This window comes from Ambystoma mexicanum, chromosome 1p (genome assembly GCF_040938575.1).
Source record: "Ambystoma mexicanum isolate Mex_15411 chromosome 1p, UKY_AmexF1_1, whole genome shotgun sequence".
Taxonomy (NCBI): Eukaryota; Metazoa; Chordata; class Amphibia; order Caudata; family Ambystomatidae; genus Ambystoma; species Ambystoma mexicanum.
In genome coordinates, this window is record NC_090921.1 from 355087855 (window position 1) to 356201260 (window position 1113406).

A 1113406-nucleotide genomic window follows, 5' to 3' on the forward strand; every position below is an offset into this window, starting at 1 on the left:
TCAGGAGAGCAGGCATCAAAAATAGATTCTAACAAAAATAGATTTCTCATTCCTCCAAAAGTGCTAACTCTGTAACCCTTTAATAATATTTATTGTGTTACAGTTCTAATTAAACTTTACACAAATTCAAATAAACATATATCAATAATTAGAAAAATACACAGTCAGCATATCACTCAACAATTAATAATCTCTTAAAATCAGATTTCTGATGAAACATATGAAGTTAGGAGTAAGCAGAGGGGATTTTATATAGGCTTAAATCCCAGTACTTCAATTCACAGTAATCTCTACTTAGCTAAAATCGCTCTTATTTAGTACGCTACAGCTTTATACCCAATCTGGATTCCACACTCAGCCAGATGGTATATAATGCTGTCAATAATCGCATACTATTAGAATTTACACAGTGGTGCCAGAATAAATCATCTTTGATGTAATTGATATCATGGGTAAATGGTCCCAATAGGATGGAGATTGTTATAGTCATTTCGGGGCAGCCAGTTAAAAGATGTTTTGCCGTTTCCTGCTGTTCTTTATTTTTACATAATCGACATGTGCGCAGTTCGGCGGCTATCTTATCTTTGCGCCCAGTAATCGAAAACGTTGGTAATTGCTCTAATCTAAGTAATAGAATAAATCGTCTGAGCCTAACAGATGGACAGATGTTCAGATAGCTCTGGGGTTTCTTGAATTCATAAAGTCTATATTGAACAAATTTATAGGTTTTTAGATTCCTTAGATGTTCGAAATTTTCAAGCCAATCCCAGAGATCAATGCGCTTCTTAAGGGCCCTAAACACTTCTTCTGTACAGGGTCCTTCTCGAATTTGCCAGCCTATTTCGGCATACAATCTGGACATCTCATGTATTGTATCGCAAGACGATTTTTCCTTGATCATTTCTTGGTAGACAGCTGACAGGAGCCCATTCCCTACATCTCGGGTCATCCTTTGATAAATCATGGCCCGCTTCTTTAATACAGTTGCTTTTAGTGAGATCAGGCCAAGTTCCAGTCTAATAATGGCCATCGGTATACATGGGGGTAGACCTAAAACCGCTCGCCAAAATTTACCTTCAATAACCTGAAGCCAATTTAAATCTATGTTGAGAAGTGCTTCCAGCCCGTAGATTATCGCAGGAGAGAAGGCTTGTAAATATAATTGGCGTGTTCCCCAAAGGGTAAAACCACCCTGCTGGACCGTCAACTTATGAAATAGAGCAGTCAATTGAGCCGCTCTGATGTTACGCGATTGTTTACATAAGGGATAATCTCCAGAGATTTCAAAGTCAATCCCCAGGTATCGATAATGGGGGACATATGAAATATTTTCCAGGCCTACTGTTAATTGCACCCGAGATATCTTCTTTTTTGTGTAACACATGAGCTTGGTTTTTTCGAGATTAATGCTGAGGCCATTGGCTTCTGCATATTCCCATAATGCAACCGCTGATCTGCGAATCCCACTGATGGTATAATCAAGTAACCCTTTACCCAACCATCTAAGTTCTTCAAACATTGACATACCCAGGTAGCCCAAGGGGCACCATCATGCTTTTTGAGGGTACTAAACCTCTTAAGGTACTGGGAAGATGTTTTCCCAAATCTAGCTATCAAAGCTAGCTTCACATTTTCATACTCCAATCTTTCAAGTTCTCCCACCTCCATACAGCATCAGTTGCAACCTCGGGGGGCCTAGACAAAAGCCCAGGAGTCAACTGATTCCCTGTGAAACCCTGAATCCCATAGGTATACTCAAAAGCAGCCAACCAATCCAAAATATCAAGTCTCACCTCATACATACTCACAGCTTCTTTAGGCATGCAAGGTCTTTTAGGACTGGAAGACCTAGAATACTCTGGGATGGAACCATTTTCAAGAGACAATTTCTTCATTTCAAGAGCATGATGCATTTCCATTTCTCTGAGTTTGATTTATTGATGGTAACTTTCGGTTTGCATTTGGATCCTTTTGAACTCTAACTCAAGTCTCATCTTTTCAAGAGAGACACATTCTGGACTCAGTACTGGACCTGGTAGGGTCCCTGCGGATGTAGGTTGAGGGCCTAGAGCAGGTAGAGGTGCAGTGAGGCTCACATCCTGAGACTCCTCTGACTCTTCAGGCTCCTCAATAACATTAAAGTTAGACTCTGAATCATTATCATCCTCATCAACACTATCCACATTTGCTGGGGGAGGGGGGTGGTAGGGGTTATAGCTCTACCACCCAGTCTTTGATGATTCAACAATTTTTCAATCAATTAATTTTTCTTGCCTTTAACAGAGAGAGACCTGACCTTATACATATCTTTCAGTTGATCTATTGTTAGACTGATCAGGGCTTCCTGTCTGAAGTTATCCATATCTGGCATTATAAAACAATTGCTTTTCTAGTTGTGCTTAGCCTTGTGAAGGTTATTTGAACAAAAGTAAGAGCAGCACTCTCAATGTAACAACTATACTTTATCCTCACCCCTTGCCGCCAGTGTTAGGCAGAATTGCATGCAGTACCCCCTGGGACCACCACACACAATTAGGACTACAGGTGTAAGCAAAAGCAACCTTTGGTAGAAGTCTGTCCTACACAGTTTTTGGTAGCCAGCTGAGCAGCCAGGCTTATCTCAAGAGGGAATGTGAGCAGTACAAGAGGTTACACAGAGGTCTTACAATCACAGTGGTTCAAGTAGACACTTACACTCAAAGTTTCTTGGTAAAACACTTATTAATGTATTACACAGAGTAAATTAGGCTCCCCTGAAGTAGGAGCAAAATGGCATTTCAGTCACTTTAAATATGAGTAAAAAGGTACAAGTTAATAAAATGGATCAAAAATTCTTCCTTAGGCAGTGCAAATATTTTCAGTTTACTAGAAGAGTCAATTTAATTCAATAGGACTAAGCCAAAGTCAATAGGTTAGTGTCTAGGATAGGAAAGAGCAGTTCTGGTAGTAAACGGTAAAGTCTTTGCCACAGTTCTCAGAAGTAGTTTGTACAAAAAAGAATCATATGTTGGGTCACAAGCTGATTAGGCCTGCAAGTTGGGAAGGTTTCACAAACTTTCACAGTGAGAGGTAAGTTCTCTCAATCGGGTTGGCATAGTACCTTACTATGAAGAAAAGATGCAGCTGAAGATGTTGGTTCCCTGCAGTTCCTGCAGATCTCACTGTTCCTGAGCCTCAGTCGTGGGGACAAGAGGGAGTACGTCGGGGGACTCCTGCACTGCACGGGGACTGATCACAAAAAGCTGGCAAATGGAAGATCTTCGATTCGAGTAGTTTTAGTCAAGCACACAAGCTGGTGTCCTTCCCCCTGGTTAAACCTAATCAGCTCCAAGAATGGTATCCAGGTGGCTTACGATTTGATTGGTCCGACCCTCTTAATGGAATAAGTCTTCCTCGAAGGGGCTTATCTGTCGAGATGAACTTGGCAATTTGGACCTGCAGCAGGGCTTCACCGGACAATGGTATCCAGGTGGCTTACGAGTTGATTGGTCCCACCCTCTTAACAGAAGAAGTCTTCCTCTGCACGGGGACTGATCACAAAAAGCTGGCAAATGGAAGATCTTCGATTCGAGTAGTTTTAGTCAAGCACACAAGCTGGTGTCCTTCCCCCTGGTTAAACCTAATCAGCTCCAAGAATGGTATCCAGGTGGCTTACGAGTTGATTGGTCCGACCCTCTTAATGGAATAAGTCTTCCTCGAAGGGGCTTATATGTCGAGATGAACTTGGCAATTCGGACCTGCAGCAGGGCTTCACTGGACAAACCAACGGTCCAGGAGTTGCAGCAGCTGTCCTCTTCCAGCTCGTCTTCGGTTCTTTTGTTCCAGTGGTTGACTCTGCCTTCCAAGCCAAGAGTCTTGCCTTTTAAACAGTTTTCTCCCTTTCATTCCAGCCTAGCTGTCACTCACCCTGCAGGGTGGCTGTCCTTGCCAGACAGTCAGCCAGCCAATCATGCCAGAGTGCATTTGGGTCTCCTAGGAGACTAAGCACACAGACATTCAGGCACCTCCCTCACTTCCGGCCCACCCCAGACACTTAGGCGTCAGAGGAGGTCTTCAGTCCTTAAGCCCGCCAAAGGCGTAAGAACAGAGGGACCACACCTGGTTTGGCGCGCAGAGACAAACTCTAGAAGGACCTTTCCAAAAAGAAACTGGGAAAAAAGAAGACTGGGACCTGTTTAAACAAAGGGGCTTTAGGTGCCATCTTGAAAAACATGGCTCCCGCGATTTTTAGCTACCGGTGTTCGCGGTCGGGACAAATCATGGTAGTTTGTTATAAAACCACTGCCACCAGCCATTTCAAAAGGAAAGGGTAGCATTTGACTGCTACCTGAGTATTTAGACACAGGGGATACTATGTAACCCCTCCAGCACTCTATAGTAAGATAGTGTGTGCTGGGTCTAGGAATTTGGAAAGACTAGTAAAGTCAATTTCACTTTACATTCTCTGAGAAACAGTAGTTTATGCCAGAGAAGGTATTTAAACCTTTTGGAAGTCTAAAAGACATCCCTGTGTCACTGCACTGAAGGTGCTCTGTAACACACATGAAAAGATGATGCCTATGGAGTTATCTAAAACTCCATAATCAAAGAACACAAGAGTAAAACACACATCAAAATACATAAAAGAGTGGGAAAAAAGGCTCACACTCTTTCCTTTCCAGGTAAAAAAATCAAGTCCTCAAAATCCAGCAGAGTTGCTGGGAGTCTCTAAGGTGAAGGGAATTAGCACATTTATGAGAATTCTCCCTAACAACTTTGCAAAGCTTTTTGTTCAATTTGTGCTAGGTTTGTGCCGTTCTTTTTGATTTGTGCTAGGTTCACGCAGCAACACGAGAAATTTGAGCCGCTCTTTTTGAACTGTGCTAGGTTCGCACATCGGCATGAGAAACTTAGGGCGCCTCGTTTCGGGTCTCAAGACGGCACAAGAAACTGCACGCTGCTCTTTTCGATACGCCAGGGTGGTAGAACAGTGGATTGTGGTAAAACAGAACAAATTCTTAAATACTTTGCTTCCACGGCTGGAAGAATCGAATTTCACAATTTCGCCCAGTCCTAACTACCACCACATCCCCCTACCTTATCCCACTGCTTAATAATCAGATATACATTATAATGCAGGATTGGCCTGCAGTCTACCATAATTTGCCAAATGTCTCAACATTCAATAATAGCCCTCTTGCTATCACCAATCAATAAATGCTCTCGTGATACAGGTGAAGGGAAAGTGTAAGGGAGACATTGTTTGGCCTTGAGGTAACCTATATAAAATCTCTGCTCTGAGTATCACTGACTCCTGGTAAAAACTCAAGAATGTTAAGGTATCTAGATGTGCACTCATGTCACCCACCCTCATAGCTGATGCGGTGGCCCTCTGAAAGATCCACTTGATATACTATGTAACCGCCTTCATTTCCATAGGCTCACATGCAAGACATAAGTAGCCACTAGCAAGTCTGGAAGAAGAACCATTACTGTGCTGATGGGAGTGTCAATATAAATGCTAAAGGTCCTCATTAAGTGTTTCCAGTTATCCCATTGGGATAGTGGGAAACTGCCCTTATCGTCTCTGCCACCTGATATCCCGGTATAACCAGGATATTACGGGTGGCAGAGAGCCGGTAAGTTCCCATTTCCGTGATTGCTGGAATCACTGGCACTGGTAGTACCATGCCAGTTATTCCAGCTTTTTTCTGCCGGTAGAGGCCTGAACTACCGGCAGGTCAGGCCTGCTGGTAGATCAGAGTCCCCACTGGCAGACTTGTGCTTTGCTGATCTGGAAAAAATGCTGGTACCGGAATTACCAGCAATTATTTCAGGCATTTGTTTCTGGACCAGCAAAGTTATAATGACCTTTAATGAGGCCATCCTCCCCCGATGAAAGGAGCTTGAGATTGTTATCAAACTCAAAATAAATCTGTTATAAAGGAACCAGAAGAATGGTTGAGTACTACCAGACTCTGGAGATACTGTTACAAAGCCATACCGGATTGTACACTTTTCTAGTGTCTGGCTTGATCCTTAGGGTGGCAGGAAGCTTGGACTTTTGAATGGTACTGGCCAATCATCTTGAAAGACCTTTCCTTTTCTGAGCCTTATCATTAAATTTCCAGGCCAATCAAACCACATGGAAAGGAGAGAAGGAACTGGACAATAGATTAGCATAGAACTTAAGGCTTTCATACTGGGCAGGTTGACATACTCATAGGTAGAGGAAACCAAACAGGAATGAAGAAAACGGGGATCACTTGTATAAGATTTTACAACTCCTGCTTGATCTTGATGAGGTCCATGACCACATGGGGAAAGGGTGGTGCAATAAGATCCATTCACAGTTTATCCTGTTCCTATCCCCCTTCTGTGTGATTCTTGTGCAAGAGGGTGGAGCTACAAAATCATACAATACCGCTGGGTAGATACACACAATATCACTGTGCATTCAGTCTTGTAGAACCTTTTGGGAAGCACCCTTGACAACCAGGTGATTGAACTCCTTAGTGATCTCCTTAGTGAAGAAGCTCCTTCTCTTTGTAGCTGCTTCAGAGTGTCACTGTGATGCCTGGTGGTGGATTTCCAGACAATCCCTGTCACGACCCACTTCCTTAAACCCCCCGGCAGGCCTATGGGCCAGGAGGGGTCTCGGTTCGGGCCCCCAACAAGCTTAGGCATCCTTTGTCTAGGCCCTCTTGGGGCCAGTCCTGGCGCCTTTGGCACCAGGCTCATACTTAATGAAGACTTGTGCTTGGGAACTACTTTATTTCAGTGCCAGTCAACATGGAGGAATCCACATAGCTTGGCTCCTGGGAAATAAACTATGCGGTATAGTGTTTTGGGTGTGGTAGCCTAGGGACTATTTTACCTGGACTACTTTCTTGATACTATTTAAACCACTCCCGACTTGGAGAACACGGTTGGCGTTACTTTGCAAATCCTGCAACGTGACGCTCATCGTGTTCAGCTGCATCTGCGAATCTCGGAAGAACAGCATCTGAAAAACAAAAGGACATTGTTAATAGCAGCAGCTTACCTGTGATTCCACCGCTAGCTGCCATCCGCTCCTGCAATCAGCATCCAAGGAACAGCGAGCCTCCAGGACTGTCGGATCTGCAAAAGGAACGAAACAGGACATTAGACATTTTACAATTGTGCCGGCACCTTCCCTCACGGGTCGCCCATCGACCAGCATCGCCTTGGGACTTCTTGCTCCGGGTGAGCACCGCAACCTATGGGAACACAAGACAACAGGTTAGCAAAGGCAAGGCATCATAGCGCTGCACATAGCGCTTACTTACTGCATCAAAGGCGCTTTCGAAGCACCATCACCTGCCGGTGAGTCCCAATTCAGCCAACGTTCCACAGCGAACTTCCGCGCACCTAAGGGGAGAGAAAAGACATTATTTAAATCCAAGAAAGGCATACAGTATAACAGTAATAAGACCTACCTAAAAGACTCTAAAGGGCCTGCATCAGTGAAGTAACTGGATCGCACTTGCCCACAAAGGACAACGCGCCCCTGCCAAGAAGGCAGGACGGAGAGCACGCCAAAACCCATAACAAGGTGAGGAAAGGTCCGGGGAGGGGCTGCGGGCAGACTGGGTGTTGGGAGGCTCTTACCCCAGTTGCCCAGTCTTGAACATTGCCCACCTGTTTTCCAGGCAGAACTTCCCCGCTGATTATACCTGGGAGCGGCTGAGAAGGGCACCAGAGTCCCCACAGCTGGGTGGCGTCCCCGTGGATACCAGGTGAGCGTAACAATCCCATTGCATAGCTTTGGTGGTGAATTACCAGCACCCAAGAATCCTAAATAATCCATAACCACTGTTGCAAAAGTGAATGTAGGTGACCTCCAACAGTTAGCTCTTTACGCATCCTAGACAAACGTGATAATCCTTTTTCTGGTTAAGAGGAGGTATTCTAGGGGCCTTGCCATGCCTTTCAGTTCCTGGACTGCAGTCTGGAGTATACTTGAGCCACCATAATGTAAACGCATTAGAGTGAGGTCTAGGTTGTCTTTTTAAGTTTCCTGCATGCTTGCCTCGCGTGAGATAGCAAAGGAGCTTATTTTCGAATTACTCACACAAAAGAGGGGTCACGCAGATACTGAAGAGTAGTGATAAGAGGCTGGACCATTGGGATACCTCCTTCAGTGATTTTGTGGAAGAGGTGGTGTTTTGAAGGGGGCAAGCACGTGATCTCTCCATTTTGTTTGGTAGGAACAATGTCATCCAGCATAGTGCAGTTCCCTCCAATTTGGTATCAAAACATCTTTTTCAGGAGGTTGTATCGCTGATGGTGTCGAAAGTCACCACAATATGCAAAATAAGAAGTGCACTTGATGTGGCAGCAACAAGGTTATTCTTTAGTGTGTTACCGATGGAAGACAGAGTTTTATCGCTTCTCCTCATTGGTCTGAAAACATACTGTGACTCATGTTTGATGTTGTTGAAAGTAAAGTCTCCACATGCCTCTTTAGTTGTTGCAACATGAACTTCTCTAGGATTTATGCTGTGGAGATGATGTCTTCATGCTAAATTCTGTATAGAATTTGAACATTATATAACAAAAAATAGTGTCACAACCTGGGGACACTTCCATCTCTTGCACTCTATCAATGGCTAAAATCGCCAAGACGTTAAGTCAAGCATACTGCTGTGTTCGTAGTGTTTTTATATGCTCTATCATGGAGCAAAATATAGTAATGTCCAGTCTTAATTGTCTTCATCCAGAAGATTTATTCCTAAAAACAGTAAGATCCAGATCAATGCAATTCGGGACCTAGAGGTCCCTTCTTCAGGAGCAAAATTCAATTCATATATGTAATGTTAACAAAAAGATGGAATACCATCAGTGATATGGTCACAGGAGTGTTTATAAAAAGCAGTAAGAAGTAGGTAAGGGTCATTTACCCTATGGTTCCTATAGAACACTCATGTTACTCACAATAAAGATTTCCCGCCAAAAAAGTCCCCAAATGAGTCCTCCAAATTAGAGTTTGAAAGTTCCAAAAAGAATCCTGTGAAAAAAAGATGAATTTTCAAACGATATGTTTAGTTCTTAATCACTAAGAGAAAACTCCTACCTTCCAGATAAGATGGTAACAATATTTTACATTTGCAACTAAAGTTTTTAACTAATTATGCACTTTTAATGATCCTTAAGTATGTTTTTTTTGCTTTTTTCATCTTAAAGTGTTTTTTTGAATTATTGTGTACAGTTATTTTATAGGATAAGTATAATTGTATTATTGTTTATTTTATCAATGAGATTGTTTAATAGATTTTGATCTGAATAAACTATGTAGTAATTAAAAACTTCAAATACTCTGATGGTATTGCATTTAATGCATTTAATGCGTTTATTGTTCACAATACTTTCAGAGATCAGCATGTGTCTCAACCCTTACAGTGTGGCAAACAATGAATTTAATAGAATTTCTCTGTTTTCTTCATACAATGTGTGATGAGTGAGTGGGAATGAGACTTCAGGGATAGAAATGATGCAAGGGTGAGTAGGACAACTGAGAAGGAATATGAGGAGGAGAAATCAGGCTGACCTAAAATGGAGGCTGGCTCCAGGTAAACACATCCTCGTGGGAGATAACTGGGAAACACAGTAGGCTTGTCTGCAGTTACCATGAGGGGAAGATTGCCATTTCTAGGATAAATATTTCTAACCTATGTCTCATTGTTTTCCTAACTTCTAACATACCGTAAGGCCCAGTTTCCTTTCATGGGCACCCCCTTGATTTCTCTCCTCACCTCATCAATACTCTTCATCATCCTCAACCTCCTATTAACCCACCTCTTGCCTCTTCTCCTCATAACGCTTTAAGTGCTACACAAGAAACCAAGATTATACTACATAAAAAGTTTTAGCATGGTACCGAGCTGACCTGATGGTATGCTATGTCGGGTGCTTGTTTGTATAGTGCTTTATACCTCTGTTAGCCCACCTTGAGGTGCTCTGGGCAAAGACAGGAGAAGTAGGGGAGGGAAGAAATGGCAGCAGGAGGTAGGCTAATAAGGATGCTTCTGTACTGCTATCCACTTCTTAGGCCTTTTACAACATTTTATGGACAAGGTCAGGCTGAGTGAATTATGTATCTGAAAATCTCAAGGGCACCAATCTTTCCCAAGTTCATACATCAGGAAGGTGTCAGAGATTCTGAACACTGATGAATAGGAATTTCAAGCATCCATCCGGTTCTGAATGTCCCCTAGCCCCTGACTGCCACTTCACGTGATATTCTGGTATTCCAAAGGCTTTCCCAGGAATATGAAGGCATCCAGACATGCTTTGGCAAGAGTCAGTATTAAAATACTTGGTTTTGGAAAATTACTCCCAAAATAGCAATAGCTGCCTTTGGACATGTATTACTAAATGATATGATTCCGAATTTTGATTATTTAGGAGGGAATCTGTACAATGCAACTGTTTTCAACCTTGGGCAGCATCTTGGCATAAAGCTTTGTTTGTTTGCAAGGCTTTATCTTGTGTTTGTTTCCTTCACCCTTTTTTGCAGTAGACGCTTTGACTCCAAGTTGGCATAGCTCCTGCTGCAGACGTGTGGATAGCGGGGACGATGGAACAGCAGAACCTGTTTAAGCCTGAGAAGCTGACGTTTGGGCTGTGGGACTACCTCGTCTTTGCCATCATGCTCATCATCTCTACCAGCATTGGCCTCTTCTATGCATTACGCGGGGGTGGGCAGAAGACCTCAGAGGAGTTCTTCACCAGTGGCCGCCAGATGTCTGCTCTGCCAGTGGGGCTGTCCTTGGCTGCAAGTTTCATGTCGGCCGTCCAGGTACTGGGAGTGCCTATTGAAACCTACCGCTATGGTGCCAAGTTTGTGCAGATGTGCCTTGCACAGACCCTCAACAGCCTGCTGACGGCGTACTTCTTCCTGCCTGTCTTCTATAGACTGGGTCTCACCAGCACCTACGAGGTATAGCATAATGGCGCCAGCAGGGTCTAGAGTGGCACAGCTAGACTTTTCAACTACCACACTCTTTGCAGTAGGGTCTAGCATTTGGAATTTTAGGAGTGAGGAGTGATCTCATGTATACATTGCAGGGTCATAGAGTGTATGTGTATGTTCATGGGCTAGAATGTACCCTTCAGCAAGTTACAAGACTGGCTTCCAGTCTGGCATTCATCCCATGCTAAAAGGATTAGGGTGTTTGATGAAAGTAGATGCAAATATTCTTGCTGGATAGGACCTTCACTAGGAAAATATGATCCCAAGTAAAAAGACGAGAAAGGGTATAGGAATAGGCGAATAAGAGGGAAACTTAGACTATAAAGAAGAAAGTGGAGGAATTGGAGAGAAAAATGTATCCGAGGAAAAGAAAGTGATGAGAAAGGGGAACGAAAGAGGAGGCAGTTAGGGGAATGAAGTAGAAATAAAGACGAGGTGGAGCATGAACGAAGAGAGGCACAGAGGACAGTGATGGGCATCTGTTCTATTTTGTTTCTGTTTCCTTGTGTCTTCCAGTACCTCGAGATGCGGTTCAGCAAGGCTGTGCGGCTCTGCGGAACCATCCAATATGTCTTGGCGACGGTAAGATGCTGCCTGCGGCAGGGCGCGGGGTGCCAGGTGGAACAGGTCGCTTTAGCATGTGCAGCAGTGCGAGGGTGTTTGTGGGAGTCGTCTGCCAGCAGAGCATATGTATTAACTCATGATGATAATGCCTGCTTTTTGTAACACAGATGCTGTACACAGGGATCGTCATCTATGCACCTGCATTAATAATCAATCAAGGTGGGTCTGAAACGTTCCATCATTAAAGACTAAACAGAGATTGGTTAAAAAGTGTTTCTTACTGCACGTTGGGAAAGCTCTTTGCACCCGCTGTCGTACTACTCCTGTATTTAAACAGTTCCTATAATTGTCTATCCTCAGTTCAAACTTCTTGCTAGGAGAATAGAAAATCAAAAGGTTCAGCAAGCAGCTGCGGGCAGATTCTCAAAAACAAAAAGCGTGCATTTCTAAGACGTACAGGAAATGTGCAACAAATAGATGCACAAGACTCTCAGAAGTGGGCATCCGGGAGACTCACCAGTGCAAAAACGATGGGCAAAAGATGAATGAGAAGCAAAACACCCAACTATCCAGGAAGGCAAAACCAAATTTGTCAAACAAATAAAGTGGATGCAAAGGTGCTTGCAGGCATGCCGCTTGCTACATCACAGCGTTTCCCATTCCCGGAACCACTGTCCCCACCATCAGGTGCAGTCGCAGGCATGACCCCTTGGGTTGGCTGGACTTTGCACTCTTCCAGGCCAACGTAATGGTGCTAAATAGAGATTTGAGGCCACATTTGCACATATTATTGATGCATCTCATGCAATGCACATGTTTTGAGCATAATTTGCGCTAATAAATGACCTGTTATTTACAGATCGTTTGTGCAAATAGTTGCACTGTCTTGCACAAAGTACATTTTCTTTGGATGTGTGAGCACCACAGTGAGTTGCACAATGGTACAAGTGCATCTTTGCATAATTGTGCATCTCACTGAGAGTCACATGTGTTTGCGAATCTGCCCCCCAGGTGCCTGTACTCCCTTGATAATGAGGGTCACTGCCAGGATATTTCATTCAGGTCCGTAGTCAACTTTATTTATTTTATGTATTGCATATTTGTAAGGCGCCTATACAACAAATGGTGTTTCAAGGCTCCACAAGACAAAAAAGGAGCACCAAGGGGAGAACAAGGGAGAAAAATAACAATAATGGTACTACTAGGCCTTGTGACATTCAGATCGTGCAAGTGCAGTAACAAGAAGTCCGAGGGAGAGGGGGGAGTGCAGATCTGCGCAAAACACAAAGTGCTAGAGAGCATGGGAATGGAACCACTTCCACCTTTGTATCTGGCACTTACCCACGTGTGAAATCAAGGCGGCAAGAGCCAGGGATTGCATGGGTTGTAGGGGTGTGAGGGTCCACATGCTAAGTGGAAGGGGGGTGGGCAAGGCGGGGGGGGGGGTCCTGGTGCCCTGTTGTACTCAGAGGGAACCAGGAAGCCAGTCACTGCTGCAGACGGGGGTGTTAGCAGGAGAGGGAGAGGGAAGGAAGAAGAGAAAAGGAGGGTCTTGAGGCGCTTCCGGAACTTAAGTAGATCTGGTTCCAACCTGAGTGGGGCAGGGACGCTCCTGTGGAGGAGGGAGGACTACCCCCCACAGTTTAGTATTTATTAAACTCTTAAAGGTGTGACTATGGGTTCACTAACTTCCTTCTCCACATGAGAAACACAGAGAGAGAGTTTCTCTTTTCCTTCCAGCATTCCCCCCTCAAAGTGCCGGCACCAGTTCTACCAGCGCCCTGTGCGTGGCTTTTGCCCCCTACCCCCAGACTACAAACAAATACGAGAATGCAAAGGCGCGGTGTGATTCTTGAATAGGCTCTGGTGCTGCACCTCTGTTACACACTGTCATGTAAGGTGTCAGTCAGCGACTTTCTATTAGTGAGTGGCTCAGTAATAGAAAGCCACTGACTGACACTTAACATGGGAGCACTGCAGATAAAGGGCACCGGTAGCTCACACAATGTAAAGTGTCCTGTAATTTAAATGACACTTTACATTGTGTGAGCCGGTGGCGTCCTTTTATCTGCAGCACCACTGTGCCACCGTACCACTTGATCGCTCCTATAGCCGGTTCTACGCCCTCAATATGGTTCAGTAAGTGTTGGTGCAGAGCGAATTCACATAATTTTCTCCAGTACTGCTCTCACTCCACTGTCTTTCTGTCCTCAATAGAATGTGGTGGGAGTGGAGAGAGTGCAAGAGTCTGAGAGCTATTTTAAATGGGGGCAAAATAATTATCAGTTAGGGTGGACCCATAGAAAGATAAACACGTGTTGAGAACAACCAGCTCCAAAAATGGCTGCACAAAATGTGCCCAAAGGCCAACAAGGACTAACGGAATTCTGCAAATAGGGAGAAGGTATAGACAAGAGAGAGGGTGCTTTGTCTCTCATTCTTATTGGTTTATCATGTTTGGTAAATGACTCTGAGTTACCTAAGTAAAGACTCCCACTTCAAACATTGTTGGCTGCCCTGGATGCCCCTCTCACACAACCACCTTGTGTGTGCGTGTCTGGTAAAATCTATTTCACAGAATGTTTAAACCCACGTTGGTGATTTCTCCCTTTAAGTATTTGCCCATTCCTAATCATGATCTCATTCAGCAATGCTAATGTCTTGTGACAGGAAAATCATTAAAATGCTGCCCATTATATTTATACCAACAGGCCATTCACACCCACGCAGATATCTCTGTTTGCAAGTCTGCCAAAGGATGACAAATTGAATATAGGAGTGGTGTTTTATAAATGCATTTAAATATCAGAGTAGTTCAGCGACAGATAGTAAGCCTGCATTCCTAGAGCGGGCTACAGAACCTAACATGATATCATTTCAAGTAATCACCAGGAGATTTTAGAAGAGACACACATTTCAATGTCAATGTCCAAGGTGTTTTCTATAGAGTACATAAGTCATTGCTACCGCTTCTTAGTGATGTATCCTTGTCTGAAAACACCTGTCTCTGCTCTGCTCAGGAACGTGACAGACCCATTTCTGGGTATAGCGCCTCTGGATTTCGGATGAATGTTGCCTTGGATGTCTTTTGCCTGTATGCCGTGACTAGATGATGTGGGGGAGGGGGGTAGGGTTAGAGCATCCTTAGAACTGCTGCTGCACGCCTGTTTTTCCAGCAAGATTGCAGTGTGTGTGGTAGCCTGTGAGGTGAGCAGTGTGTGCAGTGACTGATGCGGTGTGCGCCCAGGCCCTGGTAGAGCGTTATCCTCATTCGATGGCGTGTGCTATTCCGGTTCTGCATACTTCTTCCCGACTGCCGGTGTGACAGTTGAAATTACCTAGAATTATGTGCATGTGCAGGCTGTGTTGGCTTGGTGCTGCTATTGATGAGCTCTGTGCATAATACTGCATACTAGTGCTATGCTCGTTCTTGTGCGATACTTTGGAGACATGCCTGTTGACCAGTGCAGCGCATGCAGAGAGTACATTTATTAAAGCAGGAGGCATCAGGAGTCAGACATGAATGTCTATACATGCAAATATGCTATGATTCTGACTTGAAGTAATATGCAGGACTAATGGGTAAGTGAAGAATATTGCTTTATTCAATAACAATAGTATAACGGAATATAAGACCCCAGTCTTCAATGGCAGGGTCCAAATCGAGTGCCAGTTGTAGGAAGCAAGTGACAGTTGGTGACCCACACACACAGCTACATAGGCGAAGAGACAGGATACAACATACGTTCCCGCATATAGGTGGCAAGCATGCATTTAAAGGAGGCAGAAGGAAACACTACATTGTGAATTATGTGAGTCAAAAGTGGTAGCAATTACCGTGACCAAAATACGTTCCCCCTTCTGGGTGGCGGAAGAAGGAGAAACTGAACAAATCATCATTTGTATAATTCAAAGTGTGTAATATAAACAGAAAAAGGTCTGAACATTATCATCGCTTGTATAATTGAACGTCATCATCTTTTCCTTACCCGGCCTGTGGTACCCTTCCCTTCATCTTGCCTTTCGCTCCCGCAAACGGCCATTTCCAATGCATTAGGTTGAAAATCACTGCCCGGTGACCCATTCGTGGACGTTCCCTGTTCTCCTGAGCCTGTGTTGCCTCCTTCATCCATATCCTACTCTCGATCACCATATAATGGCCCCTCCTTATACCAGTCATCCTCTAGATGGTCGTAACTTCCACAATTCATAAGTCGTTCGCTCAAAGAGGGATGTCTAACCACCGCCACACGACTCATGCTGCAGTGTTTGCCATCACTAGTTACCACACGTTTCTCACCCACTTTAGTCACTAATATTGGGCCATAGTATTGTGAGCATCCCTTGGACACTCGGAAGGGTTTCCTGATCCTCACAACATTGACTGCCCTCACATTGTGTGTCTTCCTCGTGCTCTTGTGTTTTTCCCTCACAACTTTACCCCTTACCCAATCAGGATATGAATCACAACCCATGGACCTACCCCTCATGAATTGGAATGGTGACATTTCAGAATATACATGTGGGGTGTCCCGATGCACCATCAGCATTTCCCTCACCCCCTTTTCCCAATCCAACCCATTTGCCATGGACAACTTTATATATTCCTTGATTATACGAATGGTCCGTTCCACTAACTCGTTAGCTCTCGGGTTATATATGCTGTGCAGTGATTCACTATGCCATGTTGTTGCAAATATTGCCTCATCTCATTAGACACTAACTGAACACCGCTGTCCGATATTATAATCTTGGAGTATCCTGCCCGAACAGTTTTTCAAGTTTTTCAAGTAATCAATCACAACGCAGGTTATCACGCACCATACAAATTCCACCTTGAAACATCTTGAGGGATAGTCCACCACAACTGTGGCAAACCTATTCTCTCTACCCAACATTGACATGGGACCCATAAAGTCAATGGCAATCTTTCCACGCTACTATTTTCCACCTTTAGGGTTTTAAGAGATTTGTCACTTACAGGACACGGATGCACTGCCACACTTCGATGTCTACCATGGCGTCCATTCCTGGAAACCAAAATCTGGATCTTAGTCTCCTTTTAGTTAAGCTTTTTCCCGAATGACCTCTGTGGGCACGCTTGGTCAATTCACCCTGTAATGAAAAAGGAGGTATCATCCTCTCCCACCGGGCTAGTTCCATTTGAAACTGCTCAATTCATCTTTAAATTCATTGTAAGGAGAGTTTGACAATTCTACTGACTTCCATCCTTGATCCATGTAAACCATAACCATCTTAAGGTCCGCACTCACTGGATCCAACCACACTTTTTTTAGAGAAAACATTGCTTACAGTATTGTTTATTTGAACTATCCACTCCTCTGATTTGTTGTTCGTGGGATCTCTACTGTGAAGAGGGGCCCTGGGTTACATTTCCCCGCAACATATTCTACGATGAAATTGTAACTCTGTTGTGCTGCTAACTAGCTGGCAATCCTAGGAGTTGCCAACCTTGAACCTTTCGTGGTGAACAAATGAGCCAAGGGCTTCTGATCACTCCTGACCTTGTAAGGTGTGTGCCACATTTACCCTTTGAAGTACACAGAGGCCCATTACCATGCCAGCATTACCCATTCAATGGTGAAATATCTGGATTTAGTGTCAATTAAAGTTCTGGAAGCAAAAGCCACTGGTACTTCCTTACCCCTCCTAATCTGACTAAAAACAGCACCAATATTAGATACACATGCATCAACAGATACAATGGTTTGAGCAGCACAATACAACCTGTGCAAAGTGGGAGCGTTAGCTATTTCCCCTTTAAGTCTATTAAATGTGCCTTCTTCTACCTGCCCCCACATGATCTCAATCCTGTCCTTTAACAAAGCTTGTAAAGGCTCACTTTTTACCGCCAGGTTCACCACAAACTTGGAATAAAATTTAATTACAGCTAAAAATGATTTTAACTCATCTTTGTTGCATTGTGACTTAACTTTAACAATGGCATCCACCATTTCCAGATGTGGTACCATTCCCTCCTTTGTGAGACTGTGGCCCAGATAAGAAACCTGGTGCACTTTGAACTGGCACTTGGCTAACTTGACCGTCAACCCTGCCTTTTCCAATCTCCGTAAAACTTCATACCCCCTGGCATCATGTTCACATTCATTCTTTGCACCAATCAGAATGCCGTCCTGAAAACACTGCACACCATGTACATCCCTGAATAAATCTTCTATAACTCTTTCGAATACAGCAAATGCCAACCCAAACGGCATCCTTTTGAACTGTTAAGCACCCATTGGGTTGATGAGAACAGTTAAGGGGCCTGATGAGGGATGTAGTTCTACTTTATAGTATACAGGCTTACTGTACCAATCTGCCTCTCCCATGGTCATGAGAATCTCAGTGTGTATTTACCCAAATCGACCTATTGAGATCCCTCAGATCGACATATTATCTATCTGCCCATCGGGTTGTTGTTTTACTACAATTGGGGACAACCACACACTGCTCTCAATAGGCTCAATAACGCCTGGTTCACACCCTTTTCTCAGGAGGATAGCTCAGGGGCAACATGCTTGCCTTGCAAGCAAACAACACAGAGCACCACAGGTTCGATCCCTGGGTCCGCGCTTAGAAACCTCTGGGTATTAAGCATGTTATAAATAACCAATCATATCATATCATAAACCACATAATTCTTCTCTCACCTTCTTCCTTACTCTCAAAGGAAGATTCCTTACTTTGTGTGCACACGGTCTGGCATGCAACGGCAATACAATCTTGTGGCAATATCTCTTAAATTTACCAATACCATGCCCAAACACACTCTTGAATCTTGAACCCACATCCTTGGCAAATGTCTTTGCCGTGTTCTCCCCCACTGATCTCACTTGTAATTCCTTACCTGGATGCAACTCAATGGCCAATTTCCCTTCGAGACGCCACCCCAGTAAGCAATCCCCTTTAATGGCCATGTACATTTTTTCTCTTGTTATCCTGTCTCAATAGGCAATATCTCCCCATACAAAACTGATGTTGTCTATTTTCCCACCACCGTATGCACATGGCCTTATAGCAGTGTTGTGCAATACATGACCTTTCTCACCACCAATCTCTTTGTACTTGTTTTCATAAATAATGGTGTAAAGAGACCCTGAATCAGCAAGTTCTTTTAAAAGACATCCTGCCATAACGATTTCAACTTCAGGGGAAACGTATTCGCCCTCATCGTCCTCCTCATTCTTACCCACAATGTTAACAATCTTATTTGCCTCCTCTCCCTTCTCCTTCCCCACAAACTGCACATTCCTGTCCCCTTCCTAGGACTTGTTGAATTTACATAACCTTGCAAAATGTCCCATGATTCCACACGGTCTACATTTAACCCTCATAGCTGGGCACTCTTTAGCATTCATGGCGTGTTTTTTCGAATCCACACCTTGCCCCTTGCAATTGTCACGTGCACATGTATTGTTGCCACTGGTAGTTGTGGCCCACCCCTTGCCATTGTTACCCCTACCAGGCTTGTATGCCTTTTTCATGGTACATACCATTGTTTTCACTGCCCCACCTGTATTTTTCCCCATCTTTTCTACAATGGCCTGTACTAACTCCTTATTGCCTTTTGAATTTACCTTCTTATGGCACATGCTAGTTAATTCCATACCTTTGGCAATCGCCAAGGCCTCAATTAAGGGTGAATTCATTGCTTGCCACAACCGTTCCTGTATTTTAGGGTTTGACATGTGCACAATGATCTGGTCTTTAATATATTCCTCCTCATTCCCAGAAAACGTGCATGATGCCAATAATACCCCGAGATCAGCCACAAAAGATTCCACTGCTCCCCCACTCCCTGTTTCCTTGAAAAGAACTTGTACCTTACCAACACTATATTGATTTTTTTCCCACATTTCACCTGCAGTTTTTTCGTAGCCATGCCGTATAAACCCTCTCCATCCCCCCTACCACCATCAGCACCCCCATCATCGACTACATCTGGAAGTTTTTTGATTATCCTCACTGTTTCTGTGCCCAAACAACACATTAGGGTAGAACATTTCCGCTCATCAGAATACCTTTCACCCCCAGATGCCACAAAGTAAAATTTCAGGAAATCTCTCCAATCTTCCCATGGAAATGGAGGTTCTCCTGGAGTTGCAAAAACATAGGTGGTGGCTCTAAATTTTTCATAGTGTATCACTTCACAGAAGATCTGCCACCTGTCCCAACAATCTTCAGACAGGAGTATCTCCCACTGTCACTTCCGGATGGAGCTGGGGCAGTCACACACAGAGTACCACATATGGTAACGTTTAACCCCTCTGACAATGAATATTATCCTTCCTAGTTTCAGAGGGTGTACATCTAATGCAGCTGGTGATGCTGTAAGTAGAAAATGTGCCTGCTAAAGCAGTGTTGCTGTAAGGCCAGAGCACATTGCCAACAATAGAAGGCCACGTGTCCTAGCAGTCTTCCGACAGGAGTACCTCCCACTGTCATTTCCGGATAGAGTTAGGACAGTCCCACACATTTGCCACAAATGGTTCCAAATACCCCACTGCCAGAGGAGTGGAATACTTAGTTGCAGAGTTAGGTAAGAGGATGACATACCAGCTCACAGTCTGGCCAGAACGCCGAAGGAGGCTGATCCCCTAACACTTTGTTATCTTCCAATATATACATACTAAATAAGAAGCCTGTAATTCCTTAAACCACCACTGGAGGGTGCTCCTCTTTGCTTTTGACTGGGAATCAGTACATGAACGCTTTACTCATGACGTATGATCACAAGAAAGTGACCCTTTTTCTCACGTTGATAACGTAAAGCACAGTACGCACGTCGCTGCAGTGTTCGGGCAAACCTAGGGCTTAGATAGTGGTTTACCGTTGAAGATGACTGCTCAGTGAGGGGCTGTCGTTTTTTACACAGGGAGCAGATTGTACACTGTTTCAGGACTTCAAACCCAGGGGACGATGAATTAGACTATTGAGATAAGGGTGACTATCACTAATCACTATCACTAATGTGACCAGGGGCATTTTGAACACTTTTCATTTGGTCAACCCCCTTGTAAGCCGTGCAATCACAGTGAGCCCATACTTCTGGGATACAAAGCCACCTGGGAGTATATTCACTGGAGCAAATGCAGCCCCACTGGGAGCAAGGTCTGGCCCATAGCGGTGAACAGGGCTCGATTTAGTCTAAGAATTCACCACATTGTGTAAACAAGTTATTCGACTGCTAAGAGCATCTTGCTCCATGTCATCTTACTGTGCCCGTGTCTGTAAGGGATTGGCTATGGATGAATTGAAATCTATGCTTTGTTGTGAAATCTTTTATGGTGCTAAATTATATCACTATCGTTTTGTAATAGCTTCGGGTACACTGGGTGAGACCAATGACGTCCGCCTAGGGCACCCAGGCGAAGAGACAGGATACTACATAACTATTACCTGGATATGGGAAAATCTAGGCCACAGTAACTTCAAAACATGGAGAATGTCTGCACAAAATGATAGAACTCTGCCAAAAAAATAACAAGTTCGCTCTAAATAAGCAGCTCTTCATCTGGAGCATCCAGTCTGTCTGGCTTATACAGACAAATACTTTTCGCCAATCTTGCCATTGCGAATATGGCACATTAGAGAAAGCCAAACTTCACAGCGTGATTTTACAAAAATATAGCAGGTTCTCAGAACGCACTTGATGTTTGTTTTCCCACTGCCAGGGACGGCTTGTGAATTTTTTAGTTGGTGGGGTGTAAATATTGGCCACAAATTTGCAGGCGCGAATGAGCGTAGCAAGCGAGCCTGAACCAACCAAGGAGGGTCCGGGCATTCTACACTGAGATTTCTTTTTTAATAATAGGTTAAAATGGTGAAAAACCGATTAAAACGCCAGACAGTTTGCAACCGGTTTTGTAGAGTAATTCACAAAAAAAAATCCAAAAGCAGCAAGTCATCAACAGCGCAGAGGAGCATTTCCCAACACATTTTCTATGAAGCCTTTTTGTGACGATTCACAAGATTTCATTGCTTCTCCTCAGATGGGAGCCCGTCCCTATGAGGCTAGGGAGGTGAGGCTGCTACCCAATAGTTCCCCTAAGGGTGGTAAAAAGCTGTAGGACCTTATAGGGAGAGACTCTTCTCATGGTGATAAGGACTCCCGTCCCGTGAAAGGCCTCCCCAAACCTTTGTTCCCAGAAGCTATGGCCCTGTTGACTCTTTCTCCCTCCCAGCGTGAAACTACTACTGCGTGTTATTGTGAAGTCTTTACTATTGCATCTGCAAGACCAAATAGGACTGAGACAAAGAAACATACTGAACAATAGTAGAAAGGATTGCCCAAGAACTGTGATGATGTGGCAACTAGGAGGCATGAAGATAACTTCAAAGGCATTGACAACAAACATTGACGCTATGCTTGAGTGTGACCATAAGTATAAAGTAAAGACTGAAGAAGTACAATGGGTGGTCGGGAGTGGGAAGAGCAGTGAGGGTAGCTGGAGTCCGTCCTGCAGGGCCTGTGAAATTCAAACCTGTGCTCTCCAAAGAATCAAGAGACAGTCAGTCTCTGAAGAAGAGGATGAAAAGAATTACGCGAGCTGAGGCAAACTGACTCACTGGAGAAGCAGGAATAATCAGACAATGTTGTGACTTCTCTGAGATGGACTGTGTGGTCCATAAAACACGCAGAGACTGCCGCAGCAACAGCTCCACAGAGCCGCACAGACCAGAGAGGAGAAAAGCAGGATGATATGGTGAGCATGTGCAGAACCAACAGTGACCTGAGACCCTGGGAAGAATCGGTAGCACTCCCCAGTGAAGATGAACATAACAGGAGTTGGGGGAAATCCATGTGGGAGCCCAAAGAGTCTATTATTATTTGAAAGCAATACTGACTGAGAGGCCTACCAGGTTTCAGGTGGGAATGATTGTGGAGGGAGGCTTGACCTTGCCTGGCATCCTTATCGGGACAAAGTTACGACTGCCCGTAGGAAATCCCTGGTGCATTGGCTCCTATGGCTAATTTTCATAGCTCCCTTTTTCTTCTTCTTCTTCTTAGTATTGTTAAAAAATGGTGGGAGACATGTAATGGCACTGCACTTATTTCCCAAAGGTAGAGTGAACGTGATGGTGACTGAGCACCTGACCCTCATTGTTCTTATTAGTGGGACAGCACCATTGCATATTATGGGCAATCTTCATAGTCTTGGTCTTTGGGTTTTTACAGTGGATGAAGGGATTGTGGGAGTTGTGGTTTTTCTCAGGAGTCATGGAAAAACCATGTGGGTTTTTGTCAGGGTGAATGGGGCAGATGTATTGTTGTTGGTGAATGGGTTTTGGGTGATAATATCCCATGATGACTGAGGGGATGTCAGGTAGGGACGTATTGGAACAGGGGGATACCATGTCTCGCCAAGGGCGTTCCTTCCACAGTCTCCTAGGGTACCTTTCCCAGGTGATCCTCCCTCGCTTGTACGCCCTCAGGGTTGGGATCCAAGACCAATGGCCCTCTCCTGGCCACCTGAGTCAGGGATCCCCAGGAATAGCATGGGAGAAATGCCTCAGGTTTCTCACAAAAGGCAAGTGATGTCAGTTTTAAAGTGATGGAACACATGTCCACTTTTCATACGAAAAGCTACACTTTAGGAGGCATACAATGTATGAGCAGAATGAAGATACATTTTATATTAAAACACTACATGTCCATTTGTGATATTGACATTGTGTACATGAACACTACTCACATGCTTACGACACATGTTCCAATCACACACACTGTTTTGATGCACACTTACTATTACTACACACACTCCTACAATACGCGTTCCTACAAGATTTTCTCCTATGACATGTGCAGCTACTACCTGTGCTCCTGCTACACAAACACATGCTCGTAGGACACATGCTCTTACAACATGTGCTCCTACGACATGCGCTCCTACAACACATGGTCCCGGGACACATATTCTTACAACACATACTCCTACCACACAGTCGCCTACAACATGAGCGGCAATCAGATACGCAGAGCGTATGAGTTTTACAGTTGGTACATTACAGAATTGACATCTTCTGAAAACTCATAAAGGCAAGTAATACGAACTGTACACAGAGTGTATGAGTTTTACTGTTCATACATTACACAATTAACATCTCCTAAAAACTCACATGAAGGGCAAGTCACAGCTGACATTCATGTGAGTTTTAAAGTGATGGAATAAATGTACACTTTACATAAATTTTACAGTTTATACGTTACACAACTCACAGGAATGGCAAGCGACAACTGACTTTGATGCCAGTTTTAAAGTGATGACATAAGAGTACAACTCTCATACAAAAATTAACACTATTCATACCAAAATGTACACTTTAACAGGCAGACAATCCATGAGGAGAATGGAGGTACATTTTATATTAAAAGCCTACAGGTATATTTGTGATATTAACATTTAGTATACGAACACCAATAACGTACTTCTACAATAGATGCACCTAATCCACATGCTCTTACTACACATAACATGTAGACGTACGACAAGTGCTCTCACATGCACCTACGACACATGCACCTTTGACACATGCTCCTGTGACACATGCTCGTGTGACACATGCTCCTGTGACACACAACGGACACTCTTAACATACACACTCTCACACACACACACACACCTATGCCACATGCTCCTTTGACACACGCTGCTATAACATGCACTCCCACAACACACACTCCTATAATATATGTTCAAATGACAATCACGGCTACTACATACGTGCCTATTACACATAACATATGGATAAACTACATGTGCTCTTACGACACATGGTTCAACCGCACACACTCTTACAATGCACACTTACCACACACTATCATGAAACACATTTCTATGACATGTGCTCCTACGATACACGCTACTATAGCATGGCTTCTACAACTCACATTCCTATAATACATGTTCCGATGGAAAGTACACTTAATGCACAGGTGACTATTACAAATAACCTGTTGACATACAAGTGCTCTCACATGCACCTAGGACACATGCACCTAGGACACATGCACCTACGACGCATGGACCTACGACGCATGGACCTACGACGCATGGACCTACGACGCATGCACCTACGACGCATGCACCTACAACACATGCTCTGATGACACATGCTCTTACAACACATGCTCCTACAGCACACACTTTTATGACACACAATCTAATGACACACACTCCTATGACATGCTCCTACAGCACGTGTTGCTAGAACATGTGTTTCTACAACACACACTCCTATAATACATGCTGCGAGGATAAGTACACCTATTACCCACACCCACCACACATGACATGTGGATGTACGATGCAAGCTCTTACGACACATGTTCCAACCGCACACATTCTTACAATACACACTTAACACACAGTCTTATGGCGCACACTCCTACAGCACACACTCCTAAAACATGTGTGCCTATGACAGGTGCACCTACTTCACATGCTCCGATTACACTCATACACATTCCTATGATACACACTCCTACAACATAAGCTCATAGGACATGCACTCCTACAACACATGGTCTTACGACACACATTCCTATAACACAGACGCAAACAACATGCTATGCAAACACTTACAGAGAATGTATGAGTTTTACAGTTGGTTTACATTACAAAATTATCATCTTTTGAAAACTCACATCATAGCCAAGGCATACAAATTGTACACAAAGCATAAATGTTTCACTGTTTGTAGATGACCCAATTAATTTTACAGTTTATACATTAAACAATTAACATATTAAAAATGCACATGAAAGGCAAGTGAATGCTGACAGATTAAAGTTGTGGAATAAATGTACACTTTTCATATGAAAATATACACTTTAGGAGGCATAGAATGCATGAGCAGAATGGAGGTACATTTTATGTTAAATCCCTACACATGCATTTGTAATATTAACATTGTGTACATGAACACTAATAACACACACTCTTAATATGCATCCTCTTGCAACACATGCTCATACGACATGCACTTATAACACACTCTCCTACATCTTGTGCTCCTATCGCACACACTCCTATGACATGTGCACTCCAATGACATGTGCTCCAACAGCACACACTCTATGACACACTGTTATAAAATATACTCCTATGATGTGCGTACCTGCCACATACATTGGCATTACTCACACTTTTATGACACACAATCTGTTACCATGCTCCTGACACATGCTTCTATGACACATGCACATATCAGACCTGAACCCACTACACCTGCACCTACAACACGTGGACATACACAATCTAGATGTAAAACATGTGCTCCAACAGCACATGCTTCCATAACATGCCGTCTGACAACACTCACTCTCATAACACACGCTGTTATGACACACAGTCCTATAACACATGTTCCTACAACACATGCTCCTTAAACACACACTCCTTCAGCATACGCTTCTACAACATGTGCTCTTTCAACACATGCACCTACAACACACATGATGCAGAATCTTCCAACACATGCTCTTACAACACTGTTACAATACACACACTTATGACACATACTTATGTCGCACGCTGTTATTCAACATGGTCTTATACCACACACAAATACTTACAACACACCCTAGCATTACAACAAACACTCAAAATCAATAATCATGAAACTGTAACAAAAAGTTGAAATGCTTTGAAAATGTTTTACTTTTTACAAACAGTGAAACCAGGATAAAACGTAGTCTACAAAGAGCCAAAAGGATAAAGTTAAGGTAACAACATAATAAACTTTATTAATACATTTTTTAAAATATCATGGTAACTTTAATTCACCCATACACGTAAAAGCATACAATATTATGCCAAAACGATACCAATTTCACACTTAAAAACAAGTATTTCTATCAAATGAAAAGCTCTTCAAAAGTACATATACATGTTAACAAAAGTCATTTTTTATAATACAAAATGACTACATAATATCAAACCTAAAATATAATATACCTAAGCATAATTTCTCCAAAGAATTTAAATTAAGAAAAGACACAGCATATAAAAAACTACAACATATACATAAGCATTCAAGTGTCATACGTTACATATGCAACAATATCAATTAACACAGTAAATTTCATCATTGCAAAACACATACTTTGGTAAATAATAAACATACCATTATAAAAAGAAAACATACATGAAACAACTAAAAAGTATTAAAACATCATATACAGTTAAAGGTTAGAAACTTTTACTTCTACAAATAACAATATATAGACATTTGCGGTCATTACACTGTGCATAAATAATGAACACATATAATGTGTGGTAACTTAATGTAGTAAATAGTGCACATTTTAAATACTAACTCAAGCCACACAAATGTTACACACATTAAAAATATAAATACATATAAAAAGGTTTAACATTTGTATTGAAAACAATTATTCCCAAAATATATTACATTACATTCACTACATTCACTATAAAGCATTTCAGAGCAAAAACTAAAAATTACAAAACAAAAGCAGGGTGACTTAAGTTTACCATGATATTTGATTATAATAGTTTACTAAAAGTATTAGTAACGTTTTAAAATAGAGAGCCCAAAATGCCAGCCATGGGCTTACCTGGTAGGCCAGGAAATCCTGGGCCCAAAAACGGAAGAGTCAGAGTAAATGACGAAGGCCTGTTTTTATTCACCAATTATAAAAACAGGGGAAGCGGCCAAGCACACAAGTCTCAAAGCTCTCTAACTTCATCATTTATTTATTTATGTATTTATTTAATACACATATGGCAAAAAAATGCCTTGTATATACACCATTTAATACAATTCACAGATACAAACAACACACATCGTTGTTATTTGTCAACAATTACTAACATTTGACAAATGTATTCCATCTTTTGCTATTATCCCACAAATTAATCATATACCACAACTTAAATAACATACTATTATTAAAAACAATAACATCTTTTAAAACACATTAAAACAGTATCTGTATAATTTCAGCCCATTTACAATAACATTTTACAATATAAAAAATCAGGTTAATATTACATCCATTAAGAAATGCTGGCCACACCATTGAGAGGTCTTCCATATTCATACTATTGTTAAATGCCTTAAGATATTTCCAGCGTAGCTCCTGCAGACTTTCACATTCTAATAATAAAGGTTCTAAGCTCTCAACAGTGTCAGTTCCACACAACTGACAATAGCGTATATTACGCGGAATCTGCCAATGAGCACCCTGCGTCAATAAGGCTGCGCTTATGTTAACTTTAAGCCTTACATATTGCTTTGCAATTGCACTGTTAGGAAAGACCTTTATATATAATGGTGTAGTGCCTCGCTTTTCAATGTAGTCACAGAATGAGGTGTAGTTTTTACCAGAGAGCAGATTAATTAAATACTGTTCTCTACTGTGATCATTAAGTTTTTTTTTAAGGCAGTTCTTCATAATATAAACAGTGCCAGTGTAAGATTGTTGTCTAGATCACAAAAAGCCACCAAGAATGCGCCAATCATTGCCTCAGGTCCAATTTTTGACAATTTATCTCAAAATATATTAGTGTTTTTGTTACATCTTACACAATGCCAGATAACTCAAACTCAAGATAAAATAGTTCAATTGGTGTTGCCGGGGGTAGCCCAAGCAGCTGCCACAATACTTTTGCTTCATATTTTCTTATGGTATCTAAGTAATTTACGCCCCATATTTCCACACCATAAAACAAAATTGATTGGACTTTCATCTGGTAGAGTAATAACACAGTCTGAAATGGCATCCTGCATTGTTTCATTACAAAGCAATGTATCATGTGATTCACTGCATTACATTTACATTTTATCACTTCCCAGTGCTTGTCCCATCTAAGATTACTGTGTATATGTAGGCCTAGATATTTATAGCTATCAACATTCTCAAGCCTCTTATCATTCAGAATGCATGGATAGTTTCTTTGCAGGTTTTCGGGGTAAAAACCATTGTCTTGCTCTTCTCAATGTTTATTACCAAGCCATTTAGGCTAGCATATTTCCCAAGTGATTCAACAAGACTCTGTAATCCCCTTGGGGTGTGGTCAACAAACACAAAGTCATCTGCGTGGGCTAGCCAGCTCAGTGTATGGCGACCTACTTTGACCGGACATAGAAGAGAGTTAAGAAATTCCTGTCCATGTCAGACAAATATAGATCAAAAAGGGTGGCTGCAACCACACACCCTTGATTAACTCCACAGCGGGTTGTACATGGGGCAGAAAGATTGCCCTTACCCTCCAATCTTATTCTGACTGTAGCGTCAGTATAAAGGAGCAGTAACATCTTCAGCAGCCCAGCCGGTATGTTCCATGCCGAATGTTTTTTCCATAGCCGTCCCCTATGCACCGTATCAAAGGCGGCTGAAAAGTCTATGAAGGCTGCGTATACTTTGACATTCCAACGCACCCATGCGTTTTCAATTGAGGAAACCAATATCAGTATGTTGTGTGCAGTATTACAATGTTTAACAAACCACATCTGATTAGGTGGCAAAATCCCATGCGTGTCAATCCAGATATTCAACTCAATTAACAAAACTTTGGCTAATACTTTTTAGGGCACATCTAGCATCTCCAACATATGATAGTTGGCAGCCAGATTCCCAGGTCCTTTCTTATGTACCAGCAGTATTTCGTTTTCTCTCCAGGTCTGCGGTATGACACCCACAGCACTGATGTGGACGAAAAGCAAATATCGCCCATGGGCCCATAGATTCAGATTATGTTTAATCATGGCATTGCAAAGACCGTCAGGCCCAGAGGCCTGGGATTTGTTTAAATGGATAATAATTTTAGCTATATCATGCAGGGTTGATTGGCATATCCATTTTTCAGTTCAGAGCGGGAAGGACACATCACTATTACTCACACCCAGAGTTTTCCCAATGTGTACCTCTCACTCAGGTTCGTGAACACCAATGGTGAGAAGGCCGCGGGGTTGAGCACCATGCATTCATTCCCAAAAAAACGATTGGTATCCTTTTCTAATGCAAGCAGCGCAATGTCTTTCCATTTGTTCTTGTTCAGAGTTTTTTTGTATTCAGACGGACATTTACGATGTTGCCATTTAATAGATCTAATATAATAGGCAACTTTGCAAGTGCTATAAGGTCTCAGTTAATGGTATGTGACATTCCGACATGCCTTTATAAGCTTGCGTTTAGCTTCCGCTATTTTTGGATCATAATCAATTCGAGAGTTATATTGTCTATTGATCATTTCAGCTGTGCTTTTATAATTACGTATCTCCAAAGATGCTTCTTTAATATTAGCAACCATTTTTACAAAAGCAGAAACAATGTCTGCTCCCTTTCTCCCCATTAGCGTTATCATGGGTATCATTAAATGTAGTAATAAGCGAATGCGATAAATTGGTTGCTTTTTTGATTTGTCGATCATTCCATCGTATTCGATTCCCTTGTAAATTTGTGGAGATATTTCCATTTAAGGCAGTTAATGTTGGCTGGTTACTTTTATCTATCGATGTAAGCAACACACATAGTGGAAATTGATCACTTTCACTATGGTGTAGGATCGCCATATCCTTAATGTATTTAATCCCAGTTTTATTCACAAATATGTAATCAAGTGTTGAGGCCGACTTACCACATACGCGTGTGTAGCCCAACAGGATGTCGCCTATGCTATTCCCATTTAATCTCACCATAGTGTACTCTTCCGTTAGAGAAACCCATTTATTACTGCGCCTAATGATGGCACTTGTAATTACAGGTTGTGAATGGAGATTGTCATAATGACTAGAGCTTGCTACTTTGATAAATGCATTGAAGTCACCTACTTATAATATGAGGACTGATTTATGATGTTTTTTCAGAATAGTTCCAACCATTGCAACATTCGCATCTGTGGCATGATTTTTCGGTGGATCGTATACATTTATTAATATTAGATGGGTTGTTCCAAGGGGAAAGTTTTGCTGCTAATACCGTTGGTTCAGTACTCTGAAGTTCTTCAATTCTCCAAGGTGTAGCAGCAGATATCATTAGACCGCCCATCGATCTCCCCTTTGGCCTTTTGGATGCAGTTTTAACAATAGTTGTACGTCCATCGAAATCAACCTGCTAACAGAGCCATGTCTCCTGTAATGCAACCAATGAGTAGTTGCTCATATAAGATATGAGCCCTCCATCGCTAAATAAATGAGCAAATCCTCTGGTATTCCAAGACATTATCACGTGAATGTCATTGAGACATTTGCCCAAAATGATTTTTAAAGATTGAATGGAGCCATTGCCAGTACCCACTTTCGACATTGCGGGTATCTGGGGGGGCTATAGGTGCCTGACGTTGGCTCACAGGCAACTCTTTTTTGTTAGCAGTCCCAAGTTCAGGTGCAAAGTTGCTCGGAGAAACAAATCACTGACCAGTTTTGAACCAAGACAACTAAGCGAGTCTTGGAATTCACTGGTTGCATCCAGCGCGGCCTGCAGTGCTTCGGCACAATTAAGTTTATCGACTTTAGCATGTGGTCATTTTTTACGAGTGACCATTTGTCTTTCAGGATGCGTAATTATCTGTGTGTGGCAAAACTTGCCGACCACACTGTTTTATGTTGGGATCAGTTTTAAAATCAGTTTTAAAATCAGTCTGACCCATTTTACCTGCATGCATGGCGCACATTGCACACATAACCTTACAATGGACTGTGCAGAGTCCAATCTGATTCAGAGTATACGTGTTCATGCAATCACCCGCTGGTGTCCCCGATTGTCCACGTACACCCAGACAGCTTAATTTCCAGTTGATGTAACTACTTTCTTTTTTTTTACATACACACCGGAATTCCAGAACTCTATATAGTTATAGTTATATAGATGCTCAAAGCTAAGAACAAACATAAAATCACGCGAGGTTAAAATACAGTTGCAGTTCCGATATAAGAACAGTCAAATTACGTAGGGACTTTACCGCCACCGGCCCGGCCGGCCGGAAGCAGACACTTTGGTACACTTCTGCAGTGCACGCACACTAGTGCAAGAGCACACCTAAGATAAAGGAAGTGATACAATGATGGGCGGAGCCTAAGTAAAGAAGATAAAAATTAGCGTTTTAAAACACTATTGAGCACTAATAAGCACACTAGATACGTGCACCTTGCATATCAGCTTGTAAGATTATCGTCCAAAGTCTTTTATGTCTTTTTCGTTCGTACTGCAAGCCAGCTGGTGATATTCCTTGTGTTGATGGGGGGATGCAGCAGCAGCCACACAGACACTTCCGCAGTGCACGCGCGCTATTGTCCGAGCACGCCCAAGATATAAGAAGTCATAAAATGATGGACGGAGCCGCAAGCCAGCTGGTGATAGTCCTCGTGTTGATGGGGGGATGTAGCAGTAATCTCTCCAGCCACACAGACACTTCGGTACACTTCCGCATATAGAGAACAATGGTTTAAAAGATATGTCACTCCTGATGTCACAACTTTATCTTAATTAGTAAAACCTTCTGGAAGGTGGTATTGGGTGAGTTGTATCATATACATATGGGATCTATATAGGTCCCATTATGATTTCTGCTATATTACATTTTTAATTCTGAACACTCACAATGAAATACAATAACTGCTCGCTTATTTTAAGTAGAGTGTGTACTTGATATACTTAGAGTTATTATACACTCCGTTACAAAAGGGCCACCAGGTTATTAGATACCTTGAGCATGAATTGAAAGTGAGTCATGTGACTGTGAATGTCATGTGACCTGGCAGAGTGTGAAAATAAAAGATGGCCTGTTTTAGAGCAATACACGGCAATGCACGGCAGAACCGGAGAAGTTGTTCATGAAGACCATGTTGGTTTATGTTTTAAATCTATTTGGCATGTGATTTTAATGGTCAAAAGAATGATTAAAGTTTGTCTACACCTTACACAAGACTGAGTGATCCCTTTTTTTGCCAATGTTGCAGCCTACTTCCCATTCATTTTCCTATAAACCAAGAAGGTCAATGTAAGCAAAAGCGCACAGCCCAAACCACTGGATGGATTTTGGTGAGGTCCAAAACAAATTGGGCATGATGTGTTAACTCATGATCCATGCTTGGTTTGGGGTTATTCCATGCAGTAGTTATTTAAATATTTGACAGAGAAGAGGGTGCCCCCTTATCAAAAATAGATAACTGTATTTCAGGGATTCATCCAAAACTGGGTGATTTTAGCAATGAAACAGCCACCATCTTGTTTTTCTCACGATGTGAGAGATATTCGAGGTTATACGAAACAAAGGAACCATCCATTTGCAGGTCAAAAAACATGACACGATTGACATCCAGGTCTCCCATCCATGCATTAACCAAGACAAACCCTGCAAATTGAGGAAGGGGTCAGCATTCTCAGGCATATCTTGCCTGATAAATGAGCCAAATTTACAAGACAACTTAGAGAAACGGGCCAGTGCTTTCCTTGCTTTGAAGCTAAGCAGGGCCAGTCCCACTTTAAAGCTAAGCAGGGTAAAAGTTTGCTTGCAGGTGCCCTCCCCCTTGCGCTGTATTAGTTTGTGGCTAGGAACGATACTGCGCTAATAACTTAGCTTCTATGGAGCAGGGGGGACTTGAGGATATGGGCGACGCCCCCTGCGTGTGCCCCTGAAAACTTGAAAAACCTCTTGACATTTGCTCCTCAGCGCGGCTTAGCTGTACTGTGTGCATCCTCCCCAACGCCTCGCTAAACTACCCAGCACTGGCGCTACTTAGCTTGCATGTGCGAGGGGCCTGGAGGAAGGTCGGCTGGGGCGTGGGTCCTCGTGCTTCTCACCTTGCTCGGAGCTCCTGGAAACACGTCTGCTTCTGTCGGACGTCTGAGCACAAGCCACGTGTCTCTGCTCACATGCGAATTCGCACGTGTGCCCCACCCAACGTGGCCAGGGTTTTGTAGTTCTTGGCCCGGTGTCTGCTGGGAAAGGTAGTCTGGGGGCTCTTTTTTCTGCAGAAAGGGTATAAAAGCCTTTAATAAGGCTGGAAAGTCTTCATGCTGCTTGTTACTGGGCCATGTCTGAGACCTACATCTGACCTCCTCCCACACAACCCCAGGTTCTGTACCCTGACAGGTAGAGCTGGAACTTGAGTCGAAAATAACCCATGGGGCTGGCACAACTGGATGGTTGAGCTGAAACCCAATCAATCCTTGATAGCGTGAACAAAGAAAGGCAGAGACAGTACAAGTCTGGAAAGGCACAGAGAATGCGAGATAGCTGGAAACAGCTGACAGCAAGTTAAGAGCCACAACAGTTGAATAGCATTGGTAAAAGCCAACAGCCAGAATAAAGGCATGGATGTAATAGATGAAAGACATGAGGAGCAACAGAAAGATGCTGTTGAACAGAAGTGTACTGAGGCAAACCGAGGCAGTGTAAGAGTACGTGGAAATAACAGCCTGATAGACGGGTGGACAGATCTACAAAGGACACATCGGGGCATGCATGGAATGCACATGGAGCATGAATGGGCACTCATGTCCCTGCAGAGCATCTGCCATCTGCACAGTCCGAGTGAGACACCATGCATCAAGGACATAGGATGTACCCCACAGTATGTGTCTGGCAGGTTGGCAGGGGGAAGTGTGCATGTACACAGGAGCGTTGAACAGGCCATTGCACTAGTCCAACATATTACCCACCAGTGCAATGGTGTAATAGTGGTGCATGTCAGTCATGCAATGACATAGTCCAAGTGCTGAGTGGAAAGACACCCCAGGCAATGCAGTTGCATTGGAGGCAGCAGCAGGCTCAGCGTGGGAGCAATCAGGGCTCGGGGCCTACAACATACCAGGGTCAGGCATCGGCCAGAGGGCAGGAGGACCGAGGATTGGGAGTGTCTTCCGTGTGGCAACGGTTGGCCAGCAGATAGATGTGGAGCGGAGGAGGTACGGCTCACAATGCTCAGGGCGGAGAACTCCATGCGCCTGGCGTTGAGGCGGGCTGCATGTCTTGAGGCAACTCGCCGGGAGTGGGAGGAGGCCATGGCTGCATCCCTGCAAGACCTCGAGGCCAGGGAAGAGGCCCACCTCCGGGACACTGAAGTGGAGTTCAATGATGCACTGGCCCGGGACACCAATGAGTGAGCCGTCGGACTAGTCCGCCGCCTTTGTAAATAGTTATGTAGGTGTAGGTTTCCTTTTTTCTTTTTTTTTCTTTGGGGCGCATGGACTATGCCCCGCCTTTTTGTATATAGTTATTTATTAGGTATGATTTTGGTTAGGTTTCCTTTGGATTGTTGGGCTCATGGACCCTTGGATGTTCTTTTGTATATAGTTATGGACCTGGATTTACTTTATTTTCTGACCCATGGTGGAATGCTTTGCTTTTTTTGGAACTTTGGATTTTGTTTTATGGACGGACGCTTTGGAGCCATTTTACTTTGGATTTTTTTTACTTCAGCCTTCATTTTATCACCCCATGCCCCGCAGGCAGCCCATCACCCCTGTCCATGCCCCACAGGCAGCCCACACCACAGGGGAGACTTTTTCCACGCAATGTTCGCGTAATACGAAGGGTGCACAGCGAGTTTTGCATGCGATTTCGCTGGTGTGAGCGGGGTAGGCGTATTCCAAGGGGTGCACAAGGAGTTTTCCACACGATTTCGCTGGCGCGAGCGGGGTACGCATATTCCGAGGGGTGTGCAGGGAGTTTTCCACACAATTTCGCTGGCATGAGCAGGGTACCCATATTCCAAGGGGTGCGCAGGGACTTTGCCATGTGATTTTGCTGGCGCGATCGGGGTACGCACATTCCGAGGGGTGCGTGGGGAGTTTTCCATGCGATTTTGCTGGCATGAGCAGGGTACCCATATTCCAAGGGGTGCGCAGGGACTTTTCCATGTGATTTTGCTGGCGCGAGTGGGGTACCCGTATTCAGAGGGGTGCGTGAGGAGTTTTACACAAGATTTCACTGGTGCAAGCGGGTCATGCGTATTCCGAGGGATGCACAGGGAGTTTTCCACACGATTTTGCTGGCGCGTGATGGTTGGGTGGCCTTTTTAGCTCGAGGGGCTGTATGCTGGTCCACTGGCCTTTGGACCATGTATGTGATTTGTGCGATGTTTTTGGAGCACATGGGCGTATCTGGCGCTGCTGCAGGGTTGATGCGCCACTTTGCACCACGGCTGCTTATGGATGTTAATATCCATGAATACGCTGTGTGTGAAAATAGGTTTTGGTGCACGTGGCTGGTGCAGACTGGTGCACGCTGCCTCTGTGCGTCAGCCGTGTGTGCCACTTCTGCTCTGAATTCTATGAAATACCCCCAGTGTATCGACTTAAGTGCAACGGTGCAGTAGCAGCATGATTTAGCAGCATGTCCGTAAATTCTCTAGTCAAATGCACTTATGCGATATCGACTCCATTGAGATCAATACACATATATCATATGCATTTTATAACGTATTAAAATAATATATGTTTTACAAAGGTAGCGGGCGCCCCTCTCTCGCAAGAACAGACATGATAACCTGTTCAGTGGTTATTAACCACTTGAGAGTTCGCAGCCACTGCTTTTACTCACTGTGCCTTTCACAGATGGGTAATATCCATTTGCATATCAGTCTTTGTCCTGCCCAGGGGCAGTCCAGCACCGAAATACAATGGCAATTCCAATCTGAACGAGAGTACCACCAGCAACCCCATACACGTGTTTCACCCTTGTTGGGGATCATCAGTGAGGTGAAGCTGATGCCTCTCTAAGCACAGTGAGAGGGAGACCACGTCTGGTTGCCCCCAGGAGACCTAGGGTTACCAATCCCAGGTTCCTTAAAAAACAGTTTTACAAAGGTAGCGGGCGCCCCTCTCTCGCAAGAACAGACATGATAACCTGTTCAGTGGTTATTAACCACTTGAGAGTTCGCAGCCACTGCTTTTACTCACTGTGCCTTTCACAGATGGGTAATATCCATTTGCATATCAGTCTTTGTCCTGCCCAGGGGCAGTCCAGCACCGAAATACAATGGCAATTCCAATCTGAACGAGAGTACCACCAGCAACCCCATACACGTGTTTCACCCTTGTTGGGGATCATCAGTGAGGTGAAGCTGATGCCTCTCTAAGCACAGTGAGAGGGAGACCACGTCTGGTTGCCCCCAGGAGACCTAGGGTTACCAATCCCAGGTTCCTTAAAAAACAGTTTTACAAAGGTAGCGGGCGCCCCTCTCTCGCAAGAACAGACATGATAACCTGTTCAGTGGTTATTAACCACTTGAGAGTTCGCAGCCACTGCTTTTACTCACTGTGCCTTTCACAGATGGGTAATATCCATTTGCATATCAGTCTTTGTCCTGCCCAGGGGCAGTCCAGCACCGAAATACAATGGCAATTCCAATCTGAACGAGAGTACCACCAGCAACCCCATACACGTGTTTCACCCTTGTTGGGGATCATCAGTGAGGTGAAGCTGATGCCTCTCTAAGCACAGTGAGAGGGAGACCACGTCTGGTTGCCCCCAGGAGACCTAGGGTTACCAATCCCAGGTTCCTTAAAAAACAGTTTTACAAAGGTAGCGGGCGCCCCTCTCTCGCAAGAACAGACATGATAACCTGTTCAGTGGTTATTAACCACTTGAGAGTTCGCAGCCACTGCTTTTACTCACTGTGCCTTTCACAGATGGGTAATATCCATTTGCATATCAGTCTTTGTCCTGCCCAGGGGCAGTCCAGCACCGAAATACAATGGCAATTCCAATCTGAACGAGAGTACCACCAGCAACCCCATACACGTGTTTCACCCTTGTTGGGGATCATCAGTGAGGTGAAGCTGATGCCTCTCTAAGCACAGTGAGAGGGAGACCACGTCTGGTTGCCCCCAGGAGACCTAGGGTTACCAATCCCAGGTTCCTTAAAAAACAGTTTTACAAAGGTAGCGGGCGCCCCTCTCTCGCAAGAACAGACATGATAACCTGTTCAGTGGTTATTAACCACTTGAGAGTTCGCAGCCACTGCTTTTACTCACTGTGCCTTTCACAGATGGGTAATATCCATTTGCATATCAGTCTTTGTCCTGCCCAGGGGCAGTCCAGCACCGAAATACAATGGCAATTCCAATCTGAACGAGAGTACCACCAGCAACCCCATACACGTGTTTCACCCTTGTTGGGGATCATCAGTGAGGTGAAGCTGATGCCTCTCTAAGCACAGTGAGAGGGAGACCACGTCTGGTTGCCCCCAGGAGACCTAGGGTTACCAATCCCAGGTTCCTTAAAAAACAGTTTTACAAAGGTAGCGGGCGCCCCTCTCTCGCAAGAACAGACATGATAACCTGTTCAGTGGTTATTAACCACTTGAGAGTTCGCAGCCACTGCTTTTACTCACTGTGCCTTTCACAGATGGGTAATATCCATTTGCATATCAGTCTTTGTCCTGCCCAGGGGCAGTCCAGCACCGAAATACAATGGCAATTCCAATCTGAACGAGAGTACCACCAGCAACCCCATACACGTGTTTCACCCTTGTTGGGGATCATCAGTGAGGTGAAGCTGATGCCTCTCTAAGCACAGTGAGAGGGAGACCACGTCTGGTTGCCCCCAGGAGACCTAGGGTTACCAATCCCAGGTTCCTTAAAAAACAGTTTTACAAAGGTAGCGGGCGCCCCTCTCTCGCAAGAACAGACATGATAACCTGTTCAGTGGTTATTAACCACTTGAGAGTTCGCAGCCACTGCTTTTACTCACTGCTTAAACTATTTGTTAAGGAACCTGGGATTGGTAACCCTAGGTCTCCTGGGGGCAACCAGACGTGGTCTCCCTCTCACTGTGCTTAGAGAGGCATCAGCTTCACCTCACTGATGATCCCCAACAAGGGTGAAACACGTGTATGGGGTTGCTGGTGGTACTCTCGTTCAGATTGGAATTGCCATTGTATTTCGGTGCTGGACTGCCCCTGGGCAGGACAAAGACTGATATGCAAATGGATATTACCCATCTGTGAAAGGCACAGTGAGTAAAAGCAGTGGCTGCGAACTCTCAAGTGGTTAATAACCACTGAACAGGTTATCATGTCTGTTCTTGCGAGAGAGGGGCGCCCGCTACCTTTGTAAAACTATTTGTTAAGGAACCTGGGATTGGTAACCCTAGGTCTCCTGGGGGCAACCAGACGTGGTCTCCCTCTCACTGTGCTTAGAGAGGCATCAGCTTCACCTCACTGATGATCCCCAACAAGGGTGAAACACGTGTATGGGGTTGCTGGTGGTACTCTCGTTCAGATTGGAATTGCCATTGTATTTCGGTGCTGGACTGCCCCTGGGCAGGACAAAGACTGATATGCAAATGGATATTACCCATCTGTGAAAGGCACAGTGAGTAAAAGCAGTGGCTGCGAACTCTCAAGTGGTTAATAACCACTGAACAGGTTATCATGTCTGTTCTTGCGAGAGAGGGGCGCCCGCTACCTTTGTAAAACTATTTGTTAAGGAACCTGGGATTGGTAACCCTAGGTCTCCTGGGGGCAACCAGACGTGGTCTCCCTCTCACTGTGCTTAGAGAGGCATCAGCTTCACCTCACTGATGATCCCCAACAAGGGTGAAACACGTGTATGGGGTTGCTGGTGGTACTCTCGTTCAGATTGGAATTGCCATTGTATTTCGGTGCTGGACTGCCCCTGGGCAGGACAAAGACTGATATGCAAATGGATATTACCCATCTGTGAAAGGCACAGTGAGTAAAAGCAGTGGCTGCGAACTCTCAAGTGGTTAATAACCACTGAACAGGTTATCATGTCTGTTCTTGCGAGAGAGGGGCGCCCGCTACCTTTGTAAAACTATTTGTTAAGGAACCTGGGATTGGTAACCCTAGGTCTCCTGGGGGCAACCAGACGTGGTCTCCCTCTCACTGTGCTTAGAGAGGCATCAGCTTCACCTCACTGATGATCCCCAACAAGGGTGAAACACGTGTATGGGGTTGCTGGTGGTACTCTCGTTCAGATTGGAATTGCCATTGTATTTCGGTGCTGGACTGCCCCTGGGCAGGACAAAGACTGATATGCAAATGGATATTACCCATCTGTGAAAGGCACAGTGAGTAAAAGCAGTGGCTGCGAACTCTCAAGTGGTTAATAACCACTGAACAGGTTATCATGTCTGTTCTTGCGAGAGAGGGGCGCCCGCTACCTTTGTAAAACTATTTGTTAAGGAACCTGGGATTGGTAACCCTAGGTCTCCTGGGGGCAACCAGACGTGGTCTCCCTCTCACTGTGCTTAGAGAGGCATCAGCTTCACCTCACTGATGATCCCCAACAAGGGTGAAACACGTGTATGGGGTTGCTGGTGGTACTCTCGTTCAGATTGGAATTGCCATTGTATTTCGGTGCTGGACTGCCCCTGGGCAGGACAAAGACTGATATGCAAATGGATATTACCCATCTGTGAAAGGCACAGTGAGTAAAAGCAGTGGCTGCGAACTCTCAAGTGGTTAATAACCACTGAACAGGTTATCATGTCTGTTCTTGCGAGAGAGGGGCGCCCGCTACCTTTGTAAAACTATTTGTTAAGGAACCTGGGATTGGTAACCCTAGGTCTCCTGGGGGCAACCAGACGTGGTCTCCCTCTCACTGTGCTTAGAGAGGCATCAGCTTCACCTCACTGATGATCCCCAACAAGGGTGAAACACGTGTATGGGGTTGCTGGTGGTACTCTCGTTCAGATTGGAATTGCCATTGTATTTCGGTGCTGGACTGCCCCTGGGCAGGACAAAGACTGATATGCAAATGGATATTACCCATCTGTGAAAGGCACAGTGAGTAAAAGCAGTGGCTGCGAACTCTCAAGTGGTTAATAACCACTGAACAGGTTATCATGTCTGTTCTTGCGAGAGAGGGGCGCCCGCTACCTTTGTAAAACTATTTGTTAAGGAACCTGGGATTGGTAACCCTAGGTCTCCTGGGGGCAACCAGACGTGGTCTCCCTCTCACTGTGCTTAGAGAGGCATCAGCTTCACCTCACTGATGATCCCCAACAAGGGTGAAACACGTGTATGGGGTTGCTGGTGGTACTCTCGTTCAGATTGGAATTGCCATTGTATTTCGGTGCTGGACTGCCCCTGGGCAGGACAAAGACTGATATGCAAATGGATATTACCCATCTGTGAAAGGCACAGTGAGTAAAAGCAGTGGCTGCGAACTCTCAAGTGGTTAATAACCACTGAACAGGTTATCATGTCTGTTCTTGCGAGAGAGGGGCGCCCGCTACCTTTGTAAAACTATTTGTTAAGGAACCTGGGATTGGTAACCCTAGGTCTCCTGGGGGCAACCAGACGTGGTCTCCCTCTCACTGTGCTTAGAGAGGCATCAGCTTCACCTCACTGATGATCCCCAACAAGGGTGAAACACGTGTATGGGGTTGCTGGTGGTACTCTCGTTCAGATTGGAATTGCCATTGTATTTCGGTGCTGGACTGCCCCTGGGCAGGACAAAGACTGATATGCAAATGGATATTACCCATCTGTGAAAGGCACAGTGAGTAAAAGCAGTGGCTGCGACCTCTCAAGTGGTTAATAACCACTGAACAGGTTATCATGTCTGTTCTTGCGAGAGAGGGGCGCCCGCTACCTTTGTAAAATAATATATGGGTTGAGGTGCAGCTGTGCATAAACAGCATCAATATAGTCCAGTGCTAGTATACCATTATCATCTACATTTTTCTTCTTCCAAATGAATATTGTATTAAAATGTATCTGAAAAGTGATATACCTTCATGTTGGTAATCATTAAAAGCCAACGCAGATACGTCCTATACATGTAACAACTGGCTGAATTGTTGTTTTCAATAAAGGACTACTTTGTGTTAGCATCATCATTTCGGCAAAGTTTAACTGTGCATTAGCAGCATCATTTCCATTCAGTGCAAGAGTGTCATACATGTTTCACAACATTTGAAAAATGTGGCATTTTGAAGGTGCATAATACATATCAACTCATACTAGACTTTTTCTCGTTAACTTAGTTTATCAGTATTGATGAACATTAAAGGTACCTACATTCCTAAGTCCTTAAACATACTAATTAGTGATATAATGCTCAAATCTAAGCTCAATAAAACACCAACCACCTAAAAATCAGTTTTAAAATATACTTAGTGTATGTCTTTGACCTTTGTCACCTAGGAATTCATCATATTTGAAATATTTACATTTCTCTCATATTGTTAGATGGCCTCTTGTGGGTCAGTTAATTCATACATTTTTGAAGAGTTGGAGGACAATAAAGCTAGTTCACTTTTTGTGTCAAATATTCCTGGTTAACAATTCCTGTCGAGCTATAGTTAAAAGATAATTTTCATTCTCCCCGGAAAAAAAAGGTACATCTCTTCATCCATATTGTGTCCATTTGGAGCTTTTGTATCCAAGTAGACAATGAGCTGAGACTCTCGCTGGCCTAATCTCCTCTCTCTATACCCTCCTCGAGGATGTTTTACTCTTATGGTCTATTAGCTAGATAGAGAAGCACCTTGGTAATGTTTTGTCATTTTTATTTTTTCTGGGTTTGCTCCACCGATTATTACATTTTTATGTATTTTTGAAATTGTACAATCTTTGAATGTTGCTACTAATTCATAATGTTTGTGGTTTGTGTTAACTTGTCTTTGTTGAATATATTGTTAATATACACCAAACCAAATGAAAAAAAAGAAAAATGAATACAAATTCCTTTGATTGAAGCAAAAGTTAAAAGGTTTACATTTTCTGTTATCGTTATTCACAGATGACTGGGTCTAACTAAATAGGCGTCAAATAAAAAAATGCTTTACACTACTATGCTGTTTTTAAAAAAATAGTGATTCACTTCCACCTTAAATAACTTTCTTGATAATTTTATTGTATGAGTTCATTGTACATTTCCCCAGTCCCAATCAAAGTAGGGGATGAACTTCAATTAATAAGCAAGCAGAACGTTAACATTCCCACAATCATTCTGGGGTGCTCTCTGTAACTTGCAGATTTGGTAGATAAAAACCGTTGTATTGTTTGAATTCATAACTTTTGTTCTCTGCTTGTATATAGAGAAACCACATCCAGTGTTAGCAAATATGTGTCTTCCCACGGGATAACCACTTTTTGTAGAAAGTCTGTTGTGCCTTGTACATATGATGGAAGGGCTTGCACAAATGGTGAAAGAAATCTGTCAATGAAGCATGAAGTATTTTCAAGGCGGGTCCTGTAGATGCAACTATGTGTCTGCATGGAGGTTTAGTTAGTCTTTTATGCACCTTTGGTACAAAATATATTGTGGGAGTTATTGGGTGTTTAACTAAAAGACATTCCTTCTCCCATTTAAGAAGTCCCAAATCATGCCATCCTCTAAGTTTCTCGTCGAACAGCTCCTTATGATGTTTTGTCAGACCTTCTGTCAGTTTAAGGAAGTGGGTAGCATTGTTTATTTGATGTCTTGCCTCATGAATATAGTCTTCTAGATTCATCACTACAATGTTACCCCCTTTATCTGAGGGTTATATTGTTATGTTTGACTAATTTCTTAAATATTGCAATGTTTATAGCAATTTGATATGTTTCTTATTATGGATCAGCAGTTTGGCCAATCGTTTCAGCTCATCAACTATCAAATCATTACACATGTCTATATTGGCACTATTTGTTATTATTGGATTGAATCTCAAATGTGGTTTAAAACCACTGTCTTTCACCAAAAGCATATTAATCCCACATTGCACTAAATCAACATCATCCCACATATCTTCTGTGTCTTTTTGGTTGAGCTCTGCTTCCTCTAATATTGCCAGATTATGCAATGCGCTAAGAGCAGGAAAGTCTTTGATTGATAGTTGAGATGTCATTTCATTTCCTTTTCATGGCTTTCCTTAGGGGTTGCATGATATTTTATCGACCTTAATTTCCATATGAATTTCCATATACATTTATGTAAATCAATGCATGTTTGTGCATCATTAAGGACTCGGCTCATGACCTCGCTCCTTTTATCACCACTTTTATCAACGCCTCCTTTCAATCGGGAGTGGTCCCCAATAACCTGAAGGATGCATGGGTTATCCCTCTCCTAAAAAAACCCACCTAAGACCCAGAGGCTCCAACCAACTACAGGCCCGTCACAACGGTCCCATTTCTGCTAAAAATCCTAGATAGAGAAGCCTATCTTCAGATACAGAACTATCTGGAATCAAACAACCTATTAGGCACGAGACAATCCGGCTTCAGGCCTAATCACGGTACGGAGATAGCCCTCCTCGATCTCAAAACCCAAATTGAGGATCTCAAAGACAAAGGTAAACTAGCCCTGTTACTACTATTAGACTTATCTGCTGCCTTTGATCTGGTTAATCACCAAATCCTCTGTCACCACCTGAAAACGGCAGCTCATTTCTCCGACATGGCCACAAACTGGATTCAATCCTTCCTGGATAACAGACAGTAGAGGGTATTCTCACCCACCTCCTCCGCTGACCCTGCACCAGTCCCTTGCGGGGTCTCCCAAGGATCGTGTGTATCCCCTACCCTTTACAGTGTATTTACTAAACCCTTATTTGATGTGCTTGACTATCTGGGTGTCACCTACACAAATTATGCGGATGACACCCAGATACTCATCCCCATCTCGGGTGATTACACAGTAGATTCGAAAGCCTTAAATGACGTTTACCATATCATTCAAACATGGATGGCCCAACATGAGCTCTGTCTCAATGACGACAAGACAGAGCTCCTCATCCTAGGTACACAACAAAGACTAAACAAGTTGAACCCTATGTTCAGCTCCTTTAACATCGATGGAAATCTAATAAAAGTCTCCAAAGATACCAAAACGCTTGGAATCTACCTCGATTCCACCCTCTCCCTGCACAGACAAACAAATGCAGTTGCGGCGGCCGCCGCCTATACCTGCAAGCTGATCACAGCATGTGCCCTTTTCTTTCCACTCACAACTGTACTACCCTTGCTAGGACCCTGGTCATGTCCAAGCTGGACTACTGCAATGTATTGTACCAGGGCACTAATCAGGGTAACCTAGACAAGCTCCAGATCATACAAAATAACGCCATCAGGGCAGCCCTCAACATCCCCAGATCGGCACACATTTCGGATACCAGGAAGAACCTTCATTGGTTGTCAGTCACCCAAAGGATCTCACTAAAATCGCTTGCCTTAACCTACAAATGCATGAATAACCTGGCCCCCACTTATCTCTCCTCACGATTCACGCTGTACACCCCAGCTCGCTCACTTAGATCTACCCTGAACCAGAGCCTACTGATACCTAGATACAAGCTCCAAACAGCTGGTGGATCCAGCTTCCCAGTCCTGGCAGCCAAATTGTGGAACGCTGTCCCCCTGACTATCAGAAACCTCCCCTCCCTCAACCTATTCAGACACAGAGCCAAATGTTGGCTAGTCACCTCCAATGCCCAAGCTACACTCTGAAAACGTGATGCGACAACCCATTTATGAATGTACTATCTGACAAACCATGTATCATTGTACTACTTAGCTATGCCTCCTATTTCTATGCTATATCTTATGACTGATATATAATCATGTATGTAACTTATGTAACCATTGCTTTTAAGATATGCGCCCGGTAGCCTCCGGGCATGGTCTGCGCTATACAAATAAAAAAAATACAAATAAAAATAAATACAAATACAAATAATTAAGGCCAGGTTTTGGGCAGTAGCTCAAACCTTTCAAAAGTACTGTTTCTTCTAGTGTATTTAATGATCTGTTTGACAAATTGATTACTTGCAGTGCTTCTCCCATTGATTCCATTTGCCCTATATATACAGGAAAGTCCATTTGAGCCAAGTCACACATTCCAACCACCACCTAGTAGCCATTGCTCGAAGTTCACTCCAGTTCTGAGCCACAACAGCAAGGCATTGTGGGTATGCAAATTAGCTGAAATGCAAACCTTTTTCTCCAGGAAATTGTCTTAGTCTAAGAGGGCAGTGCTACTTTATACATAGCTAAATCAACTCAAGAAAGACATTTGCAAGGCTGCCTGGACAACTACATACCTGGTGTCACCCTTATCACGGATCATCAGTGCAGTATAGTCCTGACAGCCTTGTGGTTGGAGCATTTGGCCATGTTTTCACAACACCAAGAAAGTTATGGTGGGTTTAAAAAGGTTTGAAAAAAAACCTTTCACCTGAAATGTGAAAATAGGAAAGTCCATTTGAGCCAAGTCACACATTTCACAACGCCACCTAGTAGCCATCGCTGGAAGTTCACCTCCAGTTCTGCATCACAACAGCAAGGCACTGTGGGTATACACATTAGCTCAAATACCTCTTGAATGCCTTATGCCATATCTACTATTGTTGTGCTCTATTTATAAAACATTCTGCGACAGACACATATTTGGTATTTCAGCAGATATGTTATGAAAGTTAGCTATTTCTTTTTTGTATGTCTTTATTAGGACGTTGGTGTTTATGAGGTTTTCGTTAATGTTTTCTGAAGGTACAAAATTTTCTAAGTCAACTCCAGTTCCGAAGTATTTACATCGGATGTGCTCTATTTCTTGAAGCAATTCTTTGGCTGTTCCATGTAGGAGAATGTTATTTAAATGTTGCTGTTCTAGAGCAGGACTTTTGCATAATACAGTCGATGTACAAGATTCCGTACAGTAGAATGGTGTGTTGCTTATATTTTGATGTGGTGGAAGGTGCTTTTGCAAGTAGCTCCTAAAATGCAGGCTAATAAATGTCCTAGCAGACCAGTGTGGCTGCGCACTGTACAGGAGTCCATGGTTTGTAAAGTTTTTATTCTACTTTTGTCTTTTAGTTTCACATAGTGATTGAGGAATTGTCATAAAGATTTAAAGAATTGTTGGCGTATATTACAAATTGAGTTGCATGTCTATTTGTATACTGGACAGTTTATTTGGGTGATAGGAGCTTTTAGGTCAAAGTTTGCTGGGGACTTTTTTTCTATACAGGTTTATTTTGCCATAATGGTGTCTTCCACCATTTCATACCCTCAACCATTATTGTCAATGGCAATCGTTTTTTGATGTTCTTTGTTATAAGTTTGAAAAGGTCTGTATGTTGACACTGCACATGTTTAGAAGTACGTTTTGTAATGTATTGATTAACTTAGTTAGTGGTTTCATTCTGTCTAAAACCAAAATAAATAATGTTCTCTTTAGTAGAAAAGTGCTGTCAATTAAAGCTTTCAGGGCTAGTCTCATGTAGTTTTTAGTAGATCGTGAATTTTCAGCTGTTCTTATAAGATCGTGAAGAACTCTACGGTGGAAGCTTTTTAGATTGCTATACCTTGACTACGTTAACACTGGTAGATACAGTTTTAGGTTCATTAGTAGGACTGCTTTTCTTAGTACATACTTTTTTACTTTTAGTTTCTGCAAGAGGTAATCTTACCTTTTTTAGTCATGGCTGGTTTAGTTTTGTTGAGTGAGATTACTAGCTCTTTTGTTTTTATGTTTTCTATATATTGTTGAAGAGGTGGATGACTATATGGTGTAATTGTATTCTTATCTGCTCTATTTCTTCTTTCTTTTCTTCAGAGTTGCTTTTCAGTAGGTATTTTGTTGTGTCTGTTTGGAAAAGAGAAAGTTTAGGTTGGAAAGTTGTGCAATGTATATGCATGTATGGTGCATTGGTTTGTGGGTGTGATTGAAGAGATTAATAGAGTGCTGTTTGATTGTGAGGTGGTATATTAGCTGTGGTTGGGAAGGTTGTGAGAGTAAGAGTCTGCAGAGGTGTGATGGTGTTGGGTTAGTGAGTAAGGGAGTGGTGATGTGATGGAATCTGTAGGGACATTGTGCTGTTTTGAGGAACAGAGTGGGTGTTGCAATGGTGGTGTTTAGATGGGAATAGGAAGAGTGTGAATGGTGGAATATAATGGCTTAGAGATAAAGAAATGTTGGTTTGAAAAGAGTATTCTGGGGTAATATATAGTGTAACTGTGCTGCTGTAATTACTTACATACATAATGTACTTACTTTGCTGGATGTGAAGGGTATTCTTTTTCGGTTCTTGTTTTTGGTAATGTGCTTCTTTCCTGTAATTGTAAAAGAAAGTTAGAAGGGATATTTGGTAATGGTGAAGTACTTTCAGTAAGCAAGGTTGTTATTTTTGAAGTAGGGAAGAGTGGTGGGGAAAAACAGTTAATACAATTGGTGGATGGTTAAAAATGTTTGCATTTAGGAGCATTTTCATGAAAGTTAAGACATGCGTGTGTGCATTTATAGAAGTGCAGTAATGTTTTGTAAAAGAGAAGAAAAGTTGATGGAAAAGATGTGTAGTAAACTTTTAAATGGCAGTCTGTGTGTGGAAGTTTAATATGTTAAGAGTATATGCATACTTGCCAACATGATGCATTCTAATTTGTAGGTGTATATGTAGTCGTAGATATTTTGTTTGTGTTCTGGAACTTGTAGTTCCACTTTTGCTGTGTCGAGAAAAAATTAGGACTGCATAAGCAGCTAAAGATTGGAATGTGTTATGTTAGGAAGCATACATGTGCTGTTAATTTATTAAACTAGCACACAATGTCAACTGAAAATGGTGTACACATCTATTTCATCTGCTTTTACTTTATTTTATGAAAAAGTGACACTGTGGTGCTATAAATGCAGATATGCATTTTTTTTTTACTTTTTTCAAAATGATTCCCCCCCAAAAATATTTTGAAAAGCACAGCATGTTTATGTTTATTTGATATACATGTCTCAGTTTTGAATCTTGAAGTTCAGTCGTGTTTTCTTCTTTGCATTCTTGTAGTTTGAGTTTTATAATGGGAGAAGTGGAATTGGAAGTGGCAGAATGCAAAGGAAACAATAAATGAAGACTTAAAAAGCACCTATAGATTGGAATTGGTGATGTTGGGGTGTACGTATGCTCTGCCAATATATTAAACTGTAAGACACTAAATGGCACTTAAAAATGTTCTACATCTATATTTTATCTGCTTTTCCTTTCTTTTATGAAAATGTGAAACAGTGCTGCTGTACCTGCACATATGCATTTGTTTAACTTTAATCAAAATGCGTGTAAAAAGAAACAATTTGAAATGCAGAGCATTGTAATTGTTTGCTGCTTCATTTGAGCAGGTGATGAATGCTGCAATGCATGGCATTTTCTAGAGGGGTTAAAAAAGAGAATATGCTTATTGAGAAGCTTATTACAGGGTAAGTAGTAGTAACCCTATATTATATATATATATATTTGTGAGAAAATGTCTTTTAATATAAGCATACCTGTACTATGTTTTGTTAGATGCAGATCTTGTTGAATCTGGAAATAGAAATATTGGACAGCTGCACATTAGTTTTTGATGCAAATGCCTTTCGTTAACAGGAGATATGTAGTCTGAGAGTTCAAGAGTACATCTGAAGTACTGAACTGAGATGACAGGGTTAGGTGTAGAGGTTTTGGATGTGATTGGTGGGTGGATGTGTGACTCTCTGAAAGCAGCCAAAAAGGGAGTGTTGAGAACATGAATGTGGAAAGGGTACAAGGGCGTCCCATGTGTTACGAGGTCCGCAGACACTGCGGTGGTCTGCGGATGGCACATGCCACATACAGGTCTTTTGAGGATGCTTGGCATGGAAAGGGGACTGTGGGGTTTAGCCAATCAGGTTTGTTGGGAGTGGTCTGCAGGAAGAGAGGGTAGCAGGAGTTTTGTTTGCAGGAGTTGTGAGAGCACTGAAAATGGCTATGGCTATGTGTTGGAGAAGGAGGACTGTGGACTTTTGGGGGACTCTTCAATTCAGTAATTGAAGGAGTATGCTGAAAATCATGACATCTTTAGAAGTATTGGATTGGCAGAAGTGGAAGTTTTGTGGCATGTAGTTTGTGGCTTAAACTGGCCAAGCTTGTTTTCATTCTGTGAGAGTATGGCTCACTTTAAATGTCCAGACATTGTAATTGGGCAATGTGGAGGGGTTGGTTTGGGGTTTGTGACTCTAGTGTATGTGCAGGTTGCCCTGAAGGACTTCCTTAAGATCCTAATGGAACTGTTTCCTGCTGCCAAGATAATTTCTTCTGAAATAAATCAGAGGCAAACATGGAGATGTGCAACACAGATTTTCAGTCCACAAATGGATCAAGGCAGCTTGTCAATAAAGCTGTATATGCTTTTTTATATGCAGCAGGAATGTCATCTTTTCAGAATGACAATATACAGTCTGATGGTGTGAATTGTTTTTGGCAAAATTTAGTTAATTTCACTGATGTCACAATTGCAATTTTTCTTTACAATGTTAGGAATGCATTGAAAAAGTTCCTGTAAGAAAATTGTAAGGGAAGAGTGTACTGTATATAAAAGCAAAACAAAGGAAAAAAAGGTGTTTGTTAACACACCTAAAAAAAAGGTTATTGCCAGAGGCACCACTAAGATTAAATAACTTAAATTGTATTTAATGTCCACCCCCCGACCGCCTTTGAGTGGCCTCAACGTCGCAGACACTGCAGTGGTCCGCGGATGGAATGTGCCACATCTGGGTCTTTTAAGGTTGCCTGGTATGGAAAGGGGACAGTGGAGACCGTGGACAGTCCTGATGGCCGCAGACATCGGGGGATCGGCCAAACAGGCATCCTGGGCGTGGTGTCCAGGAAGAAAGGGTAGCAGGAGTTATGTGTTTCAGAAGATAGAGTGTGTGGATTTTGGGGGACTCTTGGGTTCATTGCTTGAAGGTGTATGCCGAGTACTGTAGAATAGCCGAAAATCTTGGATTTTGTGAATTGGAAGTGTTCTGGATGGAGTACGAGTTATGAAGTGGGTGGACTTGCTCCTATTTTGTGCTAATATGGTTGAATTGAACCATCCAGACCTTATTATTGTTAATTGTGGAGGGAACAGTTTGGGGTACGTGACTGGAATTTCATTGCAGTTTGCAATAAAGGGGACATTGCCAAAGTTGAAGGAAATGTTCCCTAATTCGAAAATCATTTTTTCACTCATTGCCCAGAAACAGAAGTGGCTGCACCCGAGTTTATTGGGTGCGCAAATGGAAAAGGTGATGCGCAACATCAACAAAGCTGTGTGTGGTTTTCTGCGAGATGTTGTCATGACATGGTTTCATAATGAGAACATTAAATTTGATATTGCCAACATTTCTCGGAGAGATAGAGTCCATATAATGATAATGATCATGATGATGATGTGTTATTTATATAGCACTTTAATCCAAAGTGCTTTACAGAGCACAACTGATGTGGGTAATCAGATTTTTGTGGGACACATACAAAATGCTTTGAAGCAGTTTTTTATGAAAGTGAGAAGAAATTATAAAATTCAGTAAAATGTTTCAGTTCAATTTATAAAAACCAAAAAATATAAAAGCCAAAAATCACAAAAAAAAGGTTCTTTTAAGAGCCACCGTTTTTCAACGTGAAACAATTAAAATGATTTAAATTTTACCACAACACGCTGGAATTACTAAAATGTCCACAGACTACCATGTTGTCCGCGGACTATGCAAGCTGAACAGGGGCCTGTGACTTTTTTTCTCACTTCTATTTTTTAACTGTGAAAGGTTGCTTCGCTCCTAACGGAACCGTTTTTTTGTTTTAGTTTTTTTGGGGGCTTTCTTGAGTTTTCTTTGCAGGAGAGGGAAGTGAAGGTGGGTAAGGGAGGGAATGTAGGGAAGGGGCACCAACCAGAGAGATAGATGGGCATGTGGACAGGGGAAGATGTTGGGCATGCCTTAAATTTAAGTTAGAAGGCAGTGTTTCTCGTGCCTTTTGACAACTGCCTCAAAAGACTGTGAAACTGCTCCCCCCTGCAGAGCGGTGTGTCACAGTACATGCAGAACACTGTGACCCTCGAAAGGTAAGGATCTACAGCACCCCGTAGGTTTTGCAAGGTGGCCAGTGGGATCCTCTGACCCACAGGTGTACCCCTGTGTGCTGGCAGGAGCGGTTGAGGAAGATGGCACAGAGGAAGATAGCATGCTCTTCCCTGAGAAAGGAACAGCATTTCTCAGTGCAACCGGGTGGTTAGAACGGATGTGGCGGCGCATTGATGTTGTCTCGAAGGAGTAGTTTCATCCCACACTCAATGCATTCAAAACAGGCAGCCTTTGCCTTCAGGACCCAAACCGTGATTTCATCTCTGAGGTCCCGGGTGTTAGTCTTAGCAGTGTTTGGAGGTGGTGTGAGTTATGGTTGTTTAGTGTACCATAACTGCTGAATTTCAAGTTTTTTTTGGTTTTACTTGTAACCATCACATTCATTTAACAATTTTCTTTCAGTGAATATATATATAAAGATATATATATGTTCAGTGAAAAAACGTTGTTAAAGGATGTTATGGTTAGGTTGCGCTACAAAAAACCTATCAGATTCAGTGAAAAAACTTTATCTTACAAGTAAAACTGAAAAACCCCTGAAATTCGCCAATTATGGTAAACTAAGCAACCATAACTCATGCCACCGCCGTGCACTGCTAAGAATAACACCCATGACATCAAACATGACATCACAAATTTCATTGATGTTGTCACTGGAGTTACATCTCTAACAAATGCACAAGAGATTGGTTGGTGTTAATTATCAGCACGGCAATAGTGGTGTCTGAAAAAATGATGAAAGAGATAGAAGAGAAACAGGAAGCTCTCAAATCATCTAATGTTCTGGCGAAATACAAGAAAAGTTTGGAAGATTTAGATGCGTCCATGAAAGAATTTAGGGAATTTAACCAGAATAAGAAGATATTAAAACTAAAGAAGGATCTGGCTGACTTTACCCAGGAAAGAATATATCCCTATACAACTGACACCTTTTGTGACGATCAGAGTAAGAACATACAGCCATCAGGTCAACCATTCAACCATTATAACAAAAATAGGATCCAGAACACGTGTCCAAGACCGAATAATTGGACTTTCTCTAGCGGCAGCTCGAATGGAAGCAGTGCAAGCACATCAGGCTCAAATGGATCACTGAGTAATGCGCCAAATAAGAATGTGAGCTTTGCCAACCAACAATCTTCTTTTTTTCAATGGGGATAAGGCAAGCCCAAAAACAAAGGCAGAGGACAGTGGCAAACACAAGCTCACTGGCAAAGTCAATCACCGAGAGTCACACGAAGCAGAGGATTAGGACAGGGTTGGACAGCACCTCCACCCTAGATACTTTAACAAGACAAGAAACTATGGAACAGGAAAGGCAAATACCATGCAATGAACCAACAAACTTGAATCGCACACTTGTGATGAACCTCTCTAAATGTGAACTGAATCAAGACCAATACTCCCTGTTGGAAAAGGGACTATTCATTGTTCCCACAGCCGATCATGATCCTTTCCAAGCACGCATCGAGATAGCATAACTGGTCAGGAAGATTTGCCTCAAACAGTTCTTTGATATCATTAACACCACAGAAGAGAAATGCGCAACTAACCTTAAAGGGAAATCAACATACTACCCGCCTCCCAATGGGATAACATCGGAATCCATAACTTTTGAGAAAGTTCTCCTTAAACGACTTGGAGAACTGCAAAAGAACTCGAGTGAACGATATAAGAACTTCTCAAAAAGAGATAAAATGGCATTGAAATCACTGACTGAGAACAAGCAAATCATGATAAAACCTGCGGATAAAGGCAGGGCGACTGTAATAATGGACTCAAAAGAATATAAAAAGATGGTCCTAGACCTCCTGAGTGACCAGAAGAGCTACAGATGACTGGGGAGTGACCCCACTGAAGAAATACACCAACTCATTAGACCACTTTTGGAGGAAGCAATAGCCGAAGAGCTAATTAGTGCCAAGGAATACGACTTCTTGAACCCAAAAACACCAAGAAAACCAGCATGATATGCATTGCCGAAGGTGCATAAGGTGAAGACACAACCCCCGGGAAGACCTATTGTGTCAGGGATAGGTTCCATTTTGGAACCCCTGTCACAGTTCGTCGACTTTTTTCTCAAACCTGAAGTAGGAAAAATGAGATCATGCCTAAAAGACACCACTGCAGTTTTGAAATTACTCAAGAACCGCCCATTCCATTCCACACTGCATTTACTGGTAACATTGGATATAGAATCTCTATACACAAGGATACCACAGATGGCGACATTGAAAGTGTTGGAAAAGATACACACCGATCCACCTATACGAACACCTATCACATTGATCATGCAACTGGAGGAAATAGCCCTTACCAAAAACGACTTCTTGTATGAAGACTCTTTTTATGAAAAAACATCGGGAACCACGATGGGCGCAACCTTTGCACCAAGCTTGGCCAATTTATAGGTTGCTGAGTTTGAAGAAAGGAAGATCTACAATGAGACTAATCCATGGACTGAAAATATCAAATTATGGTCTAGATATATAGATGACGTCCTAATGATATTCAAGGGCAATGAAGAAGAACTGGCAATGTTCATGTTATGGCTGGATGAACAGAATAGGTTTTTAACCTTTACGGAAACACACAGTTGTACATCAATCAACTTCCTGGATTTAAACTTGGAAATATGAAATGAAGAGATTGTTAGTACCGTATTCAATAAAGCCATGGACAGGAATGCACTCATAACCTTTGACAGCTACCACCCGGCCAGTCTCTGAACAATTTGCCATTCGGGAAGTTTTTGAGGTACAGGAGAAACTGCTCGACCTTTGGGGATTATGAGAGACAATCAAATCAGTTGACAACCAAATGACTGAATCAGGGCTACCCCAAACGTCTAGTAAAGCAAACACACAAAAGAGCGAAGAACATCCCACGAGATATCACTTTAGAGAACCATGGCAAATGGAATGAACCGAACTACAATATCACGGCAGTATTTAGTTTCTCACCATTGAAAAATCAAATTAAAAAAGAAATCATCAAGCTTTGGCCAATCCTCAACTTAAGAAAGGTCACTCTAAAAACACCAAGGTTCGCAATGAAAAAGAAGGCGTAACCTACAGGACGTTCAAATCCATATTTACAAAGAACCAGAGTTTACGCACAACGCCCTTTGGAACCAGACACCACCAACGGGGCATAATCCATATGGCGGGTGTAGTGCATGTGCCACAACCAAAAGATCTGTGACCATTGATTTAGGATGGCACTATACCTGGAATCACAATTGCTCACCAATTGTAATAGTAACAACGTGATCTACCTGATCACTTGCCCTTGCCAGAACCAGTATGTAGGCATGACCACACAACCCATCAAGATGAGAATGGTGGAACACAGATCCTGTATCAGAACTAAGAAGATGACAGCACCCATGGCTGAGCATTTTGTAACTAATCAGCATTGACCAAATGATTTCGATTGGACGATTATAGAGAGGATCGCCATCCCTAAAAGAGGCGGCAATCTCTACAATCTACTCTACAGAAAAGAACAACTCTGCATCTTCCGTTTGAAAACAGATACTTTGGGGCTAAATGTACCGACCAGTTGACAAACTCTCGCAACATTATGAATCTTGCCTAGGAGCAGAACATAATAAGCCAGGGATGATCATAACATAGACCTTTGCCTGTTTACAATCCCAGGGACATAACGGGAAGATAAGAAGGTCACATCCATGCTCTAGCACACTTAGAGATATACGGCGGTGTGGTAGGAAGTACCAAGACATAGGAGATTGTGGTTATCTTTTAGCTGTAAACTAACACAGCAGCATTCCCTTTTGCAGTTTTCATTTACTCATTTATTAAGTTATTCTGCATATGAATACCAAGGTAACACCTACAGGTAGAAATACCATGGTACCGTGTGACATATCATGTATAAACCTGGCCTGTCTCACTGCAAGAAACATCACTGATGCGGACATCCCAAAAGTAGCATCAATATTAACAGACTAACATACAAATATTTTACAGAAAAATGCAAGTAAACAACGCACGTGCATATAGCGCCAGCCCGCAATAGCAGACTACACTTAGCCATTGTGCACATTGATCGCAAATATCTTTCTAAAATGGCGCTTAGAGAAAACCAGTGTAAACAACTAGAACATCATCCGCAGGAAGCCGTGGTTTGGCACATGCGCACGTGACATGAAAAAAGAAAGAGAAGAAAAGATAAACAACCGGGCAGAACGGTCGTGTTCAGAACTACAGACCACTCTGCACAGGAATTATAGATGGCGGGGCCCTGAGACACAAGCAGACAAGGTAAGAAGGCAAGATACCAAGTTAGAGTCACGCAGCATCCGAGCACTTGTTGACAATCACGCATCCAAGTATGGAGTGCAAACCATGACCGCGAGATGCAAACAAGTGCATCTACACAGATTACTATCCTTTAAATCTTATGAACTATCCTGAAAATAGATATATATGTATGTGAGACAGATGAGAACTTACTTTGTCCTAAGGAACATGGTGTCTCAAGTATTAAAAAAAAGTAACACTGGATACAATAAGATATAAATGAATGAAGCTGTATTCTCTTGCTAATACCCTAGGAGTTCACCATGACTTTATGAACTCCCTAGGTATTATGGAATGCTGACAAACAAGGCATCCTACAGAAGAATAGACCTGGCCTGCTCCTATAGCAGCTAAAAGATATTGAACTTGGAAATTTGAATGATCAGGGTAAGCAACCCTAACCTCCTCTTCTTATATACACTTATGCGGTAAAGACAACAGCGAGACACTGGCAGCTATATTAAAATGTGTCATGTATCTCTTTCCATACCCCGTACCCCATTATCTCTTCTCTGCAGGTGGTGCACTATATGGAAAATGCATTCTCTGCTTGAAAATAACCCACAAACAGCATAGCAAAACCTGCTGTAGATAGCCCTGAAGAAAGTGGTTCACTGAGAACAAACCACAGAAACCGGTAGGCTTTACCCGACCTCGCTAAAAAACTGACCATTGAGATGGCGAGAGGTCGGTAATAACAAAAGATTCTTCCAAAATCTCTAGGAAGAACACAGATCATAGCTTCTACTAACTAAACACAGATCAAGCCTAGAGGAAGAAACGCTTTCTGTGCAATAGTTGAGGTTGCATCCAATATATGCAGAGATATTCTGTCTAGATTTCTCTGACATTACATATTCTCAGTTTTTGTGTTGTTCCTATACACAAAACTGACAAGACTTTTACTGAATCTTGTTTTTAGACTATCTTCCAAACAAAGAAGCCTAATAAAAAATACATAAATTCATTTGGAAGGCAGACGACACATGCTACGATAAGTATGTCATGTGCCTTTTAGAACCGTATGAGTCATATGCCACGGTGTGTATAATAGTCTAGTGATAGGGCAAGTCCTCTCTGTACTATCCCCTCACCCTAGATAAGCGGAGCAATCAGCGCAACATAAGGATAGCAATACACAACGGTTTAGCTCAGAGTGGTTGAAGGGCAAGGAAGATTTGGGCAACATTTGGAGTCAATAGTTACATTTTGCAGCAAACTGACCTGAGATTTTGTTGTGTGAAAATCACTGATGAGATCACGTGTGCATTTCCTTTTCATAGGAAGTCGCTACATGGGGTTGTGAATGTAATGTTGGCAAAAAAGTGTCAGGGGTGATCGGGAGATGTGCGATGAACTACATACTTCATTACGCAATGTACTGCTCCAAAGAACATTCCATTGCAGTGTTCCTTCTAGTACAGGAACCTACTCATACAGAAACATAGGCGTTGGCTGCAGCATACACCATAGAGGTGTAATATTTGTAATTTTCCAATGTTGGATAGTAAAACGGTGAATGCTTCTGTATCAGACTTTTCTGTACTGTGAAACATATACTAAGTAGGTAATAATACATCAATTACTACATACTTGTACTACAACACACAAAACATTAAGAAACCATAATGCATACAAATATGGGGCTTATGCAGGGAGAATAAAGTAAGCAGTATCATTAGCAACTGTGTATAACCAACATGATTATCTTCACGCATAGAAATGATTGCTGTGTTTCAGGCCTGCTTCTTCCCCTAAGTATGTGCATCATAAGATGCGATTGAATTCTAAGGAAAGTACTATAAGAACATTTGAAAATGGCAACATCTACAACATTTAATATCTTTTGAATTTTAAGTTCCTGACTGTCAGTGAATAAAGCCACTTGGCCTAGATAGGTCAGTGAACAAAAAAAGAAGGGACTAGACATATAATGTCATCAATGATATCATCAATGATATTTGTGATGTCATCTTTGATGTCATGGGTGTTATTCTTAGCAGTACATGGTGGTGGCGCGAGTTATGGTTGCTTAGCTTACCATAACTGGCAAGTTTCAGGGGGTTTTCAGTTTTACTTGCAACCATAACTTCCCTTTAACAATGTTTTTTCACTGAATTTGATAGGTTTTTAGTAGCGCATCTTAACCATATTGTCCCTTTAACAAAGGGTTGTCACTTAATTTCATAGGTTTTTAGTAGCGCAACTTAACCATAACATCCCTTAAACACATTTTTGTTCACTGAATATAGATATAGATAGCATGAATTTACTAGGATACCCTTAGTTTATATAGATATACCATACAACATACTGAACTGCCTGTCACATGCTAGTGGCTGCAATGTCCGCGGACCATGCGAATGTCTGCGGCCGGACTCAGTCAACATCAACACTGTCCAATATCTCAGGGTTATCTTACATTGTTGTATCATCACACATACACAGTGAACATGTTCAAAGAGCAGCATATAACTAAATTACATTAAAAAAAAATAAGTACAAACTGTATACGCAAGACACCAACAGTCCAATTACATAGCATATGAAACATAATGGAGCATACCAAAACATTAATAACATATGCCTCCAGCAGAATTATCTTAATGATGCTTTATACAGAAACTGCACAGCCAATATCAACAGCACACCTATAAAGCAGAAACAGCAAAACTGAAAAACCAACTGGTAAGTACACTGCATTAATTCCTATAGTTATAAAGATTCTTATAACAATGTATCTTTATTTTACACAGATATGGCTAGCACTCTGAAGTGGCTTGAAGAACATTTTCCTTGGGATAAAATGACTGAAAACAGTAATACTAATGGTACACACTACTGTTTTCAAAGTAAGCCAAGTAATACACATTATTTCACATTGTACCTAACACATTTTCTTCTTTAACAATACATACAGAAAATAAGAATAATACTCAAACAGTACATCATGTACTAATGGAACAACAAACAGACACTGTGGAAAATCATCTACAGCATTTAGAACAAACAATTGATCAATTAATGACCAATTTCATTATTTTGAAAAACTTTGTAGAAAACCATATTATAGAAAACATTAAATATCACTGTCCCACATGCACCTGTAGCTCTTCTCCATGTCCCAGTCAACCATTTCCAAAAATTCCCCATCACCAAATACGTTACTATGATACCTAACCTGTCTGCCTGTCCATAATTAACCCAAATGGGGGTGCCCTAAGGACTCTCTCCCTGTTCGTATTGTCCGCAATCAAAATGGAGGTGTTCGTAGAACACATAACCTGTTCGCATATCCTCAAAGTTGTGACGCACCTTTAATTAGTTTGGGGATCCGCACCCTGTCGGGCAGACACTTGTGCGCATGCGCATCCCAGCCTTAGGGGTCCTACAAACATTGCCCCTGTCCGTAACTGTCCGCCACACATGTGTGTCGTACTTTTATTTAGTTTTTGGACCCAAACCCTGTCCGCAGAACACACGTGCGCATGCGTACAACCAATCCCGCACAATAGGTGTCCTATGGACAGCCGTTCCATTCGCGAACGTGTCCGTGACGTCATCATGTGACCGCACCCACGCTAAGCATAGGCCCTCGACTGCGGACAGAGTCCGTGCCCCCAGACACTGAAAAAAGCTACTTTTTGAGCCCTTTATGGTGTTTGAATTGTCAGAGGACAGCGTGGCTGTCCACGAAGTGCTCCCCAGCATCCTTATAAAAGGTCACACGCCAGAGCTGCTCTTCATTCTGTTTTTGGCTACCAGAGAGAGCATTGCTCAATATTGGTGTGCTATATTGCATTGACTGCTGATCTCTGCCTGCTGTGCTGTCTACATTGCATTGGCTGCTGACCTCTGCCTGCTGTGCTGTGTGTGCTGTGTCTGCTGTGCCACATTTGGAGAACAATATTCCTCTGCCTGCTGTGCTACATCCCAAATGGCAACCATGGCTTCCACCTCTGCAACTGCCTCGGCTTCAGAATCACCCAACCCCTCCACCACCACCACCTTCCCAAGGGCCTGGAGAGGGGAACAGGCATGGAGATGCAGAGAGTGATGAAAAGAATGACGAGAATGCGGTAGTGGAAGTCCCTACTACTGCCAGCCACTGTGAGTCTTGGATGTGGAGGCTCTTTTTTTTTTTGGCTTTAATTGTAATACAATTTTTACAAAAGTTCATCCATCAAAGTTTACATTTGTTCCCCTTTCTTTAATTCTAATGTCTTGGAGTGTTTTTAAAGTTCAGATGTTCTCCACGTCCGTAGTTAACCTTCTGTCGCCGGTGCTCATTTATGTTCCTGTACAAGTCCAATTTGTTAGAAAAATAGAGTCACTGCCACTGCCCATTCAGTTTTCTCCCCTCCCATTAGGCAAATCCACCAATCTTCATCCTCTGCTGTAATTGAGCTACCCAGGAGTTTCATTAAGTAGATTTCTCTTTCTTCTTGGGTACCTTTACACACCAACAGAAGGTGTCGAATTGATTCCACCTGTTGGGTATTACAGTATCGGCACGTGTCCAAGAGGGACTCTCCTCTTCTGGACAAGATCTCATTAGTCTTCAGAAGATTAAGTCTGATTCTGAGGAAGGTGTTGCGCAGGTACTTATTAGGGATTTTTTTTAGATAACCTCTGACCTCATTGATTCTTTTTGGACCTGTGGGGAGGTTTTTAGTTGATTTATATGAAGTAGCATTATCCTGAGTTCTGATCCAATCCAGTTCGACCCGTGTTTTCGCCACCTTTGTTGGATTTTGTATTAATGTGGCTCTTGTCAGGGCCACCTCGTCAAGCAGGTTTATACAATTTTCCACCCAAGTTGCTAGGATTTTGTTTTTCCGGCTGCTTAGTTCATTGTTCAAGATCTCAAAGATGGGCACTGTGGAGTCGATAATCATTTTTCTTAAGAGCATCATGGTGTTCCTCGCTACAATCCCCTTCAAAGAAGACAGGCATAGTTCTTGTCTGATTAGACAGATTGGGACAGACAAAGGAAGCCCAGCACTTTCTTCCAGAATTGACCTTCCACTCTGTCCCAAAACTGGCTCAGAATTTGTGGCATAGCCTCTGTCCCATACGTTATGCATGGTACTACCTTGGCCTTAAAGAAAGACAGGATCGGGATCAAGGAATACTTCCCGAACTTCCTGTCGATCATCCTTGCTTGGTATGTCAAGGTCTTTATTTTTGCTACTAGTGACTCCTGCATTGGTATTTCTGTGGTGCTATTACTTAACATCACTCCCAAATATTTGAAGCTCTTCACAATTTCAATTTTCTCATTCTCCACCATCCATTTCTCTTTGCCTGCTGTTCGTATTGTTGTTTCGAAGGCCATGATCTTGGTTTTTCTCTTGTTTAGCTCGAGATGGTTATTTTCCAAATATGTAAGCAAGCAGCCCAGCTGACTTTGTAGCCCTACCACTGTCTGGTCTAACAGGATGATGTCATCCGCGTATAGGAGTCTCTGGATTTTCGCTCCTCCTAACGATGGGGGGGAAGCACCTGGTTGTGACAAATTCCTCTTCCAGATCTGCTATATATGCATTGTACAGGGTTTGAGCTAGCTAGCGGGCAGCCCTGCTTTACTCCTCGGGCAGTACAAAGTTCCTTTGATAGGGCCCCTTCACCGTTCAGATGGACTCTCTTAGTGGTGTCCTCGTACAAAGCCCTGATTGGAGCTAGTATTTTATCAGGGCAGTTCATTCGAGTTACTTTGGCCCACAGTCATTCTCAATTCACTCGGTCGAAAGCCTGCACGAGGTCTACAAAGGCCATGAATATTCGGGGTGCTCCTTGTTGGACTTTTGCTTTGAAAGAGCATAGTAAGTGAATATTTGCTGTAGTGCCGATGTTTCTGACAAACCCTGTCTGGAACCGATCGGTGTAGTTGGATTCTTTTAGGCAGCTGTTAAGGCCATCCAAGGCACATGATCCAAAGACCTTCCCAATAATGTCCAGGAGTGCTATGGGGCAGTAATTCCCTGGGTCTTCTTTGGCTGCTTTATTAAAAATCGGGACCACATTTGAAGTCTTCCAAGAGGGGGGCACCTTGTTACTTATGTTGCAATTCTGAAAGATTTGACCAAAAAGGGAGCCCAGGTGTCAACGCTGGCCTTCAGATCGATATAAGAGATGCCATCCGGCCCCGGCACTCTAACTAGAGTTTTTTAGTTTATTGATTTTTGATGTGATTGACACAGGATCACAATAGATTTCCCACTCTGTCACTTGTTGCCAGGGGGTTTTAGATGTCTGGCCCTCTTGGTTTTTGTACAGTGTCTTGAAGAAGTCCACACATTGCTCTTCACTCACGTTGTTCTGTAAGTTGGTCTTAGTCTTTGGAGTTGTCGAGTGGATAAGTGACCAAAATTCTTTACTGCTTTTCTTCGTGAGTGTTCACAGCATTTGTTCTGCGTCCTGTTGAAGGAGGCTTGCACGGTGGTGCCTCACCCAGTTTTTGTACTGACGTTGCGCTTTATGGTATCTATTTTGCAGCTTAGTTGAGTTGGTGTTTTTCACCATTCGTTGAATTTTCCTCAAGGTTTCTCTTTGCGCAACCAAGGCCTTATTATAACTGTGTCTGTGTGCTATCTGAGTTGGGCACCCTTTTAGCTTTGTTGTACGATACATTTCCAATAGCGGCACATAGTCAACAGTTGTAGGTTCAGTCACTTTATCTTTAAATTTCTTGGTGTTATTTTTTTAAGCCTTCGTGATTTCGCTTATGCTTTCTGCCATTAACCTTAGGCGATTACCTCTCGGGCCTGTTTCCAGCCCTTGTGTCATATGTTCTAGCACAGGTCTATGTAGGTACCAGGTGGTTTTTAGGATGTTATGATCACTGTTGTCCGTTTCAATCACGTTGAAAGACTTGATCATACTCAGTAGGTCCTTCGATACAATTCTATGGTCAATGGTCCCTTTTTGATCACACCTTTGCCACGTGGGAATCTCCTTGTTCTTTTTGGATCGCAGCCAGTGGAGATTATGTAAATCCCATTTCTCCATTAGGTTTTCCCATCTTTTAGCTCTAATTCCCGTCAGTTCCAATTCTGACGCTTGTGGGAATAGCACCTTCCTCAACCGTGCAATTTAAATCTCTGTTTATTGGTTTGGTTGTTGGATTTCACTCTCGTCTTCCAGTAAGTTGTCGATGCACTCCAAGTATTGATCAGAGGCAATCTCTGCTGGATTCTAGTATGTGTTGATAACCAGGATTTTCTGTTGAGAATTTTTTTCTCCGTTTATCCACTATCGAGTTGCCACCCTAATCTGGTGGCCTGAGTGAAGGGGGAGAGTGGAAATTCTGCCAGGCACTCTAAGCCGCTTCCCGATCTTACTGCCGTCAGAAGACCGGCCCTTGGTCTTCCTGCACTTCCCTTCTCTGCTGGAGTAAAGGTCAGGACGTAACCATCAAGATGTGGCTTCGACATCAACCATGTTTCCTGTAAACACAGAATATCGAATGATCCTAGATTAACATTGGATCTTGCCGTCAAGTGGAAAAACCCTTGTGTGTTCCATGAGCCCATTGTCAGGTGGGACGACTTCACCAATTGGCTCATCGAGGGCTTTCTATCCACTAGTTGCTAGGTTTTGTTTGTATATTGTCGCCTTTTTTGATACCCACGTCCACTTTTGCTGTGGTGCCAAGCTCCTATCTTCAATGTCTCTCTCATCTCTGGAGGATCTTCTAGGACTTCGGTCTATTGTAATTCTTATTTTTTTCTAGGGCCTTTGGGCCATCTTTCCGTTTTGCTTGATCGGTTACCCTCTGGCGATTTCTTGTTTTCTTGGTGATTCGCAACACCCCTCGACTTCTTTTTGTTCAACTTATATGTGCCATGCAGTCGATGATTGGGCTGTTCGTCTTATGGCATTCTACTCTGCCAATGGTTGTCCTCGTCTTTATCGTACCTTTTTTGTCCGTGTGCTGGTTTCTCATTCGTGGGAGATGATCCACTCTTTGAACTTCTTTGAGCCTCACTGCCACTCGGCTTAGTACTTTCCTGTATTTCTTTTAGATCGTATCCCATTTATCAGAGATTGGATATCTCTGTCTTTAGAATGTTGCTTACTAATGCAGATGTTGTGTGTAGATAGGCCCGGTCTTTCCGGCCTTTCTCGCAAGGTTCAACGATTTGTAGGTCTTGTGAGGTCAGTTGCTGTAGGTTTGGGACTTGGTCAAAGATGCACAAAGTTGCGTTCCTGCTTAACCTAAAACCATCTGACTTTTTTTATATTCTCTCCATTTTAAAGATGCAACAGTTTGTCTTGATGCGTTTATGCGTTGAGCTCCTTATCCGTTCCTTACTCGGGTCGTGAATTGCTTTGTTGACTGTGGCTTGGAAGGTTCTCTAACTTCCACTTGGCATTTGTCTCTCTTTGCAAAAGCCTAGAGCGTCCTGTGCTTAGCCCAAGTCTACGATTATCCTGGGGAGAATTACTCTCTCTTCTTGTCTTTGAGGCCTTTAATGAGCGCGGCTCCTGTGCCATACATTTGTCTTCCAAGGTTCTGAACTGGTCCTCCCTGTGCTTCTGATCTCTTTTGTTCTTTAAATTTAGGTCTGGTACTTCGACGCATCTTGGCACACTTACTTTTCGTGCTCTAGGCTTGGATAGTGGTATGTCCGGTTCAGAATCTTCAACCGTGTATGCACTCAAGTTCAATAGGGCCTCCATAGAATTGACCTCTTCCTCCACTTTCTCTTCCTCCGAGAATTTACTTTTTCTCGACTCTCTTTTGCCCGCTGGTATATCCTTGGCGGTATTACTGTCCACAGTTCTTCGCTTAGCCACTGCAGTGCGTCTTGCCAGTTTTGTTGGGGTCAGTATTTTTAAGACCACTCTCTTAGCTTCTGCTTTATCAGGGCTCAGTCCTGCTTTTGATTTAGACTTGTCCAAGAGTTTAGGTTTCTTGGTAAAGAAGTTTTCAAGTTTTTTCTGTTTTGTGTTTGAAGTTTTGACTTGTGATTTGTTCCCCGGCACGTTTTCATTGTGATCGCGGTTATTCCAGAGCTGTCCATATTGATGCAGCGTTATCCTGTATGCTCACATTTTTTCCACAGGCTAATAGTTCACTGGTTTTGTTCAGGCAGTTTTCACTGGTCTGGGTTTCTTGTGCTTTTCTCTCCAAGTCCATTGCCCACAATGTCCCTTGCTCTCTCGTGCTCTCTTTTCTCGCTTCTTTAATCATTATGTACTTTTCTAGATATTGTAACTTGGTGTGCATTAGGGCCATGATTGCTGCTTGGTCTCTCACTGAGTCGTTCAGGGCTTCATACAATTTACTAAAGGGAGCAAGTGCGATTGTCACTGTGGACATTACTCCCATTTTCTTTTGTGGTGTTTCCCTTGAGCCCCCGTGTAGTGAGTCTCTTCCCTCCCTAAACCTACTTGGAGGGGTACATGCCTCTGGTAAAAATATTGATTTACCATAGTTTCCACATGGTGGCATGTTTGTCGTGATTTTGGTTGTATTTATGACATCCTTAAACCTAGGGGAGGCTTCTTGAGGCATTCCGGTGATCGTCGTGAGTATGGACAGAATCGTCACCTTGCAGGTGACCAAACAGTGGTCCACTATTAGCTTCCCCCCTCTCACCCTCGCACAGGGGGTGGGTCCTTTTTGAATTTTCAATATTCAAATTGTGCTCCGTTGTCACCAGGCCTGCCGTCTGTGTAGATGTGGGGGGATAGGCGTGGCGGGTTGTGGTTTCCCAAAGTGCCATCTTACTGGCGTTTCAAGTGGTACTGGTTTATCTAAAGTCATCAGTTTTGCTGTCCCCCACCTCCTGAGAGCTGTTAGGTGTTTGCTCTGGGGGGATAGATTATTCTACCGCCACCCAGCCTTCTAGTAGCTTGACGTCCGAAATTTCTTTCTGCAGTAGGGCCGTACTTTCTCCCTTTTTCTTAAAGAAATTTGCAACAAGGTTGAGGGAGTTACTTTTACTTGTTTTGTTCTTTTGACTTGACCCTCTGTAATATGGTTTTGTTGTGTGTTTCCCAGCTTTCAGTTTCTTTTGTTTTGTTGCTGTTTTTGCACGGTCTTTTCTTTTTCCAGATTTGGTTTCTTCAATGTTGTCAGGCTGCCAGCAGGGGTTCTGCTCTCTGGATGGAGCACTGCAGGCTCCACCCCCTTCTCGGCCACAGCCTTGCATGCTGCGCTCTGCTTTTCCCCCTCTGCGGGGGCTTCCCCGCTCACAGCCGGCAGGGCAGACCGAGGTTCCCCCTCCTCCTCCTCCGAGGCCTCGCCGCTTGAGCTGGCGGCAGCAACTCCCGGGTGCATTCCGCTGCTCAAACTGGTGGCGGCAGCAACTCTCCAGTGCGTCTCCGCCTCGCCCAGGCCCACCTGCAGAGATGGCCCAGTCCCGCCTCCCCTCGCTGCTGCCAGCACGCCCAGGCCCGTGCCATCCTCAGGTGCATGGACCTCGACACTATCCCCAAAAGGGGGTGTGGCACTGCGGCTGGTGGCAAGACTTCGGGAGGCCCATCCACCATCGCAGACTGCCCCAACACTCCCAAAACCCCCGCAGGCCAACTTCCATGAGGCGGCCCCGGAATCAACGCCACCCCAGGCAACTCCGCCGTCGACAAGGTGAGTGAAGCAGGCTGGGGTATGTTTTCGTTCGGCATAGGTTGATCTGTACGTTCTACTGGTTCATTGATATTTTTACTGTCTGTGTCTGCAATTAATGATTCCGACACCACAGCTGCAACAGGATGGTCCTTATGCCCCACCCCCGCCATCATCTCCTTCAACCCCCTCTGCTATGGGGACCCAAGAACATCCTCAAAGTCAAATGCAGGGCAGGCCTGGGATGAGGTATTCTGGGTACTAAAGAGGATCGGGGGCACTGACAGCTGGCTTGTTAGGAGAGTACACAGAGTCATTAGAGATGTTATTTGGGGGTTTTAGTACTGAGACACGGGGTATTCTAGATCTTGATGTTCTGGAAGAAGACGCAAGACCTGCACCCATCTTCCTTTTACCTCTTGGGTCGATCGGTTCTTCAGGTCCATCCGGGTCCTCATTCTCCTTGTCTTGTGAAGGAGCTCCATCTTGATGAGGTTGGGCGCTTGGCAAGTGGCGCTCCTCAGGCTCCTCCACCGCCGACACCATCCTGCCTGTCATGACTGCAGGACTGCACCACTCAGCAACCACTCCGCGGCTGCTCCGCAGTCGGACTGGGTTTTTATTAGCAGCTCCTCCCCAGTCAGCCAACAGGATAGACAGAGCAAAACAACTCTGCTCAGAAACAGTCAGGAATGGAGTGACTGCAGGTCTGCACCACTGAGCAACTACTCTGTGGCCGCTCTGCGGTCGGACAGGGTTTTTATCAGCAGCTCCTCCCCAGTCAGGCAAGAGGATAGACAGAGCAAAAGACTCTGCTCAGAAACAGTTAGGAATGGAGTGACTGCAGGACTGCACTACTCAGCAACCACTTTGCTCTTTGCCACCATTGGAGGGGTACCCAAGGCATGTGCACACAAGGTGCGCTGCACTGAGTGCAACACTGTGCTCAGTCGTGGAAAACCTGGTTTGTACAGTTACGGGACCACTTCCATGCGGTGACACCCAAGGTCATTCCAGAGGGCGGCAATTCGGAGGGTTGTCCCCTTCGATAAAGTAGTAGGTTGAGTTCCTCTACAACATATTCAGTTTCTGCTCCTGCCACCACAAGAGACACTCCTGTGGGGCAGCGCATCCCTGAACCAGCCTCGCAGGCCATACGCGATGCAGTAGACCCTTACCTTTTGAGGGTCACGCTATTGTGTATGTACTGTAATGCAGTACTCTGCAGGGGGGAGACACTTCAAAGTGCTTTTGAGGCTACAGTCCAGGAGCATGAGAAGTCTTCCACCTACCTGAATAAGGCCCACCCAACATCTTCCTCTCTCCACCTGCCCTTTCTTATCCATGTGATTGGTGCCCCTTCCTTACCCTCCCTTCCCTTCCTTTCCTTGTGTCTCTTGTTAAAAAACACCAAATAAAATACAAAACTACAAAAAACTAAAAAAGGCTCTTTTCAGAGCCACCTTTCACAGTTTAAAAATAGAAGTGCCAATGAAATGCTGCAGGGTCTTGTGCATTGTTAGAAGTCAAATGACAGTCCACGGACATTAAAGGTTTTGGGGTACTGCGCTATGAAAACCATTGCACTCTTCTCCGGGAGGAAGTGGTGGCTCTGAAAAGAGCCTTTTTGTGGTGTTTTTTTGTGTTTCACAAAGTTGAAGTGGTCAACACCTACTGGAAAAATGATTGCTATACTTCCAAAAAGGGTTGCAATGCATTTTGTATATTTTACAGAAAAATCTGATTCCCAGCATGAGTAAGATGGACTCGATCTCTGCGAAAATGTGTGTGCCACGAAACATAATATTTTCATTGTGAAAAGAGGGCCTACCAACATCGCTCAAAAAAGCACAAACAGCCTTGTGGACATTACGGCTTGCTTTCTCCATTTGTGTACCAAAGGAAGAAGAACGCAGCCACATTTGTCTCTGCATAATACAAGAAAAAATTACTCTGGAGTTTGGAAACATGTCCATGACTTTCCCAAGTCCTTCTTTCATTACAAACTGCAAGGAGATTCCAGTAATATGTCCTAAACTGTTTCCTCCACAATGAATAATAATAATGTCTGGATGACGGTGTGTCATCAAAATGGCACAAAGAGGAACCCAATCTAATCACTTCATTCCGTGCACTACATGCCAGTGCACAATTACATGAGAGAATCCAACATGTGCAGTCACTCCACAGCGATCTGCATGCACCTCCAACCAATGTATCCATGAGTCACCCAAAATCCAGACAATCTACCTTCTGAAAGACACAGCCACAGCTGTCTGCTTTCCTCTCAGGAAACAGACTTTCTGCCAAAGTCTCTCTTTACACATCACACCCAGTAAACCTTATTGACCAATCCCCTGACTTGCAAAGTCTCATTTGCATGCCTCTCAGCCTCAAAATCCCTGTATGTAACACGCGAGATCCGCGAACAGCCGCAGTGTTCTTGGACAAATCGTGAAATCTGAGAGTGGGGAATGAAAATTTAAATAGTGTACTCCACTTCCCCTTTGATAGTGGCTCTGAAAGAGCTTTTTTTGTTTTTTTGAAAGTGCTTCTAAAAAAACACTCATTTTATTTATTTTTACTTATTTTCTTCCTGATGTATTCACATTATCCTCTATAAAGCATTCCTTATATTTTGAAATAAAATAGCATTTCCCAATATGGATAAAGAAATGCCACCTGCTTTGAAATAGTCACCATTAACAAAATCAATATTGTCATTATTACAAGAAAACATCCCAGTTCTAAACAAGAAACCAGACATCCCTCTGTTAACCAAACACCTTGCACCATTTTGCTGAGGACAAAAAACATTACAACTGTGCCATACTACCCTAGGCAACATTTCAGAAAAAATCGCCTTGGCATTTGGAAGAACCACCATCACTGCCTGAACCAAGTTTTCAAGAGCACTCAACAAACTAGGAGCACTGATGTATCCCAAATGGACAGCAACCCAATACAGTACCACTACATCTGGACTGTTCCACATGGAGAAACTTTTACAAACTTCAACCACTGCCTTCATATTGGAACCAGGCACAGTTGACCACAAAGCCTCCACTTCTTCAAAACAAAACTGGTAGCCATATATTTAGACATAGCATACCTCTCTAAAACATTTACAAACAGATCTCCAACTACCAGCACCATCACTTTATTCACCTCTGCCATCTTCACTACACACAAAGCCTCTCTTTCTGCAAAGAACAACTTCAACACCTGATTGGCTAATCCCACAGTCCGCTTTCCATGCTAGATTTGCTGAGAAACCCCAGATGTGGCATGCCCTGTCTGCGAACAGCCGCAGTGTCTGTGAACCCTGCATCACAGGGGCAGCCCTTTTTCACTTTCCACATCACAGTCTGCACCACTCTCTCATTGGATACATATAAGCAGTCACACACACATCCACCAATCACATCCAAGAACTCTACATCTAACTCTGTCATCAAAATTCAGCACTTTAGATGAACTGTTCATCACTCTGAGTACACATGTCCTACACATGTCCTGTGATTGCAAAGAACCTACAGCTAAAACTACTGTAAAACCCTTCAAGATGTCCCCTTCCAGATTCAACTACATCTACATACATCAATACAAACTACTGGTATGGATATTTAGTTTATAGTAAATTTGCAACCCTTTTATAAATGCATATGAGCAGGGTACCTGCCATTAACCCTGCTTAATTTGCAAAAAAAGCATACTCTAATTTCTCCCATCTCCTATAATCAAGTAAACTTACAAGTCTGTCTGCTTCCCAAATTTTAATTTATGTATAATACTCATTGCAATGTCCAACCTATAATTCTCTTTTTTCCTTCTGTCATTTTCACAACTACTTACCCCTTAACACAATGTTATAAATTCCTAGAATGCACACAAAATAGGACACCAGCTTGTATTTTACAAAAGCATTGCAAGTACCTTAAATACATTTGTTTAAACAGAATGCCTGACACTTGCCATACTTGCGAAACCAAACAAATACAAGTGTACATTCAGAACAGTGCTAATAGGAATGTGTATAACAAAGTCAAAGAACTGAAAGGTTTCCAACACTCATGTAGGAAACACCTATGCACATAAAATGAATGCAATTGCACAAACAAAACCATTCTCCTTTCCAATCTGTACATTTTTCCAAGCTTTTTTTATCGCCCTAGTACAACTTCCACAAATCTATTGCCACACTAAAGAGTGCAACAGCAACACACACTTTCAAAAGTGCACCTCATAGGACACACCTATAATTACTCCACTAACCCTCTTAGAAATGAAGCTGATGCTCCAAAATCCCCATTCATATACAAAGCTATGCAATTTAACACATACAGTACCTCTTCATAGAAAGAATTTCTTTTGCAAATTTAACTAATCTATTCTTCAAGTGAAATTACTGTGACATTAACACACATATGTACTAACGTCCTTCTTTCACAATTGCAGTGAAGACCACACTCCTGAAAACCATTAGCATCTAAAGTACAAGACAGAACCCAGAAAAACCCTACTCTTTGCATCCAACAAAGTGCAATACTGTCATAATGGTCTAACTGTTACTCAAACACTGTAGTATTCTAGTATTGTAGAACAAACAATTGTATCAACCCACAGCATTAGATTCAGTATTGCTGAGTGCACCTCAGCAGGCGCACACTTTGTATTGTCATCTGAACACCAGTCTAGTAACACACAAATACGAGAATTGCCTTCCCAACCTGAAGTAACAACCCATTCCACAATCACACACCTCTACAAGCATGCCTACCATCATACTCAGACAGTCATGCACATTGTCTCAACCCACACTTGCCTACCAAAAAGCAACTCTGTAGAAAGCAAAGCAGAAATAGAGCAAATCAAAATAAAAGTGTCCAAAATAGGCATCCGCCTCTAGCAGAATTCATACAAAAAATTCAAACAAAACAGCTAATAGTCACTAAGCGAAACTAAAGCAGCTTAAAGTAAAGAAACTTTGACTCCTCTTTCAAAATGTAAAACTAAACAGAAAGTTATTAAAAAGACTACAGCTACCACTAGTGCTAACACAGCACCTATACATCTTGATGTAGCCACAAGTAAGCATACCAAAAAAAAAAAAAAAAAAAAATAGTCCGCACACAGAGTCCTTCAGAACCTTATAAAACAGGAGAGAAGTCATGCTCAACCCTTAAATTCTACTGCAGAAAACTAATCCTGGAAGCTCTCATAGACAGTGCAATCCTTCTAAAAAGGAAATTATTTATATTAGTTTTAAACAGAATGAAACCACTAACAAAACTAAGTACTGAACTACAACAAGTACTTCTCAACAAACGGAATATCATCAAAGATAGCTTTGCAAACATCTGAACAGGTGAGTGGACTCACACCACAGCACAGAACCATATTTCAATGAGCAAGCATCCAAAAAAAAGCAAACAAACCCAATTGCTATACATAGCAGTGGACGAAAAGTTTAATAAATGGATCATGGAACAATGCGGCTCACACAAATATCTCGAGCAAACTTGGCATCAACTCTCCATTCCACTTCACCAATACGTCCAATCTAGAAATGGCTGTGCACATCAATGTGTAAAATAGCCAAAAAATCGTTCACATCTTTACACCAGTTCCTCAATCAGTATGTGAAAGGCAAAGACAAATTGAAAATAAAACTATTACAAACTATAGACTCCTGTTCAGTGCAAAAATACACAGCACTTCAAGGACATTCATTAGCCTGCATTTCTGGAACTATTTGCAAAAGCACCTTCCACCATATCAGAAGGATAGGAACACACCATTCAACTGTTAGAAATCTCGTTCATAAACTGTCCTATGCCAAAAGTCCTGCTTTAGCACTGGCCAATTTAAATAACATTCTTCTGCATGGTACATCCAAAGAACTACTCAAAGAAATAGAGCACATCCAGAGAAAATAGTGAAAGCCACTTACAAAATTCAATATCTTTAAACAGAGTAGCAACAACTTTACAGATGGCAACCTTCTACTACACACATACAAAAAAAAATACTAAAGCACCAAACCATGTGTGTGTGTGTGTTACTGCAGGACTTTTTATTTAAAAAAAGCACAAAAACTGTAGACATAATGGACAAAATAGAAGACAATGAAGATTCCAAGTGGTTCCAATAAGCTCTCTATCTTATAGCAGAAAACAAATACGAAATTACTACCCCCTCAATGCTTTTCAGATACTGCATTGCAAAACTTGACAATAACCAAATACCTTCATGTGCTATCACTAATAACTTGGAAATATTTCCACTACCAACACCACTGCAAAAACTTAACTTGTTTGAGAGCATTATAATTCAAACAGTGCACCAATTTCAAGCAATAATACGCCTACAACCAAAAACAGCAAAACTACCTCATTCTGAATTACTGAAAGGCATTTGTGGCAAAGTAGTTTATTTGCCATTTGATCTAAATGGAAATGTACACAATCTGGGAGTGCAACATCCAATAGATCAATGTTTGATTATCCTAGTGAATGGCGTAGCTACAAAAGACAAAAAAAATTGGCAGCAACTTGGTGACTTACATAAAGTTAGAGAAGTTCTGCAATATCTAAAAGACAACAATGAATACTACAAAGAAAAAGACATTGAAGAAAACCCGAGGGAAACCACCGAAATAATTCAAGACTTGTCAGGAACTGGTCAATTTCAACTTCTAGATCCTACGACAGAATCCAATATTTTAGACTATTACACAATGCACCCATTGCACTCTAAAGACACCATAGATGATGCACTGGAAACTTACCAAATGTGGCAAGCCAAAGGATCTCCAAACAGAGTATGGGAAAAAAGTGTAGAAGCACAAGCCTTTCCTCTTCTCTTTCCTACTAGAAAAGGAGGAAGGTACGATGAAAGATCCACACAAATAACAGCATCAGAATACCGCTCTTTACGAATGCATTCTGAAGACCCCAGATTCAGACAAAACGTGGAATACATATTCCACCTTCTCTTTGAAAGTGAACTAGCAACTCTATGCTACGGAGGTGCACACACATTGGCCCTCTTTATGAGCCTAGCGGTAAGTAACGGACATTACTGGCATGGCGTAATGACCGTGTCCGTGCTGGCCAGATACCGCTAAAAGCGGCACATTACGACTTCTCGAGCACGAGCATTGCGCCATGCCGGTAATGGAAACACCGCCATGCCGCTAAAGGCATAAAAATGCCACTTACCGGCATCGTATGCCGTGCAAATAGCACCTCCGCCACCCTAGCCTTCCATATTAACGGTCACCGCTAATAGCGGTGACCGTAAATAGCGGGAATCGCAATTAGCGGTGATCGCAAATAAGAGGATCCGGAAGTTGCGTCACCACACAAGAACGGGAAAGAGCACAGCGACCATCTTTTAAAACACAATCCATTGCCATCCTCTTCAACCAGTGAACACCTGACCCCCCCAACCTCCACAAACCTTCTCCTACACCTATCAATCATCAGAATGCCTAAAGTTCTGAAAAAAAACAGAGATCTGCTGCGGCAGGAGCGCTTTTCCAGTTAGGATTTGAATATGTTGGCAGAAACCCTAAAAGAACATGCCGACGTAGTATTCTCGACAGAGATGACCAGACCGGCGATAACACGAAAGAAGGCCATATGGGCCATGGTAGCACAGAGGGTCAGTGCAGTTGGCACAACACCCCGCAATGCAAGACAGTGCAGAAAAAGGTGGGACAATCTACGGCTCCGCGTAAGGAGTATACTGTCTGCAAATAGAAACCTGGGCATGGCAACTGGTGGAGGAGCTGAGTCATCGATCAAAATGCAGCCGTGGGAGGAGATATGTGCCACAACCATAGGCACAGAGAGCATAGAGGGGGTCGGAGAAATGGAGAGAGGAGCCCCGACGTCATGTGACGCAGGTAGGTGCCTTAAATCCAGCCATGCCAAACTCACCGAAGTCCAGATTTTTGGGAAGTGCATGATGCCTAACAGGGTTAACACAACACATTAGCAGAAGACTGCCTACAGGCAGTGTTGTCCTCCACCTTATACACATGCAGTATGCACACCCTTTCTGTAGACACCCACATGCCTCCATGCTTCTACCACCTAAGAGGGAGACAACCTGTATGTCACTGCCTCCAATGTGCACCATCTAGTAATCCAAATGAATGCAGCCATCACAATGCCTGCTCAATGTTCGCAGACCCATCACTAACCCTTTCCCTCCTTTGGTCCACCACAAGCTCTCATTCGGACAGTTCCAACGAAGACACTGCCACTACACCTGCCAAGAAGGCCAGGCCCGAAGTCCCAATACACCGACCCTCCACCTCTGCTGCAAAAAAGCAAACCCCCACAGCAACCGAAATCTACCAGCACAACACAGGCCAGGGCACAGATGTGCACCAAGTTAAGCACCACGGTACCACCAGCGACAAACATCCACCAAGCGGTGTCCACTGAAGGCACTGGGTCTGCAGGAAGCAGCACGATTGGCGAGACTGCTGCCGCCGCAGCTAGCTCGGACAATGATGTAGGGGATGATGATGTTGTTGTGGGTCCCCCCACTGCCCCCCTTCATTCCCCCTACCTGTCCCCATGCAGCCAGCATGATGATGGCATACAGGGGCAATCCCCTGATGACTCTTGGCTGGCCACTCCATGCCCAGTGGCAGATGTGCAGGAGGGGAGCAGCACAATGGACACGCCACTAGCATTATTCATAGTCCAAAAAAACAGGAGTCGATGGAAGAAATCATCACGCGCCAACAACAACTGTCCTCCCTCTTGACACAGCATGTGGCAGAATGTGGAAGTGCAAGGTCGGAAATGCAACAATGTCCAGAAACTGTGAAGGCTGCCATAGAGTCCAGCTCCAAGGATATTTGTGCAGAACTGGCCGTTGTGCGGCACGTACTTTCGGAGCTTGTGCAAACTATGAGGGACATGCGTCCTTGTGAGCAGGCCAGTACCTCCTCGGCTGCCAGTTCTACAAGAACCAGCCCCGTCTGCAGATCGGGCAGGAACCTGCGGTGTACAGACAGGGGTGCACCGGGTGCCGGGAGAGGGGGGTGCCAATAGAGGCCGCCCTGTGGAACGATCACACATGATGCACTTGAGCACTGACATCCACACCATTTTAAGGGGAGTTGAGGGGGAGGAGGGAGTGGGTGTTTTGGGGAGTTGAGGGGATGGGGGAGGGGGTGTGTTGGGGAGTTGAGGGGGAGGGAGGAGTGGGGGTGTTGGGGAGTTGAGGTGGAGGGGGGAGTGGGTGTGTTCATTCAAATCACTATTTCAATACACTTTTTGGTTATGCACAAATCACATGTGTGGACATTGCTCATTGCGTATGTGTGCTTTATTGGTGAACAGTCCACAGTGTGCATGTCCCAGACACACCCAGTGCCCCAAGTGCCATCTCCATGTGACACCCCCGTCCATGTGTGCTAAAAGTATTGGTTAATGAGAGTCTGACGCATGTCACGTCCCTCCTATGCATCGTTTCCTCCATGAGGTGCTGCCCCATCCCCATCCTCATCCTCCTCTTCATCAGGTGGTTGCAGTTCAGTGTCAGGGGGCAGGGGCACATTCCGTCTGATGCACATATTGTGTAGCATTACACATGCCATGACGATCTTTGCCACCTTCTCATGGTGGTACAGGAGTGCCCCACCAGACCTGCTGAGGCAGCGAAACCGTGCCTTCAAGAGGCCAAATGTCTGCTCAATCACAACACGGGTTTGTGTATGTGCACGATTGAAGTCCTCCTCGTGCCGGTTCTGTGGGTTCCGGACTGGGGTAAGGAGCCACCTCCTCAAGGGATAGCCTGAATCACCTGTATGTGGGCAACAATGTATGTGTCAGTCAGGACATCAGATTGCAAATCTTTACGTGACACCATGGCATGCATTCATCTCTTACCTTGAACCCCATTTCCATGCACAAATGGAGTCACAGGATGTGACCGCTATATGTGTATTCCCCTTATGGACAGTTTTGCATGCCATCAACTAGTGTACGCAGGGAGGTCAGGTACCTTGTGAGTGCCCATCCACTGTGTTAGTCCATAGCGTTTGTTTTGATGATCTGGCAGATGTCCAGTGATATTATGCTTTCATCATGGCACCATTGCTGTCAGCCTCATGATGATCTCACTGAGCACTAAAAATGTTGTTATGCAATTCAGTTGGGCCTCTGTGTCAGTGTAGTGGTGTATTGGTGTTCATGACCGCCATGTGAATCCTTTGTGCGCAGTTATTGGGGACTGGCCTTTCAGTTGATGGTGTTTGGTACTGTGTATTGCCTGAAGTCATTGCATGTAGCTACATTGCATTGGGATGGATGTGGTCTGATTTGGTACAGTGCACATTCAGATGGTTGTGGAATGGTTGGAACACAGCTTCATTCACATGGTAGGGCTGATCACATCTAGCATTATGTGGTCAGGTGTCAGCTCAAGTCTGGCCTGCTTTAGGTTATGAGCTTGCTCCATTACCTCTGGTACTCGCAGCCAGGTAAAGTATGCATCTCTCCCCCCCATATCAGACAGGTAAAGTATGCATCTCTCCCCCCATGTCGGACAGGTTAAGTATGCATCTCCCCCCCCATATCAGACAGGTAAAGTATGCATCTCCCCCCCATGTCAGACAGGTAAAGTATGCATCTCTCTCCCCCCCCATATCAGACAGGTAAAGTATGCATCTCTCCCCCCCATGTCAGATAGGTAAAGTATGCATTGGTACGTCAATCACCTACCTACTTCACATTTTCATGACCATGACATGAGACTCACCGAGTAGCCAGGATCTCGGCCCTGCATGTCGCTCCATATAGCATGGTATTGTGGAGTTCCGCAGGACCATTGAATCATAGGTTGATCCGAGGAATCGGGCACAACAATGTGTGATGATCCTGTTCGAGTCACATACCATTTGCACGTTGATTGAGTGGCATAGCTTACGGTTGCGGTACACTACCTCCATGGAATGTGGGACCACCAATTCCACATGGGTGCTGTCGATGGCACCAATGCAACCAGGTATGCCGGCAAGTGCATGGAAACCCACTTTGGTGTTTGCAATCTCCTGGGCAGACCGTGGTAAGGAAATGCGGGTGTCTGTGTGCTTGAGGAGGGCATCAAGCACTTGGTTCAGCGTACGTGAGAATAATGGTTGTGAAATGTCATGCAAGTGCCCCACTGTGTGCTGGTAGGTGCCTGTGGCCAGGAAGTGGAGCACGGACACTAGCTTCAGTAGGGGGGGGGTGGCGGTGGGTGTTTCAATCATGCTGACGATGTCATCGTGTATCATGTCCACGATGGTGGTGATGGTGTCCCGGTGTAAACGGTACAGGGTGTGGATCTGCTCAGCGGCGAGGTTGAATGGACTGGCTCTGATGCGTGGCATTGGGGGCTGCCTGCGTGGTGGCACTGGCTGTGCTGGTGGGGCTTGCTGGCCCTGCCTTGCCCTCCTTCTCCTGCTGCGTCTCCTCTGTGCTGCCTGTTATAGTAGTAGTTGTTGTTGTTGTTGTAGCACTTCCATTGCAATCAAGTCCTCCAGTCCCAACATTGCTAGTCGTATTGGAATCATTGTGGAGTGTGACTGGATGTGGGAGGGGTGTGGTGTGCTCCTTTTGTACTTGGCCAGTCTGTATTGCCTCCACCTGTGCTGATTGTGTGCACCTGTGTCACTTAGGTACACTGCACATGGCCGTTTACGGTTGATCCGCGATGGCGGTATTAGCATGTCCGCTTGGCTCGTGATTATCCCCACTTTGCGCCGGCATGGGAGGTCGCGTGCCCACGCCCTTGGCGCTGTTAGCGGGACCGTTGATTACGGTGCCGCTGTTAGCGCTATCTTGAGTCGTAATAGGACCTAGCGGTAAGCGATGCCGGTAATCCTTTACCAGCATCGTTTTTCACTTACCGCCAGGGTTGTAATGAGGGCCATTGAAATCAAGTACCAATTTTAAAAAAATGTCTGCTAGGCAATTACTACAAAATGTGCAAGAAAAAGATGAAGTTTTACAGTCGAGCAGTGCAAATCGTTTAGCAAACATGTGTGGTACAAAAGAATACTGGCTCCGACGACACGCAGAAGTACACTGTATGATAAAAAACCTTGGCCCACCCACATGGTTTGTGACATTAAGTTATGCAGATTATGCATGGGAAGATGTGTACAATTTCCTACACATAGCAAACAAAAGCAAAACAAATAGAGATATAAAAACACCAGGAGAACCTCTGCTCTGAAGATCCTGTAAATGTATCAAGATATTTCCATCATCGCTTTATTGCCATGCTACACTTCATTTGTAATAAAACAGTTCCTCCCCTCAGAGAAGTGCAACACTTCTTTTGGAGAAAAGAATACCAAGCCAGAGGAGCACCACACATCCACATGCTTTTGTGGATTAAAGATGCTCCTAAATTTGGTCATGACATGAAGCCACTGTTTTGCAGTTCATTCAGAAATATGTCACTTGTGAAATCCCTTCACAAATTACACATAGTTACCTACATACACATTATGTACAATTTCAAAGACACAAGTGTGGGAAGTATTGTCGGCACAAATATAAAAACAAAGGGAAATACTACACCAAATGCCGCTTTGGTTTCCCTATACCAGTTTCGGCAACAGGACAAGTGAACAACTTGAAGTCTTCAGTTAGACATAGTGTCAAAGGTAAATCACATAAGAACACATACTGCATAAAAAGAACAGGAGGATCAAAGTAAATCAATAATGCAATGCAATCATTGCATATGGAATGCAAATATAGATTTGCAATACATTGCAGACAATTCCACTGCAGTTGCACGATATGTCACAGCCTACTTAACCAAAGCAGAAAAAAACAGAGCTCAAAGACCTCTGGGGCCGACACATCATCTGACAAAACACTGTCACAGAAATTGCATAAAAATGCTCTCCCATAGAGAATGTGGATGCTACGAAGCCGCAGACAGTTTAACCGGTATTGCCGTGTATGGAAAATCTGAAAACATAGTATGGCTAAGCCTCGGTCCTGGTAAATCCAGAAAAAGAGTTCTCACATCATATGAAGACATAGAAGCAATAGCCAAAAATGATCCCAATAGCCAAGACATATTGAAAAACAACTTGGTAGACACATACTACCCAAACAGGAGTTCCGCTTTGGAAACCATGTGTCTATAACACGTAGCCCAACACTTCACATACAAAAATAATATTAAACCAGATGAGAAGAAAGGTAGATACAGAGTCGGAACATGTGAAGGCAGCCTAGTGAAACTTACCAAACACAGCCTAATTAATCATATGAAATTGTCATTAAAAACTCCTCAACATAAAGAACTGTATTACATGTCCCTACTACAACTTTTTAAACCATGGAGAAAAAAAGAAGATTTATTAGATACCTATGGGGCTCATTACGAGTCCGGTGGTAACCGAGGCGGTAAAACCACCTGGTTACCGCCGGACTCGTATTACCATTCTGCCTCCATGATTCCCGGAATTACTGGGGCATTACAACCCCGGTGTCCTGGGAATTCCCGAGGCAGAATGGTGTAAACCCCCATTCCCATTGAGTCCTATGGGAATGGGGATCATGGAAACACTGGCACCATCTCGTGATGGTGATGGTGTTTCCTCATCCGCCTGCAGGCGGGCAGTGGTAAACCCGCCAGGTCAGACCTGGTGGAAACACTACCTCCCGCCTGCAGGACTCGGGATCGGGCGGTCCGGAATTAACAGTGGTGGCGGGTTTACGGCCACTGTTATTTCCGGACTGCCCGACCTGTAATGAGGCCCTATGTCTCCTATGAAGATGCTTTCAAAGCAAATGAAAGCACTATAACAGATATAAACTTTACAAAGTACAAATCAATGTTAGACAATGAAGAGCAATAAGAAGAAGAACTCCAGGCACAACTAAATAGAGACACTCCTGACAGCAGTCAACCTTCTCTAACAGGAAGCCAAGAACCACTTGGACAGCCACTCATAGCAAATGAGGCTGAATTAGCCATGACTGAAGTAGAAAACACCATGTAACAGTATGAAGGGTCCACAGAAGACTTTGCTATATTCAAATCATCACAATTTAGCAATGAACAGCATAGCCTTTTCCTAGAAATAACAAAATAAATTGAACATGATATGCAGCACAAAACTAAAAACTGTACCTGTCAAGACTACAAACCTATACTGCTATATGTGAGTGGTCAAGCTGGTTCAGGGAAAACATTCTTAATAAAAATAATTAGCAAGTTCCTCCAACAATTGACAAACAACAAACTGTCAGCTATTGTAAATGCCCCCACAGGTTTAGCTGCCTACAACATAGGCAGTGTCACTTTACACCGATTACTACTCCTTCCTGTAGAACACCAAAACAAATTAGACTGCTACAAACTTTCTCCAGAAGATGCAATGGAACTACAAAGAGGCTTGAAACAAATGAAAATGCTGCTAATAGACGAGGTGAGCATGTTCTCCAACTAATGTTGGCTTTGATTCACCTCAGAGTACAAGAGGTACTCAAAACAGACTACGAAAAACTCTTTGGAGGAAAATACATTATTGTTTTTGGAGATCTTCAATTAACACCATTTAAAGGTGAATCTATTTTTAAAACCTTAGGGCACAAACTATGCCGTAAAACTTTTGGCAGCATAGAAATATCAATCTTTGGTAACATTTCCAATACAAAGAAATAACTGAAAACAGCCTGTAGACCTCACCTATGCCAACATTTTAAAAAAGTGTTAGAGTTGGTCTACTATCTAAAGAAGCACAATCTATATCAAATAACAGGCATAACTCATGTGCTACTGATGTCATGGAACAATTAGCACACACAAGGTAAACTGTATGTCCTTGATGCCAACTCTTTCAAGTTGTGCACAATTCAATGAAACAATGTTGAAAAAAGAAATGCAACCAATAGTTCAAATTTACTCCACAGACAAACTGGACGTGCACAGTATGACACTACCCATGTGTGAACAAGCCGCAGCACGACTAAATACCTTAGAAAACTCTAAATGCTCTAATGCTCAAAACATAACCTTGACGTGGTGCAAGGGCTAGTTAATGGAGCACTAGGTGCAGTTGTTGGTTTCAAACATACCCATGTGACAACATTCAGTTTGTCAATATTCACTTTGACAAACTGTCAGAAGTTAAAAGGATAGGATGCTCAACAGCCCAATTCCTTCTTTTCAAAGACATGTATGTATGCAGAGAACAATTTTCTCTATCTCTAGCACATGCAGTCACCATTCATAAATCACAAGTTCTTACCCTAGATCAAGCATTGATAGATATTGGCAGCACAGTGTTAAAGAAGGCATGAGCTATCTAGCACTATCACGCCTACGTACACTTGAAGGACTATTTCTAGTCAACTTTGATGCAAGTAAAGTAAACGCTGATATTCCTTGCATTATAGAATACAATAGACTACGTGCATTCTGCGCACCGTATCGCAAACCTATCCTGTTCCTCAAAAAGCTAAAGTTTGTAAAAGAAAACTAGTTCAGACTCAAATTATACAGGATCTCACAACAATACCTCCAAAGAAATTAAAAGAAGGTAATACTTCATCAATGACCACAACCAAAGAAAGATCTACTGCACAAACAAAACCAACTACCTCTTCAAAGAAACAACGCACACTTACAACAAATAACTTAGACACAGAACTGTTTGGTCCATTCAAATTTTGCAATACAACTGGGATAAATTACTATGCAAATGTATCAATCAATATTCTATTCCAATTGACACCAATCATTGAAAACATTTACTTAAATGGGACAGACCAATTATGTTTGTAAATGTTAGTCCTTCACAGAAATGCAACCAACAGTCCTGACAACACTTACAGTATTTCTGGAATAAGGCAGGAATTGGACTACTGTGCTGGAATGGTCAGATTCACTATAAACACACAAGAAGATACGCAAGAATTTCTAATGTACTCTTCCAGATTTCATACATGTGGAAACATACATGCACTCTCTGCAGCCATGGGGCACAGGAACAAGTCCCTAATGAACGCTTTGTGTATGTATCCATACCTAACTGTGAATCCATTCCATTTTAGCAACTTTTACAAAATGCAAACCATGGCAGATTATGTGCTATTTGCAATTCTGATAATCGTTCCACCTTACAAATACAGTCACATAGTGAATACGTAATAGTAATGCTTTTGCGTTACAATGCAGATTGTACCAAAATCAACTGCAAGCTGACTGGATTCATACATGGACAAGTATCACTTGGTACGAAAACCTTCACAACAGTAGGCATAATCTACCATGCAGGAGACACAACCAATGCAGGTCACTACACTGCATACATAAAAAAGAAATGTGGATGGTTAGAATGTAATGATACTTCCATTACTCTAAAACAGAGATTACCAGCAAATCCTGTTAACGCTTACTTAATATTCTTAAAACCAAAATGTGTTCACTAATCTGAGTATAGACATCTACAAAATGTCCTCAATAAACTTTAAATCCATAAACCAATAGAATAAGACAACAGCTATCTAACAGTGAAAAACTATAAACAATTAGAATACGCCAACTGGTATCTAACTACAACCTGAAAACTGCAATATACATTTTTCTAAGGAAACCCTGCAACACTTATTACGTATAAAAATACCCGCAACAACTTCAAAACTATCCACAGTTAGAATACGCCAACAGGTATCTAACTGCCCCAATATTCTGCAACTACCAAACAGATAAATGAATACTGCTGAAATGCAACAAGAAATAAACAATTAGAATATGCCAACTGGTATCTAATTGCAACAATTGTACCAAATCACTTCCAAACTTCCAAACCAAAAACCATACACCTATTAAATTCCTCCTACTGAAATCAACCACTGAAAAATATTGTACCATAACATAGAAAGTTTTTATTTAATCCTGCATGGATTTTGTTCCCACAGACCCAATTATTTTGCGAACAAACACAGGGACTGAGCATATTGCACAGTACACTGGTTTGAAGCATAGTGCTTGTAAAGTACTAACTATGAGGGTCGAAAAAGTACAGAAATGTCTGCTATGCAATGCAATAACTCATTACCAACTACCTACACAGACATGTGATCTTTTCTTTTATCACAGAGACTGAAAAAACAATTTCTGCTCCAATTTCCCATACCATGATAAAACTGCATACAGCCTTAACAAAGCAGACAGTAAGTATACAATGATTGGAGTCACAAACACCACAGCATAACGCACCCATGCAAGCAAACACCTGACCACTGACCGCAACCCAAAATGTTTGCTTGCATGGGTGTGCTATGCTGCAGTGTTTGTGGTCAGGGCCTACAGTCTTGGGTGCATGTCCTGCCCAAAACACTGCATAGAGCCTCAACAAAGAAAACAGTAAGTAGACAATGATTGGAGTCACAAACACAGCAACATAACACACCCATGCAGGCAAACACCTGACCACTAACTGCAACCCAAAATGCCTAGATTCTTAGGTACCGACATTCTGAACACAGTCCAACAAACCAAACATCACACACCATGTCCACTGTCCTATAAATACTATTACACTACTGGCAACCAGTACACAAACATTTGAAAACATAACTCATGTGCAGCCCACATACCACAGTCAAAATGTTTGCTTGCATGGGTGTGTTATGCCGTGGTGGTTTTGGCCAGGGCCTAGAGTCTTGGGTGCTTGTCCCAGCCAAGCACCCAAGACTCTAGGCCCTGGCCACAACCACCGCAGCATAACACACCCATTCAAGAAAGCACCTGCCAACTGACCACAACCCAAAAACATAACACAACCACCTCAAGCCCTATCCACTTCACTTGACATACTAAGACAGTACTTGCAGCCAATGCATACCCTCTCCACCCAATACTCTACTAACTACCCAAAACCAATACATCGGAGCAAAGTAAAATACCCAGTAGTGCAGTCAATGGTTCGGTATGTCTGCGGACAACTGCAGTGACCGTGGACACCGCAATCACATCACAGGCTTCTTCCACCTAAACAAATACAGCATTTTACCCATCTTTCACTCCCCTACCCTCTCCAGCCACTCTTCCACACCAACACACTCCCCAAAATTAGATTTCTGCTCTGTTGCACGCCGCGCTGTCCGCAGATATCTGCGGCTCCAACATGGCGGCCGTATCGGGGAAAATGTGACATACCTAGCGCTTCACTCCAACCAATCAGTGAACATCTTGCTTGTCTACAGACATAACGTAAACCCATTGGCCAATCGGTGTCCTGTCCGCAGAGCAAACAGAGAAATGTGTCTGCAGAGCGGACCCAGATATCACACATTTTATTGGACCTACTTTTTGGTTGTTTTTTAAAAAACTACTGGACGGATTTCCACCAGATATACAAAATCATGCTTTCGGGACCAAACCACTACTATTGCCGCAAATCTGGTGAAAATTCATCCAGCTGTATCAGCTGTTGGCGTGAGCAAAGTTTTTCTCCATTCAGTCTATGGAAAAAACATAAAATGAGGGACCCTCTTATAACTTTGCCCCCCCCTGGACGAAACCTCACCAAACTTTGAAAAAATTCAGAGTTGGCCATACTTTTTTTGCAAAGTTTGGTGGGGATTCATCCAGGGGGAGCGAAGTTATAAGCCACCCAAAAAGTGCTCTTCCTATGGATTTAGCACCTTAACCATAACTACACGGCTGCTACCGCGGGCCGTGTAATATCTATATATTTATAACCAAACAAGGCATTGAAAGCTTCAGTACCGCACTCAGAGGTCGGAGTTGCAAACAAAATCCAACAAGCCAATGATTATTATCACGGAAAGTTATTCAAAACAGGAGATCAAAGAAAAAAGGTATAAATGGACTGAGAGTCTGACGTGATGCGTTTCGCACTATCAAGTGCTTCATCACACAATGTTCTAGCTAGCACAAAGGTGACTAAATACAATGAGGTCCCTTTTCACTTTCAATGACAGTCATACATAATTGATGGTACATGTTGACAATGGAAAAGCAGGCAGACATATTGTAATGGTGAACTGCTAGCACTCTGCTACCTAACATTACTGCATTCACATCTGCTGTTGAGGAGCTAAATACCCAATATACTGATGACAATAAAACATTGAACAAGAACTGACAACAATACTCATACATCAGAATAAAAATATCTGCAAATAAAAATGCATGAACATTGTCAATTACAACCAGATTACTACGATTAAAAAGGGAAGCCGAGGCTATAAAGTGCTAGTGCTTAAAGCAGCAATAGTATAAAGTGTGAGTGGACAGCAAGCAATAATTAACTTAAAGTGCAGATGCATATAGCAGCTTAAAATGTAGAAAATGTGTCACACAGGGTCACAAACAAACCACACTAAACTGATATATACACGTATAGTTAATGCCTGCATGGACCTAAGAAATATTTGACCAAACTGTCCCCCAGAATAATGGTGCTCTGCCTCCTTTCAGTGCGTGCTCTTGGATTTGGTCGAGGGAGCCCTGTTAAATACAAACAACTTGCAAAATTATGTTGCTCATGCTTAACATCATGACATGGGAAACTGAAAAGCAAAAATGGCTTTCGATTTCTATTTCAGATGCAAAAACATCACATTGTATTGATTAAAAGTCATCATTTAAAAGCTACAACCAACATGGACTTGCTGTCTGTAGCTCTGAGGCGTGATCCTCTACGCCACCCATTCTGTCCCATTTACTTGTACCTCCTCAGCAGATAGTACAATAATCATGTGACCTTTTAGTTTTATAGACACATACTAACTGAAAAAGTGGCGGCCATCATAAAATGATGTCAAGTCATTTAAGTTCATTCACTTTTCAAAGTCAACAATCGAAACTATTTGAATATGAGTCTGTTTCTTGTCATTTCTTTGCCGTTTTCATTATGCATGTCTAATTCTTACCACTTTTCCAAATTGAACACACAAGTGACAAATTATTGTCATAATATCCACACAGCAGATGAGTTCTGCGTGACTCATCTTAGAGCATAACCGTGTAAAGCCAATGTCATTTCAGCTTGATCCTATTTTTCAAAAGTTTTCAGTCCTGCCCTGGTAGGCTATCAACTGCTTAAAGTGCATTGTGCAGTTTAGTTTCTTATTAAATTACTTATTCGTGAGACTGTAAGCAATTCATAAAGTAAAACAACTAAACGGAAGAGACAGCAGTTGTTCAAAAGCAGTCAAATCCACACTAAAATATGACTGTATAATTTTATCACCCAATATAGTCTCCAGTTGCAATAAATCAGATCCATCTTGTAAAAACATTGGTCTATTCTACAGGTAGACTCAGACTTGAATAAGATAGTAGGGAAGAACCCATAGATCACATTTTCATAAGCCAAATCTTTAAAGGAAATCATTGCACCCAGTAGTCTGAGACATGACAATGAGAATGACAACTGTTTACATAAGATGATGGGTGCCTCCTTCTCAAAAATAGATAGCTATATCTCGGGTAAATTTGTTTGTTTGTTTGTTTTATTTATTTATATAGCGCTCCAGACCCAGAGGTAAATGGGCGCTTCGGGACAAGGTTACATGATACATTATATACAGTTTACAGTTATACATTTATACAGTTTATACAGTTTACAATAAGCATCAGACAGAGTGTAGGCAGTATTGTCAGGCATAGGAGAGAGAAGATGGTATTGTTAGTTTTTATCCAGTAACCATCCAATAACCTGTTTCCTAAAAGACTGGAAGGACTCAATAGATTTGATGTTAAGTGGTAAGGTATTCCAGAGTTGGGAGGCAAGGACCGTGAAGCTAGATCCTCCGGCTCTTTTTAAGGTGAATCTGGGCACTGTTAGGCATAAGGTATTGGCGGATCTGGTGACTCTAGTTGCCAATTTCAAGGTGAATTTCTTGGTGGGGTAGGGTGGGGCTAGATGGTTTAAGGCTTTGTATGTGAGACAGATGGTTTTTAGGTCCATTTTTTGTTGTATAGAGAGCCATTTGTAGGATTTTCTGGTGGTGGAAATGTGCTCTCGCCTAGGGATGTTTAATGCTGCATGTAGCACGTTATTTTGGAGTACATGTAGTTTGCTGATTATGGATTGGTTTGCACGTAGATATAGGCTGTTGCAATAGTCCAGTTTGGACTGTATAAGAGCCATGGCCAGCGTAAGGCAGCTATTAGTGGACAAGAAGGGTCTACAGGCCCTGGTCAGTTTGCCAGTGTAGGCAGTGGCTGAAGCAGTCATGTTGACTTGTTTGGAGAGGTTAGTGTTGGCGTCGAGATAAAAGCCAAGGGTTTTCACACTTTTAACAATGGGAATCGTGTTACCATCGATGATGATGTTATTGTAATTAGGGCTGAGTTTCCGCAAGTTATTGGGTGAGCCGACAAGGAGAAGCTCAGTTTTCTCATCATTCAGGCTGGGGAAACAAGTGACCCTGTCAATATAATGTATTGTACCGAAGTGTAGAGGGCTGTTCACACGTGGTCTAGAGAAACATTTTCTCTAGTCTTTCAGATGTTATAAAGAGGCCATGTGTGGCCATCCATGCCTGAATGATGGAAAAGATTTCATTAATCCGGATGACATCAGCGCTGTAGTTACCTGAGATGGTGAGGAGTATCTGGGTCTCATCTGCGTAATTGGTGTAGGTGACACCCAGATGGTATAGTTTGTCAAAGAGCGGCTTTGTAAATATGTTGTACAAAGTGGGGGAAACACAGGAGCCTTGTGGGACACCACAGGTGATAGGGATAGGGTCTGCTGCCGCCACTGATGGTTCTATTAGCCAAGAAGGATTGTATCCACATGACAGCAGAGGAGGAGAAGTGAGCTGCGGACGAGAGGTGGTTACAAAGCATCTTATGGTCGACCAGGTCGAAGGGCACTGAGAGGTCTAGAAGGAGTAGGATGGGGGCGTTACCTTTATCTTTGATTTCATCAATCTGACTCTTGAGGTCAACAAAGGCCCTTTCTGTTTGTGTTGAGGTCTAAAGCCAGATTGTCTTATTCCTAGCAAATGGTTATTCTCTAGGTAGTCCTGAATTTGCAGGTAGGCAACTCTGTCAAGGATTTTTAGCAAGAATGGAACCGTGGTGATGGGTCTATAATTAGTGGGAATGGCCGGGTCTAATGATTGTTTTTTTTTAGAAGTGGGAGAACCCAAGATTGTTTCAGGTTGCTGGGGACTAAATTGGTGGAGAAGGACAGATTTATTAGTTTGGTGATGAAAAGGGATAGATCTCTGGCTGCATCTTTTATAATCTGGGCAGGGCAGCTGTCTCCTTTGCAGTTAGAAGGTTTTAGAGAGGTTATGATTTTTTGGACTTCTGGTATAGTTACCTTTTTGAAAGTGAAGCCTAAATTAAGGTCTGTGGGCGGAGCTGTACTTAGGCTGGTAGACTTGCTACCGGTAAATTGTTGTCGTTTATCTTCAATTTTGGTTTGGAGCCCTGTGATTTTGTTGGCGAGGGCGTTCTGGATACTGGTGCACCAAGGTTTATCTTTCGTGCAAGTATCTATGGGTGGATTAGGATTTTCTAATTCCTTTAGAATAGTGAAAAGTTCTTTAGTGCAGGATCCTGCCTGGTGTATTCTAACATTGTAAGCTTCCTTCTTGGTGTGAATTATCTCCTTTTTGTATAGGGAGTAGATGTTTGTAAGATTAGTTTTGTTTTCACCAGATGGTGTCATTTTCCATAGTAATTCTATCTTAGCTTTCTTTTTTCTCAATAATTTGAGTTCGGGGGTGTACCAAGAGTTCAAATGAGCTCTAGGTTTACCTTTGTGCAGCTTCAGTGGGGCGACGGTATCAATGGCGTTAGCCATGGAGTCGTTGTACGTGTTGACCAGTAGGTTAAGGTCAGCAGTGGCTGAGAGTGCGTTCAGAGTAGGAAGGGCTAAGGGTATTAGGGCTTCAGCAGTAATGTTACGCTTATTCCTGGTCGGACAGGCTGATGCCGGGGGGCACTTTTTAGTATTTAAGTTGTTAACATTGATATCAAATGGGATGAGGTAGTGGTCAGTCCATGCAAGAGGTTGGGGGGCTTTGCAAGTAATGTTGCAGTTGAGAGCCACTACCCAATCAATGATTCTACCTTTCTGATGGGTAGTTTGAGAATTAAGTTGTGTGAAGCCATGCTCAGCTAGAGCATTAGCAAGAGAGGAGACTGGAATGTCATTGGGGTCATTGTACCCAAGGTTAAAATCTCCAAGGGTGATATTTTGTGCTGAAGGTTTAGAGTTCTCAGCTATTAGAGAAGTTATGTCTTCCTCAAAGGTTCCATAGCCGAGGATACTGGAAAATGTAACGTAGAAGAAAAGTCATTTGCAGGTCAAAATACATGCACATTGCATCAGGCTAGAGGTAGGGGGTGGTAGAGGGCACCAAGTGAAATGTGGGATTTGGAGGGGTTCTAGGGACTGAGTTTGCAACACAAAGCTTTCTATAGCTATAGCTGTGAATATCCGACATTTCAAAGCAAACCATCACAGAAACAGCATGTGTTGTGGGGGGAAAGTGCAGGGCAGGTGAGGAGGCCATTTTGGGAGCGGGTGGTGCTGGCACAGATGAGGTGGGCACTTGGTGACAGCCTGAAAAGCATTTTTCCAGCTGTTTTCCCCCCGATAACTGCCGTGATGAATGACTACAGGTAGCCATGGGTATGTGTAGTACCATACCTGCGGTAATAATTTTTTTCTTAAAGATATTTTTACAGCTATATTGATGTCAGGGGTGAATAATCACTGGCCAGTCATACAAAAGCCATCCAGGTCTCCCATCCATGCAGTAACCAGGACAGACACTTCTTAGCTTCAGGAAAAGGTCAGCCTCCTCAGGCCATGTTGCCTAATAAATGAGCCGAAGTTACAAGACCACATGACTTGAGGGGGCATGCCCTTTCCTCACTTTGAAGCTAAGCAGGGTCAGTCCTGCTTTGAAGCTAAGCAGGACCAGACCCGGTTACTGCATGGATGGGTGATCGAATGGGCATCCTCATTCTATTTTTTTAAACCGTGCTACTGGCAGTCCTTGAAAGTTTTGCACTCAGAGGCCATTTTTGGGGAAAATTTATAATGAACTACATTTGTATATTTCACTTTAAGATATATGTTCACTTACAGTGAGTTTATTCACGGGTGCCAACCTTTGATTTTTGCTATGGGGGCAAAAGTACCTGGACATATGTTATTCTTGCAGCCGGTCATTTTTGTACCTTTTCAGTGCTGCTTAAATGCCGTTAGGTGGAGTTGTGTGATGTATCACAACAGTGACGGGCATAAAACAAGCGGCTTGTAGCATGCTGCTTAACCAAAGTGAGAGATCCTCAGGAAATTATTTAATCTCAGTGCATTGCCTAAAAACATTGTGAGTTCTCAAAATCTGCAGTATTCTATACATAAAAATGCCACTGTCATAACGGTCAAAATGAGTTTGTGATTGATGAACATATTTGAGTGGTGGGTTGCAAGGGTTTTAAAATATTAAGTGTTTGTGCATACCGTACATTGATGAAGGCCATGGCTAGTGGTCTAGTAGTGTTCTAAAATGGACTGTGGGCACGGCTATAGTCTGTGGCCACTGGCCATGTGTGGCAGAAATCTATGGAATAACAAAACCCTTAAAATTCAAGGAAAAAACTTTAGTTGCATGGACTCAAAGGTGAGAACGTAACACAACAAAACCCCTGAAATTCTGCTAAAGCCACCTCAACCCTCCGCCCCCCCTTGCGCTCCACATGACCACAATGATGCCATCAATAATGACATCACTGGTGAAATTGCTAATAACATCATACATGGCATCAATGAATTTTTAGCTTTAGCAGAATTTCAGGGGTTTTTCTTTGCTTTAAATTCTCATCTTAACGTGAGTGTTAAGGTTTCAGTGTTTATTTTACAAAGATGTTGGCATTGAGTGTATCAGTGTATGCCGTATCAATGTTTGCCTTATGACTGTATAAGAGTATAAGTGTATGGTGGGAAAGCCATATGTTCGACAACACTATCCTCCACTATCATCGTGCCAGTTTGAGTTTCCGTGATTCTGTACTTAACTGGTTTTGTTCCTACCTCTCAGGGTGCTCCTTCTCTGTTTACTGGCTGGTCACTTCTCCCCCATTTTTATCCTCTTAGACAGTGTTCTTCAAGGTCGGTTCTTGGTACTCTTCTTTTTTTCTCTCTACACTTTTCCTTTTGGCTCTGGTATTTCATCCTTTGGCTTTTCGTATCACTGATATGTGGATGATTCACAAATCTTTCTATCTTTGCATTCTTTTACTGATTCTATCCACTCTTCCTTATCTAATTGTCTCCTTACAATACAATCCTGGATGTCCGCTCACTATCTTCACTTCAATCCCTCAAAAACAGAGGTTCTTTTCTTCCCAGCTTTGACATTCACCCCCTCCTTGCCTTTTGTTCCCTTTCTCTTCTCTTTCTATTCCTCCCTCTGCCCATAATTGCGTCATACTTGATTCTTCACTATGTTTTTCTGCTCATGTCCCTTCTCTCTCCTGCTCTTGTCACCATCCACTATTTAATATTTAAAAAGCTCATTGGTTTCTTACCTTTCCCTCTGTGAAAGTTCTCATGTCCACGCTAGTCTTCTCTCAACTGTATCACTGCTCCTCTCTCCCCTTTGGACTCCCTCCATCTCATGCTGCCCCTCTCTGCTCTAGACATTCATCAATTTGGATACCTTTCTCATTCTGTTCCTGTGACTCTTTCACATCTGCTCTGCACTCTTTCCATTGGCTTTCCTTCGACTGTAATGTTTTCAAATGCCTCTATGGCCTTGCTCCTCCATATATCTCCTACTTAATTTCTTTCTACTCACCTACTCATCTACTTAATTCCCAATCTCTCTTCCTTTTAACTGTCTTCAGGCTCCTTGTGCTTCATCCCGTTTCCATTCTCTGTGTGTTTCACACATCCCTTCCCCTCTTCAAATCTCATCTACAAAGCCATTGTCTATCCCATTCATCTGTTGGTTTTCTTGCATTTTCCCATGATATGAACCATTGTTCCGCGCTTAGGTGTCAAGCGCTACAACATTCAATAAAATACATATACAATATGGTTTATCTTTTATAAAATAATATGCAATTTACATTTTCTATACTTCTATACATATAAAAATTAACATCAAAGTTAGTTCTAGCTTTCATGTCAGTTTTTATAAATATAGTTGTGTATGTTATGTATATTTATTACCTGTAGTAATAAGGGTTTGTGTAAAACATGTTATTTAATTAAGCACATGTGTACCAGCCCAAGTATACCTAGGCGAGTGGGTAGTATATGTGTGCGTCATAAGTGTGTGTGTTTTAAAAGAATTAAGAATGAATGGTGTGAGACGTATGAGTATTTAGTGTGCAAGTGTTTCATGTGTAAAAGTCTTAAAATGTGTACATGTAAACAATTAACATCTTCAATAGGTGTTATATACATATGAACAATGTGTGTTGAAAGATTATGTGTTGTGAGAGTGTGTTGTAAGTCTATGTGTGTGTGGTAAGTGTGTGTGTCAAAATAGCATGTGCTGCAAGAGCTTGTGTCTTGCAAGTGTGTGTGTTGCAAGAGTGTGTGTCATAAGTGTGTGTGTCATATGTTTGAGTCCGTCATAAGCGGGCATGTCATCAGAGCGTGTGGCATAAGAGTGTGTCTTATAAGTGTGCGTCACATAAGTGTGCATGTCATGAGTGTGTGTTGTGTAAGATGGTATGTCATAGGTGTGTGTGTGTGTCTACAGACCCAACAACCTACACATGTATTTGGTCAGACCATAATAAAATCGAAACTACATTAACACCCAAAAAAAAATAGTCAAACCAAATAATATTCCAAACAATGTCAAAGGGAGGAACTTGAAGAAAATGAAGACTTCAATTCTTTCTCAAGGAATAATTCACATCATGAACATCACATCAGATAATAACACATGTGACAAAATAATACAAACCTATAATGACCACTTTCAGGAGCTGTTAGATCTCCATGCTCCCGTAAAAGACAAACAAGTTAGGCCTGATATAAACCATTAAAAATGGTTTAGCGACGAATCTCTAGTGCTTAAACAAGAAAAAAGGAAGTTTGAAAGAAAATGGTTAAAAGACCCCACCGAGGCCAACAAAACCAATTGGAAAAATGCAGACATCAAAGATAAAAACAAACTCAATTAACTAAAAAAAAACTTTACAACGAACAAATCGCCTCTGCTTCAAATTCCACAGGGAAACTCTTCCAAATATTGAAAGGCATAGAGAAACCAAAAGCCCTTTCCCCGCCATTCCATCCTACAGACATATTGACTGCGAAAGGGTACAAACGGTTTTCCAAAACAAAATTATTAAAGCTAAGGAAACAATAACAAAATGCAAGACAACTAGCCTCCCCCAATCTACCATCACCAAAGAAGAAACCCAAAAGAATCAAGGCCCCAAATTCCAGTTTACACCAATCACAATGGACAACATGAGGAAAACACTCACTAACACACACTCTACCTCCTGTACAGAAAATATACTACCAACAAAACTAATACTAGACAACCCAGAAACATTCATCCCATTCCTCACAAGAATGGTAAATGCCTCCTTTAGGGACCATAAAGTCGCTTCAACCATCAAAACAGTCATGGTTACACCTCTGCCCAAAAAACCAGAACTAAGCCAACAAGACCCCTCCAATTTCAGACATATCACCAACTGTACCTTTTTCATGAAAATATTAGATCAATCTCCACAGAACAATTACAAGAGTATGTAGACAAAAATAATCTACTTCATCCACAACAGTCAGGATTTAGATAAGCCCACAGCACAGAGTCAGCATTAATCGATCTACAGACTGAGATGCTGGGACTACTGGACCAGGGCAAAGCAGGCCTGCTGATTCTGCTGGACCTCTCAGCAGCTTTCGATCTGCTGGATCATCGGAAGCTCTGAGAGGCCCTAGATCTAGTTGGAAATTGCTCCCAAGTAGCCATCGATTGGGGAACCTCTTTCCTTCAAGATAGACAATCCAAAATAATCTGGGGAAATCACGCATCATCAACCAAACCTGTGGATTGTGGTGTCCCTCAGGGAGCTAGTTTTTCCCCACTGTTGTTCAACTTATACCTGCGGTGCTTATGCACCCTGTTGACCCATCTCGGCATATTCTTTACCAACTTCGCCGATGATACTAAACTGGTGTTCGAACTCAGTGGAGACTACAACCAAGACAGCAATAAACTAACATCTATATATAACACCATTGAATCCTGGATGAAGGCAAATTGGATGTGCCTAAATGGCTCCAAAACAGAGCTTATGATCTTTGGCTCATCCCATAACAGAAAAAAACTCAGCCCAGACTATTCCACATTTAACGTAAAAGAAACACCCATCGTAGTATCGGAAAAAGTTAAAACGCTAGGCATCTATTTGCAGGCATCACTGGGAGCTGAAGCCCAAGTAGCGTACCTCAAAAGGAACTGTCAATACCATCAGAAACAGTTGAGGAAAATCAGACCCTTACTCGACAAACAAAACAGCACAACAATCGCCAGGGCCATCATACTCTCAAGGTTAGACTATCGAAACGCTCTACTGTTGGGTGATAGCTACAAATGCCTAAAACAGTTCCAAATAATTCAGAACAATGCCGTAAGAGCCATAACCGGCAGAACAAAGAGAGCACATCACAGGAGAAAGGAGAGACCTTCACTGGCTAGCAATAGAGGAACGCATAACATTCAAATCACGGACACTGGTCCATCGCTGCCTATATGGAAATGTGCCAACATACCTTAAGAAGCAATTCAAGAGATATGAACCAAGTTGAAATCTCAGATCTACAAACAAAGATCTATTACAAGCCATGTCAAACAAAAGGACAAAAGGTCTAGGTAGGGCCTTTTCCGGCTACAGCAACAGCCAAATGGAATAAACTACCAGTGACACTAAGAGCTGAAACAAACCTTCATTGTTTTAAAAATAAAACTGAAGACCCTTCTCTTCAAATAAACCACTGCTAATTTAACCTTCAAACACCAAATTCACTTTCTTTGTTTGTCCGGTCACTAAGTCCTTGACTTCATGTAATGTGCTCTGATGCCTGCGGTCTGCAGTGCAATATAAACACACATTATAAGAGCATGCATCATAAGTGTGGCGTAACAATGTGTGGTGTAAAATCATGTGACATAAGAGTACATGGGATAAGTGTGTGAGTTGTAAGAGTGTGGGTCATAAGGGCATGTGGTGTACAAAAATGTGGGCTAAGTGTGTGTGTAAGCATGTGTCTGGTAAGAGCCTGTGTGGTAATGGCATGCGTGGAAAAAGTAGTTCTCGGAAGAGCAAGTGGCATGAGAGCATGTCTGGTAAGTGTGTGTGTCATAAGTGCGTTATGCATGTGTGTCATAAGTGTGCATGTTTCTAGGTGTACGTGTCATAAGAGAATGTGTTGTAAAAGCATGTGAGTGTATGGTGTAATAATGTGTGGCTTAAGCGTGGATGTTGTAAGTGCATTAGTTGTAAGAGAGTGTGGTATAAGGTATATGAGTGATTGGTGTGCAAGTGTATGGCATGTAAGTGCATGGCGTATAAGCAGCGCATGACCATTTGGTATAAAGTCCTTAATTGCACGTGTATTATATGTCTCCTTTAGGTATGAAGTCTGGTTTCACTTTCATGTGATTCCTTTGTACATACATAAGGCACATAAGAGTTTGTGACAAATCTGAAGATGTCACCCCTTCTCCCCTAGGGGGAGACCTTTCCATCAGGCTAGGGCAGTGCCTCCACAGTGCAATAGTACCCTGGGGATGGTGCACTGAGGGATCATCACATGGGGAAGGAAGCCCCTTATGGGATTGGGGACGACCATTCTCAAAGTAGGCGGTATGCACCCAGCTTCAATACACCCAACTCCTTATCCAATGCCAACTCATCCTTCCCCCTTTCTAGACAGTGCCAATGTCTTCTGCTGTAAAATTAGTCAACCTAATATATTTGAGACTTAAATACAAGATAATATAAAGTATGTTACACTTGCTCTTAAAACAAGTACTGTGAAGAAGATGATGACCGGTAGTACACGGATCACTCTAGAGAACCACAGTGAGCGGTCTAGCTTCTCACGGTATGTGATTGGCCCAAAGCTTCTCAACAGTCCAGCATGGGAGCTCAAACACGGCTCAGCTTGGACGATAGAGGAAACCTGTCCTCCGAGGAGGAACTGAGAGAACTGTGCACCAGGCGAGCAGGCGAGAGCCGAAAAGGAAGCCGTGAACGAAGGAGAACCCAAACGTGGTCCAGCATGGAAGGACTGTTAATGAGTCAAATGCCTCATCGATTTCTGGCTGTGATTTGTAAATCTCACCGGTGGAAGCTTTAATTTCAGTGATCGGGTGTTTCGGGTGTTCCTTTTTTGCATAGCCACGACAAGAGTCTACTTGGTTTATCGCCTTCCGCATGTGCTCTAGTGGCCCTGGTTATGTAATCAAATTTGGCTAATCTGGCCCACGCATTTTGGCAGTCATTTCTGACTGTGGCAAGTTCATCTTCTGCTTCCCTTGTTTTAGGTGCCACGGTTTCGAGCTGGGTGATTCTCTCTTCCCCAGCTTCTAGTTCTTTCCATAGGGGTTTCCTTATACCTCCGGTGATGGAAATGACCTCCCCCCAATCACTACTTTTAACGCTCCCATATTGTGTCCCATCCTTTTACATAGTCTATACTAATGTCCAGGTATTCCTGTATTTTGTCCAAGGACGTCATTTCACCAAAATGCCAGGGGTAGCGGAAGTGACATCACACGACCCTTGACCCCCTGATGACATCACAGGAAGTGATGTCATTTGACCCCACCCCAAAGTGATATCGCGGGAAGCGATGGAACACGACCTTTCACCCGTTGGTAAAATAGGAAGTGACATCACAGCATTGTACACTACGAAAAATATGGTTACGATATCACTATAATGTGATGTAAATTTCATGCAAGAATGGATCACCATATGTAGCGTTAAGATCAGTGTGTATAGGCCCATATTACCAAATTACTGTGAATGCAAGCAGACGTCCATGACCAAATGATAATGATGTGTTATTATATAGCACTTACGCTTAAGCACTTTATATAGAAAACATATACACCCAATATCACCCAACCTGTCTTGGTACTTATTTATCGACCTCAGAAGGATGAAAGGCTGAGTTGAGGCGTTTAAGAACAGACTAAATCAGTGACTCACTCCCTGACGTGTGCCTGAAATAGACCTTTAATGAGTCTAGCAATTATTGTACAGAATTCCAGGAAGACACATTATTTGGTTTCCTATTCTTTCTTATTTAGGGTCAGTGCTGAAAGTGTTAGACTTGTGGCACTCCTGTTCTTATTTTTTTTATTTTTTTTTTTAAAAGAGCCTGTACATGAGAGCCAGCCACTCCAGGACCTTGCATTACAAAAAACGGAAGAAAAAAAAAAATGTTTTTTTTAATTTTTTTTTTTTACAGAGGTCGCAAGGGAGACCACAGAGGTCGCAAGGGAGACCTCAGAGGTCGCAGTTGCGACCTCTGGCGACCCCCAAATGACATCCCTGATTTTGTCCCGGAGGTCCTCTTTGAATGCCCCATCAGTGAGGGCTTCTGCTGGCATTCGCCACATTGGAGTGGGTGGTTTGGGCCCTCGTGTTTTCCATTCCATAAGGAGTGGGGGAGGGTCTGATATTGATCTTTCCAGGTAGGATATTGACTCCCCTTGAGGCAGGTGCTGTTTGTCTACTAGTAGGTAGTCAATCCTAGTGTACAGTGTATGGGTATATGAGAAGTATGAGTATGCCCTATCGTTCGGGTGAAGTTTCCTCCATACCTCAGCTAGGTCAAGGTTCTCTAGTACTTTGTCCAGTGGGGATTGGGCGGGGGAGTTGGTGATGTGAAGGGTTTAGATAGTTAAAATCGACCCCCCACATGAAGAGACCATCTCGATAGGGTGTTCATTTAGCACTTATCTTAGACAGGTACGCCGGGATGCTGTTGCTGGGGAGGTAGGTGTTGACAATGCATATTTCTTGCTGTTCAATGCTGCCTTTCAGTATCAAGTACCTTCCTTCTGTGTCTGCTTCTTTTGACTGTAGCCTGAAGGGCACTGTGCTATCAATCCAGGTGTAAACTCCACGTACGTAATTAGAGTAGGGGGCACCAAAGCCCTGTCCTCCCCACCATCCAGTCATTTTGGTAGTGTCTTCAGCTGTTAGGTGTGTTTCTTGTAATAGTGCAATGGAGACGTGTTTCCTTTTCAAGTATGATTTGATCATGTTCCTACGCATGTAGGAGCCCATCCCTCTGACATTCCACGTCATCACCTTGATGTTAGCTGTGGAACTCGCTGCCAGTGCACCAAATCCGGAAAACGTTTGCACCGTTGTTTACTCTTGTTAATGCCTCCTTGACTCACTAAGACCATTGCTTTGCATTTAATGTATCTTTTACCTTGTATCTTGTTCCTATCGCAATCACTGCTCTATGTATTGCTACCTTTGCACTGTAACTAAGTTTTAAGATTTCTTGTTTCTGTTGCGCCCGTCTACCTTAGGGCTTGGTGCGCATTACCAAACAAATAAACAAAACAAAACAAACAAACAAACCGTGCTTGTATTTCGCCATGTAAAAGCTGAGGAGCATGAGTGTGCGGCCAAGGTGCTGGGGGAGGGGCGCACATGCAATACATCTGGACTATATTTGTTGAAGCGCAACCAGTAATCTCTGAGGAAAACAAGGAGAGCACACAGAACAGAAATCACACCGCCATCATCGTGTTGCATTGTCCTGATCAATGTCTCCGATGTCCTTTGTTTTCGCGTGTGTTTTGTGGCGAAGAATAAAAAACATTTTAAGCAATAACTTGGTGAACTCAACCAACTGCACCCAGCAGTTACGCCTCGTGGGCAGTGCTCAAGTGCCCCCGCCACCTCTTGGCCTCTGTAAGCCATCCTGGGCGGGTTGTGATGCCATGGCAACAGGCCTGCATCGGTCCTTTCATGGGGTCGTGTCATTTTGCACGGGTCAGTCAGCATGGTGGATCTCCCGTCTCTGTTGGCAAAGGCTTTGGCGAAGGTAGTTACTTGTCATAGGTAAAACACTCCTGTAGGGCCCTGTTAGGCCACTGTTGTGGTCATGCCGCTGTCTCCCCATCAGCCATGTTGTTGTGTTCGAGCCACATGTTTGCCGCTGCTGGGGTCTCTAGGAAGATGGCTCGTCCTTTGTGTATGATCTTGAGCCTGGAAGGGTAGAGTAGCATGTATTTAAGATTTAGCTTTCGCAGACTGGCTTTGACTGGAACGTAGGAGTTTCTCACCCTTTGGACCGCCGGGGTGTAGTCCGGGCATATTGTGATCTTTGCATTGTCCCTGCTTATTGCACCCTCCTCACCTGAGTGTCGTAGTATAACCTCCCTGTCTTGGAAGTTTAGGATCCTGGCTATAATTGGGCGAGGGTGAGATCCAGGTGGTGGCTTTTTCTGGAGTGCTCTATGTGCTCTTTCGACGGCAAAACCCTGGGAGGGTTTGCCGGCACCCACTTCCTGTTGCAGCAGAGTCTACACAAAGTTTGTGGGGTTGCATCCCTCGAGTCCCTCCGGAACACCAAATAGGCAAACGTTGCTGCACCTGGATCTTCCCTCAGCGTCCTCAGCCCTTTCTTCCAATAATCTGTTGCGTTTTTCCAGCTCCTCCACTTTGATACAGACCTTTTTCATCGTTCATCGTGGACATCTCTTGCTGGTTCAATTACGTGGTTGTCACACGTTCTGCAAGTATGCGTATGTCTTGGCGCATTAGTTGCATGTCCAATTTCACTTCTTCTATCTTGGTGTTGATGAATGAGCAGAGACCTGATATTGCTTCTAGTATCTGCTCGTCTTTGGTGTGCTTCTCGGGGGCCCCTTTAGTTGGTTCAGTCGCTTTGGTTTCCAGTCTTTGTTTCTTTGGGCAGGCTACCACAAAGGATTCCATGATGTTAGTTTCACTTTCCTTTAGGAGGGGACATTGCTTTGTCTTGTAGATTGGGACCGCAAGTGGTCACCAGGCTATGCCAGTCCTCCCCGGCCTCAGGCCTGCTTGTGAGTGTGCTTCTGTGATTGCCACCCAGTATGTATTTGGTTTGCGCTCTTCTTGTTCCCTTGGGTTATTGTGGGCCGCTCAGTTAGGCAGTGTCTTCCAGGTGATGGGTTAGCGAGAGAAGGCAATTGCTGTTGTTTGATGTGATGGTGTCTGTTGTGGGGGTCTGCAGGGTCGGGTTTCGTGTGGTTATGCGCTTATACAGCAGTTCATTTCTTGTGTTACTGTATCTTCTGGTCTAGCTGACTTCCCAGTTGATCTCGCCGAATGTTGTGGGGTTATGTGATCCCCAGTCGCTGGTGTAGCTCGCACCGCTTGGTGGGTGGCAGCGCGAGCGTGTCCCAGGTCGACTGGTGCAGGCGTGCTCCTGTCCCGAGCCAGCGGGTCGCTAGTTCTTGCTGGTATTCGGGGCTACAGTGTGGTGTTGTCTGGCACCCACGCTTCGCTGTGAGGGTTGAGTTTGGGCCTGTTGACACCCCCATTCCATGAAGAACTAATGAAATGCGTCTGGTGTTCCCTGTTTGCTGTACAGGGCAGCAGCCCTGCGTTTGCCCAAAGTTATCACAGCCTCTACTGTGGAAGCCCCCTTCGATGCATCGCTGTGGCTGAGTGGCCCCCCATTGGATGTTATGCGGTTCGGGGATGGTGGGTTTAATACGCAAATGGCCTGGCCGCTCTCAGCTTCGCCCGGGAGGGCTTCAGTTCGTCCCCAAGAGCTACGTGCTGGGGTTCTGTCTGGGTCCGCCCCCCGCACTCCCCGGCTCACCTCGTGCCGGTAGTGGTTCTCCTCTGGGCCCGGCTGGCCCGCTTCTGGTCCCAGCGCAGTTTGCTTCCACTCAGTCTGGTCTCGGACGTGGGTTGCTTCTTGGGTGGTTGCTTCTAGGCGTCTCTGCGGCGGTGCCTCAGTCGGGCCCAGCCACTCGTCACCTCCTCCTCACTTCTTCTCCGTCTCTTCTCACTTTGCCCGGTCCTCCACGATCAGCCCCAATCTCCGAGGCCACAATCTGTGTCCAATGATGTGTGCTTCCACACAGTAAAAAGTTTCGCTGCAGTGGCACTCGCCACCATCACTACGTCCAGCCTCCAGGTGGTGTGCGCTGGACGCGCGTCATTCATAGTCTCAGACCCCGGCACCCTCCACCATTTTGGCCGGCCCAGGGGGCTCAGCTTCTGTCGCTCGCTGAGAGGGTTTGAAGGCAGCGATTCTGCTCGTTCTTGACACCGAGTGTGCAGTGTCGGGCCCCCCACAGGAACTTTCGTTCATTGCCTGTGTGCATTAATTTCGCCGTGTTTCACAAGGATCTGTTAAGGATCAGGACTGGGAGCTCAGTCCCTACACGTCCTCACATTGCGTGCGCATGCCATGCCCCCCCAGACACATGTTTCGGTCTGGTTGGACCTCATCAGTAGGGTGGAGCTGTGCCTCTCTAAGAATAGTGAGCAAGGGGTCCACATCTGGATTCCCCTAGTAACTTAGGGTGTGACCCAAAGTTACTTAAATATGTAAAAAATAAGGGTGGTCTTGGGAGTCTCTCTGCCAGACATTATTCCTGGTTGCGAGAGCCTTGCCCAGAATTTTTAGCTCACTATTTTTCACAGGGGAGAAACATCCCAAACATATCAGTCTTTGTCCTGCCTAGAGGCAGTCCAGCACCAAAATGCTAGGCAATTCTCCTCTGAACAAGAGTACCAACAGCAACCCCAGACACATGTTTCGGTCTGGTTGGGTCTCATCAGTAGGGTGGACCTGTGCCTCTCTAAGAATAGTGAGCAAGGGGTCCATGTCTGGATTCGCCTTGTTTGTTTGTTTGTTTGTTTATTGATCTGTATAGCGCTCCGGACCCAGGGGTATATGGGCGCTCAAGGATATGGTTACAGGCAATATATTAGGGCAGTTGTGCAACATATATACAATCACAGAAATAATGTGCAGCAATTTATACAATTTACAAAAATACAGTTAGTGTAGATAGCAAGCAGACTGTATGATAAAGGCGTTGAGCCATTAAAATGGCAAGTACACAGAGATACAGGAGCTGTAATAGCTAGTAGCTGCAGATGCAAGGTAGTGGTGAGTGAGTGCTAGTGTAGGATCCCTAAATTATTTATTTAGTAGCCAGGTGATGAACTGGGTTCTGAAGGGTTGAAAGGTGGGGATGGATTTAATGTTCAGTGGAATAGTGTTCCAGAGTTGGGCGGCTAGAACCAGGAAGCTACTTCCGCCGGCTCTTTTAAGGGTGTATTTGGGCACCATCAGGTGTAGTGTGTTGGAGGATCTGGTGATTCTGGTGGCAGGTTTTAAGGTGAATTTGTTGGTTAGGTAAGGCGGGGCAAGGTGATTAAGGGATTTGTAGGTAAGGCAGATAGTTTTTAGATACATTTTTTGTTGGATGGAAAGACATTTGCATGATATTCTAGTGGCCGAGATATGTTCTCTCCTAGGAATATTAAGAGCAGCTCGGAGTGCATTATTTTGGAGGACCTGAAGTTTGTTGATTACATATTTATTTGCGCCTACATATAAGCCTTGCAGTAGTCCAATTTAGACTGTATGAGTGCTCTGGCTAATGTGAGGCAACTACTGGGGGATAGCAGGGGTCTACATGCCCTGAACAGCTTACCTGTGTAAGCAGTGGCTGAGGCAGTCATGTTGACTTGTTTGGAGAGGTTGGTGTTGGTGTCTAGATAGAAGCCAAGGGTTTTTACACTTCTTGCGATAGGAATAGTGTTTCCATCAATAATGAAGCTGGTGTAGCTGGGGCTAAGCTTCAGGATAGTGTTAGGGGAGCCGACAAGGAGCAATTCTGTCTTGTCATCATTCAGGCAGAGGCCATGTGTGGCCATCTATGCCTGAATGATGGAGAAGACTTCATTGATTCGGCTGACGTCCGAGTTGTAGTTACCGGATAGAGTTAGGAGTATCTGGGTGTCATCTGCGTAGTTGGTGTAGGTGACACCGAGATTGTCCAACTTGTCGAATAACGGCTTTGTAAATATATTATACAAAGTGTGAGAACCGCAAGAGCCTTGTGGGACACCGTAGGAGATGGGAATTGGGTCGGCCGCTGCTAACTGTGAGAAGACGTGCATGGTCCTGTTATCAAGGAAGGATTGGATCCACGTGACCGCGGAGTGGGAGAAATGTGCTGCCGATGACAGGTGGTTGCATAGGATTTCATGGTCCACCAAGTCAAAGGCAGCGGAGAGGTCTAGGAGAAGAAGGATGGCAACCTTTCCTTTATCTTTGAGTTCGTCGATCTGGCTTTTGAGATCAACAAGGGGCGTTTCTATTCCATGTTGAGGACGAAAGCCAGATTGACGAATTCCCAATAGTTGGTTTGTCTCGAGGTAATCTTGAATTTGTACGTAGGCCACTGTCAAGAATCTTTAGTAAGAACGGTACGGTGGTGATAGGTCTATAATTGGCAGGTATAGACGGGTCAAGTGTTTGTTTTTTTAACAATGGTAGAACCCAGGATTGTTTCAGGTTGCTTGGGACTGCATTGCTTGTGAATGATAGGTTTATTAGTTTGGTGATGAAAGGGGAAAGATCCCTGGCTGCGTCTTTTATGACCTGGGCAGGGCAGCTGTCCCCCTTACAGTTCGATGGTTTCAAGGAGGCTATAATTTTTTGTACTTGTGGTATAGTTACATTTTTGAAGGTGAAGCCTGAGTTATTGGCAATGAGCGAGGGTACGGTTGGACTGGAAGTAGTGCCATGGGTGAGTTGTTGTCGTTTATTTTCAGTTTGGAGTACCGTGATTTTGTTGGCGAGGGCATTCTGGATACCTGTGCACCAGGGTTTATCCTTAGTACAGGTATTTGTGGGAGGATTAGGGTTTTCTAATTCCTTTAAGATGTTAAATAGCTCTCTCGTGCTAGAGCCTGCCTGAGTTATCCTAGAGTTGAAAGATTATTTTTTAGCATGTATAATCTCATTTTTGTAGAGAGTGGTGATATTGGTAAGATTAGTTCTATTTTCTAATGAGGGAGCTGTATTCCACAGTGTTTCAAGTTTACTTTTTTGTTGTCTAAGTAATTTGAGCTCAGGGGTGTACCAGGAGTTCAGGTGAGCTTTCGGTTTCCCTTTGCACATTTTTAAAGGGGAAATGCTGTCAATAGCTTTAGTCATGGATTCGTTGTAGGTATTGACCAGCAGGTTCAAGTCAGCTGTGGCTGGTAGTGCATTCAGAGTGGGGACTACCAAGGGTATTAATGCTTCAGCTGTGATATTACTCTTGTTCCTAGTTGGGCAGGCTGGTGCAATAAAAGGCTTTTTAGAGACTAGGTTACTGATATTAATATCTAATGGGAGGAAGTGGTGATCCGTCCAGACAAGAGGTAGGGGGTCCTTAAGGGTAATGTTGCAGTTAAGAGCAGCTACCCAGTCGAGAGTCCTACCTTTCGAATGGGTAGGTTGGGAACAGAGTTGTGGGAGGCCATGCTCAGCTAGTGCAGTAGCCAGGGAAGTAGCTGAAGTGTTATGAGGGTAGTTAAACCCAAGATTGAAATCCCCAAGTATGATAGTTTGAGCTGAGGGTTTCGAATTTTCGGCTACTAAGGATGTAATATCTTCCTCAAATGAACCAGGCGGACCCGGGGCCTATATATTAAATGCATCGTAATTGTACACTTAGGGGAAGTTTGCAGTTTGACTGTGAGATGCTCACATGAATTTAGAGTAGGGGAGGTGGCTAGTCTAATGTCAAGTGATGATTTAAAGATGATAGCTACACCACCTACTCGAGCGTTAGGTCTATCTACTCTGAGGATGGCATAATTATCAGGGATGGCTAAGGTAAGAGAAGGTCACACAGCGTCATGAAGCCATGTTTCAGTCACAGCAAGGAAGTCCAGGTTGTTGGTTAGAATGATATCGGAAGTCTCTGCGGAGTGTGCGACTAAGGATCTGACGTTTAAAAGTGCTCCTTTTAGCGGGAGTAGGTTGGACTTGTTAGAAACTTCATTCTGGTTGTTGGTCTTATTGGGTAGTTTAGCATGATGGTTGCTATTCCTATGGAGGATTCTGGTGCCTAGTCGGTTGTTACGCATGGTGGAGTCGAGAGTGGTAGTTTGTGTGTCTGTTTGGACAATAGTTCTGATCGGGCTGTAAGCAGGAGAGGGGCATGATGACCTTGTGCTAAGGTGGTCCCGCTTGGGTCTATCGATGTTGCTATGGGCTAGGTAGACAGTTGAGTGGGTGCTGCCATGGGAAGGATGGGCAAAATGGGAGACTAGCGGGAAGGCTGGTGTAGTGGGCAAGAAAGGTGTGGGGCAGGCGATAGGGTGATGTCTTGGGCAGGCAGGTCTAGCTAGACCATTTTTATGGGGTACGTAGATATTACCACTGCAAGGTACATTGTTTTGCATGATACAGAAAGGGAACATGACAAAGGTGAGCCAGAGTTGCATGGTAGTGGCAAAGAGACAGGGGCACAATATCTAGACCAGGCACATATCAGGCAAAGGCACAATATCTAGAACAGGCACATGGTCAAATGTGGAGACCAACTACGGTTCAGTATAGACTGGGCGAATATCGCACAATGTGTATCAGCAATCTAGGGCTAGTGGCATTTAGGGCAGTTCAAAGTTAGGTATCTAACACAGTTAAGACACATTGGCATTAGGTGCACTGCAACAAGTAACTAGACAGGTACCACAGCAGGTAGGTTATGCGCAGAGTATTCTAACATACAGGTGACGTTAGGAGATAAGGAGTGCTTCATGGTGTATAGTAGAGGCTAAGTTCATTACTAAGGATAGCAGTAGGCATATATAAGGCTGCTACGTCTAGGCAAGAATACTATGTCTGAGCTTAAGTACTGGGCGCAGGCAGGTTAAAAGACTGTGTGCACAGGCAGCTGAGCATCTAAATTCAGGTTTTCGCAAACAGGGTAGAGGTGGTGCCAGTTAGAGTAAGCATGTATGCGACAGATAGCAAATGTTCAGGCAGGTGACAGCAATCAAATACAGTTACTGGGAGGGCATTCTGAATGCAAGTGTGAGATAACCAGGCATAATCAAGGGTACTCTAGATGAAATTTGCTAAAGCAATAGCTAGTGTGGCCAAGAGACGAGCAAGTGATAGCAACCAAGTACAGTTTACGAGGATGGCAATCAAGTACAGTTTACTAGGATGGCACTCTAGATGCAAACATGAGGCAACTGGGAAAAAACAAGGATTCTATGAATACAGTTTGCTAATGTGGCCATTAATCAGGACAAATCAAAACATCGGGTGCAATTAGTAAAGTGGACCAGTCTTAAGCATGCCGTTTCCTCGTTTAGTACGCATACGTGTAGTAGTGGAAGGCAGTAGGGGCAGGCAGCTCGTCGTTGCGCCGCAATGTTAGTATAGCGAAAGATTCGAAAGTTACCTGGCATGCGACACAGACAGGGGGTCTGGCAGACGGCAGACACAGGCACAAACAGGTGTTGGCCTTGTTGCAGTGGGCCTTGTCCAATGTGGGCCGGCTTCGCCTACCGGCGGCCAATAGGAGATCAAGTAGGCACGGCAGCCTATCAGTGGTGGAAGCTGGAACCTCAGTAGATGTTGATGTGGGCCGTAGAAAAACGGACAGCCATTTTGGAAGAGTAAAAACCTTGTGTGCTTCAATGGCGTTTTCAATGCAACAGCAGTGATGCAAATTCGATTCTGTGGATATAGGCTGCTCGGTAGCCTATCCTTCCTGTAATGTTGCGCAGATCAGTAGAGCTAGCGGATGCACTTATTGGGAAGGTATTTTTAGGGAAAGGCGCTCCGAGTTTAGCGCTTACCTTAATAATGGCAAAGATGTAATGGCCATGGTGCAATGTGCCTGCCGGGTGCCCGTTGCTCCTGCAGGGGCGGGGGGCTGGTCTTGGGAGCTAGTAACCTAGGGTGTGACCCAAAGTTACTTAAATATGCAAAAAACAAGGGGGATCCTGGGAGTTTCAGTAGATGCCAGTGAGGCAGGCATTGGTGCAGTATTAACCCAGGTTGGGAAGGATGGCCAGGAGAAGGTTGTCACGCATTCCTCGAGGATGCTAAGGGGTGGAGAAAGGAACTACTCTGTCTTGGAGAAAGAGGCTTTGGCTTGTCATTGGGGTGTCGAGAAATTTTGCAATTTTGTGTGGGGAGTAGAGTTCACCATCAGGACTGATCATAGACCACTAAAGTCCATCTCTGAGAAGAAGGGACTGATGAAGGTGTCTAGGAGGGTGGTATGTTGAGTGGCCAGGTTGCAGGGGCACATATTTGATGCAGAGGTCATTTCAGTAAAAGAGAATGTGAGGGCAGACAATGTATCGAGACTTTGTGAGGATGAGTGTGAGATTGAGGATATGTTGGTGGAGGATGAAGTTACTGATATGTATTTGTATCTCATGATGGGATGATTACCCGAGAGGAATGGGCAGACGCATTGATGGGGGAGGAGACTTTTGTGCGTGTTATGCGTTTTGTTCAAGAAGGGTGACTGAAAAAATGGCTTTTGAATGGTGAGGAGAGATCCTTGTGGGAAGTGAGATCTGAGTTATGTGTGAGGAATGGCATTTTGTATCGATGGTATCACGTGGTGGTTCCCGGTGCCTTGAGAAGGAGATTGGTGGATGTTGGACAAGAAGGGCATATTGTGGTGTCTAAAACCAAAGGAGTTTTTGATAGGAGAGTTTTGGTGGCTGGGATTTGATCGAGATGTGGTAAGGATAGTGGGAAAATGTATTGAATGTGATGTATCTGGGAAGAATGTTATAACCAAGCAACAACCCATGGTGAACGTTGATGCGGCCGAAAAAGAATGGAGTGAGTTGGCGATGGGTATTGTAGGACCAGTGGACATGGGGAGTGGCTGCGGAAGGTTTATAATTGTCTCGGTAGATTTGTTCTCGAGGTGGATGGAGTTTCAGTTTGTGCAAGACATAACGGCGTAGAGCATGGTTGAGTTTCAACAGTGTATTTTTGAGACAGAACGTTTCACTGTGTCGGTCTTGACTTACAATGGGAGACAATTCACCAGGGGTATTTCCAAGAATACCTGGAATTGTGTCATATGAAACATAACAGAACAGCACTATACCAACCACAGACCAATGGGATGGTAAACAGAGTCAATTGATGTGTGGTGGAAGCGGTACGGATCGCGAGAGCATGTGGAAAAGACAGACAAATGGTGGTGAGAGATAGGCTGCATGCCTTACGTTTAGTTCCCAAATTCCCATACAGGGATGAGTCCTTTTGAATTGATATGGGGAAGGAAGCCTAACACTAGGGTCTCACTGCCATGGTTGGGAAGAGTGCTGGAATCAGATTGTGTTGTGGAAGAAGTGAGAGAAAGGATGGTTAAGAAGAAAGATGAGTGGGTAAGGAAGGTAAATGAGAAGTCGGGAAGGAAAGGGCTGGAAATTGCAGTGGGTGATTGTGTCCTCATCAAGAAGGGGGTTGTTAAAAGGAAGGGAGATGTGTTGTATACCGAACCGGTGCAGGTAACACAAGTATTGAGAGGTGCAGCAAGGGTGTGTGGTGGACAAGTGTGGACTATGGCAAGGTGGCGAGAGTTAAATCATCTCCACAGTGAAGTCATAGTGGAGAAAGCCTAGTCATTTAAACACTTAGTAACCATCTCCATGTACATTCCTTCCCATGCTTGTTTTCACAATGATGTGATTTCAATTAGTTCATATGTACATAGTTACGCATTGTGTGTCGATCTTGCACCTACTATGGTGTAGGACACATATGCACGGAATATCTCTTTGTGTGTTGTTTACAGTCTCTATATGTGTGGTGTCTTGTATGGTGTGTGTGTGTGTGTGTGTGGTAAAGGATGGCAGTGTGTTGTAATGTATGTGCTTGGGGGTATGTGGAACACTGAGATGGAATATGAACTGTTCATCCCCGAGCTGTGGAATGTTATCCTTTCGTTGGAGTCAGTTGGCTTGCTGTTCTCCAGTGTATGGTTTGGCGATCTTTATTGTTCCTGTAAATTGTAAATAAACTTCAATGCTCTGCATGAAGAAACACGCTGCACCCGTATTTACATCCTTTATTTTGGATGACCTCTAATTTTTTTTATATTGCTGGAATTGGAGCCTTCGAGGAGAGAGTTACAATGGTAAATCCTGGAGAGTATAAGGGCTCTAGCAAATGTGAGGCAAATATCGGCGGTCAGGAATTGCCTGCAGGCATTGATCAGTTTAGCGATGTATGCTGCTGGCAAAGCGATAGAGTTTACCTGTCTTGTTAGGGATAGCACAGAGTTTAAGTATACTCCTAGGATGTTCACCTCTTTAGCAACAACCTTACTGTAGATAATGAAGAATTTGTAGGAGTCATTGAGTTTGTTAAGGCGCAATTGTGTGCCAATAAGGAGCAGTTCAGTTTTCTCATCATTTACGCATAGTCTGTATCGTGCCATCCAGGCTTGGATGGTTTGGTATATTTTGTTCAGTGCGTTGGAGTCAGTGTCATAGTTGCCGGAGATAGGTAAGAGGATTTGGGTGTCATCGGCATAGTTCTTTTAGATAACAACCCCAAGTTATGGAAGTGGTCAAAGAGGGGCTTAGTAAAGATATTGGGCCTCATTACACGTTGTGTGGTAAAAAACGGCATTTACCGTCATGGCGCTATTAGTGTTTCCGCCCTCGCAAGAGGCTGCTAATTGCGTACCATTATGAGTACACAGACACAAGCATAGCGCCATGTCGGTAATGACCCTACCGCCATGCCGTAAAAGTCCCCAAAAAATCCCTTACTTGCTTTGACTAAAGTGCTGATAGCACCTCCGCCCTCACGCTACATGCAAATTGCGGTCACTGCTATTAGCGGTCATCGCCATTAGCGGTCACCGTTAAAATGCGGAACCGGAAATAGCGTCATCGCACAGGAACGGGAAAGAGCACGGCGGCCATCTTTAAAAACACAATCCATTGCCATCCTCTGCATCCAGGACCTCTTTCCAGGAAACTCGAACACAAATTCATCCCGGATAGCCCAAAGATGCCCAAGGCTGTCAAAAAAGCTGCTGATCTCCAGCGAAAAGAAAAATTCAGGAATGAGGAGCTGATCATGCTCACTGAGACACTTGCAGCAAATGCCAATGTAGTCTTCAGCAATGACATGAGGCGGGAGACCCTCCTCAAGAAAAAGGCCATCTGGGCAGAGGTTGCCCACAAAGTCAGTGCGTTGAGCACCACCACCCGCACAGTCAAGGACTGCCGTAAGAGGTGGGACGACCTCCGGGTCCGTGTCAGAAACATACTGTCAGTGAATCGCAAGCTGGCAATGGGAGGTGGCGCCGATTCCCCTCTGAAACTCCGGGAGTGGGAGGAGACCTGCGCCTCCACAATTGGTGTGGAATCGGTAGAGGGTGTTGGAGACATGGAGCATGGTGTGGCCACTTCATCCGATGGAGGTGAGTGTATACATCAAACAATGCACAGTGAAGGGTGAGGGGCCCCCCAAATATGTGTCCATATTCAGGCCATGGATCCAGCCACAAACATACATGCATGCATCACCACATACACGTGCAACACAGACCCATTCATGCATGACCCACCCGACATCCACATTACCGGAATCCAAAATAAAGAGGCCCCAATGCATAGAGCGGCTGCTGCTATTGTTGCACCCACGGCAGTGTGTCCCATTACATGTGAAAGCAGCACGGAGGGCACGCACTCTGCTGCCACCAGTTCAACTGGTGAGGCAGCAGCCACCGCACCGCTTTCGGACGAGGAGGAGGCAATTGACGTTCTGGATCGAAGCCAGACCCCCAGCCCAACACGATCCATTGAGCCAAGGCCATCATCAGGATCAGGTAGCCATGGAGGATCAGCCACCCACACTGTGGAAGGGGCATGGAGCCCTCAGGTGTCCTCACCTGATGCCAGAGGCATGGACCAGGGCGCAGCAGCCACCCCAACAGCTTGTAGCATGCAACATGGCCTTGCAACCATCAGCCAGAGGCAGGTAGAAATCACTGCGCTGGTTGGGCAGCATGTGGCCGAGGCAGCCCGTCTGAGGGATGACCTCAGTATGTATGCAAGACAGACAAGGGAGGGCATGGAGGCCTGCACGAACAGGATTTGCGAGGAAATGGCCCAACTCAGGCAGGCCATGACACGTATTGCGGACGCCATTGAGCGCCAATACCCACCCCCAATACAGGATCAACCGGGCACCTCCTCCCCTGCGAGCTCCCAGCAAACAAGCCCCCTGTGCCGCTCTCTGCGCAACCTGAGGCGCACAACATTCCAACCACCCAATGGCGGAGGAGGCACTGAGGATTAGGGCCAGCAAGCACTAGGTGGCACATGTGGAGCAGGACACATACACACTATAAGGCTCACATGGGGGTGTTGTGGGGGAAGGGGGGAAAGGGTGTTTTTGGGAGTGTTGTGGGGGACGGGGGAAAGGGTGTTTTTGGGAGTGTTGTGGGGGCAGGAGGGAAATGGTGTTTTTGGGAGTGTTGTGGGGGGAGGGGGGAAAGGGTGTTTTTGGGAGTGTTGTGGGGGGAGAGGGGAAATGTCGTTTGCACAGTTGGGGCCATGCACTTTTTGTTCACATTCTGATCACAATACACTGTTGAGATGTTGAAACACAGGCTTGGTCTTCATCATTGTGTATGTGTACTTTATTGGGGAGAGGGTCCTTTGTGGGCCTCCCCACATGCATCAGGGAAACAACACCCATCTCCATCCATAATAGTTCTCCCTTGCATCTCATAAAATTTTATACATCAGATGTGACGCACATCGTGTCCCTCCTGGTCATCGCCTCTTGCATGTCCTGGCGGACCATTTGACCCATCCTCATCCCCATCAACATCATCCTCATCTGGCGGTTGCATGTCAATGTCAGGTGGCATAGGCACATTCCGTCTAATGCACATTTTGTGCTGCATTACACATGCCATGGTTATCTTCGGCACTTTGTCATGGCTGTACAGGAGAGCCTCACCCGGCCCGCTTAGGCACCAGAGCTGTGTCTTCGTAAGGCCAAATGCCTGCTCTATCACGAGGCGGGTACGGGTATGTGCAATATTGTAGTCCCCTTCCTGCTGGTTCTGTGGGATCCGTACAGGGGTTAGGAGCCACCTCTTCAGGGGATAGCCGGCGTCACCTGTATGGGGTGAATAATGGGTACCTGTTACCGGTCACCTCTGGTGCGGTCTGTACATGTCACACAAATCGTCTTTGCATTGTGATTGAAAATCACAACTACCAGCATGCATGCAGACGATCTGCGTGACTGCAATGTCCAAAGCTGAGCTCGACCATGCAAGTGGACATGCCCGAATCATGCCTCCGACAGTAATAGAAATGTCCTGGGTGAGGCCAGGTCTCAGGTGTCTCTGGGCCCAGGCAAATATAGCACCACACTGCCAGTGTACTGCCATTCCGACATCCATGTTGCCATGCTGTGAAGCATCACTTCAGTGGTGCTATAGGTGTGTGGTTCGATGCTATGGTAGGGGTGATGCCTTTGCATGCATTCAAGGGCACATTGCTGTATTGATGTTGTGCTGCCCTAATTCTGTATGACTGTCTTGACGGCATGTTGCTGATTTGTGTATTATGTGGTGTGGCATGATGTGCAATGTGGGTGTGGATGGATGTGTAATCTTTTGAAACATGGATTGTTTTCAATGTTGTGCAGCTTCAAATTGCATGTGGGGTCTTCTAAAATACATTGTGGCCTTCCCTAATGGACATTGGCGTACATCTGTATGTCCATTTGTCCTACGCACGACAGTCAACACCCAGTTGGAGTATGAATCTCTCCCCCCCCAATCACACCACCATGTGCATGCCCTGCTACTCACCAAGTTGCCCCGATCGTTGTCCGGCTTGTCGCTCCATGTTGCGTGGTATGGTTGAGTTCTGCAGGACCATTGATTCATGGATTGATCTGGGATATCTGGCACAACAATGTGTGATTATCTTGTTTGCGTCACATGCCATTTTGACAATGATGGAGTGGAATTGTTTTCTGTTTCGGTAGACTACTTCATTGTGATGTGGGACCACCAATTCCACATAGGTACAGTCGATGGCCCCGATGCTACTTGGGATGCCTGCCAGTGAATAGAAGTTAACTTTGGTGTTTGCAATCTCCTGGGCAGTCCGTGGCAGGAATATGTGTTCATGTGCAAGCTTCAGGAGGGCATCGAGTACCTGGGGGGGGATTGCAGTTCTGATGTCTATGAGGCTCACAATGTCGTCATGTATCTTATCCACGATGCTGATGTATCCCGGTCCAGACGGTACAGGGTATGTATCTGCTCAGGTGTTAGGTTAAATGGACTGGCTTGGATCCTTGTTGGCTGCCTCTGTGGTATTTCTGGGTGCCCTGGTGGTGCTTGCTGCGCCTGTCTTGCCCTCCTCCTACTCCTCCTCCTGTCTCCTGTGTCTCCTCTGTGCTGCCTGTTGTTGTTGGTGCTGCACTGCAATCATGTCCTGTAATGCTGCTAGTATTGGAACCATCTTGGTGTGGGAAGGAGTGTGGTGTGCTCTTTATGTGCTGCCAGTCTCCATTGCCTCCACCTGTGCTGATTGTGTCCACCTGTGGCAGGTGGGAACACTGCTCAGGTCTCTTAACGGGTGGTTCGCGATGCCGGTATTAGCGCCATGCCGGTAAGGGGTTTTTGGGTCTTTACCATGCCGCTATTGCCATGTCCGCATGGCTTGTAATGGCGTGCTATTAGCGCCATGCCGCTATTTCCGACTTGGGGGTCGCGCGCCCACGGACTTGCCGCTATTAGTGGCACCGTACTTACTGGTTCCGCTAATAGCGGCAAGTCCGGGTCATAATTGGCTAGGGAATTTAGCGGTACCGGTAATCTCTTACCGGTACCGTTATTCCCTTACCGCACAACGTGTAATGAGGCACATTGTATAGTGTTGGTGAGACACCCGAGCCTTTTCTCACTCTGCAAGTGACTGGGGCTGGAGGGCAGTGGCAGAGGTGGAGAAGACTCATTGTTTGGTTAGATAGGAAGGACTCTATCCACGCTATTGCTTTGGTTGAGAAGTGGGCAGCTGATGAGAGATGTTGGCAGAGGATTTTGTGTTTGACCAAGTCAAAGGCCGCTGAGAGGTCAGGTTAGAGGAGGATGGCTAGGTTGCCCTTGTCTTTGATTTCATCCATTTAGATTTTTAGTCCAGGAGGCCGGATTCCGTTTTGGTGCCCGGGGCACCATTTCTTTTCTTCCTTACCTATCTAAACTACTTGAATGCCCTGTTTATCTTCCATTCTCTTCTTTTGTTTCTAATAATTCTATTCTTCCTCGTTTCCAATCAGGCTTTCGACCTATGCACTCAACTGGAACTGCTCTTCTCTCAGTTTTTAACTCGTTACTCACAAATCGGTATTCTAAACATTCCTCTATTCTTATCTTACTGGATCTTTCTGCTGCTTTTGATACTGCCGATCACCAGTTTCTCCTAGCCTCTCTGTTATATTGTGGTTTCTCTGGCTCTGTCCTTTCTTGGTTTGAATCCTATCTATCCCATCAGACGTTCTCTTTCTCCTGGTGTGGAACAACATCTGATTCCTATTCTCTTGCTAATGGTGGTCCACAAGGGTCGGTCCTAGAGCCTTTCCTGTTTTGGCTCTATACTTCCCCTCTCGCTAATATTATCTCTTCTTTCAGTCTTTCTCACCATATCTATGCTGATGACACTCAGCTTTTTCTGTCCTTCTCTTCTTTCTCTTCTGATATTGACGCTCAGCTTTCCTCATGTTTAATGTCCATCCAATCATGGACGGCAACTCATTACCTCACTTGCAATACTACAAAAACTGAATTACAGTTTTTTCCTTCAACTACTATCCCTTCTCCCATTCCTCCTCCTTTAGTTTAGTGGGGGGGTGGGCAAAGTTATAGGGGGGTGCCACATTTTTTTTCCCATAGAGTGAATGGGGAAAAACTGCGCACGGCTACAGGCCGAACGGCTGGGCAGTTTTTTGGCAAATTTGCAGCAGGAGCAGGGGGCTTTGGTCAGAAAGCACTGAAATGTACGTTCCAAAAAATTAGTGATATATGGGTCCGCTCTGCGGACCCATTTCCCTGTTCGCTCCACAGACCGCAGTGTCATTGGCCTGCAGTACGTGGTGATGTCAGCGAACGTTGGACGCGGCCGGTGGTTGGCTGGGGGGTAGCGTGCTCTGTGTGAAAGTTTTTGGGAAATGCTGCCATGGTTTATCGGAGGACAGTATGGCGGCGGAAGGGTGTGGAAAATGGACAGCACGGAACGGGTGGGGGAGTGAAAAGTGGGTAATGTTAAATATGTGTGTACGTGGAAGAAGACGGAGTGCCTGTAGTGTTTGCGCGTACCCACCAGTCTGAAATGGCGGGTATCTACACAGGAGAGTACTTTGTGTGGTGATTGGAGGCAGGTGCCGCAACGGCCCCATACATTGTGCTGCCACTCATTTGTGGACACCTATTTCTGTAGAGAGTAGTGGCAGGTACTTTTTAGAAGGCGAATATTTTGTAAATGACATAGGATGGGAGGTCACGCAGGTGGGTGTGCTATACGGATGGAATGCGGTAGCTGCCCATATGGTGGTATGCATGGGTTAAGGACCTTGTGTTGGGTTAGTGGAAGGGTTACAATATTGGCTGCATGGAGTAAGGACGTAGACCATAGGGCATGGAGTGAAGAACATAGGCTTTTACCATACCCACCGCACTAACGCAAGTGTGGGTGTACATCCGGTACAGGGTGGTGCTTGCAAAGTGCGGTGTGTGTAAATTGATTGCAGTACGCCTTTGAAGAGGACATAACGACCTTACTTTCTGACAATTTCAAAACCTCCTTGTTAGGGAGAATTCTCCAGAATGCCTAATTTCCCTTACCTACTGAGTCCCTCAGCAGCTTTGCTGGATTTCTAGGATTTATTTCTTTCACCTGGTAAGAGTGTGAGCCTTTTTTCCAACTCTTACATGTGTTTTGCTGTGTGTGTTTAACATTTTTGTGTTCATAGACTGTGGAGCTTCACCTACTCCATAGGCATCATCTTTTTACTGTGTGTGGTACACAGCATCTTCAGTGCAGTGGCACTGGGTTGTCTTTTTCAGACTTCCCAACTCCGACTCCATTTTCTGGGGCTGACTACTGTCTCCCAGAACCTGTAAAGTTGCCATTGACTTTATTAGTCTTTTTAAACTCAAAGATCCAGTAAAAACTATCTTTCATAGAGTTCTGGAATCGGTGAATAGTTATCCCTTTTTGTCTGTTTCTCATGGAAAATTGTTTCGTTCCCTTTTCATTAAGATTTGGCTGGTGGCAGTGGTAACTGTCCTATTTTTCCTACCACATTTATTTTAAATAGCCCTGGTATTGTTATAGGCTATCTTAGTAGCCTCAAGCTTAAACCCGCTGGACCATATTTACTTTTCTACGGTTCTGGCTAGGTTTATTTGCCATTTCTTTTGGTAAAAGTCTTTCTCGTGTTTTACTCTGCACGCCAAACTAGGTTTGGTTCCTTTGTTTGCCGCCCTTTCGCGGGCTTCTGCAAAGAAGCCCTCCTTAGGCACCTGAATGTCTGAGGGGAAGGGATGTGAGGGAGGGCTTTGAGACTCCCTGCACAGGGTCTCCTTGGAGACCTATATCAAACTCTGGTATGATCGGCTGTGGTGAATGTCCCGGCGGGACAGCCACCCTGCTGTGTGATTGACAACCAGGCTGTGTGAATGGGGTAAAACTGCATAAAAAGCAGGTCTCTGGGACTGAGAAGGCAGAGTCGCCACTGGATCGAGAGAACCGAAGAGAAGCTGACAGAAGAGGACCTCTACCACGACTGAACCTCCCGGTGAAGCCCTGATGCGGGTCTGAATCTCCAAACTTCGACGACAGGGAAGATCTGCAAGGAATCTCCTCCCCTTGAGCTGGTGGGAACAACCAGTTCCCCAAACTGCAAGCCAGGCCTCCCTCCTCTGGTCGAATTTGTTGTGCACAGCTACAGTGAACCGGATAGCCAGGAGGAATGGACCCTGCTTGGGTTTTAAGGAGCGCACCTTTTCTTTGTTGCTTTGCTCTGCTGCTGGTTTCTTCCCTGGGCAGTGCAGGACCCTCCAGTCTTCCTACTTCGTGTCAGTCCGACAGTCACTTCAGGGACTGTGAGCCTGCAGGACCTACCAGGAACGTCCGCCTCAGCTACACCCTTCTTCTCCATTTAAGGTACTGTTCAAATCCGGTCATCGTTCCATTCGACCGCGGTAAAAGTGTTTGAAATCTTTTGCCAATCTGAGGGCTTGTCCTTCTCTATTCTTTAAAGTAACTTTTCGTATGACCAACTTCGTTCTGAACTCTTGGCAAAGACTTAACCGCAAACTACCCTGAACTGTGTGATCCTCTGCAAAGACTTTGGTCCATTGACTTTGGGCCTGGCCTCTTGATTTGCATTCCTAATTACTGGAGTGCCATTTTGCTCATACTTCATTTTGAGCCTAACTTGTCCAGAATCTATTAGGTGTGGTGTAGTGTATTAGGATCGTGATTTTTCAACTGCTTGATAATAGTGAAATGTTTAATAACTGATGTGTAAATACATGTATATTCTTTTACTGAGAAACCATGAGTCAGTGTTTGTTTGAATCATAGTAATTGCTGTCCTTTGTGTAACTATTGATACTGCTCACTTTACTCTTGAGATAAGTCTGGCTGCTCAGCCATCACTACTACTTAACTGTATAGTACATGCCTGTACCAAAGGTGAATTTGTACTGTCACTTGTAGTCTTAATTGTGTGTGGTGCTCCCAAAGGGTACTGCATATAATTCTGCCTAACACTCCTCACAAGTCCTAATCCTAGGAGATTTCAATTTGGGCTACAACGACCCCAATGACCAACTGCAATATCTCTAGCCAACACCCTGGCCGAACATGGATTTTCTCAAAAAATTACCCAACCCACTCACGAGAAAGATAGGATCCTCAACTGGGTAGCAGATTCAAACTGCACCATCATAGTAAACGACATCCTACCGCAAACTTGGACTGACCATTACCTTATCGCATTTGAGCTCAATATGAATATTACACATAATAAAACCTGCCCCATAGCACCCCCGTGCCCTACCAGAAATAAACGGAACATTATGGCTGAGGCAATCATGCCCCTTGTAATCCCGACCCTTAGTGCACTACCGATCTCAAGCGACCCTGACATTCTGGTTGACGCTTATAACTCCTCCATGGTCAAAGCTATTGACCTAGTAGCACCTCTTAAAATGCGTAAAGGGAAACCAAGAGCCCATGTGAACTCATGGTTTACCCCCTAGCTGAAAGTGCTCCACTCTGAAAAAAAAAAACTTGAAGCTCTCTGGAAACACACTCCATCACCAGAGAACAAAGCCAACTTTGTTTCCCTCTCTACTAAATACAAAAATGAAATCATCTGTACCAAACGTGACACATACAACACTAGAATAAATCAAGCAGGCTCCAGAACCAAAGAACTCTTCACCATCCTGCGTGAAATGGAGACACCCAGCCAACCAACGGACACATGCATAAAAGACAAACCATGGTGTACGAACATTCAAAACACGCTCACCAATAAAATTACCAGCTTACAGACCAAAATAGCGGACAAACGTAGACTACTCTCAAACCAAGCTGCCACTGAACCACTTGCAGAAGTACTGAAGCACCCTTCCCCCACCCTAGAGCCACACAGTTTTAAATTCTCTAATGTATCAGTACCTATGATCCATAAAATCATAGCCTCTCTGAAACCATCCAATTGTCAGGGCGACAGTTGCCCAGCTCAGATTATTAAAGATGCGGCCAGGGACCTAGCCCCATTTATCACCAAACTCATTAATGCTTGCTTCTCTAGTGGCGTAGTACCCAGCAACCTGAAGGAATCTTGGGTACTCCCCTTACTCAAAAAACAAACCTTAGGCCCTACCATTCCCATGAACTATAGACCAATTACCACGGTCCTACTTCTGTTCAAAAATCCTGGATAGGGTTGCTTACCTGCAAATCCAGGACTACCTTGAGGCCAACACACTTCTGGGGTCTCGACAGTCTGGCTTTAGACCACAGCATGGGACAGAAACCGCCCTTGTCAACCTAAAAAGCCGGATTGGCGACCTTAAAGACAAAGGCAAACTCGCTTTCTTGCTCCTTCTGGACCTGTCAGCGGCCTTTGACTTTGTTGACCACAAGGTGCTATCCTTTGACTTTGTTGACCACAAGGTGCTATGTGATCACCTGGCAACAGCAACACAATTCTCCAACTCAGCCGTTACATGGATACAATTGTTCCTAAACAATAGAATCATGCGAGTCTTCTCGACTACCGCAGCAGCTGACCCCATACCTTACACATGCGGTGTGCCCCAAGGGTCTTGCGTCTTGCCCACTTTGTATAACATCTTCGTAAAGCCATTATTAGATGAACTGGATCGTCTGGGTGTCACCTTCACTAACTATGCAGATAACACCCAGATACTCCTACCGCTCATGGGCACTTATGACACAGATGTACTGCGTGTGAACGAAATATACACCATCATTCAGGCATGGATGGCCGTCCATGGCCTATGCCTAAATGATGATAAACAGAACTACTCTTAGTAGGTTCCACAGCTAATCTAAATAAACTAAGCCCCAACTACAACATATTCAATATAGACGGGAACAACATCCCAATCGCCAAAGCAGTTAACACGCTTGGCTTCTATTTCAACACCACGTCCAACCTCAGCAAACAAGTAAATATGACCGCCTCAGCTACTGCCTACACGGGCCAACTAAGAAGAGCCTGCAGACCCATGCTGTCGTCTGAAAGCTGCCTCACTCTAGCCAGAGCTCTCATAGGCTCCACACTGGACTATTGTAACAGTCTCTACTTAGGTGCCAACAGAACAATAATCAGTAAACTCCAGACCTTTCAGAATAATGCTATCAGAGCTGCCTTAAACATACCGAGAAATGAACATATCTCAGCAAAAAGAAAACAATTTAAATGGCTCTCCATCAATGAAAAACTTGAACTTAAAACCTTATGTCTCACTTTCAAAGCGTTGAACCAAACAGCCCCCCCATGTCTAACTGAAAGATTCACACATAGATCCTCCACTCGAATTACCAGATTTACCGATACCTGCTGCCTGACGGTCCGTAGTTACAACCTAAAAAGAACCGGGGATCTACCTTTCCGGTCTTAGCCTCCGAACTATGGAACCCCCTCGCAGCTAATATCAGGGCTATACAAATATTCAACAACTTCAGGAAAAGCGTTATCTCCTGGATTCTTAGTAAGAATTAAATAACTACTGCGTGCTACTACCAGTTGGTAATCTGTGTATAGCCTAATACCTTTCTGTATCTGATTATTGTATCATTGATGTATCTACTCTATCCGTGCTAACTGCTTACTATTATGAATGTATGTACGCTCTCCCAAGCCAAACTGTTTTCCATGATCATGTAACTGTATTTTCAAAGCGCCCAGATACCCCTGGGTCAGGCGTGCTATATAAATGAAATAAACAAACAAACAAACAAATGTGGGTACTTTGGCAGTGGTACTATAGTTTAGGAATGGAAGTGGGGACGGCTATAGTATGTGAATGAAAGTGCACAGGAGTGCAGGAGAGACTATTTTCTTTCTACATTAGGGTAAGTGGTGCTATTTGCTGCAGTATAGGTACATGGGGTGAGCAGATTGGATAGTAGTGCTGGTGGTAGTGCTGTGTATGTGGATAGGTGAAGTTGGTCAAATGGTCAAATGGATGGGGCAATTATGTGGCAGTGATAGTATTGAAGGTGTACACTGTTTGGTGCATGGCCGAAGGCCGTAGGCCATGCACTCAAGAGGCTAGGACTTTAGGACACACACGGCACCAATGCATTTCAGAATGTGCAGCAGTTACAGGCTGGTGAATGAATGGTGCCATTATGTACAAATGAGACTGTTGAAGGTGTGGACTGTTGGGTGCATGGTGCTTGCATAGTGCGGTGTGTGCAAATTGATTGCACTAGACTAGTGTTGCAAACCGAATGTGGGTACTTTGGCAGTGGCACTATAGTTTAGTAATGGAAGTGGGGACGGCAATAGTATGTGAATGAAAGTGCACAGGGGTGCAAGAGAGAGTGTTTTCTTTCTACATTATGGTAAGTGGTGTTATTTGCTGCTGTATAGGTACATGGCAGTGCGCAGGTTGGGTAGCTTTGTTGGTGGTAGTGCTGTGTATGTGGATAGGTGAAGTTGGTCACATGGTCAAATGGATGGTGCAATTATGTAGCAGTGATAGTGTTGAAGGTGTACACTGTAGGGTGCATGGCCGAAGGCCGTAAGCCATAGGCCATGCACTGAAGAGGCTAGGACTGTAGGACACACACGGCATTAATGCATTTCCGAAGGTGCAGTAATTACAAGCTGGTGAATGGATGGTGTCATTATGTAAAAGTGAGACTGTTGAAGGCGTAGACTGTTGGGTGCATGGGCGAAGGCCGTAGGCGGTAGGCCATGCACTCAAGAAGCTAGAACTTTACGATAGAGACGGTACTAATGCTTTTTGCAATGTGCAGTATGCAGAGGGTGGTAACCTGTAAGAAAAGGGTGTGCAGCACATTTGAAACGCAGTAGTTACAAGCTGGTGAACGGATGGTGCCATTATGTAGAAGTGAGACTGCTGAAGGCGTAGACTGTTGGGTGCATGGCCATGCACTCAAGAGGCTAGAACTTTAGGATAGAGACGGCACTAATGCATTTTGCAATGTGAAGTACTTAGAGGGTGGTGACCTGTTAAAAAAGGGTGTGAAGCACATTTGAAACGCAATAAAGCAGAGCAAGTGAGCTGCCATGGCTGCATGTTTGGTTCTGGTGCTGAGGACCCTGTTACAAAACAGAAAAGTATTTGATGTGTAGTTGGAGATGGTAATGTGAAGTGTGTGGGAACTGGGTGCTGGGTTTGCATACTGTTACTATGGCAGAGCATATGGTAGAAGTGTACTTTAATTGTGATTGGTAACTATGCTGTGTGATAATTTGTGGAGGATATGGTAGAAGTGTAAATAATTGTGATTTGTAACTATGTTGTGTGTGATGATTTGTGGCACTAGTGCTAATGTTGTGCAACAGTTGTGGGTAGATTGGTAGTGATACCATACTTTGTGAATGGGTCTGGGTAGGGTTGGTGGAGGCTGTGGTGTTTGTGTATTTTGCTTATAGCAACCTGTTTTAGTGAATGTGTGCAATGTATAGGTTCTGTATGTGATTGCTGGATGTGTGTGCAGGTGACCTGTTTGCGGCCACCTCTTTCTGTGGTAAGTGGTGGCAGGTACAGTGTAGAAGGGGAATGAATTGCACATGAAATAGGTTGGGTGGGAGTGCGGGTGGAATGCGGTACTTGGGCACATGGTGGCATGCATGGGTTAAGGAAGCTGCGTTGGGTTTGTGGAAGGATTAGAATATTGGCTGCATGGACGAAGGCCTTAGACCATAGGGCATGCAGTGAAGAGCGTAGGCTTTTACCATATATAGTGCAGTAAAGCAAGTGTGGGTGTACATCTGTTGCAGGGCGGTGCTTGCATAGTGCGGTGTGTGCAAATGTATTGCAGTAGGCTAGTGTTGCGAACTGAATGTGGCTACTTTGGCAGTGGCACTATAGTTTGGGAATGGAAGTGGGGACGCTCGTAGTATGAGAAAGAAAGTGCACAGGGGTGTAGGAGAGAGTGTTTTTTTCTACATTATGGTAAGTGCTGTAAATTGTAGCTGCATAGGTCCATGGCGGTACGCAGGTTGGGTAGTAGTGCTGGTGGTACTGCTGTGTATGGGGGTAGGCGAAGTTGGTGAAATGGATGATGTTATTACGTAGCAGTGACAGTCTTGAAGGTGTAGACTGTTGGGTGCATGGCTGAAGGGCGTAGGCAATGCACTGAAGAGGCTAGGACTTTAGGACACACACAGTAGTAAGGCATTTTAGAATCTGCAGCAGGCAGAGGGTTGTGACCTGTAGAATGGGTGTGGAGCACATTTCAGACGCAATAGAGCAGGACAAGTGAGCTGCCATGACTGCTTGTGCGATTATGCTGATGAGGAAACTGTTACAACATGGTAAACTTTTTGATGTGTACTTGGAGATTTGTGCTGTGGAAAGTGATGCAGTGTGGGCACTGGGTGCTGGGTTTGCATACTGTCACTATGGAGTTGTGGTGCCTGTGCTGAAGGTGTAGCCTATTGGATGTATGGCCAAAGGTGGTATGCTCTAGGCCGTGGATTGAAGAGCGTTGGACTTTGGGAAACCCACGCCACTAATGCAATGTTGACTGTGCAACAAGTAGATAGTGATGACCTGCAAATAATGGTTGTGCATTACATTGCAGATGACATAAAGCAGTAGAAATGAGCTGGCAGGTGTGTATGTTTGGTTCCGCAGGTGATGTGGATGGTAGAATATGGTAAAGTTTTGGATGTGTGATTGGAGATGGTGCAATGAAAAGTCACGCAGTCTACCCACTTGGTGCAGTGTGTGCATACTGGCAGTATGGCACAGGGTATGGTTGAAGTGCAGCTTATTTGGGTTCTTTACTATGATGTGTGCAGATTTGTTGAGGTAGGGCCAATGTTGGGTAGGGGTTATGGGGGCTATAGTATGTTTGTGGATCGTGGTAATTGCGACCTGTTTTCGTTAATGGGTTCTTTATGGGGTCAGGGAGTTTGGTTGAAGTGCCGCTATATATGTTATGTCTGTGTACTATGTTAGCTGCCTACATGGTCGTATGTATGCATTCATAGTGTTGTTGTGGGTGTTCGCAAGGGTGGAGTGTTGTGTGTATGGCGAAAGGTGTTCTGGGTGTGCCCTCATATCGTTGTAGATGGTGAAATAGGGCATTGTGTAGCAGATGTTTATGGTGGAGGGGCTTTGGAAGCAAAGGGAACATGTTCTCAGAGTGTTAAAGGGGACATATGGAGTTGTGTACAGAAATGGTAGTGTGCAATGCAGAGTTTCAGTATGTGGTTGGTGTAGGGGTTTTTGAAAATTGGATAGTTGTTAATAAAACCCAACAAGGCTGAAACACATGTATGGGGTTGTTGTTGGTACTCTTGTTCAGAGAGGAATTGCCATAGCATTTCGGTGCTGGACTGCTCATGTGGGCAGGACAAAGACTGATAAGCAAATGGATATTTCCAATCTGTGAAAGGTACAGTGAGCAAAAAGCATGTGCTGCAAACTCTCATCTCAGAACAGGTTATCATGCTATGTTCTTTCTGGAGAGGAGCGCCTGCTACCTTTTTTTGAGATAGTTGTTAATAGGTGCCAGTAAGGGACTGTTGGAGAAATTGAGTGCAAAGGGAAGACGTATTGTGTGCTTTACTGGAGTGTGGCCCTAACTGGGAAAGTGCACGTGCCACATCATGGCTTTATGAGGATGGAGCCCTAGCAAATGGAATTGTGGGGATTATCCCATGAGGATTGGATGGTGTGGTTTAACTGAAGGGCTGTGACTTATTTACCGAAAGGTAGATGTACTGAGGTTGGCGGACATGGAGAGACGGCGAGTGCTTATAGTTGCTGATAGCTTTGTGCACGATCTGCGCAGTTATGCCGTGGAAAGAGGCTTTGATATTGCTTTTCAGTTGGAAGGAGTGCAGGCTTTTTGGGCCACAGTTTATGAGTGGGGTTTCAGCTGCATTGATCTTCTTTGCAAATATGTGGCCTCTGTTGGTACTGTGGATGTGGTGGTCGTGCATTTTGGAGGACTACATTTGGGGCAAATGTTGTGTTTATTTTTGCTTGTTTATTTAAAGAGGTTGATACCAGCTGTGATGCAGATATTTCCTACAGCAAAGGTGATTTTCTCATCGATAACACCAAGACGAAAATGGGAGCATGCCATTGTCAGTTGTAGACAGCTAGAGGTTGAGAGACGTTGGATAAATAGAAGCATGTGCGTTGCAACTTTATGTCCAGTGTTGGGATGTTCGGCACGGACTATGACAGCATTAATAACCAGCAAGAGTTCCAGTGGTTCCAGGGAAATGGCATTTTTTTTACTTCCATTGGCAATGCTGTTGTGTTTGCCACTGTGCACAAAGCTTTTCAGAGAATCCTGCAGAAATGTAAGATAACAGTTCATCTTCAGTGGAACAAAATGTCAGGAGGAGAAGCAAATAGACAGTGAGCAAAAGACAGAAAAAAATGTATGAATGCACATATATAAAGAAAACATGACAAAAAGTAAAAAAAAAATGTTTTACACACCATCCTAAAGACACAATCCCCACCCCTTTATTTCATATCCCCCACCACCGCAACACCTTCTCAACCCACCACCTCAAGTGTCTAGCATGGTAATGCCACGCAATATGCGGTACTGTGAGGATTCGACGTGGCACATCCGGTTGTTTTTAGGATGGCATTTATAGTATTGACACTGAGGAGGCAAAGCAATTGGGCAATGTGCTTACTGGTTGTGGTGTGTACACAAACACTGTGAGAGAAGGTTTGTTTGTACAGGTAAACGTAGGAGGCAATGGTGAAAGAGTGCAAGGTAAGGGGCATGCATCGTGTTTGTATGCATGAACCACGTACTTGCGTAACGTAGCTACTATACATTCCCTGCTGCTTTTGTGGGATTACTTTTCCGACGTTTGTAGTACATGCATTACAATGGGAAGACCATATTGTGAAGTGTATAACCTACGTGGCAGCAATTATGTTGTTATGCATGCAGTGTGTGCATCATATCATATAATGTGCTATGGTACTTTCTGCTGTTTGTATTGTGCCTACGTACAAGTGTGTGAAGGAGCACCGAAGAAAGGGACGCATATAAGGGTGTGGTGGGAAGAGGATAGTGGAAAGGGAAGAAGGACTGTTTATGAATTGTTTGGGAGCGGCTCTAACGGTACTTTGCGAGGTGCACATGCTATATTCTGTGCTTTTGAACATGCTGGCCAATGGAAATGCGATTGTTGGAATTGTCCAATGAGGTGGTTAGAGTGTGCGTCACAGGAAAATGCGGCCATATTTTCTTTCATTCCTGTGTGTAGTGAGGCGGGCAGAGATGGTGAAACGCAAACTTTTCATAGTGGGTGATCGCTTTGTGCTCGATCTGCTCCAGTATGCCGTGGAAAGAGGCCTTATTGGCAATTTCTATTTGGACGAAGTGGAGACTTTGTGGTGTGGAGTCCCTGTCCGTAGTTTCCAACATTTGGTTGAAGAATGTCGACGAGTGGCCACTTTAGGTACTGAGGACGTAGTGATAGTGCATTATGCATTATGTATTGCTTTTGGGTTCAATAGCTTGTGCAAGTGTGTACTGTCAACTGAAAAAGATGATGAAAGAAGTGAAGCACATTTTTGCCACTGTGAAGGTGCATTTCTAATGTATACCACCAAGTCCAGTATATAACTATTCCAATGAATGTTGTCGGCATCCAGAGTTGGGAAGGCGTCTTAACAGAAGTATGTGCAACTTTTTGCGTGCTGCTGGGATGAACTCCTGTAAGAATGAGAACATTGGTAATCGATATGTGCACTTTCTCAATGGAAATGGCATTTCATTGTCGCACAGTGGCAATGACATTTGGTTTTCCAATCTACAGGCTGCACTGACGACGCTATTGTAAGAATGTGAGGCACAGAGCAACAAATAAAAACCATTATAAAAGCCCAAAAAATTGGCTTTCTTTAAAACCCACCAGTACAAAGGACATCCCCTACCTTGGTTGACATTTATTCCCCTATTCCCGCGTGTTCACACCTGCAAAAAATCGCAGACATTGCCACAGTTGCAGGGTTGTAAGTGTAACATACACCGATTTTGCAAATGTACATATCCTGTTTGCGATTGTGGAGGACACGGCATTGCGCAAAAAGCTTTCTGGCTGTGCAATGCACTCACAGAATGTGCTATATCATATATTTGTTCACCTTACTGCAGAGGGTGAGCTTATGGCTGTGTGTTGTATGAGCGACAGCGTATGCTCTGTGGGTGAATGGCACATACATTACTTGACAGTCAATGAAAAAGTGCATCCGATGGGAGATGTGTGCAGTGTATCATGTGGGTTTGTACATGTATGGAGCACCTACACTGAAGTGATTGCTTTTGACTTCTTTGTGTGAGACTTTGGCGACGCTCGATCTAGACGACATTATTGTTGATTGTGTAGGGAGAAATGCCCACCATGTAACATGATGTTTAGTGGCATTTGTGCTGAGGGAGGTAGTAGGGCAGGCAATGATTCTGTTTCCGATCTCTTGCATAATTTTGTTTCACAATATGCAGCCACCCATTTAGGGATGTTATTTTTAATTTGGTGCCAAAATGGACACATAGCTTATATGTGTCTTTTTACAACTTGTGCCATTGTCCTACTATACAAATGGGAACCTATCTTTTCACAGCACAAGCGCTTTTTCCCCCACAAATAGCGTTCTTTTTCCTATTACTGCATTTTACTTTTGTGCCCGATGTACACTCATGGCTTTGGTGCCCTTTTTGGAAGTACAGGAACAATGTTTGTGCTTGCTGTTGCGCACTTGCGCCCTTCAAAACGCACTGCAACACGGACAACCATTTCTTTCATTAGGTACCTATTTCTACCTGTTTCAACTGCAGTGTTTTCCACACTACCACTATTCCTTCCATTTAGCAAACAATTGTGTGGTGGGTATACGATGCGCGTAGCACTTACTCCCTTCATTGCCACTTACTTTGTGACACTCTAGAAGGAGCTTTCTGTGATAATCATGTAGAAAACCCATTCCTAAAGGGAAGTTAAGATACAGGTGCGCTATTACAAACATAGCATCATTTATCAATACAGTATGCTAAAGGAAAGTTATGTTCACAGTGCCCTACTAAAAACCTATGAATTTCACTAACATAAAACCTTGTTAAAAGGACGCTATGGTTAAGTTGCTCAACTAAACACCTTTTGCCTTTAATGCAAAAAACTACCCTAAAGCAAAGTTATGGTTAAAGTGGCCGACTAAAAACCTATGAAATTCAATGGAAAAACGTTGCTACAGGGACGTTATGGTTACAGGTGAAATTTAAAACCCCCAGAAATTGGCAAGTTATGGTACAGTAGGCAACCATAACTCGCGCTACCACTGTGCACTGCAAGGACTAACACCCATGACATCAAAGATGACATCACAAATGTCACTGATGACATCACTGATGACATCACAGGTCTGGCTCCCTCTTTTTTTGTTTAGTGACATATCTACACCAGGTGCTTTTCTTCACTAACAGTGAGGAACTTCAAAGTGAAAAGGTACTATACTTGTACACCTTACCCTTCTCATATGTTCTTACACTGCTTTCCTTAGGGTTCAGTCCCATCATATGGTACATATACATACAGGAAGACGGAAGCCTGAAATACAGCAATCAGTTCTATGCATTAAGATAATTAGTTAGGTTATGAACATTTTCTGGTCGTACTGCTACTTTTTTGCTTACTTTACTTTCTTTGTATATGCTGCTATTGGGATGTGTTGTGCAGTCTTTCAGTTTTGTGTGCAGTAGTACATTTATGTAGTAAGTGAGAGACTCGTAGCTACTTATCACATGTTTAACAGTTTATAAAAAAGTCTAAGAGGAAAGCATGCATCATTTAACTATGCAACATGGGAAGAAATTGGATATCGTACATGTATGATGCATTCTGCACACACTCCTTATGTTTCTTCATGAGTTCGGTCTTGTAATGGAAAGAAATGTGTAATGCAATACTGTTTATAGCAATGCCTTGTCTAATTACCTATTTATGTAATGATAGTTGTCCCCATGATCTCTAATAGTTTTATGGCAACATAACAAAGAAAATCCCTTCTGGATGCTTTCCATCCACGGGTGGTGTGCCGTCAATGATCTCTGCCTTAATGCCAGTAAGACTGATATTCTCCTCATCGGCACACCCACACACTCCTTTGCTGTCACTCTCTGGCCGGCCTCTCTTGGCCCTCCTCCTGCTCCCACCTGTGAGGCTAAAAACATTGGGGTCATCATCGACTCGACACTCTCCTCACATCTCTGACGTCTCTAAGAAGTCACACCACCATCTGCACCTCCTCAGAGGTATTCTTTCTTTCCTCTCCTTCCCCCAGAGGCTCACTGTCTCCAGAGCTCTGGTTCTCTCTAGGCTGGACTCTTGCAACAGCCTCTTTCTAAATATGCCTGCTTCTACTCTCCACCCTCTGCAACTCATCTACAATTGGAGAGATATGGTCAGATTTACAGGCATGAACAACAAGGTGAGCAGCAGTAGAAAAAGCTGAATGTAGTGGTCTCAAAATGCATTTTGGGACACTACAAAGTAAGGAATTACTGGTAAGGCATTACCTCTGTCAACGTAAGATAGAGCCAAAGCTTGTACAAGTGAATTAAACAAATCAGGGGGAATACATGGTTTGATTTGATGCAAAGGAGCAATTTGGTTCATTTTAAATGTGTTTTTTAACATAGGTTAACAAGGACAATTTGCTGTTTAACCAGAAGCTGAGTGACCAAGCAGAAGAGACACGAAGGGGAACATATCATCTCTATGTTTCGCTGGTTGGTAGATGTACCTAGAGAACTAAGAAGAAATTCAGTCTTAGACGAATTGATCTTCAAATCATTTGTTGTGTTAGGAGCAAAAGGAGTGTTTTATGGTCCACCGAGTGAAAAGCCACAGAGAGTTCATGAATAGTCAACAAACAGCAACCACCTTCGTCTGTGGTCCACAAGATGCAATCAAGAATCTGTAAGGTGCCAGTTCTAGTGCAGTGCTAGCCTCTTAAACCAGACTGACATGAGCGGAGCAACTGATGTTGCTCCATATCAGCTAAAAGGATACTGTTTTTTCTAAAACCTTACCAAAAAAAGGTAAACTAGTAATAGGTTGAAAATTGACCAAGGTCGACATAACTAGACAAGATTTCTTTAAAAGTGCAGTGATCAGTCCTAACTTCAGATTCTCAGGAAAAGTGCCCTGGCTCAGAGAAGAATTTAGAATTTGAAGAAGATTTCTAAGGGTCTCAAGAGAAAGAGATCTTAGCAAACTAAAGGGGATACTGTCAAGAGCATAAGAAGTAGATCCCATGGAACACAACATTTGAGGAAAGTCATTTTCAAAAACTGGAAAATACCAGTCACAAATAGGAATATCTCAAGGAACACAAAAAAGTACTGACATGATCAGATTCTTATTGACAATACTTCAGATAAGTTTGATTTAGTTAATACATATGTATTGATTGGCTGCATTGGTCAAGTGAAGGAATTGTAGATACAGCAATACAGGAAGACGCATAGTTTTATAACTGTGAATATTTTAGAACAGCTAATGTCTATTTTGACACAATGTTAAACCACCTCAAAAAGAGTCCTACACTAAATAGTAGCAGTATAATTATAAGAGGCATAGAGATGCAATTTAGACTTATCAAATATTTTCAGTGATAACGGGCAAGCCTGAGCTCTGAGTAAGGTTGAGCAGATGGACCTGGCGCCAATCCTTCTTAAGTTGGCACAATTTACTTATTTTCTGAACTAAAGCCTGGGCATAAAAAAGCACCAAAGACGTCTTATAGATTTTATGCAAGGTGACTGCAGCAACATGACAAATAAAAGTTATTGTGACATCTTGATAGAAATTAGAAATACCATTTACATCAGTCTCATGAGAAATAGTATGAGTGGTAGAAATATAAGGCAACGGTGGTATAGATAATTGTGATTAAGAATGCCTCTCCATTTTTTAGATAATAGCTACAGGAATTGCTGAATGATAAAATCAGTCAACTGGAGTAGAGGAATCAATAGTAACAAATGAATTAAAAGAGATAATACAATATAAGATGTCACCCTTAACGTGAGTAGGAAAATCAACATGCTGAACTTAAAATAAATTGGTCAATAAAGTATTACATCTAGTTATGAAACCGGAAAAAAAGCAGTGTTATGGATAAATTAAAAACTCCAACAAGTAGATAAAATCGTGCATAGTAAATATGACCGCTGATGTAAAAAATGGGTACAACATTTTGAAGGGTGAAACAAAAGATGAATAGCATAAGCAGAATGCGAGGTGGTCAAAGAGGCAACAGAGTCAAGGGAGAACCCTATTCTAGTAATGAGACCCAGCCAACAAAAGGTTAACCCAGCAAATCAAAATAAAACTACATGTCCCAGAAACCACCATGAGAAACGAAACCAAGGAGGGGGCAGAGACAGAATTAAAAAGAGAAAATGGCATAGGTACAACCCAATCATGCCGCATAGAGATAGGTGTACCAGAGACTGGCACTGCTACAATACAGTCAGCCCGCATAGAGATAGGTATCCCCAGAGACGTACAGGGTGGGGTCAAACAGTGCATGAAACTGGGTGGAACGAGAAAAGAAAACGCCCTGCAGGTGTGGGGAACGGGAGGGAAAACTGTGTGGAGGCGGAATGGAAGGGAGGAGCAGAGAAGGGGTTAAATTCGGCAACAAAGAGCTCACGAGGTGTTTCTGATTACAGCTGCAAGCCAGCCCAGAGTCCAGAGAGGAATGGGACTAATCTGCAGGTGATTTGCATTGGGCGTACTAGAAGGCTCACTCAGAGGCACCAAAGAGATCCTTATCAAAGACGGACTCCCTGAGGAGAAGCGCCCGTCAACCATTAATCAAGGACTGTGCATTCCGTGTGGATTTTTCGGTTTTATTTCTTAACCCAGTGGAAAGAGGGTCAGACAGACTGCAAGCTAATGACCATGGAGAAAAGAATTAAGTTGACTTTATTTTCCATTTAACGAGGCGAGAAGCCAAGTGGAGCTTCCTTTAAACTCTGGACTTATTTAACCCATTCACGGAAACCAAGCCTCGTAAAAACTAATACTGTTTGATGTGCACACTGAGGGCTGTTGGTAAGGTTAACATCGCAATAAATCTTGAATTGTTAACCCAGCATCCGACTACAGCCTACTAATTTAAAAAGAAAAAGAAACGATTTCTTTGATGCACTAACAATGCATACATTTCTAGCCTGCATACAGTGATATTTTATCACTTCATGCCTGATCTCCATCATTCTGTATACATTTTTTGCCTTGTATTTGTAGTGACAAAATGGATCTCCTCCTATTTTATCTACACTGACAATGCATCAGTTCCCAGTATGTCACTTCCAGTATGTCATTAAATAACATCCTGGCTAACCTACAATAAAATTGTTTTACTCCCTATCTTATCTGAAAACGTATTTGCACGGTAAACAAGCAGTAAATGTTGCTGCCAAAATCCAGCCGTAGTTTGCTCTACATTCATTCATTCATTTTGTCATTTCTTATAGCACCTTTCACCATGATTATGGTCCCAACGCGATTTTGGTTGAATGCCTTCAGAGGGACGGGAGTACATAAATGTGGCAGAGTTTTAGAGGTGCTATTATGTGTGTGTGCGCATTTCAGCCATTAAGGTTATGCGAGGGTGGCCAAGTCCCCAGTAGCCACCCTTCTCTAAATAGAGTGTGTATGCAAGCAGCAGCAAAATATTATGGACTACATGGCAGGATTGTGTTTGGGGAGATAGAGGGTTATGTGGGAAGCTGTAGTTCGAATTTGTGTCATTAAAAGTAGCTTCATTCTTATGGCAGCAGTGATGTGCAATAGTGTTTGAGTTGTATGTGAGTGCAGCGTGCATGGTGTGAGACTGGGCCTTGCGCTAAGTTGCACAGGTGCAGTGTGCAAGAGGAGAAATGGGTTAGCTGTACAGACAACAATATCTATTTCCTGGGTTCCATCTATGTACTGGGAGCAGTGTTACCTTTCACAGGCGATCTAAGTGCTCGATTAATGCATAATACTCAATCTCTCAGAGGTACTTAAAATGAGAGATAACAGTCCCTTGTTCCTTCTAGTGTGAAAGCAAAGACCCCATTTCATGATTCCATATGGCAATCTAGCCCACCCTCCCGTGCTTTAGTTATAATCAGTGCCAACCACAAGTGAGGGGTCCGAGGTGCCTGGTTGTCCTCCTATGGAATGATCAGCGAGATTTTTCCAAAGGTGCATTTAAGTACAATGCATTGCCCCCCCTCCAAGCCCATATGAGTGCAATACCTGGCCCACTGTCAGTATTCATTCTAGCTGCAAGTTGCTGGAATCGCAACCTGAGTCCTCCATGTGTGCTTGCCATCCCACATGAAAGTTGGATGGCAGAGCAGAGCAGTGGAAAGAAGAGGCTAGTAACTGACAGATGGGCAGGTGGGGGAAATGTGTGGGGGTTTAATAAGGGGGACTGCAGGGTGAAACGTGTGTGCGAGTTACAGGGAGTGGGTGCGGGGAGGCGGAGGGGATCAGGAAGCCAGGATTTGAGGTCTTTCCTGAAGTCCAGGTGGTACCCTATGAGGCAGAATGCAAGGAGGAGGGAGTTCCAGAAAGTGGGTGCGAGGACAGAGAAACAGGCACCTCCTGATCTGGAGACCTAGAAAGGAGGTCCATAGCCTGATCTGAGGATTCTGGTGTGGTGTTAGCGAGTGAGTTTGTTTTCAGGGAATTCCATGCCTTTCTTGTGGTTAATGCACATGGCTTTTTCGATGGAGGCCTGTCGGCTGATGGGCAGCCAGTTGAGTGTCCTGAGTGTGGGGGAGATGTGTTCTCTGGGGGAGAGTGTCGAGGAGAAGTCTTGCTGCAGAGTTTTGAATCCGTTGGAGCTTTCTCAGATGGTATGTAGGTGCCCCTAGGTAGAGGGAGTTAGAGTAGTCTAGGTGCGAGATGATGACGCCCATGATTGTGGAAAGGAGGTGCAGGTGATTGATTGTCATCCAGAGGTCAATGTCTGAGAGGAAGAATGCAAGGTCTGGGTGGGGTGAGGAGGGATAGTTGGGAATCTTGAGGATAATTTGGGTGTCATCACCATAGTTGTAACAGGTGAGAGTGTGGCATTGGATGAGCTTGGGGAGGGGTGAAAGCTAAAGGATGAGGAGGAGGAGGGGGGGCTTCCTGGGGGACTTGGCAGGCGGCAAAGGAGAAAGGATGGAGGGAGACGATTTGGGAGTTGTCGGACAGGAATGAAGAGATCCATCTCCTGAGGGTGGAGTCCCTTATAGATAGCCGATAGAATTTCCAAGTGATCCAATCACACAAACTGGACACAGTTTAAGACATCTTTGAAATCTTTAACAAGCAGGTCTCTGTGGAGCGCTCTGTGACAGAGCAGGTTCTACCATTGAGCCATGCTAAGCATCCTCACAATCTGGTCCTATTGCCAGAGGGGGGTGTCGAAATGGACCTCTATGGGCCAAATTCACAGAACGTTTTCCTATGGGATCGTGCCTTTATGCAATGCTTCTGTGAATCAGGCCCCATGTCCTCACTATGTATATCCAGTGACTACTTTTCAATAGGGATGGGTTTACATGTAGTTCAAGAGTAGCTGGACAATGGGTATTCAAAACGTTTGGAGCTGAAACTTGAAATGAATCTCAATTTACACTGCTTGCCTAGATAAGGGTACTTGGTTTTGCTCCTACTTGTGACACATTGTAGTTTTGTTCATATAATGCTTCTTTAAACTCTACATTGATTTTATTATGCTTGTATGTGTTATATTTGTTTGTATGTGTTATAATTCAGAGAGTACGACTTTTTCAGGTAGAATCAATTTGAATTTCATTAATGCCAATAGTTGCCTATAGCTTGAAATGTTTTAAACCATTTTGAGCCACAAATAAGGCGACTCAGGTATGTAAAACCCTGACTGGAAGCCTTTCCGGGGGCAGCTCTTTAGGGCTTTAACTAATTTAAACTGGTAGAAACCATTATTTCAATGATTCGATGAAACACTTTAAGGGTCGCCCATTCATAGCTTCAAAGACCATTTCATTTTGTTTCAACTGTTTTGAAAAGCACATATCACCATAGCGTCAATTTAGTAGTGCTGGCTGGAACGCCGTTAGTGATGAAATCTTGCATGGTGTTTCATAATATAATATATAATATCTATAATACAATATATTTAGAAACCTAGTGAACCTGTTCCCTTCATTTCTTTTTACAGTCACAGGTCTCGACATCTGGGCATCGGTCTTTTCCACGGGGGCCATCTGCACATTCTACACTACAGTGGTGAGTGATATATTTTTGATCTGCCTTCATGTCTATGTAGTCAGTCTGCTGATGTAGGGTCTACCTGCATGCACAGGCTCACACCGCATTGATGTAGATACACATTCCACATCCAGTGGCATATTTAACGCTTCAGGCATTGCACGCATGTCCCAACAAGTCTTTCAAACCACTGCCATGTCAATATATCATCATGAAGCAGGACAGCCATGTTATGCATCTCAGGATAAGGGCTCCATCATTGAATTTTTACGTAAAATGCCTGTTTTGGCATGTTCTAAATAGTCTGTATGGTAGCACAAAGAAACGAACAAGCAAAAAAAGCAATTGCACACTCCTCTTCAAAGTGACAATGGCCCTCATTACAACCCTGGCGCTAAACCATGGCGCTATTAGCACCATGCTTGGTGCCGGTGTTGTAACAAGTCCGCCATGGTGGAATGGGGAAATACCGCCCCATTCCAAGGTTGGCGGGGCGGTATTTCCCCTTTTCACCATGGCCCTTCCCCATTCCCATTTTCCCCCCATAGGGATCAATGGTACCGTAATTAGCAGCAAGGTCCCTTTGCGGCACCTTACTTTAACGGATGGTAAAACCAGCCGTTAAGGATCGGGTCCCGCAAAGGGACCTCGTAATCAGGCATTAAGGGTTTAACGGCGCCGACACCTTTTACGGCGCCGTTAAACCCTTAACGCCAGGGTCGTAATGACCCCCAATATGTGCACCTTATGCTGTTTTCACTAAGTGTTATACTCCATAAAAGTGTCAAAGTGTGCTACTCATGGCAATACCCACACCCACTCACAGCTCTGCTTCAGATGATGTGGACTCACAGTGAGCTATGTGCCCAATAATAACCAGCATCACTCGAAGTGGTACTCACAATAACACAGACCTATTAAGAGCTCCAGTCCTGCTAGACACCAGAATCACTGTGCTTCTTATAATAAAACAATTGAATAATTAAAATAATCCAAACCCACTTACTATATTCTGGAACAGAAAACAACAGTTGACTGAGAGGCGCACTTACTCACAGCCCATCAGAATGCTGTTTCTGATCTTTACGTTCCTCCGGCACCAACCCTCTGTGTGTCAAGCGCTTCGCGAAACAGCGAGCTGGTTGCCCATCTCTCTCCTCGGCAGGTTCCCTCCTACGTGACAGCCTGCACCATCCTATTTGGCTTGAGCCGATCTCAAATTCCAGAAACTCCTCATGACCCTTCTTTTCACCTTCTCTGTCTCTTCCACCCTCCTCTACTAAACCCCACAGTTGCAGAGATTGGTGACCAGGGCCCTTATGTATCCTCCCGGGCCATGGCCTCCCACACCCAATCGCCTTCAGCTTCCGCCGACTCTCAGCAATTGCCTTGGCACCCACTGGCCTATGCGTGCCACCATAGGCTGGACTTATTTGTTGACAGCTGACCACTCTCACCAAGTCACTTAACATCTGCTTACTCGCTAGCACTTCCCTCTTTGGTACCCTAGCACTTACCCCCACTTCCTCATCCTGTGTCTCTCTCTTCTGAATGCTCACACACCTAGTAGGTCTACCTCTATCTTTCATTGTTATATTGCCTTTCTTTCCCATGTTCCCTCCCTGTTGCCTTGTGGCCGCTTTGAAGCACAATTTACTTGATGCATAAGGGCCTTAAAAATGCGCAATACATACATAAATAAATAATTAAAATGTCTCTGAAAAAGATAATAACCAGACCTCTTCAGTGGTACAGTTACAATTCTATGTCAAGACTGGAGGCTCAGATTATGTTCACTCTTCTCTACTTTTATGAAGCAGCATTAAAACAATCAACATGAAACATAAACCATCAACTTCATTTCCCTTGAAAACAGTATTTTTGTAGTACATTTATGACATGTTGAATTTTTAGATCCATGTGACCTTTATCCAATCCCCTCTCACTGAGTCCATAACCCCATGTGGAGAGATTCATGCAGACAATCAACAAAGTGCTACACATATCCAGGGCTCAAAACAGCCCCTGGAGAGTGGATCTATACAGATTCCTACAGAACTATCAGGTGACACCCCACAGCTCCGCCAACGTACGCCCAGCATACCTCATGTACGGGACATTGGTAAACTCAACCATACCACACCACCCAAGCAGAGGAGTAGACACCTTCGACAGCGACCACACTCAATGAAGAAAAGTGCCAGCAAATGAACACATGAGCATTAGGAGGCATGCAAGAAGGTCGAGACACAAGGTCGGCGGTCACATATTGGTGCTGCGAAACCCCACAAAGTCCAAGCTTGAAACACGGTATGAATGCGCACCCTGGACAGTGACCCAAACGGAAGGAACGATGATGACAGCGGCACAAGGGCAACAGACGATTGCCAGGTATGCTTTGCGGTTCTAGAGGGTGCCCCAGCAAATGTGGACTGATGGAGACAGACAGTCTCAGGCTGAAGCAGACCTACCACCATACACTCCGAGTCACCGGGGCGAGGGACAAGTGACCCAGAGTGGAGAGCCCGAGGAGCAACCAGAAGGATCTGAGGGGGCGTATCCAGAAGATGAATGTGAGCCAGAGGGGGGACCTGGCAGTGAGACAGCTCCAGGGCAAAAGCCGCCCAGCCGGTATGACCTAAGGGCAGCCCCCAAGGCTCCGGAGAGGCTGAGAGACTATGAGTGGTGAAATGACAAGGTGGAGAGTGCGGAACTGTGCAGGACTAGATTTGCACAGGAAAGTTGGTGATGTTGTTTGATGTGGTTATGTGTTCGTGTGTGGTTGTGTTTGATTGGAAAAAAGGAGGAATGTTACATAAGCCTCATGTCCCGCATGCGCAGTGACGTGAGGTGCACGTTCAATAAAGGGCCCGCCAAGCCGGAGGGCAGGCAGTTCCAGGCACGAGACAGAGTAATCGTGTCGTGTCCTTTGTTGGCTCCTCTGCAGGGCTCCCAACGCAGGCCCTGATCATCCCTTCCTCCGCCAGCTGCACCGGCAGGAAAGAACACAACACCCGGCTCCTTTTCTCTTTCTTTCCCCTTTTTTTGCTGCTTCGGCAGCAGTTAAGTGGAACTTTCCTTACACTGAGTACTGAGTGTGTGTATGTGTGTGTAAACTTGAGTTTGGTTAACAATACTGGCAGATTGCCGTGCCTGTGAGCCTGGTCAGGCAAGGGAGCTTGAGTTTGGTGGTGGAACATTTCCGCATAGTCTAGAGGGGTGCAGGTGCGATGGAATACTTAGGGGTCCGGCGCCTGTAGAGTTAAGCTTTGGGTGAGGGCGATATCCCACAAGCACGGTGCCACAACGCAATTGTAATTCCGGTGCCACTTGGTGTCACTTCCATGGGAGTCGTGCATTGGAGGAGAAGGATCGGAGCAAAATTCCAGCAGCGGCTGGAGCAAAAAATAAAAATAAAGTGCATCTTTATTTATCAAAGCGCGGACAAGGATCTTATGGCGAGAGGCCACGCTTCACGGTCATGTGAGTGTTCAGGAAGCAGAAGCCTTGTTACTTTAAAGCAAGCTCGACCAAAGTGAGGTGAGCTAATACCATCTACTGTGGGAAAAAGAATAACAAGGCACTTATAGTGTCCGAAAATAATGACACCTGCCATGTCAGCAGGAAAGAGGCAGTATATATATATTACATGGACACCGTAGCGTCCATGTAGTTATGGTTAAGTTGGTGTTTCCATAGGAAGAGCATTTTTTGGGTGGCTTATAACTTCTCTCCCTCTGGACGAATCATCACCAAACTTTGAAAAAAAAGTATATGGCCCACTCTGAATTTATTTGCAAAGTTTGGAGAGGTTGGTGCAGGGGGGGCAAAGTTATAGGGGGGGTCCCAAAACGTTTGTTTTTTCCCATAGACATAATGGGAAAAAAACCTTGCGCACGCCTACAGCCCAAACCGCTGGACGGATTTACACCAAATTTGCGGCAGGAGTGGGGGCTTGGTCCCGAAAGCGTGCTTTTGCAAATTTGGTGTAAATCCGTCCAGTAGTTTTTTTTAAAATGACCAAACGGTAAGGCAAAAAAATTAGTGATATCTCTGTTCGCTTCGCGGACAGACTTTCCAGTTTGCTCCGTGGACAGTGCCCTGATTGGCCGAGCGGCTTGCACGATGTCCACGGACATCCAACGTGTTTGCTGATTGGACGGCGTGGGCGTGGAGCGTCAGATTTCTGGTGGCGCCCGACATCTTGCATTCGCGGACGACCGCGGACAGCGAGGTGAAACTTGGTTTAAAAACTGTATTTAGTGGAGTGTGTTGGTGTGTAAGAGTGTTTGGGGAAGGTGGAGGAGTATGAGATAGGTGCAATGTTGCATTTTTTTTATGTGCTAGACGCTTTTGTTGTGTTCGATTTGTCTGCGGACAACACGGCTGGTCTGAAATGTTCGTAAATAAGCAGAATGGATTCGGTGTCAAGTTGAAAGTGTTCTAAGAAGACTCGTGGGGTCCTGGAATGTTCGCAGGGGGTGTCCTGAAGACGTTGTCTGTATTGTTCGTTGTCAAGCTGAAAGTGTTCTAAGAACACTCGCGGTGTCTTGAAATGTTCGTACATAAAAAAAATGGGGGTGTCCTGAGGACGCTGTCCGTATCGTCCTCTGGCAAGTTGAATGTGTTCTAGGACTTTCCTTGTGTCCGCGGACATTAAAATGGTGCAATGCTTGAATCTATGGGTGTGATATGCTGCGGTGGTTGTGGCCGGGGTATAAAATGTTGGGTGCATGGACATTTGGCCATGCACCCAAGACTCTATGCCCTGGCCACAACCACTACAGCATATCACACTCATATGCCATGCACCCAAGAGTCTATGCTCTGGCCACAAGCACCGCAGCATATCACACTCATAGTGGTTTATAACTTTGGGTCAAAAACAAATTTATAAGGAACATTGTTATAAGCCAGTATGGGTGTGATATGCTGCGATGGTTGTATTTATCATGTTATACTATTTGGTTTAGTAACGGGAGTCCATGTTTTTCTTGTTCATTTCTGTGATAAAAGAAAATAGCATGTTAGTATTAGTATTTTATGAAGACTTATTACATTGTACAATCAACATTTTCTTCTTTTTTCTGACCCTCATATTTAGTAGATGACAAACCAGAGTATTGTGCAATTTGCTCAGTTTCTGTGTTTGTTGCTAAAATCATTGGGTCTGTGGGAGTAAATAAATCCATGTTGGTTAAAAAAAAAACTTTTTGTGTTATGCAACACTTTCTTTGTTTGTTTGTTTTCAGTGTTTACTTGTTGTTTCTGGCTAATGCTTTATACATTGGATTGTTCCAGTTTTTGGGAGCAGTAAGATATTAGGTATTTGTTTGGATATTGTAAGATTTTGGAGCAGTTAGATACCAGTAGGCGTATTCTAACTGTTTATTTTTTTATATCATTTCGTGGTATTGATTTATTTGTTTGGATATTTCTAAATTTTGGGACAGTTAGATACCAATTGGCGTATTCTAACTGTCTGTTTTTTTTCTCTATTTGAGTGGTATTAATTTATCTGATTAATTGTTGTAGCATCTTTGGGCAGTTAGATAGCTTTTGGAAAATTGTGACAGTTTATATTTTTTTACTACAAGTGTACTTAAGGTTTAAGTACAGTTAAGTTATGAAATTTTGGTTTTAAGAACATTAAATAAGCGTTTGTAAGATTTGCTGGTAATCTCTGCTTTAGAGTAATGGTACTATCATTACATTCAAACCATCCACATTTATTTTTTATATATGCAGTGTAGTGACCTGAATTGGTTGTGGCTCCTGCGTGGTAGATTATACCTATTGTTGTGAAGGTTTTCCTACCAAGTGATATTTGACCATATGTGAATCCAGTCAGCTTGCAGTTGTTTTTGGTACCATCTGCATTGTAACGTAGAAGCATTAGCATTACGTATTTACTATGTGTTTGTATTACTAACATGGAGCGATTATCTGAATTGCAGGTCGAACATAATCTACCATGGTTTGCATTTTGTACAAGTTGCTGAAATGGAACGGATTCACAATTAGGTATTGATATATATACAAAGTGTTCATTGGGGATTTGTTCTTGTGTCACATTGTTGCAGAGAGTGCATGTATGTTTCCACATGTATGAAATCTGGAAGATTTCATTTATAGGTATGTTTTTGTTTTCCAGTACTAATAGTAAGCACATTAGAAATTCTTGTGGATCTTCCTGTGAGTTTATAGTGAATTTCACCATTCCAGCAGAGTAGTCCAATTGTTGTCTTATTCCATAAACACTATATGTGTTGTCAGGATTGTTTGCTGTGTTTCTGTGAAGTTCTAACATTTGCAAACACAATGGGTCTGTACTGTGTAAGTAAATGTTCTCAACAATTGGTGGTAATTGAAATAGAATATTCATTGCTACATTTGCGTAGCAACTTACACCAACTATATTTGAGAATTTAAATGGACCAGGTAGTTCTGTATCTGACTGCTTTTTTTGGAGTTTGTCTTCCTTCTTTGAAGAAGTACCTGGTTTACTTTCCCTAATTGATTCTTTTTTGCTTGTGGCACTTGATGAAGTACTACTTTTTTTTACTCTCTTTTGAGGATTTGCAGTGACATCCTGTTGCTTTTCTGTTTGATTTATTTTTCTTTTATAATGTTTTACTTTTTGTGGAACAGAATATGTGTTTAGATGGGGAGTGTATAGTGAACGAAGTCTATTGTATTCTAAAATGCAAGGAATATCAGCATTTATTTTACTTGCATCAAAGTTGATTAGAAATAGACCGTCAAGTGTACGTAAGCGTGATAGTGCTACGTAGCTCACGGCTTCTTTAAAGACTGTGTTACCAATGTCTATCATTGCTTTGTCTAGGGTAAGACCTTGTGATTTATGAATGGTGACAGCGTGTGCAAGAGTTAGAGTAAATTGTTCTCTGCGTACATACATGTCTTTGAAGAGAAGGAATCGAGCTCTTGAGCGTCCTATTCTTTTTACTTCTGAAAGTTTGTCAAAGAGAATATTGACAAACTGAATTTTGTTGTCACGTGGGCATGTTTGAAAGCCAACAACTGTACCCAGTGCTCCATTAACTAGTCCTTGGTCCACGTCAAGGTTACGTTTCAGCATTACTCTGCAATTTAAGGATAATTTTAATATCTTTTCCAAGCCTGCTGTGTTTGAGATTGATTTTTCTAAACTATTTAGTCTTGTTGTGGCTTGGTCACACATGGGTAGTGTCTTATGCTTATGCTGCCAACAGTTTTACGGCAGAGTTTGTGTCCTAATGTTTCAAAAATAGGCTCACCTTTTACTCAATTGAAGAAGATCTCCGAAAACAATAATGTGTTTTCCTGCAAAGAGCTCTTCATAGTTTGTTTTGAGTACGTCTTGTAATCTGAGGTGAATCAAAGCCAACATTAGGTTGGACACCATGCTCACTTCATCTATTAGTAGCATTTTCATTTGTTTCAATACTCGTAGTTCCATTGCAGCTTCTGTAGAAAGTTTGTAATAATCTAATTTGTTTTGGTGTTCTACTGGCAGGAGTAGTAATTGGTGTAAAGTGACACCACCTATGTTGTAGGCAGCTAAACCTGTGAGGGCAGTGACAACAGCTGACAGTTTGTTGTTTGTCAATTGTTGAAGGAACTTACTGATGATTTTGATTAGGAATGTTTTGCCAGAACCAGCTTCACCACTGACATACAATAGTATAGGTTTGTAATTTTGACAGGTGCATTCTTTGTTTTCATGTTGTACACCATGTGCAATTTCTTTTGTTACTTCTTGAAAAATGCTACGTTGCTCATTGTTTAGCTTTGATTGTAGTATAGTTAAATCTTCTTTATCTTCATACTGACACACAGTGTTTTCTACTTCTATCATAGCTAATTCTGCCTCATTTGTTATTAGTGGGTCTCCCAGTGGTTCTTGGCTTCCTGTGACAGAAGGTTGACAACTGTCAGGAGTGTCCTTATCTAGTTGGGCCTGGAGTTCTTCTTCCTGTTGCTGTTCATTGTGCAACATTGTTTTGTACTGTGCAAAGTTTACATCAGTTATACTGCTTTCATTTGCTTTGAAAGCGTCTTCCTATGAGTCATAGTTATCTAGTATTTCTTCTTCTTTTCTCCATGGTTTAAAGAGTTTGTAGCAGGGACATGTAATATACTTCTTTATGTTGAGGAGTCTTTAATGACAATTTGATATGATTAATTAAATTTGGTTTGGTGAGTTTTACTAAGCTGCCTTCACAGTTTGTCACTTTGTAATTACGATTTTGTTCATCAGGTTTTATATTATTTTTGTATGTGTAGTTTTGGGCTATGTGGCATAGCAACATGGTTTCCAAAGTGGTACTCCTGTTTGGGTAGTATGTGTCCAATAAACTGTTTTTTAAAATGTCTTGGCTGTTGGGATCATGTTTGGCTATTGTTTCCATATCTTCGTATGATTTTAGAACTCTTGTTCTAGATTTAGCTGGACCAAGACTTAGCCATACTAGATTTACCATACAATGCAGTACCAGTTAATCGATCAGCTGCTTCATAGGATCCACATTCTCTATGGGACAGAATTTTTATGCCCAAGCTGTATAATTTCTGAGACACTGTTTTATCTGATGACAGGTCATTCCAGAGGTCTTAGAGCTCTGTCTTTTCTGATTTGGTTAAGTATGCTGTGACATATCGTGCAACTGCAGTAGAAGTGTCTGCAATGTACTGCACATCTATGTTTGCATTCCATAAGTGGGCAATGATTGCATTGTAATCATTGATATATTTTTCTTCTTCTTTTCTTTTTATGCAATATGTATTTTTAGGTGACTTACCTTTAACACCATTGCTAACTGAAGACATGTGGTTGTTTACTTGACCTGTATTTGTAACTGGTCTAGGGAAACCAAATCGGCATTTGGTGTAGTATTTCCCTTTATTTTTGTATTTGCGACGACAATATTTGCCACATTTGTGTCTTTGGAATTGTACAATTTTTGCATGAAGATCACTATTTGTGGATTCTGATGGAATTTCACAAGTGATATATTTTTCAATAAACTGTAAAACAGTGGCATCACTGTCTTGACCAAATTTAGGAGCATCTTTAATCCATAAAAGCATGTGGACATTTGGTGCTCCTCTGGCTTGGTATTCTTTTCTCCAAAAGAAGTGTTGCACTTCTCCAAAGGGAGGAACAGTTTTATTACAAATAAAATGTAGCATAGCAATGAACCATGGTGAAAATATCTTGAAACATTGACAGGATCCTGAGAACAAAGTTCTCCAGGTGTTAGTATATCTATGTTTGTTTTGTTTTCATTTGGTATGCGTAGGAAAGCATGTAAATCTTCCCATGCATATTCTGCACAACTTAATGTAACAAACCAAGTGGGTGGGCCAAGGTTTCTGATCATACAACGTACATCTCCATGACGTCGAACCAGTACTCTTTAGTACCACGCATATTTGCTAATAGATTTGTAATATTTGCTTGTAAAACCTCATCTTTTTGTTGAACTTTTTGTTTTAATTGTGTAGCTGTCATATTTTTAAAGTGTGATCCTGATTTTAATATGTGTGCAACTCCGTAACATAAAGTTGTTAGTTCACTTTCAAAGAGTAGGTGAAATATGTATTCCACATTCTGTCGAAATCTGGGATCTTCAGAATACATTCGTAATGAGCGATATTCTGATGCTGATATTTGAATAGGTCTATCATCGTATCTTCCTCCTTTGCCAGTCGGAAAGAGTAGAGGAAAAGCATGTGCTTCTATACTTTTTTCCCATATGCTGATTGGTGATCCTTTTGTTTGACGCATTTGGTACATTTCCAGTGCATCTTCTATGGTGTAATTAGAGTGCAATGGATGAATTGTATAATGGTCTAAAGTGTTTGATATTGTAGCAGGATCTAGGAGCTCAAATTGACTAGCTTCTTGTGTCTCTTCAATTATTTCAGTTGTATCTTTCAAGTTTTCTTCAATATTAATTTCTTTGTAATATTCATTATTTTCTTTAAGATATTGCAGGGCTTCTCTAACTTTATGTAAATCTACCAGTTGTTGCCAAATTGTTTTGTCTTTTGTAGGTACTCCATTTACCAAAATAATTAAAGATTGTTGCATTGGACGTTGCACTCCTAGAGTGTACACATTTTCTTTTAGATCTAATGGTAAATACACTACTTTTCCACGAATACCTTTCACTAATTCAGAGGGAGGTAATTTTGGTTGAAGGCGTATTATTGCTTGAAATGAGTGCACTGTTTGAATTATGATGCTCTCATATAAATTAAGTTGTTGAAGGTGTTTTGGTAGTGGATATAATTCCAAGGTATTTGTGATAGCAAGTGAAGGAGTTTGGTTGTTGTCAAGTTTTGTAGTGCAGTAACTGCAAAGTATTATGGGGTCAGTTATTTCGTATTTGTTTTCTGCTATAAGGTAGAGAGCTAATTCAAACCATTTAGATTCTTCATTGTCTTCTATTTTGTATGATAGGTCTACAGTTTATGTGTTACTTTTATAAAAAGTTCTGCGGCAACATACACACACGTGGTTTGGTACTTCAGCTGAAGTACTTTCAAATTTTAGTATTTCTTTTTTGTATGTGTGTAGTGAAAGGTTGCCATGTGCAGAATTGTTACGAAGTTGGTTTACAGCTAATTCATCTTGTAAGTGGGTTTCACTTCCAAAATATTTTGTATGGATATAGTCGATTTCTTTTAGTAGGTCTTTTGCTGTACCATGTAGAAGAATGTTATTTAAATTGGCAAGTGCTAAAGCAGGACTTTTAGCATAGTACAGTTTATAAACTAGATTTCTTATACTTGCATGATGTGTTGATATCCTTTTGATATCATGGAAGGTTGTTTTGCAAGTAGGTCCTGTAATGCAGGCCAATGAATGTCCTTGTAGTCCTGTGTACTGGACAAGCATCCATATTTTGCAGTAGTTCAATTTTAATTTTGTCTTTTCTTTTCACATATTGATTGAGGAATTGGCGTAAAGACTTGAACATATTTTTGGGAATTTTACACATTGACGTGCATGGCCATTTGTACACTAGATGTTCTGATTCAGTTGAATGGAGGGGTAAATCTAAGTTTTCAGGGCATATTTTTGTAAGGAGTACTTCTTGTTCCATTATGGTATTATTAACTTTTTCATAACCTCGACCACTGCTATGTATGGCAATTGTATTTGTTTGCTTTTGTTTGTACGCTTCTTCATTAAAGTATTGTTCTGTGCTTGTAGTGTGACTCCATTCACCTCCACAGATATTTAAGAAGTTATTTCTGTTGACATTTCGTTTATTGAGAAGTACTTTTTTGTAATTTAGTTATTAGTTTTGTTAGTGGTTTTACTCTGTTTAACACTAAAAAAAAGAACTTTTTTTTTAGAAGAATTGTACTATCAACGCTTCTAAGATTACTTTTCTACGATAGGTTTGAAGTGTTGAACCTAGTTTCTCTCCTGTTTTCATAAGATTTTGAAGGACTTTGTGACGGAACATTTTGGCTAAAATACTTTTCTTGGTATGCTTACTTTGTATTACATCAAGATTTATAGAAGAAGTTTTATTTGTAGTGATAGTTGATTTTCTGTTAATTGTTTTTTGGTTTGTTTTACTTTTTGATAGAGGAGGCAAAGTTCTTGTACTAGAAACTTCTTCTGTTTCACTACATGACTGTATTAGCTGTTGTGTTTCAACGTTTTTTTACAAATTCTGCTATAGATGGATGTTTATGTTGGAGAGTTTTCTTTTCATTTGCTCTACTTCTGTGTTCCTTTCTACGGAGTTGCTTTTTGGTAGGCATTCTTTAGGGTCTGTTGAAAAAAATACAAAAGGTATGGGTTGGGGTGTTCTGGAATGCATGAGTGTTGTGTGCATGAGTGTTTGAGTAAGATGATAAACATGTATGTAATGGTGTCTGATTGTGCTTTGGGAAGTACAACTACTAGGGATGGGTATTCTTGAATTAATGTGTTACTAAACTGGGGTTCGGATGACAGAAATCTAAAGCTATACAATTAAAACAGCTGTTTGTTCTACAACATCTAAATTCTAGTGGCTGAGTTGGGTAATTTGTGTGTCGAAAAATAGGAAGTTGTGGGCCAATCTGCCAGTAAATCACTGTTTAAGACGGGGGGATTTCTGGTCAGAATGGTGCAGAATCTCTATTTTTAGGCACAGCAATAGCATGAATTAACCTTACAGTGTGTTTGAGTAATAATTCAAATATTATGATAACATTTTACTTACTTTTTTTCTAAAATGAGCAGTTTACTTCTTAGTTGTTCTTTGTACTTCAAATTCGGCTGCTTCTTTTCTGGAGAATGGTCTTCACTGCAATTGTAAAAGAAAGAAATTAGTAATTTGGTTTGTATATAGCACTGTTTTTAATTTAGACATAGATTTTTTAAATTGAAATGCTCAGCGCCTTCCTCAAAACCATTAAAACTATCTTATGACTAACTGTAGGAAAGAAAATATCTTTACTATGGCTTGTGAAATTCATAATGTGCCACTGTGTACCACTAATCCTGTAACTAAGCTTTTCCACGTAATAGTGAGTCAATGTCATGGCCTGCTTTTCCACGTAATAGTGAGTCAATGTCATAGCCTGCTTGTCCTATATAAATGTAAGTAATTATATAAATTGAAAAAATTAAAACCAATTATGTGTTTGTACAAATATTATTGTTTGAGATTTGATCATAGAGTGTGCACATACTTTTGTTTGATTATATGTAGTCTATATATTTTATTTCAAAAATGTTGGTTTAACATTATTTGCTTGTGTGTGTATGAAGAAATTAAACGGTATAAAGGTTTGTAAGTCACAGTTCATTTTAGGACAATGAAAAAATGTTCGTAGATTCATTTTACAGATTATACAAGGTAAAAGTCGGTTAGAAAATGTGTTCATGTACTGTATAGAAAATATGCATACCTGTAGTTTGTGTTCATGCATATGGATATGGAGGAAGCTGCAAGTAGAAATCGTGGAGACTTGTCTAGTATTTCTCGTAGATCATGCTTGCCAATGGTATGAGACTTGTACTCCGAGAGATTCACTGTACATTTGCAGTGCTGATCTATGATGATGCAGTTACATGTAGAGGTCTTGGATTTGATTGGTGGATGGTTATGTGATTTCTTAGCTACATCCAATGAGGGAATGGTACAGAGAGTGAAGTGGAAATGGTAGAAGGGCTGTCCATGTTACGATATGTTCGCGGACATGGCGGTAGTTCTAGGACACCGCGTATTACATCCGGGGAATTTGGGGTGGGGAGGCATGCAAATGAGATTGAATGTAGCAAAGGATTGGTCAGTAAAGTTCAGTGAGTGTGTTGTGCTAGGAGAGGTTTTCTCAGATATTCTTTTTGCTGAGAGAAGAACAGATAGCTATGGCTGAGTGTTTCAAAAAACAGATTGTGTGGATTTCGGGAAGACTCGTGGATACATTGGTTGAAGGTGCATGCAGAAAGCTGTGGAGTATCTATAGATCTTGGATTCCCACATGTGGAAGTGCACTGGCATGGAGTGTGTGGAATGAAGTGGTTGGACTTGCTACCTCTCTGTGCAACTTTGAAGATAGAGGAACATCCAGACATAATTGTAATTCATTGTGGAGGGAACAGTTTAGGACATGTGTCAGGAATTTCTTTGCAATTTGCAATGAAAGAAGGACTTCTGAAGATCATGGACATGTTTCCAAACTCCAAAGTAATTATTTCACGGATTGCGCAGACAAATGTGGCTTCGTTCTTTCTCATGTGGTCCACAAATAGAGAAAGCAAGGCGTAATGTCAATAAGGCTGTTTGTGCCTTCCTAAGAGATTTTGGCATGTCCTCTTTTCACAATGAAAATATTATGTTTCGTAGTACATACATTTTTCGCAGAGATGGAGTCCATCTTACTTATGCAATCAGATTTTTCTGAGAAATGTACAAAATGCATTGCGACCTTTTTTAGAAATACAGCATCCATTTTGAAGTAGGTGTTAAGTATTTATAATTTTTGACATACAAACACCTCCCAAAGGCTCTTTTCAGAGCCACCACTTGCTCCCAGAGAAAAATGCAATGGTTACAATAGGGTAGCACCCCAATTTTTTTTATGTTCGCGAACTGTCCGCGGACTTTTAAGATATACAAAGGGCCCTGCTTTATTTATCTTCACTTCTATTTTTTAACTGTGAAAGGTGGCTCTGAAAAGAGCCTTATTTTTTTTTGTGTTGTTATTTTGTATTTTTTTTTGGTTTTTTATATACGACACACTAGGAGAAAGGGCAAGCTGAGAGAGGAAGATGTAGAGTGGGTTTTATTTGGGTAGTGAGCAGGTCTTCTCGTGCTCTGAGACGATAGTCTCAAAAGCACTCCGAAGTCGCTCCCCCCTGCAGAGTACTGTGTCACAGTACATACATACAACTGTGACCCTCGAAAGGTAAGGGCCATCATAATTCTGTATAGCCTGTGAGGCAGCTTGAGGAAGACGCTGTCCCACAGAGGTGTTCCTTGTGGTGACAGGATCAGAAACGGAGGATGAAGTAGAGGCAATCAACCTACTACGCTCTTCGCAAGGTACATCCTGGCGAATGGCCCCAGTGTGGAATGAGTTCAGGTGTCGCTACATGGTCGTGGTCCCAAAGCTGTACGCACCATGCCTCCTGCGACTGAGTACATTTTGCACTCATTACAGGTGACACGGTTCGCACGAGCCTTAGGAACATTCCCATGAACGGTAAACAACCGCCACACCCAAGAATCACGCCGAGGGCGGGTAGTAGGGATTTCCTCTACCTCATTCTCGTCATCCTCTTCTTCCTCCTCTGTATCCTCACTCCTGTTCCCCTCTTCAGGCCCTTGGGGAGATGGTGGTGGTGGAGGGGGTGGGGATGGTGCTGAGGCAGATGTAGCACCAGGTGGCAATAGTGGAGCCATGGATGTCATCGTCTTGGAGATGGAAATCTCAAAATCTGCAAAGTATGCAGCAAAATGCAGTGTGCTCTGTGGAATAGCCAGAAACACAATGAGAATGAGCTCTAGGGTGTGGTCTTTTATAGGGGTGCTTGTACACGGTTCGTGGATATGCGCGCCGTCCGCAAGACAGATAAGGTTCAAAAAGTCACAAAAACTATGTGGAAACTTAGGATTAGTATGTGGGATTTGTGGTATGGTGAGTTTTTTATGAGAAATATTGTGGATTACCTGGAAATGTACTTTTAAACTGTTCGAGGATACGAACAGTGTCCGCATTCAGAACACCCAATCAGCGTGGGCGCGGTCACATGATTGCTTCATGAGCATGTTCGCTAAGGAAGCGGCCGTCCGCAGGACACCCAATGTACGGACATTGTTTTGCGCATGTGTGTGGATGTTCTACGGACAGTGTTCGGGTCCTGAACTAATTAAAAGTGCGTCACACGTAAAACGAACAGTTACGGACAGCCGTTTGTTCTTAGCACAGTAACTTACTTGCGAACAATACGGACAGACATAGCGTCCCCAGCACACCTCCATTTTCGTTTATTTACGAACAATTCAGGACACCAGGAGTGTTCTTAGAACATTTTCAACTTGCTAGCAAACACTACGAATAGGCATAGTGTTCTTAAGGACACCTCCATTTTCATTTATTTACGAACATTTCAGGACAGTACGAGCGTTCTTAGAACAGTTTCAACTTACATGAGAACATTACGGACAGAGATAGTGTCCTCAGGACACTTACATTTTTGTTTATTTACAAACATTTCCGAACAACCGCGCTGTCCGTGGACACCTAAATTGGTTTTAACACAAAGAACTGAAAGTAATTACAACACAATATAAAAAAGTTACTTTATTTGACCTATATAAACAATTTATGACTGAGAAGGTGGGGCAGAAACGGAAACAAAAACAGGAGAATTAGGGATTTCAACATGATTGGGATCAGGTGAAGAAGGGATGGAAATGTTATCAAAACGTTTTGGTCAATGGAGAGGGTTTGGGGTTAAATGAGTGGGATATGGTGAGGGGGGACAAGTACAGGTGTGACATTGGTATGTTGTTGGTAGTTTTAGGTGATCTTCCACAAAGTTCTTTAAATCGTTAAAATTTGCCATAAGTTGGTCCATTTTTTGGTTAATGTGTTCCAGAGTGTTATCCACTTCTTCTTTTTCTGTGGTATGGCAATTTTTGTATGGTCTGTAAAAAAAATGTATATGTTAAATGTATACAAAATAATATTTATTAATTGGTTTATATAGTAAAGTGTGTACCATTAGGTGCACTATCTTCTGACATTTCATCTTGTGGGAAATGCTCCTCTAGCCACTCCAGAGTAGTACACATTTCTGTGAGAAAACAGAAAAGTAATATATTTTTTTTTATCTAATACAGAAAGTTTATAAATATATGAGTAAAATGAAGTGCACTTACTCTTTCAGGAAAGTATGTGATGAGTAGTCTGTACGTCTGGTCTTGCTCTTAGTTGTGGAGTGTCTGTGAGGTAATTATGTTGGAAGCCACTTTATCTTCTTTTGGTATATTCCATTTTATAACATATTGTATTTAAATGAATGGTTAGTGTGTTACATATATGGGGTACATTTCTTAAGTATTAATACATATACTTTGTATGTGTGCTGCTTTGTGAATTTGTTAAATGTTCCTATGTTATGATATAACAATTACACATACCCCCCTAGAGTTTTTAGGTGGTGGTACTCTTCGTTCGAACATGTCCGCGGACAGTCAAATTCAGTAGAAAGCGTTCAGTATGTTCCATATTACATGTACATAAAGTCAAAGTTATTATTGTTAAGTTGTGCTACTAAAAAACTATGAAATTCAGTAAAAAAACTTTGTTAAAGGGACGTTATGGTTCAGTTGCGCTACGAAAAACCTATGAAATTCGTTAAAAAAGCTTTGTTAAAGGGACATTATGGTTAAGTTGCGCTACTAAAAACCTATGAAATTCAGTAAAAAACGTTGTTAAAGGGACGTTATGGTTAAGTTGCGCTACTAAAAACCTATCAAATTCAGTAAAAAAACTTTGTTAAAGGGACGTTATGGTTCAAAGTAAAACCGAAAAACCCCTGAAATTTGGCAGTTATGGTAAGATAAGCAACCATAACTCGCGCCACCGTGCACTGCTAACACTAACACCCAGGACATCAAAGATGACATCACAAATGTCATTGATGACATCACTGATGACATCACATGGCTGGCTCTCCCTTTTTTTCCTTTACTGACATATCTAAGCCACATAGTTTTCTTCAGTAACAGTCAGGAAGTAAAAATTGAAAAGGTACTATATTTGTAGACTTAGGGTCAAGTCATATCATATGAAACATATATATAGCGGAAGACACAGGCTTGAAAGAGAGCAATCCTTTCTGTGCATGAAGATAATCATTAGAGTTATCAGCACTTTCTCATAGTTTTATTTTTATTACTATACCTTCCCTGTATATGCTCATATTTGTATACATTGTACTCACACTCCTTTCCTTAGGGTTCACTGACATCATTTGATACACATACATACAGTAAGTAGCAGCTTTGAAACAGAGCAATCATTTCTCTGCATAAAGATAATCAGTTAGGTTATGAACTCTTTCTGCTACTACTTCTGCTTTTTTGCTTACTTCTCTGTCCCTGTATATACTCATATTTGTATGTGTTGTTGTCTCTTTGTGTTTTGTCTGTATTAAGTGTAATTATGTATTAAGTGGGTTTTATTAGCTACTTATTACATGTTTCACAGTACGCAAAACTCTAATAAGAAAGCAGTTATCATTTCATTATTCTACATGGCAAGATTATGAATATTGCACCTTCATCATGTATACTGCACACAATGCCTAAGTTTCTGCATGAATTGCTTAGTATACTGGCTAGAACTTCATAATAGAATGCTATTTATATCAATGCATTGCTTAATGCACTAATTAGCTCATGATATTTATTCACATGATCCTTGACACTTTTTGGTCAACATTATAAGAATCGCTCCTACAGAGTTTTCATGAAAAGTAATTGCACATGTGATGTCATCAGTGATGTCATCAATGACATTTGTGATGTCATCTTTGATGTCCCGAGTGTTAGTGTTAGCAGTGCAGGGTGGCGCGAGTTATGGTTGCTTATCTTACCATTACTGGTGAATTTCAGCAGTTTTTCGGTTTTATTTTGAACCATAACGTCCCTTTAACTAAGTTTTTTTACTGAATTTGATAGGTTTTTAGTAGCGCAACTTAACCAAAACGTCCCTTTTAACAAAGTTTTTTCAATTAATATATATATATATACATACACACATATATAGTGATTTTCACGTACAGACAGGCGCAGACCAAAGAACACCTGCATTGCATAAAGGCACACCCAGACTCACCTAAAAGCTGCTTACTGAACGGGTGCAGGCCCAGGACAACTGCAGAGACCCCCCAGCATTCAAGAATGCTTACCTCCAGTGAGGAATAGAGTGATCCCTATAACAGCAGAAAAGAGGGAAGAACCCAACATTGCACAAGCAGTACAGAGAGCACTGAGTGCAGGCTTGGGCCATTAGCTCAGGGCACGCACTTGGTGGAAGACCTGATCCCTTTCTCCCAGGGGATACAAGCTCTGAGAGGAGAGGCCCCAGATAGAAGTAATGGTGGTCAAGGGCAATGAAAGAAAGCCTGTAAGGCCCACAGCAGCCAGACCCCCAGGCTCACCACGAAGAAAAAGAAATGGTGGTAGAAGAGTGAGGTTCTGGGAAACACAGGGCAGATATTACAATGATGAGTTGAAGAGTCAAATTGAACCCATCATATATGGACTACAGAAGGACTTTTTCAAGGGAAATGAAGTTGATGGTTTATGTTTAATGTTGATTGTTTTAATGCTGCTCAAGAAAAGTAAAGAGAAGAGTGAGCATAAAACTGCACCTCCATGTCTTTAATAGAATCTTGACTTTCTATAACTTTAGTATGGAAAATCAGTATTATCCTTAGATATGGTTAGTGTTCTGCTCTAGACATGTCCAGAGCATTATCTTTAAATGCATTTCTTATTAGGTGTGAAAATGCAGCCAACAGTGCTATGTTGTTATGGTTGGTTTCCAAAGATCTGTTATATGCATATTGGAAGCGGGTACATTTGGCCTATAAAATGGGATGGGCTTTAGCTTCACAACTGAGCTAGCGTGTTAGCAGATGTTAGGCAAGGTTTGTATGCAGTACCCTCTGGGAACACTACAAACAACTCTGAATACAGGTATAGGAAACCCAACATTTGGTATATGCTTGTACTACACAGTTTTGGTAGTGTGTTAAGCAGCCAGGCTTATCGCAAGAGGGGTCAATTTCAGCTGTAGTGGAGTTACATAGAGATTTACAGTTACAAGTATTCAAATAAACTCTTACACTCAAGGTTTCTTGAATAAACAATTATTAATTTATTTATCAGTCAGTTAGAATAAGCCTTCTTCCGAAGGGAGCAATATAACAGTAATACTCAAATACACTTCATGAAATACACACTTTTAATATCTCTAATTCGGCCGATACCCTTTTGGGATGGCCCACAGACACTACCTACATCCTGAGGTGACTTCAATTGCTATGGTGCTGGGGACATTAATATATCACTGTTGCATTTAGAATCATATAGTAATAGGTTGAAGGAAAAGATTATTCAGAACATACAGGAGACAACAAATATTCTTAAGCAGGCAAATACTTTCAGATCCCCAACAAGTCATTCAGTGAAAAGAGGTTAAGGCAAAGTCAATAGGCAAATGTCTATAAGAGCTGAAGCACTTCTGAAGCACTTCTACTTGTAGGTAAGTAGAAAGTCTTTGCACAGTGTTTTAGAAGTCTTTGAAGAAAGGAAGAATCAAATGTAGGGCCACAAGCTGGTTAGACTTGTGCGTAGTAGAAGATGCAGTAAGTGGTAAGTTCTCTCAGACTTTACACTACCTTTAGAATGAAGAAAAGTGTAGCAGATGACTTCTGTTCCTGTGCAGCTCTGCTGGTCTCACTGTTCCTGGGCCTCAGTCGTGGGGACAAGAGGGAGGACTTCTGGGTACTCCTGCACTACAATGGGATGGTCCCCACTCGCAGCCGGCAATCTTCAATTCAGTGGCTGTTCAGTTTTTCAGCTCCTCGCGTCTACCGCAAATAGCAACACTGCGGTTCCTGGCTGTCGAGATGGACTTTCCTTGCTTTTGGGGTCCTGCACTCTGTTGAGGGGGCTCAGGCTTGGTCAGTCCTGCTTCCTGGGAGTCTGGAGGATCTACCTTGAACTCTAGGCCAGCTTAAAAGCAACGCACACAATCTGGTGTTCCTCTCCCTGGCTATATGGTTTCCAGCAGGAACTCTGTGGCTATTCAACCAGCTCTGAGATGGATGTCCAGGTGGCTCACTTTGGAGTTGATTGGTCCCACCAACTCAAAGGGAAAAGTCGTCCTTGCAGGGTCTTCTCTGTCAATACGAATTTGGAGTTTCAGCACAGTAGCTGGGCTTCACCGGGCAGTTGAAGCAGGCGTCCTCTTCAAGTTCTTCTTCGGTTCCTTCCTCCAGTGGTCGACTCTGCCTTCCAAGCCGAAAGCCTCACCTTTTATTCAGTTCTCTCCCATTCATTCCAGCCTAGCTGTCAGTCACCCAGAACGGTGGCTGTCCTTGGCGGACAGTCAGCCGGCCAATCACCACATAGTGCATTTGGGTCTCCCAGGAGACTAAGCACAGGGAGTTTCGGGCACCTCCCTCACTTCCTGCCTACCCCAGACACTATGGAGCCAAAGGCGGGCTTCACTCGTGAATCCTGCAAAGGCAAAGCGAACAATGGGACTAAACCTGGTTTGGCACACAGTGTAAATCTCAAGAAGGACCTTTCCAGAAAGAAACGGCGAAAAAACAAGACTGGGGCCTTTTTGACAAAAATGGCACCCCTGGGTGCTTTACTGCAGCTGTGAATGCAGCCCGTGGTAAATGCACACCATGGTAGTTAAAATGAAACCACTGTCACCAGCCATTCAGTGAGAAAAGGGTCACATAAAAATGTTACATGAGAAGCTAGACAAAGGGGATGCTAGGTAACCCATCCAGCACCCTATTGTAAGATAGTGTGTGCTGGGTCTAGAAAGTTACAATGGTAAGTAAAGTCAATTTCACTTTACTTCTCTGGGAAACAGTAGTTTATCCCAGAGAAGGTATTTAAACCTTTGGGAAATCTGAACAACTTCCCTGTGCCACTGCAATGAAGGTGCTGTGTGACACAATGTAAAAGATGATGCCTGTGGAGTTTGTCAAACTCCACAAACAAAAGAAACACAGTGTACAAAATCACATTAAAATACATGAGAGAGTGGGAGAAAGGGTCTCACTCTCTCCAAGTTAAATATATCAAGTCCCCAAAATCCAGCAAAGTTGCTGGGGGTGTCTAAGGTGGAGGAAATTAGCACATTTCTGAAAATTCTCCCTAACAGCAGACATGGCCTTATGACATGCAGAGTCCCAGTTGGGGATCTGGGCAGGACTGTGGCAATAAGCCCAGAGCCAGCAGGCCATTACCTCCTAATGTCCCTGGGGCCCATAGTTATAGTTAAATTACCATTAGGCGGTAATGGCTCGCCGGCGAGGGGCTATTGCCATCAGTATTCTAGGGTTTTTAGCCCTCGGATACTAATGGTGTTGTTATGTTTTTCAATCGACTTTTGTTTTGCCGGTTGAAAAAAAGCAGTGCTGCAGTACACGTTTGTTCTACAAAGAGTAGAACACGCGTACTGCTTTATTATTACGGATCAACAGGGTGCCATTTTGGGCCCAGTTGATCCCTAGTAATGGAGAGGTGAGTGAGGAAGCTGGCAGAACCGGCTCACGATGCACGCAAATCCGTACATGGGATTACACTGTGGTATGGCTTGGAATTGAGCCAATCCACGTTCAGTGTATCCTGTGGCATCAGCACACCAGGTACTAATGGGCAGTAGATCTGGTTTGGGTTACTAGATGAGTTGGATTTGGGTTTGGGCTGGTCATGGCTGGTCTGTAGGCAAGGATGGTCTTCCAAGGCAGCTGTTCCTGCACTTGGTGCTGGCTTCATGGTTAGGATTGGCTCCAAGTTGAGAGGGGCTCTCTTATTGGCTCCTGGCTAACATCACTCTGGGTTCTGAGACTAGCCTCCAATCTGGGCGGACTACTGAGCTGATTTTTTGGAACGATTTGAATCTGGATAGGAAAGGCTGGTGCAAGGCAGATCTAGGTTGCAGACACAGCTCGGCTGTAGAACGAACTGGGATGTGGACAGAGCTCAACTTAGGGTTGGGTTTCTACAGGTAGGGTAATATAGCATGATGCTTCTCAATGTCACAAATAGATTGTGCTCAATGGATTCCAGTTTTGATCCCCTGCTCCGCTGCTGTGATCACGAGTCTGGGAGTGTTCCATGACACCAATCTCTTCTTATCACCTGGGATTGCTCATGTCACAAACAGGCTTATTTAATCTTATTGTCACTAATGCTGCCATTTCTTCATGAGGTTCACACTGTTCTGCTTCAGCTGGTGATCACAATTATGTATTTGGGGATGCGCTATGTAAGTTTTTCCAAGCATCAAATTCACCTTTTATTGTCTAAAGGATTGCAGTTCAACTTTTTTGTCTGCATTTGGGATGTTGTGGGCACATCACCCTAGCTATTCGCTCGCTGTATTGGCTTCTGGTTGAAAAGTGGCTTATTTTTAAGTCTGTGTGCCGGCACCTTCCCTTCTTCAGATGATGTTTGTTTGTTGTGTTCCAACAAGCAACTTACAATCACCACTGGAGGATTTATTTTACGGCTGTTAACACTTAGCAAACAGAGTCTGCAATAGAGTGTGCTCTGTACAGGGAAGTAGCCACCAAAACCGTTTTGCTCTATAGTTGCTCAGGATAACCATCTTGCTTTTCAATAAATACTCAAGACCACCTTTTACACCTCGAACAACTTTAAGGCTCACTGGTTCTGACATATGTAAATGATATGGTCAGTAGGCTGAACCAAGAATACTATAACTAATGTTCCTTGGACAAGCCAGGATCCAGGTGCAGAAGTTAAACTATTCAGAAATCAAGAAAAATCCCACACAAGGACATTCACTGGACCACTGCCAAATAGCCTACAGTGGGAAATGATGGTAAAGAATGTACTTGTCACTAATAAAGATGACTAGGCAGCCAGTGAGTGACTGGCACTCTGCTGAAAACGTAAACCCAAGGATTTGTGAGGGGTGCTCTTGAGGTGGTAGCTGTTTGGCTGGAGCTGAAGAAATTAACTACTTGCTTGGTCTCCACTGCCCATTGTCAGAAGCAATGGTTTACCTAGCCAACAGGGAAGATACCTTGGTCCACAAAAGCCCACATTTTCATTACACCCTGGAGTCCACGAAAGGGACATAGATCCTTTGCTCTGTCATGTGCATTCCTCAGGTCACCTGTCATTCCACACTACTACTAGGATCAGGCTTGGAAATGTTTTTATTGTCTAAGAGAGATATGTGTTGATCTGCCGAAGCTGAAGTAGTGCACGGGTCCTGTGCAGTGTGAAGATTACCTGGGAAAAAAGATACTAGACCACTCTGCAGAGGACCGATTTGTTTAATATCCCAGCCCACGACATTTCTGTGGTTCTGTGAGATCCAGAAAAGGAGGCTTCACTGGAAGGTGACCAGAAGCCTATAGATCTCCATTCCTGCCTACATATCGTGGTGTAGGTCTGGACGATCAATTATTAGGTTATGTTTGTGGTTATATAGACAACACATTTGTACCTAGTGCCCTCTTAACACTGATACACCAATAAGGGGACAATAAAAGAGTGAGTTGAGAATTCCTGATAGGCATCGTTGTCAAGACGTACATATGAGACACAAGAGTGGAGCAGTCCTAGTAGGGGTTGGGTCCCTAACAGCCATCCTCATTACCTTACTGTCAGTGTTAGTGAGGGGGCAGAGGATATTCTGAGCGGAGGGTAGTGGGACACCTATCACATTCCCCAGTTCCTAGCAGTATGTCCTATCATTGGCCTGGGTGGTTAGTGACTTGAGGAGTCCTAGCAGAAACTATGTCATGTGGCATATCTTAGGAGTAGAAATTGGGGGATCCTGACATGGGCAAGAAACATAATAGCTCAGTCTAGGTGTGTGCGGTTGCGGTCCTGGCAGGGGGTTACTAGTTTATAAGCCATCCCAGTCTCCTATTGGTCGAGTTTTCTGTTTAAGGTGATGTGTGCATGTTTGACTTCTGTTTGGTAGTATCAGGCATGGGCTAAGGTGCCATTGTGATTCCCCATCTCTCCTTGTGTGATTCAGAAGATATTTTTACAGGGGGGACTGTGCCTCCTAATTCCTGGTTTTATTTATTTATTTATTTATTTTATTACATTTGTTACACGCCCAGACCCTTGGTTATCACGGCGGGGTAACAGACAGTTCATTAGGATATAATTCAGTGGGGAACATGTGCATAATAATTACAATCAGAAAAAGTCATAGCAAGTTATTTACATACAATTAAAAACATAAGCGTCACAGAGTATTTATAGATGCTGAGGTAGTGGCTTTATTCGTATTGGTTGAATAACCAAGTTTTGAGTGATTTTTTGAAGCCTGAAAGGGAGTCCTCTTTTTTAATGCTGAATGGGAGGGAGTTCCAGTGTTTTGGAGCTAGGCATTGGAAGCTGCTGCCTCCCGCTCTGGATATTCTGGAGCGAGGTGTGGTGAGAAATAAAAGATTGTTAGATCTTAGAGATCTGGTGACTACTTTTTTAATAAGAACTTTGTTGAGGTAAGATGGACCCTTGTTTTGTTTGCATTTAAATGTGATGCATAGTGTTTTGAAGATGATTCTGGCTACTATGAGCGCCAATGGTGATCTCTTCTGGTTTTTGAAATGTGATCTGATTTTCTAATTCCTAGGGCCGCCCGTAAGGCATTATTTTGTATCAGTTGGAGTTGTTTTAGATTGGTGCTGGAAGTGCCTAGCAGAAGGACATTGCAATAGTCTAATCTGGACAGTATCAGGGCTCTGGCCAATGTGATGCAGTCGGCAGGGGAGAGGAATTGCCTGCTAAGGGTGATTAGTTTAGCTGTGTAGGCAGTGGATGATGAGAGGTTGCTGATGTGTTTAGTCATCGTGAGATTTGCATCCAAGTAGACTCCTAGAGTTTTGACTTTACTCAGAACTGGTATCATGGAGCCGTTGATGTTAATGGAGGCGTAGTCAGGGTGTAGGGATCCTATTTTGGATTTTGACCCCATGATGAGAATCTCTGTCTTCTCATCGTTAAGGCATAGACTATTTAGTGCCATCCAGTTTTGCAAAATGGCGTAGATTTTGTTGATCGTTTCTGTGTCTTCGAGAGTTCCCTAAGAGTGGAATGAGGATCTGGGTGTCATCTGCAAAATTTGTGTAGATGACACCCATATCATCTAGGGTAGAGAATAGCAGTTTGGTATAGGTGTTGTAGAGGGTAGGGGATAGGCAAGAGCCTTGCGGTACTCCAATAGGGACTGGAATGGGGTCAGCGGCTTCTTTACCTATAGCTACTCTAGATGTTTGTTCATCTAGGAACTATTTGATCCACATAGTGGCATTGGTGGAGAAGTTGAAATCTTTAGCTAGGTTGGAGCAGAGTTTGTCGTGGCCAACAAGGTCAAACGGTGCACACAGGTCTAATAGTAGGAGTATGCAGAGTTGACCTGAATCCCTGATAGAGTCCATCTAAAGGTTATGGTCAAGTAGGGCGGTTTCAGTGCTATGGTTAGGCCTGAAACCAGATTGTCTGGACCATAGCAGTTGATTTTGTTCCAGGTGGGTTGGACTTGATTATATGCTATTTTATCGAGGATTTTCAGAAGGAAGGGGACTGTCGTTATTGGAGGGTAGTTGGTAGGTATTGTGGGATCTAGAGTGTTTTTGTTTAGTAGGGGAGTGATCCAGGCTTCTTTAATATTGGCTGGGACCCAATTGGTGTTGAAGGATGCATTAGCAAATTTGGTAATGATGGGTGTGAGAGAGTGGACACACGATTTGACTGAGCTGGAGCAGTATCTCCTTTGCAATTGGAAGCTTTGAGTTTGGAGATGGTGTCCAAGACTTGGTCTTGGGAGACTGGTGAGAACGAGAAGATGGGGCTAGTATTCTGGATGGGATTAAGGGCGAGGTTGTCACTGGGTAGTTTGGTGGCTAGTAGTTGCTTTTTCATTGATATTTTGGTTTGTAGGAGATTAATTTTAGCAGCTAGGGTGTCTTGAATAGTGGTGTACCATAATGTGCTGGTATTTATGGTGGATGGGGTCGGTATGGGGTTTTCCAGTTCTCTCAAGATTGAGAAGAGCTCTTTGGAGTCAGAGGTAGCGTTACTGATTCGGTCGTTATAAGCGTCAGCTTTACAGCTGATGATAGCTGTTTTGTAGTTTTTGTTAGCTAATTGAAAGGTGCTTTCTGTCTCTATAGTGGGGTGTTTTCTGTGTACATGTTCGAGCGCGCGTTTCTTTCTACTGAGTGTAACTAATTCTTCATTAAACCAGAAACATGATTGTTTCTCAGAACATTTATTTTGGGTGGTTCGTCCGCATTAATGGTGGAGGAGAGGCATTTATGGTAAGTGTCTGCTAGAAGACATGGGTTGTTGCTGGTAATGGACAAGGTGTCTAATGTTTTACTGTTGATTGGGTTGAGATGTTCGGGAGTGAGCTTGCAGAGATTTCTAGCTTCGTATGTATTGGGGGCATTGAGTTTAATACATGTGGCTGAGTCAGAGATGATGGTGAATTGGACATTGTAGTGATCTGTCCAGTCTAATGGACAGATGGAGTCAATAGTGACTGTAGTATTGTGAGTGAGGATCCAATCTAGGGTTCTTCCCTTAATGTGGGTCGGAGTGTTCACTAGCTGTACGAAGCTCATGTCCTTAAGGGCTGAGTGTAGGGCTTCAGCCTTGTAGTCTAGGCTGTCATTAAGTCCTAAATTAACATCACCGAGGATGATACATTTAGTGCTGGGTTTGATGAGTGGGGTTAGCACTAGAGGTATGTCTATTTCTGGGTGGCTATTGGGGTTGGGTGCTCTGTAAATCACTAAGATGTTTATAGTTGTTTTGGCGTCTATGGCTAGTTTAGCTAGAAGAAGTTCATAGCCTGCAATGTTTCCAATGGGGCAGGGTCTCAGCTGGAGTTTAGCTTTGGCTATGATGGCTACTCCGCCCCCCTGAGAGTGCGTTCTATCGGTTCTGAAAATGGTATAGTCAAGTGGAATAGCAAGTGAGAGGAGGGGGCCTGAGGCTCGGTGGAGCCAGGATTCAGTGATTACCAGTAAGTCTAGTTGCAGTTCTATGATGAGGTCGTGGATTTCAATGGCGTGCGCTCCTAGTGAGCAGGCATTGATGAGGGCACCTTGAAGGTTAGTACTTGGCTTCAGCAGGGGTGTGACTGTTACCGTGGAGGTCTCATGGTGTGAAATAGAGGGATCGATTTTGGATGTGGGTTTGAGATTACGTGAGTGGTGGGTCGCCGCAATAGGTGACTGTTCCGAGGATGTGGGGTGTGGTTTGGCTGCATAGGAGCGGTGAAATGTGTGTGATATAAGGCGCAAACGTCTGGTCCTGCCTGTGACCGGACGGGGAAGTTTGTCCTCCGTGTTGCTGAGCTTGGTAATATGATCAGAGGTATGTGTGTGCATGAGTGTTTTGGTGTCAAGTGTGGTGTCATTAGTGTGTATGTCGAGGTGTAGGCTTGTGTGGGCAGTTATGTCACTTTATATTGTTGGGTCCCACACAGTCGAACATGTGACAAGACACACCCACGATAACCCCATGTCTTGAGCATGGGAGTTGGGTGGTCAGTGGGGCATTAAGATGACAGCAATGTGGCAGTTGGTCAGCTAGTGCAAGTGGAGATAGGTCAGTTGTCCTCTGTCCCACCCAATATTCAATTACTGCTAATTTGTTGGTGCATTCTTATTTTTCCACTCTTCTTTTCCCTACATAAGCAGTCTTCCAGCCTCTTTTCTTTTGCAGTTGGTCAGCTGATGCAAGTGAATGTAGGTAGCGTGACGTATGCCCCAACCATCTATTTAGTCCCGCCCCTTCCATTCCTTTCAAAACTGTTAGTCATACGGTGTCTATCGCCTGGGCAGACAAAGAAAAGGGAAATTCCTGTTTGGGCATGGAACATCCAGGACCAGAAACCCTTCTCCTCAAACATGAGGCAAGCTCCCAGCAACATCATTGACAGCATTTGTAGCAACTTCACTTGTATCACCATAGACACCATCAGCACTCCATCAACCACTACACGAAAACAGATGCTTGACAATATTCAATCATCAATACACCTTTCAGCAGACATTGCTAACCGTATCACCACACACTACTTGGATGCCATCTTCATCACCAAGACCTGGATGACATTCACCTCCACCCACATCCAAGACATCATCATCCTCAATCGATACAGCAGTCTACAAAGAGACTATGCAAACAAGATGGTTAGTGGCCTCACCATCATTCACAAGGCATCATGGTGATGCAGACAACTGGATGTGACCACCATCAACTCTTTCAAAAACATCTCCTGCCACTTCCCACTCTCCCAATTAGACACAGTCACCTTCCACATCATCTCCAGACCAATCAAGGCCAACACCTCATTCATCACAGACTTGGTCACCAACATGTCTAACACGTATGTTAAAAATATCTCCCTCTATCACTTCATCATTTTTGCCAACTGAACAACCAGGTCCATGAAAGAAGATCTGTACTGCTTTCTCAACACTCTGAACCTTATACAGTACATGAAAAACCCAACACAAAGGAAAGGTAATATCCTCAACCTCATCATCACCGCTGTGGCCATCCTTTCTCTCAGCTCTCCAATCCCACTTAGCTGGTCGGACCAACTGACAAACCCCTATGACATCACTCACACTATCCCAATCAAGCACACTCATCGGCAACCCACCAAACAAGCCTTCAGATCATTCAAGAAATGTCCAATGGAGGCTCTCACAGAAGATCTCGCCAGCCACCACCTCAAATGGGCCGATCTAACTCAGATGAACCGGGACCGCAACTCGCATTATTCAAGAACTCAACACCACCCTCGCAACCAACATCAACCACCATGACACGCTGAAACAATGCACCTTCCAGTCTAAACCTACGATATGTTGGTATGCTCAAGGACTCAACCTTAACAAAAGAAACAATAAAATACGTGGTGACTAACCTACAGCACATCTAACCTTGTCTTAAGGAAATCTGTACTCCGCACAGATGACCAACTATCAACTGCCTAGGCCAACTATTACTAGAACAAAATAGGCAAGACCAACAATGAAGCAGAACCCTCTTCAAGTCATCAAGCATTGCATCAACACTCTCCCTGACCTAGTATGTACCGCACTCCATTGAAAAATCCACTTCCATCAACCACTTCTTATTTAACAAGATCAGCATGATCCACCAGCACATACCAACACCCCTACTGACAGCACACCACCCAGCATATCTTGCAAAACCACCACTACCTGAACATCTTTTAATTCACTCACCAGGGAAGACTTGACAGTCACCCTAGCATCCCTCAAGTTCACAGTGTATGCAAGGCATATCCTCCCTGCTGCATATTCAAGAATATTCTGAATAAAGCACTCTTTCCTTACCTGGCATTGATCAACAACCCCCTCACTCAAAGTACCTTCCCCTGGGCCGTCTAGACCGGACTAATCCTACAGCTTCACAGGAAACAAACACTGGACCTGGTGACCTCAGCAATTTCCACCCCATCACAAATCCTCAATTTCTAGTTAAGAACATTGACAACGCAGTAGCCACGCAACCCCTACAACACATCAATGCCAACAACCTCCTTCAGTCCTACCAATCCAGCTCTCAACAGTGGCCACCCTTACCTCCTGGTTCTCCTAGACCTCTCATCTGCATACCACACAAAAGACCAACAGACACTTACCAGCATTCTACATAGCTGCATGGAAATCAGCAAAACCGTCATCACCATCAAATCAATCAGATGGATTCCACCAGAACACCAACTCTGTCCAACACTGTGCTGTCCTGCAAGGATCCATCTTCTCCCCTTTCATCTTCACCCTTTACATGGAACTGTTCAGAACCCTCCTGGCTCCACATAACATCCACATCTATTAATATGCAGCTGACAGTGTTGTCCAAGCCGGTCCCCTCCCACCTGCATGATGATAAAGGCCTCCTGGAAGGCTTTTTAGTGGTCACCCTCCTACCACACCTCAGATGTATCCTAGATGTTGCAGTATGACTTATCAAAGCACTCTACAAATTCAACCGCATCCCCCCTGAACATCATCGAACTATACTGGCTGCCGCTGCAAGCAAGTATCACTTTCAAATCATGCTGCATCATCTACAAGGCCATCACTCGCAAATTCCCAAGCTAACTTGCAGACAGGCTCAGCATCTCCGGAGGCCTCAGATTCACCAGAAGCAAGCACATATGTATACTTGAACTCCATCAGTACAGGAAGGAAAGAATCAGAAGACAGACCTCTGTCTATACCCCTAATTCTAGAAACTCCTCCCCATCAAAACCAGACTCGTTCTCTCACCTCCACATTACAGGAAGGAGCTCAAGACCCTCCCCTTCAAAGAACTTCTCCTCAATAATAACGGGAACACCCATTTTTTTTTATTGTTATAGCTGGAACATATCAACTTTAGAATATATAAAACATCAAACCTTTTCAAAATTAAGAGAATTTAAACAATAATAAAAAAACAATCCCAAAAGATGCCACGACAATGATGAAAATCTCTGAATTCAAAAGTCACAAAGAGAAGAATGCGACAATAGGTAGCACATCTGATATACATATGTAGAAAACACGAGACACACAGTCTTACAGCCAGTTTTAAAGTCCAGCATCTACGATGCCAGTATTTTCTTGCAGATTGTGTTCATGCAGGAATGCTATGGCACAAATTCTCACTTTAACAGAATAGCCACTATAAATCATGTGCCACAGCGTAGTCGAGGCTTTAATTTCGTATAGGTCGACAATTGTTTTAAAGTGATGCTGGCGCTTCAGTAAGAGTGCTTTTCACTCAGACATTAGGTGCTGTAGATCTTCTCTTTTGGAATTGTCTTGACAAAAACGACAAAAGTTCATGATTTCATTAATAGACATTCTGCACATTAAGATTTGTCTAGTCAGCCATAGATTTAATCTTAAACGTAAGAAATCTTGTCTATGGACAGAGGACGACGATTGCACCAGATATGCTTCTGGAGTGCTATGTTCTTTGTACCGATAGGCATCTGGATCACAGTCACGATATCTTGAGCAGGTTTCACAATTAGTGGCCCAATCCATTGCATATAATCTGGTTTTAACTTGCATAGGATTTTGGAGAAGAGTGGTAAGAGATACATCTATATCAGCCATGATCTGAATCACATAGGATCTCCATTTACATATAATCAAATCAGATGCTCTGAACACATCCCAGCTAGAGCGCCCAGTACTGAGTTAGTCTCAATGGCCATGATGCACTTTCTAAACAATGCAATCACATGCCAAGTGTATCTGCCAAACAAGGAGATTAGGCCCAATCGTATCGTTTTTAGGAGAAGCGGTGTACAGTTTGGTAGATTTAAAACTCCTCTCCAATACTTCGCCTCCAAGAGGGACCAGAACTCCTTGGACAAGATGGGTCTTGTTTCAGCAGCGTATAACAGAATGGGCGTAGCTTTCTGTTGATAATAGGTCATTGCCGGCATGGCTGAACATTTGGCATATTTTCTTTGGATGATATTGGTTTGATACTTGACAGTGTTGACCTTATCAATAAGAAGCTGTCTGTAGATTTCAGTTATCCCTTGGCTAGCTATCTGAACACCCAAGTATGTACAGAGACGAACCACTTGTAGACTTTGTTCATTAAGGGTCCACCTGTTGCTTTTTGATGCAAACTTGCTGGACACATTGAATTTCATAATCTTACATTTTTCAAGATTAATAATTAGATGATTATTTTGGGTGTATTCAGCAAGTACATCAAGTGCATTTTGGAGGCCACTTGGTGTTTTGGATATTATGGCCAAATCATCTGCATACATTAAGAATGGGATTTTTTTTGGGCCAATTTTGGTGGATCAGTGAGAATATTTAGTAAAGCCTTAGATATATCGGAAATGACAAAATTGAAAATAGCGGATGCAAGAGTACAGCCCTATCGTACTCCATGTTGAACATTAATTGGTGCCGACAGTTTTCCATCAGAGGACAGTCTAACCTGTATTGTATTGTTAAGGTGCATATCTTTAATAAGAGAGATTAGACAGTGGGGGCACCTTTGTTGTGTTAGTTTATGTATAAGCAGTCCTCTGGGAATTGAATCAAATGCCGCTTTTAATCTATGACGGCCATGTGCAACGCTATTTTTCTAATGTGATGGCTGTGAATGATAGATGACAGAGTAAAGAGGTTGACACAGGTGCCCATCCCAGAGACAAAGCTAGTTTGGAACGGAACTCTAATACCTACCGCATTGGACCAATTGTTAAAGTCTCTCAGTATAAATTTGGCAAACAGCTTGCCCGGTGCATCCAAAAGAGAGATGGGCCTGTAGTTGTTGGCCACAGACCGATCTCCATTTTTAAAAATCGGAACAATTATTGCAGACAACCAGGAGGAGGGGATCTTGTTAGCGGTCAGAATCTTGTTGAATATTTTCTTAATAATTTTGTTTGAAAACAAAGTTGTTTAGCCCATCCGGACCGGGGGCATGAGAGTTGTTTAGTTTTGTAATCTCTGTGAGAATGTCCCCCTCATCGATAACAAGACCATCGTAGTTGGAAATCTCGATAGAAGCATAAAGTTCAGACCCTGCTGGTTTTTGATATAAAGCAGAGAAGTGCACTATCCAATCTAATTCGCTCACACCATTAATCTGCACTGATTCCTGGGTTAGATTATTCGCTATATTCAACATTACCCAGGTTTGGGCAGAGTTTTTGGATCAAATACTTCTCAACATGTTTTCACCGTTGGTTTGAAGCAACTGTATTTGGTGGTGGCGTATCCAATTAAGATACTGACAATGCAAAGCGCGAAGCCATATCAGTTTGTTCTTACAGTTGGAGGAGGCTACAAGCTTTTTGTTTTTGCGCAACAGTGCTTTCTTAGCTTGGACCCATGGGTCAAACTTGTACCGCAGATGAAATTGTACTTGAGAGCGAGAGATTACCTTCTCACTAAAACACTGTAGATAGGTGGTATAATCAGTGTTGCTCGCCATAGAAGTATGATTGCAAGTATACAGCTGGTTATAAAAAGACAACAAAGATTGAGGATTCAAGCTTAAATGTGATCTCGTGTTATTGACTATTATCTTTTGAGGGAAAATGGATTTGTCATTGATACAGGAACCCAAGTTAACCGACCACGCCAGTACAACATTTTGTGGTCGCTAAAATCTTGTGGTATAATATTGAAGCTTGTAGCCCCCTCAGACGTGTGTGTGTCAACAAAGGCATAATCAAGAATCGATGTACACTCTCCTCCCTGCCACGTGATTTGTGGATTTGTATCTCTGGGTAGCGCACCATTACACATGTGTAGACCTCTATTTTTAATCATCAAAAGCCATTTTAGGCAGACCAGATAAAACTTTGCAAGAGTATTTGCAAGTTTATGTCGCCCATGGCAATGATATTCGTAATGTCAGGGGATTCAGCGATTTCATTTAATAAGGATTCCAAATCATGAAAGAAATCTTCATCTGACATTCCCAATGGATTGTGATAGATGTTTAAAATTGCTACTGTTCTTCCCGGAAGAATAAGCTTTGCAAGGAGTAGGTAGGGATTAGGGGCAGCCCACCAGTCTAGTCACCACTCGCTATGATTTTTGATGGCAACTCACATTCCGAAGATGGCCGTCCCTGGGCCAGGGTTTTTGCCGGATGAAACACAATTGTGTGATCATCCCAAACAGGTCTTTCCTTGAGCCAAGTCTCTTGTAAAAGAATAATATCATACTTGGATAGGACGACCGCACTTTCGCCAAATAGATGTGAATTGCCACATGTATTCCGACTAATAGTTAGAATTTCATGCTTACTTACTGCGATTCTTGGTTATGATTGCCAGTTCAAATTGGATTTATCAGAGAGCGAGTGGTGAGGTCATTCTTTGTTATTGACATGGTTCACTCTGTAGATGTTGTTCTGAGCTATGACTCTCTGAGAGTTTGTGGCATGGCTTGGGAAGACTAAGTTGCCCTCCGAGTACAACATGAAAGGGTCGATTGTCAAAACAAATCCCAGGGCAAAAATCTCCATCCTTGCCTGCCACAAAGCGTTTCTTATGTAGTGGGATTGGTGCAATTTCTGCAATCGAGTCATCATTAAACTGAACAAAATCGACTTGATCAATGTCTGCCGATGTTATTCCTTTCAGCGCACTATTCTCATCAAAAATGGCTAAAATGCTCATTCTGTTCATAGTTTAGGCAGTAAAAGGTGCGGGGCGACACTTGAGGATTAGACAACAGAAGTTAGCATGTTTTTATTGACCAAGTTGATTCTGGCCTGTTTTGTGCTCATTCTGGGAGTCTGGAATATCTGTCAACACAAAGCTACTGGTATCTTCGGTAGATGACAAGGGCACAGATTTTTGGTGTAAGTAGGATATTGAACCACCATCTCGAGACCCCAGAGTACCCACTTCCACTACCTTCGCTGCTTCATTGGAGTCAACCAGTGCACCAATCGGAGTCTCAACAGGACTTATTTTCAGAGTGACTGGAGGTTCAATAGTGCCGACCTTGGTGGCAACCGGAGAGGCGGAGGGGATGGATTGCACTTCAGAGATAGACATGATTAGTTCATTCAATGGTTGGTAATCTTCAATTGAACTAGTAGCAAGCTCGGTCTGAGTTTCGTTTCATGTGGGTAGGAGAACTTGATTGCTAGTGTTTATTTTTGTTACCGGCCTAGTGTTGCCTTCCGGTATTAGACGTTTCAAAAGTTGTTTCAGATTAGCTCTTGAGCACGAAGTGGGCATTGATTGGTTCTTTGTTTTCTTTGTTATGGCCAAATTTCTGCTCCTGCGTATTACCCCTGTCTTGGTCTGAAAGAGCCTATAGGGTATCTTTTGGTTGTTATCAGGAAGCCCACCTGTGTCCACCTGTAACCTCTGGCTTTGTCGTGTCGCTAAGCCATGACGTTGATGGCAGATGGTGGAGGTATCCTCTGGCACTATTTGGGAATCAGAGCCGATTACAGGTTGTGTTACAAGGTTAATAATAGACTTGTTTGGGTTCATATTCATAGTGTCAACAGTCACATCCTGATTGGGATTACTGCTAACACCCCCCTCTATTTGTCACATTCCCCAAGTTTGTCTATCTCATTTCCAGATTCAACTTCAATAGACATTTGTGCAAGATCACCATACACTTTCACATGTTCCCTATTACATGGGATTAATGTATTTTTGGTTAAGTGATTCACATCTCGTTTCAGGTTTTCATTCATCCAATTCACAATTAAGTCAATCTGTTTTGCTTGAGCTGATATTTTATCTAAAGTTTCAAATAGTTTCACCAGGTTGTTGATTGTCATGTTAAGAGCCTGAGTGGTTAATCCATATACATTGGAGGAAGGAGGCCTTAAGGACAGTCGACTCAGGGTTGTTGGATCACAGATCACCCCTTGATGTTTGATCGCCACACAGGGTGACATGATAGGCAAATGACCTGTTTGAATGGAGCTATCAAATAAGCTTGGAGATTGGTATAAGCTGTTATTGTGAGTACTTATAGAGGAAGAAGAAGCAATTATAGAGATATCACCAATACAAACACTACAATGGTCTAAACAAATAGCAGGAGTAACAGCCAGTGACTTAGGCGAGGCATTGGAACCACATGTGGGCGCCAGCACATCCGAACAACCACCCAAGTTCACTGCTAAATTAGCAACGGGAAGGCTATTATTGACTGCCTCATTAGTGATTTGCAGTTCCACCAATGGCACCACTTCTGGGTGGTTTAGTCTTGGCAATCCTGGTACTGCCTCTACTTCCAACAATTGTGTGTCTGTAATTGAGATGCTATTAGACACTATTGCAGAAGTACCATCATTTGGCGCTGTGGGCAACACAGCGACACCTTTTGGATCAAAAGAATTCACACTCATAGGTTTGCAGAAGTCTCGTAAATCACCAACACACGATTTCTTTTCTCCACCATCAATCACAGAGTCAACCATCTTCCATTTCGTAGCGATCATCACTGAGCGATGTAGCGGGGTGGATTTTAGCGTAAGAGAAGTGCTGGAAGTTTTAACAGTGGGTGGCATGTCGGTTTTGAGTGTATATGTCTTGTATACCATTTAATGCTCAAAGAATCTCTTGGAGGAGCAAGCAGTTGGATAGCAGTAGACCCAGTGGGCAGGTTTGTAGAACTTGACCAACAATTAGAGATGCTCTCGACTGCTCAAAGGGTAATTCCCGGCAGGCACAGTCAAGTAGGAATCAAGGTGGTTAAATAGAGTTTCGCCAGAAATAACTCCACCAACACATCATTTTCAAATTGCTGTAGCACGAGAGTTGGCTCGACTGATCAAAGGGTCTAGCCCCATAGTCGCAGTCGAGCAGGTTAGATTAACAAGAGATCAAAAGTTAACCCCCTCATGTGCGTAAATGTTTGTTTGTTGCAATGTGTAGGTGCGCTCAACTGTTTAAAGGGGCGTGCCCCATAGTCACAGTCGAGTGATACGCAAGATAATTTGTTTAAAATTCCGTCGATATTTCTCCACCGTTACTGTTGTGGTCTTGATAGAATGGCGCACAGTAGGCAATATGAGAGTCACAGAGTTTTTAGAATGAAGAGCTCTAGAGCCAAGTGGCGCTCACCTTTTGTTTTGATGCATGTTTCAGCAATAGCAAATTCAGCCTCCTCTAAGCCCCTCAGCCTGGACCACCAGACACCAGATACACACTGCTTCACTCAGCGCGCTCGGCGTTGCAGGAAGGAGGACACGACCTTCCTAGGCACCCAAGGGGCACACAGCAGACTTCCCGTTAACTTCTGCTGCCAGCGCCACCAGAGCCAGAGCAGCTAAACAGCTTGACACCACAACGCACCACCGTTTACACCGCAGCCAGTCTTCACACCGCAAGGGCTGGGTGTGCTGTTTTTGGTTGCTCCGGGGGGGATTGTCTTCGCTCTCCAAGAGCTTTAAAGGAATAGGCAACTCCTGAATGGAATGAAGTTTTAATTGAAATTCAGGATGCAGTTCACAGTTCACGGAGCACGCTCCAAGTATCCAAAAAAATCAAATTTCAATTGCGCAAACAAAAGCCAGAGCCACAGCTGCTAAACAGCTTGACACCGCGAACACCCATTCCACGCCCCATGTAACCTGAGACTGGCGAATATGCTCCTCCATTTCCTCTCCAGGTTGCTTATAAATCCCTTGCTGCCAAATTGCCTGACCTCCCATCCCCTCGTTGTTAGCTGCCTGCTCCCTTGTATTGATCCTTGGTGAACTGCTTCCCTCGTGTATACTTCCACATGTGAAAATCTTCATGAAGAGATGTCTGCGCTCCATAAATACTCTATGTATAATCCTTTGCTAGTGTGTTGATGCAAGGCATAATGGAGAATCTGTGTTATGCTGCAGGTAAGCGTATGCAAGTTGAGAAAGCATGCTGAGATGTGTGTTGCTGAAGTGGTGATGTCAAGGTAAATAAATCAAGATACCAGATACATAACATTATATCCTAAACATTTAACATAGGGTTAACCATTGCAGTGCATAGCATGGCGAATATAGCACAGCATGTAAAGACTAGGAGAAGTGGAGGCCAGTAGGCCACTGTATATAGGTAACCACTCCTGGCTTTCTCATGAACTTTAACTATAAGGATGTTTTTGGGTACCAGCATCCAGATGGTTTGGCAAAGGCCGGGACACGTCCACAACACTTCGATTTGAAAAAAAGAGTTAAAAGGGTGACTGTAAACAATTATTTTCTTAAAGGCCTACAGGACCAGACAGTGTGCCTGCCAATAGTAATACATATATTATATAGGCCTCCTGTTGCTGTGACTGGACGAACATGTTGTCTGGTGTCAAAAATGTCTCTAGTTCTTCAGTGCAAGAAGGTTGATGTTAAACCAGTGCTGCTCAGGGTTGAATGAATGCCAGACAGATGTATTATAGATCTTCCAGCACCTGGGTGGTTTGTGACTGGAACTTGGACGAGGGAGGTGGGGCATGGTGGTGGGGCTCTGCACCTGCTTCGGGGCTGTTAAAGGATGACACTATAGTATTTTCAACTCTGGCCCTCGTGAGAATTAATTACAGTGGCCCTCATTACGACCCTGGCGGAAATCGAAAAACGATGGCGGAAATGCAATACCGCCATCGAATAGCGCTCGGTGCGACTATGACCCGTCACCGCAAAGTACGATGCCATTAGCGACACCGTAGTGAACGCCAACGCTAACTGCACCAAGCACGCGCGCGCGCGCCATGCCAAACCGCAAACACCACCATGGTGCAACGGTACGCCAATTCCGACCCTAGCGGACATGTACCTAACGCCATCAGGCATGGCGGAATGGACCATTCCGCCATGGCGAGAAGTACGGCATCGCGAATCAACCGTAAACGGCCCCACTGAGTGCCTGTACACCGCTCCCTGCCCACAAAGTACAACTCCCCGTAGGTGCAATGAAGCCACAATGCAACCATTGAAATGTACAAGTCACCCATGCATGCCAACGAACAAAAGAAACACAACAGGGGCCAATGGGAGCTGCAGGGCACAGATGGCACGAATACACAAGCCATCCCAATGGACATGACCACAGTCCCCCACCAAGAAACGCACGCAAACACAGGCACCTGTGACCAGCAATATACCGAAAACCACATCATTCAACCAGTCCACCTGGCTGACCGGCATCTGTTACACAAAACCCAATCCCCCGCCCCTGAGCATGACAACATTCAAACTGGCATATTGGCAGCCCCCATCCCTGACCTCACTGGGCTTCGTAGGCAAACGCGCACAGCACAGTACCACGCAACTAAACCCCGAAGCTGGAACCCAATGCAGATCTCCTCACAATACATCGCCCCCCAAATAGGCATATGCCACATCACTTGCAAAGAAAAACGCTACACGGGCCAAATCAGAATAGACATTTATGCACATCAAAATCACCAAGCACATACAGCCATCAGGCCATGAAATCCAAAACACCAACCACCATTGTGGGCTGCTTCCGCAAGAAACGACCAGCCACTACCTGTGTGTCGCCCTGTTCCCCCATGGTACACAGAGCCACATTCACGTACGAAAAGGCAACATGGAAGCGCACAGAACCGCAGGGCCGTCCCAATGGGGAGGCACTAGTCCAGCTGAAAGGCCGAAATGTTGCTCCGAGCCACCAGTACTGCGTAAGGGCATGTGGGCCATTGGCGATCGTCCCATAAGATCGTAATGCTGCTCCACTGATTAACACGAAGCAGCAGGTGTCGGGAGTAAAATCCATCTGCAGGAGTGGCATACAGATGGCAGTGGCAAAAGGGGAGGAGATACCTGTCAACCAAAAGAAAAGAAAAAGAACAGAATGGCCATCAGAACTACATTCGAACAACTCACTTCAATGATCACACGAAATCCACAGCCATATGCATGCTAGCCCACTCCAAAGGAACATCACCACCCCAAAACCACTTGCGACTCACAACCATCTATATCGAGGTGCAAACACCATCACAAACGAGTGTCTGAGGGCGCCTCGAGACAGGGAGGGCTCAACAAGGCCAGATGGACGATGGTCCCACTATGGCAGCCCTGCATCACATAGCGTAGGGGAGGCGGATAGATCCCAAGAAGCCCTGTACATGGCAAACTCTGTACCAAATCACCTGCCCATGCATCCATCCATCATTCCCTCATCCCGGGATCAAAATGCCTGAATAATTACTCACATGACATTAGAAACATCCATTGAGTCTGTGCGTTATGCAGCCTGCTAAATCCACAGTGCCCCAGCCCGTAATTCCAGTGTTGTGAAGTAACATGTATTTGGGAACGGACGGCCTCATCGCCCACGTAGCTATTGCGCATCCCAAACTATTCATATCAATCATTGCTCCCTCGCCATGGGCCCTGTCTCAAGGACATAGAACAATAGAACGTTACATTTGCAGTCAGACCTGTGGGCATCTCCTCGCCGCTAGCTGGAAACCGAAAGCGCCGCCCTTCGAATTCCTCATTTGCAACATCACGTCGAAAAGGCATCTGTGGCCGTTTGAAATCACTAATCATCCCATCGAGTGCGGCTGTGTGTGAAAATGGCAACTGCCTTCACCCACGAATGGGACGCCCCGCCCGTCGTTGCAACTCGGTACAGTGATGCATGAGGGCCCACCGTTAACCGAGTACTACGTCCCACTGACCCCTCACAAGTCTGTTCGCGACTGCACAGATAGTACGTGAAACAATGGGACCACAGCAGAATGAACATATCAACCAATCTTACACGGCCATCGGGTACAAATACATGATTGCAATAGCAAGATGCCATTCCCCGAATTGCAGCGTTGTGCGCGGGACGTGCTCGGCCAAAGGGGAGAGCAGTTTGCACAGGTGGAATTAATCACCACAGGTGGAGGCCATACAGCCTGAAAACACATAAATTGCACAGCCAGTCCCCTCCCACAACCACACCGAAATGCTACCGGCAGGACTCGCGATGTTGGCCCTGGGGGACCTGATAGCACTGCAAGTGCTCCGACTCCAAGAAGTAGACGAACACCAACTACAACCAGCCGCACGGAGGAGACGCAGGAGGAGGAGGAGGCCAAGGCAGGGCCAGCAAGGCCCACCGGCACAGCCACTGCAACCACGCAGGCAGCCCGCAATACCACGCCTCCGAGCACATCCGTTCAACCTCACTGATGAGCAGATCCACACCCTCTACCGTCTGGACCGGGACACCATAGCCGCCATTGTGGACATGACACAGGCTGACCTTGTCAGCATGATAGACAGCCCAACCGCCATCCCACCCCTACTGAAGGTGGTGTCTGTACTACACTTCCTGGCCACAGGCACCTACCAGCACACAGTCGGACAGTTGCATGGCATTTCTCAGCCACTGTTCTCACGGACACTATTGCTAGTGCTCGATGCCCTCCTGAAGCACGCAGACGACTACATCTCTCTACCACGCTCGGAGCTGGAAATAACCAACACAAAAGTGGGATTCCATGCACTTGCCGGCATACCGGGTTGCATTGGTGCCATCGACTGCACCCATGTTGAATTGGTCGTCCCACATGCCATGGAGGCCCAGTACCGCAACCGAAAACAATTTCATTCCCTGAATGTACAGATGGTGTGTGACTCCAACAGGATCATTACACATTGTTGTGCCCGATTCCCTGGATCAACCCATGATTCTATGGTCTTGAGGAACTCTACAATACCACGCTACATGGAACGACACGCAGGGAACAGATCCTGGCTACTCGGTGAGTCTCATTACATGCATGATGATGTGGGGTATGTGATGCGGCAATGACCTGCCAGGAAGGGGGGGGGGGTGTGCGTACGTATCAATGGCATTCCACATCATACGTTTCTCGTCCACATACAGGTGATGCTGGATATCCACTGAAGAGATGGCTCCTCACACCAGTCCGGAACCCACGGGACCAGCATGAGGAGGACTACAACCATGCCCACTCACGTACCCGTGTAGTCATTGAACAGGCATTCGGCCTACTGAAGGGTCGTTTCCGCTGCCTCAGCAGGTCTGGCGGGGCACTCCTGTACCGCCATGAGAAGGTTGCAAAGATGGTGATGGCATGTGTCATGCTCCACAACATGTGCGTACGTAGAAATGTGCCCATGCCCCCTGACGCAGAACTGCAAGCACCTGAAGATGGTCATGATGAGGGTGGGGATGTGGCAGCACCTCATGGAGTCTGCGAGGCACCGGAGGGCCGTGACATTCGTCAGCATCTCATTGATGTATGCTTCTAGCACTCACGCCTGGTGGCTGATGCATGGACACGGGACTCGTGGCACTGCGTGTGTCTGGGACATGCACAATATGGACTGTACGCCTATGATGGCCTAGTACACAAAGATCAATGTCCACACTTCTCATCGGTTGATCGTGCACTTTTTATGGCATATGTGACATCATGTTGAACACCCTATCGACCCGCCACCCAAGTGAGCCCAACACACCCCCTCCACCCTCCTACCTCCCCCCCCGAACACCAGTGTCCAAAGATGCTCATTGTCAGTGGGCTGTCGCTATTGCATGCCCCCTCTGCGGGTATCAGGGGCACCCCTGCCTGTGGAGCGCAGGTTCCTTCCAGATCTACGTTGGGGGCTGCCCTGGACGGAACTTGCAACGGATGATGTGTCTGCCTGCTCACGTCCATGCATGTCCCTAAGGGTTTGCGAGAGCTCAGTGAGCACACGGCGCACTGCGGCAAGTTCGGCACATACGTCTTTGGACGTCGCATGCAGTTCCCCCCTCAGGCTCTCGGTGCTACTCTCAATTTGTGCCCTTAGCGTCTCTGTACCTCTCTCCATTTCTGCCCTAAGTGTCTCTGTTGATGTTTCTATGTCTGCCTTGGTGCCCCCACATTCATCGGCATGGCCCTTGAGGAGTGTGGCCATTTGCTGCTGTTGGACGATTAACTTGTCGAGGGACTGTTGCCTCTGCTGGGCCATGGCCATTTGCGGTGGTGTCACAGAGGGGCTGTTGTCCTCATGTTGTCTTGCCACAGGGCTTGTGGGGGATGGCCAGTCGTCGTCTTGTGGGTGCCCCTGCGTGGTATCCTCATGTTGTACGGGAGGGGACAGACAGGGGGATTGGGACAGGTCATGGATGGATCTGACCTCGACATCCCCGTCTTCTGTGTCGGAGCATGCTGCCATCAATGGGGTGTCACCTATGGTGCTGCTGCCACCAGAGGCAGTGCCTTCTGTGGCATCCATTGGGGGGACCTGTGGTGCTGGTGTTGTGGGCATGCTGGCTGCTGGGGTGCCTGTTGATGTTCCCTCCTCTGTGCTGCCACCTGATTTGTGCTGCTGCCGTGTCTTGATGCGTGCAGCTGAGGTGGAGGGTCTCTGGCCGTTGGTCTTGGCCCTCTTTGCAGGTGTGCTGGTAGGGGTGTCCTGTAGCTCGTCGTTCGGATCGGACCCTGTGGTGGAGTAAAGGAGGGCGAGGGTTATTGATGGGTCAGTGGGAATTGGAATGGCATTGTATCACATGCATTGGGGTGGTGCCTGAGGGTGATTTGGGTCGGGGTCTTGGGGGTGGTTTCATTTGTGTGTGGAGTGAGGGTGCAGTTGTTTGGCAGCCTGCAGTTAGGGTGTGCCTGCTGCACGTGTGGTGCGTGTTTTAGGGGTTTTTAATTAATTATGTATTTATTGTGGGTTTTAACGTGCGCTATCAGGCCGATGTGTGTGGACGTTCTCCTGGACATGTGTTTCTGTTGCACTATGGGGACACATGGTACTTCACATGAATGGACTTTGTGGATTTGGCATTGTTTTATCTGGGCCACCTACCTGAATCTTCGGATGTCTGCACTCCTTTCTCCATCCCTCCGACTCCCTCTATGCTCTCCATTCCGATGGTGGAGGCACAGATTTCTTCCCAGGGGGTCAACTTGATGGGTGATTCAGGACCTCCCCCGGTGGCTGTGGCAATGTTGCGGTTGGCAGAGAGTATGCTGCGGACGCGTATCCGCAGGTCGTCCCATCGCTTGCGGCATTGCTGTGGGGTGCGGGGTGCGGTCCCCACCGCACTTACCCGCTGTGCCACCAGAGCCCATATGGCCTTCTTGTTTGCAAGTGCCGTCCTGGTCATTTGCGTGGAGAAGACGACGGCAGCATTCTCCTGGAGGGTCTCTGTTAGCACGGTGAGTTCCTCACGGGAGAAGTGGACCTGCCGCTTGCGGTCGCACGCTTTCTTCGCTGCTTTTCCCATTATTCTTGGTTTCGCTAGGGTGGTTGGCGGGTTGGGGTGTGTTTCGGGGTAGTGATTTTAGTGGTTGTGTGGTTTTAGTGTATTTATAGGTGTACGCCGGGATGTTTCCCGTTCCGGGCCCATGTTTTAGCTTCCGTTTCCGTATATTTCCGGCCACCGTACTTTCCGGTAGGCGCACACTGCGGTGACCGCTAAGAGGGGTGGCGGTATTGCACCTAGGGCGCCGTACGGCGGCGGTGTGGGCCGTTTTGGGGTCATTTCCGCCATCGCGGACTTTGCACTTCCGCCATGCCGTGGTGCTCGTGCCCGATGGGTCGGAATGGGCCGCACTTTGCTCCTTCGTGCAATGGCGGAAACGCTATTTACGCTGTGGCGCTCCGGTCAGTCGCTTTCCGCCAGGGTCGTAATGAGGGCCAGTATGTTTTCAGCAGGGATACTCTCACAATATAATAAAAGGCCAGGTGTATGTTTGTCCTGTATGTTTGTCCGATGCAGTAGCTTCGCCTGTTGTCATCGCTAGAGGGAGCTGTTGGCTTAGGATATATAGAGACAATGCCAATTTGCGGCTTCGCCTGTTGTCACTGCTAGAGGGAGCTGTTGCCTTAGGATATATAGTGCTCCTATAGTGTTAATGTAAACGTGCACTTTGGGCCCTGTACACACAGGCTTCTGCACTATTGCTACAATAATGCAATTGTATCCAGCCACCCAAGGCGCTGACAGGAGAGAGGCAATACTGGAGACATATTGCCTCTAAAAACACCAATTCTGTTCCCATTTCAGGGAAAGAGTTGCATAAATAACAGGCACAGGTTTTAGGTTTTGGACTGTCTACTTAAATAACTCTGATCCATATGCACTGCATTCAAATGGATTTCATGCAGATGCCCTGAAACAGGGAGTTCATTTGGTTCTCAGGGTGCCAGACTTGGAGACCCCCTTGTCCTGAACAGATTCATTGTTGGTGTTTAATTTGCTGTCCTCCCCATGGCGGATATGAAAGTAGAATGTCAAAATGTCTTCCTGTTTCCAATGGAAAGCTTGCCTGCCCAGAGTTCGTGCTCTAATCTATCTGTCCCCAACAGGGCGGCATGAAAGCTGTGATTTGGACGGATGTCTTCCAGGTGTTCGTGATGATCTGTGGAATCTTCACTGTGGTGATCCGGGGAACTATAATTCTCGGTGGAGTTGGGGCTGCATTTGAAATCGCTGACAATCACTCCAGGATTAATGTTGGCGAGTATGTACGTTTTCTATTATTGTAATGGCTACCATTTTAATAATATGACAGCTCTGTGGAGGCTGTAGCACTATGATTTGCCACTATGAGTAGGCTCAGGCTTCATTTTACACCTAATATAGCTAGGAAATTACAACGTTTGTTCACAATAAAATCATCTCATTAAAAAAACTGTGGGGCTAGAAAAATGTACACATCAAAAAAGATACAATTTAAAAAATCTATGGAATCTTGAATTCCTGCCTTAAACGTAACAATGATGTATGTAGATATTTAGATGAATGTATGCAAAGGAATGATGGCTTGGGTATACTGTGGTGGAAGGTGGATTGATTCGGGATAATGATTATTCATAGTTCAGCAAGGTTTAGACAACAGTTTCATGCTGCTATACTGTTTTAGCTCACTGCTGACATAGGTATGGCCTTGTAACACGTAGTCAGACTGGTAGTGCTTCACTGTACCCTCCTGTAAGTAGATGCATGGTCCATGTTGAGATGGGTGCACATGATGGCCCGCTGCCACTACATATAGTCCTGCTCTGCTTTTTTTTTTTTTTTTTTTTTTTTTTTTTTAACATTTATAAAGCGCTCACACAGCCCGCAGGCATCGAGGCGCTGTTACAGGCGCTGTTACAGGGATTGTTTGTTTTTTTCTTAGTTGCGTAATTGTTTTTTTTTTTTCTCTTAGTTGCGTATTTATAACGCGCTTAAACACCCAGGGGTTTTTAAGCGCGGACCCGGGGATCGAACCTGTTGTTGCTTCGTGTCGTCCTGCTTCCAAAACGCGCACGCTGCCGCTGAGCTATCCTCCCGGGATGCCAATCTCCTGGAAGAGACAATTTGTTGCAAAGCAGATAAGGCTTAAACCCATGGCTGCATTGGGGCAATGGGACGTGTCCTGTGATAAGGGTTGTTGATGTTGTGTGTTATGCTCCACTATGTGTCATGAACTGTGTGACCCCCTGTTTTGTTAGATTACACTACTTACTTCCAAGGTCAAAAGCAGTAGACAGGCATGCTGTTTTCTGTCCTATTTAAAAAGGAAAACATCTACATTGAGGGAACTATAACCCTATTTGAGCATGATTTGGACAGATACAAATGTAAAATAGAGCAGAAAACAGTTCTAAAAAGTTCTAAGAAGTTGCCACAATCTAATGCCATATCTATGTTTTTAAGACGTGTCCCTTGTAGAAGACAGATTAGTACGGTAAAAGCTTTACATTCTGTCAGAAGGAAGTATGAGAACCAAAAATGGACACAATGGGCCTCATTACACGGTAGGCGGTAAGGGTTAGCGGTCACCGGTAATGGTACCGGTGACCGTTAACCCTTACCGCCTTACTACGAGGTCCCTTAGCGGGTTGGTACTTCAACGCCTGCTTTTATCAGGCGTTAAAAACCAACCCACTAAGGGACCTTGGTGCTAATTACGGCACCGCAAATTTGCGGTACCGTAATTAGCACCTTCCCCATTCCCATTATGCCCTATGGGGCAGAAATGGGAATGGGGGAGGGCAATGATGGAAGGGGGAATTACCGCCCTGCCAAACTTGGAATAGGGCGGTAATTCCCCTTTCCACCAAGGCGATGCCGATATTTTACCGGCATGGACCAAGGTGCTATTAGCACCTTGGTCCACCGCCTACCGTGTAATGAGGCCCAATGTAAGTACATTTAATCGCTAGTGCTCCTATCAAGAAAGGAACATCAGGATTTTTCATTAAAAAGGAAACCTTACAATTTGCAAGTAAATAATTGGATACCAAAACAATAAGCAAATAATTGGTTGCTACAAAGAAGCTATTTAGATAGCATAAAAACAATGTTACAGAAAAAATTGATGCTTCATTAAAAAGGGAATTTTAAAATGTTTCAAAATGTAAATTTTGTTAATAGGCAAACAAATAACATTGAGGTAAAACCTTTCGGTTCATAATTGAGAGTGGATTAAGATAAAAACTAGCATTACATTATAAAATGGTGTTAAAAATGAAAACAAATATTGAACAGTTTTTACTCGAAACAGCAAAATGGTAAACATGAGACCCTTTTCTTCCTGCAGGAAGTCACCCACTCTTTCTCTTTGGAGTGTGATGGAGAATTCATGTAAAAAGAAAGCTTTGCCACACACACACATACTTTTAAGGCTCACTCGAAATTGGCATTGCTGAATGATATATGATCTGTAACCTTTACCAAGTGTGGTTTGGTGTTGAGTACTCTGTCAATGACTGTTTAGCTTATAGTGATAATACATCGTAACTCTGCAAAGCTCTAAGGTAAACACTTAAATATCTGTTTAACTAGATTTCCTAGAGAAGCTGTATCAACTAAGCCTTAATCACCTGGCATCTAATATCAGCTTCTTAACAAATAAGAAGTGGCCGTCACTGGTCTTCAAGGGCCGCAATTTCTCAATGACTACTCAGGCACCTGCACTTGTTCATGCTTAGTAGCTCAGCGTATAGACATTAGCCATTGTTATTGAAATAGGAATGAAAATGACAGAGAACGCGTTTGAGTCTATCAGCAAGTCTATCAGCAAGAAATCACAACATCCAAAATAAATACCAGAGATTATCATGTTATTATTCATTGTGCTTGCTGTTCAAAAATAATTGAAAATGCACGGGCTAACAGTCTGTGTAAGGAATGTGTCTCGCTAATGGAGAGCAATACGGACACAACAGCACTCTCCCGCATTGATATTCGGGCTATCCAGAGGTTTACGGCATTAGTGGCCGTATTTAAAACAACACTTTTACAGATGGTGCTACGGACATAAAACTGATGATTCCCCAGCAGGATGCTCACAACTATATGGAAATATCTTACATGGATAATTCGCTTTGTAATATATGTTATGTGTTGTGCCCTGAACTTCTAGTAGATTTGCTGTGCTTGACGCAATAGCTGATACAGATAAGCATTGGCGTATGGGCTGAACAGTGCGTGTCTAAACCATTATGGGCTATAGAGTCAGTGAATAAACCCCTTTTGAAAATAAAGCAGTTTACATTAATGTGTCCGATGGGTGTTAGAAACATCATTGAGCGGGGTGGGGGGCACTGTTGCGCGGCATCGAAAATGGCCGCGGCCTGAAAGCGCTCCATCGGATGCTCGGGAACTTCGTCCTAAAGGGAAGCAACAACGATTGTCGGCTACACTCTCAATCGATATTTTTTTCAGTAACGGTTGGAGGACTCCCTGGAAGTTGCACATTGACACGCGACTGCGTTCTGTTGCAAAATTGACCAGGGGCCTGCGGCAGTGGCAGCCGCATGGAGCTGGAGCTCCCCCTCAGCGCTGGATCCTAGGCGGCCCACGGTCAGCGGGGTTGCCGTCTGTTGACAGGGACGGTCCTCGTCGGGGCCCGGCTGGTGCTGGTGTCCCTGCCCCCTCCCGGCTCTGGTGGGCGGCATCGCCGGGGGGTGCAGGCTAGCCCTCGGCGTGAAGACGTGGCAGCTGAGCCATTCATGGTCTCTGTGGTTTGGTCGGCTCCCCGGGGAGTTGCGGCGTTGTGGAGGCGAGGCCGTGGAAGAGGTGAGTTGGGCGCCCCCTCCTTCCTGGCATATTTCATACTGTGAGGATTGCCCAAAGCCCAGATCCTGCGCTCACTCTCTCTGCAGTTGGATAGTGGGGGGCTCTGTGGGCTACTCTTCCTCCTGGACTAGGACACGCATATCCGAGCTACAGGGGATGGTAGGGTTCGACTTGGTTGGCTCCGCGGAATGGTGTGCTGAGCTTGGTGGGCTATTACCACTACGCCACTCCCCTGATGGGGAGTGCTGGAGTCCCATCCTATACCAACAGTGGGCTCTGCTGACGCTGGACACTCTGACTCCAGGGTCTACCTGTAGTGACTGTGTCAGCAGTTCCTTGCTGTGGCGTGATGAGCCAATATCCCGACTGCTGAACTGATCGGCGCAGGTTGTTTGTACATTGGGGTGCCCGTTTTTTCCTAATTTGGTGCGCCGGGCAGAGCCTATAAGTTTGCTGGAGCCCGGTGGAGATGGCTGGGGGTTCGTTACATCTCCCCCCTGGGCTCAATAGTCCTGCAGTAGGCGTGAGACCTGGTCCTTTTGAAATACATTTGGTCCTGTTCCTGCCTGTGCCCATGTGGGTGTGAACTGTGTGTGGGATCGGGTTGACATACTCCATTTCCCTTGGAATGGGCAATCAGAAATGACAGTCCAAGATGGAACAATATGCCAGAGCAGACTGGGCCTCGTCCAGCCAGGATGGGGAGCCCGGTGATTCCGGCATTGACATTTCTGCCTTAAACCAAACCCTGCTGACGCTAAAAGGCAGTACGGACAGGGGCCAAAATAGATGCTTTAACTTGTAAAGTGGATGTGTCGTGGTGCACATCAAGACATTGGGCCTCATTCCGAGTACGGCGCTAACCAATGGCGCTATTAACGCCTTGGTTGACGCCGTACCCGGACCGGCAGCGCCTTGGTGGATGGCGGAATTACCGCCCCATTCCAAGGTTGGCGGGGCGGTAATTCCCCAATCCCCATTCACCCTTCCCCATTCCCATTCTTGCCCCATAGGGCATAATGGGAGTGGGGAAGGCGTCAATTACGCCACCGTAAATTACGGTGGCGTAATTAACATCAAGGTCCCTTAGCGCCATGGTTTTTAACACCTGCTAAAAGCAGGTGTTAAAACCACCATGGCGCAAAGGGAACTCGGAGTATGGCGGTAAGGGATTACCGCCACCGCTCTCGTTAGCGGAGGCCGCTATCCCTTACCGCCATACTCGGAATGAGGCCCATTGTGTGGGAGGATGTTGAGGCGGAGCAGAGGATAGGGGAGGGTGAAGAAAAGATTGCCGTTCTTCAACGAGAGGTAGCATCCCTGCAACAGACAGTCAAGAAAGTTACTGCTAAAAATGATGATCTTGAAGGGAGGTCTAGGAGAAATAATATTCGGATTACAGGGGTGGCCGAGAGCACACACATTGACAATACAGAACTTTTTGTTGAACAGATCCTTAAAGAAGTCCGGGACAATCCACCAGTCACTAGTATGTTTATGGTTGAATGAGTCCAGCACTCGCTGGCGGTTAGGCCCCCCGCCCCGGGGCTCCTGAAAGCGCTATCATTGCCTGAATTTTCAATTATAGGGATCGTGATATCTTACTGCGAGTGGCGAGAGAGAAGAAGAATTTGCAATGGGGCTCAGCGATAATTCGATTATTCCCTGATTTCAGCCAGCAGGTGCAGGACCAGAGAAAAACTTTTGTAAATGTTAAGGGTATTCTAAGGAAGAAGGGGATTCGCTACTCGATGATGTACCCAGCGAAACTTAGAGTGGTGCAGGATGGAAAGGTCTCTTTTTTTACCACTCCGGAATCATCGGAGAGGTTTGCTATGAACATTCCGGATCCTAGACCCCCCTCACCAGGGTCCTCCTGACAGAGTTGGGGCCTGAGTGCGCATGTGGTTGAGTTGTGAAACTTTGCCAATCTTTGGCTGTAGCTGAACTTGAATTCATTATGCAATGTTGGAATACAGTAATTAGTGCTCCCTCTATGTGGGTTACCAAAGTATAATGTAACAATTGTATCGAGCCTCTGAGTCTTAGGAGTCGCAGTAGCCGCCAGCTCCCCCGTGCCCAGTGGCTACTTAGCTATGTTTTATTTGATGCTTGAGGGGTATAGCGTGGGGGGTGGGATTAGGGGGCCAGTAGATTGGGGTTTCTGGAGTAGGCGAGGGGTGGGGATTTGAATTAGTTTGGTTAATGTGTTGGTGTTGCTGGTCTGGGGTAGGGGAAAGGGGGGACTTCAAGTTGCTATATGTGCAGACTGTAATATAAGTACTGGCTTTGGTCCTGAAAATACACAAGGTGCAAACCACAACAGTCTAATTCTACAACTGGTAGCATTCTCCTGCAATCAGGGTATGAAGCAGCATCCTCCACAGTGGGTGAAGTTCAGCGTGGAGGGGATATAACCATATTAACGTGGAATATACGTAGGTTAACAAATAGTAAAAAAACATGTCTTATTATAAATTATGTAAGGAACCATCATGCAAATGTTTTGTGTATCCAGGAGACTCACTTGGCTAGAACACACAACCTCCCTAATTTAACGGGCTGGGGGATCCATAGGTATGGCTTTTCCTATTCCTCCCATTCCTGGGGGGTAGCTATATAAATACATAGATCTCTTGAGTTCAAAATGCACAAAGTGGTTTCTGACTCGGAAGGCAGATTTGTTTTGGTTGAGGGAGAAATTTCGGGGTGGCTTATACTTTTTATTAATATATATGGTCCTAATTATGACTGCCCAGAATTCTTTCAAAAATGCGCAGATCACCTACGTACATTTCCTCAATATGATGTGGTATGGGCAGGTGATTTCAATGACGTTCTTACATTGGCTATGGACAGATCCTCATCCACACAAACTATGACACCTCGGGCGGCCCAGAAGTGGTGGTCAGTAGCGAGGGATTACTCCTTGGTTGACTCCTGGAGACTGTTACACCCCTTGGACCGAGAATGCACATTCTATTCGGGGGTCCATGGCAGTTCCTCCAGGATAGACTATATCCAATTGTCCTCAGAGATAGCCAGATCGACCCAAACCGCTCAAATCCTCCCCCGTACCCTGTCAGACCACTCCCCTGTAGTGGCCGAATTTAGTAAACCCAAGTTCCCAAGAGTTGGCTTAGATGGAGATTCAGAGCGCGGGCACTGAAAGATATTGCCTTTAGGGAAGATATCCATCGAGATAAAGCTGCATTTTTCCTTACTAATACGGATTCGGTGGCAGACCCTAGGGTGGTTTGGGAAACCTTTAAGGTCTATATCCGAGGGTGCTGTATGTCTAGGGAGGGGGGGTCTTGGAGTGTATACGCAGATCTATAGCGACCCTTGAGAAGGAGATCAAGGACTTGGAAAGGGAGCAAACTCAGGGTGATTCTCTGGAGTTACAAGATCGGCTGGGGGTGAAGAGGGCGGAGGTTTGCACACTTATGGACAGCGAAGAGCAATTTTTAGGGGACCCTATAGCGGCAGCCAGATATTCTGAGGGGGACCGCCCCAGTAGGACCCTTGCTTGGGCGATTAAACAGGAACTGCGGCACAATGCAATCCTGGAGGCGGAGACTGAAAACTGGGATGTGGTTAGGGACAATCTGGCTATCAATGAAACCTTCCAGGTATTTTATGAGAAGCTGTACTCTACACAGCTAGAGGTGGGCCATGATAGTATCACCCAATATCTAGATAGGGTGGCATTGGGGTGGCTGGACTCGGAGCAGGGCGCATTATGGAATGTTCCCCCCTCTGACCAGGAGATTCTTAAGGCGATACACTCCATCCCAAATGGTAAGGCACCGGGCATTGATGGCATCACTGCCGAGATTTAAAAAGCTTATGCCGATCTACTCATCCCGCCACTGCGGAACATGTTTGAACATGCCAGGCTTGCAGGTACCCTCGCAGAGACTAACAGGACGGCCCTGGTCACGGTTCTCCTAAAACCTAGTAAGGATCTGCGCAGTTGTTCGTCATATAGACCTCTATCCCTGATGAACACCGATAATAAGATCCTGGCCAAAATTCTGACGGATAGGCTACTTCCCCATATGCCCACCCTGGTTTTGCCAGATCAGGCTGGGTTCATCCCAGGTGGATCCAACCAAAATAATATGAGGAGGTTATTCTCATTGATGCACAAAGTCAACAGTGAAATTCCTATGGCTGTCGCAGCCCTCGATGCAGAAAAGGCCTTCAACTCTGTCGAATGGCCCTTGCTGTTCAAGGTGCTCCGCCGGGCTGGTTTAGGCAATACCTTTCGACAGTGGATCGGTCTGTTGTATACAGCTCCTAGGGCAGTAGTGTATACTAATCAAAAGCAGTCGGCAGCAATATTCCCTTCTTGTGGAACCAGGCAGGGGAGTCCCCTCTCGCCCATCCTTTTTGCTTTGGCGATTGAGCCAGTGGCCTGTGCATTGTGTGAATTTCATTCACATAGGGGTATAAGTATACATTTGTGCACGTCTATTGTGTCGTCATTTGCGGAAGACATGTTGACTTACATGAAGCACCCAAGGGATAACTAGACTCCAATTGTGGGGGAGATTGAGGAGTTTAGGGCCCTCTCTGGTTTACGGATCAATTGGTCCAAGTCAGAAATACTTCCTCTTAGTGCGCGTGTATCACGGGAAGATATTGAGGATGAGCTTGACTGGCGCCCTCAGGGGATCCGTTATTTAGGGGTTTGGGTATCCACTTCTCCCATTTAGTTGTATGAAGACAACTATTTGTCGACACTGGAAAATATGGAACATAAGGTGGATTCTTGGATGCGCCTCCCGATCTCTCAGGTGGCCAGAGTTGCGCTCTCCAAGATGGTGATTATACCCACATTTTCATACATCTTTAATAATGTGCCAATCTGGCCTCCCTCGAGATTCTGGGTTCGTGTTAGGAGCCTGCTGAACAGATTGATTTGGGCCGAGGGTCTTTGCAGGGTGGGTTCGATATTCCTGACCTCCCCTTTACCATATTGTTGCGCAAGCCCAGTATGCAGTTTGGTGGTGGGCCCCTTCCCTGGATCTCCCTCATACATGTTTGGAGAAGGTTATAACTTACCCGGATAGTTTGACTGGGTTATTGGGGGGAGTGCGAGCACATGGTGCCAGGTTGGAGGCACAGCTGATAATAGGCCTGGGTTGCTGGTACTCTCCAGACATAGGGCCTCATTACGACCCAGGCGGTAAGTTACCGCCTGGGTCGTACCTTTACCACCATGGCGTAAACTACGTTTACGCCATGGTGGTTGGCGGACTTACCGCCCCATTCCGAGGTTGGCAGGGCGGTAAGTCCCCAATCCCCATTTACCCTTCCCCATTCCCATTTTTGCCCCATAGGGCATAATGGGAGTGGGGAAGGCGTTAATTACGCCACCGTAAATTACGGTGGCGTAATTAACATCAAGGTCCCTTAGCGCCATGGATATTAACACCTGCTAAAAGCAGGTGTTAAAACCTCCATGGCGCTAAGGGACCTCGGAATCAGGCGGTAAGGGTCGGCGCTGTTTACGCCGCCGTAAACCCCTTACCGCCTGAGTCGTAATGAGGCCCATGGCCATTTACTATATCCGGGGTGTTCCACTTACTCAGGAGGAAGCTTTCTGTAAGCAATTTAGGACTCTGGGTATTCATGCACTGGGGGACCTGGTGTTGGAGGGTAGATTTGTTACTTGGGATGAACTAAAGGAGAGGGGTGACTGGACTCCTATAACGATGTTCCTCAACTATAGGCTCAGGGAGACGCTGCGTTCTATTTGGCCGGCCTTCCCAGTAGCCCTGCCGATCTCATGACCTACATAACCTACATAACCTCTACACAGCACAAGCGTAAAGTGATCTTTACGTTATATAGAATAGTGCAGGCTAACACCCCGCCCTCCCCGGGGCACTAATACAGAAGTAAATGGGAGGAGAGTCTGGGATTCTCAGTGTCGGAGGCTCAATGGGGCATAGTGTGCACACAAACTAATCAAATCGCTATGAATAATAGGCTGCGTCTGATACACTTTAAGTTTGTTCACCAATTGTATTATTCTCCAGCCCGCCTAAGTGCATTCTACCCGGATAGGTCCCCCAGCTGTAAGCGATGTGGTAGGTCACCGGCTGATTTTTTTCATGTGGCCTGGGTGTGCCACCCGATACAGGCTTTATGGACTAGGATTCAGCAAACCATGGCTACTATTCTTGACACACCAATATCCGACTCCCCAGCAGTGTTCTGTTAGCTCTGGTAGAATCCGGAACCTGGAGTGAGGAGCGTCTCTTAGACATGGCCTCGATTGTTGTAAGATCGTTAATTGCTAAAGCTTGGGGGGCATCAAGAGCAACGACTTTCTCAGATTGGATCTCCTCCATGTCCAGATTCGAGAGACTAGAATCGCTGTATGTACAAACACTGCCGCCGAACAGCAGACCCATGTACTATTGGACCTTGTTTAGGTGTTACCAAAGGGAGCAGGAAAGATCCTCAGATCCTTTGAACTGTGATCAGGTGACTTAATAATGTATTTGAGGACTTGTTGAGCCTGATAGTTCCACTTTTGATATGCGAGTAGGACTGTTCAGTTTATGGGTCAGAATGTAGGCCGGAGGGTAATCTTCCCCATTTACGATACATTGTTTTTTTTGCATTGCTGTCAGAACCACCTAACGTGGAGTATCTGTGCAACTTGGGGCAGGGGTGGGTGAGGTGTGGGAGTGGGGTGAGGGGATTAGGAGGATGTAGGGGTCACTGTTGATTGTTTGTGTTATACATATTTACGTATAATTCAATATAAACAGTTTAAAAAAAAAAGAAACATCATTGAGAAAACAGTTCGCAAGTGGGTGGGGATAATGTATATCTAACTGAACGCCTAATGGAATGTTGACGTGTTTGCTTATCAAAGCAGTCGTGTGCAATGTGTCTGTGCAGTAATCGCATGTACTACGGAGCTTGTAGCAGGATTGATTGTTACAGTGCTTTAATGTGAATACATTCTGAATAAAAATACATGTTTTAAATGTTAATAAAAATCTGTTTATAAAACCTGGTTGTGTCTTTATGTTGAGCGGTTTTGGGTGAACATATCTGGCCTGAAGTTGTCAAAAATATTTAATGGTGAAGGAGGTGTTGGTAGTTATGGAGGGGTTGACAGCCTATGCCATGAACTGTGAAGCGATCAAGACATGACTTTCAGGGGAGGGGGCCTACACGCTACACAAGCCAGCCCGAAAGCATTTTAAATGGTGAATGACTGTTAGGCAGAAACCTGTGCAGTTCCTTTAGGGACCACTGCAAAAAGTTTAAGTCTACAGGAGTTAGCAGTAAACCCAATTGGCAGCAGTCTGCACCACCCGGATTTACCTGGTAGCTGTGGCTGAGCAGTCAGACCTCTCTCAAGAAGAGTTAGGCAGTATATAGAGTATACACAACAGGGTTAAAAATACAGTAGTACAAGCAAACTCTGACCAGAGCTTGGGTATAAAAGTATATAATTATTTATTTAAAAACACACTTGTAAAAATACACTGGCACTAATATGTCAAGCAAGTTCAAACACAGTCACTAGAAGTATATACACCTCCCTAATTAATTATTTGACAAGTCTAGGTTAAGACACCACTTATTTAGCAAAACAGAGGTGAGCGCGTAACCGTAGATGGCACTCCAATAATTTGTTTAAAAAGGGAGAGAAAAGGCAGAATAGGAAAAACACACAGTACCAACACTTTTAAAAAACCACAGCAAGTCAACAAAGGCAGGGTCTACTGTAGAGCAAAAAGTTCATAGGCCAGGCCCACTCTTGGAGAGAGCAAGGCGGAATGTGCCCAAGATCACACAGTGGAAATGCACTCAAGGTCTTTGCAGAAAAGTCAAAAGAGGTTGGATCAAGTTAGAAAGGTAATGTTAACAGGTCCGAGGTCACCCCAGGATGGAGAGTCAAGGATTTACGAGACATCTTGGACAGTCTGTTGCAAGGGAGACCAGGCGGGACACAGTACCTGAACTAGTGAGAAAGCTCCAGCGGGGGCAGTTCTTCCTGGCAGCGGGTGCAAGTCGGGGGAAGAGAAGATCTCGACATGGAGGAAAGCTGGAGGTCGTTGCACTGCCAGGGAAGAAACTAGCCGCAGAGTTTCTCGGTTAAAAGGTACTACCCTTTTATTCACAGTAGTGGTGAAGCGTGGCTATCCGGTCACCGGGGTGCTTGGCACGGGCGATTCGACCACGAGACGATCCAGAAAGGCGAAAAAGGCGAACTGGTTGGTCCCACCAGCTCAAAGGGAAGAAGACTCTCCTGGAAGAAGATCTTCTCTGTCGTCGGGAAAGTGGTGAGTTTCGTACAGCAGGGCTCCACCGGTGGTGTTGTCGTTATAGATGGCTCAGCTTCTCCCCTCTTCGGATTCTTTAGGTCCTGTGGCGACTTCCGAAGTTCCAGTCCCCAAAGCCCTGCTTTTATGCAGAAAACCCCCATTCATCAGCCTAGCTGTCAATCAAACATGCTAAGTGGTGAGCCGGGCAACTCACCACTGGGCCAATCACACAAGAGTGCGACTTGAGTTGCCAAGGCAACTCAGTCCAGGGTGCCTATTCCCCCCTCCCACACATCCTCTAGACCCAGACAGGTTGGCACCACTTTTGGAGGCTTCTGTGCAGAAGCCCGACAAAAGTGGAACAAAGGGTTCGACTTGGGTTAGGGTTTCAGAGGCGAACACAAACGCCATTTTAAAACCGAGTCCTGGTAAAAAGACCCAACCGGGGAATAAATATTAAATAAATAACCTGGAGGTATCTTTAACATTGCACCAAAAAGTGGTGTGTTTAAAACGAATGGGAAAATGTTACGCTCACCTGGCTCCCACAGGGGCGTCGGTCGGACCCGGATGGCTGTGGTCTCCACCAATGTTATGCGTAGTGCAGAGATGACTGACTGGACTGGCTCTCCTAATCTTGTCTGCTTGACCCGTAGAAGTATTCTCCTGCAAGTGGAGAGATGGATTTAGCCACCCGTGGATTCAAGTGATGGCACCCCCCACAGTCCTCCCCACTAATCACCTCCGAAGTGCCCTCTCAGCAATCTCACCTTATACTCTTGAAAGATGAGTTCTCCATCCTGCATGGATTGCAGGGGCGCATTGATGCCAGTTACTTCACTGGTTTGAAGGCGTGGGAGAGTTCCAGAGAGTATTGACTCTGAGGTTCTTGGCGAGGACCAGTAAGTATCAAGTTCATAGAGTTCAATATGTCCGATGTTCACTCTTGTTTCCCCCTTCCTTCCTTGTCTTGCAGCTGAGTTTGTGAGAAGATGCTCTGGTGGTAGCTGGTGGCGCTCAGGTAAGAGTCTGTATTACCCTACGCTGTCCGGTAAATGTTGCACGTGTTTAACGTGTTGTTTTCTCTCTCTTTGCAGGTGCGGCACATGAAGATGTGGAGAGTTATAGAATAATGCCTCCGGTGGTAAATCAGGTAAGTCTATGGTGATAAGAGTTATATTTGTTGGTTCTCTCAACTCACCTTGTTGTTTTCTTTTGTCCCTCAGGTGCCGGAGTTCGACGAAGAAATGATGGACGCAGCGCCGAATCGAAAGATGCTGCGAGGACTGGTGAGTATGGCGCGGCGCTGCAGCTGGAGATGCGACGCGTACTGAAATGATGTTCTTTCCAGTTCCGGAGGCGAGATGGATCCAGAATCAGGTGAGGAATTCGAAAATAGTTTGTTTTCTAACCTTGTCCTTTTCTTTCCTCTTTGTTTTAGGAGCTCCAGATTCGAGGCGGGCGTGGCAGAAGACTGGATGCTGACTGCAGGCACGGTGAGCGTCACGCTGCTGGATGCAGAATAACGCGAAGCGTGTGCTGCTGTTCGGGCGTGGTTTTAATAGCCTCCAAAGTAGTTCCAGGTAAGAAGTTCCCCAGAACCACGCCCGAGTAAAAAATAGTCCATGTAATAAAATAGTCCCATCCAGGCCTCACGTTGGCTTGGACTCACTTGCAGCATGGTCTGCATCAGGTAAGTAAAGTCTATGAGCCTGGCGCCTATGGCGCCAGGACTGATTTCTATGATGAGCCTGGTGCCTAAGGCGCCAGGACTGAACCCAAACAGCCTCCAGCCGGGGCTGTTGGGGTTTTAATAAGAATCTGGATGCCTGCTCCCGGAGCTGATGGGCTTGGTCCTGATGCCCGGGGGTAGGCATCATGACAGAAAATCCTATAGGAAATATTCTGGTGGAATATTTTGCGTGGTATCCACTGCCACCAGCCAGAAACTCGACAAGGGGGGACTGGACAGTGCCCCCTTGGAAAACAGACCCAGGGGCAATCGAATTACCCCTACCAGTACTTCCACAATATGATGGTTTGTACTGGTTCTGTTCACAATTTGAGACTAGTAAAGTCAATGGGGACTTTACATGTCCTGGGAGACAGTAGTCATTCCCATTGTATGGAGTCTATGTTTGGGGGTCACTATGACACCCCTGTGTTACTGCACTGAGGGTGTTGTGTAACACACATACCAAAAACACATGAAGCCCTATGGAGTAAAAGACCCCATAGCCCATAAAACACATTACATAGTCAAAGGACATTCTGAAATCATGCCCAAGAGTGGGAGAAAAAGAGTGTCACTCTTAGCAGGAGAAAAAAATAAACCCCAAAAATCCAGCAAAGCTGCTGGGGGAAACACTAGGTTTGGGAAATTAGCCTTTAGAGAGAATTCTCCCTAATAATGACCGTGGTATCTGACATCAATCAAAAATGGCAGGCAGATATTATGGATTTCAGCCAGTTCCCTTTAGAGAACAATGGTTTCCACTATATACTAGCCGTCATCAACATTCTATCAAAATATGCCTATGTTGAGGCTTTAAAGAAAAAGACGGGTTGCAGCATGGCAACGTCTTTTAAGCTCATGTTTAACAAAGGCTGAGTCCCCACTAACCTACAGACGGACGACAGTAAGGAGTTTTTAAATAAGAGTCCTCTAAAGCAACACTGGGTGCATCACTACGTAACACACTCCGCAGTTAAAGCTGTTAGGGAGAATTCTCCAGAATGGCCAATTTCCCTTGCCTACTGAGTCCCTCAGCAGCTTTGCTGGATTTCTAGGATTGTGAGCCTTTTTTCCCACTCTTACATGTGTTTTGCTGTGTGTTTAACATTTTTGTGTTCATAGACTGTGGAGCCTCATCTACTCCATAGGCATCATCTTTTTACTGTGTGTCACACAGCACCTTTAGTGCAGTGACACAGGGTTGTCTTTTTCAGACTTCCCACTTTAAACTCCATTTTCCGGGACTGACTACTGTCTCCCAGAACATGTAAAGTTGCCATTGACTTTATTAGTCATTTTAAATTCACAGACCCAGTACAAACTATCTTACATAGAGTACTGGAAAGGGTTAACAGTTATCCCTTGTTGTCTGTCTCTCATGGAACATTATTTCGTTCCCCTTTCTTTAAGGGAACGAACAACCGGATTTGCACAGTACCTTAAAACGGAGAGGAAGCTGTAGCTGAGGCGGACGTTCCTGCAGGCTCACGGTTCCTGAAGCGACTGTCTGACTGACAAGAAATAGGAAGACTGGAGGTCCAGCTTAAAACCATGACAATTGGGGCGTGGCTTGGACCATGGCAACTGGAGCGGCTTCATAGTAGCTCCCGGCTAGAGCCACGCAATCAACGAAAATGCACCAGTGGAAACCATATAATTGAGGCAAAAAAGAAGGTAACCTGCTCTCTATAATACTCGGCATGCACAGATGAGTGCCCGACCCTCACCAGCACCTGGTCCGGGAGATGTGCCCCGGCCGATGCATAGTATGCCGTGGACATGAAGAGAAGGCACTCAAAATGGCGGGGCTAGCCTGGAACACCAACACTGTGAGGCTTGAGGAACTGTTCAGATGATGGACATTGGCAGCCCATGGACTGGAGTGACTGCAGCTGCCCAGGCGGGGTGCTGTTTGTAGCCGCGGCTGCTTTGCAACCGGAGTTCGATCCCACCAGCAGTCTGCAACGGGAGAGCTCCCCCACGAAACCTAGCACCCCAGGCACCCGCCGCAACAGAATGTCTGGCAGAGGTCTGCATGCAGGTGGCCAGCGAGACGGTCACCCCCTGCCCTACCCCGGAGCAGCATCGAAGAAGCTAACGAGCTTCAACGCAGCTACACAGGGATCATAGAAATGGGATGCTGTGCAGATAGGGCGAGAACAGTGGGCGAATCCCCTCCATCCTGCATTGCCCCGGACCCTGAATGAAGGGAGCGACATTCCTGCAACAAGGGTGAAACTGCAGCTGGGATCTGGCCAGCTACCCCACCACAGAAAACGGAAAACATTTAGAGCACCCTCGGAGAGCCTCCCAGTGCATCTAACACCTTTGAGGGGCGAACAGCAAGGAGGAGCCCAGACGCATGCAGAAGCACTGCATCTGAGAAGCTAGCCAGATCCCACAGAGCGGATTCTGTGGCCCCTATGCTCGGAGACAGCGTGGTCTCCCCGCCTTATGAAGCAAGCTGCAACCTGCACCCGCTGAGTCACCCTCTCAACATTTTGCGGAAAGGTAGGGCCGCACCTGCTGCGCAACAATATGGGCCGCTCACACAGCTCTGCTGCCCCACCCCCAACTACCCTTGCCTTTTGCTGAGGACCAGGGGTGTGCCACCACACGGGGGACTGATCCCACGAGGACATTTCAAACCCACAGGCGGCTGTCGCGATTACAACAGCAACCCTAACAAAGCCTCCAGCAATATCGCCATGGAGCCCCCACGCAGCCTGCAGCCCCGCAGCTCAGGAAGACACGTGACTGCCCGGTGAGCCCTTTCTGCTACACCCAGCACTGACGGGAGAGCTGGCTCTCCTGACCCCATACCTCCAAAATCAATAGCCAAGGCCCTAACTAACAAGAACATGTAGGTCTCTTGAGGGGGCACAGGCCTTCTCTTCTGTTATGGTAGACACCCGAAGGGGACCACTTATGACAGCGAGTGGGGGAAATGGAAAACAGAACAGTGGAAATTGAAAGTACATTATATGAGCACAAATTCGAAATCGGGGAGGGCGCAGATGGAAATGCGGCACTCGAAGCCAGATATGAGGCACGCGAGCTTAAGCAGGAGGATGCTAAAAACCGATCTAGGCAAAACAACATCCACTTAAGGGGAATCCCAGCATTAGTCTGGGACGCAGAACAGGAGCACTACGTAAGCGAGCCATTCCGCTTCGTTCTGACTCTGCCAGATGAATCCCCCCTTGAACTAGACAGGGTGCATAGAACAAGAACAAAACAGAGCTTGTTGATCCCACCCGATGTGCTGGCAAGAATACATTACTATAAAATGAAGGAGGAGATAATGCGGGAAGCCAGAAGCTCAGCTCGCATAAACTTCAGGGATGCCTCAATCTCCTTATATCAGGACCTAGCAGCCACCATACTCACGAAAAGGAAAGCCCTGAAACCTATCACAGAATGGCAGAAATGGAGGAGCCTGATCCCTAATGGCAGCAAGCACAGTCTACTAATCCTATGATATACCGAAAGCCAAAATGCCAAGTTTTCACCAAAGTTCACAAGAGGCACAGTTGCCTCCAAATGAGTTGGTTGCCTTGGCCTTGCCAGACACCCCGTTGGTCGAGGGCTGGTCCTGACAACCTGTTCTTCTAGAGTGGGGTTGGGAGGGGGGTAGAGGAGGGACTCATTGAGTGGAGGGGATCTCCAATGGGGGACAAGGAATACAGCAAAAGAAACTGCTCACCATGGGAGACCCAAAGTTAACGTTTAAAAGGTTCTGCGGGCTGGAGCAAAATCACCCACAGGAACCATGGGGGGGCAACACACAGCACTGTAAGGCACTGCCCAGATGATAAACATTGATAGGGAACTTGCCATAATAACATGGAATGCACAGGGCCTGAACTTCCCGGATAAACAAAAGACGGTTGATCGGCAGTAGTCCCAGCTTGCAGCCAGCATCGTTGCTTGCAAGAGACTCACCTCCTGATGGCGAACGAAAAACGGATTAGCATTCCATTCTTCAATACCCTAAGCGTTACTTTGCCTCATTAGGGCAGAAGAAAAGAGGAGTGGCCATACTTATCAGCTATGAGGTCCCTCTAATGCAAATCACAGTCAAGAGAGACCCAGAGGGGAGATTCCTCCTGCTTAAGGGCCTCCTGTTCGAGCTACCAATCACTGTTGCCATGATTTACTACCCAAACAATGCTCAAGACCATTTCCTCCACAGTATCCTCCCCAACCATAACTACCTTCACAGAGGGCTGCCTACTAATTGGTGGCGATATCAACTCTGGACCCGACCACTGACAAAACACTGCCGCCCACCAGGGAGGACTTTGCCAAGGCGCTGGGGATGGCAGAATTCCTAAGGGAGACGGGGACCATAGACATCTGGAGACTGGCCAACAAAGGGGTCCGAGACTATACATTCTACTTGCATGTCCATAAAGGATTCTCGAGGATAGACCTACTGTTAGCATCCTGCGTCCACTTCCCATGCATAGAAGATATGCAAATTGGACACAGGATAATATCAGACCACGCCCCAGTGATCACGTGCCTGCGAGTGCTGGGGCTGTCGGACCCTCCACAAAGATTCTGGAAACTGCAAGACCACATCCTGACAGACATTATGACCATCACAGAGCTATCGGAGTGTCTCACAAATTATTTTAAGGAAAACACAGCAAAAGGCACCTCCGAGGCAACTGTCTGGGATGCGATAAAGCCAGTCATTAGAGGAGTAGCAATCAACTGCACAGCAGCACATAGACGAAGGAACCAATTACAGCAATCCAAGCTGGAAGAGAAGGTTGCGCAGCTGGAGGAAAGCTTTAAGAGACGCCAAACTACAAAAGCAGGCAGGGAGCTCAAAAAGGCAAAGGCAGCTCTGGAAATGCATTTAGCAGATCTATCGACCAAAGCCCTGGCATACACAAAACAGTATTACTACCTAAACAGTAACAAAGCAAAGCGTCTGCTGGCATGCAAACTTAAAAAACTGCACACACAGAACAATATCCACAGCCTCCTAGATCCAAGCGGCAAACTCCACTAAGAGGAATCAGAGAAACTGGGGATATTGACAGAATCCCACAGGGGCATTATGTCCGGCGCCCCAACAAACAAGGCAGCCCAGTTCCAGTACCTAACTACGGCCCAAAAAGTAAATACACATCACTAAATGGGATCCCTAGAGCTCCCTAACCCGACAGAGGAGGTGGCTGAAACCATTCTCTCCCTGAAAAACACAGCCCTGGGCCCTGACGGGCTGACAACCCAATTCTACAAGAAATGTGCTCATATTCTAACCCCCCACCTGGCAACCCTATACAATTAATTCCTTTCTACAGGTACCATTACCACGTCCATGGAAGAATCCCTAACAGTACTGTTTCCGAAACCCGGGAAAAACTTAGACCACTGTGTGTCATATAGACCCATCACTCTAATGAATAACAAAGCCAAAGTATTCTCAAAGATTCTCGCACACCGACTGGTGCAAATTCTGCCAGACTTGATCCACCCAGACCAAACAGAATTTATCCCTGGCCGCAGCACACAGGACAACACCAGCCGCACACTAAACATAATAGAATCGGCAAACAGTGCTGGAAGGGAAATGGCAGTCCTCTTACTCAAAGCGCACAAATTGTTTGATATGCTGGACTGGGGATATGGGAGGAGACCTTAAACCACTTTGGATTTGGCAAAATTCGAGAAATGGACCTTAGCTAATTACCAACACGCAACCACGACACTCAGAATAAATGGCCTAGATCGGACAAAATCGCCATAACTAGAGGCACTCGACAGGGGTCACCACTAATTTTTGCGCTTTCCATGGAGCCGTATGCCAGCAGAATCTGCCAGAACCCATCAATACAAGGAATGGAAGTAAAGGGGAAATCATACAAAACAGCCCTGTATGCGGATGACGTCCTACTAACGGTAAACCGGATTGGATCCTCCATGAGAGCTTTGTGGCAAGAACTAGAAGCATTTGGGGAAGCAGCGGAATTCAGGGTCCACAGCCCTAGGCATTAAAATGCTGAGAAAGCTAATGGAGACTCTGGCAGACAGATATCCCATTCCGTGGGCGAAATCCCACATCAGCTACCTGGGAGTCCGGATCCCAAGCAAAACTGAAAGAACATACAAAGTAAACTTCCTGCTACTGTTTCAAGAACTATGCAGCAATCTAACTCGCTGGCAGAAACAAGAGGCGTCATGGGTGGGGAAAATTACAGCACTAAATATGAATTTGGTCCCAAGACTGATCTATCACTGTCTGACCCTCCCGACAGCCATCCCTAAAAAGCCCCTACTGTAGCTACAAGCGGACATCCTGAAATACGTCTGGGGCGGATAGAAACCACGTATAGCAAAGCGAATAATGCTCCGGGGCTCAGGGTCGGGTGGCCTGGGAGTGCCGGACGTCACCAGATACTGCCTCGCAACGCAACTTTCACAGGCCTTCACATGGAAAGTTAGCACCAACCAACCCCGATGGAAAAAGCTGGAAGAAGACTGGAGACAGAACCCACCAGAATCACTCTCACACATAATAAGGCCCCAAGATCCTCCCATTTCTGGCCCTCTAACAGCAACCAGGATCACGGTGGAGTGCTTGAAAAAGGTGGCTCGTCAATGGAACCACAGGAGTGCCGTGGGCCTCCTCTCCCTAATTTGGGACAACCCTGACTTCACCCCGGGAATCACACCAAACGGCTTTGATAGATGGAATGAAGGAGGTTTGTAGAACATAGCAGTCTTTTCCTCGAATGGTGCCCCACTAACATTTGAAGCATGTAAAACTAAATTTCCAGCACCAGAAGCCGAGAGATTTCGCTATATGCAACTTAGGCACTGGCTATCCCACAACACAATAAAAAAGAACGGAGGCAGAGAATTAACGGCACTAGAGCAAACTCTAACAGCACACCCTCCCCCAGGCAAATATCCACCCTATATATATTACTAGACTGAACGAACCCCAGCAAAAAAAAGCCTACATGCAGAATGAGAAAAGGACATAGGCAAAGTACAAGGGGTGGAGGAATGGAGCTGCATCTGGACACGAGTTCACAAAAGCTCAAAGTGCGTCAATAACAAAGGAGCAATAACAGTATGTTACAGGTTGTACCTAACACCAGAGATCCTAAACAAAAGCAATCCAACAATCCCATCGCAATGCTGGAGAGAATGCCCGGACACAGGTACTTTGTTGCATCTCCCGTTGTCGTGTCCCAAAACCGCACAGTTCTGGAAAGAAGTATTAAAACAAATCAGACTGATCACATGTCTACCAATCCCATGGGATCCGGGTTAACTCCTACTAGGTGCTACAGGCGAAGGTCAGTTCCTGATGACTGGTCGCATAGCAGAGCTGTATTCTCACTTACTTACAGCAGCACAAATCTCGATAGCAAGATTATGGAAACACCCAGAGGGTCCAGTAGTCCCCATGTGGTGGACCATGTGCTGGGACATTACAGTTGCAGAAAAAATAACAGCTTTCCGTTTTGGAAATAGAAGCAAGTTCTACAATGTCTGGCCACCCTTTTTTGGATTATGCGCAGCAATTTCCAGGAGTGGTGAGACAACCTTCAACCCTTCGCTGGGTAGCAAAGCACGACTGAAATGACAGCTGACCATATGCAGGAGACACTAACAGGCCATCTATCGGCCAGAGTCCTCAGAAGTAATCGTCCCTCGACCCTGTGCAGCCTTTTTTACTCCAGTTTCACAAACACTGTGCTCGGAACCTGGACCTCGAAGTCCCCCTAACATAACCCACTAAGTACTTTTGCTGTCCACCCTTCCGTTCCCTCTGATTCCCCCAGACTTCTTTTGTTGTAGTTTACTGTTTGTTTCTTGTTTTGTTGGATTCTACTCATCTATCTAAGCATAATTCGAATGATACCTAATGCTATATCTGTACCTTGAAAAAATCAATAAAAAGATTAATTTGAAGTAGAAAAACGTGGAAATGAAAGGGAACAACAATGATGTTGTGAACATTCAATACAACAAGCAGGATTAGGTCCCCATCTGTAAAAACCATTTCGACACTATCTACATGCAGATGAGTGAGGACCAGGGGCAGTTTGCATCATTTAAAGACAGAATAATATGGCTGTGGTTGCACTTCAGACAGCTCTGGCTGAAAGACTAATAAAACAGCATTATAATGGCTGTCGTGAAGAACTATGGCACCCTTGGTGTCTATATGGAATATTACATGAACCAGGCCGGTTACCCCGATCAGCCGTTTTTTAGTGACACCCCCGTTATGTATGGTGCAGTAATCGGCAGAATCTTTGGAAGTATTTTTAGATGCGCAATGCTCTTCCTACATCACAGCTTTGAATTGGCTGAGCCGCATGTGAAAACGGCTGCCACAAATATCACAAAAGACGTCATGGGAAGCATGACAACGGCAGTTGCTGAGTGTCTCGCCAAACAGAAAAAGGAGGGCCAGGATGGATAAGGACTCATATATAAACAACGAGGAGCATTTAGAGGAAGAGGTCAGTGTCCCTGCTGCGCGACCCCCACCGATACCCACCTAGAAAAGCAAATCAAAAGCCTGACGTATTCAAGCGAGTAAGAAGAAGAAGTGTGTTATCACTAGAAGACACAATGGTGGTGATATCTTTTAAAGAACAATGGTCTTCTGTCAGAAACCTGAAGGTACTCTAACATCACTCCCCAGGGAACTTCTGCTCAGGTGGCCACGTAAGGGCCATTGCTTTTGGATCCAGACCCTGGGGGTGGACAAGAGAGGGAGGATCACCTGGGTGGAGGGTCCTTGAGGGTTGGGAAGAAAGCGCTTGAAGGCGAGACATGGTATCCCCCCTTTACTAACACTGACCTACACTACCCTCCCTTAGTTTTCATAGGATATTGTCAATCCTGTTTCCCTGTAGTTTCCCACCAAATACTGAGAAGAGTGAGAGGCAGCTAAGAATAGGGCCGACATCATTTTGAAAACACCACTAGTTCTAGGACGAAGATGAGGAGCCTGGAGGCATCCAGTCATGAAGATCAATCAGGCATATCACACTAACAGGCTTATACAGGTCAGGCAATTAAGTCTAACCCACTTCACCTGCAGCCTGTTGATAATGTTAAAGAGGTGGAGCCCTAAATCATGCATTGAGAGAGAGAGAGCAGAGAGAATCCATCATGTTGGAACAAGACCAGGGAGAAGAAATGCCAGCAACGATCACGGGAGACCTGCAAGAGGGACTTTGCAGGACCGGAAGCCCTCATATTAGAAGGTGGGCAGCAGACGCTGCTGTACAACAGAGGAACAAGAAAAGCCATCTGCATCCAAGCCCGGGTGCAGCTGCAGCTGTGGAAGTCGCAGAGACCTGGGGGACGCGGACCATGTGTGGAGCAAAGCAGAGAGGCAGTGTGTGTGGAGACATTCCTGGTGAACTGGCAGTCTGTTTCCTGTTCGGGGACTGCCGCCAGGAGTAGCTGTGAAGAACCTGTATGTGTCAGAAGACACTGGGGAGACCGAACCACTCAGACGGGACCACATATAAGTAACGGTCCACGAGCACAAGTAAATGTTACATCTATTGAATTCTGTCATGATTAGACGTTTCAGTCCCTTCTGGACTACGTGGTCCATAAGACATTGCTACATTCCTTCCAAGGTACACCCAACATGGCCGACGCAAGTGCATGACTACCGCTCTAGTGTTTCCAGGAGTTCGCCAGTTCCTTGAAAAGAGACACGCCCCTGCGAACTTTGGCAAGTGTAGTCGTACTTTTCCTTGTGCTTAGTACCCTTCCTTTCCAGGTTCTGTTAAGCCCCCTCCTCTACCGTAGCTGTCTTATCAGTGCTCTCCTTTCCTGGTGCCTTGCCGCCCTTAGTGCTTATTCCTTACCACCCTTGTACTTGTCCTCGTTCCTTCCTGGCTTCCTTCCTCCCGGGACTCTGCAAAATATTGCTCTTCCTCCTTGGATTTGAACGTATACTCACCTCGCTCAGATTTCACCTGCACGTTGGCGACAGAGGATACGCGACCGTGTCTCTACAAGACCCAAGGTGTCCGGAATAAGGAAAAACCCCAGTCCAAGACGTCGAAGGATAAACAGGTGAGAAATCAGGCAAAGTGTGACAAATTCTGAAAGAAAGTTGCTATTTGAGTGAGCACAAGTACATCCTACATCTATTGAATACCAAACTGAAAGGAAGCTGCTATTTGAGAAAACTACGATGTGCTGAATGAACACTGTGAGTCAAATGGACATATCAACGGCACACTGCCAGTAAAATGCAGTGTGAACCAAAATAAAGGCATGAGAAATATTGAAGAGTTTCTTCTAGTATTTCAAGTGCAAAGATAAGAAAGGCTGTCAATTATAAATCAAAACTTGAGAAAGAGTCACAAGAACTGGTATAAAAGAGTGTTACAAGGAATACAAGTGTGCAAAATGAAAGCCTAAGGCAGAAAAGCCTATGAGGGGCCCAACAGCTTTGGGGAGACCTATGGTTGCACGACCTGTGATGGGTGGACTGTGTGGTCTGTCAACTGTGCCTAGACCAGAAAGTCTCCTATAGTGAAAGTTCCAAACATCAAGAATCAAGCCAAAGAAAAGTATAGTGTTACTGGTTGTGCGACCTGTGATGGGTGGGCTGTGTGGTCTGACAAATGTGCCTAGACCAGGAAACCCTGAATGGTGAACAATCTGTAAAGAGCTGTGAAACAATTGGTGAAGCAAACCTAAAGGTGGGTCAAACAGACCCAGTGTTTTCTTCTGAACTTTGAACAGATGAAACCAACGTGAGTGCTATGTTAAAATCTTGGGGAAGGGAACCCTGAGAGTCAAACAACCGCAGAATGCTGTCTTGGAGAAGGAAGCCCAAGGTCCTCGGTTTTGTGGGAACTGTGCTATATTTTAACTCAGGGAAGGGACTCCCAAGACCTCCTCTTTGTGTGAATTATGGTATATTCGAACTTGAAGAAGGTCATTTCAGAACTTGACAAAACACTATTTAAGTGAACTCTATTGGAACTGTATTGAGCTTGAGATAGGAAACCCAAGAAGAATTCAAGCTGAAAGTAGCTTAGCCTTAAAATTTGAACACTAATATTTCTGCTGAGAAGATTTCCCCCCAAGTTTAGTTATAGTTGTGAGGGCAAGCATAGGTTTTGACACATACAGGGTTTTATTGTGGACTTGCAGACACAGACTTTCCTTGGTTTCTTGAGGTAGGGAAATCACACCATAGTGTAGGGCAAGTTTGGTGTTATACCATACTGATCATTAATAAAGTTTTGTTTAGAACTGCACATCACTTGTCTGTGTCATCTCTCTTGATACCATGCCTGTCTCACACTTCTTACACAGAGCCTCCGGGTAATGTGCAAAATCAGAGCTCAATCTCTTCACCGTACCCCTGACCCAGACCAGCATTCATAACAGTTTATACATGGAGGTCTTACCTGTGTCGGCTCTATCACCACTAGCCCCCATACAATTCTTTATATCAGGGTTGACCGAGATGTATCTGGATTTGAACAACACGCTGCTGCATCTAACCTGTAAAATAACCAGACACTGTGGCTACAGCATGAGTAGCCACGATAAACTACCTGATAGCCACCATGTTCAACCAGGTGGATGTGACGTTGGGCGATCAAATTATAATGCAGAGTGATAATTTGTACGTCTACAGTGCCTTTATAGAGAGCCTATTAAATTATGTCATGATATCCTGGATAAGCAGCTCTCGTGAGGCCACTTTTATCCCTACCATGCAGGACATTTCGACAACACCGCTCTGGAAGGTGATAACAAGGGGTTCGCGAGGAGAGCCCTTCACGCCAGAATCAGTAGATAATTCAGTTTACTAGGTCGTCTACACGCTGATCTTTTCTTCCAGGATAAACTATTGATCAACAGCGTTGACCTTAAAGTGAAACTATCCAGAAACACTGACGCTTTTTGTCTTATGAGCGGAGACGCTGAACAGTACAAACAAGTCTTGATATCTTACTAGTTTATTCATGAAGCGTTTAAGTGCCTCTCCGACCATTAGACTGGTGAATGCAGAGGCGCTGAAGATATCTAACGTGAAGTATCCTGTGGAGAGAGTTGCCCTTAAAGTCTTCAGCATTCCTACCGGAAGCCGGGGTACCAGTCAAGACAGCCTGTTTCTGGGACAGCTTGCAAAAATAATCATCATGGGAATTGTTGAAACAGCATTGATGATTGGCACATTCAATCAAAATCTCTTTGACTTCAAACACTGTAACTATGTGGTGCTACATAAGGATGGTGTCCTGATCCCTGCCAAAGCATACGCTCCTAACTTTGGAGTTCCAAACATAATCAGGGAATACATGGGCCTGGTGGCTGTCACGGTGAAGCACATGCGTGATGCACCTGTCTCAATCACATGCAATGAGTATGCTCTCGGTTATACCCTACTTGCCTTCCATCTAAGACCCAACAATGCATCGGCGGGGCATTTTCTACCTCATGAGGAGTGGAAACCTGTGCACTGTAATACATTTTGAAAAAAACCTAACTGCCACGCACTTCCTGCTAGCGTGGAGCATTTTCGATAGCATTCTCGAGATCAATGCACAAGGAAACATACTTTTTGATATTTAATGGATAATCTACTGATAAAAGGATTTTTGCGTAAGCATACAAACTCTGAAAACATATAGTGTGTATGCCAGCGGTACATGTCCCAAGCACCTACCCAGAAATCGTCCGGTTAGCCTGGTGGTGAACACTGATGCGCAGGCCCGTGGTAGAACATATTGGTTAGCTTTGTGGTTGGAGGGGGATGTGCTGACAGTGTTTGACAGTTTGGCACACTTCCCTGAACACTCCATAAATGCCAGAGTTTTAACGGACTATGTGAAAAGCCTTGCAAAGTATTTATATTATACCACTGTGCTGGTTCAAGACTCTAAAGCTGTGACCTGTGGTCAGCACTGTATATTCTTTATCAGTCGAATGTCTGAATGGAGATCGATGTCCTCTGTTTTGAAAATGTATTCAAACAATAGCAATCAAAACGATGAAATGGTGGCCAGATTCGTTAACAAGGCGTTACCTTATGTGTATAGATCTCGCAAAATGTTCACAGTGTGTCAAAATGTAAATGCAGGTCATCTATCTAGTGATATATGTATCAATAAAATAACTTTATTTTAATTTCAACATGAGTCATGTGTTAATATACATAAAAAATAATACAACGTAATAAAGAACCGGTTTTACAATTTAAAAAAAAACATATTTTCAAAAATAAAAAAAGACATACTTAATACAGAAAGCATGAAAGTTAGACCACAAATATGTCAATACAGAAAAAATTAAATATACATTCAGACAATGATGGTGAGTGCATTAATCAGATACCCATATAGGGGGGTTGCAATTCCAGTCATGCCTAGAAGCTTAAGCGGTATGGATGATGGGGATGTCGTAGATTTGTGAGGGGGTGGGTAAAGATTCCTTACACCAGCTGCCTCTTTGGGACTGGGGGAACAGAGGCTGTTCATAGGGGTATCTAGAAGACTGTGTGGTTGATGAGGAGTAACGGGCACTAGTTTTTAGCCACTCCAGAAGGTATTGTTGGGCGACGTTACTCATACCGGCTGTCAGGAATTTGAAATCAGTGACGGCTTGCATAAACTCATTCCAGCCGATGGGAGCATTTATTATAGACGTGGTGTGTTGATTCGAAACACCCCATACTAAATTGTGCAGGTTCGAATCCCTTACAACCCTGCCTTTCTAAATAAACCCACCCCTATCTGTCCAGCCGCCCACACCCTTTGCCAGTTCCATTTTATGTAGCAATAGTTCCACATTAAGTTCATAGCGTTGGTTAAGAGTATTCGCCACATCCGCTATTACTGCAACTGGCCCTGGTGGAGCCTTCACACCGATAGATTCTTTGGGTGGCATGTATAAAGTTAATTTGTTTTTCTCTGTATCGCTGCGCCGGGCGTGGGATAAATATGTATGCAAAATATCGGTATATAAGGCCGCTTTATCATGCGCCGGTAAATAAGGTTTGTTTAAAACATCCTTCATTTCTGAGTCGAGATGCATAGTGGCAACCTTCGGTATATCCCAATCCGGCAGGGGTTTGAGGGTCATCAGACTTTCTAACATTCGCTTTACTCCAAATACATGTTATGTATCTGCCAGCCTGCAAGACCGCTTTTCTTTTAGCCCGTAGCGATAATCGTTGATCAGCTTCACGATGACCTTCCTTTTCTTTTTCAACACACTTATTTGACAGTGTGTTAGGGGTATGTGACCCTTTAAAGTGTTCTGAGCAATCTCCAAAATAGCGGCCACCAGATCGTCAGAGGCCGCGGCTAGACTGGCCTTGCGTTATTGAGTGGTGGCGTATACAAGCACTTTGAGCAGCTCTATGTTTCTCTGTACGCGAGTTGACATGCTAAAAGCATGACTGGCTACTGACGCGGAAATGCACATAATGTTGTTTTTTAGATGTCTTTTTAGGAATATACACAGAAGGCAACCGTGGTGGGAATATATTGGTGCGCAATCTATAATCCACCAGAGTAGTTGTTTTTAAATCAACCAGGAGATACTCGTAGGGTTTACTGCTCACGTCTTCAAAAGCCTCCATAAAGAAACACGTTTTGGATGGATACATCTGGCTGGCTTTCACGGCTAATTGTTTATCGTAGCAGTTTTTAAATAACACTATATAACTAGCGTTTTGCGTTATAGATTGGTTCCATGTGATAATATCGCCGCAAAAATATTGCCATACAAAAATTTCGCCATATTTTTGCGGTGATATTACCCCATGGAACCTGCGGGGGACACCCCTGCAACCCCCATATATTTTAAAAGGGAGCGGGGAACACCCCCGCAACCCCCTATCCATTTACCCCATAAATTATCCCCACCAAAAATATCGCCTATGGCCGTTCCCGACGACCATATGTAAAGCGATATTTTTGGTGGGGATAATATTACCTGATACCTATAGATTGGTTGCTCTTTCCCTTGTTGAACAGGTTCTGCATGATGTAATAAATGCTTAGATTGCGTTGGGGGGGTTTTGAGTAAAGGCTTTTTGTAGCTCAGCATTCAGGACCCCCTCGGTCATCGAATCATCCATGATGTTCATATTCACCGTGCTCGCCGGAAGTAAACGATCGTCACCGAGATTGTCGGAATACCCTCTACTAACCGAAGGTGCTTAAACTGCTGTTGCAAGGTGGTTTAAAGAGGTTTCCAGCAGCTGTAGAACCAGACAATATTACGTGTATCATTGCAGTGTTGGCATTTTCTAGATGTTTTCTGGCAAAATAACTCTTGAAGCAGCTGGAAGACCCTGCCAGCACACACTCGACCAGAGGATGTTGCCTGGTATCCATAACAAGAAAATCTTGAGCTTTAACAAGCCATATACAGATATCTACATGCGAACGCCACGGGTGAAGTTAAATCACAGCAGATGGTTATAAGCCTTTCAACCTTATAGGGGCTAGTAAAACAAACACCACTGTATCGGGATGTCTACATTTGGGGCATAAGCCCCACATGAAAACCTACAAATGAAATCCATGGTCTTCTCTAGTTTACCTAGAAGCAGCGAATAAAAATATGTGATAGCTTTTGCATATCTGTTTCAACACCATGGTTTTAAAGACCATTTAAAAAACACATCCACTGTATATAGTACATGACGTACCTTTAGATGTTATAATGAATCATCCAACATATGGCTGCCCCACCCCCAGCTGGATATCCTCTGATTATTATAAAACAATAACTGCCATTAAAGGTTCTTGGCAATCGAATAGTGGCAGCTCCAAAAAAATAAAACATACACTTGCTGATATATTTCTACAGTGTAGACAGAACTGGACAAAGGTGTCATGTGGGGTAGAAGAGCCTGCATATGGTATTTTATTTAAAGGAAAAAAAAGAAGAAAAAAAAGAAAAGGGCCATGTATCTCAATTGTTCTGCATGTGTGAAATCAAATCAGTCAATCCGGTTCCCCGGACAGAGATAGGCGGGTACCCACCGCCTTGGTAGCAGTAACTCATCTGCTGTGTACCCCCTTGCGATGACAAAGCAGTTAGGGCCACCAACCGCTCAATAACTTGGGCTTGCAGGTAGCAACGTAGTCCAAAAACCCAGCTCTCTTCTTGAGGCATTTCCACGACAGTGGTTGCTGATGTCACTTAAAGTACCCAAAAAGCCATTCTCCATTATCAGTGATAGCCCTAGGCCTTTGTGGCTTGCAGCCCCCTGAAAAACAGCCCCTTACGGTGACACATTCCACAAATCCTTTCTACACACATCCATCCTCGATGATTGCATGAACTCGTCGGCCATATTCATGGGCAACCCTTAGTTCCATGGCGTCAGCGTATGTTGGTTGCGAGGGTCCACATTCCACATCCATGGGTAACCCTAGATCCATAAATCCAATGGGGGATGCTGGTCAGTTGGCACAGGCCATTTTTTCAGAATCTGCCTGCTGCAACATCCAGTTGTTGGGAGACACCCCTGGCTCTAAATATAAAGAACAAGGAATCAGAAAAGGCCATCTTTTACACAGAAACCGTCCTCCATTAATACAGAACACATCACCAAACGCCTCAAGCCCAGTATAACTCCATGGTACTAGCCTCCCTTAAAGAAATCCACCATTCCAGCGTTTTGGGACAGTAAATCGCGGCTACACCACTTAATCAAAGGTGTGATCTTTGACAATATTGTATAAAACATTGCAAATGTTAGAACTGTATTTTAAATTGCTAGCATACAATTAACAGATGCAGGCCAACACTCTGCGCTTCCCTTGGAGACAGAGAATGGACACCTTTTGTTTAACTTTGTGCCACTCTGCGCACAGAATAATGGAAACTGTAGCCATTACTTGGAAGTATTAAACGAATTCAGCACAATCTAAAACACGCACTGGTACTGTCATGAAAACTTAAAAGATTCCGGGTTTTCCACATCCCCAAAAATCTCAAGCCCAGTATAAGACCCTGTTATCCACCATTCCGGCATTCTTTTATTAAACACAACATGTGTGGTCTTTTGCAAATACTGACTTCATATTGCACACGTTTGAAATAGAATATGATTATTTCGCACACTAAAAATATGTTATTATCGCTGCATTGTGTACGTGCAGATATGCCGCATCACAAAGAGACAAGCGCACCAAAAGTGCAGTCAGAGTTTATTTTGTGTAAAGACTTTGGCTTTTTTTAAAAACAGAATGTTTGGGATGGCTGTAAGGGCAGCGGTGACCCAATAAGAATGAATAAATACAAAGTGGAATATTAACTAGAAATGCATTTTTTGCAGAATATGAAAATGTTTGTACCATCAGAGACTCAGTGAAATTCCAGATTCTGAATTTATTTATTTTTATTTTATTTATTGGACATTTGTTTAGCGCCTATACACCAGTGTTTCCAAACACGACAAGATAAGTTTGGGGCGGGGGGCATAGGAAAACAACAAAAACTATTATATTAGTCTTGTGACAATCCTAACGTTCAAGCACAAAACAAGTTAGTTAGTGAAGGCGGGGGTAGAAGGAGAAGTGCAGGAGGGAGAAGTGCAGGAGTGTGGTACCCAAGGGAAGGGGGTGATCAAGTGCTGGGGAGGGGGCTAAAACAGCAAGTGTCAGGGGGAAGAGGGGAAAGGGAGGGTGAGTGTGGTGGACAGGGTGGACCAGGTTAGGCCTAGTCCGGGGAAGGGACCCAGAGGGCAAGTGCTGGTGGGGGATGTCAGGGGGACTTCTATGGGTGTGGTCTGGCCCCTGTGTGTCTCAGAAGGGACCAGGCCCCAGATGCAGTGGCAGAGGAAGCATTTAGCATGGTAGGGGGAGAGTGAAGGAAGTGGGGAAAGGAAAAGTCTTGAGTAGTTTCTGGAACTTAAGAAGATCAGGCTCAAGTCTTTGAGGGGTAGGGAGGCAGTTCCAGAGGGAGGAACCAGCCGAGGGAGGTATCTAACTCCCACTCTCCAATTGGGGAACCGTTTGACCTGCAGAGTTGGAGCTAGAGGACCAAAGGACTTTTGCATGGAGGTATTTAGGGAGGGAAAGTAGGATATAGAGAGGTTCCAGGCCCCACACAGCCTTGGGGATGATGCATAGGGTCTTGAATTTGATCCTTGCGGTCACCGGGTGCCTGTGGAGAGATTTTAGGTCTGGAGAGATGCGGTTCCTGTGTTTGAGGCCAAGGATAAGTCTTGCAGTCCTATTCTGGATTAGATGAAGGAGGTGAAGGGAGGAAAGAGGCAGGTTGAGGAAGAGGCTGTTGCAGTAATCCAACTTAGAGAGAACCATGGCTCTGGAGATGTTGAGCTTCTGGGGAAAAGTGAGGAGAGGTAGAATGCTGTCACGACCCTCGCCCAAAACCCCCTCTGGCAAACCCATTGGCTAGGTGTAGTCAGGACTCGGGCCTCTAGAGCCTGGCATCCTCTTCAAAAGCCTTCATGGGGCCATATTATTTTTTATACACCATATACATATTTTATATATTTGTTATACACCATAACAAAACAATGTGCTTAGGAACTACTTTATTGTATTGTCAGCAAACATGGTGGCATCCACATAGCTTGGTTCCTAAGAACCAAGCTATGTGGTCTAGTGTTTTGGGTGTGGTAGCCTAGCGACTACTTTACCTGGTCTATTTTGTTGGGGCTATTTAAACCTAACCCGAGCAAGACTACACACTTTGCATTACTTTGCAGCTTGCAACGTGATGCTCACCGTGTCCAGCTATTCCCTCGAACCTCGGAGAAGCAGAACCTGCAAGGGGACAAAAGGAACATCATTAGCAGCAGCATCTTACCTGCAGTTTTCATCTTTAAACACTCGCAGCTAATGAGAACAGCTTCTTCGAATCTGCACGCCTCCCGGACAGAATGACCTGAAAGAGGAAGATAGAGGCAACATTAAAGAAAGCAGTAGAGACATTTACAAATTACGAACTGCTCAAAAGGCTTACCTGGCTGGTCGCCTCTCGGCTGGCACCACTCCGGACATTCCACTCGTGCTGAAGAACCCCTCGACCTACAAGGAAGGAAAGCACAGGTTAGCAAAGGCAAGACTTTGCAGCGCTGCGCATAGCGCTTACTTACCGCATCAAAGCACTCTTAATGCGCCATCATTCACCAGCGGGGCTCAGCCAAGCCAGTTCGCCGCGCTGAAGCTCTGCATACCTAAGGGAGAAAAAAGAGACATTTTAAACAAAGGAAGGCATGCAGGACAGCTACAAAACTAAAGAACAGCAATAAGACCTACCTGAACAATATCAAACGGGCCGGCGTCAGTGAAGTTTCTGGACCGCACTCGCCCTTGAAAGACAACACATCCCGGCAAAGAAGGCAGGACGGAGAGCACGCCTAATTCTACCACAAGGTGAGGAGAGGGCGCCAGAGGGACTGAAATCATAAAGGGGGTGGAGGGGGGCTACTTACCCCAGTCGGTCAGTCTTGAACACAGTCCTGCTGTATTTTCAGGCAGAACCTTCCCCGCAGACCACATCAGGGCAAAGCTGAGAAGCATACCAGCGAGTAACCCAGCTGTGTGGCGTCCCTGTGGATACCAGGTGAGTGTAACAGAACGCAAAGCCTACCATAACAAATCCACCTGGGCGCCATAGAGACATCGGAAATGGACCAATTGGCCCAATTACTGGGAGAGCATTGTGCTAAGTTTCATTCTGCCCGACAAGAGACTAATGCCCTCCGGAGAGACCTAATAGTGACTAAAGAACGCACTGAAGAGATTAGCAGGCAATACTTGCAATCACAGGCAGGACAAACGCCTCTACCTGGAAGCAATCCAACGATGCAAAACCCGCCATACCACCCACTCCGGTACAGATCACGTTACCTGAAACAGTGCCCCTGGCACCACCAGAAAGGTTCTCAGGCGACCCATGGAAGTATGCAGCATTCATCAATCAGTGCCGCCTTCATTTTCTTTGTAGGCCTGGAGCATTTCCAAACGACCAAGCTCGGGTAGCTTTTGTCTTATCATACCTGAGTGGTAGTGCAGCAGATTGGTCGGTGCCGTTGGTAACCCATGACGATCCTCTATTACATGACTTTGGGAGGTTCCAGAGAGAAATGGAAAAACATTTTGCTCGCCATAGCCAGGAACAAGCAGTAGACAATGAACTCTTGTCCTTCCGACAGGGGAATCAGGACTTGTTAACGTACATTGCTACCTTCAACAGACTGGTTGCTGAAGCTAGGTGGCCAGAAAACAAAAGAACCACGTTATTCCATCGAGGCTTACGAGGCGAATTAAAGGACGTCTTAGCCCAGGTGGTTGATCCACCCAGAGACTGTGCAGAATTCATGAATCTGGTTGTGCAGCTAGACCACCGGTTGCAGGACCAAAAGGCAGACCGGTCTAAGACGGACCCTCGGACCGTGTATGTTCGACCAAGGGAAAACACACCCGTGTACCTGAAAATGCTGTAGAACCCATGCAGATTGGAGGGATACGGCCTCCATTAACAAAACAAGAGCGGGACAAAAGAAGACAACAACAGCTTTGTTTGTATTGTGGGAAACCAGGACATTTCCTGAAGGACTGTCCAGTAAAATCCCCAAGAAGAACAGTTGGGGCCACAGAGAAGGATGAAGTCAAGGAATCGGAAAACTACCAAGCTCGACAAACGTAGAGGTCAGTTTGTCGAGTTAGAAGAAAGAGTTGCTGACCTCGCACTTTGCAATACCAGTGATCTTAATTAACCACCAACAGTCGTCAAGAATGCAAGCCGTTGAAGCATACATCGATAGCGGAGCAGTTGGAAATTATATTGATCAAGAACTGGCAGCAGAGATGGGGCTTCATTTGTGTTCTAAGCTTACTATGGACAAGGTAACCACCGTGGATAGGACAGAAATCGCTTCCGGACCAGTAACGCAGTGCACAGCCAGGGTAACCTTGCTGTGCCAGGACGGACATCGGGAGTCTATTTCATTCGATCTCATCAAGGCACCTCAGTTCAGGCTAATACTAGCGATGCCATGGTTGGTTGCTCACAAACCTTTGATATACTGGCGAGCACGAAAATTAACCTTCCCCGGTGACTGCTCCCCAGCCTCCTATTACCAAGAGGAGAAACCTGACGTCTGTATCCCCATGGCTCCTGGAGTGACAGTATCAACCCTGGGAGCAACTAATACCTTGCCAAGTGAATACCCTGATTTCCAGGATGTTTTCCGAAAGGACCAAGCCAATACATTGCAGCCGCACAGGCCCTATGACTGTCAGATCGACCTTGTTCCTGGTGCACAAATCCCTTGCCGCAGGATCTACGCTCTCACAGAAGCAGAAAACCTTCCTTTGAAATCCTATTTAGACCAGTACTTTGCAAATGGATTTATCCGACCTTCAAAGTCCCCCACAGCCAGCCCTTTGTTCTTCGTACCAAAAAAGGAAGGAGACTTGAGAACCCTTATTGACTACCGCGCATTGAACCAGATCACCGTGAAGAACCGCTACCCCTTTCCACTTATCCCTGAGATGCTAGACCAAGTTAAAGATGCCCAGATTTATACCAAATTGGACCTTCGAGGAGCGTACCACCTGGTCCGAGTCAGAAAAGGAGATGAATGGAAAACCGCTTTCCGTGCTAAGTACGGCTTATTTGAATATCAATTCATGCCCTCTGGGTTATGAAAAACTCCTGCGGCATTCCAGTATTTCATGAATGACGTCTTAAGGGAGTTAATTGATGTGTGCGCCTTAGTGTACATAGATGACATCTTAGTATACTCAGCCTCGGAACAAGATCATGTCAGGCACGTTCGTTCAGTCCTCACCAAGCTCCGTCAACATCGCTTGTTTACAAAGCTTGTAAAATGCTTTTTTCACGTCACCGAAGTAGAATTTCTTGGTTTTATCCTTACTCCAGGAGGCATCAGAATGGACATGGACAAGGTAGATGCCATTCTGAAATGGCCTTCACCGACGTCCCTGAAAGGGGTACAAAGAATGCTGGGCTTTGCAAACTTCTACCGCTGGTTCATCCCAGACTTCTCTCAGGTTGTGCACCCAATCACAGTACTATTACGAAAAAACAATAAAAAGTTTACTTGGACCGAAGAAGCAGAAGAAGCCTTTCAGGAACTTAAACAAAGGTTTACCTCTGCTCCAATCCTGCGACATCCTCGTCCAGACCTTATGTTGTTGAAACTGATGCGTCCAGTCTCGCAATGGGGGCTATCCTTTCACAGAGAGACATGAAACCGGCCAGCTACATCCTGTGGTGTTCTGGTCGAAAAAGTTCTCGCCTCCAGAGATTAATTATGCCATCACGGACTAGGAACTCCTGTCTATCAAATCCGCCTTTAAAGCTTGGAGGCACTACCTTTTGGGGGCCAGACACACCATTACAGACCACCGAAACCTGCAATATCTCAAAACAGCCAAGGCCCAGTCCTCGCACCAATTACGGTGGGCCCTTTTCTTCGCCGAATATGATTATGTAATCACATTTCGACCAGGAGTCAGAAACGGAAAGGTGGATGCCTTATCTCGCATGGGCATAGATGAAATAGTATATACAACTCCAGACCCAGTACCTATTATACCTGAAGACAAAATCTTGGGTATCACGACAGCCTTAACACAAGCAGAACTAGGAAAAGAAATCCAACGGACAATGAATCCTGATGCCTACCTCACATGGCAAACTCAAGGAGAACAATATACCATCAAGGACCATCTACCCTTTTTTAGGGATCGCCTATATGTACCCAAGAAGGAATTACAACAGCATATTATTTCAAACTATCACGATTCACTGATCTAAGGGCATCCTGGGATTGCCAAAACGCTAGCTAAGGTGAAAAAAAACTTTTGGTGGCCTACCTGGCGTAAGGACATCATTCAGTATATTCAGTCCTGCGGTGTCTGCGCACAAAATAAATCACAGAAACAAAAACCATCTGGTCTCCTACAACCATTGGACATACCTCCAGTTCCATGGCATACTCTTTCCCATGATTTCATCACTGATCTACCTCCAAGCCAAGGGTTCAACACCATCCTTGTAGTTGTGGACTTATTCTCGAAGATGGCCCATTTTATTCCTCTCAAAGGCCTCCCAGACGCAGCCACTTTAGCAAAAGTGTTCCTGGAGGGCGTGGTTAAGCTACATGGCTTCCCTTTGGTTCTGGTCTCTGATCGACGCAGCCAGTTTGTTTTCAACTTCTGGAAAAAATGTTGTGCAATGACGCAGATCGACATTCGGCTATCTACCAGTCACTAGCCCCAAACGGACGGCCAAACCAAGAGAACCAATCAGACACTCGAGCAATATTTACGGTGCATGCTGCACCATGAACAAAGGAATTGGAAAGACCTACTATGGATAGCCGAATATGCATATAACAATTCTTTGCATTCAAGCACGCGACAAATGCCCTTCCATACCCTTTATGGCAGACATCCACGTACCTCTGAACTAGACCTTCCTGCCAGCTTGGAAATGCCAGCGGTAAAGACTCTACACACAACCATTACTCAGGCTCGGGCAAAGGAACACCTTATTCATGCCAAAGAAAAACAAAAGAGATTTGCCGACCAACACCGGAAAAAGGACCCTGTTTATCAAGTAGGAGACAAAGTTTGGTTAGCCGCTAAATTCGTACTAAATTCGTACCCATCAAGGGAACCCGGACCTTTCATCCCAGATTTTTAGGACCCTATACCATTAAGGCAATTATCAACCCAGCAGCTGTGAAACTGGATTTACCACCTAATCTACACATCCACCTGGTATTCCATGTGTCCCTCCTGAAACCAATGCAAACCGGTACACGGATTGTTACACCACCGAAGCCCATACTTGTTGACGGAGAACCAGAATTCGAAGTCAAAGATATCTAAATACTCTAGGACCAAGCTATATTATCTCGTCGATTGGAAAGGATTTGGACCACAAGATAGATCCTGGGAGCCCAGTGAGAATATCCACGCACCACGTCTAATTAGGAAATTCCATCGGAACTTCCCAACCAAACCTGGCCCAGACAGAAGGAACACCATGGGAGGGGCCTTAGGGGGGAGTGCTGTCACGACCCTTGCCCAAAACCCCCTCTGGCGAACCCATTGGCCAGGTGGAGTGAGGACTCGGGCCTCTAGGGCCTGGCATCCTCTTCAAAAGCCCTCATGGGGCCAGTCCTGGCGCCTATGGCACCAGGTTCATACACCATAAAAAAACAATCTGCTTAGGAACTACTTTATTGTATTGTCAGCCAACATGGAGGCATCCACATAGCTTGGTCCCTAAGAACCAAGCTATGCATTCTAGTGTTTCGGGTGTGGTAGCCTAGGGACTACTTTACCTGGACTATTTTGTTGGGGCTATTTAAACCACACCCGAGCAAGACAACACGCTTCGCGTTACTTTGCAACTTGCAACGTGATGCTCACCGTGTCCAGCTATTCCCTCGAACCTCGGAGAAGCAGAACCTGCAAGGAGACAAAAGGAACATCTTTAGCAGCAGCATCTTATCTGCAGTCTTCATCTTTAAACACTTGCAGCTACTGAGAACAGCTTCCTCGAATCTGCACGCCTCCCGAACAGAACGACCTGAAAGAGGAAGATAGAGGCAACATTAAAGAAAGCAGTAGAGACATTTACAAATTACGAACTGCTCAAAAGGCTTACCTGGCTTGTCGCCTCTCGGCTGGCACCACTCCAGACATTCCACTCGGGCTGAAGAACACCGCGACCTACAAGGAAGGAAAACACAGGTTAGCAAAGGCAAGACTTTGCAGCTCTGTGCATAGCACTTACTTATCGCTTCATAGCGCTCTTAATACACCATCATTTACCAGCGGGGCTCAACCAAGCCAGTTTGCCGCGCTGAAGCTCTGCATACCATTTTAAACAAAGAAAGGCATGCAGGATAGCAACAAAACTAAAGAACAGCAATAAGACCTACCTGAACAATATCAAATGGGCCAGCGTTAATGAAGTAACTGGACCGCACTCACCCATGAAAAACAACGCGCCCCTGCACAGAAGGCAGGACGGAGAGCACACCTAATTATAACACAAGGTGAGGAGAGTGTGCCAGAGGGACTGAAATCAAACGGAGGGTGATACTTACCCCAGTCGGTCAGTCTTGAACACACTCCTCCTGTATTTTCAGGCAGAACCTTCCCCGCAGACCACATCAGGGCAAATCCTAATAAGTATACCAGCAAGTAACCCGGCTGGGTGGCGTCCCTGTGGATACCAGGTGAGCGTAGCAGATGCCCCTGAGGAGGTGGAGCTGAAAGTTGGACCTCTTGGCAAGGTCTGTGATGTGTGGAGAGAAAGAGAGAGATAAGTCAAAGATGATCTTGTTTTTTGCCTCACAAGTGTGTGAAGGGAGGGGACCCAAGGAGGATGGCCAGAGAGTGGGGAGGAAACAAGGAGCAGGCATCCCAATGAGAAGGAACTCCATCTTACTGGCTTTAAAGCAGAGATCATTGGCTGAGCACAATGCCTGAATAGCAGTCAGGCAGTCCGGTATGAGAGAGGGGCAGGGGGTAGAGGATGGCCGCTTGAAGGAAAGCTTTGTGTTGTCTCCATAATGCTGGAAATGAGGGGAGAAGATGGAGATCAAGTGGACCAGAGGGGGCAGGTAGATATTAAAGAGAATGGCAATAGGATAGAGCCCTGAGGGATGCCACAGGCAGAGAGTGAGGTGTAAGAGAGAAAAGGACCCATTTGCACTTGGAAGGGTCCGTTTGAAAGGTAGTAGGTCAGAAACACAGTGCCCGGTCTGTGATGCCAAGTGTATCATGGAGACGGTTAATGAGGATGAGTGGTTGACACTGTCAATAGCAGAAGAAAGATCAAGAAGAATCAGGACAGAGGGTGTGTTTAAGTCCAGGTTAGAGAGCAGTTCTTCACACATGTTAAGTAGAGCATTGTCTGTGCCCCTGGAAGCCCTGAAACTGGACTTGTGGTCACTGAGGCAGCCAACCATTTTGGTGTGGAAGGTCAATTGGGGGATGACCAGCTTCTCCATGAGTTTGTCCATGAAGGGGTGAAAGAGATAGGGGTCGCTGACTTTGCTGTCTTGACCTACTTTCAAAGCTTTAATATTGAAGTGCCTGATTGATTGTGTAGCCATGCTATAAATACTTACAAAACCCTCTACATATTTTCAACTTGCTCCCAAGCCCTGTAGTGAAAATCTCAAAAACAGTTCTAGAAAATAACCTCTGTGCCCATGTGATATCGCACACACGCACATACAGAAATACATTCCGACACTACCAGTATCTCTGCATTATCCAGGCTGACATGCAAAGCCCCAGAGCATTGTACGAAAACTCTACATTTTTAAACACGTCATTAAAAGCTGTTTAGTTTGAAAATGCTCAACCTAGTCCCTTTGAGTGCATTCTAAGCACTATAAAACATCTTTAATCGGCCTGGCTCATAAAGGGGCTGAATATCAATACCGTATCACACGCTCTTAGCTGTATGCTTGAATAAACCACACAAATTTTACATTTTTAGAAAAATACACAAACCAATACATTAAAACCATCTTAAAATACCCCAGTGCTCACCTTTTTAATGTTGTTGAAACCATCTTTAATAAACACCTGTCCCAGTTTCCATTTAAAAGGCTTTGCAGGGGGGCTCCCAGAACTACAATCAAATCCAGCCAAAATGCAAGGTTCCCGGCAGAGTTACAATCAGCTCTTCCAAGTTATTTAGTGTCACTGCAGGTGATCATCAGGTCAACATTCTGACAGAATTCTTAAATTCCCAAGCCCAGGCAAAAGGGGCACCTCTGATACAGCCAGGCTCCTTTTTAAGAGGTGAAAACACATCCCCTCCCTTCTTATCAACACATACAGATTCCCTGAACTCATACATTTTGTGGTTTCTTTGCAGAAATGGGGTTTGTAACAAAACTAATTTGAGCTGTTTCCTGGGTCCAAGCTGTTTCCTTGGTCCATAGACACTGTATATTATCAACAAAGTGCAGCCTTCTATTTCCTGTATACTCAGCAAGAATTAGCGAGTGGTGCTGGACCCAGGAAACCTCTCAAATTAACATCAGCCTGCATCTGTTTCCCGTGCCATCCTTTCGTCAGTTGGCTATAGTTTATAGATAATGTCAGTGTGTTTTTTCCTGGGGTGGATTTACACAGCTGTCGCAGAACATCCTGTATTCTGTCAAGCTACATATAAAGACCCATCTGTACTTTCTGCTGATGCTCTGTGAGTCACCACATTGCTGGGATCCCACAGGCCATGTCGCAAATAAAAACCCACAGCACCGCTGTTTGCTGGGTCACAGAGCTGCAGAGGGACCCATGAGAGCTGCACACAAGCTGCTGTAGATGCAATAAAAGCAATATTTTGACTTTGTAGGTGCTCTGGGAAGCATGGCGTACTTATACCGAACAGTTTTTCATTATTTAAAAGAAACACGCCTTGGCAAAGGCAATAGTTTGAACTTTTGTACAGACTCTGGCATGCACACTTTACTTATAAAGCGAATTCACGTGGGGTTATTTTGGGCTGCCAGTCTCTATTTACACTCTATCAAAGCTAGTTCAAATAACACTGATATACATTTTTATATCAAAATAGATATCAAACATTTTTATTTCTATTTTTTGGGGGGACCTTTATATACTAATTTAAAATAAAAATGCTATATACCACAATCTTAATTTTTATATACATTTGTATATCAAAAATATTACGCTGTATATGAATTTTTATATAAATGTTTTTATTAAAAATAGAAATGTTTATATTCATTTTTGTATACAATTTTATATTAAAAAGATATCAAAATAGTTTGATCTCTTTTTCTGCTTCTGATCACATCGGGGTGGAACCCCTCTGCGAGAACATCACTGCATCACTCTCCAAAACCCTAGATTCACAGCCCGCATCTTCAGATCTCACTTCGCACCTCAACCCACTTCCAAACACCGCTGTTGGATGCTCTCTATAAAATGTGTATTCACTTATATCCAAATATATAAAATGTATACCCACTTTATATAAAATATACATTTTATATCCATTGATATAAAATGACACCCACATCCTGTAAAATATACATTTGATATAAAATTGAAAGAAAAAAATGTTGATAGCTTTTTTATTAAGTTTATATCAAAGCATATCAAAAGGGTGTGGGACTAAAAGCATAAACAGGGGGCATGACCACCTGTCAAAAATGTGATGGAGACAAAAGGGGGATCCTTCTACTATTTATATTTGTACTACCATGGTTTAGGAAAGGAAAGTCTGGAGCCCCCTCTTTTTTTCTAATCATTGATAAATCAAGATACCCATAGTTTCTCTACCATTAGATATCTATCGCGGAGTGGTAGCACAATGTCCTATTGGGGCACATAGAGGCATATGGACGCACTCCCTGGAATATTGCCACATCTCAAGAAAATGGGCAATGTTAAACCTTGTTGAGGGGTTAAACCTTGTTGGGGGAAAGTGTACGAGAATGGGAAATTCATGGTAGATGAACAAAATGTGCAGCATTCTTTTTAGAGGTAGGTACTTCAAAATGATTAAGCCTTTGTAAGCACCAGTGATGGGAATGAACGTCATTACCTTTCGTGCATCCTAGGATAATTTTCTACATATTAGTGGCAGGGCACCTATTCCACATAGCCGTCATATGACCCGTGGGACAGCGCACCATTTCAAGGCCTGTAGCTGTTGTGACTATGGAATTTTGTACTGCTTGTTTACTACATGGAGCAGCAAGTGGCACCTTGATCTTGAGACAAATTCAAAGGTAACACAACTGGTAACATATCAAAAGAGATTTTTTAAAAATATATTTTTTACGATAAGGTCAGGTTAAAAATGCATGGGGTGGGGAAACGGGATAAGATATTAACAATAAAAGAAGATTGCATGAGTAGTTGCACCCATAACAGAGACGACAGCAAGGCTGTAGCTTGGAGTCCACATAAGAGAGAAAGAGACAATAAAAACAACCTCTAAAAAACACATTCAGCACATCTTTTTGCAAAATGAGAAAAGAGTTTCACATGGGACTGTACAGCCCAGTCTGAATGGACAGTGATCCAGATTGCTATATTTTTCTTATTACATTTATGGTTCTGTATGGTAATTTGCGGCCATTGCTCATGGTCTTTGTTTTTGTATCTGGTTCCTTCTACACAGCTTTGACCCCGACCCACGGCGGCGCTACACCTTCTGGACATTTGTTTTTGGCGGTACATTTCTGTGGATGTCCATGTACGGCATAAACCAGGCACAGGTGCAGCGCTATGTGGCCTGCAAAACAGAACGGGAGGCTAAGCTGTGAGTAAAACATGAGCTGGGATGTTCAGCTGTGCCACGTGGGGCATGTAGTGGCAAAAAATATACGCCATAGGATAGCGACCTTAGAGTGCCCTATATCTCATGTATGTAGCTCATCTCGCTTTTATGTTTTGGCAAATCTAGTGCATGTCCTCCAGCATTTGTGACCATAAAGACAAAACGAGCAGTAGCAGATTCCAAATGCAAAATAGAAATAGATGAGCTACTGTTCTCCGCACCTATTTCTCTCACCACTGCAAATTCTCCTCAAACCTCCAAGCCATCCTGGTTCTACTATGCCAGAGAGCAATCTCCTCCACAGTCTCCGACAATGACTTCGCCAGTGCTTTCTGTCGAAGATCTCTAAATTTGGGACACTTAACCACTATCAATTCCCTGCACCTTCCTCCCTCTGGCTCCTGTCCCCCCTATAACCAACATTTCCCAACTATGTTGTTTCTCTCTAACGTCTCCCACTCAGCTGACTTCCATCCCAACAACAGGCACATCTGTTGACCCATTTGCCTCATTGACGGCCTGGAGCTTGCCCCTCTTGCCTTCTCCTGAATATATTACCTCTTTTTTCTCACTTTCACTTGGGGCCTTTCGTGCCTGCTTTAATTTAGCTGTTGTCCCAAAGATCCTCAAAAAGCCTCCGGTGGTCCCCAACTAATCCTACTAATTATCGACCTTTATCTCTCCTTCCTTATTATTAAACAACTATAGAGAGTTGTCTTCAACAGGATACTCACCGACCATGATAAAAGTGACCTTGAAGACAATCTCCATTCCAGATTCTGCAGGCAACACTCTGCGAAAAAGTCCTTACCCATGTCTCCATTTTTCTGTCCATTGCTCGCTATTGCAAACAGGCCTCTATCCTCATCCTTCTTGACCTCTCTGCTGACTATGATATAGTGTTCCTCGGTGCTCTGCCCTCAGCCTTTTACTCTTCATCCTGTATCCCAGGTCTCTCTGACAACTCATTGCCTCCTTTGTGGTCTCTTATCTCTTTGCAGATGATTCCCAAAACGTTTTCTATTTCACTTCCCTCATCCTCATCTGACTGCTTGCATCTCCGATTGCCTCTCAGCAGCCAGGGAATGGACATTGGTTATCTTGGTTATCTCATTCTTAACTCTGCAAATAAAAAAGTCACTAAAATGTCAGCCTCCAATGCCACTAGCACCTTCCCAATCTATTTCCCCCCTAACTTTTTCTCCGCTCCCCATATGACATGCAACTTTGGGGTTCTTTTTGACAGCAATCTCAGTCTTCACTACCTTAGCCCTCCTACCATAACTGATACCAGGAATAACCTGTTCAATATCCGGAAAAACTGTCCTCCCCTTACGTAGCATTCCACTAAGGCCCTTATTCTAACTCTTGTATTCAGTTACTCTGACAGCTGCACTGACTCCACCTTACCCTTGCTCTATAATTCTTCTACCCACTACATCAAATACCAAATAATCGACTTCCTCAACCTCTATATTCTTCACCACTCTCCTCCCATTCTGGATAACAGTGGGGGTTCCATGTTGGGTGTCTCTCTATGCAAAAATCAGTCCCTTTTCAAATGTTTACTTCTTGTCTTGAAATTCATCCATGGGCTACAGTCTCTCCACACCCAACCTGGCATAAACTATCTTCCACTACTCTCTTCCTCACAACCTCTGGTCAAGCACCCTCCTCAATTACGCCATTCAATGGGCACCCTGTGCATCCTCTTGCTTTCCAATCCTTCTCCCTCCTTGGATCTTTCCCATGGAACTCACTACCCCATCTCATCAAAAAATAACACCATCACGCGCCCCTTTAAATGTGCCCTTAAGCTTCACCTCTTAAGGCAGCTCTGTTAGTATCATAATACGTCACTCCTCCTTGATTACCGTAGCACCACTATACATTGGACCATACTCCTTGAAAATATATATTCTCCCCCTGGATTACTATCTATCTTGTCTCATTCCTAGTTTGTGTGTCATGCATTACCTGCCATTAATCAGTCAATTGCTAATTACTGTTCCTTTTATCGTAAGGCACATGGTTTAGGAGTATCCTGAATACTGCTCTTACTAGTAACAGCAGTGTTCCAGGTAATCCTGAAGTGTTGTAAGCTTTGTGCATTGAAAGTGTTTTCGGTCAAAATACCTGTTCTCTCGCAAAAAATATGATACATACTCACTGACACCCAACATGGGAGAACTTGCAATAACTACTGTATTGATCAACAATTATTGATTTGGGATTGTTTCTATCAAGTCTAGCAATGTGCCAGGGAACTCACTATCCATCATCAGCCATCAGAAATGTCAGGTTCTTGCAGGTTTCATTTTCGGTAACTATTAGAATATCATCGTACACCCACCTGCCCTACGCTTTCACCCTCTACTTCTCCATGTCCCCAGGACCTCAAATTAACTGTGAATATAAGTTTGAAAACTGCCCTTTCCAAACTCCTGTTTGGGTATGCAGGAGGTAACCCATCACATCAGCATAGGGAGCTGGCTGGCCAGTGTAAGAGAGAACGTTCACTGTAAGATAAACCCTACATCTATCCGTCTATGTATATTGGTACAAAGATGTTGGTGAAGATCTCTTTAAGTCAAAATTGATTTCATGCAGTGACCCACTGAACCTCATCTTATATGATCTAACTGGAAACACATTTTAAGAGACATATCGCAAATATTGTTTTTCCTGCAAAAGAACAAAGATCCTCTGTAATTTCAATAATATACTAAAAGTAGCCCTTTCTCTGATTTAATCCTTTTTGCTCAGTTTATTTACAAAATATAAATCTTCAATTTGCAGCGAACATTTATGCCATCAAAATTCTAAAATAGAAAAAACGGTGCCGTTGCCATATTTGAGGAGCGTCCTGGTGACATGTGGTTTCTCAGTGAGGCCATCTCGGAGCTGTGTGGTTAGTGGTAGATCTTACCAAGCAGCACCCATAGTGGGGAAGGACAGTTGATCAAGCTCTGGTAATACATCCTGCCACCACACAGACCCAAGAAAAGCATGTGTTTATTTAGTAGGGTTTCATAATGGGCTTCATGCCCACTTCAGAGCACTGTACACTAGACAGGGGCAGGGGCAGGGGATGTGTGGAGGAGGGAGAACAAGGAGAGGGAGTCTGGTTTTAGCAAAATACAGTGTTACATTCCTGGACATGTGGAGCTATTTTAAACAATCATTGGGAACGTCCATAAAGCTGGCTTTCTTCTAAAAGGCCAGAGTTAAAAAAAAAGGCTATCCTCTACATTTGCAAAGCAAGACCTTTGCCAGTAACCTAATTACAGATTTGCTATTGAAGATCAGTCCCAATCGACTGCTTCATGACATCTGCCACATTCCCAAGCTCTCGGTTTCCTCTGCAGTCTTACTTGTTTTTTTCTCTCTACCGTGCATGCTCCATAAATCTGCAAGAACTAATTTGCATACTCATGAAGTCATGTTGTTAGTACTTGTTATATTTTCATAAAGGATGGATCACAAAGGATTGCATGGAGAGAATTGAGTGGATGGAGAAGACTGTGAGAAGAAACAATCTTCACGATTTGTTCTAATTTGGAAAAGCTTGTTCAGCACAATACACTGACAAGAAGTGCCACAATTGCTTTAACAAATGTGATGCGGGCAAGAGCCCCACACCCCTACCACACCGGCTTTCTGAAACTTTTTGGGAAGAATTAAGCTCACTTTAAAAACAAGTTATATCTTGCAGTCACTAGGCGAGTATGTTCCCAATATTTTTTATGAATATTTTTTAGAATTATTCATTCAATAAACTATCATGTTATATGCCACAGGTCAATGTTGTCACACCCTGGGAAAAACGCATCCTGCATAGTAACATTTCATGGGAGGTGAAACACACAAGTATCATATAATTGTCAAACGTTATGTGCCATTCCAAGATGCCAAACGTGAAACCGCTGCTTTAGCTAAAATGCAATGGGCCATGCAGCTGATTGTTGTGGATTGGGAACTAGGATTCAACTTAAATAAAGATGTATTGGGGTTATTTACAAGAGTGGGCAAAAAGGCAACTCAACTCTTCAGTAACAACAGGATGGGTTCTCCTCAAGTAGAATTTTTTTATTTTTTTAATTTGTTTTGCATTTTTAAAGCGCTGACACAGCTCACGGGCATCAAGGTGCTATTACAGGAAATGTTTGTTTTTTAGCTGCGGAATTGTTTTTTTTGTCTTAGTTGCGTATTTATAACACGCTTAAATACCCAGAGGTTTCTAAGCGGGGACCCGGGGATCGTACCTGTGGTGCTTCGTGTCGGTGAGCACGTTGCTGCTGAGCTAATTCTCCTCTCTTTGAGACATGGTCACTTCACAGTATTTTCCTCGTAGGGCAAAGAGGTCTGATTGTCTGTTTCTCATCCTCCACTCTGGGAAGACACACTTGCTTCTGGATCTCAGGGTCCATGGAGCCCACATGCTAGACCAGTGGGAGGGCAGATGCTAGCCCCAAAACCTTCCCCATATGGTTGCCAATCTGAGCTGTCCTAGTAACTTGCAACTTCCCAATCTCAGAGCTTTGCCTTATTCACCAAGAACCCTACCTTATTTTGTTTATAAATCGTCCACCATGCTCTCATTCAAAAGGGAATCTCTCTTGCACCTTCTGCCCTCTCTGCTTTTTCTCATCCCAACCGCCTTCCTAATATTCCTCATCTTCTCAAGAAAGTTGCTTTTAATCTTTCCTCTCCCTCTTGCCAACCTTTTTGGCTGCTTCTAGACCTTCCCCTTCCTGATGTTCATCTCTCAGCTTCATTGAGATGTTTCCACTTCCTTCCTAGTTACTCCTCAACCTCCTCAACTTCATTCTCCACCTCTGCTCCAATACCTTTTCATCTCAACTCTAAAGTCTCTCTCTACATCCTATCAAATGGTTCTTCCCATCTCCACTCCAAACTCTCCATCCACTGCTTCTCAAATATTCCCAGCCTCTTCAATTTTGGATTTCCTATAGGCTCTTCGATGCTGCTGAGCAGACCGCCCTTGTGCACTCTCCCACAGGATGACGGTGGCTATACCAATTCTGCTCCTGGTGCCCACTGCAAACCACTGCAAGGATGTCTAATGTCTTTTATTCTTTCAGTGACCACACAGGAGGATCATACCTACTAGGCCCATCAAGTTAGAGATTCATACATAACTGGGGGGAACCTCTTAAAGAGACAGAGTCATAGAAGGTGCGTAGTTCGGACCAGTGTTCTGCATTAGACCAGAGACCAGGTAGGATGTTCCAGAGCATTCCACCCTAGGTCTACAAGACCCATAGTTATATGACAGGTGGTGTCACCCAGCCGCTGTGGTGAAGCCCCAAGCCTGTGCATGAGGGTTGTGGATGGGGAGCTTACCAATTCTTGCCCAAGTCATGTTGTGAAATTATTTATCCACACTAAGAGTGGCAGCTATAAACAAAAAAAAGGCAAGTTTCAATAACAACAAAAACATGGAGCAGGGCACAAAAGTTTAAGAAATCATCAATGTACCAAGCAACATTAGTAACACCAGTCCTAAAAAATAAAATATAATGCAGCATGACAGTGTAAAAATAACCATGATTGTAAAAAAAAAAACAGTCTTGAAACAAAAGGAGTGCTTTATTAATAATGATTTCTACTTTAGTGAAGCTTGTTCAGTACATCAACAAGAGAAATTACCAGCTGCTTCAATAAACGAAATGCACCCACACCTCTTCTCCCATCCCAGCAGCTTTGCAAAACAGCATGGAAACAAGTACACTTTCTTTCAAAAACCATAATCTGTGTGACAAATATTTGCCTATAAAACAATGCAAATTCATACACTATAAAGTATCATTGTATTACACAGTGTATCTATACGTTTTCACACACAAGCATAATACACACTCAACGGAAACACTAGTGCATTGTTGGCACACACAACCAAACAAGAACATTGTCAGCCAAACAAACAAAAACATTGTCAGCAAGAGCTAATAATAACAATAATGAAAAGTAACAACACAAAAGCAAAAACAATATAAATGTACTAAGCAGTGTAAAGAACAAAAATAAGTGCGATACAGCACAAATGTGGAAAGGACATCATTGGTTCAAGCAGTATGGGAACAAAATAAGTACTTATAAGCCTCTTCTGACAACAGCCTCCCATCTTAGATAGTACTCAGTAGCACAAACTTCTAAAAATGTCCCGCCTTATTGCAGAGAATTTTCAGACACCTTATATACTCTTACCAGCCGGTATTGGGATCCAGCCTTATGAGCTATCATCAACTACAACAATATCTCACCATCTTGAAAAGCCTCTGCTCAACCCACAGGACCAATGTCTGCTCAGTAGAACCACATAAGTCTCTGACAAGAGCCGAGCCCTGTTCAAGACCGTCAAACATTGCATCAACCCCCTACCAGACACCTGAATCCATTAGGAGGTGCAATACAGTGAACATGTACTTCATAGACAAAAATCAACAAAATCTATGTTCACAATGACAACAGCTTACCACAATAGACGCCATGACCCTTGATGGTCAGAATTCAAGACCATAACATTTGAAAATCTCACAAAGAGCATCATAGAAAAGGCTCTCATTACTCGCCTCCACACTATCAACACTGAATACGTACAAGGTATCCTCCCAGACTCCTTACAAAAAGACCAAAACCTACTATTGCCTCTGCAGGAGTGGTCCTTTCTTCAGTGGGAAAGTGGGTACTCTGCCTCTTATTACTACTAAACGAGCAGCAATAGCAATCAAAATGAAAACCGGCACAGCCCGGCAGGTATACCTCCTTGACCTCTTTTAGTAAAACGGGCTGAGTGCAGTCTATACTCTTCAGGAGTGGTGTGAGCTGGTACAGAAGCAATGCAAACAACAATAATATTGTGTTACCAAAATATAATTTGCCAACCAAGGGTCAATAAAAATGGGATCTTTCATTAAACTAACAGAAATGCACACAAATTAAAGAAAACACTACTGGCTCACCTCTATAAAGGATGTGAGGGGTCAGTAATGCGAGGCAGACAACTGTCTGATGATTTATCAACACATGCCATGTTGTTCTCAAAAGAAATATGATAAAAAAAATGCCTCACTATCTGTACTCTGGTGTGGATTTCCCTGCCTACCCAAAACTAAGGGAAGACATGCTAACACAGGATAACTGGCCCTCACACTTAGCAACAAATACACAAAGAACATATATGGCAATACAACATGACATGAACATCATTTACAGTTTCTTAATAACCTTCTAATGTCCTGGGTAATTTCCCTTTCCAAGGATTCAAAGTCGATTCTGCTTATGATCTCCTTTCTGTTGAGAAAGGCCTCAAATCATTTCTTGATATTTCAAGTTTGAAGTAAATGTTTGTTAACAAAGGTTCGAATGATAGCAAATCTCTTCTCCTTGGTAGAATATCCACTTTTCACTTCCAGCAAATAGCACCAATGGTAATCCTAGCCACAATGCTTTGTCACCGTTTCAAGACGATTTGCCACAGTTCAGACAGAAATGCAATATCCACAACTGCCAGTGATACATAGTTCTTGGTTATCTGTTAGTATATCCTTAGTTACAGTTTTAGAATTCACAGTGGAATATTTGGCAGGGTGAGTATTCAGTGCTGCTGCTTCAGCTTCAACAACTTAACTTCTACTTGATTCACCATGAGAACAGTCACCTTTGTCTCACAGTACTCCACCTTGTTTAGACTATTACAGTGTTGCATCTTCTAGACAGGTTTCAAAAAGATATACTTTAAAAAACTTCAACACCTTCAAGTAGGCAAGGCACTATTCCTCTGAATATCTCTCTTCAAAAGAGACAGTCTCTTTGCCTCTCTTGTTTGTCTGCCACAATAACAACCTGAGTTTGCCTTTAAAACTCACTTCTCTCTGTCTTTCACACTCTCTGGCACTATAGGCTGTGGGCACTTCAAAATAGTCTTTACAAGCAGCCAGTTTCCCTTCCCCAACTTTACCTGCACCTTTCTGCCAGCTGTCAGCTCAGGAAAATTACCCAGAAGCCTTGGTGCCACTTGTTTAGCTTCAGGTAATACGTGCACACTTATATCATAGGCCAGTTTAACTGATAGTAACTTCACAGTAACAGTTAGATTGCTTTTTAACTCTGAGAAAGGCTGGTTTTGCTGTTTATATGGGGTTACTCTTGGCTTGGGAAATGCTTGTTCTCTTTCTCAATAATATATGCTCTTTAACTGTTTAGATATGCAAGGTATGTCATGTTAAAGTAAAGAATAGAGTTCAGTCTTTCTTTAGGAGTCACAGTTAGGCACACCAACCACTACTTAGTGTGTTTTCCGCATATAAAGATTAGTATTAAATTGTATTCAGTATCTAGTGACGGATAGCATTCAGTCCTCATTTGGGAATCAGAATTAGGCAATCTCGACCACTCCTTCAGACAGTAACAGTTTTTTAAGGGTTGAACAAAGGGTTTAAGCAGCATTTGCTTTTCACGTGAGTAAGATGGATGTTCATATTGTACGCAAGTACTACATTTCCATTGTTCCTGTATTATAACATTAACAAACAAATTCTCCTCCCTTTTAATCATACCCGAGTGAATAGTGAACTGGATACTGCTGCTGGCAACAGTCGCTGTAAGTATTAGAACACTGTGAATCACTCACCGGCTTCTTTAACACTTGCTCTGCAGGTCGCACTGCTTTCATGACTTCGACTGCTTCTGGCTTCTTAGGAACCCACACCCTTCCTCTGTGAAAATGTCTCCAGTCCGGCCACTAATTTTGGAGCCCCTTTCGCTCTCTTGAGTCCCATAGCTTGCCAACTGCTCCTCACATCGGTCCCCAGAACGTTAGCTGCACGGCAATCATGGCAATCTGACTCACATGGGGAAATATATCTCTCCTGCATACTTTCCACTGCGCAGCCGCTGTACTTCAGAGTTTGGGGGAACAGGGCCATCTCAGAACAAGCAGGTGAAATCTGCTGTCTTCACATTCTGGGGTCCCTCTTGTTCTTCCACTTCTGCTTGATTTTCCAGCCTCGTGCCTTCTTCCTTCTGCAACTACTGCTACAGCTTGCATTTCAGTCACTGTTGCAGCTCCTTCCAATTGCCTGCACCTGAGGGGGCTTTTTATGCCTCCCAGGTTCCTTCCGGTGTGGGCTGTTAAGCTTAATTTCCTAACTACTGCACTACTGCAACTGCATGCCTCTTCAGTCCTCTTCCTCGTCCCAGTACTCCTCGGATTATGGGACTTGTAGTCCCCTTTGAGCAAAGTTATTTCTTTTAACTTCTGCAGATTGGCAAACAGCCACCAAAAGTGAGGGATTTGGGGGAAAGATAAACAGGGGATTTCCCAGTCTTTTTGGGCTCCCCCCCCCCCTCTATATGATCCTCCCTCAGTACACCACCCTCAGGGTCCCGATCAGGAAGTGTCTGCCTTTCCCTGGCCACATGAGAACGGTCCAAGACCAGGTTTCTTGGAAGAATCGTCACTGATTCATCACAGGGAAAACAGATAAAGCAGACTTTAATAAAAAGGGGGGACTCTGGGTTGTAGAACGGAGTGCTCAGGCAAAGATTTCAGCAGCAAAGTATCAAAGTTATTGAATATCTCTTTCAAAAGGTAGAGAAGGGGGCTCAAAGGTCTCTATTGTCCTTTTAGGAGTGCAATGGTGATAGAGCCACATCAAAAGCTTTTAGTTCTTGCCGTTCACGTTTTTCAGCAATAAAACAGGAGTCTGGGTGGTTTCAGGACAGAATGGTGCAAATCAGGGAGCAGCGTTGAAGGGATCCAACAATGCAGAGCCGTTGATCGGTGGTGACAGCTTGCAAGTCGAAGATTCTGCAAAATGGCAGGAAATTTCCGGTTGGCAGGCCTGGACAATATGGTGGCCTCAGAAACATAGAAACCAAGATTCGGCTTCAGCAGCATTCAGGCTCGACTGGCTAAACACAGTGTTGTGGTACTGCAGCAGCAACAGTTTGGAGCTTGAAAATCCTGGTAACCAGGCAAGTGGTGTTGAGCTGAAAAATTGCAGAGCCCATGGTGCTTGGCATCGGCATCAATCGGAACACGTAGATGTAGAGGCTGTCAAGTCTCAAGATCAAAGATGCCTCCAACAGTTCTCTTGTATTAGCTTGGATGGCGTTGAAGGTGCTCAAGCTGGTGTCAAAGTAGTTCGGAAATGCAGGGAACCCCAGTATAGGGTCCTAAGATCAATGTTCTGTTCCTAACCAGAAATGTTTGAAGAGAGCACTTGCAGGATTCTGCCACCTCCATTGAGCAGGGTCCTGCACAACAGTGTCCTGGTTGCAGTAGGCCTTTCCCAACAAGCTGGTCATCCCAAATAGGCCCTTCCTCCTGCTCTTTCCGCTACTTCTCTCTACCTCCAGCCATCTCCAGTACTCACTCACCAACACCTTACACCAATACTAGTTTACACATGTCCATTCCTTTTATAATGACCTAGCCCTTCTCTCTTGGCCGTCCCACTCAGGAGTAAGGACAGCGTCTGATACTCAGTGCAGTTGGAAAATGGTTATTGTATTCGGCAGTGGCATTAAAATGTAAAACAATACAGAAAACGTAATACACAAATTTAAATTGAAAAAATTAAAAATAATAATCACCTGAAGGATAATACAGAATACAAATTGTGCAAAATGTCCATGTTTCACTAAACATGTCTAACAATCCTTAAAAATGCTGCTTTCACAAATTCACATTTTTCCATTATAACATTAATATTGTTAGCACATAAAAGGAACAACATTGCCTCGCCATTGGTTCTAATATTAAACATAGTAAAATTACCCCAAAGCCACAATCTAGGAATATCAATCAGATTTATACAGATCGGCATACAATGAAACAGGCTTTCAGTATCCCCTGAACCGCACACACAAAACTTTGTTTTTGCAAGCCAACGCATATGGCCTCCACAGGGTCAATACATTCAGCTGCATCATTAAAATGAGCCTACGATATTTGGGGGACCACATTGGCCTAATCACATTCTCGTCCAGAGCCACATGATGAGTAACAATCAAATGTTCCAATGAAAATAGCTGGACACGACGTGCCCGATTCATAGAATCTGGTGCAGAAAAGGGGCAAGTGCCGCGTGCTGAGTAGGATCGTTCGCCAGCCGTAGCACAGATAAAAGATTGTGCAGCTCGCGTATTCATGGATTTCCAGAGGCATCAGTAGCCGTGGCGTAAGAAACAGCTAGCTGCGCCAGTAACGCCCCAACACGCCTCCACAAGCAGTAAAAAGCAAGTGAAATGCCTAACTCTGCGCAGGCCTCCGCACCATCCCTGGGCCAGCATACAGCCCCCCCTAGCGAAATCACGTGAAAACACTGTGCGATCCCCAGCCGCACCCCAGCGCAATTGCAAAAATACACCCAGCAATCCCCGGCCGCATCCCAGCCAAATCACGTGAAAACACTGCACGATCCCTGACTGCACACCAGCGTAATTGCGTGAAAACACCTTGCAATCCCCGGCCGCACCCCAGCCAAATCACTTGAAAATAATTCACGATCCCCGACCGCTCTCCAGCGTAATTGCGCAAAAACACCTTGCAATCCCCGGCCGCACCACAGCCAAATCACGTGAAAAAACTGTTGAAGCCCCGGCCGCACCCCAGCGTAATCGCGCCCAAAAAATTCACCTTTCAATCCCCGGCCGCACCCCAGCCAAATCACGTAAAACCACTGCGATCCTCAGCCGCACCCCAGCCAAATCGCGTAAAATCACTGCGCGATCCCCAGCCGCACCCCAGCACAATCGCACGAAAACACCTTGCATTCCCTGGCCGCACCCCAGCCAAATGGCGTGAAAACACTGCATGATCCCTGACCTCACCCCAGTGTATATGCGCAAAAACACTAAGCGATTCCCAGCCGCACCCCAGTGTAATCGTATGAAAATACCTCACGATCCCTGGCCACACCACAGCCAAATCACGTGAAAACACTGCGCGATCCCTGACTGCACCCCAGCGTAATTGCGTGAAAAAACCTCGCAAACCCGGCTGCAACCCAGCCAAATCACGTGAAAAAAATGCACGATCCCCGACCGCTCGCCAGCGTAATTGCGCAAAAACACCTTGCAATCCCCGGCCGCACCACAGCCAAATCAAGTGAAAAAACTGTTCAAGCCCTGGCCGCACCCCAGCGTAATCACGCCCAAAAAATTCACCTTGCAATCCCCAGCCGCACCCCAGCCAAATCGCGTAAACCCACTGCGCGATCCCCGGCCGCACCCCAGCACAATCGCACGAAAACACCTCGCATTCCCCGGCCGCACCCCAGCCAAATGGCGTGAAAACACTGCGTGATCCCCGACCTCACCACAGTGTAATTGCACAAAAACACTAAGCGATTCCCAGCCGCACCCCAGTGTAATCGCACAAAAATACCCTGCGATCCCCGGCCACACCACAGCCAAATTGTGCATCTGCACCTCGCAATCTGCGGCAAGCAGCACCCTCCTGACAGGACACCCACACCCATCACCCCACCCTGCAGGTAGCCCCATCCACATGGGACACCTCAGCCCCAATCACCCTTCACCCCACGCCGCAGGCAGCCCCATCCACATGGGACATCCCAGCCCCAATCACCCATCACCCCACACTGCAGGCAGCCCCCTCCACATGGGATGCCCCAAGCCCAGCCCCCATCAACCCACCCTACAGGCATCCCCGTCACATGGGACACCCCACGCCCCATCACCCCACACTGCAGACAGCCTGCTCCACATGGGACACTCCAGCCCCATCACCTGTGATACCACACTGCAGGCAGCCCCCTCCATATGGGACACCCCAGCACCCATCATCCGTCACCTCACCCTGCAGGCAGCCCCTTCACATGGGACACCCCCAGCCCAGCCACCATCACCCGTGACGCCACCCTGCAGGGAGCCCCCTTCACATGGGACACCCCATCCCCCATCACCAGTCACCCCACCCTGCAGGCAGCCCCCTCCACATGGGACACCCCCAGCCCCTCACCTGTGAGACCAGCCTGCAGACAGCCCCCTCCACATGGGACACCCAAGCCCCCATCACCTGTGATGCCACCATGCAGGCAGCCCCCTCCACATTGGACACACCAGCCCCCGTCAACCCACCCTGCAGACAGCCCCCTCCACATGGAACACCCCAGCCCCCAGCACCCATCACCACACCCTGCAGGCAGCCACCTCAGCATGGGACACCCCAGCCCACAACACCCGTCACCCCTCCATGCAGGTAGCCCCTCCACATGGGACACTAAGGCCCCATCACCTGTGACACCACCCTGCAGGGAGCCCCATCCAATTGGACACCCCAGCCACCATCACCCATCACAGCACCCTGCAGGCAGCCCCCTCCACATGGGACATCCCAGCCCCCATCACCTCACCCTGCAGGCAGACCCCTCCACATGGGACACCCAGCCTCCATCACCTGTGACTCCACCCTGCAGGAATCCCCCTCCACATGGGATACCCCAACCCCCATCACCTCACCCTGCATGCAGCACCCTCCACATGGGACTCCCCAGCCCCCATCACCCCACCCTGCAGGCAGCCCCCTCCACATGGGACACCCCAACCCCATCACCTCTGACCCCACCCTGCAGGTAGGCCCCTCCACATGGGACACCCCAGCCCCCATCACCAGTAATGCCACCCTGCAGGCAGCTCCCTCCACCTGGGACACCCCAGCCCCAACACCTGTGATGCCACCCTGCAGACAGCTCCCTCCACATGGGACACCCCAGCCTCCATCACCTACCACACCACCCTGCAGACAGCCCCCTCCACATGGGACACCCCAGCCCCTATCCCCCATCACCCCACCCTTCAGGCAGCCCCCTCTACATGGGACACCCAAGCCCCCATCACCCATCACCCCACCCTGCAGGCAGCCCCCTCCACATGGGACAACGCAGCCCCATCACCCGTCACCCTACCCTGCAGGCTGCCCCCTCCACATGGGACACCCCAGCCCCCATCACCCCACTCTACAGACAGCCTCCTCCACATGGGACACCCCAGCCCCATCACCCGTCACCCATCACCCCACCCTGCAGGTAGCCCCCTCCACATGGGACACCCATGGGACACCCATAGCCCCCATTACCCCACCGTGCAATCAGCCCCCTCCAAATGGGACGCCACAGCCCCCATTACCCATCACCCCACCCTGCAGGCAGTCCCCTACACATGGGACACCCCATCACCCCACCCTGCAGGCAGCCCCCTTCACATGGGACACCCCCATCACCCCACCCTGTAGGCAGCCCCCTCCACATGGCACAGCCCCTGCCCAGTCCACATCACCCATGACGCCACCCTATAGGCTGCCTTCTCCACATGCGACACCCCAGCCCCCATCAACTGTGATGCCACCATGCAGGCAGCCCCATCCACAAAGGCCACCCCAGCCCCCATCATCCGTCACACCACCCTGTAGGCAGCCACCTCCATATGGGACACCCCAGCCCAGCCCCCATTACCAGTGATGCCACCTTACAGGCAGCTCCCTCCACATGGCACACCCCAGCCCCATCACCCCACCCTGCAGGCAGCTCCATCCACATGGGACACCCCAGTCCCAATCACCCATCACCCCATCCTGCAGGCAGCTCCCTCCACATGGGACACCCCAAGCCCAGCCCCCATCACCCCATCCTACAGGCATCCCCCTCCAAATGGGACACCCCAGCCCCCATCACTCATCACCCATCACTCCACGCTGCAGGCAGCCCGCTCCACATGGGACACCCCCAGCCCAGCCCCCATCACCTGTGACGCTACCCTGCAGGCAGCCCCCTGCACATGAGACACTCCAGCCCCATCACCTGTGACACCACCCTGCAGGCAGTCCACTGCACATGGGACACCCCAGTCCCCATCATCCGTCGCCCCACCCTGCAGGCAGCGCCTTCACATGGGACACCGCCGGCCCAGCCCCCATCACGCCACCCTACCGGCAGCCCCCTCCAAATTGGACTCCCAAACCCCATCACCCATGATGCCACCCTGCAGGCAGTCCCCTCTACATGGGACTCCCCAGCCCCATCACCCGTCACCCCAACCTGCAGGCAGCCCCCTTCACATGGGATACCCCCAGCCCGCCCCCATCACCCCATCCTACAGGCATCCCACTCCAAATGGGATACCCCAGCCCCCATCACCCATCACCCATCACTCCACGCTGCAGGCAGCCCGCTCCACATGGGACACCCCCAGCCCAGCCCCCATCACCTGTGACGCCAGCCTGCAGGCAGCCCCCTGCACATGGGACACTCCAGCCCCATCACCTGTGACACCACCCTGCAGGCAGTCCCTTGCACATGGGACACCCCAGTCCCTATCATCAGTCGCCCCACCCTGCAGGCAGCGCATTCGCATGGGACACCGCCAGCCCAGCCCCCATCACACCACCCTACAGGCAGCCCCCTCCAAATTGGACTCCCCAGCCCCATCACCCATGACGCCACCCTGCAGGCAGTCGCCTCTACATGGGACTCCCCAGCCCCCATCACCCGTCACCCCACCCTGCAGGCAGCCCCCTTCACATGGGATACCCCCAGCCCAGCCCCCAACCCCCATCACCCCACCCTGCAGGCAGCCCCCTCCACATGGGACACCCCAGTCCCATCACCTGTGATGCCACCCTGCAGGCAGCTCCCTCCACATGGGACATCCCAGCCCCATCACCCATCACCCCACCCTGCAGACACCCCCCTCCACATGGGACACCACAGCCCCCATCACCCATCACCCCACCCTGCAGGCAGCCCCCTCAACATGGGATACCACAACCCCCTTCACCTGTGATGCCACCCTGCAGGCAGCCCCCTCCACATAGGGCACTCGAGCCCCCATCATCTGCGACGCCACTGTTAGGCAGAATCATATGCAGTACCCTTTGAGAACGCTACTCAGTGATGTTTTTTGAATCACTGTATTTGCTAGTCATTTGTGTAACCTGTTGTACTGCTCACTTTACTCTTGAGATAAGTCTGGCTGCTTAGCCACTGCTAGAACATTACTGTGTATTACAGGCTTGTACCAAAGGTAAAATTGTACTTAGACTTGTAGTCTTAATTAAGTCCACATGGGACAACGCAGCTTCATCACCCGTCACCCTACCCTGCAGGCTGCCCCCTCCACATGGGACACCCCATCCCCTATCACCCATCACCCCACCCTACAGACAGCCTCCTCCACATGGGACACCCCAGCTCCATCACCCATCACCCATCACCCCACCCTGCAGGTACCCCCCTCCAGTGGGTAGCGCTCTCAAAGGGTACTGCATATGATTCTGCCTAACAGTGGCGTCGCAGATGATGGGGGCTCGAGTGTCCTATGCGGAGGGGGCTGCCTGCAGGGTGGCATCACAGGTGATGGGGGTTGTGGTGTCCCATGTTGAGGGGGCTGCCTGCAGGGTGGGGTGATGGGGGCTGTGGTGTCCCATGTGGAGGGGGGTGTCTGCAGGTGGGGTGATGGGTGATGGGGCTGGGATGTCCCATGTGGAGGGAGCTGCCTGCAGGGTGGCATCACAGGTGATGGGGCTGGGGAGTCCCATGTGGAGGGGGCTGCCTGCAGGGTGGGGTGATGGGGATGGGGGCTGGGCTGGCGGTATCCCATGTGAAGGGGGCTGCCTGCAGGGTGGGGTGACGGGTGATGGGGGCTGGGGTGTCCCATATAGAGGGGACTGCCTGCAGGGTGGCATCATGGGTGATGGGGCTGGGGAGTCCAATTTGGAGGGGGCTGCCTGTAGGGTGGCGTGATGGGGGCTGGGCCGGCGGTGTCCCATGTGAAGGGGCTGCCTGCAGGGTGGGGCGACGGATGATGGGGACTGGGGTGTCCCATGTGCAGGGGACTGCCTACAGGGTGGTGTCACAGGTGATCGGACTGGAGTGTCCCATGTGCAGGGGGTTGCCTGCAGGATGGCGTCACGGGTTATGGGGGCTGGGCTGGGGGTGTCCCATGTGGAGCGGGCTGCCTGCTGCATGGAGTGATGAGTGATGGGGGCTGGGGTGTCCCATTTGGAGGGGGATGCCTGTAGGATGGGGTGATGGGGGCTGGGCTTGGGGTGTCCCATGTGGAGGGGGCTGCCTGCAGGATGGGGTGATGGGTGATTTGGACTGGGGTGTCCCATGTGGATGGAGCTGCCTGCAGGGTGGGGTGATGGGGCTGGGGTGTCCCATGTGGAGGGAGCTGCCTGTAAGGTGGCATCACAGTTGATGGGGGCTGGGGTGTCGCAGGTGGAGAAGGCAGCCTATAGGGTGGTATCATGGGTGATGTGGACTGGGCAGGGGCTGTGCCATGTGGAGGGGGCTGCCTGCAGGGTGGGGTGATGGGGTGTCCCATTTGAAGGTGGCTGCCTGCAGGGTGGGGTGATGGGGTGTCCCATGTGTAGGGGACTGCCTGCGGGGTGGGGTGATGGGTAATGGGGGCTGTGGCCTTCCATGTGGAGGGGGCTGCCTGCACAGTGGGGTAATGGGGGCTATGGGTGTCCCATGGGTGTCCCATGTGGAGGGGGCTACCTGCAGGGTGGGGTGATGGGTGACGGGTGATGCGGCTGGGGCTTCCCATGTGGAGGAGGCTGTCTGTAGGGTGGGGTGATGGGTGATGGGGGCTGGGGTGTCCCATGTGGAGGGGACAGCCTGCAGGGTAGGGTGACGGGTGATGGGGCTGCGTTGTCCCATGTGGACTTAATTAAGACTACAAGTGTAAGTACAATTTCACCTTTGGTACAAGCCTGAAATACACAGTAATGTGCTAGCAGTGGCTAAGCAGCCAGACTTATCTCAAGAGTAAAGTGAGCAGTACAACAGGTTACACAAAGGACTAGCAAATACAGTGATTCAAAAAAACACTTACTCAAGGTTTCTTGGTAAAATAATGTACATTTATTTACATAGTAATTTGGAAAACATTCCACTAGTAAAAGCAGCTCAAAATCACAATTTAATATACTACAATACACAACCAATCAGTAATTGAACAAGTTCAGCTCCCCTGAAGTGGGAGCAAAATGGCACTTCAGTTAATTTAAAAAGGGGTAAAAAGACAAGGTTATAAGAATTAACTGCAAAAATACTTTCATAGGCAGAGCAAAGGGTTTCAGTTCACTACAACCAGCAATTCAATTCAATAGGCCTAGGCCAAAGTCAATGGTTCAGAGTCTTGTACAGGATAGCTTAGTTCTGGTAGTAAACAATTAAGTCTTTGCCACGGATCTTAGAAGAATTTGGTCAGACGAAAAGTTAGATGCTGGTTTAGGGAAGGACAAGCCTTCAAAGTCGGGAAAGTTTCACAAACTTTCACTGCGGCTGAACGGAGTTCCGCACCGCAATTGCACAGAACCTTGTAAGTGAAGAAAAGCTGTAGCTGAGGCAGTTGTTCATGGCAGTTCCTGCAGATCTCGCTGTTCCTGAGCTTCATCGTGGGGACAAGAAGGAGGACATTGGGAGGTTCCTGCACTGCCCAGAGAAGAGGCCACAAGCTTGGCAAAGCATCAGTTTAAGGTGTGAGTGCCTTAAAGTCCACAGGCTGGTTTCCTTCCCCCTGGCTATCCGGTTTTCAACAGCACTCTGAAGAAAATTCGACCAGGTTGGGGACGGTGTCCAGGTGGCTTACGAATTGGTTGCTCCCCAAACTCAAGGGAAGAAGTTAACCTTGAAGGGTTTCTCTGTCGATGGAGTTTCAGGCAATTCAGACCTGCAGCATGGCTTCACCGGTGGACCAGGAGTTGAAGCAGTAGTCTTCCTTTAGCTTGCCTTCGATTCTTTAGTTCCAGTGGTCGACTCTGCTTCTAAGTCCCAGAGACCTGCTTTTAAACAGTTTTCCCCCATTCATTCCAGCCTGGCTGTCACTCACACAGCAGGGTGGCTGTCCTTGCCGGATAGCCAGCCGGCCAATCATGCCAGAATGCATTCAGGTCTCCTAGGAAACTAAGCACTATGAGTTTCGGGCACCTCCCTCACATCCTGTCCACCCCAGACACTCAGGCGCCAGAGGAGGGCTTCAGCACTGAAGCCCACCAAAGACCAACAAACAAAGGGACCAAACCTGGTTTGACATGCAGAGACAAACACAAGAAGGAACTTTCCAAAAAGAAATAGTGAAAAAAGTTGACCGGAGTCTGTTTTTACAGATAGGTCTTGGGCGCCATATTGAAAAACTTGGCTGACCCGATTTTTAGCGACCGGTGTTAGCAGTGGGGAAAAATCATGGTAGCTTGTTTAAAACCACTGCCACCAACCATTTCAAGTGGGAAAGGGTAACATTTGACTGTTACATGAGTGTTTAGACTCAAGGGAAGCTAGGCAACCCCTCCAGCACTCTATAGGAAGATAGGGGGTGCTGGGTCTGTAAATTTAAAAAGACTAGTAAAGTCAATTTAATTTTACAGGCTCTGGGAGACAGTAGTCAGTCCCAGAGAAGGTATTTAAACCTTGGGGAGTCTGAAAGACACCCCTGTGTCACTGCACTGAGGTTGCTGTGTGACACACAGAAAAAGATGATGCCTAAGGAGTTGTTTTAAAACTCCATATCCAAAGAACACAAAAGTAAAACACATATCAAAATACATGGAAGAGTGGGAAAAAAGGCTGATATCTTCCCAGGTAAAAAATAAAATCCTAGAAAACAGGCAAACTTGCTGGGGGTCTCAAAAGGTAAGGGAAATTAGCACATTCTTGAGAATTCTCCCTGACAGCCACCCTGCAGGCAGCCCCCTCCACATGAGACACCACAGCCCTCACTACCCATCACCCCACCCTGCAGGCAGCCCCCTCCACATGGGACACCCAGCCCCCATCACCTGTGATGCCACGCAGCAGGCAGCCCCTTCCACATGGGACACTCCAGCCACCATCACCCATCACCCCACCCAGCAGGCAGCCCCCTCCACATGGGACACCAAAGCCCCATCACCCGACCCTGCAGGCAGACCCCTCCACATGGGACACTCAGCCCCCATCACCTGTGAAGCCACCCTGCAGGTAGCCCCCTCCGCATGGAATACCCCAGCCCCCATCACCCCTACCTGCAGGCAGCCCTCTCCACATGGGATACCCCAACCCCCATCACCCCACCCTGCAGGAAGCCCCCTCCACATGGGACACACCCAGCCCCCATCACCCAACCCTGCAGGTAGCTCCCTCCACATGGGACTCCCCAGCCCCCACCACCCCACCCTGCAGGCAGCCCCCTCCACATGGGACACCCCAGCCCCATAACCTCTGACCCCACCCTGCAGGTAGCCCCCTCCACATGGGACACCCCAGCCCCCATCACCAGTGATGCCACCCTGCAGGCAGCCCCCCCACATGGGAAAACCCAGCCCCCATCACCTGTGATGCCACCCTGCAGGCAGCCCACCCACATGGGAAACCCCAGCCCCCATCACCTGTGATGCCACCCTGCAGGCAGTCCGCTCCACCTGGGACACCCCAGCCACCATCACCTGTGATGCCACCCTGCAGGCAACCCCCTCCACATGGGACAACCCAGCCCCCATCACCAATCACCTCACCCTGCAGACAGCCCCCTCCACATGGGACACCTGAGCCCCCATCACCTGTCACCCCACCCTGCAGGCAGCCCCCTCCCGATGGGACACCCCAGCCACATCACCCGTCACCCTAAGCTGCAGGCAGCCCCCTCCACATGGGACACCCATGGGACACCCATAGCCCCCATTACCCATCACCCCACCCTGCAGGTAACCCCCTCCACATAGGACACCTCAGCCCCCATCACCTGTGATGCCACCCTACAGGCAGCCCCTTCCACATGGGACACCCAGACCCCATCACCTGTGACGCCACCCTGCAGGCAGCCCCCTCCACATGGGACACACCAGCCCCATCACCTCTGACCCCATCCTGCAGGCATCCCCCTCCACATAGGACACCCCAGCCCCCATCACCCATCACCCCACCCTGCAGGCATTCCTTTCCACTTGGGACACCCCAGCCCCCATCACCCGTCACCCCACAGGCAGCCCCCTCCACATGGGATACCGCAGCCCCATTACCTGTCACCCCACCCTGCAGGCAGCCCCCTCCACATGGGTACCCCAACCCCCATTACCTGTCACCCCACCCTGCAGGCAGCCCCCTCCAGACACGCTGACATAGTGACACATCATCACTCCATCGTACATCTTGACTGCCATATTGTGACACCACCCTGAATAACCACCGGAAAATGTATCCTGCAAATCAAAATAAATGCATACACCTGGTGCACATCCATGAGTGTGACAGCTGCTCAAACACAATTGCTTTCCTCAACCATCACCCAAAATACACATGTAACAAGTTAATGTTAAAGTGAGGCCCTGCTGGCCATGTGACAATGTCATGTCACAAATCCTCACAAACAAATAGTCCTACAATGACAAAATAAAAAGCAGCCTCAATGTGTGCCACATGACAACCAGCTACAACAAGTCCAGAGCAGGTGGTGGTAGCTTACACGTTCTAGCTCCCATACACTGGAACACCCTCCCAATCAACATCAAAAAAGAGACTTCCTTCCCAGGTTTCAAAAAGCAATTGAAAACCTGGCTGTTCAATCAGTACTTGTAGTTCCCGAACAGGTTCTAGAGCAACCCATATATGTCTAAAACAATTTGTATGATCTACTGCTTGTAATCTACTTCTACTATCTACTATTTATCTGTTGTAACTCTCTCTTCACCGCCTAATATTACCCTCTCTTTCCTAAAATATACGAATAATTACCAAGTTGTCTGTAACCACGCCGTGATACACCAGGGTCAGGTGTGTAACAAATGTAATAAATAATGAATGTACACTGGCCAGGCGTCTCACAGCCTGAGCCTCAATGAGTTGCTATTTCTATAATAGATTTCCTAAGAAACACGTCACTGTTCCTCCAATGTGTGAAGGTGTCATGGCCACAGTGCAAGGACCACAAGTTACATCACTCAAAAAGTCCAACTGGACCCAGTCCTGGCACCTTTGGTGCCAGGCTCATGAAAAAGTGTGCTCTGCACACTTTATTCCCAGTGCATGTGTTATTTAATCTCTTGCAGGGCCCCCACGTGCATCCAGGCCGGGCGTGGCCTTAGGAATGCATTGGGCTACATGGGCAGCATCTTCTCGGAGTGGCAGGGTGGAGCCATCAGGCAGAGCAAAGGGGCGTGGCTGGGACCAGGCTATTTAAGCCTGACCCGCCCGCATGCCAGCGCTTCGCGCTAGTCTGCTCATGCAGCGTAACGCTCACGCCACATGGATCGCTTCTTACCTGACTTCAGAAAACCGTCACCTGAAGCGCATCTTACCTGATTCCAGCAATACCATCGCCTGAGGTGCATGTTACCCGATTCCGGCAATACCATCGCCTGAAGCGCATCTTACCTGATGCCGGCAATACCATCGCCTAAAGCGCATCTTCCCTGATTCTGGCAATACCATCGCCTGAAGTGTATCTTACCTGATTCCGGCAATACCATCGCCTAAAGCGCATCTTCACTGATTCCAGCAGCACCATCGCCTGAAGCGCATCTTACCTGACTCCAGCAATACTATCACCTGCAGCGCTCCTTACCTGTTCCGCAGGTCCAACACTTATGCGGAAGCTCTTCTCTACCAGCATCCTCGCGGATGCAGCCATCCATCACCCACCGACAAATCTCCGGACAGCGGCTTCTCATCTGACGCCGCCAGGCCAAACCTGCATGAGAAAGGGACAAATAAGGTGAGAAACCACATAAAAACAATTTGCTAAGGTTGCGCGCTACTCAACCTTCGTGCTGACCCTAGGGCCCAAACTTACCATCTATTTTGGGACATTGTAAACTCCTCAGGGCTCTGTTTGGGCTCACTTTCAGCACCGCGACTCTGCTGGGCCTTCATCACCTATTGGGGAGAAAGAAAGACATTATTAGGGATACAAACACTAATCATGGGAAAAAAGACACTGCAAACGAATACGGACAATAATCATTGTTGAAGAACACTTACATTCGAAGTGGATCAGTCACATCCGGTCTAGGCTGCCACGCACATGGACCAGTGAAGGAACTAGGTCCAATTAAAGCGCCCCTGCACTTGAGAAGCAGGACGGAAAACTCATCCTCATAGTTAAACAGGTGAGACTATATGGGCAAACGCATGCTCACCACTTTCTGGGAGGAAAGGTTAGAGAATTACAGCCATATCAGAGCATCCTCACAACCTCTCGTATCCTCACAGGGGCAGTTCCAACCACCAGAGCAGTCCACAACACGGGAGCAGGGGAAGAAGCCTGATCCAGTGAAGCCAGATCCTGGGAGGGCTGCAACCGTGCCTCAACGTCCCATAGAGACCAGGTGAGCGTAGCAGAAGGCTATGATATGAAATCATATGAAATGATAGGCGCAACAAGGCAAGAGAGGTGGAACAGAGGAAAGACAGAGACAACAATCTTACTAGGCCAGGTGACATTGAGATGGCGCAAGTGCAGGGGAAGTGGGTGTTAGGCAGAATCACCTGCAGTACCCTTGGGGAACACTACAGGCAATTAAGACTACAAGTGTCAATACAGTTTCACCTTTGGTACAAGCCCATACTACACAGTTATGTGATAGCAGTGGCTGAGCAGCCAGACTTATCTCAAGAGTTGAGTGAGCAGTAGAACAAGTTACACAAAGGACCAACTAATACAGTGATTCAAACATACATTTACTCAAGGTTTCTTGGTAAAAGAATATACATTTATTTACTCAGTCAGTTAGAAAACATTACACTAGCATAAGCAGCTCAATATCACACACTATTAAACCACAAAAATCCAACCGGTAAGTAAATGAACAGGTTTAGCTCCAAAATGAAGTGGGAGCAAAAATGGCACTTTAGAAACTTAATAAAGGGGGGCAAAAGAAAAGGTTGTAAGAATAGACAGCCCAAATATGCTCATAGGCATGGCAAAGGGTTTCAGTTACATACAACCAGCAATTCCTCTCAATAGGCCTAGGCCAAAGTCAATGGTTCAGAGTCTTTTGTATAGGATAGCACAGTTCTGGTATATAACGGTTAAGTCTTTGCCACGGAGATTAGAAGAATTTGGCTAGGCGAAAAGTTTGACGAATGTTTAGGGACGGAACAAGCCTTCGTAATTGAGGAAAGTTTCACGCACTTTCTCGATGGCGGAAAAGATTTCCGGACCACGTTTACACAGTACCTTGTTAATGAAGAAAGCTGTAGCTGAGGCATTTGTTTCTGGCAGTTCGGGCAGGTCTCGCTGTTCCTGAGCTTCACTCGTAGGGACAAGAAAGAGGTTGTCAGGAGGTTCCTGCACTACCCAGTGAAGAGGCCAAAAGCTGTAGCAAGACGTTGGTTTAAGGTGTGAGTGCCTTAAAGTCCACGAGCTGGTTTCCTTCCCTCTGCCTATCTGGTTTTCAACAGCAGTTTGATGAAAATTCGACCAGATGGCGATGGTGTCCAGGTGACTTGCGAGTTGGTTGTTCCCACCAAACTCAAGGGAAGAAGTTAACCTTGAAGGGCTTCTCTGTCAATTGGAGTTTCAGGCCATTTGGACCTGCAGCAGGGCTTCACCGGTCATCCAGGAGTTGCAGCAGTCCTCTTCCTTCAGGTTGTCTTCGGTTCTTTCGTTCCAGTGCTTTCCAAGTCCCAGAGACCTGCATTTAAACAGTTTTCCCCCATTCATTCCAGCCAGGCTATCACTCACATAGCAGGGTGGCTGTCCTTGCCGGACAGCCAGCCGGCCGATCATGCCAGAGTGCATTCAGGTCTCCTAGGAGACTATGTACAGGGAGTTTCGGGCACCTCCCTCACATCCTGTCCACCCCAGACACCCTGGCGCCAGAGGAGGGCTTCAGCACTGAATCCCCCCAAAGGCCGACGAACAAAGGGACTGAACCTGGTAAATAAACACAAGAAGGACCTTTCCTAAAAGAAATGTTGAGAAAAGATGACCAGATTCTGTTTTTACAGATAGGTCTTGTGCGCCATATTGAAAAACATGGCTGACCTGATTTTTAGCTACTGTTGTTAGCGGTAGGGAAATATCATGGTAGTTTGATCTAAACCACTGCCACCAGCCATTTAAAATAGGAAAGGGTAACATTTTACTGTTACAGGAGTGTTTTGACTCAGGGGAAGCTAGGCAACCCCTCCAGCACTCTATAGGAAGATAATATGTTCTGGGTCAGTACATTTAAAGAGACCAGTAAAGTCAATATAACTTTACATGCTCTGGGAGATGGTAGTCAGTCCCAGAGAAGGTGTTTAACCCTTGGGAAGTCTGAAAGACAACCCTGTGCTACTACACTGAAGGTGCTGTGTGACACATAGAAAAATATGATGCCTATAGAGTCCATAACCAAAGAACACGAAAGTAAAACACATTGAAAATGAAAAGTTCAAAGCCCCAAAATATAGCAAAAGAGCTGGAGGGCTCTAAGGTAGAGGGAATTTCGCACTTGTGTGAGAAATCTCCCTAACAGTGGGGAAGGGGAAAAGTGCGGGGGAAAGGAGGCGGGGGCAGTGCAGTACATGTGAAGGACATTAATATAAATAGAATAACAAAGCAATTAATTAAAGTGCAGCCAGATGGTGGCAAGTGCAAGGGTAAGTGCGGACATCAGGTGTCAAGTTCTGGTAGGGGGTAGTAGGAATACAGAAAAACAGTCCAAGTGCGGGGGATGCCAGGGAGGCAGTGCAGGGGTGCAAGTGGCGGGCGAGGGGACCTGGGCCCTAGGTCAGAGTGTAGCCAGGTGACCAGTGTAGGTTCAGTCAGGAGTTCAGCAGGAGAGAGGAGGAGAGAAAGCACAAGCAAAGAGGAATATTTTGCGGTCTTATTGAGTACATGGCAATCAGAGAGTGTACCACGCACCAAGACAGCTGCATTGGTCAGCCGATGTGTAAATGCAAAGATATGCCAATATTGTATGCCAGTGCAAGAGGTTGACCAACACCAGAGATAATGATAACTGCACATGCTAGTGAAGGGGAAATCACTACATGTGTGTTAAATCATCTGCCAATATCCTGAACATGTAACACTACCACAGTTGCCCCACCCACCTCCCTCACAAACACAGTGAGGGATAATACACAGTGATGCTGCACATGTGAAAACAAATGCCATTTCACTGTGCACACCCATATTCCCACTTCACACTCCTCCACCGGTCAGCAACATGTTTATACTCACCATGCAAATGAACCCCAAACATGACACATGCATGCAAGTAACCACACACATGACCAACGATGGTCAGAACCAAGGCCACTAAAAAGACTACCAAACCGGCACACTGCCAAAATAACAGTGAGAAACAATGATAGTGAGATAAGAAAATAAATTATATTAAACACTTGTATTGCGTTCATACAGACTGTAAATCAAAGTTCAAAATCTGTCCATGAAAAAAGAACGTATGTAAAAATGTCCATGTCCAATAAAATTATTTACAATACCACCAAAAAATAAAAACAAACCATTACTGCATGGTGAACACTAAAACACTCATTAATAAAACTATGTACAAAATAAACATGGAGTAATGTCCAAAGTCCACTCCAAATAATGAAATAAAAGGAAAACTACACATGAAGAACTATGTACAAAAAAATGGAGTAATGTGTAAAAACTCCAAATAATAAATAAAATCAACAGAAACTTATATCTAAAAAACATGTACAAAGGCAGCAGGCTAGTCCTTCTCCTCACCAATGTGGCTCAATGTCCGGGCCAGGGCATCATCGAGCACGGCATCCATTTCCTCAATTTGTGCCTCTGTTGCCTCCTCGAGGGCTTGCAGGTCCACCAGCATGGCCCTTTCGCTCACCTCCCAGTCCCTGCAAGCCTCCTCGAGGATGAGGCGACGCCCCCTTGCCCGACGCAGTGCAATCTCCGCCCTGGACATGGCGAGTCTCGCCTCCAGAGCCCACTGCCTCTGTGCCCCGATTCGCTACCCATATTGCCCCCACACGGAAGACATCCTCGATCGGAGGTCCACATTTGTGTCCTGCCTGACGCTGGATACCTGCCCAATTTGGATGGTATGCCCTGAGTTCCGAAGCCTCCTACTCAGAGCCTGCTGCTGCCATATTGCACGGTGCCTGCCTCGCATGGACACCCTCCAGGCTGATGAAATTACCCAGCGGCGTCTGGTACGTGCCCTGCTCCTGGGTGCCTGCACTCCCTCCATTGGCACAGCTCCTGTCATAGCCTGGATTGAAGTGGTGACCACCTCAGCTGATCTACTGGTGACTCCAAACTCAGGCAGGGAGGGTAGCTCCACCAGACTGGCCGACATGGGTGGGACTGGTCCACAGGGGGACCGGGTGGTATCTGTGCCAGAAGGCACCCGGGAGGACGACTGGTGCACAGAGGAGCAAGACGAAGAGGGGGTCGCATAAGTGGCCAGCTCACGCATCCAATTTGAGACCAGCAATGCTGCTAGCCAGTTCTGGAGACGCCAGACCTCATTGTGATGATGTGCAAGCCCACGAATGTAAGCCGGCACATCATCACAAATGACAGCTGTACGTCTTGCAATATCGGCTAGCAGGAGTTCCACTCTGTCACGAATGGCCAGATCTACAGGCATTGGGGTGTCTGTTTGGGTGGAAACATACAACACCTGAGGATGGGTCAGGCCTGGGGCATGCCGGCAGGTGCATACTGCTGCAGGTGATGGCCCAGGCACCTCCACGGCGACCTGCACTGTCTCCTGCTCCCGAGTCAGGACTGCACCAATCACACCCACCTCACCACCCCCAATGAGCCCCATGGATTGGGCTAATATGGCCCCTCCTCCTCCTACTCCGCCAACCTGGATGCCTCCCTAGCATCATCCACAATGGATTGCCCTTGTGCCAGCTCACCTGTCCCTCCTGCTACCGAGGAGTCCATGTCCACCTTCGCCCTGTTGGACCTCCCCTCAACAGCTGTGGCCGATGGTTAAGACGTGGCACCAGTCTCCTCGCTCCCCGATGACGATTTCCAGGGGGCGTGACTGGGCCTTGGGTCTCTGCCCGGTGGAGGCAACCCTGCTGCCTTGCTCCACTGCACTTTCTCTGCCCTCTTCTTCCAGCACTGCTGTGGATAAGGAGAAATAGAACACAAATATCAGGTCACTGTATCTATGTGTGTTTGGCACAATATATATGCACATGAAGTACACTGCCAAAGGTCACAACCATCTTCACCCTCCACAACACACAAGTACATGCAATGTACATACATACACATACATGTCTATCCTTCACAACAGACAATCACATGCTTGGACATGGCACTGTCACCACCTACAAATTGTGCATGCTACACATATGCGTCATGGGCCATGCACGTCATGCACACACATCACCTGACAGTCATGAAGCAGTGCACTGAGCTATCACATCAGAGTCCCCTCAACATCAATCAGGCAACAAGAACAGGGCACATGTTAAAATGCACTGATTACATCTATCCAGTATTGATGGCCAGTCACACAGTCACATCTCAGACACAATGTACACCATGCCTGTTCATGATGTTGACATCACTTCCCATGTGTCACCCATGTGCCACACGTCTCCCATGGGCACGTCTCAGACACATGTAAGAAACCATGTGCACGTTCATAAAACACATGTGGAGCACTGTCTGGGACATGCACACAGGTTGCACACTCCCATCATACATCAACATGCACATGCACAGTGGAGGCCAGCAACACATGGTCACTCACCTGACGACTCCAGACGGTGCGGCAAATCACTGACCTGGGTGTGCAGGGCCGTGTAAAACTTCTCCAGGACCCGCATGTCGGTGGTGTTCAACTGGCCCCGGCGGCCCCCCTGGGTTGGCACCAGCTTGGAGGAAGCACCAGGCCTTGTTATGGGTCCTGGATTTCAGGTCCTCCCAGCACTTGTGCACATGGTGGTAGTGAAGGGGTGCCACCCCATCCGCTTTGGTAGCACCAACGATCTGGCCCCAGATCAGCTTCCGTCCTTCCTTGCCGACTTGTGTTGTGGTGTTGAAGAGGGTATCCTAATGCCCAAGGACATGCTCCACGAGGATGTCAACTTCCCTGGCTGTGAAGTTGACAGCCCTCTGCCTGCCAGGGGGTTGCCACTTGCCTACTGTTAGGGAGAATTCTCAATATGTGCTAATTTCCCTTACCTTTTAAGTCCCCCAGCAACTTGGCTGGATTTCTAGGATTTGATTTTTCTACCTGGGAAGAGTGAAAGCCTTTTTTTCCCACTCTTCCATGTATTTTGATGTGTGTTTTACTTTTGTGTTCTTTGGATATGGAGTTTTAAAACAACTCCATAGGCATCGGGGGTCATTCCGAGGTTGGAGGTAAGGGATTACCGGCACCGGTAATGGTGCCTATGCCGGTAATTCCTTACCTCCGTATTCCGAGGTCCCTTTGCGGGTCCTTCTTTACCTCCTGCTTTTAGCAGGAGTAAAGTACGGGACCCGCAAAGGTACCTTGGAGGTAATTACGGCACCGTAATTTACGGTGCCGTAATTTACTCCTTCCCCATTCCCATTGAGCCCTATGGGGCTGAAATGGGAATGGGGAAGGGCAAAAGGTGAATGGGGAATTACCGGTCCCTCCAACCCTGGAATGGACCGGAAATTACTCCATTCACCATGGAGGAGTCGGAGCGGTATTGGAGGCAACCATGGAGTAATTTACTCCATGGTTACCTCCAAACCCGGAATGAGGCCCATCATCTTTTTCTGTGTGTCACCCAGCACCTTCGGTGCAGTGGCACAGGGTTGTCTTTCAGACTTCCCAAGGTTTAAATACCTTGCCTGGGACTGACTACCGTCTCCCAGAGCATGTAAAGTTAAATTGACTTTATTAGTCTCTTTAAATTTACTGACCTAGCACACACTATCTTCCTACAGAGTGCTGGAGGGATTGCCTAGCTTCCTCTGCGACAAAAAACTCATGTAACAGTAAATTGCTACCATTTCCTACTTTAAATGGCTGGTGGCAGTGGTTTAGATCAGACTACCATGATTTTTCCCAACCGCTAACAACGGTAGCTAAAAATCGAGTCAGCCATGTTTTTCCAATATGGCGCCCAAGACCCATCTGTAAAATCAGCCTCCGGTCATCTTTTTTCGCCATTTCTTTTAGGAAAGGTCCGTCTTGTGTTTGTCTCTGTGCACCAAACCAGGTTTGGTCCCTTTGTTCATTGGCCATTGGTGGGCTTTAGTGCTGAAGCCCCCCTCTGCCGCCAGGGTGTCTGGGGTGGACAGGATGTGGGGGAGGTGCCCAAAACTCCCTGTGCTTAGTCTCCTAGCAGACCTGAATGCACTCTGGTGTGATTGGCCAGCTGGCTGTCCGGCAAGGACAGCCACCCTGCTGTGTGAGTGACAGCCAGGCTGGAATGAATGGGGAAAACTGTTTAAAAGCAGGTCTCTGGGACTTGGAAAGCAGAGACGACCACTGGAACGAAAGAACCGAAGATGAGCTGAAGGAAGAGGACTGCTGCAACGCCTGGACGACCGGTGATGCCCTGCTGCAGGTCCGAATGGCTTGAAACTCCAATCGACAGAGAAGCCCTTCAAGGTTAACTTCTTCCCTTGAGTTTGGTGAAAACAACCAACTCGCAAGCCACCTGGACACCGCCAGAGTGCTGTTGAAAACCAGATAGCCAGAGGGAAAGAAACCAGCTCGTTGACCTTAAGACACTGACACCTTAAACCGACTTCTTGCTAAAGCTTTTGGCCTCATCCCTGGGCAGTGCAGGAACCTCCCGACGTCGTCCTTTTTATCCCCACGACTGAAGCACAGGAAGAGCGAGATCTGCTCAAACTGCCAAGAACATCTGCCTCAGCTACAGCTCTTCTTCATTAACAAAGTACTGTGCAAACGCGGTCCGGAAATCTTTTCGGCCATCGAGAAAGTGCGGGAAACTTTCCTCAACTACTAATCTCTGTGGCAAAGACTTAACCATTAACAACCAGAACAGTGCTATCCTATACAAAAGACTCTGAACCATTGACTGTGGCCCAGGCCTATTGAGAAGAATAGCTGGTAGTATTTAACTGAATCTCTTTGCCCCGACTATGAATGTATTAGGGCTGTCTATTCTTATAACCTTGTGTTTTTACCCCTTTATTAAGTATCTGAAGTGCCATTGTGTTCCAACTTCAGGGGGGCTGAACTATTCATTTACTTACTGGTTGTGTAATTGTGGTTTATTAGTGTATGATATTGAGCTGCTTATGCTAGTGTCATGTTTTCTAACTGACTGAGTAAATAAATGTATATTCCTTTACCAATAAACCTTGAGTAAGTGTATATTTGAATCACTGTATTTGTTTGTCCTTTGTGTAACTTGTTCTATTGCTCACGTAAACTCTTTTGATAAATCTGGCTGCTCAGCCATCGCTACCACTTTACTGTGTAGTACAGGCTTGTACCAAAGGTGATATTGTGCTTACACTTGTAGTCCTAATTGCCTGTAGTGTTCCTAAAGGGTACTGCAGGTGATTCTGCCTAACACTGGTAGCAGCGGTGGGATAAAGTATACTTGTTACATTTACAGTGCTACTTTTATCTTTGTTAAAATAATCCTCCCAAGGCTAAGCAACACTAGACAAGCAATTGTTTTATCATGACTGATATGAAAAGCTAAAGACAGGAGACCCTAGTGACTTTAACTGTTGATCAATTTAAAGTTATGTGTAAAGCTAGGAATCTCACTGTAAAAGGCAAAAAGGTTGAATGGTCTGAAACCCCCACACCTGCAGCAAATGTGGAAAATGTTGATGAGGATGATAATATGTCAGACCTCAGCTCCAATATTTTGGATGAGTTAGATGAGGCAGAAGAGTCTCAGAATATAGGCCCTGTCTTACCTCTACCTGCTCATAGGCCTCGACCTTTGACCACAGGGACCCCATCAGGTCCAAACCTATGTCCTGAATTTGTCTCTTTAGAAAAATTGAGACTTGAGTTAGAATTTAAAAGGATCCAGACCCAAACTGAAAGCAAGCATCAACAGCTTATACTCAGAGAAATGGAATTGAATCATGCACTTGAAATGAAAAAGTTGTCTCTTGAAACTGGTTCTCTCCCAGAGTCCTCTAGGTCTTCCAGTCCTAAGAGGCCTTGCTTGCCCAAAGATGCAGTAAGTATGTATGATGTTAAGCTTGATATTTTGGCTTGGTTGGCTGCTTTTGAATATAATCATGGGATTCAAGACATTACAGGGAATCATCTGATTCCTTGGCTTTTTTCTAGGTTACCCCCTGTTGCAACTGATGTGGTAATGGAGTTGGGGGATATAGACAGAAAGGAGTATGAAACTGTGAAGCTAGCTTTGATAGCAAGATTTGGGAAGACCCCTTCTCAGTATCTTAAGAGGTTTAGAACCCTCAAAAAGCAGGATGGTACCCCTTGGGCTACGCGGTTGACTGAATGTTAAGAAAACTTAGATGGCTGGGTTAAGGGTTACAGAGTGAACACTTATAAAGGTATGATAAATCTGTTTACGTTGGAATCTATTTATGATGCCTGCTCTCCTGAGCTGAGACAGCACTTGGCTGACTAAGGAAATTGATCCAAAGAAGTTAGCAAGGGCTGCTGACTTGCGGGTTGCCAATAGGGTTACAAGGATTCTGGGATAACACAGAAGAAGGATGAGATGAAGCAGCAGAAGATACCAAAGAGAATTCTAATACTTCTACTCCAAAAGAGGGCCAAAAACATAACAAGGGTAAGCCACAAGCTAAACCAAATCACGCTAGTGTACCTCCTGGTGACAAACCAGAAGGAGGTCAGAATAAACCGCCATTCATAGAGACATTTGGTAAATGTTATGCTTGTATGTCAACTGACCATGTGAAAGGGGTTCCCAGATGTAAGGGTACACCTTCAGGGGTCCACAGTGTCTCCTTAGCATTCTCCCCAGTGGATGAAGTACCAATGGCAAGTGGAAACTTTCATTTCCCGGCAGAGGAACCCTTGAAAGTCTCAGCCAGAGTTTCTTTAGTATCCCTGGGTCTGTGGGAACAACAGAACTTAGATGTGTATAACTCTATTCCAGACAATACTAAAGAGTATTACAAAGACAGTGTTCTTGTGAATGGTCAGGAGATCCCTGCCATCAGAGACACTGGGGCCAACATAACTGTAGTTGATGAATCATTTTTCAAGGTTGTGGATGTTGCTAAGGCACCCACATTCCTAACTAAGCTTGATGGGGGCCCTGTCCAAATGCTTCCACAGTTACCAGATCTCATCCAGTGAAATGAAATTACTGTCAAGATACCTGTAAGTGTGCAGAGCGAAGTAACTGGGAGAGTCCTGTTGGGGAATGACTTAAAAACTCTTGGGGTTGTATCAAGCACCCGCAGGCCTCCCAGCAAAAGGAAACAGGAGCAGACTAGGAAGGCCAGGGAGAGTACCTTAAGGGGCTCTCAAGAGGAGATTATAGAGGAAACTATAACTCCCAGTACACAGGACTTACGGACTTCAATTTCTAAGAAGATGGAGGAAAAGGGGCAACCTAAAACCTCCAGGAAGAAACCAGCCAGCACTCCTGTCCTACCAACCAGGACATCATAGAGAGGACTGTCCAAAGTCACACCTGTGACTCCTTCATCTGCTGAGGCTGAGTGTGTGGAACAACCTTGTGTGGTTGAATCAGCTGCTGAGGAATCAGAGCTGGAAGAGGACCTTGCTCCTGTTGGAGATCTGGATCCTGCAGACCATCCTCATCTGCAGTCTTTACTGGCAGAAGGTGGACCCTGTAGGGCAGACTTCAGAAGAGGTCTAAGAGAGTGTCCTACTCTTGAAGGTCTTTGCCGAAAGGCAGGTTCCCAGCTGGATGGGCAAGAGCCAGGGAAGCATAGGTTGTACTGGGAAGATGGCCTCTTCTACAGTTAACCGACTGAGTCTATCACATTGGACTACAGAAGACCTGCAGTGCGCCTTGAAAGCAGACTCCAGTTCCTACAGTTAGCCCATGAGATACCTTTGGCTGGTCACTTAAGTTTTAAGAAGACCAAGGAAAGGCTCCCGTTATAGTTCTACTGTCCTAAGTTGGGGTCTGAAGTAGATAAATTCTGTAGGAGTCGTCACACTTGCCAAACCTCTGGCAAGAGTGGAGCCAAGAATGTGGCACCCTTGTGCCTCTCCCAGTGGTGGGTGTTCCTTTTGAGAGGGTAGGAATCGACATTGTTGGTCCCTTAGACCCTCCAACCTCTTCAGGAAACAGGTTTATCCTGGTTATAGTAGACCATGCAACTAGGTATCCTGAAGCAATATCTAGGAGAACTGTTACAGCTCAGGCGGTTGCTAAGGCCCTACTTGGTATTTTTACCAGGGTAGGTTTTCCCAAGGAAGTTATCTCTGACAGGGGATCCAATTTTATGTCCCACTAAATGCAGGCCATGTGGAAAAACTGTGGGGTAACTTACAAGTTCTCAACTGCCTACCATCCTCAGACAAATGGATTGGTAGAGAGGTTCAACCGTACAATGAAGAGCATGATAGGTGCTTTAGAGGAACCCCTTAGAAGAAAGTGGGACCTTCTAGTGCCATGCCTTCTCTTTGCTTATAGAGAAGTCCCTCAGGAGGGAGTTGGATTTAGTCCCTTTGAACTTCTTTATGGCCATCCAGTTAGAGGCCCCTTGGCCCTGATTAAGGAGGTGTTGGAGAGTGCTCCTTCCCCCTAGCCAGCAAGAGTCACTGACTATGTGATAGGTCGCCGAAGGAGAATGTCACACATTATGGAAAAAGCACCAGACAACTTGAAAGCAGGTCAGGCTCTGTTAAAGCACTGGTATGACCAAAAGGCCAACATGGTTGAGTCTTATCAAGACCAGCTAGTTCTAGTTATGGTACCTACAAGGCAGAGGGCCTTGCAGGACAAATGGACAGGACCCTTCAAGGTTGTGGGTAAACCTGGAGAGGTCAACTATCTGGTTGACTAAGGCAATCCTAAGGAGGCTCCCAGAGTCTTTCACACCAACCGTCTAAAAGCTTATGTCTCAAGACCAGAAGTGGGAGCTTTGCTTCTAGCTTCAGCCCAAGAGGAGGAGGAGAGTGAAACTCTACCTGACCTACTCAGAGGCCACCCTTTAGATGAGAAAATAGAAGGAGTTAATCTCTCTTCTAATTTGACACCTGAACAGGAGGAGTGCACTTTTCTGTTAAATCAGTTTGCCTCCCTGTTTTCACTATCACCAGGCTTGATCCCTTGGGGCCAGCATGATATTCAAACTGGTGATTGTTTACTCATTCAAAAGCAGAGGTTACGGGATGTCAGATCATGTAAGATCCCACATAAAGGAGGAGGTCAACAAGATGCTTGATCTCTGGGTAATAGAGCCCTCTACTAGTCCATGGTCTGTTCCAGTTGCTCTGGTACCAAAGGCAGGATCCAAGGAGTTGAGATTCTGTGTGGACTATAGAGCTCTTAATGCAGTCACCAAGACTGATGCCCATCCTTCACCAAGGACAGATGAACTGGTGGACAAACTTGGTTCAGCCAAGTACCTCAGTACATTTGATCTCACTTCAGGCTATTGGCAAATAGCACTGACTGATCATGCCAAGGAGAAAACTGCTTTCTCAACCCCAGCAGGCCTCTACCAGCGTACGGTAATGCCTTTTGGACTAAATAATGCACCAGCTACATTCCAAAGGATGGTTATTCAAGTTCTGAATGGGTCGGAGGACATCTGCATGGCATACTTGGATGACATTGCAGTGTTCAGCCCTACTTGGAAAGAACATGTTGACCACTTAGGATATGTTTTGCAGGCTCTTGAGCCGGCCCATCTGACCATAAAAGCTAGTAAATGTCAAATTGGTCAGAGTAAAGTGGTCTACCTTGGACATGAGATAGGAGGGGGTGAAATCAGGCCATTGCCTAGCAAAGTACAAGTGGTACAAAACTGGCCTGCCCCTACTACTCAAACACAAGTGAGAACCTTCCTCGGCCTCACTGGGTACCAAAGGAACTTCATTGAGAACTATGGGACCATAGCTTTTCCCTTGAATGGGATCTCCTCTCCCAAATTCCCTAAAAAGGTCAGGTCGAATGAGGAGTGCACTCAAGCATTTGAAGGCCTAAAGGGAGCCCTTTGTCAAGCTCCAGTCCTAAGAGCTCCCGACTATACCAAAACTTCATTGGACAAACTGATGATTCAAATACGGGTATTGGTGCAGTCCTTAGTCAACTGGATGAGAAAGGTAGCTAGCACCCCATTTGCTTCATCTGCAGGAAGATGAAGGAACCAGAAACAAGGTGCACAACCATTTAGCGTGAGTGCTTTGCTATTGTGTGGTCACTGAAGAAGTTTAGACCATACTTGTATGGATCTACTTTTGTGATTCAGACTGACCACCAACCCTTGAGATGGTTGATGCAAATGAAAGGGAAAAACCTAAACTACTAAAATGGTCAATCAGCCTGCAAGGGTTTGATTGCACCATTGAACCCAGGTCTGGGTGGGTGTCACCACCAAAAAGCTGATGGTCTCTTCAGGATGTTTGAGCGACTGGAGTAAGGAGATTCATCCAAAATGTGCTAATTTCCCTTGGACCCCCAGCAATTTTGCTGGATTTCTAGGATTAGATTGTTCTACCTGGGAAGAGTGAGAGCCTTTTTTCCCACTCTTCCATGTATTTGATGTGTGTTTTACTTTTGTGTTCTTTGGTTATGGAGTTTTAAAACAACTCCATAGGCATCAGCTTTTTCGGTGTCACACAGCACCTTCAGTGCAGTGGCACAGGGGTGTCTTTGAGACTCTCCAAGGTTTAAATACCTTCCCTGAGACAGAATACTGTCTCCCAGAGCATGTAAAGTTAAATTGTCTTTACTAGTCTCTTTAAATTTACTGACCCAGCACACCCTATTTTACTATAGAGTGCTGGAGGGGTTACTTAGCTTCAAAACACTCAAGTAAAAGTAAAATGTTATCGTTCCCTAACTTAAATGGCTGGTGGCAGTGGTTTAGATCAACTACTGTGATTTTTCGTGACCGCTAACAACGGTAGCTCAAAATCAGGGGTAGCCATGTTTTCCAATATTTGTAAAAACAGACTCCGGTCATCTTTTTTCACCATTCCTTTTAGGAAAGGTCCTTCTTGTGTTTGTCTCTGCATACCAAACCAGGTTTGGCCTCTTTGTATGTTCTCTTTGGCAGGCTTCTGTACTGAAGCCCTCCTCTGGTGCCAGAGTGTCTGGGGCGGACAGGATGTGAGGGAGGTGCCCCAAACTCGCTGTACTTAGTCTCCTAGGAGTCCTGAATGCACTCTGGCGTGATTGGCCAGCTGGCTGTCCAGCGAGGACCCTCACCCTGCTGTGTGACAGCCAGGCTGGAATGAATGGGGGAAAACTGTTTTAAAGCAGGTCTCTGGGACTTGGAAAGCAGAGTTGACCACTGGAACGAAAGAACCGAAGACGAGCTGAAGGAAGAGGACTGCTGTAACTCATGGACGACCAGTGAAGCCCTGCTGCAGGTCCGAATTGCCTAAAACTCCATCGACAGAGAAGCCCTTCAAGGTTAACTTCTTCCCTTGAGTTTGGTGGGAAAAACCAACTCACAAGCCACCTGGACACCATCCCCATCTGGTCGAATTTTCATCAGAGTGCTGTTAAAAACCTGATAGCTAGAGGGAAGGAAACCAGGGGGACTTTAAGGCACTCACACTTTAAGCCGATGTCTAGCTACAGCTTTTGGGCTCTTGCCTGGGCAGTGCAGGAACCTCACGACATCCTCCTTATTGTCCCCACGACTGAAGCTCAGGAACAGCGAGATCTGCTCGAACTGCCAGGAACAACTGCCTCAGCAACAGCTTTCTTCATTTACAAAGGTACTGTGCAAACACAGTCCGGAAATCTTTTTGGCCATCGAGAAAGTGTGTGAAACTTTCCTCAACTACGAAGGATTGTCCTACCCTAAACATTCGTCAAACTTTTCGCCTGGGCAAATTCTTTAACAATCCGTGGCAAAGACTTAACCGTTATATACCAGAACTGTGCTATCCTATACAAAAGACTCTGAACCATTGACTTTGGCCCAGGCCTATTGAGAAGAATTGCTGGTTGTATTTAACTGAAACCCTTTGCTCTGCCTATGAATGTATTTGGGCTGTCTATTCTTATAATCTTGTCTTTTCCCTCCCTCCTTAAGTATCTGAAGTGCCGTTTTGCTCACACTTCATTTTTGAGCTAAACTTGTTCAATTACTTACCGGTTGGATTTTTGTGCTGTATTAGTGTGGGATATTGAGCTTCTTGTGCTAGTGTAATGTTTTATAAATGATTGAGTAAATGTATATTCTTTTATTAAGAAACCTTGAGTAAGTGTTCACTTGAATCACTGTATTGGTGGGTCCTTTGTGTAACTTGTTCTTCTGCTCACTTAAACTCTTGAGATAAGTCTGGCTGCTCAGCCATCGCTACCACTTTACTGTGTAGGACAGGCTTGTACCAAAGGTGAAATTGTGCTTAAACTTGTAGTCCTAATTACATGTAGTGTTCCCAAAGGGTACTGCAGGTGATTCTGCCTAACAATGTCCCCAACACCCATGCTCAGGGACCTTCAAGGTCATCTGCTCTCCCCACCAGCCAGGCTCATGAAGCTGCAGAGGCAGCTGCGGTCCCCAACACCCAAGCTCAGGGATCTGCAGCCATGGCTGTAGTTGCCCCAGCCCAGGTACACAAACGCGCAGTGGCAGATGCTGTCTGTATGTCCAAGAGGAATGGGAAGTTCAGTTAAAGTACCTGTCCCTAGCAGCCAGGTACAGGGACCTGCTGGGCAACTACTGTCCCAGCATCAGTGGGTGATGGCATGGCCCAGGCCACTAGAGGTCCAGCCCCTAATGCCCTGAATGGTCCTAGCACAGGGTCTGCATCACCTTCCAAGAGGCAGAAGCGTGCAGAACAGGGAAAGGCTCAATCCCAAAGCCCGGCATAGGAGACTGCCATGTCAAGGAAGAGGAGCTTCAATGATCATGAACTCAAGATCCTTGTGGACTACGGGCGCGACCACCCTGTGACATGTGCACGGGGCCAGGGACCACACATATGCCTGCTCAGCGTATGGTCCACTGGCAGCGAGTCACAGATAGCATCAACGCCTTGGGGAATGAGAGGCGCACCGCTCGTGAGGTCATGAAGCAGTGGAATGACCTCCATCGAAGCTGGGTGCCAACCTTGCTTCTGCTATGGTGACTGGAGGTGGGCCAATGCAGGAGGAGGAGCTTACTCCACATGAAGAGGCCATGAGTGAGTTGACTCATGGGGATCAGTTGCAAGGCGTGGGAGGCCTGCCACATTACGAGGAAAGTCCGGTGAGTGATGAAGTGTGTGCATCCTGAATATGTGTATGTAGATTGAATGAATTGGTATGATTGTGTGGCACTTCTGCCTGCATTTGTATGACTGCCATGGTTGAACCATGTCATGGTCTACTGACTTGTGCTTAGTGTACTGCAGAGTGCATACAACACATGTGCTGCTTATTGGTTGGACATGGCTTTGGGGCAGTAGTCATCCACAACCCTCAGACTCTAATACACATTTCCAGCATGCCAACACAACGTGTCATCTGGCTATGTACATCAGTGTTGTTAGTGACTCAGCTATGCCAGTCAAGTGCTTGTGTCTGTAGCACATGATATCATCATTTACTGCATGTAGTAGAAGTTCCATCCACACATGTCCATAGGTGACTTCATGCAACACATACCTTCCATGAACACTGCCAGCGGGAGGGATATTGTGCCATGAGTGACCTAGCATTTTACTACACCATGCAAATCCCTGCTGTAGCTATGGTGCTGAGCCCCTTGTAAGAGATTTGTCTGGAGTCATCCATGTTGACCTGCCACACTGAACACCCCCCCAGGGGTGCATGGCCATGTCCCTCTTGTGTGTCACTGTCCCCTCTTTCCATCTCCCAGCACATGTCCTCACTCTCTCCACATGACACACCTGGCACCCAACACATGCCTGTTGGAAATGTCTGCAGTGCTTACATGATCAGGGACATTGGATGTGGTTGCAAGTCTGCATACACAATGATTTCTGGGATTTGTGTACATAGTGTGTTAATGCAAATTATGGCATGTTAACATGCATGTAAATGTGTTGCAGGACAGCATTGTGATGACAATGCATGTAGTAGATGCAATTAACATGATTCTTCATGTCTTTATGTGTCCATGTGCAGGTGATGAGCCACCAGATTCAGGTTAAGAGGTAGAGTAGGAACGGGAGGCTGAGCCCCAACAGAGCACCAGTGGAGGATGTGTTGTGGCAGCCCATGAGAATCCACTGGTGCTACAGTCCATCTGGGGCATGACTCAATATGAGTCCACCTCCATTGCTACCAGTGGCTCTGGTGGTGAGCCGGACGTCCATTCCTCTATGCTGTCGGAGGTGAGTGCATCAAGTGATGGTGCTGATTTAGCCTGTGCGTCTGCAGGGGGTAACGTCCCCTCACTGGGCCAGTCAGTGTTGCCACGTCTGTTTGTGGTGGTTACGGCTGCAAGGCCACGCTCCACTCTATTGGCTTTCAGTCCTGAGGCGGATGACCAAGGGAGGGATGCAGTGCTGCAGCCACAGACAGTGGCTTCACATCAAGGGCCATGGTCCCTTGGGTCCTGCAGGCATGGGCACGCACACGTGGTGGACATTTCGCAGCTGGGGAGACAGTGTGGGAGCAGTCAATGTTGTGTATTGCACAGCAACAGGGTGCTTCCTATGAGATGTTGGCTCATGGCATGGATAGGGTGGGCAATTCCATGTTCTCCCGACAAGCACAGGTAGAGCATGAGCTGCAGGCATTGCGGTCCACATGCCGCTCACATGGAGGCCAGCAAAAGGAGCCGACGGGCCGAACTGAGGTGTCTGTAGGCATCACTGCTTGCAGAGGGTCAGGCCCAGAGGGCAGCCCTGAGACGAGAGTTACTGGCCCTGAAAACTTCAATGGAAGTGTGAGAGGCTTCCCGCAGTACACAGTGCCAATAGCGGATGGAACTGATGACTCATACCATCTCTGAGGAACTCCGTGCATCTCGTGAGGTGTTGCATGCAGACCTCTGAGGCTTCATGTTCCAGATGCATTCATCTGGATCCCGCATGGCGGCTGCCATGGAGGACCAGGCCAGGGCCTTACATGGTCAACATCCCTCACCACTACCACCTTCTCATTCTGCCCAGGAAAGTGGCGACAGCAGTGATAGCCCTCCCAATCCATGATAGTTGTGTGGTCCATGTACCCATCGAGGCAATTGTTTTTTCAACTTTCACACATGTGGGTGTTAACGTGCACCCTGCCCCTCCCCCCTCCTGGATGGACCCCTCCCCCAGTCCCATATGGACATTTTTTTCTTTTTTTCCACCCCCCGACCAGACGTTGGCATGTCATTTTGTGTTGCCCTTTCCTGGTTGTGGCCTTTGTTATTTTTTGCATTGATTGCTTTTGAGGTGTGCCATTTACTCCTCAGGGACTATACATGTGCAGTGGTGTACGTGCAGGCATGCCTAGTGAACTCATCTAGCATGTTTTCATGGGGGTGCACCGGGTGGCATGTGCAGGTAATTATAGCTTTGTTTTTCCAGGGCACGTGTGTGATGTGTCAACTATACTTCACAATGTGTGTTTTAATATGTTCGCCCATGTTGTTCCATTAATCCGTGATGTGGCGTTGACTGCTGTCCCGGCTCAGACATCCTGCACCATTCGAAGTCCACACTCCTCATGCCCTCCACCAGACAATGTTGTTCCTTTAACAAATGAGGGAACACACTTACTGGTGAAGGTCATGTGGGATTTAAAACATTCAGACAGTTATTTGGTAAGCATTTTCACTGTCTTGTATGTTGTGCATGCTTCATTGTTGGTCATCTTTGCTGCATGTGTCGGTTCTCTTATATGTCCTTTGCACACTCACATGGCATTGTGGAAATTTGATTGTAGCTCATGTCACTGTGTAAGCTACCTATGTGGATACCTCAATGGGCGAACTGACTGTGCTGTGCAGCATGTCTTTGTACATCGGTAAACCAGGCCTTGGACTCCTTCATCTCTCATTTCCTTGTTATTCACTCTCTTTGCCACTCTCTCTCCCTCTCTCTCTCTCGTGTGGTACACTGTACCCCTTTACATATCAATGTCAATGGCCATTCACCCTGTGTTGCTCCTGCACTCTGTGGTGTATGCATATTTTCTTTCTGGTGTCAACTGTGATCATGTATGTGCATGTATTCTGTGCTGTTACTCTGCATTTCATTCCATATAGGTAGAGTGTCTCCCGATGGTGTGCATCGTATGCAAGGTAGGTGAGTTCCACGGACAGGTGAGTGCATGGCATTTTCTGACACTTTGGCAGTGTTTGCATGGGAACGGGGCACTGTGTGTGTGTGCCCCTCACCCCACTTGCACCCTGTTATAGCTCTGTGTGTGCCCCTCACCCTTTTGCCCCCCTGTGATGGCTGTCTGTGTGCACCTCACCCCCTCGTAACCCCTGTGATGGCTGTGTGAGCCCCTCACCCTCCTTGTACCTCATGATGGCTGTGTGTGCCCCTCACTCCCCTTCCCCCGTGATGGCTGTGTGTATGTGCCCCTCACCTCCCTTGCCCCCGTGATAGATGTGTGCATGCCCCTCACCCCCCTGGCTCCCCGTGATGGCTGTGTGTGTGCCCCTCACCCCCCTTGTCCCACGTGATGGCTGTGTGTGCCCCTCACCCCTGTGATGGCTGTGTGTGTGCCCTTCACCCCCGCTTGCCCCCGTGATGGCTGTGTGTATGCCTCTTGCCCCCGTGATGGCTGTGTGTGTGTGCCCCTCACCCTCCTTTCCCCCATGATGGATGTGTGTATGCTCCCCACCCCCCATGGTCACCTGTGATGTTGTGTGTGCCCCCCAAGTCCCCCCTTGTCACCTGTGCTGTTGTGTGTGCCCCTCCATGGTCTCCTGTGATGTTGTGTGTGCCCCCCAAACGCCCCATGGTTGCCTGTGATGTTGTGTGTGCCCCCAACGCCCCCCTGGTCGCCTGTGATGATGTGTGTGCCCTCCCCCCATGATCGCCTGTGATGTTATGTAACCTACACCCCCTCTCTTGTTGTCCCCCCCTCCCCTCTTCCCTCTCCTCCTATCCATGGCCGCCTAAAATGACTTTCTGCATTTGTATGCTGCTGCCACCCTGCAACATGGGGCTAGGCAACATGTATATTTTGACAAGCAGTTATGTAACCAAGTAAGCCTTCTGTAACAGCGCTGCGATGGCCAAGGCCTGTTATGTGCTTTATAAATGCAAATGAATTAAAAAAATAAATTATGGGACAGTTTAGGTGACACAACGGTGATTGGATGTCTAGTTTGGCATGGTGGTAGTGGCATAGTCCCTCTGTGTGTTTCTTTTGGAAACCCAAAATGTAATAAGTTTTTGTTTTAAGGGATGCGCACCATGTGGCACTTCCATGGACACATTCTCAGGGTGGTTTGGTGGGCACAGATGATTGGCCCTTTGTCATCATTGAATGTCACCTGGAATGTGCCAGGGCTGTGTGCACTCCACAGAGGTTGGATTTTAGGTGAAAAATGTAGCCACAAGCTGGGTACAGGCAGCCCGCCACGTGCCCTTTGACCTGCCATGCGCAAGCGGTGTGCATGTGGTTGCAGGTGTGGGGGACACACCATGTCCATCGATACGCCACGCTGTGTTACAATATTGTGCAGGATACATGCTGCCACAATGATCCTGCACACTAGTGGTCAAGCGAGCAGAAACGTGACTTCAGCACTCCAAATTTTCTCTATAGCATGCTCTGAGTTGCGATATGGCGGTGTTGTATCTTAACTGGGATGGTGTGGCAGGGTTCCGTGTTGGTGTCATCATGTAGGTGCTCAGATGGTAGACACTGTCCTCTGTAGAGGCGAAGATGTTTGTCATTGCTGTGTATTTGTGTGTGTGTGTGACATGCATGCATGTGCACGGGCAGTTGTACTCACCAATGAGCCATGTGTTGCCATGCCTCCTAGCTTGCACGGCCCGGTGTAGGGGTGACATTCTGAACATGAGACTATCATGGGTGGACGCTGGATAGTTTGCATATACAGACATAATGATACCCTTGGCATCATATACAACCTGCGTTTTGATGGAATGCCAGTGCTTGCGATTGCGATATATGTGCTCTGTCGCCCTAGGTGGATGTAGAGCCACATGGGTGCAATCAATGGCACTAAGCACTCTAGGGAAGTGGACCACCCCATAAGAATCCTGGACCACGGCCTGCCTTTCTGCAGATGTTTGACCATGTAGTGGTGCCTGCAGACTGAGGGGCGTGCACTCATGATTGCCAACACCTGGTGTAGGCACCGTGACTATGTGGGCTACGAAAAATGTCTCCAACTATGGCAGTTGTCCTCTGAAATGACCCAGTGACCAAAACATTCAGGACATTGAGCACCTATTCTAAGGGGCTTAGTGCTTGGGAGCACAGGGTGGGTGATGTAAGGTTCTCCTCCCACTCCCTGACCAGGTTTAATATGATATGAGGTGGAAACCTATACCTGCCATAGAACTGGTTATCAGGCATCCCATAAAGGCTGGTCCTAGGTTGAAAAATCTGGGCCCTGGCCATCCTCCTCCTCCTGCGGTGTCCCACGATCACTGCTGCAACAAATAGTACATTCATCGTAGCTGTATATGCACGTTTGTTGATCGTGCAGCCTTTTTATGCATTTGTTTTTGTGCGCGTTGACGTATCCGTCAGCTATCGCGTGACATACGTGTTTCAGGATTTGCACGTATTTTACCATGCGCCGGCGAGCCCTGTTCATTTCCATGAATATGGGTTTTTAGTGCACGTATGGGCGTTCCATGTATTTTACTTTGGTACATCCCTCGTTACGCCCATATTTTCGCTTGCTGTTCCCCATTCCACATGTTCCGATCCCTTTTTAGGTGACAGTGCAGAACCCAATGCCCCTTCGCTACAAGTCTTGCGCACGGTTTTCCTGGTTTTGCTGTGACGTGTTGGACCGGCGTGGATTCCTCGAAGCCCCTGGTAAGCTCTGCGCATTGTGTTCCATGAATATACAAACTGGCGCTTGCGCGCGATTTTGCGCACATGCCCCCTATTTTCTGCGCAAATCAATCCATGAATTAGGGCCTATATCTTATCATTCTATCATGATCAAGGTAGCAAGAGCATTATTTTAAAATCAGCAAATGCATTTCCCCATTAAACAATTGCCTATAGTCCAAACGCCATTGCTAACTTAAATATATCATATCTTTTAGCCAGGGGTATTTTGGGAAAACAGACGTCAAATTTCCCCTATTACATTTGTAATTTTCGGGATTACTGTGCTACCACTAAAAATGATTACTGCATAGTGTAAATATGTCCGCTCTGCAAGAATACTGATAGAGGGCAACCCTAGCTCTGCTCTTAATGCTTCCCCTGGAGAACTAGGACCAAGTGCCAATACCTTACAAGAAGAAAATATTTAATATGATCTAAAACCTTAAGGTCCAAATGACCTTACATTTCACAACCATATAAAACAGCAGCATTTACCTTCGACTGAAGGACCTCAACTCATTTAGGGAGAAGAGCTTTCTTATTCCATGATGCTCCCTGTCTTTACCTCTAAGGCAGAGTACACTGTATCCCCAACAGAATTCCAGATGAATCAATTAAGGGGAGGCTTCCCCGCAGCTATATAGGCAAAATGCTACAGTGGATTGGTCCACAGTGAACCTGTGATTAAGGATGCAATCTTGGCTGCTGTAACAAGTGCCCTTTGCCAGCTGATAACAGACCCAGAATGCCTTGTCTGCAGGAGTGGGCGGGGACAGGGATATTAGGAGCCCTAGAAAAATCCAATATGCCTGAAGCGCATTTCTGGACTATTCTAACTCTGCCTCCTTCTGTAAGGACTCCAGTAATCAGCACCATGGTGGGAGGTGGCCACTGTTGTGAAAGGCCTTTCTTTGAAGCAACGATTCCCAGGGGCCGCCCAGGAAGTGGTCCTGTTCCCAGGAGGAAGGGGACAATAATTCTCAAGGGGATCAAAAAGAGGGCTTCCTGGGCTGGACCCAACATGGTTGTTGTGGGTACCGCCAGCCAGCAAAGTAGCTTTGTTGAAAATCGTCGGGGACATGACATCTAAAGGAAGGGGCCCTTTCCAAATGAAGGGGACACAGTGTTGTGCCATGATTGTTGGGGGGGGACAAACACCCTTATCCCCCGTAAAATTCCACCCATGCCCCCAGCCCAGACAGCTTAAAATACACCAGGGCCTGCCATGACTGAGTCACAGTCACTGAGCTGACAGTAATATGGCATATATTGTTACTTGCAATGTAATTGTGTAATCTCAGTAGCCACCCTGGCAAAAAATAGACATGGGTTATATGTATCTTTTAATAATAGCATATTTCTGGAAACACAGTTATATTTGAACCAAAGGCACATACATTTAAAAAGACACCTCTATCTTGTGAAGTTTTAGCTTCCATCAGCTGTGTTCTCAAGAATGCACATTTCACCTTTGAACCTGCCATGCTGGCACTGCAGAACAGCAGCTGGGATGTCAGGAGATGGTCACAGCAAGGTACATGCATGAATTATACCGTTTGTCATGGAGCATTATGAAAGTGGGGTCTGATTAGCAGATCCCACTTTCTGAAACAGAATTATCCAGATCAGTTTAGTTTTCAATACCAAAAAGGTTCGGGTTTACCACACCACAGATGGTATTCTCTCACACCTGGAGCAGCTACCCTGCACAGCACAGGCATCAGCAACAGTGCAAGCTTCCCTGTGAATGAACTTTCACAAAGAAATGCAGCAGCAGAGCGAACATTTTTCATACAACTTGTTCAACGCAGTTACTAGAAGGGCAGGTTTACCTAACTGGTCTAACACTGGCAGCATAATTGCAGGTTTCTTTGCAGAAAACAGGTACATTAACTTTAACCATGAAGGATTTCCACCCACATAACATATATAGCATTCGTAGCAACAGTCTGTGCTTCTCTCATACAACTATACAACTGGACCAGGACCAGTGGTAGAAGTGTATGGAAAGAAGTAGTGGAACTGTGACCTCGGCCGGGATGCGGTCGGCGGGTACATAGTGACATACGACAATATGGAGTGTGAGGAGAAGTTCCTTCTTAGTGTTATCAGAACCCCTTCCCCCCCCCCCCCCCCCCTCATGGATATGAAGCCAACTAGACTCCATCCACGCTCTTTCGCTTAGGCTTCATAAATGTATGGTCAGATTTCTGTTCAGCTGCAACTGCTTGGTACAGTGAAGAGGTATGCTTTACCTTAAAAAATTACAGTTCGGAATGGCGAATATAGTAGTAAAATGTAGTCGACTACTAACAGTGAAAAATACAAGTAGTGGCACTCCGCTCCCGACCGCACCCGCCCGCTCACTTCGATCGCCGTCCAGAACAGGCTACCACAGTGCAAGCTTCCCTCCCACTACCGCTGGTGGCCAATTATCTGCCCCACCCCGCACCGAAAGCTGCCTCTACTACTTATCCAACTACACCCATTGTTTTAGGTGCTTCTACCATCGCCTCTGTCCCTGAGGTAGCACACTTTTTGTGTAACACCATGCTCCTGCCGCAGCCCGTTACAAAACCACAGGTTCAAGAAAAAGGACTGTGTGAAAAGAAACAGTAATTGCCACCAGAAGGAGGTATGCTGAGGGAGCGGGCTTTGGGCATCTCGTGACTGTTCCTCCTGAGGCTAGTTTATCAGACTTTTGTCAACATTTTAGGGGGGCGGGAGCACCTCAAAACACAATGTCAGTGCTGTCTCTGGTAACAGCCCTTCAAGGAAGACTGAAAGGTGAAAGCAGCAGCCATGTCATTTGTTTTGCTTGGGTGTTGGAGGGTGGTAAAAGCGACGTACAAGGGATGTCCCGCCCCCATAGTAAATGTGGTGAAGTTGTCCCAGGAAGTTGTTGCCGGCTCTCTTATGTTGCAGCCCCTACTCCCTTGAGGCCATCACAGTGGCCCTTCTGATGCGAAGCGCAGAAACCTTAGGCTTCTGCGTGGTAGGGCAACGCCAAATGTTCAATTTGGCTGGACAAATGTACCCTCGCCTGACTGGCTTTGTGTGCCAGTCGTTCACTAAAAACAAGAATCAGACACTACTTTTTAGTTTTGCTTATTTTTTTATTGACGTGCTTTGGTTATTAAAGACGTTTAGTTACATTAAAAACATGCATTATGTAAACATTACATTCATTACAAAAATAGAAAGAAATGAGTTCATATCAATGTGAAAAAATTTATAGAATACCAGTCCTTAAAAAAAGTATCCTAAATTGGATTTGTAGTCTGAAAACAGATGAGTACACATTCGTTAAAAAGACCTTTCCAACTAGCTATTACCATCAGTTCATCACAAACAATATGACGTAGATCAGTTGATTAGTATTAGTTTATGCATTTGAGCTTAGGGCCTTTATGAACGTGCATGCAATGGATGGGATCACACAGAATAACTCTGAACCGAAATAACAACTGCATTGTGAAAACTAGGCCTTTTTTCCTCTATCCGGAACTCTCATACTTAGCTGTGTTTCTCCTGTCTGTAAGATTGCACTGTGGCAGTGTCTGTCCTCTTGTCCAATTGACAACTTGTCGTCACATCTGTCCCTTCTGCTTGCACCCTGCCCTTTGTCCTTCCCTAGCCTAGTGTTCTCCCCACCCTCACCCCTTCCTCTTCTCTCCCCACCTACTCTATGGCGCTCTCTGTTAGGCAGAATTATATGCAGTACTCTTTGGGAACACCACACACAATTAAGACTACAAGTGACAGTACAAATTCACCTTTGGTGCAAGCCTGAAATACACAGTAAAGTGGTAGCAATGGCTGAGCAGCCAGACTTATCTCAAGAGCAAGTGAGCAGTATCAATAGTTACACAAAGGACAGCAATTACTATGATTCAAACAAACACTGACTCAGGGTTTCTGAGTAAAAGAATATACATTTATTTACACATCAGTTGTATAACATCTCACTAAAGTAAAGCAGTTGAAAAATCACACTCTTAATACACCATACCACTCCCAATAGATTCTGGACAAGTTAAGCTAAAAAATGAAGTGTGAGCAAAATGGCACTCCAACAATTTAAAAAGGGAGGGAGAAACAAAGTTAGATACAAATTGAGCAGCACCAACAGGTAAGTAAGCAGGGCAAACTAGAAAGAGGAACCACAGTGATGGAACCAAATCAAAAAGGCTCAGGGCCAAAGTCAATAGGACAAAAGACTTTTGCTCAAGATCACACAGTTCAGGGTAGTTTGCAGTTAAGTCTTTGCCAAGTGTCCCAGACGAAGTTGGTCTGCAGAAAAGTTAGTTTAAAGAGTAGAGAAGGACAAGCCCTCGGATTGGCGAAAAGTTTCACACACCTTCACCGCGGCTGGATTAAAGGAACAACTGGATTTGCACAGTACCTTTAAATGGAAAAGAAGCTGAGGCTGAGACAAACGTTCCTGTCAGGTCCTACAGGCTCACGGTTCCTGAAACGACTGTCGGACTGACATGAAGTAGGAAGACTAGAGGGTCCTGCACTGCCCAGGGAAGAAACCAGCAGCAGAGCAAAGCAACAAATAAAAGGTGTGCTCCTTAAAACCCAAGCAGTGTCCGACCTTCCTGGCTATCCGGGTCACTGTAGTTCTGTATAGCAAATTCGACCAGAGGAGGGAGTCCTGGCTTGCAGTTTGGACAAACTGGTTGGTCCCACCAGCTCAGGGGAAGAAGATTCCTGGTAGGTCTTCTCTGTCGTTGGAGTCTGAACATTCGGACCTGCAGCAGCGCTTCACCCGGCGGTTCAGTCGTTGTAGGGGTCCTCTTCTGTCAGCTCCTTGTCCGTTCTTTTGTTCCAGTGGCGACTCTGCCTTTCCAATCCCAGAGACCTGCTTTTTACGCAGTTTTCCCCCATTCACACAGCCTGGCTGTCAATCACACAGCAGGGTGGCTGTCCTGGCGGGACAGTCACCAGGCCAATCAAATAGGAGTGTGACTTGGGTTACAAAGGGAACCCATAGCAGGGATCCTAAAACCCCTCCCTCACATCCTGCCTACCCAGACTTTCAGGCGCCTAAGGAGGGCTTCTGCGGTGAAGCCCATGAAAAGACGGTGAACAGAGGAACCAAACCTGGTTTGGCGAGTGGAGTAAAACACGAGAAAGACATTTACAAAAAGAAATGGTGAATAAACCCAGCCGGAACCGTATAAAAACGTATATGGTCCAGTGGGTTTAAGTTCGAGGCTACCAAGATAGCCTAAAACAATACCAAGGTTATTTAAGATAACCGCGGTAGGAAAAATAGGGTAGTTACCACTGCCAACAGCCAAATCTTGATGAAAAGGGAGTGAAATAATGCTACAAGAGAAACAGACAAAAAGGGATAAGTATTAACCCTTTCCAGTATTCTATGTAAGATAGTTTGCACTGGGTCTGTGGATTTTAAAGAGACTAATAAAGTCAATGGCAGCTTTACATGTTCTGGGAGACAGTAGTCAGTCCCAGAAAATGGAGTCTGAGTTGGGAAGTCTAAAAGACAACCCTGTGTCACTGCACTGAAGGTGCTGTGTAACACACAGTAAAAAGATGATGCCTATGGAGTAGGTGAGGCTCCACAATCTATGAACACAAGAATGTTAAAACACACACAGCAAAACACATGTAAGAGTGGGAAAAAAGACTCTTACCAGGTGAAAAAAATAAATCCTAGAAATCCAGAAAAGCTGCTGAGGGACTCAGTAGGTAATGGAAATAAGCCATTCTGGAGAATTCTCCCTAACACTCTCTGTCTCTCCTATCTTTTCTAACTGCTTCTCTATCGACTATCCTGCTCTCCTCACTAAATCTGGTAGGAATAAGTTTAAAAAGGACATCCTGGTCTCCAACCCAGGCATCCCTATCACTGACAACAATACCAGTGCCCCCTCCAAGCAAACTTTCACCGACATCCTCTTTGTCGTTCCCTCGCCAGACCTATGGAAGCTACATATTGTCTCTGTGCTCTCTTCCTTCTTTTCTTCTCCCATTAATGTTGGCACATGGTGGCCCTCCTGGCCTCCTTCCACTCCTCTAAGGTAATCATTAATGTTTACTTGAATGGTCCTCAGGCCAACCTTCTCCTCTTCGTAGACGCTTCCTGCGCCTCATCAATTTCCTTTCTTCTCCTTCTGTCCCCTCTTCCCCATCCATGGCTTTCTCGCCTTCCCCTGCTGCCTCCTTCTTTGCTACCTTAACCACTCCTCCTTCCTCTTCTGCCCCCCCCCCCCCTCAGGCTGCTTCTACACCTCGGCAGGGTGTACCTCTGATTTGTACCCCTCCCCAGAAGTCTTTCAAGGGTGGCAACCTTCTCCATATTGCCACCCTTAACTCTCGCTCAGCTGTCAAACACTTCTCTAGGAACTTGACCTCAATGTCCTTGGTCTCACTGAGACATGGTTCACAGCCAACTCTGTCACAAGCTTTGACACTCTCCTCCCTGACGGCTACAAGATCCTCTACGTGCCCAGGTGGGGGTGTAGCCCTAATCTTCCCGGAGTGGATTCCTGCCTCTGTCACACCTACGCAGACCTACTCGTCTTTTGAATTCCTCGTCTGCAGGCTCTCTCTCTCTCTCTCTCTCTCTCTCTCTCTCTCTCTCTCTCTCTCTCTCTCTCTCTCTCTTTCTCTATCTCTCCTAGCCATTCCCTTACTGTGGCTACTATCTATCAACCACCTGGTCAGATCTCCTACTTCCTCTATGAGTATGCGGACCTCTCCTCTTCCCTCCTTGTCTCAACCACTCAACTCCTCCTTCTTGGAGACTTCAACATCCACCTTGATGCTTCCTGTCCTTCCTATGGACTCTTCTGCGATCTTTGCAACTCTCTCTCACTCTCTATTCTTCCCTCTGGCCCGACTCATTCTGCAGGGCACACACTGGATGTTTTGATCTCCTCAGACCTTCCCCTTTCTATCCCTCTCACAACTCCTCTCTCCTGGAGTGATCACTTTCTCCTTTCCTCCCAGCTCATCCTCTCTACCCCTCAGGCCAAGCCATCTCCAGCACTGCCACCCACCTTCTCAGCCATCGGACCCATGAAGCGTGTGTCAGTTGCAGCTTTTGCCGCTGCTTTCTCATCCTCCCTCCCCCTTTGGCTGACCCACATCCTGACACAGCCCTTTCCATGCTCCACTCTTCTATATCTGAAACTCTTGACGTTCTTGCCCCTGTCATGAGGATCCGCCTGAAGCCCAAAGCTAAGTGCAACTCCTGGTACGATTCAGACCTTGTCACCCTTAAACGCAAGTGCATGGTGGCTGAGAGGACATGGCGTGCTTCATGTACATCCTCTGATAAAATGGCCTGCCACCTACTCCAAAGGCAATACTGGCTCTCTGTTTCTACCAAGAAGAGATCTCACATTCAAGCCTGCGTGTCTGCGGCATCTAACAACTCTGCTGAACTCTTCAAAATCTGCAAGGAACTGGCCAATCCTGCCGCTGTCTCTACCTCTCCTGTCCCTTCCCAGGCCATCTGCACGGCACTGGCTTCTCATTTCATCTCTAAAACTCAGGACATCCTGTCCTCGCTCTCCTCCTCTCTCTTTCCTCCCTCTACTCCATGCTCTTCCTCTGGCCCTTCTTTGACCACCTCTCCTCCCACCTTCTCTGCCTTTCCCCGGTTCTCACCAGACAAGTCTGAACAGGTTCATCCCTGTTCCTCCCAAACAAATAAGGACCACATTGACTCCCTGGCTCCTGCTCTGGCTGACTTCTGCAACCACTCCTTCGCCACTGGAGTCTCCCCTTCCCCCCTGAAGCACTCCCTTATGCACCCTTAAGAAATCCTCTGCCGACCTGTCCTGCCTGGCCAACTATCGCTCAATCTCCATCATTCCTTTCCTGGGCAAACTCTTGGAAAAGCTGGCCATCTCCCAGCTCAATCTTCAAACTGAATCTTTTGGTTGTCTCCATGATCATCAGTCCGCCTTCAGAGCTGCCAGAAGCATGTAAACTGCTCTCCTGAACATCCATGAAGACCTGCTCTCCAACCTTGATTCCAACACCCCCGGTGTCCTCATCTTACTTGATCTCTCTTCTGCCTTTGACCCGGTCAACCATGCCATCCTGCTCAACCGTCATCGTGATAACCAGGGTATCACCGGTCAAGCCCTGGTGTGCCTGACTTCTTTCCTCTCTGAGCGAACCTCCCAGGTTCAACTTGGGTCCTGCCTCCCCTCTATCTCTACCTGTGGTGTTCCCCAGGGGTCTAACCTCTCTCCCTGGCTGTTCAACCAATACCTGTCACTTCTTGCCCACCACATTGGCGCACTCTGCCCCAACTTCCAGTGCTATGAGGATGACACCCAGCTCATCTTCAGGCTACCCTCAGCCACCTCTTCACCCTCTCTCATCTCTGACTGTCTGGCCGCCATTCAGGAGTGGTGTACTGTCAATGATCTCTGTCTTAATGCCAGTAAGACTGAGATTCTCCTCATCAGCACACCCGCTCCCTCCTTTCCTGTCACTCTCTGGCCGGCCTCTCTTGGCCCTCTTCCTGCTCCTACCTGTGAGGCTAAAAACGTCGGGGTCATCTTCGACTCCACACTCTCCTTCTCTCCTCACATCTCTGATGTCTTTAAGAAGTCACACTACCAGCTGCACCTCCTCAGAGGTATTCCTCCTTTCCTCACCTTCTCCAAGAAGCTCACTGTCTCCAGAGCTCTGGTTCTCTCTAGGCTGGACTACTGCAACAGCCTCTTTCTAAATCTACCTGCCTCTACTCTCCGCCCTGTGCAACTTATCCAAAACAGGACTGCAAGACTTGTCCTTGGCCTCAAGCCCAGGAATTATATCTCTCCAGGACTGAAATCTCTGCACTGGCTCCAAGTGGCTGCGAGGATTAAGTTCAAAACCCTCTGCATTGTCCACAAGGCCTTCTAGGGCCTGGGGCCTCAATACCTTCAACTCTCTCTTCCTAAATATCTTCCTTCTTGAGCTTTTCGCTCATCCGCCTCCAACTCCCTCAGAGTCAGTCGCTTTTCCAAGCAACGAGTTGATGGTAGATCTCTTTTTTCTGCTGGGGCCTCCCTCTGGAACAGCCTTCCTGCCTCCCTGAAACTTGAGGAAAATCATCTCTGGTTCCGGAGGCACCTCAAAACCTTTCTATTTGCTCCTGCTTTTTCTCCTCCTCTCCCCTGCTGACTTCCTGGCTGAATCTGACACTGCACTGGTTACCTGGCCACCTTCTGATCTCTGGTCCAGGTCCCCTCCTCTGCCAGTTGCACACCTGCAATGCCTTCCTGGCAACCCCCGCACTTGGGGACTGTTTCTGTATCCCTACAAGTCCCACTACTAGAACTTGACACCTGATGGCTGCACTTACCCTTGCACGTGCCACCTGCTGGCCGTAATTTTACTTATTGTTATTTATTTATCCATTGTACTGCACTGTCCCCCTCACCCGCACTTTCACACTTCCCCTTCCCATGTACTTGCACGATATGAATGACACCTGGTCTAGTAGGATCGTTGTCTGTCTTCACTCTGTTCCCCCTCCCTTGCCTCTTCGCGCCTTGAAACCCTTGTGTATAGGCACGTTACAAATGCCATATCATATCATAACTCAGGAAGATGGCAAAGTACTGTTTTATTAACAATTACCTAAACAGAGAGTTTACAACGAACATGAACGGACATACGCTCAGGTTCTCTCAGCAATCTTTTCATTAAACATACTTTATATATCAGCAATACGTCAGTGGTAACATCATACTACTTGGCAAATAATGAAAAACCTACTAAGAGTCCGGAAAAGCTTAAGGGGAATATCTAAGTACACATTCTATAGGAACGAGGATTGTGATTGGCTGTCCACTATCAGATGGACAACATATGCCTACCTCTAAAACATGTCATCTTCAGAAACATTAGATACACGGTTTCTCATTGGTTTTCAAACTATAAGGTCATTTGTTATATGGACCACTACAATTGGTTGGCACGCATGTGCCAGATGTGGAACATTTGGTTCACTTAGCAGCAGGTAAGCCCAGACCCAGGTGAAAGGAGATGGGGCATGACACTACCTCCCCACCCAATTAGCCCAGCATCTCTCATCACAAATGCCTTCTGCCATGAACATTGTCTTTGAACTTGGCCTTGCAAAATTATCCTTGTCTACAGAATACATGGGAGTGCGAGCACTCACTATCGTGTTCTGGGACTCTAAGTCGAACTCTATTTTCATCCTTGGCTCACGTGACAGGAGACCACGATTAGGTCCATTTTGCAAGTTTTAAATGCTCTAAATGAATACAACTTGGCACTCTTGGTGTTCTTTCTTTGCACCTTAACAAGGGATGATTTACCCTTCGCATGTTTGCTCCTTTCCTGAATAGATAGCTGACCTTGGCGGCTTCAGTGTTGACTCCAGGTCAGACAACCTCGCCATGGAGCTCCACGATTCAGCTTATTCTTGCTGCAACACAGTTTTCCCTTTCTTCTTCATGAGTCCTAGCTTACTAAATTCATGATACCGATGTCTAGCTTCTATACAATGGTGGCTATGCCTGCATTCTATTCACTACGTTCAGGGAGCTTCTATGATGACTTAGTCTACTTGAGTTCAGCGTCAGTACAATCATTGAACGGTTGATTCTCTGCAGCACTTTGTGCACATGTAGTCTTCCTTTTTGTACTTAAGAGGTTCTCTTGATTCTTTACTTCATCATATGTTTCTGTAGGATCCATACATCCTCTTCAGCCAGTATCTAGGGACGTTGTATGTCTCTGGTGACATCACTAGCTTCTTTCTTTGCTCTTTTTCATATTCCTTCAGGGAGTTCCTCCCTTAGGTTGTCATTGCTTCGGTGATACATTCTGTACGTTTGTCTCAATGGGTATCTTCTTTTGAACACACGCTGCAGTATTGGCACTACTGCTGATGTCAAACATGGCACAATCATAGGTCTCCAACATATGGGGGTTAGGGAGATCGGGTTTCCTGCAGAGGCATGCAGCTGCTCCTCTACATTCCCCCTTCTGGTGGAGTCCTCGACCACCACTTCAATCGTTTCCACATCCTGGTATTTTCTCTTGACGAAGTGTTTCTTTATTGTCCATATCTTCACACACACCTCAGGGTGCCGACTGATTTAACATTTTCATCTACACTCAAAGTCATGTAGTTACATTGTCCATTTGGGGTACAATAGACCCATCGTCCACATACTTCTTATGATTCTTTGGATACAGGAACTTCGTTCCTTCAGGTGCTATGATGCGGGCCTCTATGTATTTCCTGACAGCATCATCAGCCAGCTCCTTCACGTTTGGTTCAGGTTTGACATTGATCATTAACGTCATCCCTACCACCTTCTTTGCCATTTTGTTGTATGGGGCAATAACCATCCTGACTACACAGAATCCAAACATTACTAACACCAGTATTACCCCAAGAACTAAAATATATTTGCCAACCACTGTGGAATCCATGAAAACAAAGAGGCAAACCAGCTGTCATCTTCAATGTCCTCTGTCTCGTCTTCCATCTTGGCATGCACGTCTGTCAACAACGTTATGGCCTCTGTCAAGGTTCCATTTTGGTCATCGTGAGAAGGTATGAATATGCAACACCGTGGCCCGATTTAGGCGCAAACTATTCCTTCTGTTGCAGTGATCATATTAAGAACATATCGAATTCTTGAGGGTCATCAGTCGTATGGCCCTCAGCTCTTCTTTAATGACGTTGAATCCCTTTATGGTAGCATTGATTGACTGCAATAGCTCCCATCTGGTGATTTGTAAACATTTGGCATTTGCTACTGTCTGAATTCCAGGCATGAATATAGCTGTCATTATCATAGCAGTCTTACTTAATAACTTGTAACCTTCAGGAATGGCTTCATACGCTGTTATGGATTTGGTTGAGAAATAATTTTCTCTTTTCATCCGTAGAAGTTCAAGTGATCTTCTCTTTCACAAATGGGGATCTGCTTTGGGAAATTCACCAGTGTTCAGATCGATCTGGGGAATCTCTAATGCTGGAACATGGATCAGCACCAGGTAACATACTCCGCCCCAATACTTGGGCAACTTCATATAGGCTCTAGATCCACATGCCCAATATCGATCCATAAGGAGAGCTGTCCCTTCTCCCATCCTGGGGACGTCAATTGTGGTCTTGCATTCTTTGTTATATCCCACATGGTTCTTTCCATGTCTTCGAAAGCATAGTGTCACATTAACCAATGGGATTACAACTACTGGGCATGATTCGTCTTCTACCCATGTCAACAGTTTGGAGTGCTTGGCCCATGACTTTAAACATCCATCATTCACTTTCTGCACTTCTTGCACGTTGTCCGTCTTCGGAAGATGTGCTGCACAAGTCACCATTCCTTCTTCCCATCCCTTCTTGATATGCACTCTGCAGAGTCTCTATTGATTTCCAGTCCAAATAAAGTAAGTGTTAATCACTTGTCTCTTTATTGTCCTTTTTCTTAGTCATTGATCGCGTCTGCACACGCAGAAAATTCTTCTTCTCTTCTTGTTTCTGAATCAGCAATGGTGGGATGGAGGGCCTCACCTTTATACATATTCATGTCGTTTGAGTGGAGCAAAACACTTCTTCCTTGAATCTTAACAGCTGAAAGGGACACTTCTTCAACACAGAATGGGCCATGAAAGTGAGGCTTATGCCACTTCCTGGTGACATTCTTGATCAGGACTTGGTCCCCAACATATAACCTCTGTGGTGATAATAGTTCACTTGGATTGGTTGCCAAATTACCTTCTTCCGTATTCTTAGACCTTCCCCCCTGACGCTTGACCTGATCGAAATGTAAGAAATACTGGCAATCATACATGTCAAATAATCATGCATCTCACCACCTAAAGTTTTGCAAAACTCTGGGCATCACTCCATATCCTAGATGGAGGTGTAAGGGGCATTCTCATTCAACGCCATGGAACTAGCTCATGCAGGGTGAGGTAGTGGTCCGATCCTGGCTGATTCCAAAGGGCATATAAGGCAAGGGGTAGACAATACAGCCATCCCTTTTTTAAAGTCAATTTAATCGAGGCGGCCGATGGGTCTCTCACATATTCCGTTCGCTTGTGGGTGATACGCAGAAGAGAGCTTGTGCTTTATACTTAATAAAAGCCCTATTTGTACGAATAGCTCATTTACAAAATGTGGCCCATTATCGGATCTTAGTACTTCACACACACCCCACCACAGGAATACTTCACGCACTAAAGACTTTGCTGCGCAAGTGGCATCAGTTTGTGTACACAGACCCCAGACCCACCTTGATCCACCTAGAAAAGGGACACACCACCACTAATAGATACCTATATCCATTACATGTCTGCAGCATGTCGACATAGTCGATATGTAAATGCTGAAATCGACCATTTGGTCAAGGTATTTCTCCTGTAATTGTTCTCAGTGTATGCCCAGCAGTAAACCTTTGACACACAATGCAATTCACCATAAATAGTGCAACATTTTCCAACAAATTAGGAATGAACCAGTCTTCTGCAATACTATCAGCAAGACGCTCTCTAGATACATGCGCGGGGTAATGCAGCTGTTCAAGCGTGACTTTTAATAGAGGTACTGGCATCACTGGTTTTACAGTGCTGTCCTGTCACCATTGTCACCATAATGCTTCAGTGGGGGATAAAGAACACCCCCTTTGTTTCCACAGTTCTTGCTCTTCCTGTGGTGCACTTCCCTGAATCTCTATTAATTGGGTTATTGACAACTTATTAAACCACTCTTGCACTAACATAATTGTAACTGAATTCTCTTTAATACTCAGTATCAAATTCCTGGAGAATATGCAACCCTTTTGGCTTCTACATCTGCGGCTTTGTTCCTGCAAGAGATAACATCTTTTTGCTTAGTATGCGCTGCACATTTTACGACCGCTATGGCTACTGGGAGTTGTAGTACCTTAATGAGTCTCTCCAATAAGGACGAATGCTGCACTGGAGAGTCATCTGCGCAGATGTAGCCCTTCATCTTCCAACGTGCCAATCCTGCATGTACGGTTGACATCACATAGGCAGAGTCACTGTACACGGTCACTTCCTGCCCTTCATGTTTCTCAAGTGCGACAATAAGTGCTACTAATTCTGCTGCTTTTGCTGAAACATTAAACAGTAGCCTTGAACTTGCTACTACTTTGAATTCTCCTTTTAATCTATGTCTTACTACTGCGGCGCCTGAATGCCTTTCCCCACTAGTCTGATCCATTTTCAAAGAACCATCAATGAAAAGAATCACCCCTCCTGCTAAAGCATTCTCCTTCACACGGGGTATATCATCACAAAATTCACCATAATTAGCACAGTCATTCACATGAACACCTTCTTCTACGGGTGCAGCTATGAACGTGTCTGGGTTCACTATTTTACATTTTATGATTTTAATTGATGGGTTAGAAATCATTACATCATAAACTGAAGCGTTTTGGGATGTCAATGTGCCCTTGAGTTTCTCTAAAATGGCAAATAGACCATGTTCCACGAAATGAGTCAAGAGCAGCTCATGACAATACTTTTGGACTTCTCAATTGCAAATGCGGCAGCCGTCAAAGTTATTCGCAAGGCAAGTGTCCTCTCATAACTGGGTTTAAAATTATGATTTGACAAAGGTTTGTACCTAATGTGGTTCTTTTTGTAAGCACTGCTGATATTACTGACTCATCTGTGTGTGAAAACAAATACAATTCCTCGCCACAAATGGGAATTCCTAAAACTGGGGCTGTACAAATTGCTTTCTTCAATTAGTCAAATCCTTCCTCCATTTCATCGGTCCATTCTAGTTTTGTTTTACAAACTTTCCTTAATGCTTGCAGAAATGGCCTTGTGTACGTACTATAATCAAACACCCAGGCTCTTACATAATTGCACAAACCCAAAAACTGTTGCATCTGTCTCACTGTGTTTGGTTTAGATGTTTTCATGATTGCCTCATCTCTCTCAGGTGTCATTATCTTTCCTTCATGCAAAATCAACAGACCTATGTATAACACCTCTTCTTGGCAGTACTGTAACTTCTCTTTGTATACCTTGTATCCCTTGTCTGCTATAATAGTCATTAATTGGATAGAGACCTGTCTGCACTCATCCTCTGTTTTACTGCACATCAATAGGTCATCTATGTATTGTATCACTGCACTTTCAAGATCGACATTGCCTAGATCCATCTGTAGAACTTTATTAAAGATCGATGGGGAATCACGGTACTCTTGGGGCAGCCAAGTATGCTTTAGTCTCTTTTGGTGAAACATAAATTAAGTCGAGTCTAAGGAGTCTTTATGCAACAGGATCGAAAAAAACGCATTCAACGCATCAAATCGATCACTGTGAAGTATCGAGCTTCTACTGGGATACTACATAATATTGTCGCCGGATTAGGAACTAAAGTAAACTCAGAATCTACAATCTGGTTAAGAGGTCTCAAATCCTGGTTAAATCTTCACGACCCTTCATTCGATTGCTTAATTGGATACACTGCGGTATTACATGATGACTCTGGTGGCACCAGAATCCCCTGATTCATCAGTTCTGAAATAGTCTAAAATATACCTTCATCAGCTTCTCGAGGCATGGGGTACTGTTTTGCTTGGGGTAAAATTGCTCCTGGCTTAGGCTTTATGTTAACCTCCCCTGTGCCAACCTACATCATAAGGGCCTGTGGTCCATAGGGTATTCAGCACTTTTTCAAGATCCTGCTGAAAAAATACTGGTCGCTGCCGCATTATCACCATACTTTGTGGAACTTCCCTTTTCTCTATCCTTATCCAGTATGTAATGCTCATGAAGAACACTACTTTGTCATCGCTTCGGTGTTATCCGAACATATCATCATCAGTTATGTCAGTCAATCTGTACCCCTCCTCAAGAGTTATCACTGTTCTCCATGGTCTACCCTCATCGTCTACTCCTTTGAGCATTGCCATTTCTTTTCTTACTATAGCTACATCCATAGGTATTTGTGATCTAAATAAAAAGTCATCAGGTATCCTAACAATCTTTCCTACCAGGCCAGGTAGCCATGTCAGTAAAATGCTTACTCCATATAAAAATCTCTTGATCTACTGGAACGCCTCGCAGGGCTACTGGCCCTGTGAACTCCAGTATGAACTCTCCCACATTTAAAAAGTGTATTCCTGGAGTGGAGCACACAATTCCTTGGTCAGTAAATTAAATCGTCATGTTAAGGTTCGTAATTAAATCTCTTCCTAAAATGTTAACCAGTGTCTGTTATGAATATAACAGAGGAATGGACATGTCACATTCTTCTATGGGGACTGGTAATTTATCAGTAAAAGGAACTCAACTCGTAGCTCCATAGAATCCTTGAGCATTCATGGCAATACCTGACATTGGATATTTTCCTTCTCGTATACATGAACGAGTTGCTCCAGTGTCTACAAGAAAAAAGGATTTGCCTCCTATCGTCACATCGACCCTTGGTTCCTCTTGGGGGTCTGGTGTCACAGATAGTACTGAACACATCAAGTCACCCTGTGAGCTGTCCTATTGTGGATACAAGCTCATCTCTATCCCTGTGAAAGGATTTCCTCCTACCGCAGTGACATCTCCTATTCTAGGTGTCTATACTTGTCCTATATTTGCATACTGCTCTGTCTGCATAGAGTCTTGTTGGGACTGCCCTTGTGACAGATTCATTTGTACTTGTCCCTGCGGTTGCACCTGCGGCCCTTGCGGTGCTTGTGCCTGATAAGATGTGTGATCTTGGGCAAAGCCTTCTCTGGTCGATGTGCTGTATGGCAGAGGATAAGCTGTCCCCCCTCAGGAAAAATTGGTCATGTACATTGCCTTGGCTCCCACATACATGCGCAATATGTCCTGTCATTCCACAATTCCAACATACCGGGGGACTCACCTGTTAATCTCTTCTTGGTTATATCCTCCCTGAGCACTCTGATTCTTATTCTGTGTATTTTGAAAACCACTTTGATTATTCTGAATTCCATCTCCTCTTCCTCTATAACCCATACCTCTGCCTCGTGGCAGATACCCATATCCACCTTGGTCCATCTGGCGTAAATTATTCATCTGCAATGTACCTATTGCTTCCTGCATTCCCAATCCTTCTCCGCTTGTCACTGCTGGCCGTCCTATGGGCAATGTTGACAACTTTTTCTGAACTAACTTGGCTTCCTCGATCATCCTATTCTCATCTTTCTTCTTGTTTTTCTCTTGTAAAAATAACAATGGTGCACTATTGTCAACTGTATCTCAGCCCATGGCTTCGCTTCCATCCATACATGTTTTCTCATCTGCCTCTGTTCTGGCTCAGGCAACTTCTGACATCCCAATGTGGTAAAATAATGCTGCTGTCTTTTCCCATGGTTCGCGAGTTTCAAGTTGCCATTTCTCCTGAATATCCTGAATGTAAGCAATATGGTCTTCATCTTCCTTCATTGTACGTGTCATAATTGCACCCATATCCAATGGGTCAAGATACTGTACCCAGAGAGCCATCAAAATGTCTGCGCTGTGTTTTGTGCAGTCACACTTGAATATCCCGCACTGCTCCATATATCATCAGCACTCTCTCCAAGAATGGCTGCCAGGAGATCTTTGATGTCCACTAAGGCCAGCGTATTTCCTCCTGTCATTTTCTCTAATTTGTATATCCATTTCCCAGCCCCCGAAGTGAAAGTAGGGAGCTTGCATTTTAAGTTATCCATGTCCACCTGGGGCCATGGAATATATTGTGGTCTTGATCCCCCTTCTATAACAAGGGAACTGTGTGAACCCCATCCCATAGTCGGATCCCACTATTAGTCTATCCATGGCAGGGATAATTGTCCCTGTCCGTCTCCTTGTTGGTAATGACCTCAACCTGCTTACATATGGTGGAGACTCTTCCCTTCTCTCTATGTGATTGTCCTTGTTGACACTCAGGATATGCTATGGGTTCTGGCGTTCTATCTTTAGGTTGTTGCAGATCCGACCACCTCACTTCCTTATCCATTTGCAGGCTTCCTTCAGGGGTGCATGCGCACCCTACTTCTGCCCCGAGACCTGACTCTTTCCTCGTCTGACATATCCAGTCCCCAACTAATGTCACTATCATCCCCATCACCCTTGTCTAAGTTCAATCTGCTCAAAGACAATACCCGACGCTCATCACTGAACAGGTTTCCCTCCTCCATTTGTGATTGAGGTACTGGAAATCAAGCAGCACTCCCTCGAGTTCTATACTCGCTACCTCGTCTTAACTGTTGATAGACCTTATCGATCCTTTCTCCAATGCTCTCTGCATCAATTCTTTCTTCTTCTAGCACTACACTAGATACTGCTGGCGTTACTTCCTTTATCGGAAGAATCTCTTCCACTCTGCCCAATCATATTTTTGGGATCATCCTCATTTGTTCTTTATGAATGAGACTGGCATCAAAACCTCACTGTCTCCTTTTTCGTTCTAATTCGTCATCTACTTCCCTTTGCTTTCTTGCATCCTGTCAGGTTCTCAATCTTGCGCAGGAGTAGCACGTACACCTACCTCCCCGTTGGGTCTTGGCACCTGGCTTGGTAAACAACACAGGCCACCGTGACCCGCCGGGGAAAGAGGGTTAGGATCTGTTGGTTTGGATAGGTAGGGGGGAGTTAGGGTAACAGGGTAAAAGGGGAGGTAGGGTAGGAGAGGGTAATGGATAAGAAAAGGGTTTAAGGAAAGGTCCGCCTTGATGTGTTCTGCCTGGGTGTCCTGAGATCGATGGTACTCCGCCCATGCACGCTTCCACACTCTTAGCTAACTATTGCCCCAAAACACTGTGACATCAATGCAAGGTTCACCAATAGCATTTAGGACTTTACACCATAAGAAGCGTTTTAGTCACGCTCTTGCTTCAGACATTGACTTGGTTGTTCTCATCACCACCAACCCACAAGGTTAGCGTTTACTTTAGCACCAAACTCAATAAGGAAAAACCAAATGAGCACTTAGCTTCGTTAGGTGATGCCGGGTTGCGTGCCAGGCGACTGCCAGAGTTCTTGCCGTAAGGCTACGGCAGCACAGGGGGTTCAGGCTGCTGATACAGCGGGATGCCGCTACAAGGGAACCAAAAACAAGAATGAGCTCGGGTCACGGACTGCGCCCATCACATCGCACACACACGCTGATGATTTGCCCCAAGTATCAACAAGGGCTGTGTTGCCTCATATGGCAACGAAATAGTTAAACCTGAGTTACGAGTCGGCCACAACAACAAATATCGCCCCGACTTCCCTCAGTCCGGCGCTCACGGTAGCTTAGAAAGTTGTGGAGGCTGTTCCCACAACGTTGGATGCACAACAATCTAGCTCGGTAAAACTAATGGTTTCCACTTGTCTATTCTCTTGCTCGTAACAGTATATGAAGGAAAATGCACTTATCTTGCCCGAGGCGCGGGGCCTGCAGAGATCACAGGCGGGGAATGGCCCCGCGGGTCGCAGCCTGCAGGAGCCCTCCGTCGATGCGTCCGCTCCGGTCCATGTCTGTTAGCGCAAGCGGGGATCCGTGCGCGCACCGCGCACATGCGCAGACCGTCGGGCGTTGTCCCGTGTACTTCTTCTGCTTGCGAGCACGCAATTTTGCTGGGATTTGTAGTTCCAGTTACCGGATGGCGCTTTCTGCTATCTGTAGCCAGTTTTCTGCAATGTGGACATAACAGTGTCCTAAAATACAATAGTTTATGCTTATAGTGACTCCTACAAGACCCAAACCCCACACTGATCACAGCTGAGGCAGTGGTAGTTCTGACACATCCCTTCTTATTCTTTCTTCCTCTTGCCTTGGCTCTTCTCTCATTACTCCTTGCCTCCTCCTCTCTTCTTTGTCTCTGCAATCTTTTGTCCCTTAGTCTTTGTGCTTCTTCCGCCTCTCTCTTTCTTTCCTTTCTGTCGTTTTTTTCTATTTCTCTTTGTCTATTGTCGTACTTTCTTTGTTCTTCTGCCTGGTCTTCAATTTTCTCTTGCTCCTCCTGATATATCTGCTCTCGTCGCTCCCTGCTTTTCCTTTTCTGCTCAATCTCTTTCAATCTTTTCTGTCATTTCTTATCATTCCTTTCTTATTCGTCCTTATCTTCTCTTTGCTAAACTTCCTGGATACTTTTCCCATCTATCTTGAGTAATATCTGTCATCCCATCCATTCGTTTGTACGAGCGCTACCTCGTCAGCCTTCTCTTTTTCTCCTTTCCATCTCTTAATCTCCCTCTCAATTTCTGCCGACAAATTCGACCTCTCACTTTTTTCTTTCTTATCTTGTATAAACTTATTAATCTCTTCCTTTCTTTTATTCTCTTTTCTGGACTATCGTCGCTACTGTAAGCGGGGGGGTTCATAGATCGATTACTGTACCTCGTTCCACGCTCTCAATTCCTTTAAAGGATACACTCCTATCTCTTAAGTAGAAACACTCTTTGCCTCAGACAAGGTAAGGGTGATGAGGGCTCAGCCCCTTCCACCTTATGCTGATTAGGCATCCACTCCCCAAGTGGAGGGTCTTCTCTTTCCTCTTGATACATCTTCCAAAGCTCAAAAATCACTAATCTTTTCTCTATTTTCTTCCCTGTGTACACAGCATGCAATCATGTGGTCATGTGTTGCAATGCCGCTGTTGACAATGATCCCCCTTCTGGCCACGGCATGAACATTTTATCTGCTGTGCCCTTTACCCATTCTGTACTGTACTGTTTGAGCTTGGGCATTTGTTTTGGTAATGTCTTGAATAGGTGCATAAGAGGAGTATCCCCCATAATGACAAGTCTCAATTGACTGTCGATACTTATCAGACCATTAAATAAACCTTTTACTGTTGCTTAATCACCACTTTTCAATGTTTTAACAACAACAAATATGAGCAACCACCATCAATTGCTGCTCAATCCTCCTGTTTCAATGGCCTATCTATTATTTTGATTGGCGCCAATCGTTTTACTACACTTGATCTTTGCTCATTATTACTTTTTCAATTCTTCACTGTTAGGCAGAATCATATGCAGTACCCTTTGGGAACACTACACACAATTATGACTACAAGTTTTTTTATTTTTTTATTTTTTTTAATTTGATTTGGCTAAAAAAAGCCTTTACAGAAAATAAATAAACAATTAACAACAACTGACAACAAGCATTACAAAATTTACATATTTCTTTCAAAAGTAAAGTAAATTATTTTCTTTCCAAAACCCTGCCATTTTCAGATGTAATCTCGATGATCTAAATTATGTTGGTCCTTTTTCCCAAAATAAACCAGTTTAAACAACTATATCACAGTTGATTAACACCTGTATAGCAGCCGAAGATAATGCAGCATTTGTACCAGAAATAAGTCTTTCCCACAAAAAGTCTGATATAATATCTTCTTCTCTGCGCACAAAGTTCCTAAATAGTTTTAAAGTTTTACAAGACTACATGTGAAAGTACAATTTCACCTTTGGTACAAGCCTGTACTACACAGTGAAGTGGTAGCAGTGGCTGAGCAGCCAGACTTATCTCAAGAGTAAAGTGAGCAGTACAAGAGGTTACACAAAGGACCAGCAATCACAACGATTCAAACAAACACTTACTCAAGGTTTTTTGGTAAAAGAATATACATTTATTTACACAGTCATTTGGAAAACATTCCACTAGCAAGAGCAGCTCAATATTATATATTAATATACTACAAATACACAACCAATCAGTTCCTGAACAAGTTCAGCTCCCCTGAAGTGGGAGCAAAATGGCACTTCAGTTACTTTTAAAAGGGGCAAAAAGACAAGGTTAAGAGACATCAAGGCACAAATACTTTCATAGGCAGGGCAAATCGTTTCAGTTCACTACAACCAGCAATTCAATTCAATGGGACTGAGCCAAAGTCAATGGTTCAGAGTCTTGTATAGGATAGCACAGTTCTGGTAGCAAACGGTTAAGTCTTTGACACGATTCTCAGAAGAATTTGGTCAGACGAAAAGTTATATGTTGATTTAGGGAAGGACAAGCCTTCAAAGTCGAGAAAGTTTCACAAACTTTCACCGTGGCCGAACAGAGTTCTGAACCGCACTTGCACAGTACCTTGTAAGTGAAGAAAAGCACTAGCTGAGGCAGTTGTCCCTGGCAGTTCCTGCAGATTTCGCTGTTCCTGAGCTTCAGTCATGGGGACAAGAAGGAGGACGTCGGGAGGTTCCTGCACTGCCCAGGGAAGAGGCCACAAGCTTGGCAAAACGTCAGTTTAAGATGTGAGTGCCTTAAAGACCACAAACTGGCATCCTTCCCACTGGCTATCTGGTTTTCAACAGCACTCAAGAAAATTCGACCAGTATGGGACTGGTGTCCCAACAAACTCAAGGGAAGAACTTAACCTTGAAGGGCTTCTCTGTTGATGGAGTTTCAGGCAATTCGGACATGCAGAAGGGCTTCACTGGTGGACCAGGAGTTGCAGCAGTCGTCCTTCAGCTCATCTTCGGTTCTTTCCTTCCAGTGGTCGACTCCGCTTTCCAAGTCCCAGAGACCTGCTTTTAAACAGTTTTCCCCCATTCATTCCAGCCTGGCTGTCACTCACACAGCAGGGTGGCTGTCCTTGCCGGACATTCAGACGGCAAATCAAACCAGAGTGCATTCAGGTCTCCTAGGAGACTAAGCACAGGGAGTTTCGGCCACCTCCCTCACATCCTGTCCACTGCAGACACTCAGGCGCCAGAGGAGGGCTTCAACACTGAATGACCGGAGTCTGTTTTTACACATAGGCTTGGGCGCCATATTGGAAAACATGGCTGACATGATTTTTAGCTACCGGTGTTCACGGTCGGAAAAAATCATCGTAGTTTCTTAAAAACCCTTGCCATCAGCCATTTCAAGTAGAAAAGGGTAACATTTGACTGTTACATGAGTGTTTAGACACAGGGGAAGCTAGGCAACCCCTCCAGCACTCTATAGGAAGATAGTGTGTGCTGGGTCTGTACATTTAAAAAGACTAGTAAAGTCAATTTAACCTTACATGCTCTGGGAGACAGTAGTCAGTCCCAGAGAAGGTATTTAAACCTTGGGGAGTCTCAAAGACACCCCTATGCCACTGCACTGAAGGTGACACACAAGAAAAAGATTATGCCTATGGAGTTGTTTTAAAACTCTGTATCCAAAGAAAACAAAAGTAAAACACACTGAAAATGAAAAGTTCAAAGTCCCAAAATACAGCTAAAGAGCTTGGGGGCTCTAAGGTAGAGAGAAATTAGCACTTGTGTGAGAATTCTCCCTAAAATTCACAATTTCTATCGCTCTTCCATATTTTACTCAACAGACAACTCATCAGACTAGTCAGACATTTACACGTTAAAAGCACTCATCACTTCTTCCCTCGCCTCTACTTTTTTACCCTGTGCAGGGTTTAAGACATCACCTTACACAGTCCTGCTGGAACGTTTTATTTTTCACCCTACTCCTGCTGGAGTTTGAAATTTCTTCTTCTAATTCCCTTGAATTAGCACTCTTAGGCATATTCTCTTACCTTTACAATTATTTTCAGTTACTCAAAATGATCACAATCCCGTCCCTTTATTTTGCCATTCCACTTAGTTTACTCACCATTCGTTAATCGACTCGGGGCCCTCGGTATGGACTCCTCCTTCAATCATTCCACTTCGTCTTCCATCCGCAGAGCGCCTGTGGAAATCGGGCAGGGATTTCTTCAGAGGGGGACCTGCCCAACGTCACGGTTCTTCTTGCATGTTTATTTCTATTCGGCCGCTCTCCACAGGAAACTCTGCAATGTTCCAGCTAATGGCAGAGGATGCCCGATCATCCAGAAATCTGGAGCTGAACTAGTTTGGATCTTTTAAACCATCCGCACCGCTACCACATGAGTTTAGGGCCCTTTAGGAACGTGTATGCAATGGATGGGATCACACAGAATATCTCTGAATCCAAATGACCGAACCAACTCAGGAAGATGGCAAAGTACTGTTTAATTAACAATTATCGAAAACCGGGAGTTTACAATGAACATCAACGGATGTACGCTCAGGTTCTCTCGTCGATCTTTTCATAAAACATAGTTTATATATCAGCAATACATCAGGTGTGACGTCATACCACGTGGAAAATAATGAAAAACCTGCCAAGTGTCCGGATTGGTTTAAGGGAAACATTCTATAGGAACTAGAATTTTGATTGGCTGTCCACTATCAGGCGGACAACATATGCCTACCTCTAAAACATGTAATCTTCAGAAACATTAGATACATGGCTTCACTTTGGTTTTCAAACTATAAGGTCCTTCTTTATAAGGATCATTACAATTGGTTGGCACGCTTGTGCCATGTCTGGAACATTTGGTTCACTTAGCAGCAGGTAAGCCCAGACCCAGGTGAAAGGAGATGGGGCATGACACTACCTACCCACCAAATTAGCCCAGCATCTCTCATCACCCACACTTCTGCCATGAAGATTGTCTTTGATCTTGGCCTTACAAAAGTATCCTTGTCTTCAGAATACATGGGAGTGAGAGCACTCACTATCGTGTACTGGGACTCCAAGTCCGAACTCTATTTTCATCCTTGGTTCACGTGACAGGAGACAACGATTTGGTCCATTTTGCAGGTTTTAAATGCTCTAAATGAATAAAACTTGGCACTCTTGGTGTACTTTCTTTGCACCTTAACAAGGGGTGATTCATCCTTCGCACGTTCGCTCCTCTCCGGAATATATAGCTGACCTTGGCTGCGTCAGTCTTGACTCCATGCCAGACAACCTCGCCATGCAACTCCACGATTCAGCTGCAACACAGTTGTCCCTTTCCTCTTCATGAGTCCTAGCTTACTAAATTAATGATACTGATGTCCAGTTTCTATACAATGGCAGCTTTGCCTGCATTTTATTCACTACGTATAATCAGCTTCTATGATGACTTAGTCTACTTGCGTTTCAGCGTCTGTACAATTATTGAACTGTTGATTCTCTGCAGCACGTCGTGCACGTGTAGTCTTCCTTTTCATATTTAAAAGGTTTTCTTGATTCTTTACTTCATCATTAGTTTCTGTAGGATCCATACTTCCTCTTCAGCCAGTATCTCAGGAGGTCGTGTATGTCTCTGGTGATGTCACAAGTTTCTTTGTTTGCTCTTTTTCATATTCCTTCAGGGAGTTTGTCCCTTAGGTTGTCATCGCTTCAGGGATACCTTCGGTACGCTTGTCTCAATGGGTATCTCCTTTCGAACATTAGCTGCGGTACTGGCACAACTGCTGGTGTGAAAAACGGCACAATCTCAGGTCTCCAACATATGGGGGCTAGGGGTGCAGGGTTTCCTGCAGAGGGATGCAGCTGTTCCTCTACTCAATTGACCTAGTGGTATTCATCAATTATAACAGCATAACCACTCTTTTACAACTATAATAGTCTCCCCCTGCTATCACCAAAGAACTTGCCGAATATATTGCATCCCAAAATTGGTCTTGGGAGATAGATGTTAGGTCTCTTACTAGAGGTGGGACAAGTTGCTTACCTGTAACTATTGTTCTCCAGCATGGGTCTGGCATGGATTCACATGCTCATGAATATTCCCTGTCATCAGGTTGGGAATCCTCGGTAAAAGAAAAACAGTTTCACTTTCACTTATAAACTGTATTTCTTCTTTAAACCAATCACTGTCCTTTGGGTCATACTGCCCCCATTCAATGACAGTCCTCTCCCTAAGGACTTCTTCTGGCAGCTATCTTCAGATTTGGTAAGCACGTGAAGTGGCAGTATGACCAAGGAGCGCCGCAGAGGGGACGGAGGGAGGATTTGCATGTGAATCCATGGCAGACCCATCCTCGAGAACAATAGTTACAGGTAAGTAACTTGTTCCTTCTCCAGCATGGGGTCTGGCTGGATTCAAATGCTCATGAATAAAAAATACATAGCAGTACCACATTACACAACCACGGGAGGTGCAAGGCTCAACAGAAGCAATTACACTTACCCCTGGAACAGACTCACCTCAAGCAAACAGGTTGCGTAGCAATACCTGGCCGACTCTGGACTCCTCCCTGGAATCCCTGTAGATGCAATAGAATTTTGTGAAGGTGTGAGTGGACCTCCACGCAGCAGCCCTGCAGATGTTGAGCAGTGGCACACCAGACAAGAACGCCATTGTCCCAGCGATCGCTCTGGTGGAGTGGGCTCTCGGATGGCCGGGTCGCAGTCGGTTAGCCAACCGATGACAGTGTGTGATTCAGCCAGAGAGCCACTTTGAAATGGAAGTCTTGGATAAGCCCTTCCCGTGGTTCACAGGACCAAAGTTTGCATACAGCTGTGAAGTCTTCCAAAAACTCTTTCTGCGTGTGATGTAGAACTTCAGGGCACGAGCAACATCCAGCGAATGCAAGGCCCTTTCTACCAGCGATTAAGGTTTTTGGGAAAAAACAGGTAACACCAAAGGCTCGTTGAGGTGGAATGAAGGAGGGGTGCGTACATAGCACCACCCTCGATTCATTGAAAGTCAGATATGGCTGTTTGCAGGATAGGGCCTGGATCTCACCTAACCTCCTGGCAGAAGTGATGGCTACTAGAAAAGCCGTCTTCCACGAGAGGAATTTGAGTGGAGCTTGATGCAGAGGCTTGAGGGGAGCCCCCGAGTTGATGGGACCAAAGCGACAATATTCCTGTCGATCTGGTGTAGCGGAAGATGGCCGCCAGATACACCTTGATGGAAGTGTGCACCAGAACTGCCTTGACCAAGGATAGCAAGTATGGCAGTATCTGTAGAGCTGTGACCATCAAAGGGGTAATCTTCTGTGACCGGCACCACATAGCAAAACGCTTGCACTTGTGACTGTAGCACTTCAAGGCGGACGACACCATGGCTTTTGTGAGGCCCTCCCTGCAGTCTGCTGGAAACTCGTATCCCCCAAACTCTAGTGCTGCAGGAGCCAAGCCCTCAGGTTCAGCGATCCTGGGTCATGATGTAGGATTGCGCCTCCTTCTCTAGTGAGAAGATGCAGGACTACAGGCAGCTTGACCAGAGGCGACGCGGGTGGGCTGAGAAGGTCCGGTATCAAATCTGCCTCGGCCACGCCGAGGCGATGAGTATCATCCTGTATTGGCACTGTCTGAGTGTGCTGATGACTTGTAGCAGGAGAGTCAATGGAGGAAATCCATACAGAAACAGCCTTTCCCACAGGAAGGATAACGCATCCCCCAGGCTCCTTGGTTGGTGGAATCTGCTGGAATAATTCTGGCATTTGGAGTTCACCACCGTCGCAAACGATCGATCTAGGGCCTGCCCCACTTGACGAAGATGTGGTCCACCTGTTCCTGCCACAGCTCCCACTCGTGGCAGAGCACAGCTCCCTGCTGAGAGAGTCTGCAATGGTGTTCTTCACACCCTCTAAGTGAAGAGGAATGAGGAACATCTCTTGTCTGATGGCCCAGTTCCACAAGTCCTGTGCTACCTTGGAGAGCACTGTGGATTGAGTGCCCCCCTGTTTCCTGATGTAGAACATGGTGGTGGTGTTGTCCGTGAAAATCCTTACCCCGTTGCCCTTCAGAGACAGAAGGAATGACTTGAGGGCCCAGGACACTGCCCGTAGTTCCAGAAACCTTGTCAGCCAGCCGCCCACTGGGTTGAATGTGTGGGGCCACAATGTTCCGGGGCCTGATATTCCCGACGTTCCGGCCGCTGTAGGCTTCCTTGGTCGTGGATCTGGAAGGTTGGTGGTATGAAGAGGAGAAACCTTTGGACGACCTGCTCGACTTTCCCCGGGAGGAGTGAAAAGAAGAGCGCTGCTGTTGGAGAGTGCCCATGGAACGGGCCGTCTCCATATCTGCCTTGATGGCCTGGAAGGACTCGTTGATGACCTTCCCAAACAAGTTCTCTCGGTCTAAGGGCATGTCCAACACCTTCACCAGGACTTCCTGCCGGAAATGTGTGGCTTCATCTAACCTTGTCAACGAAGGCAGACACTGTTACCCATCTTCCAGAACCCCGTGTCGGCGACGTCCAATGCCACAGTAATGGCATGATCAGACGCAACTTCACCCCTCTTGGAAAAGAGCGATTGCCTCCATCCTCGTATCAACTGGGAAGAACTCCAGAATAGGGCCCAACTTGTACCACAGCTCCCTTTCATACCTGGCTAGGATCGCCAGTGCGTTCACCGCCTTGATAGTGGACGCTGCAGTGTAAATCACCGTCCTTCCCACGGCATCCAGCTTCTTTCCCTCGCTGTCCGGAGGGACCAAAGACGACGAGGATGGGTAAGTTGACCACTTCCTCGCATCCACCGATACCACCGAATCCGGTAATGGTTGCGACCTCAGGCAGGCACTTGGGTGCGGAGTCTGGCACCTGATACTTCTTCGCCAGTCCATCCCGTTTAGCTGCAGTCGTGCCAGGGTTCTGCATCAGGACCAGGCCCGCTTCCCACAAGTCGTCTAAGAGGGGAACAGCCATGATTGTCTTACTCCTGGCCTGGTGCCTCTGGTACAAGAAACCCACTTTCCGGGTTTCTTCAGGTACAAGCTGAAAAAGCTTGGAGGCTCTGGCGATCAGAGTGGAGCAACCCCACCTGATCCTGTGGGGATGCTCTAGGCAAAAGCAGAGACCCCCTGCAACGATAGCCTCATTGTCATCCGTAGTTGTGGCCGTATCCATACCTGTACGCCTGTCTGGGTCTGCTGAGGGAAATGGGGACCGACACGGTGCGGAGGCTGAAATGGGGGCGTCGGATGGCACTTCCACTTCTTTGTCAGATGCTGACCGGGGGCTTGGGGTACCACAGAGCTGGGCCCAGTGGCATCCTCTTCTGGATCTCTGGCACCAAAGTGTGAAGGGTCGACCTCTTCTTTGATGTCCTTGCGGACCGTGTGCAAGGGCTCCTGGTCCTCGTCATCTGTGGACGAGACCTCCATGGCTTTAGCCATGGCCTGGGTGGGCTGTTTCAGGGCCTTCTCGCACCTCCCATTTCTCACCCCTGTGGGACTGGAACCGGTGTCTGAGCCAGTTTCCCCCCCCCAAAGTCACTGCAGCTGTCTTGCGCCTAGGGGGTAAGGATACTTTCTGTGCTGCTGGGGCAACCTTCACGGGGTCAGCTCCCTTAGCCATCGAGAGAACAGCTGCCACCAACTCTATTGTCTACAAAGTCTTAGCCTGTGCCGATTGGGCATGCCTGGGCAGTTCGGCCTACTTCTTCTCATCCGTCTGCAGCTTCTCAGACCTCTCCCGCAGCTTAGCTGGGGTAGATGATTTCCTTTTTGAGGAGGAGCTTGATTGCCGGCTGGCAATGGAGGTGGAGGGTGATGTCGATCCCGCCCTATCCACCTTGGGACCCACTTCTGCAGCGACCCCGGGGGACTCGGACCCGGACTTGAGGTTCTTGAACTTGTCTTGGGCCCCCATAGATGAGGCACCCTCAAATGACCTCCTCGGACCGGCTGGTTGTGGGTGAGGCATGACTCTGCTTTGGGCATGGGACAGAGGCTTTAGTGGCAAGCCACGCCGCCCGTCTACTGTGCCTGTCCCTCATTAGCTTCTTGGAGAAACAGAGGCATATATCATATTCCACCTCCTTATGGTCCAGATGCCGGCAGTAGAGGCATTGTAGGTGCTTGTCTTCCACAAACACATTCCATAGCGTGCTCTTGGCGCAGGGCTTGAACAGGGACCTTTCCTCCTTCTCCTCCGTCATGGCGGGAGGTTGTGAAGATGGCCTTCTGGAAACTTCGACGATCCTCGCCCGCGACGGGTGCTGAAATTTCCATGACAACGCGTCCCCGCTGTCGGCAGATGGAGAAAAGAGCACACAGGCACTTTTGGAACAAAAATAGAACCTTTTTCCGTCAAACACGAAAAACATAGAAGTAGCTTGCAGAGCAAAACTTGAGGAATCCCAACACTGAAGCGTGTGGTAAAATAAAAATCTGAAAATGGCTGCCAGAGGAGGGGCTTAGGGAGAGGACTCTCATTGGATGGGGGCAGCATGACCCAGAAGACAGTGATTGGTTTAAAGGAGAAATACAGTTTATAAATGAAAAGTGAAACTGTTTTTCTTTACAGAGGATTCCCAGCCTGACAACAGGGAATATTCATGAGCATGTGAATCCATGCCAGACCCGATGCTGGAGAAGTATAACCTTTTATATAGAATTGTTTTAACCTGGGACAGCCCGCCAGTATGAAACTCCATAATTATTGGTAGGTTCCAAAAAAAATCAAAATGTCATTTAAAAGAAAAATACAAGCTGTCCGATAGTCAGAAGAACCGGGACGGCTGGTAGACATATGGGACAGGGGCAGACTGGAAACTAGAGAAGGCCTCGGAAATGTTTTCACAGTGGGCCCATATCACATTGTGCGAACGGATATAGCTAGCAACCTCAATGCCTCTAAGTAGGGTTTGGGGATGCTGCACCCTAAAACAATTTGGAAAATGGGTTATAATAATGAAATTCAAAGCACATTTGTTGGTACATAGGGGATGAAAACTAGTTAAACATAACAGATGCATGGCATGGAACATTTCTCAAAACAGAGGAAAAACATACTTGACGCTTATAAGACGCTCTTTAGTTCGGATAAAGCTAGCAAGCTCAAACCCTCCAAGTAGGGATTGGGCGTGCTCCGCCCTTAAGACAATTTGGTAAAATAGATTATAATAATGAAATTCAAACCACATTTGTCGCTATAGAGGGATCAAAAACTAGTTAAAGATAACAAAAACATGGTATGGAACATTTCTTAAAATAGACGAATAACATACTGAATACGTTATAAGATGTTCTTTGCTGCAAAAGGACGAGCAGATATGGAAGGAGGAGGGTGCCATAAAAGCAGGGTACCCACACAAAAGAGGCCTATTGTGGAGAGGCCCACCAGGAAATTTTAAGAGCTCCCTGGTACTGGTATTGTGAAACCTGTGAATGAAACATCATCTTCAATATCACCATGTCACAGTATGCCCTCTTGTCCAACGAGCCCGAAAATAAGGCAAATCTCGATCAAGATGAAAGACACAGAGCCACTCAGCGCTCAGCCCTGCGCCAATCTCTAGCTTCATCTCGTGACATTCTGGATGCTGCCACACATCAGTTATTTGAAAGAAGGGCTAACAACGTGAGAAGATTCTCAAAGGAACCATGTAAATAACGATGAGCCAACGCCATACAACAAGAATTAACTCTATTGTCATGGAACACGAGAGGATTTATGCATCTGTTCAACACATTCCAAGAACCTCTGGAGAACGTGTTTGTCATATGCTTACAAGAAACGTGGCTAAGGGACCCCCCTACCCGTGACGGATTTACTATTCTGATAAACCCGGCTGGAAAAAACACTAAGGGCCGACCATTTGCAGGTCTGATAACACTTTTGAAAATCCAGAACTGGTGGTCGCTAGTAGCCTCTTCGAATCCAAATCCTTTTGTGCAAAGCACCTACTCTTGATTATATCTGGGTCTCGACGGACCTCTTTGAAAAAGCTTCTTCTTCCTTTAATGTGCAGCCAACGTCATTTAGCGATCACGACATGCTACGGCTTGTTTGGCGTGAAGAGCATTGCAACATGTCAGCAAACTATCCCTTCCAACTTCAAACGAATGCTGCAGGCAACCGATTGGTAACCAATGGCTCAGCAATTGCTTCTTTAAGCTACAGCCTAAACACACTCCAGATAGTAGAATATACGCCTCTGCTGATGGACTACACCTTGAAAATCTCTAATTCAAGAACTTTTGGCTCATCGCCGAAACATCTTTATAGTGCTGAAATAGCATCGGCAAAGAAACTACTAAGGAAAGACCTTCGACAAATCAAAAGAGAGCTGAGCGATCCATGCTGTAAGGCAAGGAAAGTTAAGGATCGGCAGCAAACATATCGAAATTGGCTAAGATCAAACTCTACCATCATTGATCAAGGATGGGCAGAAACAATGCTAAAGCTACTAGCACTGAAAAATACACGTGAAATCTGGGCCATCTTGAATAAGGGCCGATCCAAATCCATTCCAGCAATCTCTAATGAAATTTCAAGTAATAAATGGCGAGAATACTTCACTTCAATCTATGAAAAATCGGCGTGTGAATATTCAACGCCATCTGATGTGACAAATTCTACTTGGGATATCACACCTTCCTGCAAAGAGCTCGAATATGCAATCTCTAAGCTGAAGAATTCAAGGGCTGCTGGACCAGACCAAATCTCAAATCTCATGCTCACAAAGCATAGTGTATACTGGGCCAAATTTATCCATGAGCTGTTTTCCCAGATTACAAATAGCAGGAAGATTCCTTCCTCTTGGTCCAAAGCAATTGTAGTCCCTATATACAATAAGGGCAGTCGGGCTGATCCTGCGAACTATCGCCCGATTGCCCTTCTCGATACCATCGGAAAAATATTTGGATCCTTCTTGCGCCAACAGCTGGTGAATTGGGCACTCTCAGCTGGTAAATTCGATTGCCGTCAAACAGGCTTTACGAAATCTGTAGGGCCTGATGTGAATCTCACAATCGTGTCAATCCTAAAGCTGTCAGCAATGGAGGCGAAAAAAAGAATCTTCTTTGCATTTGTTGATCTTCGACAAGCTTTTGATACCATTAACCGCTGCAAACTCTGGGAAAAACTACGCTCTTGGCAATGTCCAGATCATCTGTTAGAACCCATTATCGCCGTGCACTCTAACACTTCCATTCAAATAAGAGTAAACTCACAAGGCGACCTTACGGGTTCAATACGAACATTCAAAGGCGTCAAACAAGGCTGTCCCCTTGCAGCTGATCCTTTTAAACTCTTTATAGCTGATCTACCGGAGTGGCTAAAGTCTGTCCATTGCTTTCCTCCCAAGCTAAACGGATCTCTTGTTAACCACCTGGTCTAAGCAGACGATATTGTGTTGGTTGACCAAACTCAAATTGGCCTCCAACATCTTCTTTCTCGCCTGCATGACTTTCTAACTGCAAACGAATTGTGTCTTAATGCAGAGAAAACAAAAATTATGTGCATAGGACGAATCATGTCAAAGAAGGGCAGGTCCCTCCGATGGTGCATAGAAAAAAAGGCCCTAAACGTCGTCAAGTCAATCCGTTACCTAGGTGTAATGGTTAACGACTCGATCTGCAAAGCAGCCTGGACTAGCGATTTGATGGACAAAACAAAAATTCTGAGTCTCCAAGCTGCCAAAATTAACAAGGACTATGGGAAATTCTCCATCTCTCCCGTAGTAATGTTTTACCTTCAAAAAGTAATTCCAACACTCACTTTTGGCGGCGAAGCAGCCTTGAATGTCAATCACTATCTATGGCATAAATTGGAAGGAAAATTCTGGAGGCATGTTCTGGGACTTCCCAACTACATCTCGATGTCAGCTTTGAGATATGAGCTAGCCTTGAATTCAATCTACATGACAATTGTCTGGAAATCTCTGTCTACCTTACGCAAAATGCAACTTGGTTCCTCCATCCCAGCATATAACATCTTCGAGACGGGAAAAGAATCCGTCGACAATTCCCTTATCCACGTATGGAAATTTAAATTAAAAACAATTATGGACGAAGCAAGTATATCGGAAGAAGAGCTAATACTTCGCCCACAACACGCTAAAAAGAAGCTAGCGATTTGGGATTGGATTACAACTTACAATAGTCGTCTGACTCTTAAATCCACCTTGCCCACTTCCAGAAGTTTGGTTAAACTACATCATCAACCAAAATATCTCACGAACTGTCCATCTCGTCATCATAGGGCATAGTTTCTAAGATTCCGATTGAACGCTCTCAACACAAATGAAATGCTCTGGCTGCGTAAGAATAAAGAAACAGTCAACAGCAATTGCCGATTTTGCAAATCAACAGAAGTCGAGACCCTAAAGCATCTAGCGACTGCATGCCCAATGTTGACTGATCGTCGTGAAGTGCATCTAAGTGAATTTAAACCACAAATCTATGTGTCCGACGATTGGTGGGATCACGTTGTAGCAGGTCACAACATCAAACTTTCCTGTGATTTAATCAACTTCTTTGATGAAGTCTTAAAGTCAGTCCCTAAATTAACTACATGAGTAACTGAAGGACTTGTCAAAACAGCTTGTGTTTTCTCTCTGTGACCCTATTTCATCATAGTCCAACTCTGTCTGTCAAACCTGATTTTGGCTCTTTTTAGGAAAGAGAAGAGAATCTATTTTTGAAATGTAACAAAAGCTTGATATAACATATCGAGTTGAAGTCTTACAATACATTTCTTTTTTAAAAATGTGTCAAGTTGACGCTCCTTCATTCACCATTTGAGACATACGTTGTCCTCGGGGGATAGCGATGCCTAATTCTCTTCTGAGATACTTCTAGACTGCTTATGGTGTCTACTGTGTGAGAGCTATATGTTATATTAGCTAAATGTATAGTGCCTCAGGTGCCAAGCCACATACACCACCTATCGCGCTGAAACTGGAATCCTGACCACCACTACCACAGGTAAGCAAGAACTCTACAGAGCATTGTGCAAACTCTGGACCAAACAGTATTTAGCGGCATTACTTTAAAACACTGTTGGGCACTCTTGTGTTGAACCACCGTGAAAGTGTAACCACTTGGGCATGTTACACATTTAGAAAGACTGTTCCAGCACTTCTCAAAGATGCTACTATACCTTAATTGTGACAGTTCAAGTACTTCTCAACAGGCATGTTGTTCTGTGAAGGTGGCACTATCAACACCATTCCGTAAGCTTTCATTGGAGGGTTTCAGAACGTATCTCCATGTCTGCTATACCTTTGAAGGGACACAATCACACCTCTCTGTTAGCTTTCATTGAACAGTTTCAGAGCATATCTCCATGTCTGCTATACCTTTGAAGGAACCCTGAAGAGGGGTGGTCGAATCCTACCCCTGCTCCCCCTCCCATAAGACACATGAGTGGGAAGAAGAACCGAAGATACCGTGGTCGCCCATATCATTTTGTACCGATTCCTAGTGCTCCTATGATAGACAAGTATGTCAAGAGGTACTCACTCAGCCAACCATACAGCCCAAGAGCAGTGCAAACCCTACCTAGAGTGGATGAGGAGCCTCAGGAAGCAACTAAGGACACATCCATCGACAGTATAGACTAAAGTGCCAAGAAGTCATGCATGACGTCGTTAGGGGCATCACGACATAGCATCATTAGACAGGAAGCACAAGTGCCATCCGAACATCGGGAGCCAAAACACGCAACCGACTACATGAAGAACACATGCGGAACAGTCCTATAAGTTAGAGGACAGACACATATGCATACTGCCTTTGCTTTTATTATTTTGTCATTAGCTTAACCGCAGCAACGCAGAAACCGCAAGAAGCAAGAAATCCTGAGCCAGCTTGCAGATGCTTATATGCAAATAACTTTGTGAAACTGCAGGAGCACCTATGGGACCAGGCAGAACCAATGTAGCACTAACGTATGGAGAACTATAGAACAACATGAACATGTAGAAGCCATGCCATGGCTTCGGGAACTCACAGTAGGCCACAACCATTTTGTAAGAGCTGAGCTGAGCTGAATTCAGACTGAACAGAAGAGCAACCGTGTGGGACAGGGCCGACTGCCAAAGCCACCAAGATAGGAGAGACATTCCATTCCCTGAACGGCAGTAACACCAGCTGCAATAAATACGAATAAATCAACATAAATCGAAGCAATTCAAAGCGCCAGAAGCTCAAAACACAGTCTCTGGACATGTGACCCGGCAGCTTGAATGACGAATCGAAACCGGTGCTGGGAACGAGGAGCGATCTCACACCACCAGACAGAAGCTTGCAACAAAGTTGTTACAGAAAGAGACAAGATTTGCATGATGTAGACGGGCACTTGCATAGACTTTGGTGGTACACACACGTTACAATGCAGACACATAGTTGTTCTTATTACCTTGAAGAGGTGCACCTCGAGCTAAGAATCATTTCGGATCCCACGCCTGAGGATGTCGGCTCTAGCCAATCACAGTCCAGGACCCTAGGGGTGGGTAGCAAAGGACGAAAACCAATGATTAGACCCTCATACTGAAACATTGATTAGTAGCAGCAATATTGGGATGGGCCAGACCTGACATCTGACATGGGAGAGCCAGTAAACTAACACATATAGAGTCCACTATAGGTGGACTACCACTCAACACCAAATCCCGAGTGGTGATAGGTTTCCTGGAGAAGGGCCCAGGATAGTGACTTTCGCATGATGCAATGTCCCATCAAAACTGGCCTGTGAGCCAGAGCACACGAGAGGTTCCTGGATTTCTTCTATCCATGTACTGATCCCTGTTGGATTATGCTGTAATAAACCACAGTTGAACTTGATGTCTTGTCTGGGCTTGCATTCCTTTTGGGAAGGGAAGGATTTGAGCCTTCCATGAGTGCTGAGTTCGCAAACTCCTAGTAGCCCTCAAACCTACCTGGGAGTTTTATCTCAACAAGTTGGTAGGCAGAGGATGGTTGTCTGTGCCAGCCTGGCACTAAGCCGACCCCTTCGCTGCTGAACCGGAGAGGCTGTGGGACCCTCGCTTGTATTTTGAGAAGAACAGGAAACGTGCACCCCATTTGAACGGACGTCGGCAGCCATTTGGAAATCATCCCATCCGGAATCGGCGAGTGTCCATGCAGACCAGGACGGGGAGGCGAGCGCCTTGACAGGGGGAACCGGCAGCCGAGCAGCAACAGTGCAGCAGGGAACGCAAGTATTGATCCAGACCAACAGCAATGGCGGGTGTGTGGGAGGGTGTTGAGTACTGGGAAGTTCTGTGTATTGTTATTATATATTGTCAGAGTATTGTTTAGCATTTTGGTAGGGTCTTGAGCAGAGGTAGAAGTGCCCTTTTTTATGTTTATGTTATATTTGGTTTTAAATGGCTTGGATGACGAGAGTCTATGAATAAAGTATTCCTGAGGTTTGGGCGTTTTAGCTCGGGTCATAGATGACGGTATTCCAGTGAGGGTTAGCTGGAGCTATTCTAGATTGCAGAAGGTGAATTGACAGGTTAAGTTAATTAAGTTAAGGCTAAAAGTAAAATAACTATTGAAGAGAAAAAACAATCTTTTACTAAAGAAGAATGTGAATTAAAAGCCGATACGGCACCCAGCAAGGATAAAAAAGCCCATACTTTCAACTTCTCTCCTGTCTCAGAAACAGATTTAGCCAAAATGATTGCTAAACTTAAAACCACTAGTTGCAAAGGCGATCCGTGTTCCGCTGTAATTACAAGGAATGTTCACCCTTGCTCATCTCAGCCCTTACTAAATTCGTGAAACTGTCATTTGCTCAAAATTATGTTCCTCGGGACATTAAAGGTGCATGAATTACCCCTTTATTTAAAAAACCTAATCTATGCCCGTTCATTCATACCAATTACAGACCCATTTCAAATACCCCATTCTTGCTGAAAATGTTAGACAGGGTCGCATACAATCAGATCTCCCAGCATCTAAATACCTCCCAGATCGTACACAAATTCCAATCAGGGTTTCGCCAAAATCATAGGACAGAGACGGCACTTCTAGCTCTCAAATCTCAGATGTTACAAGCTATGGATGGTGGTCAAACCTTGTAACTCATGATTTTAGATCTCTCGGCTGCATTTGACCTGGTGGATCATTCCATTCTGACCACCAGGTTAAGGGACATTGCACATTTTTCAGCCCAAGCCACCTGTGGTCTTTTCTATTCTGAGGGACAGACAGGTGAGAGTGGCGAGTGAGCCAGCCGAATGAGAACCAAAACCTTTGCTTTACGGGGTTCCACAGGGAGATTCTGTGTCACCATGGTTTTATAACATCTTTATGGTCCCCTTTTTCCAGATGCTGGAACAAGAGGGGTTCTTATTCTCTAATTACGCAGATGACACGCAATGTGTTCTCTCAATGACAGGTTCCCATGAGGCCGATGAATCTCATGCCAATAAAATCTATCATACCATACAAAGATGGTTATGAACGGATTGGCACTGGATAGTGCGAAGACGGAGCTTATGATTGTCGGCTCGGATTCTTAACTGGCCAAACCTGATCCAAGGTACAGCAGTTTTGATATAGTTGAATGTGACATTAAGGTCCAAAATAAAGTAAAGACTCTAGGTGTTGTTTTGGACAAAAATCTTAATATGATGGCGCAAATTAGTAGCCTGGTCTCTTCATCGTCTTATTATATCAAACTGCTATGACAGCTTCATCCCCTGATCTCAGAAAAAAACTCTGAAACATTAGTTCGAGCCATTATTGGCTCGAAGATAGACTACTGCAGCAGTCTTCTGATGGGCCCGTCCCAAAATTACCTTCATCGCCTCCAAGTGACCCAGAATGGAGCCATAAGAGTCGTGAAAAGGCTGAATCCTAGGGACCATGTCTCAGATGCAAGACGGAGCCTGCATTGGCTCCCGGTACAGACTAGAGTGCATTTCAGGATGCTGCTAATCACTCAGAAGTGCCTGATGGGCCATATGCCCACGTATCGTATGGAAGCTATAGAAAAAAGGCACAGTCCAAGATATTAAAGATCTGATAACTCCAATATTTTAAAAACCACTCATTGCAAAACAAATAAACAGAGCCTTTAATATAGCGGCCCCTCTGGATTGGCATCTCCTGCCTCCTGATCTAAGAATTACTGAATCAACCAAGGTGTTCAAGAAAAAACGTAAAACCCTCTTATTCTGCTAGCCCTCAGTGTATTCTTCTAGCTAGGACCCTTTAGTCTCTGTGTATATAACATCTACTTTAACCTGTTTTACAGGCTTCGCCCGCCCTAAAGCCTGCGAGTACCAGGAGCGTGATACAAATCAAATAACATAAGTCTCCTGGAGAGAGGCGTTTCACACGTTAGGCGACGCAACAGGTGCAGTTCGATCGCAAGAGAAGATTGGTATACTCTGCTCTGCAGAAGCAGAAGACAGCTGTGGGATTTGTGTGGGGTTGTTGGAGTAACGGGTTATTGTTGTGTGTGTGTGCACGATCATCCACCCATCTGTATTGTGAATTTATATTGGTGACGTCACACTTAGGTTTGTGCATAGGACACAGAGTTTTTACGGTGAGGAGCTAGTATTAAGAACTTCGGCAGTTGAGGTGAACCAGTGGCGGTGCACGCAAGGCACATGCGCAAGATCGTGGTGGTGCGCCTGAGGAGGCAGTGATTGTGAAGGTGGGGCGGGGCACGGAGCATGCCTGGTAAGATGCAGAGCCTGTGAGGCTCATAGAAATTGGAACGTATTATTATTGCAAGTCTGACCTTTTATTCCTGAACAGTGGGTTATCAAAAGCCTCAACTCGAGGTCAGGTAACAAAGGTATTATCATGTATCAAGGGAACAGTGGGCAGGGGGGGTCACTCACCTTCAACATTTGTGTAAGACACTTTTGCCCTACAAAGAAAAAATAAAATTGTGGTGCCTGTTTCAGGAGGGAGAGGGGGAAACGGCGAAGCATCGCTGGATGCTGAACCAGCATGAGGTGAAGGAGGAAGGGTAACATCACACCGCACCTCCCCCTGCCCTCCAAGTGTAGTATCTGATGACACAAGGGATGCACCCAATTAGCGATCTGAGGGCGGTAGAGGGGTATTCAAATCCGACATACAAACCACCACCATACACGAAAAAAAGACAAGCCGAAAAGGGTAGGGCAACCAGCTAGCAGTTCAGGAGCGAGCAAGGAAGAGCGAGGAAGGGCTACAGCACACGAAGACAGAGTTTGAGGGCGTAGGTATGGAGAAATGGATAGTAGCACAGATACTCTTGAAACTCAAGGGGAAGACATCGGCAGAGGCAGAAGGGGCTACTAAGGCTATTGAGAGCATGGAAAGGGATCGAAATACACCTAACAGAGCTAATGGAGGAGTAGGATAGAGGGGAGAAGGACAGGAAAGGGAGGTTAGAATGCGAAGACAGAGAGAGGAGGAGAAAAGAGAAACTGGAGCGGGAAGACAGGGAGCAGAGAAGAGAGGAAGAGAGAGACAGTTGGAAAGGGAGTGAGTAGAGAGAATAGAAAGGGTTCTTAAGGAAAGGAAGAGAGTGTTGAGAAGGGGGAGAGAGAAATTGCGAAGGAAGAGAGACGAAGGGAGATGGCAGCGCAAGAAAAACGCAAGTAAGCAAAAAGAGAACAGAGGAAGTTACAGTTGAATAGACTGGCAATAGAGCGAGCACAGAAGGAGGAGGATGAGCGGGCAATAAGGGCAGTAAAGACACAAGTAGCAGTGGACTGGGAGAGGAGCAAACATGAGAAAGAGCGGCGAGTAGATCCAGATAGTACCAATTCACGAGGGAGGAGTGCGGCAGCAGACAGTGGAACATTGATCTGAGTATGTAACCCAACACAGATTTGATGTCGAGCAGGTTAAGTTTTGCAGATGACTTTTGTAGTAGCATGGACACAGGATCTCACAGTGGTGACGAGAGGGGGGAGAAAGGTAAACCCCACTCCACAGGAACATATGAATGGGCATCATGGAAATGCAGGTCCCACGAATGGGGAGAAAGAGGGGCCGAGGCAGAGCACCAGGCACAGCAAGTGAACGACAGGTGCACCACACATAACACATATGTTATTAGACTTAGGGATCTCCCAGGACGAAGGAGGGAGGAAACAGTGATAGCTTGCTCAAGAGGTCGACTGTCCAGAGCATATGAAGAAAGCAAGAGAGTACCTAGAATAGAACCAGTAGACATTTGCACAGGCATTGAAGACAAGAGAGGGCCAATACAAATCAGACAGTACCAAAGGACACCGGAAGAGAGGCCAGCATATTCACAGATGCCTTTATTGGAGAGGGAAGGGGCGAGACCTCAATATGTGCCCTAGAAGCACACAAAGAAAACTTCAAGTGCAGGTTACCATCCTTAAGCACGGGAGCTGGGAAATGGATTCATGAGATGGATAAACAGACAGCAGGTCACAGACTAGCAATGGGCAACGGAAAGCGATTATTATTTTCAATACAAGGTGACGCAGCTGACGACATATGGAAGAGGGCGGGGCTCCCAGGGGTGACGATACAGAACACGGCACATGACAGGTTACCTTTTGCCAATTGCAGAGCAGTAGTGAGGCAAGCATGATGAACACTGTTCAATACATTCAAGAGATTTAAGAGCTTTGACGCACTGAAACACGTGAGCCTTGGGATAAAACAATAGCTATCTTCTATCACATTTTAGTGCAGGGACTGCCAGAGCCAGTACAAAAGAGTTTGAAGAAACTTGTGGGGATGGAAGCAAAGGGATGCCCAGAAATACAGCTCCCAATAGTGCACCATTGTAGTTTGTGGCATGAGAAGGTTAAACAGAAGGCAGAGGAGAGGAAGGCCGATGAGCCAAGCTGGTACAAAAGAAGTTATCAAAATATGTAATGGAAGGGGCGGTCATAACCAGCCCCACCCCAGAAGCAGCAGAACAACAGCAACAGTATCAGCAGCCACAACCGTTCGCACCACCCATGGGAAGAGGGTACATGGGGCATGCAGGTTCCATCAGGGGTTCCGAGGTAGGGGAGGATTTCAAAGTGGGCATGGCTTTGGACCACAGAGGCATCACAACCAAGCGGGGGTTCCGGGGATACAGCCAGCAGACGCAAGCAAACCCATGGGACTTTTCAGGTGGTTTCCCTGGACAGGGGAGATAACCACATCTGCAGGCAGCTAGGACACATTTCAAGAGCGTGCTATTTTGGAGGGCACAGCAGAATTGGGGAGACCAGGGGCAAGATGATTATTATGCTCTGAGCCAGCAACAACAGGGCCAAATACAAGGCACCTATCAGCAGATGCTACAAGCACAAACACAAGCACCAGCACTGCCACAGGCACCGACACCACAGATGACAGCACCACTACCACAGTACTTGAAAGCATCACAGATCAGGGGGAGTACACAAAAGCTAACACAAATACAGGATGACAACACATCGGAATCCATGGAAACAATGGCGACAGTACTGGTCAGACGACTTGGAGGGGTCACCATGGTGGTTAACCAACCCTTCACAGTGAACAGGTTATCAATGCACCCTCAATAGGACAGCCCACAGACAAACTTGAAGTGTCCCATCCTGTCAATCACACCCAATCCTGCAGATGAACCTCGCATAGGGGTGGCAACTGATGATAACACTTTTTCCTTTCTTGTTGATACTGGGGCGACCAGGTCATGTATCCAGGAAGGGACATTTACGTTGTCAGGCAATGCCATAAACACTCAAGGATTATCTGGGGCTTGGGAAGTGGTTCCTTTTACTGATAACATCTCACTTTCTATAGGAGATCACAATTTATCACTACCTTTACTCTCGGCAGACACCTGTAAACATATTCGGACAAGACAACATGAACAGGTTAAACATGACCATTTCATTTATAGACAAGGGCATAATATGCTTTACACCAGGCATACACATGATGAATGTAAAACAGACTGTCCAGGCCTACTGTGAATGCACAGTACAGAGGCGGGTGTCAGTGGACCCCGAAATGTTTCAATATGGGACAGACATTGCCACTGCATGGATGACATGCATCGCAGGGAAGGTGTGGCGAGTAAGAAGCGAGTACCTGTTCAGGCTAGAGACACCGTTGGATGAGCCAGAGGGGACGATAATGTGAATTGAGATCGAGGCAGTATTGCCAAGAGAGGAGTAGATGGCAGTGCATGCAACAGATGACACTGGAGGGCGTGGAGAGCAATCATTGCAGTTTCAGAAGGGTGCAGGCTATCATCAGTGGTCAGATGATGAACTTTTTGGAGAAGAAAGACAGGAGACGGAGATGATGTTTGAAATGAGTGTAACATTCTGGTTACATATTCATTACAGAGATGTACCACAGAGAATGGCGGTGCCGCTGGAGGCGCCGCCCTCATTCTGGGAAGAAGATATAGCCAAGGTACCAGACAGCGTCGAGTCCTTATGATGTGGACTGCATAAGGAGGCTAAGGGGAGTGAATATCAAACTGAAAGCAGGAGCAATCCTACCGAGGGTAAAACAGTATCCCCTAGCAAAAAGAGGCAGATGAGGGCATCTATAAAACAATCAATGCCCTTATTGAGAGAGGCATACTGGTACCATCAGAGTATCCATTCAACACAGCAGTGTACCCTGTGCGCAAGGCCAATGGGCGGTCATGGCATTTTAGCTTAGATTTAAGACCTCTTAACCACATTGTAGAAGCAGAGTATCCAGTATCAGCCAATCCAGCGAACATTTGGTGTGGCATTCCAGTGGAAACCACCTGCTTTACAGTGATTAATCTAAAGAACGCATTCTCTTCAGTACCCCTAAACCCAGACTCACAAGATCTAACCAGCTTTATGTACCAAAATCAGAAGTGGAAACATACTCGTTTGCCACAAGGGTACTCTGAGTCACCATCTATCTTCAACAGAGTAATCCAGATGGATCTAGGCAGCGTAGAGACAGAAAGTACAGTTTTACAGTATGTTGACGACATTTTGATTTGCATTGTGACAGAAGACAAATGCAGAAGGGCTCAGTGCATATGCTGACAGTGTTAGCTGACAAGGGGTACAAGGTAAATAAGGCCAAACTACAGTACTGTCAGAAGGAGATGCTTTACATTGGACAAATGATATCTAAGGACGGCAGTCACATTGCATCAGAGAGAAAAGAGGCAATATGTAACACACTCCGGCCCCAAACAGTGTGGGAAATGCAACCGTTTTTGAGGTTTTGCAATTATTGCATTTTTTGACTACAGCATATACACCGGGCCATTATTGACTGCATTAAAAGAGGCACAGAAGGGAACAAAGCCACTCGCATGGAACAAAGAGATTACTGAGGCTTTTGAAGAATTGAAACAAGCAATATGCAAAGCCCAAGTGTTAGGCACCCAGACTCCAAAAAATAATTATTTCTGTTCTCACACACTGACAGTGTAGTGACGAAAGCAGTACGGACACAGAAAACAAACATGGGCCATAAGCCAGTTGCTTACTTCAGTGGACAGCTTGACCCAGTGATGAGACAACACTATCTGTGCGAAAAATCATTGGCTGCTGCAGCCTTCGCAGTGGAAAGTCATCTGCAGTGACAATGGGGTGTACCACTACCCTTCACACAGGATACACTGACTACGCTGAGAGCATCACAGTACCAGGTCATACTATCACTATCATACTATCATAATATGGGACTGAAGATAGTGAGATGCAGGACAGTTAACCCAGCACTATTCTTGGCAGATGTCTGTCAACCAGGGTACTGCGTACATGACTGCACAAAGAACATAGAGACATTTGGTGACACATGCAAGGTGAAGGAAGATGCACTTGAGGGGGGAGATGTGCTGTACATTGACGGTTCATCGACTATTGAACATACTGATGGGATCAGAAGGACTGGAACTGCTGTATTAAGACTAAAGTAAGATTTGACAAGTGAGGTGGTCATGAGTGCACGATTACCATCCCATTACTTAGTACAAGCAGCAGAATTAGTGGCTCTCATATTGGCACTAGAAAACAGCGTAAACAAAATTGTGACAATATATTCTGACAGTGTTTACGCCACATAAACAGTACATTCAGGACCGGTACGATGGCTAAGGAGGGGGTTCAGGAGAGCAGATGGGACCCCAGTACAGCATACGCTCTTGTTAGGCAAATTGATTGAAGTAATTGCATACCTGAGGGAGCTGGCACTGGTGAGGGGCCAGGCACACACACAAAAGGGGAAGACCCTCTCTCAAGAGGGAACGAAGTAGCAGACTATGAGGCAAAATGTACAGCATATTTTGGGCAGCTATGGGAACTGGAGGAGAGACCTAAGACCCAAGGAGGGATGAGAAACATGCCGAAGAGGGAAGGTTACAACAGCATACCAGAAACGCAAATTATGGAACTGCAGGCAGCTGCACCACAGGTGGAGCGGGAACTATGGGTGAAAAGAGGATCATCCATGTCTCTAACAGATGCCCTGTGGCGACAGAACAACACAAGAAAAGTGGTCATGCCACTAGCGTTATTGAAAACGGCACTGGCACAATTGCATTATCCAATAAATATAGTGAAGGAGGTCATTGCAATATGTATTGGAGAAAAATGGTTTTGCCCAAATTTGAATGAACATGTAGCTAACCTCATTAGTAACTGCTTGACTTGCCAGAAGTTCACAGCAGACCTACTCTGAGACTTGTGAGAGGAGCCATACCACGACCCGAAGGCCGATTTCTGCATCTCCACATGGATTACGTGGACATGATTCAAGTTTGTCAAGGGTACCGCTACATGATAGCAGTGGTCTCCCCATTCTCAAGGTGGATAGATGCTGGGACCTGTTCACATGCTGACACCCTTAAGGCAACAAAAGTTCTGGTCTGAGTGGTTTTGCCAAGATGGGGCGTGTGTGAGGTCCTGCAGTCTGACAATGGCCCTCACTTCGCCAATGAAATGTTTCAGCATATCACAACCTTGCTAGGGATAAACACAAATTCACCTGCGCATACCTCCCACAAGCAAACGGGCTGTGTGAACGCTTAAATGGACTCCTGAAGGAGTGCATTGCCAAAACTCAGCAGAGCACCAACAAAACTGGCTTCACTGTTTTGCCTAGTAAGTTAGGGTGAGACCCAAAGTTACTAAAATATTCAAAAAACAAGGGGGGTCCTGGGAGTCCCCCTGCCGGACATTAGTCCTGGTTACGAGAGACTTAACCAGAGTCTTTAGCTCACTATCTTTCACAGAGGAAAAATATCTAAAACATATCAGTCTTTGTCCTGCGCTAAGGCAGTCCAGCACCGGAATGCTAAGCAATTCTCCTCTGAACAAGAGTACCAACAGCAACCCGAAACACGTGTTTCGGTCTGGTTGGACCTCATCAGTAGGTCCTCATCAGTAGGGTCGAGCTGTGCCTCTCTAAGAATAGTGAGCAAGGGGTCCCACTACCCAGAGGGAGAAACAGGGAACGCAGGTGCCCTTATGGTGGTGAAGAGGATGGCCTGACCTCTAGGGGCCCCCCCCGGAAACTGACCATACCCTGCCAGTTGTCCACACAAGCCTACATAGAGGCCCACCACTGGAGGAACGAGGGAGAAAAGAGGGGAACCTCCTCAGGGACATGGACCTGGGACCAGGGGCATAGGAGCCAGCCCAAAGGAAGACCCCAGTTAAGACTCCAGCACCTCACACCAGAGGTGCTGGGATACCACCAGCCATGACTGTAACAGACCACCCCATATCTATCTGAAGGCACATCCATGAACTAAGGTAGCATCCGTGAACTAAGGTGGCCACAGCCTCAATAAGGCCTGCGGAATCCCAACCACCCCTCGGGGGTACTGGAGGGAAAGACCTGCAACATCTATGAGTTGGCAGGGCACCCTGGCAAGATTTCACTACCAACACAAGGAAGCGATGCAAATGCTACTGAGGACACGGGACACGCCCCAGTTCCAGCTGAATCTGGTTCTAATATGAGTGACATACAAACTATCCTGGAAGAGATCAGAGGGATGAGGACAGACATGGGGGCAAAAATGATGAACCTTTCGGCCAAGGTGGTCTCCCTCGAAGATAGAATGGATGGAGTGAGGCCAAACAAGCCTCCACTGGACTCCTGGAGACGTAAATGGACACGCACTTCATGGAAATGTAGAGGTATGAGGAGGAGGTGTGCCTCAAGGTAGACAATATCAAGAAATGGGAGAGGGGGAACAATCACTGGTTTTTGGGGCTGCAGTAGGAGGATGGAGAGACTCTAGTGGGTCTGTAACAAAAGATACAGGAAATTATAGGGCTAGTCCTCTGGTCCTGTGGGATATTTTTACCCATGCCGATGTGCCCCACTGCACCCCTTTACCAATGGGGAAAGTAATAGCCAAACATGGAAGCGATAACCCCTGTGCGTGCAAAAATCTGAAACACTGCGCGTGGGTCACATTCACAGAAGGCTGCACACCCCTGCCACACAGTCAAAGTGGGGGTGACAACAGAAATCTCACTGCAGGAGAAGGCCAGTGGGTGCTGTTACACCAACCAACCACCCAGCTGACCATCCTGCCAGAAGGGCCCTGCTTCCAGGGAAGGAGAAAGGGTCACCATATATAGGGTGCTCCTGCTGGAGGAGGATACAGTGTCCGCGCTCAATGCTGGTGCACATGCACTACTATGGAGACAAGACGAGGATCCTCGAAAAGGCAAAGCGCATGAAGGAGTTGAACTATGGTGACTTAAGGGTGGCTATTTTCCAAGACCTCTCAGACCACACGATACTGAGGCTAAAGAAGTGCAGGGCTCTCACTAGATGGCTTCAGCAGAAGAGGGTGAGGTACTGCTGGAGCTACCGCATTGCTCTTGTGTTTGAATGGGAAGGCGAGCAGCACCATCTGGTGGTGGAATAAGAGATACAGCTGGTTACAGAGGATCTAGTGGGACGCCGTGAGGGTTCCACCTCGGACCTCAGCGGATGGACCCGAACCCCAACCGGGCCCAGAATCGGTGCGAGGAAAGCACAGGGCAAAAGGAGTCTGGAAGTTCGAAAATCTTAACATCCCCCCATCACAGACTGATGACTACAGAGAAGGGGGGTTGAATTTTTTATGTTGGCTTAACTAACCTGTTGGGGGATACCCCAGAGCCCTTTTGGGGGCTTCATTGGAGTTGGAGGGTCAGAGGGGGGTCACCAGTTGCTGCCGATAGGGTGGTCAGTTGTTTTGAACCTTGGAATTGAGTTGGTGGGATGGGGAGAGGTTTAGGAAAGAGGCATACAGTAAGAGGCGGGAGGGATCCGAGAGTTTGGGGAGTCAGTTTATTGTTCAAGTTAAAGTCAGGTGGTGGGGTTCCCCCCCGGGCTGTTAGGGGAGAGAGGGGACAGTAGGGCTGCCTAATATGGGGCCATGGGAAGGGGGCGCATCCCTGGTGGTTCGACAGACGTGCCCAACATCACAGCGGCACACGACCTTACGCCTCAGTTTGGGTTGGGGAGCGGGTTAGGGCAGGAGGAGAGGCAGAGTTAGGAACCAAAAGCAGCAAAGCTCACACGTAACAGAGGGCAGGTACTTCACAGGAAATATAAGGGGCAACCAACGAAGGGTGAGGATGGGGTATGGTTGAGGTGGAAGTAGGTACACCTAACGTGAAGGGACTGAACTCCCAGACAAGAGATCTTTAACTAGGAACATGTTCCGGCAGCAGAAACTTGCGATCCCCTTCTTGCAGGAGACCCACTACAGGCAGGTGTCAGAGTCACTGATAAGTTGCAAAGAGATAGGTAGGAACTTCTGGGCCTCCCACAGGAACTCTAAAAAGGAAGGGGTGGGTATCCTACTTGGAAAGTCCTTTCGATTGACGAGAACCCAGGTTAAGAGGGGATTTGGGAGAAGATTCCTAGGTGTAAAAGGTTCTCATGAGGGGATACAGGTCACGCTCGCTACTCTAGATGCACCCAACATGGGGCAGGTGGGATTGTTGCATCAGGTCTTTAAGATGATAGACAGCTGGGCGGAAGGTGTGACACTTTTAGGGGGGATTTCAATTTGGTGCTGGACCCCGCATTAGATTGGTGGTAAGCGAAGTGGGCGGACACTAAAGTGGTGACTAAGGATAATTTGGCCTTTCGGGATCCTCTGCGGGATCTTTTCTGGCTGGACATCTGGTGGAAGCAGTGGCAGGGTCCGGGGAGCAGAAGGGATGTGACCTAGCAGTTCAGGCTGGACTGCCCCTTTTGGGGTGGGACCAAGCCTGTTTTGCATATGGTCTTTCCCCTTCTGTAATGGCTTGGCAGTCGAAGAACGATGGTCTGGAGGGTGCCCAGAGCAATGCCAGTGGTAAGATTCATTCTAAACCTTCCATCCATCACCTCTTTGTTTTTGCAGGGTCCGGGGAGCTACATGTTTTTCTCCCCCCGCATCGGACGTACACAAGGATTGACCTCCTCCTGATACCTAAAGAACAGGAAGGTGAAGCAGGGGTTTCCAGGTTTGAGGTGATCACATGGTCAGACTACGAGTTGGTGGTGGCAAACTGGCAGCTCTCTGACCCTCCCCGGTTTTTCAGAAGGGGGTGCAACAACAACTTGTTGAGAGACCGGGTTTTCAAGAACTTCCTGGGGACAGAGATACAGGCTTATTTTGAAATTAACGACAACAGGGAGATGAGCATGGTGATAGTCTGGGAGGCAGCCAAAGCCACATTTAGGGGGCTACTTATCGCTGAGGGGTCTCGTAAAAAGAGGGAAAGGGGGTTGATTGAGAATGGGCTCAGAGAAGAACTGATGATGCTAAGGTCTCAACTTACCCAACGGGACGCATATAAGGTAGAGCTTCTGGGTGAAATAATAGACAAGAGACAGGAACTCCATTCGGTCCTGATAGGGAAGGTTGTACAAAAGATGAGATTAACCCGACAGAGATATTATGAAAGGGGGGGACATGGTGGGGACTCTCCTGGTGAACAGGGTGACGGGTTGTTGGGCGGAAAGGAAGACAGGAGGAGTAGGGGACACTGAGGGGCACATGGTGAAGGGAGAAGGCAACATTGTGGCCTGTTTCGCAAGTTTTTACAGGGAGCTATATGCCAGGCCCACGGAGCGGTTAACAGGGGAAGCACAGCAGTACCTGGCCGAGCTGAACCTCCCTAAGCTTACAAGGGCAGATGGTGAGGTCCTAGATGGCGAAATAACTTGGGAAGAGGTATTGGGGACCATCCAAAGACTGAAGCCAGGGAAAGACCCCAGGGGATGATGGCTTTACGACTGACCTTTACATGCAATAACAAACCCAATAGGCCACACCCCTGGCTAAACTGTTCAACTCTATACTGGGGATGATACAATACCGCCGGTTTCTCCGGGCCCTAATAGCAGTTATCCCGAAGCCAGGCCCTTTTCCCTTCTCAATGTTGACGCCAAGATTTTTGCCAGAATCTTTGTGTCGCGTCTGGAGTCCTGCCTGCCAAGACTGATCCACCCTGACCAGGCAGGCTTCATGTTGCATAGGCAGGGAGAGGCAGGGAGAGGATAACATGCGTAAGACACTTCATGTCCTTGATTCACCGGCAGCGTAGGAGGAGGGGGTATGTCTGCTTGCCTGAGATGCAGAGAAAGTATTCGACCGAGTGAGTTGGTCTTTTATGGGGGATGTCTTCACGTCCTTAGGGATGGGCCCAAGGTGGATGACGGTGCTATACTGAAAGCCTTCCAGCAAGGTGGTGGTAAACGGGACTGAATCACAGGCCTTTCCAATACAACGGGGTACGCGCCAAGGGTGTCCACTTTCCCCGCTGGTTTACGTGCTGGTTATAGAGCCATGGGCGGCATCGGTCAGGGATCATGTGGGGATAAGAGGTGTCACGGTCGGGGAGTTGGATGCAAGCAGAGCCTTTTTGCGAATGACACGCTGCCCTACATCACTAGACAGTCTCTTTCAGTCACCCAACTGTTGGAAAGTCTGGAGCATTATGGAAGGCTATCAGGGTTCAAAATCAACTTGGGAAAGTTAGTAGCATATGTGGTGGGGAAACCGTCAGAGAAGGAAAAGGAATACAATGCGGGGCTCAATTATAAAGAAGCACTGGCAAGTATTATCTTGTGAGCAAAAACCAGAGGCTCTTTTTAAAGAACCACCATCATTTGCCTATCAATGTAGCAGAAATTTCCGAGACAGTTTAGTACAAACGAGACAACGTAAGAAAGAACCAGACACTAAACGCGTTGGAACTTTTCTGTGTCTTCACTGCAGCAACTGCAGTTATGTGCTGAAAGGATCGACCATCAACCATCCCCACACCGGGAGAAAAATCATGCTGAAATCATTTGCCACCTATGACTCAATAAACATTATTTACAGCATTGTGTCCCTGTGGACAATTCTATGTGGGTCAGTCTCAGAGAAAAGCAAAGCTTCGCTGGAATGAGCATCGCTCATGTATACGGAATAAGAACTCAAACTCGGCAGTCACAAGACATTGGATTAAAGAGAGACATAATTTAAACCAAATTCGATTTATGGTGTTGGAAGTAGTTCAAAGTAATGATCCTCATGAGAACATACAGACCAGACTTGACAGGAGGGAGTGTTATTGGATTGAGAATTTGGGGTGCCTAACCCCGCGAGGAATGAATGAAGAGATAAACTGGGCGTGCTTTTTATAAGCGTGCTTGTGATCTCAAGGTTATGAGTGTAATACCGACATGGGTACATTTTCTGAGGATTGGTTTTATTGAAAGTAATGTAATCAGCAAGCAAAGTATTGATGTAAAGAAAGAGATATCTACCATCACACAGGACTTACAAAGAAGTTATTACTCCATGTGTATAATGCATTGATTATTTACTGCTATTGCTTTTTAACTTTCATGTATATAGATTATGATGAGATTGACACCCAGTGTGATGAATGCACTATGAATGCGAATTGAATTATGTTAATATGGGTTACAGCATTCCCGAACACATTTCTAGATTTACGCTCAATGATATATTAATAAAAAGGGACAAGCGATCACCACCAATTGAAGGTACTCACGTAACTCCCTCCACATGTACACCCCGATCATCCCGTCTCCCCGTTTCCATGGGGACACGGGACGCGAAGCGTTGCTACGCAGGCCCCGTGCCAAGCGATGGCATACGCAATATTGGGTTGCCATAGAAACTCGTACATGAGCTTGATAACTATTTCTCCATAGATCACACAGTTTCAAGCATACGCATTGTAATGATGTGCAATGCCTTATTGAATGAAAAAGATTAGCGATCAGGAGCAACAGAGCAAGAACTAATGTGATTCTACTCAATCTGACACCCCATCCGTCCCGTCTCCCTGTTTCCATGGGGACGCGGGACGCAAGGAGTCGCTACGCAGGCAACCGGCCACGTGATAGCCACGCTCAACGGGTTTGCCATAGGAACTTGGATACAAGCTTGTTCAGTGTTTCGCTACGCGACACGGGCTTGTTGTAATTAACCTTACGTTGCAGAACCATAGCGCAGCAGGAACGGCTGCAGAGTGAGAGGACACATAAGAGCACACTCTAACAGGTAAGCCCCGGTTTTATGCTTAAAGAAAAACATGAGCACACACGAGCCTTGTATAATAATGGACAGTAATTCATTAAGGTTTCGTTATTTTTGTCTAGATTACAGACGATTGAACCATTGAATGCAGAGGGTTTTCTACCCCACAATGGTGTCAGGCACCTTAGGATATTGCAAAGGTAACTTGAGTGTATCTCAGACATGCACAGCACCGTAAATTTGTTAATTCATTAGCATAACCAATTAGGAACATTCATCTAACGATGATGCCATGTTGTTATTTTCCCCTCATAACCTCAAACCTTCTGTCTATTGGGAATTACCTTCATTGGGTATGTATATTTTAACTTATTCATCATACATTGAATTATTATCTTCAAAATGGCGGACTGTGACATTTGACACACATGGATTGATGTAATGTCTGAACTTTCTTTTTGAAACCGTATTTGATTTGTGGCTTCCCTCATATGGGGCGAATGTATCCTTTGTTGAAACGTTTTGATTTGTTTATTTTTATGATAACTGATTTCGACTGTTGATTAATAAGTTGAATATAGCAGTGTGGTTAACGCCCTGAAGAAGGAGATTCGCTCCGAAATGCATTGGCATTAAAACAACCATACAAAAATTAAACAAGTCTGCTTCTTGCCTGTTAAATACCTAGCAGTTTCAAAACGAATGACTCAGGAATTATTTTTGAGACCAGATCTGAAAGTGTTTTTCTCAAAATCTACTTTTGACATCAACCTTCAGGTGTACATGAACTCACAGTTGGATATAAACCTTCATTCAGACGTGCACCTGTATATATATCTAAATAAACGAAAGAGCTCCACAAGAGCTCACATTGAGAGCGGCAGACTTAGTTGGATGAGCTCATCCAACTTTTTGTGTATGATACAATGCGGGGCTCCCATTAAGGATACAGGAGGACGCCTTCCGTTACTGTGGGGTCGAAGTGACACAGTGTTTAGAGGACCTCCTCCATAGAAATGTCCTCCCTCTTTATTCCGCAATAACATGAGACATGGAGAGGTAGTCGAGCTCAGGTCTATCCTGGATTGCGCGCCTGAATTGTATAAAGATGGTGTCGCTTCATAAATTGCTGTTCTTATTTCAGATGTTGCCTATAGTTATACCTGCGTCATTTTTCCCCGAGGTGAAGGTGATTATGTTAAGATTCCTTTGGGCAGGGGCCAGGCATAGGGTCACCTATAGGACACTGATTTTACCAAAGGAGGAGGTGGGAGTGGGGTTCCCTGACTTGGTAAAGTATCATAGGGTGGCTCAGCTTTGGATCCTAGTGGATCACTTCGACCCACAATCAGAGAAGCAATGGGTGGCTATGGACAATGTAGTGCTAGCCCCGGTCACACTAGATTAATGGTTGTGGGTCCCTAGAGCCCATATATCCGAAGAGAGTGTTGCATCACCCGGTCTTGGAAGTCCTGTGGTCTATATGGAGAGAGGGGTGGGGCAATAGATGGCTCATAACGTGGCCGTTGTATCTGGGCACCAGATGTGCAAATAGGTGGGCACCACACTTGAATTTATTCACTTTGAAACTTTCTAACTAAAATAATGGTTCTTAGTATAAGTATCTGGATTTCAGAGGAGCAGACTGAGAAAGAGTCCAGAGACACCTGGACTATCGATACAGAAATGCGAAAAGCTAGGTGAAAGCATCTAGCAAATCAGTCGCTCTCAAACTGTCCCCCTGGGGGTTACGGAGTATTTTCTAAGAAATCTTTAGATGCAGTTAAAGAATTGCTAGAGATGAAAGTTCACATGATTTGTAGTATGGTTGCATTCTTAAAAAAAATGAGTAGATCTGAGTCATCGAGGTGGTCAAAGTATATTTAAACTTGTTCAATAATGTGTACTTATTGGAACAGAGGTCAGCATATCATAGATGAATCATGGGTTCATATGCCAATGCATATCAGATAACAAATTCCCCTTCGTCAGAGCAACCCCTTTATGCTGTCTCCAATCCGAAACTCAGACCACACTGATTTTAAAGGCACTCAGCGCGGTAGTGATGGTCTAAAATTGCTGTGAAAAGCACATGCAGTGTCGCTGGTAGTGTACAAGCGGTAAAAAAAAATAGTTCTACAACTGCAGCAACTGCTGTGTACGAGAAAGTAAACCAGACATTATTGAACAAGTTAAAATATACTTTGACCACCACCATGACTCAGATCTACTAATTTCTTATGAATACAACCATACTACAAATCTTGTATCTCGGCACCCCCACTTAGGGATGGGATTGCAGAACCACTGGCATTTCAGCCTTGGTATGAGGCCGGATTAAGTAGAGCGGGACAAATGTGGGAAGGGGACACATTCATCTCCCCGAGTAAGATGGAGGAAGCACTGGGCCTTCGTAAATTGTCACCCTTCCGCTTTTTGCAATTGAAGGGGCTTCTACTAGAGGGCCGATGGGGGGAAAATTTAAGGAGGGAGCTGACTAGCTTTGAAAGGTTCCTGATCACACAGAAGGGTTCCGAAGGGCTGAGAGCCAGGCTGTATAGGAGGATCCCCTTGGCGAATCCTAGAGACACCCTTTCACCGAGAATTGAAAGGGGACAGGACTTGAGCAGGGACATTGGAGACACCCTATGGGCCCAGATGTGCAGGAGGGCTTACCGCTCCACAACCTCGCTCCAATATAGAACTGGGCCCTAAAGCTATTACATAGATGACATTATCCGCCAACAAGGATTGCTTGAATTAGAGAGGGATACGACCTGCACTGCTGGAAGTGTCATCGGGAAAAAGGGGATTACATTCATATGTGGTGGGGCTGTGCCAGGATGCAAGCATATTGGAGGGAGGTCCTGTCTTGGATAAAAGGGGTTTAACGGGATTCAGAGGGAATTCTCCCCATGGCCTCTCCTATTCAGGGTAACCACGGAAGAGGAACAAGAGCAAGAATAGGGGCACAAGTTCCAGACCATGATGGTCACGGCTAAATGCTGCATGGCACAACTGTGGAAAAGCCCACGTATGCTGATAGAAAAGGAATGGGTATTAATGTTTATCACCATATATGACATGGAATATCTCTCTCATCTCTTAGATGAGTCCAGGTCTGACATCAATGGTTTATGGTTGCCCTTCTTTGAAAAGTATGGGCAGAGTGGCTGAGTGGGGAAAGGAAGGGGGTGGGAGGCGAAAGTGTGGGCGCCTACTATGAGGGGTGATCAGCAACTCACAAGTGCCCTCCTGGACAATGAGGGAACGATGCAACTTTGGGTGGCTCTGCCGATCCACGGACAAGCGTACCCACGGGAGACCCGTTTGTAAATTGGGTACCATCCTCTGAATGAATTCCGTGGAGACAATTAAACTTTGCTGAATGTGGCGGTTGGAAGGATGGGGGAGGGCTTCATCGTGTTGGTTATAGGGGATTACTTCACTGCTGGCCTGTACAGTTTTGACTAAAATGCCAATAAAGATTGATTTTGAAAAAAAAAGTACACTTTTTTTAAATCGTCTCCAGCTTGTGTTTCAAAATCACAACCAAAGGTGTTCACATTGCTGCCATTTAATGCACAGGATTTCGCATTATTGGCAAGAATATGGACAGTTAGAATACCAATGTTTGGTTCATTTTTGTTCAAAATTAGAAGAACAGTTATTCCATATTGCCTAGCTACTACAGCAGAGCCACGCCTAATTATGCACATTGCAGGCCTTCTGGAATGCATTTTAAATGAATATGGCAACAATTATCACCGTGAACACTGACAGAAAAAGGAGTTTTTAATGGAATCTGCAAAGTTTATGATGAGATGATCCCTGACAGGCATTATGTAAACCTGTTTAGTGGTCCTTTGCTGGCCAGCTATGTTTGCGCGTAACAAAACCAAAATACAAATACCACAAATTATTCATTTTTTCAAAAAATCAAAGACCATATCAAAGACATGTCATTGTATGCCTGAACACAAATGTAATGTGGTTTATTCACAAACTGAATGGAAAAAGCAACAAGTGCAGTTGCCATGGAGCCTTGGCCGTACGGTGCAAGGCTATAGGATGGGGGAAATAGTTATGAGCATGCAGATTACACGATTTTAATGTGAAATAGCAGTAGAATAGTGTCACATTTTACAGTAACACCTTACTATATCACAGAGAAGGGTTGAAATTTGATATTATATGTCTGCTTTTATGTATTTAAGATATGCGGGGTAGAGTTTAGCAAAGAAGGCAGAGTCTGAAAAAAGGGGTGGAGTAAAGTGTGTCTAGGGGCTCATGCACTTTAATGAGTCACTGGTTGGGTGGTGAAGTGGGTATGGGGAGGGTTCTTGGGGATGACGTAGGGGTGGGGTGGGGCTGGTGGTGGCATTGAGGTGCTGCAGCTCCTCACAAAATAATGGCAACAACCGGCAACAACCGGGTAGGGGTCTTGGGTGGCTGTGGAATACAGGCAGTCATTTGGCAGTTCATGCATACAATTCCAGCCACCTGATTGGCGGAGCGTCCTATCCCGGTTGTCGATGGTCAATCAGTAGAGTCTGTGTTCTCATGCATGTATAGCACTGTGTGATCAAATGATCAAATTCAAGAACAGTTCCCAAATATATTTAATAAAAAGTGTTGTCGCCTACTTAAGCACTTCACAAAAATACAGAGATCCGTTTCCCACTGAAATGCAACGTATCAGAGTTTAAAGCTAGACGAACAGCAACGTTTGGTTTATGTAGCAATCTCCTGCACAAAAAGGGGATTATTGGGCTGGTAACGGCGTGCCAGCCCGAGCCTAGGCAGGCCCGAGGGAAGCAAGTGTATTGGCGAGGGCTCAGGGCTGTTACTACCCCATATTAGTCTCCGGACAAGGCAGTAATAGCTATTCACACCCTATGGTGGGACTCGTTTTTATCATTAATACTGGAGATGGACTACACACATTTTTGCGCAAGCCCAATTGCCTGTAAACAAAACAAAAACAAGATGGCTGACACCATACAACTTGAAAATGGACTAAGTACCCTTTCTATTTCTATAGTGTCGGCCCAGCCAAGATAAGAGGCCTAACAGCTAAGTGTGGTGAGGGAGAGTGTCGGGTGATGTCGGTGTGGGATGGGGGACGTAAGGGGATTGGATGAGATGGGATGCTGCCAGAGCAGCCAAGATGCCGAGGCACCTCACTAAAAACTGGCACCACCTGGATGGCTGTGGAATGCCGGCGGGACTTTGGCAGATTTACACCTGCGCTTCCAGCCACCTGATTGGTGGAGTGACGACACCTGGGTGCGAGTACACAGTAAAACGCTGAAGTTAGACAAAAATGTTGTCAGTGAAATACTTTTAAGATTACCAATTTACCGCTGAATGGTTACGTCTAGCAGTTTTCAAATGTGGATTCACATACAAATAAATCTCTTTTGCTTCAGAACAGGCATTTATAAAATGGTCAGTCCTGTTTGGTCTGGTTTATTTCTTTAATTATATATGCTGTGCTGTTAACAATAAGTTGTATAAATCAAACGAGGGAACAATATATTATAATTTTCAAAATTGGCACTTAGCTAGAAGAACAAGTTACTTACCAACTGGTGACGTTCTTTCGACTGGATGTTCCTCCAACGTATTCCACATCTTTTTTTTTTTTTTTTTTTAAATATATTTATTGATTTTTCAAAAAAAACTTATACAAACAGCATCATCCACATAGCAATCAGTTATATATCCACAATAACTTCCCATTCCCTCCTCCCCCCATGCGAACCCGGACCGGGGTTGCGCTGTCTGCCATTGGTGTTAGGGTGAGCCCGGGCTGTCCGGGTCCTCACCTGAGGTACTGACTTCTTTAGGACGGAACAGGGCTGTCGTGAGGGCTATCCATTGCAAGAGGTCTTCCGAGTCACCTGTCTTCTGCTGTCGCTGTGCCAGCTCCCAGGCCCCGGTTTCAGCCATAGTCCACCTACGGAGGTCTTCCCACCATGTCACAAGTCTAGGGGCCCTGGGGCACTTCCAGGCCATTGCGATGCGCCTTTTTGCGAGGATGTACATCAAGTCCTTGAGCCTATTGAGGGGTTTGTTTTTTTTGCCTCGCGGGTATGAGCCCAATAGACATGCCTTAGGGGATTGCACGTCTAGCGTTATGTCCTCCTCCGCCAACCTGGTCTGAATTTGCGACCAGAAGATTTGTATATCCGGGCAGGCCCAAAACATGTGGGTCAGTGAAGCCGCGGGTTCTTGGCACTTGGGGCACGGAACTACGCCGGCACCATTGAATCTCGAGATGACAGCAGGGGTAAGGTAGGCCCTGTGGATGATGTAAAATTGGATAAGCTGGAATCGGGCATTCCTGGAGACTTTTTTATGGTAATGTGTTATTGTTTCCCACTCCGTGTCTCCGAATAGCGTGTTTAGCTCGGCTTCCCATTTACCCCTGCATGTGAGTTCGTTATGTGTGGTGTTGTCAATTAGGATCTCATAAAGCCTAGAGGTTTCATGCCCCCCCTCTGCAACGCCCACCAAGTTCTCAATGGACTCGTGTCCGGCGCATTGGGATTCCGCTTCCGGCCATCGCTTCCTAAGCCTGTCCATCACCGCCCCATGCAAAAGGAACTGACCCAGTGGAACCCCAGTCAACTCGTGCAGTTCGGAAAATGTGTGAGTGCCCTGGTCGTCTATCAGATCGCCCAGGGTGGCAACACCGGAGGGTTCCCACATATTCCGGATCGCCTTCCGGTCCTCCGGTCTAGTGGACATGATGGCGGCTATAGGGATTTGTGGGGAGTAGGGGTCGGTCAACCCGACCGATTTGCAGGCCCGACTCCAGATCTGAGTGCCTAGGCGGATGAGGTATGCATCCAACGTTTTAGGTATTGGTCTGATCCAGAGGAGGTCCCTAAGCAACCAAGGTGCGTCTGGGGGCTGCAATAGGCATGTGTCCGTCGTGGCATCATCGGCCATCCACTGGATCACGTGCTTAAGCTGGGCCGCTATGTAGTAGAGCTCAAAGTTAGAGGTCTTCAGGCCTCCGCTCTCGTACGGTCTTTGAGTTACGTCTAGGGCAACTCTGTGCCTCCCCTCCCGCCATAGGAGTTTCCTACATAGTTTGCTCAGGTCTTTGAAGAAACGTTGGGGGATGTTGTAGGGGACGTTAGTGAAGAAATGTAGAAGACGCGGGAGAGCAACCATTTTGAGGAGTCCCGCCCTGCCAGCCATTGAGAGGGGCAATTTACACCATAGGTCAATTGATTTAGCCAGTCCCTCCCTAGCCCTGCCCGTGTTTAATGCGTGTTCGGCCTCGGGGTCCCGGTGGATCGCGACGCCCAGATATTTGAACGTGGTGGGTTCCCACTTCAGGGCCAGAGGGGGAAGGTGTTCTTTCTCGGTTCCACTAAGTGCAGCCAGGGGGAATAGGCAAGACTTGCCGTGGTTAATCTGGATCCCGGTGCATCTGTGGAACCCATCTAGGGTTTCGAGAATGTAGGGGAGAAGAAATTCGGGATCCCTTAGGTAGAGGAGCATGTCATCCGCATACATGGAGACAAGGTGGTTCACTCCATTTACCACTATCCCCCCGTCTCCATACTCCTGTCTGAGGTATGCCGCCACTGGTTCAATCGCCAGGATGTAGAGGAAAGGGGATAGGGGGCACCCTTGCCGGGTGCCCCTGGCCAGACTCCATTTTTCCGAATAGTTGTTGTTGGTTCGCACTCTGGCTGTGGGATTAGTGTAAATGAGTTTGACCCAATTCAAGAAAGCCGTTCCGACCCCCATCTTGTCAAGGGTGGCATAGAGCCATGTCCATCGGACCGAATCAAAGGCCTTAGAGGCGTCTAGGGACACAACTGCATATTTACCGGGCATGCCGTTTGTGCTGTGTATCACATGATGCAGCCTTCGCAGGTTCTCAGACATGGAGCGGCCCTGCATGTAGCCTGTCTGATCTTGGTGTATAAGGTACGGGACGGCTGTACACAGCCTTCTGGCCAGTAGTGCGGTAAGGATCTTATTGTCTACATTCAGCATGGATAAGGGGCGATATGTGCCGCAGTCAGAGCTTTCCTTGCCGGGCTTAAGTAAGGGGATGATGGTAGCTTCGGTCATGGAGTCGGGGAGGTGACCTGTTTCATACGCCTCGTTATATACTTTGGACAGTAGGGGGGCCAGTATGTCCTCATAAGTCTTATAAAATTCGCCCGGGAGACCGTCCGGTCCCGGCGTTTTACCGGAGGGCAGTGCCCTAATGGTGGCTGCGACCTCTTCTGGGGTGACGGGGCCTCCGAGGGAATCTGCCAAATGGTCCTCCAGGCGAGGGAGCCTGATGGCGTCCAGGGCATCTTCGATCGCGTGGTCTGGGGGCTGGGCTGGATCAGAGTAAAGGGTTTGGTAATATTGCTTAAACTCTGCGTTAATACCCACTTGCGTGTGAAGGGTCAAGCCGTCTGTATTACAGATGGAGCATATGGGGTGTCTGGGGGTTTCTCGTTTATAAAGCCATGCAAGGAGTTTCCCGGGTTTGTCGCCCAGGGCGTGGTTCCTTTCCGTGAATTTGGCATAGCTGAGCCTCCCCAGCGTCTCCCAGTGTGTTAGGCATGTTTGTTTAAGTTCAATCATTTTCTGCAGGTGGGCGGGATCAGGGGACGGGGTGGCTTCGAGGTCTTGGAGTTCGGTCTCAGCGTGCTCTAGCAGGGTCGTGACGGATTTCAAGGCCCCTCCGGCCGCGGCTATCATTTCCCCTCTAGTTACCACCTTGTAGGCTTCCCATGCTGTGCCCAAGTATCTGACGCTATCAATGTTGGTTTGCCAGTAGTGTATGGAGCCCTCCCTGATTTGTTCATTGAAGGCTTTATCTAATAGCGCTTCGCTTCTTAATTTCCACGTCGGGATGGGGGGCCGGGGGGCTGTGGTCACCCAAGAGGTCATCAGTGGGGAGTGGTCTGAAAGCACCCTGGCCAGATACTGCGTATCTTCAAACCCGGCCACATGCTCTTCGCTAATGAACAGGCAGTCTATCCTGGTGTGGACCTTATGTGGGGGAGAGTAGAAGGAGTAGCCTCTGATTTCGGGGTTTTGCGCTCTCCACAGGTCTTTCAGGGCATATTGCTGTGTGAGGGCGTTCAGTATCTTGGCGGGTGGGGAGGGGTCGCCATGCTTGCCATCCGATCTATCTATGCGAGGGTTTAAGGTACAGTTGTTGTCGCCTCCCCATATCGTTATACATTCGTTACTCGGGGGCAGCCGGGCGTACAACGAACGAAAGAAAACAGTGGCATCATGATTCGGGGCATAAGTGCAAATCAGGCGAACGTCACGCCCCTCTATGGTGCCCTGAATTAGGGCCATCCTACCTTCATTGTCCGTCTTGGTGTGGATCAGCTTGACTGGGACAGAGGGGGCAATCCATATCAAGACTCCTCTGGAGTAGGTGGAGTAGGAGGAACCCACTAGGGTACCTCGCCAGACCTTAGCTAGCGCTGCAAGCTTAGGGCCACATAAGTGGGTCTCCTGAAGGAGAGCGATTCCGACTCTGTGGCGCTTCATGTAGGTGTAAACGCGGCGCTGTTTGATGTAGCTGTTTAGTCCCCTGACGTTCCAGGACATGACTCTGATCCTCTCAGCCATAGTCTAGGTGTGGTCGTGTTGCTGTGGGAAGCCTGAGGTTGAGGTGTTCGGTGAACTTGGTCGTCCTGGTAGCAATTCCGCTGCGCTTGGTCCTGGTCCGGTTTATGTCCGATTCAAACTGTGATCCCAACTTGGGGTTCAAACCCCCATGAAAAACAACGTCTAACTTAACTACAAACACAACACGTCTAGCGAGGTTGCCCTTGCTCTGACATCCCCGTTTCTGCCCCATCAGACCGAGGTCTTCCGGTGCCCTACGGGCGGGTGAGCTCACCCAAATTATCCTGGGGATAGGAGAGGGGCTACCTCCGAGGGTGTTATCAGGAGGTGCGCCACGACCAGCGCGGCTCCGGTACCATCAGTGTCGCCACTCTTACTGGCATATTAATGTACAATCGGCTACTGCAGCCAGTAAGTGGTGAGAAGAAGTCCCTTTGTTACAGGCGGCTAGGGCCCGCGCTGCCTCCGTTCAATGTCTGGGATCTGTTCACTGTCCATCCATTCACAGGCCTCTGCGGGAGTGTCAAATAAACGTGCCTTATTGTTGTGCAGGACCTTGAGTCTGGCCGGGTAGAGGAGTAGGTAGCGCAGGCCTGCCTCCTTGAGTCTTGCCTTGGTGTGGTGGAACTGGGCTCTGCTCCTTTGAACCTGCAAGGTGTAGTCGGGGTAAATTGCAATCTTCGCGGCGTCCCTCTGTATGGAACCGCCCATCCTAGTAAAGGCCAAAATGGCCTCCCTGTCCCTGTAGTTGAGGACTTTGGCCTTTATGGGTCTGGATGGGCTCCCCGGTGGCGGCCTCCTGGCTAGGGAGCGATGGGCTCTTTCTATGGTGAAGCCCTGCGACAGTTTCCCAGCCCCAATTTCCTGTATGAGCAGGTTCTCGATATAGTTGGTGGGGTCGCTGCCCTCGATACCCTCGGGCAGGCCGATGATTCTGATGTTATTCCTGCGGGCCCTTCCTTCAGCTTCCTCGGCCCTGTCTTCCAGATTTTTCACTCTTTGCGCCAGAATGTCCACATCCTTTAAGAGTTGAGTTTTGGCGTCTGTGTTGTCCCGGACTTGGATCTCAAGAGCGTCCGTTCTGCCGGTGATAGAGCGCACATCCTGCCTCAATAAGTTCAGGTCGATGGCGACCGCGTCTATTTTGTCCTCCATGGTTTTCTGGAGTGTCTTGATGGCCTCTAGCAGTTGGGAGTTGGCCGGCTCGGGCCTCTCGGGGCCCGACGCCTCCCCAGGGGCTGGAGCCTCCCTGGGTTCGGTCGCTCCAGCGGCCGCGAAGGACTCCATGGTGGTTTGGCGGTGTTTACTACGGGCGCCCTTAGTGGACATGTCCTGTCCGTGGGATCCGCCAGGGCACTATACGGTTCACTGGCGCCGGCGTGAGATGCTTCGTGAGGGGGGGGTTGTGTGTTGTCCGGGCAGTATCAATGGGCCGCTCGGCAGGGCGGTCGGGCCCAATCCTGCCGCAAGGCTCTTCGCTCCGGGCCCAGCAGGGGTGCAGTTAAGGCCGCTCCAGGTGCCCCCCCCCTCCGACTCCTTACCGCGCTTCTTCGGGACGCTGGAGCGTGAATCTCAGCTTAGGCCACCGCCGCCGCTTCAGTCCGAGTTCCACTAAGGCAGATCCCTGGTGAGCTCCTCTGGGGTCGATCACAGGGCTCCGCTACAGCGCTGGGCCAGGGATCATCATGGCCGCCATTTCCTGCCCTCGCATGGCGTTCTGTTTCTTTTCGCTGGTGCGGGCCAACAGAGGGACGTGAGGTTCCCAAACTTCGACAGCAGGCGGGTCACACCTTCACACGACCTGTGTTCGTTTTTCGGATGACTGCAGTCAAGTTAAGCGATGGTTGGCGGCAGATCCATAATCGTATCGAGCGGAGCTGCGCCGAACACGTCTCTCCTACATGGCGGTTAGCCACGTATTCCACATCTTTGACATGTAATTTCTGCAGCTGTGCTGCTTCAGAAATTTTTCGGCAGAGGGCGTCCTGCGTCGATGGAGCCGGGTTGATGTCTCTCGAAGGCCTCCAACAAGGGCGACGTCTCCGGATGTTATAAATAGGACGCACGGCGCCCGCAGCCTCAGTTTATGTTTTTTCATCCATAACGTGTGGCAAGCTCATACACAATGCCTGCTTGACTGAACATAGCCTTGAAAAAACACAAGCTGCAATAGCATAGGAAATTCTCAGAGGGGCAGGCTGGGAGGTCGATGTGGAATACGTTACCAGTTGGTAAGTAACTTGTTCTTCGAATGGATTGTGTCCTCCAATGTATTCCACATCTTTGACAGACTCCCAAAGCAGTACTAGAGAATGGAGGAGGGAGAAGAATTTAGAATACCCAATCAGATGGCAGAATAAAGTACTGCTTTACCAAAGGCCATATCCTGACCATGGAGCGTATCCAGGGAGTAATGTTTGACAAAGCTGTGGATAGAAGCCCATGTCGCTGCAGCACAAATATTCCTAATATGGACTCCCTGCTGCAGGGCAGTGGAAGTAGCCACGCCCCTGGTGAAGTGAGCGTGCAACCCCTCAGGAAGGTCCTTGCCCACCAATCTGTAACATTCAGTAATGGTGAGGATAATCCACCTGGACAAGGTATGTTTGGTAACAGCCTTGCCCAATTGTTGTCCACCGTACCCCACAAAGAGTTGGTCGTCCACTCTGGCCCTGAACATCCTAGAAATATAAAAGCTTAAAGCTCTCCTAGGGTCCAATCTATGGAGTCGCTCCTCTTCCTTACCAGGACGAGGAGGAGGATAGAAAGCAGGAAGGACCACTTTCTGGCGTAATGAAACTCAGACACTACCTTAGGTAGAAAGGATGGACGTACCCTTAGTACAACCCTATCCTTGTGGAACACAGTAAAGGGTGGCTTACATGAAAGTGCCTGCAATTCACTCACTCTGCGAGCAGATGTAACTGCAACCAAGAAAACCATTTTGAAAGACAACAGTCTCAAAGGACAAGAGTGCAGAGGTTCAAACGGAACACCCACCATTAGGAATTTCAGGACGAAATTCAGATCCCAAACCGGCACCTGTAACGGAGACGGCGGGAACACATTTGTGAGCCCTTTTATAAATTGGGAAATCAAAGGAATGTTAAAATAAGAACATTCTTCAGATGAGCGCTTGAAAATTGACAGTGCTGTCAGGTAACCTTTAATGGTACCCACTTGAAGACACCTGTGGGCCAAAGAAAGCAAGAAAGAAAGAAAGAACCATTGGAATGGAACACTGAAAAGGATCGACATTGTGTCCTCTGCGCCAGTTGCAAAACTTACGCCAATGGTACATGGATTTGGTTGCTGGCCCCCTTGCCGAAAGCAACACCTCCATCACGTCATCCGGGAGGTCCCAATCCTTATATCTCAATCTTTTAGAAACCAAGCATGAAGTTTGAGAGTCTTGACCTCTGGATGGAGAACCCCACCCTCCTCCTCTCTCTGGGGAAGATGGCGTGGAGGGCAGATGGACATTTCTAGGAGGTCTGGGTACCACGCTCTCCTGGCCCAATCCAGAGCAATGAGGATCATGTGGGATCCGAACCTCTGCAACCTCCTTAGCACCTGCGGAATGACGGGAACTGGAGGAAACGTGTACAGAAGTGGGAATGACCAATCCACCACAAATGCGTCCCCTAAGGATCCTCTCGGAGGAAATTCCCTTGAGCAGAATCTCTCACACTTCCGGTTGGCACCAGTCTCAAACAGATCCACAGAAGGACTTCCTGAGCTAACTCCCACTCGTGTGAGAGACTGTGCTCTGCCTGCTCAGAGCATCAGCCGCCGCATTCTCTTCTCCGGCCAGATGTACTGCTGAGAGTGATATTCCTTGCTGGATTGCCCAGAAAAAGAGCTACATTGCCTCTCTGCACAGCGGGAGTGACCCTACCCCCCTTTTTTTGTTGAGGTAATGCATGGCCACTGTGTTGTCCAGCATGATCAGTACACTCTTCCCCAACACAGACGGCAGAAAAGCCTTCAGGTCCAGCCTGAGGCCCTCAGCTCCAACAGGTTGATGTGGAGTTTGGACTCCGACTGAGACCAACGACCGCTGGTGGTCAGATCGTTGGTATGAGTCCCCCATCCTGTGAGGGAAGCGTCCATCACCACTGTCACCTCCAGCCACGGTTGCCAAAACGGCTCCCCTTCATCAGATTCATTTGCTAGCCCACCACAGAAGATCCTGCGAGACAGAGAGTGGACTCTGAACGGGATCAGACATCTTGCTTGAGAATTGTGACCACTGCATCTTGAGAACCCATTGCATGGATCTCATCCACAGTCAGGCCTCTGGCACCAGAAAAATGCAGGATGCCATGAAGCTGAGCAACCTTAAGAATTCGAAAGCCGGAAGATGCTGGGCATGTTGAAATGTGTCAGCCATCTGTACAATGTAATGCGCCCTAAGCATTTTCCCAAGGACGTGTCCTACACAGCCCCAATGTACTGGAGCTGTTGGGAAGGTGTCAGATGTGACTTCTTGAAATTGAGGGAGTAGCCCAGCGTGTGGACGGAACGGCAGGTGATGCTGAGATGATCCAGAGCTTGCTCGGGAGAACGCGCACGGATCAGCCAGTCGTCCAGGTAGGGGTAGACGTGAATCCCCCCTCGCCTGAGATACGCTGCCACCACCACCATTAGCTTGGTGAAGATCCTTAGGGCGCAGGTCAATACGAATTGCAGGCCGCAAAACTGAAAGCGCAAGCTGCCAGCTGGAAACCTCAGGTACTTTCTGTGCTTTGGATGAATCGGCACATGAAAATAAGCATCCTGTAGGTCCAGAGACACCAACCAATCCTGAAGTCAAAGGGCCTGAAGGACCTGAGAAAGAGTGACCATCTTGAACTTGTCCTTCCTGATGAGTTTGTTCAACCAACGCAAGTCCAAGATGGGTCTCAGTCCCCCGTCTTTCTTTGGAATAAAAAAATATGGGGAATACCATCCCTTGTTCCTCTGGCACCAGTTCTAAAGAGCCTTTCTCCAGCAGAGTCAAGATTTCCTGCACAAGGAGGGATCTGGAAGCTTCAAAGAGAGAGTCCCCGGCGGATTGTCGTGAGGCCGCTTTAGGAAGGGAAGGCAGTAGCCGTGGGCTATTGTATCCAGATCTCATGCATCCAAAGTAATAACTCGCCATTATTTGAGATGCTGAGACAGTCTGCCCCCAACAGGCGAACAATGGAACATGGCCTCATATCTGTCTTGTAGCGGCTGCGGCAGCGCCTGAAGGCAAAGAGGCAGCTGCTTGAGCAGCTTTGGCACCTCTATTTTCCCGACCACCACGGGTACTTTTATGTTGACCCCTTTGACTGGCAGCTCCTCTCGTCCTACCAAACGAGGAGTAGTAAAGAAAGGAACCCCCCCTCCACTGTTGTCCCCTAGGATGAAAAGGCAGAGGTAGACGCACAGCTGTGCTCAAAGATTTATCAGCAGCTTTCGAGGTGTGCAACCTCTCAAGGATTTTGTCAGCCTTGCTGCCAAACAAATGAGAGCCATCAAAGGGCATGTTCAGAAGACGGGTTTGTACATCTGGAGCAAAATCCGACTTCTGCAACCATGCAAATCTGCGTATAACGGTGCTCGCAGCATGGATCAGCTAACACTGTCGGCCGTGTCCAACCCAGACTGAAGGGATTCACACATGGCATCCTTGCCATCCTGCATGAGAGCAAGGATCCCATCCCTTTCTCCCCTCTCTGGAACCTGCTCAGCCGCTAGAGAGACACAATTCCACAGAGTGTGTGAAAATCTTGCCAAGGCACAAGTGGAGTTGGCTGACTTCAGCGCCATACTCCCCGCAGAAAACATCTTGTGTGCCCAACCTTCGAAGCACTTGTCGTCCCTATCAGGATGGATGGTAGGTTATGCCGCCTGCCTCGAGGTGGCCATAGCTGCCTGAACCACCAAACTCTCAGGAGTGGGGTGAGTGGATAGGTAGCTGGGGTCGCTACTGGAACAGCGGTATTCTTTAGTTAACGACTTGTTACCCACTGGAAGAGACTCCGGGGACTGCCAAGTAGCCACCACCCTTTTTTGCAAAGTCAAATGAAAAGGCAACACTTGGTCAGTGGATGGACCTTGATCCAAAATATCAGTTAGATCATCCTGAACAAATGCAACCGGAGGACTGGACCAACCAAGTAACCCTAGTCATCAACCTCCTATAGGAGGATTCAGCATGAGCCCCAGGCTCAGGCCTGCCAAACTCCAGCTCAGGAGATGTGTCCAGGCCACTGGCATCATGCAATGATTGACGTAACTCCTCCAATTGAGTGTCTCCGGAAAAGACGGGAGCCTCATTAGGCTAAACAGGTTCAAACTCCAAATCTGACCTCTCCTCATCTTCATAGATGCCTTGCAGAGAGTGAAAGAACTACTGCCTAGGGACAGGAGTGTCCTGGAGTCCACAACAGGCTTCACCGTCTTGGATTTAGCCTTTCTCAGAGGATCCACAGTACCTGGGACCTCCACTGGCAAATTCTGGCCAAATGGCCCCAAAGGCGTCGAGGGCGCCGACGGCCATGGCGTCGACAATGGCGCTGATGGCTCCGAGGGCTGGAGTGAGGCAACGCACCAACAATCGTACTCGACGTACACAGTGCCGACAGAGTCGACGCCGACCTCGGGCCCTTACCAGACTTCTGCGGTTTCGCCGGGGACGAAGACCGAGACTTGGATCTAGCACGTCTCTGGTGATCAACCGGAGCCTTGTCCGAACGGGACCTCAACGGTTCCCGGTGTTTATCGCGCCGAGGACCCGGGCCAAAGGCACGCGAGCATCGGACCGAGACGGTTCCCTGCTGGCTTCTTCCTAAGGCGCAGATGGAACTCGACCCTGGGATTGAAAAATCACCAGCATTTGCTCCCTGAAGGCCTCCCATTCCTCAGGAGTCGAGGATTTAGTGGGACAAGAAACTTTCCTTGCGGCGCCATCATTCGACGAGGACGGGGAAGGCGACCAGTGACGCCGCTTCCGGGAGTGCTGAGACGAGGCGGACGAGTGGCGGGACCCACTCCGGGATAAAGATCCTCGGGCCTCCTTCCGACGAGCAATCGTCGGTGGAAATACCCGCAGCTTTTGGGGTCATACTAGGTTTAGAAACCTGACCTACCTGTAACTTCCCCTTATGCTCCCGCAAGGCCTTAGCAGGCAACGACTGGCCCTTCGAGCATTCATCGGTATTATGACTTTCACCCAGACACCACAAACAGATGCGGGTCCGTAATCGACATCTTGGATTTACAGTCCCGGCAAGTCTTAAAGCCAGACCACGGAGTCTGAGGGGTAGATGATGAAGACATTTTCATGAAGAAGAACAAACAAGGTGAGCCGAGTTCTCGAAGCAAACACGTTTGCGGAAAACACAGAACTGAAGCTACGGGTGCTGTGCATCTGATTTATAACATCCGGTGACGTTGCCCTCGACGGAGGCCTTCGAGGGACATCGACCCGACGCCATCGACCCAGGACGCACTCTGCCGAAAAACTTCCGAAGCAGCACAGCTGTGGATATTACATGTCAAAGATGTGGAATACGTTGGAGGACACAATCCATTCAAAACAAATGTCTGCCTTAAGGGTAGAAGAACACTGTCCCATGGTCACCATATGTGAATCCTGGATTGGTGGAGGGAATGACTGGGAGGCTAGGGACTTTATATTTTGTTACAAAATGTCAATCAAATATATATGTAAAAAATGGAACTTAAGTTAGGAAAAGTCATCTCTTTGGCTTTAAACTGAAGGCTTTGTCACCTATTTGAGATTAAGGTGAACACTTTGGTGCTCACTCTGATGGTCATGGGTGAACTGTGCTCGTTTGACAACCAGTAACCGTTTCCATGTGTCTAGGAGTTCCTCGGTTCCCATGCCTTTCTATTTGTATTGTATTGAATCTTATATAGCACTTTTGTCCAAAACGCTGCACAATGTTAAAACCAGCAGTACAAAAATAATGAACTGTAAAATAAATCAAACATCAATTCTGAAAGCGAAAAATCATGGACAGTGAATAAGATGATTTTTCAAAGAGACGCGCAAGAGACAGTAGTCTGTGATAGACCAAAGAGATAAGGGAAGAGTGTTCCAATGAAGAGGAGCAAGAAGCTGGAAGGAACGAAAATGGGACTGGGCACAAGGGAGGTGGAGGGCAGTCAACTTAAAAAGACAGGAAGAGCGAAGAGAGCGAGAAGGAGTATAAAGGACAGAAAAGCAGCAAGATAGTCCGGGGTTAGCCCATAAAGAGATTTAAAGACTAAGCACAGAAAATGAAATTTAAGTTGGGATTGGAAAGGTAACCATCCAAGAGATGCAAGTAATGCTAAAATAGAATTATGATAGGAAAGATGACAGAGTACATGAACAGAGGAATGATAGATTGATTTCAAAGGAGCAAGGCGAGAGGAAGGGAGACCAAAGAGCGTGACAGAACAGAAGAGTCCAGAAAAAATAAGAGAAGAGATAAGAAGTTTAATCACATTGAAAGTAAGGGAGGAACAGACTCTATGAATATTATAAAGATGAAAGCGGCAAGAACGGGACGTGAGAGAAATATGATGAATAAGAGAAAGATAGAGACCAGGATTGCGTGCGGTACGGGATATAGAAAGAGTAAACAGGGGAAGGGGATAGACAGTGGTGGGGCATCAGGGGGAATTGTGCTAGTAGGGAAGAATAGGACCTCAGTTTACCCAGCATTTAGAGTGAGGGAGTGAGATGCCATCCATGATTTGTATGGCAGAGAGACAGGTGGTAAGAGTGCGGTGATTTTCTGGTGTAAAAGATGAGAAGGATAGAAAAAGTTGTGTGTCGTCGGCGTAAAAGTGACTAGAAAGTCCAAAGGAAGAAATAATGGGAGCAAGTAGAGAAGTATAGAGTGAAAATAGAAACGGGCCCAAGACTGAACCTTGGGGAACACTGTGCTCAAGAGGGAAAGGTGCCTTTCCCTGGAATAAATTTGCCTGCACGGAGAGGCCATGCACGTATGTCTTGTGTAGGGTGGTTTCTACTTCCTTCTTTCCTATTCCCTTTCTCTCATTGTGGTTCCACCAATTATTTATTTTACACAACCTATCCTTGGCTATGTCACATAAGAAAACTTGTGATAAGTAGCATTTTCAAGGGATGGGGATTTCTGGTACTGTGGAAGAAGTACTGAATTAGTGAAAGCATGGTTGTGCGATGGCCCGGTGATGTGCTGGAGGAGCCCATGAAGTGTGGAGGCCAGCATGGTCGGGTAGGGTCTTTTAGACACCTGCTTTAAATGCCAGGTATATAATAATCATATTCGTGCTACCTAAATCCTATTGTGTCTTAACAATTTGTTAAGCTCTGTATGTCCCTACACTTTTCCTGCTTCTCTTCTCCCCCATACTTCAACCTGTTTTCCTTTCTGCTTCCTCTACAGACTACGGCCTGGTTACCACGGGTGGGGGTACAATACGCCATTTTCAAGACCCCTACATTGGTGATTGGCACAGTATACAAGATTTATAACATAATCTTCAGTAAAACTGCTTTTATCTCTGCCGAGTGAGCATGTGCGCAAAGTAGAAATCAGAAGTCACAACCTTCATGAAAAAATATGGCAGCCACCATTAAAGTGGATTCCTAAAGACGGCGTCTGCTCTGATCCTGGCTTCCTGGATCTGGCTTATTTTGCCTGTGAGGCTGTACATTTTTGGAGCACCATGCACTTCTAGCTAAAACCTTTCTTTGCTGTAGGAGATGTTGTTGAAGTACAACAGGCTACAACAGCTTGGTCATGGCCTCAGACCTACACTCCCCACCTCCCACATTGATCTTTAAAGTGTGTCCTTTGGTTCTGAGATGCTATTTATGCCTTTGTTTCTTGTTGTTGCAGCGCCATCTTGATCAACCAATCGGCCCTGTGCTGCATTGTTGGCAGCTGCGTCGCATGTGGTCTTGTGATGTTTGCGCTGTACAGCAAGTGTGACCCGCTGCTGGCTGGGTACGTCTCTGCACCAGACCAGGTAAAGTAGAACAGGAAGCCTCCCTCCTTTGGGCATCATCCAGTCTATGAGAGCACTTGGATGAAAAGAGCAACGAGAAGGGAAAGTACACTACAGACTACATTAACACCAGACAGGGGTGTATAATCCAAAACGCACCACAGCATGAATGTGATTCTAGGGCCTTCCAAAATGCATGGGGAGACCTGATACAGGTGGCAGCCTAAATATATCCAGGGGGTAAGAAGGTAGTTTAAACAGGGTTTCTGAGTTGTCACAAAATGCCTATTCGGTGTGTCTATAAACACTTGACATGTTTACCACAATCTCTCACTAAGGTCTCACATTTCTATGTACCACCACTAGTCCTGCCAGGGATACCTTTAGGTACCCATGTCCAGCTTTACCTGGCAAGCCAATACATGCCAGGAGCACTATCAAATTCCCAGGTTTAGCCCTGCATGGCCACACACCTGCATCGTAGGCCCGGAAGGCGTTCATATGATGACTTTCAGCCTCACCTACCATGTACCACAATCATATGCTTGCCAAAAAGACCTTTGAAGGCTCATTTTAAGCTTCACGTGCCAATGCTCAAAACCATTATCCAAGATATAACCATCATATACTCAAGCAGTTCCTCATGTTGCAATACACTATTGCCTTATGCCAAAACAGGTTTATATGACCTTGTTCCGCTTTCCGTGTGCATCCTTGCATGCATGCATATTGTCTCATATGTCAGGAACTGTTTATCAAGGTTTGATTCAACTCTGCATGCAACTCCAGAGCCTCACATGCACAAGTGGCCTTGTTTGCCCAAAAACAGATTAATATGCTAGAAATTGATTCACGTGTCCCGGTCCAGACTTTCATGGCCATGTAGTGCATGTTAAGCACACACCAATGTGTCCCATACAATTGATGTGCCAATTTCGATGCTGGTATGCCAAGCATAGCAGAGAAACCAGAAGTGAAGACTTCACACTCACTAAACAACTTCAAAGCAGACAAACTGTAAATGCTCCCCTCATTCACAGACCAGGTCTAGCACATACATCAGAAGTATGTGCTTCCATCGCACAACTACTGCAAGACATGCAGCAGTGCAGGCATTGCCACGTCTACTTAGCAGACCAAGCACAGATAGTAACAACGCAGGATTTACTCACACTCACTGAACAGGCCCTGCACTGGCATCAGCAGTACAAGCTTCCCTCAATCACAGGACATGGCGAAAGCAGAAGCTTCCATCACTCAAGAGGTCAAGCAGAAGCAACAACATGGCAAGCTCCTCTTCCACAGAACAGGCACAGCAACAGCAGCAGCAGTCCAGGCTTATCAACAGTAGCAGCAGAGCAGGCTTCTTTCCCACATGACAACTGCAGCACATGCAGTAAAAATGCAAGCTTTCCCTACACAACCTGCAAAGTACAGGAAGCAAAAGTGCAAGGTTCCCATCCATACAGCAGGTACTACAAATGTAGAGCAGTAGATGCATCACTCCTTCAACAGGCACAGCACAAGGAAGAGTAGTGCAAGCTTCCTGGCCACAGAACAGGTTAATCACAGGACACAGCAATCAGGGGAGGACTGGCGACATTTAGCCTGGCGGGCAAGTGTATTTTTCTAGCTCATAGTGCAGCGGCCCTAACTACCAGAACAAGTAAACTTAATATAAAGTTCTCCCTTCCCACACTTTCTCAAGCATATGTAGGAGACATTATTGACATTACTTTCCTTTTATGTTTGAGGTTTCTTTGAGCACGGACCCCAGGAAACTCTGACATACCAAACATAGTCAAATGATTTTACAGAATTATAGAATTAGTGAAATGGGAAAGCTGGAATTTGAGCCCAGGCGTCATCGTGGCCTAGTTTGCCATTTGACAGCCGACTACATTGCCTCTCGCCCCCATCCAATTCATTATTTTTCTTAGAGCAATCTAAAGGGGTGACTAAGGTAAAAAATGAATTAGTAGATTGCTGGACCAGGAGGGTCTGGCTTCACTGTCACTACCAAATATGAGCTGGCACAGCAAAAGACCCACACCTGGCTTACTGCCTCCCCAATCCATAACACAGAACCCATAACTGTCACCATCTCTATCCAACCCCCATGTCATAAAACCCTCACTTGGCATCCTGCACCTCCTCCACATCAAAATACATTCTATAAAGAGTGCTGTTGCTGGTGAGTTCTGTGTGTTTTGTACTTCGTGCACGCTGAATTTTGGACCTCTTGTGGACTTTGGACTTTTGCACCACAGTGACCAGAAGGTGACCTTAATTAGCAGTATACTACAAGTATACCACGATTGCATATGGACTTTGTATTCACAGTAATTTTCCTTTTTTAGGCATTGCAGGTAATCTCCTGTGGGCGGCTCCATATAACAGATGTCGCGCGCGCACCGCGCGCGCACCGGAGCAAGTCCCGGTCTAAGTCCCGCTTTGCCGCTTCGCCGCTTCGCCGCGCTCGTCGCGGCTAAACAGCTTAGGTTTGTTTCCCTTTGCATCACTGGTATTATTTTGCGCTCTTAAGCACTGAGATTATAATTTCACTCTACTCAGCCATGAAACGAGGCATAAGCTCTTTGAAAGCCGGAATGCCGGCTTTAACTGCATTACATAGCACAAATGCTATGAGCAGTTCCCAAACCTTTTCTCCTGCAGCTATAAAAAAACAACGTCTCAGCTCTACTCCGCGCTCAAGCGCCATAAGTTCCAAAAAGAGCAGAGCAGAGCTTCTTTTAGGAATGGACATTCGCTCCTTTTGTAAGGACTCTACTCGTGTAGAAAACACCTCACGAACTACTGGAAATCCTTCAGCTACAAGTTTTGGACATCCGGTTTTGGCAGCTACGGAGTTAAAAGACCCTTCGCATGGACCTGCCACGAAAACCAGCATGTTTGGGAAAGATATAAGTGGTCAAAAATTGCCCCAAGATGCTGCGGTAGAGGGCTCAAACGGCGCAACTTTAAAATCTGTGACAATGACTGGCCCTGCAGTTACTTTTGCAAGAGAAAATGTTTCCCTTACTGATAGCATCATACTAACAAATATTTTAACTGGTGTTCCAGTTCCGTCCTCTGATGCACTCAATAGTTCTGTCTCAATGGTAAGTGTTACATCCATTGCTAATACATCTCTCAGTCCTGTTCTTCAGGACATACCTGTAATTGATTTAGACACAAATGCCTCGGCTTTCTCACCTCACACCATCTCCGAAAACTTGTCTAAATCGCCCACACTTTTTACAAATGTTAGTGCTGTTAATTCTGTCACAAACTTGTCCTTTACTGCTCCGACCCCCAGAAAAGTGGCTGCAAAATGCTCTACTGATGTTGGTGGCCCTGAATCCCAGACTGTGAGCGCTAGTATTGCCCTCACATCTATGAATAATGCCATCCTAGCACTAGCTAGGCTGTTTGAAGTATTAGTTATAAAAGCTGAAGTTCATTCTAATCAGCTTGATCAGTTACTTGCTAACCAATTTATAATTTCAAATAGACTTGAGAGCCTGAGTCCCCCAGAAACAGTACCAATTAGTAAAAAGTCTGTATTTTCTCAGACATCCCTTTTGGCTGTCCCGTCTATACAAACTTATCAGCCCATACCCTTCATACCTGATCCTATAATTGACATTATGGATAATGCACATGAAACAAAATCTAACCCGCAGAAGAAACCCACTTACTCTCTTTTTGATGCAAAATCCTCCCTTTCCGTTAAGGGGGGATTTGTTCCCAAAAAGACTCCCTTGGTAAATCAGAAAAATAAAATGAAAAATATCAAATCAGTATCTAATCGCACTTCTCAAACTAAAGCCTTTGTAAATAAGCTTTCAACTACAATTACTCCCACTGCTTTGGCCTCTCAAGCGATAACAAGAAAGTATTCCCAACAAATGAAGGCAAAAAAAGCCAAGATATGTCCTGCTCCTACTGATCCTGTTATGGCTTACAGCCTTTTGAGCAAATTGATAAGTGTGGCGGACCAGATGTCTCAAAAAACTTCCATCAAGTCAACTATAAGCTGCCCCTCCTTTAATGCGTCCAGTACCTGTAATCCACCAGCAAATTGTTTCAATTTTAATGCCTCCATGACTCAAAGTTTACTAAACGGAGAAAATCGTCGCAAAGAGATAAGAAAGGCTGTTGATGAATATCTGTCCTCCAAATCTGTTCCCAAAAATCTAACTTTTGCATCGCTGGATCCTGTGGTTTCTCATAAACCATCACCCCCAGTGGTTCCGATCTTGAAGAAAGCCAGTGTGCCGGTTTTGACTGATGCAGTGTTTGCTGGTTCTCTGGCGCCTTCACAGAAGGGAAAATCTGCTAACGTCTCTAACCCGGTCACTTCTGATGACATGGAAAGACTCCTACATACAATGTTGAGTAAGTTTTTGGAAGCATCCACGGCCTCTAAATTTGCCCCACAGCCGAAAGCATGTAACATTTATCATCCAATCCCAAATGAATTACCATCATCAGCCAAACAGAACCTTCCGCCGCGCGTTTTAAGCGCCTAGCGGTACATTCCTTGACCCTTAGCTGTCAACCTTTGCCTGCCAAACAGTATAATCTTAATCGGGCCTCTGTGTTGTCGCTTTTTCGTGAGATCCCTGAGCTCGATGACATTGGCACCATAGATATAGAACTCGTTGAGTTTGTAGACCCATCAAATCGGTCCTCTGTAAATCTATGGATCAACTCAAGGGTGGTGGTAAATGCAATTTGGGCTGTGAAGTCCCAATTTGTTGATCTTGGCTTTACCCTACTACCTATGCCCGACGCATCACATAGATCATCTATGCGTCAGCAGGATGCACACCCGAGCCAACATCCAAATAAGTCCCAAGTTCGAGCTGCACAACCCTGCAGTTGTGACTGTCAGAGCAAGCATTGTTAGCTATCAAATTCCTTAACATCAGATCTGTCCATTGTCAGCTGGAATTCCAGAGGAAATCGACACTTATTGAACAATTGTACCTTGCATCTGTCGGATCATGATGTGATTTTACTCCAAGAATCCTGGTTGTCCAGTCCACCTTCTTGGAACAATTTTGATGTCTGTTTAGTACCTGCAGTGAAGCACCAATCGGGACGTCCATCCTCTGGCTTGTTAACAGCTATCAAGCAGTCTTCTGGCCTAAAAATTGCTCCGTGGTTCTGTCCAAACGATTTTGTACAAATGTCCAGAATTGTGGGGGTGAGCCTTTTATGTGCCGTAATTAACATCTATTGGAACCCTACGGGCATTTCTGATGACTGTTTTATGGAATCGATAAACAAGGCCTTCGATATCATCACCTTAGATGGGCGTATAGATTTGATTTACCTAGCGGGTGATTTAAACTTACACTGTTTGGGTCCTCACTCTAAATCTGAGCAAAAACATGTGGTCAACTTTCACCAAATCACGCAATCTCTACATGTTAAATGGTGCCTTTCCACAGGATATTCCACCTAGACCTACCTGGCATCGTGCACGTAGCCAGGGGATCATTGATTTTACCTATGCCAATACGCATATGCTAAATATGGTTACATTTTTTCCAAATTATTGAATCAGAAGTAAGCGATCACAACATTTTGCACACAATCTGTTGTTCCAATATGACTAGACCCAATGCTCAACTGTCCTATCTTAAGGGGTCCCATGAGGTAAATCTTGCTAAAAATCGCCTAATGTGGTCTGAAAATTCCCTGAAAACATTTAGGCTACGCTATCATACTGAATTAAAGAGTAACGTTGCGAATGACCTTCCGTCAGATATGGTGTATTGTGATCTAATGCAGCTATTTCGACCAAGCTCTACTAAACATAAACAGAGACAAATACCGCATTTGCACATTACTGATCATGAAATCAGACTCAAAGAATCTATGGTTCGGGCTGAAAAAAGGAAAGCCTTAAAGCTTCCTCCAGACCAACGTCAGGCTGCCTGTCTCGCATACAAACTCACTATAGGAACTGGGCTAGAGGTATGAAGGCCAAATTATTCCAAACTGATGGAAGGCACATGTTAACATCTTTGGCATCTAAAAACTCTTCCAAGTCTTGGCATATTATAAATCGAGCAATATCAGGCCACCAGGTAGCCATTCAAACAAATGATGTGTCGGAGGATACGTGGGTACGCTATTATTCTGACTTATTCGCTATCCCTCGAGCACATTCTGCTGCTCCTGTTTCAAAATCTGAGCTACCGTTCCATCTATGCTTTGAGAAAGAAGACATTTTATATTTCATCAATCAAGCTAGCAACTCTAGGGCACCTGGCCCTGATGGCCTCTCAAATGCGCATTTGAAGCAATTCCCGGATATCTGGGCTGACATTTTACATCTTATGTTTGAAACGATTAACATCTCGCAAAAAATCCCGATATCATGGAAGCAGTCAATTGTCATTCCGATTTATAAGAAGGGTGACCGTGCCGACCCAGCCAGCTATAGACCCATTTCACTACTTGATGTCTCGGGAAAGATTTTTTGTCGCCTCATTCTAAGAGAACTGAACAATTGGACAAAGAATCATTTCAAACGAGACCTTCTTCAATCTGGGTTTGTTAGTGGTCTGGGCACGATCCCCAACATAATTACCATCAACATGCTCAAGTCTCAATATGCCTCAAGGAAGCAAACTCTATACTTTGCGTTTATTGATTTTCGGTCAGCTTTCGACTCCATAAATCGCGATCTTCTTTTCTCTAAGTTAAAAACACTTGGTTGTCCATCCTCACTTTTGGCCTTAATCATTCATTTACATACGGACACCACAATGAGAGTCAGGCTTACACTCGAAGGCCTTTTGTCTGCCTCTTTTCCGACATTTGTGGGACTTAAGCAGGGTTGTATACTGGCTTCCATACTGTTCAACCTGTTCATTCTTGATATGGGTCTATCATTCTTGGGAATCACAGCTGACGCTCCAGAGCTGGGTGGCCAGCGCATCCCGTGGATGCTTTATGCCGATGACTTAGTTTTGGCTTCTCAGACTCCTAGAGGCTTACAGAATTTGTTAATTGCCTTATCAGATTATGCTGAGACAAATCATCTAACAGTAAATTTGTCCAAATCCCAGATCCTGGTCTGCAGGCCACTTGGTATTTGCAAAACTTACAAAGGGTCATGGTCTCTGCAACAAGAAACTATGGAAATTGTCTCTGAATACAAATACCTGGGCGTTTTTATTCAGAACACAGTTTGTGATGGCAAGTCTCTGCACATGTTATATTTAAAATTACTGAGTCTGACATCCCAAGCCAAAATTCTTATGCATAAGTATGGGAAATTCACGCTAAAACATATTTTGATGTTTTATGAGCAGAAGGTTGTTCCCATTCTACTCTATGGTGCTGAAGCCAAGTTATACTCGAATGACAGCACATGCAATAGATTGGAGGCTACTTTTTGGAAAAGGGTTCTGCGTCTTCCGAATTGTTCGCCCCTGCCCATATTACGGTTCGAGCTGGGTTTGAACTCTCTGCATAGCAGACTTAAATGGAGAATGTGCTCCTTTTTTCGTAAAAGCGTCCTTGGACTGGCCAATAATAACATTCTGAGCACAGTAGCTCGCCATCTGTCTGCTTCCCCTGCTGCTTTTCCTTCAAAATGGCGAAATTTTGTTTTGAACACCCTAGTTGAAGCCAACATCTCTTTCCAGTTCCTCATTGAAAATCCGGTTCGTGCAAAAAAAAAAGTTTTATTACTGGGATTGGATCACAAACTATGATCGGTGTATGACATACAGAGATTTTGATGCCAATCTTTTTGGAACAAAATGTTTGGGTCAAGTGGCTAGCTATCTCTTGAAATGTCCATCTGCAAACATTCGTAATAAACTGTTGCGGATGAGGCTAAACCTATGGTTGACGAGAGAAGTGCTGGTCAGGCGTAAAATTATTGGTGCTGACTTTAACTTCTGTCACTTCTGTGAGAATCAAACTGTAAAGGAAACTTTGCAACATATAATTGTGTCATGCCCCAATCTAAAGGCTATTCGAGAGAAATTTTGTAACAATTTGTTGAGTTTCTATATGGAGAAGGATGATAATGAAATATGGAGCATTTTATTCAAGAGTGTCAGATTCTCAGTTATAAAGGCCTTGGTGCATTTTTTAGAAGCTGTTTTACCTGAAGAGATACATACCGAATTCCTCCATATCGCTAGTATAGCATAGAGTGGTTTCTAAATCCTGAACTAATTATCAATACCTTGGCCTTGTCTTGTTTTGTTTTGTTTCGTTTCTTTTAGCCATGTTAGCTATACATTAATTGCTCCTTTTTTATCTTTTTTATCTCATTTTATGTGTCCTATTTTTGTAAACTTTTTCCTTCTGTACCATGGTTGATTTTATTGTGTTAAATGAAATTGTTAGATTATTTTGTCAGTGATTTTGAATAGTTGAATTTTTCAGCTATATCAAAATAAAAATTTTTTAAAAAAAGAGTAACACTATAGAATATAAACCCATATGAGTGAGAGTTTCTCAACAGATAGTGACGAAAATATAAGGAACAGTGATCACAAATAATTTGCTCAGGATCACATGATGGATGAAGTGTGGAAGATGGAGATTTGGGCCTGGTCTTCTACGTTACACAGTTTCCAATTTAGAAAGCAGGGCATACATAATTCTCTCCTATTCTATCTTCAGTATTAGAAACAACAAAACACTTTCTTCAAGGAATAAACGATTACACTGTTCAATAAATCTAGCTTTTAAAGAGCCAATGTATCTGCAAGAGGAGACCTGGTAATCGTTTGTTTCCTGATGCAAATGCATGTGAGAGTACACACAATGGTAATTATAATCATAGTCTGCACAATTGTGTGTATTTTATAAGTACCAAGTGACATGATAAAACAACCTTAAAAATATAAGAGACGTCTTAATTGAAACATAACTTCGTAAAACAAGTATATGTCACTTTGTCAGAAAAAACAAAGGGTTTGAGCAAGTCCCACGATCGGCTGCAGTGGCATGCAGGTCAGGCACAGCTCTTGGCAACAATCAGCCTGCTGATTTTTCCAGATGTGCACTGTTGCCTCATTTACCCTATTCTACACACCCATCACCCTTCAATGTGCTTCCCTTGCTCTATATTGTCATCACCCCCTGTTCCTTACAATTAATTTTCAGACATGTTCCCCTTTTACTCCATCGTTTAACCTTTAATTCAATCTTGTTCCCTTCCCCTGTCCTCACTGCTCAGTCGCCAATTCCTTCCCAATCACCCCCTTTAATTTCCCATCACACCAAGCCCTTACTTCTCCCTCACCATATCTGTTGCCATGGCTCATATATGTACAGTAGAACACCGTGATTTGACAGTCAACTACTTCTAGACATGACAAGAAGCCATGGTGGGGGTCTTGCTGGTAAATGTGGCTATAGGGTCTGTCCTTGGGACAATGCAGAGCAGAAAGCGCTGAGGGGGCTTGACTTTTACTATGCTCTGAAACTGCACTTTCTTAGAAATTTGCCTGCATATTTCAATTCATGGAAACCGAGGGAACTGCAAGGTGAATCGCCCTAGGATATGATGACCGAGAGGGAGAATGAGCGACCTACTATATATGAGAGCGAGAGAGAGAGAAAGAGAGAGAGAGAGAGAGAGAGAGAGAGAGGGAGAGGAGGGGGGATATCAACTCTGCTGGTGGTACATTGAATAGGGCAGATTTTTACAAATACCACCGGAAGAGGTGTGAACTTTCTCCAGCAGTATTTCACAAAAAAAAATCTGCAATTTTTTAGTCTATGAATACCTAAATGTTACATCTTTCTGTGTGCCCTTTTCCAACTGCCAAAAGAAATTCCATAACCACTCCAATATCTGTTTCTATAACCAGTGCGGGGAATGAACATCATTAACTGCAGGATCCCACCAGCGGGAGGAGGGGTGATTTTGAGGGTGCCAGGTGTGGGGGTGGAATGGGGGGTTGTAAATTAGGGGGAGGTGGCAGACTCAGGAGATTTTTCTCAGCCCGAATTAAACATTTCCATTTCATTGATTAAGAAATTGTGAACAACTGGAAAATAACCCATAAATGGAGGAGCATTCTCTATAAAAAGGTGCACATCTTTTAAAAGTACAAAGCTGTACTTCAATATATCTGTTCTGCAGAGTACAATCTTAACAGGCTGATTCACAAGTGTTTGCACCAGATGTTTGAGATGTTCCAGTAGTGTAGTGGATATGTTGCTCGACTTTAGTCCTGACGACCAGAGTTCCTAATCCTGGCTTCAACAAGAAACTGATGAAATACATTAAAGGGTGCAAACTGATTTCACAGATCCGAGATCGGGGAGACATTTTTTGCAGGATCTTGGATATGGGAAGATTTGGCCCAATGACAAGTGCGTTTTATAACCACAATATAGTAACAACCAGAGGTCCTATTCAAGGTGCTATTGCACTCTTTTTGTAATGAACTCGCTAGTGAACAAGAATTGACTCAGAACAGAGGGTTAAGTATTCTTACACAATGAAACCGAGGGCAAACTCTAAAATGGAATGGACATTTACTTCCTTGGCAAGTAGGAGACCCAAGCTGCTATGGATTGTAACAGACCAATGGAGTATGGTGTCGGTGGTGCCAACATTACCATCCAGAGTCAAAGAATATGTCATTTAAATGTGTGCATTGCTGCTGAGCACTCAGAACATGACTCTTCTCCCACAAATCTCTCCACTGGCTCCCGGTGGCTGCAAGGATACATTCTATAGCCCTCTGCATTGTCCACAAGGCCTTCTGGGGTTGGGGCCTGCACTACATCCAACTCTCTCTTCTGAAATTCCTTCCTTCTAGAGCCCTTCGCTCTGCTACCTCCAACTCTCAGAGGTTCAGTCGCTTCTCAAGACAGAGCAGGGGTTAGAGCTCTCTCTTCTGCAGGTGCCTCCTACTGGAACGGCCTCCCTGCCCCTCTCAGACTTGAGACGGATCACCTGAAGTTACGGGAAGCAGCTCAAGACCTTCCTTTTTGCCTCTATCAGTCTTTCTTGCCCTGTCTCCTTGCCTATCATGCACTTAGGTGCTGTAAGTTGTAACTCCTACAGCACCCCTGCCACCTAGCACTTACCTTGGGCCGCACTGCCCTGGCTGCACTTAATCAGAGTCAAGCTGCCCTGTACGTACTTCCCTTTCCCCTCTCCCTTGCACTTCCCCCTCTCCCGTCGCCTTCGCGTTGTCACACTTGAACAATCCGAATGACACAAGGCCTAGTTGGATTGTTTGTCTTGCCTTCACTCCCTTGTCTTGTGGTGCCTAGAAACACTTGTGTACAGGTGTGATGTAAATGCTATATCATATCACACTCACTCACTGCAGAGGCCCATGTGTGGGAGCCACCCAGAGACATCTACAATGCTGAAATCAGGAGAAGTGCCTCCCTCCATCTATACAGGGGCTGAGCAAGCCTGGCAGAACTGGTTTCCCTTGAGACAGGCTAAATTCTGAAGGATTTTGTCTCTTTCCATTTAAAAAACCATTTTGCAGGTCTGGTCCAGTGGGTAAGAGTCCGGCGAGCCTGGGGTGCAATTTCCACCTTGACACCTTCCTGAGTCTGCCCCTGTCAGCAATGGAAGAGAACAGGGAACAGCAGTGCAAGATTCCCACACTAATGAAATCAGATATTCCACAGTCAACAGGTCCAGAACGAGCTGCAGCGCTGCAGGATGGATTTCCAGCCACAGCGCAGTTGCAGCACATGTAGTAGCAGGTCAAGCTTCACATACGTCTAATAAAAGCACTAGTAGTTCAATCTTCCATCCCATAGAACAGGACCATCATACAGAAAATGCAGCATTAGTTCTAATTTCCCTCCTTTAGAATAGGTTTATTCTAAGGGAGGGAAATTCAGAATAGTCTGAATATTTTAGACAGAAGCAGTGGAAGCTTTCCTCCGAAAGACCAGGTCCTAACTAAAACGTGCTGGTCTTGAATAAACTCAACCATGTTTGAATTCTGGTCATGCCAATGCTTCACCAAAGCCTGACCTGCTTTTAAGTTATCTGATGCTTCTGCCATCATGTATGACATTCTTCTCCAGAGACCTATCACATAGTCAGTGACTTTCACTGGCTTGAGGGAAGGAGCACTCTCCAAACCCTCCTCAATTAGGGCAACCGGACCTCTAACTGGATGGCCATAGAGAAGCTCAAAGGGACTAAATCCAACTCCATCCTGGGGGACTTCTCTATAAGCAAACAGAAGGCATGGCAGTAGAAGGTTCCACTTACTTCTAGGGGGTCCTCTAAAGCACCTACCATGCTCTTCATTGTTCGGTTAAACCCCTCGACCAATCCATGTGTCTGTGGATGGTAGGCAGTTGAGAACTTGTATGTCACTCCACAGTTCTTCCACATGGCCTGCATGTAGTGGGACATAACATTGGATCCCCTGTCAGAGATGTCTTCCTTAGGAAAACCTACCCTGGTAAAAATAAGAAGTGGGGCCTTAACAACGCCTGAGCTGTAACAGTCCTCATAGGTATTGCTTCAGGATACCTAGTAGCATAGTCTACTACAACCGGAATAAAACTGTTGCCTGAAGAGGTTGGAGGGTCTAAGGGTCCAACAATGTCGATTCCTACCCTCTCAAAAGGGACTCCCAGAACTGGGAGAGGCAGATGTCTGACAAGTTTGACAGCTCCAACAGAATGTATCTACATCAGACCCCAACTTGGGCCAGTAGAAATAAAGAGAAAGCCTTTCCTTAGTCTTCTTGAAACTCAAGTGACCAGCCAAAGGAATCTCATGGGCTAACTGTAGGAACTGGTGTCTGCTTTCCAGAGGCACTACAAGTCTTTTGTAGTCCCCTGGAATAGACTCAGTAGGTTCACTGTAGAAGAGGCCATCTTCCCAGTATAACCTATGCTTCCCTGGCTCTTGCCGTTCCAGCTGGGAAGCTGCCTGTTGGCGAAGACCTTCAAGAGTAGGAAACTCCCTTTGACCTCTGCTGAAGTCTGCCCTACAGGGTCCACCTTCTGCCAGTAAAGACTGCAGCTCAGGATGGTCTGCAGGATCCAGATCTCCAACAGGGGCAAGGTCTTCTTCAAGCTCTGATTCCTCAGCAGCTGATTAAACCATACCAGGTTGTTCCTCACACTAAGCCTCAGCTGGTGGAGGAGTCACAGGTGTGACTTTGGACAGTCCTCTCGGGGATGTCCTTGTAGGTAGCACAGGAGTGCTAGTGCTAGCTGGCTTCTTCCATGAGGTTTTAGGTTTGCCCTCTTCCTCCGTTTTCTTAGAAATTACAGTCAGTAAGTCCTGTGGACTGGGGGTTATAGTTTCCTCTATCATTTCCCATAGAGAGCTCTTAAGGTACTCTCTCTGGCTGTCCTTGTCTGCTCCTGTTTCCCTTTTGCTGGGAGGCCTGGGGGTGCTTGATACAACTCCAAGAGTTTTTAAGTCATTCCGCAACAGGACTATTCCAGGTACTTCACTCTGCACACTAACAGGTATCTTAACAGTCATGTCATTGCACTGGAAGAGAGCTGGTAACTGTGGAAGCATTTGGACAGGGCTTCCACCAAGCTTAGTGAGGTATTTGGGTGCCTTAGCAACATCCTCTACCTTGAAAAAAGATTCATCCACTACAGTAATGCTGGCCCGAGTGTCTCTGATGGCAGGGGTCTCCTGACCATTCACAAGAACACTGTCTTGGTAATACTCTTTAGTATTGTCTGGGATGGAATTATAGACATCCAAGTTCTGCTGTTCACACAGACCCAGGGACACTAAAGAAACACTGGCTGATACTTTTCATGGGTTCCTCAGGCAGTAAGTGAAAAGTTTCCACTTGCCATTTGTACTTCTTCCTCTGGGGAGTAGGCTAAGGAGACAGCGTGGATTTCTCAAGGGTTAACCTTACATCTGGGATCCTCTTTCACATGGTCAGTTGACCCACAAGCATAACATTTTCCAAATGTCTTTATGAATGGGGGTTTGGTCTGACCTCCCTCTGATTTAGCACCAGATGGTACACTAGCCTGATTTAGTTTCCCATATGGCTTAGCCTTGTTATGTGTGTGGTCCTCTTTTGGAGTGGAGGTATTGGAATTCTCTTTGTTATCTTTCTTGTGCTGCTTTCCCTCATCCTTCTTCTGAGTAGCCCCAGAATCCTTGTGAGTAGCCCTGTTGGCATACCACAAGTCAGCAGCCTTTGCTAACCTCTTTGGATCAATTTCCTTAGAGTCAGCCAAGTGCTGTCTCGGCTCAGGAGAGCAGGCATCATAGATAGATTCTAACATGAACAGATTGCTCATACCTTCATAAGTGTTAACTCTGTAACCCTTAACCCAACCATCACACACCCAGGTAGTCCAAGGGGTACCATCATGCTTTTTGAGGGCTCTAAACCTCTTAAGAAACTGGGAAGCAGTTTTCCCAAACCTAGCTATCAAAACTAGTTCAACATTTTCATACTCCATCCTGTCTATTTCCCCCACCTCCATTACAGCATCAGTTGCAACCTGGGGTAGCCTAGACAAAAGCCAAGGAATCAGCTGATTACCTGTATTTTCCTGAATCCCATAGTTATACTCAAAAGCAGCCAACCAATCCAAAATATCAAGCTCAATCTCATACAGCTTACTGCATCTTTGGGCATACAAGGCCTCTTAGGACTGGAAGACCTAGAAGAGACTCTGGGAGAGAACCATTCTCAAGAGACAATTTCTTCATTTCAAGAGCATGTTGTTGATGTTTTCTTTCAGTTTGTGGTTGGAGCCTTTTGAACTCTAACTCAAATCTCATCCTGTCAAGAGAGACTCAGTACTCTACCTGGTATGGTCCCTGTGGCTAAAGGTTGAGGCCTAAGAGCAGGTAGAGGTAAAGTGAGGCCTTCATCTTGAGACTCCTCTGCCTTATCTAACTCTTCAATAACATTTGAGTTAGACTTTGAAACATTATCATCCTCCTCATCATTTTCCACATTTTCATCAGAAGTAGGTACAGCAGACCTATTTCTTTGACTTTGAAATTCCATCAATTTTTCTATCAATTCATTATTTTTTCCTTTAACAGTGAGGTTCCTAGCTTTACACATTTCTCTCAGTAGATCAACTGTTAAAATGACTAGGGTCTCCTGTCTGTAGCTATCCACATTAGGCATGATAAAACAATTGCTTCTCTAGTGATGCTTAGCCTTGTGAAGAATATTTGAACAAAAGAGAAGCACTATAAATGTAACAACTATACTTTATCCCACCGCTTGCCACCAGTGTTAGGCAGAATTACATGCAGTACCCTTTCGGAACACTACACACAATTGAGACTACAGGTGTAAGCACAATCTCACCTTTGGTACAAGCCTGTAGAACACAGATATGTGGCAGCAGTGGCTGAGCAACCAGACTTATCTCAAGAGGGATGTGAGCAGTACAAGATCTTACACAAAGGACTTGTAATCACAGTAGTACAAACAAACACTTACTCAAGGTTTCTTGGTAAAAGAATATACATTTATTTACACGTTTAGTTAGAAAACATTCCACTAGTACTAAGCAGCTCAATATCACACTATCATACACTACAGTACTCAACCAATACGTTTCCGAACAAGTTAGACTCCCCTGAAGTGGGAGCAGAATGGCACTTCAGTAACTTTCAAAAGGGGTAGAAAGACAAAGGTTATAAGAATAAAAACACAGTTACTTTCATAGGCATGGCAAATAGTTTCAGTTCACTACAAGAGGCAATTCAATTCAATAGGCCTGGGCCAAAGTCAATGGTTCCATGTCTTGGATAGGACAGCACCGAACTGGTAGTAAACGGTTAAGTCTTTGCCAATGTTCTTTGAAGTAGTTTGCAAGGAAAGAGTTATATGTCGGATTAGGAGCGAGCAAGACTCCAAAATTGGGAAAGTTTCACAAACTTTCACCGTGGCAAAGAGGATTTCTCTACCGCACTTGCACAGTACCTTACGGATCAAGAAATGCTGCAGCAGAGGCAGTTGTTCCTGGCAGTTCCTGCAGATCTCGCTGTTTATGAGCCTCAGTCGTGGGGACAAGAGGGAGGACGTAGGGAGGTTTCTGCACCGCACAGGGAAGAAGCAACCATCTTGGCAAAACGTCGGTTTAAGGTTTGAGTGCCTTAAAGTCCACAATATGGTATCCTTCTAACTAGCTATCCGGTTTTCAACAGCACTCTGATGAAAATTCGACCAGTATGGAGATGGTTTCCAGGTGGCTTGCGAGTTGGTTGTTCCCACCAGCTCAAGGGAAGAAGTCATCCTTGAAGGGCTTCTCTGTCGAGGGAGTTTCAGGCAATTTGGACCTGCAGCAGGGCTTCACCGGGCAAACCAATGGTCCAGGAGTTGCTGCAGTCGTCTTCCTTCAGCTCGTGTTTGGTTCTTTTTCGTTCCAGTGGTCGACTCTGCCTTCCAAGTCCCAGAGGCCTGCTTTTAAACAGTTTTCTCCCATTCATTCCATCCTAGCTGTGACTCACCCAGCAGGGTGGCTGTCCTCGCCGGACAGTCAGCCATCCAATCACGCCAGAGTGCATTCACGTCTCCTAGGAGACTAAGCACAGGGAGTTTCGGGCACCTCCCTCACATCCAGACACTCAGGCGCCAGAGGAGGGCTTCAGCATTGAAGCCCGCCAGAGGCCAACGAATAAAGGGACCAAACCTGGTTTGGCGCATAGAGACAAACACTAGAAGGACCTTTCCAAAAAGAAATGGCGAAAAAAATGACCAGAGTCTGTTTTTATTTAGGGGTCTTGGGCGCCATATTGAAAAACATGACTAACCCGATTTTTAGCTACCGGTGTTCGCGGTCAGGAAACATCATGGTAGTTTGTTCTAAAACCACTGCCACCAGCCATTTCAAGAGGAAAGGGTAGCATTTGACAGCTACATAAGTGTTTAGACCCAGGGGATGCTAGGCAACCCCTCCAGCACTCTTTAGGAAGATCGTGTGTGTGCTAGGTCTCTGAATTTAAAGAGACTCGTAAAGTCAATTTAAGTTTACATTCACTGGGAGACAGTAGTCAGTCCCAGAGAAGGTATTTTCGGGCCAGTCTGAAGATGATGCATATGGAGTTGTCTAAAACTCCATATCCAAAGAACAAGAAAAAAATGAAACACACATCAAAATACATGAAAGAGTGGGAAAAAAGGCTCACACTCTTTCCAGGTGAAAATGAAAATCCTAGAAATCCGGCAAAGTTGCTGGCAGTCTGAAAAGGTAAGGGAAATTAGCACATTTATGAGAATTTTCCGTAACATGCACCTACCTGGGCACAAAGGGAAAAGGCTAACCCACTGGTAAACCCAAGCCTTTCGGCAGAGCAGATTTTTCTCATGTGGACAAGCTACAGGTTTGGGCCTAGGGTGTCAAAGCCACCAAGGAAAACAGAGATCCCCATGCACTTCCGAAAAGAGGACAGCCGTGGGCACACCCCTTTCCACTAAAAACATCCATGGTGGTTTAGTGGCCCCCCACACCTACCCAAAACAAGTTATAATGTGTGTTTATTTTTTTGTTTTGTCCCTTTCCTTGGGGCAGATGGGCACCTTAGTGTGCCCATCTTTCCCTCGGGTGGGCCAAATATACTGCCCCATGCATTGGGAAGCCATTCCAATGTTTCTGGTGGCCCTCTCTCCCTCGACCCCATATTGATGGGGGGGCATCTCATGTACTCTGTCCTAGGGTCGGATTGCTCTATGGAGGGCTATATGAGATGCCTCCCATCCATTTGGGGTTGGGGGAGAGGGCCACCCTCTTTCCACTAAAAACATCCATGGTTGTTTAGTAGCCCCCCACACCCACCCAAAAATAGTTATAATTGTTGATTATTTCTTTATTTTTGCCCCTTTCCTAGGGGCAGATGGGCACATTAGTGTGCCCATCTGCCCCCAGGGTGGGCAAAAAGTACTGTATTTGTATTTTGTTTATTTGTAAAGCGAGCCAAGCCCTTAGGCATCTGGGCGCATTTCTTAGTTTTACAATGTTGCATATTACATTACATAGAGGGTTGCATAAAGGATTGAACAATAAATGTACAAAATTGCATAGGATTTACAATAGTCTTACAGCAATGCACCTTAGCCTACCAAAGTTAGATATATACAATAAGCAGAGATTGCAAAGATAACAAGTGAACCCAGTCATTCGATAATTAGCATAAATACTATGGACATTAAGTCATATGTACACGTTTTAAGATGCAATCCGCAGGTACTTAACAAGAGCGCTTGGAATGAGTAGATTTTGTCTTTGCTTCTGAAGGAGTGATAGGAGGGCTCCGATTTGAGTGAGATGGGTAATGAATTCCACAGTTTAGCGGCAAGCACAGTGAAGCCGCGACCTCCTGCCTCCCCCCACCCCCCCACCGCCTTCTGCAGTTTAAACTTTGGGATTTTTAGGCAGTGAGCTTGAGCCGCTCTGACAGGGCAGTCCAAAATATTATGTGCAAATAGATTGGAAAGGTAGCTTGGCACACAGTTTGCGAGACACTTGTGCGTGAGATAGTGATTTGTAGGCAATTCTTTGGTTGACCGATAGCCAGTTGAGGCTGCGTCTGAATTCCGAGATGTGTTGAGCTCTTGGGATATTCAGTGCAGCCCTAATGGCATTATTTTGTAATACTTGTATCTTGTTGGCGTTTCCTCGGGCTAGTCCCTAGATATAGTGCAATGCAATAGTCAAGTTTTGACATGAGTAATGCTCTGGCTATGGTTATGCAGTTGTTAGAACGGATCTACATGCAGTGATTAGTTTGCATGTGTATGCCGTTAAGGACGTTATGGCATTTGTTTGTCTGTCTATGGTTAGAGCGAAATCTAGGTTTATGCTAAGAGTTTTTACGTCTTTAGAGACTTTGATGGAGTTACCATCTATGATGAATGAGTTGAAGCATGTGCCTAGCTTTCTGAGTCTCTGTTGTGATCCGAGAGGAGTAGCTCTGTCTTATCGTCGTTAAGACACAGCCTGTGATGTGCCATCCAGGCCTGAATGACAAGGTAAATGTCGTTGAGTGCTTTGGAGTCAGCATTGTGGTAGCCGGTGATGGGGATGAGTATTTGGGTGTTATCTGCATAGTTAGTGTAGATGACACCCAAATGGTTGAGGATGTCGAACAAGGGCTTCGTAAACACATTGTATAGAGTTGGTGACACGCATGAGCCTTGGGGAACTCCGCATGTGACTGGGGCCAGGTTAGCCGCGGTTGAAGGGGAAAAGACCCTCATAGATCTGTTTTCAAGAAAGGATTATATCCACGTGGTGGCTTTGTTGGTAAAGTGAGCTGCAGAGATGAGATGGTTGCATAGGACTTGGTGATTAACCAAGTCAAAAGCAGCTGACGGGTCCAGCAGTAGGAGAAGGTCAACTTTGCCATTGTCTTTGAGTGCATCGATTTGAGTCTTCAGGTCAATAAGGGCTGTCTTTGTCTCGTGCCTTGGTCTGAAACCTGATTGCCTGCGACCAAGGAGGTTGTTAGTTTCTAGGTGCCCCTGGATCTGCAGGTATGCTGCTCTGTCCAGGATTTTCAAGAGGAATGGAACTGTGGTAATGGGCCTGTAATGCGTGGGGATACTAGGGTCTAGTGATGGTTTCTTGAGTTATGGGAGAACCCAAGCATCTTTGAGGTTGAATAGGGACTATGCTACTATTGAATGAGGCATTGATTAAGGATGTTATGAACAGAGCTAGTTCTTTGGAAGCCTCCTTGATGATAGTGGCAGGGCAGGTGTCTCCCTGGCATTTGGATGGTTTTGAGTATTATGTTTTCAACGTCTTTATTTGAGAGTGGGGAGAATTTAAACGGCTTGCAGGTATTTTGGGCTGAGTTTTGGGATGTGGTTGGTGGTGGGGCGAAGGAGAGACTAGTCTTTTTGGAATCTATTTTTTCCTGGGGCATCGTGATTCAACCTAGGAGTGCTTTTTGAATGATAATGATAATTATGTGTTATTTATATAGTGCCTTAATACAAAGCGCTTTATAGAGCACATATTTACATACAATATCACCCAACCGAAGTTGGTACTCAGTTGATGTCTTTGGTTCAGGTGTCGGGCGGCGCTGATGGGGATTCAGGTTTGTTGAGTATGTTGAAGAGTTCTTTAGTCCTCGAGTTGACTTGGTTAATCCGGTTTTTGTACGTGTCTCTTTTGGCCTGAAAGATCGCCTATTTGTAATTGAGGGTAGCTAGCAGTAGGTTATCCTTGTTTGTTGCTATGGGGAGGCTCTTCCATAAGGCCTCAGCATTTCTTTTTAGCTTGCATAGGGTTCTGAGGTGTGGCGTGAACCATGTGTTAAGGTGGGCAGGACGTTTTGGCTTGCGCATTTTAAGTGGGGTGATGGAGTTGATGGCCTTGTGGAGGGTTTGGTTATACAAGTCCACTAATGCAGTATGGTCTGTAATTCGGTATGATTGTTGATGATAGGTAGTATAAGTGTGATCAGTTTCTCAAGTGTAATGTCCCTATTGTTTCTAGTGCGTATCGGTGGGGATGGATTCTGTTTGGGTCGCTGGTTGTAGTGCTTGATGGTAAAGGAGATCAGATGGTGGTCTGACCAGACACAGGGTGTGTTGGCTAGGATATTGATGTTACAGGTGACATCTGCTAACCAGTCAAGAGTCCTGCCTTTGGTGTGGGTGGGTTCAAATATATGAAGAGTAAAACCGAGTTCAGTTATGGTGTTGTAGAGAGTCGAAACACGTGTCAGCTAACCACATGGGGCACAAAGATCCCCACCCTCACACTGTCTGGGTGATTTCCAAGTAAATAAACAGGCCTGCCACCAAGCAGCGCTCGCCAGCAACAACACAAAACCTGTGTGGAAAATCCAAACTTTTTTCATCTATTTAATAAGACAAGGTACCCAAGTTATCCTCAACTCGCTGCCAAACAAAATAAGTGTGGGCTACACCTCTATCACAACCTGTGATCTTGCCGCAACAACTGAAACTAAGGAAATCCCATTTTGGAGCCCAGCAAGGTTGGTTCCAATCTAGAGCCCACAAAACCCACCAGTTATGGTGTTGGCAATGTCTAGGGCTTTGGCATCTTTGGTGTCTTGGAAGCCGAGGTTGAGTCACCCAGTAGAATGATCTGTGAGCTCAGTTTAGTTTTTGCGGATAGAAGGGTGGTGATATCTTCTTCGAAAGTAGATATTGGTCTGGGAGGCCTGTAGATCAGGTGCATAGTAAGTGTTTAGGTAGCTGAGACTGGGAGTATGACGGATAGTAGTTCCGCCGAGGGTAGGGAATGGCCAGATAATGGTCTGAGGCTTAATGAGGATTTATGTATGAATGCGACAACCCCCTCTTTGGTTTGGTGAGAGTCCCTATCTCATCTGATGATGGAGTACAAATTGGGTATGGCGAATAAGAGTCAATGTTATGGGTAGCGATATCTAATGCATGGGCTGGTAGAGATCTGGCATTGATTAGAGCGCCTTGTCAAGATTCTGCTTGTTATTTGAGGATTAGGTGGTTTTCCTCAATGAGGTCTCTTTAGTAGGTACATTCTTGGGGAGGTCAGCTTGATGGGGTGAGCTGGACTGAGGATTAGTCATGGAGGACGACTTGGGAAGAGGTGGGGCTTGAAGGAATCTAGTGCGAAGTCTGTCATTCCTGAATTTCAGAGGGCAGGGTATATTGGGTGTAAATTTCATAGCAAATTGTTTGAGCCAAAGGGCTGGTGAATTTAAATAAGGGTTATTCTGTGGAGAGGTGGTGGGTTATGTGGTTTTAGAAACATGATGTAGGCAAGATGGAATACTCTCTGATGGGGGAGTTTGTTGCTCAGGGTCAGAGTGGTGCGGGTGGAGTTGGGCATGTTGTAGACTGTATAGGCGAGATTAGATGAGTAGTTGCTGGGTATTTTTACATCCGGTATGAGCTGTAACACAGTGCAGAATATGAGTGGTAGGTAACGTGTTGTGTTAGCAAGATGCATAGTGCGATGAGAATAGTGAAGAGAAGCGGACAGGTAGAGCATGGTAAGACCATAAGTGGGCTGCCTAGATATTCAAGGGTGTAGGGCCGACTGGACCTAGGTAAGTAGAATAGGGCGAAGTGTTGCTAGATACGGTTGTGCAGCAAAGTAGGCTGGTTGGAGTAATGAGCAATTGACCAGTAGCTTAGGGCTGGTTAATCAAGCTGTGTGGTGTTGTAGTGCAGCTATACTGGGAAAGGTGAGGCGCGGCGGGGCAAGTAATGGATTATGTTGAACAGGTGACGGCTTGTCATGCTAAGGCGTATCTGGCAGGATCCCAAGATAAATAGAAACGTGCTGCCATGCTATTTGGGCGTAAACACTCCGCCTGGGCAATTACAAAATGCAAATGAATTACAAAAATCGTACTGGCGTGCTAATTGGGCATAGGTAATCAGCATTGGCAATAACAAAATACAAATGAGCAACAAAAGCGTACTGGCATGCTATCAGGGCTTAGCTAATCAGCACTGGCAATAACGAAATACAAATGAGCATCAGACTTGTACTGGCATGCTATCACGGCTTAGATAATCAGTACTGGCAATAACGAAATACAAACGAGCAGCAGAATCATGCTACACTGGACCAAGATAGTCATTGTAGGTAGTTACCAATTACAGGTGAAGAACATAATCGTGCTGCCATGCTGGAGCTGCATGTTGTTGGCGTCCTGAGGAGGATGCATGGTACTTACTCCAGGCCATGGTCATATGGATGAATATGAGGTTAATGATAGATAGGGTATATAGGGTCTGGTGATTTATTGTATTGTATTGTATTTATTCTTATAAAGCACTTTATACCAAAGCGCTGTACAGTTACAACAATAGGGTACAATTAACATAACAAAAATTGTAACAACAGAAGCAAATTACAAACATGAATCAGTCTCCAAAACAGAATGTAGAGCAATTATTCTGAAGGGGAAGGGGAGAGGAGAGGGAGGGCTAGGAAGAATGGGGAGGGAAGGTGGGAGTAGGTTGGAGGAAGGAGATGGGAGAGGATAAGGGGGGAGGAGGGTAAAGGGGGTAAGAGAGGGGAGTGAGAGTAGGGGGTTGTCATGGCGGGGAATGGAGGAGAGATTTAAGGGAGGTGCGGAAGGAGGAAAGGGTAGGAGACGAGCGGATAGAGAGAGGCAAGGAGTTCCAGTGGAGGGGGGCCAGGAGTTGGAAGGAGCAGAAACGGGAGGAGGCACAGGGGGAAGGAGGAACAGTGAGGAGGAAGTGGTCAGCGGAACGAAGGGAACTAGAAGGCGTGTAAAATGAGAGAAAGGAAGAGAGATAAGGGGGGCAAGATTGTGGAGAGATTTGAACACTAGACAGAGGAAGTGAAATTTTAGTTGAGAATGAAAGGGAAGCCAGCCAATGGAGGAAAGGGAAGCAGAGATGGAGTCGCGGGGGGAGAGGAGACAGAGAGTACGGATGGCAGAGTGATAAATAGATTTGAGGGGGGCAAGATGTGAAGTAGGAAGGCCAAAAAGTAAGGAGGAGCAGTAGAAAAGGCGAGAAAAGATAAGGGAGGAGATTAGGAGTTTGGTAGCATGAAAGGTTAGAGAGGGGCGAACTTTGCGAATATTGTAGAGGTGGTAGCGACAAGCACGAGAGGTGAGCGAGATGTGGTGGGAAAAAGTGAGAGAAGAGTCAAAGTGAAAGCCGAGGTTACGAGCGTGGGGGGAGAAAGTGAGATTAGAGGGAGGAAAATGAATGAAAGGGGGAGGTGAAGGAGGGGGAAGGGAGTTGGAAGGGAAGAAAACTACTTCGGCTTTGTCAGAGTTAAGGGAAAGAAAGCAGGAAGCCATCCAGTTTTTAATAGCAGTGAGACAGGAGGAAAGATTAAGGTGGAGGTCAGGAGAGAAGGAAGAGAAGGAAAGAAAGAGCTGTGCGGCATCAGCGTAGAAATGGTGAGAGATGCCAAAGGAGGAGATCACAGGGGCAAGGAGGGAGTTGTATAGTGAGAATAGGAAGGGACCAAGCACAGAGCCTTGGGGAACTCTGTAATCAAGGGGGTGAGAAGGAGAGGAGCGGCCGCCCCCAGGAAACAGTAAAAGAGCGGGAGCAGAGGTAAGAGGAAAGCCAATTTAGAACAGAGACTTTAAAACCATAGGATGAGAGTGTGTTGAGGAGAAGGGGGTGATCAACAGTGTCGAAGGTGGCCGAGAGATCAAGAAGAATAAGGACGGACGATTGTTTAGAGTGTCGGGCATTGAGGAGCGAGTTAAGGATGTAAGTGAGGGCAGTTTCAGGAGAGTGTTTCAGGCAAAATCCAGATTGAGAGGGGGGAAGGAGAGAGAGATTAGTGACAAAGGAAGAGAGCTGAGAGTAGGCAATGCGTTCAAGAAATTTAGAGAGGGAAGGGAGAAGTGAGATAGGGCGAAAGTTTGAAGTGAGCAGGAGATCAGCAGTAGGTTTCCTTAGAATCGGAATGATAGTGGCATGTTTGAAAGCAGAGGGGAAGGAGGCCGAGGAAAGGCAGCTATTGAAGAAAGAGGTAAATTAGGGAATAAGTAGTGGGAAAATCCTAGGGATAAGAAGGGAGGGGACAGGGTCAGGTGGGGCAGATGAGGGATGGGCTTTGGAGAGGAGGATAGAGATGTCAGAGGGAGAGACTGGGGAGAATTCAGTCATGCAAGAAGAGGGTGAAGAGGGAGAGGGGGGGAGAGTGAGGAGGAATTGATTGTCTGTCGAAGGGCAACAATCTTTGAGGAGAAGAAGTTTGCGAAATCAGAGGGAGAGAGGGTGGAGGAGGTTAAGGGATCAGGGGAAAGAGGAGAGAGAAGACGAGAGAGAGTTTGGAAGTTATGACGGGGGTGGGAAGCTTGGGAATGAAGAAGGTTAGAGTAGTAGGATCATTTAGCTGAGGTGAGACAGGAGACATAGAGGGAGGGATAGGGGAAATAAGAGGATTGGTTGGAGGGAGATGGGGATTTGTGCCAGAGTCTCTCGAGATGACAGAGAAGACGGCGCATGGAGAGGAGTTGAGGGGAGAGCCAAGGTTGAGAGGGTTTCCGGGTTGGACGGAAGAAGAAGATGGGGTGGAGGAGATCAAGAGTGGAGGAGATAGAAGAGGAAAGAGTAGAGAGTGCATCATTGGCAGAAAGAGTGGGGAAGTCTCAGAGGGAGGGGAGAGAAGAAGAGCAAGTTTCAAAAAAGAGAGAGGAATCAAAGTTACGAAAGTCACGACGTGAGAAAAAAGAAGGGGAAGGTTTAGAGGAAGAAGGATGGGGAGGGGGTTAAGAGAGAAGGAGAGTAAAGCATGATCAGAGAGGTGGAGAGAAAGTGTAGAGACAGAAGAAGAAGGATAGGAAGAGTTAAAGATAAGGTCAAGAGTGGAGCCAGGGGAGTGAGGAGAGGAATGAAGAGGGGAAAGGAGGTAGGAGTCAAGGATGGACGAAAGGGGAGAGTAAAGAGGGGAAGAAGGGAAGTGAGGATTAAAGTCGCCGAGAACAGTAAGGGGGAGGAAGAGGGAGAGATGAGAGAAAGGAGGTAATCAAGGTCTTCATAGAAGGTAGAGAGTGGCCCAGGAGGGCGATATATAATTAGAAAGGCGATATGGTGAGGGGAGGAGAAGGAATTATAAAGGAACTCGAACGAGGGGAAAGATGGAAGGGAAGGAGAGGAGGGAGAGGGAAGGTATTTAGGGTTGAAGAGGAGGCCGATTCCTCTGCCACGACCAGAGGCGCGAGGGATGTGAGAGAAGGAGGAAGAAGAGGTGGTTAGGGAGGCAGGGACAGAGGTGTTGTGAGGAGGGATACAGGTCTCCAAAAGGCAGAGGAAATGAAGGTTGAAACGGAGGAACATGTCAAGAACAGCTGCAGTCTTGTTACAGAGGGTTCTGGCATTCCATAGAGCAATGTTAATGTGGGAGGAGGGTTGGATGATGGGGGGGTAGAGAAGGTTAGGGCGGTGGGAGAGGGAGGGCATAGTAGAGGAAGTGTGGGAGGGGGGTAGTGATGGGAAGGGATAAGAGGAGGAGGGAGGAGTAGAATAGGAGAGGGCAGGGAGGGAGAGAGGGATGGGAAGGGGGAAAAAGGACAGATGGGAGGAAATTTGGCTAAGCTCATAACCTAGTGGGGGAGAGAGGAAGAGGGATATGGAGGTGGCTGGAGAGCTGGAGGCAGAGGAAGGAAGGAAGAGAAGGGGGGCGGGGTAAGGAGTCAGGGGGGAGCAGGAGAGGTGCAGTACATAGAGCTGGTGGAGGAGTTAGGCAAGTGAGACTGAGGGTATGGGAAAGTGTATGAGAGTTGGTGGGAACAGGAGATTAGTAGTGGAACCAAGACAGGACTGCTGGAATGGTTGGGAAACAGTCCGTGGAAAGTAACAGTAACCACAGCCGTACGGGAGGAGACCTTAAACCAAGGCGAAGGACACCCGTCACCGTTGCAGAAAGGAGGAGTCCGCAGGTGGAGGGAGGCAGGCTGTGGGACCCAGGACAGAAAGCAGCACCTTTCACAAGGTCACTTGGGGCGGGGTCGTTCAGGGATCCACAGAGAGGAGCGTGCAGCAGGATGGAGGCGAGCAGCGGCTATGTAGGAGGACCCAAGGCCAGAAGGAGTACCACCCAGCAAGGCCACTGATGGTGCGGGTCACGGATGGAAAGGGGCCACAATAGGATGGTGGCGGACATGACTTAGCTGAGAGGCCAGATCAGGAGGTGGTGAAGAAGGAGCTAGCCGTAGGATGGAGGCGAGCAGCGGAGCCAAGATCCCCAGAGAGGGGCCGGGATCAGAGTAGTGACTTGTTCCGAGGAGACTGTGGTCTGCAAGGGGGGATCCTGGCAGCAGCTTTCCAAGGAGGGCCCAGGGCCGGTTAGTTTACCACACAGCAAGGGTACTGGAGGCAAGGGTCTCTGATGAAGAGGGGGCCGCTAGCGGAAGAAGGCGGGCGGCAGTGAAAGTAGTGAGGATCCAGGACAGGGCAAGTGCACCAACACCAACGTCACTGGAGGCCAGGTGGAGGATGAAGTAGTCGGGTGGCGAAGTGGCAGAGAGTAAGGAGGACAGAATGGAGCACCCCACACAGGCTAATGGAGGCGTGGGCCGGGCCGGAGCTGCTGAAGGAGGAAAAAGCTGTAGGAGGCAGGTGGCAGCAAAGCAGCAGGAGGCCGGGTTGGACAGAGTACTCCTCGGAGGCCAAAGGAGGAGCGGAGCAGGACAGGATCCGTCAGTAAGGAGCCGGCAAAAGGATCCTAGCGGAGGACGAAGAGGGGGCTGACAGTGGATGAAGGCGGGCGGTGGCGCAGCAAAGAGGATCCAGAGAAACGGAGCGCCCCACACAGGCCAATGGAGGCGGGGGCTGGGCCGGAGCAGTCACAGGAGGAGCCAGCTGAAGGAAGGAGGCGGTCGTCAGTAAAGCAGCAAAAGGCCGAGCTGGAAGGAGCACTCCTCGGCAGCCACTGGAGGTGCGGACCAGGCCTGGAGCTGACGGATGAAGGCGAATGAAGGCGGGCGGTGGCGTAGCAAGAAGATCCAGGAGAGAAAACAGAGCACGCCACACAGGCCAATGGAGGCGGGCCTGGACGGAGTAGTCACAGGAGGAGCCAGCCGAAGGAAGGAGGTGGGCGGCAGGAAAGCAGCAAGAGCCCGGGCTGGATGGAACACTCCTCAGCGGCCACTGGAGGCGTGGACCAGATCTGAAGCCAACAGATAGGAGCCCGCAACAGGATGGAGGCGGGCGTTGCCGAAGGCCTGGGCTAGAGCAACATTACCAACGTCACAGGAGGCACTGGCAGAGGACGGCAGGCAAGAAGACTCAGTGTCCGGAGCTGTGGAGGCCGCTCCAAGGAGTCTGTTCCAGGCAGGGGAAGAAGAGTCCAGAGCAAGGTGAAAGCAGCATCTGGGGAGCCCCAAGGATCAGGACCAGGATGGAGGAGACGGCGGGGGCCCAGGCAAGGTGCACCGTCACACCAACATCACTGGATGCTCGGGCGGAGGATGGCAGGCGGGAATCCAATGTCTGGAGCTGAGGAGGCCGCACAAAGGAGGCTAGCCCAGACAGGGAAAGAGAGTCCGAATCAGGAGGAAAACAGCGTCAGAGGAGCCCCCAGGCTAAAGGATCAGGAACGCAGGTAAGTTGGAAAGAAAATTGCAATAAAAACTGCTTTTTATAACGACTGAATCAGGCTGAGTTGAGAAGGCGCCAGTTCAGGCAACCGAGCTTCTGCGCCCCCTGTCATCATGTATGTATCAGGGCACTCTGGACGTCTGGGGCAGTGATAGATTACGATTGACCAGTGGTGTGGGATTGCAACGAGGGGGTCGCGGTCCAATGAGGTCATAAGAGGCAGTATGGGGCACCCTACGGCAGCGGTCGCCCCGAACAGGTCCAGGCAGGAGATGGCCTTATACAGCTGGCCTTAACAAAAGGGCCATCCGTTGACGATGTCCCACATATACGCTTTGTTGCAGCCTATCCTGGCTGATCGGGTTGCTTAGCAACCTAATAACAATGTAGAGGTGCCATTTTAGAGCGCTGTAGCCGAAATAAGGCGTTCAGGTGAGCGGATGGGGGTAAATTCAAAATGAAGGTGGGCGGCAATAGAAGTTAACCCCAATTAGAGGTCAGCTTGCGCTTGCCCAGCAGTGAATGAAGCTACGGCGGTGAAGGCTGGATCCGAGGGCGCGCTTCTCCGAAGCCGACGAGGGGCTGCGGGGAGGTCTCCTGACCTTCCTAAATTCTGCTACTGCTGCTGAAGAGTGGGGTGGGGTTCCAGACATGAGCTGGCCTTTTACAGCTGGCCTTAGACAAAAGGGCCAGCTGTCACCATCCGGTGACGATGTCCCACGTATATGGTTGCAGCCTGTCCCGGCTGATCTGGTTGCTTAGCAACTTAATAACAATGTAGAGGCGCCATTTTAGAGCGCCGTAGCCGAAATAAGGCGTTCAGGTGAGCGGATGGGGGTGCATTCAAAATGATGGTGGGTGGCAATAGAAGGTAACCCCAATTAGATTGTGCTAGCAATCTGCCCCCAGGGAGGGCTACATTAGGTACCCCCATCCACTTAGGGTGGGGGGTAGAGGGCCACCCCCTTTCATGATAAAAAAAGCCTGGTGGTCTAGTGGCCCAAGGCCCCCCAAACCCCACCCCCACCTGAAATAATATTTTTGTTTTGTTGTTGTTTTGTTTGGACTCTCTTCCCTAGGGGCAAATGGCCACCCATCTGCCCCAGGGGTTATAAACCTGTCGCCCCATGCTTGTGGGGGGCTGCACCAACATTTCTGGTGGCCCTCTCCCCCCAAACCAAATGGATCGGGGGGCATCTCATGTAGCCCTCCCTGGTGGCAGATAGGGTCAATAATATGCCCCCAGGGAGGGTCTACATGAGGTGCCCCCCATCCACTTAGAGTGGGGGAGATAGCCCCCCCCTTGGATTTACCCAAAACATTCCTGGTGGTTAGTGGCCCCCAGCCCCACCCAACTTCTTTATTTTTTTGTTTTATTTTCTTTTTTTGTTTGCCCCCTTGTTTGCCCCCTGTTTGCTATCTCGTCCTTGGCACTACAAATTTAATGTCAAGGACGAGATACCTTGTCCTTGGCATTTAAAAGGTTAAAGGTAGTGCGTAGGCCAATAGGGAGACAATGGAGGGCTCTCAGTGTAGGGCTGATGTGTTCTCTGGGAGGTAGGTTAATGAGCAAGTGGGCTGCAGCATTTTGGATTCTTTGCAGTTTCCTTAGCTGAAACACTGGTGCGCCTAGGTAAAGGCAGTTTTCATAATCTACGCGGGAGAGGATGATGGCGGAAAAACTGAGGATGGGTGAGGTAAGGGAAGATATGCCTCAGGATGCGTAGGTGGAAGAAACAGGTTCTGGAAACAGTCCACACCACATATAGAATTGGGTCTTGGAACTTGATAATAGGAGTTACTACCCAATAAAATGGTGCTTAATTTATCGACCTCGGAAAGAGGACCTGGACAGTCGAGTCAACCCTCCCATGATACACATATGGGACTGTTGGATTTACACAGATTGGAAAGGTGAGCATTTAGGGCACTGTGCTAGATTGATGACCTTACATTTCAACAGGTTGTGTTTCCAGGATGGAATATGGTCTCTGCCTGTAGCTCATATTCCATATGTATGTCAGGCTGTGCATCCACCTGCATGCATGGTGCAGGTCAATTTATTCTTCTCCAGAAAATACAATTAGCACCTGGGCCCTGCCAGCTGCTGGAGTGATGGCCCTTGCGGCGCTTGAGCATATACGTTGGGTCCAGGCCTTTACCAGCCCATCCCACAGGGTTGCAGTCATGCTGGTTGACAGACAATTGTGTGGAAAAAGATTTCAGTTTAGCGGTAGCTGATATCTGGTGGTAAAATGCAGATGTGTGCTTTAAGTTCACAAAGAATAGTTCCGGAATGGTGAAAATGGTTTCAAAAAGTAATGTAGCTGTTAACAGTAAAAAATAAAATTAGTGGAACACCCTCCCTACTGTTCCCGCTCACTTCGACCACTAGATAATTTGTCACGTCCCTTCTTAAAACCTAGTGGGTCTCAAAGTAATCTAGCTTTTCTAACGGGTTTTGACTTTCCAGATAGAATTACGAAATGTGAGGCTCGAGAGACATAACTCACAACTATCTACTGGACGTTGGATGTATGTTTTCTCTTCCTCTGCATTCACTTTGCCAAACATTCACTTTGTCACATTTACCTCTTCATGCCTTTACTTGTCCTATTGTTCCCTTCTTCGAACATTCACATCATCATTACCGGGGAGACTCCCTTTAAGCCCCCTTCTTTTCTCACCCATATTCGTCCCCCAAGGTCCTACATGACCGCACCCCTAAACGTGCAGCTTACCTTGCCATACCCATTGCTACCTTAATGGTGTGAAGATGCAGACGATGTAAAGGAAAGAAGAAGTAAATGCATGAAGAAGTAAATGTCTGGCAAAGGGGAAGTAGAAGAGGTGCTATAGAAGAAGGTGTTTAGACAAAATAAAGGGGGATACCCTCGACATATTGGAACATGTATGACAATGAATAGTTTGTGTGGGTGCCACAGAAAGCTTTCATATTAAATACCTAACTAATGAGTTTACATTGATGTTACCCATATAACCATTCAGGGTTTTGACTGGTGCAGTAATGGTGATTTTGGGGGACTAAAATCAGAAGGCTCGCAGAGGAACGTGGAGCATCTAGAAACATCCCCTTCATAAAGGGCAATGAAAGGGTCAATAGTAAAACTATTGTGAGAAAGTTAGACACCCTTTTGGTTAGTGTTGCTTATGTTCTTGTGGTCTTGGTGACGTCATGGAAGAGAGTATGGGCCGCCAGAGGGGTTAGAAGGATGGCAGCATCCGCCCCGTTTCCCATCTTAGAGCGGGAGCAGGGCCGCCTCACTGCCGCGTCCATGGCATGGGGTACTTCGAGCGTAGCTGCGTCGCAGGCAGGTCTGGAGAAGATTGTGTTTGTTAGGCGAGGACTTGCAGTCATAGTTACGAAGGAGGGAAGCCTCTCAAGTAAGCTTATGCATCCAGAGGTCGCCACCGTTTGATTCTGTTTTGATTTATCATGGGTAGACGAGTGGCACTGCTTAGCTGAGCATGTTCCATGCCAGCGTGAAGGGCGATGCTCAAAACTGGAACACTAACTTTGCTCAAGTACTTACGTTTCAAGCACTTTAAATAAGGCTACTGGTTTAGTCTATTTTCTTCTTATATTTCTGTTAAAAAAACATGAAACAATTGGAAAGCATTTTCCCTTGATCAGCTCCCATGCTGTCATTCAGACTTTGCAGGCCCTGGGTTGTACAGATTTGCTTTAAGCTTCGGGCTCTGTTTCAGTGTGTTCCTCTGTTTGTCTCATGCAAAAAAGGTTTTTTTTTAAAGTCTATTCACCAAAATGCCAAAAGTGGAAGTCGAAGTTAATTCCACTGCCAAGTGGAAGTGACATAACACACTCCCTAATACATCACAAGGAGTGGTGATATGATATGATACGGCATTTGTAACGCGCCTATACACAAGAGTTTCAAGGCGCGACGAGGCAGGGAGGGGGCAACAAAGGGGAGACAGACAATGAGCCTACTAGGCCAGGTGTCATTCAGATCGCGCAAGTGCATGGGTAGAGGGGAAGGGAAAAGTGCAAGGGGGAAAAGGAGAGGGGAAAGTGCAGTACAGGGTTAGTAGAATACAAGATAAATAATAAGGGCCAGCTGGTGGCAAGTGCAAGGTAAGTGCAGACAAGTGCTGGGAAGAGGGGCTGTAGGGATACAGAGACAGTCCCGCAGTGCAGGGGTTGCCAGGGAGGCAGTGCAAGGGGGAGAGTGGCTGGGCCAAGGACCGAGATCGGTGAGTGGCCCAGTTGCAGATTCAGTGCAGTTTCAGTAACTTAGCAGGGGAGAGGGGGGAGAGAAAGCAGAAGCAAAGAGGAAGGTTTTGAGGTGCTTCCAGAACCGGAGACGGTTCTCCTCAATTTTCAGGTTGGCAGGAAGGCTGTTCCAGAGGGAGACCCCTGCCGCGGAGAGAGATCTACCCCCAACTCGTTGCTTGGAGAAGCGGCTGACCCTGAGGGAGTTGGAGGAAGATGAGTGAAGAGCTCGAGAAAGAAGATATTTAGGAAGAGCGAGTTGAAGGTATTTTGGCCCCAGGCCCCAGAAGGCCTTGTGGACAATGCAGAGGGTTTTGAACTTAATCCTCGCAACCACTGGGAGCCGGTGTAGCGATTTCAGTCCTGGAGAGATACGGTCCCTGGGCTTGAGGCCGAGGACAAGTTTTGTTCTGGATGAGTTGCAGAGGGCAGAGAGTAGAGGCAGGCAGATTTAGATAGAGGTGGTTACAGTAGTCCAGCCTAGAGAGAACCAGAGCTCTAGAGACAGTGAGCTTCTGGGGGAAGGAGAGGAAAGGAAGGATACCTCTGAGGAGGTGCAGCCGGTAGTATGACTTCTTAGAGACGTCAGATATGTGAGGAGAGAAGGAGAGTGTGGAGTCGAAGATGACCCCAAGGTTTTTTGCCTTGCAGGTAGGAGCAGGAAGGGGGCCGAGAGATGCCGGCCAGAGAGCTGCAGGGAAGGAGGGAGTGGGTGTGCCATTGAGTAGAATCTCAGTCTTACTGGCATTAAGGCAGAGGTCATTGGCGGCACACCATTCCTGGATAGCAGAAAGACAGTCAGAGATGAGGGAAGGAGAAGAGGAGGCTGAGGGTAGTCTGAAAATGAGCTGCTTATCATCCGCATAGAACTGAAAGTTGGGGCAGAGAGCAGCGATGCGGTGGGCAAGGAGTGCCAGATACTGGTTGAACAGCCAGGGAGAGAGGTTAGATCCCTGGGGGACACCACAGGTAGAGAAAAAGATGTCAGAGAGGAAGGACCCCAGTTGGACCTGGGAGGGTCGATTGGAGAGGAAAGAGGTCAGCTACGCCAGAGCCTGACCAGTGATACCCAGGTTATCACGGAGACGGTTGAGCAGGATGGCATGGTTGACAGTATCAAAGGCAGAAGAGAGATCAAGCAAAATGAGAAGACACAGAGTGTTAGAGTCAAGGTTCGAGAGCAGGTCCTCACAGATGTTCAGGAGAACTGTTTCCGTGCTTCTGGCAGCTCTGAAGCCAGACTGATGGTCATGAAGACTACCAACAGATTCAGCATGGAGATTAAGCTGGGAGATGGCCAGTTTCTCCAGGAGCTTGCCCAGGAAGGGAGTGATGGAGATTGGGCGATAGTTAGCCGGGCAGGAGGGGTCGGAAGAGGGTTTCTTAAGAAGAGGGTGCACAAGGGAGTGCCAGGGCAGGGGCCAGGGAGTCGATGTGGTCCTTTATAGTTTTGGAGGAACAGGGGCGGACCTGTTTTAACGAGACTTTCATAGATCGGACTTGTCTGGAAACCTCGTCAGCAGAAAAAAGGGGAAAGGCAGAGAAGGAGGGAGGAGGTGTGGCTGCAGAAGGGCCAGAGGAAGAGCAGGGAAAAGAGGGAGGGAGGTGATAGGAGGAGAGTGAGGACAGGATGTCCTGAGTTTTTGAAATGAAGTGAGAGGCCAGTGCCATGCAGAGGGCCTGGGAAGGAACAGGAGAGGTAGAGACTGCAGCAGGGTTGGCCAGCTCCATGCAGATTTTAAAGAGTTTGGCCGAATTGTTAGATGCCGCAGAGATGCGGGCTTGGATAAGGGCTCTCTTCTTGGTGAGAACAGAGAGCCGGTATTGCCTTTGGAGTAGGCGTCAGGCCAGTTTGTCAGAGGATGAACATGAAGCACACCATTTCCTCTCTGTCACCCTGCACTTGCGTTTTAGGGTGACGAGATCCGAGTCATACCAGGGGTTACATTTGGCTTTGGGTTTCAGGCAGATTCTCATGACACGGGCAAGGATATCAAGAGTATTATTTAATAAGTCTGGCAAGTATTGACAGTCAATTGCGATTTACCATTATGGGAGACACTGATTGTAAGGATTGCCTTGTGTAATTTGTCCACGTAGTGTAGATGATGAATTCTACCCAACAATGTAACCCTGCATATGGATTTGAAAAACCAATACCAGGGATCAATTATTTGGAAGAATGGACCCAAACGCGTTCCAGGAGACCTCCAAGAACCGGAAAGGACAAGGCAAATTAGCCACAAACTTTTCGTTAGACAAGAAGAATAAAAGCGGACATAAATATAACTACCTCACTGTTGATGGTTAGTATCGTATAACACACACTGGCAATGAGCAACATCAACACCAATGGAAGGCCTGGAATATCTGTGACAATAGAAAGAGTAGAATAAACAATTTTAGTACAGAAATGCTTTGAGGAGAACAAAGAGTATAAAAACAAGTGGACAGATAATCCTTACCATGAGCTGAGATGAGCAGCTATGCAGAAATGGATGACAAATGCTACACGTAAAACCAAGTGGCGCTGGGAATGAACAGGGCTATTCCGATGGCACGCAAACGCCTAGGGCTCAGGAAGTACATGGTAAATGCCCGACGGAATGAGGACGCTCCCTACTCACCCCCCGTATGGTACGCAGGTAGTCTCTAGTCCATACCGGGGTGAAGCAGGGACAGGAGTGCCTTCGGTCTTACTGGGTAGCAAGTATAGCATGCAGGGATTCAGGAAAGTAGGCAATCCTTAGTGAGGTAGCTTAGGTCGGCAACAGGAGTTCAGTTATATAGCGGCAAAGTGCGAGGCAGAGGCAATCCTTAGCGAGGTCTGGGTCGGCAACAGGAGTTCTGCAAATGGCAGCAAAGTGCGAGGCAGACGCAATCCTTAGCGGGGTCCGGGTCGGCAACAGGAGTTCCGTTACTAGTAGCAAAGCGCAAGGCAGAGGCAATCCTTAGCGGGGTCCGGGCCGGCAACAGTAGTTCAGTTATTAGTATCAAAGCGCGAGGCAGAGTGAAATCCTTGATGAAGTCCGGGTCGGCAACAAGGGTTAGATTTAAACGTAGGTAGAAAACAAACAAAACTAACAGAATCTGTAAAGGGAGGCAAGGTCCAATAAGTAGCTTAAGAGGCAGAAAACAAGAAAGAACAAGGACCAAAGAACGTTCCAATAGTCAGAAAACAGAAAAACATGGAGTTTGAGCATAATCAACGTAGCGCACTTCATGCAATCAGAAGCACCAGTCACTTGTCAGAAAGGGGTTAAAGAACACAAAATCACATGACCATAACGTGCGTATGACACGGAAGGAGTTAATGTCTACGCCTCAATCTCCATGTCAATCGCCATCGCCACCGCATAGCAAAAGAGGGATATCTTGTAACGGGCGTAGTTTTCTTGTACATAATGCGGGATGGTAACAGAACTTCCTTAGATCGTTTACCGTGAGGTAGTGAGCGTGACTGTGTGTACAAATCGTGTGATCTGGTAAGCATACTCTGTGAGAAACGAGACGGACACTGATGCACTTATGTAGCACTTATGTAAAACATTACCAAAACACATACCCAAGCTCAGACAGCATAGTGCAGAATGGGTGAAAGACATGGCAGATAAAATGTTTATGCCATGACCACAAGGGGGATCATTGTCAAAAGCGGTATTTCAACACATGACCACATACATGAACGCTGCGTACACGGGGAAGAAATGAGAGAAAAGATTACCCATTTTAGAGCTTAGAGAGTGGATGCTTAGTCAGCAAAAGGAGGAAGATGTTGAGCCTTCAGCTCCCCTTACCTCACCCGAAGTAAAAGACGTTAATACAGAAGAAATATGGTTATATCCTTTAAATCAGTTGAAAGCAGCAACAGGGTATAGTAATCCGATATAAGAAAACCCAGCTTATAATAGTGACGATAGTCCAGAGGAGAATAAGAGACAAAAAGAGATCTATACAAGAGCATACAAGATAAAGAAGAAATTAGTCGAAACTGTCAACAGAAATAGACAGGGAGATTAGGAGATGGAAAGGCGAGAATCATAAAGCAGACGAGATAGTGCTCGTGCTGAAAGAATGGATGGGAGGACGGATATTACTTAAAATAGATTGGAAAAGTATTGAGGAAGTTAGGCAAATAGAAGACAAGGATGAACAAGAAAGAAAGGATAAAGAACGAGAGAAGAGATTGAGAGAAGATGAACAGAAAAGGAAGAGCAGAGAGTGATGAGAAAGGATATATGAGGGGGAACAAGAAAGAAAAGAAGAACAGGCAGAAGAACAAAGAAAGTATGACAATAGACAAAGAGTGATAGAAGATAGGGATAGACAGAAAAGGAAGAAAGAAGAAGAGGAAACATAAAGACTAAGGGACAAAAGATTACAAAGATGAAGGGAAGAAGAGGAAAGAAGGGAAGGAATAAGGAGAGGGGAAGAAAGAGGCAAGAGAAAGAAAGAATTAGAGGGGATGCGAGAATGCAAAGAGAAGTAGACAAAGAAATGGAACGAAAAAGGAGACAACGAGGTCTCAATACCAGTCTCATTCGTAAGGAACCAGCAGGGCCAAGGCCAGAAAAATTATGGGACTGAATCAAAGAATTCCGTCCGATTAAAGAAGTGACACAAACAACATCTAGAGTTGCGCTAGACGAAGAAAGATATGATGCAGAGAGCATTGGAGAAAGGATCGACAAGCTCTATCAACAGAGAATGCGAAATAGCGAGTATGAAACTTGAGGGAATGATGGTCGATCCCCAGTGCCTCAATCACAAAGAGAGGAGGACAGCCTGTTCAGTGATGAGCGTCGAGCATTGTCTTTAAGTAGACAGAATCTGGATAAGGGTGAAGGGGATGATAGTCATACTACTTGGGGACAAGACATGTCAAATGAGGAAAGAGTCTTGTCTCGTTGTAGAAGGAGGGAGCGTGTGTGCCCCTGAAGGAAGCCTGCACATGGATAAAGGAGTGATATGGTCTGATCTGGAACAACCTAAAGATAGGATGCCAGATCCTATACCATATCCTGAGCATCCCAGAGGACGCTCGCACAGTGAGAAGGGACAGTCGCTGCCATATGTGAGCAGGTTAAGGTCGTTACCCACAAGGAGACAGACAGGGACGATCATCCCTGCCATGGATAGACTCATGATGGGATCTGACTTTGGGAGGGGGTACACTCAGTTTCCCTTGTTAGAAAAAGGAGGAGCAAGACCACAGTGTATTCCATGGTCGCAGATGGACAAGGATAATTTAAGGTAAACTCCCGAGTTTGACTTTGGGCGCTGGGAAATGGATACACGAATTAGAAAAAATGGCAGGAGCAAACACGTTGGCCATAGGGGACATAAAAGGTCTCTTGCCAGCTATTCCTGGGGAAAGGGCTGACTATATATGAAGAAGAGCGGGATATTCAAGTGTGACAACACAGAATACAGCGCATGATGGAGCACTGTTTAATAATTGTAGAGCAGATGTTTGGAGGGCACTCAGGGTACTGTATCCTGACACATCAGATATGCGTGCAATTATGACAGGTAAGTTGAAGGAAGATGAAGACTCTATTGCTTACATTCAGGATATTTTGGAGAAATGGCAACATGAAACTCGCGAGCCATGGGAAAAGACAGTGGCATTATTTTACCACACTTTATGTCAGGGGTTGCCTGAGCCAGTACAGAGGCAGATGAAGAAACAAGTGGGGATGGAATTAAAGCCATGGGCTGAGATACAGCTGACAATAGCATACTAATGTCGGTTATTACAAGAGAAAAATAAGAAGAAAGACGAGAATAGGAACATTGACGAAGCCAAGTTAGTTCAGAAAAAATTAACAAAATTTGCCATGGAAGGGGTGACATTGACAAGTGGAGAAGGATTGGAAATAAAGGAAGCAATGAGTGCATCGCAGGTGACTAATTTGCGCCCGATGGATTAAGGTGGATATGGGTTTGTGCCACGAGGCAGAGGTATAGGCTATAGAGGAAGAGGAGGAGGATTTCAAAATAATAAAGTTCAGTTTCAAGGTATGCAGAATGAGAACCAGAGTTCTCAAGGAAGGTTTGTCAGACGGGCACCCCCAGTATGTTGCACTTGTGGGATAACAGGGCACATTGAACACATATGTGGGAGCCAAGGGAATGTACAGAATGGCCAATTTTCAAGAGGGGGGCAGCTTATCCCCCACCATATAGCACACAATCTAGAGAAAGCTTTGCCCAGGAACACACATTGGCCCTCATTCCGAGTATGGAGGTAGTCATGGCGCTATTTGTGCCATGACTACCTCCCATACCGGTACCGACTCCGACCTGGTTCAATGGGGACTTACCGGTGTAGTCTGACCTTTGCGGACCGGTAAGTGCCCATTGAAAAATCCATTCCCCATTCCCATTTGAGCCCCATAGGGCTCAATGGGCAGGGGGAAGTAGCTAATAATGGTACCGCAATTTGCGGTACCGTTATTGGTTCTGATTTCCCTTAACGGGTCCCGTCCATAACACCTGGTAAAACCAGGCGTTAAAGGAGGGACCCGCTAAAGGAACTCGTAGTAGGGCGGAAAGAGATTACCAGCACCGGTCTCCTTACCGGTGCCCGGTATCCTTTACCGCACCACTCGGAATGAGGCCCACTGTATCAGACATAAGCACTGCAAGTGCAGCATGTGCAACAGCAAGAACAAGTGCAAATAAATCCACCACAAGGGCAGTTGCAACAAGCCCCTATGCAGACACAGCAGTATGCAAACACAGGACAAGTACTGACACCCAGAATAGGAGGTGTCACTGTGGTAGGAGGGAATCCTTTCACGGGGATGAGCCTGTACCCACAATAGGACAGCTCACAGGGTGACTTGATGTGTTCAGTACTATCTGTGACACCAGATGCCCAAGCGGAACCAAGGTTCGATGTGACGATAGATGGCAAATCTTTCTCTTTTCTTGTAGACACTGGAACAACTCGTTCATGTATACAAGAGGTAAAATATCTAATGTCGGGAATCGCCATGAATGCTGAAGGGTTCTCTGGAGCTATGAGTTGAGTTCCTTTTACCAATGAATTACCAGTTTCTATAGGAGAGTGTGACAAGTGTGTTCCTTTGTTATTTTCACGACAGACACCGATCAACATTTTGGGAAGAGATTTAATGACAAAACTAAACATGACATCTTCATCTACTGATCAAGAAATAGTGTATTCCACTCCAGGAATACACTATTTAATCATGGGAGAATTTATACTGGCGTTCACAGGCTCTGCAAGGCGTTCCAGTAGATCCAGAGATTTCTTTATATGGAGTGAGCAATCTATTAACATGGCTACCTGGCTTTGTGGGAAAAATTGTGAGAATACTTGATGAGTTTTTGTTTACACCACAAATATCCATGACGAAGAGGGGGGGGCAGACTATCCCTATAGAATTGAAAGCAGCCATAGTACGAAGGGAAATGGCAATGCTTGAAGGAGTAGATGATGACGGTAGACCATGGAGAACAGTAATAGCTCTCGAGGAAGGGTACATATTGACCGACATAACTGATGACGACATGTTCAGGGAAGACCAAACACAATGAAGTGGTGTCCTTCATGAGCATTGCATACTGGATAAGAATAGAGAAAAGGTTAGTTCCACAGCAAATGGCGATAATGCGCCAACGTCCACCATTTTTTCAGTAAGACTTGGAAAAGGTGCCAGGCGTCCTTTGGACCACATGCCCTTATGACATAGGATTATTAGGGGAATAGGGGAAGTTAAAATAAAGCTTAAGCCAGGAGCGATTTTACCTGGAGCAAAGCAGCACCCCATGTCTCGAGAAGCTGGTAAAGGTATATTTCAGACCATTACAGCACTAATGAAACAAGGGATACTGCTGCCATCGCAATCATTGTGTAATACCATGGTGAACTCGATCAAAAAATCCAAAGGAGGGTTGTGGAGATTTATACAAGATACGAGACTGATTAACCAGAATGTAGATGCAGAGTTTCCTTTAGTTCCTAATCCAGTGACAATACTGTGTAGTATCCCGGTGGAAGCTCAATTTGAAGAATGTGTTTTTCTCGATCCCGTTGCACAGAGACTCACAAGACTTGACGTCATTCACATTCCACCAAACCCGACTGAAGCATACTTGTTTGCCCCATGGGTACTGCGAGTCCCCATCGATCTTTAATAGAGTCCTACAGATGGATATAGGCAATATTGAGCTTAAGAGTGCAGTGATACAATACGTAGATGACATTTAAATTTGTAGCACCACAGAAGTGTCGGGGGGAAATTCTGCCGGGGTCGGCCGGGCCGTCCGCAGACCTCCGGGCAGGGAGGCCCCAACTCCTCCCGTATATCCCAAAAGAGATAGAGTATGAGACACACGCAAGAAGCAAGGTGACTCTGCTGTTTATTAAACAAAAACGGCAGGGATGGGTCAAGGAGCGTACGCGTCCGTCCTGACACACACAATTGTGGGGCTCGCAGGCCCTTTTTACCTTAGTATGACGCGCTACTTGCGTCACCTTTAGAAAGTTAGCAAAAAACCTATTGCCACTCTTAATTGGTTGCTCGAGTGGTAGGGTTAGTATAGCATACGTATAGAGAACAATATTAGTGGACAAGGGTTAGTCAGGTGATATATCTGGGTTGTCCCTACAATTAGATACATGAGAATTGTTACATGAAGACTACTGATGATTGGTCAATGTTAATGGCGTCAGTGATAAGAGCCCCATGTTCTGATTGGTGCGCCCGTGAGCTTCCCAGCTTGGGACCATCGCTGTTCCCAGCTCTCGGTGTACCTGTCATTTGCAACAATGTTTCACTATGAGTACGTGCAGACAATGTGAGGACTTATTCATGAGCTGGAAGGCCGACTACTCCCACTGTCGCAGATGTCCATTGAGCCTTTTAAGTGTGTCTGCCTGTGTCTTGTACCAAGGGATCCAGACGCCTTCTTTCTCCTGGACTTGGCATCCTGTCAGGTTCGGCTTGGTCACGTGAGGTGGGACCGTGTTTGAGGCAGACTTTTGCACAATTAATATTGTTTTTCTACTGTGTGCCTGGTTTAATTTGCAGGTGTTATTTTAACGTTGGTGCGTGGCGTGCGAGGTTGCAACATCGTGCCCTTGATGGACTGCTTTCGGAATGTGGGTTTGCAACATTGCAACCTTGGCTGTCTGCTCTCGCCGGGCTCATTCTGCAGGATCAGCAACCTGACTCTTGTTCTTTTAACGTCCATGGGAGCTCTTGCTTGCGGCTTCTTAGGCCTGGTGTATAGGTGAAACCGTTTGGTGCAAAGGCGCTTTAGGTTATAGTATCATATTGTCTTATGACCAGTATCGTGTCTTCGTTATATTTCTCATTATGGTACTTGGGTTCAGGAGAAGCGTAAGCAAGCTCTTTAGATGAGTTCATGATGCGTCTTGCGTTTCTGCATTTTGAGAGCCTATGTGGAAAATAATAAAGATGCACGTCCGTGAGTATGTCTGTCGCCTACGTCATGGCACTGAGTATATTCTTCGTGTAGATTGGTGCGGGAGTGTCCAGTGTGTATATTTGCACAGGTGTGCTGACCGTTGGCTAGGTCGTCATGGCATCTCTAACGACGTGTTGGTTTTAGTCTAGTTGATCCGTGCCGCAGGTGTCAGCATGGGCAGGGCGTGCTGCTGGGCAGGCAGATGGACACATCCGTATGTTCCTGTACCAGGGTATTTGGTCGTCTGGTAGATGGGCAAACTCTTCTCGTGGCAGGTGCCTGGGCCGTGATCCTTTAGGCCAGGCGCGAGAGGGGAAGGACGGGAGCCTGTTTTTCCATTCTCCCACTTCAGTCCCCCCTCTGGTCGACTTGTCGACCACAAACATATCCTTTTCGTTATCTCCTCTTACCCTCCATATTTTAGTTATTCCTCCTAGATGTCCATAGTGGTTAACATGATCTTCAAATGACCAATACATATATTCACAGGTTCCTCCAGGAGTACAGTATACCCATTTCCCTATGTAACTCCTGGGGTTTCTTGGGTTCTCGATCTTCACTGAGGGTGGGTCCAGATGGTTGGTGATGATCTGGTTTCGCAGCTTCTCCCTCTCTTGTATTATTATGCCTGCGTGTTGGCCGTCATCTGCTGGCATCAAGGGGTGCATACCGACCATTTCAAGCAACTCGTCGGTGGTGCGTGCCTTCCGGGCCTTCCAAAATCTTATTATGATCAGTGTAGCTCCAGCCAAAATAGTACAACCAACTATAATTTTTAGTCCATCTGACAGCCAAGATGGCATCCATGACCATAATAGCGAAAACCAACTCTCATCCTTTTTCACACCTTTACTTTCATCCATCATTTTGGAGTGCATCTGGGCCAATTGTGAAACTGCTTCTGTCAGTGTACCGTTGTCAGCATCGTTGGCAGGAATGAACGTGCAGCATGATTGTCCTATCTTTGCGCATACTCCTCCTTCCATGGCTGTGAGGAGGTCCAATACATATCTGTTCTGGAGTGCTACCATCCTTACAGCTCGCAGCTCCTCTTTTATTGCGTTGAATCCATTTACTGTAGAATTGATGGTCATCATTAGTTCCCATCTAGTTATCTGGAGCCATTTTGCGTTTGCGTAAGCCTGCAGTCCCGGATGGATTATTGAGGAGAAGAACATTGCTGCTCTGCTGAATAGTCTGTGTTCTGGCGGAATTGAAGTGAGGGCCGTTTCCGACCTTCCCCATAGGTAATTTCCAGTCAGACGTTCTCCTTGTCTTTTCCTTCTATTTAGGACGGTATTATTGCCGTTGGTCCTGTTCCCTTGCTCCTCCTGAGGTGGTGCAGATCTCTTCTTTCTCTTGTCCCCTTCATCCATTTTGGGAAAGTTCGCCACATTCACATGCTTCTTGGGTACCACTATTGATGGTACATTGGCGTGCACCATCGTGCACACACCATTCCACAGAGGGGGCAGTGTGTGGTATGCCTTTTCTCCACAGGCCCAGTAATGGTCCATTATTACTGCTGTTCCTGCTCCCCCCTCAGGTAACTCCATCACGCTGGCACAATTGGTGTTGTATCCTACGTCCACTTCTCCTTTATGTTGGTAGCATACCTTAGGCGCAGTCAGCGGCAGTATTGTTATTGGGTCTTCATCCGTCTCTATCCATGTGAGCATTGGTACGTACTTGATCCAAGTCGTCCAACATCTGTGGTTGTGTGCCTCGATAGTTGAGATAGTTTCCTTTGTTACCATGTTGCTTCCAATCACTCCTATCTCCCAATTGTTGTCCAAGTACACCTTCCCCGTTATCGTCACCAGTGGCCTCTCCCAGCATCCTAGTTTACCAGGAACTTCAGTGGCATACCAATCACATGGTAAATACTGCAGTGTTACTTTCTTTGTTTCCCCTTTTGCAGGACCACTTGTTATGTATCTGAATGCTTCAGCATGTAAACTGCTCTTGTGGTAACTCAAATAAGTCTTGAGGAAGTTGTTTTCGTATGGGTATGAATCTCGTGTTTTCCACACCATATGCACCACTGTCCCTTGAAATCTTCCTTTCGTTTGGAACAGTGCCAAGTATATTATGCATCGTGCTGTCTTTTCATCTATTTCTGTGGCAACAAATGTTCGGGAAGCGCTCATGGCGTATGGTATTAATGAGCAAACGTAGCAGCTGTCTTCTGTTGTCTGCTTACCAATGCGGGTCATGTGTTGGTACCATATGTTGTTTGAGACGTGTGCTGAATCTTGTATATAATTATCAATACCTTTATTATCGGAGTATGTGCTGCGTTGAACTCTATTTTGCTTGTGTATAATTTTACTACTATCACCTGACGTAACACCTGTTGCAGCTGGGGATGGGGGTGTATTAGGTTTGGGTACAGCAATAATATTGATAGCACAGCTGTACTGCCATACAGAGGCAGCCAAGAACCCGGTGATCATCAAAATCCCTATTATTTTTATTACATATGCTAATTTCACCGGCATTTTTGCTCTTACCTTGCTGCGGTCCGGTAGCGTATTCTTGCAACGTTAAAGTTGCCCGCCTGAAAATTCTCAATATGCTGGTTATTAAATGTTAGTTGTTGTTGTTTAAGCTCTCCCTATCAGGTAGTCATTCAGTGCCCAGGCGAAGAGCTGTTCCCACGCCAATCTAAGCGATCTATCTCTTAGGGCAGGCAAGTATGGGGGGAGGTGGGGCATTGAGTATTCTATGGCCAAGAGGAATGCTGTGTAGTACACACGTACCCTTCTCTTTTTCAGGTACGTTGGCCTTTTTATTTCATATATAAATTGGTGTGACAATTCTTCTGGGTAGTCATCGTCTGAGGGTACCATCTACTCCTGGCCAGTGAATTTGTTAGTTATCTATTTTCTTAGCAGTACAATAATACGCAGTTCCTGCATGTGCGAGAGAAAAGAAAAGAAAGCATTCACGTGTTTACATGTGTACTTGTGCAATACAATGTCCTTTAGTTCAGTTATTACTCGTAGTGGGGGTAGGGGTCAATGGGCAGGGGGTTTGGGCTCAACTGGCGGAAGTATTTTTACTCTTTGAGCGTGTGACCATGGGGTGGGCAGTATGGGGATCACCCTTTTCTTCTTTAGTTATTGTCTCTGGGGAATCTGGGGAGTGACAGGGTATGGGAACACTTGGGTCGTTGGCTGTGATAGAACTCTCTTCCTCCGTCGGCGGTGTTGTTGTTGTTCTTCCAATGGACCTGTCGGTGGTGCTGGGGCGGGTCTGGAGTTTGTAGATCTTTACATTGTGTAGGTGGTTCCAGGCACGCTTATCCTGTAGCTTTACTGCTCTCGTTGATACCTCCTCTACCAGATGGGGGCCAGTAAATCGTGGACTGTTCCACTTCCTATTGAAATTGCGAAGCAGTACGTGGTCACCTTAAGCAATTTTACACAGTCTTTCTTTTTCCAATTCTTTATCCGCTTCTTCTTGTTGATTGCTGTTAGACCCGCCCCGTGTGCGCTCGAGCTGTTGAGACACAAACACTACACTAGTAATCAAAGAAGACACATATTGGTACATTTCATCACCAAGAACACTCGCTGTGCTTTCGTGGTCGGTAAATGCTCTTGATGTTGGCATTAGGGGAAGGCGTATTTGACGTCCGGTAACCACCTCGTGTGGGGTGAGGTGGTGGTCGGACCCTGGTCTATTCCTTAGCTCAAATAGGGCTAATGGAAGGCAATATAACCAACTCTTCTTTGTTGTTTGCTGTATCTTTGCGATTGCCTCCTTTAATAGGCCATTCAGGCGTTCACATACACCGTTGGCCTGTGGGTGGTATGCACATGCACATTTATGCTTTATGTTCAGCAAGGATGTGATGTGCTGGAACATTTCGTTTGCGAAATGTGGGCCATTGTCTGACCTTAACCCCTCGCACACTCCCCATCTTGGGAAGACCTCCCTCACTAGGAATTTAGCTGCTCTAAATGCATCTGGGTGTGAACAGGGCCCTGCTTCAATCCACCTAGAAAATGGGCATACTACTACGATCATATACCTATTTCCTTGACATATGTTGACCATATCAACATAGTCAATATGGAGATGCCGGAAAGGTCCCTCTGGCCGGGGTATAGTACCTCTTACCACCTTTAGAGTATGGCCGGCCGTAAACTGTTGACATGTGAGACAATTACTGATAAAGTTTGACACATGAGAATTTAGCTCGGGGCAGAACCAGTCTTCCCTAATTCGTGCTGCAATTACTTCCTTGCCTGTGTGGTCTGGATGATGTAGTTGGCTCAGGGCAGTGTCCAAAAGTGCCAATGGTATTACAACTTTTCCAGTGCCGCCTTGGCGCCATAGTGAGTCAGTTGGTGACATTGTGCATCCTCTTTTTACCCATATTTCTTTTTCGGCCATTGGTGCGGCCGCTTGTAGCTCCATAATCTGCGTGGCTGGGAGATGGGTGTACCCTTCTCGTATCAACATTTCCTTAGCCATTCCCCTCCCTCTCCCTCTCTGTGACTCTGGGGGGTTCCATATCTCACCAAAGTATGCAGCATACTTCGCATGTGCATCTGCTGCTGCATTCCCCTTCGAGACGTGGTCTTCACCATTGGTGTGTGCGGTGCATTTTACTAAAGCTAATTCTTGGGGGTCATTTATTACTTCAATTAGTTCAGCCAATAAGGGAGCATGTTGCACTGGAGTGCCATCAGCTCTCCTAAACCCCCTTCTTCTCCATTTCGACAGCCCTGAGTGGACAGTGGATGTAACATATGCGCTGTCGGAGTATATGGTCACTCGTTTGTCAAAGCTTTCCTTCAACGCCAAGATCAGTGCAACTAGTTCCGCTGCTTGAGCGGAGAAATGCTGTGGTAATTGTACACATTTTATTGCCACACACACCGGTACCTCCATCATTTTTACCACTGCTGCCCCAGTTCTCCTTATACCATCCCATTGATCGATAGTTGATGACCCATCAATAAATAAGAGCTCACCACCCCCAGTGCGTTTTCTTCAACCTTTTATAGTACATGAGTACATTTCAGTTATTTCCGTACAGTCATGGGCATAATCTCCCTCCTCAATTACTTCTGCTAGGAATGTTGCAGGGTTGACCGTGCTACATCTAACAATTGATAGTTCAGCTCTTGATAAAATGATCTCATAACCTGATGCTCTTTGCGTGGTTAGGGTGGACTTAGGTTTATTCAATATCGCAAATAGTGCATGTTCCACAAACAGTGTAATTGGGCACCCCATGGTGATTGCTGATGCCTTTTCCACTGCAAAAGCAGCTGCGGCGAGACCTTGTTCGCAAGGGAAGTGGCCTAACATCACAGGATCTAAGTGGCCGCTGTAAAATGCTACTGGTTTGTAGCCCATGCTTGTTTTTTTGAGCCAACACTGCTTTCATTACTGCTGAATCGCAATGTGAGAATATAAAGAATTGTCGCTCATAGTCTGGGGATGCCAGTACTGGAGCAGTTGATATCGCATCTTTCAGTTCATCAAAAGCCTCTTTCATTTCCATCGTCCACCCCAGCTTTTTCTCCCCTTTATTAGCTTCCCTTAACGCCTCAAGCAGGGGTCCTATGTACGAGCTGTAATCAAACACCCATGCTCTACAGTAGTTGCACAGCCCCAGGAACTGCTGCAGTTCCCTCACAGTTTGTGGCATTGGAGTGTTTGAAATGGCCTGTGCTCTTTGTGGTGCAATCTTTCTTCCATGTTGGGATATAAGTTGACCAATGTAAAGTACCTGTTCTTGACAGTACTGTATCTTTTCCATGTCTACCTTGTAACCTTTTTCAGCCAATATTGTCAACATCTTTAAGGAGTCCTCTCTGCATGTTCTTTCGTTCGTGCTGCAAATTATTATGTCATCCACATACTGCAACACAGTGCTTTCCACTTCAATGTTACCCAAATCCATCTGTATCACTCTATTGAAAATTGAGGGTGATTCGCAATACCCTTGTGGCAATCTAGTGTGTTTCCACTTTGTGTTTCTGTAAGTGAAGCTCGTCAGATCTTGTGAGTCTGGGTGTAATGGTATTGAGAAAAAAGCATTTTTAAGGTCGATCACTGTAAATCGTGATGCCTCTGCTGGAATGCCACACAATATTGTGGCCGGGTTTGCTGCTACGGGATATTCCGCTTCTACTATGTTGTTCAAGGGCCTGAGGTCCTGTATGAAGCGCCAAGACCCCCCTTTAGCCTTGCGCACTGGGTACACAGCCGTGTTACAAGGTGATTCTGAGGGGACCAATATGCCATTATTTATAAGGGCGGTTATGGTTTCATATATACCCTCATCTGCCTCTTTTGATAGTGGGTACTGTTTTACTCTGGGGAGTATTGCACCTTTTTTCAATTTTATCCTTACTCCCCCTATACTTTTTATGCACCCCACATCATAGGGGCCAGTAGTCCACAATGATTTGGGTACCTTTGACATATCCTCCTTAAAGAAGGGGACTGGGGTGCATGCGGGTGCCTCAAGTGCCATTGCAATTTTCTGTGCTACTTGTTTGTAAGCCACTCTTAGCCATATTTCCACACTCATCATAACCACCATTTCACCTTCTTCCTTTTCATCTGAGAACAGCTCCTCATCTGACACCTGGGTGAGCCTACATCCTTCTGCTAATGCTATCACGGCCCTCCATGCTCTTCCTTCTTTGTCTTGGGCATGTACAGCAATGTAGTCAGCTGTTGCAATAATGCTCTCAATGTCCATTAGGATCACCTTTCCTTCTAGTTCATTAACAGGTGTTTCTGGTCTGAACAGATAGGCTGCTGGCCTCCTCCATATTTTCCCTTCTATCCCTGGCATCCATGCAATTGCCATATCTGTTCCATACTGGAATAGTTCGCCATCTACTGGCTCCGCCCTAATCGCTGTCTGTCCGCAGTATGCTTGCATAATCTGTCGTGCTGCGAGCATGCTAATCCCTGGAGTAGAGCAAATTATGCCGTCCTCAGTAAAGGAGATCGTCATATTCAACCTGTTCATTATGTCTCTCCCCAGTACATTTACTGGTGAGGCACTATAATATAGAAGTGGAACTGACAGATCATAATCTCCAATAGATAAGGGAATGTTATCAGTAAAGGGAACCAACCCTCTAGCCCCAGAGAATCCTTGGGTGTTCATGGCTTCGCCTGACATCTTAAATTTACCTTCCCTTATGGAAGACCGGGTTGCCCCGGTGTCAACAAGGAATGATAATTTTTTGTCACCTATCGTTACCTCTATGCGTGGCTCCTCCGCACTATTAGGTGTTACTGACAGGATGGGACACACCAAGGCCGTCTGTGGGCTGTCCTATTGAGGGTACAATGATTGGCCATTTCCTGTGTAAGGGTTGTGTCCCAAGACCGTCACCCTACCCAGTTGTGTTTGTTGTGCTTGGGGTTGCTGTGTCATCGCTACCTGTTGTTGTGGCAGTGAATACGTCTGTGGCTGTTGTTGTGTTAATTGTTGTTGTTGTTCATTTCCCTGTTGCAACGTCTGCTGTTGCTGTAGGCCCTGCTGTTCCTGTGAGGGCCTTGGTTGTCCCTGTTCACTCCATGATGGTGTACCTGGTCTAACTCTACACGTGCGTGACATGTGCCCTAATAGTCCACAACTCCAACACACCGGCGGTTCCCTACTTTGCCATGGAAAGCTCCCTGTGTTGTCCTGGTATACTGGTTGCCCTGTGGGGTAGGGATTTCTAAGTCCTCCCACCTGTTGTTGGGTGTTATATCCATATCCTCTCCCTCTCATAAATCCTCCTCTCCCCCTGTTATAATTATAATACCCAGCTCCTGCCATCGTATGTCCTCCTCCCATGTTAGTCATGTATGGTTGTATTGGCGGCGCCTGTTGTGTTACAGTCTGTGAAGGTGGTATTTGGGTGGAATCTTGTGCAGCCACTACTTGTGTGGGGCTTTGGGTCATTGTTGTGGGCGTAGTTATTAGTGCCCCTTCCATTGTGTATTTAGTAAGTTTTTTCTGTACTAGTTTAGCCTCTTCCGTTTTCCTGTCCTCTTCCTTTTGTTTCATTTTTCCTTGCCATGTCCTGCAATGATGCACTATAGTAAGTTGTATTTCTGGCCATGGTTTTGCTTCCATTCCCACTACTTTCTTTAGTTGTTTCTGAACTCCTTCTGGGAGCCCTTGTACTAGTATATGATAGAATATTGCTGGTGTTTTATCCCATTGCTCTCTCGTTTCCATGCGCCACTTCTCTTGGATCTCCTGGATATAATCAACAGGATCTTCATTCTCACGCATCTTGCGAGAGGTAATTGCTCCTATGTCTGATGTGTCTGGGTACTGTACCCTCAGTGCCTGCCATAGTGCATGTCTGCAGTTTGCGAATGGTGCCCCATCGTGCGATGTGTTTGTTATTGTTACCCCATGGAATCCCGCTCTCTTCCAAATGTCATCCGCTCTATCCCCTAATATTGATATTAACAGGCCCTTTAGATCTCCTACTGCCAGTTTCTGTCCTGCGGTGTGTTTTTCCATTTCATATATCCACTTACCCGCACCTCCACTTAATGATGGGAGCCTGCATTTTATATTTTCTTTATCGGTATGCTTCCAAGGGGCATACTGCGGTCTAACCCCTCCTCTCTCTAAAAGTGGCATCAAGTTATGTCTCGTTTCACCCTTTGTGTTCCATAATACCGAGTCCTCACACCCTTCCTCCTCTTCCCTTTCTTCTACATCTTCAATTTCGTCCGTATTTCCCCTGCTCGTAACTCTTTCTTCTCCATCTTTTCCTGTGTTTAATGTGGGCATGTGTATTCGTCTTTCCTGCCTGCGACTAGGGAGGTTTCTAAGCCGATATGCATAGGGTGTCAGTTCATCTGTGAAGGGCGCGAGTTTTATTTTGCGTAACGAGCGTGAGGTGGTTGAACATGTAGGGTGCGATGGGGGAGGGCGTGATGGGGATGGGGATGGTGCGGCCTCATGTGTCTGTCTTTCCACTATTCCTCGCTCTCCCTCCTCACTTCTCTCCAGTTCATCCTTTCTCCTACCGATCCATGGTGAGTCTGTGTTGGTCCGGGTGATGTATAGTTTATCTAAACTTTCCCTTTCACTGTTTCTTTCTTCCTTCCTTCTCCACTCCTTCTTCTTCCTCACTGCAAAAGCCAGTCATAAAAGGCAACCCCCACTCGGTCTTTTTCCCCTTGATCGTTACTGTTTGTAAGTCTATTAGGTCCAGTTCTCCTGTTTCTCCTTTATCAACCACTCCCCTTTGTGCTGATGTTGTTGCTACTTCTGTGTTTCTATATACATCCCCCCATTCTCCACTCACCCTACTCCTATCTTCTCTTTCTCCCTCATTTCTCTCCTCCATCTCCCTACTATTTTCCTCCCTTTTCCTTTTTAATTCCTCCATCACTTCACTTCTCATCTGTTCTAGTATTCTTTCATCCTCCTTCTTCCTTTCCCATTTCACCCTTTCTCTTTCTACTATACTCTCTATCACCCTCCCTTCTTCGTATTTCTTAGTTGTTTCTGATAGTAACCTCCTCTTCCACATTGCCATTTCTTTTTCTTTTTCTTCTTCTTCCCTTTTCTTTTCTCACAGTACTACTCTTGATACCCTTTCTGCTGCTGCTTTTACCCTTTCAGCTTCTCTCCTTTGCCCCTCCGTTCGTTCCCGTATTTTTTCCAATTCGTTCTTAACTTCTTTCCTTTTCCTCGCTCTCTCTTTCTCCTCCCTTTCAAGCTGCTTGATCAATTCATTCTGCTCATCCCTTAATTTTGCTAGTCGTTCCTCCAAAATCTCTTCCTGTTGTCGTAACAGCTCTTCCCCCCTCATTTCACTGTCCCTGGCATTATCCTCATCTGTTTTCTTTACTACCTCCTTCTCTTCTCCTGTTAATGAACCTCGTAATTTTAATAATATCTGTGCAGCTACCCACTCATCATTTCCTATTTCCACAGTCTGGTCTTCTCCAGGCCTCCCCTCCCCTGCTGGCATCTTCCTATGAGCCACATATGGTGGAGGGCTGTATGCCGGGTTCGAGTATCCCTCAGCCGCCCTTAACTGTCCTCTTTCTATTTCTCCTAATTCTCTTAAAGGGTACAACCCCCCTCCCTCTGTTTTTACCCCCCTTGCTAGGGGTATCTCGTTGCTCGGTTCCTTTTTTATCTCATCTGTTTTATTATTCTTTTCTCCTCCCTCTCTTCTGTTCCCCGTGTTCTTTGGGTCCTCACTCCCCTTTTTCCCATCCTCTCCTCCCTCCTTAATCTCTTTTTCTCCCGGTATTTCCCCCATAGTGAACATTCCATTTGGTCCTGGTCGGGACCCTTGGAACATCCTCCATAAGTTAAACACCTCCACATGGTTTGCCAACTTCTTCCCTTTATAAGTATTGTGCAGATGGTTTAATAATGAATGTTGGACATATGGATCGAAGCTACCATTAGGCGGCCACGGTGTTAGCATTTTGTTATCCGTCCCCTGGGTCCATTCTATGCTATATTTAATCAGTTTCTCCCTATGGGGTGGCAGTGTTGTGCAGATGTGTTGTAGTGGGGTAGTGAGGGTGTTCCCCCACCCTCCCGATCCTGTCCCGTATGACATAGTAGTGCTCCACTTGTTACCCTTCCCCTATCTGGTAGCAGTTTATCTCACCAGCAGTTTACAAGATACAGCCTTATATCGTTTACCTGGCCCCGTAAGTTTGGGGACTTACGATAGTCCGCTAAGAAAATTACAAAAAATATAGTATGTTACATTTGTATATTTCCTTCTGTCTTTCTTTCTTTATACAACACCCTTACGGCCCCCTGCGGCCGAGGCGCACGTAGCCCCCTGCGGCTGCGTACCCCTTATGACGTTCTTATACAGTCGTCCTATTTTCACGTGCTCCTCCCCCTTCTACACTTGCCGTGGCCGGCGTTCTCCGTGCGCAGCCACGTTCCCCGTTTCGCCTTTCCCCGATCAACTCATTGCCGTTTATCTCCGTCTCCACTCCCTTACCACAATTCTCTTTCCCCACCACTCTCAGAAAGAAAGATGCCTTGTGCTCGGGATATCCTATGAAAGCCCTACTGGTGACGTCACCGATCTCTTCGAGCTACTGATAAGTTCTTCATATATTCTTTAAGTTCAAAATGCACTTTCAATCTACCCCCGTTAACCCTACAGCTGTCTTCCTGTCACTCCTGGAACAAGGTAATCAAATCAATAATATAATCAGACTGCGCACAATGCGTCGCCTCGCGTGTGATACGCCCCTCGACAGGAGGGCTTAACTAGCCAATTATCTTCCGTATTAGGCAACTAGCTAGCTACCGCCTACAGGGAAACGTCATCTACCTATCGAGTTTCTTGCTCGAACAATAGGGATCCTCATCTACTCATTGATCAATAAATGCCAAATCGTAGGAAACCACACACACCCACACTTGCACGTAGTCGCTACCTAGGCCAATCAGTTTCTACGAGCGGCCGCACGTGATGTTTTCGTGCTCCGCCCCCCTCTCTCGCGTAACGTAGTCGACTGCTCTCGCACTTGTTCGACTACCATTCATTCTATTTCCAACACTAAGTTGTCGAACCTTCGCCGCGCACCTGTGCAAAACCTCCCGCCTCCCTTATTTAATTCCTCCCCCCTCCCTCACAATTTCACATTGCTTGTTGTGCGTGGCATGCTCACCAAGTTCTCTTGATGCGGGGCCGCTCGACTGCGTGCACCCCTCCAAGCGGCTCGTCACCTCCCCTCGTCTGGACCACGTCTGGACACTCGCCAACCGCGGGCGGGATACTTCTCAACCGGCTCCCGAGGGCCAATATCCGGATTGCGCTGTCCGGTCTTCTCGCAGCTCCGCGATGGTCCTGTAGTCCTCAGAAGGGGGCAACGGCAGAGGGGGCCGCGCCGCCGGGCCTCCTCGCAACCGGAGTGCCTGGATAAGAATAGAGAAAAGGTTAGTTCCACAGCAAATGGCGATAATGCGCCAACATCCACCATTTTTTCAGTAAGACTTGGAAAAGGTGCCAGGCGTCCTTTGGACCACATGCCCTTATGACATAGGATTATTAGGGGAATAGGGGAAGTTAAAATAAAGCTTAAGCCAGGAGCGATTTTACCTGGAGCAAAGCAGCACCCCATGTCTCGAGAAGCTGGTGAAGGTATATTTCAGACCATTTCAGCACTAATGAAACAAGGGATACTGCTGCCATCGCAATCATTGTGTAATACCATGGTGAACTCGATCAAAAAATCCAAAGGAGGGTTGTGGAGATTTATACAAGATACGAGACTGATTAACCAGAATGTAGATGCAGAGTTTCCTTTAGTTCCTAATCCAGTGACAATACTGTGTAGTATCCCGGTGGAAGCTCAATTTGAAGAATGTGTTTTTCTCGATCCTGTTGCACAGAGACTCACAAGACTTGACGTCATTTACATTCCACCAAACCCGACTGAAGCATACTTGTTTGCCCCATGGGTACTGCGAGTCCCCATCGATCTTTAATAGAGTCCTACAGATGGATTTAGGCAATATTGAGCTTAAGAGTCCAGTGATACAATACGTAGATGACATTTAAATTTGTAGCACCACAGAAGTGTCGGGGGGAAATTCTGCCGGGGTCGGCCGGGCCGTCCGCAGACCTCCGGGCAGGGAGGCCCAACTCCTCCCGTATATCCCAAAAGAGATAGAGTATGAGACACACGCAAGAAGCAAGGTGACTCTGCTGTTTATTAAACAAAAACGGCAGGGATGGGTCAAGGAGCGTACGCGTCCGTCCTGACACACACACAATTGTGGGGCTCGCAGGCCCTTTTTACCTTAGTATGACGCGCTACTTGCGTCACCTTTAGAAAGTTAGCAAAAAACCTATTGCCACTCTTAATTGGTTGCTCGAGTGGTAGGGTTAGTATAGCATACGTATAGAGAACAATATTAGTGGACAAGGGTTAGTCAGGTGATATATCTGGGTTGTCCCTACAATTAGATACATGAGAATTGTTACATGAAGACTACTGATGTTTGGTCAATGTTAATGGCGTCAGTGATAAGAGCCCCATGTTCTGATTGGTGCGCCTGTGAGCTTCCCAGCTTGGGACCATCGCTGTTCCCAGCTCTCGGTGTACCTGTCATTTGCAACAATGTTTCACTATGAGTATGTGCAGACAATGTGAGGACTTATTCATGAGCTGGAAGGCCGACTACTCCCACTGTCGCAGATGTCCATTGAGCCTTTTAAGTGTGTCTGCCTGTGTCTTGTACCAAGGGATCCAGACGCCTTCTTTCTCCTGGACTTGGCATCCTGTCAGGTTCGGCTTGGTCACGTGAGGTGGGACCGTGTTTGAGGCACAATTAATATTGTTTTTCTACTGTGTGCCTGGTTTAATTTGCAGGTGTGATTTTAACGTTGGTGCGCGGCGTGCGAGGTTGCAACATCGTGCCCTTGATGGTCTGCTTTCGGAATGTGGGTTTGCAACATTGCGACCTTGGCTGTCTGCTCTCGCCGGGCTCATTCTGCAGGATCAGCAACCTGACTCTTGTTCTTTTAACGTCCATGGGAGCTCTTGCTTGCGGCCTACTTAGGCCTGGTGTATAGGTGAAACCGTTTGGTGCACAGGCGCTTTAGGTTATAGTATCATATTGTCTTATGACCAGTATCTTGTCTTCGTTATATTTCTCATTATGGTACTTAGGTTTAGGCAAAGCATAAGCAAGCTCTTTAGATGAGTTCATGATGCGTCTTGCGTTTCTGCATTTTGAGAGCCTATGTGGAAAATAATAAAGATGCACGTCCGTGAGTATGTCTGTCGCCTACGTCATGGCACTGAGTATATTCTTCGTGTAGATTGGTGCGGGAGTGTCCAGTGTGTATATTTGCACAGGTGTGCTGACCGTTGGCTAGGTCGTCATGGCATCTCTAACGACGTGTTGGTTTTAGTCTATTTGATCCGTGCCGCAGGTGTCAGCATGGGCAGGGCGTGCTGCTGGGCAAGCAGATGGACACATCCGTATGTTCCTGTACCAGGGTATTTGGTCATCTGGTAGATGGGCAAACTCTTCTCGTGGCGGGTGCCTGGGCCGTGATCCTTTAGGCCAGGCGCGAGAGGGGAAGGACGGGAGCCTGTTTTTCCATTCTCCCACTTCAGAAGATAGTGTAGACAAGATTCTGTTCAGTTGATGACTATTCTAGCAGACAAGGGATATAAGGTTGACAAGGGAACATTACAATACTGTCAAGAAGAGGTGTATACATAGTTCAATTGATTTCAAATGAAGATAAGAAAGTGACACCTGAAAGAGCTGAGGCGATTATGAAAACATCACAACCAAACACAGTGAAACAGATGCAAAAGTTTTTGGGGTTATGCAACTATGTTAGAGCTTGGGTGTTTGATAATGGTATGTACACAAGACCACTTCTGCAAGCTTTAAAAAAGGCACAGATGGACAAAATAATATTAGAATGGACTGAAGAAATGGAGGAAGGGTTTGAGGAGCTGAAAAAAGAAATTTGTATAGCCCCTGTTTTAGGAATTCCCAATTATGCTGAGGAATTCTATTTGTTTTCGCACACAAATGGGACAGTCATGACTGCAGTGCTTATGCAGAGAGCTACATTGGGATACAAGCCTTTAACATATTGCAGTGGGAGTTTAGACCCAGCCATGAGAGGACACATCCCTTTCGAACAATCATTGGCTGCTGGCCGCGTTCACGATTGAGAAATCAACAAGTATTGTCATGGACTGCTCCATGACTCTTTTCATAGAGCATGCTCTAATTGCCATTTTAGAGAAACCCAAAGGCACATTGACATCCCAAAGAGCTAAGGCTTATGAGGTAATGGTTTCTAACCTAACAATTACGATTGTAAGATGTAAAATAGTGAATTTACTGCCACGTTTATAGCTGAGCCAAAAGAAAAAGGCGATCATGTGCATGACTTTGCTATTTATGTTGAATTGTATGATATACCCTATGTGAAGAAAAATGCTTTAGCAGGAGGGGAAATTCTCTTTATTGATGGTTCTTCAAGAATTGATCAGACTAGTGGGGAAAGGCATTCAAGCGTTGCAGTAGTGGAACTTAGATTAAATGGAGACTTTGAAGTTGTAGCAAGTGCAAGGGTATCGTCTCACCTTTCAGCACAAGTGGCAGAATTAGTAGCGATCATAGTCGCGCTTGGGAAACACGAAGGACAGGAAGTAACAGTTTATAGTGACTCCGCCTACGTGACGTCAACCGTACACACAGGGTTAGCATGTTGGAAGTGGAAGGGCTATCTCCACACAGACAAAACTCCAGTGCAACACGCATCCTTACTGCATACGCTCATTAAGGCACTACAACGTCCAGTGGCCATAGCGGTCATTAAATGCGCAGCACACACTAAATGAACAGATTGTATCTCTTGCGGTAATGAAGCCGCAGGCGAAGAAGCCAAAAGGGTTGCATATTCCCGAGATATTTTCAGTTTTGATAGTCACAACCATGTTAGTGCAAGAAGGGTTTAATAAATCATCGATAACCCAACTAATGGAGATTCAAGGGAGTGCACCGCAGGAAGAGCAGAAATTGTGAAAACAAAGAGGGTGTTCTTTATCCACCACAGAAGCATTATGGCGACAAGACAACACTGGAAAGCCAGTGATGGCAGTAGCATTATTAAAGGTTGCACTTGAACAGCAGCATTACCCCGCACATGCAACCAGGGAGAGTCTTGCTGCTATGATTGCATAAGACTGGTTCATCCCGAATTTGTTGGAACACGTAGCACTATTTATGGTAAACTGCATTGTGTGTGAAACGTTTACTGCTGGGCATACACTGAGGACAATTAGAGGAGTAATACCTCGACCAAATGGTCCATTTCAGCATTTACATATCAACTATGTCGATATGCTGCAAATATGTAATGGATATAGGTATCTAATAGTGGTGGTGTATCCCTTCTCTAGGTGGATCGAGGCAGGTCCGTGTACACACCCTGATGCCACTTGTGTAGCACATTTAGTAGTGCAGAGTTTTCCTGAGATGGGATGTGTGTGTGAAATGATGAGATCTGACAATGGGCCACATTTTGTTAATTAGCTATTTTAACAGATAGGGGTTCTATTGCGTATTAAGTATACGTTTTCTTCTGCTTATCACCCAGAAACAAACAGGATATATGAGAGACTCAACTGCCTCCTTTAAGAAAGGAGTGCCAAGATTAAATTGACTTTGAAGAAGGGATGGCTATATTAACTACTCCTATCCTTATATGCCCTTCAGAATCAGCCAGGGTCAGACCATCACCTTACTCCTCATGAACTAGTGACAGAGCAGTGTATGAGAACACTTCTTACACCTCCATCTAGGAGCAGAGGTGACGCCCAGCGTGTAGCTAGAACTTTAGCTGATGAAGTGCATAACTATTTGACATGTATGACCTCTAGCATTTCTTTCATTTCAGATCAAGGAAAGGGCAAGGTGGGTTGGTCTCAGAGCACATAAGAAGACAATTCAACAACCAACCCAATTGAACTACTACTGGCACCTAAGTCATATGTTGGAGACCTAGTTCTAATTAAGAATTTTACTCAAAAGTGGCATGAGACAGGTCTTAATGGTCCCTTTTGTATTGAGAATATAACCCCTTCAGCTGTGAATTTCATGGGAGACACCCTTGGCTTTATCTAGGTGACGTGAAGGCCTGTGAAGGTGAGATACGGCCTCCCACCATTGCCGATCCAGATGCAAGACAAGAAGAAGAATATTAGCGGGTGTAGACTCGATCGATGATGAAGAAGAAGGACGATAAAGCAACCAGCAGTTAATACAGATTTTATATTGGACTGAAATTCAACTGGACCATCCTTATAGATATTTTAATAGAGAGGGAAAAACAGCTGCAGAGAAGTTCAGTAGTGTGAAAATGAACTTTTAGAAATACACATTGAAGCATCAGAGTTAAGTCTAAATGTCAGTTCTTGATTAGAAATTGGAAACGAGATCAGTATCCAGATTAATTTCATGGAGAATACCTGTTTTAAACACTTAATCACATGGTACTTAGATAGTGACGTTCATCAGCATGTGTTTGCTGTCTTTGTGTTTATTTTTCAAGCTCAACCTGCTCTAGTGAGAAGACATGCTGATGTTCGCACTTTCTTACAGGATCCTAAAAATGGCCCAGTCATGAGGAGGCTCCTTATTGCCATCATCGAGCAGATTCTGCAATAAAAGTATAAAGAATTTTGATGATTGTATTAAAAATTCTTAAAGAGGAAAGTGGCATGGTTCAAGGCAAAGAACAAGTGCAATGAGTAGTAGGATGGCGAGAAAGATGGATGCCTATGTTTTTATGCATAATATATGCCTGCATGATTGTTCTCTTTGTCTTTCTGTTCCTCATCTTTCACAGTCTCTATTATGTTAGTACGTCCGATGAAGGAGAAGTCCCTATGGTTCTCCCTACTATGAAAACTACTTTTCATTTACTTCTTGATTATTACACAACCTTTCGGAGACACAAGAGAGATGCAGAGGAAGATAGTGAGGGAATAAATACCTTGATAATGCAGCACACTTTAACATGTGGTACCAGCACATGAGAAAAGTGGGAGAAAAGGCATCAAAGGAGAGTGACTACGTCTGCTCTCTCATACCCTATGCTATGAATACAATGCGAACTTTCATCACCAGAGAAGTTCCAGAACACGATGTTAGGAGCCTCAGCCATCTTGCAGCATGTATGGCCAGAGGACAATTCCAGGGAAGTTGGGCCACTTTACAATGGAGATCGAAATGGTTGTTTCCATACCAGGATGACTATATTAAGACCAGAGATGGAAAAGGAACCTGGATGGAAGAGCAATATGCTTGTGTATCCTGCAACAGGGCAGGATGAGGTGGTCATTGAAGAGATGAAGAAAATGAATTGCCCTGATGTGACAAAAATATCTGGATCACCTGGATGTTGGGAGCAAACTCAAGTCTTGGTCTGTGGCTGAGTGAAATCCAAGAAGGGATGGGAAGAAGGATTGATGTCCTGTGCAGCTCATCTACTGAAGCCAGAATATGTACAAGAGGTACAGAGAGTGACCAATGGGTGTTTGAAGCCATGGGCTAAGCATGCCAAACTACTGACATGGCTAGAAGATGAATTGGTCCCCATGGCTGCAATCCCATTGGCTAATGCAACCGTGTGCTTCCGAAGACACAGAAAGAATCACGTGGGAGACAACAAGGACTGCAGAACTACAGTTCACATTTCCAAGATGGGAGAAGTGGCAGCAGTCCTTATGGATTGATATTGGGCTTGTGAGTCTAGAGCCAACATGAAGCTGCCCAAGGATTGGGGTGGAGTATGCTCATTGGTGCTCATTCATGTTCCAGCATTAGTGATTCCTCAGAGTGACCTGAAAATTGGAGAATTTCCAAAGGCAGATACCCATCTGAGAAAAAGAAGATTGCTTGAATTAATCATTCAGACCAGAAGAGAGAACTACTTCTCAGCCAAATCAATAGAAGCATATGAACACAGGTTGTTCAGTAAGACGGCCTCAATATTTACGACTATCTTCATGCCTGTGATCCGCCGAACAATGTCCAACACCAAGTGATTGCAGATTACGAGATGGGAGCTCCTGCAGACAATCAATACCACCATAAAGGGATTCAATGCTATCAAGGAAGAACTGAGGGCCATATGACTAATTACCCTGCAAAACAGATATGTCCTTGTCATGATCACAGCAATGGAAGGAGGAGTCTGTGACAAAATGGGGCATTCATGTTGCACATTCACACCTTCTCATGATGACGAGAATGGGAACTTGACAGAGGCCATAACATTGTTAACAAACCTGCATAAACGAGACAGAGGACATTACGGATGAGAGTTGGTTTGCCTCTATATTCTCATGGATTCCGCAGTGGTTGCCAAACATATTCAAGATTCTTGGAGCAATATTGGTGATGGTGATGTTTGGATTCTGTGTGATCAGGATAGTGATCGCCCAACTCAAGAAGAGAGCAAAGAAGGTGGTAGGAATGAAGATCATGATCGATGTCTAATCTGGATTTGGAACCAAAAAATTGACAGATAAAGATGTCAGAAAATACATAGAGGCCAGCATTGTAGCACCTGAAGGAACAAAGTTCCTGTATCCAAAGAATCGTAAGAAATATGTGGGATCAGGGCTCTATTGTAATTCAAATGGACAGTGTAACAACATGACCTGGAGTGTAGATGCGCATGTTAAATCAGCCGGCACCTTGAGGGGGGTGATGAAGATCTGGACTCTGAAAAAGCACTTCTTCAAGCGAAAATATCAAGATGTGGAAACTATTGAAGAGGTGGACCAGGATGCGACCAGAGGGGGGGAATGTAGAGGAGCAGTTGCATGCCTCTGCAGGAAATCCCGCCCCCTACCTACTATATGTCTGAGACTGTGCCATGTTTGACACCAGTAGTTGTGCCAATACCACAGCAAATATTTGAAAAAAGGTATCCACTGAGAAAAGCCTATTGAATGTATCCCAGAAGAGACGACAATCTGTGGCAGACACACCATGAAGGAATATGAAAAGGAGCAAAAGAGAGAAGCTAGTGACGTCACAAGAGACAAATGTGACACCCTGAGAATCCTGGCAGAAGAGAATGTATGGATCTTCCAGAAACTGATGACAGAGTTAAGAATCAAGTAAACTTTTATATGTTTAAAGAAGATTGCGCATGTGTGATTGCTGTAGAAAATCAACCATTCAATAATTGTACAGATGCTGAAATGCAAGTGGACCAAGTCATCATAAAAACTGGCTATACATAGTGAAAATAATGCAGGCAAAGCCGCCATTGTATATGAACTGAACATCGGTGTCATGCATTTAGTAAGCCTGGACCCATGGAGAGGAAAGGCCAAAAATTGTGTTGCAGCAAGTATAAGCTGAGATCATGGAAGCGCCTGCCGAGGCTGTCTGGCCTGGTATCAAAACTGAAGCAGCCAAGGTCGGTTATCTATTTTTGAAAGCAGTGAACGTGCGAAGGATGAATAATCCCTTATTAAGGGGCTAAGAAAGAACACCAAGATTGCCAGGTTGCATTCATTTAAGACATTTAAATGCTGCAAAATGGACCCAAATTGTGGTCTCCTGTCATGTGAGCCGAGGATAGAAATAGAGTTGAGCTTGGAGTCCTGGAACAACGATAGCGAGAGCCTGTACTCCCATATATTCCCACAGACAAGGATACTTGCCATTCCAAGTTCAAAGACAATCTTCATGGCAGGCAGAAGGCATGGGTGATGAGAGATATTGGGCCATTCGGGTGGGGAGGTAAAGTCAAGTCCCCCTCCTGGCACCCGGGTTTAAGCTTACCTGCTGCTAAGTGAACCAAATGTTCCAGGCATTGCACGAGGGTGCCTACCAATTTTGGCGGATGAATAATGAAGGGCCTTATAGTTTGAAGACCAATGATAAACCGTGCAGTTAATTGTATTGGAGATTACATGTTTTAGAGGTAGGCATAAGTTGTCCACCTGACAGTAGGGCAGCCAATCACAATCCTAGTCCTTATAGAAAGTATACTTTGAATTTCCTCTTGAACCAAAAATATGTATGTTTTTCTTAATTGCCACGTAGTATGACGCCACCTCTTACGTATTTTTAGTTTAAAGTCTATGTTTAATAAGAAATGTATTGAGAGCTGAGCGAACGTCCGTTGTAACCTCCCTGTTTTAGATCATAGTTAATAAAACAGCAATCTTTGCCATCTTCCTGAATAGGTTTGATTATTTGGACTCAGAATTATTCTGCAACCCGATCCATTGCATGCACCTTACTAAAAAACCATAAGTTCAATGGCATACCCATGCTATATACTTCTGATCCACAGTGCTATATACACTTATGCACCTGCCTACTAGCCCCTCATCCTTAATTTACAGCTCCTAACACCACTTTTGATGTCGATCATCGAGCATCTTCTCATCTTCTCCAGATGCCAAGGTAGATCTTAATCATCCCATACATCATTGTCTTCTTCTAATACCTCTTCCTGTGAGCATCACTCAGTAGCGTTCTGCTGATGTACTGCTGTTAGAAACAAGAGTTCCTACCACTTGCTCATTCCCCAGTCTCTTTACAGGCAATAGGTGTTAGAGTTGATCTCTGCCACTCCAGAGCTAGATCCTTTGTGGCATTTATGTCATTATGGCAGTGGTGGAGGGCATTCATGCCTGTTCTAAGATGGCGGCCGCATGTTAGCATCCTGACGTCATGGCAGTTGTGATGCGACTGTATGTACTCTTACCTGAATGCTGGTTCCTCAAGAGAGGACCTTGTCAGGATCTCCAGTTGAACCAACAATGCCTTTTCCTTCTCCTGGGATACTTTCTCGCCCTTCCTGGTCCTGTTAATGGTCCCAGTCTGTTGTCTCTCTGTTATCTCTAGGCTGTTCCGAAGTGCTCTTAAAACCTCCCGATACTCCTCCTTGTCCCAGTCCATTGGCTGTCTCCTGCTGCTTATGATTGAAAAGTAAAAAGTCTACCTCTGGCTATCTTCCTATTCTATGCTCAGAACACCCTTCAGAAGGCCTTTGCTGTCAGCGCTCCTGTCTCATCGCTGGATGGTTTTTCCCCAAATTGGGTTTTCCTCATGTTTGGGTTCTGTACTCCCAAGGTAGCCTATTCCGTACATGTTGCCATTTTCAGGCAGCACAGTGGCTTCTTGGGGATACAGACCTTACCTCTTCCCACCTCCTTCTCTCAAGGCTCAGCAGGTAAGGTGTGTCGTGGATAGATTGTGATGCCACCTGGAGCAAGAGAAGATGAAGCAGTTACAAGAACTTGTTGCTGCGATCCAAGGCCTCAGACTTGAGGTTGAGAACCTTCAGACTGAAAACGCTGTATTGCGTCAGGCAATGGCCAATCGTGATGTCTCTGTTGAAAACACCCAGCTTCGTGGAGGCTCCATAGTTTGATTTTATGGCGACCCTAAGAAATTCAAAGAATTAATTGAAGCCTGCATAGATACCTTTGCATTCCGTCAAGTCTCTTTTCCTACCAATAGAGCGGGAGTACGATTTTTGGTTTCTCATTTTTAGGGAAGTTCCTTGGCTTGAGCAACTCCCTTAGTCACCACAGGGGATTAACTCTTAGATTACAATTGAGGGTTCCTTATTGCATTTGCAGAGATCTATGACTGGCCTGAGTTAGCCTACACCAAACAGGACACCTTGTTGGACTTCGTTCAAGGCAACTTGGACGTTCTGATCTATACTACGAAGTTTAAGAAACTCGCTCAACAAACTGCATGGCCAGAGGAAGCATGTTATTTGCTGTAGAGAAGAGGCCTGCAAGAAGTTCTCAATGATGAACTATCCAGGGTTTCTCGACCCTCTATCTTTCATGATATTATTAAATTAATTCTATGAATGGACTATTGGATACAAGAAAGAAGGCAGGAAAAAAGAAAAAAACGAACAAGTAAACCTCGTACAACAGTTTCCAAGTCGCTCCCTCTGTCTGAAACACCCTCCAGGAGTGAGCCTATGCAAATCAAGACAGCCCGAGGACCCTTGTCCGAAGACGAAAAGCAGAGATGATGCACAAAAAGGATGTGCATGAATTGTGAAATGCCCAATCATTGGGTGCGACATCGCCCGATAGTACCTCCTCGGAAAGGGGGAAACACCAGCTCCCATTTCATATAGGGGACGCTAGTCTGGGAGAGCTTATCTGGTGTTCACGTTTGGGGCTTATTTAATCAAAAGGTAAAACAATCAGTGTCTTTATTGGTCATTAACATCACTCTGTATATACAACCTGAACTTACCTTCAAAACTACAGCCATGGTGAATTTTGCTGCTGCTGGCATATTCATGGACAAGTCTAAGGCGGGTCAGAAAGGCATATCCTTTCTACCTAAAGAAATAGTCATGCCCTTAGACGGTGTTGATGGCAGTACTTTAAGCCGTCCCATTGTGGAGCACACAGTACCCATGGATATGAGAATCCATCACCACACCAAAAACGTCACTTTTGATTTGATTACAGCAGCGCATTTTCCTGTTATATTAGGGATTCTCTGGTTGCAGTTCCAAAATTCATATATCAACTGGATATCCAAGACCATGTTTTTAGGCTCCGCAAGATGCAGCACTGAATTCCTAGCCCATCGGGAGATTCTGGTTCACTAGGAGGACCCATACAGAGTAGTGTAGTTGCTAATCTGGTACCCCAAAAATACCAATAGTTTCAAGACGTACTTTCCAGTGAGGAGGAGAAGACACTACTTCCACACAGATCAGACAACAGTGGTATCCAGTTTGTTCCTGATGCTCTGGTTACCTTTAGCAGGATGATCATCCTGTCTCCTGCAGAAAAGACAATGCGGAGGGCCTACCTGGACGGAAACTTGAAACATGGATTGATCACAGAATCCAGGTCTCCAGGGGATGCCTCATTATTTTTTATTCCAAAGAAAGACACCATGAAACTAACACTGTGCTCGAATACAGAGTAATAAACAGAATAACAGTGACTTATACCCAATATATTAGAAGCAGTTTGAAATGCACAGGTACTTACTAAGATGGACCTGCGAGGAGCATACCATTTGGTCAGAATCCGAGCGGGAGACAAATGGAAAACTGCTTTTCGGGCACCATTCAGACATTTCCATATCAAGTCATGCATTATGAATTGACCAGCACCCCACCAGTCTTTCATAGATCTATGGATCATTTGTTCTCTGACTTACTGTGAATTCTGTAATCATTTATCTAGAGGACATCCTTACTTTTTTCACAAAATCACCATGACCATGACCAGCATGTGTGCGAGGTGCTCTGTAACAAACTTAAGGCTAAACCTGAAAAGTGTCTCTTTGATGTGGCATTCATGCCCTATCTGGGATACATTATTTCAAACCAAGGAGTCACGATGGACCGTTGTAAGGTATGTGCATTGTTACAAATGTAAACGCCTATCAAGGAGTTACAGATTTTCATGGGGATTGCAAATTTCTATCAAAAATTCATAAAGAATGTCTTCATTATAGTCATACCCTTAACTTGGCTGATGAAAAAAGACAAACCCTTCAATTGGAACAACAAAACGAACACTGCATTCCAAGACATCTATTCTGGAATCTGATGCCTCGGATTATGCAGTTGGTGCCATCCCTAAACAACCGTACATATCACTCCAAGAACTTGTCAGACGCAGAACAGAACTATTCTGTGCTCGAAAAAGAGCTATTCGCGATCAAATTAGCCTGCCAAGAATGTAGACACATGTTACCAGTGGCTCATTTCTTTTCTCATTAGCATTTCCTTCTGACGTACATTCCTGGCACTCGCATTCACATTGCGGACACATTGTCCAGGAATGGGGTACTGTATAATGAGGTACAACCCTGGAGAGGTAAGCTGTTGCCTCATGCTACTTTCATTATGCCAGTGGAACCCTCATTCCAACAGCTTCAGAAGGACACTGTTTTGTTCCCTCCCACCATTGATGTCTCTGGTACCTTAACATAAAGAAATAGGTTATTGTACCATTGACAACAGATGTACGTACCTTCTTTCACTTTATGTAAAATTGTACTGAAAATGATGCTGTTTTCGCTGGTCACCAAGGTATACAAACAATGGAACTCATCCTAAGATATTTTTGGTGGCATAAATTGAGAGCAAATTTTCAAGAGCATATTGTATCCTGTGATGTTTGTGCGCAGAACAAAGTTCCTTGTTGCCCAGTGGTTCCACCACCGTCTGGTTCATGGCAGAACAGCCAACCTGCCAGTATCGGACTACACGAGGCTGGGGTCTCTCTCCCCCCCCCACACCGACATGAAAGGAAAGCCCTTTTGGGCTTTAACGGGCCTTCAGCACCCCTCTGCGCAAGCGGCGCACAATGCACCTTTCCAGCAGAAAAAAAACAATCATTTTTTATTTAAAGAGGTTAAATAAGATATATATGTATTTTTAGTTACTTCTAAAATGCTGGCGCTGTGTTTTTCTGTTGCCATGTGCCCTGGACATCCATTGCAAGACATTACATGGCCTCCCTTCCTATACGGCCGACCCTGAGCTGCAAGTACTAGAGTGCCTGGCCTTCTGTCTAGAAGGATCACTTTGATTGGGCCCCTCTTCTAGCAAACGGCCCAATCAGCCAAGCCGGCAGGCGAATGTCGGCCAGCCTCCCAAGGCCCACAGCTAATGTCCTGTCTGAGCCTGACCAGGCCGACGAGGGCTGAGGGGGACCCCCACACGTTCTCCCCACCACAAACTATGCTGAAGCCTGCTGGGTACATATTGCTCTCCCATGAACTCGGGCCTCAGCACCCCTACAAACTATTGAGCCTCCAGTGAGGGATGGTTGAACTATGCTTTTGCCTCCTCCTCTAGCAGCCTGATCTATATATTTGCATATCTCACTTTGCTTATCTTCTTCACCTTTCTCTTCTCTCTCTGGTGTGTCCTATGAACAAAATCGATTTTAGCTCTGTGTATTTACATCTTGCACCCTAATTCCACTGCATCTGTGGCCTTTTCATTGAAAACTGAATACAGCAGTGTGTATTTACATCCTGCACCCCAATTTCACTGCATTTGTGGCCTTTTCTTTGAAAAACAAATTTAGCTGTGTGTATTTACATCCTTCACACTAATTTCACTGCATCTTTAGCCTTTTCTAGGAAATCGAATTTAGCTGTATGTATTTACACGCTGCTCCCTAATTCCACTTTATTGTGCCTCTCCAACCCTGCCCTCAAATTTGCATTGCATTTTGTTTCCCCTTTGCTACCACTATGCCACCTGTGTGATTAGGTCAGAACTGTGCAGTCACCCTCCTTTCAACTTCCCTCTGTCACCCTAACGGCACTCACCATCACTCCCATCTTCTCTAATTGCTACTCTATCTCTTATCCCCCGTCTCTCACTAAGTCCGGAATGAAAAAGCACAAAAAAGACATCTTGCGTGCAAACCCTGGACTTCCCATCGCAGACACCTACGTCAGCGCAACATCCAGAGAGGTCTTCATGGATATCCTCTTCTCTGTCCCCTCTCCAGATGACTCATCTCATCTCTACTCCCCCCCCTTCACTTCCTCTCCCATTAACGTGGGACCAAGTGGGAAGTCCTCCCGGCTAGCTACTCATCCTCACGCTGCATTGTTAATGTCTACCACACTGGCACTATCCTGGTTCAGGGTCCTCAACTCAACCTCCTTCGCTTTGACCGGATCCTGTCTTCCCTCATTAACTTCCTTCCCTCTACTGCCACTCCCCTCAGCACTCTCACTGTCCCTCCTCCTGGCAACTCTTAATGCCCGCTCTGCTAACAAACACTCTGCTGACATCTGTCTCCTTCTTGAAGACACTGACCTCGACTTTCTCGCTCTCACCAAGACTTGGTTCAATGCCAGTTCAGTCACTGCTTTTGACTCCCTCCTCCCTGTCGGTTTTAAGATAATTTCCAAGTCTTGACCTCACTGTGCTGGTGGTGGGGTCACCTTAATCTACCCTGAGTGTGTCCCTTCTTCCTTTGTACCCACCTAACTCTATACTTTCTTCAAGAGCCTGGTTGGCAAGTTGGTCATCTCTCCCTCCTCCACTCTGTCCATTGCTACCATCCACCGACCTCTAGGTGCTACCACACTGTTCCTGAATGGGCTGATTTCTGCTCCTCCTTACTTTCATCTACCTCCTCCTCTTGGGTGACTTCAACATCCAATTGGATGCCTTTGCCTCAGCATACACTCTTTTCACTGACGTTTACGCCTCTCTCATCCTTCTCCATCCTCCCCTCTGGTCCAACTCACTCGGCTGGACACACCCTGGGCACCATCATCCACTACAAACTCTCGCTCTCTCACCCTCTGGTCACCCCTCTCTTCTGGTCAGACCATGCTCCCATCTCCTCAAACCTCAGTCCCTACGGCCCTCCTACCACACCCACAAAAGCCCTGCCAATCTCGTTCTTAAAGATTCGCCCGATAAAACGTGTCAGCCGCTGCCTTTGCTTCTACCTCCACCCCACATTGCCCCCCTACCTCAGACTTCACTGCAGACTCATCTCTCAGCAATCTTCACTCAGCAATCACCAATACTTTTGACATCCTTGCCCCAGTTATGAGGATCTGCCTGAAACCTGCATCTAAACGTAACACCTGGTATGACTCCGAACTTGCAGCCCTGAAACGAAAGTGCAGAGCAGTGGAACAGAAGCGGCTAACCTCAGGTTTACCCTCTGGAAAACTGGCATGCTGCCTGCTCCAAAGGCAATACAGACTCACCATCTGTGCCAAGAAAAGGGCCAACATTCAGGCACGGGTACAGGTGCACCCAATAACATGGCTGAACTTTTCAAAATCTGCAGGGAGCTAGCCAACCCTTCCGCAGTCTTGTCCTCCCCTCTTGCTTTCCAGGCCCTCTACAATGCAATGGCCACACACTTTGCCACCAAAACTCAGGACATCCTGAACACCCTTGTTACACATGCACCAAACCCATTCCACACCCCTTTTCCTCTATTGGCCACTCCCCTCCTCCTTCCGCCTTCTCCTCCTTCACCCCTGTCACACCTGAAGAAGTTACCAGAGTTTTCCGCTCTATGAAGGCTTCTTCCAAACAGGTTCCCCCTGCTCGTCCAGAACCTTCAAAGACAACATTGTCTTTCTTGCCCCAGCACTCGCTGATTTCTGCAACCACTCTTTCGCCATTGGTTCTTTGCCCTCCACACTCAAGCACTCCTTGTGTGCCCACTATAGAAAAAGCATTCTGCAGACCCTACCGGTCCATCCAACTACTGTACTATTTCAATCACCCTCTTCATGGGGAAACTGCTGGAGAAGCTGGCCTTGCCATAAGTCAACTCGCACACTGAACTTGTTGGTCTCCACGATCATCATTCTGGATTCTGAGCATCCAGAGGCACGGAAACTGCTCTTCAGAACACCCGTGAAGAACTGCTTGCATCCCTGGACCCCAACTCCACAGCTGTCCTCATTCTACTTGATCTCTCTTCTGCCTTTGACACTGTCAACCACTCTATCCTCATACAAAGTCTCCACGATACCCTTGGTATCTCGGAACGGGCATTGGAATGGGTGGCCTCTTTCCTAACTGACCATTATTCCCATGTCATCTTGGGCACCTTCTCCTCTCCTACATCCTTCTCCACTTGTGGTGTCCCCAGGGATCTATCCTCTCCCCCTGGCTCTTTAACATCTTCCTTGCTCAGTTGGCATGCCTCCTTCTCCCCCAAGTTCCAGCGTTATGCACACGACACTCAACTCTTTTTCAGACTTTCTGCTGACTCAGTCACACCTTCCTTCATCCCGACTGCCTGTCTGCCATCCAGGCTTAGTGCTCTTCCAATGATCTCTGCCTCAATGCCAGCAAAACTGATATCCTTCCGATTGGGACCCCTGCTCCCTCCTTCGTCCCTTCACTCTGGCCTCCCACCGTGGCCTCTCCCCCTGCTCCTTCTTCTGAAGCCAAAAACCCTGGAGCCATCTTTGACTCCTCTTTATCCTCCTCCCTCACACACAGCACATTGCCAAGAAGTCCCACTTCCATCTCTTGCTTCTCAAAGGAATTCTCCCATTTCTCACTTTCCCCCAGAAGCTCAATGTTTCCCGAGCCCTGGTTCTCTCTAGGCTTGGCTATTTGTCAGGCTTCGCCCCTGGAAGCTATGGCAGGCTTGGAAGCATTGAATACCTCGTAGGAACTGACAGTGCATTCTAGTTTTCTCCCAATATGGCCACCGCAGGTTTATCAGTGATCCACGCCCCTTAGACAATGCGTTGTATCCGTCATCCGACTGCCAACGCTGCTGTGTCCCTCACAATTCCTCCACTCTTCGCTTGATTTTGCCTCAGCGATAGTATTTCCTCTGCCTTGTTTTTTGCCCAACTTGCTTTGTCGGTGCTTTCCTTGCATTCCTTCTTCCCGTTCCTCTCCTCCGGTACTGTCACTCCTTCGAGGGTTCCTCTTATATTTAGTTTTCTGGCTCGCAATCGGTCCTCTTGCGCCGGTTCTTACTTCCTTCTCTCGCTTCTTCCCTTTTCAGTATTCTAACTGGCGTCCGTCTGCTTCCCTTTCTATTTGTCAGGGTCGCCAGGGTTTATTTCTGCTTGGGGGGAACTCTTCTCTCCAGTTCTATCTTCTGTTTCTCCATGCGGACCCTTTCCGCTCCCTTCTTCTATCCTCTCCGTTTCATTCTATTTATGCCTATTACTTCTGCGTTCTGGATCCTCCTTCTGCTTATACGCTCTTTCTTTCGACCGGAACGCGGTTTCTAGATTCTAGCTTTAACTTACCTGTTCTTACTGGTGCTTTGAGACTATGGGCCTCATTAGGACCCTGGCGGTAAGTGAAAAACGATGGCGGTAAATGGTTACCGCCATCGTTTTCCGCCAGGTCCGATCATGACTCCTGACCGTAAACTACGATGCCAATAGCGGCATCGTAGTTAACGCTGCCGCTAACTGCGCTAAGGGTGCGCGCACGCGACCGGCCACACCGTACTTAGCGCCATGGCGGAAAGGTACGCAAATGCCGTCCCAAGCGGACATGCACCTAACGCCATCACCGAGGCCGCTAAGTACCTTACCGCCATGGTGCAAATAACGCCATCGCGAACCAACCGTAAAGGGCCAATTCAAGTGAATGCAGCTGCCACAGGTGCACAGAAACAGCACAGGTGAAGGCAATACAGACTCAGGGGAGTACAAAAAGAGCACACCCCACCCCTACCCACACCCAGTCACACTCCACAATGATGGCAATACGACTAGCAATGTTGGGGCTGGAGGACCTGATAGCAATGCATGTGCTACTACAACAGCAACAACAACAACAACAGGCAGCACAGAGGAGACGCAGGAGGAGAAGGAGGGCAAGGCAGGCCCAGCAAGCCCCACCAGCACAGCCAGTGCCACCACGCAGGCAGCCCCCAATCCCACGCATCAGAGCCAATCCAAACAACCTCACTGCTGAGCAGATCCACACCCTGTACCGTTTGGACCGGGACACCATCACCGCCATCGTAGACATGACACACGACGACATCGTCAGCATGATAGAAAGTCCAACCGCCATCCCCCCCTACTGAAGGTAGTGGCTGTACTCCACTTCCTTGCCACAGGCACCTACCAGCACACAGTGGGGCACCTGCATGGCATTTCACAACCATTATTCTCACGAACACTCATCCAAGTGCTCGATGCCCTCCTCAAGCACACAGACGACCACATCTCATTACCACGGACTGCCCAGGAGATTGCAAACACCAAAGTGGGTTTCCATGCACTAGCCAGCATACCCGGTTGCATTGGTGCCATCGACTGCACCCATGTGGAATTGGTGGTTCCACGTGCCATGGAGGTACCGTACCGCAACCGGAAACAGTTCCACTCTATCAACGTGCAAATGGTCTGTGACTCCAACAAGATCATCACACATTGTTGTGCCCGATTCCCCGGATCAACCCATGATTCAATGGTCCTGAGGAACTCCACAATACCACGCTACATGGAGCGACATGCAGGCCCAAGATCCTGGCTACTCGGTGAGTGCAATGTCATGGAAGTGGGCATGGGAATGACGTACCAGTGCATACTCCACCTGGCAGAAAGGGGGGGGGGGAGATGCATACTCCACCTGGCAGAAAGGGGGGGGGGAGATGCATACTCCACCTGGCAGAAAGGGGGGGGGAGATGCATACTCCACCTGGCAGAAAGGGGAGGGGGAGATGCATACTCCACCTGGCAGAAAGGGGGGGGGAGATGCATACTCCACCTGGCAGAAAGGGGGGGGGGAAGATGCATACTCCACCTGGCTGTGAGTAACACAGAGAACGGATACAGAGGAAGGGCACCCACAATGCACAAAACCCCTCTGCATACATAGGGTGATGGCATGCAAAACAGGCCATGGCAGCAATGAGCATATACTGGTTGCATAGTGTGAATCAATTAGTGCATGTAGAAGTGAGCCAAGGTAACAGTTCCATGCCAGCCATGGTGGAACATCATGTTCCTGATCAGACAACATGACTGACACATACATTTTCGCCTACATACAGGTGATGCAGCCTATCCCCTGAAGAGGTGGCTCCTCACGCCAGTCCGGAACCCGCAGAACCAGCACGAGGAGGACTTCAACCGTGCACATACACGTACTTGTGTGGTCATAGAGCAGACATTTGGCCTCCTGAAGGCACGGTTCCGAAGCCTCAGCAGGTCTGGTGGGGCACTCCTGTATGGCCATGAGAAGGTGGCAAAGATCGTCATGGCATGTGTCATGCTGCACAATATGTGCGTCAGACGGAATGTGCCCCTGCCCCCTGACGCAGAACTGCAACCACCTGACGATGAGGATGAGGAGGGTGCAGATGGGGCGCCACCACATGGAGGAGGCGATGCACAGGAGGGGCGTGCCATGCGCCAAAGTATCATCGACCACTGCTTCTAGCACACACGGCTGGTGTTAATGGCATGGAGACTGCACTTGGGGCACTGTGTGTCTCTGGGACATGCACGCTGTGGACTGTACACCAATAAAGCACACATACGCAATGAAAATGTCCACACATTTCTTTTTTTGAAACAAAAAAGTGTATTGGAACTATGAACTGTCGTGTCACACCCCCTCCCACATCCCCCCTGCACACCCCAACACACCCCCTCCCACCTCCCACCTCCCCCCTGCACACCCCAACACACCCCCTCCCACCTCCCACCTCCCCCCTGCACACCCCAACACACCCCCTCCCACCTCCCACCTCCCCCCTGCACACCCCAACACACCCCCTCCCACCTCCCACCTCCCCCCTGCACACCCCAACACACCCCCTCCCACCTCCCACCTCCCCCCTGCACACCCCAACACACCCCCTCCCACCTCCCACCTCCCCCCTGCACACCCCAACACACCCCCTCCCACCTCCCACCTCCCCCCTGCACACCCCAACACACCCCATGTAGCTGTCAACAGATGCCTGTGGCCGTGTCCACAGGCCGTCACAAGCCCCCTCTCCCGGCACCCGGGGCACCCCTGGCTGTGGAGCGCAGGTTGCGTCCAGAACGGCGCACGGGGCTGCTCTGCGCAGAACTGGCAGTGGAGGATGTCCCTGGCTGCCCATGTGCATGCAGCTCCTGTCGTGTGTGGGTGAGGTCAGTGACCGCACGACGCAAGCCCGCAAGTTCGGCACAGATGTCCCTGGACATGGCCTGCATGGCATCCCTCAGGGTGGCAGTGCTCCGCGCCACTTCCGCCCTTAGTGTCTCCGTGGCCTGTTCAATGCTGAACCTAGCCCCCACACATTCCGCGGCATGCTCATCCAGCATTGCGGACAGTTGATGCTGCCGCTGAGCGATGTCCTCGAGGGTCGGCTGGCCGTGCTGGCCCATGGCCAGTGCAGGTGGAGTGATGGAGGGGCTGGTCCCCTCCTGTGGAGTGTGGACAGGGCATGGGGTGGAAGGCCACTCCTCTGCCTCAGTGTGCCCCTGTGTGTCGCCCTCATGGGGGCTGGCGTCTGAGAAACAGGGGGAATGTAGTTGGTCAGTGGGGCTTCTGGCCTCCTGCTCCATGTCCGAGTCAGAACATGCAGCTGTTGCAGCTGTCTCCCCGATGTTGCTGCTGGCCGCTGACCCCCTGCCTTCTGTGGCAGGCAATGTCGGTGGAGGTGGAGCAGCTGCTGCTGGCCTGCTGACAACAGGGGTGCTTGCCGGTGGGACCTCCGGTATGCCTGCAGTGGGACCTGATTGTCGTGGGGTCTGCCTCACTGCAGCTGAGGTTGAGGGTGCAGGGAGGTTGTCGTTGGACTTCGCTCTCTTCGGCGCAGGGGTGTCCTGGTCCTCTGGGTGTGATTCTGTGCCTGTGGTGGAGCAAAGGTGGGAGGGCGTTATTGATGGGTCTACGGACTTCTGAATGACAATGGTTGACATTATTTTGGCCAGTGGATGAGGCAGATTTCAGGCAGTGCCATGCAGGTTGTCTCCTTTTGGTGTGGTATGTGGATGCAGGTATGCGGGTGCCAGCAGTGTATGCAGGGTGGTGCTCGCATGTGGCTATGGGCAGTATTGATTTGTGTTGCATTTACACTCTAGGGCAACCTTGTGCTACACATGATTGGACTGCTGTGACTATGGCATGTCTTGTATGAGGCACCTACCTTCATCACCTGATGTCGGGGCTCCCCTTTCCATCCCTCCAACGCCTTCGATGGATTCCATGCCGATGGTGGTAGCACAGATCTCCTCCCACGGTTGGAGTTTCAGGGGGGATTCCGACCCTCCACCGGTTCCCTGGGCAAGGTTGCGGTTTGCCGAGATGACGGCTCTGACTCGTATGCGCAGGTCATCCCAGCGCTTCCGGCACTGCTGTGCGGTGCGGGGTACAGTCCCCACCGCGCTGACGCGCTCAGCCACCAGGGCCCAGATGGCCTTCTTCTTCCCGATTGCTGTCCTGGTCATTTCAGGGGAGAATACAACACCTGCGTTGTCCTGCAGGGTCTCCGCTAGCATGCAGAGTTCCTCCCGGCTGAATCGCTCCTGGCGCTGGCGGTCACATGCCTTTTTCACAGATGTTGGCATTTTCGGGTACTTGGATGGGTGGGTGTTTGGTTGGGACAGGTGTCAGGGTTGGGTCTGGTGTTGTTTGGTAGGATGGCGATGGATTGTGTTTTTAAAGATGGCCGACGGGCTGCTTCCCGTTCCGGCGCGATGACGCTATTTCCGGTTTGGCCTTTTACGGCCGCCGCTAATTACGGTGGCCGTAAATTACGGTGGTCGTAAATTACGGTGGCCGCTACTTACGCTGGCGGAAGGGCACCTTGCTCGCTTAGCGATGGCGGTAGGGGCCTTTTCCGCCATGGCGTTAATTGCATTACCGCCATGGCGTAATGCTCGTGCGCGATGGGTCGTGATGTGGCGCTCTTTACGCCATCGTCCCACGGCGTAAACGCTCATTACGCCATGGCGGTAATGACGGGCGATTAGCGCCAGGGTCGTAATGAGGCCCTATGTCTCTTCCACTCCTGCTGTTTCATTTCTCTGCATCGTGTGTATCCTTCAGCCCTTCCTACTACTACATCAACCACGTCTGTAAGGTGGTTTACCAGTTCAGCTTTTCATGGAGTACTTCCCGGAACGTCTTTAGGATCATACCAACTAAGCTGTGCACTTGCTTCGTCACTTCTCCAGTGGTCCTACACCTGTAGCGGTGCTGGAGGCTATACCTGAGTATGGACTACATCTCCCAGAGTTCAGTGGCTCATCCTACGTTAGTCTTCTGTGGAAACCTTCAGAAGCCGTGACCCTCGAACGACATCCTCTTTTTCCAAGCAAGAACTATTCAACATCTCACTACCACGGTATTTTGTTGCCAACCAGCTTTTTCCCTGGTCTGGGGTTTGGCTCCTCGGGGTCCACCGAGGACAGGTATCAGTTTCTGCCAAGGTGGCCTCTGAGGGAGCCAGACCTTACTTACACGACAAAAGAGATAAAAGACTCAAGGACAAGAAGTACACTGAAGCCAGGAGGTCTTGCCCGAAGAAAACTTTCGAACGCCGGAACAGCTCTTCAGAAGCATCAGGTGAGGAGAAGGTTCGGGAGGGTAGGCAACATTGTGACAGAATACAACACCCAGAAGCACAAATGGCGTCATTGGAACAGTGCCAGGAGCTTGTAGCTGTCATGCAGAATCTCATAGCAGAGGTACAGGCCCTATGTACCGAAAATGTGGCACTATGCCAAAAAGTGGTAGTACGAGATGAGAACAGAGGGGATCTTCCTCCCATGGCATTGTCTATAGGGAAATATGACGGTAATCCGGGAGCTCTCAAGGATTTCACGGATGTTTGCCAGATTCATTTTGCCTTCAGACCTCGCACCTATGAGACTGCAAGATCAAGAGTGGGCTTTCTAATTAGCAACCTAACAGGTAATGCCTTGGCTTGGCCGCCCCTTTGGTGACCAACAATGATCCTGTACTAAACCATTATGACCGCTTTCTAGGATTATTATGAGAGCGCTTTGAACGTCTGGAAGTAGCTTACACAGCCTTTGAGGACATGCTAGATGCACAACAAGGCAACACTGATGTGCAATCCAACGTCTCACGTTTTCAAAGACTAGCTGCCAAGGCAGCATGGCCGAATCGGCACAAAAACGATATTCAGGTGGGGTTTACATGAGGACATCAAAGACGAGTTGGCTAGAATTGCTCATCCTGCATCGTTTCAAGAGCTGGTAACCTTGTCTGTGCAAATTGAATATAGAATAGGAGAAAGAAGACACGAAAAGAGAAGATCTCACTCCTACCCTCATTCGAATCCTTTCCACCACCCGTCAAGGAAAGCGTTACCACCGAAGAGCCTATGTAGATAGGCACAAAACGCAGGCCACTAACGCCAGAGGAACGCAAGAGCCGAAAGAGCGTGGGTCTTTGCATGTATTGCGGCTCTTCCAAACATCTACTCCAGAACTGCCCTGAAGTTCCTCCCAGGCGCAAGGGAAACGCCAGCCCCCGGTCTGATGCAAGGGAGATATCGGGGGAGAACTCAGCAACCCTTGCAACAATACCAGACCAATAGCAGACTCTGAAGACAACCGTTTGATGGTTTTTCAGGTTCAATTATTATTATCACCAAATCTGAACCCAAAGAGGTCTTGGCTATGTTAGACTTCGGAGTAGCTGGTAATTTCATTGATGTGGACTGGGTGAGAGAGAACAAGGTTCCACTACGTTCTAAACAAAGACCGATTCCTGTAAAAGGGGTTGATGGTACTCCACGGTCCTCTGGGCCCATTGTTCAGGAGACTGTACCCTTGAGACTGATGATGGGAGGACATCAAGTGCTCTTGTCAATGGACATTATCAAGGCTGCCCATTTTCCGCTGGTCCTAGGTATTCCATGGTTGCATAAGCATAACCCTCACATCGATTGGGCATCTAACCGTCTTTGTTTCAATTCCGAGTATTGTGGCAGTAATTGTATGGAATCTTCATGTATTAAGGTGGAGGTTGAGAAGAAGAGTCCTATACCAACCCAGACTGTATCTTCGATTCCCTTACAATACCAGGAATTTGCTGAGGTCTTCGAGGACACCTTACCTAGACAACTACCCGCACACCGGGGAGAGGATTGCGCCATTGACCTAATTCCAGATGCCACAGTTCCATTCGGGCTCATGTACCCTTTGTCTTTACCAGAAAAAAGATCCCCTAAGGAATACCTAGAAGCCAATTTGCAGAATGGTCTGATCAGGGAATCCAGATCTTCCTGTGGTGCATCACTTTTCTTCATTCCCAAGAAGGATTCTTCAGAGCTCAGACCATGCATAGACTATAGAGGGCTGAACAGAGTAACCACTACAGACAGATAACCCATGCCGCTTATACGGGACATTGTAGAGGCAGTACAAGGGGCAGTGTACTTCACCAAACTGGACCTTCGGGGGCCTATCACCTTCTAAGAATAAGAGAGGGGGATGAATGGAAAACGGCTTTTCGGACACCTCTGGGCTTGTTCGAATACAGAGTCATGCCGTTTGGTTTGGTGAATGCACCTGCAATATTTCAGAGGTTTATCAATAAGATATTTGCTGATATGTTGTTCTTGTCCGTAGTAGTGTATTTGGATAACATCCTAATTTCACACGATGCCTAAGAGAACACTGCATACAGGTAAAGGAGGTACTACATCGGTTACTAAAGAACCATCTCCTGGTTAAGCCGGAAAAGTGTCAATTCCAAGTAACCTCAGTGTCCTATCCGGGGTTTATCCTTACTCAAGATGGAATTCGTATGGATCCCGAGAAGGTCAAGGCAGTGAGGGAGTGGAGGAACCACAGAACGTGAAGGATGTACAAAGGTTCCTAGGTTTGGCCAATTTTTTACAGAAGATTCATTACAAACTTTTCTAGATTGGTATTGCCTATCACCACATTGCTTAAGAAGGGTACCAAGTTTGTTTTTGGACAAGAACCCAGAGAAGCATTTCAACCCTTAAAGGACTTATTTACTTCAGCTCCCGTCCTGGTACAACCTGATCAGAGCAAACAATTCATTCTCGAGACTGATGCCTCTGTAGGGGCGTTGGGTGCGTTTCTCCTCCAAAAGGCAGAAGATGGCTTGGAGTACCCTGTGGCTTACTATTCAAGGACCCTGACGTCAAGTGAACGTAATTATTCTGTCCTTGAGAAGGAATTACTAGCCATAAAACAGGCTTGCCAGCAGTGGGGTCATCTGCTCCAAGGAGCCACTGACCAGTTCTTAATTCATACAGATCACAGAAACCTGCGGGTAATGCAGCAGATGGAATGTGCCAATTCCCGTCATGCTCGTTGGGCATACTTCTTTTCTCAACATGATTTCCTCATAACTTATATACCCGGTACCAAGAACCAGGTAGCTGATGCTCTGTCCCGCAGCCAAGGGGAAGAAACAGGGCTGTATCAAGGGCAGGAACGCATTCTCACTCAGAAGAAGATCCTTTCAGCCGTCACCACGTTCCTGCAAGAACTCTTAAAACAGTATCACCGCTCTCCTGGTATGCTGGATGACCAATCATTGTGTAGGGTCAAAGAAAGACTCTATTACCATGGGGAGGCATTGTATCTACCATCAGAGCCACTTCGGACTCAGGTTATATGTTCGTGTCATGACACACCCTTGGCTAGACATCCAGGCATTAAGAAGACCCAGGAGTTAGTCAGCCGTCGGTTTTGGTGGTCATCTCTACACAAGGATGTTATAAAATATGTTTGTTCTCGTCCCACCTGTGCCACCAGCAAGACGGCTACTGGTAGACCCATAGGTTTATTACAACAACAACCCCAGCTACCGAACTGACCATGGGAACATATCTCCACAGATTTTATTGTAGATCTGCCGGAGTCGAAGGGTATGACCACCATAATGGTAACCATTGACTCTTTTAGCAAATTAGCTCATTTCTCAGCCTTAGCTCATCTTCCTTCAGCACCGGAGACAGCGGCAATATTCTTGCGAGATATTGTTCCTCTTCATAGTCTGCCCAGGACAATAGTGTCAGACAGAGGCACACAGTTTACCTCCAAGTTCTGGTCCTCTTTGTGCCAACAATTAGGCATCCATAGAGCACTATCTTCAGGGTATCACCCGCAGAGCAATGGTCAGACTGAGAGACTCAACACTAGTTTAGAGCAATACCTTAGATGCTTCCGCAGCTCGGAAGAAGAAAACTGGGCTCCCTTTCTTCCGCAAGAAGAATTCCCCTATAATAACTTAACACATTTATCCATCCACATGAGTCCATTCTTTTGCACCTATGGTTATAACCCTCAGCACCTTCCTTGGACAGGCTAAACCTCTACCAGCTTGCCTACCATTGACGGTTTACTCACGGAACTCCAGAAGGTACATGCTACTGCAATCAAGTCATTGGAAGCCAGCAGACAAGAGCACAAAAGATGGGCTGACTGTAGAAGAAGACCAAACCCGGAATTAAAACCAGGTACACTTGTCTGGTTGTCAACCAAATTCCTACCCAAGTGGGTCCATACAGGCAAGTTCGCTCCTCGTTATAGCAGACCTTTTATGATTCTTGAACGAATCAACACTGTTGCCTTCCGTTTGAAATGACCAAAACAGCTCCACTGAGTACACTCAGTATTTCACACATCCTTACTTAAGGAACACAAAGAAGATCCTTACCACAGAAGAATTGAAAGGGTGAAGCCAACTGAACCCAACTTCCCTGATGTATATGAAGTATCCCACTTGGTAGATTCACGCTATCGGAAGGGTAGGGTTCAGTACCTGGTGCATTGGAAGGGCTACTCAGCTGAAGAAAGAACTTGGGACCTAGGAGTCACATTCAGGCACCCAGCTTCTACGAATGTTTCATCAGCTACATCCGGGCAAACCCGGGGGTCCCCGTAAGGGAGTATACTGTCAGACTTTGCCCCTGAAAGCTATGGCAGGCTTGGAAGCATTGAATACCTCATAGGAACTGATAATGCATTCTAGTTTTCCGCCAATATGGCCTCCGCAGGTATATCAGTGAGCCATGCCCCTTAGACAGAGCGTTGTATCCGACTGCCGATGCTGCTGTGTCTCTCACAGTTCCTCCACTCTTCGCTTGATTTTGCCTTAGCGATAGTATTTCCTCTGCCTTGTTTTTTCCAGACTTGCTTTACTTTCCTTGCATTCCTTCTTCCCGTTCCTCTCCTCCGGTACTGTCACTCTCTTAAATTTTGTTTTCTGGCACGGAATTGGTCCTCTTGTGCCGGTTCTTACTTCCCTCTCTCGCTCCTTCCCTTTCCGATATTCTAACTGGCGTCCGTCTGCTTCCCTTTCTATCTGTCAGGGACTCCAGGGTTTCTGTCTGCTTGGGGGGGGACTCTTCTCTCCAGTCCTATCTCTGTCTCTCCCTGCGGACCCTTTCCGCTCCCTTCTTCTATGCTCTCCATTTCATTCTATTTACGCCTATTACTTCCGCATTCTGGCTCCTCCTTCTGCTTATATGCTGTTTCTTTCTACCGGAACCCGGCTTCTAGATTCTAGCTTTAACTTACCTGTTCTTACTTACCGGTGCTTTCAGACTCTGTCTCTTCCGCTCCTGCTGTTTTTTGTCTCTGCATCTTGTGTATCCTTCAGCTCTTCTAGTACTACTTCAACCACGTCTGTAAGGTGGTTTACCAGTTCAGCTCTTCACAGAGTACTTCCCGGAACGTCTTTAGGATCACACCAACTAAGCTGTGCACGTGCTTCGTCACTTCTCCACTGGTCCTACACCTGTAGCGGTCCTGGTGGCTATACCTGAGTATGGACTACATCTCCCAGAGTTCAGTGGCTCATCCTATGTTCGTCTTCTGTGGAAACCTTCAGAAGCCGTGACCCTCGAACAACATCCTCTTTTTACAACCAAGAACAATTCAACATCTCACTACCTGTGCTTTTGTTGCCAACCAGCTTTTTCCCTGGTCTGGGGTTTGGCTCCTCGGGGTCCACCGAGGACAGGGATCAGTTTTTGCCAAGGTGGCCTCTGAGGAAGCTAGACCTTATTTACATGATAAAAGAGATAAAAGACTCAAGGACAAGAAGGACACTGAAGCCAGGAGGTCTCACCCGAAGAAAACTTTGGAACGCTGGAACAGCTCTTCAGAAGCATCAGGTGAGGAAAAGGTTCTGAAGGGTAGGCAACATTGTGACACTATTGCAACATCTTCCTCCTCAATCCACCTTCTTCCGCTCTGCGACCCCTTCAGAATAGTGCAGAGAGACTTATCCATGGCCTTAATCCCAGGGAACACATCTCTTGTACTTTAAAAAAACATCCACTGGCTCCCGGTTGCTGCACGGATCAAATTCAAATCCCTCTGCATCATCTGCAAGGCTGTCTAGGACCGGGGCCCCCACTATCTGCAACACTCTCTTACACAATAATCTCCTTCTAGAGCTCTATGCTGCCCTTGCACCAACTCTCTCTGTGTTGAACATTTCTCTGAACAGACAGAAGGAGGCTGCTTACTTTCCTCAACTGTATCCCTCCTTTGTAAAAGCTTCCCACTCCCTCTGCGCCTTCAGCAGCACCTTCTTAAGTTGCGAAAGCACTTCAAGACGCTCCTCGTTTCCTCCTCCTTCCCTTCTTCCTTCTTCTGCTTATCTCACAGTTGCTGTGATTGGTGTCTTGGACCCTTTAGCATCCTCTGGGCCTCTGACCATTTACACCCAATCTCCCAGCTTCTGTGTTCCAGGCACACCCTCTGCACTGGAGATTCACACTTTCCACCCAATCCGGCTCCTGGCCGCATAGCACTTACCATACCTTGCACTTCATCGGCGGCTCACCCTCGAGCAGGGACACCACAGCACCTACCCCGCTGCCTTCTTCCTTGCTGCACATGCACGTTCTGAATACTCACAAGGCATGGTAGGTTCAGCAGTCCCTTCCGCCACTGCATTTTTTATTTTTTATTTAATTGTATTGTTATGACATGTTCCCTCCCTGCTGCCCTGTGGGCACTTTATAACAGAATATATTTCCTGCATAAGCGCCTAACAAGGAAACAATAAATAAATAAAGAGGATATCTACAGATTTCATAGTAGATTTACCTAAATCCAATGAGTGTACACTGGTCATGAATACCATCTCCTCTTTTTCCAAATTCACTCACCACTGAAAAAGAAATCCTTAGCAGAAGAACAGAAGAACTGTGTCCCATATTCCTAACAGATATCTTTCAACTTCATGGTCTACCTGACATCATTATGTCTGATCGAGCCCCCCATTACACGTCTACATTTTGGGCAGTCATATGTAAACACTTGTATATTGAACGTGCCTTGTCCTGCAAAGATTTCATTGATGTTTCCCATGGAAACATAGTAACATGGGGTCTGGAAGGGGGCATGATGTTAGAGTTGCTCCCCCGCACTCCTGAGCTTGATCCTTGGTGACATTTACATTGTTATGGCAACATTGGAAGGCATTCAAGCCTGTTCTAAGATGGCGGGCGAATGTCAGCGTCCTGATGTCACAGCGTTCGGGATGCGACTGTCCCTTTGCTTACCCAAACGCTGGTTCCTCAGAAGAGGACTGCATCAGGTAAGTGCTGCGTCACAACTAGGATCTCCTGTTGCACTGATGCTTCCATTTCCTTCTCCTTGTAGACTTTCTCTTCCTTCCTAATGCACCCGGTCTATTGTCTTGCTCTGTTTTATCAATGCTGTTTCAAAGCGCTCTTAAAACATCCTAATAATCCTCCTCAAAGTTAGAAGTCTACATCTGGCTCAATAATCTTCCTGTTCTAAGCTCAGAAGACCCTTCAGAAGACCCTTGCTGCCAGCACTCCTATCTCTTCTCTGGAATTTCTTTTTCCAAATTGGGTTCTCCTTCTGTTTAGGTCCTTGGCTCCCAAGGTAGCCTATTCCATACCTGTTACCTCGTTCAGGCAGCAGAGTGGCTTCTTGGGGAGACAGACCATACCTCTTCCCACCGCCTTCTCGCAAGTCTCTGGAGGTAAGCTCTGTCGCTGATAATAGGAGGCTACTGAGGGGTTGCTAGACGGACATGGAGATGGGAACAGTGGAAAGTAATGAGGGCTCTAATCTGATCCCTCTTTACTTTTGGTTTGTACTGTCTCTGCAATCCCTGAAGCAGGGCTTGCAGTGGCAGATAATGCAAAGGGATACAAAGTGCTCACCCGGTTTAGAAGCTGCTTAGAAATTGATGTCCCTGTCTCAGAAGCAAGAACCAGAGATTTGCTTCGGAGGCCATTGCCTGTGGGCCCAGTGTGCTTAGGTTTGCTGCTAAAAGAGTTGTTTCAGTGGGTTTAATTACATTGGGTATAAATTACACCTTTTAAAATGGAACACATCTGAAATCCACAACTACATAATAAGATGTTATGATAACAGTAAATGTTGCAATTTGCATTGAAGTTAAAAAATGAACCTGTTGTCCAAGAGGCGGGGTCAAATACTTAATTTAAATAAATGTGGACACTTGTTAAAAGAATAAATATGAATACATATTTGGTGGCGGAAACCAGGTAGGATTACGCTTTGGCAGCCTCGTGCGTCACTAATGCGTGGAACCGGTGCCACCGCCATCACAGAAATACCGGCAGAGACGGATGTACCCCCACAAAACTTGGCGGAGCATCCGCCTCTGCCACATACAAGCCGGACATAGCGGCACCACGTACACGGAACAGGAAATACTGTGATCGCCGGAACCGGAAAGAGAGCGGCGGCCATTACAAAAATCACAATCCACTGCAATCCCCCTGTACCAGAAGGCATCCAGCAACAGTGAGTGGCCAAACATACAGAGGGACATGGCATCAAGAATCCCACAAAACCGCGTGCGCATGCCCCGTTTCAGTGAAGAAGAACTCCCCCTACTGGTTGACCACATTGTGGAGAATGCAGGGGAGTTATTTTCCGCTGACCAGTAGCGCAGCACGCAGCTGAGGCGCAAGGCCATATGGGCTGAGGCTGCCCAGAAGGTGACAGCTGTGGGTGTCACAGCCCATAGCGTCAAGGACTGTCATAAGAGATGGGATGACCTCTGCATAAGGGTGCACAACCTGTCAGCCCACAGAGGTCAATGCACTGCAACAGGTGGTGGACCACACTCACCCCTAAAGCTACTCCCAGGGGAGGAAAAGTGCAGATGTGTGCTGCACCTCGAGGGCATTGAGGGAGTCAGTGCAGCATAGGCAGGAGCTGGGACACCTGGCGAGGCTGGTGAGTACAGAAAGTGCAGAAATATGAAGCTGAATCAAGCTAATCCTGATCAATGCACCAAAATACACATATCACAGACCTCATCAGCCCGAACACACCCAGTACTCCCAAGGCCCCCTCTCCCAGAATACAGTTCAAAGCCAGTCAGATGGCCTGCACCCAGGTATTACCTATACACACCTATATGACAATGCAGCACACATCAATGCATGTAACCACAATGTGATGTTGCCCGATGACTGTGTTGCATGTAATTGTACTATACACATCCTGAGACTGATGGGGGACAACCAGGGACGTCGAGGGAGACGAGGCGTGCACGTCGTCCAGCACAACATCAGTCAACCTCGGCTGCGGGCGCCTTGGCCATCTGGGAAGTTACACAGGGCCCGGTACACCATGCGCAGGAGACCAACCTGCTGCCCCTGGGACACAGCAGGAACCCCAGCTCAACACCCCTGCAGCCACTGCAATCCCACAGGGGCATGCACCACCACCCCCCAACCAGGTCGAGTCCCAGAGCATGGACAGCAGTCCAGAGGAACTGCCCATTGAGGCAGATGGAATCGGTAGCATGGAGAACCCCAACACCCTAGAACCACTGGGCAGAATCAGCACCATGAGCCCCTGGAGTCCCATGCGCTCCTTAACCCCATCTTTGCAGGAGATCGGTAGCCATCTCCAATGGATTGCGGAATGGCAGGGCATGCTGGCCATACTGGACCAGCAGTATCTGGAGGAGTCTAGGCTGCAACAGGAGAGCAACCAGACCATTGGGCGCCGGGTTGCACATGCAATAGGGTGTTGTGCCACCTCCAATATGTAGATGTCACAGAGGGTCCGTGAGGGAAACAGTGTACACTCAACCATAGCGGAGACAATGGCGCTGGCCCTACAGGCCATCGTGATATGCCTGCCACCACAACACCACAATGCCCTCCCCACCAGCACCACACCAACCAGCTCACAAGCAGTCAGCTCCAAGAGGAGGTCCACGCGGCTGTCTGGGACGTCTCATGGGACGTCTCATGAGGGACATTCATGCACCCAAGCATGGCAAGAAGTAGTGCAGTTTGACTGACAATTGTTGCACATGTTGGCATATTGGGTCTGGGGCCTGGGAGGTGGGTGGGGACGTTTGAGAGGTGGATGGGGGTCCATAGTTGAGATAGGCAGTTGGGGCCTTTACGTTTGGGAGGTGGAGGGGGGGTCCATAGTTGGGATAGTTAGTTGGGTCCTGGGAGGTGGGTGGGTACATTTGGGCCTGTATTGTTGTAGCACCTGTTTAATTTTTCATTCATATTAGACTGGGTTGTTAATCAGAATAACGAGTGGACAATCTTCTTATGTGTGTGAATGAATGATTTAATGCAAGTGTTCAAAATTATGTGTGGGATAATGTACTCAATGTGCTTGTGATGATTGTTCAGAACACATTTTGAATACGTGCTTCCCGTGCATGTTGTCCATCCATGGCAGCCCGCCCTGGTTGCACACCCATCCCATCATCGGCATCCTCTTCCTTCTCATCTGCTGGGTCCATGCCCAGGGGCCATGCAATGTTCTGGCGTATACACAGATTGTGCAGCATGGCACATGCCAGCACAATTTTGCCAACCTTCACGGGGCTATACACCAATGCCCATTTTCCGCTGGTCCTAGGTATTCCATGGTTGTGTAAGCATAACCCTCACTTCGATTGGGCATCTAACCATCTTTGTTTCAATTCCGAGTATTGTGGCAGTAATTGTATGGAATCTTCATGTATTAGGGTGGAGGTTGAGAAGAACAGTCCTATACCAACCCGGACTGTATCTTCGATTCCCTTACAATACCAGGAATTTGCTGAGGTCTTCGAGGACACCTTACCTAGACAACTACCACCACAACTACCACCACACCGGGGAGAGGATTGCGCCATTGACCTAATTTCAGATGCTACAGTTCCATTCGGGCTCATGTACCCTTTGTCTTTACCAGAAAAAAGATCCCTTAAGGAATACCTAGAAGCCAATTTGCAGAATGGTCTGATCAGGGAATCTAGATCTTCCTGTGATGCATCACTTTTCTTCATTCCCAAGAAGGATTCTTCAGAGCTCAGACTATGCATAGACTATAGAGGGCTGAACAGAGTAATCACTACAGACAGATAACCCATGCCGCTTATACGGGACATTGTAGAGGCAGTACAAGGGGCGGTGTACGTCACCAAACTGGACCTTCGGGGGCCTATCACCTTCTAAGAATAAGAGAGGGGGATGAATGGAAAACGGCTTTTCGGACACCTCTGGGCTTGTTCGAATACAAAGTCATGCCGTTTGGTTTGGTGAATGCACCTGCAATATTTCAGAGGTTTATCGATAAGATATTTGCTGATATGTTGTTCTTGTCCGTAGTAGTGTATTTGGATAACATCCTAATTTCACACGATGCCTAAGAGAACACTGCATACAGGTAAAGGAGGTACTACATCGGTTACTAAAGAACCATCTCCGGGTTAAGCCGGAAAAGTGTCAATTCCAAGTAACGTGAGTGTCCTATCCGGGGTTTATCCTTACTCAAGATGGAATTCGTATGGATCCCAAGAAGGTCAAGGCAGTGAGGGAGTGGAGGAACCACAGAACGTGAAGGATGTACAAAGGTTCCTAAGTTTGGCCAATTTTTTACAGAAGATTCATTACAAACTTTTCTAGATTGGTATTGCCTATCACCACATTGCTTAAGAAGGGTACCAAGTTTGTTTTTGGACAAGAACCCAGAGAAGCATTTCAACTCTTAAAGGACTTATTTACTTCAGATCCCGTCCTGGTACAACCTGATCAGAGCAAACAATTCATTCTCGAGACTGATGCCTCTGTAGGGCCGTTGGGTGCGGTTCTCCTCCAAAAGGCAGAAGATGGCTTGGAGCACCCAGTGGCTTACTATTCAAGGACCCTGACGTCAAATGAACGTAATTATTCTGTCCTTGAGAAGGAATTACTAGCCATAAAACAGGCTTGCCAGGAGTGGGCTCATCTGCTCCAAGGAGCCACTGACCAGTTCTTCATTCGTACAGATCACAGAAACCTGCGGGTAATGCAGCAGATGGAATGTGCCAACTCCCGTCATGCTCGTTGGGCATACTTCTTTTCTCAACATGATTTCCTCATAACTTATATACCCGGTACCAAGAACCAGGTAGCTGATGCTCTGTCCCGCAGCCAAGGGGAAGAAACAGGGCTCTATCAAGGCCAGGAACGCATTCTCACTCAGAAGAAGATCCTTTCAGCTGTCACCACGTTCCTGCAAGAACTCCTAAAACAGTATCACCGCTCTCCTGGTATGCTGGATGACCAATCATTGTGTAGGGTGAAAGAAGGACTCTATTACCATGGGGAGGCATTGTATCTACCATCAGAGCCACTTCGGACTCAGGTTATACCTTGGTGTCATGACACACCCTTGGCTAGACATCCAGGCATTAAGAAGACCCAGGAGTTAGTCAACCGTCGGTTTTGGTGGTCATCTCTACACAAGGATGTTATAAAATATGTTTGTTCTTGTCCCACCTGTGCCACCAGCAAGACGGCTACTGGTAGACCCATAGGTTTATTACAACAACAACCCCAGCTACCGAACCGACCATGGGAACATATCTCCACAGATTTTATTGTAGATCTGCCGGAGTCGAAGGGTATGACCACCATAATGGTAACCATTGACTCTTTTAGCAAATTAGCTCATTTCTCAGCCTTAGCTCATCTTCCTTCAGCACCGGAGACAGCGGCAATATTCTTGCGAGATATTGTTCATCTTCATGGTCTGCCCAGGACAATAGTGTCAGACAGAGACACACAGTTTACCTCCAAGTTCTGGTCCTCTTTGTGCCAACAATTAGGCATCCATAGAGCACTATCTTCAGGTTATCACCCGCAGAGCAATGGCCAGACTGAGAGACTCAACACTAGTTTAGAGCAATACCTTAGATGCTTCCGCAGCTCGGAAGAAGAAAACTGGGCTTCCTTTCTTCCGCAAGAAGAATTCCCCTATAATAACTTAACACATTTATCCATCCACATGAGTCCATTCATTTGCACCTATGGTTATAACCCCCAGCACCTTCCTTGGAAAGGCTAAACCTCTACCAGCTTGCCTACCATTGACTGTTTCCTCACGGAACTCCAGAAGGTACATGCTACTGCAATCAAGTCATTGGAAGCCAGCAGACAAGAGCACAAAAGATGGGCTGACCGTAGAAGAAGACCAAACCCGGAATTAAAACCAGGTACACTTGTCTGGTTGTCAACCAAATTCCTACCCAAGTGGGTCCATACAGGCAAGTTCGCTCCTCTTTATAGCAGACCTTTTACGATTCTTGAACGAATCAGCCCTGTTGCCTTCCGTTTGAAATGACCAAAGCAGCTCCACTGAGTACACTCAGTATTTCACCCCTCCTTACTTAAGGAACATAAAGAAGATCCTTGCCACAGAAGAATTGAAAGGGTGAAGCCAACTGAACCCAACTTCCCTGATGTATATGAAGTATCCCACTTGGTAGATTCACGCTATCGGAAGGGTAGGGTTCAGTACCTGGTGCATTGGAAGGGCTACTCAGCTGAAGAAAGAACTTGCGAACCTAGGAGTCACATTCAGGCACCCAGGCTTCTACGAATGTTTCGTCAGCTACATCCGGGCAAACCCGGGGGTCCCCCTAAGGGAGTATACTTCAGACTTTGCCCCTGAAAGCTATGGCAGGCTTGGAAGCATTGAATACCTCATAGGAACTGATAATGCATTCTAGTTTTCCGCCAATATGGCCTCCGCAGGTATATCAGTGAGCCACGCCCCTTAGACAGAGCGTTGTATCCGACTGCCGATGCTGCTGTGTCTCTCGCAGTTCCTCCACTCTTCGCTTGATTTTGCCTTAGCGATAGTATTTCCTCTGCCTTGTTTTTTCCAGACTTGCTTTACTTTCCTTGCATTCCTTCTTCCCGTTCCTCTCCTCCGGTACTGTCACTCTCTTAAATTTTGTTTTCTGGCACGGAATCGGTCCTCTTCTGCCGGTTCTTACTTCCCTCTCTCGCTCTTTCCCTTTTCGGTATTCTAACTGGCGTCCGTCCGCTTCCCTTTCTATCTGTCAGGGTCGCCAGGGTTTCCGTCTGCTTGGGCGGGGGAACTCTTCTCTCCAGTCCTATCTCTGTCTCTCCCTGTGGACCCTTTCCGCTCCCTTCTTCTATGCTCTCCATTTCATTCTATTTACGCCTATTACTTCCACATTCTGGCTCCTCCTTCTGCTTATACGCTGTTTCTTTCTACCGGAACCCGGCTTCTAGATTCTAGCTTTAACTTACCTGTTCTTACTTACCGGTGCTTTCAGGCTCTGTCTCTTCCGCTCCTTCTGTTTCTTGTCTTTGCATCTTGTGTATCCTTCAGCTCTTCTAGTACTACTTCAACCACGTCTGTAAGGTGGTTTACCAGTTCAGCTCTTCACAGAGTACTTCCCGGAACGTCTTTAGGATCACACCAACTAAGATGTGCACGTGCTTCGTCACTTCTCCACTGGTCCTACACCTGTAGCGGTCCTGGTGGCTATACCTGAGTATGGACTAATTCTCCCAGAGTTCAGTGGCTCATCCCACGTTCGTCTTCTGTGGAAACCTTCAGAAGCCGTGACCCTTGAACAACATCCTCTTTTTACAACCAAGAACAATTCAAAATCTCACTACCTGGGCTTTTGTTGCCAACCGGCTTTTTCCCTGGTCTGGGGTTTGGCTCCTCGGGGTCCACCGAGGACCGGGATCAGTTTTTGCCAAGGTGGCCTCTGAGGGAGCCAGACCTTATTTACACGATAAAAGAGATAAAAGACTCAAGGACAAGAAGGACACTGAAGCCAGGAGGTCTCACCCGAAGAAAACTTTGGAACGCTGGAACAGCTCTTCAGAAGCATCAGGTGAGGAGAAGGTTCTGGAGGGTAGGCAACATTGTGACACTATTGCAACATCTTCCTCCTCAATCTACCTTCTTCCGCTCTGCGACCCCTTCAGAATAGTGCAGAGAGACTTATCCTTGGCCTTAATCCCAGGGAACACATCTCTTCTACTTTAAAAAGCCTCCACTGGCTCCCGGTTGCTGCACGGATCAAATTCAAATCCCTCTGCATCATCCGCAAGGCTGTCTGGGACCGGGGCCCCCACTATCTGCAACACTCTCTTACACAATAATCTCCTTCTAGAGCTCTATGCTGCCCTTGCACCAACTCTCTCTGTGTTGACATTTCTCTGAACAGACAGCAGGAGGCTGCTTACTTTCCTCAACTGTATCCCTCCTTTGGAAAAGGTTCCCCTCCCTCTGCGCCTTCAGCAGCACCTTCTTAAGTTACGAAAGCACTTCAAGACGCTCCTCGTTTCCTCCTCCTTCCCTTCTTCCTTCCTCTGCTTATCTCACAGTTGCTGTGATTGGTGTCTTGGACCCTTAAGCATCCTCTGGGCCTCTGACCATTTACACCCAATCTCCCCAGCTTCTGTGTTCCAGGCACACCCTCCGCACTGGAGATTCACACTTTCCACCCAATCCGACTCCTGGCCGCATAGCACTTACCATACCTTGCACTTCATCGGCGGCTCACCCTCGTGCAGGGACACCACAGCACCTAACCCGCTGCCTTCTTCCTTGCTGCACATGCCCGTTCTGAATACTCACAAGGCATGGTAGGTTCAGCAGTCCCTTCCGCCACTGCATTTTTTTATTTTTTATTTAATTGTATTGTTATGACATGTTCTCTCCCGGCTGCCCTGTGGGCACTTTATAACAGAATATATTTCCTGCATAAGCGTCTAACAAGGAAACAATAAATAAATAAAGAGGATATCTACAGATTTCATAGTAGATTTACCTAAATCCAATGAGTGTACACTGGTCATGAATACCATCTCCTCTTTTTCCAAATTCACTCACCACTGAAAAAGAAACCCTTAGCAGAAGAACAGAAGAACTGTGTCCCATATTCCTAACAGATATCTTTCAACTTCATGGTCTACCTGACATCATTATGTCTGATCGAGCCCCCCATTACACGTCTACATTTTGGGCAGTCATATGTAAACACTTGTATATTGAACAAGCTCAGAAGACCCTTCAGAAGACCCTTGCTGCCAGCACTCCTGTCTCTTCTCTGGAATTTCTTTCTCCAAATTGGGTTCTTCTTCTGTTTAGGTCCTTGGCTCCCAAGGTAGCCTATTCCATACCTGTTACATCGTTCAGGCAGCAGAGTGGCTTCTTGGGGAGACAGACCATAGCTCTTCCCACCGCCTTCTCGCAAGTCTCTGGAGGTAAGCTCTGTCGCTGATAATAGGAGGCTACTGAGGGGTTGCTAGACGGACATGGAGATGGGAACAGTGGAAAGTAATGAGGGCTATAATCTGAACCCTCTTTACTTTTGGTTTGTACTGTCTCTGCAATCCCTGAAGCAGGGCTTGCAGTGGCAGATAATGCAAAGGGATACAAAGTACTCACCCGGTTTAGAAACTGCTTAGAAATTGATGTCCCTGTCTCTGAAGCAAGAACCAGAGATTTGCTTCGGAGGCCATCGCCTGTGGGCCCAGTGTGCTTAGGTTTGCTGCTAAAAGAGTTGTTTCAGTGGGTTTAATTACATTGGGTAGAAATTACACCTTTTAAAATGGAACACATCTGAAATCCACAACTACATAATAAGATGTTATGATAACAGTAAATGTTGTAATTTGCATTGAAGTTAAAAAATGAACCCGTTGTCCAAGAGGCGGGGTCAAATACTTAATTTCAATAAATGTGGACACTTGTTAAAAGAATAAATATGAATACATATTTGGTGGCGGAAACCAGGTAGGATTACGCTTTGGCAGCCTTGCGCATCACTAATGCGTGGAACCGGTGCCACCGCCACCACAGAAACACCGGCAGAGACGGATGTACCCCCACAAAACTTGGCGGAGCATCCGCCTCTGCCGCAAACAAGCCAGACATAGCGGCACCACGTACACGGAACAGGAAATACTGTGATCGCCGGAACCGGAAAGAGAGCGGCGGCCATTACAAAAATCCCAATCCACTGCAATCCCCCTGTACCAGAAGGCATCCAGCAACAGTGAGTGGCCAAACATACAGAGGGACATGGCATCAAGAATCCCACAAAACCGCGTGCGCATGCCCCGTTTCAGTGAAGAAGAACTCACCCTACTGGTTGACCACATTGTGGAGAATGCAGGGGAGTTATTCTCCGCTGACCAGTGGCGCAGCACGCAGCTGAGGCGCAAGGCCATATGGGCTGAGGCTGCCCAGAAGGTGACAGCTGTGGGTGTCACAGCCCGTAGCGTCAAGGACTGTCATAAGAGATGGGATGACCTCTGCATAAGGGTGCACAACATTGTCAGCCCACAGACGTCAATGCACTGCAAGAGGTGGTGGACCACACTCACCCCTAAATCTACTCCCATGGGAGGAAAAGTGCAGATGTGTGCTGAACCTCGAGGGCATTGAGGGAGTCAGTGCAGCATAGGCAGGAGCTGGGACACCTGGCGAGGCTGGTGAGTACAGAAAGTGCACAAATATGAAGCTGAATCAAGCTAATCCTGATCAATGCACCAAAATACACATATCACAGACCTCATCAGCCCGAACACACCCAGTACTACCAAGGCCCCCTCTCCCAGAATACAGTTCAAAGCCAGTCAGATGGCCTGCACCCAGGTATTACCTATACACACCTATATGACAATGCAGCACACATCAATGCATGTAACCACAATGTGATGTTGCCCAATGACTGTGTTGCATGTAATTGTACTATACACATCCTGAGACTGATGGGGGACAACCAGGGACGTCGAGGGAGATGGGGCGTGCACGTCGTCCAGCACAACATCAGTCAACCTCGGCTGCAGACGCCTTGGCCATCTGGGAAGTTACACAGGGCCCGGTACACCATGCCCAGGAGACCAACCTGCTGCCCCTGGGACACAGCAGGAACCCCAGCTCAACACCCCTGCAGCCACTGGAATCCCACAGGGCATGCACCACCACCCCCCAACCAGGTTGAGTCCCAGAGCATGGACAGCAGTCCAGAGGAACTGCCCGTTGAGGCAGATGGAATTGGCAGCATGGAGAACCCCAACACCCCGGAACCACTGGGCAGAATCAGCACCATGAGCCCCTGGAGTCCCATGCGCTCCTTAACCCCATCTTTGCAGGAGATCGGTAGCCATCTCCAATGGATTGTGGAATGGCAGGGCATGCTGGCCATACTGGACCAGCAGTATCTGGAGAAGTGTAGGCTGCAACAGGAGAGCAACCAGACCATTGGGCGCCGGGTTGCACATGCCATAGGGTGTTCTGCCACCTCCAATATGTAGATGTTACGGAGGGTCTGTGAGGGAAACAGTGTACACTCAACCATAGCGGAGACAATGGCACTGGCCCTACAGGCCATCATGATGCGCCTGCCACCACAACACCACAATGCCCTCCCCACCAGCACCACACCAACCAGCTCACAGGCAGTCAGCTCCAAGAGGAGGTCCACGCGGCTGTCTGGGACGTCTCATGGGACGTCTCATGAGGGACATTCATGCACCCAAGCATGGCAAGAAGTAGTGCAGTTTGACTGACAATTGTTGCACATGTTGGCATATTGGGTCTGGGGCCTGGGAGGTGGGTGGGGACGTTTGAGAGGTGGATGGGGGTCCATAGTTGAGATAGGCAGTTGGGCCTTTACGTTTGGGAGGTGGAGGGGGGTCCATAGTTGGGATAGTTGGTTGGGTCCTGGGAGGTGGGTGGGTACATTTGGGCCTGTATTGTTGTAGCACCCGTTTAATTTTTCATTCATATTAGACTGGGTTGTTAATCAGAATAACGAGTGGACAATCTTCTTATGTGTGTGAATGAATGATTGAATGCAAGTGTTCAAAATTACGTGTGGGATAATGTACTCAATGTGCTTGTGATGATTGTTCAGAACACATTTTGAATACGTGCTTCCCGTGCATGTTGTCCATCCATGGCAGCCCGCCCTGGTTGCACACCCATCCCATCATCGGCATCCTCTTCCTCCTCATCTGCTGGGTCCATGTCCAGGGGCCATGCAATGTTCTGGCGTATACACAGATTGTGCAGCATGGCACATGCCAGCACAATTTTGCCAACCTTCACGGGGCTATACATCAATGCCCCGCTGGATCTGCTGAGGCAGCGGAACCTGGCCTTCAGCAGTCCAAATGTCTGCTCTATGATGCCCCATGTACGTATGTGTGCCTGGTTGTAGGCCTCCTCATGCCTGTTCCGTGGTCGTCTGATGGGTGTCATAAGCCATGGCGTGAGGGGGTATCCAACATCACCTGCATGGGAGTGACAGAAAGGTGATCTGATGTTTATGGTAGGAATTTTGTGTTGGCGATGATAGCATATACACAGTCTCAAGCATTTTGTTAGCACAGAACATAGTAAATGGCACAGATTTCATAATGCAACCTGCTAAATTGTCTTGGTTGAACTCTTCAATATTACACACTTGGCTCACTCATTCCTACTGATACTGTTTGGGGTGCTCAATGTCTGCATACATGACACCTTCTAGTCAACTACATCCTTACAAATTGCATAATGCTGTTTGTGTACATACCAGGTGCCTCATGTCTTGTAAAGTGCTGTCAAAATCAGCGTAATGCACCCGCAGCGCACAGGAGTGAAGAGACTGCTGTGCTGAGTGGGCGAAAAAAGCATTGTGCACATGTGAGCACCTGCTACTTCCTCGCTGGTGCCGATACTCATATTCACATGTCACCATTGCATTGTCTGCCACTCCATGGTTCGGTTGTGTTACCATTAGCCAGTATATGGATTCCCGTGACATGGTAAACTGTCATTTGCCTATTGCAGCGGTAAGGTGGGCGAACTCTGGTGAGTGTCTATTGCTCCTATTGCTCCCCCCCCCACCTCCCTCCACACACAGACGTCCTCCATTGGTCATTCTACTCACCCAACAGCCAAGAGCAGTCTGGTGTCTATTTGCCACCCACCCACTACACAGAGATCCTGCATTGGTCATTCTACTCACCCAACAGCCAGGTGGTCTCTCCGTGGTAACGTGCCATGTACCCGGGCAACGTGGAGTTCCGCAAAACCATTGAGCCGTGTGTAGATCCCGGGAAATGTGCACAGCAATGTGTAAAGAGTTGATCTGCATCACAGACCATCTGCACGTTCAGGGAGTGGAATTGTTTCCGATTTCTATACACCGCCACAATGGCATGTCTGGCAGTCAACTCCACATGGGGGCACTCTAGCACACATATGCAATTGGGCATGCCGGCAAGGGCATGGAAGGCCACTTTGTTGGCTTTGGCCTGTGCTGGGGTTCGGGTTAGGGCAATGTGTGGTCTGACACATGACGCAGCAGCGCATCCAGTACCTGGAACAGTATCTTTGAAAAACAGGGTTGTGACAGCCCGTGCAGCTCACCAACGGTGTGCTGGTATGTGCCGCTTGTAAGGAAGTGCAGTACCGACACTGCCTTCAGCAAGGGTGGGATTGCAGTCTGGATTTTTATGATGCTGCAGATGTCGTCATTGATGAGGGTGACTATTGCCATTATGGTGTCCCTGTCAAGCTGGTATAAGGTGTTGATTTGACTTGGGGTCAGGTTCCAGGGCATGGCCCTTATGCAGGGTGTTGGAGTGCCTGCAGAATGATGTCTGGGATGGCCACCTGGTTCCTCATTTGTCTCCTATGCCTACGCCTCCTCCTTTGCCTCAGTGCTGCTTCTAATTCCATACCTGCTTGAAGGTTCCCCAGACCAATTGCTGCAAGACAGACTGCCAGAATGCTTGTGTTGGGAGGTGGTTTGGGTGAGGTCCATTTGTAGGTTCCCAGTGGCCAATGGTGTGCAGCAGGGCTAATTTTGGCCACCTTGGGCCTGATAAACAGTCTGGTTGTGTTTGGAGGTGGATTGGGTGTGGGTGTGTCCATTTGTTTGTTCACAGTGGCCAATGGTGTGGAGCAGGGCTAACGTTGGCCACCTGGGGCCTGATTACTAGCATGGTTGTGTTGGGAGGTGGGTTGGGTGTGGGTGTGGTATGATATATGTTATTTATAATACGCTTAATAGAGGTTTCTAAGCGCGAACCCGGGGATTGAACCTGTGTTGCAACATGTCGTCTTGCTTCCAAGGCGAGCACGTTGCCATTGAGCTATCTTCCCGAGCCCATTTGTTTGTTCACAGTGGCCAATGGTGTGCAGCAGGGATAATTTTAGCCACCTGGTGCCTGGTGGTGCTCACCTGGCCCTGTTTAACGTCTGGTCCGCAGTGGCGGTAATACAGGTGCGGTGGTCATGGTGCTAACACCATTTTTATGGCAGTGTTTCCGTGTAGGTGCAACTCGTAATGTACCCGGTATACCAGCGTGCCAGTAATTCAGGGACGTCCAGCGATTTGTCCCGATGTTTGCGGTCACGGTGCTACCGGGTGCAGTAGCACCGTGGGGGTCACTTTGCGGTGATGGTGTTTCTGCCATTGCATCGTGGAATGTGCCGGTCTGGAAAACAGAGCCGGTACGGTGCTACCGGCACCGTTAATTCCAGACCGGCAAACTTGTGAAGAGGCCCAATGTGTGTATCGCTTGCTGATGAGCCGAATCACAGCTCCTTCTTGCAATGTGTGCTGTGATGTTGCTTTAAACATCATGAAGTCTATGAAGCAGACAGGGCTGTGAAGACTTTACAGGTACCCTTTGTTATGCACACGCTAAGGGGTGGTTAGGCCGGCGTCTCCTTGTAATAGTTATCCTGAAATCTATTGCTACTAGCGTTCAAGTCATCTTCCATAAGTGACTACAGATACAGCCTTTTGGATATTTTTTGGATTTGCGCATTTTGAGCCTAGTTTTTATTTGTTGTCTATTGTGTCACATAATTTACCCCATGGGGGATCTGTACCCCAAGAGAAATTGCTCCCTTTCAGCTAGTATACTTACTCTATTGATCTGCAATCTGCGGCCTTCCAGATGTTTTAGGCTACAAGCTAGCACCCAAAAAAGCACGAAAATGCACCACAAAAGCCTAATTGTTGTCTGTGTTCCTTTGCAGTACATGCCTTTCCTGGTCCTGGAAATCTTCGAGCAATATCCCGGAGTGCCGGGAGTTTTTCTGGCCTGCGCCTACAGTGGCACCTTAAGGTATTGCATTTTTTTCTCTCCTTGACAGTTCTAACAGCTTTCCGACGTATCTAACACTAGAAATTACATAACAACAGACTAAGCAGCAGGGACCAACACACTGCAAACGACACAAGAGCCCAACAAGGCCAGTCTCCCGATGCCATCAGCTTGATAGGGCAGGCTTGGAGGGCTCCAGCAGAAAAGCCCATCCACAATATTGGAAGGGTTTTATCCTAACATTTCCTCTTTGTTCCTAGCGGGCCCATTTTCAAGTACTACCTGAATTGGACCTGCTTGGGGAGGCGCCCCAATGAATGTAGCAGGAGCTAGAACAATCACCCACGCGTATTCAACCTGAACTTCCAGACTCAGTTGACACCCCTTGCAATAGAGTTAAATGTGCTGTTAGTATGGCCTATAGCTGTGCCCCTTGTTTTCTAGCGAGGCAATAGAAAGCTGCACAGAACAACCTTAACATACACTCACATGATGCTTACCGACCCACCAGCACAATGATAAGCATCAGGGAATCATAATACCTCTGTAGTAATCACTCTAAGAAGGCTCAATTCAGGCCCAAACAACGTCCACCATCCAGACAAGTAATTGCCGTTGTTTCAAATGTCCTCTAATGGTGCCTGACTGATTGGAAACCTTGGCATAATTCTGTCCTTCAATGGACATCTGACACTTCATTTAACTCTTTAGGCACTTGTGGTAAGAGCTGCACTGGAACAGAGGATATCGGCCTTGGGTTTAGAGAATATCTCGTCCTGGGATTTAGAGAATACAAAATACTCGGACGCCCTCTTCAGATATTTGTTCAACCAGAAGCACATCACAATCACTGTTGGGTAATACTAACTCTTCCCGCTTTTTATGACATCAATAAGAGTTTGAGCCCTCTTCAGCCCTTGCAGTGCCAAAGCGCATGAAGTTGGAGTTACAGCACGTATCTAGTCATGCCAAGTCACTCAGATTCACCATCAAAAGTAACCTCTTCTTCCAACATTTTATCACTTATTTATTTTTGTTGGGCATTTATTTTGTACTGTACAACACAGAGTTAATAGGAAAATCGGTAAGGGGGCACAAGTTATAGCAACACAAAATTAATTACGAATTACGCAAAATGAAATGAATCAAATTAAGCAACAGGTTACACAAGTGGATAGAATTAATCAATGGTGAGGTTGGCAGGTGGGTCAGATCAGGGGTGTCTACAGAGCGTGAAGATGGTGCTCCTCGATCAGGAGGATATTGAGCTCCTTTCTGAATTACATGAGGGTGGGTGAATGTTTAATATTGATGGGTATTGGTTCCACAGCCTTTGGGCACAGATTGAGAACATGAACCATTTTTCTTTCTGCTTGCAATTTTGCAGCTCTAATCGGACCAGGTCTTGGCTTCTAGTGGAGCCTTGGCAACCAGAGATGGTGTCATTGTTGCCCAGGTAGAATGGAGCATGTAAAGCGAAAGATTCTTAATTGAGGCAGTGGATCTTGGGGGTGGAGGGTGGTGATGCTTCTCATTGGTGTAAGGGTGAAGGTGGATTGGCTGGTGAATAGGGCATTTTCACTGTCCAGCTGACAAAGGACGAGGGCTTTTACTGTGGATCCGAAGTTAATGTCTTCAAGGAAAGACTTGATTTTCCACAAAAGAGTGCTTTGGAACTTAGCTGTGTTTTATCTTTGCTATGTGCATTTTCAAGAAGGGATGGCTGTCAATGTGGAATCCCAGGGATTGGGCTTCGGTGTCAAAAGTTGGGTGCAGCCCTCTAGGATCATGGCAAGGTCTAGTTCTGGATATGGGTTTTCGGTGTTAATGGAGAAGAGGAGAATGTATTTCTTTGTGCGATTTATATTGAGATATGCACTAGACCATCCAGGTTTGTTTCAAGGAGAGGCAGGCCCTGAGCGTGTGGATGTCTTTAATGGAAGAGACTTTGAGATAGAGTATGTCTGTACACTGCCGGATGTAGATGGTGTGGCTGGGAAGGAGGATACCAAAGATGCCATGTAGAGGTTGAAGATCCAAGGTTGAGAGGATGGATCCCTGTGGGACTCCACAGGAGACAGGCTGGAGAGGGTGCATCTTGATCAACTGAATTCCATGTTGTCTTGTTGCAGGCTGGGTTTGCTGAAGCCTAAGCTCCCAAGCCCTTATTTTCCACTGAAACGAGACTCTGTCTACAGCCGGCTCCCCCTCAGTTACCTCCCCTAATGTGGGGACACCCCGCCACCTCTGTTCTGTTCTTGCTTCCTCTGCATACAAATCCTACCTTTACTTCCAGTACTGACCTCAACACCCCATCTCACTCCTTACTTCTTACTCACTGGGTAATACCCAATTAAAACATGCGTTATATACTGACAGGCCACAATTCAGGAAAGGCAGCCTGTCTGGAAATAGACAACACGAAAAATGGGCTAAATGAACAAATGTATGGAGGTATTCTAGATAAGTGGTGTACTACAGGAAAACAGTGTCACTGATTCCCATATGGTTGTGTAATATGTAGATGAGGGCTTGGTGATTCACTTTGTCGAAGGATGCAGGGATATCGAGGAGCACCAGGAAGCAGTCGTGTCATCATAGAGAATGTGGAGAGCATTGTCTTCAAGATGGTGGCAGTCTACTTGATGGTACAGATTGGTAGGTCAGGAGAAGATTGTTGGTGTTGATGTAAGATGTTAATGTTAAAGGTATTTGAACCGTGCACCGTCACCACCGGAGTGGACGACAGGCACTCTGGCAGATCTGAAAAGGAGGATGTGAAAAAAAGATGGGAGTGGGGGGGTTAGTAGAGTGAAGTGGGAATAGGTTAGTGAGAGTTGTGATGTCCTGTTGGCAACTTCAGTTCGATTTACACCGTTCGCCTAGCTAGCCTAAGTGCGGTTTTTGGGTTGGCGCAAATTGCCATTTGCTGTTGTGCAGGGGTATGTGTTGTTAGTCTGTTGTTGCAATGTGGTGAAGGTTGTGTGGATTGCTGTGCAGAAAGGTGGATGTGTGAGTTTCTGTATGACAAGTGTATGTGGAAAGTAGTGGTGTTAGAGTTGAGTTAGCGGGTTTTCCTTACCTCTTTGTCTTTGCGTTTCTGTGCTCAACATCTATGATTATCCTGTGTGTTTGTTATTGTAGTTTGTCCGCATAGTGGGCAGTATGTTGAGGAGTGGCAGGTTTCCTCAGTGTTACTCTAGTGGTATCGGTACCTGGTTGATGCAGGCGTGTTCCTCCGCCCTGTGGTTGGCGATATTTAAGTTAGAGGATTCTGGTCCCTCTGAGCCCATCCCGTGTTGGGTCCTTACCTAGCTAAGTTTCCTCTGTGGACTAGCGGTATGTGGACATGGGTGGTTGTGCTGTGCCCCGCCATCTGGTTAGGGAAGATTAAATTAGGGGTCATGTGTTCCTCCTTTGGATTCTTGTTTCCCCCTGGGTCTATGCTTCCTAGTTGCTTCCTTCTGGTTCTGGAGCAAAGAGACAAGTTTTGAGTAGTGTTCTGAATTCGAGATATGATATGGCATTTTTAACGCGCCTATACACAAGTGTTTCCCTTGAGTTGCGTATGTTTTTTGGCAGGTCATTCCAGGTTATTTCTGCCAGGTGAGAGGAAGATGATCCTCTGAATGTTCTTTTATTGTATGGTTTTGGTTCTAGGCGAATGTCTTTGCTTGATATGAGTGGTCTAGTCGGATGGTAGACGGTTATTTTCTCATTTAGAATTCACAGTTTACGATGTTTAGTTGTGCTTCCATTTTAATTTCCAGAAGTTCCTTGTATGCTATCGCCAGTCCTCCTCCTCTCTTGTTTTTACTGTTTGCTTGTGAGCACTTGATCTTGTCAGGGAGGCAGGTAAGCAGATGAGTAGGTAAGGCCCTTTCGAGGCAAGGAAAATGTGTCTAATAGTTGCTGAAATCATCCAGGCCCAGTTTCTTTATTTTTTTTACATGTGCAAGTATTTGTCTGGATGTGAGGGTAGGAGGAAATGTTCCATGTCTGTGGGATGCATTAATGGTAGACAGAAATGTATAACGTGCTTCTGTGGGGAGTCGCTTCAGACAGATTCTGGCAAAATGACACCATAACGTGAGGTAACTTTGAGGGGTGGTAGGATAGAAGGGGGGTAGAGGTTTGAAGGGGGTACATCACCATTACATCAAAAGTGCCTTTTACCAAATATCACTATTAAGGAAAATCAAGCCCTCCCAGATACACACTTCAGAACCGCTGTCCAAGCATTATACATCTCCCACCAAAAATTGATAAATATTCTTCTTACTAGAATTCCTGGCAACCCACTGATTCCTGTGGAAGGGGTACTAAAGACATTTCTAGGGACTCGACAAGTTTGACCACATCACCCCTGCATTGATAGACCTACAGTGCATTCAATTAAAAGCCTGATTTATTTTTTTTCAACCATGCCGCATACAATGTTGTGTATAGGTGCGTTACAAATGCCATATCATATCATATCATACCTATAAGGTTGTTATTACAATAATATCAAACTAACATGTTTGGAGACCAATGGATCAGGAAAACTGACATCAACGCCAGACCGAAAATCAAACAGGGTAAAAAAGAAAAGATAAGGAGGCAAGCCATCTCCACAGTGTCTAATCTGGGAATAAATTACTGTTAGGAAAGATTCCCATTCATGTGAAGTTTTCCCTCCAGTTGTGTCCACCACACTTTTTGCTACTTTGCCAGAGGAGCACAGCCTTCAGCTGCACTCCCCTGGGCTTTTCTCTCACTTTGTTATGGGGAAACTGACATGCCCTTAAAGACAGTCAGTACTGGGAGACTTTGTTTCCCTTAGTCCTTGTCAATGTTGCAACTGTCTGCAACATGTTGCAAGTGCACAATATACCTTACAGTATAGTGCACTTGGGTCTTCCTGTCATTTCTAAAGGCCCTTAACACTCTCGAACGATTTTTTAGGAGAAGTGCAAATTTGCCTTGGACAGGGCTGGTGGCAGCTTATCTTTTCTCAGCTGTATCCCTCTTCATCTGATCAAACTAGAAAGTCTTCGCATCGACCCATTGGAATAGTGGGACTAACTGTTCTCAGCACCTTTATCAAACCCTGCAAGTAAGCCTTCTCAGAAGTGTCCCTGGGCCATCCAGTGGGCTGACCAGCTTGCGCAGGACCTTTACTCTGATACCGCCGTCGTTTTGAGGAGGCCCTTGAAACCTCGCAAGCTCTGTGTTAACAGCACTCTCACATCGAATTTCATACACTTGGTGTTCCCAGGTCTGGAGTAAAGAGAGGGTGCCTGAACCGAGGCACACGTGGTTACTGTGTCGCCCAGCCGTGGTGACAAACTTTGCAGGTGCCTTGCAGCTGTGCCCCTGTGTGTCCTGAAGCCTGCTACAGTGAAACTGGCTTTGTCCATCCACCACGAGTGGAGAAATCACCACTGTCCCATTTGGGAATCAATGCTGTAACTTTGTCGCTATAAGCCGCATAGCCACAGAATTGTTGCATTTGAACCTGCAACCGAATTGGACTCAACTGCTGAAGTTTGGTCCGGAGTGTGCCATGGGTCAGTGAGTACTTGCAATCCTTACTGGTGGCCCCTAGCGCATACATCAATTTGTATACACGAGTGCCTTCTGAGGGCCCCTCTCCTTTCCACAGATAGCCCGAGCTATCGAATTATTCCCAACTCCTGGTACCAGTTCTGTCCTCCTGGGGAGACCCTTCACGAATAGTGGGAACTTATTCTGCATCACCTCACCCACCTTCCTGAGCTGCTACAGACTCTACAAGAGACCCCGCTTTCGCCCATCTGCACTACTGCGTGCACCAGCATTGCAAGTACATTTGAGCAATAGGCTCCCCTCTTCCTAGGGAGTGGACTGCCTTTCAGTTAGGACTGTGATTACTGCACAACTGCCTAAAGACTCTTTGTATTACCTGCTTCCTTCCCTTTTCTAGGCTGCGGACCCATTTGGTCATTAACCCTTTAGGCCACTTGATCTTGTTTATATGTATTTTCATAGGATTATGTTGGTTTATAACGTTACTGTTAATAACTATTAACTATTAATAACTATTGTGTTGAAACTCAAAGGCCTTGAAAAAATGTATTTGTATTTTTAATATATATACACCTGTCTGGGAGTGATTTGTAAGTTTCCTTTACTCTGTGTGCTCATTGAGGTCTTTCAGTCACCCTCAAACTCCTGAGACCTAGTCTTGACCCCCGCCAATGCTACCTTGATTGGTCTGGCTTGTCCAGAAGGTTACTCTGTTCCAAGAAAGTAGGCTGACCTTCTGAACCTCTGCCCACCAGGTCAGAGTTCAGAAATACATCTTAACAATTACTATCCAGCTTGTAGCATGCCTCCACAGACTGTCACGTCTGAAAGAGTTGAAGACATCTTTCTCAGAAGAACACCTGCTCAAGACATGCCAGTAATGGAAAATACTGGAACACTTAACGGCCAAGATCTCTAATCCATTTTTTCAAAGGCTGCCTCCACTCTACCCTACCTTTTCCACGTAATCTCTACCTCACTTGTATAGCATCCAGTTTCTTCATAGGTCGATTTGTGCTATATCAAACCCTATGTATAAACAGATACATGCAAAGTTCACAGGCTGCCTCCAAAATACACATTTCATGTGAAGTTTACGGAATATAATTTTGTCAAATTTAAAAAATACATTTCCAAAGATTTGGCCCTTTCAGGGATTGGGTCTAATCTGACGGTATCATCAAAAGTGGTTATTTTCACAGGATCACCCACATTTCTTCCAAATGTATAAGGATACTATTGTAGCTTACATTCTCACTATAGATGGGTACGTCTTTTATACTCTGAGAGCCTATCCCCACACTGTCTCAACGTAAACTAAAATAAAGTCTAGCATGACATGAAACAAACTCTTAAGAATAACCTTCTTGACAACTAGGTGCCAGGCTTTTTTCAGTATTACCATATTAGTTTGATGACTCATTCTCTTACGGTTTACCTTCTATTACCAACAACATTAACCTCACTACATAGTCTATTCCTGACTACGCTACTCTTGGCTCATGATTGGAAGTCCCAGAATTAACATTTAGGAGTTTGACCTGGGTTACCATTTATAAAGATGTCCCGACAAATAAGCAAACTTACAGGATTACCCAAGTATGCACTCAAGCCCGATGGGTATCCAACTTTACATTGTTTACTAATTTAAGATTCTCAAAATGTGTCTTCGAAACACAACCCAATTAACACAACACTTAAAGACACATCTCGTTACTCACATTTGCAGATCTATGGCCGTACAGGACTGACATGGACCAATCTATTGCAAAATATTATTCTCCTGCTGCACACCTCTATCCCTATAGTTTGTAGCATCTATGTGCACTTTTTCATCTGCTTATCTTCTCCTTGCTCATTTTCTTTCCTCCAGCAGCCCAGGGCCTGGATAACAAACAAAGCCCAGAGCACAATATGCAACTCCATAGACAAGCCTAGGCACATTACAACTACTGCCGCTGTGATTTGGTGCAGTATAAAAGCCTATTAATGTAGCAATTGTGCCTTAATTCACTGAATCTTTTTAACGTGATAATGTTCCATTGAAGCTATATATATATGAATATATCAAACATTCGAAAATACAGCATATTTGTGTGTGTATTTGACTATTTTTGGGTGGTATCAGATACATGTTATGTTATTAGGCTTTTGCACTGTGGGTGTCATCATCATAGTGGTCTTAAAGCACTAACATTCTGTCCTTGTCTAAGCAAATTGTGATCTTAGGGTACAAGCTAGACCTTAGTATGTGTAGAAGATGTAAATAAAAAAGGGTAGATGGTCATGGGACAGGAAAGTGAGGTAAAAGCGGATGCAGAACAAAAACGGCATGACACAGACATGAAAGGATAAAATGGATAATGGGATTCATATTAGCGATGACTTGCATGGGTAAGAAGTGATGAGTAAGGGAATGTAAAAAGGAAAGGAGCACATACTACATTAATGACAAAAACGTTCATGCGCTGCTGGTGTGATGGGCATCCGCTATTACTATAAATTGTGCAGATGGTGCATGATGGCCTTCACATGTGCTCAAGAGTGCCTGAATATTATGAGGGCCACTAATCCAGCTTGTCATATTGAATTACGTGTGACTTGGGGAACACCTTGATCCATGATAGGATGGGCGTAGTCAAGATTGACTAACAAGTGGGGCCAGAAGATAATTTAGTTGAGCCCTATGCAGTGACATTAACACCTGCAAATGCCCACACAATGCTAATGAGTGGGCATTTAGAGATTTTGGGTGGGCCTTGCCTGCTCAGGCTCTTACCTGACTACATCTCTGCTTATGAGGGCAAGGCAATGTTACTAGATGGTGAGTGTGAGAATTGGAAGGGGGCTCTGAATGTTATATTTACAGATCAAATAGAGAATATTGTAAACCTCTCCAATTGGGTGGGAATTTCATAGTTGCTGTGTGAAAGCAGTAGAGGTTGGGAGGGTGTGTAGGACTTTTACCCGTGGACATGTTTACAAGAAGGTGAACATCTGGGATTTCACCAGAGGGATCCTGGTCTCAAGTCAGCAGAGTGTGCTTCGAATAGCATGTCTGCCCTTGATCCAGCTTCCTGGAGGGGCAGCTACATTGGGGTCAGAGGTATAAGAGAACCAAAACCAAGGACTCCTGGGTAGACAAAATGTATTAGGTCAGACGGTAGCTAAAGGGCGAATCCTGACGGTGGTCTCTACGTGCATGGAGTAATTGATCCAAGTGTAAATATAGGATTATCTAACCTCCGAGGAGGAAATGGGACATTGTTTGTTAGAGAGACATTACAGAACCACTTTGTCAATAACGTGGTTGAGGAAATCAAAACATAGGAAAGACTATATGTAAAATACAACTGTACAATAATAAAATAAACCTAAAATCATGAAAATAGCTATGGAGAAACTGTGTTCACGATGTGCACCTTAAGAAATACAAATCATTTAAATCATTTTGGTTGTCTCTAGTATTTCAGTGCTCCAGGACCTCCTTTCTATGAAGCTGAAATAAAATTGTGTTAATAGAGCTGCATCATTCACTGGAAGGGAGCGGCTGGATACAAATTGTCCAAGGGAGGTTTATTTCTTGATTTTTTTTAAAACATACCCCTGTACCTAAAAACTCTTCCAACATTTTCTTAAATATTCTAAGGCGTTTGTATCAAATCCTTCTACTAAGCAACATCAAGTCCTTCTGACCACCCCAGGCCTTCCGAACCACCACACTACCTCTCGTGTCATTACCAGCTTTAGGAAATGTGACCAACTTTCTACCATCTTATGCAAATTAGATGAGCTCCCCATCCTGGCTATGTTATTGTTCAAAACTGCATGCCCCACATACAAGGCAACCACCACTGATATGACACCCTACCTGACTAAACGAAAAACATCAGTTGGTACACAGTCATCTTGCAGTAAGACTATCACTAGACAGGCCTGTAAGTAAAAAAACTAGGAAAACGTCCTTGTCATGCTACGCTGTGTTCCTATGAAACTCCATTCCAGTGGCAATATGAACTGCTCCCAGTCTCCTTCAGTTTATGAAAGGATTGGCCTGGCTCTTCCAACAACACTTTAGTGTCATCTAGATTATGGCTATCTTGTGCACACTTTACCAACAAAGAGGATCAGGGATCATCCTGGCCCAACCTGATGGCTTACAGTTAGTCAGTACCTACATTTCCATCATATTTGAGGTGTTGTAATACATTCTTGACTATAAAAACACAATTCTCTACAAAGTACAATAGGTTACCATCTCTTCAGAATGCAATATGTATTACAGAAGCCAATGCATTTCAGAGCAGTGTCCATCTTCATGGCTAACAACTGATCATATAGCCAGTATAAAAATCGTATAAACAGAGATTACACAATATTGTGTATTGTCATGATGCATGGAACACCCAAAGGAAATTCAGGAGATTGTAAACATGGATCAACATGTCACAAGAAAAGATTGAAGAACTCTTGTGCACACCCACATCCATATATTCTACTGTGACAATTGGCACTAATGTTTACTCAGTGACTCTTAAATTGCTGCTACTAATGTTTTGATCTATGACTTGTACATCACTCTGTCCCCCCAGGGCTAGGTTTGTGCTATAAAAATAAATAAGGATAATAATAAAAAGGGAATGTTTTATTCAGAAGGTGCAACTTAGTTGGTGCTATTTTATGGCTGAGGTGGTTGGTCTGGACAGACTGATTGTCTGGATGTACATCATGAATTCTATAACCTGTTAATGGGGGCTGAAAGGTCTGCTAGGATGTAAGGCAAGCTAAATAGGCAGGTGTTATGTTCAGTTGTTAGTGGCCTGTCAGATTTGTGTGGTAAAGCGTAGGCTGTAGATGGATAAAGGAAGGAATGGCGGTTGCTGCATAGTGCCCAAGGAAAAGAGAAGAAAAGGGAGAAGGATGAGTTGATGAGATGAGGGTTACGACTATCCAGATGCAGAGAAAGATGGGAAGATGTGGTGAAATTACACATCTTTGCTGCAACACCAGCCTTGTTCAATATACTGTAGGCCCCATAAAGGTCACACCTTACCCCTCTCAGATTGACTCTTGCTGGGATTCGGGCTGTATTCGCCAGTGTCACTTTACACCGGATTCTGGCAGGACGAGGGTGACCTCTGTATCAGGGTTTATAGAATCACATAAAGACACCATGTGTCACAGGATGCTCAAGAAATATTCCAACTCACTGAGATAGTTCAAGGATTTGTATTACGTATTCAATGATCCCTATGGCCGTCCCTCTTCCACATGCACAAATCCTCCCTAACCCAGGCATCACTACTCCCTGGGTTAGTATATACAGTAGATGTCACCCTACTTTGATGAATCTGGCAATGTCCTCACTTCTTTCCCTGGGGAGACCTCCCCCTATATGGCCAGGAGATGCCTGCCGCTGCCTGATCTTGACCCTGGGGGCAACTATATGAAGGAGGTCCATCTGGGGGAGGTAAACCTCGGAGAGAGGATGGTCCCTCTGTCCCCCATGCATTAATGGCATACTGTTGCACTCCTCCCCAACCTCGATGTAGATCTACTTTTGTTACTCCCCAAACTCCAATGAGGGATATTATTTGGACAAATGGGATGAGAAAGAAGCAGGTGAGGATCACTTCCACAAAGTTCAATAACCACTTCCTCAAATCCATTTAGGGAATGGTCCCATAACCCTACACAAGAAGAAATCACAGAGTAATGAAGATTATGAGACCCGTAAGACCAACGCAGCAGTCTAGTTGTTGGAAGATGAATAATCAAGCCGGGAACTTTAAATGCAGCCCAGCTACACCTGACAGTGAGAAGGAGAAGGAGAGATGATAGCTGCATAAACTGAACCATAGCGTGACCCGCAGTAATGCTGAGTACCATGCTGGGAGAGAACAGGCTGCGGCAGGCGACGTGAAGGTGATTCCGAGCGAGGAAAGGGACGGCAAAAGTTCAGTGCTTAACTGAGCTCTCTCAAAGCCAGTCCGCTACAGCAGGCGGGAGCAAAGGAGCGCTGGAGGCAACTAGTAATGGGGAGAAAAAGAGGGTGACTAGGTTGCCAGTGCACGTGTACCACTCCATAGGAATAACACAAACTTAAGGGACCCCAAGAGAGCGTAGGCCAGAAGTTACTGGTGAACCCGAAGAACACAGGTAGGTTACTGGATGGCCTAATGAAGTCAGTTGCTTCTTGAAAACACAACAAGAGGCCAAAAGCAAAACTGCTAAAGAAAAAAAAGGATTTGTAAAACAAGTCACAAGTGGGTTAGTGAACCCAAGTCATAAAGAGAAAGTATTTGTGTGGTAAAATCCTGGCAAGAAAGTATACCAGGTGAAGCTAAGTATTTGTGTACAAATTCCTGACAGGAGAGTATACCAGGTGAAGATCAATAGAGAGAAACATTCTAAAGAATCTCTAGGAAGGTAATGCCCTTGGGATTATGACCAATAAATAATCTCAAAATGGGTAATCTCTTTGGGATTATGAATGGTGAAAAGATATAAAGCAAAGGAAAGTCCTTAGGAAGAGACATACCCTCAGGATTTGGAACGTGGTAAAAGGTGAAGAGAAAGCCATTATTTGTTAGCGATATTAAGTTACATTAAAGGGCGACATCACCCATTGTGGACCTGCAAAATAAGACTACAACTTTCATGGATCCTAAAATTACCCTGTTCCCCTCTATTAAGAGTGCAAAGGAAACCCTGACCAAGGTTGAGCATGAAAGACAAGGCTGGATTATACAGATTAATTCTGAGAAGAGCCAAGCCATAGGCCAAAAGGAATCCAACCTACCAGGGATCCATTACCATTTACATATAGCTCCTAGCAGGCCTCTAGAACTTCTAGGCGGCACAGTCAATAGCCTTGCTCCCAGTAAAGCCACTGACCAAAAACCACCCTCATTTAGAAGTGCCAGTCACTCCTCCCAGCTTTCCCATCTATAGAAACTGGCAATACAGGGACTTCAGAGCATTTCGAAGAGTGTTTGCGTGCTGATGCTACTTTGGGCATCTCTTGAAAACTCATTGGCAGTGCCTGCCATTGTGTGGTGTCTATAATGTGAATTCCTCCTTTAATTTAGCTAGCATGGCGTACACTATTAAACAAAACGTACCTCTAATTTAATTCTCTCATACTGCATTCCTGTGGCTTTCTTACCAGTTCCCTATATACAGTGGCAACACTCATTCTCCCTTTTCTACTGAGAACAATCTGGTATGGCTCGGGTGGGTGGGGTCCTTTTTGTCCAACTCTCCATTCGTGTCCCCAAGCACTCGTTCTGCAGACAGCCAATTCCTGGCTCTGAAATTTACGTCAGTGGGCTCTGCTTTATCAGGAATGCCTCCTGCCATCACCAGGAGAGCAATCCAATACGATTATGTTGATAGTAGCCACCACAATTCCCAGGAACACTTGGGCTCATAAGGCCACCACCAGAGTGCAGCGCCACCCCACCAATAGAAAATCTGCATGTCATTCTATCAAGAACCTGACCCTTTAGATCCCAGGCAATATGTTCCTATCTACTAGCCAGTTAAACGGGAAAAATCAGCATTATGAGCCTAAACAATTACATGGTGTGTAAAAATAGAAAACAAAATGTATGATAATTTGATTCTACAGGTTCAGCATAGGCTGGCGTTTTTCTTGGTTAACAAAACAACTGATTTCTGTACAAGAAATGGTAGGCATAGATAAGGGCAACCTACTACTGACTAGAGAGTCAAGAAAGGTGTCATATGGCCTTTCAAGTAAATCCTTTGAATTAAGGCAACCTTTTTGCTGTTTGCAGAATTAGTCCTGAAGCAAGACAATTATGAGTCACTGCCAGCGAGGGGATCCCAGATTGACTCTTCCCACAGTAAAACGAACTGTTTTCCGGGGTGGTCTAAGAGAGGGCATCAAAATGGCACTCCCACTGAGGCACCATAAACAATTGACTGATTGCCTGCTTCATGAGAAGGCACAGTCCTGGCAATCAGGTTTTCAGGTATTAGTCTTACAAAAAAAACAATGTTTATTGATTTTCAATGAAGGAAAAACCACACAACAAAAGTATAAGACTGATATCAAGAGATCCCACCTCCCTCCAGCATCCGATAACAAAGTTGGCAGTAATGTGCTCACAGCCGGGACATTGCATAAATCAAAACATAAGAGACCCACCATGACACAGTTGTCCATCTCATCATTTTCTTCACTTCCATTAAATTTTCCTCATATGTTCAGATTTTATGGACCCCCGAACACACGCCAGAGCTAGATTCTGCTCCAACTAGAATACTCAGTGGCAGGAATTGGAAACACGGATACCCAAAATACAAGAGGCTTCATTCCTCTGCTGGAGCAACAGCTATAGAAGAAGCTTCTTAGATATATACAAGGGAGACTTACCAGTGAAGAATGGTTGTATTCAAATTCTTAAAAGGTCTTTCATAATTGTCTCGAGCTTTGATGTCACTTCTCCAAGGAAGGAATCAGCGAGCCATTGTCACGTGTATCCATATTCTTTTATAATGTTCCATTTTGTATCTTGACCATACATCCTCGCTTGTGGTCTCTGTGCTGTTGCTGCAAAAAGAGTGGTATACCACTTAAGCAAGAACTAGACTGTGAAGGTGGTCCTACAGTTAGTGCAAAAATCTGAGTGATGATGGCCAAGGGCAATGACCACTCCTGGGGTAAAAAGTACCGGGAATACCACAGCAAACTTTACCAGCTAAGAAGGTCTACTCCCAATAAAGCTACAACAAAACACTAAAAGTAATGGTAAAAATCATCAACGACAAACACACCCACCAATTTGTCCTGCTCAGTGGCATCCATGTTGTTTCCCAACATTCAGTTTCCCTGCTACATGTTTCTGATTTCACCGCTTTTTCCCACATCCCGGGGCCTGGAAAATTATCATAACCCACTTGCCATCTCCTTCTACCTCCGCCTCACCTCCATGTTTGCTATCAACGATATGCTGTTTTCTCTAAATAACTTGCAAAGTACTTAAATCATACTAAACCACTCTGACAAATCTATGAATCCATAGAGAAATATGTGAAGCAAAAAGAGTAAGATTGCAGTATTATTTTTCCACATTTTGAATGGGGGTGGGGGACTACAAATTCAGGAATGCAATTGAGTGTGGGTCTAAGAAATGGCCTGTGTAGTTTGTAAATATACGGTCATGACCTAAAAGCTCCCAACAACAAATAATGTTTGCAAGGTTAACCTGGTTGCTTTTCATTAGTTGGCCATAGCATGCTTCATATATGATGAGAGGAAAATGCGACAACTGACTAAAATAATGAATGCTTTTTGGTGTCAAATAGCAGAGACTAAATACAATAACAATAGATACAAACGGTTCCTAGTCATTGCATCGACTGCCAAACTGTCGAATGCCATACCATTGAAAAAAAAGCATCGGAAAAAAGCATTGAATGCATTTTTAAAAATATATATTTTTTAATGGGGGAGGTTCCTCCCCAACCCCCTCTTTTTTAACCTTTAAAACCTATTTTTATTAAACTAAACCCTTTACCATTCAATGCTTTTTTTTCAATGGAATGGCATTCGACGTTTGGCAGTCGATGCAATGACCAGATACCATACAAACGAACTATGGTGAAATGAAGAGCAAAGTGCTTTGTGTGTTTACCCTTACTGGAACTTGCTACCTATGCTCTGGTCCTCCTGTTACCCCACCGGGCTGCTGTGTTAACTAGAAGCTACTTTGACTTTGACGATCCAGCAAAGGGCCGGGCCCCTGTAAGGAAATGAACACTAGCACAAGACCAACCTACAAAGATCCACGGCTGCGCAAAGGGAAGAGCAAAGTGTTTTGTGTTTGGTGTGTTGTAGCAGAGTGGCTCCAGTGTTTCCCTCACAGATTAAGATTCCGAGTTACACCATCAGAAAGCTTTGAATTTGTCAGTTGTATAGCTAAGCAAACAAACAAGGTATCTCCAACTTTAGGCTGGCAATTAATGCAACCGTAAAAGTTATAATCATGTTAGTGACTGTAGACAACACACTCGAGATCACTGCCGTTTACTGATTTGCCTTAAAAATTTCAATTATCACACTCAGTGACTGCGGGCATCGCCTTGGAGCCGGTTATTGGTAATTGACTCAACTCAAAATGTATATCACCACAAAATATATACTTACAGATCAGATCCGGTGACTGCAAGCTTTACCTTTTGAACGGGTTCCTCCCCAACCCCCTCTTTTTTAACCTTTAAAACCTATTTTTATTAAACTAAACCCTTTACCATTTAAAAAAATGCATTCAATGCTTTTTTTTCAATGGTATGGCATTCAACGGTTTGGCAGTCGATACAATGACCAGATACCATATAAACGAACTATGGTGAAATGAAGAGCAAAGTGTTTTGTGTGTTTACCCTTACTGGAACTTGCTACCTATGCTCTGGTCCTCCTGTTACCCCACCGGGCTGCTGTGTTAACTAGAAGCTACTTTGACTTTGACAATCCAGCAAAGGGCCGGGCCCCTGTAAGGAAATGAACACTAGCACAAGACCAACCTACAAAGATCCACGGCTGCGCAAAGGGAAGAGCAAAGTGTTTTGTGTTTGGTGTGTTGTAGCAGAGTGGCTCCAGTGTTTCCCTCACAGATTAAGATTCCGAGTTACACCATCAGAAAGCTTTGAATTTGTCAGTTGTATAGCTAAGCAAACAAACAAGGTATCTCCAACTTTAGGCTGGCAATTAATGCAACCGTAAAAGTTATAATCATGTTAGTGACTGTAGACAACACACTCGAGATCACTGCCGTTTACTGATTTGCCTTAAAAATTTCAATTATCACACTCAGTGACTGCGGGCATCGCCTTGGAGCCGGTTATTGGTAATTGACTCAACTCAAAATGTATATCACCACAAAATATATACTTACCGATCAGATCCGGTGACTGCAAGCTTTGCCTTTTGAACTGGATTCTACCTAGCTAGTACTAACTAACCTTATATTTTCCAGACCTGGTGACTGCGGCCTCTACCTCTGAGCCAGGTACTGGTAATTGATCTGAACCTATATCCCAGATCCAGAGACCTGGTGACTGTGGGCTCTGCCTTTGAGCCAGGTACTGGAAATTGACTTCAACCTATAAACTAGATCCATAACCCAGTGACTGCGGGCCTCGCCTTTGAGCCGGGTGCTATTTTTTTAATTACTTCAAGTTTTATACCATCAAACCTGGTGACTACGGGGTCTGCCTTTGAGCCGGGTACTGATACTTGATCGTAATACATAATGGACACTTAATGACCCTGTGACGGCGAGATTCATCGTTGAATCAGGTGTCAAAATAACACCTTGTGACACAGTATTTTCTTCACATAAACGAATGTTGTGCCTTAGTGATAACGGCCCGCTTCCTGGGGCCAAATATATTATATTGTCTTACTTTTCTACCTGTTTAACGCGTGTTACCACTAATTAGCTAATTACCATGAGGGAGGCCCTTGTTCATATCGTTAATTGCCTCTATTCCCAAATGATTGATTTTTACACCTAATACTGATTAGTAGAATACTTCTCTCCTTTGATTGATAAAAAAAAATCACTTAGCCTCAACAACCCGGTGACCAATGTAAGAAAGCAACTCAACTGAGGTCCCGGCTGGCGATAGTAGTTTCTCTTATCCCCTAGATTATAAGGAACTAACTAATATACTCAATTAAAAAGCACGGAATTACATTACAAAAACTGCTGAAGGCAATCCTAGATACCCATATTAGCCATTACAAACTATTCTAATTTCTCTCTTTTCCCTCAGTCAGCAAATAATGATTCATTTATATCCATTAAAAACAACAATGCTAACTAACCAAATGGCATTAAACATAATAGAGCCTCCCATAACATCGCTGAAACTGCCTGCTATTGATGACATAATTGACCCCAAGAATCAAAAACGCTAAAGAGCCAATTCCCCAACAACAGACATCAGACACTATTGACAAAATGCCCAAGTGGAATCCTGTTGCGAAACCGACCAAAAGGCCCACACAACCATATGATAAACAACTGCTAATAGACTTTCATGAGATCTCAGACACCTTGATGTCAGATGCCTTAGCTATTATGGCTCTACCTACAGAGAACAAAAAGAAAACAGACATCTCCAATTGCCCCATTCCAATAATGGAGGACAATCGTATTCTCGCTTCCAAAGTGATAATTAATACACCCAGTGACAACCTTGTTCCATTGCGAATACCGATCAGAGCTATCGCCTAAGTGCATGTAACACATAGTGATACCGTGGAGCCTTGTACCAGAAAACATATTCAAATTACTGCCACGATGATTCAAACACAGACCGAACCAGTAGCAATAACAGAAGTTGCAATGAGAGTTATGAACTCCCCAATTCAAGATCAAAGAGGCCCAGAACTAATTTTAGTTCCGGATACCCAAGATTGTAATTCCCGAAACCTCTCCCTCACCTTAATCTGTCTGCGTCTCCCATTCTGTGTATTGAAACTCCACAGATTCATCAAGCTGCTCCGCTGCTTTTTTTGTTAACCCCACTCCCCGATGACCAGGAAACTTTAATAAAGAGCCTGCCCCACTAGTCGAGGTAACCCTGTCGGTGATAAACACTGCTCTAATGTCTCTAACAAAATTGTACGAGACATTAGACACTAAATTGACAGTAAAACCGGAACTATTCAATAAATTATGCAAACAGACCATAAGTCATGTCTCTAATGCAGCGAAAGAGGATTCCATGTCATTTCATTGCGGGATTTTTTTCGCAGGGTTTTTTATTGCAGATTTTTTCATGAAAAAAACTCATCGCATTTTTTATTTTTTTATTTTTACAAACTCCCATTCCCTTTAATTTGTTTCTATTCCCATACACCCACACCCAATTTATATATTTTTGTAACCCCACCCCGAAAAAATGCGATGAGTTTTTATGGCTAAAAATTTGCGGTAAAAAACCCAGCAAAAAAACATCCTGCGATGAAAGGACGTTGTACCCGAAAGAGGCCACCAAATAAACTGAATTAACTATATCACCCAAGCACCAACTTGCACACTCTCCCTTAAATAAGTCAACAATTCACAATACAGATGACATAATTATTGTAAATGATGCATCACAAATTCAAACTGAGAGCCTAATAACCCCAAACAAGACTTCTGTCAAAATCCAACTACTTTGACTTCTCCAAAACAAATCACTAAACCAGTCTTTGATATTTTTGTCATACAAAAGCAGAAGACACAAATTACTGACACACAATTAAAAAAGAAATACAAAAATCAGAAACCTAGTTCTAAGAGCTAGCAAGTAGGCTCAATAAACTTTTAGTGCTCCTTAACAAACATGGACAACATCAAAGTTAATGCAAATGATCGACTAATAAAAAAAAAATTAAAAAATAGTTACAAACCTTTTTGGGTGACTTTTTATTTGCCTTGTAAGAAGGCATAGATTTAAACAGCAATAGGCTTTTTCGTTGGCTTTTAGAATAAAACTATCCCATTGCAGTTCTCCTCACCTAAATGTTGAAAACAATGGCTACTCAACTAACGTATCTGCAGGCTCCTGTACCTCGGGCATTTGTGCCCCTGGGGATACAGGGGTGAGGTGAGGAGGGAGATGATTTTTCAACTGTACCCAAAGGGCTGTGAAGGCGCGAGCACGCAACCATTGATGATAGATGGGAGCAGGAACCCTGTGCTGGAGGCACCGGAGCCCCTCCGGAAACACAATGTATTGTCATGTACGTGGCAGCTGGTGCCGGCGGGAACTCCCATCAGCACGGGGCCCCTGGCAAGGGCACAGACTGCTCATGCCCAGGCCTAACCCTTACACAGGGGAACCCAAATTGCTCAGGAGAGGATCCCAAATTTGTTGGACGACGAGGCATCAGACTAGAACCTGCGGATCTATAATACATTGCTGGTGATTGAGTAATTTACCTCTACTGAACTGTCGGCGTGCCGCTTGAGTAACTGCCAGGTGCGCCCTTCCACTGTAAAGGTGAGTAGAAAACAATGAAGCATTTATATTTATGATGCATGTATATGTTAAAGGGTGTATTGAAAACACCATTTCATGATGCATAAAGATGTTATCATAACAGGGGTTAATACATGAAAGCAGCTGGAGAGGCGTGCAATATCTCATATATGTCACATGTACACTATGCGGCATCTGCATTGCATAATGTATGCATTGCATGAATGTATTTGGCATGCCCCCGTCTTGTAAAACCTAATGTTGCTTGTTGAAACTCTCCCACCAGGGCATATGCTTAACAACTCTCTGCCACTTTTTGCCTCACACTAGCACGGTCTCCACAAGTATCAATGCAATGGCAGCTGTGACCGTGGAAGACTTGATCAAGCCCAATATGCCTTCTATGTCGCAGAAGAAAATCACCCTCATCTCCAAAGGCCTTTGTGAGTATCTTGCTGAGGGGTGCCAGGGGGTTGTGGTTTGCAGGGGCAAACGTATGGGGTGAAAATGGCAATAGAAATGAGAACAAAAGTGGTGCTGCTGTTTTATAGTCATCACCAGCCACTAACCATTCAAGGAAGCGTGGTTGGATATTTTATGTTATATATATTTCTAAAGTGCAGATACACCCAGAGGTATCTTGGCGCCTAGTGACGCAGGAAAGCAGCAGTAAGTTAGGAAAGCCTAATAGAGATAAGTCTTTAGGGCGTGGCGGAATGACAAATGGTCGTCAACCGCACGAAGCGACAGTGGGAGACTGCTTTAGGATTTTGCAGCAATAACAGAAAAGGCGCGACTGCCAATACGTGAGAGCCTGACTCGGGGGATTAAAATCAGAAGGGCAGACTGAGAGCGCATAGGGCGAGATGGCGCATTGCAGGGAAATTTGGTTTGGATGTTTTCTGGTTACTGTTTGTAGAAGGCGCAGGGCACAATACACATAGATTTAAAAAGAATGCGCTTCGTGATAGGCAGTCAATGCAGTAGATTACCGCTAATCTTTATTATGCCTAGATCTACTTTCCTCATCACAGTAAATACTCTGTGAAGGCCATGCGCCTTCTGACAGAACCCTCATTCAAAATTCTTATTTTTTTTCTTTTGGTCCCTCTCCCTCATAGCCCAGGTATAAAGCACATAGCAAGTCCCATAATCCTCCTGACTATACCCAAAAGAATCAGGGCGATATTACCAACGGGGAGCAATAGGCGGGTCGTCAGTACTATGATGAGGAAGTACTCACAGCATTAACGTCACATCCTCTCTTCCTTCTCCCAATACTTACTCGATAAAGAATACCCAAGCTCAAAAGATCGGGTTGGCACTTAATTAGACCCAAAAAGGAATGACCTCCCATCTGCACTGTGGGTGCAGTGGCCATCATTGGGGTGCCATTAGCAACACCCCCAAAAATATAAATAGGATGTGTGTGAAGGACATCCCTCACACAGATCAACATAGGAATGGGAAAGAGCCAGGCCTACAAACAGGCACATAACCAGACCAGTCAACACGCTTACTTCAGGGAAGATGAGGAGCTCAGCCAGAACCAGCCAACCACAGGGACTGCCAGAGAATAAAGGAAGTCCCAGCCAATGGCCAGGGAAGAAAGCAACTCTAGGCAAACTCCCAACAAGAGCAGAACCAAGGAGGGACTGAACAAGGCAGGGGTCCAGCATTCCCCACAGCAAAAACAGAAAACAATTGCAACTTTTTTCCTTGCGCTAGATGATCAGGAAGAGCCAACCAGCAAATATTCTATCCAAGAATATCCCACCAACTACCTGCCAGCAGAAGTCCAAGCGTGGAACCGCCCAATCATTGGAAAAAGGAAGCATCAAATGGCCACAAGGGCAAACACCCATCTCAAGAAGATGTTAATGAGGCAGGAGTGTGTAGCCCTCTTGCGAGAGGGCTAAATCAAAGACCTCCTGTGCAGAGGCTGGTTCCTCAGCAACGATCAACAAGCAATCCTGCCCACTGGCCCACAGCCCCTAGAGCAACCTCTTAGGCGGGCTAAAGAAGTAGATATCGAAAGTGGGAAGAATCAGGTGCCAAAGTGCCCAGATACAGGGCTGCATCCACAATCTTTAGTATGACATCCCAGCAGACCCTGCTTGATACCTTAGTAACTAAAAGGATCAGAGGTTTGGACAAAAGTTAAAAATAGGCTAATTTCCGAAACGGCAACTCAAAAACACCATGCAATGCTGGACAAACCCTGAGGCAATCACTGCTCCCCCAGCATGGAATCGGCTTTATTACTACAACAAGCAGAACAGCTGGAGGACTAAAAGAGTGAACCCACTCAACTATGTTCTAATGCTCGAAACATGACAGTACCACATTGTAAAGAACCACATTGTAAAGAACCACATTGTAAAGAACAGGCCACAAACCTTCTGCACGTAAAGGATAAGAACCCAAAGAGGATCCTCAGTCAACTCTTTTCCTCACCATGGAGGAGGATGAGATGCAGAAAAACTCAGAGCATTCTCCTCCCTCATTCCAACCTACGGACAACTCTGAAGGAAAAAAGAGCAGGGTCAGGGAATTGCCCTAAAGGCTGGAACCCATCCAGTACTGCAACCAGGCAGGCCCAACCCACTTGCTACGGTAGAGTTTTAAATTCACAACCCCCCCATGCTTCATGTAGAATCAATGGATACCCTTTCCAATTCAGACAGGAAGAAATGCGCATTATTGTAACTTGTTGCCACCAACCAGAGAGGGAGAGGAGAACATCCCCTCCCAAGACTGTCATCAGCAACTGTAGAAGGGCAGAAGGCAGAACCCAGAGAGCTCCCATGGTGATGCCAACTACCTCACTGTACTCATAATAATGCCAGGGCAACCCATCTGTGAGGGCTGTCTCGGCCTACAAAGAAACAAGGCAGGGATGGTACCCAACAAAAAGTCCAGGAGGCGCCAAACCTGGCGATAGCTTAAAAAATATGAAGGCGGGAATGCAGCACCTACATTAGTCTGTGCCCATCTCCTGCATCATGCTCAAACAACACACACCATGTCCCAGGGACCCAAGGACTACCCAAAAGGCTATCAGTGCTCAACCAAACCAGAATCATTGCCCTGGCCCTACGCTTAATCATGTACAAACAAGCACCCACATCTTAGTGGTTTTGAGGACCCAGTGACACACACATGAACATAACCAAAAAGAGGGGACTGTCCTGCCAACCTCTCTGGCACCTTGCCAACAATCGAAATGCTCAGAGACCAGTTATCTCTATGCCTCCACACTTTCAGGAGAGTCATGACATCTCCACAATCCTCATTTAATAGTCAGGTGCAAATCACAGTGCATCTTTACATTTCTGCTGTATGTTTTCTTTTCTTTGCTCAAATTAGTAGGATGGCCACACACAAGGTTTAACCCTGGGCAGGTATGGAACTCCCAACTGTGGGGTTCATCGTCGAATGCTTTAGCATTATGCTATGAAGATTCTACCAACACAGCAACCGAATAGTGACTACAATTAAAATTTTGCTCGAATTCCAATGTAATTCTACAAACGTTTTTTTAACAAAACAAGACCATTACTTCACATTTATGTTTCCATTATTGTCACCTATTTCTTCAAAAATATTGTAAGCCTGAAACCAACTCAATCTGTTGAGGTCAAAAAGATTGCTGCAAGCAGGCGAATTTAACAAAACAAGCTTGGACACCACACACCTGAATTTGATTCAAATAGTAGCGTTGTCTGTAGGCAGGTCGCTTTATCAATTACTTTCAGCTGCTAGTGTTTGGAAGGTTACTATAGTAATTATTGAAAAAGGTTCTTTCACAAAGTCAGGCCGACCAGACAGCACAGAAACAAACGTGCAAAGAAACTCTGTCCACATGCATGGTGTCCTGAAGAGATCCTTCACCAGCTTCCCTATGCCATCAAGCGGTCACTGGCTGAAAGAGCTGCCGGTACAATACTGGAGTGCAGGCGGGATAGAGTGTAGCCTTCAAGTGACACCGCCTGCCAAACCTTTACATTGAGGCATCATCACCCGAAACAAAATTAAAAAAAAAAACGTTTTGGGGGATAAGAATCGGGAGAAAGGGTTTTCCTGCCATACTGGCAGCCCCTCCACCCTGCTTAACTGCTGAAATATGCTCACCCCAACGGCTGCCTGACACTGATGCACCCAAGTCGGAACCCACATGCAACAACAGGAAAACCTAGCATACTCTGCAAGATACCATTTCTGCAAAACCGAGAATGGGGAACTAGCAAACCCCAAATCCAGAAATAGAGGTAGCATAAATGGGACATGGAAAGGACCACAGTAACAGTAGTCCTATCCTCTGCTACTCACTGTGACCTTAAGGCTCCTTGGAGGGGCGCCTCTGCTATCCACTCATCTCCATGCAGTGCTCCTTCCATCAATTTGGGGGGGTCAAGGACCGGGTTATCCCAACAGCACCGGCAACCTGTCAACTGTGCTGTGGAAACAATCCACAAAATGTCAATCAACCCCTCTGCAATTCTCAAGCTGCCACTGCAGCAACATGGAGCAGCTCCACCAAGAGATTGTGAAGTCTAGCAGAACCAGCAAAAAGTATTGTTGTTTGCAAACTTCAAAGTGGGGAACCACCAAACCCCATACACAGAATAGCAGACATGTTAATGAGATATAGAGAGTCATTGCGACCTCAAGGCTCTAGGGGCGTCTGCGATCCACACATCATAATGCAGCACTCTGTACTCTGTTGCCTTCCACCGCTCAATCCCATTGCCAAACCCTTTGGAGACCCAGGGTAAGGCATCTGAAGCCAGCCTCAAGCTTAGGCACCACTGGACCTCAACCCAGGTGCGACTCTCGGGGTGCCTCATGCTCATTAGGCCTTGGGCTGCCCTCCCCTCCTAAAATCGAAGTCCAACAGGGACTGAGAGGGACATACAACAGCATCTGTAGAGCTGCAAAGCCCAGCAGTGTGGTCAAAATTTCAGGAAAAACAAGAGACGTCGAGGGTTTACTGTACAGATGGGCAACAAAGAAAGCCGAGCTATAAGGGGGAGAGGCCCAAGGAAACTACAAAATAATGTTGGGAAAAGGGTTGTGTCCAAAGACGGATGACCTTCATAAGGAAGTACTGGGATGAGGAAGGCATGACGTGTAGTTAATATCTGGCATCCAACCTCTACCTGGTTGTACAGGACAATACTATAAACACTTCCTAGGCTTTGTATATCTAAACAGGTTTGTGCATCTAAACAACGTAATCTCACACTCCCCTGTATACGTTCGCCAGATTTTGAATGTTGGCAAATAGCGCCCAGAATCTGAAGATGTGATATATTTCCAAAGACTCACCCCTGCATGCACCTTAATGATGACTGGCGCATTCCGACCACCCTGCACATAATGTCAGACGGCTACTGGGCACGCGCACTCACCTGCAAGACCCGTCAGGTCATTTTCTGTTCTGTCTTCTTTTTCAGCATTACTTTACGGCAGCATGTGCATCGCTGTGGCTGCGTTGTCCTCTCTGCTAGGAAGTGGGGTGCTGCAGGTGAGTTTACGGCAGGCAAGGCCCACGTGTGGGCTAATACACTGTTATGAAAGCCAATGACGACTATCCCCGGCTAACAACGTTATCCTAAAAAACCGAGGGTCTGATTCGCAAAGCGTTTTTCAATGGGTAGATAGTCTTGAAAAACGTTTTGTGAATCAGGCCCTGAGTCTCTCTGGTGGCGTAGTATATAGTTATTACATATGTTAAGCTCACCCCTATGTATGCCAGCCTTAAGAAAGTTTTAAGAATTGTGCAAGGAATTCATTGTTAAAGGAATACAATAAGCATCATTTTGTGAAAAAAATATTCTGGAAAAAGCACAAGAAATTTCACTCACGGTCTAGTGTTGCCTCTGCATTGCATGTTATGGCAGCCATAAACTGTTTTCACATTTTCAATGTTCCAGCATGGAATCCTTTTCCTATGATGTAGAGGCTAGGTGGGATTTGTATTGTGCCATGTCTTGGGTGTGTTGCCTGCGTGAGTGTGTGTGTGGGGTTATATTTTGCGAGAATGGTATACGGTACAGATTACGGCATTCCTGTGGTGGGTTTACCAGACAATAAACATGACACTTCACGAATCATAGGGGGTATGGACCAAGGCCGTTAAGCCAGCGGTGCGGGCTGCACTCCCAAACACCACAGCGTGGTGTGTATATTCAATGTAATTCAGTCAAAAAAAGTAACAAACTTCCGTTGACTTGTTGCAAAGTGCAACTGTTTAATCTTAGTTTAATATTTAACAACTGTACATCCTAGTGAAAGCAGATGTGCTGGGTGAGCTCAAAAAATGGCCAATGCATTTCGGAACAAAATTCCTTCATCAGGGCCAGCTCATTCTCAAATTAATTGGCTCCGAATGTCAAACAAATAGACCAACGAATCTATCATGTAATACACAACATATAAACAACAGTAGTTGGTTGAAAATACAACATCCATAAAGTGAATTTGCATAAATCATGAAAGGACAAGTAAACAAAGCCATCAGCATGTACATAATCATAATTGAAATTTTTCAATATGCGGGGGTAGGTGCACCATGTCCAAAAAAAGGTATAAATACCCAAATTTGATGACACAAGCCATAATTAATCATAAGGATATCAACACATACCAGTAGTAAGAAAATAAAGAGTACATACGTGCAAAACCGTGACATATGCAAGGTTGTTAGCAAATCGTAGGACCACTGCAATTTGGGGGCGCTAATAGAGATAGCAAAGAAAGTAAAAAAGAAAAAGGTAGAGAAAATAACAAAAGGGAAAGTGATTAGCTATTCCTTTCTCTGTAAAATAATGTAATCTTGTAAATTAAGCTGCACTGACCTTGCCGTGAATACAGCATAAGCTTGAATCTTGACAAAATCGTCAGGATAATGGTTCTTGAGAGGCGTTCCTAACCGCGTGCAGACTCTGTCTGAAAGAGACGCGCAACGCGGTGAATAATTAGCTTAAAGCATATTCCATTTTCGAAGCTCAAGAGTCTACAAGAGCAGTTAGGCTGGGTCTAAATACATCTTTCCCATGTTTGTTTGTTTATTTATTTATAGCGCGCGCCAGACCCGTAGGTATCCGGGCGCGTGTGCAAGAATACTTTAAGCTTACAAGTTACAGTTACACATTCCAAGTAGATACAGAATGCATTGACAACAGGATAATGATTACTCTACAGGTTTGTACACAGAGTTGTATACAGAGTCATATACACAGGTATTTGTACACAGAGGAGTATATACAGTATACATTGAAAGTGAAAAAGCAAGGTGGGGTAAGTGGGGGGGGGGGGTTGAGCATGTGAGTATGCCATGCCATGCACACATACCCTTGCAACTTTGAAAATACCCTTGCAACTTTGATCACACCTTCCAGCATGTCTACAGAGTAGAGTAAAATGAATTAACTCAGCACACCCATACTGCATGCCTTTCAACTCACAGTCCAAACCTTTGTGAAACGTTCATGCCTCACTCTCATGGGAAGCAAACCCAGTGGTGCTCATTTTGGTGTCCCATGTAAATCGACAGCATGGGCCCGTTACATTTAGACTCACATGTTATCCGCTCCCCACACTTTTTGACATTTGTATGGCAGAGTGCAAAAAGGAAAGGCAAAAGTCGCGTACGACACTTTTTTTTAACCTCACCTTTTGCACTGTGCTGTGCATATTGAGTAAACACTGCTTGGCATGCAGACATGGCAGGCAGCGTTTAAAATGGATCCCCTATGGAATCCTCCTGCTTTTTGCTCAAGAGATGGATGTAAACGCTAAACCCTCATTACCCTGAAGTTCCAGTGATTTGGGATAACAATGGTAGCTGTTATGTATGTACTAAAAAATGGCACGGTTGTGGTTTTAAGTGCTACATAAAAGGAAATCTTAATTAGTACCCCTTTATCTGCTTTGACATTTCTGTTCAGATTTGTTTACCACTGGTCTGTCAGGCAAAATAAGACCTCCATGACCAGTGTCTCAAAGTTTCCTGCAGAAAGCCATCACCCCTGTGCATCTGCAACGGTATCCCAGGGTTCTAACTGTGTTGTACTCATACGCTATAGCACAGGCACACACTCTTCCAACCTCTCTGAATCTGTACTTCATTCTCTCCTGCAGGGCTCCTTTACGATCATGGGGGTGATGAGCGGACCCCTGCTTGGAGTCTTCACCCTGGGTATGTTCATACCACCTTGCAACACCCCGGTAAGTCATCACTCTCTACCACTGATTTTAGGTATACTCTAGGCAGAGAGGAAGTAGTTCCTCATTCAGCTGGGGAAAGGTGTAGGTTAGATGTTTGAAGTAAGGATCACTGTAAGGGGAATTCAGATTGACTTTAGGCATTTGCATGTCAGAGTCCAATGTGTCAGCCAGCCAGTCAGTAAATTATTTCTGTGATCAGTGCTTGTGCCAGTTGAACTATAAGAAATTCATTTAAGCATGAGTGGCTACAACTACAAAAATTGCAAAGATACACAAAATGTAAAATCAGAAATCGTTACAAATCCATCATATAATAAACATTAAATTCTAATGCTAGTTTGATTGATTTACAAACTGTATAAAACCTTATTAAAAAGGAAAGGGACGCTACTTCCTTAAGCAAGATCAATCAGTTGCCTTGGAATACATCAACGTTTGTAAGAGCATCTTTCTGTGGGAAGAGGATATACAAATTCAACCATTTGAATAGTCTGCCTTGCAGTCCTTTGAACGCTACACAGGGCTAGGGAATGAAAATCCTTCTCGTCCAAGCAGTCCACAAGTAGCTAGCCAATGCAAACATAACTGCAGGACATGGCAGACTGTGGGCCAATCCAAAGCCACAAGATGATGATTGGTGCTTGCCTTTTAGAGAAGTGGATTCAAGGTCTGCAATTTGAGAAGATCCGGATCAAGATTAAGAGGAAGGTAGATGCTGTTCTATAGGAGGGAGCCTGCCAAGGAAAGAGATTGACCACCAGCCAGCGGTTTAGCAAAGCGCTTGACACACAGGGAGTTGGTGCCAGAGGAGCATAAAGATCTGGAGGGAGAGTATTTGGTGAGAGCAAGTTGTAGATAATTTTTTTTTGGGATGACAAACCTTTGACTGCGTGTTGGCGCTGGCTGCATTCGTTTGTCCAAATTCTGGCAGTTAGTCCTTTTGTTTTAAGTCAAGGTTCAGTCTTTAGTTATTGGTGCATGTGGTTTTTCCATTATTCATATTGGTGTACCATAACCAAAAAATCATCAACGTGGCAATTACTGCCAGTCTGTCAACATTGGTGAGTGCAAACAGCCGATGCGCGTTTCGAGTCTTTTTCAAGGCTGTGATTTGTGAAGTGAGTGGGTAAGTGATGTGCAAGGCGCAGTGACATTATTTGAGACACATTTGGTGCGACATAATTAATCACAGGTAATTGTTTGATAATCATAATAGCATGTTGTTTCCAAGTTTTGTATCAATATCATGTAATCATTGTCGTGATCTACAACCAGTAATGCATTGGTTATAATTATAAGTGGTGACAGTGAGTGGTGGTGGTTAAAATACATACAGCAGAATATTCATGTTTGGATTAATGTATATTAACATCATAGGCAGAATGAATCGTTAATTCGGATGCAGGAGACAAAGTACCAAGGGTGAGAGACAAGGGGAGACAAGGAAGGTGAGTTAGTTCCAGGCAGAGGCCATGCATAATTCATAGGCACAAGAGTATATAGAAGGGGGTGGTGAAGCTTACCAGATATGAGTAGGATGCTAGACTCTAAATAGAGTTGGTTGCTGGTCCTCCCAAGTCCGGGTGCCAGGTTGGGCTGAATAGCCTAGTCTGTGAGGAGAAATGGGAACTTTAATTAGTTGTGTTGCTGATTGTGTCATGACTGGTATTGCAGCCCATGAGGTCATACTGAGCGTTAGTAAAAACAGCCTTGTAATGGAGGTGGGAGTGGACTTTGATTGGGCGGCCAATGTCCTGGTGATAGTTAGATCCATTTAGTGAGGAAGGGTGAGGATCGGGTGGGTGTTGCCACGGGGATGATGAGGGGTTGGCGAGATGCCAGGCAGGATTGCGCGGCCCGGTTGGGCATGTAGTCTAAGCCGTGTGGGCAGAGATAGGCTCTGCATTGTGTATGGGTCTGATTGTCATGTGTGGGGTCACGGAAGCTCTGGGGGTATACTGGTGCCTCCGGCGTGGGTTGGTTGTCAGGGGACGCCTCGTCAGGTTATTACAGGCCTGGAGAATAAGGGCAGGATGTCCTGAGGGCTCGGCCGGGTAGGGCTAGTCATGCTGAAGGAGGTTGTGGGCTCGAGCGCGTGTGTACGTAGATGTGGCTGTGTAGTCACTGGCTGTCCGGCGGCCACTAAAAAGTAAAGGAACAGCATGGGTGCCCGGACGGGACCGCAGGGTTGTGCCGTGGCGGGACGGCAGGGTTGGACTGTGAGGGGGCCCAAGGGGGACAAGATGGGGTACTCTGATTGTCCTTACCTCGTGCCGGGCTCGGCAGAGTATGCCGGTCCCTGTGAATCTGGAAGTGAGACGAATGTGTCTCTTGTACACTTCCTGACTGCAGTGATTTGATTGGTCAGTGAGGGAGGTGCCCTGATACATTGTGGAGAGTGCTATTCTTATTGGTCAGCCTCAAGGTGCATGTAGCAGAGTTGTATCAGACGTGAGTGCGTTGTGTTCATTAGCGCAGACAATGTGGGTTGAGGGGGAGGGAGTTCCAAAAGGCAATTGGTTAGGAATTGCATGGTTGGTAAGTATGTATAGATTGGAGGCACTAATCAGTTGGGGCCATGATTGGTGTAGGGGTTGGTGGCAGATACTCATGGGCAGGTGCATGCCCCCGAGTGCCCGTGTTGAGGTGGTTGTGCAGTAGGGATGGTAATGCAAAAAGCAATTAGTTGGGAATTACTTGGTGGGTAATTTTGTATGGACTGGAGGCACTAGTCAGTTGGGGGCCATGATTGATGTAGGAGTTGGTGGATGATACTCATGGGCAGGTGAATGCGCCCGAGGGCCCGTGTTAAGGCAGTTGTGCAGTAGGGATGGTAATGCACGGGAGCCAGGGTTGGTCATGTAGGGTGGGTAGAGTCGGTGTGGACCTACTTGTTGGGTCCGGGAAGATAGAAGGGGGACTCTTGGGTTGTTGGGCGACCCTGGCAGGCCTGGACATGGTCGCAGGGTTTGCCCAATGGGTGTTGTGCCCCCTGATGGTGGTGGGCAGGTGTTTCAGGGGTGGGTGGCCCAGTGGCGTCTAGCTATATCACACAGATGGGCGTGGGTCATAGTTGGAGCAAAGTTTCCAACAACATCACAGAAATACATGAAAATCATGGTCACTGTTTAGTCCAATGGCGACAACTCGGTATTTGCATATCAGACGAGCTTCTTGCTGACGAAGGTGAAGTTCCCTGTCACCTCCTCTTACGTCTGGTGGTATTGATTCCAATCCCACAAAGGTGATGTCTTCTTTGTTGTCCAGCTGGTGTTGTTCCTGCCAGTGGAGTGCCAGTGGGTATTTAGAATCTTGTGAGTGAAGGGAGCTGAGATGTTCCCTTATTCTTGTTCTTAGTTCTCTCTTAGTGCTTCCAATATACTTTCGATTACATACACAATTAATCACATATATTACATATTTAGATTTGCAATTGATATACTGTTTGATTTCATGTGTGTTAGTGTCACTGAATTTTAGATTCTTCGTTATTGTGGCAAATTTGCACATGGAACACATTCCATATTTGTAAAATCCCACCGGTTTGTTACTCGTGAGCCAATTGTCATTCGTTTTGGGGATTGGTCTCATGAAGGATGGGTTAGGATGGTCTTGAGTGTTCTGGCCTTGGTGTAGGTCATACTGGGTTTTTCTGGTATCCATGCCCTGATGTCTTCGTCAATCGATAGGATGTGCCAGTGTCTCTTCAAAATCCTTTGTATTTGGTGACTGTCACTACAATATTGGGTGATGTATCTTATTTTATTGTCATTTACTGAAGTTCCCGGGTGTCTTCCTTGGGAGTTAGTAAGGTTGTGCGTTCTCTTCTGTTTGCCATTGTTTTTGCTGCTTGTTTAGCTTGTTCCGGGTAGCCCCTTTCCGAGAAGCGTCTTGTAAGTACTGTGCATTCTTTTCCATATGCAGGCAATGAGCTACAGTTCCTTTTGGCTCGTAGGAATTCTCCTTTTGGAATATTGTTGATTACTGATTTCTTGTGACAACTTGATGCATGTAATACTGAGTTCACTTCCGTGGGTTACCTGTAGGTTGATGTCATTAGCTCTGTTCCATCTGGCATGATGGTAATGTCCAGGAACTCAATGGTTGTACTACCTGAGGTTCCTGTCAGTTTGATGCCAAAATTGTTGTCTTTCAGATATTGTTTGAAAGAATCCAATTCTTCTGCAGTTCCACACCAGATCATCAGGATGTCGTCTATGTAGCGCATTCAGGTATGGATTAGTCTGTTGAAGTCTTTGTTAGCAAAGGCATGCACTTGTTCGTAGTGATGCATAAACAGGTTGGCACATTGGTGATGTGGCCCCTATGGCTATGCCTTTGGTTTGTCTGTAGTATTGTTCATCGAATAGAAAGATGGTATTAGTAAGCGAGAATTCCAGAAGTTCTTTTGTGAGTTCCAAGTGTGAACAGAATGATGCTGAGGCTTTTGAAAAAGCAAATTCAATGGCTTTTAGAGCAAGACTATGGTCTATGGACGTGTAAAGGGCTTTTACATCCAGTGTCAGCAAGTAGTATTCATTGCTCCACACAATGTCTTGTAAGATGAAAAGGGTGTGCATAGTGTCACGGAAAAATGTTGGTATCTTGGGTACTTCTGGTGCCAATACATTGTTGATGTATTGGTTCAGTGGTTCTGTTATCCATCCAATTCCACTCAAGATGGGACGGCCCTCTGGTATAGTGTGAACTTCTTTGTGTATGTTCAGGAGAAAATAGACGGTGGGCATCCTTGGATGTTTTGGTTGAAGATATTTCATTTCTTCATTTGACAGGAGCCCACGTTTGTGCCATTAAGTCAGCAGGATGTTAGCTTCCATTGTTATCTCCTTTGTTGGGTTTATGCTAAGGGTGTCATAGCATCCGGGGGTTGTCAGATGAGCCAGTGCCATTTGGACGTGGTCTGTTCTGTCCATGATGACCACGTTTCCCCCTTTGTCAGCTTCCTTGATTATGATTTGGTGATTGTCTTGCAAATCCTTGAGTGCCTGTCTCTCGTCACTTGTAATATTGTCTCTATCTCTTCGGTGTTTAATTCTCCTTTGGTCCTCTAATGATTGCAGGTCTCTTGTGACCGCCTGACTGAAGATTTCGATCGCATTGTCTCCTTGTAGATTGGGAGTGAATTTTGTTTTGGGCTTAATTTCTGGTATTTTCACATTGCTTTCCTCGATTTTCAGGTCTTGCAATGTCTGTTGTATAGGCTGTGTTTCCATGCTGGGAAGGTGCTCCAGTGTTGCCAAAAGATGGGTACATTCCAAATGTTCCATATCTATGGTACTCAGTGGCACGTGTTTAGTCCTGGCTGGTTTCCATTTTATCTGTTTGGCAAAGAATTTCTTCAATTTCAGTTTTCTAGTATATTTAAACAGATCTATCTGGGCATTCACAAAGTTCATGTGGTTGCCTGGAGTGAATAAGAGACCTTTATTAAGGATTTTGGTGTCATATTCAGACACAGTGTGCTTAGAGAGATTGGTTACTAGGTCCGTGGTCTCAATGTTTTCTGTTGTGATTGCGTTTTGGATCTTGTCAGTCTGATAGCACTTTCGTGTTCTTCTTGCGTGCTTCTTGGTCCCCGCTCGCTTGCCTCTCTTCGTTCTAATCTGGGTGGTATGTTGCCAGGGGTAGACTCTAAAAAACGGACTTGCTTTTTGGGCTGTGGGGCGCATGTTCCTTTCTTGTAACGTTGGATCTCATCCAGGAAATTGTAGCCTATGCTTCAGCTTGCTTCATGTTGTCTGGACAATCTTGGTACTGGTTCCTCTGTTTCAGTGTTAGCGGTGTCCGATGCTTGGTCCAGTTCTTCATTGGCATCTGTTTCTTGATCTGGGTCACTATCTGCATCTGATGTGGCCGGAGAGCTGTTCGGGGTGCTTTCATTGGAGCTTGCTCCTTGGATGTTGTCAAATTTGGATTGGAAGGAGAAGACTCTGTTGTCCTGGTAGTCTCTTTCATCTCTTGCAAATTTTCTGCATTTTCTTATTTTTACTTCGTCTTGGTGGATTCTTAATATCTCGTACATGATTTTGTAATTCTTTTCCTTTGTTGCTGTTGGAGAATTGCTTGATTCTATGCTGGTTTTCAGTTGGTCAATCTCACAGACGAGTCTTTTGTGAGCCCTGTCAGCATGTTCAATTAGTAGTTCCATCATTATCTTGTAACCCATGATTAGGTTCTCTTCCCATTTAGCTGCCAAATCGGCGTCCTCGGGGTTTGTGAAGTCTGGAAAGATAATGATCGTCAATCCCCTTGGGATTTTCTCTTGTTCTAGATAGGTCTGGAGAGTGAATCCCTCCCAAAATATGTTTATTTCCTTGCTACAGAGTCATTATAATTTGACAAATTGTTGCCTTAAGTTGTCTAGCGCCCTTGGAGTGGGTGGAAAAGCATGCACCATTGATCCTTTAGCAGAAAAAAGGTTTTTAGTGTCTGTTTTTCTTGATTCAAGGTAATCCACCATTTTGGGCTTTGGTGCTGCAGAGGTTGTGTTCCCTGAATTGTAGTTTCAAGTGGTTGGAGTTATGGGGATCGGGACTCTCTGTCCGCTGCGCACCTCCTATTAGTGGTTTCTTCAGCCTGCAGCCTGGATCATGGTTCGTCTGGGGACCAACTCCAGGGTTCCCAATTGATTGGATGCTTTTGGGATGACAACCCATTGACTGCTTGTTTGCGCTGGCTGGATTCGTTTGTCCAAATTCTGGCAGTTAGGCCTTTTGTTTTAAGTCAAGGTCCAGTCTTTAGTTATTGGTGCATGTGGTATTTTATTATTCATATTGGTGTACCATAACCAAAAAATCATCAACGTGGCAATTACTGCCAGTCTGTCAACATTGGTGAGTGCAAACAGCTGATGCGCGTTTCGACCTGAGTATTTTTCAAGGCTGTGATTTGTGAAGTGAGTGAGTGGGTAAGTGATGTGCAAGGCGCAGTGACATTATTTGAGACACATTTGGTGCGACATTATTAATCACAGGTAATTGTTGGATAATCATAATAGCATGTTGTTTCCAAGTTTTGTATCAATATCATGTAAACATTGTCGTGATGTACGACCAGTAATGCATTGGTTATAATTATAAGTGGTGACAGTGTGTGGTGGTGGTTAAAATACATACAGCAGGATATTCATGTTTGGATTAATGTATATTAACATCATAAGCAGAATGAATCGTTAATTCGGATGCAGGAGACAAAGTACCAAGGGTGAGAGAGAAGGGGAGACAAGGAAGGTGAGTTAGTTCCAGGCAGAGGCCATGCATAATTCATAGGCACAGAAGTATCTAGAAGGGGGTGGTGAAGCTTACCAGATATGAGTAGGATGCTAGACTGTAAATAGAGTTGGTTGCTGGTCCTCCCAAGTCCGGGTGCCAGGTTGGGCTGAATAGCCTAGTCTGTGAGGAGTCAAGGGAACTTTTATTAGTTGTGTTGCTGATTGTGTCATGACTGGTATTGCAGCACAAGAGGTCATACTGAGCGTTAGTAAAAACAGCCTTGTAATGGAGGTGGGAGAGGACTTTGATTGGGCGGCCAATGTCCTGGTGATAGTTAGATCCATTTGGTGAGGAAGGGTGAGGATCGGGCTGGTGGGTGGTGCCACGGGGATGATGAGGGGTTGGCGAGATGCCAGGCAGGATTACGCGGCCCGGTTGGGCATGTAGTCTAAGCCGCGTGGGCAGAGATAGGCTCTGCGTTGTGTATGGGTCTGATTGTCATGTGTGGAGTCACGGAAGCTCCGGGGGTATACTGGTGCCTCCGGCATGGGTTGGGTGTCAGGGATGCCTCGTCAGGTTATTACAGGCCTGGAGGATAAGGGCGGGGGGGAGCATTAGTGGTTGTGCATGCCTGTATGGCGGGCATGTGGTCAGATGACCCGGTGGTGCGTGTATGAGCGGTCACAATGTCCTGAGGGCTCGGCCGGGTAGGGCTAGTCATGCTGAAGGAGGTTGTGGGCTCGAGCGCGTGTGTACGTAGATGTGGCCGTGTAGTCACTGGCTGCCCGGCGGCCACTAAAAAGTAAAGGAACAGCATGGGTGTCCGGACGGGACCGCAGGGTTGGGTCATGGCGGGAAGGCAGGGTTGGACTTTGCGGGGGCCCAAGATGGGACAAGATGGGGTACTCTGATTGTCCTTACCTGGTGCCGGGTTCGGCGGAGTATGCCGGTCGCTGTGAATCAGGAAGTGAGACGAATGCGTCTCTTGTACACTTCCTGACTGCAGTGTGTTCCGTGATTTGATTGGTCGGTGAGGGAGGTGCCCTGATATGTTGTTGAGAGTGCTGTTCTTATTGGTCAGCCTCAAGGTGCATGTAGCAGAGTTTTTTCAGGCGCGAGTGTGTTGTGTCCATTAGCGCAGACAATGTGGGTTGAGGGGGAGGGAGTTCCAAAAGGCAATTGGTTGGGAATTGCATGGTTGGTGAGAATGTATAGATTGGAGGCACTAATCAGTTGGGGGCCATGATTGGTGTAGGAGTTGGTGGCAGATACTCATGGGCAGGTGCATCCTGCTGTATGTAGAAAAAGAAGCTGCTCCTGCAGCTCTTGCGTTGAGAGGGGGGCTGCTGCCCTCACAGAGCCTCGCCTGTATCTGGGCACAGAACGAGAGGCCTTGTGATCAGGGCCTTAGGTGAAGGGGCCAGCTTCGGCCTGCTGGCGGACTGCTATTGGTAGATAGTGCAGAGTTGCTAGACAACTACAGTACACAATGCTGCTGCACGGCCGAACATTGCAGATGCGCTAGCCATCTTGGAAAATTAAAATAAGGGAAATTGGTGGTTTGCTGAAAGTTGGCTTGGATCTGCTGTTCCTTTTTCAATTATTTTGCGTGGGTGTGATGCCTCATGGGGTCTTAGGCACAAAGTGTTAAAATTGTGCAGGACTCTGAAATCAAACTCACATTTTGCTGCGTGGTGGCGAGCGGAGAGGGCCGATGGATGTAGAAAAGCCAACTGCTTCCCACTCTGGGCGGCTCTGACGTCTCTCCAGGAGTCCTCATGGCTCTGCTCCTGCACGCTGACTTCTCCAGTAAGGATAATGCTGTTCTCTTGGCGTCCAGACTCTCAGGGGCCCTCTCACGGTTCCTGGCACCTTCACGGATGAGCTCCCTTGCTCCGCCACACTGGCTCATGCTTCCAGCCTCTACACACTGACTCGTGCCTCCAACTTCCTCACACCGGCTCGTGCCTCCAGCCTCCGTCGCCTTCACTGTAACAGTCATGTCTTCTCCTGAGCTGCTTCTTACCGTGCGGTTCACTTTTTTAAAGGTTGCGTGCGCAGGTGCCTTCATCCAAAAAGTAGCACGCTCAATACGCTTTCTTCTCCGTGTCAATTCCTTCATCCTCCTCGTCGCAGGACTTAGGTGGTTGTGGGATTTGAAGTCCACTGATATTAACTGAGAATTTAGGTGGTTATTGGAATTGAAGTTCTTAGATTTTTTATGCTTATCTCTTGGGAAGTCTTTCTCACTGATGCCATATAAAGGATCAGTTGTATATGAAGGGAAATTAGAACTGAAAAAGGTTCTTTTAGATTTCTTGGAGCTTTTAGACAAGGTATTCTTAGTCTTGTTAGTTTTTAGACCAAGAATGCGAGGTTGATTTGTAGGGCGTTGTGAAAAGGTTCTTTTACTTTCCTTAAAGTGGGGAACAGGCACATGGCAATAAGCCATTAGGGTATTCGGAAACAGGGGGTCTTCCTCATGGGAAAATGGAAGATACCATATCTCATCCAATGAAGTCATGACATCCCCCCGGTAGTTGTCTCCTCCCATGTGAACCCCTCATATAGCCTTTCCCAGTGTCAAAATCAGGTAGCAGCCGCCGTCCCCTTGCCACATGGGAGGAGGTCACCACTGGGGAGCTCGTGATGACTCCATAGGATCTTGTCTTGAGGTTATCTTGGAGCTGAGTAATAAAGACACTTGTAGGTTAAACAAAGGTTTCTATGTTATAACAACCCGTTTTTAACAGTGAATTCGAAAACATCTATTTTTTTCAAATATACACACATTTCCTTGAAATAAAATGCGGGGGAGACCCCTCTAACATACCCCTCACTTTAAATAATACAGCAACCCAACGCACTCTTTTTTTGTTGCTGAGGTAATGTGTGTATATTCGATTTATGTTCTGCCTCGGCATGTCTGTGTTTGATATTTTCATGCAATACCAAACCAATCTTAAATGTAATGCGATTCCTTACATGGATGAAGTGGAGTTATTTTGGAAAAAGAGCTATAGGCAGATGCTTTTGAAAGTCTGCAAGGATGTGTCAGGCTTCATTTTGAGCAGATTGGAGTTTGGATTCTGATGATTTGAAAATCAGGGAGGTTGACATGAAGTGCACTTGAGACAGGAGTTTATGAGGGATTCGACTGATGCAGCATAGGTGATTTGCAGGCTTAAGAGCGATAGTTTATTGAGGCATTGGACGTCTAAATGCATTATTTAAGTGCTGTGCCAATCTGAGTGTCATACTTAGGTCTGCGTCCCAGACAAAACCATGATTTAGACTTTTGTGGCAATTTTGATTTGGGAAACAAACAAGATGAAGGGTTGGTAGGATGGCAACATTTTGAAATGTGTTTGGGGCCAAAAAGGAGAGTTTTCATTTTTTTAAAATGTAAGTTTCAGGTTGTTGGAGGGCATCCAGTCTTTGAGTGCTGCTAAACCTCTGGACACATTAAGATTGGGGGTTTCAACATTGATAGCATGTATTCAGAATAGAATTTGATGTGATTCCTGTGCAGAAGATCTACAAGAGTTCTCATATATAAAATGAAGAGTAGAAGTGAGATGCAGGAGCCCTGCAGAATTCCAAAAATGCCCGGAGAGCAATGGGAAGTAAAGATACCACGCCTGCCTGGTTGGTAACTTGGTAGGACATTTTGGAACCATTGGTGGGGGGAATCTGAAACACTGGCAATCTGTTCTAAATGTTCCAGGAGGTGCGGGTGTCTGGCTTTGTTGAAAGATGCCGATAGCTTTTTAGGATGGGAATGGAATTCTATTATATAACATGCCAGACATTTAGGATTGCCTTTTCTGTACTGTGTTTGGGTCCAAACCCAGACTGGCAGATGTCCAGGAGCGTGTTGATGATTCGGTATCGTTACTAGCATATGATAATTATAGTTATTACATGAATGTCCTCTAATCATATTAACAATACGCTCAGAGAATTATAGCATACTACTTTGTATTTTTATATATTCTTGAGAACACTGTGTCTATTTGTCTGATAAACCACACCATCAAAGATTAGTCTCTTTTTGGGGACTATACTGGTTACTGAATTTTAAAAAAGCACAAGCCAATAGTTACAATATATGCAATAATACAATATTTGTAAATATTATTGGTGGGTAGAAAGGGATGACAAATACTGGGCCTATAGAGATTATACTGGCATTCAGATGGCATGCTGTAGTTCCTCTAGACTTGCATATAGCTTCTAGGAGGAGGAGCTGGTGGGCAGCAGAACACACTGTTTAATCATGCAATCACATGCTCTACTTATCCTATCCCACTGGGTTGTGAAGGATGTCGGGGCAGTGGTGATCAAGGAACTAGGGCATTCATTCTTAAAAATGTAGTATTACTAGCTACATCTTTGTATAAGCAAAGGGGTCATTTACACACATCATGATGATCTATACAGATCTTGCTATCATGAAGATAATTTTGAATTGTGTTCTTTTCGCTACTTACAGCTAGTTAAGTGCTGCCAAGATGAGCATTTTGTGGTCACTTTCATTTGTTCAAGTGAGGAATTAGGTGATCAAAGTTTGTATGCATGGAAGAGAGCAAACGTTGGCAGCCTAGAATCAAATGTACTTACTATAGATCAGCTCAAATGTATCGTTCACACAACCCCATTTTCCTTTAGCAATTTAAATTCGACTACTTTATGACCACTTTACCTCTATTTTTAACATCATTTAATTGGTTGCCTTTTATAGACCGAACAGATTAACTCCATCATGGTCACCTTCCTCCAGAACAGGTTTTGGATACCTATCAAAGCGTTTACATGAATGAGGGCTGTGAAACAGGCATGGTATCAAGAGATGGCACAGAGAATAGTTGTAAAATTTAATTTCAAAATAATGTTTTAAAGTAAAGTCTCAGCTATTTTCAGTGTAAGTTCTTTCACAAGTTCAATACAGTTCCAATAGCTGCTTGTCTTACCAATGTTCTGCCAAGTCTTGAGGTTCCCTTCCCCAAGTTCAATCTGGCACAGTTCACACAAAAAGAGTGGTCTAAAGGTTCCCTTCCCCAAGACAGCATTTCTCAGTTCTTTAGCATATGACTTGTATTTGCTCAATGTTCCTTGTAAGAAAATAATAGGTCCACTTGACTTGCCTTCTAGCTTGCTTTAGCATTCAATTCTCACTTTTCTGTGGTTTCTTTACAAAGTATCTTGCTTGTCATCATTTAGGGGTCCCTCATCTAGGCGCAGTTGTAAGACCACACGGTCCACCCATCACAGGTCATGCAACCATAAATTCCCCCTTGGCCTTGTTTAACTCCTTCACAACCTCTTCTGCTTCAACCTTCTGACTTTCCACACTTATATTCTCTTTAATTGATGCAACGCTCTTGTACATTAGTCTTTTGCTTCTCCCATAAAAGTACAAGTCTCACATTGGTTTGTCAACCTATTTGCTTTAGTTCTGTTCCCAGTGCTTCGTTCATTCAGTCTGACATTCCTTGTCAGTTTATTTCCAATGTTTTTTCGGTATTTCATATTCCTTGGTTTTAATTCAAACAGTACTTTCCATTCCTTCCGGCATTCAATATTGTGTATTTTCATTCAAACAGTAATTCTCTTTCGGTTCGGTATTCAATATTGCACATATTTACTCAGTTTCGTGAACCGCTACTTGCCTGTGGTTCCCTCATAGCGCTCCGGTGCTTCTGAGTCCTCTGACACTCGCCAGCTCTTTACGTCTCCATCGAGGCGGTCCCTTCTGCTCCCATTCACCTTCTTGCCAGCCAGGAAGCAGATCACCTTGACTCTGCTTCCTCGGCAGGCACTTCTCTGCACATCCCCGCGTTCGGAATGGCTGCGGTTTACAGCCATTCTGTTTTTCAGTTGTTGGGCAGCTCCAGATGTCCTCCTTCAATTTCACAGTTTCCCGGTCCTCCTCCAACCACGCAACTCACTCGCTTTGGGTTTTTCAGGATTGCTGCCAGGCTCCCAACCTCCTGGTCTCATTCCACCAAGGCAACTCTCTCTCTCCCCACATTGATTTGGGCTACACCTTTTATACACCTGAGCCTTGTTAAGGGGAATCAGGTGTATGTTGTTGGCTGGTATTGCCTGACCATAACACATTCAATTACTGGGACATGCCTGACCTTCAGTAGTGTATGTATGCATACCCCTCTTCTTTGTCCCAGTACTAGAGTGGTGTTTCACATAGGAAGTTTACATTACTCCTAGTCCTCTCTTTTTCATCTCAGTACCAGATAAGGGTGAAAGGGGAAGTATGGGTTGGGATTGTATATAACCCATAAAGACTGATGAAGGGTGGGATAGGTCAGTGTTAGGAAATGGGGGTTACCATGTCTCGCCCTCAGGCACTCTCTCCCCAATCCCCAATTCCCAAGAAACCTCCACCTAGGTTATCCTTTCTCGCTTGTCTGACCCCAGGGTTGGGATCCAACAGCGATGACCCTTCACTGACCACCTCAATAGAAGATCCCTGGGGAGTGGTTGTGAGAGTACCTTCAGGTTTCTCACAGGGCCCAAATAGGAAAGATTCTATGGAGATGCATTCATTAGAAAAAGCGATTGCTTATGACAGAACTTAGTTGTGCTGAGTAAGCTAGAGAAATCATCAAGGGCAAAACAGCAAAAGCTTTAACAGGTGTATTTTTACAGCGCACATGCACCCCCAGAGGGGCGTCTGAGCACTTTTGACAGATAATAGGTGTTTATTGTTAGGTATCTTGATGGTACTCATTTTATCGACCTCGGAATGATGAAGGGCTGAGTGTACTTGCTGAGATTCATACCTTTAGCCATGAGTACAAACACAGGCCCCTGTAGTGGATGCATTAGTCCACTGAACCACAGCCCCATCTTTAACACCCCTTCCAGCAGAGCTTTACCAATTGGTAAAATGTATTAATAATTTAAGCCTCTTTTATCACTCCAAAATCAATTGGATATTAACATAAACCACAAATCCTTTATTGAAACTGCTCTGCACTTGAAATTTTAAAGAACAATGACATTGGAGAAATGTATTTATTACTTATTATATTAATTTTTATCCAAGAAACAACAGGGGGCATTAAAATGCATCCAAGTGTCATATATCAGTCTACATGCATACAATATTTTGTTTGTATTTTTTAAGCACTGTATTATATATTATACAAATAGTGCTTAAAAAATACAAACAAAAAGTGCAGATGCAAATTGTAACCAGAAAAAGGGGCCAATAACCATACACCCAGCCATACAGATAAGGGTTGTATCAGCCATTTGTACGCCCTAAAAACTGGCAAAAAAATCAAAATTGGCAGTACAAATACTCCAAACGAAAAAATTGGAAAAATACAGGTAGTATCTTGTGCCCCTGCTTTCACCCTCACAGCTCCATGTAAATGTTTGGACCATTATTGCATGTTGCACCACAGGAAGAAACTAATATTGTAACTGCCTGATTGGAATAAGCAAACATGTACCTTTTAATGTGCATGAATAACTAGATGCAAAGAAATATATATTACAAAAACATTTCCATTATTTAGTAAAAACACATTTTTACTCGCTTATGAAATACTCTCATTGGGAAATGGACTTGCGCTTTACTTAAGGAAATAGGGAGTAAAATGTTGCACTTCCAAATATTCTGCGGAGCACTGCATACACCTGTTCCCAAAAGCAGCTTTTCAAAAATGTTTTGAACTGCGTAAGACCAGGATTCTGGTTAAGATGAATTTTGAAGCTTGTCCCAGCATGAAACAATGCACCCAGTTAAGGAGGCCCTCAGCATGGAGGATGCGTGAAATCTGTGAAATTCTAGACTGTGGTGATCTTGGCTTGTAAAGCCACGAAATATACTGGAAATCTGGATTTATTTTAGAAGGATAACTTTGGGTGCTGGGATAAACTTCCTTTTAGGCCAGCAGAAGACTTTAAAAGAGCTGCTTGCACCCAGAAGCACTGAGTGTATTTGCCTCAAAAGAGGAAATCTAGTAAGGCTTTCTGGCACCGGAAGCCAACATGGCGCAGCATGAAGCACAGCCTCCGTAAGATTCAAGTTGCATTTGGATAAGAGGTGCAAAATTGACATCCCGGAAACAAGGCAAGAAGGAACTTAATGTTAAACCAACCAATCAAACTCAGAAAGAGTAATATAAAATTGAAAGCATTTAAGAATTTAGCAGATTTAGCAAGAGAGCTGCTGTGTGCTAAGTGAATTCCCACACATGTAGTTCTGGGGTAACCTATCCTGATAAAGCACATGGGTAAATGATCACTTGATATGTTTCTACTATACCTGCATCTTTAGCAATGTATGAACATTATTATCTGTACAAATACACACAAACAATATTGTCACTGCATTTTGTAAAAAAAATATGCAATCTTCCATCCCCAAAGAGCAAAGAAAACAGTTCAAGGCGATTTGCTCAAACATTCCATTGAAGTAGAATCCATAAAGTTTGTTTTTTTACAGTTTAATTTTGCCACAAATGTATGCAGGGAGAGACCCCCTGCAATCCACCCCCTTAACCTCCAACAATATTTATTAGCCTAAACCCACCCCCCAAATATATTTGCTGCAAAATCCACAAAAACAAATTTGATGAATTCTTCTTCGATGGAATGCACTGCGCAAAGACTCCCATTCCCAAGAACACATGAAGCCCAATTATTTTCTCTTTAATGGTGATCATTACCTGCAACTTATGGAGACTGTCATGGGGATACAATTTGCACCACCTTATACCAATCCCTGATGGGCTACTGGGAAGAGGTATTTGTGCTGACCAATCCACTAAATATATGCAATTCCAATATCATCATGTGGCTCTGCTACATTGATGATCTGGTTTTGATCTGGCAAAGGAGCATGGAAAAGTTACATCAATTCCACAATTTGTTGAATGCAAATTATCTGAATTTAAAATTTGTTATGACTGCTAGCAAGGAAAGCATTGCGTTTTTGAATCTGAGAATCTCAGTGATTGATATATTGGTTCAAGCAAAGACATAACGTAAACCAGCAGCTAGTAACTCCATACTCCATGCAATGACATGCCATCCAGCAAGTTTCATCAACAACATCCTCTATGTAGAATGTCTTAGAGCGAACAGAAACTGCTCTTGCAATTCAGATCTGGAAGCAATCTTTGATGACATGTCGTCCAAATTCTTGCAAAGAGATTACTCAACTGGGATGTTACAGAAATCGCGAAATAAAATGAATTCTCGAGGTAGACAGGATCTTTTGAAATCAAAAATGAAAATAGCAGTTCCAGAATCGGAAGACATTAGATTCATAACTACATTTGGTCTATAAGCGCCCCAAATCCGGAACGTGGTTAAAAAAAGCATTGGCACATTCTATCTAAAGATCCAGTTCTCAAAACGTGCTTGAATCTGAGAGCTCAAATCACGTACCGATGTAAACAGATAATAGGGGATACAATCACCCACAGCCATTTGGAGACCATACAGCAGCAACATTGGCTACATCAACGAGTAGGCTGTTTCTCTTACGGCAATTGCACCATTTGCTCTGTGGCTATCATTCTCAAACTTCCAAATGAATGATACAACTTGGTCACATTACATCACCTCTAGGATTGACTGCAATACACAGTTTGTAGTCTACGGATTGATTTGCCTTTGTACGAAAATTTACACTGGCAGCACAAAGTCGAAATTGAAAATTTTAGAACATCTCAGAGCAATCCATTCTAAAAAATGAGAATTACCCAGTAGCCATTCACTTTGCGGAATCTCACAACCACGACAGCAGACTTTTGAAATGGATCGGACTGGCTCATGTAAAACCTCATCCCCGTAAGGGTAATAGAGAGCAGGCTTTACGCAGATTAGAAGCCCGATTGATCTTACGCTTTAATTCGTCCCTGCTGGTTTTAATATAACTAAAGGCAGACATGTGTTGCTCTAACATTAATATGAATATGAATATTTTAGATTTGTTCAGTTTCTCCTGATATAGAACTTGTGGTTCCAGCTATGCGCATTCAGTACTTTTTGCTTTTCCTCTCCTTTCTGCTTCTTTAATTCCCTCCCGCCTCCCATTTTCCCTTCTTTTTATGATGCTTTAACTGGTTTTTGTCATGATAGTTTTGGGGGGGAAAAAAGGCAATGGCACTTGACACTTTATAGGCTGGGGTATCTTTCCTAACCAGGTGAGGTACTAAATGGCATTCTTATCTTAGGCACCTATTTGTTTTGGCTTTCTATGGAATTGGCAACCATTGAGTAACTCTCAAATGGATTGATTTGTCTCTCACCAATATTAATTTTTAAATCTAATTTGACATCACTGTGTTTGTCTTCCAATGTGCAATATGTATTACCTTATTTTCAGCAAATTGCAATTAATGTATGAAAGTGTGCAATTTATCATTTTTGCTCACTACATCATTAAAGCGCTGTCACTTTGGCAAAGCTTTTAATCATTTATATGTGTTATATGCATTTTACAATTGCCAACTACAATACCTGCCACAGGAATGTTAGTAGGCATCAGTGGTGCAATGTTCTGCTATCCTCACACATAATTGTTCAAGCACTGTAACTTTCATAACAATTATCTGCTCTAGCACATTTGCTAGATGGAATTACCAACAAAAATGTCTCAGACCAAAAAACTGGACAGACTCAAAGAAAATGGTAAAATACTGCTTTTTTCTCAATGAAGGAAAAAACAGGGTGCCTCATCATTCATCAAATTGATTAATGCAGGATCACAATGGGCCTCATTATAAGTTTGCCGGTCCGGTAACAACGGTAGCTGTTAGCTTGCCGGTACTGTTATTACCGGAACTGCAAACTACGAGTTCTGCTCACGGGAGCCTTCCCGTCTGATAGGTCTGACCATTCACGAATGGTGCTGGTGCTTCCGACCTCCCCATTCCCACTGAGCCTTTTGGGGCTCAAATGGGAATGGGGAGCATTTTTTTCCGGCACCCACGAATGGGCAATTACCGGAAAAAAATTATGCCGGCGGCAGCCAGCTACCACCGGTCTCATAATGAGACACAAAGTCTTTTTAATTAAACTTAGTTTATATAATGCTAGATACGTCACCTATGACATCATGCTAGGTGGAATTTTACAAAAACCTATTGGGTCGGATTGGATTAGGGGAACATGTCTACATATAGAATGCATGAATATTAGTCTGGTCCCTTGTCTGTAGGACACGTCCTGAGCTACTTCTAAATACGTATAAAATTGATTACAGCAGAAAATATGGCCGCAGAATAATACTTTGCAACATTGTATGTAAAAGTGCATGGCAGGCTTTTCTGATTGGTTGGCAACCCAACTCCAACCTTGACATTTGGCTCACTAGCAGCACGTACATAAAACATAAACTCAGGTGGTTGGAGATACATCAGCTCTCCCCTGGTTTTCCCAATTAGTCTACCCTCTCTAATTGGTAGGCCTCATGCCAGTGTCCTCTGTTTGAAGGCTGACCTTGCCTGTCTCGGAACATTCAATGGATTGTAAGCACACCATTATCTTAGCTTTAAGCCTAATGAATAGCCCTTGTTTGTGAGATATTCGTCACGTGTTACAAGACCACCAATGGTTTCATTTCGACAGTGTATTCAACACTATTGTATTCAATTATACTGGATGCAGTTGCTCCTCTTGGCTTTTATAGTCCTCGTCACTCTATCCCATATAAAGTTCATGCACTTTTAATTGTCCAATACTTGGCAATTGTGAATGTTCTTGTTCCTCCTAAACTTAAGAAATCTGTCCTTTGCACATGGTATGCTTGTTGGACTCCTTTCCTGCTTTTCCTTCATCTGTCGAAATAGCATCCTTGATCCTAGGCCAATGTACGCCTCTATTTCGCAAGAGAAAATAACTTCAACATCTCTTCACTTTAACATCCTGGGCTCATGTTTTGAGGTAGCTGGATTGATTGACATAAGCCATCGTCCATCTTCTTCTAATGGCCGTCCTAAACGTTAAATATATACCTTTTATAATCAAGCATCTATATGTTATTTCTACCTTGCATTTCTGCGCATTTAAAGTAATTGACCAGTGAGTCACATTCTTCTACGTGTTTGTGATTATAGTATCGTTGAATATATGTTTCTCTTAATTCTTCAGTTACATTGTCATCCTTAATTATTTTCATGTAGTTTCAGCATAGGTTCTTACATCTTCTTTATGACATTCTTTTGCTGTCATCAGACTTTATTCTAATGTACATCCATTCAGTTCATGGCTGCATTTCGATAGTTCGGCAATGAGCATCCTTCTTGGTAACTTTCATCCATTATGTCAGCTTGTGTATACAGTCTAAATGGTTACCTGAGTGCATATCGTCTCTCATACACTCAGCATGGTACAGAAATATTGCAAGGATTCATGCATGGGATGCCAACTGTGGCTCTTCGTCTGCCATTCCAATAGGACGGGGGTAAAGGGGCAGAGACCAGGGAGAAGGTGTGCATCTGCTCCTCTACATTCCCCCCTTTGGTTAAGTTCTCAACCAAACTCTTCGCCGCCTCTTCTGCAATTCCTGCTTCATCTTCTTCTATCATGAAGTCATATTTCCTTATCTTCGCGACCCATATCTCTGTCACCCTCCCTCAGGTGACCGGCATTCTTTATGTGTTTGTCCACACTCCAGGCCATGTAACAGCAATCCCCTATTGGTGAACAGAATTTACATGGTCCCACATACTTCTTCTGGTCCTTGGGATACAAATAATTAGTTCTTGTAGGTGCAAAAGTTGTTTTCTTTATTTACTCTCGGGTACTGACTTTAGTTTGTTCAATTGTTCCAGCATCAATGTAAATCATTATCTTTATTCCAATAGCTTTCTTAGCTGTCTTTTTATATTGTCCCATGATGATCCTTATGAGACAGAATACTAGCAATATGAACAATAGTATTGCACCAAGTATCTTGATAGCATTTGCTAGCCAAGTTGGAATCCTTGAGAACGGAGATGTAAACCAATCATCATTTTCAATTTCATATACTTCCCTCCACCATTTTCGTGTGTACGTTAGTCAATGTAGTTATCACTTCAGTCATGGTTCCATTTTCTTCATCATGGGCAGTTGTGTAAGCATAGCAAAAGGTCCAACCTTGGCGCACACGCCTCCTTTCCATTGCCGTAATCAAGTCCAGGACATACCTGTTCTGAAGGGCCATAAGCCTTATTGTTTTTAATTCTTCTCTGATCGCGTTGAATCACTTTATTGTTGAATTCATTGACTGCAGAAGTTCCCATCTAGTGATTTGGAGCCATTTGGTGTTCACTCCAGCCTGGAGTCTTCGCAAGAATATGGATGTAAATATCACCGCCGTCTGGCTGAACAACTTGTGTTCATCTGGGATTTCATGATACGCCTCTATTGATTTTGCTGAGAAGTAATTCTCTCTTTTTTGTCTATTTCTGGGAAACGATCTTCTCTTCCTCAGGTATGCATTCATCGTCGGGAAGTCTACTATCTGTAAGTTGCACTGCAGTACTACCAAGGCTCGCCTGCTTACCAGAACTAATGAACAAAGTCCTCCCTAGTCTGGTGGTAACTCTTTATGTGCTTTTGTTTCACAAGCCAAATAATGATTCATCAGGACTGCGGTTCCATCTTTCATTCCTGGTACATCAAAAATCTGGCCACATTGGATGTTTTCTCCAACTTTTATTTTGCCATTATTTCCGAAGCACAAGGATCCCACTGGTCTTTACATTTCTTTTCGGCTTTCATCATGATTTCTTCCGATTGTCCAGATAATGCCAATGTTTTGCACACAACCAATCCTTTGGCCCATCCTTTGGGAGTAAGCAATGTCCCATTTATTTGCAGTTGTTCTCTCTGGCAACACATTTGTATTTCTTCTTCACTCTTGCCCTTGCACTTCAACATCTTGTTCTCCTCTCTCTTGATTCCTACTCCATGCATTCCAATTTGTTCATATTTGATGATTCGATGCATTGTGTCTTTGTTTTCTATTGATTTTGTATCCTGTATAGAAGAGTCGTCTTGTCTCTGATTTGTGTTCTTATTCAGCCATACTATGGATGCTGTTCTTCCCTGGAATTGTCCTCTGCTTAGGCAGAGTGCAAGGTGTGTCAAACAGTGTACCTTTTTTAAATTGATACTTCTGTAGCTATGAATGCTTTGGATGTTCCAAAGGCATAGGGTATCAACAAACATACATAGCAGCTTTCGTCCGATGTTCTTCTTCCCACCCCTTTCATTTGCTGGTACCATAGGTTATTTTCCAAATGTACTTCCTCATCTAAATATGTGTTTATAGTTTCATGATCTTCCCCACTCTCTTTTATGTCAAAACAGGTGCATTGTTATATTATTCAATCATGCTATTATATCTTTGGCAGAGACAGCAGTAGATGTTTCTGTATCATTCATTATGCTATCATCTTTTATAACATATCTGAAGGTCATTATAATTAGGAGGGAAACACAAATCATAGTACCGATTGATATCGCTGTTAATTTCACATGAAAGCCTATCGATTTCCTAGAAGGCAATACACCTCTAAACTGTTGATGCTTCTCCATTGTCTTAATATGCAAATGTATTGCCTCCTTTTAATACATTTTATATCAGAAATTAGAGTATTGCTTCAATTATCTCTCTCCAAATGATCCAACTGTTCTTGGGGTTCTCCAAAAATGTGACTATGTTAATTACCATTTGGCTAAGAGCTGGATATGTTTCAGAAATGTAAGACAAAAGAATAACTAAGAATGTATATTATAGGTATCGTAGATGAAGATCAGAACATTATTTTCTCCTATTTTCTTTCAAAACTCGAACTCTTCTCACATTGTCTCTTGGGCTTACTCTAAGGAAAGTGTTCCATGTTTACTGTTAAATTAATCAGTTTATAAGACAACCCTAATCTAAAAATGTTGTGCGTTCATATCTGTGTGCCATTCTTTGCCACTCTTCTCTTGCTTTACTAGGGATACTTGCTTTACTGGGGGTAAGTGGAGGAGAGGTCAATGCTTCACCTTTGTAGGACTTGATATTATGCAGATGGATCCAAGCCCGCCAGCCTTTGAGCTTCACGGTGGTAGGGCGTATTTCCTCCACTTCATACGGTCCATTAAAATGAGGGGTATTCCAGGTACAAACACATTTTCTTATCAGCACCTGGTCCCATGGGTACAATAATGGAGGTTTTAATGACTCTTCCAAATAAATAGGCAAATTGTCCTCTTTGTTTGCTTTTGATCCCTCCTGTTGGTTTTTCATCTGTTGAGAAATAAAAGAAATACTTTGAGTCATTGTTTTCAAATAATCATGCATTACATCACCTAATGCTAAACTGTGGGTGTCTGTATTTTCCATTGTTGGGGGGGTTGGAGTAGTTCTCATTTGGCATCCCTTCACCAACTCACGGGGTGTTAAATGGTGATCTGTGCCAGACTAGTTGAGTAATGCATACCATTTAAGGGGTAGGCAATGCAACCATACCTTTTTTAATATCAGTTTAAGGTTTGCTATTCTCTCTTTCAGAAGGCCAGTTAATTTCTCAAATATTCTGTTGGCTTGCAGGTGATAGGCCAAAGCAAACTTATGTTTGATGCCTAAAAGTGACAATATATTTTCAAGGAGTTCATTCACAAAATGGGGTCTATTATCGAATCGCAAAACTTCACACATCCCCCTTCTACGAAAGACCAAAAACTTTGCAGCGCATGCAGCATCAGGATGTGTGCACGGCCCTGCTTCGACCCATCTAGAAACGGCACATACTACAACTAACATGCATCGATAACCATTATATGTTTGCAACATATCCACATAATCTATATGCAGATGTTGGAAGGGGCCATTGGGTCTAGGCATTGCTCCTCTCACCGTTCTCAGAGTGTGCCCTGCCATAAATTGCTAGCACACAATACAGTTTACAATTAACTGTGCCACATGTTCACTGCGGTTCAGTAAAACCAGTCTTCTTTTATTGTAGCAGCTAGATTCTCCAGTCACATGCACAAAATAATGGAGCTGCTCCAACGCTCCTCTCAACAATGCTAGAAACATAACTGGCTTTCGTGTACTGTCCTGCCTCCAAATTGCCTTAGTGAGGTCAAAGAACACCCCTGCATTTTCCGTAGCTCCTTTTCTTTCTTGTGATGTTCGTCCTTGTATCTCAATTAACTGTACAGTGGATGTCATATTAAATCCTTCTTTAACCAGCATTCATCGCCTTGCCGCTTTCCTTGTATCTTTTATCTCATCTTCAGCTATGGTTGAATAATATGCAGCACTTTTGGCCTCTAAGTCAGCGGCTTCGTTCGCATGATAGACTATGGGCCTCATTACGACCCTGGCGTTCCCGTAATGAAGGGTGCCGGTACGGGACCAGCACTGTTCATTACGGGATGCCCAATTGCGAGGTCCCCCTGAGGGACCCGCTCAGAACGTCTGGTCATACCAGACGTCCTTAGCGGGTCCCGCAAGAGGACCAGGGAGCTAATAACAGGCCCATTATTAGCTCCCTCCCCATTCCCATTGAGCCCTATGGGGTCTCAAATGGGAATGGGGATGGGTTTTTTCAATGAGGAATTACCGGGTCCTCCAATGGTGGAATGGCCCGGTAATTCCTCAATGAAGGAACCCGGAGCTGGAACCCGGTATGGAGGCAGCCATACCCTTGTTAAGGGCATGGCTGCCTCCATACTCGTAATGAGGCCCTATATCTGTTCTTTTTGAAGGCTCTGTGCATTTAACAATGGCTATGGTTTCTGTAAAGCTTAAGGCATCAATGAGCTTGTCTAATATTGCCCCATGTTGCACTGGAGTAATCTGCGCGGAGTAATCCCCTCTTCTTCCAACGTGACAGGCATGCGTGTACAGTTAATGTCACGTTACCGGAGACAGAGTACACCATCACTTCCTCATCCTCAAAACTACGTAGTGCATCAATAAGCGTGGTTAATTCTGTAGCCTGTGCTGAATAGGTTGATGGCAATCTTCTACTTATCAGTATCAAATGTACCTACTCGGGTCAGTTTTACTACTGCTGATCCCGAATGTCTCACCCCAGTTTTTTGATCGATACTAGATGAACCCTCAATGAAAACCACTTCCCCTCTTCCTAGAGCATTCTCTCTAACATGGGGAATATCATCAACCCTCCACCTACACGCACTCCATCCATCCCCCCCGCACCAGTCCCACACCTCCTCACCACCAACACCTCTCTTTCAAAAACCCAGCATCTCCTTGACAGCGCAGACCTACAAGGACAACTGCACTCCCTGCAATCTGCACAGCTTGACGACTCCTCCTTCAGGTGTGATACCCTCTCGCCATACCACTCACACACCCCTCCCTCCACCCTCAGCTCCTGCTTGACCCCATCCCGAGACCTCCATCTTCAAACCATTTCCCTTCTCTCAAAGTAGCACGTCTTGACCTTTCTAAAACCGCTGCTTCACCCCCTTTCCCCTCTGTCCCTCCCACCCTCTCTCACACCCCTCTTGCAGCCAAACTCACAAAATGCGGAAAGGGTGACCGGCCCTCTCTCTTGACTCTCCATACCTCCCCACTTCTTCAACGGTCCAACCTCCCATCCTTTTCCAGCCCTGCCATCAAGCCCTCCTGCCTCTCCCCGTCTCCACCTCTTTGAACTCGACCTTTCACCCAGTAACACCTAAACTCCTACTGCCCTCCAGACTCAAACCACAATCAACAACTTGCCTGACCCCACACACCACACGTGCACTACTAGCCGGCCACCCTCCCCTGTTCCTCGCCACTGCATCTCTCGCATACCTACCACCGCCCGCCTACTTTTGACACTCCCCATCGACCATACCCACTCATCCACCCCCTCAAAGAGCACCTGCGTCCCAAACCCCAACCACCACCCCTCGGTCAGTCTCAGCCACCCAGACTGATCCAACCACATCTTCCATCACAGCGACTGACTCCTTACCACCTGCCTCTCAATCCAACTGAGCCCTCCAAGCCATGAGCGTCAAAAAAACCACCACGCCCCATGAAGTCACCTGCCTCCTTCTCAATGCCCGATTCATGGCGAGAAACATACAAAGCATCTTTGACCTCTTATCCCCTGACAATCCTGAACTCATTTTCATCACTGAAACCAGTCGCGCACAATACCTTCCCCCTGGCTACTCGCTTATCCCCCACAACAGATATTCCAGAGGTGGCGGAGTAGCGATTCTCTACAAACCTCATTTCTCGATCTTACTCAACGAAACCCAGCAATGCAATGCTAACTGTGAATCCCTTCTAGTAAAACTCTCTCTACCATCAACACACACTCACAGCTTCCTACTCATATACAGAGCCCCTGGATATGACAGACATTTTGCCATACATTTCTGTGACTCGCTAACTACTATTCAGGTAAACCACTCAAATTACTGGGGATCTTCAATATCTGGTTCGATGTGCCCAATAACCCCATGACCCAACCCCTAGTCGACAGTCTAGATGCACTTCCCAACATATCAGAGGTCCAAAGCACTACAGAGGCCACACCCTTGATGCAATGTTTAGCTCCTATGACCTCACCTCTGTATCTAGTCCCAAACCGCTCATCTAGGCAGACCACGCTACCATCCCTTTCTCTGTCTACACACCACCCCCTCCACCCATGGCTCTCCCTGCCCTGACACATGAGAACAAATGCTGGAACAAAGTCAATGTACTCCCTGACCTAGCTGAAGCCCTGCTACACAGTCTCCCAGCACCGCCAACCTCAGATGGACCCTTAACCATTGAATCCTTTAACTCCTGGCTTAATGAATCACTACTTAATCTCACCCCCCACAGCCTCTCGCAAAGGACCGTCTCCCAAATGGTTCACGCCCCACATGAAGACTTTCAAAAGACAAAATAACACTCTTGAGCGCAAATGGCGAACATCTAAAACCACTCTCAGCAAATCCATGTTTGCCCGCCACCACCGTAATTACAAATCCGAGATCAGAAAGGCCAAAAAGGACTACCACAATAAATAAATCCTGAACTGTCGCAGCAGCAAAGAGCACCACAAGATCATCTCCCAATTCGTGAAACTCACCTGCACCACTACACAGACCACGCCCATGACTCCCCCTCGCTGCATGTCTACAACACATCACTAGATGGGATGGCAACCCTTAATACCAAACTTTCCATCCTCAACCCCTGCCCCACACCTGCCCCTCCTGATCCTATTGCTTCGACTACCGCATTGTCATCTTTTGCTGCTTTCAACCCCATCTTGAGAGACAAGTTCCTTGATCTACTATCCGGCATCAGACCCTCCGGATCCCCTCTTGACACCTGTCCCGCCTCTCTTCTGAAAGAAATAGTCTCCTTCACTTGTGCAGGAGAACAATCAAGGTCCATACTGAATGACTCCCTCACCTCTGGCATCTTTCCCAAGGACTTTAAAATAGCTCATGTAAAACCACTTCTAAAAAAGACTTCTCTCGACCCCCTTGACCCTATGAATTAAAGGCCGATCTCCAACACCCCATTCCTGGCAAAACTCATTGACCTCACCATGTACTTTCAGCTCAACAGCTCCCTAGAATCCAACAAACTACTCGACCCCCGCTCAATCAGACTTCAGGGCATGCCATGGAACAGAAATCACTCTGATCTCAATCTGGGATAACCTCAAGGTTGCAGCAGACTCGGAGGGTTGTACAGCGCTGCTTCTCATTGACCTCTCAGCAGCCTTTGACACCGTTAACCATTCTATCCTCCTTGACCAACGCCACTCCCTAGGAATCGGAGGATCGGCACTCAAATAGATTGCCTCCTTCCTCAACAACCGGAAACAAATCGCTTTCCTCTCCCCTTTTGTCTCAACCGCTCGAACCGTGAATACTGGAGTACCCCAAGGCGCCTGCCTCTCTGCTCTCCTTTTCACCCTCTATCTGACCACTCTACCAGGGATCATCCATGCGCACAGCCTCACCTGCTACAACTACGCTGATGATACCCAAATTATCCTGAGAATTCCCAAAGCAAGCTCCAACCCACGTCCCGACCTTGAAGCTTGCCTCAGAGAAATTGACCGATGGATGCCAAGAAACCACCTCCTCCTGAACCCAGATAAAACAGATCATGGTGTGGGGCAACAACCACTCCCATGGCCCCCCTCCCTTGGCACCCACAATCCTACCTCCAATATAGTCAAAAACCTTGGTTGCACTATGGACTTGGGCTTAATCCTCTTCCATCAGATCAATAATGTATCAAAATCCTGTTGCTACCACCTGAAACTCCTTTTCCCCTACCTCACCTACCCCAACAGACTTGCTGCTATTATGTCCATTGTTATGTCGAGACTGGACTATGTCAACTCCTTATACCTGGGTGCACTGGCATATAAACTTAACAAACTCCAAATAGCCCAAATCGCTGCTTCCAGACTCCTTCTTGCTCTGGGATACAGGGATCACATCTGCCCCACTCTCCGCTCCCTTTTCTGGCTTCCTGTTGGACGAAGGGCCCCCTTCAAAATCCTATGCATTACCCACTGAGCAGTGCACATGACCGGCCCAGCATACCTACAAGAGAATATTACACCCTATCACCCATCACGCACCCTAAGGTCAATCACTGCCCTCTTACTAGTGATTCCAGTCTCCAATTCCGCCCTGATTCAAGGGTATGCCTTCTCAACCTTGGCTCCAACTCTGTGGAACTCACTCCCTCCGCACATTCGACACAACCAAGACTACATGGCGTTCTGCAAATCTCTAAAAACTTGGCTCTTTCTGTAATCCACGATTAGGACCATCTAAGGCTGCTGAAACCCACCAACATCAGGAACCATAACTTCAGTGACATTACTTTGGAAAGTAATTACAGCTTGCTGACAAATGTCCAGTCTGTCCTTTAGCATCACTCCCTCAGTGTGACTACGTTGGTGCGAGATATCTCCTGTTCTATAAACAAGTATCCCGCCTAGACCTACCCTGCAACCCACCTAAACCACAACCAGAGAATCGGAAAATGGGCTCCTGAGACACATAGTGCTGAGCCTAAGAATAGTGAGCATATAACCGAGCAAAACATAACTACATAACTCACTCCGGTCCTACCTGTGAATCTACCTCAGCGTGTCGCTACCGCGAAACATGAGGATAACTACTACCAGCTCATCCAGATCCAGAATGTAATCCAGGAACAGTGGGCTCCTAAGAGTAAATCATCCACTCCAGACACTCACCTCTCCTACCATTATGCTCACTCTCTACTTTACACCAACACACAATAGAGCGCAGCTATACCCCTCGATCAATTGCGGCCTAGCATACATAAACGTCCTACACAGGCCTAATGCTGCCAGAATGCAGTCTCAGAGACCAAATACTAGACTGCACACATTCGACTGATCGCTCAATACCACTGCACCCAATATTAAGATGCAGCTACCATCGGGCAAATCACACAAGCCGCACACATATTGAGTGCACCCAAGCACACTTTACTACCCTACTCTCTCGACTGACCTGGACTACAGTCCCCAAGGACGTTCAACCCACAAGCGCTTTGAGATCATACCAATGATATACAGGCCGCTATATAAATGCCAAATAATACTTGAAGCCTTTTCTATGGAAAATTCAGCAGCTGCCAAAGATTGTTTGCAAGGATAGTGTCCTTTCATAACTAAAATCCCACTGTAATAAGCTAATGGTTTATGAGCATGTCCTAATGTAATTTTCTATGTAAGGGCTGCTGTCATGACTTCTCCATTTGAATGGGAAAATGAGTCAACTCTTCACTGTAGTTTGGAATTACTAATACAGGAGCTGTACTTATCGCGTTTTTTGATTCATTAAATCCTTCAGTCATGTCTTCTTTCCACACTAATTTAGTTTTAGCCACCTGTGCCTCTTTAAGTGATTTTGAAAGTGGTTGAAAATATGTACTGTAGGCAAAGACCCATGCCCTGTAATAGTTGCATAGACCTAAACGTTGCTACATTTTTCTCACCATTTTTGGCTGCATGATTCTCATAACGGCTTCTGCTCTTTCATGTGTCACTTTTCATCCTTCATGCGAGATTAATGGTCCTATATATAATACTTCTTCTTGGCAATACTGTCATTTTTCTTGGTCTACTTTATACCCTTTTTCTGCAAGTATCGTCATACGTTTGACAGAGTCTTTCCTACATTTTTCTTCTGTCTCACTGTACACTAAAATGTCATCCACATATTGAATTATGGCGCTTTCGAGCTCAACATTTCCCAAGTCCATCTGAAGTACTCTATTAAAAATAGAAGGGGACACACAGTAATTGTTTAATTATAACGAGCTTACTACCCAGAGGTTTCTAAGCGCGGACCCGGGGAACGAACCTGTGTTGCTCTGCGTCATCTGGCTACCAAGTCGAGCGCGTTGCCCCTGAGCTGTCCTCCCGACCCAAGACAAGCATCCCCGTACCCCTGGGGCAAACGAGTATGTTTCAGACAAATTGTTCTATATGAAAAGGAAGTCAAATCCTGTGAGTCTGTGTGTAGGGGAATTGAGAACACAGTAAAATACCTGGCTGTTGACAGAATATTGCACAATATTAATCGCAGGGTTTTGAACTAAAGGAAACTCTTCTTTGACTATGTTATTTAGGGGGAAGAGGTCCTGTATACATTTCCACAACCCCCCGCCTTTCATTTTTTTACGGGATACACAGCTGTGTTGCATGGAGAATATGATGGTACTAGAATGCCTACTTTCATTAGGGCAGATATAGTTTGGAATATCCCCTCTTCCGCTCCTCTGGACATAGGGTACTGTTTTGTATGTGGCAAAATAGATCCTGGTTTAAGCTTAATTTTCACTGCTCCCACTTCTTTCAGTAGGCCCACATCATATGGACTTGTAGTCCATAAAATAATTGGAACCTTGTCCACGTCTTCCTGAACAAATGGTGGTTTCTCAACTTTAATCCAGTAAGTTATGTTATAGCTATTTATATGGCGCACGGTCGCCCGGAGGCATGGTCGCCGGAGGCATCTTGGCGCTGAGAAGATAAAAGCCACTGAGACAAGAAAGGCAACACAGCCAATAGCTGGTAGGTGAAAAAGGATAAGTCTTCAAAGCCTTTATAGAAGATGGAAGACTGTTCCTCAGTTGTGACACAGTAATGGAAAAGGCACAGCCCCCTAGCCGAGAATGACGAAAAGAGGGCATGCACAGCATGCCAGCAGATGCTGATCACAGTAGGCGATTAGGAAAGTATCGCTCAAATTTAACCTACAGGTACTCAGCGCTTAGACCATGTAAAGTCTGATGCACAATACAGAGGGCCTTAAACGGAATACGCTGTGCTACTGGAAGTCAGTGAAGGGGGTGCAGCAGAGGAGATATAGGGGACCCATACCTATGGTGGTCCCGAGAAAGGCCAGTTACACCGATGGGAGCCTGCCTCCCACCCGGGCATTCGCATTCCACTACATCCAGGTTCATTCTCTTCACTCTAACAACTATACTTGGCAAAAAAATCCAAGTTAATCTGCCCCTCAAAAGTCATAGCCACATCTCCCCGACCTATAGCTACACTATGGCTGACACCTACAACACCTTAAAACTACCTTACCTTACCTCCATCAGAAACACAAGACTTGGCTCCCGCTGTACTTCTCATCCATGAAAACCACTGAGACCTAACCAATCTAACACTGGTACGGCAGCATCCCCCCTCCCCAAACCGACTGACAAGCCTGTGTCTTGGACACCACAACTAGAAGGTGCAACCATCAAGAAAGCCCTTATTAATGCCAGATCTCTAATTGACCATGCTCTAGATATAGCAGACTTGATCACTGCCAATGAACTAGATCTTTTGGCAATCACAGAAACCTGGTTTCACCCAGCAGCCGGGCCGGCGCTGATGCTAGCAGTCCCAGACGACTACACTATATTCAGGGCTGACAGAGATCCCAAGAAGTAGCTATCATTGCCAAAAAGACACTAGCTATTAGAGAATGCAACAGCCCCCAGTTCACCTCCAGCAAACTCCTCTCTGTGAAACTCCCGCCCACAGCAGGACATACGCTTCCTATCCACACTATCCACAGACCACCTGGCCAACTATCCTCATTTGAGTATGACATAACAGGCCTTCTTACCCAAAACACAAAACCGAGCTCACAAATATACTTCTCCTAGGTGACTTAAACCTAGGCCTACATGACAACTCAAATACCAACGCCCTAGCTATCCAAATATCCTTCTAGAATTAGGGTTTGTAGGATATTTTGTGTAGATCTGGGGTCTGGCGGTATTTTCTTACCAAATAAAATTGGTAATTCGGTGATGACTACCCCTTGCATTTAGATTGGGTTTGGCCTTATTTCCTTTCAGTGACCATACCTTATTACATTACATGGGATCATTTATTAGTATACACTATTGTCGGTAGTTTAGTGGTGAGCATGATTTTTCTGTTTTATTTGTGGCCCCAACATACACAAAACCCTCCTTATTCTTATAATGTTCTTGTGATCTATAGAGGCCTTGGACCTACATTCAGAAACACCACAATTTCACATATAGCATGCTCAATAACCTGCGGTATTATCATTGATTTATATACATCAGTGAACTATGCTTCCATAGGCCTCCTTACTGGTTCATGGACCCCCAGCAATATCTATTGTATTAGATTTCATCCAGACACCATGCACTGGATGAACACACACATACATCTATTTATCACTGCTAATTCTATTATTCCATCTGCAGGGAAACATGACACATGTATTACTTAAAAATCTTCCCCATTTCATACAGCATTCTTCCAAATGCACCAAGAATAGACAAAAGCAAAAACACTCTACACAATTTGTGTATATATCATTTGTATTATAAACAGTTGCATTTCAAAATAACATCTTACCCTTTTGTATTACCGCATTATCTGTAACAAACAGAAGAGAAAAAGATACAGCCACAGAACGGAATTCACTTTGCATTATCTGTAACAAGCAGAAGAGAAAAAAAATACAGCGACAGAACAAAATTCACTTTGTCAATTAAACACAGGGATTCCCTTTGGCTACTCTCCCTGCCTGATATTTATAGAAGGTCATTCGTACAGCACACAATAACCTCAATTCACTTGGATTTTTACCAGCTCTCTGTAGTTCTCCCACACAAGACCTCTCCTCGCTCTCCTGTGAATAATGGGCCCAGGTTTGCCTTTGTAATCTCGAAGGTTTGGAGTGCACAGCGAGAACATGCAGTTATCTGCAGTTCTCAAGCAAGTGCTAATTGAGACTGGGCATGCCTGCCTCACAACACCAGTCTCAGATGGTCCGTCTCGGCAGCTCAGCAAAAAGCAATCTGAACTTTTTTCTGTCAGACTTTTCCAGCAAATATCTGCACCGTCCCACTCTGCTTACGTGGAGCCACTGCAGATACTTTGCACCAATCAAATTAAAAAGACTGTATCACCCTTCCTTCCACAATAGCTCATTGTTACAGTAAAAAACTGTATCTAAAATCATTTCCTGGCATGCAGATTCTGCTTTCTGAAAACACAGTGAACAAAGAGAGAAGAAAAAAAAATCCAAGTGCATGTTTGAAAAACGAATTTCAGAACATGTATTTCTACCTCATTTCCACATGGAGATTACATTATAATGTTAAGGAGTTAGCTCTAGTGATTAGTATTTGTTCATTAAGTCAGTCAATTAGATAAATAATGTGGTCTCCTGTGTATGAAGCAGTTCAAGGAAAGAAAAGAACAAAAAAAAATATTCTGGTGCACTTTCAAACCTGCAGCCTGTCTCCATCTGCATACCCATATGTTATGCTAGCAACATTGGGCTGGCTATATGTGCGCCACATTATTGCTGGTAATAGAATGCTATCACATTCAGTGAAGCGCTATACTTCAAAGTACTATAAATTATACTTCAGGTTCTCTCTAAGGATATCAGCCCCAACACACTGTAAGGGCAGAACACTAGACTGAGTAGCTGACCTAAATTGCAACACTAAAATATTAGCTAACTCACCTTGTGCTTGGTCATATCACAACGTCATCACCTTCGAAATACCAGACTCCAAACCCCCTTCCCCAAAGGACACCATAGCCCCGCCTTCACTAACCAGGAACAATCGGCTAATATCACTAGAAAGCATTCTTCCCCTAATTCTTCCTATTACCCAACAACATATGCCTTCGGATTCTGACCTTGCCGCTATGGTAGAGCTTTACAACCAGACCCACTTATATGCGCTGGACCAACTTGCCCCTCTCAAACTAAGGAAAGCTAAACCTGCAGCACATCTCAATAAATGGTTCACTCCTGAACTGAAATCGTTACACAAAGAAAATAGAGATGCAGAAAAATCCTGGAGAAAAAAAACCCTCATCACTAAACAAGAACAAATTCATAAATGATGCCACCTTCTACAAAACTGCCATCTTAGAAACTAAAAAATAAAGTTATAATAACAGAATCGCCAATGCTAAATCCAATATGAAGGAGCTCTTCACTATCTTGAAAGAATTGGAATCTCCCATTACACTACCCGACTCCTGAACGAAAGACATCCCATGGTGCCAAAACATCCAAAAGGCCCTACTCAACAAAATCTTCTTACTCCAAACTAAAATCAAAGCCAAAAAAGCTAGCCTACTGACCTCTGCCAAAATGACCACCCTAAACAATATGCAACCTAACCAGATCCCTAATTCTGCCTCCCACACGACTCCTAACACAGCCTTCACAGTCACAGCGGTCACTGCTCTCGAGGTTGAATCTATCATTAGAAGCCTCAAACCTTCCAGGTGCCAAGGGGATATTTGCCCGGCCACCATTATAAAAGAAGGTGCCAAATAATTTGCTCCCTTCATAACTTCCTTCATAAATGCATCCTTTGCCTCAGCTACCGTCCCAAAAAACCTTAAAGATGCGTGGGTTATGCCGCGCCTAAAAAGTCTAACCTAGACCCAAACATCCCAACCAACTTCAGACCATTACTACTGTGCCTTTCCTCCTTAAAATTTTAGATAAGGTCGCCTATATCCAGATCCAGAACAATTTAGACTCAAACAACCTCCTAGGCCTCAGACAATCGGGCTTCAGACCAAAACATGGGACAGAAACTGCCCTCTTGGATCTAAAAATCCAAATGGATGAGGCTAGGGACAATGGTGAACCTGCACTACTCCTCTTACTGGCCTTATCGGCAGAGTTCGATTTAGTTGACTACAACATCTTAACTAAACATCTCACCACTGCTGCCTCGTTCTCTAGCCAAGCCGCATCCTGGGTCAAGTCAATCCTGGATGACAGATCCATGAGAGTCTTCTCTCCCACAGCTTCGGCCAACCCGTCCCCCATCACATGCAGAGTCCCTCAAGGATCCTGAATATCACCCACCCTCTATAACATATACACAATGTTACTATTTGACCACCTTGATGACTCAGGCGTATCCTACATCAACTATGCTGATGACACACAAATACTCATCACCCTATCAGGAAATGTCCAAACTGAAACCACTCTCCTCAATGATATCTACAGCAAAATATAGGGATGGATGGCCAATCAGGCCCTTTGCTTCAATGATGACAAAACCTAGATTCTCCTCATTATTAGCAGAAACCTAAAAGTTGTCCCTAGTTACACTTCATTCACTATCGATGGCAATATCATCAAAGTAGACAAAGTAGCTAAGACCTTATGCTTTTATCTAGATTCTGCCTTAAACCTCCAAAGACAAATCAATGCTACTGCCTCCTCTACTGCTTACACCTCAAAACTGATAAACGCATGCTGACCATTCCTTAATACTAATAGATGTCTTACTGTTGCTCGTGCACTGATAATGTACAAATTGGACTATTGTACCACCCTCTACTTAGGCACCAGTCAAAAGAATTTGCACAAACTACAAGTTCTGCAAAACAATGCTCTTAGGGTGGCCTTTAACATTCTTAGATCTAGCCACATACTCGTAAATGCTAAGTGGCTCCTGATTAAAGATAGGATCACCTTTAGAACACTCATGATCACTCACAAGTGCCTCAACAATTCAGCCCCAAAGTATCTAATGAACACAATATCTAGAAAAGAAGCCTCCAGGCCTACGAGATCCACATACGCCGACTGCCTAAATGTCCCTTCCTTTAAACTCAATAAAGCAGGAGGAACCAGTTTACCAGTTTCCCAGTCTTAGCAGCCAAAACATGGAAAAAACCTCTGCCCACACTAAGATCTGAACCTGTGTTCCTCGCATTCCAGAACAAAATCAAATGCTGGTTATTCTCACTTTCTAACTAATAACCAACCTGCTCTCCCGTGACTTACTGACCCTGGCTACTCCCTCGAGAACGCCTTCTGGCTACAGATCTTCACTCGAGGTCCTTCAGCCAGCCACTTCCCTTCACATAGGCGCTACTGTATAATATGTCCTGCCTGTATAATACTGTATATATTTGTAAATGTGTGAATGCCTATTACTGTTTATATGCCAATGTATAATAACATGTGTATCATACTGTATCTTACCCTGTAACATGTACTTTAAGAAAAGCACCTAGATACCTTCAGGCTCGGTGTGCTATACAAGCAAATAAAACAAACAATAAGGGGTACCCGTAGCCGCCCTAGATGCAACATTCTGGAGGCGCTGTAACCTGCCGACCAGCCCCTTGGGTTGAGCCAGGTACAGGGAATCACAATAGTCCGGCCTGCTCAGGAACATGGCTGCTACTACCAGTGGACGCAGTGTTGCTGGAATCAAATGGAGCCCTTTCCTTAAGATTTTAAGCTAAAAGTGCCCTTGCTGGCATACCGAAGACACCTGGGCCGTCAAGGAGAGATCAGCCGACATGATGACTCAATATTTTTTACCTTAGAAGAAGGTACCAGGGGAGGGCCAAGAGATGAAGGCCAGAAAGAGTAGATCAGCAGTGAAGGGTCAGGAGGGGAGCCCACCACCAGCACCTCAGTCTTGTCCCCATTCAACTTCAGCCAGTTATGACCCATCCACTCACCAACGGCAGTCAGGCACTTATGCAGGCATGCAGACACCTTAGCCCGATCGAGATCTAAACCAATCAATAGCTGGGTATCGTCTGCGTAAGAGTAGCACCTGATGCCGAAGGAGCGGATGTGGCGAACCAGCAGAAAAATATAGATGTTGAAAAGAATAAGGGACAATGAAGCACCCTGGGGGACAACACAGCTGAGACGTGAGGATTTAGAAAGGAAAGGTGGCAAGGAAAGAGTTTGAGATCTGTCAGCCAGAAAAGAGCCGAACCAGGTCAATACCTGACCCGACACGCCCATCTGGCCCAGGTGGGTGAGCATAGTAACAAGATCCACGGTGTTGAATGCAGCTGAAAGATCTAAAAGAATCAGGGCGCTGACACCACCCTGATCAACCAGCCTGGCCATGTCGTCCTGCACAGACACGAGGACACTTTCTGTCCCCATGCCTGGACGAAACCCTAACTGTGACGGATCAAGCATTCTGGAAGACTCCACAAAGGAAGACGGTAAACGAGAAACCAGTGATTCAAGGAGTTTCATGAGACAAGGAACAAGAGGGATATGACGGAAATTTGAAGGGAGGGAAGGGTCCAAGGACGGCTTCCTCAAGAGGGGGATAACATGGGCGGCCTTAAACTCTGATGGAATAACTCCTGACTGACAAGAGAGGTTAACAGCGGTAGTAATCCTGCCCAAAAGTTTGGCAAATAATTGTTTCATCACTACAAAGGGTAGCAGATCAGAAGGGGCACAGGACTTGATCCTTTGCAGTGCCTTAAACACCATGTCCTCTGAAAATACAGACCAGGTAGAGCAGGGAGGATTAATATCTTCATAGCTGGCCAGTTTGCCGGATAGAGAGATATGGGCCAAAGAAGCAAGACTACCTGTAATATTTGTACGGATGGTTTCAACTTTAGCGATAAAAAAAGTAGACAAGGAGTCACACAGCTCCTGCGACTGTCTTATCGCTGTGGTACATATAATAGATGAGGATAAAGATTTAATTATGGAAAGAATGGACGCCGGGACTTTATAAGTGAGACTTATAAAAAATACCAACTCATAGTCATCCCTGAACAGTTCTTCATCTGCCAAATCTGTCCATCTATAACCTTCCCTGAGGGCTATCACTGTTCTCCATCCCCTTCCCTCATCATCTGTGCCATGAAGCATCACCCTTTCTTCTCTTACCACTGCTGCTTCTAATTCCAGAGGAATAGCATGCCCTTCCTCATCATCCTTAGGAATTTCAGGCCTGAACAAAAATGTATCAGGCATCCTTATTATTTTACCTGCCAATTTAAGTAACCGTGATAATAAAATGGTCACTCCATATAAAAACACTTCCTCATCCAGAGGGACTCCCCTTAAGTCTTTCTTTGTTGCAAAGGCCAATATAAATTCTCTCACATTGATATAATATGTCCCCGGGGTTGAACACACTATGCCTTCATCATTAAATGATGCCATAAAATCACGCTCTAGTATATTCACTGGTGTTTGTGTAGACTATAGGAATGGCATAGACATGTTGTGTTCCCCTATAGAAATGGGTAATTCGTCTGTAAATGGAACAAAATGTGTTGCCCCAGAAAATCCCGGAGCATTCATGGCAATGCCGGACATTGGATATTTTCCCTCACGGACACAGGAACGAGTGGTTCCAGTGTCTACAAGAAATTAGAATGTATTACCTCCTATTGTCACCTTGACCCTTGGTTCCTATTGGGGGTTTGGTGTTACATATAGTACTGAACACATCAGGTCGTCCTGTGGGCTTTCCTGTTGTGGGTATATATTCATCCCTGCGCCTGTGAAAGGAGTCCCTCCCACCACAGTCACACTCCCTAATTTGGGTGTTGCTGCTTGTGTATCTCCCGTGTCCATTTGCCATTGTGATGCACCTGTCTGTTGCATTGGTATGTATTGTATTTCTTGAGTGGGTGCTTGTTGCATTTGCATAGGTGCTTGCTGTTATTTCCCCTGTAATGGCTGTGTCTGCATTGGTGCTTGTCGGAATTGATGGGGTTGTGAGAATTGAGTCTGTACTGGCACTTGCTGAAAGTGCTGTGGATGTGGCACATATGCCTGATGCTGCCTGTGATATTTGGCATAATATCCTTGTGTATCTGTATTGTATTGTGGAGCATATCCCATACCCCCTCTTGGAGATTGCCAATTCTGTTGTTGCATTCCTCCTCTGCTTCTACATGCTTTAGCCATATGTCCTATTTTTCCATAATTCCAACATTTTAAGGGCTGTCTGCCATTAGATCCTCCCTTTCCTTGAGGGTTTTGAAATCCTCTTTGTCCTCCTCCTCCTCGAGGCCCATTTCCTCTGCCTCTTGGCATATACATATACCTACTCTGATCTTGGGTATTGGCTATATTATGTTGCTGTGGGAACTGCATCACTTGTGCCATGCTTCCCTCATTACTTGTCAACACTGCTCCCTCTTTGGTGAACTTTGATCATTTCTTCAGCATCAACTCCGCCTCTTCTTGCTTTTTACCCTTGGCTTTCTTCTTATCTTTTTCTTTTAGCATTCTGCAATAATGCCAGTTGTATCTATGGGCATGGTTTTGCTTCCATTCCCACCTGTTTCTTTAACTGCCTCTGTATTGGTTCTAGCAGTCTCAGACATAATATGTGGTAAAATAAGGCTACCGTTTTATCCGACGGTTCGTGCATCCCCGCACTCCATCTATCCTGAATATTCTAAATAAATGCCCAATATCCGATGCATCTGGATGTTGGACTCTAAGCGCTCGCCATATGTCTGTCTACAATTATTGAATGACGCTCCATTGTGCACTTTGTTTTGCACAGTTACTTTTGGATACCCTGCTCTTCTCCAAATGTCATCAGCCCTCTCCCCTAGGATGGCTGATAATAGGCTTTTTACGCCGCCTGTGGCTAACGTCATTCCTGGCATCATTTTCCCCAATTCATTGATCAATGTTCCCGCACTAGAAGTTAAACTCGGCAGTGTGCATTTGAAATGTTCCCTATCCATCTGTGACCATGGTATATATTGTGGATGACCGCCTCCTTTCTCTAAAAGTGGGAACTGTGAAAACCCTTGTCCTTGGTCATACCTACCTGGCAATGCCCTCAGTCTGCTCACATATGACGCAACACATCCCCTGTACTGTGCGATCATACTTTTGGTTGTACAGTATATGGTATTGGTTCTGGTGTACTTGTTATAGGGTCTTCTAAATCTAACAATTTTACCCTTTATTTACACTTGATTGTCTTGAAAATCTATATGCGTCCTCTTCTCGCGTCTTATTTTGTTTCCTGTCTCCATCTGACATTATTACACCCCAACTCATATGACTATTGTCCTCTTTGACGTCATCAAGATCTAACTATTTAAGGATAATGTTCTATGATTGTCTGGTCTGACATCATCTAAGCTTCTTCCCGTTTCTCTAAAGGAAACTCCTTGTTCACCCTCTTGACTTCTATATCCACCTTTATCCCCCATTTGTCTATATCATTTCCCAATCATTGTCCCTATAGTCGCTTTGTCTTCTCTCCATGTTGGTACGTCTAATATTCTTTGCAACCCTCCACGGGATGGCTGTGACCCTTTCTCCTCTTCGGTTTGTTCTTGTGTTTCTATGGGTATCATGCTTCTATGTCACAAATATTCAATCTCGTCATCTTTAAATCCCCTACTTCTGTTTATTTCTTCCTCTCTTCTTATTTCCCTTAATTCCTATTCCTCTCGCCTTCTTTGTAACCTACGCAATTTTAATATTTGCGCTTCTATTTCTTCTCACTTCTCTTCTTCTAGTCTCTCCTTCTCTCTTTTTGCCTCGTGCTGTCTTTGTTATTCCCTTCACTTACATTCCTTGTTCCTTTCTTGTTTGTATAGCCGCTCTTCTTCCTTCTCTTTCACTTTCTTATCTTGCTCTTCCCTTTCCTCTCTTTCTCAAACTCCATCAACAACTTTATAATCCGGATTGAGCAATATTTGTCTTTCCATTCGTTCTGTACTATTGTCGTACCTTTAGCTATATCCTTTATTCCTTTTTGTTTCTCTGCCTCTTCCTCTATTTCTATTTTTGTATTCTGTTTATTCCTTTTATCATAACTGTGTTTACTTTCATCGCTTGTCTGTATATATTTGTGTTCTCTGCTTTTACTCTCTTCCTTGGTCTCTTCACTAGCATAGGCAGGGGGTTTGTATTGTGGATTAACATACCCGCTGCTACTTTCAGTTTCTTTAGAGGGTCAAATCCCTATCTTTATCTTCTATGTCTTGTTTCTCCGGGGGGAAAAGAGGAGCTGAAAAGATTACATCTTCCCCTTTATGTCGACTAAGCATCCACTCCCTATATACTGGGTCTTCTTTCTCATTCTGGTACATTTTCCAGAGCTCCAATACTGCCAATGCTTTCTCTAGCTTCTTTCTCTAATGTGTGGCATGTAAATATGTCACCAGATTACGTAATACCATATTTGACAACGAACCTCCTGGAGGCCAGGGCATAAATGTCTTGTTGGTCATGCCCTTAATCCATTCGGAATGACACTGCCTACTTTTGGCTGTATTTCTTGGTAATGTTCTGCATAAATGTGTGAGAGATGTTTCAGACTGCCAAAATGTACCCGATTTTCCTCTTCTTTCCAAGTTTATTAAATATATTGTTTTAATATATTTGAGCAAGCACCATCAATTGCTTTGCGTATTCCAGAAAATCAGAATATTTTCCCCAGCTTGATTGATTATTTTTGGGAAAAAACTATTGACACTTTTCTTCTTTCTCCTTCGTTTACACTTTCCGTTAATTATTTTTAAATAATTCTTTGTTTTTTAGTATCTTTAAACTGTCTTCTTTATTTATATTTTGGTTTCATCTGTTTCTAGCTTTTAGATTGATGTCAAGCCTTTGTCTAAAAAAATGTTAGAAAATAAATATTTATTTATTCATTTATGCTACCATTTCTTATTATTTATCATCCATTTAACCACATTATCCTTTCTACAAACATATTCTACCCCTTAACTATGTGCACTTTCAATATATGGGATACATTAATTCCCGTAATCGTATTTCTGATGCTTGTATCTGCTTAGATTCACATACTATGCATAGGCCGACATCTAGTGAAAGCTGCAGAGTATTACAGTTGCTGTTTTCGAAAACTCGAAAAGCGACGTTGACAGGGCGTGTCAGTAATGCTATATCCCTAGTGTGATGTCTACGGTACCCATGGTGCTTCACGTGTCGTGGTCCCTCAGATTGTTTTTTTGTGACATGAGGTTGCATGAAGTGTAGCGTGAATACAGGTGTAGTAAAGCAGATTATTTATCAGATAAAGCCCAGAAAACATCTATGCCCCTTCTTCTTCAAGGGGAGGAAGGGTGGGCGCATGTGTATCTGAGCAGATACAAGCATCAGAAATATGATTACGGTAAGTAATGTATCCCTTCTGAGGCTTGTGGAATCTGCTTATATCACATGGTAAGCATAGATCAGCAAACAGTGTTTGGAGAAGGTGGTGGGTTGTGAGAAGGTACAGTGGAAAATTGATGTTTTAGCACTGCTTGACCCACCTGGGAATCTGCTTTAGAGTGAGTGTCAATGCAGTAGTGCTGAGTAAAGGTGTGGATAGAGCTTCATGTAGCTGCTTTGCAAATGGCATCCAACGGGACATTTGTGATAAAAGCCAAGGTAGCTCTTGTACCCCTGGTGGAGTGAGCTCTTGGTGTGAAAGGCAGTGTTTTATTTGATAGAGAGTAGTAGAGCTGTATGCATCTGACTATCCATCTGGAGATGGCGTTTTTGGAAATACGGTCTCCTTCCCTGCCTGGAGCTATGCAGACAAATAATTTGTCTGTTTTCCTTAGCTGTCTGGTCTTGTTTACATAGTAAAGGACCGCCTTCCTTATATCTAGTATGGAGTTTTATCTCAGCTAAGCTTGATGGATTTTGAAAGAAGGCTGGTAGTACGATGGCCTGATTGAAACAGAACTTTGAAATGAACTTAGGTGAAAACCAAGGGTGCGTTCTTAATACCAATTTTTCTTTGTGGATCACAAACAAAGGGCTTTGCACTGACAAAGCTTGCAGTTCACTGACTCTTCTTATGGAGGTGAAACCCACCAGAAGAGCCGTCTTATATTTGAGGTATTTAAGGCTGGACTTATGCATAGGCTCAAAGGGGGGTCCTATGAGCTTTGTAAGTACTACATTTAGGTCCCACCCTGACGGCGGGTTTGAAATAGAAGTTTAGAGCCTTTTTATTTCCTCCCACCAGGACACCTTACCTTGAGAAGGGGTGTACGCGGATAGAGCCGCTAGGTGAACTTTGATTGAGTTCAATACTAGCCCTGAGTCTAGTAAGTGAATCATGTAATGAAGAATGTGTGATGGAGTACATTCTATTGGGTTTATTTGTCTTGACTGGCACCAAATTAAAGATCTCCTCCACTTGTTAAAGTAACAGTGTCTAGTGTTTGGTTTACGTGCCTCTTTGAGGATTTCCATACATCTTTGAGGTAGATTTAAATGTCCAAACTCTATCAGGAGCCAAGCTGCCAAGTTCATAGACTGAGTTGAGCATGTCATGCTGTCCCCTCTTGCTGTGTGAGCATATTGAAAGGGCACAGGAGTTTGATCGGGTCGCACATCGGCAGTTTGCGCAGATGTGGATACTAAGGTTGTCTCGCTCACATAGGAGCAACTCAGATTAATGTCACTTGTTCTTTGTGAATCTTGTTCACAACTTCTCATTAGAGGAGTTGGGGGAAAAGCGTAAGCAAACTTCCCTGATCAGCTCATCCACAGGGTGATCCCCTTGGAGTTGTGTTGGGGAAACCTGGGGATGCAAAGTCTGGGCATTGTTTGTTTTCTCTTGTTGCGAACAAGTCTAATGGGGGTAGCCCCATTTTGTGAAAATGTAGTTTATGATATCAATGTCGAGTTGCCACTCGTGCTCTTCTGGTAGATGATGTCTGCTTAGATAGTCCGCTAGAGAATTGTGTATCCTTGGAACATGTAGTAATGTTAGTAACATGCCCGCTTGATTGCCCACTTCCATATTTTTTGTGCTAGCTTGGACAGACTTGGAGAATGTGTGCCCCCCTGCGTGTTTATGTAAAATATTGCAGTGGTGCTGTCTGTGAGTATTTGTACTGTTTGATTTGTCAGGTGTGCTTGGAAGGCTTGAAATGCCTTGAGCACTGCCAGAAGTCCAGAAGGTTGATGTGATTCTGGGCTGTGATTTGAGTTCAAAGACCATGCCCTGAGAGGAAGGTAATGGGCCCCCCACCGGGTGAGTGATGCATCTGTTGTGACAACTGCTTGTTCCGCTGGGTCGTAGAAGAGTTTTCCTTTCAACAGTTTCTCTTTCGTCCACCAGTGTAGTGCTTGTACTATTGTTGATGAAACGACCACTAGATCGTCCCACTGATCGCCTGCCTGAGACACTGTTTCGCTAACCACTCTTGCATTGGGTGCATGTGCAATTGTGCATGTGAGACCAGGTAAATGCATGATACCATCATCACAAGCAGGTGCATTGCTTTGCATACGGTTATATGGCGACCAGCTAGATACTGAGGTTTTTGCAGCAGTATGTTTTGTACACTTTCTTTCGACGGAAAGACTAGACCCTCCTCTGTTTTTATGACAGTTCCTAGGAATGTTTGGTTTTGTCTGGTACAAGGCTTGACTTTTTCTCGTGATTGAGAAACCCAATTGAAAAAGTAGATTGATCGTTCTTTGGGTATTTTGCTTGGCTGATTCAAGGAGAAAATCCCCAAATTTGCAGTCATCCAGGTAAGGGTACAACAGGATTGACCACCTGCGTAGATGCGCCACCACCACCGCCAGAACCTTGATGAATACCCTTGGAGCGGATGCTATGCCGAAGGGCAGCACCTTAAAATGGTTTTGCTGGTTCGCTATTTTGAAACGCAAGAATCTTCTGTGGCCTCGCAACATTGAAATATGAAAGTATGCATCTTTCATATCCAATCTTGCCATGTAGCCCCCCCGCTTTAGCACTGGGATTACTTCCTGTAGCGTTGTCATGCAGAATTTCTGTGGCTTAACCTAGGTGTTTTGCAGGGTGCAGATCTAAGACAGGGTGCATTGTGAGGTCTTTTTTTGGCACAAGGAAATACATTGAATAAATATCCTTGTTTACCTGGTTTCGCCAGGACGATTTCTACAGTGTTCTTTAAGAGCAGCACTGTCAACTCTTCCAGTAGGATACTCTGTTCTTCCTTGGAGGTGCTCCTTTGTCTTGGTGGATGGTTGGTAGGTTGTCGTAGCAGTTCGAAAACAATAACCGCCCGCCACAGTTGAACATACGCACTTGTTTGAGGTGATTCCCTCCGATACGTGGGCAAAGTATGAAAAACAGCCTCATACTGGAGTGGCATGGGAGGTAACCTGTAGCGGGTGGTCCTTTTTTGGGGGGTGTTGAGCTGCCTCTAGAGGAGAAGGATCTACCCCTGCTGCGAGACCTACTCTGGCCTCTTTGGAACTCTTGTTGCGAGGAATGACCCTGTGATGAGCCCCAGGACGAGCTTTGACCCTGGTTGTAACCTGATGCACGTTGAGAGTGTTGCCCTCTAAAGCAGTGAAATTTGTAGCCCCCTCTTTGTCCGGACGGTTTATTAGCGAGTTGCCCTAAAGATATTAGGGTATCATATTCTTCTTTTGTGCTCTTTAGAGCGTCTTCCACCGCCTTGCCGAACAAAACATTTGGCTCTATAGGCATATTAAGGAGGGCAGCCTGAGTCTCGAGTTTGAAGCCAGACTGGCATAGCCATGCGTGGCGCTTGATCAACGTGCCCTCTTCTATTATTCTCCCTGCATAGTCTGTTGCATCTAAGTTGTTCTTGAGGATGCAGTTTGCAATTTGTTTTTTTAGGGGCTCTGGGACTGAAGCTATTTGGTCGGTCATCTCATCCCACTTGTAACAGGTGTAGCTAGCTAATAAGGTGGTATTATAAGCTGCCGAAGAGGCTACCTTCCTTCCAAAAGTATAAATCGTTTTACTCTCCTTATCCGGAGGGGGCTTCAGAAGAGGCTAAAGGTGTTCTTGTTCTCTTCCTAGTAGTTGTAACCACTAAGGAGTCTGGTTTTAACTGTCCCCTGATGTAAAGGGTGTCTGAGGGAGCTGGCCAGAAAACGTTCTCAAGGCGTGTGTTAACTGCTCGTGTTAAATTTGGAGTAACTATAGAAAGTTGGATGCACCTCTGCACTGATTGAAGTATGGGGATGAACGGGGTAGCAGACATTTTATCACCCAGTATGTCCTCGACAAAGTCCTTGTCCACCTGTGTCTCTTGTGTATCTATTTTGAAAATGTTCTGCCGCTTTTAGGAGCAGTTCATTGTACTGTATTTGATTGTCCACTGGTGAGTCTGCCACTGGTGGGTCTGAGTGATCTGGTGACTGTATAACATAGATGTCATTGTAAAATTGAACGGTATCACCCATGTCCCCTTTATCCTCTGGGTCTGTGTAAGTTTCAGTGTCCTGGAAGTCTTGTATGGTGTCACAATAAGCAAGCTGCCCTAAGTTCTGCTGTCAGGTGGAAGCTTGTGTGGTGTCTGTGCAGGGTCTCTTGGCTGGGGGCTGTGTAACTACTGCCCAGCTCTGAGTAGTAGCTGGTCCACTCTGTGGGGCACCCTGAAGATTTACTAAGACCTCAGGGGTGGTCATCAAAGAATTTGGCTAGGGAAGACATCTGCCTCAGGTCTTTATCAATCATCTCTGGTGACCATTGAGATGAACTTGGGATAACTGGGGGGGCAGTGGGGTGGGTGTTGATTCTGGTGCAGGTTTTTTTGTGTGTCTCATAGCCCCTAAAATAGTGCCCTACCCATGGGACATAGTCCCTAAACTAGAGCCCTCTTCCTGTGTTTTAGAAGACTTATGGTTCTTTGACGTCTGACTCTTCAATAGTGTGTCTGGGACTTGTTTCTTAATGAACTCACTCATTTTCGAGCTCTGTGTAGTTTTCACAGGGGCCTTTGACGCGTCTTTCGGCGGTCGTTATTTTGGACACAGTGTCAGAACCGGACATGCCTGTCGGTTTCAGGCCACCAATATTCTAATGAGATGTGTCCCACTGTAGGGTGAATGATTTTCATTCTAAGTGGAAATACAATATGTGTCATTAAACAATAAGAAAATCATTATAAAGATGGATTGCTCATCTGTACCCACTTGTAGTTATAAAAGACAGGAAAGGTCTACATCTACCTCAAAACAAATAACGAGGAGATGGAGATTCAAGATTTCGGTTTCGGGGGCCTGTGATGAGGCGATCGTGAGCACGATGGCCCAGAGGACAGGGAACTGTTGGACCTCCCCCTTGACGCTGTGTGTGGCTTTCTAGTGAATGATGAGGTCGACTTTCGGCCGTGGGAGGTGTGTTTTGTGTGGTGTGCTTTGGTCGTGCTCGTGCCGCCGGGTGTCGTCCCCGTAGCCGAACTGCCGGCCTGCCTGTTGGGGTCTTGCACGTGGGCCTCCAACGGATTGCGTTCACCCTCAACGTCACTGTAGACGTTGATGCTGCCGTCGCTGGGGGCTGCATGGCGTGGTGGGCCCATCACTTTGTTTTGCAATCCTTAAGTGTTTTGGGCTTGAACAGCTTGCACGATTTGCACTGTCCCTCATTATGATCCTTTGGGAAATAAAGATTGCAACCCAGTGCAAGTCTTTCCAAGGGAATTTACTGTTAAAAAGGTGTGTTCTCCATTGCGTATGGGGAAGGCAGCCTGGCGAAATAAGTGGGTAGAGAAGGGAATATGCATTCTCTTAGAGAGACTAAAAAATTAACCACCCCCACACTCTCCCTACTGTGAGGGTTGTTGGAGCCCGAATTGGAAGTTTTGTCGAGACCAGTTGGTGAAGTAGTTGATGAAGTAGTTCATCCTCAATGTCTTTGCTGAAGATCTTGCGGGGGAATGGCTAACAAAAGACAGAAAGAATATACTAGATAACATTTTTATATTCAAAGGCGATAGCCAGACGGAACTCCGCAATATGTGACCAACAATGATGGCGGGGAAAAAAACAATCGGAGGGACCTCGCCACAGAAGCACCATGGGCACAGTAGACATCACACAAACACATTATACCCCTTAAATATGTGCACTTTCAATATATATATTTATTCCCCTTACGTATGCCTTCCTTTACCGTCTTAGTAAATGTAACTCTTCTCTTTTTGTTACTCCCTTGCAGTTTGACACGCACTCTTCTAACTGGCTTTGCCTTTAGCAATCCTTAATTCTCCAATATGGAATTATAACATGTGCCTGTTTCTGTCTCTCTTGAGCCTATGAATTAGAGGTATTCTTATCTCTCTTCCTTTTATAATCCCCAAAAACCCAGTTACTCTTTATGGTTCTTATATATACAACATAATACAATTACAGTCCCTCCCCTCTGTGTTTTTACCAGCTGCAATGGTCTACTTACATCCATGGCTCAGCTCGAGTCCCTCAGCATCAACTCTCCCTCAATCGACCAGTTTCCCTTTCATCCGCGAGGCACCTGCTCGGACCGAACAGGAATTTTGTCAAAGGGGGACCTGTTGACCATATGTTGACCACATGACTCGTTGTGCACCGCTCTCCGCAGGAAACTCCATGATTGTCTGGGTGGCGATTGTCTGGCTCGTGGCGGGAGCCGTCGATCATCCGGGAGTCTAGGTCAATTAGACCTGAAGCATCCACACTGCTACCAAATGTGCTCTAGCACCTTGAAGCCTCTTTGTGCTTGATGGAATTACCAATAAAAATTTCTCAGACCAAAATACTGGAAAGACTCAAAGAAGATGGAAAAATACTGCTTTTATCTCAATGAAGGAAAGCAGGGTGCATCATCATTCATCAAATTGATTCATGCAGGATCACAATGTCTTTTTGATTATACTTAGTTTAGTTTAGTTTCTTTATTTATACAGCGCGCCGAACCCTGGGGTAACTGGGCGCCAGAGACATAGAGGAAGTTACAGCAGAGTATATACATACAAGATGATAACAGTAAGTGCAGTTGACCGGGTTACATGGTGGTCGGCAAAGAAAACAAGTACATTAAGTAGTGTGTCAGATAGCGGTGGGATTCTTGTTGGCGAGCCAGAACTTTTTTTGGCTCTGAAAGTCCAAAAGGAGGGTTCTGCTCTAAGGTACAGCGGTATAGCGTTCCATTGTTTGACAGCTGGGACCGGGTAGCTGGAACCGCCTGCTTTTTTTAGGGAGAATTTGGGGATGGAAAGACAGTGAGAGTACATCGTTCAGGTTGGTCTGGTAGAGGTGTGTTTGATGAACTTGTCTGCCAGGTATTTGGGGGCATCATTGGAGAGGCATTTGTGGACGATGACAAGGGATCTGAGGGTGATTCTATCTCGTACAGCGAGCCAATGGGCATCTTGTCTAAAGCTTGATATGTGTGAGTGTTGCTGGATACTCAGAGCGGCTCTGAGTGCATTATTCTGTAGCACCTGCAGTTTATTCAAATTGAGTTCTGAGGAGCCAAGAAAGAGAGTATTGCAGTAGTCAATTTTGGAAAGCACTAGCGCTCTGGCAAGTGTAATACAGCTGGAGGGCGAGAGGAAGGGTTTGCAGGCATTGATGAGCTTATTTGTATAAGCTGTGGAGGAGGCTGTGGCGTTCACCTGTTTTTTGAGCAATAGTGTGCAATCTAGATAGAACGCCAGAGTTTTATTTTCTTTGGCCACAGTGATTAGGTTACCGTCTATGTTGATAGACGCGTAGCGGGGGGGCAGTTTGTTTAGCCGTGGTTGGGAGCCGACAAGAAGGAGCTCCGTTTTCTCGTCATTGAGTCATAAGCCATGTTCTGCCATCCAGGCTTGGATCTCCAGGTAAAGGTTGTTGATCCGTGTGGAATAATCTTCATAGCAGCCTGACAGGGTGATGAGAACCTGGCTATCGTCAGCATAATTTGTGTATGTGACACCCAAGTTATCAAGGCAGTCAAACAATAGCTTAGTGAAGATATTGTACAGGGTCGGCGAGATGCACAACCCTTGTGGGACACCACAGAGGAGGGGGATGGGGTGGGCTGAAGCCCCCGGAGAGAAGACTCGGGTGGTTCGGTCGGCTAGGAAGGATTGGGACCAGGCAATCGCCTGGTTCGAGAAAGCAGCTGAGGCCGTCAGATGTTCCATGAGGATCTGATGGTCGACAAGGTCAAAGGCTGCCGAGAGGTCAAGCAGAAGGAGAATGGCTAAATTGCCCTTATCCTTTGCCTCATCCATCTGAATTTTTAAGTCCAGGAGGGCTGTCTCTGTTCCATGCCTTGGTCTGAAGCCAGATTGTCTAATGGCCAGGAGGTTGTTCTCTTCCAGGTGCTTCTGGATTGTAAGTAGGCCACTCTGTCTAAGATCTTTAGGATGTAGGGGGCAGTGGTGATAAGCCTGTAGTTGGTGGGGTTTTTAGGGTCTAGGTTTTTTTTTTTTAGAAGGGGCATGACCCAGGACTCCTTGAGGCTGCTAGGGACTGAGCTCGATTTGAAGGAGGCGTTGATAAGGGCTGTTATGAAAGGGGCCAGGTTGTTGGCGCCTTCCTGGATGATGGGAGCTGGGCAGAAGTCCCTTTGGCACCTGGAAGGCTTGAGGCCTTTGATGATGCTTTCCACTTCTTTTGTAGACACCGGGGTAAAGGATAAGTGAGTGCATGTTGGAGTTTCAGAGGTGGGTGGGGGTGGAGGGTTGGTTTTTCTGGCTAAAATGAGCTTTTTCAGTTCGATTCTGGATTGAAGCATGGTGATTTTTTCTGCCAAGGCTTTTTGGATCCTTTCACATCAGTCTGCGTCTTTCACGCAAGTTTCTGAGTGTGTGGAGGGGGACTTGAGTTCCCTAAGGATGGTGAAGAGCTCTTTTGTTTTAGATTTGCCTTTTTCAATTCTATTGTCATATGTCTCTTTTTTGGCTTTGAGGATAGAGGTTTTGTAGGTGGAGGCTGCTATCGTGAACAGTGTTTTGTTGGCCTGTTTGGGAGTTTTTCTCCAAGTGGCTTCTGTCGCTCGTTTGGTGTTCCAGAGGATTTTAAGCTCTGGGGTGAACCATTTGTTCAAGTGGGCAGCTATTGTGAGATTGATAGGAGCGATGACATCTACTGCTGATTTGAGTGTTTTTATTATAGAGGTCAGCAAGTTTATCAGCGTGTAGGTTGGCGTAATGTGCGGGAGTGAGGATGTTGTGGATTAGCGGACAAAGGCTCTGCAAGGTGATGTTGCAGTTGTTCCTGGTGAGGGTTTGCGGAATAGTAGCTGGAGGAGAAGGAAATGGCGTGATGGTCTGACCATGCGATTGGCTCATTTCTAAGGATTGCTGTGGAGCAGTTGTGATCCGCTAGCCAGTCCAAGGTTCTGCCCTTGTTATGTGTTGGAGCTGTAATCCTGAGCTTGAACCTTAGTTGGGAGATAGTGTTTTCCAGGGAGAGCGCATTGGCATCATTGGGATCCCTGAGGCCTAGGTTAAAGTCTCCAATTAGGATGATTTGAGATCCTATTTTGGTATTGGTGGACAGGTGGTCAGAAATCTCTTCCTCGAATGAGGAGGTGTGGTCTGGGGGTCTGTAAATGAGATGCAGAAGGATGGTTTGTGTAGCTGAAAGTTGGAACTTAGCAGACAGAAGTTCAGCGGACTGGAAGCTGGATGGAGGGGTCATTCTAAGGCCAAGGGATGATTTGGCGATAAAGGCTACTCCTCCTCCTCCTTTACTTGAGTCCCTGTCGTTCCTTAGAATTGAGTAGCCTTCTGGGATGGCGAGGGATAGAGCTGGGCCTGCTGCCTGATGCAGCCAGGTTTCAGTGATAGCCAGAAAATGCAGGTTGTTAGTGGAAATTAGGTCTGCGATGTCTAGCGCATGGGCGACCAGTGAACGGGCATTTTTGAGAGCACCTTTGATCAGGGGTTGTTCAGTTATGTTGATGGGGGCTTTTTGGGATTTGTCCAAAGTTTGTGAGGCGCTGGCTTGAACTTGGTTATGATGAGAGTGAGGGCGGTGTTTTTTGATGAGAGACATGGGGGGGGGGGGTAAGAACCGTGTGCCGAGTCTCAGGTTTCTGTCCTTCACTGGGCAAGGGTTCCAGGGTTTGGGACGAGCAGCAAATCGGCGGATCCATTCTAAAGGGCTGATGGCGCAATTTGGTTGGTCGATTTGTTTAGAATTGGCATACCCCATAGTTGTGGTGTGAGTGGGATGTTGGGGTGGGGGTTATTGAAGTGGTGGGATTGAGGGGAGAAGGGTAGTGTTGTTAGGGTGGAGTAGGGAGAGAGTAGCCGTCACGGTAAGAGTGGTTAAGTAGAAGTTTGCCATGAACAATCTCAGACCAGGAGTATGGTCACAGTTGGCTGGACACAGTAGGCTAGCTTGAATTGGGTAGAGCAGGCTGATTCAAAATAGGCGGGGCAGTTCAGGTTATGCACAGTGGATTTAGAGTAGGCTAAGACCAAGATACGCACAGTGTACTGCAATAGCGCAGTTCAAAATAGGCACAATGGGATGCAATAGTGCAGTTCAAAGAACAGGCACAGTGTGCTTACAGTAGGCTAACATCAAAATAGGCACAGTGGGATGCAATAGTGCAGTTCAAAGAACAGGCACAGTGTGCTTACAGTAGGCTAAAATCAAAATAGGCAGTGGACTGCAATAGCGCAGTTCAAAGAAGAGGCACAGTGTACTTACAGTAGGCTAAAATCAAAATAGGCACAGTGGACTGCAATAGCGCAGTTAAAAATAGGCAGAGTGGGCTGCAGTTCAAAATAGGCACAGTGGGTTTACAGTAGGCTAAAATGAAAATAGGCACAGTGGACTGCAATAGCGCAGTTCAAAAATAGGCACAGTGTGCTTACAGTAGACCAAAATCAAAATAGGCACAGTGGACTGCAATAGCGCAGTTCAAAATAGGCACAGTGGGCTTGCAGTAGGCTAAAATCAAAATAGGCACAGTGGACTGCAATAGCGCAGTTCAAAATAGGCATGTTGTCAGGCATATTGGGCAGATTTACTGAGAGAGCAATTGGCTCATACAGTGGAGGCATACACATTTATTGTAGACAGTGTTGGGGCATCCAGTGGTGCACAGGGTAGTATGGTGAGAAACAGGGGGTGGGATTTACGAGTGCATGGAGGGCAGAAGAAGCGGTGATTACTTCCAGTGTGTCCATACTTCCATACTTGCGTAGGAGGCTGCTTGAGTGCACTTAGATGGGACTCTAGGATTTTGGTAGTTCCTGGCCGTGCAGCAGCAAGAGATCAAGGGCAGTGGCGGCGCACTGCGGTGAACAGGGAAAGCGGCCTTATAATGGCCTTAGTTGTGGCCACCGGCTCTTCTGCCTGCCGGCAGAAGTTTGTTAGGATGCGTGATGTTATATGGGTGGTACTGCTCCTGCAGTGCAGTTAGCCTCCTGTTCCTCGGGGCTCACGGATTGTGGCTGGTAGCAAAAGTCAAGTCAAGTTAGTTTATATAATGCTAGATGCGTCACCTATGACATCATCCTACGTAGTTTTTACAAAAACCTATCGAGGGGTGGGATTGGGTTAGGGCAATATGTCTATATATAGAATGCGTGAATATTAGTCTCCCATTTGTGGCCGCTTGTCTGTAGGACACGCCCTGAGCTACTTCTAAATACGTATAACACTAATTACAACAGAGAATATGGCAGCGGAATAACACTTTGCAACATTGTATGTAAAAGTGCATTACAGGCTTTTCTGATTGGTTGGCAACCCAATTTCAACAATGGACATTCGGCACGCTAGCAGCAGGTACATAGAAACGAAACTCGGGTGCTTGGAGATACATCAGCTCTCCCCTAGTTTTCCCAATTAGGCTACCTGTTGTGTTGTGCCTCTCTGATGTGAGGTAGCTTGTGATGTCATGTGGAATGTGTATGGGTGGATGATGGAATGTTCTGAGTGAGTGTTCTGTGTAGTGGAGTTACAGCTGGCCTGCCTGGGTGATGGGAGCCGGTGTTGTCACAGCTAATGTCCTGTATGTCTTCATGTGGATCTGTAACTAAGAACCTGGAAATAAACTTACTTGAAGTTAACTTAAAGTGCTTGGAACCTACTTCTAAACAATGGCGACGAGGATGTTCGGTATTCGGTAACCTACGTGCCACAAGCTGAAGGACTGTGGACCCTGCTGCAGGCGGTGCAGTAAGGACAAGCTACTGTAGAAGGACAACACCGCCCCCAGAAACTGTATGTCCCATCACCCAGGGCGCAGGGGGAGCCGGAAGGAGAAAGCCCCATTGTTGGTGGGACCAGCGCTCATAAATTGTGGGCAAGCTGATTGTAGCCATTGTTTGCGAGCTCTACGTCGCGTGTTACAAGACCACAAATTTGTCAATTTCGACAGTGTATTCAACACTATTTGATTCAATTATACTGGATGCAGTTGCACCTCTTGGCCTTTAGACACTTGCTTCCCTTGTAAACTTGATGCACTTTAATTGCCCAGTACTTGGCATTCGTAAATTTTCTTGCTCCACCCTAATCTTAAGAAATAAGTCCTTTGCACATGGTCTGCTTGTTGGACTCCCTTTCTGCTTTGCCTTCATCTCTCGAAATAGCATCCTAGTTCTAGGCCAATGTACTCCTCTATTTTGCAAGGAAAAAACAACTTCTTCAACATCTGTTCACTTTAAGATCTTGGGCTCATGTTTTGAGGTAGCTGGGTTGATTGACATAAGCCGTTGTCCATCATCTTCTAATGTTCGTCCTACACGTTGAATATATACCTCTCATAAGCAAGCTTCTATATGTTTTTTCTACCTTGCGTTTCGGCGTATTTACAGTTATTGACCAGCGAGTCACTTCATTCTTCTTCGTGTTTGTGATTACTGTATTGTTAAATACATGTTTCTCTTAGTTCTTCAGTTACATCATAATGCTTAAGTATTTTCATATTGTTTCAGCATAGGTTCTTACATCTTCTTTATGACATTCTTTTGCTGTCATCAGACTTTATTGTAACATACATCGATTCTGTTCATCACTGCATTTCGACAGTTCGGCAAAGAGCATCCTTCTCGATAACTTTTCTCTATTATGTCAGCTTGTGTATACCCTCTAAATGGTTGCCTGAGTGCATATTGTCTCTCATATATTCGGCGTGGTACAGGAATATTGCAAGGATTCATGCATGGGTTCCCAATTGTGGCTCCTTGTCTGTCATTCCAATAGGACGGTGCTACGGGAGCGGAGACCAAGGAGAAGGTGTCCACCTGCTCCTCTACAATTATGTGATTGTTTATTTACACATCTTACTATCAAGCACTGTCACTTTAACTGGGTTAGTGTTTTAAAATCTGTCTTTCACGGCAACTATGTAACAACTCCATTTTTTACCCTAGGTTTAAGGGAAATGGAGTGCGAATTAAAAGGGATTTAAAATGGATTGTCCTTTGTCGCTTGCTATTACCATGATACAGTCGGCCCAATGGGATGTGATCCCTTTTGACTGAGTTTTCTAACTTTAATAAAGTTGCAGATGGTTTAATTTATGCATTTGCCCTCAGAGTTATTTTCCTAGCATTGTTCTTGTTTAGCGGTGCCCACCTGCTGAGTGTTAATGGCACACTCATTTTTGTGGTTTCTATGAAACTGACAGTACACAGTCTGCTCAATTGGATTTGTCATCGGTAGAGTTACAAAAAAATTAGTGAAGACCGAGGCGGGACATGCAGACCGTATGAATGGTAAATGGAAATGCCCTCTTATTTTCTCTTTTCCTCTCCCTCGTATTCTCTCTCTATCTCCCTGGAAATCCACCCAATTCATTGATGTTTCACTGCATTTGGTGAAGGTTCATTTTCCCAACCTTTTGGCAGCATTTTATTGTGTGTGAGTCAGAGAGTAGGTAAAAAGGCAATTTGAGGGATGGGGTTGTGTGTGGAATCTTCCTTCCAGTGTGGAATGCCACTTGAGAGTGGAAGGAAGGTTGATTTCCAGGAATGGAGAGGAGTTCCCATCACCAGTTTGTTATCCTACAGCAATTACGGTCACGTCAGGTATTTGATTGTTCTGGAAATGAAACTCAATATAATTAGGTTTTTGTTCAACCATGAGTCATGTGCCATTCAAACTAACATGGTTGACACTCTGTTTCAATTTTATTGGCCTGTTAGTCTGAGTCCAGAGGACCTTGTTCACACAGTCTATTAGGGGGGACAGCCTGCGCAGCATGTCATTCCCCAGTAGACAGGGCGTGCCCTTTGGAGTCACGACTATGACCAGGTGTTTCACTTTTTGTCACCCAAATTTTTATTTCCCAATCCGCAGTCCCCTCGACAGGAATTTCATTCCCATCAAAGTTCTGGAGTTGTCCAGGAAGAGGGGTGAGAGGGATCTGGTATCTCTCCCCCCTTCCTGAATTTAGCTGATCAAAGGCCCTTTTTGACAGAAGAGTGGCTTGGGATCCAGTGTCCACCAGCGCCGGAAAAGATTCTGGGCTGCCCCCCTCCCTTTTTGGAGGCAGTCAACAGAATTGGTGTGTGAGAATTGCGATCCATCTGTTACTATTGGGTTTCCTGGATGCTCATTCTAGGGTTCAAGGATGGGCGATTCTGACTTAGTCCCCACATCCACCCAGTCTTCATTTAAAACCCTTGGGGGGTATTTTTCTTAGGGAGGAGTCCCCCCGTCCCTGAAAGAGATGATCTTTTTCCCAGAATCCTCTAAAGATTCTTCTCCTTCAAATTGGAGGACACTAACTTCCTCCACAAAATGGGCCTTTTTGAGTTCTTTATTTCTCCTACCCACCCTCTGTTCTTTGGGTTACAGATTTTCAGGGGCAGGAGATTTTTGTTCCGGTTCCTGGGTGTCCAGGGGCTTTTCACGAGTAAGGAAGGAAGCTTCCTCCAGGGCTTTACACCCCCTTTGCCCCCGTGCATCTTCCTCTGGAACCGGTGAGTTGTCAGGGTTCTCTCCCCGTCATTGTTCTGGGGTGCCAGACCCTTGGTTTGTGGGGTTCTGAGCCGCCATGTTCATCTGAGGGTTCTGTTGATCCCTCAACATGTGACCCAGATCCTGGGTTAGGTTTTGGACCTGGCGCTCCAGTTGGGACACCCGTTCCGGCTGGTATGGGGGTATCTGGTCAACCCTAGGTGGGTCACGGGAAGGTTAACTATCCCTTCTCCCGTAGTACCCTGGATATGGTGAATTTTGGTAACCCTCCACCCTTGGCCTCCCCTCTCCCGGATTGGGTTGTCTGGGTTCCTGAAATCGGGGAATGAAAGGAGGGTTGTCCTGCAGGTTGGGGCTTTGTGAGTATCGGGGAAAGAACTTAACCCAGCATTTGGGGAATTACTGCCCTCCTGGGAGAAGTTAGGAGGGACGTTTCCTGGAGTAGTACTTACCTGATTGGATCCCCCCCTTGGGCGCGGGAGTCCATACATACCCCAAGATTGGTCGGTTGCCCTTGTATCTGGGACTGATATAATCAGGGGGGTTAGGGATCCCATTGGTGGGATTACCTCCCTGACCGCCACCTATTTGTGATTGGCCTGAAGGACTCCTGGGTCTCTGATTTTGCTGATTTTGTGTAGGTGTATTTCTAGGCTCCCCCATCTGTAGGTCTAAAATAGGGGGAAAATGTAACCTCCGCCACCTTAGCAGCAGCAGGGGTGTTGGCTGGTTTGGAGTTTTTGTTCAGATTTTTCTTTTCTTTTCGGGTTTTTGGACCTCATAAATGCGGGTCCGCTGCTCCACGACCCAGTCCAGAGATCTTTTGTCATGGAAATCCCTCACCAGCTGGGTCATGATATACTTGGGGAGTGCATGAAAGAAGGTGGTTACAAACTCCCTGCTATCCATGCGCACCCTCCTAGTGGTTTGTGCAAAGGCGCGTTTGAGCTCCTGCACAAATTCTCGTGGGGCCTGTTCTTCCCCGCACTGCAGATTGTAGGCCGCTTTGCGAGCCTCTTGGGGGTTTCTGTGGGCGGAAAAGTGTTTCAAGATGGCCACCCTGTAGATGGTCCATCTTGAATGGTTCTGGTCTTCCAGTCCGGCAAAGAAGATGGAATACTCAGGGGAGAAGGTCCATTTTACATAGTCTATGCAGCTCTGGTTGTCTTTCAGATGAAAAGTATCCATCATCTGCTCTTAGAGCTCCAAGTGTTCCCAAACAAAATATTTTGCGTTTTTATGGTATGGGGTTATGAAACTCCTAATGGCCTTAATCTGCCTAATGGGGTCTTTTGTTATAACTCTCTTGAGTTTGTTTGCCTTCTTTGGCTTAGTCACCCGAGTCCACTCGCCCTCAGACCCAGAGGCGCTACTACTTGAGGTTCCCTCATGATCATCTAGGCACTCTCTGATTCTGTGAGGTTGAGAGGGGCTCGCAGAATGGAGGGGCCTAGTTTCTCTATTCCTGTGGTGTTCAGGAGAGTAGTCTTCTGACTCTTCCCTGCTCCCGGGGTTGGCAGAGTATCCCCCCTTGTGCCCTTATTGGGTAGAGGTCTTCAGGATGCTTTTTTGGGGCCTCATTTAATTTGGTTCTTCATCAAATTGAACCAACTGCTCCCTTGGAAAGTAGTTTTTCTGTGGATCTAATTCCCTGACTCTCCCCTCATAGGAGACTTCCGTGTCAGAGACATCAGCCTTAATGTTTGAATATCTATACAGGGACGCCTGTCCATCAATTTCTGGGGGTAGCAGATCTGTCAGTACCATCATGCTAAACCTATTGAATTCTGTCGGCCTCATGGTTTCCGGCTCATGTAAACCGGTAGACATGAAGTTGGCAGTGTTCACAGTATTAAATGGGTTTGAGTCCCTTAGTACAGAGGTCCTTATACTATGATCAGGGGTTACCCTGTCCCTCTCTACCTGTTCAGGTCCCTCCAGTTAGGATTAAATCTAGCACCCACTTTCTCTAACCTCGCTACTTTCTCCTTCTCATCCCCTACTTCTTGATAATAAGCAAAGATCTTAGCCTTTTGCTCAGCTATCAAGTCTTTACTGGCCTCTATGACCCACTCCTGCACTGCCACTTGTTTGTGGAGCCCATCATTCTTTTCACAGAGGGTCTCATTGTCTCTCTGCGCTTCCTGTTTGGTTTTAGAATAATGAGACAATTTCTGTTGCAGGAGACTCACCTCCTGAGTTTGTGCATCTTTGGTTTGGGTGTTCTCTTCCAGAGCACCTTCTACCCATCTGGCGTGCTCCAGTAGATTCCCATACTCTGTTTTGAGTTCATTTAATTTTTGGAGTGCTAACTCACTTCCCTGTAACTCTGTTTTTAACTTGCTTATTTCCTGCCCTAGGGCGTATTTCTCCTGATTTAGGGTGTCCCTCTGTTCAGCCAGTTCATCCCTTTGCTTCTTGATGGTATTGGATTTCCGGCGCTCTTGATCAAATTCTGCTTGAGAGTGGAGGGGTCTAATAATTAATTTATTATTTTCCTCTTTCAATTTCTCTGTCTGATCTTGTAGGGTAACTATCTGCTCTGCGCAAGATCTAGTATAATGTATCTGTTGATTTAACTTCTTTTGACTCTTGTGCAGAGAGTCAACCTTTTAGTTACACTTGTCTTTCATGGCCTCTAATTGGGTCTCTTGATCTGCATTATTTTGTTGTTGGAAATCCAAATCTTCTTTTCATTTTATGACATCATTTCCAGATTCTACCTCCAACTCTTGGCTCTTCTGTAATTTTTGTTCTGCTAAATTGAGATCAGTCTGGATTTTATTTACAACTTGATTCTGCGCAAGAGTTGTGTTTTACTCATGCCTTTCCCCCATCACTCCCATGTAGAGATACATGTAGGCCGTGATTCTGGCAATTTTGATTTACTCCTCTTTAATTTTTGGGGTCATATATAGCTCACAAAAAGCTTGGTGTATAGGCCACTGTTCGGCCACGTGTCCAGGTTCATGGCGGTGACCTGTTGTGTTATTTCTTGTAGCCAGGCTTTTTCATCCTGTTCTGGCACTCACCTCTGACAATAGCTTGTGCATAAGGTGTTCCCTAGCCGTATTGATTTCTACTACGGTTATTTTGGACATGTTCATTCTTTATTCATTTATTTATTTATGTAAGGGTTAGTATTCTATTGCTTTTCTGTCTATTTTGGGGTTGATTTTAGTTTTAGTTTTAGACACAAGCCAGGTACTTAGAGTATTTGTTTTTGGGAGGCACTTGTACAGTGTAATACAGTATTCCAACCACACAAAGTATCACTACCGTGCAGGTTATCTGCTATCCTAGACTGCATGGGTGATAACCAAACTTAATCCCGGACTCGAGCCCCCAAATGTGTTAAGGATTTCAATCAGGCGACGCACACCTTGGTCTCGGCCTAGTATCCAGCGCACGACTGAAATGCTTATGTCTTTATATATATAGATTCAATATTGAGATGGTACACCACTCATATCACACACCCTTTTCAAATACCCCAGGTCACAATGGACCATGAACCAGGCTGGTTGGTAAAATACAATAGTTATTTATTTATTTTAAAATTCAAAAGAAATCATACACTTTTTAATATGGGGCAGCCATCACCAATGAAGTGATAATTACAATGAGAATGTGAGCAATACACTGGGTTTAACCTTCTAGTGAAACATATACACATCACAACAGAATAGGAGCACTTTTTGATTTAGGAAAGATAGCACCCAAGTTAGAATTTCCCCCTGCAATGTTATGAAATGACACTCGGAAATGGACAAATATATAATGAATGTGTGTTAAAAAACTTGAAGCAAATATAATTCCTCACTAAATCAACAATGCAAAGACACTCACAATCACAAAGAATAGATTACCAAAAGCATACAGTTCGAAAATGAGTGGAAAGTTTAAAACAGAATGCAGCAAAATGACACATTGGAAGCTTGCATTTTTTCAATTCCCACCTTAAATTTACCCAAACACGTTTTAATGGAAATGGGTGAATTACACTGATTTGGAGTGCAGTCTGTTTGGTTGGGGTATAAAGGTATATCCCAGGGATATTCTAGAAGTGAAACTAAGTCTCTAGCTGGCAAATTGGATCAGTTATGCGAGATATAAAAAGGTGCGCTTTGAGTAAAATGACGCCATGAAATAGGAAAGGAAATCAGTTGTGACAAGAACAGTTTTACTTTACACTAGAGTGTTCAGGCTAGCCCACATTTTAGTTTTGGGATTTTTGGACCGTCAATGGTTCTGGGATGGCAGGGTGGCAGTGAGCATGCAGTTAGTGGTATCAGGATGCTTTCCAAAAACACCACAGCTTTCCCCTTTTTAATGGGAGATTAGTGGGTTTTTAGAATTGAGGCCTTGCTGGGATAGGATCAGCAATGCTTGGGGTTTGCAGTGGGTCCTGGATTAGGGTCAGCAATGCTTTGACCTTGTAGTTGGAATCTGGATGGATGGAACAGGAACGCAGTGCAGGAACGTCAGGAAGAGTGTGTGTGTAGTCTTGTCAGGGACTCTTTATATAGAGCATGGTGACATCATATACTATATGGCTGGGCCGGCTTAGCTAAGCCTGCCCCTAAACAAATGAATTGGACATTCAATGTTGGTTGCCTCCCCTGGGATGTGACTCAGTTCAGGAGGTTGCATTTTATGATGCAAAAAGACTTTCCACATACCTTTTTGCCAAAAATCTGACATATCAGAAATTACACATTTGTACAGTTGTGGCACCTTAATAAATGGCATAATCAGGTTACATATTTTAGGTAGAGCACAGCCGTCCAATCCTGCAATCTGAGACATTGTTTTGTCCTTTTATACTTTTTGGTCATTTTCAGTGTGAAATATTTGGCCTAAAACTCCATAACTTTATACATGGGTGTGGATGATCATAAAGGATGTATGTACAAAAATTCACATTTACAACATGGATGCGTTTCTTATAATCCGCAATACTTTGCCATTTCTGTCCCCAAAGTGTCAGTGGATTCTACCATGTCTTCAATGAAAGCCCATAAAATTATATTTAAAGTACAATAGTTTTACAAATTCTTGCTGCAAAGATAACAAGTCTTTAAAGTGTATTTATAAAATAGTCTTTGGAAGCAAATGGCAGTCCTTGGTCTGTCACTGGACCATTTTATTCTTTTTTTTCTTCAGCTGCCATCAACTGTCACTTCAACCCTGTGTGGGGTGGGGGATCCCAGTTTGATTGAATATTTTATGGAGCCCTCCACTTCACAGGTTAGTGTCCCAGGACTTCTATTGTCCCAGCCTGGAGCACAGACGAATGTCTGACGAGCGTGTGAACTTTCCTTGTCTTGATCCATTCAAAGTTTTTCAAGCTAGCAATTATCACTTTCGTGTCCTGGAAGTTTAGGGTGTGGATCCCTTCCTAGGGGGAAGCTTTAACTCTGCCAACTGGAATAACCTGTTTTTGACAGCTTGCAAATCCAGCCAAGGCGGTTTAAAACCTTTATTTTCTGATATTTGGTCCTGAATTAAAACAAACCTGTTGAATAAAATAGCAAATGTATGTATTCTCACCAGCCACACACCCCTTCACATTGCTAGGTAATGGCAGGGTTTCCTTCAGCAGTTTACTTTTTAAACTGCTATTTTTCACCTTTAGTTTTGCAAAAGCCCATTTTTACACATGTGTTGAAAACTGCTGGCATTTCCTTTCAAATTCGATTTTACCGTCTGACCTCCCAATATTGCCTCGCAGCCATAGTTATGTTCTTCTAGGCAGTAGTTTATTTGAAGCACATATGCACTGAAACTGACATGGCTCAGATAGCTGGCGTCTCTTTTGAACTATTGAGCTTTGATACATTTGTAAAGAAACAAATGTGTTTTCCTGAGCTAGTAAAAGTGAAGTTCCTTGTTGATTTCTCTCAGATTTGGTTTGCCAGGGCCTGTTATTCAGAAATCATGCCTGGTTTTGCTGAGGCACAAATGAGATACTGGGCATGGCAGGGCATTATTAATCAAAGTGATTTAAGGAAGAACAGATGAAAATAGCATCAGCAGCATTATTTTAAAGGTGAACAGTTTCCTTTATAATGGAGATCTTGGGCTTTCAGCAAAGCAGTGTTGCCTTTTCACTCCATTTCTTTTGTATATGTCAGAACACGCTGGCACGCTCTTTCAGTGTGTTCCCTTGTTCCATCTTGCCCCTGTGTGCTTGGCAAGAAGGTACAGCCATCGTGTTCTTGCCGCAAAATGCAGTTTTGAGACCATGGTGCTCACAGGAGCCAGCGCAGCCATTTTGCTATTTCTGCGCAAATGCAACTTGGTGATGTGGGGAAATACTGTTAAGTGGGTCAATATATCCCACAACCTTAACTCTCTCTTTACAAAGGTTTTCTCCACTGAATTTCAAAGGTTTTGTTGCCTTCGGCCGTGGCTACTGTACATGTTGCACCAATATGTAGAGGAGCAGTTGCATGCCTCAGCAGGAAATCCCACCCACCCACCTCCTATATGTTGGAAGTCTCAGATTGTGCCATGTTTGACACCAGCAGTTGGGCCAATACCGCAGCGTATATTCAAAAGAAGATACCCATTGTGACAACCCTATTGAAAGTATCATCGAAGAGATGACAATCTGAGGGAGGAACTCCCTGAAGGAATATAAAAAGAAGCAATGAAAGAAGTCTGTGACGTCATAAGAGAGTATGATTGACGTCTCAGAATATTGGTTGAAGAGGATGCATGGATCCTACAGAAACTAATGACAAAGTAAAGAGTCGAGTGAACTTTTAAATACGAAAAAAAGATTACATGTGCACAAAGTGCTGCAGAGAATCAACCATTCAATAATTGTACACACGCTGAAATGCAAGGTAGATTGAGTCATCATAGGAGCTGGCTATACGTAGTCAATATAATAAGAATGCAGGCGAAGTCGCCATTGTACAGGAGCTGGACATCGGTATCATGAATTTTAGTAAGCCAGGACCCATAAAGAAGAGAGGGAGAATTGTGTTGCAGCAAGAATAAGCTGAAATCACGGAGCTGCATGGCAAGGCTGTCTGGCCTGGTATCAAAACTGAAGCAGCCAATGTTGGTTATCTATTCTTGAAAGGAGTGAAGATGCAAAGGATGAATCATCTCTTGTTAAGGTGCAAAGAAAGAACATCAAGAGTGCCACATTTTATTCATTTAAGGCATTTAAAATGGACCAAATCGTGGTCTCCCGTCACGTGAGCCAAGGATGAAAATAAAGTTGATCTTGGATTCCTAGAACAATGATAGTAAGTGCTCGCGCTTCCATGTATTCCCAGAGACAAGGATACTTTCCAAGGCCAAGTTCAAAGACAATCTTCATGGCAGAAGACTTGGGTGATGAGAGATGTGGGGCTAATTGGGTGGGGAGAAAGAGTCAGGCCCACCTCCTTGCGCCTGGGTCTGAGCTTACGCGCTGCTAAGTGAACCGAATGTTCCAGACATGGCACAAGCATGCCAACCAATTGTAGAGGTCCGTATAACGTAGGTCCTTGTAGTTTGAAAACCAATTGAAAACCGTGTACTTAATGGCTTTGAAGATTACATGTTTTAGAGGTAGGGATCTTTGTCCACCTGACAGTGGACAGCCAATCACAATCCTAGGTCCTATGTAATGTATACTTAGACATTCCCCTTAAGCCTATCACTATCCCTAGTAGCTTTGTCATTATTTGCCATGTAGTATAACGTCACCTCTGATGTATTTTTGGTATAAAGTCTATGTTTTGTGAAAGGATTGCAGAGAGAAATTGAGCGAACGTCTGCTGATGATCGTTGTAACTCCCTGTTTTAGATAATTGTTAATAAAACAGTATCTTTGCCATCTTCCTGAGTTGGTTCGGTTATTTGGACTCACAAAACGAAAGGGCCCTAAGCTCAAATAGATTTCTTTAGGTTGCACTAGGCATGACCTTCGGCCATGGCAGTGGCAATGAGACCCATTACCCCCTGCCTAGTCGATGTGATCACTGTAAGTGTAACATTTCTCTTTTTTTAAAACTCTTTTCCGATACCCGTGCTATTCCCCTGGTACTACCCTGATAATGAGAAAACATCAGAACAGTAACTGGCTCCCAAGACCACCCCCAAATACCCAACTTCACATAATGCCCCACACCCCCATAGCCTGATGCGATTTCATCCTTTTTCCTACTCCAAATAGCTTTTCTTTTTTTCACTTTTTAATTTTTGCATTCCCCTTGTATTACTGCAGTAATCGCTCACATCAAGCAAAAAAAACGAAAAGCAGGTTTTCATTTCTGAAAATCCTCTCTGCTGCAAAGCACCAGGGGAGATGAAGCTAATATTTTGGGAGAAGGGGACACCTTCTCCCCATCACATATTTTAAAAACTACTGGACGGAATAACGCCAAACCTGTCCCAGAAATTAAGTCAATGCTTCATGCCCAAGTTGTTTCTTATTTGGTCCAATTTCATCCAGCAGTTTTTGCACATCAGCTTGTCAAAATGTAAATTTTTTTTTGGTTTGGGTAAAAGAATGGGAGTAAACCGAAAGTGTTCCTTTGCTTTCTTAATAACTTTTTCATTTATTAACGCATTTTTTCAAAAATGCCCTGTTTGGGCGCCCTGACAAACATTTTGACAAACATATATTATAGTTAAGTTGAATGATATATTTATATGACAAGCGAACAGAGAGAATTCCCAGCTGGAAAGGCGGCTCTCCAAGGACCCAGGCACATGAGAATGAAAGAAAAAGAACTTTTAATGCATGGTGCAAAAAATCAAAAACAAACTGCGTTTCACATACAAGAGCTTCATCAGAATCGGCGAGTAAAGAAAATAACCCTATTTCTATCACATGCAAGGAGTCCATCATCTGTTCCATAGTTATCAGATCTAGCATAATGAGGTGGTATAGCAAAGAGCCATATTGAAAGGTCCTAACGTGCAGTCAAACCATATCAGTCTAAAGATATGCAACGTAGAAACAATCAAAAAGGTTATTGCAGTATGTAAAATATCACAGTAGATATGACAAATATTATGCATAATAACAAATACCTTGTTAAACATGTACAGGAATCTGAGTCAGAAAATGTGGATACATAAAGTGCATCTATTGAGACAGTGACAATCAGATTATAATATAGAGTGGTTTACATGCTTGATATTTCATGACAGTGATTGACCAACCCTTGGCACTTGACATTGCCATTGTGAACAAATGATGCACTAGCACTTGATCACCTGCTGCAATCTTAATTTTAACAACTGCCCAGATGATTAATTATTATGCATTATGTATTAATAATATGGTTATTTTCTTTACTCATTGATTCTGACGAAGATCTTGTGGGTGAAATGCATTGTTTATTTTGACATCCTGCATGATGTATTATAAACTATTTGTCATTAATTTTCGTGTGCCTTGGTCCTTGGAGGTGCTGCCTTTTCCCGCTGACAGAGTTTGTTTCTCTTTTGGCTACCTATGTGTGCTGACTGAGCATGTTTGGAAAGGCACCCTCGTTCAGCATCATTGTGCTGCGTAACTCCATAACAAATGTATACATTTTTGTTCATTCGTGGGGTTGATTTAGACCCCCGGGAGTACTGTGAACTGTCGTTAATTGCTGGGTCCCCATCCCTTTGCTGCATGATGCAGCAACCAATGACATTTTAGAAGTGCACACAGCTAGTTGGCCTCATGGATACTTCTGCAAGGAATACAATATTGAGGGAGGAGGGTGTTGTAAATATACTGTAAGGGTGCAGAAGGAGGAGACTGACACACGCATGGTTGTTGGCATACACTTTTATTATATCAGAAATAAAAGAGAAAACCTACCTCTTCCTAACTCCAAGAGGGGGTTCCCTACCTCAACTCAAATACTAAGGATTCAGTCAGGATGTCCCTGTAATCAAGAGTCCCCCATCCTGTGTCATAAACCTGTTTCTGTCCCTTACACTTGTAACTAAACTAATGAAGTATATGATCTTCTAATGCCAGAGGAATGTCTCCCTTCTTCTGGACAACGGATCGCAGTACCCAGTTTTAGGTGGTATCTTTACCTGAGGGAATGACTCCCATCCCCAGGTCTCAATCCCTTTCCAAGGCACAAAAGGAAGTTTCAGGTTGAAATGTTAAAATGCAATAAGGTTCTCAGTTCAAACTCAAAAGGGAGAGTTTCAGTTCAAACATCAATATTCCTTATTGCCCATACTTGTTTCTTTACTGCTGGGATTGTGGAGAATGCCTCCGTTCTCCAGGTGTCTTACTCTCAGTAGTTTCAAAATGCCAGGGAAATTACTGGCCTTTTCTCAGTCTTACTTTGCAGTTTATAACCCCAGGGGAATGTCTCCCTTACCTTGGCCTTTTCTCAAGCTTACTTTGCAGTTTATAACCCCTGGGTGAATTTCTACCTTCCTCAGGTCTTTTCGCACTCTTTGTTTCACAGTTCACAGCACATGGGGAAATTACTCCCTTCCCCTGGCTTTTCATGCACTATGTTTCACAGTACCAGAGGGGATGACTCCCTTCCCCTCGCTTTTCTTCGTATATTCACTATGGCAGACCTGGTTCACTCTCCTGCCAGGGTCTGCCATGAAAAATATGAATTATGTTGATCATTTTTTGGTGCAGGTCCCAGACCCGTGTTTCTCTTCTGGCAGACTGTGCTTGCTCCTTTGCCAAGTATTGTCACAAGGAAGATGACTGGCGATGATCTTCCTTTTTGTTTGGGGTTCACAGACCCTGTTCCCTATGCTTTCTTTTGCATGATTCTTAGTGTCATTTGAACTACTATTGGGACTTTCCCTATTTCCCCTGTATTGGCAAACATTCCTTTGGTTCCTGCTCCTGTTATCGCTGCAACTCTTTTGTGCTCCCATCAACCAGTCCGGTAAACCCTGTACCTTCAGGGTTGGACCCGGCATCTCCTGGTTGGTCTATGGATCGTCTCTCTGTGTTCAGGTCTTGCGCGTCTTCTATGCGGCGTGCTGTGGTGGCTCTGCAGTTGTTGATCCCTTGATGGCGGCGCATCTTCCTTCGTCCTCACTGTCAGACTCTTGCACTCACCTGGACCTCTGCTCTGCCAGCTTCTCGCCCGGTCCGGTCATTAGCCTCTTATTCCTGTACCGAACCGCCGTCTCGTTTTTGCTTTCTCCTGGGAGGGATTGACAATTGGAGAAGTCCTTTCTTTGTCTTTACTCAGAAGGGTCACTGACAACTAGAACGCTCATTCACGTTCCTCCAAGTGCTCTTCAGTGCTCTGCACCTCCTCCTCGTCCCAGTACATCTCAAGGAAGTCCTTATTAGATCATCCCTACTCTTGCTCGTCTCAGTGAATGTTGGGATTTCAGTCTTACAGAAAAACAGAGTGGTGGGTGATACAGAAGTGTGATTCATAGGGTAGGAGGATGTATAGGGTGCTAGATGAGGGCTGCCATACCATTTTGGTCATACTTGTCGTCTGAGGGGGAGTCTCTCCTCATGAGATTCTCCCGCTGTGTACCACTCCAAGGGGGACTGTCGGGTAGTGGCCTCAACTCCTTGGCCTCGTGAGAAGGGGCTCCCCCTTGGGGAGAAGTGACGACCTCCAAGAATTCATAACAATACCTAATGAGAAATAAGATACACCTCAGGATATTGGGTATGCAATCCCCTGCACTAGCCAAGATAGCTAGCATGTGCTATGTTCATACCCAAATGTGTACCCTCGTTTTGTGGTGAAATATCCTGATAATGCACTGGGGTAAATGATCATGTGATATATTTCTACTCTTCCTAATTCTTCAGCAAATGAATGCAAATTAACCCTTTTCTCCATAAAAATTTACAAAACCAATATTCCATTTGTAATGTGACTCTTGTGAAGACTTGCTCTCTACTCTCGATTCCAGCTCTCCTTCCGTTCTTGACCTTTCCTCCTTTGATACGGCCAATCATGTCACCCTGATAAATTGGTTCTCCGATACCCTTGGCATCATGGACCTGGCTCTGGACTGGTTGACCTCCTTCCTCTCGGACTGACCTTCCCAGGCTCAACTGGGCCCATTTCTCTCCACCTGTGGTGTCCCTCACTGCTCGATCCTCTCGCCCTGGCTTTTCAAGGCCATTTGATCTCCACCTTCTCTCCTTACTTTCAGTGTGATGGGGATGACACCGCTCTCCTTCAAGCTTCCCTCCTCTGCCGTCTCCTCTTTCTTCTCCCTGACGGCCTGCCTGCTATTCAGGCATGGTGCACTGCTAATGATATCTGCTTTACTGCCAGCAAGACTGAGATCCTTATCATTGGGACCCTGCTCCGTCTTTCCCTCACACACTCTGGCCGCCCTCCATTGGCCCCCTCTGCTCCCCCTCCTGTGAGGAAAATAAAATTGGTGTTATCCTCGACTCCTCTCTCTCCTTCTCTCCTCACATCACAGACCTTGACAAGAAGGCCCACTTAACTGCACCTCCTCAGAAGCCTTCTCCCTTGCCTCACCTTTCCCCTGAAACTCAATGGGCCTCATTACAAGTTTGCTGGTCCGGAAACAAGGGTGTTGGTAAGCTCACCGGCACCCTTGTTTCCGGACCGGCAAACTAGGAGTCTGCTTGCCGGAGCCGCTGTGCCCGACAGGTCTAACCCTACCGGGTGCAGTGGCCACAGTAGGCAGACCGTCATGGAAGCCCCGGGACCAATAGCAACGGTGACGGTGCTTCCAAGTCCCCACTCCCATAGAGTCCTATGGGAATGGGGACTTACATTTTGCCGGCGCTTGACTTCCCCGGCCACCGGACATGGAATCTCCCGGTGGCACTGAGAAGTCGGCAACCAGTAAAACTTAACGAGTTCGGCGGCAACCCGCCGGTAGCACTGGCAGGGTTACCACTGGACCCGTAATGAGTCCAATGTCTCCAGAGCTCTGGTTCTCTCCAGGCTGGACTACTGCAACAGCCTCTTCCTCGATCTGTCTAACTTCTCCCTTCACCCCCTTCAACTTATCCAGAACAGGACTGCAAGACTAATCCTTGGCCTCAAGACCAGGGACAGCATCACTCCAGCCCTAAAATCTATCAACTAGCTCCCGGCTGCTGCAAGGATCAACTTCAAAACCCTCTGCATCATCCAGAAGGCTTTCTGAGGCCTGGGACACTGCTACGTCTGATTCTATCTCCCTAAATACCCACCTGCTAGAGCCCTATGGTCTTTTACCTCTAATTCTCTGCAGATCAGACGGTTTTCCAAGCAGAGAGTGGGGGTAGATCTCTCTCCTCCGCAGGTGTCTCCCTCTGGAATGGCCTCCCTGCCCCTCTCAGACCTGAGCCGGATCTCCTTAAATTCCGGAAGCTTCTCAAGAGCTTCCTTTTCTCTTCTTCCTTCCCTTTCCCCCTCCCCTGCTAATGTCCCTGTCTGCCCTTGACTGGCTGCCTGGTTCCTTCAGAGTCTTACGGGACACCAGGCCCTCCTAGTCCAGTCTACCCCTACACTTGTTCTTTCCTAACCCCCCCACCCCCTCATCCGGCACTGGCCCTTCCAGGCCCCTCACCCTGCACTAGCCTGGCTGGGACTGCATCCTTGTAGCCATTTCAGCACTTACCTCGCACTTAGCTTGTGGAACACCTTTCCCCTGCACTCTGCTTTCCCCTGGCTCTGTCCACATGGCTTCCCCTGGCACTCCCCTTCTCAAAGGCTCTTCCTTTCGGACCAGCTCTCCCCTTCCTCTCTACCCTGCACTTCTGGGTACTAAACATGCATGATATGAATGTCACAAGGCCTAGTAGGATTGTTACTGTTTGTCATCCCTATTCCCCCACCCTCTTGTCTTGTTGCACCTCGAAACACTTGTTTATTGGGCGCATTATAAATAACCATTAAATAAATATTGGTCCATAATGCTCACTTTCCTTTTCTGCTCCCATGCAGGGTGTCTTCAGTGGCCTGGCAGTAGGATCCATCCTCACTATGTGGTTGGCAATAGGAGGTATGAACTATCCTCCAATTCCTGAAATTATGGGGGTGCTGCCAACCCATGCAATCCATTGCCCATGGCGCAACTCCACCAACAGCAGCATTGTGTGGGGGCCACTGCCTGTGAAAACTCCTGATGTGCCTCTGGACAGGTAAGGAGGGAGAGCTTAGGAGTGGGGTCTTGTGAGGCAGAGAACCATCTGGCGCTCCTTGGAGTCAGGAGGGCGTGATCTCTGGTACTGCCACTGACTCATTGTAGGAACCCCATTTTTCATAATGCCTATGACCCTAGCCATAGTACAGTCACCTGACTGGTCTATGGATATATTTCTGAATTCAACCACCTGCCATGACATATATTGAATAACTTGTTTTCAAGCACATCATATCGACACAACAAATGAGCTCTACTCTTCATTCTTAAGCTATATTAGTCAGTGTTTATCATGTGCCCATGAAGACTAAATGGTTTGATTTGATTTTCCTTTATTTTTTATTTCCTTTATTAAGGATTTTCTTTATGTAACATTTTTGCATGTATTATACACATATACGTGTTTGCTCAGGCATTGAGAAGAAAAAATGTTTTCTAAACATTTTGGTTAAACTCCAACCCCCCGTCCTCCCACCTCTCCATTGGAACAAAACTTTAAATTGATATTGTGCATATCCATGAAGAAACCTGGCAGACAACTGCATCGAGGTGCAGATGGACGAATTAGTGTCATAGTAGAACTTGCCCTAAAGGCCCAGAAAATGTATCTGAACAAATAAGTTTTCAATTGCTTCCTAAAAATGGCTAAAGAATCGATTTGCCGCAATTGTGCAGGGAGAGAGTTCCAGGCATGAGGCCCTGCCACAGAGAAACGTCTTTCTCCCCAAGCAATAGTTCTGGAGAGAGGATTTAAGAGTAGGCATTGTCCCAAGGATCGCAATCTGCGAGTGGGGCAATATTTTACAATTGTTGATGTCAGATAGGATGGTGCAAGACCATGGATACACTTAAAGACACGACACAATATTTTAAACTGTATCCGGCAGCCAGTGTAAGCTTCTACGGAAGTCAGAAATAGGCGACTTTCGTGGCAGAGAAAAAAATCAGACGCACCGCCAAGTTTTGGGCCACTTGAAGGCGCTGAAGTTGGTATTTTGGTATGCCAGACAGCAAGGAATTACAGTAATCGAATTTGCTATTGGTGAAGAGTTCCCACCACAAAAGGTCGGTCAGTCCCAGGAATAAACGGTAGAAGTAGTTTAAGAAGTTTTATTTGGTATTAGAATGATTTAATCATTTGATTGGCTAGTAGATTGCAGCTCATACTGGACTGCTAAATACAGCCCAGATTTCTTACTGATTCACTATATTTGGTCGCAGTTCCAAATAGTGTTGGACAGGGGATCATAGGTAGTAGATTATCCAATTTCTTTTTCGGCCCAAACAGAAAGATCTCAGTTTTTGACTGATTCAACTGGAGTTTATTTTCCAACATCCAGGTATGGGACTTTTCTGCACATTTTAGAACTCACTCCAATGCTTCCAGCAGTTGTTTCAGCCGAACATACTGTCACGTCCCTCCGAAGGCGGTGGTCCTTGTGGCATCGATGGACCTTAGGACGGCGGGTGTCAGCCATTTTTACTAGCAAGATGGCCGCCGCAACTAGAGATGCGGGTCTAGCCTCTGCACGACTCGGTATCCAGGAAGTGCTGTCTCCCTACCCGAGTGTAGGTATATCTGTTCCTGTGATCAGCACACGAATGCGTTGCTACTCTGCTACAACAACGCTACATAAGTTCGCATCTAGGTATCCTGATACGTCTTGCTAATCACTAATCTTTCAGCATTCTAAACATTCCTACCCTGTCTCAATTTCAGTGCATTCCTCACCGCTTCTCTGTCTCCCGATTCCACGGACTCCATCTCTTTCTCACCTAAGTTTGCCCACCGGTCCCGTTCCGGAGCGCGCTAAGCTTCATTCGGGACTCTCCGGCATATTGATTTCCCGTTTCTCTACCTTTCCCGACTCACTATTCTATCTTCCTTCTCATAGTTACAGGCTTATGCTACACCGGTATTGCAACCGCCCGTGCAAAACCCTGCACTATCGAAACAACTCCTAGCTCCGCCCTTCTTGCCTCTCAGGTAAAGATTCCCCCGTGGCTTTCCCCTATTCGATCTAGTTATCTTACTAGTTCTAATCACAACCTTTCCTTACTATCGTAGAGGTTTTCTGAAGTTTCTGACTGGCACCTTTTCCCACACATCGTTCCTGTTTAAGGGTAATCTACATTCCTAAACATCTTACATTTCCATATTTCACTTACCTGCTTATACTTACCAGTTTCTTTCTCTTTCAAGACGAACGTCCTCCGGACTTCACCTCAATCTCTGCGGCAATTGAAGACATCTTTCCGGCAACCTTCGACACAGGGTTTTCTTCCCCAGAGGGTTTCCCTGGGACTTCTTCTCCTACCTGATTATCTGGGTGGGGGAAGAGGTACTTGGGAGGCTTTCACTTTCATCTCCCCGTTTGGAACAAGGAGAGTCTTCCCCTGCTGGAAGGTGTCAGTCACAGGATAGGAAGAGAGGTAACGGTGAGTCCTTGGGGTAACCTGCCAGCTGTTACAATTTGTAATGATTATTGTGACTATCATCATTTCTGACACATACATCCGCATATGAATCGTACAGCAAATTAAATTGAGCAAAAATATTAAGAAGCATGCAGATATATATATTAAATAGCAAGGCATTAAAATATATTAAATAGCAAGGTCAATAGAGAGGAGCCCTGAGGCACTACACAAGTCACTGGTAGTGCCTCGGAACTTGTTGAGTGTGACTAGACAAAAACAAAGAAAACCATTGAATGGCTTCTTCAGATATGTGATCCACTGAGTACATTCTAGCAATAAGTATATCAAAATCCACTGTGTCGAAGGCTGCCGAGAGGTCAAGCATGACAAGCATGGTGATGCCACCCTGATCGGCAGCCTCCAACATATCATAGAGAAGCCACCAGGGCTGTCTTGGTGCCGTAACCAGGCCTAAAACCTGATTGAAAGGAATCAAGAATGTTGTTTTTTTCCAAGAAATCTTGTAACTGTGTAGTCACCACTTTTTCCAATAATTTTGTCTGGCCATAGGAGGCCCGCAATTGGACGATAAGTTGATAACATTCATTGTCCAAAGAAGGTTTCTTTAGCAGTGGTGTGAGGTATGATTTCTTTCAGTTGTCCCGGTACATTACTTTCGGTGAGTGACATATTAATCAAGGTCAGGGGGTGTTGCCAAGCAGCCATGTTGTAGGTCGGGAATTCTGCAGCTCCTGAGATCTGACATTGATTCTGGTTTTAAACAGAGGTATATGCAATCCTAGATGCCTGAAATTATAATGCTGTGTACATAAAGGAGGTGTGCACAGCTGAGAGAAACAAAGAAACCCAAAGTGCACTTCTAATGGCGTACGGACCTTCCAAAATCCAGGACCAGACCGGATGAGGAAAAAGATGCCGGCGTGGAGAGGACGGCGACCGGCACACAGCTGGTGACCATTGGTGTGACAAAGCCCCATTGAGCACTCGCAGGCAGCAGCAGTCCATCAAGATCTGCTTGGAGCTATGTGAGGGGCGGCGGCACTGCACAGTTGTGGGCAGTAGGGAGGTCTGGGACAGCGGACCACACTGAGGGTCAGGCGGGATACCCTGCCACCTGCTGTGGCAAGGACCTGGATATTCTGTGCAGGAAGCTGGCGCATGCAAAGGGGGACAGTGGCTGCCAGAGAGATGAAACAGATGACTTTGGATGCATTAAGCTACACCCGTGCTGATGAACGCGGCCCCACAGAAATATACTAAGTGCAACAGTAACTGTGCATTACGAAGCGTGGAGGTGAGCGAGGCTATCGGATAGCGGTGTGGAGAGGAATGCAAGAAAACACAACTCAGAAGGTGAGCCTGGACACATTCTAGCACATTGAGCCAGCAAAGCTACATGTGCAACAGCCCGCGAGGCGGTGAGACACGGGACAAGATGGTGTAACAGAGAGAGATGCTTAGAGGCACCGTGTGGAGAAAGGAGCCGGGTGACACAGACCTGCTGAGTGCAGAACAGAAGGCTCAGCTATATAACGCAGCATGTCTGGGAGTGTAACATTGTGGCCTGGAAGGACACGCACCATAGGTGAGGCCACAAGAGGACGGTTTCGTTTCATGGAGGCATAAATGTATGGACATGGAGATCTTGACAAGTGCAGAGACTTGTGAAGGGGGAGAGGTGGAATTGAGTGGAGAGAGCCGCGGCAAGTGAAGGTCATGGGATGTCGGACACTGCAAGACTGGAAAGTCAGGCGCCCTCCAGATGGAGACCTCTGGAACTAAATTTGACATGACAGGAGTTAGCAGTGTGGTGCCCACTCAAGATCGCACTACGAAGGAACCTATTACACCCAAGTTTTAATTATTTTTTTGTTGGATACTAATAGCTACGTATCCGCCTACTGCGCCGCGCGCACCAGGACGAGATCCTGGAGTGGAGGCGAGAAGTGGGAATCCCTGAGCACGAGGTATTGAGCTGGACAATTGTTGGGGGGCGGTGGGTGGGTGTGGGAGTTGGGGTAGTTAGATGGGAAGTTGCCTATAAGTCCACACAGAGAATGTTGAACTTGTATATTGGCTTGCTTGGGGGTATTAGAATCTTTAAATGTGATGGGGGAACTTAAAATAATGTCCTGGAATGTAAGGGGCCTGAAAATAATGTCCTGGAATGTAAGGGGCCTGAACAGCTACAAATGTAAAAGGATCATGACCTACCTGAGGCGTCAAAAAATTGACATAGCACTATTGCAGGAAACGCATTTTGCTAAGGAGAAACAATTGGCCCTGGCTAAAAAATGGCAAGGTATAATGCTGGGCTCTGCGTACTCACCATACGCAAGAGGAGTACTGGTTTGGGTAGCACTGTCGGTACCCCTGATGGTGCTGGAGACTTTCCAAGATAAAGAAGGCAGACTGTTCGTAATGCGGGGGCGATTGGAACATAGAGAATTCTGATTTATTAATACGTATGCGCCCAACCAGGAGATAGCAGCCTACTTCCGCACATTGTATCCACTAACTAGCCTGCACATAGACAGCACATTAATATGGGTGCTACTTTAATTGTTCGCTCAATCCAGCGTTGGAGAGATTGGATGAAAAATTCAATCACCCTGCACCCTCCGCCAAGGCCCTGAACACACTGTTGCGAGCATTTACACTCTCGGATATATGGCAGACACTACACCCGCAGACCCGGGGATATTCGCATTATGCTGCTCCTCAAAATCTGTACACTAGATTATATCTTCACGGGGGAGGATACCTTGGGAGAATTCGATAGGGCGGAATAAAAAGCTAGAGGGTTGTCAGATCACGCCACGCTGGTGGTTACATGGCAGGTATTCCTCTGAGGGCATGCATTCCAACGTGGAGACTCAAAAGCAAGTCTTTACAAGACGTAGCATTTCGAGAACAACTAAGAGAAGGCAAGCAAGATTATTTCACATTTAATACAGGGAGCATTGCATCAGCGGGTACACTATGGGAAGATTTCAAAGTAGTGATCAGGGGGACAGCGATAGCCAAGGCCAACGGGGTGCAAACCGCATTCGAAAGAGACCTATGCAAAGCGGAAATGAAATTAGAGGCTATAGGTGCCCAGAGCGCCCAGCGCAGTGGCAAGGCTCGAGAAGTTGTCGCACTGCATCAGGAGTGTATGGAACACTGGGACAGGCCCTGGTAAATTGAGTTATCGAAAATATGTGGAACGACAGCACGCTGAGCGGGACAAACCAGGATGCCTACTAGCCTGGTTATAAAAAAGTGAAACCGAGCGCAGCATGATCCGGGCAATTGAAATAGAGAATGGGGAGGTATGCGAGACACAACAGGATATTAACAAGTGTTTTTATGAATTTTACAAGAGGCTGTATGAAGAAACGTCGGACACTCAAGAGACAGATATGGCAGAAGCCCTGGAATTGATAGAACTCCCCAAACTAGATGCAGAGGAGGCAGACAAACTGGAAGCCCCCATAACCGCAGATGAGCTGGCACACACTATAAGAGGGTTTCTGACGGGTAAAGCACTGGGGATGGATGACTTACCCAGCAAGTTCTACAAAGAATTTATAACTGAGGTCACGCCCCGCGGTTAGCCATGTTGAACGAAACGCTGGATAAAGGCATGCTGCCGTTGTCCCTGAGAGAGTCAATCATTGTCCCATTATTGAAGCCCAATAAACCAGAAACCGAATGCGGCTCGTACAGACGCCTCTCATTGCTCAATCAGGATGGTAAGATACAGCTTTGTTGGCGAATAGGCTTAAGCGGTAATCCATAAACGTATATACCCTGATCAATCAAGTTATGTTCCAAATAGGAACATTGTATGTAATTTGAGACGATTACACTGTGTCATTGACTGTACACAGAGCATTGCCCAGCTTCTGGCAATAGCCTCAGTTGATGCTTGTTAGGCAGAATTGCATGCATTACCCTCTGGGGCCACCACACACAATTAGGACTACAGGTGTAAGCAAGACCAACCTTTGGTATAAGTCTGTACCACACAGTTTGTTGGTAGCGATCTGAGCTGCCAGGCTTATCTCAAGAGTGAATGTGAGCAGTACAAGTAGTTACACAAAGGACTTCCAATAACAGGTGTTCAAGTAGACACGTATACTCAGGTTTTCTTGCTAAAACACTTATTAATTTATTTACACAATAATTTATAAAACATTTAACTAGAAGAAGACAACTTAATATGATAGACCAATACACTTAATACAAAACTCTTTTTTGAGACAGTTTGAGCTCCCCTGAAAAAGGAGCCAAATGGCAGTTACTTAGCAGTGATCAAAAAGGACAAACGTAAGTAGAATAGATTATATATACTTTTTATTTTTATTTTTTTATTTTGATTTAGCTGTAAAATACAGCCTTTCAAAATGATGTATATTACAAAATACATTACAAAATACAAAAATACAAAAGTACATGAATACATGTTATACACAAAGAAAATAAATTAAAAAGTACATATTATTACATTAAAAGAAAGAAGTGCAGTTTGGCCACAATGCAAAGACCGAATTTGTTCATTGCATTGCGTAAAACCACTTTTTTTTTATTTTTATTTTTTTTCTTAGGATCAGTTACTTAACCAATTATGTCACTTTAAAATCAAAATTATGTCACTTTAGTATTAAAATTAATAGTATCATTTTGATTCAACAGGGCTAATGATTCAATGAACACAACACTTGCGATGTTCATTTTAGCAGATTGACTGTTAAATAGAATATTCCAGAAACTGTCCTCGCTTAATCTGAGATTACTCTCAAGCAGATGTTTAAACATTTTGCATCTTTGTTGTAATAGAGCAGGACATTCAGAGATTAGATGTTTTAGTGTCTCTATAGCTGTTGGTACAAGACAAAATCTACAGTTGGCATTAGATGTGTTATTTCTCATGAATCGCACTTCATTCGTTAGGCAAATATTCAATCTTATTCTCATATATGTATACCTAGATTTGGAATCTGGAAACTTTGTTAGATAGTTTTCAATTACATGAAGTTTTTTGATTGCAAAAGCTTGTTGTTTAAACACTTGTAATTTTATGCATGCCTCTCGAGTTTTTATCCAGTCATACAACTCATGTTTCATTTTGCCCTCTTGGGATTGTTAGTGAGTAAATCATCATCAATACCGGACATTTCCATCAATGCTTTCACCCATTTTCGCCATTTCAGTATTTTAGGGTTCAATGATTCCAACATGTATCTTCCCATTGTTTGTTTTGTTTGTTTATTTTATTTGTATGGCGCTCCAAACCCAGAGGTAGAAGGGCGCTTAAGAATTTGGTTACAGAGTTGAGAAGTATCTGTGTGTTGCATACTTCGTACAGGTTTATAATATATACATATAGATACAGTGGTCAATAAACAGAACATATGCAGTGCGTACAATATACAATTTTCAGAATAAATACAGTGTCTAAGCCAGTATCCGCACGGGTCTAGAGTTAGTAGTGTTATTCTTTGTTTAGCAGCCAGCTGATGACCTGCTTCCTAAAGATCTGGAAGGATTCGACAGTTTTGATGTTCAGCGGTAGGGAGTTCCAGAGTTGGGGGGCAAGCACTGTGAAGCTTACCCCTCCAGCTCTTTTTAGGTGGAACCTGGGCACTAGTAGGCAAAGAGTGTTGGAGGATCTGGTGAATCTGGTGGCAGGTTTCAGGATGAGTTTATTAGCTAGATAAGGTGGTGCTAGGTGATTGAGGGCTTTGTACGTGAGGCAGAGGGTTTTTAGATCAATTTTTTGGCGTATGGATAGCCATTTGCAGGCTTTCCTGGTAGCAGAGATATGCTCTTGTCCGGGAATGTTGAGGGCTGCGCGCAAGGCGTTATTTTGTATTACCTGCAGTTTGTTGAGTACGGATTGATTAGCGCCTAGGTACAGGCTGTTACAGTAATCCAGTTTGGATTGTATTAGGGCCCTGGCAAGGGTGAGGCAGCTGTTGGGTGATAGGAAGGGTCTGCTGGCCCTAATGAGCTTGCCGGTATAGGCAGCGGCTGAGGCGGTCATATTAGTGTGTTTGCTAAGGTTGGTGTTGGCATCTAGATAGAAGCCAAGGGTTTTTACGCTTTTGGCTATGGGAATGGAATGACCATCGATGGTGATGTTGTTATAGCTAGGGTCAAGTTTGGTTAGAGTGTTGGGGGAGCCGACAATTAGGAGCTCTGTCTTCTCATCATTCAGGCAGAGACCATGGGAGGCCATCCATGCCTGAATGATGGAGAATATTTTGTTGATCCGGGCGGAGTCTTCTTGGTAATTACCAGAGATAGTGAGGAGTATCTGGGTGTCATCTGCGTAGTTTGTGTAGGTGACACCCAGATGGTCCAGTTGGTCAAATAGAGGCTTTGTAAATATGTTGTACAAAGTGGGGGATACGCAGGAACCTTGTGGGACCCCGCATGTGATGGGGATGGGGTCTGCTGCAGCTGTAGTGGAAAAGACTCGTATGGTTCTGTTTGCCAGGAAGGATTGTATCCATGTGATGGCAGGGGGGGAGAAGTGGGCTGCGGTGGCCAGGTGATTACAGAGGACCTCATGGCTGACCAGATCAAAGGCCGCTGAGAGGTCTAGGAGGAGTAGGATTGCGGCATTGCCTTTGTCTTTAATTTCATCAATTTGGCTTTTGAGATCAACAAGGGCGGTTTCAGTTCCGTGTTGAGGTCTGAAGCCAGATTGACGTATTCCTAGCAGTTGGTTGGATTCTAGGTATTCCTGAATTTGGATGTAGGCGACTCTGTCCAGGATTTTCAGTAGGAAGGGGACTGTGGTGATGGGCCTGTAGTTTGTGGGTGTGGCCAGGTCGAGGGATTGTTTTTTCAGGAGAGGGAGAACCCATGATTGTTTTAAGTTGCTGGGGATAGAGCTATTGGTGAAGGATAGGTTGATGAGTTTGGTGATGAAGGGGGAGAGCTCTCTGGCTGCATCTTTTATGATCTGAGCCGGGCAGCTGTCTCCTTTACAGTTAGAGGGTTTCAGGGAGGTGATGATTTTTTGAACTTCCGGGATGGTGACTTTTTTGAACGAAAAGCCTGCGCTAGTGTTGTTAGGTGTGGGTAGGCTAAGGTTGGTGACATTATTGTGGAAGAGTTGTTGCAGTTTGTTTTCGATTTTAGTTTGGAGTCCTAACATTTTATTGTTGAGGACGTTCTGGATGTTGGTGCACCAGGATTTGTCTTTCAGGCAGGTTTCCGGGGGCGAAATAGGGTTTTCTAGTTCCTTCAGAATTTTGAATAATTCTTTAGTGGAGGATCCTGCCTGAGTGATCCTGGTGTTGTATGTATCTTTTTTGGTCCTGATTATCTCGTTTTTGTAAAGTGAGGATAAGTTAGTGAGGTTGGATTTGTTTTCCGCAGTGGGGTTAGTCTTCCAGGTGTGGTGAGCCTTAGCTTTCTCTTTCCTGAGTAGTTTGAGCTCAGGGGTGTACCACAAGTTCAGATGAGCTTTGGGTTTAGCTTTGCGCATTTTCAAGGGGGCAATGGTGTCCATTGCTCTGGCCATGGAATCATTGAAGGTTTCGATCAGCAGGTTTAAGTCAGTATTAGCTGGGAGAGCGTTGAGGCTAGGTAAGACCAGTGGTAGTAGGGCTTCAGCAGTGATGTTGCATTTATTCCTGGTGGGGCATGCTGGTGCCATGGGGTGCTGATTGGGCAGTACCTGATTGGTGTTAACCTCGAGGGGGATCATGTGGTGATCGGTCCATGCCAGAGGTTGGGGGTCTTGCAGGTTGTGTTGCAATTGTGGGTTGCTACCCAATCAAGGGTTCTGCCTTTTTGGTGGGTGGGGAGTACAATGAGTTGAGTGAGACCATGATCGGTTAGGACCATTTTCTTTGACACCCCTTAGATATTTTTGATATAACGACAATACTTTCCATGTATAAGTTGCATATAGTGAGACTAAACCCAATTAGGCACATTGATGTAGACATTGGGAGGCCACAAATTCTTTTCCAGTAGCGACCCTCAAATCTTAGCCAGACATTCTCTAAGATGATCTCTCTTGTTTCTGCTCCATAAGTTATTATGGGTGTAACTTTTTGCTTATAAAAAATAATGGCTGGGAGTAACGAGAATTTGCCAAATTTGGCTTGTATTATTTTTGACTGGGCTATACCAGTGTTAACCTTGGTTTCAATTTCACAGTAATATGGTTTATCCTGTTGGTTATTACTGATTGTCACACCTAAATACTTGTATTCAGAGATGATTCCTATATTAACATTCTGGATTTGCCATTCTCTAATTTTAGAGATTTTGTTTTTCTTTGGCTCATGTATCATAATTTTACACTTATCTTGGTTGATTGTTAGTAAATTTGCATCAACATCAACATAATTGCTTAAACTACATAAGAGTGCTTGCAAGCCCCCTGGTGTCTTAGCTAATAGCACTAGATCATCAGCATAGAATAACCAGGGGACAGCATGACCTCCCAAACGGGGAGCATCAGATATGATTTTCAAAAAATCATGTTGCACCGCCGACATGAAGCCCCCGGAATGTTTCAATTGGGTCTGACAAGGTACCATCTAGGGCCAATCTGATTTGTACTGTAGTTTTAGAATGTAATTCGTTAATCAAGAATGTGATATAGTTCGGGCACTTCGCTTCCTGCAGCTTCTTGATTAACAATTTTCTGCGTACTGAATCGAAGGCAGCCTGGAAGTCAATAAAGGCCATGTAAACAGCCTGCCCTTTCTGATGTTCCTGCTTCTTTAGGACCTCCAAAATATGAAGGTTAATAGCTGTCCCCATCCCTGGCATGAAGCCAGTTTGATTTGGGTCTCTAATTCCCGCACCATTTAGCCATTTGTTAATATCTCTTAATAATGATCGGGCAAAAATTTTGCCCGGTATATCCAAAAGAGATATAGGTCGATAATTCTTAGGATTTTGATTGTCCCCCTTCTTATGGATTGGTATAGTGATGGATTTCCTCCAGGAATCAGGGATGGACTGAGTTAGCACAATTTGGCTAAAAATGGTGACTAGAAATTGTGCCCATGCAGTAGGGTTTTTTTTATCATAAAGTTGGACAGTCCATCAGGGCCCGGTGCGCGAGATGTTGACAGTTTCGAGATGAACAGTAAGATGTCATCAATGTCAAAGACCAGATTCTCTATTTTACTTGATTCAAAAGTATCTCGGTGTCTGGTTGTCATGGTGTCAGCATACAAGGTTTTATAGTAGGCAGACCATACTTCTTGGGAAATTGGATTCATTTGGTTCACCATTTGAATTTTCGTTTGAGACTGTTTTAAAAGCGACCATATTTTAGCTGAGTTCTTCTCTTGGAGATGGTTTAACATGACCTCTGCGTCTCGTTGATACATCAGGGCTTTCCTTGCTCTTAGCCAATTCTTATGTTTGCATTTTAATGTATTCAATTGGCGTAAGCAGTCAGGAGAATTTTCTTTTATAATTTTCCTTCTATCAGCTCTATACCGAGTTTTATAGGTAGCTACTTCGTCGTCAAATGTATGCAGAGTTCTAGACTTTCTGCTATTGTGATCATTTCTCTTGGCCCTAAAGATCTGCATTTCTTCAACATAGGAAGCACAAGTGTTAAAACCGTAATGTGTATCATCATGCTGGGAACGGTTTAATGTTTCGCATTGAAGTTGTAAGGAGCGATGGACAGCCATATTTCCTGGAAAGCCAGAATGTCATATTTCAACAGCAAGCTATCTTTAGACTTAGTAAGATGCTTAAAGCCTCTTGTATTCCAGGAGGCTAGCGCTAGAGTTTTTGGATTTTGGACTAGTTAGTTATTATTCATTCTCGACTCTCTCTCCTCCAACATTTGACCATTCAAACTTGGAACATTTATCTGTGAGTTACAGCTTTGACCTTTCTGATATACACATTTGGGCACACACTGGTTTCTGGAAATAGATGGTTGTTGTTGATCCCACAGGGCTGGATTTATCAAGATAAAGCCCAATTCATAGAGATCATCTCTCGCCTCCCATACTGCATTTTTAACAAAGTTAGATTTCATCCATATCTTTATCATAGATAGGTCATTTCTGTGAGGGAATTCTATCTGGTCTATATCACCCGAACTTATTTCTTCAAGAGCATGTACCTCAGCGAATATGTTCATCACAGATTGCCTATTCAGGTCAAAACTTTGACAGGGCTAAGGTCGACACTGCATCATTAGGCGGTTTGTGCTAGCATCTCTCAATGGAATTCGGTACCCAGCTTTAGTTGTGTAGTGTGCTTTGGGCTGTGGTGGATTATTAGATTGTCTTATGGTGTTGCTCACTGGTGTGTGGACTCCCCCACCCATGTCTGTTCCCCTTGAATTCTCTTTCATATTTACTTGAGCAATAATTTTTTTTAAGGATTGTTCTATTTCCGATTTCCATTCTGACATGTGCATAAATGTATCCTGATTCTGCTTTGGAGAGTCATAGCATTCCTCCCTCTTATTAGCATGTTCTGCTTTCTCCCTTGTTGACTGGATCTCCGTACTGTTAGGGCCACCATTTATCTGATTTGGTAGTCTAATTGTTGCATCAACTGCTTCACTGCTAATCACCCCACAGGGTTGCTCTTTTACAATATTGTCAATTTCAACTTCCTTTTGCTGATCAGCTAATTGAATTAAGTTGTTCAAGGGTTCATATTCTGAGGGCGTAATTTGCATCAATCGTTCTTGGCTCGCTTTTTGGGATATCACTTTCCGATATTTATTTGCGATAGCCGTGCGAGCTACAGCTGCAGCTGTTTTAGGCAGTGTTAGAGTCTGGATGAACTGTTTTGTTCCTGTGATTTTGGAGTTGGCAACGGTTGGAGCATTTTTTGATTTTTTTGTGGTAGTTTTAGAATTCTTATTTGGTTCTTTCTTTCTTGTGTCAAAGATGTTATAGGTCGGGGCATTATCATTTTCTTCTACCCCTGTACCAGTTTGGGTAACACTACTTTTCTTCTGTATCAGAGGTTGCTTATCAGAGATTTCCAGATTCTTTGCTTTGTTTTTTTTTTTTTAGAACAAGATTGCCCAGATATGCACTCTTCTTTTTTTTTTGAGTGCAACTTAAAGATGAGCTTTCCTGACCTTCAGCATTAGGGGATTTAATAATAATGTTTTCCTGTACGAGTTCTATTGAGCTTCCACCCTTTTGTTTTTTTTGTTGTTTTTGCCCCCAATTGTAATGCAGTCAGTTTATCTTGCGTGCAATCAATTAGCAGTATATCATCAGCCTGTGATTTTGTATCTTCAGTTCCTAGTTCTACATTTTTAATTCGGCTATTATGTCTATTATTTTGTTTTTCGCAGCATACACAGTAGGACTCATTAACTGAATTTTTGTTGAAGTAGTTTAATTAATAATGAGTGTTGATCATTAATTTTAGTATCCAACGTGTCATAAAGACGTGTAAGTGAGAATAGGGCTGCATCCATAGTTTGAAGAGAAGTTTCTAGTCCTATTACAAAACTTCCCGGCATTGTTTGTATTTTTTCATTTGGGGCAGAGTGATTCCGCCGCAGGGTCGGTTGAGCAAAAGAACAGGACAAAACCGACGAGGCATTATTCGTTGGGGAGAACATCATAGGTGACTGATATAAATCTTGTCTATCTATACTGTCAGCTAAGTTCTGCTTCGAGTCAGTAGTCTGGTTTGTCTCGGGTGAACTGATTTTATTTCTATTCAAAGTGTCTTCCATTCTCACCTCCTCTACATTCTCACTGTCAGTGTTACCAACAGTGGTATCCTGTTCTTTTCCATCATCATTTAAGCCTGGATTAAATTGTATACTTGGCAAGCTTTCTGTTGCCTTAATTTTTGGATCCACCCTCCCCTGTTCTTGGAGTTCAATTACATTCAGTAATCCTGCCGCAATTAATGAGTCTGGTAGAGACGATTGAATATCCACGCTACTCCCCTGCGTATCTGCACGTGTTAGATCCTGCTTAGTTGGAAGTTCGACCAGCCCTGCGGTTTGAACAATTTCAATTGTTTTTCCACTTTTTCCACCTAGAGCACAAAATGTTCTGCTATCAGCCATCGCCGAACAAGCTCTTATACTCGAGGCTGATTTGCTGACCCGTACAAGATTAATTGACCTTGAAGACGTTTTGGGTGTGGAAATGGCTTCACGCGCACACACATCAATGCAATGACTTCTTTTGGCAGCATCCCAGTGCGCAGCGTCATCACCATGTTAAGTACAATAGCTTGGGGCAACCACTTAGTTGTTACAAATGTTATTAACAGAAAAATCGATTTCCCTCCTTGCTCGCTTTTGAATTCAAGACAGACAATGCTATGTGATTGGTGATTGTTTAAATATGCTATCACTCCAGATCACAGTTGTTAGTGAGTGATGCTCATGTTTTCCACAGTAGAAAAACTTTTGAACAGATATACATTTAAACACAGAATTATCTGATGAAAAAGAATATTACGTTTGCCTAGAGCCCTCAGACCCTCAGCCAGCAGACAGCCGACAGCACTTCTCAAAAGCACTTCCTCCAAATGCGCGCGCGCCAAATGCTCGTTATTTAAGAGGATTATGGGAGAAGGGGGCGGAGCTTAGGCTTGTCGTTCTAAAAATGAGTGGAATAAGAAGGTATGTTATATGAATAATACTGCAAATTATGTCCTTGATAAATGCTATAAGAGTCTCTTTTTTCTCTGTATCTTTACCAAGTCAAATGTTGTAGTTCAGCATCCACAGAAAAACGGGCATTCGGGCTCCTCCACAGCCGACAGCACTTCTCAAAAGCACTTCCTCTAAATGCGCGCGCGCCAAATGCGTGCGGCTCGTTGTTTAAGAGGATTATGGGAGAAGGGGGCGGAGCTTAGGCTTGTCGTTCTAAAAATGAGTGGAATAAGAAGGTATGTTATTTGAATAATACTGCAAATTATGTCCTTGATAAATGCTATAAGAGTCTCTTTTTTCTCTGTATCTTTACCAAGTCAAATGTTGTAGTTCAGCATCCACAGAACAACGGGCATTCGGGCTCCTCCACAGCCGACAGCACTTCTCAAAAGCACTTCCTCCAAATGCGCGCGCGCCAAATGCGCGCGGCTCGTTGTTTAAGAGGATTATGGGAGAAGGGGGCGGAGCATAGGCTTGTCGTTCAAGTCAAATGTTGTAGTTCAGCATCCACAGAAAAACGGGCATTCGGGCTCCTCCACAGCCGACAGCACTTCTCAAAATAACTTCCTCCAAATGCGCTTTCTAGGCAGTGCAAATAGTTCAGTTCACCAGAATAGTCCAATTCAAGTCAATAGTCCAGGCCAAAGTCAATGGCTAGTGTTCTGGATAGGAAAGTGCAGTTCTGGTATCAAACGGTAAAGTCTTTGCAAAAGTTCTCACACATAGTTTAGGTGAAAAAGAATCATTTGTGGAGTCACAAGCTGTTTAGGCCTGCAAGTTGGGAAAGTTTCACAAACTTTCTCTGCAAGAGTGGCGTTCTCTCATTCGGGTTGGCACAGTACCTTTGTATGAAGAGAACAAATGTTGATTAAGTCGTGGTTCCTGGCAGTTCCTGCACTTCTCGCTGTTCCTGAGCCTCAGTCGTGGGAACAAGAGGGAGGACATCAGGGGACTCCTGCACTGCACAGGATCGTTGAAGAAAGCAAACAAAATGGAGTCACTTCAGTTCCAGTAGCTACTGGTATTCCTCTCCCTGGTTAAACCTAACCAGTCTTGAGAATGGAATCCAGGTGTCTTTCAGTTGATTGGTCCCACCAACTCAAAGAAAGAAGCCGTCCTTGAAGGAGCTTCTCTGTCGAATGGAGTTTGGCAATTCTGACCTGCAGCAGGGCTTCACCGGCAAACCAACGTTCCAGTGGTTGCAGCAGCCGTCCTCTTCCAGCTCATCTTCGGTTCTTTTGTTCCAGTGGTCGACTCTGCCTTCCAGTCCACGAGACTCACCTTTTAAACAGTTTTCTCCCTTTAATTCCAGCCTAGCTGTCACTCACCCAGCAGGGTGGCTGTCCTTGCCAGACAGTCAGCCAGCTAATCGCACCAGAGTGCATTTGGGTCTCCTAGGAGACTACGCACAGGGAAATTCGGGCACCTCCCTCACTTCCTGCCCACCCCAGACACTCAGACGCCAAGGGCGGACTTCAGTCCTGAAGCCCGCCAAAGGCACACGAGCAAAGGGACCAAACCTGATTTGGCACGCAGAGACAAACCCTAGAAGGACCCTTCCAAAAAGAAATGGCAAAAAAAGAAGACCGGGACCTGTTTAAACAAATGGGCTTAAGGCGCCATCTTGAAAAACATGGCTCCCTTGATTTTTAGCTACCGGTGTTCGTGGTGGGGTACAATCATGGTAGTTTGTTGTAAAACCACTGCCACCAGCCTTTTCAATCGGAAAGGGTAGCATTTGACTACTACATGAGTGTGTAGACACGAGGGATACTATGTAACCCCTCCAGCACTCCATTGTAAGATGGTGTGTGCTGGGTCTATGAATTTGGAAAAGACTAGTAAAGTCAATTTCACTTTACATTCTCTGAGAAACAGTAGTTTATCCCAGAGAAGGTATTTAAACCTTTGGGAAGTCTAAAAGACATCCCTGTGTCACTGCACTGAGGGTGCTGTGTAACACACATGAAAAGATGATGTCTATGGAGTTATCTAAAAACTCTATAATCAGATAACACAAATGTAAAACACATCAAAACACATGAAAGAGTGGGAAAAAAGGCTCACACTCTTTCCAGGTAATAGAATCAAGCCTTCAAAATCCAGCAAAGTTGCTGGGGGTCTCTAAGGTGAAGGGAATTAGCACATTTCTGAGAATTCTCCCTAACACTCGTCCCCTCCAGACTAAGGGACAGGAGGATTTAATGCACCCCTGGATGAACCTCCTTACTCCACTCAGTGAAACATTCTGGAGAGACCATCAGCATTTTGGTAATTACACCCTGACCTGTGTTCAATGGTAAAATCAAACCCCTGTAGGCTGATTGACCATCGTAACAATTTAGGATTCTCCCCTTTCATCTGCATTAACCATCTCAAGGGTTGGTGGTCAGTCTGAATCACAAAATTAGATCCATACAAGTATGGTCTAAACCTCTTCAGTGACCACACAATAGCAAAACATTCTCTTTCAATGGTTGCGCACCTTGTTTCTGGTTCCTTCAGCTTTCTACTGATGAAACAGATGGGGTGCTCCCTACCTTTCTCATCTAGCTAACTCAGAACTGCACCTATACCTGTATTGGAAACATCTGTTTGCCCAATGAAGGTTTGGCTGTAGTCAGGAGCTCTTAAGACTGGAGCTTGACAAAGGGCTTTCTTAAGTTCTTCAAATGCCTTAGTGCACTCCTCATTCCACCTGACCTTTTTAGGAAATTTGGGAGAGGAGACCACATTTAAGGGAGAAGCTATGGACCCATAGTTCTCAATGAAGTTCCTACAATAACCAGTGAGACCTAAGAAGGCTCTCACCTTTGTTTGAGTAGTAGGGGTGGGCCATTCTTGTACAGCTTGTTCTTTGCTAGGCAATGGCCTTATTTAACCCCCTCCTACCCCTGTCCAGGGTAGACCACTTTGCTCTGACCGATTTGACATTTACTTGCCTTTATGGTCAGATGGGCCTGCTCAAGAGCCTACAAAACATATCCTAAGTGGTCAACATGTTCTTTCCAAGTAGGGCTGAACACTGCTATGTCATCCAAGTATGCCATGCAGATATCCTCCTCCATCCCATTCAAAACTTGATTACCATCCTTTGGAATGGTGCAGATGCATTCTTTAATCCAAAAGGCATTACCTTAAACTGGTAGAGGCCTGCTGGGGTTGAAAATGCAGTTTTCTCCATGGCATGGTCTGTCAGGGCTATTTGCCAATAGCCTGATGTTAGGTCAAATGTATTGAGGTACTTGGCTGAACCAAGTTCGTCCACCAGATCATCTGTCCTAGGAAAAGGATGGGCATCAGTCTTTGTGACTGCATTTAGAGCTCTATAGTCCACACAGAATCTCAACCCCTTGGATCCTGCCTTTGGCACTAGTACAACTGGACTAGACAATCGGCTGACAGAGCGTTCTATTACCCCGAGATCAAGCATCTTGTTGACCTCTTCCTTTAAGTGGGCTATGACATTATCTGATATTCTGTAACCTCTGCTTTTAACAGGTAAACAGTCACCAGTGAGAATATCATGCTGGCCCCAAGGGGTCAAGCCTGGTGATAGTGAAAACAGGGAGGCAAACTGGTTTAACAGAAACTTGCACTCCTCCTGTTGTTCCAGTGTCAGATTAGAAGAGAGATTAACTCCTTCTATTTCCTCATCTAAAGGCTGTCCCCTGAGGAGATCAGGTAGAGGTTCACTCTCTTCCTCCTCTTGAGCTGAAGCTAGAAGCAAAGCTCCCACTTCTGGTCTGGTGACATAAGCTTTTAGACGGTTGGTGTGAAAGACCCTGGGAGCCTCTTTAGGATTGCCTAAATCCACCAGATAGTTGAACTCTCCAAGTTTTACCACAATCTTGAAGGGTCCTATCCATTTGTCCTGTAAGACCCTCTGTCTTGTAGGTACCATAACTAAAACTTGCTAGTCTTGAGTAAACTCAGCCAGGTTGGCCTTCTGGTCATGCCAATGCTTTACCAGAGCCTGACCTGCTTTTAAGTTATCAGATGCTTCTGTCATCATGTGTGCCATTCTCCTCTGGAGACCTAACACATAGTCAGTGACTCTCAATGGCTTGGGAGAAGGAGCACTCTCCAACCCCTCCTTAATTAGAGCCAATGGACCTCTAACTGGAAGACCATAGAGAAGCTCAAAGGGACTAAATCCAACTCCCTCCTGAGGGACTTCTTTATAAGCAAATAGAAGGCATGGCAGTAGAAGGTCCCACTTGCTTCTAAAGGGATCCTCTAAAGCGCCTATCATGCTCTTCATAGTACGGTTAAACCTCTCTACCAATCCAATTGTCTGTGGATTGTAGGCAGTTGAGAACTTGTAAGTCACTCCACAGATCTTCCACATGGCCTGCATACAGTGGGACATAAGGTGTGATCCCCTGCCAGAGATGACTTCCTTAGGAAAACCTACCCTTGTAAAAATACCAAGTCGGGCCTTAGCAACAGCCTGAGCTGTAACACTCCTCATAGTTATGGCTTCAGGATACCTAGTAGCATGGTCTACTACCATCAATCTAAACTGATTGCCTGAAGAGGTTGGAGGGTCTAAGGGACCAACAATGTTGATTCCTAACCTTTCAATAGGGACTCCCAACACTGGGAGGGCCACCAAAAGGTGCCACATTCTTTGCTCCAATCTTGCCAGATGTCTGACAAGTGTGACAGCTCCTACAGAATTTATCTACATCACACCCTAACCTAGGGCAGTAGAAATACAGAGAAAGCCTTTTCTTGGTCTTCTTTAAGCTCAAGTGACCAGCCAAAGGAATCTCGTGGGCTAGCTGTAGGAACTGGTGCCTTGTCTATAGAGGCACTACAAGTCTTCTGTAGTCCCCTGGGATACACTCAGTTGGTTCACTGTAGAAGAGGCTATCTTCCCAGTATAACCCATGCTTCCCTGGCTCTTGTCCGTCCAGCTGGGAAGCTGCCTGTTGGTGAAGACCCTCAAGAGTAGGACACTCTCCCTAACCTCTGCTGAAGTCTGCCCTACAGGGGCCACCTTCTGTCAGTAAAGACTGCACCTCAGGATGGTCTTTAGGCTCCAGATCTCGTCTGCTCCGGTTTACTTTTGCTGTGAGGCCTGGGTGTGCTTGATACAACTCCAAGAGCTTTTAAGTCATTCCCCAACAGGACTCTCCCAGGCACCTCACCGTGCACACTAACAGGTATCTTGAAGGTCATGTTGTTGCACTGGATGAGAGCTGGTAGTCTAGGAAGCATTTGGATAGGGCCTCCAGCAAGCTTAGTGAGGCTTTTGGGTGCCTTAGCAACATCCTCAGCCTTGACAAAAGATTCTCCACTACAGTACTGCTGGCCCCAGTGTCTGTAATGGCAGGGGTCTCCTGACCATTTACAAGTACACTGTCCTTGTAATATTCTTTTGTGTTATCTGGGATTGAATTATAGACATCAAAATTGTGCTGTTCCCACAGACCCAGGGACACTAAAGAAACACTGGCAGAGACTCCAATGGGGTCTTCAGCCAGTACTTGAAAGTTACCACTTGTCACATGTACTTCTTCCTCTGGGGAGAAGGCTAAGGAGACAGTGTGGCTCCCTGAAGGTTTACCTTTACATCTGGCATCCCCTTTCACATGATCAGTAGACCCGCAAGCATAACAGTTTCCAAATGTTTTGACAAATGAGGGTCTCTGCTGACCTCCCTCTGGTTTGGCACCAGAGGTTTCACTAGCCTGATTTGGTTTCCCATGTGGCTTACCCTTCTTATGTTTGGGGCCCTCTTTTGGATTGGAAGCATTGGAATTCTCTTTGCCATATTTCCTTTGCTGCTTCCCATCATCCTTCTTCTGAGTTGCCCCAGAATCCTTGTGAGTAGCCCTGTTGGCAACCCACAAGTCAGCAGCCTTTGCTCACCTCTTTTGATCAATTTCCTTAGAGTCAGCCAAGTTATGTCTCAGTTCAGGAGAGCAGGCATCAAAAATAGATTCCAACAAAAATACATTTCTCATTCCTTCAGAAGTGTTAAATCTTTACCCAACCATCTAAGTTTTTCAAACATTCACACACCCAGGTAGCCCAAGGGGTACCATTATGCTTTTTGAGGGTTCTAAACCTCTTAAGGTACTGGGAAGGAGTTTTCCCAAATCTAGCTATCAAAGCTAGCTTCACATTTCAATAGCGAAGGGGTTATAGCTCTACCTCCCAGTATTTGATGATTCAACAATTTCTCAATACATTTGTTTTTCTTGCCTTTAACAGAGAGAGAGCTGACTTTAAACATATCTTTCAGTTGATCTACTGTTAGAATGATCAGGGCTTCCTGTTTGAAGTCATCCATATTTGGCATTATAAATTAATTGCCTTTCTAGTGATGCTTGTGAAGGTTATTTGAACAAAAGTGATAGCAGTACTCTCAATGTAATAACTATACTTTATCCTCACCTCTGTACACCAATTATAGACAGAATTGCATGCAGTACCCCCTGGGACCACCAAACACAATTAGAACTACAGGTGTAAGCAAGACCAACTTTTGGTATAAGTCTGTACGACACAGTTTGTTGGTAGCGAGCTGAGCAGCCAGGCTTATCTCAAGAGTGAATGTGAGCAGTACAAGTAGATACACAAAGGACTTTCAATCACAGTGGTTCAAGTAGACACTTATACCCAGGTTTCTTGCTAAAACACTTATCAATTTAGTTACACAATCCTTTATAAAACATTTCACTGGAAGAAGACAACTTAATATGATAGACCAATACACTTCAATACAAAACTCTTTTTTGAGACAGTTTGAGTCCCCCTGAAAAAGGAGCCAAATGGCAGTTCAGTTACTTAGCAGTTAGCAAAAAGGACAAAAGTAAGTAGAATAGATTATATATACTTTCTAGGCAGTATAAATAGTTTCAGTTCACCAGAATAGTTCAATTCAAGTCAATAGGCCAGGCCAAAGTCAATGGGCTAGTGTTCTGGATAGGAAAGAGTTCTGTATCAAACGGTAAAGTCTTTGCAAAAGTTCTCATAAGTAGTTTAGGCAAAAAAGAATCATTTGTGGGGTCACAAGCTGATTAGGCCTGCAAGTTGGGAAAGTTTCATGAACTTTCTTCACGAGGGTGGCGTTCTCTCAATCGGGTTGGTACAGTAACTTTGTATGAAGAAAACAAATGTTGCTGAAGTCGTGGTTCCTGGCAGTTCCTGCAGATCTCGCTGTTCCTGAGCCTCAGTCGTGGGGACAAGAGGGAGGATGTCGGCGGACTCCTGCACTGCACGGGATCGTTGAAGAAAGCAAACAAAATGGAGTCACTTCAGTTCCAGTTGCTGTAGATTCAAGAACACAAAGTGGTGTCCCTCTCCCTGGTTAAACCTAACCAGCCTTGAGAATGGTATCCAGGTGTCTTATGAGTTGATTGGTCCCACCAACTCAAAGGAAGAAGCCGTCCTTGAAGGAGCTTGTCTGTCGAATGGAGTTTGGCAATTCGGACCTGCAGCAGGGCTTCACCGGGCAAACCAACAGTCCAGTGGTTGCAGCAGCCGTCCTCTTCCAGCTCGTCTTCGGTTCTTTCGTTCCAATGGTTGACTCTGCCTTCCAGTCCATGAGACTCGCTTTTAAACAGTTTTCTCCCTTTCATACCAGCTTAGCTGTCACTCACCCAGCAGGGTGGCTGTCCTTGCCGGACAGTCAGCCAGCCAATCCTCCCAGAGTGCATTTGGGTCTCCTAGGAGACTAAGCACAGGGAGTTTCGGCACCTCCCTCAGTTCCTGCCCACCCCAGACACTCAGACCCCAAGTGCAGACTTCAGTCCTGAAGCCCGCCAAAGGCACACGAACAAATGGACCAAACCGGCTTTGGCGCGCAGAGACAAACCCTAGAAGGACCTTTCCAAAAAGAAATGGTGAAAAAAGAAAACCGGGACCTGTTTAAACAAAGGGGCTTAAGGTGCCATCTTGAAAAACGTTGCTCCCGTGATTTTTGGCAACCGGGGTTCGCGGTCGGGTAAAATCATGGTAGTTCGCTGTAAAACCACTACCACCAGCCTTTTCAATAGGAAAGGGTAGCATTTGACTGCTACATGAGTGTTTAGACATAGGGGATAATATGTAACCCCTCTAGCACTCCATTGTAAGTTGGTGTGTGCTGGGACTATGAATTTGTAGTAGTTTATCCCAGAGAAAGTATTTAAACCTTTGGGAAGTCTAAAAGACATACCTGTGTCAATGCAGTGAGGGTGCTGTGTAACACACATGAAAGGATGTTGCCTATGGAGTTATCTAAAAACTCCATAATCAGAGAACACAAATGTAAAACACACATCAAAACACTTGAAAGAGTGGGGAAAAAGTCTCACACTCTTTCCAGGTAAAAAAAATCAAGTCCTCAAAATCCAGCAAAGTTGCTGGGGGTCTCCAAGGTGAAGGGAATTAGCACATTTCTGAGACTTCTCCCTAACAACGCTGTCAAGGCATTTAACTCAATCCGATGACCATGGCTGCTGACTTTGTTGAGGAGTTTTGGCAAGGGCCCTACATATAATAAATGGGTTGAGTTGCTATATTGCAACCCAGCAGCCAGAGTCAAGACAGGCACCACGATATCGGAGCAATGGTGGTTGGGTAAGAGCACTAGACAAGGTTGCCCATCGTTTCCGATGTTGTTTATATTGGCCTTAGAGATGCTAGCAGTGAATTTACGGAAAGAATACCACGAGGCAGGCATCAGTATACGGGATGGCACACACTTGATCTCCCTATATGCGGATGATATGCTCCTTTATTTATAACACACAGAGACTAATTTACAAAATATACTCAATTTATTTGAGCGCTATGCTGACCTTTCCGGCATTACAGTAAATGCACAGAAATCATGTCTGATTCGCCTGGCTGGGTATAAAGATAGACCCAGCGGTGCGCTGACAGAGCTGGCAATCAAATGGAAGACAGACACATTCAGATACTTGGGAATTAACGTGTTCTATGATCCAAAGGCGGAACATATACAGAACACGCTGTAGGCGGTGAATAGAGTGGAGAAGTCCATGGAATTTTGGGCCAAGCTACCACTACCTTTAATGGGGAGGGCCGCGTTGTTGAAGATGGTGGTGCTTCCGAGGCTGCTCCATTACTTCACAAATGTCCCATATAATATACCTAAGACCTTCTTTAAGACACTGAACACTATTTGCCAGAGATTCCTGTGGCATAACTCAAGATGTAGAATGTCACTGGAGAAATTGCAGAGACCATATGAGCAGGGAGAGATAACATTACCGTACTTCGAGGGGTATTTTTTGCAGTGCCAACTTCGGTTTGTTACATATTGGTTGTCGGATGAACAGTTCCAAGACACCGACTTATTACAACAGACATGCTTCCCATTCTTTTGGAAAGAGATGGTGTGGACAGCAGCATCACGGGATCCCAGTCCTGCACTACTGTTGACATTGGGAAAGGTGATATGGCAAAGAGCCTGCCGTATTCTGAGCAAAGATACACCACACTCGCCCCAATCACGCCAGAGTGCATTTTGGTCTCCTAGGAGACTAAGCACAGGGAGTTTCGGGCACCTCCTTCACTTCCTGCCTCACACTGAACACTATTTGCCAGAGATTCCTGTGGCATAACTGAAGATGTAGAATGTCACTGGAGAAATTGCAGAGACCATATGAGCGGGGAGAGATAGCATTACCGTACTTCGAGGGGTATTTTGTGCAGTGCCAGCTTCACTTTGTTACATATTGGTTGTCGGATGAACAGTTCCAAGACACCGACTTATTACAACAGACATGCTCCCCATTTTTTCGGAAAGAGATGGTGTGGACAGCAGCGACACGGGATCCCAGTCCTGCACTACTGTTGACATTGGCAAAGGTGATATGGCAAAGAGCCTGCCGTATTCTGAGCAAAGATACACCACACTCGCCCCAAATCCAGCTGGTAGCACTAAAGAGTGAAGATACACAACTTAGGTTGAATGTCCAGGGACCGTATCTCTCCAGGACTGAAATCACTGCACTGGCTCCCAGTGACTGCGAGGATCAAGTTCAAAACCCTCTGCATTGTCCGCAAGGCCGTCTGGGGCCTTGGGCCAAAATGCCTTCAACTCTCTCTTCCTAAATATCTTCCTTCTCGATCTCTTTGCTCATCCGCCTCCAACTCCCTCAGGGTCAGCCGCTTCTCCAAACAACGAGTTGGGGGCAGATCTCCCTCCGCTGCAGGGGCCTCCCTCTGGAACAGCCTTCCTGCCTCCCTGAAAATTGAGGAGAACCATCTCCGGTTCCGGAAGCACCTCAAAACCTTCCTCTTTGCCTCTGCTTTCTCTCCCCATCTCCCCTGCTAATACTACTGAAACTGCACTGAATCTGCAACTGGGCCACTCACCGTTCTCGGTCCTTGGCCCAGCCACTCTCCCCTGCACTGCCTCCATGGCAACCCCTGCACTACGGGACTGTGTCTGTATCCCTACAGCCCCCCTTCCCAGCACTTGTCTGCACTTACTTCACACTTGCCACCAGCTGGCCCTTGTTATTTATCCTGTTTGCTGTATGCTATTAACCCTGTACTGCACTTTCCCCTCTCCCTTTCCCCCTTGCACTTTTCCCTGTCCCTCTACCCTTTACACTTGCGCGATCTGAATGACACCTGGCCTAGTAGGATCGTTGTCTGTCTCCCCTTGTTCCCCCCTCGTCGCGCCTTGAAACACTTGTGTATAGGCACGTTAAAAATGCCATATCATATCATATCATATATCATAATGGGAGCCCAAAGGGGTGGTGACATTAGGGGATATATTAAGGGAGGGGAGACCAATGACCTTTCAGGCAGTGGTTGCAGAATTAGGGATACAGGAAGGTCAGCCCATAATATACGCATCATTACTCCATACCGTAAAGGTGAGATGGCTGGGAGTGGAGGGGGTATCCTTAGAAGATGAAACTATAGAAACACTCTACGACATTTCGGAAGGTGGACACGTAGTGTTGAGGCTGTATGAGTTGTTACTGGCTAGGCCAGAGTTCAACCTAGTGCTGATTAGAAGCAGCTGGGAAGCAGACTTGCAGAAGCAGCTGTCTGATGTAGCTTGGAGTAGGACCATGGGGTACCGTAAAAAGGTTTCCAGAAACACAAAAGTGCAGCTGATCCAATTGTACATCACTCATAGAGCATACTTAACTCCGAAGAAAATAGCTTCATTTTGAAAAGAAATAGAGCAATTATGTCCGAGATGTGGTCTAGTAGATGCAGACCTGATGTATATGTTTTAGGCTTTCACAAGAATACATCAGTACTGGGGGGGGAAGGGGCTCAAACCTTGACTGCGATCGGCGTGGCAAAAGAATCAGTTTCCCCTGGGGGCATGTTTACTAGGACTCTTCCCAAGACATAAGCAAGCGAGACATATTAGCAAGTTGAGAGAGCTGCCGTATGTGTTGGCGAAACGTGGGATAGTTATGGGGTGGAAGGCACCCAATGGCCCGGCACTCAGGGTATGGTTGGGAGACCTCCAAAAATAGTCACTGGCCGAAACTTCGGTGTGGCAAGAAGCATCCCTTCGGGGACCGGACAAAAAAACTGGGATTTAGCGACCTGGAAACAAATGATACAGGAACTGATAGCCTCCATACAGGAGGATCCCCAGAATGAGGCAAACATATTACGGGAACCAGAAGGGCAAGAACGGGAGGAGAATTCAACACAGCGAACATAACAGCGATGGAACAAGAGAATGGAATAGGCTGGGGAGGGTGGGGTTGGATGGAGGTTGGTATTAACAGGCGTGTAAGATGATGTGTTAATTGATATAGTTTGCAAAGTCTGTAAGTTAATCTGTTGAAAACTAATTGTTTAAAAAAAAAAACAAGGTCTGGAAAGGTTTACTAAGAACACCTGCATGTTGTTTAGCCAAGTAGGCCCGAATGGGATCATAGCTGTGATTGGTGGGTTTAAGATTCGCAATCAGTTTCTCAATACTTTGTTCAGTAACTGTTGAGAAAGTAAACTTTAATTTAGTCTTTAAATTATCAACCATAGAGCCGGTCGCAGCCTCAGAAAGTGGGGGCTGAGCTTGAGCATCTATATTAGATCTAATCAATTCTATTTTACTTGAAAAAAATTGATTAAAATCTTTAACTATCTTTTGTGATATGGGTATGCTTGCGTTAGTACATGGAGGATTGGAGACATTTTGTATGGTGATAAACAGAGCTTTTGACCTATTGTTTGGAAGACTGATCTGTTTTTGAAGACAGATTTGGCCAATACAATGTTATCCTTACACATTTTTAACGCCAGCTTTCCTCCATAAGGGCAGATTCTGTACTGGTCCTGAGCCATTTTTTTCTCAGCTTTACGGTATACTCTCTTGAGGGTTTTTACAGTGGCAACATTCTGGAGTGGGGATTACCTTAGTTCTAACTGGGTTAGTATCCAAAGTGAAGTGTAACAGATAATGGTTCGACCAACTGACTGGTTCATTACTAGAATGGTATAAATTTAAATCTCTAGATAAAATAAGCTCCAGGCAATGTCCATTTTTATGTGACGAGAGATCAGAAAAAAAGGATAAGATTGTGTGATTTGAGGATATCTTTTAAATGTTTGCAATCAGCATCGTCGTGCTCAATGCACAAAATATTCAGATCACCAAAGATAATTAGCTTGGGGTAACAGAGTGCTTCAGCCCACAAGTAGGCATCCATGCATCTAAAAAAAGGCTAGCAGATCCTGGAGGTCTATAACATAAGATTAGTTTGTAGGAATTATTGGGAGCAAACTGACACATATAGGACAGTACCTGGGATGTAGTGTCCCAGTATACAGTTTGAAAATTCTGTAAGTCGAGAAAACATTTATATAGAATTGCGACTCCTCCTCCCTTTTGATAATCCCTATTAAGCCATTTTATCCGATAGTTATCCGGCACCAACATATGGAAGAAAGACATACCAGACATCAGTGATAAAAAAGATATCAGGGTCACTGGTTATGATGACGTCATTTATGGCAATAGTATTTTTAATGGCTGATCTTGCATTGATCATTGCCATTTTCAGTCTAGCGGTCTTCATAGAATGTACAATAGTCATAGGATGACCCAAATCAATGTTCTGACATCTGATTTTATTTGGGGCGTGTAATTAAAGGGATCCATGCCACGAGTCTCTAAGAGATAACAGTGCGTCTCTAGTGTATCTTGTAAACATTGTATTCTTAAATCTGCACTACAATACCAAACACCAAAAAGCGGACTACAGAGTTGAAGATATGATTTGCGTACCCCCGTATGCCATGAACGCCATATAGCGGTATGATAATGCCGCGCAGACGCTTTCGTCCCTGTTGGGCAAAAATATAACAGGAAGAAATGTTGTGCAGCATTCAAGCTGCATGTTCAGCCTTTCGTATGGCAAGTTGGGCTTGTTTAGAGATACAAATCTGGGCAGTCAAACGCTCTAATACGAGGTTAGTGTTAAAAGCAAATTCAACTTCTAAAGAGGCTTTTTAACCTCCAAATATCTCAACGTCCTAATACACATGAGAATAACAATAATGGCAGTATTATAAAACGAGTGAGCAGCGATTTCTAAAATAATTTCAGTTTAAATGAAAATACATGTTTCGAAATTCAGAGGAAAGTTCAATCTATCAGCTAGCAATGTGCGCACATGCAATGAACATGGACATTACATAGTCAATCAGTTACCTTCATTACCTCTTCTCCTGCTATGTGTGCAGTCCATGTTATTTTTTATATGGAAATGTGTACTTTTTCTGTCTGTACCACTGGCCTCTGCATTTGGGAAGTTTGCACTGCTGCTGGAAGTGCTGAAGATGCATGGAAGCAACTATCGGGGGGACCCCCCTTAAAATATGGAACATTACCTTTGGTCCCATCCCAAATATTCCACCCCACTCTGTCCCCCACTAATGTTCCACTGCATGTGCATGCAGGAATGCATATAGGGACATCTGCAGCTTAAGCAGGACATCCCAGATCACATAACCAAGAGCAAAGCCTGTCCAAAAGAGCATTATGCCCCAAGCGTTGTGACAAATTAACTGTGCACCAAACCCAAAGTACATCACATGCTCAAAAGATTTCGATCACTATCACACACAAATTTGCAAACATACAAATCTGTGGAATGCTCAAAATGATATTTGATGTAAGCAGCACCGTACTATTTGTATTTGTATTTATTTTATTTGTATAGTGCAAACCAGGCCCGGAGGCTACCGGGTGCATATCTTAAGACAATGGTTACAACATAAGACAGGATGACAATACATATCTCATTTAAGTTGAGCAGGGTACAATCACAGTACAGGTTAGGCAGGCAATGCAAAGGTAATCAAGTTTTTATACTGTCAATAGTTTGTCTGAGGTGACTAGCCAAAGTTTGGCTTTGTGTTTGAATAGGTTCAGGGAAGAAAGGTTTCTAATAGTGAGAGGCACAGAGTTCCAAAGTTTGGCTGCCAGGACTGGGAAGCTAACCCCTCCGGCTGTTTGGAGCTTGTATCTAGGGATCAGTAGGCTCCGGCTAAGGGCAGACTTTAGTGACCGAGGTGGGATATATTGAGAGAACCGTGATGATAGATAGATAGGTGCCTGGTTATTCATGCATTTGTAGGTCAGGGCAAGAGATTTTAGAGAAATCCTTTGGGCGATTGAGAGGCAAAGCAGGTTCTTCCTAGTTTCATAAATGTGAGCTGATCTAGGGATATTGAGGGCTGCTCTGATGGCATTATTTTGCATGATCTGTAGTTTATCAAGGTTACATTTGTTGGTGCCTTGGTACAGTGTGTTACAGTAATCAAGTTTGGACATGACCAAAGTCTTGGCAAGGGTGATGCAGTTCTGAGTAGAGAGGAAGAGGCGACATGCTGTGATCAACTTGCATGTGTAGGCAGAGGCAGCAGCGACTGCATTCGTTTGTCTGTGGAGAGAGAGCGTGGAATCTAGGTAGATTCCAAGGGTCTTTGTATCTTTGGAGACTTTTATGGAGTTTCCGTCGATACTGAACATAGGCTTTAGTTTGTTAAGTCTTTGTTGTGTGCCTAGGATGAGGAGTTCCGTCTTGTTGTCATTGAGACAGAGCTTGTGTTGTGCCATCCAGGCTTGGATAACCTGGTAAATGTCATTTAATGATTTAGAGTCTACAGTGTAATCACCCGTGATGGGGATGAGTATATGGGTGTCATCGGCATCATTGGTGTGGGGTCCCAATGACACATAATTTTCACCCAGCTTCCTACCTAGCCACGACCTACCCTTTGCCTGGACACCCCAAGACATGCCCTGCTTCTGGGTATATGTTTGTATATATTCTTGTATATATTTGCTTTGTGCCGTTGTGTTTTATATGCATTTGCTTGTATATAGTATCACATATATTTGCTCTTCTTGCCATTGTGCTGTATATACTCATGCCAAATACTGTAACAAGCTTAAGTCTTCATGTAAACTGTTGCGCCCGGCTGCCCATGGGTTTGGCTCGCATTAACAAATAAACAAACAAACAAACAAACATCAAACAGTGGTTTAGAGAACACATTGTAAAGAGTAGGGCATAAGCACGATCCTTGGGGGACCCCACAAGGGACTGGCGCCGGGTCTGCAGAGGAAGTTGGGGAGAATACTCTCATATGTCTATTGTTCAAGAATGATTTAATCCAATTAGTGGCATTGTCAGAGAAGTGGGCTGCCGTTTTCAGATGTTGACAGAGGATTTGGTGATTTACCACATTGAAGGCAGCGGATAAGTACAGTAGTAGTAGGGCTAGTTTAACTTTGCTTTTAGATCCTCAATTTGGGTTTTGAGGTCTAAAAGGGCTGTCTCAGTACCATGCTTGGGTCTGAAGCCCGATTGTCTAGTGCCTAGTAGATTTTTTGTTTCCAGATAGTTCTGTATCTGTAGGTAAGATGCTCTATCTAAGATTTTTAGGAGAAACAGGACTGTAGTAATGGGAATATAGTTAGTAGGGACCTCAGGATCTAGGGTTGGACCCAAGTATCCTTCAAATTGTTGGGGACCACTCCCGATTGAAATGAGGAGTTGATGAAGGTTGTTATGAATGGAGCAAGGTCATGGGCCGATTCCTTAATGATCGGTGCTGGACAAGAGTCCCCTTGGAAGGTTTTAAGTTGCAGATGATTATTTCAACCTCCAGGGTGGTGAGCGGCGTAAAGCTGAATGGCAAGGGAGGGACAGGGGTGGTTGTTTTAGGTAGCGAGGTTTTGATTAAGTGGGGTGTGTGGAGAGACTTTTGTTTAGCGTTAATTTTGGATTGCAGAGTAGTTATTTTGTTGAGAAGTGCATTTTGAATGTTATTGCACCAGGAACTGTCTTTAATGCATGAGTCAGGGACATGTGAAGGGGATTCTAACTCTTTGAGAATTTTGAATAATTCTTTTGTATTGGATTCAGCTTGAGTTATGCGTAGATTATAAGACTCTTTTTTGGCTTGAAGGATGGCTTCCTTGTAATTAAGTGAGGTGATCAGGAGGGAAGCTTTGTTAGTCATACTAGGATGACTTTTTCAAAGAGCTTCGGCCTTTTCTTTGCGCAGGGCGCTGAGCTGTGGGGTAAACCAAGAGTTCAGGTGGGATTGTTGTTTGGCTTTGCGTATTTTTAGTGGGGCTATGGTCTCAATGGCTTTGAGCAGGGTGCTGTTAAAGGTGTCTACTAAGACGGTGGGGTCCTTGTGCTGCGCGGCACAAGTGTTCAGGATAGGGAGGAAGCAATTTCTCCCTGGTAATGTCCTTTTTATTTCTAGTGGGTATAGTAGGGGCTATGATGGGTATGGGCTGAGGGTTGGTGGCTGGCACGAGGAAGGTAATGACGTGGTGGTCGGACCAGGCGCAAGCAGTGTTAGAGCTGACTGTGGTGTTGCAGTTAAGGTCTGCTAACCAATCAAGCATTCTACCCTTGTTGTGGGTGGGTTCGAGGATGTGTTGCTGGAAACCTAGGTTAGCGAGGGTGGTGGCAACTTCAGTGGCCATCTGGTCCTTCGGATCGGAAAGGCCAAGGTTGAGGTCACCTAATAGCAGAACCTGAGAGTTAGGCTTCGTGTTGGCAGGCAATGTAGATGTAATATCGTCAGTGAATGAGCCGAGTGGTCCTGGAGGTCTGTATATAAGGTGAAGTGTTGCTGTGTTGGTATTTGAAAGGGATAGTTTTACTGATAAGGATTCAGCAGAGCTGAATTGGGCATTGGCAGTAATTCTCAAGGTGATCTTGTCTTTGTGTATGAATGCGACTCCTCCTCCTTTAGACAAGTTGGACTGTCGATCATTTCTAATAATGGTATAGCCATTAGGTATGGAAAGGGCGAGAAGTGGGCCAGAAGCATCATGTAACCAGGTTTCTGTGATGGCTAGAAAGTTGAGTTTTTGGACAGTTTTTAAGGTCAGCGATATGAAGGCCATGTGCCGTAAGAGATCTGGCATTGATGAGGGCTTCCTTGAGCGATGAGATGGGGTTAGGTATCGTTGGTGGGTTGGGCTGTGATTGGGCAGTATGGCTGCGCTGGGTGCAATGTGGTCGGGGCAGTCTAGATCTAAGTCTGGTGTTCCTAGATTGTAGTGTACATGGAAGATTAGTTGTGGGTTTCGTGGCAAAGTGCGTAAGCCACAGAGCCGGGTCATTGAGGTAGGGATTAGTAGGGAGGTCAGTGCAGTGGAGCATGGTAAGGAGATGGGTCGTGTGGAGATCGTGGATGTAGTGTGTCTTAGTAATACTGGCGTATGGAGTGCCTAAAGTAAAGGATAAGAGTCGTAGAGTGACTAGGTGAATGAGGTAGAGGCTGGCAAAGGGCAGCAACCTCATGACGTGGCCTGATAATTCTCGTGATAGGTATGGTATGGTGCCGAAGGGGGGGCTTACCAATAAGGTCGCAGTGGCAGGCTCAATGAGTCAGTCTAGCAGCGCATGTGCAAAAAATATAAATTAAGGCAAGCAGTGGGGGCTCATGGGTCCAATAGAGTGGAACAGCATGTGCAAAAATTACAAATTAATGCACGCAATGGGGGCAAATTACAAGTTAAGGCACACAATGGGGGTTCGTATGTCCAATGGAGTGGAGCAGCAAGTGCAAAATTTACAAAATTAAGGCACGCAATGGGGGCTCACAAGTCAACAGAGTGGAGCAGCATGTGTCAAAATCACAAATTAAAGGCACGCAATGGGGGCTCATAGGTCAACAGAGTGTAGCAGCAAGTGCAAAAATTACAAATTAAGGCACGCAATGGGGGCTCATAAGGTCAACAGAGTGGAGCAGCATGTGCAAAGATTACAAATTCAAGCGCACAATGGGGGCTCAAAAGGTCAACAGAGTGGAGCAGCATTTGCAAAGGTTACAAATTAAGGCAAGCGATGACAGGCTCAATGAGTCCATTACGGTAGAACATGTGCACAGATCACAAGCAAGGAGCGTAGTGTTATTGCTCAGTATAACTGCGTATACGAGTGGCAAGGTTAGAAAATCAGTACCTGATTTGGCAGTGCGGCCGGTAGTAATGAGCAAATGGAGACAAGCGGATGTTGCTATTCCAGGCTTTCAAGTGTTTATTCAGCAGACTATAGACAGGAGAGGTGGGGCCATAAGCAATTGTGGTAAAGTGGGCATATGACCGTTGGTTGTGAGGTTACAACACGTTACACACGGGCGGCTTACCCTGCTATAGTGCGATTGGCTCTTACGGGACTGCGCATTGAAGAGAAGACTGCAGAGCAGTGTCCAGCACCGTAGCGCAGGTGCGGACAGGGGCAGACAGGAGGGGCCTTTGGCACAGGGCCTTAGTCAAGTAGGGCCAGCTTCCGCCTCTGGTTTTCCAGACGAAAGGATATGTAGATGTGGTTGCTAGGCAACCGAGGTAAACGTTGGGATTACGTTCACCATGGCGGCCATCTTGCGGCTACGAGTCACGCCGGACTCAAGCTGCCTCTGGCTATGGGCAGTATTCAGGTGCAGAATGGCACGGTGTCCTTCTGGGCCGGTGCAGGCACTTGTGTAGTGCAGTTTTCAAGCCCGAGGCTGGGCGGGATCAGTAGATGTTGGGCGGCCTTCCGTGCTCGGATCCCAGATGCTCCTGCAGCCTGGGTTCGATGTCAGCCCTCGATGCGGATCAGAGGGATCTGATGTCCCGCTACCCTTTTTCATGCGTGATTTCTTTTACTGAACGGTGGGTAATTACAAGTTTCCCATTATTTCTGGGATATTCCAGGTGCCGGAAATGACTTCAAATCCCCATTCCATGGATTCGACAGGACTCCATGGAGGGAATTGGCAGAATTACCGGCTCCAGTAATACCAGTGGCAGTAATTCCATCATTTATTTGACCGTGGGTGCCTGATTTACCTCCAGCACTTGGCTGGAGGTAAATCAGTGCACCCACCCACAAACTTGTGTTTTGCCGGTGCAATAAAAGTGCCGGAATTACCTGTCGTTTTTCCGGCACTTTTACTGCAACAGCAAAACTGTAATGACCCGCATGGTGTTGTAAGTTAGCAGTTACAAATAAGGCATGAAAGGCTTATGCAGGTCTTTACACCTAATTTTCTGCCTTCATGAGATTTTCATGCATGTGTAAAACTAATGGATTCTTATAGAATCTGTTTGTGTTTAACACCTGCTAAAAGCAGGTGGATCCCATGGGAATCCATTCTAAATGTAATCTCCAAAGTGTAATTTGCAGGCAGCATAGATTTTTTTTTTCCAAAATGGAAAGCAAAAAAACCCAAAAAGAGTAGAGGTAACTCTGCATCTGTTTGCTTTCTTTTTGCCCTCTGTTTTGCAAAAATTGAAAATTGCATGAAGGTGAACCAGCAGAAGCAAGTCCATGGCCCCCTGCATCCAATTACCTATTTCAATAAAGTGAGCCTGAATTTTGAATTATTTATATACTGAGTATGAGATTGTTTTATTGACAGATAGAACGTTATTCACCAACAGGGCCAGAGAGATGGATTTACAGTACACAGACTAATTGCAAACCACACCACCTGAGACCATGCCGAGTGACCCAAAATACATGTTTGCAGTGTGTAAAGATGTATTATTTGGGGCATGCGGTTCTCCTTCAAGGCAGCGCCAATCGATCTTCAGACCACACCCCTTCTTAAAGCCCCCTTCAATTTCACTTCTTCTGGATTTGTTCATTTGTTAGCATATGAAACCAATTGTAAATTGTACAGCCTTTTACACCCTTTTCTCAAACGTTGTGCTGCAAAGTTCACCATTTCAACACATTGAAACTCCCTAGCACTTAGCCAGTGGCCTCCTCCCCTGGCACCCCCTAGCACTTCCCCTCCTGGGTTCCCACTAGCCCTTGCCCGTACACCTCTACCCCCTCTCTTCCCTCTCTACTGCACTTCTTGTCACTGCACTTGCACGTCCAAATGTCACAAGGCGTAGTAGGACCACAATTGTTTATTTACTGTTTTTGCTATTGCTTACTTACTCCCCTTGTTCACTTCCTACTTCTGTCTTGTGGCGCCTGGAAACACCATTTTGTTGTGTAGGCACCTTACAAATACTCAATAAATAAATAAATACAATTGTTCTGGGGGACTGTGGGGGTTAATCTTCCTTCATTACTTTGTGCTCTGTCACAGCATTCGGTCACTTGCGCTAATTTGGGGGAGATGTTAATGCCCAGTCCCTAAAAGTATTCACCTATCACCTCTGGCCTTGAATCGTTTGCATTGCCCCCTCAGGTGCCCTTCCCTGCAACAAAAGCTCCCTCCGCCATTGGCATACTCACAATAATGTTGCTGGCTGTGCACAGTGGCGGCTAATTTTTGGATGCCAGGGGCCATGTGCTGCTCCCCCATTCGTTCTACGCTAGGTGCAAGGTGTAATGTTGGATTCAGTATCATACCTCTATATTCCACCTAGTACAGTGCATTTAGTGCCACGGCGGCAGCATGATCCTTTCATCTTGCCCATTGCGTATGAACACATGCCCAGGCCAACTTAAATCTTAATTGGAGCCCTGTACTGGCCTGGCGATAAAATTGCCATGATGACGAGACCATCCAAATCCGTTTACCTCCTTTCAACATGCTATTGCCTATATTTGACTTATGATAACTGCATTACCTAGGCCTTGACTACTGCAGCTGACTGTTACTTTACAAACTCAACACACAGCATGCTGTACAGGGGCCTGCTGTTGCAGCAGTCTGGCCCAGTTAAAATTGACACAGATGTTTTTGAGCCTGGCAAAGAGAGAGTGCCTGTGTCAGTAAGACAGATTGGGTCAGAAGCGAGCTAACCTATCTGCTGCAACAGCCAACCCAACATCAACTCATCTTCGGGTTGAAAGACAATTGTCCCAAATTCTGAACCCTACAAATCACTGCCTGTGCCAAGAACCCCTCCCACTCAGAAATGATTGAGGAAAATGATAGGACAAAAAGAAAATGTTCTGGGGCTTCTCACAAGACCATGTTCTTCTTTGCATTATGTCTTTCCTAGCTATAGCTTCACGTGTTTTTCCCAGTGTCTCACTTAGCTCACAGCTCAAAAAATGCTCACAACCCAAATGAAAGGTCAGCTAATAAAGCAAGACTGTTAGGGTCATAAAGTGCTGATGTAATTAGACCCCAATTAGACCCTAACAGCTCAGCTAGATTGAGGTGCATGTAGAGTCATGCTGATGGATAATGGAAGGGGGTCATATGAAGGGGTGGGCAGAGAGTAGAATATGATAAAATGTTTGTGAATGTGAATGGAATAGAGGGAAGTGACTCAATGATGTGGCATGAATTGATACAAGAGGATATATGTGGAAACAAGAATGTGCACCTCGCCTTTGGATGAACTCTCTCCAAAGAGAGGACAAGGACTGAATGTTCAGAATACCGAACACCTCATCTCTAGAGGAGAACTGCAATAATAGGCTAGGTAATGCATTGGCCTGTGTGATGAATCCTGTAGAGTTCTCACAGAAACCCTATGTACAGTCTCCACCCAGGTTGCCAGGGGAAGGCAGCCGCTACCTGATCCTAACCCTTGGGGTGGTATTAGTTGGGAGGATCATGTGGGAGGAGAAAGGCCTCAAGGGAATGGGAGGACTCCATTGGGTGAGACGCAGAATTTGTCTCCCTTAGAGGACAAGATGTCAGTGATGCCCGAATATGTCATGGCTTGTTGTCAGATTGAGATTTCTTGTTCTAAAGTTATTCACCCTGGTGGTGGTGAAGACTGTCTTAATCAATCAGTTGTTAGACACACATCTCTCCCTCATAAAATTATCCACATTTATAATGGTAAGAACTCCTGTAGTCAACAAGAGGAAGTTAAATGTGAACCATCAGAACATTACTATCCTAGGTTCTGATAGAGCTAGCACTCCTTTGATTTCAAAACAGGCATTGACTCCTTTTAATATGCAGAGAGAAAAAGCTAATTGTAATATTGGGGACTACAAGTCCCACAATGCCCAAAGTACTGGGACGAAGAAGAGGGATCTGGAGGCATTAAACTGCAAGATGCGGTCTAATGATGTTAATGACCCACACTAGAGAGGGACTAAGGAGTATAAAGGGTCCCCTCAACTGCAGACCATGAGTTGCAGTAGTAGTAACAGGAGAAACAGAGGGTGTAGTACTGTGCGTGACTCCACGTTGAAGGAGCAGCTGAGATTGGGGGGCAGCAGAGACACTGGAGCCACTGAGAACTGCGAAGCAGATGCTGGTTTCAAGAGGGTCTCTGTCCTCAAGCAATGTATCGGCAAACATTGCACAGTGTGAAGCATTATTGGTGAACGCTTTCCGCCTGAAAATCTTGTGTGCAGAGGCTGCGCGGTGGGAATCATTCATTTTGAATGCTTCCCCCAAAGGGAAGTGTGCTCTGGTGACAGGCGAGCACGAAGCACTTCTGGAGTGAGGACCGCTCTTTCTCTGGCTGCCGTGGACTGCAGGGAGCAGGAAAAAGCATCCGACTTTGGAGTGGAAAGCAGAGAAAGCAGAAGACATGAAGGAAGCGGAGCGAGCGGACACGTATGCAGCACCCGGTGAGTTCACTAGTTGGGTGTGACCCTGGCACAATCCGTGATTGCCTTTTGGCCCTTGTTACTAATTTTGAACACCAAACTAATGTTAAGAGGTAGAAGTGGAGATTGGGCATAACTTTGCATACCAAAATATTGCTTCTGATGTTTGTCAATCTGCTTAGAATCACATGCTGTGCATAGTCCGAGATCCAGTGGTAACCGTGGAGTATTGCATCTTGTCTTTCGAGAATCGAAAGGGGACGTCGACATGAGCGTGCCTGTAACACTATCCCTACAAGACGTGTAGTGTACCTAAGATCCCTCATGCGTCGAGGTCCCTCAGATTGTTTTTTTCCACTCAGATAACTTATGCAGAATTCGTAAAGAACATTGCTATTGTCCAACAACCTTTGGTCGAATTATTCTATAGAAATTTTCCACGAAGGACAAGGAATGAAAGCCCTGCTAACCCTGGATTTAAATGTCCAAAGCTTGTTGACCCCTCTTTAGGAGAGGATATATATATAATTATGACTTTGCTGAAGAAAACATTCTACCAGTTAAGGTACAGGAGAATCCTTTTTATAACGAGGAGGAACATGAGCCCATTGGAGATGAGCCCATTGAGGATGATCCTATATTAGGCTGGGGGGAGGAACCAGATGTGGGTGACCCTCAACCATGGCATTCCCCAGAGCCACAAGACCCAGACCCAGATATTCTGGCCTTGGAATCTCCTCAGAATACCCCTACAAGAAATCCTTCTCCTATTGATGATCAACTAACATTTAATGTAATGCTACATAAAGCAGCTGATCACTTTAAATTGCCACTGAAGAGGCAGCACCTGAAGCCGACTTTGTTGAGGATATACTCAAAGAGAAGCCGCCAACCAGCCAAGCCATCCCTCTACGCAATTCAATTAAAAAACGCTTTGCTCCATCTTCGTCTACACCGGCTCTTACGAAGGGTGTAAACCCAAGTATTGAAAAACTCTTCCGACCCTGACTCTCTATATATTAGAGGTCATTCCACCCCAAATCATTTGGTAGTCACTACCATAAGGAAAAGAGCAGGGGTCCCTTTATCAACAGGCGAGGCTCCCCCTGACAAAGAAGGGAAAAGACTTTATGCCCTGTGTAAGAGAGTTACCACAGCGGCAGCGTACTCCACGCGTATCGCCAATAACACTACTCTATTGGCTAGTTACGCAGATGCACAATGGGCTTTAATACAAGAAAGCCTATAAGAGGCTCCAGAACCTCGACGAACCAGCCTACTTACCACAGTCTCTGAAGGTAGGCAAGTTAACCAAAGTATTTTAAAGAAGACTTTGGATTCTGCTGAGACAGCCAGCCGAGCCCACGCTCAGGGCATTCTCCTCAAAAGACACGCGTGGCTTCGTAATTCAGGGATTAAACCTGAAATGCAAGTGTCTCTTATAAACAAACCTGTGGAGGAATCCAACTTGTTTGGGAAGGCAGTCGATGAGGACTTAGAGACCGCAAGAAAAGAACATGAAACCCTAAAGAGTTTGGACCAAATTACTCAGAGACCTTCCATAAGGCGAGGTTTTGGAAACAGAAGGTTTTTTCGTGGCCAACGCTCCACTCACCAACAATACCCTTCAGGAAACAACTGTAACACTCCACAGGGAACCAGTAATTACAATACCCCTTACCCCCAAAGGGGACACCGGCGTGGTAAGGGAAGAGGCAGGAACCCGACACTCTGAGGTTCTCCTGTCTCAGGCTCCAAATGGCTCGAAGATTTGGGTCCCCTTCCATGCCTCTCCGGTCGGTGGCCAGCTGATATAATTCCTGAAAGCTTGGGAGGGAATAACCATGGACCAGTGGGTGCAAAAACCATAGCCCACTGGTACTGTGTAGAGTTCAAGCAATGCCGAAAATACAGACCTCCACGGCAATGAAGACTAACACCAGAACATCTTTGCATACTTCTTCAAGAAGTCGAGATATTGGAACAAAAAGGAGCCATAGAGATCGTACCTCTATCACAGGTAAAGGAGGGTATTTATTCAGTGTACTTCCTTGTACCCAAAAAGGATCTAACCATGCGTCCTGTTCTAGATCTGCGCCCAGCGAACAAGTTTGTAAAACCACAGAAATCTCGCATGGTCACCCTGCAGGAAGTAATTCCTCTGCTGACACAGGGTGATTACATGGCAACTCTGGATATGAAAGATGCATACTTTCATATTTCGATGTTGCCAACGCACCGAAAGTACCTCAGGTTTATGATAAAAGACAAACATTATCAGTTCAAGGTACTACCCTTCGGCATAGCATCTGCGCCAAGGGTATTTACGAAGGTACTAGCAGTAGCGGCAGCACACCTGTGCAGGCAATCCATTCTAGTTTATCCTTACCTCGACGACTGGCTCATAACAGGGGACTCCTACGAAACATGCCTGTCAAATACCAAAAAGACGATAGATCTTTTATTCAGCCTGGGCTTCTCCATCAATGAGAAGAAATGCAGCTTAGATCCCAGTCAAGTCAAACAATTCCTAGGGGCTCTAAATTGAACAAAGGACGGTTTCGTCTTCCGCTCCAACGAGAGGGTTCAAAACATGCTCTTTCAAATCCCTCACTATGTAGCCAGTCGAGAGGTAACAGTATGCAAGGCTATGCGTCTACTGGGAATGATGGCATCATGTATCTACTTAGTTCCTCACGTGTGCCTGTGCATGCCCCCAATGCAAGAGGGGCTAAGCAACTAGTGGTGTCAGGCCAGCGGACAGTGGGACGATTTAGTAGTGGTCTCGCCGGCCCTAGTTCTCTCGCTGCGGTGGTGGTCGATGGAAAACCTCTTGAAAGGGAAATCCTTCACCACCCCCACAGTGGAAGCCACTCTAACTACGGATGCCTCCCTTACAGGGTGGGGAGCCCACTTGCTCCAACAGACAGCCAGCGGAGTGTGGTCGCCAGACATAGCGTCCAACCACATAATCCTGCTGGAACTGCTGGCAGTGTTCAAAGCACTGAAAGCGTTCGAAACACAAATACAGGGAAAGACTATACTAATCCTCACAGACAGCACTACGGCCGTGTACTATCTGAACAAACAGGAAGGTACTCATTCTCCATGGCTGTCCAAACTGTCTTCTGGCAGACGTACTCAGCAGAGACTTCCCGTTGCCCAGGGAGTACGAATGGTGATTACACAGAGACATCATCGCCAATGTTTTCACACAATGGGGTTTTCCAGATATCGATCTGTTCGCGACCCTGGAGAACGCCCAAGGCCAAGATTACACCTCCAGATACCCCCAGAACCAATCCAAGGGGAACGGACTCTGGATAACATGGTCAGGGAAATTTGTCTACGCTTTTTCCCCCCCCGACTCCCTTCTCAACAAGATTGTGCACAAGATGTACCTGGAACCAGTCACAATGATATTGGTGGGCCCGCCAACCCTGGTTCGCTCACCTGTTGGAGATGTTCCTATCTCCTCCAGTCAAACTGCCTTGCCCATACAACATGCTGTCACAAGACAGAGGGGAGACGCTTCACCCATGCCCGCAGACATTGAACTTAGCGGCCTGGCTCCTGAGGTCATAGTGTTTGGGCACCTGCAACTCCCTCAGGGATGTATGGACATTCTCAGGGAAGCAAGGAAACCTAACACTAGATACTGCTATTCTAGTAAATGGAAACAGTTTGTCATATGGTGTAACTCAAAGAGCATCAACCCTATCGACTGCTCTCCCACTCACATTTTCCTATACCTAACTCACTTACTTGACTCAGGCCTAGTCTTCAACTCAATAAAGGTGCATCTAGCGGCACTTTCAGCATATACAACATCACAACAGAAAGTGTCATGGTGGAAGATACCAGTAATTAAGGTTTTAATGGAAAGGGTAAAAAAGGATTCACCCTCCCATTTCTAACCCGGCTCCCGGATGGGACCTAAATGTGGTATTAACTAGACTTATGGGAGCTCCTTTCGAGCCCAAGCATAAAGCAAGTCTTAAGAACCTCACCCTCAAGACTGCTTTTTTAATAGCAATCACCTCCATTAGGAGGGTAAGTGAACTGCAGGCACTATCTATTCTATATCCCTTCGTAATGGTTCACAAAGACAAGGTGGTTTTGCGCACTCACCCTAGCTTTGCGCCTAAATGAATTTCCAAGTTCCATGTGAACCAATCAGTAGTGCTACCAACGTTATTTCAAAATCCCTCAAGCCTGGGGGAAAGAACCCTGCACACACTGAATGTACGCAGAGCTGTCATGTTCATTATGGAAAGAAATCGTCCACTAAGGAAAACTAATCAGTTTTTCATGTCAGTGGCCACAGGAGAAGAAGGAGATGCAGTCTCCAAATCCACTATTTCTAGATGGACTGTCAATTGCATTACACTCTGCTACCATCTTGCGAAGAGAGAACTGCCCTTCAAGCCTAGAGCACATTCCACTCGAGGCACTGGGGCGTCCATAGCATTAATTGAAAGTGTTTGCCTTGAGTCCATTTGCAAAGCGGCAACGTGGAGTTCTGTACACACCTTTTGCAAAACACTATTGCCTAGACACTCATTATAGGTCTGATTCTCAGGTGGGACAGGCAGTACTAAGACATCTTTTCACTACTGTTCCTTCTCACAACCCACCTCAACACTGGGTACTGCTCACAAGTCTATGCACAGCATGTGATTCTAATCAGATTGACAAACATCAGAAGACATGCATTACTTACTGTAAAAGCATTTCTGATGGTTGTATCTGCTTAGATTCACATGCGCCCACCCTTCCTCCCCACTCAGATGGAAGGAACATATACGTCTTACTACTTTCTCTCTTTTCTGTACTCACTCACGATAGTCATAAGGCTCCCTCTCGTCACGTGAGGGATCTTGGGTACACTACACGTCACGTAGGGATAGTGTTACAGGTACGGCCATGTCGACGTCCCCTTTCGATTCTTGAAAGACAAGATGCAATACTCCGTAGTTACCACTGGATGTCGGACTATGCACAGCATAGGCTAAAAATGCTGTTTTTTTAGTGCATCCTGCCAATTTCCTCATGCCCCTATGTACTGAGATAATAGGTGTTGCATTATATTGTATTGTAATCGCAGTCACTTTACAGACCTCAAACTGGTGAGGTGCTGATTTGAACTTGCTGGAATTCAAACCTCTGATCTCTAGGCTAAAGACAAATTAATGAGGCAAGCGCTTAACTCAAAAAAGCTACCTTAAAGGCTCAATAACCAGACACCATCCTTTCTGCAATAGATTGGTTCTATGTCCCCTGAGTGAATCCTCAGATGCCCATCCTTCCTACTGGCAATAATTCCAAGTCACTTGAGAGAATGCTGGGACTACATTTTCAGACTCTCTATCCCCGCCTGAACCCATCCTTCCTAGTGTCCACAGTTTCTACAGCCGTGTGAACCCATAGAGCCGAAATATAGTTGACCTGTTTTATATCCGTGGGTGGCTCCCCAGAACTTGTCCTACTACAGGTGGCATGCTGTCTGTACTTGTTGGAAGAACAGGTTGATCCTTTGAGTGACGTATTGTATATCGCTGAGTGAGTGAATCCCAAAATCCATCCTTCCTACAGGTCACAGAATGTATTCCCTGTGTTAATCACATTATTACTAATTCCATTTTAATTGTGAGTCATTAGTCCACCAGTACATCTGGCAGAGATCTTGTGTGAGCTTGGTCTGTGCTACCCATGTGTGAGGTAGTGGTACTTTGAGGGTACATCTAGCATGTCTCTGACTATGGTTGGTTGACACAGGTGTTGTGGAAGCTCAGCCTGAGTCATTATGCTTGCAGGTACTCTCCCAGTTTGTTCCTTATAAGCTCTCTCTCTCTGTCTAAATACCCAGAAGCCATCTCTCTTCTGTCTAATTTCTGTCTCTGGTGAATCCCCAAAGCCCATTTCTTGCACACATAACTAGCTGATTACCACGTCGACCACTCCCTGGATCAACACCTCTTAGAGGTGACGAGCTAACGACAGCTCAGATAATCACCAAAATCAACTCTAGCAACATCACAAAAAAAGTGTGTTTTTATAACTCTTACTGGCACAGTTTCACATTTAATGACATGTTCTGTATCCTATACCCTTATGCAGATCCCGCTAGCCCATTAATTCTACAGGTAGAAGGTACTTTGACCATCTGTGAAACTCACAAGCCATCCTTCCTTCTGTTCAAGGTTCTTGGTTCATGGGTGAATCCCAAAACCCATTCTTTCTACAAGGGAAAAGTTGTTTTGGACCCTGAAATAAATCCCAGAATCTACCCTTCCTACAGTAGACAAATTGAATTCCCTCTTAGAATCTTTAGAGCCATATAACTTTCTGAGAGCCTAGAAATTCCCCATACCCCATTATTTCAACAGGTAAACGTGGTACATATCCTTCCATTGAGTGAGACAATGCCCAGAATCTAACAGGTGAAATGCAGTGTTTCGTCCCTGAGACAATGAGCAGATTCTATGCTGTTAAGAGGTGAAATGTAGTGTTTTGGCCTGGTACAATGTCCACAATCCACCCGTTTCTACAGGTGAAAGGTAGTTTGTCAGTGAGTAAATCTTCAAACCCCCATAAGCGACAAGTGACAATTCTCTTTCTACAGACAAATTAACAGAGTCCATCCATCTTTCGGGTGACATTCCATGGGGCTTGATGAATCCCCTCCATTCATGCTTTCCAAAAAACAGCTTATCTAAAAAACACATGCTTCCAAGGTGAAAGGCAGTCCTCTGTGTTTGTTGGAGGATTGTCTTCTGCCTGTGGTGTTTTAAGTTCAGAGACCTGGGTTGGGTTGGCTTTGTGATCTTCCTTTGATATGTAAGTGACGATTGTGGAAGCCCTTGAACGGTGTATGTTGCTATGATGCATTCAGCTGGGAGTGGGCTTCCTCTGCGCGAATACTTGAACAAGGTTCTCAGCTGTGACTTTGTTTGTCGGTGGGAAGCCAGTTTTGCACTCTTTTCATGGGGTGGGTGACTATTCCATGTGGTTAGTAGTTATATTGGCTTATTAAGAGGGTGGTCCCGTATGGGTCCTGCATCCACCGCCCCGTCAGAGAATGTGTGTGATCCTCCTAACCATCACAGGACACTACTCTACTGACAAACACTTTAGGCAACGTCTATCATACCATCCAGGCCTGGATGGCGCATCACTCAATCTGCCTGGACGTCGATAAGACCGAGCTGATTTTGGTCGGATTGCAACCCCAGTTAAATGAACTTGATGGAGCCTACAGATCCCTGGTTATTGATGACATTACTATGCCAGTCTCTCAGGAAGTCAAAACCCTCGGGGTCAACTTAGACTCTAATCTGTCACTAACCAAGCAAGTAAATGCAATTACCTCTACGGCAGCCTACACTACTGTAATAATGGTACATTGGTACACTCTTGTAGCTTATTGAAAAGGCTTTATTGTAAGTTACATTAAGCTAACAAGTAAGGGAACCACTGGGTCCCATCACCGAGGCTTAACTGACATCAGGTAGAACACTCATACAGCATTCACACATCAACATTCCACATGACATCACAGGCAAGCACTTCACAACACATCTACTTCCTTTACAATGACGCACAACCACATAACATTCACCAACAAGCACTACACAACACAACTCCTTTCTTTCCCCACACTACACCAACAAACACATCACAACACATCCCCCTCCTTACCACAACCATCACTGAGACAGTGAACACAACACAAGGCATTCACACAAGACATCCACACCGTGCATCTTTTTATCATGAGATGCAACTCAAAAAACAAAACTTCAGGGACGCTATCCCTACCTAACTGAGGCACTATCCCTACACTCATGTTGAGAGACGCTATCACTACTCCGGGCGCTACCCCTTTAGTACACTTAACAGGGACGCTAACCCTAACCTTATGCTAAGGGATGCTATCCCTTCTCAACAGGGATGCAATCCCGACACTCCTTTTGAGGGATGCTATCCCTACCACTTACTTGGGATGCTATCCCTATAATGGTGCAGGACGCTATCCCTATTTCACTCAGGGACGCTACCCCTATACAGATGAGAGGCGCTATCCCTACTCTGGTACGGGCGCTACCCCTACACTACTCAGGAATGCTTCCCTGTACAAATGAGGGACACTATGCCTAAACTGGTGCGGGACGCTATCCCTACTTCACTCAGGGACGCTATCCCTATACAAATGAGGGACGCTATCCCTAAACTGGTGCGGTACGCTATCCCTACTTCACTCTGGGACGCTATCCCTATACAGATGAGGGACGCTATCCCTACTTACTCACTGGATGGGACACTATGCCTCCTTCACACTAGGGGATGCTTTCCCTTGTACCCCATATGGGACGCTATCCCTGCTACATACTCAGGACGCTACCCCTGTACCTCAGTTGGGCCGCTATCCCTACACCTACACACTGACTTCACATTGATGGGACGCTATCCCACGCTTTTCAACATTGGCGACTCACTTCACATATATTACGTTTTGCATAGTTACACATCCATGTCAAAACAAATCTGCCCAAATATGTGTCCCTAATAGTCCATGCCGCATTAATGCAGACTATTTTACTCTATGCGCATCCAAAATCCTAAAAGTCGGTGTTGCCTTAGATAACGTAACCCTAGAACTCCTCAAAAGGTTGCTTCTATCTCACTCATGCTCTCTTTCTTGCACTGCCAGGCATGCCTAAAGTACCTCTCACTTAAGGCAACTACTGTATTCTTCAATGTCCATAAGAGTCCCTTTATTTCTGCTAATCCTCAAAAAGTTATTCTCACGTTGTAGACCATATATGTACACTCTCACCACCATTTGCACTCTCACAGTAATACAGCACTACCCTTATCACATCGTTATCCACTACACATAGCTCTACAAAATACCATGCAGCTGTAATTGAATTATAAAGGATATGATCTTCTGAAGCCTCTTCTAAAGCCTCTCTGAGCAACTCCGTGGGATACAATCTTCTGCCTAGTCTCCGGCTCCTTGTTACAAAATCGCTACAAGTTCCCAGCTGGTTGCAAAACTGACGAGATGCGCAGCTGTTTCCCCGGCTCTTCTATTAGCTCTTCGGGTTCTCCTTAACGCGCACATCCAGTTCCAATGTGCGATACTCTCGCCAAGTCTGCAAATGCAGTTCCTCAGCTCTTTGTCATGGGAGAGTTCACTGCAGCTTTGTGTCATGGGTGCGTTCACCCCTCTTCTTCTCTTCCGGCATCATTGTTAGGGAGAATTCTCCAGAATGGTTAATTCCCTTACATACGGAGTTCCTCTGCAGCTTTGCTGGATTTCTAGGATTTATTTTTTTCACCTGGTAAGAGTGAAAAGGTAAGAGCCTTTTTTCCCACTCTAACATGTGTTTTTCTGTGTCTGTGTAACAATATGTTCATAGACTGTGGAGTCTTACCTACTCCACAGGCATCATCTTTTACTGTGTTACACAGCACCTTCAGTGCAGTGACACAGGGTTGTCTTTTAGACTTCCCAACTCAGACTCAATTTTCTGGGACTGACTACTGTCTCCCAGAGCATGTAAAGTTGCCATTGACTTTATTAGTCTCTTTAAATCCACAGACCCAATACAAACTATCTTACATAGATTACTGGAAAGGGTTGATACTTATCCCTTTTTGTCTGTTTCTCTTGGAGCACTGTTTCGCTCCCTTTTCATCAAGACTTGGCTGGTGGCAGTGGTAACTACCCTAATTTTCCTACCTCGGTTATCTTAAATAACCTTGGTATTGTTTTAGGCTATCTTGGTAGCCTCGAATTTAAACCCGCTAGACCATATACTTTTTCATACCGTTCCGGCTGGGTTTATTCGCCATTTCTTTTTGAAAATGTCTTTCTCGTGTTTTACTCTGCGCGCCAAACCAGTTTTGGTTCCTTTGTTTGCCGTCCTTTTGCAGGCTTCTACACAGAAACCCTCCTTAGGCGCCTGAAAGGCTGGGTAGGCAGGACGTGAGGGAGGGGTTTTAGGACCCCTGCCATGGGTTCCCTTGGTAACCCAAGTCGCAATCCTGTTTGATTGGCTAGGTGAGTGTACCGCCAGGACAGCCACCCTGCTGTGTGATTGACAGCCAGGCTGTGTGAATGGGGGAAAACTGCATAAAAAGCAGGTCTCTGAGACTGGAAAGGCAGAGTCGCCACTGGAACGAAAGAACAGGCGAGGAGCTGACTGAAGAGGACACCTACAGCGACTGAACCGCCCGGTGAAGCCCTGCTGCAGGTCTGAATCTTCAGACTCCAACTAAAGAAGATCTACCAGGAATCCTCTTCCCCTCAGTTGGTGGGATCAACCAGTTCGCCTAAACTGCAAGCCGGGACTCCCTCCTCTGGTCGAATTAGCTGCACAGAGCTACAGTGACCCGGATAGCCAGGAAGGTCGGACCCTGCTTGGGTTTTAAGGAGCGCACCTTTTATTTGTTGCTTTGCTCTGCTGCTGGTTTCTTCTCTGGGCAGTGCAGGACCCTCCAGTCTTCCTACTTCATGTCAGTCCGACAGTCGCTTCAGGATCAGTGAGCCTGCAGGACCTGCCAGGAACGCCCGCCTCAGCTACAGCTTCTTCTACATTTAAAGGTACTGTGCAAATCCGGTTGTTCGTTTTGTCCAGCCGCGGTGAATGTGTGTGACCTTTTGCCAATCCGAGGGCTCGTCCTTCTCTTCTCTTTAAACTAACTTTTCTGCCGACCAACTTCGTCCAGAACTCTTGGCAAAGACTTAACCGTGAACTACCCTGAACTGTGTGATCTTGAGCAAAATACTTTTTTCCTATTGACTTTGGCCCTAAGCCTTTTGTGTTTGATTCCCTCACTGTAGTTCCTCTTTCTAGATTGCCCTGCTTACTTACCTGTTGGTGCTGCTCAATTTTCGTCTGACTTTGTCTTTCCCTCCCTTTAAAATTATTGGAGTGCCATTTTGTTCACACTTCATTTTTTAGCTTACCTTGTCCAGAATCTATTGGGTGTAGTGTATTAAGAGTGTGATTTTTCAACTGCTTTACTTTAGTGAAATGTTTTACAACTGATGTGTAAATAAATGTGTATTCTTTTACTCAGAAACCTTGAGCCAGTGTTTGTTTGAATCATAGTGATTGCTGTCCTTTGTGTAACTATTGATACTGCTCACTTGCTCTTGAGATAAGTCTGGCTGCTTAGCCATCGCTACCACTTTACTGTGTAGTACGGGCTTGTACCAAAGGTGAATTTGTACTGTCACTTGTAGTCTTAATTGTGTGTGGTGTTCCCAAAGGGTACGGCATATAATTCTGCCTAACACTGGTGTGCAGCAGTGAGGATCAAGTATAGCAATTACACTTAGAGTGCTACTATTACCTTGGATCAACAAACCACAAGGCTAAACATCACGAAAAAGCAATATTAATCATGTCTGATACGGAAAGCTACAGTCAGGAGACCCTCCTTAGTTACACTGTGGATTATCTAAAAAAATCTGTGTAGAGAAAGGAATCTCTCTGTTAAAGGCAAAAAGACTGAATTGATTGAAAGGTTGTTAGAGAAACAAAGTCTGGAGGGTGGGTCTGAAATACCTGACCCCTCAGCAAATGTGGAAAATAATGAGGATGATAATGTGTGTATTATTGATGCGTTGGAAGAAGTAGATGTGTCTCATAATATAGGCCTCACTGCTCCCTTACCTCAGCAACCTCACCCTTTGTCCACTGGGACCCCACCAGGTCCTACACTTAGCCCTGAATTCATTGCTCTAGAAAAGATGAGGCTTGAATTGGAACTCAAACGTTTTGTAACGCTCACCTGACTCCCACGGAGGCGCTGGCCTGGTTCGCGCTGCTGTGACCTCTTCTAAGGTGATGCGCAGGGTTCGGAAGACGGACTGGACCGGACCCCCAAATCTGGCTTGTCTGGCTCGCAGAAGTATCCTTCTGTAGGTGAAAATAGGGGATTAACTGTCTGCGGGGTAATGCAATCGGCCTCCCACTTTCCCCTCTCACCCTCCTCGAAACCCTTCTGTGATTCCTCGTAGCGCCTCACCTTAGGGTCTGGAAGGACGAGCTCTCCATCCTGCTTCTGATGCAGGGGCCCGTTGGTATCCAGTTACTTCACTGGATTTTCGGATTGGTGAGAACCAAACTTGCTTGGCTTCCAGGTAAGTTTTTGATAAGAGGATCCCCTTGTGTCCATGCAGTAATGTACTAATGCTAGTGTCTTTTTCCCCATAGGGGCCAGGGTACGGAATGCCGGGGAACAGGCACCGACCCGAGATGAGAGGTGAAATCCTTGTAGAAATCAGGTAAGTCTTTAATGAGCGTTTTTTTGGTAATGTCTTTTCATTCGCTCATTAACGCTGATGTCTCTTTTTCCCCTTAGGGGCCGGGGTCCGGAAATGCCAGGATGCGGCGTGGACCCGAAATGGAGAGGGAATGAATCAGCAGGTAAGTCTTAACATGGAGATTTAGCTTTCCTTATTCCCTTCTCTCTCTCACCTTTTCTTCTGGTCTTTTTCTCCCTAGTCGCTGGGGCGTGACTGCGAATCCGGATGATCGCTGCTGAACATGGAGGCGCCCTGTAGAGGTGAGTGGAATGCGGCGCTGCAGCGATCGACGCGATGAGCTTTTAAATAAAAGTCTTCCTTTTCAGGATTGTCGGCGAGATGTCTCCGGGATGCGGTTTTAGCAGGTAAGGACTTTTCCTTCTTCTGTTCTCTTCTTCTCTTCCTTTGCAGGTGATTCAGGATGCTGGCAGGCGTGGCAGAAGTCAGGATGCAGGAGCAGACACGGTGAGCGTCCAGCTGCTAGATGCAGAACAACGCGAAGCACGTGTGGCTGTTCGGGTGGGGTTTAAATAGCCTTGGAAGAAGTTCCAGGTATGTATCCTTCCTCCAATCAGGTATGTATCCTTCCCCGACCACGCCCGGATGGTAAATTAGTCCCACAGGTAAAGTAGTTCCTTTCAGGCCTCAAGGAGGCCGGGATCCTGCAGCATGGTCTGCATCAGGTAAGTGCACCCAAGCACTCCCATAATGAGCCTGGCGCCTATGGCGCCAGGACTGATGTCTTTTATGAGCCTGGCACCATAGGCACCAGGACACTTTCCAAAGGGCCCCTATATGGGATTGATGGGTGCTTCCTTGGGGACTGGATGTCCTTTTCGGGGACGCAGGGCTTGAACCGGCTCCCCGGGGGCGGGCATCATGACACGTTTAAATGCTCAAACTGAACAAAAACACCAATAACTTAAGCTCAGAGAGGCGTGGCTAGCCGCCATGTAGTGAGGTCGAGTCTTGTCCACTGATATGCCGAAAACTTAAGCCATAAACTATAAAAATGACTAAAAGTCACCACACATGCCAACGATTGCCTGGAGCACCCGTGGAAGAAATTTGGAATGGCTACGACTTGCCGTTGGGACACCACACCGTGGGAAGGAGAACGACGAGCCTGGGGCAATGGTGGCAGCCGGGTGATTCGGCTCCTCGCTCGACCCAGCAACCAAGATCGAGGATATTGTGAGCCCGCCTAGACCCAGGAGCACCCAAAGTCTGCAGGGGTGATCGATTGCCCTAAATTACGGGCAGTGTGAAAAGCGACCCAGGCACACGAAGGCCTGCACCCGCTCCCCGGTGCCCTGCGCTGCCGATGGTTGGAGGCGCCAGGGCTGACGCCTGCCATGCCGGCCGCAAGCCGAGTGTAAGTGGGGCGGGAGGCCAAAGCGGAGCGCACCGAAGATAAGCCCCAGGTGAGTCGAGACCACCACGGCCGCCCAGCGCGACACGCCGGACGAAGGCAGGAAACCTGGGCTGGCGATCCAACAAGCCCCGCTGAGAGATTGGAAGACACGGGGCGTAGGGCTCGCTGCGGGGGCCCTGCGCGCCTCGCTGCCCAGCGCGATGGCGCTGCTCCCACAGATTCACACGAGTGCAGGGCATATACCCTGGGGCCGTTCATGCGGCGGCCCCGCGCGACCAGCGGAGACTCATCCCGGCCACTGTAGTTGGCCCAGAAGCAAACCCCACACCCAGCATGACTGTGCTGAGGAGGCCGGGATCCAGGTCTGGCGCATCAGGAAGCACTGCCAGGCTGCCTGAAGACGAGGGGTAAGGATTTGGAGGGAGGGAACACTGGAGCCACCACCGTCTCAGTGCAACTATAAGAGACATTGATAACCCCTGATTGCAGACACACACGCCCGGCTGCCACACGCTGTGCCCAACACCGGACGGCACATAGCTGCACCGTGAGGCCCACTGAGACTCTTGGTGGACACTGAGGCTGGCCCCGAGGGGAGGTAACATCCCGTTGAACGGAATCTGTGCACCATAGACCCTGCGCTGAAGTCCCTAAAAGCCCCACAGGGTGGCCAAAAGACAAGGGGTGCAGAGTTAGCGGTAAGGAGCCCTGAGGTCAACGCAGCCCCCGCGCGGCAAGTATGTGGTGCCGCCATTGCGGGAGCCCCAGACTTTAAAAATACACAGCCCGCAGCTACATACCGCGCCCTGTGCAGGGCAGTGTGCAGGGTATTACGCGGCCCACAGCGGCACGGGGTGGAGCCGGAGGCGGTGCAGAGGGGGTGCCAGTGCTTGGCCTGACAGAAGCGAAGCTGGGGTTTTGAGATAGCATGATTCCCCTTCCTTCCTCGAGCACTGCAGAGGCAACTCACGGGAACCCCATTAATCAAGTCAAGAGGAGCTCATTCCGAGTGCCCAGTACACCACAAGAGAGCACCAATCCCTTAACACCATGCAGAACCTCCCAATTCAATCCAAAGGAGGAAGCGCATAACATAAGAGAGCCAAATAGGCCCCTGAAAGCACAAACGCTGCACCGCCACAAAGTAAGCCGCCGCAACTACCGCAGCTAAGCCAACAGAAAGATCAGGCGGGCATGCCTGCCCCCTGAGTGATGACCACAAAAGGAGCACGGAGCAAGCACAAACAAACCACCATGGAGAACTTTGCGGCCACTGGGTCGCTCAGACCAGACGCCAGCACCACCAATGGGGAGATATCAAACACTGAGCCCCCAGAACCAGCAAACACGCAGCTCTTGGAGGCCATAATGACCCACCAGAAAACAATGGAAAGCAAAATAGATGCCGTCGCAATTGACCTAAACCTATTACGGCAAGATGTATGCTCCATTGCCAGTAGAATGGAGGCTTTGGAAACCGAAGTGCGGGACAACACTGAGTCAAAAACCCAGCTCCTGAAAGAGGTGGACTCCCTGGCACAGAAGGTGAAAAACCTAGAAGACAGAGCTGATGAGGCAGAAGGACGGGCCCACAGAAACAATATTAGAGTCATAGGCCTACCCGAGGGTATTGAAGGCAACGACCCCGCGAATTACGTCGAAGACCTCCTACTACAAGACATCGGAGTAGGGAAACTATCCCAGGGCTTCACCATAGAAAGAGCCCATCGATCCCTCGCCATGTGGCCACCCCCGAGGTGCCCCCCCAGACCAATAATAGCCAAAGTGCTCAATTACAAAGACAGAGAAACTATCCTAGCCTTCTCAAGATTAGGCGGCTGTATACAAAGAGACTCTGCAAAGGTCACCATTTATCCAGATTATACCCTACAAATCCAAAGAAGCAGGGCCGAATTCACCCACACCAAAGCTAGATTGAAAAATGCGGGCCTGCGCTACATGCTTCTTTACCCAGCTAGACTAAAAGTCCTGCATAACAACAGAGCCTATTTTTTTGACACGCCTGCTGAGGCCACCGAATGGATGGACAAGGAGCAGATCCCAGACCTTGAACTGAAACAGCGGAAACCCCGGCAAACAGCACCATGAGAAATTACCCCCGTAATTCCCAGGCAGCATATTCTTGATACACCGCGCTACGCTACGAAAAGCGGCAACCTTAACTTAATCGGAGCCACACCAGACACAAATGGCTTCATAATAGATACCATCTGAAGCAAACCTACTCCTGCCCCCAGGAATAGTTTGGGTAGTTTACCCGCCCGTAGGGCACCAAGACACCTAGGTCAAATGGAGCGGAAACGGGGCAGTCAGAACGGGGGAAACCTTGCTAGACTTGTTTTGTTAAGGGTTAAGTTAAAGTTTAATGTTCACGGGGAAGGGAACCCCCATGCCGGGGACCCAGTTAAAGTTGCATACGTAATGAACCAAGACCACCTACTGCATAATTGTTGTGGTACAAACCAAGACCTCTCAAGGCAACGCAACCTACCAAACCAAGCCATTGGGCCACCTCGTGGGCCACCCACAAGCCTACAACCACACTCAGAGCATGGCTGACAAGATCAGAATTATGTCCTGGAATGTCAGAGGCTTAAACAGCTATGTCAAGCAACATCGTGTCCACACATTCATGAAACGCCACAAAGTCGGAGTCGCCCTGCTGCAAGAGACCCACCTAAACGCACCCAAGTTAGCAGCGCTGGCCAAAGTCTGGAGGGGAACCCTGGTGGGCTCCACATACTCCACATACACTAGGGGAGTCTTAATTTGGATTGCTCCTTCCATCCCCATCAATCTAACTCACACTAAAACGGACAACGAAGGCAGAATGGCCTTAATACAAGGCACCATCGAGGGGAGGGACCTTTGCCTAATTAGCACCTATGCTCCTAACCACAACGCTACAGTCTTCTTCCGCTCGTTGTACACCCGTCTGAGCCCATGCAGAGACGGCATAATAATTTGGGGGGGGCGACTACAATTGTACCCTGGACCCTCGTATAGATAGATCTGACAGAAAACACGTCTGTCCTTCCCCACCCGCCAAAATACTGAACGCCCTTGCACATCAATTCGCCTTGAAAGACCTATGGAGAGAACAGCACCCAGATAACAGAGTTTACTCCTTTTATTTACTCCTGCATGCCGTACACACCAGAATCGATTGCATATTCACTAGTGAGGAACACCTAGACTTGTTCGAAGACACACAATACCTGGCCAGGGTGCTGTCAGATCACCCCCCCCTGATAACCACTTGGACTGTAATTACGCCCAGACCCCCAGTTCCTACATGGAGACTCAAAAACGAAGCACTGCTAGATAAAGCCTTCTGCGAACAAATTAGACAAAGCACGTCAGACTATTGGTAGACCAACATAGACAGTGTTCAACACATAAGCATGGCATGGGAGGCATATAAGGTGGTGATAAGGGGAGCAATTATCGCTGGCACTGGAGGGGCCCAAAGATCCATCACGTCCCTGCTAGCGCGCACTGAAGATGAGTTAAGAGAATGGGAAAAAATAACATCCCCAGACCTTGCCCACATGAATATAACAATAGAGCTTAAGCAAGCCTGCCTAGAACACTGGGAGACACTAGGGAAGCTAAGCTATGCAAAATACATCAAAAGGCATCATGCCCTAGGTGGCAAACCCAGGAAATTACTAACATGGCTCTATAAACGCGAAATTCCCAGGAAACCCATTTGCCTAGTCCGGGGCACAGATAACCAGAACACCCACACACAAATGGGGATAAATCCAGCGTTCAAAGAATACTACCAGGCCCTCTACTCTGACCCCTCACCACCCACTGACATTGAAATCGAGGATGTCCTCGACATCATCAAACTACCTCATCTTGATGAACAAATAGCCGAGACCCTAGAAGGCCCCTGAGGAGGTCGCAGTCACTATTAGATCGCTTCCTTCTGGGAAAGCAACAGGGCCTGACACACTCCCAGGAGAGTTCTATAAGACCTACGAGAATATGCTAGCCCCACTAATATCCCAAGTGTACAATGAGGCATATGAGTTGGGCCACCTTCCACCATGAGAGAGGCAGTCATCATCCCCCTGTTAAAACCCAATAAGGACAGTTTAGAATGCGGATCATACAGGCCCTTGTCCATGCTCAAGGTGGATAACAAGATACTGACAGCGCTCCTAGCAGGGAGGCTAAGGGAAGCCGTCCCGCTCTTAATTCACCACGACCAGACAGGGTATGTGCACCATGTCATATATAGCACTGATATAGCACTGATAACAATCCGTAAAAAGGCGCAGTGGCGTCCTTAGATGCCTCCAAGCATTTGATTCAGTTTGATGGAAAATGGCTCCATGCCACTCTGGCCAAGATGGGGATTGGGCCGGCCTTCCTTAAATGGGTCGAACTCACCTACACAGACCCCACTGCCAGGGTGCGTAGGAACAACACCTTCTCTGACAAGTGGAATCCCTCCCGGGGTACTCGGCAAGGATGCCCTCTCTCCCCTATGCTATACATCTTAGCTATTGAACCAGTGTCGGCATACCTCAGATAGGAGTATGGTGACGGGGGTATAGTAATTGACGGGGTGACCCACTTAGTCTCTATGTATGCGTATGACATGCTTCTTTACTTAAAAGACCCCAAACACATACTACCCTACATACTGGAGACATTGGAGGGGTTTCATAGATGCGCAGGAATCCAAATCAACTATGATAAGTCATGCCTGTACCCCCTAGCAGCCCTAAGTAAGTCCAGAGAGGAACACCTTGCCCTTAAATGGGAACCCACATCCTTTAAATACTTGGGCATTACGATCCAATGAGACCCCAAAACTGAACATACGTTGAACACACTGAAGGTGAGAGAGGGCTTGGTCAAATCAATAGACTTCTGGAGCAAGCTACCGCTTTCGGTGGCAGGCAGAGCAGGGCTTCTTAAAATGGTAGCACTACCAAGATTCCTCTATTCTTCACCAATGTCCGTACAATATCCCGCAACCATTCTTTAAGGATCTAAATAAACTCTGCAGAAAATTCCTTTGGCTAGATGGAAGACACAGAGTAGCCCTGGAAATGACTCAAAGGCCACATGACAAAGGCGGCCTCAAGGTCCCCAATTTCGAACTTTACTATTTGGAAGGTCAACTGAAGCATGTGATCCAATGGATGGCTGATGACACCTCAACCGACACTCGCCTTCTGCATCCCACAGATCCCCTAAAGCTACTCAGGGACCTGCTCTGGATCGAACCGGGAGCAAGACATCAAGATTAGCACTTAATTTGCCTCGGAACCCAGATATGGAAGCGCGCCTGTAAAGCCGTAGGAGTAGTCGACCCGTACTCCCCGTAGATCCTGATTGTTGCAATCATGACAACAAGGCCAGAGGGCCAGAAGGTGATAAGGAACACATGGGAGCCTCACGGCGTCGCCACCCTGGGAGATCTGGTAGACGATCAGGGTATCCTTACGTTCACTGAACTGCAGGAGTCCACAGGGATACCAACAGGACAGTTCCTCCTACACAGCGCTGTTGTAAAAAGACTCTCAAAACGATGGCCGGAAATGGAGACCCTTGACACTGGCCACGAGGTCATTGAGAACCTGTTGAGTGCTGCAGAGGGAGGACATGAAACCTCGAGGCTCTACGAAACTCTGCTCAACTGCACCACACAACAAGTCCTTAAGAGCAGGAGAAAATGGGAGCTTGAACTTGGCACGCAGTTTGAAGATAAAGAGTGGGAGATTATTAACACACTACCACAAAAAAGTATCTAGAAATGCCCGCCTGCAGCTCATACAATTCTATATAATCAATAGGGCATACCTTACCCCAGACATTATCTCTAGATTCAGCAGAGCGGGCGCCACAATGTGCCAAAATGCCAAGAACCCTGTGTGGGGATGACTCACATGTTCTGGGGAAGCCCGGCAATTCAAGCCTTCTGGACGCAAATTATAGTAAGGGTGGCGGAGGCAGATATCGCATTAGACGTGCAGACACCTAAAGCATGCATACTGGGCTCATACCCTAAAGGTAAAAAGAATAAGCCTCTGAACAGACTTAAGGACCTAATGTATATTCTAGCAAAAAGACGAATCGCCATGGCTTGGAAAGGCCCCAGAGCCCCTAGTGTCTCAACGTGGTGGGAGGACTTCCGGAGATGGTCAGCAGCCGGAAACGGGGGCTTGGGAGCTGGCACAAGGACAACAAAAGCTTGACACTTCCGCGGATCTATTACAAGGGGTGGCCATCAAAGCAAGCCTGTTTCACGCGAAGGAGGATAGCTCCTCCAATGAAGACTTGGACAGCCCACTTTAACCCTTCGTGCACATAGATCGCATCACAGAACAGAATGGTCTTGGTCAAGTTAGGAGGCAGGGAAGTTAATTGTGATTATATTATTACCCTCAAAACGATCGCAAGTTTGTACTGTTATTGAAAAATAGAAATTAATTTATAAAAAAAACTTAAGCACAGAGAAATGTAGGCTTAACATCACTCCCCCTTCTCTTATTTTTCTACTTAACAGACTTTCCCCCCTTATCTCTACGCAGGTGATTTCCCCTTCTTCTTGCCCTGGGTGATGGGACTTACTTCCTGTCTCTGGGGGGCGGTGGTTCCTTCCTGTCCTTTCTCTGCTGCTCCTCCTTCAGCAGTCTTCTTTTTCTTCTCTGCGCAGGTTCTTAGTGATCCTCGTCACCAGTGTAATAACGGTACATCTGTACACTCTTGTAGCTTATTGACATAGGCTTTATTGTAAATTACATTAAGCTAACAAGTAAGGGAACCACTGGGTCCCATCGCGCAGGCTTAACTGACATCAGGTAGAACACTCATACAGCATCCACACATTAACATTCCAACATGACATCACAGGGTCACACATTCACAAGCAAGCACTTCACAACAACTATCAAGCTAATCAATGCCTGTTGACCATTCCTCTCCTCTGACAGCTGCATTACAATACCAAGAGTACTGATAGAATCCAGACTTGACTATTGCAATTCCCTATTTGCCAGCACCTGTACTTGCAACATCAATAAGCTGCAAATCATTCAAAACAATGCGCTGAGAGAAGCTATGAATATCCCTAAAAAAGATCATATATCTGCGGTCAGATGAAATGTGCACTGGCTGCACATCCACGATCGCATATTGTTCAAAGCTCTACCGATTACCCACAAGTGCATGTCTAACACTGACCCTAAATACTTGTCTCAAAGGTTTATCATATGTCAGTCCACCAGACCCACCCGTTCTACCTACATGCACTGCCTCACCACTCTGAGATTCCAACTTCAAAGATCCGGAGGTCTCAGCTTCCGTGTAATTGCGGAAAAGAACTGGAATGCCCTTCCAACTACACTAAGAGCAGAACATTCTTATTGGGCCTTCCGTAAGCACCTTAAAACGTGGCTCTTTTCTCAAGATTGTGAAACCAGAGATTACTGCTAGCATGATATCACCTAAACGTCTTACAAACTCACCTGTAACACGCACATTTTGATGTACTTACTTGCCTTTATGCTGTATTCTTTTCTCGAACCAGCGCCTTGATGCCTATGGTTAAGCGCGCTATATAAATTAAAAAGTAAACAAATAAATGTGATATGTATTAAAGAGCAAAGTTTCCTCTGTTAGTGGTTGGTGTCCATTGTCAGGGTGTTCTACAGAGCCACAAGGTATCTGTCATGATCTCTGCTTCCAAAAGGTCAGGGTTTTCCCAACTCCCTTGGAAGCAGATCCATAACCCAGGTTCCGAGTGCCAACCAGTCCCAATTGGGACCTTTTGGACCCAGTCCTGGCGCCAGTGGCACCAGGCTCATAAATATGCCCAGTCCCAGCGCTGGAAGCGCCGGGCTCATAATGCTTGGGTGGACTTACCTGCAGCAGACCATGCTGCTTACTTGCCTGCCAGTTGAGCCTCTGATCCTCTTCTGTTTGGAACTACTTTTCCTGTTGGGTGGGGCTGGAGCCACTCCCTAGATTCAGAACACTGGAACTCTTCTGGAAGGCAGGAACTCTTTTCTTACCAGGAACTCTTTTCTTACTTAGGCGTGGCTGTGGAAGGAGACATCTAAGCACTACAGGAGGCTATTTAAACCACACCCGGTGGATGAATCTTGCTTTGCGTTATTCTGCACCCTCTGCAGCAGAACGCTCATCGTGTCTTCTGCATTCGGTCCTGGGCCTAAGGAAAAAGGCTTACCATCCTGAATCCAGTCTTCAGCAACACCTATAAAGACAAGAAAGAACAGGTTAGCATTCCGGCATCTGAAAGGCAAAGGCTTACCTACTCTTCGTGCGCTCCGGAGGTCTTCACACTGCATTCCGGCATCTGAAAGACAAAAGCTTACCAACTCTTCGCACGCTCCGGAGGCCGTCGGCGCTGCATCCCGCATCTGAAAGACAAAACAAGGTGCGTTTAAAGACATTGGGGAACTTTAATACTCACGTGCCATTACTCCTTTCCACATCTAACCCAGTGGGTATCCCGGCACCCTGCAGCCGCTCCGAACTTGTACCTGCAAAATAAAAAGACAGTTAGAGCGCATCGTGAAGCTGGCAACAAGCGCTTACTTACGTGCTTCCAGGCGCTTCTATTCATCACACGGGCTCCATCTTCAACTCACTTCAGCCCGTCATCCGCCATCGCCGGAACCCTGCAAAACAGGAGACATCATTATTAAAGACTTTAAAGACATTTGAGTTACTCGAAACTTACCGTTCGTGCAGTAAACGACGGACAGCAGTCCTCTGAAGTCAAGAGGCCTGCGCTACCTATCCAGTGAAGAAACTGGTTACAGCACCCTGCCCCGAGGCAGATGGAGAGCTCGGCATTCACTTACCTAAGGTGAGAGCGTTAACCTGTGGGGGTCTACAGGAGAGGAGAAGAGGAAAGAGATAGGGACACCCCAATAACCCCAGTTCATTAACCCCGTATTTTCTATCTGCAGACATCTTACTCTGCACGTCAGGCATACAGGGCACAGAGGTCCAGCCCAAAGAGCCAACCAGGTGCTGCACATCACCTTTGAAGATACGGTAGTCGCCCAGTCAAGACCGGCGCCTCTGCGAGAATCAGGTGAGCGTTACAGAACGCAAAGCCTACCGCAAAACTCTCGCCCAGGCGCTATGGAAACCTCGGATACTGACCACCTAGCCCGGTTACTTGGGGAACTAAGGGCAGAAGTGCATGCAGCTCGTCAGGAAACGAACGCTCTAAGAAGGGAACTAATTATTTCCAAGGAGAGAACAGATGATCTTGCTAGACAATTGCTACAGTCACAAGCCGGACAGACCCCGCTACCCGCATCAGGGGCAAATCTTCCTTCAACATCCTCTATGAATCCAGTGCAGATCAACCTACCTGGGAATGTACCTCTGGCTCCGCCCGAACGATTTTCTGGTGACCCAAAGAGATTTGCGGTATTTATCAATCAGTGCCGGTTGCACTTCTTATGCCGGCCAGCAGCCTTTCCAACTGATCAAGCTAAAGTAGCTTTTGTACTTTCGTACCTTAGTGGCAATGCGGCAGACTGGTCGATCCCTCTAGTTAATCAAGATGATCCGGTTCTCTATGATTTTCAAGCCTTTCAGCTTAGTATGGAAAAACTGTTCGCAAGACATGCACAGGAGCAGGCCTTGGACAATGAGCTTCTTTCGTTGCGACAGGGTAATCAAGACCTTTTGGCTTATATTGCATCTTTCAATAGACTAATAGTGGAAACTCAATGGCCTGAGGACAAAAGGATTACGCTGTTTTATAGAGGTCTACGTGGAGAGCTCAAAGACGTTTTAGCCCAAGTAGTGAATCCCCCACAAGACTGTTCGGATTATATAGACTTGGTCGTTCAAATAGATCACAGACTGCAGAACAGGAAGGCCGATCGTTCCAAGTTTGATGCTCGAGTATTTGCCAAACCGCCAACTCCTTCCAAAGGAGTAGACTCCGGGGAACCCATGCAAATAGGGGGTCTGAAAGGTCCTCTAACACAAAGGGAGCGGGAAAGGAGAAAACAGTTGCAATTATGCCTATATTGCGGAAACTCAGGGCACTTTCTTCGAGACTGTCCGGTGAAACCTGCCAAGAAGGCAGTAGGAGCAGCAGTTACCACCGTTACAAACTCTGAGCAGGGAAACGACCTCGCCCGACAAGAATAGAGGTCCTCTTGCCGAGCGTGAAAACCAGTTCCGTGACCTCGCATTTCGTGATACCTATGGTCCTCATTAGCCCTGATAATCCGGATCGATTACATGCAATTGAAGCTTACGTCGACAGCGGTGCCATCGGCAATTATGTGGATCATGAAATGGTTTTGAGGATGAATCTAACTCTTTGTCCCAAGGCTGTAAAGAACGTCATTACTACGGTGGATGGTACGGAGATAGCCTCCGGGCCAGTAACGCATACCACTCAAGAGGTGACGCTAGTAAGTCAAGATGGACACCATGAGAAGATCGTGTTCGATGTGATCAAGGCCCCTCAGTTCCAGATTATTCTAGGAATACCTTGGTTAGAGAAACACAATCCTCTGATCGATTGGCGAGCAAGAACGGTCCAGTTTCCAGAATGTGTCTCTACTTGTCACCCTCCACCTGGCGTTGCACTGGCAGCAATTTCTTCAGAGACTCCCCAGTTTCCTCCCGAATACCTAGAATACCAGGATGTTTTCCGGAAGGAGCAGGCTAACTCTCTACCTCCTCATAGGTCTTATGACTGCCAGATAGACCTGATCCCTGGATCTACTCCTCCTTGTAGTAGAATTTATGCCCTCACCGAGCCTGAGAACCTTCACCTTCGACAATACCTGGATCAATACCTGGCAAATGGGTTTATTCGTCCTTCCAAGTCCCCTGCCTCTTCAGCTTTGTTCTTCGTTCCAAAAAAGGAAGGAGACCTTAGAACTTGTATCGATTATCGCTCCCTGAACCAGATCACCGTTAAGAATAGATATCCGTTACCTTTGATCCCTGAACTCCTGGACCAAGTCAGAAAAGCATGCATATATACAAAGCTGGATCTTAGAGGAGCTTACCACTTGGTACGAGTAAAAGAGGGCGATGAATGGAAGACGGCCTTCCGCACCAAGTATGGGCTATTTGAATATCAGGTCATGCCCTTCGGACTTTGCAATGCCCCGGCCGCCTTTCAATATTTTATGAACGATGTCCTCAGAGAGCTCATAGATGTGTGTGTTGTTGTTTACATCGACGACATTCTCGTTTATTCTTCATCGGAATCTGAACATCGGAAACACGTGAAAATGGTCCTCGAAAGATTGCGTCAACACAAACTTTTCGCCAAGTTGGAAAAATGTGTTTTCAACGTGACTGAAGTTGAATTCTTGGGATTCATATTATCACCTGGCGGAGTGCGTATGGATTCAAAGAAGGTCGATGCAGTTCTCAAATGGCCATCACCATCCTCCGTAAAAGGTGTGCAAAGCATGTTAGGCTTCGCTAACTTTTACCGCAGGTTTATCCCCGAGTTCTCTCGAATAGTCCAGCCCATCACTGCCTTGTTAAAGAAAAACAAACGTTTTGAATGGTCTACCGAGGCGGAACAAGCTTTCCAGGATTTGAAGACTAAATTTATCTCTGCACCAATCTTAAAACACCCTCGCCCCGAACTCCCCTACATCGTGGAAACTGATGCTTCAAGCCTTGCCATGGGGGCAGTTCTATCACAAAAGGACCCGGTAACCAATCAGTTGCATCCCGTGGCATTTTGGTCCCGCAAATTCTCGCCTCCTGAAGTCAATTACACGATTACTGACAAGGAACTTCTGGCTATCAAGTCTGCCTTTAAGGCTTGGCGGCATTATCTGCTGGGGGCCCGATACACCGTTACTGTGATTACGGATCACCGAAACCTGCAATATTTGAAAACCGCAAAAGCCCAATCCTCTAGACAACTCCGTTGGGCATTATTCTTTGCCGAGTTTGACTTCATAATTACCTATCGACCTGGTACAAAGAACGGTAAAGCCGATGCCCTTTCTCGGATGGGAGTGGAAGAACACTTGATCAACCCTAAACCTGTACCAATCATTCCCGAACAAAGAATTCTGGGTGTAATCGCCACAGAATCCATAGAGGAAGTTAAGGATAAAGCCAGGCAACCTGTAACTCCAGCAGACATACAGAATTGGCATCTGCAGGGAAAGGACTTTGCAGTAAAGGACAACTTATTGTATTTCCAAGAACGATTATACCTACCCAGCACAGATTTACAGAAAAAAGTAATCTCTTGTTATCACGACTCTTTAATGGAAGGTCATCCCGGTATAGCCAAGACCTCAGAAAAGAGCAAGCGCTACTTCTGGTGGCCGTCTTGGAAAAAAGATATCAGAGACTTTATAATGTCCTGTGGAGTATGCGCCCAAAACAAGAGTCAAAAGGAAAGACCAGCAGGCCTCTTACGCCCTATTGACATCCCACCTCGCCCTTGGCATACGCTTTCTATGGACTTCATCACCGATCTACCTCCATGCTCCGGATACAATACGATTCTAGTAATCGTGGACTTATTCTCCAAGATGGCGCATTTCATTCCGCTCAAAGGCTTGCCAACAGCAGCAACTCTGGCCCGAGAATTTCTCGAAAACATCGTCCGACTGCACGGTTTTCCTTCGGTTCTAATTTCGGATCGAGGTAGTCAATTTATTTCTCATTTTTGGCGAAGTTGCTGTCGGTCGGCTCAAATTGATGTGAGACTATCGACCAGTCACCACCCTCAGACCGACGGACAAACCGAGAGGACCAATCAAACTCTGGAACAGTATTTACGCTGCATGCTGCAACAAACTGAAAAAACTTGGAAAGATATCCTTTGGATAGCCGAGTATGCCTACAATAACTCTGTCCATTCGGAAACTGGGAAAACCCCGTTTTTTCTTTTGTACGGCAGCCACCCTCGAACCTCGGAGTTGGATCCCCTCCAAGATCTTGAAACACCAGCAGTAGACTACCTGCATTCTACAATCACCCAAGCCTTTAAGGAAGCTGTTTCTCACCTTCAAAGGGCTAAAGAACAATACAAGAAAGGAGCAGATCAACATCGAAAGGAAGCCCCTCACTATCAAGTAGGGGATCAAGTCTGGTTATCCACCAAATATCTATCTCTAAAAGGGCCACGCACATTCAACCCAAGATACCTTGGTCCCTATTCCATCACTACCATAGTAAACCCAGTAGCGGTCAAGTTGGACTTGCCCCCGCACATGAAGATACATCCGGTCTTCCACGTCTCTCTATTAAAACCCGTGCAACCTCAAACCCGACTAACCAAATCTCCAAAACCTATCCTAGTTGATGGAGAACTCGAGTTTGAAGTCAAAAGCATTCTGGACTCCAAGATCTCCAAATCTAAACTATTCTACCTAATTGACTGGAAAGGCTACGGCCCCCAAGAGAGATCCTGGGAACCTGCTGAATATGTCCACGCTCCTCGCCTAATCAAAAGATTTCACCGAACATTTCCTGACAAGCCAAAACCCCCGGAGAAGCCTGGTTTGGGAGGGGCCTTGAGGGGGGGTACTGTCATGATCTCTGCTTCCAAAAGGTCAGGGTTTTCCCAACTCCCTTGGAAGCAGATCCATAACCCAGGTTCCGAGTGCCAACCAGTCCCAATTGGGACCTTTTGGACCCAGTCCTGGCGCCAGTGGCACCAGGCTCATAAATATGCCCAGTCCCAGCGCTGGAAGCGCCGGGCTCATAATGCTTGGGTGGACTTACCTGCAGCAGACCATGCTGCTTACTTGCCTGCCAGTTGAGCCTCTGATCCTCTTCTGTTTGGAACTACTTTTCCTGTTGGGTGGGGCTGGAGCCACTCCCTAGATTCAGAACACTGGAACTCTTCTGGAAGGCAGGAACTCTTTTCTTACCAGGAACTCTTTTCTTACTTAGGCGTGGCTGTGGAAGGAGACACCTAAGCACTACAGGAGGCTATTTAAACCACACCCGGTGGATGAATCTTGCTTTGCGTTATTCTGCACCCTCTGCAGCAGAACGCTCATCGTGTCTTCTGCATCCGGTCCTGGGCCTAAGGAAAAAGGCTTACCATCCTGAATCCAGTCTTCAGCAACACCTATAAAGACAAGAAAGAACAGGTTAGCATTCCGGCATCTGAAAGGCAAAGGCTTACCTACTCTTCGTGCGCTCCGGAGGTCTTCACACTGCATTCCGGCATCTGAAAGACAAAAGCTTACCAACTCTTCGCACGCTCCGGAGGCCGTCGGCGCTGCATCCCGCATCTGAAAGACAAAACAAGGTGCGTTTAAAGACATTGGGGAACTTTAATACTCACGTGCCATTACTCCTTTCCACATCTAACCCAGTGGGTATCCCGGCACCCTGCAGCCGCTCCGAACTTGTACCTGCAAAATAAAAAGACAGTTAGAGCGCATCGTGAAGCTGGCAACAAGCGCTTACTTACGTGCTTCCAGGCGCTTCTATTCATCACACGGGCTCCATCTTCAACTCACTTCAGCCCGTCATCCGCCATCGCCGGAACCCTGCAAAACAGGAGACATCATTATTAAAGACTTTAAAGACATTTGAGTTACTCGAAACTTACCGTTCGTGCAGTAAACGACGGACAGCAGTCCTCTGAAGTTAAGAGGCCTGCGCTACCTATCCAGTGAAGAAACTGGTTACAGCACCCTGCCCCGAGGCAGATGGAGAGCTCGGCATTCACTTACCTAAGGTGAGAGCGTTAACCTGTGGGGGTCTACAGGAGAGGAGAAGAGGAAAGAGATAGGGACACCCCAATAACCCCAGTTCATTAACCCCGTATTTTCTATCTGCAGACATCTTACTCTGCACGTCAGGCATACAGGGCACAGAGGTCCAGCCCAAAGAGCCAACCAGGTGCTGCACATCACCTTTGAAGATACGGTAGTCGCCCAGTCAAGACCGGCGCCTCTGCGAGAATCAGGTGAGCGTTACAGTATCTGACCTTCCCAAAACTTTGAGTGTGTGTTTATTGCTCGACACCTCTGCCTTTAAGCGGGTTATCTGTGGAAATTACCTTATTTTGATAAAATTATCTATGACATCATGGTCCGTGCGAGTATGAGGCAATGAGATTGCGTTCAGCAGCCGAGTGTGCTCTGCTGGTGGTAGGACCCTCATACAGGTGTTTAAGAATGTTCATAGCATCCTTGTATATAAAAGGCACCATGTGTTATTCAGAGGAATATTTTGGAACGTAGTTGATTTGCTTTTGCATTTCCTATGCGGCTGTTTTAGGGCCCTTCTGGTTTCATAATTAGTCTTGAAATGTCAACTTAAATGTTCCTAAAGCTTCAAGGCAGGAATAACTAATCACAGAGTGATTTTAGGGTCCAAACATGTTATGCCGATTGAATGGGAGTTCTACCAGAGAGAAATCCAGACCAGTCCTTTCCCTCAGGGGGATGGTGGCAGTTGAGAGAGTCCCAGTTCCTATCCCCCCACCCTTGTGTCAGCAGGCGGTTATGCAATATTAATTTGTCTCACACCATACCTCCTGTGTAAAAGAATGCCAGACTATTTCAGTTTTTTGCAGATTCAACAAAAATGAGCTGGGCCAAAGCACACAGCAACAAATTGAAAGAAGTCACCCAGGGCAACACAATTCTTCTGCGGCAGATCTATGTGAAAAAAAGGGTCAGGGCTTCACCTGCTACGTCATTGTTCTGCTGATTATGTCACATCCAGGGTGGGTAAGATAGGAATAGATAGGACAGAGAAAGCAAACCAATAGCAGGAGGAGGGATGGCATAAAAAGAAGGACAGAAATCAGGAAGTTGTGGGTGGTTCAGGTGAGATGAGATGAGGGTGGCAGACCAAAAGACCAGCAGGTGGAAGGAAGGAGCAGTGGAGTGTGGAGGCAATTTCCGGAGAACTTGAGGTATTGGTTAGTGAGTGAAAGCGATACTGCGGGGTGAGTGTGTAGTAGTACTGGGGAGGAGGGAATGGTAGTGTGGAGAAGGGAATGGTAGTGTGGAGGAGGGAATGGTAGTGTGGAGGAGAGGGTAGTAGAGTGAGTGGAGGAGGGGAAAGTAGAATGCAGGAGGGAGTAGTAGAGAGGAGGGGGGAATAGGTGCTAAAGAGGCAGGAGGAGGAGGAACATCAAAGTGTGGTGGAGAGGCCTAGAAGATATGAGAGACATCAGCGGGACATTAGAGAAGAGGGAAGAAAGTAGAAGGGGTGGACTGGGAGGAGTATTGAGAGAGAGGAGGTGAGTGGAAGTAGAAAGTGAGCATGACAGAAGAAAGAATGAATCAAGCAGGGTGTCTCCCATATCCATTTGAACAATACCACCTTGATGTAAAGCCCATGGGGGAGGTTATTTAGATAAGGTCACATGCCTTCAGGCTGTCTCCAGAGCACATTTGTCCTGTTATCATACTGAGGGTGAAACAATTGGTATCTACCAACTAGGGATAGGGATGCCAGGCTAGGGACGCCTGGGCTAGGGAGGAGGTGCTTGGAGCTGAGAGAGAGAGAGAGAGATAGGTACTGTCATAAACTCCTTCAATTGTTTCTGAGGCTTGGGGTAGATTTTGTGGCATTTGTGACAGTGGCCATTTGTGTGTCACATGATCCAGTAATGTAGTTTGTCATAATCACAAGCAAAATGAATTCCATGTCTTATGTTATGCTCTCCTCCTGTGGTCTTTTTGATCAACCTTCAATGGATATACTCTCCATAGTCATGCCACCTTGAACTCATGAATACTATAAACACATGTGAGATGGCAGAGATAAAGAACAGACTGATGACGTTAATCATTTTGGGCTATCTTAACCTCATATTTGCTCATTAGTAATACAACTTTAAAGCATTTTGTGTCACCCAATAAATGTCAGTAAGGCACACACGTTGTATTATTGTTTTTTTATATCAGTCTGATTCTCTTTGCCGACCAATTATCTTTACTATCCTGTCTAAATTATCTTCTGGTAAAATGAAAAAATGTTATCTATTCACTCTTGATGACAAATAATGGTTTCTCTCGAGGTCCTTCACCTACAGTTTCAATAGAGCAATATTTCCGGATGCTGCAGGGAATGCGTAAGAGGGATTCATCCAGGGAGAAGAGGTAATCACACACAAATATATCCAGTTTCTGTTTCTGGTGTGTGTGTAATAAAAGCCCCTTTGGATGTGTATTTACTCTTTTCCCTACACAAACTATCTTGGTATGACCATGTCCGCCCAAGCAATTTTGTAGCAACATTGCTTGTTGATCAGTCTCATCCCATGTACTTTTTCATGTATCATGAAGAAATTAACCATTGGGTACACTTTCTTTGAATATTCTCGGGTGAAAACATCTCAAAGAGCTACGGGCAGTGGGTTTAAAACAGACTTGTCACTCACGATTGCCCAAGATTGCCGGTATTGCTTCCAATTTACATCTAGAAGTGGTTTTATGGGTATCCCAAAAACCTCAGTGCCCAATCCAAGTCACATCTTGAAGTCAACCTACTAGGAAGAAGCAAGCAGTCTTTTAAGTGCTTACGCTCTTACATAGGCTACTGAAAGAAGGACGTCACTTCTCCAGGATAGTTAACTCAATTTTATTGACAAGTAAGAAGTACTCATGAATGAGTCCCACAGCACCAACTACGCCTCCTCCTTCCAACTCTCTCACACCAACTGTTTCACTCAGAACCTTCCAAACGTCTACCTTCCATATGCTAACATTCCACTCATACATATAACTCCCCTCCCCCAGGAGTTGTCCCCCTGCCGCTCCCCTATAACTGTATGTGCTATTGCGTGATCCAAATGCACCTTGCCTGAAGATTGTCTGTCTGTTCCCTCCTGTCTTCACTCCTATTTGCACTTGGAAAAACTGCAGAATCGTCATCAGACCTATTTGCTTTTGTCTCCACTGTTAATTGTACCATTTGCACTTACTCTGCCTGTGCCGACTATTATCGTTCAGAATTTCAAGGGCCCCAAATGACTGTTGTTTTTTCCCCATGTTCCCACCCTCCTTGCAGGCTTTGAAACACTTGCCTTGCGTAAAGGCACTTTACAAATAAACATTACCATTACCAACTACACTGTACAATACTACATTACTACACATCCCCTCCCCCCAAACAAAATCATGACAACTTAAAACCTATACCACAAATATTTACATAAAAAAACTATATACAAATCATAGAAATTACTAAATAGTGACTAGTAATTTACCCACTAGTACTTAATGAACATCTCAGTGAAAGCAACAACAAAAACACAATAAAAGCATAACAAAATACAATGACATTAGAATATAACATATATATTCATTTATACACCGCAAATTCCTTGAATCTAGTACTTTACCTTGAGCTTCTTTTGAATGAAGAATCACCCAACTCATTGTTCTGACCTTCCACATTACCAAAATCACATTCAATGATAGATGTGCAATTACATTGAAGAATCTGGATGAATTATTGACTACAGCAGAATACATGGGATAAATCTCACAGAAAACAAAGGCATACCTACACACAAAACAACCACAGACTCCCCACTTCTACCTCCTTCCAAAATTACATAAGAGCTTGATCAATCCACCTGGAAGACCTATTGTCACTGCCACAGGAAGTATTCTGCAACCGTTAGGGACCTATGTAGACTATTTTCTACAATTTACCATCTAGAAAATCACCACTTATGTTAAAGACAGCACCCACTTCTTGAACATTCTTGAAAAGACCATCCTTACCGATAATGACAATCTTTTCACCTTTGATGTCAGCAGTCTCCATACAAGCATACCTCATGACCTAGGGCAGGAGGATGTGGAATGGCTACTGCTCCAAGAAGGAGACATTGGAGCAGCCAAAGAGTTCATTATGATGCTAGTAACATTCATTTCAGTGAACTCATATTTCCAACATGCAGATGCGTTTATCTACAAATCTCCGGGACAGCTATGGGCTGTCATATGCCATGGCGCCATCATATGCCAATTGCTGCCTTGAATCCCATGGTCATATTCAAAAGCAGCCAACCAATCCAAAATATGAAGCTTAACCTCATACATACTTAGTGCATCTTTGGGCATGCGAGGCCTCTTTGGACTGGAAGACCTACAGGACTCTGGGAGAGAACCAGTTTCAATAGACAACTTTTTCATTTCTAAGGCATGGTTCAATTCCATTTCTCTGAGCCTAAGCTCTTGATGTTTGCTATCAGTTTGAGCTTGGATCCTTTTAAATTCTAACTCTAATCTCATCTTTTCAAGTGAGGCAAATTCAGGACTTAATGTTGGACCTGGTGGGGTCCCTGTGGTCAGAGGTTCAGGCCTATGAGCAGGTAGAGGTAAGACAGGGCCTACATTCTGAGACTCTTCTGCCTCATTTTACTCATCCACAATATTAGAGCTGGGCTCTGACATCATCCTCATCAACATTTTCCACATTTGCTGCATGTGTGGGGGTTTCAGATCCACTCCTCAGACTTTGGTATTCTAACAACTTTTCTATCAGTTCAACCTTTTTGTCTTTGACAGTGAGATTCCTAGCTTTACACATATCTCTCAAATGATCAACAGTTAAAGTCACTAGCGTCTCCTGTCTGTAGCTTTCCATATCAGTCATGATAAAACTATTGCTTTACTAGTGTTGCTTAGCCTTTTGAAGATTATTTGAACAAAAGTAAAAGTAGCACTCTAAATGTAACAAGTATACTTTATCCTCACCGCTGTACACCAGTGTTAGGCAGAATCACCTGCAGTACCCTTTGGGAACACTGCAGGCAATTAGGACAACAAGTGTAAGCACAATTTCACCTTTGGTACAAGCCTGTATTACACAGTAAAGTGGTAGCGATGGCTGAGCAGCCAGACTTACCTCAAGAGTTTAAGTGAGCAGTAGAACAAGTTACACAAAGGACCAATAAAACAGTGATTCAAATAGACACTTACTCAGGTTTCTTGGTAAAAGAATATACATTTATTTACACATTGACTTAGAAAACATTACACTAGCACCAGCAGCTCAATATCATACACTAATAAACCACAAAAATCCAACCACAAAGTAAATGAACAAGTTTAGCTCCAAAATGAAGTGGGAGAAAAATGGCACTTCAGATACTTAGAAAAGGGAGGAAAAGACAAAGTTATAAGAATAGACAGCCCAAATACATTCATAGGCAGGGCAAAGGGTTTCAGTTACATACAACCAGCAATTCTTCTCAACAGGCCTGGGCAAAAGTCAATGGTTCATAGTCTTTTGTCTAGTTTAGCACAGTTCTGGTATATAACGGTTAAGTCTTTGCCATGGAGATTAGAAGAATTTGGCTAGGCGAAAAAGTTTGACGAATGTTATGGTGGTAACCTAACTTGGTGTTTGTACTGATTGATTGATTTCGACAATTATGAAATTCAAGGATTTTTTGCTGACAAGCTAGGGCAAGAGGGCCTGATGAAGGACCAACGGTCCACCATGCATAGGCCTATTCTCGATTTTTGCTGCAAATTCGGAATCATTGTTAGGTTCCTTTCATTGGATTAAAGAAGGAATATTTGACACAATATCGACTTATTTGATTTTCTTTACCTCTAAGCATTGAAGTATTTGAAAATGTTTTTTTTTCAGAAACAAACTAACCCTTCGTGGGTACTAGGGGGTGCAGCCCACACCGATGGCTCATTAGCTTTGGTCTTTTTTCTCTATGCAATTACATTGTGTACCAACCCTTATCAACACATATACCTTGCACTCTGAATGGGTAGTCCCAATGATCCCACATCCTTACTACCACATTTTCATCTTCTTTCACCCTTTCTATCAACAACCTTAGAAACTTTATTGGCATTCCAAACTTTTCGACCTTCAATTCTTACTGCATTCTTAAAATGCTCAATGTCCTTTACAGGTTTGAAAAACTTGGATTCACCTTTCTTACACAATGTACCGTTCTTCACTTTCACCAAATCTCCCACACAAAACTTCTCCCTCTTCCATATAATATTGCCCTTGAATGTCTTATTGTGGTAATCCTTGTATTACTGCTAAGTTTGATCCTGTTAGTCACTAGATCCTTGCCAACAACAGACAACCCCAATTTACCATTATGGCAAAACGGGCAGAATTTGCTGTTCGGTTCTCTGCCTCTCATTAACCTGAAAGGGGAAACCCCTGTAGTACTGTGTGGAGTTATTCTTATACTCCTCAATAAGTCACCAAGATTTTCTCTCCAATCCAATCCATTAGCCAACGCCAATTGTATGCAATCACCAATCACTCTGTTTAGCCTTTCAACCATTCCATTGCTGTCAGAGTGGTACATTTAAGAATATTTCCACTGGAAACCCATTTTTCTTAACATATTCCATTAATTCCTTATTGTGAAACTGAGAACCATTGTCACTCATGATCACACTTGGTATTCCTTCATTTCTGAATATCTTTTCCCAAAACTAAACCATTCTTTTAGTCGTAACACAATCCATCACCGCTACTTCTGCCCATTTGGTGTACCTGTCCACTAACACAAACAAAAATCTATTATCATGTCCTAACGCCTCATAAGGACCCAACACGTCCACAGCCAACTCCTCCCATCGTCCTTATGGAATAGAATTACGAGTTAAAGACAATCTGTTAGTAACCATATTCTTATCACAAATGTTACAAGTCACACATTGTTATATCTTATGGTTTGAAATGCACTTTCATCTACATATGTCTCTTGCCATTTAAAAATGGCACCTACCTCCACACAGGTCTTCAACAATTCAGTAGTATGCAGAACGTGAAAGTGAGTCTCCCCTAGAAGCCCCTCCACCACTCAGCCGAATAGGCTAGGAAGAAGTGGAGCCACCAGGGAAAAACCCCTAAAGGGGAAAAAACCCTGTGGTGAGCTGCTAGGGTGCGTAGACTCCTGTGGGCAGCAGTGGTGTCTTCTTAGTGCTACACGGGAACTTCGTGCAGGCAAAAACCCCTTGTGGAGAATGCTAATATAAATAGAATAAAGAATGAGAAGAGAGGGAAATACCACAAATGTATAATAAATCTAGGAGTGGAGGAAGAGCTTACCCTGGAGCAAATGACAGATTCCTGATTACTATCAGCCAAGTCGATAGTGACAGAAAAGCTACAGTGTAAGGGACCTAATAGAGCAGAGGGTAAACAGATTATGCTCAAATGCGGCAATCTCAGTCAAGATAGAAACAGAAGACCGAGAAACAAGGGAATATATAGCCTTACCAAAGTACCCGTAACTCTGTTGACATGAAGGGGTATAACAATCCAGAAGACCTAGGGCGGAAGACTGCAGAATATTCCTATGCCTGCTTCCTAACGTGTGACGAAGGAATAACAAAGTTAAATGGAATATGTGCAGAGTAGAACAAGCAAACTAAAGAATGAATCTCTAGCAACGTGACGCTACGCTCTGGACAAACCTTGAGAGAAGGCTGATTGTTGAAGGAAGTAACTATTAGCCACGTACGTACGAACAGTCACTGAAAATATCTAACAACACAGATCAAAAGAGACAGAAGAAAGTAAAATCAAGGGACTTTAAGAAGGGAAGTACAATTCAAGAGTACATTTGAGAAATAGGAAAATAAGCGAACTTACGGAGCGCTGTGCAACTCTGACTAGAGAAGCAACGCATCGGTCTGATGTTCGAGTCTCCGGATATATGATTCCGGAAGTTGGGGGCATGGCTACCCGCTCGCAATGAGAGTCGAGAAAGACTGAAGTGTTGCCGGTGGTTCCTGGCTCCTCCATATTGCGGGTGCCTTTCCATGGGAAAACCGCATACATAGATGCCTGTAACGGCGGAGACGGAGAATCCGTTAGAAGGGCTGTAACAGTATGCCCCCTCTTAAAGTCAATACCCCCTTGTTTTCCGGGGTGTTTTTTGTGAAACTGTTTTATCAATCGTGGAGCATGAATGCTGGAGTTAGATTCCCAAGTTCGATCGGCAGGAGAATATCCCTTCCAATCTACCAGGTACTGTAATTTCCCACAATGAATACGTGAATCACATAACTCTGCGACTTCGTATTCTGCACCGGCATCAAGCAGGACTGGTGCAGGACGTGAGGAGATCACGGGATGGTATACATTTCGTATATCTGGCTTCAACTGGGAGACATGGAACACAGGATGTATTCGTGCCCATGTTCTGGGTAGTTTAAGTTTAAATGCTGCTGCTCCAACAGCTGAGACCACCTGGAACGGACCCATAAATCTAGGGGAAAGCTTGGAAGGTTTGAGATGTCTGGGTAAGAATCGAGAAGACAACCAGACCAAATCTCCTGTTTGTAGATTAGGAGCTGTGGTTCGAAGGTGGTCGGCTGTCTTTTTCGTCCTTTCCTGGGTTGATTTTAGTGCCTGGGATGCAGCGTGTTGACCCCAGTGTATCCTTTCCTGGAGTGTCTTTATGTCTGGACATTTTTCATCAGTAAGTCTCTTGTCTGGAAATGAGACTGGATGAAATCCATAAGAGCAGAAAAAAGGGGAAGTTTTGATTGCCGAATGGTAGGCATTGTTGTAGGCATTGCCGAATGATAGGCATTGTTGTAGGCATATTCGGCGATGGGTAGTAATCCAAACCAGTTGTCTTGTGCTGCTGAGATATAACTCCGTAGATAACCTTCCAGTGTTTGGTTTAACCTCTCGGTCTGGCCATTAGTCTGGAGGTGATAACCCGAGCTTAAAGCTTGTGTGATTCCCAAAATCTGATAGACATGCTTCCAATATCTTGATGTGTACTGAGAGCCCCTATCCGAGATTATAAATTCCGGTAGCCCGTGAAGAGAAAAAATTCTGGAGATAAATATTCGAGCCATTTGGGCCGTAGAAGGAAGACCGGCTAGTGGTAAAAAATGAGCCAATTTGGTGAATGAATCGATGACTACCATAATAGTTGAGCATCCTTCAGACGGAGGGAGATCTACTATGAAGTCTGTTGAAATAATCTGCCAAGGGCGTGTGGGCAAAGGCATCTTGACCAATGCTCCGAAGGGGGAGTGTCTTGGGCTTTTGTTTTGTAGACAAACTGGACATGACTCCACGTATTTACAAACGTCGCTCCTTAGGGAAGGCCACCAAAATTTACGGGAGATCAATTCACGGGTGTTAATGTAACCCCGATGTCCTGCAGGTTTGGAGTCATGACACATGCCAAGTACTTCTCTCCGTAAAGATTTAGTCGGTACATAGACTTGTCGACCATGGAAATAACATCCTTCCTTCTTAGACAAAAGACTTAATTCCGTTTTTGTCAGCCCCTTCAGCGTGGAGGGAACGGAATTCTGTTCCAGACGTTTCAGAAAATCAGTTGACTTGCAGCATTTTGTAACACTAAGTATACTGCGGGGAAAGATAGGTTCAGGTCTTACTGGGGAATGATGAGTAATCTCTTTACGAGATAAAGCGTCTGCTTGTAAATTACAGCTCCCTGGTATGAAGGAAAACACAATCCTGAACGGCGAAAAGAAATGCGCCCATCTTACCTGTCGGCTGTTGCAGGTCTGGGCATATTGAAGAATTCTTAAATTTTGATGGTCGGTACGAACCTCCACTGGATGCTGTGCCCCCAATAATAAATGCCTCCATTCTTCAAATGCTCTTTTGATCGCCAACAGTTCCTTCTCGAGGACCGTATAATTCAATTCAGCAGGCAATAGAGTTTTGGACAGATAAGCGATGGGCCGTTCCAAACCCTGATCGTCTTCTTGTAGCAGGACAGCTCCCAAGGCGTACTGAGAGGCATCAGTCTCGAGAATAAAGCGATATGACTGATCCAGAGTCATGAGTATGGGGGCAGAAGTAAATCTCTTCTTGAGAGTATCGAAAGCCTTTTGTGTTACCTCGTTCCAGACATATAGAACTCCTTTTTTCAATAGGTTAGTCAAAGGTTGAGTGAGCGCCGAAAAGTTGGGAATGAAACGGCGATAGAAATTAGAAAATCCTACAAAGCGTTGAATTTCTTTAATGGATCGGGGAATAGCCCAGTTCTTTATGGCGGTTACCTTTTCAGGGTCCATTGCAATGCCTTGAGCGGATAGTATATATCCCAGTAAGGTCACATTAGGCTGATGAAAAAAGCATTTCTCTAGATTACAGGATTGATGATTAACTTGGTGTCTGTGTAGAACTGCTCTTACATGAGACTCGTGTTCAGAGGTATCTTTGGAGAAAATCAGAATGTCATCAAGGTATACGATGACCGTGTGTGGCAGCAAATCAGAGAATAGATTGTACATAAATCTTTGAAAAACTGCAGGAGCATTGGACAAACCAAAAGGCATAACTTGGTATTGGAAATGGCCAAATGGTGTCCTAAAAGCAGTCTTCCATTCATCCCCTTTTTTAATCCTGATAAGGTGGTACGCACCCTTTAGATCAAGCTTTGTGTAAATGAGAGCTTCTTTGACTGCTTCCAGAATGTCGCGGATTAAAGGCATCGGGTACCTGTCGGGGATGGTTATTCTATTTAATCCCCTAAAATCGATGCAAGGTCTGAGCTCTGAAGAATTCTTCTTGGGGACGAAAAACAGGGAAGCTGCAGCAGGAGAAGTGGATTCAGTGATGAGTCCATTTCGCAGATTCAGATCTAAATATTCCCGCAGAACCTCCTTTTCAGAAGAAGAAAGTATGTACATTCTCCCGAAGGGTAATGGGTGGTCTGGAATGAGGTCTATAGCACAATAATCTCTGCGATGTGGAGGTAACAGAGGGTATTCCAAAGAGGAGAAAACCTCAGCGAATTCCTGGTACACAGAGGGGAGCCCAGCGACTGAACTGATTGTGGTAGCCTGTCTGGATTTGTCCTGACTTGAACAACTTACTCTGTCAGTATGACCCTGGCAGTGGGTCAGACAAAACTCTGATCCCAGAAAGAAGGTCCCTGCTGCCCAATTTATATAAGGATTATGCCTTCGTAGCCAGGGTAACCCTAAGATGACAGGATAATGAGCGGCTCGTATTATATCCATGGTAATAATTTCCTTGTGAGTGTCAATTGTCATAAATAATGGGCAGGTTTGATTAACTATTGGACCAGAAATCAGGGGGCTACCATCCACACTCTCTACTGGTATAACCTCACCCTTGGAGAACTGAGGAATGTGGTTTTGCTTAGTCCATAATTCATCGATGAAATTTCCTGCTACCCCACTGTCTACTAAAGCCGAAACCCCAGAGAAAATCTGGTTACCATACTTGAGAGTAATGTGTAAAACCAACATCGGAGTGTGTAAGAACTGATTTCCTTGTGAAATGTGTATGTTAGGAGAGGAACCTGTATAAGAATCAGGATCCCGGACCGCGGTTCCTCCTATTACCGGGCGTTGGCGTTTACCGGCCGTCGAGGAGGAGTGATGGGACACTCTTGGACAGTATGGGTATTAGCGCCACAATACATACACAAACCCTGAGTCCTTCTGCGTGTTCTCTCCTCGGGAGATAATGGACCTCTATTTGTTGTTCCTAGTTGCATAGGTTCCTCAGTTGTGTTGCCTCTGTGTGTTGCTGGAGGTGTAGCGAACGAACGAGTGGTGAGCTTCCCCTTACGTCTCTCATTACTCCGTTCCTTCATCCTATAATCAATCTGCATGACTAGTGCTATAAATTCTGTTAACGAGGTGGGACGTGGTACCCTAGAAACTTCGTCTTTCAAATCTTCAGATAAGCCTCTCCAAATAAAAGTCACTTGTGCTTCGTCTGACCAAGTGGATTCACTGGCAATCTGTTTGAACCTAGTAATATAGGTTAAAATGTCTTGACTTCCTTGTTTTAGGTCTAGTAGGTGTTCCTGGGCTGCTATGCGTATTTCTTGCCTTACAAACATGGACCTAACACTATTACAAAAGGCAGTGTAGGAATCCAGTATAGGATTATTTGTTGTGACCAAGGGAGTTGCCCAGGCCAAAGCTGGACCCACCATTTGTGAGATCATATACCCCACTCTGTCACGATCCGTGTGAAAGAAGGCGGCCTTAAAAGAGAATTGTATGGCACAAGCCTCCAAAAACTCCTTTATCTTATGAGGGTTGCCATCAAATTGACCTCCGGGTAAAGGTCCAGAAGGAACTTCAGAGCAATGTGGAACCCTGCTGGCTGTTGCTTGTTGAGCAGCCAGCTGGGCAGCTTGCTGTTGAGTCTGTTGTTGCGCTAACCGCAGATTGGCATTCTCCTGTTTAAGACTCTGTACCTCTGAGGTCAGAGACTGAACGGCAGCTATTAGCTGCTGAATTTGTTGATCCATAGTAGAACGTAGAGCCGTTTAAAAATGCTGAGGACTATCTCAACAAAGGCCAATTGGGCGTTGCTTACTGTTATATCTTATGGTTTGAAATGCACTTTCATTTACATATGTCTCTTGCCATTTAAAAATGGCACCTACCTCCACACAGGTCTTCAACAATTCAGTAGTATGCAGAACGTGAAAGTGAGTCTCCCCTAGAAGCCCCTCCACCACTCAGCCGAATAGGCTAGGAAGAAGTGGAGCCACCAGGGAAAAACCCCTAAAGGGGAAAAAACCCTGTGGTGAGCTGCTAGGGTGCGTAGACTCCTGTGGGCAGCAGTGGTGTCTTCTTAGTGCTACACGGGAACTTCGTGCAGGCAAAAACCCCTTGTGGAGAATGCTAATATAAATAGAATAAAGAATGAGAAGAGAGGGAAATACCACAAATGTATAATAAATCTAGGAGTGGAGGAAGAGCTTACCCTGGAGCAAATGACAGATTCCTGATTACTATCAGCCAAGTCGATAGTGACAGAAAAGCTACAGTGTAAGGGACCTAATAGAGCAGAGGGTAAACAGATTATGCTCAAATGCGGCAATCTCAGTCAAGATAGAAACAGAAGACCGAGAAACAAGGGAATATATAGCCTTACCAAAGTACCCGTAACTCTGTTGACATGAAGGGGTATAACAATCCAGAAGACCTAGGGCGGAAGACTGCAGAATATTCATATGCCTGCTTCCTAACGTCTGACGAAGGAATAACAAAGTTAAATGGAATATGTGCACAGTAGAACAAGCGAACTAAAGAATGAATCTCTAGCAACGTGACGCTACGCTCCGGACAAACCTTGAGAGAAGGCTGATTGTTGAAGGAAGTAACTATTAGCCACGTACGTACGAACAGTCACTGAAAATATCTAACAACACAGATCAAAAGAAACAGAAGAAAGTAAATTCAAGGGACTTCAAGAAGGGAAGTACAATTCAAGAGTACGTTTGAGAAATAGGAAGATAAGCGAATTTACGGAGCGCTGTGCAACTCTGACTAGAGAAGCAACGCATCGGTCTGATGTTTGAGTCTCCGGATATGTGATTCCGGAAGTTGGGGGCGTGGCTACCCGCTCGCAATGAGAGTCGAGAAAGACTGAAGCGTTGCTGGTGGTTCCTGGCTCCTCCATGTTGCGGGTGCCTTTCCAGGGGAAAACCGCATACATAGATGCCTGTAAAGGTGGAGACGGAGAATCCGTTAGAAGGGCTGTAACACACATTGACGTAAGCATCTCTCCACATGTGTGTCCATGGCTGGTCACCAAATCATTTCTCTTATCTTCCTCTAAGTTATCAATAGAAATGGGTGCCCTTCATGAGCTAGTTTTATGATCTCCTCCTTCAACACCTCGGGTGGTACTACCTTACTTCCCCTCAAAACAAATTCACCCTCGGTGGTCAATTCATCTCTACCACTGCGCGCCAAGTCAACAATGTCTCAAAGTCCTGCCACTACCACCTCAAAAACCTTAGGCGCGTCTTTCCATATCTATCATTTCCTAACAGAGTCTCTGCGGATGACCGTGGAAGGCGGATGACTGTGGAGGGCGGATGACTGTGGAGGGCGGATAACTGTGGAGGGCGGATGACTGTGGAGGGCGGATAACTGTGGAGGGCGGATGACTGTGGAGGGCGGATGCCTTTGGAAGATGAGTGTGGATGGCGGATGACCGTGGAAGACGGTTGACTATGGAGGGCGGATGACTGTAGAGGGCGGATGACTGCAGAGGGCGGATGACTGCGGAAGGCGGATGATTGCGGAGGGCGGATGATTGCGGAGGGCGGATGATTGCGGAGGGCGGATGATTGCGGAGGGCTGATGACTGTGGAGGGCGGATGACTGTGGAGGGCGGTGAGCGTACAGAGCGAACGAATATGAAGAGCCAATAAATGTGGTGGACAGATGAATGTGGAGAACACACGAGTGTAGAATGCGGCTGAATGAATATGGAGAGCACATGAATGTAGAAAACGTTTGAGTGTAATGAGGGGAAGAACATGGACCGCGGAGGAGCTTAGGGAACGGCTGAGTACAGCTATCGGCTGAATCTGACGAGCGACGGAATGTAGCGAGCGGCTGAGTATCGCAAGCAGCTGAGTATGTCGAGCGACCGAGTGTAGTAAGCGGCTGAGTATGGCGAGAGAACGGGTATGCGTCGAACGAACGAGAAATAAGAGCGAGAAAACGAGTGTACACAAAACAGTTAAGTACATTGTACGGAAGAGGGAACGGAGCTGATGAATGCAGAACTGACAAGTGGCGGATGAGCATCTGATGCGAATGAGTGCGTAACAGATGAGCCTGGGGAGCGGGTGAACGCACGAAACAAATGAATGAATGGACCAGAGCGCATGATTATGCTAGATGGAGGAGTACGCTATACGGAAGAATTCGCTGACCCGATGAATAGTGCATAAGAGCAGATGAGAAACAAAACACATCGCACGGACCGGACCGGACCCCCCTGAATTGCGTAATGTGCAGACTCTGATGTGGAACGCAAGGAACCGTTGTAAGAGCATACTTCATTTCACACCCCACGCTTACTCTCTCCTTACACCACCACTCAAGTAGAACACAGAGATACTATGACACCATTCGGTATATCTGTTCTCATATCAACATCCGCCGCTCACTCCCCATCACTCTAAGTAAACATTGCTGGTTTCTCACCCCCAGCCAAGCGTTCTCGTCAGGCCTAACGCTGCCTTACTCGGACTGGATAACTCCTGCCAGACCTAACACATACTCCTGATTCCTCAACCACCACACCTATCGCTAGGAAGCAGCTACCACAGAAATTCAGCACCAGCTGCACACATACCTGGTGCGCACACGCACCTTTGACCCTCTCTAATCTCTCCACTGACCCAAACCTCGGTTCCCAAGGGCGTTCAACCTACCAGCGCCTTCAGACCATACCAATGGTATATAAGGCGCTATATAAATGCAAAATAACAATAACAATAACTGCATAACCTCTGAACTCATCATCAACCTTGTCAGGCCACCTACTCACTATCCATTCAGTTAGTTGATTCAAAGTCTTGTCTTCTGTACACTCTTCTCTCCACCATTCCACACCCGCAGCCTTGAGTACTCCACATATCTTCTCATCAGATTAAAATTGGAGGATTCTACACACTTGCTCGTCGATAACCTCCACCAGTCCATTTATGTTTACAGTAGTCATGCTCTTTTTACAAGGCATTCTATACAGAAAATCTGCAATAAAGTTCGTTTCCCTGGATCATATTCAATTTCACAATTATACTCCATAAATTTGAGGCTTAATCTAGCAATCCTTGGTGTAGCTTTAGACATGCCTTTGACAGTTAACACTTCCACTAATAGTTTGTGATCCGTTTTGACTGTAAATTTCTCTCCCCACACATATTGCCTTAAATGTTCTACTCCTCAACAACATGCTACCAATTCTCTTTCAACCGGAATACTGTGATTCTGTATCACTTATGGCTCTAGAAGCAAACATTATTATTCTTTCTCTATATCCATCACTTTGAGATAGAACAGCACGCAAATCTTTGCTACTGGCATCAACAGTAATAGTAGAATTCCTTCCTGGAACAAAACCACCTAATAATGGTGCTTCCACGATACACTTCTTAACAGTGTCTACACTGTTCTCATGCTCACTGTTTCGCATGAATCTTACATTTTTCTTCATCATTTCTCTCAGTGGTTGGGTTATTTCAGCAAAATGTTCAACAAATTTGTTGTAATACTCTGCCAACCCTAAAAAGGACCTCAAATCATCTTTGGTACTAGGATAAGGTGCCCTCTCTATGGCTTTCATAGCCTTAGCCTTGGGTTTATAACCACCTTCAGATAAAGTATGTCCCAAGTAATCTACTTCTCTACTACCAAAATGACATTTAATATATTCCACTGTTAAACCCTTTTCCTCTATTCTTTTTAGTACCCAACACAACCTCTGATCAGGTTCTTCAGTGCCCAAACCACACACCAATCGGGGTAATTCATAGAATTTTGCACAAAAGTGGGGGACGCGGCTAGCGCACAGTGTGCGCGTGCGAATGTCTGCGCCAGCCGCGTGCGCTAAAATCGATTTCCGCGCACAGCGTATTCATGGATTTTAGCCTCCAAAACCAGCCGTGGCACACAGTGGCGCAGTGACCCTGCAGCAGCGCCAGTTATGCCCCCAAGAACGCCCCTCGTGCAGGGAAAAGCCAGCAAAATCCCCAATCCAGCGCAAAGGGCTGTGCTAACCGTGTACCAGCATGGCAAGCGGGGAACGTGTATTACTGGGGTTCGCAGGAATTTTCACACGCGATAGGCCCTGTGCGAGTGGGGTACGTGTATCACTGGGATTCGCGGGAAGTTTCACACACGATTGTAGCAGGGTACGTGTATTTTGGGGGTGCGCGGGAAGTTTCACACGCGATTGGCCCTGTGCGAGCGGGGTACGTGTATTACTGGGGTTCGCGGGAAGTTTCACACGCGATTGGAGCAGGCTACGTGTATTTCGGTGGTGCATGGGAAGTTTCACATGCAATTGGCCCTGTGGGAGTGGGGTACATGTATTACTGGGGTTCGCGGGAAGTTTCACATGCGATTGGCCCTGTGCGAGTGGGGTACGTGTATTACTGGGGTTTGTGGGAAGTTTCACACGTGATTGGCCCTGTGCGAGTGGGGTACGTCTATTACTGGGGTTTGTGGGAAGTTTCACACGCGATTGGGCCTGTGCGAGTGAGGTACGTGTATTATTGGGGTTCGCGGGAAGTTTCACACGGGATTGGCCCTGTGCGAGTGGGATACGTGTGTTACTGGGGTTCACGGGAAGTTTCACACGCGATTTGCCCTGTGCGAGTGGGGTACGTGTATTACTGGGGTTCGCAGGAAGTTTCACACGCAATTGGAGCCGGGTACGTGTATTCCTGGGGTGCGCAGGAAGTTTCACATGTGATTTTGCTGTCAGAGCGGGGTACGTGAATTTCGGGGTTGCGCGGGGAGTCCTACACGTGAATTGGCAGTGTGGGTCCTCCCAGGTGTTCCCTCTACACCAGGGGTGCACAACTGATTTTGACAGAGGGCCGAAAGTACCTTACAAGATGGCTATAGTGGGCCAAAAAGTAAATGTAGGTGGGGCGGTAGGCGCGGTGGGGCGTGGTGTGGCAGGAGGCTTTTTCAACCCCCTATTTTTATTAAACACTATGCCCCATAGCCCCCACCCCTCAAGCAAACACTATGCCCCATGGCTCCCACCCCCAAACACTATGCCCCATGACACCCACCCCTCATGCAAACACTATGCCCCATGGCCCCCACCCCTCATGCAAACACTATGCCCCAAGACACCCACCCCTCAAGCAAACACTATGCCCCATGGCTCCCACCCCTCAACCAAACACTATGCCCCATGACACCCACACCTCATGCAAACACTATGCCCCATGGCCCCCACCCATCATGCAAACACTATGCCCCAAGACACCCACCCCTCATGCAAACACTATGCCTCAAGACACCCACCCCTCATGCAAACACTATGCCCCAAGACACCCACCCCTCAAGCAAACACTATGCCCCATGACACCCACCCCTCATGCAAACACTATGCCCCATGGCCCCCACTCATCATGCAAACACTATGCCCCAAGACACCCACCGCTCAAGCAAACACTATGCCCCATGGCCCCGACCCCTCATGCAAACACTATGCCCCAAGACACCCACCCCTCAACCAAACACTATGCCCCATGGCCCCGACCCCTCATGCAAACACTATGCCCCAAGACACCCACCCCTCAACCAAACACTATGCCCCATGACACCCACCCCTCATGCAAACACTATGTCCCATACTCATACAGACCCCAACCCCCCACCCCTGCATACAAACTAACAAGTATACACCATGCACCCATACAGACCCGAACCCCCACCCCCCAACTCAGCACACAAACCCACAAGCATACACCATGCACCCATACAGACCCGAACCCCCCACCCCCAACTCAGCACACAAACCCACAAGCATACACCATGCACCCATACAAACTCGAGCCCCCCTAACTCAGCACACAAACTCGCAAGCATGCACGCATACAGACTCGGACCCCCCACATCTCAACATACACTGAACGTGCACACAACAACAACAAACATTCAGGCAGACCCGACCCCACCCTCCCAGCATCTCAACATACACTGCACTTGCACACAAACATATTCAGGCAGACCCGACCCCACCACCCCCCCACATCTCAACATACACTGCACTTGCCCACAAACACATTCAGGCAGACCCGACACCCCCCCCCCCCGTCCGCATCTCAACACACACTGCACTTGCACACAAACACATTCAGGCAGACCCAACACACACCCCCTCTCCGCATCTCAACATACACTGCACTTGCACACAAACACATTCAGGCAGACCCGACACACACCCCCTCTCCGCATCTCAACATACACTGCACTTGCACACAAACACATTCAGGCAGACCCGATACACACCCCACCCCCGCCTCTCAACATACACTGAACTTGCACACAAACACATTCAAGCAGACCTGACACACACCCCACCCCCGCATCTCAACATACACTGAACTTGCACACAAACACATTCAGGCAGACCCGACACACACCACACCCCCGCATCTCAACATACACTGAACTTGCACACAAACACATTCAAGCAGACCTGACACACACCCCACCCCCGCATCTCAACATACACTGAACTTGCACACAAACACATTCAGGCAGACCCGACACACACCACACCCCCGCATCTCAACATACACTGCACTTGCACACAAACACATTCAAGCAGACCCGACACACACCCCACCCCCGCATCTCAACATACACTGCAGACATACAAATACAAACACACCCATAGACACCCGACACCCCCCCCACCTCCGCATCTCAACATACAATGCAGACATACAAATACAAACACACCCGACACACACCCCCACCTCAGCATCTCAACATACATACAAAAACAAAAAACACAGGACGGAGCCGAGACAGACACACACACAAACATACAGCCCCCCCACCATGTACTTACCCAGACGTCCTGGAACGCTGGCGAGGCTTCTGGCACTGCCCAAATCGTTTTGGGTTGGGTGTACCTCTACATCTGTGCACCCCGGTGCACAGATGTAGAAGTATACCCAACCTAAAACGATTTTTAGAAATTGGGGGACAGATGCAAAGCAAGAGCCTCTTGCTTTGCATCCGTCCCTCCATTTTTAAACATCTTTTTTCTCCGGCTTTTACCCGGGCCGCCAGAGAGAGACAGTATGGATGGAACAAAGGGCCATCCATACTGCCCCTCTTCTGTGCGGCCCGTGGGGGGGTGGGGATTGCTCAGCCCCGACTTCATTCTGCCGGGGGCGGAGGGGAGGAGGGCCCCGCAGCCCCCCCTACTCTGCACCCCTGCCAGGGCAGATTAGGTCACTGAGCCCCAGCTTCCCTGGCAGCATACACACACACACTGCGTGACTCACGGCCCGGCAAGGAAAACAAAGACTTTCTTAATGGAGGGCGACCTTTGCTGCTTGCGGGCCGCCTTCCATTAGGAAAGTCTTCAACCCTGCCGGGCCGCATCCAGCAGCATCACGGGCCGCACTTGGCCCGCGGGCCGTATGTTGTGCACCCATGCTCTACACCCTCCACGGCCCCTGCAGGCAGCCCACACCACAGGGGACTACCCTGCACCCCTGGTCATGTCCCGCAGGCAGCCCATCCACCATGGGCATGCCCCCCAGCCAAGCCACATGTCACCTTGCACTACTGATCACCAATCATGTCCCCTTGCACCCCCACCCCCCAGCACTGTGGGGCACCTGCCAGCAGGCCCCCACTCATGTCCCCCTGCACCCCCACATCCCAGCACTGTGGGGCACCTGCCAGCAGGCCCCCACTCATGTCCCACTCATGTCCCCCTGCACCCACACCCCCCAGCACTGTGGGGCACCTGCCAGCAGGCCCCCACTCATGTACCACTCATATCCCCCTGCACCCCCAGCACTGAGGGGCTCCTGCCAGCAGGCCCCCACTCATGTCCCACTAATGTCCCCCTGCAACCCCACCCCCCAGCACGGTGGGGCACCTGCCAGCAGGCCCCCACTCATGTCCCATTCACGTCCCCCTGCACCCCCACCCCCCAGCACTGAGGGGCACTTGCCAGCAGGCCCCCACTCATGTCCCCTTGCACCCCCACCCCCAGCACTGTGGGGCACCTGCCAGCAGGCCCCCACTCATGTCCCACTCATGTCCCCCTGCACCCCCACACCCCAGCACTGAGGGGCACCTGCCAGCAGGCCCCCACTCATGTCCCACTCATGTCCCCCTGCACCCACACCCCCCAGCACTGTGGGGCACCTGCCAGCAGGCCCCCACTCATGTCCCACTCATGTCCCACTGCACCCCCACCCCCCAGCACTGAGGGGCACCTGCCAGCAGGCCCCCACTCATGTCCCCTTGCACCCCCACCCCCCAGCACTGTGGGGCACCTGCCAGCAAGCCCCCACTCATGTCCCACTCATGTCCCCCTGCACCCCCAGCTCCCAGCACTGAGGGGCACCTGCCAGCAGGCCCCCACTCATGTCCCACTCATGTCCCCCTGCACCCTCACCCCCAGCACTGTTGGGTACCTGCCAGCAGGCCCCCACTCATGTCCCACTCATGTCCCCCTGCCCCCACCCCCCAGCACTGTGGGGCACCTGCCAGCAGGCTCCCACTCATGTCCCACTCATGTCCTCCTGCACCCCCACCCCCCAGCACTGAGGGGCACCTGCCAGCAGGCCCCCACTCATGTCCCCCTGCACCCTCACCCCCCAGCAGTGAAATGCCGATCTCATGACACAAACCAAAAGTCAACTATGTACATCAACACATGTCCGTCACACACATACACTGGTTGGCATTGCTTGTGTAAACCTACATTTTCACATGCATCAACCCAATGAGTGAATCCCACACATGGAACTAAAAAATAAAAATGTATTATGTACATAAAATCAAAAATGAAATGAAAGCATACCAAAATATGAAACATGAAATGAAAAGCATGTGAAAAAGATGATTGAATGAAAATGATAACCAATCCAAAAAAATTAGAAAGAAAAACACTCCAAATTCACCCTCCAACAACGCAAATCCAAAGGAAATGTAAAAAAAAATCTCCATTGCTTCATGTTCATAATGCAAAAAAATAAATAAATAAATACATGATGAAACTATATACAATCCATTGTCCAAGGATGTAAAGGGTCCATGATCCCAACCAAACAAATGAAACCTACCTAACAAAATACCTAAAAATATAACTACATACAAATTTGTGTGGCATTGTCCATTGACCACAAATAAAAGGAAAACGAAAAGGAAACCTAACTCTAAAAACTATTTACAAGGGCAGCGGGCTAGTCCGACGGCTCACTTTTCGATGTCCCGGGCCAGGGCATCATCAAACTCCTACTCAATGTCCTGGAGGCGGTCCTCTTCCATGGCCCCGAGGGTTCGCAGGGACGACGACATGTTCTCCTACAACTCCCTGCGAATTGCCTCGAGACACTCGGCCCGCCTCAGGACCCTCCGCATGGAGTTCTCCGCCCTGACCATCGTGAGCCGTGCCTCTTCTGCCCGCTGCCGCTCCGCGTCTATAGCATGGCCTAACCGCTGCCACACGGAAGACACTTCCAGTCCTGGGTCCTCCTGCCCTCTGGCCGATGCCTGCCCCTCCGGTGTCAAAGGCCCGGGGCCATGATGGCTCCCACCTTGTTGCTGCTACTGTGCCTCTGCCTGTGCCCTGGCTCTTGCTGCCTGCACATCCTCCTCCGGCTGGGGTGCAGTTGTTGAGGTGGCCACCCCTGCTGGACGTCCGGCTCCCGACTGTGGCAGGGATGTGTCCTCCACCAGCCTGGCCGCAGGGTCAGAGGCAGCTCCACAGGGTACCCAGGTGATACATGGGTGGGAAGATGGCATGGAGGACGACTGGCGTGTAGGGGGTTCAGGTGAGGAGGGGGTCGCAAGGAGGTCCAGCACACGGAGGAATCCAGCACTGGTGACCCGTCCCAGCAGGTCAACGCGGTCAAAGAGGCACCAGAGATGACGTGCAGTCTCTTCACAAAAAAACTGCACGTCACCTTACATGCCCCGTCGACGCAACGCTATCCCGGCCAGGACAGGCTCAACACGGTCCCGGATAGCCACGTCCGCAGGGAGAGGAAGGCCAGTTGTTGTGCGCTCATCCCCTCCCTGAAAACGGGTCTGGATGTAGGCATCCCTGCTGGTGCCAGATGATGCAGTGACAGGATCAGGGACAGGATTGCACACAGGCACCTCTGTGGCTGCCTGTGCTGCCTCCTGTCCCTGGTCCTGCACTGCACCACTAGCACCAGTGGAATCCCCACCTCCAGTCCCTTCCATGGCCTCCTCCTCCACCAAACCCCCCACCAACCTAGATGACTCCATGCCATCTTCCTCCGTCGGACCCTGTGGGGTCTCAGCTGCCCCTTCTGCTGCCGAGGAGTCCACCTCCAACCTCCGCCTCTTGGACCTACCCTCGGCAGCTGCGGCCTGGGACGCGGCACCAGACTCCTCACTCCCCGACGAGATGACAATCTGGGAGGGGAGCCGGGCCTTGTGTCTCCGGCTGGCGGGACGATCCCTGCCGCTGTGCTCCACAGCATCCTCTCTGCCCTCTTCTTCAGTTGACGCTGCAGACAGGGAGAGATAAAACACAGGCATCAGGGCACTGTACAATGGACTGATACACACATGACAGTTGCACATGAGTGGCAATGTTTAACTTCAGACACGGCATCACACTCCATGAGACACATGTCATTTTTAACTCACACACACGAACATTTCAACAGCAATATTGCACCAGGCAGCACCATCCATACACATACAACAGCATGAACAGCCAAAGGTGAGCCTGACATCACACGAAACACAAGGAGTGCACTAGACATGCACACACGCCACCACACTTACATGCATGTCTACATTTCCTCCAACTGTTGCAGTGATGAGATGGCCATACATGTCACATCCACCATTCATCCTTCTACATATCAGTGTCATGTGCATCCATGTTGCATCACAGTTGCACACTTGTCAGATACACATACATGCACATGTACACAGTGCAGATACATGCATTATGAACCACCATCCATGCCACAAACATGCCAATGTACATACACAGAAATTCAGACATGTGTGCTCCCACACCTCCATTTGCCCAGCATGCTTACCAACACATACACCATCAATGTGTTTCACAACTGAGAGGACTCACATGTGGCAGCCTCATGCCCATGTACACACACATCCCTACATGGCCCAAAATAAACACATGTGCAACCTGCACACTACTAGCACACCACGATACGCACAGCATACTATCAACATGCATGTACACTTACCGCTCGACTCCAGACGGGTCTGCCTCACAAGGATCTGGACGTAGAGTGCTGGGCATATGCGTTGCAGAACCCTCATTTGATGGTTCGCCAGCTGGTCCCGGCGCCCATTGGCATCCACTGCCTTAGCGAGGCGCCGGTCCTTGTTGAGGGTCCTGGACCTGAAGTCCTCCCAGCGCTTCTTGACATGATGTAAGTCACGGACTGCCACCCCTCCGCGTTGATGGCAGTCACAATGTCCATCCAGATCCTGGTCCGTCCTTCATTGTCGGCGCGCGAACTTCCAAAGAGGGCATCATACTGCCCCAGGACTTGCTCCACCAGGACACCAACTTCGGTGGCAGTGAAGCTGGTGGCCCTCTGCATCTCTGGCTGGGGGTTGCCAGTGCTGCCAGATGGTGTTGTGCCGGACATGGCAACCCCAGAGGCAGGAGTGGGTGGGCAACTGGGTCCTGGGGCTGGGCTGTGGAGCGATGGAATCCCAGTCGGGAGTCTTCGGTTCCAGCAGGGGTGGTCACAGCAACTACACCCTTGGCTGACGTGCAGGCAGCAAATGGCAGGGCACGTGGGCAGCAGGCAGTCAGGCAGCAGCAGATGGCAGGTGGGAGCGTGCTCGGGGCTCTGGGGGGCAGTAATTCGGCCTTCTGGGCAGGAGCGTGGGCTTCCGTGTGTTTTTCGCGTGGCCAGCTTGATACGGAGTGATTTGGCACGTGAAAAAATTGCCAAAGGCCCTTAGCGTGTAAGCGTGTAAGCGTGTAAGTTACATTACGCGCATGGGCGTTTCCCTCATAGCACGTGATGACAGAGCACACGTGGAAAAACTGCACGTCCGAGTGTCATTGCGTGTAATTGGTGGAAAGCACCCGCGTACACGCGTATCTGACGTGTACGTGTGGGCTTGTTTAAAAGCTACGTGTAGGACACCATTTCCTTGTACGTGCTTTTCGTGGAGAGCGAGTGGGTGAAATTTGTACTTCTTGTCGGTTCACACGCGATTACTTCACAGCGTTTCTAGTTCGTACTCCCTGTTACCTCGGGCAGCTCTTTTCTGAATTTTTGTTGGGCCTGTTTCCTCAAACAGAGTTCACTTCTCCTTTTGTCCTGTCTCCTCAGACAGCGTACAATTCTTCTTTTGGCGGGGGTGTTGCCAACGCGCACATGCGCATATTTTTCACGTTCTTTTTCCAGGCAGATGGTGAGTTCCGCACTTACTTAGCAACTGTGCTTGCCCCGTGTGTAGTGTTCCCCTTCAGAGGTCATTGTAGGCTGTGTGTATTACGCGTACGCTTAGTTTTGTGTTTCTGGGTGCCACAGCGTAGTGCAGGTTCATTTTTTCACGCACATGGTCTACGAGGGGTTGCGTGCACGTTAATTTTTGATTTTGGGCTGCCTGTGCGTTGCGTGACCCGTCATCTTCCCCCAGGGGTCACAGACAGCCTTGTTAGAGCACCAGGGTACGAATTCCATCTGGTATCCTACCCCTTTGACCCCCAATTGCCCAGGACAATAGTTTACTGCAACTCCCATACGCACAACATCAGTGCCATGGTTGGGAGGCGACCAAGCGGTAAGGGAGGCAAAGGTGGCCGACCTTCAAAAGGTGGGCATGGTGGGCGCGGTACGGGACATGGCCGGGATTTGCAGGGTTCCCCTATACCCCCATGTGTGGAGGAACAATCAGGGACACCCATGCTCCCCCCCCATGGTTGAGGGAAATGTGGCTGACACCATCCCAGCTCAGCCCCTATTGGACCAGCCCATTGTGGCACCAGAACTGGCACAGGATGACTCCCAGGCTGACTTCCAGGTCAGCAAGTCTAGGCCACGTGTGGCGGTGCAAATTGTTGTCACCAAGCCACGTGGATCTGGGGCAGCTATGTCATCTGCTGCCCCAAGTATGCAGGGTGGGGAGGCTGCAGGGGCAGCTGCAGCTCCATCCACCCCAGCTCTGACTCTCCTAGCCAGGACAGTGTCAGTCCAGGTCCATCAAACTGACGTTCCCCCTGCCAACATTACCCTGCAACCAATGCCTGCATCAAGACCTATGGCCATTGTACATTCCCACACTCCTACTACCCAGTCCACCGGGTAGTCTGCCCCTACTGACCAGAGCAGCATAAGCCACTCTGGGTCTGCTCCACCTTTAAATAAGAGGAAGAAGGGTGCTCTGGCATGACAGGCTGAGACCCCAGACGCGGCTACACACTTCGGTACCTCAAGAAAGCCTTGCTTTAATGATCCGGAACTTGATGCACTTGTGGCCTATGTGTCGGCACATAGCCATGAAATGCTGGTGACTGCAGGGTCCAAGACCACAACTGGTCAACGTAAGGCACACTGGCAGATCATCGCCGACCGCATAAGTGCCCTTGGATTTGTGAGGCGCACAGCTGATGATTGCTACAAGCGGTGGAATGACCTGAAACGCAGAGCAAAGAACAAGCTGGCCTCAAATCATGCCGCTACTCTGATGGGTGACGGGTTCTGATTGAGTGCCAGGTGAGGGTGTGTGTGCCTGAGTGGTATGGGTCACCCATGTGCTTCATCCAAAACATTCAGCGGCCTTGGATTTGGGTGTGACAGTATCCCTTCTGCCCACAGTAGTAATTTAGTGCAACATTACGGCAGTTGCCCTTGAAGTGGCATCTTGCAACAACATTGTTTGCATTTTTCAGTGTTCGTTCAGGCTGATTGTTTCAATTCTCCCACTTTTGCTACACATTCCTCAGCCCTATTGTCACATTTGTGACATGCTTCTGTCATTGATGAACCCCACATTGGCCCACATGTGTTACCTTGTTAGGTGAATGATTTGACCATTCAGGCTGATTGAGTATTGGCCTGATCACATACATTTTTGGGGCCTGTTTGAATGTGGAACATGATAGTTGTTTCCTGTCATGTTGAAGTGCACAACCATTGATGTATACATCGGCCTGCAATCACTGTATTTTTGTACACTGGATTTGTTGCAGTGTGTGGCACATGCCTATTTTGTCACACTATGTAGCATTTTTCATCTCATAATGTCCATCTCACATGGATGGCTGACAGTATTCATTCACTGACATATGGATGTACTTGTGGAATGTACCATGGCTATGGTACATGCCATCTGTGTGATGACATGTGTCATGTATGTGTATTGGACATGCCACTCACAGGCCAATGTGTGATGGCAGTGCTACCCAGCATGCAGCAAATGTGTTGCTCTTCCATATTGGTGTCATCAGTGTCTGCCTTTTGCCTCCCCTTCCAACTCAGTGACAGTGCATGCATGGGAGGGTTATAGTCATGTGGGACATGTGTAAATCATGTACTGGTTCTGTAGCTCGTCAGGCCTATTTGTGTGCTATGGTGCTAATGCCTGTTTCCATTTTTTGTCTTTCATGTTTTTGCAGGGGATGACACACTTGATGCTGTTGAGGTTGAGGAGATGGTGCAGACCCAGGAGGGATCTCAGGCATGACCGGGCACCAGTGGGGGATGTGGTGTGGTGGTGGGTGAGAACCCAATCTTGTTGCAGACCCTTCTGTCCAGGGGTGTCTCTGGGTGCACCTCCCCAGAACTCTATTCAGGTGCTGATTTGGATGATGAGACCTATGTGCCGTCGCAGGTAAGTGTTTCTGGCAGGGATTCTGTTTTGTCCAACCCACCTGCATCAGGGGTAGAAGCCTCTATGGGGATGTCAGTGTTGGTAAGTCCGCCTTTGGCGGTTACGGATGCAGGGTCACACTCCACAACATCTGATCCTGGGCCAGCAGATCAGAAGGGGAATGCAGTCCTGCAGCCTCAGGCAGTGCCGGCACAGCATGGCGCAGATCGCCTTGCCCCAAACAGGTGTGGTGCCTGCCGACATGGTGGCCGTACGCCACCAGGCAATACCGCATGGGAACAATCCATGTACAGACAGGGACAGACGGGCGGCACTGGAGACTCTACGCCAATCGATATCAATAGAGTCCCAGGGCCACAGGGAAGCCCTGAGGGTAGAACTCCATCACCTCTGGGAGACTCTTGTTGATCTTGAGGCTTCCACTAACTTGAGGACAGAACAGCAGCTAGAGCGGCTCACACGTTCGCTCTCAGCTGAGATGCAGGCAACTCGGGAGGAGATCCGGCATCACGTCAGGTGGTGCATGGGGATCTACGCACTATAATCCTCCAGAACGAGACCTTCCACACCCGCATGCTTGCTGCCATGGAAGACCATACCATGGCTTTGCGTGGGCTGCCTCCCATAGCACCACCACCTCCTGTGGCAGCAGCAGAGGGTGATGAGAGCGACAGCAGCAGTTCTCCCACATTGGCATAGCCGTGCAGGCCATGAGCCCATGGAGGTGTTTTTTTTTCCCAACATCCACACAGGTGGCTGTTGGTGCGCACCCTGTCCTCGGACCACCTGGGTGGCCTCCCCCCCTGACACCCACATGGGCATTTTTGATTTTATTTTTACAGTGTGTTGCCTTGTGTGGCTCCCATGGGCATCCTGTGGGCATCCACTGTATTCCAGCTGGCCACATACAGGCTTGTCCTGAGTTTGGGTTAGTTGCTTGGGTTTGTGAGACACACACCCCTCCTGCTTCCCGTTTCCATGGGTTTGCAAAGGGTGTGCCCAAGTGACAGTGACTTACACAGTGACGTTGGACTCCCATGAGCTGTGTGGGCAGTCTGTAGTCAATACTGTGTATACATTCCTAGTGGATATTGTTGTTGTATTGTACACTGCATGGTGTATTGATATGTGCTTGTGCATCCATGTCTTCCTCCTAATTTGCAGGTTCATTCCTCATGTCTTCACAAGGCCGTCTACTTTGAAGATGGAGTTCATGTTGTAAGCAGTGCACTTACACATTTGCGTAGCAGCAACACTGTACAGTTGGAAGTGGTCGATGTGCTGGCATAATCAGGTTGTAAGACTATCACTACTTTAACTTAGTACTGTCATGTTTATGCTATGTTTGAGGTTGTGTAGCTGCATTGTATTGTTGGTAAGTATTTGGTCATGTGTGTTGTTAGTTCTACATTACTGGGAGCATATTGTGTGTGGCCAGTTTCCATTGGGGACACTGTACTTTGTGACACTTGTGTCATGTCTTGGGGATTGCTTTGTTTGCTCTCACATAGCATGACATGCCATGGTGTGTTGGGTGGCGGTGCTGGGGAGGGGTTGGGTGACATGGCACTGTTGTCATGTTGTATTTTGCAAGGGGGTAATGAATTTAGCAGCATAGAAGTGTGTCTTTTGATGACACAGCATTGGTGGTGTTGGTGTAGGTAGGGATGCACTCAATGTAACACTTCCAGGTGACCAATATCAGGCTGGTATGGTTGTGACAGTTGACTGTCCCTTATGTCATCATCATTGATTTTCAGATGGTATGTGGCAGGGCTGTGTGCACTCCACAGGGGTGTGATTTTAGGTGAAGTAATTATGCACCAGCTGCGTACGGGCTGCCTCACCCTGTGCCCTTTCCCCTCCCATGCGCAGCGGGTGTGCATGTGGTTGGGGATGTGGGGGCACCACCATGTCCACGGGCAGGCCCCGGCATGTTGCAACGTTGTGCAGGACACATACTGCCACTATGATCCTGCACACTACTGCGGGAGCGTATAACAGCTGCCCGTCAGAACGGTCAAGGGAGCAAAAGCGTGACTTGAGCACTCTGAATGTGCGCTCCACTATGCCCCGGGTTGCAATTTGGGCTGTGTTGTATCTTACCTCAGGTGGCGTGGTGGGGTTCCAAATTGGCGTCATCATGTGGGTGTTCAGAGGGTAGGCACTGTCCCCTGGGGAGGTGGTGATGGGTATCATTAGTGGTGTTGTGACATTACTCAGTATCTGACATGCATGCATGTGCTGTGGCATTTATACTCACCGAGCAGCCATGTATCGCCATGCCGCCCAGCTTCTAGGTCCCGGTTTAGGGTTAACATTCTGTAAATAAAACTGTCGTGGGTGGACCCTGGATAGTTGGCATATACTGAGGTGATGATTCCCTTGGCATCACATACTACCTGGACGTTGATGGAATGCCAGTGCTTGCGGTTTCAATAGATGTGCTCTGATGCCCTGGGGGGACGTAGAGCCACATGGGTGCAATCAATGGCACCTAGGACTTTGGGGAATTGTGCCACCCCGTAGAAATCCTGGACGGCAGCCTGCCTTTCTGCAGGTGTTCTGGGCAGGTATATGTGCCTGCGGACTGATGGGCATGCCGTCATGATGGCCAAGACCTGGTGTAGGCAGCGTGACTGCATGGCCTGACACCCCCCCACTATAGCACTTGTCCGCTGAAATGATCCAGTGGCCAAGAAGTGCAGTACATTGAGGACCTTCTCCAGGGGGCTGAGTGCTTGGGAGCACAGGGTGGGTGATGTGAGGTCATCCTCCCACTCACTGACCAGGTCGAGTATTATGTGAGGTGGAAACCTGTACCTCCCATACACCTGGTCATCAGGCATCCCAAAAAGGCTGGTTCTGGGTGTGAAAATTCTGGGCCTGACTATCCTCCTCCTCCTGCGGTATCCCATGACCACTGCTGCTAGGAACGGTATATTCATCCTGGCGTCTGAGCTTGTTTGTTGTTTGCGTGCACTTTTATGCTGCGCGGGTCCACGTATGCCTGCTTCCTGCTGGCGTACGTGTTTCAGGATTAGCGCGTCTTTTTTGGCGCAGGCGTTAGCCCCGTTCTAATTCATGAACACGTGTTTTGAACGTCCGTGTGGGCGTTCCGCGCATTTGCCTCCTGTACTACCCCGTGACGCCCACATTTTCACGCGTTGTTCCCCATTCCGTGTGTCACACCCTCTGTTCCTCCTACTATTGTCTTGATTACTCGAAGTTCTTTATTAGATCGAACCAGAATCAGAAGACCTGAGAAAGGATGGCCAAAGACACCTTTAGATGCAGGGGCAAGTTAAGTTTCATATTCCATCCAAAGTTAATTGGTCTCTCAGCCATGTCTCCTGGAGACAAAGTACATCATAGTCGTCTAGACACACGTCACTAGGTTTTAGAAGATGATCAAAATTTCAAGGAGGTTAGGAATCCTGTTGTCTCTTTAGAGGAGACATCCTTCTCTTCCGCCTTCCTGATTTACTAACTTTGGTTGGTCTGATTCAAAGCTTTTGAGATCCATCTCTATTTATGCCCCTCTTGTGATGGTGTTTTTGCTGAGTCGACCTCTACTGATTTAGGGTCGTCCAACTCACTTACTTCCGGGGTAAATGTTATCTTTAATTTGGATAATGGACCTTTAGGGTAGTGACCCAGCCCCAATGGGTCTTTGAGTATTGGGGTTCCTTCCTTCTGCCCCACAGGACGCATTGGGTCTTTTGTTTTGTTTTGATTTTCCTTTGTTGGGGATACTCTGACTCCCTTGCTAGACTTGCTAGTGGTGTTTGGCTTCACAGGCTTTTCCTTTTGGCGATGTTTACGATCATCATCACTTATCTGAACTTGATGTTTATCGCCTAATCTGTTTTTTGGCTGATGATTCCATAATTGTTCAGCAGTTTTTCGAGCATTTGATCTATCGCTCTGTTCTGTCTCTTCCTTCCCTTTTGATCCTCGATAGATGGATAATTTGTATCCCAGCATTAGGAGGGTTTCTGATGCTTGTTCGATCATCGCTCTAACTACTGGTGAAGGAATGTGGAGGTAAACGCTGTCAGGTTTCCCACTCACTCCAAATTCAACAATTTTGATATCTTCTGTAGCGATTAATCTTAGAGTGGGTATAAATTGGAATATGATCAGAACGTTTTTTCCTGTTGAGGATTGTTCCATTAGCGTTTCCTATTGTTTCGAGAAAGAAAGTTTCTTTCGCTCTTAATTTTGTTCTTATTGGTTACCCTCTCGTCTCTGTTCTTTTTAAAGGTTTCTTCCGATTTTCTCAATGTCTGAACCTTCCTCGGGTTTTCCTTCTCATCTGTAACTTAATGTTCCATGTGATTCATCCACCACTCTTTTCTCTTGAGTCAGCCCTTCTAGTTTTATTAGCCTGCTTTGTGGGGTGACTAGTGGGAGTACTCTTGTTTTGTATCTCTCTCTTTGATGATTTTTCTTGTTGTTTCTTCAACTCGTCTCATCCCCTTCTTTCTATTTCAATTTTCTCTCGTCTATCAGCCAATGAGAGAAACGGGGGTGACGTAGTTTTGAGGCTGGCATTAGTGTTGCTCAGTGCTTTAAGTGGGTCGGGGCCTGCCAGGGCCGGGTCCCGGCAGTCTCCAGAAAGTGAGGCTGAGCAGGAGCCCTGCAGGGGCTCCAGGTCCCACACAACATGGGCGGGACGCATTATCCCGCCGCAGCCGTGACGGGAGATGCGCCAGTCATTATGTCAGGCAAGCTGACAGAAGTGCCAGCCAGCCACAGGGACGCTGAGGCTGGCGGCACTCCTGTCAGACAGTGTAACTTCCTCTGATGACCCCTCATCAGGGTCATCAGAGGAAGTTACTGTCCTTTTTTTGCCCTCCCCAGGTCACTGACCCACGCTGGCTCTGTGATCTAATATGCATATTAGATCACAGAGCCTGTGGGTTCGCAGAAGGTGAAAGACGCCTCAGGCTCAGTGATCTCTGATCAGAGCAGAGATCACTGAGCCCAAGACGCCTTTCTCCCTTGACAAAGCTTTATAAAAGATGCCTTGAATTCTGCACGTTCCAAGCCATCTTTTATAAACGTAGAAAGATTTAAAAAAGACGGCTTGAAAAGTACACAATTCAAGGCATCTTTTATAAAGCTTTGTCGAAGGACAAAGCCACCTTGGGTTTTGTCCGCCATCAACGCTTTATAAAAGATGCCTTGAATTGTTTACGTGTCAAGCCATCTTTTAGAAACATAGAAACATGTTACAAATGTCTATGTTCATAAAAGGTGGCTTGAAAAGTACACAAACCATAGTAAGGTAAGCACACAAGTGTGTGTAACTTACTATGGTTTGTGCACTTTTCAAGCCACCTTTTATAAACAGAAATATGTAACATTGCTACGTTTATAAAAGATGGCTTGAAAAGTACACAAACCATAGTAGTACGCATACAAACATATAAATGCTCACATACATGTATATATTTGTTTGCGCACCTTATTATGATTGTGCACTTTTAGGCCACGCCCACAATGAAAGCCATGCCCCCAAACGAGGGCCCCGCCTCAATTTCTTACCCCACTTAAGGCACTGGTGTTGCTTATCAATGACGTATGTAGTAGTTGCTCGTTTTCCTTTAGACAATAAACCTCAGAATCCGACTCCTCTGAGTATTGTGATAAATCCACCAGGTCGGTTGAGTCTTCTGAGTCCATAGTCACAATTCTCTTGATATTCTTTGGGGTTTGCGAAGAATCTCTCCTCAATTTCTGTGGTGGTTCTTTAAGGGAGGGATTAGTGGTCACCCTTTGCGCCAGCACAGAGAGGGCAGCCTTCTCCTCTTATTCTTCTGGCAAGCCTTCCTTTGCATTGAATTGTGATTCTTCTTCCATTGCGACCCTCCTTTTCTCTACAGGGTTTTTGCCCATTGCATGAGAGAACACCAGTAATAACTCTTCCGCGAGGTTTAAAGAGGATTGAGGTTTTGAGACCTTTCGATCATGGTGGGCTTTTGGTTCGATTTCCATAGCTGGTTCCCTCATAACGCAGCCATTCATAGGCTTTGTTGTTGGCACCTGCTGCAGTACCAGATTAACCATTCCCATCCCTCTCTTTTTGACTCCAGCCTGGCTATCTGCCCCACTGTGCTGATGTTGGTTCTGCGGTATCGAGCTATTATTGAGGTCTAGTTTTCCTTTCTTCTTTACAGTGGTTTCATCCGTCACTGAACTTATATTAACCCTTAGGTTTGCCCCTTGTCCTTCTTTCAGCATATACGTTTGCAAACTGTTGTTTGTTGTTTTCAGTTTTATAGTGTCCGTGCATTGGTTTTTTAGGAGTACTTTATGCTCAGCTTTTTGTTGGGAGGGGGTATGGCCCTGGTGCTCGCCTGCTACTGGAGCAGCAGTGACGAAGCCCTCCAAAAAAGTTAATTTGGTATACATCATAGCCAACAGGGATGTATGGTCCTTTAAGGTATCATTTAGTGCCTCATACAATTTCGAAAATGGGGCTAGCGCTATTGTTACAGTAGACATAATTGTCATCAGATCATGTTTTTTTGTCGTAGTTTCATTGGATAAGGGTTCCACAAATCTTGATGATGTTTGCCTTCTTAGAGGCGAAAGGGAAGGAGACTATCTCGGTTCAGTTGGACTGAATTCCTTCAGACTTCCGTTGATTAGCCCATTAGCTCTTGGTAATATCTTATTGCTTAGTGCCGATGTTGGTGGTATATCTCTAGGTGTGAGAGCCGTCTTTTGGTTCTTTTCTGTGCATTGACGTTCTCGAAGCCTGGGTACAATCGGGCAAGGTTTTTCTGTTTGAACTTCTCTAACCTCGTCCGTTCGTGGTTCAGGTCTTGCTTCCTGATGTTCTTTAAGTATGGTGTTAATTTCCACAAAGGGTTCTTCACCACTGTCGTGGGAGACTTCTTGGACAATGGCGTATCACTTCTTAATGGAGTGGTTCCCTTCACTCTCGTCGGGGATAAGATCGCCAACTCCGGAGCTGGCATCATCTGCTTCTTGCTGTCTTGCCTGCCCGGTACACACACATCCATTTATTCTTGGTGGAGGTTGTGATGTTTATTTACTTCTGATGATAAAGCAGCCCAAGAGAAAGCTTCTAGCCCTGGCAGCTGGATCCCGGGGATTGCATCCACCCCTTGCAGAATTTCCGCATCAGATAGCTCTCCCAAAGGAGGGTTCTTTTCATAACACTTTTTTGACAAGAAGTGGGAAACTATTGATTGATTTACAATGCCGGGTTTCAGAGTTGGGTTTATCGTGATGTATTTCCGAGGCTCCCTATCACTCCATTTCACAAAGAATCCTTTTTTCTTTGGGAGTGATAGAAGTTGTGATGAGCCATTCTTTTTCATCAGTTTTGCCGTCTTATTATCTCTTGGTTTCACTTTCTTATGAATGGGCATTTTAAGTTTAGTCTTCTTTCTATTGTCTTTTAGACCGTCCAGGTCTGTTGAGGTGAGCGGGTTTTCTGCATCTTTCAATCGATCTGTTTCGTCACCCGGGCTCAGAATATAATCAATCCCATTCGAGACTGCCCTGGGGGATTGGAGTTTCCCAGGGCTCTCTTTGATGTGGAAGATGTTCATGTTGGTCCGCGAAGGCGGGGTTTGAAGATTTTCCAGGTTAGGTCTGGGGTGGATGTCGATTTCTATTGTCATGTTGTTGCCGTTTGGGCAAACATGTTCTATGTCCAGTCCCGATGTTATTGGGTTTTTCTTATTGTTTAGCATTTTTTGGGGATGGGCTTGATCAAAGTTTGGTAGGGGGGGCTGTTTTAATTTAACAGCTTGTCCTTCATCCTCCACCCAAGGTGAGCTTTGATGAGACTGTGATTTAGAGTGCTGCGGCTCAAAGTCTGCTCCACACAGGTCCCGACACTTCATGGACCCTCTGGACCCTCTTGAAGCCAAGACCCCCAGGTCATCGCTCGCCTCCCAACCCCCTCCTCTTTCTCTCCAAGAGCAGAGTCCTGCGGCTGCTCAGTCAGTAGGGGCTGCTAATAATTCCGCCATGAGCACTCGAATTTCCAAACTTGCATTTGGATTGGGGGAGGGATCAATCTCCACTGGTCCCTCATTCAAAGCTGTAGTGAGTCGTGATGGGGAAGAACAGGAGGCTGCAAGTCTCTGCTTAGCTCCTTCATGCGGGACAGGCTCATCTGACAGGATCTTACCTTTTTTCAACGGACTCCGATTGTCGAGTCCATTTTCCTCTACGCGATGTATCAGACTGCGTAGTCGCCGTCCATCTTCGTTGTGGGGTTTACCAGGCGCCATCTCCCGCCATGGGCTGCCGTAGACTGCCAACTCTACCAAACTCCGCTGGATCTCCGATGCCGCTCTGTGGCAGGAAACGGGTTTATTACGTTGGCTCCTCCTTGCACTGTGGACAGAAAGAAGAAACTGTGCTGCCGTAGACTGCCAATTCTGCCGAACTCCGCCGGATCTCTGCGGCCGCTCCGCGCCAGGAAACGGGTTTAGTGCGCTGGCTCCTCCTTGCACTGTTCACATCACAAACACTACAGTTTACAGGTGCAGTGCTCAGCAGTATAATTTAGACTGTCTACTTACTATGTGCATAGTCTGCCATCTTATGGTCCTTTAGTGTATATCTTTTTAACATAGTTTGCATGCAAATTTCATTCTTTTACGGAAAAGCTAAAGCTTTGTAAGCAATGCTGCTTCTTTTCATCAGTAAAGGCACCCCTAGGATACGTTAATTAAAGCCTCTTTAGGCTGGTGCAGAAAGGGTGGGGTGGAATATATGGGGTGGGACCAAAGGTAATGTTTCATATTTTGAGGGGGTCAGGACAAGCTTAAACCCCTTGGTAGTTGCGCCCATGCAAAAAAAAAAAAATACCATTTATTAATTCAAAAGTAGATCTATGCAAAGCCTAGCAAAATTAATCTTGTGCTTGGATTATTTCCCACAAATTCTAGGTTCGTATTTTCATTAGAACCCTACCTGTACTAGTACACTTTAACATCTACTTCAAGTAGTATTTGTGAAAGACAGTTAATACATGGTTATTTTCATAATGAAAAAGTCTGCATAGCATAATAACATCAGTGTCCAATGGTACGAATTGCAAAAAGAAAAAAAACGTATTTCATGAGATATTTACAACACAGTTGTATTGCAAGTATTTGACATTGGTGGTGTTATTAGCCTAGCAGGGCATACGCTTGTTTATAACCCTCTAGCTCACATGTTGCATTCTCTCCACTATGCAAGATGGCCCCCTAACATAGCTGCGGTTCTGCCGATTTAAATCTCAAGTGAGCCATCTTGGACAGGGTACTAATTGTCAGACACTCAAATTCTTCTCATAGTGTTATTAGGTTTGTAGGCATTGGGCCTTGTAATGTCTCTTCCGTCCTTAACATTGTTATTTATTTTGCAGACCAGCAATTGCAGATGACTTCTATGCCATTTCATACCTTTACTATGCAACCTTTGGAACGTTAATCACTGTCATAGTGGGGATAGCGGTCAGCTATCTAACAGGTACAACCAAGACAAAGAGCTGCTTTTCACAATTGGATAACAATGCATTCTGGATATTGTATAGTATTGTATTGTACTTGTTAGTTATATAGCGCCCTTTCCCCATTTGTATGGCCTCAATGTACTTTGTGTTTGTGTCGCTCTCACCGACCGCAGTCAATGTGTAGGAGGTTCTAAGAGTTTAAATTAAGAGATGCTTGTGTGCATTTTCGCCCGCTTAGGACTTATATCTCTTTCACATTTGCCCATGATTAAACTGATAGGAAGTCATTTAAATTGGCATAAGGAATATAAAATGTTGACAGCCTTCAAACACATCCAATGACAAAGCTGGATTAGAAATAAAAAAACAAGCATTGGCAAAGCCATTAGTTTCGGTGTTTACTGTTGTTCTTTGCATTTTGCAATTATATACACCAGTGTGCAAGGAAGAGCGTGCATAGTTTAATGGGAGGATGTGAGAAGGGATGCCGGTGTGGTAGAGACTGAGTAAGGGAATAGGGAAAGGGAAAAAGCCAATGATAGAAGTGAGAAGAAGGATGAGTGGAAAAGTAAGGGCTGCAGTCAAAGGTGAGAGCTGGAATGAGGGGATATCTTCAAGGGTGCCAGGGTGAGAAGGACAGTCAGGGTGCCAATAGAGGGAGGGTGACAGCACATGGAGAGGAGGAGAGAGAGAGTGACAGCACCTGGAGAAAGAGAAACACTAGATGGAGAGAGAGAGAGGAGAGAGAGAAAGGGAGAAAGAGAGAGAGAGAGAGAGAGAGGGCATTGAATGCAGAGTGAGTTCTGCCGCATGCCCCACTATAATGATAATGATGTTATTTATATATAGCGCTTTAACAAAATCGCTGTACAGAGAACATATCTACATACAATTACCTCCCAACCGAAGTTGATACTCATTTATCTACCTCAGAAAGATAAAAGGCTGAGGTGGCTTTGCCAGGAGTGGAACCTGTGACCGACAGATCACTCTCCGATCGTAGCAGCAAGCACTCAACCCGCTGAGCTATTTGACCAGATATTCATGAATCTGTGCTGCACTGAATAGCTGGTGAGACTATATATCTGCCTGTCAAATTCAGTGATATGGGATTGAGGGAGGGCCAATGCAACACTCATGCAATTCTAGGTGGCAGCGTTAGGATCCACTAACAGAGGAGCAGCAGCGGGCGCCATTTGGTCCCTTAAATCATTAAATCTGCCCCATTGTTAGGGTGCCTTTTTTTATAGTGTGAATGTGATCACTTATAAAGACACTAATGTGTACAATTAAGTCAGGGAGATTAAGGGGCTGATTCATGGAAGTATTTGCGCTGAAAAACGGCGATTTGTGCGCCATTACCCGCAAATCCCCATTTGTTAAACAGGGATTCGCGGGCAGAATGGCGCACAAATCGCCGTTTTTCGGCGCAAATAATTTCATGAATCAGCCTGTAAATATTTGACCCAGGGCTACACTCTTTGGATAAACAGTTATGTCCAGTTCAGATGCTAGTCATTGATGGGAGAGGAAATGTAGCCTCACCTGAATTTATTTATTTCATTTTATTGTTAATTTATAACACGCTTAAAACCGGCGAGTGGTTTCTAGGCGCGGGATCGGGATTCGAACCTTGCGTTGCCCGTGATCTATCCTTCCACCCCCATTCATTTTGATGGCCCATTTGGGGAACTGTTGCACACTTTATGTGTAGCATATGATGAAACATCCTATATGCTGATATAAAAGTAAAGGATTTTGGTAAGAAAAAGAAAAAACAGAATGGCTGTGTAAATAGGGTACCATTAGACTGTGTTAGGGCCTGAACTACAAAGTGTTTTTGAGCTGCACTTTTCCATTTAAAAACGCTTTTGTAAATCAGGCCCTATGCTGCAGCTATGCTAAAGTCATACAGTATTAACAGCTAAAATCACAGTGGATATAAATTGCCAGAACTCGTTTAGTATAGAGGCCTTTAATGCACACGTCAAAAGACAAAAAGGACCCAGTTAATATAGACTGAGAAATACCTGTGAGAGACACTAGTTATAGCCTGAGAGTTGTGTGTAAACTGTCTAGCTCTGCGCCCTGGGCCTTCGCCCGCTCTGCCCGGGCCAAGAAACCGGGCTGCGTCTGATGTTAAAGTGTCCTGTAGTTAAAGTGTCTTTGTCCGCTGACTGCTGTTTTTATGTCGGCATGTGCGCGTTTATCATCCAGTAGGTGAACGCAATACTATCATCCTGCGTGTAAAGATAATCCATGTTCTGTACGACTGATGCTCTTTGGAGATTGTGCAGGATTTACAGGATTTACAGGATTTACATGTGAATGTGTCTCAGGAGTAGGGGAGTTGCTAGGTCTGGAAAAGACCCGGGGCTAAACTGATGTCAGAACTGTTGGGACTGGGGGCTAGCTAGTCTTTTGGCTGTAGCTCCTGAGATTCTATCCGGGGCTACAACCAAAAGATCAGGGGCTATAGCCCCCTTAGCCCCCCCCCTAGCAACGCCCCTGCTCAGGAGGCATTTCAGGAGTTAACTGGACTATACGATATATTCCGCAAGGAGGCAGGATTGGGCATTTGCTGTTTAACTGTGTGTGAAGATATATTCACTGCATAGGATGTTGTGTTTAACTACAGTGTAGGAGTGGTGTGAGAGTTGTAAGTTACTTGGTTTTACCTGTTTATCTTAACCTTTTGAGGAATTGCAGGTGCGTCTACTGTCACAGCATGAACTCTTAGCTTAGTTGGTAGACATCTGTACACTACATGCTACTAAGAACCCATCTATGCTACTAGGAATGCTTTGCTGTACACTACATGCTCCTACGAATGGGCGCAGTTCTTACTGTTTAACCGGTTATGTAGGGGGATGTTGAGTGGTGTGATACTCCTGGATTGATTAGCATTGGTTCGTTTAGGTTAACTTCTTGTGGATTTTCAGCCGTACGCTGCAAAGACCGTACACAGCATGGACCTATTGTACTGTATTTATAACGATTTTAGTTTATCTATTCCAGTTAACTTATGTGTTCACTGATTTGCTCTGTAAGGATAGGCGCTATGTTTAATTAAGACAGCATGTTTGATGTGAGTGGGATGGGCCAAGGAGTGGCGCTGATGAATGTGGAGTGTGAGGCGCTGATCAGTGAGTAGTTTCTTACCATTTGTTAACGAGTTGGTGAGTGTTTTGAAGAGCCATGAGATCACATGCATAATTATCTTGCAAGCAACCATTTTAAATTACTTTGGGGGCGCCCACTTTTTATTCTGACTTGGAGTTTTGGTTGAATGGAGTTTTTCCCCATCACTGGAGTTTTGATGTGCATCGGGACGTGTGTTTAACTTGTTCCTGAGCGAGGCTGCCTGTTCACCTTGCTGTTGGAAGTGCCGGGTGTGACGAGGCTCAGGCATATGTTGGAGGTAATGTATGACCTTTCAGGAGATGCTTTGTGAGCCCCATCTGTACTGTTGTGTTTAATCTTGAGTTTAGCATCCATCTCCTCTTTTACCCTCAACATAGTCCTTGTTGGAGTGTTAGAGAGCCGATTTGGGTGGTTTTTGTGGCAACTTGTCATCACGGTCAGCGGCTTTGGGTCCCAGTGGTGCTTGCTGAGATTTAGGTGGTTTCCAAATTGCCTGGCCAGTTTATTGGGTTGGTGGTTGTGAAGAATGTTTTTGGAAAGAGTATTTGCCTGCTGTGTTGCCTGCTCGAACAGTGGTTAAGAGAGAGAGAGAGAGAAAGAGAGATTGAGAGATTGAGAGAGAGAGAGAGAGAGAGAGAGAGAGAATGTGTGTGTGTGTGTGTGTGTGTGAGAGAGAGAGAGAGAGAGAGAGACAGTGTGGTTTGGTGCACTTATCTGGAGTTTGTGGTTGTCACTTGGATGCTAGTGAGAATTTTCAGATGTGCCGGCATATTCGTGTGCCAGCCCAAGGTGGGGCTCTTCTTGTGCTGAGGTGTGGAAGGGCTGAGGTTTGCCGGTGGCACTGGCGAACTGGAGGTGCAAAGTGTCTTTGACAGAGTACAGACGTAGTTAGTTGCAAAAGGAGGGCTGGAATGGGCTCACGCAGGGTACCACATCTCAACTGCCTGGGCTGAACATCAAACACTAACATTCCACATACACACCACCCATTCTATCATGACATCACACATAATCAAGCAACCTCACAAGGCAGCCACTCACACAGACAGAGAGCAAGGCACATGGAAAGTCACAATACAACACACTTTCTTTCCTTACAAGTGTAGACAAAGCACAACACGGACACACAAGGTACAATACAGCACAGATCATCTCACTGATCCCCTTTTTGTGAATCAGAATATTGGTGAGTGTCTTGTGGTCTACTTGGTTCGAATGCTGTTGAGAGGTCAATGAGTACCAGGAGTGAAGGATGGCCATCATCGATAATGAAAAGGGAATTGAAGATTACCTTGATGCTTCCCAGCCGTTTCCGTGCTGCATCTGGATCTGAAGCCAGATTGGTAGATCTGAAGGAGGTTGTTGACTTCCATGTGTTTGAGGAGTTGTGTGGCTACTGTGTTCTCAATAATCTTACTTAAGAAGGGAACATGGTAATGGAGTGATAGTTGCTGAGGTTGTCAGGCCCAGTGTTGGTTTCTTGAGTAGCAGAAGGATCTGTCCAGTATTGAGGGTCCAGGGGAAGGTGTGTTGAGTGAGGAAAGTGATGATGATTGTCAGTTAAGGGATGAGTGCTTCAGTCAGAAGGGTCTTGAGGGAGGATGTTGTCCTAGTACAATGTGGCCATGAGGGATGCTAGGGCGGGAGTGTGGTTTTCCATAGTGAGTGTCTTGAAAGTCGTCCAGGTAGCAGTGGTTTTGCACGAAGTGTTTTTTAGTGTGCTGTCAATTATGGCGTTGGTATCTATGTGCTGGTTGAACATGCTGAACTTGTTGATGAAGAAAACGTTGACGGAGGTGGATTTTTTTGATGGACTGCAGTACGGGTGGTTCGAGCAGAGGATTGATGCATGGCTTGGTGGCTTTGAAGAGAGCTTTGCTTTCAGTGTAGGGCTTGGCTACAATGTTTTGGTAGAAGTTGGCCTTGGCAGTTGTGATCAGTTGTCTAGCGTAGCATAAAGTTCCTTGAGCAGGAACCATCAGAAGACAAGAAAAGACTCGGTGAAAATCCTGCAGTCCATCGAACCTGCAGGAAGTTCACCTTCTTTTCTTGTCTTCTGATGGTTCTTTTGTTGAAGCTGAATTTTTGAGTATTCTTGAGTATACCATTAGAATGTTTAGGCTTGAGGGTGCATTGTTTCACTGGAGTATGGTGGTTGATGTTGGTTGTGAGAGTGGTATTGAGTTCTTGGAGAAGTGAGTCACAGACATGGTTCGTCTAACGTAGCTCAGCCCATGTGAGATAGATGATGACAAGGTCTTCCGTGGGAGCCTCCACTGGGAATTTCTTGAATGATCTGAAAGCTTATATGCTGGTATTCTGATTGGTGTGCTTTACTTGGCAGAGGGGGGTGACTAATGTCAAAGGGGATTGCCAGGTGGTCCTACCAGTCGAGACGGATTGAAGAGTTGTGATGTAGGGTGGAAAGTCTTTTTTATAAACTGTGGACAGCAAAGGACCCGACAAGAATCTCTAACCACTTTATGTGTCGAAGAGATTCTTGTTGAAACCATCGACCTCCAGTCAAAACTGAACCACAACTTGCCCCTAACCTTTAAGTCTGGCCTCTGAGTCTAAGCAAAGATCGGGTAAGATAACATAAATAGATCTGCATTTTCAGGTCGCCATATTCCTTAATCACCAACCCTGCTCTTCTGTTTCTTCCCGGGAGAGAAACTCAGCCTGTGTAGTCCAAAACTTTGTGACATGCCCTTATCTTTAACCTCTGCAGTGCCCTGTGGTGAAGGGGGGTGGGAAACAGCCAGTATGGAAGAGGAAAGGAGATCTATGCTGCATACCAGGTGTCTTAAGGAAACCTTTGGTTTGACAATGGCCTTCTTCAGTTTCTGTTTTGTCTGTATTTAGTATTTAGTATTTATTTATTTATAGTGTGCACCTAACCCGGGGGTAGCAAGGCGCAGAGACATCAAGAGGATTGGGAAGCTTGTTACATACAGAGGGATGAAATCCATCTGAGGTTACATTGCTGGAGCATCATAGACAATTGAAGCCGGAGAGGCATAAGTTACAGATAAATATACAGATACAAAATGCAGGTTATATCATGAATTGTAACTACACAGGTCAGTTGAACACCAATGTGTACAAGTTTACAGTCATAGTAGTGTGGTGCAGCAGGCAGGCGTTATATATTATGGTCCTTGAGCCACTGAATGGTCTTCGATCTGAATTGGTGGTAAGGGAGGTCCACCCTGTAGGTAGGTGGTAGGGAATTCCAAAATTGTGCTGCTTATACAGGAAAGATATTCCCACCCAACATCGTACGTTTAAATCTGGGCACATGGAGGAGATAGGAGTTAATCAATCTAGTGGGGTGGGAAGAAGCTGGTCTGGTGAATTTAGTTATAAGGTACTGAGGGGCTGCTTGGTGGAGTCATTTGTGGGTCAAAGAGACAGATTTGAGGAAGATTTTATCTTTCGTAGATAACCAATTGACAGATCTTCTGGTCTCGGAAATGTGGGCTTTCTTAGGGATGCTAAGGGCCGCTCTTAGGGCATTATTCTGTAGGATTTGGATTTTTTATTTGTGATATATTTGTTGCAACCTACATATAACGCATTGCAATAGTCCAGTTTGGACAGGATCAAAGCCCTGGCTAGGGTGATAAAGTTAGATGGTGAGAGGAATGGTTTGGCTGCTCTGATAAGTTTGCAAGTGTAAGATGTGGCGGAGGCCATAGCATTGACTTGCTTTTTGAAGGTGAGAGTGGAATCTAGGTAAAAGCCAAGGGTTTTGACTTCCTTGGCTACGTTGATCTTATTATTATCAATTACGAGAGAGGAGTAGTTTGGGTCTAGTTTGTTGACGTTGTGTGAGGACCCGAGAATGAGGAGTTCTGTTTTGTCATCATTCAGGAATAGACCATGTAAGACCATCCATGCCTGGATGATGAGGTAGACTTTATTGACGAATGCCAAATCCTTGTCATAATCCCCCGTCAACGGGATGAGGATCTGGGTATCATCGGCATAGTTAGTGTATGTGATACCCAGACAATCTAGATCATCGAAAAGGGGCTTCGTGAAAATGTTGTACAGGGTCAGGGAGACGCAGGATCCTTGGGGCACACCACAGGTGATAGGCGATGGGTCGGCTGCTGCTAATGGGGAGAAGACTCTCATTGTGCGGTTGTTTAGAAAGGATTGGATCTAGCCGGTTGCCTCTGGAGAGAAATGGGCTGCTTTTTGTAAGTGTTTGCATAGGATCTCATGGTCAACCAGGTCGAAGGCGGCTGAGAGATCAAGGAGTAGCAATACTGCAGTCTTACCCTCATCTCTCAACTCATCAATCTGTGCCTTGAGATCTATGAGTGCGGTTTCCGTACCGTGTTGAGGCCTGAAGCCTGACTGTCAGACTCCAAGGAGACGGAAGTGTTCAAGGAAATGTTGGATTCGTTGATATGCTATTTTATCCAGGATTTTAAGTGGGAACGGTACTGTAGTGATGGGACGATAGTCAGTAGGAGTAGCGGGGTCTAGTTTAGGTTTTTTGAGAAAGGGGAGGACCCAGGATTGTTTCAGGTTGTTAGGTATGGTGCCTGATGTGAATGACGCATTTATTAGTTTGGTAATAAATGGTGCGAGATCACGAACCGCATCCTTTATCAATTGTGCAGGGCATAGGTCCCTGTGGCAATTCGAGGGTTTTAGGGTAAGAATGATGTTTTCAACCTCTTTAGTAGATACTTTATGGAAGTTGAAGTGGCGATTAGGCGGCGCAGAGGTGTGCGACCGAGTGGGGTATAACGTTTTAGGGATCGGGATTCTAGATTTAGTGGAAGCGAGAGGGGAGTCTTTTTTAATGCTTATCTTCGTCTTGAGGGAGGTGATTTTGTTAGCTAAAGCGTTTTGAATACCCGTGCACCAATTCTTGTCCTTGAGGCATGAGTCGGGTGCTTTGATAGGTGTTTCAACCTCTTTTAGTATTGTAAAGAGCTCTCTAGTGTTGGATTTCGCTTGCGAGATTCGAGTGCTGTAGGACATTTCTTTGGCCAGGATAATTTCTTTTTTATATTGGGAGGCTAGTGTACTGAGGTTTTTGTTATTGTTTTCTGGGGGATGTGATCTCCAGGTTTTCTCACAGCGTCGTTTTTCCTGTCTGAGGGCCTTAAGGTGAGGAGAGAACCAAGTGTTGACATGTTTCGAGGTTTGCTCTTTCTCAACTTCAGGGGAGCTATGTCATCAAGGGATGAGAGCATGGCTTTATTATATAGATCTACCATTATAAAGGGATCTGTATGATCCCGAATGGCATTCAGTGTCGATAAATTCAATGGGAGCAGGTCTTCAGGGGTGATGTTCTTTGTGTTACTGGTCTGGACAGCTGGAGCTATACTGTCTGTTAGCACTGGTGTCGCCTCTAGTGTGAACGAGATCAGGTAGTGGTCTGTCCAAGGCTGCGGAAGTATAGATGAGACCAGGACTGGGCAGTTATGCACAGCTAGCCAGTCCAAAGTTCTACCTTTAGTATGGGTGGGCTCTGTGATCTTCTCGATGAATCCTAGTTCCTCTAAGGTATTATTAATTATTGTGGCATTAGCATCTGAGGGATTACTAAGACCAAGGTTAAAATCTCCTAATAGGATACTTTGCGTGGAATTCTTAAGGTTATTTGATAGGATGTTTGTAAGGTCTTCTTCAAATGATCCTAGAGGGCCGGGTGGTCGGTAAATGAGGTGAATGGAAATAGACTGTATATTAGCAAAGGTAATCTTAGCGGTTAGGGATTCGCATGATCCTGAGTTGGAGGGTGGCGACAGTATCAATGAGAGTTTAGTTTTGGTTATAATGGCAAGACCTCCGCCTCGAGAGGTAGTACGATCGAGTCTTAGTAGGGTGTAGTCATCTGGTATGGCTAGCATGATTGCGGGACCTGCTGCTGGATGGAGCCACGATTCAGTGATAGCTAAGAAATCAAGATCTTCATTAACTAGTAGGTCAGCCAAGTCTGTTGCGTGGGCTACCATAGAGCGGGCATTTATAAGTGCGCCCTTGGTCCCAGGTTGTACTAGTTTCAAAGGTAGTGGAAAGCTTTTAGGAGTGCCATTCTTGGCGCGGATAGGCTCACGGAGAAGTCTACTATTCAGTTGAAGAGGATGCTGAGAGAGGTTGCTAGTACTAGCCTTACTGTGGGATGTTTTGGTTAACGGGTCATAAAGCCTAGGGAGCCTGGCCCGTAATTTGAGGTTCCTCTGGAGAACAGTGCAGGGTGAGGTGATCATATCGGTTAGTTTGAGGTGATTGGGGGTTGACTCATATGGAAGTGAGTTTGGTAGCATGGTGGGATATTGAGTGTTCGCAATATAAAGTAGGGATCTAAGAAGAACAGTGTAGAGCGTTGGGAGGTGCATTGTCTGGGCAGGAAGGATCAAGTGCAGTGGAGATGCTGGTAATTAACATATGGCCGTGTAGCACCTAGGTTCACCTTTAGCACTAGGGCCTGAGACACAGCAATTCAAATGCACAAGAAAATCACACCTAGATTAAATTTTAGCACTAGGGCCTGAGACACAGCAATTCAAATGCACAAGAACATCACACCTAGATTCAATTTTAGCACTAGGGTCTGAGACACAGCAATTCAAATGCACAAGAGAATCACACCTGCATTCAATTTTAGCACTAGGGCCTGAGACACAGCAATTCAAATGCACAAGAAAATCACACCTGCATTCAATTTTAGCACTAGGGCCTGAGACACAGCAATTCAAATGCACAAGAAAATCACACCTGGATTAAATTTTAGCACTAGGGCCTGAGACACAGCAGTTCAAATGCACAAGAAAATCACAGCTAGATTCAATTTTAGCACTAGGGCCTGCGACACAGCAGTTCAAGTTGCATAAGAAAATCACACCTAGATTCAATTTTAGCACTAGGGCCTGAGACACAGCAGTTCAAGTTGCACAAGAAAATCACATCTAGATTCAATTTTAGCACTGGGCCTGAGACACAGCAATTCAAATGCACAAGAAAATCACACCTGGATTAAATTTTAGCACTAGGGCCTGAGACACAGCGATTCAAACGCACAAGAAAATCTGTACCATCTTGCACATGGGAAGATGTAAAGTGGACATCCAAAGCCAAGAAATTGCATGCTCTGAGAAGGGGCTATAACTATTTTTGTAAGGTTTAGCCGATTCTGAATCAAAGATCGTGATTGGCCATCAGACCTATATATTCTTGATAAATTATCTTCTGTACCCCTCTTGCCCTGAGAAAGGCTGCTAGCTATCGGCTACATGAGTTTACTGAAGCACCTGGTGGCTCATGCATGGCCTAAAGGGTGGGAGGAGAAATGGTATTTCACTCCTTACCACTAAAACTAAAAGAACCTCATGTGGGAGGTATGGATGGGAACCATCAGGTAAGCTTCTTTCAGATCTAATCTGTCCAACCAATCTCTTTTCCTCTGTGTCTTTCAATACAGATATCGAGCCTCATTACGAGTATGGTGGTAACCGGCTGGCCCTACCGGCGGATTGCCGCCATACTAATAACCCTTTACCGGCACCTGACTTCCCGGTGCCACCGGGACATTACAAGTGCCCGCAGATCTTGAAGTCAGGCGCCAGTAAAAGTTGTTCCCCATTTCCATGGAGCCCAATAGGATTCCATGTGAGTGTTGCTAACGGTGCCAGTGCTTCTGTGAAAACTCTGCAGGTTGGTGCTGTTGCGCCCAGCAGGTAGGTCCCTTCTGCCGGGCGCAACCGCCTCCACCCGCAGAGTTGTACAGTGGCCAGTATGGTGCGACCGGCACCCTTATTTCCGGACCACCACAGTCGTAATGAGGCCCATCATCTCCATGCTGAAGTGTCTGTACAGAATGAAGCAGTTGAGATCCTGAGATTGCTAACACGTCTAAAAGCATTGTCCTTGCACACTGTTCCTTCAGCCAATGAAGATTAAACTGCTTGTTTTTCCCTTTGAGAACGAACTGCCTTGTTGGTTTTTCTTCACCCATCATATCTTTTTAGACCATCTGCTGAAGAAGTCTTTTGGACTTACACTTCTAATGCATTGTTCCATCCCTGCATAGTATTTGCAGTTAGCCCAATAAAATGTACTAACACATGCATCTATGTGCTATATAAGCACCCTGGGTGGTAGCGGTTCGCGGTATAAGTCAACATAACGTAGCATAAAGAGTTTGAAAGTTAATATGGTTTATACTAGTAGAGCTTTCTGTAGTCCCATGGTTTTAACTATGTCCACATTATAGTAAAACCAATAAAAGTTAGGAGCAAAAAAAGGTCATGCCATTTTAAATAGTTTCAATCCTGGAATGTGAGTAGCCAATGAATCTATCATCGGCAGAGGATCATCTTTAAAATCCTCTCCCTCACCCAAAAATGCCTCCATGACCTTGCTCCCCCCTACCTTGCCCAGAGAATTTCACGACCCACCTCGGCCAGGCCCACCAGATCTGCCTACACCAACCTGATTTCTACTCCCAAGACTTGTAGAGTACGTGCGGGCGGTTCGAGCTTCTCAGCCCTAGCAGCCTCACATTGGAACGCCCTACCTTCGCTCCTCAGGGGGATTGACTCTCACCTAGCCTTCCGCAAAGCCTTAAAAACCAGGCTGTTTGTCTAAACCTTCCTGCCTTTATATCTACAGGCTTACGAACGTCATTTGTAACTATGCTCCGCTCCTCTTTCTGTAACTAAGTACCTTATGTTTCCTATGTTTACACAATCTTGCTGCTTACGCCTTCATGTAATAGCGCCTCGATGTCTATGGGCTGCAGTGCGCTCTATAAATGTAAATAAATAAATAAATCGGCTTCTTAATCTGGGTGAAGTGTCTGGATAAATGGAGTCTGTATGAGTGAAGTTACTTATGTTAGGTTTTTATACAGCTACAGTGAAGTTGTATAACAGCACCACCGGGTGTCTGCGAAGAGGTGTATCTAGAACCAACATGCCATATTGTGGCAGATCCATCTTTAAAAATATCATGTCCATGGCGTAACTCAATGAGCGGCCTTTCCTTTTAGGAATCGGTTTTGTCCTTTTTTCTAAAATGTCTTCTTAAATGTTGAATTATTTAGTTTGCTTTTTGCCAACAATGTTTGGCATGATTACAAAGGGAAACAAAATCCACGTGATTGTGAGGATGCTATCAAGCAAGCTTCTTCCTTCTCAATGGCAGCATTCAGCAAAGACACACAAATGCTTGATTGCATAATGCACAATGTGTGACTCAAATTGCAAATCATACAATTATGAAAACCACATACATCATTAACAAATTATTGTTTGTCGTCTCATGTAAAATGTGTGATGTTCTGTTTTAATTGAAGGCTTTATAAAAAAATAAAAAGTCAACTCTACTGAGCTGCAGTGATGGATTATATGTGCTCTGAAGCTTAAGACCAATCAAGCAAGCATCCGTTTCTTTTTAAATCGCTGACACTGACTTGTATTAACGCTTGCATACGACACTCATTACTGCTGTCTAACAATCTGAACATTGTGTTGGGAGCCCAGGTCCTACCAAGAGGGACACGATTGCTCCAGGGCTGCTCTGGTGGGACCTTTTGAAGCACGAGAAGCCTTTTCAGCCAGCAGAGAAGAACAAACCATTAGATGAGAGCCGTGGCTTGGTAAGTAGACTTGTACTTTGGAATAATATGGAAAAATTGCATGCCACCTCTCTTCAAAGTGGCTGCCATTTGCTTAATGCTCACCTCCTTAAAAAAGAATACCGATCCGTTGGTGTTGGAAGCTTAATAATGCAACAGCAAGTGGTTTTCTAGCATCAAATTATAAAGACTGTATCACCCTAGAATTGTGCAAACTACATGGTTTTCACATATAATCCTGCTATGTTTGTGTCACGATAAATATGGTGCAGCCCTGCCTTTGCTATCTATGGTGACAAGTACATGGTGGCTCAAGAAAGAGTTAATGTTAAATATTTAAAATAATGTGAATGTTTGTTGATCTCAAAACTCCAATGTATTGAATCGTCACCCAAGGACAAGTCCTCTCAACCCTCTCTCAATAGAGAACTTCATCATGTCATCTTGATTATTCAATGTGACAACTATGTCACTCCTCCACCTGTTTGATAGCAGTACACTGTACCCAGAAACCCAGACATTATCTTTAGTAGTTTAGTATGAAAATGAACCCACCCGTAGTGGCATCCCCTCACATCCGATCGGAAGTTACAAAAATCCACAATACTGTAGCAATGCAATGTAGAGACATCAAGCGATGAATAATTTACAAAATGAAGTTAAAACATCACTCCAAGTCTACTTTTTTAAACAAGTAAGTTAAATACAAATGATTTTTAAATAACACATAGAAATGTCATACATAATCTATGGGTATATATGATGTGAAATACAATATGACGAAGAGAAAATGTATAAATTCCCTTAGGCGAGGTAGAAAAACGTTTACATCAGGAGCCTACAAGTCAGATCCTCAAAAGCCACATCCACTCCCCGTTTTAACGCTATCCACATATTATCCATATAAATGCAGTTGACCTGATTCACAAAGATTTTCACAGTAGCAAATCAGGAGTAACCTGATTCACAAAGTCTGAACTATGGGAAACCCAGAGCTACCGGTAGCATCTCAGAGAACTCTTGAGCAAACTATGTGAATCATATTCACACTTAAGCATCTGAAATGTTCTATGAAGCTCCCCCTTTGCTCCAGTTGTTGACTTTTTGAATAAGGTATAAAGTAGCAGGAGCAAATCTGGGATGCTCAGGGCACTTTTGTAAAACAGGGCCCAAATTGGCAGTAGCATAAAAGATGATACTCAATAATGGAGTACTTAGCATGCACGGAAAAGAACGGCTTTAGTCAAAACACAGAATCTTGGCCGTGACAGTATACAAGTATCTCTCAGTATTACAATAAATGTTAGCTGCTTTTATATCAAAAACATGTCATCAATAATGTCCTACTTCAATATTGATTACAAAACCTATGAGTATTTTGGATTGGTTAGTATCCCAAGCTACATGTAGACTACATAGTTGTTAGTTCCATCATTGGCTAAAACATATCCTGGGTCCAGCCTATTACAGATACTACCTTGATGATATCATTACATCTATACTTGATTTGTTGGGTCTGTTCATTATAGATGGTGTGGCAAAAGGGATTTCCATTATCTGTCCATTCATTCACCAACCTTGGACACTTTGTCAAAACGTGAAGATATGCAGTAGACATATGGTAGGAGGAGATAATTCCATGCTGTGCAATAATTCCTAATAAAAGTGCTCCCCATCATTCCCAGGCCATGTGCCCTATTTACTGAGTTTTTAGTTATTTCTAATGTGCATGTTGCACTCATTATGACCATTAGGGTCACCCCCCATCTACTATCTATGGAGTCTTTTGGCATACTACTCTCATGCACCTGGTCATCAATGGCTGTCTGCACGCCTATTAATTCATTTAAAGGATAGTTCCGGGACTTTTTTTTTATTGTCCCTACGGGTCGGCCATGTGTTTGTAAGCATAAATCGGTAGATCGTAGGAAACTTTCCTATGGACCTTACCCGACTTTTCGCCCATTATCGCACTCGAAATCAGCCTCCATTTTGTGATAATCCTATCATTCCGCCGCATCGACCTGGCTCACCTGCCTTTGCGGCACTAAATCAAATCCCCCGCCCCTGAAACAGACTTTATCAAAACATTCATACTCCCCGCCTCTATCCGTGACGTGACTGAGCTGCGTAGGCAAACGCGCCCAGGCGTCTTCTACGCGACTCCACACAGACCCCGGAAATCAACACAGATCAGCTCACAATACAGCGCACCACAATTCGGAATATGAAACTGTACTTTGAAATCAAACCGCAAGATTGTAAATGTGGTAAAGTACATTTATTTGACATCAAATGTTTAGAGAATATTCAGCGATTTGCATTTTTATTTGCTCATGTTCCAAAAAGTTCGTATTGAGGAACGCGATGGTCCTTTGCTGTACACAGGGTCTTAGAGCATCTCACAATACAGCACCACAATTCGGAATGTGAAACCGTGGTTTAAAAGCAAACGGCAAGATTGTACATTTGGCAAAGTACGTTTATTGGACATCAAATGTTTAGAGAATATTCAGCGATTTGCATTTTTCTTTGCTCTCGATCCAAATTAGTTCGTCTTGAGGGAAGCGATGTTCGTGTGCAGTACACAGGGTGTTGGTTTACGATAAAAATAAGCTCTTCTGTCGCACTGATAATCGCATGGCTGTTCCAACAACGAGGCACTAGGCCACCACAACGGTAGGTATGTTGCATCTAACCGTTAGTACCGCGTAAGGGCATACTTGTACTTGGCGATCGTCCCATAAAATGGTCAGGGTGGTAACGTTGTTCACGCGGAGAAGCAACTGGCGGCTGTAGAAGCCGTCCGCCGGTGTCTGGTACTCGTGACACAGACAGTAGTGAATGATGTACCTAAAAACATAAAAAATGAAATTAGTCTCACCATCAGATCCTTATTAAAATTATTCATTTCATAGCGAGGACAGCGCTACTGGGTGTACACAAGTGTTTAAAGGCGTGGCGAGGCATGGAGGGGGGGGGAGTGGAGTACAAGGTAAGTAGCATAAAATAATAAATAAATAGGGCCAGCTGGTGGCAAGTGCAAGGTAAGTGCAGAACAAGTGCTGGGAAGGGGGGGCTGTAGGATACTGAGACAGTCCCCCAGTGCAGGGGTTGACAGGGAGGCAGTGCAGGTGGAGAGTGGAAGGGCCCAGGACCGAGGTCGCAGACAGTGGACCAGTTGTAGCAGGGGAGAGGGAGAGAGAAAGCAGAAGCAAAGAGGAAGGTTTTGAGGTGCTTCAGTAAAAGCAGATGTTTCTCCTCCAGATAGTGCGCGGTAGAAAACACTATGCCACATAGAACGAACAAGTACAACTGAACCCGTCTTTAAAGCCACTGTATAGTAATGAAATTGCGGTATAAACTCATCAAAAGTTACTTACATTATATTTGCATTTTCCATTGTGTCTCTGTGTAGGGCAGACCCGAAACACCACTCCTTCTTTGCCGACGTTACTTCTTCTAATGAACGTGGCTCATCGTTTAGTTTCTGAAATTTTATTCATTATCTTTTCTTAGTCTTTCAGGATGGTCCCGGCCTGTCAAGGTCAAATCACAATAGAACCTTATATTGGGTCGTGGGCCGTTCCGCCACCCGAGCAAAACATCAAAGCAGCTGACCTTCACTTTGAGCGAGCACACATTTCTAGTTAGCTCCAGTTAGTGTAAGGGCATCTTGTCTGCGTGCCTTTTTTTTTATTGTCCCTATGGGTCGGCCATGTGTTTGTAATACGGAAACATTCTATAATTTTTGTAAAAATGATTTATATTACTGTTTGGTTTAATTGCAATGGGCCTGCAACATGAGGAGACTCGAGAGAACAGACAATCGAATTACAATCATTTAAACCGTGATGTGTATTTCTCAATGAGCTCTGCTTTAGGTGGACATGGAACAGAGGCAATGTTGGGTGGCAATGCAGTTGTCCCCTGCATAGGTTCGTTCACCACTCCATGTATGTGCCTATCGAGGACATCTACGATAAGTCTCTCAATAAGCTCATATTGCATATCCTCAAACACTGGTTTGATCACCCATTGTTTACTTCTTTTAGTGAAGGCCTTATTGTAGCGAAGCGTCCCTAAAGTTCCGGTCGTCCTACTTTGTTGACGGCCAACATTATGGTTATGTGCCAAGACCGCTAGAAGAGTCCGATTTATCATGCCTTCCATGCCAAAATGCAATCTTTTGGGCCTGTACTTTAGGCACATATTGTGGAACACCTCCAAATCTCCTGTGTGGCAGAATTCCGTGAGTCCCCTCAAATCTCTTGTTATAGTTTTATCAAATACAATCTTTTCAATGGCCTTGTGAGTGGGTGATGAAGGAATCAACCACTTCTTCTTCCGTGCCTCCTCTGTGGACAAATGGCCATGTTCACATTTGTGGAAATGCTCATTTGTCGACCATCGATGTACGTTGCTACAGTGCAACATTACTGACCGCCATTTTTCCAGTAGAATTTCCAACGACCCTTCACATGTTTTTGAGCTCCACCAAAGATGGTTGCTGATTGACTTGGACCACTGTGAAATACCTTGCATATCTTTTTTTTTTCCTGCAGCCGACAATTTTTTATTGATTGATTTTGCAAGATGCCAAACGTCAAATTGGTGATTTATATTTTTGTACTGTTCTCTCATTGTCTTGGCAATTGAAACGTGTCTGTCCGTGGCTATCAGGTCGATCACCATTCCCCGCGATTGTAGTTCTTGCAATGATGCTACAAAGCCAACTTTCTCCATGGCCACTGAGGATGTACTTTGTGACACCTGCACGACCACCGAACTCACAATTTTCTTACTTTCCATGTCCTGAAAGTGGTAGGTGCAGTACTTGGCTGAAAATCCTGGACTGTCGCATTGTCCATCACCGGCTAGCCTGAAGCGTTTGCCCGCGAATGTACTTTCCATTGACATTTTTTCCATTCTCCAAGCTTCGCTGATGGCTGGAAATAGATAATCGGTTTGGTATTTGTAGAACTGACTTTTCGCAATGAAATGGATTCCCACAAACTGAAAGAAATACTGTAACTTTTTAAAACTTGAACCACTAAAAAGTGCGGCCGCTGCACAAAGTAGATTGCCTGCTGGCAGTTGCCCCAGCATGGGTTGTGCAGACCATGCGAACGGATGATATTGTGTACAGGTGGCATGTATTTTAAGGTTAGTGCCTCGAATTGCACGAGTCACATTAATCAATGGCTCCCCACATACTTCCCCACCAACCCAATGCCCACATTTCATCATCATAATAATATCCATCAAACAGCTATCGAATACAATGAATTTGGCCTCTTTCCTTATACTGTCACTCTGCATCCCAGCTGGTTCGGCCTGTAACGTTGAGGACATGTCACTCGCATGAAAGGTACAATCTCTGATATCGTCTTCCGCTATGCTGAGTGATATTGATGGTGTTTCATTGTCGTCCACTTCATTCTCTTCCATTGCAACATCTGTTCCTTGTCCGGAGATGGGAGAAAAAAACAATGTCTTCAACTTTCGCGTGCTCTTATTTTTTGCGGGTGTGGATTCTGTGAATTGATCTACGACTGCATCCAAACTACCAGGAGGACATTCACTATCAATGGCTGGTGGTGGTATAGCTCCGTTGTCAATCACTTCATATTCTTCCCATTGGCACGATGCATCTCCAGTCTCAAGTCCCTGCCAAAAGGTTTGACAAGCAACATCTCTCGTTCGCTTCACTGTCTGTGTAGATCTAGTTCTTACACCCACTCGCAACTAGAGGACAGATTAGAAAAGGGATGTTCAGTTTAAACACAATTTACAGTATTGAACTATTGACAGTGAAAGACAACATAATATAGTGAACAGGACACTAACCTTCTTTTGCTTTCTTTTCTTTGAAACTTTCTTTCCTCGAACTTCAACATCTGGACGCTGTTGCTCCGACTCGTGTGTGCATGTCTCCACTTCCTCTCGCGCTGCAACGACTATACTTTCATGATAAGCACATCCATCACTCACTGAGGCTCCATCGACTCGCTGAAACATAGAACTTTCATTAGTATGTATAATAATATTGAAAACACAAAATGTACTTGGGGACCAATACCCATACGTACATCTCAATAGCAAAACACGAATGAACGCATTGTGTAGAACATTCAAACGACAATAGTTCACGCATTGTTGATCTAGTTAGATTGAACTGTCAAGATCCATACCTCGGGCTCCGCATAGACTTCCATTGATGATATTATTGAAGATGACGCTTCAGCAACTCCCTGAAACACAGTAATTGCATTAGTATGGTTTTCTATTTTGTTTAAAAGAACATAAACTTTCTGCAGGCGTCAACGGCTCATCTAAATAGACCTGCACAAATGATCAGTTGTCTAAAATAAATAATGGATATCCAAATATGATTCGATTTGCTCCATCGTTGGAAGTGTCACCACCCAGAGATCTGCATCAACTACTAGGGGTGATGTTCTTGTTGAAGAAGCTCCGTCAGCTCCCTGAAACATAGTACTTGCGTTAATAAAGAAGGAAGTATAGCGGATGTAATCACGTCATTTGATCTCGCATGATTGATCTGTCAGTATCCATACCTCGAAATGCATAAGAACATCAAGGGACGCTGTAACTGCGGTGCACACTTCTGCAAGCTGTTGCGCCGACCCGTAACTGCATGCTCCCCCTTCCTCTTGGACTAATGCTCCATCGACTCCCTGAAACATAGGACTTTCATTAGTAATGAACACAATATTGAAAAAAGAAGACACATAGGAGGGCGACGACAGAAGGACATACCAATGGCTAAAAACGAAAGAAACATTGTGTGTAACAATCACGCTACAAGAATGCAAGATCTGATGATCTCCATCGATGGAACTGTCCGGAAACGTACCTCGAGCATCTGAGTGACATCTACGGTTGTCGTCAATGCGTTGGACTCCTCAGCATCTCCCTGAAAGACAGTACTTGCATTATTTTGGATAACAATAATTATAACTGAAAACAAAGACTAGAGGACGAGTACTGTGGTGTACCATTAGGTAAAATAATTACACGATCAATTAAAACTATTGATTTACATGCCTAAAACAAGTCAGTGTCAGAATAGCTAAGTAAGATTACCCGATAGGCGCTTGAAGTGGCTGATGACTGCAATAACGACACGGATGGAGAATCTTCAGCCTTCATATTGAGTGGATACATAAATGGGGAAATTATTGTTAGCTAATGCTACACACTACCGCAATGCCGAGAGATAAATACGTAAACTTGACTCACCAGTGGAGGGATGTGGACGAATAGAGTGGGAATAGCAGTTGAGAGCAATTTTCGCCTCGCTCGCGGTGTTTTCGTCCTTATTAGCAATGATGTGGAGTACATGTCTGGGCTAAAGTGCCTGCTGCAGATGCGGTATCGATCACCCCTCTTGTCCGCAAAGACTTCTAGGACTCTACTTTCTATCTCAGAGGCTGGATATCCGCAATATCGGACCCATTCTCTTATCTGATCTATTGTCTTAGGGAAAACATGCATTATAGTACCTTCAGATTTGTTATGGGTCTTCGAAGGGCAACCGCCAATGGAACAGGCAGGCATTATGGAAAGTTCTGAAAAGTAAAGATCAACAATTCTCTATGAATACCAATGTGTTAAAACATTAAATGACACATAAAAGGTTCAATGCAAGGTCCGTTTTGGTTCTTGGAACTATACATGTTATTCACATGCGGATAAGTATTTCAATAACTTTCAAAAAATAGAAAAAGTAATTTGACTAAACTCAGAACATGTGACTAGTTCCTTGCATGTACTGTCGTGAACGAAAAGAAAACATGGATGCAATTTGATGACTACTAGCAAATAGATATAAATTAAAAAATTGGACGCAAAATGATTATGGTACATGGACTTACCTTGACGAACAAACAGTTAGATGCAGGGATCAGAGTAGTTTCTTGTCGTAGAACAGGGAGCAGTTCACAGGTTGCAAACTGACGAGTTTGCTCAAAGTGGTCACGGAAGTTCACAGAGACGAAGAGCAGATAACCAGCACCTTCACGGGTTGACTAGCAAAGCGCAAAGAAGTTCTCATTAGAAATATGAAGTGGGTTATAAAGAATTCGAAACAGGGGTGTGTTTGTGAATGAATGACGTGTATATGTCGTGGCATTATGCGGTCTGCAGGGGGCCGTCCAGCGTGAGCGGGGATGCTTGGCAGGAGACACGGGGTCTGGAGGTAGACATGGGAACAACAACCCATGCTCTATAGACCACTTTGAAGTGTACATGGTCTTTGGCACCTCTTGGCCTTTATCGCTCCCTGACAGCTCCACTTGCCAGCACAAGTACCCCGGTGCGAACTGCCTTTGATAGGGCGGGGGGTGGATCGGGGCGGTGGTCGTGCAGACAAGACACAGGAAGACTCGTGAATGGAGACACACTTATGTGGATTGCAGGGGGCCGTCCAGCGTGAGGGGGGATGCTTGGCAGGAGACACGGGGTCTGGAGGTAGACATGGGAACAACAACCCATGCTCTATAGACCACTTTGAAGTGTACATGGTCTTTGGCACCTCTTGGCCTTTATCGCTCCCTGACAGCTCCACTTGCCAGCACAAGTACCCCGGTGCGAACTGCCTTTGATAGGGCGGGGGGTGGATCGGGGCGGTGGTCGTGCAGACAAGACCCGTTTGCCGCAGGGCCTCACCAAGGAGAGGCCATCTAACTGAATGTAAGAGGATGGCTGCAGGATCTACTACATGGAATGCAGGGGGGTGAGTTTATAAATACCTCACCCTCCCAGGAGAATATACACTAGATTCATTTAAAAAATCAAAACAACCATTGTTAAAATATATGTTGGGCTTTATTTTAGATTTTAATTAAACATAAATAATAAACATTACACATTGTAAAGTTGAGGTTGCAGCACATCGAGGGAAAATCCGCGGTATTGTCCACTGTCACTGGGGAAATGTTGTCTAATGGCAAGTACCGCACAGGCAGGTATTACTCTCCGAACGCGGTGTCCGAGCCTCCCGTGAAGCCACCAAGTGAAGCAACGATAGGCCACCAGCCTGTACCACCTGTGAAAAAAAAAGATGCAAACTGTATTAAACTGACCAAACTTTCTTATCAATGTCGATTCAGGTAACACATGTCATTTTTCTTAGAAAAAAATTATATCTTGAAAATGCACTATATGGAACAAATTTACATGCGTTCGAATGATATGTAAATGTAATTTTATATGTGGGAGACGACCATGAAATAGTGGTGGCATCACTGACATCACAAACAGAGTATACTTACTCGTTACTCGGATTACGCGGACGAACAGTGCCGCGAAGTTCGTGCATAAGCACCATCATCATCCTCAACACGGTCCGTGAGAGGCAGGCTTCCCTGAACTCTGGCAGCTCGGTGATGCATTGCGGACTTTGCTCGCCTTCCTGCAGACTTTGCTCGCTTTCCGAAATGTAGGCCAAGCACCCGGAATTTTCACGGCAGCAGCAGTTCTCCTCCTCAGTTGGCATTAGCTCGCACCGATTGCACGTGCACCAGGTGGAGACGCCGTCCATGCGACATGGTCCAGGCTCTTCATCCGTTGACTGGTCCTCCCAACTGCCGTCCGAATCCCCATCGTTTTCGCGTGCTTGACTTTCCAGTAGTTCTTCCTCGGTGTACTCGGGCTCGTACATATACGGCATTATTGTGGCCATTGTGCGGTAAAGATAGTAAAATAATTTACAGAGATGGTACAGGTGTTCACACGGGCTACAAGCGGCGAAGGTAGCTGACCAGAGCACTGAAACGAGTCACAGAATACTCAAAGTAACACAGAGAGAGGAATGGAATCGAAAATCTGCTGCTGTGTGTTGTGAAACGGTCTGTTTATACTTATTGGGGAAAGAGGCGTCCTGCCATTTCCATGGCAACACGTCAATAGCTGAGGCGCAGCGATTGTTGACACGAGACGTGCTTGAAATGGGCAGTACGCGTCTGCTGATGTCAGGCTCAGGGGCGGGGGATTTGATTTAGTGCCGCAAAGGCAGGTGAGCCAGGTCGATGCGGCGGAATGATAGGATTATCACAAAATGGAGGCTGATTTCGAGTGCGATAATGGGCGAAAAGTCGGGTAAGGTCCATAGGAAAGTTTCCTACGATCTACCGATTTATGCTTACAAACACATGGCCGACCCGTAGGGACAATAAAAAAAAAGTCCCGGAACTATCCTTTAACTTGGAAGGATGCTGCTTTGCATCATGGGAACTGTTATCTCATCCCTGTGTTCTGCACACCCACTACTCCCTTCTGTGCGCCTGACCTTGACGCATGCTACAAACTACTGTCTGGGCAGCTTCAAAGCTTCTAAAATAAATGTGTTTCTATGTATTTAGCATCTCTTCTGAGGCCTTGCTTACTTCTAGGCCTGCTGCGGCCCCTGTGCTTGGAAAATGTACTCATGCGCTTCTCTACTCCATATTGGCAACCTATATTGAAATCTTGTCATGTTGCAGTCACCTTGTGTATCTGCCATGTGTTGGTTTCCCTCCCTGTGTATGCTGCATTTTACCTACCTATAATTCCATCTGCCCTACCACTGTAATGAGTCCCTCTCTTGGTATTCCAGAATCCTCCTGCCTTCTATGCTATATACAGTGCACTACTTGTGCTTTCTGCTATCTCAGTGTGATCCCTACTAGTGTCGCACAAACAACTAATTCTTTATGGCAGAAGAGTAAACATTAATTATTTAAAACCTTGTTTCTTGGAATCTGTCTTAGTTTGTCTAATCTTTCACCCCTAGACTCATGGGGCTACCTCAGCTGATATCTTCTCGCACCTGTACGGTAATGGTGAGTGGTAGGGGCTGGAGTCAGTACTGGCAGACTTATCTGATTAGGGGCAGTAGATGATACCTTCATATTCATCTGTCCCATTACACTTTCTAATCTGCTCTAGTGCACAGTTTTGTGTACCAAGACCAGTGAGACCAAATAGAAGCTAGTTACCCAGTCAGTGGTTATTTTGACAAGCTAGTGTGGTTGGGGATCCCAAGGACTGTACTTGCATAGCACTGTTTCACATTAAGCTCTGAGGTTCCTCTGCCATGAAATGTATACAGTGTCTCGAAATCTGGTCGTTGGCCAGTCGAAAATCCCAAGAGTTTGTGAGAGTACGGGATCTAAGGGTGCTTTCTAGGACTGTACAAGACATCTACCTAGAACTAAACTAGGGAAGGTGTAACTTCCAGTTCCCTGTCTATAACCAGCCTGAACAATAACCAGTGTGTGATCCTATCCCTTTTATTGACAAAGACCTGTGAATTACCCTAAGATTTCCATTTTATGCAAGACCACAAAATCTTCACTGATACGCTACAAGCAAATCAAATTAAATGTATGATGTCAAGTGTTGAACCCCCCCACTAAAAGGGTAACAGAACATTGCACAAAATAAAGCTCTAAAATGCAATAATATTAGCACCGGTAACCCATTCTTGAAAAAAAGGTTTCATGGAAAAACATGGGAGAAAGTAGCTGTTTATCTTAGGGCAGAGATAGTGCTGACCAAACCTCCAGCAGTGCACCTGAGAAGGTATGGCCTCTCCAGCGTGCGATAAGCCACCATAGACACAGAGGTGTGCAGCCATGTAAGTGCCATTGGTTGTGTGTAGTGACTCTCTGACACATCAGTGAATCCTGCACATATAGTGCTCTGCCTCCCTGAAAAGCTTTAAATCCTTCAATGGCCAATTTAGACTAGAGTGAAGATCGGGAATATCTCAAACATTGGCTAATGAACATGCCAAACAAATTGTACTTTCACAGGGAGATGATGTTTACTCGATGTGCGCCGAATATAATGAAACGCCAATCAACATTCCTAGGCACCATCTTGAGTTGACATTGTCTAACCAACACAATTACTTCTAGATGATATGCAGCAACGTGTATTATTAAGATTTCCTAATTCTATATTTCAATAGCTCTGGAGTGTACCTGAGCACATGTACACTATAGCTTTTCGTGGCATAGGTGAATTGTTAAGCAGTGTTCAAATGCCAGCAAGGAGTCATTCTTAGTTGGGAAAGGATACATCACCTTAATAGAAAAAGAATTGGAACAGCAGAAAATGGCCGGCAATTAATGAGTTACTGTCCGACAGCAGCATTCCAGGGCTGACATGGAGTAACAGGCAGGGACTGGTACAATGATGGAAAGAGAAAAGCAAATGAGGTGAAGAAATACATCAAATGGACAAGCCAAACTCAGGAGAATGCAACATCAGACAATAGCAGGAATTTAAAGGGGTGATGCTGGCAGCTAGAATGTGAAGTAACAGGAACCAGTTGGAGGCTTACACCCAATGCACCCAATGGTACGTATTAGTTTTGCCTTGGTAACAAGGGGGTACTCTTTGCAACAAACCTACTTACAACATAAGAAAAGAGTATTCTTGTTGCTAGTGGGTGTACTCCAAACTATTACCAAATTACAAACCACAATAGAAAACTGTGCAGTGTTTTATTTATGTTTCTTGCATCGAGGATGCTGATACCCTGTAGAATGAGTACTGGTGAAAATTGTTCAGTATATTATGTAAGACAACTGTGTAATATGTACATGCCGTGATGTTAATGTGTAGCTTTTGTGGCCCTGTGGCCTCATAACAGTTAAAGAAGCTTATATGTCTTTGTCCATATGTTTTCTGCTCTAAACGTGCATCGTGTGTCTCTGTGGCAAGTAGGTAGATATACAAAACATAAACATGCATTGACAAAGCCAACAGTTTTGAGATAGGCATCTGCCAAGCACTACCATAACCTAGAAAAAAGAGGTCAACAGCTGGAAAATTATGTCAGTGCCTGGCAAATGCCTATCTAATACCTTCACACAAGCCAAAGCTGTTGGCTTTGCAAGTGCATGTTTTTAACAGGACTTCGGTGCAAGGGAACGATGTAAGGACACACATATTGCTTAGAAATCAAGTGACTGAAGGCACACTTGTTTAAGATATTTTGATTACCCCAGATGCTTATTTGCAGCTGCAATTAAGCCTTAGGAATCCAGAGACTGCTTAGAAATAACACTGGCAGGCCCTAGGCAGCACAAGGTTGATGTCACTGTTCGATAGGGCTACTTCAAAACACAGTAGGATGTGTTTTGGGCTGTGAGGAGCAGGGAGTGGGTGGGGAGAGGGAGTGACGGCCCATGGCCATAGGGACTAGAATGGCCATGGGCAGCCAACGATTAGGTAAAAACCAACGCCCAGAGGCTGTGTTCAAGTCAAGACAAAAAGTACTTTATTTTGGTATGATACCATAAAAGCAGGCAAACACTAAATAAATTGCATAAAAGGCACTTTGAAAATATACAAAGAAGAATACTTATTAAAACATTAAAAAGAACGTTAATCGATAAGTTTGGTTGGTCTCCTTCTGCAGGCTCTGGTGCAGAAATGAGACACAGCAAACATCACATCCAGGAGGAGAGAATTCCTGCCCAGAGCTCCAGCACTTGCATGTGCATACTCCATGATTCTTAAAGGCACAATCATAGGTGCCCCAAACTAATTCTGAAGTACCTCGGACAAATAAACAAGAAATGTTGGAGAGATCCAGAAATGCCTTCACAAAAAGGGAAACAAACATTTTGTGCATTTTGTTTTTTTTTGTGTTATAGTTCATTGAACTTTTCACCAACATTTTATCAAAACATACCAAACAGAATTAAGCAGCATTACACATGTAAAATTATACAGACACCAACATAACAAAAATATACTTATCATCTTTTACAATGTAGAGACATACAAGGATACCAAACATACTTAAAATCTCTGCCAAGGTTAAAACAAGTAGCATACAATACATAGATATAAGATACATAGACACACCAAACATATATAACAAATCTAGGTGGTGACAAAACTAGATGGTGACTATCAGGGGAGTAAGCAGGTCACAAGCTATAATCATTAAACAGCATAGCCCGATGATCCAAGGTCACCAATATTAGACCCCACTTCGTGGTCAGATATGAGCACTGGGGACTATATCAACAGACAATGCTATGTATCTAGATCTGTCTCTTCTTCACATGTTCTTAGGCGTTCATTTACCACCTTCCACATCTGTGTAATAGCAATGGCCAGACTCTTATTCATCCCAGAGAGACATCTCAACCAAACATTTTCACTTACAATATAGGTCTGATCATACTCAAATTTGGCAAAATATTTATCATATATGGTACTCATCTTTTTACAGCATGTAAGTACGTGCCTTGCGGTTTCCACCTTTGTATCATCTAGACAAAGTCTGCAGAATCTTCTCTCAACTGGGATACCAGTCCAGGCTCCTCAAACCCCCAATACATTTAGACGATTAAGTCTAATGTCCAGAAATATTCTACAAATAGCCTGGGAAGGCATCAGTTTTAGATAGTATTGAGACTTTTTATATAGGAAAGGCATTCTGGCAAACGTTGAATTCAAACTAATTTGAGGATCTATCATCAAACTAACCTGAGGACCCTTTCATAATCAGGAGCATTATCTTTAACTAACTCAAGAACTTTCATGTGGAAATAAACCCAAGAGGATTTTTCAAAAACCAGGACTGTCCTCAAACAATTCGAGGACTTTTCAGCAACTAAATTGAAAATCTTAATCTAACAAGTGTATGCAGACATTTTCTGCAATAGTGAATCTAACTATATTGATATTATTTCATATTGCATTTTTCTTATGTTATACCTTTTCCGTGATCTACATTAAAATTGAGTGATTTCTTTAAACTCACATTTGAATCCATTGGTTAATTATACAGAGAAGCGCAACTTAGGAACTTTTGAATTTGAGATTTATCATAGCCCAGGTCAGCCTCTGTGGCAACCTGGAAAATCTCACAAAAACTCAAAGTGGGCGCCACAACTGTCCAAAAGGCTGATAACTCATTCTGGCAAACGTACACAGGGAGCTTAAAGTCGCTACCTTGTCATGATTGGAAACCGAATCTCACTTCTAAATAGAATTCTTCAGGGATTTTAATACAGCCCCCTCACCATGTTCCCATTTCGGAGACCAACCAATTCTATCAAAGAGTTGGAGGATACTCTTCTGGAATGTGTTCAGGGCATCAATTTTTCCACCCTCAAGACCTTCTTGTAGGATATGCAGCAGAGTATCCTGGTGGGCAAATAAAATGTTTACATAGAGTTTGGCTCTGTTATGCTCAATCTGTGCAGATAAGTAAATCAGCCCCATTTCAAGTCGGATTTCATGAACCGGGGTATAGGTAAGTCCTAATAATCTCCTCCATATCATTCCCTCAGTCACATCTGCCCAGTCCGACCAGTCTGAGAATGATGTCTCTAATGCATACAAAATAATTGCGGACAGCTTCTGTTTATATATGTTAGTTACTCCCAGCAGACTAAAGCCCGCCATTTTCTTAGAGAAGGACATAACTGCTGTTAAAGTTGCCATATTTTTTTATCTTTTACTTTGTTGGACCTAGGGATACATTTTCCTTCTTTCCCCACAAACCTCACGACCCAAATACTTATAGCTGTTAACTTTCCTTATCACCCCCAGCGGGCAAGGGATACCAGATTTTTTACAACAGTTGCGGCCCACTGCCATAAATTGGGTTTTTGTCAAGTTGATTTTAGCCCATTAATTTTGGCATATTCACAGATAGCTCTGGCACTGTTGCAGATTCCAATAAAAGTATGATCAAAAATAATATCATCTGCGTAACAGATCCAGCCCACTTTGTGAGAGCCAATTTTGGGGAATGCGTTCATTTTATCCCTGAAGATTCCACCAAAGTCTGCCATGCATAAGGTATACAGCATGGGTCCTAGTGCACAACCTTGTCTTACACCTTTTTGAATATTGACAGGATCAGACAATGCACCCACGTTGTCTAAACGAATCCTGGCCACACTATCCTTGTATATCATCATTCAGAAATACAAAAGATGGGAGGGCATACCAAAGGATTCCAATTTCGACCATAGCCTCTTACGCTCGACGGAGACGAACGACAAGGAAAAGTCAACAAATAACATGTAGAGAGGCAGCTTATTATCCCCATTGGCCTGCTCAATTAATGTATTCACAATAAAGATATCATCCTTTGTAGAGCAGTCTTTGCGGGAGCCAGTTTGTGCCTTGTCCAATATATTTTCAGTATTAATCCTTTTGGTTATTTCCTGTAGTATTAGGGTACAGAAGATCTTACTAGGCACATCTGTGAGTGCTAGAAGCCTATAACTCTCTGGAAGATTGCATGGTCCACTCTTAAAGACCGGGATGATATTTGACATCTTGCAGGAGTTAAGCATTGTGCCCGTATCTATAACATTTTGGAATAGAACAGCCAGTATGTCTGCCCAGATTTCAGGATTTTCTTTTATTATGATATTACAAAGCCCATCGAGACCAGGTGCTCTGGAAGATTTAGGTTCTTTATTATCCGTAGTATATCCTCCCCACATATGATCATATTCGATATAGGTTTGATATCTAGTTTGTACGTTTCCCCATTACATTTATTATTGAGAAACCTGACCCAGGTACAGCTGTCAATGGGAATCAGGAGCTCCGGATTTCCCACATTGCTAATAGATCTAAAGCTATCCCAGAACTTCCTGGTATCACCTTCAATGAGCAGCCGCACCATATGTTACCAGGTGGTGTTACTGTCAGAGGCCCGATAGCGTCTTATCTCATTACGGTACGTATTCCTTATCATTCTTCTGGTCCCATGAAGCAACTCTGGGCTAGAGGCACTACGATCACATAGCCGCAGCTTCCTGCGCATCTCTCTTTTCATATCCCTTATAGCCTTGTCAAACACTCTTACGTTAGTTAGACCATTCTTGTAAGGTCTCACTTTCCCACCAACGGCATAAGATCATGAAGATGTTTAGATAGCCAGCTCACTATATTATCTGCCGAAAGAGTTACCAATTGCTCTATAGCTATATCTCCACACCATCTGTTTGCCTTTGCTAAATTAGCATCAAACCATCTGATCCTGCTGCCTTTGCAGGAGATATAAATTTCCCCTGTGGTATCAGTATCGGCCAATGTGATGTCCAAAGCAACCATACATTTTAATAGAGAATGGTCACTAAATGTATTCTTCAATAGTTCAAAGCCTTTTAATTAATCAAATAACCAATCACTCAAACATATGAAATCAAGTGTTGACGCATATAGACCATTAGTCCATGTACTATTAGTAGTGGACTTATCATTTATACATCCATTCACCACTGATAGTTCAGTGTCCAAAATGAAGGTTTTCCACCTATCTGCTTTCGTCAAAGCCCCCAGGTTAGATGATAGTATATTTGCTTTAAGATCACCTGCTAATATAACATTCATTTCAGCAACTATGATACATTTGGTCGACTGGCATTCATATATGGTCTGTTGAATGGTAGAAGTACGGTCATTATCTGGCGGATCATATATATTGACCAGCATAATTCGACTAACATTATTCAGATACACCTCCACCATAAAAACATTGGGATTTAAGGAGATAGGTATACATTCCTGAGAGTTAAGTTCATTAGACACCAGAATGGTTTGTCCACCAGATGGTCTGCTCTTTTCTCCTTTCTTTGCCAAATTGTGATAGGCCGTATAACCATCAAAGACAGCACTTTCCACTAACAAGGTTTCTTGTAAAAACAAAATTTGTGCATTATTCAGAAGATCATATGAGCCGAATTCAGCAAAGAGATGACAATGACCTCTAGTATTCCACGATATAATAGTGGAATCAGCTCATTTGCTATTATAAACTGGTGGTAGGAAAGAGCACAGCCATTCCCAATGGGATTTTGTCATATCATTACCCTCCGAAGCTGTCTTTCCCTGGAAGCAATTTCTGGCATGGCCATGGCTTCCCTTTGTTCCTAACCAAATATCAGCCTCTTCACTGACATCAAGTAGATATCCATTACTTTTCAACTCCTCCTTGTGATCTCTAACAAGGCATTCTACTGCTTCAGAGTAACAATATATCCGACTAAACATGCCCCCACGTGGCTCAACAAACTTAAAATCCACACTTTTCAATATTCTCAGTGGGAGTTGTGCATTAAAAAAGCAGTTTGCTTTGGTTGATAGCCTTTCTATTTTTCTTATTACTGCTTGCAATAGTGAACTGTCTCTTAGGTAGACACTCATTCATGTTAGACCCATGGGCAAGATTCTGAGGTGATTTCTTAGTATTCTTACCACTATTCATGGGCAATACCTGAACCACGTTTGACAACTTGACCTTAGGCTTGGTTATATGCATGGGGGTTTCCTCAGATTCAGCCTCACTGACATTACTACATACTGAGGAGCTATCAGTTGAATCCATAGAGCTATCACTGGTCTCATCAGATCGCCCTCCAGTTGCAGGAGCAACCTTAGATTTACTCTTCTCTGAGCCAATCAGCTAGGATGTCAAATATTTGAGGGCACGTTTTTTTGCTTTCCTTGCTTCTCTCTTTCTACCTCTTTTAGTGGTAGTTTTCTTCTCCACATAATCTACTTTTCCATCTACTTCTACCACTGCCCCATCCCCGTCTTGCATAGGTTTATTCACTTTGTGCCTCCTTCTCCTCTCTCTTTTCGATAGGAGGCAGCCATCTACACTCTCAATTTCACTACCTGCCAGGATTTCAACCAATGTTGATTCTAAATTTTCATTACACATATCAACAGTGGGTTCTTTACTAGGCAAGCCTTCATTTCTTATATTTGGCATCCCAACATTTGCAGTCGAATCAACCTTAGACATTTCTTTCAATACTTCAGCATTATTTCTAACTTGGAAGACAATATTATAGCATAGACTTAATAGAATTTTCAATGCAAAACTAGTTGCTGTGTTATGAGTATCTAGATCTTGATATATTATCTTGTGTTTCATTACCAACCACATTAGTCCCATCCGCAAGGCCAGTGGGGCGAGGTGAATATGAGAGTCTATCCGTGGACAAAGTGGGAGGGATACTAGGTGTAATATCCACTAGGCATGCATCAGGGGCATCTAAGATGTCCTGCTGTGTTTCAGGCACTTGAACCTTCAGCCTCTCCAGATTCGTGATTTGGCCTTCCAAACTATAACTTAAGTTTAGTAAGGAATTGTTGTTATCAAATTCGGCCGAGGTACAAGCCACATCACTTAAGGTTGGGCCAGCATCTGGTGGTTCTGCATGAATCTGCACAACTGCAGTATGTTCACCCACTGCAGTATGGTCACCAAATAAATCAGTGATCTTCCTATCCTTGGTTAGCAGAGTCTGAGTACTTATTACCACCATCTCCACGTCATTTCCTGCATTCCGGGTCTTATTATTAGCTTTGAGTTTGCTCCTCAGCGTCATATTGATTGATAAACAAGGTAGTGCAACTTCTATCAGAGATACTTAGATTTTTGTTTTATACCAAGCATTTTTGAGGATGTAAGGATGTTGAATTATCATTTCATATATAAGGAGTGCGCACATGGATATGCAGGTTTTTCTGCTATGGCCTCACAACTCTGCACCGTAAACTGCTGCCCCACCCGCCTGTGAGCTGTAGATTTGCAGAGCAGGGTTGACTAAATTATTACTGAATTTCTTGGCGAAGCTCAAAATGGCAGTGTCAGGTCTGCTTTTTCAAAATGTTTGCCCCATTTGCCATTATTGGACAATCGAAAAACCCAGATAGTCAAGTGTTGTGACTTCATCAACCACACTGCCCTTTATTTGAATTTGTAGAAATGTATGTTTCCGCATCCCACAGCGTATATTTTTAGTTTTGCGTGTGTTCACCACTAGATCCTTCTCTTCGCAAAATGTACTTAGCTGGCCTATAAATCTTGAGTGTTGAGGGTTTGAAAGACGAGAACAGCGTCATCAGAAAACAATATCTTTATTTTATCCCCTTCTAGCCTTGGTGAATCAGCAAAATCTATTGCTAGATAGATTACAACGTCATTGAAATAGATGGAGAAGAGAGTGGGGGCCAACACACAGCCTTGCCTCATTCCCTTCTCTGCCAGGAACTGTCTAGTATGCTCCCCACATCTCCTGAAACTAATCGAAGCAGTATTCTCAGAGTACAGCAACAAAATGGCACCAAGCAAAGAGATAGGGATGTTCTTGTCACAAAGCGACCTCCAGAGCGAGGAATGCCATCAAATGCTGTCTTAAGATCTACAAAGAATAGATACAGAATACAGGAGCCCAAAACCATATACGTCTCCATCAGAACACTAAAGGCCTGTTCTGTAGTGTTGACTCCTCTCCTAAAGCCATCCTGCAAGTTGCTAATACAATTGGATTCATCTACCCATTGCTCCAATCTTCTAAGAACTCATTTACCAAAGATCTTCCCTAAGGCAACACGGAGGGGGATAGGGCGATAATTCCCAGGGTCGCCTACCCCCCACTTCTTCTTCTTATAGGAACTATCTCAGCCTGGCACCAGGCTACGGGAACCCTATTCATACTAGTGTAGATTGCACTCAAGCTGCAAGTAGTGAACCCACACCCCCTGTTCCAGCTTGTAGACATGTACTGGAATTTTGTCAGGTCCGGGGGCCTTCCCCCACATTGGGATGCTATTTATTTATTTATTAACATTTATAGAGCTCACAGCAGGGCTGAGGCATTGTGGCGCTGTTACATATAATCATTACTGGTTACAGAGAAAAGCATACTTAGTTACATAACAGTGTGTTTTGGAAATACATACTTAGTTACAGGCAGTACATAAGACAACCAGAGTTACGAAAGGCTTAGGGGTGAGGGCCAGGTGGGGGGAGGAGTGTTTAGTTGAAAAGTGGGCAAGGCGTTCCAAAGTTTGGGTGCTTAATGAGGAAAGCCTATCCCTACTGCTTTAGCCCTTTTGATGGGCGGGATGCGCAATTGGTTAGCGTAGAGAGTTCTCTTGGGGCGTGAGGAGGTGTCTCTGATGATTGTTTCGGATAGTTAAGGAGGGGCAGAGAGGCTTAAACATTTATGTGTTAATATGAGGGTCTTAAAGGCGATTCTCTCCTTTACCGAGAGCCAATGAGCCGCCCATCTAGCCTGTGTAATATGGTCTCTTTTGGGGAAATTGGGAGCTGCTCTAAGCGCATTATTCTGGACTTTTTGGAGCCGATCTAGGTTTTTGGCTCTCCTTTTCAACCTCTATTTGACATCTCTACTAGGAATCATCTGCGCACACAACCTCTCCTGTTACAACTACTCTGACGATACCCAAAATATCCTAACATTTCCCAAAACAAGTACCAACCCATGTCCCAACCTTGAAGCTTGCCTCAGTGATATTGACCGATGGATGACAAGAAATCAGCTCCTTCTGAACCCATATAAAACTGAAATCATGGTGTGCAGCAATACTGCCCTCCTTCCGCAACCACTACCATGGCACCCACGAGTACCATATAACACAGTCAAAAACCTTGGCTGCACTATGGACTCAGACCTAACCCTCTCCCGTCAGATCAATAATGTATCAAAATCCTGTCACTACCACCTCAAACTCCTTGGACGCATTTTCCCTAACCTCACCTATCCCAACGACTTGCCGCTGTTATGTCCATTGTTGGACTATGCCAACTCCTTATACCTGGGAGCATTGGCATACCAACTTAAACTCCAAAGAACCCAAAACGCTGCCGCCAAACTTCTTTTCGCCCTGGGACACAGAGACCACATCTCCTACGCCTTCCGCACCCTTCACTGGCTACCTGTAGGACGAAGGGCCACCTTCAAAACTGTATGCATTATCCAACGAGCAGTGCACAAGACAGGTCTCAACTTACCTACAAGAGAAGATTAAACCCTATCTCCCGCCACTCACCCTAAGATCAACCACTGCCCTCTTACGTTGGCTCCAACTCTGTGGAACTCACTCCCCCCACACATTCCACACACTCAAGACTACATGGCCATCTGCAAAGCTCTAAAAACCTGGATCTTTCCGTGAATCTGACTAATGACCATCTAGTGATGCAGAAATCGTACAACACCATGGATCAAGACTTCAATGTCAATGTGAGTCTACTACACATGCCTAGCTGCCTACTGTGCCATCTCCCTCTCAGTGCAGCGATCGCGAAACACCTGAATGTAACCCATAACAATGGGCTGGTAAGAATAAAACATCCACTCCACACACTCACCTCTCCTATCACTATGCTCACTCTCTACTCTACACCAACACACAATACAGTGCAGCTACACCCCTCGATCAATTTCAGCCCAGCTATTCGCATACGAACAATACTCCATGAACACCTCAACACCCTGCTAGAACACAGCTATACCCCACAACAACATCGGCCTAGCTGCTCACATAAGCGTCCTACTCAGGCCTAATGCCGTCAGAATGCAATCTCGCAGTCCGACCAGCAGAAATGCGCACATTCAACTGATCTCTCAATACCACAACCCCTAATGTTAGGATGCAGCTACCATTAGGCAATAACATCAGCTGCTCACATATTGAGTGCACCTAAGCACACTATAATACACTACTCTCTTGACTGACCCGGACTATGGTCCCTGATGGCGTTCAACCCACACGCTCTTTGAGGTCATACCAATGATATATAGAGCGCTATATAAATGCCAAATAACATAACATAACATAACAGTAGTGGGTTGCTGCTTCCCCTGCTGACACCTGCAGACTCAGTATGGAGCTGCCCTTTGCCTTGGGCCCTTCACCGCCGGGCTGCTACTGGCAGAGGGCTGCCCTAGGGCTACACTATTAATTGGATCCTGTGAACCAATCAGGGGAGGGGGTGGGACACAGGCGGGGAGCAAATACGGAAGAGGGTCGGGGGAAAACAACGAGGCGCCGGAGGGCTTTAAAAAACAAAATTACACTGAAATGGGAAAGAAATGCAAGCGGGGTCATGGAGGCCTCAACTTCATGCTTCCAGAAAGCAAAGTGGTAGCTTTGGGCATGATGAGAGCTACAGCTTACTATAACTTAGGACTGATTGTAAAGTACTATGTTATGTTATGTCAAAGGGTATTTATACCACACATAGTGGTCCCCTGGTGCTCTAGTGGATCTGAAAGGTAAAGAGGGTGAGGTGGGTTAGTAGGACTGAGCAAGATAAGAGCAAGAGAGCTGGGATGTGCTGTTAGTAGCATCAGTCCGGTTAACACAGTTCGCTGAGCTTAAATGTGCTTTTCGTTTGGTTACCGCCATGTGCTGTTGTGCGGGACTAGGTGTGGTTTATTTTGTTGTTGCAGTGTAGTGAAGTGCGTGCGGTTTGTTGTGCTTGGAGGAATGTTGTGTTTGGTTTGAGCATGAGAGGTGTATGCAGAGGGTGAGATTTATAGTAGGGTTGGTTAACGGCATCACTATCTAGATGTGGCGCATGCTAAACCTACCAATTTTATCTAGATACAACTCCTGCTAATCTTCACAGTTCTATCTAGATGTAACGCATGCTAATGTCCAAAATTCTATCTAGATGCGAGTCATGCTAATCTCCACAATTCTATCTAGATGTGATGCATGCTAATCTTCACAATTCTTCTAGATGAGACGCAAGGTTATCTACACAATTATATCTAGATGCGAGTCATGCTAGTTTCCACAATTACATTTAGATGTGACTGTTAGACAAGGATTGATGCAGTAACCCTGTGGGAGACTACACCAGTCTTGTCCTCTTTGTATTAGGTAACCCACCTATTGGTAAGGCTATGTACTACACAAGTTGGTAGTGTGACTGAGCAGCCACACTTATCTCAAGAGGGGTGAATGTGAGCTGTAGCATCGAAATCCACAAATACAAGTATCCAAATAACACTTACACTCATGGTTTTCTAGTAAAATAATTATTTATTTATTTAACGGTCAGTTTTAAATAAGCCTTCTTTAAAAAAGGCAATGTGCAACTATCAAAATACACTTCAAAATACTTTCTCAGAATCAAGGCAAAGCAAGTAGATACTCTTTAGAGATGCTTCATGCACACTTCCTACACCTTGAGGTGAGTTCACTAACTAGGACAGTATTGGCATTCATATATCACTTTTGTACTTTGTAAAATTCTGAGGTTGGCAAAAAGGAAAGTTTAAAGAAAGGAAAAAGGTTAACAGGTTCTCAGAGTATGTGAGCACTTTTAAATCCCCCAATTAAGTCTAGATAAAAACCTTTCCCACCAATATTAGTTCAAAACCAATGTATCACCTATGAGGGACAGTAAGAATCAAAGTAAATGGATTAGAAGAGTTTGCAGGGAGCCAAGACAGCCAAAGTCAGTTTGGAAGAAAGTCTATGGAGCTGAAGCACTTCTTAGATAGAAAAGGTCTTGCACATGGAGTTTGTTGTAGAAAATCACTGCTGGACCCCGAGCTGTTACACTTGTGATGGTTAGAGCTGATATCAACTCTACAAAAGCAGTTACAAGTCTCAACTGAGAAAAGCAAGCTAGTCAGAACAGTATCTTAGGTTAGAAGAAGAGGATCCAGCTGGCTTCTGGCTTGGTCGCAGTGTTGCAGATTAACAAGGGGGGTCCTGGGAGTCCCTCTGCCAGACATTAGTCCTGGTTACGAGAGACTTACCCAGAGTCTTTAGCTCACTATCTTTCACAGAGAAGAAATATCCCAAACATATCAGTCTTTGTCCTGCCCTGGGGCAGTCCAGCACCGAAATGCTAGGCAATTCTCCTCTGAACAAGAGTACCAACAGAAACCCCAGACACGTGTTTCGGTCTGGTTGGACCTCATCAGTAGGGTGGATCTGTGCCTCTCTAAGAATAGTGAGCAAGGGGTCCACGTCTGGATTCCCCTAGTAATTTAGGGTGAGACCCAAAGTTACTTAAATATGCAAATTAACAAGGGGGGTCCTGGGAGTCCCTCTGCCAGACATTAGTCCTGGTTACGAGAGACTTACCCAGAGCCTTTAGCTCACTATCTTTCACAGATCCTGTGTTCCTGGGCCTCAGTCATGGGGACAAGAGGGAGGACGTCTGGAGGACTCCTGCACAGCAGTTCGGAGGTCGGCGGCAGCAACAGGCTCTTTTCAATTCAGCTGCACTTCGTGGTTTCATCACGCGGTAAACAGCACCACCACAGATCTTGGACACCAGTTGGGCTTCCTTCACTCCTTAAGTCAAGCACTCTTGTGAGGTGACTCGAGCTTGGGTTGTCCTGGTTCCCGCAGGATCCTCAGGAGACTCCTGGAGCTTATGGCCGGCTTACAGACGTTGCACTCGACTACAGATTTCTCGACTCCTGTCTCTCGGTTCCAGCAGCAGCAAAGAAGTACAGCCAGTTGGGGAAAGTCTTCCAGCAAAGTTCGTCTTGGGGTTAGTTGGTCCCACTAACCCAAGGGAAGAAGTCGTTCCTTCCGAAGCTTCTCTTGTCGATTAGGAAAAGGAGTTTCAGCACAGCCGCAGGGCTTCACCGGCAGGTCAACAGTCCAGGAGGATGCAGCAAGTTTCTCTTCACAATTCCTTTGTCGGATGTTTCTTCCAGTGGTGAACTCTGACTTCAGTCCAAGAAGCCTTGCCTTTTATGCAGGTTTCTCCCATTCATGCACAGCCTAGCTGTCACTCACACAGCAGGGTGGCTGTCCTGAAAGGACAGCCAGCCAGCCAATGAGGCCTGGGTGCATTCAGGTTACCCTGGAGACTAAGGACATGGGAGTTTCGGGCAACTCCCTCACTTCCTGCCCTGCAAGATACACTGGAGCCAGAGGTGGGATTCAGTACTGAAGCATGCCAAAGGCAAAATGAACAAAGGGCTTAAACCTGGTTTGGTGCGCAGAGTAAAACCCAAGAAAGACCTCACAAACAAAAAATTGTGTGAAAAGAAGACCAGGGCCATTTTTACACAATGGTCACCCATCGGTGCTATACTGCAGCCGAGGATTCAGCCTGGGGTAGAAAAGCACAATGGTAGGGAATATTAAACCACTGCCACCAGCCATTTAAAGTAGTGAGGGTAACATAAAAAATGTTACATGAGTAAGTAGGAAAAGGGGCTACTAAGTAACCCCCCAGCACTCCACATAATATGGGGTGTGCTGGACCTACATACGAAAAAGGTAAGTAAAGTCAATTTCACTTTACTATTCTTGGGAACAGTAGTTCACCCAAGAAAATGTATGTAAACCTTAAGAGACATCTGAAGGATTTCTCTGTGACACTGCACTGAAGCTGCTATGTGTCACCATACAAGAAGTAGATGCATATGGTGTTTGTCAGACTACAAAAAAAGCTTTTCTACCTGTAGCCTCCGGTCTCCGTCCTCCGAGTCCCGGCACCAATGAAGGAAAAGCCCCCAGTGGTAGCTTTTGTTTACTACAGCTGGCTGGCTTTTCCTTCATTAGTGCCGCAAAAGCAGGCACAGGTGGGCATCCATTTCACAAAATGGATGCCCCCATGTGCTTCCTTTTGTAAAGTTTGAGCTTCATTTGCTCAAAACTTTACATAGGAACTTAAAAAATAGTGTGAATATTTTTTTTTATTATTGCCCATCTTTTTGGCCAATAATAATTTTTGGGTGAACCATTCCTTTAACAGAGCCTTGCACTCCTCCTGTTGTTGCAGAGTCAAATCTGAAGAGAGTTTTACTCCTTCAATTGTCTCATCTGAGGGTTGTCCCCTGAGGAGATCAGGGAGAGGCTCACTCTCCTCCTTCTCTTGATCAAAGGCTAGAAGCAAAGCTCCTAGTTCTGGTCTGGAAACATAAGCCTTCAGACGGTTAGTGTGATAGACCCTAAGGGCCTCCTTGGGATTGCCCGCGTCCACTAAATAATTGACCTCTCCAGGTTTACCCACAAACTCAAAGGGTCCAATACATTTGTCCTGTAAGGCCATCTACCTTGTAGGTACCATAACCAAAACTAGCAGGTATGGAGTAAACTCCACCATGTTGGCCTTCCCGTCATGCCAATACTTGACCAGAGCCTGACCAGCTTTCAGGTTATCAGAAGCCTCTGTCATCATGAGTGCCATCCTCGTCCTGAGGCCTAGCACATAGTCAGTGACTCTCACGTGCTGTAGGGAAGGAGCACTTTCCAATCCTTCCTTGATCAGGGACAAAAGGCCTTTGACCGGATGACAATAGAGCAGTTCAAATGGGCTGTACCCAACCCCTACTTGAGGGACTTCTCTATAAGCAAAGAGAAGGCATTGCAGTAGAAGGTCCCACTTCTAAGGGGTTCTTCTAAAGCACCTATCATGCTCTTCATAGTTCGGTTAAACCTCTCCACCAACCCATTGGTTTAGGGATTGTAGGCTGTTGGGAACTTGTTAGTCACTCCACAGTATTTTCACATGGTCTGCATGTAGTGGGACATACAATTTGAGCTCCTGTCAGAGATAACCTCCTTAGGAAAACCTACCCTGATAAAGATACTAAAGAGGGCCATAGCCCCAGCCTGAGAAGTAACAGTTCTCATAGGTATTGCTTCAGGATACTTGGTAGCATGGTCTACCACAACCAATATAAATCGGTTGCCTGAAGAAGGTGGAGCGTCTAGGGGACCAACAATGTCAAGCGTGGCAGCTCTTACAGAACTTTTCTACATCAGCCCCCAACTTGGGCCAGTAGAAATACAGAGATATCCTCTCTTTGGTCTTCTTGAAACTCAAGTGGTCAGCTAGAGGGATCTCATGGGCTAACTGTAAGAACCTCTGTCTCACTTTCCGGGGCACTACAAGTTTCCTGTAGTCTCCTGGGGTAGACTCAGTAGGTTCACAGTAGAGGAGGCCATCCTCCCAGTAAAGCCTATGCTTCCCTGGCGTTTGCCCTTCCAGCTGGGAAGCTGTATGTTGGCGAAGAACTTCTAGAGAGGGAGACTCTCTTTGACCTCTGCTGAAGTCTGCCCTAGAGGGTCCAGCTTCTACAAGTAAAGTTTGCAGCTCAGGATGGTCTTTAGAATCCAGATCTCCAACATATTGAAGGTTTTCTATCAGCTCTGTGTCACCAGTAGCTGATTCTTCTGAGTTTGGTTGGTCTTCCCACTCAGCCTCAGCTGGGGAAGGGGTCACTGGGGAGACCTGGGACCGTCCTCTTGGGGATGTCCTTGTCCTGTTAACAGGTTTAGATTTCAGAACTTTCTATCTCCCAGAGACTTTAGATCTCTCTTTTGTCTCTTTCTTTTTCCTGGGAATCGAAGGGGTCCTTCCTGTCGACTGGGGGTAAGAGGAATCTCCTCAACTAGACAAAACTGAAAGCCCTGCACATCATTTTCTATTACGAGTTTGTAATTTTTGCCACATAATAATTTAGAGACGTTCCCATCACCATCAGGAACTTTCTTTGCTTATATTTAGAACAGATGAATCTGGTTTAACAAAGAACTTCCTGTAAATCACCCAACCGCACACTTAATGTGAGCAACATAGATCAGAGCTTTACAGGTGAAGAAGGGGGTAAATAAACATTGGCAAAACAAACAGTTTGGGATTTTGTGTAGGCATGGGAAAAGCAGCAACAGCTGGAAGATGGTGTGATTACCTGGGTATATGATAGGCATTTGCCAGCCAATTCTAGTACTAATGCACAAGCCAAAACAGTTGGCTTTGTCATTGCTTGTTTTTAACAGGACTTCAGCTCAACAACAAAGAGGAATTAAGTGACTGAAGTCACACTTGGTTAAGACCTTTATATCACACTAGTACCACATTCAAATCGGCACTTAAGCCGTTACCTCTCAGCAGACTGAGGAGAAATAATGCATGCTGGAGCTAGTTCAAAGACATTCGTGGTGGATGCGTTTTGGCGGCATGGAGCTTAAGTGCGAGTCGGACTGTTTTTGTGTCACTGGAAACTAGTTCTAGTAGATTCCCTGTAGTGCTTAGCAGTGACTTAAGAGGGGATCAGTCTTCACAACACTATTATTAATGCAAAAACAAAACTGGCAGACCAGAAATTCTGCCAACAGAGTAGGCAAAGGAAGGATGCTGTGCTTAGCTTACAAACGGAACCCGACTGATTGTTCATTCAGTGAGTTTCAACTTATAAAACTATAGAACAGCACGCAAGGCGCGGCTCCCGTGCACTACATATCTACATCGTAAAAGAAGTGTTTACTTTGCACAATATGTTGACAAAGCAGTAAAGTAGCAGATTATTTTCAAGCACTGGGTGCTAGGGATTTTCTCAATGCGATAAGAAACTATGTACACACTAGAGAATGATGTACAGGCTCACTGGCCAGTCCTGCCATAGTACTGGTAGGGTCCACAACTGCATCCCTTCACTTCACTCAGATTAGCAGGTGTGGTGACCAGAGGGTTGGGATGAATGGGGCACTTTATAATGGACGGTCCAAGGGCAGGCAGATGTATAGGGGAGGTGATCCAAAGGTTTCTGAAAGAACATTGAAAGAAGGCTGACTGCAGCAACACAGCCCACATGCACCGACCAATGCTCGTGAATGGGTTTTACTCCCCATTTTTAAAGTTGGGATTAAAACTCTTTTTTTGTTTGTTGTATTAATTGTTTATGGTAAGTAATTACCATTACAATATTTATCTTACATTTCTTCACATAACATTAAAATAATTATCAAGTCATCACATAAAATACACTTCATCACATACCCTTCACATAATATTATACATCAAATTTAAAAATGTTATAAAATTTAAAATTGCAAATATTATAGAATTAGGAAATCCATTCATTAAATAAGTCCACAATTCCTCTTTGACAATACAATCTAGTCTATAAACAAATTTCCTAAAATATAGTATTCTTTTAAAACAAAAAAGGTGATGTTTCAAGTTTTCAGTACAATGTTCAACCTTACAAAAACTCATTCTAGTTACAATCATCAACCTTCTAACTAATATTTCACGTTCGGGAAAAATATTAAGTCGAAATCTCAAAAACGCAATATAGCCCCTTTAGACGCAGAAAAAGTTGCATAGAGGCAGGTAGAATTCCAATCTTATTGTGCTCATACAAAAGGTGATATAACCATGCATGCTTTCAACAGTTTTCCTCCAATCGACAACGAGAAACATTTTTTGATAATCATTAACTTAGTATTTAAATCTGTTAGAGAAAAACCGAATTCTCCAAGTGTCTTAGAGCATATTTCCACATACAATAACATTGTGCGATTTTACCTTCTCTCCAAGATAGAATTCATATCCTCATGAATGAGGTTGTTAACTGGATTAAAAAACTTAAAAAACGAATTTAAAATTCTCCATTTCGCTCTGCAAGTCAAAGCTACCATTGGAACACAATTAGGTAATTGTAAGACTTTTTTCCACATACGTGCTTCCAATGGTTCCAACCTATCCAATAAATATAGGGGAAGCACCTCAATACCACGTAATAACCTTGGAATTGCTCTACCCTCATAAAATCCAATCAATGGAAGAATAGAGAATTTACTATATTTATTCCCTTCATTTGGCTCCCCAAATTGTTAGCTTTTATTTTCAAATACTCTGGTTTTTCTCTATAGCTGGCTTATTTAATATGAGAAAGCCCACATAGATTAACCTATCAACACACTTCACTTTCTTATTATTTAAAAACCAGGAATATTTTACACTTTTGTTTTCAACAGGAAAAAACATGATGTTAGTTTTATCTGTGTTAATACTTAGGAAATTTCTTTCAGTATAATCAGCAAATTCATTTAAAAAATCCCTGTAATCCACGACTAGTGCACTCAAATAACATTGCAAAGTTGCATGCTAAGGTGGTTGCTGTTAGGCTGAGGGCGATCACGGACACAAACTTTCATTATTTGCAAAGGACTTCAAAGAGGTGGGCGTGTTGCAGCGGTTCCTCCACCCCTATTTCCCAGAAGTCTACATAACGTGGGGAATACGTGCATTGCGCGCGCGCATGCAAAGTTGCATGCTAAGGTGGATGCTGTTTGGCTGTGGGCGATCGCGAACACAAACCTTTATTATTTGCAAAGGACTTCAAAGACGTGGGCATGTTGCAGCAGTATGACTCCTCTGCCCTTGGACAAATGACTACTACGTGCTTTTGAACAGTGCTTTTGAACTGTGGACTTAGAGCTTGAAATCCGCTCCTTTTTTCTGTTTCCAGGTTCCTCCACCCCTATTTCCCCAGAAGTCTACATAACGAGGGAAATACGCACATGCGCATGCGAAGTTGCATGGTAAGGTGGATGCTGTTTGACTGTTCAGCTGCTAGCACCTCGCCTGCAAGCCCCCAGTGACATAACTCATTTGTTACTTGTGGTGCTATGAATTTGCCAACTCTTGTGAAACACGCAGTCAAACTAAAATATCTATTCTATGCTTAACAAGTCCTTCTAGACAAGAGACAATTATATAAACTCTTGTCTATGCGCTACGGACCATACACGTGAAAATCAGGTATGTCGTCCCACATCGTGGTATCTCGGGCGTCCGTTACGCTGAAATCCACTCCGGTAAAACCATCACCTGTTATTGTAAATAGAAAAAGTTAACATACTTGGGCTCCTTTGAATTGGATAAAAAAGCACATGGCTGATGAAATACGAGACATCTGCGACTTCTGTCGGCCTCGTTTTTTTACTCCTGGCGTTGCATCAGAAGAAGCTAACTGTGTGCACACCCGGCTTTTGGATAACCAAGACATACAGGTAGAATTAATTAATATTTCACTTACTGACATGCAGCTAATCTCGGGGGCGGTTGTACTACTAGCCGGGTGTGGCTCTGTGACCTCTGTTGTGGACTTAACTAGCCAGCCTACCGAAGATGTTGGGACTGGCAGGCCACCCGGTGGGCAAAAATAAAACTGTAGCATTTCCACTGAAGAGCGTCTTGATGGTGTAGTGCCGGTGCTAATGGACTTAGATTCTATTTGCAATGATGGCAGTAATTTAAGGCACTCATCGATTGGAGTGCCAGAATGTTTTTCACGCTAAATGTTATTCCTAAAGAGAGAAAACATTTACTAAACAATTCACAGAGTTTATTTGAATCACCAATCTAACTCCTAGACAACCTCAGCATGTCTCTTCACCTTTAGCAAGTTCACATGAGCTTGCTAAGGTGATACCAGACCTGACACAGATGTTACAAATTACTCTAAATGCCATAAACACATCTATATCTTCTTTACGCAAATTATTTGAAAATTTAGAGTGCAAAATCAGCCGCCAATCGAAGCAGATTGACAGTCTGATGTCATGGATGAAGGTAATTGATGTGAAATTAAAAGATCGACAAGAACAAAAGGAAAAAATACAAACAACGGTTTAGAATTATTTCCTTGGGCGACTCCCAAGAATGATAGCCAACTGGTCAGAATAACATATTGCAAATACAGCATTATTTAACAACTATCGCAACCCTGCAGCAGTTCCTGACAGTATATTTTTTGGTGACCTAGAATCACTCCTAGACATGGTGGCGCAAGCTCTTGACATCACAAATGTAATTTTTGTTGGCGACCTGAATTTGCAATGTTTTGCACAAAAGCCCCTAAAAAATAAAATCTGAGCGCAGAAAGGTGGCTATCTTTGATGAAAGATCCTCATTTTGTATTGCTCAATGCAGCCTTTCCTAAGGATAATCCCCCAAAGTGTACCTGGCGGAGGAACAAAAGTGAGTCAAATATTGATTACATTTTCATGGACAAAGGTACATTTAGTCAGACTCATGATTTTGAGATTGTCTCACAAGTTTCTAGCAACTACGAACTGCTGATGGCTAAATGGTCGATTATAATGCGTATCTCCCTAATTCGAATTTGTACAGATACACAATAATCATCAATAATGCTGGAAACCGTTTCCGGTGGAATGAACTAGCCTTATACTCTCTGCGCCAGAATAGGTGGAGAGATGAACAATACACTGACACCTTGCAGCTATATCAGAAGCAAACTACCAAGATTCATTATGTCATTTAAAACAAAACATATTTTTTACCCAGAGATACATGCACGAAAAATGCAATTACGCGAAGACCAAAAACTGGCACTTTGCTTACCACTCTCCTCACGACATCAAACAATCCGGTCCTAAAATGCAAACATAGGAACTGGATGCTGTCAGGTGTATTGACCCACGTTTGAGTCATTAACCTGCAACATTTGGTGCTGTGGGCTTAGAAAATCCAAGATGGCCAAAAAGCCCACATGTGCGCCAGAATCCAGGAGAACCGCGCAGTTTGTGCGCACACCAAAATGGTCGCCTAACCTTCCACCCACCAGTTCGAGCGTGATGGGCCAGGGGTGCCATGAGTGGAATGTGTGCCAAAGGAAAAACAGCAGTGCCTGTTAGCTTAAAAAACCCTTTGAAATCACCTTGGTTTCTCTGAATGCAAGCTCAAAAAGCAAGCTTTCAAACATTGCAGGATATTCAAAAATCTCACTGAACACCAGCAGACATTTGGCAGAATGAAGTTTTGTGTGCATACAAAATCTGGAAAGAAAAAGAGCCCAAAACAATGTTCATAACAAAACTGGCTGAGCTGTGGAGGTCAGCAGCTTAAGTTAAACTGAACTGAAAACCACTAAAATCGAAATGTTTAAATTAAATGAGGGACCTACTTTTGAGTGTCACATAGTTTGTAACTGTTGAAATGTCATAGTTTTGAACTTAGAATCAGCATTCTAGCTGCATGTGTAAAAATTGTCAGTTTGATTTGAATGTAGAAAACTGGGAACAAAAAGTGACATTTAGCTAAAACCTGGCTTAATGAAACTGGATTCTGCCTGACAACTACCCCCGACAGGAGTTGAAACTGGATCAACAGCTGTGTTCCCAGGCCTGGCTGCATTCTGCTGCGCCCACAAAAAGGAGGTGACACCTCTCTGATTGAATTACCTGAGGACTGCTGGAAACTGAACAATGGACTCAGGCAAATGTTATATTGGGGGGGCCGTAAAGTGGCTTCCACTTGGGAGAAGTGGGAGGAGAAGTGCCTGTGAGAGCCAGCTGAGCTTGGGGGAAATGGATAAACCAGTTCTTCCACCATGTGATGTGGGAAGCCACACCCCATTTTGACCAGGGCATAACTTAAAAAGATAGATAACTCATAGTGCGGACTGGTCAAAATTATATAAGTAATATCATTATTCTTGTGATTTTTCTGTGCACGTTTTAAGAGGCGCTAGGACCCTGTGGTGTATTCTGGGGGGTTGCTAGCGGAAAATAGGGTCTCACTCCAAATGTCTGCATGTTAAAAATCTGACACTTCATCAATTAATGTCCATACTCCTTGCGCACATGTGTGTAAATTTTGGTAAATGTCCGATATTGGTAAACCAGTCAAAAAGCGCAAAATGTTGTCATTTTTTAATGCAAGCCCCCATGAAGATCAGAGGCGGACAAGCATGGACCATAAGGAATATATAATGTGTACATGTAATTTCAACAAATTGTGTATCTGGGAAATATGTATTTGAATCAAATATAGATTTGTGGGCAAATTGACCAGGGGAGGATCCTCTGACCCATAAACAGACCTCATCATGATGACAATCCATTTCCTTCCCCCAATCATGGGAGAGGGGAGAATTGGGCAAATGGCAAGTAGAGAGGGGCAGGCTCAGTTATGCCACGCACACACCCACTTCCAAAACACATAAAAAGAGACTGCTGGGACAGGTAGAGACATTCAATTCCATTTTCTGCGGGACGCTCTGCCGGGAGACTCCAGACTTCACATCCATCAATCTCCAAAGACCAGAACTTTACTTCAGAACTTAAAGCAAGGGCCTAAACCCACAAACTGAGAACTCTTCTCAGCATCCTTAAAATCATCTGCAAACTATTCCACAGCCGGGCGAGCTGTTTGAATTCTGTGCCAAGAACTTTTGCCAGAACCGCAGACCAGACCCAGACCGCTGTGAGCAGAACCAGAGATCCGGATCGCTGTGAGCAGAACCGGTGCCTGATTGACCCACCGAGCAGAGAGAACCACCGCTGGACGTGTTGACCAGATCTGTGACGAGGCCTATTTCAAATTTATATTGTGAGTACCTAGCAGAACTGTGCAGAACCAATCTCTTAGTTAAAATAATCTAATACAAACTATTTTAACCTAAGTAGAACTGCCTCCTAGTAATCCTGTCATCTGTCATTCTAAAGCTGCGAGCTGTCATCTGTCATTCTAAAGCTGCGAGCTGTCATCTGTCATTCTAAAGCTGCAAACTGTCACCTGTCATTTGAGTTTTACTTTAAATCTGAAAATCTACCTTTATTAAATCGTCCATATCTCTTGAACCGTATCTCTAGGAACGTGGTTTAACTTTCACTTTAAAGCTGTGATTCTAGGCTTTCCAACGAACCTAGAACCGACTTCCTACTCCCTATACTTTTTCCGCAATCGCGATTTATGCACTCGCGAAATTTACCGCGATTTGCGATTTGGCTCAATTTCTCCACTTGTCAAAATAGCAGCTCCATTCTTTCCTTTGTTAAAATCCGTTTGCAACCTGGTAATAACTCATAGAGCATTGCTAAAGTGAGCCTGAACTAATACCAACAAGCATCTCTCTCTCACCTTGAACCTCTAGAGGGAATTAAAAGCATTTTTAGCACATTTCTCACTTCATTGTCATCACATTCAAAGCATTTTGGGCCTGTATTTCAAACTTCTACCTGTTTCCTCTAAGCTTGCTGGGGGGGAACTGAATTCCGTATTGTATTTGATTGTATTCCTGAAGACTGTGTGTGTTACTTCCATCTCCTTGCATTGCATATAGGGGGGGTGAATTGCCACCAGGGGAAAAGTGAACATATTATCTCTTGTGAAACCATATCAGTTTATTTTCTGTACTGCATTTATTCCACCTTGCCTTTCCTTGAAACCATAAAGCATTTCAGCTACCTCATCCTCTATACTACTCCTAAGTAATCAAGTGTACCACTGTAACATTACCCATTGTGGATCCACATCATATGTCTAAGTGTACTATCAGATATTAATTTGTTATAAAAGTGTGATAGATATATATTGTTATCTTTCTCAAATAACCTTTTAAATTTGCAAAATAGACCTACTTCTTGGCTCAGTGGGGTCAGGGGGATTCTAAGAGAGGGGTGTTATATAAGGGTTGTCATCCATAGTACATGAACTGGACCTAAAAATATATCAATAAGGGTTTCCCTCAGCATCCCAGACTAGGCATTGACTTAGCTGTAGTATTGAAGTGAAGCCGCTTAACAATGCGTATGCATAAAATCACACTGTATCAACGTGATGGAGAGGACATGCTCAGAGCCATTCAATCCAAAAATATATCAGATACATGGGGCCTCATTACACGGTAGGCGCTAAGGGATTACCGGCACCGGTAAGGTCACCGGTGCCGGTAATCCCTTAGCGCCCTACTACGAGGTCCCTCAGCGGGTCCCGTCCTTAACGCCTGGTCTGACCAGGCGTTAAGGACGGGACCCGCTGAGGGACTTCAGAGCTAATAACGGTACCGTTATTATCTCCTTCCCCATTCCCATTGAGCCCTATCGGGGCTGAAATGGGAATGGGGAATGGTATTTGGAATGGGGATTTACCGGGTCCTCCAGGGTCGGAATGACCCGGTAAGTCCCCATACCGCCTACCCGGGCCCGGTATTCGGTAAGGGAGTAGCCATGCCGCTAATAGCGGCATGGTTACCTCCTACCGTGTAATGTGGCCCCATGGTCTTTGATAAATGTGGCCACACAGTCAAGACAAGTAGCTGTACAGATAAACGGTGTGACAAAACATCAATGGATAGCATACTTCCTAAAGATGTATGCACGTACGGATGGATATGTTGAGTGTGACAATAATCCCAACCACAGTTACGCGAATTTGCAGATTTCAGAAGAAGACATCCTATTCTATATAAATAAATCTAGTAATTCGAGGGGTTCAGGCCCTGAAGGGTTGAGCAATTGCACCTTTAAACAACATCCCCAGATATGGGCTAAAATTCTCTACAATCTTTTCTATCAAATTATAAAAACTGATTGCCTCCCTGAGTCATTGAGAAGTTGTCTCGTGGTGCCTATTTTCAAGAAGGGCGACTGGTGGTGTCCAACAAATTATAGACCGATCACCCTTCTTGATGCGCCAGGGAAACTCTTTTTAAAATTTATTTTGAAGGAGTTCAGTCAATGGTCCGTGAGGCATGCCCAACGTGATCTGTTTAAAACAGGTTTTATATCAGGGATGGGTACGGTGATTCATTTGCTAACCATTAAAGTAATTATTTCCCATCCCATTCCCTTAAATCAGTCAATTTACTTGATCTTCGTAGATCTGAAACCAGCAACTTGTAAGAGATCTGCATACAAATACCAGAATGCAGGTTAGGATTGACCTAAAGGGCTCCTTGACTCCATATATCGATACGCGAAGAGGGCTGAGACAGGGATGTATCCTTGCCTCGGCCCTCTTCAATTTCTTTATATCGGATATCCAGGATTCCTTTTGGGACTTTCTTGCTGATCTGCCTAGATTAGCAACTAGACCGGTTTCGGCAATTTTGTATGCCGATGATCTTGTTTTGATTTCGAAATCACCACAGGGTTTGCAGAGACTGCTGGATGTGCTTTCCATCTATGTACAGGAAAATCTTCTTTCTATCAATCTGACGAAAACGAAAGTCCTGACACAAAAAAAAAACACAAGACTAAACAAAATTATAAGTGGATACTCCAGGATCAAGTGTTCATATCACATCAATATACATATCTGGTTGTGACAGATCGAGCAGATGACAAGGCACATTTTCAGTGCTTAGAATCTAAACTGTCGAGAGCCATCTCACAGGCCACCATTATTAAAGGCAGATATGGAAAATTCTCGCTTTTATCTACTCTGACTTTTTTTTTTTTACAGAAGACTGCTCCCATCATTTTAGACGGGGCTGAAACTAAAAATCCTATAACTGAAGTAATGGGGAACAATCTTGATTTTAAATTTTGGGAACGTCTGCTTAGGTTGCCAGGATGTGTACCCGGGGTAATGATTAGATATGAATTAGGGAATCTCCCTTTACGCCCTTTACCTCTGGCAAACAATTGCACTTTTCAGAAAGTGCCTCATGGCCATTGAATCAACAATGCAGATAGGGATCTTATCAAGGCATTTGTTTGGATCACAGGATTTGTTTGTCAGGAGATGGAGATTGACTGTAACTCGCATTCTTACTGATGCGAATATATCCCTAGATGTATTGATTCTCAATCCAACTGGGGTGGAATCACTATTATTATTTCTTTTTTCCACAAGTTCAGTTTCTTAGAGTACGTGATTTCATTAGGCTTTCCCATCACCCCACCTTTTGGTTCAGCACTAGCAAAAGTAACATTATACTGCCTTACTCCACCACAAGTTTCACTAAAAATAAGATCAAATACAATTCGTAAAAACAATCTCAATTGTGGCAATGTCAACTCTCTCTCCACCCATTGTATATCGTGTATGGTGATATCTCTAAGGTCGGGATTTCATCAAATAGTGCCAGTATATTCATACGATTCATTGGAATATCGCAAGCATTCTTTCCCACATATTCAATGCGAAGTTTACTCATATTCTTTTTGGTAGGACCTCTAATTTTAGTGCCCCTTAATTGTTTGTTCCGCCTCTACTGCAACAGCCATTTTATCCCATTTGAGGCTTTCTTCTTCTATATGTATTGATCATGCCTCTCTCAATATACTCTTTCCCTCGCTAATGCCCTTTCCCTGTTGTTCCACAATATCACACCTCTGACATTATTTCCTATCTTCATTCATGTTTTCAAAACCATTTGTTGTTATTTTAAAGGGCAGATGTAAATTATTTTGTGAGCCTTCATTGCGCATTCACTTGAGATCCTCAGATCTCATAATTGAAGTAGATGGAAGAACCAAAGAGGTCTGCTCGGTATTGATTAAAGATCTGCTGCCCATCCCACTGATGTGTTCCATATCCCTCACCACATCTCTGGTTTTCATCATTGAGGTGTATGGTTGAGCTATATAAGACTGCTCAAAAATCTTTGGGAGGTTCATATCCCTCCTACTCACATGACCTCTAACCCCCGTCTAAACCCCCATCCATTTCTATATGGGTAACAGCCCTATTTAGTTCTTCAGAGCCCCTTTTTGTGTAATTTTCCAGATGGATCCATTTAACCATGCATTCAATACAAGAGTTATGTTGTTCATATTGACTTTTCAAAATTAGTGCTAAATCAGATTGCAATTTTCCAACCTGTTGGGTAACCTCATTACTGTTCAATGCCCTCTGCTCAATGGTGCTCCGATTTTTTATCAACCTTCAGCTCAAAGTCTTTTGTTCCTTTCTTTCAACCATAATGTTGCTCTCCTTCGGGGTAGTCATATTACCTATGATATTTTTTGATGTACTTGGATTTATTTTAGCCAGATGCTTAGCTTTCTAGTTTGTTTTCTGATGTTTAAAGGAGTCTGTTTGTCAAATAGTTGTCAGTTCATTGGGCGTGTGAGCAATCTCGATTATCAATGATACTTTCTTAGATGCAGATGATTGAACTCCAAAAGATGTCACATCTATTGTTGGGGACCGCTGTGTTGTGTCCACTGTCGGAGGTACAGCATCTAGATTGCTAGTCCTTCCATGTGCAAATCTTGTGCTTTATACCAGAGGCGTTGTTAGGGGGCTGAGTTGGCTATTGCCCCGAGTCTTTTGGTTGTAGCCCGGATAGAAGCTCAGGGGTTACAACCAAAAAGGCTAGCTAGCCCCAGTCCCAACAGTCCCAAAATTAGCATAGCCCTGCATCTTTCCAGATTTAGCAACACCCCTGCTTTATACTACACCCCATTTTAGGAGACTGTTTTCATATTATTCTGCACTTCGTTTTTTTGATGAATCTGCATCAGTAGTTCTTGTGTCGTTTGCATGATTAGATCAAAACTATCAATTTTGGCTTGCAGTTTATTAAGTTTAACCATGTTTTTTTTTAACATCACCCTCTATCTTTGCATATAAATATACAAACTCTGTTAAAACATTATTAACTTCTATAATGGCAGTTACGTTTTGATCACTGCTTTTTGTTGTTCTTAGTAAACTCATTAGGCGTTTTCTTTGTGAGTTTTCTAATTCCATAACTGAGTCCTCACTCTCACAATATGATGTGTACATTTCTTTAAAATTCGGAAGAGTATCCATTAAAACATTACTTATACCCTCATCATTCATGCTTAAATTAATCTTCACAGATTCTGTGGCATTTTGTGCATCACAATTTGGCTTTGGTGACTCGCTTCTAATGTCCCGCTGGGTAGGTTGTTTATTTATTTTGGGGACCGGTGTAAAAAAGGTAGATCTATTTGTGGGGTGTTTATTTGAGGTAGTAGCATTCGAATCAACTGCAAGGGCATTCACCACTATCCTTTCCATCTCCGGGGATGGCGGAAGGGGCAAAGATCTTGCCACTTCCAGTTGATTCGCCATATCAGCTGGAGTGGAGACACTCATATTATCTTTTTTCTTTGCACCACTTACATTCAATATCCGGATACTGCCACTCACTTCTGCACTCAGTCCTCCAGTCAAACAGGTAAATAGCTTTTAAAGGCATGGTCTAGTAAAAATGTTTATTGTCCCTACGGGTCGGCCATGTTTTTTTAAGCCTAAGTGGCTTGATTTTAGAAAACTTTCCTATGGACCTTACCCGAGTTTTCGTCCATTAAACGCATGCGAAAACAAGCACCAGGGAGCCGCCATTTTCTGATAATCCTATCTTTTCCCCCATCGCCCTGGCTGACCTGCTTTTGCGGCACTAAATCAAATCCCCTGCCCCTGAGCCTGTCATCAGCAGACTCGTACCGCCCATTTCCCAACGCCAAAGCACGTCTTGTGTCAACATTCGCTGCGCTTCAGCTAATGACGTGTCGCCATGGAAATGGCAGGACGCCTCTTTCCTCAATAAGTATAAACAGACCGTTTCACAACACACAGCAGCAGATTTTCGATTCCATTCCTCTCTCTGTGTTACCTTGAGTATTCTGTGACTCTTTTCAGTGCTCTGGTCAGCTACCTTCGCAGCTTGTAGCCCGTGTGAACAGATACCAGTACCACCGCTATAAATTATTTTAGTTTGTTTAACACACAATGGCTACAATAATGCCCTACATGTATGAGCCCGAGTATACCGAGGAGGAACTACTGGAAAGGGAAGCACGCGAAAACGATGGGGATTCGGACGGCAGTTGGCAGGATGAATCAACAGATGAAGAGCCTGGGCCTAGTCGCATGGACGGCGTCTCCACCTGGTGCACATGCAATCGGTGCGAGCTAATGCCAACTGAGGACGAGAACTGCTGCTGCCGAGAAAACTCGGGATGCCTGGCCTAAATTTCGGAAGGCAAGCCACGACCGCAATGCATCACCGAGCTGCCAGACTTCAGGGCAGCCTGCCTCACACGGGCCGTGTTGAGAATAATGATGGTGCTTATGCACGAACTTCGCGCAACTGTTCGTCCTCGTAATCCGAGTAACGAGTAAGTATACTCTGCTTGTCATGCCACTCCTATTTCATGTTCTTCTACTATATCCAAAATTACATCTACATATCATTGTAACGCATGTAAGTCGTTCAATAGTGTGCATTGTCTAGATAGCATTTGTCCGTGCAGAATGCCATTAGTTACAAGAATTGTCATTGACAACAAACATTTATTAAACTTATCTTGGTCATTTAAAAACAGTTTGTTTCATTCCTTTTCACAGGTGGTACAGGCTGGTGGTCTATCGTTCCTTTACATGGTGGCTCCACAGGAGGCTTGGACACCGCGTTCGAAGAGTGATACCCGCCTGTGCCGTTCGTGCCATTAGAGAAACGTTTCCGAGTGACAGCCGTCAGTACAGGGGATTTTCTCTCGCTGTGCTGCAACCGGACCTGTATAATCTTTAAAGTCTTGTATTTTTGTGTCATGAAAATAAGATACAAAATAAAACACCACATATATTTTAACAACGGTTGTTTCGATTTTTTAAATGAATCAAGTGTGTCTCCATTCAAGGATGGACGTCAGACATCTGTGCTCCGAATGGGTGAAGGTCTGGTCGCTGTGAAGCAGGGTGGTCACTATCTATCTAAGCTAACATAACATATTCTCGATAATGCATGCACTAAATAACACTTGTTCAAAGTCTTTCAGTAGGTTATGTCTCTATAAAAGTCACACATATATCTATACTAACAATTACCATTGGATTATACAGGCCTTAGGGTCTTGACCACTATAATACACCGGTTGAAGTGTGGGTCTGTGCTCACAAGAATCTCCGGTATGTGGCATGTGTTATTGATAAGCAACGATATACTATATATTGATATAAAGGCGGTTCGCGCCAGTGGATGTGCGCTGGCATGGGGGGCTGTCAGGGGCGCGAAAGACCAAGGTGCCAAACTACATGTACACTTCAAAAGGTATCCCACGCCAAGGGGCCATCGGTCACATGGCCTCCTCAGACCCTGTGTCTCCAGCCAGGCCTCCCCTTGAAGCAGGCCGCCCCCCTGCAATCCACATAAGTGTGTCTCCATTCAGCAGTCTTCCTGTGCCTTATCTGCACGCCCCAGGCCCATCCATCCCACCCACCCTCTATCAAAGGCGGTTTGCGCCAGTGGATGCGCGCTGGCATGGGGGGCTGTCAGGGGCGCGAAAGGCCAAGGTGCCAAACTACATGTACACTTCAAAAGGTATCCCACGCCAACGGGCCATCGGTCACATGGCCTCCTCAGACCCCGTGTCTCCAGCCAGGCGTCCCCTTCAAGCAGGCTGTCCCCCTAAGACCACAACATACATACGTCATTCATTCACAAACACACCCGTTTCTAATACTTTATAAACCACTTGATATGTCTCATGAGAACATCTTTGTGCTTTGCAAGTCAACTCCTGAACGTGTTACATGGCAACCACTGAGATCTACGCTAATCTGCTCGTCGTAGTGCTATCCGTGAACTTCTGTGACCGCTTAGAGCAAACCCATCAGTGTGCTACCTGTGGCCACCCACCTATTCTCCTGCAACATACTGCTCTGCTTGCTGAATCCAACTGTTTGTTGGTCAAGGTAAGGCCATGTATCCTAGTCATATTTCACAGATTTTTAAATTTCTATCTATTTGCGAGTAGAGTACACAATAGTGCTATGTTCATTGGTCTCATTGCTATTGACTTGAGTTTCCATTGCTATGCTATCAATAGATATATTTATTTTCATCTGTGTCTATTGTCATCGAATTGTATCCTTCCGGAGTCCAGTCTATAATGTAAGCATGTTTCCTTCTCGTGCAAGACAGAACATCCAAGGGACGAGTCACATGTTCAGATTTTAGACACATCATTTATACATTTCTGCAATTACGCACATAATGAACTGGTATAGTTCCTGCGACCAAAACAAACCTTGCATTGATCATTGTATGATTCATTTACTTTTGTATCAAATCTTTATTCTTGAAGATTGTATAATAATGTTGATATTTACTTTTCAGATTTATCAACAATGCCTGCCTGTTCGATTAGCGGTTGCCCTTCGAAGACCCATGCGAAATCTGAAGGCACTACAATGCATGTATTCCCGAAAACTGTTGATCGAATAAGAGAATGGGTCAGACATTGCGGATATCCACTGGATGAGCTGGAAAGTAGAGTCCAACAAGTCTTACAGGACAAGAGGGGTGATCGATACCGGATCTGCAGCTAGCACTTTTCCTTGGACATGTACACAACATCTTGGGTAACAAAGAAGAATAAACGGCGAACGACACAGAAATTGCTCGAAAACGCTATTCCCACTCTATTCGTCCACATTCCGCCACCGGTGAGTTCAGTGTCCGGATTTAGCTTTAGGACTTGTGGTAGTGTGTAGGTAGCCGAACGGATTAATTGATATTGTAGGTGTTCTATCCCTTGTAATAATTTCGATATTGATATGAGTGTATAGTTTTTTGAATAATGACATTTATCAATATATTCTTTTTCGATTTCATAACCCACAAACGCAATGTATATATATGGGAACAGGGAACTGTGCTGTATTGAGCATTTTTCAAGTATTCTGTCGCCTTACATGGCTATTTTTAATATTGGCATTTCATTATCAATCATTAATTTACCTTTACAACTTCTTGACTATCCCTTGAATCTGAAGCAAGAACATTCTACATCCTTGACGTGGTCGCAGTTATCAACCACTTCTAGCGCGTATCAGGTAATCTTACTAGGCTAATCCGCTACAGACTTGTTTTATGCATGTCAAGTAATAGTTTTATTTTATCGTGTAATTATTTTACCGAATGTTTGGTTAGTGCTTTCCAATTGATATACACCTTAGTTATCGTCCACTGGTGTTTGTTTTCAGTTATAATTAGTGTTATCCATACTAATGCAATTACTGTCTTTCAGGGAGATGCTGACGCGTCCGCCACATCTCCAACATTTCTAGATGTTCTTCACCAGCAGGAGGTATGGATACTGACAGCTCCATCGAGCGTCATCATCAGAGCTGGAATTCTTGTCGTTTGATTGTTCTACACAATGTTTCATTTGTGGTTAGCCGTTGATATGTACCTGTGCTGTCGACCCCAGGTGTGTGTTATGTTTTCACTATTGTAATCCTCACTAATGCAAGTACTATGTTTCAGGCAGTTGATGGAGCGTCAACCCCTGCACTTGATGCAGAGCCTGACATTCAAGTAATTCCAGGGGAAGTGGAAGCGGGAACATGCATATACGAATCGGCGCAACAGCTTTCGGAAGTGCGCACTACATTTGCAACATCCATAGATATTCTTCAGCAGCACGAGGTATGGATAATGGCAGCTCCATCATGCGTGATCATATAACGTGATTCCATTTGCTATACTTTCTTCCCTATTAACGCAAGTGCTGTGTTTCAGGGAGACGACGAAGCTTCCACTACAATCACAACATCCAATTTAGCTGATGCATATGTAAATAAATCGGAGAAATAAGTCGATGAAATGTGATCATATTTAGATTTTCCTTGATTCTTTTGGACAATGCATCATTTGCGGTTATCTCTTTATATGTACCTGTGCGTTCGACCCCAAGTGTGTGTTATGTTTCCAATATTGAAAACCATACTAATCCAAGTTCTGTGTTTCAGGGAGACGACGGAGCTTCCACCACAATCACAACATCTCATTTAGATGATGCAGATGTAAAGGAATCGGAGAAATAAGTCGATGAAATGTGATCATATTTAGATTTTCCTTGATTCTTTTGGACAATGCATCATTTGTGGTTATCTCTTTATGTGTACCTGTGCCGTCGACCCCAAGTGGGTGTTGTGTTTCCAATATTGAAAAGCATACTAATGCAAGTACTGTGTTTCAGGGAGATGCGGATGCCTCCTCTCCAATACAACCATTCATGGCAGTCCATGCAGAGCCAGAGGTATGGATACTGACAGTTCCATCGAAATAGATCATCACTGGTCGAATACTTGTCGTTTGATTGTTGCACACAATGTTTAAATCGTGTTTGGCTATTGAGATGTACCTGTGTGTTCGTCCTCACGTGTGTTTTATGCTAACAATATTTTGATACATAGTAATGAAAGTACTATGTTTCAGGGAGACGATGGAGCCTCATTCCGTGCTGTCTAGGCGGATACAGAAAATATAGTCGTTGCAGCGCAAGAGGAAGGGAGGACATGCGGAAACGAATCGGAGCTCCAGCGTGCAGATGTCGAAGGTCGAGTCAAAAAAGTTGCAAAGAAAAAAAACCAAAAAAAGGTTAGTTACAAGCAGTTCATAACTTTAAAAAAATGTTTGTGCTGGGGACTATTTTATGTTTTTTTCCAATCAATTCTACTACACTCCATCTTGTGTTTAAACTGAACATCCCTTTTCCAATCTCTCCTCCAGTTACCCGTGGGTGTCAGAACTATACATACACAGACAGTGAAGCGAATGAGAGATGTGGCTTGCCAGACCGTGTACACTATGGAGGAACTATTAATTGAGGCGAGGCGGGTTCAGGCTCGAGATGCTCATGTCCAATGGCCAGAACATTAATTAACTATGTTTGGAGACTACAGCAAAGTTGCATTGGACCATAGCTACAGTGCGACCGCACCACTACAAGAAGATGTTATTGAATGTAGTGAAGATAGCTCTGAAGTAGTTGCAGATCAATTCACACAATCTACACCCGCCAAAAATTTGCCACCAAAAAACCTGTCGACATTGTTGTGTTCTCCCATCAATGTTGAAGTAATAGATGTCGAAATGACAGAGAATGAACCAGCCGCAGCATCCATAGACGCATCAGAACTTGATATCAGCGATATTACTTTCCAATGTGTTGAAATCTCCACAACGTCACAGGCCGAAACAACGTTGACGCAGGATGACAGTCTAATGAAAGAGAGCAAATACATTGTATTCGACAGTTGTTTGATGGAAATTATAAGTATGCTGAAATGTGTGCATTCCATTAGAGGGAAAGTATGTGGGAAGCCATTGATTAATGTGACTCGTCAAATAAAAGGCAGTAACGTCAAAATAAATGCCGCCTGTAGATTAAATCATAGGTTCTCATGGTCTGCACAACCGATGCTGGGGAAACTGCCAGCAGGCAATCTACTGTGTGCAGCTGCATCACTTTTTAGTGGCTCCAGTTTTAGAAAGTTAGAGGCTTTCTTTCAGTTTTTGGGACTACATTTCATTTCTAAAGCGCTGTACTACATATACCAACGTGATTATCTGTTTCCGGCCATTAGTGATGCTTGGAAAATTGAACAATTGTCTCTAGCAAGTAGATTCGAAGGCAAACGATTCAGGCTAGCCGGCGATGGACAGTACGACAGCCCTGGATTTTCTGCCAAGTACTGCACCTACCACTTTCAGGACATGGATAGTAAGAAAATTGTGCGTTTGGTGGTCGTGCAGGTAACACAATGTACATCGTCAGTGGCCATGGAGAAACTAGGATTTATAAAATCAGTGGAATATCTACAATCAAGGGGAATGCACATCGACCTCATAGCCACGGATAGACACGTTTCAATTGCCAAGACAATGAGAGAGCAGTTCCCACATATTAAACATCAATTTGACGTATGGCATCTTGCTAAATCAATCAATAAGAAAATCTTGGCTGCAGGGAAAAAAAAAAGGTTTTGAAAGTATTTTGCAGTGGTCACATTCTATCACCAACCATCTTTGGTGGAGCTCAAAAACTTGTGAAGCGTCAGTGGAAATACTACTTGAAAAATGGCGGTCACTGATGCACCACTGTACCAACGTTCACCGCTGGACAGCAAATCAACATTTCCACCAATATGAACATGGCCCTTTGTCCCCAGAGGAGGCACGGAAGAAGAGGTGGTTGATTCCATCTTCACCGACACACAAAGCCATTGAGAATATTGTTTTCGACAAAACTCTATCAAGAGATTTGAGAGGGCTGACAGAATTCTGTCACACAGGAGATTTGGAGGTGTTCCACAATATGTGCCTAAAGTACAGGCCAAAGCACTTGCATTTTAGCTTTTGGGGCATGAAACATCGCACTCTACTAGCGGTCTTGGCCCATAACAGCAATGTCGGACGTGAACAATCTAGGACTAGGGGTAAAGTAAGGATGCCTCGCTACACTAAGGTGTTTTCAAAACGAAGTAAGCAATGGGTGATCAAACAAGTCTATGATGAAATGCAGTTCGACTTTGTGAAAGGCCTTATTGCTGCTGTGTTAGAGAAGCACAGATATGGAATTTTGGACGTTTCTGTGCAGAGCAGTGATCCATTGCCACGAACATTGCGACTGTGCCATGCCCACCCGAAGCACAGCTGATTGTGAAGTACAAATCCCGGTTTAAATAATTGCAATACGATTGTCTTTTTGTAAATAAATGTTATTGTACAGTGTACCTGTAAACCTAACCCCTACCTTCACCATCATGGGTGGCGAACAAGCTGGGTGTCATCTTTGAATTCTCTCTATTCACCTCATATATGTGTATGTATATATTTTTCTCATGTCTCATCTCATGTAAATGTAAATGCTGCGCCTTGTTAACGGAGGGGAGGCTTGCATATTGCAAATAATAAAACAAACAAACAAACAATAAATCTCACTTTTAACTCAACTCCTGTGGTACTTTATACTTTCCCTGACCTTCCGCCAAAAATTAAATGTCTCAATTTGGGCTGCAAAGCTCGCAGACAACGGGGACAAAATTGGGGCACTTAGAACGCGCCAGCCAAGCGGGCCGTGGCATTTGGGAGAGAAGCCAGTTCGCATTTGCACATTGAGGCGCACTACATAGACGGATTCTAAACTTCAAGTTCTCACAGATGCCTATACTATGTGATGTTGCAAATAAAGAATGCGAAGGACAGCGGTTTTGATTTTCAGCTCGCACCCAGATGAGGCCCACAAGTCTCACTGGAAGTATAAGGGTCTATTGTTTTTGACCTTGAGACAGGGACTATGCCGAAAGAACTACATTTGAAGGGGGTGCGCAATAACGTAAGAGACGATAAGGCAGAAAATTCAGAAACTAGACCGAGTTTCATTTTAGTTCAGTATACGAAAAATCGTTGTCAAGAGCACGGTCCGTTTTACAGACTGCATTACGAAGAGACACAATGGAAATTTCAAATATAATGTAAGTAAATCTTTACACGCTTTTATACCGGAATGAAGATTTAATGAATGGATGCATGAATAAATGAATGAATGAAGAGCTAGGAAAAGCAAGTAAAACATGTTCGTAGTGGGCACATGGGCATGCAGGTCCACTGGTCTCACCGATCTCGGTCCTTGGCCCAGCCACTTTTCCCTGCACTGCCTACCTGCACTACGGGACTGTCTCTGTATCCTTCAGCCCCTTCTCCCGGCATTTACCTTGCACTTGCCACCAGCTGGCCCTATTATTTAATTTGTATTCAACTAACCATGTACAGCCCTTCCCCATGCACGATCAGAAAGGCACCTGGCCTAGTAGGATCGTTGTCTGTCTGCCCTTGTTCCCTACTTGCCTCGTCGCGCCTAGAAACACTTGAGTATAGGCGCGTTACAAATGCCATATCATATTTCATATCATTCCTCACTCATGTAGACTAACTGTCGTTTATCATTGTGTGTTGGCCTCGATTTATTTCGTTACTTTTCGCATTGATTTTAGAGCCGAACATACTCCATTGAACTATCCATGCAAGCAAATAGTTTCTGATCGGCTGTAATAAATAAAACAAGTAATATTGATGAAGATCGGCTGGCGAGACTAATATAAATTTTTTGTTTTCATAACAGGTATTTGCTCCCCTTCTGCTACTGCCATTGGTTTGAGACACCAGCAGATGGCTTTTACAGTAGACACCTGCAGCTTCGTGTGAAAAACTGGAGCACACTGACAATTTTATGGGACGATCGCCAAAGGGCCCACATGCCCTTACGCTGTACTAGTGGCTAGAAGCAACATATCAACCTTTACGATGGACTAGTGCCTAGTTGATGGAACAGCCTTGCGGTTCACTGTGCTTCAAAAGTGCTTCTTTTAACGAAAAGCAACACCCTGTGTACCATGGCGGATACAGATAAAAGAAAATAAATGGCTTTCAGAGTTCATATGGAAATTGCTGAATATTCTCTAAACATTTAATGTAAAATAAATGTACTTTACCAAATGTACCGTGTTGCTGTTTGATTTTAAAGTACAGTTTCATATTCCGAATTGTGGCGCGCTGTGTTGTGAGATGGTCTGTGTTGGTTTCCGGGTTCTGTGTGGAGTCGCGTAGAAGACGACTGGGCGCGTTTGCCTACGCAGCACAGTAACGTGACGGAGAGAGGCGGGGAATATGAATGTTTTGATAATGTCAGGCTCAGGGGCGGGGGATTTGATTTAGTGCTGCAAAAGCAGGTCAGCCAGGGCGATGGGGGAAAAGATAGGATTATCAGAAAATGGCGGCTCCCTGGTGCTTGTTTTCGTGTGCGTTTAATGGACGAAAACTCGGGTAAAGTCCATAGGAAAGTTTTCTAAAATCGAGCCACTTAGGCTTAAAAAAACATGGCCGACCCGTAGGGACAATAAACTTTTTTACTAGACCATGCCTTTAACTTTGCACAATATGCTGACAAAGATGATAATATGAATGAGCCTAGTTGACAAAGAGTAAAGTGGAAGGTTATTTTCAAGCACTGGGTCCTAAGGAATTGCTCAATGCAATAAGAAACGTACCCTGGCATTTGTGTGATTTTACACACACTAGAGAATGATGTACAGGCTCACAACTCTGCATTCCTTCACTTCACTCAGATTAGCAGGTGTGGTGGCCAGTGGGTTGGGCCAAACGGGGCACTGTATAATGGCAGGTCTAAGGGCAGGCAGATGTATAGGGGAGGTGATCCAAAGGCTTCCAAAAGAACATTGAAAAAAGGCTAACTGAAGCAACACAGCCCCCGTGCTGTGACCAATGCCCAAGAAAGGATTTTGAAATGGGAGTGTTAATTTTACTCCCTATTTTTCAAAGTTGGGATTCAAACCCTTTTTAAGAAATGAAAAAGTGAAGTCCCATCCACAATGGGCGTAAACATATGTTTTAACTGTAAAAGCGTTATGTTTTTGTGATACATATTGCTTTGCACCTACTTAGTCATGCAAATTAAAAGATACATTTTTACCTCTTCAGTTTCTTCCTGTGGCTCTGCTGATACTACTGGTCCATACATTTTCAAGAAGCTGTTTGGATGAAAGCGGGGGAAAAGAAACTATGTGTCTGTTTCTGAGTTTATGGTGGGAGTATTTCTTTCTTGGGAATATTTGCCTGTTTTTAGGAAGCAAAAGTGGCTTAAACACCCATTATCCGTAAAGCTGGCTGACGCTGCTTCTCTATTTTACATTTTGTCTTTATATAGCGCGAAAACAGCGCAGGGGCATAATTGCTCCAAAACAGGACTAACAACAAGCAACATAAAAGGAACAATCATAATGGGGGCAATGGTAGGATAATTCTAGTCTAAGCAAACATAACTACATAAGGTGGCAAAAATAAAACCCTCAACACAATCATACCAGAACCTAAAAGCCTATTAAGCATACTTAAAAACAAATACAATCTAGTCTACTACTAGTCTTAAATTCGAAGCAGCCTTAGGCAAGTATTGACAATTGCTAAGGAACAGTGGCAAGTTAATGGTCCCGCATCCCACAAGGAAACTGTCCCAATTCTTCTGCAACCTCAAGCCTCCGAAGGATCTTCAAATCAGAAATCTGACAACCCCCGGGCCAGTTCTTTGGCGAAGCCATACAAATACTTTATTGTGCAAGGCCTCGCTAGGTTCTTTCTCGTGGCTTCTCAATGTTAGTGATGATAAAATTCCTGTGATCCATAACAAAATCTCTTGTATTATTGTCCAAAATCACATGCATTTGAGACTTTATTACTCGGATGCTTCGATAGGTGGCTGGATTAGTTCTGACATTCACAGGTCGAAGAGGGCAAGCATGATTCTATTTAGGTTTGTATAGATCAGTAGGAGGAGTAATATTACAAACCTGAGATTGATCATTGGCTACAGGAGTTAAGAGAGCTGTCACTGCTTTCAGGTGAAGTACTACTTCAGGGACTAAACAAACAGAGATTTTCTATGTAGTTTGTGAGGATTGATCTGTTTTCTCAAGTTGAAAATCTGTCTGACAGAAGCTTTCCACTTACACCGAGTGCTGTTGCACCGACGCCAAAGTTGAAAATCCGTTTGACAGGATTTATCTTTTTTAGTCAAGTGATATTCCTCCACACATTTATCCAGCAGTTTCACCCATGTATCAAAATCAAAGATGAAGTTACCTAAATGTAGCTCCTTAGATATATTGGCCTTAATTTGCATCCATTTATCTGTAGTGATATACCACTTGTGAAGTACTCCCTCAAAATCCAGCTGGGATGTAAGAAGTATTGGCGACTCATTGTTAGTTTCAGGGTGGTATTCAGGAGTAAAAGGCCCTGAAACGACCAATTTATTTGCTGGGTAAATTAATTCTGGAAACTCATTCGTATCAGAGAGCATGCCAAGGCTGTTCATTATTAGTTACAAAGTATACATCATAATTACAACATCATATACAATGTTGTGCATCCAGGACATCAAATTACTAAAATTAAACAAAATCCATTGCAAAGAAAAAGTTACATACCCATAACATAATGAGATGTCAGACGAATGGGCAAAAGGTAAAACAGAACAGAAAACATAGATCAGTTGTAAATAAATTCAACAGAGTTACGTGTTGATCCTAGCTCACAACAAAATCACGAACACTAGCTTAAGCACGAATGCCAATAGGATGATACTCCTGTCACGTATATACAGGTAGATGGACCTACCACCACTATCTAGCACATAGTAAACTATTTTATCACCACATGCACGCCCATGGTGTTGGGACACGGTCTATTTAAACACAATAGAGCAATTGGGGATATGAACTGCCAGATCATCTATGGTATAACTGGTGGCTGATGATTAACAGCACACTGGCGTATTACTCGTCCTGAATGTATACAAGATTAAGTGATGTATCACGATTTATGCATGAGCTTAAAGTCACTGAGAGCTAGGATCAACACGTAACTCTGTTGAATTTGTTTACAACTGATCTATGTTTTCTGTTCTGTTTTACCTTTTGCCCATTTGCCTGACATCTCATTATGTTATGGGTATGTAACTTTTTCTTTGCAATGGATTTTGTTTAATTTTGGTAATTTGATGTCCTGGATGCACAACATTGTAAATTATGTTGTAATTATGATGTATACTATGTAGCTAATAATGAACAGCCTTGAGGACGACCGCAGGTCGAAACATGTGTCGGCTGTGACTGGTAATATTATTAAAAATTGGCTGCACACTTTAATGCTTGAAGGTACATCTTAAATATATTTAAGGACATTAATGACCACTGTCATAGCACTGTTTGGGAGCATTATATCATATTAATACTCAGAGAACAGTATCTTTGCTGCTCTCGTATCGTCTGTGGGGAGCATGGGGGAGGTGTTTGAGGTGGCCTGTGGCAAGAGGAGAGAATAAGCAAATTGATTGCTTAATGATATTATTTTCCTTACTAGGAGGTATTGTTAAAGAGGTAATAAACAATGTCAAACAAAAAAGCAAAGATTCCTGACCAAATCCCTCTTTATGGCTTTCTCTCCCTCAAAGGACTTTTAGGGGATTCCTGGGTAAATACCTAGAAATACAGTCCATGGCAAATCCCTTCTGAGGTAAAGGGCACAGCCTGGAATCCATAGCCTAATGAGGTGCAATGGACTAGCGACAAGCATATATTTGCATATATTGTAAATTCAAAAACGTTTGTGAGAGTCATAAAAAAGCATCAAACACAATACCCAAAGAACTGATACAAAAGACAATTGAAGAGGAACTGAAATATGGCAAACAAAAAAGGTACTGCTTTTGTCTGTTTGAGTCAAACCTAAAGAAAATAAGGAAAATATAATAAACTAGCTGAATCTGGAGTACACCAACCCATCTCTCGCTAACTCTCGCTCTGTCTCTGCCTCACGCCATGTCTCCTCTCTCCCTGTCCCTGTGCATCATGCTGGAGGTGGATTGTTCTTATGAGAAGGTGAGGGGACACATATAGGCTATGCAGGGGCTGCTGGCGTGCTGAAACACCTTGAGAGTGACATGGGAGTCAGGCTGCAGTGTCTACAACTGTTTTTGTTATTTTCAATTTTTTTTTATTATTTGAGTGTGTTTCTATGTGTGTGCATACTATACAACATTTACAGGTTTACGGCATTACCAACCAATCAATGCCTTGGTGCTCACAGAAGAAACAAATCATGGGTTTCAATCTGAGCACAGCCTTTGCAAGAATGATGGCTCTTTTGTGAGATAGATAGCATGGTGCGTATTCTAGGCAAAACAAGCTATTTAAAAGAGGAGTTTTGTAGTTGTATTAACATAGTAAACTTTCTCTTTTCCAGTTTTCTTTGAGGTCATAATAAAATGATGGTATACATTATTGTCGGTTAGAAGATTTTGGGCCACTCTGGAGTCTGGTGTAAGCTATTAATGTTCTTTGGGCTTTGCACACATAAACACAGATTTAAAGACATGTACCAAAACTGGCACAAGTAATTGGTTGTACAGGAGAAAAACCCCAAATTTATTTCAGGTTGTGTGTAAACCTGCAGTGTTTGGCTCCAAGGGGGAATCTTCCATGCTTGCGTTAAATAATTCTATATATACATTTCTTTGAAAGAACTGTGTGGAAGAGAACCACAATTTACCCTCATATGAATATTAAATGGTGTGAATTTGTGTGCACTGACGTATTCTGCATGCATGTAGCACATTACAAAACGCAAGAAAAAAATGGTGATATTTTTAAAATGGTTTTAGAGAGATTCTGCATTAGGCAGTATTATAACAGTTATATGAATCGCTTATTGCTTTATTAAGTTGGATTCCTGGACCTGTCTACAAAGCTACTGTAAAATTAGAACCTTGGGGAATGGAAAAACTGTCAGTAACCTTTATGCAGGTAATTGTAACGACTGAAGTGCGCCCTCTTTGTTCCATGTAAGAAAGGATGACACATCAAGTTCTTCCAAGTAAGTAGGCAGCTTTATTAAAGGTTCTAGTCATGATGATCACTTCAGGGGATGAGCACAGCTCCACTCTTGGCCAGCTCTCCATCTCCCCTCTCCAACCGCCCACGTCAGAATGTTCCCTATCTGCATTCCCTCTCACACACTGGCACATGGAAACCTAGCTGTTGTCTTGTGTAATGCAATGTGCAGGGTCTAGGCACCTTCGTCGTGGGAGGCCTAGGAAGCCCCAAGTGTATGTTTGTTTATTGACGGTTATGTATCATTAGCAACAGGGGCTGGGGAGACAGCCAATCAGGGTACTCGGATCGTGGGCTGAATCCCACAATTCAAGCCAGTGTTCCGAGCAACCTTGAGGCTGCTTTCACCTGCACCGCCATTTACCCACATCTCCTGCTCCATCACCCTGCCTCCCTCTCTCTTCTGCCTCGGTCCCATCACCCACCCCACTTACCTTACTTCTCTAACGGCGGGGCCATCGCCGCTGCTGCATCCTGGCCCCACCATAGATATGGAAGAGGATCCCTGCCTTCCATCTCAACAGTGGCCATCTTGGGTAAGTATTTTGTTTGAATTTACGCAATGCTGTAAGCTAGGTTGGACAAGAACATTGATACCAGGCTATGAGGGGCACTGTGACTTGGGTGTATGAAGTTCATTCTCTAAATTGGTCTTAATAGGATTACATTCCAACTAGATGTGTATGCCTTCTCGACTATGTCAAATAGCGTTTGTCAATGTTTACATAACATAATTACAGATGGACTCATGTCCACGTCCAAATTGATCTTCAAAGATTCTACTATCTGAACTTTCTGTCAGTAATTGATGCTACTATCACACAGTACTAGCACAATGATCATGTGAACATTCATTTTAAAATGTTTGCTCTGACTCATAACAATTCTACCTCTCTTTCGCTGCAGGACCTATTACACGATGAGGAGATATATGAAAATGTGCCAACCAATGGGGGTCCCATAGCACATGCAGTCAACTTCAACATGCAGAAGGAATCAGGGGTGTAGGCACAGGAGGTGTTTCTTCGACGATACAAGGGTCCATATCCTAGAAAAATATAAAGACCTTTGGGTGGCAGTCTTGAAAGGCACTGGATGGGAAGAATGTAAACCCGAAGCACAAGTGACACAGCTGTTGTGCAGAATGTCATGTCTTTAGATCTCAGAAGAAGGGCAATGATGGCTACCTGCAAAGTATGTTTCTTCTGGAAGAGTAACTGTAACATGCAATTTCCTCTAAAAAGTGCTTTCTGATACAAGTACATTCCTCTCTGAAAGACATTTTCTCAAAGTTTGTGCATTTTGCATTCCTTGTTTTTAGTACATAGTTACTGCCATAATATGACACACTGATACTCTGCTCATCACAGATGCACACATACTTAGAACCCGAAGAATCCTAGACTGGATCCCAACTGGGATCCTAGACTGGATCCCAACAATGCTACTCCAAATGCTCCTTACCAGCCAAGCCCATGCTCAATTTCGCCCTGATTAATGCCCACTCCTTACAAGCCCATGCACTAGACATCCATGACCTCCTCACTAAAAATGACCTTGACCCTCTTGTCATCACTGAAACCTGGCTCCACGCAGCTTCCATCCCTGCCCTCTCTTTGGCAATCCCTGCAGGTTGCATTATCCTCAGGAACAACAGATGCAACGCCAGAGGTGAAGTAGTGAAGTAGTCACCATTATTGCCAAATACCACCTTTTTTTCATAAGGCCTCCTATCAAGAGTCATCCTTCATGGTGATCTAAGGCTGGGCTTAAATGACCCTGCTGACCTCCAAGCAGCCTCATTGGCCGAATCACTGTTTGCCCTTGGGTTCAACCACCGCCCCAACACCCCCACCCATGCCAAAGGCCGCACTTTGGACTGGGTCACAGACCTCCACTGCCCCACTACTATCAAATCCAATGCTCCCTGTCCCTGGTCTGACCACCACGTCATCACCTTCCCCGTCCCTCTGCGCCACCATTCCAAACCTACTACCATACCACTTCCACCAACTATCATATGTAGCACTTGCAAACTGACAAAGGAGTGCATCCAACCCTACCTTGATGCACTCAAACAAGAGCACCACTGCTCTCAAGATCCCAATATCCTAGCGGAACTCTACACCGCAACCTTAACAACCGCAGTTGACAAATTGCCCCCCCCCAGCACCTAAAAAAGCTAAACCAGCAAGACACCTCAAATCCTGGTGCACCCCTGACCTCCTTGATCTTAAAAAAAGGCTTGCGGAAACCTTGTGGAAAAAAATGCCCTCGGACTCCCTAATGTCAGCTTTCACGAAGGCAGCCAAACGATACAAACTAGCCATCATTCATGGCAAAGCGTCTACCTTCAATGCCAGAATCGCCAACGCAAAATCTGACACACGAGAACTTTTCCGCATTTTCAAGGGACTAGAAACTCCAAGTACCCCTCCCTCTCCCAATCATGAAAGACAAAGAATGGTGTACCACGAAAGAAAATGTACACTCTTCACAAACAAATTCTCTTGAAACAAGCCTCACTGAAACCTCTGAAACAAGCCACCTCTGACACTCCCCATCCCATCAGCATCAACATCCCACAATTCTGCTTCCACAAAGTCAGTGAACTGGAATCGCTTCAGATACTAAATGGTCACAAACCCTCAAAATGTAAAGGCGATATGTGCCCTGCCAACTGTCATGATGCCTACCTCTAAGGAGCCAGGCCGGGCCCAGCAACCCCAGACGCAGACATCATTTTCCCCAGGGAAGTCTCAGCGGGCCCAAGTCGGGGCCCTTTGGACTCAGTCCTGGCGCCTTAGGCGCCAGGCTCATAGCGGACCCCAGTCCTGGCGCCTTAGGCGCCAGGCTCATAGTAGAGGATATGTGTTTAAGTGCTTGGGTGCACACTTACCTGATGCAGACCTTGCTGCTTCATCCAGGCCCTCTTGAGGCCTGAATGGGACTACTTAACCTGTAGGACTACTTCACCACCCGGGTGTGGTCGGGGAAGGATACATACCTGATTGGTGGAAGGATACATACCAGGAACTTCTTCCAAGGCTATTTAAACCCCACCCGAACAGCCACACATGCTTCGCGTTGTTCTGCACCTAGCAGCTGGATGCTCACCGTGTCAGCTCCAGCATCCTGACTTCCGCCACGCCTGCCAGCACCCTGGAACACCTGCAAGGGGAGAAAGGAAGAGAATAGGAGAAGAAAAGCCCTTACCTGCTAAATCTGCATCCCGGAGTCATTTCTCCAACGGCCCTGAAAAGGAAGACATCATTTTAAAGGCATTTCGTTTCGATCGCTGCAGCGCTGCATTTTACTCACCTTTGCAAGGTGCTTCCATCTTCAGCAGCGATCTTCCGGATTCAGCTACGCCCCGGCGCCTAGAGGAAAAAAGACAAGAACAAAGGTGAGAGGGAGAAAAGGAATAAGGAAAGCTCAGTTTCCTTTTAAGTCTTACCTGTTGGATTATTCCCACTGCATTTCGGGTCCTGCCGCTTCCTGGCATCTCCGGACCCCGGCCCCTATGGGGAAAAAAGACAAAGACATTGAATGAGCGAATGCAAAGACATTACCTGAGCGCTCATCCAGAACTGTTTCACTTCGGGTCGGCGCCATATCTCCGGCACTCAGAACCCCGGCCCCTAAGGGGAAAAAGACATTAGCATTAGCGCTTGCTGCAATTAGACAACGAACATTATTATTAAGCTTGAACTTTTGAACAGAACTTTTACAGCGCCTTACCTGAACAGTCAAGCTTACCTGAACTCCCATCAATCCTCAATCCAGTGAAGTAACTGGGTTTCAGCGCGCCCCTGCATCAGAAGCAGGATGGAGAACTCATCCTTCCAAACCCTAAGGGGAGGCTTCACGGGGAATCGTGGAGGAGGTATCGTGGAGGGTTGGAAGGGAGTGGGAGGCTTGAGCATTGTTCCACAGTTGGTAATACTCCCTTTTCATGCACAGGAGGGTATCCAACGAGCCAGGGAAGCCAGAATAGAGGGGCCCTTCCTGTCCATCTTCAGAGTTCTGCGCCTTCGACGCCGCGCCTCCGTGGGAACCAGGTGAGCGTTACACCAACCTCATCAAAGACTGTGCAGAAGCCTTATCCCCATTCTTCACAGCCTTCGTTAATGCCTCCTTTGAAGCATGTTCCGTCCCATTTTGCCTCAAGGAAGCCTGGGTTCTACCCCTGCTAAAAAAATCTTTCCCTGGACTGTGCTCTCCCCAACAATTATCGGCCCGTCACCACAGTCCCTTTCCTTCCTGGATAGAGCAGACTATGTCCAAATTCAGCTCCACGTTGAATCCAATCATATCCTAGGAGTCCGACAGTCAGACTTTCGGCCAGGCCACGGCACGGAATCAGCACTCTTAGACCTCAAAAACCAGATTGACGCGATCCGGGATGAAGGGACACCTGCCCTGCTTCTCATTCTGGACCTGTACACAGCCTTTGACCTAGTCGACCACAGAATACTCTGCCACCATCTGGCCACCTCAGGATCATTCTCATCGGAAGCTACGACCTGGATCACCTCCTTCTTAGATAGAAGAGCTATAAGAGTCTTCGCCGACAATGCAAGCTACCCTCCAGTCCCAATTGAATATGGAGTTCCACAAGGGTTGTGCGTCTCATCCACACTTTACAATATATTTACTAAACCACTCTTCAACCTCCTGGATTCCTTCAGCATAGCCAACACCAACTATGCCGGGGATACGCACATTCTCTTGCCGCTATCTGGGAACTACTCCAACAATGGTGACACCCTGAACTCAGCCTACACGACTATTCAGACTTGGATGGCAACACATGGCCTTTGTCTAAATAACGAGAAGACAGAGCTCAATCCCTGGGTGTTTACCTTGTCCCTAACCTTTCACTGACCTACCAAGTGAATGCGATCTCCTCAGCAGCTTACACAACCAAACTGATAAACACTGCCAGACCTTTCCTATTGACGGATAGATGTCTAACAATTACATGGGCAGTGGTAGGCACCAGGCTAGACTACTGCAATACTCTCTTTGCCAGCACATCTGCACAGAACATTCAGAAACTTCAGACAATCCAAAACAATGCCCTTCGAGCAGCTTTAAACATTCCCCAAAATGAACACATCTCGGCCACCCGGTGTGCCGTTCATTGGCAGCCAATCCAAGAAAGGATCATGTTCAAGACTCTCTCTATCACCCACAGATGTATCTTCAGATCTGCCCCACCCTACCTATCCCAAAGTCACTCTCGTCTATACCCACCATAACACCTTACTCCTATTGGTTGGTCTAGCCTAGATTCAAACGCGCCAAAGCGGTAGGTTCCAGTTTTCCATCCATTGCAGCCAAACAATAGAAATCCCTACTACAAGCCCTGAGAACTGAAGAGTCCTACTGGGACTTCCGAAGAGCTCTCAAAACCTGACTGTTTACATAATGGACAACCTGATCCCCTTGCTTATTCCAGCACAATCAATACGTAAGTCTGCATGGTGCTAAGGACCACGGGGGAGAGGAAGAGCAATGCTATGATTCGTTGGACCTATACAGTGCACTGAAGCACCTCAGTGCTGTGTTTATGATATAGATTTATTTTTTTTAAAGTAAAATTAAATAATTACCGATTGTTATGGTGTGATGTTGACACAATAGTCCCTACAAGTCCATGGTCTTGGAGCACATGGCCCTTTGGCTCTTAAGAATCAATTACCACAGGAGATGGTGCAATATTTTTCTTAAAAACCTGAGAGGTGTACACGCACACGCGCGGGCGCAGACTTTCTTTCTCTCTCTCTCTCCTCCCCCGAACCCCTTCTATGGGGTCCATCCTGCATTTGAAAATATGTATCAACTCACTTTGATTCAACTGACGCTCCAATAATCCTGATATCTTCATACAGCAAATTCTAATCTGCTCTTGTCAAAATGGCAAGACTTCTCAGAGATGATACTCCAGCCATGCGCCACTAAGCAAGGGTTTTATCCTGCGAGAGGCAAAGGCGTTTCCTGGTGCCTAGAAAAAAGGAAGTGTCTGACACACAGCCTTAAGTAAAGATCTGCTGTGCTCTTGCAACCATTGGCTGGTACCTCAGGGCTTTAAAACAGGTAAAATGGGACAAAAAATAAAAACATGAGCGGATGCATCGGGTCTATCTAGATGGCAATCAATCATGGACTTTAAATTAATTAACAAAATCCTGAAACGGAAGATCAGTAGGCCCACAATGACCCATCTGGAGTCACCTTGGCCAGTAACCAATAGGAAACCAATTTTAGGGACTTAGTGATTCCTAACATTTAAGCAACCTTTGATACTTTAGAATATAAGGCAATTCTGGTCTTCATGCCTACCAACATGTCAGGTTTTCAGAGTAACCACTAAATACGTAAATGAGTTCCTATTTGTATGCATTGTATTCAGATTTTGATGCTAGTTATCCTGAGAAGCAGAGGTGTCTGCAGCTCTGTAGGATCAGAGATGTGCTCTCCTGCTTTAGATCAAGGGATCCTTTCTGAATAAATGAGGTACGCATGTCAATAAATCAATACCGTTCATTCCTGAGAAATACAAAAACCCAGCTTACCCCTTAACAGTTCACATCACTTGAGGTTTGCATTACCTGTGGGGTCCCTCATATCCCCTTTATCCGCTGTAATGTAATGTGATATCAAGCTTTCTTGGGCAGTGCAATTCGGCCATTTTGGAAGCCTCACTGCATGTGAACCACTGCAACATGTGCTCAGGCTTTCCCCCATCCCCAGGCCAGCGATACTCAAATATCCCAGAGAATTTGGGTTAGCGCCTGAAAGACTAAGTGCTCATCCGGGTGCCAAAGGTCCAGTTCCACAACTGGCAGATGTGTAAGAAAAGCTGATCAATAGCGAGCCCAAAGTGTGAGACATAAAACACAACTGAAAACAGGGTATAATAAACACAACAATTTTACTTTAAGGGCGCCTGAGGGCACAGTAGTACACACACAACCAACATAACATATCATAACACAGAAAGGTAAAGACACTCAGTCAAACCTCGACCATTTAGCATCTCAAGAACTGTTGTCTTACAACTGCCCTAAACGTATTGCACTGCACAGCTCCAGCATCCTGACTTCCGCCACGCCTGCCAGCACCCTGGAACACCTGCAAGGGGAGAAAGGAAGAGAATAGGAGAAGAAAAGCCCTTACCTGCTAAATCTGCATCCCGGAGTCATTTCTCCAACGGCCCTGAAAAGGAAGACATCATTTTAAAGGCATTTCGTTTCGATCGCTGCAGCGCTGCATTTTACTCACCTTTGCAAGGTGCTTCCATCTTCAGCAGCGATCTTCCGGATTCAGCTACGCCCCGGCGCCTAGAGGAAAAAAGACAAGAACAAAGGTGAGAGGGAGAAAAGGAATAAGGAAAGCTCAGTTTCCTTTTAAGTCTTACCTGTTGGATTATTCCCACTGCATTTCGGGTCCTGCCGCTTCCTGGCATCTCCGGACCCCGGCCCCTATGGGGAAAAAAGACAAAGACATTGAATGAGCGAATGCAAAGACATTACCTGAGCGCTCATCCAGAACTGTTTCACTTCGGGTCGGCGCCATATCTCCGGCACTCCGAACCCCGGCCCCTAAGGGGAAAAAGACATTAGCATTAGCGCTTGCTGCAATTAGACAACGAACATTATTATTAAGCTTGAACTTTTGAACAGAACTTTTACAGCGCCTTACCTGAACAGTCAAGCTTACCTGAACTCCCATCAATCCTCAATCCAGTGAAGTAACTGGGTTTCAGCGCGCCCCTGCATCAGAAGCAGGATGGAGAACTCATCCTTCCAAACCCTAAGGGGAGGCTTCACGGGGAATCGTGGAGGAGGTATCGTGGAGGGTTGGAAGGGAGTGGGAGGCTTGAGCATTGTTCCACAGTTGGTAATACTCCCTTTTCATGCACAGGAGGGTATCCAACGAGCCAGGGAAGCCAGAATAGAGGGGCCCTTCCTGTCCATCTTCAGAGTTCTGCGCCTTCGACGCCGCGCCTCCGTGGGAACCAGGTGAGCGTTACACCAACCTCATCAAAGACTGTGCAGAAGCCTTATCCCCATTCTTCACAGCCTTCGTTAATGCCTCCTTTGAAGCATGTTCCGTCCCATTTTGCCTCAAGGAAGCCTAGGTTCTACCCCTGCTAAAAAAATCTTTCCCTGGACTGTGCTCTCCCCAACAATTATCGGCCCGTCACCACAGTCCCTTTCCTTCCTGGATAGAGCAGACTATGTCCAAATTCAGCTCCACGTTGAATCCAATCATATCCTAGGAGTCCGACAGTCAGACTTTCGGCCAGGCCACGGCACGGAATCAGCACTCTTAGACCTCAAAAACCAGATTGACGCGATCCGGGATGAAGGGACACCTGCCCTGCTTCTCATTCTGGACCTGTACACAGCCTTTGACCTAGTCGACCACAGAATACTCTGCCACCATCTGGCCACCTCAGGATCATTCTCATCGGAAGCTACGACCTGGATCACCTCCTTCTTAGATAGAAGAGCTATAAGAGTCTTCGCCGACAATGCAAGCTACCCTCCAGTCCCAATTGAATATGGAGTTCCACAAGGGTTGTGCGTCTCATCCACACTTTACAATATATTTACTAAACCACTCTTCAACCTCCTGGATTCCTTCAGCATAGCCAACACCAACTATGCCGGGGATACGCACATTCTCTTGCCGCTATCTGGGAACTACTCCAACAATGGTGACACCCTGAACTCAGCCTACACGACTATTCAGACTTGGATGGCAACACATGGCCTTTGTCTAAATAACGAGAAGACAGAGCTCAATCCCTGGGTGTTTACCTTGTCCCTAACCTTTCACTGACCTACCAAGTGAATGCGATCTCCTCAGCAGCTTACACAACCAAACTGATAAACACTGCCAGACCTTTCCTATTGACGGATAGATGTCTAACAATTACATGGGCAGTGGTAGGCACCAGGCTAGACTACTGCAATACTCTCTTTGCCAGCACATCTGCACAGAACATTCAGAAACTTCAGACAATCCAAAACAATGCCCTTCGAGCAGCTTTAAACATTCCCCAAAATGAACACATCTCGGCCACCCGGTGTGCCGTTCATTGGCAGCCAATCCAAGAAAGGATCATGTTCAAGACTCTCTCTATCACCCACAGATGTATCTTCAGATCTGCCCCACCCTACCTATCCCAAAGTCACTCTCGTCTATACCCACCATAACACCTTACTCCTATTGGTTGGTCTAGCCTAGATTCAAACGCGCCAAAGCGGTAGGTTCCAGTTTTCCATCCATTGCAGCCAAACAATAGAAATCCCTACTACAAGCCCTGAGAACTGAAGAGTCCTACTGGGACTTCCGAAGAGCTCTCAAAACCTGACTGTTTACATAATGGACAACCCGATCCCCTTGCTTATTCCAGCACAATCAATACGTAAGTCTGCATGGTGCTAAGGACCACGGGGGAGAGGAAGAGCAATGCTATGATTCGTTGGACCTATACAGTGCACTGAAGCACCTCAGTGCTGTGTTTATGATATAGATTTATTTTTTTTAAAGTAAAATTAAATAATTACCGATTGTTATGGTGTGATGTTGACACAATAGTCCCTACAAGTCCATGGTCTTGGAGCACATGGCCCTTTGGCTCTTAAGAATCAATTACCACAGGAGATGGTGCAATATTTTTCTTAAAAACCTGAGAGGTGTACACGCACACGCGTGGGCGCAGACTTTCTTTCTCTCTCTCTCTCCTCCCCCGAACCCCTTCTATGGGGTCCATCCTGCATTTGAAAATATGTATCAACTCACTTTGATTCAACTGACGCTCCAATAATCCTGATATCTTCATACAGCAAATTCTAATCTGCTCTTGTCAAAATGGCAAGACTTCTCAGAGATGATACTCCAGCCATGCGCCACTAAGCAAGGGTTTTATCCTGCGAGAGGCAAAGGCGTTTCCTGGTGCCTAGAAAAAAGGAAGTGTCTGACACACAGCCTTAAGTAAAGATCTGCTGTGCTCTTGCAACCATTGGCTGGTACCTCAGGGCTTTAAAACAGGTAAAATGGGACAAAAAATAAAAACATGAGCGGATGCATCGGGTCTATCTAGATGGCAATCAATCATGGACTTTAAATTAATTAACAAAATCCTGAAACGGAAGATCAGTAGGCCCACAATGACCCATCTGGAGTCACCTTGGCCAGTAACCAATAGGAAACCAATTTTAGGGACTTAGTGATTCCTAACATTTAAGCAACCTTTGATACTTTAGAATATAAGGCAATTCTGGTCTTCATGCCTACCAACATGTCAGGTTTTCAGAGTAACCACTAAATACGTAAATGAGTTCCTATTTGTATGCATTGTATTCAGATTTTGATGCTAGTTATCCTGAGAAGCAGAGGTGTCTGCAGCTCTGTAGGATCAGAGATGTGCTCTCCTGCTTTAGATCAAGGGATCCTTTCTGAATAAATGAGGTACGCATGTCAATAAATCAATACCGTTCATTCCTGAGAAATACAAAAACCCAGCTTACCCCTTAACAGTTCACATCACTTGAGGTTTGCATTACCTGTGGGGTCCCTCATATCCCCTTTATCCGCTGTAATGTAATGTGATATCAAGCTTTCTTGGGCAGTGCAATTCGGCCATTTTGGAAGCCACACTGCATGTGAACCACTGCAACATGTGCTCAGGCTTTCCCCCATCCCCAGGCCAGCGATACTCAAATATCCCAGAGAATTTGGGTTAGCGCCTGAAAGACTAAGTGCTCATCCGGGTGCCAAAGGTCCAGTTCCACAACTGGCAGATGTGTAAGAAAAGCTGATCAATAGCGAGCCCAAAGTGTGAGACATAAAACACAACTGAAAACAGGGTATAATAAACACAACAATTTTACTTTAAGGGCGCCTGAGGGCACAGTAGTACACACACAACCAACATAACATATCATAACACAGAAAGGTAAAGACACTCAGTCAAACCTCGACCATTTAGCGTCTCAAGAACTGTTGTCTTACAACTGCCCTAAACGTATTGCACTGCTGGCCAACCTCCACCACTTGTGCAAGAATTTGAGAAGACTAATGAGTACCATACAATATGAGTGCAAACTGATGTCCCCATGCCGCACATAGGTATTGGTGGGAAAGGTGCACACAAACAGTATGATGCAGCTGGAGTAGTGAAAGGGGCAACAAGAACTGATGGTGACAGCCCGGCCTTTAATAGGATGCACTGATGGCTTGAAGAGGAAGTCTTAAAGCAGCTTTAGGAGGCACAAGCTCTTGTGAAATAGATCACCAAAGAATTTTAAACAATAAGATAATACAGTACACACAAGCACAACGCTGAGATCTATGAAACCCAGAGGGAGAGCTTTGACGTTCAATGGGGAATTGTTACTACTATTCACTGTATAGTTCCTATGGATTATAGCATCAGCATTCCCATCTCTATCTCTCCCCATTGTCATGGGTATCATCGATTAAAGTCAATTTGCAACGTGATGATCAGGAATACATGTTTTTATACTGTTTAATGCCATATTTGTCCTTTATAAAGCAAGATTATAATACTGTAGGTGTTACTGTTGCCCAATGTATTAGTACTCAATGTTTGGCACTCTGAAGGGATGAGTCGGCCCACTGTGATTTAAACTTGTGACTGCAAATTACACACAAATGTCTAAGGTGAGGGCATTACTCGCTGAGCTGTCTTATTGGCAAAATAATCATCTGAGGTTTAGATGGATGGTAAAAATGTAATTATTTTCAGCAGGTCGACTAGATGAAAGAGAAACTGTAGACAACCATCCTAATTATACAGTTAGGCACCAAAATGGCTAGGTATAAAATGGCTGAGGCACTAAAAAAACACAAATGAAAATGTACTTCAAGTAGATGTGGAACTGAAAAGCAAACACATGTAACTTTGTATGCCACAAGAAACCTTGCATAGTGATGAGTTACTGTACAGAATTGTAAAATAAAATAAAAACAAGGCATGAAATGATGATATTGGTGCTTCTCTGAGGCAGACCATCAACGCTCATCTAGATATGTTCCAATGATGCCCTTCTACAATGTGATATTGGTAGCACTGCACTATCAGTGCAGTCTAATGATGGAATGTCCCCTATAACACTTTTATGATTGATTGATTGTTTATTTGTATAGCGCCTATACATAATGTGTTTCAAAGCGCTTCAAGGAGGGAGGGAACATGGGAGAATACAGTTCCATTCTAACAAGTCCTTGAAACAAATCATAATGTGAAAAAAATAACTATCAAATCGTAATACATAGTACAAGCGCATGGGACAAAAAGGGAGAGTAGAGGGGGGAAAACTAGCAGAAACATTACTATGCCTGACGCCAATTGTTGCAGTGCAAGAGTGACAAGAGGAGGGGAGAGGAGAGGAGGTAAGGGGGGGAGAGAAGGGGTAAGGAGAGGAACAAGTGACTATCCATTAAGGTAAATTACTGTACAAGATGGTGCTAGGAAGGGTGTGGAAGGAGAAGACAAGAAGGGAAAGGGGGGACAGACAAGCTGTTATCAGAGGTCCTGTGACCGATTATAAGAGTAAGTGCTAAGATAAAATTTAAAGGTGGAGGGGGTGGCAGAGGGGCAAGAAGGCTGCAAAGACAGGCAGCTACGAATTACTATGCCTGACGGCAATTGCGGTAGTACCTGAACCTGAAATTGAAAGAAGGAGGGTAGGAAAGGGAAGGGGGTGGATAGGGTGAGAGAGAGGGAGGGGAAAAGGAGGAGGGGCACAGGGCGTAAGGCAAGAAAAGGGAGACTGGGGGGCAGGAGACCATTAAGGGGAGCAAAGGGGCACTAACAGGGCCAGGAGTGGGATTAGACACTGGTTGGGGCAGGGGTGACATGGAGACACTGGCGGAGGTAGGGGGTACGTGCAGACACTGACGGGGGCAGGGGGGACACTGGCAGGGGGCTGTTTCCCTCCTGCTAAAAGGCTTGTGAATTATATGTGGCTTTTACATAAATGCAGGGTGCGGGTGCCTGCATTGGATTGTTCTAGCGCCTTCATTGCGTAATGAGACAAACAAGTTACTTTCTTACCTGGTAACGTTCTTTCGATGGGATGTTCCTCCGACGTATTCCAGTATGACAGTTATCACCACAGCTGTGCTGCTTCGGGAAGTTTTTCGGCGTCGGAGTCCCACGTCGATGATGTCGATATGCTGTCCCTCGAGGGCCTCCGTTGAGAGCCGACGTCACTGGATCTTATAAGTAGGACGCACGACACCCGTAGCCTCAGTTGTCGTTTTTTCCCAGAACGTGTGGGACCAATCTTCTGCCAGTATGACTACAGAAAGCCTTGCGGAAACGTAAGCTGCAATCGCATAAGAAATTCTGTAGAGGGGCAGGCTGGGAGGGTGCGATGTGGAATACGTCAGAGGAACATCCCATCAAAAGAACGTTACCAGGTAAGAAAGCAAGTTGTTCTTGAAAGGGATTGTGTCCTCCGACGTATTCCACATCTATGACAGACTCCCAAAGCAGTACCAACGTATGGAGGTGGGAAAAGAATTTAGAATTTTAGAATGCCCAATCAAATTGCAGAATAGAGGACCGCCCTGCCAAAGGCCAAATCTTGCCCATGGATAGAATCACCCCTCTGCAGAGCAGTAGAGGCAGCCACACACCCAGTAGAATGGGCCCGTAAGCCTACCGGTGGGTCCTTACCCGCCAAACGGTAACATTCAGAGATTGTCAAGATAATCCATCTGGACAAGGTCTGTTTAGAAACAGCTTGACCCAAACACCTTCCAGCATATTCAACAAATAGCTGATCGTCCACTCTGACCCGGGACATGCGTGAGATGTAGAAACTTAAAGCTCTCTTAGGATCCAACCTACGGAGCCTCTCCTCTTCCTTACCAGATGTGGAGGAGGATACAACGCCGGAAGAATTACATTCTGGCTCAAATGAAACTCCAACACAACCTTCGGAAGAAAAGATGGACGGACCCTAAGTACAACCATTTCCTTATGGAACACCGTGAAAGGTGGCTTGGCGGATAGTGCCTGCAACTCACTCACTCTCCGAGCGGAAGAAACCGCAACTAAAAATACAGTCTTAAAGGACAGCAATCTCAATGGACAAGAATGTAAGGGCTCAAACGGAGCTCCTATCAGGCACTTTAAATCTAAGTTCAAACCCCAACCGGGCACCTGGAAAGGTGACGGTGGAAACACATTAGTTAGCCCTTTCAGAAACTGAGAAATCAAAGGAATCTTAAAATAAGAACACTCCTCAGACGAGCGCTTAAATATGGACAGCGCCGCCAGGTAACCCTTAATGGTACCCACTTCAAGGCCCTTGTGGGCCAACAAAAGCAAAAAAGACAGAACCACAGGAATGGCACATGAAAAAGGATCCACATTCTTTACACTGCACCAGTCGCAGAACTTTCTCCAGCTGCAACGGTACAGGGACTTTGTTGCGGGCCTTCTGGCAGAAAGCAACACCTCCATCACGTCTTCAGGGAGATCCCAATCCTTATACCTCAACCTTTCAGAAACCAAGCATGAAGGTTGAGAGACTTGACCTCTGGATGGAGAACCCGAACCCCCTCCCGTGAGAGCAGATTGTCTCGATAGGGAAGACGGCATGGAGGGCAGATGGACATGTCGAGAAGGTCCGGGTACTACGCTCTCCTGGCCAATGCCGGAGCAATGAGGATCATTCGGGAACCGAACCTCTGTAAACTCCGCAACACTTGCAGAATGACGGGGACTGGAGGAAACGCGTACAGCAGTGGCAAGGACCACTCCACTACGAACGCGTCCCCTAAGGCTCCTCTTGGAGGAAATTCTCGCGAGCAGAATCTTTCACACTTCTGGTTGACACTGGTGGCGAAGAGATCCACTTGTGGGGTCCCCCAAAGGGCGAAGATCTCCAAAAGAACTTCTTGAGCCAGCTCCCACTCGTGAAAGACCGTGATCTGCCTGCTCAGAGCGTCCGCCACCGTGTTTTCGTCTCCCGCCAGATGTACTGCCAAGATCGAAATTTCCTGCTGGATGGCCCAGAACCAGAGCTGCATCGCCTCTCTGCACAGTGGGAGAGACCCTGTCCCCCCTTTTTGTTGAGGTAGTGCATGGCCACTGTATTGTCCGTCAGAATCAGGACATTCTTCCCCCGCATAGATGGCAGAAAACCCTTCAGGGCTAGCCTGATGGCCCTTAGCTCCAACAGATTTATATGGAGTCTGGACTCAGACGGAGACCAACGACTGCTGACTGTCAACTCATTGGAATGAGCTCCCCATCCTTTGAGGGATGTGTCCATTACGATCGTTACCTCCGGCCAGGGTAGCCAAAATGGAGCCCCCTTCATCAGATTCCCTTCGACGGCCCACCACAGAAGATCCTGGGCGACCGAGGGCGGCACCTGAACGGTATCTAACATCCTGCCAGAGGCCTGCGACCATTGCATCTTGAGAACCAACTGCAGAGATCTCATCCGCAGCCTGGCCTCTGGTTCCAGGAGAATGCAGGGTACCATGAGGCCGAGCTATCTCAAGAACTCGAACGCCGGGAGACTCTGGGCACGTTGAAACTATTTCACCATCTGCAGAATCTAATGAGCCCTTACCTGGGGAGTTGAACACAGCCCCAGGGATGTGTCGAGCACTGCTCCGATGTACTTGAGCCGCTAGGTAGGTGTCAAGTGGGATTTCTTTAAGGTGACGGAGAAGCCCAGCTTGTGAAGGGAGTGGCAGGTGACTGACAGATGATCAACCAATCGTCCAGGTAGGGGTAGACGTGAATCCCCCTTTTCCTGAGATATGCTGCCACCACCACCATTAGCTTGGTGAAGACCCTCGGGGCGGAGGTAAATCCGAACGGCAGGACCCGAAACTGAAAATGCGAGTCGCCAACCATGAACCTCAGGTACTTCCTGTGCTTGGGATGAATCGGCACATGAAAGTAAGCATCCTTGAGGTCAAGAGACACCAACCAGTCCTGAAGTTGAAGGGCCTGGAGGACTTGAGAGAGAGTAACCATCTTGAACTTGTCCTTCCTGAGGAGCTTGTTCAAACCACGCAAGTTCATGATGGGTCTCAATCCCCCGTCTTTTTTCAGGATCAAAAAATATGGGGAATACCATCCTTTGTTCCTCTCCGCTACAGGCACCAGTTCTATAGCGCCTTTCTCCAGCAGGGATTTGATTTCCTGCGCAAGGACCAGATCCAGACTCTTCAAAGAGAGCTTCCCTGGTGGATTGTCTTGAGGTCTCTGCCGGAAGGGAAGGCAGTAGCTGTGGGCTATGATCTCCAGAACCAACACATCTGAAGTAATGGCACGCCACTCTACAAGATGCTGCACCAGCCTTCCCCCAACCGGCAAACCAAGGGACATGGCCTCATGACAGAGCTGAAGCGGCTGCGGCAGTGCCTGAGGGCAAAGAGGCAACTGCCCGAGCGGCGTTGGCACCACGAGTACCTTGTTTTCCACCTCTGGTACTCCTACGTTGGCCCCTTTGACTGGCAGCCCCCATCGATCTACCAAAGGAAGAGTAGTATCGAAAGGAACCTCCCCTCCATTGCTGTCCCCTAGGACAAAAAGCCGAAGGTTGACATAGTGCAGCGCTCAACGACTTTGCTGCAACTTTGGAGGTGTGCAACCTCTCAAGGCTCTTGTCAGCCTTGCTGCCAAAAAGATGGACACCATCAAAGGGCATGTTGAGAAGCCGGGACTGCACATCAGGATCAAATCCCGACTTCCGCAACCACGCAAACCTGCGCATCACGGTGCTTGCCGCCATGGACCGGTTGACACAGTCTGCCACATCCAGACCCAACTGAACAGATTCACACATGGCATCCTTGCCATCCTGAACAAGGGCAAGAAAACCATCCCGTTCCTCCCCTTCAGGAATATGTTCAGCCGCCAAGTAAACACAATTCCACAGAGTGTTAGTGAATCTTGCCAAGGCACAAATGGAGTTGTCTGATTTTAGAGCCATACCCCAAGATGAAAACACTTTCTTCGCCCAACCGTCAAAGCGCTTGTCGTCCCTATCCAGAGGGATGGTAGGGTACGCAGCCTGCTTTGTTGCGGCCGTAGCCACCTGCACCACCAAACTCTCCGGAGTGGGGTGCGTAGACAAGTAGCAGGGGTCTCCACTGGCTGGACGGTATTTTTTGGCAATTACCTATTCACTGCTGGGAGACTCTCCGGAGCAGTCCAAGCCGCCGCCACCCTTCTATGTAAGGCCATATGAAATGGCAGCACCGGGTCAGTGGGTGGACCTTGGTCCAATATATCTGTCAGGTCATCCTGCAGAAAATCCACAGGTGGAGCAGACCACCCCAAGTCACCCTCGACATGAGACGCCTGTACGACGACTCAGAGTGTGTACCAGGCTCATGCCTGCCAAATTCAACCTCCGGGGAGGAGTCCAGACCACTGGCGTCATGCAAGGATTGATGCAGGTCTTCCATCTGGCTATGACCAGACAACAGTTCATCAGGAACCTCATGAGGGACAAACCCTTTCACATCTGACCCTTCAATCACCTCTGAGATGTAATCCACAGGCTGGAATAAATCCCTAGATGAGGGTACAGAAAAAGGGCCTCATTACACGGAAGGCGGTAATGGTTAACGGCCACCGTTAATGGTAACGGTGACCGTTAACCATTACCGCCTTACTACGAGGTCCCTTAGCGGGTTGGTGCTTTAACGCCTGCTTTTTGCAGGCGTTAAAAACCAACCCGCTAAGGGACCTCGGAGCTAATTACGGCACCGCAAAATTGCGGTGCCGTAATTAGCGCCTTCCCCATTTCCATAGAGCCCTATGGGGCAGAAATGGGAATGGGGAAGGGCAATGGCGGAAGGGGGATTTACCGCCCCTCCAACCTTGGAATGGGGCGGTAAATCCCCTTTCCGCCAAGGCGGTACCGGTATTTTACCGGCATGAGCCATGGCGCTGATAGCGCCATGGCTCACCGCCTTCCGTGTAATGAGGCCCATAGTCTCAAATACAGGCCTCACTGACTTACTCAGGGCCTTCCTCGGAGTTTCCACCCGATGATCGCGCCGCCCGCCCTAGCCCCAAGGCATGCGAGCGGTGGCCCTAGTGCTTTCCTTGCCGGCTTCTCTCGAAGGTGCGGATGGAACGGAGCCCTGCGATTCGAAAATCGCCATCATCTCCTTGTGAAATGAGTCCCATTCCGCCGGAGATGAATGCTTGTCGGGAAAAGCTACCCACCGTCTGGAGGAGTCCTCGGACGAGGACAGGGAAGGCGACCGGTGACGGCGCTTCCGAGAGTGCCTAGAAGAGGCAGAGGAATGGCGGGAACCACTCCGGGCAGAGACCCCCTGGAATTACGCCGATGAGGAGAGACGCCCCTCAAATCATCGGTCGAAAGCACAGTGGATTTCGACTTATGGGGTTTGGAAACCCTACCTACAGATAACTTCTTCCGCTCCCGCAAGGCCTTCGACGTCAAAGACTGGCATTCATCGCAGTCATCAGTGGCGTCATCCTTGCTGAGGCACTACAGGCAGACGTCGTGCGGGTCCGTAAGCGACATCTTGGAACCGCAGCCGCAGCACTTCTTGAAGCCCGACCTCAGGGTAGAAGAAGACGAAGACATGATTCTCACAAAAAACCAAGATACGAAGAACTGATTCAACAGGAGAAGATACCGAGGTGCGCCAAGATTCCGAAGCGAACACGTTCGCGGAAAAAACAGAACTGAGGCTATGGGCATTGTGTGTCCTACTTATAACATCCAGTGGCGTCGGCTCTCGATGGAGGCCCTCGATGGACAGCGTATCGACGTCATCGACGTAGGACTCCAACGCCGTAAAAGTGGAACAGCTGTGGTGATTACTGTCATAGATGTGGAATACGTCAGAGGACACAATCCCTTCGAAATACTTCTTTGTAGCTGCAGGCTGGATGATACAAAAGTAGCATCAAATTTGTTTTTTAGCTTATAGTGAGAGGGCCATTGGTCACACATCCCTAATATGCGGGCACTAACACACATTGGACTCATCAGGAATTGGGTGTAAATTCCGGCAGTAAATCCACTGGAATACCACCCAACGGCATAACCGGTACCTTAAGAGGTTTAGGACCCTCATAAAGCATGATGGTACCCCTTGGTCTACCTGGTTATGTGAAAGTTTGAAAAACTTAGATGGTTGGGTTAAGGGTTACAGAGTAAACACTTACGAAGGTATGAGAAATCTTGTTATGTTGGAGTCAATTTATGATGCCTGCTCTCCTGAGCTCAGACAACACTTAGCTGATTCTAAGGAGTTAGATCCAAAGAAGTTAGCTAAGGCTGCTGACTTGTGGTTTGCCAACAGGGCTAGTCAGAAGGATTCTGGGACAACTCAGAAGAAGGATGAGGGAAAGCAGCCAAAGAAAGAAGGAGAATTCTAATACCCCCAATCCAAAAGAGGGCCACAAACGGCAACATAAGGGTAAACCTGTTACGGACTTGATCTTGATGGTCGTGTAGATTAGTAAGCCTCCGTCCCCAAGTACCACACAGACAACAAGATATTCAGTGTCTGTGCAGTCTTTGAGGCCACAGGTTGTTTTGTGAGCCGTCAGGTCTGGAACCGGGAACAGCCAGAAGGACCCCTGGAGCACTGCAAGGCAATAAGTGATTATCAAAACAATGTGCGTGTTGTACAATAAATACCCAGCAAGGAAAAGAGCACCGCTTACCTAGTGTATAGAAAATGTCACCCTGATGGATAGTGGGGCCCTGGACGGGGCTTGGTGTGCGAGACTCTGTGGATGGGCGCCCACCGAGGTTTGAGGCGATCCAGGTTATGCAGCCAGGCGAACGCCTTGCAGAGGCCGGTGGCCAAGAATACCAAAACACAACGAAATCCGTGAGACAATCCAAATCCAAGTCCGAGGTTGTAGAAAATGCAAAGCCAATGTTCAAAGGTGCCAGGGGTGTAGACAAATCAATCCAGTAGACAGTTCCAAGGTCGTGACAGAGTTCAAGCCAAAGTTCACAAAGTTCACAAAGTTCACGAGGGTTAGACAAAAGCAATCCAGTAGACAAAATCCGAGGTCGTACACAGATCGTAGGAGCAAGGTCAAAACAAGGAACAAGAGCCGTACAGTACTGAAAGAGTTCAGCTGTGAAGCAACGCTTCCGTGTTCCTGGCCGCTTTTGAATCCTTGAGAGAAATCACGTGATGCGTGTCACGTGATGCGGAAGCGTTGTCGCCACGTGACTCCTGGCTGTGCTCGCCCCCTCACGTGATGCGTGATCGTGTTGGCCCTCTCACGTGACGCGAGGATCGTCGCATACGATGTGGATTGTTACGGGCTGCCAGTGGGAGTCTCCATTGTACTTTCCAGCGCTGGGATGGCCGGTAAACCCCTGGTCCAAACAGTGTCTTGGTATGGCGGGTAAGATGATGCAGTCTCCGACTGCCAGAGTGCATAAACGGGATCCCCTGATGGTTTTTGGCAGAGACCGGGCGTGCGGAGGGAGCAGGGAGAGGGTGTGCGGGAGAAAGCGTGACAAAACCACAAGGGAAACCGAATCAGGCTAGTGCACCATCTGGACCCAAACCAGATGGAGGTCGGACAAACCCCCATTCATCAAAACATTTTGGAAATGTTATGTTTGTGGGTCAACTGACCATGTGAAAGGGGATCCCAGATGTAAGGGTAAACCTTCAGGGTCCACACTGTATCCTTAGCCTTCTCCCCAGAGGAAGTAGTACCTATGGCAAGTGGAAACTTTCACCTACTGGCTGATGAACCCATGAGAGTCTCAGCTAGTGTTTAGTTAGTGTCCCTGGGCTTGTGGGAACAACAGAATTTAGATGTCTATAATTCCATCCCAGATAATACTAAAGAGTATTATAAAGATAGTGTTCTTGTGAATGGCCAGGAGACTCCTGCCATCAGAGACACAGGAGCCAGCATAACTGTGGTTGATGAATCTTTTTTCAAGGTGGAGGATGTTGCTAAGGCACCCAAATGCCTAACCAAGTTAGCTGGAGGCCCTGTGCAAATGCTTCCCCAGTTACCAGCTCTCATCCAGTGTAATGATACGACTGTCAAAATACCTGTTAGTGTGCAGAGTGAAGTGCCTGCGAGAGTCCTGTTGGGTAATGACCTGAAAAATCTTGTAGTTGTGTCTAGTACCCCGAGGCCTCCCAGTAAAAGGAAACAGGAGCTCACTAAACCTGCAAGGGAGAGGACCTTCAGAGGCTCTCCAGAGGAGGTGATAGAGGAAACTATCACCCCCACACCACACCACAGGAGTTTCTCACTGCTATTTCTGGAAAGAAAGAGGCAAAGGGGAAACCCAAGGCTTCCAAGAAAAATACAACAGCACCCCTGTGCTTCCGACAAGGACATCCCCAAGATTGTCCCAAGTCACCCCTGTGACTCCTCCACCTGCTGAGGCAGAGCGTGAGGTACAACCCTGTGTGGTTGATCCAGTTTCTGAAGAGTCAGATCTGGAACAAGACATTGTCTTAGTTGGAGATCTGGATCCTGTTGACCATCCTGAGCTGCAGTCTTTACTGGCAGAAGGTGGACCCAACAGGGCAGACTTCAGCAGAGGACAAAGAGAGTGTCCTACTCTGGAAGGTGTTCGACAACAAGCTGCTTCTCAACTTGATGGGCAAGAAGTTGAAAAGCATAGGTTAAGCTGGGAAGATGGCCTCTTTTACAGTGAACCGACTGAGTCTATCGCTGGGGACCACAAAAGACTTGTAGTGCCCCTAGCAAACAGACTCCAGTTCTAACAGCTGGCCCACGAGATACCTATGGCTGGTCATTTGAGTTTCAAAAAGACCAAGGAATGGCTCTCTCTATACTTCTACTGGCCTAAAATGGGTGCAGAAGTTGACAAATTCTGTAGGAGCTGTCACACTTGCAAAACCTCTGGCAAGAGTGGAGCCAAGAATGTGGCACCCCTGGTGCCTCTCCCAGTGGTGGGAGTTCCTTTTGAGAGTGTGGGCATCGACATTGTTGGTCCCCTTGACCCTCCCACATCTTCAGGAAACAGGTTGATCCTGGTTGTAGTAGACCATGCTACTAGTTATCCTGAATCTATACCTATGAGGATTGTTACGGCTCAGGCTGTGGCTAAGGCAAGACTTGGTATTTTTACCAGAGCAGGGTTTCCTAAGGAAGTGATATATCCGACAGGGGATTCACTTTTATGTCCCACTACATGCGAGAACAACTGTGGTGTCACTTACAAGTTCTCTACAGCCTACTATCCACAGGCAAATGGACTGGTAGAGAGGTTTAATTGTACTATGAAGAGCATGATAGGTACTTTAGAGGAACCCCTTAAAAGAAAGTGGGACCTTCTACTGCCATGCCTTCTCTTTGCTTATAGGGAAGCCCCTCAGGAGGGAGTAGGTTACAGTCCCTTCAAATTTCTCTATGGCCATAGTCAGAGGTCCATTGGCCCTGATCAAGGAGGGCCTGGAGAGTGCTCCTTCCCCCAAGCCAGTCAGAGTGACTGACTATGTGATAGGTCTCCGGAGGAGAATGTCACACATGATGGCAGAAGCTAGTGATAACTTAAAAGCAGGTCAGGCTCTGGTCAAACATTGGCATGACCAGAAGGCCAGCATGGTTGAGTTTACTCAAGACCAGCTTGTATTAGTTATGGTGCCAACAAGGCAGAGGGCCTTGCAGGACAAATGGATGGGACCCTTCACGGTTGTGGGCAAACTTGGAGAGGTGAACTATTTGGTGGACTTAGGCAGACCTAAGGAGGCTCTCAGAGTCTTTCACACCAACCGTTTGAAGGCATATGTCTCGAAACCAGAAATGGGAGCTTTGCTTCTAGCTTCAGCTCAAGAGGAGCAGGAGAGTGAACCCCTACCTGACCTACTCAGAGGCCAACCTTTTTGGCTGAGAAAATAGGAGTCAATCTCTCTTCTAATCTGACATCTGAACAACAGGAGGAGTGCAAAGTTCTGTTAAATCAGTTTGTCTCCCTGTTTTCACTTTCACCAGGCTTGTACCCTTGGGGCCAGCATGATATTCTCACTGGTGACTGTTTTCCTGTGAAAAGCAGAGGTTACAGAATGTCAGAACATGTGAGATACCACATCAAAGGAGAGGTCAACAAGATGCTTGATCGCGGGGTTATGGAGCCATCTACAAGTCCCTGGTCTAGTCCAGTTGTTCTAGTACCAAAGGCAGGATCCAAGGAGTTGAGTTTCTGTGTGGGCTATAGAGCTCTAAATGCAGTCACTAAAACTGATGCCCATTATTTGCCAAGGACAGATGAACTGGTGGATATACTTGGTGCAGCCAAGTAACTCAGTACTTTTGATCTGATGTCTGTCATGGTCATGAAGTCAGGGGCACAGGCATGCAGGGGTCGCATGCACAGGAGACCTGGGTGGACACTGTCCTGGCACCTTTGGCACCAGGCTCATGAACAAAAGTAAACAAGAACATCCATTTAACACCAAGAATCTTTTATTATGGACATAGCACTTCAGATGCATTAACCTTGAACATTCCATCCATTGAGCAGAATGCATTAACCTTGAACATTCCATCCATTAAGCATCTCCCAGTGTATTCTTGGGTGTGGCTGCTAATGGATTGCCTTTGATAGTGCTCACTCTCTACGAGTGGCAGGGTGTGGCTGGTAAGCCGGCCCTAATGGGCGTACCCACGATCTCAGCTATATAAGCTGCCCTGATCCTCAAGACAGACGCTTCGCGTTATTCTGCACCTCCGTGCAGCGTAACGCTCACCGTCGCCAAGGATTCAACTTACCTGAAGAGATCCTGCCATCCACAATCATACTCACCATCCGGCAGATTCTGCTCTCACCTGAACGCTTCCTTCTGGCTCAGCGGCTCACCTGCAAACATCTTGGAGCGCAGTCATCTTCCTGGCACTGCGGCGTACCTGCAAACATCTTGGCGCGCAGTCATCTTCTTCCTGGCATCGCGGCTCACCTATAAGCATTTCAGAACGCAGACAGCATCATCTGGGCACCGCTGCACGATGCACATCATCCCAAATCGGAACATCTGCAACAGATAGGCAAAAGACAAGGTTAAACACATAAAAGACATTTGTTAAAGGTGCGCTGCCATTTAACCTCGCGCCTTACAAAAGCCATCACTCACCTGCTGCCGGACATCGCGGCCACATCCATCTTCCCCTCAGCCATGTTCCGTGCCTCCACCGCCGCAGTAAGGCCGCATTTCCATGTATTGGGAGAAAACAGAGAGGAACGTTATTCAGGGGAAAACAACAACGTTAAGAGCAAAAAACATCAAGAGACATTGAGAGAAAGCAGAAAAAGGGGAAAAGACAAGAGACATTGCAAGAAAGCAGAAAAAGGGGAAAAGACGAGAGACATTGCAAGAAAGCAGATAAAGGGGAAAAGACAAGAGACATTGCAAGAAAGCAGAACGAGGAGCGTAGTCACAGCAGGACTGGACTAATACTCAGGAATCAGTGAAGGAACTCGATTCCATTAACAAGCGCTCCTGCCATAAGCAGCAGGACGGAGAGCTCATCATTCACATTTACCAGGTGAGCCTTATGGGCCAGTACGTGCCCATTGAAATCACACCTTGGGTCGAAGGGTTAGGGAGAAACCATAGTCGCCTATCAGCGCATTCACGTTTCCCCATATCCACACAGGAGCAGTGCCATCGATTGTCGCCGCCCACGGCTGATTCGCAGGGGACGAAACCTGAAGAGGGTGATCTAATTCCATGGAGGGCTGCAACTGTGCCCCAACGCCTCCGCAGAGACCAGGTGAGCGTAACAACGCCAGGCTATTGGCAAATAGCCCTGACAGACCATGCCAAGGCGAAAACTGCATTCTCCACCTCAGCAGGCCTCTATCAGTTTAAGGGTATGCCTTTTCGATTAAAGAATGTACCTGCTACATTCAAAAGGTTGGTCAATCAAGCTCTGAATGGGATGGAGGACTTCTTCATGGCATACTTGGATGACATTGCAGTGTTCAGCCCTACTTGGAAAGAACATGTTGATCACTTAGGATATGTTTTGCAGGCTCTTGAGCACGTCCATCTGACCATAAAGGCAAACAAATGTCAAATTGGTCAAAGCAAAGTGGTCTACCTTGGTCATGAGGTAGGAGCAGGTGAAATAAGGCCACTACCTAGCAAAGTACAGGCTGTACAAAACTGGGCCACCCCTACTACTCAAACCCAAGTGAGAGCCTTCCTAGGTATCACTGGGTACTACAGGAATTTCATTGAGAACTATGGGACCATAGCTTCTCCTTTGAATGTAGTCTCCTCTCCAAGATTCCCTAAAAAGTTTAGATGGACTGAGGAGTGCACTCAAGCCTTTGAAAACCTGATGAAAGCCCTTTGTCAAGCTCCAGTCCTAAGAGCTCCTGATTATCACCAACCCTTCACTGTGCAGACAGTTGCCTTCAATACAGGTTTAGGTGCAGTCCTTAGTCAACTGGATGAGAAAGGTAGGGAGCACCATTTGCTTCATCAGTAGGAAACTGAAGGAACCAGAAACAAGGTGGGCAACCATAGAGTGTGAGTGCTTTGCCATTGTGTGGTCTTTGAAGAAGTTTAGACCTTACTTGTATGGATCTACTTTTGTGATTCAAACTGACCACCAACCCTTGAGATGGATAATGCAAATGAAAGGGGATAACCCAAAACTTCTAAAATGGTCAATCTGCGTGCAAGGGTTTGATTTCACCATTGAGCACAGGTCAGAATGTCACCACCAAAATGCTGATGGTCTCTCTAGGATGTTTTTAACCGACTAGAGTGAAGAGATTCATGAAGGGATTCATCCAGAAGTGGATTAAATCCTCCTGTCCATTAGTCTATAGGGGTGGGGGGCGAGTGTTAGGGATAATTCTCCAAAATGGCTAATTTGCTTACCTACTGAGTCCTTCAGCAGCTTTGCTGCATTTCTAGGATTCATTTTCTTCACCTGGTAAGAGTGTGAGCCTTTTTTTCCCACTCTTACATGTGTTTTGCTATATGTGTTTAACATGTTTGTGTTCATAGACTGTGGAGCCTCACCACTCCATAGGCATCATCTTTTTATTGTGTGTTACACAGCACCTTCAGTGCAGTGACACAGGGTTGTCTTTTTTAGACTCCCCACTGAAACTCAATGTTTCTGGAACTGACTCATGTCTCCCAGAAACAAGTAATGTTGCCATTGACTTTAATAGTCTTTTTAAATCACAGACCCAGTACAACGTATCTTACAAAGAGTTCCGGAAAGGGTTAATAGTTATCCCTTTTTGTCTGTTTCTCATGGAACACTGTTTCGTTCCCTTTTCATTAAGATGTGGCTGGTGGCAGTGGTAACTACCCTATTTTTCCTACCGCAGTTATTTTAAATAGCCTTGGTATTGTTTTAGGCTATCTTGGTAGCCTCGAACTTAAACTCCCTTAACCATATATATTTTTATACGGTTCCGGCTGGGTCTATTCGCCATTTCTTTTTGTAAAAGTCTTTCTTGTGTTTTTCTCTGCGCGCCAAAACAGGTTTGGTTCCTTTGTTCACCGTCCTTAGGTGCTTGAATGTCTGAGGGGGACAGGATGTGAAGGAAGGGTTTGAGACTCCCTGCACAGGGTCTCCTTGGAGACCCATGTCGCACTCTGGTATGATTGGCTGTGGTGACTGTCCCGCTGGGACAGCCACCCTGCTGTGTGATTGACAGCCAGGCTGTGTGAATGGGAGAAAACTGCATAAAAAGCAGGTCTCTGGGACTGAGAAGGCAGAGTCACCACTGGATCGACAGAACCAAAGAGAAGCTGACCGAAGAGGACCTCTACCACGACTGAACCGCCCAGTGAAGCCCTGCTGCAAGTCCGAATCTTCAAACTTCGATGACAGGGAAGATCTGCAAGGAATCTTCTCCCCTTGAGCTGGTGGGACCAACCAGTTCACCAAACTGCAAGCCAGGCCTCCCTCATCTGGTCAAATTTGCTGTGCACGGCTACAGTGAACCGGATAGCCAGGAGGACCGGACCCTGCTTGCATTTTAAGGAGCGCACCTTTTCTTCATTGCTTTGCTCTGCTGCTGGTTTCTTCCCTGAGCGGTGCAGGACCCTCGTTCTTTCTACTTCGTGTCAGTCCGACAGTCGCTTCTGGAACCGTGAGCCTGCGGGATCTGCCAGTACCGTCTGCCCCAGCTACAGCATTCTTGTTCTTACAAGGTACTGTGCTTACCTGGTTGTTCGTTTCGTCCAGCTGCAGTGAAAGTGTTTGAAATCTTTCGCCAATCCGAGGGCTTGTCCTTCTCTATTCTTTAAAGTAACTTTTCGTCCGACCAACTTCATTCTGAACTCTTTGCAAAGACTTAACCGCAAACTATTCTGAACTGTGTGATCCTCTGCAAAGACTCTGGTCCATTGACTTTGGCCCAGGCCTCTTGATTTGATTTCCTCATTGTAGTTACTTTTTTTAGATTGCCCTGCTTACTTACTTGTTGGTGCTGCTCACCTTTTGTTTAACTTTGTCTTTCTCTCCCTTTTAAATTGCTGGAGTGCCATTTTGCTCACACTTCATTTTGAGCCTAACCTGTCCAGAATCTATTGGGGGTGGGAGGTGTAGTGTATTAAGATCTTGGTTTTTCTACTGCTAGATTATAGTCAAATGTTTTATAACTGATGTGTAAATAAATGCATATTCTTTTACTCAGAAACCTTGAGTCAGTGTTTGTTTGAACCATAGTAATTGCTGTCCTTTGCGTAACTATTGATACTGCTCACTTTACTCTTGAGATAAGTCTGTCTGCTCAGCGATCGCTACCACTTTACTGTGTAGTACAGGCTTGTACCAAAGGTGAATTTGTACTGTCACTTGTAGTCTTAATTGTGTGTGGTGTTCCCAAAGGGAACTGCATATGATTCTGCCTAACAAAGAGTGAACGAGTTTTTAGGAATGGCTCACCATTACACTGCCGCTTACACAAATATAAGTTTCAATCTTTTGCAGCTGAAAGTCACAAAAAGTCCCCACCAATACTTAACCCACTTCAGAATGGTGGTGCAGGAAATTGGAGGGTAGAATGCCGAGTTTTCACGCTACTATTCCACTGAGCTCAGAATCGGTTCCCAGATGTTTTAGGGACAAAATAAAGCCCCCTCTTGCACCTCTGGTGGTACAGCTCTATGCAGCCATGTAGAATTGTTAGTGGCATGCCCTTCCTTCGCGATGATTGCTTTGCTGCTGTGTTGAAGTAATACAAATCCATCAGTAAAGGGAAAGTGCAGAGACCCAGAAGCAGTTCTCCGAACATGAGAGTGCAGCAGCTTTTGAGGACAGGACAGGGAGACAGGGAACAGGGACATCAGATGAAAGACAAGGGGCCCCAAAGCAAGGCAGGCAGGGGTCAGCAGCTGATCCTGTATTTGGGTAGGAGCTATTCGGGAATCTCAATGGGCAATGGCACATGAAGACATTCTGGGTAGAGTGCGAGTTGCCATACTGTGGGTCAGGACAGGGGGAGCAGCCACAGATAGAACAGAGTTGGAAGGGGGCACCCCTCAGTGAAGGCTAGAGAGAAGACCACGGCGGAGTGGTCCTTCAAACGACTAGACAGAAGAGCCCTTGTGTGACTAGCAAAGGTAGAAATACTGATGCAAAGTAATCCAAGGAAAGGCTGCCAGCTTTGGGTAAGCATAGCTGTTGAAAGGAATTACTTGCCTTATTAAATAGCAGGTGCCCTGCCTTCTCGTTATCTCAGTCCCTTTTCCATTTCTACGGTGGCCAGAGCGGGAGGTGTGGCAGACCGGAGCATAAACCTCTGGTCCTGCAAGTAAGTGGGGAGAGGGGGAGGTGGTGGAGAAGGAGCTGGGATTGTTTTGGGGGGTATGGAGGCAACAGGGAGAGGCTAGCTGTTGCCTCCCTACGTAGAAAATAAATAAATGGATGGCACCACCCGGGGAAGGGCCACGGGTGGTTGGAACAATAGGTGGGGAATGTGTGTTCTCGCCTGCTGTTGCAGCCAACTGATTGGCTGAACGTCCTTCCCATCTTGTGAATGTGTATATTTTCCTGATAGCTTGACCCTCTCTGTCGTAATCCTATCGTAAACCATAAAGCATTTACCTGGTCAACTTAGTTGCCTGAAGTCTTTTCATTGATGACCTGATGAGAAACCCCTCACTTGGGTGTTTTTTTGCTATCCTCCCAGTTCTGTCAACCTCCCCTCTGATTCCCTCAATTTAGTCCAAGGGTTATGCACCAACAGATTAGTCCTTACTTCTGTCATTTTTGTCATGTATGTGCTAAACCACAGGAGAATCCTTTAATTGGGGCACTCTTTTGGATAATCTCACCCCTCATTATCCTACACTTTACCTGAAACCAATCCACCTATACCTAAAGTACAGACCACAAACACCTCATTCTCTTCAAAGGTATATGATTATAATGAAGGTTGAAAATGACATCAACCCTCAAGGGAATACCGCCCTATTCTCTCAGCCTCAACTCATTCAGACTCAAGTTAGATGCAATTTCTAAGTGGGCACATTTGTTGTTCCAGGACTTTGGCCCTCATTTCGAGTTCGGCGGTCACCATGCCGCTATTGGCGGCATGGCTGCCGCCGAAATCGTGTCGGGGTCCGGGTCCTCGGAATGAGGACTTACCGGGCCACTCTGAGTTCGGAAGGCCCGGTAATTCCTCTCTCCAAGGACCCGGACACGGTCCTTCCCCATTCCCATTTCAGCCCCCACAGGGCTGAATGGGAATGGGAGAGGGAGCAAACAACGGGCCATTACGAGATAGCCCGTTGTTTGCTCCTTCTTCCCCTCACGGGACACGGTAAGCACGCCTGGTTTTCCCAGGCGTGCTTACCATGTCACACGAGGGGAACTCGTAATGCGGCGGTATGGGGTGAATGGCGCCAGCACCTTTTACGGCGCCGTTCACTCCGTACCGCCAGGGCCGTAATGAGGCCCAATGACTCACTAGCCTTTGCATACTCGTCACTAAGTGTGGGCCAAATCAGATGGCAAACTGAATCCCAGAATCTATTTTGCAGACCCTCAAGTTCTTCTAAGACTCGTTGGTAATTTCGAATCTTGGCTGAACTCACTCGAACTAGCTCAACGCAACACGTCACGCAACAAGATGGCGTCTCTTTTGCTAGATGGGATTACAAATAAAGATCTCAAACCAAATAACCAGGCAGACTCAAAGAATAGGGCAAAGTACTACTTTATTCTCAATTTATTAAAGCAGGGTCAACTGGCAGACATTGGACTGATGCATGCACACTCACACACAAGCTTGATTTCACAGAGGTTTTATACCCCAATATGCATCATCTATGAGGTCATCCTACGTGATAAAACTGTAAAACCTATCGATGGGAGGGATTGGTTAGGGGAACACATCTGCTTATAGAATACATACAGTTAGTACTTCATTGGCTGTCTCTTATTTGTGAGCCACGCCGCAAACTACCTCTAAATACGCATGATACAGATTATAGCAGACAAAATGGAAGCGGATTGGTCTATGTAACATTTTATAGCAGGTTGGCCCATAGACCCACTGATTGGTTGGCATTCCCACCCAACCTTGGACTTCTGACTTGGCTACTGGCACATACGCAAAAATGAAACCCAGGTGCTTGAGTCACGTCAAATTACTCCCCACTTTCCCAATTAGTCCATCATCTCTCATCAGTCCCACCATGAGCCAGTTTCCCATCTTAGTTCACCTTGCAGCCTGCTCTCTCTTCTGGGACATTCAAAGCAGTGTAAGCACATCACTATCTTCATGCACAGCTTAATGAATAGCCCTTGTTTTCGACTTCTGGATCACATGTGAGGAGAGATTTTTCCATTTTGACCTCCTATTTACTCCAATTTGATTTACTTATGCTGGGTGTCATTGATCATCGTGGCTTACAGAGGCTTGCTCTCTCCATCTTGTAGGAGCCTTATTCATTGTTAATAGTCCAATACTTTGGCTCTTGCTAATGTTTTTTTTCTTCTTTAATCTAAGAGAAATAGGTCTCTCGTCCATGGCTTATCCGCCTGCCTCCCTTTGTGCTTTGCAGTTATTCCATGAAATAGCATCCTTGATCCCAGGCGAACATAGACTCCTCTTCGTTTTACAAACAAAGCTAATTCTCCAATGTCTCCTGACTTTGCAGCCCTGGTCTGTTTCTGAGGTAGATGAATTTAATCTTTGCACAAGCTGGCGTCCATTTTGCTATCATAGCCGTCCTTGCCACGTTATATTTTCCTCTATAGCAAACTTCTATGTGTCTCATTTACCTTGCGTTGCTGTGTATTTACACTATTGGTAAACAAGTTACTTCATTCTTCTTTGTAAATATGATTACTTTTTCGTTTTGTACATACTTCTGTTATCACTTCAGTTACATTGTTACTCTTCAGTATTTTCATATAGCTTCAGTATGTCCTTGTATAGCGTATTTATGACATCACTCAGCCCAAGTCAGATTTCACTTAGCACTACATGATATCCAGTGGTGCGTGCTGACATCCTTCCACTCCTTCAGTGTGAGGCTACATTTGATACTGTTGTCTGAGTGCATATCTCTCATACACTAGATGGGGTATAGGCATAACACATGGAGTCGCAAATAAGGCCCTTCTCCTGCTGTTCCGGTATGACGGCGGTGAGGGGGCAGGAGTTAGGGATAATGCATGCACCTGCTCCTCTACAGTGTGATGCACACTCAGTTGCTGCCACTTAATGTAATATTCTGGTTCTAGCCATCTCTGGATTATCTCCTCCCTAGTATTCTCTGATAGACACCGAATATCTGTTGTGTATCTGGCATGCAAGGTAGGCACTGCTCAGTTGTCACAAAAAGGTAGTGGTTGTGTTGCACACTCAGTTACACCCACTCAATATGTTATCCTGTCTCCAGTAAACTCTAGGATTTAAATAAATTGCCAGCTATCCTATTTGAATTGTCTGCCCCTCCCTCAACTAAATCCCATTTGAAACCCATACCACTTGTGAAACTAAATATAACTGGCCTTGTATACCTCTCTTGCAACTGTGTAAGCCACTGTCTCTGCCTACAAGACTGACCACAGACTACAGCCCGACATTCCTTAAAAAACCTGCGAGGCTAAACTGTAACGCTCACCTTGTATCCACAGGGACGCCTCTGGACTGGTCCGGGACACCTCTGGGCTCTCTGCAACTCCCCCGGACATTCTACCTGGGATCAGTTCTAGAAAAAGTGGGAGGGGTTTAGCGACTTCTCCTTGTCTCCCGCGGCCCACCTCCCAGTCTACGCTTGCGATTTCCCCTTGGGACTCGCTCACCTTGATTTTCGTTATGCTGCACTCTCCATCCGGCCGTGCTTGGCAGGGGCGCATCGTTGTTGGCATGGTCCGCCGAGTTACTTCACTGGCGTTCGCCTGGAGTCCAGACCGGCTGCGACTGCTCCTTTCAGGTAAGTCTTTTAATGTTTCTTTTGAAAAAAGTCTATGTTCATGAATGTCCCAGTAACCTTCTTCTTTTGTCTTGTAGAGGCTGATGGAGAATGCCGAGGCTGACTGCAGAGTTCGAGAAGGTAAGGATGCGCTAGATGCGGTTCTGAAAGCGTCCTTGCAAATGTGCTGACCTGTGCCTTGTTTCTTTTCAGGTCGTGGAGAATTCCTGGAAGTGACGATGGATTGGGGGACTGAGCACAAAAGGTGAGGTTCGTAATGGCGGAGGCCTTCAAGGTGAGATGGTAAGCAGCTTCTTGTTCTTGCCTCTCATAATCGAATATGTAGCCGAGGACCGATGGAGATTCCCATGAAGGCTCCTACTGGACGAAGAGTTGGAGCTGAGCAGGTAAGAATAGCGATGTTCTTCCAGGCTATTCGCCCGAGCGGGCGAGGATACAGAGCAGGACCCGGTGAACGTCACGCTGCAAAGCAGATTAATGCGAAGCACGTGCCTCGGGTCGGGCGTGGTTTAAATACCCAACAGGTATCCCAGGTGCCTTAAGGGCGGACCTCGCCCAGAAGCTAGCCTGCTTGTTGAAGTACCCCGATAATCCTCATGGGGCAGCCATATTCCCCCATTGTCCTTTGGAAACCATACTTGCCAAGTGCGCCTGGTGAAAACGGTGCCAGGAATGTGTCCAAGGCATCCGTGACAGGCTAGTGTGGGCCTTTCTGGCCTTGGAACGGTACTGAGGTGGAGGCCATGGTGCTCAAGACCCACAGCCAGGGCTCGGGGTCGTGACATAAACTCACATGAACCATTCCACTGGAGCCTTGAAGGAAGTAAGGCTGGACTGGGGATATTTAAGTGATTCAGTGTTTGCCCGAATACGTTTTCCTGTGGTTACCAATTGCTGATACTGTATGTTGTCCCCTTCTCTGATTCCTAATACCTTGCCTCTTTGGGCTGGCATTATATATTACTAAATATTTTCTTTTTTTCTCCATTTCTGCATGTATGACATAAGCAATCCCACAATATATTGTTTTTCTGGATTGTCCTTATTAAGAAATAAAGGGCACTAATGCCACGGATGGCGTGGTTATATATAAAAAAATATATTTTTAATAAAGATGATATGCATTCTTAATATCAAATAAATAATGAATGTACACCTTTTCAGTGCAGAATATAAATGGATTAAAAGGCAGAACTGCCACATTTAATATTCTCCATAACTCTTAGTGATGTTTGCATTTTTTTGTTAAACTAAGTATGTGCTGCATTGCATTTTCAGAAAAATATTGGGTTTTGATGTCATTCTTCATGCCAAAGCCTTCCTGCAAAGCAGCTATTATTTAATAATATAATGGTACATTCAGAGAAGGACAAAGGGCTGAATCGGCCCTACTCAGCATTTGAACTTTCTGGCCTGTCCCATGTTGGAAGCCGGTACTATTCACTCAGTGGAGCAGGTAATTGATTAATTGGGCCTCGGAACAGAAGGAAAGTTAGGCCTATTGCCTAGTTAAAAGTAGGTGCATACAGTGGGATTGGTTTGAATATTAAATAACTTTTTGCATTTGAACTGGGGTGTCCGACCCAGCCTTTTAAGACGAGGTAGCAATACTTTGAGATGGATGGAGATGCAGAATATGCTCAAACATCAATAATCAAACTGACTCAGGAAGTTGGCAAAGTGCGTCTGCTTTAATATAAATTATCTAAAACAGGGAGTTACAATGAACATCAACAAACTCGCTCAATCTTCACTTTCAATGCATGTCATAAAAAAACTACTTATATACTAAAAAGTCGTCATCATTGACGTCAATCTACAAACTACAAAAACCTACTTGGGAAGGTCACAGGCTTACAGGGAACATCTAAGTATTCGTTCCATACTTGTCAGAGAAGGTGATTGGGTCTCTAACATCAAGCCCTCCTCTAGTGCAGGTTTCTATGAACATCATCAAATACATGACATCCCATTGGTTATACACCGTATAGAGCTCTCTATTACGTGGCCCTCTATAATTGGTTGGCACCCTCATACCCCTCTGTAATATTCCACCTAGGTAAGTAGCACGCAGGTTAAGAACAAGGTGCTGGTGGGCTGGTCATAACCATAGCTTCCCACCAATTAGCCTGTCATCTATCATCACCCTTGCAGTCTGCCAGTCAATTAGGCCTTTGAACTTAGCCTTGAAAATGTTCTCAGAGTTCGAGACTTTGAGGGAGTATAGGCATACTCTGTCTTCTTGGTTTCGAAACAGCTTGTCCCAGTTTCAATTTTCATCCAACCACGTGACTGCAGACCATGCTTTCGAATCTTGCTGCATTTAAAATACTATTAAATGATGAACCTCTGACGTCTTCAATGTTCTCGCTCCTCACCTAAGACAGGAGTTTTGTTCTTTTCACATGTTCTGTAACCATTGCTTGAACATTCAGGCACACGGTGGCCTTGACTTCCTGGTCTTTGGCCAACCAAGCCTTTCTTTGATTCACCTCCATGATTAAGTTTTCGATTTCTAACTGCGACACACTGAAAACCTTTCTTTTCACTGTATCTAGCTCTGCTAAAGTGCATTGAGGAATCATCCATAGTCCTTACATTTCCTATGCATATACGTTGGTGAATCGTCGCAATCTATTCACTGCATAGCCAGCTTTTAAGAATGCTTTGTCTACTAGCGTTACTGCTTCTGTACAATTGTAAAATGACTAGGTATCTTCGATTTATCAATTCTGTAGCATGAAAATCTTCATCTCAAGCTCGAAAAGTTGCTTATCTTTAACACATTCTCTTTAGAACCTATATAATTTGTATGTTCTCTTGTCTCTGCATCTCTTCTGGGTGCATCAGTTCTATTTCTTCATGACGTCACTCATCTTCTCTTTTGCTCGGTTTTCATACTTCTTCAGAGATTTCATTCAAATGGCCGTCATGTTGTTATGAATGCATGTATGGCTTCCTCAATGGAAACCTTACTTCCAGGATTCTCTTCGGTATAGGTAGTCTTACTGGTATTGCACGTGTCCACACTCTGACTCCCAACATATAGGCAGCATGGGGGAGGAGCTTTGGGTGGGGATACTTGGCTCCACCTCTAACAACCCCCCTCTGGGCGATTCATCAACCACTCTCTCATCAACCTTCACATCTAAACATCCTCGTCTGAAGAAATGCTACTTTGGGACCCATATCTGTATGATTACCTTCAGGCATACTGCTGATTTCACATGCTCTTCAGTACTCCAGGACATAAGCATGTATTGTCCACTCCGACTGCAGTAAATCCATTTCCCCACATACTTCTTGTGGTTCTTTGGGTACAGGAACTTCGTTCCCTCAGGTGCATGAATGCTGGCCTTCACAGTGTCTTGGATTTCTTCATCTGTCAGCTCTTTGGTTTTCCATCCTGATTCAACATCCATCATGATTTTCATTCCTACAACTTTTTTTGCAGTCTTCTTGCATTGTGAGATTATTATCCTGATCAAACAAAATCCAAACAATACCATCACTATCAGGGCTCCAAGAAACTTGAATATATCTGCCATCCATTGTGGAACCCACGAAAATATTGATCCAAACCAAGTGTCATAAACAATATCTTCCACTTCGTCTATAATCTGGACGGGTAACTTCATTAGCATTGCTATGGCCTCTGTCAAGGTGCCATTCTCGTCATTGTGAAAAGGTATGAATGTGCAACATGATTCTCCAATTTTAGCACAAACACCTCCATCCATACCTGTGATCATGTCCAGAACGTATATCTATTCTGAAGAGTCGTCAGTGGTATGGCTCTCAGCTCTTCCTTGATAGCTGAATCCCTTTATGGTAGTGTTGATCGTCTGCAACAATTCCCACCTGTTTTTTTGTAACCACTTAGTATTTGCATCCATCTGGATCCTGGCCATAAAGATTATCGTAAATATCGATGAAGTCTTACTAAACAATCTGTGTTCATACAGGATAGAATCAAAGGCTTCTATTGACTTGGCTGAGAAATAGTTCTCTCTCTTCATTCGATTCAAAAGTTCAGATCTCTTCTTCCTTAGGTGAGCATTTGCTTTCGGGAACTCGCCAATGTTCAGGTCACTTTTAGGAATCACCAATGCTGGAACATGAACGTTTACTATAGAACATAATCCTCCCCAATCGTTGGCCAGCTAGCTTCATGTAAAGTCTGGATCCACAAGCCCAGTAGTGATCCATTATCACTGCTGTTCCAATGCTCATTCCTGGTACGTCAAAGTTTCGATCACATTTCTGGTTTTATCCAAGTTTCCTTGTGTAATTATTTCTGAAACACAGCTTTGCACTTTCCAGAGGCACTATCTGCAAGGGCCTTCCTTTATCTTTGACCCATGTCAGTAGTTTAGCAAGTCTCGGCCATAGAGATTTGTATCCATTCTCTACAATGTCAATGGTCGGTTTGTAGCATCCAATTATTACCCTCGCTCTGCAGATAACCACTCCTCCTTCCCATCCATCTGGAGAAAGTACTAATCCCTTAAATCTGCATTTGGCCTCTGTTGTTCAATCTTAGAATGTATTCTGTAGATTTTCAGGTACTCTCATGCCTTCTGTTCACTTCCCATCTGATTCCAGCCCCTTTCACTCCAGGCTGTTCGTATCTTATCACATGATTTTTGGTGTGGGCTCTTGTCTTTGTGTCTTGCACATAATCATCTTCATCTGAATCTGTCCATTTTGTTGCCCAGGATAGATAGGCTGTTCAGCCCATGAACTGACCTCTTGCTCGGCAGAGTGCAATTTGAGATAGGCAGTATGCTGTCTGAACATCTCTATCTCAATGGCTGTGAATATCTTAGAATTCCCCATAGTATAAGGCAGGAGTGCAGATACATAGCATTCCTCCTCTGAGGTTCTCCTTCCTACCTTTTTCATGTGCTGATATCATATGTTGTTCCCCAAATGTACTGTGCTGTCTAGATAATCATTCAAGTCATGATCATCATCCCTTGTACGTCTTTTAAGTCTTCACCTTGCCTCATGAGCTTTTATAATCATCTCATGAAGTATTTCAGCATAATTCCTCCTTAATGGGGGAATCATAGGGACATTTGTCAGTGTAATCAGTGTTTGTACATGTGCTACTGGTGTAGGAACATTCGCATAAGGTCTCTTCTTAGTGGCATAATACAAAGGTATCATAGAATCATGAAAAACCTGCAATGCCAACCTCCTTCCAAAGGGAAGCCCAGACCTATCCGTCACAGGACTAGGCTCTTTCATGTGCACCACTGGAGTAGGGACAATAACATAAGGCCTTGGCTGCCTTATAATTGCCACATCTGTGCCCTCATGCTGCATAGGAAGATACACATGAACTACTGCCTTATTTGGATCTACATAATAGACAGTATGTACTGTGAGAGAAAGAAGAATGACAATGAATATGATGCATGTATATATTATATACCAGTATGTCGACGGTATACAACAATAGCTTCTTGCACGTCGTGGTGCTCTCTCATTCTTTGCCACATAGTTATTGCTATCAATGTTCCCCATAGTGCGTATGATTACTTTTAAGGAAGGAAAATCCCAATTTTAATCGGGTAACCTCATAAAATATTCTGGCAACCGCTGTATCTACTCCACAAGCTCCATAAGTGACTGGCTAATTGCAGGACGGTTGATAGGATTCCGAATAAACATAAAAGAGTTGTCTTTTCACCAAACCAAATGAGGATGTGCTTCCAACAAATAGTAAAAGATCAAAGCCAGTAGATTGTGAATGTCATCACTCGACAAACCCATCCATGCATTGAAGATGTGTCAGGCAATAAACAGATCTGCCTGCAAATTCATGTATCAGTCAGTTTATCACAGGTCGATTCCTAGGATCCCTCAGGAATACACGAGTATTGGTTTGTCATCCAACAAGATAAGGATGCTCTTCAATCAAGAAATAAAAGACCATTCCCAGCAGTTTATGTGTGTCCTCATCAGATAGGACCATTTGTACTTGATGTACATACTCAGGTAGCTAGAGGATTTGCTCTAGGATAGCTGCGAGCAGTCTCCTCACAATTGTACAATTGGGAGCGTCTTGCAAAAATACGTTAATGTCAGTAGTTCTCCCAACCAATGAAGGATATCCATGAAGAATGAAGAGGAAAACAGCAAGAATGATCCGATGAGCGCTGCCATTAGGCACCAGCATGGGCACCTCCATAGAGAAACTCTGTGAGAAAGGACGCAAGAAACTGCTCCCAAACGTGAAGATGAACTCTAGGTTTGGCTTTTCTTTTCAAGACTTCAATATGTGTCAGTCCAATGTCAGCAAACTCCTGTGGCTCAAGAACAATAGCTTTTTCACTCCCTAGCTGCTCGAATGAGCCACAGTCCAAGAACTCCTTCTATGTTTACTGGTCAGTCTCTGTGTCCTCTTTCCTCGTCATTGATCTAGTCTGCACATGCTGAACTCCTCCTTGGCTAGCTTCCGAATGGGGTGGGAGTGAAGCGGTCTCGCTGGTGTAGATCTTTAGGTCGCTGAGGAATATCTAAGCGCGTCTTCCTAGCGCCTTCACTGCCGATGGAGTGACGTCCTCTACGTTAAAAAGGACCGTTAAACCTGGGCTGATGCCATTTGTGGACAAAGTTCCTGATCAGAATTTAATCTCCGGGAAACAATCTTGGCAATAACAGTTCAGTTGATCCGGTTGCTGTATGGTCTTCATCTGTGTTCTGAGACCAACACCCAGTCCACTTAACTTGGTCTGAAATGACAGAGATACGTGTAGTCATACATGTTAAGTAGGCACGTAGCTCATCTGCTAACAAGTCTGCTGTTGTCTGGGCATCACTTCTAGTCCTCGATGGAGGAGAGAGAGGCATTCTCATTTGCCTCCTCATTACTAGCTCATTGGTCGCAATATGGTGGTCAGAGCCTGGTTGATTCCTCAATGCATATAATGCAAGAGGCAAGCAATGCAGTCATCCTTTTTTCAATGTTAACTTAAGCTTGGCTGTTCTCTCTTTGAGCAGACCATTGAGTCTCTCACATATGCCGTTAGCTTGCAGGTGATAAGCTGAGGAAACCTTATGCTTAATACTAAGCTATAAGCAAATTGGTTCAAACACTTCCTTCACAAAATGTGGGCCATTATCTGATCTTAATTCTCAGACTAAGAACTTTGCAGCGCAAGTGACGTCTGGGTGTGTGCATGGACCAGCCTCAATCCACCTAGAAAAGGGGCACACCACCATTATCATATATCTATATCCATTACAGACCTGCAGCAAGTCAACATAATCAATATCTAAATGCTACAAAAGGACAATTTGGTTGAGGTATAACACCTCTGACTGTTTACAGCGTGTGCCCAGCAGTAAACTTCTGACATATGATGCAATTTACTACATAAAACGCAATGGCCCTCATTACGACCCTTGCGGAAAGCGACTGACCGGAGCGCCACAGCGTAAATAGCGTTTCCGCCATTGTACGAAGGAGCAAAGTGCGGCCCATTCCGACCCATCGGGCACGAGCACCACGCCACGGCGGAAGTGCAAAGTCCGCGATGGCGGAAATGACCCCAAAACGGCCCACACCGCCGCCGTACGGCGCCCTAGGTGCAATACCGCCACCCCTCTTAGCGGTCACCGCAGTGTGCGCCTACCGGAAAGTACGGTGCCCGGAAATATACGGAAACGGAAGTTAAAACATGGGCCCGGAACGGGAAACATCCCGGCGTACACCTATAAAAACACCAAAACCACACAACCACTAAAATCACTACCCTGAAACACACCCCAACCCGTCAACCACCCTAGCGAAACCAAGAAAAATGGGAAAAGTAGCGAAGAAAGCGTGCGACCGCAAGCGGCAGGTCCACTTCTCCCGTGAGGAACTCACCGTGCTAACAGAGACCCTCCAGGAGAATGCTGCCGTCGTCTTCTCCACGCAAATGACCAGGACGGCACTTGCAAACAAGAAGGCCATATGGGCTCTGGTGGCACAGCGGGTAAGTGCGGTGGGGACCGCACCCCGCACCCCACAGCAATGCCGCAAGCGATGGGACGACCTGCGGATACGCGTCCGCAGCATACTCTCTGCCAACCGCAACATTGCCACAGCCACCGGGGGAGGTCCTGAATCACCCATCAAGTTGACCCCCTGGGAAGAAATCTGTGCCTCCACCATCGGAATGGAGAGCATAGAGGGAGTCAGAGGGATGGAGAAAGGAGTGCAGACATCCGAAGATTCAGGTAGGTGGGCCAGATAAAACAATGCCAAATCCACACAGTCCATCCATGTGAAGTACCATGCGTCCACATAGTGCAACAGAAACACATGTCCAGGAGAACGTCCACACACATCGGCCTGAAAGCGCACGTCAAAACCCACAATAAATACATAAATAATTAAAAACCCCTAATACACGCACTACACGTGCAGCAGGCACACCCTAACTGCAGGCTGCCAAACAACTGCACCCTCACTCCACACACAAATCAAAGCACCTCCAAGACCCCGACCCAAATCACCCTCAGGTACCACCCCAATGCATGTGATACAATGCCATTCCAATTCCCACTGACCCATCAATAACCCTCGCCCTCCTTTACTCCACCACAGGGTCCGATCCAAACGACGAGCTACAGGACACCCCTACCAGCACACCTGCAAAGAGGGCCAAGACCAACGGCCAGAGACCCTCCACCTCAGCTGCACGCATCAAGACACGGCAGCAGCACAAATCAGGTGGCAGCACAGAGGAGGGAACATCAACAGGCACCCCAGCAGCCAGCATGGCCACAACACCACCACCACAGGTCCCCCCAATGGATGCCACAGAAGGCACTGCCTCTGGTGGCAGCAGCACCATAGGTGACACCCCATTGATGGCAGCATGCTCGGACACAGAAGACGGGGATGTCGAGGTCAGATCCATCCATGACCTGTCCCAATCCCCCTGTCTGTCCCATCCCGTACAACATGAGGATACCACGCAGGTGCAGCCACAAGACGACGACTGGCCATCCCCCACAAGCCCTGTGGCAAGGCAACATGAGGACAACAGCCCCTCTGTGACACCACCGCAAATGGCCATGGCCCAGCAGAGGCAACAGTCCCTCGACAAGTTAATCGTCCAACAGCAGCAAATGGCCACACTCCTCAAGGGCCATGCCGATGAATGTGGGGGCACCAAGGCAGACATAGAAACATCAACAGAGACACTTAGGGCAGAAATGGAGAGAGGTACAGAGACGCTAAGGGCACAAATTGAGAGTAGCACCGAGAGCCTGAGAGTCCAAATGGAGAGTAGCACCGAGAGCCTGAGGGGGGAACTGCATGCGACGTCCAAAGACGTATGTGCCGAACTTGCCGCAGTGCGCCGTGTGCTCACTGAGCTCTCGCAAACCCTTAGGGACATGCATGGACGTGAGCAGGCAGACACATCATCCGTTGCAAGTTCCGTCCAGGGCAGCCCCCAACGTAGATCTGGAAGGAACCTGCGCTCCACAGGCAGGGGTGCCCCTGATACCCGCAGAGGGGGCATGCAATAGCGACAGCCCACTGACAATGAGCATCTTTGGACACTGGTGTTCGGGGGGGAGGTAGGAGGGTGGAGGGGGTGTGTTGGGCTCACTTGGGTGGCGGGTCGATAGGGTGTTCAACATGATATCACATATGCCATAAAAAGTGCACGATCAACCAATGAGAAGTGTGGACATTGATCTTTGTGTACTAGGCCATCATAGGCGTACAGTCCATATTGTGCATGTCCCAGACACACGCAGTGCCACGAGTCCCGTGTCCATGTATCAGCCACCAGGCGTGAGTGCTAGAAGCATACATCAATGAGATGCTGACGAATGTCACGGCCCTCCGGTGCCTCGCAGACTCCATGAGGTGCTGCCACATCCCCACCCTCATCATGACCATCATCAGGTGCTTGCAGTTCTGCGTCAGGGGGCATGGGCACATTTCTACGTACGCACATGTTGTGGAGCATGACACATGCCATCACCATCTTTGCAACCTTCTCATGGCGGTACAGGAGTGCCCCGCCAGACCTGCTGAGGCAGCGGAAACGGGTCTTCAGTAGGCCGAATGCCTGTTCAATGACTACACGGGTACGTGAGTGGGCATGGTTGTAGTCCTCCTCATGCTGGTCCCGTGGGTTCCGGACTGGTGTGAGGAGCCATCTCTTCAGTGGATATCCAGCATCACCTGTATGTGGACGAGAAACGTATGATGTGGAATGCCATTGATACGTACGCACACCCCCCCCCCCTTCCTGGCAGGTCATTGACAATTCACATACCCCACATCATCATGCATGTAATGAGACTCACCGAGTAGCCAGGATCTGTTCCCTGCGTGTCGCTCCATGTAGCGTGGTATTGTAGAGTTCCTCAAGACCATAGAATCATGGGTTGATCCAGGGAATCGGGCACAACAATGTGTAATGATCCTGTTGGAGTCACACACCATCTGTACATTCAGGGAATGAAATTGTTTTCGGTTGCGGTACTGGGCCTCCATGGCATGTGGGACGACCAATTCAACATGGGTGCAGTCGATGGCACCAATGCAACCCGGTATGCCGGCAAGTGCATGGAATCCCACTTTTGTGTTGGTTATTTCCTGCTCCGAGCGTGGTAGAGAGATGTAGTCGTCTGCGTGCTTCAGGAGGGCATCGAGCACTTGCAATAGTGTCCGTGAGAACAGTGGCTGAGAAATGCCATGCAACTGTCCGACTGTGTGCTGGTAGGTGCCTGTGGCCAGGAAGTGGAGTACAGACACCACCTTCAGTAGGGGTGGGATGGCGGTTGGGCTATCTATCATGCTGACAAGGTCAGCCTGTGTCATGTCCACAATGGCGGCTATGGTGTCCCGGTCCAGACGGTAGAGGGTGTGGATCTGCTCATCAGTGAGGTTGAACGGATGTGCTCGGAGGCGTTGAATTGCGGGCTGCCTGCGTGGTGGTAGTGGCTGTGCTGGTGGGCCTTGCTGGCCCTGCCTTGGCCTCCTCCTCCTCCGTGCGGCTGGTTGTAGTTGGTGTTCGTCTACTTCTTGGAGTCGGAGCACTTGCAGTGCTATCAGGTCCCCCAGGGCCAACATCGCGAGTCCTGCCGGTAGCATTTCGGTGTGGTTGTGGGAGGAGACTGGCTGTGCAATTTATGTGTTTTCAGGCTGTATGGCCTCCACCTGTGGTGATTGATTCCACCTGTGCAAACTGCTCTCCCCTTTGGCCGAGCACGTCCCGCGCACAACGCTGCAATTCGGGGAATTGTATCTTGCTATTGCAATCATGTATTTGTACCCGATGGCCGTGTAAGATTGGTTGATATGTTCATTCTGCTGTGGTCCCATTGTTTCACATACTATCTGTGCAGTCGCGAACAGACTTGTGAGGGGTCAGTGGGACGTAGTACTCGAGTAACGGTGGGCCCTCATGCATCACTGTACCGAGTTGCAACGACGGGCGGGGCGTCCCATTCGTGGGTGAAGGCAGTTGCCATTTTCACACACAGCCGCACTCGATGGAATAATTAGTGATTTCAAACGGCCACAGATGCCTTTTCGACGTGATGTTGCAAATGAGGAATTCGAAGGGCGGCGCTTTCGGTTTCCAGCTAGCGGCGAGGAGATGCCCACAGGTCTGACTGCAAATGTAACGTTCTATTGTTCTATGTCCTTGAGACAGGGCCCATGGCGAGGGAGCAATGATTGATATGAATAGTTTGGGATGCGCAATAGCTACGTGGGCGATGAGGCCGTCCGTTCCCAAATACATGTTACTTCACAACACTGGAATTACGGGCTGGGGCACTGTGGATTTAGCAGGCTGCATAACGCACAGACTCAATGGATGTTTCTAATGTTATGTGAGTAATTATTCAGGCATTTTGATCCCGGGATGAGGGAATGATGGATGGATGCATGGGCAGGTGATTTGATACAGAGTTTGCCATGTACAGGGCTTCTTGGGATCTATCCGCCTCCCCTACGCTATGTGATGCAGGGCTGCCATAGTGGGACCATCGTCCATCTGGCCTTGTTGAGCCCTCCCTGTCTCGAGGCGCCCTCAGACACTCGTTTGTGATGGTGTTTGCACCTCGATATAGATGGTTATGAGTCGCAAGTGGTTTTGGGGTGGTGATGTTCCTTTGGAGTGGGCTAGCATGCATATGGCTGTGGATTTCGTGTGATCATTGAAGTGAGTTGTTGGTATGTAGTTCTGATGGCCATTCTGTTCTTTTTCTTTTCTTTTGGTTGACAGGTATCTCCTCCCCTTTTGCCACTGCCATCTGTATGCCACTCCTGCAGATGGATTTTACTCCCGACACCTGCTGCTTCGTGTTAATCAGTGGAGCAGCATTACGATCTTATGGGACGATCGCCAATGGGCAACATGCCCTTACGCAGTACTGGTGGCTCGGAGCAACATTTCGGCCTTTCAGCTGGACTAGTGCCTCCCCATTGGGACGGCCCTGCGGTTCTGTGCGCTTCCATGTTGCCTTTTCGTACGTGAATGTGGCTCTGTGTACCATGGGGGAACAGGGCGACACACAGGTAGTGGCTGGTCATTTCTTGCGGAAGCAGCCCACAATGGTGATTAGTGTTTTGGAGTTCATGGCCTGATGGCTGTATGTGCTTGGTGATTTTGATGTGCATAAAATTTCTATTCTGATTTGGCCCGTGTAGCGTTTTTCTTTGCAAGTGATGTGGCATATGCCTATTTGGGGGGCGATGTATTGTGAGGAGATCTGCATTGGGTTCCAGCTTCGGGGTTTAGTTGCGTGGTACTGTGCTGTGCGCGTTTGCCTACGAAGCCCAGTGAGGTCAGGGATGGGGGCTGCCAATATGCCAGTTTGAATGTTGTCATGCTCAGGGGCGGGGGATTGGGTTTTGTGTAACAGATGCCGGTCAGCCAGGTGGACTGGTTGAATGATGTGGTTTTCGGAATATTGCTGGTCACAGGTGCCTGTGTTTGCGTGCGTTTCTTGGTGGGGGACTGTGGTCATGTCCATTGGGATGGCTTCTGTATTCGTGCCATCTGTGCCCTGCAGCTCCCATTGGCCCCTCTTGTGTTTCTTTTGTTCGTTGGCATGCATGGGTGACTTGTACATTTCAATGGTTGCATTGTGGCTTCATTGCACCTACGGGGAGTTGTACTTTGTGGGCAGGGAGCGGTGTACAGGCACTCAGTGGGGCCGTTTACGGTTGATTCGCGATGCCGTACTTCTCGCCATGGCGGAATGGTACATTCCGCCATGCCTGATGGCGTTAGGTACATGTCCGCTAGGGTCGGAATTGGCGTACCGTTGCACCATGGTGGTGTTTGCGGTTTGGCATGGCGCGCGCGCGCGTGCTTGGTGCAGTTAGCGTTGGCGTTCACTACGGTGTCGCTAATGGCTTCGTACTTTGCGGTGACGGGTCATAGTCGCACCGAGCGCTATTCGATGGCGGTATTGCATTTCCGCCATCGTTTTTCGATTTCCGCCAGGGTCGTAATGAGGGCCAATGTGTTCTATCAAATTCGGTATGAACCAGTCCTCTGCAGTAGTTGCTGTGAGGCTTTCCCTAGTGACATGCGCAGGGTAGTGTAGCTGTTCCAACACCACCCTTAATAAGGCTACAGGCATCACCAGTTTACCAGTGCTTTCCTGTCACCACAATGCCTCGGAAGGAGATAAAGAACACCCCCTCCGTATCCACAGAGCTTTCTCATCCTGTGCTGCTCCACCTTGAATTTCCATCAATTGTGTCTTTGATAAATTATTAAAGCTTTTATTTACAATCATCATAATCACCATTCTTTCATTCACATCAGGCGTATCAACGTTCATAATGTCTGCTGAATATGCAACTCGTTTTGCTTCTTCGTCTCTGGCTTGGTTTCCGCATGAAATACCGTTTGCTCTCTTAGTTTGCGCTACGCACTTAACGATTGCGCTGGCTACTGGGAGTTGTAGTGCTTTCATAAGTTTGTCTAATAGAGCGGCATGTTGCACTGAAGGGCCGTCCGCTCGGAGGTAGCCCTTCCTTTTCCAACGTGCTAGCCCTGCATGTAATGACGGCGTCACATAGGCAGAGTCACTGTACATGGTTACTTCCTGGTCTGTGTTTTTCTCGAGCGCGACAATCAGCATCACTAATTCTGCAGCCTGTGCTGAAAAGTGAGACAGTATTCGTGCACTTATCATTACTTCGAATTCCCCATTAGCCGTGTGTCTTATCACAGTGGCGTCTGAATATCTCACCCATCTGTTTGATCGATTTGTGAAGATCCATCAATAAAAAGAATCTCCCAACCTGCTAGAGCATTTTCTTTCACTCTCTGGATGTCATTATAGAATTCCTAATAGTTTGAGCATTCATGTGCATGAACGTCTTCTGCCAGTGGTTCAACTACAAACGTGGCAGAGTTCACTGTCTTACATCTAACTATTTTAATTGCTGGGTTCAAGATGACTGCCTCATAACCAGTAGCTCTTTGAGACGTTAGTGTACTTTTAGGTTTTTCCAAAACAGCAAATAATGCATGCTCAACAAACAACATCATAGAACACTCCATTACTATGCTAGCAGACTTCTCAATAGCGAACATGGCGGCTGCCAAAGATTGTTCGCATGGGAAGTGACCCCTCATGACTGGGTCTAAAATCCCACTGCAACATGCTAAGGGCTTGTACCCCAACGTAGTTCTCTGCGTGAGGACGGACGTCATAACTGTTCCATTCGTGTGCAAGAATAAAAATAATTCCTCAGAATAATTAGGAATCCCTAAGACTGGAGCTGTACAAATTACCTTTTTTAAATCATCAAACGCTTCCTCCATTTCCTCAGTGCATGCAATCTTTTCCTGATTTGCTTGAGCCTTTTTCAGGGCTTGCAACTTTGGCATTGTGTGTGAACTATAATCAAATACCCATGCTCTCTCACATTATTTCATAGTCCCAAAAACTGTTGCATGTGCTACATCGTGTGTGGTTTCGCGGTTTTCAAAATTGCCTCAGCCCTTCCAGGGGTAACTTTCTTTCATTCATGCAAAATTAACTGACCTATGTATAACAACTCTTCTTGGTAATACTGCAATTTCTCTTTATCCACCTTATATCTATCCTTTCTCTGCTAAAACAATCATCAGATGAACTGAGTCACGTCTGCACCCTTACTCTGACATGCTGCTGACCAAAATATCATCTACGTATTGTAGCACAACACTTGGCAAATCAATATTGCTTAAGTCCATCTGCAGGACTCTATTGAAAATTGATGGAGACTCACAATACCCCTGGGGTAATCTTGTGCTTTTTAACTTAGTCTGTCTGAAAATAAACAACGTCAGATCTTGGGTATCTTTATGCAATGGGATTGAGAAAAATGCATTTTTCAAGTCAATCACAGTGAAATATCAAGCCTCAACAGGAATAATACATAAGATTGTCGCTGGATTGGAACTAGAGGAAACTCGGCGTCTACAATCTAGTTAATTGGGCGCATATCCTGAATTAAACGCCACAAACCCCCCTTTGATTTTTTTTGACAGGATACACTGCAGTATTGCATGGTGACTCTGACATCACTAAAATGACTTGATCCATCATGGCAGATATCATCTTATAAATACCCTTGTCTGCCTCTCGAGACATGGGATACTGTCGTGCACAAGGTAAAATTGCTCCTGGCTTCAATTTAATCTTAACTTCTCCAACTCCCTTCAATAGGCCTAGGTTATAGGGGCATGTAGTCCATAAAGAAACTTGCACTTTTGCCATGTCTTCATCAGAAAATCCAGGACGCTATCATCATTCTTTGTGTAATCTCACGTGTTTCTGCCCTAATCCAACATGTAATGCTCATTTCGAACTGATGGGTCATCTTTAAATATATCCTCATCAGTTACGTCAGTTAATCTGTAACCCTCTCCAATGGCAATTACTGTGCTCCATCTGTATTTATCATCAAATCCTATGAGCATGGTCAAGACCCCTCTCACTAAAGCTGCTTGTAACTCTAAGGGAACAATTTGTCCTCCCCTCTTCGTCCATCGGAATCTCAGGCCTAAAGAGAAACTCATCAGGTATTCTCATAGTCTTATTTACTAAACCAGGTAGCCATGTTAACAAAATGCGTACCCCATAATGAAATACTTCTGGTTCTAAAGGTACCCCTTGCATGGCCATTTGTCCTGTAAATGCCATAATGACTTCGCTCACATTTAAATAATCTATTCCCTGCGTTGAACACACTATGCCTTCATCAGTAAAAGAAATCGTCATTTTCAACTTCGTCATTAGATCTTGACCCAGTATTAACTAGTGTCTGTTTTGAATACAACAATGGAACAGACATATTGCATTCTCCTATAGAGACTGGCAATTCTTCAGTGAAAGGAACTCTACTTATAGTTCCTGTGAAACCTTGAACATTCATGGCATTACCCAATAGTAACAATTTTCCCTCCTGTATACATGAGCGAGTTGCACCCATGTCTACCAAAAAGGAAAAAGATTTGCCTCCTTTCGTGACGTCAACCCTCGGTTCCTCTTGAGAATTTGGAGTTACTGATAGTACTGAACACATCAAGTTACCCATTGAGCTGTCCTATTGTGGGTACATGCTTATTCCTGTGCCCGTAAAAGGATTCCCGCCCTCGATAGTGACACCCCCTAACCTAGGAGTCAGTAACTGTCCTGTGTTGGTGCCCTGTTGTGTTTGCATGGGTGCGTGCTGTGACCGTCCTTGTGGCGGATTCAATGATGCTTGTTTTGGTCGCAAAGGCTGTTGTATTCTCAGCGCTTGTGCTTGACACACGGTTTGATCTTGGCCAAACCCATCTCTATTTTGTGAGCTATATGCAGACGGATAAGCAGCCCCCACTCTTGAAAACTGCCCATTCAGTCTTCTAATTTGCCCTCCCTGCATGCCTTGATTATTGTTCTGCATAGGCGGAAACCCACCTTGATTGATCTGAAAATTCCCTCGATTATTCTGGAAATCTCCTCTTACACAGAAGTTCCCTCTACCTTGTGGTATAAATCGATTCCCTACTTTATCAAACTGCCGTTGGTTATTCACCTGTGTCATACCTTTGTTTGTTGCAATCCTGACCCTTCTCCTCTAGTTAACATTGCCCCTTCTAAAGCATAACTTTTTCTGTGCCAACTTAGCCTCCTCAAGCTTTCTATGTTCTTTCTTTTGATTTTTCTCCTGCAAAAATCAGCAATGATGCGCTATGGTCAGCTGTATTTCTGGCCATGGTTTTGCCTCCATAACCACCAGCTTATTGAGCTGTCTTTGCACCTTGTCTGGCAGTCCTTGATATAATATATGCTAGAATACAGGTATAGATTTTCCCCAAGGCTCGCGCGTTTCCAAGCTCCACTGCTCTCGGAAATTCTGAATGTAAAGAAGCAGATCCTCCCCTTCTTGCATCTTCTTGCATCTTACGTGCCATTATAGCTCCCATATCTGTCGTATCAGTATACTGTACTCAAAGTGCTTTCCAAACTGCTTCTCTACAATTATTAAACGGTGCTCCATCATGAGCAGTGTTCTGAGCAGTGACACCTGCATATCCTGCTCTTGACCAAATGTCACCAGCTCTCTCCCCAAGTATAGCTGCTAGGAGGCCCTTAATGTCCCCTATTGCTAGCGTATTTCCTCCTCTCATGTTCTCTAATTCATAGATCCAAAGACAGGGCTCTATGCTCTAGGCAGAACAAACCTCCCTCCTTACCCTGCGACTACGCACCTTCAAATCGATCATTTTTTCTCTTATTCCTTTATTCACTTTTGGTCCTCATATCCCGATAAACCTTATCGATTTTTCCCCAATGCTTCTTATATCAAAATCATCCTCTAGATTTGCTCTAGACGGGCCTTGCATTGGTTCATGTGTCAGGAAGAATACTATATCTTACCATGCTACTTATGGATTAGGTTCCATTAACTATTTCTCTATACGATCAATGTCGCTTGCCCTTTGCCTTCTTTTGAGTACTAATTCCTTGTCAAACTCTCTTTGTTTCCTTGCTTCCTCTCTTACCTTTTCCTCTTCCTGTCTTTTCACCTCTCTTCTCACATTTGCTCTACGCACTTCTTCATCTCTGTGTCTTTGCATCCTTTTATCTCTTAACTTCTGTTCTTCCTCTCATTCTTCAATTGCTCTTTGTCTATTATCATGCTTCCTATGCACTTCTGCTCTTTCCTGTTTTTTCAACTGTTCATCTTGATACAGCTGTTCCCATCTGTCTACTCTTTCTTTTGGCCTTGTCTTCTTTCAATCGTTTCTCTCTTCCTCTGTTTTTTTTTATCATGTTCATCCTAATCTTCTTTTTGTGTTACTTCCTCGATGCTCTTTCCATCAAGTTTGAGCAATATCTGACCGCCCATCCATTAGTTCTGTACGAGCGCTACCTCATCAGGTTTATCTTTCTCTCCTTTCCATCTTTTTATTTCTCTCTCTATGTCTAGAGACATACCTGGTCGGTCACTTCACTCCTTGTCCCATGGGACTTAAGGAATCACATTTCTTTCTGGAGTCTTTTCAGGACTCTCGTCGCTGCTACATGCAGGCGATTTATACATTGGGTCGCTATACCCTGTCGCTGCTTTAAGCTCTCTTAAAGGATGTAATCCTTCATCATTTATACTATTGCCATTTACTTCAGGTGCTGTAGGGGGAACAGAAGGCTCTTCACCCCCCGCCCTTTTTACACTGGTTAAGCATCCAGTCCTCAGGAGGCGAGTCTTCCCGTTCCTCCTGGTACATCTTCCAAAGCTCTAAGCTGGCCAACCTCTTTTCTTACTTTTTTTCTGTGTATGGTGCATGCAAGTATGTCGTCATATGTTGCAAAACTGCTTTAGACAGCGACCCCCTTGTGGCATTGGCATGAACATTTTATCTGCTGTACCATTAACCCATTCTGCACTATCCTGCTTAAGCTTGGGTGCGTGTTTTGGCAGCTGTCTGCACAAGTGTATAAGCAGTCTAATGTCCTCCATCATGATGTAGTCACAATCTACTGTCACAACGTACCGTTATTTCACACAAAGAAATTCTTTCCATAAAAATAATACAATATGAGCGTGCACCAATCGTCGCAGCTCCAAGCCTTTGTGTCACGTTTTCTTCAATCTACCTATTCACTAAACATTATAAATCGACTAAATATAAATAAATAAAGAAATTTCAAATCTCAATGTTTCCACCACAATCTCTTTCTTATTATCAATATTTAATTTCTTTGCCACATACACCATATACAATATACAGACAGACTGACAGACTGGCCGGCCCACATATATTTCCCTCAACGCTCCTCGTGACCATTCCTGCCCCTGATAAAGACACCGATCAGAGTATGAACTGTTCTCTTTAACTATCTTTGATCTTTTGTAGCCTAGATACGTCCACTTGGACTTTAGGACAAGTTCCTTCTAAACGTCCTTGACGTAAGATACTGGGCTTATCATATAGATCGCTCCTCATCTATATACCTTAAACTATAATGCTCATTGTCTTACACTATGACGCTCTACGTCTTATACCCAAAAAATAAAATACCCCAACCAACCCTCTGTTACTCTATCCCCGTTATCACTCTTCCCCACTCAGTGCTCATTCAGTTTGCCACCTCACTCAGCCTACTCACCATTTGCGTTTTTGGCTTCCGACCCTCTGGATTGTCTCCTCCTCAACCAGCCACTTCAACCTTTGGTTCGTTCAGCTTCCTGTATAAGTCAGGGGGGATTCCGCTTGAAAACGAGGAACCCGCCCACCCTGTACTAGCAACTTTTCTTTAAACTAGTGGCCGCAATCTACAAGGAGCTACACATTCCTCCAGCTAAATGGCAGAGGACGTCCGATATTTCCAGGGACCCCAAAGCTTACTAGGTCGATGGATTTTAAACCATTCCCGCTCTGCTACCATGTGAACTGGGGTGTCCGACCCAGCCCTTTAAGACGAGGTAGAAATACTTTGAGATGGATGGAGATGCAGAATATACTCAAACATCAATAATCAAACTGACTCTGGAAGTTGGCAAAGTGTGTCTGTTTTAATATCAATTATCTAAAACAGGGAGTTTCAACGAACATCAAGGAACTTGCTCGATCTTCACACTCAATGCATGTCATGAAAAAAAGAACATATATACTAAAAAACTAGTCATCATTGACGTCAATCGACGTGGCACACTACAAAAACCTACTTGAAAAGGTGATAGGCTGACAGGGAACATCTAGGTATACTTTCCATACTTTTCAGAGAAGGTGAATGGGTCTCTAACATCAGGTGGGGCAACTAAGCCCTTCTCTAGTGCAGGTTTCTATGAACATCATCAAATACACAACGTCCCATTGGTTATACAAACTATAGGGCTCTCTATTACGTGGCCCTCTATAATTGGTTGACATCCTTGTACCCCTCTGTAATATTCCACCTATGCAAGCAGCATGCAGGCTAACATCCAGCTGCTGGTGGGCTGTCCATAACCATAGCTTCCCACCAATTAGCCTGTCATCTATCATCACCCTTGCAGTCTGCCAGTCAATTAAATCTTTGAACTTAGCCTTGAAAATGTTCTCTGAGCTCAAGAATATTAGGGCGCATAGGTATACTCTGTCTTCTTGGTTTCGATACAGCTCGTCCCAGTGTCTATTTTCATCCAACCACGTGACTGCAGTCCATGTTTTCGAATCTTGCTGCGTTTAAAATACTATTAAATGATGAACCTCTGACGACTTCAATGTTTTCGCTCCTCACCTAAGACAGAAATTTAGTTCTTTTCACACGTTCTGTAACCCTGGCTTGAACATTCAGGCCCTGGGTGGCCTTGACTTCCTGGTCTTGGGCCAGCCAAGTCTTTCTTTGATTCATCTCCATGGTTAAGTTTTCGATTTCTAAATGCAACACATTGAAAACCTTTGTTTTCACTGGATCTAGCTCAGCTAAAGTGCATTGTGGAATCATCCATTGTCCTTACATTTCCAATGCATATACGTTGGCACATCGCCGCAATCTATTCACTACATAGCCAGCCTTTAAGAATACTTTGTCTACTTGCATTACTGCATCTGTACAATTGTAAAATGACTTGATATCTTCTTATTTCTGTAGCAGGAACATCTTCATCTCGAGCCCGAAATGTTGTTCATCTTTAACACCTTCTCTTTAGACCCTATAGAATATGTATGTTCGCTCATCTCTGCATCTCTCCTGGGTGCGTCAGTTCTACTTCTTCATGACATCACCGATCTTCTCTTTTGCACAGTTTTCATACCTCTTCCGGGATTTCATTCAAATGGCTGTCATATTGTCGTGAATGCATGTATGGCTTCCTCAATGGAAACCTTACTTCTAGGATTCTCTTCAGCAGATGAGGAGCAGGTGCAAGTGGATCTAGGTCACCTGGCCTAAGCCCCGCCCACCAGGTGCCTTCCTGCCTGCCGCTCTTTTTCACCACTTAGCAAGCCCCGCCCAACTGGTGCCTTCCTGTTTGCCGCTCTTTTTCACCACTTAGCAAGCCTCGCCCACCTGGTGCCTTCCTGCTTGCCGCTCTTTTTCACCACTTAGCAAGCCACGCCCACCTGGTGCCTTCCTGCTTGCCGCTCTGTTTCCCTACTTAAGGAGCCCTCCAGCTTCTTTTCCTTTGCAGATGGGGATCAGGTGCAAGTGGATCTAGGTCACCTGGCCACCAGGTGCCTTCCTGCCTTCTGCTCTTTTTCACCACTTAGCAAGCCCCGCCCACCTGGTGCCTTCCTTCACCATCACCGTCTTATGGCCAATGCTGGATTTGACTTTTATGGACTTCATTCATTCACGGTGCGTCACTCTTTCTCAACTCTCATGCTGGACTTCCTTTGCATCTTGTACTCATGGTGGCCCTGAATCATGCTGTTCCCATCTTCATCTTGTATCCTGGCTTGCAACATTATGTCTTACTACTGACTTCCGCTTTTGTATTCGCTCTCCACTCTTGCTTCTCCACTCTTTTTGACTGCTTACTCTCTGTTCTCTCCTCCTTTCCCTTCTCCCTTTTCCTATCTCCTCCCCTTACTTTCTTCTATGCACTTACTCCATCAGAATTGTCCCTGGACCTAATATGATAGCAACCTCGTCTGTTTCCTCCACCCTCCCATTACTGTTTTTTTCCTCCCCACCACCCCTCCAGCACTATCTGAAATGTCGTCGGGAATAGTATGATAGTCGCTTGTTTCGTTCCTTCCCTCCCTTTCTGCACCCCTCTCCCTCACCTTTTGTTTTTCTCCGGCTCTACCAGAAATGCCGTCAGGCCTAGTACGGTAGTCGCCTGTCTGTTTCCATTTCCTTCCTACTCTCCCCCTCCCTTCCTTATCTATGTCTTAGCTCTTGCACTATCGGAAATATCATCAGGCCGAGTACGATAGTTAATTTCACATCCTTACTGTTCATGGCCTGTAAGAATGTGGTTGTATTTTCCCTTGTTCCCTCCCTTGCCTTGAAGCGCTTTGAAACATATAGTGTATAGGCACTATATAAATAAACGATCATAAACGATCATATCATATAGGTAGACTCACTGGAATTGCACGTGTCTGACACTCTGACTCCCAAAATATAGGCAGCATTGGGGAGGAGCTTTAGGCGGGGGTACTTAGCTCCATCTCTACATATTCATTATAAAAAAATTAAATCTCCAGACGTTTATACCACCTGGTATATGGCATTGTATATAGTAAAAATAGTGATGACCGCTTGACTCTTATGAGGTTTTCCTCATTTTTCTTTATTAGTATCAACTCTTTGTCTGGAAAGACTTTTTAAAATGTATATATTTTCCTGGTGACCAAATGTTTTTCAGCCACTGCTGATACGTTTCAGTCCTCCTGGCCGCATACATTCTGAAATGTCCTTATTTCGTGTCAAGTGGTCATTACTATTTTTTTGTTAAATACCACATCATATACCAGATAGTATAAACGTCTGGAAATTACATTTGTGCAGTTTTTGATCCATATCCATAATCTATATAGGTGATAGAAATATAAGCTCTTTTGAAATTCCAAGTGCTGCCGATCCTAGTAATACATCCTTTTACTTTTAATGTACACAGCACTTCTAAAGAAAAGGAACGTGTTTGTCCATTGTCTATATTGAAGGTTAGATATACGTAGATATATTTGGCATAGGCTGTGAGAGCCCAACTACTGAGAATGCACAAGGCCAAATAACATGTTCCATGGGCTGGTGTCCACGGAGGAGGCTGGACCATCACCTTTTAGCTCTCTTTCACAGAAGTACCGACTTGCATTTAAGAGTTTGTCCCACCCACAAGAACAGGCCAGCTCCGAAATGACTGGAAATGCAAAAGTGAACACGAGCACACATATCAACATCAGATGCTTACTTCTGCTTTGTTGGACATCTGCAGTGACAAGCGGCTGAAGGGCAGCACCGTCCTCTAGGTGCATCCAAATAGTTATTTCTCTTTTAGCATCTTACAGAGCGCTAAAACATGATTGTAGAAGCTATCATGATGGTTACATTCTATAGAATAGGTTATGTGAACTTTGCTCTTTGCCAAATATACTTAAACACATAATTGTGCAACATTGTATTGACTCCTTTGGAATAGATGCAGCGCCCATGAGCAGGGCGAATAATCCTTTTGCAGAGCTGTACTGAGTCTTATCAAATGTGGAAACCCACTAGTTCGAGGGATTATACACACTTGCTTATTCATAAAGTCAGATTTCTACAGTGTTAAGCGGCTAACTTGAAACATTTAAGCCATTATGGCTTTTGGCCGAGCACCAGCATGAATCAGCAGACTTGTCTCGAGCGCGGAGAGATGTCCACCTTTAAGGCCTTAGCTGAAAAATACTGAACTAAAAAGAACCTTCTGGCAATTTTTCAGTGGGCTCTATCTGACGTGTTGTGGACTGGTCCTAGAGGCACGGTTTACTAAACCAAAGGCCATGTTGGCACCCATTGGAATTTGTGTTGGCAGCCTAGGCATAAAGGCTAAATACTGAGTGAGCAGAACATCTAATTCTGCCTCTTAGTTGCAAGTAGTGGTGCCCCTAGTGCAGGATTGAGGTGCACAGTCACAGGCCTTCAGAGAGCCCCTTCAATTCCTGGTCAATCGTCCCTATTCCGGCAACAATCACAAGGGCCAAGTTCATCCACTGAAAGTGAAAAGAACAGGAGCTATGTAGAGCTGAGCATCAGCATATGAAGAAACGGTAGTGCTGCCATTCGACCACAACACTTCCTCTTTCAGGGCTGATAGCATCTCCATTCCCTTTGTGTGAAGTGATAGCAGCATTGCCTTCTTTCCTTTCCTTTTAAAGTCCAGCCCAGTTTGTATGTTATAAGGGACTTTATTTCCTGTGACATAACATTACAATCGACCGTGATGACATCACAGGCAGTGGCATCACATGACATTCTACCCTGATGAGATAACATGTTTTTTAGTTTTGGCTGTTAGGTGGCGCTTGTGCTACCTAGAAGCCGAAATTATTGCATTAGAGTACAGCTAGAGAGAAATGGCATATAAGAGGGACAAGGCTTGTAGGTGTCATTTGTTTATCACGTGCTAATCACTTTGGCCATTCCCACCCACTGTCTGTTCCTCCCTGCCAAACACACATCCTCCTTGGATCTCTCTGAGCTACTTTTATCAAGCCTTACCATCAACCTTTGTGCTGAAAGTGCCTGCCAGTGTTTTTTCAAAGCAGTCTTCTGAGAGTGAATAACTCAATTGGAGCTGTAAACGGGGTACTTGTGAGGAATTAGACCATCCGCTCAGGGAGTGTGCACTCGCCTGGGCTGTTTTGATATTTTTTTTGAAGAAATGGTTGTTGGTAGATAAACCTCCGGGAAATGTGTGGGGCTAATCCACACACATTGCCTAATGCTCACCACACAACAAACACATAGTCAAGTGTACAGCTGACCAGCGCAGTCCTCCTGTCATGTTCAGCTGGAATGCGACAGCCACTGGTACATCTAAGCATCTCAAGAAGGGGGAAGGCAACACCTTACTCCAGCCATGGCCAGCCTAATTAAAATATCAAAGGCTCCATGGATCCGCCCTGCCTATTGTAAAGTCCTGTGTGGTGGCAGCGCATAATGATGAGAGTTAATTGAAGCAGGCCTGCGAAGAGGCCTATTCAGAGAACTAACAAAGAGCAGGAAACCCCAACAAGTTTTTGATATGCAATGTGTCAGCTTGAATCTAGCTGCCACCCCTCTGTATGAAGGGTAGTGAATGTCATGTCTGGGACAACTGTTCACAATAGGCACCCCCTCAGGGCGTCCTCCTTTCAGAGGGACGAAGTATGTGATTTGAGGGAGACAAAGTCTGTTCTCACCACAAACTTCAAGGGAGACCTGCACTTTGATCAAGAGTCTCAGATAGCTCAATTAACCAGAGAGACCCTTTGATCCACAACAGAAAGGAAGATGGGTAGTACATGTTGTCGTCCCTGTTGCAAAGCACTCTGGTTAGGACCTCACACATAACAGAAGATTGTTGGTGGGACCCAGGATTGGTTCATTAAGGTAGGCTTAGCCTGCACAAATCACTGGGGCCCATGTGGCTTTAAAAGAGGGCTGAGCCCCTCACTTAGCAGATTATCCGATGACTTTGAAAGGAGTAAGAAGAAGGACTCATTTGACCCCTGCTGAAGGTACAGTCTGCCTCACAGCATCCGCCAGTGAAGGAAGGCCAGGATTTCCAAGAGGGAAGCAAGATTGCTCCCCTAAATATCTCCCAGGGAACAGAGGATGATACCGGACTCGGACCCCATCCAGCAGCTCCAGAACTGGTACCCAGCCAGCACACAGCATTCCCTGCTAGGTTCTGCCAGCAACCTTCCTAGATGGGAAGTGTCAGAGAGTCTCTGAACAAAGGACAAGGCTGTTACCTGCAAACACTCTCCACAGCTGTGGGCCGTCCACCTTGAAGGACGACACAAGCCCTGCAAAGAAGCTAGGAGGAGTGCTACAACAAGAATCAACCAGTGTCCATCTTTTGAGGAAGTCGAGCCCTCGAACCGCGACCGGCTGCACCACTGACTGTTGTCATGCTGTAGTCACTAAAGCCATCCGAGACGCCTCGACCAGCATTCCAGATCTGTCAACCAGCACAGAGACAACGTTTCTTGACCCTGAGACTCTGTGTAGGCCAGCCTACACCCATCTGTACAGCCTCGCGTGCCGAACTGCCTGGCGCCTGATACCCGCAGCTGTCTCCTGTCTTGAAATATGTCGTAGGAGCCGCAAAGCATCCTGGAACCGACACTGTTGAGCATCAAGATCATCTCAAGCACCAGGTACATTGTGGTTCTGTCCCCCTGGTCCTTCTCCGAAGGCCCCTAGTGACATTTACACCCCCTTGCTTCCTTGGCACTGAAACCAAATAACCTTAAATAGTTAAGACTGATTGCTTGACTGACTACCCTCCTGTCAGTATCCAGAGAGCATCCCTTTCCTTCGTGAAACTGTCTGTTCTCTGTGTTTATTTACAGGGTCGGTTGTATTTTGTAGTGTGGTATAACTGTTGGTTATAATAATAATAAAGTAGATATTGTTATACAACCTTGACTAGACTTTTCCTTTTATCATTGGGTAATCATTGTATTTTCGCTGTGTTGCAACTAACCAACAATCCACACCCTTGCAGAGATAATCCTGCTGTTCCGTCCACGTTACCAAAATTGTACAAAGAGGTTTATAATTTACCTGTATTTCCAATCTGTTTGAACCCCTTCTGGTGTACTAGAGGTGTGGGTCTGATTGATGGTTTAGAAACCGATATTCCTCCCTGGACCACTGGTGCCCCGGAAGTTGATTTGTCACATTGGTGGCAAGCGGTCGGATCAGTTGGAGCCTTGAGCACAGCTCAGTCACCCAATGATAAAAGTACTATTCCAGGCAATGTTTAGTCACTTCTAGGTATTATTAATAGTCATGGATCTTGACATGGAGACTATAAAAGGCAGGACCAAGGATGTCATGTGCGTCTTAGGTCAAGAGAGGGGACTTCCCCACAGCACTAAGGTTAATGAACCTGAGTTGCTGACCAACCCCCAAGCTTTGGTAGAAGCGACAGTGGTTGGCAAGAAGACCCCAGGGGACGGGCTAGGCCATCTGTACCCGAACTGACAAGACTTTCCAGAGGGGGAAAATAACGAGGATGACCGCATGAGCAGTGTTTTGTCGCCAATCATCCCGCCGGGGGGCAAGTGTAATTTCTCAACACTCAAGAGTGTCAGTGAAGACAGGGGCTAGTGCGGCATCCCAGAGGTCCCAGGCCTCAGCACAGTCTCTAAGTGGCCCAGTAATTGGTCTGGGTATTAATGAGGTAGCAGCTTGAAAGCTCCTGCTTGAGAGGAGACTAGTGCTAGAGGAACAGAAATAGTGGGACACGGTCGCCATAGAGCTGCGCAATATGGTGCTTGAAGAGTAGAAGGAGGCCAACAGATCCACCTCTAACAAAAGCAGCAGTAGTGGCACAAACCAGAGTGCCTGGGATAAGCCCCAACAGCACATCCCCAAAGACTTGGTGGAGGCTTATGTAGTGGGGAAGGATATTTCTGACTGGTTTGAAGTACCCGAGCTGGCTTTTCAGCTACAAGAGGTGGATGAGGTACTGTGGGGTGCAGCCCTAATGAGTCACTTGCCAAAACAAGGGACTGATGCAATACTTCAGTTAACTCCTGAGGAAAGGCCTGTTTTGAGAGCATGAAGGCAGCCCTCCTCAGGAAGATCTGTAAATTCTAGAACAGTATCTCAGGAGCTACAGAGAGCTCGGAAATAAAAGTAGGCAGACTGTAGAATAATAGATGAGGCGATAAGTTTTGAAGTTATCTAAGTATTTATTATGGCGAGCCCGCCGAGACCCTCCCTCAGCCAACTTCAGCCAACTTCTCCCAACCGTCACTGCCGTCACGGGAGCCCCTTTCAACCTAGAATCATAACAAAGGAGAGGACGCTCGCGTGACGGCACGCTCATAAACATTTCCATTCACTACATATCTTCCCCCTTTGAAAAGAAAAAAAAACATTAAAAATGTATTAACCACCTTGCAATTATTATGCGATAAGGTAACATTTTGTAAATTTAGAAAATCTGAAGAACATAAATAGTACAGCATGTAATTGAAATTTTAAACCATAACACCACTCACAGAACAATCATGCCGTATAGTCTCTCATCCAAACAGGTTTGGACCTCATCCTGCCAGAATTACCGAATTTGTTTTCAATCTGCACATCCTCATTCTCACTACCTTTTCTTTCTTGCTTCTCTGCCCTCTCAACTCTCTCATCCATCCCATATACTTTAGCAATCCTTCCTTTTGACCACACTTCACCATCTTCCAGAATTACTACAGACTTCTTGACTGTGGATATCCTATTAGGTCCTAAGTATTTGCTTTCTAAACATTTGTTCACCAATCTCGGATTCTTTACATATACTCTCTCCCCCACATTCCACTCACGCTCCTTCACCTTTTCACAGACATTGAAATTGGCTACATTATTTTCTTGACTGGCATTAATGAGTCTCATTATTTGTGCTCTATCCTCATGAACCACTTTAGCTACCACTAAAAAGCCCGGACACAGTTTGGCCCCGGTTGCCTCCCCTTAAGGGACACAAAAGGTGACACTCCTGTCACAGAATGTGGAGTGGTTATATAACTCCACGTCAAAAGGTTCAACACTTCTCTCCAAGGTTGCCCCCGTCTCATTGCTAATTGCAAACCTTCTTTCAACCATCGATTGACCCTCTCCACAAGCCCATTAGCTCTAGGGTGATACAACGCCGTTTTGATGTGTCTTATGCCGTAACTACCAAGAAATCTCCTCATAGCTTCAGACACAAATTGAACCCCGTTATCCGAGACAAGTTCTGTAGGTACCCCTTCTTTAAGAAACACTTTCTCTAAAAATGCTATCAACTCTCTAGCTGTGACTTCCTTGACTGGTTCCCACTCAATCCATTTTGAATGAAAATCAATTAGGACAAACAAAAACCTCAGACCTCCTCCTGAACCCTTTATAGGTCCCATGATATCTACTGCAACTTTGGGCCAAGGTTGAATAGGAACAGAATTTGGAACCAATGGAGTCTCACACACTACTTTAGTCTTATCACTCATTTGGCATATCATGCAATCTTTCACCCACCTCTCAGCCGTCTTGTCAATTCGTGGCCACCAATATTTCTGACAAAGTTTCCTTTCCATAGCACTTTCTCCCGGGTCCCCCTCATGTGCAAGTTCTAAAAGACAAGACCTGACAGACTCTGGAGGAACAATACACCTCCCTCTCCTTAGTTTCCCTTCAAAAATATTAAATTCTTCCTTGAGTTCCCACCATACTTCAAATTTCCTCTCCAAATATTTCTTTTGGGGCCAACCTTTAACCGTCCACTCCTTGACTAGCTTAAGTTCCTGATCAGATTCTTCCCCTTCAGACCACATTTCTTGACTGATTGCGCTAAGAACTTCAGCTACTACCGATTCCTCTTCAACAGCTTCACTAACATTAACTTCAGTGTCTCCAATCGGTAGCCTGGACAAACAGTCAGCTACTACGTTTTTTCCCGGCAGAAAACTTACTTCAAAATTATATGCATGTATGCCCAAATCCCACCTGCTTATCCTCGGAGAGCCTAGAGCCCACCTTCCACTCTCAAAAAGTTGCACTAGTGGCTTGTGGTCAGACCTAACAATAAAATGCCTACCCCACAAAAAATACTTAAAATGTGTGATAGCCCAGAACATAGCCAAGGTCTCTCTTTCAATAACGGAGTGTTTAGATTCTGCTCCCTTCAATGCTCTCAACGCAAATGCAATCACTCTTTCCTTATTATCATTGTCATATTGTACTAAAGTTGCTCCTAGTCCCAATACGCTTGCATCTACCACCAATACCGTTTTATCTGATTAATCAAATTTTCCAATTGAGGGAGCTTTACTAATCGCTTCCTTAATGTTTTCAAATGCTACACCACAGTCTGATGTCCATTCGAACTTGCCACCCTTTTTAAGTATCATCCTTATAGGAGTGGAGACCATTGCAAAATCTTTAATAAACTTATGATAGTATTCAGCAAGGCCCAAAAAGGACCTCACTTGATCCTTGTTGCACGGCACTGGTGCATCCTTCACTGCCTCCACCAAGCATTTCTTAGGTCTCACTCCACACTTATCAATTTCATGCCCAAGATATTCCATTCTCTCAACTCCTATCTTGCACTTATCTCTCTTCACAGTCAAACCAGCTTCAGACAGCCTGCCAAAACATTTGCTAAAACCTCATCATGCTCAGCCAAACTGTTTGCATATATAAGCACGTCATCCATGAAATACTACGATGTTCCTTATCCCTTCCAATATAGTGTCCATCACTCTCTGAAACATCGAAGCTGCAGAAGCAAGCCCAAACGGCATTCTACAATATCTGAAAGTACCAAAAGGCATTATGAACGCAGTCAGATGCTGGCATTCTTCTCTCAAGGGAATCTGATGGTATGCTTGAGAAAGGTCCATCGCTGAAAAAAACTTTAGCTCCTTTAAGAGTAGACCACGTGTCCCCAATTATTGGTAATGGATGTCTGTCTACAAGTATGTTTCTGTTTATATCTCTCATTTCCATGCAAAGCCTTATCTGTCCATTTGGTTTCATTGCCACAGCTATAGGAGATAAACACTCAGAACTCTCACTTTGTTCTATGATTCCTTTCTGCAGCAAAATCTCAATTTCTGATTTTAACTTTTCTCTCAAATCGTGAGGTACTGGTCTCACTTTGTGCACTCTTGGTATTGCTCCAGCCTTCAATCGTATTTCATGCTCAAACCCCTTGAACATCCCCAAATCTTCTTGAAACACCTTAGAAAACTCTTTTTCCACTTGTCCTTCACCTCAGCCACTGTGACAGTCGCCTCTGCATTTGCCTGTATATGAATGCCCAGTTTGTGTTGTTCACCCCACCCTAACAGGGAAGACCCTTCTTATGTCACATATATCTCTGATTCACAACTTCTTCCTCTGTACTTGATGGCCGCTTGGAACTTCCCCAATATCTCAATCTTCACATTACCATATGCATATGGTTCAATGCTGTGCCGTTTAAGATCAGTAATTGAGCCTTGTAAACAGTTCTCATGCGTTCTTTTAGATACTAGAGTCCAGGGTGAGCAACTATCCACTTTTAATGTAACAACTCTTCCATTTATCATAAGCGCATCGGTCGGAGCACTTCCTCTGTTGAAGACTTCTGCTATCTCCAACACATGCTTGGATTGCATGCTCTGGACTGCACTCACACATTCTTCCTGTTCTGGGATTCTTGCTCCAGACTCAATATTCTGCACTTGACTGGAATCTCGACAGACTCTTGCAAAATGTCCCCTTCTTTTGCATTTTAGGCATGAGACATTTCTCGCTGTACAAAATGCACTCTTGGAAATATGACGATTGCTGCCACACTTATAACACTTAGGGCCTCATTACGACCCAGGCGCTAATGGGTTAACGGCGCCGTAAAAGGCTGCGGCGCCGTTAACCTATTAGCGCCTAATTACGAGGTCCCTTTGCGGGACCCGACCTTAACAGCTGGTGTAGACCAGCTGTTAAAGTAGGGACCCGCAAAGGGACCTTGGTACTAATTACGGTGCCGCAATTTGCGGCACCGTACTTAGCGCCTTCCCCATTCCCATTGAGCCCTATGGGGCAAAAATGGGAATGGGGAAGGGCCATGGAGGAAGGGGGAATTACCGCCCCGCCAACCTTGTATTGGGGTGGTAAATCCCCCTTTCTCCATGGCGGAGTCGGTAATTTACCGGCATGGACCATGGTGCTAAAAGCACCATGGTCTTCCACCAGGGTCGTAATGAGGCCCTTAGTCTCCTTATTCATGCTCATTCCCCTGACTCCCTTAACAGCTGCCACTTCTCCTTCTTGTTTCTCTCCTTTCATGGTCGACATGTACTTATGTGTCTGCTCCATTACTCTGGCAGTCTCCATTGCCACTTCTAGAGACACATCTTTAGTCAGTAACCTTTCTTGAATTTTCATATTACTGGTCTCGTATTAGGGAATCTGTTAATTGACCAAATTCACATGTGTGGCTCAAAGATCTTAATGCTGCTATAAAATTCTTCACTGGTTCACTGGGCTCCTGTATCCTCTGAAAAAACTTATGTCTCTCAAAAGTTATATTTTTATTTGCTTCAAAATTAATTTCCAGTTTTCCCTCAGCTAGTATATTGATCCACTTCTCCCTGACCTTCTAGTGGAGGTTGTGGCAAACCATCATATACACTACGGCCCGCTGTACCTAAGTTGTGTAGGAGAATTGCTTCCTTCCTCATATCAGCACATTTGTCTCCTCCAATTGCTACTAGGTAAGTGTCAAAGAGTCTCTTTCACCTGTCCCACCTTATTGGTGGGACACCAGGTTCCATTAAGAAAAGTGGAGGTGGGGCCATGCTGGCTGCAGCCATGACTATAGTGTTCTGAGAGTATTGTGCTTATTTACAGTCCACTTAAAGCACTTCTTCCAGTCACTTTGAGTAATTAAGCCCTCTATTATCAATGCATAGTTCAAAGCAGGTATAAAGCACTTTAATTGAACGTTTGTTATTCCTCAGAGCTTGCTGCTCTATTTCCTTTAATTTTATAAATGCTGAAGCCAGCGTGGGTCACGTGAGCGCTCTGATGTATAATGCTATGCACGATTTGAGGGATCGCCCACTTCCTATTGGGCTCGATTTGAGAGGGACCGCCCACTTCTTATTGTGTCCGACTCTCTTACAGTCTCGAAGAGGAAGGGACCGCCCACTCCGTGTTGGGCCCAAACTCCTCCCCGCTCCCCCTGTGCCACTCCTCACCTTAACGGGGAGCGGGGCTGGTGCATCACTGCTGCTCTCCTCTGCGCCCCGTGAATCCAATCTGGAAGAGGCGCGGTGGCAGGAACCGGCAGCGCCTTTCATTGCGCTCTCTCCCCAGGCACCGCGATCTGCCTTGCAAGAAGAGGGGTCCGGCGGCACCCCGCAACGCTCCCTCGCACCAAATGCAGGGAGGGTGGGAGGTGCCGGGTCCCCCGGCGATCCATATGATCCGAGCAAGCACGGGCGTGCCCTGTTACTGGGTTGTTCTCCGTCACGGGCTCGCCACCATCCTCGTTGCCAAATGTAGAATAATAGATGAGGCAGTAAGTTTTGAAGTTATCAAAGTATTTATTATGGCGAGCCCGCCGAGACCCTCCCTCAGCCAACTTCTCCCTACCGCCACTGCCGTCACGAAGGCCCCTTCCAACCTAGAATCATAACAAAGGAGAGGACGCTCGCGTGATAGCACACTCATAAACATTTCCATTCACTACATGGACATTTGAAGCATTCACACACTTGTTGTTGAAATACCTGAGCGGGTGGGTGATTGGTAACAAAGTTGACAAATTTTAAGTGATGTACAATTAGATTGCGGTGAGCATGTATTGAAAAATTGTGAGGTTAACCTACATCAGCATCTTGTGGACAAGACTATCAAAGACCCTAGGAAGCTTGCAAAGGGTGGCGACAGGTTTGTGAGTACTCAAGTCCAGGAAAAGGCACAGGCGAGTACATCCAAACCGGAAGAGGAATCGGCAGACAAAAAAGTAAACAAGGACGGGAAGGACAAAGGTCCAACCCAATCCTATTCGAAGTCAGGTCCCCAAAAGAACGAAGGGAAATCCCAAAACTCTAGTTCAGCCGTGCACACCGAAAAGAAGAGCACAGGCACCCCTAACACTGGGACACCTGCGTTCTCACCGCCCAAAGGCTGTTTCATCTGTAAGGAGCTGGGCCACAGGAAAGGGGATCCTGCTTGCAAGGGCTTACGCAAGCAGACCATAGTGAATGTTGAACTCCTGGAAGAGGCCATCATAAGTGTAGGCCTTTTAGAGGAGGACTTCCCACTTGGCCAAGGAGTGGCTGAATGTAGATTGGTTACACTCAGTGGGTACAGTACCAGGTCTCCAGAAGGCCCCAGTTGCCAATAATACTCAACTCTATCTGGAACATGTGTATATCAATGGACACAAAACTCCTGCGGTACGAGACACCACAGCTGGCATCACCACTGTCACCCGGCAGTGGGTACAGCCAGGCCACTATATTGATGGACCTAATTTGTGCGTCAGTGTGTTTGACAGAAAGAGTAAGTGCCCCTTGGCAATAGCAGAGTTCCGCTGGCGAGGCGAAATGACCCAGCACAGTGTAGCGGTGAAAGATTCCATCCCTGTCCCATGTCTGTAGTGTAATTATCTTCCTGTTCCTGAAATAGTTGCAGAGGCTACCCGATTGAGGGCCAAAGAAAGCACTAGATTGAACACTCTGAGAGCCTAAGGGAATGGAATGCTTCAAGAGGGCTTGTTGTAAGGACCAGCTTGGCTGGTATCCCTAGTTCAGTTCCACAGACTACTGAGTCGCCTACTCCTGCAGGAGTGGGGCTAGTAGCCATTGAGGACCCTACTTTGGTAGCAGGGGACTCAGTGACTTCAGAGTTGCCTGGCGCAGTGCAGGAACCTGAGGTGAAGGAGCAGGTGGGTGCAGAACTGAAGGGCCTGGCCAAGCTCGATGAGTTTGCATCTGATGTGGGCCCAGGTCAGACTGACTTCTTAATAGCCCAGAAAGAGTGTCCTGCCCTAGGGGGTCTGTGGAAGCAGGCAGAGGAGCAGGCTAAGGGCGAGGCCCCCGAAGTGTTCAAAGTGTATTGGGAGAATGGACTCCTGTACAGTGAGCCAAAAGATTCTGAGGGCGAGGTCACCAGAAGGTTGGTGATTCCCCAATGCCACAGAAAGTTCCTTTTGTATTTGCCTTACCAAATTCCTTTAGCGGGTCACTTGGGAATGACTAAGACATCAGACCGGTTGTCTGTGCACTATTACTGGTCGCAGTTTGGCATAAAGGTTAAGGAATTTGTTCGGTCCTGTCCGACTTGTCAAGCATCTGGCAAGTCAGGTGGTGCCACAAAGGCCCCCTTAATGCCACTACCAGTGATTGGGTGGCCTTTCGAGAGAATAGGCATGGATAATGCGGGTCCTTTGGATCCTGAAACCAGCTCAGAGAACAGATATATCTTGGTGGTGGTAGACCACGCCACAGGATACCCTGAGGCTGTCCCTCTGAGGAGCATCAAAGCCCCTGTTGTTGCAAAGGGTCTGATTAGGATATTCTCCAGTGTTGGATTCCCCAAGGAAGTTGTTTCTCACAGGGGATCGAACTTCATATCAGCGTATATGAAGGCTATGTGGGAAGAGTTTGGAGTCACCTACCGGTTCTCTGCATCCTTCCATCCACAAACCAATGGGCTTGTTGAGCGGTTCAACAAGACGCTGAAAGGCATGATAGATGGCTTGGAAGAGCACCTGACGAGAAAATGGGATATTCTCCTGCCACGCCTTCTGTTCGCCTACAGGGAGGTGCCAGAACAGAGTAGGGTTTAGCCCCTTTGAGCTTCTGTTTGGACACCCTGTACGAGGTCCCCACAGTCTAGTGAAGGAGAGATGGGAAAGAAAACCCTCATCCCCTACATGAGATGTGGTGGACTATGTTCTCAGCCTTCGGTCTACAATGGCAAAGTATATGGAACAGTAAGCAAAGAACCTAAAGACCAGTCAGGAGCTAATGGAGCACTGGCATGACCAGGAGGCCATAGTGACAGTTTATTCTTCAGGCCAGTGGGTGTGGATTCCGGAGCCTGTGAAACCTAGTGACCTTCAGGACAAGTGGACTAGGCCTTACTGTGTGCAGAAAATGTCAGTGAGGTGAATTATCTCATTGACGTGAAAGGGCCCAAACAGATGTACAGGGTCTTTCACGTCAACCCACTAAAACCTCATTATAGCTGGGATGACTTAGTCATGGCATTAGTGACTGACGGAGAGACGGAGGAGGAAACTGTTCCCCTCCCAGACCTCCTGCACACTGAAGCCACAGATGGGTCAGTTGAAAGTGTCAACTTTGCAACAGACTTGTCAGAACATCAACAGACAGACTGTCGCTGTTTATTGGGCAAGTTTGCCTACTGTATTCTCTGAATCCAGGTCGCGCAGATTGGTGCACCCATGATGTGGACACTGGAGACAGTAAGCCTGTGAACAGTAGAACTCACTGGATGTCCGATAAGGTCAGGTACTCCATCAATGAGGAAGTCTCCAACAAGCTGTCCCTTGGCGTGATAGAGCCATCCCACAGCCTCTGAGCTAGCCCAGGGGTACTGGTCCCAAAAAAGACCAGTGGTGGGAAGACTGAAGTTTTATTTTGTGTGGACTACAGGGGGCTCAATTCTGTCACGAAGACGGATGCTCATCCCATTCCTCGGGCCGATGAGCTCATTGACAAGCTCGGCGCTGCCAAGAACATGAGTACCTTTGACCTCACAGCAGGTTACTAGCAGGTCGGCTTGACAGATGGAACAAGAGAGAGGTCAGCATTCTCAACCCCGGAAGGACTATCAATTCACTCTGATGCCCTTGGGATTGAAGAATGCCCCTGCCACTTTTCAGCGGATGGTTAACCAGGTTTTGTCTGGGCTGGAAATCTTCAGTGTTGTCTGTTTAGATGAAATTGCTGTCTTCAGCCACACCTGGGAGAATCACTTATCCCACCTGAAACAAGTGCTTCAGACGCTGCAGAATGCAGGTCTCACTATCAAGGCCAAGATGTACCAGACAGCGCAGGACACAGTGACTTTCCTAGGCCACCTGGTTAGAGGAGGTAAGAAACAACCTCTCGGCGAAGCAAAGGTAAAGGCTGTGAAGGATTGGGACATCCCCACCACACAGACGCAGGTGAGAGCCTTTTTAGGTCTCGTCGAGTAGTACCAGTTGTTCATCAGAGGGTATGGGACCATTGTCATGCCACTGAATGATGTAACCTCAAAGAAAATGCTGAAAAAGGTAAGCTGCCTGTCAAACCTCCTTTCAGGATTTAAAGGATGGATTGTGCAGGGGCCCAGATCTGAAAGTGCCATACTATGGTCAGCAGTTCATTATCTAGACAGACGCCTGTGATTTTGGGATTGAAGCAGTGTTTGCTCAGCTGAACTCTGAAGGGGTAGAACAACCTGTCACCTACAAATAGCCGGCGGTTGAAAATAAGGGAATTGAACGGGGCTGTCATAGAAAAAGAGGCGTACACTGTTGTGTGGGCCGTAAAGAAGCTGAAACCCTACATCTTTGGGTCTCACTTTACGATCCAGACAGACGACCGGCCTCTTCAATGGTTAATGGCCATGCAAGGGGAAACCTTAAGCTTTTGCGTTTGGCCATATCCCTATAGGGATTAGAAACAGGCATCCAGCACAAGCCACCCAGCATGGAAATGCAGATGGCCTCAGCCAGTACTTTTGCCTTGATGTCGAACCAGATCCTCAGTAGGGTGGTGGTTCACATGTTGAGGCTGGGGGGCATGTGAGGAATTCTACCAATCGCACAGGGAGTGTGCACTCTCGCCTGGGCTGTTTTGATATTTTTTTTTAAAGAAAGGGATTATTGGTAGATAAACCTCAGGGAAATGTGTGGGGCTAATCCGCACACATTTCCCAATGCTCACCACACAACAGACACATTGTCAAGTGTACTCTAGGGACACGACCTACCGGCACAATCCTCCTGCCATGTTCAGCTGGAATGTGACAGCCACAGTTACATAAAGGATCTCAAGAATGGGGAAGGCAACACCTTCCCCCGGCCATGGCCAGCCTAATTAAAATATCAAAGGCTCCATGGATCCTCCCTGCCTATTGTTAAATTATGTGTGGTGGCAGTGCATACTGATGAGAGTTAATTGAAGCAGGCCTGCCAACCAGCGTCCATCTTTTAAGGACATTTTTGAGGCAGTCGAGCCTTCGAACTGCGACCGGATGAACCACTGACTGTTCTCACGCTGCAGTCAATAAAGCCGTCTGAGACGCCTACACCAGCGTTCCAGATCCGCCAACCAGCACAGAGACAACGATTCTAGATCATGAGCCACCATGTAGGCCAGCCTGCAGCCGTCCATCCAGCCTCGCTTGCTGAACTGCCTGCCGCCTGATACCCGTAGCTATCTCCAGTCTTGAACTCTGTGGTGTAGCCTCCTACATGCTGATAATGTCATCTAATACCAGGTATGCTTCATCTAGCTGGTATAGTCACCATATACAAGGGACAGTCTCAAACGTGCAGATGCTGTCATCATATGCAAAGTGCATCATCAGATGCTTCAATAACGACATCAAATGCCAGGTAGTGCCTTGCATGCTCGATAGTGAGCATATGTAAGGAACAGCCTCACATGGATGAACGCTGCTGCTCAGTCATGTTCACAAAGCCCCATCCATGCACACATGCAGCTGCTTCTTCTTCAGCCAGGCCCTCTGGCGACCCATGTGCACATTCCAACTGTGCTGCCATTCTAACCTACCCCTTTCTCCTTCCAATACTCCTCATAAGCCATTTAGAAGGTCCTGAAGGGACAAGCGAGTGTGGCTGCAGCGGACATGGCTCTAAAATATTATCACTTCATTCAGTGATATTTTTTTGCAGACATGGAAACAAGGAGGTCCCCCAGGTACACGTCTGTGTGATAGCTGGGCCATTTTGTGTATATGAACTACTAAACTAGTGCAGTGACAATGCCATCGTGACTACTGCACCTGCGACATACCGGCCATTGTGAGCAATTCACTGTCTTATGTTACATACCAAATGATGTGCTATAAAAAAAAAACACTGTACTCAATAGAAATACTGCCCTAAAATATTAGTGTAGCAGGTTAGTATCTCTCCAAAATACTAAGCCATGGAATAATGCTTCTCAGAACATAGTTCATACGGGCAGTATAGCTCAGTGGCAACGCGCCTGTGTTGAAAGCGAGACGACGCAGAGAAATACAGGTTCGAATTCCGGGCCCACGCTTAGAAACCTCTTTGGTATTAAGTGCGTTATAAAAAAAAAACATTTTTTATTATAAGAAAATTATGTGCACTGTATATGACATATGAAATAGCTTAGAATAGATAAATCATAAAATCTTTGTAGAACTCGTTAGAAATAAAACCCAACATAATATGCAAAATATGTAGAAAGGCGTACTTTGGGTCTGTGTCATATTCGAGTACTAGACATTTGCTGGCTGCCCATGGATTTTAGAAAGAACATTTATTCCTTAAATGTCCTAATCACTTTTGCCAAGAACAGGGTTGCTAACCAGCATGCTATGTGCCAAAGTGGCAAGATTTCATGTTGGTCACAACAGTCTTCAAATGTAATGTGCACCTGCACTCTTATTTTTTATTTTAATGTTCATTTATAACGCACTTAATACCAGCGAGTGGATTCTAAGCACGGAATCGGGATTCAAACCTGTGTTGCGCTGCGTTGTCTTGCTTCCAAGACAAATGCATTGCCACTGGCAGCCTTGAACTAGAACCCACCAAAACTAGCAAAAGAAGCTATCAGAGGCAAAGCTTTGCATAAAGATGTCCAACACCCGATGGACAATCTCATTCTAACATGATTGCAAGTCAAATCTCTCCTTGGATTCGGACAGAATACATCATACAGACCTAGTCCAAGGTAGTCAAACGTCCAGGCACTGAACGTTATTTGTAACGCTACGGAACCTGGGGTGGTCCTTGGCTCGTTCAAACCCAAACAAATGAGAGTTGACTTAACACATAGAAACAACCCTCTCCAATTTAAGGAGATCTGAGATGGTTTCTTGATATCACAGAGACTTTGGGTTCAACCACAATCTTTGGGCCTGATTACGAGTGTGCCGGACCGGCACCAAAGGTGCCATTAAGCATACAGGCAACGTTGTTACCGGACCAGCACACTCCGAGTTCTGTGAGCGGCTGCCGTCCCACCCGCCAGGTCAGAGCAAGCGGGCGGGACAGCAGCCGCTCACAGACCTTGATGGAAGCACTGGCACTGTTGCACACAGCGCCGGTGCTTCCGTCCTCCCCATTCCGATGGGGAGTTACATTTTCCGGCGCCTGGCTTCGCAGATCGCCTGGGCTGTAGTGCCCAGTGATTCCCTAAAGCCAGGTGCCAGAAAAAAATACACAACTCCGGCGGCAGCCTGCCGTTTTTCCCGGCACAGCTACCGCCAGAGTTTTAATGAGGCCCTTTCTGTAGAAAACTGCACTCTTCAACTTAACAAAATCTGAGAAACCTTCTGATATCATTCAGTTTTTGGGTTCAACCAAAACCTGCCCTCTCCAATTTAAGGCAATCCTAGATGGCCTCCAAATATCAACCAGTCTTTGTGTTCACCCACCATCTACCCTAAAGACCAGGGGCCTGATTCACAAAGTGTTTTCCTATGGGATTGCGCCATCATAAAACGCTTCTGTGAATCAGACCGAAGAATTTAAAGTATTTTGTTTCTATGTTCTATGTTCTTACATTGGTGGTTTTTTTCAATGGGTTTTTTTTACAAACATGTTTAACGAGAAAACCCATCGAAAAATGTATTTTTTTTATTTCAGGGGGTTCCACCCCCAAACCCCACCCCTATTATTTGTTGACTCTTCCCGACCCCCCAGCCCTTTATCTGCCCTTTCCCACCCCCCTAAATTTTTCTATGGGGTTTTCGGCGACACATTTTTGTTAAAGCTTCTATCTTTATCTTGGGGTGAATGGCTGCAGGCATCATAGCGCTTCTAGTAGCGTCTTTTTTGTGTTTTTCCTTTATCTTCTTTCTGTTCTCCCTTTCCGTTCCTTTTTTATTTTCATTAATATTTTGAACTGCGCTCTAAATGCTTCCATCCTCCTCTCCCCCCATACCTCTTCCTTGCTTCCCTCCCACCTCCCTCCCCCGCACACCAATCACTGATTGGCCTCTGAAACCTTGTCCTGAGGCCTGGAACACCTTTGCAAGGTGTTGGCCCTGCAGCAACCTCCCCACCGACTCAGCTTCCATCTTCATCGTGGGGTGTGTGGCTTCAGCGCTACATAGCACTTCTAATAGTGTTTCTTCAGAGATTTTTCTTTACATTCTTTGCGTTCTCCCTTCCGTTCTTTTGTTTTCTTGTGTCCCACCCCCTCCCCTGATTGGCTATCCACTATTCCTCTCGTACGGGGACCGAGTCTCGCGTTCGCCACCTGCAGCTCACTATTTCTGGTCCCTGGCTGATGGTGAGGTGAGGCCCCCCCTGCGCCCCGTCCTTAATTTGTTAAAGTTTTGTTTTTTTGCAGTCACCCGCGCTGCATGCACTCCCCCTGCCTGCCCTTCCGTGTGTTCTACCCACCTGGTGTCCAGCCTCCTCCCTTGATTGGTCGGGAGGATCCCATTTGTATCATAGTGCTAGGGCAGACCATGCCACTAAGGACCACAAGGCAAAGGGCGGCTCCTACAGTGGTGGCCCCAAACTGTGTCTGCAATTGTCAGCAGGGGAGGCCAGTGGCCAGCCGTCAACCAGCAGTGACCATCAAGGTAGGTGTGGCCTGGGTGGGGAGTAGAGCAATCACTATACTCCAGAAGCCCTGCCACTATACCCACCCTCAGAACATAGCACACCAGACTTTTTGTACTAACGAGCTTCGCAACTAGTGAGGATTGTGAATATTACCTTGAGTCACATCTAGAGAGGACTGTGATTATTAACATGTGCCGCATTAAGATAAAACTGTGAATACTAGCCTACGCCACATTGAGATAGAACTGTGAATACTAGCAGGTGCTGCATTAAGATAGACATGTGAACACTAGCATGTGCCACATTAAGATTGAACTGTGAATACAGGCCTGTGCCACATTAGGATAGAACTGTGAATATTAGCCTGCATAGCATCCAGAGAGGATTGTGAAAGTTACCTTAAGTGACATCTAGAGAGGACTGTGACTATTAACCCGTGCCACATTAAGATGGAACCGTGAATATTGGCCTACTTGCCATCTAGAGGGGATTGCGACTATTGCCATGAGTCACATTAAGACAGAACAGTGAATGTTACCTTGAGTCACACCTAGAGATGCATATAGAACTGTGAATTATTTTTAACCTGCATCACATCTAGAGGGGACTGTGATTACCACCTTGTGCCACGTTAAGATAGAACAATGAACATTAGCCTCTGCCACATCTAGAGAGGACTGGGAATATTAACCTGCCTCCCCATCTAGAAAGGTCTGTGGATTGTGAATCCCCTCTGCCTCATATCCAGATAGGATTACAAATATTAGCCGACGTAACATCTAGACACAATTGTGATTACAAACCTGGGAATCCTCCCAGCCTCACATCTGAATAAACGTTAGGCAGAATCATAAGCAGTGCCCTTTGGGAACACCACACACAATTAAGACTACAAGTGACAGTACAAATTCACCTTTGGTACAAGCCTGTACTACACAGTAAAGTGGTAGCGATGGCTTAGCAGCCAGACTTATGTCAAAAGTAAAATGAGCAGTATCAATAGTTACACAAAGAACAGCAATTTACTATGGTTCAAACAAACACTGACTCAAGGTTTCTGAGTAAAGGAATATACATTTATTTACACATCATTTGTAAAACATTTCACTATTATCAAGCAGTTGAAAAATCACAATCTTAATACACTACATCGCACTCAATAGATTCTGGACAAGTTAGGCTCAAAATGAAGTGTGAGCAAAATGACATTCCAGTCATTTAAAAGGGAGGGAAAGACAAAGTTAGACCAAAGTTGAGCAGCACCAACAAGTAAGTAAGCAGGACAATCTAGAAAAAGGAACTACAATGAGGAAATCAAATCAAGAGGCCTGGGCCAAAATCAATGGACCAAAGTCTTTGCAGAGGATCACAAAGTTCAGAGTAGTTTGCGGTTAAGTCTTTGCCAAGAGTTCAGAACGAAGTTGGTCGGACGAAAAGTTACTTTGAAGAATAGAGAAGGACAAGCCGTCAGATTGGCAAAAGGTTTCAAGCACTTTTACCACGGTCGGACAGAACGAACAACTGGAATTGAACAGTACCTTAAATGGAGAAGAAGGCTTAGCTGAGGCGAACATTCCTGGCAGGTCCTGCAGGCTCACGGTTCCTGAAGCGACTGTTGGACTGACACAAAGTAGGAAGACTGGAGGGTCCTGCACGGCCCAGGGAAGAAACCAGCAGCAAAGCAAAGCAATGAATAAAAGGTGCGCTCCTTAAAACCCAAGCAGGGTCCAATCCTCCTGGCTATCCGGTTCACTGTAGCTGTGCACAGCAAATTCGACCAGAGGAGGGAGGCCTGGCTTGCAGTTTGGTGATCTGGTTGGTCCCACCAGCTCAAGAGGAGAAGATTCCTTGCAGATCTTCCCTGTCATCGAAGTTTGAAGATCCAGACCAGCAGCAGGGCTTCAACGGGAGGTTCAGTCTTGGTAGAGGTCCTCTTCTGTTAGCTTCTCTTCGGTTCTCTCGATCCAGTGGTGACTCTGCCTTCTCAGTCCCAGACACCTGCTTTTTATGCAGTTTTTCCCCATTCACACAGCCTGACTGTCAATCACACAGCAGGGTGGCTGTCCAGGCGGGACAGTCACCACAGCCAATCATACCAGAGTGCGACATGGGTCTCCAAGGAGACCCTGTGCAGGGAGTCTCAAACCCCTCCCTCACATCCTGTCCCCCTCAGACATTCAGGTACCTCAGGAGGGCTTCTGTGCAGAAGCCCGTCAAAGGACAGCGAACAAACAAACAAAACCTGGTTTGGCGCGCAGAGTAAAACACGAGAAAGACTTTTATAAAAAGAAATGGCGAATAAACCCAGCCAGAGCCATATAAAAGTAAATGTGGTCCGGCAGGTTTAAGTTCGAAGCTACTAAAATAGCCTCAAACAATACCAAGGCTATTTAAAATAACCACAGTAGAAAAAATAGGGTAGTTACCACTGCCACCAGCCTAATCTTAATGAAAAAGGGAACAAAATAATGTTCAATGAGAAACATACAAAAATGGATAACTATTAACCCTTTCCAGAACTCTCTTTAAGATAGTTTGTACTGAGTCTATGGATCTAAAAAGACTAATAAAGTCAATGGCAACTTTACATGTCCTGGGAGACAGTAGTCAATCCCAGAAAATGGAGTCTGAGTTGGCAAGTCTAAAAAGACAACCCTGTGTCACTGCACTAAAGGTGCTGGGTGACACACAGTAAAAAATGGATGCCTATGGAGTAGGTGAGGCTCCACAGTCTATAAACACAAAAATGTTAAACACACACAGCAAAACATATGTAAGAGTGGGAAAAATGACTCACACTCTTACCAGGTGAAAAAAACAAATCCTAGAAATCCAGCAAAGCTGCTGAGGGACTCAGTAGGTAAGGGAAATTAGCCATTCTGGAGAATTCTCCCTAACAATAAAGTCTGTGAATATCAGTTTACATAACTTCTAGAGGATTGAGATTACAAACGTGTACCGCAACTAAGAAAGGATTGTGAACACCAGCCTGACCCACATCCAGAGAGGACTGTGAATTATATCCTACTTCTCACCAAGAAAGGATTCTGAAATGGTCTGAAGATTAGCCTACGTCACATCTAGAGTAGACTGTGAACAGTAACCTGCCTCACCCCTGGAGGGGGCACTGAATATCAGCCTGCATCACTTCCAGAGAGGATTATACATTTAGCTCAATAAACAGCTAGAGAGTTTGCCCTAGCTATATACCCCTCTGACTAGATCATCCCCACAGCCACTAACTACATACAGTTTTGTTCCCCTTAGCCATATATAGAACCAGATAGACAGTATCTAGCTAGCCACACCACTAGACAACCTGCCAGCTGTACCAGACAAACCGACCTCACCTCAGACAGACAGACTAAGCACGAAAGGCTGACTGTGTGCGACGTCAGCACCACGCCCATAATCACAAACAAGGAAGCAAAGAACCAAACGAGACCTATCAGGAAAAAGCACCGACAATCATAGAAAAAAAAGAAAAAAAAACAATACCAAGCCAACCGGGAAAACCACTGCACGTGGCCTACCACCCATGCAACCTCAAGGAAAACTTGGAGGAAACATAAACTGACTAATTGCAAGGAACCTGACTGGAACAACCCAAACAAAAACAAAAAAAGAAATACTCCCACATCAACTCATCAACCTCCCGACAAGTAACACAAAAATGCCACAAAAACGAATAGGACCACAAGAAAGACAAATGGGAGAGGGAACAAACCCAACTGAATGCCACCACAGATCCACAACTGCAGAAAACACCCCCACAAACAAGATCGGAAACAGAACTACCGCCGGCAGAAGAGAAAAGTCTCTATACCTAACACCATACCTCACAACCAACCACTCACCGGAACAAACCAACCCAATCAACGAACGAATCAAGAAAGACCGACATCAGAACACAGCCACGCAAAGAAGAACGGACAATGCGAGAGAGAAATAAGAACGCGATCAATGCCCTAACCCCATATATCACAAAAACACCCTTCAACAGCTGCAAAATATAGAAGAGGAACATGAAGAAAACAAAAACCCAAGACTTAACCTGGAAGAGCTATTTGACAATGACACAAACACAACTGTACCACCACCACAACTGGAGAACTACATGGAAGAAAACCAAAACACCAGTCAGGTGAATATTAGCCCAGGTCACACCTAGAGAGGATTGTGAATATTAGCCTGCTTGCCATCTAGTGAGGATCGCAACTTATTAACATGTGCAACATTAAAGTAGAACTGTGAACATTAGCCTGCCTCAGTTCCAGAGAGGATTGTGAATAATAAACTGCTTCGCAACTAGAGAGCACTGTGAACATTAGTCAGCGCCACATCTAGAGAGGACTGGGAATATTAACTTGCCTCCCATCTAGAGAGGTCTGTGGATTGTGAATCCCCTCTGCCTCACATCCAGATAGGATTACAAATATTAGCTGACGTAACATCTAGAAACAATTGTGATTACAAACCTGGGAATCCTCCCAGCCTCACATCTGAATAAAGTCTGTGAATATCAGCTCACGTAACTTCTAGAAAGGATTGAGATTACAAACGTGTATCGCAACTGAGAAAGAATTGTGAACACCAGCCTGCCCCACATCCAGAGAGGACTGTGAATTATATCCTACTTCCCATCAAGAAAGGATTCTGAAACATTCTGAAGATTAGCCTGTGTCAGATCTAGAGAAGACTGTGAACATTAACCTGCCTCGCCCCTGGAGAGGACATTGAATATTAGCCTGCATCACTTCCTGACCTAAAAGTCAGGGGAATCTACAACATTTAATGAAGATCTCATCAATGTACTAACACCGATGCAGACACCTAATTCTGCAGTTATTCTACTGGGGGATCTCAATCTTTGGAGAGGGGACAAAAAAGATAAAAAGACTTAGAATTAGAAACTCTCTTGAATAATGAGAGGATCACGGTTTATATCTCTGAGCCCACACACACTAAAGGCAACATTTTAGATTGGGTTGCCAGTGATAATATACCTCTGTCAGAGGTCATAACTGCCCTGTGTCCATGGTCTGATCATGCCTCAATTAGATGCCAAGTTATGCTCCCCTCCCCGCTCAAACATCAACACGAAAAATCACGTAAGGTGTTAGGTAGAAACTACCGCAGAATCATGGCAGGAGACCTGGCAGAGTGCATGGATGTCTTGTGGTCCAAAACCAAACACTCAGATCATCCAGATACTCTTGTTGATACCTACAATGGAGAGATGACGAGGTTACTGGATAGGCTTGGCCCAAGTAAGCTGAGAAGTGTCAAGGAAAAACCAAACCATCATGAATGGTTTTCAACTGAGTTAGTACAATTAAAAACAAAAAAACGACATGCCAAGCATGTCTGGCAAAAATACCAAAACCACACAAATAAGAAAAAGAATATAAAGAAAGGATCACCGAAGCCAAACGTAATCACTATAATGACCTAATTAATAAGGCTGGGAATCAAACAAAATAACTTTTCAGAGTTTTTAAATCTTGGGAAAAACCCAGAGTTTTGATGCAGAATATAAACCCCTCGAAGAAGGACTGCGACAGAGTACAACAAACTCATGCTTGCTCAGAACAAGATTCGGAAGGAACTTGACGGGCGGAAAGCAGATATAACAAAAACATTTTTTAGGGAGGAACCTCATAACAGACTAGAGGAGAGTTTTACCCCTGGTCAAAGGATCCCAAATCAGGGGACAACCTCCATTGGTTTTAGGTTCAAGGAGACAACCACACAAGAATTTAAATAAACTCTCAAAAACATGCATCCGACTAACTGTCCAGGAGACCTCTTACCTTCGAAAGTTATTTTTGAACACCTGGACATCTTTACTCCATACCTTTGTAGATTTGTTAACTCCCCCTTCAATCACAGTACCATTCCGGAACTTATAAAAGACGTGGCAGTCACACCTCTGCTGAAGAAACAAGGACTGGATCCGATGGATGCATCAAACCTGCGACCAATTTCTAACACTTTGTTCTTTCTTAAATTAGTGTATAAGGTTGCAGCTACGCAACTTCAAACAGAAGTTGCAGGAATCTTTCATAGGAAACAATCCGGTTTTACATGCACCCACGGCATGGAGAGTGCCATGGTCGATCTACAGGCGCAAATGCTGGAAGCCTTGGAGAAAGGCGGATCAGGGCTGCTGACCCTCCAAGATCTTTCAGAAGCTGTTGATATCCTAGATCATCAGATATTATTGGAGAGGCTGAAAGTGATAGGGGGGCTCTCGGAGGAAGCAATATTTTGGGTATGATCATTTCTGGAGGGACGCAGATCAAGGGTGTACTGGGGAGATAGTGCATCTGAGGTAACTCTTTTGATGTGTGGAGTCCCCAGGGGGTAGTTTGTCATCTCTGCTCTTTAACATATATATTCAGCGACTATGCCAGGAGCTGGAGAGACTAGGCTTCTTTTTCTCCAATTATGCAGATGACTTTCAGCTCACAATGGAGTTGAGTGGAAGTTATACAGAGGATCAGGTGAAACTTAAAAACATAACAGGAAATCAAGAACTTGATGTCTATAAACTGGTTATGATTTCATGTAACAAAAAAACAGAGTTAAAGATCTATGGTACCAGACAAGCAAGGAAAAGGTTAGGCCAGGCCTATGGAAGTTTTTCTATGGAGGAGAAACAAATTGTAGTAACAACTAAGGACTCTAGACGTCTACACTGAGGCAAACCTTAATGCTGATGCTCATGTTCAATGGATTGTAAGAAATACTAACCACTACTTTGAGTTTTAAGGTTATGTAGGCCAATGATCACGAAAGAGAATTGTGCTAAGCTGGCGAGGACGGTCATTCTCTAATGTTTGGATTACTGTGATTCGCTTTTAGGAGCAGTGAGCAAAAAAGCCATACAAACACTTCAGAAAACCCAGAATGTAGCTGTACATATTGTGTACAAATTAACACGGAAAGATCCAGGATCCGTGGACAGGAAAGGGGTACACTGGCTACCTGTGGCAGCTCCAGTTGTATTTAAGATATTGAGATATTTAAGATATTGACTCTTGCTCATGAATGTATATTGGGGATTGCTCCCCAGTACCTTAGAGAAAGGTTGGTATTATACCAACCCGCGAGAAACTTGTGATCAGCAAAAGCACTTCTTTTGAAAATTGACTGCATAAAAAGAATCCAGAGAAGAGGTTGCTTTTTTCCGGTCTTGGCAGCTCGATCATGGAATTAATTGCCTGAATCCATGCAAACGCCACATCGTTTTTAGGAAACTCTTGAAAACCAGGCTATTGTGTAATGTTGGGAATATCAGAGTTTCTCCAACTCCTTCTGTATTGATCAGAGCCTGGACACCCAGGGGCTTTGGCGCCATATAATTAATTTAACATAACATAACAAGAAGACAACGCCGATTATAAAACACAAACCAAATCATACTATGAAAATCCACTGCAACTAATCAACGCAAGATCGATGTCAAAACACACAACAGAGATCTTCGACCTGCTGTGCGACAACAATATATAATAAATAAATATATATATAACAATAATATAATATAATATAACAATATATTTAATAAATAAATAAATAAATATCAACATCCTATTCATCACAGAAACTTGGCTGGATGACAACTACAAAATCACACCCCAAAGCTGCCTCACCATCAACTTCAAATGCCTACAGTTAAATAGAAAAGGAAAAATGGAGGAGGCCTTGCAATAGCATTCAAAGAACACCTGAAAATAAAAACAGACAAACCTCTAAGCACCAAGAACTGCAAATCCATGGTCATGCACCTATCAGCAAACTCAAAACAACCATTAAATTCATACTGGTTTACAGACCACTGACATATGATGAAACCTTCGTCAACAACTTCATAGAAGCCATCACCAACATAGTCATCCAACATGAACATCTCATAATCCTGGGGGACTTCAACATATGGTTTAAAGAAAAACATGTCAACTTACAAGGTACAATTATCATGCAACTAGCAACCATGAAACTACAACAACTGGTCAAAGGAGCAACACACACGGTAGGACACACACTTGATGCAATTTTTGCCAACAGAAAATGTATCACCACTGATACAGATACTGTGGAGCAACCATCTCATCATCCTATTTGTGATCACGTTACTAACCAACCAGCCCCTCAAACTCTCAACCACCACAAAAAGAAACTGGAAAGCCATCAAAATGATGAGCAACCTAATAGAACAACTTGAGCTCACAAAACCGTCTGCAACCGAACTGGACAAGGCAGACCTACACAGAAACACAGACCTACTACATAAATGGATCCGTGATACAATCAACAGCATCTCCCCGGAAAAACCGTTCAACCCCTATTAAGAAAAAGAGCAATGGCAAAATAGTTTACCCCACTACTAAGCACCATGAAAAAGTACAACAAGAAGCTGGAACTAGAATGGAGGAAAGAATATGACCAAGATAATAAAACTCAGTTCCAGAGGCAAATCCGATGGTACAAGAAGGAACATTCAAAAGGCAAAGAAAAAGCACTATGACTATAGAATCACCAAAGCCACCAACAGACATAAAGAATTGTTCAACATCATAAACGAAATGAGGAGCCCACTAGGTTGCAACAACACTTGGATACCTTCACAGAAACTATGCAACAGCCTAGCAGACCATTTCAAAAATAAAATCAACAACATCCGACAAATCATACAAAACAGACCAATCAATCCTAACACACAACCAACTAGATCCAACGAGTAGCCAGAGCACAAACTCCAAAACTTCCAGCTAATATCAGTAGAAACATTCGTCAAGCTGGTAAAAGATAGCAAGAAAGCAAGCCCGCCCATGGACCCCAGCCCCCAGACATCTACAAATCAATCCTTACACAAGGAACGCCGTTAGAATACTACAGAAATCTCTTGAAGCTGTCGCTCATAACAGGGACTGAACCACGATCCTTCAAATTAACGTATATTAAACCACTCCTTAAGAACACAAGTGGCGACGTGGAAGACCTCTCCAACTACAGACCTATTTCAAACTTCCCCTACCTGGCAAAACTCCTAGAAACCTACGTGTACAAATGAACTCAAGAGCATGTAGGAAAACACCAGTTGCTGGACCAAGCACAAGTCGGCTTCAGACCCGTGATAGGAACAGAATCTGCACGCCTATCCATCTGGGATGACCTAAAGACAAAGGCTGACTCTAACACAACCTCGGCCCTGCCTTGACCTCTTTGCAACATTCCACACAGTAAGCCATGACACCCTCATCAAGAGATTAGAAGAAATAGGTATAACAGATTTAGCACTACTCTGGATAAAATCAGTCCAAGAAAACAGAACAGAGACTGTCTGAAAAAACCCCATCAAATCTGATCCACGATTGAACGACTGCGGAATACCACATGGATCCTCACTATCACCAATGTACTTCAACATCTACCAGACTCCGCTAATCAAGATCTTCAAAAAATACGCAATAATTCCGCCTGGAAACAACTCCATACGCAAGGAAAAAACTTGGGGGCTCCTCTTTCTCCCGCCTGGCGGCAAAATCCTGGAACAACCTCCCGAAAGAAATAAGAATAACAAAAGACCACCTAAAATTCAGACCTCTGAAACAGACGGACACAACTGAAACAATAAAATCAAAAATGCAAAGAAAGCCAATTAACAACAAACTCATGACGGGACAGATAACACCGAGAACCAATGGAGAAGGGGACCACCCGATCTCTCTCTGCAGCAGGGGCCTCCCTCTGGGACAGCCTTCCTGCATCCCTGAAACTTGAGGAGAACCATCTCCGGTTCCGTAAGCACCTCAAAACCCTCCTCTTTGCTTCTGCTTTCTCTCCCCCTCTCCCCTGCTAAATTCCTACTAAAACTGCGCTGATTCTGCAACGGGGCCACTCTCACCGATCTCGGTCCTTGGCCCAGCCACTCTCCCCTTGCACTGCCTCCCTCGCAAACCCTGCAATGCGGGACTGTCTCTGCATCCCTACAGCCCCCCTTCCCAGCACTTATCTGCACTTACCTTGCACTTGCCACCAGCTGGCCCTCATTATTTATTTTGTTATTCTTCTACCCCTGTACTGCACTTTCCCCTCTCCCTTTCCCCTTGCACTTTTCCCTTCCTCCTACCCTTGCACTTGCGCGATTTGAATGACACCTGGCCTAGTAGGATCGTTGTCTGTCTTCGCTTTGTTCCCACCTCCCTGCCTCGTAGCGCCTTGAAACACTTGTGTATAGGCGTGTTACAAATGCCATATCATATCATAACATATCAAGAACAAAAGAGTCAATTCAAGGCTGAACCGACCATGAGCAACAATCCAATCAGGACAGAACAATACCTAACAAGGCTGCCACAGACAACAGGCACAACTAACAACCTAACCCACTACACAGCATCCCCCTGCCAGACATGACAACATAACCTCATGTGTAAACCGCCAATCCAACGCAATTTTTCATCCACACTGTTCAACAATTACCCCACGCTCACAAGATAGCCATCTTCAAAAACAACCCCACCATATAAGCAAACCGGCTAGCCAAAACGAGACCACTAGTGCTACACTAAGAAAGTAGCACCTAAACTAGTAAGTAGAAGATAGAATCCACTAGACTGACATAAACGAAACCCAAGCAGAATATCTGGAGATGGACTTAAATCCGAAACAACTAACCCAACACACACAACCAAAATCAACTGAGACATAGGTATGGTGATTGCCTTGCATCAAATCTGGACATGGTAACGACTCAACTGTCACACCCAGATAGAGCTATGGGAATGCGCATGGGTCACAACTAGATAGTTCCACGGGGACCAGTTTGCATCACGCTCAGACTGGGATGGAAGAGCTGGCCTGAGTAACAAGAAAGATAGAATTGTACGGACTGACTAGCGGGACATATGGACAGGGGGTGAGGGACAGCCTTGTGTCATGCTGAAACAAGTTCACTGGAAGGAAGACATTCATCTAAACCTTGAAAGACACACAATATGAGTGTGTATCTCTTCAGCCAACAAAGCTAAGAAACAACCCTACTAAAATCTCACCCCTCTGCATACACCACTCAAACACTAAATAAACACAACCATACCTCTAAAACCACAGCCACCCGCACACACTTCACTACACTGCAACAACAACAAAAACACGCATAGCCTTACACGACAGCACACGACAGATACCGACCGGATACCACACCAAAAAGCTCAGTGAACGGTGTTAACTTAAATTAAGCTGCCAACAGCACATCACAGCTCCCTTGCTCTTTCTCCAAACGTTGTCCTACTAATATACCCCAAACGACTCCCTTTTTTTTCAGATTCGCCAGAGCGCCAGGGGACCACTCCGGTGGTGATAGTGCGCAATATAAATATCCTTTAACATTAACATTAAAAAACCCATCGAAAAAATAGCCGTCGATGAAAGAACACTAGAAGAGTATCTCATATTCATCTCATCGGGGATTAGATTACTTCCAGTGTTTGCTTGGACCAAAGGAAAAATAGAGCTCGTCATTATGAGCTACTCGAAAAAATGAAAAAAATGGCAGCTGAATTACAGTATGTATTGTTATAGTATAAGGCTTTTATGCGGTATGAGGCTTTTATACGGTGTCAGGTCACCGTTGTAATTCTCTAAGAGGGTCTGAGTCCATAAATGAGCACATTTCATCCTTGCCAGTGGCATCCAGACCTTACTAGGTGGAAGGAAAAGGAGCAGAAGCAAGATAAGTGGGAGGGAAGAGGGGAAGGGTGCCACAGACAGAAGGTTGAGAGGTATACCGTGAGGGGCCCTTTTTGTGATGGTAGGGGTGGATGTTGATTATAATGCAGAAAAGAGGGCATCCCCTAAAGTGCTTGTGACCAATTGGACTGTGTTTTGAGTCAGATTTGGAGAACAGAATATAATGTTTGGATTCATGAGAGGCTCGAGAGAAGTCCTCAAGTTGGCGGCTTATTTCCCCATTAATACATTTATATTTTAACGCAGTGCATACTCTAAAAATGTAATTGGGGGACTGTCATATCTAAGGACTGAATGTGGCCTTGTCAAGTATAGCCTGTGTAAAAAGGTGAATGATTGCAGACAGCAAAGGCTACGAAGGGATACGCACTGTCAAACTGGCTACATTGAATACTGGAGGGAACCTATTGCTTGTTCTTTTGCTGCTATCATTTATTTTAATTCACAGAATGACATTACAGACCTAAATCGTAGAATAAACTGCTGGATTAAGCAAAGTATAGTTGTCCCAGAGACGCAATTCAAATAAGCCAGTACGGTAGCATTGTAAAGTCAAGAACAAGCTCTGTGAAAGGCAAATGTGGACGGACACAAACAAGCCAAGTGGAAAAGCCTCGGTCAGATGTCCTTCTGTAAACGGTGATAGTCTGGCCCCACTTAGCAAGAATATTCTAGTGATGTGAGCATGTGTTTGGTTTAGGGCAGTCAGGCTTTGAGTCCTTCAGCAACGCCTGGGTGTCCTTGTTAGCCTGTGGCCATTAAACGTTTAGCACCTCGCTGAAAAGTATTAAGATGACCTTGTTAGTACAGCAGCCCTGCTGAGACAATTCAGTACTGTCCCATTCAAGGTATAGCATCCATGCTCACAAGTGCTCCGATTGCCATCTTGGATGTTTTGTAGCTCTTCTTACAATTGCCAGTAGAGTGCTTTGAAGCTGTAGTCTGGTGTTATGAAGTACATCCACAATTAAAGTGTACTGATGTGCCTTTAAGACATGGAAGAAGCCTGGTAACAGGTAAAAAAAACGGAAAAAGGGTTGCAATATTTAGCATATACTTTAACAATTCTCATAAACCTTTAAATTAGGACGTGTAGTAAAATTTCAGATAGTAAATTATGCCATTTTTAAAAGCATTTTGAAAAATGTAGAAGCTAATGGCCTATGTTGGAGCAGTTGACATTTAAAGCTACAACTTTCAGGTTACACACATGACACCAATGATATTTATGATATGCACGTATCTACGGATAATTGCAGTTTTGTATGGTCTTTTATAGCCTGAGACCCTCCTTATCTTTTGAAAATTAGTATTAGGCTCGACCACTTTGTTTGTGGGTTATATTACACTTAGTACAGCCCTTGGCTGTTGTGCTCCTTGTTTTCCAACGACACCCTTAAGGGTGTGCGAAAATAACAAGCTAAACTGATTTACTGTTAGCATTTTTCTCCCCTTGGGGCAATACACACTTAATTTCTCTTTCTCCCCCTCCCCTTTGTTAGATTATTTTGAACTATGGCTGAAAGGGAAACCTTGAGTTACACAGAAGCACAGATCCAAGAGGCCATTAGTGGCTCAACCATTTTCGACGATGTACCACAGACTACTTGGTTACACCAGAGACTTTATTAAGAGCAAAGAAAAAGGGATTTTGCACCGAATTACACGGGCACCTACTCAAAGAAAATCTGAAGGCTAGCACCATTCCCTTGGGGCTACAAATACATGTCCTCCCAGCAGTCTTCCTGGAGGATGAAGAGTATGAGGTCTGTTTCAGCAGATCTCGACTAAGTGTAGTCGGGATCTGATGTTGTTAAAAATTAATACGTCCGAACGATTGGCAACAAAGCAAAAACAGGAGCTTGAGGTGCAGGAAGAAACTTTTTTGGCAAGTTGCACATTGGCAGAAGCCAAACACCAACTGAGTGCCATTAATTTAGAATGGGACAAATTTAAGAAACTCAATTTATTGAAAAAATCCAACAAACTAAAAACAGATATTGCAGCCTTTTCCAAAGAAAAGGTATATCCCTATCTAGCGAAAGATTATAAAGCTCCTAATTGGAACCATAGGTTTCAAGGTAGGCCAAACAACAATAAGCGGTGGTTAACATTCTCCGAGACAAGTTCCTCTGGGAGCGATCCAAGCAATCCCATACGTGGGCAAAACAGTAACAATAGAGGCCAGAATTTTTTAGGCAGGCGCCCACCCAGAGGCAACGGCCCGGCAGTGGAACAACAGCAGACATTCCACACGAGACAATGGGGATATCCCATGTAATGCGTTATGTAACATCAGTATTCAACCTATCCACACACCATTTAACCCCCATCGAGGAAGGGGTCTTGAAGAAAGGGCTAAGCTTTGTACCATCCACTGATAATACTATCAATAACTTAGAGATCTGAAGAGGGAAAATCGAGATCAAACCCATGCCCCCTCACTCCAGGCGCATATACAGAAGAACAGCAGGAAGAACAAGGAGCGCACTTATCATTTGAACCAGGCCCCAGCGCACCCATGGGTGACAAATATGCTGAAACACACCCACTTCACCAACAGTGCAACTTCCAGGCTACATTAGAATCAATGCTGCAATATCAGAATCTACAAACACAAAAATCCCTGTTTAAAGGCTTGCAAATGCCTATATGAATTAACATGGTCTAATTGCACAGTGTAAAGCCATGTTTCAGGAAAATTACAGCCAAGTTCATTTCTCTCACTGAACACTGGCTGCAGAAGCCTTCTGCAATGCTCCTCGCAAAAGCCACGAGCAGCCAAGGTCGCGAATTCAAGATAAGATTGCTTTCTGCAGACAAACATTTTTAATTCTCCACAAATGCGAATAAACCACGGCAACCCAGTGTGTTTTTTTGTTTTCTTTCTGGGAAAGAAAGACATTTTCGCAAAGACTCGCACAACATTTGAAACATAATTGTAACAAGAATGGCTCAGCCCAGCCAATCAGCGCTCCGAGCTCAGGTGCGGACTGCTTGCTTCAGCTAAAAAGTTATGGGAACAAAGTCATAATGCAACAAGTTAGAATTAGGTAATGGGGGGCTGGCACAGCTAAACCAACCCACTGACGTAAAAGGCTAACATCCAATTGTCAGGCTCTCTATAAGGGCTACATAAGTAACCTATCACTTAGCAGCCAATAGCAGGAGGAGATAGGTTTCTGGGAGCTGATCCAATTCTGTGAGGTCAGCCTGCAGTGTGAATACAAAGCTGGCTTGCAAGCCAGCCCCGGGGAAGACGGCGCCTGAACTCTCGATGTGCACGATGCTTTGCGTGTTTTCTTTTTTTTGCTGCCCAGAAATAAACGCAGTTTGGAACATGTGGCTGCCTGCTGGTGTCTCTGTTGCATTTCTGTGGGCCATATGGGAGATGTTGGGGACTCCCATAGCTGGTGAGGGTATGGCTGCTGGCCCCCCACTGCCCTGGTGGGGGTCCAGCTTCTCCCCAACAGAACGAACTCAGGAGGTTCTTCAGGACCATTAGGCTTAAAGAATTCTTCATGGAAAAACCAGGTAGACCCGACAAATCCCTAACAAGATTTAGACCCAGGTCCTCTTTTACTCCTAACATCAATGATATACCGGCAGAAATTGTTACCTTTGAAAGGATGGTGCTGAAGGCTCTACCAGTAATTATGAACCAACCTGGTAGTACCCGACACAAACAAAACCTGTCAATGGAGGAGAAATAGGCTTTAAAATCTTTGGCGGGGAATAAAAACATAGTTATTAAATCTGCCGATAAAGGGGGAGGAATAGTTGTGATGGATAGAGAAGGATACAAAAGGATGGTATTCGCCTTGATTAGTAACACCAATCACTATGAAAAGATACGTGTGGACCCCACTGATAGACTTATGGGCATGCTGCAAGAACTATGCACCCAAGGTATAGAGGATGGTTTTCTTACATCTGAAGAGGCATGCTTTCTAACACCCAGAGAGTGTCGGATGCCAACCATGTATGCACTGCCAAAAGTGCATAAAGACAGTGTCGACCCACCTGGGAGGCCAATCATATCACTGTGTGGTTCCGTACTGGAACCGGCGGGGAAATATATTGAAAAAGCGATCCATGCATTGGCGGAAGACTCTCCATCTTTTTTAAAAGATACAATGGCCACTATCAATCATTATGAGGGAATCAAAAACGTTAGACATCACCGCCCTCTATACAAACATCCCCTAGGACGAGGCATTAGCAAGCATTGAAGAGAGGCTGAATGGACGTTCGAGACCACATGGGATACCAACGCACTTTGTATTGAATCTATTGGAGATAGCCTTTTGTAAATATTTCTTCCAGTTTCTAGATGACATCTATATCCATAAACATGGCACTGCCATGGGGCAAGCATTTTTCCCGAGTTTGGCCAACATATACATGGCATTATTTGAAGACCAGTTTGTGTATAACAACAGCCCATTTGGCGAGTATGTCTCCCATTGGAAACGATATATCGATGATATATTCTTCATTTGGACTGGTGTGGAAGAACAATTGAAGGCCTTTCTTGCTTGGCTAAATGAGTGCAAACCCAATCTGACTTTTACAGGACATTGGGATTCAGTGCAGTTACCATTCTTGGGTTTAGTTATCGCTCAAAAACAAGGCTGTATATTTACATCACTATACAGAAAGGAGACCGACCGCAACAGTTTGCTTGAATACTCCAGTCAACACCGCATTCCCAAATGGATAATTTACCTTACGGCCAATTCCTTAGGCTACAACGGAATTGTACAAACTTGGCGGACTACGAATTACATGCCGACCTTTTGGGTACCAGACTCTTGGAGAGGGGGTAGCCACGCAAATTAATTAAGAGATCGGCTAAACGGGCACGGTGGATACTGAGGGAACATCTTTTGAGCCCAAGGGAGAAGAAAACTGATACCGATCAGTTGGTGTGTGTAACAACTTTTTCACCACAAACAGTACAGGTTAAAAAGCTAAATAAAAAACATTTGAATCTTTTTACTAGAACAGGTTGCACCAGTGGACTACCTCTGTTCGCCTTAAAATGGTCGAAGAACCTTCGGTACCATTTAGTTCAATCTAGGTTGCAAACCATTGGGACTAATTTTGCACAGAACAGCTTGAGAGCCACCTGGTGTAACAGTAAAGAATGAATCATGGGTCATTACCCATGTGGGAAGTGTAGTGTGTATCATCTCACCACAAAAACCACCAGATTCAAACATGGCACATTCAATTGGTAACTCCGACAATTTACAAACTGTGCATCCAGCAATGTTATCTATGTCATCTAGTGCCCCTGCAACCTACTATACTTAGGGATAACAACAGGGAAGGTATCCATCCGGATTAGTGAACATCGGGCACGTATCCGCACAAAATGCAGGGCTGCACCTTTGGTACAACATTATACAGCGGAAAACCACACGGAAGATGACATACAATGGACAATAATAGATCAATTGTCCCCGGACAGCAGCCAATATTCAATTCAATACAGGCTAACAAAAATGGATCCATAGACTCAATACCGATGAAACCGGCCTCAATGATGATAATCAGTGGTCATTCTTAATACAGTAAGAACGGCACTCATAATTGGGCTATCCAATGTTTGTATGCACATCGGTCTTCTCGAATGGACACCGACTCTGGGTGTCATATAAATATATGACATGATGATATTCAGTGGTGTCTCTTAATACAGCACTTTCAATTGGTCTATCTAATGTTTGCATACACATCGGTCATCTTGATTGGACACAGTGAGCTCTGCTAGGATTTGCAAAATCGTGCCTAATGGACACCGACTCTGGGTGTCATATAAATATATGACACGTTAGTGGAGATTGTATCCTTGTTTTCCTTGGAAGACTCCACTTTGTGGTAGTGCCCCTCAATAACCATATCAGACATGCTGTCTTGCAAATATGAAACCAATGGGTTCTACTCAGCATGGGTGCCATGTGAAATACTATGTTATTGGCTCCTTGTTTTCTTTAGGAACCGTTTGGAAACACCCTGCCGAGCTGCGCAGGTTTTTAGACTCAAGTGAGGTGCTGGATTCAGCAGAGGAGCCCGTCTTTTGTATGGGCACAACTGGCCCTTTAACTCATCTCCATGGGAACACACAACACGCAAATTTGTCCAGACGTGGTTTTCGATCCCGCCTTTGTAATCAGAGGCGCGGGTCACGTAGGTGTGCGTGTTCGTTGTTGAATACGTGTAAATGGCGCAGGGGGCGCCCGATTCGGCAATTACAATCCGGCAAACCTGGAGTAGAGCTCACCATGCGTGGTGGGTGTGCAGCCTGAATTAAGGATACGAGGTAAGACAAGGGCAGCAGGTCTCTGGGCAATGTTGGACATAGTCTAACATTTTGGGCGTGTTCGAGCCCTCAGCGTTGTGAGTAAACGCTTTGGGTTTTTGGCCCGTGTGAGGCACTGACTCCCAACTGTGTGCCGCGACCGCCGCGTGGATGGGCTCTCCCCAGAGGGCAGCAATCGGTTTGCTGCCCTCCTGGGAGATGCTCTCCCGCGGCGGGATGACGGCTGGCAGCAGCCAGGCGTCAGCACCTTTTCCAAACTATAGAGCGGGTACTGTGACTTTGGCATGCCCATATAATTTTTCCTGTCTTCATGCCCCCCCCTCTCTATTTACAGTGTCTGCGGACACACACAGCAAGGATCAGCTAATTGGAGGGAGAGTCTATTTGGAGAAACACATGGGGAACGTGAAAAACATCCCTTTGAGTTGTTTTTGAGCCAAATGAAGTACCGTGGCGAGGTGATATCCGCACAGAGTTAACAGGTCACAGTTACAAGGTAAATGAGGATGTAAGGATGGGACATATTGCTGTGTAGGGACGTGGCCACGGCAATAGAAACAATGGGAAAAACTACAGGACATTATTAACAAGAGGGACAAAAAAGCATAACATGGCGCTCATGTATTTACACCAACAGACAGAAAGAGAACTGTCCAGTAAAGAATTCCCCTTCCGCGATTGTGGCCAGGATAGAACAACTACATGGAGAACATCCATTTGAAGGCAGCAGTATACTTTTTGGATTACTTAAGTGTGCACAGGTTTCCCGAAGCCACATTGGGTAATACAACGTTAAAAACTATTATTCCCGGAATACATTGGTATACAGATTACCAAAGACTTAGTGGACCTATACGAGGCCAATTTTTCCCTACTCCTTCAACGATTCCATAATGATCTAGCTAGATGGAATAAATTGACGATATCTTGGTTAGGAAGACTCAACGCTATAAAAATGGTCTGCCTCCCTGAATTCTTGTACCCCTTCCAAATGTTACCCATTAAGATACCAAACAGCTTCTTCTCCGAGACTAAGAACACAAGCGTAAACTTCCTCTGGCAGGGGAAGAAAGCAAAAATTTCCTATGACACTCTAACACTCCCCAAAGATAAGGGCGGGTGGGTCTACCTGACCTTAAAAAGTACTATGGAGCGGCCCAGCTCTGAGTCCTGATCCCTCATCTACGTAATTATAAAGATCTCCAATGGGTCCACATGGACAACCACTACCTGTCCCCGGCTACAGTCTCGGAGTGGCTCTGGGCCCCTAGAAAAAGACTCCTGAATAAACTTAAAGACCACCCAATATTAAGCACCATATGGGACATCTGGACGGAGGGAAAAGATATGCAAAAAATCACCACTTGGCTATCTCCCCTGAGCCACCTGTGGTCCCCTGGCATCAATAACCCCATCCCCAATGTAGAAAGATACCAAACATGGTATGAAGCCGGATTAGAAAGGGTGGGGCATCTACGGAAAAAATATTATTTTATCCCTCTCCCTGAACTCATTGAGGCTATAGGAATAGGTCCCTTGTCCACCTTCCAATATATACAAATAAAAGGCATCCTAATGAAAACAGTGTGGAAAACTAAACTGAACAGGGACCTCACTCCCTTTGAAAAAATACTGGACATTAGGACGGAAACAAAGGGGCTGATATCTATGATGTATAAGGCACTTGTGAGGAAGATGGGAGAGAGATCTGGGGGCACAGATTAGTCCGGACTTGTGGGGAACGATGTGCGCAGCCGCAACACAAATGTCAATTTCTAACCAGTATAAGCTGCACGCAATCAAACTTTTACACATGTGGCAATATGACCCCCTAAGGCTCTCCAAAATGTTCCAAACGGCAAACCCAAAATGTTGTAAGGAATGTGGGGAAAATGCCGATTGGTGGCATATTTGGCAGGGCTGCACCCGAGTGAAGATGTTCTGGGACAAAGTCCTGGGTTGGATTAAAGATATAGATGGAATCTTCAGAACAGCTGACCCCTACCTCATACTGTTTGGTCTTGAGAAAGAGGACAATGAGTGGAACAGAGTCAGAGGTCTGGTATCTCAACTTCTATTAGCATCCCGTGCAATACTAGTAATCAAAAGGAAATCCAAATCACTCCCCAGTAAAAGTGAATGGATCAACGTTGCCACCAACATATGTGTGATGGAGCAAATAACGGCAACACTGCATGGCAGATCCGCACAATTTGAGGATCTATGGATGGACTTTACAAACAAGCACCTCTCAAGTGAACCACAGCCCCAAACAGACTAATCGCCTAAGAATGCATATTAAACAGACTATCTCCATGGACACCATAACAAGATTGGAAAACACTCAATCCTCTTGGAAATCCGAATACCCAATACTAGCCGAATGCAATAAATCCCTATTGGCACACACTGCAAAGAACTAGTAAATGACTGCTTGACCCATGGAGGGAGGGGGGAGGGATTAGGGCGGAAGAGAAGTCATGTTGTAATACAGCACGGCAGGACCGGCAACAAGTGAAAGTTGTACGCAAAGGACATTAACTCGATTCCTGCCTTGCTCTGTATCTCAAAGTTAGTAATGTTTTTATGTAATGTGACTTATAATGTACAAAAATTAATTAAGTCAAATTAAAAAAAAAACTATTTTTCCCCATGTCGGTTTTGTTTTTCTCTGGAGAATGGTCACCAAACTATGGTCCCCCTGGTTGCGAGAGGTTTTGGAGAAATTCATTGAATTGATTTGGGTGGGACTGCAGACGAGAGGGGGTTATTTTCCATCTAGGAGACTTCGGGCTCCTACATTTTGTGTGTATTGCCTTTTCTGGTTGGGGAGGATGATGGTCCGCAGTATTCAGCGACACCACCTTTCTATGAATCCAAGGAGAGGACATAGTCTCACTTGCTCAAATAAGGGTATAATTACCCAGACTGAACCATGCCCATAATTATGGAGGGGAGGGGACAAGACAATTTCGGGTGTTGTGTTTTTAGACATTAATTATTCAATAAGCCATGACAATATGCTGAAAATATGGAGGACATGGTAGAGAGTGATTTTAACAAAACAAATGTTTTTGTTTTTTCCTTTCTCCACTTTCTCTCTTTCCTTCCTCCATTTTGGCACAAGTGGCTTCCACAGCAACACTGTTTGACCTATAGAAGCATGAAACTTTATAAATGGGACGAAATTGTATATTGAAAATCTGGACGACACTCATTACATATCAAGCTGGACTACGCTAACAAAAAATGTTTTTTTATCTAATAATGTATATGTTCCGGAGAGGTGCACCAGATAGAATTGGCATATGTCCGTCGTGGTGCCTGAAACTCGAGTAGGCAACACCACAGAGCCCACTCCTTTTAGAGTTGGGCGAACTTGGGATTAACATTTTTGTTTTAAATGTGGTAATTGATATATGTTCACAAGCAAGTTCTCCAGAATATTAACCTTGTTTGACTTGAGAGAAAACATGATTGTTAATTATGCTTTTGTAGTACATAACAGGATTCTAGCCCTAATAGATGGGAGTTCTGCTTTCAGAACAGAATTATTAAAATTGCGGTTTTTGCACAATACAAATGGTTGATTGTATGAATGGGGATGAAAGCGGATGTGAGAAATGATGTGTGAGATGTGATCACTGGTTTTGATCTGATATGTGTTTTTCTAGATATGACATGTGTCTCTTTAAACTTGGTTTTTAATATACGATATGTCAATGTGTTACATATGGTTTTTCTTGCAAATGACTCCACAATGAGATTTGATTAATAAATGAAATAAATGGATTCTAAACATATACACTGTTATTTGTCTATAATATATGCCTTTTGAGTACGGCTATCTTTTTGGAAGGGATTTTGTCGGCGTTTCTACGCATGAATTGTATTACAAATGAATGGAGGGTGTGCACTTATCTACGGATAATTGCAGTTTTGTATGACCAATGATGATATCAACATAATTAAAACCACTAAAAGCTCTAGAGCACCGGGGCCAGATGCTATTGTAAAGAACTCCAGTATTTGGGCAATTGCCTTACATAGACTTTTCCTAGCCTTTGACATCTCTGGCAGGCAGCCTACCAAAGAGTTGGAGGGAGCGCATAAGAATTCCGGGTATTTAAGAGAGGACCTCGTGCTGCTCCACTGAGCTATAGATGTTTGGCTATGTTAGATGCTCCTGGCAAAATTCTGCCCTCAATTATCAGTATGTGCATGAACGTGAGAAGTTGACTCTTTATAAAGCTATCCTACAGAAGTATCTGCCCTACGTACGTTAGTGCGACAATGTATGAAGAACCCTGACTCTTCTCAACCCTGAGACTGAAAAACCCCCACAACTCCTCCACAACCACCGCCTACAGACATTGATGCAAATGTCGTGAGGTGCTGGACCATATCCATTCCCATTATAAAAAGAATGCTTAACTACTGTTGTCCAAGTTGTGGGTGCTAACGATGTGGTTTCATGCACTCACAAAGGAGAGTTTGTGTACAGAGAACAGACTATACACACATCTAGCCTCTTTGATTTAGTGTGGGACTTGACACAGAGCCATGCCTTACCAGGACAGAGGCCCCCTAGAGGTTGGGATTTATTTATGAAGGCTGCTGCGGAACTCAGTATGCCTTCCATAGTGGTGGGTAATGTCACTAACCGTGTGAACACTAGGACAATTTAAAACTGGACTTGCTAACTCTGTAGACTCCATAAGCACCTGTTGACCGATGTCTGGGAATCTACAAATCACTGTTCTATCCTGAAATGTCTCCATAGGAAGATGACTAGAGTTCTGCCACCTGTGAACACAAAATTACTTTTGCAAATGTAAGGCTGGTTACACTAATCATGCAGATATCTATATATGAGTGCAAAAGTAATTATGTTTGTATAATAAATAATGAACACATTGTCTTAAAGTTTAAATGATAAACAGCATTTAATAAAAAGCAATCTACACTTCACCGATCTATCCTCAAATGTTTCCCCTGGAAGACCACCATAGTTTATCAAGGTGAAATAATCAAAATGATAACCACGTATCATCTCTCCCATTTTAAAAATGTAATATCATGTTGTGTGTAATAAAGAATGATTAAACTAGATTCCTGCATACATTCTGAAACGCTACTCTGATCAAATTAGGCATTTAAATGTGCACCCCTTGAATATATCCAGCACCATATGTATATAAAACATTCTGTATTAATATTTTGATGTAAAAGTGACTGCATCCATGTGATGAAGTGTGATGGTTGCTCGTGGATTAAAAATGTGCTATGTTTTCATTAAGCCTCTGCCCTTGTACATAAAAGGCCTGTTTTTATTATTATATACTAGCAAAAAGTACCTGTTCTCCGAACAGGTTCTGGGGACAGACATGACAACACTCTCATAAATTGTTGAACATCAATGATCCTTTAGGTCGCTGTTCCGATTCGCTTATTGCTTGATGTGCTTTGCACTCTAAATTAACTGCACTGAGAATGGGTGTGTGTTGCTGCCTGACATATCACAGAGCAGACGTGGGGGGAGGTGAGAGTTGGTGTGCTGCTGCATACTGGGACCTACTGTGCTCCCTCTCCACCTGTTGCCTCACTCTGGTGTGGTGCATTTCGTTGTGGTGCATTGCACTGCTAATGTCCCAGAAACTGTGCATTCTGGGTCCTTCTACAACCACATTGATGTTTCGCCGATTTCAGGCAACTGTCTCATGTGTGAAGGTGCTGAAATCTTGGGAAATGGATGGGGTGTCCAAATATTATGTAGCCAGTAATGTCCGGAGGGTCCTCTTTTTTAAAAAAAATGTAGGAATTTTTATTAGGCTTTGTAATGGATAAATACAGGATATAATCATCAACAATTAACCATTATAATACTTGCTAACCAATAGTCCAAGATACAAATTTAAGTTGAGTTACCAATTAAATGGCACAACGTAGTGCATCAAGGTTACAATAAATGTAGAGATGCACTAAAGGTTCCTTGCAAAACTCTAACATCAGAATTCATTGGGGCAATATATGAAAAATATAAATCTAAAAGGACTACAAGAACACAAAAGAAGAGCAAAACAGACAGGACAATACAAGACAGAAGAGAAGAAGGAAGAACAGACAAAACAAACTGAAGCAACAAATTAAAAGGACTCTGCTGAGGAGGCATTAAGATATTCAATCAGTGGCCTCCACATTTGATTATATTTATTTATGTCAATTAGAGAAGTGGCACAACCCTTTTCTATCTTTGAATGTAGCATATATAATTCCACCAAGTAGCATAAGATAAGCGATCAAAACATTTCCAGTTAGACGATATTAGATGAAAACCAATGAAGACAAGTAGGTGAAATAACCTGGGAGAGGAAATATTAGTTAAATCAGAGTAACCATGCAATCCAATAATTAGATTGTCAAGATTGAGTTGTGCTGTAAAATGAAAGTTTTTTGTAGAGTAATCCAAATTCTTTCACAGAATGAAAAAACAAATTTCCAGTAAAAAATACAGTGTTTAAAATCAGCTGTACATTCTTTACAAGACCAGCATAAGGTTTTCAATTTGGAAGCCAATCTACAAATACGTTTAGGAGTAAGGTAGGCTCTAATCAAAATAAAAAAGGTTGGGGTTGACTAAATGTTATGTAGCCAGTAATGTCCAAGGGTCCTAACAGGTGACTATGCACAATGTGGTGCCGATTGGTGCAACCGTGTGGAATTGTATAAGCAACAACGCTATGCCAAACCACAAACGAATTTTGACTTTTGCTGAAATCCAGGGAATGAGGTGCGGTGTCCAAATGTCTCGTAGCCAGTATTATCCGGAGGATCCTAACAGGTAACTTTGCAAAAATTGGTGCCGATTGGTGAAATGATGTGGAATTGTATAAGTAACAACGATTCGCCAAGCCACAAACCACAAAAATGTGGAGTTTTCCTGAAATCCGGTGAAAGGGGTGAGATGTCCACATATCATGTGGCCAGAAATGGCTGGAGGTTTTTACCCGGTAACTATGTAAAATTTGGTGTAGGTTGTTGAAATGATGTGGAATTGTATAAGGAACAACTGTTCACCAAGCCACGAACAATTTTTGACTTTTGCTGAAATCTGCGCAACGGGGTGAGGTGTCAAGATTTCATGTAGCCAGGGTTGTCCGAAGGGTCCTAACAGGTGACTATGAAAGTTTGGTACAGATTGGTGAAATGGTATGGAAAAATATAAGGAAAAACGCTTCTCCATGCCACAAACCCACAACATTTTTTGACTTTTGCTTAAATCTGGGGAACGGGGTGGGGTGTCCTAATGTAATGTAGCCAGTATTGTCCGCAGGGTCCTCACATGTAACTATGCAAAATTTGGTACAGATTGGTGTAATGATGTGGAATTGTATAAGGAAAAAAACTTCACCATGCCACAAACAAACCCACAAATGTTAACTTTTCTAAATATAGAAAGATTTGTATTCTTTCTTAAAGCAAATCAAATCCTTTAACAGCCATCTTTTGAGTTTCATCAAACATATTTAAACAGGTTTGATGTCTGATACTCCCATAAAAAGGCAAATGTCTTGACTTATTTTCTTTAACATGCTTAAGCATATACAAGTTTCCGATTGGTTTGTTTGGCTAATCTTCCCCATATGTCTGCTTATTAGATTCTTCATCTTTGCCCGGATGTGTCTCCCACCATCACTGCTGATTGGCTGGGTGGCAGTCACCTTTGTCTCGCCTACCGGAGCCTTGGGCAGGAGGAGGGGTATGACCTTGATACTGGGGGCCAGCATAACCTTGATAACAGGGGTGTGGCAAAACCTTGATCAAATCCTTGAAAAAATTACCTTGAAGAAGGTGCAGGATTAATTACGTATGACCTTGTGTGACCACTGTCACATTATGCAAACCACACCCCTTTTTTAGTTTGATGGAAGGGGTAGGATTCCAGAGTTTGGTTATGAGGAAGAAGTGAATCTTCAGTTGTGTTTTCAATTGAGGCTTGGCAAAGCTACTAAAGCTGCTGGAGCGAAGTGTTCTTGATGGTTTGTAATGTATGAATTTTCTTGTGATAGTTTGCAGGCCTCTACCATGGATGGCACAGTGTGCTATACATACAGTTTTGAAATGGATCCCCCCCTTTGATAGTGGAGTGTTTGAGTTTGTGTGTGGTGATGTGTTTGCATCTATGAAGTCTCAGAAGTGGTCCAGCTGATGCATTTTGAGCTCTTTGTAGTCCGTTCAGGATGTAATTCGGAAGCCCTAAGTAGAGGCTGTCAGCACAGTCAATTTGTGAGATTACAAATGTGATCGCTTCCATGGTCCGATGTGTGAAGGCACTCTCAAGATTAGACTGTGCAAACTGGCTGTTCCTCGGGTCTGCAGTTGTACATATTGAACAGACTACAATGAGTTCAGAAAGTGGCAGCATGATTTTGTTAGGAGTTTGAAGAAGCAGATCTTTAAGATGGCCTTGTCCTGTGGTTACAGTGTGAAGTTAATGTCCATGAAGAATCTGGAGATTTTGACCATTGTTTTAGGCACAGTGCAGGTTCCGATTTCTTCAGATATAAGGATTAGTGAGGGGGAATGGTAGTGTGATGCTGAACATGATAAGCTCAGTATAGTATGGGTTAGGTTTCAGTCTGTTTGCCATTGTGTGGCAGTGAGGTAGATAAAAAAAGTAGGCATGCAGCTTCTGTAAGATATGTCATGCATTAAAACCACGTCACAAGATAAGAAACACTAGACCCTCTGAAAGGTGCTACACGACAACCTGACAAGTACATTACACTTACCATGCATATTAAATGAAAAACATAAAAAAGCAACGGAAAACAAAAGGATTTCACCAACCTAAAAAGCACAAGTCATAACCTAACAAGTCAACAGTGATACTCCAGTCTTGAAGCAAATACAATAACTCATGAAATTCACACAAGGTAAAGAGGGCAAAAAAGGGAATAGTATGCCAATCATAGTAACCAGGCTACAAATCAATTGACAGACATGTTCAACATTTTCTTTGAAAATAAACAAGCATCAATCAATAGCACAGCTAAGAACCCAAAACCTAAGTATATGATCTGATTTAGAATTAATATACTGCCACCTAGATCACCTTGTGGCTACATAATAATATTCTTGTAAGTGAGTAGAAAACGAAGTGTATGTATTGTGACAAATCTAGCGATCCCGTCACTGACTCTTTGGAGGGAAGCTTCTCTTATGTAGCCAGGGAAAGGCAACAGCTACCTGACTATGACCCTGGGGTGGCGAACTCAGGGAGGACCACATAGGAGAAGACCAACTACAGAGGTGGTGGAAAACATTGTACCAAAACAAGTTTGCAGCCACAATTTCACATGACAAGCATGGGCCTTTATAACATACCTGTATGGCCTATTGTGCCATAGATAATGATTTTTTAGGTTTTCCCAATCAATTACCCTATTTACCCTCCACACATTTTAGTACTGAGACGAGAAGGAGGAATGGAGAAATGAATATGACTAGAAGCGGGAAGCTAACACCGCAATGTAGTCTTTGAAAACTTTTGACTAATGCCGGAAAGTTTAAAATTGACAAAGCTGCTCTGTGTGAGAGAGAGAGAGGGGCAGTGTCAGAAGTTGTATGTAACTTGTTCTGATGCCAGTCAGGATGCCAGAGACAAGACCATTGTAAGAAGCAGCACAGAGGCTGATACGAACGTTGTGCAAGAACACAGAGCAGAAGAAAGCTTACTGCTTGATGACTGTGGACTGCTGGAGCCGCCCGGGACAAAAAAAGGATAAGGGAAAGCTGACCAGATAATGCGACATACGCCCAGTCAGTGGTCAGTGGATCGAGAGAGAAGCAGAGGAGGAGATGCGAAGGACTGCCAATGCCGCCCGGTGAGCCCAGTGAGAACTAATGGGTTACCGGGGCGCATGAAAGCGAATGCTGTGTTGCAGTGATAACGCAAGAGAGCCCAGTTAAAGACAGTAAAGAAACTAACACGGATTAAAACATTGTTGGAAAAGGGGCGCTGACCCAATGCTTGAGAAGAGGATTTCATATATTTAATACATATATGAACAGTGTTAAAGGTGGGTCAGAGACCCAATGCTTGAGAAAGAGATTTGATAACATGCAAATAGTATTGAGAGAGGGTTGGAAGTCCACCGCTTGAAAAGAGGAATTAACGCAGTTGTGAACTTTGACAAGAAAGGGTCAGGGACACAACATTGGAAACATATTGGGCCTCATTACGACCCAGGCGGTAAGTTACCGCCTGGGTCGTACCTTTACCACCATGGCGTAAACTACATTCACGCCATGGTGGTTGGCGGACTTACCGCCCCATTCCGAGGTGAGTGGGGCGGTAAGTCCCCATTAACCCATTTACCCTTCCCCATTCCCATTTTTGCCCCATAGGGCATAATGGGAGTGGGGAAGGCGTTAATTACGCCACCGTAAATTACGGTGGCGTAATTAACAACAAGGTCCCTTAGCGCCATGGATTTTAACACCTGCTAAAAGCAGGTGTTAAAACCTCCATTGCGCTAAGGGACCTCGGAATCAGGCGGTAAGGGTCGGCGCTGTTTACGCCGCCGTAAACCCCTTACCGCCTGGGTCCTAATGAGGCCCATTGTCACATGGATGAAAGAAAGAGTGAACAGAGAAAGTAAAAGCCCTGGCAGGTTAGTGCACCAGGCAACCAGTGAGGCTGGGATTCACACCCAGGAAAGGAGAAGGGAAGCGAAATAAGATCCTGCCAAGGAGAGTAAACCAGGAGTGAGAGGAGAAGTAAACCCAGAATTGTGCATACAAAAAGGAGGATTCATACCCCTTTTAAGGATGAAAAATAAGATTGCCAACCCCGGCATGAGTACCTGCGGTCAAGAGAGGATCGAGTGTGAGAAATTGAACTGTGATCAAGTGACATTTAAACTATCAGAGGATTTTAGGGGAAGGAGCGACCCTTTCCTGGTGGAACTTTATTTCCTTTCTGTTTGGCACCTTAAGTAATCTACATTGAGAACTTTGAATGAAAGCTATAGCATACTAGAACCCCACCCCCCCTTTGCACATTATATTGATATATTGGCTGTTGGAACCGTGAGACGCTTTTTCATTTCTCTGTACTTGTGTGATGTGCTTTTAGTTAATGTGATCAATGAATGTTACAGGAAGACGGCTATTGACCTTTGCATGTTGTACTGTCCACATTTTCATGAATTGTGCCAACAGTAGTCCTTTTATAATTGTATGATAAGATTTGAGGCCAATAATTCACATAGTGATATACTCACAATCAAGACAAAAGGACCACTTAAGAGTTGTTTTGTAAATTATAGCAACTATTATGCAGATGAGCAGGAGATCCCCATACTCTGGAGCAGGGAATTACCATATCTATATGAGCAGAAAGGAGATCCAGAGGACATCATTTTATAAATCCTTATCAAAAATATATATTTAAGATGATGCACAAATTATTAATGAAAATCAATCATGAATAAATCAAAAACAAGAAAAACAGTTAAATTGCAAGTAAAATCATATCTATAAAAATGCAAATGACGTCAATCATTCCCACACAGAAATCCTAGATCATTCATTCAGCAACCATACTGCTCCGATCATACTTGCACACATCTCAACAATTACATTTACTACCAACACCAACTAATACACCATATTCAGAAAGTTATATGTATGTTGTCTTTTTTGGAGTCGATCTTGATGGTAGTTACATGGAGCACGATCACATCACTAAAAATATTTCAGGACCGACTGGTTTCGACCGGTTTCGACATATAGTTGTGGTGAGGGGACCAATTACACACTACAAGAAAGTATATATGTGTACAAATCATGTGTGATACACCAAAAACTTGGACCTGCAAATGGCCAATTAAACAACTAACTATTCATGCACATGGTCATGGGAGACTCCAAAAAGTAAATTCCCACATGCCAGGGCAACCATAGTGAAACTATGCGGTGCCCTGAAGACTCAGGTGCCACAACAGCAAATCTCAACAGTAATGACCCGCTTTGCCTTGTAGATTTCAGGTTAGATTAAGTGCCAGGGGCAGGAAAGGGATAAGTGCAAGGGAACATGCAAGAATCCAACATAAAAGGGCAGTGCAAGACAGAGCAGAGTAACAAGTGCAACACTATGACTGATGCAGCAGCCGAGTAACAGAAGTAAGTGCCTAAGCAAGGGACACAGTGCAGGAGGCAGGTGCAAGTTAGGAAACGAGAGCCAAATGGCCTGACCCACAGGGACAGGACACAGCAAGTTGCAGCTGGAAATATCAGTGCAAGATTAGACCCACAGTGTAGGGTGCACACACGCAAACATCAAGATATAGAAGAAACCAAGGGACTTAAGGCCAAGGAAAGATCACTTAGACTTGTGTTGTAAATTGTAGCAACAGCAGTGACAATGATAGGATAGTGTTTGATCCTTCTTGAATTTAGGCACTTCATATGTCAGTATATTCATATTCTGCCTGGGTAGTTGACACTGAGGTTTGTATATGGACTTTCTAAATATAAGAGAGGTTTTTAGGTTATACAATTCACCCTAAAACATATTAAGGTCTTCAGAACTGGTTAGATATACTCAAATCACCTTGTTAATCTGTCTGCAGCCGGCAGTGTAGATCTGTGTAAAATTGCAAGGATCACTTATTCAGTAGAAATTGAACTGGACAACTGAACACAAATAACAAGAAGGAATGATCTTTAAAAAATAATCTTCACAGTGAGGTTAGACAGTTGTAATATCGTTGCAGCCGCATCACAACCAGGTCGATTTTTCTCCTCTAGAGGGATGGTCCAGACTAATATGCCATGGTCAGAATGGACGCGGAGACGCGGAGAAAGCCTTTCATTGAGTCGGTTGCCAATATGTTGCTTATGTTTCAGTTAAATTCAACTTTGACCCCTTTCTTTGTAATATTGTTTAAAGCCTTGTATGATCGTCTGCCTGCTTGGATTGCAGTTAATGGACTGTTCCTAGAAACCTTCTGCTTGTAGAGAAGAACCTGTCAGGGCTGCCTTCGTTCAAAGTTTGTTTAATATCATAATGGAAGTGCTAGCTATAGCGATTTACGAACATGAAAGTATTGCTGTGATAAAATAGAAATATACAAATATTTGTGTTCTTACATACTAAGACCTATTAGTTCTACTCTCGGCCCCAGCAATATTTGTGCCCGCCCTGTTTTAAAGCAACCATGAATAAGATGGGGGTATTCCCGATTTGCCCATTGTGTCACTGGGCCTTGTTTGGTGGCTTAAGAGTTAAATGGGCCAATAAGGAACATAAATATTTGGGCATCAAAATGTTGAGGAAAGCTAAGAGTATCATGCAAGTGAATATACACTCAGTTATGGGAAAATACACATTGCAGTTTACCCTGTGAGGCAAGATGCATGCTATTAGGGTGATGCTCCTACCTATGGTGCTCTACGTTTTTAGTATGGTCCGATTGCCACTATCAAGAAGGGACGCACAGTCGATTGAGGTAGTTTATACAAAATGTTTGCGAGATAGGAAAACGAAAGATGGTGTACCAATGAAAGTCCTTCAAAGACGAGTAGATGAGGGAGGGCTTGGATGCACCTCAGTAAAGCGCTTTCATTAACTGGTTTTCATTGGATGTTTTACAGACTGGCTCATCAAAGCAGGGAAGGGTGACCATGGTTGGTTCCACAGGTCAGTGGCATCAACCTGACTGGCTGTATTTGAAGTGTCATCATCACTCAGGTAAGTCATGCTGTAGGTAAGGTTGAGGCAGGAGGCTTGGAGTATAAAAGAAAACGTCTTTTATTTAGTTAGAGGTTAAGATAAAGTATGAAATGGGAGTTAGCTCTCTCCTGTCAAATCCGTTCCAACTGCCTCCCATAGAACCCCATGTATCTCAGGTTCCGTTACATCTAAACATTCCACTAGTGGGCAGAGTCAGTGTAGTAAATGGTGTGCATACTACAGTATTTATGTTGATAGAAGTGTGTAATGACAAAATTGGTCTTACCCATATTAGACCATAACATTCACCAGTACAAGTGCGGTGCTGGATCTGGAAGGAAATTGACCTGCTCCATGAGGAAGCCTCATTATGAAATAATCCAGCTGTGAAATCATATAAATAAAAGCTGAATTGGCACACATGGAAAGGGGAAGCGATTCTAAAAATGAGTAATGTTTGCGTAGACGGCTCTAAACTAAAGACGCTTAGAGATGAATGTACAGAAGCTTGGGGTAGGCCCGCTAAATTTGATTACACCACCAAACCCACTAGTGCGCATGCGGAAGCGGATAGACCCAGCTGCCTACTGGCCTGGCTCTGCAAAAAAAGAGCACCTTAGACACCCAATCACTGCGCTGAAAGACAAAGACAGCACCATGCATCAGACTCAGCAGCAAATCAATGACACCTTTAAACTCTTCTATACATAATTATACTCCCACAAAGATCAGGTCCCCCTAAATGAGATTGCGGACACATTGGAGGAGATAGGACTGTCCAGACTATCCCCTGAACAATCTGAAACCCTAAATGCAGATATCACAACGGAGGATATCACTGAGGCGATTAGGTCCCTAGCCACGTGTAAGGCTCCCGGCAGTGATGGGCTACCCTCTGAATTCTACATAAGAGCCTTCCCTGACACCCCTACTACATGAGGTCTTCCAGTAGGCTTATGAACAAGGGGTTCTGCCCGACAGCATGCGAGAGACCCTTGTGGTTCCGATGCTCAAAACTAATAAACCCCCAGATGAATGCGACTCCTACCGCCCACTTGCAATGTTCAATTACGATGTGAAAATACTAACCATGATCCTAGCTAAGAGGCTCACCGGACTGATAGGCGAAATAGGGCACACCAACCAAAGTGGATTTGTGCCAGGCCACAACCCCACTATGAACACACGAAGGCTCCAACAGGTCATAGCCCAAACTAACTCAGGGGGAGGCTCATATGCACTACTATCCTTAGACGCCATTAAGGCATTCGATTCCATATATTGGGAATGGTTGATGGCTGTCCTTGAGCTTTGGGAAGAGGTTCGTTAGATGGGTCAAAGTGCTTTACACCAAACCAAGGGCATGGGTGAAATCTGGGAAATATGTTTCACCAGCATGGGACATACGCAGGGGCACCAGGCAGGGATGCCCTTTATCCCCTATGCTCTACATATTGGGATAAGAACCCATCGCCATTTACTTCAGGAAACCATTTTTTGATGCAGGCATCCGGGTTGGTGGGGTGAACCACATTATCTCCATTTACGCAGACGATGTCCTTCGATATGTCAGGGATCCACATCTTAATGTACCTACTATGCTAGAAGTCCTGGATAACTATGCCAAGGTTTCAGGGATACAATTCATCAAGCTAAAATCCTGCTTATTTCCCCAGGCAGACCTGAGGGGCTAAGAACACAGAGAACCTTCCTTCAGTGGGAATACAATGGTAAATGACCTCATTCCGATACCTGGGGGTCAACATTATGCACACCCCTCAATTAATGCATTAACACAACACTAGGGCAGCGATTCCCACACTGTCTAAATCAATAGGCTTTTGGTCCCAACTCCCCCTGTCAATGATTTGCAGAGCCTCAATCATTAAGATGATCGTTCTCCCCAGATTTCTGTATGGGTTCCAAAATGTGCACTACTTCATCAATGCCCCCTTTTTTCGCGTGCTTGAGTCAATATTTCGAGAGTTTCTGTGGGGGAAGGGCAGACATAGGGTGGCATTATCCACATTGGTTCTACCGTACAGGCAGGGAGGAATTCAACTCCCAAACCTGGAGAAATATTATTTGGTGGCCCAACTTAGCTTTGTGGCTAAGTGGCTAGCGGATGAAACCACATCAGAAACTGCCCTATTACAACACATGGTCTCCCCAATACAACTCAAGGAACTCATCTGGGCACCCCAACACCTCCTAAACGAAATCCCCTTCTTGGTCACCTTGGGTAGAAAGATATGGCATAGATCCAAGACGCTCTTGCGCCTAAAGCACCCATACTCTCTGGAAATCCCGATGATCTCGGACCTATGCAAATCAAGAGCCGTTCTGCAGAACATTAGACTCTGGGAAGCAAAAGGAGTTTACACCTGGGGGGACCTATACGCTTCCGGGAGTTCGTCTCACTTCAGGCAGAGGATGGCATACACAGCGGCCAATTTTAATGGTACCAAAAAATCTATAGAATAGCATGCACCAAATGCGAAACTTGGCCTGAAGAACCCGAAACAGACCCCTTCACAACACTGCTATACAACCTCGGGGAGGGCTGGAAACCGGTGTCCCAAATATATGGCCATCTGAGTGATGTCCCTAACCCCGCAGCGCTCAATTTAAATCCAGGTGGGAGGAGGACCTCGGGCTAGAGCTGACCGACAAGGAATGGGATAGGGCCCTAACATTCCCTAAGGAAGTGTCCAGGAACTCTAGGTTCCGACTGATTCAATTGAACATACTGTACCGCACATATTTAACGCCAAATAGGATGGCGAAATTTAAAAGACAAATGCAACCTAACTGCGTTTGGTGCAATACAGACAGGGCAGACCTCTTCCACATAATGTGGGACTGCACAAAAGTGCAATGCTTATGGGATAAAGTAAAACGGACCTGTGAAGAGGCGGGCATGTCCCGGTATAAATGGTCCCCCAGCGAATGCCTCTTAGGAACATACCCCAGGCTAGACAAACATAACCATGTGATGAAACTCATGGACATAGCATGTGTGCTGGCCAAAAGGACCATGGCAATGGCCTGGAAAAGACCGGCTGGCCCACAATACAAAGCATGGCTCAGAGAACTGGAGAGATGGGTGGGCGCTGAAACTAAAGTTTCGGAAGCCAGTGTTGCCAGATCCACTGAAGAGCCAAGTGTGGCGCTAGACGCCTGGAAGGAACTCACATGGAGCATGTTTCACCCATCCGATGATAAGCCTCCGTGAACAGGTTCACCCGGAGGTCACCGGAACTTATTAACCATGATGGCATCCACGGTGAGATGAACATAAGACCCAAGCAGGGTTCCCCGTCGGCCCTCTCCCCCCACTACCCAAGCTCCCCCCCACATTGAACATTGGTCAGGCCAAATTGCGAGGTCAACATACGGAGACGGTTAATACAGTTGTTCTCTTTGCTTTATTATTTCATTTTTATTTTTGAAAGTTGTTGTTTTGTTACAGGATGCTGGCTAACTTGCAAATAACAGTATGTTAAGTAGAAAAAACATTGTTGTATACACAGCAAAATGCCAATATAGAAATGTAAAATAATAATAGGTGATACAGATGGGGGTAAGGATGGGTATACCGTTGTTTCATCGACAGGCATTTTTACGACTGCCTTTTTACATGTACACTATTACGGAAAAGTCATCGAAATTTTGGAGGAGTGGGAAAGGAGTTGGGGGGGCCGGGAATAGTTAAGAATAGGTGGGGGAGGGGAGCTTGGAGGGGAACCCCCCCACAGCCTAAAAAAAGCAGAAAATTCAATTAATTTTTTTCATAATAGTGTCCACATAAAAACGGCAGTCGTAAAAATGCCTGTTGGCGAAATGACATGCATGCCAAGGATGTTGATATGCAACCTAAGCGTGTCTGATATGTTTTGGGAGTGTAATAAATGTGTCGGCTCCTTTGTCCATTTGTTCTGGGAATGCAGAGGAGGGGTGACTTTCTGGAATGTGGTACTTCATCGATTTGACTTGATTATGGCCCATAGGAGGCCCCGTGAGCCAAAGGTGATATTTCTGGCCCGCTTTCTATGATCTCAGAACCTCCCTCAGGGGTATAAACTCTGGACCTATCAAGGGAGATCGCTGGAGTATGGAAACCATCCAGCAGATCGACGTGGGAAGATTGAATGAATGAAATCCACAATGGAAGCGTTCCCTCACACTAAGAGAAATTTACTAGATGTATATCAAGAGATATGGGTCCCCATCTTCCTGACTTTCACCTTCCCCCTCCATATCAAAATGACTGACCATGGGTTAAGAGAGCTATAAAGCAGCATATAAAGAAGCCCTGAAAGTTCATGCAGGTTTCACAAGATGTAAATAAGATAATCACATGGTTGATCTTCTGAACTGTCCCAGGGAGTCATAACAAAACCAAAGCCATTTCACACCTGACCAATCTGTTGCATAGCGAATTGGATGGAGAGCAAAAAGCATTGTACACTCCAAACCACAACACAAGGGTGAATTTTGATTGATACTGTCACGATCCTACTCGCCTGGCACCCAGCACTGCTACATGAGTCTCTGCCTTTATTTCCTTGTTTTACCGCTGCAGTTTTGGTCTAATCTAATTGCATGTTCCATTCTGGCTTTTGGGATAAACCAGCAGATGCATTCTGGGACATGTATGCTGTCCAAAGGGCAGAGTGCTGGAGGAGGCATACTAAATACATTTGTTTGCTGCAAGCTACTAAGAGCTGCAGAGTGCCTAATTGCATTCACCTGTTCCAAGCTACTGCAGGCTAGGCTGCAGAGAGCTAGAGAGCACTTGATTAGAAACCACTGCTGCTTCTGCTGCAGGCTACTGAAGCCAGGGCTGAACTTAATTGAACACAGCTGCCAGAGTCTGCAATCAGCTCCACCCTGCTGGACTGCTGGCCGGGAGGGCCTTTATAAGCTCACTTTCAACAGAAGCAGTTGTCAGTCAACTGCTTTCTCTGGGAGCTTGTGCTGGTGCTCCTGTGATCAGTTTTTGACCTTTCCTGGAAATCCTCTTTTGGCCTTTTGATTGCTGTTGCTGTTGATGCTTGCAGCTCCCTCTCCTGCTGCAGCCTACTGCCCTGCTCCTCTGGGCTCCCACCCGGCGGCTCTGCTGCACTCTGCTGCCTTCTGCCCTGCTCCTCTGGGCTCTCACCTGGCAGCTCTGCCGCACTCCGCTGCCTTCCGCCCTGCTCCTCTGGGCTCCCGCCTGACGGCTCTGCCGCACTGCGCTGCCTTCCGCCCTGCTCCTCTGGGCCCCTGCCTGACAGCTCTGCCGCACTCCACTGCTTTCCGCCCTGCTCCTCTGGGCTCCCGCCTGGCAGCTCTGCCACACTCCACTGCCTTACGCCCTGCTCCTCTGGGCTCCCACCTGTACCTTCTGCCGCACTCCGCTACCTTTCGCCATGTTCCTCTGGGCTTCCATCTGACCACTTTGCCGCACTCTGCTGCCTTCTGCCCTTCTCCTCTGAGCTTCCCTTCCTGGCAGCCTTGCCACACTCCTCTGCATTCTGCCCTGTTCCTCTGGGCTCCTTGCCTTGCTTCCTGCCTGTTCCACCTTCTGATATCCTTTCCTGTCCTGTACCTGGTTATTTCTTTCAACACTGCTTTCTACTTGTATACATCTTGGTCCACTGTGGTGTCTCCACTTGAATCCATTTTACAGTGTGACCCTGGGTTGGTCTCCGTTCAGATCACATAAGGGAAGACTTCTGTTGCCTTCGCGTAGTCCGTTGAAGTCGTACCTGCCTCAGTATATGGTCTTTCAGTTTTACCCTTGCACTGAGTACAACAGTTTCCTCAGCACGCCTAAATCATGACGTTGCTGTATGACTGTTGTTAAGAGTAATCTGCTGCTACCTATCCCAAGGGCTTTCCTTAATCCCTGGAGACCCCTTATCATATTCCAGTACACCCTTATTTCTGATCAATCCAAGTTGCCCAGCGTACTTGCTTGTCTTTGCCTTTTCTCTGTCTCTTTGTTTACAGCCTGCTCCTGCAGTTCCTGTGAATACCTGTTTGAACTAACAACTTGGTATGTACCTTTAATCTGTTATATTCTAGCATTGTTTCTGGAATCTCCCTTAATCTACTTGCATACAGTGAGAGATAGCCTCTGCCCTGTACTCTCAACCTAGACTTGTGACAGATACAGACTGAATACATTCTCTTTGACGTGCAGTGGTAGCTGCAGAAGAAGCAAAAATAAGGCTTTCCCTGAAAGAGTGGCTATTGTCTGCAAAGGATAGAGACCTTCAGCATTTAATTAAGCTTTCATTAATAACACGAACATGGCCTACTATAAATGTTAGAAAGATTTTTCATAGGTTATATTTCTATGTTTCTTCTCTCATACCAGACTGTCGAGCTGCATTTCAGGAATGCTGGGCTGTCAATGATCTCTGCCCTAATGCCAGTAAGACTGAGACTCTCTTCATTGGGACACCCGCTCCCTCCTTTCTTCTCCCCCTCTGACTGCCCACTCTGGGCCTCTCCTTCTCTCCTCACATCTCTGACTTCTCATAGAGGTCAATCTATCAATTGCACCTCCTCAGAGGTATTCTTCCTTTTCTCACTTTCCCCCAGAAGCTCACTGTCTCCAGAGCTCTGGTCTTCTCTAGGCTGGACTATTGCAACAGCCTCTTTCTAAATCTTCCTGCCTCAACTCTTTGACCTTTACAACTTATCCAGAACAGCACTGCAAGACTTGTCCTTGGCCTCAAGGCCAGGGATTGTCTCTCTCCAGCTCTGAAATCTCTTCACTAGCACCCTGTGACTGCAAGGATCAGGTTCAAGACCCTCTGCATCTTCCACAAGGCTTTCTGAGGCCTGGACCGCTTTACCTCCAACTTTTTTTCCAAAACAGCTTCCTTCCGAGCTCTCCACTCATCCACCTCCAACTTTCCGAGGGTCAGACGCTTCTCCAAGCAGAGCGTTGGGGGAAGATTTATCTCAGCTGGGGCCTGCCTCTGGAACAGCCTCCCTGCCTCTCTCAAACTTCAGCAGGACCACCTCTGGTTCCGGAAGCAACTTAAGACCTTCCTTATTCGCTTCCACTTTCTCTCTTCCTCTACCCTGCTGATGCACCTGACTGCTTCACGCACTGGTCACCTGGTCACCCTCTGAACTCGGGCCCAGGCTCCTGCATGTCCCCAGCACTTAAGGGTCTGTATCTGCAACCCTACAGTCCCTTCTCTCTGCACTTAGGAGCCACCCGCTGGCTGCACTTGTGAGTTAACTGCACTTGCCCCTCCCCCCGGGCACTTCTCCCCTTCCATCTTCCCTGCACTTGTATGATCTGATTGACGCAAGGCCTAGTAAGATCGTTATTTTGTCCTCCTTTTGTTTCCCCCTCCTTGTCTTGTCGCACACTTGTGTACAGGCCTCTCATAAATGCCACATCATATCATTTCATATGTTTCGGATATATCACTTTATTTTATTTAGAGAGTGTTTACCGTTGAGTTCATGCCTTTCCCAGTAGCAGTATGGCCAGTCAGTCAAGGCATCTTTCCAGGAGTGAACTGGCTTTAAGCTGCAGTAAATAAATGATCAACTAATTCAGGAAAGCCCACACAATAGACCTATACAAATATATTTTTCATATAATACAATTGCGCACAGGAATGACTTCTATAAATGCAAAGTACAGAAAGTGGTCTCAAAAGACCTTGACATGTAGAACAAAACTGCAAAAGTCTGATAGGATTTTTTGGGAGGCTCACAAGCTACAGAACCTCTCCTTAGCACCAGGTCCTGCTGAGAAGTCTATAGGGAATAACGGGCCAATATTACCCTATTGAAGTAAGTAAAGGTTTTGCACATGGGGGACTAAAAGCTGTTCAGCATTTAGAGGACTAGCCAGAGGCAGTCTAGCATAATTGTTGCACGCACCACCAAACACCAGGAGGGAAGCTTGCAAAGGCCAGTGATGAAGCCATTGCAGGCAATGGTCGTGGTTTGGCTCTGGGTGTGGTAGCTAATCAAGGTAGCTCTACAGACAGGGAAAAATGGAACCAACATTCAGAGGTGTGCCAGAGAATTCGAAACAGAAAACCCTGATAAAGAGAATCAGAAAGAGTGGTTCGATTGGAGAGACTGCAGAGTTGAGCCCATTGTAGCAGAAGCAGAGGGGACAGTCGTGGCTTGACATCGCGGGAGGTAAAGTCTGCAGTACAAATCCCCGACCCTAGAGAAAAACAACTGGATAATAAGCAGGTGTCAAAGGAACCCCCTGAATACATTCAGACAGTGGTATTGCGACTCGGCTATAGTAAACCAGTGATGTAGCAATGGTGACAATTTGGCTCAAAGGCCACCTGTCAAAGTTCTTATAAACTGCAGCAGGGCATGCCACTGGAGGCCCAAAGGATGGGAGGATGGTGCCGAGGTCCTGCTATTCTTGAGTAAATTGTCCAGAACTGTAAAGGTGACATCCATGTCAGATCCTGCGGAGGATGCTGTGCTTAGTTACAGTAGTCAGGCAGCACAAGGGAGTCTTGAGAAATGAAGTGTTACAAAAACACCTTCAGAAGAATGGATCCAGGGTCCACTGGATAAGAGGAAGGGAACACTAGACACGGTTTCTTTTGGTTTAGACAATGGCAGAGCTATGCCATCATATTTACAGATTTTCAGAATAGGTGGGTACAAAGCTTCATTGGTCATCCTTGGGTCAGTTGTCTCTCTTGGATGCTCGAGGACAGAACTCCAACAGTTGACTAAAGTTCCTGATGTAGAGAGTCCGCGTTTATGTCAAATTGGAGGGTAGAAAGTAACCATAAACACCAATCATACACCATGCAAACAATTGATTCCCGACCAATCAATAATTACCACAACACACCAATGCCGGCAGGGGATGCCAGAGGAATCCCAGACATAAAGCCCTGCAATCACATCCATGCAACCCTACATATTACATTGTAAACTCATGGCCAGAGCCCCCATCAGAAACATGGTCCTACATTCCACTCAAAGGTAACAAAGGTGCAGTTAAGAATCCAAATTGAGATGGGCCAACTTTAGGTTCAAAGTTCCCATTATCCAAATATGCTGTGTTTATTTTATTTATTGCAGTCCGACGATGTCAGTCCTTAATCTACACTGTGTGGTTCAGATTTGATTTACTGAAGTAGAGTTACACATTCATTCCATTTTTTCTTAGATTCACTTCAACATGAAGCTCATCTGGGCAACACCACTATGGCTCATATGTTCAAATTAACATGTTGGGGGGGTGGGGTGCAGTGAGCAACGCTAGACAAAAGCTACTCTTTAAGAGCTCACCTCGCGACTTGCTGTTACAGTCCACCAGCGATACTGTCAATGAAGGATTTTGAAACCTAAGGGTTTGGGAATACCAAGCAAAAGGTCCAAAGCATCTGCAATCTCCTATTCGGGTGCACAGATCAAGCAGACGATGATCTAATGCAGCAAACTCATACCGTACCCTGGCCATGACAGCAGCCTGTAATGGCGGGGGATGTTGAATGTCTCTATGCCAGTGGACAGGGCTGAATGGGAACGCTTTGCAGAAACAATAACAAGAAGCCAGGCAATCTACGCTTGAAACTTAAGGGCAGACCAGCACATTCCATAAGCGCTCTGCACCCAGATCAATTAACATTTGACCAGTTGTTCTCTCCAAATTGAACTGATGATTCCCTTGATTCTCAAAAACTGTTTTTTTTTCTCTTCGAATTTATTGTACCTTCTTTTTTAACATTCTTTTTATTGAGCTTTATGTAGAGTCAAATCCACTGGAAACAATACCAAGCAAATCAACCGTCAGATTGCTAGCCCACCCTCACGGTCCTCCCGCCTCCTTTCCCTCCACTCCCCAATTCGCATAAAACTCTTCATACCCCCATCTCCTACCACTCAGGTTTGTGCCCCATTCTCCCTCGTCTACCTCCCTCGATCCTGATCCCCTCAAACTACCTACCAGCCCGCTGTTCAGCCCTCTGCCCTCCATATCTTATGTTTGTTTGGGAAACCCCTACCCTTGTACACTAGCCGGTCCCAGCTCTTGATGGTCTCAGTCCCTCTCTGCCAAGCCGCTATTTATTTATTGTGCATTTGTTATGCGCTTATACAACAAGTAAATTGTGTTTCAAAGCGACCAGAGGGCAACAGGGCGGGAACATGAGATAAAAAACAATGAATACACTGGAAGATAAAGACAAACCTACTAGGCCTTGTAAGCATTCAGAGCGAGCAAGTGCAGAGAGAGGAGCAGGGAAGAGGGGGGGCAGTGCTGGAGTGCCTGTGCTTGTGAGTGAGCACCAGGTGTAAGTGTAAGTGGCCAGAGTTGGAAGTGCTAGGGAACTGTCATATGTAGAACATGAATGGGTAAGTGCAGGCCTACAGTGGCGAAGGTATCTGCCTGGGATTGCAGAGATCGGCTGCGTCCAATGCACTTGAGGGTGCACAACCTGTTCAATGTTTATGAAGCATCAAGATACAATAAGCCATCTGGTTGGGTGAGGAAACTGATGACAAATGATTATACAAATTGTGCTGTCAAGAAAAGGGATTGTTATTAGAGATATACCACTATATTATCCAGAGAACAGTGACATGGCTGATAGGATCCTTTATTGAACATTGTGCTGTTGATATTATCTTGGTAACTAGAGGTGCATGGGGGGGTGCATTTAAAGGGAAGTTGACATCAGCACACAAAGCAACAAGAAATTACTGCAAACATTTCTTGTGGCCTCACCAGCACCGGCCAATGGGCCGGCTCTCGCCAGATCCAAGACCCGGCATCAGATGTCTAGCCAGATCTCAGGAACCTACTTGCCTCTGCCTCAGCCCCAGCAAACAACCCACACAACAAACAAAAGCGATTGCCACGCTACGGTATGGACACTATGGAGTGGAGGTGCAGAGTCGCGGAGCCGCACATAGCACATTGGCACCATGAGACCGCTCCTGGCCACGGCCCCCATGTATGTCACAGCAGGAGCCAAGGCCAAAGGGCGTCTTAAGGATGCTGGGACTGCAGTTAGCCCCAGCCCAAACAATCTTGAAGAGTTGCCTGTCTTGTGGAGTGAACCGCCACCATCATCCTTCTGGGGGCTCGCCTCAGTGATCTACTCTGCTCTGTGCAAGTGCATTGTGCACACAGAGCAGATGATATAACCGAGCCCGCAAAGCTGGGGGCTCATTGATCATTGCCTTTCCCAGATGGATTCTGGTATTTGTAGTATTGGGATGTCACAATACATTTTGACAGGGTACATGCTCGGCTCAGCCCACTACATTCCCTTCTTGCTTTCGCGTTCGTTGTTCAGCATGCCCAGGCCTATTTGCACGGCCTCATTTCCTGCCAACACATTTCAAGTTTATAAAAGATGGCTTGAAAAGTACACAGACCATAGTAAGGTACTCGCACAAATATATACATCCTTATATTTATATATTTGTGTGTATCTTACTATGGTTTGTGTACTTTTCAAGCCATCATTTTTTTTATAAAGCAGAACATTGTTGAAAGCCAAACAGTGGGGCAAGGAGGGGAGAGGATTAGTGTAAGTGAGTCCTGAATATTTGCCCCAGATGTCATGTGGCAAACATTCTTGTAATCCTGGAAACCACAGCCGTTATTTTTACCTGATGGTGGCCATGTGCTGCTTTTCAGGGCACAATGGAAGGGTATATGCGGGTGGACAGTGTCACGTACTGTGTGTGTTTATTTATGTTGTTTGTGGGAATGTGGTCTTTTGTCTTGTGCACTTTCTTGTAAGGGGAAAGGTCAACTAAAGTAAATGAACATATGTATCTTTAAGATATGTTCACTTACTGTGCATATTCATGGGTGCCATTTTTGATTTTCGCTATGGGGACACAAATTCCCTCACCGAGTTAAGTGAGCGAGCCATACTCTTCCTAAATTCAACATATTTTACAGCACATGTTGCAGCAGAAATAGGATAAAAGCAGTATAATTTACTGGAAGTTATAAATATATAACATCTCAGCAATAGTCTCCTAACCTGCTGAGTTGTCTTTGCAACATTCTATCGGATCCCCTGATATTCCCATGCCCGCCATTTAGTTTTGTGCTGCTCACTCCCTCCAATCAAGAATCAGGAGATACATTAATAAGGCTCCAATCTCTTTTGCTGGTGAGCAGCACTTGCCTAGAGGTTATTTCCTTGGACAGTCAAACTAATCCTTATCTGTACCTCCTTTTACCTCTCTGTGGCACTAAGCAGTGGCACACCAACATTGAGCTTATAGGGCTCTAGCACCCCCCTCCCCCATCCCTCTGAAATTTGGGACTACATTGCTCCTCCTGGCTGACCCACAGAGCCCTGGGTTTTGCTGTTAATAAAGCATTTCGCTGTTAGCACCTGCATTGATATGCAGACTTTTTGGGCAATTGAAATCGTGATGTGGGCTTTGCACTTACATGTCATCCCTTGTCCCCCTATCCTTTCAATTACTCCCCTGGCATGAAGTGATTGGAAGGGTAAGGGGAACAGGAGACAGCTCATTCTCACATCAGTCCTTAAGTGGGTGTGTTCAAATGTGAAGGAGAGAGTTAACTGCTTGTAACATTGAAGCAGCACTAGACTCGTTTCATTAGAATGTGTAAAGAAGTTAGATGGCACAACTCAAGTTTTGCTTAGCAGAGAGGTGATAGAAGCATTGTTGCATGTTAGGCTGTTTATGTATGTGTGCAAGGAGCCCTTAATACTGACTGCAAGCCCTACCGCAGTGCTTGCTTGCTGTTTGCCTTCACACCTCATCAGATGATGGAACCCCAAAGAGATTTTCAAGATGTAACGATAACCTATTTTGGTTTCACCACTGCTATGGAAGTGGTTTAACATGGAATTGATATACAGTGTGGAGTTTGGAAAAGAAGCAGCATGAAAGAAATTGCACCATTTTTAAACTATTATTTTGAGCATTTCCTTTGATCAGAGTTTAACTGCCAGCTCCGGCCCTCTGAACTCTGCCTCCTCAGAACTTCGCCCCTCCTCCAAACTCTGCCCCAAGCCCAGCTCTTGTGAGATCCCCCTTCAAATGTTCCGTTTCCACCACTGGGCCTCAATACATATAGACATGCGCATGGAGATTTAATCATAAAGGCTACATTTTGGCTGAACATTTAGCATAGTATTTCAGTGGTAAGTCTTTACAAGTTCTAGAATGAGCAAAGGTCTGACATTTCTGAATATTCTTGCATATTGCGAATTTAGAGATGGGAAGGTTCCTTTATGCTGTGAGCCAAAGAAAGTTTAAGTCTTAGATGTGCCTAATTCTGATTTTACTAGCAGATCCCATGCATTGCAACTCCTTTTATATGTGTCATTTGTGAATAAAGGATACAAGGACAGTGTTTTGTATCAGATGTCAGCTCTGAGTCTAATAGTAAAGATTTCCATTCATCCAAAATAATCTTCTTTTAAAAATTGGTTTGCAATTTGGGTGAATGTTAAAAAGCAGATTCATAATTTCTTTCATTGTAATCAAGGCATCATGATGTGGGATGAATGTGGCTTTTCCCAATGCTTTGCAAATGATGCCTTCATTATAGCCCCACTGGGGGAATCACCTAAAGAGTTACTGTCTTAAAACCCTTGCATGTGCTCTTATAAGCTCAAGAATAGATAGTAGCCTTCTGACCGGTCTTCCTAACTGCGAGATTAATAGACTGCAAGTAATGCAAAATAATGCAGTCAGAATTGTGGTGGATCATAAGATATGGGATCATATCTCGGATTCAAGAAGGGACTTACATTGGCTTCCAATCAAGGAAATAATTCTCTTCCGGTTAATGGTGATCTCATTAAATTGTATGAATATCTCTGGCCCAGGCTACCTCAAGGATGAGTTGGTACCTAAAGCCTGTAAATACAGCTTGAGATATAACAATGTGTAGAGAAGGAGCCAAGTACCCCCACCTCAACCACCTCACCCATATTGCCTGTATGTTGGAAACCAGAGTATGTGGCATACACGGAACAGTTGAACCAACAATGGGCAGAGTATGGACTCTGTGCAATACCAGTGCAAGTACCAATACCTAAGAGAATCTGGGAGGCAAGGTACCCACTGAGAAAACCATACCTGTATACAAGAGAATATGATGCGCATTTGAATGAAATCCCTGAAGAAGCAGAGCAAATAAATGGACAAGATGAATGGTGATGTCATGCAGAGCTGAACTGACGTACATAGAAGAGATGCAGAGACAAGAGAATGAAGATATTCTATAAGGCATCAATAAAGTACCAAGGATAAGTGACATCTTGGGATCAAGGTGAATAAGCTTATGCCACAGAAACAAATGAAGATATCAAGCTAGTTTATACGTGTACAGATGCAAAAGAAACGCAAGCAGACAAAGTAATCTTGAGGCTAGCTTTATAGTGAATAGATTGCAGCAAGCGCTAATATATATATATGCCTATGGACAAGTAAAGGGTGGATGTTTCCACTACGCATTACAGCATTGCTGGACATTATAAATAAGGCCTAATTTCTAGTGTGTCACAGTTAAAAAGCAAATTGAATTGCAAGGTGAATCTCAGCAGACAAGGTTGGATGAGCCAAGAAGCCAAGGTCTCATCAAACTGGAGTGAACTGACATTGGATACAAATCGTGTGAAAGAACAGAACTCCTGTTCAGAAGGCATGAACAAAACAAGGAAGATGTCAAAGGTTCATTAGAAATTAGTATGTTAATGCACGCAAAGCCCAATTTCATGGACTCCAGTCATGTGGAAGAATGAAGTTGGACAAACGAGATAGTCACACCTGCGCGCGAGTGCAGAGTGTGCCCTCACTCCCTGAATTTCTCAGAGTTAAGACCAAACTCAAGGCCGAGCTTCAAAGCACTAATTGACAGTAGACCACTGTGGTGATGATGGATTGATATGCTAATTGGTGGAAAGCAATAGTGAAGGCGAGCTCACCAGCACCTGGATGGCCAGCCTGCGTGCTGCTAGATGTAGGTGGAAAAGTACTAACGGAGGTTACAATGCCAACTAATTGAAGAGGACTGTGTATTTAGGGGTCCTATAGTTGTGTAACCAATGGGACATTGTGTATTTAGTGATGTTCATAGTGGTCATTCTCGGGGGAGGGCTTAATTGCCCCACCTGATGTTAGGTAGCCTATTACCTTCACTCACTATGCCATACTAGTATGGATCGTGTACTTAGACATTCACTCAGAGCCAATCGCCGATACGCATAGGTTTTTGTAGTTTACCACATAGGATTACATTAGTAAACGTAGGTTGACGTCATCGATGACGACCTTTGTGTATAAAGTCTCACTTTTTTCTACAATGCTTTGAGTAAGAGGATCAAGCGAGTTTGTTGATGTCCGTTGTACTCTCTGTTTTAGATAATTGATATTAAAACAGTCTTCCTTTTGCCAATTACCTGAGACGTCTCTATTATTGATGTAGCATAAAATCTGCATCCTCATCCATCTCCAGGTTAGTCGCGACTCATCTTAAAGGGCTGGGTATCCAGCTCACTTGGTAGCGGAGAGGATGGTTTAGAGCCATTGACATAAGTAAACTTTAGAGTCCCAGCAATATCGAACAACCTTTGCCATTCAGCTGAAACGATGTGAAGCTCCCCGTAGATAGTGGTTAGTGTAAATTGAAGAAAAGGCTTGCAAGCAAGGTGTGACGGGTCCCCTGGTTTCAACAGAATCCCCTCCCACATCTACGAGAAGCTGATCGGACAGAAGGTTGTAGAGGTGGTAAAAAAGGCATACAACCTGAGAGTCGCAAGACGAAAATGAGAGCGGTGATTAAAAATGTATGGCAAAACGTTTGGGTGATGAGTGGAGAAAAGAACTAAGATAAGGGAAAAGTGAGTAACAGAGGGAGGCGGGATAAACATAACATGATAATAAGAGTGTTATATACGTAGTGAAGAGATATTGACTTGAGTGTGGCCAAGCAATAAAGTATTGTGAGAGAGGCCATGATAAATAGAGTACGCCCTGGCCTGCGTTTTAAAGAACGTATCAGAAGAAATTTGAACCTAGAGTCACGTAGCCAATGATGTAGAAAACGGATTTGATTAAAGTGAATCTAAAGAGGTTAATTTAAACTCTGTATGGAGTATCTTAGAGGGCAAGACAGGTCTTAGAGAAGACTGCAGAGAAGACTATATGTGACCGGTCGAGTATGTTTGTTCGTCTGTTCGTTTTATGTGATTGTGAAAAAATGATGACTTCATAGAAAACAAATTTGATGACAAATAGAGAAGTGCGAAGTTGGAAAAAACAAATTGATTGTCTTGATTTGAACTTGGTGGTTGTTTTTTAGCAAGATTAAAGTAAAACACATTGTTTAGAAGGATTGGAGCTTGTGACGATTGGTGCTCGCTCATATTGTATTATTTTTCTGAAACGTATTTTTAAATCTGTGATCAAAAGCATGTGAGTGTTAAACAGATTAAAAGTGACGAATCAAGAATGGAGGATATTACTCCACTTGTGCACCTCTGCAAGCAATTGCCAAAACATGCACCTAAGCTTAGACAGTATAGTGTGGAATGGGTTAAAGAAACCGAAGATAAAATGTTCATGCCGTGGCTGCAAGGAGGGTCACTATCGAAAGCAGTTCTGCAGCATATGATGACATATTTGCATTTAGCGTACACAGGGAAGAAGCTAGACAAACGACTAGCGAGCTTAAAGCTTTGGAAAATGTACCAGGAGGAGCGCGATGAGCCGCCTCCTATAGATTGGATACTCAATGTATGCAAAGAGGGGGTGGGGAGCCCTCTGCTCCCCCCGCCCCAGATGAAATAGAAGATGAAAATAAGAAAGACAATGGGTTATACCCATTGAGGGAGCTTAAGGCAGCAACAGGGTATAGCAACCCGGCATATGAGTCGCCTACGCAAAGCAGTGACGAAGATACAAATAAAAATACTGAGATAGACGTAATCACTAAGGTCTCAAGGGAGAAGGAGAGACGCGATAAAGAGAGAAGTAATCGAGCAAGCACATCTCTAGATATTGGAAGAGAAATAAAGAGATGGAAGGGAGAAAGAGATAAAACTGATGAGTTAGCACTTGTAAAGAACAAATGGATGGGTGGTCAGATTTTGCTCAAAATCAATCATAAAGGCATTGAGGATGTAAGGCAAAGGGAGGATCAAGACGAGCAGGACAAAAAGGATAAGGAAAGATAGGAACGATTGAAAGACAAAGGGGCAAAAAGACAGAAGCAGTTATACCAAGACGAGCAAATGAGGAAACAAGAAAGGGCAGAGGAGCAAAGAAAACGAGATAACAGACAGAGAACAATCGATGAGCAGTAGAGGCTAGAAAGAAAAATAATGGACGAGGAGGAAGAGGAGGAAGAGAAGTTCCAAGAAGAAAGGATGAGGAGATACGCAGGGCAAACGAGAGAAGGGATATGAAGAAAAAAGAGGAAGACAGGGTCAGAGAGGAAGCAAGAAAATGAAGAGAATTTGACGATGATATGGAACGCAAGAGAAGGCAGAGAGCATGCGATCTTGATCACTTGGAGAAGGAAGTAAGGAATCCTAATCCAGAAGTAGCATGGGAGGACATAGAGGAATTATTTCCAGAGTATGAGTCATTACCAGGCCCGTCTAGAGCAAATCTAGAATACGTGTTTGACTCTAAGAGCATTGTGGAAACGATCGATAAAGTTTATCATGAAATGAAAGCCCAGAAAGAGTCTAAAGGGAAAGGAAAAAACAATCGATTGGAGAGCACTCAGTTGTACAACACAGAGTAAGCCTCATGTAGCATGAAGCACAAAGAGCTGTCTTTAGACTGACACTAAAAAGAAATGACAGACGAAGAGAGAGAGACCTTTCATGGGGAAGAGAGAGGGGATGTATGTGGTCCCGAGGGTTGTTTTTCAATAGATAAGGAAATAAGATGGTCAGATTTAAACACACTTATACCTAGGGCGTCAGAACCATTGACACAGTCAGACCGACCTAAATGGCAACTCCACGGTGAGAGGGGGGAGTCGCTACCATATGTGAGCAGATTAAGATCACTGCCAGGAAGAAGGCGGTGTGGGAATATTGTCCCTGCAGTGGACAGACACATGATGAGAACTGAGAATGAGTTTGGGGCTTCACAGTTTCAATTGCTAGAAAAGTCGGGTGCCAGACCACAGTATATACCGTGGCTCCAGATGGACAAGGACAATTCAAGGTGTAAACTCCCCGAGTTTAACTTCTGGCACTGGGAAGTGGATACATGAGTTAGAAAAAATTATGGTAGAAAACACGTTGGCTATTGGGGACATAAAGGGCCGACTGATCACCATACTTGGGGAGAGGGCTGATGACGTTTGGTTGAGAGCAAGATATGCTGGTGTTACTATAGTTAACACTGCTCATGATGGAGCACCATTCAATACTGCAGAGCGGCAGTCTAGAAAGCGCTTGGACTACTGTATCCACACACGTCCGATATGGGAGTTAAAATGACGAAAAAGATGCAGGACGGAGATGATCCGCTTGTTTACATTCCGAATTTTCAAGAGCAGTGGAGCTTGGAGACGCGCAAATCTTGGGGAAAATGTATACCTTTGTTCTATCATATGTTGTACAGAAACAGTTTAAGAAGTTAGTAGGTATGGAAGCAAAACCGTGGTCGGAGATTCAGCTGACCATTGCACATTATCGTAGACTCTTGCAGGAAAAGAATAGCAAAAAAGACGATGTAAGGAAAGGCGAAGAGGTAAACTTGGTACTGACAAAACTGTCCAAGTATGCCATTGAAGGGGCAATGTTGACTAGTGTAGGTGAATCGAGTTCACAGCAAATGGCATATATACCGCAAGTGAATAACCAAAGACAGTTTGATCAGGCCAATAATGGGTTTGCTCCACAAGGAAGAGGAGGATTTCGAGGAAGAGGGTTTCAGAATAATCAAGGATATTGACATAATAATCAGGGAAACTTCCAGAATAATCAAGGCGGATTTCAGAATATGCAGCATGACAATCAGAAGATGCAGGATGGGCAGATTAGGAAACCTCTGCCTATATGTTGGACATGTGGGTTGACAGGGCATCTTGCTTGCACATGTAGAAGTCAAGGGGTCATGCAGAATGATCAATTTTCAAGAAGGGGGACTTCAAACCCACCTGCATATTCACAGCAGGGTGGAGACGAGTTTGCTTAGAATCAAATGATGCAGCAGCAGCAACAAGCGCAGAGAGTGCAGCAAGGCTTGCAAACACACCAAGTAGCAGTCAATCTGCCACAAGGGCAGTCGCAGCAGTCACCTATGCAGATTCAGCAGAGCACGAGTACAGGACAGCTAATGACTCCTAGAATAGGGGGTGTTACTGGTGATGGAGGCAATCCTTTCACGGGTAATAGAATGAGGCTGTACCCACAATAGGGTGGGACCTGATGTGTTCAGTACTATCTGTGATGCCGAATCCTCACGGGGAACTGAGGGTAGACTTCAATATAGCAGGCAAAAGTTTTTCATTTTTAGTTGACGCAGGTGCAACGCGCTCATGTATACGAGAGAGAAAGTTAATGCCATGAATACTCAAGGTTTTTCAGGAGCTACAAGTAGAGTTCCTTTTACTTAAGAATTACCAGTCTCTATAAGAGAATGTGGTATGAAGGTGCCTTTGCTATATTCGAGGCAGACATCTGTCAATCTATTGGGTCGAGATCTAATGACAAAGTTGAATATGACAATCTTGTTTACAGATGAAGGCAAAGTGTGTTCAACACCAGGAATGCATTATTTAAATGTGAGTCACTGATGACAATCTATTTAGAGATCATCCATCTGATGATGAGGTGATATTTGAGATGAGCATTACTTATTGGGTGAGAGCAATCAAACAAGAAGTACCTCAGAAAATGTTCGCACAAAACCGCCCTGAGTATTTTCATGAAGATATGGCGAAAGTGCCAGTTTCATTATGGACCACAGGCCCCTATGGCGTAGGCCTGTTAAACGGAGTAGGAGAAGTGAAGATTAAATTGAAACCAGGAGCAATTTTACCTCGCGCACGATAGTATCCCATGTCTTGAGAGGCAGATGAAGGTATTTTTAAAGACGATTTCTGCCATGATGGATCAGGGTATCTTAGTGATGTCGGAGTCACCCTGTCACAGCAATCTATCCTGTGAAAAAGGGGAAAGGGGGTCTTGGAGACTAATTCAAGATTTACAACTGATAAACCAGATTGTAGAGGCTGAGTTCCCTTTAGTTCCTAATCCGGCTACAATCTTATGTAATACACCTGTTGAAGCAAGATATTTGACTGTGATTGACTTCAAAAATGTGTTTTTTTTTTCGACTTTTGTAAAAATCTAATTTTGATTATATACAAATAAAAAAAATAAAAAAAATGTGTTTTTCTCACTCCCATTGCACAAAGACTCACAGGATCTGCCACCTTTTACGTTCAGACAAACGCACCTGAAAAGTACTTGTTTACCACAAGGGTATTGTGAGTCTCCATCCTGCAAATGGACTTAAGCAATATTTATTTAGAAAGTGTTGTGTTGCAATATGTAGATGACATTTTAGTTTACAGCACTTCAGAAGAAGAGTGTTCAGCTGATAATTATACTTGCTAACCAATGATATGCGGTTGACAAAGAGAAGTTACAGTATTGTCAACATGAAGTGTTGTACATAGGCCAATTGATTTCACATGAGGGAAAGAAAGTTACTCCTGAGAGAGCTGAGGCTATTTTGAAAACCACAAAGCCACACACGATAAAACACATGCAGAGATTTCTGGGAATATGTAAATATGTCAGAGCATGGGTCTTTGACTACAGCTCGTATATAAAACCTTTATTGCAGGCCTTAAAGAATGCATAGGTAATGTAGGAAATAATTGTGTGGACTGAGGAAATGGAAGAAGGTTTGAAGAATTTAAAAAAGCAATTTGCACAGCTCCAGTTTTAGGGATTCCTAATTATGCTGAGGAATTATTTTTGTTCTTGCATAGAGATGTCACTGTTATGACAGCAGTGCTTGCACAGAGAACCACATTAGGGTACAAGCCCTTTGCATATTACAGTGGGATCTTAGACCCATTAATGATGGGTCACTTTCCATGTGAACAATCTTCAGCAGCCGCCGCGTTTGCCGTAGAGAAGGCTTCCAGTACAGTGATGGGATGCTCCATGACATTATTTGTTGAGCATACACTATTTGCCATTCTAGAGAAACCAAAAGGCATGTTGACTTCTCAAAGGGCTACTGCCTACGAAGTTGTCATATTGAATCCAGCGATCAAAATAGTTCGATGCAGCATAGTGAGTCCTGCCATGTTTGTAGATGAACCACTGGCAGAGGATGAGCATGTGCATGACTGTGCAAACTATGAAGAGTTCTATGACAAAATCCCTAGGATAAAAGAGAATGCATTGACAGGTGGAAAAATTGTTTTTATTTACGGTTCTTCAAGGATCGATCAAAATGAGAGATACACAGGTGCCGCTGTGGTAAAGCACACGACCAATGGGGAGTTTCAGAAGATGGTAAGTGCCCGACTACCGTCTCATTATTCAGCACAGGCTGCAGAATTAGTAGTGCTGATTGTCGCGCTTGAGAATCATGCATACCAGGAAGTAACAGTGTACAGCGACTCCGTCTATGTGACATCAACAGTGCATGCAGGATTAACACATTGGAAAAGGAGGGGCTACCTCTGAGCAGACAGCACGCCAGTGCAGCACGCCGCCTTATTGGACAGGCATAATAAAGCACTATAACTCCCAGTAAGCATCGCATTCATTAAATGCGCAGTACACACTTAAAGGGAAAACTTTATCTCATGTGGAAACCAAGCAGCAGACGATGAAGCGAAACCATTGCATTTTCAGAAAACTATGATGACATTTGAAATGCCTAATGTAAATGAGAAAATGGGTGTAATGATGAACGTGTCTGAGAGATATAGTGATTTGTCAAAGACGCAATTGATGGAGGTCCAGGGGGAGACACCTCAAGATGAGAAGGATTTGTGGACGCAAAGAGGGTGTTCTTTAAACCCCTCTGAAGCATTGTGGTGACAAGACAGCACTGGTAAACCAGTGATGCCTGTAGCCTTATTAAGGGTGGCACTGGAATAGCTACACTACCCTGTGCATACAACTAGGGAGAACCTCGCTGCAACTATTGCAGAGGATTGGTTCATACCAAATGTGTTAGAACATGTTGCATTTTATGTAGTGAACTGCATTGTGTGTCCAAAATTCACAGCTGGGCATACACTGCGCACAGTTAGGGGAGTTATTCCTAGACCCAATGGCCCCTTTCAGCATTTGCATATTGACTATGTTGACATGCTGCATGTATGTAATGGATATTGATACATTATTGTTGTAGTTGGCCCTTTTCAAAATGGATTAAGGCTGGTCCGTGTACACACCCAGACTCTACCTGTGCAGCCAAATTCTTAGTGAGGGAAGTATTTCCTAGATGGGGAGTATGTGAAGTAATGAGGTCAGACAATGGCCCACATTTTGTGAATCAAACAAATCATTGCCTACCACTGGCATTATATGCATTGAGGAACCTACCGGGTTCAGACCATTATCTCACCCCCATGAGATAGTGCCAGGAAGGTGGATTAGGACACCCTCATGCCTCCATCCAGAGTTAGAAGTGATGCTCAGCCTACCTCTGAATTGTTAGGAATGGGGCTACGAGAGTATCTTATGTGTATGAATTCAAGTATCTCTCATTTCAGGTGAGCTATGGCGAAAGGGGTGTGGGGCAGCACAGAGCACAGAAGGAGATGCTTCAGCAAGTGGCCTTCAAGAATTTTGTCTCCCCAAATTATTCCCCGGAGATGCGGTCCTAATCCGCAACTTCACAATGAAGTGGCACAAGCCCAGATTTAACGGCCCCTTCATTGTAGAAGACGTCATGCCGTCTGCAGTCAGATCAGAGTGCAAGGCAGCCTGCTTGGACTTTCCTAGGTGATGTGAAGATTTATACTGGAGAAACCCCTCTGCCCCACCCCCTACAGAAGCAAGCATCGGGGAAGAACCACAGAAAATGCAGACAAGGTCTATAACGAGGAAGAAGGACACAGAGGCTGTCGTATGAAAGAAAAGATTTCATTGAGCTGTGGCTTGGTTCGGGACACTCTTTTAGCCACTTATAAAAGAGTTGAGGAAAACTGATTCTAACATTCTATGCAGTCATTTCAAGGTTAAGGGAAGATTGTGGTTCTTAAAGCCATAGGAGGTTGATTAACTTTGGACTGAGACATGCTTAAGCCATGATAAGAAAAGAAAATAAGCCAAGTCGAGGGCTTACTTTCGACAGTTGGAAAGGGGAGCAGTATCCTGATTCATTTCACACTGAGTTTCTGTTGTGATTTTCCCATGGTGATTCCAGATGATGACATTTCTCGGATCATTCTTACTTATTTTGAGTGTGTGTTGTGCGCACACCCTTCGATTGTGGGGAGAACTACTCGCATTCCTGCTTTATTTCAAGATCCTAAAAATGGCCCAGTTGTGAGAAGATTGCATATAGTTATCACTGAGCTCATTTTGCAGCTTCCTGAATACAGTGGGGAAAGGACAAATGCCCCTAACACCTGACAACAGCCAGAGACTAGTCAGTTTGGTGTTCTATCGTCTTATTGAAGAATATCCACAGTTTGTTGGGGGACACACTGATGTGCGCACATTTCTAAACGAAATCTTGAGAGACATCATACTCCAAGTGAATGCTTATTCCGAGCGAACACTGACGTCAGAGTGAAACTTTCCTTCGAGGGATAGCTCGAGAGGTTGCTGTTCAGACAGAACTTTTGTTTCCTGCTGAAAGAAATTCGTCATGTTATCTGGTCTAAGGCAGATTCGAGGAATCGATTGGGAACTGGTATATTTTATTGAACTTCTCTGGAAACTTTCTGGAAAAAATATCTAGAATACATTTGGTGAAATCGCTTTTCTTCGTGCTGGAGAGGCATTCACATTTCATCTGGTTAAAAACCGGTTCCTGGGATACATTAAGAGTTTGTTCTTGGCATCCAGTAAGCCGACAGCTTAGTCAAGACAGCAGCTTCTAGAAGCAGTGCATAATACTGATGTATTAAAGTTACGTTTTCCTTCCTTAGGCAATAAAGATGGGAAGTATCAGTAGTAATATAATAATGCCAGATGCAGAGAGACGTCCATGTTGTCCACGAAGTAGATGCTGTAAATTGACGTACCTGTGGTATTTATGCGTGCATTGTGCTCATAATTATATTGCTTTCATTCACAGTACGGACATCGTACTACCTTGATTTACATGGAGCTAGGACTCCTGCGAATCTTGCTGAGCAGAAGGAAGACATAATCGTGGCAACTACTAGGCAGCCAAGACCCTATGTAGTCATTCCTGTTCCAAAGAAAGATGACAAATAGCCTGAGCCCAAGATTTGTGTCATTAATAATCATTCACATGCAAAACGTGTCTTAGAAACTCTGTTAGGACATAAAAGACAGGCTTGGCAAGACAGACAGGACAAGAGGTTGTTAGATGGTGAGCCCATACAAGAAATGCATACAAACACACCTGTTCCTGTGATAAATGATCCAAGGGTAGTTTCTCAAAGGCAGTCACACGTGGAGATTTTGCGAGACATTTTTATGCCTAAATGGTATGATGAGAGGATGAAACTTGCTAAACTTTCTCCTACTCACGCAGCACATGTGGGTTTACCTAGCCCACTGCTAGACATACCCATGATTTATCCAGTCAGAAGGAGTTATGCTGGCACACTTTATGATATGATCATAGAAGGTCATATGAGAAGAATGAGGCCTAAAAGAAGCACCAAAGAGGATGATTTCGAATTAAATGATTACCTGGACAGTACAGCTCACTTGGGAAATAACATATGGTATCAGTATATGAAAGAAGTAGGAATAAGACCTTTGAAAGAGGAATGCTTTGTATGTGCACTCCTGCCATACACTATGGGGAAATAAGATCTTCATAGCTATTGAAATAGATGTCCTGACTGCGCACTGCATATTACATCTAGCATTCTGTAGTACAAGAGGCCAGTTCATGGGTCGAACAGCCTACCTCAAATGGGCAACTGCATGGACAGATCCAGATGAAGATGACTATATCCAAGACACAGAGACAAGAAACAGAGCCCATACTAAGAATCATGTGATCAGATATGATACGAAAAGCCTGGAGTAAAAGGAGCTGGGATCAGATGGGAAGTAAATAAGAAACTGGAAGTTCCAGGAAAATCTGCAGAAGAAATTCGTAGATGGAAGAAAAGAGGTCAGATGCAGATTTGGGGAACTATGCTATCACCAGATGGCTGGGAAGAAGGTGTAGTGATCTGAAGAGACTGGGTAATAATGGGTCACAACCAACCAACTATTGAGAATGCACAGATGTTGTGTAAGCCTCTATGGTCGAAACCTGCTAAATTAGTGACATGGATCGAAGACAGAGGAGGACCCTTGCAGATAGTGCCTTTGGAGCGTGCAAAGCTGTGTTTCAGAAACAATGGCACAAGAAAAGTTGGTGAGAACCAGAATTGTCAGCGAATATTTGAAGCACCAGGAATGAACATTGGGACAGCAGTAATCATGGACCATTATTGGGCTTGTGGATCCAAGGCATACATGAAGTTACCCAAGGATTGGGGAGGAATATGCACATTGGTGAATGTCCATGTTCCAGCATTGATGTTTCCAAAGAGTGGTCCGAGTCTCGACAGTTTTCCAAAAGCAGATGCTCACCTGAGGAAGTAGAAATCTGTGGAGCTGATGAAGAGAATGAAGAGAGAGAACTATTTCTCAGCCAGATCAATAGAAGCTTCTGTCTCTATTCCTTATGAGCACAGGCTGTTCAGCCAGACCTCATCAGTATTCAAGTTGATCTTCATGCCAAGAATCCAGGTTGGAGCAAATACAAAATGTCTTCAAATTACCAGATGGGAATTGCTGCAGACAATTAACACTACCATAAAGGGATTCAATGCAATTAGAGAAGAGATGAGAGGCATAAGACTGATGACTCTTCAGAATAGATACATCTTGGACATGTTCACAGCAATGGATGGAGGTGTTTGTGCAAAAATTGGAGAATCATGTTCAGGGCTGTCAGAAGATGTGGTGAGGCCCGGGGCAAAACATTTAGTGAGGCCCCCTTACAATTTTTTGCACTCGGCCAGCGGTTGCACCTCTGCAAACAGGAGACTCGAGAAATCTCCCCTCGAGTTTGTGTGCAGGATCCCAAATATGGTTTATTACTACAACTCCAAATCAACTAAAGCAAAGTTAGATTTCTCTACTGAAGAAAGGTTTATGCCAGACTAACTTTTGTATCATATGCAAAAATATATATAGGATGGCATGAGCTCTCCACTGTGCCACCTCCAACTCTCTGAGGGTCAGTCACTTTTCCAAGCAAAGAGTTGAGGGCAGATTGCTTTCTTCGGGTGGGGCCTCCCTCTGAAGACAGCCTCCCTTCCTCTCTGAAACTTGAGCAGAACCATAACTGGTTCTGGAAGCAACTCAAGACCTGTCTCTTTGCTTCTGCCTTCTCTCTTCCTCTCTCTTGCTGATCACCTGCCTGATACATGCACTGGTCACCTGGTCAAGCTCGGAATTCGGGCCCAGGTCCCTGCCTGTCCTGTTGCAATCCTGCACTGCCTCTTGGCTCCCCTGCACTTGTGGTCTGTATTTGTAACCCTACAGTCCCCGCTCTTGCTCTTATTCTCCACCCGTTGGCTGCACTTATGAGTACCCACACTTTCCACCTGTTGGTTGCACTTCTGCATCCTACCCCACCCTTGGCACTTCTCCCCTCGCCCCTTCCCTGCTCTTCTGCGATCTGAATGACAAAAGGCCTAGTAATATCTGTGTTTTGTCCTACTCTTTTGTTTCTCCCTCCTTGCCTTGTCGTGCCTAGAAACACTTGTGTACAGGCACGTAATAAATGCCATATCACATCATACACAGTGACAAATGATGTACAGTGAAGGCTGGTACATTTCTAAACTTAAGAGGCTGAAATGTTTGTGCCAATTAGGCAGGATCAACAGAGCACAGTGAGGGAGCCCAAACCAAACAAAGGTTGCTTGAGGTGGGTTTTCACTCCCAAGAAAATGTTTGAAGCATTGGGTTAAAAGTATGCATTTTACAGCACTTTTTTGCAAAATTGGGTATAAATCCATACAGTTTGCAATTGGTTTTGTATGGAAGCACATGGAAATTCCCAATAGTTGCAAATCACAAATTGTGCATAGGAACATTTTCCAATACATTTCGTGCCGCCTTTCCACGGGAGATATGCTAGTATAAAAATATATTCATGCTGGTTGTTCTAATTATGTCGATGCAGGCTGCATCAATATATGCCATTATTACCATGTACGGACTCTGAGCTAGTAAAAATGCCATGCCACAGAAAGTATATCCAGGCTGACTGTGTACCATAAGTGTTATTACTGGCTAGATTGGCCTACATTCAATGTGGGCCAATTTTGCCAAGTAGTATGTTTGCTTTAACCTTGATGCACAGTCCTGTGCATCAAGGGCAAAGCAAAAAGAGCACTGGCAATGCTAACTGTTTGGGCATTCGTGTAGGCATGGGAAAGGCACTTCTGTATTGGTATTAGCTGGCCATTGATAGTGTCAGTGCAAAATGGTTTGAGTACCTGAGCAGCTAATAGCAGTGCCTGGTAAATGCCTAATACTTATACACAAGCCAAAACTGCTGGCTTCGCCAGTGCTTATTTCTAAAAGAACTTCAGCGAAAGACATGCAGGGTGTTTTTAAATTGAGTGGCCAAAGGCAGACCTGATTAAGACATTTTTATTACACCAGTTCCCTGTTTACAACTCCAATGGAGTCATGAACTCTCAGAAGACTCCCTTGAGGAAACACTTGCTGGCACATTGAGGGCAAAGTTTGATGGCAAGGCATGTTTAAAGCTAGCTCAAAGAGTTCCAGTGAGGAGGTGTTTTGGGTGGGGAGGGCAGGAATTGGTTGAGAATTGCCATAGGGATTTGCATGACCATGAGAAGTCATTTCTCTGTTAGCACCTGCATTCATATCCATACGTTTTTAGGTCATTGAAATCGTGATGTGGGGTTAGAACTTGCATGCTAGAGGGTGCTAGAGGGCCAACCAAGATGGCCGCCTTGGTTTAGGCTCCCGATCAGCCCCGCATCAATCCTGTTTAATCCTTGCTGTTACCGGTGATTTGGCAAATTTCCCCCTCGTCTCCTATCTAGCTATTCACAGCGGCTGTCTGCAGACGAAATCTGGGTTAAAATTGGCCACTCAGCGGCGCCGGGCGGCCCGCGTGATCTGGAGGCCGAGCTGCGAACTGAAGGCCTGCCGGGTGCGAGCTCGCTCACCAACGCCGCCCCCTCCGGAGGCAAGGTGGCTCCCGGCGAAGTGATCCAGCGGGCACGACTGGAATGGCGAGACGGAGGCACCCATCAGCAGACCTGCGGAAAATCCTGCCCTCCCCCGAGACGTGTGGTCGATGCGAAGCTCCGAGGACACATCCATTGAGAGACCGTGGCCGCCGGCAGCTGCCCCCTTCCCATCCATCTCCCCCCGGCGACAGGCTAACCCACACGAACCATCGGAGGGAAAGAGGATCGGCGGCGCTGGGCGAGACCCAGGTGCATCGAGATGCCGACATGGTCCTGGCCACCTGGAGAGCGAGAACGGAGCGGAGGTAAGGAGTGGGAGGGAGGTCGTAGTGCTCCCGGAACGAAGCCTGCACAATCGTTGGCCTCCTCCCCCCTTCTCCGAGTGCAAGCAAACACGCGGGGTTGGACATAGGCACCCCTTAGCGTGAGCACCCTCCTGACAACTACCCCGAAGGGGGCCGAGAGTCGCTGGCCCGCAGGAGGCCCAGCGCCTATTACCCCGACCCCCCAGAGGACTTCGCCTCTGCGGCGAGACAGACACAGGCACGCCATAAGATGAAAATTCTTCATCCAACACCACGACCCGGCAACACGGGGGTTCGCTATCCTTATCCAGCGGGCAGTTGCACAAAACAATCGTTTTGCTGTCCCAAGCATTGGCCCCCGGGGCCACCCGCCACTCCACTCCCATCCTCCTGGTGGGGGGCGGGGGCCGTGGGAGTCCCAGACGAATGGTCCTCTGCCCCACCCTCCACCCCAAATAAAGAAGGAGCAAGAGCACATCCTTTGTAACGGTTGCGACCCCACGCCCCTCCAGGATCTCAGGTCCACCACACACAATACGCTACGAACAGTCCTAGTCAGAAAAGCGCCCCCCAGAGTGTCCTGGGCGTGAATGCCCACCCGCAAGCCGCAATAGTCCCTCCCAAATCCGCAGTCACAATGGGAAAGAATGATAAATCCCAGAGGAAACTAAACTTTGAAAGTGGTTCAACTCCCGAAGCACCTCTCCACACAGAAGATCAGGCCTCTTCATCAGCATGTCCGCTCCTCCAGGGAGAGGCGATCGATAATCCGTCTGAAATTAAAGAAATCTTTCTAGACTTGAAGGTTGGTATCGGCAGCCTGAGCAACAAAATGGATGGCCTTGCGTCTAAAGTCGACCTCTTGCAACACTGTATGGATTGACACGCTGAACGGATGAACGAGGTGGAACAGAGAGTGTCTAATCCTGATGACAACTCGACTATCCTAGCCAATAAAGTCTCCCAACTAGAATCGCAAATGAAATCTACTATTGCTAAGTGTGAGGATTTAGAAGGCCGATCGTGAAGGAATAACTTACGGATAGTTGGAGTGAGAGAACACCAAATGCAGGGGAAAATGGAGGACTACGTGGAGTCCCTTTGCATATCACTATTCGGCCGCGATGCATTATCCCAACTTTTCATAATAGAGAGAGCACACAGGGTCCCCTCGACCAGACCAGCTCCAGGCTCGCCACCCAGACCAATAATAGCGAGGCTACTTAACTACAGGGATCGAGACTCCATCCTTCAGCTGGCCAGGGAGAAAGGCGAACTTCTCCACGACGGGGACAAAATACACATCTACCCCGACTTCTTCCCAGCAGTGCAGTCACAACGGAAAACATTTGCCAATGTCAAACAGAGGCTTAGAAACAGTCAATTAACCTATTCAATGTTCTTCCCTGCGAGACTTAGAATACTGCACAAGGGGAAAGTCCACTTCTTTCAAACCCCTGACGAGGCAAATCTATTCTTGGACCAAATGGGATGTCCGGAACAGAACCAGGCCCGGCCGAGACCTCAAAGGGACAGAAACCTCAGGAACCCACCATAAACAGTAGAGCCGGACGGCTCGTCTCAAGCTTTCACACGTCACTGAACGCACCGGAACAGCCACATCGTACCTAAGACGGGGCTGAATCTCTTGGGAGGCCCCAGGTGCCCGTAGCACAGCATCTGTTGGGTTAATAAGTTGTGTTTTTTCAAAGTGGAGTTCGCCAGTACCATGGTGACTCCGAGGTCCGCCTTTAGTTCTTGTTGGTTGACGAGGGAGCTCTCGGGGGGCCAGTTGGAGGTTGCCCACCCTACAGAGAGTAAAGTTACAGACCAGTTGGAGTTCACCCGAGGACTGTACCCTCAATGTCCAGTAGAAAAGTTCAGCGCCACCAGCTACCAGCCGTCCTCTTGTCCCGTATCTCTCACCTCACTATTAATACAGCCTTTCCTGGATGGCACTCAACCTCTATATTCTGTCACCGTCACTGGGCTAAACGTAGCCACAACTATGGCGTCCATTGAAAGTGATAAGTGGCCCAACATGAACATTACATTGCCCCATTCAATGTCTTGACCTGGAACATAAAGGGAGGCAATATCCCAGCCAAAACCAGAAAAATCCTCCAATATCTCAGACGCCACGAAGTGGACGTGGCCATGATCCAAGAGACTCACCTACTCCCGGGGAAAGATCATCAATGGGCCAAGAGCTGGGTTGTCATAGATAGTTCTCCTCCTACTCTACATACTCTAGAGGAGTCGCCATCCTTATCCACAGGAGGATTAGCTTCCATTTGATTCATACGGTGAAAGACACCGAAGGAAGAGCGATCCTAGTGAGTGGTATCATTGCAGGTCAGAAAATTACATTCATCAACTCCTATGCACCAAACGTGGACGGCCCGGACAATTTCGGATGGGTGCTAACTCAACTCTCCAGTCAGGATCCAGCGACAATAATCTGGGGAGGAGATATGAACACGGTATAAGATCCTACGAGAGTAGATTGAAGGCCACTCCTCAGCCCCTTTCCAAAGCCTGCCTCCAAATAAAGGAAACCTGCAATGCTTTCGACCTCCAAGACACGTGGAGAGTTTCCAACGGGGAACTGAGGGATTTCACATTCCACTCTGCGGTTCACAACTCGAGCTCCCGAATCGACTATCTCTTCACCTCTGTAAATGGCCCCCTGTCATGCGGCCGATGTTGTATTCACCCAAGAACTCTCTCCGATCACTCCCCACTATTACTCACCCTCAGGCCTTCCATCACTACATCGCCACTGCAGCGGTGGCGTTTCAAGGCGGGTTCGCTGCGAGATGAAGTATTTGCCTCCTAGCTAAGAGAGGAAATCAACGTGTTTCTAGAGGCCAATAGAGGATCGGTCTCCTCGGCAGGCATAATCTGGGAGTCTCTGAAGTGCTTCATCAGGGGAATCTGTCATGCCAAAGAAAACGGCATCCTCAAGCTGCTCAGGCGCGAGCTTACGACCAGCGAAGAGAACATAAAACGCTTGGAGCTCCACATAGTAAACACAGCTAACCCAAAACTAGCAGTAGCATTGAAAAAGGAACTGCAAAATTTCAACTCCTTAGCAGACCGTGAGATCAAATTTCTGGGCCACCACAGTCAAGTCCGACAGTATGGGGAGGGCCAAAAGCCTGGTCCCCTTCTGGCAAACCTAATCAAAGCTGACAACAAACAATCTCAAATAGAGCGGATTCGATTGAAACAAGGCGAGATGATCCATACCGACGAAAAGATTGCAGAAGAATTCGGCCTTTTCTACCAGGACCTTTACAGCGCTAAACTCAACAAAGAATCAAACGCCCGCTAGATTATCTGGAAGACACATAACTTTATTGGGTTCAGCAACCCCTGCGTGAACCTCTGAACGAAATGATATCACAAGAAGAGATCATAGAGGCCATAAAGACTCTCCCCTGTTCCAAAGCACCGGGCACGGATGGCTTAACGGGAGAATTCTACAGAGCATTCGCTGGCACCTTAGCTCCCCTCCTGGCGGCAGTATACGAGGAAGCATTGGAAAAAGGGAACCTTCCGCACTCCTCTTGCGAAGCCAATGTCATCCTTTTACATAAACCAAGCAAACCACCTGAGTACTGTGCATCCTATCGCCCTATTTCCCTGCTCAATCTTGACAATAAAATACTCACTAAGGTGCTGGCTAAAAGGTTGATGCCATTGATGCCGGCCCTTGTGTTGGCAGACCAAGCCGGCTTCATCCGAAGCCGCAACATGTCCTTCGGAATTAGGAGAATGTTCGGTGTTATCAAGGCCCTGGACCCTACAAAGCAGGCAATTGCGGTGCTACTTGATGCCGAAAAAGCATTCGACTCTGTGCAATGGCCGTTTCTGTTCATGGCTCTCTCCAGGATGGGACTGGGTGCTCGCTTCATTAATCTCATCTCCCTTTTATACACTAAGCCGATGGCTAATATAATTGTAGGCACAGCCAAATCAGCCCCAATAGAACTTCAGCGAGGCACGAGACAGGGCTGTCCACTATCAGCACTAATCTTCACATTGGTCATGGAACCCTTTGCATCCAACCTTCATGAACAACGTCAGCCGAGAGGACTCCTCATAGGTCCACACAAACTCATCATTTCGCTTTATGCCGACGATGTGGCACTATTCATACGTGATCCTGAAGACAACCTGAACCCGGTCATGAGGGAAGTTATTAAATTCGGTGCTTCCTCCGGTTTGAAGATTATCCAATCAAAATCTATCGTGTTCCCACTGACCCCAGCACCAAGCAGTTCACGGACGACTTCCAACTCACATGGAAAACATCCATGGTCCGGTACCTGGGGATACAATTCTCATTGAACCAACACAAGGTGTTTCGAGATAATTACGAAGAGGTGGTCAAGTCCCTTCAAGAAAAGGTGTCCAGATGGAATACACTTCCACTAACTCTTTGGGGAAGGGCCTCACTGGTCAAGATGGTGATCCTGCCAAAATTACTTTATCTATTCAACAATATCCCCATGCTGCTACCGCAGACCTTTCTGAAAAAACTGAAAAGCTTGGTTTTGGAGCTACTTTGGGCGGGCAAACCAGCCAGGGTGGCGCACGCAACACTGACGGTCCCGGTATCCAGTGGAGGGCTAGCCCTCCCGGATTTGGAGAAATACTTTTTTGCAGCGCAAGCACAGTACCTCAGCCACTGGTATGCCTCTCAAACAATCCGCCCTCACGTACAAGTGGAACGAGCCCTCGCAACGCCTGACCTTCTGACGGCTGTCGTCATTAGACAGATTCCTGTCCCCAGCTCCACGATGAATGCGATGCTCGTGACATACAAAGCCTGGAAGACACTAGCCCTGAGGTGCGGGGTACAAACACGGTATTCACCTCTTCTACCCGTCAAGTTCATTCCAGGAGTTCCGCTGACCTCAGAGAGGGTGTTCCACCAGTGGGTAGATAAACTGCACATACAAACCCTTGGGGACCTCTTCATGGAGGATGGCTTTTTAACTCCAGACCAAGCAAAAATGAAAGGAGGCGATACTGCTCTGGACGTATTCCTATACTTCAGGACCCGTTACACCTTGCAGACCCTTCTGCCAGACTTCCCGTGTCAACCACCAACCTGGCAGCTGTTGCATAACGCGATTCAGGCAACGGGCGAAGGTAGGCTGGTGTCACAAATCTACAAATCCATTATCTCTAGCACGGCCCCGGCCGTCTCTTCTGCCAAATCCAGATGGGAGAAGTCGCTGCACACCGTCATTTCGGAGGAAGATTGAATCTATATCCTGAAGCAGACTCAAAAAGTTGCTCTCAACTCACGCCTGAAACTTATTCATTTCAACTTCCTCCATCAGACCTATTACACCCCAGAAAAAGCCAACAGACACCACACCGACGCGATGGCGAAATGCAACAGATGCGGGACGCCTTCAGCAAACTTTGTCCACCTAGCCTGGGAGCGTCCAGAACTAATCTCTTTCTGGAATCAAGTCCTGGAGACGACGGCAGCTATTGTCGGTGAAGCAATACAACCGCTCCAGACAGCTGCTCTACTGGGCATGACAAGACTACTCTCTGCACCAATTAGGAGGCTGGCAGGGGTTCTGCTGACACTGGCTCGTAGAAGGGTTGCCATGGCCTGGGGCCGAGGTACCCCCCCCCCCCAGCGGTCGCCGCATGGCGGAAGGACATACTTTATTACCAAGATCTAGAAACAGACTATATTAAACTTCTACCTCTACACGCTCGCCCACCAGACATTTGGGGCCCTTTGACACTATTCCTGATGAGCGAAGCAGGTGACCCCGCAACGGACGATTCCGAGACGGAGAGTATGCCTCAGTGAAGGTATAGACTTGGCACATTCGCTGCCTCAGTCGGGGAAACAGGAGTGATTCAACAACTAACATAGAGGACATTTGAATCCAAAAGAGGGGGGTTGGGGGGTGGTGGATGGGAGCTGGGCTAGGGCACAAAGTTTTAATCCACCCTAATGTGGGTGTGAAGTTGTATTGTGTCTAAAATCCCAAAAATAAAGTTTTTTAAAAAAGAACTTGCATGCTTGGGGAGTAATTAGAAGGGAAGTGGTGACATGAGACATCTCATTCTCACAGCAGTCCTTAAGTGTGACGTTTCAGAAATGAAGGCAAGAGGTAGCTGCTTGTAACGTTGAAGCTTCACCAGATTAGACTCATTCGAAATATGGAAAGATGTTAGGTGCCCCCACACAAGGAAGTTTGCCCCTTCCTCACAGCCTCTGACGTTAGCGCCTCTCACAACATTTGAAGTGTTAGTCCCCTCTCCCCCCTGACATTTTAGCCTAGGTGCACCTCTGATGCCATGAACCCACCCCTTAATGAAGTGGCCCCCAGGGCGGCTACATTTAGGGGTGGTGCTGAACACACACTCACAAAAAACATTTTCACCCATTCATTCATCCACCAGTTACACAACTCCATACATGCATGTATACATAAAACCAAACACAGCATTGACACAAACACCAACATGCACACATGCATTCATACATACACATATACATACTAATTTAATTTAAATACACTTATACACTTTTAATTTAAAATAAAAAAACAACTTACCTCCATGCACCCTTAAAAAGCATCCACGCAGCCGACACGTAGACATGCTGCCTGACAAGAGAGAACTCCTCTCTCATCAGTCAGCCTGATCACGCTGACAACATGAACACAATGAATGACAGGAGAGGAGTCCTCTCCTGTCAGTCAGCATGGTCATGCTGAGCAACGTGAACACACTGACTGACAAGAGAGAACTCCTCTGCCATCAGTCAGCGTGGTCACGCTGACAACATGAACACAATGACTATCAGCCAGCATGGTCATGCTGAGCAACGTGAACACACTGACTGACAAGAGAGAACTCCTCTGCCATCAGTCAGCGTGGTCATGCTGAGCAACGTGAACACACTGACTGACAAGAGAGAACTCCTCTCCCATCAGTCAGCATGGTCACGCTGAGCAACGTGAACACACTGACTGATAAGAGAGAACTCCTCTCCCATCAGTCAGCGTAAATCACACTGACAACATGAACACACTGACTGACAAGAGAAAACTCCTTTCCTGTCAGTCAGCATGGTCATGCTGAGCAACGTGAACACACTGACTGACAAGAGAGAACGCCTCTCCCATCAGTCAGCGTGGTCACGCTGAGTAACGTGAACTCCTCTCCCATCAGTCAGTGTGGTCACGCTGAGCAACGTGAACACACCGACTGACAAGAGAGAACTCCTCTCCCATCAGTCAGCGTGATCAGACTAACAACATGAACACACTGACTGACAAGAGAAAACTCCTCTCATGTCAGTCAGCGTGGTCATGCTGAGCAACATGAACACACTGACTGACAAGAGAGAACTCCTCTCCTGTCAGTCAGCGTGGTCATGCTGAGCAACATGAACACACTGACTGACAAGAGAGAACTCCTCTCCTGTCAGTCAGCTTGGTCATGCTGAGCAACATGAACACACTGACTGACAAGAGAGAACTCCTCTCCCATCAGTCAGCGTGGTCACGCTGAGCAACATGAACACACTGACTGACAAGAGAGAACTCCTCGTCCCATCAGTCAGCGTGATCACGCTGACAACATGAACACACTGACAGACAAGAGAGAACTCCTCTCCTGTCAGTCAGTGTGGTCATGCTGAACAACGTGAACACACTGACTGACAAGAGAGAACTCCTCTCCCATCAGTCAGCGTGGTCACGCTGAGCAACATGAACACACTGACTGACAAGAGAGAACTCCTCTCTCATCTGTCAGCGTGATCACGCTGACAACATGAACACACTGACTGACAGGAGAGGATCCCTCTCCTGTCAGTCAGCGTGGTCATGCTGAGCAACATGAACACACTGACTGACAACAGAGAACTCCTCTCCCATCAGTCAACGTGGTCACGCTGACAACATGCACACACTGATTGACAAGAGAGAATTCCTCTCCCATCAGTCAGCGTGATCATGCTGACAACATGAACACACTGACTGACAAGAGAGAACTCCTCTCCCATCAGTCAGCATGGTCATGCAGAGCAACGTGAACACACTGACTGACAAGAGAACTCCTCTCATGTCAGTCAGCGTGGTCATGCTGAGCAACGTGAACACACTGACTGACAAGAGAACTCCTCTGCCATCAGTCAGCGTGGTCACGCTGAGCAACGTGAACCCACTTACTGACAAGAGAGAACTCCTCTCCCATCAATCAGTGTGATCACGCTGACAACATGAACGCACTGACTGACAGGAGAGGAGTCCTCTCCTGTCAGTCAGCTTGGTCATGCTGAGCAACATGAACACACTGACTGACAAGAGAGAACTCCTCTCCCATCAGTCAGCGTGGTCACGCTGAGCAACGTGAACTCACTGACTGACAAGTGAGAACTCCTCTTCCCATCATCAGCATGATCACGCTGACAACATGAACACACTGACAGACAAGAGAGAACTCCTCTCCTGTCAGTCAGTGTGGTCATGCTGATCAACGTGAACACACTGACTGACAAGAGAGAACGCCTCTCCCATCAGTCAGCGTGGTCACGCTGAGCAACGTGAACACACTGACTGACAAGAGAGAACTCCTCTCTCATCTGTCAGCGTGATCACGCTGACAACATGAACACACTGACTGACAGGAGAGGAGCCCTCTCCTGTCAGTCAGTGTGGTCATGCTGAGCAACCTGAACACACTGACTGACAAGAGAGAACTCCATTCCCATCAGTCAGCATGGTCACACTGACAACATGAAGACACTGATTGACAAGAGAGAACTCCTCTCCCATCAGTCAGCGTGATCATGCTGACAACATGAACACACTGACTGACAAGAGAGAACTCCTCTCCCATCAGTCAGTGTGGTCATGCTGAGCAACGTGAACACACTGACTGACAAGAGAGAACTCCTCTCCCATCAGTCAGCGTGGTCACACTGACAACATGAACACACTGATTGACAAGAGAGAACTCCTCTCCCATCAGTCAGCGTGATCATGCTGACAACATGAACACACTGACTGACAAGAGAGAACTCCTCTACCATCAGTCAGCGTGGTCACGCTGAGCAACGTGAATACACTGACTGACAAGAGAGAACTCCTCTCCCATCAGTCAGCGTGATCATGCTGACAACATGAACACACTGACTGACAAGAGAGAACTCCTCTACCATCAGTCAGCCGGGTCACGCTGAGCAACGTGAATACACTGACTGACAAGAGAGAACTCCTCTCCCATCAGTCAGCGTGTTCACGTTGAGTAACGTGAACACACTGACTGACAGGAGAGGAGTCCTCTCTTGTCATTCAGCATGTCCACGTTGTCAGCTGAATGAGGGAGGCAGCAGAGCTCAGTTCTGAGCTCTGCTGTCTCCCATTATTTTGCTGTTTGTTGCAGAGCCAAATGGCTTCGCAACAAACAGAAAAATCATTGCAGGGGCAGAGAGCAAACAGCACAGTCTCCGTGTGAAAAAAGGACACGGGAGACTGTGCAAAAAGGACACGGGAGACTGTGCTGCCTTCCACTTAGGAGAGGGGGCTGCGAGGCCCCCCGCAAGTGCGAGGCCCGGGGCAGTTTGCCCCCCCTGCACTCCCCTCTTGACGGCACTGATCATGTTGCACATTTATACCTTCTAATGATGACGAGAATGGAACCTTGACAGAGGCCATAGAAATGTTGATGAAGCTCCATGGTCAGATGATAGACAAAGTAGAGGACATGCTGATGACAGCTGGTTTGGATCGATCTTTTCTTGGGCTCCACAATGGATGGCCGATATGTTCAGGTTTCTTGGAGCCCTGATAGTACTGGTGTTACTTGGATTCTGTGTGATCAAGATAATAATCTAGCAATGCAAGAAGACAGCAAAGAAAGCCATAGGGATGAAGATCATGATTGATGTTGAATCAGGATGGAAAGCCAGAGACCTGACAGATGAAGAAATCATAGACTTTGTGAAGGTCAGTATCCATGCACCTGAGGGAACGAAGTTCCTGTATCCAAAGAATCATAAGTATGTGGGAAGATGGATCTATTGCAGTCCAAGTGGACAATGCAGTCTTATTACATGGGACAAGGATGAGCACGTCAAATCTGCAGGATGCCTGAAGGGAGTCATGAAGATATGGATCCCTAAGAAGCATTTCTTATTATTTATTTATTTATTTATTTATTTGCATGGATTATACATAACCTTTACAAAAGGAAATTCAATACACTCTTAAAAGAAAACATTTCACATTGGAAAAGAAAAAGAAATGTCCACATATTAATTTAAAACAATATGTACTAAACATTTATCTACAGCTACAATAGATCACAAATTTCTTAAAATCACAGCGTTATATTCATCATGTCTTTATCATAGAAAAGAGGATAGCGTTGCCATTTACCAGTCTTATGTAGTTGATACTAATTTACAAATATTTCTCAAATATCTGACGACTGCTAGCTGCAACTTAATTTAATTTCCATATAGCATTTCCAGCCATAATCTCTCAAGGTTAACATTATCACAATTCACAAATTTCCCAAAGTATTCTATGCAATCCTTTTTCAGTGAGATACAATAGATTAGTAAATGCTGCAGTGTTTCCGTCAACCCTGGTATGCCACAAAAGTGACACAACGACAAGCCATCTTTCCCCCTGTCACTATGATCTGTTATTTACCGGGTCAACAACACATTACATTTGAAACGCATACAATCATTGCGTGCACTTTTATCTGGAAATGTATTTAGGAAGGATTCCATACAACCTCCTCTTTTATAGCCAGATACCAGATGTCTACATAAGTTTCTTTTAAGGACTTTAGTGCAGTTGTTATATTCCAATCCAATTGTTCCCAGTATTTTTTTACCTTATTAGGGTTGAAGATCAAAAGCCGCCACTTGGCGAAGGCCTATGGAAAAGGCCTTTGCCTCTCTCTGCAGCTCCGCTGCGAGCTACGCATCCAGGACCACTGCCCCCAACAGTAGGATCCAGCCCGGTCCTCGTCGCCATCACCACCCACGCGGCCTCCGCCGCAATCAACATCCCTCGGGAGCCGTGTCTGGGCTCCATGGAAACGGAGCACAACAAAGTAGGAGCGGAGTCAGCTGACTCGCGCGCCGCGGCCTGCAGCCCCTCCTCTCCCACTTTAAAGGGAGAGGAGGCCCGCCGCCAGGCAAAGCCGCCACTTGGCGAAGGCCTATGGAAAAGGCCTTTGCCTCTCTCTGCAGCTCTGCTGCGAGCTATGCATCCAGGACCACTGCCCCCAACAGTAGGATCCAGCCCGGTCCTCGCCGCCATCACCACCCACGTGGCCTCCGCCGCAATCAACATCCCTCGGGAGCCGTGTCTGGGCTCCATGGAAACGGAGCACAACAAAGTAGGAGCGGAGTCAGCTGACTCGCGCGCCGCGGCCTGCAGCCCCTCCTCTCCCGCTTTAAAGGGAGAGGAGGCCCGCCGCCAGGCAAAGCCGCCACTTGGCGAAGGCCTATGGAAAAGGCCTTTGCCTCTCTCTGCAGCTCTCAGCTGCTCGACGTCACGGGACGGAGCTCCCAGACTCCATCATCTAGGTAAGCCACCCAGCTGCCTCCAATTCACATTCCTCAACACCCTACCTTGCTCTGCTCGAAATGCACGACTTAACACACGTACCATAATTTCCCAACGTACTCGCACTCAAAGTATAAACTCTCGCAATAAGCCTCTCGGCAGTAGGTGCTGGTGTGATACCTCTCCGGCCAATACCACCCTCTGCCTCACTGGCACTGCTTGCTATGAATCTAACCACCCATTAGCTTCTACACGAGCACCCAATGTTGCACACTGGCCGCTGTGCCTGTTGCCCCCATTGCTCCCAATCTGCCTATTGGACCTGTTGCACCAACTGCATTGAACTTGCCGACTGGGTCTGCTGCACCCACTGTATTGAACTTGCCTGCTGGGTCTGCTGCACCCACTGTATTTAACTTGCCTGCTGGGTCTGCTGCACCCACTGTATTTAACTTGCCTGCTGGGTCTGCTGCACCCACTGTATTTAACTTGCTTGCTGGGTCTGCTGCACCCACTGTATTGAATTTGCCTGCCACTGTATTGAATTTGCCTACTGGGTCTGCTGCACCCACTGTATTGAACTTGCCTGCCACTGTATTGAATTTGCCTACTGGGTCTGCTGCACCCACTGTATTGAACTTGCCTGCTGGGTCTGCTGCACCCACTGTATTGAATTCGCCTGCTGTGCCTGTTGCCCCCACTGTATTGAATTTGCCTACTGGGTTGCTGCACCCACTGTATTGAACTTGCCTGCTGGGTCTGCTGCACCCACTGTATTGAATTCGCCTGATGTGCCTGTTGCCCCCACTGTATTGAATTTGCCTACTGGGTTGCTGCACCCACTGTATTGAACTTGCCTGCTGGGTCTGCTGCACCCACTGTATTGAATTCGCCTGCTGTGCATGTTGCCCCCACTGTATTGAATATGCCTGCCACTGTATTGAATTTGCCTGCTGGGTCTGCTGCACCCACTGTATTGAATTTGCCTGCCACTGTATTGAATTTGCCTGCTGGGTCTGCTGCACCCACTGTATTGAATTTGCCTGCCACTGTATTGAATTTGCCTGCTGGGTCTGCTGCCCCCACTCTATTGAACACACCTGTGCCTGATGCCCTTGACACAACTATCCTGCCTACGCATGACCCCATGGCCATCTCAGCCACGGCCCTTCCGACCTCCACCCTTAAGTGTGCCCTAATTAATGCCCGCTCTGTTCCTGCACATGCTCTGGACATTCATGACTTAATTCTCAAAAACAACACTGACCTCCTTATTATCACTGAAACCTGGTTGAATGACTCATCAGGGCCTGCCCTCTCCCTGGCCATCCCAGACGGATACACCATTTACAGGCAAGACCGACACCTTCTTAGAGGCGGGGGAGTAGCCCTCATCACCAAAGACAACCTCACCATTAGGAGGATCGAAGGGGAACTTGGCAGCTGTGACTACCTTCCCCTTAGAATCTATCATTTCCCCAACCTCACCCTGACCCTTCATATTGTTTATCGACCTCCAGGTCCCATTGCCGAATTCCAGGAATCCCTCATCCAAGCACTCTCAGCGAACCTAAAGAAAAATTCCAAAGTCCTTCTCACAGGTGACCTTAACCTAGGCCTTAACGACCCCTATGACGCCCACGCGGCTGCCCTAAATAAAGCCCTCGCCACTCTCGGATTCTCACAAACGATCTCGAATCCTACCCACCTCAAAGGGCGCGCTCTGGATTGGGTTGGCCACCACAACTGCCCAGTGCTAATCACTGGTAACTCTCCTGTCCCGTGGACAGACCACCATCACATCCAATTTGACCTGGACACTTCTAAAGGGCCCCCCAAACCCATCATCCCTCTTCCCGCAGCTCTCGCAAGAAGCTCCCGTTTACTAACTGTAGAAAGGATCACACCCTTCCTTGAGGTACCGGCTCTCCAAGCCCCCTTTTCAACTGACCCTGACACCCTTGCCAACGCTTTCAAACTGACAATCACCAATGCGGTTGATGCCGTCGCCCCTCTCACTCTCAGAAAATCTAAGAAAGCCAAGCATACCAACGCATGGTTCTCCCAAGAGCTTGAAGTGGGAAAATGGAAAAACAGGCTCCCATCTTCCCCCTCTCGCGCCTGGCCTAAAGGTTCACGGCCCAAGCACCCGCCACGAGAAGAGTTTGCCCATCTACCAGACGACCAGATACCCTGGTACAGGAACATAAGGATGTGTCCATCTGCCTGCCCAGCAGCCCGCCCTGCCCATGCCGATGCCTGCGGCATGGATCAACTGGACTAAAACTATACGTCGTTAGAGATGCCATGACGACCTAGCCAACGGATAGCACACCTGTGCCAACATACACACTGGACACTCCCGCACCAATCTACATGAAGAATATACTCAGTGCTATGACGTAGGCGACAGACATACTCACGGACGTGCATCTTTATTATTTTCCACATAGGCTTTCAAAATGCAGGAACGCAAGACGCACCATGAACTCATCTAAAGAGCTTGCTTACGCTTCTCCTACACCTAGGTGCCATAATGAGGATTATAACGAAGACACAATACTGGTCATAAGACAATACGAGTCTATAACCTAAAGCGCCTGTGCACCAAACGGTTCCACCTATACACTAGGCCTAAGTAGGCCGCAAGCAAGAGCTCCCGTGGACGTTAACAGAACAAGAGTCAGGTTGCTGATCCTGCAGAATGAGCCTGGCGAGAGCAGACAGCCAAGGTCGTAATGTTGCAAATCCACATTCCAAAAGCAGACCATCAAGGGCACGATGTTGCAACCTCGCACGCCGTGCACCAACATCAAAGTCGCACCTGCTAATTACACCAGGCACAATGTGGAAAAACAATATTAATTGTGCAGAATTCTGCCTCAAACACGGTCCCATCTCACGTGACCAAGCCGAACCTGACGAGACGCCAAACCCAGGAGGAAAGAGGGGTCTGGATCCCTCGTTACAAGACACAGGCAGATACACTTGAAAGGATCAATGGACATCTGCGACAGTGGGAGTAGTCGGCCGTCCAGCTCATGAATAAGTCTTCACATTGTCTGCATGTACCAATAGTGAAACATTGTTGCAAATTGCAGGTACACCGAGAGCTGGGAACAGCGATGGTCCCAGGCTGGGAAGCTCACGGGCGCACCAATCAGAACATGGGGCTCTTATCACTGACGACAGTAACATTAACCAATCATTAGGAGTCTTCATGTAACAATTCTCATGTATCTAATTGTAGGGACAACCCAGATATATCACCTGACTAACCCACGGCCACTCATATTATTCTCTATACGTATGCTATACTAACCCTACCACTCGAGCAACCAATTAAGAGTGGCGATAGGTTTTTTGTTAATTTTCTAGAGTGACGCAAGTAGCGCGTCATACTACAGTAAAAAGGGCCTGCGAGCCCCACGATTGGGTGTGTGTCAGGTCAGACGCGTATGATCCTTGACCCATCCCTGCCGTTTGTGTTTAATAAACAGCAGAGTCACATTGCTTCTTGTGTGTGTCTCATACTCTATCTCCTTTGGGATATACGGGAGGAGTTGGGGCCTCCCTGCCCGGAGGTCTGCGGACGGCCCGGCCGACCCCGGCAGAATTTCCCCCCGACAAGCTTCTTCAGCTTCGTTCCAAGAAACGAGCTGCCCTCTCAGCCTGGAGAAATAAACCAAACGACGCTACCAAATCCTCCTTTAAGACTATCTCTAAGGACTACAAAACAGCTATTATCTTCACTAAAGCTAACTCCTTCAACAATAGGATTGCCAACGCCAAATCTAGTACCAAAGAAATCTTCACCATCTTCAGGGAACTTGAAACTCCGTCCACCCCACCATCCACCATCCAGAAAAATGAAAAATGGTGTAATGACATCCAAACCGCCATGTTTAATAAACTAAATACCCTGCAAACTAAAATTCAGGCACACCAAAAAGCTATGACCCTCCTAATCGCCAACCAGAATACTAACACCAACAAAGAGACCAAAGCCCACTCCTGTCCGCCTTTCGACTTCAAAGACATCACTGAATCTGAGGTCATCACGCTCTTAAAAACCATCAAACCATCTAACTGTAAAGGCGACGTATGCCCTGCACAGCTAGTCAAAGACTGCGGTCCTACCCTGGCCCCCTTCCTCACAGCCTTCATAAATGATCCTTTCAGTCTGGCCATGTTCCAACTGACCTTAAGGAAGCCTGGGTCCGTCCGCTCCTCAAAAAGCCCTCACTTGACCCATCAGTACCAGGGAACTACAGACCCATCACTACTGTCCCCTTTCTATTGAAAATTTTGGATAAAGCGGCCTACCATCAAGTCCAGTCTGGTTTCAGACCTCGTCATGGGAAGGAAACAGCCCTACCTGACCTAAAAAATCAAATGGATGACATTCGTGACGCAGGCAAACCAGCGCTCCTGCTCCTCCTCGATCTATCAGCAGCATTCGATCTTGTTGATCACAACACACTCTGCCACCATCTCTCTATAGCAGCCAACTTCTCCCCAAAAGCATGCGCATGGATCACCTCATTCCTACAGGAAAGGGCCATGAAAGTCTTCTCGGACTCAGCATGCGCATCTCCTATTCACATCAAATGTGGGGTGCCCCAGGGTTCCTGCATAGCACCCACCCTCTATAACCTGTTCACACGTCCTCTCTTCAATCTCCTCGATTCTATGTGCATCTCATACACAAATTATGCGGATGACACCCAAGTACTCATCCCGCTTACAGGTGACTATGAGTTGGACAAGAACACCCTCAACTCCATCTACGCCACCATCCAAGCCTGGATGGCTGACAATTGGCTTTGTCTCAATAGCGAGAAGACCGAGCTTTTACTTATTGGGTCATCAACCATTCTAGGCAACCTTGACAAACAATACACCTCTTTTACCATCGACAACATACCAATTGCGGTATCCCAATCAGTCAAGACTCTAGGAGTCTACCTCGACTCTAATCTCACCATGGACAAGCATGTTAATGCCATAGCCTCCTCATCAGCATACTACTCCAAACTCATCTACGCAGCAAGACCCTTCCTATCCTCACAAAATGGTCTCACTATTGCTAGGGCCATCATAGGATCTAGGTTGGACTACTGCAAGGCACTCCTTGGTGGGACCTCCGGAAAAAACATCGCTAAACTCCAGCTTGCCCAGAACAACGCCCTCAGGGCCGCTACAGGTTTTTCCAGGAAAGACCACATTTCTGACCTTAGGAGGCAGGTCCACTGGCTGCCCATTAGGCAGAGGATCATCTTTAAAATCCTCTCCCTCACCCATAAATGCCTCCATGACCTTGCTCCCCCCCTACCTTGCCCAGAGAATTTCACGACCCACCTCGGCCAGACCCACCAGATCTGCCTACACCAACCTGATTTCTACCCCCAAGACTTGTAGAGTACGTGCGGGCGGTTCGAGCTTCTCAGCCCTAGCAGCCTCACATTGGAACGCCCTACCTCCGCTCCTCAGGGGGATTGACTCTCACCTAGCCTTCCGCAAAGCCTTAAAAACCAGGCTGTTTGTCTAAACCTTCCTGCCTTTATATCTACAGGCATACGAACGTCATTTGTAACTATGCTCCGCTCCTCTCTCTGTAACTAAGTACCTTTATGTTTCCTATGTTTACATAATCTTGCTGCTTACGCCTTCATGTAATAGCGCCTCGATGTCTATGGGCTGCAGTGCGCTCTACAAATGTAAAAAATAAATAAAATAAACATCTCACATGTAGCCCCTGATTCCGCAAGGTATATTAGGCATTTCCTTATTACCTCCTCAAATACTCAGAAGCACAATTTCCGCTACGTATGCCATTGCCCAGCATATCATATAGAGTTTCCTTGGAGCTAATAATCAATTTTCTAAAAAGACATAACCTGTGCCATTTGACCAGACCTTTAATTGAACTCAAGCTCAAGACATAACGCAGCGCTACAACTGGCACACACTTAGGAAGACACTTGAAGACTGATCTTAATATCCTGGCCTCATATTTGTCTAATTCCTCGATAGCTCACTGTGGAAAAAACTCCAACCCATAACATAACTGTGGTATCAATTTGCATTTGTAGTAGGACAATGTCGATGCAAAGGAAAACTTTCCATTTTTAAAATCACATTTTTTTCAGATGCACAATTTGGGTGTTCACCTTCCCCTCTATATATTCCCTATAGTGAATTTTCCTATTGTTAACAAACACAGGATAACCCAAATATCGCAAGTATGGTTTCACTTTTAGCTTCTCATGATTCAGAAACCAAACAGGATTTGCCCTATTTATTTTGTAATATAGGCATAAGATTACCATTTTCCTTGCGTTGACTAAAAGTGAGTTAGCGAGTGTATAGTCTCTAAATACAGTCAGTAGGCGTTGGAGACCTCTAGGTGTGTGATGAAACATAAAATCGTCGGCGTATGCCGTCCAACAAATCTTATGCCCCTCAACTGTCGGTGATAGAAATGCAGCCGCCTCTAACACATCACCTGCATCTGAGACATATAGATTGAAAATTGTGGGCGCAAAAACACACCCCTGTCACAATCCATTCATGGCATTAAGCGTTTGCATCAATAGTCCAGAATTATTTAATCACACCTGCAATTTAGAGCCTTCATGTAGATGATACAAGATTGACAGAAGGGCAGATGGTAATCCCAACTTGTATAGTTTCCCCCACAAAGTATTCCTGTCAACCATGTCAAAGGCCATCGTCAGGTCAATTGACGCTATATACACTGGTGCACTGCCTTGCTTCCAGGCATTATGTTGAAGTATATTCATTATTAGATCCCCTGCGTCTGTGTCCTGCGTCTGTGCTGACATTATTTCGGAAACCAAATTGTAGCCTAGAATGATTTATCTCGGCCCACCCTTGGATGTGTTTCAGTACCAGTCCTGAGAATATGTTATAATCTGCATCCAAGAGTGCTATAGGTCTATAATTGGCTGGTAGCAGCCTATCTCCCTTTTTGTATACTGGCACTATGTAGGATACATGCCAAGATGTCGGGGTTTCATGTATCTTAACCATATCAACAAAAAGTATGAATAGTATTTTGGCCCAGACATTTATGTTACCCTTGAAGACAACGTTCGCCAGCCCATTTGGTCCTGCTGCCCTGGACGAGGATTCCTTAAATATTAACATTTTAATATCCTCATGTGTCGATAGTAAAGTCCCATGGGTGATTGATCACTTTATCAGGCAAAGGGTTGATGATCTTAGAGGGCGCATAGACAGCACCTAAATGTCCCCTCCACTGCATTTCAGAAATGGCACCCGTTTGTGCTTGTACCTGTGTGGTGTTTCTGTTACTAATCAAGGCCCAAAATCTTCTAGCGGTGGGATCCCTTAGAGCAGCCAACATGGTCTCCCCATCCACTTGATACATTTTTGCTCTATGTGCCTTGATTTTATTTTTCCATTTATTTTTTTTTTTTTTCCCCAACGCCTCTTTTTCAGATATAGTTAGAGGTTGCTTTTGTACATATCTCAACTCTCTACGTCTGTTATTCTTGAGTGTTCTAACCACTGCATCTTAGGTATGTAGATGCATTATCTTTCTTTGCTTATTACAAGGGAAAGAGATAGCATTCTGAATGGTACTTTGCACATAATGATCAAACGTGTCTCTGGTATATGGCGTTAATTTTGTTTCTAGATTTGAATTCAGGAAATCGGATTGAAAGACCACATTCGTTCTTACCACATTTGTGTGATGCCATATGATATGAGTCTTTGATGAATTAACCAGGTTGGCAGATTCACATTTTCCATTGTAACCCTGTCCCTCCCTCCCTTCAAATTGTACCTCCAGAATGTTATGGTCACTACAGGTGGTTTTTCTCAGAACCACTTTACTAGCCAAGGCAAACAGAAGAGCAGAAAGGTAGATATAGTCAATTCTCGTTGAAGTCTTCCATTAAACCATGTGGTAGTATCTGTTGACTCACCCATTAAATCTGCTGTGTTGATTAGGCCCCACAATTCCAAAAAGTTATACCACAGTTGCCCATGAATGTATTTATTAGGATGATTACCACTTATAGGACAAAAGTCCGAGCTACAAGTGCACCCCCCCGCCATATCACTGGGGATCCCAACATTGAAATCGCCAGCCACAACTATCATTAGCTCTGGATGAGATTCCATTGCTTCTTCTGTAACTTCCACAAGTATTCCAAGGGAGTCCAATAGATTGTTTTTAGTATTCCAATATATATTCATGACCAGATAGTATGCAGTCCCCGGAAAATTTGTTAGCTGGAGTAATACGACCAGACTCCAAGGGGGAATTCAGTAAACTTTTATGATTATGGGGCCCTCGTCAACACGAAATGCGGTAATCAGGCCCCCAGAAGACCTGCCTACTTGCCCTTTGATGGCCAGTTCAGAGCATACTATAAAGCCATCCAGAACATAAGGTGTTGTGAACCAGGTCTCCTGCAGACAAAAATAAAGGCAGATTTCTGGTGAGTTTTCTAAAAACCAGTGGCCCCTAGTATTCCAGGATATCATGGCATACTTACCTTCGACATTAACTATTTGGTTTAAGGCCCTGTAACTGCGATATTGAGTCACACAGTGTCAATGCTAGCCATCTAAGGCTTGTATCGTTAGACTCATCCTCTCTCTGTACCCTGCTATTGGTTCTCTCAATCTGCTCCATGTCCTTGCCCTTAGTTGTAGGCAGCTCATTTCCTTCATGACTATTCAGGAGACCTCTACTGAAACTGCATAGATCATAGCCATACTTGTGGAAAGATTCGGATCATTTTTGGCTGTAGCCGTCATTATTTCAGGATCAATTCCAGAGGAATCTAGGATAGAAAAAACCTCATTCCGTATCGTTGATTCCATCACTGTCCCAATCTTTTCTTTAAATATTTTTTTTCTTGAAAAGTTGAGGAGAATTGCCTTACTCACCATATCTTTTTTTAGCTGCACCATCAATGTTTAATGTCCCTCCCTATTTTTATTTTTCCCTTTCTTTTTCATAGTATCAGTGCTCAGCCAGAGTACCGCCCTCCCTACTACATATTGTTTCCTCCTCCCCTGACAGTTCCAAAATGGTCTCGATATGAGTGGCCATAGCATATTTCCTAATCAGGTTTCACCAGTTTTTCTTAGACATCCTATTTTGGCCTTTCCCTGTGTTCTGTTTCATTTTATGATTTATTTTTGTCATAACCTCCTTATATTTAGTTACAGGGCATGCTAGATCTCCACCGCTCACCTCCTTTAAGCTCCCCTTTGATATACCACCGCCATATCTAGGGACAATCCCAGGATTTATATCCGGAATAAGAGTCCCCAGTTCCTCTTTCCCTGGTCGTTCAGACCCCCCTTGTCCAGTATTCGTTCTGTATTAGTTCCTATTGTTACAAATGATTTTGTCTCATTCATCTCCTGATAACATTTCTGCCGTTCTACAACCATAATTAAATTTCCAATCACTAGGGAATGATGTTGTAATTCCACTAAGATTTGCAAGTTATACTGTCCCTCATTCATCCCTCCCCAATTCTCCTCCTGAGGTCTATTTTCTTTTTGTGCTGATGACATCTTCCACTCCGCCTCATTACTCAATGGGTATTGTGATAAAGCAACTAGTGAACTATCAATTGGTGAATTATGAGCTTCGCCCCCATTGTTCTCACTCAAGTCCATCAAAAGCAGAGAAGCATCTCCCGCGTTCACACTTCGGGGCTGAGGCATGCTCTCATTATTTATTTCATCTCCTTTACTCTGCCCGGATTCAATCAGGAGTATGGATGCATCTCCCATGTTCATGTTCAGATGTTCTAACCCATCATCATTAGGATGCAATAGTGGGAGAGGCATCTCCATTGCCATTCTTATTGTACCCTTCACGGGGTAAAGACTAAGGGTGCAGACAGAATATCATCAAAGGCTCGCACCCAAGTCATTGTTTCCTTTCTAGTTAATGGCACAGTGCTTTTGTATGTATAGTTAGTGTGTTTAATAGCATCCACATACAACCTCACACCTGGCGTATTGCCACAGTGAGCGCATTTCGACTTGTTCCAATCCTAATGTAGAATAAACTACCCACACAGCAGCGAGCATATAACTAGTATGTCATAGGTTATAAAGCACACAATGTATAGGCTCACACCTGGTGTACAGCCACAGTATATGACCATCGTAATACTGGTATTCTTAATTTGGGTATAGATTTTACTACCCACACAACAATGAGCACAAGCAGTGAAGATTGGAAACGTTAGAGGGCTACAGTGATCGGCCTCACACCTGTCGTATAGCCACAATAATTGTACAATGGAATGCTGGTGTTCCAAATCAGATATCGGTTGCACTACCCGGTTTATAGTGATAAAATCGAAACCAAAAGGTCGAAAGTCAAAATATTGAATTATTTTTTATTACGTTTTTTATTCGAAATGGGGGGGTTCACACCCCCCCAACCCCCCTTTTTTTTTTTTGTTTTACCCATTTTTTTTTCCAGACCCCAAAACAAATATATAATTTAAAAAAAGGAATTAGACTTTTTTTTCGACTTTTTTTTCTCGATATTTTATGACTTTCGACATTTTTGTTTCGAAATTTTGACTGCACACCGCACTACCCACTGATCATTCAGCACAAGTTGTGAAATAACACATTTTTTTCAAGGGCACACTGTATTCAACCTCTCTACGGGCGTCTAGCCGCAGTAGTTGGACGCCGTAATATTACAATTCCTAGTTCGATATAAGTAGCACTGCCCAGTATATATTTTAATATGGATTGCAGTACCCCACATCAGCCAGCACGATCAACAACTCAGTCGAAGAGGATAGAAACAACATCAGTATTATTTATGACAGAAGATACACCTCGCTCGCTATGAGCATGTGTGATAGCGCTTACCCCTGTATACCCTATGGCTGTATAAAAGATCACACAGCTAAACCAATAACTAAAAGTAGTTTCTCTCGTGCCTCCGTCTCACCGCCGCCGCCACTCGAATAGCCAAACAGCCTTAGTTAGGCTTTACTTGGGTGCGCGCGTTTGCGCTATCCCCATAGTAGATGTAGAATTTCCGGCGCTGGGGTGGGCAGAGCAATAGGCGGGCGCACAGTGATGCTGGAGTAAAGATAAAGATAGAAAAAGGGCTAGTGAGACACACGAATAGTACTCACATAGTCCCCTTCTAGAGGCAAAACCTCCAAAGTCCAGGAATCCACTGCTAAATATAGAGTAATTACTTGATAGCACCCACAAGTTCCACGTTTCCACACACGTAGAGCTTCCTCACAGCGACGGCGTCCTGGTAGCGTTCTGCAATCCTGCAGCCTGTCAGCCCAAACAGCCTTACTTAGGCTTTACTTCGGTACGCCAAATGAAGAAGCATTTCTTCAGACGAGGATGTGTAGATGTGAAGGATGATGGGAGAGTGGTCGATGAATTGGCCAGAGGGGGGAGTGTAGAGAAGGAGCCAAGTGCCCCCACCTCAACCACCTCGAGCATATTGCTTGTATGTTGGAAACCAGAGCATGTGGCATACACGGGAAAGTTGAACCAACAAAGGGCAGAGTATGCAATACCAGTGAAAGTACCAATACCTAATTGAATCTGGGAGGCAAGGTAACCACTGAGAAAACCATACCTGCATACAAGAAAATATGATGGCCATTTGAATGAAATCCCTGAAGATGCAGATCAAATAAATGGGCAAGACGAATGGTGATGTCATGCAGAGCTCAACTGATGTACATAGAAGAGATGCAGAGACAAGAGAAGGAAGATATTCTATAAGGCATCCAGAAAGTACCAAAGATAAGTGACATCTTGGGATCACGGTGAAGAAGCTTATGCCACAGAAACAGATGAAGATATCAAGCTGGTTTATACGTGTACAGATGCAAAAGAAACGCAAGCAGACTAAGTAATCTTGAGGCTAGCTTTATAGTGAATAGATTGCGGCAAGTGCCAATATATATATATGGTTATGGACAAGTAAAGGGTAGATGTTTCCACTATGGATTATGGCAGTGCTGGACATTAGCAAGAAGGCCTCATTTCTAGTGTGTTGCAGTTAAAAAGCAAATTGAATTACAACGTGAATCTCAGCAGACAAGGTTAGATGAGCCAAGAAGACAAGGTTTTATCAAACTGGAGTGAACTGACATTGGATACAAATCATGTGAAAGAACAGAACTCCTTTTCAGAAGGCATGAACAAAACAAGGAAGACGTCAAAGGTTCATTATAAAATAGTTATACAAAGGTAGCGGGCGCCCCTCTCTCGCAAGAACAGACATGATAACCTGTTCAGTGGTTATTAACCACTTGAGAGTTCGCAGCCACTGCTTTTACTCACTGTGCCTTTCACAGATGGGAAATATCCATTTGCATATCAGTCTTTGTCCTGCCCAGGGGCAGTCCAGCACCGAAATACAATGGCAACTCCAATCTGAACGAGAGTACCACCAGCAACCCCATACACGTGTTTCACCCTTGTTGGGGATCATCAGTGAGGTGAAGCTGATGCCTCTCTAAGAACAGTGAGAGGGAGACCACGTCTGGTTGCCCCCAGGAGACCTAGGGTTACCAATCCCAGGTTCCTTAAAAAGTAGTTATACAAAGGTAGCGGGCGCCCCTCTCTCGCAAGAACAGACATGATAACCTGTTCAGTGGTTATTAACCACTTGAGAGTTCGCAGCCACTGCTTTTACTCACTGTGCCTTTCACAGATGGGAAATATCCATTTGCATATCAGTCTTTGTCCTGCCCAGGGGCAGTCCAGCACCGAAATACAATGGCAACTCCAATCTGAACGAGAGTACCACCAGCAACCCCATACACGTGTTTCACCCTTGTTGGGGATCATCAGTGAGGTGAAGCTGATGCCTCTCTAAGAACAGTGAGAGGGAGACCACGTCTGGTTGCCCCCAGGAGACCTAGGGTTACCAATCCCAGGTTCCTTAAAAAGTAGTTATACAAAGGTAGCGGGCGCCCCTCTCTCGCAAGAACAGACATGATAACCTGTTCAGTGGTTATTAACCACTTGAGAGTTCGCAGCCACTGCTTTTACTCACTGTGCCTTTCACAGATGGGAAATATCCATTTGCATATCAGTCTTTGTCCTGCCCAGGGGCAGTCCAGCACCGAAATACAATGGCAACTCCAATCTGAACGAGAGTACCACCAGCAACCCCATACACGTGTTTCACCCTTGTTGGGGATCATCAGTGAGGTGAAGCTGATGCCTCTCTAAGAACAGTGAGAGGGAGACCACGTCTGGTTGCCCCCAGGAGACCTAGGGTTACCAATCCCAGGTTCCTTAAAAAGTAGTTATACAAAGGTAGCGGGCGCCCCTCTCTCGCAAGAACAGACATGATAACCTGTTCAGTGGTTATTAACCACTTGAGAGGGGCGCCCGCTACCTTTGTTAAACTATTTTATAAGGAACCTGGGATTGGTAACCCTAGGTCTCCTGGGGGCAACCAGACGTGGTCTCCCTCTCACTGTGCTTAGAGAGGCATCAGCTTCACCTCACTGATGATCCCCAACAAGGGTGAAACACGTGTATGGGGTTGCTGGTGGTACTCTCGTTCAGATTGGAATTGCCATTGTATTTCGGTGCTGGACTGCCCCTGGGCAGGACAAAGACTGATATGCAAATGGATATTTCCCATCTGTGAAAGGCACAGTGAGTAAAAGCAGTGGCTGCGAACTCTCAAGTGGTTAATAACCACTGAACAGGTTATCATGTCTGTTCTTGCGAGAGAGGGGCGCCCGCTACCTTTGTTAAACTATTTTATAAGGAACCTGGGATTAGTAACCCTAGGTCTCCTGGGGGCAACCAGACATGGTCTCCCTCTCACTGTGCTTAGAGAGGCATCAGCTTCACCTCACTGATGATCCCCAACAAGGGTGAAACACGTGTATGGGGTTGCTGGTGGTACTCTCGTTCAGATTGGAATTGCCATTGTATTTCGGTGCTGGACTGCCCCTGGGCAGGACAAAGACTGATATGCAAATGGATATTTCCCATCTGTGAAAGGCACAGTGAGTAAAAGCAGTGGCTGCGAACTCTCAAGTGGTTAATAACCACTGAACAGGTTATCATGTCTGTTCTTGCGAGAGAGGGGCGCCCGCTACCTTTGTTAAACTATTTTATAAGGAACCTGGGATTGGTAACCCTAGGTCTCCTGGGGGCAACCAGACGTGGTCTCCCTCTCACTGTGCTTAGAGAGGCATCAGCTTCACCTCACTGATGATCCCCAACAAGGGTGAAACACGTGTATGGGGTTGCTGGTGGTACTCTCGTTCAGATTGGAATTGCCATTGTATTTCGGTGCTGGACTGCCCCTGGGCAGGACAAAGACTGATATGCAAATGGATATTTCCCATCTGTGAAAGGCACAGTGAGTAAAAGCAGTGGCTGCGAACTCTCAAGTGGTTAATAACCACTGAACAGGTTATCATGTCTGTTCTTGCGAGAGAGGGGCGCCCGCTACCTTTGTTAAACTATTTTATAAGGAACCTGGGATTGGTAACCCTAGGTCTCCTGGGGGCAACCAGACGTGGTCTCCCTCTCACTGTGCTTAGAGAGGCATCAGCTTCACCTCACTGATGATCCCCAACAAGGGTTAAACACGTGTATGGGGTTGCTGGTAGTACTCTCGTTCAGATTGGAATTGCCATTGTATTTCGGTGCTGGACTGCCCCTGGGCAGGACAAAGACTGATATGCAAATGGATATTTCCCATCTGTGAAAGGCACAGTGAGTAAAAGCAGTGGCTGCGAACTCTCAAGTGGTTAATAACCACTGAACAGGTTATCATGTCTGTTCTTGCGAGAGAGGGGCGCCCGCTACCTTTGTTAAACTATTTTATAAGGAACCTGGGATTGGTAACCCTATGTCTCCTGGGGGCAACCAGACGTGGTCTCCCTCTCACTGTGCTTAGAGAGGCATCAGCTTCACCTCACTGATGATCCCCAACAAGGGTGAAACACGTGTATGGGGTTGCTGGTGGTACTCTCGTTCAGATTGGAATTGCCATTGTATTTCGGTGCTGGACTGCCCCTGGGCAGGACAAAGACTGATATGCAAATGGATATTTCCCATCTGTGAAAGGCACAGTGAGTAAAAGCAGTGGCTGCGAACTCTCAAGTGGTTAATAACCACTGAACAGGTTATCATGTCTGTTCTTGCGAGAGAGGGGCGCCCGCTACCTTTGTTAAACTATTTTATAAGGAACCTGGGATTGGTAACCCTAGGTCTCCTGGGGGCAACCAGACGTGGTCTCCCTCTCACTGTGCTTAGAGAGGCATCAGCTTCACCTCACTGATGATCCCCAACAAGGGTGAAACACGTGTATGGGGTTGCTGGTGGTACTCTCGTTCAGATTGGAATTGCCATTGTATTTCGGTGCTGGACTGCCCCTTGGCAGGACAAAGACTGATATGCAAATGGATATTTCCCATCTGTGAAAGGCACAGTGAGTAAAAGCAGTGGCTGCGAACTCTCAAGTGGTTAATAACCACTGAACAGGTTATCATGTCTGTTCTTGCGAGAGAGGGGCGCCCGCTACCTTTGTTAAACTATTTTATAAGGAACCTGGGATTGGTAACCCTAGGTCTCCTGGGGGCAACCAGACGTGGTCTCCCTCTCACTGTGCTTAGAGAGGCATCAGCTTCACCTCACTGATGATCCCCAACAAGGGTGAAACACGTGTATGGGGTTGCTGGTGGTACTCTCGTTCAGATTGGAATTGCCATTGTATTTCAGTGCTGGACCTGGGCAGGACAAAGACTGATATGCAAATGGATATTTCCCATCTGTGAAAGGCACAGTGAGTAAAAGCAGTGGCTGCGAACTCTCAAGTGGTTAATAACCACTGAACAGGTTATCATGTCTGTTCTTGCGAGAGAGGGGCGCCCGCTACCTTTGTTAAACTATTTTATAAGGAACCTGGGATTGGTAACCCTAGGTCTCCTGGGGGCAACCAGACGTGGTCTCCCTCTCACTGTGCTTAGAGAGGCATCAGCTTCACCTCACTGATGATCCCCAACAAGGGTGAAACACGTGTATGGGGTTGCTGGTGGTACTCTCGTTCAGATTGGAATTGCCATTGTATTTCGGTGCTGGACTGCCCCTGGGCAGGACAAAGACTGATATGCAAATGGATATTTCCCATCTGTGAAAGGCACAGTGAGTAAAAGCAGTGGCTGCGAACTCTCAAGTGGTTAATAACCACTGAACAGGTTATCATGTCTGTTCTTGCGAGAGAGGGGCGCCCGCTACCTTTGTTAAACTATTTTATAAGGAACCTGGGATTGGTAACCCTAGGTCTCCTGGGGGCAACCAGACGTGGTCTCCCTCTCACTGTGCTTAGAGAGGCATCAGCTTCACCTCACTGATGATCCCCAACAAGGGTGAAACACGTGTATGGGGTTGCTGGTGGTACTCTCGTTCAGATTGGAATTGCCATTGTATTTCGGTGCTGGACTGCCCCTGGGCAGGACAAAGACTGATATGCAAATGGATATTTCCCATCTGTGAAAGGCACAGTGAGTAAAAGCAGTGGCTGCGAACTCTCAAGTGGTTAATAACCACTGAACAGGTTATCATGTCTGTTCTTGCGAGAGAGGGGCGCCCGTTACCTTTGTTAAACTATTTTATAAGGAACCTGGGATTGGTAACCCTAGGTCTCCTGGGGGCAACCAGACGTGGTCTCCCTCTCACTGTGCTTAGAGAGGCATCAGCTTCACCTCACTGATGATCCCCAACAAGGGTGAAACACGTGTATGGGGTTGCTGGTGGTACTCTCGTTCAGATTGGAATTGCCATTGTATTTCGGTGCTGGACTGCTCCTGGGCAGGACAAAGACTGATATGCAAATGGATATTTCCCATCTGTGAAAGGCACAGTGAGTAAAAGCAGTGGCTGCGAACTCTCAAGTGGTTAATAACCACTGAACAGGTTATCATGTCTGTTCTTGCGAGAGAGGGGCGCCCGCTACCTTTGTTAAACTATTTTATAAGGAACCTGGGATTGGTAACCCTAGGTCTCCTGGGGGCAACCAGACGTGGTCTCCCTCTCACTGTGCTTAGAGAGGCATCAGCTTCACCTCACTGATGATCCCCAACAAGGGTGAAACACGTGTATGGGGTTGCTGGTGGTACTCTCGTTCAGATTGGAATTGCCATTGTATTTCGGTGCTGGACTGCCCCTGGGCAGGACAAAGACTGATATGCAAATGGATATTTCCCATCTGTGAAAGGCACAGTGACTAAAAGCAGTGGCTGCGAACTCTCAAGTGGTTAATAACCACTGAACAGGTTATCATGTCTGTTCTTGCGAGAGAGGGGCGCCCGCTACCTTTGTTAAACTATTTTATAAGGAACCTGGGATTGGTAACCCTAGGTCTCCTGGGGGCAACCAGACGTGGTCTCCCTCTCACTGTGCTTAGAGAGGCATCAGCTTCACCTCACTGATGATCCCCAACAAGGGTGAAACACGTGTATGGGGTTGCTGGTGGTACTCTCGTTCAGATTGGAATTGCCATTGTATTTCGGTGCTGGACTGCCCCTGGGCAGGACAAAGACTGATATGCAAATGGATATTTCCCATCTGTGAAAGGCACAGTGAGTAAAAGCAGTGGCTGCGAACTCTCAAGTGGTTAATAACCACTGAACAGGTTATCATGTCTGTTCTTGCGAGAGAGGGGCGCCCGCTACCTTTGTTAAACTATTTTATAAGGAACCTGGGATTGGTAACCCTAGGTCTCCTGGGGGCAACCAGACGTGGTCTCCCTCTCACTGTGCTTAGAGAGGCATCAGCTTCACCTCACTGATGATCCCCAACAAGGGTGAAACACGTGTATGGGGTTGCTGGTGGTACTCTCGTTCAGATTGGAATTGCCATTGTATTTCGGTGCTGGACTGCCCCTGGGCAGGACAAAGACTGATATGCAAATGGATATTTCCCATCTGTGAAAGGCACAGTGAGTAAAAGCAGTGGCTGCGAACTCTCAAGTGGTTAATAACCACTGAACAGGTTATCATGTCTGTTCTTGCGAGAGAGGGGCGCCCGCTACCTTTGTTAAACTATTTTATAAGGAACCTGGGATTGGTAACCCTAGGTCTCCTGGGGGCAACCAGACGTGGTCTCCCTCTCACTGTGCTTAGAGAGGCATCAGCTTCACCTCACTGATGATCCCCAACAAGGGTTAAACACGTGTATGGGGTTGCTGGTAGTACTCTCGTTCAGATTGGAATTGCCATTGTATTTCGGTGCTGGACTGCCCCTGGGCAGGACAAAGACTGATATGCAAATGGATATTTCCCATCTGTGAAAGGCACAGTGAGTAAAAGCAGTGGCTGCGAACTCTCAAGTGGTTAATAACCACTGAACAGGTTATCATGTCTGTTCTTGCGAGAGAGGGGCGCCCGCTACCTTTGTTAAACTATTTTATAAGGAACCTGGGATTGGTAACCCTATGTCTCCTGGGGGCAACCAGACGTGGTCTCCCTCTCACTGTGCTTAGAGAGGCATCAGCTTCACCTCACTGATGATCCCCAACAAGGGTGAAACACGTGTATGGGGTTGCTGGTGGTACTCTCGTTCAGATTGGAATTGCCATTGTATTTCGGTGCTGGACTGCCCCTGGGCAGGACAAAGACTGATATGCAAATGGATATTTCCCATCTGTGAAAGGCACAGTGAGTAAAAGCAGTGGCTGCGAACTCTCAAGTGGTTAATAACCACTGAACAGGTTATCATGTCTGTTCTTGCGAGAGAGGGGCGCCCGCTACCTTTGTTAAACTATTTTATAAGGAACCTGGGATTGGTAACCCTAGGTCTCCTGGGGGCAACCAGACGTGGTCTCCCTCTCACTGTGCTTAGAGAGGCATCAGCTTCACCTCACTGATGATCCCCAACAAGGGTGAAACACGTGTATGGGGTTGCTGGTGGTACTCTCGTTCAGATTGGAATTGCCATTGTATTTCGGTGCTGGACTGCCCCTTGGCAGGACAAAGACTGATATGCAAATGGATATTTCCCATCTGTGAAAGGCACAGTGAGTAAAAGCAGTGGCTGCGAACTCTCAAGTGGTTAATAACCACTGAACAGGTTATCATGTCTGTTCTTGCGAGAGAGGGGCGCCCGCTACCTTTGTTAAACTATTTTATAAGGAACCTGGGATTGGTAACCCTAGGTCTCCTGGGGGCAACCAGACGTGGTCTCCCTCTCACTGTGCTTAGAGAGGCATCAGCTTCACCTCACTGATGATCCCCAACAAGGGTGAAACACGTGTATGGGGTTGCTGGTGGTACTCTCGTTCAGATTGGAATTGCCATTGTATTTCGGTGCTGGACTGCCCCTGGGCAGGACAAAGACTGATATGCAAATGGATATTTCCCATCTGTGAAAGGCACAGTGAGTAAAAGCAGTGGCTGCGAACTCTCAAGTGGTTAATAACCACTGAACAGGTTATCATGTCTGTTCTTGCGAGAGAGGGGCGCCCGCTACCTTTGTTAAACTATTTTATAAGGAACCTGGGATTGGTAACCCTAGGTCTCCTGGGGGCAACCAGACGTGGTCTCCCTCTCACTGTGCTTAGAGAGGCATCAGCTTCACCTCACTGATGATCCCCAACAAGGGTGAAACACGTGTATGGGGTTGCTGGTGGTACTCTCGTTCAGATTGGAATTGCCATTGTATTTCGGTGCTGGACTGCCCCTGGGCAGGACAAAGACTGATATGCAAATGGATATTTCCCATCTGTGAAAGGCACAGTGACTAAAAGCAGTGGCTGCGAACTCTCAAGTGGTTAATAACCACTGAACAGGTTATCATGTCTGTTCTTGCGAGAGAGGGGCGCCCGCTACCTTTGTTAAACTATTTTATAAGGAACCTGGGATTGGTAACCCTAGGTCTCCTGGGGGCAACCAGACGTGGTCTCCCTCTCACTGTGCTTAGAGAGGCATCAGCTTCACCTCACTGATGATCCCCAACAAGGGTGAAACACGTGTATGGGGTTGCTGGTGGTACTCTCGTTCAGATTGGAATTGCCATTGTATTTCGGTGCTGGACTGCCCCTGGGCAGGACAAAGACTGATATGCAAATGGATATTTCCCATCTGTGAAAGGCACAGTGAGTAAAAGCAGTGGCTGCGAACTCTCAAGTGGTTAATAACCACTGAACAGGTTATCATGTCTGTTCTTGCGAGAGAGGGGCGCCCGCTACCTTTGTTAAACTATTTTATAAGGAACCTGGGATTGGTAACCCTAGGTCTCCTGGGGGCAACCAGACGTGGTCTCCCTCTCACTGTGCTTAGAGAGGCATCAGCTTCACCTCACTGATGATCCCCAACAAGGGTGAAACACGTGTATGGGGTTGCTGGTGGTACTCTCGTTCAGATTGGAATTGCCATTGTATTTCGGTGCTGGACTGCCCCTGGGCAGGACAAAGACTGATATGCAAATGGATATTTCCCATCTGTGAAAGGCACAGTGAGTAAAAGCAGTGGCTGCGAACTCTCAAGTGGTTAATAACCACTGAACAGGTTATCATGTCTGTTCTTGCGAGAGAGGGGCGCCCGCTACCTTTGTTAAACTATTTTATAAGGAACCTGGGATTGGTAACCCTAGGTCTCCTGGGGGCAACCAGACGTGGTCTCCCTCTCACTGTGCTTAGAGAGGCATCAGCTTCACCTCACTGATGATCCCCAACAAGGGTGAAACACGTGTATGGGGTTGCTGGTGGTATTCTCGTTCAGATTGGAATTGCCATTGTATTTCGGTGCTGGACTGCCCCTGGGCAGGACAAAGACTGATATGCAAATGGATATTTCCCATCTGTGAAAGGCACAGTGAGTAAAAGCAGTGGCTGCGAACTCTCAAGTGGTTAATAACCACTGAACAGGTTATCATGTCTGTTCTTGCGAGAGAGGGGCGCCCGCTACCTTTGTTAAATCATTATAAAATAGTATTTTAATGCACGAAAAGCTCAATTTCATGGACTCCAGTCATGTGGATGAATGAAGTTGGACGAACGAGATGGTCAGACCTATGCGCGAGTGCAGAGCGTGCCCTTACTCGCTGAATTTCTCAGAGTTAAGAACAAACTCAACGCCGAGCTTCAAAGCAGTAATTGACAGTAGACCACTGAGGTGATGATGGATTGATATGCTAATTGGTGGGAAGCAATAGTTAAGGTGAGCTCACTAGGACCAGAATGAGCAGCCTGCCTGCTGCTAGATGTAGGTGGAAAAGTACTGACGGAGGGTAGAGTGCCAACTAATTGTAGAGGACTGCCTATTTAGGGGTCCTATAGTTGTGTAACCAATGGGACGTCATGTATTTAGTGACGTTCATAGTGGTCATTCTTGGGTGAGGGCTTAGTTGCCCCACCTGATGTTAAGTAGCCTATTACCTTCACTCACTATCCCATACTAGTATGGATCGTATACTTAGACATTCACTCAGAGCCAATCACCCATACTCATAGATTTTTGTAGTTTGCCACCTAGGATGACATTAGTAAACAATGTAGGTTGATGTCATTGATGATGACTTTTGTGTATAAAGTCTCTGTTTTTTCTACAATGCTTTGAGTAAGAGGATCGAGCGACTTCGTTGATGTTCGTTGTACTCCCTGTTTTAGATAATTGATATTAAAACATTTACCAAAGAGTCATCACTATTATTGATGTATGAATAAAACCTGCATCCCCATCCATCTCCTGGGTAATTGCTACTCATCTTAAAGGGCTGGGGTATCCAGTTCAAATGGCTCTGGGCTAAACATTCCCGCTTATAGGTTGAATCAGGCAAAAACCAGAGCCTTCTACTGTGTGGCACCTATCTCCTGGAATAGACCGCCTTTCAAACTGAGAGAAGAAACCTCCATCATAGTATTCAGAAAGGGCCTGAAAACCCTTCTGTTTAACGAAATATCTACATTTAGACCTTTGATTCCTTTGATTTTTGTTTCTGGTTATGTACCGTGTGTAGCTGTCTTGTGTCCACGTTTTGTCTGGTTAGCGCCCTTAAGCCTCCGGGCCAGTGGCTGCGCTCTACATATCATAAATAAATACTGTAAATGTTTTCATGAATTCCAATGCTTTGATTCTCAGGAGCTGGGACTATGGGAATGATTGAAAGATACCAGTGTATGACATGGTGTTTCGTGTAAATAAGTATTCATGTCCGTAGGTTTCCTGTGAACTATTACAGTTAAGCTGGTCTCGTCAAACCCTTCCTCATCTAAATTCTGGTAATATACACTGACACCAACTAAACCCAGTATAACTGCCTGGGCTGCTTACTGAACCAGGGAGGCATCTTGGTAGTAGCCCCGTCTTTGGGGTCCATTAGGATCAGAGACATAAAAGAGATTCACCCCAAGTGAGTCCGTTATGGGCTTCACACATAAACAAAAGAGGAAATACTTCATAAGCCAGGGGAATGTTGATAGTATGCAGACCAGTAGGCAAAGATGGAGAAATAGCTGCTTAACTAACAGTCAGGAGTTGCCTATTGGATTCATTTGTTAGACCGATACCAACAATGTTCAGACAGGTCCATAAAACAGAACACCTCATTACAAGCTTGACAGTATTAGCTGTGGTAATCCCCTGCCAAACTTCATTACCAATACCGCAAGTGGCAATGGGAATTTTCTGGCTAATTAAGGTGTTGTGTTATTCCTAGTTATGGAGTTCCAGAGGAGTCCATCGTTGAATGGTGGAAATATTGCAAGGGGGATCTTTTATCTGGACCTCTACAACTGCTTTTCATGGAGTTATCAATTTCTATTTCAAAGCAGAAATATTTTCATGTTTTCTATTACTGAACCCATATTCATGCTGAGCAGTAAAAGAGTCAGTATTCAGGAATAATGCCGGTTTTACCATTGCCACATCAATTAGTGATGCCTGGTACAGAGGGAGTATAAACTCATAACAACTGTGTTCGCCTGGTGAGATATTGTGGAAACAGAATAAATAAACCAGAAAGTGGCAGGAGACCAGTTTAGTACAGCCAGACTTCAATGTAATGGGAGACATATGCCAGGAGGGTCCATGGAACCTTAGACACATTGTCTTTCATCCTGGATAAACCTGGCTGTTGTGGTGATTTAAAAAGCTCTACTTTTCTTCCTTTCATCTGCTATTAACCACATCCAGACCCAGAAGCATTATACTATGCTAGAAAAAAGAAGCACTGCTCAGACACTCAGTGTGGGTCAGTGGAGGCTTTGGGCGCTACTTTCTCGCCTCCTCCTGCGGCTGACTCGCACTCTGACACAGCCCTCTCTAATCTTCATCTTTCTATCACTAACACTCATGATGTCCTTATCCCTGTCATGAAGATCTGTTTGAAGCAACTCTTGGTATAACTCTGACTTCACCACCCTTAAACGCAAATGCAGAGTGGCGGGGAGGAAGTGGAGGGCATCAGGCACATCCTCTGACAAACTGGCCTGCTGCCTGCTCCACAGGCAATACAGACTCTCTGTCCTGTCCAAGAAGAGAGCCTACATCCAAGCATGCATCTCTGCGGCCTCTAACAATACGGCCAAACTCTTCAAAATCGGCAAGGAGCTGGACAATCCTGCTGCAGTCTCCACCTCTCCTGTTCCTTCCAAGGCCCTCTGCCCGGCACTGGCTTCTCACTTCACCACTAAAACTCTGGACATCCTGTCCTCTCTCCTCTTCCTCTCCCTTTATCTCGTGCGGCACCTCCCGGCCGCCTGTCCCGCTCCTCCTCCATTCTCCTCTTTCCCCATGTTCACTTTTGAAGCTGTTTCTAGACAAGTCCGAACTATGAAAGGATCGGCTAAGCAGGTGCTCCTCTGCTTCTCTGGAACCATCAAGGACCACATCGACACCCTTGGCCAATTTTTGCAATCAGTCTTTTGCCACTTGAACTTTCCCCTCCCCCTAAAGCACTCCCTTGTGCACCCCCTTCTGAAGAAGCCTTTTGCTGATCATTCCTCTCCGGCAAACTACCGCCTGATCTCAATCACACCTTTCCTGGGCAAACTCCTGGAAAAGCTGGCCATCTTCCAGCTTACTCCCCATATTGAATCTGTTGGTTGTCTCCATGATCATCAGTCTGGCTTTAGAGCAGTCGAAGCACGGACACTGCTTTCCTTAACATCCGTGAAGACCTGCTCTCAAATCTCGACTCTAGACTTCCTTCTGTCCTCATCCTCCTCGATCTTTCCTCTGCTTTCGACTTGGTCAACCACACCATCCTGATCAATCGTCTGTGACAACTTGAGCATCACGGATCAGGCCTAGCTTGGTTGACCTCCTTCCTCTCTGATTGACCCTTCCAGGTCCAATTGGGGTCCTTTCTCTTGTCAAGGGTTTTGACCCATGTTGAATCAATAGAGTGGGTAGATGTGGGGATGAGCTTTCGCCGCCCATTATTCTATCCCAGAACAAACTAAATCAATAGACTGGGTGGATGTGGGGATGAGCTATCGCCGCCCACATTCACGCCAGAATAGGAGAACTGCGCAGTTGGCACGAGACCACTCCAAAGATACAACCTTCTTGTGGGGGGTTCCACATCACCACTCTACTGTGAGGATGCCATCAAAACAATGTTAAGCAAGGGTCCTATACTATCAAGCAAAAGACCACTCTATTGAAATGCAGTAATTCAAGACAACTCAAAAATGGATGCAGTACCGTCAAATTCCCCTAGGTGGCGCTAGCGGCCTAAACTCTGACAGGGAAACTGTATTTAGGAGTTGCAAGAGGGACAGGAACTTCAAAGCTTGTTAGTTAATTGAAAATCTAGCCACCTGCTGTTCCCAGAGGCCAAGAGGCTGGGAAACCTTAACACCTCAGAGATTCCACCCCAGGAGGCAGGATATCACATGACCCTGTTGATTGATTGAGGAGAGACTTCCAGGCAGCCTGCTGGAGCCCACACAAAAGGCTCTTTCTGTTGAATGGGGTATGTTAATTTTAAGTGTTTCCTGTCAACAGCCCTCTACCAGCAAGGAGAGACATGTGATCACTGACCCACCCAGACTCCTGGAGGCGGACCCAAACACTTTGGGGGAGTTGAATTGCAACAAATATATATTTTATAGAAACAGTGATAATTTATTGTAACCAAATGACAGGAATGTACAACTTTGAGAGTCTTAGTTTGAAAAATGCCCTCACGATTTGAGTCCAAACTCCAATTTGTACCATGTTCTGGGGCAAAACCCTGCTAATTATGATTATTGTAGACAATGTGTTTAAGCTAGAGACATGGAAAGTTACTGGGATATATGTGGAAGGGAAATGTACCTTTGTATAATTTTTGATGAAAAACCAATGTTGCAAAACCCACTAAAATCGAAAATAAGTTGCCATTTTTGAATGCAAGCCCCTAGAAACGCTAGAGTCGGGACAGGGACTATCTTTAGTAATATATGATGTGTGTATGTGATGTCAAACAACTGTGTACCTGGGAAATATGTATTTGTATCAGGAATAGATTTGTGTGCACATTGACCAGGGGAGTGTCATTTCTGCAGGTCATAAAAATGACATCACTCTGACACACTATCCCTTCCCAAATCAGGGACCAAAGAATCTATTGACCTATCAAATCAAGAGAGGGGCAGGCTTAGGGATGCTAGCCTCTCCACCCACTTTTAAAACACATAAAAAGAGACTGCTGGGACAGGTAGGGACATTCAATTCCATTTGCTGTGGAGCATGCTGACCGACGACTTCACATCCAGAGATCCAGACTTCAAATCCATCAATCTCCAGAACCTGTAGCAGAAATTAACTCCAGAATTTGTAGCAGAGAGGCCTGAATCCACCAGCTGAATCCTCTTCAGCAGGCCTCAAAACCAACCAAACTATTCAACAGCCGGGCGAGCTGTTTGAATTTTTGCCAAGAATTTTTGCAAGAACATGTAGCAGTATCCAGAAAGCAGTGCTGTATCCGGAACCCGAGAGAACCACAAACCAGACCATTGTGAGCAGATCCAGTGCTTGACAGACCCAGAGAGCAGAGCTGACCCAGATAGCCGGGACTTCAGAACCACCCGCCGGAAGTCCCGTGCAACCTGACCAGACCGTGACGAGGCCTATTTCAAATTGATATTGTGAGTACCTAGCAGAACTGTGCAGAACCAATCTCTTAGTTAAAATAATCTAATCCAAACTATTTTAACATAAGTAGAACAGCCTCCTAGAAATCGTGTCATCAGTCATTTTTAAAGCTGCACAACTGTCACCTGTCATTTTGAGTTTTACTTTAAATCCGAAAATCTACCTTTATTAAATCGTCCATATCTCTGGAACCGTTTCCGTAATCGTGAGACACGCACTCGCGAAATTTACCACAATTTGCGATTTTGGCTCAATTTCTCCACTTGTCAAAATAGCAGCTCCATTCTTTCTTTTGTTAAAATCCGTTTTGCAACTTGGTAATAACTCATAGAGCATTGCTAAAGTGAGCCTGAACTAATACCAACACGCATCTCCCACTCACCCTGAATCTCTAGAGGGAATTAAAATCAGTTGGCATATTTTCCCATCCATTGCCATCACATTTAAAAAGCATTTTGGGCCTGTGTTTCAAACCTCTACCTGTTTTCCTCTAAGCTTGCTGGGGGGGAACTGAATTTCGTATTGTATTTGATTGCATTCCTGAGAACTGTGTGCTCCTCTTTCCATCTACTTCCATTTCTTACATTGCATAGGGGAGGGAGGTGAATTGCCAGAGAAAAAGTGATTATCTTATCTTTTGCTAATATCATATCAAGTATTTCTGTACTGCATTTTATTCCTCATTGCTTTTCCCTTGAAACCATAAAAGTATTTTTGCCACTTTATCCATCCTATACTAACCCCTCATTGATTGTAAAGAAGTGTGCTAGTGCCAGATTACCCATTGTTGATCAACATCATATGTCTAAGTGTACTATCAGATATGAATTTATTATAAAGTGTGATATATGTATATATTGTTTACATTTTCAAATAAACCTTTTAATTTGCAAAACAAACCTACTTCTTGGCTCAGTGGGGTCAGGGGGATTCTAAGAGGGGGGTGTTATACAAGGGTTGTCATCCAGAGTACTGAACTGGACATAAAAATACATCAATAAGGGTTTTCCTCAGCATCCCAGACTAGGCATTGACTTAGCTGTAGTGTTGATTGAATATCGCTTACACTCTCCACCACCTCTCTCTCCACAAGTGGTGTTCCCCAGGGCTCTTACCTCTCACCCTGGCTCTTCAACCTTTACTTGGCGCTTCTGGCCCATCTCATCTCCAACTTCTCTCCTAACTTTCAGTGTTATGGAATAACACTCAGCTCTCCTTCAGGCTCCCCTCTGCCTCCTCTCCTCTCTCACTCATTCCTGAGTGTCGATCCACGATTAAGGAATGGTGAGCCTCTAAAGATCTCTGCCTGAATGCCAGTAAGACTGAGATCCTTCTCATTGGGACCCCTGCTCCCACTTTCCCTCTTTCACTATGGCCGCCCTCCACCTGCACCTTCCTGCGAGACAAAAAACCTTGGTGTCATTTTCGATTCACCCTCTCCTTCTCTCCTCACATCAGGGACGTCTCTAAGAAGTCCCACTATCAGCTGCACCTCCTCAGATGTTGTCTTCCTTTTCTCAGTTTCCCCTAGAAGCTCACTGTCTCCAAAGCCTTGGTTCTCTCTATGCTGGACAACTGCAACTGGTTCTTTCTTAATCTACCTGCCTCGACTCTTCGCCCTATGAAACTAACCCAGAACAGGACTGCGATCTAGTCCTAGACCTCAAGCCCAGGGATTGTATCTCTCCAGCCCTGAAATCTCTCCACTTGCTCCCAGTGGCTGCAAGGATCATGTTCAAGACCCTCTGCATTGTCCACAAGGCTTTCTGGGGCCAAGGATCACACCACATCCAACTCTCTCTTCCTTAGCACTTTCCTTCTCGAGCCCTCCGCTCATCCACCTCCAACTCTCTGAGGGTCAGTCGCTTCTCCAGGCAGAGAGTGGAGTGTAGATTCTCGCTCTCTCTGCCCTGCTGATGTTCTTGTCTGCTTCACTAACTGGTTACCAGGCCTGTCACTGAACCTTATGGGAACCAGGCTGCATCGCGACCAGTAGTCCCATGCATTGCCTCTGGGCCTACTGCACACTAGGGACTGCAAGCTTACAGTCCCTTGCCACGTGCACTTACCTAGAACCGGACAACCCAGCAGCACTTACTTGAGCTTTGCACTGTCCCTTTCCCTCCCCCTGGCACTTCTCCCTCTCCCTTCCCCTTGCACTTTCATGATCTGAATGACACAAGGCCTAGTGAGATCATTTGTTTTGTTCCCTTCGTCTTCCCCTTCCTTGTCACGTCTAGAAACATTTGTGTACAGGCGCGTTATAAATGACTTATCATATCATATCATATATAATGTCATAGCCACACTTAAAACAGTGAACATCACTGCCCCACAGTGCTGAAAGCCCGACCCTAGACCTGTGAAAGGCTATGAATGTCTGGAAACAAGCCTTGTAGCTGGGTGGCAATGAGGTCACTGACTCAAATGAATATGGTCTTCAATTGTACGTTTCTAACTAAGTGCAATGACCTGCACTCAGCTGGTGAGTGTTCTGTTGGAAACGCTCCTGGCCTAGCAGTTTCCTCAATAGATTCTTTTGATGTTGTCAAGATGTGCACCTTATTAAGACAGTAATAATCTTCTGAGTATCACTTGCATATACCATACTCTTCAATCCCTGTCTGTGACCCAGTTACCTCCTTGTGTTAAAATGGGTGGCTGTAAAAGGGTGCACTGAAAATGCACATAAGAGAGCAAAGCAGAATTACTAGAAAGGCTGGGTCCTAAGACTGCTGGGGAGAACACAAGCAGAAATGATCGACTCTCAATCTGGTCAAAAGCTGAGGATGTGCAAGTGAGGGTCGAATGTAGGTTCATCTTGCCTTCTCTTGCGTTAACCTGGGGGTCGAAGGAAAGCCATGTTAAGTCAACATTTGCAGGTATACTTTTGGCCATTTAGACACTTTTCAAAGCGTGATTGCCAATTTATACGTATTATATATTTATGAAGGTTTTTTGAAGAGTGCCATCTGTCACCCTGAGCAACTTAAAAACAGGTATCTGCATCATGGACGGTTTGAAGGTGGAAGTTGAAGATTTAATTCTCATTAGTTGCAGTGATAGTCGGATCAAGGATGGGTTTTATTTTCTCAGGTAGGATGAAGCGAACTCTCTGACTTATGAAAGATTGAGGCCTTTATGATACACTAAATGCAGCCGGTCTATCAAATGCCAATCTAGCGTTCTATGTCTGGCTCACTCAATGTCTCAGTCGCTCTCTCTCTCTCTGGGTGCCATGCTGTCGATTGTGTGTGGGAATGTTGTTTCTATTCTGCACTTTAAGTACCCCCCCCGTTTCTGAATTCAGGGTATGCTTTAAAATGTACAGAATGGGCGTATGTGCGTATGGGAGTGCAATGTTATGTCATAGTGTATGGTTGCACGTGTTAATGTGTATATATATGTGTGTGTGTGCATTCCTGACGCGGAGGAGAGACTCATTCAAGGGAGGTTAGAGCGGTCACTAGGTACAAAACTAAAATCATTATGGGAAAAGCCAATGTGTTGGGTATTCCAACGTGGGGACACAGGCTTATGTACAGACATGTTTTCTTATAGCGGCACAGCATTTGTACCTGTATTGTGGGCAAAGCCAAAGTGATGATTGTTCTTACATAAGGATAGTGGACTATAGTTGTGTAGTCAATATGGAGAAACTGTCAGAGGGCATAGAATGTTATTGTCATTTTGGGCAAAGCCAACGATGAATATTCTTATGTGGGGATGCTGGCCTACATTGGTGTGGTACAAATCGTATGGCCATTTTTATAATAATGGGCATAACATTTTCACTTAAGGAGTGTTCTTATGTTGTGACACAGGCCTATATTGGCATAGCCTTTACAGGCATGTTTTCTTACTGTGGTATGGAATGTGTATTGGCATTATGGACAAAACCAACATTATGGGCGTTCTTATATGGGGCACTGACCTACTTTGATGCAGCCAGAATGGACATGTTTTCTTACTGTGTTATGGCATTTTTGCTATCATTATCGGAAAAGCCTACATAAGGAGTGTTCTTACGTCGGGATATTAGCCTACATTGGTGCATGCAGTATGCACATGTTTTCTTACTTTGGCATGGCATTTTTATTACAGTATAGGAAAAGCCACCATGATAAGTGTTATTGCGTAGGGATACTGGCCTACAGAGCTACAGTCAGCATGGATATGTTTTCGTGCTGTGGCATTATGGGCAAAGCCAACACCTACATGAGGGTACTGACATACACTGGTGCAGCCAGAATGATACGTTTTCTTACCGTAGCATGGCATTTTTATTGACATGGGAAAATCCAAGATGGTGAGTGTTCTTACATGATAATACTGGCATACACTGGTGCAGCCAGCATGAAAACGTGTTTTACACTGGTAGTATACTGCCATATGTTGTGGACAAAGGAATCATGAAAACCTACGGAAAAAGCTTGTGTGCACTGCTGATGATCTGCATCTATTGGATTTTTTCATGTCTAATCATACAAAACTGATTGTAAACTGTGTGACGTTTTACCCAATTTTCAAAGAAAGTGTGTTGTAAAATGCAACATGTGAACCCATTATTTAAAAAAAAGAAAATTGGTGGGGTGAATCTCCCCCACTTGGTTAGTTAAGTCTCCTTCATTTTGCTCAGTTGTTCGTGCACATTCGTGGCAACTGTTGATGCCCTTCCAAGTAAGAAATTAACCCGCGGACACTTCATTGATTTTGCATACTGTGCTGCAGAACAGTCTAACCAATAAAACTTGAGATCAAGGGGTTACATCAGAGCCTGTAAGTATGTTGAAAAAGGCTTGGGTCGCCAGCAACAGTACAACTATACAGAGTCAAAAATATCTGCAGCTCATAAATTGACATAATGGCAGCACAAATGGAGGTGCGCCCTCAGACAGTTATCAGCTGTGTGGCTGATTCCACTATAGCAGGATGTGGTTGCCAAGCATCACTCTACGTCTTCCCACAGCACTCACATATAAAAGCCCTCGAGGAGAGTCAAGTCTGCTCATCCATTGCATATGCAAGGAGCAGGCAGTTGGAGCGGAGCAGCTGAGAGCTCAAACGGAAGCAAAGTGCACTCTTCGTGGGCAGTGAAGAACATCACTAAGTGCAATATGCAGCCACAGACCAGCCAGTGCAGAACTGGAGAAAGCTAGAGCAGGGATGTGATAAACACAGACAGTGGTGTGCCACTGGGATTCAGCGGGTCAAAGGCTTGTGCATTGTGCTTAGTCTATGGCAGCTTCTAAGGCAATGTTTTCCTCAGTGGTTGCAGATAGCCAAATGCACTGGTGAGGGAGACTCAGACATAGGGATTTGTTGAGTTGAAGTACCACTATTGTTAAGTTAATAAACCCTATCTTTGCCATGTTTGCTTCCAGAGTCTCAGCATAGGTCTTTCAGCAAAGGGGTGTCCCATTGCTTGAGTATGAAGACAAATAACACAGCCCAGTTCATTGAGTGTCAGAGGCCAAAATTCCAATCAGGCAGCATTGACTTCACCAAAAAAATAAAAAATATACTCCTGGGCAACTTTCTTTTTAAACAAAACACTACTGTTAATTCTGTCAAAATCCTATTTTTATCATTTGGATTTGGACAGTGTTAATTCCGAAACTCTACACCAATCTAAACTTGGTATTAAGCTCCATCTTCACTGTGATGGTGATGGCTTCTCAGTATCAAAAGCACAAGAAGAGTTATTGGGCCGCAGCAGTAACCCTCAAAAGCGGCGGCAATTGAATTAACGCTGACAACACTGCTGTGCCGGATCAAGAGCCGATGCAAATACCACCGACTGTAAAATCAGTCAGCGCTTTTAGAGCCAGCGCAATTACAGCTGGCCACACGAGGCATAAACACAGACGCATCATGTACATGTACAGGGGTATTAGCACTGAAAACCGGTGCAAATACCGCAGAAAACACGGCGCAGTTACCACAGCCTCCAGCTGGATGTAAATGAACAAAAGTGCCTGAAATTAAGCCACAGGTGATCCCAATCCTCCTTAGAGAAGTACATAAGGCCCATCCCTACCCCAAACACTGTTTCCAACACCATGCTGCAACTAGCCACTGTCAGCTGGGACAGGCAGCCGCTCATGCTGCGCTTGGAAGGGGACAGGCTGGACAACCAGGCCAGGGCACAGGGAGTACAAGGGCGGTGGGGTGGGCAGGAGGAGGAGGAAGGGGAGAGCACAAGCAAGGCGTGCCCCGATCCCCAGGGTGAAGCCGTCACCTTGGACACTCACTGACAGCCAGTTGGTCACCCTGTTACCACCTAAACAGGCAGACCATAACTGAGCTGCTCACCACAATACAGGACGACAAAGGGATCAGGATAAACACCCGGACAGCTGTTCCCCCACTGCTAAAAGCTAGTGTCCGTCCTACAATTCCTCAGAACTGGCACCTCCCAGCACTCTGTGGCCATGATACATGGCATGGCACAGGCCACATTCTATGCAGTGCTGGCTTAGGTGCTGGAAGTCCTCCTGGGGCAAGTGCAAAGGACATCTCAATACCTACCACCCCAGGTCAATGCCATGAAGGCACAGTTTCATGCCGTTGACCAAATGCCAAATGTGATCACTGCCCTGGACTGTACCCATGTTGCGCTGGTGGCCTACCAGGCCCATGAAGCAGTGTACCAAAACTGCAAGCACTACCACTCCCTGAATGTGCAGGTAACCTGCAAATCCAACCTCATCATCACTCACTGCTGTGCTCTGAGGTCTGGTGCAGAGACACCCTCTGTAATTTTCTTGACACATTGGGCGTAGAGTGTAGGGATGGAAGTGTTTGCTGTTGTCTCGGCCCTGTTCCGTCTCATGGCATGCACACACTGTGGGTAGCCCCTGGATGCTGTCCCTGATTGCCTACAGGTGTGCATTGTGGGTGCAGCCTATCTCCTCCATTTCCTGCTAACTCGTTGCTCCATGACCTCGAGCCTCAGCATGCTGAGTGTCGAGGTGTGCTGTGGTGTGGAGGGGCTGTGCACTGGCCCAGGGCTGAATGCAGGGGAGCCATATGTGGAAGTATCACGTCCGGCTCTGGGGTACGTGCGTGTTGGTGGCATAGAGGTCTCTATGGGGAGTGCTGGCGCTAACAGCGTGGAGGGCTCTCTGGGGAATGTGGCCCTTTGGCAGGTGATGGCACTGGGCAGGTGTCCCCCTGTAGCTCCTCAGTCACCCTGGCAGCAGGTGTGGACTCAGTGTCGGGGCCTCCAGCAGCAGGAGTGGGTGCAATGTGCTCTGCACTGCTCCTGGTGGCCTGTGGTGCAGGCTTTGCCTTGGCCCTGCTCTGGTGTGGCGTTACACACCGGGACAACCGCCTTGGTGTGGCCTGTGTGGGCTTTTGCGTGGAGGTGGTGGCAGACCTTGAGGGCCTGGAAGCGAAGCTCCCTGATGGCCCGGCATCATCGTCCTCCTCCTCTGATGCCTCTGGCGATGCATGAGTGCATGTAGGGGACATAGGAAATGTTGCCAGGTATGGTTCACCCACGTGTGTTACGATGCAAGGCGCAATTGCTATCGTACAGAGTGTGACCCCACACATATGGGCAAATTGGCATGGTTGGTCATCAGAGGATGCATGTGGGTCCAGCGTCATGAGGTTGTTTGTATCGATGGGTGCGTGACCCATGGCCGGTCGGTCTATGGCTTGCATTTGGGTAGGCCAGGGTGTACATGCTGGGGCAACAAATGTCTGGCATGCATGCTTGGGTTCCTTCATGGCCCTACATCCGCTCCCCGGGTAGCACTCACATGGGGGGCAGGGGGTATGTCTTAGTCCGTGGCACTGTTATGGCTCTATGGGGCACTGCTGAGTGTGTGTGGGAGGTGTACTTCCCTGTGTCTTATCTGCCAAGCCAACATCGGACAGGTCTACTGGGGCCGCAACATGGTGGTGTGACTGCTGCACAGTGTTGCAATCACTCACGCACCAAAATCCCGCTGGCACAGGGTGCACCAGTAGGGGTGTGGTGCCCATAGCATTACTTTGGTTCACTTGCCTGACCTTCCTGCTGCTGTGTGGCTCAGGGGTACCCTTGGTGACCTGCCCCATGGCTGATGTGAAGGGTGGCTGATGTGCCACCCCGTTACTCTCAGCTGTTGGGTTGCCCAGCTTCTGTGTCTGCTGACTTGTGTTCCTGTCCACTTGGAGATCTTATGCTGGGATGCCACTTGTGCGTGTATTTGGGGGTGGAGGGTTGACTCAAATCTTGCCTCCTGGCTGCTGGCACCCGCCTCCACCCTGCCAACTTCCTCTGTCCCTTCAAGTTCCAGCACCATGCTACATTTCTCCTCCCAGTCATTGAGGACCAGTAGCTCTATAGTGCCTCCTCCAGTTGCCAGGGACTCCTGCCGGTGTTGGGAACGCAGTCCCCACACACTGACCCTCAGGTTGTTCCACTGCTTGCAGCAGTCCTCTCCATTACGGGGCATGCTGGATACTGCTGTCACCTTCTGGGAGATGGTAGTCTATATGGCTGTCCTGTGCTTCCCAGTGGTCTTGCATTGGCAACTGCCATAGAGTTCATCACAGTGTGAGATTACCTCATCTGTGAGTGCAATGAGCTCACCCTCGCAGACTTTTGGTTTATGAAGGTGATTTTCAGCCACCTTGCCCTTTATGCTCTCCCGAGACATTTTTGATGCTTGCCAGGACCAAATGCCTACAGGAAGTGGAGATAATTAATGGATTGCGTTTTTCAAAATGGCCACTGTGATGCTTCATGTTCCGGCAGTGACACAATTTCCACCGGCAGCAGTAGTGCTATTAGTGCCGCTTTATCAGTGGTAGCCTTTATTTCTGCACTGTTAGCGCCAAGCACTGTTAGCATTACCAGCAGGGTCGGGGGCGCATTCATGCCAGGTTATGATGCAGCGCTAATTCGACAGCATGACCCAGTGGTACTGCTATTACCGCCCAGCAGGAATGGCGCTGAATTACCGCCAGACCTGTAATGCCACTTGGCTCATCAAACATAAGCCATCATCTCAATTACTGTGCCCAATGCTGCAGGCTTTGTCTGGGGTACTGTGCCCTGCTCCGTGGTCTTAGTAGTGAGCTCTAGTTTCCAGTTTTAGGATTCCATCTAAAGTGGTGTGTCCTACTCTAGGGCGTTGTCTGTAATGTACCAATTACTCATGTTGAACCCCTAGTCCATAATCCATTTTCCCCTGTATTCCTGGCATGTATGTCCTACATTCCAGACACACTCTGGCTTTGCACGCCAGTCCATGCCATCCACCTATGAAAGCATGACCAAATTTTACCATAGCCCGTGCCGTATTCTGTGTGAGGGTAGCCATGCCTGTGGCCATTGTCCATCGGAGTGGTGCATTACACGTATTTGTATTTTATTTGTAACACGCAAACCATCAGGCCCGGAAGCATCAGGGCGCAAATTTTGCAAAGCTACATACAAGGCATATATATATACATACAATGTATACACAGGATAATAAACAAGCATTTCTATATACATAAATTACAATGCAGATGTAGGCATGACATGAGACATAACAACTGGAATGTACAGTATATAATAGGCAAGTCAGTGGGCCGGAGTATGTAAGACAAGGTGTGCAGAACATGTCTTAGTACTGGTTGAAGAGCCATAATTTGGTTTTGGACTTGAATGTGTTAAATGAGTCTTCAGATCTAATTGTAACGGGGAGGGTATTCCATAACTTGGAAGCTAAGACAGGGAAGCTTGTGCCCCCCGCTTTTTGGAGTTTGAAGCTGGGGATCGATAGACAGTGGGTGTGGGCGGTTCTTAGAGGTCGGGATGTCGAGTGGCGGGACAGGCGACTGCAGAGGTAGAGGGGGGCCTTGTTAGCCAAGCATTTGTGCGTGAGGGCAAGTGTTTTCAGTGAGATTCTCTGCTTGACAGGTAGCCACTTTAGGTTGGTTCTGGATTCGGAGATGTGGTGGTTTCGAGGGATGTTTAAGGTGGCTCTAATAGTGTTGTTCTGGCTTGTTTGCAGTTTATTCAGGTTCTCTTGGCTTGTTCCCAAGTAAAGGGCACTACAATAGTCAATTTTGGCCATAATGAGGGTTCTGGCTAGTGTGACACTGTTAGAAGTGGTAAGAAACGGTCTGCAGGCTGCAATGAGTTGACACGTTTATGAAGGGACAGATCTGACTGCATTTATTTGTCGAGATAAAGATAGGGTGGCGTCAAGGTAAAAACCTAAGGTTTTGGTGTCTTTTGAGACTTGGATGGTATTACGGTCTATGGCAAATGACTGGTAGGAAGGCTCTAGTTTGCTAAGGCATTGCGAGGTGGCCAGGATGAGGAACTCTGTCTTGTCGTCATTTAGACATAGCTGGTGTTGGGCCATCCAGGCTTGGATGATCATGTATACGTCGTTGAGGGCCTTGGTGTCAGCTAGATAGTCACCTGTGATGGGAATGAGTATCTGGGTGTCGTCTGCATAGTTTGTGTAGGAGACACCCAGATAGTCAAGCACATCAAAGAGTGGTTTCGTGAAAATGTTATAGAGTGTGGGTGACACGCAAGATCCCTGAGGAACGCTGCAGTGAATTGGAGATTGGTCCGCAGCTGCGGACGGGGCAAAGACCATCATGGATCTATTACTTAGAAAGGATTTGATCCAGGCCATGGATGAGGTCGAGAAGTGGGCAGCAGAGTGGAGGTGCTGCATAGGATCTGGTGGTTTACCAGATCGAATGCCGCAGAGAGGTTGAGGAGAGGTATCATTGCTAGTTTGCCCTTGTCCTTCAATGCCTCAATTTGGGTTTTTAAGTCTATCAGAGGCGTTTCAGTCCCATCTCTGGGACGAAATCCAGATTGTCGTAGACCTAGAAGATTGTTAGATTCCAAGTAATCTTGGATCTGAAGGTTGGCTGCGCGGTCTAAAAATTTTAAGCAGAAACGGGACAGTGGTTATAGGTCTGAAGTTGGTGGGTATGCTTGGGTCTAGGGATGGTTTCCTAAGCAATGGGATCACCCATGCGTCCTTAACGTTGTCAGGGACAATACCTCTTTTAAAGGAGGAGTTGATGAAGGCCGTGATGAATGGGGCCAAATCATTTGCGGATTCCTTAATGATGGGAGCTGGGCAAGGGTCACCTTGGCAGTTAGATGGTTTAATTCTCAGGATGATATTTTCTACCTCAGTAATAGTGAGCGGTGAGAAGGAAAATGGTTTAATGTTAGCTGAGTCTAGAGGGAGGGCCCTTGCAGGGGAGGGCGGACGGTTGTCAAGCTTCAGACTGTCTTGTTTGTCTTTAATTTTGGATTGTAGCATAGAGATTTTATTCAGTAAGGTTGCCTGAATGTTGGCACACCATTTACTATCTTTAGTGCAGGTGTCAGGGGGGGAGGCTGGAGTTTCTAGCTCTGTTAGGATCCTAAACAGTTCCTTTGTGTTCGAGTCATCTTGCAGAATACGGTTATTAAGAGACTCTTTTTTGCAGTGATAATGGCATCTTTGTAGGTGAGTGAGGAAAGAAAGAAGCTGTCTTTATGCTCATCAGAGGGGTGGCTTTTCCAGTGATTATCAGCACAGTGTTTCGCTTTACGGAGCACCCTTAACTGTGGGGCGAACCAGGAGTTGAGATGAGCTCGTGGTTTAGACTTCCTAAGTTTGATAGGTGCAATAGAGTCTATAGCCGTAAGCATGGTACGGTTGTAGGTGTCTGCTAGGGAGGTGGGATCAGAACAGGTGTCTATGGCAGCACTGTGAGAAGGGAGTAGCAATGGGAGCAGTTTCTCCTTTTTTATGTCCTTTTTACTTCTAGTGGGGAGGGCTGGGGCTATCAGTGTCGGGGCCCGAGTGGTTGCTTCAATATTAAAGTTATAATATGATGGTCAGACCATAAGCAGGGGGTATTAGCGAGGACATTGATATTGCAGTTAAAGCCGGCTAACCAGTCAAGGGTCCTGCCTTTGTTATGCGTGGGTTATTGAATGTACAAGGTGAAGCCAAGTTTGGTTAGTACATTCTCCAGATCTAATGCAACGGGATCTTTTGGGTCACCAAGACCCAGATTAAGGTCACCTAGGATGATAGTTTGCGAATTAGTTTTAGTTTTGTCGAGGAGGAGGGTGGATATTTCACTGACAAAGGATGGTGCCGGACCTGGGGGCCTATAGATAAGGTGGAGGGTGGACGTTTGATTAGGCGTTAGTGATAGTTTGACTGACAGCTATTCAGCTGATTCAAGTTTGGAGTCAGATGCCACTCTTAGACCAAGACAGTTTTTATGGATGAAGGCCACACCACCGCCTCTGGATTGGGCAGTGGTACGATCACATCGCGTGATGCCGTAGTCAGGTGGTAAATCCAAGGATAGTGAGGGGCCAGATGCGGCATGTAGCCAAGTTTCGGATATAGCAATGAAGTCAAGGTCAGAGGTGGTGATGAGGTCAACAATGTCTAGTGCATGTGCTGGGAGGGATCTGGCGTTGATAAGGACGCCCTTGATGAGAGGTGGTTTAACCCCTGTGATAGTGGATTTGCACGTAGCGCTGAACGAAGGTGAGCAGGGTGGTGTGTGTAAGGTGTGCTTGGTGGAGTTGCTACGGGTGTGTCGTAGGCAGAATCTAGTGCCTAATCTCTTGTTTCTGAGAGAGAGGGAGCAGGGTTGGTTAGGGGTGGGTTTCCTTGCGAAGTGTTCCAACCACAGAGCAGGGTCATTGAGGTATTGGTTGATGTAGTTACTGGGGCAGTGTAAACCTGTGGTGGTGGCTGCAGGGCTCATTATAGGAGTCACACTGGACAGTACCTGGTGGTGTAGGTTCAGACAAACCAGACTATCAAGTGGCTGAGTGAGTTTTGCCCATAGGGGAAAGTTATTACAGTGAGTAACTGGGCAGCTGAGGCAGCCTATAGGGCCAGAGTGTAGTACAGTATATGGAGGACACTAACGTGCATGATGGTAGTGCTAGATGCCTAGGGAAAATACCTGCGAGATAGGTCACACGGAATCAGATTGGGGCTCAAGCAGATGGGACTGTTGTAGTGCAGCAAGGCACATCAGGGTAGGCGAGGAGAGCAAGCACCGCACACAGTGGTCAGTGACTGTTCTCATACAGCATACGTAGAGTGTACTGGCCACTTAGTAGTATGCAGTAACTTAGGCATAGAGCGTAACAGTGAGTAGTACAAACATATGCAGTTGATAGAACAGTAAGCAACAAGCAGCCTCATGCAGTGCCTTCAAGTAATAGATGCAGGCCTTTTGTAGCGTTAGGAGTAATAACGCTACTAAAGGCCTGCATCTATTACTTGAAGGCATTGAGGACCAGTGGCACTATAGTGCCTCCTCCAGTTGCTAGGGACTCCTGCTGGTGTTGGGACAGCAGTGCCCACACCCTGACCCTCAGGTCGTTCCACTGCTTGCAGCAGTCCTCTCCATTACGGGGCATGCTGGATACTGCTGTCACCTTCTGTGAGCTGGAAGTCCATATGGCTGTCCTGTGCAGCCCAGTGGTCTTGCATTGGCAGCTGCCATAGAGTTCATCACAGTGTGAGATTACCTCATCTGTGAGTGCAATGAGCTCACCCTCGCAGACTTTTGGTTTATGAAGGTGATTTTCAGCCACCTTGCCCTTTATGCTCTCCCGAGACATTTTTGATGCTTGCCAGGACCAAATGCCTACAGGAAGTGGAGATAATTAATGGATTGCGTTTTTCAAAATGGCCACTGTGATGCTTCATGTTCCGGCAGTGACACAATTTCCACCGGCAGCAGTAGCGCTATTAGTGCCGCTTTCTCAGTGGTAGCCTTTATTTCGGCACTGTTAGCAGCAAGCACTGTGAGCATTATCAGCAGGGTCGGGGGTGCATTCATGCCAGGTTATGATGCAGCGCTAATTCGACAGCATGACCCAGTGGTACTGCTATTACCGCCCAGCAAGAATTGCACTGAATTACCGCCAGACCTGTGATGCCACTCGGCTCATCAAACATAAGCCATCATCTCAATTACCGTACCCAATGCTGCAGGCTTTGTCTGGGGTACTGTGCCCTGGTCCGTGGTCTTAGTAGTGAGCTCTAGTTTCCAGTTTTAGGATTCCATCTAAAGTGGTGTGTCCTACTCTAAGGCGTTGTCTGTAATGTACCAATTACTCACGTTGAACTCCTACTCCATAATCCTCTTTCTCCTGTATTCCTGGCATGTCTGTCCTACATTCCAGACAAACTCTGGCTTTGCACGCCAGTCCATGCCATCCACCTATGACAGCATGACCGAATTTTACCATAGCCCGTGCCGTATTCTAATGTGTGCGGGTAGCCATGCCTGTGGCCATTGTCCACCGGAGTGGTGCATTACACGTATTTGTATTTGTATTTTATTTGTAACGCGCAAACCGTCAGGCCCGGAGACATCAGGGCACAAATTATGCAAAATTACATACAAGGCATATATACATACATTACATTTGTACACAGGATAATAAACAAGCATTTCTATATACATAAATTACAATGCAGATGTAGGCATGACATGAGACATAACAACTGGAATGTACAGTATATAATAGGCAAGTCAGTGGGCCGGAGTATGTAAGACAAGGTGTGCAGAACATGTCTTAGTGCTGGTTGAAGAGCCATAATTTGGTTTTGGACTTGAATGTGTTAAATGAGTCTTCAGATCTAATTGTAACGGGGAGGGTATTCCATAACTTGGAAGCTAAGACAGGGAAGCTTGTGCCCCCCGCTTTTTGGAGTTTGAACCTGGGGATCGATAGACAGTGGGTGTGGGCGGTTCTTAGAGGTCGGGATGTCGAGTGGCGGGACAGGCGACTGCAGAGGTAGAGGGGGGCCTTGTTAGCCAAGCATTTGTGCGTGAGGGCAAGTGTTTTCAGTGAGATTCTCTGCTTGACAGGTAGCCACTTTAGGTTGGTTCTGGATTTGGAGATGTGATGGTTTCGAGGGATGTTTAAGGTGGCTCTAATAGTGTTGTTCTGGGTTGTTTGCAGTTTATTCAGGTTCTCTTGGCTTGTTCCCAAGTAAAGGGCACTACAATAGTCAATTTTGGCCATAATGAGGGTTCTGGCTAGTGTGACACTGTTAGAAGTGGTAAGAAACGGTCTGCAGGCTGCAATGAGTTGACACGTTTATGAAGGGACAGATCTGACTGCATTTATTTGTCGAGATAAAGATAGGGTGGCGTCACGGTAAAAACCTAAGGTTTTGGTGTCTTTTGAGACTTGGATGGTATTACCGTCTATGGCAAATGACTGGTAGGAAGGCTCTAGTTTGCTAAGGCATTGCGAGGTGGCCAGGATGAGGAACTCTGTCTTGTCGTCATTTAGACATAGCTGGTGTTGGGCCATCCAGGCTTGGATGATCAGGTATACGTCGTTGAGGGCCTTGGTGTCAGCTAGATAGTCACCTGTGATGGGAATGAGTATCTGGGTGTCGTCTGCATAGTTTGTGTAGGAGACACCCAGATAGTCAAGCACATCAAAGAGTGGTTTCGTGAAAATGTTATAGAGTGTGGGTGACACGCAAGATCCCTGAGGAACGCTGCAGTGAATTGGAGATTGGTCCGCAGCTGCGGACGGGGCAAAGACCATCATGGATCTATTACTTAGAAAGGATTTGATCCAGGCCATGGATGAGGTCGAGAAGTGGGCAGCAGAGTGGAGGTGCTGCATAGGATCTGGTGGTTTACCAGATCGAATGCCGCAGAGAGGTTGAGGAGAGGTATCATTGCTAGTTTGCCCTTGTCCTTCAATACCTCAATTTGGGTTTTTAAGTCTATCAGAGCCGTTTCAGTCCCATCTCTGGGACGAAATCCAGATTGTCGTAGACCTAGAAGATTGTTAGATTCCAAGTAATCTTGGATCTGAAGGTTGGCTGCGCGGTCTAAAAATTTTAAGCAGAAACGGGACAGTGGTTATAGGTCTGAAGTTGGTGGGTATGCTTGGGTCTAGGGATAGTTTCCTAAGCAATGGGATCACCCATGCGTCCTTAACGTTGTCAGGGACAATACCTGTTTTAAAGGAGGAGTTGATGAAGGCCGTGATGAATGGGGCCAAATCATTTGCGGATTCCTTAATGATGGGAGCTGGGCAAGGGTCACCTTGGCAGTTAGATGGTTTAATTCTCAGGATGATATTTTCTAACTCAGTAATAGTGAGCGGTGAGAAGGAAAATGGTTTAATGTTAGCTGAGTCTAGAGGGAGGGCCCTTGCAGGGGAGGGCGGACGGTTGTCAAGCTTCAGACTGTCTTGTTTGTCTTTAATTTTGGATTGTAGCATAGAGATTTTATTCAGTAAGGCTGCCTGAATGTTGGCACACCATTTACTATCTTTAGTGCAGGTGTCAGGGGGGGAGGCTGGAGTTTCTAGCTCTGTTAGGATCCTAAACAGTTCCTTTGTGTTCGAGTCATCTTGCAGAATACGGTTATTAAGAGACTCTTTTTTGCAGTGATAATGGCATCTTTGTAGGTGAGTGAGGAAAGAAAGAAGCTGTCTTTATGCTCATCAGAGGGGTGGCTTTTCCAGCGATTTTCAGCACAGTGTTTCGCTTTACGGAGCACCCTTAACTGTGGGGCGAACCAGGAGTTGAGATGAGCTCGTGGTTTAGACTTCCTAAGTTTGATAGGTGCAATAGAGTCTATAGCCGTAAGCATGGTACGGTTGTAGGTGTCTGCTAGGGAGGTGGGATCAGAACAGGTGTCTATGGCAGCACTGTGAGAAGGGAGTAGCAATGGGAGCAGTTTCTCCTTTTTTATGTCCTTTTTACTTCTAGTGGGGAGGGCTGGGGCTATCAGGGTCGGGGCCCGAGGGGTTGCTTCAATATTAAAGTTATAATATGATGGTCAGACCATAAGCAGGGGGTATTAGCGAGGACATTGATATTGCAGTTAAAGCCGGCTAACCAGTCAAGGGTCCTGCCTTTGTTATGCGTGGGTTATTGAATGTACAAGGTGAAGCCAAGTTTGGTTAGTACATTCTCCAGATCTAATGCAACGGGATCTTTCGGGTCACCAAGACCCAGATTAAGGTCACCTAGGATGATAGTTTGCAAATTAGTTTTAGTTTTGTCGAGGAGGAGGGTGGATATTTCACTGACAAAGGATGGTGCCGGACCTGGGGGCCTATAGATAAGGTGGAGGGTGGACGTTTGATTAGGCGTTAGTGATAGTTTGACTGACAGCTATTCAGCTGATTCAAGTTTGGAGTCAGATGCCACTCTTAGACCAAGACAGTTTTTATGGATGAAGGCCACACCACCGCCTCTGGATTGGGCAGTGGTAGGGTCACATCGCGTGATGCCGTAGTCAGGTGGTAAATCCAAGGATAGTGAGGGGCCAGATGCGGCATGTAGCCAAGTTTCGGATATAGCAATGAAGTCAAGGTCAGAGGTGGTGATGAGGTCAACAATGTCTAGTGCATGTGCTGGCAGGGATCTGGCGTTGATAAGGACGCCCTTGATGAGAGGTGGTTTAACCCCTGTGATAGTGGATTTGCACGTAGCGCTGAACGAAGGTGAGCAGGGTGGTGTGTGTAAGGTGTGCTTGGTGGAGTTGCTACGGGTGTGTCGTAGGCAGAATCTAGTGCCTAATCTCTTGTTTCTGAGAGAGAGGGAGCAGGGTTGGTTAGGGGTGGGTTTCCTTGCGAAGTGTTCCAACCACAGAGCAGGGTCATTGAGGTATTGGTTGATGTAGTTACTGGGGCAGTGTAAACCTGTGGTGGTGGCTGCAGGGCTCATTATAGGAGTCACACTGGACAGTACCTGGTGGTGTAGGTTCAGACAAACCAGACTATCAAGTGGCTGAGTGAGTTTTTCCCATAGGGGAAAGTTATTACAGTGAGTAACTGGGCAGCTGAGGCAGCCTATAGGGCCAGAGTGTAGTACAGTATATGGAGGACACTAACGTGCATGATGGTAGTGCTAGATGCCTAGGGAAAATACCTGCGAGATAGGTCACACGGAATCAGATTGGGGCTCAAGCAGATGGGACTGTTGTAGTGCAGCAAGGCACATCAGGGTAGGCGAGGAGAGCAAGCGCCGCACACAGTGGTCAGTGACTGTTCTCATACAGCATACTTAGAGTGTACTGGCCACTTAGTAGTATGCAGTAACTTAGGCATAGAGCGTAACAGTGAGTAGTACAAACATATGCAGTTGATAGAACAGTAAGCAACAAGCAGCCTCATGCAGTGCCTTCAAGTAATAGATGCAGGCCTTTTGTAGCGTTAGGAGTAATAACGCTACTAAAGGCCTGCATCTATTACTTGAAGGCATTGAGGACCAGTGGCACTATAGTGCCTCCTCCAGTTGCTAGGGACTCCTGCCGGTGTTGGGACAGCAGTGCCCACACCCTGACCCTCAGGTCGTTCCACTGCTTGCAGCAGTCCTCTCCATTACGGGGCATGCTGGATACTGCTGTCACCTTCTGTGAGCTGGAAGTCCATATGGCTGTCCTGTGCAGCCCAGTGGTCTTGCATTGGCAGCTGCCATAGAGTTCATCACAGTGTGAGATTACCTCATCTGTGAGTGCAATGAGCTCACCCTCGCAGACTTTTGGTTTATGAAGGTGATTTTCAGCCACCTTGCCCTTTATGCTCTCCCGAGACATTTTTGATGCTTGCCAGGACCAAATGCCTACAGGAAGTGGAGATAATTAATGGATTGCGTTTTTCAAAATGGCCACTGTGATGCTTCATGTTCCGGCAGTGACACAATTTCCACCGGCAGCAGTAGCGCTATTAGTGCCGCTTTCTCAGTGGTAGCCTTTATTTCGGCACTGTTAGCGGCAAGCACTGTGAGCATTATCAGCAGGGTCGGGGGTGCATTCATGCCAGGTTATGATGCAGCGCTAATTCGACAGCATGACCCAGTGGTACTGCTATTACCGCCCAGCAAGAATTGCACTGAATTACCGCCAGACCTGTGATGCCACTCGGCTCATCAAACATAAGCCATCATCTCAATTACCGTACCCAATGCTGCAGGCTTTGTCTGGGGTACTGTGCCCTGGTCCGTGGTCTTAGTAGTGAGCTCTAGTTTCCAGTTTTAGGATTCCATCTAAAGTGGTGTGTCCTACTCTAAGGCGTTGTCTGTAATGTACCAATTACTCACGTTGAACTCCTACTCCATAATCCTCTTTCTCCTGTATTCCTGGCATGTCTGTCCTACATTCCAGACAAACTCTGGCTTTGCACGCCAGTCCATGCCATCCACCTATGACAGCATGACTGAATTTTACCATAGCCCGTGCCGTATTCTAATGTGTGCGGGTAGCCATGCCTGTGGCCATTGTCCACCGGAGTGGTGCATTACACGTATTTGTATTTGTATTTTATTTGTAACGCGCAAACCGTCAGGCCCGGAGACATCAGGGCACAAATTATGCAAAATTACATACAAGGCATATATACATACATTACATTTGTACACAGGATAATAAACAAGCATTTCTATATACATAAATTACAATGCAGATGTAGGCATGATATGAGACATAACAACAGGAATGTACAGTATATAATAGGCAAGTCAGTGGGCCGGAGTATGTAAGACAAGGTGTGCAGAACATGTCTTAGTGCTGGTTGAAGTGCCATGATTTGGTTTTGGACTTGAATGTGTTAAATGAGCCTTCAGATCTAATTGTAATGAGGAGGGTATTCAATAACTTGGAAGCTAAGACAGGGAAGCTTGTGCCCCCCGCTTTTTGGAGTTTGAACCTGGGGATCGATAGACAGTGGGTCTGGGCGGTTCTTAGAGGTCGGGATGTCGAGTGGCGGGACAGGCGACTGCAGAGGTAGAGGGGGGCCTTGTTAGCCAAGCATTTGCGCGTGAGGGCAAGTGTTTTCAGTGAGATTCTCTGCTTGACAGGTAGCCACTTTAGGTTGGTTCTGAATTCGGAGATGTGGTGGTTTCGAGGGATGTGTAAGGCAGCTCTAATAGTGTTGTTCTGGGTTGTTTGCAGTTTATTCAGGTTCTCTTGGCTGGTTCCTAAGTAAGGGGCACTACCATAGTCAATTTTGGCCATAATGAGGGTTCTGACTAGTGTGACACTGTTAGGAGTGGTAAGAAACGGTCTGCAGGCTGCAATGAGTTTACACGTGTATACAGGGACAGATCTGACTGCATTTATTTGTCGGGATAAAGATAGGGTGGCGTCAAGGTAAAAACCTAAGGTTTTAGTGTCTTTCGAGACTTGGATGGTATTACCGTCTATGGCAAATGACTGGTAGGAAGGCTCTAGTTTGCCAAGGCGTTGCGAGGTGCCCAGGATGAGGAGCTCCGTCTTGTCATCATTTAGGCATAGCTGGTGTTGGGCCATCCAGGCTTGGATGACCAGGTATGCGTCGTTGAGGGCCTTGGTGTCAGCCAGATAGTCACCTGTGATGGGAATGAGTATCTGGGTGTCGTCAGCATAGTTTGTGTAGGAGACACCCAGATAGTCAAGCACATCAAAGAGTGGTTTCGTGAAAATGTTAAAGAGTGTGGGTGACACGCAAGATCCCTGAGGAACGCCGCAGTAAATTGGAGATTGGTCCGCAGCTGCGGATGGGGCAAAGGCCCTCATGGATCTATTACTTAGAAAGGATTTGATCCAGGCCACGGATAAGGTCGAGAGGTGGGCAGCAGAGTGGAGGTGCCTGCATAGGATCTGGTGATTGACCAGATCGAATGCTGCAGAGAGGTCGAGGAGAGGTATTATTGCTAGTTTGCCCTTGTCCTTCAATACCTCAATTTGGGTTTTTAAGTCTCTCAGAGCTATTTCAGTCCCATGTCTGGGACGAAATCCAGATTGTCGTAGACCTAGAAGATTGTTAGATTCCAAGTAATCTTGGATCTGAAGGTAGGCTGCGCGGTCTAAAATTTTGAGCAGAAACGGGACAGTGGTTATAGGTCTGAAGTTGGTGGGTATTCTTGGGTCTAGGGATGTTTTTTAAGCAATGGGATCACCCATGTGTCCTTAAGGTTGTCAGGGACAGTACCTGTTTTAAAGGAGGAGTTGATGAAGGCCGTGATGAATGGGGCCAAATCATGTGCTGAGTCCTTAATGATGGGAGCTGGGCAATGGTCACCTTGGCAGTTAGATGGTTTAATTCTCCGGATTATATTTTCTACCTCAGTAATAGTGAGCGGTGAGAAGGCAAATGGTTTAATGTTAGCTGAGTCAAGAGGGAGGGCCCTTGCAGGGGAGGGCGGATGGTTGTCAAGCTTCAGACTGTCTTGTTTGTCTTTAATTTTGGATTGTAGCATAGAGATTTTATTCAGTAAGGCTGCCTGGATGTTGGCAACCCATGTACTATCTTTAGTGTAGGTGTCAGGGGGAAGGCTAGAGTTTCTAGCTCTTTTAGGATCCTAAACAGTTCCTTTGTGTTCGAGTCATCTTGCAGAATACGTTTATTAAGAGACTCTTTTTTTGCAGTGATAATGGCATCTTTGTAGGTGAGTGAGTCAAGGAAGAAGCTGTCTTTATGCTCATCAGTGGGGTGGCTTTACCAGCGATTTTCAGCACAGCGTTTAGCTTTACGGAGCACCCTTAACTGTGGGGCGAACCAGGAGTTGAGATGAGCTCGTGGTTTAGAGTTCCTAAGTTTGATAGGTGCAATAGAGTCTATAGCCGTAAGCATTGTACGGTTGTAGGTGTCTGCTAGGAAGGTGGGATAAGAACAGGTGTCTATGGCAGCATTGAGAGAAGGGAGTAGCAATGGGAGTAGTTTCTCCTTTTTTATGTCCTTTTTACTTTTAGTGGGGAGAGCTGGGGCTATCAGGGTCGGGGCCCGAGGGGTTGCTTCAATATTAAAAGTTATAATATGATGGTCAGACCATAAGCAGGGGGTATTAGCGAGGACATTGATATTGCAGTTAGAGCCGGCTAACCAGTCAAGGGTCCTGCCTTTGTTATGCGTGGGTTCTTGAATGTACAAGGTGAAGCCGAGTTCGGTTAGTACATTCTCCAGATCTAATGCAAAGGGATCTTTCGGGTCACCAAGACCCAGATTAAGGTCACCTAGGATGATAGTTTGCAAATTAGTTTTAGTTTTGTCGAGGAGGAGGGTGGATATTTCACTGACAAAGGATGGTGCCGGAACTGGGGGCCTATAGATAAGGTGGAGGGTGGCCGTTTGATTAGGCGTTAGTGATAGTTTGACTGACAGCTATTCAGCTGATTCAAGTTTGGAGTCAGATGCCACTCTTAGACCAAGAGAGTTTTTATGGATGAAGGCCACACCACCGCCTCTGGATTGGGCAGTGGTACGGTCACATCGCGTGATGCCGTAGTCAGGTGGTAAAGCCAAGGATAGTGAGGGGCCAGATGCGGCATGTAGCCAAATTTTGGATATAACAATGAAGTCAAGGTCAGAGGTGGTGATGAGGTAAACAATGTCTAGTGCATGTGCTGGGAGGGATCTGGCGTTGATAAGGGCGCCCTTGATCAGAGGTGGTTTAACCCCTGTGATAGTGGATTTGCATGTAGCGGTGAACGAAGGTGAGCAGGGTGGTGTGTGTAAGGTTTGCTTGGTGGAGTGGCTACGGGTGTGTCGTAGGCGGAATCTAGTGCCTAATCTCTTGTTTCTGAGAGAGAGGGAGCAGGGTTGGTTAGGGGTGGGTTTCCTTGCGAAGTGTTCCAACCACAGAGAAGGGTCATTGAGGTATTGGTTGATGTAGTTACTGGGGAAGTGTAAACCTGTGGTGGTGGCTGCAGGGCTCATTATAGGAGTCACACTGGACAGTACCTGGTGGTGTAGGTTCAGACAAACCAGACTATCAAGTGGCTGAGTGAGATTTGCCCATAGGGGGAAAGTTATTACAGTGAGTAACTGGGCAGCTGAGGCAGCCTGTAGGGCCAGAGTGTAGTACAGTATATGGAGGGCACTAACGTGCACGATGGTAGCGCTAGATGCCTAGGAGAGATACCTGCGAGATAGGTCACACGGAATCAGATTGGGGCTCAAGCAGATGGGACTGTGGTAGTGCAGCAAGGCACAGCAGGGTAGGTGAGGAGATCAAGCGCTGCACACAGTGGTCAGTGACTGTTCTCATACAGCGTACCTAGAGCGTACTGGCCACATAGTAGTATGCAGGAACTTAGGCATAGAGCGTAACAGGCTGGGGGTGAGTAGTACAAACATATGCAGTTGATAGAACAGTAAGCAACAAGCAGCCTCATGCAGTGCCTTCAAGTAATAGATGCAGGCCTTTAGTAGCGTTAGGAGTAATGGGTGACATTAGCAGAGGATGAGGAAGATGGACGGTGCGTGGAAAGTCTATTCGCACAGATGGGGGAGTCAAAAGGGACCAAGACAGTGCGGGGCTGTCAGTGCCTAGATCACCTATGCAGTAAAACATTAGTCAAATAGCGCAGAGGCGGAACACAACTTTGGTAACAACGTGCTAACATTAGTAACGCACTCCAGTGCAGATGGGAAATTGACATGCAGCATTTACCGTAGGCACGAAGTTTGCGGAGCCTAAACCAATGGAAGATACATGTACAATATTTCTAGGTATGCAGGCCAGTTATAGTACAGGTCGGCGGGGCATGTTACTGCGGTAGGTCAGGAGGACTTGCAAGTAGCGGTATGCATTTTATCTAGTGCAAAACAATTGATAATAGCTCCGTTAGCGGAAGTAATGGGAAGTCATAAAATGTTACAAAATGTGGAGCAGGATGTGAGTGGGATAAGGGTCTATTAGGAGGGTGCACTCTTATAGTACCATCATGTTCCTTTGTGATGCAGCAACGAACAGGGGTCCTGGCAAGTGGCAAGTGAGCAGGCAATGACAGGCTAGGACAGGGGATCAGCCTTTGTGCACGCCTTCGTGCAGATTCCGGTTTGTGCCTGCTAGCTGGTGGTTGGCTGAGATAAGGTGATGAACAGCCAATGGTGAGCCCCTATGAGCCTGGGTGGACTCAGGCAGGGGGAAGGCAGAGCCTAGAAGTGGCGGACGGCCATCTTTGAATGGCGGCCTCCGGATACAGACAAAGGGGTCGCAGATTTCAAAACGAACGGAGCAGCATCTAGCAAAATGGGATTTCGTTTGGAGTTTTGGAGATAGCGCACGCTATCACGCTGTTTCTTGTGAATAAATGCCAGATTTCAAGAAGAAGGTAAAGCGAGCCTAGGGGCCTACCTTATTGAAGGAGGAAGCTCCAGCTTCACTTCACTGCAGAGCACTGCACCTGCAGTGAGAAGAGATCTCCTGATCCTGGAACCCCTCTGCACTACGGGACTGTCTCTGTATCCCTACAGCCCCCCCCTTCCCCAGCACTTGTTCTGCACTTACCTTGCACTTGCCACTAGCTGGCCCTTTTTTATTTATTACTTACGCCACTTACCTTTACTGCACTTCCCCCCCTCCCCTTCCCCTTGCACTTTCCCCCCCTCCCCCACCCCTGCACTTGTGCGATCTGAATGACACCTGGCCTAGTAGGATCGTTTGTTTTGTCTCCCCTTGTTCCTCCCCTCCCTGCCTCGACGCGCCTTGAAACACCTGTGTATAGGCGCGTTACAAATACCATATCATATCATATCATATCCTCTTGGGGCCGTGTGCGAGTGCCCAGGAGGTTCAGCAGTGATTTGTTGTTTGCACGCCCGCTTAGGTATTGGCTTCTTCTGTCAATTGTTGTGGCTGAGATAAAACGGTTAGCGATAGCGACAGTTTATGTTCCAATTATTTGCAACTAGAGGAGCACGTGTTGTACTTCTAGGCGGATAGCGTGGCGAGTCTATCCAGATATCATGTGCTTACTGAAACTTTTAATTTCTTAACCTCACCATGGGAGGCCCATTCTAGAGTTCACCCATGCGCAAAACCTGCCCATCCCTCAAGTCCTTCCAGTGCAATTCCGGGGCTAGTCCTTGATTGCTCTCCCTGAGTAATGCACGAGGGCAGCATATTGTTGTGCAGTTTGCTACATGCATACCACAATGAATCTGAGCGGCCATAGCATTCAGAACATTATTACAGCCCTGGCCTTATCTACCCATGGACCTTTGTTGAAATATTTCCTAGAAGAGAAAACAGGAGGACAGAAGGTCAGAGCTTTATGGAGGATCCTACAATAGCTGAGGTGCTCAAGTGCAACTGTGATTCACAAAGGTTTGCAAAGGAGCATCTCAGGGATGCTCCAGGCATCTCCAGATGTGCCCCTGTTTTAGGCTTTTCTTTGTGAATCAGGTATCAGGTATTCAGCTTAATTTGCTACAATGCAGAATTGTGAGAGCCAGGCCCACGGTTTGCTGCCAAGCACCACCAAGAGATCCCTGATATTTTATTTCATGACAGGGGAGGCTAGGCTGCCAGTTCACCGACAAAGAGATAATGAGCTGTTTACTTAAGAATTAAACAACTTATTTAAAGCCTTAGCTCCTAAAATAGACCTCATATATCAAACTCATAAAGCACTCTGGTTTACTCTGGCTGACATAAAACTGCAACAGGAAAATTGTAAAGCGGCATCAGATGGAAAACGCACAAAAGGCAGAGGATAAGGCAAGGTATAAAGATCTTATGAAAGTCAAAAGATAGACAGTTTTTTCTGTTTATTATTTAATAACAACCCTGCAGTGTTTATTCTTGAGCTGTAAGCAAGAGAAACTAAGTGCATGAATCAGCAATTCATACCAGCATAGATGTTTCCAACACCAAGAACGAACAAAAAAGGATGGGTGTCCCCTTCTTCGTGGACACGGGGGAAAGTAATATACCAAAAAGTACAAAGGGGTTTTGTGTCTCACGGAGCTAAATACTGAACATGAATAAATAAGAATAGAAAGACTTCAGAGGGGTGGCTGTGAAATAGGCTAAAGTCTGAATAATATCACTATAAACATATACAATTTCTTTAAGTAAATATGAAAAAATATTAAAACCATCAATGTATGCATTCGGCCCGTAATTCATCTAGGGCTACAAAAAGTGAAGGAAACTATCGAGTGTCATAACATTACACATTAGAAATTCATTATGCCATATGCAGCAATGTAGCCCGAAGTGGGCAACAGAACTCACTCTGCATGAACAAGGTTCATGGGGAAGGAGGCTGTGTCTCACTGGACAATAGTCACGAACAAGCTACAAAGTGTTAACAGTATGTGTAAGAGTGCAACAAGTATTATTGAATACCGAACTAAAGGAAAGATATGATGAGCATATGGAAACACAGCACGAGTGGAAAATAAGTCATGATCATTTATGAATCAAGTGAAAAGCAAGTGATGAGCCCATATCTGTATGTGACTATTGTCCAGTGAGACTCAGCCTCCTTATTTATTCATGTTCGGTATCTAGTTCCGTGAGACACAAAACCCCTTTGTACTTTTTGGTCCAACACCAAATACATCTTGTTCGTTCTACAAATCAGCATTTACAAACATACAGATTCTGTTACATTATCCTACCTTGGTACCCTAATATGAAACTACTATAAACAAAAGTTGTAAACAGCTAGAAAACAAACAGTAAGAGTACTAGGCATTATGGGAGCAGAGACACAATACACAGTTTACAAGATGCTTGCATGTTTTAAATCGTGCACATTGTGAGGAACCTGAGGGCATCATCCCTTCTACTCCCCTTGGATTATCCTCTCTGGTGGCCAGGGAAAGGCCACCGCTCTTGGATCCCGACCCTGGGGGTGGATATGCAAGGGAGGACCACCTGGATTGAGGGACCTTGGGGAGTGGGGAGAGGATGTCTTATGGTGAGACATGGTATCCCCCTTTCCCTTGTCAGAATGAACCCTACCCTCCCCCTAGCTTCATAGGTTATTGTCAAACTCTACCGCTTTCTTACACACAAAATGTCCCACAACAATTTCACTTTAAGACTGGGATGAGGAGCAGGCAACTGGGAGTTATGTACACTTCCATTCATTCATACTTCTTTGGTACTGAGACGAGGGAGAGGACTGTGGAGGAGTATGATTGCGATAGCCAGGCATGTCAAGCTAATAGGTTTAACTATGGTCAGGTAACTAAAGTAAAGGACTTGCACCGGCACCCATTTAACAGACCACAGGTGCATAAAAAGAGAGACCGCCAAAGAGAGACTGCCAGGCAAACAGAAGAGAAACCTACCTGGAGAGAAGTACGCGGCTGGCAGACGTGGATCAGGCTGTAGAGGGGCCGGTGGGAATGGGACTGTGTGCAGCAGAAGGGTGACAGCGGAGCGAGCGAAAGGCGGAAAGGAGAGAGAAGACGTGCGGGGGAGCAGCCGCATACCGGTGAGTGTAAGAAAGGGAACACTCATACCGGGGCGCTGCAGGGGCTAGAAGCAGGCATATGTAAATACGAACAAACTGTAAATTATGACAGTTGGTTTTAGAGAGCAAATTGAGGGTTCTAGAACAACGAACAAGCTGCAAAGTGTTAACAGTACGTTTAAGAGTGTAACAAGTATTATTGAATATCGAACTAAAGGAAAGATATGATGAGCATATGAAAACACAGCACAAGTGGAAAATAAGTGATGAACCCTTATGAATAATGTGAAAGCAAGGTGGTGGAAAAGGGTGAACACCACGGAGTGAGTTGTATGAAAACACTTTGGGCCTCATTACGATCCTGGCGCTCCCCTACTGAAGGGGGCCCGTATGGGACTGGCTCCCTTCATTACGGGAGCGCCGATTACAAGCTTCCCATCGCGGAACCCGGTTCGGGCGCCTGGTAAAACCAGCTGTGCTATCCGGGTCCCGCGATGGGAAGAAGGAGGTAACAACGGGCCAGTTGTAATCTGCCCGTGGTTACCTCCATCCCCATTCCCATTGAGCCCTATGGGAGCTCAAATGGGAATGGGGAATGGTTTCTGCAAGGAGGAATTACCTGGTCCTCCAATGTTGGAATGACCCGGTCATTCCTCATTGCAGGAACCCGGTAAATGAGCCCGGTTTGGTGGCAGCCATGGAGCTAACAGCTCCATGGCTATCGCCAAACTCGTAATGAGGGCCTTTGTGTCAAAGCCAAGAGACTGTCAAGGAGAATCAGAAATGAGAGTTAACCAATGACACAGGTTCATAGAGAGAACACCTTTTGTGGCAAGAAATCCCAAAGAATACAGAAGCATCACAAAGTGCCAAGGGTTATCAGTTGCGTAACCTGTAATGGGTGGACCGTGTGGTCTGACAACCGTGCCTAAACCGAGAGACCCTTGCTTGGCAAGAGCCAAGGAAAGCCAGGATAAAGAAACTGTATTTAATAACAGATTGCTAAAGTGGAAGGGAGCAATCTGTGTGAACTATTGAAAAGCCTGAATGATTACTAAGTTGAACTGGAACTGTTTTTGAAAGCCAAGAGATTTGAACTGATTGTTGTTTTGCAGCTGGAAGAGCCGATGTCTTGGGGAAGGGAACACTGACACTTTGTGAACTGTGTTGACCTCTTGGGGAAGGGAACCGCGAGGCCTTTTGGAACTGTTTTGAACTTGGAGATGGGGAAGCAGGAAAGTAAACCAGGAGCTGGAAGGAGCTTGGACCTTTATTTGAAACTCTGTTTCCTTTGTTGCTGACATCCCTACACATTGTATATCTATAGTTATGAGGGCAAGTGTAGGTTTTAAACACAGACAGACCTTTGAGTTGAACTTATTGACGCAGACAATCCTTAGTTTCTTTCGTTAGGGAAATCCCACCTTAGCATAGTGCAAGTTAGGCCTTAGTCCATCCTGACATTTAAAAAAAATAAAACCATATTATTTAGAAAATTGAATCTGTTGTCTGTGTCTTACTTCATGATGCCTTCACACATGATGTTAGAAGTGTGATGCGGCTCAACCAATACAAGTTGGGGAACTCTAAAATGTTTAAAGTTAAGGACCAGCACATCAGACCCCTCAGTAGCCACCAAGGGCTCTATTGGGTTGATATTTGTAGCAGTAGGGACGAGATCATTCCCCCAGGTGAAAGAAGACTGATACCCACTGATTTTAATCTAATTCTACCCCCCTGACAACCCCTAATACTTACATTATACTGGCTCCCAAATCAGGACTAGCATATAGGTTCGGAATTGATGTGCTAGCTGGGGTTAAAGATCCAAACTTTAGAAGTGATATTAAAGTGATTCACGGAATGGGTCCCTTGCAAATCCATCAAGGGGATAAAATTGTCCCAGGGGTGCTTGAGAGAGCAATGTTCCCTTAGGTGAAGGAAGAGGCAGGGGAGGAGAGGACAGATAGAGGTACTCATGGTTTCGGGGTGGCGGATGATACACACAACACCCCTCCAGAACCTGAGCCCAGAAAGGTTAGAGAAGAAGAAACCAAAACTCTCCTGACCTATCCTTTGCTCAAAGGAGGAACCCATTATTGCCTGAAGCCTTTTTACAAGTCATATCTGAACAAGAAGGTCGTGGGAAAGAAGGAACATTTTTTTTTTTAAGACATGGGCTTATGTATCCAGGAGACACCAATTCAGAAATCTTAGTACAACCCAATTGGTTGTCCCTTAGAATCATAAGCAAGTGGTCCTAGATATAGCTCATTCCCAGCTGACAGGAGGCCATTTAGGACAGAGGAAGACACAGGTCCAAATCACTAATTTCCTTAAATCAGTTGCCAATCATTGAAAATCCATTCTCAAGAATTGAAATGGACGTTGTGGGTCCCCTAGAAACATCAAAACTAGGAATCAAGTGCAACCCTTGAGGGCATATACCATACAACATATATTGAAACACCTACTCCCTTTCTTTTACGAGTGGAGTTTCCAAAGGAAATACTGGTGGATCACGGTTCTACATTTATAAGCAAACTCATGGGGGATGTAAAACAACTGTTGCATATTACCACTTTGAGGAGCTCAGTATATCACCCACAGAAAGATAGCCTTGTAGAAATATGTAATAAGACATTGAACACCATACTGCGGATGTTAGTGGAACAAGATGGCAGAAATTGGGATCAGATGATTCCATGAGCTTTATTTGCAGTTAGGAAGACCCCACAGGCTTTGCAGGATTCTCCCCATTCAAATTTCTCTATGGATGGTAACCCTGGGATATCATATATATGTTGAGGAAAACCTGGGAAGAAAGAGAAGAAGCTCCAATACCACTGTCCCAAACTGCCACTAGGCTTAAAGATCTCATGATGGAAGTTAGACCTTTGGTACAAACCCATACGGCCAAGGCACAAGAAGAACAGAAAGCCTCTTATGACAAATAGATCTTTTTCAATAGGCCAAAATATATTAGTATTGTTGCCTAATTCTGAGAACAAACTAATATCCAAGTGGCATGGACAATGTGATGTGTTAAAACAATTGGGACCTTGTAACTATAACATTTCCCAACCTGATTGTTGCCTAAAAACACAAGTCTATCACATTAATCTTTTAAAGGAGTGGAGGGAAAATCCTTCAGAGTCTAATGCCACCATTTTGTCCTGTTTGATACCAGAGGATTCTGGTAACACTGCCCCAATTCCTCCTGAACTTAATAACAACCAAAAACAATATCAGCATGATCTCATAAGACAATTTACTGAAGAGTGAAGGATATTTATCATCACATCCGCACTCCAGAAGGCATAGTGGTACATTAAAAAACTTACTGATTACCTGAGTCCTGAAAAGAAACCATCATCCAGGAAGTCAAGCAGATGCTTGAGGCTAATATTATTGAACCATCTACTCGCCCCTGGTCCTCCCCTATCGTGTTGTTGGCAAAGACTATTGGGAGTTGGAGGTTTTGTATCAACTTTAGAAAGGTAAATGCCATTTCTGCCTTTGACGCTTACCCAATGCCACGCATTGATGATCTTATTGACAGGCTGGGTAATGCTGTCTATTACTACAATAGACCTCATAAAACACTATTGGCAGGTTCCACTATATGGGCCTGACAAATAGAAAACTGCCTCCACTGTTCTTATAGGTCTGTTTCAATTTAAAGTATTACCATTTGGTCTGCATAGAGCACTCGCAACATTTCAGAGATTAATGGATACAATTCTACAACCCTCCTAGATTTTTGCAGAGCTTATATAGATGTAATTGTGATGCATAATAAAACTTGGGAAGTTCATTTGTATCACCTTTACACAGTCATGTGAGTATTAAGAAAAGTAGGCCTAACCGCTAACCCCAGAAAATGCAAACTGGCTCAATCCGCAGTCAAATACCTAGGGTTTTGCGTGAGTAATGGTGTTGTCCAGCCCCTGCAGGAAAAAGTGATAACTGTTGTTGATACCCTCACATCAAAAACAAAAAAGGTTCTGAGAGCCTTCTTGGGGTTAATCAGCTACTACCTCTGGTTTATCCCTAACTTTTCAAGCAAAACCTTGCGACTCAATGACAAACTGAAAAATGCTGAGCTCCAAAAGATCAGGTGGGATGAGGTGGATGAGATTTGTTACACCACCTTAAAACAGACCCTGTGTCAAAGACCCATTTTGAAAGTAGCAGATTTCCCCAAGGAGTTAATCTTATTCATCTTACAGACTGATGCTTCCTTAATGGGACAAGGAGCCGTTCTCTCTAAAAAACATGATGGACTAGAACAACCTGTATTATATATCAGTTGGAAGCTGTTTCCCCAGGGGAAGACCTACTGAGTTATTGGGTTTGAGGCACTGGCAATGGCACTGGCAATTAAGTGGGCTGTACTACACCTCAAGTAATAACTATTAGGCTGCAAAGTTAAACTAATCATGGACCAATGCAAGAGTTATGAAGTGGTTCCTGGGCCTTTGTCCATATTGTTTCACAGTGGAACACCGAAAAGGGCGAGATCAGGGCAACTTTGACTTTCTTTCCCGGTTTCCATGTGAAACATCGAGGTCCAACCTCCATGGGGGAAGGGTATGTGAGGGACCTGAGGGCATCCTCACTTCTACTCCCCCTGGACCCTCCTCTAAGGTGGCCAGGGAAAGGCCAGTGCTCTTGGATCCCGACCCTGCGGGTGGATATACAAGGGAAGATCACCTGGATGGAGGGACCTTGGGGATTGGGGAGAGGATGTATTTGGGTGAGACATGGTATCCCCCTTTCCCTTGTCAGAATGAACCCTCCCCTCCCCATGCCTTCGTAGGTGGTGTGGGTGGGAGACTTCATTACTCTCTTCGATACATTCAGGGACAGATCAGGCTAGGGCTAGAGGTCTCTCAATGGCCATGATGGAACTGCAGAGAGTGATGTCCTTTCTCCAGTTGGCCGATTTCTGGTGAGTTCTTCACCCAGACAAGGTTGGGTTCTCATTTTATTCCTCGGTGCATGATGTGCATTCCAGAAAAGACTCAGCATTGGTCTCCGTCCCATTACTACATGCTACCAAGAGCTGCAGATTACTCCCTAGGACGCTATCAGCCCATTCCCCGTTGGTGTGGTACTTCTACCTCCCAGAGGTTTCTATCTCTAAGGCGTCTTGGAGATTTGAGTCTGAGGCCCTAGTGGATATAGTCTTCAAGGCAGAACATGACGCAGCCATATCTTCCTACTTTTCACTGAAGACAGGCTCGGTACCACTAGTGGCTATGCTATGGAAGGCATTTAAAGTGTACATAATAGGCCTTAGCCAGGGACTGGACTGGGGGATTTTGAAGACGATCTGTAGGGAACTCAGAAACCTGGAAATTGATATTAAACATATTGAGCAAGAGTTGGAAAGCACAGGGGCGCTTGCCCCACTCACTGTGCATTAAACTTGACCTAATTCAAACAACAGCAGATAGGGAAGTGATGTTTCTTGCCTGACCGGAGATGGTGCGTGGCTGTCGGGAAAGCGAAAGACCACGGCGAACATTGGTGTGGTTGGACACCAGACAAAATTGCAGCCATTAGAGATGTCACAGAGCAGGTGGTTACCCTCATCAGAGGTGATCCTGGGTGCCTTCCAAGGGCTCTACGCCTATCTCTATGCAAAAAGATGTGAAGACTGCTGATTAGGTCTTACAATACTTGCAAGGCTACCACCCGAAACAAATTTTCACAGGATGCCAAACCCCAGCTGAATGCCCCACTGACCCTGGAGGAAATCCTGTGGGCAATCGTGTACCTGCGCATGGCAAAGGCCCCAGACAGCGACAACGTCACCACTGAATTCTATAAGAAATGTGCTGCTAGGCTTGCTCCATAACTCCAGAAACTTTAGGTAGAAGCTATACAGCGTGGCCAGCTGCCTGACACTTTAAAGGAGGCATGCATAACAATATTTCTCAAACCGACAGGGTTTTCGTATTGCCCCATTTCAATGATAAATATTGACACTAAAATTTTCACCAGCTTGCTGGCTGAGCATCTTCTGAAGGTGGTTGCTTCAACGATCCACATAGACCAATCATGTTTCTTTCCAGGGAGATCCACGGCCCACAATCTACAAAGGCTTTTGTCGATACTAGCGCAAATGGACCCCGGGGTCCAGGCAATCACAACGCTTGTCTACGCCGAAAAAAGCGTTTTACTCAGTACCATGGCAATATCTCCTTGAGACACTTGGGAAGACAGGCATTAATGGGTATTTCTTACAATCCATACAACTGTTGTACGACCGCGCCCACCTTGAAACTTTGCGCGATGAGCTTGGGAACAAGACAGGGTGTCCCCTCTCCCCCATTCTTTTTGCTATAGCCATGGGAACCCTGGCTATTAGGGTTAGAAATATCCATCCCAGCAGGGAGTTAGCAATGGAAGGTCACAGAGAGATTATCTCCTTCTATGCAGACGATATACTGCTATACTTGAAGACTCCGTGCAGTAATAGACCGACTGTGACAGATGAAATAACTTGTTTTGGGTCCTACTCGGGTGTTCGCATAAATTGGTGAAAATCCATATTGTTCCCTCTTGATGAAGCCACTGGATGCTGGGGGCTATAGATGGGAGCAAATGTCAGTGAAATACCTTAGAGTCACTGTGAGCTGGGACAACTTTCGCCTACTTTAACAAAATAAGTTTCAATGTTTGGAAGCACCGACTTCCAGGGTAGGACGCTGGACAAAATTGCATTGCCAAAAATGGTCATTGTCCCAAAATGTTTGTGTGTTTTTCAGAACATCCCAGTTTGGCCTGGATGGGAGTTTTCTACTAAACTCAGATCACTGCTTGCACATGTGGCGTGGTCCCCAAAGAACCTGCGCACTAGATGAGACATTCTCGTACGTCCATATGAACAGGGCGGCCTGGGGGGGGGCCAGATATGAAGTTGCATTACTTGGCGGTGCAGATTCAATTCACATCACTGTAGATGCTGGGATCTACCTCATTCGAATCCACACGGCTCTCCCAGCTAATGTGCAAACACCCAGCTATTGTTACGGCTCTCAGACTTCCAAAGCTGCAAATGAACGCAACGCCTGCACAATACAATGTGCAGATGCTATTAACAGGTTATCAACCTAATGCACTGCATCCAATTACGCCACGGGCATTAAGGTATGTTCTAAACCTGCACCCATTGACCTATGCCTTTTTGACACTGCGCAATTCAATCCCCACTTAGAGTGCTCCCCAGTCCTCTGACATACCAGGTCCTCTGCATTGTTGCTCTACTGGTGTGATTTTCCCTGCATTGTGCCTAAATTACTGCTCTGCCAATCTGTTCATATGACTTTTGCATAAGCCTCCTCACGTGCTTCAAGCCCTTTGCTCTATTGTCTGACCTGCTTGCAGCCATTCCAGTTGTGCTTAACTTACATAATCTACAGCCCTATCACAGAACCCTGCCTTACTGTTGTTTTACCATGCTCGCAGCCGCTCCACGTATTTAAATTTACTGTACTGCTGATTCTACTTGCACACAGCCTCTCTTACAGAGCCCTGGCGCCTGTTCTATTCTGCTCGCTTTCCATACGTGCTCATGCCTACTGCATGGTTGATTCTGCTTGTATGCAGCCCTCTCATGTGCACCCTTTCCACAACGTATTGCTGTTTTCGCTGCTCTAGGTAGCCTCTAGAACCTAGTTAGCCCATAGAACCTAACCTCACGCAGCATCAGCCACCACCCCCTGGGTGCCTAATCCAGACATACCACTCTTGCCTATCATCAGCGGTTACCCATTTTTAGCCCAGTGTAATTTTTGCTTTCAGATGAACCTTTCATTACACTATTGCCTTGTTCTGCACTAGCCACACCGCACGTTGCACTCATTATGCAAATGTACTTGCGACTTGTTGTTGTGATCTGATTGATGCCCCTGTCTCCATATGCTAAAGTGGCTTCAAGCTATTAACTTAAAGTAGCCTGTCTGAAATATGCTTAACCGTTAACTGCATATCTCTGCACTCTGAATACACTGCCTCACTCTGAACCTAGGTATTTATCTATGCCTCACTTGAATCTAGGTGATTATCCATGTATTCTTGCCAATCTGCCTCATTTCAAATCTAGGTGTTCACCCACGCATTCCTGCTTAACCGCCCATCCTTATGCTAGGCATCTATCACGCATATCTAGTATGTGTCTATTCACCACCTACCTGCTGGCCTATATTCTGATCAGCCTCAATAGTGCACCACCTACTAAGATGGCTCCACAACTACCCAACATGCCAGCTTTACCTAAATTTAATAACCAAGTACCTTATTCAGATTCAAATGACCCTCAGGTTCTGCCACCTTCGAGTCACCCTCGCATCACTATAGAAAGGAACCTAGCACTTAGAGCCAGGTTAGCCAAAATCCATGAGCCCCTGGCCCGCTCACTGACTAACACACAAAACCGTAGAAGGCAAGCTTGCCGACCTAACCCCGCCACACAAATCAGTAACCTATTACAAAAACCTTACTCCACACCCTCTCACAACTCCCTCACTTTGGTCACGCCTGAACCCTCACAGGACAAGCGCCATACTACTACCTCAGAAAAGTCAGATTCCACTCCCAACAACATAGTTAGTCCTAAAATCAAGGGAGCTTTGATCAACGCCAGATCACTGGTAGCCCATGCTACTGAAATCGCAGACCTAATACTGGCAGAAGACCTTGACTTCCTCGCCATCACCGAAACCTGGTTACACCCAGCAGCAGGCCCTATGCTCATGCTGGCAATCCCAGATAACTATACTATACTGAGACAAGACCGACCCATCTCGAGAGGAGGCGGTGTCGCCTTTATCCATAAGTGCAGTCTTACCATGAGACTAGCCACCCCTGTAGATGCCCTCTCCTGCGAAATACTAGCAGTCAAAATACCTCTCACTAACACCCAAACTCTTAACATTTACCTGATCTACCGTCCACCAGGTCCTATTGGTACCTTCAACGAAGACCTCAACTCTATTCTATCCAGCAACCTTAAAAGCTCCACTCAACCACTCACCCTAGGTGACCTCAACTTGGGTTACAATGACCCGGAAGACCATCCTGCCAGCATTATAGCTAATACACTCACTGAATTAGGCTTTGTGCAAAGATGCACAGTACCAACACACTCGAAAGGCAGAACACTCGACTGGGTGGCCGATCACAACTGCCTAGCGAATATTACGAATATCTCACCTTTAGCCTGGACTGACCACCACTTGATATCATTCGTGCTCTCCACCGATAGGCCACCACCACCACCTATTATTAAGGTCCCACCTACCCTTACCAGAAACAAGAAAAACATGACAGCAGAAAGACTTATCCCTAATCTACTCCCCACTCTCAACACATTGCCAGACGACCTGGACCCCGAGTCCATGGTCGAAGAATATAATAAGATCATGGCCACCTCGCTGGACCGCATCGCCCCCCTCAAACTCAGATCCAGTAAACCAAAAACGCACCTCAACAAATGGTACACACCATTCCTCAAAAACCTAACGCAACAAAAAAGAAGTTGCGAGGCCATTTGGAAAAAATCCCCCACAGTCTCAAACAAACTCAAACTCTCCAAACTAGCTGCACTGTACAAAAAAGAAATCTACCTGGCCAAACGTACTTCATTTGACTCTCGTATATCCCAAGCCAAATCCAACATGAAAGAACTTTTTTCTATCCTCTAAGAAATAGAAACCCCCAAAGCACCCCCCGATACTTGCACCAAAGACAAAAGCTGGTGCACAAACATTCAAAACGCCCTAGCAAACAAGATTGTGACTCTTCAAAGTAAAATCGCCAGCAAAAGAGCTTCCCTGAATAACACTCTCAATTCAAAAATTCATGACAAACCCATGCCCACCGACCTAGCCTGTTTCCAGTTTGCCAAAGTCAATATTTTGGAAGTGGAAAAAATCATCTTATCTCTGAAACCGTCCAATTGCCAGGGTGAACTGTGCCCTGCTCAGCTCATCAAAGATGCTGCCCGAGACCTCTCCCCTTTTATCACAAAACTGATCAATGCCTCCTTTGCCACCGGATCTATCCCTACTAATCTAAAACAATCCTGGGTACTCCCGTTATTGAAAAAACCCACCCTCGACCCTGCCACACCCACAAACTATCGACCCATAACAACCGTTCCCTTTCTCCTAAAAATTCTAGACAAGGTTGCTTATGTACAAATACAGAAGCACCTGGAAGAACACAACCTCCTAGGATCTAGACAGTCTGGGTTCCGGCCCCAACATGGGACTGAAACCGCTCTCATTGACTTAAAAGCCCAGATCGATTCGCTCAGAGACAATGGGCAAGCTGCCTTACTCCTTCTCCTTGACCTATCTGCAGCTTTCGATCTGGTCGATCACTCTGTCCTATGTTCACACCTCCACACTGCAGCTCACTTCTCAACGGAGGCCATCACGTGGATCACATCCTTCATTAACGGCAGGACCATGAGGGTCTTCTCCCCCACGGCTGCAGCAGACCCCATACCCATCACCTGCGGTGTTCCTCAGGGCTCCTGTGTCTCTCCCACACTATACAACATATTTACCAAGCCCCTTTTCGATGATTTGGATCATCTCGGTATCACCTACACTAATTATGCAGATGATACTCAGATCCTCCTTCCGCTTTCTGGAGATTATGGAAAGGATTTGGCCTTGTTAAATAGGGTGTACATCATCATCCAGGCATGGATGGCCACTCATGGACTATGCCTGAATGATGATAAAACAGAACTCATCATCCTAGGTAACTCACTTAATATAAAGAAGCTCGGCCCGGCCTACAATCCCTTCATGATTGATGGAAACAACATCAAAGTCGGACAGGAGGTCAAAACATTGGGATTCTATCTTGACTCCAATTTCTTCTTTAAAAGACAAGTGAGCTCCCTTGCATCCTCCACGGCTTACACCTGCAAATTAATCCGCACAGCTAAACCCTTCCTGTCGGATTCCAGCTGCCTGACACTCGCCAGAGCTCTAATTCTGTCCCGCCTTGACTACTGTAATGCCCTATACCTGGGATCTACTAAGGCTACCACCAGCAAACTGCAAACCCTTCAGAACAATGCGCTAAGAGCAGCTCTGGGCATTTCCAGAAGGGAACACATTACAAACTATAGCCTACAGAACAATTGGCTAACCACTAAAAATAAAATTCTATTAAAAACGGCATCACTCACTCACATGTCTCTGAACAATGCCGCCCCAACTTAGCTGATCAACAGATTCCACTGACAGTCCTCTTCAAGACCCACCAGAACCGCATACAAAAACTGTCTAACTGTTACCCACTTCAAGCGGGCCACCATAGGGGGTAATTGCTTCCCGGTAAAAGCTGCCTTGTTGTGGAACTCCTTGCCTCCAAACCTTAGAATTGACATGCCCTACCAGAGTTTCCGCTCACTGGTAATCTCATGGTTGAAAAGCGAGACCCACTAAGACCATGAAGTGCCCAGCACCACCTGTACAAACTGTAACTACATGTGCCTTCCTGCTTACCTGCTTGTGTGCCTTGCTTACCTGTATATAATGGCCTGTAGGCCTACCACTGATTTGTATATAACACTGGTGTAGTTATTCCTGTATTATGTATATTCTTTGTACTGTAACCAAGCTTCGAATATTCTTGTAAAGGCTGCGCCCTGATACCCCCGGGTACACTCGCGCATTATAAATAATAAAAACAAACAAACAAACATCTTCCCGCATGTGAGCATCGAGAGGATGGCTGTACATCCCTTCTCCCTGCAGTCCTTGCTGGACTGGAACTGTAGGCTGGATAAATGCAAATGTTACCCGATTAGGTGCACTGTGTTAGCCTGGAGGAGGTTACACAAGAGGTTGGAAATGTCCAAACCCTACTCCCCAGCGGTGTCGCTGTGGGGTATGAGAGAACGATCGGTGGTCCGTGGGATACCGTGGGAATACAAACCTTGGGGGATATATTGCAGGAAGGTGTGTTTGTCTCAAATGATCTATTTGTGTCAAGACTGGGGAGTGATTTTCTGACACTACTCTGATACTTCAGGATAAGGCAAGCTTTTCGTGCATGGTGTCAGGATTTCCCTATTCCCCCCTTCTGAAGTTGATATGCTGCTCAGTGGGCTCCACACGCTTGTTCTCTGATATATATATAAATAGGGGGGAAGAGCCTGTCCACTTGGGTCAAGTGGGAAAGACATATAGGGGAAACCATTGATGACATGGAATGGTCTAAAATGTGCACCTACACTCGCAAAGTCTCTATAAACTCCAGACACAAGGTTATCCAACTCAAAGGCGTACATATCCCAAGCAGTGAATGCGTTACGATGCCTCTAACACAGGGCAATGTCCCAAGTGTGCAATGCCCGATGCTCCCTTTTATCAGGCAATGTTGTCCTGGGCGGTTCTGCACGGATTTTGGGCTGCCACTTTCACGACTATCTACTTCGTTCTAGACACGGAGATACCTGTGACCCACTGGTCTGCTTGTTGCGGAAGACTGCGGGGCTACCCCGGGCATCAAGGAAACAGCTCTGTGCCACTTGCTGGCGAAACAAACTATACTTAAGTACTGGTCACAACCAACAGCAGCGACTGAGGCAACGTGGACGAGGGATGTCATGCGGTACTCCGAGGTAGAGAACTCGCTCCTTGAAATGACGCCAAGGCGTGGAAGGTCACAAGACAGGCAGAGCCCACGCAGGTCCCAGAGGGGATATATCAAGTTAAGGCCCGGTGTGATCGTTATTGTTATGTTGTGTTATGCTATCTAATACACTGCTGTACTGGTCTGGGAGTTTTATGGGGGGGGGGCGGGGGTTAAGGGGAAAAATTGTATAAAGTTCAAAAATAAAAAATAAATTGTCTCAGAACTAGAGTTCCTGCTCAACAAACCATGTGTTTTTACCATACTTGATCAAAGCAATTCATGAGAACAGGTTAGGCTACACAAAGCCGCCAAGTCATGAATGGCTTTCATTAAACCACTTGACATGTACAGATACACACACATGCCATTTGGACTGTCTTCTCCTGCATCCGTTTTCTAAAGAACAATGGGTCGCATAATGCATAAGGTGACAACTCTGCCAAGATGCATTCTGATGCGTAGGGAGGATAATGTGAGCCACAATGGCACAGTGGAAACAGTACCTGACAGATTTCAGTAAGCGCGGGCACTCACTGGGGCAAAGACATACACATTTTCATTAGACGCCATGTAGTACTGGGCGACGCCATGCACAGTGACAGGATAAGAACAACGCTGCGTCTCCTAAAAGACATCCCTTATGCTCCATCTCTGGACATGAAAAAGAAAGTCAATTCACGGGCCTCTTGGAGTACTATGCAAAGTGTGTTCCCAACCTGCCAGCAGTGATCGAAGTGAACGAAAACAAGTAGTGGAACTATGTTCCCTGCTTGCCTGTCCCGCTCCTCACAAACCCCATCGCCACCCCCCTTCCCACCCACCATACAAACCCCTGAACAAATGCGCCTGCTGTTTAAGGAACATTCAGTACAGTGCACAGAAGTGCAAGTTTCAACTTCTTCTTACACTTTTCAAAACAAAACCATTCCAGCACGGTTTCTTTATAAAATAAAAGTATTTGGAACAGTACTAAAAAAAAAGTAGAAGAGCACCGCTCCCAACTGCTCCAGCCCACTTCGTACCAGAAAAGAAAGGGGGCCTGATACTGAGTGTGTGCTGAAAACCACATAGTAATCCGTAATTCCCTGCTCCAAATCCTCCCACCTGCATTCTGAGGGGGATGGGAAGAGTGGAGGAGGGATGTCATGCAGCAGGTAATATGTAAAATCTGTGCAGATGAAGCGCGGCAGGGTTACCGTGCGCAGAGCATTTCTGCAATACAGAAAGTGTCTGCGAGGTTCAAAAATGTAGCACAGAAAATGCGGCTGGACAGCTTGAAAAGAAAATGTTTCAGACAGTCCTAGAATTTCGACCGTCTGCTTACTACGTGCACAGCCTGCCATCTTGTGGTCGATTAGTGTAAAATCTTTTGAACTAGTCTGTACGTTTATTTTACGGAAAAGCTAAAACTTTGTAAGGTATTCCGCCTTCTCACTAACGACACCAGCAGGATGCTGTTAATGAACGCCTCTTTAGGCTGATGCAAAAAGGGTGCCTTAAGCTTTAGAATACAGTCCTTGCAGCCCCTTACACGTGAGGTGGTTGGCAAGGCTGTTGCAATGCCAGAAATCACGGCTTTGCAGGAGTGGCAGATTTGATATATTGCCGCCTTTCTAGGATCATCAGAATACATTTGTTCATGGAAAAGTGTCTTTCAACTGAGACACAGCACTTTTCCATTTTAATATGCACCTCTGAATCAGGCCCTGAATCGTTGTGAGGTTACTGAAGAAAGAAGCAGATTTTTTACGGGAAGCAGTATTTGTGTTGGGTTCCATGTTTTATAAGAACTGTTTAGAACTGTTTATGTTGGAAGTTTCAGTTATGCTTTGGATTACTTAGCAGCAGGCTCTGCGCTATGCAGGTCCGTTCAATATAACTCTTACCTGCCTACACTCTGTTCATCTTTTCAATGGCGACGAGTTGGTCTTGGAGGGGGCGGACCGAGGGACCCGTGGAGGACCCCCTGCCCAGTCTGGGCAGCAGCTGTGAGACTTCAAAGTGAGGTGTACCGTGTGCCGGTGCCGCGAAGAGGGCACGCTTGCCCACGTCTTCTAGGACCGTCCGGAGCAGCGTGCAGCAGTTCTGTGGCTCATTTGGGCAGCATTTGCAGTATTCCAGTGGGGCACAACAGCAGTGTTTTGCTGTTTGCGTGCGCTGATCCCCACACGCCTTGGAGAGACATAACTCTCTCTGTGCAGGGCTACTGAGGAAAGGACTCTCCGCCAGCAATCTATGTCTTCACCAGTTCACCCCATAGCAACAAGACACGTTGCTATCCCCACTGGAGGTGCGTGTCCCTTGGCAATGAGACACGCTCTCAGAGGGCGAACAGGCAATCAGGTTTTCCTGAAGAAAAGCAGAACTGGGCTGTGGGGTCTACACAACCAAGAGCGCCAGAGGCAGAGTAACTGTACAACCTGTGGCCAAGCCAGTTGGTCCTGCAAGGTGGGTCCTCATTTGTCTACTTTGATTTTGCTGGCAAAGAACAAGTTACTTACCCCTGGTAACGTGATTTCGATTGGATGTTCCTCCCACGTATTCCTCATCTTATGATAATTATCGCTTCAGCAGCTATGGAATTTTTTTTCGACAGGGGGCGCTCTCTGCCGTCGGGTCCAGTCGTTGTCCCTCGATGGCCTCCGTTCGACTGTCAACGTCATCATCAGTATAAGGAGCGCACGCAGTGCCTGTTGGCTTCAGATCTGTTTTTTCCCCCTGCTGAAGAGGAATTACCCAGCGAACCATAGACCGTAGGCTCACAGAAAGCATAAAGTATAAGAACATGTAAATTGTACGGCGGGGTAGGCTGGGAGGGGCGATAAGGAATACGTGGGAGGAATGTTCAATGGAAAGAATGTTAGCATGGGTAAGTAACTTGTTCTTCGAATGGATTGTGTCCTCTCACGTATTCCTCATTTTATAATAAACTCCCAAAGCAGTAATAATTTGGTGGTGGGAGTACGAATTACATTTTTTTCTAATCAAGTGCTGAATGAAGGACTGCTTTTGAAAATTGTCCACCCTTACTGGAAGATGAATCCAGACAGTAATGTCTCACAAAGGTATGAATAGACGACCAAGTGGCCGCTGAACAAATGTCTTTGATTGGGACACCTCTTTGAAAAGTAGCAGAGGTTGCCATGCCCCTTGTGGAATGTGCTCTTAGGCCTTCCGGCGGGTTCTTGCCCGCTAATCTGTAAAATTCCCCAATAGCCAGGATAATCCATCTGGATATGGTCTGTTTAGTAACAGATAGTACCAATTTGGGACCAGCATAGCCAATTAATAAATGGTCATTTTGGCGCAATTTTTAGCCATTCTGGATATGTAAAAACTGAGAGCCCTTTTTGGGTCCCTTCTATGGAATCTTTCCTCCTCCTTCCCCGGATGGGGAGGTGGATAGAAAGTTGGTAAAGTAATTTTTTGCAACAAGTGGAAGTCAGAGACTACCTTCAGTAAGAAAGAAGGTTTCACCTTGAGCATAACCTTGTCTTTATGGAAAACTGTATGCGGTGGTTTACAGGAAAGGGCCTGCAACTCGCTTACCCTGTGGGCTGACGTTATTGCAATATGTAAAACAGTTTTTAATGTCAAAAGTCTTAATGGGCATGAGTGTAGAGGCTCGAAAGGAATGCATGTTAAAAATCTTAACACCAGATTGAGACCTCATACAGGGACATTGAATGGAACTGGTGGACATACATTAGTAAAACCTTTTAGGAATTGAACAATCAGAGGGATCTTGAAATATTAATCCTCCTCTGAAGAGCGCTTGAAAATAGATAGACCTGCCAGGTAACCTTTAATTGTTGCAATCTGGAGCCCCAGATTTGCCAAATATAACAAAAAAAGAATGGGTTCCACATTCTTATCCCTGCACCAGCTGGTGAACTTGTTCCAACGGCAGTGGTACAAAGATTCTCTTGCTGGCCTTTGGCCGAAAGCAAGATCTCCATTACGTCATCTGGAAGGTCCCAATCCTTGTATCTCAGCCTTTCAGAAACTATGCGTGAAGGCTGAGAGTCTTGACCTCTGGATGGAAAACTCAACCTTCCTCTTGCGAGAGAAGATCCTATCTTTGTGGAAGACGCATTCGAGGACAGATGGACATGTCCAGAAGGTCCGGGTACCATGTCCTCCTGGCCCAATCCGGAGCAATTAGGATCATGGATTTTCGGAACTTTCTCAACCCCCTCATCATCTGAGGAATGACAGGGACTGGAGGAAATGCGTACAGGAGTGGAAACTCCCAGTCCACCACAAACGCGTCCCCTAGAGCTCCTTTTAGAGGAAATTCCCTGGAGAAAAACCATTTATATTTCCGGTTGACACTGATCGTGAACAAATGCACTTGAGGGGTTCCCCAAAGGTGAAGATCTCTTGAAGGACTTCCTGAGCTAGTTTCCACTCGTGGGAGACTGTGTTCTGCCTGCTCAGAGCGTCCCCACCGTGTGCTTCTCTCCGGCTAGGTGAAGTGCCGACATGGAGATTCCTTCTTAAATTGCCCAGAACCAATTCTGCATTGCCTCTCTGCACAGTGGTAATGAACCTACATCTCCTCTCTTGTTGAGGTAGTACATGGCCACTGTGTTGTCAGTCCTTATCAGGACACTACTTCCCCATACAGAGGGCAGAAAGGCCTTCAGCGCTAGTGTGATTGCCCTCAGCTCCAAAAGGTTGATGTGTACTTTGGACTCCGATGGAGACAAACAACCGCTGATTGTCAGATCGTTGATGTGGGCTCACCACCCCATGAGTGAGGCGTCCGTCACTACCGTTATCTCCGGCCATGGCTGCCAAAAAGATTCTCCCTTGAGAATGTTGTCCTTGTAAGCCCACCACAGAAGGTCCTGAGCGACTCTGCTTGGAACTTTCATGCGGTCTGACATTCTGCCTGAAAACTGGGACCATTGTGATATCATGGTCAGGCAAGCCTCTGAAAACAGGAAAATGCAGGATGCCATGAGACCGAGCAAACTCAATAAATCAAAGGCCGGAAGATGCTACGCACTCTGGAATTTGGTAACCATCTGCAGAATGTGATGAGCTCTCACCTCGGGTGCCGAGGCTTTCTCTGAAGAAGCATCCATGACTGCTCCAATGAATTGGAGTCTTTGAGATGGTATCATGAGGGACTTCTTGTAATTGAGGGAGAAGCCCAGTCTTTTGAGCGAGTGGCAGGTTATGCTGAGATGTTCCCAGGCTTATTCTGGTGAATGAGCCCTGATCAGCCAATCATCCAGGTAGGGGTAGACGTGAATCCCCCCTCTCCTGAGACTCGCTGCCACCACCACCATCAACTTGGTGAAAACCTTCGGGCGGATGTCTGCCGAAATGGCAGAAGTCGAAATTGATAATGCGAGCCGCCAACCGCGAACCTCAGGTACTTTCTCTGCTTGGGATGGATTGGCACGTGAAAGTAACCACCCTGAAGGTCCAACGATACCACCCAGTCTTGGAGTTGGAGAGCCTGAAGTATTTGGGAAAGGGTAACTATTTTGATCTTGTCCTTCCTGAGGAACTTGTTCAAGTTTCTTAAGTCCAAGATGGGTCTCAATCCTCTGTCCTTTTTGGGAATCAGAAAGTATGGGGAATACCAACCTTTGTTCCATTCTGCTACAGGTACATGTTCTATTGCACCTTTCTCTAATAGGGTCAAACCTTCCTGCACAAGGAGCAGATATGGAATTTTGAAAGAGTTGATTCCCAGTGGATGATCCTGAGGCCTTCTTTGGAAAGGAAGCCAGTAACCCTGGGCTACAGTCTCCAGTGCCCAATCATCTGAAGTAATGCCTCGTTCAGATGCTGAGTAAGACTGCCTCCGACTGGGGTCTTGTGAGTCAAGACCTCAGAGTGGTTTTGAGGTGGCGGAAGGAAAAGCTGCTGCTGCTTAGGTTGGCTTAGCACCTCTTCCTCATCCACCATCTTCTCTGACCTCTTTGAACGGCTTGTCTTCTTCCTCTACCAATTGAGGAGTAGAATCAAAAGGACTTACCCCCCCCCAGGAAGATGAGCCTTCTGTGCCTTCTATCAAGATCTTCATAGCACCATATACGCCGCTGATCCCAGTACCCTGTCTCAATATTTAGAGGGGATAGAACTATACTGGGTAGACAACGCATTACGAGAACCCCTTAACCAGCCCATCACTCTAGAGAAAATCCTACTAGTGATCAAGGAACTCCCTAACATAAAAGCCCCCGGATCTGATGGCCTGATAGGTGAATTCTACAAAACCTTCGCTCAGCTACTCGCCCCGCTTCTGCTGCAAGTCTATGATGAGGCGTGTTAGGGAGAATTCTCATAAATGGCTCATTTCCCTTACCTAATGAGTCCCTCATTGTCACGGCCATGGGGCAAGTGCCCAGGCCTTCATCACCCCCAAGGGCCACTTGGACCCAGTCCTGGCACCTTTGGCGCCAGGCTCATAAAATGTGTGCTTGGAACATTCTGTGCCTAAGGCATGTGCATTCGGGCTGGGCGTGGCCATAGGATCGCATTGGGAGGCACGTGGTGGAATCCTTGGGTGAGGCAAGGTGGAGCCACAGGGCGCGGCTTAAGGGAGGGGCCGGAGTCAGCCTATATAAGGCCAGCCCAGCCGCATGCCCTCGCTTCGCGTTACTCTGCTTTGCAGCGTGACGCTTACCGCCGTACCTTACCCTGAATCCGGTACCTCCATCGTTGAAGGCGTGCTTACCTGACTCCAGCAGCTCCGTCGCTGTAGGCGTGCTTACATGACTCCAGCCACTCCATCGCTGCGCGAAAACCCTACTGTCAGGATACGACCGTGGAAGCTATGGCATTATTGGAAACGTAAGGCAGTCTAGATCTTCTGTGACACGGTCTAGTCCTCACGTAACATGGCCGCCGTGTGTATATAACCAAGCCCCGCCCATTGTCCGGCGCGTTGTATCTGTTTCCGTCGATACTCTATGCTCTGTTGCTTACCTTGTTTAGCAGCCCCCCTTTGCGTACTCTGAGAGTTTTTCTTCCGCTCTCTCTCTCCTTCTCGGTCGGCACCTCTTTCCGCGGTTCAATCCTTGAGTCTATTTTTTTCTCGTTCATTTCGGCGCTCTGCTGCTTCCCTTCTTCTCGTTTTCACTTACCCGGTCGGCGATCTCTGCCATTCTGACTTTCTGGTCCCTCTCTTCCGGACCAGCCCCCTTTCACGGTCTTCCGTACTCCGTCTTGTTTTCTTCGGGGTATCTACCTTTTTCTGGTAAGTGGTCACTTTACTGTTTGCTTCCTTGTCTTTCTATCCTTTACCTACTTATCTCAGTCCTCTGTGTTAACGGAAGGGAATCCTTCTACCTGAAAGACAGTACTTCCTCGTTCACTTGGCTGCAGTATTCCCCTTCATCTTCGTCCTCTTGCAAGACCTGCACCTCGGTGTTAGGCGGAAACCTGTGCAGTTCCCTCTGGGACCACTGCAAAAGATTTAGGACTACAGGTGTTGCGATGAACCCGCTTGGTAGCAGTCTGTACCACACAGATCCAATTGGTAGCTGTGGCTGAGCAGTCAGACTTCTCTCAAGAAAAGTTGGTCAGTATAGGGAGTATACAAGATAGGGTAATTCTTCGCAGCAAAACGAGTAAACACGCAACCAGACTTTAGTATAAAGATAGTAAGTTATTTATTAATAACAGAATGTCTACGGAAAATACTAAAGTGAACCACGGCAAACAAATCAAAATACAATTACTCTGCAGGATGGAATAAAGCTCAACCCCCCGAAACACTATATCGACAACTCTAGGTTCTACGGCACCACTTATTTTCAGACAGAGGTGTATACCTAAACCCAGATGACACTCGAATATTTTTAGTGAGGAAGTGAGAGAAGAGAAAGGCAGGTAACGAAGTCAACACGGTTCGTACTGAAGCGGGTAAAAATGCAAGGCAAGAAAGCATTAATCACACTAGATCATACAGTTCGGCGGCCAGGCCCACTCGGTGAGAGGCAAGGCACGATGTCCTGGAAAGTCTCTACGGATGATGCACTCAAGTCTTGTTTAGCAAATTGTTTAGCGACAGGTTGAACCAGTTCAGAACAAAGAGTGAATAAAGCTTGGAGGCAACCCAACGGAACGGAGAGGAATCAGATACCTCACACGAACCGATCGAAAAGGGAAGCCAGGCGGTTTACGGTACCTTGTGGGGGAAGACAGCTCCGACGGGGGCAGTTGTTCCTGGTGGTGGATGCACGACGGGTCTTGGCCAAGAGAAGAGATGCTCTCGTCGTCGAAGAGAAGATGTCCGGTGCACCACCAGGGAAGAAACCAGCCGCGGAGTGCTTCGTCACAAGGCACCACCTTTCGATCACGATGCAGGAGTAGTGGCTATCCGGTTGCCGGGTGCTCTGCACGGGCAATTCGACCACTGCGTCCTGGGCGACCAAAAAGCGCAAAGAAGAAGAAGACTGGTTGTTCCCACCAGCCAGGGAAAGAGCCTCTCCGGCAGGGAGATCTCTTCTGTCGTCGGGAGATTGTGAGACGATTCCGCAGGGCTCCACCGGAGGTTTTGTCGTGCAGGTCGGCTCAGCGTTACCCTCGTCGGATTCTTTAGGTCCAGTGGCGACTTCCTGAAGATCCAGTCCCAAAGGCCCTGCTTTTATGCAGACGTCCCCCATTCATTCAGCCTAGCTTGTCAATCAACACATGCTAAGTGGTGAGCGGGAAGGCTCACCACCTGGGCCAATCACTCCAGAGTGCGACCTGAGTTGGCAAGGCAACTCGGTCCAGGGTGTCTAAACCCCCTCCCACACCCCTGAGGTAACCCAGACAGAATGGCGCCACCTTCGCGGGTCTCTGTCCAGAGGCCCGCCAAAAGTGGAACAAAGGGCTCAACCTTTGGTTTCGGAGTCACAGAGAAAAACACAGACGCCATTTTACAACCCGAGTTCTGGCAGAAAATACCACTCGATAAACTTATTTAAGATAAGTAGATCGGTGGTACGTTGGAGATTAACGAAAAACAGTATCAATCTTCAACAATGGGACGAATCCCATAGGGTTATGCTCGGGGCCGAACATAACAAGTAGTTTCCACTGCCACCAGCCAAAACTCGACGAGGGGGGACGGGACAGTGCCCCCTCGAGTAACAGATCCAGGAGTAATCGTATTACCCCTACTAGCACGTCCACAATAAGATGGTTGGTACTAGTTCTGTTAGTAAATTTAGGTCTAGTAAAGCCAATGGTGACTTTACATGCCCGGGGAGACAGTAGTCAGTCCCCGGGTATGGAGTCTATGGTGGGGGGACCTGCTAGGGCGCCCCCGTGTCACGACACGTAGGGTGCAGAGTGACACACATAGAAAAACTTATGAGACCCTATGGAGTAAAAGACCCCATAGCCCATCGAACACATTGACACCTCAAAGGAATTCCACACATACATGTCCAAGAGTGAGAGGAAAAGGGTCACACTCTTGGCAGGATGAAAAAAACAAACCCCAGAAATCCAGCAAAGCTGCTGGGGGACTCACTAGGTTAGGAAATTCAGCCTAAACAGAGAATTCTCCCTAACACTCGCCCCCCCCAGACTAAGGGACAGGAGGATTTAATCCACTCCTGGATGAATCTCATACCTCTAGTCGATGATATACATCCTAGAGAGACCATCAGCATTTTGGTGGTGACACCCTGACCTGTGCTCAATGGTGAAATCGAACCCTTGCAGGCAGATCGACCATCTCAGTAGTTTTGGGTTTTCCCCTTTCATTTGCATTAACCATCTCAAGGGTTGGTGGTCAGTCTGAATAACAAAAGTAGAACCATACAAGTACGGCCTAAACTTCTTCAGAGCCCACACGATAGCAAAGCATTCTCTTTCGATTGTTGCCCACCTTGTTTCAGGATCCTTCAGCTTACGGCTGATGTAGCAAACGGGGTGCTCCCTACCTTTCCCATCCAGTTGACTGAGTACGGCACCTATCCCTACATTGGAAGCGTCTGTCTGCACAATGAAGTGTTGGCGGTAATCAGGAGCTCTGAGTACTGGGGCTTGGCAAAGAGCCTTTTTCAGGTTTTCAAACGCCTGATTGCACTCCTCGTTCCATTTAACCTTTTTAGGGAATTTGGGCGAGGAGATGACATTCAGTGGAGAAGCTATGGTCCCATAGTTCTCTATGAAATTCCTGTAATACCCGGTGAGGCCTAGGAAGGCTCTCACCTGAGTCTGAGTAGTCGGTGTTGTCCAATTTTGCACAGCTTCAATCTTACTGAGCAAAGGCCTTATTTCTCCACCGCCTACCTCATGCCCAAGGTAGACTACCTTACTCTGTCCAATTTGGCATTTACTCACCTTTATGGTCAGATTGGCTCGTCCAAGAGCCTGCAAAACATCTCTCAGGTGGGTTACATGTTCGTCCCAGGAATTGCTGAACACTGCTATGTCATCCAAGTATGCCATGCAGAAGTCCTCCATCCCGGTTAGAACCTGGTTTACCATCCGTTGAAACGTAGCAGGTGCATTTTTTAGTCCGAAAGGCATTACCGTAAACTGGTATAAACCAACGGGGGTAGAAAATGCAGTTTTCTCCTTGGCATGGTTGGTCAGGGCTATTTGCCAATAGCCTGACGTCAAGTCAAATGTGCTGAGGAACTTGGCGGCGCCAAGTTTATCCACCAACTCATCTGTTCTTGGCAAAGGATGGGCATCAGTCGTGGTGACTGCGTTAAGAGCTCTATAATCCACGCAGAATCTAAGTTCTTTAGATCCGGCCTTTGGTACTAACACAACTGGGCTAGACCATGGACTAGTAGAGGGCTCTATTACCCCGAGATCAAGCATCTTGCTGACCTCACCTTTGATGTGGGTTCTTACGTTTTCTGACATGCGATATCCTCTGCTTTTGACAGGCAGACAGTCACCAGTGAGTATCTCGTGTTGGCCCCAAGGGGTCAAGCCTGGTGAGAGCGAGAACAGGGAGGCAAACTGATTCAACATAGACTTGAACTCTTCTTGTTGCTCGGGTGTCAGATTGGAGGAGAGATTTACTCCTTCAATTTTTTCATCTAACGGTAAGCCTCTGAGGAGATCTGGAAGAGCTTCACTCTCTTCTTCTTCCTCGACCGATGCTAGAAGCAACGCTCCTACGTCAGGTCGTGAGACATACGCTTTAAGTCGGTTGGTGTGAAAGACTGTCGGAGCCTCCTTGGGGTTGCCCAAGTCCACCAGATAGTTAACCTCACCGAGCTTACCCACTACTCGGTAGGGTCCCATCCATTTATCTTGCAAGGCCCTCTGCCTTGTGGGGATCATAACAAGAACAAGCTGGTTTTGAGCGAACTCAACCATGTTAGCCTTTTGATCGTGCCAGTGCTTGACCAATGCTTGTCCAGCTTTCAAGTTATCGCTTGCTTCTGTCATCAGGTGCGACATTCTCCTCCGGAGACCTATCACGTAGTCAGTCACTCTGACTGGCTTGGGGGAAGGAGCACTCTCCAACCCCTCCTTAATCAGGGCCAATGGACCTCTGACGGGATGACCATAGAGCAGTTCGAAGGGAGAGTAGCCTACTCCCTCCTGAGGGACTTCTCTATAACCAAAAAGAAGGCATGGCAATAGAAGGTCCCACTTACGCTTAAGGGGTTCTTCTAGAGCACCTATCATGCTCTTCATGGTTCGGTTGAACCGTTCTACCAACCCATTGGTTTGTGGGTGGTAAGCCGTTGAGAACTTGTAAGTTACTCCGCAGGTTTTCCACATGGCTTTCATGTAGTGGGACATAAAATTTGACCCCCTGTCAGAGATAACTTCCTTAGGAAATCCGACCCTAGTAAAAATACCAAGGAGGGCCTTAGCCACAGCCGGAGCTGTAACAGTCCTCATAGGAATTGCCTCAGGATACCTAGTAGCATGGTCTACTACAACAAGTATAAACCTGTTGCCTGAGGAGGTTGGAGGATCAAGGGGACCAACAATATCAATCCCTACTCTCTCAAATGGGACTCCCACAACGGGAAGAGGCACTAACGGTGCCACATTCTTGGACCCAACCTTACCAGAGATCTGGCAGGTATGGCAGCTTCTGCAGTGCTTTTCTACTTCGGCCCCCATTTTTGGCCAATAGAAGTAGAGTGAGAGCCTTTCCTTAGTCTTCTTGAAACTCAAGTGACCAGCCAAAGGAATCTCGTGGGCTAACTGCAAGAACTGTGGTCTGTTCTCTTGGGGTACTACAAGGCGTTTGTAGTCTCCAGGTGCAGACTCGGTCGGTTCACTATAGAAGAGGCCATCTTCCCAGTGCAACCTATGTTTCCCAGGCTCTTGCCCTTCAGCCTGAGTTTCTGCCTGACGGCGAAGACCTTCCAGAGTTGGACATTCTCTCTGTCCCTTAATGAAGTCTGCCCTGCTGGGTCCACCTTCTGCCAGTAACGACTGCAGCTCAGGATGGTCAACAGGATCCAGATCTCCAATGAGTTCCGGGCCTTCCATTAGCTCTTCTTCAGAGTCTAATTCTACCATACAGGGTTGTACTTCCCCCACAGCCTCAGCTGGAGGTGGAGTTACGGGTGTGACATTGGACAACCGCGGGGAAGTCCGTGTCGGCTGCATCGGAATGTGGGCTGTTGGTTTCGGTTTAGAAGTTTTAGGTTTCCCTTTGACTTCTGTGTTCCTAGAGACAGCGGCCGCCATTTCCAAAGGAGCAGGAGTGATTTCTTTCTTCATCATCTCCCCGAGAGTACCGCGCAGGGTCCTCTCTCTTGCAGGTCTGGTTAGCTCCTGTAACCGTTTACTAGGAGGTCTGGGAGTATGCGATACAACTCCGAGAGTTTTCAAATCGTTGCCCAACAGTACGCGTCCTGGTACCTCACTCTGTATGCTGACAGGTATCTTTACAGTCATGTCGTTACACTGGATGAGAACTGGTAATTGGGGAAGCATCTGCACAGGCCCTCCAGCTAACTTGGTGAGGCGTTTGGGTGCCTTAGCAACATCCTCAGCCTGAAAAAACGATTTATCCACCACAGTTATGCTGGCCCCAGTGTCCCTAATGGCAGGCGTCTCCTGACCATTCACCTGGACACTGTCCTTATAATACTCTTTAGTATTATCGGGGATAGAATTATAGACGTCTAAATTCTGTTGTTCCCACAACCCCAGAGATACTAAAGAAACGCTGGCTGAGACTCCAATGGGTTCGTCAGCTAGCAGTAGAAAGTTTCCACTTGCCATTTGGACTTCCTCCTCTGGAGCGAAGGCTAAGGAGACAAGCTGGACCCCTGAAGGTTTACCCTTACATCTGGGATCTCCTTTCACGTGATCAGTCGAGCCACAAACAAAGCATTTCCTGAATGCTTTCTGGAATGGTGGCTTGTTCTGACCTCCTTCCGGTTTGGCACCAGAAGACACACTATTCTGCTGTGGTTTTCCCGGTGGCTTACCCTTCTGGTTTTGTTTGGGGCCCTCTTTGGAATGTGAGTTATTCGAATTCTCCTTTGAGTCTTTTTTAGGCTGTTTTCCCTCGTCCTTTTTCTGAGTTACCCCAGAATCCTTGTGAGTAGCCCTGTTGGCAACCCACAAGTCAGCAGCCTTAGCTAGAGCCCTGGAATCTAATTCCTTCGAATCAGCCAAGTGCTGTCTGAGCTCAGGAGAACAGGCATCATAAATCGACTCCAACATAAAAAGATTTCGCATACCCTCGTAAGTGTCAACTTTGTAACCCTTAATCCATCCCTCTAAGTTTTTCAACCCTTCACTCACCCAGGTAGCCCAAGGGGTACCATCATGCTTTTTGAGGGTTCTAAACCTCTTAAGATACTGGGAAGGGGTCTTCCCGAATCTAGCTATCAAAGCTAGTTTCACACTTTCGTAATCCGTCTTATCCACCTCCCCCAATTCCATTACCACATCAGTCGCAACAGGAGGAAGCCTAGAGAACAACCAGGGAAGCAACGCATTCCCGGTGATGTCCTGGAGCCCATGATTGTATTCAAACAGTTTCAACCAATCCAACACATCCAATCTCGGTTCGTACATACCCACTAATTCCTTCGGCATCCGGGGTCTTTTGGGACTGGAGCTCCTAGAGGAACCAGAGGAGAGAGAAGCATTTTCCATAGACAACTTTTTCATTTGTAACTCATGATTAAGCTCTATTTCCCTGAGTCTTAACTCAGCTTGTTTCTGCTCAGCCTGGGCATTCATTCGTCTGAACTCGAGCTCTTGGTTTCGTTCAGATTGAGCCAAGAACCGTTTATATTCTAATTCGAGCTTCATTTTTTCAAGTTCAAAATAAGCAGGGTTACTTGTGGGACCTGGTATTGGCCCCGTAGGCACAGTTGGTAAGGCAGGTAGAGGAACAGGTGAGACAGTTTCGTTAGCCTCGCCGTCCTCGTCAGCCTCTTCATCGCTATCATCAGAATTACGATTCAGATCAACACCATTACTGTTATCTACAGTTGCTGGAGAGTTTGGTTCCTCTGAACCAGTACCCAGACTTTGGTTCGCCAGCAATCTCTCTATCAGTTCTAACTTCTTGCCTTTTACAGGAAGATTCTCTTGTCTACAGAGAGCTCGCAGACTCTCAGTATTTTTATCCGACAAAGACTCTTGGCTGTACATTTCCATTGTAGACATGTTTTTTGAAAGTTGCTTTTGTAACGTTTTGTGGTTAGTCGTCCTACAGCGTCGAAAAACACTCTAAACTGTATACTCGATACTAATCCCACCGCTGTACACCAGTGTTAGGCGGAAACCTGTGCAGTTCCCTCTGGGACCACTGCAAAAGATTTAGGACTACAGGTGTTGCGATGAACCCGCTTGGTAGCAGTCTGTACCACACAGATCCAATTGGTAGCTGTGGCTGAGCAGTCAGACTTCTCTCAAGAAAAGTTGGTCAGTATAGGGAGTATACAAGATAGGGTAATTCTTCGCAGCAAAACGAGTAAACACGCAACCAGACTTTAGTATAAAGATAGTAAGTTATTTATTAATAACAGAATGTCTACGAAAAATACTAAAGTGAACCACGGCAAACAAATCAAAATACAATTACTCTGCAGGATGGAATAAAGCTCAACCCCCCGAAACACTATATCGACAACTCTAGGTTCTACGGCACCACTTATTTTCAGACAGAGGTGTATACCTAAACCCAGATGACACTCGAATATTTTTAGTGAGGAAGTGAGAGAAGAGAAAGGCAGGTAACGAAGTCAACACGGTTCGTACTGAAGCGGGTAAAAATGCAAGGCAAGAAAGCATTAATCACACTAGATCATACAGTTCGGCGGCCAGGCCCACTCGGTGAGAGGCAAGGCACGATGTCCTGGAAAGTCTCTACGGATGATGCACTCAAGTCTTGTTTAGCAAATTGTTTAGCGACAGGTTGAACCAGTTCAGAACAAAGAGTGAATAAAGCTTGGAGGCAACCCAACGGAACGGAGAGGAATCAGATACCTCACACGAACCGATCGAAAAGGGAAGCCAGGCGGTTTACGGTACCTTGTGGGGGAAGACAGCTCCGACGGGGGCAGTTGTTCCTGGTGGTGGATGCACGACGGGTCTTGGCCAAGAGAAGAGATGCTCTCGTCGTCGAAGAGAAGATGTCTGGTGCACCACCAGGGAAGAAACCAGCCGCGGAGTGCTTCGTCACAAGGCACCACCTTTCGATCACGATGCAGGAGTAGTGGCTATCCGGTTGCCGGGTGCTCTGCACGGGCAATTCGACCACTGCGTCCTGGGCGACCAAAAAGCGCAAAGAAGAAGAAGACTGGTTGTTCCCACCAGCCAGGGAAAGAGCCTCTCCGGCAGGGAGATCTCTTCTGTCGTCGGGAGATTGTGAGACGATTCCGCAGGGCTCCACCGGAGGTTTTGTCGTGCAGGTCCGCTCAGCGTTACCCTCGTCGGATTTTTTAGGTCCAGTGGCGACTTCCTGAAGATCCAGTCCCAAAGGCCCTGCTTTTATGCAGACGTCCCCCATTCATTCAGCCTAGCTTGTCAATCAACACATGCTAAGTGGTGAGCGGGAAGGCTCACCACCTGGGCAATCACTCCAGAGTGCGACCTGAGTTGGCAAGGCAACTCGGTCCAGGGTGTTTAAACCCCCTCCCACACCCCTGAGGTAACCCAGACAGAATGGCGCCACCTTCGCGGGTCTCTGTCCAGAGGCCCGCCAAAAGTGGAACAAAGGGCTCAACCTTTGGTTTCGGAGTCACAGAGAAAAACACAGATGCCATTTTACAACCCGAGTTCTGGCAGAAAATACCACTCGATAAACTTATTTAAGATAAGTAGATCGGTGGTACGTTGGAGATTAACGAAAAACAGTATCAATCTTCAACAATGGGACGAATCCCATAGGGTTATGCTCGGGGCCGAACATAACAAGTAGTTTCCACTGCCACCAGCCAAAACTCGACGAGGGGGGACGGGACAGTGCCCCCTCGAGTAACAGATCCAGGAGTAATCGTATTACCCCTACTAGCACGTCCACAATAAGATGGTTGGTACTAGTTCTGTTAGTAAATTTAGGTCTAGTAAAGCCAATGGTGACTTTACATGCCCGGGGAGACAGTAGTCAGTCCCCGGGTATGGAGTCTATGGTGGGGGGACCTGCTAGGGCGCCCCCGTGTCACGACCCGTAGGGTGCAGAGTGACACACATAGAAAAACTTATGAGACCCTATGGAGTAAAAGACCCCATAGCCCATCGAACACATTGACACCTCAAAGGAATTCCACACATACATGTCCAAGAGTAAGAGGAAAAGGGTCACACTCTTGGCAGGATGAAAAAAACAAACCCCAGAAATCCAGCAAAGCTGCTGGGGGACTCACTAGGTTAGGAAATTCAGCCTAAACAGAGAATTCTCCCTAACACTCGGTGTCACTCAGCTGCAGTATTCCCCTTCATCTTCGTCATCTTGCAAGACCTGCACCCCAGTGTCACTCACCTAATCCACTTCAAGACTCGACAGCCTACATATTATTCTTCTTGGGACATTATCCTCCAGTTGTGTTCATCTTCTTCACGAGTCTTATACAGCCACAGAAGGACTTAACACCAGGGTTTTTTGGTGCCAACCAGCTTTTTCCCTGGGTATTGGGGTTTGGCTCCTCGGGGTCCCCCAAAGACAGGTCCCAATCCCTGTCAAAGTGGCCTCCGAGGGAGCGAGACCCTATTTGCACGATAGGAGATCCAAAGAAAAGCCAATAAGAGAAACCCAAAGAGCCCGGAAGAAGTCGTCATCCAACACTAAGGACAGTGATCCTGAAGCACAAGGTGAGGAGCTGGGGGAGGGCAGGACTCGTCCTGACACCTACCTGCTTTCTGCCGGAGTCGGGGGCCTCCTCTCTTCCGCTTCGGACTCCTTCTGACGCGGGAGCATCTCTCCTCTTCTCCGCTTCATCGCAGAAACTTCTTTCGGAGCTATAGAACTGTCTTCTAGCCTCCGGACTCTGCTCCACTCCGTCGGGCTGCTCCTACGAGGGAAAAGAATACAACAGGTTAGAAATGTCACAATCACGAACTCTGGGCTGCATTTTACCTGAGTCTTGACTTCCCTCATATCAACCAGCACACCTGTTTGTCCTTGAGAGCCCATCATCCTCAGGGGAATTCCAAGAGCAGCTCTACGCTTCCGACTCTCATTTTCACACCTATTGGGGAACAAGAAGAGACATAGCAAGTTACCATTATTGCTTAGCACTACATCAATACTCACCGCAAAAGACATTATTAAAAACCCAAAGACTTACCTTCAAGTGGATTGGTCACAGCCATTCTGGATCGCCACTTCGCGGGCCAGTGAAGCAACTAGGCCCGTTCTACACGCCCCTGCTGAAGAAAGCAGGACGGAGAACCCAGCATCACAAAAGAATAGGTGAGCTTACATGGGAAGACTTGCGCACACTATTCTGGCACGAAAGGGACGAGGGGTTTGAAGGCACCTCCACACCATCCTCATTGCCTCTCCTCTTCCCTCAGGTGTGACATCAGTATCCCAATCCCTATTCTCCGAGACTGCTGGCGAAGACAGCCGACACCAGGGAGCCGAGTCGAGGGAGGGCTCCAACCGTGCCCCAATGCCCCCGCAGAGACCAGGTGAGCATAACACTCAGCAGCTTTGCTGGATTTCTAGGATTTCTTTTTTTCACCTGGTAAGAGTGTGAGCCTTTTTCCCACTCTTACATGTGTTTTGCTGGGTGTGTTTTCACTTTTTGTGTGATCTTGAGCACTGAAGCCTCACCTACTCCATGGCCTCATATTGTTATGTGTGTTACACAGCACCTTCAGTGCAGTGACACAGGGTTGACTTTGAGACTTCCCACCGACCCCATTTTCTGGGGCTGACTACTGTCCCCCAGAAAGGGTAAAGTTGCCATTAACTCTACCTTAGTCACTTTAAACCACAGACCCAGTGCACCCCATCTTACAGTCAGTATTGGATAAGGTTAACTCTTATCCCTTTTTGTCGGTGCCTCTTGTAACATTGTTTCGCTCCCTTTACATTAAGACTTGGCTGGTGGCAGTGGTATCTACCCTAACATTTCTACCGCGATTATTTTATATAAAGGTGGTATTGTTGTAGGCTATTATGTTAGCCTCAAACATAAACCTGCTTGACCAAATATATTTTATTTTGGTTCTGGCTGGGTTTATTCGCCATTTCTTTTTGTCAAAGTCTTTCTCGTATTTTTCTCTGCGCACCAAACCGGGGATGACTCCTTTTGTTCGCTGTCTTTTTGCGGGCTTCTGCATAGAAGCCCTCCTTAAGGCACCTGAAACTCTAGGTAGGCAGGATGTGAGGGAGGGATCTTCGGACCCCTGCCATGGGTTCCCAAGTCGCACTCCTGTTTGATTAGCTGAGGGGACTGTCCTTGCCAGGACAGCCACCCTGCTGTGTGATTGACAGCCAGGCTGTATGAATGGGGGAAAACTGCATAAAAAGCAGGTCTCTGGGACTGGAAAGGCAGAGTCGCCACTGGAACGAAAGAATCAAAGAGGAAACTGGCGAAAGAGGACCCCTACAACGACTGAACCGCCCGGTGAAGCCCTGCTGCAGGTCCGAATCTCCAGAATCCGACAACAGAGAAGATCCTCCAGGAAACTTCTTCCCTTGAGCTGGTGGGACCAACCAGTTTGCCTAAACTACAAGCCAAGACCCCTCGTCTGGTCGAATTTGCTGTACAGAGCTACAGTGGGCCGGATAGCCAGGAAGGTCGGACCCTGCTTGGGTTTTAATGAGCGCACCTTTTATTTGTTGCTTTGCTCTGCTGCTTGTTTCCCTGGGTAGTGCAGGACCCTCCAGTCTTCCTACTTCTTGTCAGTCCGACAGTCGCTTCAGGAACTACAAGGACCGTCCGCCTTGTTGGTTTAACCTAATTTGTAATAACTTTGTTTTTCTCCCTTTTAAATTGCTGGAGTGCCATTTTGCTCCCACTTCATTTGGTGAGCTTAACTTGTCTGGAATTTAAGGGAAGTAGTGTGGTGTATTAAGAGTGTGATTTTTTATACTGCTTATAATAGTGTACTGTTATACAACTGAACAGTGAAATAAATGTATATTATTTTACTTGAAAACCTTGAGTCAGTGTTTGCCTGAATCATAGTAATTGCTGTCCTTTGTGTAACTATTTGATATTGCTCACTTACTCTTGAGATAAGTCTGGCTGCTCTGCTACTGCTACCACTATAACTGTGTAGTACAGGCTTGTACCAAAGGTGAAATTGTACTGTCACTTGTAGTCTTAATTGTGCGTGGTGTTCCCAAAGGGTACTGCATATAATTCTGCCTAACAAGGCGCTCGAGAAGGGAGTTCTACCACCAACCCTTTGTGAGGCTGACATAATTTTGCTACATAAACCAGGGAAGCCCCAGGAAGAATGTGCCTCATACAGACCAATCTCATTAATAAACCTAGATAACAAGATCCTCGCCAAAATTCTCACCTCAAGGTTGCTCCCTTTGATGCCCGGACTGGTGCTGGCCGATCAAGACGGTTTTATCCCCTGCCGGAACACGACATTTGACATACGACAAATGTTCGGAGTTCTAGAGGCGCTCGACCCCACACACCAAGCTGCTGCGGTGCTGTTTGACGCCAAAAAGGCCTTCGACTCCGTCAAATGGCCCTTTCTCTTCACAGGACTATGACTCAAGCATTTTCTGAACTTGATTTCACTCCTTTAGAAACATGCCCAATCCTCCATCATCCTGGGGAAGACCAAATCATCTGCTATAGAGATTCAGAGAGGAACCAGACAGGGTTGCCCCTGTCGGCCTTACTGTTTGCACTGGCGATGGAACCTCTGGCCTCCGACCTACGCTCGCTTCACCTCGACATGGGCCTCTCTCTTGCACCCCACAAACTGATAATTTTCCTTTACACAGGCGACGTAGTCCTCTACATACAAGATCCAAGTGAAAATCTGAACCCCATCATGCGATTGGTGATCAAATTCGGCCATTTTTCGGGCCTAAAAATCAATAATTCGAAATCAATTATATTTCCCTGACTCCAGACACCAAATAATTTGTTGACGACTAAAGATTCAGATATCAACACTTGAGGGTCAGGTCACACATCATGCAAGATAACTACGAGAAGGTGATGGAAGTTCTTCAGCACAAGATAAACAGGTGGAAGCTCCTACCACTCACACTATGGCGACGCGTTTCCCTGATCAAAATGGTGGTCCTTCCGAAATTTCTTTACCTCTTCACCAACATCCCGATAACACTAACTCAACAATTCCTCCATTGCATCCGGAGCCTGATACTGGAGCTGCTGTGGGTGGGCAAGGTCGCGAGAGTGGAGTACAACACGCTGATCTGACCCATAGCGAAAGGTGGCCTCGCACTCCGGGATGTTGAGCGCTACCACTGGGCTGCCCAACCCCAATTCCTTGGCCATTCGTATGCCACACACTTCGTCAGACCACACGTCCAAATTGAACGGGCCCTCTCAGCCCCAAACCTACTGAGATCAGTCGTCATAAGCCATCTGCAAGTACTCCAGAAGTCACTGAATATCGTTCTCTCCACATATGGAATCTGGAAGAAAATTGCCCAATGTAGCTCCATCAAATCTAGGTACTCCACTCTGTTCCCCGCAAAGGTCATACCTGGTATCACCCTCACCGCCGAAAAAGTCTACCTGCAGTGGACCGACAAGTTAGGGATTACCTCACTCGTCGACCTCTTTGTTGAAGGTATCGTCATGACTTCACAGCAAGCCCACGACAAGGGGGGCTCCACCGCCCTAGATACCCTCACTTCTTCTGACTCCGCCACGCACTTCAAACAGTATTTGGCATACTGCTGCAACAACCACCCATGTGGCAACTCCTACACAGAGTTATACAATCTCAAGGCGAGGGCAGGCTGGTTTCTTCAATCTATGGGTCGCTTCTGGTCCCCCTCCTACTCTGCTAAATTGGCTAAAAGACGTAACCTACTGAAAAGATGTGGAAACGGACTTCATAAAAACCTCGCCTCTCCATGCCCAACTCCTAGATATATGGGGCCCACATATGTCTTTTTTGATTTCGGTCTCGAGCCCCGCTCAATCCCAAGTATCATCCCTGAGCCAACCTCCCTTGAACTCGACAGCTAATTGAACATTACATGTAAGCAGTGGTCCTCAAGAACTGCAATTCATACAGCCTGTGCCCAGGGATAGGGGAAGGAGGCATGGGTCTCATGCTACAGCAGGTGCATTGAGTTTTTTGTGTTTATCTGGTGCAAAATCAAAAAATAAAGTGAAAAAAAAGCATTTCCTTTCTCTATGTCATCCGTCACCCTCTGGTGCGCAGGCATTTTAATTGTTGCTAGCTGTGTAGGAAGCGCTAGTGCTAATAACAATTGTATTATCAGAGTTGAATTTTGGTGCCGTGTGATGTTAAAAATCCTCTCTCAGCCCATAATCGTCGAAAATTGTGAACCACTCTAAACGTTTACTGACTGTCAGTATAAATGTTTACACTAAGCCCTTCAGAAATCTTGCAGATTCAAGTCAATGCAACAATCTCTGCAGCCTGAGCGGAATTATACAGTATCTTTCTGCTCTCAACAATAGTGTCTAATGTGGTAATTGCATAGGCGGCAGTGGAAGTACCATCAGGTAGTTTAAAACAGGAACCATCGCAAAATAGTTCCACATCTGTATACTTCAAAGGTATATCGCTCAAATCAATTCTGCCTTGTGTCTCTTGTTCTGTAACATATAGGCAATCATGGGACACGGTATTAGTGCGGTCTAGCAAAAGTTCCGCCGGATTCAAAGTACAGTATCTCTTAATTTGGATGTGCAGTGCAAAGAGAATCAACTCATATCTCGTTAGTTGAGCAGAAGTGAGATGCTGAGTCTGTGTTCTGTGTAGTAGAACATCAACAGAGGCATGTACCATCACAGTTAAAGAGTGACCTAAAACCATTCCCTCACTTTATGTCACTGATGCAGCAGCAGTAGCCGCTGCTCTCAAACTATTCAGCAAAGCGCATGCAACAGGGTCTAACGTGGAGGAAAAATAGATGCACGGTCTGTTCTTTTCCCCATGTTCCTGCGTCAATTAAAACAAAGCAGAACCTTCCTTTTCATGCACCTACAAAACAAAGCTCTTTTCATAATTTGGTGTGCCCGATACTGGCGCTGAGCACAACGCAGCTTTGAGCAGATCAAAGGCATTCTGGAAATCTATCTCCCATGGCAAAGGCAAAGGAACATCCTTCTTTGTCAGTACCAGCAAAGGTTTAATCAGAAGCAAAACATTCGGGATCCACTGTCTACAATAAGAAGCCATGCCAATAAAAGCTCTGACTTCCTTCTGTGTATTTTGAACAGACATGTCAGAGATTCTTTGTATACGTTCAGGTGTCAGACGCCTACCATCCATCGACAGGAGATAGCCTAAATAGGCGACTTCCTGTTGACAATACTGAAACTTCTTCAACAAAGCCTTGTGTCCATGTGTAGCCAAATGAATAAGCAGCAGCACAGTACCCTCCTTGCAGGCGTCCTCAGAGTCTGTGGCAATAAACAGATCATCAATGTATTGCAGCAACGTGCAAGTGGACGGCAACTCAAGCATATCAAGTTGTTCTTTTAATGACCTACTATATATGCTCGGACTCTCAGTATAACCCTGAGGAACACGTATAAATGTGAAAGTGCGTCCTCCCAAAGAAATCGTGAACAAGTACCTGCTATCAAGGTTTACAGGAATGCTAAAGAAAGCATTCTTCAAATCAATAACACTGAAATGTGTGGCTGTAGCTGGAATCATAGTCAAAATAGTGGTAACATCAGGCACAATCGGGAACTGTGGTGCAACAATCTTATTAATAGCATGCAAATCAATCACAAAATGGTACAGTAAAGCGCTGTCCCCCTTCTTGTATATGGACAAAATCAGGCTATTCCACACACTCCCAGAGATCTCTTCAATCACACCTCGATGTATAAAATCCGAAACAATACCCTTCAAAGAGAGTTCTCCCTCTACTGAGATTCTATACTGTGGAATACGTGGCAGTGTAATAACTGACTTCAAGATTTTCCAAACTGGTTCAATGTTAAGAATTACAACATCATTATCATTCACCACCCATAGGTACCCTACTCAACTCACTCGACAAAGGTATAGACAAGAATTGCGAAGCAGAATTTTGTTGGGGAGAGATCGTCAAATACACTCCATCCAGAGAACAATAAATCACAGCATTCAGTTTCTTCAATAAATTTAATCCCAACAAGTTTTCACCGCAATTTGTCGACAACAGAAACAGACTTGAATCAGTAAATGGCCCTAGTGCAATCGGTACCGGCCGAGAGACCGGACTAACCACTGGCATACCGGAAAACCCTACGTAAACATTACTCTGCCCTGACAGTGGAATATCTGGAACCTGCAGAAGGTCAATGCAACACTTATGTGCTCTGGTATCTACTAAAAAGATATGCTCCCTATTCCCCGCCTTCATCTCAACATAGGGTCCCTTCTGATCTACGGGTATAGGTGTTGGTTCCAGAAACTGCTTCTGGCTGTCCTAGCAAAACAATACATTGTCAGATGTAAAATCTTCAGAGAAGTAGGGGTGAGTAGGATTATCAAAGACATTCCCACCACTCGCATTCTGTTGCTGTCCTCCCTGGCTATTCACATTCGTACCTTGCGGTTGAATCTGCTGATTCTGCACAAATTGGTATCTACCAGGACCCGCAACACCTGGACGAACCCTCGATCGCCTCCCTATCGTACTATATGTACCATTTGATCGCATTTTGAGGGACAGACACTGTGCCCTCCAATGACCCTCCTGTATACAATAAGCACATTGGTTCATGTGTACAGGACCCATTTGTGCTCCCATTTGCGGCACAAATTGATCTCTTAGTTGTGTATTCCCACCCCTCGATCCGCTTGCTATCTGCTGCAAAAGGAGTCTTGTCTTTAAATCACCCTTCTTTTTCTCCACCTTCTCCTTCTCAGTATTCACCCTATTCTCATAATACTGGGTCATATGTAGTACCTCGGATTGCGATTTTGCTTGCCATGCACTCTCAGATGTCATGATCTGAGTTTGAATGTCAGGCAACAATCCCTGTACAAACTTGTCAATGAATAATCTTTTCCCCGGCTCCGTACTCAAATCGTGCCCACTAAAGTCCAAAAATACTTGCTCAAACCTGTTGAAAAACTCAGTTGCTCCCTCAGTCTTCCCTTGCATGCATGCCATCATTTTGTTCCATATAATTCTTTTCTCAGGCACCAAAGTCTTTAGTTTGGTCACTATATGATTTGGCAACATCAATATAACCTGAGGCGGTTTTCTTTCGCCTGCTTTCCTAGCCCTATCAGCTTGTGCTAAGGCATTCCAGGTATCACCCATCCCTGCTTGATCATCCACAGTCCTAATCTGCTTCCATAAGTCTTCAGGTAGGATCACGGGAAACAATAGGTCAATATTCCCTAGGGTGAAAACTGGCGAATTCAGAACGGATTCTATCTCCTTGTAGAACCCTGTAGGATTCTACCTAATGTCCGGAATGGACTGTTTAATAGGATTCACTTCCTGCTTTGAAAATGGCACGTGAACAAATTGTGAAATATAATGCGCTTGGAAAGTGGAGGCAGGAGTCTGCCCCACAGCTGGCATCTCTACTTTCGGGACCAATGTAGGAGGTACCTCTCTCGTAGGCAATTGTACAGTAGGAAGTTCTGAACATTTATTAAGCAATAAAGGCAGATCGAGTGACAAAGAAGTTAACGCGGTGTCGGGTGAAAATGCCCTTTTATAAATCACCATCATATCCACAGGACAACACAGGTTTCTTTTTATGCATTCATCTTGTAAATATTCAACCATCACTTGTAACACCTTCCGCTGCATAGCCGGTGTATACTGACTAAATGTATAATGCACTTCAATAGGTGAAATCGAAACATCTGAAATCCATCTAAGCACGTCTCTCGTGCAAATACACATTTCTTTACTAATGGGTTTCAACAGAGGCAAGAATCGTTTCTGCATATACAAGGTTTGTCGCTTATCCTTATCCAATTAATCTTTATGGAAATGATCAAGTTCCCTCTTATATATAAACAATTTTGTGACATGCTTGCATACTTTCGTCGCAGTATCTCTTGAACGAGACAAAAAAATTCAAATCCCGCAATTCTTGTGGAATAGCTGAATTAGTCAAATCACCCCCTACTTCAGCCAGATATATCCCCATCTGTTCTATCAGTATCTGTTCAGGAATACCCCGATGGTCTGACATCGCACTTACAACAGCCGTTTCATCACCCCCTTCCATATATGTCTCAGCCCATTCACGCGATTCCCTTTTTCTCTCTGCAGTTATCATACTACGTGTCATTATTCTTGAATCGATGTCAATGAAAGCAAAAATAAATCATGCGTGCTAGGCGGTGGAGAAAATACTGCTATCGGTGCAGTTGGTACGACTGGTATAGCAGCAGCCGCTACAATCGGAATGGGTGCAGATGTGGGAGGAGATACATAAGGAGTTGTTGCAGTTGAATCGGTTCCTGAATCAGACCTTCGCTCATTCAGTAACTTATTCAACGATTCGTCATACATGCAAATCTAGTGATGGATATATTTTTTGCACATCTAACTGAAAGGCCCTATCCATACTCCTAATGGCTTCTACTTGTTTCTGCTGGCCATGTATTAAAGCTGTAGAGGAAGTCCCAAACACGATTCACTCCCCTACCACCCATTATGAGGTACCAGGAACGTTTACGCCGAAATATGTGATTTATGATGAGCAAGTAAACCAGAAGAGAGCCGCAGTGGGGCTCTGCCCAGTACCTATCAGACTGACAGCACCTATTGAAGTACCTGCACATAAGAAACCTTGGACAGTAAGGTACCCATTGAGAAAACCATATCGACAAGTGAGACAGAATGACGATTGTCAAAACAAAATGCCGGAAGAGGCCAAGAAAGTCCTAAAAGAAGACGAATGGTGACATCACAATAACCTGGACTCACTCACATATAGAAGATATGACGACCCATGAATGATAAAAAGAGACGAAAACACCATGAATAAGTGACATCCTGAGTCAAAAGCGAAATAACGATGTCAAATGTTAGAAGCTTATACCATTAACGTGATGAAGATATTCAGCCAGTTTACACGTGTACATATGCAAAGAATCGCATGAAGCTAAGAAAATTGCGAGGCTTGCTAAAGCTTAGTAGTAAAATAGAGTGCAGCAAGCGCCACCTATACATATCTACCTCAAGAAAAGAACTGTATATAAGTATACTTCCACTATGCACAAGAGCAGAACCGACCAAAGGTTACTTAAGGTCTCACGAGAAGAGCTTTGCAGCAGGAAAATCGAGAATTAAGGACTGAGAGAAACTCAGACGAAGGTAAGTCATGCCAAGAAGCCAAGGTCGTACCAGCTGAAATAGCCCAACAGTGGATACAATTAATGAAGAGAAGAACAGAGTATCCTATTCTGAAAGGTCAAGATAAGCCACAGGAGTACATATGCAGGAGGCAGATGGCTGGCAAAATTAAATCAAATACACAAATTGCATGGAGAATAAGACGATTTCACAGTGTCACAATCACGTGACCAAGCCAGCAGAAGGGATGAAATTTTCACACCTACGCATGGAGTTGTGCCATGCCCAGATGCCTTCACTTTTCCGGATCAAGAAGCAGCCTCGAGGCCAAAATACAAAAAAATAATTGACACATGACCACTGAAGTGATGAGTGATTGTTGCAATATTTGGAGGGAGACTGGGGGCGCGGACGAGCTCCCTGCACCTGGCGGGCTATTCTGCACGCTGCTAGGCTGGTGGAAAAGTATGAGTGGGGTTGGTGCCAACCCAATTATAGTGGACCAAGTAATCTAAGGTCCTATAGTTAATAGAACCAATGAGATGTTGTACTTTTAGTGATGTCCACAGTAGCCATTTTGAAGGAAGGGCTCAGATGCCCCACCTGACACTGTTTATCCAATCCCCTCACTCCGTTACCATATACAGATATAGTACCTATATTAAAGTTACCTTCCTATAACCAACAGAATTTCATGCAACATTTTAAGGGTTACACGTCAGTAATGACAAGTTTTTAGTATGAAGATGTGTTTTTATGACGTTCATTGGAGTTGTGAAGCGAGAAGGAAGATCGAGTGATTGCTGATGTTCATCAACGCCCCATTTTTGATAAGAAAAGTTCAAACACTAACTTTGTAGGCACTCCAGAAATTGTTTATTGAAATTATGTAAAGAATGTCTGTTATTTTCACAGATACTTTGAACAAAAAGATCATATTTAAGGTCCTCAACACGTGAACAAGAATAGCAAAGTAGGCTTTTAGTAAATTCATATTATCAGTGTACAACTATGCAGTTTGCAATGTTGTTGGTTGTATATTTTACGTATTAATTACTTTGAAAGTACACATTTGTGCATCATTATTGACCTATATAGTGGTTATAGCTGTGTCAGAAACATGTGGAGATTCTGCTGCATTGTGATACATTTGGATTGAGGTTATCAATAGAAAAATAAAATAATTCATCAATAGATTTAAACTGGCGTAATCATTGAACATAAACAAAAAGTGCTAAAATTGAATCCTTACTGTTCAATGGTTGTGTGTAGAATGTCAAATGTTATTCTTATTAGTTAAATCTATGGTCTGTTGAGTCCATGTTGCTTGAAATTATGAAGCAGTCCCTGTTGCATACAAGAAAAAGCCTCTTGTTTAAATGGAGAGACTTGCTGGTTTGGAACTATTTGTTAAAGATGCTAAGGCTCCTCTTAATATGATGGATTGGAGTCTTACATCATTTAAAGTATTAAAATAATTCTTTTGCAAATCAAAAGTTGCTATTGCCTATACCTAGCTTCCAAATTGAAATACCTGGATTTCTCCAAAAGGTAGATGCTGCTGGATGCGTGGTTTCGGTGGATCTGCTCGTTTTGCATCCAGAAAATGGCCGCTATTTATTTACGTAACGTGACATGATGACGTCATCTGCACGTTTGCGTGATGGACGTCATGACGTTTTTTGTGACTCCCCGGTTTTTGTACTTGTCATTAAACGGACTCCCTTTGCCAAACTATTGAATTGTCATTATTGATTTGATGCAAGAGTATTAGTCTGCATCTCCATCCATCTCACAGGTGCTGCTGCCTCATCTTAAAGTGTTATTGGGCAACCCCCAGCTTTATGGGCCGGTTGGGGTCCTAAGGCACAAATCTTACTCAGCATTTGTCATACGTCTATGTGTGTGCTTCTCTCTACTTTTGAGTCGATTATTCGCTTCCTTCTTCCAATCTCGAATAGCGTCAAATGCAGCTGGTCTAACTTTCTTATGTAATAATACAGTTTCCATATTTTCTATTCTGGGCACCTCAAAACTACCCAACACTGGCCACTGAAGGTCTGGAGCATGTCTGGTTTGTCGATGCCAAATATCATTAAACACAATAGCGCCTAGGCCGTAGCAAACATACATGTCATACGACACCAACACCTCGGGTGGCGCGCGTTGACCATGTTCCAAGTTACTAGATTGTCTTGTTCGGCAACAAAACATTGCTAAACAGGATGACAATTTACCAGGCATACGAAAATCAGTCTTACCTGACCAAAATATTTACGCGTAAATACTATTACCAATCAAATCATCACAACATTTCCTGTCTGTAACAGACTCACCTGATTATCAATCAAGTCCAACGAACAATTGTCATGGCTGGCGATTCCTTCAAACAAAACAAGCCTTATTTCCGGGAACCCTCACCGCGAAGGCCTCTAGGTGCTGCAATCGGCCAGAGATCAGGCGTAGCAGACTGCGAGGAAACATGTCTCTTTTGCAGGGGGCCCCTGTACTCACTGATCTTGATCCGACAGCCTCATCTTCGCCAAACAACAAATGGACATCAACGGGAGGGTCACTGTTCGGGTGCCCGCTGAATGACCAAAAATTAGGCTTACTACAAAGAAATGGAAAACCGCCAGTCACAAGGTCAAAAAACCACGTTTATTAAAGTCACGTGACTGGATCTCAGCACCCCACGATGCATGCGCACAAGCACCGTGAAGGGAGAGAGCCCTGAGTCACAAGAAACAGCATCATATATACAATTAGGAATAACATATGATACGTTTGTCCAGCCCGTTTATGTAATAGGGACCCTAGGGTTCGTGACCTTTCCACGTAGATGGTATTACCATGACAACATACTTGCATATTTCCCCATCTTCCTGCAGACAATTTACTGTCTGGGAGCAGGGCAAGGCAGTGCATGGGGACATATTGTGTTCTCTAGTACATGGTAACATTCTCTGTGCAGCTTATCTATGTTGCTCCTAGAGCCTAAAGTCAATCTGCGCCCAAGCTTGGAAACAGGGTTTCTCTGAAGGAGCACGTTTCAGATGAACATTATTAAAATTAACAGTTCAGCAGAGAAAACATGGTTGAGACAGGAGGTTACCTAACTTGTAGATTAGCTATGCTTCTACAAAGACTTCAAGGTTCTACAATGTAAGACAAACAACATGCTCAGCAGAATGTGCATTCCTGTCTCGTAAGTGTCAGAACGTTCATTCAGCGGTCTTCTACCGTGTTCAGAGCGAAAATGCAGAATGAACAAGGAACTCAATAATGCAGCCAAGATGGCGGATAAAAAAGAAATGGCAACGTGGCCATGGTTATTGTGGCAATTGAATTCTGGTGTAATGCGAATGTGTTTAGGCCAAAATGCATACCTTATAGGTCACTAAACTGAATATATTTTCACAAGGGAGAGTAGTTGCTGTATACAAAAGACCATAGAAGTATGTGGGAGGATGGATCTATTGCAGTCCAAGTGGACAGTGCATGATCGTGACTTGGAACAAGGATGAACATGTGAAATCAGCTGGATGCCTAAAGGGAGTCATAAAGATATGGATCCCAAAGAAGCATTTCTTCAAACAAGGATGTCTAGATGTGAAGAATGATGGAGAGTGGTCGATGAATCGCCCAGAGGGGGGAGTGTAGAGAAGGAGCCAAGTACCTCCACCTCAATCACCTCACCAGTATTGCCTATATGTTGGGAGCCAGAGTATGAGATGCGTACAGAGCCATTGAAACTACCAAGGAGAATCCTGGAAGCAAGGTTCCCATTGAGAAAGCCATACCTGCTTACAAGACAGTACGATGGACGTTCAAATGAAATTCTGGAAGAAACAGGACAAAGGACCGAACGAGAAGAATGATGACGTCATACAGAACAGAGCTGACGTACATAGAAAAGATGCAGAGACTAGAGAATGTATATATAAGGCATCAAGAAAGTATCAAAGATAAGTGACATCTTGGGATCAAGATGAAGAAGCTTATGCTAACGAGATAGATGAGGATATCAAGCTGTTTTACACGTGTACGTATGGAAAGAAACGCAAGCAGACAAAGTATTCCTGAGGCTAGCTTTATAGTGAATAGATTGCGGCATGCGCCAACATGTATATATGAATATATCAGAGCCAGTAAAGAATGGATGTATCCACTACGTACAATAGCAGAGCTGAGCAAATGAAGGAAGGCTGCTTTTCCAGTATGTCGCAGTTAGAAAAACAAGTGAATTACAGGCGAATCTCACAAAGGTGAGGCTGGATGAGCCAAGAAGCCAAGGCCGTATCAGGCTGGGGTGAGCTGACATTGGATACAAATCGTGTGAAAGAACGAAGCTGTTCAGGAGGCATGGACAAAAACAAGAAAGACATTAGAGGTCTATTAGAAAATAGTATTTTAATACATGAGAAGCTCAATTTTGTGGTCTTCAGTCACCTTGGGAGAAGAAGTTGGACGAGCATGATGGTCACACCTACACTACACACGAGGGCAGAGTGTGCCTTCGCTCCCCTGAATTCTCTAGAGAAAATAACAATCGCAAGGACAAGTTCAAAGTCCTAATTGACAGCAGACCTCTGAGGGGATGATGGATGGATATGTTAATTGGCGGGAAGCTAAGGTTAAGACAAGCTCACCAGCACCTGGACACTCAGCCTGCGTGCTGCTATACATAGGTGGGATGGTACTGACGGAGGTTAGAAGCCAATCAATGATAAAGGACTGCATGATCAAGGGTCCTATAGTTATTTAGCCAATAGAACGTCATATATTTAGTGACGTTCATAGTGACCTGTTTGAGGGGAGGGCTTATTTGCCCCACCTGATGTTAAGAAGCCTATCACTTTATTTCACTGCCCTAGACGAGTATGGATCGTATACTTAGATGTTTCTTTAGACCCTATCACACTTGCCACTAGGTTTTTGTATTTTGCCACGTAGGATGACGTAATTAATACGTGGGTTAACGTCACCTATGACGATTTTCTGTTATATGAGCAAGCTTTTTTCCAAAATGCATTGAGATCATGATGAGAGAAGTCTGCTGATGTCCGTTGTACTCCCTGTTTTAGATAATTGATATTAAAACAGTTATCCTTTTGCCAACTACCTGAGTCATTTCGATTATTGATGTTTGAATAATTTCTGCATCCACATCCATCTCAAGGGTATTGCTACCTCATCTTAAAGGGCTGGGAACTCCAGTTCACCGGCATGCTTGACATGCCGCTGCTTGGATTCACAGTCTGGCGCCCCAGTTTCTTTGCAGCATAGCAGTGTACCCTGCTGCAGCCTCTAGAAGTACACAGAGGAGATCCTGGACTGTTCTGTTTCACCAGTGCTATCACACAGTGGCATCTGATTGTTCCCCACACCAACCTGTATTTCTGGCGTTGTGTTGGAGGACTTCAATAAAATTGGGGTAGAGTACTCTCTTTTTTGTTATCGAGGAGCCTGTATCTGGAGGGATTGTAATGAACTATATATATAAAGAGGATACAGGCTGCTCCTCCCTTCCACACCTATAGGTATGAGCACTGTGTACTCCACTTTGACAGACACCTTAAATTAGTCTGTATTTCAAATAAAGCAGATCGCCAGTTTACCAATAAAAAACAATTTTATTTGTCATCAAATGACTAAGAAAGCCTGATTTCAGGCTGAACACTATAACACAAACATTTGTTATACGTATTTGGTTGTTTTATCTGGGTTGTTGCATAGACAACATATTAATAATCATATGATGCCCAACAGTAGACATTTGAACCATGCAGTGAAGTTGTGAGGGGTTAGTGAACACTGACTTTATTTGTTGTTGTTAGTGTTTCCAGCATAAAATGAGAATGAACAGCTGTTGGTGTGGCTCTTCTCATGCTTTCCTCAGGACTGGATTTTATAAGGGTGGGGGTGACTTGTTGTTCAGATTTGAAGGAAGGACCCCTAGATGTGTATGTGCTACAAATATTGAAAAAATGATGACATTCAATAAAAGGCATACCTGTGTATATTTTATTTAACATATACAGAGAAGGGAGTGTTGCTCATACCTGCACTTTAACTTCTGATGTATTGGGCTATATTTCTGAAGTTGGTGTCTTCTGTACAGCAGTACAACAGTTTGTATCTTTGTGGTTACATCTCTTAATAGCGTCATTTATAACGTCCTTTGGGAAGTTCTGTTAAAAATAATAAAATCGTGTCTCACTAACTGCTACGTGGGATGACACCGTGAATAAAACTGTATTTCTGTGTTCGGGCACAAATATGCCATATTTTATAGTCATTCCATTGTGACTGCATGCAGGCAGGATCTTTATCGAACACCCGCGTCATATATAGCATCAACATAGGTGTGTATATATATATATATATATATATATATGTATACCTGCGTCACCCGCGTCAACATAGGTGCTCATGAGATTAAACAAGACTTGGTGGTAGACAATAATCCTGAATAGAAAAGTGTAAAATAGTTTACCTTTCTAAACAACGGACTACTAAGTGTTCTGTGAATACTAACTATGGGCCTCATTACGAGGTTGGAGGTAGCCATGGCGCTATTAGCACCATGGCTGCCTCCAAAACCCTTCCGACTCCGGCCTGGTGAATGGAGCAATTACCGGTCCATTCCGAGGTCGGCGGGACCGGTAATTCCCCATTCACCAGGGCCATTCCCCATTCCCATTTGAGCCCCCATAGGGTTCAATGGGAAAGCGGGAAGGCGGCAATAACAGTACCGCAAATTGCGGTACCGTTATTGACCCTGGTATTTCTTTGCGGGTCCCGTCCTTAACGCCTGCTAAAACCAGGCGTTCAGGAAGGACCCGCAAAAGGAACTCGTAGTAGGGCGGTAAGGGATTACCAGCACCGGTGCCCTTACCGGTGCCGGTAATCCCTTACCGCCCACCTCGTAATGAGGCCCTATGTCTTTTGAAACCATTTCCGTGATGTATCCTCAAACATAGACTGCCTGCTGCATATGCCAGAAAATGTGTATTATTATATACGTGTCACGCATGGGAATTTTTTAAAATGTAAATATACTTACCTGTAAAACAAGAAATCTAACAATCTCTCAATCTCGTGTAAAATGTAATATCATTGTTACTCATTGAGATGGCTTTGAGAAATGTTTCAGAATGTACGTTTAACACATAGACATATGCCCAATGCAAAAGATACGACAAATCGTATCATACTAAACCCTGTCAGAAATCTGACAATTTGTTTTTGATCTCGTACAAAATGTGAGATAACGGTTTTTCTTTGATATGGGTTCGAACAGATAACGGTGCTTTCCTGTTTAGATCTATTGACCTCATCAATGACTAAAACACAAATTTCATGCATCAGTTAAGAACACGCAAGCGTGTGACTCGAGCTAACATTTTGTAAAATATACAACTTGTATTTTCCTTTTTGGTAAACAACACCTCGCGAAACAATTTCTAAAAGAACTGCCTCCGTGTCACACCTGTGCCATTCATAGTGGAGTCTGTGCAGCTCCAGCACTTACCTTCCAGCAAACTATGCGCGTTGCACATAGAATGGCTAAACCGTTCTACACCCGCTGGAGACTCTACTATGCTCTTCCTGGTAGGCGCCATCAACAGTGGAGACGCCGCTAAAAGATCAGATGACCTTGTCACACGTACTTAGGCGCACGGGGACGTCTGGTCACTGCTTCTGATTATTATTCGCTTGGCTTAGCAAAGAAGCCCTGGCTCTCCGAGTCATTTTTCCGTTTCCAGCCCCACCGCTCTTCCTTTCCATTTGCTGCGGACCGGACCTCGTTGGAAATCTTCCCTCTGCCTCCATTTCAAACGGGACGTTCTTACATGCGATCTTCCCGGCAGTGTTCTGTGCGCTGCCCCTTCCTTGAACGCGCTCATGTATTGCTCTTCTGACCAGGAATCATCAAGTAAGCATTCCCTGGTCAGCCTTTGACCGCCGCCTTTTTTGTCCGGTATTCTTGGGACTATTCTATTACCATTACTCATACTAAACCTGCAGCCGAACTTATCCTGTTCCCTCCATTAGTGTTTAGCACTCTGCTCCGGCATTCTTTCTCAAGCGCTATTGGGGTTGTGCCTGCATTATTCTGTTTAATTTGGCATTCTTCCACAAGAAGTATTGAGACTGTGCCTACAATAGCTTGGTTTTGGATTCAAGGTTTATCTTCTTCAAGGGCATTGGAATTTCCTACTCACATAGTAAACAATTCGACAAGGAAGGATTAGCACTCTTTCCATACTGGACTTTGTTCTCTTGTTAACTACAGTGCACATGACATTTGGGACGCTATCCAGGGGTGCACCAACCCAGTACTAGCGCGACCCTCGTGCCGTTCGGGTTTAGCTTCCTCACTAATCTTCCGTTCGTTGACGTTGATTTCCCATTGGATTACCTGGAGTTCTACATGAATGCTTTTTGGTCTACACCAACAAGTTAGTGTGGGTTCAGAGGGGGTGTTATAGTTTGAGCCATACCAAAACATCATACTCATAGCGTCATTTGTTTTCTCACAGCTTGGTGGTTATTCGTGTTCCTTGCCCTTTCTAATTGATCACTCACTCTGCCTGTGAACTCGCTATCAGACAGAGGGTCTTATCAATTGGAAGGTCTGATTTTGATCAAGTCTCGTCCCTCCATAGCAGATCATCAGTGGTCAGGCTCAGAATATGACAGATTGGGATATCCTCACCACGTATCCTTTTTTGAGGTCTGACCTTCAACTTGTATCCTTTGAAAGTACAGGTGGGGGTGTACCTATCCTGGGATTGGTTCATGACAGAATCAGAAGCCATGGAAATGGAAGGTACAGACCCTTTGGCTGTATTTACACAGCTGATCCCTGATCTACAGAATGAGATGGTTTTGGCCCAGGATACCCTGTGCCACCGTATGGACGTGTTACAGGATGTGATACGCACTTCCCCTCAAGGAGTGGAAGCTACCACAGGTGCTGATTCTGGCTTTAACTTGCCTACCCCTCCACGAGAGCCTGTACAAGTGGTTATGCCCACACAGTTTTCTTTGGCTCCTCCAGAAAGATTCACGGGAGATCCAAAGGCCTATTGCACGTTTGTCAATCAGGGAAGACTATATTTTCTTTGTCGTCCCAACACCTTTCCTGACCCAACTACAAAAGCTGTTTTTGTGTTGTCGAATTTGGGGGGTGCTGTGGCAGCATGGGCTAACCCCTTGTTCGAATCTAATAGTCCTTTGTTGTACGACTGTGATGCGCTTTTGGCGGCCACAAGCAAAGTCTTTGACATGCGCTATGCAACCCAAGCTACAGACTTGGAGTTGTTAAATCTGCAGCAGGGCAGTCAGTCCCTGTTAACTTACCTGGCCAAGTTCAACCAGCTGGTTGCCGAAACGCAATGGGCAGAAGATAAGAAAGCGGCTGTTTTCTACAGAGGGTTATCAGAAGAACTAAAAGATGCTTTATCTACAGTAGCCCTGGTCCCATCGGGTTTTACTGAACTTCTGGTCCTCATCCTACAGATGGATGATCGAAGATCTGCAAGAAGGGGTGAAAAAAGACCGACCATGCCACTCTTGGTTTGGTCAGACCTTCCATCAGCTCCTTCCACTGATCCTGAACTTATGCAGATTGGAGCTATTTGTGGGCGGTTACCCTCTGCAGAAAGAGAAAACCGCCAGAAGAATAACCTGTGTATGTATTGTGTCTCAGCTGATCACTTGTTGGCTAATTGCCCTAAAAAAACAGTCAAGCGTTCGGGAAACACCAAGGCTTGGCAATAGCAGGAGTCCCTATGCCGGGTCCGACCTCGGACTCCCATCAACTGTTACTCACATCTCCGATCTCCAGTTCAGTGGATTTATGCTTTGGTGATAATTGTATCCACACCAAAGCAATGGTGGATTCTGGAGCCACCAACAACCATATCGATGTCACTTTTGCAAAGACACATGAAATCGACACTGTGGTAAAACCTATTCCTGAAACGGTTAATACAGTAGATGGTTCTGCATTATCTTCCAGTAAGGTCACGGAGGAGACCATCCCTGTATGGTTAGTATTGTCTAATGGACATACTGAGGAACTGGTGTTTGATGTGATCGTTGCACCGCAGTACAAAGTAATACTGACCTTGTCCTGGTTGACCTTGCACAATCCATCCATTGACTGGGTTACAGGTCATATTCAATATCCCTCTGCTTTCTGCAATGAACACTGCTTTCAGATTCAGGAAGTGACCAGAGCCAAATCCCTATTGGCTTCCATGGATGGAGTCTCAACAGTTGGTGCTCTCATTCCCAGTGTAAACCCAGTCCCATCTGAGTATGCCTCTTTTTCAGACATATTCGATAAGGTTATGGCAGAACAATTGCCTTCTCATAGACCATAGGATTGCCCTATAGAGCTCCTATCCGGGGCCAAAACACCAACCAACAAAACACCAACTGGTCGGCTTTACTCATTAACAAGGCAAGAGGACGTGGTCCTGAAAGACTATATAGATAATGCATTAAAGATGGGGTTCATTCGGCCTTCCCAGTTACCTGCTGCATCCCCTCTGTTTTTTGTTCCAAAAAAGGAGGGGGATCTAAGACCATGCATAGATTACAGAGCATTAAATGCAATAACAGTAAAGAACCAATACCCCTTGCCTTTGATCAATGTGCTCCTGGATCAACTAGGTACTTTAGCTATCTTCACCAAATTGGACCTACGCGGTGCGTACAATCTCGTAAGCTTTCGAGAAGGTGACGAGTGGAAGACCACTTTCAAGACACATTATGGTCTTTATGAATACCTAGTAATGCCTTTTGGGCTATGTAACGCCCCTGCAACCTTTCAATTCTGCATGAATGATATATTCAGTGATATTCTAGACCAATTCGTCATCATCTACTTAGATGATATTCTGATTTATTCCTCTTCATACCAGGAGCACACAGGTCATGTTTCCAGAGTCCTACAAAGGTTGCGGGAAAACCACTTGTTCGTGAAAGCGGAGAAATGCGTGTTTCACACTCAAGAAGTGGAGTTCCTAGGTTATGACATAACCAATCATGGTGTGCGCATGAGCCATTCCAAGGTCAAAGCCATACTGGACTGGCCCATACCCAGTAACATCAAAACGCTACAATCCTTTTTAGGATTCGCTAACTTCTACAGTCGTTTCATACAGTCTTTTTCCAGAACAGTTTCTACTCTTACAGTGCTTACCAGCCCTAAAGTAGCGTTTCGCTGGAATGAAGATGCCAGGAGGTCTTTCCTTACATTAAAAGAGGCCTGTACCAGTGCTCCTATCTTGCAACACCCCGATCCTGACCTACCGTTCATCGTAGAAGCCGATGCTTCAAGTGTTGCAATAGGTGGTATTTTTTCCCAATAATGCGTGGATACCAAGGAAGAACATCCGGTTGCTTTTTTTTCTCGCAAGTTGACTCCTTATGAACGGAATTACACCGTTACCGAGAGGAGTTGCAGGCCGTTAAGGACGCATTCTTGGAATGGCGCCATCATCTTTTGGGGGCTAAACACCCAGTGGTGGTATCACCACAATCTTCACACATTTAAAACCATGAAGTGTCTCACAGCCCGACAAGCCCGATGGCATGCCTCCTTTGCACAGTTTGATTTTCACATCACTTATCGTCCTGCATGTTTCCACACCAAAGCTGACGCATTGTCTCGTATCAACAGTGATGTTCAGGAGATACATCCAAAACAACGTCCTGTTCTTTCTGAACATGTGATATGCAGCTGCTCAGTGCAGCCTTCTCTGACACAAGAGATCCAACATTGGGTGTCTAAAGAGCCTCATGAGATAAAGGATCTAAATGTCGATATTCAAAATGGCTTGCCTTTCATACAAGGCATTTTGTTTCTGCCTATGGAGAGTTCTCGAGAAAAGACGCTTCGATGGAGTCACGATTCAGTGGTTGCGGCACACCCTGGCCAAAAGAAAACCCTGGAATTACTTAAACGGTGGTGTTGGTGGCCTTCCATGGCTCGCAACGTGACCGATTATGTTTCAACCTGCTCTGTCTATACTCAATGCAAAGATAGCCGTGGTAAACCAGTGGGATTGTTGCAACCTCTACCTGTACCTCACAAGCCATGCTACATGATATCTATGGATTTCATCGTAGACCTACCTCAAGTCCAGGGATACACCACCATATGGGTGGTGGTAGACTACTTCACTAAGTTAGCCCTATTTGTTCCCTGTAAGGGTTTACCAACAGCCGCGATTCTCGCAGACCTGTTTATGCGGCATGTATTCCGCTTTTTTGGTCTCCCATCTATTATCATCACAGACAGAGGCTCTCAATTTGCATCTCGGTTTTGGAGGGGCTTCAGCTCTGCTTTTCTCATTGATGATAGGATGTCTAGCTCTTATCATCCCCAAACAGACGGTCAGACGGAGAGAACAAACTGTACACTGGAGCAATATCTCTGTTGTCTGTGTTTGAAGTTCCAATCCAATTGGTTATCGGTGTTACCCTCAGCAGAATTTGCCTACAATAATTCCTCACATTCCTCAATGGGTACATCCCTGTTTTTTGCCTTATATGGTCAACATCCCAGATCCATCCCGATGGATCCGGTTCTGTCTAAGGATATACCTGCTGTGGATCACAACATAAGGGACATTACGTTGCGCCATTCCAGAATCAGAAAACACTTACTAAGAGCACAGAACAGGACAAAGACATATCCTGATGCACATAGAAAACCGGCCGGGGCTGGAATGAAGGTTTGGTTGTCCACCAGAAATCTGAGGATCCCTGGGAAACGGAAGCTGTTGCCCAGATACATCGGCCCATACGTGGTCACTGATGTGATGGTCACTGATGTGATCAATCCAGCTGCTTCCGTGCTGGGAGGGGTGTGGTGGCCCCTTTGGGGGATGGCATTGTCACAGCTGTGCCCATTCATAGTGCAGTCCGCGCAGCTCCAGCACTTACCTTCCAGCAAACTATGCCCATTGCACATAGGACGGCTAAATCGTTCTACACCCATTGGAGACTCTACGATGCTCTTCCTGGTAGGCGGCATCAACAGTGGAGACGCCGCTAAAAGATCACGTGACTCATATTCCGATCACGTTGTTGCACGTACTTAGGCATACAGCGATGTCTGGCCACTGCTTCTGATTATTGTTTGCTTGGCTTAGCAAAGAAGCCCTGGCTCGCCGAGTCATTTTTCCATTTCCAGCCCCACCGTTCTCCCTTTCCATTTGCTGTGGACAGACCTCGTTGGAAATCTTCCCTCTGCCTCCATTTCAAGCAGGATGTTCTTAAATGAATTCTTCCCGGCAGTGTTCTGTGTGCTGCCCCTTCCTCGAACGCGCTCCCGTATTGCTCTTCTGACCAGGAATCATCAAGTAAGCATTCCCTGGTCAGCCTTTGACCACCATCTTTGTTGTCCGGTATTCTTGGGACTATTCTGGTACCATTACTCATACTGAACCTGCAGCTGAACTTATCCTGTTCCCTCCATTAGTGTTTAGCACTCTCCTCCGACATTCTTCCTCAAGCGGTATTGGGGCTGTGCCTGCTTTATTCTGTTTAATTTGGCATTCTTCCACAAGCAGAATTGAGGTTGTGCCTACAATAGTTTGGTGTTGGATTCAAGGTTTATCTTCTTCAAGGGGATTGGAACTTCCTACTCACATGGTAAACAATTCTCCAAGGAAGGATTAGAACTCTTTCCATACTGGACTTTGTTCTCTTGTTAACTACAGTGCACATGACATTTGGGACGCTATCCAGGGGTGCACCAACCCAGTACTAGCGCGACCCTCGTGCTGTTCAGGTTTATCTTCCTCACTAACCTTCCCTTCCTTGATGTTGATTTCCCTTTGGATTACCTGGAGTTCTACGTGGATGCTTTTTGGTCTACACCAACAGGTTAGTGTGGGTTCATAGGAGGTATTGTAGTTTGAGCCATACCAAAACATCATACTCATAGCGTTATTTGTTTTCTCACAGCTTGGTGGTTATTCGTGTTCCTTGCCCTTTCCATTGATCACTCTCTCTGCCTGTGAACTCGCTATCAGACAGAGGGTCTTATCAATTGGAAGGTCTGATTTTGATCAAGTCTCGCCCTTCTGTAGCAGATCATCAGCGGTCAGGCTCAGAATACGACAGATTGGGATATCCTCACCACGTATCCTTTTTTGAGGTCTGCCCTTCAACTTGTATCCTTTGAAAGTTCAGGTGGGGTGTACCTATCCTGGGATTGGTTCATGACACTCCGAAGGACTGGATTTCACAAATGAGATTGTTGTTAAGTCACCGGAACGGTCCCATTCCTGTCCCACCAATAGCAGAGATACACTAGAACACACACCCACTCGACGCTATTACGTCATGTTGCTATGACAACCACTTTCACCCAATCAGTATTCTAAGACATGGAGCGAGCCTCCTGTTCACAGTACGTATGCACGTAACCCGTGAACGAAGCAGAGACTGACGGAAAGCGACAACTCACAAGTAAGCTGCCTTTCTGCCCTTTTATTCTAAAATACAAAGCAGCCATGACTATATTGAGCACAGATCTCGGGTCGCATAATTATATGATCAGCCTGACCCTCTCTTTACAAAGCACGAGAGCAGGTGCTTAGCCACACGGAAGTTGGCACCACGTTAATCACCATTAGCTTTCACAAAAGCAGTCGTTAAGCGACACAGGTGTTCGATAAAGACGCTGCCTGCATGCAGTCACAATGGAATGACTATAGAATATGGCACATTTGTGCCCGAACACAGAAATACAGTTTTATTCATGGTGTCATCCCACGTAGCAGTTAGTGACACACGATTTTATTATTTTTAACAGAACTTCCCAAAGGACATTATTAATGACGCCATTAAGAGAAGTAACCACAAAGATCCAAACTGTTGTACTGGTGTACAGAAGACACCCACTTCAGAAATATAGCCCAATACATCAGAAGTCAAAGTGCAGGTATAAGCAAATCCAGTCCTGAGGAAAGCATGAGAAGAGCCACACCAACAGCTGTTCATTCTCATTTTATGCTGCAAACACTAACAGTGTCGACTTGTAATATGTATTGAAAAAACAACAACACATAAAGTCACTGTTCATTGACCCCTCACAACTTCACTGCATGGTTCAAATGTCTACTGTTGAGCATCATATGATTATTAATATGTTGTCTATGCAACAGCCCAGATAAAACAACCAAATACGTATAACAAATGTTGTTCAGGTTATCGCGTTGAGCCTGAAATCAGGCTTTTTTTAGTAACTTGATGACAAGTAATAAAAAAAATGTATTGGTAAACTGGCGATCTGCTTTATGTGAAATAGAGACTAATTTAAGATATCTGTCAAAGCGGAGTACACAGTTTTCATACCTATAGGTGTGGAAGGGATGGGTAGCCTGTATCCTATTTATATATATATAGTTGTGATGGAGGAGCCTGTGCCTGCTCTGCATGCTCCTGTGTGTTCCATACTACTAACAAGGACAACAGGGTTGTTGCTGAAGTGGCAATAATCCCACCGAAGACCAACAACAAAGGCCTGTGACCCCTGTCTGGGCTTGGAGGTACAACGGCAATCTCATCCTCCCACCCCTTAACCACCTTCACCATGATGCCTACATATGTGGTTCGATAGCATCAGAACCTCCTGCTTCTCAGAGGAATCCTTCTTCCACCATTGAAGATATTTCCACTCTAAAAGGGCAACGTCACTCCCATCCTCACCCCCTATCAGGCTAGCCTGCATACCGCCCATCCCCACACCACCTCCCACCCATTTCCTACTTCCTTGCCCCCACCTCTAATACCAGTACGCAGCCCTGCCACCCACAATCCACCACGGGTAACTATCTGAGGCACGCTAGCATTTCAACAGACTCATCCACTTAGCCTCACAAACACAAACTCCTGGAAATCCCATCTCTCTCCCACGGCTTCCTCGCTTGAGAAATTCCTGCCTCCATGCCCATACCAATGTCCCCATTTTAGGCAACACTGAAACCACCCCCCTTCCACTCATCTGCATACACAAGATACCAATACCATACCTCCCAATAACCCTAATGATATAAGATGTGAAAATAACTCCGCCACTCGTGCCTCTACCATGCTAAACTGTACCTTAATCAATGCTAGATCCCTCCCAGCACATCCCCTTGACATTCATGACATAATTTTAGCCAACAACCTCAACATCCTCACCATCACTGAAATTTGGTTGCATGCAGCCTCTGGGCCTACCTTATCTATCGCTTTTCCGTCGGGTTATGCCATTCTCCGCAATGACAGACTAACAAGTAAAGGTGGCGGTGTCGCCATCATTTTTAGTGACTCTGTCCAAATCAGAGCCTTCAATTCAAACCCCCGCCCCAATTGTGACCTTCTTTCAACAAAACTCTCTTTATCACCCACCTCTACCATATCCATTTACCTCCTCTATCATCCAACTGCCCCATTACCACCTTTGAAGAGGATCTCTCAGAATTACTCTCCTCTAACCTCAAGGCTACTTCTAAACTCTTACTGCTTGGTGACCTCAACCTAGGTCTCAACAACTTTACTGATAATATTGTAACCTCCTTAGCCAACGCCCTTAACAGCCTAGGTGGCACACAGCAGGTACTGATGTCCTCCCACATCCTTGGTCGTACTCTGGATTGACTGGTTGATTATAAATGCAATACTCTACTGCAGTCTAAAACACCATGTCCTTGGTCGGACCACCACATAATTACATTATCCATTCCTATCGTTAACCAACTTGCCCACATCCCTGCCACTCTTTCTACTACACTCTCATGCTGCACACAAAATCTTACGAAAAGAATGCCTTCGCCCTCTATGTGCTAATTATGCCTTACCAACTTTCACAGCAAATGATCCCACCACCCTAGTCAGCATTTACAATACCCTGGTTTCTCAAACTATTGTACTGGGGAGACCCCCGGCCAGTCCATAGAGTCGAGGTTTGCTCCAGAGTACCATAAGACAAGATATCTGCACCTTGAGATGGATGGGGGTGCAGGTTTTCTTACTCCAACACCAATCAATAAGGACAACGCAATGGTTTGGCAAAGGGGAGTATGTTTAATGACAGGTACAAAAAACGGGGAAGCATGGAAATCGACAGTGATGCGATAGTCCGTCTCGCTTCAACTCCCTCGAACTTCATACAAACAGTAACATTTATACCCAAAACTCGTCATCATTGACGTGTAACTCTCAAAAGTTAACATGCAATTCTATTGGTAAGGAAAAGGTGACTTTACTATAGGTACTATATCTGTATATGGTAACGGAGTAAGATGATTGGATAAACACTATCAGGTGGGCGTCTCAGTCGTTCCTTCTAACATTACTCTAGTATGACGTCCCATTGGTTCTACTATCTATAGGACCCTAGATTATTTGGTCCATTGTGATTGGGTTGGCTTCAACCCCATGCATAAATCTCCACTTCCTGAGGTAGACTATTCTGTTCTTAAGTTTCAATTCCGCGAAGCTACTGTTCGCTCCTTCTATTGGTCTGACCTTGGCTCTTCCTGGCTCACGTTACCTCTGCTGAGTTTTGATTCAGCCATCTCTGCTCGTTTTAGCTGGAATACGAATCCTGTCCTGTTTGACTTTTAGTAACCTGAGTTAATTCTGCTTTTGTGTAAAGTGGACTTGCACTTATATAACATGCTTCGTTTTGAGGTAGATTGTGTATAATGGTGCTTGCCGCTCTATTCTTCTACTTAGCATTGCACGCTGCACTGTTTTCTTAGCTTTCTTGTGGTTACAAGCATATGTACAGGCGTTAGCGGGTTGAATATCTTCACTCTGCTTACAGGTTAAACTCCTTTGTCTTTCATCAATGTTCTCTTCTTTCAGTTTCACAATATCTTTATGCAGGGCATTTCGTCTCTTTGTGTCATCCTTGGGTCGTCATATCTTCTATGGGTGCATTAGTCCAAGCTCTTGTGACGTCACCATTCGTCTTCCATTAAGGACTTTTTGGTTTCTTCCTGGACAGTACTTAAGCAATCTTCATTTCGTTTCATTTGCTGGTAGGGTTTTCTTAATGGGTACCTTACTGTCCATGGTTGTCTTGTTATTGGTACTTCAAGGGGTGCATTCCTCTGATAGGTACTGGGCAGAGCCCTACTGCGGCTATCTGCTGGTTTATTTGCTCATCATACGTCACGTATTTCGGTGTGAATGTTCCTGGTACTTCAAAAAGGGCGACTGGAGTGCAGGCTTTATTTGGGACCTCCTCTACACTCCCCCCTCTGGTCGATTCATCGACCACTTCCACTTCCTCTTTTGGATTCATCTTACTTGGTTCTTCTGTATTTATTTCTTCTTCATCTCTGGGTTTGTACATGATGGTTTGAAGAAGTGTCTCTTTGCAGTCCATATTTTTATCACTCATCTCAGGCTTCCTGCTGTCCTTACATGTTTGTCTTTGTTCCATGTCATCAGCTGACATTGTCCATTTGGGCTGCATTAAATCCATTTTCCTTCATAATTTCTGCATTTCCTGGGATAAAGAAACGTTGTACGTTCTGGTGTGTGCTTGCTAGCTTTCACGAAGTCTCTTATTTCTTCATCAGTCAGATCTCTGGGCTTCCATCCTGGTTTGACATCAATAATGATTTTCATCCCTATGGCTTTCTTCGCAGTTTTCTGGAATTGCAAGATTATTATCTTGATGACACAAAATCCTAGTAATATCATTACTAGCAGGGCTCCTAGGAACTTGAATCCATCCGCCATCCATTGTGGAATCCATTAAAACAGTGATCCAAACCAGCTGTCATCATCAACTTCATCAGTTTCAATGATCATCTGGTTCTGCAGCTTTGTCAGCATACTTATGGCCTCTGTTAAAGTTCCATTTTCTTCGTCTCGTCGTGAGAAGGTATAAATGTGCAACATGATTCTCCAATTTCTGCACAAACTCCTCCATCCATAGCTCTGATCATGTCAAGTACATATCTGTTCTGGAGAGTCATCAGTCGGATGGCTCTTAACTCTTCCTTGATTGAATTGAATCCTTTTATTGTCGTGTTGATGGTCTGCAGTAACTCCCATATGGTTATATGCAACCATTTAGTGTTTGCTCCAATTTGGATTCGTGGCATGAAAATCGTTGTGAACACTGATGAGGTGAGGCTGAACAGCCTGTGTTCATATGAGATTTCATGAAATGCTTCTTCTGATTTGGCGGAAAAGTAATTTTCTCTCTTAATTTTAGTTATCAGTTCCACAGATCTCCTCTTCCTCAGGTGAGCATCTGCTTTCAGGAAACTGTCAATGTTCAGGTCACTTTTCGGGATCACTAATGCTGGAACGTGGACATTCACTATTGTGCATATGGCTCCCCAGTTTTTCGGCAGTCTGATGTATGCTTTGGGTCCACATGCCCAATAATGATCCATGATCACTGCAGTCCCATGAGTCATTCCTGGAGCCTCAAAAATGTGTCCACAGTTTTGATTTTCCCCCATTTTTCTTGTGCCATGGTTCCTGAAGCACAATTTCTAACTTTCTAGTGGCACTATCTGCAGGGGTCATCCTCTGTCTTCGACCCATGTCAGTAGTTTTGTAGGTTTAGGCCATAGTGGTTGGCACAGTCTTTATGAGTATTCTATGGCTTCCTTGCAGGATCCGAGGACCATCCATGCTCGGCAGATCACCACTCCTTGCTCTGGTCTGGTGAAAGTGCTGTTCCCCAAATCTGCATTTGGCCTCTGTTTTTCCAAATTTGAGCCTCTTCTGGAGTTTTCCCTTGGACGTTCAGTCTCGGGTTTACTTCCCATCTTATTCCTGTTCCTTTAACTGCAGGCTTCTCGTACCTGATCACATGATTCCTAGTATGGGCTCTATTTCTCGTCTTAATATCCTGGACATAATCATCTTCATCGGGATAAGCTGTTTCAGTTGCCCATATCAACATAACATACAATTACATACTTGCTGGTATTGCACATTACTATCTGTGAGAGACAGTGTGCTGTTGGGACATCAATTTCTACAGCCACAAAGATCTTGGACTTTCCCATGCTGTGCGGTAGGAGTGCACAAACGAAGCATTCCCCTTCGGATTTTCGTCTTCCAACTTCCTTCATGTGCTGGTACCAAATGTTGTTACCTAAGTGTGCTATGCTATCCAGGTAATCGTTCAGTTCGGTGTCATCTTCATGCATGCTTCTCTTGATTCTTAAGGTTTTCATGTAGATTGCTATTACTACATCTCTGAATGCATCTGTATGGTTCTTTCTTGCTGGAGGGTTCTCAGGTATCCTGGCCCATGGTGCAGGCTTCTTCATCTGCGCCATTTGAGTGGACAGCAGTCTGGAAGCTCTTTCCTGGTCCTCATGCATCTTTTCTCTGCTGTGTGCAAATGCCCATGCCAACCAGCCTGACACTGGTCCGGTATATGGCTGTATTTTGGAACTGGTACTTGTCCCTTGTGTTGGAACATATATGCTGGCTAATGCAGTCTCTGTGGTTTATTTTTCAATTCCTCATGCAGTTTCCGCACTCTGGCTATGTGCAGGAATAGTAAGTCTACTAACATTTGTGTCCTTACGGAGAGTTTTTATGAGGCCACTTCTGTTTTCTTAAGGGTTTCAGATATGACTGCTTCTGTTGGACTTTCTCTTAATTCTTCTTGTTTTCTCCCACTATCTTCTGTGAAGGTTTTTATGACAGGCAGTCTCATCTTCTCTGCTGTTTTCGTTTGTGGTTCTGCGGTCATTGACACTAGGCCTGTTTCGTGTGCATTCAGTGTGTGTGTAGTTGTCAGTGTTTTTTCTTCATTCATTTCATGCCGACCCAGTCTCCGGCTTTCCTGCTCATTCGTTACCATAAGTGTGTGTATATCACTATTAATCACGTTCATTTCAAGTTCATTTACTCTACCATCAGATTTTCTAGGGACTGGAATAAATATATAGGATCTGGGTGCTCTTGTGGGTTTCATGCGTGTATCATGAGGTGGGTGCACTGAAATTGGAACACTTCGTGCACCAATAAAGAATGCAGTTCTGATCGTTAATAACAGTAAAATAATGATAAATACAATGCATAAGTACATTATGGTTCGATATGTAAAGCGGGGGTGCCTCTCTGCTTGTGGGAGGACCAGGTTGCTGCTCTGGGCCCCATCTTGATCATTCGCCAAATGGCAATATTATTATTTCCTTAACCAATATCGTCTTTCAAATACTGCGTTTGCGAGTGTTAGATGGTTCACAAGTGTCCCCCCTCTTGCGGGTGACGGATTGTCTCTTATTTCAGGATACAGTTCCTCTGTTAGAATATGGGAAAAACAGATTATATAACACTTCAGTGAGCCCTTTTACTGTGCATGTTCAAAGTAGGTCAGCTCCCAGTCCACCCCTCAAATCTGCTTCAGTCCTGATGTTATGTTGGACACTGGTCAGTATGAAGAAATAGGGAAAAAAATAACAGCAAATACAACAAATGGAGTTCTCGACTCTGCTCCCTCGATTGGTCCCTCGGCGGAAAGTCTCCTCAGAATCTCCTCAGATAATCTCTCTGATGGTTGGAAAGTTCCACTTGGAGTATGATTCCATGCAGAAGTATTTCCATCTGTGCGACATTGGCTGGATCTCTGCTGAAGGTGAGGACGTCAACCTCGATAGGTCTCCCCACCAACTCTGGAAAGTCAGTAACTATGCGAAAAAGGACATTGTGCGCCAATCTGCTGTCTTCTGGTGACAGGGACATTTGTCCTGTCTTTGCTTGTTTCAGGGTTATGTGTTTTTTCCTTGATGTAAACAATGTTTGCACTGTCCGGTCGTGTGGAGTGCGACCAAAATGATGATCTTATTTAAAAGATGGCTTAACTGTTCAGTGTTTGCTGGGTCTTGAAGAAATGTTAATGTATCTGTCGTTCTTCCGAACAGTGTGTTGATGAGCTCATCTATTTCCGCATGTGTTGGGAGCATTGGATTCTTTCTCACTGTAGTCATGGAGTAGGATTAGTTGTTCGGCAATGACAGTAAGCAGTTGTCTTATTATTTTTCCGTTTTCAGGACCTTGGAGAAAGCCTGTGACACTGGTGAGCCTCCCTACCAGTGACGGGTATGATCTTAGCACAAGTTCAAAGTAGGTGACTAGATCCTTCGTGATATCTCTGCTGTGGGACACCATAAATGATTCCAAATGAAGTCTCGGTATTGAATGAATCGGGATACTGTATTTGTTTCCAATGTAAATATCCCTGGTCAAAATGTGTCATAGGCCCTCATTCCGAGGTTGGTGGTAGTCATGGCGCAATTTGCACCATGACTGCCACCAATAACGGGTCCGGCACCGGTATGGTTCAATGGGGACTTACCGGTGTAGTCCGACCTTTTTGGGACCGGTAAGTCCCCATTGAAAATGCCATTCCCAATTCCCATTTGAGCACCCATAGGGCTCAATGGGAATGGGGAGGGCACTAATAACGGGCTCGTGACTTGCGAGCCCGTTACTTGCGCCCTGGTCCCTTAACGGGTCCCGTCCACAATGGTTGGTCAGACCAGCCGTTAATGGTGGGACCCGTTAAGGGACCTTGTAGTAGGGCGGTAAGGGATTACTGGCACCGGTCTCCTTACCGGTGCCCGGTATCCCTTATCGGCCACCTTGGAATGAGTGCCATAATCTTTTTTCTCATCATGTCTTAAGTGTGCCTCAGTTCAAAGTTCAAAGTCAGCAGACTATGTTGTGGCTTATACGTGCAATTTTCTTCTTCTCCCTGCAACTAGGATGCAGAGAGTGTCATTTTTTTATGTCCTTATCCCCCTTTTCTGCTTAGAGGAATGTACAAAAAGAAGCCACAACCTTTTGCACAAAAGTTGTTTGTCTTTACTTTGCTGGTCATGCGTCCTTATTCCTCATCATGGATCTTGTCTGTACGTGCTGTGGTACTTCCCCGTTGTCTGTAGTCTCTTTGCGGTGGGGTGCAGGCAAGATCCAAGCTCTTCTTCCTTGTAGGTTGACTGCAGACGGAGTGACATCTTCAACTGTGAACGGTCCGTTGAACCTTGGCTCGTCCCACTTTTTCCTTGTATGGTTTCTCACCAAAACAGCGTCTCCAGGGAAGACGAGTGGAACACGTAGGCCTTGAGCTGAGTCTGATGTAGTGTCTCCTTCTGTGTTCTGTGCTGCGCTGCACCCTTTTCGTCGTCGCTGCAGCTGGTCTGAAATTACAGTAAGGACAGATGTCATACAGTTCAGATAGTTTTGCATTTCAGATCCTAAAACCTCTCCTGTTGACTGGGCATCACATCTAGCTCTATCTCGGGGTGTTAGGGGAGTTCTCATTCTTCTTCCTGTGGCTATCTCGTGTGGCGTAAGATGATGGTCGGAGCCAGGTTAGTTCCGAAGAGCATACAATGCCAGTGGAAGGCATTGCAACCACCCCTTCCTTAGAGTAAGCTTCAACTTGGCTATCCTTTCCTTTAACAAGCCATTGAGCTTCTCACAGATCCCATTACTTTGTGGATGATACGCCGATGAGAACTTGTGCTTTATACCAAGCAGCAAGTTAATCTGTTTGAACACTGCATTCACAAAGTGAGGGCCATTATCTGATCTCATGATTTCGCACTCCCCCCACCTGGGGAACAATTCCCTCTCTAAAAATGTGGCCGCACAGGTAGAGTTTGGGTGTGTACATGGACCTGCCTGTATTCATCTAGAGAATGGGCACACCTCAACAATTAAGTATCTATACCCGTTACATACTTGAATCATGTCGATGTAATCGACATGCAAGTGCTGAAAAGGCCCATTTGGCCTGGGGATGACTGCTCTCATAACTTTTCATGTGTGCCCAGTGGTGAATTGTTGGCAGATTATGCAGTTAACCATAAAGAATGGAACATGCTCAACTGAATTCGGTATGAACCAGTCTTCCGCAAGCATTGCTGCTAGATTCTCCTTTGTCATATGCGCCGGGTAATGTAACTGCTCCAGCACTATTTTTAGTAGGGCTACAGGCATTACTGGTTTACCAGTGCTGTCTTGTCACCACAAGCTGTCAGAGGGGTTTAAAGAACACCCTTGACATTTCCACAGGTTTTTCTCTTCCTGTGGTGCCTCCCCTTGGAGCTCCACTAGTTGCATTTGCCCAAGATCGTTATAGGCTTCAGATGTTGTTCGTGCAACCATCATTCTTTCATTGGTGCACGCCACTTCCACTTCAATAATCGTCTCACTTTTGGATGCCATATGCTTGGCTTTCGTGCGTGTTGCTTGGTTTCCGCGTGAGACAAAATCTGTCCCTTTCGTGTGGGCGGTGCATTTCACGACCGCTATGCCCACTGGGAGCTGTAGTGCCTTGATCAGCCTGTCCAACAAGGCTGCGTGCTGCACTGGCGTGCCATCTGCTCGGAGGTAGCCCCACCTTTTCTAGCATGCTAAGCCTGCGTGCACTGTTGACATCACATAGGCGGAGTCACTGTACACCGTTACTTCCTGGTCTGTGTGATTCTCAATGGTGAGTATCAACGCCAATAATTCTGCAGCCTGTGCTGAATAATTAGATGGTATTCGTATACTAAGAAACACTCGAAATTCTCCATTTGCTGTGTGTTTCATCACAGCAACGCCTGTATATCTTTGCCCGTCATTTTGATTGATTCACGAAGACCCGTCAATGAAGACAATCTCTCCTCCTGCCAAGGCTTTTTGTTTCCCCCTGGGGATTTCATCATAGAACTCTTCATAATTTGCAGAGGTCATGTATCGGCTCTCCCTCAGTGACTGGCTCTGCGATGAACATAGCTGGGTTTACTATCTTACATCGGACTATTTTAATAGATGGGTTTGATATGATCACTTCAAAAGCAGAAGCTCTCTGGGATGTCAATGTGCCCTTTGGTTGATCTAAAATGACAAATAATGAGTGCTCGACGTACAACGTCATGGAGCATCCCATCACAATGGTTGTCGCCTTTTCTATGACGAACGCTGCAGCAGCTAAACTTTGTTCGCATGGGAAGTGGCCTCTCATTACTGGGTCCAGATTCCCACTGTAAATGCCAGGGGGTTGTACCCAACGAGGGTCTTTGAGCGAGTACTGGCGTCATGACGCTGCCATTTGTGTGTGAAAACAGGTAGAATTCCTCTGCATAATTGGGGATGCCTAGAACTGGAGCTGTGAAAATAGCTCTTTTGAGTTCGGCAAACCCCTTCTCCATGCCCTCAGACCATTCAATCTTTGCTTTTGTCACTTGGGCCTTCTGAAGTAAAGGCTTTGTGTAGGAGCTGTAGTCGAAGACCCATGGCCTGACATAGTTGCTTAGGCCTAAAAAGCTCTGCATCTGCTATATCGTGTGCGGCTTAGCCGTGTTCAATATGGCTTCAGCCCTTTCTGGGGTAACTTTTTTTCCTTCATGTGAGATTAGCTGGCCTATGTACAGCACTTCCTGTTGACAATATTGTAAGTTTTCTTTGTCAACCCTATATCCTTTCTCAGCCAGTATAGTCAGTAGTTGAATAGAATTGTGCCTGCATTGCTCTTTTGTTGTGCTGCAGATTAGGATGTCATTCACATATTGTAAGATGACATTTTCTAGTGCAATATTGCTCAAATCCATCTGCAGGACTATGTTAAAAATAGACAGAGACTCAAAGTATCCCTGTGGCAGCCTTGTGCTTTTCAGACGCATTTGTCTGAATGTGAATGATGTCAGATCTTGTGAGTAACAGTGCAACGGGATTGAGAAAAATGCATTTTTCAAGTCAATCACCGTGAAATATTTTGCCTCAACAGGTATATGACATAGGATTATAGCCGGGTTAGGGACTGAAGGGAACTCGGCCTCAACAATATCATGTATTGGGCATAAATCCTGAATTAAACGCCATGACCCTCCTTTTGATTTTTTAACAGGTTACACTGATGTATTACATGGTGACTCTGACGTCACTAAGATGCCCTGGTCCATCATCGCAGAAATTGTCTTAAAAATCCCCTCATCTGCCTCCCTGGACATGGGATATTGTAGGGCTCTTGGTAGAATTGCTCCTGGTTTCAGTTTAATCCTTTCTTCTCCAACCCCCTTCAAGAGACCCATATCATAGGGTCCGGTAGTCCACACTGAGACAGGCACTTTAGCTATATCTTCATCAAAATATTCAGGACGTTTAAGTGCCAACATCATTTTCTGAGGTACTTCTCTTTTAATCCTCTTTACCCAAAAGGTGAGACTCACTTCCACCATTGTCTTTCCCATTTCTGCTTGTTCTTCAAACAGATCGTCAACAATATCCTTCTTCAATGGCAATTATCGCGCACCATTGTCTGCCTTCATCATTGTAACCGTCAACCAAAACCACTTTCCCCCGCACTGCAGCTATGTGTATCATCAAGGGAAATACTTGTCCCTCCTCCTCATGCATCGGTATTCTTGGTCTGAATAGGAACTCATCAGGGGTTCTCATGCTTTTGTCTGCAAGGCCTGGCAATCCCACCATAAGGACTTGCATGCCATATGCAAAGATTTCTGGCTCTAATGGTATGGCTCTCATGGCTATGTGTCCCGAGTAAGCTCTAATCATTTCACATACATTTGAGTAGTGAATTCCTGGAGTGGAGCATACTATGCCCTCCTCAGTGAACAAAATTGTCATGTTCAACTTTGTCATTAAGTCTCGACCTAAAATATTTACTGGGGTCTGACGTGAATACAATAAAGGTACATTAATTTCGCACTCTCCTATAGAGACTGGGAGTGCGTTTGTAAAGCGAACTTGACTGTGAGCTCCTGTAAAACTCTGAGTATCTATGGCCTCGCCAGACAAGGAAAACTTGCCTTCACTTATGCACAAGCGTGTCGCACCCGTGTCAACTAGGAAGGAATATTCTTTACCCCCTATAACGACATCCACCCTAGGTTCCCTATGAGGGTCTGGTGTCACTGATTGGATAGAGCACATCAGGGATCCCAGTGAGCTGTCCTAGTTCATATACAAGTTTGGCCCACTGTGCACTTGTGGATTTTCCACATTCCCATTGTTACTTCCCCTTCCAGGGTTCATAGTCTGTGATAGTTGCAGCGGTGCCTGTTGGGATTGTCCTTTTGGAAAATTCCCCATGCTTTGTGGTTGCGCTCCTTGTTGCGCTCCTGGTGCTTGTTGCTGCACCTTGTGATTCTGTGCAACGCCCTGTTGTAAAACTGCAGCTGGATTTGCCATGCCTGCTCCTTTTCCTCGGCCATTCTGCATCATGCCTTGACTTCTGCATGTGCGTGCCAAATGCCCTGTCATTTCACACAGCCAACATACTGGTGGTGGCTGGATCATTTGCCCATTTGACATATCTTGGTTACCATTTTGCATATTTTGAAAGCCTCCTTGATTATTTTGGAAACCTCCCTGATTGCTTTGCCATCATCTTCCTCTAAATCCTCTTCCCCGTTGGCAAACCCATACGTTACCTTGATTATTTTGTTGGGGACTAGCCACCTGTGGCATGCTTCATTCAGCTAGGCTAGTTAGCAGGGCTCCTTCAAGGGCATACTTTGATATTTTCCTATGCACCAATTTAGCTTCCTCACCCTTTCAAGTTGCCTCCTTTTTGCGATTCTTTTCCTGCAGCAGTCTGCAATAATGTGCGATAGTCAACTGCATTTCAGCCCAAGGTTTAGCCTCAACTCCTACCAATTTCTTGAATTGTTTCTGCACCGGTTCTGGCAACCCGTGGCACAATATATGGTAAAACGCAGGTATTGATTTCGTCCAAGATTCATGCGTTTCGAGCACCCACACGTCTTGGAAATTCTGTATATAAATTAGCGGATCCGCAGAATCCTTCATTTTTCGAGTCATTATAGCTCCCATATCGGAGGTATCTGGGTAAAGTACTCATAGTGCTTTCCATACTGCTGCTCTACAATTGTTAAATGGCGCCCTGTCATGCGCAGTATTAATTATGGTTACGCCAGGGTAACCTGCTCATGCCCACACATCGTCAGCTCTCTCACCAAGTATGGCGATTAGGAGGCCCTTAATGTCCCCTATAGCTAACGTGTTTCCTCCTGTAATTTTTTCTAACTCATGTTTCCACTTTCTGGCTCCCGATGACAGCATTGGAAGCTTGTTTTTCTAATGCTCTCGATCCATGTGTGGCCATGGAATATATTGTGGTTTTATTCCCCCCTTCTCTAGTAGCGGAAATTGGAATGCGTAGCCCTCTTCCTCTTTTCTCATTGTCCTCCTGTCTATTGCAGGAGTAATATTCCCACATCGCCGTCTACCTGGCAATGTCCTTAGTCGGTCTACATAGGGCGGTGAAGACACCCCCATCTGACCATGAGGTACTCCTTCATGTCGGTCAGACTGTGTGGCTGACTTTGATGCCCTCGGTGCAGACTCACTAGTGTCTGACCATCGTATCCCTTTTTCCCTTGGGAGTCGTCTTTCGCTCCGCCTCCCTTCTCCGTTTTCCTCACGCTCCTCCCTTTCAGAGACGAACATTGTTTGTCCCCAATTCATGCAGCTTCTTGTGTCTTCATTATTTCTATTGATTTCTAATCTGTCCAGGGATAGTTCCCTATTTCCACTACTTTGGGTGACATCTACAGTGTCATACAGCTGAGCGCTTTCCAAGCGCTCGTCTTCCCCCTCTCCTTGGGGTATTTGTTCTAGCCCCATTTCATCATATATTTTATCGATCATTTCTCTGATGCTTCTGGTGTCGAAGTCATCTTCAATATTTTCCCTAGACGTGCCTGGTACTGAATCATACGCAGGAAATAATTCTTCATGTCTTCCCAGTCTACAACTGGATCGGGTTTTTTAACCTCCCTCTCCAAATACTCAAGATCGCGTGCTCTCTGTCTTCGCTTACGTTCGATATTGTCATCAAATTGTTTGTGCTTCCTCACCTCTTCTCTGACCCTACCTTCTTCCTTTCTCTTTTCATTTCTACGTTCATCTGCCTTTCAAGTTTCCTCATCTCTTCGTCTTCTTATTCTTTTCTCACGGATCCTTTGCTCTTCTTCTAACCTTTGCTGTTTCTGTCTGTCTTGATCGTAGGCTGCTCTTGGGTTGCGATCAAGCTGTTTTTCTTGCTCTTCGCGATGTAGCTGTTCAGGCCTTTGTCTGTCTTTCCTTCTTATCCTTTCGTCTCTTAACTCATTTTCTTTCCCCTTCCTCTGTGTCTCATCTAACCTCTCCTTTTGCCCTGCGTCATCAATGCCTTTCCCATCGAGTTTCAATAGAATTTGTCCTCCCATCCATTAGTCTTTTGCGAATGCTAACTCATCAGTTCTGTCTTCGCTCCCTTTCCATCTCTTCCCTTCTCTCTCCTCGCCGAGCGATGCACTTGTCTGTGCCTGTTCTTTCCTTTCATCATCGGGTCTCCCCTTGTCCCTTGGGACTGCGGAGGTAATATTCTTGTCCTTATCTCCCCTTGATTCTCGTCACTACTATGTATAGGTGACTCATATGCGGGGTTGCTGTACCCCGAGGCTGCTTTAAGTTCCCTTAACAGGGATAATCCCTCGTCCTTTGATTTTTGTTTCGGGCGGGGCAGGTGGCGCGGTAGGCGTTACATCCCCCTCTGTGCATACATTAAGTATCCAATCTGTTGGCGGCTCTTCCTCCTTTACCTGTTCGTACATTTTCCACAACTCGAGAAGAGCAAGGCATTTTTATAACTTCTTGCCTTTATATGTGGCATGCAAATATGTCATCATATGTTGTAAGACGGCTTTAGATAAAGACCCATTTATTGGCCACGGCATAAACATCTTGTGGGCGGTACCTTTAACCCACTCGGTGCTATATTTCTTTAGCTTGGGTGCGTGTTTTGGCAATTGCTTGCATAAGTGTGTTAATGGAGTTATGTCTTCCGTGCTTAAATCTGTTCCCTTTCCTCTTATAAACACTTGTCAATGCTTTCATGCAACTTCAACACTTCCAATAATATGAGGGAGCACCAAATATCGCAAGCTCCAATCCAAATTTTTCACGAAATTTTACACTTCCAATTTGTTCAAAAAACATCAATTTGTGTGTGATTCAGTACTCTTAAAAAAATTTCAATATATATGATGTCAAAAAAAACATAAAACAGACACTTAACAAACTAGACAGACACCAGCTGGAGACAAATACCTCTACCACACCCTTCATGGAGTGTAAACGTACCCCTTTCACGACGTCTTTAAACGTTGTGGTAGCCTATGCATTCCCCATTATGTGGGACTTTGGGTACACGTTTTGGCCGCTATATTAAAGCGCAGGAATAAGGCAAATCCTCTCCTTTCTCAGGTGTCTGCCCTGGTAACCTCTCTCTTCTCGGGTGTCCACACCGTTAATCTCTCATTTACCCTTTATTACTCTCGAGTCATTATCCCCTTGTATATCCCCTGTCTTCTCTACTTCTAACTATATTTTGTTTTTCGTCCTCCCTCCATTACCTTTTCCCTTTACTTGATCTAAGGCATACACTGCTTGTCAATGCCCAACATTTCTTTCTTCACTCACCGTTCACATGGTTCCTCACTGGACCCTCGGGATCACTGCCTTTGTTACCGCCTCCTTCAGCTTTTCGCTCGCTCAGCTGCCTGTAGGAATGGGAAGGGAAGTGTGGGAAAACGGGTCCCTTCAGGCCTTTTCTGCAGACACTTGCTTACACTACCATTGTCTAAGTGGAGCTTCACGGTCTACTCAGCTGAATGGCAAAGGACTTGTGATATTGCAGAAGACCTAGAGTTACTTTATGTTGATGGTCAATAGGTGTCTTACTTTTATCAAATAATCGATAGTCGATAACCATCCTTTGCTACCAAGTGTACTGGGGAGACCCCCGGCCAGCCCATAGAGTCGGAGTTTGCTCCAGAGTACTTTAAGACAAGATAGCTGCACCTTGAGATGGAGGGGGGTGCAGGTTTTCTTACTCCAACACCAATCAATAAGGACAACTCAATGGTTTGGCAAAGGGGAGACCGTTTAATGACAAGTACAAAAAACGGGGAAACATGGTAATCAACAGTGATGCGATAGTCTGTCTCGCTTCAACTCCCTCGAACTTCATACAAACAGTACCATTTATACCCAAAACTCGTAATCATTGACGTCTAACACTCAAAAGTTAACATGCCATTCTATTGGTTAGGAAAAGGTAACTTTACTATAGGTACTATATCTGTATATGGTAACGGAGTAAGTGGAATGGATAAACACTATCAGGTGGGCGTTTCAGCCCTTCCTTTTAACTTTACTCTAGTAGACGTCACTATGAGTACGACGTCCCATTGGTTCTACTGTCTATAGGACCCTAGATTATTTGGTCCATTGTGATTGGGTTGGCTTCAACCCCATGCATAAATCTCCACTTTACTTAGCAGCAGGCAGAATGGTCAGCCAGGTGCAGGGTGCCCTAAAAGTCACCCTGCCTTCCCTCAATCCATCATTACTTTAGTGGCTATGTGTCAATTAGTTGGCTGTGGTCGGCCTCTAAACTGTATCTTCTTGTCAGGAAAAGTTATGATATCTTTGCCTGGGCGACAGCCTCTCATAGGTGTGAACCCGTGCCTCTTCTTGCTTAGATGGTCACGTGCTGCTCACACCGTGAATCAGCCTAGTTTCCTTCAATTTGTGCATTTAATTCTTATTCGGCTTGCCACCTGCCTGTGCATCCTTATCTCGGCCTTCCTGTTCTTAAGTTTCGATTCTGCGAAGCTGCTGTTCGCTCCTTCTATTGGCCTGACCTTGGCTCTTCCTGGCTCATGTTGCCTCTGCTGAGTTTCGATTCAGCCATCTCTTCTTGTTGTAGCTGGAATACGAATCCTGTCCTGTTTGACCTCTAGTAACCTGAGTTAATTCTGCTTTTGTGTAAAGTGGACTTGCACTTATATGACATGCTTCGTTTTGAGGTAGATTGTGTATAATGGCACTTGCCGCTCTATCCTTCTACTTAGCATAGCAAGCTGCACTATTTTCTTAGCTTGCTTGTGGTTACAAGCATATGTACAGGTGTTAGCAGGTTAAATATCTTCATCCTGCTTACAGGTTAAGCTCCTTTGTCTTTCATCAACATTCTCTTCTTTCAGTTTCACGATATCTTTATGCATGGCATCCCATCTCTTTGTGTCATCCTTGGGTCGTCATATCTTCTATGGGTGCACTAGTCCAGGCTCTCGTGACGTCACCATTCGTCTTCCATTAAGGACTTTTTGGTTTCTTCCTGGACAGTACTTAAGCAATCTTCATTTCGTTTCATTTGCTGGTAGGGTTTTCTTAATGGGTACCTTACTGTCCATGGTTGTCTTGTTATTGGTACTTCAAGGGGTATTGTTCTTCTGATAGGTACTGGGCAGAGCCCTACTGCGGCTCTCTGCTGGTTTATTTGCTCATCATACGTCACGTATTTCGGTGTGAATGTTCCTGGTACTTCAAAATGGGCAACTGGAGTGCAGGCTTTATTTGGGACCTCCTGTACACCAACACCCTTGTGCCCCTCAAGCAGCATAGGTCCAAACCAGCTTCACACAAGAACTCTTCATTCACCCCGACCTCGCAGCCATCTGAGCAAGAAAACAAGCTATTGAGACGGAATGGTGAATTACCCAACAACCACTACCAAACGTCACTTCACTGCCATTTCTAGGAATACAAACAAGCAATGCACACAGCCAAAGCCTGTAGCTACAACACCAGAATTAGTATCTTTTTTAGAGCATCTTGTAGCCTGAATGGCATCTTGTAGCCTGAATGGCATCTTCATGGCCAGAGATGTTAAAGGAATAGCACCTGCCTTGAGCTTTAACTCCATGTTGAACGCCTGTAGATGGACTATTTCTGGCATTTGCTCGCTAATATCAACAATGAGTCCTTCCTCTAGGGAACCCACCTTAAAGGGCATGCCAAAGGCTGCTGGGTGCCTCCAACTAAGAATGGGAGCACAACTCTGTGCTATATTTGTCAGGGCTTCAATTATTCAGTTTTTGTAAATCATCTACACTCCAAAGATGCTGAATTCAATCCTGAAACCAAAATAGGCACCTGGAGCTAGGTCTGTGTCCTTCAGAAGAACCCTTACCCCTTTTAGATTCTCCTTTTACATTTTTAAAGGAATTCCATTGTCTCACGAGGCCCAATGTGACTCCTTCGAATCTTATTTGGACTATGGGTCTCTGCAGGTTTTCAAAGTTCTCCTCAATATCACACTCAACAACAATGAGGCTGCCTTGAGGGAAACACTTACATTGTCTATTTGTAGAGCAGGAGCTAAAACAGGTTCCTGGGTGTCGGACATTACCCAGTAGGCAGGAGCTTATCTGGGGAACTAGGAACGGGTACACAGTGCAATGCAAATCTAACTTCCACATGACATTCACACACGTTTCTGCCCCTTAAACATATGATACACTTTATTTAAATATGTTCAAGATGTGCCCAAATTATTCTTAATTTACATTCTAGCGGACTCAAAGTTAATGTCAGATATGTATGTTTGTAAGGCATCAGTTGGCCTCCTGAGCCAAATGTAGCTCACGGTAACTGTTAGTGGTAGAGCATACACCGAAGGGGATACTCCCTATTTTCAGCCTCAAAAAACCCTTTAAATGTGCAATAGTTTTGGGCAATGCCGCAGGCACCAGGCGAGGCGAGGCCTGGTAACCTGTTCCCCATGGCAGCCAGGCAGAGGAGAGGGGGAGCAGCAGCCTAACAAATGGGCTGGTGCTCCCACTCTACCCCCACCAAACTACAAAGGCAAAGCGCTGTTGCCAAACCAGGAACCACAGAGGGAGGGGCAAGGTGTAATCAACACCTTACCCTTCCTCCCACAGGGATGCAACTACCAGGGCCCGTGAAACAGGAAGTAGGCGGGAGGCAGTTGTCAGGCACCATAAGGTGCAATCTGTTGTCGGCATCAGCTGGCCAGGGAGCTGGCATCACAGCCCCCTGCCCACACAGAAGGACCCAGGGGACAGCCCCTGGGTCCTACATAAGGAGCTGCGTGGCAGCAGAAAACAGAAACAGTTTTTGGTCCCTGCACGGGGACCCAAACCAAAGAGTACTCTGTGCACTCAGAGTCTTTTTTTTGTGTTTGTATTTATTTATTTATAATGTGCACCAAACCCAGGGGTAGCCAGGCGCAAAGGCAGCAAGAGGGTTGCAAAACTTAGTTACATACAGTAGGGTGAGGTCCAGCTGCGGTTACAGTGCTGGACGTATCACTCCAAATAGGAAGGGTAGGACATGAACACTATAGGCAGTACTATGTACATATTTACTTTCAATGAGGTAAGGAGCCACATGGTAGTGGCGCATCTGGGCATCGGAAGGTCATTATGAGTCGAGAGATTTGAGCCAGTGGATAGTCCTGGCTCTGAACTGGTGGTAGGGTAGGTCCTCCCTGCAGGTAGGAGGAAGGGAGCTCCAGAATTGCGCTGCTTTTACTGGGAAGCTATTGCCTCCAGACATTGTACGTTTGAACCTGGGCACCAGAAGAAGGTTGGAATTGAGGGGCGAGAGAAGTTGGGTCTAGTAAATCTGGCGATGAGGTGTTGAGGGGCCGCTTGGTGGAGGCATTTATGAATCAGAGATACCGATTTAAGGAAAATCTTGTCCTTGGTGGATAGCCAGTTGACTGATCTTCTGGAATCTGAGATATGGGCTTTCTTCGGGATACTAAGGGCCGCTCTAAGGGCATTATTTTTGAGGATTTGGATTTTATTTGAGATATATTTGTTACAACCTACATATAGAGCGTTGCAGTAGTCCAACTTGGACAGGATCAGCGCCCTGGCCAAGGTGGTACAGTTGGTGGGGGAGAGAAAGGGTTTGGCTGCCCTTATGAGTTTGCAAGTGTAGGAGGTGGCGGAGGCCATTGCATTCACTTGTTTGTTGAAGGTAAGGGTGGAATCTAGATAGAAGCCGAGGGTTTTAACCTCCTTAGCTACCTTGATCTTGTTATCGTCAATTATGAACAATGAGTATTTGTGGCCCAGTTTGTTGAGGTAGTGTGTAGAGCCTAGAATAAGGAGTTCCGTCTTGTCATCATTCAGGCATAGACCGTGTGAGGCCATCCATGCCTGGATGATGAGGTACACTTTTTTAACGAAGCCAAATCCTTGTTGTAATCCCCCGACAACTGGATGAGGATCTGGGTATCATCGGCGTAATTAGTGTAGGTGATACCCAGATCGTCTAGATCATCGAAAAGGGGCTTCGTGAAAATGTTATAAAGTGTAGGGGAGACGCAAGATCCTTGAGGCACGGCGCAAGTGATAGGTGTAGGGTCGGCTGCTGCTGTCAGTGAGAAGACTCTCATCGTGCGGTTATTGAGGAAGGATTGGATCCAATTGGTTGCTTCTTGAGAGAAGTGGGCAGCTTTTTGTAGGTGGTTGCACAAGATCTCATGGTTGACCAGATCGAAGGCCGCAGAGAGATCAGGGAGTAGCAATAGTGCTGCCTTACCCTGGTCTCTCAGCTCGTCTATCTGTGCCTTGAGATCTATAAGGGCAGTTTCGGTTCCATGCTGTGGCCTGAAGCCCGGTCGGACGCCTAGGAGATGGAAGTGCTCAAGGTAGTGTTGGTTCTGGTGGTATGCTATTTTGTCGATGATTTTAAGAAGGAACGGTACTGTGGTAATGGGGCGGTAGTTAGTTGGAGTGGATGGGTCTAAATTCGGTTTTTTAAGCAGAGGGAGGACCCAAGACTGTTTTAAATTATTAGGTACAGTGCCTGATGTGAAAGACGCATTTATTAGTTTGGTAATAAATGGTGCGAGATCACGGGCTGCATCCTTAATCAGTTGAGCAGGGCATAGGTCTCCATGGCAATTTGAAGGTTTGAGGGTGAGAATAGTATTTTCTACCTCTTTGGTGGATACTTTATGGAAGTTAAAGGGGGGGATGTGCGCTGGGAGGGATGGTTGAGTCAGGTGAGCCTTTTTATGGGAGGCGGTACTCGGCTTAGTAGAGGAGAGCAGATATTCTTTTTTAATGCTTATCTTAGTCTTAAGGGAGGAGATTTTGTTCGCTAGGGCATTTTGTATGCCCGTGCACCAGTTTTTATCTTTGATACACGAGTCGGGCACTTGGATCGGGGATTCAACCTCTTTAAGTATTGTGAAAAGCTCACTAGTGTTAGATTTAGCTTGTGAGATTCGCGTACTATAAGACGTTTGTTTGGCCAATATAATTTCTATCCGGAAGTTCGCTGTGTACTCAGCGTCTTTTGTTGTTTCGTTTTAGCACCTCTTGGAACATTGCCCTGTTCAAGTGAGACAGATTGTGAGCGCGGAGGGAGCCGCAGAGTTACCGGGAATCATCGCGGTCAAAGAGAAGGAAAGGGAGTCAGAGCCTGCAAAGAGACCCTGAAACCGTTGCCCGAGCTGGAGAGAAGAACAGCAGCGCCACCCAGCAGACGGGAATAGAGAGCAGCGCGGACAAATAAATTGATCGGTCAGGTGGAAGAAGGCACAGTGAGGGAGCCCGGCGCAGGCGACGACGGCTAATGTGTGTCAAGTAAGTCAGTCCCTGCAGTGGTTACCCAGCAACGGACCACCATAGAGCACCGTAGGAACTTTGTTAAAAGTTGGGAAAGTAAGCCGACACGGAGCTATGGTTCAAAGCTATACCGCCCAAAAGACAGTAGCATGCATAATCGTTTTAAGTATAAAATGGCAGTAGTTTTTATTTTAATTTGAAAGACAATAAAATGGGGCAGTTTTTAGTCGCAGGGCCAACGCCAGTAGTATCATTGGGACAGATATAATTTGTTTAAACTGCACCGCGCAAAAGACATTAGCCGAAATCATGGAGGACAAAGGCGGGGCAGTATTGTATTTGGCTTAAACTACATAAAATATGAGAACTTTTAAACGCTGCCGCGCAGAAAGACTTTAATGAACAAAATTTCATAAACTTTAAAGACGCAAAACTGGCACGTGGAAAGGGGAGCCCAATAGCTCAACGGGTAGATCATGGGTCTACAAGTAACAACATGCATTCAAGCCTCCTCTCAGACAGTTGAAAGCAAAATGGCAGATTGATTTACAAGTTAATATCTACGATCAAAGCAGTAGTAACGGATTCTGAAGATCAGAAAATACAGAATTATCCAAAAAAGAGTTTAATGGTCAACTCAACAACGTGCGCACATCTCTCGGAAGAGCACGTTTGTTGAAGCAGGAAGACACAGAGCGTCTCTAGAGGAGAGCTGCACTAAGGAACGCTATGTTTATTTAAATATAATAAGGAAACTGTTCAAGAATACAAACACGGGCAGCGTTTTTTCATCCACCCCTACAAAATCGTGCACAGCTCGATACAACAAGCCCAAATAACATAGCAGAAGAGCGACATTTTGACTGTGACCAGCACAATGAAAATCGTGCAGCGCCACAGAACCCGGCAAGGCGAGCACTGAATAAAGGAACCAACCCGGCAGGGCGAGCACCAAATAGATGGGACGGTCCAGTCCAAGGTTGCACCTGGGACTGCGAACCAAGAGACTACACAAACTGAAGCCAGTCAACGCCGAAGAACCGGGCAAGCTAGTAAGCAGGAAAAACCTGCCATCAAAAGCGGTTAAGCACGGAAATGGGATGGAGGCAGATTCGATTTTGAACGGTAACACTTAGATAACAAATTCAAACATCGTAGCAACACTTCGAAACCCTGGATAGGGTTCCGAGGCAACATGTGGACAGTCACAAGGAGGGAAAAAAACAAAAAAACAAACGTGTGACAGGTTTTTGATAAATTGGGAAAACGCGCAGGACACATTGCTACAAACAGCATGTATAAAAAAACACCTCAAAACCCTGAATTTTCACAAACCAACGAAACAAAGTGCCCAAATCGGAACCCATACTGAATACAGTACCCTAAACATGGGGGACAAAGATAAAACTGAGTTTTTATCAATCAAGACGAGTCACAATTAAAAAAAAAAAACAACACGGTTTTCACTCTGGTTTCACGCTAGGGGATCCAGGGGGACTTCGAAATTGAGAGTAAGACAATGGGCAGACAAGGTGAAGCATAGGTTAAATGCATTCCTCAAAGGGCTAACTAATTGCAAACCCAGGATGAGACAAGTTGTATCTATAAACCAGTACCCTGACAGAGGGTGCAACAAGACATAGAGTATGCTACTCAACACCCAAATAGTCATCTCAGCTGGCAGAAGCAAGCATGGACAATGGGCAGACAAGGGAAGCAATTACATAGCTTAAATTAATTTCACAAGCGGCAAACTAATTGCAAACCCAAGTTGGGAAATTGTTAAATACAAAGCAGTACCCTATACAGGGCACAATGGGGAGATGGACCAAACTAGGCAAAGCCTGCACACTGAAGCTAGGAAAGTCTTGTTTTGGTGGAACGAGGAAAGGGAACATTTACACGCTCAGATACGGGTGACATATAGTTCCAACACCAAGCAGAAATGGACAAGCTAACAGTCGCAATTCCAATTAACGGGTCTTCCACTTTGCTCAACTAAAAGAGCAGGATTCCACTATTAGCAAATGCAGAGGTCAAGCCTCCTCTCAGGCATCTCAGCAGACATAAGCACGCATGGTGTGCATCCGGACAGAACCTGCTGACGCAATTTTTAACTCATCAGAGTCAACACACTAGACGATGCAAAGTTACGCAATGCTTCCACAATGTGATCAAGGGGAGCAGATGCGCACAGTTATATCGGCCAGAAACAGAAGGCCATTAAAAGGAGAACCGGTGGAAAGGGATCTCCAACTCGAAGCAGCTATCCAAACAGTGCTTGCCAAATATTTCTGTGTACGCCGAATAAATAACAGAACCCTGAAACGGGGCTCGAAGCAAGTACCTCACAACTAAGGAAAACCTGTACTCGGGGGATCCAGTTGCAAACAACACTACTGAAGTAGTGCAACAGAATCAGACCACAGGCACGGATGGACCGATGACAGTGCGCAAAAGAGCACAGAAGCATTCGGGACATCGGGTGCTAACGGAAAGGAGCCACGTGAAGATGGGGAAACGGCACCAAAGAAACACCACTTTATGGTAAGTAAGAGTGAACTCACAGGGGGGCACTAGAAGCCACACTATTTCTCAAACTGACCGACGGTCCCACAGCCAGCCAGAGCCTAAAGAAACACACACTCAGGCAGACATTAAATCAAGCCAGTCCCAAAAACAGCTTAAAAGAACTGAATAAGACAGGACAGACAACCAAACAGTCAGGTAGCATTGCAAGCAGAGCCTTTGCATTGTTACATCTACTCAGAGAATAGTCCGGCCAGTACCAAACACAGCACACCAGCTTTTAATAATCAAAATATTTATCTGTCTCATATTATAAACCCACACAGAAATGCATAGCAGGGCCTTTAGCACGACAAGCAGAGCGCTCCTTTTTTCACATCGGCTCACAGTCTGCCGACGCGTTTTCAAAACCCCGGCAGGGCCAAACTCAGCCTTTTCACCTCTCCGATGGCGATAAATCAGCGCCACATATTAGGGGTAATAATAAATACAGCACTCAAGGCAATGGACACAATTTAAAGAGTAGCAGGAACAAGACCCAGCAGCTGCTCAAGGTGCCCGCACCAACAGCACACATACCAAAGTAGAGAGCCAAAAGATTCTAACAAACCCCAAAACTAGTTTGCAACAAACGTGAAGCATTACCAGGCCATTGGGAGTCCCCGCAACATGCAGGTAGTACACAAATCAATGATCAGTTGCAGCAGTCAGAGGTGACAGACCACAGCAAGGGCGGAACAGTTTTGAGCCACCCAAGGAAGACACAGAGGCACGTTTTGACGGGCAGCTGATTAAAACGAAGTCACAGAAACGAGCAGTATCCAACCGAAAAGGGGTAAGAAGCATCATCAACGCAAGAAAGCTGGCAAAAGTAGCACAGACGGGGGCCTGAATAAAAACCCAAGAGTGCTACAAAGGGCAGCCAAGGTAACTGAAATGGCGAGATAGCTCTAAACATAGTCACCAACCTCCCAAACTGTACAGAACAGAAAATAGGGGGAAAAATAAAAGGGGTATCAGAACATATAAAAGAATAAGGTGTACATTTTAAATACAAAGAGAGGCCATAACACACATGAACAATCACGAGGCAGGCAGATAGTACATCAGGATGCTAGAGAACAGGGTGTCACAGCCCACATGGGGCAATAATACTCAGAGGAAAACACAAACAAGAAAGAAAGCAAACAAAAGGCCAACAACCGAGGATTGGGGCCATAAAGCTGCAAGTAGCACTGAACCTGAAAACGGATTCTACAAAAATAATAAGCAGTGGAGGTAAAACACCACACAGCACAATAAAACAGGCCAACGCCCGAGGGCTGGGGCCAGAGAGCTAGAAATAGCACGGAACCTAAAACGGGTCCAACAAATGAATAAACAGTGGGGAAAAGCACCACACAGCACAATATAACAGGCCAACGCCCCAGGGCCGGGGCCAGGGAGCTACAATTTAGCACTGAACCGAAATACGGGTACCAAAAAGTTTAAACAAACAATCGAAAAAACAGGGGCGGACCGTTCCATAGGAAACCCGGGAGATGTCACAACAGGTCACCGCATTTTGGGTCGCAGGGGGGGGAGGCAACTCGATTGTATAGAAAAAGGTTTGGGTTTGCTAGAAATATGTACCAGGGCCAATTGTTGAACAATTACTGCCATGCATCCCCACCCCAAATTTGTCACAGCCCACCCCTGGTGCTAAAACATCAGGCAGCAAAAGACAAACAGGCCAAAAACGTTTTTTAAGAAATAACAGGCCAACGCCACAAGGGCCGGGTCCAGAAAACAGCTAATATTTGATAACCAAAAATGGGTTGAAATATGAGTAAATGGGAATACAGGGGTAGCACGAGGGTACTGCTCGGGAACAGCCCAAAACACCAGCACAATGCAGGAAGCAAATTAATAAAGACAAGCCAGCCCTGCAGCGAATACGGTGCTAAAAAACTACAGGCACAGTGGACGGGCCAAAGGGCCCCCTCTGAGCAGGGCCATAGAAGCGGGCCCAGAATCGGTAATACCTCAAGCATCTGAGCAGGTTTAAATTGTTTTAAACAAACTGGTTTGATTGGTTTATAAAAGAAACAAGCTTAGCCAGCTGTACAAGGGGAAATAGGAGGCCTACACATGAGGTTGGACCACTCATTACTACAAGCCAGCAAAGGGCAGGAACAACACCGGGAGATGTTTTTTCAGCATTTAATGCACCCCGTCACAAAACCCCTTTCACGGTCCAGTACCAGACACAGGTAAGGGACCAGCCCCAACTATTGGGAACAGACAAATCAGCTAGGGGAAGAAGCGAGCAACAACTTTTGGGGGAACCTGGACAGCCGGTAACCCATCCAGGTCGTGGCGGCACAGGCCAGAGGGCGTAACCTCGAGACCAGATGCCCAAAATTACAGCATATTATGGTTACTGTAATTATGATTATGTTTTGTTATGACCATAACTGTGCAATAAAAACCCACAGCCTTTTATTGCCAACACTTACCCAATGTGTTTGTGTCCTACCTGTGGGGGGGGAGCATGGGGCAATTGTCACCCATGTCATGTTACCCCTCTGCCTGCATATGAGTCCACTGGTTATGGGCAACGCCGGAGGCATCAGGCGAGGCTTGGTAACCTGTGCCCCATGGCAGCCAGGCAGGGGAGAGCGGGAGCAGCAGCCTAACAAATGGGCTGGTGCTCCCCCCCCAACAAACTACAAAGGCGACGCGCTGTCACCAAACTAGGAAAAACAGAGGGAGGGGCTCAATGGGAATGGGGAAGCTGGATGCACAGGCATTGTTTATAACGGTGTCTGTGCATCAGACCTGCGGAATGAAAGGCCCCCGCGAGCACAACTCGCAGTTTTCAAGCTTACCAGTACCGTTGTATCCGGACCGGCAAACTCGTAATGAGGCCCATTGTCTCAGCCAAGACATCTTGCCGCATTGGTACCCCCAAACTATCTGTGCTCCATGCCATTAGCACCGGAAAAGAAGACCCCTGGTTAAGCTGGAGGGGCCTCTGGCACTGCAATTGCGAGAATTCCAGCAGACCTGAAATGTGGCAGTGAAACGTTCAAACTGGTAAGGGATTTCCTCCTCGGTCTCATCAGACTCATATACTGTGTCTGGCATGCCTGAGTCAGCGGTGTCGGTGGGAGGCTGGGGAGGGGGTTCTTGGGGGGGGCTTGAGGAGGAGATGGAGAGTCCACAGGAGGGGGGGCAGGAGGAAGTGGAGACTGCATAGGGCCTGGGGAATAAGAAGGAACTAGATCTGAAGGTGGCAACATGGGAGGTCACTATTGAGGAGAGAAAGGATAACACGACAATGTGATTAGAAAGTACCTAGATGCATAAGGCACTGCAGAGATGGGAGTATAGAGTGACTAATAGAAGTGACTTGATGGAGCAAGGCTGCGTAAGTAAAAGATGATATGTGACAGAGAAGCAAAGATGTGCAACCTGGAGGAGGGTCTCTCCAGATAAAAAGTTACATGTACCAGGTTTTGAAAACAATTGTTCACCAATGAAAAGATATATAAGAGATATCCTATGTTTGCTCAGAGGTTCACTCTTTAAGACCGGGATACTCTTGTTTCCTTGAATTGCAATAAAAAAGAATACAATTGTGTTACCTTTTGGAAACTGAAATTGTAGAGTTGAGTTTTTGCTTCCACTCTATTAATGCACAAGACTGTGGAAGAGTCGTGAGCGCCAGCCTATCACAATGCCAAAAGGGATGGGTAGGGAGCTGAGACCCAGGAAGACCCTGAGGAAACATTTTCCAAATGATATCAACAATCAACAGCCATATTAGCTACATTAGAAAATGAGACTATGAAATAAACATATCCCCTCATGGTGCCTTTCTACTTAGGCCTAGAAATCACTTTGATAAAGAAATTAAAAACTAAATAAATGAATTGCGAATATCGATAAAATTGCTAACGGTCCTCAGATAGACCGGGATGAAACTGAAAATGCAAAAAAATCTTGAGACCAGCCTATCACAAGTGGCTTAAGTCTCACAGAATTCAACATTATATTTGTAAAAATAAGTTCCTGTTTAAGAAATTGGTAAATAAAAATACACATTCGATATGGCGTATTCTGAATTTGTGTAGTGATTCCCAATTGAAGGTGCAATCCTGTTGCATCTCAGAAGAAGCTTGGGTTGAGTATTTTACCAACAAATTAAGAGCGAATGTTGAGCAACCATCGAGATCTGGGACTACTGCTCGGATTTCTCCTATCTGGGCATTTCATTCGATAAATTGGATGTCGAAATTGTTATCATGAGGCTGAAAAACTCTAGAGCCAGTGGCCCGGATGGGGTCGCAAATACAATTTTTAAGGATAAGCCCCTCCCCCTTTATGGGCGGTCTACTTGTTTAATCTTATTTTGCATATTACTGAGGGTGACCAATTTCCCAATTCCTGGCAAAGCTGGTTTTGCTACCCGGGTTCTGAGTGAATTAACCCACTGGGACGGGTTCACCCAGAGATTTAACCTGTTACAAACGGGTTTTAGAAAAGGCAAGTTGACTGCGATGAGTGCTTCAACACTGTGCATGTACTTCTGACATCAGCGGGAACTTTGCTAAATCTTTGTATGTGGCTGCGATCGACTTGTCAGCAGCATTTGACAATGTCAATATTACAAAAGTATGGCAGAAAATTACAAACTGGGGCATTGATTTAGGCTTATTAGATATGATTCAGTTGTTATAAACCAGAAATTGAATGAAAGTCAGACTGAACACTCTAGGAGATCTGTCTAGAAGTATACCCTTATCGAAGGAGTTTGTCTGGGATTCTTCTTAGCCCCCACTCGTGTTAATCTTTATTTGGCTGACTTGTGAGAGGAGAGTAAGTTATGGAGGGGATACGCCCCAAAATGGTCAGACCTCACAGTGAATATTATAGTATATGCGGACAATCTCATAATATATGATATGATATGGCATTTATAACGCGCCTATACACAAGTGTTTCAAGGCGCGACGAGGCAGGGGGGGGACAAGGGGAGACAGACAACGATCCTACTAGGCCAGGTGTCATTCAGATTGCGCAAGTGCAGGGTGGAGGGGAAGGGAAAAGTGCAAGGGGGAAAGGGAGAGGAGAAGTGCAGTACAGGTTTAGTAGAACAAGATAAATAATAAGGGCCAGCTGGTGGCAAGTGCAGGATAAGCGCAGACAAATGATGGGAGGAGGGGCTGTAGGGATACAGAGACAGTCCCACAGTGCAGGGGTTGCCAGGGAGGCAGTGCAGGGGAGAGTGGCAGGGCCGCGGACTGGGATAGGTAAGTGGCCCCGTTGCAGATTCAGTACAGTTTCAGTAATATTAACAGGGGAGAGGGGAAGAGAAAGCGGAGGCAAAGAGGAAGGTTTTGAGGTGCTTCCGGAACCGGAGATGGTTCTCCTCAAGTTTCAGGGAGGCAGGGAGGCTGTTCCAGAGGGAGGCCCCTGCTGCGGAGAGAGATCTACCCCCAACTCGTTGCTTGGAGAAGCGGCTGACCCTGAGGGAGTTGGAGGTGGATGAGCGTAGAGCTCGAGAAGGAAGATATTTAGGAAGAGAGAGTTGAAGGTATTTTGGCCCGAGGCCCCAGAAGGCCTTGTGGACAATGCAGAGGGTTTTGAACTTAATCCTCACAGCCACTGGAAGCCAGTGTAGCGATTTCAGCCCTGGAGAGATACGGTCCCTGGGCTTGAGGCCAAGGACAAGTCTCGCAGTCCTATTCTGGATGAGTTGCAAAGGGCGGAGAGTAGAGGCAGGAAGATTCAGATAGAGGCTGTTACAGTAGTCCAGCTTCGAGAGAACCAGGGCTCTAGAGACAGTGAGCTTCTGGGGGAAGGAGAGGAAAGGAAGGATACCTCTGAGGAGGTGAAGCTGGTAGTGTGACTTCTTAGAGACGTCAGATATGTGATGAGAGAAAGAGAGTGTGGAGTCGAAGATGACCCCAAGGTTTTTAGCCTTGCAGGTAGGTGCAGGAAGAGGGCCAAGAGAGGCCGGCCAGAGAGCTGCAGGGTAGCTGCAGGGAAGCTCATACTGTTGGATTATAATCCGGGAGGTTTACAACACCTTTTAGATGGTGTAGTATGTTACCTGAGCGATAACCAGCTGGCAATCAATCTGGGGAAATCTTGTGTGATGATGTGTGCCAAGAATTTAATAAAAAATCATATTTTTGGAAATTGAATACAATTCCAATCATGAAGGTAAACTCATTGGGCCTCATTATAAGGGTGGCGGTACCCGTGTCTGTAAATACCTGCACGGCTGCCGCCGGAGTCATTTCTTTTCCAATGCCCGCCAATGGGACGTACCGGGGCATTACAGCCCCGGCAGTCCTGGTAATTCCCTATTGCCGGGCGCTGGAAAAAATGACTCCCCATTCCCATTCGATTCGCGTTGGACTCAATGGGAATGTGGAGGACGGATGCACCAGCACCATTAATGAATGGTGCCGGTACATCCGTCAAGGTCTGCGAGCGGGTGCAGTTCCGCCCGCCAGGTCAGACCTGGCAGGCTGAAAGGCACCCGCTTGTAGAACTCGTAGTTTGCCGGTCCGGAAACAACGGTACTTCAAGTTTACTGGCACTGTTGTTTAACGGACCGGCAACCTTGTAATGAGGCCCATTGAGTTATATGAGTAGTTCCATATCAGTAAAAAAAAAGTTATAACGGGAGAATGGAGGAAAAGACGTGTTCCTGTATCTCCTTGATGAAGGTAGTGAAACTTAAACTGTGTGCCTACTCTTTAGTCCCCTTAATAGAGTTTTACAGACAGAAAGTAACTGCAATAGTCCTGTATGGTTGTGAATTGGTCACATTTAAAAATAGAAAATGTTTGGACCGCTTGATATGATATGATATGATATGATAGGTTATTTATAACGTGCTTAATACCCAGAGGTTTCTAAACACGGACACAAGGATCTAACCCGTGGTGCTCTGTGTCATCTTGCTTCCAAGACAAGCACGTTGCCCCTGTGCTATCCTCCCGAGCTATCCTCCAGAGACAGATTTTCCCCTCCCCTAGAAGGGAAAATCGTGAAAAATCCAATATGGGTTTTCAAAATTCAGTTCCAATCAGTGTAATTAGTTTGGAACTGGGACTGACTTCTTGGTGGGTACAATATGCTAGGCGAAGTGTCTCTAATTTAACCAAGTTAATGAAGTCTGAAAATCAACTTTGGGTTTTTATTTGAATGAATTGACAAATAAGTCTAGTCCTAGTTCCTTTCTAAATCATTTTCATAAGAGATGTTTGACCTTTCACAAATAATCAATCTGGATTTTTTGGATTCAGACTACGTACAGAAAAAGAAAATCAAACGCTGGGACAAGCGGATGGATTTTGAGGATCTGGTGAGGGCGACGTTGTTCAAAGAAAAAAAGTGTTTATCTTCCTTTTGACAAACCGAGACCACTCTTATGTAAATTTCCGTCGCAGAAATGTAAAGAATGGTACCTCAGATTCCGCCTGAATTGTTTGCTGACTTCAGAGATGATTAGTCCAAATGTAGGCTCACCTAAGAAACTCTGCGGATGTCGCTCATGTGGGCCGGCACCGTTAGAGTCCCTCTTTCACCCAATGTTGGAATGTCCTGCCTTCTTGAATGAGAGGATCATAAATGTGGGTCCTGTTATCCTTTCTACTTCTCAGGTTCTGACTAACTGTTTATGGGTAGACTAATGCTAACTTCAAATTTGCCTCTTATTCTAGCCTTGGCTAAATTATTGGAAAAAAATGTTCACGGACTTAGTAATATAACGCAGCAGGTGGAAGATTTGTGCCTGATTAGGAATGGTTAACGATGTATTAGCTGATGAGAAGACTGTCAGTTTTTAAAGAAATATCTTTCTGATTGATATTCAGTGACTGCGCTAGTTGTCTCTGATTGTAACTATTTTAGTCGATATGGTTTTATTAGGATTATTATTGTGATGTTAACTTTTATGATTGTGTGTATTTTTTCTTTTCCTTCTGTTGTGTCTGTAGTACGGTAAACTGGTGTTTATTATGTCATTTTTTATAAAATGTTTTAAACTGTTTGAGACATTAATGTGAAAAGTTTAATTGTAAACTAAAATACACTATAAATCAAATAAATCAAATACAAAATTAAAAAATAAAAACATAAGAAAATGATACACCTCCTTTCTTGCTCCCATTATCTCATCCTTTGGAGTCTCACACCACTTCTATGCTGATTACACTCAGCTCTTTCTTTTCTTCTCATCTTTCACTCCTGACATTCATCACACACTCTCATCCTGCCTTACTACCATTAAATCCTGGATGGCCTCTCATTTTCTCACTCTAAACGCTGGTAAAAACAGAAGTTCTATTCTTTCCCGCTAATGTTCTCCCACCCCCGGCTCCTTCACCTCCCATTTTCTTTCCTCCCTACTATCTCCCCACCCCCCCACTGCTCACAATCTTGGTCTCCACTTCAACGCTAATCTTTCCTTCTCTCATCATATCTCTGTTACTTCCCGTTCTTGTCGATTTCATCTCTATAATATACACAAAATTCGCCTTTTACTTACTTTTCACGCCACAAAGCTCTCGTATCTTCTTTAGTCTTTTCGCGACTTTTTTACTGCTCCGATCTCTTCTTTGGTCTTCCTTCCTCACGTCTTGCCCCTCTTAAATCAATCAATCGTTCTTCTATCCGTTCACTCTGTCTTCTCTCCCATTGGGACTCAATTTCCTCATCTCTTCCCTCACTTGGATGGCTTTCTTTTTACTCCAAACTCAAGTACAACTTCCTCTGTCTTGTCTTCCAATATTTCTACCGTGTTACCCCTAACTATCTTGAATCTCTCCTTTCATTCTATTCCCCTTCTCGTTCTCTCCGCTCTGCTGGTCACTTTCGACTTAATGTCCCTCGTGGTCCTTGTGCACAATCCCGTTTTCAATCTTTCCAACTTCTTGCTCCTTTTTTACTGGAATTTTCTTCCTCTTTTTCTCCGATCCACTATCTCCTATTCCCTTTTTCGCTCTTCTTTAAAAACGCACTTGCTTCAGTTGTCTGTTTGATTGTTACTGCTGATTTTGAACACCGATTTCCATTGCTTATTTTAATGTACAGTTCATTGTTCTCTGTAAAGCGCTTTGGCGAAAGGCGCTATATAAAAGATAATAAATACAAATACAAATGATATCAATAAAGTACCCAAGATGAGTGGTGAATGCATACAAGCCTGGAAATTACTGAAGACATTGTGTTCTTCTGGCAGCTGAGGCTGAAGGGCCTGTGGTACAGGCTGTGTCCATGAGGTTCTCAATAGGGACTACAGGACAGCACTCACCCTTCTGACAACCAGGGGTCAATGTAGACCATTGGTGAAGTCCCAAAACAAGAAGCGGGGGGCAGGGGTGTGACATTTAGCATGTTAGGGGGATATGAGTGAAAATGAAAATAGATTTGGACATTAGAAAAAATATCAAGAAGATTTGAGAGACCTAGACCTCCAGAAAATGATCCTGCAGAGAAATCATTTACCCCACTTGCCTGAGATAGAAAGACAAAGGGCTTCATTAAAAGTATGGAGGCAGCCATCCCCTTAATAAGGGCATGGCTGCCTCCATACCGGGTCCCAGTACCGGGTTCCTTCAAAGCGGAATAACCGGGTCATTCCGACTTTGGAGGACCCGGTAATTCCTCCTTGAAGGAACCCATCCCCATTCCCATTTGAGCCCCTATAGGGCTCAATGGGAATGGGGAGGGAACTAATAACGGACCCGTTAATAACGGCCCGTTATTAGCTTCCTGTTCCCCTCGCGGGACCCGCTAAGGACGCCTGTTTTTACCAGGCGTCCTTACCGGGTCCCGCAAAGGGAACCTCGTAATAGGGCGTCCTGTAATGAAGGGTGCCGGTCCCGTACCGGCACCCTTTATTACAGGAGCGCCTATGTTATAATGAGGCCCAAAATCTTCAGCCCAGGAAGGGCATTTAAAAACTTCTTCCCACCATTTGGAATAAAGAGGGACATCAATAACATGGGATAAGCAAAAGTAATGCTCTCCTGGTTTTCCATCTTCTTTGCAGGGCTGGTTGACCAAAACCACCATACATAGCGTATTTAGAAGGTCAGACATTTAAAAAATAAATTCTAGACACAGAAACCCCCAAGAGGACGGTAAAGCTGCCTTCAATAAGGTGTGTGTCAAGGACCAAACTCCATTAGTTATCCAAATTTGCCAAAGAGTTGAACTGTGCATTCCCACAGACTTCTAGGAGGGTAATCACAAACAGTAGGGAGTTCATTAACACATTTTTTCAAGTTCTTCCAAAATACAACTTCACCCAATTAGTAAGGGACTTCAATGATTTGCAATGTCTGAAATGGAGGATTTCACAGGCTACAAAGATTTATGAGGTTCAAAAGCATGCAGAAAACAAAAAGACAACCACAAAGCTCCAGAAACAACACCTACTACCATGGAAGTGGAGGAGGGGAAGAGGGACCCTCTTTTGGATCTGTGGTCGGGGTTGGAGGGGCTTCGGGTATTGGGTGTGGAAAAAATCTCCTCCCACTACCAAACCAAATGACCGTCATAGGAGGTCCTCTGACTAGTTCCAACAAAGCGATGCTCCACATGTGTTCCAAAATACAGACCCTTATGATGCAAGTACATACACAGGTCCATGGGTTCTAGGCCCATTGTGGGCTACAGATACACTCTCCGCAACAAGGTTGGGGGGGATTACAAATTAAGGAACAGTTCCCCAGGAACTCCTAAACAGAATTTCTCGCAGGAAAGAAATTCAACACCCCTTCCAAATCAAAACTTCCCAAACAACTCTTAGATTTAAGGACAAAGAAGCACAGCATCAAGGAGAGTGGAGACCCAGAAATTAAGGTAACAGTAATCTTTATTTTTTTAAATGTTTTGTTTCATTAACTAAAACCTTTCATGATTTTAGGGACAAAATATATTCAACAACAACATCATTAATCATTGAACATAAAACATATCTTCATAAAACATGCCCAACTACAATTCCTAAATACAAATAAAATCAAGTTATGCTTACAATCTAAAACCAATTTCATGTAAATACAATACATTGTACAGAAAACCATTCAGCAAACTTGATCACTGACTCTACGTTAAAGTGCTGCATGCTTCATAGATCTAAAAAAGAGATAATTTTCAACAATACACAGGATACCATGCTGGGAGTGATAGAGAGAAACAAGGGTATGAACAAAGACTTCCCTACAGTTTTGAGGTGGGACAGATCTTTCCACTACAGCAACAGGTTAAGCAATTGACAAAAAACAGGCCCAACATCACCCTCAGACTGCCAGTCTTCTCCAAAATACCTCACCAACAGTTTTCCACAAAATGCCCCAACGTCCGGGTCAGGTACACTGAGGGGACAATGAAAAGAGGCAAACCATCCAAATAAGTGTTTTAGTGGAAGAAGAAAAGGGGGATATTGAGGAAAAGATATGCCAAGCCTTTGAGGAAGCTTCCTTTCTGACCTATAAAAAGAGCCCTGAATTTAATAAAGAAATGCGGGAACTAGAACCAAAAGAACAGAGAAAAACAGTAAAATGTCAAGGGAAGAAAATAGTCACCATTAATCGAGAAGAGAACCCACAAAACCTAGAAAAGATACACAAGTCAATCTAATAGAAATTATCAACCACGAAGGTCCAGAAACAGTAGAGGGGTCAGAAATGGAAGGAGGACAACGTTGTGAAGGTTTTTCAACAAATGCCATTTTATTAAATGAAAAGGTTGGATAAACGCCTTACTATCGCTACCATGATAGGTAGCACCTAGGTTGCAGCCGTCTACCTGCTGCGACTGATCAGGCAAATCGAATCTGAGTATGTTATATTGTGCTGTGCTCAAAAACACACTTTTTCCCCTTCTAGGATTCTGGGTGTGTTGTATTGTATTGTGCTCAAATACTTAGCCCACAACTTGGCGCACTCAACTTGGGTGCGTGCACTCCACTGCTTTTCTAGCCGTGTGTGCTCCCTCACATAGTAGGTCCCAGCATCTGGTTCCGCACCCCTCCCCCTCCTGCGTTTCCCTTCCTTTCTCTCGCATCTCAGCCCTTCCCTCTTCGATCTATTGTGTACTATTCTGGCACTGTCTTGTGTTCCACTGTTTTTCTCGCATTACTTTTCTTTGTCTGCATTCTTCTTCTAGGTTCCTGCTGTATTCTGTGCCTTGTTGACTGTATTGACTTTGTGTTTGCTCTCTATAGTTCTTGATATTGTGTTGCTATCCACGGTGTGTGGCATTACATTGCAATTGCCTGCATTCTTCACTTCTAGGTTCCCTGCTGACCTCAGTGTTTTGCTTTTGGTCCTGTATTGCATCTGCATTCCTTACTTCCAGGTTCCCAGTTGTGCTTTGTGCTTTGCTTTGGTTCTGTGCTACATCTGCATTCTCTACATCTAGGTTCCCTGTTGTGCTCTTTTCTTTCTGATGATTCTGTACTGCATCTGATTTGTAGGTCAGTTGTTCTTGTTCTTTATTGTGCTTCACTCCCTTTTGTGTGTCCCCTGTGCCTCCCTCCTGTGAGCAACCCCCCCTGTGCGACCTCCCCTCAGCCTTCCCCTGCCTGGGCTCCACTCTCCCTACCCCCTCTGCCCCCTACCCCCTCTCTTTCCTCCCTGCACCCCATGGTGCTCTCTGTCTAACCTATCTTTTATAACTGCTTTTCTATCGACTATCCTTTCCCTCTCACTCAATCTGGCAGGAAGAAGCTCAAATGGGACATCCTGGTCTCCAACCCAGGTCTCCCTATCGCTGATACCTGTATACCAGTGCTTCCTCCAGACAGACCCTTACCAACATATATTTTGCCGTTCCCTCTCCAGGCCTATGGATCCACCATATGGTCTCTGTTCTCTCTCCTTTTTCCTCTTCTCCCATTAATGATGGCACCTGGTGGGAGGCCCTCCTGGCCCGCTTTCACTCCTCTAAGACCATCATTAATGTTTACTTAAATGGCACCGTCTTGGTCCCTTGCCCCCAGGCCATTCTCCTCCTCTTTGATAGATGCTTCCCGCGCCTTATCAACTTCCTTTCCTCTCCTGCTATACGTTCTTACTCCTCTCTGGTTCCTCTGCCGCCTCCTTCTCCTGTCACCTCTTTGGCACCCCCTGCTGCTTCTCTGCCACCCTGTTGCCTCCCTCCTCCACCACCCCTCTGACACTCTCTGACACTCTCTTCTCCATCTCGGACTACCCTGCCTTCTCTTCCTTCCTCCTCTGCCCATCATCGGGCACCTCCAACACTTCTGCAGGGTGCACCTCTGGCCTGTACCCCTCCCCGTAAGTCTTTCAAATGAGGAAACCTGCTCCACATCGCTACTCTCAACTCTCGTTCAGCTGTCAAACACTCCTCTGACATCTGCCATCTCCTGGAAGAGCTTGATTTGGATGTAGTCTGTCTCACCGAGACTTGGTTCACAGCCAGTTCTGTCACAAGTTGAGTCTTACTTAGGCCTTCCCTGGTGGTTTCCCTTCTATATTAATCCCTGTTTAAGGAAGAAAAAGGGGCTTCCCTTTAATTGTCCTTCTGCCTCAGGGATCACTTGTGAGAAAGCTTCTGCGAGTACTGGATCATTTTGCTGGGTGAAGGATAGGTCGGGAAGGATGATAGGTTCCTCTTCCCTTTTAGCTTTGGTGGTACGTATATCATTGGCCTCTCCAAAGCCTAAGTTACCTCTCTCAGTTTCCTCTGGTTCAATTTCTACAACAAAACAGGGAAATAGAGCTTTCTCAAGAATTCCCAGTGCAATTTTATCCGCAGGACGTATTTCAAATGGGGTCTCGCCATGGTTCTGTAAGAGAACTTTTATGTCTCCCCGAAAGTCTAGATCTATAATGCCTGCTAGGACATCTAGACCAAATTTCCAGGCTAGGCCAGATTTTGGGGCCAATCTTACATAACAACCCACAGGAGGAATTAGAACTAAGTCGATGGGAATCAGCCCTCTTTTCAGGGGAGGAGGGGGATAGTGTCTTCTGTGCTGCTCCAACTATCAAAACCTATGGATTCTATTGTTGAGGTAGAGGGGTCTGAGGCTCTGGGACTAGGTTTCTGGAATTTCAGGGTCCCCCAATTTGTACTAATTGAGTCGTATCCAACACGTGACACCATATGTAAGGGAGGGATGGTATCACAAGTATGACACTGACAAATACAATTTCCAAACCTCTTTAATTTTCAGGGTTTGGAAAAACTCCTGCTTTGCCCTATAGCTAGGATGGGAGTAGTCCCTACCATCAAATAATAAATAAACACAGTCCTAGTCAGTCTCTGTCAAATCAAAGAGGCCTATACTAACAAAGCCTAATGCCTGCCCTATACTCCTCAAGACCTTCCTCTTCTCCCCTTCCTTTGCTCACCCTCTAACCTGCTAACCGAGCCCTCTGCTCTCTCCATCTCTCCCTCCTCTTCCTTACAGCTCTCTGACTGACCGCCTGGAGTACCTCAGAGTACCTCAGAGTCTCACTGGTCCCGGGCACCCCCCTCCAGTCCTCTCACACTTGCCTCATGGCCCTACTCCCACCCTCCTTCACTGCACTTAGAATAACACTAGAGAATGTTGTTCTTTCCCCTTGTTCCCACCCTCCTTGAGCGCTCTTTAACACTTTCATGTGTATAGGCGCTATATAAATAAACAATACAATACAAAAAGGTGCATAAAGGGGAATATGTATGCAAAGGAAAATCATAACATAAAGAATCAATGTGGCTGAGTCAGCTCTCCTTCCTATGTTGGACAGCATGGAGTAAGGTGGCCCCCATAAACAGGATGACACACTCTGGCTCAGGTTCTCAAAACAAAGGCAGTTCAAAACGTGGATCGAGGCACACTTGGCCTTCCACGTTAAAGTCACGTATTCCAGTTTTCAAAGGTTCTTTCACAGTTCAACAAAGGTTCACGCAGGTCTCCCTCGGATGGGTTTGGACCTCTGAATAACAGCACTTGCAGGGGGTTCCCTTCCCCAAGCTTAATTCCCTCCCCTAATTTATCCCACTTCCAGTCTCCCTCAGTTGGGCTCGGACCTTTTCCTGATGTCGAAGACTTTAGAATGTGCAAGGTTTTTCCTATAGAGCTCTACAAGACGACTTAAACTTTCCCTTCAGCTTAGACTCTTGGGTTATTTGCACCAGTGTTTCTTGACCGGGGTAGTTCAGTATCACAAGTACAAAAGTTCAACATTCACCTTTTCACTTCCCATTTGTCGCGGTTAATCTTGGTCATTACGCTTTGTATAGTTCATTCACAGGTCTCAGTAATTTAAAGTTCCCCCACAGGTCTGCCTTCCTTCACATCACATCCACAAACGTGCAGCCTTCAATTGTGAGATATACTGTTGCACCTTCAATCTTTCCTTAACACACACTGGCCTCTCATGATGCTACCCAATCACCGGCTGTGTGCATTCCCTTCTTGTCTTTGCGATTTTAATTCACGAGTCAAGGTTAATATCACAGGCTTGGCCTCGCCTCCCAAACTCTGTGGTTCCCCCGGTAGGGTCGCTAGCGCCATTGAAACACAATGCAGTCTTCTTGTCTGGGGTTTGACATTCTCTGCGTATCTTTCATGGCTCTTTGGAGCCAACAACCTCCTGCTGGGATTTCCTGGGTTTCTCTACCCTTTGCTCTCATCCCTCTTTCGGTCGCTCTGCTCCAGTAGGTTTGCCTACGTCCCGGAAGTTCTGCTCCTTCTCGCGTTCCACCTTGTTCAGAGTGTGTCTCTATGTTCCGCCTTTTATACATGTGGGGAGAGCTATTAGGTATCAGATGTAAATAATTAAAGACAAGTGCCTGACTTTGCCTGACCCAATTAGCAGGATATGTCCAATGAGATATGTAAGGGTTAGCCTCTGTACTCTCAGTCACCCTCTTCCCAGTGTTTGTGTAGAAAAGGGGGAGGGGTTGTGACATTGGAGATCCTATAAAATAGGGTGGGTCATGGGAATGGGAAAGGGGGAAATACTGTGTCTCACCATTTGTTGTCTCACCCCCACTCCCCCAAGACCTCTCACCCAGGTGATCCTCCCGCACTGGTCTAGCCCCAGGGTCTGGATCCAAAGGCGATAGCCGTGCCCTGGCCACCTGAGAGAGAGATCCCCGGGGACTAGTAGGTGAGACAACGTTTGGTTTCTCACATAAGCGAAGCACTGTTTCAGCACCTCTTAAAAGATAAGACCTCATTCCCTGCTTTAATTTGATAAATAAATAGGAAGTTGGTTTGGAAACCCAAAATTCAAAACATGAAATACCTAGCAGGTGCATGTTAAGATTTTCAATTGGCAATAAAACTATTGACCATAATGGTTGGATCGTTAGAGATGTCACTTCTGGATTTTATCTGAGTAGTGATATTCTCAATCGATTTGTAATTAATTTGGATTCTTTTAATAACAATGTTTGGTGAAGAGTAACACAACAGGTTTTGTCAATGTTGAGAAAGCATTTCCGTCAGTTCAACTGTTGTCTTATGCTGATGAAGTCCAAGCAAAAGAAGAGGTTACTATCCCAGGAAAAGGCGAGAGGTGGAACCCTGAAGAATCAGGAAACGTTTATAAACTTGAGTCATACCCATCAACCACAAGAATTGTCCTTGCATCCAACACCTTTAGTCAATCTAAAAGACAACACAATTTGAATATTGGTGGATTACCGCGACCCTCAAGTGTTGCTTTTGTTGTATTGGAATGGCGGACGATTACCAATGCTATTCTAGGGATTTAGAAAATGAAATTATAGATCAATTTCCTGAAGATTGCTATGACAAAACAGACAGTATCCAGCAATAAAAGATTAACACCCCGCAGGGGGAACATTTCTTAGTGTATTCTTCATCCCCTTAAGGGGTAGAAGATTCTACCTGTGACAACTTGGAAGATGAGGTACTATTTAGAGTTAGTAATAACTTTCTCAAAACCATGGAAACCCCCATCCCAGTAAATACCATAAAAAGAGATCTCGCCATCCAACTGGAAGATGCTTCTGAAATATCAAAGCAAGAGGTATTTCCGGGTTTACAGAGATTGTAAAATAACAGATAGACTGTGCAATGCCTGCAACACTGATGCACAGCAACAACAACTGAGACAGGTATTCCTGGATTTCCAAAGTATGTTCTCAGTTGACACCTACAATTGTGAGCATACAACTAGTCGTTCAACAACAATACCTACGGACCCTGAAATGGCTCCTGTATTTGTACGACAATACCTGTTGCCTCTCGTGTCCATGGAATCACTCACAGAGATTATCAGAACTGTGGAATCATGTGGCCTAATTTGCCCCATCCACTGTACGATCAACAACTCGGTACTGAGGATCCTAAAACCAAAAAGCCAATGAAGAATTTGTTCTGATCTGAGAGAGTTTAATAAGCAGGTCCACATGTAAAACGGGTGTCTTTCCAATATTGCCCAAGGACTGGCTCAGATCCAAGAATCAAAGGTGTATTCAGCCCTTGACTTGACAAAAGGTTTTTGGACAGTACCTATGAATAGGAAAGATCAGTATAAGCTTGCCTTTACCTTTGGTGGGCAACAATGTACTTGTGCCCGAGCACCCTTCTGACAGATCAATTCAGGAAATAGCTTCAACATTTTCCTTCACGAGGCCATGCCCCATGAAAGAGGAAACTTGGCCTATGTGGATGACCTGTTGATAAAAGCCTCAGCTGTGGAAGAACATCAGGCAGAAATCTGATATCTTCTTGCCCAGTTTCAAAAAGCTGGCGCAAAATGATCTTTCCAGAAAGCACAATGGTGTGAAACCAGAGTGAACATCTGGGACATGAAATCACAGTTGAAGGTCTCAACCCCAGAAAAAGAAGATTGAGGCCTTACTCAAATTAAATAACCCCAGGTTTGAGTTGCAAAGCTTCCTTGAAGTAACTAATTATAGTCTAAAAGATTCAATGAGGATTAGGCAGAGATCACTTGTTAAAGGCCGGGTTTGGGTTGAAGCACAATCCGAGGCAGTAAAGCAATTCAAAAGAAGCCTGTCACGAAGAACACCAGAGGTCATGGAGCAAGATGGCCAAGTAAGAGTCATGCTCCCCTCCATCCCATTTAAATTAGCACAAAATGTATGCCCGACGTGGATCAGGCGTGGATATAAGGAGCTGTAGGTGCCCAAGAAGGCTGTGGGTGACGGCGTATAGAGCAGCAAAGCTGGGCAGTCGGTGGAAGTACTCCAGAGAGTGGCGGCCGACTGATGGCGTGGCTAAACCTGTGATAGTGCTAGGCCAGGGCCTCCCAGATTACGGAAGGAAACGGCAGAAGCGCTACCCTGTGTTACAGTGAGGCAGCATGTTCGAGGTGTTCTAGATGCTGCCATAGAGAAGGACGGCAGAGGTGTCATCTGTAGCTGTGAAATGCCATTGAGCATTCTGCAGTGACGTTGGCCCCCAGTGAAGGTGTGTGAATGAGAGCAGAGGAGCAGGTAATGTTGGGCCCCCTTCCCGAGGAGGGAGACGAAGGAGAAACATGGTTTCAGTATCGTGGAAGGAGTGGAGAGATGGCCTGGCGGATCCATGAGTGGGCGGCCTGCAGAGCGCAGTGGATCTCACCATACTGTTGGGCCCTGGGAGCAGGCGGGAATCAGTGACAGCGGTCCTTGCTGTGTTGCAGAAACGCGGTGGATCGGAGACGACAAGGCCTAAGTGGTGAAAGTATGGAGCAGCAGTAATTTGAAAAAATACAGTTTTGAGCGCTTATGCGCTGAGGGTGCTTCTGGAGACAGTGCGCCTGGGAGTGCAGTGAGTGGCCCCTTCAAGGGTTGGCAGTGGGGGCAGAGTTAGGAATTCCGGTGTCGGTGAGCAGATGGTCAGTCTGTGAGCCACTGTGCATATTTTCTGGACATACAAAGTGAATAGTGCCACCTGACAGCCTGTGCACAGGTGGTGAGAAGTGGTGGACATGTTGGGGCTATTTGAAGTGCCGGTCGCATTTGGCTGGTAGGACTGGACTTGAGGGGTCAACTTGGACGTCCTTGTGAAGGAAGGAAGGAAGGAAGGAAGGAAGGAAGGAAGGAAGGAAGGAAGGAAGGAAGGAAGGAAGGAAGGAAGGAAGGAAGGAAGGAAGGAAGGAAGGAAGGAAGGAAGGAAAGAAGGAAGGAAGGGGGTGGTGACCTAGGTGGCAGAGTTCATTTGTGAGCTACATTTGAATACGTGGATGTGTCAGCATCACACAGGGACCAGGTCCGACTGGTGGGGAGGACACAGTGGTAATACCGGAGTGGTTGTGAAGTGAAGGGTGCCCTGGAGCTGAACCATTCAGTGGGGATACGGTTCCTACAGTAATACAGAATGGACGCAGGTATGGCAGGTGTGCAGGGGACCATGGAACCTGCAATGTAGACTTGTAACACCGGTGACCCAATCCCTTCCTCAAAGGATGATGTTAAGGACATTCCGCAGGAAATTAAAGCCCAGTGGGGGGACATACAAGCCGCGATTTCAGACCTATGTTGCAGGGTTGATGTGTTGGAAAATAAGGTTGAGGGGATGGAAAATATTTGCATGAATGCTGACCACTTTGAGATGAAATATAAAGCTCGGAGGACGGATCTGAAATCAAGAGAAGAAGAGGTTCAGCTCAAACTGGATGACCTGGAGAATAGGGAACACAGAAATAATCTTAGAATCTTTGGGCTGAAGGAACAGAAAGGAGAGAGCCCAAGTGATGTGCAGAGAGAGGTTAAGGCTCTTGTAAACTCTTTTGTTCTTGGATCCAGGAGGGAAAGAAATGGAGCTGGAGAGAGCGCACAGGGGTGGGATACCGTGCAGAAAAGGCCCAAGGTCGGTAGTGGTTAAGTTCCACCGGAAATTGGAAAAGGCTTTGGAACAACGACAGAGTACCCAGAGGGAGGAAATATATCAGGCTTAACAAGCCATCGCTGCTGAAGTGAAAAGGGACCAGTGGGATCATGGACTTTGCATTAGGACTTGATCCCCAGGTTTCTTTTAATTACAGTTCTGGTTTTGGGTTTATGTGGTTGTTGGAGGTAGTTCTGTGTAGAGAGTGGGACGGAGCAGTTTATGTTATGTTACAGAAATGTGTAGCGCGCACACTCCCCAAAAGGCATCTTGGTGCGATAAAAAACACAGCGTAGCAGAAGGAGCTAGAAAAGTAGGGTCTTAAGAGAGTGTCTGAATTCAAGATGATTCTTTGTCACGGTTTCCCCTCTGGTCACAGCCCCACATTCACATAATGGTATACGCGTCTCACTCTCCCCCAGGCGAAATCGCGTGCGTGATTTCTCCAGGCTCCGGGCCTCCGCTTTCCTTCAGCGTTGGAGGTTGCCAAGGTGATTAGCCAGTCATGGAATACATGCTTGTTGCCCTTTTGCGCTGTGTTCCATCTCAGTACAGCTTGCGGTTCATGATGGTTATGTGACCCGCCACATAGCCCAGTGGCGGAAGGTTCACCGCATTACCATGAAGCACCTTCATTCAGGAAAGGAAAATGCTTCTGATTGAAGTTATTTTGTTTCTGCGATAGTGCCTGTCCTGATTATGATCTTCGTTTACCCAGAGTTTTAATTCCTGCTGATTCTGCCCTTGTTCTTGACCGCTCAACGACAAACCTCTTTGCTTGCCTTATAGACTGCCTCTGCATCACGGAACTGTCTGCAGCTTGGCGAACCACTGGTGTTACGTACATCTCCCTCACGCTCTTTCAGTTGATTTGCTCCTCTGCTTTTGGTATTCCTTATCAAATAGAGGGGTGTATCACTGGAAAGATCTCCCTCACTGAGGAGACTTGAATCAGGACACATTCCAAGTTATAATACCCCACAAGTTCCTTTCAACTAGTTGTGGTCCTGTCTGGTGAGTACTGACCGTACTATTGTTTAGCATTAACATTCTTTGTGCGTCAGAGCAATAGGCAGTGCGTTCCACAGCTTGCCTGCAGACACCGAGAAGGCATGGCCACCTATTTGAGAGCAGTGAAATTTAAGGGATGACTCCAAGATGGCCATTACTAGAACACAGGTAATGTAATGGGGAAATTTGCCTTGTAGTTGCTCAGCGCCTTGCCGATAGTAGGCACGATGGACCAGGCAGAGGGACTTTAATCCGCTTGGCCACTGGGAGCTAGTGGAGGGCCCACAGAACAGGACTCAAATGGGTACCATAGGGAGCTGTAGTGGCAACCCGAGCAGCCATATTCTGTTAGAGTTGAAGCCTGTGTATGAAACTCAGAGGTTGGGCCAGACACAGAGCATTGCAATAGTCAATCTGTCTTGGGAGAGGGTAGTATCTTACGATGCGTCCTCAAAATGAAGTGGCCAGTCGTGCATACGGCACTAATCTGTGGGGCCATAGAAAATGAGGAAGAGAAAACCACACCCAAATTCTTAACCACCGTCACTAGATTAGGAAAGTTACCAAGTGAAGGAGGACAAAATGAAGGAGACCAAGAAATAAAGACAGAAGAAGAACCCACCACCAAGATCTCAGTTTTATCCACATTAGGTTTCAGACAATTATGTTCCATCCAGCTCTTCACTTCCTCCAGACACGCAAACAGACCCGAGGACAACCTGGCCTGGTCAAAGTCTAACCTGACCAGGATCTGGGTATCGTCAGCGTGTGTGTAACACCTGAACCCGGGGGAGCAGATAAGATCCAGCAAGGGCTGAACATAGATGTTGAACAAAATGGGGGATTGGGCTGAGCTTTAAGGGACACCACAAGACAGTGAGTAAGAAGGAGAGAAAAACAGTGGGAGAAACAGAGATTGACACCTATCTGTCAAGAAGGATTAAAACCAGGCCAGAACAGGACCAGAGAGACCTGCCGCCGTGAAGCGTGATAGCAGGTTGGAGTGGTCGACGGTATCGAATGCCGCTGACAGATCAAGTAATATTAAAGCTCCTACCCCATCCTGATCTACTTGCATGGCTACATCGTCAAGCACAGAAACCAGGACACTCTTCGTTCCACGCCCCGGTCGGAAGCCCGACTGGAAAGGGTTTCAAGAAAGAAGAAAGACGAAGTTTCCAGAAAAGAAGAAAGAAGAGGTGATAACAGAGTTTCTAAGAGTTTCATAGGAAAGAGTAGTAGAGAAATAGGGCGAACATTAGACAAGACAGTGACATCCAGTGTCTTGCTTCAACTCACAAGGGATAATACATGTCTGACAAGAGAGATTGACTGCCTTGGTAAACCAGGGACTGAGTGATGGCATAATGTCCTTGATCATATCGAGAGACACCGGATCAGACGGAGTAGAAGACTTAAGGTGACTCAGTGCATTGAATACATCCTCAGCAGAGAAGTGTGGAAAATCTGCCCACAGGTGTGAAACTGTAGCATCAGCCTCTGCATTGCAATCATGAGGTAAGTGATGACCATTTAAAGAAATACAAGAACATATATTTTCAATTTTGGTCATAAAGAACTGGGACAAGGAGTTACAGAGATCCTGGGAAGGCACCACACTTGGAATAAAGCGAGCAAAGATGAAAATGATTTAACCACTGAAAGGTTGCCTCTAGTTTATGAATGAGCGTCTCATGGTTTGGTAGGGAGAATGGGGGAGGGTGCTGAGTGGGGGTGGCAAAGCAGGGTGGGGGAACATATGGATATTGGAAAAGGAGATGGGTTTCATTGTAGGAGGTTGTGTTCTTGTTGGGTGAGGTCGAAGCTAAACATTTTAATGGTCCAGGAGACGAAGATGGTATCGGGCGAGGAAGCCGTATCCCATGTGGGTTGATTTGGGCAGATATTTTGGGCCTATGGAGAAATGAAAAAAGGGGGAGTGGGGATTTTATTTCACAAAAGAGTACGAATGAGGGACCCACGGATCTGGTGGTAGGGCTCTATCAGTGTATGGTGAGTTATATGGGGTGGTCATCACAATTTCCACTATATATTGCCCATATAAGGGCCAAATGGGCTCAATTAAGAGCACCTTACCTCATATTCTGCAGGAATGTAGAGGGCCCCTCCGATACTGGGTACATATTTTAATATGTGGGCTGATCCATCAGGGGATCGACATGCATTGGGGGTTAGGGGAACCTGACCAGCCAAAGGGGAGGGAGAGGTTATAGGAATACCTGGACACCCAAGTTTGTCAGATGTTAGAAGACAGCTCCATCAAAAGAAAAGGGGATTACATTTTTTCTCTCAGCTGTATGGCACATATACTTGTATCGCCTACCTGTGTGTTTACAAAGAAACGTTGGATAGGGTATTGGACTGTGAAATGGTCCTGGTTAGCTGGACAGACCACGATCTGGAGTGAATTGGATTCTCACTGGTAGGATTATGTGTGCAGGATTCACTGTGGAGGTGTAATGATTCCCTGTGGAGGGACGCTGTGTTTCAGGCGGAGTTCAGGAAGGCAATTGTTTCCTATTTTGAGACAATGACACAGGGGAGGTGGACACATGTATTGTATGGGAGGCAGCGAAAGCAACCTGGAAAGGGATGTTAATAAGGAAAGGCACGAAGAATAAAAGGATACAGGGGCTATTGGAAAACAAGCTTAGATCTCAGATTCCGATGTTAGAGGAGAGGATACCAAGGGTTGACCAAGGGACAGGCGAATCGATAGGTGTGATATGGGACAAAAGGGGAGAGCAGAACTCCTTGGAAATTGAAAAGGTGGTGTATATGTTGCAGTTCCTATGCCAGAAATATTATGAATGTGGGAACAAGGCGGATGCCCTATTAGTGGTTCACCTGCGAAAGCAAAGGGCAGAAAGGAGGTTTGAGGGGATTTCTGATGACCAGGGGAATCACTACTCTGCTTTGGCAGAGATAGCGGACCCTTTTCCTATGTTCTATGGAGTGGCTCTATGGGGGCTGAAGGGGGCAGGACGGTGGGGGAATTGGAGGAGTATTTAGAGTGTGTCCCTCTCCTGGGATAGAGCAGGGAAGATGTGGTGGCCATGGAAGCCCCGTGTATGCAAGAAGAGGTTTTAATGGCTATTCGGAGGATGCAAGGGGATAAGGCGTCGGGTGAGGACAGGTATACGGAGGGCTTCTATAAAAAATGTGTTGGTCCCTCATATGGTCCAAATGTTCAATCATGTTGTCAACATGGATAGGGCCCTTAGGCAATTTTGTCAGACCCTAATAGCAGTGATAACAAAGGAAGGGAGGGATCTGAGTACATGCAAGTCATATAGGCCCATTTCCCTTCTTAACATAGATGCCAAGATCCCACTAGAAGGATTGATCCTGCGATTTGTCCATTCAGACCAAGTAGGCTTTACACTGGGAGGTAAGGGGTGGATACATTAAGAAAGACTTTACATCTAATGGATGCAGCGTGAGGGAAGGGAGGCAATCTGACAATTTTGGCCTTGGATGACGAAAAGGCATTTGATAGAGTCAACTGGGACTTCCTCTATGAAGTCCTTTGAAGTCCTTTGAAAATATGGGCTCAGGGTGGCTATTCGCAATGGGTAGTGGTGAACGAGAACATTTCACGAGGGATAGCCCTGATGAGGGGGCTAACACAGAGATGCCTGCCCTCTATCACCACTCTTGTTTGTGCTGTCCCTTGAACCCTTGGTGGAATGGTTGAGGCACGCTTCTCAGGTTGATGGCATAAAGGTGGGACAGAAGGAGTTTAAATTAGTAGATGTATGCAGACAACATCTGAAACATCTACTAATCTCGGTACCGGTGGCAATAGACGTGATTGAGGAATATGGTTCCTATTCAGGGTTTAAGGTCTACAGTCAGAAATCGGTTATGTTCCCCTTTGAATTTGATGAGGGGAGAGATGTTGAGTCCCTGCAGGATTTAGAGATAGTGATGAAGCTGGATGGGATACGTTATTTGGGGGTAAACATTACTAGGGATCTTGGTGATCTGTACGGAGCGAATTACCCACCGTTTCTTGAGAAATTATATGTAGAAATGTCGAAGTGGAGTACAAAAACTATATCTTAGGTGTGGAAGCTTAATACTCTCAAGATGAATTTCATCCTGAGAGTGTTATATCTGTTTCAGATGTTTCCCATACAAATATCAGACACAATCTTCACAGAACTGAGTGGTTGCATGCTTTGCTTCCTTTGGCAGGGGAAGAAACCACGTGTTGCATGTAATAGGTTGACACTGCCAAAGGAGCGAGGTGGAGTGGGATTCCCAGACCTCACTCTATACTATAAGGCGGTACAGTTGAGAGTCTTGGTGCCTCACTTGAGGGAAGATGGGGACAAATAGTGGGTTTATCTTGAAAACTACCACTTCAGACCCATGACAATAGGGGAATGGTTGGGGGTTCCTCGGAAATGATTGCTGAGAATGTTACGAGAGCATCCTATACTAGGAGTAATTTGGAACATCTCTAAGCATGGTCAAGTTATGAAGGGGGTCTGAGGGGTCCGAAATGCGAGATGCACACAAAGGTATAGTTTTTTCAATGTTTGTCATTTATTCAAATGAAAAGTGGTGAGATAAACACCCATCTTTCCCTATCCTAACAAGGATGTCCCTAACTAGCAAACTAAAACTAAATAAAGATGACCCTGTGTCCAAAAGTCTTTGACCCTCACACTTAAACATACGACAAAAATATACAAGAAATATTTGGCTGTCTTCAATTCAACAAAAAGGTGTAAATGTTCAAACCTATATGTTTTAGGAAGTACTTCTTGTAACCAAGGTTAGGCTCCCTTCCCCTGGAGCAATTCAGGAATACCCTTGTTAGTGTTCTAATTCAACAACATTCCGCTCGGTGCAAAACAAAATGTATTTTCCCTCCACTGCATCCATCCACTTGGTAAAGTAAATGACTCTTTCACACTTGTTCAAAAATCAAAGCAATTGTTGTTCTCCCCAGTATCCTTCTTGGTATGGTAAATGTCCCTCTCACAAAACAAAAGTTCATAAACCACGGAAATTGTTTTCCTCAGGATGTAAAGCAACTAGCATATCACACTTATTCTTACAATGGAAAACATTTGTCAGGATAGCAAATCAACTACCTTTGGTGATGCAACAATTTGTCAAAATGATATAATGGAGTTACAAGTTCTTTCCACCACACCTTTTTGCCGCAACCACACTTCTTCAAAACATCTTCTTTCCTGGTTTACTTGCCTGCCAGGAATAAAATTCTACAATTGTTCTTAGTGGCAATATCTGATCAAAGGCTGCCTTTTTTATATTCAAAATTATTGGTTACTGCCAAATGTCGTGCTTGGAGCGCCCCAGGTTCACCTTTAACTTCAGGCCAACTTACTGGTCTCCTTTGGCGTCTCTGCTTCACTGTCTGCTGCTGAGGCAGACCCACTCCGTTGACAGCTCCTGCGTAACTTCAGCGGTCTGCACTGTTCTTCTCCGGACATCTGCCAGCTCCGTCGGGCCTCTGCGTCCTGCCATACACCGAAGCACCACACGTTGGGTTGGGAGCACGTCTCCAATACCGCTGGGCTTCTCTTCCCGTGTCGGATTCAGCTGACGCTCTTCCTTCTGCGGCAATCCTAGAACTCTGGGGTGCTTCTGCCTCTGCTACTCCTTCTGCGTCTATTGTGAGCTGTAGCTCATTCTTGGGTTTAAATGTCCCACTCGGGTGTCTTGCTCTACAACAACTAGATCACATATTCTGTTCAATAGCACCTTTGATCCTTACCAACTCTGAGGTCCTCTTCCTGGTGCCAGTACCACACACATTAATGGATGCTGAAGTCCATAATGATTTTGGTCCTTTAAAATATTGTTCGTTTTGATTGCTTGTGAACTGTTGTCAGAGTTAGGGGATGTTATGTACACATACTTGCCAACCCTACCGATTTAGGCAGTAGGATACCGCTTTTTAAGCAGTCCTACCGCCTACCAATTTAGTGGCAACAAATACCGATTTTTGTTTTCTTTTTTTTTTTGTTTTTAATAATTTTTAATAATTTTGGCCTGGCTGCCTGATGCCCGGCACAGCATGATCACCATCCTCTGGAGCAGAGCCGGCCTTGGGGGGGGGGGAGGCGAGCTGGGCAACCGCCCGGGGTGACACGCCCCCCAGAGCGCCATTAGCCCCCGCCATGCCAGCTCGGGGGAGTTTTTCAAGGGCTCCCCCGAACTGGCGTAGCGGGAGAAGGCGCCGCATGCAGGCTTTTGATGTAAAAGGCACCCACAGTAGCGGGTGAAATGCGCCCCTCCGCCGCGGGTGCCTTTGCAAAAAGGCGCCATTACCCCCCCACCACGCCAGCTGGGGGGAGTGTTTCAAGAGCTCCCCCAAGCTGGCGTGGTGGCAGGCGCCTCATTGTCATTGAATGCACCAGCGGCAGCGGGCTCATTCAATGGCAATGGGCTGCTGACGCGCCCTATTCATATCATTACCTCTTCGCCTGACTCATTTTGAAACTTTAAGATTCCTACAGATTTTTGGTCACAGATTGTTGGCATGTATGTGTACATGGTTTGTGATTTATCATTGGGTTAGGACCTTTATATAAGACAGAATCATGAAAATTAGAGGGGGGTCATATTTAATTCCTGACCTCCCAAGGGACAAACCGTATTCTGTTTAGATGACCTTTCATAGCATGTTCTTCGGGTAGTTTTATAGGAAGGATTTGTGCAATGTCCGTATGCCATGCTATTTTGGAATTATAGGACTCTCATCCACACAAGAAGATGAACACTGTGTCTCTCCCAAAGGAGTCATCACTTCCCCCTGACAGCCATCTCCTCCCATGTGATCCTCCCTCATGTTACCACCGCCAGTGTTAGGATCAGGTAGTGGCTGCCTTCCCCTGGCTACATGGGAGGAGATCCTAGGTTGGGGATCAGTGATGACTTTTCAGGGTTAATCACTGGGGTCCCCATGTGCCCGTTGCCGCTTAGCCATTTATGGGTGCCGGTGATACCGGACGACATCGCGCAACCGTAGCAATTTCAGAGGTGGTTTGAGGTGGGGCCAACAACGATTGGTCAGATGTGCGTGAAGGGTACATTTCTTATTCTCCAGGAATTAGAAGCATTGCTACAGATTGGGACTTTCTCTGTGTTCTCCTACGTGCAGTTAAAGTGTGTATTGACAGCAGAAAAGTGGAAGCAGTCGATTCAGAGGGAACTCATGCGAACGGAGAAGGTGCTGGACCCCCAAAATGGGATGGATGGACTTATTTCTTTGCTGTATGCATCATTAGTAGAGGCGACTTGGGGAGACACAGAGCGACTGCGGGTTAAATGGTGGAGGTACCTCGGACGGGAGATTGATGGATACTTGTGGAATGCTATGTGTAGTAGAGCATTATGGGCCTCGTGGCATGGAAAATAAATTACACTGCATTAAGCTACTGCACTGTTCGCAATACGATCCAGTCCCGATCTCTATATGTTCCCGGGGGTGAGCACTTACTGTTGGCATGGATGCGGGGAGTGGGCCATGTGTTGGCATCTGTGGTGGTCATGCAGGAAGGTTCAGGTGTACTGGTCCGAGGTTTTGGAATGGATAAAGGTGGTGGAAGAGATTGGGTGGGCTATAGATCTCTCTTGTTGTTGTGAAAAATCTCTCTTGTTGCTTGGAGAAGTGACTAACCCTGAGGCAGTTGGAGATGGATGAGCGAAGGGCTTGAGAAGGAAGATATTTAGGAAGAGATAGTTGAAGGAATCGAGGCCCCTGAAGGCCTTGTGGAGAAAGCAGATGGTTTTGAACTTAATCCTTGCAGCCACTGGGAGCCAGTGCAGAGATTTCAGTCCTGGAGAGATACAATCCCTGGGCTTGAGGCCAAGGACAAGTCTCGCAGTCCTGTTCTGGACAAGTTGCTGAGGGCGGAGAGTAGAAGCAGGCATATTTAGAGAGAGGCTGTTGCAGAAGTCCAGCATAGAGAGAACCAGAGCTCTGGAGACAGTGAGCTTCTGTGGGAAGGGGAGGAAAGGAAGAATACCTCTGAGGAGGTGCATCTGGCAGTGGGACTTCTTAAGAGACGTCAGAGATGACCATTCTACCGTGCTTGGTAGAATGGTACAGGAAATCCATGGAATTATATTTGATGGAAAAAACTACAGAAGTACTCCATAGAAAAGGTACAGGAGTGGAAATGGAATAGTTGGAGTTGCATAGTGCATACAGGGTTGGACAGTCAAATTATATGGATTGATGGGTAGTCGTGGGTGCCCAGGACCATGAGGTGCTCAAAGTGTTAGTGGACAGCATGCCTGCCATGGAGTTTACTCTCTGAGGGGGATTGTTTAGATGTTGTTTCCACCTCAAGGACAATCAGATGGTGCTAACCCTCTTGGTAGATGTCAAAAGGAGTCCATAAAGTAGGGTGTTTCCATGTGTGGTGTTAGGGGGTGGGGTTCAGTTGGGGCAGGATCATGAGTTTGTGAAATTGTTGTATATTCTGCATTTATGTGTCCCTCTGTATATGACAAAAATCAATAAAATGAAATTTGAATTAAAAATAAAACCTTGTCACAAGCTCCTTGTTTGGATTACCCTATCAAGAATAAGCAGTTTTCTTAGAGACTGGTTTCTCAGACACCGGCTTGACAGCGGTGTCATATCAAAAATATGACAAAATCAACAAAGTAATCTCCTAGGCGAGCAAAACATGATCCTCTGTAGAAGAACATGTCAATGATTGCGAGAAAGCACTTCTGGCAATGGTGTGGGCATTGAAAAATGATTACCTGTTTATCAAGTGGGGCACATAATAGCATCGACCTGCCACCAACCATTTCAATATCTACAAAGTGATAGAAGACATGCTGAGAATGTCTAATTCAAGAATTACTTACTGGATTATGTCAATGCAGGGCTTTCCTGTGGAGGTCACATATGGCCAAAATAAGACAAACCCAATAGCTCAGGGATTGGAAAGCTTACATGATTGTGCTGAAGAACACGGTCTTGAGAACGAAAGACTAATAACTCATAATAACGTGGAGGAATACCTGGCATCCCTGCAAAAGGAATGTGATGAAAATACTTGCCAGGGAAACCTACAGTTTATGCAGATGATTAGGTTGGGGAGAAAAAATGGACTGCTGGCATTGGGAACACGTGGCTGAATGATCTCCCCAAACCCTCTGTTGGTTCCAAATAGGACCCCAAAGTAGTCAGGTGGCAGAGCTGATGGCAATTTATCTAGATGTCTACACTACTGTAAACAACAAACTCACAGAACTGGTCATTATCACTGACTGATTATGGTTGAAACTCTTTTGTGGAACGTCTGATTAATTGGAAAAGCAGAAGCATGCTTTGTGCAAATATTTAGCCATTAAAACATGGTAGATTGATCCTGACTATTGACGATCTGATGACGTCTAATGAAATTACTATCTATTGGGAAAACAGGGATCAAAATTAAGATTAGATAAGCAGGAGCTAAAATCAGCTCCTGGGTATCCAGAATTGACCAGTTAGCAGGAGCTACCACTGGTGAACCAGGAGCTGATAAATAGTGTTCCCCAAATCTAACTTCAATATAAGATGCAAGTGTATCGTTTTGCTTATTTTGTTATGTCCCCCTTATGCTTTAAATGTCATATAGATTTGTCCTAATGCTTCTTTATAGATTATCTCAAATGCGCAGAGTTAAATTCACATAGGTGTGTTTGTTTGGCATCAGTTGGCTTGGGGAGCCAAGCGTAGCTCTTGGCAGCTGATGTTGCCAAGATAACCTGACGCTTCTAGGCTCAAACAGGAGCTGAATAGCTCCCAGTTCACCTCAATGTTTAACACTAGAAAAAGATTAAAGATCATTCCAAGATAAAACTAGCTCTACAGGGGGACTTTATAAATATGGAACACCTGCTGGGAGCATTTCAGGTCACAGGGGTTACTAGATCACAAACTCACACTGAACTTACACTAAACATTCAGCTTCTTAGTCGAGTAAAGATGCTCCTGAAAACAACTTGATCACTGCTCAAAAAGAGGATCCCATCATTGGGAAAATTCTAGCAATATTTAGAAGATCCAATCAGTTTTCCTCTAACAGAATCGGATTATAAAGGAAAGGAAGACCTCTGCGTTCTGATGAAATTTCAGGACATGTTTACCATTCAAGGCGGGGTGTTGGTAAACAAACCCCAATTTGGGTATGACCATTGGTACTACCTACCTCATTCCAAACTCTGATGTTAAACCATGACACAGCTACCGCTCGTAATGGGGGATTTCAAAGACTCTAGTGAAACTGACAGAAATCACTTACTGGCCACACAGATCTCAATACATAGTTGAATGGATGTCTCATGTGTGCTCAGTTGCAGCTGAGTTCTCCCACACCCACAGAGCTCCTGTACAGAAAAGAGGAATAGTTTGATTTGCAAGTAGACTTTATTACACCAGAAACTCGTTCTTCCAGTAGGAACAGATACATGTTGATGGCAGCATGGCTCGTAAAGTGGATTGAGTGCCTTCCTGCCCCAAATTGAAAAGCAGAGACAGCAGCCAATCTGATGATCCCACATCTTTTCTTTATTCAGTTTTCCTCAAAAGATTAAGGGCGACAGAGGTAGTCATTTCACCAGTGAAGTGATGACTAAGAAGTGGGAAATCTTAGGAGTAAAAAGAAATCTCCAACTCGCCAACCACCGCCATTGAGCGGGGCTGTGGTGAGATATTACAAAATATTTGTGAGTATTTTGAAGAAGTTTGTGGCTGATTCTGGACCGAGTTGGAACATTCGATTGCCTCTTATCCTGATGGTCCTTAGATCTACACCTTCTTCTGCCACCAAGATGTCTCATTTTGAATGACTGAACAGAAAGTGGTATTATCTCCATACCTGTTTTACCGAACTCAGGAAAATATGTTGATAAATGGCTCAAAAACTCATCAATACATTGAAAGTTTGAGGAAACACCTACAGCATGCTTTGGCATGTGCCCAACGCAATCTGAAAAAGTCTGAAGGGATGAGGATGCATTATGAGCTCAAAACAACAAAACGGAAGGATGAGGTAGGTGACAGGGTTTATCTCTATAATTTTCTAAGGAATCACGTCAAGGAGATGACATTTTTGTCTTCTTGGCAAGGTTATTTTGAGAGAATAAGATCATACCTGTTGGATATCAGACCTGCATTCCATAAAGAGATCAGATTGAGGAAAAATAGATCCATACCAATGAACTGAAACGCGGTCACCCTCAACCAGCTTTGAGAATGATTGAGGAGCTATTAGAAGTAATGGCTGGAGAAAATGACGAAGAATGAAACCTAGAGAACATATAACCTAGAGAGTATCTAACAAAATTAGAGTGAAACCGAATGACTGGATGAAAATATCAGTATAAATTAGTGAAGTTAATGTAAAAATGCATGATGGGCGGTATTGTTTTTGTAAAAATGTGTGTCTCTATGTGTTGCTAAACTCGCCTTTCTACCACTCTCTGTATTTCAGTAATTGGGGAATTCTTTCTGGGACCTGTTGGACAGGGAAGAATCCCTCCAAAATAAACTAAAAAAACAGAGAGGGGAGAAGATCCAGAAAAGGAGGCATTGATACCCAAATGGAAGGTGATGGTGGAAGAGTCATCCAAAGTCTACCAGAAAAATTCCCTTATCCTTCCCCTTTTTGGTGCCACAAGGAGTCAGATTAAGGGGTGGGGATCGGCGGGATGTGTAGGGAAATGTATACAGAAGAAAAGAATGCAAAAGAAAGAAAAGCCTCTTTTTAAAAACAAACATGTGAGCACAGCATCGACAAACACACGTGCGAGGAAGTGTGCGATATTATCTGCCCTTCTTCAAGAGTATATGTTGAAATTAATGGATAAAGCCAAGAAAATAAGACTGCCAGTCACCAGAACGTATCCAGGAACCTCGATTAAAATGAAAGATAGTCCAAAGTGAGATGAAAAGGACAGAATTTAAAATGGCAAACTGTATCAGGCCTGTTTATTTCCTTTACCGGATTACAAATCAGTATTTTGAAACCTACAGATGTTGAAAATGTGTAACTCTATGGGACTTTTATTGCCAAGAAAATATAATGCAAATTATGATGTTTTACTTTTTTTAAATGACAATTGCAACATGGAAAAGAAAATGTCTGTTAAAATGTTACTTTTGTGAATGAAACCTGCTTTGGCATAGAAGGAATATCTGTAAAGCACCCCCAACAAGCCACAGGAAGGGGGATGATCTGTCTTCCCAAGAGAAAAAAGTAGTTGGTTTCGAGGCTCACCATAAAATATTATGACTTTTGAGTATATAAGGCCCCCTCAGGAGCAGGCAATTAGAACAAGTAGTTGGAGTAGTTGCAGAGGTTGCAAGCCGCAGTTGAAGTGGTAGAAGAAAGGAAATGAAGATGCCCTGAGCCACTGCTATTCGTGAAGTGGATGTCAGGCCTGAGAGGGTCTCCAAGATTAATGGCTTTAAATGCAGAGGTTGTGCAGTGGGAAGCGGTGTTGAAGCAGGATTTTCCCTTGAAGAGAAAGGCTCTCTTGATTGTGTGCTGTGTCTCGGTGGCGGGCGAGCACCGGAGTGCACTCAGAGCGAGAAAAGCTCCTTTCCCGATCGACGTGGGCCACAGAAAAACCGAAGTAGTCTGCTGTGCAGAAGGCAGCAGAAGAGGCAGAACAAACAGTGGTAGCAGATCAAGCTGACACATATAAGTCACCGGTAAGTTTTGTGAGGAATCTGAGGGCGCCCTCACTACTTTCCCCAACATATCCTCCTCCCAGGTGGCCAGGGAAAGGCCCACACTATCAGATCTTGACCATGGGGCTGGATATGTGAGGGAGGATCAGCTGGGTGGAGAAGAAGAGACAAACCACAGCCATATATCCTCTCTTTATTGACTGTTACACACACTGAAACCACTCTGGTATTGGGATGAGGAAGAGGGATGCCAAGTAATACGATCGTTATGGAATTAATTAACACTGACTACACCTAGAGCCAAGGGGTTGGTATAAATGGCCCGCTCAGGTGGGGCCAATAGAATTGTCAGTGGAACGCTTGCAGGAGAATCTGGAGGTGAAGCTAGAGAGCCACATGCCTGAAGTGCCTACGAGCTGCTGATTCATTGAAGTGGAAGCTGAGCGTCGCAAGAGCATTTGAGAGGTCCTGGATAGCAGATTTGGTCTGCATGCCTCCCAGATTCAGAGAGACTCACTCTCTATGCAGCCAAGGTGGCGGAGATGCTGGAGAAGATACACGCCGAGCCGGGAGCAGCGATAGCCACAGTGAGCCTGCGGACGTGGAGGAGAGCACCTACAGACAGCGTACCCAGTGTGTCTGAGAAGCCAGAGTGACTCCGGAAAACTGAGGTGTAGACCACGTGGTTGTTGCAGGTCGGGTCGCTCGTGAGGGAGCAAGAGACCGCTTGCGCAATATGATTGCCGGTTGAGTTTGAACAGAGATACATTACTGAATAATTTTGATAATCACGATGAAACTAAACTGCTAAACAAACCAAGTGAAAGATTTTGTGAATACCAAATTCTGAAAGAGAGGAAAGGAAGGCTAACCTGGACCCGAGCAAAATCACCAGAAAATCCCAGTGGGAATTAAATGGAGGTGTGAGTTTAAGCAAGATGTTGGAATGGCCAGAGAAAACTGTTGACTTCTACAAAGTAACTGATTTCAATGAAAAGAGCCTTTTTGAATATTGAGCTGATTGACAGCCGTTTTGTGCAGTTCCCTGATGAAAAAAGGAACTGTGTAACCTGAGAGACCAAGCATTGGCAAGCACCATAAGGACACAAAGAACTGTGTAACTTGAGAGAATAAGCAATGGCAAGAAACCTGAGAATATGTAAAAGTGTAACAAGTTACTGGTTGCAAAACAAGCAGTGATAAAGCATCAAGAGGATGTGAAATAAGTCAAGCACCACTGTGAAGCTGAAACTGTGGCAATGTGCCTATGAAGAAGAAGCAAGTAAGGTGTGTCAGTTGCATAACCTGTAATGGGTGGACCGTGTGGTTCCGACAACTGCGCATAGACCGAGTACACCCACCTTAAGTCCCCCACAAGCTTGTGATTGAATAAAGGAAAACATGTTTTATTTGAAATTAAGGAACTGAACTTTATTAAATTGATGAAAGGTAACCAAGCCAGAAGAGCTGTGAAGCATCCCAAGAAATGGTGTTGTTTTGGAAAGTTGAGAGACTTTAAAGTTTAGGGAAGAGAACCCTTCTTTTTGTAACGTGAACTATCTTGAACCTTGGGGAGGGGAACCCCCTTTTCCAAACAAGAGCTGCAAGAAGCTCTGAACTTGTTTTTGATCACTTCTAATTGTAAGCCGACGTCCCTACACATTGTATACAATTAGATGTGAGAGCAAGTACAGGTTTGGGACACAGACAGGCATATGCTTTGGATTTCCTGACACAGACTATCATTATTTGTATTTATGTAGGGAAATCCCACCCTAGCATAGAGCAAGTTAGGCCTTTTTCAGACCCTCTTTTTGATATAATAAAAGTTTATATCCCAAACTTTATTCAGTTGTCTGTGTCTACTTCATGATGCGTTCACAGTTTACCATTGTGGGGTAATCCCGGTACGCTCCGTAATCGACCACTGGCCACTAATAACAGATTTGAATATCGAACTAATATAAAGAAGCCACATTGGCGTGATAAGAACTTTAAAAAAGACAAGAAAAGAAAAGTTATAATCATTGCTAACAAAGCAAATACTGCCAAGACAAAGAGGGGGCAATACTGAAGCAAGCTAACTATATCCCCCATTGCCAAGGTAAAGAAGGAGCAATACTGAAGCAAGCTAACTATAACCATCATTGCCAAAGTAAAGAGGGGCCAATACTTCAAAGAGCACATAATCCATATTGGTTAAATAACAAGAGAACATTGTTGCAGAAAGATTGGAACCATTATTGTCAGAGTGAAGTAGAGGCAACAGTTGAACAAGACATCAACCAGCATTGCCAAAGCCAAAAAGGGACAAGTATAATAAAGATATTTGGTATGAAAGTGGGAAAACAAGAGTGTCAGGAAAGAAGCACTCATGGTAGAAAGTATCAAGGAGGAGAGGAGCATAACCTGCATTGCATGTGGCAATCACAACAGTGGAATAAACAGCAACAATGTGTATCTGGGGAGGGCAATCAGACCCCGTTTACAAGGATACACAGTCATTAGATTTATGTTGAATACAACTGTTATTTCTGTTACATTTGAATTGCTATATATCACCTTAAGCAGTTTGATGTATGTATAAGTGTAAGTGTATTTTGATAGGCCCGGAAATCCTCTTTAGGTTGGGGATAGTGAGACGTTTGTCGAGTTAATAAAATGGCTAACTGTGAAAAACCTTTATTTTTATTTTTTTATTTAGTATTACACAGTTTAATGGATAAAACTTTTAATACAATTCATTTCAATCCAGTAAAATACTTAAAATCCACATCATAAAAAAAAACATTTCATCATTGTAAAATCAGAAGTATCTAAAAAAAATGTCTCCATAATTTAGTAAAATAGATAATACATCCTTCATATGCACTGGACATAAACCATTTCCAAAGATTATCTGGGGTGATGGACATATTGTATCCTGCAGCTCTTATCGCCCTTATTCGTAGTGCCGCTATTACAGAGCACTCAAAGGGGAGATGACGAGCCAACTCCAGTTCTAATTCGCCACACAGATGGCAGAATCTTTCCTTTCTAGGGATCTTAAGCCATCTCCCAGAGATCTCCAAAGTTTTAGCAACATTGAATTTAAGGCACATGTAGTCCCACAACAGGGAATTACAGATGAAGTGCTGTATGTATGATGGAAATAGCTGTCGATCATGTATATATGGAATAAACCATTCACCCGTACATTTGCAAGCCAGGTTGATGATCAGCTGGTCATGAATGAAAGCCTTCAAAGTGGTCCTCATTGTTCTTTTATAAGAGTTCAAATTCATCACTAAGGGATCTCCATGAACTTTAAGGATTCACTTGTCAGCTTCCCTCTTTTCAAATGCTCAAGACTCTTTACTGCATAAAAGAGATTTTGCTAAAATACATCTCAAATAGGCATCCAATGAGTGAGTTTTTCTCGGCATGTGCTAATTTCCAATACAATGTTAAACAGTTTAACATAATTTGTTCACTTATTGGCAGAAAGCTGAACTCTAAATAAAACATTTCTGGTGAAACAAAAGAAGGTAACCTTAAACTGTTCTTTAAAATCATTATTTCTAGTGTGGAAATTGTTTCTAAACAACCAAGTGCCCATACCTCAGCGGCATATATGGCGATGGGCATAATTTTCAGAGAATACAGATTGACCAGAGTCCCAACAGAATAACCTCTTTCTTTATGGGCAAGGGAACAGATGCCGCCCAATGTTTGTGCTGTTCTATTCTTGAGTCTATTGAAGTGGGCAATGCCTGTAAGCTTGGTGTCCAAGATTATACCAAGATATGTGTAATGAGCGACTACCTCAAAGGGGACTCTATTCATTTGCCAGTTAATTCTAACCGCCTTTTTTCGTTTGAAGTGAAACACCACGATCTTGGTTTCAGAAGTGTTTACCTTATGAGTGAGTTAGCTGCCGAATAAGTGTAAAGATTATTTAGTGCTGTTTAAAGCCCACCTGGAGTTAAATCGAGGAGTGCAATGTCGTTAGCATAACCCATCCATTGAAACACTTCATCTCCTATTTTAGGAAATATACAGGTTGGATTCACCAATGCTTTCCCCATGTCATATAAATACAACCTGAACAACATGGGAGCAAATGTGCATCCTTGCTTGACCCCCCTGTTAGTATTAATCCCGCTGGAGGTCCCTGCTTTGCTTTCCAGCCGCACCCTAACTCTAGTATCATTGTGCAGCATCATAATCATTTTTAGCAAGCCAGAAGCTCTCCCCCAGCTAATCAGCTTCCCCCAAAGTCTTGCTCTATCAACCGTATCAAAGGCAGCACTGTAGTCTATTACGAGTCAGCCATGATTGTTGGATAACGGTTGTTAGAGCCAAGGCGTTGATTGTGGTGCTACAGCCCTTCCGGTAACCGGTTTGGTTTAATGGTATGATGTTTTAAGCCTCCACCCAACTGATTCATTCTGCAAGAAGGACCCAAACAAACACCTTGTCTGGGACATCAAGCATCACCAAGAAGCGGTAATTGTGAGGATCTGAATTGGGCTCCTTTCTTTAGTAAAGGGACTAACATGCTATCATGCCAAGATTGAGGAATGGTCTGAGTGGTTGCAATGCAAGTAAAGATTTGATTCAGAACGTCAGCCCATAATGGGAAATCATCTTTTATCAATAAATTGTAAAGACCATTGGGGCCAGGTGCACGAGAAGATTTGCTGATATTAATCAGTCTGGCAACCTCCTCCTTACTTTCAGTGTACGTCCAGACTCCAAAAGAGTGGTCGATGCAAATTGTTCCAGTGTGTGTCCTCCAAGAGTGCTAGAGATATGCAAAATCCAAACCTCTGGCCAAATGCATACTCTATGGAATCTGAGGCAGAGTCTGCTAAAGCAAGTAACTCTCTGTGATGTTGTCTCTTTTTATCCCTGGCCTCTTTATCAAAGCCATGTCTGGGTTTTCTGTTCAATCATGTTGCCCTCCTGTTTTTTCTCACAGATTTTTCAGAAATACTCTCTCTGTCAACGTAACACACTTTTCATATTTTGTCAGGGTAGAAGCACCCACCTGTAGATAACCTGAGAAGGAACAAAATATTGAAATACCTTATGAGCTCCATTTAGTGCGATGTTAATTGAGAGTGTCTCAGACACATTAGCTTTAGAGACAGACCCCTCAAAATCAAAACTCAGGATTATGGGAAAATGTTCACTCCTCATACGATGATACAAACATATGTCAATTATCAGAGAGGGAACATGGGTCACAAGCACATAGTTAATAATACTAGAGCTATTGATGGAAGTCCTAGTAAATTGAGGAGGACAATCGGAGGGATGTGCACCACTTATCATAGCAAACCCGTTACAGTAGAACAGGGGTGCCCAACCAATGTCACGAGGACAGGAGCAGTCCAGCCGAGACTCATGGACTGCACCAGAAGAATGAGTGTCATTTGCTTCAGCATCTACCCTTTGATTTCTAGGGATTCTAGAGTTAAGATCGCCACACAGAAAAACAGGGGAGAAACATGTCTCAGTACTGAGCAAACTCTCCAATTCTTTTAAAACAGTTGTCCAATATAGGGAGCATCGTAGACATTAATAAGGATGATTTCTTTAGTCCCCATAGCAACAGTGTATACCATTCTTCCTGCGAGAATATTAGGTGAATCACAGTGGATCTCTGTCAGTAATAGAGGTTTCTTTACACCCAAAAGTAAGCCCCCTTAGGCCTTCCGACCCTTCCTTTAAATGCAGATTAATCTACGGTAATCCACCTGTCCAGGACCATTGGCTCAAGGAGCCAGGTCTCCTTGAGCGCAAAGACACTGAAAGTATGGCTGTCCTGCTCATATAAATGTTGATGCCCCCTAGTATTCCAACTGAGTAACAAGGAGGAATTGCTAGGAACCCTGTAATTCCCTCTGACGAACCAGCCCAGCCAACCATTGCCAATGTTATTCATCATCAGTTGAACCCAACCAACTGCCCGCCAGGCCCTGCGCAACCAGACAGTTATTCAGAGGAACAGCCACAGATGGTAAAGATGTTCGCATGGGTAGGCAGGATTGGTCATTATCCTTCTTAGTATTGATATTAGTGGGAATTACACACCTACTTAACACACCTCCTGTATTACACAAATTTGGAGGTTTTTTGCATTTGACTACAGTACACTCGTAGCCAACCCAAAGAAATTGCTTAGAATAATCAGTCAAATAATCAGTCATTGCATCAGTGTAAAAATAAACCAAGGATGTAACAAACTCCTCCTCTTCACATTGATATGCAATCCTAATATCACTGCTCTCAATGATATACAAAGGAATAATGGAGGGAAACAGTTCCATCATCTGAGAGGGATTCAGATAATCATGTTGATCCTTACGAAAAAAAAGACCTTTAATTTGTAAGGCCTTCTCCATGTTTTCAATATCACAGTTAGAAGAAGCCATTCAGGAAATTTTGATTGTTGAACATGTGTCCATTTTAACCTCCACTGTCATTACAGATTTGCCTGATCATGCTGGGGCAAGCATGTTCATCGTGGAGGCAGAGGTCAAGACAGCAGGAATAGAAAACAGTAGTTTTAAATTATAGACTAGTACCAGCTCCTGTTGAGATCTGGGGTAGTTGCTCCAAGTTTTTGAGTTTTTCGACGTGCACCACGTTTCCTTTTACCAACAGTAGACAAATCCAGTATGGATGAGTCTACGATAACAGACTTGGCCTCTTGACCTTTCACATCTGTTGGAATAGCTAAAGGAGCAGCATTTTTTAGGGTGGATGAATCACTCATATTCTCAATAGAAAGGGATGTCTGAACTGCACATTTAGGCTCAGACCTCTTAAAGCAAATGTTCACCACGTTCCCCCTCAGTCGTGCCCAGACCTTTCAAAACAAAAGGTTCAACAACACTTACAGGGGCTACCTTCCCCAAGCTTAATTCACATCCTTTAGGGGTTCCCTCCCCCTAACTTATTACACTTCTGGTCTCCCTCAGTCGGGCTCGGACCGTTTCCTGATGTTGAAGACTTTCAATTGGGCGTTGCTTTCTTTACAAACCTCTGCAGGACAACTTTGACTTAACACAGCTCAACACTCTTGTATTGTTTGCCACGGTGCTTCTTGGTCTGGACAGTTTAATGTCATAAGCATCAAAGTTCAACGTTCACCTTTTTACTCTCCCCTTCTCTCTGGGTTAATTCTGATCACTTTCCTTTTACAGTTCATTCACTTTATCGCTACAAACATTTCACCTTTCACAGAGACTTTCAAGTGGGCTACTTCCTGTCGCCAGACCACTCCATTACTCAATATCGCTGTTTCCACAGCTATCCTTACTTCAAAGTTAATTCGCAGGTCTTCCTTTCTTTGTGTCTCATCCACACACGTGCAGCCTTCAACTGTGCAATATAATGTTGCACTTCAATCTTTCCTTAACACACACCGGTCTTTCATGTCACTTGTCAACTCACCAGCTGTGTGTATTTCTTTCTTGTCTTTACAGTTCTTCAATTTACGAGTCAAGATTAGTACCACAGGCTTGGCCTTGCCTACCCAACTCTGCCGATCACCCGGGAGAGTCGCTGGCCTCCTTGAAAAACATTGCAGCCTTCTTGCCTGGGGTACGGCCTTGTCCACATTTCTTTCATGGCCTTTTAGAGGGAACGATCTCCTGCAGGGAACTCCTGGGGTCCTCGAGCCATTACTCTTGTCCTTCGGTCCGTCGCTCTGTTCCAGTAGGTTCCCCTTCATCCCAGAGGTTCTGCTCTTACTCGTGTTCCACCTTGCTCAGAGTGTGTCTCTATGTTCTGCCTTTTATCCGTATGAGGAGAGCTAATTGGTATCAGATGCATGCACTTAAAGTCAAGTGCCTGGCTTTGCCTGGCCCGATTAGGAGGACATGTCCAAAATGGTATGGAAGAGTTAGCCTCTTTAGTCTCAATTGACCTCTTCCTCGTCCCAGAGTTTGTGTGGAAACGGGTGGCGGGAGGACGAATTGGGACATCAGACAATCCTTCAAAATAGGATGGGTTAAGTGCACAGGAAAGGGGGGGGAATACTGTGTCTCACCATGGGTCGCTTCACATATTGTCCCCAAAGACACCTCACCTAGGTGATCTCCCCGCACTGGTCTGTGAACCTGTTTGTGTCAGAAAGGCGGGGTAGAGTTTCTGAGTATCATACATGGCAGGATGGGGAAAAGGTGTTATGAGAAGGGGGATACCGCGTTTCACCCGTCGGTGTCCCACTTCCACTCTCAGAGGACCCCATCCAGGTGATCATTCCTCACTGGTCCACCCCCAGGAACTGGATCCAATAGCGTTGGCTGTGTGCTGGCCAACTGGATAAGAGATCCCCGGAGACTATTCAGTGAGACATCTTCAGATTTCTCACATACCCTTCCTCCATGCAATGTAGCCACATTTGTTTCACAGGGGAACCGGGAAATAAAATCTACAATTCCCTGGTCTTTTCATTTTCGGTTTTCCACAGTGTGCTCCGAGACCCCCAACCGCCCATAGAGTCAGAGTTTGCTCAGGAGCACTTTAAGACAAGATAGCTGCACCCATGTGAACGATGGGGGTGCAGATTCATTGCTCCAACACCAATCAATAAGGACAACTCAACGGTTTGGCAAAGGGAGTCCGTTTAATGACAAGTACAAAAAAACAGGGCGTTATGAATATCAGCAATGGTGCGATCTTCCTTCTCTTTCAACTCCAACGAACTTCATAAAAATCATAACATTTATACTGAAAACTTGTCATCATTGACATGTTAACACTCAAAAGTTAACATGCAATTCAATTGGTTCAGAAAATGTGACTTTACTACAGGTACTATATCTGTATATGGTAATGGAGTGTAGGGATTGGGTAAACACTGTCAGGTGGGCATCTAAGCCCTACCTTTAAAATGACTACTGCAGACGTCACTACATGTACAACGTCCTAATGGTTCCACTAACTATAGGACCCTCAATTACTAGGTCCACTGTGATTGGGTTGGTACCGACCCCATGCATACATTTTCACTTCACTTAGCAGCACGCAGAATGGTCGACCAGGTGCAGGGTGCCCCTCAGCTCACCCGGCCTTCCTCCAATCAATCATTACTTTAGTGGCTATGTGTCAATTATTTAGCAGTGGTCGGCCTCGAGACTGCATCTTTTGCCTCGATATCTTTTCCTGGCTCACAGCCATGCCTAGGTGTGGGGGTCTTGCTTCTGTTCATTCAGCTGGTCACGTGATTCAGACACTGTGGATTTGCCTTTTCTTCAACAATTTGTGTATTTGATTTTATGTTCACCCACCACCTGCCTTCGCCTTCTTATTTTTCTCCTTCAAGGCAGTATATTCTGGCCCTTGCTTCAGTTCATTGTAGCTACTGCTCATTCATTTTGATGGATACGACCTTGGTTCCCTAGCAACGAGTTGCCTCTGCTGAGTTTCGTTTCTGCTGCTCAGCTCCTGATCTTGTTGAATGTGAAACCTTTCTCGACTGGCCTAAGTAATTTTGGTTAATTCTGCTTTTGTGCAAAGTGAACGTATACTTCATGTAAAGTGCTTTAATTGAGGTAGATATGTATATGGCGCTTGCCGCACTATTCCTCTAATAAGCATAGTAAGCCGCATGATTCCTTTAGCTTTCGTGCGGTTACAAGCATATGCACGCGTGTAAACTGGTCAAATATCTATGCCATGTTTACAGCTTAAGCTTATTTTATTTGACATCGCCTTCACACTCTCAAATCACAATATCCTTATTCATGGTGTTTTTGTCTCTTTATGTAATTCTCTGGTCGTCATTTGTTCTATAGGTGAGTCAGGTTTTGGTTCTTGTGACATCACCATTCATCTTCCATTAAGACCTTTATGGTTTCTTCAGGGACTGTACTCAGACAATCTTCATTTCGTCTCATTTGTTGATATGTCGTTTTCAATGGGTACCTTACCGTCCATGGTTTCCTTGGTACTGGTACTTCAATGGGCATCATTCTACAGATAGGTACCGGACAGAGCCCTACTGCGGCTCTCTGCTGGTTTATTTGCTCATCATACATCACATATCTCGGTGTGAACGTTCCTGGTACTTCAAAATGGACGGTTGGAGTGCAGGCTGTATTTGGGACCTCCTATACACTCCCCCTCTGGGAGATTCATCGATCACTTTTACTTCCTTCTTTGGGCCCATTTTCTTTGGCTCTTCTGTATTCATTTTTACTTCAAAGTCTGGGTCCATTCTTTCGTTATCTTCTGTGTCTGTACATAATGTTCTGAAGAAATGTCTCTTTGGAATCCATATTTTTATTACTCCTTTTAAACTTCCTGCTGTTCTCACATGTTCATCCTTGTTCCATGTCATCAGCTGACAATGTCCATTTGGGCTGCAGTAAACCCATTTTCCCATGTCATTTCTATGCTTCTTAGGATATAGAAATTTTGTTCCCTCAGGTGATTAAATGCTAGATTTCACAAGGTCTCTTATTTATTCATCAGTCAGGTCTTTGTGCTTCCATCCTTGCTCGGCATCAATCATGATCTTCTTTCCTATGGCTTTTTTCACAGTTTTCTGGCACTGGGATATTATTATATTGATGACACAGAATCCTAGAAGTATCATCACTAGCAGGGCTCCCAGGAACTTGAAAGCATCTGCCATCCATTGTGGAACCCATGAGAATAGTGATCCAACCCAACTGTCATCATCAACTTTGTCCGTTTCATCAATCATCTGATTTGGTAAATTTCTCAGCATACCTATTGCTTCTGTTAGAGTTCCATTTTCCTCATTGTGAGAAGGTATAAATGTGCAACATGATTCACTGATTTTTGGGCAAACTCCTCCATCCATGGCTGTGATCATGTCAAGCACATATCTATTCTGGAGAAACATCAGTCGGACTGCTCTTAACTCTTCCTTAATGTTAGGCAGAAACCTGTGCAGTTCCCTCTGGGACCACTGCAAAAGATTTAGGACTACAGGTGTTTGGCAGTCAACCCACTTGGTAGCAGTCTGTACCACACAGATTCACTTGGTAGCTGTGGCTGAGCAGTCAGCCTTCCCTCAAGAAGAGTTAGGCAGTTTACAGAGTATTCACAATAGGTCAAGAGAACACAGTAGAACAAGTAAACACTGACCAGGGCTTGGTGTAAAAGAGTTATAATTATTTATTTAAAACCACATCTAGAAAAACACACAGGCACTAATACTAAGCAATTCAAAAACACGGTCACTAAAAGATATACACTCCCTTAAAAGAATATTAGACAAGTCTTAAGTAAAGCCCCACTTATTTTCAGACAGCGGAGAGCGCTTAACGTAGATGGCACTCTAATAGTTCGTTTTAAAAAGGGAAAGAAGAGCAGAGAACAAGTTGAAACAGATCCCAACACTTTTATCAGAACATAACAAGAGGGAAAGGCAAATTAAAAACCGTGAAGTTAGAGTTCAAGCGGCCGGATCCACTTTCAGAGGATCCAAACGAAATGTGTCCAAGGTCACACGGTTGCAGTGCACAAGAGTCTTGTAAAAGTTCAAAAAGGAGTTGGACCAAAGAAAGGGACCAGTTAGAGGGTCAAGGCGGTCAGCCCAGTCCAGAACGTTAAGGGATTATTATTACCTTGTAGCAATCTTTAGAAAGGGAGGCCTGGCGGACACGGTACCTTTAAGTGGTGAGAACGCTCCAGCGGGGGCAGTTGTTCTTGGAAGCGGGTGCAAGTCAGTGCTTCGTCCAGGGGAAGAGGGGATCTCGTCGTGGAGGAAGACAGGAGTCCGTTGCACTGCCAGGGAAGAAACCAGCCGCAGAGTTTCTCAGGTACAAGGAGCGGTCCGGTGATTCGCAGTTCAGTGGTGAGTGGTTATCCGGCCGCCGGGGTGCTTGGCACGGGCAGTTCGACCACAAACCGGGCTGGGTGCGAAGAAAGGAAGGTAAACTGGTTGTGCCCACCAGTCAGGGGAAGAAGCCTCTCCAGCCGGGAGATCTTCTCTGTCGTCGGGAAGTGGTGAGTCGGTTCTGCAGGGCTCCACCGATGGTGTCATGGTGGTAGGTCAGCTCAGCTTCTCCCTCATCGGACTCTCAGGTCCTGTGGCGACTTCTGAAGTTCCAGTCCCCAAAGCCCTGCTTTTGTGCAGAAAACCCCCATTCACTCAGCCTAGATGTCACTCAAACATGCTAAGTGGTGAGCCGGCCGGCTCACCACTTGGGCCAATCACACAAGAGTGCGACTTGAGTTACCAAGGTAACTCAGTCCAGGGAGCCTAAACCCCCTCCCATACCCCCTGTGGTACCCAGACAGAGTGGCACCACTTTTGGAGGCTTCTGTGGAGAACCCCGCCAAAATGTGGAACAAAGGGCTCGACTTGGGTTGGAGTCACAGAAGAGAACACAAACGCCATTTTAGAATCGAGTCTTGGCAAAAAATACCAACCAGCGAATTAATATTAATTAAATAAACCGGCGGTATGTTCGAGGCTATGAGAATTAAATAATTAAAGTTGGTAGCCTCGAACAATGGGAAAATCCCATAGGAAAATATTCGCGGTCGAATATAAAAAGTAGTTTCCACTGCCACCAGTCAAAACTCGATCAGGGGGGACGGAGACGTGCCTCCTTGACTAATAGACCCCGGGGCAATCGAATTGCCTCGACCAGTACGTCCACAATATGATGGTTTGTACTGGTTTCTGTTAATAATTTGGGACTAGTAAAGCCAATGGTGACTTTACATGCCCTGGGAGACAGTAGTCAGTCCCAGGGTATGGAGTCTATGGTGGGGTGTCACTATGACACCCCTGTGTTACTGCACGGAGGGTGCTGTGTAACACACATAGGAAAAACATATGAGACCCTATGGAGTAAAGGACCCCATAGCCCATAAAACACATTACCAGTCAAAGGAATACCATAAATCAAGAGTGGGAGAAAAAGAGTGTCACTCTTGGCAGGAGGAAAAAAAACAACTCCAGAAATCCAGCAAAGCTGCTGGGGGACTCACTAGGTTAGGAAATTCAGCCTAAAGAGAGAATTCTCCCTAACACTTAATCACGTTGAATCCTTTTATGGTTGTGTTGATTGTCTGTGGTAACTCCCATCTGGTTATACGCAACCATTTAGTATTTGCTCCAACTTGAAATCTTGGCATGAAAATTGTTGTGAATACTGATGAGGTGAGACTAAACAGCCTGTGTTCGTATGGGATTGCATGAAAGGCTTCTTCTGATTTGGCAGAAAAGTAATATTCTCTCTTCATTCGGGTTATTAGTTCCACAGATCTCCTTTTCCTCAGGTATGCATCAGCTTTTGGGAAACTGTCAATATTCAGGTCACTTTTTTCGGGATCACCAATGCTGGAACATGGACATTCACTATTGTGCATATGCCTCCCCAGTTTCTCGGCAGTCTGATGTATGCTTTGGATCCACATGCCCAATAATGATCCATAAACACTGCAGTTCCGTGCATCATTCCAAGAGCATCAAAGATTCATCCACAGTTCTGATTCTCTCCCATCTTCCTTGTGCTATTATTCCTGAAGCATGATTTTGAGCTCTCCAGTGGTACTATCTTTAGGGGTCCTCCTCTGTCTTCGACCCATGTCAGCAGTTTTGCAAGTCTTGGCCATCATTTTTTTTTTTATTGTAATTTTTAGTTTAATTTACAAAGAAAATAACTTTTTATTACACAATTCCCTCTGTCTTTTTCTTGACAATCCATCATGTTGCTGCACATTTTACTCTGGTCAAAGTCGCATTAGATTATTGGCAGGATTAAGTCCATGTAATTTATCACTGCACATGTTAATTGTGTGTTTGTTCCGGAGATTTTATAGTTCCACCATTGTTCTAGATCGTCATCTATTGGAGCAAATCTTGCGAGGTGCAATGTCCTTTCGTCCTTGATGGCTAGACATTCAATTATTAGGTGTTTTGCTGATTCGGCAGCGTTGTTGCAGTATCTGCAAAGAATGTCCGTGATGTCAGGGTCCCGATTCATCATTCGAACTACTTTGGTCTTACGTAGGTTGAGACGAAGTCTCATGAATTGATTGCGATGGTATCGCGAAGGAAATTTACATAAGTATTTCGGAGTTTCACCAAGACCATGCGATGAAGTTCCCAGGTCTTGTATAGACTTCAACTTTTTTCGCTTTGCTTCATTTTGGATCCAATTCCAACGGCTCAATTTTGTTTTTGCCCTTTGTGGCATATTTATCAATAGCTCTTCTTTCAACTCTGCAGATCGCATAGTTGCATTCAGTTTTCGTTCCCACACGCAGATTAGATCCGACTTGTTGGAATTGGTGTTTTTTTGCAGTATTTCATAGGGACCGGCTACTTGGGCCATTCTCATTTTCCGCCATGCCGAGATAGACTTCCATAGCACTGTGGCATATAACGGCTCTAAGCCCAGTTCGTAGCGGATCGCTACTATTGAAAGATTCTGCAGAAGACGTAGTGCTTTCCGCCAGAACTTGCCCTCTAGCTTACACCAGAAATCTGCGAGTATATTCCAACCTCCCTCGCTGCCAAACGTTAGGGCCGGCACAACTTTTTGCAGGTAGAAGGAGAGTAATGGTTTTAGCGTAAATTTGCCATATGCAGCATGGAGTTTCAGCCCTTGCAAGGCAAACATTGTAGTTCGCGTTAATAGGTTTTGGGTCCAATTCCATTCACGAATTATCGAATAGAGTTTGTGACCTCTATTTTCTCTTTATTGAGAGACCAACTGAAATTTTTTTTGCTCCCTTTATGTCTGATATTAATTGCCATGATCTTTGATTTCTTGGTATTTATTAGCAGGTCATTGTTGTTACAGTACTTTTGAAGAGCGTCTAAAGAACGTTGAAGTCCAATGTGTGTGGTGTCTAAGAGGACTATGTCGTCAGCATATATGACCCAGGGTACATGATGGTTGTTTATCTTCGGGGGGGAATGTCCTTGGTTCAGTTAGGGTGATAGATAGATCCGATATAAAAAGTTTGAACAGTAGAGCTGCAAGAGGGCAACCTTGTTTTACTCCTCTCTTTGTAAGGATTGTATCAGAGAGGTCTCCTTTTGCATTCAGTCTAACCCGGAAGGAAGTGTTTGTGTACAATGCCATGATAGGTAGCAGAATCTCAAGAGGGCAAGACCATGATAGTAATTTTTCCCATAACTTCTGACGATTGATGGTATGAAAAGCTTGTTTCAGATCTATGAAGGCGAGGAACACATTATTGCCACTCTTGATGGCTTCCAGTTTTATGGTATTTAGAATTATTAGATTCACTTCTACGCCGACTCCCTTGGTGAATCCTGTTTGGCGTTTGTCAATTATCTTTGCTTGGTCGGCCCAGAGTGCTAGTTTTTTTTGAAGGAAAGCGGCAAATATTTTTCCGATGGTATCAAGCAACGTGATGGGGCGATAGTTTGTCGGATCGCTACGGTCTCCTTTTTTGAAAATTGGCACAACAATTGCTGTATTCCAGGATTCTGGTAGGGTTTTACATGTAGCGATCCTCTCAAACAATGTGGAGATGAATCTTGCCCACAGAGAACTATTTGTTTTCAGCATCGCGTTGGAAATACCATCTGGGCCAGCGGCTCTGGAATTATTTAATTTTTGAATGGCGCGTTTGATGTCCTCCGCTGTTTCAGGAGTGGGCCAATTACAAGAGTTCCCAATTGCTGGTTTTGTGCATTCGCTATTTTGTATATCAAAGACTGCTGTGTAATGGGAGACCCATCTTGCGTCATTTACCCCATTCGCCATATCATAGGCTGATTTAACTGATCCAGTATTTATTATTTCCCATAACTGACGTGCGTCTTTTTGCAAAATGGTCTTCAGCATGATTTCCGCTTGCTCCTGATCGCGCTGGGTGTTGAATGCTTTTAGCCAATTTCTATAGCGCAGCCGCCGCTTTTTCATTTGGTCGGCACTTTTTTTGCCTTTTCCTTTCTTTATCTTTGTTAGATCGCTGCGTAGTTGTTTCTTAGCTGAGCACAGGATTTCGCTGAAAGGATGTCTATTGATTACATGATGGATCTTTTGATTAGCGATGTCTGCTCTGAACTGCATCAGGAGCGGGCTATAGTTGATATTTGGAGTCGCTGTAGCGGTTGTCACGTAATTTTCAGTGAACGTGGACAGTTGTTTGGCGTTAATTTTCAGCCTTGATCCTGAGTTGTTTGTCGTAATCGGCTCCGTATATTTGGCTTCTAGTCGTGGCACCGCCATATCGTGCCATGTCATCATTAATGTATCATGATCACTTATTGTCAATTTTACTGTTGTCAGGTGAATGATTTTGCTTAATAGATTTCTCGATGTCCAAATATAATCTAGAGTTTTGTTACTCGATCCACGGTGCCATGTCGGTGCAGCAGGGATGTCTCCATTTGTGCAACCATTTAGCATCGAAGAGTTTCTTGTCGTCATCTCGTTCATCCAGCGAGCGCCTCTGTCGATTGCATCGTCAGCTGACAGGATGTTTGTTTTTTGATGTGATTTGCATTCCGTGAACCAAGAGTAGTTTAGATCACCGCAAATTATTATTCTTGGTTCATTGTAAGTGATTAAACAATCATCGATCAATGCAGCGACAGTAGTTATAAATTTGATTTGGGAGATCATCGCTGGATTCCAATACACGTTGATGATTAACATGTGGTCTCCCGGCCCCTTATTGATCATCGGTAATTTTACCGTTGTTGCTTGAATGAAGAGGTTCGGGTTTATGGCTTTTATAATGGCCCAGTTTAAGTTGTTTTTGATCATCGTGATGAGCCCAGCGAATGGTCGACCAGACTCATTCTTGCCCGCGGCGTTGAACAGTATTGTGTATCCATCGCATGATGGTTTAAGCCTGAGCCACGTTTCTTGTAGGCATATAAGCGTACAATCATCAAATTGTGAACATTTCTCCTGGAATAAATGGGTGAATCCTCTTGTGTTCCAAGAGACCAAGCGGTGAGTGACGATCTTTCCAGGGATCGTTTCCTAGAGGTCCCTTCTCTTCAGAGCTTTGGAATTCCAGCGTGAGTTTGAAGAGACTGTTTGGGCCGACGTGGGTGAAGATCTTAACTGGTCTCGTAGATCAGCGCGTTTTCGCTCATCGTTCTGTTGGGCGAGTAGGCTTGATTTAGGTCTCGTTGATGGGGGGCACCTTTGTCTGAGAACTGTACTTCAAAGCCAAAAAGTAGCAGATCCTCTTTTGCGTCGAGTAATTGTCTGGCAATTAATTTTGACTTAAGGTGTAGAGTAACCCAGTCTAATCTTGCCTCTGACATGTATTCCATGACTACAATGTTGTCGGAATCAATTGTGCGTAAAGTAGGTATTGTGTGCAATAGTTTGATGATATTGCGGCGATTGAGGTTTACCTCATTTTGGTCGCTTAAGACATTTTCGAGTTGTAGTTTCCAGCTGTTGCACTTTACTGATTTGACAAATTGGTGGGAGCTTGTTTTGTTTTGCCCATCACATTTGGCTTTTTGAGCTCTTGTCTGTTTAGGATTTGGATTTCCTGGTAAAGGGGAAGTGTTTCACCGATTTTGTTCTTTACAGTGTTTATCTATAGTAGCTGCTTTAGCAGACTCGGCTACGACCTGGGAATTACTGCTTATTCCCTTCGTTTCTGCGTTAGTTGGCCGAGGGTTTTGTGGTCTCTTATCAGCTGTTGTCTCAATTAATGTGGCCACATCCTTTTTTCTATTTTTGTTATCCCAAATTTTTGCCATGGGTTCCTCGGATCCGTCGTCCACTGAGTAGGTCGATAGGTCGCAAAGATCTATCGACTGCTCACTCTTGGACTCTTCTTCATCACTTATCTCTTCTCTCGCTCTCTTATGGGCCGTATTTGCCTCCGTATTCGATTTGTTTTCCTTTTCTCTTTTTTTGTTTTTTCCGTTTAGCAGGTTTCCGTTCTTCGTCGCTTGATTGAACATACTGAGGGGCGGAGGAGTTGTGATATTCCTTATGAATCTTTTTGCCTCATTAGTTCGTGGTCTCTTTGCTTTTGGTTCAGTTCTTGCTTTAGGACATTTGGCTATTGGCTTAGATTCAGCTTGGGATTTTTTTCCGTCTGCTACCTTTATCGTTTTTGCTTGCCCTGAAAAAATGCCAAAGGACAATTTGGTAGTCAGGTCGTGCACGTCTGGGTTAGTATGAGCTTGAGCATCGAACGTGCTTGGTAATATAGTTTCTTTTATCGATACTTTCTCAGTCTCTTCTGACAATTTGACATTCCCTGTCTTGCTCGTTGAAGTTGGATCGAGGGTTTCCTTCTCTTCACGTGCAGGACTCGATCCCATTGATGCGGCTAGTGCCGTCTTTGAAGTCATATGCTTGGTTACGGGTGTATTCAATGCAAGCGACTGTGTTGCAGTTTCCATTTCAATGTGTTCAATGATCGAGGACTCTTTAGGGGTGTGCATAGGCCCATTTGGATTTGGCACTAGCTTCATTATCGATCTTAGGTCAGTCGAACTACACGCCTTTTCCACCCTAGGATCATGTTTAGATGTTGTATTATGTCGCATCCATTTTGTGCATTCTATGACGGCCTGCATCAAATCGGGTTTATCATTTGATTCTTGTCCTGCAATATCGCTTAAGCGCAATTGCCAGCATCGTGAGGCATCGGCTTCATAATCAAGTCTCTTGGTGATATTTTGCGCGAGCGTTTCCAGCGTACACATTTTGGTATTTAGTGTAGCCAGCACTAAAAGATGGTCTTTTAAAGAGTCATGCAGGGCTTCGTATAACTTCATAAATGGAATCATGGCGATCGACGTTGCTGCTAGTACGTTGTTGTGAATTTGTACACCAGCAGCAGTAGACAAATGAGCTTTGTTCTTGGCATCAGAGTCTGTTTCACTATCAAGGGTGGACGATGCGTCTAAAGATTGTAAGCACGCTTTTGAAGTCTTGTTTATTTTGACGAAAGTGTTGGATTTCCTTCTGTCTTCATTGGCCGTAAATGTTATCACAAGGTTTTCCATATTTTTGAATGAAGCTGTCTTCTAATCTCTCACGCATCGTTAGGAAGTCGGCTTTCAGTCTTTCAGTTAAGCGCGCTTCTCTCGCGGCCAACTCTGATGCAGACGGCTCCTTATGCCTTGGAGTTGTATTCGCATGAGCGGCCGCATAACCAGGGCCCCCTCCGACTTTTTTAGTCAATTCTTTATTTGGGTCAAGCTTTGCTTGTTTTTTAACAGGGGAGTCTTTGTGCTTTATTTCAGTGACATACGTGCGTTTTAGGGGTCTGGGGTCACTTAGTAGGTCTACGTTAGTTCTCAAGCTATCTGAGGTGTATAAACGGTTATTCCTGTTAGCTGGAATGCCTTGTATCGAGGGAGTCGGGATACTTGAGCCATGGGTTTGAGAGAGTGTAGACACGTCAGGCTCACGATTTTGGCCTGCCTCAAGGGCTTCCTGCACACCCGCGGCTTGTACGTTTGTTAAGCAACCGGGGTCGATGGAGAGTCTGGCTGTTGGTGCCGCGTTGGTGAACGTGGCCGAAGGATCTTCGATGCTGTTCTCGCTCGTCATTCGTAGCGCTAGCAATTCGGAGTCAGTTACATCAAAGGGTGATTCGCTCGCGTCAATATAGACTGACGGCGACGGTAGAACTGGGTCTACAGCTGTTGATGTTTTGTTCATTTTAGTCGTTTCCGATAGCTCGCACTGTGTGATGGTTCCGGCTGGATTCCCTGTTTCAGGTAATCGATTGTCTTGACATTGTTGTGCTTCATGCACCTGTACTATCTGGGGGTCCTGGAATGCAGTGGGGTCTGCCTTTTTTGCTGCCACTGTTGCCAGTAATTGTAATGACGGTATTGCTGAGTTGTCTTTTTTACATGGGACAACATATGAATCGGAGTTTGCAGCAATGCTTATCTGTAACTCCAAACTATTGGTCAAGTTACGGCGCAGCTGCAATACTTTGAGGCGCGTTTGGGGGCCAGAGGGCGAAGGCTGGGACGGTGGCGGGGGCATAGACTGATTTTGGGGTGCCCCGCCTAGATTAACAGTCGAAGCGCCACGAGTCATTTGGTCAAAGCGTGAGCCGCGAGAGCTACGGTAGACCAGTAAGGCTTTTCAGTGACTCACAATCACTGTTTGCAATAGGCGGCAGCTCCAACAATAGATAGCCGTGAATTCGAAATTTGTGTGAAGGCAGGGTGGAGCAGGTAAAAAGAGCACCTTATAAATGCTATTTGCTATTTGCAAGTAATTAAAAAAAAAATGGCAGGGAGACAGGGAGAGAGTGAGGAGAGTGGGGAGAGGGTCGAGTGGATAGAGTAGCTAGAATGGCAAGCGTTCGGATCTTACCCACTCTGCCTCTGCTGTGAGCCGCACTGTCTCGGCGATTCAGCGGTTCCGCTCCTAAACCGCTCCGTGGTCGCTCCGTGGCCTGACGAGCTCGTAGTAAGCAGCAACAGACAGCAACACACAGACCCAGGCGGCCCTTCGGCACCGGCACCGGAGTCAAATGCCAGCGCCAACGCCAACGTCCTCAACACCGCGGTCCTCAACACCGCGGTTCCCCTTCCTCGTCTCGTCTCGTCAATTAGAGGAACGGACCCTGGCCAACGCTCGTCACCACGTCTGTCCGTCAAGCCGCACTGAATCGTTAAGCAGTGAGACAGCCGCTTCCGACAGATTCTCCATAATTGCTTGCATATCCTATGTGAATTTTCACTTGCTTCCTTGCAGGCTCCGAGGACCATCCTCGGAGTAGCAAATTACTACTCCTTTCTCCGATCCGTCGAGTGAAAGCACTGTTCCCCAGATTTGCATTTGACCTCTGTTCTTCCAACTTTGAGTCTCTTCTGAGGTTTTTCCTTGGACATTTAGTCTCTGGATCACTTACCATTTGATGTCTGCTCTTTTCACTCCAGGTTTCTCGTACCTGATCACATGATTCCTCGTATGAGCTCTGTCTCTGGTCTTTATGTCTTGAACATAATCATCTTCATCAGGATCAGTTTTTTAAGTTGCCCATTTCAGTGAGGCATCACTACCCATGAACTGGCCTCTGGTTTTGCACATTGCTACATGTGAAAGACAGTGTGTTGTCTGGACATCAACTTCTATAGCTACGAAGATCTTGGACTTCCCCATGCTGTATGGTTGGAGTGCACACACAAAGCATTCCCCTTCTGAACTTCGTCTTCCAACTTCCTTCATGTGTTGGTACCAAATGTTGTTTCCCAAATGTGCTGTGCTGTCCAGGTAATCGTTTAGTCGTTGTTGTCTACGTGCAGGCTTCTCTTGATTCTTAATGTTTTCATGTAGTTCGTTATAACTACATCCCTGAATGCATCTATATGGCTCTTTCTTACTGGAGGATTCTCAGGTATCTTTGTCCATGGTGCAGGCCTCCTCATCTGTGCCATGTGAGTAGACCCAAGTCTGGCAACTCTCTCCTTGTCTTCTTGCATCCTTTTCCTGCTGTTTATAAATGCCCATCTCATCCACCTTGACATTGGTCCAGTATATGGCTGTATTGTGGAGCTTGTACTTGTCCCTTTTACTTTGGGAATTCGGTTTCTTCCATTTGTCTTTCCACTGCACTTGTAGTAGAACTTAGAACTTCTCATAGTAGGCAGTCTCTTCTTCTCTAATGCTTTGGATTGTGGTTCTGTAGTCATTGACATTATGCCTGGCGTGTGTTCATTCAGTGTTTGTGTGCGTGTGGTTGTCAGTAACATTATTTCATTCACTCTCTGCCGACCCTGTCTCTGGCTTTTCGATTTGCTTGTTACCACAAGTGTGTGTGTGTGTGTGATTGCTTATCACATCCATCTCAAGTTCACTCACTCCATTATCAGATGTCCTACGGATTGGTATCACTATAAAAGGTCTGGGTACTTTTGTGGGTGTCATACGTGCATCATTAGGTGGATGTACTGGGATTGGAACGCTTCGTACACCAATAGAAAATGCAGTTCTGATCGTTAATGACAGTAAAATGATGATAAATATAATACACAAATACATTATGCCCCTGTAGGTTAGGCGACAGTATTTACGTCCAGGGAACTGTGACCATCTCTCCTCCTGCGGGAGAACAAGAGTACTGTTCTGGACTCCCATCTCAATCATCTGTAAAATGTGTTAACTTTTAATGCACATTTTAACCAATGTTATTTCTAGGTTCTGCCAGTTCTGCTTGTAAGTCGCAGATACTAAACAATTGTCTCTCTTTGCCGGATCAATGGTTTTGCCGGTTCAATGGTTTGTCTATCGTCTCTGGATACAGTTTCTTTTTCTATATAAATGTCAAAATCAAATAATAATTCAGTAAGTCTCTTTACTGTGCATGTTCAAAATATACGTGTTCAGAGTCAGTTCCTCTTATCTGCTTCAATCCTGAAGACATGCTATGTCCTTGTCAGTACAAAAAATAAACGAACAATAGAACAAATGCAATCTTTGACAATGCCTTCTCGATCTGTCCCTCGGTGGAAATTTTACAATCTTCTCAAATAGTTCTGCTGATGGTTAGAAAGTTCGATTTGCATCACAATTCCATGCAGGAGCATGCCCATCTATTTGTATTTGTATTTGTATTTATTTATTTATAAAGCGCAGCCAGGCCCAGGGGCAAACGGGCGCATAAATTAGATCTGGTTACAGTTGCAATTGAAAGCAGTCAATAAGGGTTACGTTACATTGCAGTTACAGGTGGGTACAAACTTAGTCATGCAAATGCATATATACATAGTCAAGTATAAGTACATTAATTACAAAAGTGTGCCAGTGACAGTCGATCATGCTGGGATCAGGCGGTTAGGCTGTCATAGAGTCCATGTTGTGAAGCCAACACTTCGTGTTATGTTTAAATAGGTTAAATGAAGGTTCTGCTCGCAAAAGCGCAGGTATTGTGTTCCATAATTTAGAGGCTTGTACAGGGAAGCTAGCACCACCCGAGTTATGAAGTTTAAATCTCGGTATGGACATAGTGTTAGCTTGTGCTGCTCTAAGTGGTCTTGAAGAAGTGTGAGGTGTAAGTTGGTTGGTGAGGTAGGCTGGTGCAAGGTTGGCCCTGGCTTTATGTGCAAGGGCCAGAGTTTTAAGGGATATTCTGTGCTTGACTGGAAGCCAACGTAGTTTGCGTCTGGTCTCCGAGATGTGCATCTTTTTGGGGATGTTGAGGGCAGCTCTGATGGCATTATTTTGAATTACTTGCAGTTTGTTGATAATTTTGTAGCTAGTGCCTAAGTAAAGGGCATTACAATAGTCTATCTTGGATAGGACTAATGCTCTAGCAAGAGTAATGCAATTGGGTGAGGAGATGAACGGCCTACATGCAGTGATCAGCTTGCAGGTGTAAGCGGCTGATGATGCTACTGCATTAGTTTGTTTGGAGAAGGATAAGGTGGCATCGATGTAAACCCCAAGGGTTTTGGTGTTATTTGACACGGGGATGAGATTGCCATCTATGGTGAAGGATTTAAATGCGGGATTGAGATTTTTGAGTTTGGCGTGAGAGCCAAGGATGATCAACTCGGTTTTTTCGTCATTGAGACAGAGTCCATGATGTGCCATCCATGCTTGAATTACTGAGTAGATTTCATTAAGGGTTTTGCTGTCTGTTTCATAGTTCCCCGAGATAGGAATGAGTATCTGGGTGTCGTCCGCGTAATTGGTATACGTGACACCCAGATAGTCAAGGATATCAAAGAGGGGCTTTGTGAATATATTATAGAGTGTCGGGGACACGCAAGAGCCTTGCGGGACTCCACAGGGTACTGGTGAAGGTTCAGCAGAAGCAGTGGGAGAGAAGACCCTCATGGTTCTGTTCGCCAAGAAGGAACTGATCCAGGCTGTGGCTGCGTCTGAGAAGTGTGCTGCAGTTTTCAAGTGGTGACAGAGTGTTTGATGGTTGACCAGGTCAAAAGCTGCTGACAGATCAAGCAATAAGAGGAGTGCAAGTTTGCCATTGTCTTTCAGGATTTGGATCTGGGTAGTGAGATCTATTAATGCAGTTTCCGTACCGTGTCTCGGTCGGAAACCTGACTGCCTAAGTCCTAGGAGATTTTTTGATTCTAAGTAGGCCTGTATTTGTAAATAGGCTGCTCTATCCAGTATTTTTAATAAGAAAGGTACAGTTGTTATCGGTCTATAGTTAAACGGGTTGGCTGGATCAAGAGTAGGTTTTTTAAGGAGTGGGATGGCCCATGCATCTTTTAGGTTATCAGGCACTACTCCAGTTTTGAAGGAGGCATTGATGAGGTTGGTTATGAATGGTGCCAGGTCGTGCGCAGTAGCTTTGAAAATCGGGGCAGGGCAGGCATCACCTTGGCAATTTGAAGGTTTAAGTTTCCTGATGATGTTTTCTACTTCCCAGATTGAGAGGGGTGAGAAGCTGAAAGGTTTACAAGTTGACTTAAAGGTAGGTGATTTGTTAGGTAATCGTTTGTAGTCCGGGTCAGCAAGTAGCAGGGATTTTTTTGCGTTGATTTTAGATTGTAGGCGAGCTATTTTATCTAATAAAGCCTTCTGAATATTACTACACCATAGTGCATCTGTAACACATTTGTCTGTGGGGGCAATGGGCGATTCTAGTTCTTTCAAAATCTTAAAGAGTTCCTTTGTGTTGGATTCCGCTTGTGTAATCCTTTTGTTATATGTGTCCTTTTTAGCAATAAAGATGGCTTCTTTGTAACTAGAGGAGGCTAGGGTTAGATCAGTCTTATTGGATGCTGTGGGATGTTTTTTCCAATGTGACTCTGAGGTTCTCTTAGCTTTGCGTAATTCTCTAAGCTGCGGCGTGAACCAAGTGTTAAGGTGACGCTGTGGTTTGGGTTTGCGCAATTTTAGGGGGGCAATGGTGTTCAGTGCTTTAAGTATAGCCTGGTTGTAGATATCCACTGAGACTGTGGGGTCAGCCTCTGAGTCGATATTGTTCAGGATGGGGAGTAGTATGGGTAAGAGTTTGTCAGGTGTAATATGTTTCTTATTTCTCGTGCTGGTGGCTGGGGCGATGATAGGCGCCAGGTGAGGTGTATTGGCTTTGATAGAGAAGGTTATTATGTGATGATCCGACCAAATGCATGGGTCATTGGATAGAAGGTCAATAGAGCAATTGAGGAGAGTGATCCAGTCCAGTGTTCTGCCTTTGATATGAGTGGGCTCGTGAATAATGTGCGTGTGACCCAAGTCCGATAAGGTATTAGCTAGGTCATGGGCGTTAGTGTTCTTAGGGTCTTTAAAACCAAGATTAAAGTCCCCAAGTAAGATCGTTTGAGAGTTGGGTTTGGTATCTGTGGTTATGAGTGATGCAATGTCCTCTATAAAGGAGGAGATGGGACCTGGTGATCGGTAAATAAGGTGCAAAGATGCCGTGTGGTTAGGTGATAGAGGTAGCTTAATAGACAAGGATTCAGCAGAGGGGATTTGAGCATCCTGGATGACTTTGATGTCGAATGTATTTCTGAATATGATGGCGAGTCCACCTCCCTTTGTTTGAGTGGTGTTTCTGTCGCATGTAATAATAGCATAATCATTAGGTATAGCAAGTGCCAGAGATGGACCGGAGGCAGCATTAAGCCAAGTTTCCGTGACTGCGAGGAGATCGAGTTTTTCGTGAGATATAAAGTCAGCGATGTCGAGAGCATGGGCAGGAAGAGACCTAGCATTCATCAAAGATGCTTTAATGAGTTTGTCTTTTTGGGAAGATTTTTCAGGTGGTACAGGTAGGTCGTGCAAATGGGTATGGGCTAACTTGACTGAGTCAGTGGTCGAATTGGCAGGGTTGTGGTCAGTATGCGAATGTTTCATGCTGCGGGCTCTTAATCTAAAGTTTCTGGTTAAGATGCTAGGGTGGAAAGAGCATGGAGAGGTAGGTAGGCTAGTTTTAGAATTCAATCTAATGTTTCTATTAGAAATGCTAGGGTGGTGGAAGCATGGAAAGGTAGGTGGGCTAGTTTTGGAATTCAATCTAATGTTTCTATTAGAAATGCTAGGGTGGTGGGAGCATGGAAAGGTAGGTGGGCTAGTTCTAGAATTCAATCTATTGTTTCTAATAGCCGTAGTACAAGGTTGGTTAGGTGTTGGTCTGGTAGCAAAGTGGCGTATCCAGAGTGCTGGATCATCCAAATACGGGTTAGAAGGTGTCATGGTGCTAGGCCAAGAAGTGAGGGTGGTGGTTAACATGAGTGTGCAGGTGTAAGTGTCTTGACTAGGAAATGGATTAGGTTGACTAGTTCAACGTCTAGTGTGGATATACAGTAGGTGGATGAGAGTAGATAGGCACCAATACATGATGTGGGCAGTGTTGCTAGTAAGCAGGGGTTGCAAACGTGGTCTATTGGCGACCATAGGCACAACACAAATCAATCAAATGCGGTCTGTAGGCGACCATAGGGCACAACACTAATCAATCAAATGTAGACTGTAGGCGACCATAAGGCACAACACAAATCAATCAAATGTGGTCTTGTAGGCGACCATAAGGCAAAACACAAGTCAATCAAATGTGGTCTGTAGGTCGACCATAAGGCACAACACAAATCAATCAAATGTGGTCTTGTAGGCGACCATAAGGCACAACACAAGTCAATCAAATGTGGTCTGTAGGCGACCATAAGGCACAACACAAATCAATCAAATGTGGACTTGTAGGCGACCATAAGGCACAACACAAATCAATCAAATGTGGTCTGTAGGCGACCATAAGGCACAACACTAATCACTGTGGTCTATTGGCGACCATAGGCACAACACAAATCAATCAAATGTTGTCTGTAGGCGACCATAGGGCACAACACTAATCAATCAAATGTAGACTGTAGGCGACCATAAGGCACAACACAAATCAATCAAATGTGGTCTTGTAGGCGACCATAAGGCACAACACAAATCAATCAAATGTGGTCTGTAGGCGACCATAAGGCACAACACAAATCAATCAAATGTGGTCTTGTAGGCGACCATAAGGCACAACACAAATCAATCAAATGTGGTCTGTAGGCGACCATAAGGCACAACACTAATCAATCAAATGTAGTTTGTAGGCGACCATAAGGCACAACACTAATCAATCAAATGTAGTTTGTAGGCGACCATAAGGCACAACACCTGATGCAGTGTGGCAGCATCTAAGTACAGAATAGCACATAAGCTGAAGAGGAGTTAGGCATCGCCTGGGTTCGGGTAGGACACTTAAGCTAATAATGCAGAAGGGCAGCAACTGAGTTCCGAGTCGTGCCTAAAGCTACAAAGCTAAAGTGTATTCTAAAGGTAGTAAGCCTAGAGTCTAATGACTATAGATATAGGGTCTAATGGCACCACTGGCTGATCCATGTGGTGTGACAATAGTTGCTTGATACTTCTTAGCAACAATATAATACAGCATACTATGTAGACATCACATTGATCAGGTGTGGATAGGTCACGCTCCTTTAGCAAATACACATCGGCAGGTAGGTTTTGTCTGATTTAAGAGCAGTGAGTACATTCACACATTGTCATCACACTAGAGTTGTGCACATGCATACAAGTCATGTGTCTATCAGGTAAAGTGTAGCATTATGAGCAAATGGATTGTTCATGAAAGTATGCGGCGTAATATTTCTTTTTCAAGCATGCGCTTTACACAAATAGACTTGCGCTTAAAAGCGATCGGCAGTAACGTGGAAGGGTATAACAATGCTTGATTTTGTAGGCCGTGCAGTTCCTAGCAGGCAGTTTACCGGCGGTGGGGAGCGACGCGCAGAGTTAGTGGTGTGTCGATCATTGGTACGTGTGGGAGGTGCGACAGTAGTATATGGCATCCAGGCAGTGTAGGAGGTAGTTTAAGCAGGTCTGCCACCTGGCGTAATCAGGTCGCCTAGTCCTGGTGTCCCGGGGCGAACAGGGGTAGAACAGGGCCTTTTTCCTTGGGCCTTCTTCCTGGTACCGGCTTCCGCCTACCGGTGCACAGGATTGGTGTATGAGCAAGCTGCTTGCTCAGCAACTAACGGCAGCCTCGTTTTCGTGCCGTGATGCGGCCACCATTTTGGGATCAGGCAGGGTCTTGGGACAAAATGGTGGATCTCCTGTGCCGGAGTGTGCAAATGCACAGATAACGCTCTAGGAGGCGACGGGGCTCAGCATTCAGGTGCAGCTGGGTACAAGGAGGCTAGATAGCCATGATTTAGCCTCACCAGATGATTTGATGCCGTAGATGGTAGATGTGTGATGGTCAGGCATCGCAGGCCTGCTCTGCAGGAGTGGAACACTACGGTGAGACGCCGTCGTGAGGGGCAGGGAAGGGCTCCAGCCCTCTCACCCTTCTGTGAGCGGATAAATGAGGCTCACAGGGTAGAACATGGCCTTTTTCCTTGGGCCTTCTTCCTGATACCGGCTTCCGCCTACCGGTGCACAGGATTGGTGTATGAGCAAGCTGGTTGCTCAGCAACTAACGGCAGCCTCGTTTTCGTGCCGTGTTGAGCCACCATTTTGGGATCAGGCAGGGTCTTGGGACAAAATGGCGGATCTCCTGTGCCGGAGTGTGCAAATGCACAGATAACGCTCTGGGAGGCGACGGGGCTCAGCATTCAGGTGCAGCTGGGTACAAGGAGGCTAGATAGCCATGATTTAGCCTCACCAGATGATTTGATGCCGTAGATGGTAGATGTGTGATGGTCCTATGCAGAATTTTCTGGGTCTCTGATGTATGTGAGGACATCAACATCAATCGGTCTCCCCACAAGCTCTGGAAAATCCTCAATTAGGTGGAAAAACACATTGCTTGCCAACCTGCTCTGGTGACAGGGTCATTTGTCCTGTCGTTGCTGGAATTTGGGACTGTATTCTTTCACTTTACTGTGAACAGTTTCTGCACTTTCCGTTTGTGTGGAGAGCAACTTGAATGACTATGCTATTTAGGATTATGATCAGATGTTCTGTATTCACTGGATCTCGAAGAAAAGTCAATACGTCTGTTGTTCTTCCGACAAGTTCTGGACAATCTTTGATTAGGTGAAAAAATAATACGTTGATAGGCTCATTTGCTTCCTTCTCTGCTTGGGACATTTGGCTTTACCTCGCTGTACTCCGGAAGTAGGAGGAACTGTTCGGCAATCACAGTAAGTAATTGCCTTATAATTTTTTGTTTTCAGGATCTTGAAGAAATTCAGTGATACTGGTGAGCCTCACCACCAGTGACGGGTACGATCTTAGTACTAGATCGAAGTATGTCACCACTTCTTTGGTGATGTTGTTACTGTGGGACACCATAAGTGATTCTGAACAAGGTTATCATGCGGAAAGAGTCAGGATACTGGTTTTTCTTCCAGCTTATGTGTCCTTGATCAAAACTTCTCATGTTCTCTTTTCTTATTAAGGCTTTAGTGTACCTCAGACTGAAGTTCATATTTGACAGGCTATGTTGTGGTTTATAAAAGCAATTTTCTTCTTCACCCTGCAACTAGGATGCATAGAGTGTCCGTTTTATGTCCTTATACTCCTTTTGCGCAGAGGAATGTCCAAAGTAAAACCACAACTTTTGCGCAAAAGTTCCTTGTCTTTGCTTTGCTGCTGCTCATGCATCCTTCTTCCTCGACATGGATCTCGTCTGCACGTGCTGTGGTTCTTCCCCGTCGTCTGTAGTCTCTTTGTGCTGGGGTGCAGGCAGCAGGCCTTCTCCGATGTATAGCTTGACATCAGCCAAAAAGATCCAAGCTCTTCTTCCTAGTAGTTTTACTGTAGAGGGAGTGCAGTCTTCCACTGTAAAGGGACCGTTAAACCTTGGCTCATCCCACCTTTTCCTCATATGGTTTTTTTACTAACGCGGTATCTCCAGGAAAAACGGATGGAACAGAAAGTCCTTGAGCTGTGCCTGAAGTAGTGTCTCCTTCTGTGTTCCGTGCTGCCCTGCACCCTTTTCTTTGTCGCTGCAGCTGGCCTGAAATTACAGTAATTGTGAAATTACAGTAAGACAAGATGTCATGCAATTCAAGTAATTTTGCATTTCAGACCCTAAGATTTCTCCTGATGACTTGGCATCACATCTAGCTCTGTCTTGGGAGGGGGGGGGGTCAGTGGAGTGTGCATTCTTCTTCCTGTGGCTATTTTGTGCGGCATAAGATGATGGTCGGAACCGGGTTGGTTCCTGAGTGCATACAATGCCAAAGGAAGGCAGTGCAATCATCTATTTCTTAGAATAAGCTTCAACTTGGCTATCATTGTCTTTAATAAGCCGTTCAGCTTCTCACATATTCTGTTACCTTGCGGATGATACACCGATGAGAACTTGTGCTTTATACCAAGCAACATGCTGATCTGCTCGAAAACTTCATTTACAAAGTGGGTCCCGTTATCTGATCTCATGACTTCACATACCCACCACCTGGGAAATACCTCCCTCACAACAAATGTGGCCGCACAGGTAGAGTCTGGGTGTGTACATGGACCTGCTTCGATCCATCTAGAGAATGGACACACCACAACAATTAGGTATCTGTACCCGTTACATACTTGAATCATGTCAACATAATCGACATGCAATTGCTGAAAGGGCCCATTTGGCCTTAGGATGACTCCTCTCATTACCTTCAATGTGTGCCCAGCTGAGAATTGTTGGCAGATTATACAGTTCACTATAGAAAATGCAACGTGTTCGGTTAAGTTTGGTATGAACCAGTCTTCTGTGAGCATTGCTGCTAGATTCTCTTTTGTCATGTGTGCTGGGTAATGTAACTGTACCAGCACTATTTTAACAGGGCTATAGGCATTACTGGTTTACCAGTGCTGTCTTGTCACCACAAGCTATCAGAGGGGTTTAAAGAACACCCTTGCCGCTTCCACAAAATGTTTTCCTCATGTGGTGCCACCCCTTGGAGTTCCATCAACTGTGTCTGTCCCATATTGTTATAGCTTTCAGGTGCAATCTGTGCAACCATTATTTTCTCATTTGTGTGGGTCACTTCCACTTCCATGATCATCTCACTCTTGGATGCCATACGCTTGGCTTCTGTGTCTGCTGCTTGGTTTCCACGTGAGATAAAATCTGTCCCTTTCGTGTGAGCGGTGCATTTCATGACCGCTATGCCCACTGGGAGCTGTAGTGCCTTGATCAGCCTGTCCAATAAGGCTGCGTGCTGCACTGGTGTGCCGTCTGCTCGGAGGTAGCCCCTCCTTTTCCAGCACGCTAAGCCTGCGTGTACTGTTGACATCACATAGGCGGAGTCACTGTACACTGTCACTTCCTGGTCTGCGTGATTCTCAATCACGAGTATCAACGCCAATAATTCTGCAGCTTGTGCTGAATAATGAGGCGGTATTCGTGCACTGAGAAGCACTCAAAACTCTTAATTTTCTGCGTGCTTCATTACAGCAATGCCTGTATTTCTTTGCCCATCGCTTTGATCGATTCTCGAAGAACCGTCAATGAAACTAATTTCTCCTCCTGCCAGTGCATTCTCTTTCACCCTGGGAATTTCATCATAGAATTCTTCATAATTCACGCAGTCATGTATTGGCTCTCCTTCAGTGACTGGCTCTGCTATGAACATATCTGGGTTCACTATCTTACATCGGACTATTTTAATCGATGGATTTGATATGATTACTTCTTAATCAGAAGCTCTCTGAGCTGTTAGTGTGCCCTTTGGTTTCTGTCATGATCCACAGAACGCGCCCCTTTTGGACTTCCTGGTCCTTGTCACAACGGGGCTTGCACTCTTTGATACTTCCAACATGGCCGTCTAACGTGGTACGCCTTGCACCAGCTTCCACGTCGGACGTAGCACATTCTACAAATAGACCACGCCCCGCGGCCCCGCGGCCCTGCGCGTCTCAACACTATCGCTGGTAGTGACTAGACGTGTGTTCCGTAGTTCGCTGAACTATTCTCCTATCCTTGGTTCCCGGACCCTCTAATTTCCCAATTCATTCCTCTCTCTTCTCTTACTTAGTTTCCTGGATTTCGTGCACCGCCTTCGTGTACATTTCCTCGCTTCCTGGACGTCCTGAGCATCCGAGTTTCCTGGAAAGCTGAACGCACGCTGGAGTCAGAGGAGACTCGCGCGGGCTTGTACAAAACCCGATCCGTGTGCTAAAGACTTCCTCCAAGAAATCCTGCAAGGAGCAATCTCAGGTGAGAAGGGGGGAATTCCGTGACAGTTTGAGACGCCAAACGACCGAAGTTGAAACCAACATGGAAGAGGCCGTACAGGATTTCATGCGTGGCATGAAAGAATTAACGACCGAGGTGCAGAATTTAAAGGCGGAAAACGCCACATTGAAACAACTAACTTTGTCCCGCGATTCTGCCACAAAGGAAAGCGTGCTACTGGGTGGCATTGTAGACAAATACGATGGGTCTGCAAAAACCCTTTGTGGATTCCTTGACTCTTGTTTAGTCCACTTTACCTTTAAGCCCTATTATTTTTCAACTCCCAGAGCGAAGGTGGGCTTTATAATCTCGCATCTCTCCGGGAATGCACTGACTTGGGCTACTCCTTTAGTCAATTCTGGAGATGCCCTCCTGGATGATTACGATGGATTCATACAGGCCCTCAAGACCATGTTTGATCGCCCCGAACAGGTCTATAGTGCCCAGGAACGTCTACTTGACTTTCGGCAAGGATCCCAGGACATGCTTACGTATGTCACACGATTCAAACAATTGGCCAAGGAAGCGGATTGGTCTTCAGAAGCAAGCTTTACTCTTTTCCGAAGGGGGCTAAATGAAGAGATAAAAGATGAATTAGTCCTTATGGATCTTGCAATGCAGATAGACTTTCGTATCCAGGAAAGGAAGGCAGAGAGGAAAAAGACCAAGATGCCTTTCCAGAAGGTTTCCCTTGAGACCTCATTGAACCCCGAACCTACTCCAGTCACTGGTTGCGATCCAGAACCCATGCAAATAGGGGCCAATCCGTGGACCCATATCCCCGCAAGAAAGGATGAGAGGGATCCACACGGGCTTATGCATGTATTGTGCCTCGGATAAACACCTAGTTAGAGAATGTCCTCTAGCCCCTCCACGGCGTTCGGGAAACGCCAGCTCCCGATCCTAGATGGAGCAAGGCTTCGGGAGAGAGATGTTTGCTCCACATCTATTCCATCCTTGAACTCTCCTGGACAAAACAATCTAGTGATTCTATAAGTCTTCCTATCATCATCCAAGAATGAGACCTACCCCATTTTGGCCTTGGTGGATTGTGGGGTTATGGGAATATTCATTGATCAAGATTGGGTCTTAAAACACCACATTCCATACGAAACACGAAGTATCATGCAAACTGTGGAGGCGATCGACGGAAGACCTCTCACTTCAGGACCTATATCCTTGCAGACCAAAGAAATCCAACTCTCGATAAACCATCACCAAGAGTTGATCAAATTTGACATCATCAAGTCAGCCCATTACTCCATGGTACTGGGTATGCCCTGGTTGCAGAAACACAATCCTTACATCAATTGGGCAGCAGGATCCTTGTTTCTTGGTTCTGAGTTTTGCATGTCTAACTGTCTATTCCCGGATTCCTCCTTGACAACTTCCGAAAGCACGCCAACAGACCAGCAAGGCCCACTCATGGTTTCAAACATCATTCAGGTCCTAGGGCCTATCAGGAATACGCTGATGTGTTTTCAACTGCTATAGTCCAGGCCCTACCCCCTCACAGACCTGAAGACTGCGCTATAGATACAGATCCTTCAGCAGTGATTCCCTTTGGGAGGATGTTCATTCTATCCGAATTGGAAAAAGGGCCCTTAGAGAATACTTGGATACCAACCTTGAAAATGTCACCATAAGACCATCTAAATCTCCAGCTGGAGCTTTGTTGTTTTTTGTTCCCAAGAAAGACACTAAAGAATTTAGACCTTGTCTTGATTATCGTGGATTGAATCAGTGCACCCTCAAGGACCGCTATCCCTTGCCCTTAATCTCCGATATCCTGGAAGCAGTGAGAGGAGCTGTAATCTTCACAAAGTTGGATCTCAGGGGTGCCTACCATCTGATCCATATCAGGGAAGGAGACGAATGGAAAACAGCCTTTAGAACACCCTTTGGTCACTTTGAATACTTGGTCATGCCCTTCGGGCTTGCAAATGCCCCCGCAGTCTTCGAACACTTCATGGATAGGGTGTTTTCTGACATGTTGTTCCTCTTCGTCATTGTTTACCTGGATGATATCTTGATTTACTCCAAGGATCCTCAAAAGCATGAAGAGCATGTAAAGGCAGTTTTGAAACGGCTACGTGAACACAAACTCCTAGCTAAACCCGAGAAATGCCTTTTTCATGTCACTTCTGTTCATTATCTAGGATTTGTCCTTAGTCCAGAAGGAATAGGAATGGACCATTCAAAGGTAAAAGCTATACTATCTTGGCCTCTTCCCACTTCTGTGAAACAGATTCAATCCTTCCTGGGGCATGCCAATTTCTACCAGAAATTCATACCATCCTTTTCTGAGATAGTTCAACCGATCATTACATTATTAAAAAAAAATACCCCCTTCCTCTGGACCCCATCCCAGGACAAGGCATTCCAACGATTAAAAACAGAGTTTACTCAAGCCCCTATCCTTGTTCAACCCGATATTAATCAACCATTCCTAGTGGAGACGGATGCCTCTAACTACGCCATAGGAGCAGTGTCAAAGCAAGAATTTGAGGATAAATTAGAGCCCCCCATTGCTTACCTCTCACGAATCCTGACTTCCAGCGAGACTCATTACTCCGTCTTGGAAAAGGAACTGTTGGCCATCCGTCAAGCCTTCACTGAATGGCGGCATCTACTTCTGGGAGCTAAACATCCTGTCCAGGTCCATACGGACCAATCGAAATCTTCAAGTTCTGCAATCTATGGAATGTTGGAATAGCCGTCAAGCCCTTTGGGCCTTCTTCTTTGCCCAGTACCAGTTCCACATCCATCATGTCCCCGGATCACAGAACATAATTGCTGACGCTCTATCTCGATGTCCTGATTAAGAAACTCTTGAAGATCGGGCCTACCCAAAGATGTTTCCCCACACAATTTTTGTAGCTCAAGCAGTCAGTCTCCTGGAAGACATTTGAATGCAAACACAGTCCTCTGAAATCTGGAAAGAATTCACAGGAAAGAATTGATGGAGTCTAAAAACCAGAGACGGATATTTGTTCAAGTACAATGCCCTGGTCATTCCCACACAGAGACTGCAACTACGGATTATTGACCTTGTCATGACACTCTTCACTCCGAGCATTGTGGTGTCACCAACACCCTTCGTCTCGTACAAAGACAATTTTGGTGGCCCAAAATGAGAACAGACATTGGCCCTCATTAGGACCCTAGCGTTAAGGGGTTAACGGCACCGTAAAAGGCTACAGCGCCGTTAACCCCTTACCGCCTTACTACGAGGTCCCTTTGCGGCTCCCGACCTCAACGGCTGGTCTGGACCAGCCGTTAAAGTAGGGACCGCAAAGGGACCCTGATGGCAATTACGGTACCACAATTTGCGATACCGTAATTGCCACCTTCCCCATTCCCATTGAGCACTATGGGGAAAAAATGGGATTGGGGAAGGGCCATGGAGAAAGGGGGAATTACCGCCCCGCCAACCTTGGAATGGGTGGTAATTCCCCCTTTCTCAATGGCGGACTCCGGCATGGACCATGGTGCTAATAGCACCATGGTTTAGCGCCGGAGTCCTAATGAGGGCCATTCAACGGTACATACAAGCCTGCGCAGTCTGCAATCAAAACAAACATGATAACAAGAAACCGGCAGGTCTCCTACTTCAACCTACACTACCTTCTAGGGCCTGGGAGTTCATTTCTACGGACTTTATCGTGGAATTACCACCATCTAGGGGCTATACAACAATCATGGTCACCATTGATTTATTCACCCACATTGCCCATTTTACTCCATTGTACAAATTGCCATCTTCCTCAGAACTCGCTGGCATTTTCCTGGAACATATATTTCGCCTTCATGGACTCTCTTCCAAGATCATATCAGATCGAGGACCTCAATACATCTCTCAATTCTGGAAACATCTATGTCGTATTCTAGGAATCCAACGTGCTCTCTCATCGGGCTATCATCCACAGACTAACAGAGCTACGAAATGTGTAAACCAGACCCTGGAACAATACCTTTGTTGTTTCGCCACCAAGGTACAGGACGACTAGTCACTCCTTATACCCGTGGCTGAATTCGCTTACAACAACTCTGATCATTCGGCAGTCAAGACCAGCCCTTTTTATTGCAGCCAAGGATTCTACCCGTCAGTTCTACCTTCTATTCTCCCACATCCCACACCTGTACCAACAGTTGACTCCTGGATTGAAACTCTCATCAATGTTCACTAGGAAGCCAAAGAACATTTAGAAAAGGCCCGGACTCACGCTAAACATTATGCAGATACCAAAAGAAGACCAGGGCCTTCTTATGCCGTCAGTGATCAGGTCTGGCTGTCCTCAAAACTACTGCCTCGAGATTTATGACCAAACAAACGAGCCCCCCGTTACTATAGACCTTTTTCCATAAAGGAAATCATAAACCCATTCTCATTCCGGCTCAAGTTACCAGACTCCTGGAAGAAGATTCATCCAGTTTTTCACACTTCCTTATTAAAATCTTACATCCGATCCTCCCGGAAATCCTGCAGAACCAACCCCATGGTTGTGGACAATCAGCTGGAATATGAAGTATCCAGAATATGCGACTCCATGTATAAACGGGGTCAACTTCAATATTTGGTTGAGTGGAAAGGATATCCTCAGAGTGAAAGAACCTAGGAACCACTTTCTAATCTGAATACCACCCGATTGCTCAGAAGGTATCATCTCATACACCTGGGCAAACCTGGTGGAACAAGTTTTCAGAAGAGGCATGCTGTCATGATCCACAGAACGTGCCCCTTTTGGACTTCCTGGTCCGTGTCACAACGGGGCTTGCACTCTTTGATACTTCGAACATGGCCGTCTAACGTGGTAAGCCTTGCACCAGCTTCCAAGTCGAACGTAGCACATTCTACAAATAAACCAAGCCCCGCGGCCCCGCGCGTCTCAACGCTATTGCTGGTAGTGACTAGACGTGTGCTCCGTAGTTCACTGAACTATTCTCCTATCCTTGGTTCCCGGACCCTCTAATTTCCCAATTCATTCCTCCCTCTTCTCTTACCTTGTTTCCCGGATTTCGTGTACCGCCTTCGTGTACACTTCCTCGCTTCCTGGACGTCCTGAGCATCCGAGTTTCCTGGAACGCTGAACGCACGCTAGAGTCAGTGGAGACTCGCGCGGGCTTGTACAAAACCGGATCGGTGCGCAAGAAGACTTCCTCCAAGAAATCCTGCAAGGAGCGATCTCAGGTGGGAAGGGGGTAATTCCATGACAGTTTTTCCAGAATAGCAAATAGTGAGTGCTCGAAGTACAATGTCATGGAGCATCCCATCACAATGGTAGTAGCCTTCTTAATGGCAAACACTGCGGCAGCTAAACTTTGTTCGCACGGGAAATGGCTTCTCAACACTGGGTCCACATTTCCGCTATAGTATGCCAGGGGCTTATACCCCAATGTGGTTCTCTGTGTGAGAACTGCCGTCATAACACTGCCATTTGTATGCGAGAACAGGTAAAATTCCTCGGCCTAATTGGGGACTCCTAAAACTGGTCCTGTGCAAATTGCTTTTTTGAGTTCAGCAAATCCTTCCTCCATGGTCTCAGACCATTCAATCTTTTCTTTTGTCACCTGGGCTTTCTTTAGGGCCTGAAGCAGAGGCTTGGTGTACGAGCTGTAGGCAAAGACCCATGCCCTGACATAATTGCACAGGCCTACGAAACTCTGCATTTGCTTTACCATGTGTTGCTTGGCCGTATTTAGTATTGCTTCAGCTCTTTCTGGGGTAAATCTTTCCCCTCGTGTGAGATCAGCTGACCTATGTAGAGTACTTCTCGTTGACAGTATTGTAGCTTTTCTTTGTCAACCTTATATCCTTTCTCAGCCAATGTAATCTATAGCTGGACAGAATCGTGTCTGCATTGCTCCTCTGTCGTGGTACAAATTAAGATGTCCTCCACATATTGCAGGATAACACTTTCTAATGCAATATTGCTTAGGTCCATCTGTAGGACTCTGTTAAAGATAGGAGACTCACAGTACCCCTGGGGTAGCCTCGTGTTTTTCAGACGCATCTGTCTGAATGTAAAAGATGACTTATCTTGTGAGTCACGGTGCAACGGGATTGAGAAAAATGAATTTTTCAAGTCAATCACTGTGAAATATCTTGCCTCAACAGGTAACAGGACTAAAGGGAACTCGGCTTCAACAATATAATTTGTCGGCCTTAAATCTTGAATTAGCTTCCAAGACCCTCCCTTTGATTTTTTGATCAGATAAACCGCAGTGTTGCATGACGATTCTGACGTCACTAAGATGCCTTGTTCCATCATAGCAGAAATTGTCTTAAAAATTCCTTCATCTGCCTCCCTGGAATAAAATTGCTCCTGGCTTCAGCTTGATTTTCACCTCTCTGACTCCTTTCAATAAGCCTACGTCATAGTGGCCTGTAGTCCATACTGAGACAGGCACCTGGGCCATGTCGTCATGAAAATATTCAGGAAGGGTTTGTGCTAACATCATTCTCTGAGGCACTTCTCTTTTGATCATTTTCACCCAAAAGGTGAGGCTCACTTCAACTGTTGTCTCTCCCATATCTGCTTGCTCACTAAACAGATCGCCATCAGTGATGTCAGTCAATCAGTATCCTTCTTCAATGGCGATTACTGTGCACCATTGTCGGCCTTCATCGTCAAAACCATCAATCAAAGCCATTTTCCCTCGTACTGCAGCTGTGTGTATCACCAAGGTAAATACTTGTCCCTTCTCCTCGTGCATTTGTGGTATTCTTGGCCTGAATAGAAATTCATCTGTAGTCCTCATGATTTTGTCTGTAAGGCCTGGCAGCCTACCATTAGCATGCGCATTCCGTATGTGAATATTTCGGGCTCTAATGGTACAGCCCTCATGGCTGTGTGTCCTGCGTATGCTCCAATCATTTCACATACATTTGAATAGTACATTCCTTGAGTTGAACATATTATGCCCTCCTCCGTGAACGAGATTGTCATATTTAATGCCCCGTCATCCCACACAACCAACATACTGGCGGTGGTCGGATCATTTGCCCATTTGACATATCTTGATGGCCATTTTGCATATTTTGAAAACCTCCTTGACTATTTGGAAACCTTGATTACTCTGCCATCGTCTTCCTCTAAATGTTCTTCCCCTGTGGTAAAACCCTGCATTGCCGTGATTATTCTGCTGTGGATTATTGACTTGTGGCATGCTCGAGCGGTCTGTGCTAGTTATCATTGCTCCTTCAAGAGCATATTTTGGTAATTTCTTCTGTACTAATTGTGCCTCTTCACCCGTTCGTGCAGCTTCTTTTTTGCAATTCTTTTCCTGCAGCAATCTGCAATAGTGTGCGATGGTGAACTGTATTTCTGACCTTGGTTTGGCCTCAATTCCCACCAATTTCTTAAGCTGTTTTTGCACTGGTTCTTGGCACAATATATGGTAGAACACAGGTATAGATTTCCCCCAAGATTCCCGAGTCTTGAGTACCCAGGCGTCTTGAAAGTTCTGTATTTAAATCAATGGGTCTTCCGACTCCTTCATTTTATGTGTCATGATAGCTCCCATGTCGGAAGTGTCTGGGTATAGCACTCGTAGTGCTTTCCATACTGCGGCTCTGCAATTATTAAATGGAGCTCTGTCATGCTCGGTATTAACTGTGGTCACACCAGGGTAGCTTGCCCGTGTCAACACGTCATCTGCTTTATCACCAAGTCTGGCGATTAAGAGACCCTTGATATCCCCTATGGCTACCGTGTTCCCTCCTGCCATTTTTTTTAGCTCGTGTATCCATTTTCTGTCTCCCGATGTCAAAATTGGAAGCTTGTTTGTTTTTCAAGTTTTCTTGATCCATGTGTGCCCATGGAATATACTGTGGTCTCGCCCCTCCTTTCTGGAGCAACGGAAATTGGGACACGTACTCCTCTCCCTCCTCTCTCATTGATCTTCTGTCTATTGCAGGCGTAATATTCCCGCATTGCCGTCTACCAGGCAATGACCTAAATCGGCTCATGGTGGGTGGTGGCGACACCCCCCTCTGACCGTGAGATGTTTCTTCATGCCGATCTGACTGTGTGGCAAATTCTGATGCCCTCGGTGTAGATCCCCGACAATCTGACCATCTTATCCCTTTCCTTCCTGAGACTCGCTTTTCACGTCTTCTATCCTTTTCTTTTTCCTCACGCTCTTCCCTTTCAGCATCAGACATCGTCTGCGCCCAACTCATACAGCTTCTTCCATCATCTTTGTTCCTGCTTATTTCCAATCTATCCAGGGACAGTACCCTATTCCCACTTCTTCGGGAGACATCTTCAGTGTCGTAGAGTTGAGTGCTTTCTAAGCGCTCGTCTTCTCCCTCCCCTTGGGGTACTTGTTCTAGCCCCATTTCGTCACATATTCTATCGATCGTTTCTCCGATGCTTCTGGTGTCAAAGTCATCCTCGATATTCGCCCAAGACATACCTAGTACTGAATCATACTCAGGAAAGAATGCTTCTATATCTTCCCAATCTTCTACTGGCTCAGGTTTTTTAACCTCTCTTTACAGATATTCAAGATCGCATGCTCTCTGTCTTTGCTTTCGTTCTATATCGTCATCGAACTCTCTACGCTTCCTCACTTTCTCTCTGACCCTATCTTCCTCCTTTTTCTTTTCGTCCCTATGCTCATTTGCCCTTCGGATCTCCTCATCCCTTCTTCTCTTTATTCTTTTCTCTCGTATTCTTTGCTCTTCCTCTAACTTACACTGCTCCTGTCTGTCTTGCTCAATGGCTGCTTTCTGTTGTCGATCGTGCTGCCTTTCTAGCTCTTCACGATATAACTGTTCTCGTCTCTGTCTATCTCTTTTCTTTATCCTGTCGTCTCCCAATCCTTTTTCTTTTTCCCTCTCTTTCCCCTGTACATCGTCTAACTTGTCCTTTTGTTTTGCATCATCAATGCCCTTGTCATCGAGTTTCAATAGAATCTGCCCTCCTATCCATTTGTTCTGTGCGAGTGCTATCTCATCAGTTCTATCCGCTTCCTTTCCATCTTTTACCTTCTCTCTCCTTGTCAAGAGATGCACTTGTCTGTGTCTGGTCTCTTCTTTCGTCATCACGTCTCTCCTTGTCCCTCGGAACTTTGGAGGTGATATCTCTATCTCTATCTTTCTCCAGATTTTCGTCACTACTTTGTGTAGGTGACTCGTATGCTTGGTTGCTATACCTTGTGGCAGCTTTCAATTCTCTCAGCGGGTATAACCCTTCGTCCTTACCATTCTCAATCTTTGTTTCAGATGGGGCAGGTGGCGCTGTAGGCGTCTCACCCACCTCTGTGCATACATAAAGTATCCAATCTATTGGCGGCTTTTCTTCCTTCTCCTGTTCATAAATTTTCTAAAGCTCTAGAATAGCTAGGCGTTTGTCCAACTTTTTGCCCGTGTATGTGGCGTGCAAGTATGTCGTCATGTGTTGCAAAACAGTTTTAGATAAGGACCCGCCCTGTGGCCATGGCATAAACATTTTGTGGGCGGTTCCTTTAACACACTCTGTACTGTATTTTATCAGCTTAGGTGCATGTTTCGGCAACTGTTTGCACATGTGTGCTAATGGAGTTATGTATTCCATGCTTAAATCTGTTCCCTTTTCCTTTATATATATAACCAGTCAATGCTTTACGTGACTTAAACAATTCCAACAATATGAGAGAACACCAATCACTGCAAGCTCCGATCCAGATTTTTCCACAAAATTGTATATCTTCTATTTCACTCAATAAACATCAATTGATACACCACAATATCTTAGTTACTTAATCGCATAAGTTTTGTGTCAATACCTTTAAGAAAAACTTTGTCTCATGACGTCACCACACTCAACACATAAGACAGACGTTAACAGACTAGACAAACTCTAGCTGGTCACATATATCTCTGCCTCAAATGTTACGCCGAAATGGAGTTTAAACTCCAGTTTAAACCTTTCATGGCATCTTTAATCGCTGTGGCAGCCTATTAATTCCCCTTTATTTGGGACTATGGATACAAGTTTCTATAAGCCGCTATATTAAAGCGTAGGAATTAGGCAAATCCTTTCTCTTCTCGGTATCCTCCCCGGTAACCTCTCTCTTCTCGGATGTCCTCCCCAGTATCTTCCCTCCGTCTACTTAATTATTCTTGAGTCATTATTCCCTTCCCCATATATAAATATATATACATTCTTCTCTACTTATGACTATATTATGTTTTTTCTTTCCCACCTCCCTCAGTTACCTTTCCCTTATTTGATCTAAGGCATGCACTTTTTCCAAAGTATTAGTTTTCTTCACTCACCATTTGCATGTTTCCTCTCTGGATCCTCGGGATCACTGCCTTCGTCACCTCCTTCACCGGCTATTCTCCGCTCAGCTGCCCGTAGGAGTGGGAAGGGGTTGTGTGGGGTACACGGGTCCCTTCATACCTCGTTCTGCAGATTTTGTTTTTACTCTACCACTGTCTACGGGGAGCTTCACAGTCTACTCAGCCGAATGGCAAAGGACTTGTGATATTGCTGAGGACCTAGAGATACTTTATGTCGACGGTCAATGGGTGTCTTTGTCTAATCGATAATCGATAACCATCCTCTGCTACCAAGTGTGCTCCAAGACCCCCGACCGGCCCATAGAGTCGGAGTTTGCTTAGAAGCACTTTAAGACAAGATAGCTGCACCCGTGAGATGGATGGGGGTGCAAATTCATTACTCCAACACCAATCAATAAGGACAACTCAACGGTTTGGCAAAGGGAGTCCATTTAATGACAAGTACAAAATGACGGGGAGTTATGAATATCAGCAATGGTGTGATCTTCATTCTTGCTTCAACCCCAACGAACTTCATGAAAATCATAACATTTATACTGCAAATTCGTCATCATTGACGTGGTAACAGTCAAAAGTTAACATGCAATTCTATTGGTTCGGAAAAGGAAACTTTACTATAGGTACTATATCTGTATATGGTAACGGAGTGCAGGGATTGGGTAAACACTGTCAGGTGGGCATCTAAACCCTGCCTTTAAAATGACTACTGCAGACGTCACTACAAGTACAATGTCCCATTGGTTCCAATAACTATAGGACCCTAGATTACTAGGTCCACTGTGATTGGGTTTGTACCAACCCCATGCATACTTTTTCACTTCGCTTAGCAGCACGCAGAATGGTAGACCAGGTGAAGGGTGCCCCTCAGCTCAACCAGCCTTCCTCCAATCAATCATTACTTTAGTGGCAATGTGTCAATTATTTAGCAGTGGTCGGCCTCAAGACTGCATCTTCTGCCTCAATATCTTCTCCTGGCTCACAGCCATGCGTAGGTGTGGGGGTCTTGCTTCTGTTCATTTGGCTGGTCACGTGATTCAGACACTGTGGATTTGCCTTTTCTTCAACAATTTGTGTATTTGATTTTATGTTCACCCACCACCTGCCTTCGCCTTCTTATCTTTCTCCTTCAAGTCAGTATATTCTGATCCTTGCTTCAGTTAATTGTAGCTACTGCTTGTTCATTTTGATGGATACAACCTTGGTTCGCTAGGCACGAGTTGCCTCTGCTGAATTTCGTTTCTGCTGCTCAGCACTTGATCTTGTTGAATGTGAAACCGTTCCCGACTAGGCTAAGTAATTTTGGTTAATTCTGCTTTTGTGCAAAGTGAACGTGTACTTCATGTAAAGTGCTTTAATTGATGTAGATATGTATTTGGCGCTTGCTGCACTATTCCTCTACTAAGCATAGCAAGCCGCACGATTCCTTTAGCTTTCTTGTGGTTCAAAGCCTATGTACACGTGTAAACTGGTCAAATATCTATCCTATGTTTACAGCTTAAGCTTCTTTTATTTGACATCGCCTTCACACTCTAAGTTCACAATATCCTTATTCATGGCGTTTTTGTCTCTTTATGTCATTCTCTGGTGGTCATTTCTTCTACAGGTGAGTCAGGTTTTGGTTCTTGTGACGTCACCATTCGACTTCCATTAAGACCTTTTTGGTTTCTTCAGGGACTTTACTCAGCTGATCTTCATTTCGTCTCATTTGTTGATATGGCTTTCTCAATGGGTACCTTACTGTGCATAGTTTCCTTGGTACTGGCACTTCAATAGGCATCGTTCTTCTGATAGGTACTGGACAGAGCCCTACCGCAGCTCTCTGCAGATTTATTTGCTCATCATGCGTCACATATCTCGATGTGAACGTTCCTGGTACTTCAAAATGGATGCTTGGAGTGCAGGCTGTATTTGGGACCTCCTCTACACTAGTGAAACTATAGGGATTAAGGTCTAGAAACCATTGCATGACGCAAGGGTTGGAGTCTTTGCGTTGGCCGATACAAACTAGCGGTGTGTGACCTGTGACGAGTTTGAACTTTCATCCTAATAGGTAGCATCTAAAATGGATTATGGCCTACTTGATGGCCAAGGCCTCTAGTCCCAACACAAAGTAATTCTTTTCACGGGCGAATAGTTTGCAGCTGGAGAATAATATGGGGTGTTCTAATCCATCGCAAACCTGAGACAGGACTGCTCCTAGAGAAGTCAACTGCCTTTTGGATCGGGTTCTGGCACAGAGTATGTTTCAAGGTGTTGAAGCATAACTTATCCTTGTTATTCCAGTGGAGTTTCTGGGGTTCGGCATTCTTAAGTATATCTGTTAGTCAGACTGTTTTATCCAAAAGGTTGGGGATAAACCTACAGTAATATCCTATTAACCTAAGAAAATTTCTAAGGTCTCTATTGGTCTTGGAGTTTGGTGTATCTAAGACAGCTTTAACCTTCTCATGTTGGGGCTGTACATCCACAATCCCTATGAAGAAGCCTAGGTATTTTATGGCTGATTGGGCCAATCTGCATTTAGCTGGATTTGCAGTAAGGCCAGCTTAACTGAGTACTTTCATGATGATATAAAGATGGAAGAGGTGGTCCTCCCAGTTTTTACTACAAATGACAATATCGTCAATGTAAGGTCCACAGAATTCAGAGTAGGATTGTAAAGATTGATCCATGAGGCTTTGTGAAGTTGCTGGTGCACTGTGTAAGCCAAAAGGCAGGACTTTAAATTGAAATAGTCCCAGAGGTGTTGAAAACATGTTTTCTTCCTTATCTGGCTCATATGCAGGGACTTGCCAGTACCCTTTGGTTAAATCTAGGGTAGATAGAAAGGTGGCTGCTCCGAGTTGATCAATTAGGTCATCGATGCGAGGCATGGGATATGCATCGAAGTCTGAGATGGCATTAATTTGACGGAAGTCTATGTAGAATCTCCAGGATCAGTCAGATTTAGTGACCAACACGATAGGAGATGACCATGGACAGGAAGATGGTTCAATAATATTGGCTTTCAACATTTTGTTGACTTCCTCGATCACTTACGGGCTTCTGGGAGTCGATACAGTTCTAAATGAACCACATTACCTTTAGGTGTTCTGTGTTATGCGCCTTTCACTCTTCCTAGTTTTTCTGAGAATACATCAGGAAATGAGACCACTACATCTTTTAAATCTTCTTCTTGTTGGATAGCTAGATCGGCAGGGATTAATTCAGTTAACTACCTCTTCGAGAACCAGACAGGCCAGTACTTTGGCATAGGTGGCTAACGGGTTCTCTTTCCACTCTTTGAAGAGGTTTATATGATACAGGTGGATCTTCTGTTTTCTGTCTGGTTGGGCTACTTTATAAGTGCAGGTTCCAAATCGTTCTACTATTTCATAAGTCATGTGCCATTTGGAAATAAAGAAGTGTTCACAAATAATAAGTCAGGATGTGGTAATCGTGGTCTCCCTACCGCGTTTTGAGCATGGGTCAAGGCGGGACTCTGGAGCACAGCACACGTTTGAGCTTCCCCAGCACAAGACGACAGTTCCATTCTCAGCTATCAGGACCGTCGATGGCCAAGTCTCTTGTTCTGTAAAAAGTATCTTGCCTTTGAGGACCTGATGTATTCAAAACAACAAAAGTTCCTTTCTGCTTGTACATTGGGTGATAACTTTTCACCCCTTCATCCCCCTCTTGCGGGCACAAATCCCTCTAAAATGTTAGCCTCCCTCGGTCAGGTTCACTACAGCTTTCAACACAATTCCTGCTGTGGTATTCACAAATCATAATGTATTTTTAAACAGTTCAAATGTGGACAACCCTCTGCCGGGTTCACTCTTGTCAACACAATATTCTTTGGAACTTTAGGCTTCACCCCTTCCATCGGCATCCCTCTGTTGGGTTCACTCTTGTCAATAACACAGTTCCTTCTACTTTCATACGTTGTGGGATTCCCTTCCATTAGCTTCACAATCATCTGCCGGTCAAAGACTTTCGACTGTACAAAGGATCTGACAACCTATAAAAATATTGACAAGTGTATGAAGATAGGCTCATTGGGGAAAATGATGGCGATTCATACAATATAGAATGATAAATACGTGTCAATAAATGTTACCATGAATGTACCAATATTTAAAACATGGTTGAGAAAGAAGGGGTTTGTAGTGATTATTTCAACAGCCATAGTTTCAAATGGCAAAGTTTCGACAACAAATGCATCGATAAAATGTATTTTTATTATGGGGGGGTCACCCCACCCCTGTTTTTTTATCCCTTAACACCCATTTTAGTAATAAAAAAAAGCTTTACCCACAAAAAAAAGGATTTTTTAGATGCATTTTTGTTGATACTTTTGGCATTGGATACTATTTTTTCAAAACAATGCCTGGATACCGAAAGAAGGGTAGGGAAAACAGTACTGAAACAAATAATGTACAATAAGCCACCCTGAGCAATAGTGGTATGCATCTACATTATCGAATGTGTCGCCAGTCTGCCCAGTCTTCCCCAACATACATTCAGAGTTTTCCCTCGCCGAAGATTAGAAGACAATATTTACTCATGAAATTCAATTGTAGTGAAACCTTAGAGATTAAAGGAGTGCAACTTGGCATACCACGTCCAGTAAGGTGGTGTTGGCTAAGAGGCAAATTTGAGATGGAAACACTCAAGCACTTGTTAATGGAATGTGAAAGTCTAAATGGAATAAGAATGACCTTTTTAAAATGTTATAATAATCAGTTTAATAGTGAGAATATCTCATGACGTTGGAATTTGTTTATAGAGGAAAATTATATGAATTTTATATATTTTATGACAAAGTTTGATTGCAAGTGCATAGAAATTTTAAAATCAACTTTCTGAAGTTTTAAAAGTTTCCCTAGTCTCTGAGGATCTGGTATGAAAGCAATTTTAGAATGATTTTATGGGGTAAGGTACACACATACAGTGACATGATATTAGATGTTAAACGCTAATTAGATGATGTGTTATATTGTATTGTGTTATTTTATGTATTTATATTATTTCATGTTTTTATATGTTGTATATACAAAACCTATATGGTTGCATGTATATTAAATCAAATAAATAAAAAATGACAAAGTATTTAACTAGACCCCCGTACAACCACTTTGACCCTCTTCTCGCCTTTCCCAAGGCCTTCTGGTACTAGTGGTTATTCTAATCGGGTAATCGCCCATAGTTTCTCGAGTGAGCACCCAAGTGGTGCCTGGTTCATCTCCATCTGGAATTCCCCTTTTATATTAACAATTATTTGTTCTTTTTGCTATCAGCTGCTTGCTACTTTTGTTTATCACAGTTCGGTTTCTTTATCGGTTCTCCCCTCGACTCACCGGCTGTGATGAACTGCTTGGCTTTTGAAGGCAAGTCCCTCTATAGGCACAATCCAGAGTAGATACAACCCAGTAAGGAAATAAGCCCAACGATAGCTTTGCAAGGATAACAAGGTTTACTCGTAAAGAATACCAATGCCAACAAAGAACTCTGCTGCCCGAGAGTGCTCTGGTCTTACATTTGTGAACATGGGATTATAAATACAGAAATCAACATTCACATACAGGAGGAGTTGAGGCTGCTGATTGAAGGCACCCTACACATGGGCCTGCTCCATAGGGGATGCCAGCCGGTAATTGGCTGGTTCTTCCCCATCAATCTTGATGCACATGGGTCAGCGGGGCTCATCCTTGTGGTGAAGGTCAGGGCATGCATAAAACGCAATATTTCTGGCTAAACTTAACTGAGATTGACTATTCATTCATTATGACAGTCACCTGGGCAGGACAGGAAAGGGGTGCCAGGGAGAGGGGAGGATAAAATACAGTCGTACTGGCCCTTACATTCAGGGCTTCATTGATAGCGCAGTTCCTGCACCCAACATCGCCCCCTGGGGATTAGTCTACCCTTCCCAGTACCTCATGTTACAGGAGACGTGTGTTGCTGCTAGAGAAATACAGTCATGCAGGCTTTAGATCTGTGGTGGGCATTTAATGGAGGTTAGGACCTGAGGGTCAACTGCTTATCAAGAATTTAAAGGTGGCGGGGATCGAGTTGGGGGGTTGTGGCTGGCTCCGGCCTGGCTAGCTGGGGTTAAAGGCCCGATGGCAGGTTAGTGGAGATTAATGGACACAGCGCGGTACCTAGTACTGTCTCACGCTATTTGCCGAGTGCATTCCTGAAGGCGATACTAAATATTCGCAACACTAAAGGGACGAGGGGGATATGTACTTTCGTGAGAACATTACTCAAGTGGAGCCAGTGCATTGTGCAGAAATCGGGCTTTGTGAACTAGAACATGAGCAGCGTGAGCCTGCAGCCTGTCACGTTTTGGGCCTAACATAAAATAGCATTGCGGATTGCCGGCATTTCTAGTGCTAAGCACCTACTTCTATGCACTTTAGGGTCTTTATATGATACCTGATGATGCATAGTGTTCCCCCTTGTGGGTTACATTGCCTCATATGGTGTTCGCCTTATTTGGAAGTGCTTAGGGGGGTGGGATAGGCTCATTTCCATTCCAACATTTCCCTTTTTGTTACTTAACAAATTCACCCTCCCATACTTCCGCTCATCAGCGCATCTTTCTGCTTCATTCCATGCAGGTGTGCCCTTTATGGGCATCCATGCTCTAAAGACATGTCTTAAACTAGCCATATTGCTGTGTGTACTGTTCAGGTGTGCAGGTCATGTATATGCACCCTCCTTCCCCACCCAAATCTACTCACACTTCTATGTAATTCTCTGGAGAGGGGGTGGTACAATGGTGGTTTGGTACAGAGGGTCTACCTCATCGCCCATGGGAAGAGCGACCATGCAGGGTTTGGGGCCATCGTCCTGCTCAGTTTGGATCTCTACTTCCTGCGTATCATGAGGTACTTTATTATTAGTTTTCCCAATTGTCACCATCATCATTGAACTATTAGGTACTGCTTTGGTACAACAACAGAGACCCAATTGGCACGTGCAGAAAATCACCAGGATAACCACGATGATAGGGACCAGCCTTTTGACCAACGTTCCAAGCCATGAAGGGACCAAGCTGAAAGCCATAGTAAACCAATCTTTTTCTTGAACTCCGGCTTCTTTTTTCATTTTTACCCCATGTTCATTTACTGCTGCGATGACATGTGATAGTGTCCCATTTCCAGCGTCTTCAGAAGGTACAAAGGTGCAACATGAACTCTTTTTGCAAACACCACCCTCCATTGCTGTCAAGAGGTCGAGAATGTACCTATTCTGCATTGTCATTAGTCTGAGGGCCTTCATTTCCACCTTGATGACGTTCAACCCTTCTTCAGTATCGTTTACAAGTTGGATCAGCTCCAATTTAACAATTCTGTAGCCATTTGGCATTGGCCCTTGTCTGCAAGCTGGGCACAATGAATGCAAAAAATGTTTCTGCAGAGCTGTACAGTTTATATTCATCAGGTATTTGTGCGAGCAAGTCAGATGAATTGTGAGACAAGTAGTTGGACGACCGCTTCTTCCTTCTGAGCCGATCATGGAGTTCTTTTTCAGGGAGGATATGAAAGTCAGGAGGTGGCATAGTGGGTCTTACTTCTATGGTTTCGTGCATCTCTTCTTGTTCCGCATCAGACAACGGTCCCCCCTTTAAGTGTTCTTCTGGCACTACTAGCAGTGCCGAATGCAGCAATGCAATTGAACGGTAGCCCCTCCAAGATGGCGGGAGGTACAGGTACGCCTTCTGGCCACAGACTCAGTAGTAATCCCTCAGTGCTGCAGTGCCTTTTCGGAGGTCTGGAATGAGTAATGTTCGGTTACATCGTTTGTTTGAACCCACGGGGACAGTTCCTTCGCTTTAGAAACATAGATCATAACTTTCTTCTTGGTGCACTTTTACTGGCTTTTCGCTAGTTGAGATCCACGTCAGTTTAGCAACATGTTCTGTCCATATTTGTGCACACGCTTGTTCAACAAATGCTAGTGTTTTATCGGGATATTCAGCAAGTCCTTCTGCTTTGCACACAAGAGTTGTTTCGTGCCACTTATTGTCCGTATACTTTGCCCCTTGTATGGCTAGGTGTGCTTCCTTGAAACAGTTGGGGTTGGTTGAACTTGTCTTGCACTTTTGATTGGCTCAACAAGTTGTAGGTAGACTATGCGTGCCTGAAAGGTGTCTTTTACCCTACATAGTGCAAGATGAATGAGACATTACGTCTCTACCAAGGGTACCTCTTGTGGTACTAAGACCTTGGGTGCCCCAGATGCGTGCGGTATTAAGGAACAAAAGTAGCCACCCCCGTTAGCCGCTCGCCTTCCCATTGCACTCATATTAGAGTACCAACTGTTTGAATGTTCCAGATGGCAAAGGTCTTCCACCACATCTAATCCTAAACCATGATATGCAAAATACTTATGTTGGTGTGTCTGTCGTTTCGTTTTGTTACTGCGCAAGGGAATCTTACTCTCCCCAACCTGCTTTATTGAGAGATACTAGTATTACATAGGGAACGTTGTATTTTATAATATAAGGGGGTAATGTGACCCTCTTTTTTGATAAGGGGGGCCTAAGTCATGAGGGAGTCTAATATAATAGCAAGAGAAATTTGAAGACAACCATACCACATTTAAAAGTCACCAGATGTACTAACCCATACTGCACAAACTGTATGCACATTTCCATTGTATAAGGTTGATGTGTAAAGCCTTGAACAGTGTATCACTACCCAGTAACCAAGGGTAAACAAAAAGGTTTCAGATGGTAACTCTATAACGCTATTATTATGAGTCACATGAATAAAATTGTTATTGTATGATAAGCAACCTGGGTGTTCTCTCATGCGCAGATCACCAATTGGGATTTGTATATAGTGTGTTGAATCCAATCCAGGCCAGAGACTGACAGGCGGGGTAGCCATAGGGAACATTGTATACATGATTTTAGTAGCTGAAACATTAGAGCGGTTTGGGAGTTGCTTCAGGTGGTATTTGTGGTATTAAGTATTGTGTAATTTGTTACTACATCGGATTGTTCATCATCCACTATGGGTGTGCTTTCATTCATTCTTTCATTTGGGCTGAAGTGAGGGAAAAAACCTTTGGTCGTGTCAGGAAAAGAGGTAGACGTCTGGGATTTAACTTCTAGAGAGGGTATATGGGTAACATTTGGAGCTTCTGTTGACATTTAAATTGCATTTCCAGTCACTTTAGTATCATTTAGGATTGGTTTTGTCTTATTACTATGTAAACGCGTGAGGTTCATGGGTATACTTCCATTCCAGGTCCACTTATATCCATCCCATGTCCATTTGCCCCCCTTTCCCCTAGTTTTATATGGCCAGCCCAGACAGAAGATGTTCCCAAATAGATTCCCAATGTGAACATTAAAACAGTGAATAAAATAGCTGTAAAGTGCAACCTACAATCGTAACTGTATGCTCTCATGAAACTAATTCTATTCCTACTGCTATCTACAGTTGATGATTCTCTCATCAGCGTTGTCTCCATAATCGTTGCACCTGTGGAGAGGTTAAGAACGGGCGGGTAAAAGGAGTTAGGGATGTGGAAAAGAGGTGGGGGGAGAGCTATAGCAGCAATGCATGTTTTTGTTTCATTTCACATGCACAGATATGGTTGGCGTAGAGCTACTTATGTTGAGGTAGTGTGGCTATTTTCGGTTGGTATGCTTTGAGTGGCCCTGCTTGGTGCCTTGTGAACATCTGAAAGGTGTATTCTGTACCTAAACCCCTTTACCTTTACTGCAAGATTGGTGGAAAACACCACTTCATACAATCCATGGAATCTGGGTGTGTTCCATTTTCGGACAAATCTCCTGACATATATCCATTCCCCAGGCAGCAATGGATGGGTTGGGGTGGTGTCATTTGGGGAGGTAGTTGTAGTTTCTCCGTCTTCTGTGTATGGTGGTGCGATCTGTTTTGAAATGCATCTTATTGCGTTTGTGAGTTGTGTTAGGTTCTGTTTGAATTCCCCTCCTAAGATAGTGGCAGTTCTGTGAGCATCAGATGCTTTCCTAACTGGCGACAGTGGTGTCTGCATGTGTCGGCCAGTTATTATTTCATGGGGGGGGACAGGTGGTGGTCCTTGCTGGGTTGTGTGCGCAACTGAAATAATGCCTGGGGTAAGCAGTATAAGCAATTCTTTTTCAGCATGTTACATAGTTTAGAACGTCTGCTTTTGAGGAGGTTGTTTATTTTCTCCACCATCCTATTTGCTTGTGGGTGGTAAATGGAGCATATCTTGTGTTTTATTCCCAGTAGTGTAGTCACTTCTTTAAATAGTTCATTGAAAAAGTGAGTCCCATTGTCTGATTGTAGGCCATCACATACTCCGCATTGGGGGAAGACCTCTCTTAAGAGGAATTTGGCAACTCACTTGGAATCAGAGTGGGCACATTGGCCTGCTTCCACCCAGCAAGAGAATGGACACACCACCATAATCAAGTATCGTGCCCCATTGCACCTTTCCCCCATGTCTGCACAGTCAATGTGCAGTTCAAGGAAAGTGCACACCGGGCGGGGTAATGTTCCCCTTAGGGTTCTTAGTCTCATTCCAGTGCTGAATATTTGACATGTGGTACATTGGATCACCATTTGTGTTAGGTGTGCCTGCAAATTTGGAATGAACCAATCTTCCTGGAGATCGGCAGCAATGTGTTTCTTCGATCTATGGGATAGGACATGCAGCTGTTCAAATGCTGTGTACAGTAGCTCGCTAGGCATCACAACCTTTCCTGTTGTCTGCTATCGCCTGAGGGGATCTGTGGGTGATTGAATACACCCATATTTAAGCCATAGATCCAGTTGGTGCCCTGCAAGCAATTCAATGATTTGAGCTATAGTGAGGGCTGTATATGTGTCTGGGGCATTACAGATGTAGCTAGGATGTATTCTGCACCCATACAGATTGGAATGTATGCTTATTGTTTGGATGGCGCGTAAGCGGCAGCGTTTCCCACTAATATTTCATCCGTGTTATGAGTGTAAGCTAAACATTCAGCGACTGCTACTCGAGGGTTCTGCGAGGGCCGAAATCAATGTATTTAGTAGATCTGCATGTTGAACTGGGGAACCATCTGCCCTTCTGAACCCTCTTCTTTGCCACTGGGATTGACCTGCATGTACCAAGGTGGTGACGTACGCAGAATCCGAATATATGGTAGCACAACATCCCTTTGAAGCCTTAAGGGCCTCTATGTCATTCGCCGTCCTGTTTGGCATTTATATCCGCGTTGGCGGTTACACGCTGCAAGGGCGAGCGGAGGTTCCACTACGTGATTCCTCCTTTACGCACCTACGGTCTAGTGGTTTTCCAACATGGCGCCGCTGGGAAGTATTTCTCTCCTCCTCTCCCAGCGATCGCCGCGTTGCAACCCCCTTCACTGCGCTAGCTCGCTTCTTTGGGTTTACACGCTAGTTTTCTCCAGCCTCGACTACCACGGTCACTTCTCTGTACCTTCGGTCCGCCTTCCTCGGACTACCTTTCCTTCTCTCTCCCTTTCCTTGCCTTGCCTCTTCTTCCCGCTTTCTCCTTACCTTCCGGCTTGTTTCCTCTTACGGTGCGCGGTCCTCCGCGTCCGCCTTCTCTGCCTTACCTTCGGCTGCGATGTCATTCAGCCGCCTTGGTTTCTGTTGCTCCGGAGTAGTTTTCTCCGCTGGTACTCTTACCGGTGGCTCTCTTTCTCTCCGGTTCCTTCTCTACTTTGGATGTCCGGCTTCGCCTGCTCCCATCAGCTTCCTGCCTCAAGAACGCCACTACAACTGCTTGCTCCGGATCCTCTCAAGCCGCTTCACTCCTCGGAGGGTTTTTTCTGCCTGAACAGGCTTTTTCCCTTCGCACTGTCTGGTCTCGGGAAGGGGGCCCCAGGTTTGCTATACTTTAGTGCTCACTATGGCTTCCTCTCGAGACAGATATGTTCTACACAAAAAGGAGAAGGACTACCTCTCTCACAGGCAACTGAAACCAGAGGATTTTGAATCAGGTGAGGAGAGTGGGGAGGAATGGGAGTTAGCAGAATCTTCCAGCCAGGACAGATTGCAACGCCAATCAGAAGAAATGTCGGCAGAAGAGCAGATACAAGAACTATGGAAGGCCATTCAGGGAATGTCCCAAGAGTTACAAACTGTTAAGGCAGAGAATGTGGCCTTGAAGCAGATGATTACTGCACGCGAACCACAATCCCCAGAACTTCCTGTCATGGCTCTTTCGGCAGGGAAGTTCGATGGAACTCCTAAAAAAGTCAAAGAGTTTTTGGAGGCTTGCTTAGTATATTTTACTTTCAGGCCCCGGCTGTTTGCCACCGACCAGACTAAGATCGGGTTCATGATATCGAACATGACCGGCAATGCCCTGGCATGGGTTACTCCGCTGGTTACCGGGGCTAATCCCATCTTACACGATTTTGCTGGTTTTCAGAACCTGTTGAAGCAAACCATTGAGAGGCCCGAACTGACTTACACCGCCTGCGAGGACCTGTTGGATATCCGACAAGGGTCATCAGATGTTCTATCGTACATTTCAGAGTTCAAGAGATTGTCTTTGGGTGCTGGGTGGTCTGAACAGGCACAATTTGCCATATTCCGGCGAGGCCTCAAGGAGGAAATTAAGGACGAACTCTCCAGAGCATCCAGGCCGCCTTCTTTTCCAGATTTGCTTTCCACAGCCTTACAAATTGAATATAGACTGCAGGAGCGACGGTCAGAACGCCGAAAACAACAAACTACTGTTCATTTTTCCAATTCCGCCTCATCCTCCACCGTCTCCTTCTCTCCTTCCCATACTTCAGACGAACCCATGCAGATTGGATCTACTAGAGGAACTCTTTCCGCGGCTGAAAGAAGAAGAAGGAAGGAGAAAGGTCTATGTGCCTATTGTGGGTCGGATCAACATCTCCTCAAGGAATGTACTGAACTTCCCCAGAAAACGTCAGGGAAACGGTTTCCCTCGGCGCCAGTAGGGACCTGGTTCTGAGGGACTTCCGATTCATCCACCAGTCCCTATGTTTCTCTCTCAATTTCGGCTCCTTACATCCCGAGGATTCCAGGCTTGTGGTTTTACCTGTTATTATAAAGGTCAACGGCAGAGCAGTTGAATGCCTTGCACTTCTGGACTGCGGGGCCGCCGGAAACTTTGTCGACATCATCTGGACCAAAAGAATGGGTCTCCGCACCCTGCCTCGCAAAGAAGATCAAAAGGTAGAAGGGGTCGACGGTTCTCCTCTCTCTTCAGGACCCATTACTCACACCACCGAGGACCTATCGGTTACCATATTTCAACATTCCGAGACAATCCGATTCGACATTATTCGAGCTGCTCATGTTCTGGTTATTCTTGGCATCACATGGCTCAGAAAGCATAACCCTCAACTGTTTTTCTGACGACGGTCTTCCTCAGATTGTTACAGGGTCTACCAAATAGCTGGCTGGGGTTCATGCTCTACCTCTGTACTGTTCCCCTTACTTGGAGGTGTTCCTCGAAAGAAAGCCAGCGACCTTACCTCCCCATAGGCCAGAAGATTGTACCATAGACTTAGAACCAAATGCGTTGGTTCCCTTCTGTAGGATGTTCTCTTTGACTCAAGCAGAGAGAAAGGTTCTAAGAGATTATCTTGATGCCAATGTTCAGAATGGGCTCATTCAACCTTCCAAGTCTCCTGCCGGAGCTTCTTTGTTCTTTGTCAAGAAGAGGGACTCTACTGACTTGCGCCCTTTTATCGATTACCGAGGTCTCAACAAGGTTACCATCCGGGATCGGTATCCCATGCCATTAATACATGAGATCATTGAAGCTGTTCAAGGTGCACGTTGCTTCACCAAATTAGACCTCAGAAATGCATATCATTTGTTACGCATCACCAAAGGAGATGAATGGAAGACCGCTTTTCGCACTCCTTTCGGCTTATTTGAGTACTGAGTCATGCCCTTTGGTTTGGTGAACGCTCCTGCTGTTTTTCAACGGTTTATGGATCGGATGTTTTCAGACTTATTGTTTGTCTCCATGATCATATACCTGGACGACATCCTGATATATTCCGGCAATCTAGAGGATCACAAAACCCATGTCCAACAAGTTCTGGAAAGGCTTAAAGACAACCAACTTCTTGTCAAACCAGAGAAGTGTGTTTTTGCTGCTACTTCAGTGCCCTATCTAGGGTATCACCTTTCTGAAAGAGGTATCTCCATAGATCCCAGGAAGGTAGCAGCTATTCTGGACTGGCCTTCCCCGACATCGATCAAAGAGGTCCAAAGGTTTCTCGGGCTCTCTAATTTCTACCACTCATTCATCCCAAACTTCTCTGAAGCAGTCCTCCCTATTACTTCTTTACTCAAGAAAGTCAACAATCCCTTTCGCTGGACTTCCGAAGCAGAACAGAGTTTTCACGATCTCAAGAACCTCTTTTGTACTGCTCCCATTTTGCGCCATCGTGACCAGAGCAGACAGTTCGTCGTCGAGACTGACGCCTCGGCCATGGCCATTGGAGCTGTTCTGCTACAAGTGTTCGAGGAACGGGAGCACCCCATTTGCTACCTCTCTAAGACGTTGACTCCCAGCCAACTCAACTACTCCGTACCGGAAAAAGAATTGCTAGCCATTAAACAAGCATGTGAGACTTGGCGACATCTACTGATGGGAGCAAGGCAGACCGTTATCATCAGAATGGACCATAAGAATCTCAAGATTCTGCAGAATATGGAGTGTGTCAACTCCAGGCAGGCCCGTTGGGCATATTTCTTTGCCCAATATGATCTGAAAATTACTTATTTGCCTGGTACCAACAATACGCTTGCGGATGCGCTCTCTCGGAAGGGTCCCAAATGTGAGGAGAAAAGACATACCCCAGAGCCGATGTTCCACAGGAATAGGATCCTGACTGTTGCCAAAACCTTTTTGGAAGAGGTTCGAGCTGGTGTTGCATCGGAAGGTACTGTTCCGCTACCCAGAGGAGAGATATCCTACACCAAAAAGGAGGGTTTGCTATACCTCAACCATTGGTTATACATACCTTCCGGGCCACTACGTCTCAAGATCATAAATTGATGTCATGATTCATTCACTGCAGGTCATCGTGGAAAGCTTAATACCACAGAATCTATCACTCATTCTTTTTTTTGGCCGGAACTCAAGAAGGATGTAGAGGAATACATACTCAGTTGCCCGGTTTGTGCCATGACTAAGTCCATAACTGGCAAACCCTTGGGTCTTCTCACCCAACCTGAGGTACCCTCTCGCCCTTGGGGATTGATTTCTACTGATTTTATCGTAGAACTTCCTGTTTCCAACTCCTGCACATGTATTATGGTTACAGTTGACACCATGACCAAACTGGCTCACTTTTCCCCATTGCCTGGTCTGCCTACCGCAGCTGAGATGGCTGAGGTTTTCGCCCAGGATATTTTCCGTCTTCATGGTCTCCCTGACAAGATCATCTCTGATCGTGGCAGCCAATTCGTCTCGAAGTTTTGGAAGGCTCTTTGTTCTCGCCTTGGTATGGAACGTGCCCTGTCTTCTGGTTTCCACCCACAGACATCGTAGGCCTTGCCCTGAATGGAAGGAAGGGGACAAGGTCTGGCTGTCCACCAGATTCTTGCCGCGATGGGTTCACCCTTCTAAACTCTCTCCTTGCTTTTTGGGTCCTTTTCCCATTCTTTCCAAAATAAATCCTGTTACCTTTCGACTTAAACTACCTTCTTAACTCAGCCGCATTCATCCTGTCTTCCATGCCTCTCTTCTCAAACCTTTCATTCCGGATGTCCACCAGAGAGCTGTTCCCGACCAGCCTTTTCCTCAGGTGGATTCCTCTATGGAGTATGAGGTCTCCACTTTACGTGACTCCCGCCACTACCGTGGTAGGTTGGAGTATTTGGTGTCCTGGAAGGGTTACCCTAGGTCGGAGGACTTGTGGGAACCAGCTTCCAACATTCATGCCCCTCGATTGTTGGCTCCGTTTCATGCCCGCTTCCCCTTTAAGCCGGGGGTCCTATGCTCTAGGAGGGGGCATACTGTCATTCGGCATCCTGTTTGGCGTTTATATCCGCGTTGGCGGTTACGCGATGGAAGGGCGAGCGGAAGTTCCGCTACGTGATTCCTCCTTTACGCACCCTACGGTCTAGTGGTTTTCCAACATAGCGCCGCTGGGAAGTATTTCTCTCCTCCTCTCCCAGCGATCGCGCGTTGCAACCCCCTTCACTGAGCTAGCTCGCTCCCTTGTCCGCGTCCGCCTTACCTTCGGCTGCGCTGTCATTCAGCCGCCTTGGTTTCTGTTGCTCCGGAGTAGTTTTCTCCGCTGGTACTCTTACCGGTGGCTCTCTTTCTCTCCGGTTCCTTCTCTACTTTGGATGTCCGGCTTCGCCTGCTCCCATCAGCTTCCTGCCTCAAGAACGCCACTACAACTGCTTGCTCCGGATCCTCTCAAGCCGCTTCACTCCTCGGAGGGTTTTTTCTGCCTGAACAGGCTTTTTCCCTTCGCACTGTCTGGTCTCGGGAAGAGGGCCCCAGGTTTGCAATACTTTAGCGCTCACTGTGGCTTCCTCTCGAGACAGATACGTTCTACACAAAAAGGAGAAGGACTACCTCTCTCACAGGCAACTGCAACCAGAGGATTTTGAATCAGGTGAGGAGAGTGGGGAGGAACGGGAGTTAGCGGAATCTTCCAGCCAGGACACTCTATTAGGGCTACAAAGTCTATCGCTTGTGCAGAAAAATGCCTGGGTAATCTTTTCATGATTAGTGTCTCGTATTCTCCCTCTTCCAATCGCACCACTGCTGTCCTGACATGTTTTTCCCTTATTTCCTGATCAATTGACACTGACCCATCAAAAAAAATATACCTACCCTTCTTCTAAAGCACTGTCTTTGGCTTTGGAAATATCATCCCCTTCCCCTTCGTATGTCGTGCAATCGTGCTGCTATTAATATCCTTAATAGTGCATGGCTCTGTAAGGAACGTGGCTGGATTTACTGCCCTGCAACCCACCACATGAATATGGGGGCATGACAAGATTATTTCATATGCAGATGCCCTTTGTGTGGTCAGGGTAGATTTTGATCGTTCCAGAATTGAAAACAGTGAGTGTTCAACATACAACGTTATTGAGCATCCCATCATGATAGTGAAACTCTTTTCAATGGCGAAAGCTGCAGCATCAAGTGGTTGTTCGCAGGCGTACTGTCTCTGCATGACAGGATCGAGCGTGCCACTGTAGTATGCCAAAAGTTTGTGTCCCATGGAACTTTTCTGTGTCAGCACTGCGGTCATGAGGGTGCCATTTGAATGTGAAAATAAGTAGAATTCCTGTGTTTAGTCTGGGGTCGTTAGAACTGGAGCTCTTGAAATTACATTGTTTAAGTGATTAAACCCAGTTATCATTTCTGCTGTCCATTGAATTGTTGTTCCCTCTTTTTGTGCCTCCTTGAGGCCTTGCAGGAGTGGTCTGTATAGGCTGCATAGTCTAGAATCCAGACTCTGCAATAATTGCAGAGCCCTAGGAATGTTTGCCTCTTTTTCACGGTAGTTGGTTTGGAAGTGCACGCACTGCGGCAGCTCTACATGGGATTATTCTTTTCCCATCTTTGGATATAAGCTGCCCCAGGTAGAGTACCTCTGGCAAACAGTATTGGAGATTGTTTTTATCCACCTTGTACCCTTTGTGAGCTAGTAACTGGAGTAAGGCAATAGAGTCCCTTTCGACAGCTCTGCTCGCTGTCACTGCAGACCAGTAGGTCATCTACGTATTGGATGATCTTGCTGAATGTTGCCACGGTCTTCATGCAGGATTCTGTTGAAGATCCTGGGGCTTTAACAGTACCCCTGAGGCAAGCAATGGTGTTCGTATCGCTTTCCTCCCTGCATAAAATTGATTTGGGATACTGCACAGGATAGAGGCTGGGTTTGGGATGAGAGGAAAATCTTTCTGCAGAATGTCATTCAGGGGGTGCCCGCCTTGAATCATCCTACAACTTCCCCCTGTTTTCTTGATAGAATAGATAGCGGTATTGCATGGTGATGTCGAGGGCCCGATAATCCCCTGCTGTACTAGGACCTGTAATGTTTCCTGAATCCCTTCCTCTGCTTCTCTGGACAGGGAGTACTGTTTCACTCTTGAAAGTACTGCACCTGGTTTGGAGTGTCATTTTCTGGGGCACAGCTCGGGCTAGCACCTTAATGCCATAGGTAAACATATCTGGGTTCACAGGTATACCTCTCAGCACCGTCTCATTAGACACTGCATGTATCACTAGCATTGCCCGGAGAGAGCACATGCCAGGGGTGGCGCAGACGACCCTTCTATCTGTAAACGATATGGTCATGTTCAGTTTGCTGAGCAGGTCTCATCCCAGTAAGTTGACAGGGGAGCTTTCATAGTAGAGGAGGGGTGCCTGCACGACCCTTCCCACCTATTTTGACATCTAAATCTTCTGTGTATGGAACAGTCACTACAGCCCCAGAGAATCCCTGCGTGTCGAGAGTATTTCCTGATAGCGGGAAGTCAACTTCACTTATACCCGAGCCCGCCATGAAGATGAATTGCTTATTTCCTATCTCTGCCCCCACCAGTAGTTCCTCTTCTGGATGCAAGGTCATTGATAGAACTTGCGTGTCCAGTACTCTCTGTGGGCTGTCCTAGTCGGGATAGGTGTCTGTCCCTGGGAACGAGAAAGGATTCCCTCCTACCACAGTGGCTCCTTGAAAGGGGTCTGCTGCAGCGTTGGGTGCAGTGGCGAAAGGGTGTCTGCTTCACTTGGCCTGTTGGTTGGGGCGGGCCTGGTGTTGCTGCATAGCTTGCTGAGATGGCAGTGGTCGGTATGGGCTGGGGATTTGGGGAGGTAACCGAGTGTATGCTTGGTGTATTTCATAGGGGATCATGGACGACCCGTGTAGGAGACGTTGTGGGCTTCCGGGTGGGGGTTCCCATAGGCTTGTTGGTTGTAATTGTAGTTCCCTCCCTGTCACAACATTCTCAGGAAAAGTTCCCCCATCTCCCGCACTAGCAGCATTGCCCCGGTCTTCCACTCTGCCCTCGGAACCCACCTTGTCCTCTTTCTTGCCCTCCTTGCCATTGGGGTCCTGTATAGTGTTAGTTTCCTCCCCACTGCCATTGGCAGTTGTCTGTGAATACAACTGCCATCCTTGGCTGTGTGGCAACGGAGGCACACCCTTCTTCGGCCATCTGTTCTGGGGGCGGTGCTACTGAGAGCTTGAGAGCTTCTCCCCTCACTTGTGGAGATATATATATATATATATATATATATATATATATCTTAAAAAATAAAATAAGGAGAAAAATGGCCATGAAACAAAAACCTTTCTACCCAACAAGACAAACTATACTTACACTTCTATTCACTGCATGTTCTCTTTCATACTATTCCATACCCTACCCCAAACATTGTTATTCCTTGCAATCTATACTCACGTGCCCACGTTTTTCTGAAAACCTCCATTTGCGGGAATCCAAAAGAGGTCTGTGCCTCTCCCTGGGGTGCATCCCGCTCCAACAAGCAGGTGGGCTTTCTGCAAAGACGGCACCCACAACAGCCACTTCCGCAAGGCCACCTGGATTTCGCCACAAGTACGGGAGCTATGGAATCATGTCGGGGTCACAAAATGAAGGCAAGTCCCTCTATACGCACACTCGAGAGTAAATACAACCCACTAGGGAAATAAGCCAGGAAATAGATTTGCAAGGATAACAAGGTTTACACATAAAGAATACAAATGCCTGCAAAGAACTCTGCTGCTTGGTAGCGCTCTGGTCTTACATTTGTGAACATGGGGATTATAATCACAGAAATCATCATTCACATATAGGATGAGTTGGGGCCGCTGACTGGAGGCACCCTACACATGGGCCTGCTCCATAGGCGATAATAGGCTGGTTCTTCCCCTTCGATCTTGATGCACGTGGGTCAGCTGGGCTCATCCTTGCGGTGAAGGTCAGAGCATGCATAAAACACAATGTTTCTGGCTAAACTAAACAACTAAGACAGACTATTCATTCATTATGGCAGGCACCTGGCGGCAAAGTAAAGGCATGCCAGGGAGAGGGGAGGATAAAATACAGTCATACTGGCCATACATTCAGGGCTTCATTGATACACCAAACGTCTCCCCCATGGGGATTGATCTTTGTTTTACCCTTCCCAGTACCTCATGTTACAGGAGATGTGTGTTGCTGCTAGAGAGAAATACAGTCATGCAGGCTTTAGATCTGTGGTGGGCATTTAATGGAGGTTGGGGGTCAAGTGCTTATGAAGAATTTAAAGGTGTGTCAGTTCGGGGGTTTGCGGCTGGCTGCGGCCTGGCTTGGAGGGGGTTAGAGGCCTGATGGCAGGTAAGACTGTGCACAGCGCGGAACCTATTGCTGGCTCAAGCTCAAGCTTTTAGCTTTTAGCCGGGCGCATTCCTGAAGGCGATACTAAATATTCACAAAACTAAAAGAACGAGGAGGAAATAGACTTCCTTGGGAACATGGCTCAAGCGGAGGCAGTGAGTTGTGCTGAAATTGGGCTTTGGGAACTAGGAACATGAGCATTGAGAGCCTGCAGCCTGTCCCGTTTTGGGCCTAACATAAAATGGCACTGCGGATTGCGGCCATTTCTTGTGCTAAACAACTACTTCTATGCACTGTAGGGTCTTTATATGATACCTGGCGATCCGCTGTAATATGCAAGTGGCTTGTGTCCCGGTCCTTTTTTCTGTGTCAGCACAGCACATTACTTTTCCATCTGAATAGGAAAATAGATTAAACTTCTCTTTGTAATTGGGTGTAGCCAGTACTGGTGAATGTGCTAACTGGGGTTTTAGTTTATCAAAGCTCTCGCACATTTCAGCTGTACATTTTATGTGTGTTTTGTGCTTCTGAGCAATGGCCTGGTGTAAGTGGAGTAATTAAAAGCCCATGTCCTGCAGTAGTTGCATAGTTCTAAGAACTGCTGCATCACTGTTTTTGGTTGTGTCATGTTATGTATGGCCTCTACTCTCTCTGCTGTTATTTTTCTCCTGTCTGCTGACACAATATGACCCAGGTACACTGCTTCTTTTTGACAGTACTATAATTTCTCTTTGTCTACTTTGTATCCTTTCTCAGCGAGCAAAGTCAGAAGTGTCACTGAGTCTTTTCTACACTCCTCTTCTGTTGTGCTACATACCAATAAGTCATCAACATACTGCATCACTGTGCTTGCAACCTGTAAATTGCTCAAATCCATTTGTATAAATCTGTTAGAAATGCTAGGTCCCACACAGTACCCTTGTGGCATTTGTAAGGGAAGCATTGTATTAAAAGCAAGACAGACACAAAAGATAGGTTTGGAAAGCCATTATTGTTCTCTAAACAGGGTTGGAAGCATGCCTATCTTGTCCTACGTCTAGGATGGGAGCACGCTCGCCCATCAAATAATAAATAACAGTCCTAGTGGAGTCTGTCAAAACAAGATGGCCTATGCTAACAAAACCTAATGCCAGCCCTTACTCTAATATAACAAAAATGTGTGTGGAGAAAATGTGTATGCAAAAGGAATAATGTGCAAAACTATAAAGAATCAAATGTGACTGAGTGAGATCACCTCCCCATGTTGGACAGCACAAGGAAAGGCAGTCCCCGTAGACAGATGACACACTCTGGCTCAGGTTCTTCGAAATTAAAGGCATTTCAAAACGTGGATCGAGGCCCGTCTGGCCTTCCACACTAAAAGTCTCTCCTTCCAGCTTCAATATAGAGTTGAACAAAAAGGTTCACATTGGTTTCCCTCAGTCGGGCCCAAGCCATTCAAAGTATAAATGTTCACGTTGGTCCCCCTTTGTTATGCTCAGACCCCAAAAAGAAATTCACATAGGACCCCCTCTGTCGGGCTCGGACCTCTTCAAACATTGTTCAACAAGACTTCCAAGAGAGCTCCCTTCAGGGCTGCCTTCGCCAAGCTTTATTACACTTCGGGTCTCCCTCAGCCAGGGTCAGACCACTTTCGGGTGTCGAAGACTTTCAAATGTGCGTGGCTTTCTTTACAGACCTCCACAGGACCACTTTGACTAACAGAACATAGTTCAACTTTCTTTAAAACACACCAGTCTCTCAGGTTGCTTGCCAACTCACCGGCTGTGTGCACCTTCCTTCTTGTTTCTGCAGTTTTCCACGAGTCAAGGTTAACAGCACAGGCTTGGCCTTGCCTCCCCAACTCTGCCGTTCACCTAGTTTCCTTGTTTTCACCAGGGTTCTGCCTCGATCAGGCTCAGACCCCTCCTAGAGTTCACAGATGGGTCTCTCTCAGTCAGGCTCAGACCTCTCTCAATAAATCACAAAATAAAGTCTTTGGACTTCCAGTCCCAGAATCCTTCATTCTGATTTTGCTCCCACTTCACTAACTCCCACTTTTGGCACTCATGCAGATTTAGGAGCTGCAGGAGTTTATGAGGATTCCTGTTGAGGTCAGGGTCTCGCCACCTGTCCCTCAATGGACTGGGCTTGCCTGTTTTGCCCAGGGGAGGAGCTCTGGTGTGGTCACCACCAGGTAACCCCAGCTGCCCCTGTTTTGGTTTCCTAGAGGAGCAGTTCCAGTTCCACTCTGCAGCCTCCCCTGTACTCACAGGCCCAGCAATCAGGCAGTCCTCCTTCCTCTGCCTTTTATAGTGAGGGGGAGGCTTAAAAGGTTTCAGATGAGACTAATGGTAAATGTAGGCCCAAGCTTGCCTGTCCTCTTTAAGGGGACAGCATATTGTCAAAGGGGAAGAGTGTCCTCTGTGTCTGAGTGTGTTTCTTCTCAGTAATCTTCATTCTTTCAATCCCTCTCTTCTTCGTCTCAGTGTTTGTATAGAAAAGGGGGCAAGCGGTTTGGGAAGTGTGAGAAACCAGAAGGTGTCTCACCCACTAGTCCCCATGGATCTGTCATCCAGGCGGCCAGGACACGGCCATAGCTTTTGGATCCAATTCCTGGGTGTGGACCAGTGCGGGAGGATCACCTGGGTGAGGGGTCTTCAGGGAGTGGGACACCAGATAGTGAGGATATTTAGGAACTCTACTCCTCCCCCAATTTTACAACACAAACACTTTCTCATAGACAGCCCGCTATAAGGGAAAACAGACTAACCCCCAAGCCGTGTACCTGACATATCCCAATACTATGGTCAGGCAAAGACAGGAAATTATCGACAAATCACACACACCTGACTTCCATTAAACTTCCCCACACAGATAATGCAGAGCACAAGAGCACACTTCGAGCGAGGCAAAGCACATGGGGAAACAGCAGTTTCGAGGCGGCAGCTGAGCAACAGGGGAAAGATGGCAAAACCGAAGGGGACCGCAAGGAGGGAAATTCCTTTGACCTTTTTGACAAGGAACCATTACTTTCCAGACACCTTGACAATAGAAAGCGTAAAACCAGGAAACCAGGCTGAAAAATCCTGCATTGTGTGTTGGAGATACCCGGCGTCAGTAATCAAGGCGGGGAGAATCACCAGCCGCTGTGGTACCGTCCTTGGCTCCAAGAACAAAGTAGCATCAGTGAAGACGACACGGTCAGTGAGTTGGGGAGACTGATACAAGACCGGTTGGTGTTGAAGCCAATGTTGCAAGTATCAACATTGAGTGGCAAGTGCTGGTACGAACATTGTTAAAAACGTGTGTGATAATAGACATGAGTAGAGTTAAACTGCTGATGGGCGATTGAACTTTAAATAAAGCTACAATACCTTTGATGGAGCGGTCCGGTTCTCTGTGGTTGCTCAATGGAAGGCCTATGTAAGGTATACAGCTGAGAAGTAATAAAAGTAGATACATTTGTCCAGAGCCCAGCGGAGGGAGACAAATTGAATGAGAACAAATAAATGTGAATCGAAGTGGTCCTGTGACCGGTCAAGCAAAATTCCACGCAAGAGTCGAAGCTCTTTGATTTTGACAAAATAGAGAAAGTTTGGAAAAATATATGAATTTGGTCCAAGGCCGGCAGTAGGAGACCAATTAAAGGTTTTGTGTTAAAGTGGGTCTGGGCCCAGTGGAGGGGGACCCGGGCGTGAACAGAAAATCACACGAAATACTTGTACATGTGAAATCCTACAAAGAACGGAACTTTGATCTTTGTCGTGTTGCATCAGGCCCTCTGAAATAAGAGACTTTGAATGGCAAAGAGACTTTGGCACAGAAGGCCCTGGTGTTCAAGTTTTGAACTGCATCCTCATGCTAGAGAAGCCAGAGATCAAGAGTGTCGCCTTGTCCCGTGCTGAAAATGCTGGGAAGGGAAGCCAACGGCTTGAATATCCAGACATAAACACTTTTGTTGCACATAAACATTGTCTCCCAGAGTAGTTGTATTTAGAAGTAAGGATTGGCAATTGGTTTATTAGTATAGGGCCTTTTATTTTGACAATACATCACTAGGACTGTGTTATTCTTATTTGATGGTCGTAGCTGGCTCTCATGTTTAGATTTAGGATTAGATAGACGTTTTTCAAACCCACTTGAAGCTCAATAAAATCCTTGAACCGTGGTCACTTGTGTCTGTCTTTTTGTTTAGAGACCATGCCTTCTTTGCAGGAAGCCATAGTGTTTTCTGGTAATTATGGGAAAATTGGGTTTAATATATCCTATGTAGACTGAGGGAGTGTCGGGGGAGGGGGAGTCGGAAAGGAGGGAATACCGTGTCTCTCCCGAGGGAATTTCGCCCGCAGTCCCCAATGCCCCCCTGTCCAGGTAATCCTCCCACACTGGTCGACCCCCAGGGTCTGGTTCAAAAGGCAATGGCCGGGCCCTGGTCACCTGAAAAAAAGATCCTTGGGGTCTATCGATGAGAACACTATGGGGTTTCTCACACATTCTACAGTGTTCGAATTTGGTCCCGCGATACGTAAATGCAGTGAGATACCTGGAGTCTGGGTGTAGTGAAATGGAGAAAAATGTGTCCTTTAAATCTACCACAATTAAAAAAAAGTGTGCCGCTGCTGGAATGCTACCAAATAAAAATAATAATATTAGCGGAATTTGGAATTAATGATTACTCTGCCTCAATAATATTGGGCGTAAATCCTGAATAAAAAGCCACGCCCATCCTTTTGCATTCTTTATTGATAGCTTTGTTGCAAGGTGATGTGCTTTACTGTATTATGCCTTACTGTCATAAGGCATGCAGTGTCTCATAAATTCCTTCATCTGCTGGTCGAGAAAGGGGGTACTGCTTCACTCGTGGCAATAGTGCCCCTTGCTTCAATTTGATATGTACTGCCCCAGCCCCTTTTAGTATCCCTACATCATGGGGTCCTGTTGTCCATAAGCTTTTTTGGCACTTGTTCCAAATCGTCCTGCAAACATTTTGCATTCTTTTTATTATCCGAGTTACCTGGGAAATTGCCCTTTCTTTTATGGGTACTGGACAACGTATGCTCAGCTCAAACACTACCTCTCCTTCGGCATTATCTTTTGTAGCGAACAATTCTGTGTCACTTGCTATTGAATGCCATTCCATATTGTCTTCATCAGTGGCAACCAGTATGATCATAGCCTTCTATACCCTAATTCCTCTAGGTAGAGCTGTGTGAATGTGCCTGTACTAACAGAGTAGAGACACCGTGGCCTGAACAAAAACTGTCAACTATCCCAACAACATGTTCACTTTATACAAAAAACCCTCCACGAGTGTGGGTACCTCTCTCATTGTGCTGTGTGCATAGTATGCCTGTATTAAGACTGCCACCATAGCTGTGTACATTCCAGGTGTGGAGCACGCCATCCCCTTCTCTGAAAAAGAAATTGTGGCATTCAATTTTTGGAGCAAGTCCCTTCTCAGAATATTGATGGGATTATCTTTTTAATACAGTAGTTATGCTACAATATTCTGTGTCCCTATTGTCAAGGGTAAAGCCTTGTGTGTCCAAACCTTTGTTAGATAGTGGGAATCCTTCTTCCTTTATTCAGGATCTGGTTGCTCCAGTATCTATAAGAAAGGAGAATCCCCTCTGTCCTATCTGAACTGCTACCTCCGATTCCTCCTCTGGGTCCTCAGTTACTGCTAGAACAGGACACACTTGCACTCCCCGTGGGCTCCCCTATTAGGAAAAAGGATTGGCGGATGATGCAAACTGATTACTGCCCACCACTGTCACTCTAGTGTATTGGGACACAGTGTTCTATTCCAATAGTGTGACCCCTTCCTGTACTTGTGTCAGTGCTGGCGCGTTTAGTATCCTTACCATGCCTGGCATCCCTGCCATTGCCTCACCTTGCACTTGTCCTTGTCCCTGGGTGGATATACCTTGTGGTTGTGTGGGTTGCATCTATAATCACTGCTGCTGCATCACCTGTACTTGCTGTGGTGATGGTGTATAAGGTTGCTGTTGTTGCCGTGATTGTGCCATTAATGGGCATGTTATGATATGATAGTTTACTTGTATAGCGCATGTACACAATGTGTTTCAAAGTGCTTCAAGGCAAGGGAGGGAACAAGGGAAAAACACGAACAGTGAACATTCTTACATGGCCTTAAACAATAATAATGTGAAATTAACTATCGTACTCAGCCTGGCGACATTTTAGGGAATGGGAACAGACAGGCAACTAACGTACTAGGCCTGATAATTCTGATAGAGCCGGAAGATTACAAGAGGAGAGGGGGGTGGGGGGAGGAGAAGGAAGGAGAGGGACAAAACAAGCGACTATCGTACTAGGCCTGGCGACATTTCTGATACTGCTATAGAGGGAGCGGAAGAGAAATGAGAGGGAGGAGACAAACAATGTAGCTATAATACTATGTCCGAAGACAATTCTGATAGAGTAAGAGCATAGGGTAAGAAAGGGAGGGGGAGAAGAGAGAGGGAGAAGGAAGAAAGGAGAACAAGAGTAAGCAGTGAAAAGAGTGGAGAAGCAAAAGGGGGGAGCCAATACAGTTGAAGGAGTCAGAAATACACAGTGTTGCAGGGAAACAGCAGATGCGAAATGTTTGTGTGAAATTACCAAAATTAACACTTTCTTCCAAACCGTGGTCCCATGCCACTATACCCCATTCCCCATCCCTATGTGTAATATCCTCTTCCCATTTGATACAATCCCATGTAACCATTTACTCCATTTGTCTGCACAACCCCTGGCTGTTGCTGCCCATTTACAAATGCAGGTTGTTGCTGCATCTGCACCATGCCCCACTGCTGATTTGGTGGTACTGGAGTGTACCCTCCAGGATGCATTACCGTTGCCACTGGGAACCCCCCATGGTGTGCCTGTGGAACGATAACTCACCCTGTGAGCACTGCTCCTTCCACTTATTTTAGCCAGTTTTTTATGAACTAACTTGTTTTCAGCTTTCGTTGCATTGTCAGCTGTCTCCTTTTCCTTCTCTTGCAAAAGTGTACAATAGTCGCCTGTATCTCAGGCCACCCTTTTACCCCAATTCCCACTATCCTCTCTAAGGATGTCTGCACCTCTGAAGGGTGCACCCTCACTAAGATGTGATAAAACAAAAAGGTATTTTGCCTCCCCATGACTGTTGATTTTCCTGTGCCCACATTTATTGTATGGATTGTATATATTCTGCGGGGTCCTCCTAAGGCTTCAATTTATGAGCCAAGATATAACCCATGTCTGACGTATCTGGATACAGCTCCCCAAGAGCCTTCCAAACATGTGCTCGATAGTTATTAAAGGGTGCTCCAACATGTATTCTAGAGCTTAATTTTACCCAGGATATCCTGCCTGTTGCCAAACTTTGTATATCTCCTATAGCCAATGGGATTCCACCGTCTCTTTCAAAAACAGAAATTCACTTGCTCACCCCTGCTATTAATGTAGGCAGACTGTAAACCAAATTGTCCCTATCCATTGTCTGCCATGGTATGTAGTGAACCTTGCCCCTCGCTTTCTGTAAAAGGGGCATCTGTGTGCAAGCTCTGCATTTATTGTCATGTTGCAGTCTTGTCGCGACAGCTATTCTCGTTTTCCTACTCCGAAGCCTATTTCCCCAATCTCACAATGTCTCCTCTGTCCTCCTCTTCTCTCTCCGTTAGTCTCCTTCCCCTGCTCACTTCTGTCAAATTGCATTTCTCGAATTCATCATCTCCATGATCGCTGTCACCAATGTCCTTTCAATCTGATGCAGTATGCACACCTTCTGACGTGTCATCTTCACCATTGTCTCTGAGTCCTGTCCCCAGCAGTCGATTCTAAATGTTATGCGTCACGCTGTCCACCCCTGTTCATCAGCTGCCTTTACTTTTTCTCCATCTCCTTTTCCATGGCTTTGTCAGCTTCCTTGAACACAGAGTTAAGTTGCTGCTGGTTGCTTTTTAATGTCCCTTAAATATTTCCAGCCATCACCTCTTTGTTTTTGCCTTAAATATTTCAGCCTTCCCTTCTCATCCTTACTATTGGCACTCGCTTCACCTTCATCTTTTCTTTTATGTGCTGCTTCCTTACTTTGAGACACTTGTTTAAGATTCGTATACACTACAGCTGGTTTTAGTAATGGGTCAATTGTATATGGAGGAGGCGGGGCACTAACCTGCTCCTCCTCCTCCTCCTCTTCTTCTTCTTTGCCCTTCTCCATCTCTTTATCTTCGTATAACTTCAAAGTCCTAAAATGTCCTGCCTCTTTTTGAGCTTTGTACCTTTGTGGGTAGCAGACAAATATAAATACATACTGTCGATAATATTTTTGTCGAATGTTCCCTCTCCAGGCCATTCCTTGTAACATTTTCACACTGGGTCATGTACCCACTCAAAATGCTACTTTTCTTATTTTGTCAGGATATTGGGTCAGTTTCCTACACATGTGATTAAGTTGTGCGTCCATCCAAGAGGACGTCATTATCGTATCTTGATTTGTATTGTTGCAATGCCCTTTCCTTTCTTCTTCCTTCTCCTTTATAATTTAAACCTTTAAAACGCTCAATCCCACTTACTCAATTTCATACTTATCTCTTACTCGTTCACCCTATTTTCATTCACTTGGGCCTTCTCCACATGCCCACCCTTTCATACCTTGCACTCCACACTTGCATATACTGGCCTTCTCCACAGGCCTGTTTTCTCTTAGGTAATATCAGTACACAAATGCCCTTCTCCCCAGGCCCAACACCTACGTTAGTAAGTTAAAAGAACAGTTACTCCTCACTCCACTCCACTGCTCCTTTAACTCGCGCTAAACTGCTCTATACACTTTTACATGTTATTTCAGCTCTGGCCCTTCCGACTTCTCCATAGCCACATTAAACAAATACTATGACCACTTTCCACAACACTAAAAAACAAAATTGCTGCTACTCACAAAACACGTGCACACAGGTCCATCAGACAAATTCTTCCCCAAAGACAAGGAAATGATGCAACTATACACTTGCCTGCACTACACACAACTCTTGTTTAACAAAGTCCACCACTTACAACGCAACCCTCTGCTCTAACGCTGAATGCCACCATCTACCTACTCCCTATCGGTTTGTCAGACCTAAAATCTAAGACTACTACAGTCAATCGCCCTCCACCTGTCTGAGGATGCGTCGCTATACACCAAAAGAATAGTCACTCTGATCCCTTGCGCTTTTCACGTATCCTTTTAGGAGATTCTTCACTTTTCTCGACCTCAGAGTCTAACCCGGCAGCACGGCTGGAATTCCCACACCTTGGTCAAAAGGCTGAGTTTGGGGCCTCCAAAAATGTACCGGGGGTCGCCACAGAAGACACCAATAAAAATGACAAAAGTAGTAAAAAAAAAAGGAGCGTACGTGGGCAAGAAGTAACGCTGGTTTATTCAGGGCCCAGACAGAGCTGGGACAGCTATATTCAAACAGAATGCAAAGGAGAACTGCATGAAAAGGCGATGTCAAAGAAATGCCCCTAAACCTAAGCCTTTTATAATAAATCGAGCTGATTAACATTAGTAACTTAGCAACATGAAAGAATCTCCCCACACCAAGCTGATTGGTGCTTGCTTGCACATTAGACCCTTATAGAAAAGGATACATTAAATTCTGTAATCGGATTCACAAACCTTTCCACACCACCCACAATTAGAATGTGTGATGTCACAATCCAACCCCCACTTCCCACATCATAATGACAATATATTGAAACATTTGAGATGACCATGCAAACTTTAGATGAGATGATCGGGCAGTTGAATAAAGTCTTGTGAGATGCGCTCCCCTCCATGACACTGCCAGAGCCTTGAACCACGGGCGTACTGCTTATGTTGCAAATTAAGAACTCTTTCTCCTTCTTCCAAAGCAAAATGTGCTAAGGGGCATTTAGATACCGCCATAGTTCTTTTAACTCCATCTAAAAATCATGTTATTTTGACTTATTAAATGGTTATGCTCTCCATGCCTGTCAGCAAGACCCATGAGTTCTAATCTGTGACCTTGAAAAATAACAAATGTTTTGCTCCTTACCATACCAGCCTGGGATTGTGCGACCTGCAATGTGTTACCAGCCACGGTGGCTTTGTTGCAGATTGATAAAGGTGAATAGACATTGGCTGCAAAGGCATGCTATGGGCCCATTTACTGTGTTTTAGCCTACCTCTAGGTTTGGTTTATACTTATCGCTGCCCCTACATTTCTGTTATCTGTAAATTATGTTTATTTTGGGTTTGACTTGTGTAATGATTAAAAGGAGCCCCCCCTCCCCTTTTACAGTGCTACTCTCGCCATTGATATGTGCGCACCTTTTCACTGCGCAGAATACATTATTCCCCCTTTTATTGATCTATCAATAATTACCTCTTTTATTGTGCCTCCCATTCCCCTTCTGCTACTTTATCTTTGTGAATCCACCTTTTTTCCTCAAGTTTGTCATATCTCCCCCAATCCCCTCCCAACAATCCAGAATTTCCTCCACCCACATACATCCTGTGCCAACCTTTAGGCATGAGATCTAAAATTGTTGATAATTCCCCAAGTATGCTGGTTATTTAAAGACCCACCACTCAGGATTTATCTGTAAATCATTTTTATTTTGGGTTTGACTTGTGTAACGATTAAAAGGAGCCCCCTCCCCTTTTACAGATCCTTTCTCGCAATTGATGATTTGTCAACGATCAAACACTTTATTTACATGGTGAAGCCTGGATTCGAGATCGGTCTGCCACTTAAGCACTTGGCCAAATCTTCTCAGGAGTATACCTGTTTGGCTTTCAAGAACACAGTTTTATAAAGATAACCTGAACAGTACAGAAATCCTAATAAAAAGCTTGACAAATATATAAATCCTTATAGCATAGCAGTATACTAAGCAACTAAGAATATTTATGCCCTCCCCCTGCTCCCTTGAATCGGGTTATTAAGTGATGCAAGTCCACAAAATGACCTGTAGGTAAATGTACATTCACAACAAAAGATACTGTGACAACATTGCCCGCTTATTGCATCCTGCTTATTTACATATAGTTTAGGCAAAATATTAAATACCATGTATTTATCTATTGCATTCATAGCACCGCCCAAGACCATCTGGTATCACAGTGCTAGTTACATTAAATGCGAAATGCCAGTTTATAAGGTGAGACAACAAAGTGAAGGAAGGTGTACAACCTGAAACGCAGAGAGAAGGGTATAACCATGGGGATGGTGCACTCAAGCTCTATACTCTATTGTTATGGTCGGCTGCATAGCCATCACAGGGTTGTAAAACCCTTACCCACTCAAAGTCACAGAATAGGAGGTTGGTGTGATGCAATAAGCGCTCAGCTAAAAAAGTCCAACACTGTAAAGTGCTGTTAGCTATTAATTAGCTTTGAAATGCATATGCAGAAACCATTCAAGGTTTTGCCAATTGTTTTTAATCTTATGGTCAGCCGACAAGTGTTTCGACCCTCTGGTTGTTCTCAAGACTAAGGAAAATGTTCTATAACCCAAAATGAGGCCTTATATTAGATATGATTGGGTATTTTGTGCTGGATTACGTAACATCATTCAAGTCCCGGATATGTATCCAAGTGAAGGGTCCAATCCCTGTACAATCCAACAAAGCCGCGCCTCATGGTACAGGGGGCTACTTCAGGTGTACAGGTAAACATACTGCAGACAGGTAAGATTGCAGGTGCAGTGTGGCGCTGAGTGAATCAACCTAGTAGTTACAGGTAGGATAGGTGTGAACACAGCACAGGGCTGAGGCAATGTAAAATCCAGCAGTTATAGGTAGGTTAGGTGCGAACAGTGCAGGACTGAGAAAATGTCAGATCCAGTAGTTACTGTAAATTGCAGGTAGGTTCATTCACAGATATACAAGAACTGGCAGTACAGTCACATTGGCGCACTCCCAGTTGGAAGTCAGGGGTAGTAAGTATATCAGATGTGGAAATAATGACTGGGAACTGTGCGATGTAGAAAACGCAGGAGCAGAGGGTATAAATCATGGCCTGGGAAATCCGTGCCTAGGTTGCAGGCTACTACAGGCTTAAGACCTAACTGCATATATGGATGGGTGTGGGAGGAAGTTTCGGAACAAACTTTGAGAGCTTGGAAACAGAGTCCAGTTTGCAGAGTGGCGATAGAGGATGCGGTGTCTGCGACATCGATGTAAGGCGGCAGTATCGATGGAATTCAGCGGCAGGATGGGTGCTGCATGTTTAAGGGATTCTGACTTTGGTGGAGCATCAGACTACACGCGAGGAGTGCTGTAGGGTAAGGCAATGCGCAGAGGGAATAATAGTAGGTAGGTATGCAAATGGTACATGCCGAGGCAGACAACTTACTTGGCGTGCCGGTCTTACCTTCTATAGTGGTGTTAATGCTGTGTCAAAGGTCAGGAACGCCCATGGCGTCGCGCCATCGCTGGCTGAGACACTAGTGCAACGCCTTGTCCACACGCCTTGAAAGTGACATGGCCCAGACAATGGCCAATTGGCATCACAGCACCCCAGGGCGAGCTGGGAGATTAGTGGAGCATCTGAAACAGCGGCGGCCATCTTCTGGTAGTGTTCAGGGACTTCGGTCCCCACGGAAGCACAGGCCAGGTCTGTGCAGGGCTCCTAGGTGGGAAAGGGGCCCTGCTGCAATTTGAGACTGGCAGAAATACTAGTGCAAGGCCTTGTCCACGGGCTTTGAAAGCAGTCTGACTTTCAAGGCCTGTGCAAACACTTCTTTCTGTGTCAAGTGGTATCTTTTTTAAAATTATTTTTACATGAAACAATTTACAGAATATGATATTTAATGGGAGCTTTATTTGGGTTTTCTAATGCAAAAGAGCAAATGCCCCCTCAACTCTTATCGGCAAACATTAACAAAGAGGGGTTACGTTTTTAAACACACCAGTAAGGGCCGCTGCTGAGCAGCAGTAAAGATGGTGGAATAAACCCACAGCTGCACCTCCAAACAAATCCTGACAAGATAAAATCATCTCTTCAAGCACGGCAGGCAGAGCATACAGATGACATTCAGCTTATTGAAGTCTGCCGCGAAATACTGGCTGACAAGAAGTTCCATGCCCCGGAACCATTTGCTTGCTGGCTGAGGCAGGTGGCGTGGGTAGACGCCGGGGATCCTAGGCCCTGTCAGTGGCCCAGCGAGAACTAAGACACCTGGAGGCATCAAGCACGGGGCGGCTCTTGGAGGCAGCGTGGCCCGATGAGGGGTGTACGCTGTTTGGGGCCTCAGGGTTTGTACTAGGGGCGCTACAGCAATCCTGCAAGGCCGTGCCACCTGGAGCCCTGCGCCGCCGAGGGCAACTGGTGCGAGCACTGCCTCGGCACGAGGGTGACTGCCATTATTGTTGCCGTCTCGATCAGTGAACTGGCTTGGCCAGCGGAGTGTGGCTGTAGCTGCTGCTAGTCCTTCACAGGACAAACATAGCTCATGTCCCCATACCCTGGTTGAAGCACAAGGGGCGGGTTCCATAGAGGAGCAGCTCAGCCATGAAGGCACACGCTGAATGAGGTGTGCACTGGCGGCTACACCACGATTTCCGGTGGGATGCTGAGTTCATCCATATAACGGGGGCACAAATTGGATGCCATACCTCGGTGTCTGGTGGTGGGGATCTGACGCCCCTGTGGGTGAGTCCAACATTTGTCCTGCTGGGGCACATAAACTTACAGGTATACTGGCTGCATTCACGGTCTGTGGGGATTAGTACTTCTGGTGATCCACGTGTACCACACAGACCTGGCATTTGGGACATTTGCACGAGGCTTTCCCATGCATATTTTTGAGAAATCTTGTTAGGCTCCAGCAGACATGACCTGGGGTGGTGCCAATAGCATGAGGGGCCCAATTGACTCTTTCACAAGTACCCCACACAGGGACACTACAGCGATGGCCACACAAGCATGTGAGATTGAAGGGGATCCCCCAAGCACTGCCACCATGGATCCTTACATGACAATGTTGCAGACAGGGTTTGCCTCAGTAAATTCCAAGCTTAACATTGTTGCCAATATTAGATCCCTCCGTACAAAACTGAATGAGGAGAGTGGCCGGTTTACAGAGGTGGAAACACGGGTCGAGGTCTGCAAGATACTGTGGGGGAGCAAAATACGTGGTGGAGCATGGGCATGAGCTTTAGGCCATTAAGAAAGAGCTTATGGCAATGCACTCCAAGTGCAATGATTTGGAATTCTGGTTGCCGGAACGTCAGGATTGTGGGAGTTCCCGAGACGGCAGAATACAGCCCCATGGAGCAGTTTGTGGAGGGCTTATTCAAATCAATATTCTGCGTTGCGCAGTTTTCTGAGCAATTCTTGGTTGAAAGGGCACATCGTTAGCTGGCCCCGCTCCAGAAGCCTGGGGTGCCACCACGCACAATTATCGCAATTGTGACTTGATCCTGAAGCTGGCAAGAGAGAAAGGAACACTTCAATATGAGTCCACCAGAGTGCACATCTACCTTCGGCTGGGGTTCAGGCTACCAGGAGAACATTTGAAAAAAGGTTACGCATCTTCTGCGAGTCAGACAGGTACAATATGCCATGATGTTCCCAGGCAAGTTGTGCATACAGCACGGCTGGAAGGCCCATTTTTTTTTCAAAACCATCCACCACAAGGAAGGAAAGACTGTACATCAATAACAGCGCAATCTTTGTCTAATGACTGAAGTATAGTCACTGGCATTGATCATAGTTATTGTAGTTCTGAACTGACTTGTTCTGTCTAGCACCTGTGAACGCTGGGAGGTGTAACAACTCCAAAGAAAAGTTGATGTTCGCATTGCGCTCCCAAATTTTTCTATGGAGACATAGCATGGATTACAGCATCATGTTGAAATGTTTGACAGTCATGCGGAAGGCAGCTACACATGCAGTATTGAAAAAGGTTATGAGTGTGGGGGTGGATACATGTGTGTATGGTGGGTCGAGTGCGGGAGGTCTCCCAATTAAGCTACCGACATGGAATATACAGGGGCTGAATAACCCCCTTAAGGCCAGGAAGATTCTGGTTTAGGTTGAATATTTATGTTCCAGGAGACACATGCCCTGTGAAGGGTCCATGAGGCATTCGTGTGCAGATGGGGACCCTTGATATTTTACACAGAATGCTCCTCTCATCCCGTAGTGTACTTACCCTCATTCATCATTCTTTGGGATTACAGGTCTCCAGGAGTGTGTGGACATGCAAAGCTGGTATGTTATTGTTTGGGGCACCCTGGCAGGCAGCCCGGTCATACCGGTTAAAACATATGGTCCGAAGGTAGATGACCCTTCATTCTATCAGCAGATTTCGGACAAAATGACTAATACTGATGACATAAGGATAATTGGGGGAGGGGAGTTTGGGGGGTAGTTGGGGCAGATTTCAACATTATCCTCAATAATCAAGCGGATAGAACATTCAGTGCCTCTTGGGTGCAGAGCAGAAACACTTTCCCCTGGCTGATGTATGGCGTGAATTACATCCAGGCACAAGAGAATATACTTAATAGTCCTGAGTCCATGATTCTGGGTCATGCATAGATTTCTGGTTACTTGCTTCTGAACTGGAGTCAGCAACGCAAGACTGCAGTTATCTATTCTTGAACCCTATAGGATCCCTCTCCTGTGGCGCTCTGTTTGCTCAATGTCCCAGGATATGGCATCTGTGGAAGATGGTCCCGGCCATGCTGAAAGATGCGAAGGTGGTACAAGGGTGCTCTATAAGCGTTCAAAGTATGGATGAGGGGAGTGCTTTTTTTCTCCATCAGCTGGCACTCTCAGGAGTCTTAGGCAGGAATTGAAAGAGGTAGAGAACCAGCTAAGGGAGCTGGAAAATTAGCATGGTAGAACACGCAGGGGGGCGGGTGTTGGGGCAAATCCAAGATATGCTGGAATGGTTCTGGGAACTTGTAGGCTGGGAAATACTATATATATGTCCACACCCATAAGGGCCAGATGTTATGAGGAAGGAGATAAGGCAGGCAGGATGCTGGCGAACATAGCTAGGTCCGAATGGTTCAGACAGCCCATCATTGGGGTCAGAGGGTGAGATGGTATGGTGTTGGTGAAGTAAAGAGATATGTATGGAAGTTGTCATTTATATTACTCAAATCTCTATTCTAACTGTCACCCCTCTATGGATGAAACTTGAATCCAGTACTTGGAGGATATCAGGTTGCCAGAATTGTCCTAAGACGCACGTCAGGTCTTAAAGCAACCTCTGATGGTTGAAGAGGTAATTGCAGCGGTGAAGGCATTGGTTTCTGGGAAGGCACTGGGCTCGGATGGGCTGGGGATAGATCTATATAAGGAATTTCATCAGGAACTGGCTACCAGTTTGCTGCAGGTGTGGAAGGGGTCTCTTGACAGAGGACACCACCCATCGTATTTGCAGGGTCAATTATAATGGTGTTGTTGAAGCCCGGCAGGTTATCCCATGATGTCACATTATACCGACTTTTGTTGTTAATCAACGCAGACGTGAAAGTGTTTGCAAAGATATGGGCCTTGCGTCTTCTGCCAAACATGCCCTACATCCAGATTAGTCGGGGTTCATTCCCACCAGATCCACTGCTCTGAATCGGAGACCTCCGTTTCGTGTGATTTTACAAATCAATCCCCAGATTAAGGGCAGTTGCAGCATCCCTGGACGCTTATAAAGCCTTTGCCTCGGTTTCCTGTAGATAGCCATTTTGGGTGCATAGGAGTTTTTGATTTATGTCATAATGTCATTTAATGCAGGCCCTACAAATTCCTGAGATTTCAAACTCTTCAACAGAGATCGAGAGAGGAGCATGAAAATTATGAGACTCCAGACCAATCCCTGGAGGTTAAGCAGGCTAGCAACAGTGATACGTGCCTGATGCACTATCGCTCCCAGGCCTTCGTTGAGAGACCAATCTGAACCAATTCATAACCGGCTTTCCCCCCCCATCCAGACAGACCAAGTATCACAATTTAGGCTCCCAAACTTCCAGCCAAAAAAAAAAATCTTTTTCAACATCCTCCTGCCAAAAACGTAATTTCCACTGCCGGCCCTGGGATTGTGCGGTCTGTGCATTCAGAAGGCCTCCCCATGCACCAGCTGCCTCATGTATACAAAGTGATACAGTTTGAATTCTAAAGCGGCTGCATTGTTTCCGGCACAAAGCTCTTTTCCATAGTGTTCCAGTGAGGCGGTCCTGTTCTCCTACTAATCCCCTCTGACATCTGGAGACAAATACTCCACTACACCTCCCGAGGAGCCCAACAGAAGCATTACAGCAGGTCCCAGCGCGGCCTCACAAATACGTTACTTGTTAGTACTCTCTTCGTTAGGGTCGAGCACTTACAAGTGGAAGCTATTTTAAGTGATGGTTCATTCAAGTAACCAGTGTTTTATAAGAACAGCAAAAGGGGCATTTTCATTCTGAAACCACAAACAATGAATCAGTTAGCTGCTTAACTCTGCATTCTTCCTTGATCATTATAATACATAACACAAAACAAGTGTTAAACTATCTGTATTACTTTCATGTGGTTTCTTTGATGCACCAAAAAGCATTTTTTTGGTATAATTTCACATTTCCGTCACATCATTTATTTTTATTAAGGATCTAATAACCAGTATACCTTCTCACACATCTTTTGTTGTTGGGGGTTTACCCACCTGGCATTTTGTAGACCATTTTGATAGCACCAGACTGAATTTCTGGTATTCATAGTCTTCCATTCAAGATGGGGGGCACCGGGGGTAACGCTACATGTGTACTTTTTGCTTGTCATACTTCACTAAATATGGACTTGTCTGAGTGGTTTATATAATTTTGGTACTTTTAAGCCATCTCTCTAACAGAGTAGTCCTGCATAATTGCTTACTCTCTACCGCAAGACCGCTCTAATAAATAGGCTCAGTATTGTTTGCACCTGTGTGCCCCAGTCTTAATCACAACCCTGACGATCTTGGCACCTGGAGACATTTGGTGGTTTTCTAGCTCGCCTTCATTTTAAAAATAAACGTGTGGGGGTTAATTTCTTTTGACACTCTTCATAATCCTCATCTGTAGCTTTTTAGGTAAAAGCGTATTAATAGTTTGGACAACATGGCCAAATAGATCTACCATAAATATCAAATCAGACATGAAACTGGCGAATAAACAGGTAACTACAGTTAGTAAAATATAAATCATAATTGTTGCCACTGCATTGTAAAGTTGGACAGTATTTTCAAACTAAAGTTTCAAAAGGAACTGCAGACATCTAACTACAGCTGGGAAGATGTGTTCAAGTGCCCTCGTTTCAAAGTGGCCTCACAACCTGGCATTGCCACTGAACGAAAGTGTGTCCTCACAGGTAAATGATTTTATCGCACTATGCCTTGTCTACCAAATTAAAAATCCCTATTAGAGATTCAGATATCTACTAAAAAAAAAAGCCTCCATGATATTGCATGCAAAATAACGTTGCCCTTTAAAATATTGTACATTAGTTTGTCAGGTGGCTTACTCCTGTCAATTTATGTAATGAAGCCTCATTTTGAGGCAGACGTAAATTACCCCTAGTGTAAGGCAATGGTGAAATAAATCTCCCACATCCTGGTGCTAAATGTCCTAATTAACCGTTTTAAAATGTTGTGCAATATGTCTTCAGCCAAAGCCACACCTTCAACACCCCAGAACCTCTTTAAAAAGAGAATTCCTCCAACATGTTGCTAAAGTCCACACCTGCCCTTAATAGTCCCATGATCCCATCAAAATCAGCGCAGGGAATGGGGTGGAACACGATGGAGCGGGGCTCTAGCAAAACAGGTCTTGCCGGAACGGAGCTCCGGCAAAACATCTCTTGCCACCCCGTCCTTAGACCCAGGGGCTTGCCCACACACTCACGCTACAACGAGCAGGCGGCTTTTAGAAGACAGGAAGTATCTGTCCTGAAGATGAGTTATCACATGCACAAGCGAACCAGATTTCCGCTTGAGCAACTGAATACAGAAACAGCCAAAGCCTCATACTTGTTGTAGCAGCCTAGACTTGTATGTATACATGTCCTGCAATGTAGACATTTCTTAGGGTGAATATTGTGACCAATTAAAATTACAGAGCACAACCTCCATTATTTGCTCAAAAGAGTTTCTTACTGAATCACAATAAGACATGGTTTAGATTTAAAATTCTGGACATCCTTATGTTCCCAAAATGCTCTTTGATTGTATGCAAATGAACTGGTGTCTATGAAGACATACTGTATTGCACGCCTCGCCTGGGATCACGCCCCTCAGTCCGCCCCTTCCTCCCTTCGGTCCCACCCCTCAAAGGATGAGAGTTCCCCAGAAAATATTTTCCCCATTTCAAGCACCGATTAACCGCGCTACAAAAGGAGAAAAGGAGGACCCCAAATTCAAACAGCTTCTCCCACTAATCTACTACAAATCCTGCAGAAGGAATGTCTCAACCAAGTAATAATAATGCAAGTTGGCAAGTTTGTCAGCTTTCCTGTGCAATATTTCTAGGGCTCCAACCTTAATACTTTTTACACCTCACAAGGTAAGGTGGGGCATGGTGTAAATGGAAAGTTACGTGACGTGTGAGATCACAAGAGGGTTTACGTATAATTGAATGTAACGTGTGAGACACGTGATGAGAACGCGTTTCCAGGTTCGTCGTTCTAATGTGAACTAGTGGCTTCATTTCTGAAGGAGGTGGGTGGGGGTTCATGACTGGAGGGAGGTTTGGTAAATTAGCTGTCTATGGAAAGGGGTGCCCTGCTATAGCATTACTGGCATAGGCTGTGCTTTTTGATCGTGGATGCGCTTTGCTATCACTGGGGAGATTGCTTTCTATCACCCATGCTTGTGAACACCCATTTAACTCTGAAATAATTTTTGTGTTAGTGTCAGGGCTCAGTGAAACTATGCGTGTATACCTGTCACCCCAGATCATTTAAATGTACCTTCATTTCTGCATTAGCAAAGGTGATTTTTCCAATTTTTGTGCGTGCTAAAACACTAATTTCTCTTCCATGCCAAACTGTTGCCTTTCGTTCTTCTAAAAAAAAATAAATAAAAAAAATAAAAATCGGTCACTTTAATTCGGCATTGTAAGTGAGCTAAATCCAAATCGGTCCCAGGTATTGTTCTCTTCGCTATATTTGTGCTGTGTTAAGCCTGGAAGAGGTTGAATTGTACGGTGGGATTAGAGAAAGTGTAGTTTGCTATCTCTTGAGAAAATGTTCGTTGTTGTGAGCTAATCAGTTATTCCATCTATGCTTCATCATTGGAACATCAGCTGTGCATATTCATTGTGATGCAGTGTTCTGTTCTTACTAGAAGAGGCCTGGCTGTGCTATCCTTGGAGGGGCCTGCTTTGTCGCTTGAGTGGTGAGCACATTGTGATCCTTTAGGGAAGGTGCATGTGCTTTGTAATGGATCATGGGAGGGCCGGCTGAAGGTCCCCTGGCCCAAGTCAAAAAGGAAAATATTCCTGGTATCATTCTGGAGTCATCCGGTCACTCCATCCTAGGGTCATCCATGGCTAGGTCAGGGAGATCATCCGAAACAATCCTGAAGCATGTTTAGGCCGAAATATTTAAATGAGAGGACTCTAGAGTTATCACAGAAACTACTCCAGGTTGAGTTAGGATTACTTCCAGTGATTATCTTTTATTACTCCAGGATGCCCCCATGACAACTTCAGACCTCGTGACAACTTTAGGATGGGTTTGTAATTGTGAACAGTTATTGCAGACAACCTTCAGGAGGAGTTATTTCATGTTGCTTCCAAACGATTTAGGAAAAGGGTTTTGATTGCTTGTGTGCAAGATGGGTGGTAAACCTCAAGGGAATTTGTAGCCATCACTTTCCATCTTTTTCTTCTTGGTTAGAAAACTCAAATGTCATTAACCAAGTTCGATGACTAGTAAACAATAGTACAGATGAACCCCCACAATGTCACAAACCAACCTGTTAACCTTCTCATTTCGCACCTCTATCTAACACGGCATCACACCAAATAAATTCACTCAATTACGAATCACTGCACTAAAATACACACTTTCAGTGACCTAAACCGAATCTGTAAAAGGTCTACCTGCATGACAGACTGCCGATCACTTCACCCAATATCACCATGAGCAGCTAGCAATTAGTTCAACCATTCACCACACCCAAGAAAACACTAGCAGACCCCACCAACAGAAATCAATAGCACAAAAACATGTACCATTTACAATTTGACACCAACCTACATATTTCCCAGATCAACTATATAGTTCTACACACAAGAGCACTTGCATCATCAGTTTCACAGAGCAGCGTATGTGCGCTACAACTACATTGTCGATAAGTAGCAGGGGCTGACGTAGCACCCAAACTCGGTTGGGGTGGTGGTGGATGTTCCAATTCCATTGTTTTTAAAAGGGGGGGGGGGGAGAGAGAGAGAGAGTGTGTGTGTGTGTGTGTGTGTGTGTGTGTGTGTGTGTGTGTGTGTGTGTGTGTGTGTGTGTGTGTGTGTGTGTGTGTGTGTGTGTGTGTGTGTGTGTGTGTGTGTGTGTGTGTGTGTGTGTGTGTGTGTGTGTGTGTGTGTGTGTGTGTGTGTGTGTGTGTGTGTGTGTGTGTGTGTGTGTGTGTGTGTGTGTGTGTGTGTGTGTGTGTGTGTGTGTGTGTGTGTGTGTGTGTGTGTGTGTGTGTGTGTGTGTGTGTGTGTGTGTGTGTGTGTGTGTGTGTGTGTGTGTGTGTGTGTGTGTGTGTGTGTGTGTGTGTGTGTGTGTGTGTGTGTGTGTGTGTGTGTGTGTGTGTGTGTGTGTGTGTGTGTGTGTGTGTGTGTGTGTGTGTGTGTGTGTGTGTGTGTCCTCACTGTCCACAGGCATGACCCATCATACTGTAACAAGGACACACGCTTGAGAAGATGTGGTGATAGGGTTGAGCTTGTCAAATTAGATCTGTCTGACAAAATATTTGTAGTAGACAATTGACTTACTTTATAGTTCAATATTTTGTCTTTGTTGCGCAGCTACATCTTTGTGAACTGCAACATTACACAGAGACATCTGCCAATTTACTGCTGCGTCTTTCAATTATCCAGGTGAAGTAACAGAGGCGGGAATCTGATGTAGGAGGAACAGTAGCCATCCCTGCCAAAAGACAGTGTACACCCATCAGCTTTTATAATATAATTCTCTTGTTTTTTCACTTCATCTTCTTGTAGATCACGCAACACTTCTTTTTTTTTTCCCGGCGCTTCCCAGATTACACGAGTAGCTGCTTTTTCTCCTCTGCCTTTTTTTTTTTAAGGCCTCAATTAGTCCCTCTGCATCACAATAGATTTTCATTATTTCGTCAAATATTATCTGTGTCTTGAAACACGGTTTCTTGGCTGCGGGTATGAAAAAGGCAAGTTAAAAGTCCAAAATTTGACTATCAATACAACAAACTTTTTGCTTGAACTGTACATTGGGGCAAGTGACTCCCCTTAAGTGCAATCCTATCAGTCCCCTTGGATGTATGCTTATTCTTGCACTTCTTGGCACTTTCCCTCCGTCCCCAGTCAGCTACCCACAACTCAGTCTAGTTGCACACATACTCTTGAACTGGACTACGGCCCGCAAGGCCATTAAACCCATAGCAATTTGCCAATAACAAAAGATAAATCATGTAGACCATCTATACTTTAGAGAGTTACTCTAGAGGAAAGAGATGCTGTAAAAGAGTGGTGGGCATTGTGCAGCAGGTATGCCTCAGTGTAGGGACGTCAGATGTACCCTCCACCCCCTAACATCAAATAGATGAACAAAAAAAGATACATTGCTTACTGGAAAAACACTACTCCTTTCCTTCAAGTATTTCTCTTCTACTTTTATAAAGACCCTCTATCAGCCATTTACAATTAACTTCACCAGGAGTTGCCAAAGGCTCACATTCCCCTTCCTTTCAAATACACAGAGAATTGTTGAAATCCAAGAAAAGCTCATTAAAGAGTGCCATGTTTTGAGTTATTGCCTAAAAGAAATTTAAAAAATAAATTTAGTATGCTGCAAGTATTTGTGACCTGTGTCTGTAACCAAAACCATTAATTTATTGCTATGGATGTTCCTGCCCGATGTGTCTCGATTTGTGAGTGAAGCATGTTTTGGTGCTTGGTAACTTCCTCACCCATTGTGGCTTCAACTAGTTGCATCTGCTCGCTAATAAAATTGGAGGTGGCTGTTCTGGAGAGGCAATACGTTCTTAACTGCATAGCTTTTTGCGCCTAAAAGAGGAGGGGGGGGGGGTGGGGGTGGGGGTGTGTGGATATATATATATATATATATATAAAAACACAAGCACCTGTTTCAGTTTCTTAAATGTAAATATCAACCATAGAGAGTGCCAGCATGCAGACAGAAACATATACAGGAAAGAAAGGGAACCGGAAATGGGAGGGTATGCAGGGACAGAACCCATGACCAAAGTGATCTTTATTTGGGGGAACAAAAAGTTAATATTACACCTTAGCAGGCAGGCATTTGCTAATATGAGCCAGGCACTATCCTCCAGAAATGTCAGAAGTCCACCCAACTCTCCCATAAACATCGCAAATGTGCCATAAATTAAGCACTACAGCTGAACTATTGCAGCGCTCCCGGACAGTGGAAAAATCCTGAAAAAAAGTAAACCACGCCACAATTTTGCAGGCATGGTTTCTCACACATGCGCCACAATCCGATACATGACTGCACCTAGCTGAGGAAGGCATGGACCTATTCATGTGGAACATTGTGGGGGCATTGGAGCAGCAACAGCGCTTTAAGGCAGAGAGGGGCTGCCAGTGTGAGCATTTATCCCCTACTTGGAGAGGGTTTGATAGCAACAAAACTGATCAGTAGAACAGTCATTGTGTGGAACATCAAAGGGGAAGAAGGGAAGGAATCACCCCGCCCACGAAAAGGGGGCCTCTGTATGCTTAAAAGCTGGGGTGCCTTAAGGCAGTGGCCTTTAAACAAGGTGAACGTAGGGGGTGGGGATGAGGAAGGGGAGGAGGCTTGGGTGGACCAGTCGAGACTCTCCTTTAAAGCAAATTCAGTTTCTGAACAATTAATGGATGCCACTTTTTTTGTTGGCTGGTGTTCAAAGCAATGATCAGGTCGCGAGAAAGAAAAATAAATTGATGGGGTGGAGGGGCATCTGTCCGCTATTGGTTAGGAGAGCCTTTTTCTTTCACTTCTTAATGAGAGCTTGGGTGGCCAATACCTGCAACCATTCTCTGTGTGCGCAGAATCACTACAGCAAATCTATTTTGGAGCTTTTGTAAAGTAAAGCCCAAACCACCCTGTACCACCAGAAGCAGGAAGAGAGGAATCAAAGAGCGCATGCAGCAGGGCATTTCAGCCATCCCCAGCATGAGATTACAGCTAGCTGTGTGTGCAGCACACCCCGTACCACAAAGCAGCTCAAACAGTCTGCCACACACTTAGCCAGCCTAACAAAACATTTGGCACCCCACTTCAGAATTCAGCAATATATTCACATACGCTTCCCACAAGCCACACATCAACAATCCCCATACAACGGAAATCTATGCCAGCTGGCATCTGTGCACCAGCATGCAGCTGTCTGGGCAACTTATTGAAAATTACAAGCACTGTGCCATTTTTTATACAATAGACATTCTCACAGGGGCTACGCAACATTACAATGTTCTTAAGCAGACGACCGAATCTTGAGCATCGCTGGCCCCTGCAACTCTTACCTTCACAGTAAAGCACTGGAGTGATTTCGCTCGTATCCACTGAAGGTGCGGTCATGTATATGCACTGTATCGTACACAACATGCACTGTCCCTTAGGGACCGGGGAGGGTCCAAGTGCTCATCCAAACTAGCAATCAAAATATATGTTACCATATAGCAGTGCCAGCAAAATAGCAATTTATTATTTTTTAAAAACACTTTCTTGATAACAAGATGGTCACTCTACAGCAGTGGTCTTCAAACTTGTTTGACCCCGAGCACCCCTAAGAAAAATTGACCAGGCTTGGGGGCCCCTATACACATGTACTCCAAAATGTTAAATCGGTTGGCAATGGTTATCGCCTGCTGGTGTATAATGGAGGTGTGGGTGTTAAACTCCAAATTCTTTCAAAATAATTGCTTGCAATAATTCAAATTAAAGGGCAAATATTTGTAAAAACAGCATTCAGAATTTTGCACTACAGAGGACTCGACTAAAAGTAGTTTTGGATATTTATTTCCTAAAGTAAAGTTTGACATGTAACAATTTGTTTCTTAAAGTACGATAACTTTGAGATTACCATCAATGCAGTCACATGCAGTTGGACACTGGCATACTGGAGAACTAGTGTGAAGGGTGTGCCCATCTTTCAGCAACTAGCCTGTCGCTACTGTGTTTCATTTTGCAATAGCCAACCACAGGTTTTCTTCCAGCTTTGACTGATATTTAGGGCCCGATTCACAGAAGCATTTTATAATGGCGCAATCCCAAAGGAAAAAACTCTGAATCGGGTCCTTAGTCTTTAGGGTAAGTGCTGAAAATGCAATCTCGCAAAAGGTACAAGGTGCTGAACAAAACATTGACTGCACATTTGGTTCAAGTTGGAAACTGCATTTTGCCAAAATCCACCTAAAGACAATTAATTCAATTGGCTCTCTAGTATGAAGTCACTTTGAAGCTCCATTAGTTCCTCCTGGAGGTGTATTGGGAGGTGGGCCCTCTGTCTGCTAGGAAAGGCTGAACCATTCGGTCATTGATGTTGTAATCATCCTCTGGAAAGTAATTTGAGACTGGTTCTGAGATCAGATTAGTTCAACAACACATGGACGAGCATACAGCAGTCTCCACAAGAGCATCTGCTAATAATGGAAACGCATCTGAATGCAGGCAGCAACCCTCCTCCTCCAGCTTCTTCTTGAATGCTGTTATTTTTGCATTCATAGCCCATGCCTTGCAAGGAGAGGTTTAGAAATGTAGCTTTTCAAAGATGTCGCCATAGTAAGCCAACAGTACAAGCCAGTGTGAATCACACAGAGGCTCTTCTTTTGTCTTGTCTAAACCCAGGAGAAAGTGTCTCATTTTGTTCCAGAGTCCCTAAACGCTATTTAAAACCTTTCCCCTGGAGAGCTACCTGACCTCTGTGTGAAACAACAAAGCATAATGTGCAGCTCCCATTTCTGCACATAATGTGGTAAAAAGACGGGCTCTTGGGTATATCTTAATAAAATGTACAATCTTTACAGAGGTCAGCACCCCGGAGAGTCCATTACCCATATAGCACACTGGCAAAGCTTCCCGGTGTATCACACAGTGTGTCCACAACATATGTGGAGCTACGGCCAACACTTTTGCTTTTACCCCAGCTTTAGCACCAAACATTGAAGGAACACCATCCATGCAACTACCAACACTCCCCTCCCGCTTTAGGCAGTGGGAACATAGGAAGTAGTTAATGTCAAAGACTACAGATGCAGTTGCTCTGTCCTGAATTGGTTTACAAAATAATAAATCCTCCAATATTTCTTTTCCATGGCAGTACCTCACATAAGCAGTCAAATGTGCTTCTTTTGAAATGTCAGTGTCCTCATTCAACTGTAGGGCAAACTGACTTTCAAGCGCAATATCAATTCTGTACCGATATAGGACAGGTCAGTGAAGCAGCAGAAAATTGTGGTGTCAGACATAATTTCTCTGCTGCCCTGTCACCAAGCATTACCCAGTTCACAGCGAGAATTGTTGGCAGAATTGCTTTCTCCTCATATGTAAAAGTATTTTTGTTTTTGCCCAGATAATGTGGTAAGAAGCTTTCTAAGCATTTGCAGGTAGCAAGGCCACATTTTGTGTTTAAAGATTTTTATTAGATGAGCAAAGAAGTAAATAGCACAAGTACAGATAAATGTAACATTGTTAATGTTTTTTTTTTAAAAAAAAAACACAATAGTAAGGTCACATGTATTAAAATTAACAGCTGATCAAGAACCAGTTAGGTATGTTAGAATCAATAAACTTATTAAAGTTGAACCATAGTTGAAACAAGACAAGGGGGAGCACAAACATGAGTACAAGACATAAATCAATAGGTGAGCAAGGGGCAGGGATACTATGAATAAAAGGCTGAATCTTTTAAGCAAGAGTATTGAGATATTGTATAAACACATTCCATTTCTTATAAAAACTTAAAGCATGACATTTTCTATTCTATGGGCAGAGAAAATTAAATTCCACCAGGTAAATAGGTTAGCTGCATTTTCCAATTATACTTAATATTTTGAAAAGCATGCTGATTAACAGATTAAAAAGAGCAGGAGAATCAGTCTGCTTTAGGACTGAATTAACAAGGTTAGCAAGCGTTGGAGGTTCTGCAAAATGATTAATTGCATGCGCGACCAGATCTTAGACCAAAAGGCATGAACAGGTTTACATTTGAAAATTAAAGGAGTAAAGTCTGCATTAGGTTCAAGACATGACCAACAATTGTTGGATGAATTATTTACAGCTTTGGCAATACGTAGAGCACTAAGAAATGCCCTGTGAAAGATGAAAAAATAGGTTTGGGTAAGATTGGCGGCAGAGGATGCTGAATGACACATTTTCCAAATTTTGGTCCAATGATGCGGGGCAGGTTGGAGATCCCAATCAATTTCCCATTGTCTGATAGTACTAAGTATGGCAGCATTAGTAGAGGGGTTGCTAATTAAAAAATGTAAATCGGGTGAAGGGGATTTTTGATTGAAAATAGGGAGGGATTTAGTGATTGACTTAATGAGGGATGTATGAAAGGGGAGATCTGAGGCAGGGCTAAGGTATATCAAACAAATCTGTGGAAAGGGAATTGCTTCTGCGGTGTGGAAGAGTTGTTTGATGAATTTGATGCCTGAAGAGTACCATCTGTAAATAGTGACGAGATTGGATTTGGTAGAATTTTGTTTATTAAACCAGATAAGACAGTCAACAGGGTTAGTATTAGAAAAAAAGAGTTGAGAAGGAGTTTGTTAAAAAATGTAGTGAAGGTAAAGCAGTGATGTTAGGCCAGGAGGAGGTCATCAAAAAAAATGGGAGCGTGAAAATACAAATAGCTTCAATATTAATCCAGACGGGAGCACTATCAAGGTGGGGTTCATAATGTTTGAAAATGATTGTTTTAGGATGAATGCTTTGTAATATAATTGAAAATTAGGGATTTGGACTCCTCCCGAGGACTTAGAAAGTCTTAATTCATTGATGGCAATACGCTGTACTTTATGGTGCCAAAGGAATTTAAGAAGAGAGTCTGCCTTTTTGTAAAAAGAGTTGAATTACTGAATTACCGTGTGGGGGGGGGGGTCATGGATAAATGCTAAACTGCCTGTTTTGTTTCCAAATGCTGCCTTAATTGTGTTGGCTTCAGGCTTGCTAATGTAGCACCACAACCCACACACAGCAGAACTTCTCCAGCAACTGCGATCCATGTGAACCCAAAGTCCAAATAAAAGACATATTTCCGTGTTGTTGCATTTCTTTTGTCTGTTTGCATCTCTCCTTCTGCTTTTCGTTTGAGATTCCTACCATCTTTGGTCACTAGGAAACGATCCGCTTCTATGTGATATTTCTGTATTTTAAAGCAGGAACACACAAAAAAAGACAGATTGTTTTCAAGTGTTTTTGTATTGGCTTTAAAATGCAGAAATATCACATACTGCCCCTCCTCTTTCCCCACCCGCTCATTCACTCGTTAATCGGGAGAGGGGTTTATCCCGCTAACCCCAATTTTCCCACCCACCACACACTCCCGCCTCAACACACGCATTTTCCCTACATACACTTGCACACAGTCCAAAACTCACCTCTGCCTCTTGCGACAACTCCACTGGAGCTCACAGCGCCTGCCAGCCCATGCGTGCACTCATGCGGCAGGGTTTTGACAAGTATAATAGTTTGATTTTTTCCCCCCCTCACTTCAGTAGTGAAAAAGATTTTCACTTAGTACTAACAAACCATCTATAGGAGCCTGAATCTGTGAATCCCTGCTTTAGTGTATGTCAGGTTAGTTTTTAAAATCCACTCCTAGTTTTAAAAATGTTTAAATGCCTCAAAAGCTTTAAAATGGCAAACACCACCATGCAAATCTCAAAAGGAACCACGAAGAAATTAGGGGCAAGAAATACACAAAAATGGGTCAAATACTGGTTGGAGTAAAAAAAAAAAACACCACATTGATACAAGTCTCAGAAGACTCCCTGTTCAGATCGTGAAGAATTATTTTTTTTTGTTGAAAGTTTGGTCCTGGTCTATGCCATAGATTGGCTGTGAAAACCACACATAGATGCACATTGCACAGGGCCAATATAAACCTTTAGCACTTCTAGTCAACCAATGGTACATAGAGGAAAGAAATCCTTACCTGCCTGCGCCACTGGGTCAAGAGCTTCACTGGATTTTTCTTGCTGGGACACAGGTGGTTAGGTTGACACACTGATGTGTGGAACGATGCTGCTGCAATAACAGTTAGTCAACGATACATGGGTCTACCTCAGATTAGATGAGCAGGGGTTAAAACCAGCTCTTGGGTGTTGGGCATCAGCTAGTAAGCAGTATCCAACGCTGGGAAACCAGGAGAGAGTACACAGGGCACTGTAAATGCAACTCCCACATGACATGTGAACTTTCAGTACCGCCCCAAACTGGACATAAGAAAGGAACAGCCTCAAAAATAGTTTTGAAATCCCCGATTGTGACTCCCAACTATACCTTTAAAATTGCCCACCATTGTCCAAAGGAAAATACAATTGTTTTTATAAAAAAGTCGGCAAGTCCTACTACAGATGGCAGGATTTTTTATTTTAATGGTGCCACTGCTGGTGGGGACTTTGCTATACTAGATGGGATGATAGAGCCAATTTGTGTGCCTGCAATTGAAAAAGTACAATAAAAGAAATTATTATAGACGTACCAGATTGACCATAGCAATATTTGCGCACAACTCTCTGCCAGTCAGCCCACATCCACCCCCCGCACTCAAAAGGGACCTAGGGTGCAGGGTCCTACCGGGAAATCTCCAAGGTTCCCTATAGGCCAGTCCACCCCAGCTGACAGAGAACAGTCAGAGCACATACCTGAAAATGACTCATACTCAAACACAGAGAGAAAAAAAATGATGGAGCCAGAGAAAGAGCATCAGCTTGTTATATTTTACTTTTTCTATTCCCTGCCTAGAATAGTTGAGAAATCCAGCATGCTGGCATTCCAATCATTCATATACATATCTGACATGGAATCCGACTGGTAGTGCTTAACCCACCAAGCTAACTTTCGGAAACATTGAGTAATAGCCATTTAGCTTTTACTGCAGTTCACTGACGGCGCTGAAGTAGCCACAGACACTGCAGCGGCTGCCATGCCAGACACGAGGGCCCCTGGCTTCTCTGCAACATATGTTGCCCCATGCATGTGATGGCCTGGCACCCACAGCAGGAAGATGCGCATTAATTCCACTAAATCATTTCACTAAATAATTTCTATGGCAGTGGTGCACCCAAAGTACTGTTGGTAATGCAGTGATTTTAGTGCATCAAGGGATGCATAGACTCCCTCTATAATTGATGGCTACCGGGGGTTGACAGACCATTGCTTAGACATTATATATGCAAAATATGATTATGTGTATTGATATTGTTTCTTTTAATGTATTTAAGGTTGAGTTTAACCAAAACAAACACAAAATAAATATGCTAAACATGTTAATTAAATGCCTTTTGCAATTACTTATTAAAAAAAAAAAAAGGAAGTGCTATAAAAAGTGTTTGGCCAAGGGATGGGTTGGGCACCGGGTTGGGGTATTGCTGCCCCTGTTGTGAAAACCAAATGTTGTAACCCATGAACCCAGTTTAAATTTCCTAATAACTGCTGTCAGCACAATGGAAGCATTTATTTGTGATTAACCAGTATGATAAACAAAACATCTTTATAAATATAACCTGTGATAATACACAAAGCAAGGGGCACACAAATTACAGAGTAGTGGTGAGGTGCTTGAAAAAAAATAATAAACAAAAAAATCCTACAAAAACTAGTGAACACCTGTTTTAGAAGTGTTTTTGAGTATGGAAAAGACGGGTTTCCTAGAAACGTGTAAAATGCACATTTGAAAACAGTATGTCCAGCATGTAGAATGCCTGCTTTCAGCAGTGATCCCTCCCCCCGCCCCAGTGATGTTCATGGCCCATTGATTCCCCTGGGTTCCCTTTCAGGACAGAAGGGATGAGCAAACAAAGCCAGGAAATGCACAAGTGACAGCTGGGGAAAGGAGCCCCGTGAAGATTAGGTCACCGAGCCCCCAGATTCCTTCGGCAAAGCTTGGGTCTTGGTAAAGCCTGGTCACAGCTGAGGCAGGCCAGGTCCCGAGACCGGCCAGACATTCGATGCCGGATCTCGGACCTGGCCAGAGCCGTCCCATGGACTAGAGGGGTGACGAGGCAGAGGAGCAGCCAAAGCAGGGGGGGCGTGTGTTGTACGATATCCGGCTCCTCACGGCAGATTGCTAGAGCCCAGCAATCTGCCGTGGGGGAGCCCGATATCATACAACACCGGCAATGCATGATTCCGTCCTGACTCGCCTACTCTCCGCTGTGGCCCCTAAGGTGAAGGCACAGAGGGAGAGAGGCGCAGGGGGACCAGACTCCTCTCCTCACACGTTCGACCTTCGTGGGTCCACAGGGGGAGAGGGAAGCAGAGGGACCATAAAAGGCCCTAAGCGCTCGCTTCCCGGCACCCCCTCCAACTGTGGTGTGGGGGGCTGATCCGAGAAGCGGCATACCTTACCAGGTAAGAAGACGGCGGCACAGCAGGAAGCAACAACGCAGCCTGGACACACAATACAAATGCTGTAAAGCGCACGTCCAGACTGTTTATTTCCGGTTTTGTGACCACGTCCCCATCATGCTGCTCTGACTGTGCATGTGCATCGGTGGCCATTGGCTCGC

General features: G+C 45.5%; 1 protein-coding gene across 1 annotated transcript; it reads left to right on the top strand.

Annotated features, from left to right (window-relative positions):
• The first annotated feature begins 10579 nt into the window (after positions 1-10579).
• LOC138483022 (sodium/iodide cotransporter-like) lies at positions 10580-652921 on the top strand. Its single transcript, XM_069613846.1, has 15 exons — positions 10580-10942; positions 11492-11557; positions 11707-11758; positions 135362-135429; positions 180540-180694; positions 223480-223620; positions 340114-340243; positions 438282-438370; positions 458240-458352; positions 463369-463439; positions 466058-466144; positions 536223-536419; positions 639933-640036; positions 652679-652794; positions 652892-652921. Exons 1-15 carry the CDS (start codon positions 10580-10582, stop codon positions 652919-652921), a joined length of 1782 nt encoding a protein of 593 aa, XP_069469947.1.
• The last annotated feature ends 460485 nt before the right edge of the window (positions 652922-1113406 follow it).

Bases quoted from the DNA above. Each gene is read 5' to 3' on its own strand.
- LOC138483022 (XM_069613846.1), top strand. From the start codon at position 10,580: ATGGAACAGCAGAACCTGTTTAAGCCTGAGAAGCTGACGTTTGGGCTG. The intron at 438,371-458,239 runs GTATTGCATTTT...GCCTCACACTAG, and splicing joins GCCTACAGTGGCACCTTAAG to CACGGTCTCCACAAGTATCA. The intron at 466,145-536,222 runs GTAAGTCATCAC...GCTCCCATGCAG, and splicing joins TACCACCTTGCAACACCCCG to GGTGTCTTCAGTGGCCTGGC.